Raw genomic sequence first — 1153433 nt, forward strand, 5'->3', positions numbered from 1 at the left:
TACATTGAAGTGTCTAACTTGCATAACACAAGATTTGCCAAGGCAAGTCCATTATTAAGCCTGGCTTGATCCTCAGCCTGGTGTCACCTGGGCTTTGCTTCCATGATTTTCCTTCACTGCTTTCCTGTACATTATATTGTCATTCCTAAAAGTTAATGTGACTATCCCATATCTCACATCTGTACTCCCTATTATCTGGGTAAGAGTAATGTGGCCATGGGACTCATTTATATACAAGTGGATTGACTCAACAAGCCGAACTTTGAATCAAGTGGCTTCTTCAGAATTTGTTGTTTGGAAAGTGTTATCACTTGTCTAAGCAGAAATGATCATTAGACCCAGCCTTTCCATATACATATGAATCCCCTGCCCCCAAAACTAAGAACGGGCTCTTACAAAGGGAGAGATAAAGGAAAGAGTTTAACAAGAGAACAGTAATAATCCTGTCAGCCTCTACTATATTTCTATTCTCAGGTGGCAGGGAAACAATTTTGATATTCATGTATATCCATCACTTTGCTTCATAGTGTGATAGGATGGCTGAAACTCTACCATATACCAAACATGGCAGGAAACTATTTTAATATTTTCAGGGCATACTATTCTATTTTATCCAATTACAAAGGATTCTATCTAATGCAATAGAACTATGGCTCTTCAGTCCAACCCCTTTTCTCCTTTGAATCCTCAATGTGCAGTTTTTGTGATTCAATATGTATTAAGAATGGCTGACCAATGATGGCTCAACTTTGGATCCTATGGGTGGGCATGAAACCCTGACACTATCACTAATGCTATGTTGTGCTTGCAGACAGGAGCCTAGCATGGCTGTCATCTGAGAGGCCCAACCAGCAGTTGACTGAGTAGATGCAGATACTTACAGCCAACCATTAGACTGAGGTTGGGGACCCGCTATGGAAGAGTTAGAGGAAGGACTGAAGAAGCTGTAGGGAATGGCAACCCCAGAGGAAGGACAACAGTGTCAATGAATAGGATATGTGGAGACTTGATGCCCAGAGAAGGGGGATGTCCAAGGGGTATACCCTCTCAGAGCAAAGGGGAGGAGGGATTCTGTCAAGAACTCTGGGTGACAGGGCAAGAAGGAGGTCAACATTTGGAATGTAAATTAAAATTCTATTTAATTAATTCACAAAATGAAAATAAAAGTTTATAACTACCCAATAAAAAAGGAATATTCCAATTTGCAAATTTTGAAATGCAAAATAAATTAATTTAGTGGTCTAAGAAAGACATTTGACTACTAAAGTCACATCATGGTAAGAACTGAAAACTTAGTATTTGTTATTTCCAATTCCCTATCCCTCACTTCTTTGTCCAGTATCATGAGCTCTAGGAGCTTAGTATATAAGCAACTCTTTGTGCTCCTCTATTATAGGAATGAAATAATGACTAGAGTGAGTATACTCTCACAAACAGGGAGATCTGGAGATTGGCTGATTTGGAACTTCTGTTTTCTCTTTCTATCCAATAATCTTTCATAACTTTAAATTTTCTGTGTTCCCCAAAGCTATTAGAACAAGAAAGATGGATCAGTGCCGACTGAGTTCATGTAACATTAATGCATCACTCAAAAATACAATTCATTTTTAAAATGGCAATATTATTGATCAAACAAGCTAAATGTAGTTAATTTGAACACATTCCGCTTTATAAGCAGACTTCAGGAAATAATGATTTTCTTCCAAATGCTGTCTGTTAAATGTGCAGCCAGAATAAGGAGACTTATTTTATGATTTCAGGGTTTAGTGAGCCAGGCTACACCAGAGACCTGCACCCTTTCAGCCTGACCATTTTTTTCTAGAACAAGGTTCAAGTGGATGCAGGTCAACATTGCCACAATGACTTACCTCATAGCTCTACTCTATGATTTGTAGATAATCAGTATTCTTTTATTTTCTCTGAAATCATGTTTTGTTTAGTCTTCCATTAATACTTCATTCAATATATGTGGAAAATGTTCACATATTTACCCGATAATGTATGAAAGCCTATATGATTAAGTTGAATCATAGAATCGGATTTCACTATCAATTATGTTCTCCCTATTCCATTAGAACATATGTAACTGACTGGGCATCTAAAGCTAGTTTAGATAGACCTTTAACCTATACTATTTTGCAAAAGCCTAAATGAGATTAAAAAGTAGCTTACTTTCTTTTATAGAGTAAAGTATACTTAAGATCAAACAGGTTTTGCAACACACAAAACATTTAATTGGTATTAATTATAATCAAACTCTTAATTATTAATAAATATAATGTTGAACCATGCATGTCTGCGATCCTACTATCAAGGTCCTTCAGCACATATCAACAAGGGGGACATATCCAGACAGGAATTGGTTTCTTCCATCATCCCTAAGAGAATTAAGACTTCAAACTCTTGAAAACTGGAAAAAGTTAAAATTGATCTGCTGGGTCCTGCATGGCCTTGATGGGGGCGGAAAGACATGTCTCCTACCCTAGGGACAGGGCCAACAGGACATGGCCTCCAGGATTGTCAATGGCTGCTATAGGCACAAGGCTTGTTTGTATAATAATGTACATATTTTCATGTTCCACTCAGGAATGTGCTCCCTGTTAATGTTAATGACTCCTTAATAATTAGAAGCAATTCTAGTCCAGGATTCCATTGTGTCTTTAGCAAAATGGTAAATTCTAGGACCTTCAGGACAGCCCTTAAAGTCATGGAAACTGATATCTAAAAACATGAGTTTGAAAATATATAATTTCTAAACTATGCAAAAATATAAGGATGAAATATGAATTGTATAAGGAGCTTCACAGGTCTAAAAGAAGAGCAGCAGATACACTATGTGCCATCTTGTCAAAAAGATACAAAGACAGGCAGGCAGGTCCTGAGTTCAAGGTCAGCCTGGGACAGAGCCAATATAGGCCCAGGCATAATCTGAATGGTAATTCCAGAGTGGGGTCACAAACAGCTATCTTTTTTTATTGGATATTTAACTATTTACATTTCAAATGTTATTCCCTTTTCAGGTTATCCCCTCTCCCATTCCCCCCTCACCTTGCTTCTATGGGGATACTCCCCCTCCCACCCACCCACCCACCTCACTGCCCTGGCTTTCCCCTATCCTGGGGAAATGAGCCTTCACAGGACCAAGGGCTTCTCCTATTGGTGCCAAATAATGTCATCCTCTGCTACATATGTGACTGGAGCCATGGGTTCCTCCATGTATACTCTTTGGTTGATGGTTTAGTCCCTGGGAGCTCTGAGGGTTCTGGTTGATTGATATTGTTGTTCTTCCTATGTGATTGCAAGCCTCTTCAGCTCCTTTCTCAAACTTCTCCACTGGGGTCTCCTTGCTCAGTCCGATGGTTAGCTGCAAGCATACTCATCAGTATCATTAAGGCTCTGTCAGAATCTCTCAGGAGACATTCATATCAGGCTCCTGTCAGCAACCACTTCTTGGCATTAGCAATAGTGACTGCATATGGGATGGATCCCCAGGTGGGCCAGTCTCTGGATGGCCTTTCTTTCAGATAATGAATGACTCTTCATATTCATCAAAGGAAAAAATTCACCAAGATGATTCTCAATCCTGAATATCTATGCTCCAAATGCAAGGGCCATTCATAAAAGAAACATCACTAAAGTTTAAAGCACATCCTGTACCTCACGCAATAACAGTAGGCAACTTTACCACCCCAATCTCATTAATAGACAGATCATGGAAACAGAAATTAAACAGAGAAATAGAGAAACTAACAGAAGTTACAAATCAAATGTATTTAACAGATGTCTATAGAACCCTTGATTCTAAAACTAAAGAATATACCTTCTTCTCAGCATCCCATGGTACCGTCTCCAAAATTGACCCTATATTTGGTCACAAAACAGTCCTCAACCGATACAAGAAGACTGAAATAATCCCATGCATCCTATCATATCTCCATGGACTGAGGATGGTCTTCAATAACAACAAAAACTACAGAAAGCCCAAATTATACATGGAAGTTGAACAATGCTCTACTCAATGAGAACTTGGTCAAGGAAGAAATAAAAAAGAAATTAAAGACTCTTTAGAATTTAACGAAAATGAAGGCACAACATACCCAAACTTACGGGACACAATGAAAGCAGTGCTAAGAGAAAAACTCATAGCTCTGCCTGAGTGCCTCCAAAGAGAATCTGGAAAGAGCATACACTAGCAGCTTGATAGCACAGCTAAAAGCTCTAGAACAAAAAGAGGAAAATATACCCAAGAGGAGTACATGTCAGGAATTAATCAAATTCAGGGCTGAAATCAACCAAATAGAAACAAAAGGAACTCTTCAAAGAAATCAACAAAATCCGGAGAAAATAAAAAAGACAGAAAAACCCCTAGCCAGACTACCTAGAGGACACACAGAGAGTATCCAAATTAACAAAATCAGAAACGAAAAGAGACACATAACAACAGAAACTGAGGAAAATAAAAAAAAAATCAGATCCTACTACAAAAGCCTATACTCAACAAAATTGGAAAGCATGGATGAAATGGAAAATTTTCTGGACAGATACCAGGTACCAAAGTTAAAGCACGATCAGATAAACTATCTAATACTTCCATAACTCCTAAAGAAATAGAAGCAGTTATTAAAAGTCTCCCAACCAAAAAACAAACAAACAAACAAACAAACAAACAAACAAAAAACCCAGGACCAGGTGGGTTTACTGGAGAATTTTTTAAGACCTTCATACTTCATAGGAGACCTAATACCAATACTGTCTAAACTATTCCACAAAATAGAAACAGAAGAAACATTGCCCAATTACTTCTATGAAACCACAATTACACTCATACCTAACCCACACAAAGACACAACCTCAGACCAATTTCCCTTACAAATATCAGTGTAAAAACACTCAATAAAATTCTCTCAAAATGAATCCAAGAACAGATCAAAACGATCATCCATCATGATCAAGTAGGCTTCATCCCAGAAATGCAGGATGGTTCAATATAAGGGGATAGGGACCCTGAAATTTTACTTCACACCAGTCAGAATAACTAAGATTAAAAAAAAGGAGGTGACAACAGATACTGGAGAGGACATGGAGAAACAGGAACACGACTCCATTGTTGGTGGGATTGCAGCTGGTACAACCATTCTGGAAATCTGTTTGGAAGTTCCTCAGAAAACTGGACATTGTACTACCTGAGGACCCAGCTATATCACTTTTGGCATATACCCAAAAGATATTCCAACATATAACGAGGACTTATGCTCCACTATGTTCATAGCAGCTTATTTATAACAGCCAGAAGCTGGAAAGAACCCAGATGCCCTTCAACAGACTAACTGATACAGAAAATGTGGTACATATATACAATGTACTTACTGCTCAGTTATTAAAAACATTGACTACATGAAATTCTTTTTTATTGGATATCTTTTATTTACATTACAAATGTTATTCCCTTTCCCGATTTCCTGTCCACAAGCCCCCTATCCCATCCCTAACCAACCAGAGCTCCCAAGGACTAAACTGCCATCCAAAGAGTACACATGGGCAGACCCATGGCTCCAGCTACATATTTAGCAGACAATGGTCATGTTGGGCACCGAAGAGAGGAGAAGTTGTTGGTACTGCCAAAGCTCGATGGCCCAATAAAGGAAAATATCAGGGCAGGGAGGCAGAAAGGGGTAGATGGGTGGGGGAGCACCCTCATAGAAGCAGGAGGAGGGGGATAGGATAGGTGGTTTATTGCCAGGAAACCAGGAAGAGGATGGCATCTGAAATGGAAAACAAAAAATCCAATAAAAAAAAAGAGAACAACAAAAAGAAAAAAAAAGCAATAGCAGGATGTTTTACTTTGTTTGTTTAGAATCTTTTCTCTAGCAAAAGCTGAGCTGTCTAGAGATCTCGGGAATGTGAACACACTTCTTCAAGAATTTTTTTTTTATTTTTTTCTGAAAGGATTTCTGATTTTAGTTTGAAAATCCAGGAGAAAGAACACAGCTCATTTAGAATTTTCCAAAGCTCTTTTAGAGTTTCTTTTAACAGGATTTTGTCTTGGTTCTGACTTGGTTAGAAATTGCAAAAATTATTTAGAGAGCTGATAAAGCTTTTTTAGAATGTTTCCTAACAGCTATCCAGTGAAGGCTGTCTGAAGAGCAAACACAGCTCTTTTTACAATTTTTTTTTCTGGCTTTCTGATTTTGATTGGAAAATGCAAAAATTACTTTAAGAATTTTTTAACAGGATCTCTGAATTGATCAGAAGATCCAAGAATATTTTTATAGCAGCTCTCTAACTTTGGTCAGAAAACTCATGAACCATCCAGAGAGCTTATAGAATTTTTACTCGCAGAGAGAACTTCCTCAAGTAGAGTATAGAATAGAAAGGAAAAGCTATCTAGAGCAGAGCACAACACACAGAGAAAGAGAAATCTGAAAAGCTGAAACAAGCATACTACAGAGCCAAGAGCTATCTACTTGCAATAGAATCAGAGACCAGAATTCTTCATCAGAAGTTAGAGTTGAGGAGCACAGTGCAGGAAGGATAAAACTATCAAGACAAGGGAGAAGAGGGGAGAGGGGGAGACAGAGAGAAACTGATACAAAGAGGCAGAGGGGCTGACATTAGAAGGTCTGTACCTCCATGCTGGTTTTAGTCCGTGGAGAAGAAGAGCAAAGAAGCAATGAAAACAAAAGCTTAGATCATTCTCAGCACTTACACAGAAGTGAGAACAGTGCACTTCCGATCGCTCAGAAATCAAACAAAATTCTCAAGGCACAAAAATACCTGACAGGGAGGCTGGAGAGGTAGCTAAGCAGTTAAAAATACTTGGTGTTCTTTCAGAGAACCCAGGTTTTGGTCCACGCACCTATATGGTGGCTTACAACCATCTATAACTCCAGTTCCTAGAGATAAAATGGATGCCCTCTTCTGATGTCCAAAGGCAACAGTTATGAATGTGGTACAGAAATATACATGCAGAGAAAAGTAATCATATGAGCAAAATAAAATTAAGTAAAAAAATCAACAGAATTATTAGACAAGAATTATTAACAATAAGGATTAATTATCCCCAACAGCTCTGTATTGCCATTAACACAATTCAAATATCAGCCTTCAAAAACAAAATGATCCCAAACTACCAACAAAAACAAAATTCAGTGCTTTGAAAGGAACATAGAAAAATTCAACATCTGTAATGGAAGTCACATTACTCATAAATCAATTGAAAATTTACTGACGCTCAAGAAACAAAGCCAGTTTGAACCATAATTCTATTAGGTCATGCATATATAAGAATATTTTATAAACATTTTATATAATACGTACATATTATAAAATATTCTTTTATGTACATGTGTGTGTACATGTATGTGTGTTTGTATGTGTATATTGGGGTTTCTATTGTGAAGAGACACTGTAACCATACCAATTCATGTAAAGGAAAACATTGAGAGGAGGAGCTGGATTACAGTTCAGAGGTTTAGTCCTTTGTTGTGGTGGTGGTTTGAGTATGCTTGGCCTAGAGAGTAGCATTATTAGGAGGGGTGGTCTTGGTGGAATAGGTTTGGCCTTGTTGAAGGAATCATGTCACTGTGGAAGTGAAATTGAAAACCTTCTTCCTAGCTGCCTAGAAGCCAGTCATCTCATCTTTGGAATAAGATTCAGAAATCTTGGCCTCTCCAAGGCCATACTTTCCTGGATGCTGCCATTCTTCATGCCATGATGATAATGGCCTGAACCTCAGAACCAGTAAGCCAACCCTAAACATTGTTTAAGAGTTGTCTTAGTCATGGTGTCTCTTTACAGCAATGAAAACCCTAACTAAGACAGAAGTTTATACTAGGATATAGCTGTGATTCGCCTGGGGCATGTTTTTGTTTCGAGAAATGTAGATTTTGGAGCTTTGGATTTAGAAAGCCATGGAATGCTTCAAATGGAACATAATGGTCCATCCTAGTAGGAATATGGAAGGCATTGGTGTTGAGGATAGTATGAATATTGGAGATCATTCTTATGATGTCTTGGGAAAAATGTTGCAGCTTTCTGCCCTTGTCTGAAGGCTCTACCTGAAGCTAAGGTAAGAGCTTCATTAGATTAATTGCACTGACAAAGGAAGTCTCAAGTAAATTCACTTTAGATGCTATGCTGTAGTTTAATTTCACGAAGAGTATTTTGAAGAAGCATAGAAAACTTAGAAAGAAAAATTACAAAATATGTGGCTCAAGGGCACTAAGAAATATAATGAAGCAAACTCCTTTGTTGAGGATATGAACATATTAAAGGAGTAGTGTCTTTGGGGAAAGATCCATCCCAGCTAAGCATATTGTTTATACATTTGCTATCAAAAAAAGGAATATTTATATCTAGAAGTTATCATTACCCCATTATTGCTTTCATTTAGACTTTTAATCTGGAATAATCTACAATCCAGAAATAGAAGACACAGGCTCTCAATTCAGATTTTAGTAATAGTGGCCATTGGAAAGCTTTGGTCCAGGCATGGTGGCACAACCTTTAATCCCAACAGACAAAGGCAAGTAGATCTCTGAGTTCCTATCCTGAGACAGAGCAAGTTCTTGGTGAAGAAAACTTAAGTCTAGCAGTGATGGTACACACTTTTAATTTCAGCATTCAGACTACAGAGCCATGCACATCTCTTGAGTTCAAGGTCAATCTATAGAACAAGTTCTCAAGAGCCAAGCTTAGACAGTGAGGACTAGGAAAACAGAAAGCTGGTTATAATGTAATACAACAAGGGGGCCACATTCCAGCTCCAGCAAGAAGCAGAACTTGGCATCTTTGGCCGTGAAGCCCTGGCGTTAGAGTTAAGAATAGTAAGCATTACTGGGACATTTGATGTTGGCTAGCTGGAGCTAAGCGAATAGCAGTGTTTAAGAAGAGAGAAGAATCACTGAGGTGAAATCTTCTACAAAGTGTTTTCTGAGAGCCCAAAGACACTGTGTTCCAGAAATAACCAAGGTGGTACCTTGTGTTTCAGTTCGACTTGGTAGTGTATAAGAATCATGCAGGTGCTGCTGGTTTTGAAGGGGTGATGGGGTCACAAAGAGCAGATGATCCCTGGCACTGTGAGAGGCCAGGAAAGATCATTAGTGAAGGTGCAACCTAGTTGCAGTTGACAGTTCAGGACTAAAGGGTTATGCAAAGAAGTTGAGGCTTGGCACTATGAAGGGAGCCTATGAGGGGCTATTGATGAAGCTTAGTTTCAGTGGAATACTCCAGCAAGTTGGAAGTGCTAGTACCACTAATGATCACCAGGGACAGGAGCAGCAGTGGAGTGGAGTCAAGAGCTTAGAGTGCTATAGAGCATAGAGCTAGAGAAGTGACCTTTGGAGGAGCTCAGAAGATAATGTACAGATCCTAGACACTAGAACAGGAAGTTGTGAAATTGCAGTTGCCTTTGAGACCAAAAAGGTTAGAAATGCCAGAGCCATGGGATAATTGCTGAGGAAACCTTCTAACAGGGAGTGGAACTAGTATAGGAGAGAAAAGAAGGTCACTGTCAACAAAGATGAAAAGACTTGGAGATCTGAAAAGCACTTTGACATCAGGCATGGAGATGCGGAGTTTGAAGCTTGCCCAGCTGGCTGTTGGTCTTGCTTGGTCCAGTGTTTCTCGTTATGATGTTTTGGAATGGTAACATATATCTTGCGATGTTTAAGGTATGTGAGTTGCTTTTTGCTTTGGTTTTATAGGGGATTACAGTTAAGTGATTGAATGAATCTCAGGGAAGACTTTTAACCTTGGACTTTTAACATTATTGGGACTGATATAGACTATGGGGACTTTTGACGTTGGACTAAATGTATTTTGCATTATTCTATGTTTAGGCATGGCCTCCGAAGACTCATGTGTTTAAACAAGCCCACAGGGCCAGAAATGGAATGTGGTAGTTTGAATATGCTTGACCCAGGGAGTAGCATTATTAGGAGGGGTGGACTTCTTGGAATAGGTTTGGCCTTGTTGGTGGAAATGTGTCACTCTGAAAGCTTGGAGACTGTCCTCCTAGCTACATGAAATCCAGTCATTTCCTGTTTGCCTTCAGAAGTGTGGAAATAACAGCTCCTCCAGGGCCATGCCTTTCTGGATGTGGCCATGCTATGATGACAATGGACTGAACCTCAGAACCAAAAATCCCCAATTAAATGCTGACCTTTTTAAGAGTTGCCTTGGTCATGTGTTTCTTTACAGCATTGGAAACGTTAACTAAGACAGTCATCATGGCAGGAAAGCGAGGTGACTTGCAGGTAAACATGGTGCTGAAGATGTAGCTGAGAGTTATAGTTCTGGATCCTCAGGAGGCAGGAAGAAGAGTCACAATGGGCCTCCCATGAGCATATGAATCCTCAGTCACCTTCCAGTGACATAGTTCCTCAATAGTGCCACTTCCTATGAACCTATGTGGGCCATTTTTATTCAAGCCCCCACTACATACACACACACTCACACACACATACACACCACACACACACACACACACACACACACACACACACACACACACATACACACTAGCATATAAACAGAAATGTAATTAGGGACCATGTGGTGGTGATGGTGGTGTGGAGTTTAGTGTGCATTAGCAATCCCTTGGATTTCTTGAGAAAATATCACAACCCAGGCCCCAGTGTGACTTGAACCTTGAGATCAGTTCAAATTCTAGCTGATTAATGAAGTAATTACTGTGGTTCATCTAGCATCTCGGTGATTTTGCTTAGGATTCTACAGGAATCTATGTGCCACACACACTAACTAATGTGTTAAGGCTTCACAGAATCTTGAGAAAATGCTCAAATGAACATATTTTGTGCCTAATACATTTTCTACCAGTCTCAGGGCCTAAGGTGCAGTCTTGGTGACACTAATGGGAGTTTTTATTCCCCTCTTTCTCTGCACATGAATGGTTGTGCTGACAGGTGATAATCTGGAACACATCTTGTTTTTCTTTAGTTGTATGGTGACATTCAAACATTCATCCGAGCCTTATTATTTTAGTTTTGTTTTTAAATTAGAAAAGAGAAAAATATTTGACACTTCTTTTTCTTATTGCTGTCTATAACATTTTTATTTGCTTTGAAGTATTCACAAGAATAAGATAGGCTGGATCCTGTTTTGTACAAAGGAGGTTCTAAAGTATCTTTCTAAGCAGGAGCGGAGTTTGTCTATCTAGGTGAGTACAGAAAGAGAGAACTTCTGACATCTCAGACTGGAAAGACTTCAGCAAACATTTCCTCACTCCAGATTGGAGAGCAATGACAGATCAAAGTATTGTTTCTACCAAAGTCCTCCTGGGGAAACCGGTGAAACTATTGGTGTTACTTGCAGGAAAGTTCATAGGTGGTTCCCTTCCCCACAGGAGAACAGATGAACAAAGGTGGTTATATCATAGAATGTCCACACTAACATGGGTAACAACTCATGAAAGCAGCAACCCTGGAGAGCTTCGCAGCGCTGTTAGGTGGTTTGGTTTTTGGGAGAGTCTTCTTCAGGTAGCTTGGCTGATCACAGATTCCCATGCTTCACCAATTGTTTGTGTTTCCCAAACCATTGCGGATATGGGGTTTGTGAATCTTCTTAGTTTCAGGAACTTTCTAAGACCCATGAGTTATTTAATTGCACTATGTCCTGAGTGTCAGCCCTCTACCCTCCTAAGGGGAATATTTTGATTTTTAAGAAAATTGCTACAAAAGACAGATTTGATTCCTTATGTGCACACAAATTAAGGTTTTCTTTTGTTCTTTTTTTCTTTCCTCACTTATATTCTGGACCAGATTCCTAAAAAGTCTTCAGAAATTTCCCTGTAAAATACTTTCATAAAACATAGCTAAGAGAGTGATATAGGTAGGTATCCTCTTTTGTAGCTAAGATGGAATACTTTACTTAGATTTTATTAATTTATAAATAACAGAAACTTACTATTCACAGTTTGAAGTGTGAGAAGTCCAATTTCAAAGTGCTAGTAGGTTTGCTGTCTGTTTAGAGTCTGATTCTCGATTTTATCTCAAAGGAAGGAAGGGGTGAAAGGCTGCAGGAGAGTTAGCTACCTTTCTCCAGTCAAACTGATTCCATTCATGAGGGCAGAGCCTTCTTAATACAGTCTCTCTGGAATGTAAATTGGAGCATGAATTTTGAATGGTGTACATTCAGATCATCTCAGCTCTTTTTCCCCTGATTCAGAGGGTACTAGTCAGTTTTGAGTGCAGGCCCTCATAGTCTGAAGTGATCTGCCCAGGCTGCAACTCTGGATGAAGTCTTGCTTTCTTGTATATTTGAGCTGAAAGTTTACTTACATGGGTCACTAGCGATTAGGTACATGTGGTCTGCAATTTAAGAGGAAAAGCACAAATCATCTAAATATCTGGGGTGTTATTGGACATGTTCCTTGCAAACAAGTCTGAGACTTTTTGACATCCTGTCAACGTCAGCCTACTCCCTGACCACACGAATATTGTGTCTTTGGCCTGCGTAAATGTTTCACACTTCCCCCTCCTCCCTCTGTTACCCATGTTATGGTATAAATTCAGCCTTGGGGGAAAATAAAATTGTCGCCTTGATCAGACTCTTGTCTTGGCTTCCTTCTTTGTGTCTCTTGTCCCCCATTCTCTTCCAGGTACCCCCAACACCCTTTGCTTATACTGAACTGAAAAGTGTCTTCCAAAATAGGCTGTTCTCTGGACACTCCTGGGTAGAATCCATTTTTCAAGCATTCCATAGTCCAGTAACCATCCACATCCTCTTGTTCCTGTCTCTTTCCTCCATCTCTAAATCTCCAAATATAGATGGAGTCTGCTTCATGTTTCAACAGTCTTATCCTAACTTCCTTATCCACTTTTCAAGAACCTTTATGGCTATATTGGTTATTATAGATAATGCAAAATAACACCCTCATCTTAAATACAGCTGACTGGTAATCCAAATTCAATATGTCAGCATTTTCCCTTTTCCATTAAACCCTCCCTTTGTACAAATTCAGAGGATGGGGACACAGATGTCTTTGCCTACACCCTTTTCTGTCTACACAGGAGAAGTAGAAATGAATTCAGTTTTGCTACAGAGAAGATGATTCCACAAGGCTGTTTTGAATGGAGATACGGCTTACAAGTTCCTCTAATCCTTAAGGACTGCATGTTGCTTATGACTTGGTCCTGAGGTGTGTGTGTGGGGGGCATGATTTGGATGATACATTACTTTTCATAGAAAGATTGCCATAGAAAGAGATGCACCTGATAACTCTCAAGCCTTCCCTCAGTAGCAGCTGGCAAGTGGATACAATTGGCTTGAATGGTACTAGAAGGAATTTGGAATCAGTGCCATAGTTTTCCCTAAGTGTAGGTTTCAATCTACTGTTTGAAAAGGATGTGCTGAGTAGGATAAATACAATATTAATGCAGAAGTTGGAGTTACACTGCAAATTGTAGCACTTCCCTCATTTCTAGGTTCATGAAGAGCAAATTGCATTAGATGTGTCTCCCTTGTGTAAATAGGCCACATCTTAGATAACAGTATACCTGCAATTAAAGATCTTCCATTATCTTTGCCACAGTAGTGGTGTTTGACCATATATACATATACATATATACATATATATATACACATACATACATATATACATATATATACATACACACACGTGCACCATGCATGCATATATACATACGTATACACAATATATATATATATATATATATATATATATGACAGGAGAAACTAAAATGCAGGGTAAAGACAAACTCCATTATTTTTCAGTGCTCATCTGAAATCAGAAATGACATATAAGATCACTAATCTCAGGTCTCAATTCGACTAGAGTAAGAATCACATCTGAGATATGTGTCAGAATATGCCTTTGGGAAACTTCCAGAGAGACTTAATTGAAGGAAGATCCATGTAGATGGTGGGTAGCATTGTTATATGGGATGTCTAGACTGAATAAAAAGGAAAAGAAATTGGTACTAAGACAACAACTAAGTGTTGAGTAACCTAACTTAGTTATACCTTCCTTCCCATTCAGGACTGTTACTTCTCACACTATTATAGTAAAAGTTGGCTTTACCCTCTCTTTTAACTGTTGGTATTTAGTTGCATTGACAAATGAAATGAAATAATGTATATCAAAAGAAGGAAATGAAAAAAACCAAATGTCAATAAATTATAAGAAGGACAAATACTAAGTACATTATTAAGAAGTTTTTAATGATAATTTAAACATACTATTTTGAATATATGTGTGTGAGGGTGTGTGTGTGTGTGTGTGTGTGTGTGTGTGTGTGTGAGAGAGAGAGAGAGAGAGAGAGAGAGGAAGAGAGAGAGTATCACATGTATGGACATGTTCACATGGGTGGGGCAGAGACCAAGGTCAGGTGGCTTCTTCTATTGTCTTCACTTTGTTTTTTTATTTGTTTGTTTGTTTGTTTTCTTTATCTGTTTGCTTGGGGTTTTTTTTTGCAAGAGTTTCTTACTGAGGCAGGAGTTTAAAGAGGTGACTAGGCTTGATGGCAAATGAGTTTGAGGGATCTGCTTATCTCTGACTTCTCAGAACTGGAACTACAGACACATGTGTCCATGCTAAGTTTTTCATGTGGGGTCTGGAGATTATAAATCAGGTCTTCGTGTTTACATGTCTTTTCTGACTGAACCATCTTTCTAGCCAAGTGTACCAGATTAAAGACAGACTGGTAAGATGAATAAACAAATAAGCAATAAACAGCAACAACGACAACAAAAGCCAGACCTATATGTTATTCACAAGGGACAAACTCTAAATATGAAGACTCATACAGTTTAAAACTTAAGTTTTAGAGGAAATCTTACTGTTATAATACTGACTAAATGGCAACAACTTTAATGATATACACACAAAGTTTCAAAATACAGAGAAAAGTTACAAAATAATGTTCTACACTAATGAAGATTCCATCCCACATGGGTGGGATAACAGGCAGTTGAAATGTATGAGAAAAAAATAGTACTACAGAAAGCACCAGACAATCGAATCATTCCCCCTGGTGATTTAATTACTGGACTTTTAGTATTGGTAGACATAGCTGAAAAATATAGTTAAGGCTATCATTGGCTTCAACAACACCATCAATCACCTGGGTTAAACTGACATCTATGCACTACGACTCTAAAAAGTAGCAAAACAAACATTTTTCTCAATCCTGCCTGAGATATTTCACAACACAACATCATTCTGGGTCATAAAACAAATGTGACACAAAGAAAGGAACAGAAACATGCAAAGTAGTTTCAAATCAACAGAAATGAACTAAAGATAAACAACAGAGTCACCTGATATATATATGACAAGCATTTGTATGTCAAACAGCGTCTCACAATAACATGGGTTTAAAAAATTCAAGAGAAACTTAAGCACACTTTGAGGACAATAAAAAGGAAAACACAATATGTCAAATTTGTGTAAGCAGTGGGAAAGTAATGTTCTGAAGGAGATTTATAACACAGCAAAGAAGAAAGAGCTGAAGTCAGTAATTTACATCATATGGAAGTAGAAAACAAGGAGAAAACCACTGATAGAAACTAAAGCAAAGATCAATTAAAATAAGTAAAGGAAAGCAATAGAAAATTATGTAGAATGTAGCAGAGAATTGCCTTGTTGGGGCACCAGTGGAAGGGGAAGCCCTTGGTCCTGCCAAAGTTGCACCCCCCAGCGCAGGGGAATATGGGGGGGGGGCAATAAGGAGGATGTATGGGGGGAATACCCGTATGGAGAAGGGGTAGGGATAGGGGAGGGAATGGGGGCTTATAGACAGGAAACTGGGAAGGGGAATAACGTTTGAAATGTAAGTAAAAAATATATCTAATAAAAAAAAGAAAAAAGAAAAGTATGTAGAAATCCAAATGCTAGATCATTTAAAACTAGGTCATTTAAAAAGATACAAGAAACCAAATAAAATGTAACTTAAACATAGTGGGTCAATTGCTTTAAAAATTCATGTATGAGCTTGGTATTCTTGTGAATACCAACCAATACTAACAGTAGTAGGGGGCTGTCCTTTATACTTTTACATGCTTCTGGGACCTTCCTGCTCCAGAGGAGGGTATGTGCCTAGTCCTACTGCAAATAGTTAAGCTATGTTTGGTTGATATTCCTGAGAGGCCTAAAGGAAAACAGAGGAGGGGTGTATCTGGGGGAAAACAGAGGTAGGAGGAGAAGAACATGGAGAAGAGGGAGGAGAAACTGTGATCAGAATGTAATGTATGAGAGAAAAATAAATAGTAAATTAATTAATTATTAAAAAAACAAACTACCGAATCTCACCCAATGAGTAAAGGAATTAATACACTCATTGGGTTGGACACACCAAGGAAAAGGCAGCACCATGATGAAAGAGTTTTACAGTAAAATTCTATCAACTTTAATCAAGAATGCATATTAACCTTTCATGATGTAATGCAAAAAACTCAACTCAGAGGAACCATTTTATACTTAATATTCACTGTATTGACATGTACTACAGTGTGTCTTAGGACTTATTGCTTATGTGGCTGAACTATGATCTGTCATGTGTTAGTTCAGGCTTGATATTGTCCATTGTTATGAGTCCTCAGTAGTGTCACCCTCACAGAGTCCAGGAAGTTTCCACTGCACTAGGTTTCCCCATCACCCACCAAGTGGGCTCCAATTTCTGTTGTCTTCTCTGTAGTCTCTCCCTCTTTCCCTTCCTCCTCCACCTCATCCTGCCTGGTCCCATCTTTGCTCGCTCTCAGTCCAACCATAATTGTTTACTCTATTTCTCTTTCCCAGGGAGATCCATGAATTCCTCCTTAGAAGCTTCCTCTTTATTAAGCTTCTATGGCTTTGGGGATTATATCATGATTACTTAACAGCCAATATCCACTTATAAGTGAGTATATATCATGTTTATATTTTTGGGTCTAGGTTACCTCACTCAGGATGATCATTTCTAGATCCATACATTTGCACGCAAATTTCACGATGCCATCTTTTTAACAGCTGAGTAATGTAAAAGTAACTTTTATTTGCCTAGTGTAATTGCCGTCTTCCAGGCTTACTGCCTCAGTCTGCTAACCTAGCTTAGTCCTTGAAGCCTCTAGCCTCCATACAATCTAATCTAGGCTTAGAATGTTTTCAGCCCCTGAGACTTAATGCTCAATAAATTCACCATTTCTTGTTCTTTCTGATCTCTAGTTGGCTGGCTCTACTAAGCTGTTCTGGCTCAGTCTGCTTTCCAAGCTAACAGATTCAACCCAGTTTCTCTCAGCTTCTCACTGAATTGCTCAGCTTAGACTCATAACAACTTTGGCAATATGTTCTAATCTTCTGCCTGCTTTTCATTCTTTGACTCATTCTGTCCTCCTCTGTGTCTAGCTTGTTCTTTCTCTGCAACGTGTCTCTCTGTAACTGTTCTAGTTAATCTGCATTCCTCCTTTACTTTTCTCCCTGCTCTCTTAAGTAGCCACTTGCCCCTGTCTTCTTGTGAGAGTTGTCTACCTCTCAATTAAACCTCACTTTCAAACCTGCGTGCTTCCTTCTATAAACTTTATCTGTACTGTTCACGACTAAGCCATGCACTGAGAGCATGTCTGTATTCTAGCCAGAGGGATTAAAGGTGTGTTGAGAGCTGAGCCACACCATAACTAGGAACAGGTTTTTCTGAAAATAATGCAATAATCTTTGGGTTCACAGAAAGTGATCAACAGACTAAAACTTCACTGTGTAAATGTACCAGATTTTTTCATCCATTCTTTGATTGGGGAACATTAAGGTTGTTTGAAGTTTCTTGCTATTGCGAATAAAACTTCTATGCTATGTGTCCTTGTGGCAGGATGGAGAGGCATTTGGAGATATAAGACAGAGAGCACATTCCCCAAAGCGATAGTGCTAGGTTTGAGGTAGATCTATTCCCAGTTTCTGAGGAATTGCCATACTGATTTCCACAATGGCTGTATAAGTCTGCATTCCCATCAGCAGTGGGGGACTATTCCCTGTGTTCCACATCATTGACAGCATGAGCTGCCATTTATGTTATTGATCTTAGCCTTTCTAACAGGTAAAAGATAGAATCTCAAAACATTTTGCTTTGCATTTCCCTGTTGACTAAGGATGCTGAAAATTTCATTAAGTGTTTCTCTGTCATTTAAGTTTCCACTGTTGAGAATTCTTGATTTTAGAGGTATACTCCATTTTAAAGTTGAATTATTTGGTTTGTTTCTTGAGTTTCCTATTGGTGTCATGCCCATTTGGCCTTCGTAATATTTTTCTGTGTGTTTGTGTTGTAAGTGCTAGCATTGTTTTTTTGTGCAGTAGTTAGCTCCTTTGTTTACCCTAGGCATAGTTTCACCTCCTGCTGAGCTCCTAGACAGCTTTTTTTTCTGCCACAAGGCTGAATGTCTAGCAGGTCACAGTAAAGCTCTGGAAACTAAATAGTGCTCATGTGTCATCTTGTGCACATTTCCTTTCATAGCTTTCTTTTCTGCAATGTTCCGCCCAAACAATTCAGAAACGGGTATCAGTTAATTTAATTTTCTCAGACAGCACAGTCCTATACTTCATCTTGTCCAGGGGGCAGAATCAACTCTTCCTTCTTTGCCTCTGGTTGGTTTTATAGTTTCTGATCCTGGGAAGCCAAGTTTAATCCTGGCTCTGTGAGCTTAGCTGACTGATGTTGCAAGTCTTTCTTGTATTGTTTTATTTTTATTTTCTGAAGATCTGTCTCTTAAGTCTTTTTACCCTCTAGGTAAAAGTTGAGATTAGGACGAAAATGTTTCTTAAAATGTTAAAACTATAAGAAGTTTCCATCCAATTGTAAATAATGTGAATCAACTGGGATGTTGCTGCTGGGCTGTGGGAATAGTGAACAGTTAGTACATGTCTTTATGAGAGACAGTATTTTTCTAGTTTAGTGACTACTAAGTCATGACATGAGACATTAGATTTAGGACAAGAACTCTGATCACATAGGGAAATGTGAGTTGTAGAAATGAAGACTTCCTGGGAAGTCTGAAACACTACACACTCTTTTGATGGCAGATCAGTAAACATGAATAGTTCTCTTTCCCAGGTTCATTGTTAAATGCTCATTGTATTGATTATCATCTTCCTCTTCTTCCTCTTCATCATCCTCTACCTCCTCCTCCTCATTATCACCATCATTACTAGTATTGTTATTATTGTCACAAGCTATGGTCATTTAGAAAAATAAAGCCTCAGTTGAGTAAATACCCCCATTATATTTGCCTGAAGATAGGGCTGTGAGGATGTCTTCTTGACTAATGATTAATGTAAGAAGGGCCGCCTCCCTGTGGGTGATGACTCCCGATACTGAGGTGGTCCTGACTATTAAAAGAAAGCAGGCCAAGGAGGTTTTGTTATTAAACAGTATTCTTTCATGGTCTCTGCTTCATTTCCTGGCTAAAGTTCTCTTGAGTTCCAGCCTTATTGTTCTTTAGTGATGGAGTATGATCGAACTGGAAATGTAAGAAAAATTAAACCCTTTCCACCACAGTTCGCTTTTGATCATTGTATTTATCACAGCAGTGAACAAACTAAGCAAACTAAGACATGCATCTGAAATGTAATTTAATTTATAAGTTATCAATATTCAATTAAGGTCCAGTTATGATATTTCTTTTAAAAGATTAGTGTATGAAAAGTTTGATATGTAATATTACAAAAGATGTTTTTATTCTCAAACTAAATTCTTTTTTTATTGGATATTTTACTAATGTATCAAATGTTATTCCCTTTCCAGGTTTCCTGTCCACAAGTCCCCATCCCCTCCCCCATCTCTTCTTCTATAAGGGTCTTCCCCTCCCTATCCATCCCCCTTTCCTGCCACCTCCAACATTCCCTTGTACTGGGGATCCAACCTTGGCAGTACCAAGGATTTCTTCTTCCATTGGTACCCAATAAGGCCTTCCTCTGCTTCATATGCAGTTGGAACTATGGGTCAGTCCATGTATAGACTTTGGGTAGTGGTATAGTCCCTGGAAGCTCTGGTTGGTTGGCATTGTTGTTCTTATGGGGTTGCAAGTCCCTTCAGCTCTTACAATCCTTTCCCTTATTCCTCCAACAGGGGTCCCATTCTCAGTTCAATGTTTTGCTGCTAGCATTTGCCTCTGTATTTGACATGTTCTGGCTGTGCCCCTCAGGAGACATTTATATCTGGTTCCTGTCAGCATGCCCTTCTTAGCTTCATCAATCTTATCTAGTTGTGGTGGCTGTATATATGGGCCAAATGTGGGACAGGCTCTGAATGGTCATTCCTTCAGTCTCTGCTCCAAATTTTGCCTCTATATCCTCTCCTATAAATATTTTTGTTCCCCCTTTTAAGAAGGAGTAAAACAGCCACACTTTGGTCATTTTTATTCTTGAGCTTCATGTGATCTGTGGGTGAATTCTAAGGGAAACTGTTTTTGTATAAAATTAACAGGATGGGAAAGACAGACTAGTGGTGAAGAACACCCTTGCAGAGGACCTGAGTACATTTTTCAGCACCTCTGTCCATTTCAGGTTCAGAGGATCAAATACTTTCTTCATGTTTCTGTAGGTACTCATATGCATACAAAGTTATACACACATACATGCACATAATTAAAAATAACATAAATCTTAGGGGTTGAGGATTTAGCTCAGTGGTAGAGTGCTTGCCCTAGTGTTTAAGGTCCTGGGTTCGGGTCCCCAGCTCAAAAAAAAAAAAAAAAAAAAAAAAAAAATAACATAAATCTTAAAAATAATTGAGTAAAACAATTCTGTATTAATGAATACAGTTGATTGTATTCTTTTCGGTTGTCTTTGTTTTCTTAAAGGCTTCAAAATGATTTGAGAAGGCTAATGTATTTTTCTCTGTTTCAGAGTAATTCTAGATGGGGAAATTAATTGGCTACAGTGACAGTTACCCAGTAGTTTTTGAAAGTCTTAGAAAAATAACAGTTATGGTTCATTTCAGTATGGAGTTTGTTTTGATCTCACCTGTGAATCACATGAGGGTAAACATGAGGCCCTAGAACTCAGTCTTGCCTGGTCAGCAGTTTGCTCTGCTGATCTTAGGACTGGAAGTTACAAACTGCTCCCCAACTATGTTCATGTATCAGAAAGGCAGCTAAGATCTCTAGCTCCAAATGATAGGGACTTCAGTGAGGCTACTATCTTACAGGAGTGGAGAATGTTATGTCTGTGAAGAAACTAGCCAATGAGGAATTCCAGCAGGGAAAACTGATTAGGGATACAAAACCACTGCTTTGTACCAATTCAGCCATTTCATTTTTTCTTTAAGTTGCTGCTGCTCAGTTTGCAAGGTCAGAGAAGAAGCTGCTCCCCTTTCCCTACCCCGAGTCTCTTGAACTCTTACTATGGTAGTGAGGACCATGATTTCTCACAGTTTTAAATATGCAAATAATTGTCACTATACATAGTCTTCTGGGTGTCTCTGTCTGCAGATGATGCCTGCATGCCTGCAGCCTACTTGGATGCAACTTCATTATATTCTGAGGGAGAATAATTGAACAAAAAATAAGGTTAATTATGAAAATAGATGACATGTATCATAAAAGAACCAGGAGAAACAAAACAACAAATCCTAAAATACTTCCAATTGTCTGTTTTCTTCCTTGTATGGAAATTGTCTTTCTTTCATCAAGCAACTGATAGCAAGACAACACTATTTTAGCTGTGCTTTAATTAGATGAGTATAATTTTTAAGACAGGTTAATTGACTCCTTTTTATAGGCCTCTCTTTCAGTTGTTTTCAGAGAATGTCAAAAAGATAAATAAGCAAGAATTTTCCTAGACTTTTTTTAACTGTCTTTTTTGACTGCAGACTGCTAACAGGTACCACAGAGTGATTAACTTTTTTTAGCCTTACAGGTGCTTTTTAAAGCACTTTATCACCCAGGGTGAATATTGACTACTTCAGACATGATCCTTTTGAGACACTTGGTGAAATTAGGAAAACCTACATATGCTGTTTCCTTGCTTCTGTAATATTTCAATCTATCTCTCCATGGACCTGTGTACACCACATCATATCCTACCACTAACAAATTCAGTTACAGTAGTGTTTTTCTGAAAATTTTTTGTCTCTATAAATTTAGACAAGTCTGTTTGCCTTGACGTCAAAGGCCATGAAATAATATGATTGCCATAGAAAATACATTAATACTTTAAGTTATAGTAAGCCCTATATTCTTTATAAGACTGAACTAATTGGTGCATTGATATTAATTCATGGACCTATTACAAATGATTTTTATTAGTGAAAACTTTACGTGAATTCAGAAAAAAACTTTTTTATAATCTGGACACACAAACACATCTAAAATTGCATTTGAATTCGAATGAAAATGTAAGCCTTTTGGACAGATACTATGAAAACTGTACTGGGGTTTTCTATGTAATTGAAAAAGTAAAAAAGCTATGTATAATTAGAATATAAATTTGCCATTATTTAAGTTATTACTTTTTCATAAAAGAGATTATTAAATATTCAGCAAAATTGTATTGTAGAACTATATGTAACACCAGGGAAAGAGGTTGATAAATTATTTCAGCATAAGCTTTATTTCTTAGTTATTTACATATATGAAGAAACAATCCTGAAAAAAATTACTTATTCAGATTGTAAAGTTATACACAGATAATCATACTCCCAAAAAGTCTTAATGAAATTTGGAACTGATACTGGAACTGACCTTTTTGACCAGTGTACAGTGCTTTTCCTTTTAGATTTTTGAATGTTCTACAAAACGTCTTTAAGACTTTCATGAGAAGAAACAATCTTGAGTCTGTAAAGTGCTTCCTGCCCCTTTAGCCACACATATCTGCATCCTAATGTTGTTGAAGTGGCTCAATCTTGAGGAGGTCACCCTCCCCTTGAACTGGGGCAGGAATTTCATCTTTCAAATGAAATTCTTCATATGAGTTCTTTGTCCTGTAGCGGTGAGGATTCTGAAGAAGGTTCTCCTGCAAAATAGTTAGTTCTTCTCCATGTAAGACAGGTCTGAGTGAGTAGATTCCTGCTCAGTCCTAAGTCTGAACAGACTAACAGAGAACTTTAGAGGCATGGTTCTTGTAGATGGGAGAAAGTTGACACTGGGACTCCTGTCTGATTCAGTCTTGCCCTCTAACTCTCCACGGAACACTATATACCTTACAGACAGGAACAAGTTGGGCACACTATGTGGGTCATCACCATATCTTATGCTTACGTAAAGTCAGAAGACTCTTGGAAACCTCCTAAACTTTGGGTAGAAACAAAAGAGAAAGTCATTACTTTTAGAAGCAAGTCATTATAAGGAACAAAAGGAAAAAATCACCTTAGAAAATCTCTCATGTATTAAACTTGCAAATAAATAAGACCTGACAAAATCGTGAAATGAAGTGAAAAAATTTGATAATTACAGTATAAGCTCTAATCTCTGTAGGTGGAAAAGCAAGTTTCTTGACAAATCACATCATAGCAGTCTTGCTTTAAAGTGTATCAATTATATGAGTGCTAATGATTGATATTGCCTACCAGTTATACTACCATATACACTTTCATTTGTTGCTGTATGTGAGATCAAGTCATTTGTACTACACTGTCAACTTTTCAGGCCAGCCTATGCAGGTGCCAGGACTTTTTTTGCAGGACGTGGGATCTGAGGACCTGAAAGAATAGGGCAGATTACAGTTTGGTGCTATAGACAACGTTACTTGAGGTTCACTGTTCTTTTATAAAAGAATAAAACAAAGAAAGCAATCCAAGGAAGGTTGTTTGAGTTCAGAAAAACATGTTCAGAAACACATGTACATAGATGCCAGTAAGCATATACTAAATGTTGACAGAGCAGCCATTTCCTGGACCTCGGGATAGAATAATTATAACACAATTGACAGGCATGTACCATAGATTATATCTGGGAAAGCAGGAACGCAAGTCAGGGTGTCATATTCAGATTCAGAGTATGCTGATCAGATCAGGTTCTATGCTGATTATCTTACATTCAACAAGAATAAACTTGTCTTAGAAATTGAATGTAAAATTTTAATATAGGAGGCATGAAATCATATCCAAGAACAACCCAGGGAACAAAATGTACCTGAGGCTAAAAACTGTCTGCCTTATTCCTGAATCCTCTCTCATCGTTCCCCAAGGCATTGTTAACCATGTGCATTATTTTGACCATGTTCTCACAGGACACCCATATATACAGTATAGGAAAAGACATCATGACCAGTACAGAAAATTAGTGGATTAATGAGAGGGTGAGGCATTAAATAATAACCGCTCTTAATCTCTGTGTTGCTATTATGAATAAGTCCGTCCAATAAAGTACATTTCCTAAAGATGTGATTATAAAATTGCAAACTATTGGTTGCCAGGTGAGAAAGAGACAAAAAGCAGAAGAAATTTAAGGAGGCATAGGGTGTGAGGTACCTTGAGAAGCAGCACCACCTTCATTTGACAAAGACAAAAAAAGAGAAACTTGGGGGCAGGGTGCTGACATAAGTTAGCATTATCTGAAAGAGGGACCCTCAATTCAGAAAATGCCTACATAAACTGGTTGGAAGGCATTTACTTAGTGAGTGATGGGGGAGACCCTAGCCATTGTGGATGGTACCAACCTTGGGATTGTTTTCCTGGATTCTCTAAGAAGATAGACTTATCAAATTAGGGGAAGCAAGCCAGTAAGTAGCCCCCCTCCATGGCTTCTGTACCAGCTCCTGCCTCTTGCCCTTTTTAAGCTGCTGTACTGACTTCCTTGCAACAATATGGAAATAGAAGCCAAATAAACTTTTTTTTTGCCAAGATGCTTTTGTTCATAGTGTTTTATCAAAACATTAGTAACTCTAGCAATACAGGGATCTATGCAGGACAACTAGGCCTGGTAGTTCACAAATGATTATAATCAGAATTTAGATAAAGTTGTGTTTAGCATCAAAATTACTTTTGTAGACTATTTTATAATAATCCATTTGTTTGATTTTGTAAAAAAAGTTTACATTTTAATTTTCAGCTCATTTATTGCCTTAAGTAGTTGACAATATTAAAAACTTATCTTTGTTTTTATACATTATCTTCATTTGACTTGCCATACTTCTATCACGTCCTCTCAAATTCATGACATTTTGTCCTTTATTATTGTTACATATAATATTTATAGAGATGCATATGTATGCGTGCACATAAATCGAATTAGCTGAGAGCATTTAATATTGTTTACATGCCTATGTGACTGAGTCTCCTCCTCTTAGCAGCCATTATTTGCTTGTAGCTCCTCACCTAGTCCTGGAGACTTATGAGATGTCCGTCATCCACATTGGGATGTTTGCTGGTAGTATATTTTTTCAGGTCTTGGAAGCAACATTTGGCCTGAATCAAGACTCTTTCTTAATTATAATGAGAACTCCTCAGGATACTTGGGGTAACAGCATAGAACTGGGCTTCGGCTACCTCTTGCTGACTATATAATGTTGCAGATTTATGAGTAGTTTTGACCTCAAACATATTGTACCTGTAAGTAGGTTTGATAAAATGCTTTGTCAAGTGGATGTCTGAAAGACCATAATATTTTTACATTGGGTCTAACTGTAGTAATGCTGACTAAAAACATGATTATAGAATCAAAACTGGACCAATAGATGCTTAGCTATTACTACTCCAAAAAACAAAAAACAAAAACATAACAAAATCAAATGAATAAACAAAAAAAAACCCCAACAACAACAACAACAACAAATGAAGAAAAGATATTGTAAACATGGTCAATATTCTTGGAAATATTAGAATATTCATGGCCACTATCAAATTATAAGTGCAGAGCCACTGAACATAGGACTCACAAACAATTGTGGGGTGTGTGTATGTGTGTGTGTGTGTGTGTGTGTGTGTTTATATGCTCCACATGGATGGGTTTCTAAATACATTTACATTCTTTATTTTTAGATAAATTTAATATAGAAACTCCCACCCTAAGAAGACTAGAGAATAAATGGATCTTATTTGTAAAGTCACAGGAACTATTAAAAAAGCAAATCCAGACTTTAGTTTGGAAAGTTTTAGAGCTACAGAAGCAGGTGGATTTTTGAACTTTGTGAAGATTTTCACATGAAACCGAGGCCATCCCTTTGTAATTGGGGGTAGAAAGATCCAAATTTGGAATAAAGACATTGAGGCCAGTTTGGATGAAGTTAAGACTCTCTATCCATGCTAATCTTTCTGTCAGTTAAAGAAATCAAATACTAGAAATAAAAGTCATTTTTTGTACTTCTGAGAAAATTACACTTCCTTATTTGAACATATGGCCTTAAATAAATTAATCACGCATAATGCCTCTCTTTGGACTATTTGATCTTTCTCTACGTTCTTCCTTGGGATTCAGCTCACTGCACCGATGATCATAGTGAGCCCATGATGGGTATAGTAGACCTGTTTTTTCTTAAAAATGTATTTCCCACACTATCCAAGATGCAGCTAAATCAGTGTTACCACAGAGCCTGTCATCGCTGGACACTTCTGAGCCCTCTACAGAGCTTTGGAATCAGAAATTTTGGATGCTTAATCATCTTTCTGTTGTATTTTACATAGAGATTTCTCTTGAAGATTTATATGTGAGAAGCTTAGTTCCTGCTTAAGGCCATTCTTGTTGGTAGGACAAATATATAAGGGAGAGAGAGAGTTAGCAGAAGTAAGTTCTTGAGATGTGCCATTGAAGGGTATGCTTTATGCCCTGGCCCTTCTTTATCTTCCTTTCGTTGATGATTCCCAAGTCATGAAGAGCTTCTTTGTGCCACATATGCCTGCTATGACATCAGTGTGTCAGCTGACCTCCACTTGTACCTCTAAAACCGTGAGCTAATGTAAATCTTTCCTCTTTTCAGTTGTTTCTCTCTGGTACTATGCCTTAGATATGGAAAGCTGACTACCACATTCTTTAAGTGATTCTGATTCAGGTTAAATTTGAGAACTACTGCTAAATCCTACCTTAACTAGTCAACAGTTTTATTTCTCATGATTAGGGAATGCATTTAGCTTTAATTACATTTTATGCATTCATAAAATTATATATGTGTCTTTTTTATAGGAGCTCAAATAGGCTGTTCATATATTATAGGCAAATATAATCATAAGATGGCCTTCATTCTTCCTTTATGATATGAAGGGTGTGTGTTATAAAATGATTTGTCACATGGTCAGAATGTAATTACTGCATATCTTGTATGTGTTGATTTGAGATCTGAGCATCAAAGGGTTAAACTGAAAGACTGAATACATCTTTTCTAAGAGAGAATTCAAAATCACATTCATTTATCAGTTATGGTGTCTCAGATAAATTCTCCTTGGCTGTACTCTAGTGAGCCCCACTGAATAAAGATTTTACAATCTTATTAAGAAAATGAGATTTAAAAAGCAGAACCAATTATTCTAGGCAGTGGTGATGCACTCCTTTTATCTCAATACTCAAGAGGCATAGGGTAGCAGATCTCTGAGTTTGAGAGTAGCCTGGTCTGCCAAGCAAGCTCCAGACAGTTAGAACTACACAGAGAAATTCTGTCTCAAAAATAAAACAAAACAAGCAAACCATGTAGAACCAATGAGCAGTTTGTGTAAAATAATTTATAGTCAAGTGACACACAGTATAACTTATTAATAATGGAAGGAATATTGTAAGTTAAAGGAATACACAGCGTCCTTGAGTAGATTTGAACTATGCTTTAAGTATGAACAGAGTTATGGCAAATGGGTGGACAAAGGGTAGAGAGGTGGATTCACTGAGCACTGATTCACCGGCAAGGTTAAGTAAATTTAATCGTTTTAAATATAACCACAGCTTATGTATAGTCATTCAACAAGTTAACCTTTATTAAAGCACATTAGTCAATAAATTTAATATGACCTAAAATGAACAAATATAGGCTAATAGGTCTGAAGTTGAGGAGTAGAAGCCCAGGAAAATAGAGCAGCATGGAAATATTCTGGTATCACTGTGGACAAAATTTTTTTGGTTCTATATTTGGCTGAATAAAGGTAAATCTGAGTTGGAAAAACAGTCTTGGAAATAAAGAATGTAGCCAATTCATCTGCATCATCTATTATTCATCCATTTTTCTTCGTTCACAGGGAATACACTCTTCTCTATACTACATTTTTCTTCATATCGACCTGCTTAGGCCATTGGACTTTCAATAGCAAATTCAAATTTAAAGCAGTATGGGAATAATAAGAAAAGAAGAAGGTGTAGATTTGGATTAGGGAGTAAGTTTTAGAAGTGACTGATACAAGCAGAAAAATGTTAAGATTTGTGTGGAAGGAAAAAAAGGGTTAGTATTACCATGGACTGTAATTTCTATTCAGTGCTCAGACCAGGGAGGATACTGGGTTGTTTAGTAGCTGCTCTTGTCTGTGTCATCTCTTATGCTGGGCCATAGGAGTCGTGGTGGTAGTAGAGTTATAGATACTAGAAGAGCCTATATTCTGATATATTTGGTTGTGAGCCTAGCCTTTAACGGCTGAGCCATCTCTCCAGCCCAAGAGCCTATATTCTTAGTGTTTTTATATGTCTTAGTGTGTTGTATGTTCTTGATGACTCCATTTCACTTCTTTGCACCTGTAACTTCTAGGAGGATCTTCACCTTTTGTGTCTTCTAAAGCCTTTCATTGATTTCCAACCAACTCATTGTCTCCATGGTGAGAGTAGAGAGGGAGCGAGGGCATCAGATCTGTCTGATCTACTTGAGATTTGTTCAGAGCAGCCTTAGAGTGAGCTCAGTAATACTATGACCCTTCTCAGATAAAGCACAAAGCATAACCACCTGCTAATGAACAGAAGTACAAAATGGTTCACTGATGAGAGAGTCTACTCCAAAGGTTAGGAGAGATTTTCTCTGAGAAGATAGCTATGACTCTGTTTAATGAGTGCCTCCTAGACACCAAGAAACCACAATAAATGCTTTGAGGTTAAATATGAGACATTCCCCATACTAACTCCTATTAGTATCATCACTGACACCAGAATGAATAGAATAAGATTTCTACCCAGTAACTTGCTCCAGATTCCTTGAGGTAAACTTGTTTGTCTAAATAGAATCTCACAAACAGCTGCAAACCTCTTACCTAGGAAGAGAGGGTAATAATTAAATTTGTAAGAATAAGGGCTGGGGAGATGGCTCAGCCGTTAAAGGCTAGGCTCACAACCAAATATATAAGAATAAAATTATTCTTCGTCTTAAAAAATACTGCCTGATTTTTTTTCTACCTTAAAAACGAAACATTTTATGCACCAAATCTAGGCTTTCTAAATAAGGAATTAAGTTTGCCCTCTGCAGATATTTGGTAATGTGGAGATATTGTTGGTTCTAAAAATCAAGAAATATTGTTGGTATCTAGTATTTTAATGCTAATGAAGTTACTAAGAGTCACACACGGCACAGGCCAGACCCCGCAGCAAAGATCTGTGCACATAAGAAATTAATTATGTTCACTTCTCTCTGGATTATCTTTTCCATTTATTAATATGCCTGTTTGTGCCTGTGCCATCCAGTTGTCTTCACTGTAGCTCTGTGACATAATTTGAAATCAGATCCAGGACTTTTATCTTTTGCTCCAAATTGCATTGGTTATTTGAGGGTCAATATTCCAAAAGTCACTGTGAAAGTCCCTGTGGAATTTCCTCAGAACACTAAAATCAGGGCTATTGTCAGACCTCCCTGGGCCCAATCAGTGGTTGCCCCCTGCTGAGCCTTGCTGCATATGCGAAAGCATTTGTTCTTTTGAAGGAGCATCCTGGCCTTTCTGTTTGGCCATGGGAGGTAACACCTGGGCACTACATCTTTGACGTCAGCTATTGGTTTCGGTTTCTGTTTTCTTGCTGAGAATGTTTTTTTCCATTGTGCTTCCTTGGAGTTATTTCCACCCAGTGGTTGGGATACATACACTGTAAACCTCAGTAAAAGCTTTGGCATTCTCATAACAGGAATGAACTGAGTATGTGTTTCTCTTAAATCTCGCAGACCTATGCCCAGTACTGTGGCAGTGCAGGCAGCATCAGGCTATAATATGACATAGGAAGATTGCACCTAGTATACTCCTGAAGGCCACTAATGACATATGCCACACCAGCACATCCATGATTATTGTAACAGTATTCACAACAATAGCTTGATTGTAGATTCAGCCTATGTATGTGTCAATAGATGAATGAATAAAAAAAATGAAATGTGCATCTACGTTTTTTCTATTTCTATAGACAAATGATAAATGAGAGATAGATGATATATGCAGATAGATAGATAGACAGACAGACAGACAATGTCATTTTTCTCACCCATAGAAAGTAATAAAAATGGTTTTTAACTAGATATCACCACATTAAAAGTTCATGTTCAGAAAGACAAATATCACATTTTCATTCATTTGTGGATCCTAAGTTATTTGTTAAATGAAAGTATAAGGAAACCATCTGGAAGAAATAGTGAAAGTGGTAAGAGAGGGGAGGGTGGAGAAGGGAGAATATATGTGGAGTGAATTTGTTCAAAGTACATTTTTGCTTATATGAAAATAATGCACTTAACCTGTCACTATGTACAGTTAATGTGCACAAGGATGTTTTCTGTGTTAATGGTGCTAAGGTTCCATAACCATGATGTAAAGATGTTTTCTACACATTTTTAAAAATATATTTTAGTGAGTCCTTGTTGCCTTTCCCCTATATTTTCTGTGTTCCTATTACAGCATAGCTATGGGATTTGATTTACCAATTATTTCTTGTCATTTTAGTTATCATTCTAAACCTTGGCTTAAAGCATCCCCATTTCTACCTCCATCCTTGTTTTCCTGCATTTGGTAAGCCCAAGGAACACGCTGCCAAAACCTGAAAAACAACCTGGCTCTCACTTGTTCAGAATCTCCAGGGGTTTTCTTTGGCATTTTAAAATCAAGTCTAGTTCAAATCAGAAAACACTTATTGAATATTCAAGATGGAAAGAAATCATGTCAAGTGCATGCAAGGATTTTTCTTCTAGGTATTTAGCAGTGCGGATATAGAAACCATCTTCTAATTCTTGAATGAGTTATTTTTTTCCTCCTAAGGAAAGTAAAGAGTAAGATGGAAATCAAACAGGAAGAGATTCCACAATACAAAGACTCCCATGAGGATGTTTGATGTAACACTCAGACTGGGGAGAAGCTGGGCACTGAAAAGGGAGCAGCCTGGTTAGGCAGGGGACAGGTGTTGAGGGAGATGATTTGAGAGCACGAGCTTTCTCACAAGATATTGCAGGGCCGTAATCAGTGTGCAAAGCTTTCCTTTTTTGCATGATCCTAGATTCACACAGACTGTCGGAAAGCCATACTTGCACCAACAAGAGGCTGGGGTTTTGTGTGGATAGAAGCACTGCTGATAACTGGAGGGTAGAAGGTGGCTGCTTGTGTGTAGAACCAGCTAGTAGGTGGGTGACTGAAAAGATGGCAGTGAGCAGCACAGAAAGAAACCCTGGGTCAAATTATATGACCTTCTGCAATATATTAAGCATTTCAATTTTTCTTTTACACTATTTATTGCTCGGCCAGGGCATTGCTCCAGCTGCAAACTCTTCCAGAATTTTACATTTTCAACAAATTGCTTTAATTTTTCTTTCTCTATTCAGATGCACGCCTGTTAAATTATGAAGCACAAATGATCAGATTCAATCAGACCCTTCACTCATACCAGCTAGACTCCTAGTAATCACATCTTATCTGAGATAATTATAATTTGTTTTCTATTAGCATAATGAAATTGTTTTGTATTGCTCTCAAGAAAACTATTTTAAATGTTAATTATTTAGTAATTATTTATTGTTTATCTCATATATTTAACAATATTTAGTATATTCTGCTATGTGCAGGTACAATTACTCTAGATATATGAAGCCAGGAAATCAAGATTATTTTCAAAACACAAAGCTAAACATTTATTGGATATCATTGAAAAATAAACCATATAATTCTGAAACTAGTGCAAATTTCTAAAGAGTTTATGAACAGATCTGACCATTTTCACAAAGGTACTGATCAAATATCACAAATAAACATAGCTACAATTTTCAAATTTGCAAGCCAAAGTCAATGGCAAATGATTCAAAAGTTTACATTTGTCGCAATCACTTCATAACTTCTCTAACCTGTCCCTGTTGGTGTTCAGAAACTAACTCTTCCTTTGCTTCAAGTTCTTCATGTGTCGCACATTGCTAGAGACAAAGTAGGTGCAAAAGAAAAACAGTGTGTTTGTTGAGTACAGCAGAATAAGAGTAATTGTCTTTTTCTACATTTCAGTTATTTATCTGTTAGATATAACCAAATGGAATCTCCACTTATATGTTTATGAGCTATGACATTGAAAACAAACTACACTTGAGTTGTATCTTTATTCCTATCTGTAATACTTGCAGTGACACAATCATATTTACCTCCTTTTCCCCATTTCATGCATATCCTAGTAAGTAATTTTTATCAGGACATTTGTAGTGTTTAACTTTTGACAAAATAAATTCTTCCTTGTACATGCATAATTTATAATTACCTCCTGTTCTGCCTATCAATTTTGCTGATATTGGAATACAGAAAACTGAAAGCATGTTAATATTAAAATCATATACAGCTGAAAAACAGTTTGCTTTGTGTAATGAAAACTTTACAAAAACTTCTATCCTATTCAAAGGAGTAATTCAGAAAAGTGAATATTAAAAATAATTTCTAAGGAATTGTGAACTTGAGAATATGGCAATGTCATATGTTCCTTAGCAACTGATTAAAATAAGCTATTTCTGAAAATACATATTTTAGAATATTTAGATGTTGAAGTAATATTTAGACTTTATTTTCTGTGGTTAGAAAAAAACTAAGTTTAAAGATAAAATAAAAATTTAAGTTCAACAAAATGCTCACTTTTTTCATTCATTTCCTTATGGTTAAAAAGGTCCAGGTTCTGAGAATAATTAACACATGGGACCTCATAAAACTTCAAAGCTTTTTGCAATGCAAAGAACACTGTCAATAAGATAAAATGGCAACTAACAGATTAGGAAAAGATCTTCACCACTTCTACATCCAATAGATGGCTAATATCTAATACATATAACAAAGTCTCAGGAAGTTAGACTCCAGAGAACCAAATAACACTATTAAAAATGACATACAGAGCTAAAAAGCAAATTCTCAACTGAATGGCTGAGAAGCACCTAAAGACATGTTCATCATCCTTAGTCATCAGGGAAATGCAAATCAAAACAACCCTGAGATTCCACCTCACACCAGTCAGAATGGCTAAGTTCAAAAACTCAGGTGATAGCAAGTGCTAGGAGGATGTGGGGAAAGAAGAACATTCCACCATTGTTGGGGGGTTGCAAGCTGGTACAACCACTCTCGAAATTAGTTTGGTGGGTCCTCAGAAAAATGGACATAGTACTACCCGAGGACCTAGCTATACCACTCCTGGGCATATACCCAGAAGATGTGCCAACCTATAAGAAGGACATGCTCCTTTATGTTCATAGCCACCTTATTTATAATAGAGATAACCTGGAAAGAACCCAGATATCCTTCAGCAGAGGAATGGATATAGAAAATGTAGTACATTTACACAATGGAGTACTACTCAGCTATTAAAAACAATGACCTCATGAAAGTTGAAAGCAAATTGATAGAACTAGAAAATATCATCCAGAGTGAGGTAACACAACCCCCTTACACACACACACACACACACACACACACACACACACACAAACACACACACAAAGTACACATAGTATGTACTCACTAATAATTTGATATTAGCCAAAAAGTTTGGAATATCCAAGATACAACTCACAGATCATATGAAGCTCAGGAAGAATGATCAAAGTGTAGATGCTTCCGTCCCACTTAGAAAGGGGGACAAAATAATCACGGAAGATAGAGGGAGAGGTTGGGGAGGAAGAGAAGAGGGTGGGGTAAAGGTTGTCAGTATCAGCTGTAGGAGGAGATGAGGGAGACATACAGAAAGAGGGTCAGGAAATTACACATAGGTATGTAGCAGTGGGGGACGGGAAACTGGGGGTAGCCACCAGAAAGTCCCAGATGTCAGGAAAGCAAGAGGCTCCCTGGACCCAAAAGGGTAGCTGAAATATACAGAGAAAGAGAGAGAGAGAGAGAGAGAGAGAGAGAGAGAGAGAGAGAGAGAGAGAGAGAGAGAGAGAGAGAGAACCCAGAGACTATATTAAAATATTAACCCAGAATTGTCCCTGCCTAAAGAAAGTACAGGGGCAAAGAATGGAGCAGAGACTGAAGGAAAGGCCATCCACAGACTGCCCCAACTGCAGATCCATCCCATATCCCATGCAAGCTCCTTGGTTGGAGATTCAGTTCCTGTCAGCATCAATGAACCAAGGTGAGTTCATTCTGTGACTTTCTTGTGGAGTCTTTGACCCTTCTGGCTACTATAGTCCTTCCTCCCCCAATTCCATATAATTCCCAATGCTCTACCTAATACTTGGATTTGGAACACTGCATCTCTTTCCATCAGTTGCTGTGTGAAACTTCTCAGATAACCCTTGTGCTAGGCTACTGTCTACAACTATAGCAGAATATTAACAGTGTGAAGGGTGGGATCTCTCTAGTGCATGGTTCTCAACATGTACCAGTGATTGGTTGGCAACTACCTCAATGTCTGATCCATCTTTATCCTTCCACATCTTGCAGTCAGGATAAGGAATTGCCATGAATAAGTAGCCATAGAGTAGAGCAAGACAAGGCAAGACCAGACATATAAAAAGGTTCATTTTTCTGGGTATTATCAGTTTAGTCATGCTAGAATATCTTAGAACCTGTTTGGCTGTTACTGCTTACAGCATGGTAATAAAAATACCAGATCTCTGTGTCTTTATTTTAGGGCCAGGGCAGACATAGAAATGACCTGTAGATATTTGGAAACAAGGGGGCATAGCCCCACCCCCCAATTACATTTACAAATGGCACTCAATATTTGGAATAGAATCCAAGCTTGAAAAGTTATGGTGCATGCAAGCCATCCCTGGGAACAGAGCAATTTTCTATCTCTGCATTTTTGTGCCTGTCTCCCTGATAGCTGAATTACAGCAGGTGGCACAGCTTTGATTTCTTGGATGATCAAAAATAGAATAATTCCCCAAGAGTGGAAAAATGTGACAAGAGTAATATTAGAACCTGGGACAAAGTTACAATCACTGTCATGGTGGCAAGAAAAGACTGAGGAAATAGCACAGAGAAACATAATGAGGGGTATCAATATTTCTAAAGCCCATCTGCTAGGTGAATGTCAATATGGTGAGGTAAAGATGCAAATCATGTATGATGAAGAAATCTTGCCATTATATCACATGGGAGACTTAAATGCCTAGGACACGATTGAAGAAACAGGGAAAAGGCTTGAACTGTTTACTCAAGTCATATAAGGTATAAAAGAAACAGTCACTGACTTTTTAAAATAAAAATTGACTTTGACTATAGATAGAGATCAGATCCACTAGTTAGGAGGCCCTAATCAAATATTTGGCCTTTAAAAAATGTCAGCACTGAATGCATAGTGATAATCAGACCTTTAAGCATATGATTGGTACCTACTGATGAATGAATTAGGAATCCTGTTGATATTTGATTTGAATCACAGAGATGACCTTACCAGGAGAAGCTATCCTAAAGGCTTTGAGAACATTCAAACTCACAAGTGTCTTAATTGTGGTGAACAACGTCATTTCAAATGAAATTATAAAGAAAGTCATTCAAAATAAAAACAAGAGTCTAAGCCTTCCTGTATATGCAAAAAGATGTAAAAAAAAAGGTTGACATTGGACTAATGAATGTCGATCAACAGCAGAAAATAAGGTAAGCCCTTATCAAGAATTAGGAATACTGTTGATATTGGATCTCATACACAGAGATGACCTTACCAGGAGAAGCTATCACTAAAGACTTTGAGAACATCCAGATTCACAAGTGTCTTAATTGTGGTGAACAAGGTCATTTCAAAAGAAATTAAAAAGAAAATCATACAAAAATCAAAACAAGAGTCTATGCCTTCCTGTATATGCAAAATATGTGGCAAAGGTTGACATTGGACTAATGAATGTAGATCAACAGCAGAAAATAAGGTAAGCCCTTATCAAGAAGTGCCTAGAGAGGGCCTATCAGAGACAGCAATGCCAAACAACAGAAATATTCTTCCACACAAAAAAGAAATTAGACACCGCTGTTCTGAACTTTTAGATATTAACAACCCAGATGTCAAGATGAGAGCAACTTCTATAAATGAAAGAGAAAACACAAAAGTGGCTAAAAATTGAATATTTTGGTAAACTTCTATAGGTGACCAGAGGCCAAAACTAAAGATATTTGTAAATAATATTGAAATTGAAGTAATGGCAGATACTGGAGCTGATATAACTATAATGTCTCCAAAATCTTGGCCACCTCATTGACCTCTTCAAGAGGTAGATATCTAATTTCAATGAGTAGGAACTTTATACTAACAAAACAAAATATTTTATAGTTTGAATGTATAGGGCCAGAGAGTCAAATAGGAAAATTAAGGCCATAAATGGCAGATATAGCCTTAATCTTATAAGGAGAGAACTGTTACCATAATAGAAAACACAGATCTCTCCAATTTCTGGAGCAAGCAATAAACTATGTGATGCTCTGATAAAAAATTAAAAAAAGTTATCAAAGACAGTTACAGACTGTCCAGACTGCTCATAAACGGATACAGGAGAGGCTGACTCTTCAACTTTAGTTAGGTGGGTCACTGCTGATAAACCACCAAAGGCCTTATACTACTAAAATGGCTGACTGTTTCTGTTGAGCAGTGGTCTATGACAAAGGAAAAAAACAGCTAGTCCAAGATCAACTGGAAGTTGAATGTATGAAAGATTCCCTAGGCCTTGGAATTCTCTTGTATTTGTCATTAAAAAGAAATCTGGCAGGTGAAGGATGTTGACAGATCTGAGAACAATTATGAAGTTATTGTGCCAATGGTTTCTTTACAGCCTGCAATCACTTTGTGTTCCTTCTTATGTAATGAATAGCTTATCATAGTAATTGAGTTAAAAGATTGCTTTTACAAAAACAAGATAAAGATTTGTTTTCCCAATGCCCACATAAAACCACTCCACTCTAGTCAAAAGGTATCACTGGAGGGTCCTGCCACAAGGAATGTTGAATAGCTTTACCTTATGCCAATATTGTATACCAGGCATTGGAAATAATTCAGAAGCAATTTTCTCAATCCATAATTTGCCATTACATGGATGATAACCTACTGGCTAATTCAAATGGAGATACTTTAGAAAGAAATGGTTAATGAAGCAAAGAGAATTTTGCCTTATTAGGGATTACAAATTGGTTCTAAAATACAGAGGAGATTCTATTAATTGTGTAGAATATAAGTATGTAGGAAATTCAATCATAAAACTTTAAGTCAGGAGAGAGCAATTACGAACTCTTAATGATTTTCAAAAATTTCTGTGAGCTATTAACTAGCTACAGCCTATAATTGGTTTGACTACTCAAGAGCTGAATAACTGATTTCAAACCTTATAAGGTGATAAAGACTTGAGTAGTCCAGGACAATTATCATCTGAAGATGAAAAGGAATTGACTCTGGTAGAAAAGAAACTAAAAGATGTCCATATAGATCATATCAATCTTAAAAATTCCTCTATTTTACTTATCTTACCTTCTGCTCTTTCTCCCACAGAGATTCTTATGCAGAGGAAAGATATTGTAGGATGGATATTTTTAACACTCAAGCAAACTAAAAAATTAAACATTTATGTAGAGATGCTTTTTAAATTAATTCTAAAAGGAAAATTGACACTTCATCAATTAGCTTAAACAGATCCAGCTGAGATTGTGGTACCTTTTACCACTGCTAGATTGCCTCATTATGGGTAGAAAGTGAACAGTGGCAATGAGCTTTCAGCAATGTTTTAGGAGAAATTAACAACAAATACACAGAAAGCAAGCAACTTCAGTTTGTAAAACAAACCAATTCTCACTTTCATCATAATAGGAATATCAATTTCTGGAACTTTTGTATTTTATATTGATGCAACAAAATCATGAAAGGCAGGATATAAGTCAAAAATATAAAAAATGTGGTTGAGAGTCCTTAAGGTTCAGTTTTAAAAAATCAACGTAATATGCAATTGTTATGGTGTTGTTAGATTTTTAAGAATCTCTTCATATAGTAACTGACTCTTAATAAATAAAGAGTTGTTTTTTTAATAGAAACTGCTGAACTTAGGATGATTCTAAAATAACTTCAGTGTTTATTGAACTACCACAACTGAGTAAAAATAGAAATCATCCTTTGTACATAACACATACCAGATCCCACATGGGTCAGCCAGGCCCCCTAGCACAAGGCAATAACTAAATTTATCAGACATTGATAAAAAATGTGCTAGAGGCTTCAGAGTTTCATAAACTAACCCACCGTGTTAGGCAGAGATTTAAAGAAACAATTTTCTATCACTTGATATCAAGGCATGGAAATTGTAAAGAGATATCCTATTTATTCTTTAAATAGCCAAACTCTATTACCTGCAGGAAGTAACCCTGAAAATACCCAAAAGAGTGAAATTTGACAAATAGATTTGTTTCATTTTGCAGAATTTGGTAAACTGAATTATGTGTTTCAGAATATAGACATATGTTGAAGATTTCAATGGGCAACTGTTCTAACTTCTGAAAAGGCTAATTCTGTAATAATATATTTAATAAAAGCTATGCCCATTATGGGAATACCTGTACAAAGTAAGACCAACAATGCTTCAGCATATTTTTCTAGTAAAATGAAACATTACTTTTTTACATATTGTAATATAAAGCATATTACAGGTATAGCACAAAATCCTACAGGAAAAACAATTTTGGAGATTGTACTTTAAAAAGAGATGCTTAACAAACAAAAGGATTAACAAAGACCCTCAGAGATGGATACTTTACTAACTTTAAGTTTTTAATGATAGTTAAGAACACAGCCAGAATACAGCAAATACATAGGGGAATGCCAGCAGCAAACCACTGAACTGAGAATGGGACCCCCGTTGAAGGAATCAGAGAAAGGACTGGAAGAGCTTGAAGGGGCTCGAGACCCCATATGAACAACAATGCCAAGCAACCAGAGCTTCCAGGGACTAAGCCACTACCCAAAGACTATACATGGACTGACCCTGGGCTCCAACCTCATAGGAAGCAATGAATAGCCTAGTAAGAGCACCAGTGGAAGGGGAAGCCCTTGGCCCTGCCAAGACTGAACACCCAGTGAACGTGATTGTTAGAGGGAGGGCGGTAATGGGGGGAGGATGGGGAGGGGAACACCAATATAGAAGGGGAGCCGGAGGGGTTAGGGGGATGTTGGCCCGGAAACAGCCAATTATTGTGGAGAATAGAGATAGTCAGGGTTTTGGTTACTGAGCTGGGGGTGGGGTGGGTCACAAGTAGAGACCATGAGAGAGAAGAAGAATGGGAGAGGAGGGAAAAAGAGGACAGGTGTCTTAGTTAGGGCGACCCTGATGTAATAAGACACCATGATCTAGCAGTTTTTATAAAGGTACACATTTAAGAAGGACTGGCTTACAGTTTCAGAGGTTCAGTCAATTATCATCATGTTCTGAACCATGACACCATGCAGCTAGGCATGCAGACAGGCAGGCAGCTAGGGTAGCCAAGAGTTCTATGCCTTGATCTGAAGCCATCAAGGAGAAGACTGTCTTCCACAGGCAACCAGAGAAAGGTCTCTTTCACCCTGGGAGAAGCTTAAAAAAGGGACCCCAAAGTCAACTCCAATCTTTAACAAGGCTATATCTACTCCAAAAAGGCCATACCTCCTAATAGTGCCACTTTCCATGGGCCAAGTATATTCAAATCACTACAAGAGGAAGACAGGAGATCTCCATTAGACTGATGAACCAAGAGCATATGGCCAAGAGAAATGCATCCTAAAGACAGACAGCTGTAACAAAACACCACAGGCAAGACAAACAAGTAATTGGGTAGCCCAGCTGAGCAACTGCTCATCCAACATAGAAAATAGATTAGGTATAATTGCCTAGCAATTGTGCTAAAGCAGATTAAATAAGTCAATAGGAACCATGTCCCAATTATTAGAGGGCTAGCCAGGTCACAACTAAAAATTAATAAAATTATTGAACCATATAACAGAATTCCACTAAATGGACTGCCAGCTAATTAACAGAAATAGCTTGGGGAAATGTTTCCAGGATCATCATCCAATGGCTACTATAAGTGAGGTTTAAGAGAGCCAGTTCCATATCGGGCTGCCAGTAGGACAGAGAAGTTTCAGACACATTATGATTATTTATCAGGCCTAAAATATTCAAGATTGTGGGCAATAAGGAATCTCATACCACAGTTCTAAGGAATTATTCAGGCCAAAGAATGTACAGAAGTGTCAGAGTCCCTGCAATTAGGCCCTGAGAGATCACTACATACAGATGAAGTCCAAATTACAATAGAGACCCCAAGATATTGAATATGCCAGAACCACTGGTGATCTCACAGGAAAATATGCATGTATGAAGCAGGCATAAAACAGAATTTGTCAAACAGGACTCTTAACTGATGCCAACTAGCCATTGTTATATTTCATAATGGTCTACATTTATCAGATTGGAGAAATCATTTCTGTAATATATGAAGCAAACCTTTCTGTCTGTATCAAGGCAAAGAGGTTTTGTATATGGCAGACACAAAAGCTGAAAAGGTAGACATACTCATGGCCTTTGGAACTAAGATCATTCCATCATGCTCCCAGGATGCAATGTGAATTGTATGGAGCTGCAGGTTTCGGTGTTTGCTTTGCTGGGACTTAGTCCTACTTTGTCCCTCTCTCTCTCTATGGTGTCTTCTTATTTCCCCTCACAGAATGAGAGTGCTTGTTGTGTGTATCATTGTGTACTAGAACTTTATAACCTATTTATTTTCTTTAATATTTTTAATTGAATTAGAATTACACCACTCCTTCTATTTCCTCCCTCCAGCTCACACAAGCTATCATCCCTCAGACCTGTCTCATGCCCCTTAAATATAATAGCCTCTTTTTCTTTTATACTGTATTTCTATAAACATATATGTATGCACAGTTGTAACCTGCTGAGCCCATTTTGTTGTTTGTGTGGTTATTGATAATATGTTGTGGGTGATTATAGAGGTCACAGTTGAGATTATATTGAGTATCAGAAGAGATTTTTATTTTTTTACTTTCAAGTGTTTAAATGATTAAAGACTGTGAGGGCTTTTGAATTTGGATTTAGTAAATTTTGCATTATGAAATGACCATAAAGGGGAGCACCCATAGAGAAGGGGAGGGTGAGGGGTTAGGGGGATGTTGGCCCAGAAACCGGGAAGGAGAATAACAATTGAAATGTAAATAAGAATTACTCAAGATAATAAAGATGAAAAAAAATGACCATAAAGCCTATAGAGACAACAAATGAAAGGTTGTGATTTAAAAGTGATATGTTTGGGTGTCAAGTTGACAAAAGTTGGGTTTGTGATAGTTAATCTTGATTTTCAAATTGTTGGAATTTAAAAGCATCACAGAAACAAATTTCTGGGCTTGTCTATAAAGGATGATTTAGATTATATTAGTGGAGGTAAAAAAAGTCACCCTGAATGTGGGATACCATTGTATGGATCAGGGTTCGAGACTGAGTAACAAAAGAAAAAGAAAGTTGAGCATACACTTTCACAGTTTTTGCCTTCTTTACCGTCGATGCAATCTCTCTAGCCATCTCTTGTTTCTATCCTTGCTCTTCCGTGATGGTGGAGTTCATTCCTTTAAACTGCAAGCCAAATTAGACCCTTCTTTCTTTATGTGTTTATTGACAAATATCTTATTTTCTTCATTTATTTTACAGTGATGAGAAAAGTACTCAATACATCTCTCACCAGGGAAACCCCACACCTTTGTGGATGGTGACTTTGTGAGCTCGTTCTCAGGCTTTAAGTGGGATCCCAGTTTTCCTGCTAAGTCTGGTTGGCTCTCAGCCAATTCTTTCTCTACATCCATACAGTCATTACTCGTATCACCCACAAAACATTATAGAACTTATCAGGAAGAAATCTCTACAGACTGAGGACATTGCCTTTGTTACAAGGCATCCTAAATCTTTTACTCTTGCTAGACGGAGAGATTCTTCTTAGTCATGTTTGATGTTAAGATCTAGTCTCTTCTATCTCTTTAGAAAATATCCTTTGTTTATTTTCTCATCTCCCTTTGATGCATACAATTTCATGCTTTCATGCATGCAAAATATATTTTGATTCAGTAATTAAATATAAGAATGTTAAAATGTTAGACTTTTGTTCCCCTTTGAAAAGAGATTTTTGTGTCTTCTTTTTTTCAAGTATATTCTGTATGTGCGTCAATCAGCCTTTTATTTCCACTAAAATTTTAGTTGACATGTAGAAGCCATAAACATTTATAGGACATGACATTCCATTTGAGTACATAAGTACAATATACAATGAGCAGATCATGGAAACTGGATTATCCACCACCTTACAGATCTATCATTTCAACGTTGGGGAAAGCATTCAACTTCTCTTCTCTTCTCTTCTCTTCTCTTCTCTCTCTTCTTTCTTTCTCTTCTCTTTTTAAATTTTTTTCTTATTTTTAAATTTTTTTTTTTTTTTACACTCCAGATGTTATCCCCCTCCCGGTCCACTCTTGGACAGTTTCACATCCTATACCTCTCCCCCTGTCCCGTCTCCAGGTTCACCAGCTCAAGGATGACAGCATACACAATGGAATGGTCTGGTCCAACTCCCATCAATCGCTACTTGAGAAAATGAATTAATTGCATATCTTATAGGAATTTGGAGTAATTTTTTTAATTAAGGTTTCTTCCTCTCAATGACTTTGTTTCACATCAAGTTAACATAAAACTCTCTAGAACAATAGCAAAGCATATTGATTCAGACTTAAATATTCTGACTTTACATACTTTCTACGTATGATCTAAAACCAAATTATTATTCTCCCTTGTCTTGGGAACCCAAGATTAGCTTCTCTGGCTTTATCCCTGCCCCAGTCTTTTCAGACAAGATTATATTAAGTCATATCACTCCTTTGGTTAATACACTACATGGGCTTCCTATTTTACTTAAGTTAAAAATCCAAACATTAGCTTTCAAAACTTAAGGCTTAACCTCCTCTCTGCCTGCCGGTGTTTATTTTCTGCCACAGAAATACTGCCTAACATGAGCTTTCCTACTGTCCTAGAAATGAGCTTAAGTTCATATCAACTCTAAGTATAATGAAGTTATATACAATTTTTGGATTTAGACAAGTCATTTTAAAATCCATGTCCAGTAACTTTTATAATTAAAATTTTCTTCACTCTTTAAAATTTCTTTCTATAGAATTGTGGTAATAGTATATATCACAGGGACATAATATATGAAGAATGCATCATTGAAGCTTTAATGTGTAATAGACAATGCATTACCAGAAGCTATCAATGTATAGAGGAACTAAAGTACATGTATATTTGCCCTTATGCACATACACCCCTAGGCCCACACCCTCATACATGTATGTATCATTTATGTCATGTACAAATTATACATGCTATATTTATATAAAAATATTTACACAAAAGTATGCTGTTGGAGTTTTTATTACTAAATGATTATCCATTTAGAAAGTTTTATCTTTCAACTTCCTTCGTTGTCTTACCCTCAACCTACTATCTGCTTATTTACTAGCCTGTTGTTTTCTAATATGAGCCATATGGGGACAACTTAAAGGTTAGCTTATATTTGTAATAAATCTGTAGTTATTTCACAGTGTTTTAAAATATATATGTTCACTTTTCACATAAGTTATTACATATAAGTTATATACATATTCCATATGTATATAAAATCTTTTATCTATTATTTTTCAACTATTTACCTACAAATAATTTTTGTCTGTCTGTCTGTCTATCCATCAGTCTATCTCATTTTCCTGTCTCTAAGCATGTTTTATATTTGTCATGGGATTAATGAAAAATTGATGACTTTTCTGACTTATTTCTTTGCAAGTGTCATTTTCTGTATATGGGATGTGGCAGATTTATAACCTCTGCTTTGTTTGCAGACATTTTATATCCATCTGCTTTGTCTAGTTGTCACTTTGGTATGCTTTAGTTAGTGAGTGTTAGCTGCTAATTCTTTGGGATATTTTGTGATAATTTCACAATATTTCAGAATTTGTACAGATATTAATAGAGTAGCAAAACTACATACAGAAAGTGAATTTTTCTAGTTAAAAATGGAGAGAGAAGGGAGTGAGATAGAGAATAGAAGGTGCAGAAAGAAATGAAAAGATTTTATAATAAGACCAATGTAGTCACTTACGATTCATCTGTAGAATATTGAATTGTATTTCAGATATTTGCCACTCCCCATCAAAAACCAACCAACCAACCAAACAAACAAACAAAAACTAGAAAACAAAATAAAGTAAAACAAACCAAAACAAAAACTCAAGAAAACAAAATGAAAATTTAAGAACTCATTCCTGAGATGAGCTCATCTGGCTAACAGTGTCTTATAATCCCTTCTACCAAGCAAACAATGTGAAGGAACACACTAATTTTGCCTTGAAAAGCTCTCACCTCCATCCTGTGAGTCCACTTTTGTACCCATCACCCCAGGCCTCGGCACCACAACAGCCTCACTGTACCACATTGTAGCTACAGTGTGTAGGGCATATACTGAGGAATGTAAAACTAATTTTCATGAATTCAAGACATACCACTTATTAGTGGCATTTTTTTAAGTAAGCGGTTATATAAGTGACATCTATTTCTAATCAGAAAAACTTAAACGTTATAACCACACATGAAGTATGGTGGTTAAAGATGAACCATCAGTTGCAAAATAAACTCAGATTTTGCTCTCAGCTTATTGAAGAGATGCAGAAACGGGGCTGTTATCATCTCATTTTTTGTTTGTTTTCCTTTGCTACAGCTACCCATCACTGGGTGGACAACTAATTTGTTGACATGCAAGGCTCTCATTTAATGATTTAAGAGATCTCTTATATTTGGGTTTTTATTCTACAATTTGTGGTACAATAAGTAACATCCTGAAGTTAATATGTTCAGGTACTGTTTAATCAATTCATGTATTTTATACCTATTAATAGGAATAATACTGAATTTTTTCTTAAATCTTTTAATTTTGCTCTACAAATGAGCTTTAGTGAACTGAATGAATTTCTGAGTAATGCATAAACTTTTTGAAGTTATTGTACATTCGGCAAAATTATAAGGAAAAATAATTGTTTGAGTTACATATTTGGTTCATAGAAATTTAATTTTTCTCATATTAAAAACACTTAGGGAAGATATTATTCAGATATATAAATACTTTACAAAATTGAAATGTAACGCATTCGAAAAGCTATAGAATTAGGTCTTGATTTTAATGTAATAGTTTTATTTTATTCAAAATAATTTTATAGATTTTTAAATTATTAAGACACCAAACTCAGACACTATTGCTGATGCCAAAAACTGCTTACTGAGAGGAGCTTAGCATTGCTGTCTCCTGAGAGGCTGTTCCAGACCGGGACCAATACAGATGTGGGTGTACACAGCCAAACTTTGGACTGAACATGGGGACCTCAATGGGGAAGGTAGGGCAAGAATTGTAGGAGCTGAAGGGGTTTGCAACCTCATAGGAAGAACAATAGTATCAACCAACCAGAAATCCCCAAAGCTCCCAGTGACTAAACCACCAATCAAAAAGTACACAGGGGGTACCCATGATTCCAGCTGGGTATGTAGCAGGAATGCCTTATCTGCCATCAGTGGGAGGGGAGCCCCTTGTTCCTGTGGAGGCTTGATGACACAGGATTGAGGATTGCTAGTGCACTGAGGCAGGAGTGGGTGGGCAGGTGGGGGAACACCCTCATAGAGGCAGGGGGAGGGAGGAGGGGATAGGGGGCTTGTGGAGGGGAAACTGGGATGGGGATAACATTTGAAATGTAAATAAATAAAATAACCAATAAAAATGAAAACAACTTTCTTAATGTGTATTCTCCTGTTTTACTTAATTAAAAGAAATATTTAAACTAAGCAATTAGAAAAGGTATAGTAAACTGAGAAGAACAAGGCAGGTAACTCTTTTGCTATAACAGAGAAGTAAGAAAAATGCTTGAAAAGAGTTTGTCATCAGTTTATGTAGACATAATAAGTTCAATCATATATAAAGTACATGGGGGAAATGTTTGTTTACCAGTCAAATATATGTCTTTCAAAATATCAGTTCTAATGACCATAACTACTAATTCATCCTATAAGGGCATTTAAAAATATCACATGAGGTGAGTGCATCTTAAAGGTTTCATTGAATTGCTATTTCTTTTAAAGATTTATTTATTTATTTTATGCATATGGTAGACATTACCACTGTCTTCAGACACACTAGAAAAAGGTACCAGACCCCATTACATATAGTTTTAAGAAACCATGTGGTTCCTGAGAGTTAAACTCAGGACCTCTGGAAGAGCAGTCAGTGCTCTTAACCTCTGAGCCATCTCTCCAGCCCTCTACTTCCATTCTCAAAGTAAAAAATGCTATTACTATTCCCAAATACTGTTATTACTAATAATGAAGCATATTAGTAGTATTCAGAGAAATAAAATCAGGAGCATTTGTCTAGCTTCATAGTAAAGATATTTATTATAGAAGTTGGCTCATATCATTATAGAGGCAAAGGGATACTAACATATACCACCTACAGGCTGCAAAACAGAAAACAAAGGAAAATGGAGTTGACTATGTGAGGATGTCACTCTCAATCTGAAAATGGGTTAGGACTGGGATATACTGAAGGACCTTGTGGATGTTTTAGGGTAGGAAGAAAACTTAGGGTTGGAGAGACTGTGAAGGGAGAACAGAAAGAAGAGAGGAAGTTGAGAGAGGGAGGGAAAGAGAAAGGGAGAAAAGAAGAGTAAAAGAAAAACAAGAAAAGGAGAGGAAGATGACAGATAGACAGATCATAGATAGATGAATGATGCATAGATAATAGATAAATGGATAATATATGATAGATGATTGTGAGATAGATAGATAGATGACAGGCATGATAGATGGATAGGTACATAGGTAGATGATTGTGTGTGTGTCTGTAGATAGATAGATAGATAGATAGATAGATAGATAGATAGATAGATAGATGGCAGACATGATAGATGGATAGATAGGTAGGTAGATAGATGATTATATGTGCGTATATATATATATGATATCTATAGATATATAGGTGATTGTGAGATAGATAGATAGATAGATAGATAGATAGATAGATAGATAGATAGATAGATAGATAGATAGATAATAGGTGTTAGATAGATTACAGAATATGTTTGCATCTGCCTCTTTTCTGATTATTATTGTTTTAAGTTTTTCAATTAATCTGATGATGGCTGCTACCCTGTGAGGATGAATCCTCTTTACTGTCTGGAGATTCTAAAATTTTTTGGAATTACTGCTCAGAGACACTCACAAACATTTTCTTCTGTCTAGAATCCTTTATCCTTGTCCAGTTCATACACAAATTAACTCTCATGCCTGGTAAACTGGGTAATAATTTGCCCCCAAGATTGAGGTGTTATTCAGTGTGTCTGGGTCTGCCTGTTCAGAAGAAACTATTGGAAGTTAACCTGGAAGTAAACCAACTAGAGTGCTAAGTATTTCCCCCTATGACACAGACATAGCCACACACCACCTGACGTTCTGAAACTAAAGTTCATTTCCTATTTTATGTTTTCATTATAGAGTTTGGAACTAGAATTTGACTTATGGTAGGTTTTCTCATAATTTAAAAAAATTTTTCCCATCTATTTCTAAATAGGAATACTATTTTGCCATATTTTTCATTCTTACCCTAAGATTTTAGGGACTTTTTTTATCAGTTCCAAATTTTTCTTTATTACTTTTAAAATAAATTTTTGCACCTTTCTCCCTTCTCTTCCTCCTTTTTCCTGTTTTCTCTTCTTTTCCTTTCTTGCCCCTTCACTTGTCCCCGGGATTCCTCCTTTCTTCTTCTTCATACTCATTTTCATTTGCTCTCCAATTCTATGTATTGCTTTATTCTGGTATACCTTTGAGACCTTATTTCATCACCTGGATTTTGTCTTCACTTCTGTTAATAAGTAGTGAATTTTAATTCATCTTCCTTGTAAGAAATGTGCACCTTTGCTTTTCTTTGTATCCTGGGAACTTCAGCTGTTATACCAATTCAAGGTGAGTGAAACTATCATTGTGCATTTTACCATATAAAATAGGTCACTACCAGGATGCTAGCATACTGTGTGGGATTCCTATGGGCAGCAGGGATTACACTCCTTAACTATTCCTAAAAGTCATGCAATTGACTGGGTAATTACTAGCTCCTGAAACTGAGTAGGAATCTAAGGCAAGTAACTTCCTAGGGTTATCTGAGTGTTTATTTTTATCTAGAGAAAAGTCATAGCAAAAACCATTAATTCTCTAAGCTGTACATTCCTTTATTGCTTAAAATGATCTTCATGGAGACTGACAAGTTAATGGGATTCCAGCAATTATGAAATCTTCCCAGGAAGTAGCCTAATCAACAGGACTTTCAGGTTTTAGAGAAGCAGAGAAGTTAAATAATTATGTTTTGTTATGGAGGCATGTATACTTACATTGCTTTGAAGAAGACAGATATAAAAATGTGTTGAAAATTTGTGCCTTTGTAAAACAGATTGGGTATTCAGGAATTTCCAAGTAGAGTGGTGGGTTGATTACTTAGCTACATTAACTTATTTCTGAATATCATATGAATATTGCCTTTAAACATGAGTTCTCTCCAGGGAGTCACGCTGAGATTGACTACATTAAGATGTCTTTTTGAGTATATGCTTAGAAAGACTCCAGAACCTCACTGTTTTGCATTTCTTGTCCTTTTAATCTTAGCTTATAAATGTCAGTTCTAGAAAGAGGAACCCTTTATCCTTACTCCACATTTTCCTCCTTGTCATGAGACAACAAAATCTAATAGTAAAATAGGAGTGGGGGAAACCATGATAAAACATATTGTGTGAGAATTTTTTCAATAAAAAAGAAGGTCAGAGAGAGTGAGGCTACCAGGACAGCTAGAAAGTAAAGGAATGTAGGATTGTCAGTTGGAATTCCAATTCTGGAACAAACTCTACAAAGGTGTCCTCTGAGCTCTATGGAAATGATTTGTCATGTAGAACATGCCCAAGCCATAATAATAATAAATTTATTTAAAAGACTACCTAATAAATAGGGTACTATGAATTGAATTTTCTACTTCTATATAACCCATATTAAAACCCTACCCTTGAAAGTGCTGGTAGAAGAATTAATTGGGAAGGACTCCTTGAAGTTTTTAAACATGGTAATACATCTGTAGGTACTTATTCCTTAAGAGATGAACTTCAATCTGTTCCTCTTGAACATGTATAAATGGCTAAATGGCTAAAACCATGTCTTTAATGAATAAGTTGGAAAATTGAGTTGACATACACCTGGTCTTCTCTTCCTCAGCACATTTGCCCTCAGGACCATTTGGTATACACTGAGGATGTGAACCAGTTTCACAGAATGGCCAGTTGAGTGAATTTCGTCCATTTGAGATATCTGCTGACACCTAGGATCAACTGCCACTAATGTGATTAAATGATAATTAAATAATTTCATTCTTCATGCTGCCAAATGGAGCAGACACGAGCTATCTTTCCAGGCCTTGACTGAAGTACAGATTCATGAGAAAACTGAACGTTGCCATGATTGTAAGCCAGTGGAATTTGGAGATGATTTCTGCTGCAGCAGAAGACGAACAGAACATTTATAATTTAAAATATCAAAACACTTCTGTGAGGTGCAGACCAAACCAGTTATAAGGGCATGTGAGGAGCTGCTGCCAGTTAAACTGTTCCTTTCCCTAGACTTAATCCCAAAAGACACATTCTACTTCTACTCCACTTCTACCTTACCACATGTCCCCAATCCTGGCATCTGCTCATGTGCAGGCCACATCAGCTAGAAGAAGGAAAATACTCCTCTACTGCACCAAAGGACAAACAAGCTGCCAAAAGGCAGCCTCTCAACCTGTTCCAAACATCCATATTGGTTCAGAGATCAAGCAGACTATCAAGCTCTAGAACACCAAAGAGAAAACAGAAAACAAGCAACAAAACATTCATCCAATAAGAACAAACTCAGAAATTATCACCTATGCCTATCAATATCCCAAACTCAGATTTCTAAATGCCAGTGTGAGAACACAATCAACTACAGCAGGGCATTATGGTAAGACCAAAGCTCAGTTATCCCCATTACAGCAAGACCTAAATAGTCTCATGCAGCTCAAGCACAAGAAAAAAGTTAAAACTGACTTTATGCAGATGATAGAGATCCTTAAGGAGAATTTCTTTTAAATCTCTTAAAGAAATTGAGAAAAAGGCAAACAAAATTGGGAAGAAATCAGTAAATCTCTTAGAGAATTTCAAGAAAGCAATGAAAAGCAAACAAATAAAACACAACAAAAAGAAGGTTCAGGGAACTGTTCAAGATCTGAAAACTGAAATAGAACCAAAAGGAACCCACAAACTGAGGGAGTTCTGAAAATGGATCATCTAGGTGAGGGAACACGAATTGCAAATGCAAGCATCTCCAAGAGGGGAAAGAATCTCAGGAGTTGAAGATAAAATAGAAGCAATAAACTCATTCGCCAACGGTTGTATTTAATCTAAGAGTACACCCCCCACCCCCGGACACATCACCACCACCACCACCACCACCACCACCACCACCACACAATTCAGAAAAATCTGAGACACTATGAAAAGAAAACAAGCTTAAAATATTAAGTCCCAGAAGAATACTTTTAACAAAATTATACAAGAAAATTTTCTAATGTAAAGGAAAAGGTGCCTATAAATATACAAGAACCTTTTTGAACACCAGATAGATTAGACTAGAATAAAAATCCCCTCATCACAGAATAATCAAAATTCTAAATATACAGAACAAAAAAGCATATTAAAATGTGAATGAGAAAAGAGAAGTAACATGTAGAGGAAGATCTATTAAAATTACACCTGACTTCACAACAGAGACTTTAGAGGTGAGAAGAACCTGTACAGATGCCTTGAAGACTTTAAAGACCACAAATGCCAGTCCAGACTACTATACTTAGCAAAATGTCCAACCACCAAAGATGGAGAAAAAAAGAAAACACGACAAGACCAAATTTAAACAATATCTGTCTACAAATCCAGCCCTACAGAAGATAATAGAAGTAAAATTCCAACCTGAGGAGGTTAATTATACCAAAGAAAAACAAGAAATAAATACTTTCACACAGGGAAAAATCAAAATAAAAGATGAAAACACACACACACACACACACACACAGAGTCACCACCACCAACATAAAATTAACAGAAATTAACAACAATTTCTCATTAATATCTCACAATAGCAATGGACTCAATTCCCCAATAAAATGGCAACGACTAACAGAATGGATGTATCATACACAAAACACACCTCAACATTAAAGGAAGACACTACCTCAGAGTAAAAGGCCAGAAAATGATTTTCCAAGCAACTGGAACAAAGATGCAAGCTGGTATAGACATCCTAATATCTACCAATACAGACTTTCAACCAAAATTAATTAAAAGAGATGGGAAGGACATTTCAAACTCATAGAAGGAAAAAATGTATTAAAATGATGTCTTAATTCTAAAAAGCCATATCCTAAATGTCAGGGCAATCAAATTATTTAAAGGAACATTCCCTAATCTTAAGTCACACACTAAACATCACACATCAATAATAGAAAGCATCAATACCCCATAGTTACTAGTTGGCAGGTCATTTCGACAGAAATTAAACAGCAAAATAATGCACCTAAGAGATGTTGTGAGCAAATGGATCTAACAGATATCTGTTAAAAGTTTTACCTAAATACAAAAGAATATATCATCTTCCCAGCACCTCATTGAACCACTCTAAAACTGACCATATAGTTGGTTATAAAAGCAAATCTCAAAGATACAAGAAAATTAAAACAAACCCCTATATTTTATCAGCCCACCAGTCTTTAAAGTCCATCAGTCTTTAAAGCTAGATTTAAAAACAAGAGAAACAACCGAAAGCCTACACACACACATGGAAATTGAACACCACCAGGTCAAGGAATAAAGAAAGAAAGAAATTAAAGACTTTCTAGAATGAAATGAAAATGAATGTATAACATACCCAACTTACAGGATACAGTACGAGCAGTGCCAAAGGAAAGTTTATAGTGCTAGCTTCATTTGTGAACAAATTAATAAGATCTCATATTAGCAATTTAACAGAATACCTGAAAGCTCTAGAAAAACCAAACCAAAACAAACAAAACAAGACAAAATGAAGCAAATATACCCAACAGGACAAGGTGGTAGGAAATAATAGAACTTGAGCTCAAATCAATGAAATAGAAACAAAGATTATAATACAAGGAATCAGTGAGACTCAGAGCTGGTTTTCTGAGAGAAATCAACAAGATAGACAAAGCCTTAGCCAAAGTAATTTTGAAAAAAAAATGAGAAAGAATATCCGAATTAACAAAATCAGAAACAAAACGGTCATGTAACATAATTTCCAGACACTGAAGAAATCCAGTGATAGATACCACTTACTGAAGTTAAATTAAGATCAGATAAACAATTTAAATATACCCATAAACCCTAAGAAAATAGAAACAGTCATAAAAAGTCTCTTAACAGCAGCAACAGCAACAACAACAGCAAAGGTCTAGGAACAGATGGTTTAAACAGAGAATTTTACCAGACTTTCAATGAAGATTTAATGCAATTACTCCTCAAATTCCTCAAAATAGAATTCATATTATATCAAAGTTCCAACACAATTATTTACAGACTTTGAAAGAACAACACTCCCCTTGATATAAGAAAACAAAAAGCCCAGGATAACTAAAACCATCCTGTACAATAGAAAAGCTTGTGTAGACATAATCATACCCGATTTCAAACTGTACTGCAAAGCAATGGTAATAATTTCTGCATGATATAGACGTAAAAATAGACAGATTGTTAAAAGGAACCCAATCAAATAATCAGAAGGAATTTAATACGCCTATGGATACCCTATTTTTGACAAAAATCTAGAAATGTAAAACGGGGGAAAAAGCATCTTTAACAAATGTTCCGGGTCTTGTGTGGGATCATGAAAGGTAGCCTAGTTCCTGGTTGAGCTAAAGCTAGAGACTGGAGACCCTGAAGGGATGGTAGGAGTTTTGCCTGTTACCAAGCACCAGGCCCCTGTCTCTAGCCACAGCCCCGCATAGATTAGTGGCCATCAGTCACGTAAGGGCAATGCCGCAAACCCTTCCACATTTAGAGGACATGACTTATGGTCATGACAGGTCTTCATTTTAATGAGGTATCTAGAGGCCTGGAGGGCTTAACCAATAAGCTTTTCTTCCCAGAATCCCTCCCTGAAAAAGGTATTTCGCCTCAGGCCCACCCTGAGAAGTGGGGTATGTTTCTACACATTCACTTTCCACCGTGACAATAATGCCTTAAACACATGAACTGTCTCTTTTCAAGTGGATCTGTTGTGAGGATCCATGGAGAAGGCTGTCTCCTACATGGAGAAAGCTGTAAACTGTCTAATCTCCCATTTAAGGCCTCTCTTCTCTCCCAGCCATGATCAAGCCAAGCCCAAGCCTCAAGCTGGCAAGCCAAGGTCTCCCCATGCAAGACCAGCTGGAACTCCCCTCCCCACCAGGCCAGGCCTCGGCCAGATCCAGTCTGCAGGCCCCCACTCGGTTCTCAGCCCTTCTACGGCTTCCAGCGCTGCCTGATGTCAAAGTTCCTGAGAATCAGACGGCCCCAGCCTTGTCGCAGGGCCAGAGATCCCCCATCCGGCTCCAGCAGTGGTCCCATGCTGCAGACTGTTCTTCCCCACCCCACTACTGATGTCAGGGGCTGGGCAAGCAGGGAGCTTTTCTTTCTTTTTTTTTTTTTATTAACTTGAGTATTTCCCATACACACTTCAAGTGCTATTCCCCTTCCGGCCTCCGGGCAAACATCCCCTTCCCCTCCCCTCCTTATGGTGTTCCCCTCCCAACCCCTCCCCCACCACCGCCCTCCCCCAACAGTCCAGCCCACTGGGGGTTCAGTCTTAACAGGACCCAGGGCTTCCCCTTCCACTGGTGCTCTTACTAGGATATTCATTGCTACCTATGAGGTCAGAGTCCAGGGTCAGTCCATGCACAGTCCTTAGGTAGTGGCCCAGTCCCTGGAAGCTCTGGTTGCCCGGCACCGTTGTACACGCAGGGAGCTTTTCTTTGCCCGGAGGCAGTATGTGTGTGTGTGTGTGGGGGGGGTTGTTAAGCACATTCAAACTTCCAGCATCCTGCTTCCCTGAGGGGCCAGGCGCTGTGGTGGAGCAGACAAGAGACCCACAACCCTACAGTCTTGATGGCTGTCAGCATGTAGAAGAATGCAAATAGTTCCAGATCTATAATCCTGCACAAAACTTAAGTCTCAAGACCTAAACATAAAACCAAACTGAACCCAAGAAGAGAGAAAGTGGGGCATAGTACTGATGGCATTAGTAGGAGACAACTTCTTGAAGAGAACACGAACATTATAGATACCAAGATCAACAATTAATAAATGGGGCCTAATGACACTGAAAAGCTACTATAAGATACAGAATACCATCAAAGGGACAAAGTGACAGCCTACAGAATGGGAAAAGATCTTCACCAACCCTACATCTGACTGAATGCTGATATCTAAAATATATTAAAAAAAAAAAACTCAAGAAACCAGATATCAACAACATAAATAACCTAATTAAAAATGGGTTACAAATGGAAACAGAAATATCAACAGAGGAATCTCTAATGACCAAGAAGCACTTAAAGAAATGTTCTTATGGGGTTGTAAGCCCCTTCAGCTCCTTCAATCCTTTCTCTAACTCCTCCATTAGGTACTCCATTCTCAGTTCAGTGGTTGGCTTCGAGCATCTGCCTCTGTATGTCAGGCTCTGGCACAGCCTCTCAGAAGACAGCTATATCAGGCTCCTGTCAGCATGCACTCCTTGGCATCAGAAATACTGTGTGAGTTTGATGGTTGTATATATATGGGCTGGACCACCGTGGGGGGGGGCGGGCAGTCTCTGGATGACCTTTCCTTCAGTCTCTGCTCGAAACTTTGTCTCTGCATTTCCTCCTGTGAATATTTTTATTCCCTTTTCTAAGAAAAACTGAAGTATCCACACTTTGGGCGTCCTTCTTCTTGAGCTTCATGTGGTCTGTGGACAACCCCATGAGAATAATACCAACCAATCAGAGCTCCCAAGGACTGAACCACCATCCAAAGAGTGCAAACCGACAAACCAATGCCTCCAGCTGCATATGTAGCAGAGGATGGTCTTTTTGGACAGCAGTGGGTGGAGAAGCCTTTGGTCCTGCCAAGGCTGGAACCCCCAGTGTAAGGGAATGTCAGAGCGGTGAGGTGGGAAGGGATGGGTGGATGGGTGGGGGAACACCCTCATAGAAGAAGGGGGAAAGGGGATAGGATAGGGGATTTATGTCTGGGAAACTGTAAAACGGGATGGAATTTGAAATTTAAATTAAAAAATATCCAATAAAAATAAGAAAAAAAGGGAAATGTTCAATTTTCTTACCCATCGAGGAAATGCAAACCAAAATGACTGAGATTATATTTTACACCTGTCAAAATGGCTAAGATTCAAAATTCAAGTAATGGCTAATGCTAGAGAGGATGTGGAATAATCTGAACACTCCTCCATTGCAGATGGGAATGCCAACTGGTACCACCAATTTGGAAATCAACTTAGTGGCTTCTCAGGAAATTTGGAATAGATCTACCTTAAGATCCAGTTATACCACTCCTGGGCATATCCTCAAAGAATGTTCCACCATTTTATAAGGACACTTGCTCAACTACTTTTACAGCAGCTTTATTTATAATAGCCAGAAAATGGAAAAAAACCAAGGTGTTTCTCAACTGAAGAATGATTAAAGAAAATGTGGTATATTTTCACAATGGAGTATAACTCAGCTATTAAAAACAATAATATCATGACATTTCCAGGCAAATAGAAAAGATTATCCTGAGTGAAGCAGTCCAGACCTCGAATATCAAACATGATATATACTCATTCATCAGTACATATAAGGCATAAAGTAAAGGGTATCCATGCTACAAACCCACACACCCAAAGAAGCCAATTAACAAGGAGGGCTCAAGCAGGGATATTTGAATTTCCTTGAGAGGAGAAAACTGAATAGAAATCAGAGGTAGATTGGGGGAAAGACTGAATGGAAGAGAGGGAAATGGGAACAGACTGAATGAACAGATGTTGGGAGAATAAAGTACTGAGAAAGACAAATGGAATAGGGTTATATGTGGGACATCATTCCTGGGACCCCAGAAATTTAGGAAGGTGTTCCTAACTAAGATTTCTAGTAATGGTAATACAAGGCCTGAACTCACTATAACCAGGCAAGACTTCTGCTGTAGGAACTGGGATACCAATCCAGTCACAAAATCCTTTGACCTAGAATTTATCCTGCCTACAAGATATGCTGGGGTAAGGGCAGTTCAGAAATTGTGGGTGTGGCCAACCAATGACTATTTCAGTTTGAGCTCCACAAGGGAAACCCCACCACAGACACTGCCTTAAGATCCAGAGGCTGGAGAGTCCAGAAACCCAACATAGAACCAAACAGGAAAGGCAAGGGAAAAAAATACAAAACAAAACAGTGAAATGATTCCTAATGATATTCTATTGTGCTCACAGATTGACATTTAACCCAATTGTCATTAGAGAGCCTTCACTCAGTAACTGAAGGAAACAAATCCAGAGACCCACAACCAAACATTAGGGTGAGCTTGGGAATTCCAGCAGAAGAATGAGAGAAAGGATTGTGGAAGCCAGCAGAGTCAAGGACACAATGAGAAAACCCACAGAATCAACCAACCTGAGCTCACAGGGACTCATGATGACTGAACTGCCAATTAGGGACTCTCCATGGGCCTGAGGTAAGCCTTTTGGTCATATGTTATAGTTCTGTAGCTTGATCTTCTTGTTCGACTCCTAAAAATGGAAGCAAGAGCCTCTCTGACTCTTGCTAATCTAATAGGCTGTCTAATAAAAGAGGAGGTGTTTAGAGTTACTGAAACTTGATATTCCAGGGCTGGTTGATATTCATTGAGGCTGGCCCTTTTTTTAAGGAGAAAAGGAAGAAAAATTGATGGGGAGAGAGAGAGACTGGGAGGAGAGGAAGAAGAAAAAACTACAGTGTAAAAATAAAACTTAAAGAAATAAAAAGAAAGAAACTAAACACATTTCCCAATTAAGATGCCCACTGTTTCATACATACCCCCTAGTGTCTGCACTAATTATACATGAGCATACTCAGTCACAGTTCACGCTGGGAGCATGGGGGTTTTCATTTCTCTCTCCCTCTTCACCTCCTCTCTCTGTATAACATTTGAACACAGTGTTTTGGTTATAGTGTGAAACTCACCCCAGAGATACACAATTTCAACAACTTCAACTTACACATGTGGACATTGGAGAAATGAAATCTTAATTCCCCACTGTCTTTGCACCTACTACTATATGTTGATTGACTAAGAAAAGTTGAAGAGCTCTCAGAACTCTAGCCAGTAACTTCCAGAGTGCCAAGTGAGTTCTTTTATTTGGATACATCGCCAGTACTGCTGCAGGTAAAGACTGAAATATAACATCAAACAGCAGAAACCCTGGAAGAACTTGGTATATCTCCTCGCTCTTCCTTCTTGCTTTGCTCTCTTCAGGTCTCTTCCTGAAACCTAATGCCAGTTATGGCTTTACTCTTCAGTTTCCTTAAGGCTCAGCCTCACTGCAATTGTGGGCAGAGAACACTTGCACCAAATACCACCCACTGCTTACAGCTTAGCTGAACCATCCTGTGCTCTTAGTAATTCATAAGGAGCATTTCCTGAGGGGACTGTTTCTAAAAGTCAGCACAGCCACTCTGCTGATCTGAGGATGGTGACAGAAGTCCACTTAAGGAGCTAGCAGATGGCCAACCAAGCACTGGGTCCAAAACCTTTTATTTGTCATATTGTAGTCTAAAACACATATGAAGGTATTGTTCATAATATCGCTGTGTTTTACAGCACAGAGACTCAGAATTTAGAGAAATTAATTCATTGCCTATTATGGGGCTAAGTAGTTCACTGCCAAGTTGGGTATCTAGATCAGGCTGTCATCAGAGATTATATTTCTTAGCCACTTGTATAAACGCCACCTCCATTCATAAGGACATTGCCCTCTTGGTCACTACATTCTGCTGTCTGAATGATTGACAAAAATGTTTTAACTACAAAAAAATTATACAGAAAATAGGCATTTGCATTTTTGAAGTGACAGTTGAGATTGTTATTTTCATAGTCTCCCAAGCCCCTTGTATCAATTTACTGTGACATGTTCCCTTCTAAATATCTGTTTAATTGCATCCTAGAAATTTTTCTTTACATGCTTGAATCTGGCTTATTGGTCAGGTACTAATCAAAGAGGACCTCTGTGTACAGACTTCTCTATAAGCCACTGTTTCTTAACTTTATCTGTTACCCACATGGTAGAAAGCCTTCTTCAGTCTTTAGTTTCATATGGACGTTGTACCTCAGTGTGGTTCCTACCCACACTTCACAGAGTCAATTTTAGTTTATATAAAGCTTCAGTATGGCCTCTGGATGCTTAAAGGTTCGCTGCTCAGTATGGCTGTGTGGGGAGGAGGTGGATGATTAAGAGGTGGGCTTAGTGGAATGCACTCAGGCACTGGAGTGTTCCTTCAGCAAAGATTAGTACTGATTTCCTGAGAGAGTAAATCGGTGCTTTATTTATTTGTAACATATTTTATTCAGCAACAATGATGTATTTTAAAAGAGGTAACATACACTGGGGAGAAAAGCAAGTTTCTCAGTATTTTCAAATTTCTTGTTTAAGAATTTGAGACTCAGGGATCATAACCACTTCCCGAATCTCTGGCTTTGAATCATATCATGTGGCAAATTTTCAGGCAATCCTACAATGTTCCACAAAGCCCTCACTATAGGACAGCAGTGAGCTGTAGTGCCAACACACTGCTGACCTTCCACCCTCCCATCACCTGTCTTTATAAAGCTTTAGACTCATTAGGGAACTTGGGTGATCCTTCTGCTTTATGTAAATTATACTTGTACTTTCAGAACTGTTCATAGGATATGTGCTATATTCCACAATCTGCTACATGAAGAAGGATACTTTTCTATTCTTTTCATGACAAAATGATTTATTTGTAAAGAGAGAACCATTTGAAATAATATTTCTTCGTTTTTATGAAACAAGATTCATATTTCTTATATTTATTGATTGTGTTTTCCTCTGAGTCACTCTGTCACACGTACAGAAATACCAACAGAACATTGTTTTTATATTCTGTATTTTATATACATTCTGGTTCAGTAAAGTGTTCTAATCTATTTTTTTTGCCACATACATTCTTTATGTAATGGATATACTCATTTTGATCTTATTGCTCCATTTTCATTGTGATTAACTATGACGACAGAGCAGTTTGTATTTCTAAAGAAAACAAACATGAATTATCAACTTTACCTGGAATGTGTTGCTGGATTTATTCTTATGGCTTCTAAGGAAAGAATATGAAGACTACAGTAATGGAAGGAGAAACTGTATAATACATATTCGAAAACCAGTAGAAAGAATTGAGAAGTTCCATAAAATAATGTTATGCTATGTCATGTTATGTTGTTATGTTATGCTATGTTATTTGTAAGAATGTTGTTTAGGAAGTGGGATGAATAATAAAACTCCCAATTTGAATTTTTAACAACGTCCACCACAGTCTTCCTTTGAAACAATGATGGTGCTTTGTTTTCCAAATAATAGAGGAAATATGATAAATACGTTATTTAATATTCTTGATTAAGGAAATTGTTTTGATTGTAAATTTCTGCTCTAAACAGCATTGTAGATACCTATTTTTGCTGTGTTTTGGAGATTTACAGATTTGTCCTGCATCTTCACTGGAGCAGATGATTATTCTAATTTACCCCATAGTTTCTGAACCCCAATTCTTATAAATCAAGATCCATCAGCTTTCTCATCACATGGCAAAAGATTTGTACAAAAACATTGAAGATGTTAGTGCAGTCGATAGCACTCTCACTCCTCCTGAAGCTGTACTCTATTAGTCCTGGTCCTTAGCCCAGCCTGCGTCTGTAGCACACCTGGGTTTATGATGTCTGGATGGACAGCACAGCCCACACTTTGGGGTTATACTTCCCTTTTGTTTATGGTTAGAGACTGCAGCCTCATGATAATACCATCTTTAAGGCCTCTTAGCAGAATCATGAGAAGTGTTCATTTATTGCAGGTTTTAAACTTAGAAATAACAATTCTGGGCAGAATGATCTAAACTTCACTATAATGTCACTATAGTGTCTATAATGCTTGCTTGCTTTGTGGAAAAAAATCTTAAATTAATTTTTAATAAATATATCTTATTTTATCAAAAATAAAATGGATAATCATTTTATTTGTATTTCAGTTAGATTAATTTAAAACATGTCAGGGAACAAAAAGAGGCAGTAATCGGTAACTGGGGCTAGTCAATGGTACAGTGGGATTCTATTTCACCCTGGTTAAATTGACTATGATAAAAACTTGGAAGATAACTATTGTTGGTAGAGATTTCGAGAAAACTGGCATTTTATACTGTGCAATGAATAATCTATTCAGTGCAAAACAGTATTGCATATTATAGGTAAAAATGTACATTAAGATATTTATTGTAATGAAAATATAAAGTTATATCTTAAACACACACACATACACACACACACACACACACACACACACACACACACACACACTAAAAGTACCATACAATCCAGCAATACGACTCCTAGGTATGTATCCATGGAAAGTGGAATCTGCATGCAAAACCATAGCCTATAATGCCCATGTTTATTGGAATAACTGTTATTCACAATAGTAAAAGCATGGGGATTGTTTGGATGTCCATCAATTGATAAGTGAGAGTGATAAATCAATTGGTAAATAAACATGTATTCACATAAACGTGTGTATTATTCAGTTATGAATAAAGGTGTAGCCTTATATATTTATATGGACAGCATTATTGGAAATTATATTAAGGGAAATAAAACCAGAAACTGTGAGAAAATTGCTGTCTATTCTCTAACATGTAGAATCTAAAACAAAAATGTATACTTCAATATAGAATAGTGGTTAGTAGGTTGTAGGGAGTGTAGGTAATGTGGGGATGAATAAATGGGTTGGATTTTATTTGTGCATGATAGTGGAGACATGGGTGGAAATATCACACTGAACATCACTGATATGTTTAGTGAAAAATACCAATGAAAACCCAATTGTCAAATTTAATCTCTCTCTTTACCCACCTACACATTATACTATAATTTCATTTTTATTAGATATTTTTATTTGATTTTCAAATGTTATATTCCCTTTCCAGTATCCCATCCATAAGCCCCCTATCCCACCCCTCCCACTTCTTCTATGAGGGTGTTCCCCCTCTCCAAACACCCTTCCTTGCCACCTCCTTGTCCCAACTTTCCCCTACACTGGGGGGGGTCCAGCCTTGGCAGAACCAAGGGCTTCTATTTCCAACAAGGCCATTTTCTGCTACATATGCAGCTAGAGCCAGGGGATTGCCTATGTGTAGTCTTTGGGTAATGGTTTAGTCCCTGGGAGCTCTGGTTGGTTGGTATTGTTCTTCCATGGTTTGCAAACCCCTGCAGCTCATTCAATCCTTTCTCTAACTCCTCCAATGGGGATCCTGTTCTCAGTTCAATGGTTGGTTGCATTCACCTCTGTATTTGTCATGGTCTGACTGAGATTCTCAGGAGACAGCTATGTCAGGCTCCTGTAAGCATGCACTTCTTGGCTTCATCAATATTTTCTAGACTTGATAGATGTGTGTATGTGTGTATACACACACACAGACACACACAGACAGACACACAGACACAGACACACACACACACACACACACACACACACACACACACACACACACACACACACATATGGGCTGGATCCCCAGATGGAGGAAGCTCTGAATGGCCATTCCTTCAGTCTCTGCTCCAAACTTTGTCTCAACATCTCCTCCTATGAATATTTTTATTTCCCCCTTTAAGAAGGACTGAAGCATCTGCACTTTGGTTGTCCTTCTTGAGCTCCATGTCGTCTGTGGATTTTATCTTGGGTAATTCTAGCTTTTGGGCTAATATCCACTTCTCAGTGAGTGCATACCATGTGTTCTCTTTTGTGATTAGCTTATTTCACTCAGGATGATATTTTCTAGTTCCATCAGTTTGTCTATGAATTTTAAGAAGTCGTTGTTTTTGATAGCTGAGTAATACTACATTGTGTAGATGTGCCACATTTTCTGTAACCATTCATCTGCCAAAGGGCATCTGGGTTCTTTCCAGTTTCTGGCGATTATGAGGCTGCTATGAACATAGTGGAGCATGTGTCTTTGTTATATGTTGGAGCATCAATTGGGTATATGCACAAGAGAAGTATAGCTGGGTCCTCAGGTAGTAGCATGTCCAATTTTCTGAGGAAACTCCAGACAGATTTCCAGATTGGTTGTACCAGCTTAAAATCCCACCAACAATGCAGGAGTGTACCTCTTTCTCCAAATCCTCACCAGCATCTGTTGTCATCTGAGTTTTGATCTTAGCCATTCTGACAGGTGTGACTTAGAATCACAGGGTTGTTGTGATTTGCATTTCCCTTATGAGAAAGGATGTTGAACATTTCTTTAGGTGCTTCTCTGCCATTTGATATTCCACAGCTGAGGATTCTTTTTCTAGTACTGTACCCCATTTTTTAGTAGGATTATTTGACTCTCTGGAGTCTAACTTCTTGAGTTCTTGTATATATTGGATATAAGCCCTCTATCAGATGTAGGATTGGTAAAGATCTTTTCCCAATCTGCTTGTTGCCATTTTGTCCTAATGACAGTGTTCTTTGCCTTACAGAAGCTTTGCAATTGTATGAGGTTCCATTTGTCAATTCTAGATCATAGTGAATAAGCCATTGGTGTTCTGTTCAGGAAATTTAACCCAATGCCCATGGATTCGAGGCTTTTCCCCATTGTTTCTTCTGTGAGTTTGAGTGTATCTGGTTTTATGTGGAGGTCCTTGATCCACTTGGATGTAAACTTTGTACAGGGCTATAAGAATGGTTCCATTTGCATTCCTCTACATGCTAATCTACAGTTGAACCAGCACCATTTGTTGCAAATGCTATCCTTTTTCCATTGAATGGTTTTACTCCTTTATTAAAGATCAAATGACCATAAATGTGTGCATTTATTTCTGGACCTTCAACTTTATTCCATTGATCTATCTGCCTGTCTCTGTATCAATATTATAGAGTTTTTATCACTATTGCTCTACAATACAGCTTGAGGTCAGGGAAGGTGATACCCTTAGAAGTTCTTTTATTCTTGAGGATAGTTTTTGCTATCCTGAGTTTTTTTAATTCCAAATAAATTTGCAAATTGCTCCTTCTCACTCTATGAACAATTGAGTTGGAATTTTCATAGGGATTGTATTGAATCTGTAGATTGCTATGGGCCAAATGGCCATTTTTACTATATTATACTTGACAATCCATGAGCATGGGAGGTCTTTCCATTTTCTGAGATCCTCAGTTTCTTTCTTCAGAGACTTGAAGTTCTTGTCATACAAATCTTTCACTTGTTTGGGTAGAGTTACACTGAGGTATGTTATGTTATTCATGAATATTGTGAAGAATGTCATTTCCCTAATTTCTTTCTCAGCCTGTTTATCCTTTGAACAGAGGACTGCTACTGATTTGTTTGAGTTAATTCTATACTAATTTGTTAATTCCACTCTAATTTGTATCCCTAAGACCCCTTTTGTTGTCTGATTGCACTGACTAGGACTTCTAGTACTATATTGAATAAGTAGGGACAGAGTAGGCATTTTTGTCTAGTCCCTGATTAATGGGATTGCTTCAAATTTCTCTCCATTTAGTTGGTTGGCTACTGAATTCATGATCTTTCCAAAACTTTTAACATGAAGGGGTATTAAATTTTGTCAAATGCTTTCTCAGCATCTAATGAGATGATCATGTGTTTTTTTTTCTTGAATTTGCTTATATAGTTGATTACATTGATGGATTTCCATATGTTGAACCATCCCTGGATATCTGGGATGAAGCCTACTTCATCATGATAGGTGGTCATTTTGATGTCCTCTTGGATTCAGTATGTAAGAATTTTATTGAAATTTTTTGTGGCAGTATTCATAGGGGAAATTGATCTGAAGTTCACTTTCTTTGTTGGGTCTTTGTGCAGTTTAGGTATAAGGGCTTAATTGTGGCTTCATAGAAGGAATTGGGTAGTGTTCCTTCTATTTCCTATTTTGTGGGATAGTTTGAAAAGTATTGATAATAGTTCTGCTATGGAGGTCTGATAGAATTCAGCGCTAAACCCATCTGGTCCTGGGCTGTTTTTGGTTGGGAGACTTTTAATAACTGCTTCATTTTCTTTAGGAGCTTTAGGGCTGTTTAGATGGTTTATCTAAAACTGTTTTAACTTTGGTGCCTGATATCTGTCTAGAAATTGTCCATTGCATCCAGATTTTCCAGTTTTGTTGAATATCGGCTTTCGTAGTAGGATCCAATAATTTTTTTTTAATTTCCTCAGATTTTTTGTTATATCTCCTTTTCATTTCTGATTTTGTTAATTTGGATACACTCTCTGTATCCTCTGGTTAGTCTGGCTAAGTGTTTATCTATCTTGTTGATTTTGTCAAAGAACCAGCTCCTGGTTTTGTTGATTCTTTGTATAGTTCTTTTTGTTTCTACTTGGTTAATTTCAGCTCTGAGTTAGATGATTTCCTCCTGTCTACTCCTCTTGGGTGTATTTGTTTCTTTTCCATCTAGAGCTCTGGTGTGCTGTCGAGCTGCTAGTGTATGCCCATTTTAGTTTCTTTTTGGAGGCACTGAGAAGTATGAGTTTTCCCAAAGTTAGCGTATGTTGTGCCTTAATTTACATTTAATTCTAAAAAGTCTTTAATTTCTTTCTTTATTTCTTCCTTGACTAAGTTATCATTGAATAAAGTGTTGTTCAACTTCCATGTGTATGTAGGCTTTCTGTCCCTTTTGTTATTATTGAAGACCATCCTTAGTTTATGGTGATCTGATAGGATGCACGTGATTATTTCAATCTGTTGAGGCTATTTTGTGGCTGATTATATGATCAATTTTGGAAAAGGTATCAGGAGGGGCTAAGATGAAGGTATAGTCTTTTGTTTTCATATGAAATGTTCTATAAATATCTGTTAAATCCATTTGTTTCATAACTTCTGTTAGTTCCTCTATGTCTCTGTTCAGTTTCTGTTTCCCTGATCTGTCCACTGAGGAGAGTGGAGTGTTGAAATCTCCCACTATTACCTTGTGAGGTGCAATGTGTGTTTTGAGTTTTAGTAAGGTTTCTTTTTATGAATGTAGGTGCCCTTGCATTTGGAGCATAGATATTCAGGATTTAGAGTTCATCTTCGTGGATTTTTTCTTTGATGAATATGAAGTGTCCTTCATTATTGTTTTGGATAACTTTTGGTTGAAAGTCTATTTTATTTGATATTCAAATGGCTACTCCAGCTTGATTCTTTGGACTATGTGCTTGGAAAATTGTTTTCCAGTCTTTTACTACTCTGAGGTAGTGTCTGACTTTGTTACTGCGGTGTGTTTCCTGTACACAGCAAAATATTGGGTCCTCTTTCTGTATCTAGTCTCTTAATCTATTTTTGTAAATTGGGGAATTGAGTCCACTGATATTGAGGGATATTAAGGAATTGTGATTGTTGTTTCTTGTTATTTTCATATTTAGAGGTGGAATTATGTTTGTGTGTCTCTCTTCTTTTGGTTTTGTTGCAAGGAGATTTCTTTCTTGCTTTTTCTAGGGTGTAATTCCCTCCTTGTGTTGGAGTTTTCCATCTATTATCCTTTGTCGAGCTGGATTTGTAGAAAGAAATTGTGCACATTTTGTTTTGTCATGGAATATCTTGGTTTCTCCATCTATTTTAATTGAGAGTTTTGCTGGATGTAGTAGCCTGGTCTGTTCTCTTAGGGTCTGTATGACATCTCCCCAGGACCTTCTGACTTTCATAGTCTCTTTTGAAAAGTTTGGTTTAATTCTGACAGGATTGCCTGTATATGTTACTTGACCTTTTTTCCTTACTGCTTTTAATATTCTTTCTTTGTTTTGTGCATTTGGTGTTTTGACTAGTATTTGACGGGAGGAATTTCTTTTCTGATCCAATCTCTTTGGTGTTCTGTAGACTTCTCGTATAATCATGGGCATCTCTTTCTTTAGGTTAGGAAAGTTTTCTTCTACAATTTTATTGAAGATATTTACTGGACCTTTAATTTGGGGGTCTTCACTCTCTTCCTTACCTATTTCCATAAGTTTGATCTTCTTATTGTGTCCTGGATTTCCTGGATGTTTTGGGTTAGGAGCTTTTTGTGTTTTACATTTTCTTTGAAGGTTGTGTCAATGTGTTCTATGATATCCTCTGCCCCTGAGATTCTCTTTTCTATTTCTTGTATTCTGTTGGTGATCCTTGTGTCTATGAGTCCTGATCTCTTTCCTAGGTTTTCTACCTACAGTCTTGTCTCCGATTTTGCTTTCTTTATTATTTCTATTTCCATTTTTAAATCCTGGATGGTTTTGTTCAATTCCTTCACCTGTTTGGGTATGTTTTCCTGTAATTTGGGGGATTTTTGTGTTTCCTCTTTAAGGCCTTCTACTTGTTTACCTGTGTTTTCCTGCATTTCTTTAAGGGTTTTTTTTTGGTCCTTCTTAAAGTCTTCTATCATCATCATGAGATGTGATTTTAAATCCAAATCTTGCTTTTCTGGTATGTTTGGATATCCAGTGTTTGCTTTGGTGTGAGATCTGGGTTCTGATGAATCCAAGTAGTCTTGGTTTCTGTCGCTTAGGTTCCTTCACTTGGCTTTCACCATCAGGTCATTTCTGGTGTTAGCTTGTTTTGCTGTCCCTGATAGTGAATTAACCCTCCTGTAAGCCTGTGTGTCAGCACTCCTGTAGATCTCTTTTCTTTTAGCTGGATCTGGGTACTGAGAGCTGTGGGACCATTCAGCATCAGGGGCAGGCAGTAACCAGAAAGGTTCTACCCCTGACTGCTCCAAGGTTCCTGTGCCCAGAGGGCACTAAGCTGGTTTCTCTTGTGCAGGAATGTGAGCAGAAGTAGTTATATCCCCTGAGCTCTCAGGAATGCCTGCACTTCTGAGAGTACAGCTCTCTCCTCCAGGGGATTTGGGTACAGAGAGCTGTGGGACAGCTTCTGCTCCAGGCTCAGGCAGAAACTGGAAGGGCTACAAGGCCATTCTTAATGTTAAGCCTGCCAGAGCGATCTTCTGAGACAGAAGGCTCATGCTGTGCTTATTATAAATTGAAAGGTTGACATCTCTCCTCTCCTTGTGCCCTCAACCACTGTGCTCTAGGGCAACCCTGAGTGGAACACCATTTCATCCACCTGGTCCAGAGCAGCTCTTACAAAGACAGCTACTTTTGCTTTCATTTACTGACTACATAATATTTTTATTCAACTCTCAGAAAAATTCTATAAAGAAGGAAAATTTGCTGTTTCTCTTTTTTTTTTAACAAATATGAGCCTTTCAAAACATGTGTGATAAGTAGAATTTAATATATTAATAAAATTCTTTGGAGAACTGTTCAAGCAATACTGGTTATAAGTCATGTATGTTAACATAATTGGGAATCTGGGTCAAAATAAATCTATGAATTTTAAATACCTCTACTTAGTAATATAGGCAAAGTATCAAGAGTATGAGGGCTAGCCAGCTAGCTCAGTGACCAAAGATGCTTGTTGCACAACCCAAGTTCAATCCAGGAAAAACCTTCTTAAGTGTGAAAGGAAAGAACCAACACCAAAAAGTTGTCCTACGTCTTGTATATGTTTCAGATATATACCACGACATAATGCACACAATGACATATCATGCACACAAATAATTGTAATACATAACATGCTGGAAAGAATAGGAGGATTATGAGCATGATTGTATAAGTATGTTTAATCACCATGCAATCTAGTTTTTGAAGATTTTTCCATGAGATATTTAAGAATGTTCAATTTATAAATTATTCTTTAATCATAGAAGTAATGATTTTTAATAAAATTTTATGGACTTGGTTGCTTTAAAACTTTGCGTTGATTATAATAATTTGATGTTCATTGTGAAGATTCAGAAATGACTATTAGGCTTATCAATTATCGTCAGAACACATTTGACTGAATAAAACGTCTTCCAGAATAATTTTTCAGGCTCACATTCACGGAGAAAAAGCATTAAATAACAGGAAGGTACTAGGATTAGAAAAGAAAGAGTCCATCTTTCCCTGCTCAGTTCATTGAGTATATTTCTATTGTCTAAATAATACTACTCAGTCTTCTTTTGGCTTCTGTGGAGGAAGCTGGTCTAATTAGATTTACACAGGATAAGAAATCATTGTATAAAAATATCTGTAGACCATCATCCATATTATTACTTAACCAAAGTTAGTTCTATGCTTCAAATTTTATTGTGTACATCCAATAGAAAAATTCCCTTTGATTTCTATAGGTCCTTGGCAAGACCAACAGTTGTTGATTTCTTCCCAATATACAAATGAAAAGATTTGAATTATATAAATTTGTCCTCTTAACTATACATAGTTAACTTTTGTGAACATTTGAAGAACTCTTTTTTCAAGTATTTTTCTTCTGTCACCTTTTTAAATGATCAAATAATTTTTCCTATTCCTATTGATTGAAAAAGCACAATAGAAGCCAATGGCTGCACACAAATGTTATGGGAGTAACCAGCCACTTTCTATTTGATTTAAGGTCTAGTCACTGGAGGAAATGCTTGTTAATACAACATAATCAAGAACACATGGTTGTAGAGCTCATAAGACCCAGAAATAAGCCTACTACAACTGTTTTGCCAAACAGTAAGATCTTTTCTCTCAATTTTTATCTCTTCCTATGGAGCACAGCACTCAGGCCTCATCATGGAAGCTTCTTTGTGCAGAAAACAACGGTTAGCACAAAAATAATGCGAGTAGTCGAAGTATAGAGAATAATTGTATGTGGGTTCTCAACCACAAACGGGACAGCTGTATCACTGCCCCCCTTCAAATGCTCAAGGACCATTACATAAAAGGAAGTAGAATAGATCCAAACATCAAGAAAAACTAGAGCAAAATAGTGTGCTCTTGACATAGCAGGACTCCTTCATGCATGAACTTAGAGTAGATGCATTTGCCCTCACCGGTTTGTACAAGTTAAGCCAGTCAATGTTCCAGCAGGGAGGGAGGAGGGGATCACAATCACTTGAAGCCCCCTACCCCAAGGTAGATGTTAGTGACAATTCATGGCTTCTTGGGGTGGAAAATCCATTTTTGTTTAATGGTGTGAATTGTTATGAGTCGTCATGATCCTTTGAATAGGCCCACACTCATTAATACATAAGTAGCACACACTGCACTTTGTGAGTTATAACAAAAATGTAAATAAGTAGTAGACACAATGTGGGAGGGTTGGGGAAAACTGGGGGAAAGGGATTGAGGATAGGACCAAAATACATTGTACATATGTAAGAAATTTTCAAATAATTACAAAATCTTATACTTAGAAGGAAGAATTCTGAGGTATATCTATAGAAACCAGACCTCGATGCTCTGTGAATATAAGGTAGATTTAAAGCAGAAAAACAAACCTGACAGCTAGAGGGATGGCTTAGTGGTTGAGAGCACTTGATGCTTTTCCGGTGAACTAATTTCCAAGCAAGCGTGCCAGGCGACTCACAAACACCTATAACTGTTCCTCCAAGGGCATCTGATGTCTCTTTCTGGCCTTGATGGGTCTGCAGGCAAAGTCTGGGAATGAACATAGTTTGTATCTTTTATTTTTATTACAAAAAACTGTTCTTTATATCTTAGAAATGTATATAAAATTTCCTACAACTTCCTCCAGAAAATATATTATACTTTCTCGTGTTAATAATGCCTTCTCAATTAATTTCTGGAATTAGGAGTTAGCCATTATTCTTGAAAAGTAAATATATTTGAGCATCATTTTCCAATAGTCTCTGAGAGGCAAAAAAAATTGTTTCTGTCCTATGAAGGAGAGAATAATTAAAAATATCTCAAACTGCCTTCACCAGGTTTTCTATTTCACTTTGCAAGGATAACATTTTTCTCATAAAAATAACTTAGTTACTTTAGAATCCAGGCTGGTGTTTATTTTTTGGGCAAACATCCATGGTTGTTTACCAAGAAGATGTGCATTGCAAGTAAGCAGAACAGGACATTTTGGAATAATTCCCACATAGGGTACACAAAAAATGCTGTTTAAGCAATTCCTAATATTTCCCAAGAGATTTAGCTTTAAAGTTGAAAAATAATCTAAAATTGCTGAGGCTCTAACAGAAGTTTATTACGGGTATTTTTCTCCTCTGCTTCCTACAGCTTTAGTATATCTTAACTAATGCTTCATTTGCCTATTACCAGCATCAAACTATATATAGAGACCACTAAAGCCCAGGCGGACGACTAAAACTTCTGTGCCAACTGGGTTGTAATTATCCTAGTTACTTTCTTAAGTACACCACCAGCACATCCTCCTCGTTCTAACACAATTTAGGTCTACTCCTATTAGTTTATTTTTTTTTTTTTACAAATTAGAGGATTAAAAAGAAGTGAATCTACATGAATTGTTAACTTGGAATCATTTTATGCCCTTTCTCTGAAGTAGTGATCCTCAGGATGAAGAGTATTCTGGCTAGCTTTCTGTCAATAGACAGAGATAGTGTCATTTAGAAGAGAACGCCTCAACTAGGAACATGCCCCCACCTGACTAGTCTGTAGGGCATTTTCTTGATTTATGATTGATGCAGAAAAGTCTGAGCCTACTGTGGCTGAGCATACCAGGAGGAGAAAGAGAGTAAGCAGCACTCCTTGCTTTTGCTTCAGATTCCTGCCTCCAGATTCCTACCTTTAGTCCCTGCCCCAACTTCATTCCATGTTAAACTGGTGTGGAAGTATAACCAAAATAAATCCTTTTCTCCTCACTTTTGATCATAGTGGTTTATCATAGCAATATAAATTAGTCAAGACAGAGAGTGAGGAGTTTTCTAAGCTAAAAATGAATGCTGTTCTTGAAGGCAGCTATGAAACATCCATGATTGGCATTTGGATAAAAATGGGATGGAGGATGAGGGTGGACGGTGTCATGCTTTTATGGAAACCGAGAACTTCCTTTCTCTTGGCTTGTTATAGTATTCTGGGAGCTCTGGCCTTGGGTTTGAAATTCCCTTACAGTAAACCTTGCTTTGAGCTCACCTACTATTCTGCCGGTACACTCATTCACATGGTAGTCTTCTTAAAAATAATTCATCATCACCAAAGAGTCATTTTAAGCTCTTTGGCCCTTTTGTTCTAGCTTGATGTCAGTTTGATTTGTAATTACAGTACCTGTACTTTCAAAATGTGGTAGAAGTGGTGAAGATCTTTTATATATGTTTTATAGAGGGCACCATTCAGTGTCAGAAGAAATCTTGCTTCTTTCCTTTTGTTATTCTATATTTCTTAGTTTTCAGTTGTACTAAAGTCACAACCATTGAAATCTTTTTGAGAAATACTATTATTTATTATCTAACAGAGTTCTTGATTCAGAGAGTTCTGGTTAAGTTACTGTGGCTATGATAAAGACCATGACCAAAAGCAACTAGGGGAAGGAAGGGTTAATTACATATCCCAATTATAATTATTTGTTAAGAGAAGTCAGGGCAAGAACTGGAGTCATGAACTAAAGAAGAGGCTATGAAGGAGTGTTGCTTGGTGGCTTTCTCTGCATGGCTTGCCCAGTCAGCTTTCTTCTACAACCTGGGACCATTTGCCCAGATTTTATACTACCCAGAGTGACCTGGGCCTTTTCATATCAATCATTGATCAACAAAATGTTTCATGGGCTTGCCTACAGGCAAGTCTGATGGAAGCATTTTCTCAGTTGAGGTTTTATCTTCCTGGATGACCCTACCTTGTGTCAAGTTGAAAAAAAAAAAAAACAGAAAGAAACCTAACCAACACAGGATAAGCCAATTTTGATAACCATGCCATCTTTATATAATATCTCTAAAATAATATTTCTAAAAATCTTTAAAAATTTTTGAGTCAGGATGAAAAATGAATAAAAGCTAAGTTTAATTATGGTAGTAAACCCTGTTTTTTATTATCTTTCTTTTATCGTTCCTCAGTGGTTTGGGTTCTATTTATTTCGTTCCCAGAGATTACTCATGTGGCACATCAATAGATCACTGGTCAGAATTTGACAGCACATGAAAATTTAGAGGTTGAGTACTGTCACAGACTGCATCAAAATCTCAGATTATATTTGTACTTTCAAGGCGAACCAAAGGCAAAACATGTACCTAGCGCAGAGGAAATGAAATGTCTAAGTAGCCACAAAGGCACTGCCAAGCCCTGCTGCCACCTCCATAGCCCCTGTAGATGACGAAATCATGAATTTACTGGAAACAGAAAAAGTTATTGATAAGAGAGAGAAACACAGAAAGAGAGACACACAGAGAGAGACAGAGAGAATAACTTTATAATGGGAAAAAATTAACAAAATCAAGAGATGAAAAGTAATTTATAGATCAATAAATCAAGACATTAGCAGAAAAAAATGGAGATTTTTCACTGATGTCAACTATGAATAGTAGTAGATGCAAAGGCAGACTGGGAACCCTCTGCCCGTTTCAGAAAAAGCCCTTAAAAGTGTTTTGAGTAATGGATGGCCTTTGCAGTGTAAATAATGAATGCTATCTGATGTTAGCCTGTGTATTATCAACAGCACATTTTTGTCTCCACTTGTATCAAAATGTTCCTACGTATGTGTTTCACCTTCTTGTATATACAGTTCCTTCAACACAGTGAGAAGCCATAATGGAAGGAAATGGGTTCTGTATGGGCTGTTGCACTGTGTAAAATGTGGACGAGTGGTACAAGTTTAATGTGTGCTGGTGATGTTTTGGTCATCAGTAGATTCCATTTAAAATTATCATTCAGTAAGACTGCAATGGAGCTGATTTAATGTCAAAATATAACCTGAGATTGTGATGTAGTCTGTGACAGGACTCAACTGTCAAATTTTAATGACTTCAAAGGCTGACTAATATTCTATTGATGTATAATAAAGGATGGAAAACTCCATGGAAAAGATATTCTTTTCTGTTTTGAGTGTAGCCTTAGAGAAGTCACAGCATAGTGTTTTATGCAGCATTCATGTGTTTATGATAATATCATTGCAGATAAACCGACTGAACTAACAAGTATGTGAAATATGGCATATATGATTATGTAAAGTACATAAAACTTGCAAATGGTAATAAATTACTGTGTTTCTGCTTTGTGTGTTTACAGTTCACATTTTAATCATTATTGGAGTGTTCCTCTACATACTAGAAAGTGTAACTGTAAAACAGAATGTTGTGTTATGATAGCAGCCACCTCCTATAGCTCTTTTGTACCATATTTCTTGACTACATAATAAGGCCATATTAAGTGGCCTACACCAACCGGGTTTATGTAATTATACTCTATGACCTTTAAACTATAAAAATGTGCTTACCAAAATATGTCCCAATCCTTAAGGGGCAAATTACTATAATAAATTCATGGGGAACAATTTCTAATGAATTTCAGACCAGAAGTAGACCATTCAACTAAACTAGAGAAGGCCAATCAGAAAGGGGCGAATTGGTGCAAAACAAAGGTACAGCCATAGAAAAATAGGCAAGAATGAGGTTTTTCTTGGTTTTTCTATTTTTTCTTTTTTTAAAACAGAAACTTGGGAGGCTGGATAAATGCCCTAATTTCAAAAGGGAAGGTGACTATAGAGGAATTTTAAGGTTCAGACAGGAGAAAGCAACACAGAATTCACTCAAACAAAAAAAACAGAGTTGTTGTGTACACACCATGTTCTTTAAAGAACTATAACTTTTCATTTGCTTTTATATTTTTGAGATTAAAAAACATAGCTGTGTATACACCATGTTCTTTAAAGAACTCTTTTTGTTTGTTTTTATATTGTTGAGAATTTCATACATGATTATGTGTTTACATCATTTTCATTCCACTTTCTTCTTCCTCCTTTTTCTGAAATTCATGATGTCTTCTTCTTTATATTTGCTTTGCATGAACACAAGTCAGCCACACAGAGGTACAGACACACATACAACATGTACACACATACAGACACACACCTGCACATACATCCATACATATAATTACACACAAATACACATGTATACACACATACACACACACAAACTTGCTGAGCCCATTTAGTGTCATATATATATACATATATATATATATATATATATATATATATATGGCTGACCTTTTAGATAACCTAGACAAGACTAATATTTCCTCTCTTGGCACCATTTAATTTTCTGTAGATCTTCTTTCAGGGTGGATCATATAAAAATTTTCACATTCACATTTTCAGGTCAACTTGTATTGTCATTGTTCAAGTCTTATTTAGGCAACCATACTGTTAATATTTTGCTTGTAATTTCCTGTCATATAGAAGACACTATTTCATAACAGACATCCTAGTCCTCTAGTTTTTAAGATCTTTCTGACCCTTCTTCTGCAATAATCTTTGAGCTTTCAGAATAGGAGTTGTGTGGTAGATGTATTAATTTTGGTTAGGAACACTTTGATCAGTTATCTTCTGCATTGTGACCAGTTGTGAACTTCTGTGATGGACTCTATCTTATAAAAAAAGAAGCCTTTTTGTTGAGTGATGGGAGCTACATTTATTTGTGGATATAGGGACGCATATATAAATAAATGTTGGGAATTATGCTTGTTTGAAAATTGACAGTAGTAGGTTCTCTTTTATGGCCCATAGCCTCATCTACCACAGACTGTTGGCTCCCATAATATTCTATCCCACTCTTTCCTTCAGTGATCCCTGAGCCTTAGAGAGTGTGATTTGGATTGAGTTGATCAATCCATAGTCTCATTTTCTGTGTCTTGAGCAGTCTCTTTATTAATTCTCATCTGCTATAATGATGAAGGCTGAGAAATACACTAATCTATGGGTTTTAAATAAGAACTTTGCCTTTTAGTGAGAATAACACTATTAGGTTCCATCCTAGAAGCTAATTCCTAGCAAGTCACAAAATCTCGCCAAGTTAACATTACCAGGCACTGGTTCCCCATTCCACCATGGGCTGTAAAGCCAATCAGTGGAGGAGGTTTTCTCATTCTTGGAATGTTTGCTCCTCTGTTTCACCTCTCCTGCCGGGTCCATCATTACTTTAGCTTTTAGAATTCCCAGCTGGGTAAGATTGTTGATGACGTCCCTCTTCCTCAACATGCAGATCACCTTCCACTTATTTTTATTTGCTTTCAGGACACTAACATTCAATTGACCACGGCAATATTATGAATGTAAACATTGTGTTTATTGTATCTGACCTAATACTTACAACAGCATACTTACCTTGAATTAATTCACAGAAGCTGAAGAAGAAGAAGCAGCTGCAGCAGATGCAGCAGAAACAGAAGAAGCAGAAGTAGAATCATCATCAGCAGAAATAGAGCAGAAGCAGAAGCAGAAACAAACAGAGCAGAAGCAGAAGTAGAGGCAACAGCCATTACAGTGGCTGAAGAATAAGAAGGGGGAGGAGGAGGAGGAGGAGGAGGAGGAGGAGGAGGAGGAGAGGAGGAGGAGAATAAAAGAAGAAAGCAAGCATGTGATCATTCTGAGGATGAAACAGCTGAAACTCTGGATGAAATCTAACCACTGGTTTATAACACTCTCAAAGTATTCATTTGAGAAAAGCATAGACTGCTGTAAGACCATCCAAAGCTTGTATTGTAAGAAGCTATATTTAAATACATCTTATATGTTGGTGAAGATTATTGGAGATATAGTTTCTATCAGGCTCCTCTAAAGTAAGACTGTGTTAACAAAGCACAGTTTCTATGCCCCCCTGTACTCATGACTTGAATTTGTCTGCCAACACTCAAAGACACAAGGAAGACATCCGGTCATCATAGTTGTGCTCAGAGGGTGGAGATAAAACGGGTAGAAGATGATAGATCTTGCCATAACTCTACAGCTCGCTTAAGCCAGTAGACAAGGTCCGAAGTGTGCCTTCATTACTTGATTCGGACTAATTGTTCAATTCTAAACATGGACTCTGATGACCCATCTGCATAACAAAGGGTCTCTGCACATCCCGAGTCCATGCTCCTGTATGTAGCGCTTAATTCAAAAGAGGCAAATTATTTTCTTAAGAACAATGATTGTTATCTACATCTCTTAACTTAAAAATAGAAACTCTCAAAATCCACACTTATTTGCTGTTAACACTAGGGGTCAGGCTAAGGACAGTCCTGCTTTTACATCATGAACAATGCTTAATCTTGCGGAAATTTTAGTTTTGTTTTAGTGAATTTCCACTAAATGAATAACGTTTTATACTTTCTCAGCCATTTAGATGATTTTGAGAGAGATTGCTAGTGACACTAAAATGACAGCACATTTTCAAGTTTTGTGCTAAAATTCTACTGAACACTTGAAACATTCAATACTTAGCAACTTATATTTTCTTTACCTTGCTAAATCATTATTGTGCATATTTCTCTGGTTTTTATCAATTTATTTCTTTCTTCTACATTTACAAGTTCTATGACAAAAGCAACAACTTTCACCTGATATTTAAAGTACCACTGCAAATCAATTAAAATCATAAATTCAGAGCATAATTTGACCCTTCAGTCACTAAGTTCTTGCATGTATGTTTTTACTTACATATAGTTTAGGTTTGCCCTATGTATAAGCAATCTCACATACAAGTGCAGATAGACCTAATGAAGTAATTCAGTATAGAAGAAGAAAGGATATGGAGATGGAGTAAAAGCTCAGAAGATAAGACATTAAGCAGTGGTTTCAAGGGCCATTCTAACTGGCTTCTAAGCAAAACATAAACAGGTAAAATCTACTTCTTACATTACATAATACACCTATAGCCTAGAGAAATAAGTAAATTAAGGGACAGATACATCATTGTCTGTCTGTTTTCCTTTGTTCTGTCCATGTGTATTCAGATATTAGCAAAGAGGCCTTTTATTTCAGTCTCTATAAGATGAGGAATTTTGTGTTTATACTTCTTAACAGGAAATTATTGATGAAATTATAAGGAAGTCTCTATATGATGGGTTATTCAGACTTTCATAACTGTAACAAACACCAGACAGAAACAATTCACAGACAAAGGCTATATTTTTTAAATTATAATTTTTTCTGATAACTACTCATACACACTGCATTGTGGCCACATTCACCTAACATTACTGTGTTTTATTCTCTCTCTACTGCTATCAACCCTCCTTTCCCAGTCAGTCCTCCTACTATTTCCATACCTTTGTGTGTATGTGTTCTGCCTGCCTACCTGCCTGCCTGTCTCTCAATCTCTCTCTCTCTCTCTCTCTCTCTCTCTCTCTCTCTCTCTCTCTCTCTCTGTCTGTGTGTGTGTGTGTGTGTGTGTGTTACGCACATGCACATTACGCATGCTGTGCACATGCACAGGTCTCATGAAAGTATATAAATGTCATGTGCTTATGATTGTAATGACCAAGTCAGATCCAGAAGACAGTGCTACAGATTGCTCCACTTGTATTGTGCTGGATAGTTTTATGTCAACTTGACACAAGATAGAGTCATTCTGTGTTCTAGAAATAATGTAGTATCTTTAGCTGTTAGCATTGGTGTCACACCATCTAGTCTCGATGGGCAACTGGACTGTATTGAATATGTATTAAATATAAATAGTAATATGTATTATTGTGTTGAGAACTTTTCAGGCAAACAGCTCACACAGCTTGTAAGAAGGTCTAACACTTGCCAGGGTTTCTAAACCACAGGATGGTCATATGCCTCTCTAAATCAGAAAAGCCTGGGTCACGGTGACCTAACTAAAAGAAACTAATTGGCACATTCTGGAGCTGTAAGAAAGAAACAGAGAGCAGCACCAGAACCATTAATTTTTCTCTGTATTACACACATACATGACAGGGTTGATTTTCAGTAATTTGAAAAACACCAAATAGTTCAGGTCCTTACCATCACCATCCAAATACATGATTAAGAAAAGTAAATTCAACACATCCTTTGCATAATCTGAAGGATAAAATATACTCTAGAATATACTGCATTGACACAGATCAGACAATGCTCAATTACTGCAACAAAATTAAGATCTAGTATGTATATTTTTCACATACATAAATCTTCATTACTTGATTATTTTTGTATATTTATGTGTTCATTCAGAGTTTCTCGGGAATCGTATATTAATGACAAGGAAGACTAACCATAGTTTTCAGTTTAGGGAAATTTGTGGTGACTCTGTTTAGTAAAATGAATCATCTTATTTATTCTACATATTTGTATTCATTTGCTTTCAATTGATTTACACTGTTTGAGATAAATGTGCACGGTACATTGTGTTAATTAGAGAGAGATAAAAAATAAATCAAAGTACAGTTTATTGACTGCAGTCTGTGCCCAGCACCACAATTAGCTTGTCAGCTCACTGCACTTTTATAAAGAAGGCTTTTGTGTAATCAGTTAATTTCTGGCAGAAGTGCAACTTTAAAGAGGTGATAATCCTTTGATGGTTCATTTTTTTATCATCAATTTGACTGGATTTAAAGTATCAGTGAGACACTACTCCATGTGTGCCAATCGGGAGGTTCCCAGAGATGTTTAAGCAGGGAGACTCACTTGGAATGTGGGTAAAGTCAAACTGCAGGCTGGGGTCCTAGTTTGAGGAAAAAGAAGAGAGTGAGATGATTTTTGATGGTGGGTGCAACATGATCAGACATCTCACTCTACTGTGGCCACGCCTTGTCTGCCATGATGGATAATGTCTTTAAAGCCTTCCTTAGTTCTATTTAGCAGGTACTTTTTTCCCATAGCAACAAAAGAGTAACCAATACAAAGTCAGGGACTCCAAGTCATGTAGTGAATACAAGGCAGGGGTAGGATAGAGATACTGTTTGTACTTGACATTCTTTACCCTAATTTGAAACATCTCTGTTCTTCTCTCCAGTTCAGGAGAGACATTTTTCGGGAAGTTGATAGTAGCTGTTACTCTGTAGAAAAGAACTTTCTATAATGACTTCACCTGACATGCTAGACGCAGGCGTACTTAAGTCAAGGGGAAATGCAACTTAAAGGAGACCTGGGTATTTTTGAAAATTTTTATTTTCTTGGAAATTCTGGACATTCTAATTTATGGTAATTTGGAAGTGAGAACCAAAGGATAAAAGCAAAAGTGACCCCAAAAATGTTGCAGCTAACAACACAATTTTCAATCATTATTTCAAACTTAGCTGAATTCTTTCCAACATGAATGTAATTATAGTTTGAAAATTACATCCTGATGTTATATTTTTTGAAAGCACCTTGAATGATGGAATGCTTATTCTTCCACTAGACTTTATTTTTTATAAATTTATTCAGTTTAATAAGCTTAGTTAGTTTCGAGAGTTATTACTTAAAATTTACTTCAATGTAATTTAAAAGTTACAGAATTGCAAAATTATACAGAAAAACCATTGCACAAAAGTTCAGATTCTTTGCCAAGAGTGGTCATTGGTTGCATTTTGTCGTCAAAGATTTTGACTGTCTTTCATTTAGTGCATTTTTATTTGTTTTGTTTTTTCTTTTTCTTTTTTCTATATGCCACCTTAATGCCTAAAGAATATAGGAAGCTGTGAAATCTCTCAGGTTTTTGCTGTTCCCACAGCTGGAAAACTGAACCATGTGTATAAGGCACCATAGCTTGTAAAAAAATTTTTTTTTAAATCCCAGCACGGGTTTTCTATTCACTTTAGGCCATTTATGTTCCCAGATGAAAGACGCACCCACAGCCTATGTATTTTAAAATATTTTAAGAAGCACAATAGTTGGGCAGCTGACTATCTTCCATGTTGTTAAAATTTTACTTTTGATAACCCCAAATTACCACTGACTATTTACTGTCTTCCATGTTGGCTGCTCTTAACCCAATTGGGAAGCCCTTTGGGCCATGTTATCTCAGCCCTTAGCCCACAGCAACTCTCCCTCTCCTATCTTCTACGGCAGCTCTCCTTTCTTCTCCCTTCCTTGTGGTCTTAAACCTGGGAAACCTACAACCTCAATATCTCTCTTCTGCCCAGCTATTGACTGCTGAAATCTTTATTCACGAATCAGAATAAGCTTGGTGGCAGGGTGCCTGGTGTTAGTTGCAGACTTTAGGTTTTTGTAGGCCCATACTTAACATTACAAACAATAAAAGAGAAAACCTCAACACATATGGGCATTTTTTCCCTTGTTAGAAATAAAAATCAGTAAGAGGAACAGACACTTCAAAAATTACCCTTGCCCATGAAGTGTTCATCCTTTTGCTCATTGTTCCTTGGTACCTTTCCCCTTTTCTCTGTGTTAGCACTCTTGGTATTAGTGACATTGGTATTTTACTGGCTCATGTCTCTGATTGATGTTTTTTAGTTCTCTTTTCTTTGGGTCCTTTATAAGTGAGGCATCACCTGATATAAACTTATCTTTTCCCTGTGTGTCCTTTCCTTTTATTATTTTTCTTCCCCTTTTCTTCTTCTTTATCTTCCCCTCTTATGAGTTCAATTAAGTTTTTTTCTCTCTTAAGAGAAAAGGAAGAAGAAAAGACAGAAGAGAGAAAGGAAAAATTATAAAAATAGAGAAATATATTATTTTTAAAATGCTGAAATATGGTTGCGGATAATAGAAGCCCCATGGGATCAAGGGTTTTGTTTGTTTGCTTGCTTTTCTTTATTTAGTTATATTTAGTATTCCTGTTTATATTGCTTAATTTTTCATTTTTCAATTAGCAGAAGTTAACTATCGCCTCCACACAATAAATGGAAAATTCTAGGAATAATTTTCGGTTCAAAATAATCTTTATTATTATATACTCTTGCTTATTATCAGTTACTGTGGATAATCTCTTATGGAACTTAACATGCACAGCATGCATAGGAAAACAGACAGTATGATATTAGAACATATTTCCTCTAGATAAAGGAGACTGCTGTTTAAACAACAATAACAAAAATATGTCTAAATATACGTCAAATTTTCATAAGGTCAGCAATAGGCAGCACAAAGAACATCACCTCATTCTCTGAAACCATGTTGCTCCATGCCATGACTGCAAATCAATCCATTCTTATCGCCCTGTACAAAGCTCAAGTCCAAGTAGATCAAGGACCTCCACATAAAACCAGATACACTCAAACTGATAGGAAAAAAAGTGGGGGAAAGTCTGCATCACATGGGTACTGGGGAAAATTTCCTGAACAAAAGAGAGACTGCCCTACCTGGGGATCCATTCCAAATACAGACACCTAACCCAGTCACTATTGCTGATGCCAAGAAGTGCTTCCTGACAGGAGCTTGATATGGATGCCTCCTGAGAGACTCTGGCAGAGCCTTACTGATACAGATGAGGATACTTGCAGCTCACCTTTGGACTGAGCATGGAGACCATAATGGAGGAGTTAGAGAAAGGACTGAAGGAGCTGAAGGGGTCTGCAACCCCACAGGAAGAACAACAATATCAACCGACTAGACACCCCAGAGCTCCCAAGGACTAAACCCCCAACCAAAGAGTACACATAGAGGGACCCATGACTCCAGCTGCAAATATATCAGAGGATGGATTTGTCAGTCATCTATGGGAGGAAAGGCCCTTGGTGTCCTGTGAAGGCTCAATGCCCCAGTGTAGGGGAATGTCAGAGTGTTGAGGTAGTAATGGTGGGTGGGTGGGCGGAGCGTCCTTATAGTAGCAGAGGAAGGGAGGATGGGACAGGGAATTTCAGGAGGGGAAACCAGGAAAGGAGATAACATTTGAAATGTAAGTAAAGAAAATATCCAATAAAAAATGATGCCTACAGGAAACTTCTCCATTGAGGTGCTATTCGGTAGTATTACATCTTCAGGACAAATTCCTCAACTAATGCCTGACTCTACAGTTTGGGTTTTGGGTAGGAAAACCTGGAACTATAGTGTTTGGTGCTTGGGAGTCTCCTCAGCTAATTTCTTGTGTTTTTTGTTTGTTTGTTTGTTTGAGTTTTGTTTGTTTGTTTGTTTTTGCTTTAGATTCTGAGGAGATCCTCTGCTAATACCTGACTCTATAATGTTAGCTATTTAGAAAGAATTCTTCTACTAATTCCTGACTCCACAGTTTTAGCTCTGGAGAGGAGCTCCTCTGCTAATTAATGCCTAACTCTCTAGTGCTGAGTACCTCGGAGGAAAACATCCTTTAATGCCCAACTCCATAATGTTAGGGCCTGAAAAGACTCCTTTGCAAATCCCTAACTATAGTTTTGGAGCCTGGGAAGCTCCTCTGCTATTATAGGAAAGGGCCCGGGGAAGACCCTCTCTGTTAATACAAAATCGTACAGTGTTAGGTCCTCAGGAGGATTTCTTAATATCTGATAGTACTTGAGTATTCTTCGCATCTCAGAAAATCATCCATTCTTTCTGAGTAGTTCTAGGTTGTTTTTTCTTTTCTTTTAGCATACTCAGCCTAACACTCAGTTATAATATGTTCTTTTCCATGATACAGGGCTTTTCATCTTTTCATAACTAGACATGTTATATCAGAGCACTATGCTTGCATATGCAGATGACTTTGTCCCTCCAATAATGTAAATTTAAAACATGAGGCATTTTGCCCCATCACTGTCATGGACACTCATTTTATGTACCTATCCTTTGGACTTTCAGCATGGACACTTAACTTTAGAAATATGATTAGAACTGTGGATCTGCAAGACTGTTTAAGAGTATAAGGTTATCAGAGGGTATCCTCAAACACCAAATATTATTTTCTAGAACCAACTCTAGAAATTCCAAATATCACACATTTTCCTTCATTTTCTGATTTCAATTTTTGCAGCCTAAGCACTCCCAAGAGATAATAATATTTAAATATTTCAAACACTGACTAAATAGAACAAATTCAGAAAAACTTTCAGATGGTAGTGGTCATTATTGTAATATTAGTAATTATCAATGGCCATGTGAGAATTATGATTATGAATATGTTATAAATTGAATAATGAACAGGTGTGGCAAAATAATAAAATCATTGGCTAACATCTAACTTAATATAAATTAGGACTTGATAGGTACTGTTATGATCTATGCAATATGGGTTGTACAAATATGATATTCTACAAGTTCCCTCTCCCCACAGTGGGGCATTTCATCTAAGGTCCCTCAAAGAATTCTCCTCCAGCAGAAAGACAGGACATCAAGTGGAAGGATGTGGTTGCCATCACACAGTCAAAAACTCTGACCCAGAATTGTTCCTGTCTAAAAGAACTGCAGGGACAAAATTGCAGAAGAGATTGAGGGAAAGGAGGTTCAGTGACTGGCCCAAATTAGGACCCATCTAAAGGGGAGGCTCCAAGGCCTGACACTATTACTAATGCCATGATGTACTTACAGACAGGAGCCTAGCATTGCTGTCCTCTGAGACACTCAACAAGCAGCTGACTGTGACAGAAGCAGATACTTACACCCAACCAATGGTCTGAAGTAGGGGACCCCTGTAGTTGAATTAGGGAAAGGCTGGAAGAAGTTGAAGAGGCAGGCGACCTCATAGGAAGACCAGCAGTCTCAACAAACCTGAACCCCCAAGATCTCTCAGACACTCAGTCACCAACTAGGCTGTCAACATATATACAGCAGAGGACTGCCTGGTCTGGCCTTAATGAAGGAAGACACATCTAACCGTTGAGAGACTTGAGGTTCCAGGGAACGGGGAGGCCTGACAGGGTGTGGGGGAGTATGGGTGTGTGGGAACATCTTGGAGACGGGGGAGGAGGAATGGGATAAGGAACCCTTGGATAGCAGGACAGCAGAACAGGAGAGGGATAATGACTTGACTGTAAAAAAATGATTAAAGATAAAAAAGATGATGATATTAATACTATAAACTAGTTTATATACATTTTCCTTAGAACTTAATTTATAATAAAAATAAACACTACAATTGAATTGAGGTACTCTAACACCAAGAGTTACACACTGCTGGGTTCTGGGAGCTCCTTGAGTAATTGAAAGCCATGAGAACACATCAGAAATACAGGACTCTGGTACTCTGCAAATGATTATGTTTCTTGCATGAATAGATGCATGAAATTTAGGAGATGCCAGGTGTGTTTCTCTTAGGCAAAATGAAAAGTCAAAGATGACGAACTATAGACCTGATATAAAATGCTATAAGATACTGGTACCAGGGAAGTTTTACAAATGGAAGGGAAATGAGTGTTGTCTTGAATGGGTTTGCTTTCATGGAGAGATCACATGCTCAAAACAGTAGTTTGTAGACAGACCCTTATTTATAAGTCTTAGAATCTTGCGATAAACTTTCATTAATATCTGTAGATATTTGTCCAGCTCTGAGTAACCTGTAGCTGTCTAATGAGACTGAATTCAAAGGAAGTCTATACTCCCAGAGATATAAATAAATATTATATATTTGACTTTAAAGTTAATAAGTAAGAATGTAGATATCTGAAAGAGAAACAGTCCTATGGAGCAAGTAGAAGGGATAGTGTAACATGCAATACCAAACACGAAAATGGAAAAAATTATTTGGAACCTCTGTAATCAAGTAACTAATGCCACTTTCCCCCATAATTCCATCACTCAGCATTGAGTGTAAAGATATATGTGAATGAAAATTCATGACGAAATTTGACTATAATTTTTATCTGATTAATTTTTAACTGATATTTTTAAGGAAACCAGAAGTGAATTAAACTATGAGACAATTCGAATTGATTGTTAAAATGCTTGTGATCCAGCATTTGAAGTAAGTTGAGAGAATTTTATAATGACCATGTTACAAACTTAAAAGAAACATGTATGCACTATGTCACTTACATATTGTTCCTGTACTAAGGCATGTGCAAACAAATTACATGCCAAAAAATGAATACCAAGAAGATCATGGCCGGCTTTCTTCACTTACAAAAGAATAAACTATGGTACCTTCCTTTCATCTATTCTTAAGTAAATTGTCTACAAAGAGTTTAAATTGTGTTTCAATTCATAAAAATAAAGCACCAAGATTGAGTAGAAGTTTGAGAAAGGGGGAGGAGGAAATAGGTAGCGCTATGTCCTGCATTTGTATTTTTAGGAACTGCTTTTCTCTTTTTCCTGTCTTTAACTGACTCTTGTCTTCCTGTAAGAGCACTGAGATTGCAGAGGCGTGGCAGTACGTGGACTGTGGGGATTTAAACTCAGATCATCCCATTTGTGGGACAAGCAGTTTAAACACTAAGACATCATTCCCAGATGAGTGTTTACGCCCTGACATAAGCATTAACCTAAAAAAGTTTTAAAAGACTGAAATGTGTGTGTATTTCACAGGACACTAAGCTTGTACTCAGTCTTATCACCTAATCTATAAGAGAAACCTCCTCTTCCATGTACAGAGGTGTCTGGATGACATAATGGGTTTGAGTTTCTGAGTTTGGATTTAAAAAATTGGCAGAAAAACAGATTGTGGATGTCTAAGGGCATGTAGAATATTTTTGACATTGACTAATGGCTGAAGCTATTGGACTTGAAGTTATTTATATCACAGATTAATGCTTACCTAAGAGCATCTAGTGCAGAAGATGAATTAAACATTCAAATGAAAAGAATGGCTCACCTAGCACATGCAAGGCTGCCTATGTGATCAGCTAGCTCTATACTTGAGTAATAATTCATTGGTGGGGTCACTACTGTGATACACTGTGAATGCTATGAATGTTCTAGCTGTGTTTATTCTCTTTCACAAGGCAGAAATGGCCGTTGTTATTGCTAAGTATTCCACCTTCGAGTCACAGACACCATTGTCAAGATATAATGCTAAGTAGAATTCACAATTTAGCAGCAATTTTCATCATGATTGAATTGACATTATTATAGACTTGATATGCATTTCTTGAAGTTTTTAGAGTAACAAAACTATCCAAGGTTTCTTATAATGCCTTAATTCTAACATGACACGCCACATGAGGTTATCATAGACCCAATTTCCAAAGAAAGTATATCTGTGATATTTCTTTAATTATGTCATCTCTCCTGGTTTCATACAGACTGCACTATAGAGATAGGCATTGTATTTAAAGAAATCTAGATACTTTTCAAGTTTCAATTGAGGTATCTGCTTACAATGGCCTTTGTGCTATGGAATCTTCACTATGGTAAACATCTTTAATCAGTGGTCATTATGTTGTGTCTTATCTATCCATTAGATTGCAGTAGTTTGAAGATAATAAAGGAACAGACTAGTAACCATTACTTTAAATGACACATTAGAAGAAATTGCACCACAACCTTAACCTGAACAGTACTGGATATCCTGACTTTCAAAAAAAGGTACATTGTAATATTCCTATTCAACTTAAAACAATTAAGCTTAGTTACCATGAGTTTTTGCTTTTTATTTTTCTGTTATTTGATGGTAGAGGAAAATGGCATATATGTGTCTCTAACCATCATATTAAGGTCATGATCTGTAAGAGGAAGTCAGAGGAGTCTATGATAGGCATTTAAATGAGGACACTGCACAGTACTTCTAGGTTCATTGTTACCTGAATTTTGGAAAGTAGAGTAACTGTTGCCACATTAGAATATAAAAAAAGGTATGTTACAGCTTGAGTGATCACAATAAGGAAGATACCCTTATCTAGAGTAGTACTAGATTACAAGGATGGAGATACAGAATCGTTGAGAAGAGATAATTCCAGACATCAATGATGCTCTCAAAATCAACCATACATGCAGTGGTGTAATTTGTCCAACTATGCATCTTATTACAAGATTTCCAAGAAATTATGACTAAGCAGAATCATAGAGAAAAGGTGCTAAGCTTGATTAAATCTCACATGTGGAAAATGGGATCTGAAGTTGTGACATGTTTTAGACTCTTAGATTCTATTGATCTCATTTCCATGTTTATTTTCTCAGCTGGCCCAGCCATTCTCCACTTCCTGAGTGTCAGTTCTAATAACTAGCAAACCACGATCAAATTCTCTAACATTGGAGCCAAACATGGTTCACCTCACAGGAAGTCAGATCTTGGCCTCAGCCAAAGACACTAAATGTTACAGAACAAAATACTCTTCTTGCCTAAAATGGAACTAACTCTGGCATGATGTGCCCAATGATCTTTCTGTCTAGGTTCAAGCTAGTCTCTAACAGAAACACTGTGGTTAGGTTTTCTTTTCCTCTGTCAATACTCTCTCATCTCATACCCTTCTAAGAGCACAATTTACCACTCGATGCCCTTCTGTGATCACTCCCACAATCAATAGCTTCATTGTAGCTTTGGTTTCTGGAACATCAGACATAGAAAATAATGTATTTCATATCTATTGCAGTGGTTCTTGCCATTGCTGGTGTAGATATTGGCTGTTCTCATCAATTGTATAAGATGTATAATTATCAGCTACAAAAAAATCACAGCCTTACAGAATAGGTGACAGTGACTTAGAAGAAACCTCAAGAAGAAATAAATCTATACTCCTTTCACATCCTGGAGCAAGGGATAAGGATATTGCCACTCCCATGTATTTTGCAACATTTCCAAAATGAATTTACAAAAATTGATTAACTATATATACCTCAAAAAAATTCTTAAGAGTCAGAAACTGGTATTGTATAATTTATGAATGGGCTTAGGAAATACTGAATCTACTGTTACTATAAAAGATTTAGAAGAATCATGAAAATTGAAGAGAATGAATTACAAAATTGCTCACTTCAGGTGGACATAGTATCTTGGCTGTAAAGCTTAAAGGCATATTAACAAATCCATCAACATTTTTCTGGTGTGTTTGCAAATGTGGACATTTTACATTTACTTTTGAGACATTGCCTCACTTTGTACAGCAGGCAAACCACAATGTTTTTTTCTCAACCTTCTGAGGGATAGAATTTGTAAGGATGTGCCATCAAACTGGGCATCTTTTAAAAGTGTTTTATTAGATATTAGGATTTCTATAAAGGCTTGCTTCTTGGGTCTTTTTACTTGGAAAACCTTTTGTCAGCCTTTTCCTCCAAGGCAATGTCTATCTTTGTTACTAAAGTATATTTCTTGTATGCAGTAGAATGATGGTTCCTGTTTTCACAACCGATCTGTTAGTCTCTGACTTTTTATTGGGGAATTGAGTCCATTGATGTTGAGAGGTATTCATGACCAATAATTTTTAACCCATACTATTTTTACATTGGTGGTGATAGTGGTGTGTGTGTGTGTGTGTGTGTGTGTATCCATTCTCTTTGTTTCTGGTGTGCAGTTATTTATTTTTGTATTTTTTTAGGGGTAGTTAATCTCCTGCAGTTGTAGCTTTCCTTTCAGTATACTCTGTAGGGCTGGATTTGTGAATGAATAGTATTTAAATTTGGTTTTGTCAGGGGATATCTTGTTTTCTCCATCTATCACAATTAAAAGTTATGCTGGGTGTAGTAGTTTGTGCTGACATCTGTGGTCTTTTAGAGCCCACATGACATCTGCCCAGGTCTTCTATCTTTTAGAATCTCTTTTGAAAATAGGGTGCGATTCTGCCTTTATATGTTACTTGTCCTTTTCCTCTTGAAGCTTTTAATTTTTATTTTCTATATATTTAAGTATTTTGATTATTTTGTGGCACAGGGATTTTCTTTTCTGGTCCAATTTCTTTGCAATTTTGTAACCTTCCTATATATTTACAGGCACATTTTTCTTTCGGTTAGGGAGCATCACATTCATTGCTGGTGGAAGGGTAAACTTCTACAACCACTCTGGAAATCAATTTAGTAGTTGCTCAGAAAATTGAGAATAGCTCTACCCCCAAACCTAATTATGTCACTCCTGGGCATATACCCAAAAGTTGCCCCACTCTGGCACAGGGACACTTGCTCATCATTATTCATAATAGCTAGAAACTGGAAACAAACCTTAGATGTCTCTTAACCGAAGACTGGATAAAGAAATGTGATACATCTATACAACGGAATACTACTCAGCTATTAAAAACAAGGACATGAAGAACTTTGCGGTGAAGTGGATGGGACTTGAAAAGATCATACTAAGTAAGATAACCAAGACCCAGAACGACAAACATGGTAGGTACTCACTTATAAGTATATATCGGCCAACCACAGAACCAAATCAACTAAACATAACTCTTACCGAAGGGATGATGCATGAATTTCACTAAGAAGATGAACAAAATACTCATCAGAGGTTAATGGAGAGAGGGAACTGCTGGGAGAGAGGATAAGAAGTAGAACAAGGATGGAGATCAGGTGCAGGCCCAGGTTCAGGAGAGGGCTGGGAGTGAGAATGGAAATACATGGGACTATCTCTTGGACTAGCTGGAGGCCTGGGAAGCGGGAAGCTATAAGAAGTCTATGGGGATGACTCTAGCTGGGAATTCTACAAGTGCGGATATTGAGACTGAAGTGGTCATCTTGAGTCGGGTGGGATTTCCAATGGAGGGAGGGGGACATCAACTCACTCACAAAATATTCCACACAAAATCTGTCCTAAATACAAGATTGACAGAGATAAAGATGGGGTAGAGATTGAGGGAACAGCCAACCAATGACTACCCTAATTTGAGACCCTATGGGATAGAGCCAAAGCCTAACACTATTAATGATCTATGCTAGTAGGCAGGAACCTATTTTAACTGACTCTTGAGAGACTTTGTTAACCAGTGAATGGAAACAGGTACAGAGACACACAGCCAAACATCTGAAGCCACGGAGTCTCATAGAAGACTGGAGGATAGGATTAAGCAAGTTAGAAGGGTCAAGGACACCATAAGAAGACCTACAGAGTCAAGTAACCTGGGCTCATGGAATCTCACAGAAACTAAAACACTAACCAAAGAGAATGCATGAACTAGATCATGGCCCCCTACACATAAATAATAGATGTGCAGCATGGTTGCCATGTGGGTCCCCTCACAATTGGAGAGAGGGCTGTCTCTGTCTCTGTTGCCTGCCATTGGATCTCTTTCCCCTAAGTAGACTTCCTTATTGGTCTTCAGTGGGAAAGGATGTGCTTAGTCCTGCTGAGAGTAGATGTCCCAGAAGGCTTCCCCTTCTTTGAGGAGAATAGGAGGGAGTAATGGGGGAAAGGATTTACAAGGGTGGACTGGTAGGAATGCTGATGGGGACTGTGATCAGGACATAATGTAAATAAATTAATTAATTAACAGGAAAAAAGAACTAAAAAAAAGTTCATTAACCTTGGGTATGGGTTATCAATCTCTGCTTATTCCCTAAAGTACCTACCTTTTTACTTGCCTATTGCTTCCTCTGATACAAATTCAAATACTGCCTTCAGTTCTTGATTCAGTTTCTAGCAGTCTGCACTGATTATCTCTTGATGAAAAACTGATTGTCTCAAAGTAGGGTGGCTTAAAGCCCTACTATGTACATTTGACCAATGCCAATGCTGCTGTTTATTTAAACTTGCTCTGTCATCTGTGTGATTTTCTGGACTTGAGAGAGTCTAGTATTGCTCATTGGTATTCAGCAGGACTTTCCCAAGAGGCCCACAACTTCACTCTCACACTTATCAGAGGGAGGTCTGGAACTGAAAACATGGGCTCTACTGGACATCTTGTAAACAGATCTGTCCACATGCTATTTTCGCTTTGGAAATTAGACTTTAAAATAAAAGTAAAATCGGTGATGTCTTAGAACTACGGAAATAAGTATTGGGATGTGGCCACTTATTTTTACAGTTAAATGACTCTCTTTTCCTCAAATATTCTACATTTTTTCATTCATCTATTGAAAGACAGTACCCAAGCAGGACTCCAGTAGAGATGTAAGAACAGCAACCTACCCACAAAATCTTTGACCTTCAATGTTTCCTGCCTACAAGATGTGTAGGGATAAAGGTGGAGCAGAGACAGAGGGAGTCGCCAACTAATGCCTGGCCCAAATTGAGACCCATCCCATATCCAAGAACTAATCCCTGACACTATTAATTATACTCTGTTATACTGCAGACAGGAGCCTAGCATAACTGTCTTCTGAGAGGCTCCACCCAGTAGCTGATAGAAACATAATGTCTGTAGAGACATATATTAGATGGAGCTTGGGCAAAGGATTTAGGGACCTGAAGGAGATAAGGGACTCTACAAAAGACCAAGAGAGTTAACTAACCTGAACCTTTAAGGGTTCCCAGAGACTAAACCACCAATCAAAGAGTAAGAAAGGGCTGGATATAGGATCCTTTCACATATGTACTAGAAAATGGCCTTGTTAGCATCAATGGGAGATTTAACCTATTACTGACTAGATACTCATAAGCAAACAAGCAATAACTGCCATGTGAAATTTCTACAACATGAATTAAACTGATTGGACATTCATTAAGTTTCAGCTTTGAAGGGTTTCATTCAATCATGAACATGGAGAGAATATGAAGCCTAGAGAAAGACAAATCTGTCCAAATCAAGGCAATCTTGGAGATTAAGTTGAGTGACAGAGGGAGAAGACATTTCTTTGGCTGAAGTTTGAGGATAGGTGAGCAGGACAGGACTGTTTTTATGTCCCCAAAGGTTTCATGTGTTGAACCTGCTTCCTTGCTGTTGTTGCTTTCCAAAAGGTGGTGAGGACCACGCCAGACTGGAGGGAGTAGGTCATAGGAAAACGCCTTTGAGGATTCTATCTGATCCTTGGTCTGCCCTCACCCTCTACTTACTCCTACCCATGCTCCTGGTATTATGATGCTCTGCTTCATTGTCAATACAGAAACAGTGGAATCAAAAGCTGGACACTGATGTGTCTGAAACTGAGCCAACCCCTTTAAAATTTTTGTTCTCTCTAGAATTTTGGTTACAACTCCAAAGACGTGGAGAGGGCTTTGTGCTTAACACTCTTAATATTGTGAAAGACCCATTTTGAAGGCAAGATGTAGAAATGGGTAAATCAATTGGAAGATTGTGGCTATAAGTCAAGTGAGGCAGAACGAGACAAAGCCAGAGAAGTTCGGGCAGAATAGTGAGCAAGCAAAGATGGAGAGCATTAGAGTTCTCATTTGCTGTCTGCTTAAAGCTTACAATCATCCTAATTAATTTGCAACATAAGATTGGTAGACCTTGTGTCCTTCAGCACCCTTTTCTAATTTTACAAGGAAGGAAACTAAAGGCAAATAGGCCTATGCATGACACTGGTTGAGAACCTTTTGTGTTTTCCTGAGGAACTGAAGGCATATAAGAGCCATTGCACAATTGTCATAGTCTGATAAATTTTACCATTGCTTTCTGTCACGTTTATGGGGAAGCAAGTAAAAGAAAGATGTGCAGATCTGCCCTTGGTGAGCCCTGACTATGGCGGCAATGATGTTCCTTTTTTAATCAAAGCATCATTCTTCTTCTTGATAAACTCAGGGAGTAATGGAAGCTTCACTGAGGACAGGGGACTGCAAATATATGAGGTCCTTTTTTGCTGTGCCGAAAACAAGTAAAAGATAACACTTCATAGAAGTCATTTGCTCTGCACCATAATCCGTCAGGCTATTAAACATTTCTTTGAGATAGAATGCTAGGATTATTAATCTATATAAGAACCACATATTCAGCCATGGGGAAAGCAGAGGAAATTTCCCAGGGGAATTCCAACATTTCTCTAAGCCTGATGAAAATAGAAGTCAATTCAGATTTATATCAATAAACCTGAAATAAGATAATGCAGTATTTTTTTAAATTTATGAATCATCTCTTCCATTGGGTTTCTTTACATATTTTATCTGTTGGTAATCCATTTTTAGAGCTTTTTGAACTGAGTAATATTATAAAGTATCAAGAACTGATTAAAACAAAAATTGAGTGACACACTTTATTTTCTATACTAGTGACACTAAGAAATATGGCTCACTTCCCTCTAACAGTGTATTATAAATACCTTAGCCCAGTTTATATCTGATGATGCAAGCATAGAAACCATCCTTTCCCCATGGATATTCTGTGAAAACTGAGCCTACGTTTTGAGTCTCACCCACAGCATTATTAGGTTTAGCTTGTTGGTTATGTGGAGCACTTCTCAATATTTCAGATTCAGTTTTCTCATTAATAAAATAGAGAATAAATAAGAATGATCTCTTATTTCAAATATGTACTATAATGATAAAAAGATTTATTTTTCTCTGAAAAACTCTATGAAATTAAATTATCAAATGTGAATGAATATTTACATTTTTAACTTACTGAACATAGTTGCTAAGCATGTTTTGAAGAACGTTTTCTAATGGTCTTCTTGCTTTAATATGCTGATAGTTACAGATATTCAATTGCATTGTATAGTGTATTGGATCTAGAATCATTTTGGGCAAACAAAAACTTAGCAATAAAAGTAAACTCCCAATAAAGCATCATGACAGTGATATCCCTCTCGACGGACAAATCTAGTACCATAGATATATGTGCAATTTAAAAGGTAGTGAAAGATACAGAAAATGCCAGTGATTTTTTTTTTTTTTTTTTTTTTTTTTTTTTTTTTTTCCGGAGCTGGGGACCGAACAGGGCCTTGCGCTCGCTAGGCAAGCGCTTTACCACTGAGCTAAATCCCCAACCCCTGTGCCAGTGATTTCTTAAGTCATTTTTATTTTGAAAAAAATTTCCCTAAGCCTTTTGATCCACTGCTAAAATAGTGTAAGGTGAAACCATTCTTGTGAACATTGAACTGAGAAGCTCTGATCCCTGGGAGATACAGTGCTGAAGATGAATATGTATCAAGTGCTTAGTGGACTTCAAAGATCCTCTTTGGAGCTTTTCTGGCTTTTCATCTAGAGCTGATGGCCCGCTTAGTGTCTCCTCTTATGCTTTTGACATGAAAATAACTTAGAGAGTATGAACCCATCTATTATACTGCATGTACTCCACCTCATGTGAAAGAAATCAGAGATTCCTGATGTTTCTTTTAACTAGCCTCTACCACAATGAGATTTCCTTGAAAAGTAATATTAGTCTGGGACATGATCATTGCTGAGCTAAATATTTGTTATTTTGTAATATCAATTCCCAGTGCTAAAGCAACATGTATCTGGCATCTCAGATTTGGGGATCTCACTTCCATACTTTCTGAAACGTTGGGAAACGGCAAAGATTTTCTGAGATCCTTTATCTTGAAGCATTTTGAAAAGCAATAATACTCCATCTTGGGTGCAGGACTGCCTTTGTTCCAGGTTGACTCCAATTCAATTAAAATTGATGAATATCCCCTCTAAATCCAGCACTGTATTAGGTTTTGAAGTAGACAGAAAAGAAACAATTACCTCCACCACTATGTAGCCACGATGCATTTTTTCTGACATTTTCTTTCTCTCATCTGAGTTCAGAGATGTCCTCTATCTCTTCACTTACCTGAATTTTTAAGTCAGTTCTTGTTTGAAGCATGAATACCAATATGGAATCCAAACTCACAACTGAACTGTGGTGTGAAATGTCAGGTTCATTTGTCTAACTATAGTGGCTATGTTCCCATAGACTGTCGTCGTCAATAATTACCAGAGGAAAGAGGATAAGCATAAGGGACAACACACATTCATTTTCTTTGCTTTTCCCCATGTTTTTATTTACAATTTTTTTTGAGAATTTCTAATGTGAGTACTAGTACTATATTTACATTACTCCCACCACATTTCCCACTCAAGTTCCTCCACATTCCTCAACTCCCTCTCAAATTTATGATTAATTCTCATTATTTATATGTACATATAAACAAAAACCTGCAGAGTCCATTTAGTGTTTCTCACATGTATTTGTATCTAACGCTGACTATTTGGAATTGAATAACCAGTCAGATGGCTGCGATTTTAAAACCCAAACACATTCTCTTTCCCAAATCGAAATGTTTCCTTGAAGTAGCAAGATATATCCATCCTCATAACTTAGTAAGTCAATAAACTTTCTAGTGTAGTGTTTCTTTTTACCTTTTCCTCAGTGCAATAAGTACATCTGCTAGACAAACTTTCATTATCAGCTTTTCTATGTGCTTGGAAAAATTTTTATTTCCATAATCAAATACAGGTAACATTTCTCTCATTCTAAACAACCTGCTTGTAGTATTAGACACAATTAAGTACAGAAACATCATCTTATCTTTTTCTTGGAATTGGAGCCCACTACCCAACAACCTCTGAATCATACTTTACACATTGATCCATCTAGAGGTTCTCAAGGGGGATTCCCAATAACCTTCTACTTTCATATATATATATATATACATATATGCATATATATGCATATATATACATATTTTATATATGTATAACTATGTAATGTATTTCTACCAACTCAGCACAGTCTAAAGTCATTACTTCAGTTCCAAGCTAAATGTGGTCTCTCGATAAGTTTAGCTGTCTCCCAACATTGTGTGTACAACCTCCTCTTGCCATTAAAATACAAACAACACCAGGCAACTTGCAAAAAACCCCACAGATCTCATTCCCCAGTGGATGCCATATATGGATGTGTTTGAAGACAGCAATTCCAAGAATCCCTAAGCATTCTACTGACCCCACCCACATATACCCAGCTTTTCTCATATCCTACCTCTAGACCAAATATTGACTCGAAGTTTTCATTTGTAAAAAATCAATAAGATACTTGTCATAGAACAAATGAGTTAGAAAGGCAGGTTCCACAGAGGGCTCGCTTGACCATCTGTTTGGACTACAGTTAGATAAAATACAAATTTTAAAATGTTTCTAACCTCAAGTGTCCTAAGTGTCAGACATCCACATAAGGAACTCCAGACAAATAAAAGATTCAAAGCAATCATGCTTCTCACAGCATTAGTGAAGAAAACCTTGGAGTTCAAAACCCTGAAGCTGAAGAAGGGGTGGGGCCACCAACAGCCCACAGTCCATCCCTAAACACTTTGCCTCTAGAATCTATCCTTTTTTAAATCCTACTGACAGCCCAAAGAAGTACACAGAAAGACTCTCTGTCCCATTGAGAGAACGCCTTGGCTTCTGTCCACTTTTACATCGCAGCACCTTAAATCCAGCTTATTTTCACATCAAAACCTACAATGCATTAGAAACATTTTAAAAGAGAATTATCCACATTGACCAGCTTTTAAATGTATACTATCTGAATATGTAGTGTTTATACTTTACTTTTATTAAAGGAAACATAATACGCTCATATGTTATTTTATCCTCAGAGGGAAGCATTACAGTTTTTGAGTAAAGGAACACATTGATGATGAACCAGGAATTCACTGAGAATTGTTATTACATAAGAATTGTTATAACTACATATGTTCTCAAAAGAATCTATTAAGTATCATTAAATTTATCAGGATGATTCAAACACAGTTTTATTGGGACACAGAAAAAGAGAACAATGTATTTTTTTTTCAAGCAAAGCTAAAGATCAGCGCTGATTTCAATTACACTAGTAGCTCAAGCTGGGTTGCTGAGCCTGCAGAGTGATGGTGTGCGTTTCTAATCTACCAACGATCACCCTTTACAAACCAGTGCACCTACTCAACAAGATTAACAATTTATTGGCATTGCAGTTACAGACCTCAAACTGAGATGGCACATTGAGTTAAATGCATTTTTTTCTTTTTTCTATTTTTCTCTTATTTTTGGTGTAACGTACATGTCTTCCCTCACCTTAGATATCATACATCATTCTTTTAACGGGTAATGTGACGCCATACTTACTGCCTTCAATACATCTTGTATAACAGAGCCAACTGTTATTAAGCTCTTGGGTTAATCTGTTTTATGTAACTGTGACCAGAAACCCCAAAAGATATTATGTAAAGACAGAAAAACATCTTTTGGCTTACAGCTTCCCAGAGTTTTTAGTATGTGTCAGTGAAAGCAGGGCATTGGAACCACAGAGCTGTGCCTGTACCCAGGATAGCATATTAGAAAGTGGAGAGCCTGAGATCAAAATTAGGAGTAGGTATTACCTTAAAAGATATGTGGCTAATGACCTGTTTCTGCTGGGCAGGCTTCTTCCTAGAGGCTCCAAAGTTACTAGGGTTTAAAATATAAGTCTATGCAGATACTCTATAACATTTAATAATATCTTTTAATTTTCAAAAGTTTCTATCTTCTGTGTCCTCACTGGTTTTACATTAATATTGTACTCAATTTCATTTAAGTATCTAATAACTATTTAAATTTGTCCTCTGATAATTTCCAGATATGGTCAAGTTGACCACCAAGGTTAGCCATCATGACTGGGGCATTAACAGCTCCTCTCCTTTCCATAATAAAACTTCTTGTGGAGGTCTTGGGCAGTCAAACATAGTTGCTGTGAGTTCATGTCTGCAACAGGCATGTTATTCCCAGAGAGTACCTTTCACAGTGCCCCACTCCCCACTCTCTAGCTCTAGCTCTAGCTCTTATATTCGTTTTCCGTTCTCATCTGTGATGCTTCCTGCACTTTATGAGTGGGTCTTGATATATACCAGAATAAGCTCAGTTACTTATGTTTTAGCATTTGTGCATTTATGAGTGTCTGTATTACTGCTACCTTCTACAATAAGAAGTTTCTCTAATCAAGGTTGAGAGTAGCACAAATGTGTGGATAAAAATATACTAGAAGCATGAGTGTTTAGAGGTCACTTTGACAATATGACAATTTAGCAAAACATAAGATGCTTCTTCCCTAGAGCCTGTAGATTCACTTGACGAGTTTTTTGACCGTGTCAAAGTACTGCTACTGTACCAGGCATGAATTCCTTCCTATGAAGCCTGGCTCATATTGAATCAAAAGAATACTTGGTTTCTTAAATAGTCTTACCATAATTGTTCCAGTGGGTAGGTGCATCTTGCCTGGAGTATCAACATTATAGCACATGGAGCCAAAGATTTGGTAAGATTCTTTTTCCTATAGCAGCCTGCATAGCACTTACCAGAACTATGATACTTATCCAGGAGAGAGATAATTTCCTGATCAGCTCAAGATAGATTTCTCCATGTTATGCAACTAAAACTATGTGATGTCATCAGCAATAAAGTCTTATTGTGTAGTTATGATGAGTAACCAAGAGAAATTTTATTTTAGAGTATTAGACAAGTATAGAAAGAGGTAATGAAACCATCAAAGAGAGTTTAGTTCCCTAACATTAAGTGTAATTGGTGAGTACCCTCATTCCTAAAGGCAACAAGTTTAGGAAAAGAACTGCATCCCAGAACTTGCAAGAACAGATTGGTATTGATAGGGAAACTAAGGAATTCTTAAATGTTGGTAGGTCATGACTAGTCTAACAAGATTCACAGGGGAGGGGGTGAGAAAACCAATTACATATCTCATTTTTACCTCCTGAAGTCACAGTGGATGCACTATTAGCCAAAAATATTTCAAAATGCTGTTACCATGGCAGCATGTCAATGAAGTTTAAAGTTCTAAAGTCAGTCACCTTGTTATAGGAAGGTGTGCAGAGGAAAATGAACAATTTGTAGTGCAACGCACAAAATATTAGACATTATACTCATTTTAAATTTCTTTGAATTTGTGACGTCTCTACATTTTTGTGCCTTTTCATGTATTTTGTTACTTTTGTATTCACATATGTAAAGATATTCTCTAAGCATATGATTTTATAAACATTAACATATACAACAACAATTACAACCAATGCAAAAAGTAACACCCTCCTTTCAGTCTCCAGGTAAGACTTCGTTATGAAAATCTCTTGAGAAAATAAAGAGAAATTAAAGAATTTACCATAGCATTGACCAAAACTATACAAAAGAAAATATATAAAAAAGTTCAAATAATTCTCAGAAAATTATGGTTCTTAATAGAAATAATAAAAGCAAGAAGCATGTTTGAATTAACTAAGCAAGCTTCATCTCAGAAAACAAGTCATCTTCATCTCAGAAAGCTTCAAGAAAACTTCATCTCAGAAAGCAAGAGAATACAAATAGAGAAGAGAAATAATGAATATACAATCAAAAGTAAAGTAGTCAGAAACAACAACAACAAAAAGATACTAAGTGTGTATACAAACCAATTATTTGAAGAAATAAAACCTAAAATTTATAGACTGAAAGTTGATATAATCAAGATTAAAGAAAACAAGTACAAACATATAAAGTTTAAATTGTTGGAAAAATAACTTGAGCTATGAAAATCTCTTTAAAATACTGAAGGATTTATATAGTGCTTTCACTCCAATTTTACAAAGATAAAATATACATTTCTAGATTTACATGTTTAAGATCACTCAGAGGAAACAGAAGTTTTGAGTTTTCATGTCTTTAAAGAGCTTCCAGGGACTAAGCCACTACCTAAAGACTATACATGGACTGATCCTGGACTCTGACCTCATAGGTAGTAATGAATATCCTAGTAAGAGCACCAGTGGAAGGGGAAGCCCTGGGTCCTGTTAAGACTGAACCCCCAGTGAACTAGACTTTTGGGGGAGGGCAGTAATGGGGGAGGGTTGGGAGGAACACCCATCAGGAAGGGGGAGGGAAGGGGATGTTGCCGGAAACCAGGGAAAGGGAATAACACTTGAAATGTATATAAGAAATACTCAAGTTAATAAAAAAAAAAAGGAATAGATAACCACATACAATTGCTTTCTGAGATTTGAGGATGGGGATCTTGATTAGGAGAGTTTTTTTTTCCTTAGGTTGTATGATGTCTGCAATTAAGCTACAGCACTGTGCAAGCAAACAAAATGAAGTCTTTGTATGAGTGGAAGAACAGCATTCAGACTCTTATTAGAAACTGTTTCAAACCTTCAGGTGAACCCTGATATCTCAAAAACCCAAGACAAAAACATCTTCATCACTTGGGACAAAATTCTGTAGATTAGCTAACTAAAAGACCATGATTTCTGCTGGAAGGGACCAGCTTAAACCCAATTGCCATACTATTTCCATGATTTACTCATCAACATTTCACTGTTTCAAGTGACTGAGAAACATAACCATGTCATAATTGTATAGTTGGATGAGGAATATATCATTGGAATGCATTTAATGCTCTTCTTGTGTAAAGTCAACTGTTAATCACTGAAAATGAGATGAGACATTAGGTCCTTCTATACCCTTTTAATACTTCCAGTAATTATTGTTAAGTCCAAACCAGCCCCCTACCCAATGTCAACTGTGCTGGGAACAATTTTCTAAACAGAAGGACTCTGACAAGGTAAGCAGAAGGCCATAGGGGTTGTTATTGGGCAAGCAGAAGCCTAAACTCAGAATTCCTGAGGCAGATTTCTGGTTATCAGGAAAATGCTGACCTTCCTTATCCAACCCAATGGTTAACTAACTCTAACAAGGGTATCCAGGTTCTGATTAATGTGAACAGCGTCTATCACCTCAGAGACTCTAACACATTGACTGCCATCTGAAATCTGCTTGCTTTAATCACCAAATTGCTGTTCTCTATTCTTTGAGGCAGACCTACAGTTTGTTACAATGTATTTTTCTTTCTATCCATGGAGTAGTCTAGACATTTACTTCAGTGATTCCCTGTCCTCTTGCTTACAATCCTTAAGACTACTCCCTCTTGATAACCTGACCTTTTATTTCAGGTCAGGCAGATTGTATGAACACATAAATCCAAGTGAGATGAATCTACATCATGCCTGGATTTCATCAAAAATCACAGGTATTAATAAAAAAAACCACAATTTTTGAAATATTTTAAGGAAACAGGACCCACATCATTCAATTGAAAGAAATTTGAAAAGAAATTTTTCATCTCAAATTATTTTATTCCTGAAAACAGAACTCCTTTACTCTAAACAATCTTATCATATCTGCCTTTTACAAGACTGTACTCTGAAAATTTAATATACAATGAAGCTATGACTTTGTTAATTAAAAAGAAAAGAATGCTATCACTAAGCTGTTTTAGTGCTTTAAACAAGAAAGACTTTCAGATGAATTTCACAATGGGAATATAAAATTGATCCCAAATCAGGCAATTATTGCAACAATTACAAACACATGAATAACTTAATCACATCCTAATCCCACTCACACATATTGATGTAAAGCTATAAATAAGCCATTAGCAAACTAAGTCAGAAATTCATTTTAAAAGATGCAGCATGATTAAATGGGATTTATCTCAGGAACATAAAGGCAGATCAACAGCAGCATCTTAATTAATAAGGAAGCATATTTTCTATGCAGTAAAACCATGAAAAAGAATAACTACGTTATCATTAATACTGAATGGAGGAATCAGCCAGTCTTTCAGAAAACAAACAAACCCCCAGCAATTTGAGGCATACAAGTTAAAAAGGGGGGGATTTTTACATAGATTATATATCAGAGTGCCTTGAAATTAAATATAATCAGTGAAACAAGATGAGTAATTTAGCAAGTTATAATCAAAATGTAGAAATCAATACTTTTATAACCCAAAATAAAGGTAAATGCTTTGGGAGAAAAAAATCACAATCATAGCAGCAGCAACAATCATATACCTAAGAATTGTTTTAACAGGATAAAAGAAAAGTCTAAATGGCAGAAATGGAGTCAGTAAAATTTTGGATAGATTGGGTGGGAAATTTTTCAAAACTGTTCAAGTTAAACCATCAAATTTTAATGTTTTATTTTATTTTACTGATTTGAAGCTATATACATAATTCTAAAGTTAATAATAAAAATGAATCAATAAAATTATCCTAAATAGCATAAAAATGTGAATAATTTTGTTGAGTTGAACACACACACACATGCACACATACACACACACGCACACACACGCACACACATGCACATACACACACACATGCACGCGCACGCACACACACAGAGAGAGAGAATATGAGAGATAGATAGAGAGAGAGAGAGAGAGAGAGAGAGAGAGAGAGGGAGGGAGAGAGAGAGAGACTTATTGACTACCAATTAAAAAAAAGTGTTTGAAAGTAGAAAACACATATGTGGAAAAGTTTACATGATAAAGAGGCCAACTCAAATTCCCAAGGAAAATATAGAATTTTCTATTGTTAGTCTAAAATACCTAAACAGAAATTTAAAGCAAGATAATTTGACAATTATATCACATATATACTTCAAGAAATTAAAACTGAAGAACTAAAAAGAGTAAAATACATAAGGACTAGGGATATTGAATGAGTTCTTTTATAGCATAAGCATAAAGAATGTTTTCCCAATAATACTGTTCTAATTTATTTTTTAATGATAAGATAAAATACAGATTGTGCTCATTTGAAAGTAAATGGCCTCCAGGGTTCACAGAGAGTGGCACTATTAGGAAGTGTGGACTTATTGGAGTAGGAGTGCTCTTATTGGAAGAAATGTGTCACTAGGGTTAGGCTTTGAGGTTTCCAATGCTGAAGACAGGCCCCTTATCATTCTTTCTTCCTGCTACCTCTTGATCCAGATGTAGAATTCTAGGCTTCTTCTCCTGTATCATATGCATTCTACATGTGACTGCCATGCTTTCTGCCATGATAATAATGAACTAAACTTCTAAACTGGAAGCAAGTACCATTTAACTATTTTTTTTCTTTAAAGATATCATGGTGCTTTCTCACAGCAATAAAGCCCTAACAAAGGCATTGATCAAGACTAAGTGGGGAAGAGAGGTTTTATTTTATCATCCCTTTTACAGTCCATCATTAAGAGAAGGAATCGCTAGAACTCAAGGGCAGGAACTGAAGCAGAAACCAAAAATGAATGCTGCTTGTTAGTTTGCTTTCCCCTGGCTTATTCAGCTGCCATTTCTATACAGCCCAGATATACCTGCTTAGGCATAGTACAACTCACAGTGGGGTGAACCCCCCTTCATCAGTTAACAATGAAGACAATGCTTCAGCTATTCTGACAAGGCAGTCTAATGGAGGAAATACTTCAGTTGAGATAACTGTCTTTGTTAGGGTTTTAGTGCTATGAAAAGACACCATGACCAATGCAAGTCTTATAAGGACAACATTTAATTGGGAATGGCTTACAGGTTCAGAGATTCAGTCCAGTATCATCAAGGCAGGAACATGGCAGCATCCAGATAGGCATGGTACAGGAGGATCTGAGAGTTCTACATCTTCATTTGAAGGCTGCTAGTTGAAGACCCACTTCCAGGCAGCTAGGATGAAGGTCTTAAAGCTCAAGTCCAAAATGACACACCTCCAACAAGGCCACACCTCCAGATAATGCTACTCCCTGGACCAAGCCTATTCAAACCATGACAATGACCAAAAAGCAAGAAAAGAATTTATTTGGCTTACACATCCATATTGCTGTTCATTATTGAAGGAAGTCAGGACTGGAATTCAAGCAGAACTGGAACCTTGAGGCAGGAGCTGATGCAAAGATCACGGAGGTGTGCTGTTTGCTGGGGGGCTACACACAGCTTGTTCAGCTCACTTTCTTATAGCACTAGTAGCCTAGGATGGGCACCACCTACAATGAACTGGGCTCTCCTCTATTGATCCAAAATTTTTTTAAAAAAATGCCTTAAAGCTGGTTCTCATGGTGACATTTCCTCAACTGAGGCTCTTTTCTCTCTGATGATTCTAACTTATGTCAACTTGACACACATAAGCAGTCAATACACAAGGTGACTCTAGTTTCTGACAGGTTGACAAAGACTACTCAGCAAAATGACTTTGCCAATACTCTTCACAAATAAAATACAAACTTCAAAAGAAAAGAAAGTGGATAACTATGTTACAAATATTTTCAATTTTAAATTAAATTGCAAAGTAACACATTGTACAAACTGATCTAGGAAAAATGTTTCTACTTCAAATTACAGTACAGAACTCTCAGTTCTCCATTATGTTCAAAGCTCTTAAAATTATAAAAGAAATGGCTTAAAGAACAGTGTGAGATGCTTCTGAAAGAACCACTCCACACAAAGATAGGCAGAAGTGGTAAGTGGGCATTCAATCTTTTTATTGGATATTTTATGTACTTATATTTCAAATGTTATCCCGTTACCCAATCCCCCCTCTCCCTTTCCTCCTCATCCTGCTTCTATAAGGATGCTCTCCTTCCCACCCACTCCAACCTCAACACCATGGCATTCCCCTATATTTGGGAAATGAGCCTTCACAAGACCAAGGACTTCTCCTCCTATTGATGCCCGACAAGGCCATCCTCTATTACATATGTGGCTAGAGCCATGGATCCCTCCATGTATACTCATTGGTTGATGGTTTAGTCCCTGGGAGCTCTGGGGTTTCTGGTTGGTTGTTATTGTTGCTCTGCCTATGGGATTGCAAACCCCTTCAGCTCTTTCAGTCTTTTCTCTAACTTACCCATTAGGGTCCTCCTGCTCTTTAAAAGTATCTGTAAAACATATTGAGAACACGTAGAAAACAAAGACAATTTTTTTTTCAGAAAAATCTATTGAACTTTACTTAGAATAGAATTTTTAATACTTGATAATCATCATCTGATCTCGTGGCCTGACTCAGAATATATGATAGGAGCATCACTCTAGTATGGTTAAGAATGCATGCCTGTCTTTATGGTAGATTGAATGAAAATTATCCTCATAGATTCATAGGATGTGGCATCATTGGGGATTTGGCAGAAGTGAGTCATTGGTGTGGGACTTTGTGGTTTCAGAAGCTGAAGGCAGGTCCAGTGTTAATGTCTCTTCTCTCTGCCTACCAATCTGGATGTAGAACTCTTGCTTCTTCTCCAATAGGTGTCTGCCTGGACACTAACTTATTACCTACCAGGATGATAATGGACTAAGCCTCTGAATCTGTAAGGCAGACTCAATGAAATATTTTTAAGAGTGCTATGGTCATGGTATCGCTTCAGAGGAATAGACATCCTAATTAATAATCTCCCTGTATTGTTAAATCAAGGGTGATAGTATCTTCTGAGGAGAAGCAAACTACCGGTTTCGGTTGTTGTTGTTGTTGTTGTTATTGTTGTTGTTGTTGTGGTGGTGGTTGTTGTTTTCTTCTAGATGCAAAATGTAGAAGGTAATTCCAAAGAAAACATGGATGTTGGGAATCTTTTCCTATCCTTTCTAACAGGGCAGTGTCTCTACTGTAAGCACTACAGCCAAAAATCATGAAGATTTTCTAAGTTGGTATGACCTGAATCTACTGACTCCAGCAAGCTTCCTCCTTATCAGTCAGGCCCAGGCCTCCAAAACTTTGAGATTACAGGCACATCACTGTACCCATTTGCCATACACTAGGAATCTGGGGAATGCTAACTCCAATCCTTATGATTAAGTAGCAAGGGTTTTACCCTCTAAGCCATCAGATGGACCCTATGCTTCTCCATATCAGTGAAACCTGAGATGTTCTGAAAGTTGCTGCCTTTAACAAACAGGGACCTAGGATATAGCATGAAGATTAAACACCTGTGACTTGGCTCCTAAATCAACTGGAGAGGAAATTTGCTTGAAACCACCAAGATCAGGGGTCTACTTAAAGCACGTTGATACTGTCATTGAGAGTGAGATCCTGAAATCTGTATTTTAAAAATTTGTTCCAGGGTTTTATTTTTTGTTTTATTTTCTAAATCAGATATGTAAGTCTTCAGCTTAAGCATTATGAGAATCTACACACATTATTATAATTCTCATATTCTAAACCTCTTAGCTTTTTACTAATCAATCTCAGTTGAAAACCTTTATCCAGCAAAACAAATATACCTAAAATTTCCAGAAATATGTCAACATGAAAATATAATGTAGTCAACCTTCAGCCACATTCTGTGGAAACTTTTGTAGCACATAAAGAATAAATACTTTAGGCTCATGTATTTCTCTGGATTCTCTAGAGTAAGATAATTTATAGGATGAATCTCTTGTCTATCTATCTATCAAATATAAAGAATGATCTATAGTCTGTGTTCCAGCAAATCCGACAATGGCTGGTTATGAACAGAATATTCAAGAATCCAGTAGTTTCTCAGGCCACGAGGTTGGATGTCTCAGCTGGTCTAATGCCAGTGAAGGAATGAACTTGTTAGCAAGGTGAGAGTGACCTGGCAAGGAGACAAAGCTTCTTCTCACGTCAGTATATCGGCTTCCAATGGAAAGTGTAAGCCACATTAGAGCTGTGTCTTATATGTAGCAGAGGATGGCCTTGTCTGACATTAATGGGAGGAGAGGCCCTTGGTTTTATAGAGGTTTGATGACCCAGCTTAGGGGGATGCTGGAGCAGTGTGGTGAGAGAGGGTAGGTATGTGGGGCAACACCCTCATAGAGGCAAAGGGAAGGGGACAGGGGAATGGGAATTTGTGGAGGGGTAATGGGAAGTGGGAGATCATTTAAGATGTAAATGAATGTAATGAAAAAATGCTGTGTCTTTTCACTTGAAGATCTGTATTACAGGCGTGTCTTCTTCCTTCAAAGATTCAATGGGATCTTCCTATTTTAAATTAAGCAAAAGTCCCTCATACATGTGCCCTCCTCTTTTTTGAATTTTAGTTCACTTCAGAGTTGACAGTTAAGAATATCCATCACAGCTAGTCTTCTGAAATTGATGTAAACGGGAATATATACATATATTCTACAAGGAATAACACATTTATTGTAAGTTGCTACACACACAGTGAAAGGTGGACGTTCTATTCTATTTCTGCCTACTTCTGGCCTGAACCTTCATGTTCATCTCTTTGAAAGAAGGTTCAGGGTCAGGTGTGGGGAAGGAGAGATGAGTTGATGGCCTTGAAAATGAATGGAATCCTGCAGTTGATGGGACTGAGAAGGTGGGGGCCATCTCTAGGATGAGACAGAGACCTGGGATAAGGAAGGAGTCAGTGGGTGTGAGCTTAGCTGTGACTCACCGCACTGGGGATATGGAACCTGAAGAGGTCACTTCCTATAGCCAGGCAGGAACCTCGGTAGAATGATAGAGACCCAAAATTCATCTAGTCTACAAGAATATAGGCAAGGGGAATGGGGCAGGGACTGAGGGAATGGGCAACAAAGAAGCAACCCAACTTGAGACCCACTCCATGACAAGCACCAACCCCTAACACTATTAATGACACTCTGCTTTGCTTGCAGACAGGAGCATGCGGTCCTTTGAGAGGTTCCATCCAGAACCTGACTCAGACAGATACAGACACCCAAAGCCAAACAATGGTTGGAGCTTGGGAACTCTTACAGAAGAATAGGAGAAAGGATTTTGACCCCTAAGGGGATAGGAACTCCACAGGAAGACTATCAGAGTCAACTAACCTGGATCCTTGGGGCTCGCAGAGTCTGAACCAGGAATGGAAGAACAATGGAAGGCTGGACCCAGGCATCCTTGCTCATACGTAGCAGATGTGCAGCCTGACCTTCATGTGGATCCGGAACAACTGAAATGTGTACTATTCCAAAATCTGTTGCCTGCAAGTGGAGTGTATTCTACTAGGTGGGCTGCCTGGTCTTGCCACAATAGAAGAGGATAAGCCTATCCTCACAGAAAATTGAAGTGCCAGGGTTGGGAGATATGGGGTGGGGCATCCGCTCAGAGGAAAAAGAGGGAATGAGGGAAGGATTGTGGGAAGGGGTGATCTGGAGGGGACATAGAGGAGGATGTAAAGTGAAAAAGTAATTACACAAGGTAAAATTAAAAAAGAATATTTTCATAATCTCAAAGACAAAATAAGGACTCTAAGCAATATAGAGACAAAGAGAAATCCACTGGAAGAACTCGTTGATACTATTTGCATTTAGGTAAAAGAGGTGAAAGAGTAACTTTGTGCTTGACAACGTAGTTTGACTCATTCAAACATAAACACTGAGTGAGTGTTCCCCAACTAAAAAACTTTGAGTTCCTATTTCAGGTTTTTGTCTGCACTATTATAAAGTATCTCCCTTAAAAATCTATTCTAGACAACCCTGGCAGAAGTCCCCTGCTCTACCAGAGACTACTGGTACCAGGAACCCCAGGTAAGACACCACCACAGACTACATTTTCTCATTGTCTGCTCAGATTTCACCCAAAATCACCTCTTCCCCTCGTGTCCATATGGCTGCCCACAACTCCACAACTAGAGGTTATGCCAGTCCCAGAACCCCAAGTAAGACCCCCCCCAACCAGCCCAAGAACCTTCCTCACAGCCTACCCAGATTTCTCCCAACAACAACTTGCTTCTAAACATCCTGGCCCGATACTCAGGCAGAAGCTCCCTGCTTTACAGAAGCCACATTAGTACCAGAACCGCAAAGGCCACACCAGTCTCCCAGAATCCCAGAACCCCAGAGTTCATGCAAAATCCCTGCCGAATCATCTTGCTGGACCAGAGGATTCACCAGCCACCGGAACCAGAAGGCCACTCTGGCCAGAAGACCATAAAGGAAAGAGAAAACCCAGGAATAAAACACCTGTTTGACAAAACTAAACTCAGAAATTGGCACTTAAACCTATAATTATCTGAAACCCAGGTGCCTGGAGGCCTGTTTAAGAACATAATCAACAACAGCCATGGCAATATGTTATCACCAAAGCCCAACTGTCCTACACATACACAAGGCCTGAATATTCAACAAAGCTAAAGCCCAAGAAAGTAATCTCAACACCAACTTTATGAAGATGATAGAGGGCCTTAAAGAGGAAATGAATAAATATCTTGACAAAATCCAGAAAAACACAAACAACGAGAGGAGATAAACAAATCACTTAAACAAAGCCTAGAAAAAAACCAAATAGGTAAAGGATATGAAGAAAACTATGCAGTGCCTGAAAATGAAAATATTGGCACAAAAGGAAACAAAAGCTGAGGGAGTCCAGGAGGTGGGAACCTCATTATGCAAACAGGAAATACAGACAAAAGCATGACTAACAGAATTCCAGAGATGGAAGGGAGAATCTTAGCCTTAGAAGATACAAAAGAGGAAACTGATATGTTAAATCTAAACTCTTCATGGTTCATCAAAGTATTCTGGGACACCATTTGAAAAAACAGCTAATAATAGTAGGAATAGAAAGAAAAGAACCCCAGTTCCAAGTTGCTGACAATATCTTTAACCAAATCATAAAAGAAGAAATCCCCAACTTTAAGAAGGAAATGACTATAAAGGTACAAGAAATTTACAGAACAACAAATAGATTGGACAACCACTTTTGAAATTTACATGTCAGTTTCTCTGAAAATTGAGAATTGATATATCTTAAGACCAAGCTATAAGTACTACTTAGTTGTTAAAAATTCAACATCATGAAATTTTTGGTCAAATGGGTGGAACTAGAAAAAAATTATATGGAGTGAGGTAACCCATAAAAGTAAACATGGTATGTATATGTATGCACTTACTGGATATTAGCTGTAAAGAATTATCATGCTACAATCTACAGACCCAGAATGGCTAAGGAACAAGGAGGGCTCAAGGGGGCATGCATGGATCTCCCTGGGAAGGGGACATAAAACATGAATTGCTGATGGAGAGGGCAGGTGAGGATGAGAACAAGGTAAATTATGACAGGGTGGAATGGCGGTAAAGAGTACCAACAGAGACTTCTAGAATGGAGGGGGGTGGATGCATATGAGGGAAAAGGGAGAAATCAAGTGCAATGGAATCTCCTAGCAATCTACAAAGGTGGCTATAGCTAAGACTTCTAGAAATGGGAAATACCAGAGCCTAAACTGGCAGTCTTGTGTAAACAGGGTTTGGGACACCGACCCAGACACAAAATCTTCAACCTACTATTTGTCCTACTTGCAAGATGTTCTGGGATAAAGGTGGCAAAGACTTGCCAAGCCAATACCAGAGGCTGGACAGCACAGAGACCTAGGATAGAACCAAATATGACTAGAAAAAGAAATAACCTGTGATTTCTAATAATACTCTGCTATGTTAGTAGACAAGAGTCTGGCAGAGAGGCTTGATCCAGCAAATGAAGGGAGCAGATACAGATGCCCACTGACAAATGTTAGCTGGAGTCGAGGAAATACTGCAGAAGACAGAAGACAGGGAGGAAGGATTACAGGAACCACAAAGGTCAAGGATACCACAAAACATCCTCACAGATTCAACTGATCAGAACTCAATAGGGGCTCACAGAGACTGAAATGACAATCAGGGAACCTGTATGGGATTGACAGCCTCTCTGCCTATATGTTACAATTGTGTAATTTGGTCTCCTTGTGGGGCTTCTAACAGTGGTAGAAGTGCCTAATTTTATTGCAACTCCATACACCATGTTTGGTTGATATTCCTGTGAGGCTTGACCTTTTCTGAAGAGAAAGCAGTGGGTAGTGGAGCTATGGATCTGAGGAGAGGAGCAGAAGAGGGAGGGATTGGTGGGAGAAGGGGAAACTGCAGTTGGAATGTAATATGTGAGAGAATAAACTTTAAAATCTATGTTATATCTATTTTGAAAATAATGGCAAGACCACATACATCAAAGGCTGGCTATAGACATGCTCATGCGTGCGCGCGCGCGCGCACACACACACACACACACACACACACACACACACACACACACACTTCAGTGTTTTATAGCTAAAAGCCGCTAAATGCTAAATGTTATTCCCACTGCTGTGCCTCATCGAGCACCAGCCAACATTCCCATGCTGTACCACGCTCTGGAGTCTAGGCGTTCCATTTAGCTTCTTCATGACTCATTGATCTAAGCTTTTAGACACTCTTGCACTTCATGTTTCTTAGGAGGTGGTGATTAGAACTAGCAGCAGACAGCTCACCAGGGACAACTTGAAATGCTTCTAAAGCCGTATTAATGATGGCAGGAGCTGGGTATGGGTCTCTCTGAAAGGTGAAAAATTATAGGTCTGTGAGGTATACTCCTTCCAATGCTTTCAAGTTTGCTCCCAGGTGGATTTTTTTTAAAAAAAATACGTCATCTCAGTGAATGTTAAAAATTCCCATAGCAACAACTTGATGGTAGATTTGGGGCATCCAAGTTTTATGGTAAGATTCTGCTAAGCAGGAGAAATCGGCAACCTGGCAGCTAACCCAGACTCCTACCTCAGGAGCTCTAAATAATAAATATTCTTTCTCTTTTTCTGCAACCTGTCTACCCTTCCAGCAGGAGTGGCCACGTTTGTCAAAGCAGTGGGGGTGTCAGGGAGAAAGTGAAAATGGGGTTTTAGTTTACTTTCCACTAATAGCAAAGCCCGTGAAGAGTCTCCAGGGCAAGTAATTTGTCTGAAAGATGATCTTGAAAACTAGAAATTAGAGAAAGACAGAGCAAAATGACAGATAAAGGAGAGAAGCTAATATAAGGGGATATTTTCCTTCTGCTGCTGAAGGCAGTTGGGCTCAGTTCATGCAGAACTGCTGAGAGCTGAGCGGAATCCTTGTAAGCAATGCTCGTGACTCAGGGGCCTTTTTCTACTCACACTTTCCTCAAATTGCTTGAAGGTCACCATCAAGGGTGTTTGTTTCAGGCTGTTTGTTCCAGAGTAAAAACCCAGCCCTGTTGGCATTTCTGAAAGCTATGAAGCATGGATATTGATACAAGATGTGCTTATGTGTTGTTCAGCAAGTTGGGAGAGACTTTTTATATCAGGAGCTACCTGCCACTATAGGTGAGACTAAAAGTGGCATTTACTACAAACCAGGCTGTTGCCGTGTTCAGATTGTTTAATGTCCTTCCCTGGATCCATTTTGTTGCTGTAATTTCAAGGTGGAGACTGGCTGTAATTCTTATCCTAAAGCTTATTTTTGTGGGATTTGTGAAATGAGCAGTAGTAGCATGCATGCTGTCAAGACCTTAAGTAGACTCTATGATACCGTTCTTCATCTAATTCTGTTGTTTTGCTCATCCAATAGTTCTGAAGAACTAAGATACTCACCTAGTGAGTTTCCTAGACCTTCATATCTGAGTTTTCCTTCTCACTTGTTCTGCCCTGTTCGTGCATCATTGCCATGATTTTCTGTTCACAGTCATCATCAGACACTGAATTGCCAGAGAACATCTCAGGATCTGAACACTGTAGGCGCACACACTTCTCTTAGCTTTAGGTGTCACCTGGAATAGCATTTACAATTTGAACTCCCTTGTGCTCCAGTAAGCAATCCAATGACAGCCAGTTTCAGGGGTAAATGCCTTGGTTAAAGACTGTGTCTGGAGCTCTCCAACACTGAGAAGCTGAGATCTGTACTCCAGACATTCTAGAGGTGTGTTGCTACAAATGGTGGGTTGGAAGGGGCTTCTGCTTGTACCTTTGCTCAATGTAGCGTCAGATTCTATCTATCCCTAATCTCCAGGAGCCATTAATCCTTATAAGGGACTTTGCTCTAGTAAATAATGAATTTTCAAATTACATATTGATTCTTCATTTACCTCCTATCTTTATGATCCAATCCTCAGCTTTCTTTTTGATGTGCTTTACCCTAAGACTATAGAGATGTTTCAGTGCTAACACAGAAATCCATTGGCTATAAAAGCCCTAGCTTAGTAGTTGGCCATTGAATTCTTGTTTTATTTGAAGCCTTCAAGATGGTTTGCAAAACACAGCAAAACCCTTCAGAGTCACCTCTGACCCACACTGTTGAGGTTCCATGATCCAGGATGATCTCAATGTTCAGCTTTCTCTCCTGTCTTTCACCCCTATATTTCAGAAATATGCTCTAATAGATTCAATTCTAGGTATATCAGGGATTGTCACTGTCCTTGAATGTGATCAGATATCTTGAGAGATACAGTTCTAGAATTCCATCACAAACACTTTCTTGGCTCACTTTCTGTGCCAACTACCATGGGCTGTGTTCTAATAGATAAAAAAAAAACAAAACAAAACATATGAACATAGGATAGAGACTGTAGTGACTCTGTCTCAAAAGGATAGTGTCTCCAGAACAACAAAAAATAGAAGACAAAAGGGCCAGAAATCTAATATAAAAGAAAATTGGCACTGTTGCTTTCATAGAGAACCATAACATATTTATTCCACCAGTGGCTATTTTGCTCTAATGGGCAGGCTGTTTTGCATGCCTAGGTTATGCATGAGCAAAAACTGATATAATCTTACTACACTAGATAAAGCTTTGTAGAGAAGGCGAAAGTCTACAGTTCTTGACTAGTTGGGATGCTGGCAGCACAGAAGCCTTTGAACATCACTGGGATTGACACCACTGGGACTGACATCAGGAACAGTGCATATTGTGATGAGGAGTGTATTCCATGTCCACTGAAGCACAGTGATCCTTTCACTCAACCTAACTCCACTAGCTTGCTGTCCATTCTGCTCACAAAGCACCCCTTCAACAAACATTTTGTAGAAGTGCAGGAGAATAGCCGACAAGCCACATCTCTCTCCTGCATTCTTGAATAGGAAAGGTATGATTTTACATTTTAAAGAAGGAACCCTTATCTCTCATCACTACTCATATTGCTGATCTAAACTAAACACATGGGAGTTAATATCATGTTTAAAGGACGGAATGCTGTCTGTCGTAGTTTTCCCAGACCTTAATGAATGACAGACCTCAGATTACATCGTGGCTGTTTACAAACTGCATTACTTGTTAAATTAAGCAAACGGTTTAAGCTTACACTATTTCATGCTTAGCAGTGGGGATAGCATCTGTTTGGCAGGCTTGTCAGATAGATTACATATTGCTTCTGTATTTATGTATATACTATATTTAATGTACTTTATTACTGTTGGTATACAGCCAATGCTCTGTAAGTATCCCTGGGGACAGCTGCTATATCCATATGGACCTTTGCCCAGTCTTCTCTAACTCCCGATAAAACATCCCTTGTAAATACTACTGAGTATCCATTGATGTCCTTCATCAGGGCCTAGTAATATTCATGTACCAATACAGATTCCTCTGTGATATTATCAGATACCTTAAGAAAATACAATGACTTCTGCCTTCTCTTTAGGACCCTGCTGAAGCAGAAAAATTATTTAAATCCCCCACGACTTACGACAAGAAAGCCCTGCTATATGTTACTAACTCTCCACAAAATTTCAATAGAGAACTACTAAATTTTTAATAGATAGAATCCATCGATAGTCAAATCAAAGACTGGTGGCCAACTGCAAGTTTTGGTCATAAACTCTTGCTACTTTAGTTCCCCAAAGATGCTATTGCCCAGGTTATATTAAATGTGCAAGATAATTAATGGACTTGTACACCGAGATAAAGGAGTCATGAGTAGGAGATATCTTTAAGATTCTGGTACAGATGAGGTCCCTTAAGAGGAATAAGGAGCCAGACATATGACACATGTTGATTACATACAACACTCTGGATGCAGAAACATGGGATTCACCATAATTTGAAGAACAGTTTAAACATCTTGTAGATATTGGAGAGTACCACGCCAGTTATTTCGAATGACCCCTTTGCATGAGTTTGGAGAATAAGAAGGTGTCTCAGCCTATGCTACAGTTCTGAAATTGTGAACTGGTTCACAGGAGGGCCCTCAAAAAACAAAAACAAACAACAACAACAACAAAATAACCCCAAAACTTTCCTTTCCAGTTCATTTGCAAAGTCCCTACTGCTCTGTTAATCACCAGAACTGTGGCAACAGGTCTCTGCATGTAACTAAAGAGAACTCAAGGGCAGGCTCTCTGTCCTCCACAGGTGTGTTTTTGATGGAGATAGCAGGGAATTCCCATGGCTACTGAATCTCTCTCTCTCTCTCTCTCTCTCTCTCTCTCTCTCTCTCTCTCTCTCTCTCTCCATTTCAAAGTAGCTATTCAATTTTGAATCATGGAGAATGCATAATTTCCAGACCCAAATCATTAAATAGCTTGAGGTGAACTTGTCTAAAGTAAAAGAGTTGGAATGCTTTGGCCGTACGAATAGACTCAAGTTCTGTGGAGGAGGCATAACATGTTTGAGTTGGCTAGGAAGAAATGGGTCTTCTGACAATAAGCATTATATTCCTTCTACATGACACTTGTCTTGGCCCATTCAGATCTGTCCTTCACAGATATAAAGATTTTAAATAAATGGTTGCTAAGTTTTGTGTCTGCCAAATGTTAATCATAACTAATTGTTGAAGGTATTTGCTTTATTGTTAAGGGTTAGCATGGAACAAACTCGAGACATTCCAAGCAATGCCTTTGAGTAATCCAAAGCTTTCTGTCTCACACACTAACTCAATCCTTCATTTCCTTGTGCCTTACACATGTCTTATTAAGGAATGTTATTGTAGGCTGCAATTGGCAGATGGAAGGCAAAGCCTCAGACCACTCTTTTAACAAAAACCTTTGTCTCTGCCCTGCAGTTTTTCAGACAGCTTCCCGGGCATTGGAATGATTCATCTTTTGTCTCTATCGATGAGCTCTTGACTGCGTTTTATTTTTCTAGGAGGGAGTCTTTCTCTGTCTACAGATCAATTTGGCTTGATGTTTAAAGCTGAGGCTTCCTTCAACTTCTGAGTCATTTTATTGATACTGATTTTTTTTTACACTCTGTCAGTTCTAATGCTGTTCCATATCTCTTTTAATTTAGTGTTAAGAGCACTGCGGAAAATATAAACAGCCTGGCACATTTGAGACATCTTGACACTCCGGCATCAGTCAGTAGCAATTTATCTGTTTTGCTGATAACCGAGAGCCAGACAGGTTTTATCTTTCAACGTTCTACACCATGACTAATTGAAGGCCCCAAGTTTGCTCTTGCAGGTGAAGGAAGCCAGTTAAGCTAAGTCAGTGTTTGGTGTGGGCGTGTACCATTGTCTCCTGATTTCCTCTCCCAAGATAGCTGAGAATGGCAGGTCTGAAGTGAGAGGGGGATGGGGTGATAAGCAGCTCCGAGCTGATGGCCTCAGTGTCATCATTATGTATCATTCTGTGAGCATGTCATAGATATCAGTTTAGTGTATCAAATAATTTCTGTGAGGAAAGAGAATCGGAGTTATATAGTCTCCGGAGGTCTGTGGTGCTAAAATAACCTAAGCCTTGGCACCTTTTTCTTCTCATGTTTGGATCACCTTGCTTAATATGACCCTTCACTTTTCTTTTTTATACCCTACCAGTTTTAAATGGAACCAATTGCCTGAAATACTGAATCAAAGAGAAGCGTGTCAGAGAAGTGTGACTGTGGCCAAAGTGACAGACTACTGTGCACTACCACTGTGTACGCACCTTCCTTTCGTTATTTCACGCTGTTTATTTCAGGCAAGGGAAAAGAACGATTTTTTTTTCTCCATCTCATGGACAGACACATTTTCAGTTTGTTGCAATCCATGCTTTGTCTGCTTTTCTTGGGGCAGCATCTGGTGGTTTCTGTCTTTGTCTTGTGCTTTCCATGATGCGGTTGTGTAGCACAGGGCTAGCTTTTAGGATCCGAGGAAACACAAAGGCAGGCAATTTGCTTTCTCTCCTTAACCTTGGAATCTGATGATTAGGAAGACTTCTTTCACTGCTTTCCCCACATGAAAGAGAGGATGCTGTGAATGCCTCAGAACCACTTTCTGCTCAATTCCATTAAGGGGAAATTTATGGAAGTAGTTTTGCAGAAATAAGGCTACCCTCTTAGCATTATTATTGATTGCATTTGCTTTCAGTGTCACTATAAACCAGGCTTGCAAGATCCACAGTAGGTATGGAAAAGGTCCCTCTAACCTTGTACTTCTCTCTGTTTTATCACTCGTTTTTAATGTCTGTTACAGTTTTTTATGCATTGGAATGAGTCTTACTTTTTCAGGGTGATTTTACTTTTTAAAAGTTATAATACTCTTAGGATTAATTTTTTAGATGATAGTCTCAATGCTGCATGGCTTAAAATAGGAACAGGTTTCAATAATCTACAGAAAATCTGATGTCACACAAGCCAGACCCAAGAGATGTGGGAAAGCGTTTTTAAATTGGGAGATTTTTTTTTAAATTTTTCACAAGAAAGGACACAAGAATCATATTTTATTTATAGCCATTTTCTCTCTTCCAACTTAATAAAAATTTGTTAGTTTAAAAGTAAAAATTTCAATAATGTTATAGAAGGGATACTTACTATATAACCCTTCCCAATAGACTAAAACGCTGAATTGCAACAATTAGGAAACACTTAGGAAGGAGTCAAGAATGTATCACTGTTAGCTGATACAGAACATTAATAAAATTTTTGTTCCAAGTGATGCTCAGGGCCCAACTGTGGTACAGGGAGTAGGAGGTAGAAAGATCACATCTAAAAGACAGGGAATGTCAAATTATATACAGAACTGTCCAGGACACACTTGCTTGAGGTGATCAACAGCAGAGATACATGGATAGATGTTCTCTGTACCGAGTGACCTGCTCTAAGGAGTGAAAAAGAAAATCCTTGGTGGGTTAACAAGGGCCCCAAAGAATCAAAACAGGAGAAATCACTTCTGGTTCCATTGTTCACATTGCTGGCAGCTAGAGACCTACTGTGATGTCAGGAAGAAGTCATCTCTATTTACAAGAATTTATTTCTCTTTTTAGATGGTAGTAGCAGAAATGAGCCATGACCTCAACAGGACGAAGGGAAGCCTCATCGTTCCCCCATTCAGCTATACTCATATAAAGCATTTGGACTGAATCTTAGCTCCAATGGTTAATCGCTTCCCTGCTTTGTACTTGGATGATGCTGAGAGCTATGCGCTGGTTAACCTCTATTATCTACACACCTTCCCTATGGAATAAATGAAGATGCTACAATCTTTGTTACAATAAAATAAAACCAGAGGAAGACGGGGAATAGAGATGTTGTTGTGACTCTGAAAAGAAAGGATAAACCTTATTTTCTGGCTTCCTGACCTTGAGTGACCTTTCCTAGGAGAGAATGGGATGTTCTAAAGTTCTCTAGTATGCGATGATATCATATAGGTGAGGCAGGTAAAAAGATAGAATGAGGCCTGTCATTGGATGAGAAGGAAGGATGGTCGAGAGAAAAGTTTGAAGGGAGAGGAGGAGACTGGAATGGAAAGGAGGAGAAGGAGGAGGAGGAGGAGGAGACTGGAAGGAGGAAGGAGGAGGAGAAGGAGGAGGAGGAGGAGGAGGGGGAGGAGGAGGAGGAGAAGGAGGAGGAGGAGGAGGAGGAGGAGGAGGAGGGTACTGGAAGAGAAGCCACCCCACCGAGAGAACATGGAGGCTGATGTTAAGATTCCACGCTGTACCTTTACAGGCTGTTATGAATGTTCTTAAGGGATGGATGTGTACCGGGCTATGTATGTTTAGGTGGGCAATTACATCTTATCAATTGGATCAGAGGTTATTGTGTTGTGTGTTCTTTCTTGTGGTGAATTAAGTTTAAGAGTATGTGGCAGCTGGAATGCTAAGCCGCCATGGAGTGGGGATGTGTGTTTCTGGCTCTTGCCAGCTAGCAGCAATAGCTAGCAGCTATCTTGGGGCACTACAGTGCCAGATCTAATGGGATTAAAAGAAAGCCATTTTTATAATTTTACAGCAACATTCTAAACTATCCAACTACCCAAAAATCAGTAAAAAAAAAAAAAAGAACATAATAGAGGATTTGCTTTTGAAAATGAGAATTCAACTTTCCTAATCTTATTAAATTTAGGGATTGGCTGTGGTGGCTACAGGGATGGGTGAGTTATGGCTCTACTCCTTAAGGGGCAAACAGTTAACTGGATAAACAACCCAGAAAACCAATTATCAGGTATATGCACTGTGAGAAAGGGAGAAATGAGAGGCTTCAGAAGGACAGCTTCTGCATCAAAAAACAGCACCTGCTGAAACTTTGTTTCATCATCAAAGAGTTTACTTTTTAACTACTTCTTTGGCTGTTTTATGATATGTAATCCAAGATAAAGAGCTTGTTTTTATAGTCAGGAGCAATTTTCAGCAAAACTACTTAAGTATATAATATTTCAGTAAAATACTTAAGTATTTTGAAGAAATAATTACGAAAGCTAAGAATCCTCAGGCAGTTTGAACTTCAGTGAGTTTGAAGAGTAGAGCCGACCACTGAGTAAATAAGTTCAGAAAGCCTGTGTTATCTTTGTTCATAAAAATCAAAGAAAATTTCACATCTTTGACTATAAATTGCTTGTTTAGATTTTATTATACTGCTGTAGACTCTTAACTACAAAATATTAGCAACTGACACCCTCCTTTGAATAAAGTAATTTCATTTACTTTATGCTATAAATATTAACATTCATAGGAGAGAGATAGAAAGGAAGAGATGGGAATAAAGGAGGGCAAGGAAAAGGAAGAAAAGAGGGAGAGAAGAAATAATGAGAGAGGGAGAATGAGAGAAAAAAGAGAGATGAATAAATTGTTAATTATGACTTTTTAAATTGACAAATTGTCTTGATTATTGAGTTAAATGCTTTGGTTAATATGTAAAACATATACTATTGAATATATAAGTATTATAACATGTGGTACATGTAGAATATATGACTGCTTTCCACATATTTTATAATAGTTAATGTCATTGGTTTCTGACCCTTTTCAGGTACTGATCAAAGATCAGAGTTTCCTCTGTGTTTGTTTAAATTCCAGATGCTTGGACAGTGCTTGGGAAACTGTGTAGGGATACCAGGGCACAGTGTTCCCTGAAGCTGAGACTAACTTCTGTCTTAAAGAACAAAGAAGAAGGAGCTTCTGGACTGAGAGCGCCCACAGAATAATTGAAAAACTTCTACCTTTAGTTCTGTCCTTTTGATTAATGAAGAAAATTAAAACAAGGGATCCATTTTGCTTGAGTGTCCTATCATTTCAAGGGAAAAATTATACATAAAGAATTTAAGCATTTACATGTCTCTTTTTCATTTGTTTTAACCACACTTATTATTGGCCAAATAACTGTACTAATTTTTATCCAGTAATGGAAAAAGATCTTATTTGTTTCCTTTGACTCTCCTATATGGGTAGAACATCCTATGTCCTTGATGAATTAGATTTATAAAAATATAAAAGAATCTAGCTTATTAAGGAGAAATCATTATTATACAGTCCCTTTGAAAACATACTTCTTTAAGAGTTTCTCCTTAACTTTCTGCTTGCTATTATTTAATTTTTGTTCATAAAATCCTTGTGTGTTAATTCTGACTTCAAACAGACTAGGAAATTACCTTTATTGGAAAGGGCTTAGGGGACCATTCTTGTTCCTGGTTTATATTATTTTATTTCATTATATTTTACATGAGAATAAATTCGATAGTTTTAAAATAGAAAAAGAGGGATCCAAATCTTTTGGGCAGCTAATTTTCTTCTGAGAATAAGGTTATGCTCTGGAAAATTTGCTTCAGATGTTGAATTTGTATCTGGCTAATTACTCATGGGGTCATAAAGACACTTGTATCTCTCAGTGGATTGTGGACATGCTGTGAATAAAAAGAGACTTTATTAAATATCTACTGGTCTTAAGAAAATACTAGTCCAGATGAGAGCTTGAGATGAGTTCATTTTACATGGGAATTTGGTCTTCCCTCCTTTTAAAGTATTTGACACGTAATCATCAAAACAATATCCATTCATTTGATGAAGAATTTTCAAAAGGCTTTACTTTATAGCTATTCCTATGAAGATTCTCTTAAGTTATCAGCCTGTGGCAAACGACTTACATAATCCACGAACACCAATAAACTAGTAAAGAATGTCTTTCAGAGTTCATGAAGCTGAAACTTTTCCAACCATCTACCTTACGTTTTTGTCTAAGAAAAGAAAATTGTTCTGCAATAAAACCATGGCTATGGCTTTGGGTCAGTACTGGGGTGTGCTGTGAACTTCCAAGTTACAAAAGACTGGATGTAGGGAATAAAAATCTTCCTTTGAGCAACAGCACTGCAGAATATCACTTTCTTTCTTCCTGATATAGGACCAACTTATGACAATAATGTTTTCTGGTGACCAAAAGTATGTAGATTCATTTTTGGTTCTTCAATACTCTTCCATTAATCTATCCGCCTGTCTCTGTACCAATACCCTATGGTTTGTATCACTATTGCTCTGTAGTATAACTTGAGGTCAGGGATGGTGATTCCCCTAGAAGTTCTTTTATTGTTGAGAAAGTTCTTTGCTATCCTGTTTGTTTTGTTTTGTTTTGTTTTTAATTCCAGATAAATTTGAGATTGCTCTTTCTATCTCTGCGAAGAATTGAGTTGGAATTTTGATGGGGATTGCATTCAACCTATAGATTTATTTTGGTAAGATGTCCCTTTTTACTGTGTTAATTCTACCAATCCATGAGTATGGGAGATCTTTCCATCTTACTGAGGTCTTCTTCAACATCTTTCTTCAGAGTCTTCAAGTTTTTGTCATACAAATCTTTCACTTCCTTGGTGAGCATCATACCAAGATATTTTATATTATTTGTGACTATTGTAAAGGGTGTCCTTTCCCTAATTTCTCAGTCTGTTTATTCTTTGAGTAGAGGAGGACTACTGATTTGTTTGAGTTAATTTTGTATCTAGCCACTTTGATGAAGTTGATAACCAAAAGATGTTCCAGCTTAAAACAAGGACACATGCTCTACTATGTTCATAGCAGCCTTATTTATAATGTCTAGAAGCTGGAAACAACTCAGATGTCCCTCAACAGAGGAATATATACAGAAAATGGGGTACATTTACACAAAGGAGTACTACTCAGCTATTAAAAACAATGACTACATGAAATTCACAGGCAAATAGATAGAACTTGAAAAACATGATGCTGAGTGAGGTAACCGAGTCACAAAAGAACACACATGCTATGTAGTCACTAATAAGTGATAATAGGGAAAAAAGAAGCTTGTGTATCCATGATACAACTCACAGACCATATGAAACCCAAAATGAAAGACTACTTTAAAGTGTAGATGCTAGACTCCTATTCAGAAGGAGGAAGAAAATAATCTTGGGAGGTAGAGGGAAAGAGTGATCAGAGAAGGAGAGGGGAAGGGGGCGGTTCAGATACAGGAGGGAATGGGGGAGAAATTCAGAGGGTCAGCAATTTGAAAGAAGGAGAGTAGCAGTTGGGGAGGGGAACTGGGTGTTCCTACTAGAAAGTCCCAGATGCCAGGGACCCAAAGAGGTTCTCAGGACCCAACATGGAGGACCTTAGCTGAAATACCCAACAAAGGGGAAAGATAACCTGTAGAGATCATAACCAGTAAATAGGCACAGCCTCTGTTTGAGGGATGGGGCCATCCACCCACCTCAAAAATATTAATCCAGAATTCCTCCCCTTAAAAGGAAATGCAGGAACAAAAAGTGGAGCAGAGACTGAAAGAAAGGCCATGCAGAACCTGCTCCACCTAGGCATCTATTTCATCTGCAGACACCAAGGTTTAGCTGTCCCCTGAGAGGCTCTACCAGAGCCTGACCAATACAGATGCAAATGCATGTGGCCAACTATCGGACTGAGAGTTGGAACCTCAAGGGAGGAGGTAAGGCAAGGTTTGAATGAGCTGAAGTAGTTTGCAACACCATAGGAAGAGCAACAATATCAACTAAAGAGACCCCCCCCCAAAGCTCCCAGGAACTAAACCACCAATTAAAGAGTACAAATGGGGGGATCCATGGCTCCAGCTGTATATGTAGCAGAGGATTGCCTTATAGGGCATCACTGGGAGGGAAACCACTTGGTCCTGTAGAGGTTCAACGGTCCAGGTTAGGGGCATTGCTAGGGTGCTGAGACAGAAGGGGTTGGGTGAGCACCGTCATAGAGGCAGGGAGAGGAGGAGGAGATAACATTTGTGGAGGGGAAACTGGGAACAGGGATAACATTTGAAATGTCAATAAATAAAATAACCAGTAACACATGTTTCCTGTTCATTTAAATTATAAATGTTCAGAACACGAAGAAATAATGCATTTTTGAAAACATAGAAAGGCCTAACCTGATCTGAATATTAAATGATAGGAATGGGAGTAAAGGTATGGATTAACAGTTAAAATCATTTGCTGCTCTTTCAGAGGACCTGAGTTCAGCTCCCATTATGCACATGGCAGCTAACTGCCACCTGGAACTCCATCTCCAGAGGAACTCATCCCCTTTTCTCCTGAAGGCGCAAGGCATGTGCCTGGTGCACATACATAAACACAGGCAAATGTACATACACCTAAAATATATATCAAATCTACTCTATGTACCAAATCAACATTTTGTATCCCATAAATAGAGTTTACATGTGTCAATTAAAAACAAGTAATACTTATAAAAACTAGATATATGTTCCTGCAATTTCACTATGCTATACCAAGAATGTATGAGGCCCAGTTCTTTGATCTGTGCAATGAGGATAAACAAATCCTCATTTTCTAGGCAATTCCAGCCCAGTGGTTATATCGAACTTAGCATCATTCCATTTCTGGTAGAATCCTTGGCAGGAAATCCTACATGGGTAGTCCAAATAATGGAGTTTGGTCAACCTTGTTAGTATGCCAGATGAAGCATACTTAATTTTCCAACTTCACAAACTAGAAAGAAGGGAAAGGCAAGCCATTTAAGTATATACAGAAATACAAGAGCATCCCTTTGATTTGTGTGTGTGTGTGTGTGTGTGTGTGTGTGTGTGTGTGTGTGTGTGTGTGTGTGTGTGTGTGTGTGTGCATATTCAGTTGCTTAATATAGTGGAAAGGCTGGTGGTAGACTTGAGCAAATGTATGATCTATGGAAGATCTCGTTGAGGAGACAAACAACTTGGAAAAATCCTCAGCTCCCTGCATAAAGGAGAAGCCTGAGCATCCTAGAGAAATTCATATCTATGTTTGTAGGCTAGTCTCAAATGCTGGGTGCCCTTCAAGGAGGGCCATGGTGGTGAGAAGTGCCAAAGAGTGCCTAAAGGTTTCCTTAATGAACCATGACTGAATGTTGGTTTCTTTCTTATGTATATGTAATTCTGGTAAGCAACACCAAGTTTGTATATAACAGTCAGAAATTAAAGTCTAGAAGATCAAAAGAATCAAGAAACAATTTGAAAACTAAGAAGAAAATTAATTGTGTTAGTTCTCTTTATTACAAGTTTTATGGAAAATAATAGATGCTGATATTAAAACAAGAAGAAAACACAAAAGTAAGGTAGCAAAGTCAGTTACCCCTCTTCTAAATAATTACTGAAGTAATTGGTGCATATATTTAACATCTGGGTTTAGAATCATTTCTGTAAAAATTAAAATTTATAAATATAACTAAAGTTTTTACTGTCATCCAATTCCTGACGTATTTTAGTCTATATTCATATACTGTGCAGCCATAAGCAATCTGGGTTGCCTTTTTTGTTCACAAAAATTATATCATATTTTACATATTTGTGTTTTCTATTTTTGGTCAGCTTAATTTCTAGATATACTGGATCCATTGGACTTGAATCATTAATTTTTATTGCCAAACAATTTTCCAATAAATGCATAAACCATAATTTATTTTTCTATTTCCTTATTTTTCAATTTTAATATTTATCAATTATCAAAAGAACCTATGAATATTTCTATTAATGTCCATTTTTCCACAGGTGTATTTCTTAACAAAATGAAGATGTATTTGGAGAAATTTCTTATAAACATGCACATAGATATACTGCATATTTTTTCAACTTTGTCATGTACAATTCTAAGTAATCTCAAAAGTAACAGAACTAAATAATAGCAATTGTGTAGCAATATGTGAATTACTGGCTCCTAAAACCTTTTGAAGAATTCTGCATTTTTATATTCAAAAATATCAAAAAACCTTAAAGTTAGTTGCCCAATAGTGTCTTGCTGTTTTCAAATTGTATTTCTGCAATAGCTCCTAATGTTGTCACAATAGAAGAATATCGTCTCAGATTTTTTAATTAAATTTATGTTTTTCTCATTGATTAGAGGTGCCAATTCCTATCAATAATATATTTTTCGTACATATTTAGTAATTAAATTTCATCCAGTTTTCTGGCTTGCATTAACCTTCATCTCTGATATTTCAAGTGTTTAAAATATTATGAGAAATTAATGATTTTTATATTTTTCTTTCCTTTCTTATTAAAGCATTCATTAAAGAAAAGCTACTAGTTTCCTATATGTACTTTTAAACATCTAAAATTTTGATTTTAATATTTGTCTTTAATAGAAATAAATAAAAAATTTTGTGATAAGGCAAAAATTAAACATTTTATTTATGTGTGAATAGTCATTCATCTTTTAATGAAGAGCAAGATTTTCCTCCTGCTTTGTCATGTTTTATCTTTAATTACAGGCCAACCAGTTCAGCTTATCCATGGAACTTATTCTTGATGTTGCACCCAGTTTCCTTCATCGAACTGGCTTGTTAATATCACTAAGCAAAAGTAAATATTATAATTATAATACATCTTAGTATTTGCTAAGACATTATTTTTAAAAATAATCCTATCTTTTTGTTTTAATTTTGTGTTTGCTTTCAGTATAACTTCTGAAAACAAGTTCTGATAAATAATGTCAGGGCCAGTTGGACAGTTGATTCTCAGTGATCTTTGAGGAAACCTAATTGATACAAAGAGAAATGTATTAGATTGGTGGTCATCTATTTCTCTATGTGGAAATACAATTTTAGGATATTTAAAAAACTCTATTGACAGCACAGTGTACTAGGCACAGGATAATTAGAAGAAATAATGTTCTGGCTTGTAGCTTCTAGCAATAAATTAATGATTTTTGACTCCTAGGACAAGGGAGGTCACTGAACCCAGAGGTACTTTGACCTAGAAGGGAAGCCATCAGACAAAGCTGTAACCTTTGCAAGCATATCAATAAGCCTGTATTGATGCCATAGAGGAGAACATTTGGGATAAATGTGTATTCTTTTTTTTTTCCCACTTTCTGTCATTCTCCTGCTGTTTATTTCTTGAACCCAGATGGAAACAGGAATAAAAGAGAGACGTCTAAAGTGTATAATTCAGTTATGTTACTTCTGTTCTAAGAAATATATAGAAAACAAAGGAGTCTTTCTACAGGATAAACAGAGATATACAGAAAGGTTCGGTCATGAAGAGAAAATTATCTGAATATCCGAGGGTTAACTAGTCACTGAACGTAGAGAGACACTAATATTTTATGTTCTTCTCTTTACAAATTCAAACTGTTAGCTCATCTAGCCTATGACTGTTTGATGTTGTATAGAGTCTATAAGGAGAATGAGTATTTAATTTTTCACTAATAAAAATGAGAACATTGCAGTTTATGGTGATCACATGATCACATCATAGTATTGATGAGCTCTCATTACACAACTGACTCAGTGGACACCTATTTTGGTTACACAATTTTCATGAAATTTGAGGTATTTCCCAACTTTAGCTTGATTTTGATATTCCTAACATCTCTCCATCTCCTTCTAAGTCTCTTCCTCTTCCCCTAGGGGAGGGGAGGAAGAGAGGGAGGGAGGGAGAGGGAGAGAGTCAAACAGTTAGACAGAAAGACAATGACAGAGACAGAGAGAGAGTGTACATGCGTTTGAGTACATGATAAAAGGTTTAAAAAGCACAAGACTGGAGAATTGAAAGATATAAGGCAAGAAAATATAACCGCTTCAGTAGACCTGATATTGAAGCAGATATTTTACAGGCACTTCTGCCCCAAATGCACATTTACCAGAAGAAACCCACTGCAGAACACTTAGTAATCAGGTGCACAGACTTGTGCGGAAGGTGTTAGTCAGCTGGATTTTATTTAATGAGATCACAGTCAAGGTGACATGGCATGATAGACCAGAGGTATTCAGAACAGGAAATATCTGAACCAATGTAAGATGACCTTTCTCAATGTGACAGTTTCTTTCAGTTAGCTAGCCTTACACTTTGCAGGTAATTGAAATTTTATAGGCCACTGATTTTTTTCTCTCAGTGAAATGGGTACTTAATTCGGTACTTATAATGCACCTTCTGAATTTGAGATTGTTTTGCCAGAGCTATTATGACTAGATCTAAAACTTGATATTTACCATCTTAGCATCTCGTAAAACGTTATTTTTGATGATAAGAATTTATATCACAGTTCTTAAAATATGGTAGTGGGCTCCTGGCTTCATAAAGATTGGATTTACTACACCATCTCATTTTCCAAAATAATTTTAATGAAAGAATAGAATTGTGTATCCTAGATAATGTTCTTTTTTTTTTCCCCATCTTTATTAACTTGAGTATTTCTTATTTACATTTCGATTGTTATTCTTCTTCCCTGTTTCTGGGCCAACATCCCCCTAACCCCTCACCCTCCCCTTCTGTATGGGTGTTCCCCTCCCCATCCTCCCCCTCCCCCCCATTACCACCCCCCCACCAACAACTAGTAACCAACGCACTGCCAGGCTGCTTGCCTTGGTCCTTCACAGCCTCTTGGAGAGCCCCCTTCTTGTTCTTGCTTCAGGTTCATGTATGAGCTTCGGATTTGTTTAGTTTTGTATTTTGTATGTTGACTCTGCCTTCATGTCAGAAAACTGTAGAGCTTATTGGATTTAGGTTGACACTAATAGTAACTTCTCATTTTCTCTTTGTTTCATAGTGCTCAGGTGAGTGACAATTTGTTTAAATTACCAAAGCAATAATATAAGAAACAATGTCTTCGGATGAAGATGTAGCTCATCAGGGGAATGCTTTTCTAATGGGCACGCGCCCTGGCTTCAGAAAAGGGGGGAGGGGAGGCAGAAGAGCGAGGAGAAGGGGAGATGGAAGAGAGGGAGGAGGAAGCTCTTTTACTTAGAAACAAAATGTTGTAATAAGAATAGGCTTGGGGTAGTGCATCAGTTATACAACTTTTGCCTATTATCATTAAAGATCCAGTGCCATGAGGTATCTGGCTTAATAAATAAATGCTTGATATTGAGGACTTTATTTATTTTCTGTAGAAAAAGGAAGAACAAGACAACGAGCAAGAAGAAGGAGAGCTTGTGAGGAAGAAGAAGGATGTATCAATGTGGATCAGTTTGCAGACCTTGACGCTTATATTGCTAAGTGGTATTTACGGGGCCACACTGTGACAGGATACATTCCAGGTTGGAGTGGAACAAAAATGAACTGACAACAAAAACCAATACCAGAAGCCCGAGATTGTTCTTCAGAGTCTTAACTATGAAACGCCACTTGGCAAAGGTGCTGGTAATGGTTTCTAAGAGAAATTTGTTCACTTGCTTTATGGGTCCACAGTGTGCTTTGAGTTTTTAAACTAATCATAACCATGGAAACTTGGAACAGATCACACACAAATCAGAAACGGATCAGCAGTTAAGAACACTGGCTGTTTTTCCAGAAGACCGAAATTCAGTCCCCGGCACCCACACAATGTCTAATAATTGTTTGTAGCTCCAGTTTTAGGGAATACGTCACCCTATCCAGACCTCCACCAGTGCCAGACATGGGCATGGTGCATATATTTACTGTACAGGCAGAACACCCACAGACGTATAATAAAAATTAAAAATACCTCCCCTATTGTCAGTACTTTCATAATATTCTTCAGGTCTAGTCCTGGCCGTACCGACTCAGACACCTCCAATTGCCACACTCTGGTGACACTGCTGTTCTTTTCACTGACTTCCTGTGCCCCCCATCCCCAGGGCCTGATTCCTACACGACTGTCTCACCTGACCAAGCCCCCATATATTTCTACTTATTTATTGCTCTAATATAAAGGGCAAACTGCTAGCATAACAGAATTTAAAGAATATCATCTCGTTACATTACCCATTAACGCAAGATACCACATGAAGATAATATGTAGAAAACTCCTCGAACCACTGGCAGCTATGGCATAACAAAGAGGTTTATCAAATAAATATAATAATTGTTGAAATTTTCTATAACAGTCATTTTCAATTTAAAATCCATGTATAGTTTCATGTTACTAGTATCATTTGTGCCAGACTCTGAATTATCTATAGTTTTTTATTAAATATATTATTTTCTACAATATATTTTGATCATATTTTTCTCCTACTCCAACTCTTCTCAAAGCCCTACCACCTCCATAACTACTTCTTTCTTTCTCTATCCTTCTTAAAAATAAACAAGGAAACAAATAAAATTGAAAACACATACATATAAGTACATAAAACAAAGCAAGAAATCAAAATAAACAAGCAAAAATGTCCATGCAAAATAGATATGGGTCTTTTGAACCAACCGAAGTTGACTCCAGAAGACCCTTGTGCAGTCCAATCAGGCTAATCTCAATTTTAAGCTCAGGATACAGGTCTGCTTTTCACTGTGTCTCTTGTGAAGCTATGATGGATTGGTGAGTGTTGAGCTAGTAAGATTTCCAGGAAAGGATGCCACAAAATGCTGTCCTCAGCAGCCTGCTAACTAATAAATAGACAGTGGTCTTAAAACCAGCCACCGCTAGTAGAAGTAATGAGTCAGGTTCTGCTACAGCACTGAGCATATTTCATTGTACAGCTTCTTCTGAACAGCTGCCGGATTTAATGTCCATATGGTCAGGAGGAGAAGTAAAGCAGAAGTATCCTTTCTGTGGAACAGGCACATGCGCAAGAGCAGGAAGTGATAAGAGAAAAGTACAGGGGAGGAGAAAACTGCAGTACTACAAAGAAGACTGTGCTAACCCACTAGGTTCTGAAAGTATTTTATATGTTCCACCAGTACCAGTATTAAAATACATATTATGTAAAAATGTATCTAAGCTTATAAATTTCTACTCCTCTCATCTTGGCAATTGTCCGGATTCCTAACCCAGAAGTCTTGTTTTTTTTTGGTCATGTTCTATGGTTCTCCTCCACAGTGGACTCATCTCATTGACTGTTTGATCTTCATTCCCACACACTGTACCCAATGCCTACTATACTATAGCATCATTTATAAACAAGGCCTATCCTTTCTGTATTATACCATATATTCCTCATGCCAAAATCATAAAGTCATACTCTAAAGCACATGAAGGTTCCCACTTGTTATTTTTCTCTTTCTGCTTCCAGAACAATTCATTTCAAGTATTTCTAAACATTTACTGCTCATCATATGTATATATATACATATATATTTATATATATAGTTTGTGTGTGATACATGATATATAATCATAAACATGTAATATGTATAATTTTATTATGTTCAATGAATATTATATACAATGAATTAAGATAATATAAAAATATGATCTATAAGAAATTTCAAAAAAATAATATACCATTTTGCTAACTAATTAAGCCTGCATACTTTGTTTCATATACTTGTGATGTGTGATATGAAGCCAATGGTTACAATAATGATTAGATAAAATACTTATAGAATGCATTTATTACATTTTATATGTTGAGCACAGTAGCCCACATGTTTAATCTCAGCACTTGGGAGTCAGAGGCAGACAAAGTTCTGTAAATTTAGAACCAATGAAGTCTTAATAGAAAGTTCCAGAAAGATTCCTGAAGAGTCACTCATAGTCCACAGTGACAAGCTAAAAAAAGTTATAGTTTGCTATCAACAAACAGCAGTGATAGAACCACAGGCTCTGTAAGAGTGAAGACCTCTATCTGGTTTATGTGGATGTCCTTGATCCACTTGGACTTGAGCTTTGTACAAGAAGATAAGAATAGATCAACTTGAATTCTTCTACATGCTGACTGCCAGTTGAACCAGCACAATTTGTTGAAAATGCTGTCTTTTTTCCACTTAATGGTTTTAGCTCCTTTGTCAAAGATCAAGTGACCACAGATGTGTGGCTTCATTTCTAGGTCTTCAATATATTCCACTGATGACTTGCCTGTTTCTGTAGCAATACCATGCGGTTTTTATCACTATTGCTTTGTAATACAGTTTAAGGTCAGGGATGGTGATTCCCCCAGAAGTTCTTTTATCGTTGAGAGTAGTTTTTGCTACTCTAAGTGTTTGGTTATTAGTCTACATTAAAATAAATTTAAAAATTTGTTATTTCAAATAACATGTGAAAACCCAGGGGACATTCTGCAGTGTGAACTGTTTGGTTTTTCACAGGATACAAAACAATGTACAATCTTAGTTGTATGTGAAATCTAAACCGTCATGTTCAGAGAAACACAAAATAAAGTGGTTTCCAGGGACTTAGGAAAGAAGATTAAGCAAGGAGTTGCTGGTCAAGTAGACCAGAGTTTAACTTATAAGAGGAAGATGAATTTTGGAGAGCAAATGCATTGTAGAATGATCATACTTAATATTGATCAATACATGTAAAACTTCCTGAGAGAGTAAATGGTGCTTTGACAAGAGAGAAAGTATGATTTAGCTTAGTTGAATCATTGTATAATGTATGTGCACATCAAAACATCAAATCATGTGCATATGGTTATATATCCCATTAATTAAGAAGGCACAGAATGCCATTGTTTGACCTGAACTGAACAGATGTGCATCAGACTCTCATAATTTCCTGCCATATACTCATCTTCCCATGATTGTAAAGTGCTATAAGTACTGATTTGAGAATTATAGATAAATTCCAAATAGAGGGTGAACTTTTGGGCCTATCTTCAGAGAAGAGGAAGTTTTGACCTTTTGCTGAAATATTTTTCTGATTTATATTAGAAAAAATGGGAGCTATATTTGAACAAATGCCCTCAGCCCAGCTTGCAATAGACCTTGGGTCCCAACCTTTGACCAAAAGACTGTGTGATTACTAATTTTCTGTACAGAAGACAAAGTTCAACAAGACCTTTACTGGCCAAATTTTTATGTCCCTTGTCATCTAGTAGTGTCCTAGTTCTGATGACTCCATGATGACATTGGACAAAGAACTAAAACTAAGGTTTAGACCAAAGTTCAGAAATACACAACTGGTAGGCATATTCAACACCTTCTCATGATACCCGCCATTGAGCCTGTAGAACCCTTAGATTGGCTTCTATCCCAGGCTTTAGAAGATGAGGGAGGATACAATGAACAGTGGATAGTGTAATGTGCTGATAGAATATTTCTTGTGTTTCTCTTTTGTTTCAATTATTTTTGTGTTTTTGTGGACATAACAGGAAAGGCTGAAGAATTTTTCAGTGTGAATAAAATACTTGTGGAACTGTGATGACTTTAGTTCAGACCCCCAATTTGAACTTGACAGGATACATATGAATTACACTCTGAGATAAGCATAGTCTTGATGCAAAACAAATTAATTTGATAATGAGGGATTGAATTGAATACCTAGGTGTAAGTCCACATACCTATGGTTACATGATTTTTTTTTTATTGAGAAACCAGAAACACAACAAATGAGGTTGATTAAAGTGGTTAGCTGCATGTTGAACAATATAAACATTCATGCTTATCACTCTGCATAAAATTCAATTCTAAATGAGCCCCAAACTTCATTATTTACTTCAAAATAAAGCTGAGTACAATGTATCTGATAGAAAAGAAAGTAAATTGCAAGCATCCCAACCATTGAACTGAGAATGGGGTCCCTATAGGAGGAGTTAGAAAAAGGATTAAAGGAGCTGAAAGGGTTTGCAACCCCATAAGAAGAACAATACCAACCAACCAGAGCTCCCACAGAGTAAACCACCATCTAAAGAGTGCACATGGACAGATCCATGGCTCCAGATGCCTATGTAGCAGAGGAAGACCTTGTTGGGCAGCAATGGGTGGAGAAACCCTGGGTCCTGCCAAGGCTTGACACCCCTCCCCACTATAGAGGAATGTCAGGGAGGGGAGCCTGAAAAAGTTAGGTGGTTGGAGAGGGAGAACACTCTCATAGAAAAAGAGGGAAGGGTAATGGAATAGGGGGTTTATGGATAGGAAACTGGGAAAGGGGATAACATTTGAAATATAAATAAAAAATTTCCAATAAAATGGAATATCGGGGTGCTAGAGAGGTGGCTCAGTGGTCAAGAGCACTGACTGCTCTTCCAGAGATCCTGAGTTCAATTCCCAGCAACCACATGGTGGCTCACAACTATCTATAATGGGATCTGGTATGTCCGAAGACAGCTACAGTATATTCATATACATGTAATAAATAAATAAATCTTTTATAAATGTAATATCAGACAACTATATACCTGACTCTGCAACATTTCTATTGTTGTAGAGTGAAACCCAGTCAATTAGCAGGTTCTTCACCATCTTTTCTCTCCCCATCATGACAATAATAATCTACATTCTCTATATGGATTTGTCTATTCAGCACATATTTTATACATAAAAGTACCACATAGAAAAAAAAGGAAAGAAAAGAAAGGAGAGAAATGTCATGAACTCATTAGGACAGGGAAATATATTGTGAATGAAACATTGATAGCATAGACATTAATAAATAGAACCTCATGAATCTAAAAAGCTTCTAAAGTAAAGAAAATGCCACTCAAAGCCACTTTAGAATTCGACATCATTTTGACAAAGAGGCAGGTTACAGAATCAGAAAAAATTTCATCAGCTATACAACTAATAAAGGGCTAACATCTCAAATATATACTATATCGCACATCACGAAAACAAATAATCCAATTTAAAAGAGGAATGTAGATCTATACAGAGATTTCTAAATAGAGGAAACAAAAACTGATTGAGGAACACCTAAGGGGACTAAGAGGATATTCAAGGTCCTTAGTCAAGGAAATGCAACTCAAAACTACTTTAGAATTTATCTCCCACCAGGCAGAATGCCTAAGATCAATAAAACAATTGAAAGGTTATGCCTGTGAGGATGTGGAGATATGGGGACACTCATCAGTTTCTGGAAAAAGGCAAACTGGTACAGATACTAGAGAAATCAATATAATCAATATGGTGGTTTCTCAGAAAGCTGGAAATAGATATACCTCAAGGTATAGCTGTACCACTCTTAGAAATATATCCTAAGGATGCTTCAAATACTGAAGAGACATTTGCTCAACCATGTTCTGTTCATTACAGCCAGAAATTGGAAAAAGTTTAGATATCTGCCAATGGATAAATGGGTAAAGAAAATGTGAGCAAGGCAGTGGTGGCATACACCTTTAATTCCAGCATTCCTGAGTTCAAGTCAATCCTTGTCTATAGAACACATTCTAGAAAAGCCAAAAATACATAGAGAAATCCTTGAAAAGCAAAAGCAAACAAAGTAAACAAAAAATAACAATAAAGTGAAGAAAAGAAAAATACTTATTTATGCAACAAAATATTACTCACCTGTTTTTTTAAAAAAATCATGTAATTCAGAGGTAAATGTATACTGCTAGAAAAACTCATTTTTGAGAATGACAATTCAGACACAGAAAGACAAATGTATTCTCCTATATGTGGATATGAGTTATTACGTCTTCAATAAGCAAGCTACAATCCATAGACACACAGAGGTTGGTTATGTTGTAAGGGACCAAATGGTATAGAGTAAGGAACTATAATAATGGATATTCCTTGGAAGGGGAAACAGGATAGACAGTTATGGAGGGATGGGGATGAAAAAATTGGAAACAGAGGATCAAAAAGGGATGTGGCAGAATGAAGAAAGCAATGAATGGAATATGGGAAGGAACAAATAAAACTGAAGGGCCATTTGAGGGTTCATATGGAAACTTAACACAGTAAAAGCTTGTGTGTGTGTGTGTGTGTGTGTGTGTGTGTGTGTGTGTGTGTGTGTGTGTGTGTGTGTGAAGGTAAGGTATATGAAATTGCCAAATACCAGGGGAGAATGAGTCCTAACTGGACATGTCACCAAATAAAGCTTGGCTTCTATCTAAGCGAGTTGTTAACCACAGGTGTCCCATGAGAATCCTCAAGAGCTCAGGCTATTGAACGGCATTTGGCTGCTCTACACAAACTGACAGTGAGGACTTGTTGCTAAAGACAATACCTTGAACAGGGAGAAGTTGCTCTGGTGCTTACCTAGAGCCTTCATCACTGTGGAGTAGTGTTCATGGCAGAGGAAGGTTTTGTGTACACCGCCAAAGGAGAAATGTAAAAACCAACCCAACTACAAAACCCTCCATGTACAATGATGCCCTGCCTGCAAGATGCCCTAGTGCATTGGTTCTCAATCTGTGGTTTTGAGTGTTAGAATGAAGTGGAAAATAGTACTGGTGGAAGGTACGGGGCCAAGGTGTACCTCTAAAAGATTGTACCATGAAGCACCTCTAACACACTAGCATTGTTGGAGAAGAGAGAGAGAGAGAGAGAATAAAAGGCTATCTCAGAGTCAGGTCATGAGAAAGAGGTAGAGGCATCCAGACAACCCATAGAGAAAGGGAGAATGAACAAGACGAGAAGAGACCTTCGAAAGGGGCATATAGTCACATATAAAAAAAATACAACTTGGAGCTTGGAGCGACAGTGGAAATGCACAGCGCTAGGTGGCGGTGAGTGATGATGTAAGCTGCTGCCACTGAGTCAGTGAAAGCAGGCTGTGGAACACCAAGTTTTCAACATCCCTCCCTTTTATTTATTATAAAAAGTGAAGGAATAGGAAGAGGTGATGGTGAAGCAGGAATGAGAGCACCATGTTCTTTAGACTACTTCCCACTGTCTGGTGGATTTGGCATTAGGTTGCAATGATAGAGTACACATGAGGACCCAAGTGAACCAGATTGGGCTAGGGAAAGTAAATGGACATGTGGTTAGGAATTAGCAGCCTAGTCAGGTTAGAATAGCTCAGAACCTGCCCTGCTTAGGGCTTGCAGCTGATATTAACAAAAATATAGGTCACTGTACTATTTAGTCAGAGCTAAACATGCTAAAGTGGGTGTAGAAATACCCTGCAGTTATTTAAAAGAGAAAGAGACATAAGAAAACCCCTCAAGAATTACATCTACACCAGAGGCTATCTTCCTGGTACTTACCGGCAATTTGACTTTGTTCACATGCCCACAGTCAAATGTATTAGGTACCTCCTGGTCTTGGTGGACATTTTCTCAGGCTGGGTGTATGCATTTCACAACAACCAAAGGCTCTCAGACAATCTCCAACCTCCTCCTCTGGCAGATTGCTCCCTGCTTTGGAATCCCTGTTTCGTTCCAGTCAAACAGAACTTGAATTTGCCCCATACTCCCTGAGTCCTATCCAAAGCCCTCAACATCACTTGGCTTTTTCAGATACCATAGCATCCCCAGTACTCAGAAGAGACAGAAAAAAAAACTTCTTAAAAAATACCCTTGTCGAATCAGAGAAAGAACTGGAAGAGCTTGAAGGGGCTCGAGACCCCATATGAACAACAATGCCAAGCAACCAGAGCTTCCAGGGACTAAGCCACTACCTAAAGACTATACATGGACTGACCCTGGACTCTGACCTCATAGGTAGCAATGAATATTCCTAGTAAGAGCACCAGTGGAAGGGGAAGCCCTGGGTCCTGCTAAGACTGAACCCCCAGTGAACTAGATTGTTGGGGGGAGGGGGCAAGGGGGAGGATGGGAGGAACACCCATAAGGAAGGGAGGGGAAGGGATGTTTGTTGAGCAGGAAAGGAATAACACTAAAATGTAAATAAGAAATACTCAAGTTAATAAAAAAAAAAAAAGCTCTAGATAACTTCACATATATTTAGATTAAGTATAAAAATTTTTTAAAAATTAAAAAAAATTAAAGAAAAAAGAAAAAGAAAAAAAAGATTGGGAATTTAGCTCAGTGGTAGAGCGCTTGCCTAGCAAACGCAAGGCCCTGGGTTCAGTTCCCAGCTCCGAAAAAAAAAAAAAAGAAAAAAAATTTATGCTTATCCCCAACTACCATACAAATAAATGAGAATCAGACTATGGTTATTTTATTTGGCTTTGACAAATAAAATTACTAATGGGTCACTCCAAAAAAAAAAATACCCTTGTCTAACCATCACAAGAACTTCTTCTCAGTTGGGTAAAACTTTTGTCCTGGTTACGGACTTTCGTGTAGCAACCTCTTTCCATCTCATGTACAGAGCTCATGTAAGAATGACTATTTTTGATGCCCAGCCTTTCACCCAAACTTTCCTCTCCCTGATGACTTACTCATCCCCTTACTCTGTCATCTATGCTCCCTCCTCTGGAACTTTACTGTCCATTACCTACTTCAGTCATTCGCTGATTTCAGTACATCTCCAATCAACACTGGGGATCGGGTTCTTCACTTCCCTGCAGATCAGTCTCCTTCATCTTTTCCCCTAAATGGAAGGGTCCTTCAAGGTAATGTTTTAATCCCCACAGTCACTAAGTTTGAGGGTTCCCCCTCATTGGATTCAGCTATTCCTCTTCAAGCCCTTATTTCACCATCTCAAGAATCTCAAGGTAAGTTTCCTTCCTACATATCAACCCCAATAAAACTCTGTTCCCTTAAGTTTCAGAGGACACAGAGATTAACCACCTTGTCCTTGGTTCTGGAAGGATGAGATTTTTACCCCAGCAGCCATGCTCAACTCTACTGGATTGGACATAGTTTCCTCCTTTTCCTACATCTGTTTCCTTACAGGGTAACTCTTACATATGGAGATATGAGGTCCTAGAAATAGTCCTTCAAAATAAGGTAGAGAAGTTATTCCATAGCAGGCTGACAAGAGCCAATTAAAACTTATATCATTTCTATATCCATTCTTCCTTCTTCAGTTATTGGCCTTTTCCTTTGCTTTCTCTATGGGCACATAGGTCACTATTGAAGAGAGTGGTCACACAGATATAGAGGCTATCAATAATGTTCTTTTCAGTATCATTTGGCACATGTGCATCCTCACTTCAATTCTTCAACTCTCAGCAACCAGTAAGCAGGATTAATATCCAGAGAAATTATATCCCATTAACTCAACTCCAAGAGATAGATAGGGAAAGTAGAGGTAATACAATATTCCTTCAAGATCATTGCCTCTTTTATATGCCCTCTCCTAAGTAATACAAACATGTTATTTCATCTTCTACTTCAGACTCAGACCTCTGCCCACTGACTCCTTAATGTCACTCAATGTGGCCACTTTGGAGATTATTGGCTGTGTGCTCTGTCTGGAACTAGCTCAGAACTTCTCCCATAACCTAGTCAAGTAACCTTACCTTGCCATTTACAAACTTCCCAGAGTTGGGTATCACCATTACTCCCTTTCTTTTTCATATCAACATGTTTAGCATGACAAACTGCTTTAAGGTATCTGGAACACAGTTTGCAGGGACATTAAATCTCCTAGACTACAACAAAACCCTAACGTTTCACATCCCCAACTCAGCCTCAGTGCTACCATCCACAACATCTCTATTCTTTATAGTACTCAACCATACTATCATCTATCTGCTAGTTGGTCAGGAGTTTGTGTGCAAATATTTCTTTTTCTCAAGTTGTGGTTGATACATGAAAAAAATCTCCTACCAATTCTGGTCAAAGATTTGATGACTACCCAACATAATGAAAGGACAGTTCAAATCCTGCCTTTTCTGGCTGTTGATGGAAGAACTACAGGTGTCACCACCAAGTCAGCAGGACTAATGGCCTCCCTGACTTTGTTCCTTCACAGATAAGTTGACTTCTTGAAAGCAATGGTACTCCAAAACTGATGGGAACTAGATCTTCCAGTTGAAAAAAGATGACTCTTGCCTCTTCCTACAAGAAGAATACTGCTTCTACGTCAACCATATCATTTGGCACATGTGCATCCACATCAGGATAGTAAAAAACAAATCCAACAATTTCAAACAGATCCGTGGGTCTGTGTTCTGTCCCACTGCTGGACAAAGACACTGGAGAGGTTAAACATGGGAGCTTGTCTGCATTTATTCCACGCTGCTGCTGTCTTTAGGTGTCAGCTTCAGGGAAGTGCCAAACACCCCTCTGTGGGGGTGGGAGAACACAGTCTAAGATGTGAGCAGCCGAACTTGGAGTTCCTTGACTTCCAGACCTACAATCATTGTTAGAGAACCTCACAGGAAAGTCAGGAACCAAGTCTGGGACCTATGGGCCCTTGCCGAGACCAGGACATGGTGCTCCCAATCTCCTGCGCATTCAGGCACTGATAAGTCTCAAGGAGTTGAGAGCAGAGTCAGGGGACCCAAGGGCTGAGGACAGCGACTAGCCCAGTGCTGGGGGAATGGAGCTCCAGCTTAACTCATTTTATGGTCACCCATTATACCATAATTCATAGGAGCTAGCATGAGTCAGGTCCTTTATTACCTACACAAGCCTTCAATTATTATACAGATGCAGACAGCAGATATCCCTGGAGAATTTATTTGTGATCATATTTGCAGAACTAAAATGAGGGATGAGAAAAATCACTTGAGGTGTCTAACACAAATTTCTATCTCATAAAACTTGTCTTTTGTAAACAAATATTGCTTCAGTATTTTGGGACAAGAAATGGCTAACAATTAGAATTATACACATATATTATAGGTGGGGATTCAACAGTTTAGACACATGGAATAATAATTGTGCTTCCATACTGAGCTACAGCACTCATTCCTATGGACTAAGTAGTTGATATAACTAATTGATCATTTACTTATACTATCTCATTAGTAGAGGGGTTTAATTCTTTTTATAAGACTCATTTTTATTGGATATGTTTTTATTAACATTTCAAATGTTATTCCCTTTCCCAGTTTCCCATCCATAAACCTCCTATCCTATTCTCCCTCCTCCTTTTTCTATGAAGGTGTCCCCCTCCCCAACCACCCACCCCTTCCTGCCTCCCCGCCCTGACATTCCCCTACACTGGAGGGTCAAGCCTTGGGCTGGAAAGATGGCTCAGCCTTTAAAGGCTGGGCTCTCAACCAAAAATATAAGGCTCATTTTAATTTTGTAAGAAAATAATGAATTTGGAGTTCAGGGGTATGACCACTGGTTGTCCTTCTAGAGGAACTGGATTTGTTTCTCAGGATTCATATGATAGGTGGCTCGCGGTGGTTTATAATTCCAGTTTCAGGGGACCAAAGCTCTATTCTAGCCTCTGTTACTACTGAACATACATGAAGGCAAAACACCCACACACGTAAAAGATGAAAATAAAACAATGAATTCAAAATGAAAGGTAAAAACAACCTAACCTACATCTTACATAGAAGAATACAGTGCTATCACCCAAACTGAGGCTGAAGAGTTTCCTAATTCTTTAAAGCCAGGCTTCTTTTTCTTCTCAATCCACTTGACAAGCACTGGGATTCCCCAATCTGGCCTATGGGTGAAGAAGTGACTAATAATAAAGTGATTATGCATGACTTGTTCCACAGGTTTGAGGATTACCCTTTCTCTTGCCAAAGATGGGGCCACTATGGTGAGTAGTTCCCAAAATATGATGCCTCAACTCTATTTACTTTGGAGTTTTCCTTATTCAAATTTCTGTACTTCAACCTGCTTTAGGGACAAGCACTCTGAAACAAACACTGATAAACAGACCAGGGGCTGACACACATTTCTCTTACAGGAAACTGATTACACAGTTGACTGTTGCTGATATATGAACGCATGTTCTCCAAACTCATATATTACATCCATATTATCAAAGTGGTTGTGCTAGAGCACCATTTCTCAGCCTGTGGGTCACCAGATTTGGGGGAGGGTCAAATGATCTTTTCACAGGGGTTACCTAAAACTATTTGAAATATCAGATATTAATATTATGATTTGTAAATGTAGCACAATTACAGTTATGAAGAAGCACAAAAATAAATTTTTGGTTGGAGGTCACTGCAATGTGAGGAACTGTATTAGAGGGTTTTAGCATTGGGAAGCTTGAGAACCATTGTGCTAGTGAATGGGGGCTGTTTAAGAGCAAGAACCATGGAGGTGGAGGCCTCATCACTGGGGTTGCTGCCATTCAATAAGGCCCTAGAGTACTTGCTAGTCTCCTGCACTAGCTTGAAGACTAGTGTGTGTTGGGACATAGTTGGAAGGTGCTATCAAGAAAGAAAAGGCACAGGGTTGGGGATTTAGCTCAGTGGTAGGCGCTTGCCTAGGGCGCAAGGCCCTGGGTTCGGTCCCCAGCTCGAAAAAAAAAGAACCAAAAAAAAAAAAAAAAAAAAAAAAGGAAAAGGCCCGTGGCTCTGAATCTTTTGGTGTTTTTATCTTTTCCTTTTCCATCTCCAGAAGACCAAAAATTCTTCTTTTCTCTTCTGTTTATTTATATGTCATTCACTGTATCATGTCAATGCTACAAGCCTGGGTAGATAAGGGACCTGGGTTAAGGTACGTGCACTAGTTAGCTTTAGCTGCCAGTGTGCCGTCACCTACATTCCCCTAAGAAAGAAGTCTCGCTTGAAGGATTATTCAGATTAGATTGGCCTGTGTTCCTGCCTTGGTGGTCAACTGATAGTAGGAGGGCCCAGTCCACTGTAGGCAGCACTACTGTCTGAGCAGATGGCTCTAAACTATATAAGGAAAATTGCTGAATGTTAGCCCCAGTGAGCCAGCAAACTCACCCTGGTTTCTGCTTCAAGTTCCTGTTTTAGTCCCTTCACTGACTTCCTTCAATGATGGATTGTGAGCTTGATGCATTAAATCAATCAATGATTGAATCATTTCCTTCCTTAAGTTTCTTTTGGTCACAGTGTTTTGCAACAGAAAGAAGCATGAAAGTACATCAGTAGTCTTGACTTCAAGTCTGCACCCATGACTTCCTAGAACACAAAATGAATAACAGCGATTCAGGTTCTGTCCTCTTCAATTCAGATGGAAGGAAATTTATCAAGGTGTATGAGCACCTTATATGCCTTGTTATGGCTTGAATATGAAGTATCTCCCAGGTTCATGTGTTTTCAGATGGCTGGGCTGCATTGGGAAGTTGTTGAATGAAAGGGCAAGAAGTATGTCTGACAGAAATGGGTCTTTGAGGATGGGTCTTTGATGTATAGTTTGTGGGGTGGAGGGCTGTGGAAGGTAGCTTCCCCACACATCCTGCTGAAGAGAAGTTTGAGAAAGATCAGTCAGGTAGGACAACACCCCAAGCACCTCCTCCACAGGTGAAGATGTGACCACAGGTCACATAGGCTCAAGGCAGATCAATCATAGCAGCAGGACCATGCCTCCAAACATATAAATGAGGTCTTCCCAAGCTCTCAGGCCAAACCAATAGGAAGTACCTGATGTCAGATCCTGACCCATTCCAAAACTGTATATAAGTATCCTATTGTGAAGGATTAAATGTGTGTAGGAACTACTCCGTCGTCTGAGAGCTTCTGTCATAAGAGTTCTAATACTGCACACTTGGGGAAGAGGTCTGCTCTCCTGAAGAATGCCAGAAGCTCTCCTGCACCCTTTGCCAGCTAGTCAGTCTCCTGCTGGCCCAGTCAGGCCGACTCCTGGAACTAAGCAGCAGCACAGAAATAGAGGTGGAAAGGAACCAGCAGCAAAGGCTAAAGCTGTCCTCCCTCCCTGCCCAAGTTCTCTCTCCTTCACCTGAACCAAGCCGGACCAGAGATCTCTGAGGAAAGCCTCCAGCAATAAGGCCAGCAATAGTCTAGCTGTACTTCTGGCCCACTCTTTCTGATTTCTATTACAAAAGCTCAGCACTATGGACTATATTCCCTTCCAGACACTATGTTTTTCTCACCCTCAAGAACTGTGAGACCAAACAAATCCATCCTCCACACAGTTACTTTTGTCAGGTATTTGGTCACAGCAGTGATACGAAAAAAGAAATTACAATTAATACAGTCCCCTAGCGTCTATCTGCCATCATTTCTAGGGTCAAACCAAGTCCTACAAACCAACCTCAGGTCAGTATCAAAGACAGGTATATTGTGTCAACTTGGCCAGGAGAGGTGAGATGATCAACTGAGGACAGGGGCTCTATGTAGCGAAGCAGGTGCTCCATTCGTTGTCAATGCTGTTCTATTTGAAGGATTATCATTTCGGTGCTACTAGAGAATTTGTTATACCACAGGAATGATAGCATCTATTCTTTGAGGGGCGCAACAAATGTGTACTAATTCACCAAGATGCATCACCCTAATTATATAAAAATTAAATGACAAATTGTTAATTCAATGAAATAAATATTGTTAGGGCAGAAGTGCAACAGGAAAAGCAGTACTTTATACACAGTCTTCACAGGGGAAACAGCCTCAGAACTTAATGACCATGGTTGAAAAATGCTCTCTAGAGGTGGGATGTACACGAAGAGGGGAGCAAGCTCAGTAAAGGAGACTATAGGGAAAATGAGTTCAGAAGCAAATAAGTTTTCTTAGATCCTATCTGTCCTTGAAATTCATCCCTTTTCCTCTTAGTCTTGGCTGAGTCTGATTTTCCAGTCTCCTTTTAGTTGCCTGTGGTCATATAATGACTGTAACTCTTAAATATAACCAGAAATGATGTTTCTTTCCATATCTAGTCTTTAAAAATGCACATATGCAACAGTATATTACTTTACCTCCCACCTCTGCTAATCAGAAGGATGGAGGTACAGTTCATACAGATAACAGAAGGTAGACACTGGATGTATCATGAAAAGTCCTTATCAACTAAGAATGTTTATATACATAAGATTTAAATTGTCATAATTTCACTCACTAAAATTCAGATAAACTTTATTTTACCTACTTTTCTTTACATGATGTAGGGTAGAGGAAAGGAAGAAGGAAAAGTGACAGAAAAAGAGATATGATTATATATTGATATTATACGGATGCTATAATTGATAGCATCTCTATATATTTATAGTTGTGAATCTATTCACTGAAATCACTTATTATCTCCTAAAATCTTTATCATATTTGTAAAATCTTATTTTGTGAAAATCCATACTTAAAATACACATTATTTTCCTCATATTAAATTGGGGCTGGTTCTAACTGGTTATTTATTCAACTTCTAGGTACCAGGAACAGGAAATCTAAGTAAATCTAACCAAATATTTATGAAAAGTCTGAGACATGAAGTAAAATGCAAGCAAATTATAGGGAAGACGATTCCTGGAAGCACATTAGATAGAGGGATGAGAATGTAAGTTCACAAAGGGGAGGGTTCATAAAAATTGGATTACACAACAGATCACACCACTGTGGGCACCAACTCTGAGAAACTTCAGTAGTTTGATATTACTGTGAATTGAATCTTAGGCTTCAAGACAGCTAGGCAACCATCCTATATTTGTAAGCTAGGTAGCCTAGCCTCCAGTTGCAAGAGTAATATGGAAATGCCTATATCTTTTACTGGTCTTACTGATATCTTTTACCACATCAGAAGTATTTTCTTGAGAGTCCACATAGCTAAGGTACTTATAGGTCAGATTTTGTAACTCATGGATCAAGTTATTCTTAGGAAATGAAGTTTGACGTGGATGTGAGATATTGGTGCTAGCAGCATGAGGAAGCTGAATATTTGTGTAATGAACTGTCAACGAGGGTGCAGAGGATACCTGGAAGAGAATGGGGGACAAGAGACTCGAAGAAGGACGCCAAGACAAGAGTATGATCAAGGAGACAATTTTATTTTTCCCAAGGCTGAATTTATACCATTACAGGAGTAACACAGAGAGGGGGCAAGTGGGAAACATTTATGCAGGCCAAGTACACAGTATTTGTGTGGTCAGCTAATGTCAGCAGGATGTTGGTTTTTCAGAAAGGTTACAGGTCATCACATTGGGCATCTTGACATCAGATGTATTTCTCAGCAAGAGAACTTTATCATATCATTATTCATTCTGACCATCAGATTTGTATTAGTTTTCTGCAGCTGGTTGGGGATTTTCCATGATCCCAGTCATACTTAGCTCTAACCATAATATTAACATCAATAATGGAGGGTTTCAGGGGCATCGCTCCCAACAATGAACTTATAAAAGAATGAGAGCAGGGTGATATGGTATCTACCACAGGCCATGCTGGATTGATTCATCTACCATGAATGCCTTCTGGAAGTATCTACTACCAATCCCTATTGGGTGCAGCTACTGTGAACTCCCACTGGAGTCTTAAAGCACTAACTTTCCTGGACTTGTTGCTTGGTTATATTATTTGTGCATTTTCTTGTCTGTTATAGTAGCCGATACACACCTGATGCCTATATGTAGATGTCTTGGTTGTTTTTAAACCAGATGTTGGATTTGGGTGCAGTCTTGTTTTTTATTTTAATAAACAAATCCTTGTAGTGAATTAGGATACAAAATAGCTCATTTTCATCTTTCTTCCTCACTCTCAAAAATCCATCAATTTTTCTTTGCCTCTCAACATAGACACATTACAAGAAAATACACTGGCTAAAAAAAAAATCATGTAGAAACATGCTCTGGTATGGTGAGTTAGACTTCTTTCTCATGAACCCACAGCATTGCTGAAGGCATCCTCAGACTCTAAATGCAAAGGGAGCCCATCATAGATACAGTTTTGCTTCAAATGCCACTTCTCATTCCCGGAGTACACTTTGAAATAAATAAGAGATTTACTTTTGCAAAATGCTTCATTAGATGAAACAGACCTTCATAAAGAGGGTTCTTTTTCACTCCTGTGATCTCCGGATTTCCTTGGATTCAATTTTGTATACATTTTAAAATAAAACATAATCATTTCACCGTTTCCCTTCACTTTCCTATTTTCAGCTCCTTCCAAGTCTCTTCCCTCCAACTCCTTCCATGCCACTTTCTTTTCTTTTTAAAGACACTCTCTCTGTCTCTCTCTGTCTCTCTCTCTCTCTCTCTCTGTCTCTCTCTGTCTCTCTCTGTCTCTCTCTCTGTCTCTGTCTCTGTCTCTCTCTCTCTCTCTCTCTATATATATATATATATATATATATATGTATATATATATTTGCTGTCTTCAGACACACCAGAAGAGGACATCAGATCCTAATACAGATGGCTGTGAGCCACCATTTATGTGGTTGCAGGAAATTGAACTCTGAAGAGAAGCCAGTGCTCTTCACCATCTCTCCAGCCCTGCCACTTTATTTTCTAATTGATACCCTTATTGACTATTGTTGCACATGTATAACTCCACCTGTCTATCTGCACATGTTTATTTGTGTATAATATAGACGACTATTTCAAGACAACCTGCTCAGCAGCAACCCCCTCTGTGGGTGTCTATGTGTATACACGGCTTCAGAACTGAGCATTTTGCCTTAGATGACCAATTATGGACTCATTCCTGAGAGAGGCTAATTCTTTTTCTCTAGGGAGTCATTAGTTATTATACCACAATACATTTTAAAAAAATGATTGCTCATTCTCTTGATTCTAATTTACTTATCTTGTACTCTCATTTAAGAACATAGAGGGACACTATGCATGTTTTTGCTAGTTTTAATGGTTGCTTAAAATTTCTCAATTTCAATTAACTGACTGAAATGCACAATGGTGCAGTGGGTGAATTAGAGCATACACAGAACATATATATATATATATATATATATATATATATATATATATATATATCAAGACCCTGGGTTCTACCTCCTATATCAAATACAGAAAAAAAAATTAAAACACAGGAGAAAATAGAATAGTTTTCACTGTGAATTATAAGATTATGTTAATGATTTTAAAAACATAAGACAAATAGTATGCTTTGTGTACTTGTGTGATTATTTAGGATTCGATGCACGTATTAAAAAACTAGCAAATGAAAATGATAGCTGTGATAGTTTGAATTAAAATGGCCCCTGTAGACTCATATATTTGCATGCTTAGTTCCTAATTGGTAAACTGTTAGGGAACAGTTAAGAGGTGTGGCCTTGTTGGAGGTGATGAGTCACTCGGAATAAGCTTGGAGGTTTCAAAACCCCATGGGTAGACCCAGTGGTTCTCCCTGCATCCCCCACCCTGCCCCTGCCCTGCCCCTGCCCCATGCCAGCTGTCTATCACCCAACACATTTCACATTATTTTTTGCTTTTCTAATTATGTATTTTAGATCCAGGAAAAGTTACACACACACACACACACACACACACACACACAAATATGAGGATCATGTAATAGTTGAACAGAAACTTTAGAATTATATCTTTATTTAAGGATGAACAGGAAAACAGTGTCTCAAATTAAATCCTCTTATTCTGAGAAATTGGAGAGTCAAAATGATATTACAAGTATGACAACCCACACCTGATTTTCTGTTGTAATCAAAGCTCGAGCACATTTAAAAATTGCCTGGAGACTATATGTCTAAGATGTATGTGAAAAATAGCAGAACCTCATATTTAGACTTGAGTCCCATCCTTTAAGTATCTTGTTATGTTCATGAAAATATTCCCAAATGCCTTGGGTCCGGAGATTCTCAAATAACTGTAACTCAATTAAGAAATACAGAAATCTCCACTTTCAGGTCTGGCTGTTTGTGTGCTGTTCTTCCCCTCATATGCTTTCTTACTTACAAAGGTCATAGTAGTATGGGAGAAAGAATTAAGAGTTTCTTAAAGGAGTATTTAAAAAAAATGAGATAAGAGGAAAAAAAACAAAGAAACAAATGAACAACAAGGAAAACCTTTGTACATACCCATACACATATACATGTGATAACTGCTATGTCCTCAGCTAGGGATTTCTAGTACCATTTAGAAGAAAAGAATAAAGGATTCAAGGAGTAAGAACTAAAGTGTCATACAACCTCCAGACTTGTTAGTACAGTTGTTTTGTTTTTAAGAGAGGACTTTCCCCACATTGTATATAAGTGCTGTTCTGCCCTAAGTTTTAGTGACAGCCAGATGACTGAAACCCTGAGGATTTCAAGTTATATTGACCAACTTTGCATTCTTGTGTCTCCCTGTGGTCATTAGAAAACTCTCTGTACCTGAACCCACTGTTGTCCATGAGCTGACTCCAGTGGAATTGTTGTGGGGGTCAATGGAATGAACGTGCATAGTGGTCCTGGAATTTCACAAGCACTGGTGCATGTTTAGTTGTTGTATAGTGCTTCCTAAATCAATGAATTAAATAACAAATAAAATATATTGTGGCAAATCTCAGATAACCTGGACAGAAGGAAAACTGGTTTTATTACCGTTGTTCATCACAACTTCAGGACATAAAGCACTTGCTATAGATTGTGGAAGACATACACTTTCCTGTGTTCTACTTCAGCTACTTAGAGGGGTCAACGACTAAGACTACAAGGAAAGATCTGGAAAAAGAAACTGTCATTGTCTCTCTTTTTATGGCTTTCATTCATCAGCGATGGCCATGAATGTATTTCATGTGTATAAAACTAGTACTTTCTCATAATCCTTAATTATCGATGTCTTAAAGTTAGGCTAACAAAATAAAAATACTTCTGACTACTCTTGCGCCTTCTCAAATGAATGAACAGAATTTTCAAGAATGAATATTTTTTGACTTTCTCTTTGACAGCCATTTGAGAAACTCTTTTGTACTTAGTATAATTTCAGAGATACCATGAGTAGATTTTTCTTTGGAACAATGTCCAAATTAGAAAAAAAAAATGTATGCTGTAGAAATTTCAAAGAACGGGACATATAATTGCAAGAAAAATAAAAGCCTAAATACCTTTAAAGTCTGAATGGGTTGAGCACAAAGCTCCCTCACCTTTTCTGTCTTTATAGACCAGGCTAGCCTTGAACTCAGAGAGATCAGCCTACTTATGCCTCCAGAGTGCTAAAATAAAAGGCACAAGACACCGGATCTAGCCTTCACTTTTTCTTAACCTATAAACCAAGAATCTACCACTTCGAGAGCAGCAATGGGTTAAAAAATGTTTCCAACCTTTGGACGTGATTGGTCAAGGATTTATTCCTGATTCTTGAGGAGTGATTTAGCTACAGAACTCCTGAACTCTTGTCTGTTCTTGGCAGGAGATGCCGTTTCTTTAGAATTCATGGAGAGACTCCTCTCAGATTTTCGCTGCCCAACTTCCTATTTGTGTTTATTTTAGAAATACCTCATTATTACTAAAAGCCCCCCCCTTGTCTTTTCCTTGTGGGTGTCTCTATGACGACTCCCAGAGCACTCCAAATTAGAGCCTTAAGTCAGTTTGGGCAGTGTCTCAGGGGAACATTTTGGTCTGCTGCGACCCTAGGCAACTTTTCCTAGAAGATTCCAGCAGGGGCGCCTGGCGCGGGAAAAAAAATTGTGATCCCGACCTGGGACCCAGAATTTTGGGTTGAGACCATTATTGATTGAACCATCTCTTAGTGCCATGTCAGTGGCTCAGAACACTGCCCTTACCTTGGTCATTCATTATCTAGAGCGCTTTCACTTTGAGCTTCAAGTCTCTGGATCCTTCCTCCCCATACACCAAACAGAGCATGTACCTCCCCAGGGCAGCTTGGGGTAAACCTAGCTTCAGGTTTTGCAGTCGCTTCAACCCACTCCTCACATCCGGAAGGAAAAATCTACAGCTTATGACTCCACAATTCCTCTATGAGCCTGGGATTCAAATCCCTGGGGGCCTCCCAGACTCAAGCTCATTCACATTCATTCTCATCCTCTCACAGTCGCTTTCTCTCTTCCCAGACTCCTAACAAGACAAGAAGATCCTCCCCAGAGGCGCTCTCTTTCATTCATCCCCTCCCAACACACACACACACACACACACACACACACACACACACACACACACACACACACACACACACTCGCGTGAGCACACACGCTCACACACCGACCCAGACAGCCCACGCACTTTCCAGACGCCCCCTCTTGCACACTCCCCTCCCTAAAGACATTCACCCACTCACCAGCTGTAGCCTCTTCCATCCCCCGCCCTCCGCCCGGCTCCCCCTCCTCAAGAAGCCGACCCTCGCGCTAGGAGGTAAGGACCCCCGGCAGACGCACTGCACGGGCGCGCCGCACTGACCTCCGCCCGCCCTGCAAGCAGATTAACAAAGGCGGCGGCGAGCCCCGGTCCGAAAACCGAAAGCTGGCTGCGGGGTCCGGAGCCTGAGCCCAGTAGGAGAGCGAGCAGCGCGGGCTGCTCTGAAGTCGCAGGATACAGCCTGAGCTCCCAGATCTCTCTCAAGAGGCGCTGCTGGGACACTGGCCGCACCATGGGCTGCTGCACCGGGCGCTGCTCGCTGGTCTGTCTCTGCGCACTGCAGCTGGTAAGTGCCCAGTGCGTCCGGGTCTGGAACCAGTCTGCATTTCGGACTGGCTTGTAGGGCTCCGTCCCTGGATCCGAAGCTCCGGGCTAAGGACCCGTGAGCTGGCGGAGCTCATCGGAGGGATTCCCCACCCTCTCTGTCCCTTCCAGGATGTCTGTGCCTCCCGCCTGGTAGCTCTTGCCCGCAGGAGGGCGCGGTCTCACTTCTGGTCCCACGCGCTAGGGTTCACTGCGCCCCCACCCGGCGTCGCCACGCGGACCCGGGCAGCTGGGATCGCGCACCAGGAGAGAGCGATTTCCCCGCCCCTCTGTTGGACACCTGGTGTGTGCACCCTCTGCAATTCTGCCTAAGTTATGCCTGGGCTCGTAGCTGTTATCAGGATGGTTTTCTGGAGACTGGTTGTTGTTTGGTTAGAAGGTACTTGGGGGAAGTCAGCTTCTGAGAGAGCTGCAACCTCACCTTTCTGGTAGTTCTTACTTTCAGCAACTGGAAAGCGACAGTAGAGGAGTTGAGTACTCCAGGAACGCGTGCTCTGCTTGGGCACCACAAGTTCAGCTTCTGCCTTTTGCATTTCTTAAAATGTTGCATGTTTAGGATGCGGCGGACTGACAGCTGTCTTTGCGGAGTGAACAGAGCAAAGCAGCAAACAGGACTTCTGTTTGGCTTGGCCCCTTGCCCAGGGAGTGAGTGGACTCAGAAGTTGGAAACCAGGGCGGAAAGATAAAAGACCTTTCTGAGTCTACGCAAATACTCTGGGTCCTTTTGTTATCATGATTGACTCTGTGGTCTGTTTCATGGTCAGTAGAAGTCAAGGCTGCAATCTCCTGTGCCAGACTTCTGTGAGTGGGAGTCAGTCTTTCCCCCCACCCCACCCCCACCCCTCAGTTCAGGGACCTAATCTTGTAGGCGCACCACTGCACTTCCTTTCTTTGAAGCATTCATTTGTTTTGTCACAAACCACAAAGGTGTGAGTGCTGTATTTTGACAAGGCTTTCGGTGAACTTTAAATGGTGATAGCTCTTGCAGGGCTCGTTAACGGGGAGAAGTAATAATGGTGCTCAGTAGTAAGTCCTTGTTCACTGGAGGTTTTTAAACACCTTTACTTTTCCAGCCCCCCCCCCGCCACCTCCCAACCCCCACACCACAGCTTCACTGTATATGTGCTCATTCTTCTGCAATCATCCTCTCACAACAGATAAATCCAGAAGGCTATTAGCCTATTGTACACTGTATTCTCTTGAAATACATAATTTAAAACTTTTACATGAGTATGATTTTTTATTTTTACTTTGGGAAAAGCCCTCAAACGATAACTTATGCGGTGATTTTTTAAAAATAAACTTGGTTTTTAAATTTAAAAAAAAACGGAATAAATTCAGACAACCCTTGTTTCTCTCAGGCTGCTAGTAAGCACAATGGATTGTGTGAACCATAAAAGCATAATTTCAGTGTTATATTCACATAACACATAAGGGTTTCACACACATTTATCGATACAGCCATGATTCAATTCACCCATTTCACCAATTTGCCTATGAGGAACTCTGAAGTTTTTTGCTTCCCCCATCTCCAAAATTAAGTTGCAGTATGGTAGAGTCAGAAACATGATCACATGAATTTCATAACTGGATTTTAAACAAAGGAAAGTGTATGTGTTGTCTAGGTAAGGGTTTCCATCTCTATGCTAAGACACTAAGACCCAAACCCATAACATAGTCCATCATCAACAACAGGGTGGGAACTCACCACATGAAACTGGAAGCAGAGGCTGACACAGACACCTGGGGAGTGATGCTTCCTGGGTTTCTCCATGGTTTTCTCAACCTGCTTTCTTATACAAGCCCAGAACAACCAATCCAGAGGTGTCACCCCCCCCCCAGCAGCCCAGTGAGCTGGACCATCCCACATCAATCAGTAATTAAAAGCCTGTACTACAGGCTTGCACATGGGGTGTTTACTCAACTAAGGGTTCTCTCTTCTGAAATGACTCCAACTTGTGTTGAGTTGACAAGAAAAACTAGCCAGCATACTTGTCTGCCACATTATTACATCAGTATGTGATAGTGTAGTTTATATAAAGAACAGTAGTGCCCTGAAAAAAAACACAGTAATTCTTACTATAACTTACTTCTGGCATATTTCTTCTTATGTTGAGTTTGACAAGCTCTTGTCTTTATAGTTTTGATGTGGATACTGCTTGATGTTTTTATTTGATTTAAGGGGAAAAGAAGACACGGACACAAAACTGGAATTTCATCATTGCTAAGACCAGATTTTTTTCTGAACTGTCTAATAATCTTCAGGCCCTAAAAGGTTCTTTATGAATTTCTTTTGACAAAGTAGATGCTACATACAATACATACTTGAAGTTCTAGTATGCATCACTGAAATATGTTTACTGAAGTAAGAGGCCTAAACAACTTCAAAAGCACAGTTAAAGAGGAAAGTAGTAAAATGATTAAGAGGCAAACTTTAGATATTTTAGTACTTAGGTTTTGAGTATGATTTATTTAAACTTATATATTCAGTTTATAATAATGGTTATGTTTGATAACCAGCTCACAGAAATCATGAACATTTAAGAAGTAAACCCTCTGAGCCTATATAAGCCTTTTCCAGCATGCTAAGTGCAAGGACTCCAGCTTCTGAGAGAGAGGTTTGGTGCATTTCCCACTGAAAACAGCTGCCCCTCTTTCCTTTTCTTCTGATTTTGTCTACTCTGTGAACTCTTGGAAGGTGAGGGTTAGGAAACCTTAACAAGAGCTGCTATGGAGAAGGGGTGCTCTTTGCTACTCAGATTTTGTGCAAGGAATTCACATAGTAACAATGAAGAGTTATCTGCAGACCACTATTTAGACCACCCAGAAGCTCCTCCTAAAAAACAAAGAAATAGAAGGGGTTCAGTGATCTAATTCCTTTGCACATGACCTTCATTCTTTCCAGAGTGAAAATGCATGAACTTGCCCATTTTTTAGGTGATGAACTCTGATTTGCACAATCTGTCCTCTATCTTCTTTCTGCTTCTGTGGCTATTTTCCATTATTACTTCCTTTTCTCCATGCAAACGTATGTGCTTTCACATAGTTTTTGTTTATGCTCCGACTCTGCCAGACCATGGATGAAGGAGAAAGTGTAAAGAATAAAAACAGGAGCACAGAAAACTTTGTGAAGTGATTCTTCCTAGGAAAGGTGATTGGCTACAATTCCACCCATGTCTCAAGTCAACAACAACAACAAAAACATTTAAATGCATCTTCTCTGAGGACACTCTTGGTGCTGTGCGTCTGTATACTTACTGCCAAGTTTTCTGTTATCAGGTGTGTTGAGTCCAGAGCTAAAAAGAACACTCCAGCATGCGTTTGCTAAATCAGCTTTAGTCACCATATTTAAATGAACCTTAAATGTGTTTATTAAGTTCTGCCATTACCTGCACATGGTATTTCAGAAGCATTTTCTCTGAGTTGCCTCAGGAAAGTGTTGAACACACTATGGCAGGCACGGTTCCTACAAAGTATTAGACATCGTCCACTATCATAGTCATTAGACTTTAAGGCATGTTCGATGAAACTTGTCACCACGTCATTATTCAGAGAAGTTATTACATTTTATATTCTTTTATGGTGAGATCTATATTTACTGTCAGAGCTAGTAATCAACCCATTAAAAGTCAAAACTATGATGGCATGTTTATAGTCACAGAAACACCAAGAGGTGTACCTAAATAAGCAACTATTAACATATCGATGGGTTGTATGTTTTATTTTGGAGAGCATCCTCCCCAGTTAAAGAATATTGCATTTATTTGCTGACAGACAGTGAAAGAAAAGCTTCAAGCCTTCCTATTTCACCTTCTTACTTTCTTGTGAGCAGAGCACCTGAGACATTCAAAAGCCCAAATAAAATGTGCATGATATATCTGTTTGATATATCTGTGGTGATATATCTGTTTGAGTTTTGAATTAAGTCCTGTGCAATGCACTGCTTATCTCGAAAAAGTGTTGGACAGCCAGTATGGAAACCCATTTTTTTATAAAATAGATCTAATGATAATTTTGCTTTCACATGGTTTTAATTTAAATAGCTCTTTTTTTTTTACCTGTGCAGAAAAATTTCCTTTTGAAGATGCCTGGTGTATGTCTATGCATCGGGTGCATATAATGTCTACTGAGGTGAACATTTCCCTGAAACTGGAGTTACAGATGATTTTGAGCTGCCACAGGGGTGCTGGGAATTGACTACTGGTCCTCTGGAATAATAGTCCATGCTCTTAACTGCTGGGCCGTTACTTTCATCCTGCAATGTAATTCTTAATTTTTGTTGTCTTTATGTCAATATTATGAAACTTTTAAAGGTTAGGAAAATTAATTTATGACTGTTAATGAGGCTTGGGGATTGTGTAGAAATCACCTTTCATTAGTCAAGGCTGAGAGGACCTACATATCAACTACAGAAGAATGAACTGTGATGTTGAAAATATGGGGCCACAGGAAATACTTGAAAGTAGAAGGGGGGATTGGGAAGAGAAAAAGAGCAGCAGGAGTGAGGGGGTTCAAGAGAGGATAGAAAATAGTGGCCTGAATATGGTCAAAATGCATTCTATTATACATGTAATGAGACCTGTTTAGTCAGGGTTCTCTAGAGGAACAGAAAAATTTGCACAAAAAAAGACATGTAAACACAGAGGAAGATGAAGGCCACACATAATGTCACTGGGATGGGAGGACAGTGAGCCACCTAAGGCTAGCACATGCACAAACTGCAGACAATCCAGGAGGAGTTAGAAAGAAGCATAGTGCTTCCTGCCAGTCTCGTGGGCCCTTAACTCTGCTGAACATTTGCTCCTTTACTTTTGGTCTGTCTGAACTTTATGTTTTTAAAACTTGCTGATTGTGAAGAGTTGGGATTGATGAGTTGTCCCAAGTGCTTCCCTCATAGGGGTGGTTGGACCTTGATGTCAGGGTCATACAGGAGATCTAGGAAGGGCAATCTGATTGAATATTATGAGTTGCACCAGGATTTTGATGGACTGTCATTCAAAGTAGGTAAGTCCTCTGGGTTGGAAGAACTGGGGAAGACTGGACTTTCCTCAAGGCTGTTTAGCAGATGCTTTACTTCTGAAGGTAAACAGAGAGGAGCTGGGTCTCCTAGGCTGACTCCCCAACGCTGAGTGCACTGTCCCTGTGGAGTTTCTAAACTCTAAACTTTTCACTCACTCTCCCATGGAGGTTTACTGAATATCAAGCAATGGAGTCTGTCTGTAGGGCTCCTAGAGTGTTGTGTTTCCTTTCTGGACAGGTTTATTACTGAGACACATGGCACACAGCTTAATGTGCTTTCTCTGTGTAGTCTGAGCTATTCCATTTGAGCTATATCATTAGGAAGGAGCCCAAATAGAAGACACATCAACCATTGATGGTTTATTACCTGGCAGGACTGCCGTTGTGGTGGGTATGAGCTTTCCCTTCCCATGTCTGTGTCTCTCTCTTTCAGTAATTGTCTTCAGGTTTCATAATACACAGCTTAAAGTTTTACTTGATGTTAATACTCGCCAGATTTTCCTCCAGTATTCACTAGGGTGGTTTGGACCCTTTATATGAAGCTGAGGAATGTTCTTAGTTTTGCTTTGCAAAGTGAAGTCCTTATTTTACTATTATTTTTAATTGTCAAATAGTACTTTTTAACAATGTGGGTGAAAAATTTGATATTTTGATGTAGGTACAGGATGGGAAGGGTATCAAACAACTGAATTAGCATAAACATTTCAAACATTAAAAATTGGGGTTCTCAATATTTAAACACTTTGTACATATCATTAACTAAAGTCACCATGTGGTCATCTGTCTCAAACTAAGGCCTGCATGGTACCAGCCTAACTGAGATTAATTCACATATATCTTCCTGATGGGCACTTATCAGAAAATTCTGAACATTTCATGGTGAAAGCCTCCTGACAAACAGATATATATTGTCAGATCTTTTCTTTAACAAGCTCCATCTACTGATTACAAGTTTTATTTCATTGATTAATACCTCTTATTCTTTTGGTTTAAGTTGATTTTATGATTTTTCTCTTCCCAAATCCTTTGTATAGCTTCCCTGCCCTGCCCATGGATACATTGCATTTGTCTTCTATGTGGTTGCTTATTCTTATTAATACCAAAGTGATGTCAGCATAATTCCATCAAAAGATCGTAACATTTCTGTTTAAAATACCAATTGCCTTAGATAACCTAACAATAAAGAATAATTTTTTTTTCACTTACATAAATGTGCACACCTTGTTTCATAGGGACAAGTTTCAGCATCTTATAACCCACCTGTGTTTTTACTCCTGTCTCTTCCCTTGAATTTCAGGGTTGTAAGGTTGAAATACATCCATATAGCTGCATATGTAGCAGAGATGGACCTGTTGGGCATCAATGGGAAGAGAAGCCCTTGGTCTTGCCGAGGCTGGACTCCCTCAGTGTAGGGGAATGTCAGGGCAGGGCATGGTAGGAAGGGGTGGGTGGTTTGGGGGGAATCACTCTCATAGAAGAAGGGGGGATGGGATAAGGGGTTTATGGGCCGGAAACCAGGAAAGGGGATAACATTTGAAATGTAAATAAAAAATATCCAATAAAAAAAGAATAAATGTAGTTAGACATAGTGAGATGGGTTGAGAAATATGTCATCCTTGATACAGCAAGAACACCAAAAGCTGTCCATTTGGAGAAGAAATACTTACCTATAGGGAGTGGCAAATGAGACTCAGAACTGGAGAACACAGGGATTGGCAAGTATAGTAGTTGGCAATGGATCCTATTGCATAACTAGATAGATGGCTTGGGCTAAATATTTTACATGTGTTTCTCAATGATTTTTCCTTCCTTTAAAATGTCTCCCATGACTAATGGTATATATTTAAATCATTAAGTGGAATTAAATTTTGGGTACCTTCAACCTACTCTTTCGCCAAGACTTGGCATTCTGAATGCTTCAGGCAGACCCTCAGTCCCTTTATTAGTAACAGATCTCAGAGGAAGATCAAAAGGAAACTAGATTGTAGCAGTTATCTTCTTGTAAGAAAATTGAGCCTAACCAGCTTATGTTAAGGCATATATAATGCTGGCAGCTTCTCTCTTTTCCAGTAAGAAGTGATGTCTTTATATTTTGGTATTGATCAGTATGTAGAATAATAAATATTTGTAAGTAGGAAGTCATATGCTAAGCCTAAAATCAGTTAATCAAGGTACCAAAATAAAAGCATTGTTCTTGAGTTGTTTCTTCCATTAATAAATACCTTCATATGAAACGATCTTAAGATGTTGTGAAATACAAAATTCTCATTACTGACTATTCTCCCTCAAATGTTTACTGTCTCTCTCTCTCTCTCTCTCTCTCTCTCTCTCTCTCTCTCTCTCTCTCTGTGTGTGTGTGTGTGTGTGTGTGTGCATTTTCTCATATATATATATATATATATATATATATATATATATACAATTGTAGATATAATCTTGCTATGAAGAAGTCTAGGATGGCTGCAAAACTTGATTATCCCTCTGCCTCATAAGTAGTGGAAATGCAGATATGCATCACTATACCAAGCTTTTTAAACCTAAATACCTCATGAAGGAAATCTTTCAAATTGTAGTTTATAAGAAGAAACCTATTTTGGATTTGTCTTTAGTTATAACATAGACATCCACACGCCTTTCTAGCATTGGACTCTCTTTCTGAAACATCCTTCTCCAAATTTCTACTCTTTTCTCTCCATGTTAGCTTTTTCCTAATTGTCCAAATGTGAGCTAAGGCAATTGTACACTAGAGCCAGCTTGTCGCATCTGGGAAGAGTTTCAGTGAGGGTTTTAGAAATTTTATGAGCTAATTGTTAAATATAATTTTATTAAAAAAATTAACCATAGGCGATATAAATAAATTGTTTGGAAATAAAAGTAATGTATATTAATAAGTCAATATATTTATCATCTAGGCATTATTTTACATTTACAGTACTGATGGGTAGGGCTTTTACATAGAAGTGTGCAGATTGCAGAACATTTTTGTCTAATTTTTACATCTAGTGACATCATATTTGTAGCAAAAGTTCTATCATGGAAGAAGTATTTTCATATATAAGTATACAAATGTCACAGTTCAGGCTGCCCTGCTGTCATCTAGAGCCAGTTATTAAACATTTACGAACACACCACCAGGCAAAGTCATCAGAAGGCCAGTTTTCTTTCTATGAGTAGTTACTGAGTAAGGAGCCTTTAAGTAATTCTTCATACAATTAATTAATGTATTAACTTATTCAAAGAGAGAAAATATAATGTGTAATATAAATATGTACATTACATTTTGAGTGAATCTATAAAATTATCCAAGAATAATGGACAAACTTTTTTTTTAAGAAATGTGAAGTAATGACTCCTTCTGTATAAGTCATTTTCTGGTTTCTATAAGGTGTTTATACATTTTACAGTTCTCTATGTAAGTCAGCAATTGACAATGGCTATAGGTTTCCTTCCTAAGCAACGACCTAAAACAAGACTGCTTCCCCATGGGAGACTCATTTCTACTTATTTTGTATTGACTGGCTCCCATGAGCAGGGACTATCTCCAATACATAGGGAACTGCCTGCATTATTGGCCCTAATTAGGTCTTCCCATGAGGATGTCAAAGAATCAACATCAAAAGAATTCAAATGTCTTTTTACACCACATCTGACTTTTAAGGCTCAAATGAATTTCTACGTTCCATTGATTCCACATTAAGTAGTAAATGTTCAACCTTATAGGAGACTGCAAGAAGAATAGTTATTTAAGCATACACTGAAAGGTATTTAGTACATAGTATTCATCAATATTTTTAAAAGAAGTCATTGAGATAACATGATCCAAAATCCAGGGGCACCCAAAATTTCTTTGCTTCATTCTTTGAGATGTCTTCATGAGACAAGCATTATTATATTATTATTCATAGACAGAAAAACAGAATGTGAGAAAATTAGGGAGTGTATTGAAGTAATATAGTTTCTTATTTGTATATTTCTAGTGCATTTAGACATATAATGTGTTGAGGTATATCATAACACATAGAAATGTAGAAATAAAACTCTGTGGAGTGTTATGTCTACATTAAAATAAATGGTTCATTCCAAAGATGTTACAAAGTATAATTTTTGAGCAAGCTATTTCCTCACATGAAAGTTGACTTTTAAAGTGTGATGCAGGCTACTTTTGTCCCAAGTAGAAATACTGAGCTCTTAGAAACAACTTTTGTTTTGTTTGTGATTTCAGTAGAATGTAGCTTTTTCTCATTAGTGATATCTAATTTTAGGGTCCCTCGGGACATACCCTGTTGCTTTCGAAACAAAAGACTGAGGAAATACAAGCTATCTGCAGATCAAGAACTCTCCCCTTTTTGCATGCTCCATTTTCTCTAACAGATGAACCACTTCTGGCAAGCTTTCTTGCTGCCCAATATAACCCATTTTCCACTGGGACCTGTACTCATGGTGTCTTCTCTCTTCCTAAGAGTTTCAGTCACTAATCCTTTTTTGCTGTCTGACAAGAAACTCTTTCTTAACCTTGGATAGCTCACATACTAAAGATTCGAATGCTGTAACCACAGTATTGAATGGATGGCTTAAATTCAGGCCCTCTTAGAGAAAAGCATTAGATGAAGGCTTGGAACCATTAAGGGCCTGCCAAGATCCCCTAACAGCCTTTTCATCTCACAGAGAGCTGTGGTTGGAAGTGTGCAGATGGAGCTGTCCTCAGGGATGCTTCCCATGTGAGCCTTGTTGAATCATTTCACAAGTAGGAGACTTAATGTTTTATAACATTTCAGAGACCCTCCATCATAGGAACATCCTTGGCCATGTATTATTCATGTGTTTGTTTGGCTAGACTAGGAGTGTCTTTATATGTTATTTTTAACTCCTTCACTACTAATGGAGATTATCTCAGAAGGCAGATGTTTCAGGGATTTTAGTGTAAGGAATATTATATGATTTGATAGTTTTATTTTTCTTCTAGAACCACCCAAGTTGTAGAGTTTTGATTTTTCTTAGTATATTTTTTTCTGTAATGGAGATAAACTGGCTTGGCATCTGAAAACAGATCTGCAAGAATTTCACTTCAGGATAATTTAGTTCAATATATTTAAGTCATTTGCTTATATGGAAGACCAGGCTGAGGCATTTCAGATATATAAATTTTGCATCTTTAATTTCCAATTATCACAAACAAATTTGATTACAGAATCCATATAAAAAGTAAAAAAAAAATTAGTTACTATTTCTCATGAAAAGTTTAAGTGCTCTTAGAGGAGTGTTTTATAAATAGAAGTTCATTTCTTTGGTCTCTGGCATCATTTTTAATTAAAAAGTGATCAGAATTTAGATATGGAGTAACCAGTTGCTTTCCCTAACATGAATAAAAGGAAAGACAATAAGAATCTTTCTCAATAGGCCGAAGAATACCTGAGGAATGGTCAACTGATGTGTACCACATACTCCAAAAATACCTTTGGGGTGGGTGGTCTAAAACAACATCAAACCAGCAATTCAGTAAGCAGAGAGCAGATTTGAATATGATATCACTGTTCATGAGTAGGCATATGATAATTGAAACAGGTTAACTTTAGAAATAGATTGTTGGTGAACTAAATATGAGTGGAAAGAGAGCAGTAAAGTAGGACAGATTTAATATGCTTCATTTGCATCCCTAAGGAATACAGCCACTGAACATTTGTAGACGTCCTTGATATTTAGGGTTCCTGGTTTCTGTGCCTTATCATTCAGGAATGGTCTTGGGGCTGCGTTCCATTATACACCCACATATAAACTCCAATATAGTTAGTGGTAGTATTTTATATGAACACCCTAGCTATGATGATCTGAACAGTAATGAACCCCAGACAAAAGATGAATCAGCAATATTGTATTTTAAGCAGTTAACATAGGATCGCAAATTTGCCAGAGACCTATATAGCAATTATCAATGCATTCTCAAAGGAGGGGTGACTTTCTATTTCTTACATTTAAGTATTTTGAAATATTCAGTCAAACTTAGAAAAGTTATTTTGGAAACACCTGTAGTTGAGAAGGAAAATGAAGAAACTCAGACATGAAGGCTAATGGTGAATTATTAGAATTGAAAGCAAATGTTTCAGAATATGAATGAAAAATATCTCCCTCCACCCTTTGCTTCAATCTGTTTCCGTCACCCCTAGAATCGCTGTCCCATGTTATGAGTTGCTAAGCAAATTTCGCCAGAATCACTCTTGTTTCTTTTTGTTTGTTTGTTTTAGTTTTTCAACTGGTTTTTGGTGAGACATTAAATAATACACTTAAATCCTTTCCCTAGAAGCAGGGAGAATGAGGAGGAGTAACAGTAGAAGGGTAACTAGAGGAACTAGGACCCATTTGCAGTTTACTAACAGGGTTTCCAAGCTTCCTTAGTCGTCCCCAAGGTTTGACAGCTGGTAAGTATTGATTCCTCTCTGTGCTATAGGACTATTCAGACAGAGGGATAAGAAGGCACAATTGAAGTTATATTTGTACCATGTTCAGCGCTGCCTGCCCTGCTGCTCTCTGCATAGTTTCTTCCTGCAGAGAGGCATGCAGACACAGGTGCCTATGCTGAATCTTGATATACTCATTCTCGTCCTACAGCTGCCAGCTGTGGTTTGTATGTCCACTTGTTCATAAAGATTCATGGCCCGAATCCTCGTGCTCAGGTGGCAGCAGCCTGGCAGTGTCTCCCCTTGGATTTCCCTTATCACTTGGATTTCCTTGAGTGTGACATTCTAATGGAGGCTCTCAGAGGCCACCTGGAGCAGTGTTTCATGATCTGTCCTTTCCCGCCCATATGGCTGAGAAAGGAGGCTGTGTAATTTTCAGTACTGATAACTTTCCTTGAGAAAAGTAGCATCAGAAACCCATACCTTTCCGTGCATGTCACGGATGCAACGAGTGCATAAAAAGTGCCACTACAGAAAAAGATTCTGGCATTAATTCAGAGTGTAAGTGATCACCTATTGTCTACCTCCCATCTAATTACTTAAAATTGCTACCTGGGGCTTGGAGTTAAAACATACATCATTCTCCAACTCCATTGATTTTTTTCTCTTCTGGTAAGTTCATTGTGGTGACTACTTTATAATTATCCTTTCTACAAAATAGCAGGAATAAGCAAAATTGATAATACTTCTGTCTGAACAAGATTTGTGGTCTAGTTTGTGGACAATTTGGGAAGCTATTTGTATGGTTGCCTACAGAATAAAATATGATGGATCTGCTTGTCCTGAAAAAGAAACAGAGAAGAAGAAATAAAAGAATCAGTTGTTACTAGTGACAGCGTGCAGTAAACATTGATACTCACACAAAAGTGTCCCCAATTTGTAAATCAAACATTTTGATATGTACACATTTCTAAGGTAAACTTGAATAATTAAGTGCATTCAAATGTGAAATTAAATGTATTTTATACTTCATTTATGCATTCAAGCTGGTTACATTTTTAATCACTTAAAAACTTTTAAATATTCATCTCTGCGTTGTAGTCTCTGCAAAGATGTATCCTGAAGACGCAGTTGTTCAGAGCACTGGTAGAGACTGGGCTCTGTGCTGATGCTCTCCTCAATGAACCTGAGATGGATACACCATGTAACTGTGAAACAATTCATCTTGTAACAACGTGCATCACCTCAGGAGTTCATACTGAGAGTTTATGTATCTGGATGTTGGATGTTGGTGAATTCATATGGGAAGTATGTCACTCCCACTTTGGGGATGAAGCGTTCAGGAAATTCCTTAGCCCACAGACCGATTGACAAAGCTTTGCTTTGCTGCAGAGGGTGACAGCTCTTCTGAATCCTTTCCTTGGTCCATCTCTTCTCTGCTTACTCTGATCTTACTTAATCTTACAGTTCCATCAAGTGTCCTCTGAGATCATTTGAGGGGAAATAGAAGGAGACCTAGAGTCAGGAGTCCATAATTCCATTTGTGACTTTTCTGTAAAAGTCAGTTTCAGTGCACTGTAAATGGGTGAGTTAAGGTTCTGGGTGCTTTGCACTTAAGAGCACTTGCTGCTTTTGTAGAAGACCAGGGCTCTCAGAACTCATAACAAGTGGCTCATAAACACTTTTATCAGTAGTTTCAGGGCATCTGATAACCTCTTCTAGCCTCTGTGAACACTAGCAGGAATGTGGTATACATATACGCATGTACACACACTTATGCATAGTATTTTTTTGTATTTTGTAAAAGTAATGTTTGTTATGAAAGCATGAAGAACCCAACAAGGATGGAAAAAGACAGCAGATTCTGGGAGAACTTGTAACCTCAGCATTGAGTAATGTACAGATAGACGAGAACCCTATACTTTCTGACTGCCAGCTTAGCGTTAGGTTCACTGAGAGATCCTGGCACAAACTGGTAGATGAGGATACTGGATAACCTCCTCTGTTCTCCTCCACACAGAGACAAATTTGCATTCATGCAACAGCATACACACTTGTATATACACAACACATACTTACATATTAGTCACACATAAATACACACACGCCCACCCCCAAAAAGAGGAAAAATAAAGAAGACTATGTTTTAAAAGGCACTGGATTCTATGTAGGAATTAATTTGCAAAAGGAACTTAGTATGGAAAAGAATTTTAAAATTACTACTTGTATGAGTAGTGGCATAGCTGTAGAGTTTTATAAAGTTTATAGGAATTTCTCAACTTGAAAAAAATAGGGTTTCTTTTTAGATAAGGGCACATTCTTGATGTGATTTAAAATATCATTATATATTAACACTCATATGAAATTGAAATTGTAGGTTAGATAGCCGCTATCAAACCCCTATAGTTGTTTGGAATATAATTTGAGTTCATAAATTGGTGCTTTTTTAAATTGTTTTATTTGGGGATTATAATCTGATTACATCATTTTCCCCCTCTCCTTTTCTCCTAACCCCCCTATATATCTTTCCTTGCTTGCTTTCAAAGTCATGGACTCTGTTTTCATTAGATGTTGAGGTACACACACATGAACACACACACACACACACACACACAAGCACATGCACACACTCTTAAATACATAATGCTCAGTCTATATAATGTTGTCTGTATGTGTGCTGTTAAGGCTGACCATTTGGTTTTGTTTTATATTGTATAACTAATTAGTGAATTACTGTGCTTTTTTTTCTGAAGATTTTTCCCAACTCTCAACATTCAAGTTGTCTACAGTTCTTTGTATAGGGTTGAAGCCTCCTATAGCCTGCCTGTTGTTCTTGTTCAGCTCATGTTTAGGCAGTGACACTGACGAGACTACAGGTATAGTTTCTGATGTTCCTAGGAAACACAATGTAGCATGATCTTAGTGTCTGACTCTTAGAATCTATGTCTTTTTGTATAACGTTCCCCCAACTCCTAGGTGCAGGGCTTATATTGGAGATGTATCCCTTGGGACTGGACTCGTAACTCTGCATTTTGATTGGTGCAGCTTTCTGCTGGAATGGTCTCCGTCTGTTGTAAAGAGAAGTCTTCTTGATAAAGGATGAGGCCCACATTTACCTGTACATATAGTAAGGCATATTTATAGTGTGGTTAGGAATTATTCTGGCTCTGGAAAATGCTAGAAACGTCTTAAGAATCACTGTTTAAGTCCTAAGACAGAGTTGAGTAATTCCAGTTTCTGAGCTACAAAAAGTAGACATTGTTTTTCACAGTGAAATCCTTAGGAGATAAGGTTTAGAACTGCTGTAACAGAACAAGTTATTTAACTAAATTTTCATGAAAAAACATTTTCTTATACAGAAAACTCACTTTCTTATCCCCTCATTTTAGTAGTTTATTTAAAAAAGCAAAACTTTGTTGAAATCTCATTGCTTTTAAGTTAAATATCAGCAATGACTGATGATTTTTCTTGTTTTGTCTCTTTGGGGTGAAAATGTATAACACTAGTATGAATACGTTTATGCCATACTGTTGTATGCTTTAGTGTTTCCTGTTTTGAAGCTTGTGTGTGCACATGCGTGTGTGTGTGTGTGTGTGTGTGTGTGTGTGCGTGTGTGTGTGTGCACGTGTGTGGTCTGTTTGTGGGTTTGTGCATGTGTGTGCAAGTGTTCCTGGAGGCCACTGAGGGATTGTAGTCCATAGAGCTATAATTACAGGGTGTTAATGAGGCATCTAACAGAGGTGCTGGTAATTTGACTCTGGTCCTCTGTAAGAACAGTAAGGGCCTTTAACCACTGAGCCATCACTTCAGGCTTTAGTCTAATTTCACCTCGTTTTCAGGTCTTAATGGATCTGCCTTACTTTATAATCTCTACAGAATTCTCCAATCCACATCTAGGAGCTGTTCAGTAAATATCTCATAAATTATCGATAAATGGCAAATTCTAGTTTTTGTGTTACTAGGATGCTTTACATGACAGGTAGAAAAATTGCAAAGTACCTGTTCAAAAGCTGCTGAAAATGTGGTCCAGAAACTTGTGTTAATTGTTGGAGTACTGGGGAGATTTGTTTGTTTTTCTATTGTTTCATGGTTAAAGCCTACAAAATATAACTGCCTAAGATTAACCATTTAGGAGAATGTCCAGCAAAATAAAGATCCAATGTGATTTGCCATTATTTTAGGGAAAAAGCAAATATATATATATCGTCATCCATAAATCAGGGGCAATGCCTAACTTTTGGATATGGTTTCTACAGGTCCTCTCTGCCCGTGCCTTGGACTACTCTCTGCTCGACCCTATCTGTCCTTGGGGGTTGGGGGTGAGTTGGTACAGAGTCAATGACACAGACTCTAGGAGCAGATGATAAAAGCCACAGCAAGCTCATCTGAGCACAGCTACAAGCTCCTTTAATACCCTGCATCCATACCCCATTGGTCCCAAGAAAGCATCTTTTCTAAACAGCAGTATCTGATTGGCTGACATTGTTAGCACTAGCCATCCTTGGTCTCTCAGGCAGTCCTTAATTAGGTCCTCCAGCAGGAGATGCTTTTGCATCTGCACAGCCCCCATTGTTTGCATACAAGCAGCCCTGACGTTCCTGCTACATATCCACCCCTTTGTTTTTAGATTTTTGACAGTCTAGTGGGAGTTGAGATGCCATTTCCTCAACATTGTTGACCCCACCTTGGAGTTCCTAGTGTACTGGACTGTGCCTGTCTTAGGTTGTCCTGACTTCCAGGATCATTGACTCCCAGCCTTCAAAGAGATATCTCTCCAGAGGAATGTCACATGAAGGAGGGACGGGAGACAGATTACATGGTGGTCTCATGGACCTCTGCCATCCATGTTCTCATCACTTACTTAGGTGTCCCAAATTGGGATGTTTGAGAGACATCAGCACCTGGAGGATCACCTTATTTATGGAATGCTGCCTGAAGATGCTGAGAGAGACACTTACACAAAATAATTATTAGTATGACAATTCCTCCCATCATAACATAAGTGACTATCCACAAGGGGTCAAACAGCCTGTTAATATTGTCTCATTAAAGAGAAGGCCACTCTTTTGGAGAGTAAGGGGGCATAAATCAGGACAATTAGGGGGCCACATAAATCCCAATTGCTCAAAATGGGGTCATATTGGAATCTAGTGAGAACCTTGATAACACAGGGAGTAATATTGGAAGCATCATGTGAGGTAAACCTCCACATACCAAGTGTGAGATTAGATGATAATATCGGTTAGTCCCCAGTGAATTATATAACTCTTCATCACACAGCCCCATCAGCTTTGATAATGATTAAGGAGTCATACATGACAAAATGTGGCCACAGCTTTTTCTACAAGTGTATTCATCAGAGTTTGAATGACAATAATAGATTTCTCTTAAGAATCCGTTTTAATTTCATTATATAATAGCTATTTTTCTTTAGTTGCTGAAGATTAGGGGAGTAATAAAGGCCACAAAACAACCTATTTTTAAAATATATACAGTTTAAGACCATGATCTAATACAATACGTCTTCATTAATAAAGTCAGAAAAATATCAATAAGGAGAGACTTATTGGTTTAGAATTCAATGATGCTTGGCAGGGTTCGCAATCTCATTGGCCTTCCTGGGGTTGCTCTGGTCTTCTGTCCTGTTTCAGTAGATCTAATCTCATGTTGTCATAGGAAATATTCAGCTTCGGAAAAGAAATTAGTATCTGCAAAAGAGCCCCATCTCTCCCATCTGTTTTTTCATCTGGAAAGAGAATGCTTCCCACATGTCTCTGTGTGATTGATATAGACTTTTCTGGTGCCCTGCATGATCCCTGCCATACTATTATACCCAAGTCCTTGGAGCATAGCGACTACAGAGTTCTGTCAGCAAAATCCCCTGGACAGTGGCTGTTCTGCACATTCTCTGAAGATTTACTGTGTCTGAGGTTCACATAATATTTCAGTAAATATAGACACTTAGCAACAGCTACGCATAATCATTTCACATTTTTATTTCTATTGCATATGACTTCACTAAGCATTGCCAGTGTTATCTCTATTTTACTGTCCGGTAAAAGAAGACAGGGAAGAGTTTAGCACCTTGTCTTGTCCAAGGTCACAACACTAGGCAAGCAGACCTAGAATTTCAAATCTACCCCAAGAATGTCCATATTCATTTTCTCTTTCGTGTGTTGTAAAGGTTGCTTGCTAATGTGGTCTGATTGGACAATTCTTGTATGTATATATGATGTCAAAAACCTTTTCTGAAAAGTTTTCCAGGAAAATTTGTTTGAAAGATAATTTTTTTCCTCGCAAGAATTAAGCAGAACTCATAATGTTTTCTTGAAACTATGATTGATGTCTATGACAAGTATCTGTCTTGCCATTGTATTCATGTGAACACAACCAATACTGGTCATATAATGCAGGTTTTCACTTAATACTCTGTTTGTTCAATTATTATTTTGCCAAGAAGAGATGTAAATCTGTTTAGATATATCTTCTTTCCCCACATTAAGCTGTTTGAAATGGAGATTTTTGGTTTCTTTGGAGATTCAGTTGTGTCACGCAATGCTCTTCTGCAATCTGTCTTATAAAAAGATGTTTTCCTGAAGCAGACATGTGAGGGGATGCTTTGCCGAGAAGAGACATGTGGTGTTTTTCTGGAAGCTGCCTGGAAAAAGGGCATATGTTGTTTTGCTGGAGCAGATGCTTGAGAGGACGCATCATGTTTGGAAAGGATATAAGTATAACCCAAGAGACGGTAGATGACACTGTGACATTGGCTCACCTTTCCCCTCTTTGCTGGTCTTCATTGGACTTTGGTGATGCTGGTCTTCATTGACACCCTTGTGGCATGGGTCCATCTTGTCTTCTTCATTGACATCTCAGAGAGAAAGGCATCCAAGGAGTTCTTGCCACTTCTGTGCAGACTCAGTCCAATTGGTAGTGCCTTGTGTTTTTTTCTGGATCGACCTCTCCTTGCTGATTCATGAATGGTGCTTGAGAGCGGATTGAGGGACCATTGCTGATTTGCACGAACGGAACTTCTGATTTCATGGCAAAGAAGATTGGAATCACCCCCAAAGAACCATTTCTAAGCAGGGCCACATCCTTCTTTGCTCTATTAACCTTTCCTTTCCACTACCTCTGGTGGGTGATGGGTTAGATGACAGGTTAAAGCATTTAAGAACCCTTATTAAAATAGGATTTTGAAAAATCTAAGCCTACAGCTATTTGCGTAGGTACCTATCTATGAGATGGTAGTGAGACTGTACAAATATCTAACTGGTTGTAAGATCCTCTGCTGGGACATGGGTATCTCTGCATCCAGAAGCTTGGGCCATGCTGACCTCTACCAGACCTTCTACCACTAACTATTCAAGGGGAACGGGTAACTTATTAGTCTAAGAAAGCTGTATGCAAGAATGCTTTTTACAGAATATCCAGTTTTAATTTTTATTGCCTACTCTAAATAAACCTATGTTTGATGGACTTGGGTGATTTCTCTACTCCAATTACTTTTTAATTAATCCATTATAACATTCCATGTTTTAAAAGTGGAAAGAATTATGTAATTTTTATTTTCTCTCTGGTTGCAAGATTATTACTTCCATTTGCATAGATATACTTCAACTTCTTCCTTCCTCTGTTGCTGTCTCTCTCTTTTACCCTCTAATCCCAAATATTTATTGTTTTTTTCACAACATACTCATCAGGCTTTTTTTCAGGTTATGGACAAGTTGATAAAGAGCCAACCTAATGCTATGAAAATACGTAAGAAAATATTCAAATGCTACACCACCAGTGTGAAGATATCTTAAATTTACATTTTAAGAGTTATTTAGCATAAGTAATCAAATAAAAGAAAACTTGAGGTATTAAATTTTTGTAATAAAATGCTACAGACAGAATTATTTTATATTATTACTATAGTATGAATATTAATTATTTTTAAACACATATAATATATTGAGTAATATTTCCTAAATTTTTCTAAATTTGAAGCTTGCCATTCATTTTCTTTTAATAAATTTTCAGATGATAAAAATAAAAATAACTTTATTAGGGCCTTAATGTATTTATGCCCAAATTTAGAGTATGTTTCTCTCAGGTTAAAAACTAAGGAATTAATCTCAGGGGTGTTACACAGTTAGAAAGAAATATATGGAGGCATGTGAGGATACTCGTGAAGGTTTATTATGCCAGTTCTGATTTTTATTTTTTAATTGGTAACTAAATTGAGGTGATTTTTCCTTCTTTATATTTTGTCATTTAATATATTTTTTTATTTTTTCACACATTATATTTGGATTATATACTTTCCCTTCTCCAACTTTTTACTGATTCTCCTATTCCCAATTTACCCATATTTGACTTTACACACACACACACAGACACACAGACACACAGACACACACACACACACACATACACACACACACACACACACACACACACACAGAGAGAGAGAGAGAAAGAGAGAGAGAGAGAGAGAGAGAGAGTCGCTTTATCTCTCTCTCAAAAGCAAAGGCAGGAAAAGCAACAACAAAACAATAAACCAAAATCATAGCAGACTAACAACTAAAAAAAAGTGAAACAGACAAACAAACAAACAAAACCCCAGGAAAAACACTAAGACAAACACCAGTGTGTTACTAAGAGACATCACTGGACTTCAGAGATGAAAGAGAAATAAAGCAATCCTTGGGTTGGGGATTTAGCTCAGCGGTAGAGCGCTTGCCTAGCAGGTGCTTGCGCCTGGGTTCGGTCCCCAGCTCCGAAAAAAGAAAAAAAAAAAAAGAGTTACAATAAAGCAATCCTTGTGTCTCAGATCACTGCAACTTCTATCCTATACCTTTCACAACAACCAAGATACGGTGTCCTGAAATGTCCATGTCCTTAAGACTAAGTGCCTCTTTTCTGCACAGTGAATTTTGACAATTGAAATATTTTTTTTCTTTTACAACAAAATATCTTTATTGATTGCTTGGGAATTTCATACAATGTGCCTCAATCACACTCCATCCAAGTCTCTACCCTCATCCTTATACTCACCCCACCAAAAAAGAAGAAAAAGAAAGGGGAGGGGGAAGAAGAAAGAAGGATAACAATAACAACATTGACAACAACAACAACAACAACAACAACAATAATAATAATAATAATAATAATAATAATAAAGTAGGAGGAGAAGGAAGAGACGATGACAACTACACCAAGTCCAATTTGTCCTGCCACCATTGGAACGTGGTGAAACTCCTATATCCAGCCCCTTAAAGATAACTGAGTCCTTACCCATCCCCTTGTCAGAACATAAGAACTGTGAAGAGTTATATCATTTTTAAGAACTCTTTTTAATTGTTTTCTGTCTAGACATTTTTTTGGGGGGTGGGGCTGGGGTTGTCACAAACGCCTTCAATGTCTTTCACTGTCAATGATCAGTCTGTAGTTATCCATACCATTGAAAAAGAGGCTTCCTTGCCCATAGCAGCTAACAGCAGCACAGATCATGGACTTCCACATAGTTTCTGGAAGCAGTATGCGGCATGAACCTCAACATGGTCCCTGGTGGCAACACTTACAACAGACACTAAGATGACCCCAGAGTGGGCCATCACGGACACCAACGTGGCTTCAGACAGCAGCCCAAGCTGCAGACATGGACATGTTTTTGATGAGAGCACATAGGACATCAACAAGGAAACAAGGTCTACCGTGGCTACTCTGATAATGGGCCTCAATGTGGAACCCTGAGGCCTTTGGAGGATTTACAGTTCAGTAAATGAATGGTTCTCCACTTCGGACATACTGTTCTTGCTCAGAGCCAGGACCATCAAGTGGTTGAACAGTGGGTTCAGGGGCCGATCCTGTCTGCTGTACACCACCTGGGCCCCCTACCTGTCAACAACATGCTTCCCTAACTGCCACAGGAACACTCCCACACCTGCCACAATCAAGTCTCAAGTTCTGCCTCTCTGCCCTGTGTACCATTTCTCTATTTGATATCTATTCCACCGTGCCATCACATGCTTGTTCATCGAAGTGGTATTGCAAAATGCAGTGTGTCACACAGTATTTTCTTTTTTGTCCAAATAACATTACATACAGATACTCACTGCAATGAATCGTTGGTTTGGTTCAATGGTTGTGGTTTCTAAAGTGCAATAAATACTGGACTATCACTGAAACTCTTTTGTTGCCCACAGGCAGGGTGATCTTGTGGCTGGGCACAGTGACCAGGGCCATGATCCTCCAGAGCTTCTGATCACTATACATCACTCTACCCTCGTGAAAGTCCCCTATTCGTTCACCTGACCTGGTAAGGAGCATGATTTGCTCCAGTACCTGGCTCCATGCTGCAGTCCTGGTATGCTGGCTTGAACCTCCCAGGAAATGATGACCTACCCATGAGCTGCTCCTTGGTCCTGCAGATGCACCACCATTTTGAATATATTTGTGTGTGTGTGTGTGTGTGTGTGTGTGTGTGTGTGTGTGTGTTTTAAATGTTCTTATAACAGAAATTACAGATATTCTGAGGGCACATTTACCTGAAATATAGCCATTCTTTCCGATGGTCTTCTCTGAGGTTTTGCTAAAGGGTAGCATTCCAGATTGGGCTTGGGCTTGGTTCTGGCGTTGATGGTGGCCACAGTATCATGGATACCTCAGGGTGACAATGTAAGAGAGGGCAGAAATCTTTTTCAATTAGCTTGGAAAGTTTGTATAATGTTAGCATATCTATTCCTTTCATGATAGAGGCAGGCAATATTTAATAATGTGCAATTAGAGATTACATTGTGAAAGCCAGAAATGTTAATTACTAGCAGCTGGGTTTTGATTTATGAGAGTGGTGATTTTCCATGCTATTTTCAATAGGAATAGTTTCAATTGTTTATGCCAATCAGGATTTCAAAGTCATTTTGATTCATTTTACCATTGAACTATTTCTATGCTTTACTTATATCGAAAGTGAAACGGATACTTCTTTTGAATTTTAATTTTTCTAGCATTCAGTACCTTTACTGTATCCATTTGAGTTTTTCCTCATGTTTTCTTTCTTTTATCATGTATGATTTGTTTAATATTAATAAGTAAATAGTTTAATTTGAACTAAATTTAAGTTTTAATAATGTCACATGTTATATTTTAGGAGATATAATAAAACAAACCATAATTGAAAGTTAAGAAGAAACACTGTTGTACTGAATAGAAGTTTGTTATAATAAAGCAAGAATATTTTAGCTACACTTGAAAATGAAATCATCCTAAGAATCTGTATAGTTATTAGTTTATAACGAAACAGAGGGAGGTGTGTATTTCCGAGTACCTGATCTTAAAAGTTAACTGTGTGGTCTAGGTAGACCCGTGGAGATGGGTAGGGGTTAGAGACGACCACCTTTACTAATAACTGTTAGTAACTCTCTTCTACCCGCGCCTCCTCCTGAGCTGCCCAGTGTTGCTGGAGTGTCTTCTCTGCATTGGTAGTTACTGACCTCCAATTGGAATGAAACCCAACTCATTATCTCTTATGATTATCATTGCTATGACAGGAAATTTGTCATCTCCTCTAAAACCATCTGGTAAAAAAAAAAAAAAAAACAACAACAACAGCAACAACAAAAACCCAAAACCAAAACCAAAACAAAAGCAAGGAAGAAAAGAAAAAGAAAGAAAGGAAGGAAGAAAAGAAATTAAAATGCATTTAAGATTTTTTTTTCTGGTATGAGAAGGATTAAAGCAAGTTAGCAAGGACTCAGGGTGTATCTTTGAATAATATTCACTCCATTTATTTTTAAAATCCCTCTTTAATTGCCTCTAGACTTATGCTTCTGTTAAGAATGAATTAGCTGTCTAAGGGTGACTTTTACTTGATTAAAAAACTCCCCAAAACCTAAGCTGGACACAATAGAGGAGGCAGGCAGTGGTTTTTAGTTTGGGGTGTGCAGTATTTGCATTCTGATCCTGAGGGAAGGGAGACTCTGCACATACTTTCCTAGTATGTATCAAAGATGTGGCCTCTGACCAGAAAGTGGCTGTTATTCTGATGTCAGCAATAGGAGGAAGATATAAACACTCAATCCATGTAGGTAACAGGGATCAGTAGCCACTCAAAGAGGAGCAAAATGTGATATTCTATGTGAAGAAAAAGGCTATATTGCTAAGAGTGAGACTCCTGAGCCTTAACTCAGCTAGGATACTGCAAGTGAGATTTGGGCCTTGGGGTCCTGAAAGTCTTGACATTGGAGTGGGACAAAATAAAGAATGCCTTGCCCTGTAGTAGTCAAACAATTTGTCCTCCTAACCTGTGGCTTAGGAGGGGAGATTCATTTCACCTGACAGCCAAGGTCACATGGCATGACTGAGTGAGAATGGAGAATATTCCTACCCAATAAAGCATAAAACTGACCCTGCTTCACAACCCAGTCATCCTGTCGCTAGTGTAACTGGTGGAATCAACCTCAGTGCCCATGAAAAGGGAGCACCGTGACCCAAGTGCTGTATGTTGTACAAAGTGCACATCATCTATGAAAAATAAAAAAGCTTTAAAGAAAGATTTTTTAAGAGCTAGGACAACAAGTGGGGGTTTGGAATTAACAGGCAAGGGCTTAAAAACTCTGCTATAAATATTTGGGGTTTTTAAAGAAAATATGGAAATAAGGAGTGAAGTCAGGCAAAAACTTCACCAGATAATCTAGGGTAAGAAAAGACCAAGATACAAATTCTGAAAAATTACGCTGAAATGAGAAGTCACTTGACAGGGTTTGGTATCAGATTGGGTGTGGAAAAGATAGAGTTCCCCAAACTGAAGTTAAGATTTTAAAGTATAATTCAATATTTATTCCACATTCTAAAATACACACTATAATACTATATATTTGAAAAGATTAGGCGATGTGTCCTACTTGGAGGAAGTGTATCAAGGGGATGGGCTTTGAGGTTTCTGTTTTTTTTTTTTTGTAATTTAATTTTGTTTTTATACTTATTCACTTTACATCATACTCATTGTTCCCCTTGCAGTCACCCCCTCACAATCATTCTCCTATCATTCCTCCCCTTCTTTGAGCTGGTAGAGGGTTATAGGGGTCTCCTATCCCCCAACCCTGGTACTTCAATATTTGTAAGGCTAGGTGCTTCCCCTCCCACTGAGGCCAGACAAACCGTCCCACCTAGTGAACATATCCCACATACAGGGAACAGCTTTTGGGATAGCTCCTGTTGCAGTATTTTGGGATGCATATGAAAGCCAAGCTGTATATCTGCTACATATGAGCAGAGAAACCTAGGTCCAGCCCATGTATATCTTTTGGTTAGTGGAGCAACCAAAGGTCTCAAGACCCTGAGAACACAAAGGGTCCAGGTTAGATGACTCTGTTGGTCTTCCTATGGAATTCCTATACCCTCTGGGGCCCACAGTCCTTCATTCTATTCTTCCATAAAAGTCCCCAAGCTCCACCTACTCAGCTGCTGGGTGGAGTCTCTCAGAGCACAAAATATTTCTGTCTTCAAGCATAACACAGTGTCATTAATAGTACTAGGGTTTGGTGCTTGCCCATGGGTCTCAAGTTGGGATGGTTATTGGTTGGCCATTCCCTCAGTCTCTTCTCCTTCTCCAGTGCCTGAATTTCTTGTAGACAGGATAAACTTTGGGTTGAAAGTTTTGTGGGTGTGTTGGTGTCTATTGCTTCAATCAGATATTGCCTGGGTACAGGAGGAGGGATCTTTGGGTTCCATATTCCCAATGTAGTGAGTCACAGCTAAGGTCACCCACATTGATTCTTGGGTACCTCCCTTATTCCAGTTTCTGTCTTTTTCTGGACACACCCCTCACCTCTTCACCCATTCAGTTGCAGATTTCCATTTATTTTCATGACCATTTGGCCATCTCTCCTGTCCTTCCCCACAGTTGATCCCGAACCCATCATTCCAACTTCCCATCTCCCCTCCCTCCTACTTCTCTCCCTCTATCTACCTCTATCCCCCCTTCTAAATGGAATTCAAGCTCCTCCGACTGGGCCTTCCTTCTTGTTTAGCTTCTTTGCGTCTGTGGAGTGTAATGTGGTAACTGTATTTTATGGTTAACACCCACTTAAAAGTGAGTACATATCATGCATGTTCTTTCGGGACTGGATTACCTCACTCAGGATGATATTCTCAAGTCCCTTCCATTTTGCCAGGACAAGGCTACCTCTCTCAGTCAGTGAATTAAGATGTGGCTCTAAGTTACTACTCTAGCCTCTGCTTGCTGTTGCTGCCGTGCTCCGTGCCATGATGATAATGGAATGAACCTCTGAAACTGTAACCAAGCTCCCATTTAACTGCTTTCTTTTATGGTCTCTATGTTTCTTCACAATGTTAGAGCATCTTGGTGTTTCTTCATAACATTAGAGCATGGACTAGGGACAAAATCAGACTATTTCTTGTCCAAGTCTGATTTCATTTTTTTTTCCTTCTTTTCTTCTGAGATTAATTGACTCAGGAATAAACACACATAGCCCACAAGGGAGTTTCAACTGCTTAGTATTGTTAACTTTTTTGCAGAAAAGCCATGGTACAAACATGGTTAAGGATCTCAGTGGTCACAGATTCTAAGACCATGGGATCTCAGGATGGGGTATAAAATGACACAGTTGGAATCATACCCATTGAATGCCTCTCTCAGACTAAGAATCTGGAATGATGTTTTTTTTTTAATTTTGAAAAATATATGATATAATGCTTAGTAATTCTAAAGTAGACTGTGGGTACAAAATATTTAATTTGAAGTTATAACATAAAGGTGATAGACACAGCAAGTATAAAGGGTATTTTAAATGTATAAAATGTTTTAACATAGTTTTAATGTATACAGGAAATTTGCTCTATTTTGTTGAGAACTCTAAATTAATCGTGGATTCTGCAGGTAGGTTATAGAGAACAATAGGTGCACAAAGACTCATCAGTGCCATGGAAAGTGTTAGCAGGTGGAGTAGAAACTGGTTCATATCAAGATCAGATGGAGGTTCCTGAAAATATTTTGCTTGGATGAAAATCACATAAATTTCTTTAGTTTTAAACTTAATTTTAACACAAATAATGAATGTGATTTCTTAAGAATTTTAAAAATGAAATCAGGCAAAAGGACTATAATCTTATCCAGAGAGTGTAACTATATAGGCTAGATTTCTTCTGGTCTTTATTATGTAATTGGTGATTAGTCATATTAATTTTGTGGTTATAGGTATTTATGTGACTGTATATGCCTGTGAAGTTCATGTATTTTGCATTCTGAGTTTCCATTACATTTTAAGGTGAAGCACACATTCAAATTGAAGGCAGCACATTCTACCTTGAGTTCTTATGATAAATGTCACAGCTTGAAAGGGGGGAGGGGGAGAAAAGAAACAAAACCAAGCATGCTCCCTCTGTCCATGCCCCTTACTCTTTCCTTGACACTTGTTCTAAATACATCCTTCATGTTATCCTATGCTGACTCTAGGCTCTCTTCTCTGTGGTATCCCCTTAATATATTAGCTTTAGACACAGCACAAACCTTTCCTACAGTTTCTTAAAGTCATAGTGATGGGAATGTGTATGCTAGTTTAATACCAAGGGTAACAGGAAAATAGAATGAAAAAAATTAAACTGGACTTTTGGATTTTCAACAACATAATATCTTCCTTTGGAATCCTTCATTATGTAACTCTCTAGATCCTGTGGTATCCACTGTTGTAATCTAAGATCCTATGCACTTGGCACTATATTTTTCTATGCATTGAAGTTCTAAGTGTCTTGTGTTTTCCATCTTAAATATAATATGTCAGAAGATTTCTTTTTGAAATGATACAAGTTTATGAACTGAAAACACTAATAATTTCTCCTTCCTTTTATCACACTGTATCATTGCCATCCAGGGTGTGGTCTTTGTGATTATATTTGGTGACATTCAAAACATTTATTTTAGAACTTTTATATTTTTACGTTGTAGTAAGAAAGGTAAGACACATGAAATCCCTTAGTTGAATTTTTAAGTATATACTTTTTGAGACACAGCCTCACTATGTAGCCCTTCCTGGCATAAGGACTTGCTACAGAGATAAGGCCTTGAACTCACAGAGATTCACTTGTCTCTCCTGCCCTATTACTGGTATTAAAGGTGATCTCCACTGTACGTGTTTTTTTTAACTTTAAATGGTGCCAATTTAGTAAGTAATCATAATCATTAAATAGGGTCATGAGAGTAGCTGAAGTGTGAGGTTGAAATTAGCTCAGAAATAGTTTTGTGCCCTGAACTAAAGTTCCTCCCATTCTGTCTTTTATGAACAGATTCTCTGATTATTTTCTATACAATCCAAAAGATTCTCTGCATCTACTGTCTTCATGGAGGACATGGAGTTCCCCCTCCCCAAAATAACAGATAAGATAGGTCGTACAGAGATGAAGTGGGCAACCAGGACTTTGGTTTATGCACAATAGGATGATTGTGTTACTCTTGCCTATATTTTTGGTCACGTTACTCTTAACAACTGTGTTATGGTAATACTGATTATCAACTATATAGGCTTTAGAACTGCACAGAAGACAAGCCTTTGAATTTACTAGAAAGGGATTACCTACATTAAGTTGATGGAAATGGGAAGGCCCGCATTAAATGTGAATGGCGTCATTCCTAGTGTGGGTCTTGAACTATAACACCTATATTCATTGCTGCCTGCTTTCTCACTACAGCAATGAGACCTGCTGCTTCAAACCTTGTACTGATATGATTTCTGAATATGAAGACTTTACCCTTAAACTAGGAGCCAAAATAAATCCAATCTTAACTCTAGATTTTTGTTCAAACTATGAAGCCTGTAAGATGAGAAATTAATCCATCCTGTGGTGGCAACTTGGGTAAAGATAGTAGTAACAGTTGTAGTCTTAATATCCTCACCTTCGTTAGCGTTAGTCTCATTATTAGGAGAAAGCTAGGAGACTGTGGTGCTTAGTTTTTGTGGATGTGTAGCTCATTTAACACCACGCATGAATGAAAGACTGTCAGTACAAATTAGCATTAAGGAAGACCTGTGTAAGACAGGACTTTGTTTAAATAAGATGTAGAAACAAACTTTCTTCCTGTAGCATCTCTCCCATGTAAATAGCCAAGTGTTAGCCATTAGGACATCCTAGATGCAGATTGTGTGAATGGTCAGTGGCACAGGGTTCAGGGACCTCAGCACCACCTGTGAGTGGGGATGCCAATCCATCAGCTTTAACAGTTGTATCTTAAAGCACAGGTCCAGGAATGGAGAAGATGACTACAATTTCATCTCCAGTGTGTTGCTATTTTTGAAAAACCAAGAAGCACTGTCGTTGGGTCCTTCTGTGCTCATAATAAAAATTCTCCATTAATCTTTCTCCTGATGAGCTTCACTGAAGCTAAAGCTCTTCAATATAAGTTCTATTAGACTAGAAAGAGTTACTATTAAATTGAAAATGGATATCCTCTTAACTATTGATCTGATGTTGCCAGGTATAAACTTTTGGTGAAATAATTTTCCTACTGAATTGTTTTTCATGATGAAGAAAAACTGACAGATCATGTGCTCACCTACAAAGAGAGAATTTGGTAGAGAAAATTCCAACATGATGTATATTATTAGATGTGAGAATATTCTTTATAGGGGGTCCTTGGAATGATAATTAAAGCATAAGAAGGTAAACCAGAAGCTAATGCCAGAGTTGAAGACAGAGAAGGGTAGCCACCAGAAGATCCTTGAGCTTTGGTTCTTGGGCCCTCCTCTTCTGTCTTTCTCACTGACTACTTGTGATAGTTATTTTGGGTGTCAGCTTGAATATATCTGCAGTTAACTAAAAGTTAAATATGACTAGGCATACCTCTGAGGGATTTTTAGTTTATTAAATCATTTCAAGTGGAAGATTCACTACTAATAAAGATCTTTGGTTTTGGAAGACATTCTTTTAATCCAGATTTTTTTCCTTTGCGAAGGCTAACCTCAGTCAGGACCACATCTTCACCTGGAAGTCTACCTAAAACATGGAAGAAGGAAGCCTGTATCTTTACCTGCCTACTAGCATGCACCTCATTTCTTTCACTGTCCTTCTTCTTCAGCATTCCAAAGCCTACTGACGATCAGTAGAAATATCCATCCTCATGGAATGATCAACTACTGAATCCTTGGATTTTCCATTTATAGTCAGCCATTATTGGATTAACTGGGCCATAGCCTGTAAACTATTCCAATAAATCCCATTCTCACACACACCCACACCTGCACACCCCCCACATACACAAGAGAGAGAGACAGAGATAGAGACAGACAGATAGAGAGACAGAAAACCAGAGACAGAGACAGAGAGCTTCATTCTATAAGTTCTATTACTCTAGAGAACCCTGACTAATATATCAGCTTTGCTTTAGTACTTCTAGTGCCCTGATTAACCTGCATGGGTCTCTGTGCAAGACTGACTTTTTATGTTATCACTCACTCTTGATACAACATCTTAAAGTCTGACGAAACTTTGTACTTAAGAATCTACAGAATCTATCTCTGCAGTACCATTGACTTATAATTGTAAATGAGGAAAAGAAGGGTTGAATGCACAGCAGTGTTTTCTCAGAAGTTTATGTGGTTTATCAATTTAATTTTATATACTTCTGCATTAGGGAAAAAACTTAATTTACACAGAACTTTCCTCCCAGACAATTGATCTTATAAAACATGAATGTAGGGCATTTTATTTGATATAGTTTCTTACAGTGGCTTACATATATTTTTAAAATCTAATATATCAACTTATGTCTGTATTCTAAATTACTGGCCTAATGTTTGCTGTGTTGTGGGCACTTAATAAATGCTTGTTAAATCAAATTGATTTTAAATTAGACCAAAGATGAAAGAAGCAGTGACATTGGACATCTGATGTTGACAAATTACATCTGCCTCATCAGCATCTTTCTGAGCTTCTTAGGCTCACCACCTCATCCCCTTTGTGACAAACTGTTTGACTTTTAGTTTCTCACAGAACTGAACATACCTACATTACCTTGGTTATAAATGAACATACAATGTAGTTTATATAAGTTCAATGTAGAATATAAATGGAATGTTACCGTGGTGAATATCAGGAGTGTTGGTATTCTGTCTAAGCTCCACCCCCACAGCTACCTGGCAGCAGCCAGGTATGCTCAGCCACAGCCAACTGTGTCTGACACTAGAAAAGGGGCTACTTCCCCCCTCCTCACTCTCTTTGTTCTTCTCTTCTCTGCTCTCTTCCCCCCTGTCCCTGTCCCTTTTCTCCCTATCCTCCTCCCCCTTTCCCTCCACATGCTCATGGCCGGCCTTTGTTCCAACCCTCTTCTATTCTTCCTCTCTCATTAAACCACTCCACATGGAACCATGTTGGTTTGGTGTGTTCTGTCAGGAACCCTAACAAGGAGTTCCCTGCTTGTATTGTGCTTTAGTGCAAAAGACATTATGTAATTTAATTGAGTGGGTTCTAGGCAAACATTAATTTCAATTCTGGATGTTTTTAGTAAGTTTGCAATGTAAGATTGTGATGTCTTAGTGAGCCCTTGTATCAGAGCAAAATATGTCTGGTTGAAGAAATAATGCCAAATCTCAAAACTGTGTCTGAGTTGATTCTTAGGGTTGGTAGCTTAGTACCTGATCTGTGTTCTTCTCTGAACAGAATAACTGAAGTTCATTAGTACAAGATCGAACTACAATGGCGCACTGAGGAGATAATAAAAGCCAGTTAATCACATTTATCGATATTTAGAATATAGATATTCAGAAATATATTTTCTGCTATGGTTTATAAAACGTGTTGTACAGTGTTTCTTAGCTCTATATTTCACTTAAAAGAAAACAGCAATACAACCTCCAAAGTAAGATGAATGAGTGAAATATGACAATTATAAATCATTTGTTAAACAAATACTGGAAAAAACGATGTGAATTGCATGAAGAAAGAAGGTCTGAAAATCTTCTTGTGGTTGAAAGAAAACCTTCTATTCACATGATCTCATCCCTAGATTCCCATGTATCATGGCCTTTTCCTATTATCATGCTGATTAGTGACAGTTTAGTCACAACCTTCAACTCACCAGAAACCACCAAAATGATGTTGGTTCTGAAAGTTCATATTACACATTAAGAATTTCTATGTTTTCTTCTACAAGGTTATGCCTGGGTTCTTTCAATACAGTGTTATTCTATTTATAGTTCAATATTTTTAGTGAGAAATAACAATTTATATATCATTCCATTGATATTTAAGTCTTTCTTGGGTGGTGGATATAATGAATAAAACAGTTGCTTTAGTAACATCTGATTCTACTTTTCTGCTCTATGGAACAATGCTAGCTTTCATGTATTTCAGTGAGACACAAATTCCAGTTCTTTGGATGTTTCTCTATTTCCATGAAATATTCTAAGCTTCTTTGGGACTTTTAGAGTCTGTAAGCCCAAGAAGGTTATTTTTTACCTGATGCTTCTTTCAGTCATGGATTGGCAAGCCTCCAGAAACATGAGCTGAACAGACACTTATTTTTCATGAATTACCTTCTGTCACATTTGGTTTCAGTGACAGAAAACAGGCTAATATAACCACTACAATCCTGTGTATGCACACTCCTGTATATATACAGACACTTTAGCCTAGACCAACTGTAACACCAGAGGATTAAGTTAATATGTCTTTTGTTTGGTCTTCAAGGTACGTCAAACCTTTGCAAATAGCATTTCTGGCTTTCACTAGGCCAATTCTCTCTTTCTTCATGTTCGCTATGATCCATGCAATACCACTCACAGCAACAATTCTTAGTTTTTCTTGAGAACAGAATAATAAAGTATGGGGACACACTGATATATGGAATACTTGTTCATACAGAGGTTTAAATAGTACATTCTAGAATGTTTACTGTTGAATTCTGTTGAAATATTATAGTGAAATGTTATAGTGGAATTAATGCCTCATGCCTTGCATGAGGCAGGCTTGGCACATGTCTACTAATTTATGAGGGAGTTGAATGAGGTAGACAGTGAAATGCTACCCTGATAATTACTTAAAAGAAATATTATCTGACTTATGTCTGAAAACATGTTTGAATGCATAATCCCATAAACATGGCAGTTACCTGTTTCCTAGAATGAAACAAAAGACTATTTTATAGTTAATATAATTACCATTTTCAAACAGCACCAAGGCATCAATTTCACATGACTGAAACCTTGACTTTTCTGTTTTGTGTGAAATTATTTGAGAATTGTAAATCTAGCTCAGTCATAGCAATAAGGTAACTATGCCCCTTTGAAAAAAGCTTCTCAATATTTCTAAGAGCCAGACTTTCTCCTGACTTTCATATGTAAGTAGCATGTTGTTGCTTCCTGCCTGGTCTCCCAAGGTTCCTGGAATACTGCTCTTTGCCTTCTCTTCCATCTACCGAAGTCAGTACCTCACAGATTTTTGTACCTGTAACACTCCTACCCATCCTAGTTTTTATGACAGAAGTCTGACCACCTTGACTTCTTCATCATTCTTCCCAGACTCTTCGGCACATCTTTAGTCCTTACCTTCAAACATCTCTCTGATGGCTTGGCTTTGGCCATCCTCCCAGTGAAGCTTGCTGTAGCGAATGCATTTTAGTGTATATTTGCCATCACGTGGGACGCAGACTGTTCTGCTTCCTTTTGTTTTTGACATGGCAGCCACTGGGATCATTTGATTAATAGCTTAGTTTTGATTCCAAGGAGCTGCAAGTTTTACTGTCCTAAAACTTTCCCTGAAGAGGCTATAGTACTTTTCATCTTCAGCAGAGCATGTACTCTCTGTCTCCCTCTCCACTTCTACCTCTTTTGGCTAGTGTGTACCAAAGCTGTACTGACCTCTCAACCTCCAAACCGTTCCTTGTGTTCTTCCTTTCCTGAGCTGTCCTATGTACTACTTCTAGGTAAACCAAATTGGGCTTCCTGCTTTTCTTCTAGGTATCAGTGCAATAACATTAGACAAAGGAAGATTCTTTCGTTCTAGCTTGAATTTGTGGGCAGAGTTCTAACCCTTATTTTATAAGCTACAAAGTGTACCACTTAGGGATTGGCATGAGTGGTTAGGCCGGGATTGAAGAAATAACAGACATTGCTACAGAGAAGCTGGGATTGGATGAGTAGTATGCTCTAATGGAGATACACTGAGAACATCTTTATATTCTCCACCTGACTGAAGAAATAACAGACATTCCTACAGAGAAGCTGGGATTGGATGGGTAGTGTGCTCTAATGGAGATGCACTGAGAGCGTCTTTATATTCTCTACATGATTTATATTCAGTAAAATAGGGAGACAGGTTTATTATGTACAACTTAAGGAGGAGGCTGGTTAGCACATCTCTGTAGCATGACTTTGTAGTAGAACGGACTGGGGTTGTGCTTTTCCAGGAAGAAGGAGCTATGCACTGGGCTGACAGTGCACACACTGGCAACATCTATCCTTTAGCCAGGGGAAGCATTTATACCTTCCCTGAGCCTGACCAGGGAAGGCCTTCCTATTTTAATCAATCCAATCTGAGGTATTGGAGTCCTTGAAATATCTATGCTTATGTCAACAATGTACATTCATTCAGGATTTTATCATCTCCCCATATCTAGCATAAGTTGTATCTCGGTGTATTTCATTGCTTAAACCTGAGAGACTTACCCTGTTTTCTCCCTAACTTCTCATGGGTTTCTAGATATAACTGGCACATGGTGAGCCTGATAAATAAATGAATACATGAGAAGGTTTGGAAATGAGATATTTACTTTGTACTTCTAAGGTATAGCTTTCCTGGCATATATATATATATACAAATATTCTCTCATGTCATCAAACTGCCAGTGTTGTTTATGTACTATTGGAGTTGTGAATAAGACAGTATGTTTTCGTTTATTATTTATCTTTTGTAAATAAAATGTTGTCTAGACACTACTTACAGTAGAACCCTGAAAAAAAGAAAAGAAAAGGCCTCTCCTCTTGGTCACGCTGCTGTAATTGCTTTCTTTTGCTATGGGTCAGTGCTCTTCTGTGATGGGAGTCAGATGGAGGCAGCGTCATAGCTGTTTCACACTCTCTGGAGCCAGAGCAACTCAGTTTAGAAGCTTTTGTCAGAAAAGTGACTCTGCTGAGGAACCTAAAAAGATGTGGTGTTATAGAATTCCACTCCCCAGGAAGTCAGTTTGGCTGGATAATCTCTGTCAAATTACATGGCTAAAGTGACTGCCCCTCGAGTGAAATCTTAGGATCAGAGGAACAAGGAATCACTCTCTGTTCCTCATCGATTCCCCATGCAAGAACTATATTCCAACTAATGAGTAACACAGTGATCAGCATTTCTATAACTCTGAAGCCAAAATTAGAGAAGTAAACTTTTGGTTGTTGTTGTAGAATATGGTGCTCTGAGTAGAACAACCACCATCTCCATCAGACAGCTGTGCCTGCTGTAAGAGTCCATCCCAGACATTGGCTTGGTCACTTGATATTTCCTTATAGAATGAAATTCAGTGCATTGGTGCACCCTTACTTTGACATTTGCATATGATTCTGTTCTAAATGTACATGGCTTCAGGAGTTTCTAGATGTGCTATGTATGATACAGGATGGAGAATGTTAACTGAAAGGGGCTCCATCAATAAGGTTCTAGTAAAGCCATCATTCATACTTGATGAAGAATTTGCAGTGAAGCAGCTTTAGGGCCATTTATTGTCCACCCAGGAACTCGTCACTAATGGTTTACAAATAGCAGGGTTACCGTATAGATCTTGAGGTGAACTTTTGTGTTTGGTATTTGGTTTGTCTTTGGAAACCGATGATATGGGCTAGATGAAAACATCTTCTGAGGAACAATAACTCACAACAGATGTAGTTTGGATGGTGAAGGTAACTTGCCAAAGGAGACTATCTAAGCATCACCAGAAACATTGCTTTCTTTAAGTAGAATTCTATGCTAAAATTCACTTAACTCTTAAATGAAGATTTTTATGTTAGTTATAGTTAGGAGCTACAATTTCATAATATGTAGATAGATATTTTCCTTACTGCTTTTATCATATTCCCATCATTTAAAATGAAACGACACTCATGTTTTTGACTCTTCCTAGTGTAATTTTACTGATGAATGATGTGGGACTTTTGTGTGTAAATGGTATGCTACTCTAAGTTCTAATATTTATCAGTGAATACTCATTGCTGGTTTGGGGCATCGGAGATGGTGAGATTCTGTAGCTTATCTTTCCCTCAAACTCAGTGTTCTAAAGCCTGGATTCCTCTCCTGGAGGAATTTCTAGAGAAGCTCATGAAAATGTAAAGAGGTGGAGTTCCGTTGCAGAAAGTTAGGTGTGATCGTCTTTTCTTTCTAGCCTCCATGAGCTAAGCTGCTTGAATCTAATATATTCTTGCCACCAAGATTGTTTCCCACGTTCTGAAACACATTTCCCACTCACTAGAGATGGACATCTTATAACCGTGAAGGAAAACAAGTCTTTCCTCTTTCTAAATTGTTTATATTTACAGTGTTTTGCCCCAGTGACAAAATCCTGACTGAAACAATAGTTCTGTTTTTATTCCTAGAGTAACACTCTTTTACTACACTGTCTTCTGTAAACCACATTTCCCTTTATTTTATTCAAAATAATTGCTTTTGATAAAACATATTCTCTGATCATGGCTTCTAATCATGGATTCTAATTTCTCATTTTTTTGCAGACACCCATCCACCCAATTCCATACTCCATTCAAAGAGAACAAAAAAAAAGCAAACTAAAAAAGGAACAAAACAAAAAACACATACTCTCTCTCTCTGTCTCTGTCTCTGTCTCTGTCTCTCTCTCTCTCTCTCTCTCTCTCTCACACACACACACACACACACACACACACACACACACAAATACATACACACACACCAAAATTATTAAAGTCTACAATTAGAAACCATAACACACACAGAAAAGATTGATAAACTATATGAGGGGAAAAAGTGTACAAAATTACCATTGTGTTTCCCATATTTCTAGACAAGGTTTCTTTCTCTCTTTCTTTCTTTCTTTCATTCATTCATTTGTTTATTATTTTGCTTTTTTTTCCAGTTTTACTTGATACTGTTTCTATGAAAGTTGATCTCCAGCTCCTAGAATGTGCTAACTCAGCACTGATGGAACAGTTGCCATGTTCCAGGCAATGTAAAACTTAATTTTTTGGGAACTTCTTTCATGTGCTGGAGACCAACTTCAGAGAAATGGAGAAAGGAGAAATAGCTAGATTTTTTTTTTGCTTTCTGTTTTTGTTTTGTTTTGTTTTGTTTTTTAAAAAATAATAGGGACATAGGCCAATGTGTAGGAGTGTAGAGGATCGGGAGAGCTTCCTTCTGGTAGTGATACTTATGCTGAGCCCAGAAGGCTGCAAAGAAGTTTGCTAGATGAAGACAAGGAAGGTGAAAAATCACAGGAAACTAATATAAGCACCAGTAACATAGCACACATTATAAACTACAAATCTGTCACATCGCTCTCCTCTATAGTCTCGTGGGAAAGTCTTATCTCCCAGAAAATCTCACTGAATCTCTGTGTGGTAATGCTTCTCCTTGGTGTTATGTCTCACATTTTGGAAAAGAGTAATAAATCAATTAATATGTACATGACGCTTATTTCAAGCCAAACAGTATCTACACAACGCTTATCTATTCTGGGTGACTTTGGACATGAAAAATAGCAAAGAAGCACAGACCACAGATATTCCTAAATAACAGTCCTTGGAGTCTGATTCATGTTTGAGTGCAAAGAACTTAATGTTAAATTTTCTCCTTGTAAAACTGATTTAGTGGATCAATATACTTAGACTCTCTAGACTGGCTGTTTGGTTGAGGTCATTAGTCGTCCCAAAGTGCCCCTTGAACACAGAGTGTAAGACTGAAAACATGTTCATTTATGCATATTTTTTGTTACCCTTGAGTCTTTTTATGTCGTCTCAGGTATTCTGATAATGTCGATTCTAAAACTTCATTTTAGTCATGCTTAGAGAACTAAAAAATTCCAGATTACACGGTCAATACTGCTGAGGTAGAAACCCATACAGACAGGGATCTCATGCCACAGATGAGTCATACATCTCTGTAAACAGTGATAGTGCTGTTATGTTTCTCCATATTCATTTGCCCTTTAGGAATGGAACATTTCATCTTTTCTCGATCTCTCCCTCTCTGCCTCCGTCTGCCCGTCCTTATTTCATTTACTTTGTAAAATGTTTGTATCACATGTGAAACATGTCAAGCCAAGCACTGAGCTTTTATAAAAATAAACATCTTCTAATCCTCATCTTCAACTAGAAAGGAAAGTCAAGGGAATGTAGCTGCCATGAAGGGAAATATGAATGATTTGACGTGTAACCTGGGTAGAAAGCAGGAATCCTTTGGCTATGAGGATTTGACATTTTCCACATGACTCCTCAAAGGTCTGGAGCCCATACATTTTCTACTGTGTAGCCAAAGGTGCTTGAGTGCAGTTAGAGGGAAAAAGCAAGCAGCTTAAGTATTATGATTCAGTGACTTATTTTGCAGTACAGAAACCTGAAGAGCCTCACAGTGAAGATCTGTGACTTCAGCTTTCTCCTGACAGAATGGAGAGAGAGGCTAGCATCTGTGTGAAAAGGCTCTTCTGGCATATTGAGAAGTGTTCCACACTTTTAATACCCTCTGTCTCTTTCCTTCTCCTAGAGGCTGGGCATTTGTCCATTCACCTGGACCTGTTGTCTAATAGCCACTTGCATAGCTTTTCTTCAGGTAGAGGGTCTCATGAAACCTATGGCCTGACCTTTAGTAAAGTTCCTAGTAAGGACACATGGAAAATAAGAGCCAGGTTATGACTTAATCACTTCAATATTCCTTAATAAAGTAGAGTTACTAGTTGACCAGAACTTATGCTGTTCAGTCTAAACAGGGGAATGTGAACAGACTCAAAACTTTCAGTTTCTCTCTGATTTGACTTCTACTTCTCCCTCTTTGTTGTTTTCTTTTTTGTGTGTCTTTTTTTCTTTCTTTTGCTCATACACATACTCATACATACTCATGTGCATACTCAAATACACATGTACATGCATGCACTCACATACATAGATTCTGGAGATGACACAGGCCTTTAGAAAAACAACAGCACCTCTTGAAAAGTAGTAGAGGAAGGGGAGAGGGGAATCACCCTCATAGAGAAGGCAGAGGGGGATGGGATAGGGGCTTATGGACTGGAAATCAGGAAAGGGAATAATATTTGAAGCGTAAATTAAAAAACCCAATTTAAAAATAAAAGTTGTAGACTAGGCTGTGTGAACCAATAATTATTTTCAGGGTTACATATAAAAGAGGAATAAAAATCAGCATTTGCAGTATGCTTCATATAATTAAAGATGAAATCAAACTAGGAATTTTTTTTTTTTAATCCTGCCCTCGTGAATGGATCTTATTTTTTTTTTATTAACTTGAATATTTCTTATATACATTTCGAAAGTGTTATTCCCTTTCCCGGTTTCCGGGCAAACATCCCCCTCCCCCCTCCCCTTCCTTCTGGGTGTTCCCCTCCCCACCCTCCCCCTATTGCCGCCCTCCCCCCAACTGTCTAGTTCACTGGGGGTTCAGTCTTAGCAGGACCCAGGGCTTCCTCTTCCACTGGTGCTCTTACTAGGATATTCATTGCTACCTATGAGGTCAGAGTCCAGGGTCAGTCCATGTATAGTCTTTAGGTAGTGGCTTAGTCCCTGGAAGCTCTGGTTGCTTGGCCTTGTTGTACATATGGGGTCTCGAGCCCCTTCAAGCTCTTCCAGTTCTTTCTCTGATTCCTTCAACGGGGGTCCTATTCTCAGTTCAGTGGTTTGCTGCTGACATTCGCCTCTGTATTTGCTGTATTCTGGCTGTGTCTCTCAGGAGCGATCTACACTTCTGCACTTCTTTGCTTCATCCATCTTATCTAATTGGGTGGCTGTATATATATGGGCCACATGTGGGGCAGGCTCTGAATGGGTGTCCCTTCAGTCTCTGTTTTAATCTTTGCCTCTCTCTTCCCTGCCAAGGGTATTCTTGTTCCCCTTTTAAAGAAGGAGTGAAGCATTCACATTTTGATCATCCGTCTTGAGTTTCATTTGTTCTAGGCATCTAGGGTAATTCAGGCATTTGGGCTAATAGCCACTTATCAATGAGTGCATACCATGTATGTCTTTCTGTGATTGGGTTAGCTCACTCAGGATGATATTTTCCAGTTCCAACCATTTGCCTACGAATTTCATAAAGTCGTTGTTTTTTATAGCTGAGTAATATTCCATTGTGTAGATGTACCACATTTTCTGTATCCATGCCTCTGTTGAAGGGCATCTGGGTTCTTTCCAGCTTCTGGCTATTATAAATAAGGCGGCGATGAACATAGTGGAGCACGTGTCTTTTTTTATATGTTGGGGCATCTTTTGGGTATATGCCCAAGAGAGGTATAGCTGGATCCTCAGGCAGTTCAATGTCCAATTTTCTGAGGAACCTCCAGACTGATTTCCAGAATGGTTGTACCAGTCTGCAATCCCACCAACAATGGAGGAGTGTTCCTCTTTCTCCACATCCTCGCCAGCATTTGCTGTCACCTGAGTTTTTGATCTTAGCCATTCTCACTGGTGTGAGGTGAAATCTTACCTATAAAATGCTATTTTACTTTTGTATCTCTTAGACATTCTTAGTTTGGGACAGTGGTCACCATAGACTATGTGACAATGACTCCAAATAGCATGCCTTTAGCTAAGTAAGCATCCTCACTTCCTAATTATCCTACCATGTTCCTTGGCAAATAAAAACATGCTCACCTCCCAGGGTTATACCAACCTGATTGTACCTGATCTCACTCAAAAACATGAACATTTCATACTTATTTCATACTGTCCCTTCCATTCCCAAGAAGAGTTATTCCCTAAGGTTGAATTTGACCGTGTTTTCTATTTCAGCTTTGCCAAATGGGCAAGTCAGAGCATGCATGCATGTTATTGATTCATTAGAAAGACTTCTCCATATTTGCTCGTTAATCCCTTCCACTTTTCTAAACCACATAAAAAAGGCATTTTATCCTCTCACTTCTGATGGGTTCCAAATTTCCCTTGTAGCCCTTTTCATGCAAGAAAAATGAACAACTCAATATTTCAAGACAAAGCACTTTCTCTAGGTACTATTCAGAGCAATAATTCATGTTTATTATATAAAAGCTTTTATCCCTTTAGCTTTTCTGGAGATGCCAACTTAATAAAATGGGACATAATTTTTAAAAAGAAGATTAATTTTAAAAATATTATTTTAACTAATCTCATGCTCTGATGGATTTAGACTAAGACAAGTCAGTAACCATAAAGTCTATCAGTACCAAGTTAGAGATCTGAACATGATTCCTGGCATTTATCCTAAAGTCAGGCACTTTGAGTGCACTCCATGGTCATGAACTGAATACATATAAAAATTCTATCTTCTACTTTGCTCCATCAACAGCAACTCACAGCAGATCTCCAGAACGAACAGTAAAATGTATTATCTCTTTAGTAAACAAACCCATACCCACGGTGGCATGGTTTCCAGTGGCTGTAACAGAATATAATTGAGTGTGTATTTATCAGAAGATTCACCTTTTTTGCTCATCATGTATGAGTGTTGCTTTGCGGGATTTAAGCTGTTAATAATCCCCATATTGTGTCACTCAAGAATGTGGCAGTGTGTTGCCAGTAGCATCCATGTGGAAGATCACCTATTTGCGGGCAGAGTGCTCCGAGTAGAGCGTAGAGCAAAGGACCTTGGTTTTCCCGGTCGTGGTTTTAGATTCCTTGCCACTATTAAAAGTGAGGTACAGAATGCAAATGTTAGGGAGAATTGGAAGGGTGCTCTCCTGTGGATGATTTACCGTCTCTTTTTATAACAGCTGTGCTCTGTGGATACTAATTCTGTGACAATTAAAACGGAATGCTTGGAACTGCTGAGTGATCCCTGGCATGCCTAGAGAACATTGGAAATGCTTCACAGTGTGAACAAAGCTCCCACTCTAATTTGCTCAGGTTTCTCACCCAACCATTGAAAGTAGCTCATGACTGAAGATCCAATTTACCAGTCTGCGCATTGCTTACCTGTTATATTTTTTAATAGATTTTTTTTCCCAAAAGTTGCTTGCCGACAGCATCCTGCTGTACTTCATTGAACCCAAGTGGCCTTTCACTGAACCAGATCATGGTAATTGCAGGAAAGATGACCTTAAAATGAGAACTCTCTTTGTAATTATAGGGTAATATGCTACAAGAATTTCCATGTGTAATTTAAATGCTATGTGAATGTATAGTTATCAGAGATTAGCACTGACAGGCACTAAACTTTTTGTCCTTTAGTCTGAAAGTGGACATGGAACATCATACTTAAAATCATACACAATACATTTATTGAAAGCATTTCATTTGGAAAATAGAATTACTTTTGACACCAACATGTTTTCTTCAAATTTTATAATAATTAAAGTACATATTGAAATTATTGCCCAATTTATAAAATTACACCCCTAAAACTTATAATCAAGTGTTTTATTTTTAGTCCTAAAATTATGAATGTGTGTAATAAAGATAGCTCACTCACATTGCTACAATCCTATAGATTTATTTTCCAAGGGAATATTTACCAACTTATATCTAATTTATTTTTTTTAAAAAATGACACTAGAAGGTTCTTTTTAAGAATTTGTTATGGCCAAGAAAGCAGGCAGTGTAACAAAACTTTGTCTTTTCCCTGAAGACCAATAGTATCCTAGACAAGCCACCATTTTTATACTGAAATTGAATTAGGATAGGCCTAGGCAACTGCAGGAAGACCTCCTATGGGTGAGCATACTTTGCTAAGATGTGTTGCTGAAACCCACAGGGATGGACCTACCCAGGAGGCCCCAGTAAGAGCCACACAAAGGTAATGCAAGTTGGCAGAAATGTTCTTTTTCCGTGGTTGTCCAGATTGCTTTATTTTTGTACTGTGCCTCAAGCAATTACTTTCCAATGCATAATAACCTAGGTCAAGGTACATACTTCCACATAACTATTGAAACATAAATATGTGTCTTAGTCCATTATCTACAATGATAACAGAACCATAGACCATAGTTCATAAGGCGAGGGGGGGGTTCTGTGTGACTTAACGTTTCTGGAGTTGAGAAGTGTCATAGCACAGCAGCAAACCTGACAAAGCCTGGTGCTGCACTGTAACACGGTGAGAGGCAGACATGCCTGTGAGGCAGAGAAGAGAAATAGAATCCATTCATCCTATCTATCAACAACTAATCTGATCCCGTGAAAAAAACAGAAATAATCTATTCATGATGGCAGGGCTCTCACAGTTTAACAGTGTCTCCAAGTTCCAGCCTCATATAGCTATCGCAGTAACAACTGCATTTCATCAGGGGTTTCAGAGTAGACATTTAGACCACAGCAATAGGCACATAGAACGAGACAGAAAGGACTTGAGAGTCAGCAAGTGTAAGCTGTTGTCTTTAATCTGTTACTGAGTGGCCAGGTGTTTGGGTAGAGTAACTGAAACACTGGGGTTTAACATTCTATGATTTAGAATGTTCATAAGTCTGAAGTTCAAACACCACTACAGAGCTTAGAAAGCCTGCTAGCCTCTGTTCTGACTTCATGAGAGTTCCATTGTTCTCCTGGGGTCATGTCTGTGGTGTGTGAATATTCAGCACAAAGTTCAAAAGTCCGCATAAAACTGCTTTAACATCAACATGGGCAGATGTGGAACTGCTATTAAATACCTCATGGTAGAGCTGAGTGGTGGAACTTTCACCTTATGGATCAAATACCCTGTTCTTAATCGACAGCATGCCCAACAACAAAATTAAAAGGAAACTTTCTCTTCCTATCTTTTAAAAAAGAAGCCTTGATTACAGTGGGAAGAAGATACATGAAGAAAATTCTGACCAAATATATCCTGATCCTCATAGCTATGTGACACTGAATCACTTATTACATTAGGCATAAATTGATAGCAGCTATGAGATTGCTTAAGGAGTAGTGTAGCCCTACGTAATGGAAACAGAAACATGGTGACTAGTTAAGCAGTGGGTATGTTCACTAAAATATAGCAATTACTCTTAATTATATAAAACACACTTGTAGTACATGTGACTTTAAAGCTTTGATAGTTGCAAGTTATTGTGGTAGAAAGTAGACTTAGTAAAAGAGCACAACAGCTTTTAAAACGTATGCCATTGAAAACTTTAGTAATAAGGTCCACTTCTGTTCGTGGAGTTCTCTTAGTATCAACTGTGTGTTTTCTCAATAAAAAAAATTCTGTTAGTTCACCATTATCTTATAAAGCAAATTTGTTTTTCCTTCCTAGAGGCTATGGAAGCTACTCTTGTGTCCTTGTGCTACTTCATGATGCCTGGCCAGGATCTTCGAAGCCTCTTGTAGATCTAAGTATTGTAGTGGTATATTGTCTTAGGCCCAGAAGACCTAATGTGGCTAACAGATGAGACAAAATATATGGCTGGTTTCAAACTACATTTTCATTGGTTTTTCAATATTTACCATCCTTGTACTTAAGATGAAATTTAAAGATCTTGATTCATTTTCAGTCAGGACATTAGAAAAGAGATGTATTGGTCAACAATGCTCTGAGTTTTCTGTACTGCTTCCTATCACCTGAGCTTCCTTAAGCTCTCGTGTAGTCACACAGAACAGTACTCAGAGAAGCATCAAGGGACCTAGAGGAGGAGGGAAGTACCTCCTGGTCTGTCATTTTCAATGAATTCTGCTTCCCAAAGGATCAAAAACGTCCTATAGTCAGACACAGCTGAACTACCTTCTCACTTTTTAGAGGTCAGCCATTCAATTTGTTCCTCCATTGCGTCAATTCTGCTGCACTTTTTCTTATTATTTAGTAGACTCCATATTTAAACAAATGCTGACAATTTTCTTTTTATTACTTTATAGAGTACTACTATATCACTTTATATTTCTTGTGTGTTTTATGTCTCTTTTGGAGAAATCAGATTTTCATAACTTTTAAAGATTTATTAAAAGGAGGACTTTGGTATTTTTATTGTACATAAGGGAATGCAAATAGCTAATTTGTTATGTCCCTGGAATTTAGAATTATCTTAAATAAAACAATGCAGAGTATTAGACCATATTCAAATACAAAGAAGAGAAATGTGGTGGAAATTTGAAAAAGATAGCTAAGTAACTGAATGTATATATTCATAAGATTAAATTTATTGTGCCAAACAAAGCGCTCTCTCTCTCTCTCTCTCTCTCTCTCTCTCTCTCTCTCTCTCTCCATGTGTGTATGTGTATGTATGCATGTGTGTGTGTGTGTGTGTGTGTGTGTGTGTGTGTGTGTGAGTATTTTATGTTCACATTTTTCTGTGGAGGAAGGGGAGAGAGAAGGAAAATCATCAATGGGGTATTTGGGAAATGAGGTCAAGTCCACTGATATTTTAGTGTAATTTCAGCTATTTTTAATGGATTTAGCCAAAGATCAAGGTTGTAGAATTCCACGTTGAGGATGGATGACGACCGAGGGGGTAGGCACACAGATGATCTTAGTGTGATGCCATTACCTGTAAAGGCATGGCGCAGGCTTTTCAGGTCCTGAGTTTAACTTACTAAGCAGCATTGGACTTCATGTATGACATCACTGGGACTGTTATACTGCAGGGCGGGCCTTCTCCATCCACAGTATACAGGCACTGAGTCTGTCACTTTAAGTTTTGTAAGTTTGGGCCATTTCAAGTCCTCCTAAGAAGCTACCCACTGAAGCAAGATGCCATTGAGCTGATGGAACCAAGGTTCTGGTTCTGAACCCATCCTGTAGGACTTCTAGCTACACAGAGCAGGCTGTGTGCAGTGTACTGCTGCTCCCCAGTTGGTTTCATCTGAAATGCCAGCTCGCCTACAGAAAAACCAAAGAGGTTCTATCTGCTTTTAGTTCAATTCATTCTCTGCTTATTAACGCTGTGCACAAATAGATTCATTCTCCAGATTATTTCTTCTTAAAGTCATTGGAGATCAAGACAAAAATTGAAATAAAATACACTCACCCCACCTTTGCTCCTCTTCTTCATTGCTTCAACTGGCTCTCTGTCTACCTCTTTCCTGTTCCTTTCTCTCCTTCCATTTCCTGTCTTCCCCCTTCCCTCCCTCTCTTTCTTTCTCTCATCTTCTCTCTCCTCCTGTCTTTGCCTCTCTTCTTACTTATTTCTCTTCCACCTACATCTGTTTGGTGTGTGTGTGTGTGTGTGTGTGTGTGTGTGTGTGTGCATTTAAGGACATGTGCACATTCACACCTGAGTGTACCAGACATATTATTAAGTAATAGGGATAAGTAAACCTTATAATCTTGTAGGATGAAATAAACTCAAATGTGGTAGCATTCTACTGTTTTCTCTACCTACTTCGGAGACTGAGGTAGGATGATTATGAGTTCAAGGTCAGCCTGCAGTACATAGAAAATTCTGGGTAGCCTGGGATGTATAGTGAAACTGTCTAATAACAAAACACAGCTGGAGCAGAAATTTAAATCGAGGTGTGGTTTGCAGCACTGCTCCAGTCAAGTCCCAAAACATTTGTTTCCTTTTTTTCTATGCAGGCACTAATTTTTTTTTTAATGAAAATCACGTAAGGCTTCCAGCAAAATTCTTTGTGTCCTAGAAAGTGATACTAAAGGTTCTGGAAGTATGAAAGGAGAAAGCTCTAGCCAGATGTGCAAGTCAGGTGTGAATTTTGCAATGTGCTTTGCAGATAAGAAGTGGGAGTAAACCTAGGTAATGTACTCTTGGGTTAGGTGGGTAGTTTCATGCTGTGGAGTAAGAAGCTGAATACATTTAAACTGAATGAAGAATCAAATGCAAGAACAGAGGGATATGGCAAGTTTGTAGCAAAGCACATGTGACAGAACTTTTTGGGAAAAGACAAACACACCAGAACCTAGGTCTACACCTATCCAGACACAGATTCTGCAGGTCAGAAAGCACAGAACCAAGTTTAGAACCTCAGTCTACCGTGTTGATGCAGCTGGCTTAGCTAGAAACCTGAAACAAGTCAAAGTCAGTTTTCCCCAGTAACTGAGGAGGACTATACTAAATGGCCCGCTTTAAAGCATGCTGTGTATTGCCAGTGTTCTTTTGTGAAGGTGGCCTCACACGTTCTGGTGAGCTATCTCAGAGTTTTGCTTCCCCTCAGTCATGCAGACCTCTTCCTTACACACACTAAACCTAGGAAGAACTTTCTGTCCAGAGGCACATGCAGTTCATATAAGTTGATACGCAAGATAGAATGCCTGCATCCATGTATAGGGATGAATGACAGTATTATGCAGCGTGGGAAACTAGAACTTAGTTAACGCAGAAGTATAAAGACGTTAAGGCTTGTCATGAAGCATGATGATTGTGGTGGTTTGAACAAGACCTTATAGGTTCATACATTTGAATGCATGGTCCTTAGTTAGTTGAACTATTCAGGAAGGATGAGTAGGTGTGGCCTTGTTGAAAGAGATGTGTAACTGGCCCTGATGTTTCCAAAGCTCAAGCTTGGAGCAGTCTTCCTCTCTCCCTCTGTCAGCCTGTGGCCCTTGGTTCAGGATGTAACTCATCTACTGCTCTAGCACCGTGACTGTCTAATTCTTGCCATGATGATCGTGAACTAAACCTCTAAAACTGTAAGCAAGCCCACCATTAAATGCCTTCTTTAATAAGAGTTACATTGCTCACGAAGTCCCTCCATAGCAATAGACCAGATTAAGAACTGTCTTTGAGAAGATCATTCTGCTGAAAGCACTCCTGGAGCAGGAGAACATTTAAAAGTACGTCTTCGGAGGAAGAACACTTACTATTGTAATTACAACCTGCAGGGAAGATGATCTTCCTGAGTCATGGTGGATGAAAAACTTTTTATTAAACATTTTAAAAATTAAAATTTAATTAAAATATAATAACACATCTCCACTTCCCTGCCTCCAACCTTTCCAATGCCCCCCTCTCACTTGCTCAAATTAATGGCCTCTTCTTGTTTATTCTGTTTTACACACTCTCTCACACACACACACACACACACACACACACACACAGAGAGAGAGAGAGAGAGAGAGAGAGAGAGAGAGAGAGAGAGAGAGAGAGAGAAATATATATCTGACCTTCTGAATTCATTTAGCTTGGCTTGTGCATACAGGATATCAGAGCTGACCATTTTTATATTGAACAATCAATCATAGGGCTCATCCCGGAGAGAAGTTAATACTCCCTCTCTCAGAAGTCATTAGTTGCTTTAGTTCTTTGTCTAGTGCTGGGACCCTTTCTACCTTATCATATCGCCATTACTCAGACTTTATTTAATCAGCCATATTGTTGAGGTAAAACAGAAATGAACAGAGCTTTCCAGTGAATAGACTGAACATGGCCTTTGGAAGCAACTGTGTGATTCAAAGGACTTGGCTTTAGTTGGCAAGGTAACTCCGAAATGAAAGCACGGCACCATCAGTAGAAGTGGTGATTTAAGCAGGTTCATGAAAAGAAGCTGTGTATAGAAAAGGAAACTTCAGGTCTTCTGCGCCATCCTAGCACCTCACAGCTGAAGGTAAATAAATGTCTACCAGTATATTGGGATAAAGGTTTTCATCTATGTTCATAATAAAATATGTATGACTTTTCTACTTTGGAGGAAAAAAGGATCAGAATCGTCCATTCAACCATATGTGGACGGTTGAAAGGCTTGCTATTTGTCCATGATAAATTTAAAAGTTAGTGAGTTCAAACTAAACAGAAATTGTTCAGTGGAGTGCATATATATATATATATATATATATATATATATATATATATATATATGTGTGTGTGTGTGTGTGTGTGTGTGTGTGTGTGAGATATAACACAATTTCAGAATTTCAGCACTGTAACAATTCTTAAGCTTTTCTCAAACTATGTATGAAAAGTTTTAACTCTTAAAAATAGTGTTTGATTTAATGTGAAACATGTATTTTAAAAAAATACAAGAGGAACTTGGAGAAAAGGAGCGAGGGGAAGATCCAATCAATATATAAAGTAAATAAAAATAAATAGTAATATTTTCCCACCTATTGTATGTGCAAATAGAAACAAGTTTGCTTATTCACAATTCAAAAAATGTAAGCATAAGACTAAAAAAAATGTCAAAAATAAAATTTCTTCTGAATTTCTTAGTCAGGTATGTATATATCCTGTGCTTACTGAGAAGTAAAACTGCTTTGCTGACATATTTATTTCCCTTTGTAAAATGTGCATGAATCCCATTAAGATGCATTTGAAAAGCCCAGAGCTACAGAAAGTCTCTAGATTGTAATCTATAATAAAATACAAAACCAATCACTCAGTTTGGTCAAAGAACACCCCAGAAGCTGGCGAGGAAATGCTCTAAGCTTATAGCTGAGGAGAAAAGCAGAAGGCTTATTTGGTAATTTTGGGTGGATGCCCCAAACTTTATATAACTATCCTGGAGCATACATGACTGTGGCACTTTGAACAATGGTTGTGCATATTTGGCAAAAATTATTTAAATTCAATAACTGCAATTGCTTAGAACTTTTTTTTTTGTTTTAAGTGGAAATACGTTAGATATTCCAAGGATCTCACCAAGCTGGGCTTTTTAGTGAGTTGCACAACCTGAGCTGAGCCTTCTGGGAATATGAGGACTCTACAGGGGATTAAAGACCTGGGACACTCACATTTTCAGACTTAAATACCAGCTGGACGACCCCAGCTAGACTTGGGAGTATGGGGATGGTTCGCAGCTGATGTTCTCAAGTTTATCATTTGGTTCTGTGTTATCATCTGATGGGGAGAAAGAAAGAACATTACATGTTTAAAAGAAACATTTAAGTTTATACTGAAACTAATAAATTTAAGTCAAATTTTATTTTTAACTGATACCAAGTCCAAAAGCTGTATTTACCATGCAGAGTTCAATGCTTGAATACATTACATGATGCTTAGATAATATCTACCCTCCCTGACGTTTATTCCTTTTTTATTTATTTTTCTCCATCTTTATTTAATTGGGTATTTCTTATTTACATTTCAATTGTTATTCCCTTTCCTGGTTTCCAGGCCAACATCCTCCTAACCCCTCCCCCTCCTCTTGTTTATGGGTGTTCCCCTCCCCAACCTTCCCCCATTACCGCCCTCCCCGCCAACAATCCTGTTCACTGGGGGTTCAGCCTTGGCAGGACCAAGGGCTTCCCCTTCCACTGGTGCTCTTACTAGGCTATTCATTGCTACCTATGAGGTTGGAGCCCAGGGTCAGTCCATGTATAGTTTTTGGGTAGTGGCTTAGTCCCTGGAAGCTCTGGTTGGTTGGCATTGTTGTTCATATGGCGTCTAAAGCCCCTTCAAGCTCTTTCAGTCCTTTCTCTAATTCCTTCAACGGGGGTCCCATTCTCAGTTCAGTGGTTTGCTGCTGGCATTCACCTATGTATTTGCCATATTCTGGCTGTATGTCTCAGAAGAGATCTACATCCGGTTACTGTCAGCCTGCACTTCTTTGCTTCATCCATCTTATCTAGTTTAGTGGTTGTATATGTATGGGCCACATGTGGGGCAGGCTCTGAATGGGTGTTCCTTCACCCTCTGTTCTCAACTTTGCCTCCCTATTCCCTCCCAAGGGTATTCTTGTTCCCCTTTTAAAGAAGGAATGAAGCATTCGCATTTTGGTTATGACCATTTTCATCATAGTAAAAACCGTCAATATCCTTTCTTCTAGATTTTCTTTCAATGGACTATGCAGTAGCCCACCACAATGTTTGGTGTTTATGTAATAATAACTTAGCAATACCAACCCTGCCACACTTTCCCCTATTGTCTTCTCTGACAGCCATCCTCCTCTCAGCTTCTATGAGATTAACTGTCACTTTTATATTTGGCCTATGAGGGAAATACATATACTTGAACTCCCTTAAATTTCTAAAAGTTTCAGGGAATTTGTGTGTTGTTTAAAGCAAAATACATATGAGAGAATGTCCCTGAAACATGTCTATTTTTCAAAATTCAGTTAGAAATATATATTATTTACATATAAGTGTGCTTATAATATAACACATATATGGACATATTGGTATATAGTTATACATGTGAACCATTCTAATGCAACCAGAAATTAATTTCACAAACCATTATTTATAAAGAGAATTCTAAAGAGTTAAATGAAATCTCCTAGACTATATACAACAATGCAAAGCCTGGACAATCCTCATTCAGAACCGTTAATGAAACTGTGTTGTTCTGATGACTTGCAGGCTGCTGCTCTCATAAAATAATACTGGCTGTCATTATTTTCATATTGCCTTCTTTTCTACTGACCCTTATGAAATGCTGCAGTGTGAGCAGGTAAATGATAAACAGCAAGGATATGCCTCTTTCAGATGCAGTCTTCCTATGTAGCCAAGGCTAGGTTTGAACTCTCTACCTTCCTTTTTATTTAATTTAAAAAGTTTTAGAAAACAAAGTTGTAATAATAGACAATTTGGCTGCAGAGGTATTAAGAATAAAGTGAAAAAAAAGAGCATTTGAAGCTTTTGACAGCGAAAAAAGTTCTTCGGGTTAAATGATGTTGGCTTCACCATGTGTCTATTGATGAAAATATTATAAAAAGTTCACATGGCAATTTCATTTACAATGCTGCCTATTGAGCAATGCAAATAGCAAGTTTTGTAATTACTTAACTCTTTAGATGCCAATTATATAAAATGTACGAAGGTTTGGGAAGAATTATATAAAGGAGGCAATAGCCAACTTTGCCTGAATGTGATTAAAAATAAAGTAAAAATTACTTCTTTCAAGTCCTAGTTTGTGGACATTTCTGCTCACCATCACCTTGTCCCTGTTGCTTGGGCCTCCATTGAAGATAATATCAGGGTGGGTAACAGTGTTCCTTATGTTATGAAAATCAGGATACAGAGTAAGAGAAAGGGTCCAAAACAAAATACATCTTTGCAGAGCATCTTCTCAGTGATCCATCTCCTCAAAATTGTGACTGCCTTCCAAATTTTCTATTGCTTCTCCATAGCTGATCAAGGTCTGACTCCATTAGAGATCACTCCACTGAGGAGGTCAGAGACTTCATGATCTGCTCACCTCCCCCCAAATCTCACCTCTTCACACTGCTGCCTGAAACCCAGATCTTCACTATATAATATTTGGAGATACATTTCATAACGAAACCATAACAGACTGCATGGCTATGTAGCAATGTCTGTTGGTCAGTACTCTCGGTTCTCTGCAATTGAGTTGAAGGAAGCATCGTCCTGGCACCTTCTTTATCACCAAGCTGCACAGGACGAGTATGGGAAATACAGGAAGAGGACGTGTATGAGAGTCTCTCTATTTTAAATCCCTGTCCCAGCATACATTCACAAGTTTAGGTTTTTTTTTTAAATGCTTTTGGATGAAAGACTTGCTCTGGCCTTGCAATTTCAAAGTTTTAAGCTTCAGGGAACTACTATATAAAAACTGTGTTTGAGGCTGAATATTTATATGTCCCTCTTACTAAACTGTCATGTGCATTTCAATATTCTGTTTTCAAGAGAGAAGAAGAGATGAGAGTTGGCAGAGAAATGAATGAAAATGAGCATTAAGATTATAGGTGCACAGAAAAAGATTTAAATTAGCATCTTCTGATCTTCACCTCAGTATTATATTTTATTTCTAGAAAAGTAGCAAAGCCTATTTCCTTTTATGTCCCTGTTATAAACTAGTCATGTGTCTGTGATTGAATCCCAGAAACTGCTGTCCAATATTGGCTTATTCAAGCCTTCTCTACTATTGCCCAAATAGATGATGGAGAATTTCCTGAGGAAACCATTTCTGTAGATTGAGTGGAGTGAACCCACTGCTCTGAGCCATTTTTTAAAAAAGTTATGTCTTCATATAACAAAATATTAATAATTTTTACAAAATTATATTTAAAATTCTATGTGCTTTTTCCCATCCATTTGGAAAGCTGAGAAAAGTATAATTATGCAGGGATTTACTTACATCTGTTTCATAAATTTCCCTGGGATATATGGCAGATTGTTTCTTTACAAGATAAATGCTCAAGAGGGAAAGTGTGAGCAATTTGCAAGAGCTACTGTTGATCATCAAAGACTTGAGGGCGAAAAGTAGACATTGCTGCCCTGACTAATAGACACAGGAGCTAAATGCCTAAAACTCCTTGGTTCCACATTGAGGAATTTTTAAATATTTTATTCATATGTATCGAAATAATAAACTCTTGTTTTTTCATAAAATATTGCAAGTTTCAGCACTTTATATTAAATATGTCCATGAGCATAGCTGCTCATTGTGCTACATGTCCACAGTCACACCAGATGTATTGGTACTACCGATTGTGCCATATGTTTTCAGATATTCATTTATCTAGTCCAAAGTTTTTATTGAGTATCTTCTGTGGAAAATAATTTAAATTTCATTTGTGCACAGAGGAAGTGGAAGCAAAATTACATGGGTAGGTCTAAAATGATCACTTCTATAAATACTCTTACATTGGACTCACTGTAAGTATTCTCTCATGGGTGAGTCTATCTTCTGAGTAATTACCTCTTATGTTTTTTAAATTTCACTTATTTTATATGTGTTCATTTATGTGTGCATGTATGTATGTATATGTATGGTGCACATATGGAAATCAAATGGCATGTGGTAAATTTTCTCTACCATATGGGTCACATGGTTCAAACTCAGGTGAGTGGGGTTTGCAGCAAATGCTTTAACCACCAGCTGAGGGTAACTCTCTCTTCAATTTCTCTGCAGTCACTCAGGACAATCTCTTTGCTAATGGATGACTTGACATATTGCACAGGTATAACGATGTTGAGTTACATTTAAACCACTAATCGGGATGAAAGTTTTCCATTATAAAGTGACTGGGTGGATTTTGACTCCTTCAGCACTTAAGTGCACCTTAAGAAGTTCTCCTCGCATTCAGCTGTCACTCTGCTGAGTATGACATGTGGAAATAGTGACTATAATTTGAATGTTCCATTATCAGGTTTCTGGCCAGTGTTTACTTTGTCCGCTCAAATTATACAATTTAAATGTCCTTGTTCCTGTGGTGAGAGCAAAACCAGACCTCTTTCTTGACGTTAGTCAGTTTCTCTGAAGAATAGTTTAACTGCATGGATCTAAATGGACCTTTCCCTTTGTAATGGATTGGCTGCAAACCTCTTCCCCAGCAAGACTTGAGTCTGAGAATTAGTCTCCTTATTTGTGTTGAAATGGAGTCTGAATTTTCTTTAGAGGGGTTATCTTTGGTTGTTCTTTCTTGATGGAAAAAGAGAAAACAAAACAAAACAAAATAAAACATTTTGTTTCAAGAGGCTAAATGTTGAAATCTTCAGCTTGTGGAAGTTATAGGAGAATATTTGTGGAGCTTTCTAGTTTACATGTATATACTCAAGAGGAGTTCCCTGGGAGAAAAGAATAGAACTTGCTGTAAATTTATTGGCGAAAGGGACTTCACAGGTTAAAGTTAAGACAGAGTCATCATGGGACAGGATAACAAATCAGTTAAAATGTGCTAAAGCAGTAGTCATCCTCCACTGCATATTACTCTTAGTTAGGAGAACCCAGAACTGAAGTGGTTACCTCAAATGGAATTCATAAAAAGCTTTTACACAGTCAGTTTACCAAGTTCAATGCACAGCACAAAAGGCAAAGCTAAGCCAATGACATGAGTGGCCTTATAGTCTGTGTTTATTTTGATCATTGTACTGCTTATATTTTCAGCCCAGGTATCAGCTGCGAAATGCCTTCACCCCAATATTCAAGGTACCTGCAGTGATTCATATCAAGAAGTCAGTGTACACATCAAGAAAAGATGTTTCCAAATCTCTGCTGGAATGACCATTTTTACTTATACTACCTCATTGATGTTGATTTAACAAGAGGAATTATTAAGATATCCATCTTGGACAGTTATAAAGAGAGAACAGTTCTAGTTCAGTATCTAAGATGTAAGAATGAGAGTACCAAGCATAGCAATGTAAAAAAAGAAAGGAATTGGCTATTGCAAGCTTGGTTGGTGCAGCAAGATTAGAACACAATTATTTTTCCATATGATTGTCAGTTAGAAAAATATGAATTTTCTTTTCTAAAATCCAAGTAACCCTTTGGAAACTGAGCAGCAGTTCTAAGCACTTTGAAATCAGATTATGTTTATGAAGCTTCCAGATTGGTCCAAGTACTAAAATTTTGGTGTGTGCATATTCTGCCAATGATTATGCCAGAAATACCCTTATTTCACTCAAATGTTTTCATACTCCAGTGAGAAAGCACCTGAAACATATATCTTTAAACATGTGCTGGATAAACACTATATATTTCACTGTTAAATTATTATCATTATTATTATATTACTATTATTAGCCTTTTGTACCATAATTAGAGAGAGAAAGAAAATGTGGATTTGGGTGGGTGGGTGAGTGGGTAGACTCTTGGAAGCATTCGGGAAGGGGAAACTATAGTCAGAATAAATTGTATAAAATATCAATTTAAATGAAAAAGAGAGAATTAATGAAAATATTTTAAAGGGTTTTCCCATAGGTGGCCGGAAAAAATACTTGGGAAAAAAAAACATGGTTGAGAGAAAATTATTTTCTGACATATGTCACAATCTCTTAAAAATATAAAGGGCAAAGACCAGAAGAGATAGCTCAACTAAGTCTGTTAAAGGTACTGGAAAGCACAGAAAAGATATCCCACCGCATATATCAATAGCAAATAGAAACTAGAGCAGTACTACATACTCACTAGACTTTACAAAGCCTATACTATAGTCATTCCCAAAGCTGGTGAGAATGGGGAACACTAGGAATGTTCCTTCACTGTTGATGGTTGTAAAAAATGGTGCATTCCTTCTTGTAGGCAGTCCGGAGGTCTGTCATAAAACTAGCATGCCCTTAGAGTACTGCTTTCTATCCATATTTCTTTCCTGAGATGAAGTGACAACTTGTATTTACAACAGAATCCTGCAGTGTTGGAACTGGTTTTATTTACGTTGGTCATACTTAGCTACAATCGCAATTTCCTTTGATATGTGCTATAAGCTCTGGTGCACTGATTGTACGAATGGGATATTCTTCAACAATATCTCCTGAGAGGCTCAGCCAGAACATGACAAATACAGAGGCAAATGCTAGCAGCAAACCATTGAACTGAGAATGGGGTCCCAGTTAACGGGAGTTAGAGAAAGGATTGAAGGAGCTGAAGGAATTTGCAACCCTATAAGAACAATAATACCAACCAACCAGAGCTCCCAGGAACTAAACCACTACCTAAAGACTACACACTGACAGACCCATGGCTCCAACTGCATATGTAGCAAAGGATGGCCTTGTTGGGCGCCAATGGGAGGAGAAGCCCTTCATCTTGCCAGGCTGGACCCCCTAGTGTAGGAGAATGTCAGGGCCAAGAGGCTGGAAGAGAGGGGTGGTGGGGGAGGGGGAACACCCTTATAGAAGAATGGGAGGGGTGGGATAGGGGAGTTATAGAGGGGAAACCAGGAAAGGGAATAACATTTGAAATGTAAATAAAAATCCAAAAAAAAAAAAGAAATAATTTCAAAATAAAGCATATGATTAAAAAAATAAACTTGCAAAAAAGCCAGAGGGGGGAAAACATAGAGGAAGCATAAATGTGTGGCATAATGTTAAAACAAGCTAATTTTTAAAGACTACAAGCTCTAGGATTTGCCATTCTTGAAAAGCCAAACCTGAGGTCACAGTGGAACTGGCTGTTAGTAATAGTGGAACTTGAGGAGGGGGGTTGGGCAGGGGCTGTGTAAAGAAACTTTCCATACTCTGTAGTTATATTTCTGTAATCCTAAAATTGTTTGACAAAATAAAATGTGCTGAAACGGAACATAAGCCTTCATTAAGTAGGCCCATTACAGATTTTTAAGGGAAACATTTAAATAAGACTACTAACTAAAAACATATATGTGTGAATATCAAAATTGCATTAAATACTTTCTGTAATAGTCTTTCACTCCGTCCAACTGATCTTTGTAGCACTATTTTAAAGGCAAGACTGGTTTGATTTCAAAGCTTTAAAATATGCTAAATTAATAGCATGTAATAAAGTATTTCAAGAACCTTTTGAATATGCATATATTTTCAGTAAACATTCATTATAGTCAGTGACTAAAAGTTGAGTCACCAGTTTCCTTTAAGTGGTCTTAAGTATAAAACCAGATAATTTCTACCCCGAAAAGCAAAGAGAGGTATAGAGGAGTTTTAATCCAGCAACATGGCTGCTCTGGCAAGGTGGAAAGGAATTTTAATCCAGCAGCAAGGTTGCTTTGGCTTACATCCGAAGATGTGATCTGACTGGAATGCAGACAATGCCTCACATCTCTGACTAGAATACAGACGTGCCGTTAAGATACACATTATTCATTTTGTTGTCTTACATTTCAGATGTGGATGTGAAAAAATATGGATGTCCTCTGGAGTCTTTTGGGCATATTGCAAGCCAGAAATTGGCAGGTTATATATTAATAGTATTTATTTTCCTAGGAAACTTGAAAACTGCTTCCCTTAGTGGTTACCCCACTTACATCCCCATCAGCAGGTCCAAGGTTTCTAATAGGTCTATCTGCCCACTACTTCTTGGTTATTTTCTGAAACATTTTAAAGGGGAAACCATCCCAATGAACGTGGTGTGGCATCTCCTTGTAGTTTTAAGGTGTTTTCCTAGTTATTACTAATGCTGCCCACGTGTTGTCCATCTATGCAAGTCTTTTAGCAAATTGTGAATCTGGATTATTGCTGTTGAATTTGGGAATGCTATATATATTCTGAATATTAGCTCATTATCAAATACATAATTTTCAAATATTTCTCCCATTCTCTTTGTTTCACCACTATGTCCTTTGATGTTCAAAATCTTTAAAACATTAAGACGTGCAATTCTTCTATGATTTTCTTTATTTGTATCTGTGGCGAATGCCTTGATATTGTAGTCATGCAATGTTTGATCTAATTTTGGTCAATAGGTGTGAATTATGTGGGTAAAGGTGCAGCTCCCTTTACTTTCTTGTAGAATTCCATTTTTTACAGCTTCATTTACTTGCTAAATAGTTTTTTTCTCATTGGAAAATGAGTAAAGCATTCTTTTGGCCAACTAGAAAAATTGCATTGTTCCTCATACTATGAAGTAGTTTTCTTCACCATGTCTTGCAGTTAGTTTTCTAGCTGGAGATGGACACATGCCTTCCTTTCACTTTTCACTCTGTCCAGTTATTCTTTTGTTAAATATTATTTTGCCCAATTTCTAAGATATTCTTATTTCATCCTTTTCACCTTTTGTAAGCAGTGTTAAGCAAACTCTTAGGCTCTTCTTGGCCCAGTTTGTGTGATGGTTCATCACAGATATTGTCACGCATGTGCTTAAAAATGACCCACTGAAGACAAAACAAACGACACTCCGGTTTGGACACGGATGGGTTTTCTCAGTCCCTTCTTATCTTCAACCATCTCTCCTTCCCTCTCTTCTTACCCCTCTCCATTTCTCCATCTGTCCTTTTTCTTCCTCTTCCTTTCCTCTCAAATTCCTGTTGCACATTTACATCAAGTGCAACTGGATTCATCTTGGACCTTAAGACTGCTCCTCCAGTGAACACACAACCACCTTCATCCCCAGACAACTCCTCTCATCCTTGAAGATTGCCTATCTGTTACCTTGCCTTGAGTACATTTGCTGCTGTCTGTGATTCCCATATGCCCTTGCTTTTATCCCAGTTTCCCATTTCTGACTCACAAGAAAGTCATCTTCCATTGTGCCTGTTCCTATAATCACAGTTTCTGGCATAAAAGAAATACCACATGAGTATGGATAGTTTCAGAACAGAGTGTACAGATATTCCACCTTTTCTCACTGAAGAATATAATAGAAGGAAGAAAGTCCTAAGATGAGAAGTTCTTTACCTTTGATATCTGGAAAAGAAGTAATTGCTTCTCATGAGAAATAAGAAAGAATTTGATTTTTATCCTGGATCAAATAGAAACTGCCTTATCAAACAAACAACTCCCACTTGAACAGATGACAAGTAATTTACACTCACCAGTAACGATAAACCATAGTGTAACTTAGTGCTTTTCTGTGTAAGAGGAATTAAAGACTGCTCTGTAATAGCACTTTAGAAATTATTTTTTAAAACTCTCATTTTGTTATGTTTAACTTTGCGTTTTGATATGATTTGACTGATGTCTTCTCTCAGAGGGGAATTCTTTGAAGCCTGAGGCAACTCCCTTGCTTGTTGGCCTGCATAGGAACATGCACCAAAAGATCAGCATCTGAATGTGAAGGCAATGATTAATGATTTATTTTCATCTGATTCCAATAGCAACCTTTCTACTTGTGTGTCCTTCAACCTATCTATGGTTCTGGTGAATCTTCAATGTGGTGTATGCCAGAGTATCTAAAAAGACTGGAGAAAGAGAAATATGAAATGATAATACTTCACAGGAAAAAAATTGCTTCTCCTGTCATTACACTTCTATTCCTGTTTTATAGATCGGTAAGAATGTTTTGAATGCATATGTATCAGACACCAAAAACATGGTAACCTCACACCAAACATCCATTCCTAATAAAATACAGTGTGGGGATGATATGTACTTATATTCTGAGTAAAATAAAGCTTGCCATCAGAAAGCAATCAAATCAGCACAAGGAAACATAACCTAAATTCTAAAACCTCAAATTACAGAGGAATGCATATGAAAAATTACACAGAAACTTGGGATCTTTTTTCAGTTAGATTATGATGCACATAACACCTCTACCAGGCTTTGAAATTATGTGATTTTTGCCCCATATATGTAGAGACTATCGCCTGAGAAAATTAATTGAATCAAAAAGTCTGTTAACTCATGGTTATAAGTGCTGCGGTATGACACTATGCAACACAGTCTATCTATCTATCTATCTATCTATCTATCTATCTATCTATCTATCTATCTATCTATCTATCTATCATCTATCTACCTCTTACCTTAAACATGCTATGTAACTGAATACAGCTTTAAACTCCCTCTCCTTCTTCCTCTGCCTCACAAGCATTACCATCTCAGGGGTATTGTCATATCACACCGGGATTTGCTTTAGATTAATAGTTCTTTTTTTCATGTGAATGCTTCACTCCTTCTTTAAAAGGGGAACAAGAATACCTTGGCAGGGAATAGAGAGGCAAAGATTAAAACAGAGACTGAAGGAACACCCATTCAGAGCCTGCCCCACATGTGGCCCATACATATAGAGCCACCCAATTAGACAAGATGGATGAAGCAAAGAAGTGCAGACCGACAGGAGCCGGATGTAGATCGATCCTGAGAGACACAGCCAGAATACAGCAAATACATAGGCGAATGCCAGCAGCAAACCACTGAACTGAGAACGGGACCCCCCTGTTGAAGGAATCAGAGAAAGAACTGGAAGAGCTTGAAGGGCTTGAGACCCCATATGTACAATAATGCCAAGCAACCAGAGCTTCCAGGGACTAAGCCACTACCTAAAGACTATACATGGACTGATCCTGGACTCTGACCTCATAGGTAGCAATGAATATCCTAGTAAGAGCACCAGTGGAAGGGGAAGCCCTGGGTCCTGCTAAGACTGAACCCCCAGTGAACTAGACTGTTGCGGGGAGGGCGGCAATGGGGGGAGGGTGGGGAGGGGAACACCCATAAGGAAGGGGAGGAGTTAGGGGGATGTTTGCCCGGAAACCAGGAAAGGGAATAACACTCGAAATGTATATAAGAAATACTCAAGTTAATAAAAAAAATAGTTCTTTTTTTCTGGGAGGTCTTAAAGTGAAATATACAAATACTACTCAGATGCATTTTCAGATTCTCTGTTATGAACAGTAAATAGATTGCTAAAATTGCAAATTTTCACTAGTGAAATTAATACTCATTGCATAAAAATCTAGAATAACTGGCCTCTGAAGATTATTTCTTAAATTCTCAGAGGTATTTCATGGTTGTGGTTCATTTCATTTTTGAATGACTCTAGAATTAATGACTCTTGGCTGTACATCAAAAGATTATCATGTAGTTATTTATTTTTATAGCTCAGATTCATGTTACTAGTTCATTATAGTACATGTCTCACTGGTCAAATGAATGCCATCTGAAAATAAGAGATACATTTTTAATATTGGTAAAGAAATTTTTATGCACTCTGTATAAGGGCACCGGAGATTTCCTAAGTGCAGCTTAATGCCAAAAGCAGTACTGTAGAATCCCCATTGGAACACCATGCAAGTCCCATTCATACAATCATTTCATGAAACAGGTATACACCCACACTGAGGATGAGGGACAACTGAGTGTTGATTTGATTCGTCACTTTTCTTAGATATGTGTAGTACCTTTCTCTAAGCATAAGCAGCATGAGCTCTTGTCTTATTTTCGGAATATTAGGGATTCACGAAGACATAAGTCCATACCATTAATGCTTTATGACAAGTGTCATTATCTGAAAGTTTCCTTTAAATGAGTAAATGTCTTAGAAAATTTCTGAATTTCATTTTAGAGAATAAGTACAGTTATCTGTCACCAAATGACCGTCAAGTAATGACTTTTTCTCACTGGATTTTATCCATATTTTTATGAGTCTGTCTGTCCCTCATCTGTACGGTCAATTTCCACTACATGGACATGAAGGATTAAGAGGACTGGAGGCCGGGGATGACGGTACCATAGTCACCTAAGCAAGCACTGATAACACTGAAGATCAAGCCTACACATTTGGGGTTTATAGTGTTGATCATGTCAAGATGGTTCCCCAGGATTAATAGCATGATGTCAGCCACATTAATAATGAACATGCATTCTGCTGTATATTCCCTGGTGAGGAGACAAGTTTGTTACCCACATATTTCCTAACGAAACCCATCTACCAGAAACAACAATATTTTATTCTTATTTAGTTTATGGTTCATAATTCAAAAATCAAACATCACAGGATCATTCTCTTCCAAAGGCTCAGGTGAAAGTTTCCTTCTAAATTCTGACAGCAGCTGCTGCTGGTGCCCATGTCCCCATTTCTGTACTTATTGTCTCAGCTATTTTCCTGGTGAGTTTGTGTCACTGCTTTCCACTACATGTATGAAGACACCAGTTCTTGGAACAGGATCGGTCACAACTTAGATGGTTTTTCTCTAATTTACTCTGACTTGCAAAGACCCTTTTCCTGTTTCAACAGAGATATACATAGCCGAACTCAGAGGCTTTGATATTAATGATGTTGGAAGTAAAATGTTTTGCAGTGCCAGTATAAAATTAGTTCCACCAAGCGACAAAACTTTCATCTCATCTCAAGGCATCCTTGGTCCATATTTTTGTCCAGGTCTGGACCCACAATTGTTTCCTTGTGGCCTCTATAGTGGTGTTCCACCAGAGGCTCTGCTGGAGAATCAGAAATTAGCTTCAGTCTCAGCAATAAGGCTAAACTTAGTTTATTCCTTCACCTTCAACATGGGCTGGACACCTTTCTACACGAGTATGTAGGAATTCTTACCTGTTAATTGAATGCAGCAAGACCAAGTTGGGAAGGAGATAGGAATCACTGATTTCTAGTCTCATAAGAGATGGGCCCCAGAATGTGTATGGCATAATCATTATTACCTTTGATTGACTAGTGTAATCACAGACCTAATGGAAGGAATAAAATGTTCTCTCGGAGGAACTGTTTCCAACTCTTGGTCATAGTTTGCTTACATTTCTTTCATATTCTCAAACCTTGTCCCATTTAAGGATTTTCTTGAAATTGATGCTATTCTAATGAAATTCTGATGCCACAAATCTACTCAATGTACAAATGAGACTTTTTATGGTTGTCTCTTATCTAAAGACCTGAAACCAAGAGAAACAATTTATCTTCTCGCACTGCAATATGTTGTGGTTAGACAGGGGCAAGATTAAAATTTTCCTTCTCTAACAGAAACAGTCTAGGAGTGAGATATATAGTAGTTATAATTTTAAATCTAACCAGAGACAGTTATAGCTCATTGTTTAGAGTCCAGTCCTATATCCTGAGAATGACTATGATCGTTCTTTATTCCTCCATTGAAATAATCCTCCTTTCTCATTAAAAATTCTTTACGGTACTTCTAGGGATCAAGTCATAATCCTGCCCACTGAGGAAGAGCTGCATCGACATTTGTTTCTGACATAACTGCTTTCATCTTTTGAGATGAGACTCAGGGTCTTATTGGAAAAATAATAAAAGATTTATTATAGTTGAAAGTGATCGGCAAGTATAACCTCAAAATATAGAGGTGTGCCTGAAGGACTTATGAAGCCCTAATTAACTTGCTATCAAATCCAACATTTCAAGGAAACATTGTGGGACTTTTTAACATATGGTTCTATTGACAGGTAGGAGCCAATCTAAAGTTATGCCAAGGACAATTTCTGACCCTGCAGGTTAACTTCTGGGCAAGTCAGGGAATGGAAACAGGATTTTTCTCATACGTAATCTAGCTTGACTCGCTCATATTTTCTCTAAGTTCTGCTCACAAACTCATCTCAGGAACTCCTTTTGTATCTCTTCCCTCATATTTCACCTAGGGAGCTGCAGACAATTATTATATTCTCTGTTGTGTCAGTTAATCACCCTTGATATATTTACAAATTCTTTGGTTTCCTTCTATTCTTCTCTGTTCTTACGTGCAAAAACAAGGCAGAACTGTCACCGGTGAGTCTGAAGATTCCTCTATCTGCATCTGCCAATAGCGTGCGTTCACATCCTGAAAGGCTTTGGAACAGTTTGGTTGGCGTCGGGCCTTTTCTTCAAGGTCACTATGATGCCTTCTTTCCATTCAGACCACAAGAGGCTTTTCCAGCCGTCATCTGCTGTTCATTCTAAAGTCAAGCAACAACATAGTTCCAGACAATGACTTTGTCTGGTTTTTGTTTGTTTGTTTGTTTGTTTTGTTTTGTTTTACTATTGTGTATAAGTAAGCAGAGCACACTGATAATTTATTCCATCTTATAATTTGTATATGTTACCATTACAGTATGAGCTTGACTGATAGAATAATATTCTATATGCTGCTCTCTGTTCCCCATTCAGGGTTGCCTTATTAGGGTTTTACTGATGTGAACAGACACCATGAACAAAGCTACTCTTATAAGGACAACATTGAATTGGGGCTGGCTTACAGGTTCAGAGGTTCAGTCCATTATCATCAAGGTGGGAGTATGGCAGCACCCAGGCTGGCATGCAGCAGGAAGAGCTGAGAGTTCTACATCTTCATCTAAAGACTGCTAGTGGGATATTGACTTCCAAACAGATAGGAATAAGACCTTAAAGCCCATGCCCACAGTGCCACACCTACTTCAATAAGGTCATACCTTCTAACACTGCCACCCCCTAGGCCAAACATATACAAATCATTACAAGGGGTATGTGGAAAGTGTCCATCAACACCAGAGCAGAGGTCAGAAAGCATAGTTATGAATGACCATGCAGCAAAGATTCTAGGTTTTGTGGTCTGTGCTGTTTGGAATAGTCAGTGAGTTCTGCCATTGAATGACGGAAGTAGACTCTTGCCCTGTGAATCTCCAGTGAGTGCTTGGTCCATTGGAACACAGAAGTCTTCACACTTTGCTTTCACTTCCATGGTGACAGCCAGCCAGCTGTACTCAAGAGACCTTCATTTTATTTTAGATAATTTCAAGGCAATACTGTGTTTTTTTTTTCTATGAAAAGAGCTCAACATGGAGCCCGAGGCTCCAAGGATGATTAGCAAGATGTAAATAGTCATTGATATGCATGTCCACACATGCATATATGTATATAAAACACGAATACCTACATGTATGTATACACACAATCACTGTTATAAAATTAAGTAATGATCTTCAAATAAACCCATGCAACTGAGTTTGTTGCTTTCCATTTTCTCATTCTCTTTAATTCTAGAAAATTCTGGAAAGCCCACTACATTGGTTTCACAACTGTAATTTAATTTCAATAACTGAAGTGTAAGAAATAAATGCGTTGGAAGGAGCAGAAGACTTGGGAGCTTGTGGGCCACAATTGCACAGTGATTTATAGTCAAATTTATTCTTTATAGAAAGTTCTGGTGATAGTTTCATCAGGTAAATATGAAAAAACTCCCACAGCAGTTCTTTGCCTTGTGACTTCTTGGACAAGCTGATGATGCTGGTATTTTTGATGTATGTTATCTGACATTTCACTATCAATGAGCCTGCTAAATTTGAGTTCCTTTGATAGGACCTACAACCTACTCCAATAAGAACACACCTCCTTCTAATATCATTCCCGATGGAACTATGGGGACATTTTCATCTAAACTACCATGACCATGAAAGGAATTTGCTTTTAGTATTAATATAAAATGTAGACCCATCTTTAGAATCCATTGAATGAGTGTATCCTAAGTGCTTGAAATGCCACCAAGAGAAGGTAAAAAAGAAGGTTCCATCATAAAACTTATATTCTTTAAGGATGTATAGATGCAATGAAATCAGATAAAATAACTGCATAAGGTATTAACAAACAGAAAAAAAGGAGACTACATACTGGATGATCAGACACATTCGGTGGACTGATTGTGTTCAGGCATAGATCAAGAAATACAGAAATACCTATGTAAAATGTTCCAGAGACATGGTCAAGAACAGCGAAAGGTTTGGTATCAGAAAGTGGGTTCTGCATTTGGAGGGCTAAGGCCCTAGTGGTAAGGAAGCCTAGTGAGGGGGTGGGGAAATGGAGTAGTTGAGAGAGATGTCAGGAGTTTTCTATTTTCCTTATTTCTGATCCTAGAAGACACTATATATGTGTTTCTATTCTATAGACAAGGTACAGCTTATGGTTTAAAGAAGCTCATCCAAATAACTATGGGGAGATGCAACTGAAGAGGGACCAAATCTGGAAGTAACACTTACCTTTGAGAAGTTTTGCTCCAGAAAAATAGGTTACCTGTGTAATATGGTGACATTTTAAGTTTTATTTTTAAAAGAGCAGATCTTTTGGTAATTATGCCTGATCTACCATAAGAATATGAGGCAGTTTGCAAAAGTTGTAGGCAACAGCTTTATTTTCAAAGAGAAATTATAAATGCAAATATATGTTCTTCTATACATGTGTTATTAACTTGTGAGTGTTGTAGGATGTGTATATGTCACTTTTTCCATTGCTGTTACTAAATATCTGAGAGGAAACAACTTCTTTTGCTTCTAGTTTAAGGGGATACAGTTATGGTAGGGACTGCATGGCACTGGAGCAAGCAGATGCTAGTTACCTTGCATCTGCATTCAGGAATGGGCAGGAATGGGTCTTGGAGGTAAAGCCTCATGGCCCACTTCCAGTGACTCTTCTTCTGGGAAGCTTCAGACCTGAAGATCTACAGTCTTCCAAACCAGTACTTCCATCTGGGAAACAAATGCTCAAATACATCAGCCCATGAATAGTATTTCTCACTGAAGCCACAACAGTTTATTTGTGTCTGTGTTTTGTATCTCTCGTGTGAATAAATAATGTTCTAAAGAAAGAATCCCTTTAAAGGTAGAAATGGTGGTCAGAGGGTAAAGAATGTAGTTTTAACTAATTCCTTGAAAACTTCATAGATCATATTCACCCCCTACCCTAACCCTCCCTTTAGCTTTTTCTAGATTCACCTCTGCCTCCTATCCCTCCTTTTTCCTTTCCTTTTGTATTTTTTATTTTATTTTTTATAAATGTGATATGTGTGAATGTTTTGCCTGCATGTGTGTATGTGCTCCAGATGCATGACTGGTGTTCTTGAAAGTCAGGAATCTTTAAATATTGTGGTCACATGAATATATATATATATATATATATATATATATATATATATATACACGCTATTGAGTCCATTTATTGTTATTGGATATTTATGCTTTGAAGGCTGATAGTTAGTATTCTCATTCCAGTGTGAGACTTATTCTTCTTCCCTCAACAGTCATCTAAATCTATACATCTAAATCTTCTGGTTACAGTCTTTTCTCCCTTTTATCTGTGATGCTGTCTGATACTTAGGTGTAGGAGTTATATTGTAGATTTATCAGTTGAGTCTGGGAACAGTATTGTCAGCAGTTGGTATTTTGACCAGTTATAGCTTTCTGCAATGGTCTTTGACTGTTGACAAAAATAACAACTTCAACTTGGGAGTGAGCGCCACGCATATCCATGGGTATAAGTATAAAGATTTAAAATTCAGTTAGTGATTATACTGATTTAATAGAGTGGCAGTAGTAATTTCTTCTCTAGGTTCCATTGTCCTGACAGCCAAATGTAGTTGGCTGGGTTTAAAGTAGCAGACATAAATCCCATCTGATTGAGTGGGACTTAAATCCAATTAGACAGTTATGGGTTACTGCCTGATAGAAGTGTCAACTACTGCATCTTTGTGGAAATGTTGCTAAGCCGGTCATTGCTGTAGCTTGACAGTGTTGCATCTTGGTAGGATTATTGATTTTTTTTCCTCCCTTGGCAGCTTGCATAGTGCTTTTGTGTACCATGAAAAGTAGTCTTCAAGAAGGAGACTTCCAGGTCAGTCCCCGTTCAATTACTCCAAATTCTGTGTCTAAAGTAGATGGAATCTTCAAGAAATTGAGATCTACCTTAAATTATGGATGACGACCAAAGACAATTGTCATAACTTATGTTGTTTTGGGAGGATCTCTTGGGTTTACCTAGCCAATGGTTTGAAAAGAAAGTTCTCATGCTTAGTTATGGATATTTTCTTAGATAGTTTATGGTACTGTAGAAGAATTTACAGTTATTACTTTTTGACAGGTGTGGAGAACAACAAAAGAATTAAGTATGATTTAACACTGAGTGCACTCAAATACAAATAGAAAGTATAGTATAGATAAAGCAAAGTACGGCACTTTCTTTTCACCACAAAAGTCATGGTTAATTCTCCTACTATAAAAGATTAATAAGATAGCATAAATAAAAGAATTTTATTTTATGACTTTTTCATGATATAGGAGCTTTCAGAATGAAGACCATGTCAGAACTGTTTTTGTCTGTCTGTCTATCTGTTGACTTAGAATGGATGGCCACCATGTAGAAGTGTGATTGAGGAACAACGTGCTGTAAAGACACTAAACATAAGAGGGGAATCTTGTGAATTCTATGTATCAAATTTGTTGCCTTCTTTTTGCTGTAATCTTTCCTCCATGTCCCGGTGAGATCCCTGACATGAGAAGATCTGCAGCAGAGAAAGATGAGGATATGAAAACGTTATTTCTAGATTTTTTTTTTATTTTGTTTTATTTCATCCCAACATGTAGGAAATGCGGAAGGAGAAAGGAGACCTGAGAGGGCAGAGAGAACTTACTGAGCTACTTATTATGCATGTAGCTACTGAAGAGCTTCAGAGATCCACCAGTGTGCTTGACTTCCTGCCAAAGCAGTGCATTTTGGGATATCATGTTCGGGGACCTAGCAATAGGTAGAAAGCAGATTCAAGGACAGTTGATAGAAGTCAGGAAGGAGACTGGGAGAAGCTTGCTAAATGTAAGTGCGGGCATTTTTTTTTTCTGTGAGCAGCAGTTTTAATTTGAATGTGAAATGTCCCCCAACAGATCCCATTGAAAGCTTAGTAGCTAAATAATGGCACCATGTTGAGACATGGTGAAACTTTAGAAGGTAGGCTACTTAGAAGGTAGGCTTTCCTAGAAGGAAGCTTGACAATGGACTTGTACCTTGCTGGTGGTGTCTTATCCCTATGCCCCCTTTTGTATCTTTGTTTCCTGGCTGGCATGATATAAGACATGCTCTTCTACCATGCCCTTCCACCACACACACAGTGTGAGCACAGTGGCCTGACTCTATATGGGCTGGAAAAAGCAAAACTTACACTCAAAATAAAACCTCTGAAACACAGAGTCAAAACTAATCTTTCTCCCTTTAAATTATTTCCTTTAGTTATTTTTATAGCAGTGAAAATATGACTTAAACAACAGAGTGGGGAAATCATATATTAGGGATGAGGTGATTGGCTCTCATGCCTCTGGGTAAGGTTCTGCTATGCTGAGTTCTGCAGGCATGACAAGAGTGGGATTTGGAGAGGCTAAGGTGAAGATTTTTGTGAGAAGGAACATGAAGAAAGTTTGGTCCAAGAGAGTTTGCCATTCTGCCATCATCCTCTAAAACAGACCTGAGATATTGCTGCTATGAAGCATGATAGATTGATGGTTATATTTTATGTGCTACCCATTAAAGTACTTACATTTTTATTTATCTAGAAATTACAGCTATATCCTTTGAAGCTTTTAGATTACCCTTGGAACTATTCTTGTCTATGGTAAGGCTTCCCTGTAGTTTATTTTAAAATTTACAGGGCACACAGACAGCTCACTTGCTAGCCATTAATCTGAACCTTTTAAAGACTAAAGTGGCAATGGGAACTTTGAAATATTTATAATAGAGTCAAGTATCCCATAACAATGGGGCCTGTTTGAGAAACATGTCATTAGATGATTTCATTGTGCCATCATCGTCGAGCAGAGCACGCAGTTACTCAAATCCAACTGGTTTGAATCTGTCAGCTGGTGTCATCAAGGGATGCAGAAAACATGGCGTGGTGAGGCCACTGCGGGACAGTCATCATTGCCTGCTTACAGGAAGCATTGTTTTTAACTGTATGAGAAGTGTTATCTAAAATACCAGTAAAAAGCACAACGTAAATGGTGCACAAGCCAGTAGCATAGTCACATGTTACATTATGAAGTTTTGTGTTTTACATAATGACCTATGCTGTTACAGTTCATTGGACTGACAGCACAGAGAGCTTATATTCACCAGAAGCAATATAGACATTTAATATAACACACTATGGCATGGTGATAAGTCTAAGACCCCACAAAGAAGCAGAAGATTTTCGGTGATTCAGGAGCCACTATCATATATAAAACCTGTACTTTTCAGCTGTAGTACAGTCTTAAAGGTCAACGTTGCTTATGTGAGCTTTACTGATTGCAGTGTTATGATACTACATGCATGACTATATGGGTTTATGAATACAAGAGAATTTTCTCATGTCCGTGATAGACATTTTTGCTTAAAGAGTGTAATTTACTTCCAAAAATATTTATCTTGTTGATTTTATTAAAAAAATGGGAAAGCGATGGCAAGTCCTACCCTTTGGTCATATCAACTGAAATAACACATTCCTAAGAATAATATGTCTAAACCAAGTTCATCCTAAAAATGACAAAGCAAGGGACTTAGAAGAAACTTGAAGTTCACCTAACTGAAACCTCTATGAAAAGGTGACGCCAGTCACATTACCACCTATGCCCTTCTAATCAAGTTAGAACACCAAGGGCAATTTACTTGAGCGGCATTGGATTGACTCCCTGAAGAAATTATTTTTGCTCAAGAGCAATTAAATTAGTTGTTGTTAGCCTTTATTTAGAGCTTTTGTATTTTTTCAAAATGAATAATGTAACCTCTTTTTTGCATACAATTATAGCATAATGCCAGAAAACAAATTAAAACCAGAGAGTTGTCTACAAGGAGATGACTAGCTTTTGGTTAGCTGTAGCATGACCATTGAGATTTCCTGTGATCCTTTTTCTCATTGTGTGTCTAATAGCTGTGGTGTCAGCTGAAACAGGGGTATCGAAGTTAACCCATTTATTCTCTGTGATATTTCTAATACCCTATTTAACTCTTTTTGTTGTTTTATGTGTATATTTGTATTTCAAACCTCCACTCAGATGTCGTTAGGGAGCTATTGTCATTCAGACACAGAAGTGCTGACAGAATAAACTAGAACTCTGATATCACACTGAAAACTTCAGTTCATTTTATCATACCTTGAAAAGAACTCACCTCCTTCATAACTTACTCTAATGGGGAAAACTGATTTCGGGGCTTATACAGAGGTATTTATGAGAACATACAGGATTGTCTCTGCAATTGTGACTTAGATGAAAAGAAAACTTGAGTTCACTTTTTAATCATAAAATCATGTAGAAGAGATGTGGTAAGGCTCATTTTTTTTTTGTATTACTTTTGGGAAAAATGGAAGTGAAGCTATCGAGAACTGTATAAAGCTGAACATAGCTATGCTGAATATTCATGATGAAATTTGTTACAGATTCCACTATCCTTTTGAATACAGACTAGCCATATACACCAATGCAACAGACATTTTAAATCAAGATTATTTTCTACTGTTAGAAAAAAGGTTTGGTATTTTGATTTCTGGATCCATTAATGCCCTTGAAGTATCACCTAGTCACATCCAGCTGGTCCTCTGATTCTTCCTCTGCCCTATATTAGAAGCACAAGACTTCTCCCAAAACTCTTTATTCATGGCTTGATGTTTCTTGTCTCTTAACATCAAAATACAGGACTGCTCTTTCATTGATGTACTAAATGCAGAAAGGGTTATCATAGCAGTCATGGACAGCATAGCACATCTGCTTACACTCTTTGTAATGTTCTGTGAAAAGAATATATTAACAATGTCAAAACTGCAGACTGCCCATCAGAAAAATACCTACTCTTGAAAGGTTGTGATTTTCTTTCTGAGATAGTAGTGGCAGACATTAGAAAGAAGGAACAAGGTTTGTTTAATATAATTGTTAACATAGCAATAGTGAAAGCCTCTGGAAGAAGCTAGAAATGCTGCATAGAAAAATTCTGATTACAAAATGAGAATATTGGCTATTATTCTACATATCTAGCTATTGCATGCAAGTTTTCTTGTTCATATTTATTGTTATTGCATGGCACACATAGTTACCATTCAGGATTCTTTAGGAAACTACTATGCAACTAACCAAAAGCAGATACCCAGAGTCTGTTCTGTTGTGACATTTAGCTTCTGGTTCTGTAATATATTTCTGAGTTACTCTCTCCTGGATCATTTATTTATCTAACATCATCTGCCAGGTTGGAGCGGGGCAGTGGTTATTATATTGAAGACTGTTATTGGGATTAGTAAAGTTTATTAATAATTGTAGGATTCAAAGAATAATATAGAGTACAAATTGTTAGGATTATATTTAAGATTTTATATGTAATCTTGTTTATTTATAAATTAATTTTCTGTTAAATTTTGTAATTATATTTCTATAACTTCTATTAATATTTGTATCACTTATCTGGCATCACTATTAAACACTTCATTTAGCAAACATTTAAATAAATATTGAAAGATACATAATTAATATCCCATTTGGGGTCATTATTTCTATTGGTTATTTTATTTATTTACATTTCAAATTCTCCCCTTCCCAGTTTCCCTTCTTCAAACGCTTGATCCTGTCCCCTCCTTTGCCTCTAAGAGGTTCTCCCCAACCTACTCACCCATTCCTGCCTCACTACTCTAGCAGCCCCCTACACTGGGATCACCGAGCCTCTGAAGTATCAATGGCCTCCCCTCCAATTGATGCCAGGTAAGGCAGTCTTCATGATGTTAAAGGATGTGGATAAGCCTTGGAAAGCGAGTGTTGAGAAACTGTTGTTGTATTGAGACCACAAGTAAGCAGAGTAATCAATACGTCAATTTTTTATTTTGTGGACAGTATTGGTTTTTAAACAAAATCTCAATCTATCAAAGACTCAGGAGCCAGATATTTGGGTGAAATCTTGCTAGGTCAGAGAATCCTCCTCAAAAGGAAGCTCTCATAAAGAAAAACAAAAAGTTAAACACAACAAAACAAAACAAAACAAAACAAAAAAACCAACAAAACAAACAAAAAACCCCAAAAGAGCCCTCGATTTTAATGTCCCTTCCTACAACTTCCTGTGCATCTTTTTGTCCATCCTCTTGACTTGTCCTACTCTCTACTATTTTTTTCTATGTTCATTCCCTGTTAACTGGCTCCTTGCTCCACCTCTTGAACTGTGGTTAACTTCATGAAATCATATTTACAAAGAGCAGAAAGCTGTTGAACTAAAGGTGTGTGGTAGGACTGAGCCACATCACAACCAGAATCAGGTTTTGCCAGTAAATAGCGGTCTCGGTGTCCACAGTGTGATCAAATATCCTGCAAAAGACAAGTGTGTAGGGTGCTTGCTGAGGCTGAGAGCAAGAAGTTTGACTGTGCTTATCCCAGGCAGCCAGCAGGGCTGGGATGTAGGGAAGCCCCTAGGCTCCACCACTATGAGTGGAAAATGCAGTGTGAGACATGGGAAAGCCGGAGCTGGTCTGGCGGTCCCAACTCTGTGACTCTTGTGAGTCTTAGACTCTTGGATATGTGGCAGCACTGGGAGTCTCAGAGGAGCAGAGAATGGAGTTGGAGTGGCTGTGGGCTGAGGACAGTGTCTAGCCTGGGGCAGGGAGGAGGGGAGCTCCAGCTTGTTCCAGCAGAAATGATTGGCCTTGATGGAGGCAGGCTTGGTGGTGGTTGTGACTGGGAGCACAGAGAGGCCTTCTACAGGAAATTAGGCTGCCTGTCTGAGAGCGAATGCCTTCTTCATGGCTGCCCAGGGCAAACCTTGATGAAAAGAGAACAGTCCATATTTCCAGTCCCTATTTCCAAAGAGTTTACTGGTATGGCGGAAAAATAGATGCATAAAACCATACCCCACTTCTCAGGGCAGACCTGAGATTGAATACCTTTTACATGGAGGGATTTCTGGAAGGGAGGCTTATTGGCCAAGCCTTCTGGGCCTCTAGGTAACTCAGTAGCGTGGAGAACTCTGTTTGGGGCCCATGTGACCCCAGGTCTAATATCTTTGCTGTGGGAAGCACAGCAAGTGTTCCAAGTCAGGAGTCTGGCTGGGAGTTGGGTGTCACCTAAGCCTCAGGTGTCTGCCCACCCAGTCTCCAGTGCTAGACCTGCTCTACCTTACTAAACCTCCTGGCATGGTTTTATGTCCCACAGTATTCTATAGTACCTTAAAATTCATATTAATAACATTAAAAATATATTTGATTCAATAAAACATGAAAAATACCAAATCTCCATGATTTCTATTTAGAACAGTTCATATGAATACTAAGACTGAACCCCCAGTGAACGTGATTGTTGGGGGGAGGACGGTAATGGGGGGAGGATGGGGAGAGGAACACCCATACAGAAGGGGAGGGGGAGGGGCTAGGGGGATGTTGGCCCGGAAACCCGGAAAGGGAATAACATTCGAAATGTAAATAAGAAATACTCAAGTTAATAAAAAAAAAATCTATACACTGTGTGTCTATAAACTTATTTTATATGCATGTGTACGTCTGCTTGATGTTAGTGTTGCACAAATGAAGTTATCACACACTTGGGATAAGGAAACAACTCAAGCTTTCACCCACTCTGAAATCTACATGCCTCACTGAACACTTACACAGCTAGAATGGCTATTTTGAAGTAAAAAAAACTTTACTTAAGTTGTTATAATTTAATAATTAATTCCGTATAGATCTATTTATTTTATGGACTTTTACTTCATTATTCAGAAAGTTAAATCTGATAATAAAAAACACAATAGATTTGAAACTAGCAAGATCCGCAGGCTTTCCACAGACCTGGGTACATCGTTTTGTCTCTTCTCATGTTATATTTTTCTCTTTAGGAGTTGATGTGGGAAGATACGATCTATGTGACTTGAAAAGAACTTTAAACATTTAGCTACTTCATTCTTAATTTGTCAAGTATCATCACTTTATTCCTTCCATTTAGAGTAGTTGATTTAAATATTTAATGTTAGGTGTATTTTATATGCCCATGATACACAAATGTTTAGCAACATCAACTGTCAAGGAGCCATACCCATATCATCTGTATGTCATGCTTCTGTGAACATATTTTACCTACATGTTTAGCAATGTACATTATAGATTGTCTAGGTTTTTATTGTTTTTGTAACAGTAATACTTGGGTAGTAATATTACAAAGTTCTGTATGTTGGGATGGGGACCATTAAGATTTTTTTCCCAATGACCACATCGGCTTGACCCTTTTCAGTTAGATAGCTTAACATTTGTACATACACATTTATATATAGTGTGCATGACTTTCGGATGTCTGTATTCATGAATGGAGGTCAGTTTCCAGGCTACTAAATACATAGTAGATTCGGTTCACACTAATAGATATGTCTAGTGAATAAATAAGTTTGGAATTGCCAATTATACTGTGTTAGAAATAAAAATAAAACCAACAATATGTTAATTTCTAAGCTTATTTTAATGAGCAAATTGAAATTATACTCTTTTGCATTAAAATGATCTTGGAAATGATTACTTAGATATATATCATAAGAGCTTAATCACATACAAAATAGGGGTAAGTCCCATGTGTTGGGTTGAGGGTAGTATAGAGTCGGTCCTATCACTTTAAAAGAGAGGGTATAGCAGGCCTGGCTGTTGCTGAGTCTGTCATTTCCAGATGCTAATACTTTGAGCTCTATTTGCCACCAGAAAGGTCGAACTGAGCACAGACATCCCACATGAGCACCTCTGTGTAGGCTCACCAGAAATACTTCAACAGAATGTGGTTTTTGTGACTCACATCTGTAATTCAGCAATCTTCATGTATTATTTGAAGAAGTCAATTAATAATGCCGGGAGCAAATGAATGACATCATGTCCCAACATTACCATTCACTGGGGCCAAACTGAATGTCATCAATGCAAGTGATAATTTATAATATGAGAACTAAGGGCACCTAGAGAACAGAATGGGTGAGGCTTCTGCTGCTGAAGAATTAATATTAAGACCAACTGTGCATATTGCATGTTAGGCTGTCACACAGAAATCATACTCTCTTTCTTAAAGGCAGAATAGTGATGGAAAATTTTATCGGGAAGATGTTCAGTTCTGTAAAAGCCAAGTTAACTTATCAATATGCTCTTAAAATTGCATTTTTATGAAGCAAGATAAGAGTTTTTGAGCCCATCTGAAAGGAAAGTGTACCTTCAATTCGGGCGGCAAAGTTTGTCAGGAAAGGAATGCTCCAGATAAGAATTCTAGCTTTTAAAAAAGGCATCAGGAGACATTTTTAAAAATGATAAATATCCATTTTTCAAATGTCTAAAAGGAGGGCCTATCTGAAAATGGATAGATGTGTTTGAAAAGCAAACCATGTCTACAAATGGTCTTATTGTGGATCAGAAAGCAGCATTTCCACAGGATCGAGGAAGCTGTTTAATGAATCAACCATTTGAAAGGTAGAAGTAGACAAAATATGAAAGGACATTGGCAACACTAGGAAAGGATTGAAAACATGAATAAACCTATATAAATAGTGCCAAGCCAAAGCCTAGAATAGGATGGGTTTTATTTTAATAATTTACAGAACGTTTTCAAAAGGTTGTTAAAACGGAATCAAAGGATGAGCTTACAAATAGCAACAATAAGCAAGAGCAGTATATTCTTCATCTCTCCCATTTCATCTAAGTAATAGAATGACCTTTAATTTGAGACAATCTCCTTATTCAGATAGAGGACAAGAAAGAAAAATTGTACTTGTTATTCCATAAGCCAAATGTCGAAAGGAGAATTGTTAGGCTTTGCACAAGTCTGAAGATAAATTTTCACATACATTTGAGTGACTGTCAATAATGTTTAAGAAGAAATTTCTTTGCTCATAAATGTGGTAGACTGCCAAAAGAAAGCAACCGTGAGACAGAAGTTAATTATGATGCTTACGAATTGCTGGCAAGGGCTAGGAAACAGAACACACAACGAGAAGTCTTTTATCATTCACAAAGGCCTCACAACCTCAGTAAGATTACCAAGACATTCAACTTCAAAATTTTCTCTCTCCCAGGAGTTTACTACTCTCACAAAGCATACTATTATTTGTAGAATATTCAGTCTTTCAATATTGAATATAAATTCAATGACATTACTAGAATTTTGAAAATAATATTTTTACATGATGAAAACAAACAAGGTAATGAATGTTTTCAGAAATTAACATTCCATATACAGAGTAGAGGACTACGTGGTAACAATTTTAAGTTGGCTCTCTGTTTACATGGGTCCCAACGAAAAGAGTTCATGTCACATAGAATTGCTTGGCAGAAGCAGATCTGAGATTAATAGAACCTTTTCCACAGAGAAGTCCTAATATTGAGTGTCCTACCTTTTGGGGATGTGAGTTTTCAGATGGGTTAACCAAGTGTTCTCATCTGAGGAAACTGAAAATTATGGTGTTAAAAATTTGTTGAAACAACTTTGGAAACACTTTTGGAAGCTATTAAATATACAACTATACTTAAAGGCAAAAAATGAAAAATTGACTCAAAACACAAAGGCAAAATTAAATAAAAACAAATATAAAAACAAAAAATAGTGTGTGTTGGGGGGTGTGGGAGGGTGGAAACTGACAGGAAGAGAAAGTAGTGTTCTCCAGGGAAGAGTTCTCTTAGTTCATTACCCAATAGTAAATGATTTTTCTTGTAAGTAAATATTTGAAATATCATTTTTACTGAACATATTGTATTTCATATTTACACTATTAAATAAATTTATATTATGAATACATATCACTCAACAGTTAATGAAATGAAAGCCAGAGGCCATGAATTTGGGAGAGAGGAAGGTGGGAGTAAATGAGATGGGTTAAAATGATAAAAGGAAAGGAGAAAATGATGTAATTATATTTTAATTTCAATTTTTAAAAGTAAGATCTGTTGAAATTAGATGGACTGACCATGTGCCCCACTCAGTGAACAAGATAGCTGCTCGCTGTCCTTGCTATGCCTACTCTAAAGACTTTCCGAGCATTTTAAGACCTCTACTTTCAGTTTAGTGGGAGTGATGGCTTCTTTTGGTTCCTGGCTATGCATATTTGAACAGTTGTTATTCAACTTGCACTATGGTATGCAATCCTCATGGTAATCATTTAAAAGCTATCTCTTTGTGAAGAACATAGGCCTTTTTTATCTAGACTGGTACACATCCTTTGTGGAACCTCTGTGAACATCTTCCTCATCTCCTCATTTACCTTGTGAAAAACCACTACAGAGGGGAGGGGTTACTCCTTCACCCTACTAGGGAATGTTGGCATGAGGTACCATGCTGCAGAAGAACCAGTGTGTTAACCTGACAAAGTTTAAGCCACATAGGTATTTAGGAAACTCAGACACAGAAACCAAGTGAAACACCAAGATTAGAACTGACCTTGTCGAGAGAGATGGATTGTGATTTAGCTGGTAGAAATCAAGACATGGCTGGTTGATGAATGGCATTGGCTTCCGAGATATGTTTTACATAAAGTTGAAAAAGAGAAAATCGTAGGAGAAGGATGATTTGAGGAGACATTGAAATTTTGTTTGAACAGAAACATTAAAGCTAACAATCAGACATTAGCCATGGGCCTGAGACCCGGCAGAGTCAAGCACACAGAAAACAGAGGAGAGAACACCACTTTCTCTTCCTGACACCTTTGCATTGGTTTTAAAACTTTGTTGTAATAATGAACTGTAGAAAGTGACAAGAAAAAATAGTAAAAGACTCAAAAGAGAAAGTCTTCCCTGGAGAACGCTACTTTCTCTTCCTGTCAGTTTCCGCGCCCCCATTCCCCCCAACGCACACTAATTTTGTTTTTATATTTGTTTTTATTTAATTTCTATAACCAGGAATAAACTTTCAGCCTTCCCAGTGACAGAGAAGGAAGGTAAATTCAACATGAACTTTTCCAGAAAAATGTCTCCCTTACTCTTTCTATGGACCTAAAGGACTCATATACAACATTTTTTTGCTCCTCTGAGAAGTGAAGTATATCTGGAGAGGCACCCCCAAGCCTGGAAAAATTAATATTTATGCCTGGTTCTGTATGGTTCACGTGCTTCTGTGTTTGGCTGTGGGAATGAAAAGCGGGTCAGCTGCTATGGGAAATAAAGGGTAGTTTCTAAGAAAGTCTAACAGATTTACCATACGACTTAGTAATTCCACTTCTGAGTTTGCACACGAAAGCATTAAAAGCAGAGACACAGGTATTTTCACATCATTGTTATCAAATCACGCCAACAGCCTTGGCAGAGGTGGCAGCAGTAACATGCTGACAGGGTAGATCAGCGTGCCAGCCCCATACAAAAGCAACCAGGCAAAAAAAAAAGTAAACACTTTGTTTTTCAGACGTCCTTTTATCTGGGCTGCTACCAAAAAACAACCTGAATTTAGAATGGGTCTTTCCACCTCAGACAGACTGGTGAGGAATATTCTCCCCTGCTGTGTTTAATCACACGTCTATTAGCTGATTCTAGATCCATACAAGGTGACCACCAAGATTTAGCACCCAGTTGTGAAATTCTTGATTTGATTAAGGTTCTGCAGGATTCTCTGTGAGATAGGAACTAAGCTAAGCACATCTTCTCTAGCTCTGCTGATCTTAAGGAAACAGGAAGAATAAAAAAGTGACTATTTACCACCATCCATAATTACTTCATCTTATAGCCTTTGATCCTCACAAGAACTCCTACCCACATGAGGACACACTGTCATTACAGGTGAGCATTTGCTTATCTTTTCTCATGCCAGAGTCCGCACCTCACCCAAACTGTTGTGCCTGTGTCTTCCCCTACATCCTACCCTAGGCTGTGCATTTATGGAGTTAACAATGATAAAAAGGCCAACAACTCCACTGTTTTGAAATGCTCACCACCTAACATAGGCAGTGTTCAAGCTTCAAGGGCTCAGAGCTCTTGTTCTTGGCACTGTCAGCCAGCTCTTGTGTGTTGGTATCATAGAAAGAATTGTACACTACATGTCTTCATGTTATATCAACAGCCCAATCAAATGAACAACATATATACCCTGATAGGGTCAATGTGTGCCTTTAAGGCACCAAATCACAAATCCTGAGTACGCATCTCAATCCCATGACCTGTGATATCTGTAAAGGAGACAGAAACAGAGCTGTGATGGAGTTTTAAACTTCACCTTTTGGATCCCTGGCTTATATATCTATTAGTCAACCAACTGTTGGTTGAAAATGTTCGGAAAAGGGAACCGAGAAACTTGTTTTAGATTACTCTGGGTTATAATTCTAAAATATAGCCTTCTTGCTGAATAAATGTACTTTAAATAAATGTTGAGGATAAAGAAATACCAGAAAGTTTTAAAGCCAATGCAAAGATGTCAGATTGCTGTATGCACTAGTGTAGTTCTTATTCTTAGATGCAGTGAAACGCAGCATGTAGCTCCTGTCAGTTTACAGACTGTCAGTTCCTCCCAAGAACTCACTGCTTGAGCATTACTCCTCTTGCTTCTCAGTTGTATACTGTCATTAGGATGTGATGGCTGTGGGTTCTGAACAAGCATACACTATTTTTCTTGTCACTTTTTACAACACAGTGTTACAACAACTCATGCAGCATTCAGAATGCATGAAGTATTATAAGTAATTCAAAGAAGCTGTTTTGTATACATCATACATGCTCTTTCATATCTGAGCAGACCCTCAAACCAGTTGCCTATGGCTATCACGGAGTGAACATGTACAGCCAAGTGAGCATTTGTATGCTCCAAACAATAAAGCAAAATTGTCAATTCTTAACAAAGTTAGTTTAAGTAAAATTTAATAGTTTATATGTGTATCCCTAGGAAAAGTATTAGCCCCAGGATTTTAATGTAATTAGAGTTTAAATCCTACTTTCTATTAATAATTGTGTTTTCATTGCCATAACTAATCTGAAATGATTCCAGAAATCCTCAGACCCCCAAAACATATACTTGGCACAGAGCCCGGAATTTTCTTTCATTGTATATTTGAATTTACTCATTGATTATTCATCTATTCATTATCCAGCTATTATTCAAAATATTATATTGGTGTAGGAATTATATAGTATTAGTGTATAAGGAAATTGAGACCATAAAAGCTATGCCATTAGATTATACACTTCAACATCACTGCACATTTTAATAAAAATATATTAATTTTGTATTATTTAGCCTATTACATTCTAGTACACAGTAAAAACTCAATAAATATTTAGCAGCGAATAAATTTTCTACTGAGGAAAATTTTTATAAATGTGACTAATTTTCTTTTTAACTGGAGAGTATTATTTTAGTGTTTGCTTCTGTTGAACATTGTAAGAAATGAAGCAGAATTTGGAGATAAAACAAACAAACTACTTAGAAAGTTCATAGCTATAACGTTAGTAGACATTTTCATGTACTGGAAAAATTTCTGAAACCAATGCTATATTTGAAAAAAGCGTCTAAGCAACCAAGTCATCACTAGAAGCTTGGGAAGACAGGGTGATTATGTCTCCACTGGGGATGCTTAGGAGGGGATTTTCAAATAGAGCAGTTTTGTCTTGAAAAATAATCTGGAATCCAGCACACCATTACCTTTTGGGAAGAGAGTCAAGGGAAGGTGGAATTCATTAGGAAAAGCTATTATGCAATAAAGCACCGTTCCTGCTATGGAGGACAGTCCTAATATGATCCACATTAAATAATCAGGCTGGAAAGACAAAGATAATGAGGAAAGGAGGTATATAATATTTTTTGTACAGAATTTTGCAAGGTCTGAGAATCTACTAGTTGCAAAGCTTGTCATAGTTTCATATCTACTGATAGAAGACTCCTGGGTAAGAGGTGAAAGAGAGTTCACCATAATTGGGATTTTACTGACCACTTTGTTGGCATTTAATCACCTGCCTGTAACCCACAGCCCTCAGAGGATGAAGATGGCATGGGCGTATGGCCTATGCAGATGCAGAGGTATGCTGAAGAGCTCCTGAACTTAGGGGCTTGGGCCTTTTTCAGTGGGCAAAAAGCCCCCACGCCTGTCATTTCCTCTGCTGGGAGAGAGTTCTTTATTATGCTCAAGGTGAAACATGCCAGCCCTTCTCTCTAGAGAGCTCCTTACTTTGTCTTTCAAGGCTTTTTCAACATCTTAGAAAACAGAAGCAAAGTGTAATGTCACCTCACTGCCAAGAGTTGTAGAGTATATGATGTCCACAGAGCATTCTCTCAGTAAAAGGGAGTCGCTTGTGGAAGGCACTAGAAGCCAAGGGCCCTTTCAGATTGCTATGTTATTTCCCCAAACACATAGCAGGCCTTAAATGGAATTTGTCTCAGTCTTTTAGAAGTCCTGTCTAAGTGGAGAGAAATAAACATGAAATGCTCATGACAGAAGTAAATCAGTTGGTGTTCTTCCTGTATATCTTTGCTTTGGGGATTCCATAGGGAGCTGAGTTACAGGCTCAGTTACAGTATCTGACATGGGGACCAAATTAATCTTCCCAGCATTCTCAATAATGACTAGCATTTTGTTAACTTAAGTTGATAAAGTTGTGTGTGTGTGTGTGTGTGTGTGTGTGCGCGCGCGCGCACACATGTGGTGGGTATGTACACGTGTTCTTGCAGCTGTGAAAAGAGGATAGAAGTTGACTTTGCAGGCTTCCTGTCTACCACTTTTCTTTTTTAGAAATTTAAGATTACATTTTATATATTAATTTTGTATATTTATGTGTACATACATGCACCTATGGTGCTACAGCACGTATGTGGAGGTCAGAAGTTAACTTGTGGGAAATATTTTTCTCCTTCCTTTCAGACATGTGGGTTTGACAGATGGAATATAAATTCTTAGCCTTGTGAGGAAGTGACTACCTGATGACCCATCTTCACAGTTTTCCTCCATCTTGTTTTCCTGTAATAGTTTTTATTCTTCTATCACTTTGTCTAAATTGGTTGGCCCCTAGGATCCTTTGTCTTCTTTACCCTCCTAGTGCTGAGATTGCAGACACTTGCTTTTTATATAGATGTTGGAGATTCAAACTCAAGTTCTAGGTTTAACAACAGGGACTTTACCAACTGAGCCATCTCCTCAGTGTCTTAAACTGATAAACCACTGTAGATAAAATTGTATAGCTTCTTGATATCATTTTAATCATTTTAGTCATTCACACACATACATCCCTCCCACTCCTTCTCACCCTTCTCTATCACAGACACACACACACACACACACACACACACACACACACACACAGACAAACACACATACAGACACACACACAGAAACAGACATCAATAATGTATGTACATTTATACTTATACAATATACATATATAACATACATCCATACATACATATGTGATTTCAGTGACATTTTCTCACATTACCTAAAACAATGCTATTTAAACTCTCAGTTAGAGCTTACATGAGTTATTTAATACAGTTTCCTGGGTCTCGTTTTCTACATTAAGGCATGTTTCTTCAAAGACGGCAGAATTTTCTGTATTTGATATCACTATAAACTTTATATTAAATCAGGAACTCAGAAGTTTCTTCCTGGTTATTCTTTTAGATCTCCAGGTAAATATATTAATGTCTCTCATACATAGCAACTTACTGTGTTGAGGAGAGTACGTTGTTCTGTGACACTTACACTGCAGCAATGGGGACCTGAGTCTGATTCTAAAGGCAATATTCTCACTTCTGGGCATCCTTTTTGCTCAGTTGATTCTAATGGACCCTGAAACCCATCAGTTAAAAAAATTAGAGGATTCAGAAAGTTTTTCAAAAGAAAATTATCTTGTATCTTGAACACCATGAGATATTTCCTGAGAACATAAGTGCAGATGAACTCCTTCTATCACTGAGGGATGAAGGGAAGATAGGGAAATCATTTGACTATGGACATACTATTAGCCTAGCTTCATTAACTTATCTCAGACGAGAAATTTTTCATTTTATTCCCAGTTTCATTGTGATTAAATAAAAAAATTATATAAAGCCAAAATCTCAGTGCTGTTTTGGGTATTTAAATAACTTTATTTGTACTTACATGTTTACTTAAGGTAATTCCTTCTCATCCTTCTTATTTATTAGTTTGTACTAGCACAATTTATACTTAAACTTAGATATGGAAGGCATCTTTAGTTATTGTTTTAATAAACAGACTCCTAAGTTATCTTGTGTCATTTTTTAAAAATGCTAATATACCTCCATCTTTTGGTCAGGACTCTATAATGGAGTGGATTGGCTTCAACAATATGGTCCAGGTAGTCCAACAATGGTTGTCTTGCACTAGAGAGGAGGGAAACACAGTAGCTGCTCAGTTCATGATCCGGGATGTTGTATCTTTTTTATTAATTGTATATTTTATTTATTTACATTTTAAATATTATCCCCTTTCCAATTTCCCCTCCAGAAACTCCTATCCCATCTTCCCTCCTGCTGCTTCTATGAGGGTGTACCCCCAACTCCCCACCCTGGCATTTCCCTACACTGGGACATCGAGCATTCCCAGGACCAAGGGCCTCTCCTCCCATTTATGTCCGACAAGGTCATCCTCTGCTACATATGCAACTAAAGCCACGGGTCCCTCCATATGTACACTTTGGTTGGCGATTTAGTCCCTGGGAGCTCTGGGGCATCTGCTTGGTTGATATTGTTGTTCTTCCTATGGGCTGCAAACACTGTCAGCTCCTTCAGTCCTTTCTCTAAGTCCTCCATTATGGGACCCCATGCTCAGTCCAATGGTTGGCTACGAGCATCCGCTTCTTTATTTGTCAGGCTCTGCCAAAGTCTCTCAAGAGACAGATATAAAAGGCTCCTGTCAGCAAGCACTTCTTGGCATCTGCAATATTATCTGGGTTTCATGTCTGTATATGGGATGGATCCCCAGGTGGGGCAGTCTCAGGATAGCCTTTCCTTCAGTCTCTTCTCCACTCTTTTCTCTGTATTATCGCTATCAATCTGCTACTGAAGGCCTGGAAGATCCTGGAGTGCTGTTGGTCTTCAGTCTGTATTTTAAACCAGAAGACGCTGTTCCTTTCATTAGTGGAAAAATTGACAACAACAGAGTAGATAAGCTTGACAAAAAGACTGGAAGCAAATAGATAAATAATGCTTCTTTCATTTATGCCCGCTCATCTGATACTGTCATTAAAAAATGCCACCATCATTTAGAGTGCCTTTATACTTCAAATGATCCACCCCCCCAAAAAAAAATTCCTCACAACTCACAAGGGTGTTCAGCAGATTTAATTTTTAGTCAAATCTGGTTTAGTCAAGTTGACAAGCAAGATTAAAGTTTCCTTTCCTAAATCCTCTTGCCTTGTTCTGGACTTGCACATCTCATCCTGACAGGCTCCATGGTTTCATGACAACATCTATCCCATGACATTCAAGGTATCTATGTAAAATCAAAATCAAACAGAGTAACTCCTCCATGTGGCACCTATTTCCCTAAGTATACTCAAAATACATTCTGCAGTGTCAAATTATATATATATATATATATATATATATTCAATAAGCAAAAGAAAATTGTATATTCTATAGAATATTATATTTGAATTTTTTGTTGGGCCTGAGGATACAGTTGAATAAGTAAGAGTGCTTTTCATGCCTCTGTAGTTCTGATTTTGGATCCGCTGTACACATGTAAATGCCACCCATGATGTGTTTGTAATCCTATAATTATCGTGGAATGTACAAATACAGATTCTAGTAATAATAATGTGGCTACCCAAAACAGGTTCAGGGAGAGAAAGCCAACAACGAGGTGGAAAATGATAGAGAGACAACTGATGTACTGTTCTGGCTTCCATGTGAATTTGGATTGGTGTGTATGTATCTATAGATATAAAGTCATACATACAAACACCACAAATATATGCAGGATTCTTCATGCTGAAAATCAGTCATATAAAAAATGCTCTTGTAATTTCTAGATTATACCCATAGAATACTTTTCAAACAATTTGAGTATCACAAATCAATTAATTATACATAGTAAGATAAATCTTATGATATGTACTCATGTATACATAGATATTATCTGTAAAGTAAGCAATAACTATGCTACAATGTATAGACCCGAAGAAGCTATGTGACAAGGACAGTTTAAGTGGGGATGTAGCAATTTTCCTGGAATGGTAAAGTAGAATAGATTTTTGTGGTGGAATTGAGGGTGAGTGGACATGGGGACAGAAGGACCAGGTTGTCGGGATGGAAGGAGAGAATACTGGGAGAGATGACTGGCACTGGGAGGCATTTCAGAAGGAAGGTAGAAACCTATTACAATGGAAATTCCATGGACTCTACAAGTGTGATTGTACAGAAGACTCCTAGTAATGGGAGACACAGAGCCCCAGTAAGCCATTTTCTGTAACTAGGCAAGCTCTCAAGGGTAGTGATTGGTACACCAACCCAGCCATAAAACCTCTGACCTACAGTTAGATGTTCTTGGATCAGAGCCTAGTATAATCATCATCAGAGAAACCAGATAGACTTCATCAAGCAATTGGTGGGAGCAGATGCCAATTCCCACACCAAATATTACACAGACCTTGGGAGTCCTGTGGAAGGGCCAGAGGAAGTAGTGGAAAACACGGAGGGATCAAGGACATCACGAGAAAATGGCCCACGGAGTCAATTGACCAGGACTCAAGTGGGATCATGGATAAGGGTGCTTAGGTGATTCTGACCTAGGTTGGTTCTCTACATATATGTTAGGGTTGTGTAGCACAGTGTTCATGTGGGTTTCCCAACAGTGGGAGCAGGGGCTGCCTCTGAGTCTTTTGTCTGCCTTGGGACAGCATTTCTCCTACTGGTTTGTCTTGTTCAGCCTTGATGGAAGAATATATGCCTGGTCAGATTGTACCTTGTTATGCCATATTTTGTTGATGTCCTGAAAGGCCTATTCTTTTCTGAGGGGAGGTAGAAGTGCGAGAAAGGGGGATGGGTTGGGAAAGAGACTGAGGGAAGTAGAAACTGCAGTCAGGATGTAAACCTATAAGAGAAGAATAAATAAAGAGAAAAGAATGACAGGCGCTTCTGCTTTGTGAAAGTCATGGGATAAAACCTGAGCTTGTAAAACAAAAGCCAAACCCTTATACACTGTCTAGGTCCTTCTTCCATGACCTAAATAACCTGCTTTTTGTTTTAACCCTTCACCTTCTTTTGTGATCCATATTCCAAATTCTGGGAAATGTCAAGAAAACTTGTAAAAGCAAGAGGAAGAGAGAGAGAGAGAGAGAGAGAGAGAGAGAGAGAGAGAGAGACAGAGAGACAGAGACAGACAGAGAGACAGAGAGAGAGAGAGACAGAGAGAGACAGAGAGAGACAGAGAGAGACAGAGAGAGAGACAGAGAGACAGAGAGACAGAGATGGGGGATGAAGGGAGGGATGGAGAAACAGTCATAGACACACAGAGAGACAGACACAGACAAAGACATAGAGAGACAGAGACAAAAACACAAAGACACGTTTAGAAGTAGGAGTTTCTCTAAAAGTGAAGCATAATCCTGTCTATATTTAAAGGTCTAATCAACTGTAATATTTATAGTATAAATTCATATACAGAGTTGGTTAGATAATAACATGGTACCTAGTATCTTTCTGTGATATGAGCATCATCAAGTTGTGTGTTACCATTTACCTTTTATAAATAAATTATACATCAATTTTCTAATTTTAGTTTTTATTTAGCAGTCATGTATTTGAAAGAACATCAATTATTTCACTGTGATATAATCCATGTGTGAAAATAATGGGTAAGAAAGGCAGTATAAAGTATATATGTTTAAGGGGCCTCGAATTTGTTCATATCATAAAGAAATGCATGAAACAAATGCCTGTTTCTTGTCATTGATAGTTTCACTGAGGAGTGCATACATCTGTAAGATTGAATTGAACCTAAATAGCATTTATATCTTTATGTGTATGTGCATGTACATATGTGTGTGCTTGTGTGTGTGTGTGTGTGTGTGTGTGTGTGTGTGTGTGTGAGTGAGTGTGACCTAAAGTTTGCAGATTAAATATTTGGATATTTCCATTTTCAGAAATTAGATGTGATATGGAGAGCTGAAGCACTGTGCAGGTCAATTGCTTATCATGATGAGAATCATTTAATGCATTTTAATGGCGGTTGATAAGGTAAAAATGCAATGTAAGCTAAACGAAAATGTTTTAATCTACTATATGTTAACTGTGGACATTAATGAGTTTCCATTTATATACATGGGCATTAATTCCAAATATCTGGCATTTCCTCTTGAATATGAGTAGCAAAAATTATAGTGTGTGGCAAATCAGTAGAGAAGCCAGTATGTCCTCAAACTGCTCACCTCAGAATCCTCAAATACAACAGATATGTAATTCAACATTTGGGAAAGGCACTATCGGTGCTGATGAATCTATACTATCATACTTGGAATCGTACAGTCAATTGTTTAGATAGTTTCTGTCAGTATATTCTCATGTTTATTACTAAAAACAAAAGAATTAATTTTGGAGAAGATTAATTCTGGTGGACATTCTATTTTCTCTTCTTACGTTTCAAAGTTACTTTGTCTCAATCAATTAATGTTGATGTTGGAAAAATCAGGAAAGCATTCATTTTGCTTACTTGATATAAAATTGACGTATGGACATGGGCATATGGATATATCATTTCCATTCATTTAGTCTCCTGTGGAGTTAGAGATGAAGCTCACTCGGTAGAGTTCTTGACTAGTAAGTTTTCATTGCCTTGGTCAAGTGGAAGCTTAACACGAATGGAATTTGGTGCTACATTTCAATGATTCCAGCACTGAGACATGGATCGAAGGGATCAGAAATTCTAGGTCATCCTCAGCTACTTAGTAAGTTGTAGGACAGTGTGGACATAAGAACTAACTGAACTTGAAGCATGAATGTGTCATTAAGGTCAAGTGGACCAGCTTACACTTTCTAGTTCCCAGACTAGACCTTGGACCTATACTTTAAAGAGAGATTTAGACCTGGGATAACAAAAATACTGACTCAGTTTCCTAGTTGCCTTTGGAAAAGAAGACAGATGAAACCAAGTCTTCCAATATTCCATCCAAGAGAAGGGACAGTGGCTGTTATCCACCAACAAGTTACTCATTCCTTCTCTGTGGAGAACACAAAAGCGTAAGCAAAGCCAGACCAAGTCTTTTCTGGAAAGCAGAAGTCCAGCACCAGGAGTCCATAGTCTCACAAAATCTTACAGAATCGGATGCTGAAAACATAGAGAGGTTGTGGTAGAAGTTCACATACTGCACATTACTCACTGAAAATGCCACTGTCCTATATTGTCTCAAAGGAAACAAGAGTATACAAATATATATATGCATGGTTCATTGCATACAAATTCAATAGAAATTGATGATAGCATTCCTAGTGGAAGAGACAGAGACTATTCTCAAAGTTACTATAAAGTAAATGACAAGAAGATACATTGCTAATGCCTTTTCCTGAGTGCTACGTACATCAGCTATTACAGAGGTTTAAGATCCAATCATTGAAACAAATCAGAGTACTCTCTTGAGCATACAGGAATCTCTGTACAGATGCGTGGGGTCTGGAACCTCTACCCAGGTTCTTAGAGTGAAGCTACTTGGGAGGTGTCCTGGGAGGGAAGACAGAATACTATGTCTGCTTTGATTATTGAGTCCCTGGCAGTCATCATCCTGTGAATATTAGCATAATTATTTATATCAAAGAAACATACTGTTAGGATATAAAAAGACTGAGTTATTTCAGACAAAATCAACTTTCTACCATTTGAAATCCAAGGAGCATAGCAATAGATAGCTCTTTTATTATAGCTGAGAGTACAAGAAAGTGGATCCAGTTTACAAAACTTATGGTTTTTCTGAACAAACCTCCTCATTGCCTTCCTAATGAAGTGAAATACAAATAGACAGTATTTTGAAAGGGCAGCACTTGTCCTAAGGGTCCAGACTCAATTATCTAGATTAGAGTGAATTCACCTCATTGGAAATCCCAATATAGTCTGCATTTGACATTGTTGATATTTTCACATTTACCTTTTCATTATGAAAGAGGTAATGGTCTTCTTAGAAGGTTAGATAACTGACTGAAACTCTGGAAATAGGATGAGGTCTCAACTCTCATAGCATACAACCCAGGCATCACACTGACTCCCACAGATGTCAGAGATCCTCCAATTATCTCTAAGAAACAATCCAATTCAAGAAAATTAAGCTGTGACTTGCAGTTACTTAGGTAACTAGTAACTAGTAACTAGGTAACTACTTAGGTAGTTGTAAAGGAAACATGACCAAATGCCATTGTTAGGAGAAAATTGTAGTGTTTGATTTGATTCTAACAATATTTTTGCTAAATGGACTTTTTTGTGACTTGACCTTAGTTTTATGGTTCACTAGCTCCTCTTTACTTCTGTTGTATAATTGATTTAATGATTTATTTGTTTTTGTGTTGGTGTTTCCTTTTCTCTATTTGAAGAGTAAGCACTGTGAAAGAAGTGCTTAGGAATAGCACGATTGTATTAAAGAGTTGTATAATGAATCAATGAATTAATGAATATAAAAAATAATGTTTATTTCGATTGGTACCTATTACATACTTTGAAGCAAAAAAGAACTATAAACTCAAATTGTTGAAGGAGATGAGATAAATGAATAAGTGTAAATCATCATGGCTCCACAACTTTATTAAATCAAATACACTTAATGACTCATATTTTTAGTCTAAATATGTAGTTAATGATTTATATCTTAACAAGTATGTACTTATTTATTGCCAGTTAATGGAAAGTGATCTCTGAGGAGTTATGTTCTGAAAAGTCACATTTCCTATTTCACTCCTAGCAGCTTCAGCTAAGACTGGATTGTCCTTACCACACTTTGGCTTTCAGATGCATGTATTTGGTTTCTCCTATTATTAATGCATATTTCTTTCACTTTAATTGGTTCCCGTTTGTTGTATAACTTTATTGGTATATCTCTCCTCTAGGAAAAGTCCCTAGGATGGGAATAATATATTTTCTGAGTTACCTACTCCAGCTGATTTCATTATGCACAGCAACCATAGATCCACTTCCCAAAAGACCTAGGTTCTCTAACACCTTGTGAAAAACAAGGAATCATTCTAATAAACACCAAATTAATGGGTGATTTAATGAAGGATCATCAAATCTATGAGAATTAATCTTAAATGGATCTGGATTAGGAAAACAGAATAGAACCAGGAGGCAAGCATCAGAATAAACTCAGACTGCACTGTAAAACTCAGTTGTCCTTGGAATACTAACTTTTAAAGAACTTGTCCCTTACTGAATATTACCCTAAGTATTTACCAGTCTTCACTTGCAATTCTATGAAGCAAAGAGAATAGATTGTAACACTAGGAAAAGGTTTAGGCAAAATCCAGTGTAAAAGAAGCAGCTACAGAAAGCACACTATATGTCTTGCCAAATGGAGAAACAGTCTCCCAGGGGAGGGGAAACTATGAGAATGGTAGGGATAAGGACAAGTAGGAAACCCTTTAGTGTAAGAATGACAATGGCCAAGTGGAAGATAGATAGCACATATGAACTCACAAATGTATTCCAGTAGCAAGAGATTTAGAGAATGTTGTAAAACTTGCAAAACAACAAAAATAATCGATATCTATTCTGCAAACAGCAGAAAAGTACCCCTGTGGTGATGTTATCATCACATGTCTGCTTCTGTGCACTCTTGAAAATTGTCTGACACTTTTATTCTCTTAATGATAAACCAGTAGAGTGATAACCAGAGTTTTGTTACTGAAGCTCACTGTCTGCAATGCATCAGACCTTGTAGGAACAAAATGGGTAGCTCCCTGACAGTGTCCGAAACTAAAACTGCACTGTACTTAAGTCTTCTCTTACAGTAGTTATTGCAGATTTATGGCTGTCTTCTAGTGGGACTGTCCTTGGATTTGTGATTACATAGGCTGAAGTGGTAAGAAAATGCAAATAATGATGAATATTGAAGTGAGTTAAATGCATTATTCTAAAATTACAAACCAAAACGATATACTGTAGATGACTTAAATATTATAAAATGACAACACTTTTATAATAATATGATTTTTAAAGGTTTGAGGGAAATTAATTTATGTGTGTCCAATATGATAATACCTCAGAAACCCTACATTTCTCAGAAATCACTGGAAAATCTGCTTTGAGATAACTCGTTCTACTTGAAAGACATATGTAGCTTCAGAAATTTAGGCAAAAGATAGGGCACACTGGTTTCAAAGTAGAAAATGTTTAATTACCTATTTTAATCCTATTATACAGCAAGATTAGAAATAATAAAAAAGAAAACCAATGTAGGATATTGTAGTTTTCCCTAATAATGAGGAATGGGTTCCCAGAGGCCATTTTTCATTTAATTTCATTCTCTGTATAGAGATCAATGTGAGTTTAATTTTTCTCATGTGTCTTTTTCTTAAAAACCATTGGCATATAAGGAAAATGAATTTTTATTAGATATGCTAATGAGATTTCTGTATATATTCTGTAGAATTTCCATTAAATGAAAGTAGTGAATCAAATCAGGGCATTATTTAATGTGTGTATTAACTGACTCAAGCCTATTAATATGTGACAACTCAGTCACCAAAATCAAGATTTATGACAATGCCTCAAGATTCCTGTGAGAATAATACGGCTTGTTTAACTTAGTAAGTAAAATTGTGGAACTTGGTTATGATGGATTCACCAAGACCACGGGTCTTATTCAGTACTGAGTTTTTTTGGTCTTACATATAGTCCGCTACAACTTCATACATGGTCTTTTACCTGGCTTTGCATTTGACTCAATTTTTTATGTATGATAGACTTCCAGTTTAGTTTTGTCTCTTAAAGATTTAACTAACAATTTATATAGTTAAATTTTACAACATTTAACTTTTAGTTTTGTATAGTATTCCATGTGGGGAAAGTTATACAGTTAAATTTCACAACATTTAATTTTTAGTTTTGTATAGTATTCCATGTGGGGAAACAGGCACAGTTATTTCTAATTTTACTCATATAAATATTGCAGCAAGGTATTTTATATCTTTTACCTTTTACACACATAATGAGAATTTTCAGTCAGGGTAGTCTTTAGCAAAACCAACCAACCAACCAATAACCACCACCACCAACAACAGTAAGAACATTATTAGTCATGTAATTATGAGACAATAACTATAACTATATATATATATATGATAACAATATGACATTATATGATAAGACATCTTACAAAACTACTTAAACTGATATTGTTATAGAAAATTAATATATCAATGCTACATTGTATTATATAGAAATAAAGAATCAAAACCTCAAATATCAACATACTATATATGTACATATACACATATTCTTAATAAAAAATAAGACAAAAACACTCCTATCACTTATAATTTTTATTTCTGAACTTGTCATATGACCTTAGCTGATATTTATAACTGCTTTCTTTTACTATGTATTCTATATTTTGTCTACTCTGAGAGAGCGCATGAGCAGGTCTTTGTTCTTTTCTTAAAGAAATAATCCACTTCTTCAATTCTAAAATCTGGGCTCTTTGTCATCCTGTTTAAATTTGATTTTACAGTTTCCCATTAACCTTAATCACAAGACATGGCAACATATCCCTAAATAATGGACTGGACTCAATACATAATTTAGTCTTCAATACCCTGACTGTGGAAAAGCAATCCAATTTCACTCTGTTGGTCTAGATAAATAACTCCTCTTCGCAGTGTTATTTCTGTTGACTTCAAGGACATCAGAATCCCAAAGGTGTCCAAGTCTTAACTTCCAGCACAATGGGATATTTGTTGTTTTCCTGGTGGAGTACTTTCCACTGTGGAAATAAAATCTCCAGCCATCAGAGCATAGCTTCATGACAATGGAAGGCAAACATTTCCTTTTGGGTCACCAGGGCTTATAGTGATCACTGGCTAGTTACCTAGTTAGTAGTACTATGTTGGGAGTACAGTGATAGGTTAGCTGCTTGCAGATGTGTCACTCAGTAGACCCTGTATCTAGGTGAGCATTTCTAAGTGGAAGTCCATCTTGTTGAACCCATGCATAAGCTCCTTCTCTGCTACTATGGCCACTCTGTTCATGTCATCAGGCAATGACAAAGATGTGAATTGTCTAGAGAAAGAAGCATGCCATACATTTGATTGCTGAGGTTCCATACTGCCATCACTTTTGATGATCATCTGCATGAGACACGAGTGTTTGTATGTCTCTCATTCAGAGTCATAGCCTAATCCTTCTGTAGACTCAGTGCTATAATGAAAATTGGTCTGAAGGATCATCATAGCTACCATTTTGTTCTGAGCCCGATAATCAACAGTGAACAGAAAGGTGCATATGTCCTCCTCAGTCTCATGGCCCTGAGAAGTGGAATCCAGGCAAGAAATTTACATTTGTTATTCAAATGGTGCTAGGTTTAAATTCATAAATTCTCTGCCTCCAGTTCGCCCAGTTTTCATACCAGTCCTCACTGCCAACCTCTCTCCTTATACTTTTCCTAATCACTATACCTGCTAATTTTTCCTTTTTTTTCATTTTTAAGATCCATCTTACATGTAGATTATTTTAAGTGTTTTGTTTATTTGCTTTTAGTGGGAAACACAATGAAGTTAGTACCTATGTGCATAGTAAGAATTTTCATAATTTTCTGGATGAAAAGATTTAAAGTTTCCTATTTTTACTATGATTATTTCAGTTACTATTTCTTCTTGAGGGACAACTACTATCTTGGAACAAATGATGATATTCTCCTGTTTATACTTATGGTAGGATTTATGTTTCTGTAGCTTTGGGTTTATGTTGAATTCTGGGATTACTTTACATTTATTTTTACATACTTTATCTTACTACATGCTGCTATTCTAAGTTGATTCCTCTCTGCTTTGTCTACACAGACAAAATGCAAAGTAGATTATTAAAGTCTCATTTCTGCTGGAGAGATGGCTCAGTGGTTAAGAAGCACTGGCTGCTCTTCCAGAGGTCCTGAGTTCAAATCCCAGCAACCACATGGTGTCTCACAACCATCTGTAATGGGATCTGATGCCCTCTTCTGGTATGCAGATGTACATGTGGATAAAGTCTCATTTCTCCTGTGGTGAGTTATTTGTCCTTTACCCTTATGTCATTCGTTAAAACCTTAGTTTGTTTCCTTGAGAAATTTTCAAAATGATATACTTTGTGATATAATGTAATATGTGATAACAGGGATATTGATTATATAACTACATCTTAGTGCTGGTTCAACTAAGCAATAGAAAATGACTTTGTGATTAAATTTTTTGATATTGATTGGTAGTGACTCAAAAAATTAGACTAGGTATTTCAGAAGACTACAGATACACGTGCAAATTTTATTTGCCTGATATGTGAGAGTTCACTTAAAAATTTTAATCACATAGACATTTATCTTTTAAATATTTGTTGCATGTGTCGCATTGATACTTGATGTTATTATTTATTTAAACTTTATGTAATAAGTTCTTATTAATAGGTATATCTTTTTCATAAATTAGGCATAGTGACATGCTCATATAATCCTAACATGTAAGAAGTTGAAACAAGAAGATCAGAAATGCAATATCATCTTAGGCTATAAAACAAAGTATGAGAACAGCTTGGATTACGTGAAACCATGTGTCATAATTTTTTCCTTAAAACTTTGTTTGACTTTTGCTGAGGTTTAGCTTATTAATTTTTCTGAGAATTTGCAATAACATATTTCTCCTTCATGTTTCTGACAAAATATTCACTTTTCTGCTCAGTGGAGGAGAAAACTGCCAGAAGAATGTATATGTTAATCAGTTCTTTAGTTTTAAATATGCACATAAAATATTTTATGTCAGAGCAGTTGGAGGAATAGAAATTATTTAGCTAGAACTATGCCTGCTTATCTTTTTGATAGATAGAATTTGAATTTTACATATTTATTTGATTATGTCTTCACCTTAAAATTGTATTTTTAATTCCTTTTCATGTTTCTAGGCTGTTTAATGAAGGTAGAAATTAATATCAAGTCTATAAAATCACAACTTTGCGACGTACACATAAAGACACAGACCACTGTAATATTATCAAGATTTTTCTATAATAATGTTTTGTTAATCCAATTTGTATAGACATTTCAATTTCAAACAATGAAGTGATTCTCATCACATGGCACAAGGACAACTTTAACAGTAAATGCAAAGAGAAGTGCTGTCTCTCCTGTTTAGAAATGGCTCCTTGATACTGCATCGAAAATGTCCTCCATTTAATCCTTAATACTGATGTCAAATAGCCTCCCACCGTGCTGCCTGATTAAACTAATATGGTGATAATAGATTCAGCCATGTTCTGCTATTGGAATTGTATGTGTGATTAAGTCTTGACTTGCAATGTAGATATGATGTTCAACTTTGAGAAAAGTTTTGAGACCAAGTCTTGTTCTGTAACTCAAGCCAGCCTAGTACTCCTGACCCATCTGCTTTCACCTCTTAGCTGCTGGGATTTCATGTGTGCACCTACATGACTGTGTCTAAACTTCCCTTGCATGAGAAAAGTTGATCATATAATTAAAATACCTTTGAATGGATAAATGGTGTTTTTAGGCCATTGAGTACTATTCAGCAATGTAGGGGAAAGAACTACTGATTTGAGCAATGACATGTATGAATCTCAGATGAACTATGCTGACTGAAAGATGTAGTGTACTATTGCTTTTACATGATATTCTGTAAATAAAAATACTATAGACAAATTGGTTTCGGGTACTGGTAGGGAAGGCATTGAGGAGACAAGTACTTGACTGCTTGGCTCTGCTTAAGGTCAATTGTATACCTTTACCACAATTCATGGAACTGTTTACTAAATGGGTGGATTTTTCTATAGTATCTAGATTAGTTTTGAATAGAAAATATGTGTTTTAAAAGGAAATTCAAAGCAATAAAGAGCTTATTCAAAATGAAAGTGTATATAAACTTATTATATCTGTTGCTTGGGTATAACAATTGATTTGAAGAAAAATGCATCTTAGCAATTGTTCAGGATAAATTAAATTGGATGATATTGAGTGAATGGTGTGGCCAAAATTTCCTTTAACCATGATTCCACATGAACTTTGGAAGATAGGATATATAGAATTCCCTGTGGGTTGTACGTAGGGAAATTAGAAACTAAGCCAGACCTGCTCCTTGTGAAGCACATTTGAACGTGTACTGATTATATCCAGTTTTCAAGGTCTTGTGACTTTTGGTCATTACTAATAAAACCCTTGATTCTCCAAAGCTGCAGGGCTAAGGTTTCTTTCTCAGTGGTCTCTATCGCCTTTAACATCTGTCTGCAAACTTTGCCTTCCACTATAACTTAAAATTTTAAGCGTATACAAAAATGTAAGGGAGCTTCCCTTACTCAACCAAAACAAAACCTGGTGTCTTAGGAGCATAGTCTCAATTTAGGCAGATTGTAGTACTGTGCTGGAGGCCATATTACCTTATTCCTAATTAGACTTAAAAAATTAATCTGAGGACATCAACACCTGTAGAGATTATTCAGGTCTTAGTATTCCTCAGGAAAGTGAGCCACATGTAGATTTTCTCTTCTTCTTTAATCTGATTTGGTTGATGTATTTTCCTCACAAATCAATCAAAAGATGATGTAATAGTATATCTTCCTATAATTTTGAGTCATCATTAGGTTTATAAATAAATTGAATGTTTTTATTGGTCATGCATTACTTGAAAATCCTGTTAATGTCAGTACGTTAAGTAATATAGTTTAACTAACATTTGCACATTTGATATAATTTGTACCTTTATGACATGGAGTAACTTTGTTTTCTTTATGATTAAAATTTTCTCAAAGTAGTAGAAGCAGATAAATGAAATGACTGTGGGCTTTTGTTTTGATTTTATAATATTTCATTGAATTGTTTTGTTCTTCATCGTTGGAGAAATTTTAAAGCCATATAAATCTATTGATCCTTATTGACAACCATTGTTATACCTAATGGTAACACAAGTACATTCTAGAACGAAACTTACCAAATTATTTTAATAGAAGAATTCAGGAATTTTCTTTGACTCAGAAATTCTGCTTCTCGATAATTAATTTGATCTAACAAGAATATTTGGCTCTAAATCACCACCAGAAAAAGAGGCAGCATGCAGCTACTTATGAGAGAACTATTCTGGAATCTACGTCTAGTGCTGGACTTTTCCTACCAATCTTTAAGGTCTGGAGAGACCTTAATTTTAGGTGAAATTTATAAAAAAGAGTCTTGGTTACTGTTCAAGACTGAAGAGATATATGACCAAGACAACTTTTAAAAAAATTAATTGAAGGTTTGCTTTTGGTGTCATAAGCTAAGTCCCCAACTATCACTGCAGGAAGCAATTTAGCCAGCAGGCAGGCATGGTGGTGTAGCAGTAGCTGAGAGTTTTAGATCAAATCCAAAAGCAAGAAACAGACAGGACAAGATTGCATATGGGGTGGGTTACCAAAATCTCAAAATCTATCACAGTGAAACCTGCTCCAACGTGGCCACATCTCCTAATCCTTACCAAACTTTTCCAACAACTGGGACCAAGTATTTTTAAACACAAGCCACTGGGTGACTGTTTTTCTTTAAATCATTCCACATATACTTTATTTAACAATTTTCTCAAACAAAGTATGGGCTAGAAATATTCAGTATTGAAATTCTCTAGACTTTCTTTTTAAATTTAACATTGTTTCCTAAGTGTTGAGAAAGTCAAAAGACCCAACATTTGAGATGTTGCCAGTCCATTAGCATTTTAGGATTGCTCTCTTCTAAGAGAACTGAGATTACATTAATCCATTTTGTACACATATCTCAGTGTGTTCTGTAAGTGTAGAAATTTACCATGTCTCTAAGCCAAATCTTTTGGGGATAAATTATATCAGATTTACAATTTGGTTCCCATAATGCACCTTAACAGTTAAAACAGTGGGCCCTTTGATAGAAGGTTTGGACACAACAGAATATGAAGCATCGTGGTGTAACTCTAAGCAAGTAAATGAAAGACCTGTGTGAAAGGAACTTCAAGTCTTTGAAGAAAGAAAATGAAGAAGGTATGAAAAGATGAGATGTTCTCCCATGCTCTTGGATTGGAAGGATTAACCTAACACAAATGGCTATCTTACCAAATCAGTCAATAGATTCAATGTTATTCCCATATAAATTCCAACAAAATTGTTTACGGATCTCAAAGAACAATACTTATCTTCATATAAAAAAAAACAAACTATATATATACAGCCACCCAATTAGATAAGATGGATGAAGCAAAGAAGTGCAGAAGTGTAGATCGCTCCTGAGAGACACAGCCAGAATACAGCAAATACAGAGGCGAATGTCAGCAGCAAACCACTGAACTGAGAATAGGACCCCCGTTGAAGGAATCAGAGAAAGAACTGGAAGAGCTTGAAGGGGCTCGAGACCCCATATGTACAACAATGCCAAGCAACCAGAGCTTCCAGGGACTAAGCCACTACCTAAAGACTATACATGGACTGACCCTGGACTCTGACCTCATAGGTAGCAATGAATATCCTAGTAAGAGCACCAGTGGAAGGGGAAGCCCTGGGTCCTGCTAAGACTGAACCCCCAGTGAACTAGACAGTTGGGGGGAGGGGGGCAATGGGGGGAGGGTGGGGAGGGGAACACCCATAAGGAAGGGGGGGGGGGAGGGGATGTTTGCCCGGAAACCGGGAAAGGAATAACACTCGAAATGTATATAAGAAATATTCAAGTTAATAAAAAAAAACTAAAAAACAAACAAACAAACAAACAGGATAGCTAAAACAATCATGAACAATAAAAGTACTTTTGCAGGTATCACCATCCTTGACTTCAAGCTGTACTACAGAGCAATACTAATAAAAACTACAAGGTATTGGCATAAAAACAGTCAGGTTGATTAATGGAATCAAGTCACAGCTCCAAAAGTAAACTCAAGATCTATGGACACTTGATTTTTGACAAAGAAGACAAAGCTATACAATGGAACAAACAAAGGATCTTCAATAAATGGTGCTGGTCCAACTGGATATCTGCATGCAGAAGAATGGAAATAGGTCAATATGTATTACCTTGTGTTCTTAAATGGAGATGTAAGTGTCATAGAGGATATAAGTAAATTGCAGCAGGTACTTTCTTATCCACAAAGGTACTTATTATCAGAGGAGTGGTTGCCACCACTGTAGTAATCATACAGGAGCTGACAACTGGCTGTGGAAATACTACTTGACACCAGCAAACAGACCTGCAGTTCTTAAAACACTAATATAAGTACCTGTGAAGAGTAGTACCTGACTTCCTGTCTTTATTTTTAAATAATATTTAAGTTGTCCCTTACTTCTTTTTATAAAAGATTGATTCTGAGGGTTATATGGTTATCTGTGATATGGGTTCTGTCAAACTGTTGGCAAAACTGATAAAAAGGCCTGGCAGTGTATGCAGAAGCATTGTTAGTATATATATATATATATATATATATATATATATATATATATATATATATATATATTCAAGTTATAAAAATTGCAAAACACTGTGCTAAGCCACTTGAAATATTTAATATTTTGTCAAAGAGAACATCAAACTTAAAGATTAATACATTTTTAATTTTGTAGGCAAATATTTTAGCGTTCTACTGTTTTTGGCAGAAAGTAGATTATTATCCATACAATGTATCATTAAAAACACGTGGAACCAATTCTTTTTTCTCTTTCTAAAAGTACTAGCACCAAACCTCAGACATAAATTAGGGTATTTGCCATCATTTCCTTTTTTCTGTTGGATGACTGGCACTTGTTAAGGCATTGTCAACTACCGGACGGCTGTAGTCAGTTACCTATTGAGTACTGAAGACACTTGAGTATATCAGCATAGAAGCCAATGTAATCACGAATATAGTCATTCTTTTGAAAGAGATGGATGGCAGTCTGGCATCTCATATGCTGATTGCTTAACAGTAATCATTCTTGCCTCACCTCAAACCATCAGGTGACTGACTCCCTGCAAAAGACAAGAAACAAGTCTTGATATGGGTTGCCTTGTGTCTGTCTAATTATAAAAAGTTCCTCTCACTTTTTGCTCCAGAATTTCGTAAATCACACTGCACTTGAGCATCCAAGTCACTGATTTGTCCATAAGCCTCAAGAGGATATGTAGTCAGTTACAGAGCATCACTATACATGCCTCCTTCTGTTAGCATTTCAAAAATTATGGCCACATTATTTTGTTGTCTTCTAATAGCTTGGTTATGACATCTTGCTGAATAATCAGTCTTCCTCAGTAGATATTTACAAGATTTTGCTAAGATCCCCCAATCAGAAAGAAGAAAAGCTTCCCCACAAATTGAATCACGGAGAGACAATGTAAAAGGAGAAGTTGGTCTATATTAAGCAGAAGCCTGTTTGAGATCATTAAGGATCTAAAGTAAAATGGCTATATAATTTCTAATCTTTCGCACCTGCTTGTTAGTATTGGTTGTTTCCCAAAGAAAGGAGCAAATCCCCTTGTGTCTTCTCCTGTGACCTGTACCCTGACCTAAAAAGGATTAATTCCTATTATTGGGATGAGAAACCTCTTTAGTAGCCTCAGTAAGAGTTCAAGTGAAGCAGTGAAAAAAAGTCTTCATGTTATCAGGAAGTGCCCTCAATGAATAGGTTTTGAAACTGGAGCTGTACGTGGGGGAGCTTTTGCTTTTTCTGGTAATTTTCCCCTTTAATTTTACCTGTGTCATTTTTCTCTGCTACAGTTTTTATTTATTTCCAAAGCTGAAATGCATTGCTAGGGATTTCTTCTGGTCCCTTTGCATCTACCTCTTCCTGGTTTGCTTTTCCTAACTGGGATCAACTTCTGGGATTCAGGGATTCCTCTTCAGGGGAAAAAAGGTTCCCTAATGACCTTAATGACCTCCAGGAATTTTATTAACTGCTGGTGTCTTGCTTTAACTCCTTCCTGCAGAGATAAAGTTTGAAGAACTTCTGCAAACAAATGTCACTCCATTGACGCTACATGTCCCGTCTTTTTACTACCAATGAATGCTCCTGCCTTCTTGTGTGTGGCTGATTCCCAGGAGTTCCTCAGCATTTTTGCCCTTTCCTTTTTTCTTCTCTTAAATCTACTTACTTCAGGTCCCTGTTCGAGACCTACTTATAAGTGCCAGCACTGCTCACCAGACCAAGGTTACCTGATATGTCCATGAGGATTTAAACCAGGTCAGTTGGAGGGCTCTCAACAAAACTTAAGTGTGGAATTTTATTGAGAGCAGTCAGACTTATTAAGCTTTTTTCAGGAACAGATTATAATGGCGATTGCCCAGATCAATATAGTTTCAGTTGCCAGAATACAGTGACATTTGCAAACTCTACAGGATGCACAAGATTAATGTCTAAGACCAATTGTTCTGTCATGCTCTCATGCTTCCTTGACTTACAAGGGAACATACAGAGAAATACAAAGTAGCCTGAATGCCTCACTGCCTGATGGTGTGTGTCAGTTTCTCAGGAACTGGAGGGCACATTGTGTTCCAGGAGTCATACACTCAAATCCAAAAAACTCTGTTGCATGCTGTTCAAGGTAGCTAGGCCAGGCCAACTTCATGATTCCCCACAATTCTATATCGGGTATTTATAGACTTGGGAGTATGGTTTGATGAAGAATTTGCTGCTTTATGAAAATAAGGAATGACAACTTCCTAGAAAGGTCATTTTCAAGTGTGACTTTGAAGCATGAAATGAGGGCTTATCATTTTAACTCATTTATTTATTCTCCTCTTACGTATTACATCCCAACCATAGTTTCTCCTCTCTTGTATTCTCCCAGTCACCGTCCTGACCACGACCCCCAACTCCCATCCATTCCTACTTCTTTTGTATTCAGAAAAGCTCAGACCTCCAATGGACATCAACCAAACAGGGCATATTTAGTTGCAGTAAAATTAGGCACCAACATTTGTATTAAGGTTGAGTGAGGCAATCCAATATGAGGAAGTAACAAGCTCAAACTCTGAAATAACAGGGACACATGGAAGGAATACCACATGTATGGGTTGCTAGTAGGCTAACATTCTGTGGTGACAAAAGGTATGAGTCATACAGAGAGTCAGTATGTACACAGTTATCATGCCTGCCATCATGGGTACTGTGCTTAAAATATCATTAGCCCTAGGATAATCAAGAAGTGCTGGCACATAGTCACCCAGTGACAGCTAATATGTGCTTATAATTGAGTGTATAGTCTGTTTGTATTCTTGGGTCTGGGTTGCCTTACCCAGGGTGACATTTTCCTAATTCCATCCATTTGCCTGCAAATTTCATGATGTCATTATTTTTTTATTTATTTATTTATTTTTTATTAACTTGAGTATTTCTTATATACATTTAGTGTTATTCCCTTTCCGGTTTCGGGCAAACATCCCCTCCCCCCCCTTCTTTATGAGTGTTCCTCCCCATCCTCCCCCATTGCCGCCCTCCCCCAACAATCTAGTTCACTGAGGGTTCAGTCTTCGCAGGACCCAGGGCTTCCCCTTCCACTGGTGCTCTTACTAGGATATTCATTGCTACCTATGAGGTCAGAGTCCAGGGTCAGTCCATGTATAGTCTTTAGGCAGTGGCTTAGTCCCTGGAAGCTCTGGTTGCTTGGCATTGTTGTACATTTGGGGTCTCGAGTCCCTTCAAGCTCTTCTAGTTCTTTCTCTGATTCCTTCAACGGGGGTCCTATTTTCAGTTCAGTGGTTTGCTGCTGGCATTCGCCTCTGTATTTGCTGTATTCTGGCTGTGTCTCTCAGGAGAGATCTACATCCGGCTCCTGTCGGCCTGCACTTCTTTGCTTCATCCATCTTGTCTAATTGGATGGCTGTATATGTATGGGCCACATGTGGGGCAGGCTCTGAATGGGTGTTCCTTCTGTGTCTGTTTTAATCTTTGCCTCTCTATTCCCTGCCAAGGGTATTCTTGTTCCCCTTTTAAAGAAGGAGTGAAGCATTCACATTTTGATCATCCATCTGGAGTTTCATTTGTACTAGGCATCTAGGGTAATTCAAGCATTTGGGCTAATAGCCACTTATCAATGAGTGCATACCATATGTGTTTTTCTGTGGTTGAGTTAGCTCACTCAGGATGATATTTTCCAGTTCCCTCCATTTGCTTACGAATTTCATAAAGTCATTGTTTTTGATAGCTGAGTAATATTCCATTGTGTAGATGTACCACATTTTCTGTATCCATTCCTCTGTTGAAGGGCATCTGGGTTCTTTCCAGCTTCTGGCTATTATATATAAGGCTGCTATGAACATAGTGGAGCACGTGTCTTTGTTATTTGTTGGGGCATCTTTTGGGTATATGCCCAAGAGAGGTATAGCTGGATCCTCAGGCAGTTCAATGTCCAATTTTCTGAGGAACCTCCAAACTGATTTCCAGAATGGTTGTACCAGTCTGCAATCCCACCAACAATGGAGGAGTGTTCCTCTTTCTCCGCATCCTCGCCAGCATCTGCTGTCACCTGAGTTTTTGATCTTAGCCATTCTCACTGGTGTGAGGTGAAATCTCAGGGTTGTTTTGATTTGCATTTCCCTTAGATGTCATTATTTTTAATTGCTGAGTAACACGTCATTGTGCAAATGTATCACACCTTCTTTATCCTTTCTTCAGCTGAAGGGCATCTAAGCTGTTGCCATTGTCTGGCTGGTATTTATACAGTTGCTGTGAACATAGCTGAGAAACCGTCCTTAGGGTAGGTAGGATAGAGCATACTTTGAATATATACTGATGGATGTGTACAGCTGGGTCTTGAGGTACAAAGATTCCCAATTTGATGAACAGTTGTCACGTTGATTTCCATGGAGGCTGTACACGTTTGCATTCCCACAAGCAATGGAGGAGTATTCCCCTTGCTTCGCATCCTCGACACTATGTGCTGTCACTTGTTTCATGATCTTAGCCATTGTCACAGGTATAAGAAGAAATTGCAACCCAGTTTTTATTACAATTCCCTAATCACAAAGGGAACATTTCTTTATGTGGTTGTGAGCCACTTGAGATTTTTCTATTGACAATCTTCTTAGGTATGTACTCCAGTTGGAAGTGGATTATTTGACTTACTGGTATCTAGTTTCTTGAGGTTTTTATATTTTTTGGATATTAGCCCTTCTTAGATACAGACTTGGTGATAATATGTTCCTATTCTATAGGTTGCTGTTTTTTTCCTCCTGATGGTATCCTTTACTTTACAGAAGCTTTTCAGTTTCAAGTGGTCCAATTTGTTAATTATTGATCTTAGTGCCTGAAATATTAGTGCTCTGTTCAAGAAGTTGTCTCCTGTGCCCAAGCATTAAAGACTAATCTCCACTTTCTCTTCTATTAGGTTCCGTATGTCTGGTTGTATATAGTCTTTGATCTACTTAGCTTTGTGTTTTGTTCAGGGTGATAAATATCAATCTATTTGCATTCTTCTACATGCTGATATCATGTTTGACCAGCATGGTTTGTTGTAGATGTTTTCTTTTTTTCTTTGTATAATTTTGGCTTCTTCTTTAAAACTCAGATGTTCATAAGTGTATGAATTCATGTCTGGGTCTTCGAATCAATTCCATTGATCAACCTTTCTGTTTTTATGCTTTTTAAATGTCATGCTTTTTTTAAAAAAATACTGTATCTCTGTAGTACAGCTTGAAATTAAGAATGATACCTCTAGATATTCTTTGACTGTATAGGAATGTTTTAGCTATCCTGGGTTTTCATGTTTCCATATGAATTTTATTTAGTAGTGGTTTTTCAAGGTCTGTAAACAATTGTGTTGGAATTCTCATGAAGATTGCATTGAATCTGGATATTGACTTTGGTAAGATTGCCATGTTCACTATATTAATCCTACTTATCATGAGCATGGGAAATCTTTCCATCTACTGATATCTTCTGTAATTTCTGTTTTCAAAGGCTTTAAGTTATTTTCATGCAGGTACTCAGAGTAAATTGGGTGTTTCCACTGATCTTTTAGATGCTTGAGTAAACTCCGGGTTTATATAAGCTGGCATTGCGTATGGGGTTCTTGAGTTCTGAGAGCTGGTGTGGTCTCTGGAGTCTGGGGCCTGTGTATGGAGAGGAGGGGACAGGATGCTGGTCATGGAGCACTGTGGTCTCTGATAAAGTGTTGGATGTCTATAGGCAGGATCTACCTGGGGTTATGAGTACCCATGTGGTCTCTAATTGAGCAGCACGCTTCTATGGAGTTATAAGCCAGGGGATCTCGACAGGTTCTCAGGAGGTATTAGATTTCTGAGGGTGGGCTCTTACTTGGGGTTCTGGACATAGGTGTAGCTTCTGGCAATGCAAAGACCCTTTGCGGAAGTCGTGTGCAAGGAAATGAAGACCTCTTAGTAGCAAATTGCACATTCATGAAATTGTTTTTTATGGTTTTATTTCATGGTCACAATCTTTTTACTTTCTAAAGAAAATCCTGACACATGCACTGATTCTGGGGAGTGAAAGAAATATAGAGGAATGATGTGAACCTGGCATAGCTGAAGTCAGTGAAAGTCAATAAAATTGCTTTTAATCAGACTTCAGTCTGTACAGAGACTGTATATCATCTGCCTGGTTCTTGAGTCTGAAATGAAGTGAATGACTTGAACATGAGGCATGGAATTGCAAAAGAAAAAAAATACTATTAAAACTCAGATGCATATCATAATATTTGTACACATTCCTCCTTTTTAATGAGTCTGTTTACCTTTGGACATTACAGTTTGAGTAGTTCTTATATGTGAATGTTCCAAATCTCCACCTGAAATTAAACCATTACTTAATGGAGATGCATTATTGAAGCAAGTAGATTGTTCTCTGTACAACTTGATAGGTTTTGAGTGAACCAGATTAGCTTTCTCATCCATCAGTCGCTGAATTGTAAGCATGCTATTTAAACTCACAGCTTCCAATCTGTCACCTATAATATTTGACTAATGTGCCCAGGTCTCTTTTCTTCACATAATGTGAATCTCCATTATGCAAACCTATGAAGACTGAAGTGCAGGACAAATGCCATGTGTCAATATTGATAAACACTTCAGTATTTCCCTTTGAAAGCAGATTTGAAGCTTGTTCCTTGTTTGCCCAGGAAATTAGTAACTTTGAACCATAGGCCATGACAGGCCTTCTGGGCAGTGTTCTGTACATAACGCTTATGTACGAGAGTCACAAGGCTGATTTTAGAATTGCTCAGGCGTGTATGCTGTGAGACCAACTGTCATTTATTCAGTTATTTGGAATATCAGTTGGAATTGCTGCATGAAGTTAAAGAAAGTACATCAAACACCAATCTAAACACTTGATTTATTCATCAGAAATAGAAGGTGGAATTTTCCAAGCAAGCTGTGTGCCAAACTCACTTTACTGTCTGGACAGACTGAATTGCACACAATCAAACCAGTTACACAAAGAGACTTTAAAATTCTGAAGATGTTTACTTAGCTCTCAAGCACCTGAAATCTATCTTGAATGTGCGTGTTTAGTGACAATACCTTTCCAAATTTTCTTGGCCAAACTTGAATCTCTGTATCTTGCTGCTGAGATTATGAGTCGCTTCTACCCACGGTTAAATCTTTCCCTTCTCTTCCTTTGCTTTGCTTTTCTTTCTTTCTGTTTACTTTGTGTTGATCGTGATGTCAGATACTGGAACTGCCAAGAAAAGCATGGAAGATGACGTCTCTGCCTGCATGTTTCTCATATTAATCCACTACTGCAAATCACTTCAGTGAAATGTAAAATGTTGAGTTTATCTATGTTGCTAACTAGCATCGAGGGAGGATAATGTGAGGCTATTAGAACACACTCCCGGGATGAGGGTGCTTCTCCCAGTCCACTCTAAACCCACAGAGTGTGCCTATCACACCAACACAGATGCTCTATGCATGGTCGGTACTAGAAGATATAAATGAGATTTTAATTGCTAACATTAAAATAAAATTCGAAGAAAAATTCATCTCTGCAGGATACTCTCTTTGCCTTAGCCTGAACGTTAGCCTTTAAAAGGAAACTCTCAGTTGGTCTGTGCTTTGCTTGTAGATCTCCATCAATAGTACTGGGATTGTCACATGTAATGACATCTCTAGGCTGCCTGTGTTTCCATGCACTCTAGTCTCTGTCCTTGAAAAAATACAGTAATGGATTTGGACCACTAAGTCACATCTCCTTTACAATGAGAAAGGAACCTGTCCCTGTTTGGGGTCACCTTGCATCTAGGCCAACTTGTTTTTTCTCACCATGATCTATTTTCACTTTTCGTGAAGACTAAGCTGGTTACAGACTGACATTTCTGAAAATCTATACCAACATCTGAAGGCTTATTCTTGCTCCCCTTCACAGATAATCAGTACAGAAATCCTGCCTACCTGGCATTATCCCGTGCCATTACTTATCCACATGTGGCAAGGGTAAGTATGGTTACCCAGGGAGTGGGTTTTGAAGAGAGGTTCAGATGCTTGGATTTATAAAGTGGATGGGTATAGTAATCCTCAAAATAAGATTCAGATAAAATATGAAGGGAAAAGAAACCAGAGGAATGCTTTCTGGTTGAGAACCTCAGGAGCAGAAGTATTGGAGAGGAAGGGTGTACACTGTGATGGAGAAGAGTGACTAAGTCTATTATGTATTAGAGAACAGATTTGGTGAAAAGCATCTTCTGCAGAATCTGGCAGAAAATCAGGCATTATATCTAGAACATAAGCAAGGTCTTGTAAAGGGGCCTTGAAGTGCTAATGCATTTAAACTCTATTCTTTAGGTAAAATTTTTTAAAAAGAAACTGTTCCACACAATTTAAATAGAAAACAAAAAATATGATTCTGTAGAGAATGGTAATTCAATATACAATCTTGTTCTACTATCTACAATCAAGCCTCCATGGAAGGCACTTAAGTCACAAGAGCTACTTTTATGCTTATTTCCTATGCATTAAATTTTTTTCTATAGTACACACAGTAATAGCTCTGTTGGATGGACCGCAATATATGCAAAGCACTCAAACTCTTTTCATGAAGTTCAATTGTTAGAAAGCTTTAGTATATAAACATGCTCTGATGAGAAGGTTAATGTAATGGAAAATTAACAAGAGTAAAATACACTTTACTATCTAATTAGCATTTAATTACCACAGAATTTTTACATTAAGTATGAAAAATATTGATTCTTGGAAAATATGCAGTTTTAAAGTGTCTGTATATGTTTTACAGACATGTTCACATACAGTGAAATACATGGCTTCACACACGTAGACACATCTGTGACCCCTTATCCTCCCTTCATCTTTCAGGACAAGGTCCCCTCCCACAAATCCTTTACATAGGCCTGAAAGAATTAACAAAGTACTTATCTGTGAAATGATTTGTTCCTCAGAATCATACTCAGCATATCAGTCATATCTTCCAATATTTTACTTAATTATTAGGCCTAAGGAAGATTGGGAAGGATACGCCTGATGATGGCAGCAATTTTCAAACACATATGTGGTATTACTATTTTCGTCATTTAAAAAGTAGAAGACAAAAACAAGAAAATAACAACAACAACAATAACAACAAACCAGAAAAAAGTAAGTTATCTTTACAAACTGACTAGATGACAGACATCCTTTACATTGTTGTATTACAGATAAGGATCATGAGACTTAGGCCAACCTCACAGGTGACAGAGCTGGCACAGAATATTCTTGGATTATTTCTGTCAGAAGCAAGTTAGTATATTTGAAGAAAACTGTTTTGTGAGTAAACTCGTTGGGCAATAAGATTCCATTGGTACAAAGATAAGTCGTTAACCACTCTAGTGGTTAAGAGTATGTGCTGCTCCTTGAAGGACCAAAGTTCCATTTCTTGTGTGGCTCACAGGTTGTGTGGCTTACAGCCACATGCAACTACAGCTCCTGTTCCAGGAGGATTAGGTACCTTATTCTGGCCTCTGTGATCATTCATGTTCATGTGTGTAGACCCATACACAGACACACATATACGTACAAGTAACAATTTGATTAGAATAGCTTAGGTAGAATTTTGCCTAAAGGATGAGAAATATACAATGTGGCATTAATATGTCATGAGGGGACATTTTTAGCTTGTAAGTTTTCTGTGCTTTCAAAAGGTAAACAAACTCACTGGTATGATGTCTCAGGATAGCTAAGATAATCACTGGGCCCTCTGGACACTTTCTTTTGCCATAAGAACACTTGTCTTAACTCCTCTGGATAGAACTTTGGGTTTAATGAGCTTTCCCATCCCATTCTCCTATAAGGTGGCAGCGGAAAGACGAACATATTCTTAGATACCAATGTCTCCTGACTTATTAAGCAAACACCTTGCCAGTACTAGTGAGAAGTTCTCAAATTCAGTTCCTGCTGCTACCAAGCACATCCATGTGTTAAATCTTCATCCAATGTGACAGTGATCGGGGCTAGGTGGCCCCTAGCCTAATGCTGAGTCAAACTTTGTTACAAGAAATTAGCAAAAAGGCTGGACCCAGATCCCTTAGATGAGAGAAAATGCATTGCCCATTCTGAGTTCAGACATGAATAATCTCTCTTGCACACTCAAGTGAGATCAAAACAAAGATTCAAACAATGTAAAAGCTTTGAGCCTGGCAGTTTGCAGCTGCAACTGAAAACGTGGGCACTTAAAGCAGGTCACAACAGGCAAATTCAATCAACTTTCCTGGGTGAAATATATGCTGGGGTGTGTGCTATTCTGAAGAACTATTATGCCAATAAAGAGCACATGTAATGGATTGTTTTCCTGTGAGGCATAAATGTAGACTTTCTAATTTACTTCTTATGGGGCCTATTGGAAAAAGCTCATGGTGATATACTCTACATAGCCTCATTTTAACAAATATCAATTGCTTAGTTTTGCAATTAAAAGCATAAATTACTAATGCTTTACTCCATATTACTTTTATAGAATCATAAAGGTGAATAAAGTATATTTCTGTACTTCTCAAGACCCTTTATCATTTGGTAATGTATGGAGCTTTAATTAGCTTGCTTTTCTTACCCCTTGGCACAGAACTTTTCTCCTGCACATATTTTTTCTTTGTATGAGCAACTTTGGTATTAAAGATCTATTTTCTTTGTAGTTCACCAAGACATTGTTATCTTGTCAATCAAACCCAGGGTAAAATTTTACTTCTAGCTTAGAACTTCAATTATGTATAAAACCAATGCATTTCTCCTCTTTCCTTTTTAAGCCACAATAGTCAAATATTTGATTCTATAATATTAAAAGTACTTTTACCAGCTAGTGGTTTAATAATTAACATTTATAATAGAAAATAGAACAAGGAAATGAATTAGTGTTTAGCAAACTAAAGCTATATTCATTTCCTTATAACTGTCCCCATGTAGGAAAAATAACTACTTAAAATGTTTAATTAAATTGGTCTATTTGACTATGACTCTGACTATGGTGTGTGAGGATATTGGTCTGCACTGAATATTATAGGTGACTTCTCCTGATGACGACCTTGGTACTGTTTCAAATACATGATTTTGAATTTTCAAGGAGTGCATTCAAAAGCATGAGTTCTGCTACAGTTGTGAATCCTCTTGTATACTTGGGTTGTTGTTGTTGCACATATAAGTTGATGTTTTCCGTTTTTAAATGTCTGGGCAAACGCCATCTACTCTAAGACAAGAAAGTGTAAAGATAACAGAACTGAAACTCCCTTCTGCTCCCTAAAATGAAGTGGTGCCCTCTGTACTGGGGCTTACACTGCATGTATCTGAGCTATCACTTTGGGTTAGTATTTTCATTCATAGACTCTCTGAACATCTGTATCTTCAAATGGCTTTCTTGATGTGAAGAAATTAAAGGATAATGTAACTAAAATATGGTTAAAAGCTTTCACCAGTGACTGGTACAAATGAGACCCATGCTACAGAAGTAGCCCATGCCAGACACTGCCTTGAATTTTCAGAAACCAGAGGCTGAATAGCCCAGTAACCTCGGATAGAATCAAGCACAACTGGCAAAAATAAGTCAGTGAAGTCATTTCAACTGATATTCAACTATATTCCTGTTTTGTTTGTTTATTTGTTTTTAACACCCCAGATTTTATTCCTCTCCTGATCTACGCTCCGAGTGTTCCATATCCCATACCTCTTTCCCACCATGCCACACTCACACCCCACCCCTGTCTCCAAGAAAATGTCCCCACCCCACATCCTTCATACCACCAGACCTCCCTGGGGCCTCCAGTCTCTTGAGGGTTAAGTGCATCTTCTCTGCCTGAACTCAGATCCCAGAGTCCTCTGCTCTATAAGTGTTGGAGGCCTCACCTGAGGTGGTGTATGCTGCCTGGTTGGTGATTCAGCTTCTGAGAGATCTTGGGGTCCAGGTTAAGTGACACTGCTGGTTCTCCTACAGGGTTGCCCTCCTCCTCAGCTTCTTTCAGATTTTCCCTAATTCAACCACAGGGGTCAGCAGCTTCTGTTCATTGGTTGGATGCAATATCTGCATCTGATTCTTTCAGCTGCTTGTTGGGTCTTTCAGTGGGCAGACATGATAGGTCTCTTTTTGTGTGCACTCCATAGCCTCCGTAATAGTGTCAGCTCCCCTGGAGCTGGATGCCACTTTGGGCCCATTTTCGCTGGACCTTTTCTTCAGGCTTTTCTCCATTTCCATGCCTACATTTCTTTCAGACAGGAACAATTATGGGTCAGAGCTTCGACTGTGGGATAGCAATCCCATCCTGCATTTGATGCCCCATCTTTCTACTGGTGATGAGCTCTACAATTTCCCTTTCCCCACTATAAGGCATGCTGCCTAGAGAGCCTTACTTTGAGTCCAGGGAGTCTCTTACTTCCTAGGTCTGTGGTAGATTCTGGAGGGTCTTCCCAACGACCTTTCTCCCAAGGTCTCCTGTTTCCAGTCTTTAGCTGGCCCTTAGAACTTCAGTCCTTTACCCCCATCCAATACCAGTCATATTCCCTTCTCCCCCACCCATCCCCTTCCCCTCCCAGGTCCTTCTTTCCTTTTTCCCATGGTTGCTTTCTTCTCACTCCCAAGTGGGACTGAGGCATCCTCACTTGGGCCCTCCGGCTTGTTGAACTTTTTGTGTTCTGTGGATAGTATTCTGAGTATTCTGCACCTTTTTTTTTCTAATTTCCACTTATTAGTGAGTCCATACCGGGCATGTCCTTTTGGGTCTTAGTTACTCAGGATGATATTTTCTAGTTCCACCCATGTGCCTTCAAGAACTCAGGATGTCCTCATTCTTAATAGCTGAGTAGTATTTCATTGTATAAATCTGGCTATCACAAATAAGGCTGCTATGAACATAGTGAAACACTTGTCCCTGTATTATGGAGGGTCATCTTTCCTAAGACTGGTAATGCTGGGTCTTTAGGTAGATCTATTTCCAATATTCTGAGGAACCTCCATACTGATTTCCAGAGTAGTTGTACCAGTTTGCAATCCCACCAACAATGGAGGAGTGTTCCTCTTTCTCCACATCCTCTCCAACATGTCTTGTCACTCGAGGTTTAGATCTTAAACATTCTGGCTGGTGTAAGGTAGAATCTCAGGGGGGTTGGGGATTTAGCTCAGTGGTAGAGCGCTTGCCTAGCAAGTGCAAGGCCCTGGGTTCGGTCCTCAGCTCCGAAAAAAAAAAAAAAGAATCTCAGGGTTGTTTTAATTTGCATTTCTCTGATCATTAAAGACTTTGGACATTTCTTTAGGTGCTTCTCAGCCATTTGAGATTCTTCTATTGTGAATTCTAGTTTTAATTCTGTACTCCTTTTTTTGATTGGGTTGTGTGGTTTTTCTGGACTTAGCTTCTTGAGTTCTTTATATATTTTAGATATCAGCACACATCTCTATCAGATGTGGGGTTAGTGAAGTTTTTTTTACCAATATGTAGTTTATTGATTTGTCTTACTATGACCTTTGCCTTACAGAAGCTTTCCAGTTTCATGAGATTCCATTTATCAATTCTTGGACTTAGAGTGTGAGCCATTGGAGTTCTGTTTAGGAAATTTTCCCCTGTGTACCAATGAGTGCAAGACTCTTCCCCAGTTTATCTTTTATTAGATTTAGTGTATCTGGTTTTATGTTGAGGTCCTTGATCCACGTAGACTTGAGCTTTAAGCAATGTATCAAATGTGGATCTATTTTCATTTTTCTATATACAGATAGCCAGTTTGGCCAGCACCATTTATTGAAGATGCTTTTTTTTTTCATTGTATATTTTTGGCTTCTTCGCCACAAATCAAGTGTGCATAAGTGTGTGGTTTTATTTCTGAGTTTTCAATTCTATTTAATTGATCAACCTGTCTGTTTCTGTACCAATACCATGCAGTGTTTATCACTATCGCTCTGCAGTAGAGCTTGAGGTCAGGGAGGGTGATTCGCCCAGCCATTCTCTTTTTTTTTTTTTTTCATTTTTTCGGAGCTGGGGACTGAACCCAGGGCCTTGCGCTTGCTAGGCAAGTGCTCTACCATTGAGCTAAATCCCCAACCCCTCGCCCAGCCATTCTTTATTGTTGAGAATTATTTTTGATATTCTCTGTTTTTTGCCTTTCCTGAGGAATTTGAGAATTGTTTTTCTCATGTCTGAAGAATTGTGTTGGGATTTTTAGGTGGATTGCATTGAATCTATAGATTGTCTTTGGTAAGATGTCCATTTTATTATGTTAATTCTGCCAATCCATGAGCATGGGAGAACTCTCCATTTTCTGAGATCTTCAATTTCTTTCTTGAGAGATTTGAAGTTATTGTCATACAGATCTTTCACTACTCAAAGTTTGGTGCCTAGTCCAATTTTTATCAGAGACACTTCATCCACCAACTGTAGAGGAGCAAATTGAGAGATCCAAGGGTTAGGCAGAATTTGGAAAACCTGTGGAAGAGAGGGAAGGATTGTAAGAGCCAGAGGGGTAGAGGACCCCATGAAAAGACTGCAAACCAAATAAACTTAACAGGACTTATAGGGGCCCAGAGACTAAAGTGGAAATCACATTGCCTGTGGATCTGAGTTAGGACCTCTGCATATATGTTATGATTTTGTAGCTTGGTGATATTGCAGGACTCCTAACAGTAGGAATGGGGATGTCTGATTCTTTCGCCTGATCTTGGGTCCCTTTTCCTCAGACTGGATTGTTCAGCCTTGCCATGAGGCCTGTTGCCTAGTCTTAGTGTAACGCATGATGTCATGTTTATTCATCATCTCTAGGATACCTGCTCTTTTCAGAAGGAAAACAGGGAAGGAGTGGACCTGCAGGAGAGGAGATAGAAGATGCAGGGGAGAGGAAAGTGTAAGAAATGGAAGAAAGGGAAAATGAGGATGGGATGTAATGTATGATAGAATAAAAAATGATAAAGCATTTACTCATAAAAGTGAGAGTCGAAGATTCCAAAATTCCACAATGGTGCAGAGCTCTTACGCAGTTTTCAGAGTGAGATTGAGGCCACCATACTTGGGCCTTCCTTCTTGTTCTTCTTGTGCTTCATATGCCTGTGAGTTGAATCATCAGTATTCTGAACTTTTTGTCTGATATCCACTCATCAGTGAGTACATACCATGCATGTCCTTTTGTGTTTGGGTAACTTCCCCCAGGATGATAGGTTCTTGTTCCATCTATTTGCCCTGGTCTTTAATAGCTGTGTAGTATTCTATTTTTAAATGAGCCTTATTTTCTGTATCCATTCTTTGGTTGAGGGGCATCTGTGTTCTTTCCAGCTTCTGCCTATTACAAATAAGGTGGTCATGAACATAGGGGAGCACGTGTCCTGTGATAAGGTGTAGCATCTTTTGGATTTATTCCCAGTAGTAGTATAGCTGTGTCTTCAGGTAGAACTATTTCCAATTATCTGAGGAACTGCCAGAGTTATTTGCAGAGTGATTGTACCAATCTGTAATTCCACCAGCAATAGAGGAGTTTTCCTCTTTCTCCATATCCTTGCCAGCCTCTGCTGTCACCTGAATATTTTATTTTAACCATTGTGATTGGTATAAGATGAACTTTCAGGGTTGTTTTTATTTGCATTTCCCTGACGACTAAAGATTTTGAACATTTTTAAAGTGGTTCTCAGTAAAGAATTCTCTGTTTAGCTGTATAGCACAATTTTTTAATTGGGTTATTTGGTTTTCTGGAGTTCTTGAGTTACTTGTATGTTTTAGATATTATTCGTCTATTGGGCATAGGGTTAGTAAAGACCTTTTTTCAAATTTATAGGTTGCCATTTTATCTTATTGAGGGTGTCCTTTGCCTCACAGAAGCATTTTAGTTTCATGAGTTCCTATTCGTCAATTGTTGATCTTAGAGTATGAGCCATTGGTGATCTGTTCAGGAAATTTACCCATGTGCCAATGTGTTCAAGGCTATTTCCCACTTCTTCTTCTATTAGAATCGGTGAATCTGGTTTATATTGAGGTCCTTGATCCACTTGGGCTTGAGCTTTGTTCAAGGTGATAAATATGGATCAAGTTGCATTCTCATAAATGCAGACCATCAGGGAAACTGATACATTTTTTAAAGTTGCTTTCTTTTTTTCCATTGTATCTTTTTCAAAGATCAAGTGACTATAAGACTGTGCTTTCTTTTATCCATTGTATGTCTTTGGCTACTTTGTAAAAGATAAAGTGACTATAGAAGTGTGTGTTTTTTTCCCTGGGTCTTCCTTTCTATTCCATTGATCCACTTATCTGTCTCTTTTTCAACACAATGCAGTTTTTACCACTATTGCTTTGTAGTACAACTTGAGGTCAGGGATGGCAATTCCCTCAAAAGTTCTTTTTATTTTTTAATTTTTCTTTTTCTTTTATTGGATATATTTTATTTACATTTCAAATGTTATTCCTTTTCCCAGTTTCCAGGACATAAGTTCCCTATCACATCCCCCTCCCTTTCTTCTATAAGGGTGTTCCTCTCCCCATCTGCACCCTCTTGCCCCACCCGGCACCCGCCTGACACAAGGGTTACAACTTTAGCAGGATCAAGAGCGTCTCCTTCCATTGGTGCCAAAAGGCCATCCTCTGCTACATATACAGTTGGAGCCATGGATTAATCCACGTATAGTCTTTGGGTAGTGGTTTAGTCCCTGGGAACTCTGGTTGGTTGACATTGTTGTTCTTATGGAGTTGCAATCCCCTTCAGCTCTTTCAATCCTTTCTCTGATCCCTCCAAAGAGAGTCTTGTTCTTAATTCAATGGTTTGCTTCTTGCATTCACCTCTGTATTTGACATGCTCTTACTGTGTCTCTCAGGAGACATCTATATCTGGCTCCAGTCAGCATGCATTTTCTTAGCCTCATCAATACTATCTAGTGTCGGTGGATATATATATATATGCCACAGCACAGGAGGGGCCACTCTGAATGGCCATTCCTTCCTTCAGTCTCTGCTCCAAACTTTGCCTCCATATCCCCTTCTATGAATATATTTGTTCCACCTTTTAAAAAGGAGTGAAGCATTTGCACTTTGGTCATCCTTCTGCTTGAGCTTCATGTGATCTGTGTATTGTATCTTGGATAATTCGAGATTTTAGGCTAATATCCACTTATCAGTGAGTGCATACCATGTGTGTTTTTCTGTTATTGAGTTACCTCACTCAGGATGATATTTTCTAGTTCATTCCATTTGCCTATGAATTTCATGAAGTCATTGTTTTTGATAGCTGAATAGTACTCCATTGTGCAGATGTACCACATTTCCTGTATCCATTCCTCTGTTGAAGGGTGTCTGGGTTCTTTCCAGCTTCTGCCAATATAAATAAGACTGCTATGAACATAGTGGAGCACGTGTCTTTGTTATATGTTGGGACATCTTTTGGGTATATGCCCAAGAGAGGAATAGCTGGGTACTCAGGTAGTGCAATGTCCAATTTTCTGAGGAACCTCGACATCGATTTCCAGTTTGGAATCCCAGCAACAATGGAAGAGTGTTCCTCTTTCCCCAAATCCTGGCCAGCTTCTGTTGTCACCTGAGGTTTTTTTATCTTAGCCATTCTGACTGGTTTGGGGTAGAATCTCAGGGTTGTTTTGATTTGCATTTCCTTTATGACTAAAGATGTTGAACATTTCTTTAGGTGCTTCTCAGCCATTCGGCATTCCTCAGCTGTGAATTCTTTGTTTGGCCCTGTACCCCATTTTTAATAGGGTTATTTGGCTCTCTGGAGTCTAACATCTTGAGTTCTTTGTATATTTTGGATATTAGCCCTCTATTAGATGTAGGATTGGTAAAGATTTTTTCCCAACCTATTGGTTGCTGTTTTGTCCTAATAACAGTGTCCTTTGCATTACAGAAGCTTTGCAGTTTTATGAGGTCCCATATGACAATTCTTGATCTTAGAGCATAAGCTATTGGTGTTTTGTTCAGGAAATCTTCCCCAGTGCCCATGTAATCAAGACTCTTCCCCACTTTTTTTCTATTAGTTTGAGTGTATTTGGTTTGATGTGGAGGTCCTTGATCCACTTGGACTTAAGCTTTGTACAGGGCAATAAGAATAGGTCCATTTGCATTCTTCTATATGCTGACCTCCAGTTCAACCAGCACCATTTGTTCAAAATGCTATCTTTTTTCTATTGGATGGTCCTTTGTCAGAAATCAAGTGACCATAAGTATGTGGGTTCATTTCTGCATCTTCAATTCTATTCCACTGACCTGCCTGTCTCTACACAAATACCATACAGTTTTTATACTATTGCTCTGTAATACTGCTGGAGGTCAGGGATGGTGATTCCCCCAGAAGTCCTTTTATTGTGTATAGTTTTAGCTATTCTGGTTTTTTGTTATTCCAAATGAATTTGCAAATTACTCTTTCTAACTCTATACACAATTGAGTTGGAATTTTTATGGGGATTGCATTGACTCTGTAGATTGCTTTTGGCAAAATGGTCATTTTACGATATTAATCCTGTCAATCCACGAACATGGGAGGTCTTTTCTTCTTCTGAGATCTTCAATTTCTTTCTTCAGAGACTTGAAGTTCTTGTCATACAGATCTTTCACTTGCTTGGTTAGAGTCACACCGAGGTACTTTTATTATTATTATTATTATTATTATTATTATTATTATTATTATTATTATTATTGGGACTATTGTGAAGGGTGTTATTTTCCCAATTTCTTTCTCAACCTGTTTATCTTTTGAGTAGAGGAAGGTTCCTGATTTGTTTGAGTTAATTTTATACCCAGCCACTTTGCTGAAGTTGTGTATCAGGCTTAGTAGCTCTCTGGTGGAACTTTTGGGGTCACTTAGGTATACTATCATATCATCTGCAAATAGTGATATCAAAATTTCTTTTAATGTTGGGAATTGTTTTTACAGTTTAAGTTTTTGTTGTTCCACATGAAATTGAGAATTGCTCTTTCCATCTCTGAAGCACTGAGTTGGAATTTTGAAGGGGATTGCATTTAATCTGTAGACAATATAATAGCAACATTATTCCTCAAACTATTTTACAAAATAGAAACAGAAAGAATACTACCTAATTTTTTCTAAGAAGCCACAGTTACGCTGATACACAAAGCCCCAATATAGAAGAAGAACCTCAGACTAATTTGCATATGAATATCAATGCAAAAATATTCAATAAAATTCTTGCACACCTGAATCCACGAACACATCAAAGCTATCATTCTCCATGATCAAGTAGGCTTCATCCTACAGATGCAGGGCTGGTTTAATATATGGAAACGCACCAATGTAGTCCACTATATAAATAAACTCACAGAAAAAAATCACATGATTATCTCATTAGATGCTGAAAAAGCCTTTGACAAAGTGCAATACTCCTTTATGGTCAGTCTTTGCAAGATCAAGAATTCAAGGCATGTACCTAAACATAATAAAGGCAATATACAGCAAACCAGCAGCCAACATCAAATTAAATGGAGAGAAACTTGAAGCCATCCCACTAAAATTAGGAACAAGACAAAGATGCTCATCCTCTTTCTATTTATTCAATAGAGTACTTGCAGTTCTTTCTAGATTATTTAGATAACAAAAGGATGTCAAAGTGATACAAATTGGAAAGGAAGAAGTCAAGGTATCACTAATTACAGATGATAAGTTAGTATACATAAGCATCCCCAAAATTCTACCAAAGAACTCCCACAGTTGACAAACAACTTAAGCAAAATGGCTGGATGTAAAATTAACTCAAACAAATCAGTAGTCTTTCTTTATGCAAAGAATAAATGGACCAAGAAAGAAATAAGGAAACAACACCCTTCACAATTGTCCTAAATAATATAAAATATCTTGGAACTCTAACCAAACAAGTGAAAGATATATATGACAAGAACTTCAAACCCCTGAAGAAAAAAATTCAAGAAGACCTCAGAAGTAGGAAAAATCTCCCATGCTCATGGATCAGTAGGATTAACATAGTAAAGATGGTCGTTTTACTAACAGCAATCTACAGATCGATGATATTCTTTATGATAAGTACCTATAATAAATGTTGAATTCATTCATTTTGAAATGTTTAATTGTTAAAACGTCATCACTCATGAGATATGTGCATCTTTTCCGAAAATAGGTGACCCAAGGCAAATGTTTATCTCAGAACTCCAAGACTAAGTCTCTAAAATCTTAAAAGGAAATAGTGTCTGACTTGTGATGAGCATAGTCACCTGCACTGGCATTCCCCTCTGCTGAATGATGTTACTTCTCACTTTTTTGTGAACTTTAAATTTAATGTGTTATCTTATATCATGTATAGAGACACGGGATGCTAACATGCATTGAGTTACCATTTTTTGTATACCAAGACTTAGAAAAATTACAGTTGCCATTTAATCAATAGTAAAATAAATGATCCAAGAATTCAAATGACTCAGGATCTTCTAACTTCATCTCCATTTACTCTATACCATTCCAGAGATAGTTTGTGAGATAAGAAAGGGCTTTTAAAACTGCATTCAATTGCACTCATATTTCCTGGTTTCAGTTGTATGGATTTGGCTACCACATAATTTTTGGCCATGCTAAGACTAAGCATATAGACCTGTCCCACTGCTCTGCAAACCCACCCACAGAGTCTTTCTGTAGTCAACACAACCCAATCCCTTAGCATCTACCAATGTCTTCATTACCTCTGCACTTTTCAGAGTGATCCAGTAATAGAGTCCACACAGTTCAGATTTTTGTTCAGGCTTCTTTCACTCATAATAATATATGTGACATTCTTATGTGATGCTGTGCTTAGAATAATTTAGTTCTAGAATAAATGACAAGAAGGCTGTCATCCAGAGAGATTCAGATCTCAACCTTTCATCCACATTATCCACATAGAGCTCAGTGGCCTAAATGTTGTTACTGAGAAAATGCTTGTTCCTAGGCCTTCCCTCTTGCCTGCATACTGAGTTTCGGGCTATTCTTGCACCCGATTTCTCACTGCTCTGTGGAGCAAAGAAAGTCAGTTCTTACATACAGACTTAGGATGTAACAACAGATTTTACTTCTTGAAAGACAAGTGACAAAGTCATATTGCTAGTTTCATAAAGTCAGATTACTTAATTACTACTTTCCAGTCTCACAATTACTCAGGGAGGAATTAATACAGGGACAGAGTGGAGCAGGGACTGAATAAAAGGTCATCCAGAGACTGCCCCTCCTGGGGATCCATCCAATATGCAGCCACCAAACAGGTCACTATTACTGAATGACAGGAAGTGCTTCCTGACTGGAGCCTTATATGGATGGCTCTTGAGAAGCTCTGCCAGTCTTATTGATACAGATGAGGATGGTTATCAGACTGAGATTAGGGGCCACAATGGAGGAGTTAGAGAAAGGACTGAAGGAGCTGAAGAAGTTTGCAACCCCATAGGAAGAACAACAATATCAACCAACCAGACACCCACCAGAGCTCCCAGGGACTAAACCACCAATGAATGAGAACACATAGAGGGACCCATAGCTCCAGCTGCATATGTAGCAGACAGTGGTCTTGTTTGGCATCAATAGGAGGAGAAGCCCTTGGTCCTGTGAAGGCTCCTTTGCCCAGTGTAAGAGAATGCCAGGATGCTGAGGTGGAAGTAGGTGGGTGGGAGTGGGGGCATCTTCGTAGAAGCAGGGAGAGGCGGGGAGAAGAAATGGGATGCAGAGGAAAAGGGATAACATTTGAAATGTAAATATGTAAAGTATCCAACAAAAATAAAAATATATTGATAATATTGTATCTATCTCAAAGTACTATTTGGAACTCATTTTATTTTAATGGATCACTCGTAAGAAAACACAGCTTGATAAAGTGTAGGGATTATCATCTGTGTAATAATTGGAAGCAAAGAAGGCTAGGAATCTAAAGGGATGGTATGAATTTGTCCCATATAAGAGTGTCACTTTCTGATTGTCAAACATAACATAGTATGATTTTAAGTTAACTAACTGGTTCATGTTTAATTTTTCAAATAAACTTTAAGAACAATAAAAATAATGGCTATATTCCTGGGTGAGTTTATGATGGGATCTGAATTAGTAAATTTTTGGGGAGAGTTAAATCCTTATTAAATAGTTATTATCTTATTTAAGTATAAGTTGTTGGTCAGAGATTAGACTTTCAGCATCAGGTCCACAATGTGCTGAGACCAATGCCTGTCACTCATCCTTTCCATAGTTTTTTCCATCTGTAATCCATGGCTTCTGTAACTTACATCATAGATCTGATATGAGAGAGAGAGAGAGAGAGAGAGAGAGAGAGAGAGAGAGAGAGACCACTGAATCATAGTTCTCACACATGACTGCAAGTTATACTTCTCAAGCCCTTGGGATGTAGATTATTGGGACATACTGACTCCAATGGAAGCTTTTAACTGTATATGATCATCTTTCCCTGTGCTCACTATTACCCTGATGAGACAAGGCAGCTAACCGAACAAGAAATACTAGCTTCTGTAATAAGTGGGAGTTGAGGTAGGGCCAAACTGGGAAATTACAAACTTGCATTTAGTTAACTGAGATGAATATGGTTGTATGGGATTCTGACCTGTGTGGTAAATGGGCCCACATGATTTTTCAACAAAGCAGGAATACCAGATTTTATTTTTGCTGGTTTATGTCTCAAGCATGAAGGTGAGCATGGAAATAAAATTCTCATTGTAGACTCAGCAAACAGACAGCCATCTTTGTTTTTCTGATTGAGGGGGTCATAGTATTTCCATAGGCTCATCCACTCCGTACCCTCTACAGATACCTACTACTTGAATTAAGTACATTCTTCCGTTATCTTGTTGTCAACCTTGATACATCCTTACACTAAGTATTGTATGGAGCACACTTATGGATGCCTACATCACATCTCTATTTTTTTTATAAGATTGTCCAGCTATTTAGAGGGAGAGCATTGAGCTTCGTATTGCGAAACTACTCTCTGCCTGGCTACCTACATGTTCTGGTGATGCTTTACCACTGGGAGAAATGTAGCAAGCTTTCTCATTTCCTATTAATGTGCTAACTAGATCAGAACTACAGGGCTTCCTGCTTCTGATATGCGGGGAGGCTGCAGCAAGAGATTGGTAATAATTGTAATTTTAAAACTATTCTTTAATGTGATTTTCTATCTTATCTTGAGAAAAGTGAAGTAAATAGCTCTGTTCCTGTTTCTTGTTGCCTAGGTAAACATTCAGTAAAAACAAGCGTTCTTTATATATTTTTAAAAAGCTGGCTTTTCACAAATTCTCCTGCAATTCATTGTATTTAAGCTCTCATGTGTTGTCTCTAACTTCTTAATGACATTGTGGGGAATCCCAGTAAATTACTTCTATAGAAAACAAACATTAAACACATTTAAATAATTAAAGTCAGTTCAAGATTTTTATTTACTAATTTGGTACTGAATAACAATGTTATGTCAAACACCTGTGAATTGGTATTTACATTCCAAATGTTCCTATGAAGGTTACATGTTGATGGCATGCATTATATTTTTTAAGTTTTCTTTTGTGCCCCAAAGTAGTTCACAAATACTAATTTAAATCTTATTAATCCTAACACTTAAAATCTATTATATTTTCTTGCCTTTTTAAATTTAAACTATTTCCAATGTTTCTGGCATTCCAATGTAATGACAAAGACTAAAATCAGATCATAGACTTACTTTGTCATTAAAGAAAAGATTAAGTGGCTATGGGGAATGGCTCATCAGAATATCACTTGCCTTGAAATTGTGAAAATGTGTTTGGTCTTTGTGATTGTGTTAAAACTCACAGTGCTCTGGAAGAAGAGACATGACAATTGTTGGGCCTCACTCTCTAGCTAGCCCAGGCAGATTAGTGAGTTTCAAGTCAATGAGAAATCTTGTTTCAAAAAAAGTAGCTACTCTTCCTTGGAATAACTTTCCAAGTTGTCTCTGGCCCTGCACAAGCATGCACATATGTGTACCTGGACCTATACACTTACATACATGCATACATACATACATGTATACATATGTATATACACACATCAAACAACAAACAAAAAAATATTTGTTTGTTTCAATACTTTTTCATTGCTTTACATGGCAAGAAATACAATAATTGTTTACAAACAAACCCAAGGACTGGAAGAAAATTTCAAGTATAGGTGTGATAACTAGTTTCACACCCAATTGACTAGTCTCCCACCATATTTTATATTTTATATTTTATTTTACTTCATGCATTTGACTTGAAAGAACAATCATTATTATTGTATGCTAATTTTAAAATTAAGAGCAGAGTTTATTGTTATCGTATAACTTTCTTAACTATCTTAACTCCAAATGATGACTAAAGTTTTCTGGGATTGTTCTCTGCACTAAAGTTTTCCTCTGTTGTCAATATTGTCATCAAGTACAGGATTGCTATTTTTTCCCAGTTCACAAACTCTTTAGGTTACCAAAATCACACTAGTCAACTAATCAGTAACAGCTTTACTCACGAACCAGGACAGCAACTCATACTCCAGAATAAAGCTTCTGTGATGACCTGTAATGATCAAAGGAGGAACTGCAGCTCCCCACCTGCTTAGTCATTTAGCCATGACTCTAACCATGACAATCTGTCAACTTGACTGGCAGGATGAAAGGTAGCCACTGATGTTGTTGTAATAATATAAAGATAAAATGGTAATGTTGGTCTTTTACCCCGCTGGGTCTACACCTTGGTGCCCCAAAATATCTGCTAGATATCTTGGCGGAAACACATCCCAGCCGCACACTTTCCAAACCCTCACATAAAAGAACACACAACACATTAATCTTAGATCCAATTGGTAAGATATAATTGCCCACTTAAACATACAAAACCCGATACCATCCATCCCTTGAGAACATTGATAACAACCTGTAAATACACAGAGCAGAATCTTACCATCACCTGCCATCTTGTCCTGCCACAGCTTCTCCCCCCTCTCTGTCTCCCCTTCTCTCCTCTAGTCTCCTCCTCTTCCTTCAAACTTCTCTCCCTCCCATCCTTCCTTCTCCTCCAATGACAGGCCTCCTTCTATCCTGTACCTGCCCCTCACCTGTACTTTACAAATTCAATGGGGAGAAGGTTCTGGTGAAGTCACCTGATTCCTGAGTATGTGACTAGGCAGCTGTCCTTGGGGGCAGTGGAATTAGCATCAAAATACAGATAACTCCAGGGCAAACCACAACACACTGAGAGACTAGAAACCCAAAGCTGCAAACCACAAAGAATTTTATCCTGAGGAGATATGTGTGTGTGTGTGTGTATATATATATATATATATATATATATATATATACATCAAAGGAATAAATATACTTATTACCTCAATTTTTTCATTCTTCAAATTAGGGATCATTTAAGTTTTACTTGTAATTGTTTTGAAATGGTATTGGTAATAAAGAAATGGACACCTTGGACAGCATGAATTTAACTTCCATACATGCTGGGTTCTCACCTGACACTCTACAATGTGGAGAAGTGGAACAGGAAGTAATATATCAGCTAGACATGATCTTTTAAGCGCCTCTCTGAGCAAAGCAATGCTGACAGGAAAGACTGGTTTATTCATGTGAAGCTGGGAGTGCTAGAGGGATTGTTCAGTTGGTACAGTGTTTCCTGTGTAAAGTATAGGAACTGTAATTAGATCCCTGACGTGGAGGTAAAAAGCCAGGAATGGTAGAAGGGTTTGTGCTTTCAGTGCTGGAGAACCAGAAACAGAAGAATCCCTGGAGCTCACTGGCTAGTGAGACAAGCAAATGCCAAGTCCCAGGAAGACTTGAGGTACCTTGTTACAAAACAGAAACGATTGGCTCCTGAAGACTCAGTGAACAACAGTTGAATTGACCAAACACACACACGCGCGCACGCGTACACACACACACACACACACACACACACACACACACACACACACACACACACACAGGATCACGCACGTCTATGGTATTCTTTTAAGGTAGAGATACTGTTACTTTCAATGTATTTTTGGTTGCTGCTTATAAGTTTACATTTGAGAATAGAGGGCTTTCTGGTGAGTTAAAGGGGAGTTCAGATCTTCCTCTGTAGCTTCCCCAGATGCTAGCACTCCTGGGAGTAGCAGGCCCCTGTGCATTTGTTCAACATTGTTACCTGGCTTTCTGGGAGTTTTATTAGACTGCTCTGTAGAGTTGTCGTTGTTGTGTTCAAGGGATGTGTCTATTATAAAAAGTCATTCTGAAAGCACATTTACAGAAAAAGGCACTAATTTGGTTGATGAAAATAAACATTTCTGTGAAATAAGGTCAGTGCTACAAGACAACATTAAATAAAACGGGACGAGCTGTTGAAATTATGCCATGAGTTAGAAACTAGATGAAGACAAGATGGTAGATGAAAGACACGTGCTAATGAAGAGAAAAGGTAGCATGAGGATGAGGAAGAGATATTTGGACATAATGAAAGCAGAAAAGAAAATATACAGAAAAGTGGAACATGCTAGGAAAATATACAACATAAAAGTAATATTCACATAAAATATGTTTTAGAGGAGAAAATGTAAAGATAAGAGTAAGGGTAAATGCATAGAGTTAAGTTATAACTTGGAGAATATGACTGAGAACGTGAATTGATAGGGAACATAATAAATGCAGTGTGGAGATGGTTTTGTGCATGTGTGCAAATGCTGGATTCATTGGGAAGTGCACAACATTGTAATCACTATCTTTTCCACAACAGTTGAATTGATCACACACACACAATATCTCTACCTTAAAAGAATACCATAGACATGTGTGATCCTGTGTGTGTGTGTGTGTGTGTGTGTGTGTGCGTGCGTGCGTGCGTGCGCACGCGTGCATGCGCTTTGGTTATTTTCCTAACCTCCTCCCTTTGGTACATCAGTCTGTGTCTTTCAGACATGAAAACAAGACACTTTGCCAATTTGGGAATGTTCTCATGAAATTCCTAAACTGAACTTAGTAAACAAAATTGTTCCCGTAATGTAATACAATTAGAACTCAGAAATTTTGGAGTATGAATCTTACTGAAATTTCTTAGTATTGACTACTTTACCATAATCAAGCAAATTAATTGACAATTACTTGAGTTAACAATAATTTAAAGCCAAGCAAGCCTGCATCACAGGAAATGCAGACACTGTAGCCTTTAAAAGATAATTGCACTAACTAGAAATGATTAACAATGTTTGTGATTAGAAGAGTAACATTTATAGTAAAATGGAGTCACTTTTAGAGCCAGTTTATAAGTTTAACTGAGAATATAGATATATTTTATTGGTATTAAGTACAGGAAGTAGAAATATTGAACTGTTTTAGCAACCTCTGGCTAATTTCAAAGAATTACCTTGCTTTCTCGGTCACTTTATTATACAAATCTAAAGTGTATCATTGCCATTGAACCATTAAGTAGAAATACAGCAGATCATTGGAAGTGATAGGCCATGAAGGAAGAAGATAAATACACTGGGAGAAGCTTGAAACTCTGATTACCGGTCAGAAGGCTGCATCAGCAAGGCAGGATGAACAATGAAGCAACTATTTGGGGTCAGTTATCTTTCTTTTCATCATCATACTTTATGTTTAAAAGGTGAAGATTGCATTTAAACTTGAAAGAGAGAACACAGCTGCGATTCAAGAAAAGTGATTTTATACTCTCCTTTTACATTCACAATTCCCTGAAAGAGAACCACAGCCCAGGTATTCTCGCTGACACGTGCACAGCACTGGCCTCCTGGTAAGAAAGATTAAGGTAGGTCCTAGGCCAGGATCCCAGGTGATGCTTCAGCTGGACTTGTTTGGGATTCACAAAGGATGTAATTAAGTGCTGTCATGTAGGAAAGGCCACCCACGTGATGTGCATTCATTTTTTTAATTGAAGGACCAATGTGTTTTCATGTGTTCTCTAGTAGAGTATCCCATGGTTTGTTCTGTAAAGTTCACGAAGATATCCTCCTAGGTTTTCTTAGAAAGTTTGCACATCCAGCTCATGAAATAAGGTTAATGATATTTGTATTATTATGTATATATTATATGTGAGACCCTTTAAAGTAGGGGTCACAGCACTTTATTAGACAATACATGCACACACACACACACACACACACACACACACACACACACACAGGCTACTATATTCTCATTTTTAATTGAAACACAGACTTTGCCCTCTTGCTTTTTCTTGACATCTTTATTGACAACTGATTTGCAATGCAGAAGTTGTGAATGTGTTTGTAGTCTCATACTCCTTCTATGTTAATTGATGTGCCTACCCTAATTCTAGTCTCATTCTCTTTAATTGCCATGTTATTATAGTGTTTAAAAGACAACCAATCTGATTGCTCTTCATTAAAACTTTATTCTAAGCTGTTTCCCTTCCTGTTTAAATGCTAACATTAAGTAATCAACCACAAATATAAAAACAGCTAGGATTTTGATTCTGAATTCAATGAATAAATTTTCACTTTGGGCACAATTGACTCCAGTATAAAATTAATAAAAACAACAATAAATACCTCTATTCAGATGGACCTTACTTTTCTTTCAACAATGTTTTGTATTGTTCAGTCCACATGCATTATACATGTTTTGTTAAATTAATTCTTAAGAATTCTACTGCCAATGTTATTTGGTGTTGCAAATCACTTTTTAAATTCATATTTTAATTGTTCATTGCCAGTACATAAAAGTGGGTTTTATATTTGCGTGTGGATCTAAAATCCTGAGATTTGGAGAATTATGTTTTATTTTGAAAAAATCAGGAATTTAAATTTTATTGCATTATTTTAATACCCACAGTCGGAGCAGTTTGTGCTGACAGGAAAAAATGTTACTAGTTCTCCGATGTGAATGGTGAATGGCTAATATAGTAAAAAGCCAAATACACATGCTGGATTATTTTATTCCCTCTTCATATAATTTTTATGCATGTAGTGAATTTCTGTCTCCCACACATATTCTCTCTCTCTCTCTCTCTCTCTCTCTCTCTCTCTCTCTCTCTCTCTCTCTTTCTCTCTGACACACACACACACACACACACACATAGACACACATACACATTCTCTCTCACACACTCTTTCAGTCTGCTCATGTATGACATAAGTGTGTGTGTGAGAGAGAGGGGGGGAGGGAGAGGGGGAGAGAGAGAGATGTGAGTGGATGACTGCAGTAAAGCACAAAGCACAAAGCACAAAGGTCAGGGGAGAACAACATTATTTGTTGGTCCTTAACTTCTTTTTCAGTACTATGAGAGCCAGGTTAAGGAGCCAAGAAGTTTCTGTCTTTGTCTTTAATTTTGCAAAGCACTGGAAATTCGGATGTGCACTAACATGACATTTTCATAGGAATCTTAACTCATGTCCTCAAGTTTGTATGCAATGACCTACCTTTTAAAGCCAAAAGACTGAAAGCAACTTAAATAGCTAATCTAGTGTCGGAACCCATTCTCGCCTTATTATAGCCTGCTCTCCAAGGCATTATTCAGTAAAAATCTTCTTTCCCCAAACAAAAAAAAATGAATCCAGAGTGAACATATTTTATGAGCTACAGAAGACTCAAATGTGGTTCCCAGTACACTATGTGGCTCATAATTGCCTATAACTCTAGCTCCAGTAGGAATCTTTGCCTCTGGCCTCCACAGTTTCCTCAACTCACAGGTACATACTTTCATACAAGCAAACATATTCATGTAATTTAAAAATAAAATAAATCTTAAAATTGAACAAATTTTCAGATAACCTTTGTATTTAAGGTTGAGATGATTTTCTGAACACACCTATGACTAACATCCTAATGTGCTCAGGGTGATGTCCTGTAGGATGGTGCCTCCTAATTTCCAGCACATTTCTTCATGCTAACAATTGAATTTCTACATATTGTTGCCTGTTTCATAGAAACTCAATCAACTTAGCTTACACTTTACTCCAGGGTGTGACTTTCCTTCTTTGTCTCTTGCGATATCTTGATCACCACTAGGAAAATGGTTTCACCTCCCACTTCATACATATTGTCTCAATGATATTTGTTTCAGCACATCACATTATGCTGACTTATTTTGGTATTTTCTTTGCTGTGTGACTGGAAAGCTTAACTGTCCCTCTGCGTGTATTGTTAAGAGAAAGACATGAGTTCTCATGAATATGCAATGAGGTATGTTCAGCAATCTAATGTTATCCACAACAGGCATTAGCTACATATTATTTTGTGTATTCTTTGGGATGTTGTAGATGAAGCACATTAAAGCAGGCAAGTCTGGTATCAGTGAGATTCTCCTCTAAGACTAAGCATTTATTCTGGAGGCAATTGGCTGCCTCACTGCCATGAAAACATTGATTTTTGCTGTCATCCTGATATTTACGTTGAGTAGAAAATAAACTGTGTCATTCCATCTGCTGTGCCTTTTGTCATATAGTTTTCAAATTAGAGAGAGAAAGGAAATATATCCAGAGATTCTGAATTTTCCTTTATTGTATTGCAAAGCACTGAGGTTGCTTGTAGTGTTTAAGGGGAAGCATTTCTTTCTTGAACTATGCAATTCGATTTCCTCAGGAGTATTAACCTCTACAGCTAATAACTCATTTAGTACTTTCAAATTCTGCAGACTTGTAGCCAATGTGTACTGTATCCATTTTGTAGGACAGACAATTGAAATGGAGTGATTCTTAGAGTGGTGAGAAATCCTAATGGAATATGGGTCTCCTTACTCATATTAGCTCTCTATCCATGGAGTGTGCACATTGTTCCAAATACTTGGAACAATGTCTGACTCCATGTTATCTTTGTGAACTGAGTCACATGCTCCATGATTTTTGAAAAACTATTGATACATTTAATATACAAATAATTCTGTTACCCAAAATTTATAGCAACATACAATTGCTGGCCTGTTTCTGTTTAACTACCCTCCAATAAACTGCAGGTAACTGCTGAATCCTTTATGCCCACTGCCTTCCTGATGCTGTAGCAAAGACTGGAAGAAATTCAAAGAAGAAAACAAAAGACAAGCTAAAGAAATGTAAGCATGGGGAACTGAGTGATAGTTATAGTTATGTTGTCAATATTATGCTGCCTTTGGTGAAGAGTGATATGAATTGTGATGGACTTACACATTGGGTTTGTGAGTTTGTGTGTGTGTGTGTGTGTGTGTATGTGTGTGTGTGTGTACACATGCATCCGTACATGCACATGCATATGGATGTTCTCACCTGTGTGAGGATGTTCAAAGCACATACACATATGTTGAGATCAGAGGTCCTAGAATGTTGTCTACCTTATTATTTTTCATCCATTCATTTGCAATGAGTTACCTTACTGAATGTAGAAATCTACAAGTTTTAAACTAAACCTCTGTTATACCCGCCTTTACATTTTCTTAATCTACTTAAATGCTATTCTTCTTGATTTACTCTTTCTTGTATAGCTTTAAGAGTATGAGAACCAACAATACATAAATTTACTGTGTTTATAAAAACTTAATATCAAATTATGAACAGAAAAGAATTCCTTTTAGAGGAAGTGTAGAAGTGTGCATTCACTGTTCCTTACTGACCCTTATGGAAGCCATGAAGAGCTATGTAGTCAGTGCTCCCTGACAGTTCATTGGTGGGGTGGAGTTTTGGAGATCATGGAGACTCTTATCTTCAATTCATACCAACAATGGGTAGGGAGAGCTTGCACTGGGACAGCTACCTAACATAATTTTGTCCTTCCTTTTTCTCATGAATATGACAAAAAAAAGAACAAATACCTTTAAAAAAAAAAAGCTTTCAGCCGATTATTTATTCAGGCAATTGAAAAAAGAGAAATTATAAACATTTTTATATTTTCTAGAATAAGTTAATTAATTTTCACATACATTGAGCCATAAATATAGTGACTCCTTCAAAGTTTATAAACCCACCACATCAGTATAATTCAACAGAAATTTTATAGGATTTCCAGGAATAACTACCTTCCAGTGAGATCAAGTTTTAGAACCATTGGAGAACTACATTTACATTTCTGCATTACTAATTTTGATAATGTGAAAATATTTTGCATTGATAAGGACTTTTACTAATGCAAAGTAGACTCTGCCCTACTTTAACATGGCTTTAATATTAATGAAAATATACTTGATTATGCCACATTTCAATGTCAGTAAAATTGGTGGGTGGAACAAACTGGGAATGAATTATTCATATACAAACAAGGACAACCTTGTTTTTCAAAAGCAGGTCACTAGGGAATCAATGGTATAAGACAGATAAAAAACAAATTAAAAAGAATATAGCTCCAAAAGGAAAATAACAGAAAAGAGGTATTTACAAGTCCTGCATATTATTAACTTGCAAGAGCTTCATAAATATGGAATCAGTTTGCAGTGCTGTGTTTCACAGATATTTGAATATATTGCAAACAGTAAAATTTAATAGACCAATGTCAATCTTACCTCACGCTCCTTTAGTCTGTAAATATTTAATGATTCTAGTATATGCCAGGAACTGTGACACATGCTGAAAATGGACCAGCATAAGATGAAGTTTCTGCCTTCAAGTGGGTGAACCTAGGAATGAGCTTCTATCTTTAATATAGACACAGCCACTGCCATAGTAATCCATATAACAGTGAATGACAACACAAATATTTTCTCTATTTTTTGTTATGTATCTTTAGTTTTTAGATTATGTTCTCTGTTATGCAGTGGCTTCTTAATTAATAAATCCACGTCTAATATGACTTTTGTTGTTTCTGCTTTTGAAATTATGTGTGTGTGTGTGTGTTTATGTATACATTCCCCATCTTTAAAGGCTTTCCCTGGGCTTTACTTCTAGAAGTTTCAATTTGAGGTCTTTATATTTAGCTCTTTGTTCTATGTAGATTTCAATTAATATTTACTTTTTATTTTTGAGAGTTCGTGTGTGTGTGTGTGTGTGTGTGAGAGAGAGAGAGAGAGAGAGAGAGAGAGAGAGAGAGAGAGAGAGTAAATATAACATGCTCAGTCTATGTACTGTTCTTTCTATACATGATTCCATGGCTGACCAGTTGGTATTGACCTGCTGCTGCACTCTTACCTGAGGAACATCCATTATTTTACACACTCTCAGCATTCCTTAATTGACTGTATTTCCTAGTGGTTTAAGGCCTCTTGGAGGACAGAATGTAAGAGCAGGAAGATTAGAAAGTTTACTGTGAGATTTTGTTTCTTAATATTGTCAGAAGCTACATCCATACAGCTTCACCAACAAGACTACTCAAACATGAGCTGAACAAGAACACCAATACACTTGCCAAAGTGGATGAGGAAAAGCCCATGAGGCCTCAACTCTATGCAAAGTCTACCAACAACTGAGGAAAGCTGTGAACAGTAGATATGGAAGAACTTACCAATGAATTATCCAATACTAAGTGGTTAGCCCTAAAAACACCCATACAAGTAACATTGTACAGAATGAGCAGCTTATATTTAGGAATATATCTGTACATACATACATACATACATACACACACACAAACACACACACACACACACACACACACATCAATGAAATAGGAAGCCATGAACTTGGAGGAAGGAGACAATTACATTGTAATCTCAAAAGAAAAGAAAAAAATACTTTACAGAGTTTCTCTTTGTCACAATGTTGCAGCAATGTATAACTTATACATCAGACTTTCAAGCACACTGAACAAGCTTGGGCCATATTTACCAGCAAAATCTCAGCCTGTGGGGAGATCTCTATGTTTACCCTCAGCCAATCAATATTTTTTTCATAATGAGCATATGTCATGACTCTAAAATTAACCATCATAGCTTGTCCCTTGGTTATGCCACTTAAAGTTACATTCTAAACCTGGCAAGTTATTAGTCAGGTTTTTGCCTATATTCTCATCCACACAATAGACATCATGAACCTTTCATGTAATATAAAGACAATCAAATGAGTTAATATGTATAAAGTACTTAGAGACTTGGCATTAAATAAACATTCAAAAATATCAGTTATTTCATTCTGCTCTGTTTTGCATAGAACTTTGCTGTGTACACATGAGAACTATCTTTTCGATTAATCCTGAAGGTCAGCAACTTTAGTTCTACATGACATTGGTACCCTGAGAAAGTCACAATAAATTGGCATTATAATGTTTACTCTGAGATCCCAGACTGAGAAATAGGAGGCAAGAAAGAGGAAATTTTCTTAAATGTCATTGTAGCTCAGTTCAAAAGAAACTATTTTTTTCCAATCTCTACATCAATGAGGAGACATCTCTGGATATGAGTGAAAGTCTCCTAAGATTTAGGTCATCAAGAAGACAAGTACTGACTGGGTAATCGTTTCTTTACCTATAGCTCCTTTCTTAGTGACGATTGGAATCTTGCATCTTCTTATACCACTGATGCATTAAGTATGTGGTCCAGCATCAGAGAACTAGATATGTTGAGCATCCCACAGCTAAATCACACGCAAAAAAAATGGAATATAACTGAAGATTTGGGGAATGATAAAGTACTCACCCTGGTTTGCTGTTTTTATATTGCAGTCATAAAATACTGACTAAAACTTTGTGGAGAAAAGGTTTTCTTTCATCTTGTACATTATTCTCCATCACCAAGAGAAGTCATGGTATGAACGAATGTTAGAAACCTAGAGGCAGTAACTAAAGAAGAGACCCCCAAGGAACTCCAGTGGCTGGTTTGCTCTCCATAGCTTCCTCAGTCCAGGACAACCTCCACGTGGATACCACTGCCTACAGTTGGTTTAGCCTTCTCATATCAATAAGTAATCAAGGAAGAACAATCTGATAGAATTTCTCAACTGAGATTCTCTCTTTCTAGGTATGTCAGGTTTGTGTCAAGTTGAGGAAAACTAAGCAGCAGATATTCAATGTGAATTATTTTGGATCTCAGGAAATGGCTAGGGGCTTTTTCCACTGCATCTCACAGGACGTCAGCAGTGATCAGACCAGGAATACAGCCTTATCCTTCATTCTGCATCCAACTGGTGTGGCTTTGGCAGTTTCAGTTTTCCAGAGATATTCCACTAAAGAAGTCAGTTTCTATCTGTTGGGCTTCTCCTTGCAGGACAGTGTGTTCCATCAAAGTCAGCAAAACAGAGTCCCCCAAGTAGAACAAGTGTCACAGGCTTATGCATCATAGCCACAGAATTGACATTCCTGTACTCTTAATTTTATATTTTATTGATTAGAGACAGCCTGTAGTCAGCAAACAATCCAGGACCAGGATAACCAACTGTATTAATACCAGCAGACAATAGTCTTAAAATTTAATTGCTGCCATTATTATTTAAATAATGTTTGTTCATAAGAGACTTGTGGAGAATTTCCAACATTCTTTGCTTCGCATATACTAAAAACACTCACATACCTTATGTTATATATTTTTTATTTTGCATATATTTTGTGCATTTGCCATTGTCCCAATTATCTGCTCAGCCTTGACTCAAATTTTTGGCTATCCTTGTCCTTTCATTCTCTCAGTTTCATATCAGTTAGCATGTTGCTGCTAGTTCCAGGCTGTATTGATGTACTCCCCAGTGCTACAAGTGCACTAACAGATCAAATTACCAATATATATTCAGTTAGGACACCAGATCAAAATTTTCATTCCTGCTATGCTATATTCTGTTTCTTGGTATTCTAGATTATGAAGCTTCCAAACCCAGGTTCTTTGTCCTTCATATTTTGCAACTACTTATTTCAAAGCCATTTTCTTAATGATTTTTCTCTGGTTGCAATCATAATCCCCACCCATTCACTCCACCACAAGTGCGCCCATGTCTTCAGCCTAAACAAAATATCATTCATGACAATTGCTTTCTTTTTTAATTATTCTAAAGATTTCTTCATTTTATATATAGAGGTACACTGTCACTTTCTTCAGACACACCAGAAGAAGGCATTAGATCTAATTACAGATGGTTATAAGCCATCATGAGGTTTCTGGGAATTGAACTCAGGACCTCTCTAAGAACGCACAGTGTTCTTCACCACTGAGCCATCTCTCCAGCCTGACACTAGCTTTCTTTATGTGGCCACTCATTTCTTTCTGTCTCTGGATAGCCCAACCAGTAAATAGCTAGAACTCATTGAACACTGGCTGATAATTCTATTGAACTGATAAGCAATTTATATGTGTGTTATCTTCTGTATGACTGTAAACCCTGTAATCAGCACCACTGCTACAGTGTAAGTCTGTATAAATTGTCATATTTACTCCAATATTTAGAAAAATGTTGTTGGGAACATCACTCTTTTTTAAAGAAGTCTTGCTGCATACTTATTTTCTACCCTCAATAGCTAACATTTGGCTGAGTACTGTCAAGGTTTTTAGTAAATGCTTATTGACCCAATAAGATTAAAACTAGTAAATATTTAAGTCATACATGTCATTTCATTACAACAATTTTCATTATTTTAAAAATGAGAAGTATATACATGAATGGAATTTGTACCTGTGGTAATATATGAACTATGAATATGAATTCAGTGATAAAGACTTTACATAATTTTGACAAGGAACAATTTATGTGATGATCAAGATTTGTTTCCTTAGTGTAGGAAAATGGAATGACATATTGCTCAAGTTATAAGTCTAAAGATCTGCCTGTAAAAAGAAAAGTAGTATAGTTTCAATTTACTGCTATTTTAAAATAATATAAATTTGCAGTTCAAAACTGTGATATTATGTTAGACTTGTAACCATAATGTTAAAGTATAATACAAGAATGAAAGAATAGAGAAGATAATATCTCAGCCCTATCCTTTATTCAGTCATTATTCACAGTAGAAAGGTGCTGGGAACATAATTCTTTGCTGAAGGTATGGCCACTGGTAAATTTTCCATGCACCAGTGGATGGCTCTACACATGGGCACATACGGGCAACACTGACTGTGTGTGTGTGTGTGTGTGTGTGTGTGTGTGTGTGTGTGTGTGTGTGTGTGTGTACAATATGTGTGTGGTGGTATGTCATGTATGCATCATAAAGTTGAGAGGTGGGCTGCCATGTTGGAGTTTATTTCAATTAGAATATTGGGGAATTCGAGAGAGAAGAAGAGGGTCAGTGATATGATCACATTTCAATGTATACATATATAAATTCTCAAAAATAAAGAGTTGAAACGACATGTACACATATGATTTATAAAATTTTTTATCATAACCATTTTAAGTAACTACTAAATTATCAGAATGTTTTAAATCACAACAAATATGTAAGAAATTCTACATTTCTATAAGATACTTTGTTTACAATTATACACATGAGAGCACAAATTATTTTGTCAGCCATGTATGTGACCTGAGAAATAATTCAAAATTGTTATCCATTTTATTTCTAATTTTGTCATAAAACAATATCTATTGAGAATAAATTTAGTTGTAAATAACATATTTTTTCATGTACTTATCTATATTGCCTCTACTGTAACTGCACATCAAGATTGACTTTTAAAGACAACCTTCACATTTGAAGGTAAAATTTTTGTTGAAATCCAGATTCCATGGGAAAAAGCATTTAAATCATTTTAATTGAATTTAAAAGTAATAGATATTTCTTACAGAAAGTAATAGCAGGAGATAATAATAGAGGAATAAAACACATTCAATTATATATTGTTAAGCATATTGACATTAGATATATTACATATATATATACATATGTATATATATATATACATATATATATACACATATGATTTCTTCCTATTTAAAAAAACCTTAATATTTATGGTTGTCTTAGTTATTTTTTTATACTCATGACAAAACACTATGACTTGTAGAAGAAAGTATTTAGTGAGGGCTTGTAGTTTCAGAGGCTCAGTTCATAACTGTCATGGTTGGTAACGTGGCACCAAGTGGGCAGGCAGGCACTAATTCAGAAGCTGAATGCCTACCTCTGACCCACAATCACCAAGCCGAGGTCGCACAGTAGCTGGGTAGGTGGACTTTGCAATCTAAAGCCCATTGCTAGTGACATAACACCAACGATGCCACACTTCTAATCCTTCTCAAACTATTCCACCAACTGCAGACTAAGCCACTTGAATATTGAGCCTATGTGAGTCATATTCATTTAAACCACCACAATGGGGTATACAGACTTATTTATTTGAAAAATAAACATTGTACAGAACTCAACAATAGAGTAATTTTCAAAAATATGTTAGTATATAGATATTACATTTGTATCGTCTATTTTCCCTTCCATCATTTAAGTGTTCTCATTAAAATTTAGATGATGAAAATTTGAAGGCAAATTTGTGATTTTGTCTTGCTAGTTATCATATAATATTGCAATAGACTTCTGATTGTCTCTTAAGATTTTTATTGATGATTTTAAAATTGGTTTTAAACTGCCCTGCCGGTCCAGTTAGGCTGTAATGAGCTATATAATGCACAAGCAAAGAACTGAGTTAATGGTGTTTGTCTCACCTTGTGAATGAATGTACCCATCTCACTTTCATGAAAATTAAGAATAATAAATTTAGAATCATTAAAATTGCTAAAGTTTTTATAAATGTCTCACTGCAACCCAACTGAAAATTGATGGAATCTCCAAACACTGTGACATGAGTAAGATAGAATCTTGTCTTAATATCATGAATGCCTTTCATGGATGCCGCACCCACAGGTGCTCCAAACCCTATTGCAAAGTCATGCAGCAGTAAGCAGACATACTTGCTTCCTTGTGTTTGAAATCATCCCCAGATTAGTTATAGTGTACAATGTATTCAAATACCACACATGCATCTTGTGCTGCATTACATCGGCAGCCACAACATGCTTGCATGTATGCTCATTGTAGGTGATTTGTTTTGTAGACATTGGGTCCTTCAATATAAAACCCAGACACTAAGAGTGCCACTTGTTTATTTTCCCTTTGGTATAAAGTTACATGAGCAGTGACACTCTCCCTGACAGCAGTATTGCTCTGCATAAATATCACCAAAAACCCTTAATTGCTGCTCCAATCCCCACCACAGCATTTCTTTCTCATCTGTGTAATTTAAGGAATAAAGTCACCACCACCATTAAGCTCCAGACAGCATACAAAGTAAAACAAGCCAGGTGAGTGAGATCTTCATTTTAGAGAATACTGCCGTATTCATGTTATAAATCTTTCTAAGTTTGTTAAAAAAAATGTTAAATCTCATTGCTCAGAAGATACACAGTAATCTGAAACAGTCAAGAAAAAGGGAGTTTCAGTAATTTTTTGTTTGCTTGTGTTGGGGCAGACATGACTCTTCTGGAAGTAGCTGACAAGAAGGAACTAATAATTGTGGGGAAATAGAATGATGGCATGGAAATTTATTATTTTTGACACACTGAAATCCATACTTTTAAAACATATTTTATTATCAATATTTTTATTTTTCTTATACTTAAAATGAATTTTCTCCAGTATTAGTGTTCACAGATATTTTATTCTATAATTTATTTTTTAAGCTTCTTCTTAAAATACAGTTTTGCCTAAATGGGATTGTGTTTATTCTTTGTGCTTGCGAATTCCAAGAGTAGAGAAATATCCAATTTCAGGTTTGTTGTTATAAACTATATTTTTTCCTACAAATGTATTAAATATTTATTTGCTTTTACGTTGCACTGACATTTGTAATATTCAATCTGCTTTATTGTATGTTTTTAGCAACTTTAAGAACTGTAGCTCTTATTTTCTTGCCCCCTCAGGAGTTGCATGGTCATGTCAGTAGACTGCAGAGATTTGTGTCAAGTGTTTGTATGTTTGGGACAAATGCTGTACAATTCCTCATGTGCTTTAACTCTGCTCGTCCATCTGCCCTTTCTTCTCTGCCTGCGCTTCACAGCCGGTTTCCTTACCTTCTTAGCAATTACTCACCGAATAAGAGTTTTTATACACTGACTGAGGTAACAACTTTGTTTGCTCCATTATATTTCAGTCAAAAGCTAATCAAATATTAGGCTAATGCCTAAATTTGGTAACTTAAGTACTTTAGAACATTGAAGGACACTCTAAAATTTGAATCAAGAAATTTGGAGTAGGCTCAGATTTTTAGTGAAATAAAATGTGTGTCTTAGAATAGATGTAAGTTTTAGTCTGTGAGAATATGCTAAGGAAGTGTTGTAGCAGCTCTTCTCATTGTGATCAACATTGTAATATCGACTATGAAAAAGAGATCAAATATCTCAGCTTAGTGCTTTTTCAAAAAACTTAGTGACAAAATATGGAAATCTTAGTTATACATCTAGCTTTCTTTTAAAAGGCTATTGTTTTTTGTCATAAGATATATTTTACAAATGAATTACGGTTCAGCTTTGGATTAAGTAAGATATTTGCTGATATTATCAACTCTTCCTCACAATCATTATCATTCTATTTATAGGCTATATTTATAAACTACAGAAACCTTTTCCTTTTGATGACACAGAAAGATCCTTAGAATAATCTTATTAAGAATTATTATCTTTTATACTTAGGAAATGAGTAGCTTTTCTGTCAGTTTATATTTCCAGTCCTTATGTCCTGATCGTAGAGTGTGCCTTAGGCTTACTTAGAGTTTCCTGAAAGTCTTGAGGGCACTAGAACCACGCCTTATCTCCCGCATATTTACGCATTTTTTTTCAGATATTTACACTTAATGTCATCAAGGGTTTGGCAATTTCAGAGTCTTTCTAGTTTTGGTTGTTGTTGTTTTTGTTGTTGCTGTTGTTGTTGTTACTGTTGTTGTTGTTGTTGTTGTTCTGGAGGAAAGGGCCATAGGTGCTGTTAGTAACATTATACTTCTCTTATGCCTTCTATTTCACTTTCTTTTTTACCACCAAAGGTAATTTTTCTAACAGGTTTAAGATATCCCATGTTCTGTAGCTCTCAAAATAAAATAAGAAAAATATTATTCTTCTTCTGTCAAAGAGATGTAATAAATCAATCACATTAGTGCATACTCTTTAAGACGTATTCAGCTGCATTACTAGAAAAGCTTCATTTAAGAGATATGACATATTTATCTTAGTCTTCATGGCTGTAACTGGTCTTAAGGCTGTAATTAATCTTTGCCATCTCCCTTCTACACCACTTCTTGCAGATTTCCCTCATGTTAAGCCAACCATTTGAAAGGAACAAGTGACTTGTGTAGAAGAAAGATCTAAATTTTATGTCTCCATTGTCTAATATTTAGTTCTGTGTTTTAGAGTTAAGTCAATGTACTCTCTACATTAGTCTCAGAACTGGGTGTGGAAGCATTGAGTAATAACTTGTTTGATCCTTTGAGTGTTAAACTTATTCTTGTTTGCATCAGGTGGGTAGCTATTATGACTCTTTATGAAAATTATACTTCTTTACTTCAATTAATAGTAAACTGCTTTATTTTTCTAAGATTCACAATGTGATCCAGGAAGCACTAAAGCTCCAAGTTGAACTATAACATTAATATGTTCCCTCACATAAGTGTTTACTGCCTAAATTAAAGGGATGAATGAACGCATTTTACAGATGATTCTTTGAGAGTAATGCTAAAAGGAATCATTCTCACTTTTCTGTCTGTGGTTTCTGGAGTCAAAAGTCTAGCTAATGGATGGCTGAATAGGAATGTAGGTTGACTATCTTTACGTTCCAAAGATTGATTCTCACTAGAGACTAGATTACTGTATGTAATTTACCCAGATGTAGTAGCCAATTCTTTGAACCATGCTTAAAATGGCTCCTTCTGGATTGTTGGATATGAGAAGTCCTTGTATGATTGGTAGTTCTGCTTCCACATAAGTAGTGATGCAACACACACAATGTTACATTACTGAGACTTCAAGGGTTTGAAGGAAGAAATTGAACAAGATATGTTCATGAAATCAGTAGGAACATATCTTGTTCAATTTCTTCCTTCAAACCCTTGAAGTCTCAGTCATGTAAGTCTTTCTCTTGTTTTATTAAGGTTACCCTGAGGTATTTTATTTTGTTTATAGCAATTAAAAAGGCTATGTCTTCATGACCTTTTTCTCAGTCCATTTGGCATTTGTATATTGGAAAGCTACTGTTTTGTTTGTTTTGTTTCTGTTTGTTTGTTTATTTTTAATTAATCTTGAAGCCCACCACTGCACTGAATATGTTTATCAGCTGTCGGATGTCCTTGGAGACATCATAAGACAAATTTGGCAGTATTCTGCTTTGATTTTGTGCAATCATTTGAGAAGTAATGATTATTAATAATTGTTCTTTGAAAATCTAGCAAAATTCTGTGTTAAAACTGTCCTGACACCAGGTTTTTTTGTTGTTTTGTTTTGTTTTGTTTTATTTGTTTTTGTTCTTTGGGTTTTTATTTTGTTTTGTTTTGTTGTTGTTTTGTTTTTGGTGGAGAGGGAGATTTTATTGACTGCTTACATTTTCTTATATTCTCCTAGTGTTTATATCACTATTTAAATTGTTTATCTCATCTTGATTTAAATTTATGTGCTATATTTGAAGAATGACTTTTTGTTCTTAGATTGCTTATTGGTTATAAGTTTTTAAATTATGACCTACTTATTTTTTGAATTTCCTCATCATTGGTTGTGTTCCCCTTTTCCTGTCTGGTTTTGCTCCTTTGAAAAGTCTCTCTCTGCCTTTGTTTTCCAAAAGGTTTGTTTATATTGTTGTTGTTTTTTAAAGAATCAACTCTTTGTTTCACTGACTTTTTGTATCTTTCTACTTTATTCATTTGAACTCTTTGTCTGATTATATCCTGACATCGCTTCCTGTTGGTTGTTCTTGCTTTTTTTGTGGTTCTAGAGCTTTTAGGTGTGCTGTTAGGTTGTTAGTAGGAGGTCTTTCTAAATTTGTTTTCTATATAAGGACTCAGAGTTATGAAGATCCATATTAGTACCACTTTAACTGTGTCCCAAAACTTTGGGTATGTTGTGGAGTGCACTTATTTTCATTGAATTCTTTAATTTCTTTATTTTTGGCTTGACCCAGTGGTCATTCAGTAGAAAGTTGTTCAGCCCATGATTTGTAGGCTGTCTGTTGTTTCTGTTGCTGAAATCTAATTTTAATACATGTTTGTTTCACAGGATGTAAGGTGATTTTTCAATCTGATTGTATCTGTTGAGACTTGCTTTGTGACTGAGTAAATGGTCAACTTTAGAGGATGTTTCAGGAGGTGATGAGAAGAGGATAAATTCTTTTGTGTTTGGCTGAAACATTCTGTAGACATCTGCTATGTTCATTTGGTTAATAACATCAAAACTTTGTTATTTCCCTTTTTAATTTTTGTCTGCATTACTTATGCATGGGTGGGAGTAGGGTATTGTCTCCCACTAGCAAGGTGTAAGGGTCGTTCGTTGTGTGATTTAAGCTTTACCACTCTTTCTGTTACATATGTGATTGCACTTAAGCTTGGGGAGTAGATGTTAATAGTTGAAATATTATCTTGGTGGATATTTTCTTTGAGTATGAAGTGTATTTCCCAATCTCTTTCAATTAATTTTGGTTTAAAGTCTATTTTGTTAGATATTAGCATGGCTATATTAATTTTCTTCGTAGGTCCATTTACATGGAAAATCTTTTTCTAGCCCTTTACTCTGAGATAAGGTCTGTCTTTGATGTTGAGGTGTGTTTCTTGTATGAAGCAGAAATATGGATCCTCTTTTCAAACCTTTTCTACTACTCTCTGTTTTCATATCCGAGAATTGAGTCCATTGCAATTGAGTAAGAATAATTTCTGTTATTTTGTTGTTGATGATGATGGTGGTGGTGATAGTGTTTGTAGTGTTGTTGTTGGGGCTCATTGATGTATATATCTATGCTTAAGTGTTTATGTGTGTGCATACAATGATATAAGATTATTTACTTCCTGTTTTCTTGAATGTAGTTAACTTTGTACTGGATTTTTCTTTCCAGTATCTTCTATAGACCTGGATTTGTAGATATTGTATAAACTTTACTTTATCATGAATACCTTGTTTTCCATCTATGGTCATTTAAAAGCTTTAATCGGTATCATGGTCTGGGCTGACATCTGTGATCTCTTGGAATCTGTAAGACATCTGTCCAGGCCCTTCTAGCTTTAAGAGTTTCCATCAATAAGTCAAGTGTGGTTTTATTAGGTCTTCCTGTGTATGTTACTTGATCTTTCTCCCTTATAGCTTTAACTTTCTTTCTTTGTTCTGTAGATTTAGTGTTTTGTTTTATGTGATAAGAGGGTTTTCTTTTCTGGTCCGACTTAATGTCTGTATGGTTCTTGTGTCTTTATAGGCATGTCTTTTTTTATTTTATCAAAATTTACTTCTATAATTTTGTTGAGACGATTTTCTGGGCCTTTGAGATGAGATTCTTCTCCTTGTATTCCTATTATTCTTAGGTTCACCTTTTCATAGTGTAACGGATTTTCTTAATGTTTAGTGTGAGTATTTCTTTAGATTTCATATATTCTTAGATCAATATATCTATTTCTTGTATCATATCATCAATGCCTGAAATACTTTCTTCCTTCTTTTGTATTCTGTTAGTGAAGTTCCTGTTCACTTATCTATGTTTTCCATTTCTAGGATTTCCCCAGTTTTCTTTCCGTTAGCTTTCTTTGCTTTCTTCAAGGCACATATTCATTTCCTCCAGATTTTTATGCTTTCTTTAATTTCTTTCCTAGATTTATTCACTTTTTAAGGGCATCTATCATTTTTATACTGTTGTTTTCAGGGCTCTTTCTTGTGCTTTGGCTATGTTGGAATATTCAAGGCTTGCTGTAGTAGGATAGCTGGGTTTCTCTGGTGGTGACATATTGCACTGTCCGCTTTGACTTTGTTCTTATGTTGATGTCCAGCATTTGCATTTTGTGTGATTATAGATCTACTTGCCAATTTCTGGCATTGTTTTTGTTGGATGGGTGTTTTGTTCCTTTGCCTCTGCTTTCTTTCTGGTCTTCTGACCTGTGAATGAGCAGTGATTCTATTTCTGAGTTAGGAGCTCGAGTTTTTATGGCCCATGTTGAGTAGTCTCTGTTTTTGTTTTGTTTTTAATTGGGGGCTAGGACACAATTAAGGATATTATAGGGAGTGAAGGAAGTCTACAGGCAACCTACTTGGATTACTGGTAATCTCTGTCACTTCTACTCCAGCAGTGTGTCTTATTCTGTTTGGAAGCTGGTGTGCAAGGAGAAAGAGGGGAAGGAAGATTGAGAATTATGTGCTTTGGGAAGCACCAAGGTAGTGAGGGAGTAGCCTATCAGGATTTCTGGTGGTAGATGTAGCCTTTTGTCCAACAGGTTGTCTCTGTTAATTTGGAGGATAACATATGGCTGTGAAGCATGGAAGGGGATTGGGAATATTGTTGGAGGGAGAATACAGAAAGAATAGAGGAGGGCCATGGGTGGGCAGCCTATCTGGTCTTCTGGAAGGTGTGGCCTATGTTTAAGCACGCAGTATCTGATAAAGATGGCGCCTGTGACACACCTACAATGAGGGTAGCAGATAACGAAATATTTGCTATGTTGGAGGCTAGAGAATGGGACGGATCCATAGGCAGGCAGCCAATCTTGCCTTGCTATTTCAACATTCTTGTCACTTATAAGGACCAGAATAATGATCTAAGACTTGAAAAACTAATTTTTTTGTAAACCTTTTATATTTCTTTTGCTATCACTGGCCTTAAGCATATGATTAGATATAAAAGTCACATGGAAACTGCAGTTCATTTAATTTGATAGGCTCATTTAATTTAAAATGTGTCTATCAAATCCATGTTATTAGCTATCCACTTCTACACATGGTGGCACATCTTTGTGTCCTTCAATTCTAATCCCAGGTCTCTGTACAGCCGACCAGGGGGAGCTGGTAGGAGAATATTGTGTTATTACTACAAGAAAAATTCTTCAAAGATCCCTCACTGCAGCTCTATAGTTAGGATCAAAATATGTATCAGCAAATTTACACCAAAATTTAGTATGGTTGACAGTTACTGAGAATCTCTGTTTGCCTGTACCTTCTCAAAAATACCATTCCTTAATGAAAGTACGAGAGTGTGTGTGTGTGTGTGTGTGTGTGTGTATGTGCGTGTGTGTGTTTTATTGTGGTGTGTATGTGTGTGTGTGTGCGTGTGTGTGTGTGTGTGTGTGTGTGTGTGTGTGTGTTGGCAGTTCAAGAGGAAAATTTGGCTCCATGGCTTTGCTTGCCGTGGAAGTAGTCTGCTTAAAGACTAGCACACACCATCTACCTGGGATGGATCTCATTCTTCTGTATCATAGACAATTTATGTTTCTCTCTTTTTACACTTGCCTGTGCCCATGGATGAATGCTGCATAAGAAACCATGAGATAGTGCCTTACTGTTGATAAGTGAATGAATAATCAATGTTTCAATTATGCTTTTACAATATAACCTTCATCAAGCCTCAGGGTATGGCACAGTTGCAACATTTTAAAATATTTAGGGTCTTGAGGTAAAGATTAATCAAATGTTTAAATATCACAAAGTTAGATGGTCTACCATATATTAAGAAGCTAGAATTCTAGTTCAAGTGTGAAAGCCCAACTTCACCACTTTACAGTGGTTCCCAGAAGCGCCAGACTGGATGTATCAGCATAGGGTGATTTTGGAGGATGGTTTGACTACTAAGGGTATGATGCTCATTATATCTCCTGCCATTAAGACAATATAAACATAGAAAATGCTAATTTTTGTTTTATATAGTAAATAAAAATATTATTTTGGGGAGATGAACTATAATAGGGTAAAGTAACATATCCTTTATTTTGATGTTAGATGAAATACATTATTAATCATTACAAAAGCTAACAAAAAATTTTAACATTGTACTATGGGAATTTTTGCTAACACCATTTTCCCTCTCCTAGCATAATAATTTGATATGAATGAATGTTTTAATTAACCATTAAGGTTGTGAACTTTTCCTTTATTATAATCACAAAAGCTAAAAAAAGGTATAATACAAAATATATTGCTTTATAAAAATAATACAATTAAATCTTGAGGAGAGTCTATAAACCATCTATTTTCAGTTTACTTTATGTAGGCCTTAATTTGATTTTACATGTCATATGTAGGAGACCTAGAAAATCACAAGTGTCAAATGAGTGGCACATGTCCCCATCACCCTGGGTTTATATCAGAGTGGGAAATTATTAGCTAACATTAGACTGTTGCCCACTGCAGCTACACAATATTTTAGAACATTTCAAGACAAGGCTTTTAGAGAATTTGGCTGATGTTAATACATGCATTTATATCATTTTCCCATGTATTACTTAGAAAATCTATTACCATTTCTGCCACCTCGGATATATAACTTGAAAGGAAATATGTATTTATTTATTGCTTACTATATTTTATAGTTCTGCATTGAACAATAGAAATAGAATGACAAAAATACCTGATAAAAGGTTATAAAAATAATCCTGCAGTCTCAATGAGTAAGCGAAAAGAAATTTATCAGTTGCGTGAAGTTCCTTGCAGGATAATAGTCCTAGAATGAGCCAAGGTGCAGCTGTAATTCAAGGATTATTCTGAGAGAGCTGATCATTCCTATAATGCCTCTACCATAGTCAAGATTGCCGAGTCAGCCTGGAAGTGATAGAAATCATTTGCTTTACAATTACTAGGCCAGAAAAGCTTCTGAGTAAAACTACATAACTAAATGCAAGGACAGCAAGACATATAATCTCTGTCTGATATTTTTACTGTGTGACACATGATGTAAGGCATACTTCTATTTCATTAACTACTTAACTAACTCAATGTAAGTAGATATCGTATCTTCCTCTTGAAATTTATCTTCTAATAAAAACTTTATCCATAACTGTGATCATTGGCAAATTCTTCATCTCCCATATTTCTCTCACCTACAAAAATCTATGTTCATTTTTATGCCTATGAGACATGATATTCATATTAAAATTTATATAAGCTACCCACATTTATACATGCCCAGTTTCTAAACTTGAACTATCCATCCTTCTCACATTTACATGAAGTTATGCACTTTTCTTTTTATAGTAGATATTCATCATTTCTCTATGTCCATATATATGATTGGTTTCTCTGCACTCTACTGTATTTAACTAGGTCTATTTAATCTAGAAAAGAAGTGTGTGGGAATGAATAACAAATCAAGGCTGTAGGTATCTTAAAAGAAATACCTAAAAAGCTACCTTCCAGTAACTCACCAAAATGACAAACACAAAAGAGGAGAGAGAGTTGGTATATGTTCTCTAGTCCTTTTAGGAAACACGGAGTTCTTCCATTGGCTACATACATGTGAATTTACAAGAAGGGTGATATTGTAGACATCAAAAAGGAATGCCCTATAAGTGTTACCACAGCAAAACCGGAAGAGTCTACATTATCACAGTGTACCACCGTGGGCATCATTGTAAACAAGCAAGTTAAGGGCAAGATTCTGGCCAACAGGATCAATGTGCGGATTGAGCACATCAAGCACTTGGAAGAGCAGAGACAGCTTCCTGAAGTGGGTGAAGGAGAACGATCAAGAAAAAAAAAAAAGGAAGCCAAAGATAAGGGCACCTGGGTTCAGTTGAAGCGCCAGCTTATGCCACCCAGAAAAGCACACTTTGTGAGGACTAAGGAAAAGAGCCTGAGCTGCTGGAGCAAGTAATGCCATTGGTGGTATATAGTTTTCTATTTGCGCCAGTTTCCAACTTCATGAGGCTAAAATAATCATGAAAATTTAACAATAGTTAGTTTACCAATAGTCTTTACACTCCAAATTGAGCCTTCTCAGAAAAGCACACTTGCCATCATTGACAAGATATTTGGTTATGTATTTTTACACATATTTCTTTTTTTAAATACTTTTCTTTTTTAATTTATTTATTTAATGTATATGAGTACATTGTCGCTGTCTTCAGACACACCAGAGGAGGGCATTGGATCTCATTACAGATGGTTGTGAGCCACCATGTGGTTGCTGGGAATTGAACTCAGGACCTCTGGAAGAACAGGCAGTGCTCTTAACCACTGAGCCATCTCTCCAGCCCCTTTACACGTATTTCTTTTCAAATTTATTTTATACATTTTAAATAAAATAGAATCACTTCACTTACCTCATTCTCTTTCTTCCCTCTAGGTTCCTTCCCTCCAACCACTCCCATGTCCCACCCACTCTCTTGTTGTTCACTTCTTTTTCTTTGATGGTTATTGCTACATGCATGCCCATGTGTCTGTACACGTAGAAATGTACGTGTATGGAGGTATATAACTATACCTCCAGAATCTGTTTTTGTTCTTTTCATGTACATGTCTTCACATTTCAAGACTGACCGCTTTATATTTTATGGGGTTCATTCCTAGGCGAGGCTAATTCTCCCTCTCTAGGAAATAGTTGCTTGTAGTTCTTTGTCTAGGGGAAGGACCCTGTGGACACCCCTCCCCTACCCCCATTAGCATTGGCACGTCTAACAGTACTACCATTGTGCATATCTTGTTTACACAGCCATTGCTAGAAGACTGGTTTATAGCAAACTTGCAGGTTTTCTGGCTCCTAAAATATTTCTACCCTCTTTTCTGATATGTTAAATAATTCATAAATATGAGAGCTAGGTGGTATATGTATCCACTGTGGTCTGTTTCTCAATGATCTTTTAGTTTTTGCATTGTGTCCTGTGCGCATTTACTGTGATGGTCCCCACATAGTGAAAAGAGAACGATTTTATTTATTTATTTATTTATTTGTTTGTTTGTTTGTTTATGTGGAGGGGTAAGTACACTTACCTATGGGTATAATGATTAGATTTAGATAGAGTGTTGTAAGGAATTATATTGGTATAGTAATATAATGACAGTAGATTATTTTATAAAGTTCATGACATTTCTGACCCTTATAATTGTCTGGGTTTCCACTTGTCATGATTTCCCTCCTGTTTGGTGGCTCTTACATCAAGGCAGTTGGTTGCCAACATGTAAGTGCTATTTCATACACCCTTATGGATATATTGTCATAGTTGTGGTTCATAATTTTCATAGCTAGATAGAACTATTGATTCCCTTTATTGGTAGCTTCTTTAGTATTTCTGTACCATAGAAACTAGATTGCAGGAGGGAGATTTTTATCATTGGCTCCAACTTGAATTATCTGAGTCTTGTGTACTAAGAGTGAACATGCAGTTTCTTCCACAATGGAGGCTTGCCCTAAAACCTTGAGAGTAATCAAATGGCTTCTGTGATGATATTGTTTTGGGAGTCACTTGGATTAGCTTGAAAGGATGCCTCTTGTGCTTTGTACTTGGGTTTTTGTCATTCTGTTGTTTTTGTCGTAAGTATTGTCAGCCCAAGTGGCATAACATTTCAGGTAAATATAGCATAATATAATCTCTTGAGGTCTATCAAGCAACTTTAGTCTTTTTTGTCTCTAATTCATCTTTCTCCTTCTGCATTGATCTCCCTTCCATGACCTGCATTGGAGGCCCCCTTCATTTTTTTCTAGCTTCATATAACTTATACCCTGCTGTTTCCCTCTCAAATACCCCTGCAGTACACTTGTGGTTCTTTTATACTTTATTTTATAATACAAATTTTGAATCTCTTTTTGGTGGCCAAACAACATCTTAAACCAATGGCTTGTTTATGAGAAATCAGCGTTAGTTGGTAACTGTTGCCATGGTGATGGACATAATTAAATAGTAGGAATGTTCCATTTGAAAACACATTTCTCTTGTAATTCAGCACTTCATGCCAATTTACTACAGAGGGATTTTAAGGATCTACTATGCTTTCACAAATGTACTCCATGTTCCCTTTGCTCCCTTTATGCAGGTAGAAGGAATGTGTTTCTGGATCAGGAGCTGTCAGTTAAAACACTTGAAGGAAACATGTTTTGGATCATTGTTGATCTTTATTTTGGCCCGTTTTCTATTTATTATGTTTTTTTTCTTTTTAAAATTTAACCATTTTAAGATATCTCAAAGTCTAATAACTGGCAAGAAGAATTTATGTTTCTCATATTGATTAGCTCAGATATGATGTAGTTAAGACAGAAATGCACATATCATAATGTATGCACCTATAGATACCAATCATCTCTCATTCATAAGGCTGTGTGTATGTGCTTGTGTGTGTGTGTGTGTGTGTGTATGTGTGTGTCTGAGAGAGAGAGAGAGAGAGAGAGAGAGAGAGAGAGAAAGGACAGAGACAGACAGACAGAGACAGACAGACAGACAGATAGACAGACAGACTGGTTCTCACAATGTAGCCCAGGAATATTGGACATCTCCTTCAGCTTTGGCCTCTTGAGTCCTAAGAAGATGGGATGGATGTACTCTCATACCTATTTCTACTTAATATTTCTGTACAAGTAACACACAAGGCATGTTGCCTTGGTTTGGACCTGCTTGCACGGTGACTGTCAATTAAGGTGGGTAAAGTTCAAACTTGAAGACAGTTTGCATCCTTTCTCAAAGAATGTCTTTTTCTCTTTGTTTTACTGAAAACAGATTTTTTTCTTCTTAAATAATATATTCGGATTGTAATTTCCTCTATCTTTACTCTTTCCAATTTCTCCCTAACTCTTCTCCCATCCATATCTACTCTCTTATTCTCTGTCACTTGAAAACAGGTTTTTTTTGTTTGTTTGTTTTTTTACAGAGCTCAGAACCGAACCCAGGGCCTTGTGCTTGCTAGGCAAACGCTCTACCACTGAGCTAAATCCCCAACCCCTGAAAACAGGTTTTTAAGAAATAATAAAATATAATAAGAGAATAAATATTAACACAACAGAATTGGGGAAAGAAGCAAACAGAAAAAAAGGAAACAGCACAGAAGAAGGCATAAAAACAGAGACTCACTAATTCACACACTTGGGAATCCCATACAAACAGAAAACTGGAAGCAATAAGATATATTCAAAGAGCGTGGTCCAGACCCATGTGGACCCTGTGAGTTCTTCCTCAGTCTCTGTGAATTCCAGTGAGCTTTGATCATGCTTCTTTACAGGGCCTTGTTTTCTTTGTCTTCTCCACTCCCTCTGGATGTTACATTCTTTCCACCTCTTCTACCACAGGTTTCCTGAGCTCTTAGAGGAGGGACATCCAGTTTGGGGCTGAGTGTTCATTCTCTGCATAATGTCTTAGTGTGTATCTCTGTACCAAATACAGACTTTTGATATAATATAGTAAGGAGATTTCTTTCACATAAATTATCAATATATCACATACAACTGTGTTTTATAATTTTTAGAAACCCAGGGTAGCTGCTCACATTGAAAAACTATTGTTTCAAGATCCCCAGAAACCATATATTTATGGTCCTCTCCAGACGCTCAGGGCCTTGCTCTCTTCCTGTGCAACATCAACTGAAGGTCATAAAAGATAGGGAACAAAGCCTGAGGCTGTGATATGGACCCTTCCTCTGGCCCCATGAACCTCTGATTGTACATGTCCTTGTAAACTGTCATGTTTTATCTTATAATCTGCACCCATACTTTGTCTTCAATTAAAATTTTATAATATATATGTACATAATAAAATATATCACTTTAGCTATTTTTGTTGTGTATGTTGCTTGTGTGTGTGTGTGTGTGTGTGTGTGTGTGCATGTGTGTGTGTATCCACAGGTATGTGGGTACACACATGTACAGGCATGAGTCCACACGTGTGCATATGAGAGAGGTCTGAAGTTGATATCAGATGTCTACATCTCTCTCCACTTACTGAAGAAGCATCTACAAATGAGTGCCGAGGTTTTTTATTTCAATAGGCTATCTAATCTAATCCAAGGTTCCATAAGGTGAAGACAAGGGTTATAGGTGGACTGCAGCACTATCCCAACATGTATGCAGACACTGATAACCCAGACTCCAACCTTCAAGCTTGTGAGCACATGCTTTGATACTGAGTCATCTCTCTACCTCCTAACCTGCCTATTTTAAATGTTTGGTACCGAATGTGTGACTCAGTTGTATCACCCACTTTCATGATGCTGGAGAAAGTGAAGCACCACACCCATTAAGCTGCCCATAGCCCTACACCCAGGCCCTGAAAAGAAATCAACAATTGTTCTTTTTCTGTGATTCTAACAGCTGCATGTTTTATACATATAATCAGATATTTTTTTCTTTTTGGTTAACGCCTGTGAAGCAATCATATTGTGTATGATCATAACTCTTATAAAATTGAAGCACAGCCACTAAGCTGCCCATTGACCTTTACCTAATCTCTAAACCGACCACCAATCATTCTTTTTCCTGTGATTTTAATGGCTGTATGGTTTATATGTATAATCAGATTTTCTTCCCCATTTTCTGTTACTGCCTAGTTTCATTTCTCTAATTTCCTCTAGGTCTCTTCATTTTATGGAATGCTTCAGAATGTCTCTCCCTATAGTGGATAATAATACTTTATTCTTCTACATACTACATTTGGCTCTTCTGTTCACCAGAGCCTTGAGGATTGGCCTTGAAACTTTTAGGAATAATTCTTCTATGAACATGAGAGTACAAATCACTTTTAGGAGCTGTTTTCAAGTCTTTTGATAATTTACCCAGAAGTAGCAGTGCTGGGTCCAACATTCTACTTTTACTCATTTAAGAATCAACAACAGTGTTTTTCAAAGTGGCTCTACCATTGTACACAGTCCCAATCTTGTCACAATCCTGTGGACCTAACTATAACATATTTTTAAAGATAATAAGATTAAAACTTCATATGTTTAAGTACTTGGAGTGTATTTTAGGACATGAACATTTGAAAAAGATAAGTCAATTCAGAATACCAACGCAGACAGGTAACACACATTGCAGAAAAATAACTCTGCACCCTCTTCTGTGCAGGCAGGATCTGTGAGTAGTGTGGCTGCAGAACAGATTATCTTTGGACGGAGCCACTAACAAAGCATCCTGTGGGCTTGGAAGTCCCTGCAGACAGATGGGTGATATTTGGCAGCATTCTCTCAGATGCTGAAAAGGCAATAAGCACCCTATACCTAGGGTATGAAAGTATACGTGTGGGAACTTAAGCAGAAATTTGATTTAAAAAAAAAGGATGGCACCAAACTTACAAATTTAGAAATATTTTCCCTTCATTTATATCATTATTACTTGGAAACCGTTTTCCTCTTTGTTACGTGGGTTTTCTCACATTTATAATTTCCTTATCAATCTTATTATTATTTGCCCAGAGTTCTGGAAGGCCTAATTTATATTAAATTGTCAGTGATCTATGAACCACAATGCATCAATGTTGTGTTTGAAAGGATAAATTTAGAAAGCAAGTAGTGGGAAAACAGCTGTAATTTCAGGTAAAGGGTCTTTTTGACAGAAAAAAAATTAAAGTCTAATACCACGTAATAGATAATGCCATTGTGTTTGTTCTTACACAAGGTTTGTAATTTAAAAGCACATTAGCTATAGCCATTGATTTTCTTGTATCCTAAAATAACAAAGAATGTTTTAAATGCTTTAAGAAAACCTGAAAATTGGTGATTTATTTCTGTTATATTTTATTACCGACCAATGTTAACAAGGATTATAAAAATTCCTTACAGAATGCTTCATTATCTGTTAAAACTATCTTAGAATGACTGGAGAGGGGACTTATATTGAAAACATAATCTGTTCTAAAAAAAAATCTTTGCTCAACTTTTCTATAACTAATTTGTAGGCACCCCATGTTAAAACGGTGTAGATATCATTTCTAGTGAAATATAATAAATAAGTAAAACACAAGGTATCATGAAGTTAGCTGTAAAAATGTGGTCATTTTTCTTCATAGTCTCCTCAATTTTCTTCTCTTTAAAGAAAACATCCCTTGAAAGTCTGTGATGTAAAACTTTCAAGGGAATCTTTTTTTTTTTCATCTTTATTAACTTGGGTATTTCTTACTTACATTTCGATTGTTATTCCCTTTCCCGGTTTCCAGGCCAAAATCCCCCCTAACCCTCCCCATCCTCTTCTCTATGGGTGTTCCCCTCCCCATCCTCCCCCCATTACCGCCCTTCCCCCAACAATCACCTTCATGGTGGATTCAGTCTTGGCAGGGCCAAGGGCTTCCCCTTCCACTGGTGCTCTTACTAGGCTATTCATTGCTACCTATGAGGTTGGAGTCCAGGGTCAGTCCTTGTAGTCCTTGTCCTTGAGTAGTGGCTTAGTCCCTGAAAGCTCTGATTGGTTGGCATTGTTGTTTATATGGGGTCTCAAGCCCCTACAAGCTCTTTCAGTCCTTTCTAAGATTCTCAAGGGAATCTTTATGATGAGTTCCCTTAGGTTTGATGTGATCAGAGACTATGAATCCCTGCAGAAGTACTTTTACTTTGAGTGTTGTTTTTCAGCCAAGGAATAACTTAGTGTTGGAGCTCTTACTGCTTGGAGGAACATCAAGAAGCAGACAGCACTCTTTTTGAGCCAAATAATGCCCTTCAAACTGCAGCATGAATTCAGGGAAGACTAAGACTTCTGTGTAAGCAGAGAAAACTGCAGAATGATTAAGATTAGTGATTCATATGACTCTGTGATATCAATGTGACTCAAGGGTTTATTCATCAAATTAATCTGTGACAGACGCTATACATTGGCATGATATCCAGCCCCTGTCATAAGACAGCACATTACATTTTCCCCTGCTGTCTCTGATCTTTCGAGGGTTTGCGTGATGGGAAACAACGTATTTGAAATGTAATACACTTTTGCAGAGAAGATGCAGTCAGAGTTAAATTCCTTAGCCTGGAAGAATTGAAGTTTGAATACATATTTCACGTGTGTTTTGAGCATTTGTGTATTTTGACCTGACTGTAAGAAGATACCACGCTTTGTCCCATAGTGTCTGACCCTACAGCAAGTTCAAGCTGCATTTACACTAGATCAACTTACTGTTGATCCCAAAGCAGATCTTCCATGTGGGATTGGGGCTTTGCTGTACCACTGCAACTGACCCATGCCTTATATCTGAGACTCACTATAAAACACACAGGACCCCACCAGCCATCATTAAAGTTGGACTTTCCATGTCAAACTATCGCATTAAATTATGTTAACTAATAAAACAATAGTGACAGGCTCTAACAGTTATGGAAGTCTAGATTTCCAGTGGTTTTTTTTTTTATCAGATAATGAGGAAATCATTTTAGAAAGTCTCACATTTATAGCTTTTTACCATAAATTTATTTAATAATAAATTTAATTAATTAAATAAGTTGAATTAAAAAAGTGTAAAAGATTGGTAAAAATATTTTAATGTGTTTTATTATTTTTGACTATGCCTATGTGGGGAAGAGGGATATTAACATAAATATAGGTAACTTCAAGGGCATGAACAGGGTAAATGATTTCCTGGTCCAGTGTTACAAAGTCAACTGAAAGTTGCGAGTGCTGGTAACTGAGTTTAGGGCCCCTAAAGGAACAGCATGCATTTCTAACTACTGAGTCATCTCTCTGGGCCCTGATAGACCTCTCTGTTCCTTTTTCTGTGGCTTTGAAAAGTCTTTAAGTTTTGAATATTAAATTTCATCAGGACACGTGATATGGATTTCTTACCATTTTGTCAGTCCCTGGCTTTGATTTTCAGCCTTCCATGAATTCATCTAGGATCTCTGTATTTTCTGGCAGTTTGTGCTGGTTGTACAGTCACAGATGGGAACAAGGAGGATCTCCATCTGTTTTCATGGATTTTATGGTCTGTGTGAGCTTGATTCTGAGCTTATGAGCATAAATAAGACAATATCCAGTGAAGAAATGTACATAACACAAACCCTTGTTACATGGAGCAAATCCTGAGGTTTCTTTCTACACTATCAAACAAGAGATCCACTCTTCCGAGGAAGATTTGAAAGCTGAACCAGTGTAGTCCCCAGCTCATGGCCAGTATAAGCTACTTAACATTGCACTACTCCACTACCAAACACACAGAGCAACTCGAAAAACAAAATAGCAAGAGGTCAGTTATGATGAACATTGGAAAAGGGCATGGGGACTGAGTTTTAGAATCCAGCAGGATTTAATCTGCTGCTATCCCCACATGATGGTAGTCCTCCCTCACTTTCATTGTTTCTTCAGGCAATTCCTGGCTATTGTAAATAAGCATTATGATGATGTAATCCATGGATGAACATGTAGAACAAGGAATGCATACCCAAGTGTGGTGTAACTGGATGATATGGTAGATATACTTTTAGGTTTTTGAGGACCCTCCACAACCCTGATTTCCATAGGCTACTTCAGCAATGTTAAATGAGGGGTGTATGTTGGGAACGACACTTTTTAGAACACTGAGTGCTACCCAAGTGCATCAGTGCATGACCTGGCTGTAGAGTTCTACGAGTTGTGAAAGAGAACATGAATCTCAGAGAAATTCCTGAGTACAATGACGCTAAGGTTGTCTAGTTAGAAGGCGTCCCCATTTTTATGCCTAAGCAGAACTGATGAATCGGATAATTGTTTCCTTGATCTCAGGAGGACTGGTTGCAGATATCACTAAAGGAAGATTTATCTAAAGATAAGGCAGGTTATTTAGGATAACCTAAATACACAATTACAGGGTCAAATGCAAAAAGACTACTTCTCCTTTTCCTGGTTTCTGTCTCTTGAAAAACATGAACCTATGAAAATTGTCATTTACTGGTCTCAAAATACTTGAGAAGTCTTGTAATATTTATTTATTTATTTATTTATTTATTTATTTATTTATTTACATCCCAAACACTATGTCCCTCCTAGTCTCCCCTAACTGAGTCCTTCCTCCATCCCCCCTCTTTTTTTCTCTGAGAGTGTGCCCTCCCAGGTATCCCCCACACTGACACATCAAGTCTCTGCATGGTTAAACACATCCTCTCCCTCTGAGGTCAGAAAAAGAAGCCCTGCTGGGGAACTGATTCCACAGTCAGGCACCAGCTTTAGGGGACCCACATAGAGACTGAGCTGCACATCTAATATGTAAGTACTGGGGAGCCTTTGTTCAGGTGTGTATGTTCTTTGGTTGGTGGCTCTGTCTCTGAGAGCTCCCAGGGGTCAGGTTATTTGACTCAGATTCCTGCAGATTCCTATTCCCTTCAGGGATTTCAATCCTTTCCCTGACTTTTCCCTTAAGAGTCACCAACCTTCATCCAATGTTTGTCTCTGTTTATCTTCATTTGTTCCAGTCAGCTGCTGGGTAGAGCATCTCAGAGGACAATTATGTTAAGCTCCTATCTGCACACATAACACAGTGTCATTAGCAATGTCAGGGATTGGTGCTTGTCCGTGGGATGGGTCTGGAGTTGGGCCAATTATTGCTTGGCCATTCTGTCCGTCTTTACTCCATCTTTTCCCTGAATTAAAGACAGGACAAATGTTGGGTAGAATGTTTTGTGGATCGGTTGGTGTCCTTATCTGTTCACTGAAGGTCGTGACTGGCTACAGAATGTGGCCTCTTCAGGTTCCATATGCGCATCCTTAGGCATCTAGGCCGAGGTCACCAGAATAGACTCCTGGGAGCGTCCCTTATCCCAGGTTTAGGATACTTCGAGCGATTTTCCCCAATCCCCTGCCCTGGGTGGCTACAGAACTCCACTCATTCTCCACGCCCTCTGGGCCTCTCTCCTGACTCTCCCCACACCTGATGCTGCCCCTCTGACCCCCTCCTCCTTCCCTCTCCCATCCAGTTCCCTCTCTCCCTCTGCCTCCTATGCCTATTTTGTCCCCCCTTCTATGTGTGATTCAAGCAGTCTTGCTTGGGCCGTTCTTCTTTAACTTCTTTGGATCTGTGAGTGTATCGTGGTTATTCTGTACTTTATAGGTAATATCCCCTTATCAGTGAGTATATACCATGCATGTACTTTTAGGTCAGGGTTACCTCACTCAGGATAATTTCTAGTTCCATCCATTTGCCTGACAAATCATGATCTCCTTGTTTTTAATAGCTGAATTCCATTGTGTAAATGAACCACATTTTCTATATCCATTCTATAGTTGAGGGACAGGTTTTCAGTTTCTAAATATTATGTTATCTGGTATAGTGGAATATCTTTTGGGTAGATGGCCAGGAGGAGTATAGCTGAGTCAGAAGTCCTGTAATCTTAATTTAGTGATACTTCCAAAATTATCCATCTGCACATATAATGATTTGAGAAATATATAAAAAACAATTGACTGACTAGTAGCCCACCCTCCAAATCTCTACTCTTTACAAAGACCCCATTAACACTGAAATAACCTTCAGCTGCATCTGGGATTTTTGCTTGGTATATAGGCTCCCTTTCCAGATAGAAGACAGGAAGCAAGGAGGCACTGAGCTCTGCTCAAGGTTGGAGGTTACAGTTAAGTAGTAGAGAAGAAGAAAAGGAGGGGACAATTGAGAATTTGAATAAATAGTTTTCTAGATGTTCCTGACACTTGAACCAGACGTTTTGATGCTAGAATGGCTTTGTGCCCACTGATAGTCAGAGGAACTGTGAATTCTCCACTATCATCTCAAGGCTAGACTTCCAGTGGTTTAAGGGGATTCTTAGCACCTTATTTTCAGTTTCAGAGGCACAGAATGAACCTATCCAACACAAACTCTTTTGTTTGTACTTTTATTCCAAGCTGCATGCTGAGACAATTATTATGAGGGGCTGTGGTTGGATTGATGAGTAATGGTTCATATAAAATCTAATAAAATTAATCAGCTTAATTAAGTAGACTTGAAACTATGAAATTAATACAGTGATACTGAAAGTACTAAAATACCCATCTACTGACAAGTATTAACAATTAATGCTAATTATTACATTAATTTATCTCTATAGTATACATCTAAGCAATTATGTGGCTTTTCAAATTTTACATCCTAAAGTAAAAAAAAAATGTGTTGGCATTCTTTACTAAAAATATAATGACACTACATTCCGAAGTCATTTTATGTTCTATGTACGCTGCCTTTGTGTGAATAGACTCTAACACATCAGTATGTATAATTGTGCTATCTCTTGTTCATAGTGTGTTAAAGTCATAGGGAAGCACTTGAGTACACAGCTTTTCTTCCTTAGATGTAAATGTTTTATCTAGGCCACACTCTATGAATGTTAAAAAAACACACCACCACCACCAGCAGCAACAACAACAACAACAATAACAACAACAACAACAACAACAACAACAATTCTATAAGGTAGTGAGTTGTCTACCTGCTTTAAAGTATTATATATTTTAGAGGGACATAAACATGTTTGTGAAAGACACAGTATGTCCACATCTTCACTAATTTATTAATATTTTTAAAGTAGCATCTTTTAAACTTTAAAATACTTCATATATATTATTCCAAATGTATCCAGGTTACCAAATGAATGAACACTAGCCAGCTACTGAGTTAAATTGAGAATTTCATATAAAGTCTTTTTTACAAAGTCCAAACTACATATATAACTTCTATTTACTCAGCAGTATTTAATATAAAGTTTGACCAGGGTACAATAAAGCCATCTCATTCTTTCTTGTCAGACTAAATGGTAATCATGCATCGGTGGACATTAGCTTGATTAATATAAGAATTTTGTATCATTAGCACTAGACAGAAATTTTCATCATTTAAAAAGTATTAATCTTTTGAGATTATAATATAATTATATCATTTTTCCCTTCCTTTCAGGGTTCTAAATGCTTCCATAGCTCTCTTTGCCTCCTTTTCCTCATGTTTTTTTTCATTAATTATTGTTACTCTTTCTCTCTCTCTCTCTCTCTCTCTCTCTCTCTCTCTCTCTCTCTCCCCTGTGTGTGTGTGTGTGTGTGTGTGTGTGTGTGAGTGTGTTCCTAAATATATATGTACAACTTGCTCAGTCTGTATTATGTTACTGTATTATGTTCACGGTTGATCATTTGGTATTACATAACCAAGTGCTGTATTCTCTTTGGGGTTGACATGTTTGTTTAGCTCATAGTTTCCCTTGGCTTCCTATAGTTCTTTGTACAAGATGGAGGCCTCTTGGATTTTCTCTCACTCATGTTAGCATGTTTATTATTATTGTCCTTGTGCATTTAGACAGCTGGTGAGATGCTATGTGTGCACATTCTTAGAAGACACAGTCTTCCAGCAAACTGCCTGTTCAAGTTCCATCTGGCTGTTAGAATCTTTCTATTCCCTCCTGCCCAATGACTGCTGAGCCTTGTGATTGGGAGTTGTATTCCAGATATAGTCATTGGAATTTGCATCCATAACTTTGTATTTTGATTAGAAGTGGTTTTCTGTTGTGGTCTCCATATTTTTCAAAGAAATGTTTCCTTGTTGAAGGATGTTAACTCTTCACGGATCTGTGAGTACAAGGACAAATGTTTAGAGTGTAGTTAGTGATGCTGCTGGTTTAGTAAAAGGGCAATTGTAGGTTCTCATCCAAGTTTCCATGAGTTCAGTAGTCAGAGTATTTGGCTAGGTTTATGTTACTAACCATGATTTCTTTCCTGTTGAGCAGGACTTAAATCCAATTACAGAGCTGTTGGTTACCCACAGGTATTGGTGGGTGTGCCTACCGCACCTTTAGAGATATCAAGCCCTGATGATCATTGCTGTGCATTGTAACTCAGTAGCACTGTTGGTTGCTTCCCTCTTTTGGAAGCTTGCTAAGTGTATGATAAATGATGAGGTTAGAATGTGGAGAGCCTCAGAAAGCTCAGAAACCTTAGCAACCTCAGCTTTGTTCTTTCAATAAAGAGCTTTCAAGTGTTGACTAGTTTCCTAGAATAGTAGTGTTACAAACATTAATCAGCTTTTCACGTCCGTGTTAGAAAGTCAGAAATTCACTCAGGAGGGAATGTGTTGTCTCAAGCCACAGAGAATACAATATATGAGTTGACAATTAGCAGTTTATATTCTGCTTGAAAATACTAGACCTTACACAAATCAAAGGAGTTAAAATCCTTGCAAAGACACTCTGGAGAATTAATCTTTATATGTGAGATAAAATATGAAATAATAATTTTATAAAAACTTAAACAAGATATACCAAAATAAATAATTTTATATTCCTTGTTTTTTTTTCTTAATCATGTTGTTTTAAAGGTGACGTTGATTGATATGCAAAGGAGTTTGGTAGGAGAGAGGAGCGGATTGTAGAGTGCTACTACCAGTTCTTAAATTTTCAAGGGTTTAATACTAGAGAAAGAGAAAGATTTATTTTAGACTCTGAGAGGCTCAAAACATAATAAAAGATGAAATTATTAATGGCCTGTCAAACTACTCAGAATGACTGCTGGACCTGAAATATGGGGATAGCTAAATTAGCTTATCCAAAATTACTTTAACAATCACCATAAACCTTCTCCTGAATGTAAAGGTGAAGCTAAGAAAAAGTGTTTAAAAATGAAAATCTTTGAATGTTATTATTTATGTCATTTTTATGAGTTCTTGTCTGTGTGTGAGTATGCATGCTACTACCCATGTGTCTGGTGCCCAGGAGGACTACATGAGGTTACTTAACACCCCAAACTGTAGGGACAACTGTTCTGGGCCATCATGTAGGTGCTCAGAACTGAACCTGGGTCCTATTGAAGAATAATGGCTGCTCTTAACCACTAAACTCTCTCTCCAGATCCTAGAGTTGCTTTTCAAAATGAATGTCCTGTGATTCCTGCTACATAAAAGCATCAGTATTCATATTTTATTTACAGCTTTACTTTCAGTGTTGACATGATGTTCCTTAGTGTTGGCTGATGATAGACTAAGACCATCCTGTCTACTTTATTAATGAATTAATGATACCTCAAAGACAAGTTCTTACTTTTTCTTGTCCAGAAAGGACAGTGAAATTTAGTGCTGCGGGCCCACAACAATAGCAGGATTCCTCAGGTAATAGTTCCACAATTCTCAGATAATACATAGAACTCATGGACTTGGAAATGCATGATGGCACAAAGGATTGTTGGAGTAAGTATTTGTGTATAAAAGGGGAAAGGATCTTACTGCAACATCCAAATAGGAGACAGTTCATGTGTCAGGTAGCCTATATTCCATGGATGTGTTTTTTAAGTTATAATTTGGGGAGAATTTATGACGCCTTCAGAAAATTGTTTACAGGTGCTATTAATTCTACTAACTCCTAAATGTATTCCTGAAATCTTCCTATATCCAAAGCAGCCAAAAGAAAGTGAAGCAAAAGTTGATGTTGCATGGTTTAGTTATCTGAGCCTGGGAGATTAAAATGAGCATGTGAATTATCTGTATGACTTACAGTTCAAACCTTTCTAATTTATTGCAATCGTCTTGTTTTAAATTATACTATAGTTCCACATGAACAGGGACAGATGAAGAGAACTCTGACACCTGCTCTGCAAACCCCCATGGTGGTCTAAACTTTCAGTTCTACTCCTCTTTCTTTCACCACCCTGTGCTTCTGGGCTCCTTTTTGCAAGTTTCACAGTTTGGTTTGTATTTGTATTTGCATGTATTTGCACAGAAAATAAGCTCATTCTTATTTGTAAGGCAGAATAAAAATGATTTTTTGTTTTCTCTTCTTTCAACTATATTTTGGGAAGACATTTTGCTAGAATCGAATGTCACCTGTGTTCACAAGTCAAGTGGCATTTTTATCCATGCCCTATTGCAAATAGAGTCAGTACTTAGAAGTCTCTGTGCTCACTATTCCACTTGTCACCCAGAATCAGTTTAGGTCATTCACCAAGCTGTCCGCCTTTCATTCTGTCTTCCACTTATTAAAGCTGCTCCAGAGGCCAGTGTCAGCAAGGGATATCACAGGATGCCAGTATCTGATCCAAGCTTTGTTATTCTTTCTCAGAGGTATGCTCTGAAGGTACCAGGGCTGTGGGGTGTTGGGGAAATCAAAGAGATCAGTGAAGACCTTAGCAAGCATGCTGAGCAAGGTATATATTTAGAATGAAGAGATAAGTAGAGTCAAATCTGTAACACCATCTAGTCTAATACATTAAGTGTGCTTAGCATATCCAAGGGTCTCTGAGTAGCTTTGAAAGATATTTGTAAAACAAGATTGACAATTACTGGTGTGAATAGTGAGCAATGGTTTTATATGTAGTTCATGCCAGAGCAGCTGATAGATAAGGCAGGGTGGGAACCCAAATGAGGATATTCCCACAGAGTCAGAGAAAGCTGTCTTATATAAAAATTCACGGTTTACAACTTGTCATGGATGAGCCACATGCTGTAAGACTCTTAAGATAGCTTCATGTAGTTCCATCTCTTGTGTTAGGATCATTTTTATCCAAGCCAAGCCATGTTTTTTAGCAAACTTAGCAGGTGTTGGATTCTGGAAGCAAAAAAAGCAAATGAAAAAATCCAAGCATCATTTTGGCTAACGCAGATACTTCCTTGAAGTGTCTCAGCACTTCAGTATTCATCCCAAATAAGAAGTCTGTTCAGCACATGGATTGTTCCCCTCATAAGGATCTCTGTGTCACACTTGGCAGTCTCAACACTTCATCCAATCTAATTCGGAGTCATTAACATTTGTACTTAGCCACATGGATTCAAATGCCAAGGATGCTGAACATTTGCAGGCAGATGTTATCAAAGATGCTCTCCCAGTTTCCTTGACTAATTTGCATAAAACAGCCATTGCCACTGAACATGAGGTGTGTCAACCGGAAGGAGGCTTTTGTTTGCTATTGAGTTCTGCAAAGTGCTTGGTTTAAGGAGGCTTTTACCTTACTACACTGGAATTACAATTGCTGGAAAAATGAGTGGAGTTTATAGCTTTGGCTTCTTCAATCAGTATGGAAGTGAATTTTAGGATGAGGAAAAGGACTTCTCATTTGCAACTGGATAGTGAGAATAGCTATTGTGAAGCCCCAAAACATTGTGATCAGTTTTTTTTCCATTCTTTTAAACCAAGATGTGCTTCTCTAATAGATGTATTTAATTTATTGTCCTATGTCACTCCAAGGTCAGGATAGCTGCTACATTAGGAAAGCACCATTACCTGTAATATTGATTTGCCTTGCTTTTTTATTAACTTTCTAAGTGGAACACCAAGGGGGGTTGTAAGGAAAAGACCCAGTCTCCAACCAAATGAACAATGTCTGTAATTTGATTTTCTTTTTCAACCTTGCTCTTGTTCAAATAAGTGAAGAATCAATTTCACCCATGAAATCGTAAATATAAGGCTCCATTGACTCTCAGACACTGAACTACCAACCAAAGAACATACATGAAGTGGACCTAGGTACCCCATAATATGTAGCAGATGTGCAACTCAGTCTTCATGACAGTCCCAAACAACTAAAGTGTAGACTATCTCTATAGCTGCTACCTCTCTGTAGAGCCATTTCCCCTAATTTGGCTGTCTTATCTGGCTTCAGTGGGAGAAGTTATGCCTAGCCCTGCAGAGACGTGATGTTCCAGGTTTGCGGCATACTAAGGGGTGTCCTCTACTTTTTCTTAGGAGAAGGGAGTAGATATTGAGGGAGGAACTGTGAGGAGGAAATCTGGAGTGTGGACAGTCTTGTAAAGTGATTAAAAATGATCAATAAAACTCATACTTTATCACCATTTTGTATCATGATAGTTTTCCTTCTTTTCATCAGAATTCTTCACATTATTCTATCTCAAGTACATCAGCAAAGAAATTCTCATCAGTATTACTTGGACTCTCTTCTTTTGTGAAAATTAGTTATGTTTTTCATATAATTAAGAAGCGTTGCAGATGCTGAAAGGGACCAGATATAGCTCTCGCTGAGAGACACAACCAGAGCATGTCAAATACAGAGGTGAATGCTAGCAGCAAACCACTGAACTGAGAACGAAATCCCCCTTTGGGGGCATTAGAGGAAGGATTGAAAGAGCTGAAGGGCTTGCAACCCCAGAAGAACAACAATGCCATCCAACCAGAGCTTCCAGGGACTAAACGACTACCCAAAGACTATACATGGACTGACCCAGGGCTCCAACTGCATATGTAGCAGAGAATAGCCTTTTTGGGACACCAGTGGAAGAGGAAGCCCTTGGTCCTGCCAAGGTTGGACTCCCAGTGCAAGGGAATGTCAGGGGGCAGTAAAGAGGGGGTGGATTGGGGAGCCTTACTGAGGAGGGGGAGGGAATAGTGTGCTTATGGACAGGAAACCAGAAAAGGGAATAACATTTGAAATGTAAATTAATATATCCAATAAAAAAAGAAGCAATGCTGAACAGACTCTTGGATAGCTGAAAGTTTTCCTTACAGAGAGTACGTATTTGTTGGATGCTAAAGGTATAGCAGGTTTAGTCATTCAGGCAGTAAGTCAAGCCATGACAGAAAGCTAAGAAAGTGAAAAAAAATATTTTCAGTGGAAGAGGAAATCCCCATTAAGGATATTACAGTTATGCTGAGACCTACACTGTTCCTGACTGAGACAATAGTTAGATTATGTACCCTAAAATGGGAACAAGCTTGATGGTCAGTGGAACACAAGGAAGATCTATATAGATATGGCAAGCATAAAAATGTACTTTGAAAGGAGATTGGCCATGGCAAGGTGCTGTACTCTCAGTATGTGGGGTGCCACTTCGTTAAACACTCAATGAACTTTCAGTTTGAATAGGTTGTCTCTGCTTGATGGGTGTACTGACTGGTTTTGTGTGTCAACTTGACAAAAACTGAAGTAATCACAGAGAAAGGAGCCTCGGTGGAGGAAATGCCTCCATGAGATCCAACTCTAAAGCATTTTCTCAACTAGTGATCAAGGGGGGAAGACCCAGCCCACTGTGGGTGGTGGTGTCCCTTGGCTGGTGGTCTTGCGTTCTATAAGAGAGCAATTTGAGCAAGCCAGGGGAAGCAAGCCAGTAAGTGACATTCCTCCATGACCTCTGCATCAGCCCCTGCTCCTTTCCCTGTGTGAGTTCCAGTCCTGACTTCCTTTGGTGATAAACAGCAATATGAAGGTGTAAGCTGAATAAGCCCTTTCCTTCCCAACTTGCTTCTTGGTCATGTTGTTTTGCGCAGGATTAGAAAGCCTGACTAAGACGATGGGGTTGAGATGGACTATGGGGAGGAGGCTAGGAGACACTCAGAGACAGGTGTTGCAGTGATCTCCATGTCAGGTGATGGAGAAGTGACTAGGGTGTTAGAATGAAGGTGGAGAGAAATGATCAAGAGTTGTTCTGTGGAAACAGCTGATAAAGAACTAGAGACTAGATATGAGAAGGGAAAGGAGATGAAACAAATTGAGGTGAAGTTAGGCTTAGGTTTGGTGAGTAGAAGGCTTCTCTCCTAACCTTCAAGGTTAAGCCTAACTAAAGAAAAGCGTTTAACCCAGTATCTGAATAGCACCAGTGCCTGGTATAGACATACAGGTTATCCAATAAGGATCTGAAATTGATAGACTAATGATTAACACAACAATACTCAGTGGAGTCCACAGTCCTATGTGGTTGGTTCTGAGAACTATTTATAACGAACAATTCATGACTGAAAATCCAAAGAGACATTCACAAACATTGATTACAATTTGGAAATCTGGGTAACAATTTGAATTTGCTGTAATATGCAGAGTGTATTATTTCCCTGATCAATAAAATGTCAGTTGACAAAAAACAAAAAAAAACCCTCTTCTTACTGGCATCACTGTTTAGAATTCAACTCTTGTCTGTTTGCCTTTTGCTGACATCACTCTTCTTTTTTATTCAAACTCTGAGAGTGACTAGTTTCCCTAATATATTTCTCATGTTCGAGTCTTTGTTTTTCTATTTATTTATTTATTTATTTATTTATTTATTTATAACTTATTTGTACCTTATGTAATATATATCAACTACAGCTTCCACCCCATCCCTTTTTTCCCCCTCCTGCCACCAACCCCTCTTCCAGGTCTACTGCTCCCCATTTCTCTCCAGAAAAAAAGCATGTATCTCATAAGAACAACTAGACACAGCATAACAAGATGCAACAAAACTAAGCATATACCTTCATAGCAAGGCTGGACGAGGCTACCCAGCAGGAGGTCAAAAGTCCCACAAGGAGGCAAAGGAGTCATAGGCACCAACACCCATAACCCCATGATTAGGAGTCCAATAAAAAAGCCTAAGCCAAAGAACACAGCATGTATGTGCAGGGCTTCGTACAGACCTAAGCTTTAGTTGCTGCTTTAGTTTCTGTGAGCTCCTATGAGCACTGCTTATTTGAATCTGTGGGCTATGTTATCCTGGCTTCTACTGTCCTTCCTCTCCTTTTTTTCTACAGGCATTCCCCCTAGCTCTATTAAGGTTTGGCAGTAGATATCTACTCCAGTCAGCTGCTGGAGGAAGCCTTTCTAATGATGGTTGGGCTGACATTGGTCCTATGAGAATACAAAATATAATTATGTATAATTTCATTGACTTTATTTATTTATTTATTTATTTATTTATTTATTTATTTACCTTTATTCATTGTCAAACACCTTAGGTTCCTGAGACATCTAGCTCCTGAATCCTAGCCACCTAGGCACTGTAGGGCATGGGCTTCCTTCTTCTGGCATGGGCTCACTCCCACAAGCTCTGATCTAGCATTGGTGTAAAACATCTTGCACATAGAAGAGGTTTGTGTGTTATGGATTTTGTGACTAGATTGATATCTCAGTCCCACCATTGGTAGCCTACCCTGGTTACAACAGACGGCTACCTCAGGGTCCATATCCTTCATTACTAGGAATACTCATTAGAGTTAACCTCAGAGGATCCAGGAAGTTTCAACTACACTGTTTCCACATGACCCTATAAATGCACACCTATTTCTGTATTCAATTTTTAATTAAAAAACAGTCATTCTCAAATTTTCAATAATCTCTAACATTTGTTTCTTTATGAAAAAGAGAGGGAAAATCCTAAATTTTTTTGTTTCTCCATTATCTGGTTTTAGAGATTTTCTGACTTGGCTGCTTGCTGATGCAGGTCTATTATTACTTATTACTTACTACATGTTCATTCTTCCCCATTGCTGTTGACTTTTATGTCCATGTTATTATGTCTTGATTACTACAGCATTATGCAGTTCTCTTGATGCCTCCAGGTTTATCCTATTAGCTTCAATATTGTTTTGTCTTTTGGGGAACTTTCTTGCTTCTATATGACTTATATTTTTATTTTATATCTGAAAAATGTCATTGATAGCTGATGGTAATTGCATTGAATATGAAAATTTCATTATTCAGAATTCACACTATATATTTATTAATTCTTCCAAGTCATGAACATAGTGTGGCCTTTCATTATTAGTGTTTGGATTTTTTCAGATTTCTTTATGAGTATTGTTAAATAATCTTTGTAGAAATCAGTATACTAAATTTATTATTCATAGATCCTTTTTGTATTCATTTACTTATCTATTGGAGTTACATGGAAAACTCATAATTTGTATATAGTATGCTAGTGAATCTAGCAAATGATGTTGTAAAAACTGGGTATCTACATATAGAATATTGAAACTAGAACCCTTTCTCTCATTCTGTACAAATGTTAAATAAAAATGGACCAACTACTTTAAGACCTAAACCTGTGAAACTTCTAGAAGAAAGGATAAAGTTGACACTGTTGTAATGGATGTTTTCTATGACCTCAAAAGCATAGAAAACAACTGTTAAAATAGACAAATGAGATTATGTAAACTAAAAAGCCATCACACAGCAAAACTAAATAGTGATGAGACAGACATTAAGGGTGAGAAAATAACTGCAAATTTGTCACTCAACAAAATAGGAACGTTCAGAATACACAAATAATCAAAAAGTTAACCTTTAAATGGATAACAGTTAAATGATTTGAAATGATTATGCATAAGAAAAGAAACAAAAATTTCCAAGCGTATGAAAAAATATACACTATTGCTAGTCATCAGGGAATTGTAAACTAGAACCACAATATAATATCAGACCAAAGCAGGACAATGCACAATTGGTATCATTTTTTTAATTAACAAATTTATGTTGAGGAAAAAATAACCATATAATATGCTCTGTGGGAATGTAAATTAGTGTAGCCATTATAGAGAATATGCCAACCTTCTTAGAAAATTAAAAACATCTATATTAGACCCAGTTATTCTGCTCTTCAGTTTATATATTAAACCAGCTCATCAAAGCTCATCTTGGATTCTCCTCTGTTCAGAATATCCCCAGTCACAATAGTAAAACAGTAGCATGAGTTTTCTTTTCTTTGAAATTGAAAATAGATTGTTTTCTCACACAATGTATTGCAATTATAGGTCCCTCTTCCTCTCCTTACTCCTCCTATCCTCTGGAGATACCCCTTTTTTGTCTCTCATTAGAAAACAACAGTCTTCTAAGAGATAATAACCAAACATGATAAAATAAAATAAAATAAAATGATGCAAATCTTTCATATTGAAGTTGAACAAGACAAGGAAGAAATCTCATTCATAGAATCTAAACTTAACATATAATATGCAATATCCATTGATGGCAGTATAGAGTAAATAGTCCTTAGGGGAATATTTTCCAAGTACAAAAATAATAAATCCTTCTATGTGAATAGAACTTGAGGGCATTATGTTAAAGGAAATGAGACAGTCACAGAAAAGTAATGTCCATTCTTACTCCCAAAGTTTTTTTTTTTCAAAATTGGAAAATAGAATATTAATTCCTGCAAAAGAAGAATGGAAAAGGAGATTGAGGCTAAAGTGAGATTAGATACTGAGTATCAAAGCTCTGGTAGAAATAGGTTCCAGTGTTGCAGAGAGTACTGGGTTATTATAGGTTACTCTAACTTAGCATGTATTGTAGACCTAGAAGAATGGACCATAAAGATGGCCACAATAAGGAAATGACTTATGAGGTGAAATATACAAAGGGTTCTGTTTTTATTCTCTTTTTAATTCATCATTAATCATGGCCATGGGGATCTAGAGGCAGGCAGATTACTGTTTTGCTTCTTGCAAGGTTTATGAAGTATGAGGTAATATGAAAATACTTGTTCACAGCAAATTGCTATTCCAAATGTCCTGACATTTCAATTATGGTGACTTTTTATATTTGCCCTGTCAATTTCTTCCTAAATGTGCCACTTGCCATTTGCTGCTCGTCTACCCGGTTCATTTCTAAGGCTCCCCCTCCCTCTAGTAGCAGTGAGCGCTCATCTTGGTTGTGCTAGATTCTATCTTTTTAATGTCTTGATTTTTATTACCTCTCTAGTAGTTTCCATTTTTTAAAAAAAGTTATATTTTTTGTTTGTTTATTTACTTGTTTGTTTTTCATTTTGTGTCATACTGGAACAGGACTTGGAGCTTTGTGCATCCCTACCTCTGGCTTCTAAAGTTTTGAGATATTCCCTTTGGAAAGCCTTTATTTTCCACCATGTTTGATGCAGTATCGGAGAGTTGTTTTTGATAAGAATTCATCTCCATTTCATTTGTACCGCTAATTCTGAGATATTGAAATTCTTTCTTTTTCTTCACCATGTCTTGCAATATGGTAATATGGCCATGTTGCTTCTCCAAAGTCTTCAGTACAAAATAATTTGAGAAGAACTGAAATGTACAGAGCTGTCTCTCAACCAATATGGTTTGCTTGACTACTCATTTTATTTTTACTTGTAGAATTAATAAAGCTGAAAGTTTTAGATCCAGCATTTTCTCACTTCTGAAGGCTGTCTTGTCACTTAGCTTTCTATTATTGGTCTTCAACACAGTTTTCTAGAAGATCTGACTATTTCTATTGCATTCAACTTGATCTATAATCAAATCAGATCATTGTCTAGCCATTACATTTTCATACTTGACATACTCATTAAGTTCTTTTAAATATTATTCAATTGTAGCTCATGTTATCCCTGTTTTCCCTTTTGGCCCTTGATGACATTTCTTATATTCATTAAGAATTATTTTCTGGGTTTCCTATTTCTCATTTCTACACAAAAAGATGTTTATGTTATAATTTGCAACTCATGGGATTGTTTTGTCATGATGCACTAATTGAACTAATTATTTTTATATACATCCCTACATAGGTTTCAACTATTTTCCCATTTTACCCATTAGAGCATCCTGCTTTATCAGGCTAAGATACTCATTCACATTAAAATATGTAAGCAAATAAAGAAGCTGGAATTGGAACCTAAGCTTGGTGACACCACAACCACCAACAAAAAATAAATATTGATGCATTCGTGTCAGTGAACATGTTCAGGTAAATAAAATCAGGGGAACATGAAAAGCAATTATGTTAACTGGATTGTTTGGAAGAGTTGTTACTTCTCATAAAGACTAAGAGTCCAGAGTAGAAGAGATTAGATTTATAAAGATAATTCATAATACTTGCCTTTTTCTAATACACTTGATATTTCCTAAGAATCGTACACATACCCTTTAAGGTAGAGCTGTTATTATACCCCTTTCTCTTATAAGGGTGTCTAGTCTCCATGAGGATCAGTAAGTCATGTAAGTTTATAGAGACTATACTAAGCCTGCAATTTAAATCTAAACAGTCTGGTTCCCAAGTGCACACTTGTGGTGATTCTGCCTTTTTTTTCTTGTATTATAATTACACAGAGGAGTGGAGACGACCCCACATTAGAAGACATGCCAGAAATTCAAGCAACAGAAAGCAGAACAGCTAAAATGGCCAACAGTGGGGAGATGCAGCCTGAAGAAACCACCTGCAATAGACAGGGCCCCCATGGGGATGGGTCACCCACCTACTTTCATTTTTTTTTGACCCAGAATTGGTCCTGTCTGAAAGAAATGCAAGGACATAAGTGGAGCAGGACTTAAGGGAAGGCCATCCAGTGACCGGCACAATTTGGGAACAATTTCACACGTAGCCACCAAACCCTGACACTACTACTGATGCCAGGTTGTGCTTGTAGACAGGGGCCTATCTAGCTTGGCTGTCTGCTGAGAGGCTCTACCGGCATTGAGACAGAGTCAGATACAGTCAACCGTTGGACTGAGGTTTGGGACCCCTATGGTTGAACTAGGAAAAGGATTAAAGAAGCTGACTGTGAAGGTGACCCCATGGGAGATCAGCAGTCTCAGCTAACCTTGAACCCTAAGACCCCAGTCGGCTATCACTTCTATGGACATCTGATAAGATACAACCTGAGAGTAAAATCTGTACTTTATATACTTGAGATGCATACATGGACACACACACAGAGGCACACACATAGATACACACAGACACACACATAGACACACACACACACACACAGAGGCACACACATAGATACACACAGACATACACACACAGAGACATGCACAGACACAGACACACACAGACATAGACATACACACACACAGACCCACACACAGGCACACATACAGACACACACAGAGACACACAGACACATACACAGACATACACACACATAGACACACACACAGACACAGACACATACACACACACAGACACACACAGAGACACACAGACACACAGACACAGACATACACACACACAGACACACACACAGACACACACATAGACACACACAGAGACACACAGACATACACACACACACAAACACACACACACATACACTCACAGTTACAGACACACACAAATGTACTTGATAAGCATACCCTGAAAATCAGAGTAAAAATTCATTGTAAATACATGAATGTAAGATTTTATGTTTTGTTTCTACAGTTCAGACTGGCAATTCAGGACAAAAGCAATTACTAATTTCTTATGGACACTAACAGTTAAATATTCCAAAACATTTCCTGTTGTGGCCAGAGCCAAAATCCTCATACATTCACTTTGCTAAACTTAGAATAGAACCATAGCTTAAACGAAAGTAAGAGAATCATTCTGTGGTTGGAAGTTCGGTTGATTAAATTTATGTGAATGTTCCTGGAGCCTTCCTAGATTATCATAACCACAGACAGGAGAGATCTGAGGCTTCTGACCACAGGTATTTGTGCAATGCTGGAGGCAGAGGTAGTCTGCTTGATGAATGGTCTGAACGTGGTTGCCTGTGTTATTGCTTACTGCTATCAATGAGAACCACTGAAATCAATAATTTTTGTTGTGACTAGATATACACAATAATTACCATTAAAATAATTTTAATGTAGATTTCATGACACTAAATACATTCACATTATTTTTAATCATCTTTTTGTCTATAACTGGAAAGTTCATTTTATAGTAAAACACTGTACCCAGGAATACTTCATTCCCTCCACTACCAGCCCTGGTTGTCACCATTCCAGTGTCCGTGACTTCTTTAGGACCCTCACATACATAAAACCATACAGTGTACATCCTTTAGTATGGCAGGGAAGATTATTAGGTCTATTTGCTGAATCTTCCATGGGCAGTTTGGAGTAGAAATAAACACAGTATAGTAGTGAGTATTGCTACCATGATATGTAAGAAATAATAATTTAAAAGGTGAAAATGTTTCTTCTTCATTTCATACTTTCAGAATAGAAATACATTATTGAAGAAGAGAAAATGAGAAAAAATAAAGGATTACAGAAGTATTAAAATGAGGAGAAAGAGAAGGAAGGAGATGGAAAGAGAGAGAGAGAGAGGAACAAAGGGACAAAGGGACAGAAGGACAGAGGGACAGTGGGACAGAGGGAGAAGGAGAATGTGAGAGCAATAGGAAGGATATGAACAATGTATACCATTCAAGAGTATATTCCCGAGTAACTTACTCACATCATCTAGGCTCTAATTCCTAGTTTTCACCATATTCCAATAAGGTCATTAGTTTCTGACTGTTACTACATTAATCAATGATTACATCAGAATATTCTGATCCAATTGTTTTTTCCAAAGCTACACCTCTCAATGTATCTTTGAGAATAAAGGTTTCATTCAAGACATAAGCCTTCAAGGGACAATGGGTAGCCAAAACAAAAGCCCCATAAGCTATGCTGCATTTATAGCCAATGTGTCTCTGGTATCTTACAGTATGACTAGTTTCATTTTATACTTTGCCTAGGGTATATTCGACCCAATACTCAAAATATTCCTTGTGAAATACATTTTCCTATGAATTCACATTTATTGATAACAGAAAACGATGCACATGTGTAAATGTTCCCTTTAATTTACATACACTTAGAACCTACTTTAATAAATTAGGTTGTAAATGCACTTTTTATACGAACATGCATATGCTTGATACATGTGCATTATATGTAAAAATACATATGTAACAAGCACATACATATGTAATCATACAAATATATATGTATAAATAATCCTCTTAATTTATATATGTTCAGAATTTCATTAAGAATTTAGGTTGTAAATGCACCCTTTTTATAGGAGTATGCATATGCTTGATATATTCACATGATATGTAAAAACATATATATGTATCAAGTACATACATAGGTAATCATTTAAGTATGTATATACACATGTAATAGGCTTTCAATCTCTAAATCCTACTTAAAATGTTAAAACCACAGAAATAACCATATGAATATGAATACAATTTGTCACAGAGTAAAGGTGAAGCAAGTACAGTGGGTATGAAGATCCAGTTGAGAATCAATAACAAAGCTGTAATCTGGCTCATCTGCACAGAGCTTTTCAATGGCATATCTATGCTACTTAATTCTTAGAAGAAAAATACTCACCCCAGTCCAACAGTGATCTTTGATAATCTCCCAGATTATCAAATTATCAAAAAGAATTAAAGATTCATCAGCTCAAATATATATATATTTGAGAGGGAGAATGTGAGAGCAATAGGAAGGACATGAGCAATGTATGTCATTCAAGAGTATATTCCTGAGTGAATATATATGTGTGTGTGTGTGTGTGTGTGTGTGTGTGTGTGTGTGCATAACAAAAATACACTTAAATCAGATTGATTTCACTTAAAATACCAGATACTACCAACAAACCAAAGCTCAAGAGAACCACATGTATTCAAGCATTTACTATGCCTCCAAGCTTTAAAATGTTGGACATGGGTATAATTAGTTCTGATTTGGATGTAAGGGGTAAGGAAGTTGAAGCAACGGTCATCTTGTAGATGAATGAGTAGAAATCACTTGTCCATTTGACCTCAGAATCCATACTATTTAGTGTCCTTACAGTACTTTTTTTTAAAAAGACAAATGAAAAACAGACTAAAAAAAGACTACTTTTGATGTACTACAAAATCAAAACAAAAAAGCAAAACAAAAAATTGATTATAGGAATTAATATTGTTATAATTACAGTATTCCAATTTACTTCCAAGATCAGTAATATTTACTTTCTAAACATTAGCAATGTATCCGTTGCTTCTCTGCTAACAGTGATGAAATACCTGACTGAAGAAACTTCAGGAGAGGATTATTTTTGGCTTGTACTTCAGAGCATATCACAAGGGAGGGTGGAAGAAGGCACAATGGCTAGGGAGTGTAGAGGAGCTTTGTCCTTTTTAATGCAAGCTGACAGCTTGTTCTTATCTTGATCAAGCAGAAAGCAGAGAGTTGGACCTCAGGGAGTGATTGCTATGATCTGTTTTCATCATGCCATGAGGAATGTATAGTATCTATAGTATGAGACAATTGTCAGGTATTGTATAGTGTTGCAGCCTCATGGAAAGTTACATATGAAAAGAGTTACTATATGTCTGAAATGTCTGATTTAGAGTTTGGATGAGATTAGATTCAGAACTGAAGTTTTAGGTGTAAGAATTGCAACATGATCCATTTGCCATTGAGTTTGTAACAACCACCCCCCCCCTTCCCAGTGGGCCCTGGGAGAGATCATACACAAACACATTGACATTTCTGTGGAGGAAGATTTTTTTTATTTTGTAATGGTTATTTTACTTATTTACATTTTAAATGTTATCCCCCTTCCCGGTTTCCCCTCCAAAAGTCCCCTTTCCCCCCTCTTCCCTTGTTTCTCTAAGAGTGCTCCTCCACACGCCCACCCATTCCAGGCTCACTGCTCTGGCATTCCCGTACTCTGGGGAAACTTGCCTTCACAAGACCGAGGGCTTCCCGTTCCATTGATGCTGGACAATACCATCCTCTGCTACACATGTAGTTGGAGCTATGATTCCCTCCATGTGAGCTCTTTGGTTGGTGTTTTAGTCCCTGGGAGCTATGGGGAGTCTGGTTGGTTGAGATTGTTGTTCATCCTATGGGTTGCAAACACCTTCAGCTCATTCAGTCCTTCTCCTAATTCCTCCACTGGGTTCCTGTGCTCAGTCTGATGAATGGCTATAAGCATCCACATCTGAGAGACAGAGCCTCTCAGGAGACATCCATATCAGGGTTCCTGTTAGACTCCTGTCAAGAACACACCATATGTGTTCTTTTTGACTGTGTTACCCCATTCAGGATGATATTTTCTAGTTCCATCCATTTGCCTAAGAATTTCATGATGCCACTGTTTTTAATGGGCAAAGTAGTACTTTATTGTGTAAATGTACCACATTTTCTGTATCCATTCCTCTGTTGAAGGGCATCTGGGATCTTTCCAGCTTCTGGTAGTATAAATAAAGCTGCTATGAACATAGTGGAGCATGTGTCTTTGTTGTATGTTGGAGCATCTTTTGGGTATATACCCAGCAATGGTATAGCTGGGTCCTCAGGTAGTACTATGTCCAATTTTTTGAAGAACCTACAGACTGGTTTCCAGAATGGTTGTATCAGTTTGCAAGCCCACCAGTAATGGAGGAGTGTTCCTGTTTCTCCACATCCTTTCCAGCATCTGCTCTCACCTGTTTTTGGTCTTATCCATTCTGATTGGTATGAGGTAGAATCTCAGGGTCAGAAGCAGCCTGGGACAGGATACTTCAGGTTTTCATCTGTGCCCTGGAGCTGACCTTGTGCACAACTCTTCACATGCCAATCTTACCCAGAAAGATCAGGTTTGACCCACCTAAGATCACAGTGAGTGCTATTCTCCCAGGAGATGTACAAAATTATAAAAAATATACACACATATCAGTGCATTTTAGTTCAGAAAATGTAAAAAATCTAAGAAAAGAAAACAGAGAGAAGGACTTTGTGGTAGTTTGAATGAGAATGATCCCCACAGGCTCATGTGTTTGAATTTTTGGTCCTCAGTAGAACTTTTTGGGAAGGATCGGGAGGTGTGGCCTTGTTGAAATAGCATTATGAGAGATGGTTTACCGGGATGGACTTTGAGGTTTTAAAGTCCAAGCCTGGCCCGCCCTTTGTTTCTCTCCCTGTCTTTGTGTTGCCTGAAGATCAGTATGTAAAAGTCTTGAGATACTGCCCCAGTGCTATGCTGTCTGGTTCCTGCTATACTGATCATGGACTAACCCTATGAAACTGTAAGCCAGCCCCCAATTAAATCTTTTTTTTTAGATAAGAGTTGGTGGCTCTGCATAGCAATAAACTAAGACAACCTTCTATTCGCTTGCTTTCTATTTACCTCACTGTGATAGTTTCACAAAAGGTCTTTTTGGTTTATGCCATTACTCTCTTAGACTTGAATGTTCTCAAGTGTGCTTTTGAAATTTATCCTTTAGAAAACTGTGCAAAAGTGGCTACTTAAAGCCAGTGTGGGAGTATATTGAACACTATTACTGTTTATCTTGGAGCACTCCGTAGAGTCAATGGATTGAAGTCTAAAACAATATGTAAATGATGTCTTATGTATTGCAATGTGGTAGTTTTAGATGCACAGAAAATTCTCAGCTTCCATTTCTTCCTATCCTTCCATATTGTTTGATAAATGGTGTTGATACTGAGATCACAGATCTAGGTTAGCTTACATTGTCTTCTAGTATTTGCAGAGAGAGAAATGTTACTCTAGAATTCTCAAGCTTCAGTATGTATAATCTTCTATAAAGTAGTGTGTTGGTAACTCAGTAGATTATATAAAGAAATTTGCAGTGTGATCTTAGAGTTTCTGACTAGTTCAAGTACACCAGAAATCTCAACATACTTACCACATTAGTGATCAGACAGCTTCAATGGAGTATAAAATAGAACAGTGCTACAAAGTGGTGCACACTCGTGAGAATGTCTTCCAATATATACATGCTTGGGTTTGCAAATGCTGAAGGGAAACAACCTTATGTTTTTGTTTTTCTTTGTGTTTTTGTATTGTTTTGTTGATTTTGTTTATTTGTTTTATAAGCCAGGTACTATCCATAGTCTGGTAAATCTATGTCTGCCTACTTAGACCATCAACCATTCTACTCTATTCTTGTATTTGACTATAAATATTAACAAATAGGGGGGCATAAAATATTTAAGCCCAGGAAGCATTCAAGACTGTCAAAAATGATCTATTCTGCAGGCATGGCTTTATACTAGGGCTTTTAAAACAGAGTTACCCATTTATGTCAAAAGTAGCTACTATTTCTGCCTTCTTCTACATCATTTGGCATTGTTGTAAAGGTAACAAACTTTGAAATGCATTTGAGGTTCTACTTCTTGTCTTCCTGTTATAGTCTTTGAGTCTCGTGTATTTTACTGAAAGAAGTAGAGAGATTTTAGTTTTGAAATGCTGAAAGGATATTTTATGATTTAGAAATAGAGTTAGTTACTAAAAGTGCTTCCTCTACGCTATACTTCCTAAGGAGTTCCTCTCATTGAGTTGTCGAAATAGTTGGCTTTATTGAAATATAATCAACCACATTAAGCATATTACACTGGCATGGGTCACAAGGAAAGCCACCACATAAAGTTTTCCATTTGCCATAGGTTAATATCAATTATAAAATGGCTTTTAAAGAAATGGATCTTAAGAAGGAAACATATCCACAATATCAAAGATCACAGACTCAATGAAAAGTAAAATTTTATCCTTTAATCTCAATATATTTTGAAGGTTATACTGAGCATACATTTCTATTTAGTTTTTCATAGCTTTGGAGCTAAAGTGCTACAATTTTAATAAGTGGTTGATATCTTTTAGAATTTATTTTAATTATTTGTTAACTTGCACTGTGCTATTCTTTGAAATATTGGAGAATGTTGAGCTAGAAATTATTACCACATCATACCTATTATACGATATACTGAATTATACTTTGAAAATTCCACCAAATTTGTCTTCACCACCTTCATAAGCGTGATTAGTAAGATGGCATTCTATCCTTCAGTGTCAATGAAGACCTATTTTGTTGTGATCATAAGTGAGTCAGCTAAAGAGAGTCCCAACTATGCTATCTGCCAGAAACTGATATAAAAACTACCAAAGCAAATCATCTAGATTTCCTGTAGTTATTTGAGTAGAATACTGAAGGCAATGATACTTGATTTAACTTGAATCCTAATCTCTAACACTCAGACCACATTATTGTTTATTTTCTAGTTTTTTCTAAACATCTACATTGTTCCAAAAATGCTTATTAACATGGATGAAAGCAACATCTAAAGTCAGAGTTCAGTTAAGGCAGTAATGTAGGAAGGAGGCTAAAATACGGTATTAGTGGGGAGATTAATTACAGAAACAATTGCTGGAATTCTTCCTTCAACCACAAATCAAATCTGCTCCAGTGTCTATAACAGGTAAGCCTACACCACCTACACCTACAAGGTCTACCTGGATGCTTTTTTACTTCGATTGCATCAAAGCATTCTGCTTTTAGTTCAGTTCTTATTTGATTTCCTTATGTCATGTGAATAATGTTGGCAGTATTGTCAGCATCAACAGAGTCCTATTATCTAGTTCAGATGAGAAGCCAAGAGGAATAACATGTCATGGGGAGCCTCAGTGGCTTCTGTGACTAACAATACTTAGGCAGTAATCTACACGTGGAACTGAATTATCTATAGCTCCTAGAGATGACATATTGTGGATTTGGTGTGACAGTTTTGATAACTTCTATGCATTCTTCTAGAAAAGAAGTGCCAGTGATGGTTCACTCAGTTGTTTTTTCTTAGATGTGTAACTAACCAGTTAATTAAGCATCATGTACTTAAGGTACTTAGATTAGTCAGTAACATCTTTATCAAATGGCTTTGAGGAACTAAGTTCAATTTCTAGATCCTGTGTTTAAAAAAGCCTGTGTGTGCTGGATCAGGTTTATAGTTCTCTTCCTGGGAACAAAGAGATAGGCAGATCACTAGGAATTGCTGCCTAGCCTGCCTTGTCTCATTAGTGAACTTCAGGCCAGTGAGAGAACACATCTCAGAAACGTGATCAGAGATTGTGGAATGACATCTAGGTTAAGCTATGGACTCTAAATGCACAATTAGAAACTTGTGCACTTCCCATATACACACCAAAATCTCCTCAAACAAAAAAAAATATATCATTTTTTCTTGGAACTATTGCAGCATAGATATGGGAGAAAATATGGCGAGTCTCAAAGTATTCCCCAAATAATTCTAAGTCTACTTAGATTATTTGGATATACCATGCATACTCATGAATTGGCAGAAAATTGAACAATCAAGCAGTCAGACAGATTAGTAACTTACATGGAATATAGACTCTTGTTTTCAAAGTACATTTCCCGTGTCAAAATTTAAAATATAAGCCAAAATTTATAATATACATTATAAATGGCATATATTGTTAATGCATAAACTAAGTTCACATGTTCATATTAGGCACAAATTCTATGCATTTCCTCATTCATCCCATCCTTAGTACAATATAGAAACTTCCCAGATCCAAAATGACTTCATATTTGACATATGTAATGTATTTGATTTTGACATAATTGACATATTTGATATTTATTAAGAAATATAAAAACATTTGAAACCAAATGGGTCAAAAGAAATGTCAGTGTGGTATCAGTTCCATCATTTTTATTTTTATGTATTGAATATTACTCTCAGGACATTTCAAGTGGGAATTAACTTCTTCATCTGAATTCCAGATTACCCAGAAAGTTAAAAGTGGGCAGCTGTCTCCCATGTGCATCCCATTTCACTCCCGTGCTCTCTGACAGGCACTGATGAGATGATCTAAAGTCTGCCACGAAAACATAATCTACCCTTAGAACTGAATCTTTGACTGTCTCTGACATTTGAAGTAGATCACTTAATACGTGTGAGATCAACATTCCTGAAGAAGTTCTTTAAAAAGAATTCACCTACCTAGAAGTAGGTAATTAAATTTGCCTACTTAACTTCTTTGAGGGAAGGGGTAGTATATAAGTGCCATTGCACCAGTGTGGGGACCAGAGAACCAGTGATGGTACTTCATTATTGTCTTCTACTGTCTGGGCATCACGTACAGTTTTAGTAAGTATTTTATAAAAGGAGCCTTCTTCATGGCCCCTCACCATCAGTTTAGAAAATGGAAAACTGAAATAACCTAACAAATTTGTTTTAACAGTAAAGTACTCCGAACCTTGGAAATAGAACTTTTACAATGTGTGGCTCTTCATTTTGTGTTTTATTTATGGAAGAGCAGTTTGTTTCTCTAGGGGAAACACAGTCAATGCACACAGGTTAATGTGTGCACAGGTTAAGTTTGGGCAAACCATGCAGAGTATCTTTTCTCATAGGTATCTATAGTGAATCATATTAGGAAAGGGACTTGCAGCCCGAATATAAATAAATGTTTGTGTGTTTTTACTTGTTTGTAGTATAAAATAATTCAAGATTTTCTAAAATACAAGTCAGTATACAAAAAATAAATCTGCAGGTTTTACTTGACCGTGATAGATATAATAAAAGTTCAAATCATACACTTTATTAAATTCAAACCAAACATTATAATTTCTTTAAAAAAATCTCTAAAGCTTAATTTCAAACACTTCAAGCTTAATAATTTATATATCATTTAACATACATATATAATATTGGAGAAACTGAGTCAAATGAAAGTTATTTATCTAGTGAATTCTAAACTTTAATAAAATACATACTGTAGGCTTGTCCTCATGATAACTAAGGAATCTTAAATGATCTGTTTAGTTATGAAGGAAGCCAGTTTCAGAGAACTTCACAACTGTTTTCTTGTTCATTTTTATTATCAAATATAGGAAGAGAAATAAACAATAATTTAAAGCAGAAGTTCATGACAGAAATTTCTGGTAATTTTCTGCAGTGTACATAAGCATTTTTCTTAAAACATAAAAATCCAAGATATCAGCAGAAGACTTCTGACGTGAATAAAGAAAACAAAGCAAAAATTGAGAAGATAAACATTTTTTGCTAAGTTTCACATGTACTCATGGATGTGCTAATTCAGAACAACAGTCATGCTTCTGCATAAAGTAAAATGAATTATATGACAAGACTATAATTGGGAAATTCAATTATAATGAAATGTAAACTTGAGGCATTAGCAATATTAGGCCACCAAGTCTTCTGTCCTAAGCAAAATGGGTTGACCTCAGAGGTAGGCAGGACACCCAAGGGTATATTGGCAGCACCGATTGATTGAATGGATTTTAAAAGGGGGAGAAAGGGCAGAGAGTGGGTTGGGTCAGGAATTGGAAATGAATCTGGGAAGAGTGAGGAAATGGAGGAATATGACAAAACATTCTTTGGAATCATCAAAAGACTAATAAAAATAGAAAAATAAAATTAAAATGTGGGGTGAATATGATCAAACTATATTGTATTAACATATAATGTTTAAAATTATTACACAGAAAAACACATTTTTAAAAAGAAATGAAAACCTTTTTCAGGGATTCTTGCAGACTCTATAGAGATATTGTTCATGGACTTGTGCATTGTCTTATTGAACTGTGGTGTTCTTAAATTATTTTTGCATAACTGTTATATTTTATTTTATTTATCTTGTATATTTAATGTATTTACATTTCAAATGTTATCCCATTGCCCCCCTCTCCCATACCCCCTCCTACCTCCCCTGCTTCTGTGAGAATGTTTCCACTCCCACCCACCCATTCCCACCTCAAAGCTCTGGCATTCCCCTACATTGGGGAAACATTTTTACCCATAGTAGTACACATGTTAGCTTAGGAGAGAGTAGACAAGTGAAAAGTTGATAGGTATGGTAGGTATTCTGAGCCTTAGAATAAATCACTGTACTGTGACTTCAGTAAGGATCATGATGTTGTATAGAATTATTTTTTTATAAGCATGAGGCCCTTGTTTTGCTTCCCAGTATACATATACACAACACACACACACACACACACACACACACACACACAGGGAATCATGAGTTGGATCAAAGTTGATATTTCTAATTATAATCAATAAATAATGTCTGAGAATTTGTGACCTTTTATAAATGCTATTAAAAATGCTAAGAACTTTATCCTTCACTGTACTCACTACATCCTAAGTTACCTAGTTTAAAATGTTTACTATCTCAGTTATTTTAAGTCCACAAATACACATGCTGCATCTTTTTATTCATTAGTACATCCTAAGAGATTTGCATATAGTTATATTTAATATTTATTGTGTGAACAAAGCAGGGCACTAAACTAATGAATAAACGGGAAAATGCACATAAGAAGTTCATGTGACTAGTTGGGGGCTATAAAAAGAAAGAAACATGGGAGAAATGAATATATGACTCATCTCCAAATATGTAAAAGAAAATAGAATAGTATAACAAAAGACTCTTTTTCTAATTAGATTGTCCTAACATGGGAGGGTACTACACAATTGGTTACTGAGTTACAACTCCTGAAAAATGCTTTGGTTCAAGAAGTCTTGGTTAAGAGCACTGACTGCTCTTCCAGAGGTCCTGAGTGCAATTCCCAGCAACCACATGGTGCCTCACAACCATGCTGTCTTCTGATGTGTTTAAAAGCATAGACGCGCGCGCGCGCGCATGTGTGTGTGTGTGTGTGTGTGTGTGTGTGTGATAAATCTTTAAAAAAGAATAAATTAGATTATTCGCAAATGAGCAATGAGAGCTCTGTTGCCAAGTTCATGATCTCTGATAAGCAGAGTGTCAAATAGCTATGAAACAAGTTTCTGGCATTGATCGGCAACAGGTCTGTAGGACAGGAATGCTCAAAGTAGAAAAAAATGTGTGATTTCCAGTAATTGAGCCCTCAATGACTTCTATTTTTGATCTATAGCTCTTATTTCCTCCTCTTAAAGCATACCGCCTAAAATCGTTTCAAAAATCCATTTTCTCCTTCTTTTAACCTTTTAGTTGATTTTCCCAGGAAGATAATTGCTATCCTATCAAAAAGCATTGAATAAATCATGGCTTAAGCACAGCTTGCAACTGATTTAAATATACCCAGAGTTCTCATGCTCTAGAATAAGCATATGTAAATACAAACAGCGAGTATTTGATTCTGCCATATATTGTAAATCACTTTATGATGATGTACTTTTACTCAATTTTAATTCAGAGAGGATCTATCCAAGTGCCTGTCACATTGCTCAAATAGTCTTGTGGCTATTGCTATCTAAGTCACTGAACTAATTGTCCCACTATTGATTTTCTATAGATTTGCTGTCACCTTTGTTTGTGTTATGTCTACCGGTAGTCCTCAAGGGGAATACGTAGTGTATCATTCAGCTTTGTCTCATCTTTTAGTGCTTTATGTTAGTTCTAAGTGAAGCAAAAATAATAGCATTATTACAAACAGCTTCAAGTGTATCATTGGTCTCCTGTCTAAGCATCAGCAAGTCTGATTCCTGACATTAATTTGCTCTCTTCCTTAGTTGCTGCTGCTTGGGAAAGAGTTAATGCCATGAATATCAACCTGCTCACTGCATTTCTTCCTTCTAGTGCTCCCTCTACAACAACCCACTTACTGAACTTGCAGAGTGAAAAATGTCACAGGGATCATATGGAATCCTGCTGTTAAGTAGACTAATATTTACATAAAAAGAATGAGCCTTTCTAAGATTGTAAACATATCCACCCCACAAACAAAGCTTCAGAGTGCTGTGCCCTTGGGTTCAGAGGCAAATCACCCAAAGTTACAACAATGTGAACAAATGATGGCCATTGGTTAAATAGTGTCAGGCAGTGAATCAGAGGTCCCTGTGAAGTGCTACAAGAAAACATGTCCTGTTAGCCATCTTGACTTGGATAAGAAGCAGCTGAGGCAGACAGTTTTCCAAGAGTTTGCCTTAATTGAACAAAATTTATTTGTTCTGTGGAAAGTCGTTGAGATGTTCTTAAGTAGCATGTCTATCCATTTTACAAACTAAGGTAGGAAAACCTGAACTGACTTCAAGAGCAGCCACACCCACCATGGTGGGAATAAATCAGCCGAAGCAAAATCGCAATATTTTATACTACTTGTCTACCTCATGGAGTTTTTACATCCTACAGCAGCAAACAATAAAATACTGTGTCTGATGAGGTGAAATATATGTGTTCACACTCAGTAACATGAGGAAAACTAGTTTATCAAAAAAAGAAAAAACAGTATGTTTGTTCTTCTGTATTCCAAGGAGGACTCATCGTCCTCAGTGTGTGGTCATAAAACAACTTGTTCTCTCTATATACAAAGAATCATTAAATTGAACAGAGGTGTGTAGCAATGGAGGATGGGGAACTGGAGTAGCTACCAGATACCAGGAAAGCAAGAGACTTCCAGGACTCAAAGGGGTGAGATTAGCTGAAATGCTCAACAAAGGGGAGGGAGAACCTGTAGAGACCATATCCAGAGGTCAGGCAAGCCTTCCCTCCAACCCCCCTTGAGGGATGGGACTACCCACTGATCTCCAAATTTTTAATCCTTTTAGATAGAATCACTCCTATCTAAAGGAAATACTGGGACTAAGTGTGAAGCTGACTGAAGGAAAGGCCATCCAGAGACCACCCCACCTAGGATCCATCCCATATACAGACACCAAACCCAGACACTATTGTGGATGCCGGAAGTGCTTGCTGACAGGAGCCTAATATAGCTGTCTCCTAAGAGGCTCTGCTAGAGTCTGACAAATACAGATGTGGATGATCACAGCCAACCATTGAACTGAGCATGGGCACCCCAATGGAGGAGCTAGGGAAAGGACAGAAGAAGCTGAAGGGTTTTGCAACCCCATAGGAAGAACAACAATATCAAGCCAACCAGACACCTCATATCTCCCAGAGACTAAACCACCAACCAAAGAGTATACACGGAAGGACCCATGGCTCCAGCTGCATATGTAGCAGAGGATGGCCTTATTTGGTATCAATCGTTGAGAAGCCCTTGGTCCAGTGAAGTGTAGGGGAATGCCAGGGCGGTGAGGTAGGAATGGGTGGGTGGATGAGGGAGCACCCTCCTAGAAGCATGGGAATTGGGAATACAATAGGGACTTTGGGGACAGGAAACCAGGAAAGGGGATAACAATTGAATTGTAAATAAATAAAATATGCAATAAAAAGAAAGTGTCAAATCCAGAGTAGACATTTATCTATCATCTAGAGTCTCTATTCAAACCAGCATTGACATCTTTTGTGGATGATGCTCCCAAACTTGTGGGGCCATCTCCAGCTGCTATGGCTATCTAGACATATCAACTAATGACTGTTTTATCACAATTAAGATTTGGTCATCCCAGTGCTTCCAAAATTTTTGAAGTTTTATCGAAATATGAATAATTCTAAGACAAGTCACATTAATCGAAAGAGGACTGTTACGTCTCTCAAGACAAGAATCATTTATTAAATAAGTGTGTGCTGTGTACCTACTGCTGCTTAGGAACTATTCTAAGTTCTGTGGATTAAATGCTAAACAAAGACATTATTCTCTTAGAGTTTACATTATGTTGAAGGAAGCAATAAACAAATGTATGTCAGTTTATGATAAGCACAACGAAAGGTTTTAAAGAAGCAGAAAATTAAGTGATATATTGTTAAGAATGTTGTTTTAGATATTAAAGTTAGTTCTTTAATTTCCTGGTAGAATTCTCTTTGGAAATCCACGTGGCCCAAGCAATTCTTGGTTGAGAGATTTTTAATGGCTCTGACTATTTCATCAGGAGACCTATTTCATAGGTCTGTTTAATTTAATATTTTAATTTCATCTTAATTTAATTTTGGTAGGTCATGTACATCAAGAAATCCATCTGTTTCTTTTAGGTTTTCCAGTTTGGTGGAATGCAGATTTTAAATTATGTTCTCATTATTGATGAGTGTTTTAATGTCTTTCATTCCATCTCTAATCTTATTAATTTTTATTTTCTTTCTCTGAATTTTAGTTAATTTAGTTATGGATTTTTATTCTTGTTGATTTCCTCCAAGAACCATCTCTTCATTTTATTGATTCCCTGTAGTTTTGGGGTGTGTGTGTGTGTGTGTGTGTGTGTGTGTGTGTGTGTGTGTGTGTGTGTGTGTGTATAAAAGAATTGCCTTTCAGAACTGCCTTCATTGTGTCCGAAAAGTTTGGTTAGGTAGTGTTTCATTTTCATTCAGTTCTTAGAAGTTTTAAGTTTTCGTCTTTATTTCTGTCTTCATGCATTCATACTCATCATCTTCCATGAGTTTGTATATTTTTACTCTTTCTATTTTTGTGGCATTCAGCCTCAATATGCTGTGATAGGACTCAGTATTATTTTAATTTCTTTATCTGTTGACTCATAACATGTGGTCCATTTTGAAGAACTCATATCAGCTGCTGAGAAGATACAATCTTTAGTACTGGGGTGGAATGTTCTGTAGATTTCTGTGAGGCCTATGTGGTTTATGATGTTATTTTGACTTTAGAGATTGTTATGCTTTTATTTTATTTTATATCAATTTGTGAAATGGAGGTATGGAAGTCATTTGCTACCACTGATTTATGGTCAATGCGTGATTTTTGTTGTAGTTCTTTTTATTTAGGAATTAAGTACTCTTGTGTTTGTTGCATAAATATTTAGAATTATAAAATCTTCTTGGTGGAATTTATTTTCCACGAGTTTGTAGTATCCTTCCTTATTTCTTCTGATAAGCTTGAGCTTGAACTCTATTTTGTCAACTAGTCAAAGGCTATCTTTTTGTGTTTGTTGGGTATATTTTCTTGTAAAATCTTTTTCCATCTTTTTACACTGAGGTGATTTATGTCTTTGATAGTGAGGTGTTTTCTTTTAATGCAAGAAAAAGATCAATCTTGCTCTTCTAGTCAAATTTGCTCATATATTTTTTAATTGGGGCAATTGAGATCATTAATATTGAGAGTTATTGATTAGAATAAGCAGGGTATATTCATTCCTATTATTCTGTTGTAATTTTGTGAACTTTCCACCAATATTAGAATTGCTCTTCTGGGATTATTAATGCCTTATGTCCTCTTAGGTGTAAACTTCTCTACAGAGTGAAGTTTTCATTCTTTGGCCTTATGTAGAATTGAACAAATGGATAGATATTGCTTAAATTTATTTTTATCGTACAATGTTTTTTCTCTGACAATTATAATTAGTTGTTAGCTTTCTTAGTGAGAATTTCTATTGCTATGAAGACACACCATGACCATGGCAACTCTTATAAGGGAGACGTTTAACTGAGACTGCCTTGCATGTTCAGAGCTTTAGTCCATTACTGTCAGGGCAGCGTGCAAGCACACATGACACTGAAGAAGGAACTGGGAGCTCTAAGTCAGGATTGATGGACTGCAGGAAAAAAATGAAAGACACTGGGCCTGATTCGAACACCTGAAACTTCAAAGCCTGCCCCCCAGTGACACACTTCTTCCAACAAGGCTGCATCTTCTTCAACAAGACTATACTTCTTAATACTACCATGTGCTGTGGGCCTATCGGGGCCATTTTTATTCAAACTACCACATTACACTTCCTGGCCCCCATGGGCTTATACTCATATCCTAATATAAATGCATTTAGTCCAACTTCAAAAGTTTCCATAGTCTATAAAAATCTCAAAACTTGTTCCAAAATCCAAAATCTCTTCTGAGACTCATGCAATTTCTTAAGTGTAATCCTCTGTAAAATCAAAAGGGAAAATCAGTACTCACACATCCAACATATATTGGCATAGGATACATATCGCATTCTAAAAGGGAGCATAGTGTAGGAATACCTGATCAAAGCAAGAACAAAAATCCCACTGGATAAACTCCAAACTCCGCATCTCTGTTTCTGATGTCAAAATGTTCTTAAAATCTCGAACTTCTTTAATCTTTGTTGACTGAAACACATACTTCTTTTACCTGGGCTAGTTCCCCTCTCTGTTAGCAGTTTTCCACAGCAAAAATCACAGGGCTCTGACATCTCTAATATCTTTAGTCTCCATGGCAATCTAGGCTTCCCCTTCAGAGCTTCACACAATGGCCTCTCTAGGACACCCCAAACAAACACCTGGCCTCAGTGGTTTTCCTTAGCTGTGGAGAGAGGTTCCATAACCACTTTCTTCTATCCTCATCTTTGAAGCCAAAACCACTTAGTCAAAGCTACTAATGTTGACTGCTCGTTGGGGTTAGAACAGAACCTTCTTATTCATTCACACCTTCACAAGCTTTCTGGTTTTAATGATTTCTTTACTTCCTCAGTTTGGCTATACTGGAACTTGTTCTGTACACTAGGGTGTCCTTGATTTTTTCTTAAATATACATAATAAAATTTGACATAAAATGTGTTTTTATTCAAAAGAGGAAAACTAAAAAGCATTAGAAAAAGAAAGAGATGATGTTTTGTAGATAGATACAAGGTCCATTTTAAAGAAGAGATGTGGGTATGATGGTAGTTGGTGGCAAGAACATGTGGAAATCCTATTCTCATGTTTCCAGTTTTCTTCATTAATTTAGGAGCAATGCTGTCAACTTAAAGTACAACAGAGAGCCGGTTAGAATGAATTGAGATTGAGACATAATTTGCAGTTTCTGTGCTGTGCAAAATCAATCAGTGCAGGGGTCAAGGTTTAGAATTGAGAATGCAGATGGCTTTCATTGGCATTAGCAATACATAGCATTTGGTTGCTAGCTTATTTTTGTGTTAATTACTTGCTGAATGACACTGAGATTTTTATATTCATTCTCAAGTTTAAATCTTAGAATGTCAGTACTTTAGGACAAATTCTTGTGTCCCGCTGATCATACTATTGGAATATTAATCTGCTGTCACATTATATTAAACATTTTCTAAAATACTCCTCTGTTTCCTCTCCTTGTGTGGACTAATTATTTTTAAAATGACGAGGAATTTTAAAATTTCTGGCATCATAAGGCATCTTTGTCCAGAGGATGGAGCTCTCTCTCTCTCTCTCTCTCTCTCTCTCTCTCTCTCTCTCTCTCTCTCTCTCTCTCTCATCATCTATTGATTCTCAGAATATTAAAAGAAAAAATGAATATCAGTGTATGAGTACTCAATAATCAAGAGTCTGTTTAGTTTAAAGTCTAAGTTCCTAGATTCTGGTTTCTGAGGATAAGCTGAATCATGTAGAAACCAATTATCTGGCACTGCAAAGCAACAGGCTACTTTGCAGGCCACATGCTCTGCATGCTCTGATGGATCTGTGTGCAAGCCTGATGCACAGCATTCTTTCTTCCTAGAATGAACGACTTGCTCGCATGGTACTTAGAACCCGCAAATCTTACTGCTTTATCCCATTCATGTGTTCTCAAAATCTTCAGTAAATGTGCAGGCTCAAGCCTTATGCAAATTCTCATATTTATCTATTTATATCTGGTATCAATAGGAGGGGAGGTCCTTGGTCCTGTGGAGGCTCCATGCCCCAACCTAGGGGGATGCTAGGGCAGTGAGATAGGAATGGGTAGGTGGGTGGGGCACTGTAATAGAAGCAATGGGTGGGAGGGGGATGTAATTGGGGGTTGAGGGGAAACTGGGAAGTGGGACAATATTTGAAATGTAGATAAATAAAATAACCAGTAAAAAAAGAACTACGTAACCTTTCTGCCCCTTATTTTAAAATCTGAACTTCTTAAGGTGAGGCCTAGCATTTTTAATTTTTTTTTATTTTAATTTGTCCTTTTCTCTCTCTCCTCCCTCCTTGCCTCTTTCCGCCTCTCCTTCCCTCCCTACCCCATCTCTTTCTTCTCTTTCTAACTTTGTCTCTGTCTTTGTCTCTGTCTCTGTCTCTGCCTCTCTCTCTCTCTCTCTCTCTCTCTCTCTCGGTGTGTGTGTGTGTATGCAAGTGCATGTGTATATGTATGTACATGCAAGTGTGTGTGTGTAAGCCATAAATGAGCATCAACAGGTCCTCTGGAGGTGGAGTTATGGGCTGTTGTTCTCTGCCTGATTATAGGTGGTGGGAATCCAGCCCCAATCCTCTACAAGAGCTATGTGAGCTCTTTACTGCTCAGCCATCTCTATAAGTCACGCCCAACATTTTAATTCAGTTTTTTGCAGTTCAATTGAGTTACTATTGTGTCTGTATTGATAGGAACAACAAAAGTGTGCAATGGGTGAGCTAAACCTATTATAATTACATAAAAAGAGTGGTAAACTTGGGATGTATTTTAGGCACAGAACCATTCTTCCTGACAATTAATAGAGATATTTCATTTTTAAAATTTTTTGTTAGATATATTTCTTTACTTACATTTCAAATGTTATTCCCCTTCCCGGTTTCCTGTCCATAAGCCCCCATTCCCTTCCCTCCTCCTCCCCCACATGAGTGTTCCCCCTATACATCCCCCTTACTGCCCCCCATATTCCCCTGCACTGGGGGTCCAACCTTGGCAGGACCAAGGGCTTCCCCTTCCACTGGTGCCCCAACAAGGTTATTCTCTCCTACATATCAGAAGTACAGAAGCACTTAGATGGTATGCAAATTTTCTACAATGTTCTACATTATATCCCAACATGGGGCTTTCTAATTCCTGTCACAGAAACACAAAAGCATCCTAAAATGCACCAAGGGACTGTCGAATGATGATTTGTTGTGAAAACTTGTAACGTTGTATTTGCTCTTTTTGGTATCTAAAATAATGTCAGAACTTTAAAAGTTATCCTAACTCCTAGTGAATAAATGGCTTTCCTTTGGACTTAACTAAAAGACAACTCCTAACATGTACTTTGAGACATTACATGACTTTGTTCCTTCTCTGCAAAGAACAGGCACAGTGGAGCTGTGTTTTATAAATACTACCTAGAATTCAGGTCCCAGGATCTGTCCTTCTCTTCTTACTGACTTCTAGCTGCAAAGCTGCCTACGCTCTCTTATCCCACACCTCACACGAATAACTTTTCAGACAGTGTTGCTTTCCCATTATTTCTTTGTATCTGGGAAAATCGGTCACAATAGATGATCTACTCCTTAGGAGAGAGGAAATTGAAGAAATTCTCACAAAATATTTTTTAATCAATGAAACCATAGTTATAATCAGCAATTATGTAAAGAGAATGAATTCTAGCCTCATCTTGTATAGCCAGTTTAGATCATTGTCAAATGACTTCATGTAAAGTTTTGATTAGTGTAGTATGTTTATAAAAATTTCTTGATTCAAAACATAATTGTCTTGGTTACAAATTTATTTGTAGTCTACATAGAACCAACAAAAGCATTGGACTTACTTTGTAATTTTGAACTTATAAAACTTGGGAGTGAGATGATTTGGAAAGTCTAGATCTCACTCAGAAATCTTTTGACATCTTTTCTGTAGGTGAGTTTATTTATATCAAGAAGTATCACTTTGGTGTTCAATTAATGCCTCGTCCATTGAGTAGGTGTCTATATGACTTTGAGATGGATACTTTTCTTCACTGCTATATTTATTTACCATCTGTTACTTTGTCTAAGTGTAATTAATACAGGACAGATAGCAACAAGCTCTGAGTTTTGAACATAAAGGTAGATTTGTCTCAGGAGGACCTTTTTTCTTACCTAAGTATCATGGGATTTGATCCAGGTCAGGGATGATGAACAAGTCCTGGGAAAGCACTGCTTTTTAGAAGAAGATGTGCTGTATTGAGAAACCTTCTTGAGGTTACATATGGTCTTCCCAAGGTAAGAGAAAGGCTGTTCCCTGAGGTGTGCTAAAGATATAATTTAACACTGGCAACAGATGTGCTCTAGCATTTATTGGACCAGATCACAGGGATTAACTACCTTTACTAATTGTATACAGTACATCACTGCAAGCTCTGTAGTATTTGGAGTTTCTGTTTGGAGTTTATTTAATTGTGATAGATATGTAATACATGTATTACTGCTACACCACCTTTACAATGCATTTAGGAGTTTAATTCTAATTGTCAGACATATGTTCATGGATAACCTCACTGACAGCAAAAAGGAGCCCCAGAATGGGTTTGTCAGCCTTCAGCTTATTTCATCCTCATTGCTAACCTCTTAAGACAGTCTCAATTCACTCTAAGTAACATGGCCCTTTTTGTAAAACCTAGTAAACTTCTATTGGATTTCTCCATTACTCATTACAATGAAATTTATTCTTACCTAGCATAATTTCACCACCGTCCCTATACAGTTCACCTTGGTGTGAGCATGGATTATGAGCCAGGTTATTTTCTAAGTTATGTTAATGATCCCCTCTGAGACATCTGATCTCTGAAATGAGAACCCTTCCTAACCCATGCTAATAGCTAGAGCTTAGCCTTGTGCCTATAATTTTTGTTGACTCAGCAAATTTCTTAGGCAGATCGTCTAATTGTAAATAATAATGGTAATACTAGACAACACGTAGTGAGCAAATGTTTAACCTAATATACCTAGACTTTTCCCATCCTTTAAAACAGCTCGCAAACCATCTTCACTGTGTTTTTGGAACAACAATAGTTCAGGAAAGTTGTATTAGTTTGCCAGTCTTACAGGACATAAGCAATTCATTCAAGAATGAAGCTAATGGTCCCAACTTGAACCTGGGTTCTTAACTTTGCACTCAACTCACTAGCATGTTGTTCTGTCAGACTGGCCATGGGTGGGACAGAGACACAAAAAGATGGCTTCCATCTTCACATTCCTCCACTGCAGTTGTCCTTTTATTCGTGGATAGGAATCCAAGCTGTATGTCTAAGACTACAGAAAGCACAGAATTCCATTTTTTTCTAACTATAGATATTATAAACTCAGCATATGATATCCATCAGTTCTTCAGTTTAAAAATCAGGAAAGCACTTTGTGGCTTGTCTTTTACATATGGAAAGCATGGTTACTACTTTTGTACTTTCTGGCCATTGCGAAGTTAAAAAGGCAGGGGTGTGGAGTACTTAAAACAGCACTATGCTGTCAAATCGTGGATTGGTTGACTAGGATGGGCCGCCAGAGATCAGTGAATAGAGGCAGCACACAACATGAGCACAGTGGACAAAGTTTAATCATGTCCTGATTGGAACAAAGTGGAGGATATAAAATTTTATCATGCTACTTTAAAGAGTAAACAATTTAAAACTGTATATAAGGAGCATGCTTTGCCCTGCAAACATTTAACACAAGATAGGTACATATTTCCCATAAGCTTACGGGCTAGCAAATCAAATAAACTTTGCTTGACTATCTACAAAATTGCATACTCAGAGTTGTGATAATTTCTATAAAAGAAGTCTACTACGTACTGGAAAAAACAAACAACAGGCTATTCCTACCTACTCTGGAAGAACAGAAAAAGAGTGGCTTTTATTGTCAGTCCAATGGAGTACCCTAGTGCTTTTTATCTGACTCATATATAACTTCCTCACCAGATTCAACCATGATTTCTTTAGCAGAGTATTATCTCTGAGGTGTCCAGGCACTGGAATGCTTTGCAAGTGCCAATTCAAAGCAATTCCTTCTTTACTACTGAAGGCTTTACTGAGTATATTTATCAAATATCTCATGCTACCATTACCTTAGGAGACTTGGGCTATGCTGAAATACTGAACAATCTTGTTTTATTGATTGAGTACCTACTGACAGCAGCAATATGGGTCCATGCATTATTGCAGTGGGCTGTAGCTTTAATAGTTTGAAGGTAATACAGAAAGTAATTTACTGTCATCTATAGATGGTAATTCAAATACTGTAGTAGTTAGAGCTGCCAGTTTGGAAAATCAGACTTGCATACAGATGAGCTATCCAGTCTTTTAAGAATTAACTTGATAAAACAGAAGAATGAGAGAGACCAAGATTCAGAGAGGCACTGTAAATCTAATACTAAACACAAGTTTGGCAGGTGGGAACCATTTTAAAGGAATAGGGAATGGGTATATTTTCCCAAGGTTTTAGCAAAGTCACTAAGAGGGACTGGATGCCAGTTTGATGCCAAGTTGATACAATTTATTGTGTAATTACACCCTGTATCTTTCCACTAAAGCATTTAGAAAATCCAACATATAAACTGAAGGTACAGAAGAAGGGAGAAAAAAAACCACTGCAATGTTGCTTTAATCCCCATAATGGTAACACTAAGAAATTTATGGACTGAATCATTCAATATTTTGATTAATTTTTAAAAATCAAACAGAAAGCTACTGTCACAAAAATGCACTTTATATTCATTGCTTTCTTTGGTTTATGTGCTTAAAAATGGTTTAAATTCTATAGCTCTATGCAGCTTTTGTTGATTTATTTTAACTGCTGGATAGTATTGATAGAATTGCACCGAATGAATAAATCACATGATAGGAACATGCAGAATTGGGTGGTTTTCAAAGTCTGGGCTTACTAGAGAGCTCAGCCACTCAGTGGAGCCTCAGACCTCTGTCCTGGACTTAGCTTTCTCCCTTGTAGATATCCATAAAATTAGGATAAAAGCATATTGTAACTGTAAAAAGCTGTGTGATAGGATTCTAGATGTATTAACCTTTAAAACTCGGAGATGTTCTTCATGGTTGAGCAGGACCATTCAGTATTCACTCCAGGACATGCATAGAACAGCTCACACTACCTTCAGCAGAGTGGGTGGTGAGATTCAACTCGGTAAGTGATAGGAGTGCAGTCCAGCAGCATCTATAAAATTTTATTTCTTCTAACAAATGATCTGTATCAAATAGCAATATATTAACAGCTCTTCCACCTTGGCGATGATTACATAGACTTTCTTCTGTAACTTACATTGGAAATGTCTTCTAAGCTCTATTTGTAAGTATCTGCTACTGTTTTTAGATGGAAAATCTTTTGTGTAGTATAAAATATTAGAGGTATCTGTAAGATAACTTTTTTGCACATATTAGATTTCTTTTGAAGAAAGTTCTATATGAATGAGAAAATCCAACATGAAAAGAAGAAAAGCACTTTTCCTTAAATCAGAAGATTCACGTGTAAATGGTACTTTTTACCCCTGACTCACTAAGATTAGTGGTGCCGACTGTTCAGATAGGTGTCTCCTATGAAATAGGACAGGGCAGCCCAGCCTGTCACCTGTGGTGTTTTGACACAGTTGGACAAAGGATACAATCCTAATTTCAGAATGAAAATACAGGGTTTTTTATTTTTTACAGAATTCAGAGTGGAAGTGGGACTTGGCTACAGAAAGCTGAAGATGCAGGACAGAAAGGCAATGCTGTGCTCTGACACAGTAATGCAGGAATCAACCACACACCTGAGTGGGAGTCATGGACAAGATGCTCTGTCTTCGTTTTCTCAAAAATAAGAGTAGCACTAACATAGTGACAGTCATAAGAACAGTCAATGAAGTAACATAAGAAAGTGTTTGGAATGTCAATAAAGGTTGCTTAACCTGGTACTCAATCATTCATAGCAATGAGCAGCCAGCATCCAACCCTCCATGCCTTGACTTGGTAAAAAGTAGAGAAAGACATTTCAGGACCAACTGCAATCATGGCTGGGTAAGCACTTCCAACTCAACCGTAATAGATGCCTGCTACTGCCACTTGCAGTCCTGTCCTTTAAAACATGTATGTCAGTATATGCTTGCAGTAGAGGGTTCTGACATCAAATAAGCATTCAAAGCAATACTCCCTGCTTGGCGTCTACCCATGCTCACTGCTGCTTTCTGACTCCCCATTTATTCAACTTAAATCCCACTTACTCATTCAAAAGCTGAGCCTTCTGCTGCTCTCCCTTCAGCTGTCAGAGTAGTTAACTGGCTCTTGGCAGGCCTTAGATTCTGAAGGACTTGGGAAGACGACTTGTAATTTGTACCGAAGTGCAGCCGGAATGGCTACGAATCTATTGTTTGGCCCTTGTCAGTTTCTACACCATCCAGGTTTTCATTCATCTGCCAGTAATAGAAAATCTTATTTGTGGCACATTCTTACGTTAGAGCCATCATCATTTTTATCCTGAGCAAAGGAGGACTGTAAAAACCCAAAGAAAAACATAAAAAGGAAAATGGATCTTATTGAAGCAAAAAGCCCCATAAAATCTGAAAAGGCCTTCTCTGTGGAAGACCTAAACCATAAAATTGATTCTTACTGCTACATTACCTTTAAAGGGGTCAAAATGAGAGATTTTGAGAGAGTCTTTCCTATTTGTCTTCGCCAAGAAAACAGTCGGATCTTCCGAGATTGCAGCTGAGAATTTTCAGGGGTTTTGACTTCACCCTCTCTGACCATTACTCCTACTATTAACCTGAATATACATTATTGCTAATCTTTGAACAACCTGACCCCTCCTTAAGGAGGAACTTAATCTTAGCATTCCTCTTTTGCCATTCCCCACACCCTATTATTAGATTTTTATTGTTAGGCACAAGTTTAGCAAATAAAAATACAAGGCACTCAGGTCAGTTCACATTTCAAATAAATAAGTTGTTTTATTTTAAGTGTATTCCATATGCTCAAGTGAACCCCAAAAGCCATATGTTAAAGACTTAGATGTACTTTGTAATACTTCTGGGAAGTGGTGAAGCCTCTATGATGTGGGTCCTCTAGTATGTCTTTAGGTCATAAGGGGCATGTGTTTGAGGAGCAAATGTAGTCTCTTTTTTGCTTCCTGACTACCATGAGGTAAAAGGCTTTTTGCTCCATTGTAGACTCTACCATAGCACGTTTCGTTCTAACTACCTCCAACGTACCAAGGTTAACTGCACATGAGCAGAAATGTCTAGATTGTCTTTCTTTATCAGTTGGTCATCTCATAGATTTATTAGAGTAGCAGAAGCAGTCACATCATGCAATATCAGAGATGAACGTTTACAAACACAAACATTGCTTCTTATATATTGAAAACAAAGGCTTAGTTGGTTCATGTTTGATCTGGCAGACCTACTTCTTTTTTCAACATTCCTGTCCTTTACCTCTCAAATGATACTCTGCTTCCTGGTTACCTCTCCACACACACTCCCATTCAGTCTGCACTCTCCTCCCTCTCCTTTGCCTCTATGAGGGTACTCCCCTCCCACCCACCCACTGCCACCCCACTGCTCCAGAATAACCCTACACTAGGGCATCAAACCTCCATATGACCAAAGGCTTTTCATCACCTACTGTCAGCTAACATGTGACTAGTGTCGCTCTATTTCCCACTGTAAACAATTAAAATGTTTGCAGGGTTCTCCTCAGGAGGAAAGAGAGCAGGGGTGTCGTTAACACTGTGGTAAAAAGAATGACACCAGGCAGATCTACAAACAAACATAAAAGCATAAACCCTCCTTAAAGACACCAATGAGTTATGAGCACAATTTTTAAAAAGTATTAACTCGGGGAGGACAAACTGGTAGGAGAACCATTCTGGAGACTGAGCTCAAGTGGCTCATAAGGCAGTCTTTGTAGTAAGTGTACTTGAATCCTTTCTCCTGGTGGCTATCATTAACACAGTAGAAGCTAAGAACTGCGCTGGAAGGAACAATCTCAAGAACTGGTAGCCAGAAAATGTCAAATATCCACCCAGATAGAATATTTTGGGATAACAATGTCTATTAAAATCTTATAACAATGACCATAAAATAGAACCGTAACTACAGAGTCAGTAATTTCCATGCTAGAACATATTTTCTTCAGCCCCAGATAAAAATATGATAAGGAAAAATGAAGCACAATAATGAAGAACAGAAAGGAAAAAAAGGAAAAAGAGTTTGTCTTAGTTTTCCTGATTCTATGGATTAAAGCAAAGAGAACAAAAACAAATCAAGAGAGAACTTGTTTATTTTGGATCACAGTCCAACTGTGTAGTCCTTCGTGAGAGGTGAGAAGTTGAAACAACTGGTCCCATTGTGCTCCAATCTGAAGACAAAAGCAATAGATGCCCATGATTAGCTTGCTTTTGCCTTTTTATTTAGTCCCAAGTCCCAACCCATATAAAATAATGCCACACACGATTGACAATTAAGCCCTTTTTTCCTACATGATCTAGATAATTCTTAACAGGTTTGTTTGGAGCCTTGTCTTGTAAGTGATTCTAGATCCTGTCAAGTTGATGATGGACAGTAACCATCACAAAATATGTTTATTAGTAGAACACTTTATGATAAATTACTTTCCTTTTCTTTTTTAACAAAAATGAGTGTATGTCTTAGTCAGGGTTTCTATTCCTGCACAAAACAGCAGGACCAAGAAGCAAGTTGGGGAGGAAAGGCTTTATTCAGCTTACACTTCCACATTGCTGTTCATCACCAAAGGAAGTCAGGACTGGAACTCAAACAGGACACAAAGCAGGAGCTGATGTAGAGGCCATGGTAGGATGTTACTTACTGGCTTGCTTCCCCTGGTTATAGGTTCAGAGGTTGAGTCCATTATCATTAAGGCGGGAACATGGCAGCATCCAGGCAGGCATGGTGCAGGAAGAGCTGAGAGTTCTGCATCTTCATCTGGAGGCTGCTAGTAGAACACTTCCAGGTGTTTAGGACAAAGGTATAATAGTGCCACTCCCTTGTTTATGCATATATAAACCATCACAGTGGGAGAGGCATTATTCTCAGGCTACCTAGGCTGTCATCCTTGTTCTCTCCTGGCCTCTATGAGTCTTCAGTAGAGCTTGTCTCTACCTTATTGCTCGTTATGTTTGTGCTTTACATTAACACTTCCACAGAAGTATGGTTTATGTGCTGTGTATGGTAGTTTTAATACGTATGGCCCCCATAGAGTCATGTGTTTCAATGCTTGACCTATGGGGGGAGTTGCACTATTAGGAGGTATGTTGTCGTTTTGGAGGAAGTGCGTCACTGCAGGGGCAGGCCTAGAGGTCTCCTATGCTTAAGCTGTGACCACTGTGGTAAGTCTCCTTCTGCTGCCTGTGGATTAAGGTGTAGATCTCTTGGTTCCTCCAGCACTGTATCTGCTTGCACACTGCATGCATCCCACCATGATGATAATGATCCAAAGCTCTGAATGATAAGCTAGCCTAATTAAATGTCATCTTTATATGAGTTGCTACAGCCATGGCTTCTCTTCACAGCAATAAAACCCACAGTGTAAAAAGGCTCCCATCTTCTACACTGTTCTCAACATTATCTTCCAAGCTCCTACTGAGCATCCCACTTTGCTCCTTATACCCAATGGATCTTCTAGCCCATGGTTCCAACCAGTCCTACCAAAGACATGGTCAGGATGTCACAGGACTACCCAACTCCTGGTATCAATTTGTCCTAGTCAGTACTTCTATTGCTGTAAAGAAAACCATGACCACGAGTAAGTTGAGGAGGAAAGGATTTTTCAGCTTTCACTTCCACATTGCTGTTCATCATCAAAGGAATTCTGGACTGGAACTCGTACAAGGCAGGAACCTGGAGGCAAAAGCTGATATAGAGGCCATGGAGGGGTGTTGTTTACTGGATCACTATATTGAAAATTCCTTACAGTTGGACCTCATGGAGGCATTTCCTCAACTGAGGCTCCTTTCTCTGTGGGAACTCCAGCTTGTCAGGTTGGACAACAAAACCAGTTATTACAGGTGGGATGGCTCACTTTAACTGTGTGTGGCACCATTTCTTGGGCCACAGTCCTAGATATAATAGAAAAGAGAACAGCTTCTGACCACTGGGCACTTAGATAGGCAAATGTATTACTAGTTCTTATAGGTGATTTTAAGGAACACTAAAATTTGACAGCTACCACAGCAATCCTGGGGTCCTTTCATCTAACTTGTTTCACTTCACTTCTTTATTAGATCTTGGATGAATATTAGGATCTCATTATTCAGAGGAAAGAAAGAAATCCACTGAAATTAATGTTGTACCTGGAGCTTCTGCCAGCTGCAGAGGTATATGAATATAATGGACTTCCTTCTGCACTGTAAGAACCCTCATGGACACAGTTTTATTCAAGATAGAAAACACTTGCTAAATATCCAAAAAAGTTTTGGTTAATTTTGTGATTATACTCATTTACAATATTCCCACATTCCCTTCCTCCCTTCCAATCCTCTTCTATATCCCCCTATTCTCCTTTAAATTCGTAGCCTCATATCTAATTAATATAAAGCAAAGAGGTAATGGGTAAGAAAAGTACACCAACGTGTGAAGTAAACTGGCTTTCAGTTCCTGTGAACTCAGGAAAGTTGCTCCAATTTAGGGAGCTCAGTGTCTTCAGAAATAATTTTCTCCCTCATGTGGTAATGAGAACAAATTGAACAAGATGTGCAATTTATTTGAAAAAATAAAATATGGCATTTGTTCTTTTTAATAATCTATTAGATAATTCTTTGATAATTTCATAAAGTATATTTTGATCATGTTTGCAGCTATTTCTTCCCTATGTCAGCTACTCTTGTCATTATACTTTAGAGGAAGAAATTTTGGGTTAGAATTGTGTGAAGAATAATTTGGAGCATGCTGTTGCTCTGTTCCATCATCAAGTAGGAAAGTTTAAGTTTTGCAACCAGGACATTTATTTTGAGAGAATATTGTCAATGGGAAGTGGATGTATGAATGCATCTTCAGAAGTGGCACGATAGTAAATTGTTCAGAGCAAGTATAATTTAAAAAAGCAGAGTCTGACTATTTTTGAAATTTTTGTCATAGAAGCAAAGGTCACAAGTGTGTATTATTTGCTGTTCAGGAATGTAATGAGCTCACATGTGCTATGCACTGACTAACGTGTTTCCATCATAACTCAGAGCACTGTGTTCTTCCCATACACAACCACTACAGGGGATTTATTATCATTTTCTGTCTCTTTGTCCCTGCCTTTTGTTTCAGAAATAATGTGTTGCTTTCCTTTGACAGTATAAAAGAGTTACAGGAATTTTAAAGTGGATTGCTACACTAGGACGGAGAAATGAGTACCAAGGGAGAATGCTATGACTCTGATGGAAGGAGATGTGGTTTGACTACAAATGTCAATGCAGCTTTAATGGGGGAAATATAGGAAAGGTACTGGAGCAGTCTAGTCAAAATTACATGTCTCCAGGGCAGAGGAAATACCAATGCAGGAAATGTTCCTGCAGAGAAAAGCAGAAGTAGCAGGTGTGGGGAATGTTCGAGTATCAGTCATGAAGGGGACAGATCGTGGAGCTGAACAGACAAGGGTATAGGATCCTTGCCATGGTTGTAGTAAGGATAGTCTTATATTGACATCCTCATATCCACAGGTTTGTACACACACACACACACACACACACACACAGAGAGAGAGAGAGAGAGAGAGAGAGAGAGAGAAACACACCTGTATTACAGCATCTTTTCCCAAGGAAATAGCGTGCTTTTTTCTACAAGCAGTGAGCTAATGACCTGGTGAATGGGATGGATGTGAGGCTCTGGACTTGTCTTCTGGGACCAGGACTGCAGAGGTTACTCATTCATTGAGCCAGGATTCTCAAAGGCCACTATTGCTCGCTTGATACCTATAGAGCCCAAGAAACAATTCCCTCATAAAATAGCTTCTTTCAGATCTGTCTTTTATGGCTCTCTCCTTTATACTTACTCATATTATGCCTTCTTTATTGACAAACGCAGTATTTCTAGATGAGAATGCTTGATTTATTTCATGGAGGAAGGTTCAGGGAATCATTTATTTCAGACCTACAAAAAGTAACATGGGGATGAAAGTAGAAAACGGAAGCTAGGCAGAAATAGAAGCAATTGTGTTTCCAACTGAAATCAAATCAACAAGGCAATTTTGCATGTGGACACAGCTCAGAGGTTGAGGGAAAAAAGATGACATTCTAGGATCAGGGCAGAGGAGCAGAGCCTAGAAAATTAACTAACTAATTAACTAACCAATTGTGTGTGTGTGTGTGTGTGTGTGTGTGTGTGTGTGTATATATATGGCCTGAAATGTGTGAGTTGTGAATTGTAAAGGCCACAATAGAAGCGTCCCCTTTTTAAAAAGTGCCAAAATATCCAGAAACATCTTCTCATATACCCAACAAAATATGGAACCACATAACACATTTATAGAATGGATCTGCTTTATGAGTGGTGGCTTTGCACACACACATTGTCCTACCAGCCTATTAAATCCTTTATAATGTCTAATGATCTCTCTCCCTAGAGAAAGTATCTTGGCTGTTTCTCTTTATTCAAATATATTACAGGGCCTGGAGTTTTTGTTAAGAGTTTCCATCTCTCTGCAAATGCTTCTAGATGTATAATTTTTGTTCCTTCACAAAGCTTTGCTCCAACAAAGGATAATTATCTCATCATCTTTTTTTGTCTTCCTTTTCATTACCCTTTAAAAATTTTGTGCTAAGAAGTGTTCTGATATCTACTTTTTATGTCTCTATAAAAAAAAGGCAGTCAAGCAATAGAAGGCATCTTTGAAAAACACCACTCAGTGAGCTTCACATAAAGCTTTATTGTGCCAAGGCCAAGTCTAAAGCAATGGGATGGACATAAGGCTCTTGGTGGCCCAGCTTCCTCAAGAAAGGGGGCAGTATGGGCCTTGGTAACCCTCGCCCAGGGTGCACCCTTTAGAGCCTTTGTGTCTACATGGGGGGGCGGGGTGGAGGGAGGTGGAGGTATGCTAATGGTACATTCACAAGAAGTTTGGTAACATATGAACTTGAACAATCCAATAGCTATTCCGGCTTTCATATGGTGACTCTGGAACCTTTGGGATGAAAATGTAAGCACATAAGTTCACATTGTTTTCTGTCTCTTGGGGTCACCATAGGTCTTTATTGCTAAGTTTCCTTTTCACTTGGGCACAGTAAAATCAACCAGGTACCCAAACCTCTGGGTTTGTCTAGTTAATTAGCTTCACATAAGCATTTAGTAGGATAATACGGAAGTGTGTGCATGTGAACTAGACTTCTCTTTTTATCCCTCTCTTTGTGTGAGTGGAGAAAGTAATAGTCATGATTACTTGCTTGGAAAAAAGTCTTAAAGTCTCTTTATAAATAAGTATTGAAAGAATTTGAATTACATGTACGGAGGAGAGTAAAATATTAGAAGAAAAGCAACCAAAATTACAGCTGAATTCTTGCCACACTCTTCTTATAGGACATGCAGAACCTGTGCTAAGGAGACTTGTGTCAGGGTTTGTCAATGAGAAACAGCACAGCATCATACTTTATGTTAACTTTGAAGTAGACTTTCTGGGTGTAAGTCATAAATCTCCACTCCCTAGCTTTCTGATCCAAGATTAGCTGTTTAATCAAAAAGGAAAGGATTTTGTGGCTCTCATTCACAAATGAAAAGTGAACACAAATGAAAAATGAACTTCAGCTAATTCCTTAGGATAAACATAAGGTCCCAAATCACCTCTGCTGTTGTTTTGAATACTAGTTACTCTCTACTCTGTTCTACTAAAGATCTAGAAATGAGATCCTGTGTCCCCAGCCATTTCTTTTGTATTAGCCAATTCTGCAACTCATCACTGAACACTCTCCAACAAATTAGTTGTGTAATTTGTATGACAGTATCTCAGGATTCTTACTGGTATGTATCCAACTGTGGCCAGAAACTGAACTGTGGACATGGTGGCAACAGCCTTTCCTATCCACCAAGGACAAAAAAAAAAAAAAAAACACCCTGCTGTGCATTATTGTCATCTATCCTATTACCTTACATGCCAATTCTACATTTCTCTTTACTCATCAAGAGCTGTATCATACCTTACTAACCATGGCTATAATGGTCCAGACTGTTCCACTGTTTGGTTTTCTGTCACATAGTGGGCACAACTTGGTTGCATCCTACCTATTAGTTCTGTCCTTGTCTTTATTTTGCATGTGATATCCTCATCATAAACCAGTGAAGACCCAGTTGTATTTACCCTTTCCCCAACCAGGTGACAGGAGCAATGAGAGGATTATTTGTGATTGTGACAGTGAAATCCATGACACATAGGATATGTGTTTGTCATTTCTACCAATCATGCAGCAGAACACAACATGAGTTATGTTTAATTTTAGAAAAATATGTATGGGATGATTTTCATTTATTTTATTGAAAACATATTTTTTACAGCATAGACATGCTAAGGCATGCTAAAAACCAATCATTCACATATTTGTTTAGCAGGAATGTACTTTGTTCACTATGTTTAGGCATCCTTCTGTATTTCAAAATAGGTATTAGGTTAATAACAATGCATATTTTGAGCTTAAAATTAGTATTTGTTTTGTAAGTGTGGTTTATTTGAACTTAGGAGGCATGCACGTTCCACAGGTAATATTAGCAGAAGTTCAGAGGGTGGCAAGAAGGAAATGAACCAAGAAGACAAGTTAAGAATCCAAAGATTCATTCTGAGAGAAGAGATTTGCATCGAAATAGTCTAATTATCCTGGTAAGAAGGAAAAAGGAATGGGTTTTAGAGTGATTCCAGAGGTCAACTTGAGAGATTTAGCGACTGATCTCAAAGTGTTTTAGCTTGAGTGCTCAGAGGATTGTTAATGCATTAAGTGCTTTATGCGATATGGGTGTGGCAGGTCTGAGAAATGATGCTAAGTCCAGGTTAATTAGAAAAGCAATAGGTTCTGGGTTGAATCTGTGTAGTACAAATAAAAGTGTCATTTTAGGTAATGAATCACAGCTCAAGATAAAAAAAAATAAAGTTTGGGAAACTGTCGGTGACCCATTAAAGCTTAGTAAAAGACAAAGTTATCTAAGACAAATTGAACAAGAAAGAAACATTTACAGGACAAGGGAAACATTTCAATATTTAAGGTGCAAAATACAAGGGAACCAGAGAAGGAGACTGAGTAAATGAGATAAGAGGAGATTCAGGTGAGAATGGTGGAGTGTGCACTCTCAGAGAGGTTATGAACAGGAAATATATGTCCCGGCAAGGGAAACAGGCCTTGATATGTATGACATGTTCAGCTCAAACGTGAAGAGACATAAATATTGATTAATTTGCTACTTGTTTACCTCATGGCCACATTATATAGTTTTGAAAAGAAAATGTTTCTTACTGCTAAATATCTGCTATTCATGTACCAACTGTAATAGGCATTTGCAATATTTTCCCATGCTATTTCAAAGAGGTGCTCAAATTAAGCTTGAGAGACAGTTTCATTTCCAGTATGTCAATCTCGGGTAGAGAAGAGCATCATCTTCCTCACTTGCTTTTGATTTCCAACACTGAGTCCTTGACCTAGGGCAATGTGGAAAAGTAATAACGTTTATTGGAGTTTCCTAAATGCACACGGAGAAAACTTCTAACACTCCCTGTGGATTAGAAAGGTGAGAATGCCATTACTACTCTTCCTAAGGCAGTTTTCTGCTATCCTTATTACTACTTGAACTGCTTCAAGGTTTTCTAACCAGAAACCGGCAGCATTTGTTATGGATCCTTTGCTGTTGTGGTTTGTTGTTTCTTATTGTCTCTGAAGGAAAACTGCAACTAAAAAATGCTAGAAATGAAGAGATAGAATAGTTACAATGAGGATTATATACATACACATCAAATAGTTCCCTGGTGTTGCTTAGATAGCTCACAGTGGAATAAAAGGAAAACAGGCACACTGACAGAATTGATAATCTCATCCAGACCAAGTCTTCCTCTCAAGAGTAGGCTTCTGTCACATTTTAATTTTTCTTTCTTTCAAGGAGAACCCTGACTGTGATGGAATCCTAATCAGAGCCCACATTAATCAAAATAGGGACCTCAGCACTTAAATTCCTCCCCATAGTGTTAATTATCCTCATTGTCAGGATGAGCTAGCTTCTTCCACAGTTCAAAAAGCCACTGGTGTGGTGTATCTTAAATAGAAAGAGATCAGCAAGGTCCCTGGGTTGAGTTTCCAAAACTGAGGCAGGCATGCATGGGGATCACATAGCAACTGGGGAGTCGGCTTGCCTTGGGCACTTAACATAGATGCATTTAGCCAAGTTAGTCAGCCACCACCATCACCACCTGCATCAAACTGCCTATGGATCGCTTTGCTTTAATCAACAAGAGACAGGTTTTGTGTTTCTTTGCAATGTACCATTTCCATTCAGAAACTTTTAGAGATGTGTCCTGAAACAGAGAACCAGTCTGCTCTGGTCTAATTTAGCAGTGCATTTGCAGTAAGTTAAACTGGCTCCTCTCGATGAACTATTTGAGAGAATTTGCTATTTACCTCCTATGCCTGTACATTTTTGGGCATTCATGTGGATAAAGCGAATGAATCATAGAAAGGGACGTACACAGTGAGGAAAAGCTTACATGACCCATCCGTCAAACAAAACAGTGGGAAACTGCAAACTATCCTCATAGCAACCAGCTTCTCCTTGTCTTGAGCTGCATAAAGAGACCCTCCAAACAATAACTGAAGCCTCTCTGTACTCTCTTAGTTGAATGCTGCTTCTTCTGACTGTGTATGCATAACATGTGCTTGTATTTTGCTCCTAATAAAATTTCCTGCTGTGTTGCTGCCTATGTACATCATTTCCAGTCTTTTGAACAAAGAACCAAGAATCTGGAAATACCTAAGCAGCTCCTCAGCATATGTAACAAACTAGATTGAGCATGCCGAGGAACTGAAATTATATCCACTTCCTTTGTAATCAAGGAGCTGCTCTCTGAAACAGAGTAGCACTGCTTTTCGACGGTGTTGGGAGGAAATAACCCTGAGAAAGGAAGTACACTGAAGCCAGGAGAAAGAGAATATAGACATTGACATTCTTGAAGAAGTTTCCAAATGGAATCTCACTCCCATTTTAAATGTGCTAAGAAAGCACTGTGTATTTTCATCCTCAAAGCAGAGGTTATGGCAAAGAAACTGTGGTTGAATTCCATGTTGACTTCACAGCTATGGGGCTGCTTTAGTATATGAATGAAACTTTTATTTGAAATTTTATTTTTCTCAGGAGTCTTTTATGTTTGTATTGTTAAATATAATCACCATATATGTAATAACAAAAGGAATTACAGCCAATGAAAAGGAGGCTTATCTAAAGTTTTTAATATCCATGCCATTCAGTGTCATAATCATTCCATGTCTGTTGAATCTATCACATGCATTTGATATCTTAGCATCACCATTTTTTGTTATAGATGCACATAAGCCAATGTCATTGCCAGCTACAAGCAACATATGGCAATAAAGATTGGGGCAGCACACCTCAAAATGACATAAAATATCTCCCAGGAACTCCATGAACGTTAGAATTTCACATTGATAGCTCATTATATTTCTAAGAAGGCAACTGGGTCATTGGGGGTTTGTGGTTTGTCTTATCATTCTCAATGTTTAAGAAAGGTTTCAAGGAGTTGAAGGGACTTGCAACCCCATAACAACAACAATACCAAGCAAACAGAACTTGCGGGGATCAAACCAATACCCAAAGAGTACACATGGACAGACCCATGGCTCCAGCTGCACATGTAGCAGAGGATGGCCTTTTTGGGCACCAATGGGAGGAGAAGCCTTTGGTCCTTCCAAGGCTGGACCCTCCAGTGTAGGGGAATGTCAGGGCAGGAAGAGAGGTAGTTGGGGAGGGGGAACACCCTCATAGTAGAAGGGAGAGGGGAGATGGGATAGGGAGCTTATGAACGGGAAACTGAGAAAAGGAATAACATTTCAAGTGTAAATAAAAAATCTAATCTGTATTTTTATGAGATAGGCATGGTATCTTCAAGCAGAATTGCTATTGAATGAGAACAATTTGGCTACAGAGAATGGAAGATTATCAATTTGGTGAACAGGTTATGTTTTTATTCAGCCTTCTAACATTCCAAGTACACAACCTTTTTATCTGCTTTTTCCATGCATGCATAATAAAAATAACAATGTTCTGCTAATATTCCTGTCTCTGCCTTTATCTAGGCACCTTCTTCAAAGTATTCTGGTCATGTGTCATGAAGGCATCCCTTCCTTATCTAATTTTGAGCCATGATTTAATAGTGCATGTACCTTTTATTATTATATTTGCCTATTGTTTATAGAATTAGTTCTTTGAGAGGTAATTTTTTTCCATCTTTATTTCCTCACATCTGCAATGAATGAATGAATGAATGAATGAATATGAGAGTTACACAATAGTCTACTTCACTGCCTACTGAACATTCTGTTCCACTTTACACTTCCTGGAAAATATATTGTAGAAGTTCCTCATCCAAACCTTTAGCTTTTTTCTAACCCGAAATCAATAGAATAATATCAGTAGAAACAGAAAGATGTCTAAAGAGCTGTTCCAAAATAGAACAAAGAAAAGAACACAACATTGCAAACTCTGAGACTAACAGGAATAAAAGTGTCTAAGATGGCATTAATCAGAAAGATAGGTAGCTCTCTGGTGAGGTTGAAAACTAAGCCTGGAGTCAGCTCTTGGGTTACACCATGGTTCTGACACTGAGTGGCCATGTGCCATTAACCTCTTTTACATCTGTGTATCCTACATAAATTTATTGTTTATATTTGATATTTCTCATAAAGCTTCCTAGTTGAATAAGCAAGTATGTACAATAAATGCTGTCTCTTATTTTTATTTTATGTATTATATGACAATTACTATTTCTTTCTTTTTTTCTTTTTTTTTTCGGAGCTGGGGACCGAACCCAGGGCCTTGCGCTTGCTAGGCAAGCGCTCTACCACTGAGCTAAATCCCCAACCCTCAATTACTATTTCTTTAATTTACATTTCAAATGTTATTCCCTTTCCTAGTTTCCTGGCCATAAGCTCCCTAACCCATTCCCCTCCCCTTCTTTGATAAAGGTGTTCCCCCTCCATAATCACCCCCCTTCCCACAGCTCTGACATTTCCCTACACTGGGGGTACAGCCTTGGCAGGACCAAGGGCTTTTCCTTCCATTGGTGTCCAACAAGGGCATCCTCTGCTACATAACTGGAGCCATGGGTACTCTTTAGGTAGTGCTTTAGTCTCTTGGAGTTCTGGTTGGTTGCTATTATTGTTCTTATGGGGTTACAAGCCCCCTCAGCTCCTTCAATTCTTTCTCAAACTCCTCAGATGCAGATCCCGTTCTCGGTTCAATGGCTTGCTGCTAGCATTCACCTCTGTATTTGTAATACTGTGGCTGAGCCTTTCAGAAGACAACTGTATCAGGCTCCTGTCAGCATGCACTACTTAGCTTCATCAATATTATCTAGTGTTGGTGGCTGTATATATATGGGCTATATATACATGTGGGGCAGGTTCTGAATGATCATTCATTCAGTCTCTACTCCAAAGTTTATCTCAATATCCCCTCCTGTGAATATATTTGTTCCCCTTTTAAGAAGGACTCAAGCGTCTGCACATTGGTCATCTTTCTTCTTGAGCTTCATTTGGTCTGTGGATTGGGTAATTCAACCTTTTGAGGTAATATCTACTTATCAGTGAGTACAAACCATGTGTGTCTTTTTGTGATTGGGTTACCTTACTCAGGATGATATTTTCTAGTTCCATCCATTTGCGTATGAATTTCAGGAAGTTATCGTTTTAGATAGCTGAGTAGTACTCCATTGTATAGATGTGACACAATTTCTGAATCCATTTCTCTGCTGAAGGGCATCTGGGTTCTTTCCAGCTTCTGGCTATTATAAATAAGGCTTCTATAAAGATAGTGGAACATGTGTCTTTGTTGTATGTTGGAGTATTTTTTGGGTATATGCTTAAGAGAAGTATAGCAGGATTCTCAAGTAGTGTAATGTCCAACTTTCTGAGGAATCTCCAGACTGATTTCCAAAGTGGTTGTACCAGTTTGCGATCCCATTCTCCACATCCTTCCTAGAATCTGTTGTCACCTGAGTTTTTGATCTTAGCCATTATGACTGGTGTGAGGTGGAATCTTAGGGTTGTTTTGATGTGCATTTCCCTGATGAATAAGGATGTTGAACATTTCTTTAGATATTTCTCAACCATTCAATATTCCTCAACTGAGAATTCTTTGTTTAGCTCTGTATATCATTTTTAATAGAGTTATTTGCCTCTCTGGAGTATAACTTCTTGAGTTCTTTGTATATTTTGGATATAAGCCCTCTACCAGATGGAGTGTTGGTAAAGATCTTTTCCCAATCTGTTGGTTGCTTTTTTAGCTTAATGACTGTGTCCTTTGCCTTACAAAAGCTTTGCAGTTTTATGAGGTCCCCTTTGTTGATTCTTAATCTTAGAGTATAAGCCATTGGTGATCAGGAAATTTTCCCCACTGCCCATGTGTTCAAGACTCTTCCCCACTTTTTCTTCTATTAGTTTGAGTGTATCTGGTTTGACATGGAGTTCCTTGATCCACTTGGACTTAAACTTTGTACAGGGCAAAAAGAATGAGTCAATTTGCATTCTTCTACATGCTGAACTCCAGGTGACCCAGCACCATTTGTTGAAAATACTATCTTTTTTCCACTGGATGGTTTTAGCTCCTTTGTCAAATAGCAATTAACCATAGGTATATGGTTTCATTTCTGGGTCTTCAATTCTATTCCACTGATTTACCTCCTTGTCTCTGTACCAATATCATACAGTTTTTATCACTATTGCTCTGTAACACTGCTTGAGACCAAGGATGGTGATTTCCACAGAAGTCCTTTTATTGTTAAGGATAGTTTGCACTATCCTGTTTTTTGGTTTTTTTTTTTTTTGTTTTTTTGTTTTTTTTTTTTTCCAAATGAATTTGCAAATTGCTCTTTCTAATTCTATGAAGAATTGAGTTGTAATTTTGATGGGGATTGCATTGAATTTGTAGATCGATTTTGGCAAAATGGCCATTTTTACTATATTAATCCTGCCAATCCATGAACATGGGAGACCTTTCCATCTTCTGAGATCGTCTTCAAATTCTTTCTTCAGAGGAGTGTCATTTCCATAATTTTTTTCTCAGCCTCTTTATCCTTTAAGTAGCGGAAGACTGCTAATTTGTTTGAGTTAATTTTATACCCAGCCACTTTGCTGAAGTTATTTATCAGGCTTAGTAGTTCTCTGGTCAAAGTTTTGGGGACACTTAAGTATACTATCCTATCATCTACAAATTGTGATATTTTGACTTTTTTCTTTCCAATTTGTATTTTTTGATCTCCTTTTGTTGTCTGATTGCTCCTGTTAGGGCTTTGAGTACCTTATTGAATAAGTAGGGAGAGAGTAGACAGCCTTGTCTAGTCCCTGATTTTAGTGGGATTGCTTCAAGTTTCTCTCCATTTAGTTTGAAGTTGTCTAGTTTGCTTTATATTGCTTTTACTATGTTTAGGTATGGGTCTTAAATTCCTGATCTTTCCAGGACTTTTATCATGAAGAGGTGTTGAATTTAGTCAAATGCCTTTTCAGCATCTAATGAAATGATCATGTGGGTTTTTTTTTTCTTTGAGTTTGTTTACATAGTGTATTACATTGATGGAACCATCCCTGTATACCTGAGATGAATCCTACTTGAACATGATGGATGATTGTTTTGATGTGTTCTTGGATTCAGTTTACAAGAATTTTATTGAGTATTTCTGCATTGATATTCATAAGGGAAATTGGTCTGAAGTTCTCTTTCTTTGTTGAATCTTTGTGTCATTTAGATATAAGCATAATTGTGGCTTCATAGAAGGTATTGGGTAGTGCTCTGTCTGTTTCTATTTTGTGTAAGAGTTTGGACAGTATTGGTTTGAGGTCCTCTAAGAAGGTCTGATAGAATTCTGCACTAAACCCATCTGCTCCTCGGCTCTTTCATTGGGAGACTTTTAATTACTGCTGCTATTTCTTTAGGAGTTATGGTGTTATTTAGATGGTTTATTTGTTCCTGATTTAATTTTGGTACTTGGTATTTGTCTAGATAATTGTCCATTTCTCCATATATTCCAGTTTTGTTGAATATAGGCTTTTGTAGTAGGATCTTATGATTTTTTTTTAAATTTCTTCAGATTCTGTTGTTGTGTCTCCCATTTCATTTCTGATTTTGTTAATTTGGATACACTCTCTGTGACCTCTGGTTAGTCTGGCTAAGGGTTTCTCTATCTTGTTGATTTTCTCAAAGAACCACCTCCTGATTTTGTCGATTCTTTAAATAGTTCTTTGTGCTTCTGCTTGGTTGATTTCAGCCCTGTATTTGATTATTTCCTGCCTTCTACTCCTCTTGGGTGTATTTGCTTCTTTTTTTCTAGAGCTTTTAGGTGTGCTGTCAAGCTGCTAACATATGCTCTCTCCTGTTTCTTTTTGCAGGCACTCAGAGCTATGAGTTTTCCTCTTAGTACCACTTTCATTGTGTCCCATAAGTTTGGGAATGTTGTATCGTCGTTTTCATTAAACTCTAAGAAGTCTTTCATTTCTTTCGTTATTTCTTCCTTAACCAAGTTGTCACTGAGTACAGCATTGTTCAACTTCGATGTATATATGGGCTTTCTGCCATTATTGTTGTTATTGAAGACCAGTCTTAGTATGTGATGATCTGATAAGATGCATGGGATTATTTCTATCTTCCTGTATCTGCTGAGGACTGTTTTGTGACCAATTATATGGTCAGTTTTAGAGAAGGTACCATGAGGTGCAAAAGAAAAAGGTATATTCTTTTGTTTTAGGATGAAATGTTCTATAAATATCTATTAAATCCATTTGGCTCATAACTTTTGTTAGTTTCTTTATGTCTTTGTTTAATTTCTGTTTCCATGGTCTCTCCATTGAAGAAGGTGGGGGTGTTGAAGTCTCTCACTATTATTTTGTGGGGTGCAATGTGTGCTTTGAGCTTTAGTAAGGTTTCTTTTATGAATGTAGAATGTTGCAGCTTAGATATTTAGGATCAAAATTCATCTTCTGCTTGGAGTAGAATAGTTGATCTTAGTTGTGCTCTCAGGTGTGTAGACACTCCTGGTGACTGGCTTTTGACTCTTGGTACAGGCAGAAACAGGAAGGGTCCTGTGCCTGACTTCTCTTATATCTCTATGTCCAGAGGGCACACAGGGCACTAGGCAGGTTCCTCTTGGGTCAGGAATGTGGACAGAAGTAGTTGCCTCCTCTGAACTTTCAGGATTGTCTGTACTTCTGAGGATTACTTCTTTCATTGACTTTAAGTTTATCCACATGAATATCCAAGGTGTATTTGTGTGCCATAAAGTGATTTATTCATAATACACATTAAATAAAAACTTTAGCTTAAGTTGTAATGTATATATATATATATATATATATATATTATAGGTATGATTGACTTCATCAACTATCTTTCATACAGCCATGGGAATGTGGCTGAAAATGAAAGAAAACTCTAAATGTCTCTGGAAGCTTTTGCATTACAAGACTCTCATACACTTTGGTTCTATCTGGATGAAAGAAGTTTTTTTTAAGTCAAATTCTTCTATGGATAACTTCTTAGGCTTAATTTTTTAAAGTGATGACAAAAAATAGTATATGTGCACTGTGTGGATGCAAAAACAGAACCTAGGTCCTTGCAAAAGCAGTGGGTGACCTTAAATGCTGAGTCAGCATTCCAGCCTCTAAACACAGCATATTTAAGAGATGTCCTTACCCTTTATTTTAGTTATGTTCTTCAATTACAGCAAATATCAATGAGGCAATCAATAAACCCACTGCTTGCTTAATATATACTACAAAATTGTCTGACATATACCTTGGGACCTTCGGAGCTAAAGTTGTCATATCATCTTTTTATGAGACTCTTATTAAAAAATGGAATAACAGTTACTATGTAAATTTGTTGCCAAGAGAGTACCAGAACAAAAAGGTCCACTTTCTTACCCAACACCATTGTCTCTTAGAAATGTCTCTGGGCAAATCAAATATCACTTTCATTTAATGTTTAATATGTATTCCTGAATTTGGAGAAAAACATTTGAACACATAGTAATAATTTTAAAACAGAATACTTTCTGTCATGTATTTTTCTCACAAAATCTTATTTGATGTATCAATTAGTGTAGGTAGTGTTAAATAAATTGCTACTCAGTATGAAGTTAAGGAGTGCTGTATCATTGTTTGAAGATGTAATAGACATCTATAACTATTTGATTTCAACCTATCGGATCCTGAATCAGTCAGTTGAAAGACATTAAAGCTAAAGCTGATACTACACTGTTCCTGGGTTCAAACCTGCACTGCCTTGTAGCTTTCCATATAAACATCAATTTGTGTCTTTCATAATAAGAAGACAAATAAGACTAGTGAGCTCAATCGGTGGTAAGAGCACTTTCTGCTTTTACGAAGAATATGGGTCAGTTCCCAACATCTGCATTGTGCCTCACAATCATCTCTAAATCCAGTACCAGGGGCTCCAATGCCCTCTTCTTGCTTTGCACATATGTATTGTACATATGTAGAAGCATACTAATACATATTAAAGAAAAGGAAAGTAATCTAAAAAATAATTACTGTCAGCCATATTGGTACACAGCTTTAATTCTAGCACTTAGAAAGCAGGAACGAGTGGATTTCTAAGAGTCTGAAGCTGCCTGGTCTACAAAGTAAGTTCTAGACTAGCCACAAGGACATAGAGAGACCTTATCTGAAAATTAATAATAGTAGTAATAAATAAATAATAAATAATAAAGAAAGAAAAAAAAGAAGAAAGGATGAAGAGGTGGGGAAAGGAAAAAGAAAATGAGAAGAAGAAGAAGAAGAAGAAGAAGAAGAAGAAGAAGAAGAAGAAGAAGAAGAAGAAGAAGAAGAAGAAGAAGAAGAAGAAGAAGAAGAAAAAGAGATGTCCCATGGGATGGTAGATTCTGAACAGTTTACCAAATTCCATTTCTTCAATGTCGTTCTGAAAATCCAAATCAATAACCAACCATCTTCAATAGCTGTAGGCTATCTGTTAATTCTCAATTAATTTTCTATCCATTGTTCCTCAAGGAAGGTTAAATAATTAGTGGCCAGATAATAATTGTGTTATCATATCAGCTTCCAAATTTATACATAAATATTAATTATAAACCTAATAGTACTAACTCTCTAGAAATGATCTCAAAACAATCCCATGGTTTTCTTTACACTGTTAACAGATAGTGCAAATTCAGGAATACTATAAGTAGATTCCATAGGTCAATGGTCAGTGGTTGAGCTAACTTTTCTCCACATGGCCTCTGCTTTTTTGCACAGTCCTAGTTTTAATCCTTTATGTTCACAACTAAGTTATTTTGTAGGTACCAAGTGTAGACATTCTCTGAATTCGCTGCATATAAATTGTCATTTAAACAATTTCAATCTTTTTACTCTAATGTTTTTTACTTTCATTATTTCTTACAGAGGCAAATGAGAATGGTGTCCTTTAGATGTGCACTGACATTAACAGACATTACCATTCACTGTAGCTCAGATGAAATTTAAAAGTTCCAAGAAGCATAGAAATAGAGGAAGCAGAAATTTGTCATTCTAGAAGATCCTGAGGAAAGTGGAAAAAACTCCTTGCTGAGAAAAGTTGATTATTATTGATATCAGATTAGGGAGTACAAGCCTAGGTTTAAAAAAACAGCATTTTTGAGCAAAATTAGCACACTCTTCATTAATCAAAGATATACAGGATAAGGAGAGAGCAAGTTTGGTGGTCTGGAGTACAGGAGAAATTATTCTGCATAGAGAAAAAGAAATATCCATAAAGAAGGCCAAAGAAAAGATGGAGTATATGACTACTTCAAATAAAGTAATGGTAGTAATGCTAACTAACCTCAAGAACACATATTATGAAAATTATAATGAAAATCAGCTGCAGCATTGTTCATCAAGGGACTAACAATGGCCAGTGAGACTGCTTTTGGTGGTGTATTTTTTGTTTTCCTTGCTTGTGTGTTTGTTTGTTTTCAGAGTACAGAAGCCAGATTGCAATAGCTTGAATCTGTAATGGTAGATAAGAGGGGGCACCTCAAATAGTAAGAAACTTTTGCAAGAAGTTTTACTAAGATAGAGGAAATAAGAAGAGGTTGTGTTAGATATGAGTACACTCTATTACTTCATGGTGATGTTCAATGAAGCACACAGAGAAACAGCTTCTGCCTTAAAGCTTTCAGCGTTTATTTAGAAGCTTAGGAGTTATCATGTTAAGATCTGAGACCACTGGCTTAGGGTGGTCCATGAATCTTAAAATGGAGATGCACAAAAATTACATCATAAGTACTGATGTAATAGCTGGGTACAAAGTGAGAAAACTTTTGTTGAGGTTTCCTTTCCATCTTACCAGATACTGTATCTATTATTCGTGTCTTTATTATTTATGCACTTTGCAACCTGATCATATCCCCTTCCTCTTCTTGTCTCAGGATCCTCCTGACATCCTATTCCCCATCCCCGACTCCTTTTCACCTCAGAACAAGGGAGGCTCTCCATGGGTATCAACACATCCTGGCACACCAAGTTCCTGCAGGACTAAATGCATGATCTCCCACTGAAGGCAGACAAGGCGTCCCACCTAGGAGAAACGGATGCAATGGCAGGCAACAGAGTGAGAGTTAACTTCTCCAATTTTCCGGGAGAGAAAGACCAAGCTGTATTTAGGTTATATATGTTTAGGGGGCCTAGGTAAAGAACAAGCATTCTAATTGGTTGGTGGTTCAGTCTAAGTGAGTCCTCAGGGGCTTAAGTTAGTTTACTCTAGGTCTTTTTGCTGTGTCCTTGATCCCTCCAGCTCCCTCAATCCATCCCAAACTCTTCCACAAGACTGCCTGAGCTCCTGCTAATGTTTGGTTGAGGTTCTCTGCATCTCTCCTGTCTGCAGGCATGGCTGAGTATCATTAAAAGTGTCTGGGGTTGGTTCTCTCCCATGGGATGGTCAAATTTTGTCTCAAATATTTTATAGGTGGTTTGGTATCCTTCCTCCACTAGAAGTCCTATATAGCTACAGGGGGGTTAACCACTTCCATCTCTATAGTTCCTGCTGCTAGGGTCAACCCGTAGACTCTCAGGAGCCTCTCCTGTTCCAGATCTCCAAATTGTCCCAGAGATTCCTTCATACCAATTTCCATTTTTTTCCCAGTCCTCTCTCCCTCAGCTCTCCACACCCCTGCCCTGTACTCCTATTCTCTCCACACCATTTCCCACCCAATTTCCTCTCTCCCTCCACTTCTGATGTCTTTTCTATTTCCCCCTCTGAGTGATAATCAAACATCTACCCTGCAGCCCTCATTACTTAGTTGTTTTTGAGTCTGTGGATTATAAAATGATTGTCCTATACTTTGCTAATATCCACTTATAAGTGAAATATGCCATGCCTATCTTTCTAGGTCTGGTTTACCTCACTCAGCACGATGTTTTCTAAGTGTATCCATTCTTCTTCAAATTTCATGATACCTTTAAAAAATTGCCGATTAGTATTTCTTTGTGTAAATATGCCACATTTTCTTTATTCATTTACCTTCGATGAATATGAAGTCACTCTCCCAATCTCATTTGATTAATTTTGATTGAAAATTTATTTTATTATATACAGAATGTCTTTACAAGCTTGCTTCTTGGGTCCTTTTGCTTGGAAAACAATTTTCCAGCCTTCTCTTCTGAAGTTGTATGTATCTTTGTCACTGGGATAAGTTTCTTTTGTGCAGCAGAATGATAGATCCTGTTTTTCCATCCATTCTTTTCTCTTGTATCTTTTATTGGGGAATTGTATCTATAGATTTTGAAAAATATTAATCTTCAATTATTGTTAATTCCTGTTATTTTGATGATGTGGGGGTAGTGTGTGTGTGTGTGTGTGTGTGTGTGTGTGTGTGTGTGTGTGTGTGTGTTTCACTTTTCTTGTTTTTGCTGATGTGGAGTTATTTGCTTTGAGTGTTTTCTTGGATATAATTATTCTCCTCATGTTGGATTTTTTCACCTAGTATCTTCTGTAGGGATGGATTTATGTATAGATATTGTTTAAATTTGTCTGTCCTAGAAAATCTTTTTTTTTCCTCTGTTGTGGTTGACAGTTTTGCTTGGTATAGGCTGGACTGACATCTGTGGACTCTTAGAGTCTGCAAGGCGTCTGCCCAAGTCATTCTGGCTTTTAGAGTCTGTGTTGAGAAGTTGATATAATTCTGATAGCTCTTGCTTTATACTTTACTTGCATTGTTCCCTTGCTGCTTTTAATACCTTCCTTTGTTCTGTATATTCAGTGTTTTGATTACTATGTGGCGGGTTGGTTTTCTTTTCTGGTCCAATCTACTTGGTGTTCTACAAGTTTCTTGCATGTTTACAGACATCTCCTTCTTTAGGTTGGGGAAATTTTTTCCTATGACTTTGTTGAAAATATTTTCTGGGTCTTGGAGCTGAGAGTCTTCTCCTTCTATTCTCATTATCCTTAGTTTTGGTCTTTTTTTTTTTTTTTTTTTTTTTTGTACCAGATTTCTTGTATTTTTGTGTCATGAACAGTTTAGATTTAACACTTTTTGACTGATATATTGATTTAAAAATTATATCTTCTATGCCTGAGATTCTTTCTTACATCTTTTGTATACTGTTAGTTATGCGTCTGTAGTTCCTGTTAGCTTACCTAGGCTTCCATCTCCAGGATTCCCTCAACTTGTGTCTATACAATAAAGCATGCTGTTCACCTTGTTGTCTGTGACCTAAATGTTCCTATTGTCTCATAGCCTTCCTCCAGAAGGCAGTCAAAGCCATGGGCTGGACTACAGAGCTCAAGGGACCACATGTAGCCCCATGTAGTTCACCTCTGCTGGCTGTGCTCCAGGTGGTTCCTGAGTTTGATCCACTTAGTGGCTATGAGCTCTGAAGCACAATGCCGTCTGGGAACACATAAGCAGGTTCACAAATAAGCAGGCTTTGAAGTTTAAAATCTTGCCACAAAAATCTTCTTAGTGATAAAACTTCCATGAAAGAGTTGATAAAGACTGATGGGAGAGCTGGGCGGCGAGCAAGATGGCTCAGACTCAAGGCACCCAGAGGAAAGTCTGTTACTACTATGACGGGGACATTGGAAACTACTGTTATGGACAAGGGCACTCAATTAAGCCTCACCAAATCTGCATGACTCGCAATTTGTTGCTCAACTGTGATCTCTACTGGAAATCTATCGTCCTTAAAAAGCCAATGCCAAGGCTATGACCAAATACCACAGTGATGACTACATTAAATTCTTGCATTCTATTTGCCCAGATAGTTTGTCTGAATACATCAAGTAGATGGAGAGATTCAATGTGGATAAGGACTATCCAGTATTTGGTGGCTTTTTGAGAGTTCTGTTAGTTTTCCACAGGTGGCTCTGCTGTAAGTGCTGTGAAACTCAAAAAGCAGCAGAACAACATCAGTGTGAACTGGGCTGGGGGCCTGCACTATGCAAAGAAGTCTGAAGCATCCAGCTTCTGTGACATCAATGATATCATCTTTGCCATCCTGGGACTGCAGAGGTATCACCAGAGGGTGCCGTATATTGACATAGACATTCACCATGGTAAGGCATGGAAGAGGGCTTCTATACTACAGACCAGGTCATGACTATGTCCTTTCATAAATACACAGAATATTTCCCAGGAATTTGGAACCTACTAAATATTGGGGTTGTCAAAGACAAGTACTACGCCATTAACTACCAACTGCGAGATTGGTGACATGTCATATAAAGCCATCTTCAAGCCAGTCATACCCAAAGTAATGGAGATGTTCCAGGTTAGTGCAGTGGTCCTAAAGTGTGGCTCAGATTCCCTGTTTGGGGATCAATTAGGTTGCTTCAATCTGACCATTAAAGTGCCTGCCAATGACTAGTGTGAATACTTTGGACCAGATTTCAAGCTTCACATCAGCTCTTCCAATATAACCCTAATAAATGCCTGGAGGAGATCTAGCAGCGGCTCTTTGAGAACTTGAGAATTCTGCCCTAGGCCCCTGGGGTCCAAATGCAGGCCATAACTGAAGATGCCACTTCAGACAAGAGTGGTGATGGGGATAAGGAAGACCCTGACAAACAAATGTCCATGTGCTCCTCTGACAAACGCATTGCCTGTGATGAAGAACTCTGCCTCAGATGAAGAGGGAGAAGGTGGTTACAAGAACTCTTCTAACTTCAAAAAAGTCAAAGAAGTCAAAAGAGAGGATGAGAAAGAAAAAGAGAAGAGATAAAAGAAGTCACAGAAGAGGATAAAACCAAAGAGGAGAAGCCAGAAGGCAAAGGGGTCAAAGAAGAGGTCAAGTTGGCCCGAGCAAGGTCTGCAACTCCAATTCTCCCCAAGTCCTTCACTTTCGCTCAATTTCTCAGATTTTATATTTCTATTTCTCTGTGTTTTTATGTAAAATGCATTAAATATAATATTCTCAGGGTCTAGATAGGAACCAGGGCCAGGACCCAGGGCAATGGTGCTGGGAGAATTCTTCCCAGAGCTCCCTTGTTCATCCTGCCCCAGATCTTAGTTTTGAACCACAAAGAGTCCGAGTGAAAAGAAAACAACCAGAAGACAAAATCCTGAATTGCCAAGTGCCTGCTTAGGAGTCTGTTAAGATGCCCTTGTTTAGCTTTTTGGAAGAGGTGACTGGATCTTCTGGGACCCATTTCAGGCTTGGTTAATACCAGCCATTTTAAGATTGGTTCTGTTTATACCTTCCCATCCATCCTGGGCAATCAGAAAAACTTAACATTGCTCTGTCTTCCCCCAGTTCTGTAGGTGGAGGTTGTTAGCCTAGCTTCCTTTTTGAGATATTTTCATTTTGTGATACTCTTTGTAATAAAACAGCACATTTCTATTTAAAAAAATGAGTCAATAACCTGAAAAACAGGTTTTCTTTCTTCTGTTTTTTTTTTTTGGTTCTTTTTGTTGGAGCTGGGGACCGAACCCAGAGCCTTGCGCTTCCTAGGCAAGCGCTCTACCCCTGAGCTAAATCCCCCACCCCCTTTCTTCTGTTTTAAGGTGAAAGTTTTATCCTCACTAAATTCTTTTGATTGCAACTTTAAAAAATAAGCAATTCATTAGTTTCCATTTATGAAAATGTATCACTTCAGTGGACAAAAGAATTAAAGTTGCTGAAAAGTAAAACAGTGCCTCAGTCTTAAATCAGAAAAGTGATGGGATTGTCTCAGCAATGTATGGAAACCAATGGTTGTGGAAAAAGTGGCTGCTGGAGTGTAAGGTCCGTAGAACTGACTTTTAGGAATATCTTGCATTTTCTTGAGACGCTCAGGAAGAAGTCATGAAATGTTCATAGCTCTGCAGGCAGTTCCATTTCAAATAAACTTCTACCTTTTGGTAAAACAGATTGTTCTCTTTTGGCTATTCTTTTGTCTACTGTCCTGACTATCAGCTCCAGTTTGGTTGCAGACTCCTTTTTTAAATTGAATTGTATTAAAAATCCCATCCTGCTTTTCAGAAATAATTCTATTAAACCAATTTCCATTAAGAGAAGACTCTCCACGTTTAAAAGAGACCCAAATCAGCCCCTTTGCAAGCCTCAGTGAAATCTGGGTTTGAGCCTAATATTGAAGTACAAGACTACATTGGGCAGTCTTTGGGCCCTATGAACTTACATAATTATCATTGAATGTGATTCCTTCCTTAAGGAATGTGGTTTTCTCATTTCTGCAACATGAGATTTTGACATTGTCACCGAGGATTGAATAGCTAGAAAACACATGGTTGTCATCATTAAGACTGAGTCTACCTATTAATGAAGGGACTGAGTGGGAAAAATGAAGGAGGGTGGACCTCCCTTCATTGCCTTTATGGATTCAGGTCTTCTCTTTTTGCTTAGTGTCTTCTTATTTGTTCTTTTTGGTCTTCTTTGTAGTGCATTTCCAAATTTGTGTATACATGTATGAATATATCTAGATTATGTCTGCGTACCGCCTTTACAGGCACAGAATTTTAACAACCAATTTTGTCTTAGGAGTAAAAAGATTGATCATGATATATAGTCAGGACTACTATATAATTGTGTATGGAGAGACACTTCTAGTTTAGATTATTCAGTAGCACTGCAGACATTGTTTTCTTTTCAAGTTTCCTATTTGCATGTAAACTATTATATTTGATTATTAAGGCAATCCATCAACTACTTTTTACTAACCGTATTGCTTGCTTCTAACTGCACTTTCTGACACAGCCAGCTTTACTATGTCAACTTCCATGCTGTCTGTCTCTGTTCAACTGCTTTTGAAGCTTTCAAGCTCTGCCCATTCCTTTGGAATTATATGGAGCTCAAGAGTCAAGACTAGAAAATGTTAAGCCTTGGATGACAGTTACTCTACACAGAATTATATCAAATCTTTTTCATCAAAACCAATAACACAAGCACATCCAAAGTTAATAACAATAAAGCACATTATACCTTCTTATTGTAGAACTGAAAAGTTCCATAAAAATTTTTTTTAGATAACTGACAAATAAAGCACTGGTACTAAGAATATAATCAAAAGATTAATCCATAACTTTACTCAGTGAAACATGTAAAAATACATACTCTGACTTAAGACATGAAAAACAATCTCAAGACCCATGACTCTTACAATGGGAAAAAGAAGCCTCACAAAAAGGAACCCAATTACAAGTGTGATGGTTGTTGTGGTAAGGACTTCTGTTGAGTTTTTTCTGGAAAGCTCTAGGAACTAGACATGATTTGGGACTTAAAGGAATATAGAAAGAATAGGCACACATACATGTGAGCAGAAAAGCTGTAGTTGAAGATCCTAGGTTCTCTGACGGAGAGATATAGCATACTGGAAGCTCAGTATGTTTATTATATAGATTTGAACAGGGCGTGGGGTTACTGCACACAGCTGAACAAAGAGATTATGGTATATAGCAGGATCCAGAAAGTAGGTGTTTACAACTGATCTCTATAAAAGCAGACTCTGTAGTGAACCCAGTTCAGGCCTTTAAAAACAAGGTGGAGAATGGTGAGGTATGATGGATTTGTCTGTACACAATATCAACATTAATACTTGGACACTTGAAGTTATCAATGCCAAACCTCTGAGCCTTGTCCAAAGAAGAGCACTTGCTCTAAATGTGCTTAGGTATCAGAGTCCTTCGCATGGAATGGTATATCAAGAATTCATTCAGGACTTCACTATCTCCAAGCTTCCTCTGCTTCTCCAAATCTTTCCTTCTCTTTTTTCTTTGTTACCACTTTTTCCCCTGGAAAGTCTTCTTCCACAATTCCATTTACTTTTATGCAAAATAATATTAAAATATACTCAATACCACTTTTTACAGTACATTCATTCCTGGCAGTATTCCCTTTCAATCTATATCATCTCATTTTTTTCAGTATAGAGTCTCTAGAATCGTGAAGGGTTTCCTTCACAAAGCATAGAGCTCTGCAGTATTTGCCAGATTGTGACTGGTCCAATCATAACTAAGGTTGAGACCTTTACTGTATCTATACTTCACTAGTCATCAAAATTTATGGATGTGAATGGCAAGATAACCCTGTTCTGTGGGAAAGCTTGGTAAAGGTAACTATGTCACTCAAGTACTTTTCATATAGAAGTTGGGTTGTTTTGGCTTTTGTTGTTGTTGTTGTTGTTGTTGTTGTTGTTGTTGTTCTTCAGGGCCTTCTAAGGACAGTGTGCATTGAATGAGTGAGTCCCCAGATCAACTTAACAATACTCCATGGTATTGCAAATTTATTACAGGACTGCTTTCCTGAAGGTCTCTGAATAAAACTAAACTGTCTTCATGTGAATTAGAGGAGATAAAGGACAAAGGATTATGTGTCAGGTCACCTAAACCTTTGAAAGACAGAGCACACATATTTTAGCCAAGGTTACTTACTCAGTAACCCAAGTGGGACTCATAAAGTCCCCTTTATTGACAGTTTAGGCAATAGACTGTTACAGACAGAACCTTGCCATGACAAGGTGAAGCCCTGAAATTTGAGATAAATAGAGATTGCAAAAGAACAGAGTAGCCAGCGTCTGTCTTTCTTTATCTGTTTGTCTCTGTCTCTCTGTCTTTTTCTGTGTCTCTCTGTCTCTGTCTCTCTGTCTTTGTCTCCCTCTGGGTCTTATTTCTTCCCTTTTTTTCTTTCTTGCCTTTTGCCTTTCCTTTTTTCTTTCTCTTTTTCTCTCTCCTTTTTTCTTCTTTGTTCTTGTCACTGCAAGGATTTTCCAGCTCAACAATTAAAATGATCTTCTCTTCTATTATGTTTTATCGTGGCTGAAATCCCTAACAGAGAAAACTAGTGCTTTATTTCATGATCAGAACGGATATTGCAAGGTTTGCACCAACTTCATAGTTCTACTTCATGCATGTCTATATGGGTGAATGTGCATCACTGAGTGATGTGCAAGGCTATTGTGTTAGAACACACTCTAAGATGTTGAATTTGAACCCATTCTACCTCCAATTTTACTCTGAGGATCTAGTTAGATTTTGAATTACAAATTTATATCAGAAGATAGAACTTTCATATACCAACAGCATGTATTCCTTATCCAATGGCAATGCTGTATGAGGCATTAAATTTTAGAAGGAAAGTATCGGAAATTATTTTAGACAATAGCAAATTAAGGAGAATAAGTGAAGTAGGGGTGGATAGAAAGAGGGTAAGAAAATGAAAGAGAGAGAGAGAGAGAGAGAGAGAAGAGAGAGAGAGAGAGAGAAGGATACTGATCACTGAGATGTCTTCTCAACGTCACATATGGATGGAAAAACTAAAGATTCAGAAGAGGATTCCACCAAGGATATGACCATTACCTGATGTGGAAGAGTATCTCTTTGGGCAGGGAGAATTCTGGTAAAAAAAGGGAGTTTGTCCTAAAGAATCAGAGAGGGCAGAAAGCTCAAAAGCATCAGGCTGAATCAGTGTTCCCCCAGGGAGCTACACGGATTGTTCACACACTGTTATTAGGTGAAATTCTGGAATCTGCTATGCCGCTTGCTGCTTCAAAGCAAACCACTTCATTTTTTTGGAGTATTTTAGTCCATTGTTATTTTTCTCATGTCATGTTTTGAAGAAATTCAGAATATCTCTTATTTGTGCTATATATGTTACAGTTACTAACTATATTCTAATGCATGCCTTCTTCTCTAGTTATTTACTATCATTATTATTTTAAATAGTTCTAGCAAGACCTAAATGTGAATTGTGGAAAGCAGAGACGATTTGGAACTATATTACCCCTCATCCTGATAGCCTGAATGAAGATGGCCTTGTAGGCTCATGGGGACTGGCACGATTGGAAGGTGTGGCATTGTTGGAGTAGTTGTAGTGTAGTTAGAGGAAACATGTCACTCTGAGTGAATTCTGGGACAACAGATAATCAAAGCAGGCCAATGGATTGGAGCCCTTCCTGGTGTGTGTGGTTATAGATGTAGAATTCTCACCTCCTTCTCCAGCACCATGTCTGCCTGGATGCTGCCATGCTTCCTGTCATGATGACAATTAACTAAACCTCTGAACTGTAAGCCAGCCCCAATTTAATATTTTTCTTTATAAGAGTTTCCATGATCATGGTGTCTCTTCACAGCATTAAAACCATAACTAAAATATACCTATATCTACTAATATGATTTTACAAATACAATATGAATATACAGTGACTCTGTGACTGAATGAGAGTCACAGAAATATATCATACATTATTTTATATGAATTAACCATGAGAAGTTCTATCTATACCCTACTTCAACCCTGCTAAATCCTATGGTGCTTGCCTCTTTGCTTTGCAATTCATTCTTCTAGATACAACGTAATGTAGGCTAGAAATTTCAATTTCTTTCCTTATCCTCAGAGCTCTCAACTCTCTCTATATTTATCTTTGTTTTTTTTTTCTTCGTTTTCCATATCGTGTATCTGCCACATATTCCAAAGTTTTTGTTGTTTCTATTGCTGTTTTTATGGAACCAAACTATATTCTACTTCAGCTATAGTCTATGCCTAACAGCTATGTAAAGTGCATATTTTTGCTATTACATATTCTGTACAGCATTCACTAGACTAAACAGCCTGCAACCTTCATAAACACTCTCCCACTGCTTTCCTAAATGCTTGTGCTGTGATTGCTTGCTTAAATTGGAACTCAATTTTGGTAACCAGCATAAGCCACTGAACTTGTGTGTAAGTATTTAAATCTGTTCTACTTTATGTATGCAAAACAAAATCATAAGCTTGCATGACAATCCTTGGTATTTAGTAACAGTATAAATAAGCTAAGTGATGAATCATTTCTGGAATGCAGCCTTTTTCCTCAATGGATGCATTTCAAATACCAACAAAACGAAGCTGGTTATCCTATTCAAATTATAGATGGCTAATTTTAGCTCTACCCTACAGTTCAAATGTGGAATGCCCTTTCACAGGACTCATGTTAAAGTCCTGGCCCCACGCTGTAGCTCTATAGGAAGTGATACAACTGTCCAGTGAAAAGAAATTAGGTCCTGAAGGTATTCCCATGAAAGGGATGCTGATGCCTCAGCCCCACGATTTCTCTCCGAAGGCTTCCAAGGCACCATAATATGAATAGGCCTCCTTCTTCACATATTTTAAATGTTATATCCTCCATTTCAGAGTTCCCTACATACACACACCAAACATGACATGAGAAAAAATGACAATATACTAAAATCACGAGTCAAAATGAATCCATTCTTCTCTTGAGTGGTTTCTGTCATTCATAAATCATGACATAAGGTTGCCCAACACATGTGTGACAAAGAACCACTCAGAGCACTCTACTGTCCCCCACATAAGAGCTCACATAGTCAAAGCAGGTCAGTCTTTACACTACCACCAAATATCCTGTGTGACTTAGTTTTAAAATGTCTCATCTGGCTCATGCATTTAGAAACATGGTCCTTAGACGGTAGCACTGCTTAGGGAAATTGTGGAACATTTAGGAGATAGGGGCTCACAGAGGAAGATCACTGTGGAATAGGTCACTGTGGGATAGGACCTTATGAGCTAGGGCTTCCAAGCCTACATCCGGCAACAGTATTTCTCTGCTTCCTGAGCAAGATAATAGCAAGTGATAGCAAGGTCCCAAATGTCATACTTTCCCCATCACAATGACTGGGTTCCTCAAACCATAATAAAATTATCTTTATTAAATTGCTTCTTTTTTCCTGGTGGTGAGAAAAGTAATGAACACATCTACAGCATGTGAAAAGCTATATCTTTCCCCTGCATACGTGTCCTTCCTTTCTCACTGTCTCTTTTTTAACCAACAAGGCTTCTTACAGACATTGAAACACAGAAACAAATGTGTATCTGGATCTTCCCTGACCCTGGTTGTTCTGTCCCGTCTCTTGTTATTTTGTCATTGGTAAGCATCTTAAAGAAGAGGCTTCATATCTTTACTACTAGTGAACATCCTGTCTCAGTAGTCTGCTCTCTACTTGAAAATTAAGAGACACATGCTGCCTTTCTGATCCTATAAAGAATGTATTTATAAAAACTGCTTGGTCTCTTATCCTCACATACATTTTCACAGTTCCTTCCAGCTGACTACCCACTTCCTGTCAGACCTCTGCTCATCTTCTCTCGTGCTCACGTCCTCATTTTCAGTACGCTTCTGTTTTAACTCCTGACTTCTCTTCTTTCATGTGTTCTTCCTAAGTAGTCTCAGGTACTTCCAATGCTACAAATCCTGTGTATCGTGTGAAATCTCTACGTTATTTTATATACTATTTATTCTCTCCAACAACATATGAAATCTCTTGCTAGGTGTGGATTGTTTTCAGTCCACCAAAATCCATGAACCAAAATTTAATTGGGCTACAGGGACGATATTGAGTTTCTGGCCTTCATACTCAACAGACCAGTGATAGATTTCTGACTCTTGATTATTATTGGAACTTGCAGAAGGATATTTTATTTTTATGCATAAAAATGAAGATTAAAAATCATATCCTAAGAAGAATATGTGACTATGAATGACCTGAAATAAGATGTATCAGATAGTCGTCATTTCATCCATAGACCATTTGCTGATTTCCTTTGTCAGTACTTGTCCATTCTACTGTATTCTATTGTTCATTGGGACATCATCATTCCACAACAACTTCCTACTTTCTTCACTCCATCTTTATATCCAATAACTGGTTACATTGAATTGATTCTACTTCTTTATATTTCTTTCAATTTATTGCCAGACATCTGTTTATTTTGCTTAAACATCTGGCTTTTATGTTGCTGTAAAAACCAAATAATTTCTCTCCTTTGTATGCCATTTCTCCAAAGCATCCATTTAATCACCATCAAAGCTCTTCTTTGTATCTTGTTATTCTGTATTGTATCAATAGCTGGATTGGTCTTCTTTAGATGCTGCAGTATATGCCCTTGTTGCCTGTAATATCAAACATTATTGATCAGCTTAGATGCCCTTTCTCATTATACTGTTATTCTTACTGTCTTTCAGTTTTTTCTACTACTTCTCACATAAATACTCCCTTCTAGAATACTAGATTAGTGTATGTCATGTAGAGAGAGAAAGAGAGAGAGAGAGAGACAGAGAGAGAGACAGAAAGAGAGAGAGAGAGAGAGAGAGAGAGAGAGAGAGAGAGAGAGAGAGAGAGAGAGAGAGATCAAAGCCAATATCTTTTCTATATGAACAACATGCCAACTTCTTTTGGTTCCAGGAGTGTGTGACTCATTTTATTGTTTTTTTTTTCATTTTATGTTACATTGCATTTTATATAAATACCTGTTCATATTCCTTACCTGCCAGCCTGCATATATTACACTCCTGTTGCCACTATAAATACTACTACAAAGTAAATGACATAAAATTCCACATAAACTAAGTTCTTTGAGAAAAATCAAGGCTAATATATCAAAGCTAGCAATAGAAATACAATTAAGATAGTAAAAGAACTAAGAAAGATAATTACTCCAACACCAAGGTCAACCCTGTGCTGAGGACAACTATTGTGTCCACAAACAAATCAAGGTTAAACCTAGTTATCTGTGAGCGTTCATTCAAGAGTTTACCTGTTATTCCTATAATTTTGGGCTGAGATTTTTGTGTGTGGTACAGTAATCATGGTATATCTTTTCATATGAAAAAATGGTTGAATAATGTTGGATCCATGAACTCTATTCTGAATTTGATAGTCTTCTTTTAGGTACGATCAAGTACAATAAAATCACTAGTATCTAAATAAAATTTCTTTTTCATTTAAGATACTCATATTCCTTACCTGCCAGCCTGCATATATTAGACTCCTGTTGCCACTATAAATGTTACTACAAAGTAAAATGACATAAATAGTCAACATCATCATCTTCCAGTTTTTAGGCTGAATGCCTCACATCATTCTCATTGGACTAATGTCTGTGGAGGAACAGCTGGAATTGTTCATGGAGTCCTTAAAGTAGAATCTTCCCTGTCCATTTCAAAACTTAGTAGATATCATCCTTTCTAGAATTATGCTCCCTTCCTCTACTTTAAAATTCAAAACATAGCATCACCTCTTTGATCGTTATCCATTGTTACTTCTCTGTCTCTCTGACAGCAGCTAGCAATCCTTTTCATTAACGGATACGGTGGTATATCTGGATAATCTGGGAAATCTATCCCAGATCAAGATCCTTAAGCTAATCTTACATGCAAATTCATTTTTAGTATACAAGATTATATATTCATGGCATTTAGGGTCATTGTAAGGTCATCTTAGGGCAGTCTACCTTCTACATAATCTTTTTGTATACTCCATTTTATAAAAGTGATTAAGAATTCATAAACACAGGCTCCAAGAAATAAATTTCAATAAAAGTTATGTTTTCATAGAATATAAAACTAAATGCATAAGATTATATGTACATGAATGATGAGGATTTGTGAAGTTTCATCTATATTTTTTTAAGATTAGATTTTGGAAATAGAAAGAAATTTATAAAATAAAGAGCTCAAACATGCTCCTGCTAAAAGAATAGAGAAGCTCCCTCCATTTCTAGGAGAGAAATTTTCATTTCTCTTCATATAGAATTGAGCATAGGTTCAATAAAAGCATGATTTAGATTTCTTTGACTGTAGGGAAATGAAGCAAAAAGAAAGAAAACCCACAAACAAGCATTTAGGCATAGCAAAACCATCTTCCCAGTCCTTGGAAGCTCTTTCCTAAATGATTGGAATTTAATTTTTTTCCTTTTTGTTTTTTAAATTTTATTTTTCTTGGATATTTTATGTGTTTACATTTAGGAAGAACAACAGTATTAACCAACCAGACTGTACCAGAACTCCCAGGGACTAAACCACCAACCAATTTGTACACATACGTAGCAGAGGATGGCATTGTCTGAAATCAATAGGAGGAGAAGCCCTTGGTTCTGTGAAGGCTCATTTCCCCAATGTAGGGGATGCCAGAGCACTGAGGTGGGAATGGGTGGGTGGGAGTGGGACCATCGTCATAGAAGCAGGTAGAGGGGGGAGGGTGTATGAGAGAAGGGAAAAGGATAACATTTGAAATGGTTGGGATTTATTGACAATATAAACGGTTTGTGATTGTTAGCCTGCTACTGACATAATCTTCTGGGGAAAATAAAATTTTTACTATGTAAATAATATCAAATTGTTTCCCAAAGTGCATGAGCGACTGGGAAAATGCTACGTGTTTGTCAGCTTCACAGTATAAAACTGAAACAATTTTGAATAATGTTGTTGCAGCAAGACTGATGAAGATTGTTCATTTAAGTCTGAAGTAGGAACAAAACAGAAAATGTTGCTCGAAGATTATGAATTTTTCTCTATGACTTGACTGACATAATCAGTACCTCAGCAATATCTACTTCTTTATATGGCAAGCACTCAATAAATGCTTAATTTTCTACAAGAGGACCATATGTAGCTTTTTCTTCCTAGTCAATGGTAGCCTGATTGTATCCTTTCTTTTCAATCTAATTTACATCAAGCAAACATGATAGCCATGACAGTATAGGGCCTCTTACTATAATAATTTACCTTCCTTGTTCCAAAAGTTAGTCTACTCTCAAACTCTTTCTTTATAATAGCAATTTTAGATTTTTCTGCTAGAGTCTATTGCCTTCCTGGACACATTATAATTATACATTATTAGTGAAAAACTGGAAAATTGCTGCCACTTCATTTTAACTCTCTATCTTTAAAAATAGAGCCCGAGGATAGACGGAGTAGAGAAGATTAATATAATCCTCCCATCCTTCCTGTTCCAAAGTGGCTTGCCTGTCCACATCTGGAACAAATTATTTGGTGGATTAAAAGCCTTTCCTCATGGGATTTGTAAAAGGAAATGATGCTTGCGTGTTGCTGGCTTCCTTACTGCATGGGCCAGATGTACAGTAAAGACTCAAGGGAAGGATCTTAAAGAACAGTCAGACTTGCACTGCATGAGGCAGCTGTCAGGGAGATTCTACAAGCTCATACAGTGGTGCCTGAAGGTGCCATATTGTAGTTCCTAAGTACTAAAAAGTTCTCAATCACATCTTGCTATCCTGTCTTTTTAGTCTTAGTCTAAGTTAGTAATTGAGCTTCCTAAGGGAAAATAATATACTCTGACTTACAGAATGTTATTCCTCATGAACCATCCCATGGTCATCCATTGAAAGCATCATCCTGGTTCAGGCAGAAAGCTGTTATAATCTTGTGAAGAATCTGTTAGGAGAAAAAAGTGAAGCTTCCCTCTAAATCTAGAGAGGATGTGCACAAGTTCTCTGGTTGCTATGGACAGAGTCACACTGGTTACCAGGTCTTCATCACCATCATGGCCTGAAATCCACAGAAACCATGAACCAATCTAAAACATCCTCCTTGAGCTGCATCTGTTGGGTAGTTTGGTACACTGGTCAAAACTGATCTCCTTTTATATTTATATTGCCATTTACTCAATCTAAGCATCCAGCACCAATCTCCTTCCACAGAATAAATCAACAGCCTTTTCCGTGGTCACTGTGAGTTCTAGGTCTCCTCTGGCACCAAGTGCAGTCAGATGAAAAGGCCTTCCATCTGCTGGAGAACAGTTAGATACAGGTATTTGGCTTGCTGGGATGACTGCACAAAATGTGATTGTACTTCCAGTTGCAATGGTGACACTCAGAAAAAAATCACTTTAATTTGAAAATAATGTGATCTAAAAAGCATTTAATACCTCTAATCTATCCAAGCTGTAACCAATCTTAAATTCATCCATAATATTGGATGGATTCAGTACTCTGAAGTCAGTAATTTCAAGAAATTCCTTATCACTATCCTGGGGGTGAAAGTCAAAATTCTGTGTTGTGCAGTTTCGACTGAACACAAAACTTTCATGTGAACATGAAGTTAGAAGTTGAACCATTGCAAACCAGGGTCCAATTGTAGTTTATGTCAGCTTTGCTGGCCAGCTCCAAAGCACGCCTCTGACAAGCCAGTGTTATTCAGCTTCCCACTGATGTGTCAAATACATGAGATAATCAACTTAGAAAGAAGAGAGGTTTGTTTTGTTTGCAAGCTTTACAGGTTCTAGCCCACAATTAGTTGGTCCTGCTGGTTTTAGACCTGTGGCAATACAGTGAATTGTAGAGCACAGAGTGATGCAAAACCATCCAGGTCAGAGCTGGGACCAAAAAGAGAGGAAGGACATGGAGGGAACACTCCAGCGTGCCCTTCAGGAACACACCACGAAGTGTCAAGTCTTTAACACATGGGCTATAGGGAATATTTCAATTGTGTGAATGCCATGCACATTTATAAAATGGCGATTGGGACCTAGGGAGATGGTTCAGTCAGTAAAGTGTTTTCTGACCAGACCTGACGATTAGAGTTTGGATCCTCAGCACCCACATAAGGAACCAAACTCTGGAGTTCATGTTTGTATGACCACACTAATAAGGTGGACAGGGATGGATCCCTAAAGATTTCTGTCCAGCCAACCTGCCATAATTGGCTTGCTCTAAGCTCAGTGACAGACCTTGTCTCAAAAATAAAGCAGAACGCAACTGTAGAAGGCATTTGGAATTGATCTTTGACCTCCATTTGTGCACAGATATTTGCACATACACAAGAATACAGACATACACGTGTCAGAGACATATATGTGATTTAGAACCTCACTTCCCTCATCTCTCAGCTAAACCTTTGTGTTTGTATGAATTTCATTCAGACTAGAGATATTTACCAGTATGTAATTATAAATGAATATACATACATAAAATTGTTTACATACTAACATGAATTTTCACAAAGTGAATGTCCCCATGTCAAAGTGCCCCATTTGCTGCCCTAAAATCAGGAAATGTGACCTCCTGTCACTAATGCTTGTATCAGGCTCCTATGATCCAGCAATCTTTTGGTCATTGGTCTTTTGGAAACCATGGCTTCTCTGTAAAAATAACTGTTATTCCTTCAGAGCAGGCCCAGCTCTGTCCTTAGTGACGTCATCTTTAGGGATTAGTCTGTGATCTTGAAAGATCGAATTTTCCCAGGACAAATGAAGTACAATGAAAAGAATCTTCCTCTGTCTGCAAGAGCAGCATGAATTCTGAAATCTAGGGTGTCAATCAGAGAGCAGAAGATGACAGTAATTTACATTCCACTCCCATTACAATTCACATCTCAGAGCCCACTTTACAGTTTTAAACAACCAAATATCTAACACTCAATCAAATCATGGGCTGGTGCCTTGTTGGTGGCAGTTTTGGCCTATTCTTGTCCCCTTGTATTTGCTGCCTTTGTTATGGCTGCCCTGTGTATGTTCTCTTCTTTTATTGTACTGTATATACTGTGTGTCTCTGATTTAACAAAAATAGCCCTATGGTTGTAATTTCTGATCCATGGGCAATAAAATGAACAGTGGTTGCTTCCTTATCTCTAAACCCCACAGCATCCAAGTGCCTGGACAATATGTGGTCACTAAATTGCTATGAAACATGAGCTACAAATCCAAGTTACATTGTCTTCATGAAGACGAATCTGAAACTACCGGAAATCATTTCCTCTGTCTTTGATACATACAATGATTTTCTTTCTTACTCATATACTATAGTAAACATTTTAATACTAGCCTTACTTAAATGGAGATACTTTTACACATTTCCTTTCATTGTTCTACACAACAAAGCTCACTGTAGCAGAGCATCTATCTCAGGTAAAGTTGTTCCTGACTGACTGACTGACTGACTGACTGACTGAAGAGAAGATCGTTTGCGGTGTGGATCTTGTCCTTGAGAAAATAAATGCCTATCAAGGGATGGAGAACATATGGAATTATTCAGATTTTAAATGGACAAAGAGATTTTCAGCAATAAGTATGGATGCAGAGGGGTGAGAATGAGAGCAATTCCTTCATCCTGGAAGATAGAGCTCATTATATAGCAAGTGTCACACTAAATAGTTCTGAAAGTTGGATTGGTCTGGGGCATGTGAACGTTGGGAAGGTACTCTGGCAATACATCAGAATAAGAATGGGGGAAAGTATAAGGGAAGAGGAATTTACATAAGACAGGATGATTAGTTACTTTCCTTCAGACCAAAAGTAAAATTCACCACATCACAAACAACAACAACAACAAAAACAACAACAACAACATCCCAGGACTAAACAGCTCAGTGTGGCCATCCACAGTTCAGGCATCATCTCACAAGAAGCCTAAAATACTTTGTCCATATTTTTGCAGAGACAGCATAATCATCAAGGACTTACTCTTTTTCTTTCACTCCATCATTCTTACCACTGTGGATCAGGTGAAAATAATTTTTAGTTTTCACATCGTTTATTTAAATTTGTTTAATATTTACAGTCAGACACAATGTATTGTGTACAATATACTTTTACATTTCAATATGTATATATAATGTAATCACATCAATCTGGTTATCATTTCTATCCACTCAAACACCTACTATTGATCTGTGTTGGAGACATTAAAATATTCTCTCTCAGCTATTTATGAATACATAGCAAGTTCCTGATAGCCTCACCCCACTATGCCTTATAGCATTTACACTTAGTCCTACAATCTAGTTGTATTTTGGTCCCTTCTATCCACTCGCTCCTTACCAACTTGCCCTCCTTATCCTCATTCAGGCCCTAGTCATTCATTCCTCACAACCGCTAAGTTTTGCCATTGTTAGATTAATAGATGTTTTTCTTGCTAATGGTCTCACTCTATTACATACTTTCTAGAAAGTAGTAGATTATTAATAAATGTACTACCTTAATTAAGAATGCATTTACCTTGTATTTTACAGCATTAGTGAATACAACCTTGCTATGAAGACTTCAAAACTTATCTATCTATCTATCTATCTATCTATCTATCTATCTATCTATCTATCACAATTATCAAAATTGCGAATCCATAAGTGATTTAAATAATGAGTGATTTAGCTACTGATGGATGACCATGTTTTTGGTGAGAGATTTACCACCTTCCCCACTATTCGCTGGCACTCCCTTCTTTAGCTTTTTGTTGTGTGTTCTTACATTCACTGATTATACCCATGTTTTTCCACTGTAAATAATTGACCAAGACCCTGTAACTGCTCACTTCCTTTTCCCGAGACCAGACTAAGGATACAGAATGCCTCCAACTTGTGATCATGCTTTAAAGAATTGTATATTTCATACCCTCCTCTTCCAGTTTGTAGTTCGTTCTGCTTCGGGCTTTTATTTACTTTGCTTTTTAAGTCTTCTAAAACGCCTCTCTTCACCTTGAATTTCACTGTAACTTTTATTCAGTCTTTTTTCCTCGAAGCTGCTTGGAGAGCAGGCACTTGGCTGGCATCCTACACACCCAGACCCCACATTACTATGGTGATACCACAGGTGCTGCTGCGGGAAAATGCGGGGAAATAATCAGTGGAAAGAGAACACATTGCGTTTATGTTGGGAAACTCTGCCCCCAGGATTACAGCTATTACCATCCTCATGAGGGGAACTGGGATCATCCACAAGAAACTCCAAAGACCAGGCCTCTTGACAACATTTTATAAAAGTAAACAACAGATTAAAGGCTCCTTCCTGAACCTCTTGGCCAGCTTCTTTTAAGTCTGCCCGAGCCACAAGCTTTCCAAATAGGTGCTAAAATACTTAGTAGAGAGGATAAAGTTAACTGAAATTGAGACTCCACATTTATAGAGCTGTAGAAGCCAGCATCCATGCCAGGGTGGGAATTTTAAATAACTAAGCTCTTTGGGTATCACTGATGTTCTTGTAAGTAAAGTCCCACATCAAGGTTTCTCTAAGCAAACCAAATAATAAACTCAACAGGTCGCAAAGCTAGACTTGCGAGGAAGTGTTATGTTGGCCCATCTTTGGGGCCGAGTATGGGGTAAATAAATGGTTGTTCATATCTTTTCGGAGAAACCACATGAAGCAGTTAGTCACATTGTTGCCGCTTTCCCTGGTAAGCCGGTGCACGAAAGCACATGCTTGCATTCGTGCCAGTCTCTGCTTTTCCCCTCAAATTTTCTTTCCTTTCTCCTCAAGAAAACTCCGCAATGCAATTAAGAAACAAATGCAATTAATAATAGCTAGTATGACAGTGGAGTGAAAACCCTCATAGTAAATGAGCCCATCACATAATCTCCACACTGGGAGCAGGGCATCTGCTTTAAAAAAAATTATACAATGTCAAAAGAAACAAAATTTGACAGCTCAGCATCATATATACTTACTGTGTGTGACACCCAATTATTGAGAAATTAAGTATTTTTATTCTTTTTTTACTGGACTTTTTATTTACATTTCAAATGTTATCCCCTCTCCTGGTTTCCCGTTCACAAACCCCCTATCCTTAAAGCAAAATTTCACATTATATTTTAAAATCCCACCTTATTTTTATTTTATTTTCTGTCTCCCTGTCCTGTACACACTAAAAGTACCTATATTGATTTGCGAGACTATGCGATTGTTGAGGCAATGGCTGCAATGCTGACTTTATGAAATTTATTTAGATGTCCCTTTCCAGTCATTACTGTGCACAAGAGCCTTTGGTCCTGCTGACTTCTATGACCATGCTATAATAAACTGGAATGTTTCCTTGCACACATATATAACAAAATATTACTTTTCTGTACATTTGAAGTATACAAAATCATGTCAAAATTGAGGAAAAGTTAGGCCAAAGGTTCATTTTTAATATATTCCTACCCTAATTATTTTTTAATTAATCATTTTGATATGTGTAATTTTTATTATTTTATTTCACAAAATAGTATTGGCCTATGAAGCAACATGGCGTTTTGAGATCTGTATATATTTTAATGTTGATTCTCATACCTGCTTGGAGTGCTAGAGCATAAATAATTTATATTTTATTTCACAGCCTATAAATACTATTTCTCCCATGTTGCAAATAATGCATTAATGAGTGTCACTGTGTATTTCCCTACTTTTGTAATACAATTGCAGTCAGAATATGCATACACACACACACACACACACACACACACACACACACACACGATTTGCCTATTTCTGTCAGTGTTTGATTTCCGCTATCTATAGTCTTCATTAGTAGGACTATTGTTGTAGGTTTTATGGAGAACTCCTTTTTAATCTTAGTTCCAAGTCTCTGTCAGCTTTGTCCATAGTGTCCTTTTTGTGACAAACTTCTTACATTTAGATGAACAGGGACCCTTAATTCTTTACCATATTATTTATACATCTGATAATCAAAAATTTTATTTCTCGTCTTCCCTTAAAGTCATTGCCACCTACAACATTTCAGTTTCCATTTCACCTTTATTTCCCTTCTATCTGGTGGTGTGAAGTAACTATTTGGGGTTTTTAGTTGGTAAAAAGAGAATTCTTCTAAAACTTCTCCTCAACAATCTACTTCACCATTGATGTGCCCCAGCTCTGAAACCTTTCAAGTTAAGAGATGCATGTCGTCATCTGGATCTTTCTTGTTGTGTCATCAATAGATATTGCTTTTGAGCAGGACTCTAAAATGTGTTTTCATACATGCTAGAACATGATCTTTTTTTAGTTTTTCATTTTCTTTATCAAAATAAGATTAGCTTATTTCATTCATATTACATTGAATACATTTTCCAAAGTTCTTTGAAGAGCCTCTTCTACACTGTGGACTGGCATATTGAATTTACATGTAAAGTCAAGAATCTAAATGCTTTGAAATTGTGAAACTCATCTGATAACAAAGTTTATCTTTCCTTTTATTTAGATGCCTATAGTGACCTGTAATAGAGTTTTTAAAATATGTTCTATTTATGTCTTCCAGAGTCTCTGTTGATTCCCTAAAAGTTACCACTTTTGTTGTAGATAAAATCATGGAGTGATCAATACCTTTCTTTCCATATTTATTTCTGTGATTACCATAAAGTACACTAACAACTGACATTTCTGTTTTGGGATTCTTGTGTGTATAAAGTCCATGTTCATCAACTGAATGTTTGATATCCCCACCATATCCAGACACTTCTCCATTTTAAATAGTCTTCTATTTTAATTGTAGCTTCTATTTTCATCCTTTCTTGACATTCTGTATTCTCTATTCTCTTCCCCATCCTATTTAATTCAGAATTAAGTCGCAATTTAACATTAAATTTATTTGTAATAGTGAACTTTTCAAATAAATGTTGATTGAATAAATGAGTGAATTTTCAGCAATATTTTTTCATGAAGTATAAAATAATGCTGTACTAATAATTATAATTATTTTTCTGACAGCTTTATTCTAAAATATATTAGATATTAATTTGAAGTCTAAAATACATAGTAGTAATTGTTTCATGATTCATTTCAGAATTTACATATTGGGATGTAGAGAATTTGCCTTCTGCACACTATTTTTATATTTTCCTGTATCTAAAATTAGCAGTGGGTCTGTTTCTATCTTTGCTTTTCAAAATTTCACTAGAAAGAATTGTCAATACATAGATGCAGGTATACAATGTAGAGGTGTGTGTGTGTGTGTGTGTGTGTGTGTGTGTGTGTGTGTGTGTGTGTGTGTGTGTGTGTGTGTGTGTGTGTGTGTGTGTGTGTGTGTGTGTGTTTCATTTCAAATGCCTGGGAAGCATGGTGTGAGTTCAATTAAGCAAACATATTCCGTTAAGTGCGTTAATTTTGGAAGAAGATATCGGATAGACAAGTACAATTCAGAACTTGCAGAAAATGCCAGGTACTCCCTCACTGAATTTGTGTTTGATTCAGAGCTATTCCTCTTCCTCTGTATATCCCATATTTCATTGCAAAGCCCTCTATGTATAGAGTTTGACATGGTCTCTAACATATAGTAAATGGCAGATGATTTGGAGGATCAAGGGAATTTGATTCCATCACTTTTTACTTTGCATATTAAGCATCACATACTAAACACTTTCTGAAATAGCAAAATTACTTCTTTAAACCCTAAATTTCCAAGTTAAAATTATACTGAACTTTGAATTTCTTATTTGTGTATTTGATTTGTTCCTAAGTAATCTCTCCTGTTCTTAAGCCTGCTTAATGAAGCAGAAATTCAAATGACCTGGCTTCTAGCTCAATTTTCTGTGAAGAATCAACGGGGTTTATAAGTAGTATTAACACCTGTGGCCCAGGTTTGTTAGTTCTATCCTAATGAGATTTATTAAACATCCACTTGAAACCAGTATTTCACATATGTTCTATTATTGAATAATATTTACATATTATTACATATGTGGGATGGATATATTTTCTGTAAAGATATAAAATAAAATATTCTACAATACTTTTTATGGACCTTTGATCAGATCATGCACCTGACAGGAATTAAGAAACTTAAAAAGAAAAGGTGGAAGAAGGCTTATAACACCCAGAGGGTCAAACACATCACAATAAAATCTACTTTGTCAACTAATCTGCAGCTTAAATGAGCTTAGAGAGAATAAATTGGCAACTAGAGGACCTGCATGGGACTGACCAAGGCGTTCTGCATGCATGGTATAGTTGTGTAGCTTGATGTTCTTGTGGAACTACTAATAGTAGGAGCTGAGGCTGTCTCTGGCTCTTGCCAGATTTTGGGACCCTAGTCCTGGTACTAGACTGCCATGTCTAGTTTCAGTAAAACGGGAGGTGCCTAGTCAGACTGCAACCTGATGTGCCATGTTTGGTTGATATCCATGGGAAGCCTGCCCTTTTCTGAAGAGAAATGGAGGAGGAGTGGCATAGGGGAGGTAGAGGGTAGGGAGGAGGAAAGATGTGGAGAAGAGGTGGGAAGGGAAACTGTGGTTGGGAAATAAAATAAAAACTTTGAAAGAATTCCTCATGAGACTTCCAGTAGCAATATGGTTAAATCCATGGCCATTAAAGGTCTAACAGATGAAATTGCAAAAGACAGAAGTTTCTAATTATCTGGAAAAAAATTCAGAGAAAGCTAAAATGCTAAAATTCTCATGATAATGTATTAGATATTCTGGATACAGAAAACGTATGTGTTGTCTTTTCAGGCCCTCTGCGGCCTAGTCTGTCTGTACAACCCTGATGTACAATCCCAACTTTAAAAATGATGCAGTGATGAATGAAAGTCACATCAAAGGAAGGCCACTAATTATAGCATATTTTATCCTCTTAAAATCTTAGAATGCATGAACAATGTATATGAAATATTAATGCTTACAACCACAGAATGGACATACATTTTTCTCTCCTCATCATTAAAAAGACACCTAAAGGAGATTTCAGGAGGAAATAAAAGAAATCTTTTAAATCATTGATGGGAATAATCTGTGACTTTGGAAAGTCAACATTCTATGATTGCATAATCATTCTACATGACTATTCTGGAAAGAGCTGGATTTGGTGGTGGACTTTACGTAACTATACTCCATGAACTAACAACTTAAACAGTCCTGTCAAGTAATAACCCTGCTCCTATTTTCACAACTAGTTGCATTCCAAATAGTTTTCAAAAATTTTAAACTTGGAACATCTTCACTCTGACTGTGACATTTGATACACATCCTGAGTCATAGCACATACCCCCATGTTCTTACCACATGTAGTACATACAGCACAGCCCGCTTTTGAATTTGAGAAATTCTCAGACCACTCATGGTTTCCCAAGAGCTTACAATATTCCTGATTCAGTATCCCTCCTTTTTCTTACATAGTCCCACTTCCCATACACAAACAAAAAAATCAAGAATTTGTTGAGAGCCATATTGTTTGCTCATGGTGTGTGTGGATATCCCTTTCCATTACATTTGCTATAGATGGACACTGAGACTGCAGAACGTTTCACTCTCTGGACTACTTCATGCATGACCTTGTGACACAACACTTAAATCCTGCTCTATTCATTTTTTTCATTCTTCCTTTAACCTTTAATCCCATTGCATGATTAAATATGTGAGTAGAGCTATCATGAAATAGTAATGCTTTCACTGGATTATGTTGGGAATAATGACTAGTAACATAAAAATAATACAAAATAGCAATGGTTTTCCTAACTCCAAATACCATCATTTTATCATGTAATCAACATAAAAATATAATGTATCTAAGTCACATCAAAACTCTAAAACCCTTGTGTCATTTATACTAATGTATTTTAAAAACCATAAACTATATTTATATCTATGATACCTAAATGTTATTTTACGTTATATACTTACAATTGATATGATAGATTTAAAAATTCAACTTGTTCCAAATATATCTAAAATATTCCAAACAGAGAAGGATCAATTATTAGATCTAAATTTACATTAGGTACATTTTTCATTTATAATTTGTTTTTAGAACCCTCTAGCCACATTTCAAGGAGTTTTATGGTAAATGCACACCCACCAGGCTATCTAGCGATCTTTTCTGATCTACTGGAAAGAGATTAGGACTGAGAGCTATGAAAAGAAGTTAAGATTTTCTGAACTATTTAAGATGACTAGCACAGAATTTTTTATTATATTTGAAGTTTTAGACAAAATATATTTCTCAAAAGAGTGAACTTTGATCTGTATGGATCAAGCATGTGGCTGCAGAAATACAGAGAAGCCTCCTATGTCTCCGCTAGGCACTAATGAGTAGATTTGGATTATAATGGGAGAGATTGTTAAACTGCAAGAAAGACTTTCTATTCAATGTAAGAAGCCCCAAGAGGTCCATTCCTGGAGCTTTTAAAATTAGGGCAAATATGCATCTGCCTGCATGATATAGTTGCAGGCCTTCCTGGAGAACAAGTGATTGAATTAATGAACATCTCAAGGTCTCATCCTGCCCTGAGCCTATGATTATATCACCCATGGATAGATGTGCCTCATCGCCAGGTGTTTTTAAAGTGCTGGGAGAGCAATTAGTGTTTGTGATTGCATAATTATTGATTTAGAGGTTTTAAGGTTTCATTTTTTTTTCTTGAATGAAACTAAGTTGATAATTGGAGAGTCACTTATCTATGAACCCTGGCAAGCTGGAAAACACTGTAGTGATAGGAAGTCCTTTCTGTCCCCTTGAGTGTGCGCTAAAGGCAGGAAATCCCATAGGTGTCTTTGAAAGGTCCATGTACCTCTCACTTAAATGACTTACAGAAGATTAACAAGACAAAGGACACGTCCACATTAATCTGAGTTCATAGATTCGCATATGAACTAGATGTACAAATGACTTCCTTAGAATGCTTTGGTTGCTGGTGATGCCCCTGAATCATAGACAGAGAAGACATCTCATAACAAGATTGCAACATGCAATCTGCCAGAAGTTCATGTACTATTTGCCTTAGAAGACTCGTTAATGAGAAGTTTTTGGGGGCTGTCACTTTGACAAAAAACAATGATTCTGGATATTAGAAAACATCTCTGTTGATGCTGTCAAATACTTCCCTGAATAAGATTTGAATAAACTTTTGTCTAACTTCTTTTATTAATTGGTACTGAGAAATCTGACTTCTTAACTAGTATGCTTTCCTTTTGAAATATATGAAGGAACTAGAAGTTGCTGCTTTGATATTTGATACTAGCCATTAGTTTCCTAAACATGATGGTTATGACCATTCAGTTATAAATGTCTCCTGAAAGTGTGAACAGCACAAAGAGGCTATGACCTAGCATGTGTCCTCAAGTTTCTTCTCATGTTATTCAGACATGAATCATTTGCTCATTTTAATTCTAGGCTAGGGGAAAGGTACTGGTGGATATTAGTCCTTGAATTATCATGACACAGTGGACAAGTTTCTCAATGATGTCTGTGTGCTCTCAAGTCCTGTAATGAGTTAGCTAACAGGGGAAAATATTATTGCAATGCAGTGAAAGTGGAAGTGTTAGACAATTTTATCTGAGAGTAATTAATCAGCCATTTTCATTGCTATATAATCGAATGACTGGTGCAAAGGGGAAAATGGAAAGTTTTGTACTACTGGGTATATGATATAAGATATTTTGGAACTCATAATGAGACATAGTTGACAGTCTGTCTGAGAGGTCTTAATACCACAAAAGTTCCAGGTCTCTGAAAAGTGTCAGAAGGCAAGGAATTAGGGCATCAGTAGCAATAGAGTTCTCACTTCTGTGCACGCTGTTCTTCTCTGCTTAGGAGTGTGTAGTGAAGCCAAGGAGGCAGGCATTAAGATCTGACTATGATATTAGTACTACATTGGAATCAGGGGCCTTCAAGACTTACAGAGAAAATTTATGCAACCATTCAGCTATCTTGTCTACCCTTATTATCTATGTTTCATTATATAGTAGTACTTCATTACAGCTGTAAGGATGTCCTACTGTGTAGCTTTGGTTCTGAAGGATGATGTTCTAATCTTACATTCACAGTACTTACTCTAGAATGTAGAAGTAAAGAGAACACTGAATGTCAATTGCTTTGATAAATCTACCACTTTAGAAAATCAGCTGTGCATGTATATGGAAAACAAGGAAAGATGAATAATATCTTGGCCAAGAATCATTTTAGGCAAGCCAAGATTCAGTTGGTTTTATGAATAACAAATAGGCAATCTTTCTGATTCGCCTGAAGATTCATGTTGTCACCTCCAAAGGTTTTGACTGTAGATCCCATGCAATCATTGGAGCTAATTATGAATTAGGGATTGATTCATTTAGGGAATAACTCAACTGAATGCCAGTGGATTGAAAAATGAGCAGACCCTGAAGGGACACGGTGGCAGTAATAACTAATTCTGCCTGCTGATAGGAATCAGTATAGGTCACTCAGAATATAGCCCTGGACAAAACAAATTATTCACCTTCCATCTGGAGTGAGTCGTTTCCTTAGCTTTGCTCTACTGACATCAATTAACCCTCATGACATCCCTCAATTATTTTAGCTCTCTAGACATACTCCATCCTCCCAAGGAAGCATCTAGAATATTTCAGGTTTGTTTTGCTTTTTTTGCAAAGGATTTATACTGAACAGCTGTGATATTTCCACTCTTAATTCTTAAGAGCATTTGTCCATCCATATTGGTTATTTGCTTAGTCTTTTGAGTGCATCTTGACATTCTATAAATGAGTCTAAGTCCCCAGCGAATTCTTGAGTTTAATAGCTGCTCTACTTTTGTGTTTTGAATGATCATATTAAAAGATGTATTAATTGCATGTAGGGATGGAGGTTACCAATGTATTATCTCTCAAGAACCCACACGTAACCACCCATTGCTCTGTCGCCTCAGTTTTCACAAAGGCTACTACAATGAGAGTTAATAAAGAGATACCGTCAAAAGGTAAATGGTTCCATATAAACTTCTTCACTTAGCAACAGCTTCATATTTCCTTCCGCTGACTACCAACTGTACTCAAATCAGTTTTTAGCAGTGCAGCTATGTAGCAGCCCTGTCAGCAAAACCCATAATGAGAGATGATTGCACTTGTTTTCAAATGCTTGCACAAGGGCATACACTAAGTTAACTGTAACCTTTTCAAAATTGCCATTTAAAAAGGAACACATACTGAGTGAGGTAGTAGTTGGTTGTGGATGAAGCGAGCATTTCCTAACCGAAGGATATCTGCAATAGCACCTGCTCTTGATGAATGTGCCAGGGCATTTTCTGAACAGAGCCATGTGGGAATTTCTTCCTTCCCCTGTTTTGTACTTACTACCTTATTTATCAATTTAAAAAGTAAAATATATAATATATATATATATATATATGTAACTGAAAAGAATGGAAGAGGTAAGACAATGGAGGTAATGAAGAAGAACAAAATTCCATTTGGTAGTTACACATGTTGGGTAAGTGAAGACAGAGGTGAAGATGGTCAAGATATCGCTTATACCTTTTAGAACGAAGGTGGCAAAGTGTGGATGGGATGTGCTGCTCCAAGAGAACATGTAAAAATTTCATGTTCTAGTTTGTGTTTGAAAGACATCCATGCCTTTAAAAAGGTAAATAGCTCATAAGGAAGGAATAGGACCTTTTGCCAGGCAGTGAATTCTTATTTTGGTGGGACTGAACTAGTAATAGTGGATTGTGTTAAAGCATATACCCTTTTGCAATGCAGCCTTTTTCCCTTTGTTTCACCATTGTGAGTTGGCTTACAAATCCATCTTATTATAAACTGACAGATGGATGCACCATTATTTTGAACTTCTCTGTATCTAGAATAGGAGTTAATTGTTTCCTCACTACCCCAACCACTATGGCTAAGTTCTTTGGTCCTACAACCCTAACTAGGGGCACTGAGGGAATGAAGAAAAGAGAGGCATATAGACACATGTACAGGAAAGGTGGGTTCCAGCATGACATGTGGGCTCAGACAGACCCATACCTACTATTTACAACAACCTAGGACCTTAACATACTTATTAAGAAAGCAGACAGAGAGAAGCTACTTCCCATGGGACATCTCTGTAGGTAAGCAGTCTCAAGATATAAATGTCCAGACAGAGGAAGAAGTTTCAGCTGCTTGTCTGTGGAAACACTGATTGCTCACTTGCACTCAGAGCCTGAAGAAAGCTTTGTCATCCTGTCTTGGGCCCCACCTGAGTAAGGCTTTGCCACACTTATGGCTCTACGACCATGGACTCGTTGACATGGTCATTCACAGGTCAACAATGACATTCACTCAAGACACGGCTCATTTAGGACTTCCTCCATGCCTTACCCTTCATAATTTGACAAATCTCACAATTGCATTTGAGTTAGGCATTTCAACATTTAGTCAGGTTTCAAACATGCTATGTAGTAAGACAGAGCTAAAATACTTCTCCCTTGTCTTCCCAAGGGCTGAGATTAAATGTATGCTCCACCATGACAGGCATCATACTTTTTCTTATAAACATACAAAATAAATAAGGTAGGGGTTGTTTTTACTCCTTTTGTGTCATTATAATAACCAAAAGAATATATCATATCCAGATACTAGGAATAATACTCTATAATCAGTTGTTACCTTCTCATGACCTTTCCACTATCTCTTAGCGTCCTAGCCTCGTATTCTTCAATTATTATTGTAATACACACACACACACACACACACACGTATAATTTTAGTGTTACTTATATCATTTAAAGAATGACCACTTAGTATTGAATCAAAAACAGAAGGCTCATCCCTAGGGAAAAATAATTGTCTGTCAGCAGTGTTCTAGACTTCATCTAGAGGTAGGCTCTATGAGATGTCCACAGTCAACACTGGCACGTGAACTGGTCTTATCATTGTTCAGGTTTTATTTAGACATCCATATTATTGAGTTTATGTGAATGTAGCTTCCCTGCCATGACTACAAGACATAATCTGACAGCAAACTTTCTGCCCCTCTGGTTCTTACAATCTTTCTACCACCTTTTCTATAATAATTCCTGAGCCTTAGGTCTTAGAGTAATGCATCAATTGAGGGTGAGAACACCACAGTTATTCTCTGCTTTTTTTTCTTTTTTCTTTTTTATTGGCTTTTTGTTTTAATTTATATGTCAAATGTTATTCACTTTCCTGGTTTCCCAGACATAAGCCCTATCCCATCCCCCTGCATTTAAAGTATATTTTCAACACTAAAAAGAACCAATCAAACATTCTTACACTGTTGCAGAAAGAAGAGACAATTTTTGGGGAAAGTGTGATAGGGTTTTAAAATTTTAGACATTGATGTAGTTGTAGGTTGTCCAAGTGGGCATATCAAAGGGTATCTCAAAATCAAGGCCAGACAGTCCGCATGTATGCAAAGCCCATGACTGAGAATGTATTGGTGTTTGTTTCTTTATTTCTTTATTTATTATACCTTACCTCTCAGTTCATTCCAAAAGGACTACAGTCAGCTTGTGAAAACACTAAAGGTACATGAAACAAACTGACTGAAAAAGTGAGTTGACAGGGAATATGAGCTGGCGAAGCAGCTAGGGATGAGTCTGCCATTGTGCTTTGCATCTAAGCAGCCATACTTGAGTATATGGTCAAAGTAAAGAGGAAAATACCAACAATATGAAATTTGCATAACATATACTGTGAAATGCATCCAGTTATCAAGAAATACACCTTTTCTATCATCCTTAGCATAGAGAATTCCCCATAGTACCTAAAAGGGAGCATCGCGTTATACAAGATCATGAACAACAGCGCTATCACCATTTTCCCCTCTACTAGAAAGGACATGGAGCATTTCAAAACACCCAACATAAAACATTCCTCAGAGTCTGCGCTTACCTTTAAAAACTGTATATACTGCTCATTTCGTATAACGCACATAGGGTTGCTGAAAATTCTAGAGAGTTTATGCTTTCAACCAACCAAAAAAAACCAAGTAATTTGGTTTATAGGTAAAATATTTTTATGAATGTAAACACAGTATCTCAGAACCAGGGATCAAAGCTGAGTAGCACTGAGTTCTTGCATCAATTCTGACCCAGCTACAGCACTGCAAAGGACGGAAGCTATGGCAACTGTAACTTGTGCTTTGAGGATGAAGCATTAATTACCACATTGCTGCAGCAGTGGGAGAGCACATATAATCCAGTGACCTTTATAAAAAGGCTTGCTACTAAACTGATTATCGGCTAACAATTTGTCATAGATTTATTTAATGGGTGATTATGCAGATATACATACATTGGCATGAGTAAAATTAGAAATTTCATACTGAAGAAAGGGGGAAATATACACAGTACAGCACCTGTTTTATAAATATTGGAAACAGAAGAGAAATCCTGATGTGCTCATCGCATTCACTAACGTGTACAATGACGTCATGAAAATGTGCCTGGTGTTGCTGGACATCGGCTTTGAGTCATGCTTGCCTCTGCAGGGGACAAGCACGAAGGCACTGGGAACTGGATGCTAGCTGAGTCCACAGTGCTTTATGCTTCAGAAAATAAACAGTGAGCTAGAAAGAAGATGACTCGAGGGTTAATAGTCCTTAATGCCCTTCAGTAGACCTGTGTTTGCTCCCATGCACCCATGTTAGATAGCCGATGACCTCTAGTCACTCCAGCTCCAGAGGATGTTGCAATGTCTTCTCACCTTTGCAGACACTCCCATGCATATAACATTCACACATGTGCATGAATATAAAATAAATCAATAAATTGACATTCTGATATAAATGGAGAAATCAGCATATTATATATCCTTGACATAATTCACAAAATGAAAACAGAAAAGTATATGACATAGACATTAACATTATATCTTTAAGTATTCATATTTAGCATTAGTCACATATTCCCAAGAATAGAGTTTAATCAAGTACAGAAACGATTTAAAGTGATTGAAATCTGTCAAACTTTTATGTGTCCATAGTATTGATACCTTCCAATTCCAGAGTCACAAAATTCTGAGTTAGTTATTTGAGACAACTCCATCATAGTTTTTCTATGGATTCTGGGATATTCAAAAAGTATTCACATGATAAGGGCAGGATATTTTCTATGGCCAGTGCAACATGTATCTCTCAATAAATATTTAGCTTGGAAGCAAACAGTGATCACATTAGAAGCTGAGGGTTTAAAAATGCCACAAGTTGTACCATGGTTTTGAAATAAATAAATATTACATCCTAGCTTGTTGCTTGTATTTTTTTATTCATATTTAGTTAACAGAAGCATGACTCCGTCTTGGAAAGCATGTGGCACATTTTATGAATGGCATTGATTCATAACAGATCACTTGTTCATTCGTAGGATGAACAGTCTAGGTAAAGGACTAGAATGAGAAAAGAAGAACTGGGGAGAGTATAGACTACAATAATATAAGATAATGCACATGACACAGGAATATTTGAAGGTTATTCAAAGGTATGAGTGAGGAAAATTCCATAGTTTTTAACCAGAGACTATGCTGAAAGTTTGTAACTCATCATCCTTATATGATTATCTGGCACTTATTAAACGTTCAAGACTGAACTCATTTAAACCTCAACTTGCTTTGTTACATGTAAGATGTAAATGCCATTGGCCCTTTAGTAGACAATGGTGGACAGGCTAATTGCTGATATCTTGGAAAATGTATTGGTATGTGTTTGGACTTCGTCTTCAATTCAATCAGATCCAATAATCAACATTAATTAGAAGTATTCATGATTTATTTATAAAACTGTTTCAGAAATGTCAAGAATATAATCAAATCTATGAATTCTTGCTAGATCTGATTTGTGAGTAAATAGCAGTGTGAAACAATTTGTTTATGAAGGAGCTCACAAGTCTTTTTGTATCACACAGGTATATACATACGACATTATGAAGAAAGGATGACTAGCTACCTTGTCATCATAACTATTTTTGCAAACCTATAAAAAGTCCTGTATCCCAAAGAGGATGAACACCATGGCTGAATCTCCCATTTGAACACAGGAAGTGGCATGCCTGTCATAGTAATTGAACCATGATTTAATTTTTCCCTCAATTTTCCATAGATATTAATACTATGTAGGTATAGAGAAAAGTAGCTTTAAAAAGGTTTTGAGGTTTTGGTGGAGACACCAACCGCAAAGTAGCAAAAATTGCTGTCATAAGAAAATGTGTAATATACCAGGGTGTCATTGTTGACTTTATGATTCTCCATAACCATAGCTAATTGATTTTGCTATTGTCTCTGTGTCATATATACTGCTTGAAAGACATTTTCAATCTATACTGACTCTAATGGCTGTTTCTTTATACAGCTCTCATTTGTGCTCTTATCGTAGCTCTTGTTTTTCCTCTGACAGTTGTGATCCTGAGAGCCATATATGGTCATCTTCCTTGTGTGGGGACACAGGCCACCATTCTCTGTCCAAAGCAACATTGACAGACAAATCTTGCTAAACTATCTTAGATAGAAGAACCAACACAACTAGTACTACGTAGTACTTAACTTTTATAATTGCTCCATTGTTGGACCAATGCATATCAAACAGTCAATACCATTTTGAGTTCTTCTTTCTGTTATTTGATATAAAAAGCTTGTTAAACTGTAAATGTAGATACTTTTCATGAAGCTTGTTTTGGAAAGAAGAACTAAGCAAAATATCAAAAACCTAGATTTTTGTTTCATCTTATGTGGTAGCTATGCTCTCCCCAATTATACATATAAGAGCGCCAAGGCTTAGGAAAGCTAAGTAACTTATCTGAAGCCATAGTTACAGAAATAGAATTATAATCAGGTCTGCCTAAACCTAAGTCCATTTTCATTCTGCTGGACCAGCAGTTCTTAACCTATTTCTCCTTCAGTATGCATAACAGATGAGATACATCTAAAAACGCATCCTTATGAGAATACTTGGAGTGGAATGTAATACCTTTTCTCTAACCATAACTCAGCCTGTTTATCTACTTGTTCAAAAAACAGATCAGAGTGCAAATGGAACATTATTCTTAAGAGTAACCTTGAAATTTCTTTATTAGGCAAAAGTAAAATTTATCCTGTTGAGATCTGCTGTCGACCAACATGAATTAATTTCTGACAAATCTCACTGATACCTGCAAATTTGTACCCCTCACAATATGTTTCACATGCTAAGTGTCTTTGTGCCCCTAATAGCCATATATTAAATCCCTGACCCACATGGGGAAGACATAAGTAGATGAGTTTGGAAGTGGTAACTAAATAATGAGAGTAGAAAACCTTACACATAGAGGTTGGGGATTTAGCTCAGTGGTAGAACACTTGCCTAGCAAGCACAAGGCCCTGGGTTCAGTCCCCAGTTCCGAAAAAAACAAAAACAAAAACAAAAACAAAAACAAAAAAAAACCTTACACATTTTATTTTGATGTTTTTCTAAAACCCACTCTAGATATCTAGTTAGACCTTTCCATTTTGCAAAGATGTAAGGAGAAAAAAATATTTCATAATGAGAAAATGGCCTTCAGCAGACAGTAAGTCAACCTCTGGATCTTGGTCTTCTCAGCCTTCAGAAATGTTAGAAATAAATATATGTTGTTCAGAAGCCACCAGTCTGTCATACTGTGTTAAAAGAGCACAAATCATCCAAGACCACTTAATAAGTATCCATTTGAACATTTGGGATGTGCTGAACTTGTGACTCAGATAGTGAGTAAAGGAGTGGAATATTAGGCAGAAAGCTCGAGTTTTCTAAGACAGGGATCACTCTACACTACAATTGGAAGTAAGCTAGATTCTTTGAGGCACATCACCTCTTTACTGGTTTTGCTGTTTGGCCCTGCCTTGTTTACTTTGAAATAAGTAGAATCACTTTGATTTATATGTATTCACAACATAAAACAAGGTTAGAGGCAGCTTCAATAAATATAGTTATAGAATGTGTCATTTTGGAAATGGAGCTGCAGTAAAAAGTTAAAAATCCTGTGTTAGCAAGGGTAGAGGGACTGATTAATACAGAGTCTCATGACTTCAGGATGAGGTTGCCCTAAAATGTGACCTAAATGCTGTATCCACTTTGTGTTTTGGCCCACGGTTCTAAGATCATTTGCAGATTGCTATAATAAATATATTTTCCGCAGTTAGTTAAATAGGCTGACAAACTGAAAGAACGTTTGACAGTGAGATCTTTATCCTTTGACCTTAAAATCATACCTGTTTCAGGGATCTCAGAAATTTCATTGATTTCTTCTCCAAATAAATTCCTCTTGGATGTAAGAAAATGTGGATGGTGCTGAATTCTGCTATTCTTTCTACTCTATTTCCTTAATTTTTTTTTCTTGTTACATCCCATCATTAGTATCTGATAGCAATCTACTCTCTTGAAGAGAAGGGGGCATAATCCAAGATTCACACACCTTCTCTATGTGTTCTGCCTCTCTTTGATAAAATAACTTTCCTCTCTGGTGATATAGTTCAAAGGATCAGAGTCAGAGATCCAAAGCAAAGTGTCATGGGGACTGACAGGACTGGATGCAACTTCTTCCAGACACAACAAATATTCCTGGCCACATCTCTAAGTTGCATTAGAGACTGAGGTACCTCATGTTTTCCCAGTCATTAATCATAGGTGACAATGAACGTATAGCTGCTTATTTCCATTCCATTGACACTAAACCCATGGATCCTCCTACCTTCGCTTAACATGCCTCTTGGGTTAGAATGTTTTACTTCTTCATCTGAAAAATGCTACGGAGACTCTTCCTGTCAGAAACTGTATGCCTTTATAACTAGCTTAACACTTAGATAGGACTAGTTTCTCCTTCCTTTTAACTCTTGTTTATTCTCCATTCTGAAAATCTAGCGCTGTTCCTCCCTTCTCTCTGGCTTTCATGAGAGAATTTAGTGTTTGTCTCTGTCTTTTTTCTTGTTCCCTAGTTGTGCTTGTGTCATACACACTCTTGATTTTAAGGCTTTACTGCATGTTTCTCTCGGCCAGTCTTTCTTTCCTCTTTTACTTAATAGCAATTGTAGCAGCCTTGCCAACAGATTATTCAGGATTAGTCACATATCCTTTGTCCCCAAGTATAAGACTGATTTTTCAGGAATACAAATAACATTTCTTTTCTTTCTTGAAGCCCGCTGATGACTTGTGTATGTTTTGTTTAGCAAAAAGGATGGATCAGAACATAGTTTATTTTATAGCTACATTGAGGTGGAATAAGGTAGAATAAAGTAAATAATTGACCAGTGGTTATTTTATGTCAGCCCATGCTCAAATGGAGCTTGGTTCAATTAGAGATGAGTAAACAGATTTAATGAAATCACTAGACCTTATCCTTTTGAGTAGCCATGTAGTCAGTTATCTTCTGGTATAATGGCTAACCCACAGCCAGACAAAATTCTCTCTCTCTCTCTCTCTCTCTCTCTCTTTCTCTCCTGGACAACAGGAAATCTGGACCATGTCCTTATGTTCAGCTCCCCACTAAGTGTTATTGTGTCTGCTGCTTCCCTAGGGTGACAGTAATGAAATGCACCTCGCCTCTGCATGCCTAGAGAAGTGCCCTGACACTTAGGATCTCTGAAAGGTCCTGCAGTCATGCTCTTCTGAATAACTGTGGCATTTACTTTGGTAAAAGCCACTAATCTAATGCTTGGTTTCTTGACCACAATTCCTTTGGGCCTTGGGGCTTCATTAAATTGCTATTTGCCAGTGGTTCCCATGAGAACTAAGGTGGTCATTTGGCATGTACCATGTGTGATCATCATCCCAACTAGGATTGCTTACAGAATGACTAGGAGAAAACTTGTCATCCACAAGATAGGAATTACACAGGCCTGACAGAGAAAAATGCCATTTATCTATGCCACGATGCCAGCTGGAGCAGTGTCCCTCTATGCTGTCCACAAAGCTGAGACTTTCCACCTTCCACCATTTAATGTGAAATATAACATCTATATTTGTATTGTGACTCCTAGGGGAGAGAGTTGCATTACAATAAATGTATGCTTTGTATGCAACAGCATAATAAACATGATGCTATAATTATCCATGTTTACACAGAACTGGGACGCTAATCTCTTTAAAAATTAGTGTCCCTGGCAGACAGGCTCAGCATTTTCCATTTGCTTTGTGAGGATACATGGCTATGTAATGTGTGTATGTCAGCATTCTGGCAATATCTGGGTGCACACTATGTTTTTTTTCTTTTTTGTTCAGATTAGAACCTCATATTGTTAAGATCATTTGGGGACTGGCTCTGGTTTTCAGTTTCACATATGAGAGAGGTTCCTTAAAGATGTCAATTCTTCCCCCAACCACTTAGGGATTCTCTTATTCATTATAGGTTAAATTGGTTATGATAGAGATATTTAATGCATTTGAATGAAAAAATTCCAGGTCACATTCCATATCATTACTGACATTGGCATTTTATACTTAAGCATTGCTTTACCAATGGCTTGGATGTAGAAGATATTACCTTCAAAATATTCTTCAGTTTTCGTCCATGAAACAAATATCTTGAGTGTAAGCTCAGTAATCTTTCTGTTTCTGAGACACTGTTGAGAAAATAAAAATTTAAAAGTTCTAGTGCACCAGGGCTGGCCCTGATGGTGGGGAGCAGAGTTTGAGCCAGAACCTGAGGGCATGAGAACAGGTGTTCTGCCACTTCCCCTTGAAGACTAGAGGTGGCCCTAATGGTATAGATGTAGGAGAGCTGGCTGGCTGACCAACGCAGCTACCACCCACCCAGACCCAGACCCAGAACTTTGAGAGGACCACCCCAAACTTTCACTTCATCTGTGAATTACTAGAATGTGTGAAGGGCCTGGTCCAACAGCACAAATACTGAAGGATCTCTAAGGCACAGCAATAACAGGATGTCCCTGTATCCTACTGTGAGGATCCAGTATTGATAGTTTAATAAAATCCAGAGGCTTTAGAACCAGACCAGTGACTCATTTCAATGAGAATTTGCAAGTAAAGATGTGAAGACCAAAGGGTATAGTTTGTGACATATCATGACACACTGCAGCTTCCGTGGTGAGATTATTTGCTTGCTTTCTTGTTTGTTTGTTCGTTCATTTGTTTGTCTGGAAGAGATGGGTTGCAAGGGCAGAAGGCAGATATGGAGGGATAGGGAGGTAAGTGGGATTCAGGTGCATGATGTGACCTTCACACACATACAAAAAAAGTCAACACAATTTTTAAAAGATTGCAGGGAAGCAAAGCTGCTAACCTTATGGAGGCCAGAAAGAGCAAGAGGAAAACACTCAAGTGTTAAAGACCAGTTCAGGGAGATGCTCCCAGTGACCTAAATTTCTCCCCTAAGAGCAAGCTCCTGAAGGCTCTACTACTTCCAAATAGCACCACGTGACAGCCGGTGACCCACGTGACAGCCGGTGACCCACCTGTATGCTGTTGGGGAACATTCAAAATGCAAACCATTCCTGAATACCAGCAATATGTTTTCTCCTGACCCGGACATTGATTATCTAGGTGAGGTCTGTGTTGTTATTGCTGTTGTTAATGCATATGAAAGTACATTTACTGTTTGTATTTAGAACATTTTCCATTATAGATTTCAAATGGAAGGGAAGATGTCAGATAGCAAGTGTCCACCCTGTGTAATAACAATTGACTGGACCAAACTTTCAAACATGCACACGAGAGAAAAATACAAATTAACCAATTACATAAAATATGTAATTGTGAAATCAGAGAAATGAGATTGACACTCTATATGGAACATAAGAAACGATTCTTCTACTTTGTATTTTGGCCTGGCACAGCCTTACCTCTTATGTAGTCATAGTCTGATCCTTCCTAACAAAATTTCAGATGCTTCAGACAGAAGAAACATCTTCAAGGAGCATAGATAAAATTTTAGAGGTTGAGTTTCTTTCCACTTTTGAAGTACCAGGAATAGTTATCCAGTCCCTATTCCTTTGTAAGCGATGGGGATGGGAGGTACCTGGAAGAGAATGGGGGACAAAAGACACGAAGAAGGATGCCAAAACAAGAGGCTGATCAAGGCGACAATTTTATTTTTCCCCAAGGCTGAATTTATACCATAACATGGGTTACGGGGGGGGATAAGAAACATTTACACAGGCCAAGGACACAATATTCCTGTGGTCAGGGAATAGGCTGATGTTGACAGGATGTCAGAAAGGTCACAGGTTTGTCATATCTATTAGTTAGCAGGATGTTGGTTTTTCAGAAAGGTTACAGGTCATCACATTGGGTATCTTAACGCATCAGATGTTATCATATTATTCATTTTGACCACCAGATTTGTATTAGCCTTCTGCAGCTGGCTGGGGATTTTCCATGAACCCAGTCATACTTAATTCTAACCATAATATTAACATCAATAATGGAGGGCTTCGACAGCATCGCTCTCAACATACCTTTTCTTTTTTCTTTCATTTCTTTTTCCCTGTAGATCATTTTAAAATGTTTCTCACAGTTGCAAATTTGGTTTATTCTTTCCTATCGTCCTCAATCAGTTATTTATAAAGATAAAATTCATGGGTACAAATTGGTAGCTCAAGTACACAATTACATTCATAGAAATGAAAATCGTGCATGAAATTTTAAAATCCTTCAACTCTGAATATGATATTATATAAAATGAAGACATAATAATGTTTACTTGTAGTGTTGGTCTTGAGATAAAGGCAGGATGCTGGGATTCTAACCGGAGGTGGTAGATACCTTATGTCTTGCCCTGATCATCCCTAATATAAGCCGCATTGTTACCAAGTCATGAAGCAGATTGAGCTTTGCCCAGTTACTAAGTTTCCTGGGGCATTTCTTGATTATACTGCTTTGGACTTATCAGTAATCATGAAATTCTGTAGACATCCAACAACAATTCGTGTGCTGTCTATGCTAATTCATGGTGTCTAGCAAGCATGCACAGGATGCCTGAGTCTCAGTGAAACAGGGATCGTGGGTGTGTAGCATTGAGTGGCTTCCTGTGAAGGTTAATAACCACCAAACTTGGTGGGATGAAACAGACCAGTCTTAAAGCATACCAGATGGCAAGAATGCTTACAGGCGGAACAGCTCGCTTGCTGGACTGACTCAAAAGCAGCTTTTCTCATACAATGTTGATTTGCTAAAATGATGGAGTCATGGCCACCACCCACACATCATTTATTAACTGGAAATTATTTGACCCTGATAATAATTAAATGTAATTTTACTCCCTTAAACCAATGTAGGATGTTTCTGACTTGTGAATTGTAAAACTCACCATGTTTTTCTTACCATGAGGAGATGAACAGAGTGAGTTCTATAGATTAGCTCTATCAGAATTCCCTGAGGGCTTGCAATACCACTGTGCTGTCCTCATTGCCAGCCTTCCTGTTGTGAGCTGGGGAAAAAAAGACATTCTTATTCCTAACAGCGTTTAGAAGAATTGGAATTTGTTGGTACCCCTGGGCCACATGTCAGAATGATTGGCCTACCAGATGCCTCTTTGCATGGCTCTTTCTCCCTGTCAGAGAAGTGCATCTTTTCCTATTGTAGTGTATAATAACATCACTTGTATTATTTTTCTTCCTCATACATTTCTGACTCTTTGAAAATGCCTAGAATTGTCCCAAAGAGAGTGTTCACAATCAGCTTTTCATGAAACACAGCTAGACAAATAATACCCTAACTACAGCAGATGTATAATTAGAATTTAAATTGATTTGTATGCTTGCTTTGATTGTGAGTGGTATTATTTATAAAGTTTGGAATTGGACTGTCTTTTTGGAGGTATTTCTGCCATTCAACTCAACGCTGTCATTCTTCGCACTAAAAATTGGTCCTACTAACAAATGAGCATGAAATGAAATTCATAGACTGTTTGTCTAATGGAAGTACACACAGCATATGTCCCTGTGTTATTTCAGTCATATATATGTGTTTTGCATGTTTGTGGCTTGCTTGACATATATATATATATATATATATGTATATATATATATACATATATATACAAAGCCACATAAATGGATATTTAATATCCCATATTCATATATATAAATATAAATATATATTATAACTTATTTGAATCTATTATGTGCATGCTAGGTGTTCATTTTACTTTGATGGTAATATATGTTTTATCTTTCAAGGTTGAGGTTATCCCAACTGAATGAAATTATAGAGTACCCTTTTCCTTGAGTGCTGGACAGCAAATGTGTTCCTGCTTGACCTAGCAGTATATTTAAGAATATTGTTATAGAGATCTAAAGAAACAAATTCTATGACCATGGAAGTCTCTGAAAAAAACCATTGTTCTTAAGACATTTGCTGCCTCTTCCTGATTTTTAGGTTAAATTATTTTGGCAAAAGGAGTTAGAGTATAGACTGTTGACTGCCCATATTATCTGAAATGATATTTGAATGGTGTCAATAAGTCGAGTGTCTCTCAATTTCCCCAAGCCGATATGTTCTTACACACAACTCAAACACCTTTTCAGTTATAGTAGAGCAATCAGTACATAAGTTATGCTTATACCCATTCAGTATTCTGATAGTTTCTGTTTGCAAACCAAAGAAAGGATCCAAAACATGAATACTGCCATCAAAAATGAGTCCTGTCCATCTCTTAAGGACGAAACATACTGATGAGACAAGATAAATTTGCAGATTGAATTCATCCGCTGTGTTTCAGAATCTGCAATAAAAGAACAAGTTATAGTGTGCATTTACGTGGAATCAGTTCTGAGAAGGAACACACATTTTTTATAAAGATAACACCCCAACTGGCCTATCAGTTAGTCTTATAAAGCACTCTATAAAAATAATGGTTGATGACTAACCAAAGAGAGGCCTCTCTATACTTTCTATATACCTCTGGGGCCCAGAGGTAGCAATACACTTAGAGATAAAAGATAAAGAGCTTGTATTGAAGCTGTGATTGATAAGTCGATGCACTGGATTTTACTGGGAATGCCAGCAGAGTTTAAAATGTGTCTTCATTGATTACATGTTATTGGAGATCTAAGCATTTCCCTTGTGGTGCTAACACAGTTACCCATGACATGTCTTAATGACACCTTCAGAGTAAATTGGTTTTCATTAAGAGTAAATTCTTTAAGGACACTGTGGTTAGGACAAAACGGCAACCAACAGATTGGGAAAAGATCTTTACCAATCCTACGACAGATAGAGGCCTTATATCCAAAATATACAAAGAACTCAAAAGTTAGACCAAGAGGGAGACAAATAACCCTATTAAAAAATGGGGTTCAGAGCTAAACAAAGAATTCACAGCTGAGGAATGCCGAATGGCTGAGAAACACCTAAAGAAATGTTCAACATCTTTAGTCATCAGGGAAATGCAAATCAAAACAACCCTGAGATTTCACCTCACACCAGTGAGAATGGCTAAGATCAAAAACTCAGGTGACAGCAAATGCTGGCGAGGATGCGGAGAAAGAGGAACACTCCTCCATTGTTGGTGGGGTTGCAGACTGGTACAACCATTCTGGAAATCAGTCTGGAGGTTCCTCAGAAAATTGGACATTGAACTGCCTGAGGATCCAGCTATACCCCTCTTGGGCATATACCCAAAAGATGCCCCAACATATAAAAAAGACACGTGCTCCACTATGTTCATCGCAGCCTTATTTATAATAGCCAGAAGCTGGAAAGAACCCAGATGCCCTTCAACAGAGGAATGGATACAGAAAATGTGGTACATCTACACAATGGAATATTACTCAGCTATCAAAAACAACGACTTTATGAAATTCGTAGGCAAAATGGTTGAACTGGAAAATATCATCCTGAGTGAGCTAACCTAATCACAGAAAGACATACATGGTATGCACTCATTGATAAGTGGCTATTAGCCCAAATGCCTGAATTACCCTAGATGCCTAGAACAAATGAAACTCAAGACGGATGATCAAAATGTGAATGCTTCACTCCTTCTTTAAAAGGGGAACAAGAATACCCTTGGCAGGGAAGAGAGAGGCAAAGATTAAAACAGAGACTGAAGGGACACCCATTCAGAGCCTGCCCCCACATGTGGCCCATATATATACAGCCACCCAATTAGATAAGATGGATGAAGCAAAGAAGTGCAGAAGTGTAGATCGCTCCTGAGAGACACAGCCAGAATACAGCAAATACAGAGGCGAATGTCAGCAGCAAACCACTGAACTGAGAATAGGACCCCCGTTGAAGGAATCAGAGAAAGAACTGGAAGAGCTTGAAGGGGCTCGAGACCCCATATGTACAACAATGCCAAGCAACCAGAGCTTCCAGGGACTAAGCCACTACCTAAAGACTATACATGGACTGACCCTGGACTCTGACCTCACAGGTAGCAATGAATATCCTAGTAAGAGCACCAGTGGAAGGGGAAGCCCTGGGTCCTGCTAAGACTGAACCCCCAGTGAACTAGACAGTTGGGGGGAGGGCGGCAATAGGGGGAGGGTGAGGAGGGGAACACCCATAAGGAAGGGGAGGGGGGAGGGGGATGTTTGCCCGGAAACCGGGAAAGGGAATAACACTCGAAATGTATATAAGAAATATTCAAGTTAATAAAAAAAAACATAAAAAAAAAAATAAAGTTTTATAGCACTAAAAAAAAAAAAGAGTAAATTCTTTTCCTATCTTACTTATCAGGAATTTTCTCTTTTCTTAGCTTACCGTTACAGACAGCCACTTCTCTCTAATTGAGCACCTGGCTAGATCTTGTAATACTCCAGATTACTTCCTTTGTGTTTCTACATTATTAATTCAACAACTCTCAATTATGATTTCTTTGATGATTATTATGAAGTTTTAGAAATGCTGGTTGTGATATTCTTGGCACTCTCAAACAACAAATGCTACTTGAAATCAAGTAAGAGTCTTTTGCATGCACAACAGACTTTGTGATTTTAAAAGTTGACTTTGATCAGATTGATTTTGAAAGAAAAGTTTGCTCCATACTGAGTCTCAAAAAGCTTGGACAAGTTAGTTTTCACTTTTGGACACTTTTGGAGAATCCAAGTTTAGTGGCAACATTGTGGGTCCTGCCTTAGAGGGCTGACAACTTTCCTGTCCTTTTCTGTACTCTGATTTCTATCATAAGAAATGGCTACGGTAGAGGCCCAGGCTTCTGCAGAAGTTGTGCCACAATCATTTTGAGTACAGTTGTTGTTTATTGTATTATAATTTTGCCCTTTTATAATGTGGAGTCTTCCGTTTGCTTTAAAGTGTTTAATTATATACTTTAGGTCAACATGGAACTCCAAACCTCATGTAGTCCAAACCTCAAACTAAGCACCTTCCTGTCTCAGCCTCCTAGAGTACTAGATCATAGTTGCTTGATACCACAATACCTCGCAAAGTGCCTCTTTTCAACAAACATTATGGGTTAAATATTTATTTGCTGATTTTATCCCCAGATATTAATTATACGACATAAAGCTATATCGTATGTTCTTAAAACTTCATATACTAATGCATTTGATCATATTTACCTATTACTACTTATGCATCATCTTCTCTTGTACCTGCATTGACCTAAGCAACTTCTTTCTCAATAGCTTACCTTCTGCTTTGACTTTTCTTTTTAAAGCTTTTCTTTCTACATTTCACATTAGAAAAAAATAACGTTGATTTTATTTGTGGGTTGGATAAGAAAGACGCACATAGGCTCATAGCCATCAGGTACTGGCACTACTTGAGAAGGATTAGGAGGTGTGACCTTGTTGTAGGAAGTGCATTCCCAGAGATGGGCTTTGGGTTTAAAAGCCCAAGCAGACCCAATATCTGTCTCTTCTAGTTGCCTTTGGATTCCGATGGAGAAGTCCCAGCTACTTACTTCTCCAGCTGTCTATCTGCCTGTGAGCTGCCATGCTCTGCCATGATGATAATGGACTAAACCTCTGGAACTGTGAGCAAGGGCCATTAAAATGATTTCTTTTACAAGAGTTACTGTGGTCACCATGTCATTTTACACCAATTGAACATTTGCTAAGACAAACTTCTTTTACTTAGCTTGATGATCTTCATTCCCTTTCATTTCCATAAAAAAGGGACATGGTTTTTTATTCATGGGGTTGAACAATACTTCATCATGTAAATATGACACATTTTTTTTCTTAAGCCACTTACCCACTGATTGTACCCTCAGCTGATGTGGCATGTTAAATTTTAAAATTCTGCAGAGTGTAGTACAATGAATGTAACTGTGTGGTCTATTCTAAAGCATGATGAAAGATTCCTTAGGGTATGTTCCAGAAGTAGCAGAGATGGTTATATGGGAGTTCTATTTTAGACTTAAAAGAAAATCTCCACAGTACTTTCCATGGAAGCTAGATTAATGTACATCCTCGCTAATGGTCTGGAAGCTTTCCTTTCTCCTTGAACCGATCTTTGTTCTTTCTTTCCTTTCCTTCCCACTTTTTTTCCCAGTGAAATATTTTTATTGATTATTTGAAAAGTTCACAAATGCACCCAGATCACACTCACCTCCCAGTCCTCCCTGGTCGAATTCCTACCCTAATGCCCTCCTTCCAAAAAAGAACAAGACAAATAAGGATGAAAGAAAGAAAGAAGGGAAGAAAGAAAGGAAGGAAGAAAGAAAGAGAGAAAGAAAGAAAGGAAGGAAGGAAGGAAGGAAGGAAGGAAGGAAGGAAGGAAGGAAGGAAGGGAGGGAGGGAGGGAAAAAAGGAAGAAAGGAAGAAAGAAACAAAGAAAGAGGGAGAAGGGGACGGGAGGCAGGAGGGGGGGTGTCAAGAAGCATCGCCGGCCGAAGGAGATAGAAATGCCACAGAAAGATCAAGAGTCAACTAACTTGGAACTTCTGAACAAGCAACCAAAGAACGTACACGGGCTAGACCTAGGTCTCACCACTCATATATAGCAGATGTGAAGCTTGGTCTTCATATAGGACCTAACCACTGTAATGAGAGCTATCCCAAAAGCTGCTGCCTGTCCGCAGGGTATGTTCCACTAGCTGGGCTGTCTTGTCTGACCTCAGTGACAGAGAAAGCTCCTAGCTTCGCGGAGACTGGAAGTGCCACAGTCTGGTCTGGTGGGAGGAATACCAGGGTATCTCCCCATGCTCGGCAGAGAAGAGGAGAGGGGAGGTGGGAAGAATTGTGAGAGTAGGTGACCCGGGAGGAGGACACTGAGAAGGAATGTAAAGTGAAGATTGAATAAGTTAAAATAAAAAATTAAATTTAAAAAATTAAAAAAGAAACATGAAAAACAATGAGTTATTATATCCAAAACATAAAAAGGGACTGGGTACGGTAGTATATCCCCATAATCTCCCACTCTACAGGCAGGAAGCTCAAAAGTCAAAGGCCACCATCCCATATATATTGACTTTGAGCTACATGAGACCCTTTCTGTTATTCCTTGTGTGCTGGAATACTAAGGGTCCAGAGTGGGTGCACCTTCCTCAGCTTCTATTGGATACCAGAAGACTGTGGATCTCCCCAAGCTTTCTGGTCAACTTCAAATTCCAGTGAGTTACTTTGGCCACCTGCCTCGCTGTTAAGCTGTTCTATTGTTTAAGTCCAGAGCCACTGTAAGATACAGCTTCCTCCTGATCTGCCAGTTGGCTTTCAGTATTGATTTCTTCTTTATTATGGTCAAACTATTCTTTTAACAGAGTTCCTATAAACAGCATGGAAGATGTCCGTTTCGAAACTTCTTACAAGTAAAAACGTTCCATTGTATCTCATTATTCAACCGTGAGTTTTAATGAATAGAATTTTGTGTTCAAGTTGGTTTTCTTATGGAATGTTGGAGCTATTGGCATATTTCTTTTTTTTTTTTTGTTTCTAATTTGGATTAAGATACAAATCGAGTTTAAATCCTGTGGTGCTTGGTTGAAGGTAGGAATATTTATCTGGAAACTCTGTGAGCTCTAAAAAACTCCACATTATTTTACCCACTCTCCTGCTTCTTCATCAACTTGGTTATTACAATATTGTATTTTTATGCTGTCCACTGTTGAGCATTTTACTTCTATTTTTGGCATTTAATTCTCAAGGTATTTTAATTTTGTATGCTCTTCGCTGATGCTACATTTCTTTAAGGCAAGGTTTCTCTGTGTAACCGTGATTGTTCTAGAACCACATAGACCAGACTTGCCCCAAATTCAGAGATCCATCTTTCTCTGCCTCCTGAATGAGGGGAATGAAAGGCATCAACAACATACCCAGATGGTTTTTTATTATTATAATTATTTCTAGATCTTTTTTGCACAGCTGCTTTGTAAATGTGGCTGTTACTTATCTCAGCCTAAATAAAAATAAAGGGGCCTGTGTTAGTTCATGCTGCTGTCCTTACGTTTCCTATTTTTCTTTTTCTTGCACTATGCTCATTCCCCAGTGTTTTGTAAGTCTTCTCAACATCTTACAGGCTAATGAGACAAGGATTTCCCAGCATTTGGTCCTTGTTGATAATGATCTTTGCTGTCAGTCAGGCTAGGCTGATTCTCTGGAAGACCTGGCTGATGGATGACAGTGTGACATATGTTTTTCTTTTGACCTTGTCACATGCCTAAGAGAAGCTTTCCTTCTTGCTCTGAACAGAAAGCCACAGCTTGTTTGGTTTGGTTAAAAAAAACCCTCTTGGGAAAGGATACTAGAGAGTATCAATTCGTAGATTTGCAGGTGATATTCTGCTTTTCCTTATGGGTATTATGTCCTAATTAAGCTTTGTGTTACAAAGTTCGCTTGGGGCCACCCTATCCATGGAATAAATGTCTACCTCCTGGTGGAACTGAAAGAGGTAGCCATTGTGCTACATAGAATGTTTGACTGTTATTCTGCAATAGTTAAATTTCATAGAAACATTAATGTTACAGTACGTGTTCTTATATCCAAAACTAAATACAATATTTCTTGTATTTTCTATTATTTCCTTCTTGTTTTTCTATTTATTTTTCACTACATTTGCATACATCTAGATGATGTATAGCATTTTTCATGTTGTTGACTGGAATTAAATATTTTGCTAGAGTTCCTCTGAATTTTGGAGTTTTTCTACTTATACTGGTTTATCTTTTTATCAATGGAGTCAAATAAGATTTTCCCACCCAAAATTTAAACTGATGAGACAACTTAAACTTAATGGGTAATATTTTAACAGAAGTCATAGATGAAATAAGAAAGCCATTTTATTTCCTGAGAATGCAATTAGCCTTAATTTGAAGAAGTCCAGTCACATTCAAGATGTGTGTTGGGCCATTTTGTTACTCTGTGTGTTCTCTTAGGTAAAAGAAATTCCATTTCATATCCGTAGACCAACCAATGTTTTATTTTATGTCCAATCATGTAAACTTTACTTCAGGGCATCATTAATTCAGTATTTATGCAATTTTAACAGGTTGAAAAAATGTGCCATTGAAGGTTCTTAACAATGGTTGATGTAACAGCTTGCAGGAACTCATAGAAGTCCTAGTCCATCACTTTGTACAGTGCTTGGTACTAGTAGGTGCATGGAAAGGATTTGAGAGTGTGTCCATAGAGCTGTTGCAGTGTCTATCATTGTAGACTTGAGTGTAACACCTTATGAATATGACACACTTATCTCCCAGACATTCTAATCATCATATGCTGTATACACATTCGCTACTTGTCTGGTAATTTGGTAAAATATTTACCAAAATATAGCATCTTTGACATATAACAAGAGGGGAACCACAGGGAAGTTTAATTTAATTTCTTTCCATTTTCAGCCTTTCTTCTGTTTTATATGTTCAGTAATACAGAAATGTTTTACTAGAATTCCTTGGAATCTTGAAGATTTTCAACATATACTCGGTTTTATCTTTTTATCCATGAAATCGTTTTATAGTAAAATATATAAAAGCAGTAAAATAATAAAAACTTAATAGAATTATCCAGTCACTTTAACCAAACTAATAAATGTATACTGTTCTCGAGATATTTTATTTTATTTCTGTGATAACGGAAACAGATCAAGCATATTAAGTTGAAAAACTATGATTTTTTTAATCACAGTACCATGAGTTAACTAGTGAAAATCTGGAAAATAGACAAGCACCTAGGAAATTTAAACCCAGAGTTCTAGACTTCATAGGTCTATGTACAGATGATGTCAAGAGGAAACAAAATTGCCTACAGAAACACAGGAAGCAAACGATGGGGATAAAGACAAGAAATGAAAGTGCTGGGGGATCTGCTCATGGTGTTTTAGACACTTGCAAGGTCCTATGTGGGTCAATTATCTCTTTTTAAAATCTTAAAACTACAACTGTTCTAAGATCTTTAGGTACATAATTTTTAGATCACACTGTCACTTTAAGTTACAGAAAGAAGCAAGCAATTGCCATTCCAAAGTATACACAGATGCAGTAGAGAGATTGTCAGTAATTAAAAGGGCTACAATTTGTTTCCCAGCACCTATAACAAGCATCAACCAACCTCCTGCAACACCAGTGCAGGATGACTAATCCTTCTGGTTTCCACGGGCATCTGTACTCATACACTTGCACACACACACACACACACACACACACACACACACAATTTGATACTAATGACATTTAAAATAGCAATAGAACAGTTATATAGCATAGCGAGTCTGTTCCGGTCTATTCTCCTAAAACTCCCCAAAAATTCCTTTATGTTTTTCTAAACCACCTTCTGTTCAGTCACAATATTCATGTAAACTGAACACTCCTAACACTCAGCAGCATACTGATTACATGATGTAGAGTAAAAGAACCAGCTAAACACTCCAGTCATTAAGGACACTTACATAATTAAATTTGAAACATATATCTTACCCTGATACTTGGTTCTGAAAGTGGCCAATTAAAATGCATACTTCTAAATTGGGAGATATAAATCTAATTTTTCTAATAATGGAATAAAATTAATGCATGATAATTTGTGTAAAGGTTCACCAGTTAATGGGCTGTTTCCCCCTTTTTACCACTACCCAAAAAGAAGCTGAGTACGTCTTAACCCACAAATCGATTTGCATGCTCATGTAAAATGTCTTTTTTGTATATAGATATCTAGAAATAGAAATATTCAATAAAGGAACCTATGAATATTTAATACTAATGAAGACTCAGTTGCTTCCCAGGTCATTATAAGTTATAGACCAAAATCCATAAGCATGGCTGTTTCATCGCACCGTCATTGATACTGCATATTGACAGCAGTATCTGAGTAGCACTAAGCTCTCTCCTATTTCAGTATGTTCTTGACTTTGAATACATCCAGTCTAGATCTGTTGCTGATTGCTGGTGTACTTCAGACACTCCCACATTCTATGCAGCAGATGAAAACCACATTCCCCAACTTGCATTGCTTCCGGGGTTTGCTCTGGCTATCTGTGTATGATAGGTAAGAACATTCCCCGTTGACTTTTTATTTTTCCAGACTTCTCAGATAAAATTTAAGAGTCTTTCCTCAGACAGTCTTTATTGCAACTCCTTTCCTTTTCTGGAAGTTATAGTAGAGATGGGCAATAGGAAATCATTTGGAACGGAGATGCTGATGAAGTTCATTGGCTCCCTAATAAATAAACACAGATAATTTCAGGATTGCTGTGGATCTGTCTGTCATGGCTGGTCCCAGCACCACATGGTTGGCAAGCTGGTATCTGTATTAAGGATGACAGAGCTATTTGGCTTCAAAGTAACAAAATAAAGGTGGGCATTTGTGGGGCTTCTGTTGTATCAGTCACTGTTTCTCCCATGTGCTCCAACTGGGAATTTTCACATTGATGTCCTCATCATTATCACCACATGAATTGTGGAAAGCCATATCATGAAGAAAAACTTGACATTATTTTAAACCAGAGGCATCTGGATTGGTTCCGTATCTAAAAGTCTATATAATTTTACTTCTATTAAACGTAAGTTTTAAACGAGTACAAACAGCTTTAAAAGGGAAATACAGTGCTAAATGTTGCAAATTTGCCATGCTCTTAGTGTGCTGTCCTGGGGATTCTGACAGAGGGTGCCAGGAGACCCAGCAGAGCTTTAAATATTGAACAATGGGACCTGTGCCAATGTAGCATATGGCTTTATGTGAACAATGAATATTCTATCATCTCTTGTGTAATGCCAGGAAGGCAAGTGGATTTGTTAGGACCTGGTGCAGCTGAGCCTACACCAGAGACAGTCTTTTTCATTATCATTGTCTAGTGTCTGAAACAGGAACAAAGGCCTAGCTGGAGGGAGGTGTACTAATATTGGATTTTTAATGAATTAAAACTGTGCCCCAAAAGGCAGCAATTGTCACCATCAAATACATTTTAATGACTTGATAGTCTCCTTGGTGATCTGAGCTTTATCAGAGCTGCCAGGATGTTCTTATATTAGCAGGATAGTGACTTCATTTCTGTCCCACAGAGGTCTCCATTGGCTGCCTCTTGCCCCTTCATAGCTCCTGAACAGATGCTAGGGAAGTACTACATCCTCTCTCTATCCATCAGGCATTCACTTTTCTTGTACACCTGTGTCCCATACCTAGTAAACTAAAAGAACATAAGTTAAAGGAGGAGAGTCATTGATTATTAGTATTAATACATTTTTCCAGCTTCTGTCACTGACACATTCAGAAGTACATAATAAAGTGATGAGAAAAATAACATTCTCTACACCAGTCCATCTTCAAATTTGCATGGTTTGAATCTGTCTTAAAACACTTAGCATTTTAAGAAGGACATTATTCAACACCAGCACTGGTGTCTGGAATAGGAGCACACGCCCATAATCTGTTCACTCAGCTGCTGCTGGAGAAAGGATTTGCAAGTTCTCAGCCAGACAGAGCTACATATCAAATGCAAAGGAACCTCAGCTACATAACTAAACTCTGCTTCAAATGTAAAACACAACGAAATGCTTACTACCCACTGTGGGTATTCGTAACATGATATGATTGTTTTTCCAGTCCCAGAAAGTAACATGAAGTCATCGATTACTGGACATAATTACCAGTGAGATCCCGTTGCCTCTGTGGTTGATGCATGTGACAGTTCATTAGAATAAGAGCTTCCTCTAGCAGTCAGGATTGGCTATGCATTTAGTCACCAAGGGATGATATTGAAGGAAGATTCACAGGTGGTTTTCCTCAGAGTTCAGGAGTCTGCATTCTCATCTGCTCTCAGGTAACGCTGTTTTTGCTGATCTGCAAGCTCCAACTTCTGTATGCAAAGCTTTATGATCTAAATGAGATCTTTGCAGTTGGAAATAGAAAGACAGCACTGTTGATTTGCAATCCTCTGCGTCAGCTCTGTCCAATCCAGGCCCTCCTGATCTCTTACTTGAATAGCAATGAAAGAAATTTAGTTCCTACGGTGGAATTCTGGAGACTGATGTTTTTTCTTCTGATGATCACTTTGGTACTTATGGCTTCATTAAGCAAATAGAATTAAATCTGTTAAACCTCAACGTAACCCATAGAATCCATGTAAAAAGGGAAGGAGAGAAAAAAAATGCCACTACATTGTTCTTTGACCTTTATATTTGTACCATGGCACGTGCTCCCACATGTGCTCCCACATACAGACTGTGGTGGTCAGAAGGAGAATGGACCAAACACACTCACGTATTTGAATACTTGGTCCCCAGTTGGTGGAACTGTTTGGAGAGGATCAGGATGCCTTGTTTGAAGAGGTGTGTCACAGTGGGCTTTGAAGTCTCAAAAGGTTGTCATTCCTATCATTCCTACATTCCTAGTGTCTTTCTCTCTCTCTCTCTCTCTCTCTCTCTCTCTCTCTCTCTCTCTCTCTCTCTCTCTCTCTCTCTCTCTCTCTCTCTTCTTATATATATATATATATATATATATATATATATATATATATATATATATATATAGATGGATAGACACATAGATAGACAAATAGATAGATAGATAGATAGATAGATAGAGCATGGATCAAGAAGTAAGCTTTCAGTCTTCTCTGTCACCATTCCTTTGTCCCATCATCACAGACTCTATCCTTCTGAAACTGAGAGCCCAAAATTAAATATTTTCTTTTATATGTTGCCTGGTTATGATGCTTCATCGCAGCAATAGAAAAGTAAATAAGACACTCAAAAATAATAGAATTTTGAAAAATGTATATTAAGTGAAAACAAGTCATTGTGCTACAATTAGATAATATTGAATTGTTATGTAATATGTTCATAACATACATAACACGTAATACAGGAGAGGCTAAGAAAGTTATAGTTTGTGGTTGGTGTAACATCCTTTTGCGATTCATCTTTTATTCATTACGGTTTTCAACTTCAAAAAGAGAAAATGACATGAAAATGAATTATAACCATCAGGGATTTCTCTTGCTTCTCTCTGTGTCTAACTGCAACAACCTCCCCTACCAGTCTTTAGAGGAATAAAAGACAGATTTTGTTTTATATAGCACTTAACTAAGTGTAAAGAAATGGATTTTTTAGATGTATGTGTACTTTTATTTTACCTTTAAATGTTATGGTATGCTTAAAACTCAGTGAAACTCACAGGACCTTAATAGAAAGCACCTGTCTCAGGAAATGTTGCATTTTCTTCATGCATTCACTATGCAAACTGAATAATAAGCTGTCAGAAGCAAGCCTCGCCTGATGCCATGTTATAAAGCCCCCAAATCTTTAACTACCCACTGAATTTCTTTTAGTTTAGGCTTTTCATCATTTAGTTGGATTTTTTTTTCTAACTAAATGCTCTCTGTCATCATGCTGTGTAAAATCTTGGCTTGTGGCCTAAAATCAGTAAATGCCTGGCCTTTTTACTTTTCTGCAGCAACATTTGAGGATTTTACCATATGAATCTACTTAGTGCCTAATAATGCCTCTGATATTTTATAGTTTCATCAGCTAAATAAAAATTCTGCTCAGTAATTTGAAAACATGACTAGCCTTGGTGAGTAGCCTATTCAGTGTCTTCTCCCGTCTGGGTGGACCGTCTAATTTCTCTCTCCCAGTCTTTCGCTATCCTCATCTCCGTTCCATACTTCTTACATGTTTCTCTCCCTTACATGATTTGCACTTCTAAGAAAATATCTTGGAATTAATCTTATTTCAAAAATTTAGAGGTTGCCTTTACATATGCATATTCATGCCCTACTATGGAAATTTGAATGAAAATGGCCTCCTTAGGCCCAAAGGAGTGGCACTGTTTGGAGGTGTGGCCTTCCTGGAGGAAGTGAGTCACTGGAGGGTGTAGTTTGAGGTTTTCAGTATTCAAATCAGGCCTTTATCCCTGCCTCCTGAGGATCTAGATGTAGAACCCTCACCTCTCCAGCACCGTCTCTGCCTGTGGGCTGCTAGGTTTCCCATCACGATGATAATGGACTAAACCTCTCAACTCTAAGACAGCTCCAACCCAATGTTATTTTTATATATAAAAGTTGCCATTGTCATTCTGTCTCGTCACAGAAAAAGAAATCCTAAGACAACTACTGAACACGGCTATCGTAGCATTACTTTTTTTTCTCTGATCGTCTTGTTTCTTTTGCAGAGATGGCGATTGAAGCTAAGGCCTCGTGTGTGCTACGCCCCCTCTAGCAATGAACTGTCACCAAAGCTCTCGTATACACATTCAGAAGTGCAAAACTTATGATGAAATAAGTGGTGCTGTGTTAGACACCTTGTACCTCTGGATCCCAGAAAATCTTGGGCACTGGCAAAGTTTCTTTTGTTTGTTTTTTGGTTTTTGGTTTTTTTTGTTTTTTGTTTTTTGTTTTTTTAATCTCGTTTAGTACAAGAACAAATGTTTTGATACAATTTCTAGCAAGGAAGAGGCTGACCTAACATTGAATAATGCTAGTTTATGTTACTGATCACCTTATAATTTGGAAGTCTACATTAACCACATTTGCTAGTTCGTTTAGTCAATTAGCTATATTAGAAAAATATCTTTCTGCCTTGCTCTCAAAGTATGCTTTGGTAAGGTGCTCACCTTTGAAATTCCACACCAACTCTTTTTTCTCTGGACAAATATGGACAGATTTCAAATACATGTAATTCAATATCGTAGTTTAAACCAAAACAGTGTTTACTATATTATCTATTTATGTCATCAGTCCCAATCTGCTTTATCATGAGGAGACTTGACCTGTCACCCTTACAAAGTTTTAGCCCTTATTCAAGAAAATAGTAACTTTTATTTCACTCTTGCTCATTGATATTTTAGTTGTTGCTTTCTCTCTAGCACTGGGTCCTAAAACTGTGCTGCCATTTTGTGAATTGAATTTAGAATGGGTGCATTCTCTATGTGTACTGAGATACAATCTGAGAAGTATTTATTCAGAGCTGGAGAGTACACATGGAGATACTGTCTAGCTTCTCAAGGGGAATGGCATGTTTACTAATCCTTATTCAGAGAAAAACGGGGATTGATGTTTTATACGTATTGAAAGACTATGCTTTTGATATGTTTTAAGAAAAGTAAGTAAATTGAGGGGTGTGCACACTGCAGACATTATAAACTCTTAGACCAGATTGTCTACAGAGAACGTATGTGGGAAGGAGTACACAGTTCTGGTTGGAACAAGGACAACAATATAAAATTCCTAGTTTGCTTATAAATCAGGAGTCTGGTGTTGCAGAAATGCTGTCAATATTTGAGTTTTTACTGCTCTCTGACCCTATCGTTCCTTCCTTTTGAGGCACTGCAGTATTTTTGAGGCTCAACTACTTGTCTGGCTCCTTGGTATGATATCAAGCATTGGTGGTCCTCTGTTCTTAAACTTAGTCCTTGACACAGAATAGAGAGCTAAATTTTTTTATGTGGTGTTGTTTAGATGAGTCGTGTAGTGAATAATGATTTGAAACAAGGAAAACTTTAACTAGGTAGTTACTATGGAAACTAAGCATATAATTTGTATATCCATTTTTAAAAGAGGTCTATGTGTGTGTATCTGGGTGTCTCTGTGTCTCTGTGTGTGCATCTCTCTCTCTCTCTCTCTCTCTCTCTCTCTCTCTCTCTGTGTGTGTGTGTGTGTGTGTGTGTGTGTGTGTGTTTGCTTATGTAAGCATGCATGTGACAATCAAATGCTGATCAAACACTTCATCCATCATTTCTCTGTCTTATCTTCTTCAGGCAAGAGTTATCACTGAGTCTGTGTCTTCCGATTTTGGTAAGGTGGGTAACACTGGCTATCAAGTGATTTTTCAGTCTCCACACTCCTACTCCCTGTGCTGGAGTTGTGAATACCGATGATTATATCAGCTTTTATGTATTCATATAAGTGCTGACTTTCTGAACCTCGTGCCACAGAATGCACACACACACACACACACACACACACACACACACACACACACACACACACACACGCATCTCTTTTAAAATATTTATCCTATTTACAGGATAGTTGCTAGACGAAAATTGGTACACTGACACAACAACTCCTTTAGAAAAATATGCAAGTTAATTTTACCAAGGGATTTACAACCTGACTTAGGATAACCTCTTGATGGAAAGATTAATAATCTGATTAAATACACCATCTCCAAGCTCAGTTCAATCATATAGACAAATGCAGACCCACCTTGACGAGCAATTCATGCCCCACTTCCTTTGTTACGTTGTCACTCTTCACAGCTACAGGGGAAAGTAGCTCTAATTAAGTGGCTTGTGAATGCTGTTTCTGTGCAAAACAAACATGAAAGAAAGGAACTATTTCTAAGCTTGGTTCCAGTTCCCTGGCTTCACTTTCGTCTACTTTGATATGTGGAAATCTCAGTTAATGCTGTTGACAAGTGCACACACTTTCAGTTGCCAAGCAGGTCTTAAGTTCCACAAAAGAACTGCTGGAAAAGTTCTGGCCCTGAGAAGACTGCTGCGATAAAAAGGCACCTTTCATTTAAGATCTCCACATCCTGCTCTGTGTGCTGTGCCCTAAAAAGTGGCAATCGTGCCAGCAGAAGGCAGCTCTGAAGTAAACAAGGTGCAAAAAGTAAAAGGAGAAAATTGCTGGCTTCCTTTCGGGTAGCCCACAGTTACAGAAAGTTGGCTACACAATTGCAGTCGTGCTGATAAGTCAATATATGTTGCCACAGAGAGCTGGGCATAGGAGGAAAGAAAGTCAGTGGTAGTTGTAGTGGTGATGGTGGAGTAAAGAAATAAAAGATTCAGACCTCCTTCTATGCAAAAATTATATAGAAGCCAACTAGTCAAGAAAGAGGAAATTGTGTATACGTGGAAGCCTAAAGGTACCGTGTTCCACATTATTTTAGAAGTATATTAGTAAAATAATCACAAGATTCATCTACTTAAGGTCGGAGTTTCCTCTTCCCCATCACTTGCCAACCATTCCTGTATGTGATGAAGCTAATCTTAGTGCGCATTCTATTTACAAAAACTGTCACGGTTTCAAATAAGATTGCCCACAAAATATTTTCATCACGAGTCATGTGTGCTGTTACACGTATATTCCATCGTTAACTCCTATGAGTACACACTGTCCTTAAACATATCAGCTGATCCCGGAGTGAGATTTTTAAACTCTGTGTCTTAATCAGTAAGCAGATGTGTTCACTGGTGTTTATACAGTGAAACTGAGTGTTTTCTTTGATTTAACAAACTTTAATCTTGAACCTTCTAGCACTGTAATTTTTATCAAATAGTCATATTTTAATCAATGCTATATCAGAGGGCATGTTTTTTTCCATTTGCCTTATTGTTTATTATAAGCCAACATTATTATTTGACAGAGAACCACGTAGGTGTATATGCCTAATTCAACACCAAGGAGAGAAGTGGCTTTTGTTCATTTCCTAGTAAGCTACAACAGAAAAAAAATAGCTTCCTTAAAAACAGAAAGACTTCTTGCTAATTGTATAATAGGTTTGTAACATAGGTCTGTATCTTGCTTATTAGAAATATGTTGGAAATATGTTGGAATATTAAAAGGTGCATTTCTTTTAAAGTGTCATAGAATTATCCTCTGAATATCCTGACTATGAAGAATAGTGAATTTCAGAATTTGAATGTTTGCATAAATGAACTTACAATGCATTAAAGTGGCACTGGTTTTGAAACTTTCTTTCTAAAACTGAAAGAATGGAGAAGAAAATACAAGTTCCAAAGGAACACCCAAAAATCAGCTATACGCCTCCAACTATAGGGATAGAGGAAAATGTAAAAGATTGTTTTATTCTCCCAAATATTTCAAGTCTTTACAAACATGATTTGTAAGTTAATTTTTCCCACTTGTCTGTTTAAAAAATGGTCTTGGGTATTAGTACTTCCAGACCTTGACAAACAACATGGACATTCAGAAGCAAAGTATAAATAAAATAACAAGAATAGGAAAAATACACTCTCAGGTTATTTAATTTCACAAAAAAAATCACCAAATTCCTAAAAGAGATTACTAACTTTGATCAGCATGCTGTATATGAGCTACCCAGCCTCCTGCTACACACCAGCAGCTTTTTACCTTCTAATCTCCACCATGCTCCTTCCTTACCTTTGGAAGCCACTTGTCATTTTCTCTCTCTCTCTCTCTCTCTCTCTCTCTCTCTCTCTCTCTCTCGCTCTCGCTCTCGCTCTCGCTCTTGTATTTTACTGTTTTAGATCTAGCAGCTAAGCATGATTTTGCAGTGTTTTTTAATCTGGTTTGTTTGTTTTTTTTTAATCGGCTATATTTCTTAATTTACATTTCAAATGTTATTCCCTTTCCCAGTTTCTTGTCCATAAGCCCCCTATCCCCTTCCCCTCCCACTCCCCCTCCCCATAAGGCTGTACCCCCCACCCCCTTACCACACTTCCCTCCCCAACATTCCACTGCACTGGGGGTCCAACCTTGGCAGGACCAAGGGCTTCCCCTTCCACTGGTATCCAACAATGCTATCCTCTGCTACCTACGCAGTTGGCGCCCAGGGTCTGTCCATGTGTAGTCTTTTGGAAGTGATTTAGTTCCTGGAAGCTCTGGTTGGTTGGCATTGTTGTTCTTATGGGGTTGCAAGTCCTTACAGCTATTTGAATCCTTTTTCTAATTCTTCCAACGGAGATCCCATTCTCAGTTCAGTGGTTTTTTGCTAACGTCGCCTCTGTATCTGACATGCTCTGGTTATGTTTCTCAGAAGAGATTTATATCCAGTTCCTGTCAACGTGCGCCTCTTAGTTTCATCAATCTTACCTAGTTTTGCTGGCTGTACATATATGGGCCACATGTGGGTCAAGTTCTGAATGGCCATTCCTTCAGTCTCTGCTCAAACTTTGCCTCCATATCCCCTCCTATGGATTTCGTTCTCCCTTTTAAGAAGGACTGAAGCATCCACATTTTCGTCATCCTTCTTCTTGAGCTTCATGTGGTCTGTGTATTGTATCTTGGGTAATTCGAGCTTCTGAGATCTTCGTCAATTTCGTTCTTCAGAGATTTGAAGTTCTTATCATAAAGATCTTTCACTTGCCTGGTTAAAGTCACACCGAGGTATTTTATATTATTTGGGACTATTATGAAGGGTGTCATTTCCCTAATTTCTTTCTCAGCCTGTTTATCCTTTGAGGAGAGGAAGGCTACTGATTTGTTTGAGTTAATTTTATACCCTGACACTTTGCTGAAGTTGTTTATCAGGTTTAGTAGTTCTCTGGTGGAACTTTTGGAGTCACTTAGTATATCTTCATATCTTCTGCAAATAGTGATATTTTGACTTCTTTGATCTTCATATAGTCATTATTTCTTTTTTGACCAATATTTGCATTATACAATTATTCTTTTCTTTTCTTTTTTTCTTTTTTTCCGGACCTGAGGCCCGAACCCAGGGTTTTGAGCTTGCCAGGCAAGCGCTCTACCACTGAACTAAATCCCCAACCCCTATACAATTATTCTTATTTTTTATTTAAACCTACTTATATAACTTATTTGAAGTGAATTTCTTGGTAGCATACAGAAGTGTCATGGTCTTAAGTCATCCTGTCAATTTATGTTTTTAGTGTATACACCATTTACATCTGATGTTATTCTTGTTTTGTTAAGTCAAATGTTATGGCATTGTTTTTATTGGTTTTTACTTTTACCTTTTTTCATTACCTAATTTCTTGTGAGCTATGCACTTTTCTATTTCTATTTTGATTATTCTAGGGTGAATGGGAAATTAATATAAACCTTCAGGAAAAGACCATATTGTCTTTTAAACAATCTGGGTCCAGAAACCTGACTGAGGTTGACTCTCATGCCACTTTCATTATTTGCTAGTTAATTCTCCTCCTTGTAACAGGTGAACCTTTATAAATATGAAAAAATACATAAAAATGACAGCTTCATACCATTTTCTAGCATTGATGAGGTACCATTCACAAGGCTGTTGATACCACGAAATAGGTGATGGACAAAGTATAGCTCTCCTGTTTCTTCTAACTTTACTAGAAAAGGAAGCAGATTTGCAAAAACATTCTTTCCTTCAAACATGAGACTCAAAAACATAGTATCATCAATATGTATTACAATAATATAAACATTTGTTTGGGCTGAACAGTTGAACAGGGGTAAAAAATTGTCACTCTACATAAATCATAAAAGGTCTTCTTCCTGTTTACAGATTTGAATCCCCACTCTAAGTAAGAGAATAAATAGGACAGAGATGCAAACTCAGGCTACAGACAGTATCTATTCCTATTAACAATATAACTGCATCAGGACTAAAAAATAATGTTTTATTCTTCTGTAAAACGTAAATATGTAAACTTTTTTTATACACATGAAATTTTCATAGAATTATCCTGCTGTGAACTCTGAAAGCTACAATAACAGAAATCCTTGAAAGTGTGACCTATTGTGCAACAGGGTTGTAAATATTATGGGTGTAACCAATCACTTTCTGCTTCAATATAGGGCCTACTCCCCAAGAGAGAACTTGTAGGTGGTACTGTTAATTGGACCAAGACCCAAGGCTGGGTAGGTGATATGCTGCAGGAGGGAAAACAGCTTTTATTTTGCTTAATGAACGTGGTAAAAAGCTCTTCTCTAGATACTTATCTTTACATACATAGATTAGTGCAGGTTTCAGGCCTCATTGGAGAAGCTTGTTTTTACAGTAGATGGCAATTAATACTGAGGCTCACAACTGGTCAGAGTGAAGAGAATAAAAGATTGTGCTGTGCTCAGCTCTAAATTGGATATTCATACCATGCCTTTTCCTCCTAAAACTTGGGAGTGCTGTCAGGAGACAGGCCAGAAAGATTGTATGAGATAGATGTTGTAAAGGACTGATGTAAAGCCATCTTTCCAGGACCTGACAGTACACCCAGGGGCTATGGTTATATGAGAAAAACTGCTTAAAATTCTATGAATAGGGTGGGAGGCTATGAAGTTCCACCCATAGCCACAAAAGTATTGGGAAGGAGAGTCAGTTTTCTTCCAAAATATAGCATGACATGTTGCCCATGCTCAAGTGTCCTACACCCCCACATACTAGACTATTCTACTCCATGTGCATATGGTTTTTAAGGGACATAAAGTGGGAATATGTTACTAGAAGTGTTCAAGGGCAACGAGTAGGATGGATTTGATTTTTAAAAATGTATACACGAACATCTTAAACAATGAATTAAATTAGTGTTACCTGCCGTTCACCCTCTGTTACAAGAAGAGAATCTAGAAGACAGAACATATAATAGCTTTTTTCTTATTTTATTTATTTATATATCTATAATCTGGAAACATGACAGCCAAGAGTTTGGTCAAGCTTTGCTGGTTGTTTCACAAACAATTTAGTGGCCCTAATGTCTCATCATAGGGTGAAGAGATGGACTCAGTGTTTCCCTTAAAGCTTGGAGAGCAAAGACATTCAGGTTGAATTATTTAAAATTATAACACCAAGGTTGGTCATCACTATCAGTTAATAATAAATGCAAAAAAAGAGTAGAATATAATATTACAAGAAACAACCCACATGTTGTGCGAAGCTTTTATCAGATGTACAAACAGAGATATGGTGTGTTTGGTGGTAATGGTGTTAGTGGTGGTTTACAGCAACTGCTAGAAACTCATCTGGCCTAATTGTATGTACACAAGACAGATAATGAAACAGTAACCTTAAAGGAGGAATGAAAGACACAAAGAAATCAAAAGAAAAATGCACTGATACTGTTAGTTCACTTTAACAAATCAAGCATTCATTGATTAAATTTTTGTTTTAATACTTATATTTTTAGATCATAATTTAAAACATATTATACATTGAAATTAGATTCCTTCTCTGTATGAGAAATATTTTGACAAGACCAAAGTTTGCGTTATTTTATATTATATTAAAAGAGGAAATGTAATTTTATTCTAAAGCAGTGTATAGCTCTTCAGAAACGGCAGAGAATAATGAGAATGCTTAGAGAATATTTTGCGAGTGATTTCTCCTACAAATAAAGACAAGAAAAGGCTTTTAGAGAAATGGTTGGCCCGTAACCCTCTCTTCCATCTGGTCATGCTGGGTTGCCATTTATGAAACACTGTTGTGGGATTCTTAAATGCTGTGATAGGCGTGTCCTGCCAGCTGTCTGTAAGATTGTATAGGTCAGCCAGCATAGGGGTTCAACCTTAGTACTCTCCAGTCCATTATGGTTCCACTGGAGAGTGGAAATTCAATCTTCGATCACTGTTCTATAACGAATTGCCACACTTGGCTTTTGCTGAAATAGGTCCTGCGTTTCCGACTTGAGCTATTTGTGCACAATAGCTCCACTTCTTAAGGTCAACTTCTATTTGGATGTTAGCAGTCAAGTTGGAGGATTTAGAACATGGGAATTTTGCAGCAGGGTCTCCATTTTTAGAAGCTGAATCAAATGCTGTAAAACTACCGTCTCCATAGACCAAAGGACTTCCTTAAACAAACATCAAGAAATTAATCCTCTATACTGAAATTGGGAAGGAATTTTACCCTGGCCATTGATGACTGGGTAGAAGCCTAGAGTGAGAGACTCATACTTTAGCTTCTAAAGGCATGCTTTGCCGTACGCCTGTACACGTGACTTCACCTGTCCTTAGGAAATAAGTTTCAGAACCATCCCCCAACCTATTTATAAAATGGAATCTTGTTAAAGGTAATTTAATTGTGAGAAATTCATTCCCCATAATCAGACCTCACAGCTTGAAGCCTAGTGTTCTTAATTAAGTAAAGTAATAAAGGTAGCAGAAATTTGGGGATAAAAGATTCCCTGGTTATGAATAACCCAAAAGTTATGGTCAATAGACTGTAGGTTTCCTCTCAGGATATTTACTGCCCAACTCTTGCCTGTTGTTGAAATTAGTCTAATTATATTTCCCATAATTAACTCACATTGCAAATCACTTGATTTTCCTGTGGCATGCTAGCTGACAGGGAGGAGAGAATTTACATGAAAGTTTAGAGCTGGTTGCTCTAGGGCGCCATCAAAGTGTAGAAACCATGGTAGATCTTCAACACCTGACTTTAATTTGGCTTTGATCAAAGGATAGAGACAGCTCAGTTGGAATCCGGAATCTGCTGTTGTATAGGATCTTCCATAAGAAATGGAAACCCATTAGCCTCACAACTTTTTTTTTTCTTCTGGCTTCCTGGTTTAGCAGATTTTATCCTGCTGGCTTCTTTTGGTCAGAGTGATGATCTACAGTGACTTCACCTGGTTTACCCTTCACTTCTTAGAGGCATTTCTTTATAGATTTCAGCTATTTTTCCTTCAATATTTCCATATTGCACATATTCTAAATTACCTTGGCCCCAGTCATAGCTTAGGTTCCATCTTCTCTAACTTGGTGCTTAGCAAAGTGCTAACAATGTTATCTGCCCCAGTCCAAGCCTCTCTCCAGCTGCTTTAAGCCACTCACTCCACTTGCAAGATGAGAACTTCAGACCTTGCACAGAGGTGTTATCTAATGTATGCTGCTATGATCAAACTTCATTGTCCAAGTTTTATACCTTTAAAAATTACTTGTACTGACTTATTTTAATAATTACTTGACACAAGCTGGAGTTATCACAGAGAAAGGAGCCTCCCTTGAGGAAATACCTCTGCAAGATCTCCAGCTGTAAGGCATTTTCTCAATTAGTGATCCAGGATGGGAAGGCTCATTGTGGGTGGTGCCATTCCTGGGTTGGTAGTCCTGGGTTCTATAAGAAAGCAAGCTGAGCAAGCCTAGGGGAAGCAACCCAGTAACCAGCACCCCTCCATGGCCTCTCCATCAGCTCCTGACTTCCAGTTCCTGCCCTGTTTGAGTTCCTGTCCTGACTTCCTTTGGATGATGAATAGCAATGTGGAAGTGTAAGCTGAATAAAAAACCCTTTCATCTCTAACTTGCTTCTTGGTCATGATGTTTTGTGCAGGAATACAAACAATGACTAAGACATTACTCAACATCTGTAGTGAAAATACCAAAGCATCTAGTCAATCATAGCTATTCTCCAGTTTCCCCTGATGTGGCACTTTCCCCAGTATATGACCTTCATGAGTAATTTACAAAATACGATTTTGGTTAAGAAATTATTCTATAAGCTAATTATATAACAAAATGCATTACAATAAAACAGACTAAGCCATGATCAGAATAATGAAATAATAAAATTTTAAATTGCTTTTCTATTTTGTTTAAGTACATTGAGGCTTATCTAATACATCTTGCCTGCTGTGGCTTGAAGAAAAAAATGAATCTCTCTCTCTCTCTCTCTCTCTCTCTCTCTCTCTCTCTCTCTCTCTCTCTCTCTCTCTCATTATAAAGACGGGGTCTTTCCATGCAGCTTAAGCTATTATGGAACCTGCTTTGTAGACCAGGCTGGGCTAAAACTCAGAGATTTGCTTGATTCTGAAATGTTGAGATTAAAGAGTCTGCCACCATGACAGGTTCTTTTTTTCTTAAAAAACGAACTCATGTTTGTTGAATTAAATACTTAGAAATTGAAGACTAGCTATGGTTTAAAACATCAAGTTCTATTTAAAAATAATTTAGATTTAAGGGTTGTTTTTCTTTTTTATTGCTTATTTTATTTATTTACTTTATTACATTTCAAATGTTATCCCCCATCTGAGTTTCCCTTCCACAAACACCCTATGCCCTTCAACTCCCCCTGTTTCTATGAGGGTACTCTCCCCACCTGCCCATCTACTCCTGCCTCAGCACACTAGCATTCCTCTCCCATGGACATCGAGCTCCCACAGCACCAAAGGACTCCTCTCCCATTGATGCCAGATAAGACAATCCTCTGATGCATATCCAACTGGAGCTATGGGTTCCCCCTCCCACTATGTGGTTGGTGACTTAGTTCCCGGGAGCCCTGGGGGTAGAGCTAGTTGGTTTATATTGTTGTTCTTCCTGTGGGGTTGGTTGCAAACCCCTTCAGCCACCATTAGTCCAGGCTGTAAGTCTTCCAGTGGGGTCCCTGTGCTCAGTCCAGTGTGTGGCTGTTTGCATTCTCACCGGTATTGGTCAGGGTCTGGCAGAGCCTCTTAGGGGAGAGCTATATCAGGCTGCTATCAGCAAGCTCTTCTTGGCATCAGCAATAATTTGGTGTCTAAAGGTGGAATGGATTCCTAGGTGGAGCAGTCTCTGGATGGCTTTTCCTTCAGTCTCTGCTCCACTCCTTGTCCCCAACTCTTTTCTGACAGGGAGGAATTTTGGATTAATATTTTGGGGTGAGTAGCCCCACTTAACCTGGAGCTTGTATATTAGTGGATAATGTCTCTACAGATTCTCTCTCCCCTTCGTTGGGTATTTCATGTAATGTCCTCCTTGTTGGGTCCGGGAAAGCGTTTTGGGTCCCTGGCATGTGGGACTTTCTAGTGGTGACACCTAGTTCCTCCTCCCCCACTACTATACACCTCCTTCAAAATCCTGACCTCTGTACTTCTTCCCTATCACCTCTCATATCTGAACCAGAACCCCTTGTTCCCTCCCCCTCCTCTCTCCTCCCTGGTCCCTCTCTCCATGGTCTTATTTCTTCTTGGATTTCATATGGTCTGTGAGTTGTATCCTGGGTATCCAAGTTTCTTTTTGTCTAATGTCCACTTTTCAGTGAGTGCATAACATGTGTCTTCTTTTGTGACTGGGTTCCCATACTCAGGATGATATTTTCTAGTTCCATCCATTTGCCTGTGAATTTCATGAAGTCACTGTTTTTAATCCGCTGAGATTGTGTAAATGTACGACATTTTCTATATGAATTCCTCTGTTGTGGGACATCTGGGTTCTTTCCTTATTATAAATAAGGCTGTTTATTAACATAGTGGACCATGTGACCTTGTTATATGATGGAGCATCTCTTGGGTATATGTCCAGGAGTGGTATAACTGAGAAAGCAGGTAAAACTACCTCCAATTTTCTGAGGAACTGCCAGACAGATTTCCAGAGTGGTTGCACCATTTTGTGATCCCACCAGCAGTGGAGGATTGTTCCTCCTTCTCCACATCCTTGAAAGAATCTGCTGTCATGTGAGTTTTTGATCTTAGCCATTCTGATTGGTGTGATGTGGAATCTCAGGGGTTTTTTGTTTTGTTTTGCTTTTTTGGTTTTTGGGGGGGTTTTGTTGTTTTGTTTTTTTTTTTGCATTTCCCTTATGATTAAGGATGTTAAACATTTCTTTAACTGCTTCTCAGCTATTTGAGATTCCTCAGTTCAGAATTCTTTGTTTAGCTCTATATCCCATTTTTATTAGGGTTATATGGTTCTCTGGAGTCTAATTTCTTGAGTTCTTTGTATATTTTGGATGTTAGTCCTCTATCAAATGTAGGGGTTAGTAAAGATCTTTTTCCAATCTGTGGATTGCCATTTTGTCCTATTGACAGTGTTCTTCACCTTAGAAAAGCTTTTCAATTTTATGAGGTCCCATTTGTCAATTGTTGATCTTAGAGCATAACCAATTGGTGTTCTGCTCAGGAAATTTTCCCCTGTGCAAATGTGTTTGAGGTTCTTTCCCATTTCCTCTTCTATTAGATTCAGCTTATCTGGTTTTATGTGAATGTCCTTGATCCACTTGGACTTGAGCTTTTTAGAGGAGATAAAAATGGGTCAATTTGCATTCATCTACATGCAGACCACCAGTTGAACCAGCACATTTGTTTAAAATGCTGTCTCTTTTCAACTGAATGGTTTTGGCTCCTTTGTCAAAGATCAAGTGGCCATAGGTGTGTGGGTTCATTTCTGGGTCTTCAATTCTGTTCCATTTATCTACCTGCCCATCTCTGTACCAATACCATGCAGTTTTTACAACCATTGCTCTGTAGTATAGCTTGAGGTCAGGGATGGTGATTCCTAGAGAAGTTATTTTATTGTCGAGAATGGTTTTTGATATCCTGTGTTTTTTGTTATTCCAGATAAATTTCAGAATTGACTTTTCTATCTCTGTGAAAAATTGAGTTAGACTATTGATAGCAATAGCATTAAATCTGTATATTGCTTTTGGTAAGATGGCCATTTTTACTATGTTTATCCTGCCCATTCATAAGCAAGGGAGATCTTTCTATCTTCTGAAGTCTTTTTCAATTTCTTTTTACAGGCACTTGAAGTTCTTGTCATATAGACATTTCACTTCCTTGGTTAGCATCACAAGATATTTTATATTATTTGTGATTACTGTAAAGGGTGCTGTTTCCCTAATTCATCCTCAGCCTGTTTATCATTTGAGTACAAAAGGTACTGATTTGTTTTAGTTAATTTTGATTCCAGCCACTTTGCTGAACCTGTTTACCATCTGTAGGTGATCTCTCTTGGATTGTTTATAAGATATTTTATTTATTTACATTTTAAATGTCATCCCCTTTCCCACTTTCCCCTCCAGAAACCGGTATCCCATCCCCCCTCCCACAGCTCCCCCACCCACCCACCCACTCCTACCTTACCACTCTGGCATTCCACTACACTGGGGGATCGAGCCTCCCCTCTCATTGATGCCACATAACGCCATCCTCTGCTACATATGCAGCTGGAGCCATGGGTCCCTCTCTTTGGTTGGTGGTTTATTCCCTTTGAGCTCTGGAGTGTCTGATTAATTGATATTGTTGTTCTTCCTATGGGGCTGCAAACACGTTCAGCTCCTTCAGTCCTTTCCATAACTCCTTCATAGGAGTCCCACTGCTTTGTCCAATGATTGGCTGCAAGCATCTGCATCTGAATTGGTCAGGCTCTGGTAGAGCCTCTCAGGAGAAAGCTATATCAGGTTCCTGTTAGCAAACACTTCTTGGCATCTGAAATGATGTCTGTTTATGGAATGGATCCCAGGCAGGGCAAACTCAGGATGGCCTTCTCTTCAGTCTCTACTCCACACTTTGTACCAGTATTTCTTTTAGATAGGAGCGATGCTGGGTTAAAAATTTGGAGACCAGGGATTGGCCCACTCCCCTAATAGAGGTCCTTGCCTAACCTCTAGATGTGGTCTCTAAATGTACTCCCTCCCCTTTGTTGGGCATTGCAGCTAATCTCAACCCCATTGGGTTCTGGCAGCTTCTTGCTTTCCTGGTTTCTGGGACTTTCTGTTAGCTATCTCCAGATCCCGGTTCCCCATCCCCCAATGCTACATACCTTTGTTGAATTTCCTGACTCTCTGTATATCATCCCAATCTCCTCCCATACCTTATCTGTTCCCTTTTTTTACCACCCCTGCCTCATTTCCTCACATGTCACTCCCACCCACTACTTCATGTGTATTTTGTTCTCCTTCTAGAAAGGATTGAAACATCCTCACTTTGGTCTTCTCTCTTCTTGAGCTTCATGTAGTCTGTGACTTATGTCATGGGTATTCTGAACTTTTAGCCTAATAGCCAGTCAATACATACCATGTATGTTCTTTTGTAACTGGGTTACCTCATTCATGATGATATTTTCTAGTTCCATCCATTTGCCTGTGAATTTCATGAAATCATTCTTGTAAATAGCAGTGTAGCACCCCATTGTGCAAATGTACTACAGTTTCTATATCCACTTCTCTGTTCAGGGACATTTGGGTTCATTCCAGCTTCTAAATATTATAAATAAGGCTGCTATGAGCATGTGTCCTTGTTATATGTTGGAGCATATTTTGGGTATAGGCCCAGGAGTGGTCTAAATGGATCCACAGGTAGTACTATGTCCAATTTGCTGAGGAACTGCCAGATTGATTTCCAGAGTGGTTGTACCAGCTTGCAATCCCACCAACAATGAAGCAATGTTCCTCTTTCTCCAGATCCTCTCCAGCATTCTGACTGGTGTGAGGTGGAATCTCAGGGTTGTTTTGATTTGCATTTCTCTGATGACTAAAGATGTTGAACATTTCTTTAGGGGCTACTTGGCCATTCAATATTTCTCAGTTAAGACTTCTTTGTTTAGCTTTGTATCCCATTTTTAATAGAGTTACTTGGTTCTCTGGACTCTAACTTAAGTTCTTTGTATGTATTAGACATTATACTTCTATTGAATGTGGGATTAGTAAAGATCTTTTCCCAATCTGTTGGTTGCCATTTTGTCCTATTGACAGTGTCCTTGGCCTTACAGAAGCTTTTCAATTTTATGTGGTCCCATTGGTCGCTTGTCGATCTTAGAATCTAACTCATTCATGTTCTATTCAGAAAGTTTACCCTTGTGTCCATGTGTTCAAAGCTCTTCCTCACTTTCTCTTCTATTAGATTCAGTTTATCTGGTTTTATGTAGCAGTTCTTAATCCACTTGTACTTGAGCTTTGTACTAGAAGATAAGAATGGGTCAATTTACATTCTTCTACCTGCTGAATTCCAGTTGAACCAACACCATTGCAGAAATTGTTGTCTTTTTTTCCCACTGAATGGTTTTAGCTCTTTTGTCAAAGATCAATTGACCATAGATGTGTGGGTTCATTTCTGGGTCTTCACTTCTATTCCACTGATCTACCTTCCTGTCTCTGTACCAATACCATACAGTTTTTTTTTTTTTTTTATCACTATTGCTTTGTAGTATAGCTTGAGGTCAGTGATGGCGATTCTTGGAGAAGTTCTTTTATTGTTTTGAATAGTTTTCACTAGGCTAGGTTTTTTTGTTATTCCAAATGAATTTGCAAATTGCTCTTTCTAATTCTATGAAGAATTGAGTTGTAACTTTGATAGAGATTGCACTGGATCTGTAGACTGCTTTTGGCAGGATGGACATTTTTATTGTATTAACCCTGCTATTCCATGAGCATGGGAGATCTTTCCATTTTCTCCTATGAAACATGCTGTTTCCCTAATTTCTTTCTCAGCCTGTTTATCCTTTGAGTAGATGAAGCCTACTGATTTATTTCAGTTAATTTTTTATCTGAAGTTGTTTGAATTAGAAGTTCTCTGGTGAAATTTTAGGGGTCACTGAATTATACAATAATATCATCTACAAATAGTGATATTATGACTTCTTCTTTTCCAGATTGTTTCTGTTTAATCTCCTTTTGTTGGCTATATGCTCTGTCTAGAACTTCACATACTATATTAATGTATAGAGAGTGGCAGCCTTATCTAGTCCCTGAATTTAGTGGAATTGCTTCAAGTTTTTCTCCATTTAGTTTGATGTTGGCTAGTAGTTTCCTATATATTGCTTTTGCTATCTTTAACTGTGGGCCTTGACTTCCTGGTTTTTTTCAAGACTTTTAACGTGAAGGGGTTTTGAATGTTGTCAAATGCTTTCTCAGCATGAGATGATCATGTTGTTTTTTTTCGTTTCAGTTTGTTTATATAGTAGATATATTGACTGATTTGCATATATTGAACTATCCTTGCATCCCTGGGATGAAGCCTACTTGATCATGATAGATGATCGCTTTGATTTTTCTTGGATTCGGTTTGTGAGAATTTTATTGAGTATTTTTGCATAGATAATCATAAGGAAAATTATTATAAAATTACCTTTCTTTATTGGTTCTTTGTGTGGTTTAGGTATTAGCTTAATTGTGAATTCATAAAACAAATTGGGTAGTGTTCTTTCTGTTTCTATTTTGTGGAACAGTTTCAAGAATATTTGTCTTTGAAAGTCTGAGAGAATTCTCCACTGAAGCTGTCTCATCCTCTGAACCATTTGGTTGGAAGCCTTTTAATTAATGCTTCTGTTTCCTTTGGACTTACGGGATTGTTTTGATGGTTTTTCTGATCCTGATTTAACTTTAGTATCTGGTAACTATCTAGAAAATTGTCTATTTCATCCAGAAATTCCAGCTTTGTTGAGTATAGCCTTTTGTAGTAGGATCTGATAATTCTTTGAATTTCTTCAGTTTCTATTGTTATATCTCCCTTTCCATTTCTGATTTTGACAATTTGGATACACTCTCTGAGCCTTCTGGTTAGTCTGGCTAAGGGTTTATCTATCTTGTTGATTTTCTCAAAGAACCAGCTCCTGGTTTTGTTGACTCTTTGTATAGTTCTTCTTGTTTCTGTTTGGTTAATTTCCACCCTGAGTTTGATTATTTCCTGCCATCTACTGCTATTGGGTATATTTGCTTCCTTTTTTTTTTTTTTTTTTTTTTTTTTTTTTTTTAGCTTTCAGATATGCTGTTAAGCTGCTAGTGTATACACTCCCAATTTTTTTATGGAATCACTCAGAGCTATGTTTTCCTCTTAGCACTGCTTTCCTTGTATCCCATAATTTTGGTTAAACTGTGCCTTCATTTTCATTAAAGTCTAAGAAGTCTTTAAGTTCTGTCTTTAGTTCTTCCCTGACCAATTTATCATTGTGTTGAGTTGTTCAGCTTCCATGTGTATGTAGGTTTTCTGACGTTTTTGTTGTTGATGAACACCAGCCTTAGTCCTTGGTGATCTGATAGAATGCATGGGATTAATTCAATCTTCTTGTATCAGTTGAAGCCTTTTTGTTACCAATTATATAGTCAACATTGGAGAAGGTACCACGAGGTGCCGAAAAGAAGGTATATTCTTTTGTTTTAGGATGAAATGTTCTATAAATATCTGTTAAATCCATTTGGTTTGTAACTTCTGTTAGTTTCATGGTGTTTATGTTTACTGTTTGTTTCCATTATCTGTCCCTTGATGAAAATGGTGTGTTGAAGTCTCCCAATATTACTGTGCTTTAGTAAAGTTTCTTTTATGAATGTTGGTGCCTTTGCATTTGGAGCATAGATTTTCATAATTGAGAATTCATCTTGGTAGATTTTTTGGTGAGTGTGAAGTGTCCTTCCTTATCTTTTTTGATAACTTTTTGTGGAAAGTCAATTTTATTCCATATTAGAATTGCTACTCCAGCTTGTTCCTTGGAACCATTTGCTTGGAAAAGAATTCTCAGCTGAGGAATACAGAATGAGCGAGAAGCATTTAAATAAATTATAAACATCACACCATTCAGAATGGCTAGGATTAAAAACTCAGGTGACAGCAGATCCTGGCAAGGGATTGTTGATGAGATTGCAAGCTGGCACAATCACTGTGGAAATCAGTTGACGATTCCTCAGAAAAGCAGACATAGTTCTAACTGAGGAACTGGCTATACCACTCCTGGGCATATTCCCAATAGATGCTCCAACATGTAACAAGGATATAGGCACCCCTATTTCATAGCAGCCTTATTTATAATAGCCAGAAGCTGGATAGAGCCCAGATGTCCCTAAACAGAGGAATGGATACAAAAAAAATGTGGTACATTTGCACAATGGACTACTCAGCTATTAAAAACAAAGACTTCATGAAATTTTTAGGCAAATGAATGGAATTAGAAAATATTACCCTGAGTGAGGGAACCCAGTCAAAAACGAACACACATGGTATGCATTCACTGATAAGTGAATATTAGCCCAAAAGCTTGGAATACCCAAGATACAATTCACAGACCACACATAGCTCAAAAAGAAGAAAGGTCATAGCATAGATGCTTCAGTCCTTCTTAGAAGGGGGAACAAAATACTCAAGGCAGGAAATACAGAGACAAAGTGTGGAACAGAAACTGAAAGGAAGGTCATTCAGAGACCGCCCCACCTGGGGATACATCCCATACACAGACACCAAACCAAGTCACTATTTTGGATGCCAAGAAGTGCTTACAGATAGAGTTCTAGTATAGTTGTCTCTTAATAGTTTCTGTCCGAGTTTGACACATTCAGAAGCAAATGCTTACAGCCAACCTTTGAACTGAGAAAGTGGTCCCCAATGGAGAAGTTACAGAAAGAACTGAATGAGCTGAGGGGAGTTGCAACCCACAGGAAGAACTAAAATATCAACCAACCAGACCTCCCAGACCTCCAGACCTCCCAGACCTCCCAGACCTCCCAGACCTCCCAGACCTCCCAGATCTCCCAGATCTCCCAGACCTCCCAGGTCTCCCATGGACTATACTATCAATCAAAGAGTAAACATGGAGGATCCATGACTCCAGAGGCATGTGTAGCAGAGGATGGCTTTGTTGGACATCAATGGGAGGAGGAGCCCTTGGCCCTGTGAAGACTCGATGCCCCAGTGTAGAGAAATGCTAGGATGGGGAGGCAGGAGTGGGTGGGTAGTTGGGGTAGCACCCTCATAGAAGCAGGGGGAGGGAAGATTGAATGGGAGACTCCTGAGGGGAAACCAAAAAGGGGATTACATTTGAAATGTAAATAAATAAAATACCCGATTTTCAAAAAGCAAAAAAAGACTATATTTACTTATATCCATCTCCCTAATGCTTTCATCATAAATTTTTAATTATAATAATACTTTAATTTTTTTTCTGACAGGGCCTTACTATGTAGCCCTAGCTAGCTTGTGACTTGCTGTGTAGAAAAGCTGTCCTCTAACTCACTTAGATATTGTTGCTTCTACTCTAGGATGTTGGGGTTAACTTTAGTTTTTCTAAAATATAAATCTGTTCACTAATCGTTGATCTAGCAAAAGGCCTGGTACTGATCATTTCAGTAAGATACTGATTACAGCCAGAGCTGCATTGGCATGCCCTTACCTCAGATGGTTTTCTAGATCTGAGGGAAGGTGAGGCAAAGCACTAGAACGATCATGGACATAACTTCACTATAACAGAGTATACCATCCCCCAGAAAACTCTCAACCGAGAGAGCAGGAAATACAAACTGTATTATCAGCACCTAAACATTGCCTATGTACAAATAGTTAGAATATAATGATTCACTCTCTACTGTTAAAAGGGAGGAATTAGCATTATACGTACAAGTAAGGATTTAGTTGACCTTAATGTGGAGAGATGCATGACCTTTCATTGGAGAGCCAAATTGTTTATAAGTGTCACTGTATGTATAAGAGAGATATGGCTAGAAACATGGAGACTACACAAAGACTATACACTGTGGCTGCCTCTGAAATGGAAGCAAGAGATCTTTCTAGGAGATGAAAAAAATCAAGGAAAGAAAATGCACTATAGAAACACCCAGAGGAATGCAGCCCCATCAGTATCCTGATTTTAGCCCACTGGGTCCAATTCTAGCATCCCATGAGCTAATTTTGATGAAGAAACTGATAGTTGATTAATTAGCACAGATGATGTTTCTAAAAGACAGTTTCCCTCTGTTAAAAGATGAAAATGGAATAAAAGCCCTTCTGGGAATGAATGAAGAAGAGATAAGGTGTTAAACTGTGAAATATACCCATACATAGGATGTTGATTCTACAGACACCTCATGTCAGAATTTAACCTCGTTAAACAATTAGTTACATGAGTTCGGAGTGACAGATGAGGCAGGGGATGAAACGTCTCTCAGCTCTAATGTAACTTAGTAGATTCTTCATATTTTTATGGATCTTATGGGGTAAGATGTATTTGTCCTACTTTTATTAGCAACAAGAACTTAAAATATATCTCAGGTATATGGTAGTTATGGCCATGACTGATAACCTCGGTTTGATACCCAGAACTCACATTCTGGGAATAAAATAAAAAAGTTAAAACTCAACATAAGAAAGTAGTGATAAGTGCAAATGTAATTGATAATTTTAAAGATAATAGCATCTTCAAATTCTAGTTGATCACAATCTGAATAATATGAGCACAGAAACTATAGGTCATTCATATGGAGAATGAAAGTATTTTGGGTGATTAGTGGATAGACAATTTTTAAATAAAGGAAGTATCAGGAAGTGTTAGTATTAGATGTTGGAAGGGGCAAGGGGCCTAGACTTGGCATGCATCAAGAAGCCTTCTTTTGTAATCATAACTTCTTTGAAATAATATGAGAGATATGATTTCACTAAGAAAGATGTTAATTGCAGATGTTAAACCTTCTCTTTTAGGGAAGATTAAATCCTATTTAATCCATTCTGATTACAGAATGCTTAGCCCATGAATTAATTCTTAAGGTAAAAGTTAGCCACATCAGTAACAGTTACAAAGTGTGCTTTTAATTCACTCTTATAAGAATATGGCTGATTTGATGCTTTTTTTTATGTCTCTGTGGCAAGTGAGATCTCATTTCAGAATTTTGTTTGCATCTGTCTCTAGTGAGCAATGGGACTGTTCAAAAGGAATGGACATAAAAGAACTCTTCTTTGTCTTCTAAAACCCAATGCTGTCAGATTTTTTAAAAATGGTAACATTTAGACAGGCACAATTCAACTAAAAAAAATGAGATTAAAAACAAATAAGTAAAAGATAACTTCAGCTTGATTCTATACCACTCAAGTGTTTTAATAAAATATAAAATAAGGAAAGAAAGAAAGAAAGAAAGAAAGAAAGAAAGAAAGAAAGAAAGAAAGAAAGAAAGGGAGGAAGAAAAAGAATGCATGAGCTTCCACTGTGCTTGTCATATCATAAGCCTAGAAAAATGCCCAGAAACCTGTTTATATTCTAGAGGTTTTACAATGCTTTATCTAAATATAATTAATTTTCATAATTATGAACAGTATTATAAGCAATTACTCAGGATACCCAGTGAATGGTTAATGGCAATATGTGAATCGATGAACTGTGCTGTCATCATTTCTTGCACGGAAGGATGGGCAGAAATTCCCAAGTACAGAGCAACAGAGCCATGAAAGATGCTGAAATATATTACACTATCACTTGTTATTTATTAAGACTTTGATCACTTTTAGTTTTTATTTAGAGAAAGATTCATACCCATGTTTAATCATATTCTATTTGCTCCCCTACTATTACTTATGCAAACTTTCATTTAGAAACAGTGCCCTTTTTTAAATAAATCTTTTTATGCTACTGAATACTTTTTAATTTCAATTTGAGAGTGGTTGGCTTTGCTTTCCTGAAAGGTCTTATGCCTCTATGCTTTCTTGTTTTCTCCCCATTTATCTAATCTTCATGACTTATGCCCTCTCTGTTCTGCTGAGACTTTTCAGTATCTACCTGACTTGGCTTCCTCACCACCCCTACCTGCTGTTTCTCCTGCCTCCTTCCCATCTGCTCTCCTCTCGCCTGGGTTGACTTTGTTTGTGATATTTTACAGAAGTGGTGACTATCTACTCTTGCTCCTCTTAGATAAAACCACTGTTTCCTAAGTGCTGTTTTGCCATGATGATGAAAATGTTCAACAATACATGCTCAAAACATAAAGGAAACCCTGATTTGGAGCATGGTGCAATTTCCATTTTGTAAATATCCCTCCACGGTAAACACCAAGATCCCAACCTGGCACCAGGAAAAGAGTACGTTCAGATTGTGTAAGGTTCATATTCCTAGCAAGAGCCTGGACTTCATTACACCACTGACAGGGATACTTCTAAAGCATATTCATAAAGTTCGTAAAGTGACTTACATATTATTTACATTTCATTTTGTGACTATGAATCTTTACTCTAGTGTCCTAGGTACTTCTAGAGATTATGGCATCCAGAGATCCATAACTAAATAACTAAATAACTAAATAGTTAAAGACAGTAGTTAGGATTATTGGAGAACTGGGTTATTTTATTTTTAACACATTTTTATTGTTGCTACAGATGTTGATTCTTAAACAAACTCAAATCACAATTTTATGGTAAGCCTAGTTCTGTGTCTTGTTCTTGAGAGAATCCTTCCCTTACTTTTTGTTCACCCATTTGAATATTTTAAGACAGGATCTTACCAAATAGCCCAAGCTTACATCAAATGTGCAAGCTTCCAGTTTCAACATTTGAAAAAATAGAAATTTAGATGTATGCAATTTTTTGTTTGTACTTTTATTTCAACCCATCTCAAGTCTATTGCTTAAGTGCTCAGAAAAATAAATGCTGAAAGTGATAGAGCAGCTCGAATGAAGACAGCAGATTTCTAATAATTATCATTCATTTAGCTGCCTTCATTATGGATTTTTTTTCTCATATCATAAAAGGGAATAGTAACCATGTATTATCTGACAGCAGAGAAATGAGTTTTTCTCTGTTTTAAAAGTTCACTTTAAAGGTTTCCGTGATGCATGACAGCTTTAAAATAGAGTTTCCGTTTCAGAATGAATTGCCTGTGGCTGCTCTTCAGGGTTGCTTTATGCTCAGCCTATTCATCCTATTTGGACATAAAAACAGTACATATTTATATCTCTGATGGGCCAATAAATAAAACGTTGCTTCCTTCAGGGGAAGGTTCCTGGGAACTAATTAGAAGCAGAAGCAGAGATACACAGGAGATTGAAAATATATTTCCATTGCTCTGTTGCTCTGTACTTGGGAATTTCTGCACATCCGTCCATGCAAGAAATGGTGACAACACACTTCGGAGTTAGGATGCACCTGCGATGTCTCTGTAGCTGTGTGTGATTATCTTTGAGGATCGGCTCTCCTCTATTCTCCTCCCCAGCTTAAATCCCACTTACTGGATAGAGGACATCTCTTTATGTACAAAGTAATTAAACTTATTCAGGCGTACACCTGCTGCATAAGTAGAAAAATCCCCAGGGTGCCATTTGCATTTTAAAGATTTAGTTTTTCCTGCTATCAATATAGCTAATTGCTGGATCATTTTATTAGAATTATTATTTTATCAAGGAAAAATCTAGGAAAGACCTCAGTTGTATAAGATTAGTATCCAAACACATGGCAGGTGGGACTATACAATTTCTAGTTTTAGAATATAAGAAGGACCATTTGTACACGATAATAACATTGCCAGTGTTCACTTTTTGAAATTCATTGTTCAATCATAAATGGTTTAAGTATGCAGTTTAATTCATTGAGGTATTGCTTTAAAATTAATTATATATAATGCAAATATAATTTTCTATGGTATTCCTAAAATTGATATGGTACCATAATTTTTATTGGGGTATTCAAAAAGACCTTACCAAATGAAATTTCAGTGAAATCACAAGGCTCAAAGAACTGTTTCATACTTTTTTTCCATTAGGATCACAGGCTTGGAGTAACTAAATGAGTAGGAATCTTATTGTAAAGTTTTGAGCTCTTATCTCGGCTAGGATTTGAGTGAAGATGAAGGAAAGCAGGTAGATTTGACACAGTACATTAGTTTCCTGCTGCTGTGATTAAATGTCTAAGGAAATCAACTAAAGGAAGAAAGCTTTATCTTGCTCCTAGTTTTGAAGGTCTATGATCAAGTAGTTGTTTTGTCTCAGGTCTCTGATGATGCGAGCACTATTGTGATGAGTATATGCTAGAATAAAGCTGCTTACACCAAGGTAATGAAAAACCAAACATGGGGACAAAAATATATACTTCAAAATCATCACCCTAGTGACCTACTTCTTCCAACTAGAACTCACCTTTGAAATTCCCAAATAATCCACTAAGTCATGAAATACGTCCACTGTTGAGTTACCACCCACCCCAACTATGACAAAAGTTCATGGGCACCGAGATTTTCAAACATAAGCTTGGGGATTATTCTTCCTATCCAAACCATAATTGCTTACATATAGTTCATGCAAGAAGATAAGGGTTTTGTTTTGTTTTCTTTTGTCCAAATTTGATACCAGTATTTTTTATTGCACACATAAAGTTATTGATATTTTTCTAAGTGTGCTGTGCTAGCTAATCACTTGTTGGAAAATAATAATTAATTTAAGACACGTTCTATGCCTGAATATTTTTCTGTAGAAAATGTGTAAATGTATGTATAATTAGGTCATGACATGAGACAGATTTAAAACTCTATATTTGAATTCAGAATATTCAAGTTACTTTATAAGTTTTGCTGAGTAAATCTGAATTAAAGAGTTTGCTGAATAGGTTCTAGCAATGGAGACTGATGGTAAAGCTCAATGTTAGAGTCCTTGTTAAACACACATGGCCATCTTAGCTTGATCATCAGCACCACATTAGAAAAACCAAAAGAAAGAAGAAAAAAGAAAGAAAGAAAGAAAGAAAGAAAGAAAGAAAGAAAGAAAGAAAGAAAGAAAGAGAAAGGAAGAAGAAGGGAAGGGAAGGGAAGGGAAGGGAAGGGAAGGGAAGGGAAGGGAAGGGAAGGAAGGGAAGGGAAGGGAAGGAAGAAAAAAAGAAATGAAAAGAAACAAGCAAAAAAACAAAGAGAAAGGAAGGATAAAGTCTACAAGCATGATTGTAATTGAATATGCAAATTCCTGCAGCTGGGAGCTAGTGAGGAACATGATATAATTGAGTCTGGATTAGCCAATAACGAATTCCATTTTGTTGCAGCTTTCAGCTTTGGAGAGGCAGATCTTTGACTTCCTCGGCTTCCAGTGGGCACCCATTCTTGGAAATTTCCTGCATATAATAGTTGTCATATTGGGTCTGTTTGGAACCATTCAGTATAGACCACGTTACATCATGGTGGTAAGTTTTTTTAAATTGGTTATTTTATTTATTTATATATCAATGTTGTCCCCCTTCCCAATCTAACCTCTGCAACCCTCCCATCCCATCCCATTCCCCTTTGCCTATTAAAGGGTGCTCTACTACCTACCCTCCCACTTCTGCCTCACCCTTTTAGCATCCTCTTATGCATGGACCCTCCACAGGATCGAGGGCCTTCCCTCCCAGGCAATTCTCTGCTACAGAGGTAGCTGGAGCAATGGACCCATATATATTCTTTGGTTGGTGGTTTAGTATCTTGGAGCGTGGTGTGTGTGTGGTGGTCGGGAGTCTGTTAGTTGCTATTGTTGTTTTTCATATGGGGTTGCAATCCCTTTCAGTGCCTTCAGTCCTTCCTCTAAAACTTCCCTTTGGGTCTTGGGGCTTAGTCTGATGGTTGGCTGTATCTGCATCTGTATTAGTCAGGGGCTATCTTCACTCTGTTGGATATTTCTGCTAATGTCATCTTAGTTGAGTCCTGGAAACCTCTCACTTCCCTGGTGTCTGGAACTTTCTAGTGGTTTCCCCATTCCCCACCTCCCACTACTACATATTTCTATTAATTTTCCTGACACTCTGAATTTCTTTTCTCTCTCTTCCCGTACCTGATCCTGCCTTCTCTCCCCTGCCCCTTCCCTTCTCCCTCATAGGTCCCTCCCACCCTCTACGTCCCATGATCATTTTTATTCCTCCTAAATAAGATAGAAGAATCCACACTTTGGTCTTCCTTCTTGTTTAGATATGGTCTGTGAATTATATCGTGTGTATTCCAAGCTTTTGGGCTAATATCCACTTATCAGTTGTATACCATGTGCGACCATTTGGGTCTGGGTTACATCACTCAGGATAATATTTTCTAGTTCCATCCATCTACCTGTGAATTTCATGAAGTCATCATTTTTAATAGCTGAGTAGTTCTCCATTGTGTAAAATGTATCACATTTTCTCTATCGATTCTTCCATTGAAGGACATCTGTATTCTTTCCAGCTTCTGGCTATTATGAATAAGGCTGCTATGAACATAGTGGAGCATGTGTCCTTGTTATCTCTTAGGTACATGCCCAGGAGTGGTATAGCTTGGTCTGAAGGTAGAACTATTTCCAATTTTCTGAGGAACTGCCAGAGTGTTTTCCAAAGTGGTTGTGCAAGCTTGCAATCCCACCAACAATAGAAGAGTGTTCCTCTTTCTCCACAACTTCTCCAGCATCTGCAGTCTCCTGAGTTTTGATCTTAGACACTCCGATTGGTGTGAGGTGGAAATCTCAGTGTAGTTTTGATTTGCATTTGTCTGATGATTAAGGATGATGAAAATTTTCTTTATTGGCTACTTGACCATTCAAGTTTTCTCAGTTGAGAATGCACCCTATTTTTAATAGGGCTATTTGGTTCTCTGGAGTCTACTTTCTTGAGTTTTTTGTGTATTTTTTATATAAGTCCTCTATCAGATACGGGGTTAGTAAAGATCGTTTCCCAATCTGTAGATTGATGTTTTATCCTATTGGCAGTGTCTTTTGCCTTACAGAAACTTAACTTTTTTGAAGTCCCATTTGTCAATTGTTGATCTTAGATCCTGAGCCATTGGTGTTCTGTTCATAAAAATTTCCACTGTGTCAATGTGTTCGAGTCTCTTTTCCATTTTTTTTTCTATTACGTTTAGCCTTTCAGGTTTTATGTTGAAGTCCTTTATACACTTCAACTTGGGATTTGTACAAACAGATAAAATTGGATAAATTTGCATTTTTCTACATTCTTGAAGTTGAACAAATACAATTTGTTAAAAAAAACTCTTTCCTTTTTCCACTGGATGGTATTGCATTTTTTGTCAAAGATCAAGTGACCATAGAAGTGTGGGTTCATTTCTGGGTCTTCAGTTCTATTCCATTGATCTACCTGTCTGACTCTATACCAATACCATAAGGATTTTATCACTATTGCTCTGTAGTAGACCTTGAGGACAGGCATGGTGATGGCTCCCAGTTCTCTTATTGTTGAGAATAGTTTTTGTTATCCTGGGTCTTTCTTATTCCTGATGAATTTGAGAAATGCTCTTTCTATCTCTAAAAAAAATTGTGTTGGAATTTTGATGGAGATTGCATTGAATATGTAGATTGCTTTTGGTAATATGTCCATTTTGACTATGATAATCCTGCAGAAACATGAGAATGGCAGATCTTTCAATTGTTTGAAGGCTTCTTCAATCTCTTTCTTCAGAGACTTGAAGTTCTTGTCATGAAGATGGTTCACTTGCTTGGTTAAAGTCACACCAAGATATTGTATATTATTTGTGACTATTGTGTTGGGTGTTGTTTCTTTAATTCCTTTCTCAGCCCATTTATCCTTCACGTAGAGGAAGACTACTCCTTCGTTTGAGTTAATTTCATATCCACTCACTTTGCTAAAGTTGTTTATCAGCTTTAGGAGTTCTTTGGTAGAATTTTTGGAGTGGCTTATGTACACTATTATATCATTTGCAAATAGTGATATTGTAATGTCTTCCTTTCCAATTTGTATCCCTTTGTTGCCTAATTGCTCTGGCTAAAACTTTGAGTCCCTATATTGAATATATAGGGAGAGAATAGGCAACCTTGTCTTGTTTCTCCTCCAAACATAAGGTGTTGTACTTTGCAAAGGATTATTTTAGCATGTAATGAGATGATCATGTGGTTTTTGTTTGTTTTGGTTTTTGTTTTGTTGTTGTTGTTGTTGTTTACTTTGAGTTTCCTTGTATAGTGAATTATTTTGATGGATTTCTGTATATTGAACCATCTCCGCATCCTTTGGATGAAGTCTACTGGATCATGGTGGATGATCCTCTTGATGGATTCGGTGTGCAAGAATTTTATTGAGTATTTTTGCATAGATTCTCATAAGGGTTTTTGTTGAAGTTCTCTTTCATTGTAGGATCTTTGTGTGGTTTATGTTTCAGTGCAACTGTGGATTTGTAGAATGAATTAGATAGTGTTCCTTCTGTTCCTATTTTGTGGAATGTTTTGAGAAGTATTAGTGTTAGTTCTTCTTTGAAGGTCTGATAGAATTTTTCACTAAAACCATCTGGTCCTGACGTTGGGGGACTTTTAATGAATGCCATTATTTACTTGGGGTTTATAGGACTGTTTAGATGTTTTATCTGATCATGATTTAACTTTGGTACCTGTCTAAAAAATCATCTATACCATTTCATCTAGATTTTTCCAGTTATCTTAAGTATAGGTCTTTGTACTAGGATCTGATGATTTTTTGAATTTTCTTAGTTTCTGTTGTTAAGTCTTTTTGATTTCTGATTTTGTGAATTTGGACACTGTTTCTGTGCCCTCTAAATTGTTTTGCTTTGTTAATTCTTTGGATCGTTTTCTTTGTTTCTACTTGGTTGATTTCAGCCCTACGTTTGATTATTTCTTGTCGTCTACTCCTCTTGGGTGTATTTGTTTCTTTTTGTTCTAGAGCTTTTAGGTGTGCTGTCAAGCTGCTAGTGTTTGCTCTTTCCAGTTTCTTTTCGGAGGCACTTGGAGCTATGAGTTTTCCTCTTTTTTTTTTATTTCTTATTTAATTTCTTTTTTTATTTATTTTTTTTATTTTATTTATTTTTTTATTTATTTTTTTTATTAACTTGAATATTTCTTATATACATTTGAGTGTTATTCCTTTCCGGTTTCGGGCAAACATCCCTTCCCTCCCCCCTTCCTTATGGGTGTTCCCCTCCCCACCCTCCCCCATTGCTGCCCTCCCCGACAGTCTAGTTCACTGGGGTTCATTCTTAGCAGGACCCAGGGCTTCCCCTTCCACTGGTGCTCTTACTAGGATATTCATTGCTACCTATGAGGTCAGAGTCAGGGTCAGTCCATGTATAGTCTTTAGGTAGTGGCTTAGTCCCTGGAAGCTCTGGTGGCTTGGCATTGTTGTACATATAGGGTCTCGAGCCCCTTCAAGCTCTTCCAGTTCTTTCTCTGATTCCTTCAACGGGGGTCCTATTCTCAGTTCAGAGGTTTGCTGCTGACATTCGCCTCTGTATTTGCTGTATTCTGGCTGTGTCTCTCAGGAGCGATCTACACTTCTGCACTTCTTTGCTTCATCCATCTTGTCTAATTGGGTGGCTGTATATATATGGGCCACATGTGGGGCAGGCTCTGAATGGATGTTCCTTCAGTCTCTGTTTTAATCTTTGCCTCTCTCTTCCCTGCCAAGGGTATTCTTGTTCCCCTTTTAAAGAAGGAGTGAAGCATTCACATTTTGATCATCCGTCTTGAGTTTCATTTGTTCTAGGCATCTAGGGTAATTCAGGCATTTGGGCTAATAGCCACTTATCAATGAGTGCATACCATGTATGTCTTTCTGTGATTAGGTTAGCTCACTCAGGATGATATTTTCCAGTTCCAACCATTTGCCTACAAATTTCATAAACTCGTTGTTTTTGATAGCTGAGTAATATTCCATTGTGTAGATATACCACATTTTCTGTATCCATTCCTCTGTTGAAGGGCATCTGGGTTCTTTCCAGCTTCTGGCTATTATAAATAAAGGCTGCGATGAACATAGTGGAGCACGTGTCTTTTTTATATGTTGGGGCATCTTTTGGGTATATGCCCAAGAGAGGTATAGCTGGATCCTCAGGCAGTTTAATGTCCAATTTTCTGAGGAACCTCCAGACTGATTTCCAGAATGGTTGTACCAGTCTGCAATCCCACCAACAATGGAGGAGTGTTCCTCTTTCTCCACATCCTCGCCAGCATTTGCTGTCACCTGAGTTTTTGATCTTAGCCATTCTCACTGGTGTGAGGTGAAATCTCAGGGTTGTTTTGATTTGCATTTCCCTGATGACTAAAGATGTTGAACATTTCTTTAGGTGTTTCTCAGCCATTCGGCATTCCTCAGCTGTGAATTCTTTGTTTAGCTCTGAACCCCATTTTTAATAGGGTTATTTGTCTCCCTAGTGGTCTAACTTTTGAGTTCTTTGTATATTTTGGATATAAGGCCTCTATCTGTTGTAGGATTGGTAAAGATCTTTTTCCCAATCTGTTGGTTGCCGTTTGTCCTAACCACAGTGTCCTTTGCCTTACAGAAGCTTTGCAGTTTATGAGATCCCATTTGTCGATTCTTGATCTTAGAGCATAAGCCATTGGTGTTTTGTTCAGAAATTTTTTCCAGTGCCCATGTGTTCCAGATGCTTCCCTAGTTTTCTTCTATTAGTTTGAGTGTGTCTGGTTTGATGTGGAGGTCCTTGATCCACTTGGACTTAAGCTTTGTACAGGGTGATAAGCATGGATCGATCTGCATTCTTCTACATGTTGACCTCCAGTTGAACCAGCACCATTTGCTGAAAATGCTATCTTTTTTCCATTGGATGGATTTGGCTCCTTTGTCAAAAATCAAGTGACCATAGGTGTGTGGATTCATTTCTGGGTCTTCAATTCTGTTCCATGGGTCTATCTGTCTGTCTCTGTACCAATACCATGCAGTTTTTATCACTATTGCTCTGTAATACTGCTTGAGTTCAGGGATAGTGATTCCCCTGAAGTCCTTTTATTGTTGAGGATAGTTTTAGCTATCCTGGGTTTTTTGTTATTCAGATGAATTTGCAAATTGTTCTGTCTAACTCTTTGAAGAATTGGATTGGTATTTTGATGGGGATTGCATTGAATCTGTAGATCGCTTTTTGGTAAAATGGCCATTTTACTATATTAATCCTGCCAATCCATGAGCATGGGAGATCTTTCCACCTTCTGAGGTCTTCTTCAATTTCTTTCTTCAGTGTCTTGAAGTTCTTATTGTACAGATCTTTTTACTTGCTTGGTTAAAGTCACACGAGGTATTTTATATTATTTGGGTCTATTATGAAGGGTGTCGTTTCCCTAATTTCTTTCTCGGCTTGTTTCTCTTTTGTGTAGAGGAAGGCTACTGATTTATTTGAGTTAATTTTATACCCAGCCACTTTGCTGAAGTTGTTTATCAGCTTTAGTAGTTCTCTGGTGGAACTTTTGGCATCACTTAAATATACTATCATATCATCTGCAAATAGTGATATTTTGACTTCTTCTTTTCCGATCTGTATCCCCTTGATCTCCTTTTGTTGTCTGATTGCTCTGGCTAGAACTTCAAGAACTATATTGAATAAGTAGGGAGAGAGTGGGCAGCCTTGTCTAGTCCCTGATTTTAGTGGGATTGCTTCAAGTTTCTCTCCATTTAGTTTAATGTTAGCAACTGGTTTGCTGTATATGGCTTTTACTATGTTTAGGTATGGGCCTTGTATTCCTATTCTTTCCAGGACTTTTATCATGAAGGGGTGTTGAATTTTGTCAAATGCTTTCTCAGCATCTAATGAAATGATCATGTGGTTTTGTTCTTTCAGTTTGTTTATATAATGGATCACGTTGATGGTTTTCCGTATATTAAACCATCCCTGCATGCCTGGGATGAAGCCTACTTGATCATGGTGGATGATTGTTTTGATGTGCTCTTGGATTCGGTTTGCCAGAATTTTGTTGAGTATTTTTGCTTCAATGTTCATAAGGGAAATTGGTCTGAAGTTCTCTTTCTTTGTTGGGTCTTTGTGTGGTTTAGGTATAAGAGTAATTGTGGCTTCATAGAAGGAATTCGGTAGTGCTCCATCTGTTTCAATTTTGTGGAATAGTTTGGATAATATTGGTATAGAGGTCTCCTATGAAGGTCTGATGAATTCTGCACTAAACCCGTCTGGACCTGGGCTCTTTTTGGTTGGGAGACCTTTAATGACTGCTTCTATTTCCTTAGGAGTTATAGGGGTTGTTTAACTGGTTTATCTGTTCCTGATTTAACTCGGTACCTGGTATCTGTCTAGAAATTGTCCATTTCCTGTAGATTTTCAAGTTTTATTGAATATAGGCTTTTATAGTAAGATCTGATGATTTTTGAATTTCCTCTGAATCTGTAGTTATGTCTCCTTTTCATTTCTGATTTTGTTAATTTGGACACACTCTCTGTGTCCTCTCGTTAGTCTGGCTGGGGGTTTATCTATCTTGTTGATTTTCTCAAAGAACCAACTTTTTTGGTTCTGTTGATTCTTTCTATGGTCCTTTTTTTTACTTGGTTGATTTCAGCTCTGAGTTTGATTATTTCCTGCCTTCTACTCCTCCTGGGTGTATTTGCTTCTTTTTGTTCTAGAGCTTTTAGGTGTGCTGTCAAGCTGCTGACATATGCTCTTTCCTGTTTCTTTCTGCAGGCACTCAGCTATGAGTTTTCCTCTTGCACAGCTTTCATTGTTTCCCATAAGTTTGGGTATGTTGTACCTTCATTTTCATTAAATTCTAAAAGCTTTTAATTTCTTTCTTTATTTCTTCCTTGACCAGGTTATCATTGAGTAGAGCATTCTTCAGTTTCCCATTATGTATGTGGGCATTCTTCCCTTATTGTTATTGAAGACCAGCTTTGGGCCGTGGTGGTCTGATATGGGATTATTTCTATCTTTCTGTATCTGTTGAGGCCTGTTTTTGACCAATTATATGGTCAATTTTGGAGAAAGTACCATGAGGAGCTGAAGAAAGGTATATCCTTTTGCTTTAGGGTAGAACGTTCTATAAATATCCGTTAAGTCCATTTGGCTCATGACTTCTCTTAGTTTGTCTACGTCTCTGTTTAATTTCTGTTTCCATGATCTGTCCATTGATGAGAGTGGGGTGTTGAAATCTCCTACTATTATTGTGTGAGGTGCAATGTGTGTTTTGAGCTTTAGTAAGGTTTCTTTTACGTATGTAGGTGCCCTTGTATTTGGGGCATAGATATTTAGGATTGAGAGTTCATCTTGGTGGATTTTTCCTTTGATGAATATGAAGTGTCCTTCCTTATCTTTTTTCATGACTTTTAGTTGGAAATTGATTTTATTTGATATTAGAATGGCTCCTCCAGCTTGCTTCTTCTGACCATTTGCTTGGAAAGTTGTTTCCCAGCCTTTCACTCTGAGGTAGTGTCTGTCTTGTCTCTGAGGTGTGTTTCCTGTAGGCAGCAGAATGCAGGGTCCTCGTTGCTTATCCAGTTTGTTAATCTATGTCTTTTTATTGGGGAGTTGAGGCCATTGATGTTGAGAGATATTAAGGAATAGTGATTATTGCTTCCTGTTATATTCATATTTGGATGTGTTATGTTTGTGTGCTTTTCTTCTCTTTTTTTTGCCAAGACGATTAGTTTCTTGCCTCTTCTTGGGTATAGCTTGCCTCCTTATGTTGGGCTTTACCATTTATTATCCTTTGTAGTGCTGGATTTGTAGAAAGATATTGTGTAAATTTGGTTTTGTCATGGAATATCTTGGTTTCTCCATCTATGTTAATTGAGAGTTTTGCAGGATACAGTAGCCTGGGCTGGCATTTGTGTTCTCTTAGGGTCTGTATGACATCAGTCCAGGATCTTCTGGCCTTCATAGTTTCTGGCGAGAAGTCTGGTGTGATTCTGATAGGTCTGCCTTTATATGTTACTTGACCTTTTTCCCTTACTGCTTTTAATATTCTTTCTTTATTTTGTGCGTTTGGTGTTTTGACTATTATGTGACTGGAGGTGTTTCTTTTCTGGTCCAATCTATTTGGAGTTCTGTAGGCTTCTTGTATGCCTATGGGTATCTCTTTTTTTAGGTTAGGGAAGTTTTTTCTTCTATGATTTTGTTGAAGATATTTACTGGTCCTTTGAGCTGGGAGTCTTCACTCTCTTCTATACCTATTATCCTTAGGTTTGATCTTCTCATTGAGTCCTGGATTTCCTGTATGTTTTGGACCAGTAGCTTTTTCCGCTTTACATTATCTTTGACAGTTGAGTCAATGATTTCTATGGAATCTTCTGCTCCTGAGATTCTCTCTTCCATCTCTTGTATTCTGTTGGTGAAGCTTGTATCTACAGCTCCTTGTCTCTTCTTTTGGTTTTCTATATCAGGGTTATTTCCGTGTGTTCTTTCTTGATTGCTTCTATTTCCATTTTAATTCCTTCAACTGTTTGATTGTGTTTTCCTGGAATTCTTTCAGGGATTTTTTTTTTGATTCCTCTCTGTAGGCTTCTACTTGTTTATTAATGTTTTCCTGTGTTTCTCTAGGGAGTTCTTCACGTCTTTCTTGAAGTCCTCCAGCATCATGATCAAATATGATTTTGAAACTAGATCTTGCTTTTCTGGTGTGTTTGGATATTCCATGTTTGTTTTGGTGGGAGAATTGGGTTCGATGATGTCATGTAGTCTTGGTTTCTGTTGCTTGGGTTCCTCACGCTTTGCCTCTACGCCATCAGATTATCTCTAGTGTTACTTTGTTCTGCTATTTCTGACAGTGGCTAGACTGTCCTATAAGCCTGTGTGTCAGGAGTGCTGTAGACCTGTTTTACTGTTTTCTTTCTGCCAGTATTGGGGACAGAGTGTTCTGCTTTTCGTGCGTGTAGTTTTTCCCTCTACAGGTCTTCAGCTGTTCCTGTGGGCCTGTGTCTTGAGTTCACCAGGCAGGTCACTTGCAGCAGAAAAAGTTGGTCTTACCTGTGGTCCCGAGGCTCAAGTTCGCTCAGCTTGGGGTGCTGCCCACAGGCTCTCCGAGGTGGCAGCACCCAGGAAGATCTCGCCGCCCTTCGGAGCCTCAGTGCACCAGGGTTTCAGATGGATTCTGGTGCTTTCCTCTGGAATCAACAATGTGTAGAGAGCAGTCTCTTCTGGTTTCGCAGGCGTGTCTGCCTCTCTGAAGGTTTAGCTCTTCTTCCCACGGGATTTGGGTGCAGAGAACTGTTTATCGGTCTGTTTCCTTCAGGTTCGGCGGTGTCTCAGGCAGGGCTCCTGCCTCCTGGGCCCTCTCCCACGGGAGCCCAGGGCCTTATACAGTTTCCTCTTGGGCCAGGGATGTGGGCAGGGGTGGGCAGTGTTGGTGGTCTCTTCTGCTCTGCAGCCTCAGGAGTGCCCACCTGACCAGGCGGTGAGGTATCTCTCCCACGGGTTCTGGGAGCAGAGAGCTGCTGCCTGAGTTTTCCTCTTAGCACAGCTTTAATTGTGTCCCATATGTTTGGGTATGCTATGCTTTCATTTTTGTTAAAGTCTACAGTCTTTCTTTTTTTATTTCTTCCCTGACCAAGTTATCACTGAGTAGAGAGTTGTTTAGCTTCCAGGAGTATTCAGGCTTTATGTTGTTTTTGTTCTTATGGAAGAACAGCCTTAATCCATGGTGATTGGATAGAATGCATGGGATTAATTCAATCTTCTTGTATTTGTTGAGGCCTGTTTTGTGACCAATTATATGGTCAGTTTTGGAGAAGGTACTATGAGGTGCTGAGAAGAAGTACATTCTTTTGTTTTAGGGTGAAATGTTCTGTAAATATCTGTCAAATCCATTTGGTTCATAAGTTCTGTTAGTTTGTCTCTGTTTAGTGTTTGTTTCCATGGTCTGTCCATTGGTGAGAGTGGGGTGTTAACGTCTCTCACTATTGTTGTGTGGTTCAAAGAGTAGTTTGAGCAAATGTGGGTACCCTTTCATTTGGGGTATAATTGTTCAGAATTAAGAGCTCATCTTGGTGGATTTTTCCTTCGATAAGTATGAAGTGTCCTTCCCCATCTTTTTTGATAATTTTGGTTGAAAGTCTATTTTCTTGGATATTAGAGGGGCTACTGCAGCTTATTTCTTGGGACCTTTTGCTTGGGAAATGTTTCCAGTCTTTTACTCTAAGGTAGTTTCTGTCACTGAGGTGTGTTTCCTGTATGCAGTAAAATACTGAGTCCTGTTTATGAATCCAGTCTTTCAGCTTATGGCGTTTTATTGGGGAATTGAGTCCATTGATGTTGAGATATATTTAAAACCAATAATTGTTGCTTCCTGTTTTTGTTATTAGATATGGAATTACGTTTGTGTGGTTCTCTTTTTTTGGGTTTGTTGTGAGAAGATTAATTTCTTAGTTTTCTAAGGTATAGTTTCTGACCTTGTTTTGGAGTTTTCCTTATATTATCTTCTGTAGGGCTAGCTTAGTGGAAAGATATTTTATAAATTTGAATTTGTTGTGGAATCATGTTGGTTTCTCCCTCTATGGTAATTAGTGTTTTGCTCGGTATAAGAGCTTGGGCTGGCATTTTTGTTCTCTTAGTGTCTGTATGACATTTTCCAAAGATCTTCAGGCTTTTAGAGTCTCTGTTGAGAAGTCTGGTGTACTTCTGATAGTTCTCACTTTATATGTTACTTGCCCTTTTTCCCTTACCACTTTTAATATTTTTTCTTTATTCTGTTCATTTGGTGTTTTGATTATTATGTGGCAGGATGTAACAGGAGGGTTTTCTTTTCTGGTCCAGACTATCTGGCATTCTGTAGGTTTCTTGTACACATATGGACATTTTTTTTTAAGTATAGGGACATTTTCTTCTATGATTTTGTTGAAGGTATTTACTGGCCTATTAAATTGGGATTATTCTCTCTTTGATCTTTTCATTATGTTCTGAATTTCCTGGATGTTTTGTGCTAGAAGTTTTGCAAACACTTTATATTTTTTTTAACTGTTGTGTCAATGTCTTTTGTGGTATCTTCTATACCTGAGATTCTCTCTTCTATCTCTCTGTATTCTGTTGGCGATGCTTGCATCCGTGACTCCTGATCTCTTTCCTAAGCTGTCTGTCTCCAGAGTTGTCTCCCTTTGTGATTTCTTTACTACTTGTTTTTCCATTTTTAGATCCTGGTTTCTTCACCTGTTTGTTTATGTTTTCATGTATTTCTTTGAGGAATTTATGTGTTTTTTCTAGAAAGGTTTTAACCTGTTTTCCTGGGTGCCCTGTATGTCTTTAAGGGTGTTATATCCTCCTTAGGGTTATCTATCATCTTCATGAGTTGGAATTTTATATCAGAATCTTGCTTTTTGTTAGGGTATTCGGGTCTTGCTCTGATAGGAGAATTGGGTTCTGATGGTGCCATATGGCATTGGTTTCTGTTGCTTATGTTCTTGTTCTTCCCTCTCTCCAGCTGGTTATCTCTTGTGTTATCTCTTGTATTAACTGGCCTTGCTGTGTCTGACTGGAGCCTGTCCCTGCTCTAAGCCTGGTTATGTTGGGTCTCCATGGGTCAGGCTGACTCTGGGTGTGGGATGGGGTCTGGAGTGCCTGATCTGTGAGCCTGGCTATGACACAATGCCTGAGAGTCAAGCTGACTCTGGGTATGAGCAGGCTAACTGGTCCTGGAGCATATCTGCTCCTGTGTGCAGTAAGAATCAGAAGGAAAGTATATCTCTGGAAGGGTAGCAAGTCCTGTGTCTCCTGGGTCCCAATGGGGGTCTCAGGTCAGATATTTGGGCTTTGAGGGGGAACTCACCTGTGAGCTTAGTGATGTCAGAACTCCTGGGGTGTCATGCTATCTTTAGGTATGGATGAGGTGGGGGATGAAAAGTATTATTCTTGTGTCTCTTCATATAAACACTATGATCTTTCTATTTAAAATGAAAAATGAATAAAATAATTTGTGAGCATTTTAAGTGACATGGTATTTCTGCTCTTCCTTTTAAATTCTCAATTTCAGAATAAATCTCTATTTGTAAAATAGAAAGTTCAAAGAACGATTCACCTAGAGCAAAGCCATGCTCACAAGTCTAAGCTGACAGAATCAGTCATTGTATAATGAATTTAAGACACAGTTTGGATAGAGTAGGAGGCTTGATGAAACACGTGATGCTATAATGAGACTTAGTATACATTCATAGTCCATCAGTATACTCAGGTACCATTAATATTCAATGAAAACGCCACTAAGTATAGAAAGCAAAAAATCTAGCACAATGATTTAATAATTGAACATCATATTACACCATTTTCATTAACATAGGATATTATAACTGCATGAATACAATGGTGTTTGGTAACTTACATATTTTTTTTTGTTTCCAATTTGTTAAAAACTGAATGTCAAGATACACGTCAATCACTTATCCATCTTGCAAGGTATGCCAAGCATGGCCAGCCTACTGTGTTGCAGGACACTCATTGAGATGCACAGTGTGGCCTACATGGAACTGATGACATTCACAGTATTTAGTTGCCATTCCTATAAAAAATAAGACAGCAATATAGGCCATTTTTATGGGAAATAATGAATTTTAATAATGAAAATGACTGTAATTAGGACTATCATCCTCTAAGATTACAAAATATACCGTAGAATTTTTTCAACATTATGAATTTACCACATTTGAAAAAAATGACTTAAATTAGTTATCTTTAAACTTTGTTAAATCTAGCTTGTTTACAAATTAAAAAAAACATCATTTGCTTTGAAAAATATACCAGTTACATCACTGGAATATCAAAATACACCTTGTGTTATCATTCTTCATTTCATAGAAGTAAAGACTTGGAAGTTGATAAGGAGTAAAGAGTACTTGATGTTCCTTCCTCACTTTGCTATGGGTCTAAACAATTCCTGGTCTACTTTTGAAAATCATCTGAGCTATCATATGATTAATAGAAAGAGATTTCCTGGGGATAGAATATGGGATAGGATGCCTTAGCAACTGCAGAATAGCAAGTTATTGATTAAACTTTAAGTAGTAGTAATGTCAAGTGACTTTGTTTATTGCTATTGTTATTCTATTAAGATCCAGGGACCAGACAGGTATATATAGAATGATGCTGTAGGTATCTGTTGGAGACACTGTCCAGTTCTGGTGATTTTTATACTCTGAATGTACCCTTTCTCCATAACTACTGCTTGATTTAGGTTTCTGCTATATTTATCTTTCTTTATGATTTTTAATAAATATTTTATTTACATTTCAAATGTTATCCCCTTTCCAGTTTCGCCTTTAGAAAATCCCTATGCCCTACCTCTTCCCCCTGTGTCTATGAGGGTGTTCCCTCCCTCACCCACCCACTCCTGCTTTCCCACCCTGGCATTGAACCTTCACAAGACCAAGGACCTCTCTACCCATTGATGTCTAACAAAGTCATCCTCTGCTACATATGCAACTGGAGCCATGGGTCCCTCCATTTGTACTTTTTGGTTGGGGATTTAGTCCCAAGGAGCTCTAGGGGATCTGGTTTGTTGATGTTTTTCAGACGGGTTACAAAACCCTTCATCTCCTTCAGACCTTTCTCTAACTCCTCCATTGGGGATCCAGTGCTCAGTCCAATGGTTGGCCACAGGCATCTGCCTCTGCATTTTTCAGGCTCTGGAAGAGCCTCTCAGGAGACAGCTATATCAGGTTTCTGTCAGCAAGCACTTCTTGTCATCCACAGTAGTGTCTGGTTTTGGTGTCTGCACGTGGGATGGATCCCCAGTCTCTGGATGGCCTTTCCTTCAGCCTCTTCTCTACACTTTGTCTCCATATTTCCTCTCATGAATATTTTGTTCCCCCTTCTAAGGAGGACTGAAGCATCCACACTTTGGCCTTCCTTCTTCTTGAGCTTTATGTGGTCTTTGGATTATATCTTAGGTATTCAGAGCTTTTGAACTAATTCCATGTGTATTCTTTTGTGACTGGGTTCCCTCACTCAGGATGATATTTTCTAGTTCCATTCATTTGCCTATAAATTTCATGAAGTTATTGTTTTTAATAGCTGAGTAGTACTTCATTGTTTAAATGTAGCATATTTTCTGTATCCATTCCTCTGTTGAAGGACATCTGGGTTCTTTCCAGCTTCTGGCTATTATAAATAAGGCTGCTATGTACATAGTGGAGCATGTGTTCTTGTTATATATTGGAGCACCTTTTGGTTATATGCCCAGGAGTAGTATAGCTGGGTCCTCATGTAGTACTAAGTCAAATTTTTTGAGGAACTGTCAGACTGATTTCCAGAATGATTGTTCCAGCTTTCAATCCCACCAACAATGAAGGAGTGTTCCTCTATCTCCACATCCTCACCAGCATCTGCTGTCACCTGAGTTTTTTATCTTAACTTTTCTGAATGGTATGAGGTAGAAACTCAGGGTAATTTTGATTTGCCTTTCCCTGATGACTAAGGATGTTGAATATTTCTTTAGGTGCTTCTGAGCCATTTTGGTATTCTAGTAGTTTCCTGTGAACTGCTAGCCTTTGTCTTTCCCAGTGTGTAGTTTGCACTTTCCTAAATTATTAGCTAAGAACTTTTATAGGCTCCCTAAATGGTTAAGATCAAGAATATTCCTGATCTTGTGACCAAATTTATGTATAACTCTCATTTTCTCTTCCTTCCTCTTTTACTTCCTCTTCCTCTAACTTCCTTCTTTCCATTCATCCTCTCCTAAGATTGTTTTTTCTTTTCTTTTCTTTTCTTTTCTTTTCTCTTCTCTTCTTTTCTTTCTTTCTTTCTTTCTTCCTTCCTTCCTTCCTTTCTTTCCTTCTTTCTTTATTTATTTCTTCATTCAAAATGTCTGTCATTTACTTTCAATTAAAAGTTTCACATTGTGTTATATGTGGTGCATAAGTAACACAGTCTTCTGCTTCCCTTCCTCTTGTAGTCCAGAATGGAATTATCTTTAGTTTTCAGATTCAGGTTGCCTTTTGCTGCCACTGAAAAGCTGCTGCCCCTTGTGTCACTCATGTGACTTATCTCACAGCCATTTTCTATATGTTTTAAAATTAAACTTGATTTCAGATTACTAGGTGTAGTGTCAAAAAAGAGTACACACACACACACACACACACACACACAGAGAGAGAGAGAGAGAGAGAGAGAGAGAGAGAGAGACCGACCTTAGAAGAACCCACAGTTGACTTGTGTGTGCATAAGACAATGAGAAACTAGCCCACAATTACAACAGTACAGTAATCTTCCTCAACTATGAAAGGAACCATTATGAACAGACAAATCATTTTTGTGATTCTTTAGGCATTTGTCTCAAAAAGAACTGCCTTAATTTCATTTCCTGTGCAGAAATACATTGATGTAAGTAATTTAAGGGGTAGAGAATTTGTTTTACCTCACAATTTTATGCTATAATCTACCAGTGCTGGAAAGTTAAGGTGGCAAGAACTTGAAGTAGTAACATGTCTAGAAGAGAGAAGAGTCAATTAAGACATACATGCCTGTGCTCAGCCACTTTCTGCTTTTTATATAGTCTAGGACTTTTAGGATGAGTCTTTTCACATTCATTTAAGAAATTGAGATAGCAGGGGTTGGGGATTTAGCTCAGTGATAGAGCGCTTGCCTAGCAACCACAAGGCCCTGGGTTCAGTCCCCAGCTCTGGAAAAAAAAGAAAGAAAGAAAGAAATAGAGAAAGAGAGAAAGAGAGAAAGAAAGAAATTGAGATAGCTCCTGACAGACATGCCCACAAGATAGCTAATCTAAACAGTCCTCCACTGAAATTATATCCAGCTGACTTTGCATTGTGCCAAGTTGACAATTAGAGCTTACTTTCATGGGCAATTTGTAGTCATGTGGGAATTTGGAACTCATCATGGGCAATAGTAATCTGTGATTGCCAGGGAAACAGATCAGGATTAGTTCTAAGGCCAGCATTTAAATCATGAACAACTTAAGGTTTGAAACCTTGTGAGAGAACTTCAGTAAAGTAGTAAGAGTAGTGGGCCAATACACCTCTGGTTCTCCTGCTCCCTGCTAGGTCCCATGAGCAAGTCACTTAGCCATCTCACAAGTCCCCCTTCACCTATAAATTAAGGATTAAAACAGACCTTACAGGCAGATTAACTCAAATGAAGCATCTGGCATGGAGGTCTTGCTTTCTGAGCCAATTATTGCTTTCTTTCTCCCCTTGCCTAAGGAATTGTGTTAAAGATTCTAGCAGATCTAACGCTTCCTTCCCCTTACTGGGAGGTAAGAAGGAAGGAATGAACCAAAGCATAGAAGCCAAGAAAGAGAAGCAATGCCCATGACTGCCAAGGGAGCCTTGTGAACTGATGGGATACAAGAATGAGAAAACAGTATAGTTTCTCCATTACACTCACTTTTCTCAAAGATTCTGCCTAATAAAGAAGATTTACATGTGAACAAATTACTAATCATGCTCATGACACAGAAGCAAGGAGCAGAGTGATTAATCATTAAACTGCACAGAGGGATATGTATCCAAGGAAATGCTGAGCTGGGCCATAGATACCAGGCAAGACTATAGGAGAAAGGGACTGGAGATGTAGACAGGAATAGGACATGTCAGCTAAGGTGCCAGTCACAAGCTATTCAACTCTCTTTGCCTAGCTCAAGAATTCCCCATGCCTCTACCCAGTTGTTCTCCCTCCAACAACATTTCTCAGCTTTTTGCCTCTGGAGAAGGAACCTACTCGCCTCACCTTCTCCCTTTGTTAGGGGGCCACTGAAAAGATAGAACACTCTTTATATGCAGTCTTTTCTAGTCGCTAAGACCTACTAAAACATGATATTCTGTTTCTTTAGTGAATGAATGGCAGCTATGGCTTTAAACTTTTAAGTGTACTATGATAATTCCAGCCCAGAAATCCTTTCAGTTCCTTCATCCCTGAAGATTCACAGCAAAGATCTCAGGTTCTAGGTACTTCTGCAGTTATCCTAACCCTCATTAGACATCTGATGACAGACTTCAATCTTTCTCTTGTGTCACATACCATAACGGTACCCACAGTTGCTGTTTAATATTTATATTGTAGGAGGTTTTATCTTGAAGCCATGTCTGCTATTCTTTGAGCCCCCTTCTTCTTATATGCCAATTATACTTAGTCCACCAAAACTAATAAACGCTTTGGAACACTGGGTACTTGCTAACTGCTTACTCAAAAACTAATAAGATATGATGTCTGTTGCTCTGGCAAATAAGTGGAATTCAAACTGTAGCAACATGGAAGCTAAGTTTCTACCATTTCTAACAAAAGACGATCAGTAAGGCCATACTTGACCTCAAAGAGCTAATCACTCTTATAAAAATGTTTAGCTACAAGGAAATAAGGAAGATGCTCTTCAGCATCTTTCAGGAAATTTCCAATATACATGGAATGTGAAGTCAAGCTAAAGAAAATTGCTTTTCTGCTCTCTTTTGCCTTTTACCCCCCTTTCAGAGATCTCTGGTGTTTCCTTTGGGCCACCAGCTCCTTGGGAGCACATTCTGAATCTTCCATTTGGAATGACCTATTCTTTTTTCTTTTTGGGAAATTTGTAATCCTTTTATTAAATTGGTACTTAGTAAACGCCTACCCTATTCTATTCACCTACAGAGGGCTAAGTGACTATCCAAGCTGTTAGTACAGATTATGCTTACTTTTTTCTTTCCCCTGCCTAATTATCCCAGTTTCTTGCCTCTCACACTGTATTCAGCTTATGCTCTTGAAAGCAGAATTGTAGCCATCCACTGCTATACTCTACTTCAAGCGTAATGTTTGGAGAACATTACGCTTGGAGAAATAGTAAATAAATGTAAAGGTTTTAGATAAAGTGACTTTATTTCATTTATTATTGGCTATAAAGACTTGGAATATTTATTTGATTTTATAGTTGCCTTATTTACCTCATTTATAAAAGCCAGTTCATAGATTATTTTGTGGAGTCAGAATGTACATGGAAGGTTTGTCCTGGCCTTTACCTAGACCAAATCATAAAGTATGATTGAACTATTGATATTCATTACATTTATTTTTGCATCACTCTTATTCCCTTACTAATAAGGTTCGTGTATGGCAGGTTTACCTTAACTTTTTCTCACAAAATAACTCACTGACTCCCAGGAGATAGCAGAACAATGTAAAAGCAAAGAGCCTACCCCCATTTATTTCATACCATACTTTGAGTAAATGTGGTAGATTCATACTGATGAGAAAAAAGAAAGGACTGTTGGAAACGCCTTATTAAAACAATCCATGTTAAAGACTAACAATAGAAAAAATATAAACTGGAAAACTTATAAAGTTTCTTTCAATTGCCAAATGTTTACATACCTTCATAAGATATGTTTAGGAAATCAAACAGAACCATGCATTGTCTATGGTACCTAAAAGGTGTGTGCTGAGTTTAAGGAAATGGAAGAGAGTGAGAGACTACAAACAGGGAATTTTAACATGGAGAAGTCAAGTCATTGACAGTTCAATTTGTGTAACCTACATAGACACACAAGCATCATGCCATGCTTCATATTAACCAAATGTATCTGTTAAAAACACAAAGCCATCTTGCACTATAATTACCAAGTCAACTGAATTGTTAATAAAAACAACCCATTTCAAAGACTATGTGAAGTGAATTGCTAGTCTTAAAGGTGATGACTTAGCATTTCTGATTAGGTAAATGCACATCCACGGATTCATTTGCCAGAGATCTTTTCTGTTTGCTTATGATCCCATGTGGTCTATCAACTGCACATCAAAGTGTATCATTTATACTCCACACAAACCAAAATTCAATCCATACAGGCATTTTTCTCAACTAGCAACATATTAGAATGAACACTCTATCCATATCCCATACAAATAAAAGTATGTCATATTCCTAGCATGTGTAACATGTGTTACAGAAATTATATAAATGAACTATATTTCTAGTAAAAATGGTCCTTTGATTCATTTGTCATGTGGTGAGTTGAAAAAAATTCTTGCAGGTCAATTTACAGTAAGAGTCCTTTTCCTAAGATGGTCTGCAGTAAAGCCTACCAAATGAAGCAGGCTGACTCTGGAGCACTGCCAGATTTCATAGAACAACTCTGACACGGTATAGGAAATCAAAGGATGACCCATCCCACAGGGCCTTAATATGGTGATTTGAGTGATTTGCCCCCTGCAAAGTGCCTCTTGCAACACTGGGGATACAGCCTTCATTACATTCAAATGTGTAGAACTAGGCAGCAGCTATCGGTGTCTGTGAAAGGTCAAGAACAGAATCTATAATACAAATTGTAGCAGATCCTTATTTCCCTTCCAGTATGGTTTGCACTGTGAGTCTTTTAAAGGGTTAGTTTTATTGTACCTTTGTTATACTCTGGGCATTCTCAATACTTATGGGATTCAAGCTGGGTTGTAATAACTAGGAATTAAATAGCTTTTCTATGGATGTAGTTCTGTGATACAGAACTTGCCTAGGGTCTGGAAGGGGCTGCTTCAGTTCCCAGCACAGGAAAACAAAAACAAACTAGCAAACCACCCTCCCTGATCTTGACTTAGTTTTGCTTCATTAAAAGTTCCCTCCTAACTTGGTTATGGGCATTTCTGTTCTGCTCTGATACATGAATGTTTCATTTGGTACTCTCTGATTAGCAAGACATCTACAGGTTTTTTTGTATTTGTGATGTTTAAAAATAGCCCTTTAAAGCTGTATGCAAAATATTTCAATTCAATATCCATTTGAATGGTGCATGGCTTAGAAAAATATGCTTGATTGTATTTGCAATAACTTCAAACCCCTAAACCAGCACAATTTATCATGCTTGTATGACATCTTTACCTTTTTTAGTGTAAAATCACAGTGACTATGGAGCTTTAAGTAACTTTATTACCTATTTTTTTCAAAAAGCGAAATATTCTCAGAAAAGAGAAATGTTACCTCAAATATATTCATTCATAGTCTACACACCAACATGAGATCACTTTAAAATCATAAATGGTAAAGATAAAGTAAATTGCATATAAGATAAAGTTAATTGCAAATAAGATGTGAATGAAAGGATTTTTTTTTTTATAATAGGAATCGGTTGTTTGTTTGCTCCGTCTCTTAGTTATTAATTTCTGGGATTTTAAAGATATTTTATGCACTTATTCTTTCACTGATTACAGGTGCCTGTGCTCTACTCTCAGAAAAATAACATAACAGAGAGCATTTGATAATTATATGGAAGTTCGATTTTGTCTAAAGTTCTGAAATTAGATAATTTATACTAATGAATTTGATATTTTCCATCTAATATATCTGATTATTTAGGTATATTTATGTAAGTAGCCAAATAGAAAGATAGAGAAATAAATAATACATCGATTCATAGATTGGTAGTAAGTAGATTAGTGGGTCTCAGAAAACTACATTAACTGTGTTATCTTGAAAAGAAAATGTACATAAAACAAAAATCATGTCAGCACTTGAATTTAAATTGTACCTGCAACTCAGAAAAGAATTTTAGAATTCTGGGTTTCCAGGCATCCATTAACAACAATGGGAACTATTGGATTTTTAATTCTTAAATCTTAGGGTACCTCATGAAAGGAGATTTTTTTAATCTCAATATTACCTATTTACTTACAAAAGACTTATATGTATTGACATTTCTACTACTAATTTATTTCGAATATGTGGTCTTCATCTCCAATTTTTTTTTCTTTTTTTTCTCAACCCTTTATATTTAGTATACAGTGTGGACTGCCCTTTGGGTCACCTGGAATGTGTTCATCATCTGCTTTTATTTGGAAGTAGGAGGCCTCTCTAAGGTGAGCTTACCACATCTTTGCAATACACTTTGGAAAAGTATAGTTATAAGTTAACTACTATGATATACTTTTTTCTGATTATACTTGAGTGGAGAAATATAGAACATTTATACATAGTGCTAATTTAAAAAAATAGTCTAACTGGCATGTGTTGCCTATCTGTAATCACAGCACATGGGAGGTTGAGACAGGAGGATCATTTTAAGGTCATATTTGGTAGTATAGTGAATTCAGAGTCAGCATGTGACTCTGTGAGATCATGCTCTAAAAAGTAATGTCTATATTCTATTATGAAAAAGTGATCTTGGAGAAATACATGATAATATAAAGGACTTTCAGATGCATGGCTTCTAATTTGTTTGTTATAGTGAAATTGAGACTTATCTTCTAGTGAATTCTCATGTGCTTGCTGAATACATAGTATTATAGTGACTATAGTCCTATATATTAAAGCAAAGGGGACTATGAACATTCATGCTTAAAGTAGGAAAGGGGTTGTAAAAAAATTGAAGTTCTTTAAGTAGAGCCACATGTACTAGCATGTGAACACATGGGTGTGGTGTTTTCTGTTCTGAGGTTCTCATCAGACAGAAGACTCTGCTCTTAGGGCAACATGGTGTCATGTTATTTCTGTCTGCTTACAATTCTCATTTTCATCAGGCTTTCTGAAAACACATCTTTTGATTGTTAAAAACGTATCAAAACAAACAGTTTTAAATTTCTAATAACTAGTCTTAAAGAAGAAGCATAATACAATAGTTCAAAGACTGTATAAGGATTTTTTCTTTTTAAATATTTTATTATTAAATAAATTTGAATTATCTATTGTTTACTGTCAGTCTGAAATTGTACACCGAATATGGTCATATACTTGCATTTGGGATCCTTATCTTACAACCAAAGATGCTTTTAGAACTGTGAGACTCTACTAAAGTACGTACTAATCAAAGCATGTCAGATTCAGCCAGAGGAGTGAACATCATTGAGGGATTTACTCTAGTACCTTTAGAAGTTATTTGATTCTTCTTTCTATACTATACTGAGTTTAAAATTAGAGTTTGTCATCATTTCTCCCATTGGAGAGTTCAAAGACCAGAAAGGACATTTCTGCTACTGAGACCCACAAAAAACCTGCAGCTTCTTTCTTGATGATTTATGCTACTGAATGTTCACCGCCACAAAAACCTAGAACATAAAGCTTGATCAGACTCTGCATCCAGGTTTTGTTGCCAATCAATGTAGATTATAGGTCATTTTCAAATGCAATTCTGATGAAAAGAATAATGAGTACCAAGTTAAACACAGTATTAGCCTTATATTTTCTATCTTGTAACTTGAGTGGTCACATTAATACAAGGGTATTTTCATTTCAGTGGGTAGAAATTGTCTTTTATTTTCTTCATTATGAATTTATTTGATATAAGTTAAAAGAGAGGAAGCTTGCCCTGAGGAATTGGCATGACAGTGTGTTGAAGGAATACAGAGTTCCAATACAAGCACTTAATTCAAGTTTCATCTGCAGCACTTACTGTGAGCTGTGAACCAACAACTGTTCCCCTGTGATCCTGTGAAAGCATCCTAACAGGACAGTGTTGCCAATAATGGTGATAGCAAATGCTGGTTCTGTTCATGTTTATCATATGTGGTAACTCTGTAAACTTCAAAACAACTCTGTTTATGTTTATCATATGTGGTAAGTCTGTAAGCTTCAAAAGAGCTCTGTGGAGTAATAAAAGTAAACAACAGCAGTCATTTGCTCTGCCCAAGTCCAATTACCTAGTCCTGCTCAAGATTATTTTTGTCAACTTCCCTTTATAACTGTTTTTTCAAACCTCTAAGTGGATGTCAAAGGATTTCCTTCTCTCTCTCTCTCTCTCTCTTTTTTTTTTTTTCGGTGCTGGGGATCTTTTTTTGTTCTTGTTTTTACTTTTTTTCTGGTCCCCTTTTATTGGATATTAGTTAGCAGGATATGAAAAGGAGTAGACCAGGATGGGAGCTAGGCAGATAGTCATGCCCAAGAGTATAGAGAAACCTCCACACAGGTCCCTCTTTGGTGGTATTTGCATCATTGTTCATGTTTGAGTTCCTTATAAGAATTACATGAGCTGAAAAGGCCATAGGAAGCTAGCCCCATGTTGAGCCTGTCAGGTTGATGTACTTGTCAACTGGCTATTCATTTTTAACCCATTCAAAAATTCATTAACACATATTTTTTGGTTAAAAGTATGTAGAAGTCCAAAAAGAATATTCATAATATGTTCTGTTAACTTTTACAGCCTTTCCGGCTAGCCACAGTTTAATCTCAAATGGATCCTATAGGGATCTACTCTGAAAGAGTAAAGTTAAGGACCCTTGATAAGAAATACCCCTGCCAAGCTTCCTGCTGTACTTTGTTCTCTAAGAAAAACCCTTATCCAGGTGTGATAGTTTCTAAACTTATTAGAGAGAGTTCTCCATTTTCTGCTAGTCCTGAAATTATCCACTTTAATATAAACAGAAACTACCCTCTACCTTGAGTTTTACCCAAACATACATTCTGGAACAACGAATCTGTTCAGCTCATTTTGCTGGGGAAATGTATAGTAAGATTTATTCATACCAGAAAAGGAGTGCAGCAATACATCAAAGAAACAGCTCTGTCCATGTTCAGCTTAATGAACCTGTATCATCCAGGGTTTCCCAGAGAAGCAGAATGACTAGGCTGAGCATACATTGCAGAAGGCATTTATTATATTAGCTCACACAATTCAGGCAGGGCAGTTGAACAATAACCATCTGCATGCTCGAAGGGCTGAGAACATGGTAATTGCTCAGTTCATAAAAATGAGCGCCTCAGCAGTCCCAATCTGGAGACAGGTCGTCAGTTCAAACCAAAAAGCCAAAGATCGAGAGGTTCAGATCTCAACAAAGAGATGCAATAATTGTGGCAGCCATAGAGGAGATGCATGTCTCAGCCAGGAAGGTAGGCAGGTACAAAGCAACAGCACTTCCTTCAGACTGCGCTGCTGCTGAAAGATCTTCTTTACCGTGAGGGAGGGTCTTCCTCTAAAATTAATCCTTCCAATAATACCCTTATGAATTACATAAGTATGTCTTGTACTTGACCTCAGATCCAATAAAGTTGACAAGATTAACTCGGACAGAATTAATGACTTTATTAGGATTGCTTACACAAGGACAGGCAAGACAAGGGTGGCCGAATGACTGAAAAGTCTCACACCAACATAAGTGACTCACAGAACCGTATCACCAGAATTCTCTATAGATGTTGCAAGCATCTACCTACCTAATGGTTTTTATCCCCTAAGCATCCACTTGCTGTTTGTATAACTTTGTTATATAAAGGGCCTTGTGTTTCCTTTAAGTTTGCTGAGTTTACTGGTCTTAAGAGTTTCATGAGCCTCTTGTTTCTCCCTGATTCCACAAAGAAATGTTTCCATTCCTAAGAAATAGCTATAGACTAGAATGTTCCTGCAAACACTGAACCTAGAGTAGTCTTCACATTGTGTCTATGGACATAGTAGTCATTCTTCCATGGCATGTGGTTGATCACTTGATACTCCTAAAGAAGTTATGATACTATGAGAACAAATAGAGAGGAGGGAACCCTAGCTTGGTACAAACAAATAGGACAGTGCAGGGAGGTAGATCAAAAGCCAGCCTTGTGTGAAGCAAGTAGGTGAGGTGTAAGTAGACTAAACATAATAATTAATGGTGGGTTAGAATACTGGACTTAAAGACAGGACTCCATGTTACTGATGTAAATATACTTAAATGTATATGTTCAGTGGGCATTAAAAAATAGAAGGAACAGGATATAACACACAAATAGAAGAAAATCTATGCGGTCCTATTAATATCATAAAATCCCAGTCAAATATCATAATACACATAAAGAGATGTCTTATACTAAATATAAAAGCATAAATTCATCAATGAGACATCATAATACTTAAACAGATCAAAGCCCAAATGTTTAATTATATGAAACAAAGAGAGAATTTGAGACAATGGAAACAAACATGGAAAATTTAAGAATCCTTTTATGCTTGTTAATATAAAACAGAAACAATTCAATAGAAATAAAAAAGTTTGTACACCTGTATGACCAATATATATATACCCCTTTTCAGTCAGAACCAAATAAACATATATTTATTTTATTAAAATATCTGTGGAACACAGTGATCAAAATTGTATTCTGGATCACTAAAAGCCTCATAAATACCAATGACAAAGAGTGCAGCATACTCTTTGCCACAAACAAAACAGTGACTTGAAATCTATAGTAGTAAAATCTCTAGAAAGTGTTTAAATATTTGGAATCAAGGCAGACAATTTTAAATGATTTACAAATCGTGGTATGAATTTGCAGTAATTTAAAATAATTTTTAAAGAACATAGTAAAGAACAAATTTTGCAGATGAATCCAAGCAGTGCTCAGTGACTATGCATTACAGCAAATATTACTAAAAAGGGAAGTTTTAAACAATATTTACAACCATTGATCTTAAGAGGAAAATTGAGCTTTATGTGTGATCCCATACTGTGCTGCTTTAGGCTAATAAATGAACATCTAACTCTGAGATAGAAGAAAGAGCAACTCAAATTCCCATTGTCAGTAAGGAGCCGTAACTACAGATGATGCGGACATAGAAAAACAGCAATAACACTGGCATTTTAAATGAAATTATTTCTTAATTAACAGCAAAAATATCAAAACTAGAAATAGAAAAAAAGCCAAACAAACTTAGCATTAAAAAAGTTTTTTTTTTAAAAAAAAAAAAAGAACCTCAAGCACACACAGAGCCAAAGATAAAATGTAGCAAGCAGCCATGCTAATCTTACTTCACCATTTTAGATAACGAAGGATAACACATTTCCAAGATACATTTAGGGTATTACACGATCCTGTTGTGTGAAAGCTGTGTTGTCACTGAAATCCTAACAGTCCTAGGTATCTCCTCAGGAAAAGTAAGACTGTAAGGGTAAGTTACATTACTGACTGTTTTTGAAAAGCTATTTTAACTTAATGACACCCTATTGTATGTTGCTACTAAATTCTAGGGTAGCTTTAAATTTTTGCTAATGAAACATAATATACATGATTTAAGGGTACATAGTTTTCAGATCTATTTTTGCAATTATGAATGTCTTAATTAAGGTTACTGTTGCTATGATTAAATGCTGTGGCCCACAGTAAATAGGGAGGAGAAGATTTATTTGATTTACACTTCCATATCACTGCTTATCAGTGGAGAAAGTGAAAATAGAACTCAAGCAGGGCAGGAACCTGGAGGTAGGAGCTGTTACAGAATCCACAGAGGAGTGCTAGTTATTGCCTTGCTCCCCTGCTTTTTTATTAACTCAGGACCAACCATCTAGAGGTAGTACTACCCACAATAGACTAGGCCCTCCCAATCAATCATTTATTAAGAAAATGTCCTACAGCCTGATCTTATGGAGGCATTTTCTCAATTGCTGCTCCCTCCTCTTGATGACTGTAGCTTGTGTCAAGTTGACATAAAACTAGCCAGAACAGTGAAATACACACTAGGTTCCTTTGCTCAGTTAGGGGGGTGGGGAGAGTGTTGCTAACTTCAAGTGAAAGAACTAATTTTCTCTTGCTTAATTATTTAAGATTTTTTTAAAATAGAATACATTATTCAATGTGCTCAGGTGTCAACTTCTTTTGCTCTTTTTATTAGTAATTTGTACCTTTTACATTTTGATACGGCATGATGTCTTTGTCTTTAGTCCTCTGAAGCTTAATTTTTCTGAACTATGCAAAGTGATGCTCTAACATATCTCCCATAGAGCCATACCAATAGTATAAATAGTGTTTACTGTATGGACTTGGCACTGATTTATGGATTTTTATTAAATGATAAATGTTATAGGACATGATATAATACTATCGTTTGTGGCACATTGCTTTTTAAATGATATTAGCTTGTTTATTATTTATGTTGTAGAAAGTCTCTATAATCCAACATTCTCTTCCTCTCTGATTTGACCTCATATATTCACAGGATTTTATTTATAGGGTTATATTTGAACAAAGATGTTTCCAAAAATACACATATACATTCATGCATTATTTTGGCTTTATTTTACTTAACACATTGAACTTTTAATTAATTTAGAATATGTGAGGTAAAACTTTCATTATAGAAGTCAAGAGGGCAGTCTTTAGTAACAGAACTAGCAACTGGTAGGAAGCCAAACTGAATGAATCTAAAGGGGGAGGGGTAGTAATAAAAGTGATAAAATTATGATTTGCTTCAAAACCTACCTTCCCTTGAAATTAGCTTTCACAAGCTGTTAGGATTCCTGGGTTCCACTGGACAGAGGCCTCCTCAATATGCATGCAGTGATAAAGCTGAAGAAAACAGAGGCTCCAATAAACAACAGGCTAAAGAACGGAATTCAAAAACATTAAGAGGGCCCGGAGCAGTGACAGCCTTATCAGAAAGCTGCTGCTTAGATGGAAAGGGGACCCAGCTGCTGTCCATCTGCTCATGCTTTACATTACTAAGGTGTGACGGAGGAGGATGTGATTGTCCCATCTGGAGCTACCATCTGCTGCTTTGCAAGGGCAAGGCAGGGTCTGGATTAGAGGTCTAACTGATTACACAAATCCAGGTCTTTTCAAAAAAGGAATCAATACAGCCTCAAAAGACAGGGACAAATGAGGTCATCCTGAAGCTCAGTCTGACCATTCTTACTAATGAATAGTACACACCGTCATGAATGATTAGGCACCTGCTTAAATTCTTACTAGACCCTTGATGGCAGTTTTCAGATATGCCCTTTGCATGGATCGCCTGGTACCACCCAGCCCGGCAGCAGGTATCTGCCAGTATGGTCTTGAACACATTGATTTTCCCCACATCTTCTAACACTTGAAGGTGATGGATGAGTTGTTTTATGAAAAATCACTGTATATGGGTGACCAAAAGTGTTTATATAATAAAATCTTCTGGAGTTGTTGTTCCCTTTCCTACAAAACCAGGAAAAGCAAAGCAGTCATAGTGTTACATTGTTGGAAGAACTGAAAGAGATAATATTGTGTGGAGAATAGAAGGGACCTTGACATATCACGAGGTCTCAGGAAATGATGATTCTTTATTGTCATCATGGTCATCTTTATTGCTTTGGGAGAAATTAATAGATGTTGGGATCTTCACCCCGAAATCCTTTGAGGCATATATTTTTTTTAGCCTGTAAGAGCTACCCAATGGAAATTGCTGGACTAAGTGACTTAGGGGGAAGTATGAAGCAGCCTTTTGATAGGACCTCAGCTCTGCACATTAACTTCTCAGCTGCATTGCTGTTAGTTAAATCCTTTCTTTCAACATGTAAACAGCTTCTTGATATAATCTGCAGACAGGCTTTCTCTCTGTTCTCTCTACTCCTATTTGAAGTATTTCAAGCATCTCTGAGAGCCTCTTTGGTTGTTTTAATGTCTTCTTATTTTCTTTAGATCAACATAGGGACAATTAATAACTTCATTCCACTTCTTAGGTATTAAGAAGATTTGAAATATTTTTCCTCCTGAAGAATATATTCAGAGCATAAATGCAAAAACCTTTCTCATTTCTATCACATCCTAGAATCGCTAGGATCCTGGAACCCAGAATAGGACAGCAATGCAGATAGGACAGACAAGCAGAGAAATGCTAGTATTGGGTGGTCTGTCCTCTCTAATGGAAACACACTTCTCAATATACACACATGAACCACAGGAAGAATTTTCAATCCCTCTGAACCTCTCCCAGGGAAGGCTTAGCCATTCCCACAAGGTTGGAATGGTCCTTGACATGGTCCATGTTCCATTCTGCTCGTGGGAACATATTGATTTACAAAGAATTTCACTCCCTCATGAGAGTCTTCTGTGGAATCTTCAACAGTCTGGTAGCCTCAATGAATTCATTCTCAAGACCTATTGTCAACAGTAAATTTCCCTGAGTGTTACCCAGTAAATTATTTCTCTTGATCAAGATTTGGTTTCCTTCAAGGCTAGATTCTTCCATCAACCCTGACTTTTGGCAGGGACACTTAAGCAGGACAGATAATCAAGAGTGATGTCTTCCAATGAGACTTTGCACAGCAAACAATTCCTGGTCACTTTCAATGGCTTTCAGTCCAAAGAACTTAAACTGTATCTTCCCCTTTGGTGTGGGTGCTAGTGCCTAAAGTGCCTGAAAAATGCCCAGTACCTCTGTTCACTGAGGGAGCTTGATTCTTCCTGGAACTATTCTTCAGTAAAGAAAAGTTGAACATAGTCTTATGTTTTTATAATCTTCATCAAAAGCAGACATTTTTATGATCTTTATTCTACAAGGACAACTAAATGTTGTGTTATTACACTGACATGCAGAAACCACAAACTTCCGTCTGATTACAACAATCCTGAGAAATAGAAGGGGTGGTAAATTAGAATTCTGTGATGTAATCTCATGTTTTTCTATCGAAGTTCAAGTAAATCTCTCACTATCAGGAAGAGAGACTATTTATTCCATCTATTGGAGCTCTTCTTCATGTTTTATGACTAGAGACACTACTTTGAAAAAGGTCTATGCAAATATCCTCCTGACTTACTTACCATATGGGATTAAAGCTATGTACCTTCACACTTCCGCAAATTTACATAGAAATGTATAAGCTCTGCTCTTTGTGTTTTGTTGCTTCCCATTTTCTTCTGTAAATATAACTGAGATATCATTTTAAGAAAGATAATTATTTTACTAATGTGTCAAGATTATTTTTTAACATAACATTAATTGTGGAATGGTTTGTTTTGCCTAGTAGCATTCAAACCCTGTCTTCAATGTAGATTTTTATCTCTTAATAAACTGGATAATAATATAAATTTGTGTGATGGGAATGAAAAATTAGCATCCTTGCTTCAGGAGATTGAAATCTGTCCTTCCAAATCAGCTTCAGCTAATCACCTAAGCCAAACCACTTCTGACACTCTTTGTGAAGGTTAAGTCTAAACAACATGATTAGATTAAGATCTACCTAAAAGATTAATAAAACACAACTCTGATTGTGTCTACAATAGCCTTTACAGACACCATTAGATCATGTGGACTTTGAAATAATGATCGTTTAATCCAGGCATTGATTCAAATTTCTGCAGGATATGAGAGGCTAATGGATCTATGGAGGTGGAGGCTGCTTGGAAGAGTGGATCAATCAGGAGTGGTCTCGGCTACTGTGTGTTGCCATAAACTTTTCCTGCTGTGGTTCTGCTGGGTTTGTTTGCTTGCTTTTATGTTTTGTTTTGTTGTTGTTGTTGGATTTTGTTTGATTTTTGAGACAAGATCTCTTGTACAGCATGCTAGACTCAAACTCAATATATACATACACATACATACATACATATACATACATACATACATACATACATACATACATACATACATACATATACGACTGACCTTCAACTCTTGATCCGTCTGCCTCTACTTCCCACATGTTAGGATTATAGGTAGGGACCATAATCTCCTTTACCCTTCTCCTATTACGGTTCTATTCTGCTTCTATCTGCTTCGTGGCCAACATATGGCCTGTTTCTCTTTGCCTTTCCCATCGGAATGAGACACAACCTCTGAAACCAGGAGCCAAAATAAAACTTCCTTCCATTTAGTTGTTATTATCAAGCATTTCATTCATAGTGATTCACACAAAACTAATATATTTATGCACACTTCTCCTCTCTTTCTCTATATTTACCATGGAAATGAAAATGGGCATAGCAGTATACAAAGGCAGTTTCAAAGGATCCTTAACTCAGACAGTTATGAGTCTGTTCCAGTGACTGAAGTGACCTGCCTCAATGTATGTATAAATATGGTGAAATATCTGACCACCTTCAATAAACTGGTATTTGAAAGTCTGCAATTATATCAGTGCAAAAGGCAATGTATTACATAACCCTAAGCCACTCTGAGTCATCTCAACTGTTGAATTTCCATGTAAGCATTATGGTCAAGAGAATTTGGGTACTACAGAGAGCTTTCTTTTTTTCCAGCTTGTATTCAAAGGCTTTGCTGCCATTAAAAAGGCAATTTAAGGATTCTGGTACAGTTTTTGATGCAGTCAATTGAACATGAGATTGTTTTCGAAGAAGAACATGTAGTACAAACATTACACATGTAATTGCCTTTAAGATTTGAAATTTTCTTATGATGTTAATTGGTTTGTTTAGAAAGCACAATCTCTTTGCTGTAAAGCATCAATTAAGAGTACAGCCACGGCAATGAGTTTCAGGTGATATTTTCCATGGTTACATTGCAAAGGAGACAACGATAAACAGGTTTCACTATATTTACTTACTTCTCTAAGCTAAATAGCAGTATATACTATTGGCAGACTTATAAATAAAATTATGCACATGCTATTCTCCTGAATGAAGTTTGTAGAATGGCCTGGTGATTGGCAGGGCAACCTATATTGACCATCATTCAATTCCCTGGCCAAGTATGTTGCACAGACACATCAAAACTCATTTCAATGCTTTTATCAATGTTTCTTCTGTAGCCTGATGAAATAAAAATCATCTCTAATAAATTATTTTACAAAGAGAACTTATATGAGCAGGTATTATGATGCCATAGACAATTATTGGTCTGAGATGTCAGACTGAATCAAGGTAGTATCATAAGCACAGATGCCTATGAACGTCCTTGAGTACCTGATTAGTTAATTGTCTGGTTACAGCAGCTGCTGGGGGCCCAATGGTTCTGACCCTGCTGGCTGTTGTTGCACAAGAACTCTGGATCTGTGGTTAAGCCAGTGTAAGTGTGAAAATGTAAGAAGAGCAGAATGATGAGAGTATCAGGCATATAGATCAGAAAGTGTATAGGAAATGACTGACCTCTAAAGTACAGTGTCCAATATGAGAAACAGGCTGGAGGATAGGTTTTTCTGCTCTTGATTCAAAGTTCGATGGGATCCTAACAACCCTATGTCTGTGCACAAGTGGGACAAGGTTGAGTGTTAGCCATAACATGGACATGCCTGGAGAGATGGGTTAGGGAACACCAGGACTTTTCGCCCTCTTGTGCCATGTTTGAGGAATGATAAGAGAGAAAGATAAAGAATTACCTAATGTGAAAATCACTCGGATTTGGCAATTAGCTGGTCTGACTCAGTACAGATCACTGCATTGAGGTCAGAGGTTGAAAGCTAAAGGGCACAGGGATCCTCTGAATTCTGCTTAGTCAGGATTGAAATGATGGCTCTCAGTCCTTTGCAGGAGCTCATCATTGATTCACCTTTCCCTGTTTCCTAACTCAGCAATGGAAGAAACTCAAGAATAAGTCAGCATCCATTTGTCTAAAAAATAATTGCCAGTATCTGTGTGGATTAAAATCAGCAAAAGCATCCCACTACTGGGCATATATCCAAACAAGTGAAATCAGTATATTAAAAAAAAAAGAAAAAAGAAAAAAGAAAACACTTGAACACATGTGTTCACTGCAGTATTTTTTGAACTAACGAAGATATGGTATCTACTGAGGTGCCCTACAACAGGTGAATGGATAAAGAAAATGTAGCAACAGCAGAGTATTATTGTTGTTTAATATGAATAAATGCTTGTAATTTATGGCTATATGGATGACACTGAAAAGCATAATATTAAATGAAACAAGGAAAATGCCAAAATAAAAAAAAAAACCTCACATGCTACCCATCAAATATATGAACTAAAATAAGTTGATTACATAGAAGTAGAGTTGGATAGTGACCATTGAAGATAGAGAAATAAAGAGAGGTCAGAAGAGAAAAGGACTGATAAAACTTACCAAAAAAAAAAAAAAAAAAAAAAGCTCAGTAAGGATAACTTTTATTGTAAGGATAAAGACATTAAAAGTAGTTCTGCTTTACTCTTCTAGTTGTTGACAGCTTATTAATGGAATCTGAATATTCAAATTACATCAGAAGGGTCAAATGTGAAATAAATTCAATAAAAATTAAAAGGAAAGATGACCTTTTATATTAAATTGCAAATATAAGCAGCAGATTTCGATTAAAATGATAGCATTTTTCTAGTTCCGAGATGCACAAATTCACTTAGTCATCTCTTTTTTGACCATGGTGGCAGAGGCTTTTTCTTATCTTTTAATACCCACTCCCCCTGTTGGTTGAAAATGTTGGAAAACACAGCTTTTATCTAAGGTTGTAGAACTCTGTGTGTGCCAATGTTTGTGTGTGTGTGTGTGTGTGTGTGTGTGTGTGAGAGAGAGAGAGAGAGAGAGAGAGAGAGAGAGAGAGAGGAGTTTTGACAGAGGAGATATTGTAGAATATTATAGACTAGTTGCTTAAGAGCTATTAGAAGCAGGGCAGAACTTAGTCAACTAGCGCAAATTTACCACCTGGGTTTTTATAGACCAGAAATCTTACATGGTTCTTGGAAGGCTAAAAGCCAATGTGCCTGTATGGCTGTATTTCTGTCGAGAGAGGTTGGCAAGAAAAATGCATGTACCTTCAAGGTGACCACATACATAATAATGAACCCTTTCATTCCCCAAGCCACGAAATGGTGGCCATGTGCTTATCAAAAAGAAATCTCTGGTTTTCTGTGATCAAAAAGCACCCTCTCTTTTGAAGGACTCTTGGGATGAAAACTGGGTTCAACTGGTTATACAAGGTAATCCTTCTACCCAACAAATCTTATTTCAGTTACATTCGCAAAAACTCCTTTTCACGTAAGGAGACAGGCACAAGTGCTGAGGAGGGAAAATTGATATCTTAGATATGGATATCTATTATTTTGCTACTACAGAGATGACAATCATGTTACCCTGAAAATATGAACGGTGCACGAGAATTTGAAACACAAATAACTGTGTGGAATGAACTTCCATAGTAGTTCTTGCCTGCCTCCCTCCACATTCATTTTTCTATTAAAATATAAACATCAGCCACTGTTTAGGAAATGTGCAATATGTAGCTATACTCATCACCTCAATAACCACAGGGAAGTGTACAATTCCTCTTTTCTTGGTTTGCTTCATCCCATGCCTAGTACCAAAAGCTCTAGCTATATACAGTTGTTCCCCTCCTAATGTGTTCCCTGCACAATGTTCTTGACTTAAACTTTCATTAAATTGTGTTCTAGGTGACTTGAATGAGATGTTTCCATAGTCTCAGACATTTCAACACTTGGTTCTGAGTTAGGTGTATTGTTTAGGACATGTATGGCCTTACTGGAAGAAGTACAGTAGCATATGGTGCAAAAAAAATATCTAAAATGTACCTCTCCTTCTAAATTTCTATAAGCTTTGATGCCTTTGTAAAGTCAAAAATTAAGCACTACCATTTTCAGCCTGTCTATAACAAGGAAGGCAAACATTCAATGAGTCCTAACAAGAGGAAACTTTGGGTGGTTGCATTGATAATGGAAAGCAGACACACTCTATCCCAGGGCAGGGAGCACAGTTTTTATCAGGATTCTCCCCAGGATCAGTAGCTGCTTTCTCAGGAAAAATGAGCTTAGCATTTCAAATGACCTTCTTACTTTCACAAAGATGCTAGTATTTTCCTTCGCAAAAGTGTTTTGAATTTCTACTTTTGTTTTTCTCTGTTGGCTTGCTCTAACTATCCACCTCAATTCCACCCTCATTTTCAGACTCTCCTTTGGTCAGCATTCATCATAGAGAGAATCCCATGGGTTATGGGGGTCAGAATGGAAGTCACTGCACTTGAGAGGTCATTGTGTTGAAGTAAGTTTAAAATACTGGAGGTGTCAAGTTACACACTGCCTGCCAGGGACCTAAAATAACTACTGAGGCACAGTAAAGGGACAATGTGTCTACAGGGTCCTCTGGGGGCTACTGGAGTTAATTTTCTTGAGTTTATACAGCCAAATGTGCTCCTCAAGCAGAAGACTACATTGTTCCTTCCAAAGCTTAGCTTCACAGCCAGTACTCATTCAAAAACTTTCAAGGACAGGTAAATATGCTTCCCACAGAATCCCCTTAAGGAACTACAGTGCTGGAAAAAAAAATGGTGCGGAGAACAAGCTCTCTCTACATTTATTTTAGCAACAAAAATTCAATTTGCTTGAGCTGTCTAGGGACAGGAATTGACCCTATTTCTAGAACAAAGTGCAACAATTTGACAATATAGTTCTAAAAGGGCCTTCTAATGCTTGGCATGGTAGAAATAATTCATCATTTATCCTTGTCCTACAATTATAGAATTAATAAAGAAGACCGAATATTCCTCTGAGTATTTGACGATTAGGGCATTGAGGCTCTCCTGATGTCTGAGAAATGACTCCTCCCTGCTTTGGAACAGCATCAGAAGCACCAGATGTACAGTAAGCTGTGCTTGCCATTAACTGAGAAACTGAGGTATAATAATAACTGCAGTCATTTCCCTTGCATACAATTTTGCGTGAGGAGAGTCCAATATGAATTTCAGTTCCTCATAAAAGGCAGGCTACCTGGTGTCTGAAGTCAATGCATGTCAGAAGAGCCTAGACATTGGGTGATGTGCATGAATAATTGAAGAGCGACTTGTTAACTGCAGACGTGAAGTTGGCCACACAGAGAGAAGCCATTGTCAATTGCCAGCAATTTACTATGTTTTTGAAAACCACAGGCAGCAATTTACAGAAGAGATTAGGCCAGTTACTGTATGCGGGTGGCATTTTCTTGATTTAAGACGTCAATCTGGGAAGCTGTAAAGTGACAGCTGGAGTTAGGAATGAGGTGATAAAGTTTATCGAGGAATTGCTTTTCCCTGAGAATGCCTATATTTCTATGTCGGATGCCCCTGAGCCCGCATCCCCTGCTGAGCCTACCTGCTGTATGCAGATGAGCATTGTCACAGAAGGGTGATCTATTCACTTCCAGAAACATTAGGCACCTTTGCAACACTAGGTGTTCTAATGCAGAGCCATTATGAGGGGGAGGTGTTCTGATTTTATTTCTTAAAAACAAAAAACCACTGTCCGTTCATATTTCTTCAACCCTGTGCTAGCATGTGTGTGTGTGTGTGGGGGGGGAATCATTACTTGCACCTCCTATCATGAGCTTATTTGGCAGTTCTTCATAAGAAAATGATTAAGGGAAAATCTCCTTTTTATTAGTGTAATCTCTCTCCACTTATTCTCCCCATTGGTGTTAAGTCAGTAAAAATAATTTCTTCATATTGAATTCTTCATGCCTGAAAGTAGGTTCAGCCCTGCAGAGAATTTTAACCCTGGGGATGGTGAGGGTTGACTGCTGGTGGATGAATATTCATGAGATGCAGCACTTCATAACTTATACACAAGAAAATGTGGCCCGAAATGAATCATTTTTAGAGTTTACCAAAAGTGGGTTTTTGATATACTTTGAAATTTATTCTCAGTATTTACATTCAATTATTTTATCATCTTTTCCAGTGTTTTTTTAAGGAAGTTTATATCTTGCAAATCTGAGTTGTGATCTCTTCCTATGGAAAAATCTCTTGTGTCAATGCCAAGTTTGAAAACGGAATTTGGCTTTCCATGAGAAATCTTTCAATAGTTCTAGCATGTGCTATTGTTACCCATTACATCAATCTGGAACTAAAACATACATGTTGTTACCACTCCCCTAGCTCTATTCTCGTGCCCTAAAATCAGGCCACATCCCCTTCAGTGTTGGTAAGCAAAACAGACTATGACCCTGGAACAGTTCACTTCCCCTTAGAAACCCTGTGCAAGCCCAGCCTTCCAGATTCCCAAACCCAATGAAGGGTTTACTATATCTGTGAGTTTGCCATACCCCAAGCTAGCCATCCTCATCCTGAGTGTTGTGACCCCTTTGAGGTGGTCAAAAGACCCTTTCAGAGGAAATACCTGAGACCATCTGAAAACACAGGTTTTAACAATTCATAACAGTAGCAAAATGACAGTTACGAGGTAGCAACAAAATTAATTTTATGTCTAGGAATCACTAGAACATGAAGAACTGTATTAAAGCATTAATAAAATTGAGACCAACTGCTCCAGAATCTTAGAACAGAAAGGAATCCCCTTTTGGTTTAGAATTGAAGTATCTTTTCATTTGGCACCGATGCTGGCTTCCTGTGCCCTTAATGCTTTAATCTACTGATAAAGCTCCTCTGAGAGGTGTCAGAATCAGTTCCTTTCTGTCAAATCCATAATCACCTTTCCTTATTTAAAACGTTGTGCCCACTCTTATTTTGTTTTCAAGCTCATGAATTGGGACTAGAAACTCCTTTACAAAGTAATGGTCACTCTCTGTTTTGTCTTGTTATTACTCTCTCAGAATTTTGTTCTCAAAATTGAGGATGGGGAACAAAAAGATCATTGTGTGTGTGTGTGTGTGTGTGTGTGTGTGTGTGTGTGTTGTGTGTGCGCACACACATGCACAAGTACGCTTGTGGGCGGGTTATCTCAAATACTAAAGGCAAAATATAAAGGTTCAGTAATTAATCATAAAATAAAGGTTGAACTGCCTAATAAATCGCAGTCTTAGACTATGATTTTTGCTTTATTCACAGGTTTGTCACTAAGCCATAAAGATTAACACAGTGAAAGTTCACATGAATGGAACATTTTAATACATCACATTGAAGACACAGATGTAATGTGGCCAGGCTGGCTATAAGGAATTCCTAGCGGGTACACAGATACTCTTCCCACTTCAGGCAGATTCATGTTATTCTACCTGATAGTTTCAGACGTGTTGCTTTGGAATGACAATAGGCGAGTTTATTCAGCTTTTCCAAGACGTTCTGCATGTGTTGAGCATTTGTAACGAAGGCCTTGAAGAATGGGATCCAATTACTTTAAGCCTTACTATAAAAATAACATTTTTTAAAAAATCTTTTTCAGAAAGGAAGTTTGAAAGCAGCTGGAGATAGATGTCGAAGGCTGAAATAGTGAAGGTTTACACTCTAAGTTTGCTGCTTCCGTCAGGCTCTAATGATTTCAACTTGATCTACGTTTTACCCTTACAAGCTCCCTAGTTTATTTTTCACCGGATCATTGAGAGCTTCACGTACTTTATTAGGAGGATCAAGCAGAGGCCGTTTATTATTACTTTGCATTTATATTGTGTTTTCCTTCCAGTAGCTCTGGGTGTTTTACAGAACATGACAGCAGGCATCAAAACACTCTGTCAAGCATGTGAAGTGAGAAAAAAAATGTTGTAATGTGCTAGAGGCATATTGCTTATTAGAAAACGCCCACTCTCTACGTGCTTTTTACAGAAAATTCTTTTGCAACTTTTATTTTAACTCTCTTAAACATTTTCCTTTCTTGTCCACCATATTTACTGAACATTTTGTCCACAAAGCTGTCGCTAACATGAGGAAGGCTTCCTAGGTATTAAGGAAGGCTATCTCACCTCGGGTGGGCGCAAGGATGGTGTCAGGGGCGTGGCATCTGAAAACTCAACAGCCCCCAAAGCCACCTGGGCCAGTGACTTCTGAGTCCTTCTTTAGTGAGCTCGGATGATAAATTTCACAGACAAAAGAGAGCAAGGTTTTCAAAAGAAATTTATCACAGGTTCTCAGAGAAGAACTTTCGAGACAGCAAGCAGCTGTGGCAAGAGCGGTCCTGAGATACTGTTCAAGGCTTTCCATCTGCGGGATTTTATGGCCTTTCTTGGTAGCTGCTGGGAGGTTGAGCTGGGAGCGGCAGATGTCCCACCTATGAATTGTTCATGTACCTCAGTTTTAGTCTTATCGTATTCAGCTTTCAGGAAATGCTGCTAGGGCTGTATAAACGGAAAAGAAAGAAAGCAAGAAACCTGAGCGGGAACCAAAACCCTCAAATCCTTCGGACCTTAAAAGCACCAACAAGGACAGAATCAAGGGCACTTGCAACTTATAGCCAAGGTCAAGAACATAGCTGTGACTTCTGATTTGAGACCCGTGACTGATCAGTTTAGTCTTCTCCTCTCAACAGTGTTATTGTACATACTAAAAATAGAAAGAATGAAAAGGATAAAAAGGAATCTGCTCTTGCTCTGGGAGAACAGATGCAATATAAAAATAAATAAATACAATATAAGGTATTGTGAAGTGCCAGAAATATAAAAATATAAGACGAGCCAGCAGTGAGTGACTTTAAGGCATTGGTTCTCAATGAGTGGGTCACAAACCCCCCAGGAGTTAAACCATCATTCACAGGAGGCACCTAAGACAATCAGAAAGCACAGATGTTTGCATGACGATTCATAAGAGCAGCAAAGTTATAGTTAGGAAGTAGCAACAGAAATAATTTATGTTGGGATCACCACAATATGAAGAAGTGTATTAAAGGGCCACAGTGTTAGAACGATTGAGAACTGCCTCTATAGAATGACTCGCATAATGGGAGAAAATGTATGACTCAGCATTGCTAGCTTTTGTTTGTTTGTTTGTTTGTATAAAGAATGCAGCTCAGAAATAAGCAAATGAAAGACAGATGGGGGAAAGACAGACTCTCCTTTCAAGCCTGACATTTTCATGAGTAACATGTTCCCAGAATTGGATTATTCAAATGATTTTTAAAATTTAGCTTTTTTTAAGTTTTCTGTACATATTTGATTTTATGCTTCTATATAAATGTGAGATAAGATATATGTTTCTTTTTCTGAGACTGGCTTAGATTACCCAATTTGATTATCTCTCCAACTGCATGTATTTGCATGTAGATGGCATTACTTGATTCTTTATGGCTGGAAAAAATAGTCACATTCTTTTTCACTCATTATGCTATTGGTAAACACCTAGGTTGGTTTCATGACATAGCAATTGTGAATAGTGCTGTAATAAACATCAATACACAAGTATTTTTGTAGCACACTGACTTACAGCCCTTTGGGTGTGTATTCAGCAATAATACAGATGAGTCGCATGGAGGATGTACTTTCATTTTCTTGAAATATGTTCATACAAACTTCCGTAATAGCTGGAATAATTTAAATGCCCACCAGCAGAGTGTATGAAGACCCTCTATCTATACTCTCACTAACATTTGCTAGTGCTGTCCTAATGACTGCCACCCTGACTGGGGTAAGATCTAAACTCAGTGTAACTTTGATCAGCATTTCTTATAAATATTCTCTTGTCGATTGACCATTTGTATTTCATCTATTGAGAATTGTGCTCATTTTATTAGCCTATGTGTTGATTTCAATGTTGTATTCACTACTGAGTTTTAAAATCCTTCACATAGTCTAGGCACTAACCCTCAGCTTTGCTAGGTAGACAGGATTAGTTAAATTATGGACTTCAGTGACTGAATTTACTCTCTACCATTCATGAGCATGCTGTGTTGGCTGACAGCACCAACTTTCTCTTCACGTAGTTTGTTACTCTGGCAACCAATTTTCATTATGAAGCTGTGTAGCTCCACCCTACTCCCAAAAGTCATTTCTGTAACAAATTCAACTATAATTAAAAGGGGAATGCCTTATTAACAGCAAAAAAAAAAAATTTAAGGAATGGAATAACACACCAAACAAGCACACGCACACTTTAATTATGCCACACTAATCATAGCATCTTTAATTACTAACACATTGAATAAAGAACTCTTAGAGCACCTTAACAGTAGATGCTGAGGTCAAACCACAATAAGACCATCTCTGAGTGCAAAGAAGTTAAAGCTAAGTAGGAAGGGATAACGAGAATGTGAAGACCAATTGGATCTCAAGGGGGTTGGCCTCAGAAGTTCCACTAGCCTCAATCTTGCATAGAAAGCATTTCAGTGACTATAGAGAGAAGAAAGTAGAATATTACAAAAGATGAACAATTCCACCATGATAAGACACATGATGCCAGATAACGTTCAACATGGAATGATCTCTCCTGTGCTAAGATCATAGTCATTATTTACAACTACCACATAAAAGATACACAAAAGGCAAAGAACAGAAGCAAAACAAGGCAGATATATTACTGCTTAATACCTGTTTCTCCTCCCTAGTAGTGGTTTTCTGTTTTATATAAGCAGTAGAAAACTATCAGAGATGTATGAATAAACACAAGTTTGTAGCAATGCCTGGCACCGAGGCTACTTCACACAAGGCAATAGGAAGATTTAGCGTATTACCCCTGTGAGTCCAAGCATGTGGGACTGTTGTCCTAACTCATCATTCGTATTTCCAGATTTCAGAAAGTGTTTGGCTTAAAATGTATGAAAGAAATGTATTTCTACTGCTAGGGACTAGGTTTTACAATGTTGGCCACCCACTTGCTATATTCCATTAATCATATATAGCACAAAACCTTGAATTCCTATAGCTTCACCCACTTTTCTCATTTTGGTAGTGAAGATTAATGGACGCCGGGCTCCATCTTGAATAAATATCTCACTGATATTCCTAATGATATTCAGGTGATGCTGTGCAGGAAGATGAACAGACTGATCCTTGCCTGCATCTCACTGTGAAGTTGCATGGTATTTATTTAACTTTACTGAATTATAACTTGACAATTTCCAAGCTGACCCACTTGCCTTAACAGAGACATAGAAGTGTTCAAGGCAGATCCAGAGTCTGTAGCTTAAGTAAGTTGTAAAGAGATGTTTTACTTGTAAAGGTCTTGCTGGCTCTTAACAAATCAGTGCAAACCTTGTTAATGTGGCCAAGAAGTAGTCAGCATCATTCTTGAAACATAAAATGAATAAACTGAAGGCCAGACTTGAAGTGCTGGGTGGCTATGGTAAATATTGTAGGAAAGGAAAAACTGCTTTTCCTTCTTACAGCCTTGGTTCATTAACTGGGTTCCCTGCAATAAAAGTTTATCAAGAGATAAGTATACAAATGCATTTAGCTTGGCTTTTGTAAGGAAATGAATGTCTCAAGAAATAGTTAAGTCTGGGTTTGATGAAGAGTTTGCAGACACAGAAATGTGAAAGTTTATAGGAGTATGATTGTTTGCATATGCTTGGCCCAGGGAGTGTCACTATTAGAATGTGTGGCCCTGTTGTAATAGGTGTGGTCTTGCTGGAGTAGGTGTGTCCCTGTGGGTATGGGCTATCAGACCCACTTCTTAGCTGCCTGGAAGTCAGTCTTCTCTTAGAGGCCAGCAGATCAAGATGTAGACTGCTTCAGCTCCTCCTGCACCATGCCTGCTTGGAGGCTGCCATGTTCCCACCCTGATGATACTGAACTGAACTCTGAACCTGTAAGACAGCCCCAATTAAATGTTGTCCTTATAAGGATTGCCTTGGCCATGGTGTCTGTTCACAGCAGGAAAACCCTAAGACGAGGAGTATGATGTATTGATAATGATGACAGAGTACGTTATTTAGCAAGGCTAATATTCTAGTTTATTTCTGTTGCTGTGATAAGTGTCCACACGAAAAGCAACTTAAGAAAGAAAAGATATATATGACTTAAAATGTCCAGTCCATCATAGACTGTAAGTCAAGGTGAGAGAGACTTAAAACATGCATCCCATGCAGAGATACATGCATGAGCAGCTGATACTCAGGTAGTTTTATTTACTGTTATACAGACCAAGGACCCATGTGTAGGGAATGATGCCACTCACAGTGGGCTTGGAATTCACATATCAATTAACTTCATTAGCATTGTCACAGATAAGGTCAGCCTAATAGAGATAATGCCTCACTGTGTTACCAGACTTAGCTATAACATCAACAAACCAACTTTGACCACTTGCCCTCAATAAGACTTTGGAAGAGCTAAAATAATAGTGAAAATCAAAAAGAAAAAAAAGGACTTTTAATCGACTTGGCCACATTGGAAGGAAGGACAAAGAAATTCTCCCTTTTCTATATTTGTGGTCTTGAGATGATATAGGATTTAAATAGAAAGTAAGAGGCATGTATAAGTAAGGCCAAGGTATAGTCCCTTGTAGGCTACCACCTCACTCCAAGTCAGTCTCTCCCATAAATTTGCTAACTTATAAAATTGCTAACTTAAAAAATTATAAGTCTTTCTTCAGAACAGAAGTCTTCTGACTGCTCACAATGCTTCATCTATTTCTTCTCCCCAGCAGAGAGTTACTGGAAAAATTCTAATTTCTTCCGATCTATTCTCTCAGTAGCCTGATAGTCAAACAGGAGAGTAATAGCATCTGTTTAGAGTACATTCACAACTTCCAGACAGTTCAGTTGCAGATGAGACTCTTCCTGAGTGATTCTAGGTTCTGTCAATTTGACAATTAAACTAACTGTAATAGCCAGATCATTCAGATTCTTCTGCTCCTATGTCTTCCAAAATAACAGTGATTCTTTTCCTACTTCCACATCTCTTATGTAAGGTTTTTATAGCCAGGTACAGGAAAATGTCATTCCTGTGCATTCCCTTTCTCAATTCCCTTCAGCTTAAAATACCCAGCAGGCTAGCTACACTACTAGTCCTTGGGCTAATATGTTAACTCCCACCCTGGCCCATCACCAGTACTGATGTGTCCTGGTAGCATCTTTATTGGTCATTTCAAGGATGCCAGGGGCAATTCTAAATACTTCACAACTGATACCTTTGATATAGGCTTCTGTTAGATTCAGATACCCCCATATGGGAAAATTGTACTTCATCTGTGTCTATTCTTTGAGACCTGATAGGCAGTCAGAGAGAAGAGAATGTGAAAGAACCCCATTTTTCTCCTAATATATATATATATATATATATATATATATATATATGTGTCTTCAATCCTCCTCTAGTCTTCCTACCACATTGAATAGGTAGAGTCCTTTTTTTCTGCTAAGAAAGATGTTAACGATATGATTAACATATTCAACAATGGCTCAGGAAAGGCTGACATTTCCCAAAGCTTTTTGGTCAAGGACTAAAGTAATGAAAATTGCCAGTTATTCAGGTCAAAATCATAAATGCTTTAAATTTACTTCTGCCTGAAAGGGCAGGTAAATTAAAGGACAATGGAGGACTGGTCTGATTGTAGGGAACCTGAGAGCTTTTTGGAGTGGCTGAAACTAAGAATCCCAGCATTAATTCCAGCCAGCTTCCTGGTATTGATTAAGAAGTCATTGCAAGTGCTCATTTGTGGGCAAATTAAGAGATAAGTCCTTTTCGGAAGGTCATTTACAACCTTCTTTTTAATTAATATCACTACCTTGAAGATGTGGAGTTAAATTAGTCCATTAATTATAAAAGTCTTCTTTCTGAAGAGTAGGAAATGATAATTTATGTAATATCAGAACCAGGTGTCCAGTAAAGCCCCTTCTGACTTTCTACTGAAAAGATCTGGAGTTTGAGATTGGGGCAGAACGGGAGCTTATGACCTAAGTGAATCTGTTTTGTTGCCTACAAAAATTTTCTAAAATGACAAGTACATTAAATTGTACCAAAGGGGGATTGATCTGCCTTCTCCCACCTACCAATCAAAGATAAACTGGCATTTTAACAGTTATTCCTATTGGAAAGAATTTAATTTTTAATATCATTTCAATTAAAATATAATTACACTAATTCCTCTCCCCTTTCCTCCTTCCAAGTATTTCCCAAATACCCCTCATTTCAACTCAAATTTATAGCCTCTTTTTCCTATTGCAACATGTATTTATAAGTGTAAACTGTATTTATAAGTGTATATATAATATATATAAATGCTTACTCTAACTAAACCCATTATGTATAATCTTCTTAAATTAGTGCTTGTTTAAAACATCCTCAGATATCATAATAAGAATACTTTTTATATCACATAAACATTTTAACACAATGTTTTTTCAAAACATAATACTTTAAAATTATTTGTAGGTATTTATAAGAAATTAAGAAAGGAGGTCCAATGAATTCTTTATCTATTCTCACCCCCATCCTGATAACAACTTTTTAATTGATAACATCTTAATGAAATCATGATATAGTTTCTACAACAAGAACACACGCACACACACACACATACATAGACACACACATGTGTAGTTAGATAATATCTGTATTATACATCAAATGTTATTTCATATACATGTGTATATATGTATTGAAATTGAGTGTGAGAGAGAGAGGCATATAGCATCAGGAGACCTTTTAGTTAGCGACTTATAACTGCATATACTTCACACTCAGTTGGTCATGTTTCTTTGGAAACCATGTCTGTTCTCCATGCTCTTACAACTACCAGAATGCTTTGTACATGGAACACCATAGTGTGTGACTTACATGTTTTAACACAATTCATTGAATACAATTCTCTGGAGATTTGTCCAAGCTGTTACATGCATCAATACTTCATTCCCTTTCTTGTCAAGTGATAGTCCATGTTCTGCCTGTGTCATAATTTTTTTCACCTATTCACCCATTAGTTTATGAATGGAGTGATGTCAGAGAAAGCAATATTAGTTCTCTTAAATATGAATGAATGATCAGTATATGCTAGATAATGAGATGATTATCTTATAAACAGCGGTCAGGAAGCAGCTGTCCTAGGGAATCGATATTGTTGTCATATTCGTCTGTGTAGTAAGACTAGGTGTTTCTAAATAGTGCAGTGTAAGATCAAATCAATACTATGATTAATTAATATATTGCACATTTCTAAAGATATTATTTAAATACCTAAGCTAATGGTTTACAAAACCATTATATATGCCTACTCTTAGGACTCTTTTCCTCCTGTTAGGTTCCTGAGTTCAACTTTAATATGATAGATACTATTTCATGTTATTATATTTTATTTTGGCATATTTAGTTGCTATCTCTTAGAAGCCCGTTCTTTTCTAATGAGAAACAGAAAAGGAGTGAGTGTGGGTCAAAGAACAGAGAGGGGAGTAAAAGGAAGGAAGGGAGACAGTAGAGGGAGGTGCAAACAATAGCCAGGATATATTGTACGAGGAAAAATCTGTTTTCAGTAAAAGAGGAAAATTTTAAAATGTATAGTTATATATAACATTGATATTTTTGTAACTTCTCCTATAAGCATTGTTTATGCACAAAATGTTCAATGCAGAATATATTCCACTGCAACTATACCACAAATCACAATTTTTAAAACTGCTATCTAGTGTTACTTTGGTGTAGTATTTCAAAGCATGGCACATTCGGCCCAAGTTAATCCATCATGACTCATTCAGGCACCCATTAATTCAGTTAGCAGTTGTCATGGTATGCTGGGCACTGTGCATTATGAATGGTAAGTTTTTCTAATAAAAGTTGGAGCCACACATTGGGTTCCCACTAGTTCTGTGCAAGCACTTTCCTCATAATTTTGTGAATAAGTTTTACTGTAGAGAATATTCCACCGTGCAGCAAATCCACATAGATATTAGAGACTTTGCATGGCTTCTGCCCATCCAAGCAATGTGCAGTCTGCCTCATTAATGAAGGCTTCACTACAGGGGTGTGTTTGTCAAAAAAGACAGAGTTACATTGGCACATCCTTATGCCCGAAGACCGTAGCTCATATTAGAACGGTTTTCTCATTAGAGTTCATTGTAACTGGTTTACTTTACATTAGACTTTACTATAATTAGTTTACACTAGAGTTCATTCATGGCATTCTACTTTCTACGGGTTTCACTGATGTATAATGCTATTTCAGTAGCAAGCAAAACAGATTTCCTGCTCTAAAATCTAAATCTATTATCCCCAATCTCCAGCTCTCTTTTTACCTCCTGGGCACCACTAAGTCTCTCATCTCGATAGTTTTGCACTTTCCAGAGTATCCTATCAAAACTCACAACTTCTTTAGATTATAGACTTTTCAGATGCCTTCTTCTTTTATTACCTAACAACCATATTTGAGTCTCTTTTTTTTCCTGGCTTGCTAACTCAATTTGTTTCAATCTTGAATAACATTATGGTGTCTGGATATATCAATCTCTTTACCCATTAATTTTGAATGACATCTTGTTTCTAGGTTTTGACAGTTGTAAATAAAGCTGAAATAGACAATCATAAGCTGGGTTTTTTTTTCCCCACTTGAGTAAATATGAAGGAAATGCATAAGGTTTCTGGATCATGAGATCAATGATAAGGTTGTGTTTAGTTTTGTAAGAAAATGTCAAATTGTCTTTCACTGCGCTGCTGTTTGCATACCCGTCAGCAACAAATGAGTTTTCCAATTGTTCTTCGTCCTGTCTGTGTTTATCATCTGTGCTGGAGGCCTTCTGGATTTGGACCACTCCACCAGATGTGCGGTATCTATCATACATGTTTTAACTTACAGTTTCTACTGATGGGTTGATCCTTCCCATAAGTTTACCTTACATCTTTGTGTCTTTCCTACTGAAAAGAAAGTTATTTATCTCCTTTGATCATTTTAAAAATTGGGTTGGTTCTCCTCTTACTGGTGAGTTTAAAGATTTCTTTGCTTGTTCTAGATAACACTCTTTTATTCCTCACATCTTAGCACATGTATTCTCGGTGAGTAAAGTGTCCCCTATTTGTTCTATTATTTTAAAGGTGTATTTCTTTTTATTTTATGGGTATGAGTTTTTACCTCCATATATGCATGGGGACTATATGAGTTATGCATAGGTACTGTATGTGTGCCTGGTGCCAATAGAAGCTTCTTCCACTTTCTCAACATTTGACATAGAGTTTACTAGATAGACTCTCAGATAACGCAAGTTTATTTTCAAATAACACTGCAGCTCTTGACTGCTCCCCGAAGTGGAGAGGGCATATTAGGGAAATATCCCTGAGGGTGGAGAGATGGCCCAAGGGTTAAAAGCACTAGGTCTTCTTCCTGGGGACCCAGGTTCCATTCCCAGCACTCATATGGAAGCTCACAACTATATACAACTTCAGATCCAAGGAATCCAACACTCTCTTTGGACTTCTGCAGGCATTGTATGCATATACTTCACAGACATACATTCACACAAATTCTGATACATATAAAATTAAAAAAAGAAATAAATATATTTGTCTTTAATTCATTATTATCTACCATTTCTCTAATAGGATATATACGAATAAGTAAATATATACAGAAAGATAGTACACATACATGTGTTCGTGAGGCGGGAATGGAGGAAGGGAGGGGGGCAAGGAGAAAGAAGGAAAGAAAGTTGGAGGAAGTTGTTTTGATATTAACTCATCTAATTTTGATTCTGAATTTTAAACATGGACTCACTGTGAGCCCTAGCTGACCTGTAACTCACTATGTGGACTCTCTGACTTCTAATTCAATGAGAGCTGCCTGTTTCAGAAGTTCTGGGATTAAAGGCTTATGTCACCATGCCTGGTTTGGTTATAATAGCTGTTCTTCCAGTTCCTCCAAATTATGTTTTGATTTTCAGTGTGCTAGCCTCTGTGATGGTTCTCTATTCGTTAGTTCCTGCCTGGAAGGAAAGCACCACAGAGGGTTTTTTCTATACCATAATAGGCAGAAGAGACTTCCTACAGTTCCATCCATAGTTATTCCCGGAGTACCTAGTAGAGATGCCACTCAAAGCTGCTTAGTGATTTCCACAGAGAAAAGTTCAAGTCAAGAAAAGATTTGTTTCCGTTATAAACTGTTATTTCAGTCTGGACTCGTAAGTCCCTTGGGTAGGAGATCAAATTTAGATCAATAAATACATGGAAGGTTCTGACTGAACAAATACATTATGTCGTCCATTGGGCATAGGCTAGAAAGCTTTAAGGGCATAAGGGCATGGTTGTCTTCAGACTACTAGACATTGATTACCCTACTCCTGAGTACCAAGCCTCCAGTGCTTCCCAGAGTGAATTAAGGAAGGCAAGTGGTGTCATTCCAGAAGTCAGGTACTTTGGGGAAATATTCATAGGATGTTCATACCATCCTCACCTGCCGGCTCTTGGGAAAGCCACTTAGATGAGCCTCAGTGTTGTCATCCATACAATTCCTATAAAATCAGCATGAACACCATAGAGAATTCACAAGTATCAAATGCGAAAGACCATGTAAAGCATAGAAAATAGAACCCAGCACATAAAAAAATAAAGCACAGTGCACATTGAAATCCTCAAGTGAACTGGATGCTCCAACAGCCACGTCTTGGGTTTAGGTGTCATTCCTTCATGGAACCAATGTCTGAAATTTCTATAGACATTTTTACCTGCCTCATTCGCCCTGTCCCAGGAGTGTTCTGTCTCTTGGTCTTGGCACTTCAATTATGCTTTTTCTTGCATATGACTACTATTATTTATTTGCTTGTTCTTTGTGGCTTGTTCATCCTGCTTTCTTACAGCATTCAGGACTATCTTTTCAGTAGTCCATCAAGCATCAATCAAGAAAATTCCCTGCAGGCTTACCCGCAAGCCATCTAGTAGAGGAATTTTCTCAAAGTGAGGTTCCCTTTTCCCAAGTGCTCTAACTTGTATCAAGTTAACATTGTTGACATAAAATTTGCCAGCACAGTCTATAACCTCTCAATGCATATGCACATGTGTACACTAACTTAACACACACACACACATACATACACACCATGGAAACACAGTGGAGCAATTTAAATACTACTTGTACTTCCATGGGTGGTGACTTACATCCTTGTGTATGGGAGCCCCTTCAGACATCAGACTAGCAGCAAAATGAACCACAAAGAAGGCAGAAAGAAAAGGTGATTCAGCTCAACGTAGTAAGAATTTATCAAAGTTCAGGAATCTGATGTTGTGTAGTTTATTGTAAGCATATGTAAACACAGTACAGTTTGCAAAAAAGGATTTCATGCAGCAATCATTTCTATTTTATTCTCAGCACAGTAAAGCTTAAGACATGACTAAACAGAAATTCACTTGCAAAGTCCATGTAACTGTAAAGAGGGATTCTATGCTTAAGATCCTGCAATCTTTAAAATAAAATTCTATGATCTTTTGTGGTCTCTAATCAAGATAGCATAGATTTCAGCAGGCTGTAAAAAAACATGTAACATATTTTCTAAGGATAGTTTCTATAAAGATCTAAGGAGGGGGCGTCTAGAATAGATATTCTGGGGGATTTAGGTAAGATCTTGATCTATAGACAGCAAAGGTCACCAGTTCACTAACAACCTCTGTTTCTAGATTTCTGAATGGAAGGCTGGTATTTTATTTCCTCTATTGAAAAGATAGCCCTCTATATGTAACATTTCAGGTTTTCCCTGGAATGTAGTATGTATGTGTGAGTACAAGGGCCCTGTGCCATCTACAATTATATACCACAACATTTGGGGACACTGAAGGCCACACAATTAAAGGCCTGAGAGGAGTTTGTTAGTCAGATGCTAAAATGCCATTATCGCTAAGTTGAACTGAATGCTTGAACATGTTGCTCCACAACAAAAATACATTACTGCTCTGCTAATGTTTTCCTGCTGAGTTAATCCTCAGTTTGCATAGCAAAATTTCACCTGTATTTTAAATTAGGATGCCTTGTGATGAATTAGACCATTATCTAACTAACTGTATCAGTTCCAGGTTTCCTGTTTCTGACCTAAAGGTCTCATTTTGTCGAGGTGTATGATGTTACCTCTTATTATGTAATAATAAATCATTTTAAGGATTTCTCTGCTCCTCCTTCCCACATAGTAACAAGTAGTTTTCTTACCTCTCTGTTTTACTTATCGAGAATCTGTACATTTGCTGTGTTCTTAATGTCTCTATATAGTACAAACTTTCCATCATGGCTACATTTCATGTTATTGTTTGCCAAGAAAGTTTTATCATTTTTTTCATGCATAATCCATGGTTTCTGACTTATTTCTATTACAAGATAAGTGGACATAGTCTGATCTGTATGTCCCTTCCTAGAGGGCATCTTCTACAAATACAAGGAATGTTCATTTTAACCTCCTGATACATTATATCATTAACTCCTGTAGACTGGGTGAGATATAGAAGACCTTGATACGCATTTTTAATATATAATTAAAATGCATTTTCAGTTCATTTTAGCTGTATCACAACAATAAATTCATTAGGTTCCTAAAATTATAAACTTGAGAGAACTTTCTCTATTTGAAAGCACTTTTCCTCTCCCAACCCAGTTTGAGACTAATAATTATAGAAGACACTGTCCAAGGATTTGACAGTAGAAAAAGAATAAGCCTTGTCCGCCTAAGAAGGGAGATACAAAAAAGGAACTGTAGTTCTACTAATCTTGACAATCAGATGCATAGGGAGATTTAGTGTCAGATCTTGATAAAACAGCTTCCATACGTAGATTTTTACTTTACCACTATCTCTCCTGCTTATCTACTGGACAATACAATCCAAAGGAATAAGCAGAAAAAAATTCACATTTCTGTGCTTTCTTTTATTGTCTGAGCGTTTTAGTTATTGAATACAAGCCTGCTTTGTGCCAGGCAGTAAAATTTGGTACTGAACACAAGGAACTCCCTTTGCCCTATGGTTTTATAGCCAAAATGTTCCTCCTTTATATGAATGATATGAGGATTAATTGAATGAGAGAATTGGTTTTCAACATTTATGACATTAATTTCAAAATTAATGTCTTTCAAAATCTATGGATACAAAGATCCACGGATGCTAATGCCCCTTAAATGAACTGAGTAACATTTGCATGCAACTTACATACACTGTGCTATATGCATTCTTTAAATCCTCTCTAGATTATTTAGAATGTCTCCACAAAGATAAATACTATGCAAATACTGCTAAATTACATTGTCTAAAACCAAATTGTTTTCCAGATGTTTCAGTCTGCGGTTGACTGAAACCAAGAAAGCCAATTTTACTACTAAAATAATCAAGAAAAATACTGACCCATAGTAGGCCCTCTTAATTACACTACAAAGATACACAGAGAACTAAGTAAATCAGTGTTTTGTATTGACTATGGGGAAATTGATAAACAAATAGTCCAAAATATAAATTATCCCTAGCAAAGTATTGGACAACATAAGGTGTTTTAGACAGGAGAAACATTAAAAAACATATTTCAAATTTATTCATTTTCACTGGCCATTTGCATTTATGAAACTTATTTAGAAGCTTGGACCCAACATTGTAACTGATTTTGAACAGTTGAAAAGGTTCAAAGCATTAATGAACATTAATGATTATTTTCCATTAACTTATTTATTCATTCATTTTACATCCTGATTGCTACCTCCCCTCCTGATTCCCTCTTACACAGTCTCTCCCTCCATCTCTACTCCCTTTCTCCTCATAGAGGGTAGAGACTTCCTGGATATCCCACCACCCTGGCACATCAAGTTTCAGGGCAAGGCTTCCACTGAGGCCAGACAAGACAGCTCAGTTAGAACAGGATCCACAGACAGGCAACAACTTTAGGGACAGTCAGTGCTCCAGTTGTTGTTGGACCCTCATAAGAACAAAGCTGCACATCTGCTACATATGTGTAATGACCCTAGGTCCAGTCTGTTTATGATCTTTGGTTCTGTGAGCCCCCAAGGGTCCAGGCTAGTTGAAACTGTTGGTCTTCCTATGGAGTTCCTATTCCTTCTGAGGCCCTCAGTCCTACCCACACCTCTTCCAAAAGACTCCCAGAGTTCCATCTAACGTTTGGCTGTGAGTCTCTACATTTGTTTCAGTCAGCTGCTGGGTGGAGCCTCCCAGAGGACATTTATGCTAGGCTCCTGTCTGCAAGCATCACAGAATAACAGTAGTAGTGTCAGAGATTGATTCTTGCCTGTGAGATGGGTCTCCAGTTGAGTCAGTCATTGGTTGGCCATTTCCTCAGTCTCTGGTCAATCTTTGTCCTTGCATTTCTTGTAGATAAGAACAAATTGGGGTTCAAAAGCTTTGTGGGTAGGCTTATTCCTCAGCTAGACGTTCAGCCTGGCTACAGGAGATGGTCACTTCAGGTTCTTTATCCCCACAGTTAGGAGTTTTACCTAAACCACCTACATAGACTCCTGGGAGCATCCCTTATTCAAGACCTCTGGCATATGCTAGAGATACACTCCCATGTCCAACCCATGCCAGCCACTGATTTCCATTTATTCTCCTGGCCCTCTGGTTCTTTCTCCTGTCTCTCCCCATACCTGATTCCGAACACCCCATGTTTCCTTCCCCATCCCCTCTCCTACCCAGGTCCCTCCCTCCATCTATCTCCTATGATTATTTTCTTCCTCCATGTAAGCGAGATTCAAGCATCCTCACTGAGTCCTTCCTTCCTTTTTAGCTTCTTTGAATATGTGGACTGTAGAGTGAGTACCATGTACCTCATGGCTAATATCCACTTATAACTGAGTATATACCATGAATGCCCTTTTGGGTGTGGGTTACCTCACTCAGGATTATATTTTCTAGTTCCATCCATTTGCCTGAAAAATTCATGAAGTCCTCATTTTTAATAACTGAGTAGAATTCCCCTGTGCAAATGAACCACATTTTCTTTATTCATTCTTCAGTTGAGGGACATCTGGGTTGTTTCCAGTTTCTGGCTACTATGAATAAGGCTGCTATGAACATAGTGGAACATGTGTCCTTGTGGTGAGGTGGAACATCTTTTGGGTATGTGCTCAGGAATGGTACAGCTGGGTCTTGAGGTAAAACTATTCCCTAATTTCTGAGAAACTGCCTAATTGATTTCCAAAATGGTTGTGCAAGTTTGGACTCCCACTAACAATGAAAGAACATCCCTCTTGCTCTACATCCTTGCCAAGCTGTCACTTGAGATTTTGGCCTTACCCATTCTGACAGTTGTAAGACAGAATCTCCGAGTCAGTTTGGCTTGCATTTCCCTAATGACTAAGGATGTTAAACATTTCTTTAAGTGCTTCTCAGCCATTCAAGACTCCTCTGTTAAGAAATCTCTATTTGGCTCTGCACCCATTATTTAAATGGGTTATTTGGGTTATCTGCGTCTAAATTTTTGAGTTCTTTATAAATTATGGATATTAGCCCAGTGCTGGATATAGGTTTGGTGAAGATCCTTTCCCAATCTGTAGGCTGACATTTTGTCCTATTGACAGTGCCATTTGTTTCAGTTTCATGAGGTCCTATTTATCAATTGTTGATTTTAGAGCCTGAGCCATTGGTGTTTTCAGGAAGTTGTCTCCTGTACTCAATTGAATTCAAGCTTATTCTGTTCTATTAGATTTATTGTCTCAGTTTTTATGTTGAGTCCTTTAATCCCCTTGAACTTAAGTTTTGTGCAGGGTGATATAGATATATTTGTATTCTTCTACATGCAGACATCCAGTTAGACCACCATCATTTGTTGAATACTTTCTGTTTTACAGTTTTGTCTTTTTTGTTATAAACTAAGCGTCCGTAGGTCTGTAGGTGTATGCTGTGGTCCTCAGGTGAATTCCATTGTACCACATGTCTGTTCCTGCACTGATGCAATTTTTATCACTAAGACCATGCAGTTTTTATTGCTACTGACCCATGAGCATGGAAGATGTATCCATCTTCAGATGTCTTCCTCACATTCTTTCTTCAGCAGCGAAGTTCTTGTCAAACAAATCTTTCACTTGCTTGGTTATAGTTATACCAAGATATTTTATATTATGTTTGGCTAATGCAAGGGGCGTTGTTTCCATAATTTTTATCTCAGAACATTTATCAATTGAAGAAAGGAGAAGTACTGGTTTTTATGTTTTGTTTTGTTTTGTTTTTTACTTAATTTTTGTATCCAGCCACTTTGCCAAAGGTGTTTATCAGCTGTAGGAATTCACTAGATGAATTTTTGGGATCACTTATATAAGCTATTATACCATCTGTGAATAGCAATACTTTGCCTTCTTCTTTTCCAATTCGTATCCCCTTGATCACTATAGCTGTCTTACTGTTCTATCTAGGACTTGAAGAACTGTATTGAATAGATAGGGAGAGAGAGGTCAGCCTTGTCTTGTTGCTGATTTTAGTGGAAATGCTTTAGGTTTCCCTCTATTTAATTTGATGTTTGCCCTTGTCTTGCTGTATACTGCTTTGATTATGATTGAATATGTGCCCTGTATCCCTGATCTCTCTGAGACTTTAAACATAAAGGGTATTGGATTTGTCAAAGATTTTGTTTGTGTATATTGTGGATTACATTGATGGATTTTCATATACTGAACCATCCCTGCATCCCTGGGATGAAGCCTACTTGATCATGGTGCTTGATGTTTTTGATGAGTTTCTGGATCCAGTTTGAGAATATTTTTTGAGGGTTTGTTTTGTTTTGTTTTGTTTTTTGCATCAATGCTCATGAGAGAAATTGGTCTGAAATTCTCTTTCTTTCTGTGGTTTAGGTATCTGGTTGAGAATTCTTTGCTAAAACCTCTTCTTTCTGTTTTGTTTTCTTTTGTTTTGTTGGATTTTGTTTGTTTTTGGTTATTTTTTTGTTTGGGGATTTTCTTTTGTTTTATTTTTATGTTTTGTTTTGTTTTCTGTTTGTAGACTATTAATGACTACATTTTTTAGGGGTTATATTGCTGATTAAATAGTTTGCCTGATCTTGATTTAATATTTGTAGGTGGTATCTGTCTAGAAAATCATCCGTTTCATTTAGATTTCCAATTTTGTGGAGTACAAGCATTTGAAGTAAAATCCAATGATTCTTTTAGTTTTTTCTGTGTCCATTACTATGTCTCCCTTTTCATTTTTGAATTTGTTTAGCTGAGTACTGTTTCATAGTTTAACTAAGTGTTTGCCTTATCTTGTTGATTTTTCTCAAAGAACCACCTCTTGATTTCATCGATTCTTTGTATCCTTTTCTTTGTTTCTAATTTATTAATTTCCTGTTTTACATCTTTGGATGTGTTCGGAATGTTGTTACATTGTTGCTCTTCCTTTTCCTCCTCCTCGTCCTCCTCGTCCTCCCTCGGCCCTCCCTCCTCCTCCTCCTTCCTCCTCCTCCTCCTCTCCTCCTTCCTCCTCCTCCTCCTCCTCCCTCCTCCTCCTCCTCCCCTCTCCCTCTTCCTCCTTCTTTCTTTATCCTAGAGTGTACTTTTTAAATTGTAGTAATCTATGGAGGTTCTTGTGCTATGAATTTTTCTTAACACTGTCCCATAAGTTTTGGTATGTTGTGCTTCCATTTTCACTGAAAAGTCTTTAAATTTTTCTATATTTCAACTCTAACCTAGAGATCTTTGAATAGAGAGTTGTTCAGTTTCCATAATGTGTAGGTTTTCTGTTGTTTCTGTTTAGTAGAAGTCCAACTTTAATTGATGATGGTCTAATAAGATGTAAGGCAATATTTTAAGTTTTTGTATCTGTTGAGGCGTTTTTGTGACTGACTATATTGTGAATTTAGGAGAAGTTTCCATTAGTTGCTAAAATCATATATTCTTTTTGTTTTCATGACATGTTCTGAGGATATCTGTTAGGTCCATTTGATTCATAATGTTTGTTAGTTTCATTATTTCTTTTATTAGTTTTGTCTAGATAAGCTGTCCATTGGTGAAAGTAGGAGGCTGAAGTCTCCCATCATAAAAGTGTGTGATCTGATGTGCAGTTTAAACTTTAGCAATATTTCTTTTACAAATGTGGGTGCCCTTGTGTTTGTGACATATGTTCAGAACTAAGAGGTCATTTTGAGTAGATTTTTCTTTTGATGAGCATGAAGTATTCTTCCCTGGTTCTTTTGATTAATTTTCTTTGAAAGTCTATTTTATTAGCTATTGGAATGGCTATTCCAGCTTTCTTCTTGGGTCCATTTGTTTGGAAACTTTGTTTCCAGCCCTTTTCACTGATACATCAATCGCTTGATGATGATTGCATCTGCTCTTCCTGCTTTCTTCCCCAGGATTTTCATATCCAGGATTTCTTCAGTTTGTGTTTTCTTTTTGTTTCTATTTCCATTTTCAAATGTTGAACCGTTTTATTTATTTCTCCTATTTATTTGTATTTTCCTGTAATTTTAAGGAATTTTTTGCTCCCTCTTTAGGATATCCAGAGCTCTCTGTGGTAGCGTAGCTGTGCTCTAAAGGTGCCCTACTGCCCTGGCTTTCATTGGTTGTGATCCTTTGCTCATCCTTAGAGCTGGTTGTCCCTGAAAGTTCCTGTTGTAACAGGTATTGGGAGAGGTCCTTGCCTTCATGATTCCTATGTAACAGGCTTCTTTTGGGTATCCCTGGGCTGAAAAATGGAATTCAGGGGAGGGCTGTGAAAGTCTGCTAGTGGTTGGGTATATCTTTGGGGACAGGCAAGATGGGGATTGGGGGATGGGGTGGGGACAAAAGAAGGCAAACAGAGAGGTGGCTTGAGAATGGAGGTCCTGAGTACAGCAGCCCTCTCAGGGCAGCTGGGAGTCTTAATAATTCTTATGCAATTATATTAGATAGTTGTTTGAGCAAGTTTGGCCGAACATAAGAATATTGTAGTGTGGAGTACTTTCTCGTAAGTGAATAAAAATGATGTAAACAAAGATATAAACCATAGAGAAGAAAATTATAACAGGATTTACCCTGGGAAACTGAGACTACTCTTGAAAAGTAATCTTTTTACACTAAACTAATAGAAGAAAAACTAGGAAGCATCTGAACACATGGGCACTGGAAAAAAATTTCCTGAACAAAACACCAATGGCTTATGCTCTAAGATCAAGAATCGACAAATGGGATCTCATAAAACTGCAAAGCTTCTGTAAGGCAAAGGACACTGTGGTTAGGACAAATGGCAACCAACAGATTGGCAAAAGATTTACCAATCCTACAACAGATAGAGGCCTTATATCCAAAATATAAAAGAACTCAAGAAGTTAGACTGCAGGGGGAGACAAATAACCTATTAAAAAATGGGGTTCAGAGCTAAACAAAGAATTCACAGCTGAGGAATGCTGAATGGCTGAGAAACACCCAAGGAAATGATCTTTAGTCATAAGGGAAATGCAAATCAAAACAACCTGAGATTTCTCACACCTGCGAGAATGGCTAAGATTTGACAATGCAGAGGATGTGGAAAGAGGAACACTCCTCCATTGTTGGTGGGGTTGCAGACTGGCACAACCATTCTGGAAATCAGTTGAGGTTCCTCAGAAATTGGACAAACCTGAGGATCCAGCTATACCTCTCTGGGCATATACCCAAAAGATGCCCAACATATTCCACTATGTTCATCGGAGCCTTATTTATAACAGCCAGAAGCTGGAAAAGAACGAGATGCCTTTTCAACAGAGGAATGGATACAAAAAATGTGGTACATCTACACAGTGGAATATTACTAGCTATCAAAACAATGACTTTTTTATGAAATTCCATTAGACAAATGGTTGGAACATCCTGGAGTGAGGTAAACCCAATCACAGAAAACAACATGGTAAAAAATTCAGCCCAAATGCTTGAATTACCCTAGATGCCTAGAACAAATTGACGGATGATCAAAATGTGTGAATGCTTTACCTTCTTTAAAAAGGGGAACAAGAATACCCTTGGCAGGGAATAGAGAGGCAAAAGATTAAACAGAGACTGAAGGAACACTCCATTCAGAGCCTGCCCCACATGTGGCCCATGCATATGATCCAATTAGACAAGATGGAGGCAAAGAAGTGCAGGCTGGAGCTGGACAGGATTTGAGACTGAACAGCTATTGAAGGAAACAGCAAACTACAGAGGTACAACAATGCCAGCAGAGTTTTCCAGGGACCAAGCTTGCCCTATATATGGTTTTATAGCCAAAATGTAAGAGCACCAGTGGAAGGGAAGCCTTGGTCCTTATATGAATGAACTAGATTGTTGGGGGGGGGTGGAGGAGGGTGGGGAGGGGAACACCCATAATTGAATGTTTGAGAGAATAACACTTAAATTAAATAAGAAAACAGTTACTTATGGGAGCATATTCTGTAAAACACATGAACCTGCCTGTGTTGGTGATGGGAGTCCTACCAGAAGACCACACATCATCCACCCTGTACCTGCTTTCTACCACCTTCCTCAAATCCTTAATACACTCTTTGCCCTAGAAATGCCCAAGCTACCTAGCATGCCAGATCCTACTTAGTGTTGTTATTTTAATCTGAAATGGAAGTCTTGTCCTCTAGCCTGCCCTCTTTCTTTCTGAAGGCACTTTCAGAGTGATGTCCACCGATCATATTTGTCCTTTAGAAATTGCATTTTTTGTTACTACTCTATCTTATTGCCAGATATTTGCCTCAAGCCTCCACTTAAATATAAGGAGAAAAGTATATTTTCTTCAGCTCCTGCCCTGGATACATCTTTGAATAACCGCATTTCTAGAAGAATAACCTTATTCTAGCTGCCAGCATTTTCAAGCTTTCAATTTACTCCCTAAAGAGACAAGCCCTCATTATAAAGGAATGGCTATAGAGTTACTAGTGATCTCTCCTTGCCAACTCAACCCAGCAACTATCCATGTAGCAGGTGCCTTTTTAATTGAACTTTCTGGAACACTGGAATCATTTTACTAGATTCTCACAATGCATGTATTCAGAAGAAACGATGATTCTCACCCTCCACTCTAGTGACCCTAGCCATACCTAGGCATTCCCACCCGCATCTACACTGCCATTAAAACACGTGAACGGTTAGCTTTGCCAGCCCCACCCCTGCTCCCATCCTGGCCTTTTGTTGACATTTCTCACTTTGTTGAAGATGCCATCCTTAGTCACAGCCTGAAAGAAACACAAAAATGAAGAATTTTTTAGGCTTTTCCATCTCCAAAATCCTGGTGTCAGAATATTTTTTCTAAAATGGAAAATAAGAGGTAGTCAAACCTGTATTTTTAATACCTCAGTGCTTTCTCACAGCTTTCAAAAGAAAAGCTGAAATGTTTAAGAGGCTTTCCCAGAGGCCCTTATGGTAGGATCTGTACTATTCTGTCCCTTGCTTCGTGACCTTCCTGCACAGGTGTCTCATTCTGTCTCTTCCAAGCAGACTTTAGCTCCCAGAGTCTTCCACGTGCATAAGAGGCTGCTCCCCATAAGGCCATCTCCCCATTGCCCTCAAACCCATTTCAAGGGGCCTCTCCTCTGTAAACTTTCTCGTGAGGATTTCTCTCCTCTGACATCCCGGCCTCCCTCTCTACTTTAAATTTAAGCTCCAGGGGCTGGTGTAAAAGATTTTCTCATTAGCTTTAAAGTCTCTTGAAGATTTGTGTGGTGTCATAGGTTTGTTTTAATCACTGGGTTTGTTACTAAGTCACAACATCTGCACAAATTAAGCATGGAAATTGTCATGGGATATTATAGTTGGTCTAGTGAGCCCTGAAGATAAGCAGAATGTCCTTATGCAGAATCTGCGATAGAATGAGTGCCCCTGACTCTATTTTCCTCTTAGGCCCATAACAACCACCCTTTCTCAAATGCACATTATCCAATGAGTCAGAATAATCCCTTCTACTGCTGTGATAGTTCGTTGTCCTTACCTACATGTGATTAATTTGACATTTGTTTATGGTCGTTATGATCAGCTCACATAAGGCAATGTTTTATGGAAAGACCTATTATTAATTCTTCAGGGCCCATACTGACTAGGGTATAAAAGGAAAATATCAAATACCATCCGCAAGTATTGAAACGAACGTTAGACTGTTTGCTCCTTTCAGTTGTAGGCAAGACATTTTGAGTTTGAATTTAGTAAAACAATTGAATAGTAAAGTCCTAAGAGCTTATTGACAAAACTCGTTAATTAAGAGCTACATTAAATGGCTCTCAAAGAATCGTAGGATTTATAGTAGGAGAGTACACATAATAAAGAAGTGACCCTGCTTTTCCCTGCTGAAATCCACTTCTCTGGCCAAGGTCTCTGTCTCCTGAAAGTACTAGCAAGTGTCTAGTGATGGAGTCAGAGAGCAGGCAGCTACACAGGAAATGCCTAGTGATGGAGTCAGAAAGCAGGCAGCAGAGAGCAGGCAGCTACAGAGGAAAGTACGGTAGATCAAGATGCATTTAAAAAATCTTTCCTTTAAAAGTGATTTCTTTTTATTTTTTTATCTGTGTGTATATTTGTATGTCTCTGTATTTTCTCCATAAGCATGAGTATTCATTCTGGGACAGAAGATGGTGTGGGATCGGTCCCCTGTAACTGACACTACAGGCAGTTGTGAGGTTCCTGATGTGGGGGTGTAGGCCAAGAGCTCATTGAGGAACTCTGGTCCTCTGGAACCCCAGCTAGTGTCCCTAACCTTGAAGGTAGCATAGGTTTTAGAAATGGGGAGGCTGTAAGACACAAGCTAAGGGTCAAGAAGGAGTCTTGATTTCTCCTTCCTCTAGACCTTTCAACTACAGACAATTTACCAAGAATCTGACACCCTTACTTCCTACTTCTATAAACTGAAGTAAAATTCATCCAAAACTCAAAAGGCTGATGTGGACATTGTAACTTCAAAATACAAATACAATTTAAAATTTAATTCTATTTACTTTATATTCTGCTCATTACCCCTCCCACAATCCTTCCCCAAACACTCTCCCATTCTCCTTGAGCATGTGAGCCCTGCTGGGTATTCCCCCACCCTGGCACTTCAAGTCTCTGTGATGCTAGGCTCTTCCTCTCCCATTTAGGCCAGACAAGGCAACCCAGCTAGAAGAACATATCTCACCTAAAGGCAGCAGCTATTAGGTTAGCTCCCATTTTACTTGTTGGGAGACCTACATGAAGACCAAGCTGCGCATCGAATACATACGTGCGGAGAGGCATGTGTCCAACCTGTAAATGTTCTTCAGTTGGTAGCTGACTGAGAGCCCCAAGGGTCCAGGTTAGTTGACTCTGTGGATCTTCTTGCAGAGTTCATATCTCCTTCTGGCACACAATTCTTCCTCCTACTGTTCCATAAAGGTCCCCAATATTCATCCACTGTTTGGCTGTGGGTGTCTGATCTGTCTGAGTCAGCAGCTGGGTAGAGCTTCTCAGAGAACAATGTGCTCCTGCCTATAAGAACAACAGAGTATCATTAATAGTATTAGGAATTGGTGCTTGCCCATGGGATGGGTCTCAAGTACAAATACAATTTAAAGTATATATAAGTATAGACATATACACATAAAAATAGTCTCAGTATACATATATGTATACACACACACACACATATTGCCAAAAGTCCCACATAATATGTATACATATATTCTGAGTATATATATATACATATATATACATATGTATAAAAATATAAATATATGTGTGTATACATAAACACACAGAGAGAGAGAGAGAGAGAGAGAGAGAGAGAGAGAGAGAGAGAGAGAGAAAGAATACAGTTTCTTCACCCTTTTAGTTTCCATGCTTCTTTTTGGAAACCTCGTACTTTGTTAAAACAATCAAAACTACCTGATTTTTACAAAAGTTACTCTCAGTAACTTTAGATTTTTAGATGAGGCCTTCCTATATTCCTGGCTTCTCAGTTATGGCTCTTGTTTCTTGCTATGGGAAACTCAGAAAAATAATGGTTTCCCATTCCCTAGCTTGTCATTTGGCTTGGCCTTTACAGTCATTACTTGTCTCTACAGTTGGCTTTAAGGAGAAAGAAAAACAGATGAAAGGAATGCATGTCCCATGTCAGCCTTCAGTTAGAAGCTGATCCTTCTGGCCCAGAACTAAATCTTTCCACTTATCACTGTGAGATATGCACCTAGAGATGCAGCCCACTCACAAGAGACACTTTATAAGAAGTTTTCAGGTCTCTATTCCTATCTCTATTTTCTTTCTTTGTATTGAACATTTTTTCATTTACATTTCAAATGTTATTCCCTTTCCTGGTTTCCCATCCATAAACCCTCTATCTCATCCCCCTCCCCCTTCTTCTATGAAGCTGTTTCACCACCAACCACCCTTTCCACCTCCCTGTCCTGACATTCCAGTATACTAGGGGCCCCAGCCTTGGCAGTACCAAGGGTTTTACTTCTATTGGTGACCAATAAGGTAATTCTCTGCTACGTACACAGCTAGAGCCATGTGTTTTTCCATGTGTACTCTTTGGCTGGTGGTTTAGTCCCTGAGAGTTCTGGTTGGTTGGTATTGTTGTTCTAATGGGTTTGTAAACCTCTTCAGGTCTTTTAATCCTTCTCTAACTCCTCCTATAGGGACCCTGTTCTCAGTTCAATGGTTAGCTGCTGGCATTCGCCTCTGTATTTGCCATGCTCTGGCAGAACTTCTCAGGAGACAGCTATATCAGGCTCCTGTCAGGACAGCAATAGTGTCTGGGTTTGGTGGCTGTATGTATATGGGCTGGATCCCTAGGTGGGGCAGGCTCTGAATAGCCATTCCTTCAGTCTCTATTCTGAACTTTGTCTCCATATCTCCTCCTATGAATATTTTGGTTCACCGTTTTAAGGACTGAAGCATCCACACTTTGGTCATCCTTCTTCTTGAGCTTCATTTGGTCTGTGGATTGTATCTTGATAATTCCAGCTTTTGGGCTAATATCCACTTATCAGTGAGTGGATACCATGTGTTTGTTTTTTGATTTTAGTTTTTGTTTTTTTTGTTTTGTTTTGTGGTTGAGTTACCTCACTCAATTCTATCTGGATAAGTATAACTAATGCAAACAACAGAATGTTTATAACATTTATGGGGTAGGGTCCTTCTCTGAATACAAAGGAGAAATACAGAGTTTATTTATAGACTCTAAACCTAATACATTTGAAACAAAAGAATTAGAAATGCAATTATATGCAGAAATGTATGGCCCAAGAAAATACTGGCTGTGCCTGTCAGAGACTGAGTCGTTTCTCAGCCATTTGGCCAAGATCAAATACAGAAATAGAAGGAGGTAGCTGCCAGTGGTTATTTGCCAGGAAGATCTTGGAGAGAAAAGACAAAGCTGTGAGGGTGCAAGGCTGCACCAGTATATGGGAAAGAAGAATTAAAAAAGAGAGGGAGGGAGTTTCTACAACTGCCTTTATAGAACGAGGAGAGAGGGAGTGTATTCATAAATGGAGTTACTTGCTTGAGATAAAACAAACAAGAGTAGAAGGGTTACTGTAACTTACATTAGAACATTCCGTTAGACAGGAAGCAAAAGGAAGAGAAAGAAAAAGAAGGGGGAGGGCAAGGGGAGAGTGGAATGAAGAGACAAAGGAGAAAGTCCTTTGCTCTTTTAAATATGAGTCTCAGCTCAGAGATGAGAAAGAAAACATGCAGAAGTAAAGCCATACAAGAGAAAACTCTGAGTGTCTGGAATTCTCACTTATCTGTAGGTCATGTGACTCTCAACAAGGAGAAAGTGGACATGAGAGACAGAGGAACAAGTGAATAAGCACCTGTGCATGGCCCTGGGGAATTGTGGGTATTGCCAGGGGACTCAGATTCTATTGAAATGATAAGAATGAATCAATCGAATACAACAACAAAGCAGGGAAAGGAAGAACCTGACTCCCCACCCCCCAAAAGAAAACCTATATAGCATGATGGTGACTGAGATGATGTCTTTTTAAAAAACTTCAGTTGTTTCTGTTACGACTTCTTTCATTGTACATTCTTCAATCATAGGATTCTAATAAATTGTGATATGAAGGCAAGTTTGCAGAGAACATTACAAAGCAGAATTGTGTGGTTCTTGGAGAAGGTCTTCCTCTACAAGCATAGCCACACATGGAATGGTATCAGGGGATTCTTTAGGGAGTGGTACAGTCAGGATACTTGACTTGCACTTCTCTCCTGGTTAGTGTGTTTTCATCCTAACCTCAGAGTGATGTCATAGAAAAATGAGTACTTTAAGAGATTGGGGGTCCAGGAGAGTCCTTGCTTGCCTTTTCTACCATGGAGTGTCACAATGTGGGGATACACCTATGAATCAGGAACTGGACCTCTTTATCTGAACTTCTTAGGTTCCAGAATAAGAAAGAATAGGTTTCTGTTGGTAATAAGTACCCCCCCCCCACACACACAGGCTATAGCATGTTTCCCAGCATCATCTTGAAAAAACAAAAAATGTCCCTTAGATTCTCACATCAAGGTCTTTTACCCAAGATCATCAATGATAGAATACTAGCAGAAGCCACACCATTCTGTGCGGGAAAGGGCAGAGAAACCATTAGCATGATGACTCTTGTGTCTGCACACAAACCACTAGTTCAGTCCACATAGAAAAGTGAATCATGAGGTTCAGAATGGAGCCATACAATAAGGATCTCTAATCATATGGGAGCAGGCTCAGGACAATTGTAACAGGAAGTAAGAAAACACTTATGGCTTACTTCCGTAATGTGGCTCCAGAAATAGGTTGAGGACCATTGTCTGAAAGGGGAAAATCTCTAATTTATCAGTGTTTAATTTATTTATAAGATTTATTTCCCACTCTGAAATATACCAGCCCTCAAAGAATTCTATGTAAGAGGTTTATGATGAATTTCAAGGAAGAGAAATTTATTTTTTTGTATTCTACAGCTTCTAAAATTGTAGTTATGTGGTCCTCTATAACACACAGACACACCCTATCACTGCCTATTCAGAAGCATCAACAGCTCCATTTTAATTGTCTTGATGTACTTTACTCACCACAGTCTGAAACGGACAACAAAGGAAGATTTTCTTTGTCCCTTTAAAAAATGAGATTTGCAGAAAGATTATTATATTTAAAAGTACATATCTTTAAACATGTGGCTCCTGAAATTACATGCCTCTTGTAGTTTCAAGACCCTAAAATATAAGAAAAGGTAGCAATCCAAGTGGAAAATTCTCTACTGTACAATAGACCTTGCATTTATGCATTTCTACAACCTCTAGGAGAGTGTTTTCCTCAGTATAACAGGATGGTTCTCAGAATGAAATGTCCATTTGAAGTCAGGACTTTGGTCATGCCTATATATATGTGTGTGTGTGTGTGTGTGTGTGTGTGTGTGTGTGTGTGTGTATGTGTATACCTATATTTATATTGTATATTACATATGCATGTATATATGCAAGTATGATATATATTGTACTTATACTCTAAACAAAAGGATATTACGTTCATGATATAAATTTTGTATAAAAGACATCATTAGCAAACTCCAAGATCTCAATCGTGTTCATACTAACCAATGACAGTAATTAGCAATGGTAAACTATATCTGAAAATGTATAAAAAAGAGCTAATCTGATTTCATTATGTCTCTAATATACTCCCACACTTATCATTGCTTAAAATTGAAGTTTTTCTTTGTTGGATATTGTCAACTTCCTCATCTGACCTCATTTTTTAAAATTATGTGCACATATAAACAAGCATCAGATTCATCTTAGGTGTAAATAAAATTGTTTCAGGAAAATATGCTTTCAAGCTTATGACTAGGGATACTTTAAAGAAACAAAATCTACTTGCAGACAAAAACACAACTGTTTTCTTCTCTTTCATGAAGTTCAATGTTTATTGACTTGCATAGTCGAAGAGCCTTGGAAGTTCAAAGAGTCCATAGCAACATCCAAAGCATGAGGAAGCTGTGGATAAAATGAGAGAAAAGAGCAGAGGGATACATATGAACAGGAGCCTGTAGGAACCAGAAAGTTCTATTCTCCTCTCAACAGCAAAATCCTGGGACACTCTTCTACCTTAGAATTCCCTACAAAAGTAGAGAAACCAAGCCATGAGTTGGCGATTCTCTTCCCATCTGTACAACATTCTATCTACAGCAATCCTCAGCCCTTTACAACGAGTAGTAGAAGAGCCTAAACTGGCTCCCAGGACTTTGTTTTCTGGCTTCCTGGAGTGCTGTGAATCCTGGGCACTACTGCCATTGGTTCATTATAAAGAGTTATTAAAATAATACAAATAAGACAGCATAGGAGACAGGTTCTGTAGCAAAAATCCACCTGCCCTAAATTAAAGAATGGGAATTAGAGGGAAAGGGGAGCAAGAACATAGAAGAAAATGTAATGATCAGGTTTCAGAAAGAGGGAGGAAAGAAAAGAGGGAGGAGAGAGAGAGAGAGAGAGAGAGAGAGAGAGAGAGAGAGAGAATATCCTTTTACAGTGACTGCTTCTACCTATGATTAATTACAACAAATATCCTGCAAAGGATATAGGCAGTCATATGTGTGAGGTTTTGGGGGGTGCTCTGGTTTAGGCATAACATATCTACCAAACACTCATAGAAAAAGGTTCATCCTCATCTAGTGACAATATCTTGGAAGGTTTTTAACAAGGGGGACAAGAAAAGCTATACAAGTCACTGGGAACACATTTTGAGTGGGGACTGGATCCTGTCCTTGGGGACTTTCCACCACTTTCTCTCTGCTTTCTGTCTGGCAGTGCCACATGTATCCACTGTCACGATGTTCTGATTCTCCACAAACTCAGAACAATGGAGTCTCTGAAACTGAGCTGAAATGAATATTTTATGGTAACATCATTCTCTTATGTATTCTGGCCATAGCAGCAGAAAGCCAAATAACACACAATTGTCCCAGTCTGTTACTAGTATTTTAATTATCTTGTTCTGTGAATCCACTTATAGTAGCCTTTGACTCTTTGAAAAAGAATCATCAAGGTTGAGGGCTTTACAATAATAGTAAGATAGCTCACAGCATACTCCTAAAACATTTTGCCTTGCGGAAATTTGTGGATTCTTAAAATATGAATTTCTTCAAAATTTAGCTAGAGAATTTTACACCTGCCCCCAAATTCTACCAAAATTAAAGAAGGAAATTAAAAAGAAGGAGGGAAGAAAGAATGGGGGAAAAGTATTTGACTCATTTTATAATAAGATCTGCAAGTTATCAAGTTACTTGGAAAGTTTTAATAAAGAACAAGGGAGATATCTTAGGAAGTAAAGTGCTTTCACACAGCCATGATAACTGAGATACTGATCCCACAGTACCTACATAAAAAGTACAGCATGACCACTTATTTGAAATCTCATTGTTTTGAAGAATCTGAGATAGACAGATCCCAAAAGCTTGCTGGCCAGTATAGCCAATAGGTAAGTTGCAGGTTTAGAGAAGAGACTATCTCAAAACCTAAGGTGAAAATAGAAAGAGAAAGGCAGGCTGGAGAGATAGCTCAGTGGTTAAGAGCATTGACTGCTCTTCCAGAGGTCCTGAGTTCAAATCCCAGCAACCACATGGTGGTTCACAACCATCTGTAATGAGGTCTGATGCCCTCTTCTGGTGCATCTGAAGACAGCAACAGTGTACTCATATACAGTAAATAAATAAATCTTTAAAAAAAATAAAACAAAAGAAAGAGAAGGGCACCTAATGTCAACCTCTGACCTCAACTCATGCATGCATACACAAACATGTACAGGTACATATACCACACACACACACACACACACACACACACACACACACACCGCACTTTTTATAAGGCAGTAATTATAAGATGAAGGTTTGGTTTAATGGAGCGGTTTAGTCAATTCTCAGTAGTTCTTGATTATGTATTAATTCTTCCACAATGAAGCTGTGTTGTATAAATCGGGTAGAGGCAGGGAGGCACATGGAGCCAGATGATGATGGGTTTCCTAACTCTGGACGCATATACCTTTCATGTCTCTCATAGCCAGGTTGGACATCCTTCAGATGACTGTGCTAAACTGTAGGTCTAAAACACAAATGCGGGGTTGGGGATTTGGCTCAAGAGCTTGCCTAGGGAAAAGGTCCTGGGTTCGGTCCCCAGCCCTAAAAAAAAAAAAAAAAAAAAAAAGATAAAACACAAATGCCTTGGACAGATGGATTTAACAAGCAAAATTTAACAGGTATAGAACTAGAGTGTACCTGCCTGGCTCTTCATCATCCCACATCCCACAAGTGGCAATGCCTGTCCACATTGCTGCTGCTCTCTGTTTGGTATAGTCACCCCATTCATTTCTCTTAACAATGGAAATCTTCTCTGATGCTACTGATTAAACCCTGATCCCAAAGCTGAATGTCATCTCTTTGTTTCTTCATCTCCAACCCACCCAGCTTTTGTATGCTTATATGTAGTTTATGTAAAGTCCAAAGTATGCACAGAGAGTGTTGAGTAGGGCCTATGCTTTGTATTTCTCCCACCAGCAGGTTCAGCTCTATTCTTGGTTTTATTGTGATAAGACTGCCATAGTTCTGACTATTTAGCCGCAAGCCTTAGTAGAAAATGGCTTGGAGACATTGCCACCTTGTTCAGTGCTGTGTTCTATATCAGGAATCTTCCTTCACCTTATAATCAGAAACAAAAAAACTCCAAGGCTCAAACACTTTGTATTTTAAGTTTAGTAATTCATTTATCCATTCATTCCTTCTTTTGCTGAGTAGAACTGAGTCCAGGGCCTTGTGTAATTTAGGCAAACACTTACACAGAGATAGAGCCCTTTCTTTCTACATTTGATTTGGGACAAGATCTCACTATGTCACCCAGACTGGCCTAGCACCATTTTTCTGTTCCAGACCAACCTTAAATTGTAATCCTCCTGCCCCACACTTCCAATTCACAAGAACCATAGCCTGGGCTGCCATTCATTTAAAATATGTGAACCAAGTGAACCCTCCAGAAGCTGAATGAGACAGAAGGAGAGAAATGGAGAGGAGAAAGGAGCCCTGGAAGCTACAAAAATTTGAGGTTTCCCTTGTAAGAAGCTTCCAGTGATTTTTCAGGGAAAGCAGTCATGTTGGTGAGGAGGTGAAGAGAAGGCTCCCTAAAGAGCAGGTGATCATCAGGTCACAGGCTACTGGAAGCTCTTGTGGGATAAGGTTAGAAATGGACCTCTGGATTTGGAAGAATAAAACCCGGGTTAATGGATGGAGAGAATGAAAGCATATTTTTCCTGCCTGCCTGTGGGAGACAAGTCTTGGTTCAGGGTACATAATGAAAAAGCACTCTGAATTGAAGACTTATGCTGGGAATGAATAAGATAGCAGTTTGCATGCATGTATGCATGTCAAAGAAGTTTTAGTATCTTTCTTTTGTAAAAAGAAGTCTGGACAGCTCTAAAGAGTGTTTCTAAGTACACAGTGAGAGATCCTTCTGGGTGAATAACTTGATCTTGCAAAGGATAGAGAAGAAATTACAAAAGGCCCAGAAGCACTTTTGAGTGGTCTAGATGTGTGCTTTGAGAAGAGTGGAGAATTGGAGAGGGAGAGTCGGGTGATGGGAGTCATGAGGTGGTTGGTTTGTTGATAGACAGCAGTGAAGAAATTTCCCTGATGATGATTTGTTTTTAACAAACAGAATGAAGAGAGGTATAGCTGAAAATGATGAAAAGCCTTTTAGACACTGGGCAAAACAGAAACAGTCACTAAGCATCGTGGAGACTGGAGAATGGGGATAGTGTGGGACAGCGGCAGAAGTCCTGATCTTCTAGCACCCATCCAAATATGAGGTCATCAGTTCTGATTTCATATCTAGAATACTATGTCACACTTGTAAGCCCTATGTTTATTCATACCTATCATAATTGAAATATAGTAATTTGAACATATTTATACATTATAGTGGCATTTCTATCCATGTAACGATTTGTAATGATCAAATCATGGTAGTAAGTATACATGTCACCTGAGACACATGATTTCTTTGTACTGAGAATATTCAGAAGTCTTTTTATTTGCTATATTGAAGTTCTTGATTAATCAGTTGTCATTATCTGTCTATAGTATATTAGAACTCTCCTTCAACCCAGTCATACCTGTTTCTTATTCGTAATATTGTGATATGCATATATAATTTCCCAACTTGTCTGCAAGGCATTGAAAAGAGAATCCAAAGGATATACCACTTAGTATCTTCTCCCAGATCACAACGTTGTGCTCTGGGAAGCAGGTGCCACATATACATTGGTGAAATCAAACACTGGGTGTTGAATTGTATATTATGTGAAAGACAAATATTTCTTTTCCCTGTGGCTGTTTAATAGATGCTCAAAGATGTTATTTCTGCCTCTCCTTTATCCTGTAGAAATCTTCTGCTCACCCCAGAGGTAAGCAACCATGCAACCATGTAAATCTGTTGATAGAATGTGTTCTCTTGCTAAAGAGAACACTGACTGAGATTTTGTTGCCAGACTTCCCTTTTCCTTTGGTGAATAGCAACAAGCCAGTTCCATTTCAGATACTCTTGTTACTCAGATTCATCTACCTCAATAAGGAATAATGTTTAGTATTATGGTAGCTACAGACATAGACAAAGAAAAAAATTGTCCTCCATCTTCCCATACTCATGTTTCTCAAAAGGTGGACTGCTGCCAGCAACATTGTTGTTACCCAAGAGCATATCAGAAACAAAGAATACTATTTTTCAAACATGTACACTTATAATCTACCAATAAATGTAAAAATAAATTTTTAGGAAAACAACCACAGGCACATGGTTCCATGCTGTCATCATCACATAGAAATCTGCCCCTTAACAAGTAAGCCACCAAGACTCAATTAGCATACTAGACAGTAAGAGAGAGGCTTATTCATAACGTTATGTAATTTTGCTAAAGGAACCCTTCACAGAATATATGACACTGCCTTGATTTTTGTTCATGAACAACATACAGCACATGGACTTCCCTATCTGCTGGGCTTTAAAAAAAAAATCAGAAAATCTTAATAACCGGTAGAGAGCCGAGCTCTGATTAATGAAGGTTGACACTTCCTTGTGAACTACAGTTAAGAAACTGACAGTGAAAAATCTGATCACAGAATCGGGATGTGCTCAGTAATCCAGTAACACTCTGTATTTAGCTTGCTCTTTGTAAGCCTCCAATGCATGCATGGAAAAAAACTGGGGTTCAAAGCTGTAACAACAGCATATTCAAAAGAGTAATCCGTATCTGCCTCAAAACTCCTAAGCAGAGAATTGTTCCTTGGGTAAAATACTGCTCAGCAGCTTATGAGCTACACTGCTGATGCAAGATGTAACAGCTCAGAAGGGGTTATTCTATAACAGAGCAAATAAAATGGATGAGGACATTTGTATTCCACTTGTTGTGTGTGCTAGAAAACAATTGAGTTGCCTGTCCAGCTACCAAAGAGTTACTGTCTATTCAATTCTGTCATATACTTAGAAAATCAATTTTAAAAATTCAAAATGTGCTTTGCTGCCACGTAGAATTGAGTAGCGACCGTAGATGAGGCTCTTTCTGACCTAATTGATCTTTATTGTCAGGAAGAGGATTAGTTGCGGGATAAGGAGTTCTGAGCATGTTCGAATGAATCCTGACAAGTCTATGACTTCTGAGGAGATGGGAAGGAGTGTGTATACTGATGAAAGGCTAGGTTTTTGAGGTTCCTTACAGGGTTATGGGTGACTCAAAGGCAGCTCCATACCATGGATGACTGCTCTTGAAAGCTGTCTCCCTAGAGCTTCCTGCCCGGCAACTTTTCATGGCTTTTAGAACCTTGTAAGAGGTTTGAGAATCTGTAACTTTTTGATCGTTCCAGCCTTGTAAATTGTATTAACCAAGTCTTGTGATTCTCATGCTTCCTTCTGGCTAAGAAACTACAGGGTCGACACCTGAAGCAAATCATACCACTCAGCTATATCTATTTCAGAAAAGCAAATGGTACCTTTTAAAAGGAAGGAACTCCCGAAAAGCAAAAAATACATTTTAAAAGTAAGAACGACGAATCTCCCTTGTTGAAAGTTCAGAAACTGAGGAAATAGTTAGCGAAAATTACTCCTACATCTAGCCACTCAGAGATAACCAGTCTGTCGGGAGGGAACTCAGTATGCATAGCCATGCTACACGGCATCAAAGCACCCGAACTGAAACTTCAGGCAGATGCCCGCATCTCTCACAGCAGTACATATTGATAGGATACAAAGATGTTGGAATGGGAAAGGTCCCCATTGCTCATGTGTGTGAACAGTTGGTTAATCCCCAGCTGGTACCCTGTTTTGTTAGGCGGAGGATCCTTTCGGACATTGAGGACATAGGAACCCTCCTGTCAGGCTCTATTTCCTGGTCCTCAGAGATGTGAGCGGACTGCACTTCAGCAGCACACATCTGCCACCACCAAAGGGTCTCCTCTCGCTGCTTCGCTTCTCACCACAGTAACCTACATCCGCAGAACCACACACCGAATTGAACAACTCTTCCCTCCCATTGTTTTCCTCGGGTGTTCAATCACAGGGACAGGGAGAAATAATGCAATGTAGTTCTTAAACAAGAGCCCTGTGGCTTGCTGGGTGTGCATTCTCACACGCACCGAGTCGCAATTTGAAGTTGGTAATTTGGTGCTGAATTCTAACTGCTAGAGTCTTGAAAGATAGCCTCATTATTATGATTATTATGATTCATTCCCTATTTCCTGACTCGTCACATTCCCAGACAACATGATGCATAAAGTTTTGCTCTTTTTATGATTGAATTAATATCGTTTTGGTTGTGCACATGTTTGCATGCACATGCCAAAGTAAATATATTCCAATGAATGTACGCCTTAATGCTTTTCTGAAAAAAAATGTTAATTTTTGTCCTTGAATAGCTTTCCTATCAAATGATACTATGCATGCAGTAGGCGTGGCCATCCCTACTTATTTCATATCTCCCTACCATAAAACACTTTTAGAAACTTAGTTACCATTTTATCAATTACTTCATATCATAACAGTTTGTAAGTAGGAAAGAATTATTGGTGAACATAAAAAGGGCATTGTTTTTCTGTAAAAATGGATATTGATCAAATAGCTTTCTTGGCACTACCTGAAGTTGATATATTTAAGTTGTTATTTTACTTACGTAGATATTTTTAAATAAAAGGTCTAGTTTTGTAACCCCCTTGGTTGGCCTAGAGCTCACAATGTTTCCCAGGCTGGCCAAAGCCATCTGTCTCTTCAGATATGGGATTCCACACATAGGTTCCCCATGTTTGCACAGCAAGTTTTTCCAGGTGGGTTTAGTATTGACTCAGAGCTGTCTGCCTCTCTTTGTACCTGTGAGACTTCCTATTCTAATGCAGTTGTCATGGTGATGCACAATTTCTTACAGTAACTTGCTAGCTATCTCTCACCTGATTTTTTGCTTTTCTTTCCCATAAATGTCCAAACTACATTTTTATGGACTCCAGTAGAGTATTCCCATGTCCTCTGGTTTCCAGTTGGTTTTCCCAAATGAGAAGAGTTGTGGAAGCAAGACTGGGCAGTAAAGTTATGCTGGCTGGCGGCTGACCCTCACTATATTGTGGCTATGATGACTCAGCTCTTTTAACTCTCACTCCTGTTGGTGCTGACTGGCCCTCCCTTTCATCCCTGTATATTAGTTCCTGTTCTGGAGCTGCGATAGAACACCGTTACCAAGGCAGTTTATAAAAGAAAATGCTATTTTGGCTTATGGTTCCAGCATTTGAAGTTCATAATGGTGAAGGCAAAAGGAGAACAGGTACGGAGGTTGAAGACAGAAGCAGAGTTTGTCTTAAATCACAAGCAAGCAGCAGAGAATGTTCCGAGTAAGTGGATGAGGTGTTTTATCCTCAAAGCCTGTGACATTTTTCCTCTAGCAAGGCTGTACCACTTAAACCTCCCTAAATATCACCAACTGACGATCAAGAATTAAAATGGCTGAGACTATAAAACATATCTCTCACAAAGCATTAGTACTCATCTAGATCTTTTCATGATCGCTTTTATTATTGCCTTTTTAAATTAAGAACTCTCAAAATATTTGAATAGCATGTCCACCTCTTCCCACTGAGAACACTAATAGATACATATGAGGGCTAGCATCCTGACTAGAGAACATAGCTATGCTGATATTTTTAGGAATATCAGGAGATGCAAACTCTTTGCATCCTGACTAAAGAACATAGCTATGCTGATATTTTTAGGAATATCAGGAGATACAAATTCTTCAAACTGACATTTTAGCCGCCCAATGAATAAGCATCCATTTTTTGTGCAATCCATATACTGCCTACAAATCCCCTAACAATTCAGGCTTTTAGGCCTTTTCTAAGACCATACACCTCAGATATAAGTGCAGTGAAATTTGTGAGAGTTTCTATGGATATTTATTTTTATTATAGCTGTAAATATTAATGCCTACATAGTGATTATAAGTACTAATTCTGGCAATCGCTTTACGAACTTTTCTTTGTTTGTTTTGAATGACATCTATCTCTGAAATTACTACATGAACGGATGAAGCTCCATAAAAGAATATTCACCAGCAAGAAAGACTTACGAGAGGAATCCCAGCACCACAATAGGAATGAAATTAATCTAATTTAAAGGTCTTATTCTCCTCATCCGCATGCACTGGCTTGGTTGTTAAGCAGACACAGATAAGTAATAGCTGGTGGCTGATGAAGATGTTTGCATAATTAATTGCTACGTCGTTATCAACATTTGCTCTGTAACTTTGTATGCAGGCAGGCCATATATAGCTTCATTATCTCCAGAAAATGTGAACTATGTTGCATTTTCTCATTACATAGATTAAAGTCAAACCCACAGGGAAATTCTACAGTAAATACTCCTTCTAAGAAAGGTCTTTAACTTTGCCGGATTAGGTTATCACTCACCTGACTGGAATCCTAGCAATCTCTTGATGGTCTGATTACAACACTAATTAAGAGACAGCTGGGCAGGGGAAGCAAAAGGGTGTAAGAATAGATTTGAATAACTGTTTAATAATGAACTCACCAAACTCAGTCCTCAGTGCGTTCAGATCATAGAGCAGAGAGCTGAGTTTAAAGAAAAGCTGAGTTTCTAATTCTTTGGAGATCCTGCACATCCATACATTATAGCAAACCTTCTACTTATTCCTGTCGAACTTTTGAAGAAGGGAAAAGTGCCACCAGGATGTGTGGGGGGGGGCGGGGAGAGGGAAGGGGAGAGGGAGAAGGACTTCTCCAGTCCCTGATGATATAACAAAAGGGCTTTAAGATGGGGATAGCAGTAGGCAAAGGTGGTAACAGAAAACAGAGCTAAGTTTTGTTGAAATAAACAAGAACATCTGTCAAAGTAATCAAAGAGTAAAGATAGTTTTGTCTGTACAATTCTAAATATGTACAACTTCTAACAACCTGCTCTTAAGAAAAAAAAAGGGGGGAGGGTTGGAGAGATGGTTCAGCGGATAAACTGTTTACCATATAAATCAGGATATGGAACTCCAGCGTCAACATAAAAGTTAAACGTGATTGCACATATTTTTAACCCTGGTTCTGGGCAATAGAAAAAGGCAGATTCTCTACCCAGTCTATACAGAACAATAAAATCCGGGTTCAGTGAGAGATACTGTCTGAAAAATTAAGAGAGCAGCATTAGAAGAGGACAGCCAAAGTTGACCTCTGACTCTGCATGCACAGCAGAGTGAATCCACACTCTCAAGTGCATGCAGATGCATGTCCTGCACACATAGACAAACGTCACAGTAGACTGCTGGTCCCAGGGCCCCAGCACATCTGTAGCAGAGGGCTGCCTTGTCTGGTCTCTGTGGAAGAGGATGCCAGGGGTTGGGGAGCAGGCCCTCAGAGGCAAAGGGGATGGGGAGAACTCTGGGAAGGGGGAATAAAGAGGACGGCAACATTTGTAAATAAATAAATATGTAATGCAACAAATGTAAATAAATAAATGAATAAAGCAAAAAACAAATACATATGAAAAGATAAATTTTCTAAAATCTAGAAGACCTATTTTTTTCTAAAGTAGACTTGGGGGAAGGATTTCTACTTTCAATTCCTGTTTCCATCATTATTCCATGTCTATTACTCAGATCATCTAAGAGCCCTATTTCTCCTTGGTAAGTCCCCATAAAACAATGTTTACAAGTATTGTCTAGTTAGTTAATCTAATGACTAATTTGCATGCAAGTATGGTTCTATATTTCCCCGAATATTGCTACTTTCTAAAGACAGCTGATAGTTTTAATCAACAAGTGTAATAACTGCATTGAAATATATACCAAAAGCTTTAGATGGTATGTGCATAATTTGTAATAACATAGTGGCACAAATACATAAGCTAATGTATTTGAATTCTTAGTCACCAGGAAGTGGTGTTATTTGAAAGGATGAAAAGCATTCGGAGGTATGGCCTTGCTGGAAAATTCATGTCACTGGGGGTGGGCTTTGATGTTCCAAAAACTCATGCTAATCCCAGAGTCTTCCCTCTCTCTCTGCCTACAAATCAGGGTCGGTGCCTACAAATCAGTAGTTCTCAGCTACTTCTTTAGTACACTGCTGTATGCTGCCATGCTTCCATTCACGATGACAATGGCTTAAACCATTGATATTATAAGCAAAGTCCCAGCGGAATGTTTTCCTTTCTCAGGGTTCCTTTCCTCATGATGGTGTCTCTTCACAACAATGGAACACTGACTAATGAACTCATCACCTGAGGGAAATATGTGCTAACACATTCACCACTGCATTTTTTACTTGCCAATACACTGAACAGCTTGACTCTCCTAACCACTATCCCCCACCCAATGTAAAGCTTTAATAAGGCTGAGAATGTGAATTTCCAAAAAACATGGTTTAATCCTGTTGATAACATGCCAGGACTTTACACTAAAAACATTAAAAATACAAAGAGTTCTATTTGAGGCAGAACCTTTTTAGATTTTCCATGAACCTGTCCAACTTTAGACAAGTTATTTAAATTTTTTTACTAAAATATTTTTACTAAAAGTATTTTACTTAAAATGTTATCTTTCTATTCATGCACACAAAACACCCATACGTGTAAAATAAAATGAATCAAAATAGTCTAATAAAAAATATTGACAGTTGTGTATCTAAAAAAAAAAATGTTATCTTTCTGTACACATGTTATTAAATGGGCATTTTATAAATTATGTGTTTAGAATTTAAATAAATGTTATATATATTAATTATATATTATGTACATAATATAAAGTATACATAATATGCAACAAAATTTAGAAATGTTTGTAAAATGTACATTTGATAAAATATATTTTAGTAAATGTATACATAATGCAAAACTGCTTGGAACTCTAGCTCCAAGGGATCATCTGACTTCCTAAAGCACACACACACACACACACACACACACACACCTGATATATACACAGAGAGACAAAACTATACACATGAATTAAAATGAATCTTAAAATTACGTTTTAAAGGTATAATGCATATAGTCTACAACACAATAAAATATCTAAGGTAGAGAGACCTGTAGGAAGGAGCAGAAATTTCAGCTGAAAGTGGTATAAGTGAGTGCAAAATGATTTGTAACCCCAGCTCCCTGGCAAGCAACATAAATGAGTGTTTAATTTACTCACTTGCTATGAAATCAATTCTTAAAGACTGGGCTTTGACACTTTATTTCACCAGTCTCTGAATAAATGATAGAAGGGAGACAAACTTTTAAATACAGAATAATAACTGCATTATCTATGTCTTGTCGTTTCTCAGAACAAGTCAATGAAATAGTCTACCTTCGAGTTCACATCTTAAAAGTCACTCTGACCTTACCACTTTCATAAGTAGCATCTGCTAAAAGTGTCTGTGGAGGAAAGTCTGAGCACAGCAGTTATCCAAATTTCTGGGAGAAAGATACTGGCTGTTCCGGGACTAGACACACACAGAGAAAGCAGAGAAGTGAACCTATTTATAAAGGTGTTTATAAGTCGTGATAATTTTAAACCAGTTACCGTGCCACCTTCAGAGGAAGACAGATTATATAAGCAAAGAAAGCAGAGACCTGATCTAGGAAGAAGTCTTAGCAGCAAACCTAATAGTGCTTTTGGTGGTGTGGGGGCAATTATGGCAAAAACCATTGACCTGAGAGGAGAAACAGAAGGGGGAGTCTGGCTAGCCTTGGTGGGTAGAGATGTCTAAAGGTGAGGAAAATTTAACAAGGTGGGGAGGAGAGAGGTAAGACTGTGTGAGATAGAGAAAATGGGAATGTGGAAGGATGGGGTATGCAATTTAAAAGGATGCATAGGGAAATAAAAATCTAGTAAGGCTGCTATCTTAATCCCCTGAATAATCTGGAGTCAAGAGTCAAACCTGGTATAAAAATATGAAATAGGATGTAGAAGGCACAATACACTAGTACTTTTTAATGAGGGATTAGTAGATAATGGTCAGAGTAAATCTACTAAAAATGTACCTCAGACATAATGAATGACAAAAGTCACTAAGATTGTTCTTCCAAAGAAATACTCTAAGTAGAATGAACTGAGGGATGTGGAGGTGCAGAAAATGGCTAGGAACAACTGTGCCAATAAAGTTTATGAGGCATACAGACAGGCAGAATTTTCAAGGTTTGTTGAGAGTGGGATAAGAATGATGCATTAAGATCATTTTCAGGTCCCTGGGTTAGAAAACTTATTTATGGTGTATCAGTTACTAAGAGAAATGAGCAAAACAAGGACAGTTTGGTCTAGCTTGTGGATTAATTGTGGCAAATTAGAGAACACTGAGTTGATAGTATCTATGCGTTTGCTACGTGGTGGTAGCCATTAACAGCAAGATGGTATGACTGAGATTTCAGGGGAGCAGCCAGGTATGGAGACAGAGTTCTGGGAGTGATCAGATCACAATTTCAACTTGTAATTAAAATATGGGGAGTGGGTAATAAGACAGGTAACCTAATTAGAGCCCTAGGGATATCATGAATATGTGTTGAGCCTAGGGTCTTAACCAATGTTTCTTATAAAGCAAAGCTATATCTTCACACTTTATGTGGCAGAGTATACTATTGGGTAAGTTACAGTAAAAGCTTAAGGAATTTGGAAAGGTAAGAGAGTCAATCCCCCGTGAGGCTTCTTCATGATTCTCCCTCATGATCTACAGAACTACTTCCTGATGGGTAAGGCTGTAGAAGTATGTGTACTCAATTATCTTCTGGTTCCTTCCATTTCCTGCCTTTCAATGACCACATTTTGTCTCTTGTCACTTGTAGGGTTTAGCCCTTTCAGACAGCTATTTGGAGAATACAGGACTTTCCTGGGTCCCGTCTGATGGGGCCTGGGTCCTATGGATTGAAATGTTCTCCCTCTAATGTACACATAATAGCTGTACTCAGTCAGTAGCCCCATAGTAGAGGAGAATATGACAGTAATGCGAAAAGGACATTCACAACAGACTCTTCTCACAGCAACTAATAGATTTCCTAACAGGGAAAACTCCTTCCAGAAAGGCATTCTTCCCAACTTCCCACCATTATGACCACAACAATCAAATTTCAATGCCATCCTCAAAGGGAACAAACTATAGTCACACTGTGGAAATTATTTTTCAGTTGCTCTTCTCTTGGGGTTAGGAAAATGAAATACAGAGAGGTTTTGCATAACTTATTATGTACAGCATATTGAACACAGATACTGAGGTCTACATTTCTGAATATCACCATCACATAAGGGTCTATGCCTGGTAAATGTCAGATGCTAGCCTATGGTCAGACATCTGTCTTTGCTTTACTTATTTGTCTCATTATTTCCTGGAAGAGGTGAAAATGGAAGTCACTGTCAATGTTGGTGACACATGCCTGACATGTTTTTAAACACAATGTAAACACAACCAAAGTTGTTATAAAAATAACACCTAGTAATTTTATATTGGCCCAAACAATGTTTACTTTAAATAAGAATATAAATTTACACTTCATGAAGTTTTCAAAAAGGAATACTCTAATCTTTCGTGAGAATCTTAAATTGGCATTTCAAGTTTAAACATGCCTTCACTGGAATATAATTTTAATTTTCCACTAGTCCCTGGAAAAAATAAAAAAAAGGTAACATTTTTCCAAAAGAAGAACAATGAATTTATAAACGTTTTTCTTCCAAGAGAAACAGATTTTCTAAAATATTATTAAAATTAGTATTATATCATTTCCCCTTCCTTTCTTCCAGCTAAACAAGTGGTTCTTAGCTTTTCCAATGCTACAACCCTTTAATTCAGTTCTTCGTGTTGTGGTGACTGACCCCTGACCATAAAATTATTTCACTGTTAATTTGTAACTATAATTTTCCTACTGTTGTGAACTGTAATGAAAATATCAGATATGTGATCCTCATGAAAGGGTTGTTCAAACCCCAAAGGTATTAGGACCAACAGGTTTAGAACCAAAAATCTGAACTCTCCCAGTTTACAATTCCCTTCCCAAACTGGCTGTCTGTTGCATGTAGGTCTTTTTCTAGAGTCAAAGCCTCATGAGCTTTTACCCTTCCACATTAGCACGTGTATTTGCTATCCTTCTTGTTAAGCTCATGTTTGGACAGCCTTGTTGGTGAGATTTTATGGGTGTAGCCCCTCTGACATTTGTAGAAAACACAATATCACAGCAAACTCTCTGCCACTCTGATACAAACTTCTTTTCCCTAAAAATAACATTCCCAGTTATTCTTAAATGAATTTGTTATGAATGAATTCATGTTCACATTTTATATTCTTATATGCATGATTAAGAGGCTGCTCATCCTTTTTAAAGCACCTCCTTATGATCTGAACTGCTCAAGAAAAATACCCAAGGAATCAGAGGAGGAGCAATGGTCAAGTGTCATGGGGTAATTTGCATTATTCTCTAATAATTATCTTATATCTTATTGACAAAGATTGTCCACAAGGGTGTGGGAGGATACATCTCATTCTTTTCAGGCTGCTGTTGTAAAAATATAATGAACCAGGAGGCTCATGTACATAAGACATTTATTTCTGAGTCATGGTGATTAGGAAGTACAGGACTAAGATATGCCTGAGTCTAATCATGAAGATTTAGTAAAGACCCCACCTCTTAAGCCATTATTAACATTGGGTTTGGGATTTTAACACGTGAGTCTAGGCCACAAAGAGGTTCAAATATTCAGACTGGTAACTTGGTAGCCATCTGCTTGATACTTTTTATGGAGGTCAATACTCTTATTTAATATTTAAGAATATTTTTATGTATAATTTCAGGATCTAAAAGATAATGTTTCTAAGTCACCAGATGAAAAGTTAAGAATATTATTTCGTGTTTAAAATATAGACCAAGTCTCACGGAGGTATAATACATTTTCAAACACATATCTCTTGAAATTTTTCACACACACACACACACACACACACACACACACACACACACACACACACACCTATTCACTTTAGAAAGTGAGTTCACTCACAGCCAACCATTGGACTGAGCCCAGGGATCCCAATGGAAAAGCTAGGGAAAGGATTGAAGGAGCTGAAGAGGATTGAAATCCCATAGGAAGAACAATATTAACTAACTTGACTACCCAGAGCTCCCAGAGACTAAACCACCAACCAAAGAGTATACATGGAGAGACCCATGGCTACAGATACATATGTAGCAGAGGATGGCCTTATTTGACATCAGTGGGAGGGGAGGCCCTTGGTCCTGTGGAGATTTGATGCTCCAGAGTAGGGGGATGCTAGAGTGGTGAGGCAGGAGTGGGTGAGTGGGTGAGTGGGTGGAAGAGCACCCTCATAGAGGTAAAGGGGAGAGGGATGATACGATGGGGGTTTGTGGAGGGATAACCAGGATGGGGGATATCATTTGAAATGTAAACAAATAAAATGATTAATAAAATAGACACTTCAAAACTCAGTACTCCATGTAAATTATGTCAAGAATTCAACATATTATTGGATATATTAATAACAAAAATTATGTTCCTTATGTAATTTTTAAATTATTAAATTATACTGTTGGTTTTATATATAAAAAAGGTAAGAAAATGTTAGACCATGAGAAACGAAAGTAATGATTGTATCTACATCCAATTTGGTGAACTAATGAATCAGGGTTACTTATAAGAATGTAAGAGGTTACTTATAGGAGCAAACGTTACTCAAAGCTAGTTACCTGAAGACAGTTCTCATGGGTGAAAGCTCACAAAACCTGAAACCTGGAGCACACCGTACAGCATGTAGGCAGTAGCAGCTCAGCATGTTGGAGAGTGTCCTTTCGAGGTGGTTCCGTTGATCTGAGCCACCGCCAGGCAGTTTGACTGGAGAAGTTTGCTTCTTCACAGATGTTTGGTTAGGCTGACTAAGAGTGAGTCTCAGTAGTCTTAATCATTTATATACTCTTGAGGTGGGAGAGACCTAATGAATCTGGTTGGATTCTCAGACTTTCTGGAACTATGTGAATTGTCTGCCTCCTGTCTTAACAGATAGCACAAAGTGTTCCATCCCTACTTAGACCAACCTATTGATTCACCTCCTCTAATAGCCTACCCTAATAAGTCCTTTCCTTCAGTTTATATGATTTCTCTTAGGTGGTTTTCCTTCAAGATGGAAGTGTTATTTATCCTTAGGGGAAACTGCTACACAACAGCTGTCCTTTAGAAATTGATGGTAAAACTATTTGCTGAAAATAGTCACAGGATATGGGGAAAGCAAATTGTTACTAACCAGAAAGTTTCTTCCCTACTGGTTAGGTGTCGTAGTACCAGAAGTTGCTTTATAGGCTACAGGGAAAGAAGAGTCATGCAGAATGAGAGCTACCATAATGACGGCCATGGCAAGATATATCTATGGGAGCAATGGTGGCAGAAATATTGTGGGGATAACAAGATACTTTTTGATTGGACTTAAGGCCTATTCCATATGCAGAAATATATGCCTGATACGGGCTGTCTGGCTAGTTGGCTAAAAACTGGGAAGCTCATGGGCCCCAACAATCTGCCACTATTTTGCTAAATGTATATAGAATCAAACTGCCTTCTAAATTCTCATTTCTATACCCATAGTTGAGTGGAGCTATCAGACCTGATCAGCACACATTGGGCAGTGGATAGTCATAAATTAAAAAACTCTCGATTATGAGAGTCATATGAAAAGATTAAATGACTGTTAGGCACTTAGCCATGAATGGGATTCATTTGTTGTAAAAGGTCAGGGAAGACCCTGGCAAAACTCTGTTTCCTGGACATGGTATGAACTCATGAACTTATCAGCAGCACGGTCCTTCTTGCACAGGACTAAGCCAGGTAGCACTCCAGCATGGAGGAAGCTAAGAGTTATCAAGAGCCTACCCCTAGATGATGACTGCTAGAGGACTGAAAATCAGTTTGCCTTAAGGATGTGCCATCTGTGGGTCTACCATACTCTACTGAGTAGATCCACACTCTTTTGTATATAAACAGCACAATTGCATTCTGTAAGTCATTCTTTTTAAAAAAGAATGACATGAGGTTGAGAAGGACTGGGGAAGTAGGGAGAAGATCTAGGAAGAGGTAGAGGGAAGATTAAATGATAAATATGCTCAAAATATATTGTATACAGATATGAAATTCTCAAATAAAATGCATAAAAATATGACTGTTCTGTCATGAAGGTTAGCACTGAAATATTGTAGACAGAAAAATATGTGACATAATCAGATTTGAATTTTAAATTATGATACTCACTCCAGTGTTGAGAATAGAATAAAAAAAGGTAAGATTAAAAAACATGGAATGATTTAGATGGTTATGGTACTGCAATGAAGACATTATAATTAATCTGAATTTCCAGTAGTGACTATAGGAATGAGTAAAGAGAGAGGACATGATACATCCATATGAAACTAACTAGAACTGATATAAACACTGAGAGACACAGTGAGAGAATGATAACCCTCAGATTTCTAGGTGTTTATGTTGGTGGTGGTTAATGCTGAAATACAAATACAGGTTGACAATGATAAGATTGTGGAACTCAGATATTGTCAAGGGTGAAGACATCCATTTAGAACATGTCAAATCCAGAGGGAGATGTCTAGCAGGCAGCAGAATGTGCACTTTGTCATTCAGAGGAAGAGAAATGTGGGCTGTGGCATCCTAGACAGAATGAGTAGAAAAGAAATCACCTATAAGGTAGGAGGGAGATCAAGCTGATATAAAAGTGCAAGGGCTCAGGAGTAAACTCTTGGTGTTCAAATCCCAAATAACTGAAGCTTTGGGAAGGTTGGGGACAGATAATATTTCATTCACATATACAAATAAAGTCAAACAAAAGTCCCTTTCTGTGGAAATATCTCAAGTGCCTTTGTCCCCAAAAGGACAGAACCATAGCTCCAGAGAAGTCCAGGAAGAAGATGATATCAGAGAAGAGACCTGGGGTATATTCCTTCATAAAGACTTGACCACCTCAAAAGCAATAGGACCTGACTATCACTGACTTTCCTGCCTCTCTGACCATGGCCACTGTAGAGTTCCCTTTAAACTCCCTGTTTTTCAACTTAGATAATCCCATTTAGCATAAATTTCTATTGTCAACCTTGAAAACTAGGACACTGGCTTCTAAGCTGAAGACTATTGCAGGCCTCTTTGAAATCTCAATGGCTGTTATTTTATATATCATGAAACCTTTAGAAAATTGAAAGATTAAAAAATAGTTGCGTAGAATCATGAAATCCTGTTTGGAGTTCTTTGGCAGTGTTAGACAATGAGTGTCAAAACCTAGGACCTTGCTTTGTAGACGGTAATTGCATTTTTGAATTATGTGTTTCTGAAATCTGAGTTATTTTAGCCTTTTAATTTGTGATTTTGAATGAATGCTTTTATGATTTCAAGGCCCAGTTGTCCCCTAGTTTCCATACTTGTAAGATTCTCATTCTTCCCAGTAGCCTTCATCCCCCTCATTTCTTTTTTACTTTAAAGAGAAGCCTGTGCTTGTGTTCTGCAATTCTGAGGTTGCCTCCAGCTAAGACTGTTCAGGGGAGATAAAGAAACCAATAAACAAGACAAGAAAAAGGAACTGACCAGTAAATCCACATTAGGAAATAACTGAAGATTTTATTAAAAATCCATTTGTGTGAAATGAATTCCTCTAAAATAAAAAGTTCTTCCGTGTTGCTTAAACTCAAACTTTAGAAAAATCAATTTTCAGTGGATGAGGCAATGTTAGCTCTTCCTGTTCATAACTGTCTTCAGGTTAGTTATACTGTTTGAACTAGAAACAAACAATATCTAAACAATTTCAACTTTTATATCATTTAAACAACAGATTCTATGTTTTCTTCCAAAGTGGCTACCAAACCATGTTTGAAATTTGCTACTATTTATCAGCTAATTGGGACAATCTTGTAAATATTTCATAAGCACACAATGAAAGTACTCAAAATGTCAGAAACTATTAGAAATTGCCATAATTCACAACTACATTTATTCAATAATACTCACTTAAGTGGATTGGCTAGTCAATATTCTACACTTAATTACATCCATTTGGATCCCTTTTACATAGTATTAAACAAAAACCAAATTACATCCTGCTGTGTGCCCACTGCCAATCTCAATATCAGGAAGCCAAGACTCTCACAAATAATTAAATCATTCTTGTCATCTTCCATTCTCAAGGTTAATTCTGTCACTGCTATTAATTTCTCCTACAGCTACACAAGAGAAATAGAAAGAATAAAACTATGTGGCTTACCTGGCTGTTATCCATCCCAGAGCATCCAGAAGGAAAAATCTTTGTTTGCTCAGCATTTTCCTTTCTGAGCCTTGAGTACTATTGAGCATACACCATACTTGATAAATTCCTGTGGGATCTATGGCATCCTGTAAAATTTTGCCTTGGTGACAACATAGCAGAAATAATCCTAACCTGGGATTTGGAACCTTTGGGCAAAAGGATGCCAAACAGCCTCTGCTCCATAGTGGGTGACCTTGCTGTAGAAAATGAGGTTACAATTACCCATCCTGTCACTCTGTGAACATTCAGTGAAGCATATGAGGAAATCTCTGTACACATCCACCTGACAAAAATCATAGGCTAGAAAGCAGAAGCTGTAAAGAGTGCAGACCTCTGTGTTTAGCATGGATCTCTACTTCTCTTGAGTGTTTAGTCATTTGCATCCATAAGGACAGCTCACTTGTTCAACGTCCTAAGCACTTTTGCTTAGTTTTGCAATTACTCACAAACTCTGCAGCCACACTGGGAAGGTCCAGCTCTAGAGGCTTTGGGGAAAACTTATAACCATCTTGGTTTTCCCATACATTAACGATGCTTTCTCAACCCTCAGTCAAGGGGCAATACAAGGGCAGCATCAAAAACACAGCAACCTATCACTTAGCAAAAATTCAGTCTTCTAATATGAGTTCAGTGAAGAATTCTTCATTTCATATTGGGAATAGTCATTTTGATTACCTCTTTGCAGAAATTGAGTCTATCATTCGAAAACTAAGACAGGAGTTAATTATTATTGACATTGATTGCTATTCCTTATACTTCCTATAAATGAGGGTTATCCATTCATTTATTCATTTATTCACATTTGAATAAATAATGTCATAACATGAAGATATTGAGTCTTTAAAATAAGTACAGAATTTAAAGCTTCTCTTGAACATGGTGATATATCATCGATGAAACATGGGTTTTAAAATACTGTCAAATAATTTATTAGTTTCCTAGCCTGTGCATTTGTTGGTTTGGTTAATAATCTCATCCTCCCTGTGCATCAGTTGGCTGGAAAACTACTGCCATAGCTTCAGGAAGTGAAGTATTGCCTACTCATTTCTCTCCCTTATGCCTGCAGGCCACACTGTAATTCTCATCTGCCCTACATTGCTCTGGACATATTTTTAAGTGTCAGAATGTTCTGCATATTTACATGGCAGTATATATCTGGAATGTGGAGGTTATGTCAGGCCCTTAGAATAAAGTAGTGATAAGGAGGAAGGGGTGACGAGACAGAGAGAGAGAGAGACAGAGAGAGACAGAGAGAGACAGAGAAACAGAGAGAGAGACAGACACACAGAGGAAAAGCATGTTCTCAGTGGCCTCCTCTCTAGAAAAAGGCATCATTTTGCACCCTCTAAGTGTTCACTTCAGTCAGCAGTCATTTGTGTCTCTATAGAATTCCTTTGTCACTGGATTAACTATCCTAAGAACACAAAGCTAACTGGTTATGAAGCCCACAGCCAGGCCAAGAGACACTTGTGCCATTTAATTTCTGTGTCTTACCAAGCTGGTCTCCAAAAATATGATTTACTCAGGTGTGTCTCTCCCATCCCCTGAGGAGCAAAGATGTGTTCTGCAAAGACTTGCCTCCATTCAGTCTCTTATATAAAGGAAATTAGGAGTGAGGCAGCCTTAGATTCCGAGACCAGCTCTGGCTGTTGCCAATTTTCTGTCAAGATGATGTTTATCAGAAAGTATGAAAATATGTAAGAAATACTTAGGTCTCTGTATTGAAAGTTTTTTCTTTGGGGTGTTTGTTTGGAGTTTTTTTTTTTTTTTTTTTTTTTTTTTTTTTGTAGATTGTGGTCGATAGATGGCCAATAGCTCTGCTTTAATGTCATTATAAAGAAAGGGGGAATATGGATGTAATGGTCCATGCCGCTAAATGGAGGTAAGCAGCCAGCTTTCTGTCTCTTGTAGTCCAGTCATTAGATGTACGCTGTGTTCTGGTCAGAGGAGAGGAAGAAATTTTTTCATACATTTTTTCCCATCCTCCCTGAATAGCCGAACAACTCAGGAGGCAGGGATGGGTGGGGCTTGCTGCCTACTAAGCTAAAATGAAACTATTCCTGAAACCATGTCATGGTTTGGAGGCAACAGGATTCCTGGGTTGAAACAGAAGCAGAAGTTATGAGACCTGCTCTTTCTGCCACCTGGTTCCAGTGCTTATTTAGTGAGTGACCTTGAGCAAACCACTTTCTTCCGCTTCTTCCTATTAAAGAAAACTAATTGATTTTGTGGTCATACTTCACAAAGATGTAATGAAGATGAGTAGAGTAGAATTAAAGCAGCTTCAAATAAGACCTCTACAGAGTACATAATTAGTTCTGTAATCTATAAGTCTGAATAGTACAGAGATATCTACATCAGAATTAAATATTCAAGAAGTAGTTTATTTTTTTCCTCTCTAAGAATAGAAAAGAATTTCTTCACTATGTTCCAGTTCATACCAGTAAAATTGTGGTTGGAGAAATCTCTGGATTATGTTATGGAAGACATGATTCATATGGCGGCCTCAACACCATAGGTGTTTCACCATTGATGAAATGATTAAATGTGATCAGACAATCAAAGATGTCACATAGATGTATAAAACTATTTTTGAATAACAAAATAAGAACTCTGATCAAAGGTTGTTAGAGGTAATATCACTTCTAAGCGTAATCCAATTCTGGATGTGGACATATCATAAGATAAAATTAAACACTAAAGAACTCAGAGAATCCATGTTATCAGGATCCCATGTGTGCTTTCTATGTCTACATTTCCCAGATAAACAAGAAATGAATAGGAAATGGATCCTCAGCAGCTGCCTATGTATGAACTGTGGGTCCACTGTGTCAATCCACTGGAGTCCCAATGGTCCTTGGGGACTTCCTGTTTTTTATGACACAACCCTACTTGATTCTGCCTGCAAAACTACCTGCAGTAAAGCGATTTGTCTACACAAAGTATCTTTGCAAGCTTTCTGACCATTTTCAGATTTTCACAAGAATAGTGTAGAGATCACTGTTGAAACACATGGTGTTCTGTCAGTTGAAACACTGGGGACATGAGTACAAATCTTTCTGGCTAGATAGATTTACTGCATCAGTCTTATCTATTCTGTTCTCCCAACATTTCCTTCACTGATCTGGGGCAGAAACAATGAGGCAATGTTCTATACTTAGTTATCACTTGTTTACTTCGTGTCAGGGAGTCTCTATAGAGCAATGGTCCAAGGACATAGACTCTCCTTCTAGAAGACCTAGTCCTCCATCTTCTTACCCTACTTCTTACTCCATTGATTTCTGGATGGAGAGAAAACTTTCTCCTAATACCAGGTATGGAGTAGGTCCTATCTCCTCTGCATATTCCCTGCATATGAAACTTGGCTCTTATTGTCCTTTGGTTGAGAGCTGGCGGGCCTTCTTGAAGAAATCCTGCCTGTATTTCTGCACAAATGCTGACTGTTTTACCCTCATCTAAGATTATTGTTCAGGAAGAGCTCAGCCTCTGTGAGTGTTGGGTAGGCTCATCTCTAGCTGAAACTACTATATTTTACCCATCAAAAGTGTTCTATGAGACAACAGAGACCAGGCCATCGTTTAACCTATGGTTATTTAACCTGTACAATAGGCTCTTCTCCAAGCTTTCCATCTCTTAACACCTAATAATTCCTAAGTGATAATAAGAAGCCCCCATGTCACTCTTGGGGGTTTCTGCAAGTCACAGCATTGTTTCTTAGATTCCCATGGACAGGTCAAAGAAGTCAAGGACCATCATTCATGTATGTCTTGTTGAATTGAACATTGTTCTTTTTACTGCATCTTGTTTCTTTATCTATGTATATAATAGAATAATCCAAGTGCTTTATAAGCAAAAAGAAAAAGACTAACATTTGTGAGATCATGGAATGTTCATATTGGACTGCTGCATTTTGTGATGATCTTATCCTACTTCACTTTATGGCAGAAAGCAGGAAGACAGCAGATGTGTTCAGAACCAAACAAACACAAAAAGATTTGCATCATGACAGTCTACTAAGACAACCAGTCTGGTCCCTTGGGAATGAGAACACAATAGTGAGTGAAAATTATAACCCTTTTATGAGTGCTTCTGTTGAAGGATGCAGACACCTTCCAATGGATCCCTCCCAACTTTTCTGAAAGTGGATTTATCCATGCCATTAGTTTTGGTGTGAACAAATCATATACAAACCAAAGCTTCCTAGGATAATTTTTAGAAGTTTATAAAACTCTTTGTCCTGCCCCACATATAATCTGCTAAATGACTCCAACTTTTCTTTATGTCATTTTTTATGAGTTAATAGTTGGTTGACTACATTCATTAAAATATATTTGGACAAAGCATTAGATAAGACATTATATCAGTGTGTTAGGGAGATTATTCAATGGTGAGTAAGAATCATCTTTCTCTATTATATAAAAAGTGAATAATTAAGGATTGGGAACACACATAGAAAACCATATTGTCTACTGCAGAAAATATTAGTACTGTGGTGACTATATTATTTAACTCATATGGAGATTCAGAAATAATGGCAGTTCATTCTAACTTGATAAATTCCAGGTTTTGCATGTAATATAGAATTGATGATGGATCCTTAAAATATGAACCAAGATTAGAATGTACTGTATTTCAAATATGAAAAAGCAATGTAGAGATAATGATGAAAACAAGTTAAGTTCTAAGAATTGAAGTAATACCAGGCAAGTTAATATGTACTACTACAGCAAAAGATGGCTTTAGGTATCAAGGAAGAGGTAAAGTTGAAAAAAATCTTAGAACTGGAGCTTATAAATATCATGTTGAACTTAGAATTACTTTAAATGTCAACTTTTGAGGAGATGGACCTGTGGTTTAGCAAACAAAGTTATTGCTGTTTCAAAGTATCAGTATGCCAGTTACGATCTCAGAAATTCAAACAGTAATATATGAGAGATGGAAACAGGCAAAAACTCCTTTCATTCTTCCATTTGGGATAAATGTATTTTGTCAAAATGACTGTGTTTGGTGTAAAATCATTGTGGAATGCATAATTGTGATTATAGGATAGAAAGAAAATAAAACAAAACAATGATAAGGACACTCATTTCAGAATGATTCCAATGACCACTGTGGCTTTGGAGTCCATTTGCCTTTCTGTTCCTTGGTTCAGTTATTAGAAGGACATTGCTTTTGTATTTATACATGTAGGCACAGCCTTGTGGAGCATTGTACTATGTTACATGGGACTGTCAAAAACCTACTGGAATTTTAGGCGTTTCATTGGTGCATTATATTTACAAATAGCTGTGCTGCAGAAAAGTATGATTGAGCCCTATTCTGTGTGTTCTGTCTGTTAAGGGAGTCAGTGACTAAGGAGCCACTTTCTCTGAAAAACAAAAATTGATTATCCTTTCTTTTTTCTACAACGCCACACTAGAAAACTGTGATAGAAGCGAATTGTCAATTTTTTAGTGTTCAACAAAGTTTTGTTTTTTGAACTACTTATATAATCCAAATTAAGAAATTTAATATGTATATTAAATCTATACTATATGTATATTAAATCTACACTAACATGCATATTAAATCTACAATAATGTGTATATTAAATCCACACTACAATAGCAAACATTACTATTGTTCAGGAAATATAGAAAGTGAATACCGATACAATCACCATCCTTCATATCTTCCACAGGGCATAAAGATACCCCTTCTCTTTTAAGTGGGCAAAGTCTCATATCCTCAAGCACTATCCTGCTGTCTGAAGAACATTTCACCCTAGACACTGTCTTTGAGAAACACTTATACTCACTCATACCTGGAAAAATATTGTAGCTTTATCTCTGAGATCTTTATTACTGATCCTTAAACTTTGGGACATGACATGAAACCAGTTGTCATACTGTTGGTATAGGGTAATCAGGGTTCCTTCTCAGTTTATTAAAGTTTTTTTTTAAATAGGGCAGGCAAGCTTTAAAACTCAGCAACTGCCCAAAAGAGAATGAAGAAGAGAAAGTGGAAAAGCCATGTCATTTAAACTGGCACATATCATACAGTACGCAAGCAAGCATATGGAAGGGGAATAGAGGCTTTAGAAAAAGAGTAAAGAAGCCCACAATGCTAAGAAAAACACAAAATATTAAGGAAATCATACTTTAAAAGAGTAGAAGAAAGGGAGAAACTAAGCTTTTCTGAATAATTCAGAGGAATGGCAGACTTACAAATGACATGGCCACAACCCAGTAACCTACTATGCCAGGAGCAGGGGCTTTGGAAAGGAAAGACAATTATCTTCGAATAATGAATTGGTTTTGCCTAACCCTTTAGCATGGCTTACGGTGAGCCTACCTTCCTAGGGATGGTTCCTTGGTCAGGGGATTGAAGTATCCAACTGGAGGGGTAGGTCCCCCCATTCCCTTGATGAGAAATTTGTTTTGTTTTGCATTAACTATAATAGTTAACACTATTAACTTCATTGACATTCTTTTTCATTTAAAGAGGCAGGAATCAGAGGCAAGGATCTTAGATCTTTAGCTCCTGCTGTATAAATGTGAGTGGATTTTGCTGGTGAGGAATAATCCCTTCTTAATGGACACAGTTTCCTTTGGTAAGTGACTTGTTCCAGTATTCCATATGGTCCTCTTTAGAAGTCAAGTTCAGAGGGTTCAGAGGCCACCAGCAAACATATGGTCAAAAGTATTCTTTCTGGGGCTTTAGAACAATCTGCTGGAGCCTTGAAAATAGCAATGTTATATTTTCTTAACCCTAACAATGAAGGTGTAGTATATTGTGGGGCTGTGTGTGCCTGGAGCTCCCCACGTTGATCTGGATTCAGGAGAAGGGAAGAGAACTCAAGCACGGAGTGGGGACAGTTTTTGCTGCCCCTGCTGCCAGTCCTTCTCCTTTCTGCCACTGCCACTTCAGTTGCCCAGGCCAGGCTGAGTCAGCAACGGGTGCAGGGGAACTTCTGGCAGTGATTTCGGGAGAACAGATCTCTTCCCAAGCACTGGTGTTACAGCTCTTAAGACAGAAGCTCTCAGAAAGTGGAATAATTCCTGCACATTTTTAATCCTCCTGAATACGATTCCTAAGCACAGTTTTGGCACAAGTCAGGGTCTGACAACAGGTACTTCCTATTGGGTTGGCCAGAAAGCTTCAGAAGTCCTCATCTACATGTTTGGTGGCGGGGTCCTGCTTGTATGATTGATCTGTCTTAAGTCTATGTGACCTGTGGTCAAGTCCTCACCTGTGGAGGAAGGACTTGCCCTGCATGACTGGTCTGTCTCAAACCTCTCTACAGAGGTCTTTGGGGGCTGCACCTATGTGAGGACTTGATACCCTGGGAAACTGGGAATATGACTGCTGTCCCTTTTAGGGTTTCTGGGGATTCAACCTATCTTGACCAGGAATCAGGATACTTTTCACAGCCCACCGCCCTACAGTATATGATAAAGTCTGGTTTTGTTTTGTCTTTCTTTGTGACTGTTATCTGTAGCTTCTTTCATTTCCAATGTTTCTAAGCAGCATTTCCAGACTGACACCTGTGTGAGGCCCCTCACATGCACTCACATGTGCTTCCTTTCTTCAAATCTATCTATATTTACTCATAATAAAATAAGATTTTCTTTCACTTGCTTAGAACTATGTACTACAATTGTATTGATATGTGTATTTACATTCATGCATAGATATGTAACTAACAATGTTATATATTGCATATACAAAGCAAAGAAGCAAAGCCCAGGAAAACCCTTATGAGTCCCCGAGTATTGAGTCTTCCCTCTTTCTTATGTGCAGAGTATATCTAATACCTTTCTATGTGCATCACTTCTTGCTGTATCTTGGTGCCTATAAGCTACATGTTTTCTTCACTCTCACACATCTGAAATGGTTCAGTCTGTCTGGGGAATGAGTCAGGAAAGGAAGAAGACAGGCCACCACACACCCTACTACTTCCCAGAGTAAGCTAAGAGTTTTGCAAAACTACTGGACAATGTTTAACCTTTGAAAGCATCCAGACCTGCACAAAAACATCCTGCTGTCTTCTGAGTGTTCCTGACAATAGCTTCAGACTTGATTACTGAAAACTAAAGATTTTGTGCCTTGAGAACAGAAATGTGTTCTCACTATAGAAACCCCACAGTCATGCCTTTTAACAGCAGAGAAGCGCTTAATGTGGGGGTATGGATCCACTTGAAGGAATAAAAATATAAATTCAGATGTGAAATTGTGCTGTAAAACAACATAGCTTGTACCTTTATTTTTTTCTCTCTATGTTCTTCATTTTTTTAATGAGAAAGTAAAAATTATAATGATCCCATGAGGAAATTTGTTATACATGAATCTTGTATTTTATTTTATTTTTTCTGATGCAAAAACAAGAGGTTTATTTTCCTGCACAGGTTATATCAGCAAGGTTACAGGGTTATAGTTCAAATTTATTGGCTAAGCATATTAACCTTTAATTCTACTGAATAGGAAGCATTCATCAGTACATTGTGAGAATTTTCTATTCAAGAATGTTCCTGTGGGTGGAGAATAAAACTTGGCCTAACCTCAACCCAAGGCAGGAAACTGGCACCTGGCCTACCCTTAACTTGAGGCAGGTGGGTGTAAGGCTGGTGAAAGCCCCTAGGGTCCTTCATTTCCTCCTTTTTCTTGTAGAAGCTCCAATCTTGGAGCTACACTCAGGTGTCTCTGGTGACTAACTCATATTCTTCAGATCCTGTCCTCAGGGTCTCATATTGTTGGTGCAGGACCATCAGCTGTACTGCACCTACTCTCTCTTTTATGAAGGCTGTAAGCTTGGTCAATATGCAGGGTCTGAGGTCAGCAATAGCAGGAGAACAATTAGGGGTCCTAACAAGGTGGATATGAGAGTAGTTAACCAGGGGAGGAATTAAACCAAGACTTGAACCAACCATCACTCTGTCCTCTTTCTCTCTTCTGTTTGTCTAGGCCTTCTCTCCCTTTGGCCATTATTATACCGCAGTTTGTACAACCTGAGTCCCCACCCCATTGCTTCTTTGCCTTTCTGAGTGAATCTGATTATTATTGGGTTACAGGTGGCATTTGTGCATTGGACATCTCGATATTCTCAGTCCCCTTGGTAGGGCTCCCCAGTCATGTAATTTCTTTTCCTGTGATCAAGTCCCAGAAGGAGGAGGGGTTCCAGTAAGTGTCTCCTGTAGTCTCCCCAGGCGGCACAATAAAACTGTTTTGGACCCCTGCGTCATCCAACTTCGTCCGTGCTTCTGCCATCTCCAGGACAAATGTAAATGGTCTCCCACAGGTGATACCTCTGTGCAGGGAATGCACATATCCCCTTATGTGCCCATATGGGCAGTTTGCTTCTGCTAGAGCTCCCATCATGGGTGGGGATAGCCCATGAGTCAAGTCCTGCCACCAAGTAGAACAGGTCGAAAGTGAGATCAGGCTGAAGGTGTTGAGGGGTTTGCAGACCATCAGGGACATGCCTCCCCCCTTTTCAGATAACTCCAAGGGGCTGCTTAATTTCTTTGAGGCTGTTTTATTTACTCGTCAGTTTACCTGGGATGAAAGCCAAAAACTCATGAGAGTACACTTTACCACTAAGGAGACAGCATCCTCAATGAAGCCCGAAAAAATAAAATGTGCCCTTGGACACAGAGGCTACCTCAGAAAAAGCAGCAGTCATTGATGCAGGATTCCCTTTAACCCGACTTGATTGGGACTTTAATTCAGCCAAAGATAAAGAACACCTTCAGGTCTACTTCTAGGGCTCTGTTGGCAGGCCTCAATGCAGCCACCTGGCAGCCCACAATTTGACCAAGGTATGTGAGGTTAGACAGGAATCAGATGAGTCAATTGCTTCCTTTCTATAGCAGTTCATGGAGGCATTCTGCTAATATACACCCTATGACCCCAGCAGTGAGAAGGACAAACTATTGTGACTATGGTTCTTATAGACCATGCTAATAGAAATATCAGGAAAATGCTTCAGAGACTAAAGGGACTACAGGATAAGTCATTGCAGGACTTATTGCAGGTTGCTGAGAAAGTATACCATAACAGGAAGACAGAGGAGGAGAAGGAGCAGAAAAAAAGAAATGAAGAAGATGAAAGGGAGATGAAAAAAGAAAGGCGACAGGAAAGGAATTTACAGAGAATCTTGGCTACAGTAGTTAGAGAAAAACAGAAAAGAGAGACTCCAACCAAAGAGAGACAGAAAACCTCTTGAAAAGGACCAGTGAGTGTATTGTAAGGAGAGGGGCCACTGGGTCTGAGGCTTAGGGGAGAAATACCAGGCCTTGGGAAAAGCATCACCAAATGGCAAACATGTTAGCCCTGGGAAAAGACAGTGACTAGGAAGGATCCCCCAAACCCAGGATAACTCTGAAAGTGGAGAAACCCACTCAATTCTTGGTGGACACAGGGGCTCAAAACTCTGTCCTCCTCCTCTGTCTGCCAACCACCCTGTTTCCAAGAAAAACTCATGAGTCCAAGGAGCCACTGGCACCAAAATGTATTCAGGAACTACCCAAAGAACTAGGGATGGGCTGGGTATCCCATTCAATTATGGTCATCCCAGACTGTCCCTACCCTATGTTGGAGCAAGACTTACTCTCCCCAGATGGGGACCCAGATACACTTCCTGCACTATGGGCTGCAAATAATTGGCCCCAAGGGAGAGCCATACATGTTCTGACTACCAAACTAGATGATGAATATAAATTATTTGAACCCACCTTTACTCAGAAGCAGGACTTGACTTGGTGGTTGGAAACATTCCTGTCTGCCTGAGTAGGAGCAGCAGAGATGGGTAAAGCAAAATGTCATCTCTCTGTGGTGGTAGAACTGAAGGTGCAGACTATCCCAGTGTCTCTCAGACAATGCCCTGTGTCTTGGGAGGCACAAGAAGGAATTAAGACACACATCTCCAGGTTCTTCCAGCTTGGGGTGTTGTATAAGTGCTGTTTAGCCTGGCACTCACTGCTCCAGCCAGTTCAGAAGCTGGACACTAACAATGATTGCCCAGTCCAGGACTTATAAGACCTAAACTGTCAAATGGCTAATATCCACTCTACTGTGCCTAACCCCTACACTCTGATGAGATCTTAGCACCTTAGGTACACAGTCTTAGACTTAGGCTTTCTTCTGCCTACCCTTGGTGCCCCAAAGTCAAGAATACTTCGCCTTTGAATGGAAAGACCCAGTGGATCGACCACTGGTCAGCTGACATGGATTAGATTCTCCACCAGTTGGGCTCAATCCAGCCACCTTGTGGCCTGATCCCCACCAGCCACCACAGCACGAGTGTCAAGACAGTAGAACAGGGTAAATATGCCAGCAAGTGATTGCGCATGCAGCAAAAAGCAACCATCTGCCTTATTATGGTTTTTCCTAATCCCGATGCCAAAGGTATTTTTATTTGTATAGCTTTTCTGGTAGCAGGAAACAGACAATGTAACAAAAAGGCAGTAGATGTCTCATACCTACAAGTTAGGTAGAGAATGGTAAGTCAATTTTCCAAGACACCCTGTTTCTCAGACAGACTGTTGGACTAGATAGCATACTTAGCATAAGTCACTGGGTTATGGGATACATTTCTGTAAGTCATATGTCCCATTGCTGAATCTGTGGTAGGCTCAGGTTTCCAAAACCATTTGAATCTCTAGACAAAGTCTTCGGGAAAAGGGAAAGGAAGAAAATGACATGGCACAAGCAATGTACATGTGGTCAGTCACACACACTACTCCTGCTGGGTAGCCATTGTGAATTTCAGCTGGCAGAGGTGAGTTCATGCATCAATTTCCATGTTGTAACTATATATTTACCATGGGTTAAATGGCGTGGGTCTGAAATTTCTTAGGAATGACCTGCAGTAGATGAAGAAACACTTACCTAGACTTCTGAAGTTCATAAGACTGTTAGATAACTCAAACAGTCCATTTGACCAGATGAAATGAAGAATTGCTTTCTTTAAAGTGACCACATGTTTGCTTGTAGACAAGAAAGGAATTACCAAGACAAGAAATGCAATTAGATGACTGCCACCTTGCTACCAATTAGCTTGGCATGTGGAAAAGCAATAATACTATCTCTGCAGATTGATTTTGATATCAGTCACACAAACAGCAGGGGAAGGCCTTAAGAATCCTTCAGTGCTGGAACCTCACAGAACAGATCAAATGCCTTTGCCATGATATCCATGACCAATTACAGAGGCTCTAGTTAGGAACAGTTACTCAGGAAGGGGCATGCAGCTCAGGTGTCTGGTCCTTACTAGGACACTTCGCAACCAATTTTTTTTTTTTAGTGGTATTTTTTTTTCTTTTCTTTCTTTCTTTTTTTTAGGAGTATTTCTTACATACATTTAGCAGTGTTATTCCTTTGTTTCTGGGCAAACATCCCCTCCCCCTCCCTTCCTCCCAGCCCTATTGCCGCCCTCCCCCAACAGTCTAGTTCACTGGGGTTCAGTCTTAGCATGGGACCCAGGGACTGGTGCTCTTACTAGGATATTAGCTACCTATGAGGTCAGGTCCAGGATCAGTCCATGTAAGTCTTTAGGTGGTGGCTTAGTCTTAGGATGCTTGGCATTGTTGTACATATGGGGAAGAAGCTCTTCAGTTCTTTCTCTGATTCCTTAAGGGGTGATTCTCAGTTCATGGTTTGCTGCTGGCATTCGCCTCTGTATTTGCTGTACAAGATCTCAAGGGATCTGCACTTCAAGACATCCAGAATTGGGTGGCTGTATATATGGGCCACATGACAGGCTCTGAATGGGTGTTCCTTCAGTCTCTGTTTTAATCTTTGCCTCTCTCTTTGCCAGGGTGTGGAAAAGAAGGGTAGCATTCACATTTTATCATCTGTCTTGAGTTTCATTTTTTGGCATCTAGGGTAACTCAAACATTTGGGGAAACCCTTATCAATGAGAATGTGTCTTTCTGTGATTGGAACCTCCTCAGGATGATACAGTTCAACCATTTGCCTGAATTTTAAAGTCATTGTTTTTGATAGCTGAGTAATATTCCATTGTGTAGATGTACCACATTTTCTGTATCCATTCCTCTGTTGAAGGGCATCTGGGTTCTTTAGCTTCTGGCTATTATAAATAAGGCTGAGATGAACATAGTCAGGTCCTTTTTTTATATGTTGGGGCATCTTTTGGGTATATGCCCAAGAGGAGGTATAGCTGGATCCTCAGGCAGTTCAATGTCCAATTTTCTGAGGAACCTCAGACTGATTTCAGAATGGTTTTACCAGTCTGCAATCCCACCAACAATTTTCCTCTTTCTCCGCATCCTGCCAGCATCTGCTGTCACCTGAGTTTTGATCTTAGCCATTCTCACTGGTGTGAGGTGAAATCTCAGAGTTGTTGTTTTGCATTTTCCTTATGACTAAAAATGTTGAACAAGGTGTTTCTCAGCCATTCGGCATTCCTCAGGAATTCACAGCTCTGAACCCCATTTTTTAATAGGGTTATTTGTCTCCCTGGTCTAACTTCTTGAGTTCTTTTGTATATTTTTGGATATAAAGCCTCTATCTGTTGTAGGATTGGTAAAGATCTTTTCCCAATCTGTTGGTTGCCGTTTGTCCTAACCACAGTGTCCTTTGCCTTAAGCTTTGCAGTTTTATGAGATCCCATTTCGATTCTTGATCTTAGAGCATAAGCCATTGGTGTTTTGCAGGAAAATGAGGTTATAGATATGAACACAGTAGACTGGGCCAAGCTTGTGTCTGGAAGCACAAAAGTTAATTATTTTTTCAGTTAATGCTTCTGAGTTTCAATTTGATCATTTGCAAAATGAGGTTATAGATATGTAACCTACATCTAAAAAGATTATCGTTCCCATTAATATATGCAAAAGAGTTTTTTAAACTGCAAAGTGATGTAAAATAGAAAAGTAGGGTTTTATTTTTTCTATCTATAGCAAGACTTCTATCTTCTTTGAGTTTTATTCACTTTTAGATGCCTTGTTATCCACTGAATACCAATGAATTCAGATCTATTTCATGATCTCATAGTAATTTTTAAAACGTCCCAATGGGTATTGACCAAAATAATTGAATAATTGATCACAAATTGAAGTTAATATTTTTCTTATGACCTTTCTATTCAGGCAAAACATAGACTTTTTCCTAAAACATGAAAAATTCATCTAAATTTTATGATAGCCCAGTTTATGCAAGCAACTAAAATTAGAAAAAGCAGGTCAACTTTTCTTCCTTATTATCTGATAGAGTGGCTAGATTATGAATATTGAGAACAAGGGTCTTCCAAACAGGTACTGTGGGAGTTTTACTGGCAACAGAAGGAAGCTGGCAGCTAAGAAGAGGGGGAGCTCTATACCAATATCCATTTACTCTTCCCTACGCCATCCAACAACATAGACCCCATTTCCAGGACCACCCTGGCAGGAATTCCCCATGGAATAAGGTGGTTATTTGCCATTTCTAGTTCATCAAACCCCTTATGTGTAGGCCACAGTCAAATCAACTCTGCTTTCTAGTAAACACGAATGGACCTTGATATTTTAAGTCTGTTTTTAAACTAGAAAAAAAAATGGGGGGGGATTAATTTGATACTGACTTTCCTACTACTTTGTATATTATCTTCACTTATTTAAAGTAGCCACATACAAAGAACATATTCCCTGCTCTCCTGTTAAAATATTCTCTGAGGATGGCTACAAGGGAAAGAGAAGGCTCTGAAGTATCCTACGGGAGAATGAAAAGGAAGTAGCATTCCTAAATTGCCTTTTCATGCTAGGCAGGTTTTCTCTGTGGAGCATAATTCATTTTGTAGCTATAACCACCTTGAGAAGTGACAAGGACGCCAATCTCCTATTACAAGAAATCTCAGATGGGCTAAATTGTAGAAGATACAGAAATTTATATCCAAGTATGTAACGTGGCTAATAGCTTAGAACAGAACACGGATTGAAAATTTGTTGTCTTAGGAGTCTAGTCAAATACTCAATAAAAATTAATAAAGAAAGAAATATTCTAACTTTGAAGCTAAGGTTTCCTTTCACATATATATGGTAATTGTGAAAGACCTCTCCTTAAAGGTGTTCCACAACAAGGCAAATCCTGGGACTGTTTGTGTATTGTGCTATGGAAGATTTTTTTTTTTTTTGCTCGTTTTAGCATTTTTCAGATGCTTCGTAAGTCAGACTCACAAAAAGGCGGTCTTGAGGATGGATAGTGCATAGTAAAGGGATTCTAAGATGCATTTCTCTAAGAGAAGGCAAAGAGCCTCGGGAGAGATGACAGATGAGTAGTAGATGCTTATGCTTCCCTGGAAACCCTGAAGCAGACAAAGACCATCACTGTCACCCATCAGAACAAGAGGCAGGGCCCTTGTGCTCTCACAGAGAACAGCACATTGTAGAAAGGTGTAAGTCTACAGATACTAAGTCATTCAACATAGGAAAGGTTGTAGAAGAGGACTTGCCTGGCAGCCTCTGGCCCAGCAGAGACAGAATAGAGAAATGAACAGGTTCAGTGTAACTTGCACTGCAGTCTCCTTGTGTGTCCTCAGAGTTCACTAAACTCACACAACAAAGTCACTTGACATATATTCCATTCAAAGACCTTGGATAGATCCTAATTGGAAGGCTGATGCTCTGTGTAGACAGGAGGCCATAGAAGTACTAACCACTCCAAACAATGAAGTCTTCTCACCTTTGACCAATATTTATATTTATGCATTTCTAGATAGAGTGGCTCAGATGCTCCCCTCTGAATATTCAATTCTCTTCTTATGCCATAGCACTACACTTGAAAATTTCTTTTTAACACTGAGTCTAGACCAAGACACTAGATATAATCCGTGCTCAAATTCACAGATTCCTTTCCTTCTGCCTACTATCACAGTCAAGATATGCACAGTGATCCTGTGTAATGGACTTTGGTTTTGTTTTATTTTTACTCTCTGGTATTATCTACAGTTGTTTTTGTGGATTAGGGGGCTGCTGGTTAGTTTATTACCTATGCTATTACTTTTCTTTACTATGATAAAGATAGTAGTGTGTACCACTGTTAATCCATGCACTCAAGGTCCTATCATTTTCACATGCCCTACTGAAGTATATTTAACAATACTTCCCAGAGATAGCAGGCACTTCTTCCTAAAATCTTAGAGGTTATCTTCTATCTTCCATGGTCAAGTGTTTTAGTTGTGACTAAATTAAGGCTCTTAAGATGGGAGCTTATCCTGTACTATCTAAGAGGCTCTAAGTGCTGCCACAAGTGTCCTTAAAACATACGTAAGAAAAGAGAATAGAAACACATAATAGAGAAGGCCATGGGGAAGCCAAGGAAAAATCGAAAATAATAACCTTGAAGGTTAAAGGGCTATAGACAAAATCCATAGAGTGTCTGACACCTGAAGCTGAACGAGAAGAAACCTGATCTGTCCATAAGAGTGAAAGAACCACTATTTGATTTCAGATACCAGCTGAAGGAAGGGTAGAAGAAAAAATTCCTCTCATCTCAAGCCAACTAATTGTGATGATTAGTTACAGCCAGCACAGAAAGCTAATATGCATAGTGCTAACCCAGGCCCCAATTCCTTACTGATTTAATTTTCTTCTACCTTTAATTCAGGTTAGGAACTAGTCTGGAGATTATAGATGAAGTAAATGTCGATTCCTCAAACAAGCTCTGGAATCGGGCATCTAGGTTTTAATACTGGCCTTACCAATTTCTAACTCTGTGGGCTTCGACACATAGAAGTCCTTTCTAATAAGTAAAAATTCTATCAATATGAGATTAAAAACCAACATTATAGCATTCCTAGAATTATGTGGCTCTTAGCACATTGAGAGGTGTGTGATGAGACTGAAGCATTGTTAGTACCTGTGGTCATTTTCTTATTTGAGCCTTCCCACAACCCTAAGGAGGGAGAGCTTTTTACAAAAGAGGATTGTCAGAATAAATTATCCCAGAGTACATAGCCATTGTTATCTGAGCCAGGATTCAAAGTGAGGCCTCCTTGAGAGTATAGACAGTCACTATATCTTCTAGTAGACAATAATCACCATTTTGTACTTCACAATTTCTCAGCAGATACTAAATGTACACTCTGCCCCACTAGAGATTTCTAAGTGAACTCTTTGCTACAAATGAATGTCTTATTGTTGAGCATTCCAAAAGAAAAGTCAGAGTGTTAAAAAAAAATACCTGGATAGCAAATTTTCAGTGGTAGCAAGCAGTTACAATTAACTACATCTTTTATCTTTGAACTTTGGACTCAAAAAAAAAAAACACTTAAAATGTCCATGTGTCATAATAATTAGTCAAGAATAATACTATCCCTTTCCATTTGTAAAGTGTAAATATACTTAAAGAGTTACTGACTAAGTGATTACCCAGAATTTCCCATACACCTAATTATGACACTACTATGTCTGTGAATTCTTTGAAGGCTTCTTAATGATATATATAATTAACAAAATATTACTAACCAAGCCAATTGTGTCCATAAAGCTGTCAATGCTAGTTCCATGTTTTCACTCCATTCTATCAGGTAAGGAGTCAGAATATTTGACAAAAATATTTAACAGCATTCCCCCAAGTAAAATATAATTCCTTATCATCAAAAATCATCCTATAAGCCAATTGGTTAGATCATATCAAACAATAAATGAAATAAATTTTCTGAAGAAGGGCCAAGTCAAGCTCATCGTGGCGGTTGGCTTAACAATTGCCCCCAGTAAGCATTTATATTTGAATCGTTAGTCATCAGGGAGTAACAGTACTTAGAAGGATTAGGGGATATAGTATTCTAGGGAGAGGTGTGGCCTTGTTGAAGGAAATGTGTCACTGGGGTGGACATTGAATAAACCTAACTCGGGCCCAGTGCCTCTTTCTCTCTTCCTGCTGCCTGTGCATCCAATTGTACAAGTCTCAGCTATTTCTCCAGCACCATGTCTGTAGGCATGCCACCATGCTTCCCACCATGACTATATTGAACTACAGCTCTAAAACTATAAGCATTTCCCAATTAAATGCTCTTTTTTAAATGATAGTTGTTATCGTCATGGTGTCCTTTCACGGGAACAGAATGTTGATTAAGACCCCAATTTACTCATTAAACCATGACTTGCCCTTTACTTCTTTGCAATCATCTTGAGGCCATAAAATGAAATGTCATGCACTAACTCTTTAAAGAACTGGTGGTCTGGCTTTAGCTCTATTAACTGAGAGAACAAGCTATGTAATGTAGGAAAAGTATATACAAACTTAGTATTGACCAAATGTGGACAAATATAACTTCCAGACTGAACAAGGTGGGAACTTGACAGTCAGTGCCAGGAAAGCCTTTCGGGATGTATCGGATGCTACATTCAGGGAATAAACAGAGTGTGAGCCAACAGAAAACAAAAGCAGTAGGCAGGAAGGCTGGGCTGCCTCTGAGGTACCACTCACATTTCTCGATTTGAGAACACTGCCCTTTCACTCCCTGTCTGATGCCAGTATATATGAAGACTCAAAGCAAGTAAGAGTTCAACACAGTCAATAATATTTACAAAGTGTTTATCCTAGACTAAGTGCTATTCATAGTCCTCAGTAATGGAATCATTTTTCCTTTCTCAATCCTTCAGTGTTTGTGTGAATCGTTGCTTCAACAGTCTTTGTTTCTACCTTGAATCCTGGATAGGCATTTATCAGCTACCTCATCTAATAGGCATGGACATGTCCTGAAGGCGAAATCCAAATCCATCTTATTTGCCTTGCAGAAAACTGCAGTCAGTAAACAGTAAATAATTATTTGTAGATTAGCTTATGGCATCATAGAGCTTGAGGAAGCTATGAGCTTTGTCAGTGTCTACTTAGTGCCCACAGCTACCTCATCTCATCCCTACAACTAGCATCACGTAGCTGATTAGGTTATTTTAATATCAATGTAATTCATCAACATAACTCATTTATTAAAATGATCCAAATTACCAAAATGAATATTTTAGAACCTTGCCATTTCAAGTTCATTAATTTAATCACTGCAATATAACACTCTTGAATAATTTATCAAACAAACATATATTGAAAACAGTTGATCTAGTTGTTTTTCTATTAACCAAGACATATACAATTTTATTTAATTGTAGTTCATCTCATCACATGAGGATTCTAGTCAGGTGATATGTTTTCCGTGCATCTGATAACTATTGGTTAAACAGGCACCTTTGTACTATTACATGCCAAGTGGTAACCTGGCAAATACAAGACTGGAGTGCAGTGATGCCTGGTGGTGATAAAGGAATATTACTGACACCAGAACCAGAGAGAAGCCACGGAAAGACTGGAGAGCTTCCTGAAAGACACATTTGGAGATCCTAGGTTGGAACTGACAAATTTAGAAACTATGATGCATAGTCAGTACAGGAGTGAGAAGAGAGCACGTCAGATAGCCCAGTACCACAGAAGACACTTGTCAAAACTACAGTAGGGCAACAGACTTGCAGAGAGTCTGGAGAGCACAACTAGACTAGAATACTTAGAAATTGGAGAGGAAGACTTTTGTTAGGGATCATCATTTACTCCCTAGTCAGAAGCAAACAATGCTCAGTTTGTAGGCTGAGGTGGAAGAATGTAGCTGGTGTAGGTGAGAAGTAACCAGACAAGGAAACTCTTAGCTCTCAACAGTGCCTTAAGCAGGTTGATTTCCCCACATACCACAAGTCCCTAAGTCTAAGGGTTTGTGATGATGTTAGCTTGTATTTATAACAAAGATCATAAACTTTAAAATAGGTGACTCAAAATTAATTGAATTACTCAGGTGAGTTTTGTTGAACCACATGAACCTTTAAAGCAGTGATTCTCAAACTTCCTAATGCTGCAATCCTTTTTCACAGTTCCTCATGCTGTAGTGACCCCCAACCATAAAATTATTTTGTTGCTACTTTATAACTGTAATTTTGCTACTATAATGAATCATAATGTAAATATCTGACATGCAAGATATCTAGTATGTGGCACCCCAAATGGGTTGGGACCCACAGATCAGGAATGACTCTGCTTTAGCTATATAAGACTGTCCTTTGCATGGAGAGTTCCCTAATTAAAGCAGAGAAAGTCAATTGTCAAGTGGCTTGATACATGAGAGTAGTTTGACCTCTATCGTTGACTTTGAAACTGAAGAAAGCCACAGGAAGTAGGTTCTGTGGAAGTTGAAAATCAGAATCTTCCAACAACCAGCAACAGAACCCGGACCACTGTCCCACAACTGCAGAGTACTGGGTCCTAACACCAGAAGCATAAGCAGATTCTACCTGAGCTTTGGCTTAGGGTACAGATGGTGAATTCCTTGGGAAACTACCTGAGTTACCAGTTCTCTGGCATGCAGAACCCACAGGACCCAGATGGTGAATCCCTTGGGAAACTACCTGAGTTACCAGTTCTCTGGCATGCAGAACTGTGGGCTAAGAAATGTTTGGTTGGGTTTAAGACACTTAAATTGTAGCCATTTATTTTAGGAGATATAAGAAGCTCAGATTGGAAAGAAACCTGCAACTATTGACATATGGATGACGAAAAGGAATTGTGGTCACTGCCCATTCCTTCCTCCTTCCGCACAATACTGGAGGATTCAACATATCGCATACAGAAAGGGGGCAGAAAGGCCTTAGTACTTTCCTTGAACATTCTTCGAAGAACTGTGAAACCACCACCTTTTTTGCAACATTGTGAATCCCAAAATTGAATAGCATATGTGTTTTGATATATCTCCGTGTATGTGTGTATGGGTACACATATTTTAATGTCTCTTTACAAAAACAAACAAAGAATAGTGCACTAAGTTTCTTCATTAAATTATTTTAGGTTAACACATTTCTGCTTAATTGCATAAAATTTCTTTGAAAATTGTCATGAAATTACAACTGACTTAGCCTCAAATTATAGTAATTGGGACATTAAAAGAAGGTCATAATAAGAAGTAAATGTTTTCATGAACTGAAACACATACACAACATGAGATCTCTAAGTTTTCAAAAGAGTGGCAGCTAAGCATGAGTTTCTTTATATACACTTAAAATTAGAATAATTTCAGAGAAGGGGAAAAGCTGCCTCTTTTTTTGATTCTTTGTGAATTTCACTTCATGTACCCAACCCCAATTTTCTCCCAATTCCTCCATATCCAACCTCCACCCGAAACCTTAGACCCAAAATAGAAAAGAAAAGAAAGAAAATCTGACCATGGATGCTAACAAATGTCAATAGTGTTTTGTACACTTTTGTCCAATGCTCATTGCAATGAAGCATTGATTGGACTTGAGACCTGTGGCATCTTCCACACTTTCAATACTGGATCCTCACTTAGATTCTTCTCAGATCTTCTGTTGTTGCCCAGTGTCAGGAAGATCCTTTATCTTTGGATCTGCAGGATTAGCACCTCCGAGTGCTTCAGCAGTTCCTAGAGTAGGTATTGGGGTGGCCCAACTCAAAGTCCTGGATCTGGGCCTAAGTAGTAGCTGATCTTTGTCTTCTTGCCAACTCTCCTGCATTTCCCCAGTTAGAGGTAGGGCCAGCTCACAGGAGTTCTACTACTGGTAAGGGGCAGGGCCAGTTCCCCTGCTCTCGTGCCTAAAGTACAGCTTACCTGAGTCCTCTACACCAGGGAAGCATGCTGCCTAGGTGAACTGGAGGCCACCTCTCCTAGCTGCCTGCTTGAGGAAGCAACAGAGTGGGAGATAATCTCCCAGCACACTGGCCATTGTACAGCCTTTAGGGTTGGGACCAGTTCTTTTATACTTCCTCCCTCACTGAGAACAGTTCACTGTACCCAGCCCTAAGGTCAGCTCTCCTATGCTGTCTAGGCAAGGCACAGGGCCTCAAGGAAAGCTTTCTTGAAGACCATTTATCTCCTCATTGTGGAAGCTTGGCACCTCTCATCTGAATTACCTAAATATGAAGGGCTGTTTAAGGTACTACCAAACTGTTCTCAGTGATAATACTTCCTTGGAATGGCAATTTTTAAAGTAGCTAAAATGCTGATGCTTTCACACTGCATTTGTAATTACGTTGTTACTCGATGCTTTAGCTTGTGTGAGCTCATGTATTTTGGTGAGTCAAAAGGTCAATTAGGAGGGAATCTAGCATATTCTCTTATCAACCACCAACTTTCACATTTACCTTCTACATTTCTCAATTACAGTTAATTATTATAAGTGCTTGGAATGGTGTGAGAACAGACATACTGAGGTTGTGGTAGATGAGTTTCCAAAATAGAGTACTGTAAAACCATCTATTGTTATGTATTCTTTTCTATACCACCAAACGGAAGTTCATTCTAATTAGGTTATATACTATGAACTATGATTTTAAATCATCTTCTGGTTATCACCTTGAATCTCAGCTCTACTGGCTAGTAATATATAACCATGAGAAGTTATTTAAGCTTACCTTGATCTTCAAAACTAAGAACTATCATCCGACTTCATAGTACCTTAGTCATCATTCCCTCTAAGAAGCACCCTAACTGAGGTGACATTGAAAGAGCACTTGAGAGAAGCCCTTGATGTGTAGAACCATCCTCTTTCTTCTTATTTACGGTGCCACGTCCTATGCTCTGTTCCTCATAGCCAACTGAGATTCAAAACAACAGTGAAAATCTCTAGTAAAAAAAATCATAGTCTTTAAGCTGTACACTTACCTGAGAAGTATAGTTAAATCTCACTCCAATTAGCTTCCTTCTATCCTGGACAGATTTACTCCGTCAGTACATTGTGCTGCCACCAGAATCTTGTCCCCTTGTTTAACCTGCTCACAGTTATCACTGCAAAGGCCATGTTATCAGATTTCTAAGCAGTTGTCTTAGCAGTTCTAAACAGTTATCTACCATTCATTTAATAATGACCCTAAAAACCAAGAATATCGACATTGAAATTAGGACATGCCAAAGAGAAACTGAGGGGCTGGAATACTGGTGTGTCACAGTATAGAAACAGATTCCAGTTATGATTTTACACATCTCCTAAAAATCTTAAAGAATATTCCTCACATAAGAAAGGGATAGTATAATAGCCTACCAATAAATATTGGCTATACATTTTGTGGGCATGTATGCGATGTGTGCATACTCATTCATGCATGTGACAGCAAGTATGTTTGTGTCATAGCGTGAGTGTGGAGAACAGAGGACAAGCAGAGTATCGATCTTCACTTTCCACTTTGCTAGAATCGAAGACTTTGTGATTCACCACTGTATGAAACAGTTTAGCAGGCCACATGTTTCCAAAGATTCTCCTGTATTCAACTCCTGTATCAATATATGAGTGCCAGAATTACAGATATTCATCACCACATCTGGCATTATAGGGTTCTATGATTGGAACTTGGGTCTTTGCTTGTTCAGCAAACACTTTGCCTACTGAGATGTTGCTCCAGAACAATTCTTATCTGTAATAACACCAAGAATGAAGGACTCAATAAGGTAAGGGTTCTACAAATGCTGCAATGTTTTATACAACTGGGTAGAAAAGAGAAGTAAAGAGAGATCATTAAGTAGTGGATGGAACTACTCAAGGACACTCTGATGTCAAATATAGTGATGCACTTAAGTGTTCCCTGTGCCACGCTTTTGTGGCTGTCATATTTTCAGTAAGTTTAAATATGAATGATATTCACAATAGGTTTACTTAAATTTAACCAAATATCAGATTCAAGACCACATTGTATCCATATTCCTTATATATATGATATATATATTTTCTCTCATTTATTACAGCCTGACCACACTTTCCTCTTCCTCCACTCCTCTCAAGCGCCCCTCCACCTCCCTTTTCCCCAAGATTCAGTCCTTTTTCCTCTGTCCAGAAAATAGAACGCCTCCCAGAGATATTAGCTGAACACGCCATAATGAGTTACAGTAGGACTAGGCAAAAACCCTGATATTGGGCTGGGTGAGTTAACCTAGTGAGACAAAAAGGGTCCCAAGTGTAGGCAAAGAGTCAGAGATACCCACACTGTTACTGTTAGAATTCTCACAAAGATACCAAGCTACACAACCATAACATGTGTACAAAGGACTTAGCTCAGACACATACAGGCTCTTTAATTGCTTCTTCCCTCTCTATGCTCCTACAATCATTCATCCCCGACTTCCTCAAGGTTATTAAAGCTCCATGTAATTTTTGGATGTGGGTCTTTGCATCAGTTTCTATCAGTTCCTAGATAAAACCTCTCCAATGATCACTGGGCTAGGCTCTGGTATACAAGTATGGTAGGATATTATTAGGTCATGTTGGTCCATCCTAGGTCTCTGTGCTATCCAACTTCTGGTTCCTGGACTTTCAGACAGTATCAGTAGTAAGTTTCTTCTTGATGAGTGGGCTTCAAGTTGTGTAGTCCACACTTATACCAGTAGTCAGAGAATTTAAATGGGAATGAGAATTCAACAATAAGACAATAATTTTTCCTGGGATGTTTTTCACTTTTTTCTTGGTGTTATCAGTGCCTTTAGTAAAGGTTTTAATGAAGCACGCCATGAATTTTAGGCAATTCTGTAACTGAGCAACATCTTTAGCCCTCTTTTACTTTATTGTGGGACAGGGTGACACTAAGATGATCAGCTTACCATGGACTTTTTCTCATTCCTGGGTGCTCCAAAACCACTTCCTGTAACAGCTCAGGTCTAAAATGAGTTTTACTAGTTTTAATAAGCCATGTGCATGAGGACCCAGTTTTTTGTAGATTCTCCACAGATGTAACTTCTAGAGTCCCTATAAGGGAAAACACACACACACACACACACACACACACACACACACACACACACACAGAGCCAAAGTGACAGTTTTCACTAGCATTTATTATCTCAACTAACATGCACTTCCCCAATAGAGATTAGTGTTTACCATCCCCAGTGCTGACTTATAGCACAGAAGGCACATGTCTGTATCAATCAGCTCATGCTTGGAATCACAGTGCTGGGGGCTGGGGGTGGTGCTCAAACAGGCAGGTTCCTGAGGTTTGCTGGATAATCAGTCTAACCTATGTGGTGCACCTGAAGCCAGTGAAAGCCCAATGGAAAAGTCTGGCGAGTCAGTCTAACCTATGTAGTGAGCTTCAGACCAATGAAAGACTCTAACTGAAAAAAGAGTATATGATACCTGATGATCTCAGAACAACACACACACACACACACACACACACACACACACACACACACACGGGGGTGTGTGTGGAGAGGAGGCAGAGGAATGCAACCACATTATACATACTCATGTGAATCCACATCCATTCATACATACACACAAATTAAAAAGTCACAGTTACAACTGTGATTATAGGTAGAGACTCTAGATAGATAAGATTAAACGAAACCTCTGGTTGGACCCTAATCTACTATGACTCATGTTCTTCTATGAAGACTAAGACAGACAAATACAAATGATGTTCCCTATGGAGAAGTAAGAAACTTCAGCCTGTACCTGTGTCCTGGATTTCAGTCACTAGAGTTCTGTAAAGATAACTGTAAGTCACTGAGTGTTATAGAGGCCTTACTGAGCTAACTCATGAGTGGGTAGGGTCCCATTCTACCCCTGAAGCCTTTTCTAATGTAGTAAAAGGTGGCATTGGCACTTGAGCAAGGCTTTTACCAGTGATGGTGCTCCTCCCAAGGAGACCTACTTTCCCATTGAGAGCGTTTTAATAGTGGGCAGAAGGACAGTTAATATTGTCTCTGTCTGGAGAACATATTACTTAAATTCATCAGAGCTCAGGGGAACAAACTGGATTCACAGACTGAGACTCAGGTGAAAACTTCTAGTCCTTGTTGTTATACAATTCGCTTAAAAGAAATAATATTTAAAATGTTCTGCCCTCATTTTCAGGCACTGGCTTGTAAAACATGCTCTTTTTTATTTGTTTTCATTAACTTCCTAATCCTCACAAGAAAATGAATAGAATTTAATAAGCTACAATTCTTTACTTCCGACCTACCTGTTTATTACTCTCATCTCAGAAGAAAATTGGTCAATAACAATCACTTTAAATGAATCATAAAGACTTTGGTCATTCATTTCACCAAAAGAGTTCAACAACTTTCTTTTCTTTACAGTCCTTTTAATCAAATGCTGAATTATTTTGTTTTAGGCTAGACACTATTATGGTATTTACACCATTATAATTTTTCCCTAAGAGCTTTACATTAATTAAATTTATACGGGCACCTCCAACCTGCACATGGGAACATTTAAGAATCTCTACATAATGGCCTAGCTTACAGTGACTTGTTCTGACAGGATGGCTTTCAGGCTTTTGAATAAAGCATTCTCAGACGTTTGGCAGATAATTTAGGCCAGGCAAGTCTTATTTATATTTCCCTTCCCAAACCGTTTTACAATTTTCCATCTCGAGAAATTATGAGACCAATCTGAATCAATACCCATAAAAATGTAAAAATTATAGCTTAAAAGTAAACAGTGGTAACTTTGAAAGCCCTGGTGGTGTACCACTCCCCTTCCAAGATCAGCCCCTGGTCTGAGGAAGTCTTCTGGAAGATATCCTGCAGTTACAGGTCCCTGGGGACCAAGCTCAACCTCCTGTCAATGTCCTTCTCTCCCAGGCTGCTCCAAGCTTATCACTGAGCACAGCGATGCTGTTCAAGCAGGGCCATTTTGTTAGTTAGGAAGTCCAACACTCTGCCTTTGCACAACCTCGTTTTCAACCTTTGTTCAGAACTTCAGAGAAATCCATACCTCTCCACCTAACCCTCATCTGTCTCTCTCTGCTGAAGCATCAGACTTCTCTTTTGAAGTGAACTCTCCCGCTTGTCTCTCTCATCTGTTCTTTATCTTACATAGGCCCTTTTCCTCTTAAGTCTGTCCATAATACTGCCTCAGAAGGATCCCATTTGCTATGAGAATGTCTGTCCAAGCAATGGGTAAAGAATGGGATTAGAAAAGAGATTGGAATGATGGTACCCACCGCTTCTACATTCTCAAGGGAGACGGAAGAGTTCCATTGATGTCAGACTCAAATCTAAGAAAGTATTTCTTGAGGGTTTTGATTTTGTTTGTTTGTTTATTTGTTTGTACCTTCTGGTGCTTTTTATGGTATTTAAAAGTAGATAATTGATGGGATTGGTTGAGGATGGTCTCTCAAAACGAGCAGGTTAAGCCTGTGAAGGGCAGTGTTGGACTGTTCAAAACATTTACCTTAAACAATCTTCATCGGAGCAATGTGTATCTAAATATCAATTAATGAGAAATGGCAGAAAATAAGCAGGAAGACAAGCCATTAAAAAGAAATCTTCAAGCCGTGGCATGATTAGCCTCCAGGTCTCAGAATGAAATTCTGAGCCATTATTTCATCTTCTGAATGATTTGTTTCTTGAGACAATGTATCCAAGAAGCGAGTGTCTCTTCTGTCCTGGCATTTTCTGATACTCTTCCTGCCTGTGTGCCCTGGATAGTCCCTCCAGACGATGCCATGCTGAGAATTTATGTCTCCCCGGGTTTTATCTGAAAACAGATATGTATTGTATTCTCAGGACACTCGCCCTGTTTGCGAAGCTGCTGTCCTCCATGTAACTTACATAAATGGTAAGGGGCTTCTTTCCCTGGAGTGAGAGGCACCTTGCTTGTCACTAACTTCCCCATACGTCCTTCATTGAACTCAAGTTCAGCAGCATTTTCTCAGAAGTCCAAGGACATTACCATATCTGTCCAGAAAACCCTGCTTACTGCTTTGATCTTCCCCTCACAGATTTTGTCTATGCCATAAGCTTCCCAGTTTCCCTTGAAAGCACTGACATTTTGCAACCGAAAAGCTGAAGAAAGGAGGATTTCTGATTGCCGAGTGTCTTTCTCCTGAGGCAGTCAGCCCCATAAAAACCATCTGCTTTAAAGGAAAAGAAGACACGGAAAATACCAAGAGAGGGGAAGAACTATATTATTCTGCCACCTCAGCATGTGTCTAGACAATAAATTAAAGTTTTAAAGTTGAGAGAAGACGTTAGAGGGTTCTCATCCAAGTTTTTTCCAGTCTTCTCTGTTATATGACCTTGACAGATGGTCAGACAAGCTCTACATAATCCAGTGACAGAAATTCACTTCCTCATCAAGCACATTCTAGAATGCTTATAGATCTCAGTCTATCCATTCCATCTTGGGACAATGAAGAGCAAAAATGGTCCTGTAACTAAATACCAGACATGTATCCTCAACTAGTTTCTATAACCTTCAATTTGTTCATCTGCAAAACAGATATGATAATGTCTGTTTTAAAGGAATAGAGAATTAGAAGGCAGATTTCTTGATGCCTTCATGTGTGTGTTCTTTTACTGATTGGGTATAGAAACTTTCACATTTTTTAAATTTAAAGTAAATTTTGCATTGACATGAATACATGTTAGTACCTAGTGTTTTTTCCTGGTAGGTGTTTGCTAATTTGGCATGCCCTAAAAGAAAATATTCAATGATTCAAACTCATTCATTTGTGTGTGTTCTCATAAAATGTCCACTGAATACTTACTCCAACATTAACCTTAAATTTAACAGATGTGAAAATTTCTATATCCAATTAGTAACAAGACGCACACATGAAGGCATCAAGAAGTCTGTCTTCTATTGTAAACAGAGAGGGAACGGGAGGGGACAAAGGGAAAGAAGTGGGGAAGAAAAGGAAGAAAGGGGAAAGGGGAGGGAGAGATAGGGGGAGGAGGGGGAGAGAGAGAGATGGAGAGATGGAGGGAGAGAGCACCCTCTGTGTAATATTTTGTTAAATAAAGAATACACTTTCAAAGTTCTTCACCCATTGTCCTAGTCGCTGTTAAGGGATGATTTTTGCCCTGAAGATCATTAAAAATACCTATCTTTAAACTAGTTTCAAACCTGGCAACAAAGGACTTAAGTGATTTCAAATTCTTATTAGCGTTATGTAAAGTAACAGCTACAACTGTGTACAAATTTCTGCAGTTTGCACAGTCCGTCATGGTTTTTATGTGCTGTTATATCTCCTTGACTAATGTTGTGAGGAAAATAAGTTTTCAAAGAAATTATAATTCATTTCTTTCCAGAAACCTGTGTTCGAAGTTATTTGGATAACTTGTTGGGGTTTGCAAATGCTCTTTCTCAGTCGGCTTCCTCTGCTTTTCATTTTTAATGAGGTAATTCCCCACACCGACTAGCTGGAAAGGGAAAGCACTTACTTTGGCTTCCAGTTCTCATCCAACATCAGGCCACATCTGGTGATTGGTTTCTTGGTGGGGGATGTTCTCAAAGCATACAGAGCATCACATGGTGAGAGAAATAGGAGAGCGAAGGAACTCAGGGAGTATTAGGGAGTCGGAAAGACAATCACGCATCCTGTGGCAAGAGAGAAACCAGACAGTGTGGGAGGGGCCAGGCACCCTTTATAATATTCCACTTTAGAAGGAATTTAACCTATCTCTGGAAAGCCAGCATTAATCCCTTTATGAGGGTGGCGAGGCAAGCTGTATACAAATTGTTGTATCTCAAAACTTGTTGCTATAGTAAAGTCCTTCAATGTCAGTGCATCATCCCTCCTCAGGAGCCTGCTATTGTGCATTCTGTCAACTGGCCCAGAACACAGTCACTTCCTCCTGTTTCCATTCATCAACCTGGTTTAACCTCTGTGGCTCCTTTTAGTTTGGGTTAAAGACTGCAATCAAACAATGCTCATGTGCATTGCCATTTCAAGCAGGCACAGAATCCTGACAATCTGGGTTTCAAGGCTTCAGTGCTGAAATGCTTGATCCCAAGTGACTCCCTTTATAAAAATGGACCTCTCAGGACTTGTTACCCAATTGTGTGTCAGAAGAGCACATCTTAAAGAATATTCAGAAAGTCCCGTTACTAACGACACCTTAAATCACACACCTAGAATTCCTATACCCTGTCAGAATCTCTTTCTTAAATCTCTGGAATTGAGTATTTTATTTATTTGAATGTAATGTGCGTTCTAATGCTTAACTCAGATGACTGGCATACCTCCAGAGGGTTTCTTTCATTACCTAAGAAAAATTAAAACATACTACATTTTGATTTCCTCAGTTCTAACCAAATAAAGTTCATTAGCATTTTATAGTATTCAGAAAACCAAAGTCAAAATAAAAAAGAAAACATAGGCACCATGGGTTGAACAGAGCAGAGCAGAGCCTAGCTCAGCTCCACCTCTCTCTCCCCATCAAGCCTTCCCTTCCCTTCCTACTGTCATGAGTAGCATCCGTTAGACACACAAGCTGGACAATAGCACTAGTCACAGGACCTGTGTGCCAAGTAAGTACTTCCTGTCTCCACACATTCACCAGCAGCTACAACGCCAGGGGCAGAAAGTAACGAGGCAGGCACTTGTCCCTCAAAGAAAGAAGAAATGTCACTCTCCCTCTGTGAATAGATGTGCTTGTTTGCAGTGCCTCTCTTGAAAGCTTCATTCTCTGAAGTACAAGCTGTGAAGCCAAGGCAGATGCACAAGCTGGGAAACTTTCCAAAGCCATCACAGAGAAACAGGGGGTGCTCAGCACCCGTGCTTCCATTTCTCAGCCTCAGTCAGCCTGGCTGGCAGCAATGAGAAGTAGACAGTTGCCCAGAGGCTGGGTAGGTAGGAGCTGAGCATCCTGACAGACACATCTAGCCCAGTTTTTCAGTTTGCGGTACTGATCAAGTTTCCCCCTGACAGCTGTACACAATTCACACAAGCAAAATGTTCCTCTGCTGAGACAACAGCTTGAGTTTGTCTGGATAAACGATACTCTGGGAACTCGCGCAGTCTCACATGTGCCTCGCTGCACCACAGTTCCAAAGGAGCGATGCCTCTGCTACTAGCACAGGTGGAGGGAGACACTGTGTGTGTTAACTGCTTCGCCAATTTCCGTTGTGTTCCCTGACACTCCAGATCCTGAGAAAGCAAGGAATAAATTATGCAGACAATGTGTCCCCTTGATAGAATGCAGGGGGATAACAGGTGCACCATCATCCTCACCATCTACAACAAAACATTTGCATATCTTAGAGGTTTCCTCAGCTTCAAGTGTGGAGTTCAATACTTTTTCTTGTACGAAGTTCTTGAAGCTGAGTGGCAACAGTGCTTCTTTATCATGTGTTACCAGTGATCTCCTCCTTTGTGAGGGTGACTCTGAGAGGGAAGTGGGTGACGCTGTAGAGAGGCGGACAGAGGAGAAGTGTGGGTGGTCTTAAGCACCCATTTGGAGATGTAAGCCAAGAGAGTGAGATGCATTGTCTCATGACAATGGTTCCAAAGTAAAGGCTTTGAGAGCCTGCAGAGTGGTGGAAGATGAGGCCGAGTACAATGGCTGGTGCCCTTGCTTGTTTGGTAGCGAGAGTTATTTGACATGATTCTTTGGCTCTTTCCCATGGATTTCCCATTGTTCTGTTTTAACATCATGCTAGAAATATGTTCCTGCTGCTGGCTTTGGGTTTTGCTTTTTACCCAAGTGGGAACAGACATGTACTTGAGAATGTTAAATTCTAAAAATTTCAACAAAGACCCTTGAACTCTCCCCTTGATCCTCATTTACATAAACCCCCAGTGCTCTCTGCACCCCTAGGCTTACCCACCTCCCCACTCATGCAATAGCAGCTCTCATCTTTGCAAGTCATTTCCACTCTGTTCTACTTATATGTGGTTGTGATATTTCTATGTATCTTGGGTCTCTGCTTGTCCTTTATACATTTTTGATTACAAACATCACCCTTATTTCTACACCCCTATGAAAGGAATTTAAATGTCTCTCTCAAGAGATGGAATCTATTTTCCAATTCTTGAATACTATCTGTTATCTTAACGTGCTGCAGACATCATGCATACTCTGATGCTTCCTTGGTCTGAGTCTAGGCTTCAAGTGGCGATAAGAGCCTCCACTCTGTCTTAGACACAGAGTTTTTGTGACAAATCCCACAATGGACTGTTAGGAAATGTCAGACTAAGGGCTGGGGAGTGGATAAAGGGCTTACAGCACAATTGTGAAGACATGTATTGGAATCCCCAGAACACACATCGACCTGACCTTAGTAGTGTGTTTTTTTTTTTCCTAGAGCATAAACATTAGGGTGGGAACAGAGACAAAAGAATCATTTGATTCTCCCTTGCCAGCCAACCTGCATATACAGTGTCTGTTGGGTGCTCAGCTCCTGCTCACATGGCCTCTGGCCAAATGTCTACTTTTCGTTGCAGCCAGCTATGCTGACTGAGTCTAAGACAGAAACATCCAAGAGACTTCCCATCCCACAGTAAAGAATCAGTGCTTTGTTCAGTTAAAGGAAAGCAGAGTTAGACCAGAGATGTTTGCACTCAACACTAACTTTTGCTTCCAACCTCTGTGAACTCAGCCATAACGTCTCGGCCCTGGTTTGCTTGTTTTGCTGACATTTAGCTCTCAGTTTTCTTTATTTGCTTTTGCCTGCCATCCCTTAATGTTAGTCCTCTCTATCTTCTTCTGTTGGCATACTAACAACCCTGCATTCCCCATTTGGAAATCCCTCCTCAGCTAATTTATCTTGTTACCTATTTCCTATTAGATTCCTAGAGGAATCTAATGCCATTCTGAGGGCTTCCGCACCTCTGATCTTGGAGAGGCTCTCCTGAGCTTGGTCTTGGTGGTCTAAGTGAATCCTGGGTGCTGCACTCCTGTCTCAACTCATCCTACAATATACTTCAGCCATTTTTTCTTCCCTTTCGTTAAATGCCTCTGCCAATCATTCGAAATCCCCAGGAAACCTCTGCTCCCCTTATCTCGTGATTTGGTTCGTAGGGTCTGTCAATTATATTACATCATGTATTATTAGTGTTAGAATGTTCTCATTAGCTGCTATGGATTTTGGGGTTTTCAAATTTGACAGACACCAATTCCGATGACCAGACTAGGTTGGAAGAGGACATTTTGTGCCTTAACATCCACATCAGGATATAGCTAAGCAAAATACCATATATATTTTTGAAGCATTATTTAATCTTTTCCTAAAACCTAATTGTTTATATACCACTAACAGAGGAAGTTATACTATCTTTTATATTTGAGTTTGTGTGTGTGTGTGTGTGTGTGTGTGTGTGTGTGTGTGTGTGTGTTTTACAGGAGTACTATATTTATAATATTTATATTCTTCCATCCAACTCTTCTTGAGTCACTCAAATCCTGTTAACTCAGTATCTATTCTTTTATAATAATTTTATTAACATGTTATATATACACGTGTATATATAAAACCTACTTATCCTATTTAGTATTGCTCTTAGGTACATGTGACTAGGAATGATTACTTGGGATTGGAAAAACCTATTAGAGGGCTCATCACTGAAAAAGACTGATTCTCTTTCCCTCAGCAGCCATTAGCTGCCTGTAGCTATTCATATAGGTGCTGAGACCTTGAGAAATATCTTCCATCTACTTTAGAATATTGATTAGTGATGTCATTTTTCATACCCCTTTTAGGTAACAATATCATTAAGGCTTCCCGGGTATAGCTTTGTTGGGAGCACAAAGGTCCTTGCATCACAGATCTCCAAGGAAACTAGGAATGTTAAGCAAACATGATTGTCCTCTCAAAAGAAAGGACATACAACTGGTTCTTCCATCCAGAAATCTCAGAAATAGACATGATTAATAACCTGGCGATCTTCATTGTCTTTTAGGCCAGGCTATATCAAGTTCTTACATCCATTACTAGATTTGGCTAGTAATCAAAATGACTCTTGCATTACCTGTATAGTCAGAGGCTCCTCCGGGCTCTCACAATCAGGACCAGAGGTGTGTTTAAATACACTAGAAAGAAACTGCCTTGTATCAGACGCTCTAGAACAGGGGTTCTCAATATGTGGGTCACAACCTCTTTGGGGTCAAATGACCCTTTCACAAGGGTCCCATATCAGATAGTCTCCATATCAGATACTCTACATATTAGATATTTACATTACAATTTGTAACAATAGCAAAATTACAATTATGAAATAGATTCAAAATAATTTTACTGTTGGTCACCATGTGTAGAACTATATTAAAATGTCATATCATTAGGAAGTTTGGAACCGCTGCTCTAGAAGTCTGAGATACCCTGATTAAATTGGGCTGAACCAAATTTTCATTCTCACCTCTTTGGGGGTCATTTCCCTTTTTGTCATGATGTTGCAGGGACCATACACATAGCTTCCCTATCATAATTAGAAGCTATTATCTCTCAGTAGGCATCTTGGTTTTCTGGTTCTTCCAATCTTCTGCCTTCTCTTTCCCTATGTTCCCTGAGCCTTAGGCTAGTGATTAAATTTAATTGTGTAGCTGAGACAGGGCATTCAAAGGTCACTTATTCTTAGCATATTGACCAGTTGTGGCTTTATATGATAATCTCCTCTGCTTTAAAAAAAAATTAGGTTATTTGAGAATTTAAGAGCTGTGTAGCTGTGATTATAAGGATAAGTGTTTAGACTATAGTTTAATATTATACTGTCTTATTCAAGTGTGAATAGTAGGTTCTCCCTGAGAGTCTATGGTCTCTCCAGCCTTGGGTAGTTGGCTTCATTTATGGTACCGGGCAAGCATTCCTTTCTATCAAATGGGTTAAATGTGTTCTTAGGCAGCTATTGGTTATATTCAAGATAATAGTGCCATTTGTTCACCATTGTTGGTATCTTCCCAGACTGGTCATTTTTTGAGGTTTGTAGGTTTTATAGTTTCATAGGACTATCGATTGTTTTCCTCCCTTGGCAGCTTTCATAACACCTTTCAATGTTGTAAGAGCTCATTTTCAGGGAGGTCCTACCATAGAAACACTTGTTTACCTCTGGTATTGCCACTCTAGTCACAGTAGGTACAAAACTTAACAAGCCTAGATAGCCTTCAAATAGTGAATAATGAATATATGGCACTTATGCAGAGTGGAATTCTATTCTGATATAAATAAAAATAGAATTATGGATTGAACTGGACAATACTAGAGGATGCAACCCACACGCAGAAAGACAAACGTCTCATGTTTTTTCTTACATTCGGATCCTAGCTCCAAATTTTTACATTTCAGCTTATAGGCTGAAGTAACCATAGAAACAAGGAAAGTAGAAAGAGACAATGGTGCAAGGGGATGGGGGGAAAAGAGCATTAGTATAGTAGGACACAGGTATCAGAAAGGGAAAGCGGGAAATAGGGGACCCTAACTGTGAAACAAGAAGGGTGAAAGGGAGATAAAGGCCACTAAGAATGGTTGAAATGCAATAGCAAAAATATAATTTTATAAGCCTACTTAATATACATATGAGTGTACATATATATGTATGTATATATATATACATATGTATACTTATATATATATATGTATATGTGTGTGTATACATATATAGTTTAAATGAAGTTATGCCATATTGGGTGATAGCACATCTCTCAAGAGCCACAAACTAACAAAACACCTGTGCCAGGAATTGCAGACAGCTTTTAGAGTTGTTGGTTAGAGGAGTCCAAGATATTCCTGGAAGCCCAAAACAATACAGGTTGTGACCATTGCCACTGGTTGAAGATAGGATCCTATTACTACAGAAATCAAATAGGGGTCATATTACCACATTAGTCAAAGGACTTGTGGATGTGTGATCTCAAGATTAGAGCAATGAAATCTTCCAGTATGACTTTTGATCCTCTATACAGGCATGATTTCATGGTAAGATGGCATCCAGCATTTCTCCATGGTAACCTTAGTGGTTAGTTAAGTCGTGTTCTTGATTTTTGATCCCAGAAGGATTGTATTTGTTGTATGTCTGAAGTCAGTGCATTTGATAAATACCAACTTTCATAAGTCCTAACGATAACCTTGAGCAAAATTTCTTTAAGCAGCTTTTTCAAGAAAATATTATTTGGAAATTATCACAAGGCAAATACAATCACAGCTAGTTTCATTGAAGCATGAGGAAGGGGCCTGAAGAATCCAAATAATATTATAAACCCAAGACTAAAAGGAAAAAGAATCAACCAAAAATGTATAAAAATATAAGACCAGGATGCTCTGGGGAAAAGGGAATGCCACTTATGCAGAAATACACACATCATAAGCTGGAGCTGACCATTATAGGAAACAGAAAAAGAAAAAAAGAGTGTGCAAATTGAGATTGGATTTGAAATCTTGGTCATGTTATAGAATAGCTCTCCCAGTTTAGACAAATGTGCTCTGTGTCATAAGCTCCAGTGGAGATTTTCCTCTGTACCTCCCTGTGCTCAGCTGTGGACCTGGACTACACTGATACCTCCTTCAGAATCTTCGACGGCCACTTCGACCCACCCAGTCACTGATCAGAACATCTTCCAGTGTCATCTTCCTAAAACCAAGGATTACTCCATTGGCCCCATTGGCCATGGAACAGGGGTTGACGTCTACATTGTAAGCCTATTCTACCCAAAGCTCTCTTCACAACCCGGCCTCCTTCCCTCTGAGCTCACATTCTACGTTCTTACAATGTTGGAGCAGTGAGAGATTATCTACCTTGCAATTTTTCCTGTTTCAAGATTCCTGTAAATATTTTTCCCTGCCTAAAAATGCCTATTTTATACATATTTCATGTCACTTTTTTCCTGGGTGCCTGTCTCCATCACTGGGGTACCCAAGGGCCTCTGGGGTGCTGCTCAGGGGGACAAAACACAGTTTCTAATCGGGTTCCCAGCCTGTGTTTCCCCAGATTAGAAATAGGGAGACATAGGACAAATGCTGTAGTTCCTTGTTTCCTATGTATGACACGGGGATACCACTGGGAGTTGGGATGAGGGCCACTGCATTTATGTGAGGCAGGAAAGGAAAGGCAGAGCACCAGCATGGAGGCAGAATCTAGTTTGGTTCCAAGTGACTGCCCAGTGTACTTACAGAGTGGCTGAAAGAGAGGTCTTCCCCTTGGAGATTTAGGCAGGGCTCTTTATGAAAAAGGCCTCCTTGTGTTGATCCTGGATGGAGATGTGAAGACATACATCCTACTCAGGGTGAACCAGGATATAAATACCTTTATGGACAGGAATGCCCAGGAAGGGAAGCTCATTGACTAAATACTCAGGACCTATCCAGATACTTGATCAGCTTGGAGAACTCCAGGTTTTTATGCTACTTGACTGATGGTTATGCTTCTCTTAGTGCGGTTTCCTGGTTATGTGTACAAGATCAGTAGTTTGGCAGGGAGGTGGCCCCACACCTGCCATTCTCAATTCTGTTATTCCCCAGGTTTTGGAACTGCTCAACCTTACCAGTTCTTCTGTCTGGTGGCTGATCCACTTGCCCCACAATTTCCTCTTCCTGGAAAATTTTCCTAATCTTTCTCTCCTTAAGTAGCCTTACCTTCCATCTTCCTGTTGCTAACACACTTTGTAGATGCAAAGACTGATTGAATAGCCATGATACATCTACATCATTTAATGACATAGTTTCCGTGCTACATTTAAACTCATTTCTACACATGAAAGCTCAAGTTATTTTTACTTTTACCTCACAGGTACTGGGTAAAGTATATAACACCAAAAACTGTATCATAAATATCAAGCAAAGCTTTAAGAAAGTAGGGGCAAATTCAGCACAGAAAAAGAACTGAATATTTAGCTACATGCAGGGGAAACACAGCAAGGTATTCAGATAATCCAGGTTGGTGAAAATTACAATGAGACAGAACAGGAAATTGGCAATTGAGTCAGGAATCTCTAAACGGGGAATCCACAGGACTCTGCTCAGCAAGGCCCAAACACATAAGAACAGTGTATGACAAATTCAAATTTAAGCCCAGAACTAAGAATGATGAATTTTTACTACACCGCCTTGAGGAGCTTGATATGGTATGATACTGTCTGTGGAGAGACAGAAACTGAAGGAGCCTAAGTCTACTATGAGCTACAAGAGATGTTTCTATACACAGTTATACTGTCATACAATCAGTTCTAAAGACAGAAGTCAGGACCAATGGATCCTCTGTAGTGACTGGCTGTGTTATATATACCAGAGTATGTAGGAAGCCACAGTCAGTGCTGAAGGTTGGGCCACTGATCTCTGACTTTAGAGACAAGGTGATCCTTGACGCTTTGTACAGTAGTAATGTGTTTCGTAGCCCCTCAGGATGATTGGTTCCAATACAGGAGGCATTTGAACAGATTATTTATATGGGTTATGTATCTTATATTTTATACATATATAAAATTAGGAAGCTAGGTTGTTGACTTTTTTCCATTTTTTAATAAACTTTGACTAAATTTTAATCTAAGTTAAATATTTAAAAGGATTACTGTGCATTAACGCCTGAAGTGAATTTTTCAAAAGACACTGCAGAACTGTTCTGTTAAGCTTCCCTTAAATAATGGCTGGGAATTTCTCCTTAAAGGTCACTCACTATAGTAGATGAAGATAACTTTAAACCAGGATTAAAAGCTGTACGTGAGTTCAGGCTGGTTTTTTCCAAACTCAGAATTAATGATTTCCTATTCCCTGAAGATTCCATATCCAAAGGCAACATGCACCACTCTTGGTAGATCCCATGAAGGAACTGGATTAACTCCCCATTACTAATGAGAGGAGAATGGTACCAACAGTAACTCTAATTATACCTTGACTTAAGAGCTCATTTCTTCTTAGGAGCTAAAGGTATACGTCTGTGGCATAGTTTACACAGAATGTGTGCTTTGACAAGGGTCGTACTATAGGTCAGTGTGATTAGAACCACAAACTATCAGAAATCTGGAATTTTTGTTCTTGTTTTTGTTATTCTCTATCTAATGCCTTTTGCTTTCTATTCCTGTGCTTTTAAAAAATAAAGCATATATTATAGAATCTGACATATGGGAGAAGGTTGCAAAGCCTTGGAGTATAGTTTTATAAGAAATTTGAAGCTTTCGCTGGGAGTGTCCTAGTCCTTTACTAGGATGTTACCTGACTGTTACAATGTGAAATGGGTTCATTTTCAAGGCACGTTCCAATAGTCTGAGTCAGTATTTCTCTATCATAGCCTCTATTATACCTTCTTTTCCTAAGAAAAGCCAGAGTGCATATATACATAACCATAAAAAAGCATTGCAATGTTTGCTAGGAAGTAAATAGAAGAGCCTGGACTTGCATTTGCACATTTACTTCTCTATCGTGTGTTTATAAAATTGTTAACAGTTCAATAACATGGTAGAGCCTCACAGTCCTCTTCTCCACACTTTGCATAGCTTCTATTCCACTACCAGGCAGAGGCAAGCCCTTGCTGTTGCGCACTTGAATATCCCCTCCAGCCCTCCGTCACTGTCTCTTGCTCTCCAACACTGTGTTCCAAGCCACTCCTGCTTCTCTGTCATCACTCTCCTGGAACAGTCCTGCCTCATGGCCTCAGCTAGTTCTAATTGCCTCTTTCACATTATCCTAGTGGCTGTCTTCAGCCTCTCCTTTAACTCTTTGTTCAGGTTTCACATCCTGTATAAATGCCAACCTTACTGCACACTATTTCAATGACTAGTGTTTGCTCCTCATTTGCTTATTCACTTTGCTTGCTTCTGTTATTTCCCACACCCTTTAGAAACTCTCACCTGCTGTATCATCTGCTGCCTACAGGAAAGCAGATGTGTGCTTTCTGCACACCGGTGTATCTCCAGCACCCTAAATACTGCCAGGGACATATTAGGTTCTCAATAAAATGTGTTTGGGCAACTGAACCAAAATGTATTTGCCTAGATGGACAACGATTAAAAGTGATTAACGTATTTTTTTTTCTTCACTTTCCTAAGAGGTATAATTTATATATGAGAGCACCCTATAGCTAGTAAAACAGGACATTTCAACTCTGGAAAATTTACTCAAGTTTATACTTAAGTAAAGAGAGACATGATGCAAAATAATATGTGGAAAGGCAAAGTATAAAGAATTAAAGCTGAATATCAACACTAATAAATCACCAATTGAATCTCAACCATTTTAAAGTTATTAAAATAATGCCCATTACACAATAATTCTTTAAAGAAAAATTATGTAGTTAAAAATAATTTCTCTAAGTTTGGTACAAAATAACAAATGTAGCCAATAGAAAGTGGAAATGGATTAAAAATGAGTAACATAGAATGTAAAAATGAGAAAACCTTTTTATTTCTCACACAACAGTAAAAGGTGTATAGTTTTAGTATGAAAATGCCATTCAAAGATAAAGACCCAAATATGTTCCTTAAATCCCCCTTGTGAATACCATTTTTCACTTTGTATATGAAGAATCTATTGCATTCCTTCCATAGGTTTAGCCTATCGTGAGCTGCATGAAGATGACAGTGTTCACACATTTTCCGAGTTCAACTTTCTCCATTGTCTGCAACATTACTTCCCTTCTGGCAGACTGACAGAGTGACAGCCAGAATGGAACACAGCCTCCAGCTTGGTTCCTGCACCAAGGGAATTCTAAAGTCTTCCTCTCTCTCTCTCTCTCTCTCTCTCTCTCTCTCTCTCTCTCTCTCTCTCTCTCTCTCTCTCAAAATGATTTCACTGGTTCTTTGAGAATTTCATTCGATGTGTTTTGATCATATTCACTTTACCTCCAACTCCTCCCAGATCCACTCTCCTTTCGCTACACGTCTAACTTGTGTTCTTCACAAAGTGTTGTCAATTTATGAGGGGTTATACTCTTAAATAAAACTGTCCCTCTCTCAGGGCTATCTATCTTGGCTTATGCTGAGACTTTGCTCCCAGATATCCTCTCCGTGTTGAGATTTGGTTTGACTCATGCTTACACAGGTCTCTAACATGCTGTGACAACTGATATGAGTTCATATTTGAAGCTACACTATTCTGGCATGTCTAGAAGATCTACTGCTTTTGACTTATTCTTTTTACTAATTCATTTTACATCCTACTCACTGGCCCTCCTTCCAGTCAGCTCCTTCCACAATCCTTCCCCTACCTGCCCTCCTCTTCTCTAAGTAGGTGGGGACCCCCTAGGTATTCCCCACACCCTGCACATCAAATCTGCTAAGCACACCCTCTCCCACAGAGTCCAAACAAGGCAGCCCAGTTAGAACATACCCCAATGTACAGGCAACAGCTTTTGGGATAGCCCCAATTCCAGTTATTCAGGATGCATATGTTCAGGACCCAGTTGTTCAGGACCCAAGCTATGCTCATGTGGGGAAGCCAAGGTCCAGCTCATTTGTGTACGTTCTTTGGTTGATGGATCAGTCTCTGAGATTCCCAAGGGTCCAGGTTAGTTGACTCTGATGGTCTTCATGTGGAGTTCCTATGCCTTAGAGTTCCAAAGCCTTGAGCATATCTTTTCTTTTGAGGGCTGTATAAACTTGTGCCATGCAGTTCCTAGCAAGTTTAGTTCCTAGCACATTCTACACTGTGTTCAACTAAGTCCAGACCTGAAACTTTTCAATCTATAGAGCAGGTGGATTTCAGCCTATGCCCAACTTTGCTGAGTACAATTGGATTCAGCATAGTCACTAATCAGGATTAGTGTCATGTACAAATTTGAGAGAACTTTCCATTTGTTTAAGAAATTTAATTGGAGAGTGCTGAGGACAGCTGAAGAGAGGAGACCCTGAGGCAATCCACCAGAAATCTCCCTGCTGATTGGCATACAGTTATTAATAAGCTACATTGAGTTAGAGTGTCTTAGTCATTGAGTCATTTACCTGTTGTTGAAATTACATGCTTTACTATTTAACGAGTAAGAATATTATCCAACTTTTTGTCAATTTAAGAACTAGTACCAGAAAATTGTTTCTCTATATTCTTCTCTTGCTAAACCAATCATAGTAAAAAAAAATCCTGACATATTATTACCATTAGATATGATGGCTTACTTGTGACCTTCCTATGAAATAGTTATGTGTCACCTCTAATGAACTTACACTGAATGTTTTTATTTTAGAATGCATACCAAGTTTTCATTTTTTTCTTGCCTAATTTTTGAAAACTAAGGAGTTTATGTGATAAAACTGCACAAAAGCTCATCAGAAAAGGTCAAATAGGTTCAAGGAAATTAGAGCAGTACGCTCTATGATTATAAAGCACACCGCTAGATTTCTCTGTGATTACACTTTTCATTCTAAACCAATTACATTAAGAACCCATATTCAACTATGAATGATGACCAATTAAAAACATCTTTAAATAGCATTGCCCTTCAAAATGAAATTAATGTTAATGAAATATGATGCTTTTGATGTTGTGAAAAAACATGATAAAATGATTACTACTGTGTTTAATTGAGGGAACCTGTATGCCTAATACTTCTAAGTATCTTGTTTTCCCTCTCATTTACTTTTCTCATTTCTTTGGCAGAAAAGGAGAATAGAAATTAAGCTTCATACCTCAAAAACTGTATATATCCTTCTTTTATCGTGTTTTATTCAATCTTACCAATCTTCTGGTATCATCAAAAGAAAATCCATGATGTTTGTGGTTCTTAATATTTTTGAGGTTCTGATTAGTCTTGCACTATGCAGTTTGTGATAAAGTAACATGAAAAGGTACTTTTTTACTATTTCCTGTTACTCAAATGTATCTGGTATTTTCAACTTTAAGCATAGGTAAATTAAGAATCATTACTTAAATCCTATCTTAAGTCAGTGTTCTATTTCTGTGAAGAGATACCACAAACCAGGAACTCATAAAAGAAAGCATTTAACTGGGTGCTTGTTCAAAGTTCCAGAGGTTAATCCATTATTATCATGGTGAGGAGCATGGTGCCACTCAGGAAGACATGGTGTTAGAGAGGTAGCTACAGAGTTCTACATGCCGATCCACAGGCAGAGATAGAGACAGAGAGAGATAGAGAGATGATAGGTAGGTAGGTAGGTAGGTAGATAGATAGATAGATAGATAGATAGATAGATAGATAGATAGATAGATAATAGAGAAACCGGGCCTGGGGTAGACATTTGAAACCTCAAAGCCCATAGTCAATAATGTGCTTCCTCCAACAAGCTCACACCTACTCCAGAAAGATCACACCTCCTAATCCTTACAGTTCAAACAGTTCCATCTCTGATGACAAAGCATTAAAATATCAAGGAATATGGGTCTGGAATGATTTTTCAAAGCCGTGTTGATTTCTTTATTTAATTTGGGTTGCTGACTCATACCTGTAGTGCATAAAAGAGACCCTGTAGACCAGGATCTAGTTCAAGCACTAGTGTTTTGGGTCAGTTTGTTCAAACTCTCAGGACCAAAGTTTCTTTGGCTTGAAATATATAGAGAAACAACACTTTTCTATTAATTGCACTCAAATGTGAAAGTGTATTATAAACTGTAAAATCAGTGCAGATTTCTAGAAATATATCTTTCCATATTTGCCCTCTAATTCCATCAGAATGATCAATATAGAAGATATATGTTACCTGAACATTGAATCACCTATTAACCAATTTTGCCAAAGATAATAGAGGCACAGAACAACAAATCCTACTTAATAATAAATACATGGTCTTTAGTACATATTTATGGGTTTAAAAATAAATTTATATTGAGCAACACATTTTCTTTTCAAATAATTTTTTTGTTCAACAACCATAGTGTGAGGTGAAACCTCCTCCCATATATGAAAAAAATTAAATACATCATCACTGGACCATATTTTCTAACCTGAGAAATATGACAATTTATACTATTATCTCCCATCCGCTTACTTTATGAACCTGAACTGTGCATTGGTACCCTGAGCCAGAAACAAATTATTTCCAAATATTATGCTTGCATTTTGATCCTTTAACTTAGTCATAAATATTATATATAGCTAGCCTTTCATCCTATAAACTCACCTGTCCTTGAAAAAAAGTAAATGATTTTGTTGAAGGTCAGCATTAAATTCAGCCAGACTTATCTTTTTATAAATCCCTGTGCATTGCTTAGATAGTTAGCTTTTTATCACTGTGCAGTAACCACTTTGGCCCCAGAATCTTTTCTCTCAATTTGATTCATAACACTGCCACCATAATGCAATAAATGTTAGGATTTGGCCATCTGTGCCTTTTAAAACATGGCATCTAACCAGGTTTGAAGGAGGGCTCAGCTTGGTGTAGAACCTGGTATTCACCTTTGAATGCTTGCTGCCAACCATTTGTCAAAAACGCACAGCCTGTATCCTGAAGTATATAGTGGTGAAGTATACATTTGTCATGCATCCTAAATCTCAGTTAGAAAAGTATCAAATTTAGTCGTTTCACATTTTATGGGTTATGGAAACAAAGGGGCCTTGAAATGGACAGGAAGCTAAAAAGTCTGGCAGCCAGTTAAATGTAAGCCAAGGAGACTCCTCACAGTCCCATGACTGACTGTTGCTCCTATACCCAGTGTGTGCTGAGGTAAAAGCGAAGTCAGTTTGGGCTGTACAGTAATGTAGGAGCTGGGGAACTCTACAGAGTCAAATGCAGCAGAGTACTATGTGGGAAAAGTGAAGCAAAGAATACAATTTTCTCTCTAAGCTGTTCTCAAGAGCTTTATTCAAAACCACTCCTGCTATCATCAATTCAAAATAGGCCAGAGTGAGAAATGCATTACAATTCCAGACCTCTAAAAGTACCCAAGAGGCTAGCAAGCCTTACAACTCCAGCACGGCCTTCCTTTGAAGTTCTTTCGCATGTGTCCATTTGGACCTGACTTTCCTAATGCAATTCCAACGCTCCAACTTAGCAATCCCACTGTCAAAGCATTTGTCCCATGGGATCCTCACCCACAGAAGATGCAGGGTGTAGAACCCCAGCAGAGAATCGTATTAATTCCCTAAAGAGGTCCTATCAGCTAACAGCAGGCATATGTGCCTGTGAGTGAGGAACATGTTAATTCTTCATTCTTTGATTTTGTTTATTACACATCCGTCTTCATGTCTAAATCATAGGTTTTTGCCAGAGTGTCTTCACACTTGAATATTTGTAGGCAAAAGTGAAAGTCGAGCAAATGCCATGTCACATAAAATTAAGCAGTTTTCAGTTCTGACATAACTATGCTCATTAAAATTATAATGTATTCATATATTTGATGTGAAATATACTTCAAAGCCAGGGTTTGTGGGTAATGTTATTCTCAGAAAGCATTCAGTTTAAATACATAATCTTGCACTTTAAAATAATGGGAAGAATTCAGAGCCTGCCCCACATGTGGCCCATACATATACGGCCACCCAATTAGACAAGATGGATGAAGCAAAGAAGTGCAGACCGACAGGAGCCGGATGTAGATCTCTCCCGAGAGACACAGCCAGAATACAGCAAACACAGAGGCGAATGCCAGCAGCAAACCACTGAACTGAGAATAGGACCCCCGCTGAAGGGGAATCAGAGAAAGGATTGAAAGAGCTTGAAGGGGCTCGAGACCCCTTATGAACAACAATGCCAAGCAACCAGAGCTTCCAGGACTAAGCCACTACCCAAAGACTATACATGGACTGACCCTGGACTCTGACCTAAAAGGTAGCAATGAATATCCTAGTAAGAGCACCAGTGGAAGGGGAAGCCCTGGGTCCTGCTAAGACTGAACCCCCAGTGAACTAGACTGTTGGGGAGAGGGCAGCAAGGGGGGAGGGTTGGGAGGGGAACACCCATAAGGAAGGGAAGGGGGGAGGGGGATGTTTGCCCGGAAACCGGGAAAGGGAATAACACTCGAAATGTATATAAGAAATACTCAAGTTAATAAAAAAAAATAATGAGAAGAGACCAAAGGCCAAACAGATATTTGGTTATTATGATCTCAAAAGTTAGAAGTGTACACCAATAGTGTTTTGTAAAAAGGCAAAATTTCTTCTGGAAAACTTGTTTTCTTATTTGATTAATAGTTTCATTGTGCTACCAAGGACAAGCACTGATGACTAAGCAAAACATCTTTTTTATGACATTCTCCTTGTTACACATTTGAAACTAGGGATACAGGAACCAGAGTTGGGTTTGGGCTTTAGTTTTGTTTTGTTTATTTGTTTTAATTCTGGAGGCCAGTCAGATCTATCAGTTACTAAGTGCTTGCTGTTTCAGCTTGAGGACCTAACTAAGATTCTCAGCAAAGAAGTGAAAAGCTAGTTAGAAGGCGCACTCCACTCTGCTAAGTAGTTCAGTCTCTGGGAGCTCTGGGGTGTCTAGTTGGTTGATATTGTTCTTCCTATGGGGTTGCAAACTTCTTCAGCTCCTTCAGTCCTTTCTGTAACTCCTCTATTGGGGTCCCAGTGCTCAGTCTTTTGGTTGACTGCAAGCATCCTCATCTATATTAGTCAGACAGACTATGGCAGAGCCTCTCAGGAGACAGCTCTATCAGGCTCCTTTCAGGATGCACTTCTTGGCATCAGTAATAGTGTTTGGGTTTGTGGCTACATATGGGATGGATCCCCAGGTAGGGTAGTCTCTGGATGGTCATCCATTCAGTCTCTGCTCCACACTTTGTCTCTGTATTTCCTTTAGATGAGAGTCATTCTGGGTTAAAAATTTGGAGATGAGTAGGTGGCCCCATCCCCCAATCAGCAGTCTTGCCTAACCTCTGGATATGGTCTCTATAGGTTCTCCCTCCCCTTTGTTGGCATTTCAACTAATCTCCTCCCCTTTGGGTCCTGGAAGCCTCTTGCTTTCGTGGCATCTGAGACTTGCTGATGGCTACCCCATTCCCCATCCCCCATTGCTGCATACCTCTATTCAAATTCTGAGCTTCTGAGCTTCATATGGTCTGTGAATTTTATCTTGGGTATTCCGAAATTTTGAACTAAACCACCAACCAAAGAGTACACATGGAGGGATGCACGGTTCCAGGAGCATATATCGCAGAGGATGGCCTTGTCAGGCATCAATGGGAGGAAAGGCCCTTGGTCCTACGAAGGCTCGATACCCCAGTGTAGGGGAATGCCAGGATGTGGACTCAGGAGTGGGTGGATGGGTGCTGAAGCTCCCTCATAGAAGCAGGGGGAGTGGGGAATAGGACAGGGGGTTTCTGAAGGGGAAACTTGCAAAGGGGATAACATTTGAAATGTAAATAAATAAAATATCCAGTTAAAAAATAAAATAAAAATTAAAAAAATAACCCAAAACTATTTACTCCTGTAATGCTACCACAGGGTAGTCAGAGACAGGAGTCCCTGGGACTTACAGCCAGTCTAGCTAAATACTGAGTTCTTGGTTCAGTGAGACTCTGTCTCAAAATAATACGATGGAGAGCAACTGAGGTAGGCATGTGACATCAACCTCTGCCCCCCACACACACACACCTTAGTACCCGTGCACAAGATTACTTCTTCTCAGTGTGATTTTAAAGTTATTTGAAATTGTTCTATTATGAAACCCAGTACATGCTCAGCATAATGCAGGATTTTATTCCAAACCTATGTTTTGGGAGATTGCTTTTCCACGTTTCATTTTGATGCTCAGGTTAAATTTTGATTATTCTTTTAGAAGTATTAATATCCGACATCAAATCAATTCTAACTTAAGTGAGGCCATATAGCCACAGATGAATTAAACTGATGTAGAGCTTTGTACTCATTCCAACTGTCAGCATTAATGATGGCCTCCATTTGTGCCAATACTTCATTCCGTGGCATCCCAAGAATAAGCAGCACCAGTGTAATGTGTTCCAAAACTCTCATTATGTGGGGGAGGTAAGGGAATGGGGGTGTTGTTCCATGACAGCAACACTAAATTTAATAGCTCCTATTCTACAAGTATTACATACATTTGTTACTTTTAATTTATTACAAATGTATTACCCAAAGCCAGTCAACTAAGTAATGTAATTACTTAATCTCATGATATATAATGTCTTGAGCATCTGTCATTAGGCAGCTTCTGAAGCAAATTCTCAATTTCATTTTAAAAATATTATTTTCTAATTTGGGCCCTGAAGGTCAACAGACCATTTCAGCAAATGAGTCATTAAATACAGAATTGACTCATATTCTCACAGATTAATAAGGTGACTTTGATTATATTTTTATGTTACTATATCAATTTTGTATTCAGTGTTTATTAAGGTTACAAAATGGTAAAGAGACCTGAGATATCCCATAAATATATACATTTTTTCTTCCTTACAGAACTTCGAGATTCTTAGAAGTTACCTATTCTATTTAGCATTTCTTTGTATTTATCATTAAATTATCCCCAAACTTTCCAAATTTATCTGAATATGATTTAAATATGTTTAGATAATATGTGAGCTATTCAATTTTATTCTAATTTATAGTCATTAACTATAATTAATTCTTAATTTTATTAATCAAGGACCTGCTCCTCAAGTCTTTTGAAGAAATGTAATCAGGATTTCTGAACCCATGTGCCCACTCTTGAGAAAGCTTGCCTTTTTAAAACAACTTAGCACTGCTGTGGGCTTCCCCTTGTACTAAACATCTTCTCCACAATCTGTGTCTTTCTTAATTTACTTCTTCATTTGGTGAGACACAGTCTTGGTCTACACAGAAAGGATATTTTTGAGATATTTTTCCCTGATACATACTTACACTTTGTATCCAATTTGGCCTTTGGACTAATCACTTTGGACTAGTCATTAGTCTACTGATTCTAGATAAGCGTATCAGCTACTTTGCCCAGATGCTAGGGCAAAATAACAGACAGAAACAACAGAAGGAAGGAAGGAAGGAAACATAGAGTCTGCACATGGGTTTCAAGATCACCAGTCCATCACATTAGAGAAACATTGTGGGGAAAGCAGATCCGTGGTACAGGCATGTGATGGAGGTTGCTGGTATATAGCCAGAGCAAGAAGCCAAGATTGTACCAGAAGGTGAGATTAACCTTCAAGACCCACCCCTACTGGTCTGCTTCTAATAGCTTGTCCCTATGTCCATGGGGTTCCACAGCCTCTCCAAACAATCCCACTAGGAATCAAGTGTTCCTATGAGCCCACTAAAGTACTATGCTAATAATTTGTATATTTGCTATTCCTCTTTTATATGCTTCATAAACATAAATACTTGGGCACAAACCTGTACTGGTTGTTTAATTTTCTTATCTTCTTTCTATCTCTAAGAAATAACTTCTAGAATATTTCCTTATTTTTTAACACATCTAAACTAATATTTTTACATGTTAAAATTTTCATAGCCCAAAACCCATATTATCCTCACCTTTTCTCTTCATGGAATCATTTTCGATAAAATATTTATTTTTATCGAAAATAAATGGAGAGTGTAGGCTTAGATTTTTCGAAACCTACTTTATTTGGAATTTTAAAGACTTTGACCTTCTTTCTAGCCCAATGACCAGAGGTAGGGGAGAAACAAGGTCAGTAGGAAAAGAGATTTGTGCAGTTGTTTAGAAGTAGTTCCTTGGGGCAATCCTACTCTTGTTGTCAGGATACCAGCAGTCCAGAATAATAGCAAACACCAAACACTAATCAGTATTGGCAGCTCAATTCAGTAAAAACAGCAAGGCTCTGCCAAATCGGCACAAGTCAGCAGAAGCAGCCAGAAGCAGCTGGAATAAATACCACAAGAAGTTCTTTGACATTTTTCGCTTTGTGAAAAATAACCAACACAGACCAGCAATGAAGTGAACACCAGTGAGGCATTGCATAGCAAGAGCATCTTCTTTATTTTTTAATTTTTTGTTATATATTTCTTTACTTACATTTCAAAAGTTATTCCCTTTCCCAGTTTCCTGTCCATAAGCCCCCATTCCCTCCCCTCCCACTCCTCCATACCGGTATTCCCCCTTTACATCCCCCTTATTACCCTCCCCCATATTCTCCAGCACTGGGGGTCCTACCTTGGCAAAACCAAAGGCTTTCCCTTCCACTGGTGCCCCAACAAGGCTATTCTCTGCTACATATGCAGTTGGAGCCCTGGGTCAGTCCATGTGTAGTCTTTCGGTAGTGGTTTAGTCCCTGGAAGCTCTGGTTGGTTGGCATTGTTTTTATGGGGTTGCAAGCTCCTTCAACTCTTTCAATACTTCCTCTAATTCCCCCCAAAAGGGTCCTATTCTCAGTTCAGTGGTTTGCTTCTAGCATTGGCCTCTGTATTGGACATGCTCTGGATGTGTCTCGCAGGAGAGATCTATATTCAGGCCCTTTCCGCATACACTTTTTAGCCTCATCAATCTTATCTATTTTTGGTGACTGTATATATATGAGCCACGTGTGTTTCAGGCTCAGAATAGACATTCCTTGAATTGCTGCCCTAAACTTTTCTTCCATATCCCCTCCTATGAATATGTTTACCCCTTTTAAGAAGGAGTGGGAGCATCTGCATTTTGGTCATCCTTCTTCTTGAGCTTCATGTGGTCTGTAGATTGCATCTTGGGTAATTTGAGCTTTTTGGCTAATATCCATGTATCAGTGAGTGCATACCAAGTGTGTTTTTCTGTGATTGAGTAACATCACTCAGGATATTTTCTACTTCATTCCATTTGCCTATGAATTTCATGAAGTCATTATTTTTGATAGCTGACTAGTACTCCATTGTGTAGATGTACCATATTTTTTGAATCCATTCCTTTGTTGAAGGGCATCTGGGTTCTTTCCAGCTTCTGGCTATTATAAATGAGGCTGCTATGAACATAGTGCAGCATGTGTCTTTGCTGTACGTTGGGGCATCTTTTGGGTATATGCCCAAAAGAAGTATAACTGGGTCCTCAGGTAGTGTAATGTCCAATTTTCTGAGGAACCTCCAGACTGATTTCCAGAGTGGTTGTACCAGTTTGCAATCCCACCAACAATGGAGAAGTGTTCCTCTTTCTCCACATCCTCTCCAGCATCTGCTGTCACCTGAGATTTTTATCTTAGCTATTCTGACTGGTGTGGGGTGAAATCTCAGGGTTGTTTTGATTTGCATTTCCCTGATGACTATGGATGTTGAACATTTCTTTAGGTGCTTTTTGGTTATTCGATAATTCTCAGCTGAGAATGTTTTGTTTTGCTCTGTAGCCCATTTTTAATAGGGTGATTTGGCTCTCTGGAGTCTAACTTCTTGAGTTCTTTGTATATTTTGGGTATTAGCCCTCTATCAGTTGTAGAATTGGTAAAGATCTTTTCCCAATCTGTTGGTTGCCGTTTTGTCCTAACCACAGTGTCCTTTGCCTTACAGAAGCTTTGCAGTTTTATGAGGTCCCATTTGTCGATTCTTGATCTTAGAACATAAGCCTCTGGTGTTTTGTTCAGGAAAATTTCCCCAGTGCCCATGTGTTCGAGGCTCTTCTCCATTTTTTCTTCTATTAGTTTGAGTGTATCTGGTTTGATGTGGAGGTCCTTGATCCACTTGGACTTAAGCTTTATACATGGTGATAAGAATGGATCAATTTGCATTCTTCTAAATGCTGACCTCCATTTGAACCAGCACCATTTGTTGAAAATGCTGTCTTTCTTCCATTGGATGGTTTTAGCTCCTTTGTCAAAGGTCAAGTGGCTATAGGTGTGTGGGTTCATTTCTAGGTCTTCAATTCTGCCCCACTGATATATATATATACCTGCCTGTCTCTGTACCAATACCATACAGTTTTTATGACTATTGCCCTATAATACTACTTGAAGTCAGGGATGGTGATTCCCCCAGAAGTTCTTTTATTGTTGAGTATAGTTTTCGCTATCCTGGATTTTTTGTTATTCCAAATGAATTTGCAAATTGCTCTTTCTATCTCTATAAAGAATTGAGTAGGAATTTTGATGGGGATTGTACTGAGTCTGTAGATTGCTTTTGGCAAAATGGCCATCTTTACCATATTAATCCTGCCAATCTGTCCCACGCGCGACCTCCCGCTGGCAAGAAGCACGCGAGACATAGAAATTTTGCTATGGGTGATACTTTTATTCTGTCTCATGATAGCCCCTTGTCGCCTAACATGGTGTGTTGTATACCCCCCAATGCCGCCAAGAGATCCACACTCTGGATTGGTTGCTTACTCATGACCTCATCAGGCACGCCTGAATGGGCAAAGACCTGCACAAGGGCACCTCTTGCACATGCGCAGTTAACTTCCTGAGAAGGGGGGCCGGGACGCCGCGGCGAAGGCTGGCGCCATCTTGACTGACTTGGCCTTCCACGTGGGGCGCAGTGGAAGCCAGCGCCATCTAGTGGTGGCGCATGTTATTGCGGCTCTCTACACCAATCCATGAGCATGGGAGGTCTTTCCATCTTCTGAGATCTTCCTCAATTTCTTTCTTCAGAGATTTGAAGTTCTTGTCATACAGATCTTTCACTTGCTTGGTTAAAGTCACACCAGGATATTTTATGTTATTTGGGACTATTGTAAAGGGTGTCATTTCCTTAATTTCTTTCTCAGTCTGTTTATCCTTTGAGTACAGAAGGCTACTGAAGGCCTTCTTCTTCAGCTTCATGTGGTCTGTAGATTGCATCTTGGGTAATTTGAGCTTTTTGGCTAATATCCATGTATCAATAAGTGCATACCAAGTGTGTTTTTCTGTGATTGAGTAACATCACTCAGGATGATTTATTTGTTCCTGATTTAACTTTGGTACCTGGTATCTGTCTAGAAAATTGTCTATTTCCTCCAGATTTTCCAGTTTTGTTGAATATAGGCTTGTAGTAGGAGCATCTTCTAACTGTAGGGTTCCATTTATATTCTTCGTAAAAAGCATGTGTATGTCATGTTAGTTTTGGAAGAGTCCAGAAAAGGTATCAAATCTCCTAGAGCTTGAGCAGTTGCAATTGTGAGCTGTTCAATGTAGGTTCTAGAAACAGAATTCTGGTCCTCTAGAGGAACAGGAAGCATTTTTAACTATTGATTCATCTCCAGGGTTCCTTTTAATTGAATCTTAACTTTGCTTGATAGAACATTTCTCTCTGCTTTCTTTGGATTTGAGGTTTATTTCTTTTATTCCCACAGAAAGTGATCATCATTCGGGTTCCTTTTGTCCAAGTACTTAATGTGTTTGTCTCTGTTTTTTGTGGTCTCTATCCTCCATGACAGTGGCTTCTTTAAATACCTTACAATCTTAGAAGCTAGGAGAAGAAGTATTCTAAAGGTCGTTTTTCATGTTCTGGGTCCTATGACTCCTTTTCACATGATAATAGACATAACATAACATTTCTGAAGACAGTCTCCTAGTCTCCTACTTGAAGATAAATGTGAGTGGCCTTTATCTCTTCAACCTTGTATGTCTTTTTTCCTTGAAACTCTTACAGTTGAATGAAGTTGAAGAGGAAACCAAAATAGTTCTGCTTGTTTTAAGTCCCTTCCTGACTGACTATGCCTATATTTCTATATAACCTTTGTAAATACAGCACAACCAGAAAGAAAGGTATTAATCAAAATGATCTGGAAGCTTCAGGACTGCTGGCTAGCTTGCATAGTGTTTTAAAGGTGTTATATGGAATAGCAGGGGAGAAAAGTGGTCAACAGTTTTACCCAGCTGTGTGCCCAGTAAGGTACAATAACAAAGGCCTGGCAGGGTATTCCCATTGGTACAATGATAACACAAATATTATAGGGATAAGAAGTCACCTTTTTATTGGATTTAAAGTTCACGCCACAAGCTAGAACCCGTGCCTGGCCCTTAGGTTAGGTAAACTGTAACTTGCTATATCATTGGCCAACAGGAATACTAAATATTGTTACTCTGGTAAATTGACATAATAATAAACTGCTCTATGAGTTCTTATTTTTATTTTTTTGAGTTCTTATTTTTATATCCATAGATATAGTATGTCATTCAACTCTCATCACAGAAGTTTCTTTTTATAGTACATGAAAACTAATATAGAGACCAACAACAAGTCAACATGCAGAAAATATTAGCTTGTAGAGTACTCAGTTTTAAATAAGATAATTGTATCATATTTTGTCTCCTGTGAAAATCATGGACCATTGTGGAGGATGGGGGTAGAAGGATTATAAGAGCCAGAAGTTGTGGAAATATTCCTGGACAGTATAGTGAATTCATGTGAATTCACAGTGGCTGTGGATTTACACATAAAATCAAGCCAACCCAAATCTTGGCATGGATAGGATAAAGTCCCATATCTGTCTGAGGATAACAATTGAGAAGAAACAGTCAAGTTTCTTCAGAGTCAAGTTGCCTCTGAAAGGTTACAGTGCTCCATTAGATGGCCCATGTACATGCAGGCAGCACTAAGCAGACTCAGTGGGTTTTTAAAAACAGCATTTGAAGTTAGGAAGGAAAATGATGGGGGGATACAGGAAGAATTAGAGTAGAGGGCATACATCCATGTAACTCTAAAATCTTTTAAAAAATAAGCAAAAAGGGGGCAGGGTAATGGGTGAGTATAGGAAGTTAAATATTAGTTACCATTGTGACACTCCTAGTGCCTTATGAAAGATAAGTCTTAACTTGAATTCAAGTCTACAGTTCCTGAAGAATGTTCTTAACTAACTATTGGAAGATTTGTCTGATGGTAAGAACAATGATCTGGTTTAATGGTGTGAATGCCTTTAAGAATCACTCTTGTCTTATCAATAGTATCTAGCACAATTCATAGCCATGGGTCATCTCTTTCATAGAAGCAAATAGTCCTTCTGTTGCAATATATAATGTGGTTTGAATAATCTAAAAGAACTACAAACATATAATCTCATTGACAGATTTCACCTACTATTTATTTTTATTTTTTTTCAAATACTGTCTAATTAGATGGTTCAGTGGATAAAGTATTTGCTGCTGAGCCTAATGACCTGAATTTGACCTGCAAACCTTAGAATCTACCTGGTGAAAGGAGAAAAACAACTCATAAAAGTTGTCCTTTAAGCTCCATTAATTTTCTTGTGACCTCCACATGCACTCCATGATTTGTTCTCCCTTGCCTCAAATAAACAAGTATCATATAAAAAAATAAATAAAGCAAACAAGGGCTTGCCTTATGTTGCTTTACTGTTTTACAATTGCATTATCATTAAGAATTTTAAAATGTATTCTTCCATGGTTCAGGGAACTAAGAGAGAGGTTAATGAGAAGAAAAACCAAACAGAAACCTTTAATAATATCTTTCTTAAAACACTTGCTACAATTAGTGAGGTATTTATTATAAGAGCCCTTTTGAGAAATTATTGGATCTAGTGATTGAGTTCTCAGAAAGAGGAATATTTTATAAAATAAACGTGTGCAGAAATTAGCAGGCTCTCTTTCTGTGGAACCATGACCCTTGTTGGATTGTTCTTTAATCATATGGCAAAATTTTCATTTACAGTGTTTGCTTTCTAATGTGATTTCCAATTATACAACCCTTGCATATTCTGAACTATTCTACATTTTTTTACCTTTGCTTTCTAACCTTTTGTTCCTTTGGGTTTTTTTTCACTCTACTTATAGATATTACAAAATCTGCTGACTTTCTATTTGCAAGTTTTATCTTCCTCATCTCTTGCTTTGTGTTAACAGCACCCTGTATGGGGCACATTACTAATTCCTCCCTCATCTCTTGTCCATCTTGTTATTTTCCTTTCCTTTTATTTCCTTTTCTTTTATCTTTTATTTTCTATTTCTTTTTCATTTAGTTATTTATTATTTTGTCTTACTTTCTTCTTCTGCAACAGCACCTCACTATATTTCTGAGGCTGGACTAAACTCATTGTTCAGTATTATTTGACTTTGAGTTTAAGGATCTTTCTTGGTGTCTGATTGTCCTCAGATTCTATCCTTTTATAAGTATTTAGTGACTATCTCTTCAGTGCCCTGCCTTAAGAATAGACTGGGTATATAATTTTCAGTTTTCCCCCTCTTATAACATTTAACAGTGTCTTGCATGTAGCAGACATTAAATGGAACTTGTAGATTGGATAAATGCCTACTTTGACTACATCCAAGACAAATATTAGAATGCACTTTACATTCTTTTTATTTAACAAATTAAACTAAATGTTTCTTCTTCATGCTAATGCAGTACGTACATAGTCTTGTAAATTAAAATAATGTTTATAGGAAGATGTTCACAGTAATTTAGATGTGCATCAAATTTATCCTCTGTTACAATCTATTCAATGAATTCTTATTGTAGAACCACAGTGTCACAAATGATCATTGAAACCAATATTTGCATTTTACTGTGTCTAATGCCTTCCACATGAATGCTCATAGATTGAGATATGTTAGCTTCCAAATCAAAAGCAGATTGAAGTAAACACTTACTCAGATTATGTGTATCATTAAGCACAACTTTTATATATAGACTACCTCATTTTTTTAAATGTAATAACATAAATAGAGTTTTAGCTTATTACTTCTGTATAAAGCTTCATCAGATTTCTAAGGAGGCTCGAAAGCTAATTATAATGCATTATAAATGTGGATAGAATTAGGTTATTATTATTAATATTTCTCTCTACCAGAATTATACTTCAAAGCACTAGATAATTCCTAGTGGTATATTATTATATATTTATTATCTTTACTTGGCTATCTTACCTGTTCAAGTTTTATAGGTGAGTAGACAATATAATTTATCATAGACATCTCTATTTTTCATTTCAGAAGCAAATAAATTGCTTTGAAAATAGGGTGTTGCTTAGTAAACATTTGTATAGACTGTAATTGGGTTTTATTTATGAGAATCAAAATGTGCTGTTTAGGTTCAAATAAAATCATTGAAAAATAAACTTTGACATAAAAGATTATACCATACTTAATGAGCAGACATAAATATATTATATTTATTTATTCAGTATGTGCATGTGCACATGCACGCGTGTGAATAGGCATGCACACGTGTATGACATCATGTATGTGTAAATCAGAGGACAACATGTGAGAGTCTGTTCTCGCCTTACACTATATGGATTCTAAGGACTGAATTCAGGTCATCAAGCTTGGCAAGCAAATACAATTCCTTATTGAGCCATTTTACCTGCCCTAATATAAATGTATGTATATATACTTTTTTAAATAATATAATATACTAGGGTAGCTAACATAAAAACAGTGAGAGTTTCTTTCTTTGAGTATAAAAATATTTAGTACTTTGTAATTTTTAATCATATGTATATGTTAATTAATTGGAAATAAAATAACTGTCTATTAAGTATCTTCTGTATGCTGGATTTTTAACTTTATTTTCATTCATGAATGTGTGTGTCTGCATGTGTATATCTGAACATGCATCTATGTTTAGGTACATACAGAAGCAGAAGTGTTTTATGCTCATATGCCAGTTTTAGGATCTGAACTTGGGTCATTTCCAAGATCAGGAAGTGCTCTTACTCTCTAAGTTGTCTCTCCATTTACTTTAAAAAAAAAAAAAAAAAAAAAAAAAACACACATCGAGTCAGTTGCTGATGTTGGTGAAGAGCCATCCACAGGCATCCTACCCATGACATCTATTGGACAACCTACCTGGGACAACATCCCTGAAAAAAAAACAAAAACAGATGATTCCTACCCCAGTAGTCATCTACTGGAATAGCTCCTTGGCTATGTGATTCATGAATCCTCCCTATCCATAGGAAAGTTCTGATTAGTTTGATCGTATTTGGGTCTTGTGCATATAGGCATTGCTTTGTGTTCATGTCTACAATGAGCCGGTCATATCCAGAATACACTGTTTTACAAAAGACCTCAGCAACTTCTGGCTGTTACAACTTTTTACTCTCTTTATTGATGATCTTTGTGAGGGAGGAGGTGTTATAGTTCTGCTTGGTTATTCTACAGTCTTACTCATCACACTGTGATCACAGTGAATCTCTTCTCAAGCTCCATAAGCTCCATCTACTGCAAGAAGAAGATTCACTGCTGAGATGAGAGAGCTTCATTTTCTTTGTTGATGATCCTTGTGAGGGAAGAGGTGTTCCACTTCTATCTGATTATTCTAGTCTCTTAGTCACTTCACAATGACCACCATAAGTCTCTTACCAAGCTCCATAACCTCCATCTCCTGCAAAAAGAAGGATCACTGATGAGATGTGAGAGCTTCAGTGGTCTAGCAGAATGGGGAAAGCAAGATCTGCAGAACAGTTTTAGGGTGCTTCATTAATGACTTCCTTACAGAAATGCTATAAATGTATTCCAACCATACAAAATATTAAATGCAACAATTAAAAAATGAGATGCCACTACTAGCATTAATAGTAGCTGATATCCACTGGAAGTGAGCTCCATAGGTATGTGTGGCAGGGGGTTGTGGGGGGAGTTCTTCTAGAGGCTGCCTATGCATAGCCTTCCTCTTTCTACAGCTTCATTTTTCTACTGTCATGAAATATCCAATGAAAATCTCCAGAATGAGAAAATTTGAAATGGTCCTGCTTTAGGCCATCATATACTCTCACACTATTCTGTCTTTCCTTGAGTGAGAATCTTTATCATCCCCCTTATCATCCTAGTCACTCACTGCCCTTGAAAAGCCAAAGTGGGTGGCAGATGGGTGAGCATAGGAGATGTAGCCTTTGGGACATCCATCAGCAGTCTTCAGTCACATTCTTCAAGGTCAAGAAGCTGTATAGCATCATTGGGTCCTTTCCACCTGTGTGGGATTGAGATCATTGTTGCTCCTATTTTACAGATTAAAGGAGTCTTCAGAAGGGGTGGGGATTGACTCAAAATTCAAACCCAAGTGACTCTCTCCATACTAGTATAAGAATAAGCACTTGGGAAACATTGTGTTGCGAGTTACAGAAACTCTCCTCACATGCCCCTAACACTGAATGCACTTCACACCTCAAAGTCCAGAGGGAGGGCTGTTTGCGAGACTAGCTTACTGTATGGCATCCTCAAAGACCCGGGTTCTTCCTGCAAGTGTAACAACCCTGAAGCAAAAGGTTTCCCCAAGTGTCACAACTCTAAGGGGAAACTCTTCCCCCTGGAGTGTTCTGTGGGCAGAGCTTCATGGTCGGAAGTCCTTAGGAGCCTGGCCACTCAATATTTCTCTTTCCTCTTTTGCCAAGTCACATTGCCTTTTAAAATAAGGTTTTGTATTTTAAAGACAAGCTATTACAACAAATTATTAAAAATCTCTATCCTAAGCATATTCAAAAATAACAGTGACTCTATAATCTCAGTTTACAAGTAAAAATTCGAAAGCAGTGACCAGAAGTTTGGTGTTTTGCTAACTCATATTTGTGGATTGAATAAGAATGACCCTCTGAGGCTCATATATTTGAATGCTTAGTCACCAGGAGTGGAACTGTTTGAAAGAACTTTAAGATTAGGACATTAAAGAATCAGTGGCCTTTTTAGAACAGGTGAGGACTTATGGGAGTGGGTGTGCCCTTGTTGGAGTAAGTGTGGCTAGCTGGAGGAAATACTTCCTTAACTAGAGGGGTAGGGTTTTGAGGTTTCAAAAGCCCAGGACAGACCCAGTCTCTCCTCTCCTTTCCTCTCCTCTCCTCCTCCTCCTCCTCCCCCTCTATCCCTCCCTCTCCCTCTAGATCCTTCTCCCTCCCTCCTTCCCTCCTTCCCTCCTCCTCCTCCTCCTCCTCCTCCTCCTCCTCATTCTCTTCCTCCTCCTCCTCCTCATCTTCTCTGCCCCGCCTCTCTCTGTACGTATGTATGTCTCAGGTCTCAATCTAGCTCTCAGCTACTGCTCCATAGCAATGAATGCTGCCATTCTCCTGTCAGGCTCATTAAGCTCTTTGCATGATGATGACAGACTAATGAGAAATAATAAGGAAGTCTTTGATTACTTTTTTCTTGTATAAAAGTTGACTTAGTCTTAGTGTATCTTCACTGCAGTCAAGCCATGATGCAGACAGTATCCTACTTCATGAGGTCAGCCTTACCACCTTGGGTTGTTGACAAGATGAATTCAGTTAAAAAGAACTGTGGAGAGCTAAGAACTGAAGCTGGCTGTTCAACATCCTTACTCATCAGGGAAATACAAATCAAAACAACCCTGAGATTCCACCTCACACCAGTCAGAATGGCTAAGATAAAAAAAACTCAGGTGACAGCAGATGCTGGCAAGTATGTAGAGAAAGAAGGACCCTCCTCCATGTTTGGTGAGATTGCAAACTGGTACAACCACTCTGGAAATCAATCTGGAGGTTCCTCAGAAAATTGGACATTGCACTACCTGAGGACCCAGCTATACCACTCCTGGGCATATACCCAAAAGATGCTCCAATATACAAGAAAGACACATGCTTCACTATGTTCATAGCAGCCTTATTTATATTACCCAGAAGCTGGAAAGAACTCAGATGCCCTTCAACAGAGGAATGGATTCAGAAAGTGTGATACATTTACATAATGGAGTACTACTCAGCTATTAAAAACAATGACCATAAAATTCATAGGCAAATGGATGGAACTAGAAAATATCATCCTGAGTGAGGTAATCCAATCACAAAAAAACACACAAGGTATGCACTCACTGATAAGTGGATATTAGCCCAAAAGCTCAATATATAATCCACAGACCACAGGAAGCTCAAGAAGAAGGATAACCAAAATGCAGATGCTTCACTCCTTCTTAAAAGGGGGAACAAAAATATCCATGGGTGGGATATGGAGGCAAACTTTAGAGCAGAGACTGAAGGAACAGCCATTCAGAGCCTGCCCCACATATGGCCCATATATATACAGCTACCAAAACTAGATAAGATTGATAAAGCTAAGAAGTGCATGCTGACAGGAACTGGATATAGATCTCTCCTGAAAGACACAACCAGAGCATGTCAAATACAGAGGCGAACCCTAGCAGCAAACCACTGAACCAAGAATGCCCCTCCTCCCCCGTTGGAAGAATTAGAGAAAAGATTGAAAGAGCTGGAGGGGCTTGCAATCCCATAAGAACAACAATGCCAACCAAGCAGAGCTTCCAGGGACTAAACCACTACCCAAAGACTAAACATGGACTGAACCTGGGCTCCAACTGCATTTGTTGATGGCCTTGTTGGGCACCAATGGAAGGAGAAACCCTTGGTACTGCCAAGGTTGGACCGCCAGTGTAAGGGAATGTCGGTGGGAGGTGGTAAGGGGTGGGTGAATGGGGAGGGGAACACCTTTATAGAAGAAGGGGAGGGGATGGAGGCTTATGGACAGGAAACAAGGAAAGGGAATAACATTTGAAATGTAAATAAAAAATATCCAATAAAAAAAGAAAGAAAGAAAAAGAGAAAAAAACTTGAAGGTGGCACATAAGAAGTGCTATAAATGTCTTCCTCATCTTTGTTGATTTGGTACTGCAACAATATCCAGAAAAAATATGTCACATCTCATAGATATGAACAAGATTACTTAGCCATATGTGGCAGAACAGTCCTATAATTTCAAGTACTTGAAAGGCTGAGGCTAAGGTATTACAAATTCAAAGCCAGCCTGTGAAATTTAATAAGACTCTGGTACAAAATTAAAAGGAGAAAAGAAAAAAATAGATGACCGAAGATATATAATCAGTAATGTAATTGCCTAAGATGTACGAAGCCCTAAGTTCAATCTCTACTACAGCAAAATTAATTAATTAATTAATTAATTAATTAACACTGTTTCCTCATTTCAAAATTTCCTTTTCTCTGGTTAGGAGGAGGGGAGTTTTATGTCCTCTCCTAACACAATCACCAGATAATATAACAGGATTGGCTTTATGTCTACAAATGGACCATTTGGGACCTGAAGGAAGCACCATATTCTCTGATCAAAACTCAGGTCCACACAGAGCCTTACAAAGGGCAGACTTTCGACAATGTCCCTTATCTATGCATTACATAGAAGCTACTATCATAGGCTTAATGAAAAAAGCAAGGAGCAATCAACAGCCTAAGGTTGTAAACATTCTCCACCGAACTCCCATTTAGTTGAAATACTGTTTCTTCACCCCAAAACAGGTATAGAGTGACACAGAAATGTTTTCTCAAATTTGCTTTGTGTATCTCTATTTACAGTGCGTTTCTATCAAAATCGCTCACTCATCCAATGGCCGTCCTAGTAAAAGAGCCCCCGTCAGTTCTCTTTGCTCAAGGACACATTGATATTATGCTTTCTTGTCAGGATCCACAGACAAGGGAGAGTCATAATACATGTATTCTTTTATTAGAGGAAAGTTTTAGAAACCACATCTGATATCATGTGTGAAAATGCTCTTGGAATCACCAGTCAGTACACAACAACACAGAATGGGGATAATTTACCCCTACACGACTTGCATCCATCTGCAGGGCTGGTAGATTAGCCTTTTCCTGGTAATGGATTAATGGCAGATGTGCAGCATTAGAAGCTGTGTGGATCATTAACCCATGATACCAGCATCGTAGTTACAAAAGTGAACAACGTTATGGAACACATATTAGCAAGAACATTAACGAAATGATCGGGATTTAATGTTTCCTAATGGACCATTATATCTTTTTTGTTCATGAAGTAGATTAGAAAGTACATGAGTCTCTGGCTTAGAGATTAATATTGTTCTAAAGAGCCAGTGTCAGAATATTTATAGACATGTGGGGACTTTCTCCCTTTGACCTGGAAACCGGGATTCAGAGAAAAACAGCTATTTGAAATCATTCCTCAAGGAGCCCAACCAAAATTTACCATCCTGCCATCAGAGATATGCCTGATCTGGTAAAAGAGTTAGGAGAATTATCCTGGTTTTAATTCTAACTTAAGAACTCCTGTAGAAAAAGATTGTACATGGTGGCTCTCATCTATAAACATCATTTTGGGTTCTGAGCATGACTACCATGACTTCAGAGCTGCATGACAATTTCCACTGCAGCCAGAGGAGCATAGCAACTAACCAGCTAAGCTATACAGTCCTGTCAAGTTACATGGGTCATTGCAGAAGAGGGGGCAGGCAAAAATCTAAGAGCTAAATTGGTGCTGGAGTGATGAAAACCAGTATCTTCAAGATACAACAAAGCCCTTTGCACCCACCAACAACTGCGGTTGACCTGAAAGACTTTTGACAATTATTGGGACCTGGAGAAAGAAGGGAGACTCTCTTCAGGTGTGTAGCTACTGATGAATGGCCCATGTTCCCTGGATACTTATACAAGCAACCTCCATGGTAATACATCAGATGCAAAACTATGCATGAAAGCCTACAGCACCTGATGTCACAGAGCCTGTCTTCTGATTGCTTCTTTGTTTCTTCATCGGTGCTCATGTATTTTTCTCAGTGAGCATCACATTTTCCTTGTAATGCAGTCGCAGCGAGGAGGCTGTGGCAATTGCAGGTCCTTTCTTTGTCATGCCCTCCTCTAGCTGTAAAACTGTCTGAAGTTAGTGCTAAGTAGCTCCTTGTGACTTTAGCTCTGACATGACCCTGAAACTATGCTGGCTTATTGAGTAAATTCCATAAAATATACTAAATCAATTTGTAAAGTTTCAGACATTTTAATATATTTTTTAATCCATGTAATGTTTTCCATTAATATATTAAGCCAATTTGTCTGTGCAAATGTGGTGTTATAAGCATGAATATTTCTTTTAACATGTGGTTGAAGATATTTAATTTGATAAAGCCATTTTTCAAACCAGCTTAGTGGGGCGATCTGGAACAGATGACTTTATCTTCTGATTCCAACCCTACTTTAAACATCAGCTAAAGCAACCTTAGACCTACATCCATTCATTTTCTTTTCTTTTTCTTTGCTTGTTTTATTATAGCATGTTACCTTTAAGTGTTCTTGTGTTTCCTCTTGTTTAATTTTAGTTTATAGCTTGTGCTTACATCTCTGACGTGTATGTATTAGAGTACTTGGTTTTTAAATGTAGATGTTTAAATACATCCACTGAAAACTTATCATATGCCTCCCCAACAGACACACATAGATGAACTCAGGCCAGGTATTGGAACTGTGCAATAGTTAGTAAGAAATAAACAACTGTTTGGCACAGGAAGTTCTTGGTGTCAAAGAACACACAACTACACTGATGATAGTAGCTGCCTCATGGACCAGGATCCATATTGTTTTCTATAATAGGATTCTGATGAGTTCATAATGAATTATTTTAACAAATCATAAATCACAGTAGCAGACAAAAGGCAAGCGCAATAATAGTGGCTCAATGTTGATGGCCAGACCAGGCCAGGAGCAATGTATATAAGCAATAAGGTACACACTGTCTAGGCACAATGACTCTTACCTCATCCCTACAAAAAGACTAGATTGCTTCATAGGTAAATATTCAGCATAGGGTGGCCTTTGGAATAAAAAATTCCGATACCTCATCATAAACCTAGGAATCACATACCAAGTAACCCTGCTGTTAAAATCGGTTCGTCCTTTCCACTGGTGCTCTTTCCCTATGCCTTCTGCCACCTCCTCTGTGAAGAAGGAGTCTGGCTAGTGTCTCTTGAAAACTAGCTTTGAAGGTTGTAATGCATCAGAAAAGCATTGGAAACTTCTGGAATGAATCGGCCCTGTGAATCACTGTTCAGCGATCAGTCGAGATTATGGTTTGTCTGTCATGTACTATTCACTTGACTGTGATTTCAACTGATTTTCAGAACAAGTAACTGCAAATAATGCATTTGCCTCATTCTTTGTCTGACAGGCAAGTCTTTGCCTTCACCGACACTAATGTATTAGGAGCCTTCTCTCATGTGTGTGCATTTTTATCACATGCAAGAATTGTGCTTGCAGGTGAAGAGATGGTTCAATGATTGAAAACACTTGTTGCTCTTAGAGAACAGGTTCATTTCCCATATAGTTTTTGCAACTGTCCATAAGTTCAGTTCCAGAGCAGTATATGTTTTCTTCTGTTTGTTTTTAAACACCAGGCATGCGTGTGGTACACAGGTATACATGCAGCCAGAATGCTCACACATAGAATAAAATAAATAAATCTAAAAGAAAAGAATTTCGCTACTTCCCAGTAATAGCACATTTAGACGCAGACATTAGCTAGAAGACCCAGTTTATGTGAAATTATAACCAAATTGAGTAACCAAGCTAAGAATTTATATATCCCAATGTAAACTCTATTATAACAGTGCAAATGATTATATAGAAGACTCAGAATGTTTTTCATAATAATTCCTGGTATTTTACGATGAGATGATAGCCTTAACACATTTATGTGTTTCCTTTAAATTATAAGAACAGATTTACTTCTCTTTTAATAAATAAATATGTATTGTATGTGATGCATTTTATTATAAGCAATTTGAACATTAGAACAATTTTGACCACCATGCATAAAACAAATCACCAAGAACAAATTATTAACTGCCAAAATTAAATTCATTCTTTATCAATTACAAATAATACCAAAATTTGACCAATGGACTGCATATTTACTGAATTCCTCCATAAAAATCTTTATTCTCTGGGTCCATACAATCAATCTTCCTCTGATAATGACAACTTTTATTTGCTCTTATCCTTTTTTTCCCACATGTTACTTTCCAAAGTCAATCGTGGCAAAGGTCACAAAATAATCTGTTCTCTTGCTAAAAATTGGTCCAGTTGATTGTACTACTCCAGTGAATGTTAGTTCAATTGTTAACAAAGTAGGGAAAGGAGTTGAAAGGAAGAGACTTATTGTCCTTCTTCAGGTTATTTTGACCAAGACAGAAGGTAACTGGCCTATTTTTTATCTCTTTTCCATTTAACTATACATCTTTGGCTGTGTGATGTCTATCTATCCACATCTGAAATATTTTAGTCTGTATTATGTATCTGCCTTTTCCCTTATTTCCAGGGCCTTTACTTATAACTATGTAATACCACCTGTGCTATAATTTGAAATATTACAGAATCATGGGAGAAGAGAGTTAGAAATGCTTCTGTTTTTATATGACTTAGATGGGACATATTCTCCACCTGTGTCCTCAAATCTTACTTTGTACCAATATACAATGTTCCTGTCAAAACTGTCTATGAAAATTGTTGATTTGGGGGAGCCAACAGAATGCCTCAGACTGGGCAATCCTGATGACATGAGTTTTAATACCAAGGACATAAAACAGGATGGAGAAAGCCAACTCAAAAAGTCGTCCCTTAATCTCCATAGGTGTGCCCTGGCCCAGGAACACATATTCACATATTAACACACACACACACTTGTTAAAAATGTTCATTTAAGAACATTACTAATTTATCATCAATCTGTCCCTAGACAGTAGTATATTGGATATCATTATACTTTGAAGAATACTTCTATGTGTTCCAGACTGTAACAAGGGTCTGGAGAACTGAAATGGAAATCTTAGACAGTGAGCCTTGCTATTTTGACACCTGTCATTTGCCTGAAACTGGAGAATGCTAAGCAGGTCAGTGAATATGAAACTCCTCCAGGAAATACAGAGGGGAGTTCAACTACTTTAATTTTCCTGTGATTTAAAGTAAAACCTTTAGCTCGAGGTTGTTTGTTATTGTTTTCCCTAATGGTGACACAAGAGTGAGAACTGCAAGTGTTATCTTAAGTCTCACTTACCAGGTCTGTGGTGAGGTGACTACCAAGAGGCCTCCTTCAGCCACCCATCATTGGAAACATTGCCCAATAGTTAGGACAGTGTTTCCAAGTTGTAACCATTGAGATCTGCACTTCAGGGCCGCTCAAAAGGTTCAGTGGAAACACAAGAGGTTATCAAAAACCTGTCATGCAGAAATTTTTATGTGTTTTCTCCTCTTTTCAATCAGTAGTAGTAGTAGTAGTAGTAGTTGTTGTTGTTGTTGTTGTTCCCTTACTTGTTATGTCTTCTCTTATGTTGGTCTTAATTTGTGATAACCTCATACTGCAGTCATTTGACATAGTCACCATCACATTCAGACCCTGTTTAGAAGTACATTCTTGGAACCACCCTCAGAATAAAGAAAGACTTTGTGGATAGAGGTGAACCTGTGAAAGGGAAAATCCTATCCACTTTGAATAATAAGATTTGCATTCATGTGGGCACTATAAAAAATTATAGATCTGAATGCTATGGAGAAAACACAGATGTTTTAAGAGTAGTCACTCTGTTCAAGGTCAAGCCACTGCCCCCATGCATGCCTCATTGGTACTCTGATTGAGAGAGTTCCAAATATTGTTCAGAAAGGTTCAAATCTAACATTTTCTAAAAGACAAGCTAAAGTGCTTTTATTTAATTAGGGAAATTAAAGCTAACTGCTTTAACACAGCTAGCAAGAATGAGATCATTCCCTCTCTAGTGTGAATGACTTAATGGCTTAGATGACGGCTTGCAAGCACTCTCAGTTTCTCAGACAAAAAATGATATCCCCAGGACTCAGACCTATACAAAAATATTTTTCTTTCATTTTTTTTTCCTGGTAGGTGCCTCGGATTTTATGTACCTCTATTCATTCAGTCAGCAGCATACATTTGGTTTTGGTTTTGAACAGATGGAGAATGACTGCTCATGCCACATTTTAATCTCCAGTAACTGCTCACCATCATAGAATGAACAAAATAATGCTCCTATAGAATTATGAACAAATCAATCCAGACAAAAAACTCTAATACCAAAAAAGAGAATAGCGTCTAGATAACATGATTTGAGTTTTGGATGAAAAGGTATACAGACACTTATTTTTTTAAGTATCAGAAGGAGGCAAAACATTACTTTTGACATTAAGGGGTACACTGGGAACAGTGAACAGAGACAGGAAGTGCTTGAAATTTATTCTAACTTAGGTGGTGACTCTATCTGTTCTACATTGGCCTTAGTGTCTCATTTGATTGGATTGTCTTAGAATTGGCACATGGGAAAAGGGGGAAGAAGAAAGATAAAAGTGTCATTGCTTCTAGGGGAAAATGACAGTGGCCCACATAGAAATGGTTACTGCCCCAAGAGGAAAGGGCTCACTGCTTTAGGCCATCAAATTCTCAGAATATAGCAGGGGTCCTTTGTGTAAACAAAAGCTTTATTTGGTGTGGTGGCTAAAACATTTAGGTAATATTCATACAAGATGAAGGAGAAAAAATAGATTTGTTTTCTGTTTGTAGCATTTGGTAGAAAACGCCCATATGTAAACTTTCTTATGAATTCATCTACCTATTTTTAATATCTTTTCCTTCAGACACATCATATCATAGATGTAGGCTTCAATTTTTCAAAACCTACTTTAATTATGGCTCTTTAACCCTTCAATCTCTCTTCTAGTCCATCTCCTACTGGAGATAGGGAGAAAGAAAGGTTAATAGCAAATGGAGATTGTGGACCTGTTTAGAAATAGTTCTTTGTGGCGATTCAATCTTTGTTGTCAGGAGTCCAGTCCACTAGCAAAACACCCAACACAAACCAGCAGCAGCAATTCAAGCCACTTGGCAAATGCCAAAGATGAATCAGTACTCAGTTATGTTATGTGATATTGCACTGGAAGTTGTCCTATGAGAAGATATTTTAAATAAATATATGAGAGGAGGTTTTGCTGAGAACAGACATGTAATGTTTTTCTGGAAGCTTCCTGATAAAAGGACATGGGATGTTTTGCTGGAGCAGACGCTGGGCAGGCCATATGTGTGATATTCAGAATGAGTATAAGTAAAACCCAACAGACAGTGGACAACACTCTTGCATTGGTTTGCCTTGAAACTCTTTGCTGGTCTTCATTGGGCTCTGTTGTCACTGCTCTTTGTAGATGACACTCTTGTACTCTTGTCTTGCTTTCTTCACTGACCTTTACTTGTGACTTTGTAGAGAGAAATTCACCAAAGAAACTCTGGTTGCTTCTGGACACTTCCACAGATGCAAGCAGATCTGCAGAGTCTCACAGTTTCTTCTGAATTGTGTTGTTGCTACTGATCCAAATGTAGTTTTAAAGAAAATATTCTATATTACTATTCACTTATCAAAGAATAATAAAGCAGTGTTGGCTCTTTGGCTGCACATTATATTTTGGATACTTGCAGGCTATGTAGTTAGTAATTACTTCCTCTTTTCTATTATTGACAGAAATGTGCAAATATGTGAGACATATTCTCAAAGTGAATATAGCTGTCGATTGTACATAAGAGTTTTAAACATCATCTTACCTACTTACTCTCCAGCAAAGTAATAGCTTTTTTCTCTTTGTATACACCATTACTGTTTGAATGTGAAATATCCCTTACAGATTTATGTATTTCAAGAGTTGGAATATGTTTAAGAGGAGGATCTCTGTTGAGGTAAAAATAAAAAACTAGTGGAGCCGAACCATCCCACGTGTACCCCAGCGGTCCTGCTCTTGCTAGTTCTGGTTCCAGGAGGTTGTGAGCCACTCCAGCTGGGCACCCTGCCAAGCCACCCTGCCCTCACTCATAGCCCTCTTACTGTGGACTCTGTTCACATTTCCAACATCCACCCTGGTAGCAGTGGCTACCCTCTTATAACTCTCTGCCACTGCCCTGTTTACATTCTCTACATCAGCCCCCTAGTAGTTATGGTATAAACTCCCAACAACCTGTTAAAATCAAGATCCAATAAACTGTAACCCAACAATCAGATTTATATGTTAAATTCTTAATCCACAATACATCCACACAATAAACTTATGACCAATTGATAAGGATATAAACTTCCCATCTAGATAAGATAAATTTGCCTAGAGAAGTCCATCCCAGCTACCTAGGCAATTCAAGACCACTAGGATCTGGGTCACCCTTCGCCATCTCTATCTTGATTCTCTCTCCTTCTCTTTCTCTCCCCGCTTACAAAGACTTGCCTTATTTGTTTACGGTCCAATCATGGTCTTGACCTAACTTATGTCAGCCCTCATCTGCATATAGACATCAACCTACAGAACTCTAGTAGGGTCACTGTGGTGGGAGGATTTACTGGCTTTGCTTCCAGTCCATTTGTGCTTCCTGATCCATTGAGAAATGAGCAACCAACCTGATACTTCACCTACTGTGGGTAAGAGCTGTCCATCCAGCACATCTTCATTGCCATAATGGCTCTTTCGTCTCAAACTATGATACCAAATAAGTCCCTCATTTGTTAAGTTTTTGCTTGGTATTTCTTAATAATAATGCAAAAAGCAACTAACATATACAAGTACTCAGTATGATTGGATTCCCAAATATTCATGTGAGAATAAAGGCAACAGGAAGAGCATAACACACATATATTACTCAACAAAAATCACCCTGAAGAACCATTTTTGACTTACTGTCTCTGAGGTTTCCAGATCCTAGAGGATGCCTGCTACAAACCACCAAGATGGCCACACAGCCACTGGTGACAGGTGCTAACAGATAAAAGCCTGTGGAAAAGGTTTTAAGCACAGCCAACTTTATAATTAATCAGATTTCTTTCCAGACTTCATAATTATTTGATCAAAGAAAGCAATTAAGAGACAAAAATATTTTTTCTTAGCACAAGATGTTAACAACATCCACTGTACAAAAGGGACAGTATTATTCTACTTACCCAGTTACTTTTTAAAAAGACAGTAACTGAAATACTATATGGCAATTGTTCTTTGAAAATTATATCACATTAAAACATTTTTTTCTAACAAATGTTTGATTTTTTTATTGTGAACCGAATAATAAATAAGGATATTCTTTCCAGGTGGTAAATGGAACAAAACCAAATGTGAATAGAATTTTTCCTTTGTGCAAATTAGGTAGAATGTGTGTAGACTTGCAAATGTGTTCATGATTTATGAATACACTAAACTATAAATATAACACATTAGTGCCAGCATGAAGCACAAAGGTAGAACAATTTTATGGTCTCAAAAGTCTAATTAGCATAAAAGACAAACCATTGTAATCAAATAATTATTGGTTAAGACAAAGATAAAGAAGCCAGATGTGTTGAATCAGATGGTAATTACCTAAGTAAACTACAGATGTTAAAAATTCATAAATTACAAATGAAATGTGCATTATTCCAATTAAACTCATGTAAATACATCCTAACATAGGTATATAAAATTAGTATCAAAACTGTAGATATTTATGAACGTGTATTATACCAGTTTAATAATAATACTTTAGGACATCACTTATGTAATTTTGTGTTAGACATCAAGGATTGGAAGACGTGATGGTTTGTTTGGTAAAACCCTAACTAAGACAGAAGTTGGTACAGGGTATTGCTGGGATAGGCCTGACAATGTTTTTGAAAGAATTTGGATTTGGGGACTTTGGATTTGAAAAGCCACGGAATGTTTTAAGTGGGAGTTATCATATCAGAAACATGGAAGACTTTGTTGCTGTGAGTGATCTGAACTGTGTAAACCTGGCCCAAGAGGTTTCAGAGGAGAAGATATGTGGCCTAGAGACTGATGTTTTGGCTTGGTTTGGTTTGGTTTGGTTTGTTTTTTTGTGGTATTTTGGTGAAGAATGACTACTTTTTGCCCTTGTCTGAAGAGTCTGCATGATTCTAAGGTGAGGAGACTGAGATTAATCTCATTGACAAAAGAAGTCTCAATAAAACCCAGCAGAGAATTTATTTTCTGGATAAATCCTACCCAGCTAAATTTAGATCCAGGCATGGTGATACACACCTTTAATCCCAGGAGACAGGCATGCAGATATCTGAGTTTAAGGTTAATCTACAGAGCAAGATGCCAGGACAACCAAGCTTAAGCAGTGAAGGAGTTGGAGAACAGAAAGCTGGTGATAATGTAATAGAAAAAGGTGGCATCTTCCATCTCCTGCAAGCAGAAGAACTTGGCAGCTTCAGCCATGTGGCTCTGGCTTTGTTAAGAATAGAAGGAAATGATGAGACAATTGAGCTGGTTAGCTGGAGCTAAGAAATTAGTGGTGATTAAGAAGAGACCAGCACCACTGAGGGGAAAAGTGGGAAGTGTTTTCTGAGAGCACAAAGAAGCTGTGTTCCAGAAATAGCCAAGATTGCACTTCATACTGTAGCTTTATGATAAAAGTTGCCCAGTTGGTACTGGGTTAGAAGGCATGAAGGGTTCATGAAGAGCAGCTGAGGCTCAACACTGTGAGAGTCCATGAATGGACATTGGTGAAGAACCATGGAAGGGGTGCAGCCTTAGTTGTGGTTGAGAGCCCAGAACTGTGGTTGAAGGGGTCATGCAAAGGAGTTTAGGCTTGGCACTGTGAAGAGAGCCTAAGAGAGGCTATTGGCAAAGCCTGGTTGCAGCAGAAGACTCCAGTTTACTGTAGATGCCAGAACTATGGATGGGATGATCACCAAGAACAGCAGCAGCAATGGAGTATATAAACCTGAGCTTAGAGTGCTACAGAGGGCAGAGCTAGAGAAGTAATACCAGCCCACTGGAGGAGCCCCAGAAGATCATGTGTGTATCCCAGATGTATTGAAAGAGCTGAAGGAGCTTGCAACCCCATAAAAGCAACAATGCCAACCAACCAGAGCTTCCAGGGACTAAACCACTACTGAAAGACTGGATGTGGACTGACCCAGGGCTCCAACTGCATATGTAGCAGAGAATAGCCTTGTTGGGGCACCAGGGGAGGGGGAAAGCCCTTGGTCCTGCCAAAGTTGGACCCCCAGTGCAGGGGAATATGGGGGGCAATAAGGGAGATGTATAGGGGGAGTACCCATATGGGGGAGGGGGAGGGGAGAGAATGGGGGCTTATGGACAGGAAACTGGGAAGGAGAATAACCTTTGAAATGTAAGTAAAGAAATAAATCAAATATATCTAATAAAAATTTAAAAAAAAACTATAGCCTTGAAGTTGCCTTTGGAAACCCCAAGATGTTAGAGATGCTAGAGCCTTGGAATATCTGCTGAGGAAAGCTGCTAACAGGAAGTAGAACCAACCCAGGAGAAAGAACTGTGTCGTAGTCAACCAAGGTGAAAAGGGGTTGGAGATCTGAATCCACTTTAACATAGACACGGAGATGCAGAGTTTCGAGTCTGTCCAGCTAGTTTCCTACCTTGCTTTGGTGATTACAGTTAAGCGATTGGCTGAATCTCAGAAGAGACTCTGAACTTTGAAGCCAGTCTTCCACTAGCAGCCTTCAGAAGAAGATGTAGAACTCTTAACTCTGCCTGCACTATGCCTGCCTAGACGCTGCTGTGCTCCCACCTTGATGATAATGGACTGAACCTCTGAACCTGTAAACAAGCCCCAATTAAATGTTGTCCTTTATAAGCCTTGTCTTGGCAATGGTGTCTGTTTACAGCACTAAAACCTTAACTAAGACGGAAGACGTTGGAAAAGAATAATCAGAGACACCTTGATTTTTCTCTACTTCAAAATTAGAGAAAACCATATGAATGGAGATGTGGACATGAATGGACCAGATAAAATTAATCACTGATAATTGAAAAGATAAACAAGCTTCCCCACAGATGGAAAATATTTTGTGACTTCTCAGTGTGCTTCTTCTCAATTCTTTAAGGATTCTAAAGCACTGATGACAGTAGCCAAGATATGAAATCACCTTAGATGTCCACTGAGAGAAGATATAGTGTGGTACATACTCAATGGGATTATTGTTCACCCATAAACTGGGAATGAAATTATCTCATCTGTAAGAACAAGGAAGAGTCTAAAGTAAAATGAGACCAACACAGAGAGATTACATGTTTTTACTCCTATATTATTACCTTATTGACCCAGGTAAAACATATGAGCTCAGAGAACACACTGAAGTAGTCATCACCAGAGCATAGAAGGAGTGGTAATTTAGATCTAGAATGCCCTCCAAGTCACATGTATTTATTAGTTGTCAGCATCCTTCTCAGAGATTGTGAGGACATAAGAAATTGAGGCCCTCTGGAAGAAATAAAGGTCAATAGAATATTCCCTTGAAAGAGATATAGGGTCATCAATTATCTACCTACCTACCTACCTATCTATCTATCTATCTATCTATCTATCTATCTACATCTAAATATCTATATAGATATATATCTGATAGATATCAGAAATAGATATCAGAAAGATGATATCTACCAGTACTATACATATACATATATATATCAAACATATCTATACTACATGGAGATGTAAATATAAATAGGTATATATCATCTATCATCATCTCTACCTATCTTCATCTGCTTTTTAATCTTGTTTTTTAGAATTGGTTACTTTATTTACTTACATTTTAAATGTTATCCCTCATTTGGGGGTTTCCCCTCCACAATCCTCCCCCTGCATCATCCTCCTCCTCTTTGCCTCTAAGAGGGTGCTCCCCCACCCACGCACCCACTCTAGCTTCCCCCTACACTAGGGCAACAAGCCTCCACAGGACCAAGGGCTTCCCTTCCCACTGATATCAGATAAGGCAAACCTTTGGTATATATGTAGCAGAAGCCATGGGCCCACACTTGTATACTCTTTGATTGGTGGTTTAGTCTCTGGGAACTTGTTAACTGATATTGTTCTTCCTATGGGATTGTAATCCTCTTCAACTCCTTAAGTCCTTCCCCTATTTCTTTTATTGAGGGCCCCAGGGTCAGTTCAATGGTTGACTGTGAGTATCTACCTCTGTCTTAGTCAAGTGCTGGGGTGACCTTCTCAGAGGACAGTCATACAGGGTTTCTGTTTGCTAGTACTTCTTAGCATCAGCAATAGTGTTCAGATGTTTCAGTGTTTGGTGTTTGCAGATGGTATGGATCCCAAGGTGGGGGTATTCTCTCTTTAGTCTCTACTCTATTTTATTCCCTGCATTTCTTTTAGATGAGAAAAATTCTGGGTTAAAAATTTTGAAATGTGTAGGTGGCCCCATCTATCAACTGGGGGCCATGGCTATTTACAGAAGGTTGTCTCTTCAGGTTTCTATCTCCCTATTGTTGGGTATTTCAGCTGATGTCACCTGCGTTGGGTCCTGGGATCTGCTTGCCCCACTGGTGTCTGGGACTTTGTAGTGGTTAACCCTGTTCCCACCCACTACTGCTACATATTTCTTTTCTTTCTCCTGTCCCTCTGGACTTTCCTCCTGTTTCTTCCCATATCTGCCCCTGCCCCCCCCCCGTTTTCCTCCCTCTCCCTATTCCCTCCCAGTGCCCACCCACCCTCTACCTCCCTTGATTATTTTGTTCATGCTTCTAAATAGGATTTAAGCATCTACACTTTGGTCTTCCTTCTTGTTCATATGGTCTTCAGCTTCATATGGTCTGTTAGTTATACCATGGGTATTCTGAATTTATGCTCTAATATCCTTATTACCAGTGACTGGATGTGTGTTCTTTTGGGTATGGCTTACTTCACTCAAGATATTTTCTAATTCCATCCATTTGCCTGCAAAATTCATGAAGTCATTATTTTTAATAGCTGGGTAGCATTCCATTGTGTAAATGTACCAGATTTTCTATATCCATTCTTCTGTTGAGGAATATCTTGGTTATTTCTAGCTTTTGGTTATTATAAGTAAAGCTGCTGTCAACATAGTGGAATGTGTGTTTTTGCTATATGTTGAAGCATCTTTTGGGTATATGCCTAGTAGTGGTATAGCTCAAATTGATTTTCAAAGTTATTGTACCAGCTTGCAATCCCACCAGCAATAGAGGAGTATTCCTTTTCTCTACATCCTCACCAGCATTTGCTGTTGCCTGAGTTTTTTATTTTAGACATTCTGATTGGTATAAGGTGAATATCATTTGATTTCCATTTCCCTAATGACTAAAGATGTTGAACATTTCCTGACGTGCTTGTTAATCATTAAAGATTTCTTAATTGAGAACTAGTTATTTAGCTCTGTACCCCATTTTTACTGGGTTATTTGGCTCTTTTGAGTCTAACTTCTTGAGTTCTTAGTTTATTTTGGTTATTATTCCTCTATCAGATGTAGGGTTGGTAAAGGTATTTTCCAAATCTGAAGGTTGCTGTTTTGTCCTATTGACAGTGTCCTTTGTCTTGCAGAGCTTTTCAATTTTATGATGTCCCATTGTGAATTATTGATCTTAGAGCCTGAGCCATTGGTGTTCTGTTCCGGATATTTTCTTCTATGCTGATGATGTGTTTGAGTCTCTTTTCTTCTTTCTCTTCTATTAGATCCAGTATATCTGGTTTTATATTGATGTCCTTGATCCACTTGGACTTGACCTATGTACAAAGAGATAAAAATAGATCAATTTGCATTCTTTTACATGCACACTGCCAGTTTTATTTCCACTGGATAGGTTTGGCTACTTTCTCAAAGATCAAGTAATGATAGGTGTGTAAGTCTATTTCTGGGTCTTAGGTTCTATTCCAGTGACCTACCTGTGTGTAGCAATAACATGTAGTTTTTTTTCCCACCATTGCTCTGTAATAGAGCTTGAGGTCAAGGATGGAGATTCCCACAGAAACACTTTTATTGTTGAGATTCTTTTTGCTATCCTGTTTTTTGTTTTGCTTTGTTTTGTTTTCTTTTGTTTTTTGTTATTCTAGATGAATTTGAAAATTGCTCTTTCTATTTCTATGAAAAATTAAGTTGAAATTTTGATGGGGATTACATTGAATCTGTAGGTTGGTTTTGGTAAGATGCTCATTTTTATTATGTTAACCCTGTGCTGATCCATGAGCACAGAAAATGTTTCCATCTTCTGAGGTCTTCTTCAATTTCCCGCTTCAGAAACTTGAAGTTTCTTGTCATTCATATTTTTCACATGCTTGGTTAGAATAATGCCAAAATATTTGATACTATTTGTGACTATTATGAAGGATGTTGTTTCCCTAATTTCTCAGCCCATTTATCTTTTGTGAAGGGGAAGGCTACTGATCTGTTTAAGTTAATTTTATGTCCAGCCACTTTGCTGAAATTGTTTATCAGCTGTAGGAGTTCTCTGGTAGAATTTTGGGGGCCGCTTATGTACACTATCCAGTCACCCACAAATAGTGATGCTTTGACTTCTTCCTTTCCAATTTGTATCCATTTGACCTATTTTTGTTGTCTAATTTCTCTAGCTTGAACTTCGAGTACTATATTGAATACATAGGAACACAGTGGGCGGCCTTGTCTTGTCCCTCATTTTAGTGGGATTGCTTCAAATTTCTCTCCATTTAATTTGATGTTGGATATTGGTTTGCTGTATATTGTTTTTTGTTATGTTTAGGTATGTGCCCTGAATTTCTGATCTTTCCAAGACTTTTAACATGAATGGGTGTTGTATTTTGTCAAAGGCTTTTTCAACAGCAAATAAGATGATCATGTGAGTCTTTTTTTTTTTTGAGCTCAGTTATATAGTGAATTACATTGATGGATTTCTGTATCTTGAAACTTTCCTGCATCCCTTGGATGCAGCCTAGTTGATCCTGGTGAACAATCATTTTGATGTGTTCTTGGTTTCAGTTTGCAAGAAATTTGTGGAGTATTTTTATACCAATATTCATAAACTAAATTGGTCTGAAGTTCTCTTTCTTTGTTGAGTCTTTATATAGTTTAGGTATTATCATAACTGTGGCTTCATAGAATGAATTAAGCATAGAATGAATTAAGCAATGTTCCTTCTGTTTCTAATTTTTGGAATAGTTTGAGAAGTATTGGTATTAGATCTTGGAGGTCTGATAGAATTCTGCACTAAAACCATCTGATCCTGTGCTTTTTTAATTGGGAGACTGTTAATGTCGACTTCTATTTCCTTAGATGTTATGTAACCATTTAGAGGTTTATCTGATCCTGATTTACCTTTGATACCTGGTATCTGTCTAAAAAAATCATCTACTTAGTCTAGATCTTCCTGTTTTGCTGAATATAGACTTTTGTAGTAGGATCTGATTATTTAATTTCCTCAGTTTCTGCTGTTATATCAGTTCTGATTTTGTTAATTTGAATACTCTCTCTGTGTCCTTTAATTCATTTGGCTAAGGGTTTGTCTATCTTGTCGATATTCTCAAAGAACCAGCTTCTGGTTTTGTTGATTCCTTTTATACTTCATTTTGTTTCTAAGTGGTTGATTTCAGCCTTGAGTTTGATTATTTCCTGCCCTCTATACCTCTTTAGTGTTTTTACTCCTTTTTATTCAAGAGCTGTCAGATGTGTTGTTAAGTTGCTAGTGTAGGATCTCTCCAATTTATTTATGAAGACAGTGCTATGCATTTTCTTTTTAGTATTACTTTCATTGTGTTCCATAAGTTTAGGTATGTTTTGCCTTCGTTTTCATTAAATTCTAGAAAGTCTTTAATTTCTTTATTTCTTCCATGACAAAGTTATCATTGAGTAGAGTTGTTCAGCTTCCATGAGTATGTGGGCTTCCTGTTGTTTTTGTTGTTATTGAACACCAGCCTTAATCTGTTGTGATCTGATAGAATGCATGGCATTAGTTCCATCTTCTTATATTTATTGAGGCTTATTTTGCATCAATTATATGGTCAGTTTTGGAGAAGGTACCATGTAGTGCTGAGAAGAAGGTATATTCTCTCTTTTTAAGGTGAAGTGTTCTGTAAATACCTGTCAAATTCATTTGGTTCATAACTTCTGTTAGTTTCACTATGACTCTGTTTAGTTTCTCCTTCCACAATCTGTACATTGTTGAGAGTAGGTTGTTGAAGTCTCCCACCATTATTATGTGAAGTTCAATGTGTGTTTTGAGCTTTAGTAATGTTTCTTTTACAAATGTAGGTGCCCTCGCATTAAGGGCATTGATATTTAACACTGAGAGTTCATCTTGGTGGATTTTTCTTTGATGAGTATGGAGTGTCTTTCCCCATCTTTTTTGATAACTTTTGATTGACAGTTTATTTTATTGGATATTACAATGGCTACTCCAGCTTGTTTCTTGGGGCCATTTGCTTGGAAATTTATTTCCCAGCCTTTTACCCTGAGGTAGTATCCGTCTTTGTCACTGAGCTGTGTTCCCTATGTCCAGCAAAATGCTGGGCCCTGTTTATGTATCCTGTCTATTAGCCTATGTCTTTTTATTGGGGAACTGAGTCCATTGATGTTGAGATATATTGAAGACATTGATTGTTGCTTCCTGTTATTTTTGTTGTTAGAGGTTTTATTATGTTTGTGTGGTTCTCTTCTTTTGGATTTACTGTGAGTAGATTTATTTTTAAAGTTTCCTTGATCTCTGGACACACACAGATACAGACTGGAAGGATGATGTGTCTACATTAGAGTGGGAGGTCTTTCATCCTCTGGCCCCATGAAAAATGGGATCCCAGTTAGGTCAGGTATTGAGAAAGGAAAGGCACATCTCATCTAGGTATCAAGCTGTCTCTGGAAGTAGGGGATGGGGGAATAGAGCACACAATCTGTTTCTGGGTGCAGTTGTCTGTTTTTTACTTTCTTGAAGTGAATAGCTTTCCTTTGTCATTTCATGTATTGCACAATGTTCACATTGTCATAGGACTAAAGTAATAGACCAAGTAACCATGAAATGAAACCTCTATGACCATAAACCAAAGGATTTTCTAAACTGATTAGTTCAGGTATTTTCTCAGTGATTGAAAGCTGATTAAACACAGAAGCATAGCAGGGAGTGATACTAGTTAGAGGTTGAAGATGAAGCATCAAATACAGTTAGGAAGGAATTGATTCATGTCTTCTGAGGCACAGCCAGATGAGCAACACACCAACATCCACTCAAAGGACTAGAGAAAATTTTGAATGCTTCTAACACAAAGAAATTATGAAAATTCTAGTTGGACCGACAAGATCATGCCACATTGTATAAACAATATACCATATAAAACTCTGATTCGCATGTACCAGCTAAATGATGTTTTTAGTACTTCATTTGCTTCACTTACCCTAATAAGATGAATAATTTATTCAGTCATTATTGAGAAAGGAGGAGGTTCCTATTGACTCCTTTCAACAGCATGAGGTCAGACCCAAATAATACAAGGAAGGGAATTCTGTTCTTCTTCACATTTCTGTACATGTTCTTTAACAATTTTAATTATATATGAAAAGATTCTTGATCACACCTTTCTTTTTTGTTTCTGCTAAGATATTTGCTTGGTCGTACTCATGCCAACTTGAAATGACTGAGACAATGAAGGATACCCAGAAAATCCTGGAATATCTACATCCAACATGTAGACATTCCCCAATGCAGTATAAATAAAGACATGTGGCTTTCCCAGCATAGTCAACCCTCTCTTGCTGATTACACCTCAAATGTTTTCCATCCCTCTCTCAAGAGATGACATTTGCGCCATTTAGTTATATTTTCTATACTCATATTTTATATAATTTTCCTTAACTGTATTATCCATAGGTGGAAAAAAGTTTAAGGATTTTTCTAGTGTTTGAATACAGAGATCTCGAAAGTCACTACCATTTCTACCATATATAAAATTACAAACAGAAGAGTGAGGAGCTCTTAAATGTGTACAACAAATACAACTACAAGAAATTTGGTGCTCCAAATTAGAGCCATGGATAAAAAGAATTGCATTGTACAAAGCTGAATGCCACAAGCAAAAATCTCTGGTAAGGTCTGTACCTGGACAGGAAAACCCAATCTCCATTTATGACAGAGACTTCTGTGTACAAGTAATAGAGTTAAAAACTCCAGAGAACCAGGAATGTCATACGCAGCAGCACTCCCTTCTTCAGTGTTATCATTCAGCCTCCAGCATCCTTCTCACAGTGCTCGGTAACAATTTCCATATGCCATTCTCAGGGAAGGAGAAAGGGAGTTTTCTGAAATGTATCACAACAATCTGTCCCTTACATCACCTTTCACATTTCCCACTACAGAAATAATTTTCCGTTTTTGCCCAGTCACATCCATTCTCTAAATTCCTAAAAATCAGATGACATCAATATTTTGGCTGGACTTTGAGTATTTCTTGATTTTTTTTCAGGGATTTGTCTTCTATAACTTCAAATCTCCTTAAAACTACCCAATGCTCATCTTAGCTTCCTGTCATCTACAGAGCCATTTGTCAGTTCCCTGAACATTCAAACCCTTTTATCATCTAGGGCCTTCATCTTTGTAATCTCTTAGCCTGGAAACTCTTTTTTCCTGATATTTACCTCTATTAATCATTTTTCTTTTCCTTTGGTAGATATTTTCTCAAGTTCTTTAAGATGTATTCAGTTTGTAATATGTGTATGAGTGTTTTTCCATCCATGTATGTCTGTGCACCATCTGTGTGCTTTATGCTCACCGATATCTGAAGAAGGCATCAGATTTCCTGAAACTGTAGTTCCAGGCAGTTGTGAGCCAGTGAATGGAGGCCTGGAATCAAACACTGGTCCTCTGCAAGAGCAAGTGCTATATTAAAGACTAAGCTATCTCTCTAGCTCCTTTGTGTATATCTTACCCTAAATATCTACTCAACTCAAAGAAGTAGTTTCTAGGCACTTCATATAAAGCAATACTGTGCACTGATAATAAAGTAGTTCTTATTCACATTTTATAACTGTTTTGTGTGTGTACTTGGTTTGTTTGGATTTTTTTTTGTTGTTGTTACCTGTCTTTCCCTGTATAATATGCATTCCATGAAAGAAGAGATAACAACTCTTATTCTTTCTGAATCCCAATGCATAGCTCCTATTAATGCCATATACTGTGTGGGTGGGCTTCCATTGTTTCATGAAGTGGTCCAAACTATGACATCAAACACCAGCTTAAAGATAAAAGGCTGTATCTGGCCTGTGGACTATTGAACTGAAAAACTACAGCAATGCACAGATGTAAAAATGAGAACTTGGGTATGTAAATGCTCAATAGCCAGTCCCCACTTTGGAGATAGGCTTTTCAGTATTTACCTACATAATGTATATGCATATGTATGTATATATGTACGTATGTAGGTATGTATGTGTGCATGTATGTGCACATGATCTCACTATGGGTCCAGGCTATCCTTAAATTGTTTGAATCCTCTAGCTTCTGTTTCCCAAGTGCCAGGGTTACAGAGACATACCTTCATTCTTCAGTTTTCACACTCTTATTTATATTCAACATTAGTAGTACACAACATATCACTATGACCTGCAGGAAGACTTGAGAAAGCATCAACAAATGACAGATTTTTCCCTGTGGAACCCTAGATATTCTGTAAACCTTTCTATAGCATCTGTTCTTACTGCAGGGAAAGAGTACACAATCACTATTATATTTGAATCAATGAGAAGTTGGAGGAAGTGATGAAATTCCAAATAAATTGTGTATCATTGACATGGGCATGCCATGTCCAGGACCACAGTTCCTCAGACTCACGAAAATGGCAGACTCTTCCCTGGGTGAGGCTCAGTGAAATGGTAACATCTTCCTCTGGTCCAAGTACAAATGTTATAAATTATTACCCTTTAGCTAAAACTTTTGTGTACAGACACTATCAGCCACAATATCTCCTTCCCTGATGACTATAACCCTAGACTACTGCCCTACAGAGACTCCCTACTGAGAATGACTGACCTACCTCCTCCTCCTTGGCTCTGATTAGCTCAATCTGTAAAGTTTGTAGGTCACTATGGGAAGTCTTTGCATTACAGAACTTAAACATTCCTTTGAAACACTGTTTTCTGCATATAATATAAATCCACATTTCTCCCTAAAATCCTTAGTATAAAGAAGATAATTAGATATGTAGAAAATTACCTCAACTCTTACAATTTACATTTTGAGATGGAGTGTTTTACTGATATGATTTTATTGTGTAAATACAAATTTTAGCAACTCTTGAAAACCAAGAAATCCTGCTTTTTAAGCATACATGGACTTCCCTGTAATATTATAATTTTTTGCTTCCAGTTGAGTTGGCAACTGATGAAACAAGGTAAAAAGATAAAGAATATAAATGCCTATATAAAAATGAATACAGCAACCCTTTGATTAGACTAGACTGAAAGAAAAATGTAAATATTATTTAGTTGAATCTGTATTTAGAAATGGAGAAGATTATATGAAGCCAAATTGAGCATATATCAAAAGTAATTTAAATGCCAAAGAGAATAATTCTAACTCTTTGGCTAATGAATAATTGTATAGCAACATGCTGAAAAGAAATGAATAGTGATATTTTTGCATGTGAACTAATATCTCAGAAACACTTACTGTGAATAACATGAAGGCAGGCACATCTACATTGGTTCTAATAAGCAACATTTCTAAAGACTCATGGAAAGTTTTTCTGTATTTCAAATATCTGAAGAACATGTCCGGAAGTCTATATAATGTAGATTAATGCAATGAAAGAACTGATCAAAACCAGGATAAAGGCAGATATTCAAGATCACAGTGCTATGTGAAAGCTACTCCTGATTGACCTTATATCAACAGCTACTCTCCTTGTCCACTATCAAAACCACCATCTTACTCTTATATTGCCATCATGTCTGACTGTTGCTATAATTTTAAAATGCACACTTGCTCCTTGCCTGATGCCGGCAATGGCTGTCTTACCCCGCTCCTACCACTAGCTCCGTCAAACTTCGAATGACCACCTCGCAGCTGTGTCCTTTCTCCTACCACCTAAGGCACCGCCAGCCACATAACACAAGTGCTGGGCGAAGACTTTCCTATCCTAATCCAATAGTAGCCTTTTCCATCCTCCTTGACAACTCTGTCTGTAGTGGAGGCTACATACTATAGGTGCCCCAAGAAACCTACATGTCTGCCACTTCCTATCTACTCCACAGCCTCCTTCGAATTCCCAGTCCTCTTTGTGTCCGCTTCTCTTCCTGTCGGGCTGGAAATCCCATCTCTACACCTTCACCCAGCGATTGGCTTCTGCTTTCCTTATTGACATAATCAAGAAGCAATTAGGGAACCAGATTTTAGTTATCACCTCCTTCCCCTACACATGACCTCACAAGAAAGATACCTGGAGTCTGGGTGCACTTTCGGCAGCTGTTCACTCCCCACCCCATGCTTGGCTGAATAGCAAATGATGGGACAGATGGATAACAGAGAAATGGGCAAGAGCTTGGCCATATATATTTCATATATTTGTGGGAGACACCCAAGGATTGGGTTGTTATCAAAGAAATGGTTCACACCTCAACACAGGAAGCAGTGTGTGTAGAATGCTACACAGAAGAGAAAAATCCTAGACAATGGTGTGGATGTTCCTCTATGTAATTTTCAGCTGGCAACAAGTAAATCCATGCTAGGTAATCAAGGTTGGCCTTTCCTTGCAGGCAAGGAAGAAAGACAATTTTGTAAATTAAGATCCTTATTTAGGCAAGGAAATTTTACTTTTAAAGATTTATAGTTCTAAGTCACTTTTGTGCTGAAATGCTACATTTTGAGAAGCTAAACTCTGTTACCCTTCATTACCATTCCAAACACCATTGTTTGGATAATCATTAATGTTATAAAATAATCTCAAAGTTAAATTTGTTTTTGAAAAATTTTAATCAGGTCAACTTCAATCATCATATTGCATTCTAGTTACAAATGAGAAGGAAAAATGACATTTGAAATATTAAAAAATTAATTTAATATTGTTCTATAGTTTCATAATAATCTGTGTATTTAAAAATTCTAGAACTTGATGTAGTAAAAGAGTTTCAACACTATATATGTGTATATATATATATATATATATATATATATCTCCTTGACATTTTATGCATTTCCTTTTGTCTCATTTGTCTTGAGAGAAAACCGAGTTATCATGTGTTTAGTGATTTTTGTGTTTGAAATTTAATAGTGAAGGACATAGAAAATTGATGCAAACATAAAATAAAACTCCAGAGCAAACCTATGAAGTGTGAACCTTACATATAATTTGTGCTATTGATGTTCACTGTCAAATTTTAATACCATCTCTAGAAGCATAGTATGGTTAATAAATGGTTGTATCTCTAAAGATAAGTAAGAACTATGCTGAGATGTTTTATGGCTTTAACAAATATGCATAATTTGTGTTTTATTTGTATACATTTTAGTCAAAGTCACATTGAAATAAACTTATGTTCTACAATAACGAAGATCACTAGATATGAATGCTTAAAAGAAAAAAGTTCTCAGAATTTTGAGATCATGCTAATTCATCTGGAACCTAATGAATTCTATTAAGATGGGGAAAACACAGAGCTCTTCTATATTAATCAAGAATAACTATAAGATATTAAATCTGATGATCAAGAAGTGGAGCAGTCAGTGTGCATCTCTGCAGTTTGCCTGCAGGTAAATTGCTTTGCATTAAGCTAAATTCACCAATGAAAGCAATTATTTTTCTGTAATATTTTACCCTCTAAGAGCTGGAAATGATTCATGTAGCAAATCAACAGACCCTAAAAATGAACTGAAATGTTTTATTGTCAATAAAGTACTATTGCAGTAAAGGTAATTGAATAGCAAACCAACAAGCAAAAAAAATGTAAAACATTTTATTATTGGTATAATTTCAGGCATGCCCATAAAGTTCCCTTCAATTCCTTAAGCTGAGAAAAAAATATAACTACATAGGGTAGCTTTGCCCTGAAATATACTCTGGGTATCTTTGTGACCTCCTGCCTCACCCTATCCAACAGAGTGTGTGGGATATACTTGTGTTTCTTCATCGTTCAAAGGCAAAACTGGTGACATTCAATCTTACCCATTTGCAGCTTCAAAGGCTTTCTCCTTTCCACCAGCTTCTTTATGATTGCAGAGTCCAAACCGTTACTTTTAAAAAACTATTAAAATATCCACAGACAGAACTGAAAACAACCAAAGGAGCAGGGATCAGGATGCTCAGTTGACTAAGGGCTTCTGGCCTTTCAGCAAAGGCCATATATGGAGCTGCTCCAGAAAAAGTGTCTGACCTGGATGACAACATGACCTGTTTAGGAGGAGAGGAAGCTGTGAACCCAAAAGAATCTGACCCTGTTTCTCCTTCCTGAGCTGTCCAGCTGGGCAGTTCTCTAGCCTGTGCTCTGTCCCTCTGCTGCCCTATGCTCTAGCCTTGCCTGAGTGCCTTCTACTCACCTAGCGTCCCAGCTATGCCGTGCTGTCGTTTAGGCACCATCTACTCCCCAATATGCTTAATTGTTCAATGCCTTGGCCTGGGAGCCACTGAACTGCCCTGCATTGTTAGTTCTTCCTCTGTTTCACATGGGCAATCGAAATCCTTATTTATTTTGTGTCCTTGTTAGATTTCTATTGCTGTGATAAAGACTATTTAAAAATGAATTTAAGGAGAAAAGGATTTATTCAGTTTACAATTTGTAAAGCAAATAATTAGGGCAGTAACTGAAAACCTGGGATCAAGAATTGAATCATATACCATGGAGGAGCACTGCCAAGGACCATCTTCACTTTCGAGAGGGGTTCTAAGAAAAGGATGTCTGGAAGTGGTGAAAAGAGTTGACATATGCCAGTTTAGTCAAATCTCTTTTTAAGAAGGTAGCCATCAGTGAAGAAAAGAACTAGCCAAATAGGCTTGAGGACCTGAATTCAGCTCCCCAGAACCCACATAAAAGCTGAGTGCACCCAGGTGGTGGCTCCTTTAATCCCAGCATTTGAGAGTCAGCAGTAGACATATCTCTGTGAGTTTGAAATCAGCCTGACCTACAGAGCGAGTTCCAGGACAGGGGACCCTGTTTCACAAATCAAATTCAAAAAAAACAAAACAAACAAACAAAAAGCTAAGTATACTAGCCCAAGTACCTGTAATTCCTGAATGCCTACGTGAAACAGGAAGTAGCTGGTGGAATGTCCAGAACCTCATGGTCAACTAATCGCTTATGTTTTAACAAGGAGGCACCATGGTAAACAAAAAGGGAAGGTGAGGGCCTCCAAAGGTTATCCTCGGCCTCCACACGCACACTATGGAGGATATCCACTTACACGCAGACATACACACAAAAGAGAGAGAAAAAAACAAGAGTATTAACACAACCATCTTCCAAGATGATGGAACCCAATTCAAGAACATCATATATACTCTTAAGTGTTGACTTTCATCCTAAAACTTTTAGAATCCTCCATGGGTTTGTCTTGATGGAGGATCTTGGACTAAAGCTTAAAAGAGGGCCTGGAAAGATAACTCCGCTGTTGAGAGTACTTGCTGCTTTTTCAGAGGACTTAGGTTCGGTTCCCAGGACCCACATGATGACATGTAACTCCAGCTCTGGTGCCCTCTTCTGGCCTCCATGGGTGCATGTATTCATGTACACATATACAGACATGCATGCCTACATATGAAATAAAAATAATCTTTAAAGCTTAAATGAAACTCTTATGTTAACTTTTAGCCACTATTATCTGTTTCTCTGGCTGTTTCTTGTAACAAAACCATAAATTGTAAGAAATAAGTAGTTCTGCCCTTTAAAAATATTTAAATTACTATTTCAAAAGCTAGAAAACAACATTCTTACTAAATACAGTTGAGTTTTCTTAGTACAAACAGTCAACTTATTCTCATGTTAATGTTTCATTTGGCTCTGAAACATTTAGCACAAAGTAGATTTCTTCCTTAACATAATAAAAGCACGGACTATCAGAGCTAGAAATGACCTTAGAGAGTCGCTTATTCACACCACCACCACCTTCATTTTATTGTTGAGTCAATTACTCAAAGGAGAGGTAATTGGCTAGAAGTTATATGGCTAATTAGTGATAGATTCCTCACCAGGACATAGTTTGAAGTTGAAAAGCCTCACCATACCAGTCAGTTGTCATGGAAGTCTCAGGTGTTTTTCAACTACTCATTCTATTACACTCTTAATTTTCACAGCACATTAAGTGGTGCTTCATAATTTCTACAGTAGGACAATTGTTGATACTTTCAAATTAAACAATAGGGCAGTAATGGTTGAGTGGGAAAGTTCCCTTTTGGAGGCTGAAATTTGCAGATGTGAGTACAGATGTTTGGCATTTACTATGTGCTTATGTATTATCAATGAGCATTTAAGATTACTGTTTTATCACTGTCTATATACGTCCTAATAAACTTGCATTTTTAATTTGATGCAATTATGACTTTAATGTAATTTCTGTTTTTGCATCTTTATTATACTTTGCCTGAAAGAGTGACCAATTGTTTTGTCATGTTGTACTATATTTGTGAATATAATTTTATGACTCCTTTTTGTTCTTTTAATGGATAACTTTCATTATGGAAACTTATGAGAATTGCTTTCTGCTCTATAATGTGTCATTCATTGTAGATTAAAGCTTATTTTTCTGTTAATAAGACTTACTCAGTAAAGCACTATTCTTTAAAATGTTTTTTTTAAAAAAGAATGACTCAAAGTCTAATTGTGTGTCCAAGCTAAGGATCTGTGCTCTGCTTGATACAGTTTTCCCGGTCTGCATCTCTCTATGTCTGCTTTCTCTCTGGAGACCCATATATATATATATATATATATATATTATATTGCTTGCTTGCTATTCTAAGAGATCTCCCTGTGTCAGTTGTCCAGGCTGTTCATTCTTTTTATCCTAAAACTTTCTCTGAAAAGCTCATCTCCTGAAGAACGCAGGTCCAGTCCTTTATTTCACATATCAATCCCATCATTTAGTTTTCCTATTGATTGCCTTATGAATCAACAACCTGTGACCTCAACTCTTTCATTCTTAGGAGACAACAAGCATACAATTTTTCTTAGCATTGCAAAAGAATTATAGGCTCTATCTACCTTTGTTAAGAACAGACGATAATGTAATTGGGTAGGACCCTCGTTGTGCTTTATAAAAGTAAAGAGACCAGAGATATGTTTGGTGGAGGCCCATGCTGGGGCATCCTTTCCCCATGAGGAACCAGCCATGTAATGGTATGGTATAGAATAGTTTATTCAGGATATAGGGAGAGAAGTTGAGAGAGAGAGAGAGAGAGAGAGAGAGAGAGAGAGAGAGAGAGAGAGAGAGAGAGGAAGAAGAAGAAGGAGGAGGAGGAGGAGAAGGAGAAGGAAGAGGAAAAAGAGGAGGAGGAGGAAGAGGAGGAAGAGGAGGAAGAGGAGAAAGAGGAGGAAGAGGAGAAAGAGGAGGAGAAGGAGGAGGAGGAAGAGGAGAAGGAGGAGGAGGAGGAGGAGGAGAAAGAGGAGGAGGAGGAGAGGATGGCCATGAACAAGTGGAAAGAGATGGGGATGGGAACGGGGAGAGAGGGTAAGGAGCAGAAGCAAGAGCAATAGGAGCAAGAGAGAGGAGGTGACAAGCAGCCCCTTTTATAGTGAGTCAGACATACCTGACTATTGCCAGGTAACTGTGGGGCAGAGCCTAGACTAAATGCCAATGACCCTGCCCTGAAGTTACCATTTCCACTACACGTGGTCTAACATCTCTCTCTGTCATGGGCTGACCCTGAACTCAGGAATCTATCTGCTCTTATAACACACACACACACACACACACACACACACACACACACACACACACACACACACACACACACACACACACACAAATTAGCTGGATGGGATCTTCTGTGATCACCATGCCCTAAATTTCTTTATCTCCTTCCTTAGTAATTTTCTGACAAGTTGGCTCACAGCTCAACTGCTTTTGTTCCTTTAGGTTTGTGAAGCCCCTCATACAATTCATATTTCATCCTTATTTTTCCATAGTTGAGAAATTATGTATTTTCAATCTCTTTCTCATAGCCCTAAGGGCTGTCCTGAAGGTCCCAATGTTTACCATTTTGCTGTGACATAGCCAAACCCTAGAGTTCTGGGCTAGTGCTATTAATAATAATTAATAATAAAATTAATAATTAATAATATTCATTAACGTTAACCTGCTGTGTCCATGTATTGTTTCTTATATGTTTGTTTTCTGAGTTGACTATTTGGCAGTGAACAGCCAATTGCTGTGTTCTCCCACTCCCAGCTTTCCTCAGTTACCTACATTGCTTTGTGTAGGGTTGAGGCTTCAAGGTCCTGTCCCTGCCCAGTTTGCCTCACTCTGCTTTATTATACCATCGGGACCACCTAGAACAGCAACAACCACATTGGTTGGGTCCTCTCACATCAACCAATAATCAAAAAAATGCCTCCAAACACTTGCCTACAGACTAAGCTGATGGAGACATTTTCTTAATTAAGGTTCTGTTCCCAGATAACTATAGCTTGTTTCAAGTAGACAAAGGGGAAAAAATACCTAACCAGAACAAATCCAATAAAATATCCAACCAAAACATGGCCAACAAAATTATAAACACCGATGCCAGTCTATCCATAGCCATAATAGCCATAAACATAAATAAACTTAATTCAGAAATAAATATGCAAAGCAACTAAGTAAACTAAAAATCAGAGTTAAATTATTTTTTTCCACAAGAAATGACACTTGTCTGTGAAAGACTGCCACAGAGTACAAGCCAATCTAGTGCACAAGCAAAAGGAAAAAGCATAGCTATTGCGATATATGATAAAAATAGGCATACAATAAAATGTCATAAGAGATAAAGAAGGCCACACTATTAATAAATTGAATATTTCATCATTATTATCCAAGGATTATAAGCATATGTTCACCAATAATTAAACCTCCCAAATTTATAAAAACACATGATGGACATGAAAAGTCACAGATATAATTTTTGTGGTGGCTTTAATATTCCTATCTCATATTTCTTTTAAAATATATTCATTATTATTACTGTGTATGTGTGTGCATGATGAGTGGGGATAGGGATTGGACATTGTATATATAGAATTCATTGACCACTTGAGAAGTCAGTTCTTTCTTCCACCTTTTACTTTGGTTCTATTGATCAAACTTGTTTCCAGGTTTATGTAGCAAACACATTTGACTTCTGAACCATCTCAAACCCTTCTTCATTTTAGACAGGTCAAACAAGCTCTTTCTTAAAAATATATAGTTAAACTATGACTTATCAAGTATACTAAACTAACATCCTCAGAATATTTCATTCAACTAATATGAAACACACAATCTCAGCAAGCCATGGAACATGGATGGAAGTCAGTTGCACTTGTAGATTCATTTGTGACTTATGCTGGGGTTAAACCCACATTGGAAAGGCAGTGGCGTCCACCAGCACTGTCTTCACATTAGTAGAGTCCCTTCTATGTGCATCAGGACTTAGATAAGCCTTCTCTTTGCAGTCTCTGAAAACTCTCCTACCTTCACAATACTCCTCAGATTGTGTCTGCCAAAGTGACTTGATATTTGAGCTAAGAATTTGCTGCTATGCATGCTAGGGCATACAGAGATACTGTAAAGGTACAGCAGTCATCACACTTTGAAGATGTCCCATGTACTAATCACTTTGTTGAAGGGATATACATGTGGGCATCAAATTACCTATTGTGGCTTCATAGTTTTCAGATTCTACAAAATTGTAGAATAGGTGATTTAGAGGTTGAGCCACTTGCTGACATCAGGCACAGAACTCTCACATTTCAAGATTATTCTCAATTGATGAAGTCTGCTTCAGATCAGCAGACACACCACACACACACACACACACACACACACACACACACACACACACTTCATTTTAAACATGCTTTATGGTTCAGTGACTGAACTCTTCTAAGACTGCCACTACTAGTGTGCTCTTCCCTTTTCTCCTTGCTAAACTATAAATCTGCCTTCGACATAGTTGTCCAGTAACCTTCTCCTTGCAACATACCCGAAATCTGTCCTCAGCTTATTTGTGTTTCTAATCTCCTATCTGCTACCCCAGGCCCAATCAAGGAAGCAGTCAGTGGACACTCTACCCAAGATCTCATATGACTTATGGATCTCTCTCCCTCCCTTCAATGAATTCCCTTTCCTCTTCCCTCATCTTCTGATGGAACTTGAAAGTCCCATTGTCTTTATTGATCAATCAATAACAAATTGGAGAACGGGACCTTCAGTGTTCACATGCAGATTCCCAATCAAAGCATCAGAAACACCCCCTACAGAGATGTCCTATGCTTGGTTTATTTCTACTGACAGTATTCCTGTTCTTTCTCTGCCCTTTTCAGATGCCCTGTACTGATCTTTTAACATTTCCAAAGATGTTTCTTTCTCTCTTTGTAATAGAGTCTATTTTTTCCTTCACTTGTTCTGTCTTTTCATCAAGTTACATAAAGGCAATTTCTAGTCTACCATCTCACCCAAAATTTCAAATATTAAATATCAGTCTCCCACAAGTGCCCTTGCAGAAATATAGATTATGAATCTTGTATTGAAAGTGATTGGGACAAGAAATTTTTCAGATTAATTTGGGTTTTCTAATATTTACACATCACTAAGATACCTTTGTTGTGGGACTGAAGTCTAATGTAGTCATTTCTATTGTAAAAATACATTGAAGTATGGATATTTTTCATATATACCTTATACACATAGCCTAATGTAACTTTATAACATTTTTAACACATATAAATCTGTCACAGGAGGTAATGATTCAAACTTGCCAATGATACTTTCCTGTTGACAATCAAAATGTTTTGATATGCTTTTACTATTAGACATGCCTAGCCTAGAGTAAAAGTCATCTCCTGCAGATGGAAAATCTGTAGTAGTTGTCTCCACTAAGAACTCTGACAAATTTTAAGTTGTAAAAATTGAGGAGTGCCTTCTTTATCCTTTGGAGTGAGTATGGATCTATTTGTTAATATATTTGAAGAAGGGAAATAACTCTCTTCAGGGTATAGAACATAATCAAATATTTAATGGGAGAGAGAGCAAAGAGTAGACATGATGTTGTTCAAGGATGTAAAAGTACACGTCATAGCTCCAAGTCCTCACTCTATACCTTGCATGCTCTACTAATTTACACCAATTTATTTACTTATAATAATTTACTTTCTTTGCCTACACTATTTTCTTGTGCCTGTGATAATAAAATATTGCAAATTGATTATCTTAAGCAACAGGAATTCCCTCATTTCCAGAGGCAGAAATCTGAAATAAGTTTTCTTGGGTTGAATTTGCTGTTGGCAGTGCTATGAACATCTAACTGAATAGATTTCTTCTTCATTTCATTATTCTCCTTAAATGTCTAGAGCATTTCTTGGCAGTGGCTTGAATCACCCCAATGTCTACCTATATGGTCACATTGGCTTCTTTTCTTTCTCTGTATATCTGTCTCATCTCCATTTACCACCTGTTTTTATTACATGTGATTTCCCCCAAGTATAGTGACATATGCTATAATCTCAGCATTCAGGAAGTGGTGGTAGAAGGTTCAGGAATTCAAGCCACTCTTCAATGCATTGCACATTTGAGGATAGTTTCAGTTGTAAGAGATTGCCTTGGAGATAGAAAGGAAGAAAGATATGAAGGAATTAAGGAAAGAAGGAAGGCAAGAGAAGGAAGAAAGGAAAAAAAAAGAGAAGACCTGTATCTGCGAATATAGTCTGGACCCATTCATGTATAACATCCTGACCGCTAATCCTTAAATTTTTGCTGATGATACATAAGAAAAAAAGTTCAGATTCTAGGAACTAGACATATGTTTAGAGGATATAATTATTCAGTAAATTATAATAAGTATATACTACTACCTACATGGATAGTAGAGTCTATATAGTAAGATATTCATATCACTGGGTTTCATATGCATATATTTTACCAACCAATTAGTAAAAATCATTAAATAAGACAAAACCATACCTCTACAAAGCATGTGCAAACTGTTTTCTTATTATTTCTTCAACTACTTTCATAGAATTTACACTGTACTGGTCATTATATAAAATATGGAAATTATTTGAAGTCAGGTACAGATAGCACTGGTTTATATGAAAATATTGTACCATTTTACATTAGAGATGATCATACATGTATTTGGTATTTGCAGAGAAGTCTGAACAAACTCCCAATGAAATCCTCAGAGACAGCTGTAGTGTGTGGAACTTTTATACAACATCATCTAGTATGTAATGAAACACTCAGAAAATATGACCACAGGATGATGATATCAATGATGATATCACAATAAGAAATGTAGAAAAGATTATTTATATGTAAGCAAAATACAAGCCCCCTGGATCATTGATATTTAGTAACCTTATAAGGCTAACGTTATTATTCAAAAGACTGTGTCTCTACATTGAATGATTATAGCTCAGTGGTGCCAGTATGTCCTTTTTTTCTTTTTTTTTTTTTTTTTTTTTTTGGGAGCTGGGAACCAACCCAGGGCCTTGGATTTGCTAGGCAAGCGCTCTACCACTGAGCTAAATCCCTAACCCCGCCAGTATGTCCTGTACATGACATTTTTAGCTTTCTATTTTCTTTTCTTCATTTGAAATTAAAATCATCTCTGTATTTCTGCCTATCATGAACTCTTTCCAATGTCAAAGCCAAAAGTATGATGCAATGATATTGTCGCTTTTGTTCCCTTGTCTACTGCCATATAGGACACAGATCTGATGACCTTCAACATCTCTGTACATCGGTCATGGTGGAGGGAACATGGACCTGGCTGTGTCCGGAGAGTGCTACCACCATCAGCCCATGACATGATGGATGACTACACATATGTCTCAGTCACAGGCTGTGTCGTCGATTTCCAGTACCTAGAGGTCATCCACAGTGCTGTACAAATACTGCTATCTGTAAGTCACACTTTTGTATCATTCTCTGATAGTCTTCTTTGTTGACATCTTGTATCTTCTATCTGGTAGTAGCAAAAGCTTCAGATAAGCACAGAGAAAACATTAACAGCAGAAACAGCTGCAATTTTGGAGTCATTAATGATACATAGTAGATGGTTACCTAATTTTTCCAGACACATATAGATATTGTGTTTAGAGTCAGGTAATTACTGTGATTTCCAACTTGATATCCAACCTGTACTACGTTATCACCACCTGAAGTGGTCCATTATCCAATGAACACTCCAAGGTATAAGGGTAATGTAGTCTTCAAGTAGTGGCCTTGAGTTCTAGGGTAAGTATGGAAACCCTTATATCGGCAGATAATCATAATTCACGTCAGTCTCATGCTGTAAATAATCATTCCTTAAAAAAAATAAGTCTTCCCAGAAACATTTTAACGTTTGGTGTCAAATCACAGTCCTATAAAGAAACAGAGGAATTGGATTGGTTTTACCACCAAAAGTGTTATGTACTAGGAATTAAGGTAATTTCCTTCCACAGGACTCCTACTTACATTCTGACCATTGTGTAGAGTGGAATTATTTAAAATATGTAATATCAAGTACTACACAGAGTGCTTTATATTGTTTTTGAGAAAGGGTCTTACTACGTTTCTCTGCCTGGCCTGGAACTCTGAACGCTAAATCAGGCTGGGCTGAACTCAAAGGCCTGTCTGCCTCTGCTTCCCATGTACTAGGATTAAGAGGTGTGTCACCATGCCCAGCTAAATAACAGTGTATCATTAAGACCTATTGGGTACCATATATCATCATTTCCACATGATTTTTATCAATATTTATTTTTTTCCTTTTGGTTCTTCTTTAATCTTTTTCTTCCAGTCTGGTTTAAAATAAAAGAACTGTGGATCATAGTAGTGCATGCCTTTAGTCTAATCACTCAGAAGGTAGAGGCAGGGGAATCTCTGCCAGTTGAAGGTCAGCCTAGTCAAAAAAATGTGTTCCAGGACAGTCAGGGCTCTGTTACAAAAAGGAAACCCTCTCTCGAAAAGACTATAAATAGATACATAAATGGATGGATGGATGGATGAATGGATAGGTGGGTAGGTGAGTGGGTGAGTGAGTACAGGGGTAGATGGATATATGAATAAATGGATAAATAATAGAGAGATAGAATTAATCATTTACATTCAAAGCTTACGTATAATTTTTTAAATCTAAAACATTTTTCTTAGACATATGTAGAAAAATAAACCACACATAGAAATGTTCACAATAAATTACTTAAGCATATTTTGTGAAAATGGTAGCATGTTCTCTAAAGCTTTACAGTGCAACAGAATGTAGGAACCAAAAGGCCACTTCCATGAAATTGGCAAATAAAGCAACTTGAACCTAAATGCGAAACAAGGTGAGAATACTTTATAAATGTTGGGCTGCCTATTAAAAGTAGGCCCAAAGGAAAGTCTAAATAAATCATGTAAGTTGCCACCTAAATGTACTTGTCACTTGTAAATGAATTTCTTAATTTATCTTAGTGACTAGTCAAAGCTGCCAGTATGAATTCATAGCTCTGACTGTATTATTCAATCCTTAAACAGATTAGCCATCACTCTCCCAAGTTTTTATGGAGTATACTTCGAAGGTGAAATATTTAATATTTTATCTTTTTACATTGAAATATAATGCTCTCTTATTGTTTCACAACTATAGGATTATGGTAGGCCATCCCAATCAACGGAGACTACTTGAAACCCTCTAGTAAATTCCTAATTCCTATAACATAAAAATAATCTGTCATCTACAGGTGTTGCTGAATCCCTATACGTTTCTTCCTACTCATGTCTATCTATGGATAAGATTTAACTAGGTACAGTGAAAGATTAACAATAAAAATTTACATTAGACATTAGCCACCTTAGCATGTTTTTCCCTTTCTTTCTAGCTTTAAGCCAAGAACATATGTACAAGAACAAGCATAGATTCACTAACAGGAAGCACTTTATGTCTTTTCCAGTTTCTCTGAGTTTTACAAACCATTAGACTTGTGCTTCAAAAGGTTATTGGTGAAAATAAAGAGGACAAAGCCACTGCCATAGTATGTCTGCAACCTAATACCTCAGAGCCCTGGCAGTCAATAGAACAGGGTTACATTGAACAGAAGGATATATATATATATATATATATATATATATATATATATATATATATATAATATATTTCAGTTTAAGGGTTTTTCCCTCTAGCTGGGTCTTCAATATACCTAGTTGAGGAAAATCATAGCCATCTCTTACCACTTTTTAGAGTTGTTCTTTTCTCCCTGAAGATTTTATTTATGTGAAATTTGTGAGTTTTGTCTATACCACATACTTAGCCATTTCTGAAGGTTACACAGATATAGTACATAAATAAGTCATTACTTATTCCTTACAGACCATCTCTATACACTGTAATTCATCTTTGTCTAAACACTCAAAGCAGTTAAAGATTCACTCACCCAGTGAATCACATATTACTGTAGCAAACTACTGGAGATGTGTATGTTTAGGAAGAAAACTATGGTTGATAAGTAAAGTTCTTTGTGTTTGTTGTCTGGATCTTGGTTTCAGTCCTTGATCTATCTAGATTTTTGTGTGTACAGTAAGTACCCTGTACTTTTATTGAGACTCAATTTACATATAACTGAAGTATGTATTTCAACTGCATTACATACTTTTTTGGTAAAGCAGCTTAAGGAAATGTTTATTTCAGTTTTGCGAAGGTATACAGTCCATCATAATGGCAAGACATGAACAACTTAGGGGGCAGCTGGCCAAGGTATTTGTGTAGCCAGGATATGTAGAGAGAATGCAAGTGCTCAGTTTGCTTTCTATTTCTATCCAGGACAGGACCCCAGCCCTCCCAACCACACCATTCATATTCAGAATGGTACTTCCCTCTTGAGTTAAACCTTCCTAGAAATTTCCTCATATATGCACCTTATAGAATGTTTACTGATAGTTCTGAATTCTGTCAAGTTGACAATGAAGATTAACATTCACACTTTCTAACTATAGGCAATCACATAACTACTTTTTCTGCCACTGGGCTACTTAAATGGACGTTTCCTATAATTTGAAACCATAGCTAATTGTCTTGAACATGCCTTCTTTCAATTAAAATCATTTTCAAAGTGCATGACCTCATTTCCTTTTATGTCTGAATAATATTCTATCATATGTTTGATTTTAATTCGTATGCCTCCTATAGACATTCACAATATTGGGTCAAATTTTCAAAACCATAATTAACATTTATATGGTACTCACCTTCCCACTGATAAAACTCCCAGGGTAATTTCAGCAATTGATCTTGTACCTGTCTATATAGAATCATGTATCATCTTCTAGAAAAATCTGATTTATATGTAGCAATCTTTTGTTCTTAAAGAGTTACTCAGTTTTTTGTAAACTTATCATTGAAATTGTCCAACAATATGTATAATATCTATGGTTTTAATAATTCAAAGCATGTCACAGCTGAGGAATACCGAATGGCCGAGAAACACCTAAAGAAATGTTCAACATCGTTAGTCATAAGGGAAATGCAAATCAAAACAACCCTGAGATTTCACCTCACACCAGTGAGAATGGCTAAGATCAAAAACTCAGGTGACAGCAAATGCTGGCGAGGATGTGGAGAAAGGGGAACACTCCTCCATTGTTGGTGGGGTTGCAGACTGCTACAACCATTCTGGAAATCAGTCTGGAGGTTCCTCAGAAAATTGGACATTGAACTGCCTGAGGATCCAGCTATACCTCTCCTGGGCATATACCCAAAAGATGCCCCAACATATAAAAAAAAGACACGTGCTCCACTATATGTTCATCGCAGCCTTATTTATAATAGCCAGAAGCTGGAAAGAACCCAGATGCCCTTCAACAGAGGAATGGATACAGAAAATGGTACATCTACACAATGGAATATTACTCAGCTATCAAAAACAATGACTTTATGAAATTCAGAGGCAAATGGTTGGAACTGGAAAATATCATCCTGAGTGAGCTAACCCAATCACAGAAAGACATACATTGTATGTACTCATTGATAAGTGGCTATTAGCCCAAATGCTCGAATTACCCTAGATGCCTAGAACAAATGAAACTCAAGACGGATGATCAAAAAGTGAATGCATATCGCTCCTGAGAGACACAGCCAGAATACAGCAAATACAGAGGCGTATGCCAGCAGGAAACCACTGAACTGAGAACAGGACCCCCGTTGAAGGAATCAGAGAAAGAACTGGAAGAGCTTGAAGGAGCTCGAGACCCCATATGTACAGCAATGCCAACCAAACAGAGCTTCCAGGGACTAAGCCACTACCCAAAGACTATACATGGACTGACCCTGGACTCTGACCTCATAGGTAGCAATGAATATCCTAGTAAGAGCACCAGTGGAAGGGGAAGCCCTGGGTCCTGCTAAGACTGAACCCCCAGTGAACTAGACTGTTGGGGAGAGGGAAGCAAGGGGGGAGGGTTGGGAGGAACACCCATAAGGAAGGGAGGGGGAGGGGATGTTTGCCCGAAACCGGAAAGGGAATAACACTCAAATGTATATAAGAAATACTCAAGTTAATAATAATAAAAAAAAAAAGAAAAATAAAATGAACCCAGGCACTCACATCAAAAAAAAAAAAACAAAAAAAAAAAAAAAACCCTAAAAAAAATAATAATAATTCAAAGCATGTGAATATTAAAGATCAGATTCATTTTGTATCATATAAACAAGATGTATGATTGTTTTTTACTGCAAGCTAATCAGCCAGCAGAGCCAACAAAGCTATTGTTTCATTTCCAAACAATGAAATCTATTTTTCTATTTTTCTAAGCTTTGATGTCATGACTATTCTAGACATGTTTGTGAGTTTTTATAAATTATTACTGCCCTACTATTTTAAAATAATTTTCTAGACATGGCTAAAGGCAAAGCTGAATTATGACATTCAGTCAACTTAAATACAGTTTCATCAGAGAAATTCAAAGTTTAATTAGAAACCATATCTGGCACAAAATCCATTAAAGTAGAAAATCTAAAATCTTCTTAATAATTAATCAAGACAAACATCACGGCTATGAGCTTTTAGTGGTATTAGAGGCAAGAAATTTAATTTATTGACATGTTCCTTAGGGTACATGTTATTCAGATACTGACAGACTTTTATCTGTATCTCTTCATGAGAATAACTCTTATTAGGTTGAAAAAATAGCTATCCGTAATAATGAAATTATTTCCAAAACATTTACTTTCAAACGAATGTTTGTATAAATTTAATAGAGAAAAGTTTGCCATTTCCCATCTTGTCTTGTTTTTAAATAAATAGTTTCATTCATTCAAAAACAGTAGTAGTTCCCTGCTTTCTACAAAGTTTTATGATGAGAGCTTGGTTTAAGGAGTTGGAAATAAATTAACTTGAATTTGGTGTTCTCCTTGCTAAAGTATGTTTTGATCTATTGTAGATCATTAAAGCAGTAACACTGAATAAGTGCAGACATGAAATGAATATTAATTTCTAAGAACATTGCACTAATTGATTTCATTTCATAATTGGAAAATTAATATCTCCATGCCATTAGAAAGTATAGGAGAAAGAAGCATTTAGTTTGAATGGTGGCTTAAAGCTGAAAAGAAAGGGTGGCAACTACATGGGAAGTTTGAATGCCAAGCTATAATTGTTGTGTCCCTGGTGTCAAGGACTGTCCACATTAAGGAGATTCACTCTCAAGGAAGCTTCTAAGAAATCCTACTATTGAAATACAGTAGTCACCTAAAACCAAAGCAGCATGAGGAACTCTTCCAGATTCGAAGAAAATGAAGCCCCAGGACAATGAAATGAAACCCTGATCCTAGACTGAAGAGAGACCACAACCACAAGGAGACTTTTATTTACATTTGTATTCTACTGTGAAACAGTCTCTCCTGGGAATGGGTACATAAAAACAGACTAGGACAATGGCTCTATAAATGGAAATGTAAACATGGAAGGGAAAAAAAATTCATGAGGTTCCCCCAAGACAAAGAACTTTAGGCAGCTAATGACTGCTGTGAAAGGGAGAATTAACCTCTCCTCTCCCAGGGATAAGCCTCCTCTTGCTTATCCAATACAAAGTGCTCATCCCAGAAACCTTATACAGCCAAACAAGAAAAATGTCCTCAGCAGATTGTAATCATACATTTGTACATACATATACGTAAATATGTATGTCAGAATATTCAAAGAAAAAGAGACTATCCTTTGAGAGCAAGAAGAAGCCATGGAGGGAGTTGAAAGGAAGAGCAGGAATAGGACAGTAATATAATTCTGTTTAATTTAATTAAAATGTATACAAATTTTAAAATAGATTAAATAAAATTGAGAAAAGAAAAATTTAACAAATCTGTGCAATCCACGGATTCCTCCATAATTCTGGAGGACAGAATTATGCCAGTGTTAAGTTTCTGGTTCTTTTTATTATACCGTAGTTGTCTAAAGAATCAGGTTCATGCATATATAGCCAGTCTTTGTATTGTGTTTTCCAAATTTTTGTAACCCTGAATGTATTACAAAATGAAAATTAGAGAATATTGATAAATTTGTCTTTATCTTATGTATATGTGTATCTTCTAGGCATGTAAGTATAACACACGCATTCAGTGCCCATAGAGGGTAGAAGCCTGTGTTGAATCCCCTAGAACTTGAGCTGTCATGAGTGTTTGGGCACCAAATTGAGTTACATATAGCTATTCACTTGCACTAACGAGCTAGTATCTTCCCCCTGACTCCCATCTCTGACTTTCATTGCTCTAGATAACTCAAAAAAGGGAAGTAGGCAAAATTACCCAAAAGAGTTTACAAGATAACAAATGTGAATTTCTGAGAACACAAACCTAATTTCTTCTTTCACATAATACTAAAATTAGCATTTTCCTTATTTAGGTTGTTGAAATCATCCCTCAGTAGTTCTAAAATTCTGATATCTTGCTACTATTGGTAAAGACATTGTTACTTATATTCATTTTTCTAAAACCTGTGAAACAATGACGAGTTGTATGAATATTTTTCTAAATTGTATTCTCTTTACTCAATGGTTATATAAATCCTTAGAATGAATATCAAGTAGAAAAATAAACTGACAAGCTTATAGCCAGTTATACTAACATGCCTTTTTTTCTGAAATTTTAATTTTCCTTCAGTGTTCATTTTTGTGAAAATATACTGCATGTAAAGGCTTACAATATGAATTATATAGAATTATTGAGGAATGAGTTGTAGAGATCAAAACATAAAGAGTATTAAGTATTGAAGTGTTAAATTTTATTTTATATTTTTACTTAACATAGACAGAGACCAACTGTTAATCTTCCTCCTGGGACACTCAAAAATTGTTAACAATGTTGAATAACATGCCTTGTAGAATTGAGTCTAAGAGACAATTTAGAGTGGAGAGGACATTTCTATAGTCAGGACAGAGTCCTTAATAGTGTGTACAAAATGTAGCTAGAGAAACACTTTGGATAAAGGCCAAATCAGGAGATCTTAGTCACTAAATAAATAAATCTGCCATTTAAAAAAGTATCCCAAATATAAGACCTGAATTCAATGGACAAGTACATTCTTGTATCTTCACAGAAAGAGGAAAATGACAAATGTGTCTTACTTCAAGTTAAACACAACTCATTTAAGTTTATGCAATTAAAAACATCACTTAAGAAAGTCATAGTGGTATACTGGAGGCAGAATGAAGTAGATAGATCCCTGTGAGTTCAAGACCAGCTAAGTATATACAGTAAGTTCCAAGCGAGCCAGTGCTACATAGTAAGACCCTCTCTCTGAGAAGAAAAGAAAAAGGAAAGATAAAGAAAATGGGGTGAGTGAAGATACATAGAGACATAAAGACAAGGAGACATGGGCCTGGGGAAAAAGTGGGGGGGGGCATCTTATAATAAAACTAATGCGAGTGTTTAATTTTAATTTGAGAAGGAGAGTAAATATCCCCAATCCTCAGAGACCTGTGCATGTGCTAGAAAGCAAAGACTCTTATGAAGCAGCCATGTGGAGCAGGGATAGAAGACTCAAGTGTACACTTGCTAGAGATCTCATACCGACTACAAATTTTTCTTTGCTGTGTTTTTTTAATTCAAAGATGCCTTAGCGGCTTGTTACTAACAAAAAAAAAAAAAAGACAAAAACATGCTGTCTACATGGGTCTGAGCATCTAAGGTAATTTAGGATTCTGTTACCTCTTTCCAACTTGATGTGTGCCTCCATCTTGCTACTAGACTTTTGTAAAGGATACTTTTCAGACTGTCAAAAAGAACAAAGGATTGAAAGAGCTTGAAGGGGTTCGAGACCCCATATGAACAACAATGCCAAGCAACCAGAGCTTCCAGGGACTAAGCTACTACCCAAAGACTATACATGGACTGACCCTGGGCTCCAACCTCATATGTAGCAATGAATAGCCTAGTAAAAGCACCAGTGGAAGGGAAAGCCCTTGGTCCTGCTAAGACTGAATCCCCAGTGAACGTGATTGTTGCGGGGAGGGCGGTAATGGGGGGAGGATGGGGAGGGGAACACCCATATAGAAGGGGAGGGGAGGAGTTAGGGGGATGTTGGCCTGGAAACCGGCAAAGGCAATAGCAATCAAAATGTTAATAAGAAATACCCAAGTTAGTAAAGATGAAAAAAAAATAAGGGAAAAAAATAGAACACATAGCTGGAACTTAATCGATCCTATGGAGTAGGTTTTATGATGAGCTTTGGGGTATTTGTCAGTAAACATTTACAGGTGTAAGAGAGTTTCTGTTGAAATGTGTTTGATTCATACTAATAAGGTTGTACTTAAGAAAAACACTGATCCTCAACTTCCCTCCAAAGGACAAGCCTAAACAAAGACTGCTAGTGGTTAGTTCAATCAATTCTTATCAGAGTAGCTCATTAGGCCTTTTACTTTTTAGGCATTCTAGTTGAAACATGAATGAACTCATTTAATTTCTGATTTTAAGGATATTCTAGAATAAACAAGTATTCACAACTCTGGCTAGGTTTTGGACAAAAATGAGAAGAATGATCAAAAATGAAACCGGGGAAGCAAGTATGAAGAAGAAGTGACAGGGCCTGCACATTGTGATGTAACCATGCCACCTTAGTCCTGAGGAGGCTGAGTTGGAACTGTGTATTCCATGTGGAGGACCCAGATGTATATGGTGACCCTGATTCAGAAAGCCTAAATTACAAGAGGAGGAAGGGGAGGAGAAAGAAGCAGGAAGAGGAAGAGGAGCTGCAAAGCTTCACCCAGACTCTACAAAAGAGTATTCAAGAAAGTGACACCATCTGTATTTATGAAAGTGACTTAGAAAAGGCCTAGAGAGTGGATTGAAAAGAGAAAAAGTAGAAGAAAACAAATGGTGGAAAAAAGAGAAAATTATAGCTTTAACTGTGAGGTAGTTGAATAAATATAAAACTCTAGTCCTTATAGGAAGAGAGGAAATGAAGCATGAAGGAAAGAGAGATATGAGGAACCAGTCAGGTTTGAGTTTGAGTGATGGGGTAGAAGGTACTGGTAGCTACTGAGATGAGAGGGTCTGTGATGTTTATTTATGTGGCTTTTTCTCATAAAAAAAAAATACAAGTTGTTTCTTAAAGTAGTTTTAGATAATGAGAAACATTGCAAGACATCAAAATGCCTATATCCAGCCTAAATTTAAAGGAATATCTTCTAGAAGTAGAGAACATATCGTCTCACATTGTTTAATCCCACCACTCCAATGGATCAAAATCAATTGTAATTTCCTAATGACTTAAAGCATTTTAGTGCAGCATCAGCCACTTATATCTGACCAAAAGCAAAGTCACCAATAAGAAACCGGTTAGTGTAAATAGCCTCTACTGAAAACTGATTATGTAGAAATTCAAGAAAATGTTTGCAATATAAATTATTTCTTAGTTGCGAAGATAAATAGTAAGTCCTGTAGAGAATGAAACCTGAACAAATTAAAATATTGGAATACACAACAGCTCTTAATTAATGAACTAACCTAATCCAAAGAAAGAGGGAGATGTGTTATAATATTTTTCTCTAGAGGGCTTTCAAGCCACTGATTACAATAACAAGAATCATCATTCTCGTTTACTGAATGCATTCTATGCCTGGCATCTTCCTTTAATGTGCTATCTGGAATACCCTTCAGATCACATAAAGCAGGCTTTATTATCTCCAACATATGTATTTATGACAAACCAGGACAAATCTGTGGCCAGTGGCAATAGATGGGAAGGGATATCCCACCTGGTTCCATCCTATCTCTATAACTGTACCCATTGATGAGTCTTTGTTGACACATGCAACAAAAACTAATTTATATTACATTAGTAATTTATATTACATTAGTGTGCTTACATTAATGCATATTTAAAGAGTCGATTTGTAATTTTCATCTATCTGGCACCTTCAGGTAAGTCAAACATCGTGTTTGAGATTTCTGTGTCTCACATAGATTATTTCAAAGAAAAAAATTAATGTTTGCAAAAATTGTTTCAATTCATAAAATTAATCAGTTCTCTAGTACTGCTCCTTCTCAAGTCTGTTAGCCCAAATCAATATAACCTTCTTTAATTCAAAGCTTCCTCAGAATATTACATTCCTGGGTCTAGGACGTACTGCCAGGACCCAAGAAAGGACTGTTGGGAAGTAAAAGGTCTGCTTTGACTTTCAAACCTGCTGAGATATGTCATTGTAGATGCTAGTTGTCTGTGGATAACATCTATCTGAGAAGAACACACAGAGACAGACCGGCAGACAGAGATTATCCAGACATTCCCAAAAACAACTCTTTCTCTGGCCTTTTCCTCCATCAGAGTCAATAAATGCTCTCTCCTGTTTACACTGGTTTGGGGGACAGTTTATTTAACTAAGACTACTTTCTCATTGATTTTTTTAATGCCTCCAAAGTGTCTTAATTTTTGAGTGCTATTTTATATTCATTTAGGACTTTAGGGGCTTTTGAAGGAGGGGTTGTCTTCCTTTGAGGTGTGTGTGTGTGTGTGTGTGTGTGTGTGTGTGTGTGTGTGTGTGTGTGTGTGTGTGTGTTATGCCTGAGTGTTGCTGAGAATTGATCCCATAGCATCACACATGCCAGGCAAGCACTCTCCCTTAGGATTGTTAGCTTAAAGGAAGTTTGTAGTACTCTAGTCCAATTTTCCCACACCTCAAGGATACCATCACAGTCATCTGTACCATCCACTCCATCAGCTGTACACTGCTCTGGAGCAAATAGAATGAGGTAGGTACAGATCAAACCATGCACTGGATGTAAGGAACACATTTTGAAAACAGTGCAGAAGGAAAAGATAAACTATCTCCTTGCTCATTTATCTATGTTGACGAATTATATATAAGAATAAAAGTAAAATGTATATTCTGGATTTAAATAGAACCTTTTATTAAAATTAGTTTCACATACTCATTTTAACTCTTAATGCTTTTATAAGGTAATTTATGATCCTATATGCAACCCATATCATATTTCTTTTGGGAAATGCTAGTCTAGGATATCACTGATAAATGTTGATACAGTCTCTCATTGAACACATACTCATTTGCCCACTAGTCAGACCTAGCTATTACTGATTCCTGTAAGCATAAGAATGATTTTTGTCTGCTGATGTGCAATGAATCACTTTGGAATGTCCCATGTCCGCACTAATTCGGCTTCCTGTGTATCCCAGCGAACCTACTCCTCATTTGTATCCAAGTCTTCTGAGTTATAACGAGAAAGTTAGCATCCAATACTGCACAGATAAGGCACAGAATCATTTGGAGAAAGGGGAAGTTCTCTCTTACTCCAGAAAGATATGACCCAGAGAGAATACCATATTCAGGACATGTAGTAGAGATATCATGTCTTGTTTTAAATTATTTCATGGGAATTGGCATTAACCTCAGGTTGAAAAAAAGATGGGTGTTAAAAGATTATGACAGTTCTGAGCCTATATTGAACACAAAGGGCCTATGTCAATATTATCTGAAAATAGAGACAGATTATGGTAGTAATAATTAGTAATAAGAGAGTGTTTCTTTATTATGAGTATCTTCAACAAAAGATCAAGAGCATTAATTTATTTTTTAATTCACACAAATAAATAGAATAGAGTAAATTAGATCTTTTATGTGTTATAAGTAATTAAGGATTCTGGTGTTTGATACCTTCTCTTATGATTAAGTAGAATTCAAACCCCTTGCAAGAAATAGAAACAAAGTAAAATACTAATATTTGGATATATGACAAATTCACATATTCAAGAGATTCTCATTCCAATGTGTGGATACCTACACAAATGAAGACTTTTTAATTTATACTACTTTCACATCAGGAGATGACTAAAAACATATTCTGATACTAGAAATACATTGGGTCAAAATCTATTTTTTTCATTTCTTTTTGTTTCATCTTCAAGCACATGATTAATCACTAAGATTTACATTTTAGTAATTAGACAATATTTTTCCTAACTAGAGAAAACATCTTACTACAAACAAATTTCTTTGGTGGAAAACTTAACTACAGAAGTTCTTAAGTTCAGTCCAGGTTCGAATTTGAACATATGGGATCTGTGCCTCCAATTATTCAGACATGCAAATTAAGAAGTAATAAACTGTACAGTGATGAGTTTATTTAAAAGTATTAACAGATGCTAAGATACCCCACAGCCCCTCAAACCCAATTACCTTATTTCAATTATAATCAGCAGTCATAGATAAAAGTTCTAGCCACACAATGCCAAATTATTTAGTTAACTCTATTTATTCAACTCAGATAATTCAACTACAAAAAGAAGTCCAATTAATTGATGAGTTGTTTATTTTCTCTAAAACAGTGATCAGATGGTTGGAAATTAGGGAGGATGTAAAAAAATTGTGTAAAGACAGGGCTTCCATTCCTTTTCAGCACTTCTTCAGTAAGTCATTTTTCTCTTTCGTTCTCTTTAGAGCACAATAACTCTCTTATTCCCATGTGTATCTCTCTCTCCAAGCACCAGGAAACTCTCCATACCATCAAACCAGAAGCTACTAAGATTCTGTTCTCACTACATTATCCTGGAAAATGAAGACATAGACAATTCCTGTAAATAGCTTACAGATTAAGACAAACTTTGAAAACTTTCCCAAGCATACCTTTAAGTCATCAACCACCCACAGACTACCTAGGGCAGTTCCCATATTAGGGAATTCTCCATATTAGGATTTTTATTTTATTTTTAATTATTTTATTTATTTACATTCCGTAAGTTGTCCTACTTCCTGGTCCCCACTTCTGGAGTTCATCATTCCATCCCCAGCCATTCCCCATCTATAGAAGGTGCCCCCCCACCTCTCAGAGGATGTTCCACCACCACTAAACCACCCACCCAGACAGGGCAGTCCTCTTCTACCCATGAGCCCAAGGGCATGGACCAGCTCAGCATACTCATTGGTTGGTGCCTTAGTCTCTGGGAGCTGTGAGGGGTCTGGGTTGGTTGACACTGTTGTTGTTCTTATGGAGGTGTAATCTTCTTTAGCTCCATTAATCCTTCTCCATCCTCTTCAATAGGGAGTCCTGACCTCAGTCCAGTGGTTGGCTGTGAGTATTGCATTTGTCTCAGTCAACTGCTGGTAAAGCCCCTCAGAGGACAACCATGCCAGGCTTCTGACTGTAAGCACAATATGTTATCAGTTAATAGTATCGGGGTTTAGTGTGCATGGATGGGATGGACTCTAAGGTGAGTTAGTCACTGGGTGGCCTGTCTTTCCGTCTTTGCTCCATTTTTCCCTTCATTTCCTTTAGACAGGAGCAATTCTGGGTCAAATATTTTGAAGATGGTGGGTAGTCCCCTGCCTCAACTGAGGGTCATGTCTATCTACTCGAGGTGGTCTGTTCGGATTCCATCTCCCCTCTGCTGGGAATTTTGGGTAATGCGGTCACCATTGAGTCCTGGTAGCTTCTCCAGATTTTTTAGAGGTTCCTCCTATTCTGTATCCCACACGATTGCATATTTTGATTCATTCTCCAGGCCTTCTGGGCTTCTCTTCTTCTTCCCCATCCCCATACCTGATCCTGTCCTGTTTTCTCCCTTCCCCTCTTCCACCCAGATTCCTCCCTCTCTCTGCCTTCCATGATAATTTTGTTCCCGAACTAAGTGGGTTTGAGTAACCACACTTCAGCCTTCCTTCTTGATAAGCTCCCTACAGTCTCTGAGTTGTATCATGTGTCTTCTGAACTTAATGTAACCTTCAGTAATGTATATCTTCTAGTATCAATGTCCTTTCAGAGTCCAGCTCCTCCCCTTTAGAATGAAGCTACCTGAAACTTGGTTTTAACCAAGTGAGAAAGATGATGACGGACCATCCTATCACATATCAATTTATACAGCAAAATGCTGTGTTGCCACGGTTTATATAAAACTGGTGTTTGAAAATATGCAATGGCAAATCAAAAAGACTCAAATTCTCCAAACATCACTGCTAGCTGGTGACTACAGGCTTGTGCAAGAAGGGCCTGAAAGCACAGAAGAAAGAACATTGGGATATTTTTCTTCATTTTTAAGACTTCACAATTCATACCAAGAACCATCTGCAGAGAGCACAGTTAGGATGCATAGATAGAATACTAGGTTTCTAGCCATTATGCAATTTATTTCTTTTTATTTTTATTAAATTGAGTATTTTTATTTACATTTGAATATTATTCCTTTCCCTGCTTCCGGGCAACATCCCCTAATCCCCCCCTTCCCTTCTTTATGGTGTTCCCCCCCCTCCCCCCATTACCACCTCCCCCCCAACAATCTAGTTCACTGGGGTTCAGTCTTTAGCAGACCAAAGGCTTCCTTCCACTGGTGATCTTACTAGAATATTCATTGCTATAAGGTCAGAGTCCAGGGTCAGTCCATGTATAGTCTTTAGATAGTGGCTTAGTCCCTGGAAGCTCTAGTTGCTTGGCATTGTTGTTCATATGGGGTCTCGAGCCCCTTCAAGCTCTTCCAGTTCTTTCTCTGATTCCTTCAACGGGGCTCCTATTCTCAGTTCAGTGGTTTGCTGCTGGCATTCACCTCTGTATTTGCTGTATTCTGGCTGTGTCTCTCAGGACCGATCTACATCCGGCTCCTATCAGCCTGCACTTGTTTGCTTCATCCATCTTGTCTAATTGGATGGCTGTATATGTATGGGCCAGGCTCTGAATGGGTGTTCCTTCTGTCTCTGTTTTAATCTTTGCTTCTCTATTCCCTGCCAAGGGTATTCTTGTTCCCCTTTTAAAAAAGGAGTGAAGCCTTCACATTTTGATCATCCGCCTTGAGTTTCATTTGTTCTAGGCATCTAGGGTAATTCAAGCATTTGGGACCATAGCCACTTATCAATGAGTGCATGCCTGTGTGTTTTTCTGTGATTGGTTACATCACCAGATGATATTTTCCAGTTCCAACCATTTGTCTATGAATTTATAAAGTCATTGTTTTTGATAGCTGAGTAATATTCCATTGTAGATGTACCACATTTTCTGTATCCATTCCTCTGTTGAAGGGCATCTGGTTCTTTTCCAGCTTCTGGCACATATAAATAAGGCCGATATAAAACATAGTGGAGCACGTGTCTTTTATATGTTGGGCATCTTGTGGGTATATTCAAGAGAGGTGGAAGAAGGTCCCTGCAGTGGAATGTCCAATTTTCTGAGGAACCTCCAGACTGATTTCCAGAATGGTTTTACCAGTCTGCAATCCCATTATGCAATTTTTTATGCAAGCTCAAATGTATGTAGCAAAAAAATTCAGGTCAGCAACTATAAATATGTTTGAAATTAAAAGAAATTATGTTTAGATAATGAAAAGAAAATATGACAATGTTTCAGTGACAGAAAATCTCAATAATACATATATAGGTGTGGGTGTGTACACACAAATTTTAGGTATTAGATATTACATACACAAATAAATGGATATTTTAGAATAAAAAGATTTTAATGACTAAAGTGAAAAATCTACCAAGCAGGCTTAATAATTGATGTAATGGCAAAAGAAAGAACTGTCAAGCAGACAAAAACATCAATGAATAAATAAATAATAATGAAGTAGAACAGGGACTATGTGAGATACAACACCAAAAAAGCATAATTGTGTGAGATGACTGAGAATGACCAAAAGTTCTGTAAAAAGTGAGTGACCCTCAGCTTACCAAGTCCAACGATGTCCTATGATTCTTAGATGCAAGGAATGTGTAATACTCCAGAAAAGATGGGGGGAAGGAGAGCTGTAGCTGCACTATGCTGTAGCCAAAAGGGGTGAAAGTCAAAAAATAACATTAACAAATAAGAATAGAAAACCAAGACACCCAACTCAGGAAATCAAAATGAAATTTACTGATGACTTACCATCCAAATCAAAGTCATACCAGGTTCATTAAAAAAGAAAAAGAAAAGGGGCAAGAAATAATTTGTTGACTATCAAAGTAGAGTTAGAAAAACTAAAGATGGAGTAATGAAATAACAAGAAAAACAAAGTCTGAAAACACAGTTGCTGCTGCTACACCTGTCATATACTTATGGAAATGCTGGTGGAAACATTTCAAGCTTCAAGAAAATAATACCAGCTCTCTGCTCCCAGAACCCGTGGGAGAGATACCTTACCGCCTGGTCAGGTGGGCACTCCTGAGGCTGCAGAGCAGAAGAGACCACCAACACTGCCCACCCCTGCCCACATCCCTGGCCCAAGAGGAAACTGTATAAGGCCTCTGGGCTCCCGTGGGAGAGGGCCCAGGTGAGGCAGGAGCCCTGCCTGAGACACCGCCGGAACCTGAAGGAAACAGACCGGATAAACAGTTCTCTGCACCCAAATCCCGTGGGAAAGAGAGCTAAACCTTCAGAGAGGCAGACACGCCTGCGAAACCAGAAGAGACTGCTCTCTACACACATTGCTGATTCCAGAGGAAAACACCGGAGGCCATCTGGAACCCTGGTGCACGGAGGCTCCCAGAAGAGGCAGCGCAGATCTTCCCGGTTGCTGCCACCTCAGAGAGCCCGTGGGCAGCACCCCGCGAACGAACTTGAGCCTCGGGACCACAGGTAAGACCAACTTTTCTGCTGCAAGTGACCTGCCTGGTGAACTCAAGACACAGGCCCACAGGAACAGCTGAAGACCTGTAGAGGGACAAAACCACACACACACAAGCAGAACACTCTGTCCCCATAACTGGCTGAAAGAAAACAGTAAAACAGGTCTACAGCACTCCTGACACACAGGCTTATAGGACAGTCTAGCCACTGTCAGAATTAGCAGAACAAAGTAACACTAGAGATAATCTGATGGCGAGAGGCAAGCGCAGGAACACAAGCAACAGAAACAAAGACTACATGGCATCATCGGAGCCCACCTCCCACCAAAACAAAAACATGGAATATCCAAACACACCAGAAAAGCAAGATCTAGTTTCAAAATCAGATTTGATCATGATGCTGGAGGACTTCAAGAAAGACGTGAAGAACTCCCTTAGAGAACAAGTAGAAGCCACAGAGAGGAATCGCAAAATCCCTGAAAGAATTCCAGGAAAACACAAACAAACAGTAGAAGTAATTAAAAATGGAAATAGAAGCAATCAAGAAAGAACACATGAAATAACCCTGGATATAGAAACCAAAAGAAGAGACAAGGAGTTGTAGATACAAGCTTCACCAACAGAATACAAGAGATGGAAGAGAGAATTCAGGAGCAGAAGATTCCATAGAAATCATTGACTCAACTGTCAAAGATAATGTAAAGCGGAAAAAGCTACTGGTCCAAAACATACAGGAAATCCAGGACTCAATGAGAAGATCAAACCTAAGGATAATAGGTATAGAAGAGAGTGAAGACTCCCCAGCTCAAAGGACCAGTAAATATCTTCAACAAAAATCATAGAAGAAAACTTCCTAACCTAAAAAGAGATACCCATAGGCATACAAGAAGCCTACAGAACTCCAAATAGATTGGACCAGAAAAAGAAACACCTCCCTCACATAATAGTCAAAACACTAAACGCTCAAAATAAAAAAGAAAGAATATTAAAAGCAGTAAGGGAAAAAGGTCAAGTAACATATAAAGGCAGACCTATCAGAATCACACCAGACTTTCGCCAGAAACTATGAAGGCCAGAAGATCCTGGACTGATGTCATACAGACCCTAAGAGAACACAAATGCCAGCCCAGGCTACTGTATCCTGCAAAAACCTCAATTAATATAGATGGAGAAACCAAGATATTCCATGACAAAACCAAATTTACACAATATCTTTCTACAAATCCAGCACTACAAAGGATAATAAATGGTAAAGCCCAACATAAGGAGGCAAGCTATACCCAAGAAGAGGCAAGAAACTAATCGTCTTGGCAACAAAACAAAGAGAAGAAAAGCACACAAACACAACCTCACATCCAAATATGAATATAACAGGAAGCAATAATCACTATTCCTTGATATCTCTCAACATCAATGGCCTCAACTCCCCAATAAAAAGACATAGATTAACAAACTGGATACGCAACGAGGACCCTGCATTCTGCTGCCTACAGGAAACACACCTCAGAGACAAAGACAGACACTACCTCAGAGTGAAAGGCTGGGAAACAACTTTCCAAGCAAATGGTCTGAAGAAGCAAGCTGGAGTAGCCATTCTAATATCAAATAAAATCAATTTCCAACTAAAAAGTCATCAAAAAAGATAAGGAAGGACACTTTTATATTCATCAAAGGAAAATCCATCAAGATGAACTCCTCAATCCTAAATATCTATGCCCCAAATACAAGGGCACCTACATACGTAAAAAGAAACCTTACTAAAGCTCAAACACACATTGCACTCACACAATAATAGTAGGAGATTTCAACACCCCACTCTCATCAATGGACAGATCATGGAAACAGAAATTAAATAGAGACGAGACAGACTAAGAGAAGTCATGAGCCAAATGGACTTAACGGATATTTATAGAACGCTCTACCCTAAAGCAAAAGGATATACCTTCTTCTCAGCTCCTCATGGTATTTTCTCCAAAATTGACCATATAATTGGTCAAAAAACGGGCCTCAACAGGTAGAGAAAGATAGAAATAATCCCATGTGTGCTATCAGACCACTACAGACTAAAGCTGGTCTTCATTATCAATAAGGGAAGAATGCCCACATATACGTGGAAACTGAACAATGCTCTACTCAATGATAACCTGGTCAAGGAAGAAATAAAGAAAGAAATTAAAAACTTTTTAGAATTTAATGAAAATGAAGGTACAACATACCCAAACTTATGGGACACAATGAAAGCTGTGCTAAGAGGAAAACTCATAGCGCTGAGTGCCTGCAGAAAGAAACAGGAAAGAGCATATGTCAGCAGCTGGACAGCACACCTAAAAGCTCTAGAACAAAAAGAAGCAAATACACCCAGGGGGAGTAGAAGGCAGGAGATAATCAAACTCAGAGCTGAAATCAACCAAGTAGAAACAAAAAGGACCATAGAAAGAATCAACAGAACCAAAAGTTGGTTCTTTGAGAAAATCAACAAGATAGATAAACCCCTAGCCAGATTAACGAGAGGACACAGAGAGTGTGTCCAAATTAACAAAATCAGAAATGAAAAGGGAGACATAACTACAGATTCAGAGGAAATTCAAAAAATCATTAGATTTACTATAAAAGCCTATATTCAACAAAACTTGAAAATCTACAGGAAATGGACAATTTCCTAGACAGATACCAGGTACCAAAGTTAAATCAGGAACAGATAAACCAGTTAAACAACCCCATAACTCCTAAGGAAATAGAAGCAGTCGTTAAACGTCTCCCAACCAAAAAGAGCCCAGGTCCAGACGGGTTTAGTGCAGAATTCTATCAGACCTTCATAGAAGACCTCATACCAATATTATCCAAACTATTCCACAAAATTGAAAACAGATGGAGCACTACCAATTCTTCTATGAAGCCACAATTACTCATTTTATACCTAAACCACACAAAGACCCAACAAAGAAAGAGAACTTCAGACCAATTTTTTATGAACATTGACGGAAAAAATACTCAACAAAATTCTGGCAAACCGAATCCAAGAGCACATCAAAACAATCATCCACCATGATCAAGTAGGCTTCATCCTAGGCATGCAGGGATGGTTTAATATAATGGAAAACCATCAACGTGATCCATTATATAAACAAACTGAAAGAACAAAACCACATGATCATTTCATTAGATGCTGAGAAAGCATTTGACAAAATTCAACACCCCTTCATGATAAAAAAAAGTCCTGAAAGAATAGGAATACAAGGCCCATACCTAAACATAGTAAAAAGCTATATACAGCAAACCAGTGGCTAACATTAAACTAAATGGAGAGAAACTTGAAGCAATCCCACTAAAATCAGGGACTAGACAAGGCTGCCCACTCTCTCCCTACTTATTCAATATAGTTCTTGAAGTTCTAGCCAGAGCAATCAGACAACAAAAAGGAGGTCAAGGGGATACAGATCGAAAAGAAGAGGTCAAAATATCACTATTTGCAGATGATATGATAGTATATTTAAGTGATGCCAAAAGGTCCACCAGAGAACTACTAAAGCTGATAAACAACTTCAGCAAAGTGGCTGGGTATAAAATTAACTCAAATAAATCAGTAGCCTTCCTCTACACAAAAGAGAAACAAGCCGAGAAAGAAATTAGGGAAATGACACCCTTCATAATAGACCCAAATAATATAAAATACCTCGGTGTGACTTTAACCAAGCAAATAAAAGATCTGTACAATAAGAACTTCAAGACACTGAAGAAAGAAATTGAAGAAGACCTCAGAAGGTGGAAAGATCTCCCATGCTCATGGATTGGCAGGATTAATATAAAAAAATGGCCATTTTACCAAAAGCGATCTACAGATTCAATGCAATCCCCATCAAAATACCAATCCAATTCTTCAAAGAGTTAGACAGAACAATTTGCAAATTCATCTGAATAATAAAAAAACCCAGGATAGCTAAAACTATCCTCAACAATAAAAGGACTTCAGGGGAATCACTATCCCTGAACTCAAGCAGTATTACAGAGCAATAGTGATAAAACTGCATGGTATTGGTACAGAGACAGACAGATAGACCAATGAAACAGAATTGAAGACCCAGAAATGAATCCACACACCTATGGTCACTTGATTTTTGACAAAGGAGCCAAATCCATCCAATGGAAAAAAGATAGCATTTTCAGCAAATGGTGCTGGTTCAACTGGAGGTCAACATGTAGAAGAATGCAGATCGATCCATGCTTATCACCCTGTACAAAGCTTAAGTCCAAGTGGATCAAGGACCTCCACATCAAACCAGACACACTCAAACTAATAGAAGAAAAACTAGGAAGCATCTGGAACACATGGGCACTGGAAAAAATTTCTGAACAAAACACCAATGGCTTATGCTCTAAGAACAAGAATCGACATAAATGGGATCTCATAAACTGCAAAGCTTCTGTAAGGCAAAGGACACTGTGGTTAGGACAAAAACGGCAACCAACAGATTGGGAAAAGATCTTTACCAATCCTACAACAGATAGAGGGCTTATATCCAAAATATACAAAGAACTGAAGAAGTTAGACAGCAAGGAGACAAATAACCCTATTAAAAAATGGGGTTCAGAGCTAAACAGAGAATTCACAGCTGAGGAATGCCTAATGGCTGAGAAACACCTAAAGAAATGTTCAACATCGTTAGTCATAAGGGAAATGCAAATCAAAACAACCCTGAGATTTCACCTCACAACAGTGAGAATGGCTAAGATCAAAAACTCAGGTGACAGCAAATGCTGGCGAGGATGTGGAGAAAGAGGAACACTCCTCCATTGTTGGTGGGATTGCAGACTGGTACAACCATTCTGGAAATCAGTCTGAGGTTCCTCAGAAAATTGGACATTGAACTGCCTGAGGATCCAGCTATACCTCCCTGCATATACCCAAAAGATGCCCCAACATATAAAAAAAAGACACGTGCTCCACTATGTTCATCGCAGCCTTATTTATAATAGCCAGAAGCTGGAAAGAACCCAGATGCCCTTCAACAGAGGAATGGATACAGAAAATGTGGTACATCTACACAATGGAATATTACTCAGCTATCAAAAACAATGACTTTATGAAATTGGGAGGCAAAATGGTTGAACTGGAAAATATCATCCTGAGTGAGCTAACCCAATCACAGAAAGACATACATGGTATGTACTCATTGATAATGGTTATTAGCCCAAATGCTTGAGTTACCCTAGATGCCTAGAACAAATGAAACTCAAGACGGATGATCAAAATGTGAGTGCAGATCGCTTCATGAGAGACACAGCCAGAATACAGCAAATACAGAGGCATGCCAGCAGGAAACCACTGAACTGAGAACGGACCCTGTTGAAGGAATCAGAGAAAGAACTGGAAGAGCTTGAAGGAGCTCGAGACCCCATATGTACAGCAATGCCAACCAACCAGAGCTTCCAGGGACTAAGCCACTACCCAAAGACTATATATGACTGACCCTGGACTCTGACCTCGTAGGTTGCAAATGAATATCCTAGTAAGAGCACCAGTGGAAGGGGAAGCCCTGGGTCCTGCTAAGACTGAACCCCTAGTGAACTAGACTGTTGGGGAGAGGCAATGGGGAGGGTTGGGAGGGTTACACCCATAAGGAAGGGGAGGGGGGAGGGAGATGTTTGCCCGGAAACCGGGAAAGGGAATAACATTCGAAATGTATATAAGAAATACTCAAGTTAATAATAAAAAAAAAAAAAAGAAAATAATACCAAATGTTAAGTTGAACTAAAAAGAAAAAATTATGAGTTCAGGAGTGGTAAATATATGGGTAAATATAAAAGACTCTATAGATATATTATTTCTCTTTGCTTAATAGATATAAGATTTGAAAACAATAATTATCCCAATTTATTACTAGGTTTATGGTTCATATGAGTCACATCATACAAGAGTGACGAGAAAACAGAGCAAAGATTGCACAGCTTATCAGAATTAAGTATATGTTAACTTGAAAAGTTATTAGACTATGTTAAATTTAAATAGATTTTAGCAGCTATAAAACAATCAAGAGAAATAAATTTTAAATGCCACCTAAAGTCACCAAAGGAATGTGAGTAGAACAACAAAAATCATAATTAAGTCAGGTGAAACTAGCTAGTACAGCTAGATAGCGAACATGGAAGAATCTAGAATACATGGAACTGTCTCAAAACATGAAGAGCGTTCAGAGAAGAAAGGAAATAAAATATTTGTTCAATAGCAGAAGGTTAAAGGAGATCAAAGAAACAAAAGGTTATGAAGCACAGTGAAAAGAAAAAAACAAGTTAGGAAATGTGTATAATTATAGTGTAATGAACAAAATCCAACATTAATAAATCTTAACGATTAAATTTGCATCACAAAACTAATTTTAAAAATTAGAGATGTAAGGACATAAATACTATGGAAAAAGTGTGAAAGTTTCTGGATAACTTATACACACACACACACACACACACACACACACACACACACACAAAGCTATAACTCTACTGGTAGTCCTAAATCAACATTTGACACATTTCTTGCTCATCCATGTTTATTGTTATACCATTCACAATAGATAAAACGTGGAGCCAGCCCAGATGTCTATTGGCAGATGAGTGGGTAAAGAAGACTAAGAAACGCATAAATGATGTCATTTTATTCAAAATTATGACTTTGGTAAGAGAAAGGATGGGACTGCAAATAATCTTATTTTTTTAATTGGATATTTCTATTTCCATTTCAAATGTTATTCCCTCTCCCAATTTCCTGTCCATAAGCCCTCTATCCCCTCCATCTCCCCTTCTTCTATAAGATCGTTTCCCTTCCCATCCACTCTCACTCCCCTCCCCCAACATTCCCTTATTCTGGGGATACAACTTTGGCCAAGACCAAGGGCTTCTCCTTCCTTTGGTGCCCAACAAGGCCATCCTCTGTTACATATACAGCTGTAGCCATGGGTCAGTCCATGTACAGTTTTTTGAGTAGTTTTTCAGTCTCTGGGAGCTCAGGTTGGTTGGTATTGTTGTTCTTATGTGATTGCAAGCCCCTTCAGCTCTTTCAATTTTTTCTCTAATTCCTCCAATGTGGATCCCGTTCTTAGTTAGAGGTTTGCTGCTAGCATTCTCCTATGCAAATCATTTAAATGAAGCTATCTAGAATATAGACACTGCACATTTTCTTTCATATACAAGGTCTAAGATCTATCTCTTTGTTTGTGTGTGTGTGTGTGTGTGACTGTGATTTTGTGTGCATACTGCATTTCTCTGTCTCTGTATCTTTGTCCCTCTGTGTTCTCTCTCTCTCTCTCTCTCTCTCTCTCTCTCTCTCTCTCTCTCTCTCTCTCTCTCTCTCTGCATATGTTTGTGTGTATCTGTTTGTGTATACAGACACATGCACGCATGCATGTCTATGATGAAAGAAGAACAGAGACCATAAGCAAAGGAGAAAAGCTCTTACGAGGTAGGAATAGGATACATATGAAAGTAGAATGGGGAGAAGTATAGAAAGAAAGAAAACTAGTGAACGTGGAGCAGGGTGGAAAAAGCAAATACAATAACAGAGGGAGATAAAATAGAAAATGTGAAGTGCTATAATTAAGGTCTGTTAGTTTATATGCTAAGTTTTAAAAATCTGCAGAAAATTAAAAATATAGTAAGATATCAGATATTTTCACTATAATTTTTAAATCAAAATTTTATATGACAATATGTTCAAAAAATCCCAGGATAGCTATATAAAGAAATAATAATACAACCTCTGCAGGCATTACATCCAAAATTTCAAGATGTATTGGAGAGCTATAGTAACAAAAACAGCATGACATGAGCATCAAACAAACATGGTGAACAATAGAATAGAATTTAACATACACAATTTTACACACCTTTGAGTACCTTATTTTTAACAAAGAAGCTGAAATTACACATCAAAGAATAACCAGCATCTTCACTAAATAGTGCTTATCAAACTTTATAGCTTCATGTTGAAAAATTAAGATAGATCAATTTCTACCCCTATGTAAAAATTCAACTCTAAATGGGTCAGGAACCTCAACCTATACTAGATACTCTGAATCTGACAGAAGAGAAAGTAGAGGCTGTGCTTGAATTCCTTGACACAGGAAAGCCTTTCTGAACAAGATGCTGATAAGGGAAGGCATTAAGGCCAACGGTTAATTAATGGGACCTCAGGATGCTAAAAACCTTCTGTACAGAAAAGAACACCATTGTTTCAGTAAAGTGACAGCCTAACGGAGTGACAAAAAGATCTTTACCAATTCTTCATCTGATAGGCAGTATCTAGAATATATTAACAAGTCAAACAAATGGACCGCAAAGAAACAAAGAACTCAGTTTTTAAGAACAGGTATAGATGTAAACAGAGATTTCTCAAGCAATGAAACAAATAGATGAGAAACACTCTTTTAAATGTTCAACATTCCAATCTGTCAGGGAAACGCAAATTAAAACTACCGAAAGATTTTATCTTACCCCTGTCATAATGGCATAGATCAATAAAGCAAGTGACAGCAGATGCTGGCCAGGAGGTGGGTAAAGTGGAGCACTATTGCTAGTGGGAGTGCAAAACTGGTACAGCCACTTCCAAAATCAGTGTGGAGATTCCTCAAAAAGGTGAAACCTGATCTACCATGAAATGCAGCTGTTCAAGTCTTGGGCATAAACTTAATGGACTTTGCCAAAGAGATACTTGCATATCCCCATTTATTGATGCTGAATTCATAATAGCTAGAAATTAGAAATAGGCTAGATTTTGGTCAGGTAATAAAATGATAGTGAAATTGTGGTAATTTCACATAGTGGAATAACACTGAGCTGTTAAGAAAAATAATTATCTATTTACAGATAAATGAGTGAAGCTGGAAATAATCATCCAGAGGGAGTTCAGGGTCTCATTAAGCCTTCGCCAGAGAAACTACTTGTCAAACAGATACCCATAACTGGACAGGGACAGACTTTGTTTAGATCACATAGCCATACATGAGATGTCTTTACCAAGCCCCTCCACTCAAGATTCAGGGATCTATGCAGACATGGAGGCGCAAAGATTATAAGAGCTAGGAGTAGAGGATTATTATTATCTGGAAGGAGTTAAAGGAAGGGAAACGATATGGTCAAAATATTTTTATAAACATTTAAATAAAAATATGCTTGTATATTATTTTAATAATTCACTCAAAATAATTGATCAAATAAATGATCAGAGTATTGTACAAATTTTGGTCCCAGTACTCATTCATATTTTGAAGTCCTAAAAACAAAGAGAGTCATTAAATGGGGAAATCTGTGGGTGACAAATGTAATCATGACTCTATAGCCATAAGTGGGATCAGTGCTCTACAAAAGCTACCACCAGGAGAATTAGCTATCAATGTGTACTATGAGAAGTAAGCACTATATATGCAAACCAGACAAGCCCTTAGCAACATCTGACTATGAGATACCATTATCCTGTAATCCAGAGTCCAGAAATATGAGAAAAAAATTTCTGTTGTTTGTTAAGTCACCCAGTTATGGGATCTGATTACAGCAAGCAAGGTAGACTGAGGCACTGATAATAAATGCATAACACCAACATTACAGTGATGAGTTCTTGCACATGGCACTCTTCCCAACAGCATGATGCATATCCTGCCCAAGAGCGGCCCACCAAGAGATGCTAGGAAAGGAGACTAGCAGGAGAGATGACTCAGTGGTTACTAGCACTTCCTCTTCCAGAAGGAGAAGGGACGGTTTCCAGCACCCACACTGGGTGACGCACAACTGCCCATAACTCCAGATCCAGGAGATCCAAACCTCCCTTCTGATCTCTGGCATGTACTACATGCACGTGCATACATTGACAAGCAGGCACATAAGCACATACATAAATAAAAACAGAGTTTTTAAATAAGATAAAAACGAGAAAAGAGAAGCTTAACCTAGAGCCAAACAAATGAGGGAAAAAATGAAAGATTAAAGCAGAAATCAATACAACAGAAAAGAGGTAGTAGGTGCACCAAACTAGCTCTTTTGCCGTATTCTGTCTCTGTTTTGGATGCCCTGGATATCTTTTCACAACCTCTGCTACTCTGTGGCATGCTAGGGGCAGAGAACCATATGGAAAAGAAAGTGTTGGATGCCCATGACCCCAGGAACTGACACTGCATTACCAAGTCTACTTGAGATTTGAAGTGGAAACATGCATTTGGTATATGGTGCATAATGAAAGCCCTAACTCAGCACCAATCAGATGTTCAGACACTGTCTCCATCAACACTAGCGAGAAAATTCTAGAGGCACTCCTGGTAAGTGGGGATCACCAACAGCAATGCATCCAATGAAGATTGAAAACTAAAGCTTAACACACAAAGCTGTTGACAGGCATAATCCTAAGAACTTAAAACATGTGTGGAAATGTTTTGCCAGAAGTCACAGCATAGTTGGAGATGGGCCTCATACCTATAGTAAATGTGTATAATGTATATAATGTAAGAAACGTTTCTATTCTAAGTCAGTCCTTATTCAATTCCCATTGCTTCTAACAGAGAAGAAACCCTGACACTATTAAGAAAGTAGAAAGACTTTGTTCCAGAAGTTATCTCATCTCACAGTATATCAGAGAATTTGTACAGATGAGAAGTCTTATGGATGTAAAAATGTATTGGAAAACATTCTAGTACATATCACAGCTTCCTAAACATTAATGAACTTGTACAGGTGAAAAGATTTTTCACTATGAGACCTTTCTACTGCATGTGCTGTCCCACTCAACATGAGATCACTCATTGATAAAATCTGTGAATGTAAGGAAAGTGAGCACATTTACTACAGTTGTCCTTACTTGACATCACAGAATACACGTAGATGGGGAAAACAATGCTGGTAAAGAATGTGTAGTCTTTGGCCTTACTCAACATCAGCGATTATGACTATGAAGAATGTAGAAAACCTTTTACATTTTACACATGTGAATAGTGATTTGAACTTACAGAATATAGAAAAGCATTCTACAATGAGGCAAAGCTCAGATGACATAGGAGTATACATGCATGTGTGAAACCTGAGGGATACTGATGGTCCATCCTACAAACGTAATGAGATTATAAGTAACCATGGAAGCAAATGTCTGGATATGGTTGTGAAGGAGTTTCTACACTTGGTTAATAAAGCAGGAAAGACACAACCTAAATGAAATTGCCACCAATCTTAGGGCTGGGGTCCTGGATTATGTAAAATAGACAAAAGAAGACGGGCATACCTAGAAACAGGATACAACATGACTACCACCGCTTGCTCTTGCCAACATGCTTTCCATGCCATGATGAACCATACTTTCAAGTTTAAATACACAAATGAGAAACACACACACACACACACACACACACACACACATATTATGGTATCTTAATAACACTGTTATGAAAAAATATATAATATGACCAAATGGCTGTATTCTTGGATTGTAAAATTGTAATATAATACCCTTAAATCCATTCTCTCTCTATTCTTGTTATTATTGAGAACAATACTTTGGTGCACAAAGGCACTGTCATCCTTTCAGAAAGTTTTTGAGAGGCAGTACAATTTTGTTCTCTATTCCTTTTTTAGTTTAAGAACCAGGCTATTAAAAACACACAGGCATCAACGAAATGAAAAGAAATTATGAAACACGTTCCTCAGAAAGCCAATGGAAAGGCAGGACTTTGGATGGGCATCACAATTGCCTCTCGGATTCCTGCCTCCCAACTCCAGTGTTCTCACAATTGAACAACCCAGTTTTCTGATGGGGCCAGGCGCTGAGCAGAGACAAGCAATGCCCTTCGCAGGTTGGCCCTCTCTCCTATCCCTCCGGCCACATTGCCAGCCCCTATAAAGATAAGACACTGAACTCAAGAGCCTTCAAACTCAGCAAAAACGCTTTACCCTCTCCTAAAGAGTGGAGAGAGATGTCCTCTTACAATTCAGGCAGTTTCCTACTGGATATATGAAAATCAAAATTAACACTTTCAGTTGTGCATAAACACTTGTATGAGATGTATAGGGGGTTGAGACCAATTATACTTCACACTGTAATACAAATTCGTTTTTGTCCCACTTGAGATATTTTAAGTCCCTGTCAACTTTTGTAAACGGGAAGGGACAGCTGGTGTGATCTTTCAGGTTCAGCCCATCCTTCTATCCCAGTGCTCCTCAGGGATTGCCACCTGCTCCCAAACTGTCTAGGCTCTGCTTCACTAGAGAGTTATTGGCGAAAGATGCATGTCTAATTACTTAGCAAAACTGGAAGAAAGAAAGAACATACAGACTAGTGATCCAAGGAGTAGTAACAAAAGGGCACAGGGGGGAAAATGGTTTGTAATTGCATTCTGTCAAACAGCTAGATAAGAAGGCAGCAATTTTGCATTAGAATGCATTTGGCTGGCCCACTTACAATGGACTGGTAATCCCATACATATTTATTGTCAAATGAAAAAAAGCAGCATAAGCTTGTGCCCTTTGAAGACGGTCTGTAACATGCATGGTGTCAGTGAAGGAGGAAGATAGGGTGATTTGGTTGCTACTTCATTTGTCGGAGTTGCCTGGGTGTAGCACACGTACCTGGGCTGAATACAGCTGTATGCAGCATGCTCTGAGAGCAATGGTGAGCGTAGGTTTTAGCTGGTGATCTGTGGTGTCCACAACTGCTCTCTGCTCTGACCTGAAGCAGGGTAATGTGGAACCCCCGGATTAGCAGACATACCTTGAATGGCTGAATAGAATGAACCGAGAGAATATAATGAACACAAGAGGAGAAAGAGGAAGGCAGGAGAAAGAAGCAATTCCCCTGAGGTGATTTTGTGTTGGTATACACTGCATAATATTAATCCTTCAAATTGACTGAGGAAATAAACCAATTATTTCTTTGAGTGGAATGGTATCTCTCACACAGCAAATATGTTACAATTCTGGATGCTACATACATCCATAAGCAAATATTAAAAATATATCATGTATGGTTTTTCAGGTTATTTTACATTATTGTCAACTCCACAAAAGAATTAGATAGCTAATAAGAGAAATAAATAAATAAATAAATAAATAAATGGACCAAATTATCTATTAATAAAATAATAGTTAACAATAAGAGAAAGGTAGAGAAAAAATCTCAGGCTTCAGGCTGAGAAATAACTAATGTAACATGATAAATATAAATGTCTTTTGAAAAATCAGAACAAAGGAAAGTTCAGCAAATGAATATGATTAACCCTGAATTTTAGAATTTTATTAGCATCCCTTACATGTACACATTAGCATTGAATTTGTTTCTCTTGCTGTGTTGGTAAAATGATGCTTGCAAATAAGCAATGAATAGTGAGCGAGTGTGTCAGTGTGTGTATGTGTATGTGTGTGTATGTATGTATGTGTTTGTGTGTGTGTGTGTGTGTGTGTTTGTATGTGTGTATGGTAGATGTCTGTGTGTATATTTGTGTCTTGTGTGCAGGTGCTATGTGTACGTGTGTGTATATGTGCTAATGGTATCTGTATGTGTGTGTGTGTATCTGTGTGTGTGTCTATGTGTATAAATAATGCATAAATATTCCTACTAATGTTTAAAGAGGCAGCTCAAAGGTTTCTTGTGAGTTTGAAAACTGAGATTCTCAGAACAAGAGTTATAAAAGGAATATAATCATTGCCTCTTAAACGCTACTGTATGTCTGCTGCCTTTCTAGGCATTGGGTTGCATAGAAATATAATATACATAGTCTTGTTATCTTCATACTTAAAAGGTTTATAGAAAGCAGAAATGTGTCTTGCAAGGATAAGGAACAACTGCTTATAGTTCTTTTTTTTTTTTTTTTTTTGGAGCTGGGGATCGAACCCAGGGCCTTGCGCTTCCTAGGCAAGCGCTCTACCACTGAGCTAAATCCCCAACCCTCTGCTTATAGTTCTTATAGTTCTGAGAAAGTTGTTTTCAGTTTCCCCTCAAAAACCACTTTGTCTGAGAGGATGTTTTCTCATAGGCAAATGTATCCCTGTGACAAACTCATTCCAAAATGTCAGAGTTGAAGGTGGTTTAAGAGTCCTGAAAGAAAAATTTGAGTATCTGAAATTGAACATTTGAGCTTTTCTAGTAGAAGGGATCACATTCACACAGCTCATCTTTTGGTACCTAGCTGCAAGTCTTGGCCAATTTAAACATTAGCTGTCTCTCTGACTTTCTTATCAACCAGTAGAAAAATCAGCTGTGACTGTGGGATAAAATGACTTCGTGGGGTGCAAATTCTTAAGATGGGTGTGTGTCAAACAAGAAATGAAGAGGGACGAAAATGAAGTTTTCATTCAAAGCTTGTTGAAATCAAAATGACCGAATCTCCTGCCACCCAACCCAGGAAGGTTGATCCAAGCACCCAAACTGGCAGCAGTAAATGTATAAGAAGAGGAAGTCAATAATATTTTGTTTGTAGCTGTAAGAACATTCTAAGTAATGTATTCCTATTATCATTACCCAGAATACCAGTAACTTTGTCAAGCCTGACATTTTTACAATAAGTAATTCTTATCAGTACAGGAATCTAAGCCTGAGGTTGGAAATAACTGATTAAGTTGTAGCAGTATGATGCTTGCTTTTATTGATTAAGCACTTCTGAGAATATAGGCAAAAGTCGACAGTCACTGCTTTTCTTCTCATTCAAGAAGATATGCTTTAATATCTGGTGTTTGACGGGTAAGATGAAAAGAGTCTCATAAAGCCAAAGGCTCTCAGTGAGCCTGGGAGTCCCAGCATGGGCAGCATCTTGTCATCTGCTCTCTGCCACTGTTAGGAGTCTCAGAGCATATCATATGTCATTTCCCTTTTTAGAAGTACGGTGTCTTGTCTAGCAAGAAATGGCCTTATAATGAGGTGATTAGTTTTGAAGTGCGTAGGTTCTTGTCACGTTCTAATAAAGGTAAATACAACATGAGACAAAAAGGTAGTTTTAGACAAGAATGCCCCATCCAACTGACACTAAATAACGCTATTAATAAATGGTCACCATACAAAAGTGGAAACTGGTACCTACCTTGTACTAGCAGAATAGTCCTTCATCCTGAACTACTTCATCCCCTGCCAACTCTACCTGTAGTCGATCATACATCTAGCGACATGTCTCTTCAGCTAACGACTTAGAGAACTCAAAGTTTGGTCAGCAGGAGGTTCCATCATTTTGACTTCAACAACCTTTGAATGAAAACTTTACTTTCTTCCCTCTTCATTTCTTACAATTTTTGTTGTTGTTGTTTGTTTTATTGGCAATATTTTATACAAGATATTGTGATTACACTTTGTCATCTCTCACCTCCTCCCAGATCTTCTCCAACCCCACACTTTCTTTCTCTCCCTAGAAAAAATAGGCAAATAAACGAGAATAAAAACTAATAGAAAAACAGATTTAAAAGAAAAAGAAAAGGCATGAGAGGAACACACACACACACACACACACACACACACACACTCATGTACACACACTATTAAAACACAATACATAAAAAATAAATCATAATAGATAAACTAAAAATGCCCACACAAAGCATTATGAAACTAAACTCTCCAACAGTACCGTTGAGTTTGTTTTCTGTTGGCTGTCTACTACTGGGCATGGGCCCTCCCTTTATTGTGGCTGTATACCCAGTGACACTCCTAGAACCTTCTGGGAAACCCATAAGTTCCTATGATCCTCAACAACCAGAGTCCATCCTCAGAACTACCCTTGTAGGTTATGTTCTCTTCATGTGAGCATCAGAAGCAAACACCAACCTAGATGTGGTGGCTTCTGGTCACCTAGACTACACAGCACAGTCTGCTATTCCTAGAGTATCTGCACACCATAACGGTATAGTGCATACTGCAAATAACAGTAAAAGCCAAGTCCAAGGTTTTGTTTGACTGTTTGTCTTTAATGATATGCCCATGTCGGACAGTGACAGGCATAGAAGCAGCTATGTTGCTTCAGGGAGTGAGTGGGATTAGGGGATGCAGCCGTGGACTTTTGCAGCACCCTGCTTCTAGAGATTAAAACACTGCACACTTATGATGCACCAAATTTACTTTATAAATTCTTCCTTCACTAATAGATTAAGGAGCTAGAGAGATGTCTGGGTCCTTAAAAGTGCTTGCTGTTCTTACAAAGGACTAGAGCTCAATTCCCACCAAAAGATCGGTCTGCTCAGGATACCTATAACTCCAGCTCCAGGGAACCTGTGTCCTCTGGTTTCTGTCAGCACCAGCACTCATATGCATACAGTGCTCCCAACACGTAGACATGCATATACTTATGATAAATCACTTTAAAAATCATGTTAAATGTTTACTTTACATGTTAATGTCTCTGCCTTTTGATTTGTCCTGCTAACAGCTTAAGAAATAGAAGATTGCACAGTTGTACGAACTATAGTTATTCCAGTAGTATTTTTTTATTCTTACAATTTTTAAATGACTTATTTTTCCCTTGACATGTCTTCGGTAAGCTCCTCAATAAACACAGTCATAAGCTAGGCCCATACCATGCCAGGCTCGTCTCTATCATCTTCTTTCTCACTGAAGGTTTTCCATCTGTGAGGGCAATACCTTCCCCTAGAATCCCTCCTCATGGTCTGTCTGAGGAGTTAATAGTCTTTAACCTTTTCTCTTCCATTTTTTTTGGATTTTTTTATTTACATTTCAAATGTTATCTGCTTTCCAGGTTTCCCGTCCATAAATCCCCATCCCATCCTCCCTCACCCTGCTTCTATGAGGATGCTATCCCACCCACCCACCCTTTCCCACCTCCCCACCCAGATATTTTCCTACAGTGGAGCATTGAGCCTTCACAGAACCAAGGGCTTCTCCTCCTATTGATGCCAGACAATGCCATCCTCTGCTACATATGCAACTGGATTCATGGGTCTGTCTATGTGCATTCTTTGGATGGTGGATTAGTCCCTGGGAGCTCTGGGAGCTCTGGGAGCTCTGGGAGCTCTCATTGGTTAGTACTGTTGTTCTTATGGGTTTGCAAACCCCTTCAGCTCCTTAGGACCATACTGTAAAACAATACTAAAAGCTATAATGTAGGAAATGCATAGCTTTATCATCTGCCACAGACTGTGAAGTTCCGTGTGCAATATTTTCTATCTTTCTGTCAGACGTGTCACAGAAGATACATCTTCAGCAGAGTTGTCACAAACCTGTAACAATACCTTGTGTTTTGACATTACAGTGGTGATGAGCTCACCAGGAAATGAAAATCTTAGCTCTTGGAATCTTGTAGGAACACGTTTGAAAACCCTCCTGCAAGCGGCCAAGCCATGAGATGTGTACCTGTGCTATTGCTTCGCTCCTTCATGTATGAAGAATTCAGTTCATCAGACATTTTCTCCAAGGGATTAAAGGCATGCCCCCAGCTATCCATGTTGATAAATGAATGCTTTGCCATTTTACTCGTCAGCAGCTCTCATCCTAGAGCCTGTGTGTGTCATTCCTCCCATGTTGTCTCATTAATGGGATTACAATCTGTATAGATTTTAACAGATTCTCGTGTTTTTCTTTCCATGCCTTTTTCTTCCCTTTTATCTTCTTTCCTACTTTCTTTGTGGCTGATTTTTTTTTCCTCTTCTCTTCTGATAGTTGAATAATTTTGTGTCTATTTCTGGCCTTTCAATGATTAGTCTTAACTTCTGCATAATCATTTAAACTCTAAATTTAAACTGTTCTTTTTATCATCTTTTGATAACAAGAATAACCACATAACATTAATTCCAATCACTTCTGTTTGATTATGTTGATTGTATCCAATTTTTCAGTTTATGTTGGCTGCAAATGAACACAACTTGATATTTGTATTACTAGTTTTCTTTTTCTCCCCCTGTGGCCAAACATGTAGTAAGAAGAAATTTAGGAAAATAAGGGTTGGTTTTGAATTCCAGTTTCAAGATATACATTTCATCGTTTCAGGGAAGGCATGGAGACAGAAAAGTAAGACACCCAGTCAGGAGGCAGAGAACCTTTAGGAAGGAGGCAGATGTATTAAACTACAAAGCCTGCGACCACCGCAGTCCCCAACCAGTGAATGACATACTCTTTAAGGTTCCACCTCTTAAAGATTCTTCAGCCTTCTCAAACAGTACAGTATCCTCAAGTGTTAATGCATGAACCTTCTGGGTACATTTCACTTTCTTTTTCTTTTATTCACTTTACATCCTGATAGCTGCCCCCCCATCACTTAAATCCCTCCCGACCCCTCTCCTTCTCGGATGGGGTGGAGGCTCCCTAGGTTTCCCTCCACCCTAGACCACCACCAAGTCTCTGTGAGGCTAAGAGCATCCTCTCCCACTGAGGCCAGACAAGGCAGCCTAACCAGAGGAATATATATCACAGATAGACAACGGAATAGCCCCTGCTCCAGTTATTTATCATCCACATGAAGTTGGAGTTGCACATCTGCTACATATTTCCTGGGGGGAGGGGGGAGTGGCTAGTTCCAACCTGTATATTCTTTTTGGTTGGTAGCTCAGTCTCCGAGAGCCTGAAGGATCCACGTTAGTTGACTATTAGTTTTTCTGTGGAGCTCCTATCCCCTTCAGGTCCTCAATCCTTTCGCAAACTCTTTCATAGGAGTCCCTGTTGTGTTTTATAAAACTAGGAAGAGCAGGATATGTTTGTAGAGACAGGAATGGTAAGGTAGAAGGGGGTGCCTCTGCGAGCGCATGCTGAGGCACTCCCCCCTAAGTTATCAGCCACATGAGGACAGGTATCGTTTAGAATAGAGTTTATTTAGGGCATGGGAAGGAAAGTTGGGAAGGAAGTAGAGACAAAGAAAGGGAGAGGAAGGGGAAGAGAGAAGAGAGAAGAGAGAAGAGAGAAGAGAGAAGAGAGAAGAGAGAAGAGAGAAGAGAGAAGAGAGACGAGAGACGAGAGATGAGAGACGAGAGACGAGAGAAGAGAGAAGAGAGAAGAGACTGACCAGGAACACTGGAACAGGAGAGATGGGAAGAAGAGAGAAGGGGAGAGAGGGAGAAAGGGGTCAGGGAGAGGAGAGAGTCAGAGGGAATAAGGAAGTAAGAGAACCAGCAGGGTGCAAACACCCCCTTTTATAGGGGCTGTTGCTGGGTAACTGTGGGGCAGAGCCTAGAAGCAATTCTAGCAGACCAGAAGCTCTAACCAGTGGGTATCCTATCCATCTGAGTCAGCTGCTGGGTGAAGCCTCTCAGAAGGCAGCCATGATAGATTCCTGTCTGCAAGCATCACTGAGTATCATTGATAGTTTCAGGAATTCGTGCTTATCCTTGGAAAGCTTCTCTAGTTGGTCCTTTTATTGTTCCATACCCCTTCCCAGTGACAAAAGCAACTTTTCTTCAGACAGATATCTGCTGTACTGTTCCCAGGCTTCTGAACTCATTGTTCCTGTGATTTATACACACTTGCTCCTTTCTCTGGGTTCAGCATCCCATCCTGAAGCTTGTGTCTTGGGAGTTCTTTCACCAAAACTTTGTGAATTATTTAGTAGTTCACTATTGATCTGGTTTTCTTTATTTCTGTTTGATTCTATGGTATTCTGTCTCCGTGGGCATTCAAGGTCCACAGCAATTTCCTTCCTCACATTGTCTTGTGGGTTCTGTAGCTGTCATTTCATGTTACTAATCACACTGCTGTGTTAAATACCCTGGGTAGCACATGTGTGTGAAGAAAATATTGGACCTGAAATCTCCCGAGGAAACAATAGTAGAGGTAACCATACTTTGCAACAAAATTCAAAGCTGTTTGACAAGTGTATTAAATTCTCACAGCAAGTCAGGGCTTTCATGGATTTACCCAATGATTCCTACAATTCAGGGAATCATTTTAATTGATATCCACGGTAGCATATAATGTAGACTTGACCACACAGCTTAAAAGAAGTCGCGTCCACAGCACAAAAACTAGATCTTCAAATGACAATCTGGTCTAATTGCCTATCAAGTCAATACTATTTATTTTTAGCTCTGCTTACTTCTAAGACTAAAAGAAATTATATTAGTGTATAGACACTTTAGCCTTTTAACTGATTGTTATATAATTGATTAGAGGCTTCTTCATCAGGCCTAAGGTGGAAATCAGACTGAATGCTTACATTAGGAGCCCTCATGCACAGTAGCCCCGATCTGCGGAAGTCACTTTGTTTGAGATGGCTGAAGTTCTGGACTCGGCTGCTTGCTTGAACAGTCACGCTCATGAATTTTAGATGTGGGGTAAATTTCCCTACCACATGTTGAGAAATTGAAAAATGAGAAAAGTAAATGACCTTTGAAAGACAGAGGAGCTTTTACTCTGAAGAAAAATGCAATTCAGTTTTCAGGCACATTCTAATTCTTTTAGAATTTGAAGACTTATCAGGATGTGCAATCAAGTTTAATGGGATATATTTGTAGGAGGAGGTCATTTCTAGGCTAGAAAAAAATATTTAGAGCATGAAAAGCATCAGGATAAGAGAGGGGCTGCATGTCAGTCTGTGCTCTGCATTGAATTTACTCTGATTGTAGATACAAGCCACATTGGTCCACGGACTTCCACTTTCTCATTTATAAAATGACACCTGTCTTCTAAGGTACAAAATGAACATGTTTCTATATATTTGATACCAGATTTTGATACTGAGCTTTCCTTACTACATGTGATACATAGACAGGGACTTTATTTTGTTTTCTCTTTTCCTTCTTCTGTTGAGTTGATCTAGGTTTTACTATTCTTGGTCATATAGGGGTGTGTATATGTGTATGTATATGCATATATGTAAATGTATATGTTCACGGACCATTTTGAAACCACATAGATAGTTCATTAGAGATCGCTGTTAACTTAGATTTACTTGTTAAATCACCCTTTTTGAGACTTGAAAATGTGAGTTTGCTATACTTCTAAGAAATTATCAAGCCATTGCCCTTCTCCAGTTTTCCACACAGCAAATATATCTTGTAAATCCTCAACATAACTCCCTGTGGCATCATCCACATGATTAAATAGGCAAATTTTCCTATGCACTGCTAGGCTGGAGTGTCCCTTGGTAAGACAACACCACAGTTTGCTTCACTAATTGCTAGTGGAAGGACATCTAGGTTGTTTATGGCTTGAGACCATTATAAATGAAGCCATTAAGAACTGTTGTGTGCCAGGTTTTAAATGAAATGACACAATTCTTTTATTTTTCGGGGACACTCAGGACTGCAGTTGCTCAGTAGTAAGATACGTGCTAATGTGAACATAAGAGAAACTACCAAACTAGCTTCCCATGTGGTTATGCTATTGCATAACCTGTCGAGCAATGCATGAGGGAGCTAATTTTTCTAAATCCTCACAAGCTTTTGGTATTGACACTGTTTGTTTGTTTTGATTGTTTGTTTCATTTTATTGTTTGTTTTTGCTTTTTTTGTTTTTACTTGTTTTGTTTGATATTCTATAGGAGTAGAATCATCCCTCTTAGTTGTCACCTCCCCAATATCTAATAATGATGAATAATAATTTTATGCTTATTTTTACTGTTTGTGACGCCTCTTGAGTGAAATGCCTTCCCTCTCTGCTACAGTTTGAATGTGAAATGACCTTCAAGCCTAAGTGTTAAGGCACTTGTCACCACACAGTGTCATTATTGGGAGATGATTAAACTCTGAAGAAATGAAGCTCAGTAGAACATTAGGAATCTCTAAGCAATGGTCTCCTCTCTTTCCCCTTTTGTTTCTAGTCATGAGATGCACAGCTTTGCTCTGCCCTGGTATGCTATTTTAGACCATTGAAACCTTAAAAGCAATGGGATCAGTTGAACCTAATTAAAACCTCCAAGACTGTGAACCTGATTAAACATGTCCTCTTGTGAGTAGATTAGCCCAGATATCTTTTTTTTTTACAATAACAAATATCTGACTAAAACAATGTCTGTTGCCAATGTTTATTTGGGTTATTTATTTGATTATTATTATTGGGTGTGGGCATTTCCCTATATTTTCTATATATATGATCCACCCCCCAGGCTATAGCTGAAATATCTGTTCTCTTAGTAAGGTCATTCACAGTATGAAAGTTTGTAATTTTCATCATCTGTCTTCCTCAATCTCTTCTCTGCCTTAATTTTGGAAATAAAATCTCATTGAACATCAGGTTTACCAGCTCAACTAAGCCAGCTGCACTCTGTTTCATTGGAGCTGGGACTACAGGCATGCAGCTACTTGCCTGGTCTTTGACATGGGTTCTAGTGTCCAGTCTCAAATCCTCATGCTTGACTTGTGTAACAAGTACTTTACCAGATGATCCATTTCCCCAGCTCTGGTGGGTTGTGGGCTTGCCTTTGTTTGTCTGTCTCTCTGAACATTTTCCCTCTTACTAGTTAGTGTAGCATTAATTCTGTTTTTCATAATCACATCTTCAATTAAATGTCTTCAGTCCTCTTGTTTAGGATCTTGAACACACATTGCTAGACTCACCTTGAAATACTCATCTGAAATACATCTATGTTCATCTGTCGATTTTTGTTGATGATGATTTTAAACAGGGGGCTTCTACATATTTTTAAAATTTGGCTGATAATGTCCTTGTAAGAGGTTTTGGTTTTTCTCCCTTTTCTTCTGGTTGCTTTACTCTTTCACAGTTTGCCATGTGTTAGCTCCTCTGTTTTCCTACTCCTGCTCACAGACTGCAGACTTCATTTGCCAACCAAGTCTCCAAGTGGTTGTGACAGCTCTGTCCTGAGAGGTTAAGGGCCACATACATTCCCACCATTAACCTAGATCCAGCTCCTGTCATGGAGATGAATGTCTATCCTCCCTGCTCCAAAACACTTAAAATGTCCACAGAAGCCTGGGATTTGGGGCAGAAGCTACCAAGCAGACAAGGGGCTTTAATAAGCCTGGCTGTGTTATTTGTGGCCTTTGTCTCTGGAAATTACAGTCTTTACATTTGCTTCTTGCTGCCACACCATAGTACACCCAATCTGACCTCTCTTTTCCTGAGTCATTTTCTGCATGATTCTGGTTTCTGCTCATGTTTAACTCCTCTCAGTTTTGCACCTAACGACCATTTGTTTTGTCTCTTCTCATATTTTGTAGCTGGATATTTGAAGAAGAAGAAATGTCTTCACATTAAAATTGTACAGTGTAAGCCAAAAATTGTCCTAGAACTAATAACATTTTTCTATTTGACTTTAGAACTTGGAAAAATTTAACTGGATGATGTATCTGCCTGTCAAAACTAGGGTTCTACAAATTGAACATGTCTATACAAACCCATTTAGTGTATTTTATAAATCTATATCTGCACTTGTACATGTGCAGTGTATTAACATAATAACTGAAGAAAACCAAAATAGTCTATAAAAATGAACTCTTGACACAGTGTTAACCCCTTGTTTTGATATTTATACCAAGTTGCAGTTGTTATCAGTGAGGAGGATACATGACTCAATATACTATTTTTGTGATTTCCTGTAAAGACTCTAGTTATTAAAGAAAAGCTTAGAGGTTTGAGCACTGACTGCTCTTCCAGAAGACCTAGGTTCAACTCCTAGCACTCATGTTATACAGCTCACAACTGCCTGTAACTCCAGCTGTAGGGGATATAGTGCCCTCTTCTAACCTCAGTGAAATGGATGAATTGTTGAAGATTGAAACATATTTAAGAAACATGTCAATAAGATACACTTTAACAGTCCTCATTTGAATAGAGCACAACTATGAAAAAAACACTCAAGCTTAGAATATATTTGTTCAACTTGCAAGAAGTAGTAATGTTTGTCTAGGACATAGAATAATGAAAATGTTCAGAAGGAATGTGATACCTTGAAGTTGGAATCCAATTGAGGATGCGCTACCTGATGCTCATGAGGGCTAAGATACATCCTAAGTACATTCCTGACATCATCACCAGTTTCTTCCTAGAACATTCCACTATATTGCTTTCAAATAAATGATTTTTTAAAATATATTTGAATCCCATTACATTTAACCTTGTATACAAAAGTGATATTAAAATCTTGAGTATGATTGGGAGAATTTTTCTCCAGCATAGCCTATTAAAGTCCATCCCAGGCTCATCTCTGGCAGTCTTGTTTGAAAAGATTTTCCTCTGATCTTGTTAAAAATCTTTGAATCAAAAGTAAAAAGGACATATCTAACAACATTCTGAATTCATATCAACACCTCTTTCTTCAAGAATGACTGAAAAACAAAATTATACTCATGGGACACTCAAAAAATATATAAACAGATTAAGTAGGTTAGTAATGAATTACTATATAATAATTATTTAATAATAAAATATAAAGATGGAGTATATTTGTGGTGAGTTAAGGAATCATTAATTACATTATATTTGAATTCTTTGAATTATTAATATGATTATTTTGCTAAATAATTATGTCATGGATACCAACTGAAGGGTAAACAAATGGCATTATAATTGGCATTACCACAAAGATTAAAATGGGGGGAATAAATAATGATGATTGACAAAAAGTAGTTAGCATTGCAGTTACTTAAGTGGTGAGCAGAAGGTCATCCAGGCTGTTCTTTGCTATGCTTATGTTTCTCAATTTCATAGTAAAATTCTTCTCAATCACCACTCTATGTGACAGCTTCAGATTATTTAGCCCGACTCTTCATATAAATTTATTCTGAGTTACAGACAGTATCCTGGTTAATTCATTGAGTCACAGTAGTACTTTTTGCTCCTCTGAGTCATATCTTTTGTATTCTAATCATGTTCCAAGCATGTATCATACAAAAAATAATATGCTATGAGTCTTAGAATTTCCCTCATAAATTAGATAAAGTTCTCTGCTTTGATTTTCAAGAGAAATTATTGAGGAAAACATAATTTGCCTACATTGTTATTACTACTAGTCTAATAACTGATATTTTTATTTACTGTGTGTATGGGTGTCTAGTCCGCATGTGTATATGAGCCACATGTGTTCTTGATGCCTGTGGAGGCTAAGAGAGGACTCTAGAACTGGAGTTGTAGACAATTTTGAGCTGCCACGTGGCTGTTAGGAATTGAACCTGGATCCTCTGGAAGAACAATCAGGGTTCTTAACTGCTAAGCCACCTTTCTTGCCCTTCAGTAACTAACTTTTATCAGGTATGAAGTTATTAATTGTTAAATAATTTTGATACTAGTTAGATTTTGAAATTTTCTCACAAAAGAGTTACACGATTTTTTTTTAATTGCAGAGTATATACGTGCCTTATGTTTTAAAAGACTAAGTAAATTAAAACAAGTTTGGCTGCTGGAAAGGGAGATCAAAGGACATTATTGCAGACAGAAAAGCATTGCTGATTTAAATAAAAGAGTTCTATTTTAGGAGAGTATTGGAACATTGGCTGAAGCCATGGATTAACTAATAGCCGAGCACTAGAAAGGGCATGATACATGAAGGTAATTTAGAACCCAATGACTAAAGACTTTTTCTGGAAAAATTGTCCTTAAATGTTTGAGTTTTATCTCAGAGGGTAGAAGACTAAAGACTTGAATCGTGTATTTGTTACACATAGATCTCACACAATGGTGTGGAATATAGATGTATCAGGAGACCCAGACACGAGAGCAATGAAATACAAAATTTTTTAAAGCTCTGAACAAGATACAACATATTGCCTAAATTATATACACTTTCACATGGGGTGGGGAGGTTTACAAAAATAACTTGTCTGAAAAACAAGATTTGGAGGCTCCATTGAAATGGGATGAAGATGAGCAACTTACAGTTCTGTGTCACCTTGGGAGACTATTCTGAGTGGTACGTGGTGATTTCATATGTATACTAAGGTAGAACTTCCTTAAAAGCCAAGCTAGCTTTCACTTCCTGCTGGCCCTAAGATGCAAACCTGAATATCATACTATTATAAATATTATAAGCAATTGTGACATAATAATAATTATTTGTGCATCTAAACATGTCTGGCTATGAAAAAGATCCAGAGAAAATGCTAAATGATATGAACTTTTTAGCTCTGTTGTAATGTTATGGGATGAGAATTTCTCTGGTTTATTCTTGACTCAAACACCATTATGAGTCCATAACAGTAGTTGATGAACCATGATTGAGAATACAGAATCTAGAGTAGGGTTAGGAGGAAACCGGCATGAATGTGAGGTATGTTCTACTTAAAACATCCTAAATTACCTACAAATAGCAACTTAGAACTGAAGGATAATCTGTCGCTTCTCCCCTCAGATCCTCATGTGCCACAGAGAGAAGGGAATATGACTGAACCTCAGGTTTTAAACTTACTTAAAACCATATGAGACATGTTTGTATTTTTTTATAATCTGATTGTACCGTTCTTGTGTCAACTTTCAAGCTCTCCCAGTGATGCTGTGTCACAAAGTCCAAAGCCTAGACGTACTGGAGATAGCCAGAAGTCAAGACCATGGGTAAATCTCTAGTGAACCAACTCACTAGGGTATACATTGAAAGACACTAGGTAAAGAGCAGCCAGCAGAGACGAATGAAAAGCCATACAAAAGCCTAAGGAAGCAGGTGAGAACTCAGGGGGTGCTCGACAGTGCTTGAATGGTGTATTACTCAGCTCTAACATCCCGGAAGAGGAAGCCTGGACTAGCAAATACAAACACAAATATACATCGTTAAACAATGAGAAGCCGTCTGAGCTTACAAAGCTTTTATTTTGGTCTTCTTTCCTGCTTGTTTATATTCCCTGAACGTATAATGGGCATAATTATAAGCTCGAGTCCTTCCAAGGATACTTTTTGTGCTTTGCTTTGAGATATTTCCGAGATTCAGAGCTTAAACGATCTTTGTGGGAGTGAGCCCTGAGCTTTTAGGTTCTATAAAATGAAAACAAAGTTCAGAGTGATACTAAGTATCTTCCTCTATATCATTTTTCCTTCTTTATTGAGAGCAAGCAACTCTTTTATATTGTTCCTGGCAAATTCATTAGCAAATAGTTCACTGTCAAACAGATAATAATCTATCTGTAGCCTAGCTTAAGCCTCACCATTCATTAGAGGAGAGATGGAAAATGGAGAATTTAAATTTTTCTCTCACTCACAAAATCAAGTCTGAAATCTTATCTCTACACCAAAGGTTAGCTTTAATATTTTTTTTTTTAAAATGCCTATCCTGTCATGGAAAACGGTCTGTCATGAAAGTTCTCAACCTTGGAAAGAGAACAGGACATGGACTATTCACCAGTGTTTCACATCAGTGAAATAGTTACTCTCTTAGGAAACAATAAGGACTTTTTGAACAAGAAACAGAATTTTGAAAATAACATTCCTAGTTAATTTTTTATTGTCAGTTTAAGTGACTATAAATTTCTGTATCATATGCTAGCATGTCATGATGTATATGTTTAGCTCAGGTAATCAAATATTAATTGACATTATAAAATGCAATATGGGAACTTGCTAAAAATGTTCTTCCTGAGCTCCCATACCCATATCATCTGGGGAACCAGGCAAATGGGAGATTTTTAATTAAGTCCACCACACCGTGTCCTTGTGCACATATTCCCATGTGATTTTTACAAAATGACATTATGTTATCAAAAGAGAAGACTTGAAAAACTGGTAAACTTCCTATTTTCTGCACGCTGGGAAAGAACGCCCACAGAGTCTGTGCTTTTTGAGACAGTGTTCTTGTAGCCTTGCTTGGAAAATCCATTACCTGGAGGTTGATAACCACAGCTACACTGGGTCTCCTTCAGAATGCCATTACTCCTTTATGACCCTGTATGGAGTTTAAATTGGGTTGAGCAAGGTGACCAAATCCTTCAGTTATCGAAATGAAGCACATTGTCAAAGGGAAAAGGCACCAGCTGATCTATAGTAGTTGTTTTATTGCTGATTTTATCTCTTTGATGGTAGGGTATAATTTCTTTCCTCTCACTGGGATGGGGGAGAAACCATTTGAAGGATTCTAAGGAAAGGCATCAGTTGAAAATTACATTAATACATGTACAAAAATAGAATCTAGGTGAAAGACAATTTTTAGTATATTGAGAGCTCTTCAATAAAAACATTAATGTGATGTAAATTATATATGAAGGAATTTTAAGGCACTTTAGCATCTGACATCTATGTAAATAGCATGTACATGTTAATTTTGTGTGGTTGGTGTGAAAAAGAACTGTGGCAGAATGCCTACATGCCCCAAGTAATGTTCTTGAACATAAGTGGAGACAATTTAAGAAAGGCTTATGTTTGAACCATAATTCTCAATTGCCTCATTTTCCCACTAATGTGGGGGCAGGGTGGCTAGTGTTAAATTACACTGGTGTTTTTATTAAGCATGTGTCTTGGAAGTCCCAGAGACTATTACTAAGAGCCTTGTCTTTGCTGAAGATATTTCTCGTTAAACACGCACACACACACACACACACACACACACACACACACACACACACACACACAGAAAAAAAGCTTAGAAAATTTTCTCTTGATATTGTAATACTAAATATAGCAAGCATTTTGTATCTCGTAGTTTGCACAAGTGGATTCAACTTAAGTTCAATCAAAAATACAAAGAAAATTTCATCTGAATATTTATAGACGTTCTATCATTTCCTAAGTAATGCATTATAATATCTATTGACATAACAGCTATGTAACACTAGATATTTTAGAAGTGATCTAGAAGTGATTTAAATATCATGGAAGGTGTGTATAAGATATATTCACATACTAAGATACCCTATAGAAAATATTTTATCCTGTTCAGATTTTGGTGCCTTTGGAGACTCTGGAAGCTACTCCTGTAGAAACTGGGGGATAGAAATACTAAATTGTATATGATGTTGAAAAGAGTAAATGAGGGGGTATGTTTTAGAGCTGTTACATATTTTAGATATGTTACAGACTTGAAGCCTAATAGCAAATTTCTGTTGAAACAATAAAGTGAAGACTTACTTAAGTTTATTTTAAACCCAAGCACTATGCAAAGGCTCACAGACCTCGGAAACAGCCAAAGCAGTCAGAATTCTCAGACTGAGTAATGAAGCCATGCGAGATCTGCCAGTTTACCTTTCCACCTTTGCTGTGCAGCTCAGCCAAGAGTATCTGTTCCACCTTCATACTCAGTATAGGTTTAAATATTTAGCACGCTCATTTCCTAGCAGATGGGTAACTTCAACTTTGAATTCTCCTGAAAGATTCTTTTGGGTTACATATAGCCCAAACTTAACTTTCCTACTATCCAAAAACTTAACCACCATATCAGTTATCCTGGATTAGTTTAAGAAACAACTCTGAGGAAATCATTGTGTTTAACCATGTGTGCCCTTGGATGAACATTAGAGGAAGTGAAGGCAGTCATATTAAATTGGGAGTATGGAGTTGCAGTGCAGTCTCAACAAAGATTCCAACTGCATAACACCTAAGGTGGGGCAACATCCCTTCTAAACTGCTTTGTATGGAGGGAGAAGATTTTATGACCTGAGATTGGCCTCCCCAGAGCTAAAGAAATGCATATGTGATACTGCAAAGAGAATCTTAGTAACATTTCACAGCATTCACTATACAAGTGAACTATAATTTTTTTTCTCTGCTCATCAATGTAATGGACAGTTATTTTGCTCAACCTACTGGATATATGATACCTATTGAGCCTTGTCAATATGGAAGTAACCATAAAATGTTTCTGCAATGTAAAAAAACAAGCAAACAGCAATAGCAACAACTTGAAGCAGCATAGCATGTGCTTTGACAATAGAAGCTTTGTGTGCTTTGGAAATACGAAGGCTGGAGCATTCTGCTTCACTTAGCTGGGACAGACCTCTCCAGGCTTCCATTTGTCTAGAGCCCCTGTCTACTCCAGACATCCTTCTCCCTCAGTACTCTGCCATTCTCCAAACACTGCAGTCATGGTAACTTGTATCTTGACTTTCTCATGACCCCAGTAATCCCCAATTCTACACATCATTACAGTTTTGCAGGCATCATGTCAGTGTCACTAAACAGTAATTAGAACAACACAGTACTCCAGAACCACAGAATGGAGCTAAAAGGGCACTTACAGGCATCTAGACCTACAATCCCAAGTTACGTGTGGAAGGTTGGTCCAGTGTGGGAGGTAAAGAAGTAAATCATGCTTGTCCACTGGTCTGCCATCTCGTAAGGCAAAAATTTAAGTGGAAGACCAAGTTCTTGGACTGCCTTACATTGTTTCCTGCAAAAATGAATCATTCATGAGAGTCAGACTTAGCAAATTTAAGGAAACCTATGCACGTGTTAGGGAATACATTAGTTTTCCAAAAATAACCAATTTTATCAAGTATAAGCTTTAATTCCTATATGTTGTTCAGTTCAAGTGTGTGTGTGTATGTGTGTGTGTGCATGTATGCATGTGCATGTACATGTGTGTGACTGCGCATGTACATGTATGTGTGCGCGCGATACTGTTTCCTTCATCCTCTTAACCTAGGCATCTCTGTGATTAGCAGAGCTACCAAAGCAGACCAGAGCCCTGTCCATAAGCTAGGAGGCAAGATCCTATTCATCTTCACTAATACAGTGTCCATACCTGGCTGTGCCTCTCTCTCTCTCTCTCTCTCTCTCTCTCTCTCTCTCTCTCTCTCTCTCACACACACACACACACACACACACACACACACACACACACAACAGATGGGGAGCAGAATTTATAATACATGTTTATCTAACTGGGCTACTCTTGTCCTCCTCCTAATATCTGTATTCTGCCTCCAGGAGAGACTATTGTTATAATAAGATGAAATTCACTATATCAAATGAAGCAATGGCTTACATTCATTTTTATCACTTGTGCATGTGCTGTGTATTTGTGTTATCTTTATGCACTGCTACATTTAAACCAGTTAAACAAGCTGAAACATACATTCCCTAGGTCTGATTGAGATTAGAATGACTCAGATGGTTTAAGAACTTTCTTCATCCCTTTCCTTGAAAATATTCAATGATGGATGTGAAATGGGTTCAGAGGACTATGCATGACGATGGACGTCCAAGGATTGACATTATCATCTAATGCGTATAAACAAACATATATTTGTGTAAACTTCCTTGACTAAGGCTAAGTGTTTATCACAATTGCACACCGAGCTCTACTCTAAAATGCAGCCCACATGGCTGACTTCTCTAGTCTATTTAATTCAGGATGATTAAGTTCTCTTAGGTGGTACATACTCAAATTTCCTTAGAGCTATAATCCCTTTTCTTTAACTTTGTTAAATACGATTTCCCGTACCAAAAAAAAAAATCTTTCCATTCTGTAGTAACAAGGTTGATTTTAAATGGATAAACCTCGAGAAATTGAGTTCCACTCCCTAAGCACTTCATAATTACCAAATAACAGGCACTGATCGCTCCAAGACAAAAAGCTGATCTTATTAGTACCTGCTGCTTGGGTAGAGAGAAGACAATTATATGTGAAGGGTACTATACTTTTGGAAATGCTAATTAATTATACATTATTTATTAGAAATACAATGCTGTCCTTGTACTGTAGCTAGGAATACAGAGGATGCCCGGGAGAACTTAAATAGCTGAGACAGGCTGAATTGTAATGAGCTACAGTCGTTTGTTCTAAAGCCAGGTTCTTTGGCTGGTTTGGAAGAAGCTTTATTTCACTCTCCTCTATGTCTTTCCCCTGTATTAGAATGAGCTATCAAGGTCTAAGAGTGGGAATAAGAGATTGCTTTGTCATCTGGCAGGTTTCAGAGAAGCTACACTGGTCCTACTGTTTGAATTTCTCTTTGACATAGGGAAGGGATAGATTAATAGTGATCTATTACAGATAAATAATTTGCCAGCCCAAACTGTCTGTGACTTTAGAGTGATTTGTAATGTACTGAATTCTGACAAATTCAATCTTTTTGCATAAATATTATAGAATTGAACCTATACTAAAATCATTACCCATTTTTTTTCATTATTTGTTGACGTTAGCAACAAACAACTCCTAACAAAGAGTATCTCTCTTCATATGAGGCACTCTGAGGACATCCAGGTCCCAGGGGCCTGCCTACCCATCTGCCGCGCTTTGACTTAGAATGCTAAGGAAGGAAACAGCAAAGATTAAACAAGATCAGTCTCATAGAGCCCAGATGTCTCTCACTTTCAGTTTTATTGTATGATTTCTAATGTAGCTATCAGATCTTTCAAATAGCTGTTCAGCTAGAATGTGAAGAACATATATACTTCATTTCAGATTCCTATGTAGCGTGCTTGCTAAAATCCACTTGTCAACAGCTTGACAACCAGAATACATTTAGGAAGCCATTTAGTAAGGAAGCCCAAGCTACTACATGGAGAATCTATGGAGAAAGGAACACCTAGAAGCAGTATCCCCGCTATATGAATAAGCCATGGCAAAAGTGGATATCCAGTCAAAAGATACCACCCGCTCTGACAGGAAGTCAGAGACTAAATAACCCACTTCAATTTGCTAAATCAAAAATTCGTAAGCAAAGTAAATTCCTGTGGTTGCTTTATAGCTACTAATTTTGATATTGTATAGTAGACAGATAATACTATGAATAGATAAGAAATCCCTCATAAGATTGATGATAACTATACAGAAGTAGGTCTCGGAGTCAGCCTCAGTCAGTCATAATGCAGAGTATGTCAGAGTATGTCAGAGTATGTCAGAGTATGCCTGAGTCATAACTGCTCAAGTGCTTTGAAAACTCAAAACTCAAAACCTCACCCCATACCAAACTGAAAATCCAGGCACTTAGTTTCAACAAGGTACCCAATAAATTCTGTCTATCCTGATTCCTGACTCTTACAGTTTCAGCCTTGCCAAAAAGATCGCTGAAAGTATTTGGACCAAGGCATGACATCATGTGTCATCAACAGTAAGGGTAAAGAAAAATCAGTGAAGAAAAAGCAGTGTTACAGGTAAAGCAGATGAAGAGATTCGGAAAACTTTTTCTACAAGACAAAACCAAACCTAACAGAGAGAAACTCGACAAGGACTGTAAAATAGTTTAAGATAGTGTGATAGTTTAAGAGGGTGGTGCCTGCATGTTATCTCAGTACTCATGAGGTAGAACAGAAGAATCAGTAGTTCAATGACATTCTTGACTACATAGCAATTTTATGCCAGTCTGAGTAATTCAAAGCTCTGTCTCAAAAGGATTTTTTTCATTTATTTATTCATTCACTTTACATTCAAATATCATCCTCCCTCTTCTCCCAGAACCTTCAAATGCAGATCCTCATCCCACTTCTCTCTCCCCTTCTTAAAGGAGAAAGGGGAATATCCCTCTGATTATCCCTCCCACTACTTCCTACTGTCCCTTCCCCAGGCATATCAAGTTGCTGCAGAACTAGACACATCTTCTCCCACTGAGGTCAAACAAGGTGGCCCAGTTAGGGAAACTGGATTCACAGGCAGGCAGGTAACAAATTCAGAGACAGTCTGTGATAGTTTGTATATGCTTGGTTCAGGGAGTTGCACTATTAGGAGGTGTGGCCTTGTTGGAGTCGGTGTGTCACTGTGGTCATGGGCTTTAATACCCTTGTCCTAGTAGCATCAGTCAATCTCCTGTTTGCATTTGGAACAGGTAGATTGGCAGGATTAATATTGTAAAAATGGCCATCTTTCCAAAATCAGTCTACAGATTCAATGCAGTCCCCATCAAAATTCCAACTCAGTTCTTCATAGAGTTAGAAAGAGCAATTTGCAAATTCATTTGGAATAACAAAAAACCCAGGAGAGTGAAGACTATCTTCAACAATTAAAGAACAACTGGGGTAATCACCATTCCTGACTTCAAGCAGTATTACAGAGCAATAGTCATAAAAACTGTAAGATATTGGTACAGAGACAGGGAGGTAGATCAATGGAATATAATTGAAGACCCAGAAATGAACCCATACACATATGGTCACTTGATCTTTGACAAAGGAGCTAAAACCATCCAGTGGGGAAAAAAAAGATAGCATTTTCAATAAATGGTGCTGGTTCAAATGGAGGGTCAGTATGTAAAAGAATGCATATCAATCCATTCTTATCCTCCTGTACAAAGCTCAAGTCCAAGTGGATCAAGGACGTCCCCAAAAAAACAGATATACTCAAACTAATAGAAGAAAAAGTGGGGAAGAGTCTCAAACACATGGGCACTGGGGAAATTGTTTTGAACAGAACACCAATGGTTTATGCTCTAAGATCAATAATTGACAAATGGGACCTCATAAAATGGCAAAGCTTCTGTAAGGCAAAGGACACTGTTGTTAGGACAAAATGGCAACCAACAGATTGGGAAAAGATCTTTACCAATCCCACATCTGTTAGAGGGCTAACATCCAATATATACAATGAACTCAAGAATTTAGACTCCAAAGAAACAAATAATCCTATTGAAAAAATGAGGAACAGAGCTAAACAAAGAATTTTCACTTGAGGAATACCGAATGGCTGAGAAGCACCTAAGGAAATGTTTAACATCCGTAGTCATCAGGGAAATGAAAATCAAAATAAACCTGATATTCTACCTCACACCAGTGAGAATGGCTAAGATCAAAAACTCAGGTGACAACAGATACTGGCAAGGATGTGGAGAAAGAGGAACACTCCTCCATTGTTTCAGACTGGTACAACCACTCTGGAAATCAGTCTGTAGGTTCTTCAGAAAATTGGACATTGAACTCCCTGAGCACCCAGCTATACCTCTCCTGGGCATACACCCAAAAGATGCCCCAAGATATAACAAGGACACATGCTCCACTATGTTCATAGCAGCCTTATTTATAATAGCCAGAAGCTAGAAAGAGCCCAGTTGTCCTTCAACAGAGGAATGAGTACAGAAAATGTGGTGCATCAGCTATACAATGGACTTCATGAAATTCATAGACAAATGGAGGGAACTAGAAAATATTGTCCTGAGTGAGATAACCAAAACACAAAAAAAGCACACATGGTATGCACTCACTGATAAGTGGATATTAGCCCAAAAGCTCAAATTACCCAAGATATAATCTACAGACTACATGAAGCTCAAGAAGAAGGATGACCAAAGTGCAGATGCTTCACTCCTTCTTAGAGGGGGGAACAAAAATATTCATAGGAGGAGATATGGATTCAAAATTTGGAGTAGAGACTGAAGGAATGACTACTTAGAGCCTGCCCCACCTGGGGATCTAGCCCATATACATACAGCCACCAAACCCGGACAATAATGCTGAGGCCAAGAAAATCATACTTACAGGAGCCTGATATAGTGTCTCCTGAGAGGCTCTTCCCGAGCATGACAAATACAGAGGCGAATGCTAGCAGCCAATCATTGAACTGAGAACAGGGTCCCCATTGGAGGAGTTAGAGAAAGGAATGATGGAGCTGAAGGGGATAGCGATCCCATAAGAGCGACAATACTAACAAACCAGAGCTCCCAGGGATTAAACCACTACCCAAACAGAACAGAATTTATTAGAATATTTATTAAATAGTCACATGATAATAGAATATTTACAAATTATTTTTAACAAAGTGATCAATTTGAGACGAATTTAAGACTAAGGTATAAAATTTAACAAGGTATTTTTTTGAGAATTTCATACATGAGTGTGATATTCACATCATCTCTAGCCTGCTGCACCTCTCCCAACTCCTCTTGTCCTCTACATTTCCTGCCTTCATTCACGATTTCCCCTTTAATTATTATTGATGTGTGTGTGTGTGTGTGTGTGTGTGCACGCGCGTGCATGTGTGCATGCGTGCATGAGTGCGTTCAGGTGTGTCTGAGTCATTTGTAACCTTTGGAGACCATTTAATGTCATTCTTACATACATGTGTTTAGGGCTGACCACTTAGGATTGGAGACTGTATCAGGAGTCTGGTTAACTCTACAGAAAACAGATTCTCCTTCTTTCAGCATCCATTGATTCCTTTCGTCTCCAGGTGGGACATCATGCATTCCTCCTAACCACATTGGTATGTCAATCTCTGCTATCATTCGTCGGGTGTTGTTTGGTTATCATATCATTTTAGAAGTATAAAGGACACTATGTAAGAGCAAGTCTCCCAGTCCTCTGGCTTTTTAAATCTTTCTGTTCCTCTTTCCTCAATTGTCAGTGTAGTAGTTGCATTGTAGATATATCAACTGGTGCTAGGTTCGCCATAATCACTTGTGTGTTAGCCAGTTGTAGATTTCTGCAACAGTCTCCATTTTTGATAAGTTAAGAACTACACATATCTGTGGGTACAAAGGGATTACATTGGTTTAGGAAATGGCAGCAATAGGATCTTCTCTAGGATCTATAACCTGTCTAGCCATAGGTAATTGTCTAGGTTTATAGTCCCTGGAATGAATTTTCTCCTATTGACTGGGCCTTACATCTACTTAGATAGCTGTTGGTTATTTCTAAAATAAAATTGCCACTACTGGACCACGGAGCATAGTGTTCTAAGATAGTTGTAATTATTGTGATTGATTGATTGATTAATTGATTGATTGATAGGTGTTACAGTGGACTAGCACAATATCATACAGAAAACTCCATAAATTCTGATGATCAACACTTTCAACAAAGTTACAAGATAAAAATATCAATAGTCTTTCAATATATCTAACAAGCATGCTGAAAAGATCATAGAAATATTTCCGTCCACAATAGTCCAGGAATAAACCAAACAAAGCAAGTAAAAATACCTGTATAATAAAACTTTAGTCTCTGCGGAAAGTATTTGATGAAAATGCTTGAAGCTAGAAAGATTTTCCATGACTGCAGATTGGTACAATTAATATTGTTAAAATGGCCATTCTACCAAAGACTATTTATAGGATCAATCCAATCCCAACCCAAGACCTTATGATATTCTTCACAAAAAAAAAATAGAAAAAAGAATCAGAGGATCAAAATAGAAGATCTAAACATGATTGCTTGTAACTAAGGCTCAATAATGAACAAAGATACCAGGAAATACAGACTGGAGGAAATACACCATTTTAGACAAATGATGCTAAGGAAAAAGGTGTTCACATAAAGAGGAATAAAATTATAATCATACCTATCATCTGCCATAAAAATTCAAAGATCTCAGTGTGAAACCCAAAATGCTGAAGCTGCTACAAGAAAACATTGGTGTACTCTACACCCATATGCAGTGGTTTTCAACCTGTGGGTTGTGAACCCCATGAGGGTCAATTACCATTTCCCAGGAGTTGTTCATGATATTTACATTATCATTTACAATACTAGCAAAATTGCAGCCAGGAAATAGCAACAAAATTAATTTCATCTTTGGGGTCACTGCAACATGAGGAACTGTATTAAGGGTTGCAGCTTAGGAAAGTTGAGAACCACTGAAGCATAGGCATAGCAAAATACTCTCTGAGTAGGACTCCATTTGCTCACGAATTAAGGCCAACAATTAACAAATGATACTTAATGATATTTCTAATACCGATTTAATAAAAAAGCATATAGAGTTAGAGAAAGGCTATGCTATATATTCATCTATCTATTCAATGAAAAATTAATATCTACAAAATACAAAGAATGCAAAACAACAGTCAAGAAAACAAATATCCCTATTAAAAATAACTATGTAACTGAACAGAGAGTTTTAAAAAGAAGACATAAAAATTACTTAAAAATATCTTTTACACTGCTTAGAATACTCACAATTACAGATATGCAAAATAGAGCTACTTTGAGATTTCAACCCCCTGAGCAAAAATGACTAAGATCTTGAAATTATTGATAATAAATGCTAACAGGGAGATGAAAAAAGGGGAATTCTCATCTACTGTTGGGGGATTATAAACTGCTGTAACTGCAATGGAAATCAGTATGAAGAATTCTCAAAATGGAATGGCTAATTTTTGTATTTTTGTTTCTATATTTAATAACTACGTAGCCACAAATGATAGACTAGGTGAATAATAGGTAATAGATAAACAATAAGTAGGTAATAGGTTAAAATAGCATTGCAAGCTAAGCAGTGGTGATGCTATTTAATCCCAGCTCTGGTGAGGCAGAGGCAGGCAGAGCTGTGAGTTCAAGGCCAGTCTGGTCTACACAGTGAGTTCCAGGGTAGCCAAGGCTATACAAAGAAATCCAGTCTTGAAAATCAACCACCACCCTCACCCCCACCAAAAAAAAAAAAAAAAAAAACAAAAACAAAAAAAAAAACCTCAAACTACAACAATCACGTCTTATTATGTGAGAAATATTAAAATATTTGTGCACAAAGTAAGCTCCTGTCTTCTATACTTCTTACCTTCTATCCCAAAATGAAAGAGTTAAGAAATGCCATGCATGCTTCAAATGACCTTTGAAATGAAGGATAAAAGCAAACTCAAGGCATAGTTCTCATGTTCCAATAACTAGAAGCAAAATCATCCTACAAAGAAACAGATTTCTAGAGTAATTATGTATTTGAACCTTAAGGGGATGAAAGTCATCATGGAAACACAGAAAGAAAAAGAATCTAAGATTCATTACAGAGCATAGAAATCTTCAAGATATGCCTTCACAAATAAATAGTGTCTTTGTCTTTTATTTCACTTAATGTGGTTCTAGTAAGTCATATGACACACTTTTATAGTTAACTGATATGTAGTTAACTGGTCTTTTTGTGACTATTTATCAAAATTTAAGACTCATACTTAGCTCTTTTCACCACCAAGAAATTAATGAGTCTAGACTATTGCCCTGTACTTGATGAGCTGTTAGTGGGCTAGGAGTCAATGTGAGTTATAATAGTTATTTAAAGGTGGCTGTAAACAGTACTAGTACAGAACTGAATAGTAAGGGTAAATGTGAACAAGCAATATTTTCATATACTACAAGGACTTAACCTTATTAAATTCCCTAAAATCCTTCTGTCCTGTTATCCATCCCACTATTGTGTTAGACTATTTCACATACATCACTGCAGTGGTTCACCTGTTACTAACAGTTTCAGATAGTACTGCCTGTGGCTTGACCCATGTATTTAGGTAAGGACATCATGGCTTCAAACATGAGTGATGGAGGCTGTCTTATACTTCTTTGGCAAATAGTAATCAGACAGAAGAATACAGGAAGGGACATGAGCAAATATATACCCAAGAATATGTTCCCAGTGACCTCTTATCACTAGCTTCTGTTTTCCTGCCTTCTACACCTCTCAATAGTATAATTATATTATGAATCATTTAGAGACTAACCTATTGATAAGGTTAGAAAGTTTAAGATGTCCCTGGAAATGCCTTGCCAGACTTTCTAAGCAGTATACTTTGCTGACTTCATAGGTATTTACTAACTAACCTAAGCAAATTCCCAATCAAAATCCACTATCTTCCTCTCCCTCCCACTTTCTACATCTCTGATTTGACCTCAAGGTCTGTGACAATGAAGTTATTTCTGTATTAATATAACCCTAGTAAAAGTAGCATCAAGATTTCTACAACTCAGAACTGGAAGCCAACACAGGAACTAAGTAAGCACTTACAATGTTCGTACAGTTATGATTAGCTTTTGTATGAAAAGTAGCACCTTACCCTTTTAAGAAACTCTAATTTAGTTTGCATATAAAATGAAATTTTGATGGACGTGTTCGTTATTAAAATTAATAAGTGTCATTAATGACAAGTCCACTTTTCGTGAAAACTAAAACCAGGGTGTTTTCTGGTTGAAATTCCTTCAAGACTCTACTATTTGTTTCCTATGAAACCACTAGGGAGGTCTTCCCATTATTTGGATCTTGTAAAGGACATTGTGGATAATGAACTGTTTTGTTTGTTTTTTTTTAATGAATGCTATCTGCTTTTTTTTCCACATACTTCTCAACTTGAAGCTTATTTAAAATGCTTGCAGTCAATTGATTCTGTGCTTTGTCATGAGCTTACAAAAGTAACACTCTCCATTTAAGATTAAAATATTACTTCATGACCCTTTTAAATCAGTAATAAATGGTTTAATATTGGTCACAACTGTTAATTAGTAAGTAAATATTCAGCCATGCAGAGACAAAAGGAGATAGTCCTTAAACTGTCGTTAGTCAAATTATTAAATTTTTTGATGCTTTAGAATTCCAGTAAAAATTTAATCTTCTCTTAAGGAGATTTTATTTTGCAAAAGAATTGAACACACACGATCTTATGTCATAGTACCAAAATGTGCTGCTATTCAAACAGTGACATTTTTGTCTGAACTACATAACTCTCTTTGATTTCCATGTCTTTACACAAGTTTTCAAAATCCAGAATGATTTGAGATTAATATAAAATAAAAGACTCTAAGCCATTTTGCATTGTCTCTGATACTTGAACAATATGAATTTTAAAAGACTATTTGTCTTACCTAATTATAATACCACATGCTGCTTTACCTACAGAAATATAGTCATGGAAGTTATGCAATACCTGGGGATTGCTTTCTAGAAGTGATGAAACTTAGTGCAAGTTTGTTTAGTTGTTTAATCCATGGTTTTCAGTCTCTATTATGTGCAAGGTACATCATAGCACTAATGATCAGATGAGGATAAGTTTGATGATTTCCTACATTCTCCTCAGAAACGCATATGGTAGAATTAACCAAGCAATTTCGTACAACCTTGGTAATAAAAGATGCAACAAAGTAAAACTATGTGGATAGAATAACTTGAGATCTATCCATTAATTTTCATAGTTGATCTGTAAATATTATATAGCCTCCAAGTATCTGGGTAGACTCAAGCTGGAGATATTTCAACCTTATGACAGAGATGAAAGCATTTTTTTGGCAAGGAATGACTGACCATGTATGTTGCTCTACATTGCATTGTAAGGTGCAATTATTGGGTATCAAAGCTAGAAATAGTATTGCTTGTGTATTTTAATGTGACTGCAGTAACCAGAGATTATAAATGAAGGAAAACTCATTTGCATGTTAAAATCTAGTGTCCAATTATGGACATGTTTAAAGTCCTTCAACAAGAACCTGAAAATTATATTATTATTATGGGAATTACCAGGATTGTTTGGAAATTTAATATTGGGAAATGATTTTTATTAACGTTGGTAACTGTGTACAAAGCAGGGAGAGATTTTAATAGACACTAGAATCTTCTCCAATAATAAGGATTATTGAAATTTGAATCCTCACCTGAGCAGTACACAGCATGGACATATTTGGTTTAATTTTATCCCCTGCTAACATAGCCACTATCTTGCTAACATTCCTATCTTGTTCTTTCCTTCCAGTGGTTTAGCAAAGATGTCCTCTCTGTCAGCAGTTTCACCTTTGTTATTCATAAATAATCTCAGTGCTCTTTTATTGACCAAATTAAATACATCAAGTCAGATAGGCTATTTCATTTCAGTGCCTATATTTTTAAATGATATATATTTTTACAACCACACATAGTTAATTGTAGGAACAATATTTGCATCTTTCTTTGTAAAGTAAATTTTAGTATTTGAAAATGTCCTTTATAAGCTTGAAGGGGCCTCGAGACCCCATATGTACAACAATGCCAAGCAACCAGAGCTTCCAGGACTAAGCCACTACCTAAAAAGACTATACATGGACTGACCCTGGACTCTGACCTCATAGGTAGCAATGAATATCCTAGTAAGAGCACCAGTGGAAGGGGAAGCCCTGGGTCCTGCTAAGACTGAACCCCAGTGAACTAGATTGTTGGGGAGGGCGGCAAGGGGGGGAGGATGGGGAAGGGAACACCCAAAAAGAAGGGGAGGGGGAGGGGGATGTTTGCCCGGAAACTGGGAAAGGGAATAACACTCGAAATGTATATAAGAAATACTCAAGTTAATAAAAAAAAAAAAAGAAAAGAAAATGTCCTTTATAAATTAAAGAAAAATGATACATTCACATCTTAATTAGTGGTGCCATTTAAATGATGGTACTTCTTAAAACTATAAAAACATATATACATATATTAGAGACTTCATTTCATGGTCTTGTATTAATCATATGTGTAAACTAAGGACTACAAACTAACAAATCACAGATTAATTTAAATATTTTCTGTTTAGAGAAAAATATACTTGAGCATATCATGAATGTAGCTTTCATAATCACACATTCACATCCAAATACATCTTCCCAAAGCCTTGCTCTTAATGAACATACAATAATTTCTCTAGAAATGGCTTTTAAGCCTTTATTATCATTGCTGAGGAGGAAAGAGCACATTTCTTGTTTTTATATCACTTTATTTGCTTACATTTCAAGTGATAACCTCCTTCCCAGTTACCCCTCCACCAACATCTCCATTCCCACCCCCATCACCCCCTCCCCTTTTCTAGAATACATCCTTACTAGCCCACACAGTCCTTCAGTGACTTGCTTGTCATGGAAAGCAGAGGTCCCAGAGAGGTAGATTCTTCTTGCTGACTACATATGGAGTTTACAATGCATTGTCATTCACATAGGCGTATCCATCAGGCTTCCTAAGAACTTTGAAAAGTTTTACTTGGTCAATGTGTTTGCCATTGAGGAGGAGTTGAATTATTTAAATCTTAAAATTAATAGAGAATAATCAAGGAAATTAAAAAAGAGAAATCACGAAAGAAGAAAAAAATCTACACATAATTTGTGTGCACAAGAATATTTCTATGGAGAATTCAAGAAGAGGTGGCTCTCTGGGATGATCAAGTGCATCTTTGCTGTCCCAGTGCTCACTGACTTCTAGAATACAAAACATCCTACAAATAAATGCTCTAATTTATTCTTAAACAAGGCAAACACTCCTGGGTCTTTCCCTATAATTATATCAGTAGGATTTTCAGCTCCCAATACTGCATTAAAATGTGTGCCGTAAGAGGATGAAACAGCCACTTGCTAAAGCATATGTGTAGCCGAGATCATCATAAGAAGCAAAATAAGCCAATGGCAATATCATGTTTTCTGTCCTACATTTTTTATAGAATATAACTCTATTTATGTACATATGACACAAACATATAAGGGGGAAGAGGTATGAAGGAGAATATCAGGAGAGACGCCAGAGAGAGGCCTAAGGAGAGGCAGTAAACATGAATACACACACACACACACACACACACACACACACACACACACACATACACGTTATTCTTGAAAGACACTCTGACACTTTGTTTATGAAACCTAGCACCATGGACAATGGCTACACACCAATAAAGAATAATTAGTTCAACCTAGCAAAAGGAAAGGTACAAACTTATAAAGGCCCATATTGAAAACATCATAAACATCATTTAGAGTATTTGAAACGGAGCTATCATGTCAGCCATTATGAACAGTAGTTCATCATCACAGTACTCAGGGACAGTATCATATAATGCTTGTTGTGTACTTTTTTGTTTTCTCCAGAGATTTTGAGTTTAAAGTAGTCAACTGCATGCCTCCCTTATACACACACACACACACACACACACACACACACACACAGCATGTTCCCAGTTGGTATAAGACTGATTTCTCTGTGTCCTGCAACCAAAGCGTAGGTTTCATTAGGTGACTACACTTTGTTGACTTGCTACAACATTAAGCAGACTGTACTTTCATGCATGTTGGTTTGCTTGCCTAGAAGGTGAAAGTTCTGTGGCTGCTGTGTAAAATCCTGCTGAGCCTACACTACACTGTAGCATGGCTCGATCCCCTCCTTTGCTGATGTTTATACCAATTTATAACCTCTCTTGGCTGCACAAAAGAAACACCACCACTGGAGTGGGAAAGCCGGAAGAGTTGCTCACTAATGATAGAGACCTAGAACATGCAGGCACAGCTCCACAGGTCTCCTGGCACAGAGTGATTTGAGTGTCTTGACTGCTTTATTGATGTAGGAGTATTTGCATTTAAAGAAGTAGCATCGTGACAGGAACAGGCAGGGCATGAGTGAACCAAAACCCGAAAGGCTCCAAACACACAGACCTGTCTGAGAGAGAAGAACCACTTTGGCCCTGAAGATTTTCTTGCATCCCAACTCGTTTGCCTTTCTACCTTGTGCCGTTAAACATGGTGATCGTGTGATTTATAGACACCACAGTTGAAGAAGTCTCCAGGTCATTAAACATTTTACTGCGTAGAAAATGAGAGCATCTGCAAAGAAAAGCAACTCCTCATTAGCCATCTGTGCCCATGCCCATTGACAAAACATTCTCTGCCTCTGAGGATGACGAGTATCATATATTCCTGTCAGAAAATGTCAAATCCACTGCTAGCATTTGTAGTTTAATCTTAGGTTAGCTCTTACACCAAGATGCAAAGTCAGTTTTAAAAAAAATGGTCTTTGTTTGTTTGTTGTTTTTATTGAAGACTATAGGTAAGGCCTTCTTGCTGAATACAAACTTCTTGTCTTCACTCCACTGCAATCACAAGATGTTTTATAATTCTCTTTTATTTAATTCATAGCTGGGTCATAGTAAAAACACCTTATCTGTGCTGTATTAGTAGTAATAAATACAATTGAGGATGAATTAGGATTAAATGTGATTTCCTTGAAGTCCGGTAGAAAAGAATCTTAAGACAAAAGACAAAAATGAGTAAGAATTTTCAAATTTGCTGGTTTCATTTTGGTGACTGTTCCATTGGCGCCTCCATTGTCTGCCGTGTGGATGGTGACCACTACCAGGATTATGACAAGGCAGAAGTCCTGGGCCTTGGCAATGGATGAATCTCAGCATTCCTTATACTTTCTCAATTGTAGCACCATTCACCAGAAAAAAAAAAAAAACACACTTTTAAGGAAGTCCATCTAGTGTCTCTGCCCTTCAGGGTGATCTGCCTTTAATGTTCTGCATCTTAAAAGAAATTCAGACAAACTTTACCTACTGATCATATTGTATCATCAGAAAATCATTCTTCTAGACACCTATCCTATTTGTATATATTTAGAAATTAAAGGTAATCCACCATGTGCTGGACCCTTTAATGTTAAGATGAACACAAATGTTCAAGCTGAGGTTGCTTTTAATGTGCCTATATGTGTTCAGTTTTCATTGTCTGACTTTGGTCATATGTTTTACATATCCCCTTCATACAGATTCGTGGACTCACTCCTTAACTAACAAATAAAGCAACATTAAATATCTAATGGAATTTACCTCTTGCTTTATATGAAAATAGCTGCCTGCTCTCACACCTTCTTTTTGCTTCCCCAAATGAGAACTTTGAACCTTGCCCCCCCCAATAAAAGATTCAGAGCTTCCTTAACACTCTTATTCCCACCATCTTCTGGGAGCTGAAATAAGTCTATACAGTAGAAATAGTGGCCCAGGTGAGAGTGGATACAATGCCCAATTAGAAGGAAGAAAGTTGGATCTGATTTAGGTGGAAAATGTCTACGTGACTGATGCAGCATTTCTATCATTAACTGTGGCTTATCACAGTTAGGACAGTTGGTGTGAAATAAAATCTGAGAAAAGAGTAGTGTTAGTCACTCAAAATAAGGCCATCAGACTTGCAGACTTCTCACCAGGCAAATATCTTGGCAGACATGATGGGAGCAGAAGGAAACTGGCATTATAAAGATTGGACAATTGCTAAGAAAAAAAATGGACAAGACAGATTTAGTTCAGATCAATCCTCTGACATCCCTGAATCCCAGATCTATGTGTTGCCAGAATAAATGCTTTTTCTGAATATATCATTACCACTGGTTTCTGTATTCTGTTTCATTATTTAATAAAATGTTCCTGATTTTTTAATACGAAGGCCCACATTAGGGCCTTCGATCACATGAGAAACTACAGGATAAATTCAGAATGTCAAATTTCACAGATTTGACAGTTAACCCCAAGGCAGAATCGTCCTCCTTAAAGCTCGAGTTTTTAAAAGTCCATCCATGATCATGCAGCTACCAGGGAAGAGTGAAGAGCAAAGATCAAAAGCACAGTCATGACATGTGAAGGGCAGGGGAAAAAGCCAAGCACTTTCCATCCAGAAGAGATGAATGTGTAACAGAGAAGCGCACAGTAGAAGAGATCTGAGGAATGAGTGTTCTCAGAAATCAATGACTTGAAGGCAAGGGCAAGATTTATCAAACAGTGTAACCAGTGCTTGAGCTCTCCTGTTTTTATAAATGATAAGATGTTTTGTGTTTAAAACTAGCATCATACTGTGTTCTTATACCTGTGTCTAGCTTGGCTATGCTTCAACATGAGCTGTGATGAAAGACAAATGCATAAAGAATGTATACTTTCCTTGCTGCCTTTTGCACGGCTGGAAGGAACTTCTGTTCTGTTTGTTTTGAGCTCTGGTTTAATTGCAGAGCCTTACATGTGTCAGCTTATAAACCAGCGTAGCTCAGCTGCCTGTTGAATAATGTTTTCTTTTCCCAGTTACTTTGTTCTGTTGCGTGTTCATTTGTTGCTTCAAATGAAAAGAGAGATAGCCCCACTTACCCAAAATCAATTAAGTAGGCAAGAGCTTCGATTGTTTTTATAGTAGAGAACCTTCATCTACTTGTCCCTGCTTCATACACAAATCCTAGGGAGGAGTTTCCTCAGTCTATACCATTCACAGTATGGAACAGATGATCTGCCCCTGCTGTAGGCAGACCCGCAGTTATTGCTTCACCATTGGTGTCATACCTGGTGCTGGGACATATTTGTTTGTGATGGTGCTGATGTCAGTAGCATAAAGAGGAAATGCCTGGTAAATAGAAAGGCAGGGAGAAGAGAATTTTAATAGCTCTGCTCCCTTGGTGCTCTGTCTGAAAGAATCATTCTCGTATTTGTGATTGGTTGCCATTTTGCTTTTTCACTTTGAAATGTGGAGCCGGACTATATGTCTTTGTTGGAAGGAGGAGAAGTGACTTCAGAAATGTCAGAATTATTACTAATGGCAGGCTTTCAGCATAGATGAATGGGTAAGTCGGGTCAAAGAGTATTTTATCACTCTGTTTCAACATTTGTTGTGTTTGGGGAGGAAGCTGAACAAACCCGCTTCAGACACAGAAGCTTAAAAATGAAAGGTTTATTTTCTGAGCACTCGTGGAGGAAGCAAGTTTCAGATCTGAACTGTGTCCCAGAAGGGAGATTGTACAGTATTTTTAAAGGATAGAAACACAAAGCAATTGGAGGAGGGGCTGCAGTATTATCCAATAGGATTTTGATATTATGCGTTAAGCCAGGGAATACCCATTGGAGACTGGGACATATCCAGGGCACCTGGATTCGATGTCCTTAATTTATTCTCCTAGACATTAGGTCTGGATCTCAGAGTGGTAAGAGAACAAAGGAGCAAGTCAGCTGCATTAGTTAATTGGGGCATAATAGGCAATTGGTTATATTTTATAACTTATGTGTGTTACTTTAGATAACAGCAATTTATTTATTCTTTATCGGTTAAAAGACAGTTAAAACATTTGGAGAAGTGGGATAGGTGTTCATTCCTAGGACTGGGAGCATGAACTTATTTGACCCTGTGAGCAAGGTGGAGACATTGTCTTTGAGATGACTGGACTCAAACAACTGTCCCCTTACAAGTTGTCCCTGAGATGTCTGGACTGAACAAGTGTTCACAACAGAAGTCATTCAGCTATAGGACAGTCCCGGCTTCCATATGGCCTGAGACCTAGAACTTACTTTCTCCCTATGATTAAATGGAGTGTGAAAATGAAAAAGTAGTACTTAGAATACATTTCTTTTGCTTGTTGTCAACAGTTGACGACCAAGTAGGGACCAGGAAAAATAATGATGTGCTATTTGAGAATGTTAAGGTGGGGGTGGGCGACTGAGCGATCACTCAGCTGATAAAGTGCCTACCACACAAGCCACTCAAACAAGAAGGGCTAAAGTCAGAAGAAAGCAGAGTATAGTAGCAAATGCTTATACATCCAACACTGGGGAGGTAGAGACCTGCAGATCCATGAGTGTGCTGGTCAGCCAATCTAGCTGAATCAGCAAGCTCCCAGTTAAGTGAAAGACCTTGTCTCAAAAAATACTGTTGAAAGCAATCTAGGAAGATACTAGATCATTCTGTTTCCGTGTTTGTCCTTTGCGCTACACACACACACACACACACACACACACACACACACACACACACACACACACACACACACACCCTACCCTAGTATACCTATAGGCACATATAAACACATGAACACACACAAAAGCATCATAATGGCAAAATATGTTCTATGACAGGAGTGATTGCTTTTCAGCAAGGCATGCAGTATGCTAGAAACAAATATCATAGGAATGAGGACAGCATCTGGGCAGACCTAATAGAATGTCACTCCAGCCCTTCCTTGTTACCTTGAACTAAGAGCCCAACATGAGCTTTGCCTTTCCCTGCTGTAATAGGAAACTATGCCACACACCCCTTGGGTCCTTTGAGAAGATTAATGACATTGTGTACACAAAGTTTCAGGACCTGCCAGTAATAGCATGCCTTTCCTCCCTCGCTTCTATTTGAAACATACAAATAATTTACAATAATGGGCCGTGAAGAAACTAGTCCCAAAGCCATTGCATGAGACCGTCCCTATTCAACAATGTAAAAAGAGATTAAGTCACCGCAGAGCTTGTTCCTATTTTTCCTGTGGCATGTTTCAGGCCCTGGTGATATTTGAATACTCAAAGTAATGCTTGCGCACATTTTCTTGCCTGTATATCTAAGGTCAGTAGTCTAGGACATGGTGCCAACTGAAGAATTCCTCTCTTCCAATGTAGTATAGCATGGACCCTAATGTCAGAATTAGGTTTCAGGTAGTGACTAGAAACAGTTGTATAAGGAATCTCTTTTGTCTTGCACATAAATTGCAGTCAAGTGTCAGCAACTTCTAATCCATACACCAGATACATGAGTCTAGGTACATCCACTTATGTCAGTTTTCCTCTGTGGAGAAAAGACCTTGGTAGAACTGTGCCCGCAGGCTGGTCTCATTTCAGGGCAGGAAGAAAGCATGGTTCTTAGTGCTAAATTTAAGGCAAATCACCTTGCCACAGATGGCAAACTATCTATGGATTGATCACAACTTCCCACACAGCTGTTTATATAATAATTCCCAGGACTCTGGGATCATCAGGTGTATGTAGTACTTGGAGTCTGCCACAAGGACTACTTGGATCATGAAAGTGTGTTGGAAACTTCTTTGTACTAGAGTCTTCCATACTCGATAAGATACAGACAATATGGGGCTGGAGAAATAGCTCAGTGGTTAAGAGCACTGGCTGCTCTTCCAGAAGACCCAGGCTCAAGGCCCAGCACCCACATGGTAGTTCCAAACTGACTGTCAATCTAGTTCCAGAAGATACAATGCCTTTCTCTGGCCTAGGAGGGCGATGTCTACAAGTGGTACATTCAGGCAAGCACACATATAAAATAAAAGCTCATTTTTTAGGGTTTTAGAGACACTGTCGATTATTTAGCAGCTGAGCTTATCCACACATGAAAAGCTTCAAGATCATACACATCAAGATCAAGTAATAACTGGACCTGGATTACTCTACCATGAACCCAATACCACAGACAAGCACAACCTCTAGTCAAGCCTGCTAAGGCAAACTGTAGGCCCAGTAATGATTGTGATTGTCACAGAAATATCCACTCCTGGGTGTTATGTGGTACCTCACAGCTTTAGGATTCTCAAGAGTTTGGCTTTTATCCTTGTTCTGGCTATCTTTATATCAATTTGACACAAACTAGAGTTACTAGAAGGAGAGAGCCTCAACTGCGAAAATGTTTCTATAAGATTGGACTATGGGCAAGTCTCTAGGGCATTTTTATAATTACTGATGTGTCAGTTCGCTGTAGGTGGGACCTTCCCTGGGCTGGTGGTACAAGCTTCTATAAGAAAGCAGACTGAACAAGCCATGAGGAGCAAGCCAGTAAGCAGTACTCCTCCATGGCCTCTGCATTACCTCATGCCTCCACGTCCTCTCCCTGTTTGACTTTCTGCCCTGACTCCCTTCAATGATGGACTACAAGGATGTGGAAATGTAAGCCAATACACCATTTCCTCCCCAACTTGCTTTTGGTCATGGTGTTTCATTACAGCAATAAAGACCCTAACTAAGACAGTCCCACATCACTGGAAATTACCAGCAGCAAGATTTCAGCATCATTCTGACAGCTAGGCTCAAGAAGGCAAACACTAGACAGTACAAAAACAAACAAAGCAACATGTGTTGTTTCAAACAGAATGCCCAGAACTAAAATCTATTGGAGCTTTTGAATCCAAACTCTACCTGCCGGCCTGAGCAATTATCAGCTGAATACATGTATTCATGATCAGACAGTGTTGGCCTCCCATGGAGAACTTAATGAAAAGAATCTACAGAAGGGCCCATGCTATCCTCCAAGAAGAGAAGTAATGACACTCGTATGTGCAACTAGCACCAGATGGTCCACAAGGCACGATCCAAAATCAATGCCCTTCCATTGGCCCAGGCTTATAGCGTTATCACAGGGAGCCACAATTTACACAAAGAGGAAGTCATGCAGACACACTGGTCAGAATCATTAAAAAAAAGAAAAAAGAAGAAAAGAAAGAAAGAAAAGAAAGAAAGAAAGAAAGAAAGAAAGAAAGAAAGAAAAAGAAAGAAAAAAGAAAGCCTCTATTTTGGAGGTTTTGTAGCCAAATATTACAGGCCTCTCTGACTTATCTGACTATAATTGTGTTGGACTATCACATAATTTTGTGGTTGGGTAGCAATTAAATTCTGCATTTTCTCAAAAACAAAACAAAACAAAAAACCTTTATAGCAACAGCCACAACACCAGCTTGTCACATATTTTAAAAGATATTGGTAAGATCTTTGAAATTTGAGGTCTGGGTCATTTCAACAGTACAATCATGTATTAAAAGCACACATAGAGGGGTTGGGGATTTGGCTCAGTGGGAGGGCGCTTGCCTAGGAAGCGCAAGGGCCTGGGTTCGGTCCCCAGCCCCGAAAAAAAAAAAAAAAAAAAAAAAAAAAAAAAAAAGCACACATAGTACTAGATCTGGCCCATGTCTCCTTAATCCAATAATTCTCATACACATATTAAGTAATGATGCATTTATACATTTATGTATTTATACATTATAGTATACTATATATTATAATATAGTTTTTAATTTTTGTCTTAGTAGTTCAGACTGTCCAAGATCTCACAAAACACGTTTTATTAGAAACACCTCAAACTCCTGATCCTCCCATGCCCCTCATTTTCAAACTGATCACCTACCATTCTTGATTATTATTGTTACGTGTGTGTGTGTGTGTGTGTGTGTGTGTGTGTGTGTGCATGGACATATGAATACATGCTGCTTAGCCCATTTTTGATGTTTGTGAGTATGTGATTTCAGAACTGATCACTTTCTGTTGGATAACCAGTAAGAGGGCTAATTTTCTTTCTCCCAGCATTCACTAGATAACTGTAGCTCTTTTTCTATAGATGAAATTTTCCCCCTTCTGTATTAGAATGTCCATTGTGTTGCAATTGTTCCAGTCTTATGGATGCAGCCACTTCTAGGAGAAAGGTTTCACAGCTGACATCCTGGTATTCTAGCTCTTAATCATTCGGGCCCCTCTCCTATGGTGTTCCCTGGCAAAGATTCAGGAGATATGATGTAGATCTATCCAATGGGACTACTGCCCAGTTTTTTAATCTGTACATTTTATCTAGTTGCGTTTCCAGTGATTATTTTCATTTGCTGTAAAAAGAACTTTTTCTAATAAAGGGTGACAGCTACACCCGACTATGTGTATAAGGATTAGATTTAGAATGTAGTAAGGCATTATGCTGATCTAGCAAAGTGTCAGTAGTAGGTTCTCTTCTAAGGTCCATAACCTTGGCAATTTGGATAGGTATCTAGAACTAGGTATAATTTCACCCTTGTTGAGGGAACCCTAAATCCAATTAGACAGCCATTAGTTGCCACCAACATGTAAGTGCCACTTACTTCATGGATATTTTCCCTTGTTGGCCATTGCTGTGACTTATAGATATTGCAGTTGGGTAGGACTACTAATTTCTTGCTTCCCTGTAATCTTGTGCATTATTTTCCGGCACAGGAGAAAGTAGACTACAGAAAAGAAGCTTGCAGCTTAGACACAGCTTGACTCATGAGTTCAGTGACCGAAGTGTGAGGTGCCTTCAGCAGTAAGCGCAATTCTTCAACCTCTGGCATGCAACTGACTGATAGTCTATATTGAGTCACTGGCACTACTTGATAAAAATAAAATGATTTCTTATGGCTTTATCAAAAACATTGGTGCTATTCACCCCTATCATTCTTCTCTGTTGACCTCGCTCACTGCTCCTCATACCATACCAATCATTATTCCGCTTCCCACAGCATATCAACTGTATTCTGCTACACCCATCTTAAGCACCCCCACCCCTGCACACACACATTGTGGTCACTTTATTTAACGGTTTTGTGGTTACTCGATACTGTATATTCACATCTGAGGATTCACAGCTAGGAACCACACATAAGAAAGAACATGTGGCATTTGTCTTTCTGGCTCTAGGCTACCTCGCTCAGTATAATTTGTTCTCGATTCATCCAATTTGCCTCCTAATTTTTTATTTCATTTTTCTTAACAGCTGAATATTACCCCATCTTGTATAATATGCACCGCATTTTCATTACCCATTTTTCAGCTGAAGGGCATTTAGGTTCTTTTCATTTCCAAGTTATTGTGAGTAGAGCAGCAATGAACATAGCTGAGCAAGTGTGTATGGGGTAAAATGTCGAGCTCTTGGGGCAGATGAGAATGAATGACATAGCTGGTTACATGGTAGATTTACATCCAGTCTTTCGAGGATTTCCAGCGTGACTGCACGGATTCACATTCTCATCAGCAGTAAATGAGGGATCTGCTTCCTGCACAATCTCACCAGTTTGGTATTAGTGTTTTGTTGTTCTCAGCCATTCTGCCTAGGGTGAACTGTAATCTCAAAGTTGTTTTAATTTGCATTCCCTTAGTTGCTAAGAATGATAAACACATTACGAGATATTTCTCAGCCATTGTTATTTCTTCTATGAGAACTCCGTTTAGGTTCCTAATGCATTTTTAGGTAGGTCATTTTGTTTTCTTAACTGTTTTCTTTGAGTTCTTTGTATATTGTCCATATTAATCCATGGTACAGATGGTGAAGATACTCTCCCATTCTGTGAGCTTCCTTAACTATACAGAAGCTCCATGGTATCTGCATCAGCCCTTACCTCCAGGTCCTTGAGTTCTAGTCCTGAATCCCTTTGATGTTTAACTGTACTATGGAATTATAAGCTGAATTCAGCCTCTCCTCCCTAAGTTTCTTTGGTCATGATATTTTGTTTTACAGTAATAGTTACCCCTAAGAAATGGGCCACTGTATAGAACTAGCCACTTGAAATGGGGCCAGGGTAAGAAAATGACAGGAGTTGATTACTTGGGGAAAGGTAGCTAGTGAACAAAGAAGATTTGTAGGCCATGGGACTAGAACTGGTTTCTATATATTTTTAATTCCAGAAAAATTTGTGCTTTAAAAAATTAAATAAAATTTCCCTAAAAATTTTTGTTCCTTGGGGTTACTATAACAGCATACTACAGAACAGGTGCCTTAAATGACAGAAATTAATTTCCTTACAGGTCTGGATAGTGGAAGTTTGATATTAGGATGTTGTCCAGGTTGATTCCTCCTAAGGACCATAAAACAGAATTTGTCCTGGGTCATTCTTCTAGCTTCTAGTGACTTATAGACAGTCGTTTTTTGTCCTTAACTTGTGAAAACATCACCCAACATGGTATTTTCCCTTTATATGTACTCTTTTCTGTTTCCAAGGGTTTCATTTTTTATAAGGATGTGGATTTATTAAGTTAGGACTCACTCTAATGTCCCTACTTTAATTGAATTATCTGCAAAGACCCTACTCTCAAATAAGGTCACATTCACGGGCACTAAGATATGAAACCATAGTATCTTTTGGGAGATAACCTTCCACCTCACAACATAACTCCATTATCAAACATAGAGGGAAAGCTATTATCTCAGTAGGTGTTCTAGTGCTGTGAAGAGACACCATGACCACAATGACGCTCATGAAGAAAAGCCTTTAATTGGGGCTGGCTTGCAGTTTCAGAAATTTAGCCAATTATCATTATGGTGGGGAATATGGCAGCACACAGGCAGACATGGTGGTAGAGAGGTAGGTAGAAACCACCAAACTTACCTTTCAGTGGACTAGGTGTCCAAGAGTTCTTTCTGCTTGATATCTCTCTCCATCACTGTCTCTCCTTTTTCTCTTTCCTCCCACACTCAGCTGATACTTACCTAAAACACCATGAGCTGTGCACTACTAAAAACCAAACTTCAGGAGAAAATCATTGTCTCTAGTGGATACCTGAGAAGGTGAATGTCACCGACACACGTACCACCAACTGCTACATTCCATCTTGCCACTTTAGTATTGGGGGGATTTAGGATCTGAAACTGTATCAGTGGAAATCATCAATAAAAATATCAACCCTGGTCATATCAGCATCACCTCTAACAGCAAATCTCGAAACTCCCAGATACCAAGATATGAAAGAAAATAAAACAAGCTGTTCCAGATAAAATATCAAGAGGAAAAATCTTTTTAAGCTTTGAAATTGTTTTCTTAATTGTTTCTTCGATAAAATTAGCGTGCAAGAATTTTCAAAGGTCTAGGAAGAGTTAAGTGCTGTACTTATGAATTCAATATTAGTTCTCTCTGAACCACCCAATCTTGTGACTTGTTCTGATTGTTGACAGAAGCCCTGGGAGCAAGAGCAAGTCTTACTGGGCCCTAGGAAAGGCAGGTATTTCTAGAATTGTCTCTGCAGAGTCTAGCAACTTAGGAAAGCAAGCTAATTTTCCATCCAACCATCAGCATCAACTCACAAAACACTTGTGGTCCTTTCTGGTCTCTCATTAGCCACGACACAGACCAGCACATCCTCAACAACATGCAAGGGTCAGCCAAGAACAGATGTATTTAGTGGCTCTCTTTATGTTTCTTGCTGCCAGATCTAATGCCTTTCCAAGTCACAGAGCCAGAAAGACAATTCCAAACACTTTGCATTTTTATTTCTAAAGGCTCATATCTGCTCAATGGCCTGAAAATAAACACAGAAAGTCTGTCCATGTCTCATTCCTAAACAGACATGGCAAAGCTCACCTTACAGCAAGAAAAGGCTAATAGAACCAAAAGACTTACAACTGTTATTGAGACTCCTCTCCAATAATCTATCATCAACCCCTTGAGTTTGAATTGCTTTGCAAGTGCAGTCTTTTCTACCATGTTCTTTAGGAAATCATAGAAAGCTTACTTACTGTATGACTACTGGGGAATGAGAAATCACGCCACTGAGAAGAATAGTGGATCGGGATTCTTTAACAAAATTGTATGAAGCACTTGTAAAGTCATCTCCTTCTATTTTGTAATTCATTACAAACATATTAATGAATAAATGTAACTTCCCATGAACTCTGCTCTAATGGAAAATGTATGTTCCTAAAAACTACACAGTGACTATTAAGACCATGAGAGAAAAAGCGGGTCAAGAAAATAGCACTCTAAAACATCATCAATGACATATGACAAATAAGGAACTTGTCTACTGCTCTAAAGGAAGTGGGACCTGGGAAAATAAAACCAATCAATGAGGTAGACTAAAGTCTCATGCAATAGTCGACTTTATTCAGAGCATCAGACAATTTATACTGTGAAGGTTAAAGTATGCACATGACTGAAGTAGCCGAAGGGGTTTGCAACCCCATAAGAAGAACACAATATCAACCAACCAGTCCACCCAGAGCTCCCAGGGGTGAAACCACCATCCCAAGAGAACTCAGGAATGGACCTATGGCTCCATCAGCATATATAGTAGAGGACGGCCTTGTTGGGCATCAATGGGAGGAGAGTCCCTTGATCCTGTCAAGGCTCGATGTCCCAATGTAGTGGAATGTCAGGGCAGGGAGATGGGAGGGAGTGGGTGGGTGGGTGAAGGAGCACCCTTGCAGAAGCAAAGGGGTGGTGGTAGTAGAATAGCGGTTTCTGGAGGGGAAACCAGGAAATGGGATAAAATTTAAAATGTAATTTAAATAAACAAACAAACAAATAAATGAGGCACCTGAGTAAACTGTGTAACCATAAGGACAAACCACAAATAGTGGACATGCCACACATGGCAAAAAACAGTTTTTCCATAGGGGGATATAAATAAATAACAATATCCAGTTGTAATGAATAATCTGAAATGAACGCATTTCTATCTGCTTACACCTTGGAGGGGCACAAAAACACATTACAAGAACAATTTCATGTTTTAGAACAAATTGAGGTCACAGAACTCTTCTCATGAGCTTTCTCAAACAAACACACAGAATTCTCCTGACATGATTCCATTCATGGACTGTGTTCCAACAAAAATAACATTACAATTTTTCAAATAGTTGATAGCTAAGGAATCCATATATATATATATATATATATATATATATATATATACACACATACATTTTATACATACATACACACACACACACGTGTGTGTGTGTGTGTGTGTATGTGTGTGTGTGTATGTATGTATAAAATCGTCATTTGTGTATGGTCCAAAAGAATGGCTGCATATCATGAATGCTTCCAAGCTGTCTGAAATTTGATGAAAAACTGTAGTTCTTGGTGTATTAGAATGTGGCTTTTAACACATGTGGTTGGTAACGACCTGAAGGGATTTTAAGTCTTTTTACCTCAAACCCTTGTTCTTTTCTCCATTGTAAGATACACCTGCCTAGATCAGCCCACCATAAGATCATAGAATGGGCCATAGTCGTGGTCATATTCCACAGGTAGTTTATGAATATTTATTAGATGAGAATTTGTCATCTAATTCTTCACCCATTTTTAGCAAAGAAATTTTTACATGGAGATATATCTGAATATATGTAACAGGTATTAAAACAGGTATTTACTACTAATAAATAATTTCATTTGAAAAATAAATTGGTATACATATAAATTGGGTACTGATTAAATGTTAAAACAAATTTGGATTCTAATGAGAGAGCTGTACCTATTTCAACATAAAGAATTAAAACTTGTCGGAATATTAGAGACTGCACGATATGTTTCAGAATCAATGAATATTTTGATTCCATCATTATCAATGCTGAGAAAGCATGTTGCATGTTCAGATACAAGGCTGCAGTGATGTCACATGATGTTCTGCAGGTGAATGCTGATAGAAAAACCTCAAATTCATTCCACATATATACAAATATAAAGTGACAAAAGTATACTGATAGCAGAGATTTGGGGGTATTCTGTTCTGATCGCAAGCAAAAATAAGCTATGTAATGATCTTTTTATAATTATTAAAATCGAGTCACCAATTCGAGAATAATTTTTCAAAACAAGTTTTCTAGCACTATAAAATTAAAAAGCATACTCATTTGATACTTTCCCACTTAGAATAAAGGAAAATGTTTGATTTATTTATTTTTCACAATTAAACAATTATGTTTCTATAAGAACAGAAAATATGGTATGTACAGTACTGTGTACAACTAACAACATACAATGGTTCAGAATCAGAGCTGTCATGTTTCCAGCAGTGTTTGTTGAAATTACATAATATGTTGTTCACATCTCAAAGAAAGCATGTTGCATGTTCAGATACAAGGCTGCAGTGATGTCACGTGATGTTCTGTAGGTGAATGGTGATAGAAAAACCTCAAATTCATTTCACATTATAAATAATTGTCAGACACTGTGCATGCCAGAAGCTTTTACTGTTGCCAATTTTTGGCACAGCCATAGTCAGTCATTCAATCATATACCCCGTACTTTAAGAAGTTATATGTTAGAACAACCTGATACAATTTTCAAATAATTGTCCTTTTTAGAGTATTTTTAGGACTCACTCTATTTTCTAAATGAACTCCATTCAGTCAGTGCCTTCTTAATGCTGTTTAGCATTTTTATTATATTAGGATATTAACATAATCATTATGAAAAACCAATTACTATTGTGACACATTTACTTAATTTTAGATACTATGTGTAATTTTTAAGATTTAATCATAGATGTGCTCCAATATGAAGCTTTATTTTTACACTATAAAATGACTTCAAATGAATGAACACATACAGAAGAAAAGTTCACTTCAAGGTGCATGAACCTGAAGGAGGTGGAATGGAGAGTTTCCTATTGATTCTGTATTAAATGAAATGGTATGCTTTAGACTCAGTGGTACATTTGTAGCCACAATATTCTCTTTATCTTGAAGATTTATTTAGTTTTATTATATATGCAAGAACATTGTGTTTTCATATATGTATGGGCACCGTAAGTATGGAGTCCCATGAAAACCAGAAAAAGTCACCTTGGAACTGGAGTTATAAGTAGTTATGAGCTGTGATGTGAGGCCTGGGAACCCAACCCCATCCTCTGCAAGAGCAGCAAATGCTCCTAATAACCACTGAGCCATCTCTCTAACACTTCACCCCATTTTTGTCAGAATAAAACTATACTTGTCCAAGCAACAGCTCCACATATGGTATATGAGAAGGAAGAAGAAGATGGCTGATTCATCAACAGGTGTGTGTGTGTGTGTGTGTGTGTGTGTGTGTGTGTGTGTGTGCTATAGATAATAACTACCATTTCCTTTTTTCTTAAGAGCTCATGCTGTTTCTATTTATGTACCTATGTATCTACCATCCCATTTCATACTCAAACTTATAAGCTAGCAGCCACCATTATTTTCACTGTGGAATAGGGAACAGACTGGCAAGGTTGAGCAAGCCAGGGCCCAGGACCCAGGCCCCTTTGTCCTCCCTACACAGTGTACCTTCACTTGCTCTGGTCCCATACTCAGGGAGACCCATAATGCCTCTTGTCATGGGTGTACATAATGCATTGCTCCCTTCATACTTTGAACTCTCCTTCCCTCTTTCTATCCAATATTAGGACACTGAGTCAGAATTCAGGATATATTGTGTGAGAAAAAAATATTATCAAAAAGAAAAAATGCTGACCTCTAAATCTCCTCTTTAATTAAAGAGAAATTCAAAACACTTAGCAACAATGTACATGTCAAATATTAGGTATTATTTTAACCTGTTGTGACTGTACAGTTGACCATAATACTGGGTGAAATAATCCCCTTTCATAGGGGAGGGATTTTGAGACAAGGTTCTTCTGTATAACTAATCTTCTTTTCAGTAAATCTATTTTCTTTGATCTCTTTTACTTTTAACTACTAAAGTATTCTGATTTGCACCTGCTCTCTTCTATAAGAAATCATAATTTCCTGTGGACATGTAACATTTCTATAGTCTTATCTCTTGATTTCATGTTATATTCTCTCTCTCTCTCTCTCTCTCTCTCTCTCTCTCTCTCTCTCTCTCCATCTGTCTGTCTCTCCTTCCAGGTTTGATTGTTCTGATTTTTTCAAACTACTATTTGTTTTTAGAATTATTCTGTGCACACTGTCACATCATAGGAAGTCATAATAATAATAATAATAATTTAATATTATTAATTAAATAATAAAATATTATTTAATTTTTCTTTATACATGAAAAGGCAAATCACAGTATTGTCCTAAATACAGAGAGGCACCTGTCTGCTCTTGTAACTCAATCACAAATAGAAAACTATGTTTGTCAATAAGCATCAGTAGCACAGATGTGTATGCTTGTGCACAAAAACAGTGGAGATTCTGGACACCAGTCTTCCATACCACATGTCTCTAAGGTTAACAAAGTGGTAAACATGAGTAGTTTTAGAACTACTCTGTTTTTATTCAGAAGACACAATACCTCCATATGTAAAAACACTATCTCGATGATATTTGCATTCATTTTAGCTGAGAAATATATGCACATGTTGAAGAATACCTACACAAAGAAATGCAACACTCAGCAGTATAAAATAAGTTGCTTTAAAACATATCAGCAAATCAGTAACTAAATCATTCAACTGACAGGAAGCCTTGTTCTCAGTCGACTGTCATTCTGAGAAAAATATGCGTATCTGACTAGAATCCATTAAGAGACTAGTGTGCCTGGAGTTTGAAAGATTTCTTTAAAGAAAAAGGAAATATCACTCCTAGAAAAGGAAGCAGAAGCTATCGATTGTAGAGAGTTGCACCTCAGCATCTCTATCACAATTTTAAAAAGTTCTCTTTGCTATCTTCCTTTTCAGGCTGTTACTTTCTTTCGGAAGGTTTTGGATGGGGGTAGGGGTTAACACAGAGGTGCAGAAGGAGAAAGACTCATTTGTCTTTAGGGGCAGAGCACTGAGAGTTTGACCATGCTCCAGTGAGTGTATGGACAACACAAATTGGACTTACTTTTTTGGGGGATTGGGGGTGTCAAAAGGGTCGGGGAGCAGATATGGAAGGACTGGAACTTGAATGTGATCATGGTGTATGAGGTAAAATTCCCAAAGAATCAAGAAAAATATTATTTAAAAAAAAAAAAAAGAAAAGGAAACGGATGTTCTCTCTAAGATAAAATGCCAAATTTGAATATTAGAGCTTTCCACCAACTTTAAATAACCCTCTCTGGTGCAACATAAGAACTCCAAACTGGGGGTTGGGGATTTAGCTCAGTGGTAGAGTGCTAGCCTAGCAAGCGCAAGGCCCTGGGTTTGATCCCCAGCTCCGGGGGGTGGGGGGGGACTCCAAACTGCAATAGAAGCAAAAAAGAATTCACCACTCCAGCCATAGGGTCATAGGGCATCTTCCACCCCCACTCTGTCTCTCTCTGTCTCTCTCTGTGTGTCTCTCTGTCTCTCTCTCTCTCTCTCTCTCTCTCTCTCTCTCTCTCTCTCTCTCTCTCCCTCTCTCTCTCTCTCTTCTCTCTCTCTCTCTTTTCCTCCCTTCTCTCTCTCCCTCTACCTCTCCTTCATGGCATTCATTTCTTTTACAAGCTAAGACTTGAACAGTGGAGGGAAATGGACCAGAGAGGCAGTGAATAACTCAAACAAAAACAATTCATAGCCAAAGGAGCCAGAAAGTTCAGATGAATCACAGACCTAATTTGCTTCACACACACACACACACACACACACACACACACACACACACACACACATGCACACACACACACACACACACACACACACATGCACACACACACACACACACACACACACACACACACACACACACACTTTGCATAGAAATGATGACAGTGTGGTGATTCATGCCTGTGCTAGGTCCAGCCTGTTTCTTGGGGCCTGCTGTGAAGCTCCTGCATTATCACACACATGAATGCTTATTAAACACTCCTCATTCACATATTCTAAACTGACTAGTGAGAGAAATTTTACTCATCACTTACAAGCTCCAGTAAGCTCAGTTTCTCAGTACTCCCAAGCCAGCCAGGAGGACAGTCACCAGATAGTGACCGAGCAACAAGATCATAGGTGCTGTTTCCATGTCCTGCCCTTAGACTTCAAACTCCATTTCTAGAGCTGGATGAAGGTATTTTTCTGAATTACTTCCCAGACCTTTGTCACTTGCTCCTTACAGTCAAGATGAGAGAGAGGGAGAAGGAGAGGGAGAGGGAGAGGGGAGGGAGAGGGAGAGGGGAGGGTTAGGGGAGAGGGAGAGGAGAGGGGAGAGGGAGAGGAGAGAGAGAGAGAGAGAGAGAGAGATCATTACCTGTTTTTTTCTCACTCCACATCTGTTGTTGTATTTTGATGACAGAGCCTACAGTTACCAATCACTGGGACAACAGGAAAGTGGTGTGCTTTTGGTCTCCCATGCTCTGAAAAGATTTCACCTGGAAATTTTGCTAGAAGTAGGTGTTGAATACAAAGAAAAGACATTTGAAACTTTTTAATAAAAGTTATTTGGGGTAGGTTTCAGAGGGGCAGAGCAGTTTCAGTGTCTTGTGGTACCATTTTTTTCAATAGACTGATTTAAAAGAGTGATTAATGATATCTAACTTAAGAAATAAACTAAATGGTAGGGAGCCGAAATCTGACACCTAAACTTAAAAGAGATAAAAAGAAGGATAGAAAGACATTTCAGACGAAGTAAACTAGCAGTGCAACATTTGAATAGAATTCTGAAGAGAAATTGATGTTCATTTGCAACCAGACAGAATGGAAGCCACTAAATGAAGCCATTTGTGCTTGTCTTCCAAAAGTGATTAGAAAGAAAGATTTGACCGGCAATGCCTGCTCAGATTGGCCTTAAGTCCTAGCGCTTCAGAAGCCTATGGACAAGGCCTATGCACATTATAACATAAGTAGAAGAACACCCTGAACAATTTAGTGAGACCTGTCTCAAAGTAAAAATAATGGAAGTTTCCACAGCCCATGATTTATTACCTGCTTAAAAACAAGCAGGCCATCCTCCAGAAATGCTCTGGTAAGTGTAGCATTAGGGCATTTGACTTGAGGCTAAATCAGGAAGGCTTGCAGCAATTACATGCTCAAATACAGACACAGGTATCCATTTTCTTTAAAAACAAGCAGGAGTTCTGGAAGATTTACTATTGTGCACCCCTACACACCACATAGATCCCTGTGTTGTGATGGGAACAGACAGATGTAGATGTCCTGGATCTGAGGTTCTTTTAGTATTTCACCTTCTAGTACTGACAACTGACTGGCCAAAACCTGTTTAATACTGGAAATTGGAGGCATAGCAATAACTCAAAGTACAAGTGCTGAAACTAGACTACGAATTTCAAGGTGAGTTGTAGAGGTACATTAAACACATTACCCTCCTGAGAGACACAGCCAGAATACAGCAAATACATGGCGAATGCCAGCAGCAAACCACTGAACTGAAGCGGGACCCCCGTTGAAGGAATCAGAGAAAAGGACTGAAAAGAGCTTGAAGGGCTCGAGACCCCATATGAACAACAATGCCAAGCAACCAGAGCTTCCAGGGACTAAGCCACTACCTAAAAGACTATACATGGACTGACCCTGGACTCTGACCTCATAGGTAGCAATGAATATCCTAGTAAGAGCACCAGTGGAAGGGAAGCCCTTGGTTCTGCTAAGACTGAACCCTCAGTGAACATGATTGTTGGGGGGAGGGCGGTAATATGGGGAGGGTGATGAGGGGAAGCCCATATAGAAGTGGAGGGAGAGGGGTTAGGGGAATGTTGGTCCGGAAACCTGGAAAGGGAATAACAATTGAAATGTAAATAATACCCAAGTTAATAAAGATAAAAAAAAATATTACCCATACTTAGCTCAGCCTGTATATCTAATCTCCACACTGTAATGATCTTTCTTCTAGTAGACCTTATGTTTAGAGTTTAGCAGACAGCTCAGATTTCCCAAGTAAGATTTTACTCCCTTATATGAATGCTCTTCACTGTGTCAATATATCAGACCATGGAGTGCATGAGAACTCTTAACTTTCTCTTCTGTTTTGTTGGGGACCCAATCATACTGTAGAAATAAAGCTTATTCACCTAAAACTCTCGCATTAGAAGAGTCCTCGTTACATAACTGAAGATTGTATGTTGAATGCAGTAACCCAAACTTTATATTTTGCATTAGAATTCCCTCCTGCTTTTATACACTGTATAGGTTATCAATAAATATGTGACTATACCCATTACCAAAGTGTCATGCAGAATTACTTCACTGTCCTAACATTTCTTTGTATCCCTCCCCAAACGCTGGCAGCAACTGGTGCTTTCGTCACTCTATATGATCATCTTTTCCAGGTAGCCATTACTCTGGATTCATGCATGATTTCAGCGTTTAAGACCAGCCGTTTTCCCTTAGTGATGTGTATTTAAGTTTCTGCACCTTTTTTCCATGGCTCATGGCTAGTTTCTTTTTAGGCTAGTATCCTGCTTATTTATTCACTGACTTGGTTGCCTCTAAATTTTAATAACTATGAATAAATTTGCTAGGCACATTTAATCATAGGTATCTGTTTAGGCAAAAGCTTTTTGTTTTTTGTTAAAATAACTATGGAGCTACCAAGGAATCTGATTGATGGGTCATATAAAAAATATGGTGTGCTTTGTAAGAAACTTCTTAACTATGCTCCTAAACTGACTGTGTCTTTTTAACTTTGTATGAGCAATGACTGGGAGTTTCTGTGGACCCCAGAATATTCAGTACTTCTGCATCAGAATTTGCTTCTGTTATTGTTTTGGGGAACTGACCATTCTAGTACATGCCTAATGGAGTATCATTCTTATAATCTGCAATTCTCTTGACATGTTCAACACCTTTTATTTACTTTTTTACTATTTTTGTATCTTATTTATTAAAGTCTGATATTTCTTCAGACCTTTAGCCCATTTTTTAAATTTCACTATTCATTTTCTTAGGACTGAATTTTAAGAGCTATTTTTAGACTACAGATAGCACTAATTTTTCAAAGGTGTCCACTGTAAACATTTTTACAGTATTTTTATTGCCTTTCTTCTCTTTCTTTATACATTGTCTTTGACAGAACAGGAATTTTTAAATTTAATGATGTCTCCCTTATCAATTATTTCTTCATGGATTGATAATGATGTTATTTTTTTTTTATTAACTTGAGTATTTCTTATTTACATTTCGAATGTTATTCCCTTTCGCGGTTTACGGGCAAACATCCCCCTAAACCCCCCCTCCCCTTCTTTATGGGTGTTCCCCTCCACACCCTCACCCCATTGCCACCCTCCCCCCAACAATCACGTTCACTGGGGGTTCAGTCTTAGCAGGACCAAGGGCTTCCCCTTCCACTGGTGATCTTACTAGGATATTCATTGCTACCTATGAGGTTAGAGTCCAGGGTCAGTCCATGTATAGTCTTTAGGTAGTGGCTTAGTCCCTGGAAACTCTAGTTGCTTGACATTGTTGTTCATAAGGGGTCACGAGCCCCTTAATGATGTTATTTTTAAAGGCATTATAAGATATAGGTTCACTTACCTCTTCTTGAATATTATTGCAAAGGAATTTCATGACTTTATATTCTACATATAGGTACATAAATCATTTTGAGTTAATCATTTGAGGAATAGACACAATTTTCACATATACATTTGCAGTTCCCCAGGAGCATTTGTTGAAAACATTATTCTGCTTGACTACATTACTTTTGCTTCTTAAATAAAAATAAAATCACTTTACCATACTTGTATGGCAAATTTTCTGGGCTCTCTATTCTGTTCTGTGACACTGCTTAATCTTTGACGAAAGCTATACTGTATCACTATAGGTATATGCTCTGTTATAAATTTAGGTCTTGACAAATACTATTCATTTCTCCCTTCTTCTTCCCACACTTTATGATATTCTAAGACTCAAAACTGCCCACAAAAACAACTTCACAGCTAGCTTGTCGATGTATACAATGTCGACTTCTTGGACTTTTATTGGAGTTTCATTGAGATTACCAATTAATTAGGAAAGCTATCTCAATGGTATGTTCTGGAATGATAGGAAAGCACAACAGACATCTTCCTCTGGCCTCTGCAGTGTACACATGAACACACTCAGCATAGACACTCATGAGAACACAGAGTATAGACACACTTTATGTTGTTGAATTTCAAAAGAAACATCAAAGGCCATCAAGATGGCCCAATACATAATCATATAAAGTACAATACAAACATTAAAGTTGGTGTTTGTAGTAAGAAGCTTTTGCCTTCCATGCACCCACTAGAAAGTACATTACATAGATGTTTTACATAAAAGCTTTTAATAACTCTTCCATGGAAAAGATGGCTTTTTAATGGCTCTTAAAAGCTGATGAAAACCGGTAAGGTAATGTGTGACTTAGAAATACAAAATAGAGTGAGCGCTCCTTCCCCCATTCACCCACTCCTGCCCCAGCACTCTAGCATCCCCCTACACTGGGTCATCAAACCTCCACAGAACCAAGGGCCTCCCCTCCCCAATGATGCCAGATAAAGCCATCCTCTGCTTCATATGTATCTGGAGTCATGGATCCCTCCATGTATATATATTTTTTCATTTGTAGTTTAGTCCCTGGGAGCTCTGGGGGATCAAGTTAGTCCATTGTTCTTCATATGGTTGCAATGCCCTTCAGCTCCATCAGTCCTTCCCCTAGCTCTTACATTGGGGTCACTGGGCTCAGTTTGATGGTTGGCTATGAGTGTCTGCATCTGTATTAGTCAGGGAGATGGGATGAGGGGGTTGTGGAGGAGAAACCAGGAAGCGGGCGGGATGTCATTTGAAATGTAAACAAATAAAATGATTAATAAAAAAGAATTACAGAATAAGCATGACAGGGCACTTCAGAGATGATCAGATGGGCTCAGGAGGCCTTCAAGGCAGGGTCCCAGAACAGACCTGGAGTGATAACCATGACTGAAGATGGAGGACATATGATCCAGCATGGGAGGGACAACTAGACTCTCATCCAGTCTGCACTTGAAAACAAAGAAAAAGCTCCTTACTGATATTTATAGTTTCATGATGTTATACCATCATGGAATCATATAGAACAATTCCTAAAGCCTCCTACAACAAAATTCTGCTTGATGCCACACAGATAAACATATGTTAATATATGCTATGTGTTCACCTTCAAAATCAAACTATGACTCATAAAATACATCTTATTTTAAACATTTTCTATAGTTGAATATATCACGGGTTTGCTGACCATTCTCGCTATTGGAGTCCGCAATACCATTCTTGGACCTGTTGATCGAAAGCCTAATGAAAAAATGTGATAAATTCTTTAAAACAATAGTAGACTAACACTTAAATATCCTGACTTTCAAAGATAATCACTGAAGATTGAAGATTGTTATGCTCTGACTGTAGGTGTGTGTGTGACTCTGTGTGTGTGTGTGTGTGTGTGTGTGTGTGTGTGTGTATGCTCATCAGCATATCCTTTGTTAGCAAGTAAGATTGACAGCTTTGCCTTTCAACTCGCATTCTTTGAACATTTGAACAGTGAGAGGTTACAGCGATCAGGCACTCCTCTCCTTCCAGCTTTTGAGAACTTGCTGTGCAGACAAGTTCTTCTCGACCAATCTGTATTTTATGAAGTTGGTTTTTAATTTTTGGAAAATTGGTTTCTCTTCCATTTTAAGTCATTAATTTCCCTTTGTCTCTTATACAAAATAAATGAACTCTACAGCTATGAGAGGTATTCAAACATTAAAAATCAATCAGCCCAGACTCCTCGTTAAGTTTTCTTTTCCTCACCCAAGTGTGCTTGGACATCTATGTTCTGGGCCTGCTCAACCTCATTGTTACCAGGGGCCTCTCAGAAACCACAGAAACATCAGTTCAGGCTCCTTCACCTTCTTTGGTTGTGAAACTTATCATTCACACCATTTCCCCATAACAAATTGTCCTTTCTCATATCCCAGACAGTGGGTCACTCCCTAGACTTTATCCAGCTGTGATTGTTCCATTGACATATTACTTTAATGTTTTATCATTTGAAACCTACATTGTGGCTGTCATTTTACTGTCTAATACAAACAACATATTTTAGATATACAATTGGGGACAAGGTGGGATTAGGGTGACAGAGAATTTCACTGAGATGTAATGGCAAGATGGGCACATGTGCAGCCAAGGAAGGCTTTCAATAATGTTTAAATACAGCTCCAATTTAGCTTCTCAACAAAGTTTTTCCTTTTTGCTATTTCTAATATGTAGTTAAAATTCTTCCAAAAATCACTAGTGCACTAGTGAGGTTTTAACATTAAAAATATTCTCTCTCTCTCTCTCTCTCTCTCTCTCTCTCTCTCTCTCTCTCTCTCTCTCTCTCCTCCCTCCCCAAACCCTCTCTCTCCTCCCCCACCATTCTATTTCTATTTCCTGCCCTCTCCCTTCCATTTTCACATAGTATATACACTTGATAAATGAGTAGAGACGGATGCTAGGAAAGTCCCTGCTGACAGCTATCTGCAATCCATCATAAATGGAGGAAGGTTTGAATGGCTTCTTTGTGCATAGTTAAAACATCTCTAGTTGCTATAAGAAAAAAAAAAGATAGGAGAAAACTGCGGCTGATGAATATTCATGAGCCGGATACCTCAATAGATTCCTGAGGCTACTTTTATTCATTTTAATAAGGATTAAATATATTTAAATAGTTCTATGTTATATACCATGTAATTATTTTCTGAACAGAGGCTCTAAGGAAGTAAAACCCTCCGGAAGGTAGAAGAAAACAATGAATAGAAATGAAAAGCAAACGCAGCAGCACACTGCTGCAGATTAACATGCTTTCACAGGCTGACACAGGTTAGCATTTTTGAAAGGAATTTACAACATCTCCTTCAGGTCTGAGGGCATCCCCAGCTCTGATTAACTTCACTTTGCATTAGCACCTTGGGAGAGAGAAAGCAGACAATTGTTCTAACCTGTCATCAAATGAGCTGATGTGAGAAAATGTTTCTGGATCTAACCAAGCATGACTGGGGTTTATCCTAATGCTTCCTGGCCACAGTGATTAGTCCTCTAGTGACATGCTCAAATTGGATGCTGGAAACTACATCTGCCATGTACTTCCAAAGGCAATAAATAAATAAAACTCATTCCGTCAGTGTAATGTAAGTAATAATAAATCCAAACATAAAGGCAAGAAAAATCTCCAATGTGCAAATTAGTAACAAGACATACTTTTGTTTTGATACCAGTTGTTTGATTTGATTTTAAAAAGTGACTTAGGTGATTGTTCACACAGATTATGCACATGATCTCTTGTGCTTCTCAGAAAGAAAAAAAGAAAGAAAAAAAGAAAGAAAGAAAGAGAGAGAGAGAGAGAGAGAGAGAGGAAAGGAAGGAAGGGAAGGAAGGGAAGGAAGAGAAGGGAAGGAAGGAAGGAAGGAAAAAGGAAAAGGAAAGGAAAGGAAAGGAAAGGAAAGGAAAGGAAAGGAAAGGAAAGGAAAGGAAAGGAAAGGAAAGGAAAGGAAAGGAAAGGAAAGGAAGAATGGTATCACTGATTTATAGACAAGAGGCAAGGAGGCTCAGAAATGGCAATGAGTCATGTTAGGTGATGATAACCAGCCCATGGGCAAGTTTCCTTACCTATAAAATACAGGGATGGGGAAACTTATGCTATAGGCTTTGTTTTATTTTCAAAGTGTTTGTCAGTATAAGAAGTTGACTGAATGAGAGGAAACACATTGAATAATCTACACACTGCCATAGACAACCAGTGTATGGTTCCGTGCTCAAAGAGAACATAGTTTAGACGTGATATAATCATTAGTTTATTTTCTCCAGAGATGGAGATGCCTGCTACAAACTCTAACATGTTTTCACTGTTCACTACTAGATCATTTATCTTTCTTGAACATGTAGAAGTCCCTCTTCAAGAATGGACCATGACCACAGGAGAAGGAGAAACAGGTACATGACTCAGAGTTCAGGGAAGAGGACACACATAAAAAAGCAGTTATCATTCAGTTTGAACCAATTGTTGCCATAGGTATTCAGATCATATTCTCTTCTGGTTTTTAAGAGAAACAAGAAATTTTTATTTTTAGAAAAACCATCCAAAAGAAATTTCCAAAGTAAAGTTCAAATTGTGAGCAGTTACGTTGCCATGTTAAAGAAATAACCCATGAATTAATTAAGTTAGCTTTTGGAAGGAGCATGTATCTGTGCACACAAGTATATGCATGCACATGGATAGGACAACTGCGAAGGGAAACAGGGGGCAGTCCACCAGGCTGAGAGAACATGTAATCAACATGCTGAAAGAACAAGTATTTATTGGGTGTATTCAAGGAACATAAGAGAAATGCAGGGCTGGAGAGATGATTCAGTGGTTAAGAGCACTGGCTGCTCTTCCAGAGGTCCTGAGTTCATTTCCCAGCAACCACATGGTGGCTCACAACTATCTGTAGTCAGATCTGATGCCCTCTGGTGTGTCTGACGACAGCAACAGTGTACTCATACAAATAAAATAAATCTTTAAAAAAAGAGAGAGAGAAATACAGCCTCCCTTGCTAGGTGAGAAAGGATAAATCACTATACAATAGAGCCTTAGAAGTCACTTGTGTGTGCAGAAAACTCTGTAACAATCTTAACTAAATGCATTTTGATTATCCATAAAGATCTGTGTCTTCCAGGACATATGTGTTAAAGTTACAAGAGCAGTAGGAGTCTTTGACCTCATTAAGAAGGTTAACTGAGTTACTGAATTACTTCAGAAACCAACATCCAATGGCATCCAAATGCATTTCCATCCCAGCCACCTACTTATTATCATCAGTCACGAGTGTGGTCTAGACAAGGCGATTTCATCAACAACGATGCTGTTGTTCTGATTCTTTGGACAGTGACCCTGGAGTAAAATTCTCCGGGATATGAAGCAGAGTGGAATGTCAGTCACATATGCTAATTTCTGTTTGTGTAGGATTGTCTGGTTAAATTCGTATAAGGCAGGTGGGCCCACTTACACATTTAATAAAAACAAAATACCATTCAAAGAAAAAAAAAAAAGGACAGGCATGAAAAGCCAAAGTATGCTTCTCTCTAACACTCACTACCTACGTTTTCACTTGCTCCCTTCTTTTGCTTGGGATCAACAATTTATTCCCTGCTACTGTGATTGTTTCTTGAAGAGAGCAGAAGGAATACAATACAGACCCTCAAATGTCTTCCTGATCTTTAGATCAAAGTATTTTGGTTCCTCTCTCCACAAGCAATATCTGATATCAGTTGTTGAATATGCTTCTAAAAAATAGTGCCAGGACCAGAAACATAGGATCATTGACTTCAGCACAAAATAAAAGAAATTTTAGATAATAGTTAGATGGTAAAATTTTATTTCTGCTCCAAGAGGAGAGCTCTGGAAGCAGGCACTCCAGATTTAGAGTAATCACATAGGCATCTTTTGTCTTTTTCTCTTGCCATTACCAGAATGCAGTTTTCACACATAAAAATACCTCATAAGTACAATATAACTGTTACCATAAAAACAAACAGGTCAACATTCCGTACAAGAAGGACAAAAGGATATATCTTCAAATAGTCAACTTTTCTGCAAAGAGATTTGCAGAGCATCCAATACCGTATCTAAGTTTTTAACTCTGTCTGAATTAGCAGATGAAGCTCCCTAACATATAACTCCCTAACGTGGGTATGTCATGGATAAAGAATAAAAACGCTTGTGCATTCAATGCACCATACCATATGCAAGCCAGTGCAATGCTCTCCTAGAGTGAGCACACTCCTTCCTCTACGCCATTTTGTATTGGGCACCCTTTCTGACGAGTGCTGAGGTCTGAAGCAGTTCCATGTCCTAAGCTGGTGTCTGTGATAAGCATAAGGAGGGCAGCTCAGTGCTGCAGACTTGCTGATCTGTTTCTAATGGTACCAACACCCAGACATTCCGGTCTTACCCAACTGGGATTCTTTCTTTATTGCCTCCTCCTAGCTCCCAAACTGGGCAGACAGTGGTTTTCAGTTCCACAGTTTCAGCTTCTACCTGACATCCCCCAACACACACTCCTCCCCCCATCCCCCAGCTTTTCTTAGGAAGCCGTCTTTGTTTCCAGCTTCCAAGTCTTCTCAAAAAAAGCCTCGTTTTGTTTTGGTTTTGTTCAAGCAACAAAACCTGTTATTTATTGCAGTCTGCCATTGAACTGACAGTACAGCCCAAGGAGAACAAACTATACAGCCCAGGGTGGCCTGAAACATGGCAAATATCCTACCTAAGCCTTCAGCGCTACAATTACAGGTGTGCACAGTTGGACACAACATGCATGGTTCACCACCATTCTGAAACCCAAGTCCTGGTTAACCTTGTTTTCCTGAATCAATACAACCTTGGTGTTTCAGTAGGCCAGAGCAGAGTATCAAAACATGGGTGCCTTAGAGGCAGCAGAAACTTGTTCCAGTTCTGAAGGCTGGAATCCAAGGTCAGGGTGCTACATGCAGGTTTCTGGTGAGAGCTATCTTGGTTTGCATATGGCTGCCTTCTTTATATATCCTCATGTGGCAGAGGAGAGAAAGAAACATCTCTCTTCTGTCCTTTTATCATGATTTAATCTTTGTGACCTAAACACCTGCAAAAAGCCAGCGTCACTCCACACTGAATCTCAGCATAAGATTTGGGGAAGCAAAAGCATTCATTATATTGTCAAGATTCGAGCGGACTCTGAAACCTTCTCCAGGGTTCTCTTGGGAATCAGTGCTGCCCCTTATCAGTTCAGGCAAATGTTTCCAGCCAAGGCTGGTTGTCCACTATTATTCTGCTTTGTTCAATAGTAAACCAACATAAATTGCACAAAACACCATTCTACTAATATCAGAAAGGAATTAGCTGCTAAATTTCCATCTAGCAGAGGTCCTTGTGTTAAAAGCTAGCTTGACCTCAGTTTGGCACTCATGGAGAGGGGATACTTAAAAGGTGGGGTCTAGTGAAAGGAAGTTAAGTCCAGACACTAAACACAGAGATGTCTTGCTGTCTTATGGTGATCACATTCCTCTATGTTACCACCACGAAATGAGGTTCTGTCACACGGCAGTCCCGAAAGCCACTAAGCCAATTGACCATGGACTGAAAGTATAAAGCAAGACAAACCTTTTCTGCCTATAACTTGTTTGTCCCAGGTATTTAACTACATTAATTGGAAACTGACAAACACTGATATTTTTTTTTTTTGGTTTTTTTTTTTTCCAGAGCTGGGGACCGAACCCAGGGCCTTGCGCTTCCTAGGCAAGCGCTCTACCACTGAGCTAAATCCCCAACCCTCAAACACTGTTATTGCTTAGATTCTTCAACCTTTACATTCCTTCTTACTACAGCATAAGCTTCTGAGGCCAGACTGCAATGCAAAGGTATGGAGCTAGGGCAAGGTGAGCCCGGGTGCCTGCCATCTAGTCAGGACATGGGGTCAATACTATGTAAATTTCAATGGGTAAAATAACTATTAGGCTTGACAAAATGTAGGCCATTAACCTTTAGGAGAGCAATCTCAGCAGAAAAGTACAGCCAGGAGCCAAGCTGCGGTAAATCACAGGACAGACAGGCAGAAGAAAGGGAGTGTGCCCTCTTCAGACTTTTGTGAGTAGCAGGGAGTAGTCATAATACAGAGAGAATCAGGTGACATTTTTGTAAGATAATAGATAAGTGATCAATTTCAAAAGGAAAGGAAAGGAATCTGTGCAAAGGAGACATGGAGGAAAGAAAATGTCTTTGGGTGTCCAAAGTGGGAGCCACCTTTAAAAAAAGAACCCCCCTTCCCCGGCACAACAATAAGTGAAGGAATGAATGTGAAAACAAAATCCAACTCAGTATGGCTACAGGACTACTACTCACTAATTATTCATAGACACACAACATAAGAGGCCAAGAAAACACTGAAGTAGAGTAGGAATTTTCACAGAGTCAAAAAGCTTAGGGAAAGAATCTACTCACATTTCTCTCCATTTGAAGAAATGGGAGACTGTAGATGAATAGGGTAAACTGATTCAGTAAGATGGTCTTAAAGGAATCTAGTATGCTTCGGGATTTGATCCTATCTGGCATAATCCCTCACGACCATGAGCTGAGCAGAAGGCAGGATTTACCAAGCCATGGACACAAAGCCCAGACGATGGCAGGCACTGAGGACAAAGATGAGTTTGAGAATGGAGATGAAGGCCAAAAAGGCAGCAAAGAAATAAAAACATAATTCATTTTTACTTTCAGGGTCTGAACATTGCAGCTCTGCTCTCCTTGAGACCCATGAACAGGCTCAAAGAAAGCACATGCAGAAATGACTTAAGGCTGATGTCTACATGGTGGTCAGTTAGTGGGAAGGAAAGAGCATCAGAGGCTGCAGAAAAAGCAGCATAAGCCACCAGGCTCCTCCATGGTGGGGCGCCTCCCAGTACATAAACTTTCTCTCAGAACTACCTAGTGAAAATGGACATGCTGTGAACTATGTTCGAAACAGAAACCTTTAGAAAAGAAAATATGTGTTTCTCTAATTCCACCGCTGGCTAGCTCTGGGCACGAAGCTGCACTGATCTCTGGCTTTCTCCCAAAAAGAGCTAAGGGTATTCACCTAAAAAAAAAAAAAAAAGCTGTAATTCTCCCTAGTATACTGGTTAGTTGTGTATGTGTGTGGGGGGAATGGAGGGTCCTTTGGTTTTGTTTTGCTTTTTGTCAATTTAACACAAGCTATCATCATCTTGGAAAAAGCAACCTCAACTGGTAAAATTCCCCTATTAGATTATCTTCTAGCCCAATCTATGAAGCATTTCTTTATTGATACTTTAATTGATGTCTTAGACCACTATGAGTATGTGTCACCCCAGAAAACCTGTTGTAAAGCACATGAGAAACAAGACAGAGTGGAGTGTCTTTCAGCTGCTGTACCAGTTTCTGCTTGGCCTCCCTCAATAACAGACTCTAGTGTGGAAGAAGACAATAAAAGAAACCCTTTCTTTTCCAAGTTGCTTTGGTCACAGGAGTAGAAAGAAAACTAACACACCAAAGTCATCAAGAAGCAGATAAATTGCTAGCCGGTACCTACCAGCAGGTCAACATTCAAAAGGAATTCTTTCATAATAAAATGCAAGCATGCACCATAATAAGTAGAAAGATGTTGCCTAGTCAGATATTCTATATTGCTATCAGAAACAATAGCTATGTATATACACTCTTCAGAACTTCTCTACAGTTCTAATACCAAAGAGACAGTCATTCAGCTCAGCTCCCACCATGAAGGGAAGATGAGCGCCAGCTCACCAATAGGGACTATGTACTTTCAAAGCCGATTCAACACTGTGGGGACCTGGATGGCATTTTCAAAAGCCATGTCATTAGACCTCATTGAACACAATTTTTTTTTTGCCACTGAGTTAAAACAGTGCCAAAATGTCTTCCCCCACAGTTTCTACCTCTCAAGTCCTAGCAGGAAGCCAGGCTCTGATGACTATTGAGCCAACCCCAACACCTCTGCCCTTTACCAAGCTTGTCCCTGCTGCTGAACACTTACCATCTGACAGAGAGGGTGACCTGAAGCCAGAAGGCAGCAGAAACCCCATTGTTGGCTCTTGCGTTCACAGCAGCTGAAATAAAAACAGAGGTAATTGTCACTCACAACCATATGTCCATGGAAATATTATAAACAAAAATCTGTAACTATCTAGATCGCTTCACTGGTTGCTGGAGCAAATAATGTTAGTTCAGAAAAATTCAGTTGAAAATAGTTTGAAAATACTTTCTTCTGTATCGTTGGGAAACTGAGAAAGAGAATTATGAGTTTTTAAGATCAACGTGGGATACAGACAAGATTCTGACTCAAAAAAAAATAAGTCATCAAGTTCCCAAGTGTCCCTTTTGAAGGACAACATTTTCATTACCCAAATGACTTCTGGCGTCTAGTCTTTTGTAACAGTCTTCTCTTTGAGGGGAGTTTGGCAGCAACCAGAGTGTGGCCTGTCCAGTCTGGCAGTCACCCTCCTCCCAGAAGTCACAGCTGGCTTTTAGAGCAAATGAGGGTTGCCTTTCTAGCTCTTGATAGAGGCACATATTCCAACTTTCCAAAAGACAAGTTCCCAGAGTCATGAGAAAAACCTCCCTGCCCCATTCCATCATTACCTAACATTATTAAAGAACTATAAACAACAAAGGAATTGGACTCAAGATCAAGATTGGCACATTGAGTGAATTATGAGTTGACTTGGCCTCAGTTTTGGACAAAGTTACTATATAAATCTTGTGCCAAAGATAGATTTAATCTATTCAACTCTAATAATACTGAATTTGTTGGACAAAGATAGGTACTAATATAGAAAGGGAAATATGACAACATAATTCCGTCCTCTTAATTTCAACAATGAGATCATAAGTGTTATCAGAAAAGAAGAAAATTATTCATTCCTATGGATGGTTGAGTGGTAATGGAACTTAAGATATTAACAGTAGTCCTCACTGAGTTGAAAACATACACTATGAAACTAAAGGTCAAGTACAAGACCTCGGGGTCATCAGACGCAGCATCCTAATGTTATCTCATGCATTTTACTTAAATTTTATACTTTTAATGCTTAAGGAAAATGCTTTTAGAGATTTTTGACACCATTCTAAAACTATGACTTATGAAATGAATATTTAATTGTGTGGCTAGCCAGAGAGCCCATGGTTCTACTAAAGAGTAACTACAAAGAAACTGCGCTATCTTCTTAGGACACATAGTACTCAGGAATGTGCAGATGAGGGTGTGGGGTGAAGGAACTCCTCTGTGGCAAGCAATAAACAGGGGGTCCCATCTTAGGCCTCAAGAGTATCACTTCTTTCCTAAGTTTGGGGACTAAACTCTGACCCTCTGCTTTGAAACTAAATGTTTCCCCTAAGGCCCTGAGAGCATTCCAAAGTTGCCTCCCTGGTCCATAAGCAGAGCCAGCTCTAAAGTTAGACTGAAGAATAGTGTTAAGGAGTCTTAGAGTGAAAAAAGGGGACCAGACAATCCAACAAGCAAGCCTCAGGTCAGTTCAGTTTGTCGGAATGAACACAGAAGGTCTTGTCACCCTGTCCCCATCCAACTTTCTGTCTCTGAAAGAAGTGCCCACTGTATATTCCTGGCTGGCCTGGAACTCCCACTGTTGACTAGGCTGCTCTCAACCTAATAGAGATCAGCCTGCCTTTGCCTACCCAGTTCTGAGATTAGAGGCATGTGCCACCATGCCTGCCTTACCTGGATTTTATTTTAGTTTGCTAGGCTAAACTCTTTTAATAGATAAGGCATGAGGAGACATGACTCAGTGCACACTTGGGGATTTCTTCACACATCTCCACACATACTTAAGCTCAGACATTACCCAACCAATCTGACACTGCTACAAAAATAATTCCCTAACTCCAAAATACATTTAGAGTTATCACCCAGAGTTTTAAAGTTCGTTTTAGTTATACTCCGGATGGAAAAATCAGTAGAGGTTATATGAAATTTTTCTTGCTAGACACATTTATTTTTAAAACCCTAGTTAAAACTATCTACTTAAACAGGTACTTTTTGAAGGGAAAAAACCTAGACACTACACTTAACAGTATGAACTCAACCAGAACAATTAGAGGATACATTTTCTATGAATTTAAGTAGCATTTGTTTCCTCTATGATATTGCTGGACTGTTTTGTGCAGTGTCGGCACTACAAAAGCATATCACTAAACGTCTCTTCTTCTGTGGTGGAAGCCAGAAAATCATTTGTTTTCCATTTGGAAGCTCTCTACAGAAATGTTCCCCTAACCTACACAAACATACAAAAAGGGTATAAATCCTCAAAGGCAGAATGAATTCGGTCCAATCCCTGCTATGCCTTTTTATGGTCATTGTAGAGGGAACAAGTCCTTTCCATATTCATTGATTTATTGGAAGTCCAGTTTCCAGGGAACCTCTCAGAAAGGAACCAAATATCTATCGGTAAGTTCAGACTTCACTGGTGCTCCATAAATAGACTTTATTCTCACTGTGGACCCTGAAAAGAACAGTATAAACAATATGATTAAAAACAAGATGGTTAGTTATTACACAGATACACATTCTCTCCACTGAGCTAAGCAAGCAGAAAGCCATTCCCTCTCAAGACTTCTTCCCCTGGTGTTCCTCTGACAGCAGTCCTCTGTTGCACTGGGCATATGGAAGAAGGCAGGTAGAGTTGGTAGTAGTGGATCAGAAAGGCCCTTTTGGGAACAGTAAAGAAAGAAATGTGTCCAGAAAGCAGTGTGAGATGAAATTGTCTACCTGCTGCCTGCTCTTTGGTATCTGAGATTTTTTTGGTTTGCTTATATTTTATATAAAACTTCTTAAAAGGAAAGGTAGACCTGATGACCCAGCCAAAACTAAGGGTGGATCATCATATGGTACTCAATCCTGATTCCTCAGGAAGAGAGGTAAAAGTTTCTCAAATTACTGAATGAGACAGTAACCCAGGATACAAGTACAAGAGACTGACATTGGCTGAATGACATGGCTGGCACCTTCAGCACTGCTGACACCCAGAATGCCAAGCTTCCTCCACATTGTTTTAAACATGCAGTCTCTCCTCCCTCATCCCATCCAAAGACTTTGATAAACACCTGCCTCTTACAAGGTCAAGTACTGAGTATTAAAAAACAAAATTCCATATCGAGCTAAGGAAAGGAAATTCTATGGTAGCGCCTTGTGGTCTAGGTATGAATTGGTGGTGCAATCATTTTAAATATGCCTCTGTGGAGGGTTTGTAAGCCTGAAGTAAAATAGAGAAAGTCATAAACCTTCTCCCTGAGGAAACCAGGACGAGACTCTCAGAGGGTGACAAACCAAATGTCTGATCAATTCCCAATTGTGGAAAGTAATTAACCTCTTCTATGGGAAAAATGGTGTTAAAACTAATTCTGAAGTCATTGGCTTTCATTAAGTATATTGGAGAGAGTTTTATGCTGCCAGAACTTACAACACAGAGAAGATAATTTTAAATTCTATATGGTAATGGATGGCCTTAATGGAAGAGACAAAAAGTTGTCTTTAAAAGGACAGCCTCTTTCACAACTTTACTAAAATCAGAAATACAGGCCATGTCTGTAGCTCAGTGCCAAGTTCTAAACTAGCATTCAAGAAGCTCTGGGTTCTGATTTGCATTTCCCTGGTGACTAAAGATGTTGAACATTTCTTTAGGTGTTTCTCAGCCATTCAATATTTCTCAGCTGAAAATTCTTTGTTTACTTCTACATCCCATTTTTAATAGGGTAATTTGGCTCTCTGGAGTCTAACTTCTTGAGTTCTTGTAAATTTTGGATATTAGCCTTTTATCAGATGTAGGATTGATCAAATCTTTTCCCAATCTGTTGGTTGCTGTTTTATCCTAATGACAGTGTCCTTTGCCTTACAGAAGCTTTGCAGTTTTATGAGGTCCCATTTATCGATTCTTGATTTTAGAGCATAAGCCATTGGTGTGTTGTTCAGAAAATTTTCCCCAGTGCCCATGTGATCAAGACTCATCCCCACTCTTTCTTCTATTTGTTTGAGTGTATCTGGTTTGATGTGGAGGTCCTTGATCCCCTTGGACTTAAGCTTTGTAGTGAGATTCCACTTCACACCAGTGTGAATGGCTAAGATAAAAAACTCAGGTGACAGCAAATGCTGGCGAGGATGTGGAGAAAGAGGAACACTCCTCCATTGTTGGTGGGATTGCAAACTGGTACAACCCTTCTGGAAATCAGTCTGGAGGTTCCTCAGAAAATTGGACATTCCACTACCTGAGGACCCAGCTATACCTCTCCTGAGCATATACCAAAAACCAACATACAGCAAAGACACATGCTTCACTATGTGCATAGTAGCCTTATTTATAATAGCCAGAAACTGGAAAGAACCCAGATGCCCTTCAACAGAGGAATGGATACAGAAAATGTTGTATATCAATACAGTGGAATATTACTCAGCTATCAAAAACAATGACTTCATGAAATTCATAGGCAAATGGATTGAACTAGAAAATATCAACCTGAGTGAGGTAACCTAACAGAAAAACACACATGGTATGCATTCACTAATAAGTTGGAATCACCCAAGATATAATCCACAGACCACATGAAGCTCAAGAATAAGGATGACCAAAATGTAGATGCTTCACTCCTTCTTAAAAGGGGGATCAAAAAATATTCATAGGAGGGGATATGGAGGCAAAGTTTGGAGGAGAGACTGAAGGAATGGCCATTCAGAGCCTGCCCCACATGTGGCCCATATATATACAGCCACCAAAACCAGATAAGATGGATGAAGCTAAGAAGTGCAGTCTGACAGGAACCAGATATAGATCTCTCCTGAGAGACATAGCCAGAACATGTCGAATACAGAGGTGAATGCTAGCAGCAAACCACTGAACTGAGAATGAAACCCCTGTTAGAGAAATTAGAGAAAGGATTGAAAACTGAAGGGGCTTGAGACCCCATAAGAACAACAATGCCAACCAACCAGAGCTCCTAGGGACTAAACCACTAGCCAAAGACTATACATGGACTGACCCATGCCTCCAACTGCATATGTAGCAGAGGATGGTCTTGTTGGGCACCAATGAAAGAAGAAGCCCTTGGTCCTGCCAAGGTTGGACCCCCCAGTGTAGGGGAATGTTGTGGGGGTGGGAAGGGTGGGTGGATGGGGAAAGGAACACCCTTACAGAAGAAGGGAAGGGGGATGGCTAGGGGGCTTATGTCCAGGAAACTAGGAAAGGGAGTAACATTTGAAACATCAATAAAAATATCCAATTAAAAAAAAAAAAGAAGAAGCTCTGTGTTTGAGCAGGAGAAAATGGCAGTCTCCACAGGAGTTAAAGTTCCTCATAAATTTTACTTGTTGGAAGAACTCGAAGAAAGACAAAAAGGAGTAGGTGATGAAGGATGAAGGATGAAGGTAGTAGGATGGTTAGCTGGGGCCTTGAAGATGATGAAGACATGACACTTACAAAGTAGACAGGCATGATTATTGGGCCACCAAGGACAAAGTAAGAAAACAGAGTGTACAGCCTGAAAGTAGAACGTGAAGCTCTTCTGTCACTTAGATTTGTAACAAAAAATAGTATGAATGGAATCAATACTTCCAGTGGAACTGTGGATGCATGGAGCATACCAGTATTAGCAAAATGCCAGGATTTCTCTAGCATTAAAGTGCCAAGACATCTTACAATGTCCAAGGAAAATATGAAGCTTCCACAGATACCAGAAGGACAGACATACAACTAATTTTAGTGGATCTCAAACTTGTCTTAAATCAACAACCTTCTACTCATGTTAATATCTTAATTAAATATCACATGCAAAATACCCACACATTAAGTAAAAGAACTGCAGCTGGTAAACATGACCTGGACATTGTAAGAATATAGTTAATATATGTACACCTATTATGTTTTAAGGTAGCAAAAGAAGTGCAGCACAATTTTCCTTTCTCTTCTTAAAGCACTGTCATTTAAACATGAACCTGAAGCATTCAAAATAGAATTCAGGTTGTCAAGACAGAAGCATGGCAAAAGAGTGTCAGATGGCCACGGGAACCTTTGTTTTTCTGAAAGTAAATTCTCAAGGACAAACAGAACTGACAGGTTTTATCCACCATATTTAGAGCTTGCTTAAAGTAGCAGCTATAATGAATAGTCACGAACTGTGTTAGTTCTTGAAGCAGTGTGGGTGCTGACTACTGTTAATAGCAAACACAGGTGCATGATTGTTTTGATGCCTGTATTTATAATAAAAAGATGTTTGGGGTTTTGAATTTCTGTTAAAAGCTATTCTCATCTGTTACATGCAACAGACATGATAATTTGTTTACAGTCTTTGTTTAATAAAACATGCTTAGAAGTTTTAAGCGAAGTCAACAAAAAGGAAATAGGTGTTGGATATGTGATTTTGAGATAAAAGTTAGTCTTAAAATGTAAATAAAATATGAAATGTGTCTTCAAAAAAAGAAGAAGACACTTTGTGTTCAATCTTCAGAAATTCAAGGAAAAAATTCTTTGCCCAGATAAAATGATTTCTACCTATAATTTTACCACTCTGGGACTGAAGCAATGGCTTACCATGGATCTGAAGTGAGCTTGTGCTATAGTGTATCACCTGGGTTACCGAGTGAGACCCTGTAACAAATATCCAGAATCACCAAAGATAAAATACTGAGGACAACCCTTGTGTTACTTATTTGGTATGTTTTTTCTCTTAGCAAGAATACACTTGGTTTCATTTCTTGTAGATCAGCAGAGAGCCACAGAGACTATTTCAACTCTTATTCTAGGAAACTGAGAAACACACAGCCAGCCAACTACAATTTGGTGATTAACAGGATGTCTAGACAGGCTCTTATGGGCATAACATTATTAATTAACCAGCAGTTTGGTTAATCACAATAGCAAGAGTAATTCCTGAAATAAATATTTTATTAATATGCCCATCAATAAAGCAAAAGTAAAAGGAAATATTTCAATTAATTCATTTGTAATAATATTGAGATCGTGACTGGCAAATTCTGTTTGAGAGCCTGGAGAGTGAGCTAATGTTTCTAGCATGGTAAATCTTCATCTTATTGTTTCTAATGGAACTGTATATTTCAATTTCCTGCCAGAATTCCTTTTATGTCATCTATCTAAACTATACTAAGGTCCATTAGTGAACAATTGGCTCTGACAAACATTCTGCTGGTACGCATTGTTCCTTCCTTTTAGAACTGTGCATTCCCAAATTCCCACTGCTAAGAACATTTTTTTCTAGATGAGGAGTGTGCTGTCACGATGATTGAATATCTGCTAATATTCTTTGTCAATCAAAAAAACATATTTGAAAAAACACATAATATTTGAAAAGGAAAAAAGTAAATACATTGACCAGCACATACACAGTACATATTTTCATGAAATACAGCTAATCTAATATTTTTCAGACTCCATAGCCTTAAACCATGGGGGAGAAATACACGTTATATTGAATTTAATCTGAAAACATTAGCCCAAAGCCTGCTGTTTTGCCTTCGCAGAAGTCCATGTATAATGAACTCCCATGTTCCTCCTGACTTCTTTACTGCCATGGGCAATCCATCTATCCCCAAACTGTTTATTCCATTTCAGCTTTACTTACTTGGATGAGGAAATGAAGGCAATAAACCTCACATCTAATCTTTAATGTTAACCATCTGGTCAACATATATTTTAAGGCTAGAAGAAGATTTGAACTATAACCACATAAAAGTTTCCTGCAGAAAGTAAAATTTTATTTTATGCCATAAAAATCCCTTGGAGAACACATATTTGTATCTTTAAGTACATAAACGTATATTAAAATGATTTACCAATGAGCACTTAATACTTTCCAGACCTGTTCTGGCAGCTGGCAGGAAAGCCAGAAGGCCAAGCCTGCACGGCTGCTCTGTCAGGGAGCAGGAGGTGGGGGTTGGCTGTTCAAGGCAAAGTGGACTCCTGTTGAGTCTCCAAGCTCAACTCCATCAAATTAACTTCACATATTGATATGTGAGAGCAGTGTTTTAGCAAGACTGTGTGCTCCTAAGGGGCTTTCTCATCAATCCTCTGGCCTTTCTTCCCGTAAATGCCAATAGACCAACCAGTAAATGCTGATGGACTTACCAATAAATGTTGATGGATCCAGCTGTGCCAAATGGAATGCGCAATTTTAGAAAATGCAAAAATATATGCTCTCTGTCAAAGCGAACAGTAATGTGTGAACACGTACTCTAGATGTCCTGCTCAAAAGACAACAAAGTGAAAAATAATAATAATCCACTTTCCCTGAATTCAGCACTTAGGTGTGAATAAAGATTTTGCCTATTTTTCTTAATTACAAAAGAAATTCATACTCACAATAATTAATAAGTATCATGATAGCCTCAGTCTTGCCTCAGAGCCCCTAGTGCACTTGTCTTAGCATGCCCATACATCATTGTCTGCCTTTCACTTATCTAGATGAGAAATGGTGATTATGTGTGAGAATTAATTGGCCTTAGTTTGATATGAAAATTAAAATATAAAACTATCATATAATGTAGCAACATCTAAAATAAAATTAGAAATGCTTGTCTGAATTTCTGTTTGTGTTTCATTAAACACCAAAACTAGTCCAGAGGGGTTTCTATCCAAGCCAGGTCTATCTTTTCCTACACTGTTGTAGGAGACCCAAAATGTCTGTCATTTTAGTCATGATGGGTAGGAAGAAACCTATAGCCAATTTAGCTACACCTTGGTCTACCTCCTTATGGTTCCAAAGAAAGCTAATCCATTAATGTTTATGTTATTGAACTCAGATTCCTTGAATCCATTAAACTATCTTTTAAGCAAAAAGAATCTCTTCAAAGTTGTTAGAAGGCTGTCTTAGTCACTATTCTATTGCTATGAAGAAACACCATGGCCAAAGCCACACTTAGAAAGCATTTAACTGGGGAATCGCTTATAATTTCTTATGGTTTATTCATTATTAGCATAGTGAGTAACAAGGCAGCACACAGGCTGATATGGCCCTCGAGCTGAGAGCATTACATCTTAGACCATAGACAGGAAAGAGAAAGAGATAGAGACAGAGAGACAGAGAGACAAAGACAGAGACACACAAAGACAGACAGACACAGAGAATGTTGGGGTTGCTGTGGACTCTTTGAAACCGCAAAATCCACCCACCCCTAGTGACATACTTTCTCCAACAGGCCACACCTCCAACAAGACCATACCTACTTATTCTTCTAATCCTATCAGACAGTTCTACTCCCTGATGAGTAACCATTCAAACATGTGATCCTATGGGCTCCTTTCACATTCACAGCACTACATAGGCCAAACAGACCCATGAAACAACCCAAGATACAATCCAGAATGCCTATGTCCGGAGTATGCACAGATAATATATACAACACGAGGATAATATGCTACATCGTTTTTCATATTTACTTTTAGCTGAACCTAAGAAAACCTAGCTTCTAACAATATCTGGCTTGTGGATTCCCAGGGGTGGCCTTACAAGGCAAATACATCAGGTAAAATGTGGCACTGAGAATCCAGCAAAGCCCTAGAGAGTGTGGAGAGGGAGAAAGCAAGAGCCACAGAGTGACTAGATTTCCTATGGCAGTAATGTAGTACTAAGATAAACTAGAATTCGGGAAGGATACAGCACATTTACAAATTACATACTAAGTAGAGCAAAGAAAAATGTCTTTCAGGTGACATCCATGCTTCTGCAATAATCCGTGGCTTATAAATAAAAATGTGAATTATGTTTCTTGTTAAGTAAGAGTGCACATGCAGCATCCTTTTGGTATAATTGTGGTATCTGTCAGGCACAATATGAAATAAAAACTGCACTGTTTCAAAATGAAAGATAGTACTCCCACCCACCCACCCTCAATTTGAAGTTGTCAGTATAACTACTTGAAATGAGTGGTGTTTAAAGCAGTTAGGTTCTGCTCTTAGAGCACATATTTTAGAAAAGTTGCAAAGGCATAAAAAATCAGATATAAAATGTGCAGATGCTTGTAGCTGCTTTCATCGCAGAATTACACAATGGTGTTTCCTGAGAGGAACGAATGAAGATGTGACTTCAATATCATGAGCTCAAACACTGACCTCAGAAAGTTAGTCTCTCGCACCATCTCCTAGAGCTAATGTTTTATGGTAAACCTGTCCATGTTGTAAAACAAGTTCACAGACATGTAATGTATTTCCCTGGAGGGTTCCCACATCCAGATTCATGAAATTTCTGTTGACATAACCACTCAACACCAAGGGCAATAAACTGAGTTTGCAGATGAAAGTAGGTGTGATAATCGGGTAGTCTCAACAATGGGGAGATTGTCCAAGGTTATCTAGGTGAGTTCAACAGGATGACCTGCACCAGGAAAAGCAGGACAAAGAGGCAGAGTGGGGAAGACAACAGTCATAGTAGCATGAGAAGAAATAAATTTGTCTTGGGGTTGTTAGCACTGAAGATAGAGAGGTGGTACCACCAACCATGAAATATCAACATCTTATGGAAGCTGGAGAAGCAAGAAAAGAGATGTTGATAAAACCTTCCAGAAGGACTACAACTCTGCTGATATGTGATATTAGATCAATGAAGGCTATTTCAGACTTCATCAAGGAAAACCAATTTAAAATATTAATGCCAATTTGTTATACCAGCCACATAAAACCGGTATAAGAGACTTCCTGATTTAAGCATAAGTATTTATGTTAGAGAGTTGAAAACAGTTGCCTCTCTAGCTATTGTGTTGAGTACACAACGTGCACTCCAAAACAGAAACACCAATAAGAGCTAGGTACCTGTCCATTGGAAGATGCCTTCCAATATATGATTTAGCAAGAAAACTATTCCAAGGCTGTGGAGACACCATTACTTTGTGAAGAAAAATAAATAAATCCAATGCATTTAGCAAATATTTTATTTTTTTTTATTAACTTGAGTATTTTATATACATTTGAAAGTGTTATTCCTTTCCCGGTTTCGGGCAAACATCCCCTCCCCCCTCCCCCTTCCTTATGGGTGTTCCTCCCCACCCTCCCCCCCATTGCCGCCTCCCCCCCCAACAGTCTAGTTCACTGGGGGTTCAGTCTTAGCAGGACCCAGGGCTTACCCCCTTCCACTGGTGCTCTTACTAGGATATTCATTGCTACCATGTGGTCAGAGTCCAGGGTCAGTCCATGTATAGTCTTTAGGTAGGGGCTTAGTCCCTGGAAGCTCTGGTTGCTTGGCATTGTTGTACATATGGGGTCTCGAGCCCCTTCAAGCTCTTCCAGTTCTTTCTCTGATTCCTTCAACGGGGGTCCTATTCTCAGTTCAGTGGTTTGCTGCTGGCATTCGCCTCTGTATTTGCTGTATTCTGGCTGTGTCTCTCAGGAGCGAGCTACATCCGGCTCCTGTCGGTCTGCACTTCTTTGCTTCATCCATCTTGTTTAATTGGGTGGCTGTATATGTATGGGCCACATGTGGGGCAGGCTCTGAATGGGTGTTCCTTCAGTCTCTGTTTTAATCTTTGCCTCTCTCTTCCCTGCCAAGGGTATTCTTGTTCCCCTTTTAAAGAAGGAGTGAAGCATTCACATTTTGATCATCCGTCTTGAGTTTCATTTGTTCTAGGCATCTAGGGTAATTCAAGCATTTGGGCTAATAGCCACTTATCAATGAGTGCATACCATGTATGTCTTTCTGTGATTGGGTTAGCTCACTCAGGATGATATTTTCCAGTTCCAACCATTTAGCAAATATTTTAGAGTATAAAACCTTACATGAACACACATACACACATACACACACACACACACACACACACACACACACACACACACACACACACACACAGACTGAAGCCTAGAGGGAGCCAGGTTCAGTTCCCAGTATCCATATGGTGACTCACAGCCATCTATACCTCCAGTTCCCTCCTCTGGAATTCAGTATTCGCTTCTGGCCCATACAGGCACCTTCACATACATGGTACCCAAACACTAATGCAAGCATACACACACACACACACACACACACACACACACACACACACACACACACACACACACACACACATACACACACACAAAACACACACACACACACACAAACACACACACACATAAAAAATAAATCTCAAAAAAAAGAAATTACTGAGAATGTCAAATTCTTAAATGGACAATGAAACTTTCAATATAATTCACATAACTATAACTAATAAGAGTAAAAATGTACCAGATGAAGTAAATATGTTGCAGGAGAAGAGAAGAGAAGGTATTTTACCTTATGAATGCATACTTTCTAGGAACTATATTCTCTAATATCACTGACATGGTGAAATGAGTATTGTTAGTTACTGCCGTGGTCAATAAGTGATACTTCAGCTTATTTTTCATTGCTTTAATTGAATAAATAATTACATTTTCTTACTGCATCAAATATTTTAAAATAACCGGGAGGGCCAATTTTGAATAATCTTACTACAGCGAAATGGAACAAACTTTCTAATACCAAGTCAATAGTTATAAAAATAACAAAAGGAAGTGCCGTGGTGCTTTCCTATAGTAATTCTACCTTAGGAAGTAAAATACAGAAATAGAGATAAATGCACAGAAAAAAATCATTGTCATATTATTTATAATAAAAATGATTTAATAATAGAATAGTGTTCATTACAGTACATTCAAATGGTGCATATTTATGTATGCATGAGTGGTTTAGTCTTGACTTGTGTCGTGGGAGTGTCACTGTGACTTAGAGACTATGTGAAAGGGCCCTAAGGAAGCTCAAGCTAGTGGAGATCAGACTGCTTACAGTGGTCACAGGTCACGTCTGTTTTTCTGTATGTAGCTGATTTCCCGCAGAAGGTCGATTTGGTAGAAGCCATTTTAATTTAAGTTCATTTTTCCACTGCCACTTCAGGCACATTCAAAGACCCCATTTTATTTCACATTCTGGTTCATATTCCAGCCTGAGTTTACAGACTTTTGGGTTCCCTTGTAGATATTAAATTACCTCAGCCAGGTTCATCTGACCCATCAGCTCCTCAGCTTGAGCTGCATCATATTACCCAGGTCTTCATTAAGAAGGGACCACATAACTAGCTGCTTTCCTCTCCATCTTCCCTCCTTGGTCATACAGGGGACGAAGGAGAAGTGATGGAAGATGGAGGGAGTAAGGATTGGACACCACTGGCTCACAAGTAAGCCCACAGAAGACACTGGCTGGATATGACAGTCCCTACCGGCTGGTGTTTCATCTAGAAAGCAATTCTGTGGGTGTCTCAGAATTTCCCTCCACTCTTCCTTCAGAAATTCTCTGTACTGTCTATGTGTCTCTCAGCATTACCACTTTCTGACTGACCACCTAACACCCATACTCACTCTTTGTACCCAGAGTCCCAGCATCCTCCTCCTGACCACCTCACTAGGAAGCCCCTCTGTAAGTATGGAGAGGCCTCCTCCCTAACTTCTCACAAAGCCTCTTAGATGTCTTGGCCTATAGCTGCATGATCTGGGGTAGGATTATAAGCCAGGGTCAGGAATCACAGTGGGAAGATGGATATCCCACAGGTATTCTTTGCAATAGGAAGCCTCGCCTTCGACTTTAGGGCTATTAGAACAGTTCCTTTTCAGTGTTGTTTTACAATGAGGATAGAAGGAGGAAACAAGTTTTGACCACACAGAGAAGGGCAAAATGGCTGACTAAAACAGCTAAAGAAGCAGCTGTTTTTAACTCTATTGAAGAAGTCTGGTAATTTTAGTTTAACTGAAATTAAGTAACAATATTAACCTCCAAGAACTGTTGTGTCCCCTGGATGAAATCATCTTTCAGGGAAGTCCAGGAAAAAACCACAAGTGTCAAAGGCTGCTCTATGATATGTTTGCTCTTTGAGACACTCATCAAAGTACACATATTCTCTCCTACTGCATTTCACCACTAACTAACCACCAGCAAGTTAATGTATTTTCTTATGATGTAATTAACAAAACAGTTTAGCAGTCAATAGAATTTACATTGTCACAGCATTTTAAATTATTAAGTAGATGATTGCTGTTTAATTTATGTGCAACATATTTTGGGTTCTTTACTACATGTTAAACATTAAAATGGTTGTAAGAATAATGAATATAGTACACATTGCTCTATAAATAGGAAAAAACTAAAATATATAGTATGAATAATTTGTAACGGTTTGTATACCCTAATCAAAATTTAAGAGAGGTATCTTAAAACTGTTTCTATTTCTTATTTATCTGTAATTTTTAGAAAGCTATTTAAACTACTGAAAAATGAATAAGTTTTAAATAACAGCTACTGTTTAGTCATAAAAGTTTATTCTATTACAAATTCATAGAAGTTATTGATCTACTGGTACAAACTCTAAAAACATCTGCTTCTTTTCCAGCTGGTTGGTTTTGTGTATGCCTGTTATGTGATCAGCATTTCCATGGAAGAAGAAGACACCTGTAAGTACCCTAATCATTCCCTGGGGTCCCTTCTGGGTAAGACATTGACCCCTAAAAGCCATTACAAGGCTAGGAAATCTTTCATAATATTTCAAATCAAAAATGACTGGATTTGGCAGAGTAACGTTATAATAGAGAAAACAAATTCAACCTCACATAAGCGAGGTGGCACTATACGCTGACCAACCATCACTTGAGTTCTCAGAAATGGGAGAAAACTCAGATGCCTGCAGACTGCTGTCAAATCATGTCAGAGGTCCCAGCATGAGGGTAAGCAACATGCTGAGCAGATAGATGGTTAAGGGTTATTCTATTCAACACCAGTTGGGAGTATGTTGGTGGTAAAACTCTGAAATTTAGCTAACAGCAATAATAGCAATACAATGTGTTGTATGTGTTAGATCCATATGTGTATGAACTAAGCAACAAAATTGCATGAATGATACAACAAAATTACTGTCTTTCACGTGGAACTCCTTTGAAAAAGTTGAAGAGATACTAAAAGTGACTCGTGGGATGCTCAGAAACTAAGTTGTGGTTTAGCATCAAATAAAAGGCATATCATGCCTTGACGTTCTGTTTTAGAGGCATAGCTGCACAGGTCAACAAATGTAACTTATTGAGCTCCTGAAAACTTATAAGGCACTAGGCATAAAACTCTCTGGTGTGTTCATGTAAGACAATAGCAAATATTAACCAGGTTTTATAGTTGAATTACTTTACAGAATCACATCTACCCATTTCCACTGTTAGTCAAATTGCTTAAAATAGAGCTTTTAAGAAAATGGGAGGGGGGGTTATATTGCCAACCTTTTAATGGCCTTCTAGAATACAGTTCCAAAAGGAATGGTCCCCACCAAACACATGTAAGAGTGGTGCCTGAACTGAAATTCATGACAATGTGCTCTCATCAGCAACACAACTAGTGATAGACAGTTCTAGACCTTGAAACCAATGGTCTCAGTTGGTGAAAACAGCTCAACTCTGGCAGCATATTTAGTGTCTACTGGGGATATTTTCCTTTTAATATTAAATGGGAAAGAATTCCTGGCAATTTCAAACGTTAAAGTTCATGTAACAGCCTGTCTTAGTTGGGGGAGCTTCCAGGAGGACAGCTTCAAAAACTCATTCGTTCTGTAAACTGACAAGGCTAAGCACAGAAGATCAGCATTGTGATTCAAGTCCATACCACAAAAAAAAGAAGGAAGGAAGGAAGGAAGGAGGGAGGGAGGGAGGGAGGGAGGGAGGAGGAGGGAGGGGGGGGGAGGAGGGAGGAGGGAGGGAGGGAGGGAGGGGGAGGAGGGAGGAGGAGGAGGGAGGAGGGAGGAAGAAAGAAAATCCACTATCCACATGGCCAGGAACAATTGATTGTGAATACCAACTGGACTGAGATTGTAAAGAAGCTGAGATTTGGGCTAAATAAATCCTTCAATTGCTGTCCTGAGTTTTGAGTACTTCCTCTCACATTACCCACAAAAAAGGGGCTTTTTTCTCTTTCACTTCATTGAACTGTTCAGAGTTCAGATAGTCCATTCCACCTCTCCGAGGAGAAAAGATTCTCTAACCATTAGTCTTTTGTCTAAAAAAATAACTATAGAAAATAATTTCTTCGAGGCTTATGATTTTTCAGTGAAATTGGAAGCATACTATGGCATGCAAAGTAAAAGTCTCACCTACACTGACTAGATAGAGATCTTTTTTTTTTTGAAACTTTATCAAATTTCCTTGAGAGTAGTGCTTCTCAGCCTGTGGGTTCCAACCCCTTTGGTGGTGAATGACTCTTTCGCAGGGGTTGCGAGTCAAATATTTTATTAAAATTTATAAAAGTAGCAAAATTACAGTTATGGAGTAGCCATGAGATAGTTTTATGTTTGGGAGTCACCAAAACCTGAGGATTCACAGTAGAGTCACAGCCTTAGGAACGTTGAGAATGACAGCTTCAGAGTAACAGTGGCAGAGGAGAGGGACTATATTGTTTTATGGACTTCACTATTATTAATTAAGTGAATCTTCTCCATAGAAATCTCTGAGTCAGCTAACCTGATGCCATCAAACTCAGACTGAAACAGCTGCTCCTAGCCTAGTCTATTAATGGTTTCATTCTAGTGTTTTTATTAGGGTTTTACATAAAGTTACTCAGCAACATCTGGATGTTGTTGTACTGCTATAAATTTTAATAATATTTGGAGTCAAAAAAAAAAGCCTAGGATGCTCAAAACAAAGTCTTTATGCCCAATATAACATAATCAGCTGCCAGAAGAAGGATGACACTGAAAAAAGAAATTGCAAGCCTTAGAGCCTGGACATCTTCATGACAGCTTTTCTGTTTTTAGTACAAGAAGAATCAAAGGAACAGGTGTAATGAAATGGTCCCAGAGTCTTCAGCGGCAGATGTGAGGGAAAGCAACATCTAGGTCAAGTTTATGACCTAATAGACTATCACAACTGCTGCCAACACTTGGTAGACTTCTAGGCACAGTGGCGTAATGCTCTTTGGTTATGATGTTGCCAGTCCACAGCAAAAGGGAACCATACTTTCTTTAAATTGTTTTTCAACATATAAGCACAAAGTAAGAAAAAATACCATTAGTAATACATTTAGAAAGCTCCTTCTGAAAGGTAACTTCCGAACTATCCTAATTCCATGGCATCTTGGCCAATATTCTGTCATTTGTCTTGATTCCTATTCGAACTAAAGACATCTTCACATTATTCAAAATAGAATAAAGCCTTGTTCTTGGACTGAAACAAGCCAGTAAGGAAAGGATAAGAAAGGATAGTTCCACATCCTTTCTCTGCACTGCTCACATAGTCTGGGAAGCTGATATTTCAGATGGACATTACAAAAGGGTAACAAATGTTTAGGGAAACATTCATTTCCAAACACTCATCTTCCCAGTTATCTCTCTGCCTCTTATTTCTTGTTTCTTATAAAGATTATAAGCATAGGTCAAAAACAAAGAGATAAAAGCTGGCAGAGCAATAGGTGGGATCTGTGGTTGAGACCTGTCATCCTAAAACCCAGTTGAAGTCTCCTCCGTGAGTCCTCTGCCAAAGTGAATTGCTAATTTGTTACTATATTGTCAGACCTACCAAACATGTAGAGTAAGGCAAACTATGTCGAAAAGTAGCCATTAGTGTATGTAAGTACTGCCATGAATTTCTGGGGCATCTATTCCAGTCTTGCTTCTCATCTTGGCTTTCAAATTGTGCCTGGCATATTGATTTGGGCAACTGCCATAAATCAGGGATTGGAGGATAGCAAGATCGATCACCCCACCTAAGGAATGTCTGGCAGCTTAAGAAAGGACTGACCTGCAGTGCAAAGGCAGAGAGAGGAAACCAGGTCTTGGCTATGCCATTCATAAGACACACACACACACACACACACACACACACACACACACACACACACACCAGATAGATAGATAGATAGATAGATAGATAGATAGATAGATAGATAGATAGATAGATAGATAGATAATAGATAGATAGATGATTGATAGATAGATGATAGATAAATAGATAGATGATAGATAGATAGATAGATAGATAGATAGATAGATAGATAGATAGATAGATAGATAGATAGATAATTACTATCATAGGCACCCAAACACAGACTAGACCCAAAGGGGCTAAGGAAACAATTTCATTGAATCAATTTCCAAAGTAAAGGCTAAAATCACCATGAAGTGGCACCTCAGCTACTCTCCAGAGCAGTCAGACCTCTGCAGCTCAGCCTGAGAAGAAACTGTCTATAGTTCACACTCTTCTTCCTTCATGCATCTCCAACCTAAACTCACGATTCCTTTGCCTGCCCACTCCTTGAAGAAGGAAAGACAGGGGTCTCTCCACTAGCAGGTTTCTCTCCAGTGGAGCTTAATTGCTTCTTCCCCAACTTGGCCAACTTCTTCTACCTCTTCCAAACTATCATAATGGCCCTGTGATATATTGTCAAATGCTTTCTGGGCACACTATGTGTTTACTCTGAAGACATTTAATACAACTGTGATTTTTCTAAGGCCATGGTACTTCCCATGGAAACCTTATTTCCTAACGCAGTTGGCATTCTATACAACATACAATTTTGTGACTTTTTCTGGGAAAATGTGAGCAAATATCTATTAGCTCCAGATTCAGTAGTGATGGGAGAAAAAGGACGTGACTCTATCCGAGTCTAGCTTAATGAAACAGTGAGTATATTGGAGTTCTTTGAGGTGTACAGGTGAGGAGTTGCTTACAGGAACACAGGTGGCTCAAAGGCAGCTGCATAACTGAAAAGTCCACCACAACAGAGGTGACAACCCTTGAAAGCTGCTTCCCTGGAGCTCATGCTCATCAGCAGTGTTGAGCTACGCAGCCATTCTTAGGTTGACAAAGAAAGAGAAATGGAAGACAGGGAACTTGCAGCTCAGATGTGCTCATGAACACACAACACACTGTCCATATCCTGTGGCACCTGGAATTCATGACACAAAGAAATTCACTATAAAGCTATAAATGGTAGAATTTAACAGAAATGAGTGACAACATTCTCCTCGTTTTCTGTATTTCTATTTTGTATCTGAATTCAATAACCCTAAGCCCAACCCCCATCTCACCTTGGATGAGGAGTGACCCACTAACCCAGCTTTGCCAGCCTCAGGGAAGTGAGCCTTGAAAGGATGAGAAGGAAAACCCCGTGCAGAGTAACTTTGTCAGCCTGGATCGATCAGTCTTCTGGGAGGCTAAAGCCAGGCGGTTCATTGTCAGCATATTTAAAACACATTATAGTTTGGGAAAGGTTTCCAGGCAACAATCAGTACAATCAGTCCAATTTCAGGTGTACAATAAAGCCTAAGGTGTGACTACATAGAAACTCCTTTACAAAGTTCAAGTGACCAAGTGATCTCTGATTGATAGCGTAGAGGTCAACAGGCCATAAAGTGCATGTGCTATCTCCCCTAAAGGAGGGAAGTGTCTGGGACAATTATTCTGATAATCTGAGCGAGATATGCTTTTATAGCAAAAGGTATGTGACATTTACCTCCACAGAATGCAAAAAGGTCACCAGGTTGTTAACCAAATCCACTCTCAGTTTTCTGAGATACAAGTGAAATGCAAGTATCTGATTTTTATCTCATCCTCTGAGAAGACGCCCCTACGTGATTAACATTCTTGGTTCCCTTGGTGCTTCTCTGTGAGTTCAAGAACCTCTGTGCCCCCAACATTAGTATAATGAGCTCTCCCTTCTCTGTTTTGTCCTTTAGCTCAGTAGTGTTGCTGACAGTAGCACCTGCCATAATGAAGCTTCAGAATGTTCCTTGAGAGCCAGCCACCTGCCACACCATCCTTTCGCCTGTTTCTAGGCAGAATCTTCTCCAGATGTTATATAAACTAATATTTGAGTTATCTGTACCTTGGAAAACTCTACGTTTCAGAGATCTTAGCATTCCCAGCCTCTGCCTAAGGATGATTGAAACTCAAGGCTATAACAACGTGAGGCATGGTTCTTTCTCTTCTTTCAAGTGCCTTTATCAAGACTCTTGCCGAGGGTTAAATTGCTTGACAAGCAAGCATGAAGATTTAAGTTCAGATCCCACTACCCATGCAAACTGTCAGGTAAAGCCAGGAAGGCTTACATGTGTACCTATAACTCCAGCAGTAGGTAGGGGGACGCATGTAAACAGTAGGCTCACTGAACCTTCTGGCTCCAGTCTGGTTCCACATTCAATGAGAACCCCTGTCTCAAGAGAATAAGACAGACGGCGATACAGCGTGACACACATCTTCCTCTGGCTTTCACACATGTGTGCACAGTATACATACCTGCACACATACCTCTGCATCTGTGACACCTAACAAAAACTACCATTGAAATATTGTCACAAAGGGACTTTACATCCATGGGCTTCCGTCCCTCACGCCCCTGAGCCTTCTCTCCAGTCCAAGAGACTGATGGGTCTATTCATAGCTACGCCCTCCTTGACATAGAAAAGGAAGATTCATTCTACATTGCAGGTTTTGTGGCTTTTATCTCTATGCCTCCAACCCATAAAGATCTGTTGCTCCCTTAACTGTTCTTTCTTCCCTCCTTCGACCACTTGTTTCCTCCTTTCCTCCTTCGTCAGTTAAGTAGGCACACACATTTTTTAAATGAATTAAAGGATGCCTGCAGCCTCCCTACCACCATGCAGTCTATGCCCTTCCTATCGTCCATGCATCTTCATTGCGTCTCACAGACTGACAGCTCCCATTTTTCAACTTCTCATTCGGGACCAGTCAACTGTCATCAGGTTCCCTGTCCTGACTCCTGAAAACTCTGTCCCAAAGGCCAGTGAGCCCTCTGATTATCAGATTTTCTTAGCTCCCATCAAAATTCCTTAGCACTGATGGTATTGGTCATTGTTAGCTCCTTGAAATTTTGCCTTTCTGGAGTTCTAGGTAATCCTATTTCCTGAGTTTTGTCAAAATAAATCCTTTCTTTTTTCAACAGTGCATATTTTAAAATTTAAATACTGCTTTTAAATCTTCATGCCAGTGTTCCAAATTTATTACAGGAATGCTGTGTGGAGAACTTGAAACTCTAGTACTGGGTACATTTGAAAATGATGACTTACCTTTGTCCTTATAAAGCTCACCAGCATCCCCTCTCTTCAGACATAGCATGACGGCTCATACTCATGATGTTACTCATACTCCTGTATGTTAAAATAGGGCAATAAAATAAAATATTTTAAATACAAGGTAGTAAAAGAGATGTTTGGGTCTTTTAGATAACAAAATGGCACATCATAGTTTTAAAAATCTGTTGTGTCAAGTTAAATATTTAAGATTTTACAAAGATCTGATTTTATAATGCCTTCGAAGAAATGCCATGTAAATAACTAGCGGTAAAGGCATATGTGTAGCATTACATAAACATGTCTTTCTAGTAAACCACAAAAAATAATAATGTAGTGCTACTCCTGGGAACAGTATTTGAACCTGGAAATGAAATGAGGTAATGGAGTGTGTTCATAAGACTTAGACAGCAACATAGAAGTCTGTGTGTAACACAAAATGGGTGAATTGTAATGTGTAGCACAGCTGTCTAGCTTCTCTGTTTCGTCCATATTTTCCACATAGAAATGTAAACACACACACACACACACACACACACACACACACACACACACACCTTTCCCTCACCCTCCCTTCTTCTCACCTTCTTTATTCATTTGCTGGCCACAAGAACAGAAAGCCTACATTAGAGTTAATGGTCTTTCTCAAGGACATCTTTCTTTCCACAGTTCAGTCAGCTGCAAACTTGTAGTGATTCCTTCAATCGTTAGATATTTAATGGCTCTACAAGCCGTATCAGAGGCTTCCAAGCTAGCCACTAAAGCCATCTGTTTTCCAGTGAGGTTACAGTGCCTGCTGTAGCCTCCACATAGATGGCTGATTGGCTGCTACAAGGTGGATTTCAAACGTGGCTCCTAAGTAACCAGACACCTGCTTCTCTCCAAGGTCTCTTCCTTCAGTTGTGGGACATGAACAGACATGAAAGCTTTAGAAAGTACATCTAAAATATAGGTGCCACATATTACACAGTGGTACAGATTACACAGTGCTCAGTTCCCCTGGGTCTTGCAAGAAGACTGTTAATGGAATTTGAAACTAGGACGTTAAATGCCCCTGAGGCTGAGGTGCTAAGAAGCATTCAGGGTATCTGCAATGGAGGAATCTCTGAGCAAAAGCCCTGCATCTCTCTTTTATGACTTAGAGAACTGTTTGGGGAGATAGCTTTGAATTAAGACCTGTAAGACAGGAATAAAACTGCCTGGCAAAGCCAGACAAAAGCCTTTCCTACCAGAAGAAAGAGGAAAAACGCAAGAAATCACTTTCTGAAGGAAGGTTCCTTGAGCCAAAGCAAGTGTGGCTTCAGAAATGCTCTACAACAAACTCCTCCAAAAGGTCAAAGGGGTGACATCACAAAAGGGTAGATCATCTCCTCATTTTATCTCTTGCTCATGTGCTGAGCAGGAGGACAACGGAAAAACGATCAAAGTTTCCATTTGATTTCAATTCTGTTTGATCTATTTAAATCCAGAGTCTGGATTCATTTACATAATCTGTTTTATTTGCAACTTAGAAGTCTCCTAGCCTTTAACCTGTTCTGAATTCATTAGAGTTATGGCTGCTGTGGAATTTTTCGCAGATTCTTTCTAATGAAACTGCATGTTTGTTGTTTTTAAAGGTGCCCCAGCAGATAAATCTAATAAAGTAAACGTATACAAAAATTAAATTTCAAGTTTTTAAAAAATGCCCCACGCATTTAATGAAATTTTAATAAGTCTTTCAACCTAAAATTGCAAATGAAAAACAAACCAATATAAAACTTGAATTGGCCTTCCAGGAGAATCTGTCTCATCTAAAACAATCTGCAAGATTATATTAAGAATTGCAAATATTTTACACACAAGCCTGGTATAAATTCTAGTTAATAGTCAATAGGAGGTTATTAATACTATATAGTATATTTGCTTTATTCTCTCTCTCTCTCTCTCTCTCTCTCTCTATCTATCTATCTCTTCCTTATTAGGCATACACAATATCTGCCTAATGCACACTGGTATTTCTTCATGATCAGGAGCTTTCTGGTGCGAAGTAGGACATTAATTTCAAGTAAATATCTTCCTATGAATAGATTTAAATAATTTATATGTATTCTGTATTGTGTGTGCATGTGAGGCTATGTGTTTATGCAGATGTACATACATATTTGTTAAAACATGAGGGATTTTTATTCCGCAGGCTACAACTATGATAACAAAGCAGCCCAGAGCACTAAGACAGTTAAATTTGAGTAGATAAACATGTTTGCTCTACACAAAGCTTCTTTGGGGTGCATTTAGGCTTGCCATCAGTTTAAAGCACTTCACTCTCTTCTGGCCTAGCTTGCCAGCACTTGGCATTCTGTTTGCTTCTATTAACCATACCACCTGGTGGTACTCTACACTGTGTCCATTTCCCAGGGAGGATGCCAACTGTTGTAGACATTTTAGTGATTAGTTAGGCTGAATTTCAATCATATTTTCCCTTGTTCTAAGCTCATCAATCTGCCCAGGTGGGGAAGTACTTATTGACCTGACTCAACATAGTCTTTGGTTCTCAGTATCTAAACTAACTCAGAGAGCAATCCCTTGTGGATTTATTATTGATCTGTTCATTCAAGAAACAGTCATTGAGGGACTTCTGTGTAGTAAGCTATGAGACACAGAGATGAACAGAAGAACCCTGCCATTTCTCAAAAGATCGTACATTCTAATAGGTAAGCCAGGCCTATTACTGTGAGCTGTGAAGAGAATATGATGTTATGATAGAGAATATGATGTAAGCGAATCAAGTAGACCCAAAGACAGAGGCTGTGGTATGGCTGGAGTCTTTTTTGCACCACCAGTGTCAAAAATGTTTGGCACTCAGAGTCATAATGTCAACATGTACAGGTACACAGCACATAAACTACCCTCCCCTTAGTAAGAAACAAGTGTCCCAAAGGGCTAGTTGCTATCTGTTCCACGTGTCACTTCTCACAAAATCAACACATACATACCAGTGCATTCACAAACATGTCTACACACATATATAAATAAATACATATGCGCACGAGTGTTCATACAAACACGTATATACACATGTATTCATGTACATACTTATGCACACATATACACACATGTAACATAGGCATAAACACTCATATATCCACTCACACAGAGACACTTCAGACAGTAAAGGAATCAACCTTCTGTCAGCCCTACATCCTTTCAGGGCATGTCACTTGGGGTGTTCTACTGGATGGCATGGAGTGGTGAATAGATTTAATCTTAGGAATGATGGGGTCTGATCAATTTACAGAGAAAAGGATTTATGAGAGAAAAATCTCAGTAAGGAAATAACACTTTAAATGGATATTGTCCTTGGAAATAGAGAACGAAAAGTAATGATGTGGTTATAAAACAAAAAGAAGGAAGAGGAACAGAAGGGGAAGATGGAGGAAAAGGGGGAGGAGGAGAAAATATTGTTTCCAAGGAGAAATGCCTAAAATTGTAGAAGCAGTCAAAAGGAATTATAGAGAGACTTCAAAGCCAACAAGTATTTGTCACTTGATTTATAGAGCAAAGTAAAACATCGTCTAGTCATAAGCAAAAGTGATAAAAATGGATTGAATAAAACTGAACAACTGTGAGAACATACCTAACATGGGTCAAGAATTCATGTAAGAGTTGTTGAGACAAATTCTGGGACTGTTTTTAGCCTCGCACCTCTCGGAACATTATTTTTTTTTCTTTCATCCATTCTCTTCTGCTTCATTGACCTCAAAGAGGTTCTAGAATTTATTATCCCATTATTTAAGTATTACACACTCTTAGGAAATTCTAAAGTAGAAAGAAACTGTCAGCAAAGATTACAAGAAACACTTTGCTCCAGGAATCTGAAATCACAAAGGGATGAAAGCCAAAAGCACAGCCAATAAAAACACAAGGTAGCACAAAAACACAGAGAGCGAGGACTTTTTAAATTGTGCTTTGTCTAAAATAAAATGTTACTTAAGATGAAGCCAAAAACACTGATCAAAGTCTTTGGTCACCAGTGAGTATGAGCAGATGGTGACTAAGATGTTGCAAAAGCTCAGAGAGGAACTTTAGTGAAGACACTGTAGTCAGAAGCCCTTTTCGCCCTTCCATCCAGTTATTAAGCAGCTGATGAAACTATCTGGAGGACTAAGGGCATTTTTACCATTGTGAAACTGAGTGCACCTAGTGTAGCTTTCAGAGCCTAGAAAGTTCATGAAGAATAAAATTGCTATTAAAATGAATGTCACAGAAGAGAAGAAAAACAGTAAACAAATGGGATGATGTTTGCTTGTGGTCCCAACTGTTGTGAGCTAGAGGAAGAAGGTCACCTCCTCAATGACATCCTCTCCTACATAGTGAGGCTGGGCTACATAACCATTGTCAGGAAGAAAATTTTAAAAAGAAAGAAAAGAAAAAGGCCACTGCTGTTCTTTTCTAAATGCTAGAAAATAAACATTCAGTGCATATGTTGGGTTGAGGTAAGGGTGTCTTGAGCGCCTGTGTTCCTGGCATCTTCATAAGGATAAGAGAGCTCTTGCAAAACATAGCCAAGTATAAAGGAAGAGAATATATATACTCACCATCATCAAAGTACCTTACAAGGACACTGAGCAGTGTTCCAGACAGACAAATCAAAGACAATATAATAAATCCTTCAAAGTCTAGGTAATCCTTCAGCAAAAATACATACCTCAACAACTTTATAAAGAATCACACAATATTAAGAATAAAATCACTGTGTGTGTATCATGCAAAGAGGACATATTAATCTGTAAAGCATCCATGGAGCGACTTAAAATATGAAGAGAAGAGAAATTTCACCCCTTCAAAGTCTATGCTACTGGAAAAAATAAAGAGCAGGGACAAATGTCAGTGCCAATCAAAACTTAAAGAAAAGATGAATGATACCATCCCATGGGCATTCTGGCAGGTTCTACACTCCTGCCCCCTCCCCAGCGGTACCATGCAGGGAGCCTACACAGATCCTATAGGTGACTTGAGGCCACAAATTCTTCTTCCAATGAGTTTTTTTTTCCTGAGCAGAGTTGACAAAGGGAAGTGTATGTTTCTAAAATAAAGCCATTCCTGATGATAAAACCTCTTGGCATCAAACTATGACTGACTGATGATTTTCTACCCTGTGAGTCAGCTAACCTTTCCAAGTGTGAAAAATCAGATTTCAAGTCCAATGTAGGATCTATCAGAACACAACATTCTCCATGGGAACCAGAATGCATTGTTGGGATTTTTACAAATTCTCACATAATTATAAGCTAAACCAAATTTCTGAAATACTGGAATTCGATAGTTGGAGAAAAATGTGTTATTAAGATAACCAGTGTGGCAGTGTTGGGAGACAGAGCTTTGAGGCTGGGTCTTAAAAGGGTTAAAGTTCTTGGTCAAGAAGGAAGATGGCTAGAGAAGAAGCCCACCTCTTCGGGTTTCTGCCACTTCTAACATCTTCCCTTCCTCATGGTCTTATGGCCTCTCCTCTTACACAGGAGTTATGAGGCAATATAAAAGCAGAAACTTCCAGAATGCCAACCAGATAAAATTCCTTGTCATTGATTATCCAGTCAATTATTAAGTATTCTGCAACATCAATATATAGCCATCTTATAGAATAAACAAACTGCAATATAACTGAGGAATAATAAAGAAAAGGAACCAGAAGTTAAGATCAGAATAAATATTTGGAGTCTTTTCTCTGAGCTAAGCACAGTGTTGCAGCAATTCTTTGACAAGACAACAAGTAGTATGGCGCAGTCTGAAATGAATTGTTTTTATTCTGATTAACTGTTGGTAAATATACTTAACACCGACATACAAAAGACAAAGTGAATACTTTCTAGAAATACCATGCCTCAGCACTAGGACATATTGAGGTTAACTTGCCTGTAAATCCAGGTACAAGATCTCTTGTCTGTCAGTACCATCAAGAGCTACAGTTTCTGTTCTCTACCCTTAAGCCTAGTCAGGCTGACTGACTGGCATTTAATGGACATGTGTGACTATTCAGTTTGAGTCATAGGAGATCACATATATTCTGCTAGGTCCTTTATCTCTGGCCATTAACCCCTGGAATTCAACTCTCATGCTGGAAGGAAGCCCAGGACAGACTGCTGTTGGAGGTACAAGCAAAACAAGATGTACCTACTTCCCATCCAAGTGAATAGGCCACCTCAAAAGTTGGTCGTCTACCTTCCTGCAAAGACTCACTGGCTAAGACAGAGTAGAGCAGAAATGATTCTTCCTTGCTATGCTTGTGCTCCAACTGTCAATCATGAGTAAATGTTTTTAAATTAACCCTGTAGGGTAACCCATCACTTGTTAAAGTATAATCCCATAAGCCAGCTGCATAAGAGCATACTGCACTAAGAGATTAAATGATATATCCCATAGTTCCAAAGCTAGAAAATTGCAAAGTTGGGGTGTAAACCAAGGTAAAACCAAATCATGAGGATAGATGTGAGAGTTTTCCTTGAATTTGTAACTTGTAGTTCTTAAAATAAACAAGAAGTTCGAATAAAATACACTGAAATATTCACAATCTGTTTACTTCTAATAATAGAAACATAAAAATCTGTTCCTTTAGCTTAAATTTTTTTTCTGGGCATTATAAGTATGTTATAATTTACAAAAATATCCTCAAAGATAACAGAGAACCTATCAACTTCTTAAATATGCCTTGTTAAAACCAAGCAGACCTTTTATTAAAACTCAGAGAAAATATTACTGCAGAGATCAAGATGTCTAGGAGGTTCTCCAGCTTCCTCACGAATGACCAAACAAAGGAGGTGAAGCTGACTGAACCCGTCACTGTTGAGACCCTCGCTATAATCAAGACCTCACTCAGCCCCTACACCAAATACATTGTCACCATTAACTAGGCCACATCCTACAACTACCCACTGCCTGCTCAGTGGGCATATGCTCAGTGTGCCAAGCATAAGGACCCTGAGGCCCAAGCTTTAGGCAATGGCTAAGAACCTCTGAATACTCCTACAGATGGAAAGGGCTCCCTTCTCTGTGACCTACAATGAAAATGAGAGGAGGAAACTCAGGCATGAAAACTGAACTAATATGCTATTTGCCATATTTTATACACTAAGAAGTATCATTAATGTGATGTCTTGATAATAAAAGAGAAGCTTATTCAGAAGCTTGTTCCTATTTGCCCAATGCTTTTTACATATATTCTAAGCTTTTGGTTCGGTGGAATTTCGAAAATACAAAGAGTTCAGTCAGACACAGTGAAAAACAAACTCCCTCCCCTAGAGGAGGGTCCATATATCAGCAGCACCAGAGGTTTCCCCCAAGAGGAATGAAAAGGAGCAAGGCCTGTATGGCCTCTGAGAAGCATAGGGAAATTGACACAGCTGAAGGGGACTTGTCCTACAATTTTAAAGGATGGGCTTTCCATTTTCAAATGGCATGCAATGAATTATTGCTCCCATAAAGCTACTGCTTTCACTACCAAATATCTTGTACACATTCCGTGCTGAACACAGACAGTAATGCCCAGCATCTACCCTATACTCTTCCATATAAGTGAAATTTGTAATGGCTGAGCAAAGGTGACTGACTTGGCACCATGAATGGAAGCTTCGTTTATGACCTAAAGTGTCCTTGAGATGAGTAGGGAAGTTAAGATCGGTCAAAAAAAAAAAAAAAAAAAAAAAAAAACCTGAACAATACATAAGGCTCTGTGGAGAAGTGCTGTCATTCACGGCATTTGGGTGAGAATTTTGTCAGGGATTTGGAGGGCTATGGTGAGTAACCGCAAAGATATTCAATTACAAGCAACATTAGGTCTTCCAGGAAGATGCTTAGCTGTGCAATTGAAAATTGGCACCAGAAGTGAATCTGAAGGATTGAAAACAGAGACCTTTTCTGGTTCTGTGCTCTCCCTCTGGGACCTGATAGTAACGCCTTGGTTTCAAGAATGGAGGAGACAGCAGTGCTCTGACTTTTCTGGATAGCGGATGCCAACTCCCGGTTGTTCTAATTGATCTCTAAAATGCACATTGTACTTGTGGGATGTAATAACTAGAGTGTACAGAATTCACCCTCGACCTCCTGGCAAGCTGTGACTGGACGCTGCCTTCTACCCCTGCCAGCATCTCTGCCAAGCTCACTCTTACACTACAGGTATATATGGAGTTTGCTGTTGTGACTACAGATTTCAAAGGATGCAACGTCCAGATTCGCTTCAGCTATCAATTTCAAATTTACAAACACTAGGCCAGTGTAATGAATTAGGAGGCAAAGGCTCAGACTACCAAGGGTAATGGGCTGAGTTGGAGTCCCAGAATCCACATGGTGGAAGGACAGAACCAGCTCCTGTATGTAATCCTCTAACCTCCATATGTGTGTCATGGCACACACACACACACACACACACACACACACACACACACACACTAATAAAATTAAAAATATAATGTTGAGGCTGGAGAGCAGCTCAGCAGCTGAGAGCACTTACTGCTCTTGCAGAAGACTTTAGTTCAGTTCACAGCATCCACACAGCAGCTCACAAGCATCTGTAACTCCAGTTCCTCTTCTGACCTCTTTGGCTCCTGTAGGCACATGAGGCCCACACAGGGATACACTCATACAGGCAAACACACATACATATGCCCACACTCACACTCATGTTCTTGAGAGTCCAGTGCCCCTGTGTGCCTATACACCTATTAGTAAACTACTGTTACACAACAAAACCTCTGTTCATTGGTTTTCAACCTCCCTGAGGCTGTGAGGCTTTAATTTAGTTCCTCATGCTGTGGCGACTCCCACACAGAAAATCAGTTTCATTGCTGCTTCAGAACTGTAATGTAAGTATTTGTGTTGTCTGGTGGTCTTAGGTGACCCCTACGGAAGGGCCGTTTGGCCCTCCAAAGGGGTTGTAATGCAAAGGTTGAGAATTGCTAATTTAGAGTGGAAAATCGACTATAAGAAACAAATTCAAGACTTTAGAGAAAAGTAGAGTAAGACAAAAGGAAGCATAAATATGGTTATAAAAACTATCATGCCTCCAGAGACTATAGGCTGACCCCTATTGTGTCCAGAACATGGAAACTTCACAAAGGATCCAGATAAATGCTTATTTCTTAGGAATACCTTGAGGTCAGAGGTTGAAGACCGATTGACTTCCCAAAAGTGTTTTAATGATGCAGTGAATATTCTTAAGACGGTAAAACGTGGATCTTGGCAACCAACAGAAAAAGAATATATTTTGAGATGTAAGAAGATACATTTTTTTCAAACCTTATAATATTTCAGATAACCACATTTTTATACTAAAATCAATAGCAACTGTGTTTTTATTCAGGCCCTAAAAGCTTGGTTATTTGTGTGCTTTTAAAGATTTTCCTACAATATTTCTAGGAGCCCTTCATATTAAATATTCACTTCTTCCCTTTATATGAAACTGATATTTTTCTTCGTCTTGTGCATATGTAGTCTACTTTAAAGTTCAGTGGTACATGCATTTTCATTTACACACTGATCCAACTTGGGCTGCTGTATTTCAGTTGATTTCATAGGTGGACTAGACGCGCACTCCCACTACCGGGATCATGTTGAGTTAAAGCCTGTTAAACCTGTAAGTAGAGGTATGACAGTGTGCAAACTATTAATCCATCTAACCTGGCCTAAACTAACCAACCATGGGGGGACTTTGGACCTTCTACTCGTCATTGTTTTAATTCACTCATATTAAAACAACCTTTCATATGTAACCCAATGTCATTATTACTCATTGAAGAAAGAATGTGGTACAGAGGTGATGTGGCATGTACTTCTAAAGTGATGTTCTTGTCTAATTTTTCTTATCAGCAGTTGACTGCATTTGGGAAAATATGATAATTTATTCTACAGAAATTGGAGACTTAAATTTGTCTCTGGGCATATTATACAACAGAGTAAAAAGGGATAGGGATTAGAGCCCAGGCTTACAGAATCCAGATACCTTGCTCAACATGTCTGAAACTTACATCATCTGTCATATGGCTTCATGCAAGAAGGATGGATCACTAAAGGGATGAGGTAATCTTTAGGAAGGCCAACATATGTGAGTTGTTTCTTCTAATTTTTTATTTATACTCACTGTTATTTATAATAAAAGAAAACTCCTAAGGAATAAGTTTATTATATTCCTTGAGGACATAGACAAAGTCACCAACGAAGTGACCTCATAGAACTGTTCCAGTTTCAGATTCAGGAAAGAATCTTGGTCAATGGATTGATAAAGTCTTAATGTATAAGGAAAGAGACTTGGTGACTCTGTAGGAAACTGAAAGTAGAAATAGACATGAATACAAAATAGCAGCTGTCATGTGCTAGCTATGTTACCTATGACTCTTATTGAATTATTGTGAAATGTATATGAGTCTATTAATTAGTATTTCCATTTTATGAGTAAGGAAACTGAAGCTCAACAAAGAATCAGGGAGCTTTCTAATAAAGTGAAGAGCTGGCCTCATCCTTGAGTAATGAGGTGATATCTAACCTGACTGAATAGGTGTGTTCATATGGACTTCCTATATGTTCAGCCCAACCTTGCACAATTCTGCGATAACAGAGCCTATCCGGTTAAGTCATTACCGGCATGCAACCACACAACAAAGGCTTCCATGCTGCCTTATTGGCACTTTGGTCACTGCCCAAATCTTCACTGCCCTCCTAGCACCTCTGGGGACTAAGGTCCTGAAGAAGCTACAAAGGAGAGTTAGTTAGAGCAAGCATAACTCACACACCATTCAAATCATCACTTTCCCATCACACGATAGGTGTTTCAGTAAGTTATGGATTCTTAAAATAAGTCCAAATGGAAAACATCTGCCCAATCTAACACCCCAAGACCAGTCATCACCTCATTACATATGCTTATGAATGATAAAAGTGAGGTGCTCCAAAGGTTGGTATTTGTGGGATGGGGAGGTTGGCCAGGTTTATGACAATTAGCAGGATGTTAAATGCACTGGAAATAAAAGAGAATGAAACAAAACCCAGTGATGACTGGGAAAGCCTTCATATATTTGATATAAGATAAAAGAATGATTAATGGACTTTTTAATCTTACCATGAAAAACATAACTGTACAGAGAAATAGCAGTGAGAAAAATGCTGCTGTGTAAGAGGGCATATTAGTAAGGTTATTAAGAACTCTAATTGATTAATGTTGATAATGGAAGTCTCCTTTCTTGGGGGACTTTAAAAATAGATTATTAAATACCTGTGCATCTCTCAAGGTTCATGTGGCATGTCTAGGGCAAGTGACTTCCTTTTATGTTCTCTGAAGTCCCTTCATCTCTGGGAATTGAGAACACATAAAACATCCTCTTAAGATCACCTACCAGGCTTTGATCAAGTCCTCTATCTCCTCAAAGGGTTTTCTCACTCCCGTTGTTCAATTCTGGACCTGCACCACTTCAGTGCAGCATTAGCATAAACTACCAGCTACAAAAAGCTACAGAACAAGGCTCTGCTTTGACACTCGATGCTGATTATCACGTCAAATGAATATGGAGTGTCTTTCAGCCATGAAGGGGGGTGGGAATCTGAAAAATCAAACTGAGCTTGAATTGAAATCATTGTGCATAGAACTATGTAGGAAATCAGTATCTATTCCTCCCCACTATGCAAATGTTTCAGAATTGATCTAGTGAACATCTGTCACATGCTTGGTTTCTTTTGCTAAGGCCTGTTATATTAGATTGCAATATACTCAGCACACTGATAATATAGTATGCATGTGTGCACATAGACACACACAAACACACACACACACACACACATTCCACATCATCATCATCATCATCATCATCATGATGAAAAAGGCAGCTTTCTGTGCTAAATTCGTCAAGAAGGGAGTGAATAGTCAGCTGATTTTAAACTCTCATCACGGCTCTTTCATTTACATGGAGTATAAAACCAGATTTCCTGAAGAAGCCCCTTTATGGAGAGATTCAAAAGAATCCTCAGCATATTCTCAGATACATACATGAACAGGTGCCTTTCTATTGAAGAATAACTGATAAAAGCCGTGAGCCATTCATAGTCAGCACTGTACAAGTAACTGTACAGGAAGATTCCATATGCCTGTATCAGAATCAACTTATGTGAATATATATATATATATATATATATATATATATATATATATATATCCAAAAGCAGTTTTGATGGGGATGAGGTAGTTCACATTTGAGACTGGCTTTTTTGTTTTCTTTTTACAGTAATGATATCAAGCTCCACTGATTAATTACATCAGTTTAATTCAATTCATAGTCAGTAATTGATTAACGCAATGATGTGAACCACTCACTGCCCTGGGAACTAGGGATAAAAAGATAAAACGCAGTTGAGCATTAGCCTCTAAGGCTGATCACCTGGGAGGGGAAGCCTACCTAGAAGCACTAAACATAAGGTAGTATCCCCACAATAATGTTTGTCCTAAGGGAAATGGCTATGCTCCCCTTAGTAGAGAAAGGTTTCACTGGAAATGACATGGTCTTTATAAAAATAAAACAGAGTCCAAGTTTGGTGGCACGCACTTTTAATCTCAGCAAGAAGAAGGCAGAAGTAGGAGGGAATTTCTGTGAAGTTAAGTCCAGCCATAGCTGTAGAGTGAGACTGTTTCATAAATTAACTAATTAATTCTAAATGATAAGTGAATGAAGATGACATTCAATGTCCACTTCTGATGTCCTGAAACATGTACATCACACACACACACACACACACACACACACACACACACACACACATGCATGCACATACATGTATGCATGCATTCACATGTACATCTTCCATACATAGCCATGAAACACTTTCAGTGGTTGTCTTCTGAGTGGGGCTTACAAATGAAGGCTGGAGTTAGCTTATGCTGAAATCCATCATCTTGCCATGACTGACAATTTGCAGTTAACATGGCCTCACACTAACTCCCAGGAGAGTCTGGACCAGGACTTCTCTGATCACTGCTCACAAACGATTCTATCTCCATTAAAGGCATAGAACAATAGCCACTCTGGCCTAAGAGGACCAAGCCAAGGGTTCAAGAGGCCAGCTGGACTTTGAAGAAGCATTTAAACATTGAACCATTAAGGAAAGCAAGGGAAAGGGGCAAACCAAAGTAAATTTACTTTTGAGAAGGAATCTAGTAGGGCATAAAACCATACATGACAGTGAGATGCAATTTCAGAGAACAACATAATGAGCAGCCAAATTAAAGTGTGTCAAAATCATGACGTGTATTTCCATTCAAAAGGCAGCATCTGGATAGCAGGAAAATTAACTTCCATGTAGCAGTAATTCCTCGCATAAAAGTAGCTAGGCCAAGGCAGTTTGTCAAAGAAAGATAGCAGCTGAGTTCCAGACCTGGGATGGAAAGCAGAAGTGGAGCTAGATCCGATTCCGTTAGAAGTCATCCAAGAGGAAGATGCCCTATGGCTACAGCTTAGAAAGATTTGATGAGACTTGCCTGCCACTTTTTAAAAATCTTCTTCTTCTAAGACTTCCAAAGGAGAACTTGACTTTTCTGTAGTATCTTGGCTCGTCTGATTGCCTTTGCTGGAGACTAATTTTTCTTCACAAAAATTGCTATGTGTTACATGACCACTGCTGATTGAGTGGCTCCTATTGCTTCTAAGTGCTAAAAGGCAGAGGCAGCTAATCCCCATTTCAAGACACTATTCTGGCATGCTCTAGATAGGTACCTTCATTGCCTGTTTTTTTTTTTCTCCAATAGTCCAGACCCACAGAAAGCTCACCTATGATTGTTGGGGACAGATCAAAGAAGAATATGTCTATTTGTTCTTTCCTGAGAAGATTACTTTTCTATCATCAATAATACCACTGTGAATTGTTTCACACAAGTTCATTTTAGATTGACTGTCTTGATTGAGCTATAGCTAGTAAGACAGATCAGGCATGCAATCACAGTGCCAGGGGTAGGTAGGGGAGATGGGTAAGAAGGTAGAAGAATAGATTTTCACATTCTTATTTTAAAAAACAGTTGTCACCACTTCAACCAGCAAAACATGTAGGCTGATACCAGACCTTCACTTCTTTTGTGCCATCAAATCAAATCCCATCTCATTCCCAGCTCTGTAGCAGATACATTCTACAAATACCCTTCCACCTCATCCCTAGTTGATCTGACAGATCTTCTCCTCCTAACCTCTGTCCCTCAACTATTGCCTTGTCCCATCATACAACTCCAGCAGGAACTCCCTGGGAACAGACAGGCTACTCTGGGCAGAGAAGTAAGTAAGTTAATTGCATATCTTCACTTCCCCCTCTGCTCTTCCAAGTGTATTCCTCCAGTCCCATCTCCCCTCTGCAATAGAACACCTCTTGCAGCCTTCCTTCCCCTCCTGTACCCATCTCCAGTGAATCAAACAGATATTTTCCTCTGAAACTCCCACTCACTCCAGAAGACCCTCCTTGGGAACACACAGACCACTCTGACTAGGGTAAAAAGTGGGCTAACTACAGATCTTTACAATTTCCTCCATTCCTCTAAATCCAATCCCCCAGTGTCATCCCCAGCTCTTTAACAAAACATCTGCGGTGGCCTCCCCATACTCTTTGTCCTCATTCCAAGATCCTGGTGGAAGACCCTGCTTTTCTTGCTCTTGTGAAACTCCTTCAATGCCCACAACCATTCCCCAGACTTAAGTCTCAAGGTCCAGTACCTAGAAAAAACTTTTACCTCGAACCCCCACTGCCCACACTAATCTATCTGGCCCTAAGAAGATTTTCCTACAGGCAACACAGAGCCACAAACTTTTCTAAGAACCAGAGAGCAAAAAAAGCAAAAAAAAAAAAAAAAAAAAAAAAAGAACAAATATTCACCCAACAAAGAAAAATAAGATATAGTCACCTGGAATTACAAACTTCCCAATCCCAGGTGCCTAGACACCAATGTCAAAATATAATCAATGTCAGCCAGGGCAATAGGTCTATACCAGAACTGAGCAACCATAACCCATATTCCTACATAGCTGAAACACAAGAAAATTACCTTAAAATAGGCGTTATAAATATGATAGAGGCCCTAAAAGAAGAAATTAATAAATTCTTTAAATAAGCCTATGAAAATATAAACATGGAAGGAACCAAATAAAACAAATCAAGATCTGAAAGTGGAAATAATTAAAAAAAATCTAAGGAAATTAAAAATTTAGGAATTTAAATAGGAACTGTAGTAGCAAGCTTCATCAGTAAATTCAAGAGATGGAAGAAAAAATATAAGACATTGAAGATATGATGGAAGATTCGGATATATTGGTCAAAGAAGGGGTTAAATCCAAAATATTCCTGGTATAAAACATCTAAGAAATTAAATGAATAAATCTAAAAATAATAGAAAAAGAGGAAGGAAAAGAAGCACAGATAAATGGCAAGAAAAATATTCTCAACAAAATCTTAAAAGAAAATTTCCCTTACCTAAAGAAGGAGATGTCTATCAATGAAGCATGCAGACTAACAAGCAGAACAGACCATAAGAAGAACACAATATCAACCAACCAAACCACCCCTCCACCAGAACTCCCAGGGATGAAACCACCATCCCAAGAGTACACAGGGATAAACCTATGGCTCCAGCTGCATATGTAGCAAGGATGGCCTTGTAGGACATCAATGGGAGGAGAGCCCTTGGTCCTGTCAAGGCTTGATGTCCCAGTGTAGGGGAATGTCAGGCAAGGAGGTGGAGGGGTGAGGAGGGGAGAACCCTCATAGAAGCAGGGAGTAGGGATAGGATAGCAGGTTTCTGAAGGGGAAACCAGGAAATGGGATAAAAATTAAAATATAAATAAAAAATGCAATTAAAAAATGACAGACCAGAAAAAAGGTCCTCTTAGCACATAATAACCAACATGTTAAACAACATGCACAGGACAAAGAAAGCTGTCCTATGTACAAATGACAAATGGCCTGGGAGATAAGTCATGGAAATAATGCCTTTCACAATGGCCTCAAATAACATAAAATATCTTGAGGTATTCCTAACCAAGGAAGTAAAAGACTTGAATAATAAAAAACTTAAAGTTACTTAAGAAATTGAAGACAATATCAGAATGTGAAAAGATCTCCCATGCTCATAGATCAGTAGGACTAACATAATAAAAATGATCATCCTACCAAAAGCAATCTACCCTACAGACTCAGTGCAATCTCTATCAAATGTCCAACATAATTCTCCATAAATCTTAAAAGGACAATTTTCAGCTTTGTATGAAACACACACATACACACACACACACACACACACACACACACACACACACACACACACACACACAAACTCAAACAATCCTGAATAATAATAGGAGTGCTAGATTATCAGTATCAGATTTTAAATTTTACTACAAAGCTATAGTAATAAAAACAGTGTAGTAATAGCAAAATTATCAGAACATCAATCAATGGAATTGAATTGAAGATCCATACATAAATTCACACATTTATGGAAACCTGATAAATTTCCAGAAAAAGACGCTGGAAAAAACAGCATATTCAACAAACAGTCAAACTGGATGTCTTCATATAGAAGAATGCAGATAGATCCATATTTATCACCCTGCACAAAACTCAAGTCCACATAGAGCAAAAGTCTCAACATAAAACCAGATACAATGAACCTAGTAGAAGAGAAAATAGGGGATAGCCTTGAACTCATTGTAAAAGGAGAAGACTGTCTGATCAGAACACTAACAGTGCATGCACTAAGATCAACAATTAGTAAATGAAACATCATGAAACTGAAAAGTTTCCTCACAGCAAAGGACACTCTTATTCAAACAAAAAGACAACCTACAGAATGGGACAAGATTTTTACCAACTCCATATTCAATAGAGGGCTAATATCCAAAAATATATAAAGAATTTGAAGAACAGGATATCAAGAAAACAAGTAATCTAACTAAAAATGGGGTACACTTCTAAACAAAGAATTCTAGGGGAAACTCAAATGCCTCAAAGACACTTGAAAAAATGTTCAATACTCTTAGTCACAAGGGAGATGTAAATAAAAACTACTTTGAGATTCCCTCATACACCTGTTAGAATGGCTGAGATCAACAAAACAAGTGACAACTCTTCCTGCTGATGATATGGAGTAAGAGGAACACTCCTCCATTGCTGGTGGGAGTAGAAACTTGTACAGCTGCTTTGGAAATCACCGTGGCAGTTTTTGAGCAAGATTGACTCAAAATCCAGCAATACCAGTTATGGGCATATACCCAAACGACACTTCATCCTACCATAAAACACTTGCTCAACCATGTTCACTGCTTAGAGCAACATACCAATTTCATAATACCCAGAATTGAAAGCCTAGATATCCCTCAACGGAAGAATGGATATAGAAAACGTGGTACATTACACAATGAAACATTACTCAACTGTTTTTTAATGGCATTATGCAATTTGTAAGCAAAATGGATGGAACTAGAAAAAAATTATCCTAAGTGAGGGAACCCAGACCCAGAAAGAAAAATATAGTGTGTATTTGTTTATATGTAGCTGTAAAGTCAGTGATAAGCAAGGTACCATCACGAGAACTTACATGTTGAGTAAGGGACTAGAGGGAACAGACAGATCTAGTTAAAAGAGGAAAATAGATGAGACAGATAAGAGTTCGAGGGGCTTCAATAGTGGAAGTATTTAGTGGGGAGAAAGAGAAGTTTCGAGAGGGAACAAGGGAAGAAGAGATAGCTAGATTTAAGGGGTGTATGAGGGATAATATGTAAATGGAATACAGTAAAAACTTCCTGAAATATATGCATATATGAAGGCATTGTAAATGAAATTTGCCCATGATGTGGGAGACAGAGCTCCAACTGGGTATCACTTGTCACCAAACAAAGTGTTCATTATGGGGATTGGGGTACATTTGAGTTGTTCTCCAAAGACACCCCTCAGAAATTCCCAGAAAACTCAGGCTGTGGCCAAGTCTTTAGGTTGTTTCCACAAACTGACAGCAAGGCCCCATTACTGAAGACAACACCTCTACAACTCACTGAACATGAATATGTTGAGTTTGTGCCTACACAGAGCCTTCACCCCTATTCCAGAGTTGTTGGAACAGGAAGATACTGTACATGCTATTCAGAGATAAAGGGAAAACCAAGCTATCCACAATCCCTTTGATCTAAGTGGAGTAGTACCTGCAAGATATGTGAGTGCAATGGTGGCAGAAAACTTGTGGGAGTAACCAACCAATAACCCATACTGCCTGGGTGACGAACAACCAGAGACTACATAGACCAGAGACCTAGGTAAAGCCAAATAGCACAGGTTCACACAAAGAAAAAGCAATGTGACAAAATGACTCTTAGTGACATTCTGCTATACTCACAGATTAGTACCTTATTTGATGTTCATCAGAGCTTTCTGTCACAGCAGATGGGAACAAAATAGAGAGACCCATAGCCAGACATTCTGCAGCGAGTGAGAGACTTTGGAATTCTTAGTTCTAAATGGGATATCTCCGTCAAATCTCACCCTTCAGATCTCTGGGAACACCACAGAAGAGGATGCAGGAAGAATCTAAGAGCCAGAGGGATAGAGGACACCAAGAAAACAAGACCCTCTAAATCAACATGATCAAAGCTCATATGAACTCACAGAGATTAAGGCAGGAGGTCCTCTGCACTCTACACTTTTATTGTGGCTTCCGGTTTAGTGTTTTTTTTTTCCCATGAGATTCATGAGGGTGAAAAAGGCAGGGTCTTTGTTTCATGTGCCTTAAGTTCTTTGTCTTCTGTTGTTTGCATTGTACAACTTCAATGTGATAGTTTTAGTTTTATTTTATTATGTCTTATTTTAAAATTGGTGAATTAAAGAAAGGAAGGAAGTGGAAGGGGAGAGAGAGAGAGAGAGAGAGAGAGAGAGAAGAGCGAAGAAGGAAGGAAGGAAAGAAGGAAGGAAGGAAGGAAGGAAGGAAGGAAGGAAGGAAGGAAGGAAGGAAGGAAGGAAGGAAGGAAGGAAGGAAGGAAACCTAGCCACTAGGGTAATGGTTAACAACTAAACTTATTTGTCTGTGCTTAGAGAGGGGAAATAAGTTTTCTCCAATGATGTGGCACTTAGTATATCTCATGTCTCATGTCAGGGCATGTGTCATGGCCAGAAATAGTCGATCAACATATAATATACTCCACAGTTTTTTGTGTGCTTTAATTGGTCACAGTTTGGGGAAGTTTTATTGTTGTTGTTTGGTTGGTTGTTTTTTTGTCTTTTTTTTTTTTTTGAGGAGTTGTTATTTTATGTTTTCTTGATTGGAAAGGTTGTTTTATTGGGTTTTTGTTTGTTTATATAAGAAAGGACTAAAGTTGGGTAGATAGGGAGTAGGAGAGGATCTGGTAGGACTTGGAGGATAAAAGGAATATGACCAAAATACACTTAAATTTAAACTTGTTTTAAATAAAAAATATAATTAAAAAGAAGAAAAACTTATGGTAACTAACAAGAGTGGCTTGAACAGACTAAAGATGAATAAATGATAACTGTCCTTAATGTTGTCTGCATTTGTCCTTGGCTGGTGCTCACAGCTTACCAAGCAAGATGTATAATATATGCCTGCTCTGTCCTCTGTGGTACACAGAGCACTATTAACTGAAATCTGTTCCTAGTTCCACCATCAGCCCCTGGAAATGGAAAGCAGTTTTAGAGACATTAGCCTTTGAGAACTATCTCAAGGGCACTACAACTGCAACACACTCAGTGCAGTCTTAGCTGCCCCAAGGGAGAGACGGGATTCCCTGTGCGTATATGCCTTATGTAGCACAAGGATAGCTTCATCTCAGCTCCTTGCCCTCTCTGGGTGGGAACTCCTTTCTTCTCACGGGCATTAATGACTTTCTGATTCATTGTGAGAAGGGGTTGCATATTGTTATGACTGCTGTAAGAGCTTGTTTAATATGTAGCCTTTGTGTAAAATGCTGAGTTTAGATAGAGATCAGCTTCATCACCATAATAGGCTATGTGCCCCTTTCCTCACTGGAAAAGAAGGTTATCACCAACACTACAAATATATTAAAAAACAACAACAACAACAACAACAACAAAACAAATCCAATGTAGTCACCACAACTAAGGATCAGTCAACTATCCAATATTCTCTGGGGACTCTGCCATCCTCTCATCCGACGTGGTGATTCTCTGCTCCTAGAACTCTGTAGAACCAAATTCTTACCCACCTGAAGAGATTACCATGCTCAAAATATAGGACCACATCTTACTGTACAAACTCATATTTCTGTTCACTGTCATTTTCAACTTCTCTATCTGTCTACAGAGCATTAAGGTCAAGAATACAGTCTCCACTCACGTTACACAGCCATCCATTGTTTAAAAATCACTTTGTGTGTGAATCCCAGGTCTTAGCACAGTGAGGTCTCAACCATGCTGGTCTAGAATTCACACTCTTGCCTCTTGGGTGCTGCAATTAAAAGGGCACGCCACTACACCTTCTCAAAGACCAGTTCTTTAGATCTCTCTCTCTCTCTCTCTCTCTCTCTCTCTCTCTCTCTCTCTCTCTCTCTCTCTGTGTGTGTGTGTTTGTGTGGGTGACAGGTTTGGTGTCTTTGTGGTGTGTGTTTTTGGGTTTGTGTGTGTGGTGTGTGTATGTTTGTGTGTGTGTGTGTGTGTGCAGGTGTGTGTGTGTGTGTGTGGGTGTGTGTATATGTGTATGTGTGTATGTGTATATGTGTGTGTATGTGTGTGTGGTGTGTGTATATGTGTGTGTGTGTGTGTGTGTGTGTGTGTGTGTGTGTGTGTGTGTGTTGGGGGGTGTTTGTTGCACATGTGCTATGCCAGACATTTGGAGGTCAGAAGACAGTTTGTAGAAATTTCCTCTGCTTCCACCATCAGGGTTTGTATGACATTAAAAATATTATACCAAGTCTGTGGGAAAACAATACTAGAATTAACAGAAGCAAGAGCAGATCACACACACACACACACACATACACACACACACACACACACACACACACTCACACTCATCAGATGTAGCACCAAGAAACTTAGAAAACAAGTAGAAAGAGAACTTATTGCGAGCCTACCAGGAATACCTTGAACTAGCATCATTGTTTTGTCATCTGCTTGTGCTCTGTGTTTGGGAGGCTGGGTTAATCGAGCCATTTTAAACTTTCTGCATACACCTATTTAAGAGCAAGAAAGCAGGGAGAGTCATGAGTTTAAAGATCCAAAATCAATACCTAGACCTATTGCTCACATTAAAAGTGGGACTGCCAGATATTCTGTGCCATGTAAGAAATGCATGCATACCAGACGCCTGTGTGTAAAGACAAGCCCGACCTTGAACCACTCTATTATAGTAACATGGGCCACATCTAGATGCCCATAATTAAGCAGAAAAAATTTAATTATGAGAAATTGTTAATAATTTAAATAGATTGAGGATCTAATGGTCTAATACAATGTGGATTACCATTTCAACAAATCTACTATAATGAAACATTTCTAGGTAATTGGATCAATACAGATATGAAATATATTAAATATTATTAAGAACTAAGGTGGTAGAGGCTAGGTAAAAGTAAGCAGGCAAGCAGGCATATAGATTCTTATAGTCAGACAGGTCATCCTGGCCTCTAAACTGTGTTGGGCTGGGTAATTCCTTGTGTCAGGTCTGTTCCACTGTGAAAGGGCTATCCAGTGGCATCCTTGGCTCCCATATACTAGATACAGGAAGCTCCTGCTTTTACCCACTTCTTTAAGACCATCTTCATGTGTTCACAGAGAAGCGATCTTTAGAACCTGCCCTCTTCCTGCTAACTTAAGACTGTGTGAAGTTATGAAGTTACTTTTTATAATCACATCTCTTTATCTCCCCATGCAAATCACTGTTAAAACGCAGAGTGAAAGGATTAGACTTAGAGCCTTGCCATTCAGACTCCAAAGAAACAGAAGCACGGAGTAAATACTGCAGCATAACTCCAGATGACCAGGAGCCTTCTGGGTTGTGCAGGGGCAAACACCATTTGTGCGGAAAAGAGAGACACCAGAAAGAGCAAAGTAGAAAGCTGGAGATGTTTTAACTATTTCAAACTATGACAGAAAAGTCCATTCCAAGTGATCGAGTCGCTCACTTAACTACACTAATGGAAGAGAAGTGTCTAGACAGGGATGTGAAAGTAATGTGAAACGACCTCTGTATTATTTGTCGGGTGCTTAGGATTATTTTGGAAAGAGAAAACTCACAGGACTGCGAGGGACAGGGTAGAGAGTCACCGGTGTCAGTAGTGCCCATGAGCTGCACATTAGGGAAGTATACAACTCACTTGAGTTCTTGTAGCAGGATGAGACGCGGTGACCTGAGTAGAAGTGTACAGAAGCCAGTTTTCCCTGGGCTGTCAAAGGAGTGTAAGGTTTAGACCAGCTAAGACTTCAGAGGAGAGAGATAGAGAGTGCGAAGACACTCTACCTGGCAATGCAGGGGTGATGCTAAAGTTGACGGTGACTATGAGCACTCGTTCAGATCTATGTATTCCAAAGGCTGCAAAGGGAGTTATGGGCACACTCTGTTCAAAATGTAGAGACTGGAATGACTCAGACAGGAGGGTTGCAGTACTTCGGGGGTTGGTCAGACAAAATTTACATTGGCGGTGGTTGGTAGGGGTGCTACTGGTGAGGAAGAAGGAGACAGAGAAGCAGGAAGTGAAGCAGGAGTTGAGGGGGAGGGTAAAGGATAGAGGAGAAAAGAGGAAAGAGTTGGTAGAGATGTAAAGAAACTGGCTTATGTAGTAATTGAACCTGGAATGTCTTCGATCTGCAGCTGAGGCTAGCAGACTGAAGAACAGGGACAAGTCAATGCTGCAAATGATCTGGCAGGAGAACCCCCAGTTCCTCAGGAAACCTCACTGCGTGCTGAGGCTTTCAAATGATGCCACAATGTCCACCCACACTGTGGAGAAAGATATAATTTACCTGGTCTATGGACTGAAATGTTAATCTCATCTGAAAGACGCTGCCAGGAATAGGCTTTTATATGGGTGGGGCTAGGGGAACGTTTTGTTTTGTTTCTTCCCCCCCCCCAAATATTTAGGCACAGTGGCCAAGGCAAATGGATATGTAATGTTGTACATTTCAGGACAGATGTTGGTGAGGGAGCCAGGTTCATGATTTTTCTCAGACTAAGACCTCTATTATGAAGAGGCTATGGGACTATGGCTAGTAAACTGGAGATACATACTGCCTTCCCTCCTGAGAGAGTGAGTCCATGTCACCCCACAGCCTTGTGACTGTCAGCTATTGCCCTATCGGAACTGCCACAAGCTCCTCTGTAAAGCAGAAGAGCTTGAGCCCTCGGCCTTCCTCGCTCCTAAGTCAGACAGAAGCAGGCCCACCCTAAATTGCTTTGCATTTCAAAAGGCCTGGAGAAAGGGGCAGGCTTTTCATTTATCAGCGCTGGTGTTCTTTAAAGCAATTCATATTTTCTTTTTCAGGTCGAAATAAGTAATGACATTGACTCTGAAATGCGGCTCCTGGACTTGAGTTAGGGAACAAAGCACCATTGGCCTCTAGCTCTGGGGATCCTACAGCGTCACCTTCCTCCTAGACAGCAGGACTGCGCCCCCTGCCGACCAGAGAACACGGAGCTGCGAGGTCTTTGGTGTCAGCCTGTGTTAACATTAGCGTTGTTTGCTAGATGCGTTCTGGGTGCTTGGGTGGGTATTTTTTTGTTTTTGTTTTTAAGTCATCTTATATGAGCACTTGTAAATTGTAAAAAAAAAATGGTTTTTAATTTTTTCTTAATTTAACTTGAGGCATGCAAAATGAAAAAAAAAAATCTGTGAAAATCTTCTCCAAGTCATTTCTAAGGGGACTGTCTGTGTTGTTGAACTGTGACATCCAGGTCGCTGGCCACTGAACCCTGTTAAGCTAACGGATCTGTGTACGCAGACGTTGCCTATGGGCATCAGACACAAGGGTAGACCTGTGGCAGATCACACAAAGACTGGATCCAACTTTCGAACTGAACACAGACCACCGCTTCAACAGTACCAGACGCAGACAAAACATGGAGTCCTTTGTTCTGAATCTCTAAAGAGTCCACAACAATATTCTGGCAATCTAACCTTGCAGATTCATGCATCTCTTGTTCTTGTCGTATTCTGAGACACACGTGTGTGTGTGTGTGTGTGTGTGCGTGTGTGTGTGTGTGTGTGTGTGTGTGTGTTTATATTATGATGGAATGCAAAAGCAGAAATGATGAGTGGGGACCCTTCCACTATGCAGGAAGTTGGCTGTCAGTGAGGTTCGTATTTTCTGCACTTTGTTTCACTCCCAGCACTGATGTCAGACCTAAACATACAGCTCGAGGGCTGTGGGACAGAAATCACGCCATAAATCTGTAGCCAAGTACTTTTAGGATATTCAAAGGGAACATTCAAATGCGGCAGAATTCACTACTGAAATCTGTAATGAAAATATTTCTGCTTGAGTTACATCCATTTTTCTTTTTTTTCCCACTGATCCTAATAATCAAAAAAATTAAGTGAGAACCCTAATTTTCTAAGGGGGAAAATAGGTTCATCGTGGAAAAAGTATCACAATTGTGGGGCTTTTTAGATTCAAATAAAATACATGTACGGTGAAATGCATAGATTTTATGAGTAAAATGAGAAATGTACAAACTGAATGACCAATGCTTCGACCAAAATACAGAACATGTCTGACACTTTAGGATCCTTCCTCTGGCCCCTTTTCCATCTGTCTCCATGATGCTGTTGACCCCCAACAAATATGACATTAGAAACTACAGTGTGCTTCACTTAGTCTGCTGATGCAAACTGGTTTTTACCAAATATCTGGCCATTGTGACGTGGCCAAATAGATTGATAAGAATCCGTTGATTTCCAGTTGATTCTCACAGCTGAGGTTTAACTGCATCGCTGACCAACTGCCTGCTCGCATATCTCTAAGGCACCCTTGAATTAATTAAGGACACTGGAATTGGTACAAAGTTTTGTATGTTTGTGAAAGTCTCTCTGTTCCCTCTTCTCCCTCTTATGTACATAGATTCCATGGGTCTGCTAACTATCAGAATTTAATGCAGTCACCTCGAATTGACAAGGAGCTCTTAAAACCTTAAAGGTGGTGCCATCGAACTCCCATTTGAGGAGCCCATGGAGAAGAGGAATGACACAAAGACCAAGTCTTATCACAGAACCACCTTGGCACCAAGCCTTGTCAGTCATGGCCAACCTGGCTCCATGATCAGCCTTCTTTTGAGTGAATGACTTGTTCTTCCTTGGACCATCCTGCTATGTTATGCAGCAATGCTGGAGCTAGGATGCCATCAACTTACTTATGGGGGCATCCAATCATGTTCCAAAGCCAGCAAACATTAGACAGAAGGATAAATGGGTTAGAGAACTTCCACACATGGACTGTCTTGGGCATGGGGCAGTCCACATCAGACAAAAACTGTAAGAGTGTGTTCTCCAATGATCTTAGCCTTCTTCTCACTGCCATAGAAAGGGAGAGGCCGTGTCTCTGAAAAAAAAAAAAAAAAAAAAAAAGTCTTCATACTTCTCTAAACCTTGAATGTGGTTGGTTCACTTTGTTTTGAGAGAAGAGCATGACATCTGGTTCTAGCAAAATATTGACTCATTTTCACAGTTCTTTGGTAAAACAAGTCTTGCCGTTTGCATAAACCCAAATAAAAGACGCAGCTTTCTTTTAGTAACTCAACCCGACAGGATACAACAAGATGGCTGGCTACCTATTCCATCAAATGAAACAGATCATTTCTGATAAGGGAAATGTGTCTTTAGAATCAACTAAAATGTGTGTTGTGAAGCCAAGAGAAGCGGTCATGATTAAATCGAGGAGCAAACAAAAAACAAAATTATACTTTTTGTCTCTGAAAATTAGAATCTTGCCAAGATTAAACAGACCTTCATTTTAATCCTAATTTTAAAAATTACATTCCCAAAATGGTCTCACTATGGAAAACATTCTGGGTGTGTGGTTTTTAAAACAAATGCTTATCACTTGTGAGTGAAGGTCACTTTAATAAGGAATTTGGAAAAAACTTTACAGATTGATTAGAGTTCTGACTTGACATTTTAGCCCGAGACAGTATCAGGTTTCTTTCAAGGACTGAATGAAAAAAGTAGGAAAAGAATACAAATAAAGGATGTATTATGGACTGGCCAAAGGCAGCTCAGATAAAAACAAGCTCAATACAGATATTTCTACGCTAATCAACTAGCTCCAGGATGGCGTAATATGTTCCTGAACTAGCCGTAAGCCGTGAACAAAGCTACTGCCCAATGAAATGATACAAACTTGGGTCTTTGGGAACTGCCCTTCGACCAGGCTTCTCTAGACTCTGTTGATACTCGTGAGCAACAGGACATAGAAACTGGCTTCTGGGGGGACCCTGGCCTCAGTGACTGTTGAACTTCTAGCACCATTGTTGAGCTTACACAGGTCCACGGAGAATTAACCATTTTCCTTGAACTTGCATTCATATAACAGGCATGGATCCTATTAAATGGTAAATGTCTTTTTTTAAAAAAATGAAATATTCAAAGGATCCAAATGGACATTGGCTTGAACTTGAGAGATAAGTTAAAAGAATAAAGGGTTGGAGGGGAAGAGCAGCAAAGAAGGAGCAGAGTGAAGAATAGTTTGAAAGAATGGAAATGGGAAGGTACGCCATCTTGATTTGGATAATGCCAGTTTGCTCCTTTGGTCAAATGGCTCTGTTTGTTTCACTGAGAGAAAACACTGAAGCACCTTTTCATTCCTCTTTAGAGCTGATAAGAAATAGTCTTATGAAGTTGATGATCTGGGTGGTTTTCGGTTTCCCTCATAGTATCTGCTTTTATAAATAACCAGAGAGTCTACTTTACAATTAAGTTGTACCACAAACGACCACTACCACCAACAACACTAACAATGAAACGACAGCAGCTTAACTAAGAGAGGTGTCCATTCCTCTTCATATTCTAAAGTTCTAGACACCATCAGCAGAGATCAGCATGGGAGCTTCCTAGAGAGCCTGACCTCTTACTGCTTCATACTTTGTGGCTATGGTTCTCAAATCATAACAACATTCAGAATGACTGCTGAAGCTTATGTCTGGATTTTTAGTTCTAGCCAAGGGAACTGAAAGAGAAGAAAGGCAAAGAGAATGAAATTTCTTTTGTTTAAGGACAAGTCTCAGAAGTTGACTTAGGGCATGCCTACTTACATCATTTACTAAAGTTTGGTCTACAGCAAACTTTGTTGCAAAAAATGCTGGGCACTAGAGCCTATATTCTAGATGATATTCTATCCATATAAAACTAGTAAACACATATAGAAGAATGTTGAGCTGTCTTTTGCATATACTTCAAGAGCACCATCTTGTTGAAATGAAGGTCTCAATTTTTAATTATTATAGATTGTACAAAAAAGAGACATATACTTTCTAATATTGCGAAAATATCGTCATTAGTTCAATGAAATAAAACTGTCTCCTTCTTGCTTTCTTTTCTGGTCTTTATGGTCAGAAAGAAAACCTAATATATGATGTTAGATTGTCCAGTGTTCCATTAATTCTGTAGAAAGTATGTTGGTTTTTCTGCTTTTGCAGTGACTCTAACTTAAAAAGCCAGTATAAAACAGGGTTCAGTCCACATATAACAGCACCAACAGGTTAATTCTACCACTGTAAAACAGTTGAACTCTGTTGCACAACATCTTCTGAACTGATCAATAAAGTCTTTATTTTATTGCTATTTAATTGAACAAGTACCTAGAGTATTCAGTGCTTAGGAAAGTGGATTAGGAATGGTAACGTACAATGTGTGATTTTTGTACATCCTTGTCTTGTTCCTGATTGGCATGGATTCGCTTTGAGTTTCTTTTCATTTGACCATTTTTGTTCTGTTATTTTTCTCTGGGTTAAAATTGAGCTCAGCCAAGCATGGTGGCACAGGCCTATAACCTCTACTACATGGGAGGGTGAGGCTGAATGAACACAGATTTGAGAGCAGCCTAGGTGGTTTAGTGAGACTCTTTCACAAAAATTAAAAATGGAAGAGAAAGACAAGAAGGAGGGAGAGGGAAAAGGAGAGAGAGGAAGAGGAGAAGGAGGAGAAGGGGAGGAGGAGGACGACGACGATGAGGACAAGGACAAGGACGAGGACGAGGAGGATGAGGAGGAAAAAGAGGTTGTTGTTGCTGTGAAGTTTAATGTTTAAAAAGGTGGCTGGAGAGGTCCTTCCATTGTTGAGCACATGACTATCATTGAAGCCAAGACCCTAGATTCCATTACCAGTACTACAAGAACTAAATGGCGGGGAGAGGGGGAGAGTACATTTTTTTAAGTTGGATGAACTCTCTATTCACTTTTTTTCTTGAAAACAAAATACATTTTTGAGAAACTTAAAATTGAGAAAAATTATAAAAATGTTATCATTAGACTTCACTGTGCCCTTTTCCTAGACTGTGTGCTCCAGATATTGCTTATTTAAGAACACTCTAGAAAAATGATTTTGGAGATGGAAGAGTGCTTCTCATAGTCTTTCTTAGCATAAATTGCCTCCAAATGCAGCTCATACAACAGATATCTTCAAAATGATTATGTGAGCTGGACTCTAACACTCAGGAGCCTGAAGTGGAAGAATTGCTTGAAATCAGAAGTATAAAGCCAGCTTGAGCGGAATAGCAGGATGTCATTTTAAAAATTTATATAAGCACAGAGGCAAAAAAAGATGCTTCAATGTTGAGTCACTTGCCTGAATCTCTTACAAAGTACCCAAGTTAAGTTCCCAGCATCCACATTGGGTAGCTCACAACTGTAATTCTAGTTCCAGGGGATCTGACTCCCCCTTTTAACCTTTTCAGGTACCTGTACTCAGGTGCATACACCCATAAGAGTATATGCCCTTTTACTGCAAGCTAAACACATAGCACTGGAAAGACCTATGGTGTCTCCCTATGCCCATTTGAGGAGGAGAATACTGAGGCTGGTCACAGAGGTGAAATCACCAGGTGTCCTATTTTATCTGTGAATCAGTGTAGCCTCTTTCCTCTACATTCATTCCTCGTCTGTCTTTTTATGGAGTCCCTACAGACCAGGCTTTTAGTGGCTGACTGTTTTGTGGTGACATTTGATGCAGATCTGCATAGCTCTGGATGTTCAGGTTGTGGGCTACTGGCAAGCAGACACATGCTGCTGTCCTCCTCTCCATCACCTGCCTCTCCTTTTTTCTTAGCAGAATCGCTAGCCTAAGGACATTAGTATTCTCTCCATTTTCTTGTTGTTTGTTTTGTTTTGCTTGTTTTATCAACTTCATTTTGTCTTCTGGAGGAGGGGGAGTGTTGTAATTAGAAATCCCTGACCACAGGTCACTGCTTTCTCTCTGTTTTGTTTTATGTTTTAAGATTCATTTCTTTATTTTATGTTTATGAGTACTTTGTCTTCATGCACACCAGAAGAAGGCCTGAGATCCCAGTACAGATGATTGTGATTTTGCTTTCCACGAGACAGACCAGCTTGGTCTCCCTGTGTCTGCTCTCTTCGCTTGCATCTTAAACACAATTTTGTGTGCTCGGAACAACCTGCACACTACGTTCACCAGCCAGCACCCAGACAGCTTACTTTCAACTGCTGGATGGCAGTCCTGGGGAAGTGAACGTGCTAATAACTTGCTCAAAGCCACTTTTTGACTGCTTGTTACAGTTTCATCTTCCCTTGCTCAACGGGGATCACTCTTTTCTTTCTGCCATCTTAAATTCTAACCATAAAGCATCTTCGCTGCCTAGAGTTTTACAAAATAGTTTATGAAGACCACCTGCGGTCTCATATCAAAGTCAGAGCCCAGTAATCAAAGTTATTATATTGAATTCAGGTCTTGAGACTAGAAACAGGTACTGAGGATACAACTCATCGGTAGAGTGCTTGCCCAGCACATGTGAGGCACAGAGTTCAATCCCCAGTTCCATTAGTACGTAAATAAATAAACAGATAACAGAAAGAGGTAATGCTGCGAGCCAGCTTTCCAGCTCCTTCACTGTGTCACACAGACTCTCCTTCTCATTACCGGGGGGAGGGGGTAAAATTATAAACAGTTTGTAATAATAGATCCATTTATTCATCCGATATGCATAGGCATTTATTTGGGTTCTCCATAACTTTTCATCTTTATCATGCATTTAAGATCCCACCACTCACAGGGCTTGGTGCTTTATACAAATTATAATGTATGGAGTAGTAAGTTAAATATCTCTGTTTGTTGGTTCGGTTGAGATCCTTGAATGGCATGGAGCTCAGACACCCACCCACCTGCCACTGCCTCCTGAGTGCTGGGATTAAAGGCCGGTGCCACAATCCCAGCCTGTGAGTTAGGTCTCTGAGACTACAACTCTTGAGTTCTTACTCTTGTGGCTTACTTAATTTTAGTTTTCAGAGGGCTCATTAGTTCATTTCATTGTGTTTAAACCACATGCTTCATATAGTGGATTTAAAACATCAGTTGGCAACTGTTAGACTTTTTAGGAACACAAGGAAAGGTATTGATGACAGATGTCAAACTACCTGAAATATGCCCAGAGATGAAAGCCCCTCCACTGGCTCGAAAATACTTAAGTCTGTGGGGTCTGCTTTGACTCAATCCTTGCCAAAGTAGGAAGTGTGGGTAGTGATGTCAGCACGTTCCTGGGCTTGTTTGCTTATTTCTCCTTTGTTTAGGGACCCCTGCCATCTACCTTCCTTGATTTCCTCCCCAGGATCCTTGCATTTCCATACCCATAACTAAGGAGCTGCATAATAATTAAACACAACCTTTAAGAAAGCGAGAGTTTTCCTTTAAATTCTGCTGGGGATCTGCGCTGCCACACGGCAGATGCGGCTAGAAGCACAGAGTATTATTAGCATCAGTAATAATTGCAATAAAAGCATGCCTCGTTCTCTTTTAAAGATGTAGATGTTACATTTTTTTTCTTTCCATTTCACATAGCTCAAGGGAAACGTGGGTGTGAACACTTCAAAACACTTTGGCGTCCTCGAGGGAAAACCCTGAAGTGAAGAGAGTGGGAATTAATATCCACATCAGTTCCTAGAGCAAAATGCCTGACAGAATAACGAAGCAATTTCTCATCCTCTTCTAGTAACTTGTAGGTGAGAGTTCCCAGCAAGAGCCCCTGGGCTGGAAACAATGACAAATTTCTGACTTTGTAGGGTTATTTCCCTGAGACTTCTTACATATGACAAGAACGCTGCTGCCTAGCAACCTCTTGCACACACAGCAGAACCAAGGAGCAAAAGACAGACAAAAAGGTCTAGGCCGCTCCCGGTAGGTTTTTCATATTCCGTGTTCTGAAAGTCCTGAGTTCTCTTCAGAGGGAAGCTCTCCAGCCTAGTATTTATTATTCCTAATTAAAAGACAACTTGGATTTGTGTTAATAAAGTAATTCTCAAGCACCCAGCAGATTAAGGAGCAGGAAACATAAAATGTAGCTACTGCAGAGAATAATGCAGAAATGCTGGCAAACACACTGCCTCTGAGAGAACGCAGGGAGGGAGCTAATATAAAAATCTGAATCACCGGCAGATGTACACATGTGATGTAAAAATTTGTGTAACAGAGTCTATAGGCAGTAGTGCATAGCTTTACAAATCTGTTTTACTCCTACTGGGATAGAGCCAGATGTGAGTTAAAATCATGTCTGTGTGAACTAAGAATAGGTACTCCTTAGTTCTCTTCCACCTGTCTTAAAATTATAACCATTATCGTTTTTATCTAGATAAGATGCACTACTTTTGGCTGCTGGCATTTTTTTTTCCTGATGATCACACGCAGACCTTCATTGTCTGTGCCTCTTAAATGTGGCATTGCTTTTCGTAGGATGTATTTCCAGAGTGTTTGGTGGCCCATGGTCATTAGCACCTCTAACACTAAAGACACTGGGTAAAGAACACGGTATAATTATACCCCGGAACATCTCCCATGTGTGTCCCACATAGGAGCCATAGCAGGGTAAGAAACTATCCAGGGTGGAGGATTTGATTTGCGAGATTTAGGTTCCTAATACTGGTTTCTGAGAATTATCCCCTGTGATAAGTTCCCCTTTACCTTGTAGTTACCAAATTGTCTCTTTTGGTGGAACAACATAGTTTTCTTCAGCACAGACTTCTCAGAGTCCGTGGACATTTTACAGAAAAGCTGAGGGTTCCCCCAAAGCATGCCAGGCCAGTGTCAGGAGTGTGGCTTACATTTGCCCAAATATCTTTGTTTCCTGGTCTATTTTTAGTCTATCAGTAGTTGATAAGAGAAAATCCATCACAGCTGCTCACTGAGGCAAGTTTCTCACTCCGAGATTAGTCATATTTGTCCTTTCGTGTATAAAGCTGACTACCCAGGAGTGGCTACTGATAGGGAAATTTTATTGCAGGTCACTGCCATACTTAGTTGTTTTTTGTTTTGTTTTTTAAATCCACCAGCAGATACCAAGGGACACAAGGTTCTTTGAACTCCTTTAAGCGACACCATGCAAACTGTGGTGGCAAGTCGTGGTAACTGCCTTTCTTTCAAAGCAAGCCTGCAGAGAATCTCATGGATGTGAGGCACTGTTCAATTATTAGAGAAGTAAAGCAAAATAAGAGAGAGTCTGTCAATGGGGAACATAATTTCCAACCCCTAGGAGTATATATTAATCTGCAAAGCTTCATGAAAATACCACTCTAAAACATCTGGGCCCTGTAAGAAGGTGTGGAGAACGCCCTTCCCCAACAGACTCTGAGCTCTTGTGAGTAAGGAATGTTGTCAGCCTAAATGTAGCCTTCCTTTTCCGCCTTGAGATCCTTTCAAAAAACAATTGGCAAGAATCTGGTTTTGAAAAAGTCCCCCCAACCCGGGAGGCAGAGGGGCAGTGAAAACTGATCAAATGTCTCATTTATCTTTGAGAAGCTGACTGCAGAAATCCTCATAGCTTTGGGCAAACTTCCTCCTTTACAGAGCTCAGCCTCTTCGATGTCACTGCTCGTTCACTTTGTGATGCTCAAGACACTGAGATCTAAGCCACCTGTCCCTCTGAGCATATGTGAAGTGCCATATTTGAAAACAGTGCCCTAGCACTTAGGACTTGATTGACAGATCTAAGAACCCGTTACCAGACCACATAAGCCAAAACCAACCCATCGCACTCCTGAGTTCTCATTAAGGTAGACCATGGTACAGCCCCCCACCAGCCTAAATAATTATGCTCGCCTCAGCCACACACAGATACACTCTAGTTCCCTCTGTAGTGATCTGGGAGTACCACCAAGGGGCCTGGAATGATTGGATGTGGAAGAGACCCTGCAGAGACATAAATGTCTGCAAAAGAGAAAGCAGTGCTCAGAGCAGGGGAATCTGCAGGAAACCCTGGTGTACTTGGAGGTCCGTGCTGCTCCTCTGCTGTTATTTCTGATAAACTGGGTACTAATAGTACTGTTGTTGAATGAAGATAGCAATATTGAAATGGCAAAAATGACCGGAAGCCTTCTACTGTTCTAGAGACTAACAGTGAGTTTGCTCTCTGTGATGCCAACTTTGTAATACCTTTGTAATGACAACTCTGCCACCTTATGGAGATGAGTGGAAGTGACAAAGCATTTCCCTCCATGCCTGCTGTTAAAATGACCTCCCATCTACTTCCAGTTGCTTTTAAACCGTCAACAGTTTTACCAGCAAAAAAATACTTGTTTAAGAAAATCTGTTTTTAATAATTCTCAGATTGCTTGCTAACCAAGATGTCTCTCAAACTTGGCTCTAGAACTTTATGTAAAAAAAAACCTCAAGTGATATTTTGTATTAATACGAGTTTCTATTATCACATAACACTGTGAAGTGACTTCTCTGTATACTGGTGTCTTTTTCTATCATTTCTTGAGCTACCAAGTGAAGTAAATGAAAATAATTGAACTCTGTCAAGAACTTCCCTGTATAATATTGGTAGCCTGTAGGAAAATGAGTCTTGTTTTTCTTACACATACAGGTAACAGGACTTGTTTTCGCAAGTTTTCGTTTTATATTTTGTGATTCTACCTGTATGGTATATTCCATAGTCATCAGAATATGTCATTTAACCCATACATTTTATGTCTCTCTGAACACTGATTCTGAATAAGTTTACAAGTTATATGTAATTATTATTTTCAACCATGAATAAAAGTGTACATTGAAATAGAAGGTGAATGTATTTTTAATGCTTCTCCTTATAACACATGCTCAGCATCCTCAATCCCCAAGTCTAAAATTCAAAACGTTTTTAGCACTGCCATGATGCCACAGGTCCAAAAGTGTATGCCACAAAACTTTGACTCACATAAAATTAGTAAAATAAGTATTATGCATATGTATAAAATACTTTCAGGGACATAGAAATCACTAGATTCTGCGTTTAGTTTTAGAGTCTATCCCTAATTTCATTGTGCAAATATAAATATTGCAAAATTCAAGACCTGTGCTCCTGTGCATCTCAGACAGTGATGTTTCCTTTCCCTATTCTGTATATTTGTAAAAGAAATTTGGACAATTGTGCATCCTGAGTGTTCTTTCCTTCTTCAGATTTCAAGAGTTTACACTTCTATTTCACAAGCAAGGAAAGTTGATTGCTTTTATGACTACAAGAAACCAGTCTGTTTGCCAAGAAGCCCCAGAAGATTTGAAGGACTGCAAACCCAATTTGCCACTGGTTCTGGCTAAGCTGTCTTCTCAGCCAATGATCTACTCAGCTCCTACCTCTGAAGTTCACCCTCAGCTGCCTCTTCCAAAGCAGAAACCAGACTATAATTTTGATCTTCATGCAAAGAGAACATAACTATATACTAATAACTAATTATACCATGGTTTGATGGGGACAGTATAACATGTAGAATACAGCCCAGGAAAAAAATGCCTAAAAGTAAGCTCCAGGGCCTAGTGCCCTGAGTAATACTAAGTTCATTCTTGTGGTCAGACCTTTCTTCCTTCCCCCTTATCTATCACCATGCTGCTCCCAAGATACCTACTCTTTTCTAACTTCTTCATTATTTCTGAGTCCAGTCACACAAAATACCCTCCACCCAGCATAGGGGAGCAATAACCCCTTAACACCAGCATGATTTCCCAGGTGTAAAAGAGTGTTAAATATCTGACCGGAGTCACCCAAGCTGGGATTCTATCCCCTGGAACAGGGAGTAAATTACCTTTGTAGTAACGACTACTCTTCGACCTTACCTCATCATCATCAGACGAAGGGAAGGAGAGGGGTACATTGCATGGGAAATGTACGTATTGCTTTCCTAGTATTAATATGATTCTGTAACTTTATTAAAAATGGGAAAACTATAATGATACTATAGTGATGCTATAATGTGGATCTTAAATGTCTTCTAACATCATTAAAGGCTCAACCTGCAGCTGATGCACCATAGGAAGATGGTAGAGCCTCTAGGAGATGGAGCTTAATGTGTGTGCAGAGGCAGAGCGGCAGAGTGGGAGAGCGGCAGAGCAGGGGTGGGACGTCAGGTCTAAGGTCATTGGAATTGTTCTCTAGATTAAGGTAACGTGGCTCTAACCCTTCTTTCTTTTTGCTTAACTACAAGCTACTGGCTTTTTCCTTCACCACTTGTTCTCCATCATGATGTTTTGCCTTACTAAGCTAACATGAAAGTAATGAGGCATCATGAGTTCCACACCTATGAGCCAAAGTAACCTTTCTTTCTTTGTCAGCTGATTTGTTTATGGTGTTCCTTACTATAGCAGAAGGCTGACCAACACAGTGATGTTTCCTTTGCTACGTAAACATGACAATATAAAAAAAACCTGAATATTTGTCCCTATCTACACTGATAAAAAGACTAAAGTACAGTCTAATCTCAAAACGCCAATCCACTTCAAGACAAAAATAAAGACCAATTCATCATGTTGAGTATTGCATGGCTGCTGGCCGTGGAAGGGATGGTGTGACATGGTTCTCACCCCAGGAGTTGAGCTAGTAGGACATGGGTCTCTCTAAGTGTTGATGGCTGCTGTCAGCATAAAGCTTGTTTGCATAATAATGTACATATTTTAATTCACGTTCCTTTTTTGTGGAATGTTCTCCCTACTATGGATAATGATTTGATGATAGAAATAACACAATTTCAGGAATCAAGAATGTCTGGTGATCGTCAAGAAAATAGAGATATTGCGTGTAACCTTCAGGGCAACTTTAAGGCTGTAGGAAAGAACTCTGAAAACATGAGCTCAAGAATACATAAATCTGCATAATAGCTATTTTTATATAATATCTTAACTATGCAAAAAATAAGGATCCAATATGAATTGTATGAGGGAGCCTTAATGGACTGGAAAGAACAGAAGGAGCTACACGAATGAGTCAGCTTAGTCAGAAAGATATTAAGGAAGGAGGCATGACTTGGTTAATAGAGGAAAAAGCCTGGATCATGAAAGAGAAAGGAATAGTTAAAAAACAAGGCTCAGATAGATTGTTACATAATATTAGCAGTAAAATTGTGGTCTCCTCCACAGGAGCCTTCAACAACTAAATTTGATCCAGATATTCTACTCCCTAGGGGAGGAGTTATATGTGTTATTCAAATAGAAGTTGGGGACAGACAAAAGTCTGAAAAAAGATGATGGTTTAATGATATTCCTACTTTCTGGGATTGCTTTATACTTTCCAGTAATAATCTTCCAAGTCAGTGAGATAAAAAAGAAAAATATCCAAAGATTAAAAGACCATATTGAGGTAGATAAGAATTACAATAGTGAACTACAATGCTGTTTGCATCAGCATAAACAAGAGCTTACTAAATTGAAAAAAATTATAAAACGTATTATACTTAAAGCTAACTTTCTCACATAAAAAGAACCTCTATGTCCCTCTAGTCTTGGTAACCACAGGTACCTAAAGAGCCACAGAGGATTTGCTATGCTAAAATATATATACTTCATTTGTCTAGAAAGTGTTGTGCATATCAGTTTCTAAGAGTCAGAAAACTAAGGTCATAAAATGCTGATTCATGGGATGATCAAAAGGTAAATGATTAAACTGATAGACAGTTTCTAAGGAAGTAGCTTATGCAAATAAAAGACAGCTTTGGTCTGCAAGAGAGAGCTATCTTACGCAGGACACAGAGCTGTCAGCTGGCATCCATCACTGACCACCATTCCCATTCACTTCCTCAGGAACCTCTCTCAAGCTAAGGCTGATCCTCGGCAGAGTAGCCCTTGACTAGACATTTGAAGTTTCATGTATGGTTGGGCAAATGTCAATGATACCGTTTCCATACTTTATCAAGGGGATTGATTTAAAATATAAACCATCACATATTTTTTCACTCTAACTTTTTGCTTAAGTCAAATTAACTTTAGCAATACCTCTCATTTCTTAGCTTCTACTCTCCGACCCCACCACCTTCAATTATGAGTCATATCATCTCTACATTAAATATACCTCTAATGGAGCTTCGGTGTCCTAAATTTCTCTTTTCCTTTCCTCTCCCTTGCCTTCCTCTCCTTCCCTTTCCCCTTCCCATGCCCCATTCTTCCCCTTCCTTCCACTGCTCCTTCCTAACTATTCCCTTTCCTTTCCCATCTGTCCTCTCCTCCTTTTCCCCATCCCTCTTGAATGCTCCCTCTCCTCTCATATCCCCTCCCTTCCTCCCTCCATATCTCTTTAATTCTTGGACAGAAGGAAACCTTCCATCTCAGACTGAGGGTGGTAAGAAAGGAATATGTTTCTGCATCTGGCAAAGCAATGCTGTATTTCTAAAATGACCAATCTGAGCTTTGTTTGCTTAAAATGTTGCAATGGATGCCCAGCATGAAGACATACCTGTGATCACAGCACTTGCGGGGGGAGGGGCAGATGATAAATCAACACGTGTTCAATGTCATCGGTGCTGCACATCAAAGGATGGGGAAAGTCCCTATGAAGCTACCTTGTGGAAACAAAAATAAAAACTAGGTGGAACATCTTCACGCCTAGACTGAGTGATGTCTTCAATGGCCTGAAATACCCTGAAGTATTACTTAAAGTATTTGCTTAAAATGTTACCTCTTGCCTTAATGCTTCTCTTAATGCTCTTATCTTCACGATTCCTTATTTTAGCGTGGGTCCTGGGCTGGCTTTCGTCAAACATCCTCCTCCTCCTCCTTCATCCTTACATGACTCTTTATCTATAATTCTGATCATTTAAGTTGTCCTCTGACAGTCATGTACTCTAAAGTTAGCACCTAAAGCACCATAGTGAGAGGCGGCTCTTCTGTGCAATGATCAGGTCATGAGAGGTCAGCAACTGGTGAGTCACCCATGCTTCAGTAGGTGTTCCACACCCATGCTCAAATGCTCAGCCCTGGCGAAATGAGTCACAAATCAACACCACCAACAACAAAAAGACCTGTGAGTGGGATGGAAATTTGGTAGGAGAAGTAGTTGTGAGGATAATGAGGAGATAAGGTAGGGAAGCAGAATGAGTGTGGCTGGAATGTATTGTTGAATGCATGTATGAAATTCTCAAAGGATAGATTCATTTTTAAGAATCAGTTCACATTGGGATAGAGCAGTGAGAAATGAACTGAATGGTGTGAGAGAGAGGAAATGGATATGGTGAGATGGAGGACAGGCTTGTCTCCAGAGTGCCTTACACACCACATAACACTTCTCTGAGAGTGGGTCACTGAGCTAAGACCTTAGCAATCAGCAATGCAGATAACCTAAGCAGATGCCTTTGGGTCTGAGAGAGTAGCAAGTATGAGGCTCATGGTGCAAACATAGGAAAGGAACTGAGGAGTCTGGCCAAGCCAAGGGTTGTTCAGCAGAAACCACTAGCATGCCTGAGTCTTTTATTATTAGTTTTTCAGATTACTATGCAAAGTAATGGGTAATATTTTGGCATTTTCATACATCTGTGCCCATTATGCTTAGTTCTAATTTGCCCTCTCCCATGTTTTGTGATCCACTCTTACTAATTCACTAATAGACAGTCCCTTTCTGTCCTCACACTGCATGTATCATATCTCATCTCTCCTCCCTGGCCCCATGCACTAAGTCATACTCACCACCAGGTAAAATTAATCACCTGCAATGGTGCCTGTTTGTTAAGAATGGAAAAACCTAGCAATTACCAGGACTTGGAAGTATTTTGTATTTAGTTATTGTTTGTTTGTTTTAAAGACAAGGTTTCCACATGCCACTCCTGGTGGCCTTCAACTTGAAATCTTCACATTTCAGAGCTTGGATAACAAGCCAGTACCAACAGACCTGCTGCATGTACCTTTAAGAATCAGAAAACTTGGCAACAAATAAAGTGCCTGCCTTCTTCCTCTCACTAAAGCGTAAATTTAATTTTCTTCTTCCTGTAAGTCATCCAAACTGTTACAGTGGTACCAATGTACAACAAAGGACACTCTTGGTCATCTCTCAATGGCGCTTTGTCGGTATGGAAATTCAGTAACAAAAGACATTTCTGTGTCAGATTCTGTCAAAGTGTCTTCATCAAGTTAGCATTCACAACGCACCCTCCCTAAAGCTGCCATCGCCTGTAAGAGGTGTGTTAAAGGTCTCTAACAAGGAAGGCCAGCATTAGCGGTGCTTGACTCTGGCCTTGTCATTTTGTTGATGAGAAACAGAAAGTGATGGCACATCTCCAGTTAATGCAATCCTTTCAGAACTCAACTGAAGACACCTTTAAGGATGGTGTGTCCTGGGGAATAGAAACTGCCTGAAAGGCTTTTCTTGGTTTGCACTCCTGGTTGCAAAGCGAACAGAGAAGAGAGTGGTGTCATTTCTTATGCCCTATACTGACTCCTCTTGATCCTTTCTGTCCTTTGCTTTTCTTCTCTGCTTTTCTCTCATCTCTATGCTTTCTGCATTATGTGGTCACCATCCTCAATCAACCCATGCCACTCTAGTACCCAGCCCCACTAACATTAATCCTTAATTCTGCACTTGAGTCACTGACACCATTTATAAATAATTGACTTTTATCAGTCTGAATCTTCTGATCTATACCAGAAACCCACCACCACCCCGTTTGATTACAAAGAGAGAAAACACATGGAAAGCGGACAAAGCAGACCCTGAAATCAGTTGAAGATTCCCACAGCAAATCTTAATGTTCCATACCCAGCCTACCCTTCAAACTTCCTTCCATTCTCTTCCCCTGCCACGCCATGAGGCAATATGCTTCCAGTACACACACACACACACACACACACACACACACACACACACACACACACCCCTCAGTTTTGGATCCAAGGTCTGGAAGCGTCAGATACCAAATTTGGTGCACTTATAAGCATATTCTAGCAAGCAGAGTGTCTATTTTGATTTTTATTTCATGAGCTTAAGAGGTTCCAATAAGAATTTTCTGGCTCCCCGCACTGATTATGTAATAACTTATTTTTAATGGTGAGTAAAGTGACCTACAGTGAAATTGAATCCTGTGTATGTCTTTATGTCTTCAACCTGCTGACAGAGATCAATCCAAAGGAAGTACACATCTGCTTACTTAGGACATGAAGCATGCTTCACTCAGCATGCTCCCAGCAGAGCTCAGAAACAGGGCTCTATTCCACGGCTGGCTTTGCCATCACGGAAGATCTTTGGAGTCTTTTGCTTCCAGGGCAGTGAGGGGTGGCAGAGTGTTTGCTGAGGTACTGAGGCTGTGGACAGCTCAGTGCTATCCCGGCCATTTCAGATAGCCAGGAAAGGAAAACACAGACTGTTGCTAGCTCCCCCCAACCCCAAGAAAATGGAATAAAGTCAGTAAATACTCTACCTCAGCAATCTGTTATAAAATCATTCCAATTAGTGTATTTTCTTTCATAGTTAATATTGTGGGCTTACTGATATTTGCAAAAATTAACAGATTGAAAAATTAATAAGTAAATTGTCCTGAAATGTTACATTTCCACAGAATAATAGAACTATTTTAACATATCACTGAGATATTTACCCTGTTCATTGCTGCAGTGATAACAGCAATGATAAAGAACCAGTTTAGCTGCCCATCTAGATTTCCGTATATGTACATACATACAGCATGAAAGCAAGGGTCCTATGAGAAAGGTGGTCCATATGAAAAGGAGGAGGGATGGAGTAGTGATAGGAGGGAAGTCTAAGAAAAGATGCTGATATATGTATACAAATCATTCTGACCATTGAGACAGCCGCAACAATGAGTGTCTTCTTATGAATCTTCCTATACCTTCTACAGAGTCAAACAGGTCACCAGAAAGGGAATATATATTATCCACAGCACTCTCTGGGGCAGTGTTTTTCAACCTCTGGGTTGTGATAAAATGACCCTTTCACAGGGGTCACCTAAGACTATTGGAAAACATAGTTTCATCGGAAACACTGGACAACTGTTTTATTTCATAACAGTAGCAAAATTACAGTTATGAAGTATCAACAAAAATAATTTTGTGCTTGAGTGTCATCACAGCCTGAGGAACTGTATTAAAGGGTTTCAGCATTAGGAAGGTGGAAAACCGTTCTCTAGGGAAACCAGCAGATCCTGTTACGATCAGGAAAGAAATATGTCACCCTTTTCTATCTCACCATGGCCCCTCAGTCCCCCCCACACAATCATTTTCCTACCCAACAGTTCTTCATATGCAGTCTTTGATGTCATGGTTTATGGACCAGAGGTTAAAACGGGAGGCTGCAGAGAGTGAAATACTGTGTTTAATATTTCCAGAACTTAATATTTCTGGAAAAGCAATATCTAAGACAGTTTTGGGTTGCCTTCTTGGGTAGAGAGGTGGGAAGATAGTGAGCAAATGAGAAAGGAAAAACCAACTCCTCTTCCTCATGGTCATCACTTCTGCTCTGGACAAAGTATCAAGAGTTACGAGAGCAAATATTTGACCTACAAACCAGAGTAAGCCATAGATCAGAAACGCACTGCCTAATTTCAAGTTGTGTTGTCTCTTTAACATTCTAGACAATTTTGTAAACCCTTATTTCAATGAATTCATGACTTCTTGCTAACTGCAAGTTGTAATATACAAGTAAGTTAGCAATTGTGTGTTAGCATTAAAAAATGCAGCTCTCCTTGCTTCATCAATATTTAGAAAAATGTCTTATAGATGTATTTACATGTGTATAAGCAAGTTATTCATTGTTTTGATTGAAATATTTTGGTAGTAAGAAAAGATCAGAGGGGTTGGGGATTTAGCTCAGTGGTAGAGCGCTTGCCTAGGAAGCGCAAGGCCCTGGGTTCGGTCCCCAGCTCCAAAAAAAAGAACCAAAAAAAAAAAAAAAAAAGAAAAGATCAGAAACAAACAATGGAAGTGCCCATGAAAGAAACTAATTATAGAGAGTCATTCAGTTGGCCACTATGCAATGTCAGACGAGGAGAAGAACTTTAGGAAAGCAAAAAGGATAAGTAGGAACAATACAAAACTAAGCCAATTGGATGGGGATATTAACCCAAGCCATTAAATCTATTATTCTGGTTCTAAAAGGCTAACTACTGACACAGGACTTTGATCCACAATAAGAATGAGGTAAAAAGCATGTTTGACAAATGTCAGAATCTGCTCCCAACTGGCATTTATGTGAGCAATCTCCAGTCTTAATAACATGAATGGAAGAAGTTTCACAGATGCTTAGCACATCAGGGGAAAGCAGATGGCTATGCAACTCTGCAATTAAACCAATACCCCTCAATGAGATAGGTGTGGCCCGGGCATCTGTCGAATCTGAGGAGATATTTCAGTCCCCTGTTCTCCTCAGAAATTTATTCCAATGGCTGCAGAGTGAGAGCTGGGTGGGTTAACGCTAAGATGACAGACAGTAGGGTAGAACATGCCCCATCCCCTGCAAGGTGGGCTGTCATAGAGGCTGTCAACAGAAGGACAAAGGGACCTCATTCATATTGCCTGGCTTCTGGGGACCAGCATCTGAATATGATCAGGAAACTGACAGAGGCTAGCCTGATCTATGTGAGAAATGTCTTGGAGATACAAGGTAGAAATGAGACTAGGGAAGTAGAAAAGTCATGGTAAAGGGAAAGGTGAACAGCCGTGTGAGAGTGGAGCAGCATGGGAATTGTGGAGATGACACACATTTCAGTGCAGGTGCGCATGCATCGTAACCTCAGGCTAAAGATGCTTCTCAGTGGCGAGAGTGCTCACCTGGCATGCGCCAGACCTGGCTTCCATCAGTTATACGCCTTAAATACGTACGATGCTCACTTGTCAGGTACCCATTAATAACGCTGATTTCAATATCAGAGTAAATCTAACAGGATCCCTAAGACTGGCCCCAAACCAGAATCTGCAGAGGCTCCAGGGAAGCCTTTAAAACAAGTCCGTTTTGCTTCCTTTCACTGAATGGGAAACTTGAGCACCCTAGTGCCTCAGAGTATAACAATCTTTCCCTTCCAAGGGGAGTCAGTCTCCTCCTCCCTTCCCAGCCTGCTGGAGAACCCTTGAGGACGCCTTCTGCCTGATGTCACTTCCAAGTCCACCTGTGTTATTACCTCCAGCAGCACAAACCTCTGAGGGACTTCTTGAAGCTGTCGTCTGCTTAGTTGAAGGACAGATCTACCCACCGAAATATATGGTAATAAAACATCTCTCCATTTAAAAGGGGGAAAGTGTTTCCAGAAATTAAGATCAAAATGAAATTTAAAAATTGCCAGACAGAAGGAGGGTAAGGCCAGGCAGAGACAAACATTCGGATTCATGTCTGAGGCAAATATATAACTTTTGATTGGATGTTGAGATGTATCAGTGGATAAGAATGGAGCAGTAAGCATACAAAATAATCTGGGGCTTAAGAAGGACAAATTGAGGGGGCAGGATACGATTTATGTGAAACTGTGTGGTGTCATGAATAGTCAGACCCTGTGCCATTTGACCTACAGCCAAGGGTGTGTGTTAATATTTTAGATAAGACGCTGGGGATAGGGGCTTATCTGAAAGTCTCCTGGCTTCCTTATTTTGAGAGTATATGTGATGTACATACATATTATAAATAAAAAATGTCGCTATAGCTTGTCCATTTTGAACTTACCAAATAAATAGGGACTTTCTTTATAAAAAAAAGAACACGGGGCAGAGGAGAGGAAGAAATGTTTGCAGAGTAGGTTACTAAATCTTGGTTTATTTTTTCACAATGAAATAGCTCCCTTCTTAGCCTTACAAAATCAAAATGAAAATAGCATCCAATGGCCTGCATTAATCTTTAGTGCTTTCTTTAAAAATCAGACTTACAGCTTTCCCTAATGGATTTATACTATTGCAGTGGAAATGTTAAAATTGAGACCCTGAGCCTAGTACATTATTATTTTTTTTTTGTATGCCTGATGTTCAGAGTCACTGACCTCAGCTCTTATCTACTGAATATTATGAGAAGCTTTAAACACCTTCGGGTTACCAGGTTCTTGTCATTCATTTTATGAGAGTCCATCTGGAAACCATCTGTAGAATGGGGTCAAATCCTCCCCAGAGGTTAAGTGTAATGTGAGTGCGCAAGGCAAAAGGTAAATGTAGTCAAAATTTCCTCTAAAGATATTGTAATTCAATAGCCCAGTTCTCACTCGTATTCAGCACGGTCAGGAGTTTTGCTGGCACTGAGCACACAGCACTTCCTTTATTTATGAGCCACTAGACATATGCAGACAGTGATGTAGGGCAAAATAAAGTTCTTGTTTTCATGCAAATTGCATTGCAGGTAAGGAGGCAGAAGATAATTACATGAACAAGTAAATAAAATTATGCTGGATGGTTTTATATACTGGGAAGACAAATGAAGCAGCAGACGGGAGCAACCCTGCCAAGAAATGATGCTGCTTACCACAGTGTCAGGAAAGGCCTGCCCAAAGCAGGCAGCAAGACATGTGTGTTTGGGGGCTGAGCAGTGCTGGAGAAAGGTCAATGCCAGGAAGACTGCAGTGGGCGGAGGCCAGAACATATGACCTCAGGAGCCAGCATATAAATTCGATCTCACTCTGAGCGAGCTAGGAATCAGCTGCAGAATTCAGACGGAGGAGCAGCTAGAGAGAAGGACCCTTTGCTAATCAGAAACGAGTGAAGAAAGGCGGAAATAGGTTTGGGAGAGGAGGCTGAGGCAATACTCTCTCCACTAAAGGAGGGTGGCTTCCCCACCACAGTGGTGGGCACTTGGTAAGAGCAGACTGAATTCTCCACTCACCAGCTAGTCTAGCATACTTTCCGTTGCTCTGATAAAACACTGCGCAAAAACAACTTAGGGTATGTGTGGCTTTATTTGACTTACATATCCAGATTACAATCCATTTTTGAGGGAAGTCAGGGTGGGAGGAGAGGCAAGGACCAGTGGGGGAAAGCTGCTTACTGGCTTGCTCCACAGCCCACATTCAGCTGCAGTTCTTCTATGGTTCAGTCTTACCTGTCATGAAATGACATCTCCCACCATAGAGGGGGGCTGTCCTTCATCCTCCATCAGTTAGTGAAATTGCTCCCCACAGGTCTCTGGATCTGCTCCCATCTGCTAAAGGAGGATGCATCTCTGATGATGGCTGAGCTAGGCACTGATCTATGAGTACAGCAGAATTCCATTAGGAAGCATTTTATTACTATGTTCTTTTAGCAAGGTGGTTCTCAACCTTCCTAATGCTGTGACTCTTTAGTACAGTTCCTCATGCTAAGGTGCCCCTCAACTATAAAAAGTATTTTCATTGCTATTTCATAACAATAAGTTGCTACTGTTATGAATCATAATGTCAGTGTCTGATATGCAGGGTACATGATATGTGACCCCTTGTGAAACGGTCAGTCGCAACCCACAGGTTGAAAACCATTGCTTTAGCAGAACAGTAAGTAGTATTTGTTTTCTCCCTGGGTCCCTGGCCTAGTCTCCTATTCTTGGCCACCCAAGTAGCATTGACTGTGGGTCCCAGTGCTTGGAGCCAGCCTTTACTCAGATCAGATATTGTTTAATTACTCTAACAAGCTCTGTGCTACAGTTGCAACAGTATGTCTTGTTGGCAGGTCACTCTTGTAGAGTTTGTAACTTCCTTGGTGTTTTCTTTTCTCCATTGGTAGCCAGCAGAGTAACTTTCAGGACCTTGAACTGAAAGTTTCAGTCCATCAAGAACTAGCTCTATTTCTGTGTGTTTGGTAAATTATGTAAGAGTTGTCTTCAGCAATAGGGTCTTACTGTCAGTTTGCAGAGAATCCCCAATAGCCTGAGTTGTGTGGGGGTTCCAATAAGACACTCAGTTTTAACAGAATCTTAGTACTAGAGGATTCTATCTCCTCCATCATTTGACAACTTCATTGAGATCACATACACATATGTTTATATTTTAGGAAGCTTCTACTATACAGGTTTCTATACCACCCCTCACATAGCCCATAGTTTAGTTGTCCTTCCCCATAGTCTTGCTCCCCTTCCCTCCATCTCTGTTTAATCCTCTCATTCCAGTCTCTTCCTTCCACCCTCCATAGCTCTCTATTGTATTTCCTAAAGCCTTTACTCTCTACATATCCTCTGTGCTTGTACAGACTAGCTCCCTTATAGTGACTTAAGAGCAAACATCTACATATAAGCAAATGCATATCATATTTGTCTTTCTGTGTCTGAGTTACCTCCATTTGGATGATTTTTTCTAGATCTATTGTTTTCCTGTGATTTCATTTTTTATCAGCTGAGTAATACTCCATTGTTAAAGTATTCCACTTTTTTTATTTATCCACTCTTCTGTTGAGGGACATCTAGATTGTTTCTGATTTAGGGGTATTATTAATAGAGAAACAATGAACGTGTTTCAGCAAATGTTCTTATGGTAGAATGAAATATCCTTTATGTATATTCCCAAAAGTGGAGTAGCTGGATATTGGGGTAGACTGGTTTCCATCTTGCTGAGGAACCACCACACTGAGTTCTGTAGTAGCTATCCCATTTGCAATCCCATCAGTAATGTGTGGTTCTTTCCCTTACTTCATTACTATTACTGGAGACAAGGCCTACATGACTTACCAAACACAGAGAAAAAGAGCTGGCACTTATTTTATTGATCTTAGGCATTCCGACAGGATTAAGATCAAATCTCAAAGTCGTTTTGTTTTGTATTTCACTGATGACTAAAAATATTAAAAAGCTTGAGAGCTTCTTGTGCATTTGAGTTTCTTGTTTTGAGAATTCTCTATTTAGTTCTGTACCTCATTTTTAAACTGTGTTGTTTCCTTATATCCAGTTTGAGTTCTTTATATATTTTGGATCTTAGCCCTCTATTCATTGTGGGGTTGGTAAATTTTTTTATCCCATTTTGTAAGTCATTGCTTTGTCCCAATGGCGTCCTTTGCCACACAGAAGATTTTTAGCTTCTGAGTTCTCATTTATTGGTTATTATTAGTGGCTATGCTAATGCTGTTCTGTTCAGAAACTCTACTCCTGAATTCAAGACTATTCTCCACATTCCCTACTATTAGATGTGGTGTATCTAGCCTTATGTTGAGGTCTTTGATCCATCTGGAGTAGAGTTTTATATAGGGTGATAATACGGGCCTACCAAAATTATTTCTTGATGTGTCATTATTTTGCCAGCTGAAGTGAATACATAGTTGTTAACGACTCCTTAGAAAAAAGTCACATGACGATTCCTTTTGTTTATTTTCTAATTGGACTGTTTTCTGTTTTCGCTTGTTCATTTGACATCCTCATACATTTTCTGTATTCTCTCCCTACCACATGCATTCAAACACTTTCTTCCTTTCTGTGCAGTTTCTTTTCATTTTACTGATTATTTCCGCCTTTCCTGGAGCCTCTCTGTCTAGTCTCTCATCTAGCTTTGCATGTTTTTTCATTGAGCTTACCTATACCCAGTTCAACGTTAAGGAGATTTCCCATCACATGATTTCTTCCAAAAGTCTTAAGACTTGAGTCTTAGTCTTATGTTTCTTCTTTAATCTTTCTCAAGTTGACATTTATATGATAGGAGTTAGGGACCCATTATTATTCTTCTGCATGTTGATATCCAATCCTGTCAACATGTCTTAAAGCATTTGCCCACTCTCCATTGTGTATCCATTCAGTATCTTCATCCAAACTCACTGACTGTAAACGCATGAACTTGTTTCTGGTCTTGAAGAAGACAGAGGGGGAAAAAAAACCTCATATTATTTGTGTAAATATAAGCTAATTTAGCCATCTTAGAAAAAAATACAAAGTTTCTTCAAAAAATAAAAATAAAAATACTATGTAAGTTAGCAATCCTACATCTTGGAATTTCACCCAAAGAATTGAAACCAATGTCAAAATCCTGGTGCTCACGTGCTGAGCTGTTACTGCAGCACAATTCCCAAGAGCCAACATAGGGCATCAGCCCAGTGTTGACCAGTAAATAAGTGAATACACAAAATCGGTATATATGAAAAATGAAATAGTATTCCATCGTTAAAAAATGAAATCCTGGGCTGGGGATTTAGCTCAGTGGTAGAGCGCTTGCCTAGCAAGCGCAAGGCCCTGGGTTTGGTCCCCAGCTCCGAAAAAAAAAGAAAAAAAAAATGAAATCCTATCACTTGGGACAATATCCTACAGGATGTTTTGCCAATTATAAAAAGCCAGGCACAGAAAACAAAACAGAACAGGTAGTCTCAGAAGTGGCATGTTGGACAAGGTTACTAGAAGAATGGAACTGATAGAATGTGTGCATATTGTAAAAGCAGATTTACTAAAGTGACTCACATCTAGTCACTTTAGAGGGATTTGTTTGGCAGTGGCTTTTTGGGGAGGCCGAGAGCCCAGTAGTTACTCAGACCACAAAGCTCGAGCTGTTCTAATCCAATACAGAAGATCTACACGATTCCTGGAAACCTGTTGGACTACAATGGAAGACTGCAGAAGTTAGAGTTTGATGCCAGCAAAAGACAGACATGCTCACAGCAAGAAGTGAAGGCAGACAGGTAAGCACACAGCTTCTCCCTCAGACCCCTTTAACTGGGCCACCTGCCAGCTGGTGCCATCCATTGTGGGAGGGAATAGCCGATAAATCAGTCCTTCCTGGAAATGCCTTCACAGACTCACCTAGAGGTGGATCTCTTAAGTGATTCCAGATTGTCAAGTGGCAATCAAGATTAATATAAGTGAAATCTTTAAAAAGTCAAACTCACAGAAGCACAAAATACAGTGGGGATTGCTAGAAAAAGCTGAATGAGAACAGAACATGTGGAAATTCAGTTTAATAGGTAGAAAGCTCCTCTCAGGAAGGAGGAATAAATACATTTTAAAGATTTATCATACAGCTGACATCAGTTAAGAATAATTTGTACTTTTAAAAGGCTAAAAGAATAAATGTTAAATATCACACCAGATGCACGGGCAAACTATGGATGTAACTAATTAAATTAACTTAACGATCCCATATTTCATACATATATCAAAAAATCACATCGTATTCCTGACTATTGCTTATACTATTGCTGACCATAACCATGGCAACTCATAAATGAAAGTATTTAATTGGGAATGGCTTAAAGTTTCAGAGGTTCAGTCCATTCCCCTCATGGCTGGAAGGATGGGAGCGCGTAGACCAAGGTGCTGGAGAAGTAGATGAGAATTCTACATTTCTATCTCTAAGCAGCAGGAAGACAGAGAGCCACAGGATTATTATTACCACTGTTATCGTTGTCATTGTTATTCTCATTATCGTAGTGAGAATCTCTTGTACTTTAGGAAGCTCTTGTACCTGTCAATAAAAATGCTATTGGCCTATTAGCTTAGGCAGGCAATAGGGAGGTGAAAGTTCCAGTACAGAGAGAGGAGTTCTGAAAAACTAGGAGTGGAGGACTTGCTCCAGACACAGAAGAAGATGGTCATATGAAACTGAGGACTAAGTAACAAGTCATGTGACATGAGTCAGAATAATATAAATGGGTAATTATGAGCTAGGTAGGGATCAGGCCTAAGCATTATTCATATATAATTAAGTCTCAGAATCATTATTTCAGGTAATTTATGTGCGGGTGGGAAAGGTCACAGTTGCACATAATCATCATCATTGTCGTCGTGGTCATCGTCATCATCATCATTATTACTGTTGTTATTATTTTGATTTCTAAGACCAGATAACTCTGTGTAGCTCTGGCTGTCCTAGAATTTACTCTATGTAGACCAGGCTAGTCTCTAACTCAGAGATCCACTTGCCTCTGCCTCCCGAGTGCTGGGATTAAAGGCATGAGTCACTACTGCCTGGAAGTCCTCAGGATTTTTAGAAATAGGAGCTAATACAGGAAATGTTATGATCACAGTGATTCTGTATCTAGGGAGGGGTGGTTGTGAAGGAAAATTCTGTGATGTTCCAACACAGTGGGAAAGGAAAAGGACCTGCTACTCAGTAACTTGCCATGCATGGATGCTGAGGGAAGAGGCAGGGGAAGCAGACAGGGAGTGTGCAGGCAAAGGCTGTAATGGCTGCCAAGTACATAGAAGCAAGTGCATCATCTTAAAGGACGGAGGAAGAAAAAGAGCTAGAACTTTGTTAGGATGAGTGGGAAATAATTTACTAGGACAATGAAACCCTCAACAGGCGAGGAATGTGCATTTAAGTTGTCTGGCAACACCGAGGCACCACGGTTCCAGGTGCCACCTGCTCCCCCTCTGGATGAACACCTAATAACATTTCTTGTTGGCTTTCAGGGACTGTGTTAGGCATCATCCATGGATCCAGGATTGTTTTGTCATTACAGCTTTCCTATTCATAGCCGCTAATTTCTGAGTCTGAGAAGCTAAATGCCCCCATGAAATGAATATGAACTCACACATCCGATTCATCACTTCAGAAGCTGAAACACAAACACAAGCTACAGGCTGGCTACCTGGTGAGTGCCAAGCCAGCTTCAGCTACAGGGTGAGACCCTATATCAAAGACCTAATGAATTAATGTATGAGCAATGGAATGAGCAAATGACAGCCTTCCGTTTTAACGCAACTGCTCAGTCAGCTTTCTAAAGTTCATACTTCTAGACCATATTTTTTTTAATTTTTTTTTTCGGAGCTGGGGACCGAACCCAGGGCCTTGCGCTTGCTAGGCAAGTGCTCTACCACTGAGCTAAATCCCCAACCCCCATATTTTTAATTCTATGTGACTGTGATCCTTTGCCCTCGGCAGCCTGCCCATGCAGGGAAGGGGAATGCTCAACCATTTGTACTCCTAGTGAGACATTTGCTAATGAAGCTCAATAAAAGAGGGCTTAGGTGTACCTCAGAAGTTGAGTGCCTACATAGCATTCACAAGACCCTGGATTTCACACCCAGTGCCTAGAAAACTGACATTGAATTTCCTAATAGTAGGCGAACATTTCTTCCATTTGTTTCACAATATTTCACAAGCGAGGAAGCTGTAAAAGACCTGGTCTTTGTTCTCAAAGGATTATTTCTCAACATTTGAACAGTAATATCAAGGCACCAGGTTAGAGGGAACCCTTGAGTTCTTGTGTTCACATGAGGCTAAGGATCTCTCTCTGCTTGGGGCCCAAAAACAACTCCAAGGCTCATGCAGAGTGTATGGCCCTGAAAGCCAACCCTGTGGGACTGAAAGCAATGGTCCATTTCTAATTCTTCTTGGACTTTATGCACCCAAATATTTTCATTCCAAACTGAGGTTCCAGTGGTATGCTTTGTGGTAGGCAGACGGTCTATGGGACTTAACATTCAGTCCTTTTTCAGAAGTAAACCATACTGCAGTAGAGACAAAAGTATAAATTAGGCTCCACAAAAATTCCACTATCCTTCAGACATCAAGATCAACAAAGAACCCATCATATAGCGTTAAGCAGACCACAGCTACTGGGATTCCTCATCTGCCAACTAAAGTGATAACAGAAATCATAGCAGCATCTGTTATAGGAGACCATGCCAATGTTACCTGCTTCACCACGTGTCTTAGTTAGGGTTTTACTGCTATGAACAGACACCATGACCAAGGCAACTCATATAAGGACAACATTTAATTGGGGCTGGTGTATGGGTTCAGAAGTTCAGTCCATTATCATCAAGGTGGGAGCGTGGCTGCATCTAGGCAGTCATGGTAGAGGAGGAGGAGCTGAGAGTTCTACATCTTCATTTAAGGCTGCTACCAGAATACTGACTTCCAGACAGCTAGGATGAGGGTCTTAAAGCCCACACCCAGAGTGATACACCTACACCAAGGAGGTCACACCTACTCCAAAAAGGCCACACCTACTCCAACAAAGTCACACCTTCCAATAGTGCCACTCCCTAGGCTAAGAATAAACAAACCATCACACCACAGACACTCTTCTTCTTCTTCTTCTTCTTTTAATCTTTATTAACTTGAGTATTTCTTATTTACATTTCGATTGTTATTCCCCTTCCCGGGTTTCCCAACCAACAACCCCCAACCCCTCCCCCTCCCTTTCTCTATGGGTGTTCCCTCCCCATCTTCCCCCATTACCACCCTCCCCCAACAATCACATTCACTGGGGGTTCAGTCTTGGCAGGACCAAGGGCTTCCCCTTCCACTGGTGCTCTTACTAGGCTATTCATTGCTACCTATGAGGTCAGAGTCCAGGGTCAGTCCATGTATAGTCTTTGGGTAGTGGCTTAGTCCCTGGAAGCTCTGGTTGGTTGGCATTGCTGTTCATGTGGGGTCTCAAGCCCCTTCAAGCTCTTCCAGTCCTTTCTCTGATTCCTTCAACGGGGGTCCCGTTCACAGACACTCTTCTTGTACAGGGACTCTGCAAATGCCCAGCAGACACTTCCTTTCCTCGTGTCTGCACTCCTGTGTTTGAGTTCTTTGACTGTAAGTAGGAGGCTAATTGCTCCATGTTAGCCATAGGGGGAAAAAATTAAGCTAACCAGAACTCAAAAGTAAATTAAAGGCCTGACTCTAGAGTCTGTGAAAGATCTGGGGTATGGTGAAAGCTTCCACAAAACAACCCACTGTCTCACGGATGCCATGTCATAAAAGGCAACCGCTCAGGAACAAACTGATTGCGAGGAATTAAGCAGACTGCAATACAGCTTGGGATTCTGAGTAAGATCCTGAACTCAATAAAAGTTTCTCATCTGTCATAAAGTGTAATACTGGGGAAACCTGTTCAAATAGCTTTGTTGATGCTGAAAATTATGCAGCATTATGTAACAGAATGCCCTGTAAATGAGTATTGACATATTTAGAGGGAGAAGGCCATTTATGTGCAATTTAACTTCAAGTGTATTTCATTCAAAATACACTCTCTCTCTCTCTCTCTCTCTCTCTCTCTCTCTCTCTCTTCCTCTCTCATATATATATGGGGGAGGGAGTCATAGGAACACACTAAGCTCACAGAGAAGGTGAAGAGAACAGTAATACCAATGTATAAAATACTGACCCTTAGGTAGTATAGATCAAGGGTAGATAAGAATTTTTTGGTGTGGTATTTCTAGCTTCTCTATGAAGTGAAATTATTTTAAAATTTAAAAATTAAGGGGCTGGGATTTAGCTCAGTGGTAGAGCGCTTACCTAGGAAGCGCAAGGCCCTGGGTTGGTCCCCAGCTCGAAAAAAAAAAAAAAAAAAAAAAAATTAAATTCTTTATAAAGAGTAAAATAAATGACTTTTAGGTTATGATGTCGAGAAATACTACAGCAAAACAAACTGATATAATCAATATTAGCCGCCAGGCTTTGGTTTGTAAACATATTCAAATGACCCCAGAGGCCTGCAAAGATGAGAGGTGTCCGAGGCTCTAACTAGAAGGTGTGAGGCCAGTGCTAGGGAGACCTTGAGGTGTTCTCATTGATTCGGTATCAGTTCTTTCTCTGAGGGGCTCTTCAGCAGCGGAGGGGGATGGAGAGGTGAGGGGGACACCTTTTGTGCTTTCCCGGGTAGCTGGAGGCTCTGTGGAGTTTTCCAGGTGGAAACCAAAGCCAAGGATGAAGTTCAACTGTAGTAACAGAGCTGCAACTCTCCTAGGCTTCTAAGGCCACCACTCCATAGCTGCCCAGAAAACAGCAGCCTGCAACCCTAAGCCCCCATAACTTTAATTACACCATTTCAGTATGCAAATGACTCAGTGCCCCTTAATGGGCACATTAAATTTCTTATTTCTGGGAGAGAATCAGCACACATATATGTCTGTCTGTGTGTGTGAAAATTGATGGGTATGTGTGAAAATAATGAGTTATTCATTACAGTAAAGGATATTCTATATTTATGTATAAACATGAATATAAGATAAAATACCAGTTTGCTGACATCAATGAAAATGGTTTGTTTTTTTTTTTTTAATTCATAAATGGCTCAGTAAAAGGAACAAGTATAAAAAGCCACAAGCAGGAATCAGTAGAAAGCTGGTAAGACAACGCCTACCCCTGTGTTCTGAATAAAACCTGTCATAAATGTCTAAAGAGATCCCATTTTTATGGGCGCAAGGGAAGTAATTTAAAACTTTATGTTGAGTAAAGCAAATAAATTCCTTTGAGAAATAGCACTGATAATAAAATAACCAATTGTAGTCAGAGATATATACGACATGCTTTACTAAATTAGAATATGCAGGAGGTACGCATTGTCCTATCAAAAAGATCTGCTTTTCTGAATATGGCGTCAGCACGGATCCCAGTAGTACTCAGGGAACTGAGGCGGGAAGACCAAGAGTTTACTGTCAACTGGACTTCAGAGGAAGACTCAGACAGGCTCTATATGCCTATACAGAAATAATTCATAACAATATTAACTCAAAACAATAATAATTCATAGTTCATAACAACTCTGAGTTTTTCCTCAACTTAAAACATAAGCTTATTGTACTTCTACTAAAATCCTTTCTATTGTAGGAGACAGGGGGCACAGTGGGGGGATCTGCAGTTTGATAAAAACCATTGCAAACCTGATCTTACCACATCCTGACAGTTTTTCTCCCTCTTGCTCTACTTTGTTCTGCTTTTAAGCTGTTAAATGGACTTAGGAACTGATTTGTTTCATAATCACAACCCATTTTCTAGTACCAATATCACATTTTCTTCCCATCTTTGCTTACACGTTAATGCTTCCCCAAGAATGAATTAGTACTTACCGGTTTCTACCGACTTTAATTTGTGCCGATTCTTATGTAAGTACTTCTATTTTAATCACAGTATACAGATATTCAGGTGATTTTCAGGGACACCCCCCCCAACTCCTCAGGCTATTGTAATAGTTCCTGGTTGCCCCCATAACTAGATGGCTGTTAGCAGTTTTTCTAGGCTCCACCCCACAGAGTTACTTGGCAACAGCCAGGTGTGCCTGACTCACTATAAAAGGGGATGTTCACCCCTTCACACTCTCTCTTGCTCTCTTGCCTTCTTGTTCTCTCATCCCCCTCTCTCCGTATTCCCCTCTCCCCCCTCTCTATGTGTTCACTTATGGTCGTCCTCTACTCCTCTTCTGTCCTCCTCCTCCTCCCCTCCTCTCTTCCTCTTTTTCTCTCTCTCTCTCTCTCTCTCTCTCTCTCTCTCTCTCTGCCCCTATTACACTCTTAACTCCCCCCTGCCATGCTGTGAATAAACTCTATTCTATACTATACCATCATGTGGCTGGTCCCTCAGGGGGAAGGGATGCCTCAGCATGGGGCCATGGAGGCAACCCCTTTCTCCATACCTGAGTACACATCCACCCAACATATTCCTTCTCCCCTTACCTTTTTATAAAACATAACATTTTGTACCATGACTCAGATTTAGAAACTCTGCAGGTTTGAATCCCCCACCCCCACCCCCGTTACTAAATGGAAAGAAGCTCACTGGTCCAACTTCGGAGAACTGGTGGGCCCCTCCCCCCACTGGTCAGAATAAACATTCCCATGGTCCCAGGGGAGAGTTCTTGAACTCAGAGCGACCCCTGTGCTACCCTTGAGGATGGAGACATTCGGTCTTTTCACTGAACCTCAATCGAAGACATTTTCCCTTGGGCGATATTTTCCTCTCTCCTCTGAGATGGTTCCTTTCTCACTGCTGAGAAATCCCAGGCCTGGGTGACCTGCTCTCTGTTGCTCAGGGTACTGACCCAGAATTTGGTCCCCAGACCACCATGTGACAACCCGGTGATCTGCCTGTCAGTCTCTCTGGTTATTTATAGTATCCTTGGGGCGCTGATAGAGGTGATTAATGAACTTATTCTCACCCAACATGTTGGTCTTCACTGTCTTGTCCCTGCTTACTGGAACATCTTGGTCCAATTCACAGTACACAGCAACAATAGCTCTACATGGCCATGAAACTGGCACTATAAAACAACTCTCTCACTAGCGATAAGTAGTGTAGGCTTCCCCTCCCCTCTCCCTCAGTCTCTATTTGCTCTGGCTCCTCATTTGCCTTCTGAAAAGCAGGTCAAGACCGCCCCCTTCTGGGGACTCTGCTGAAATGTTGCTTTCCCACATGCCCTTGTCACTGTTCCCTCCCTCTCTCTCCCTCACTCTCTCCCTCCCTTCCTCCCTCTCTCTCTGTCCAGGACTCTGCTCCTGAGCTCTGTCTACCAAGGCTGTCACTATGTCCCTGCCCTGCTGCCCCAGTTGTAAGAAAAGCAGCTTTATTCTGTCCTCTTGCACTTCCCATGCACTGTCTGGTACTGAGATGCTGTTTTCCTGCACAAGCAACCACCTGCTCCTCTGCTCCTCTGCTCCTCTGCTCCTCTGCTCCTCTGCTCCTCTGCTTCTCTGCTTCTCTACTTGCTCTCTCCCTTCCAACACCCCCCACCCGGCATGCCTGGGATTCATAAAGTGAACATGAGGCCTGCTGCCCACCGCAGGAATAGCGCCTGCATGTTGCTAGGAAAACACTACTTCAAGTGCTTCCCTTCCCTGGCCCACCATGGACTCAGACAGACAAGACAGGGCAGCACTGGCCCACAGCAGGAAGTACTGAGTCAGGGCTTCCGGTTGCTAGGAAGAAGCCCCACCCCACCATCAGAGCAGTGTGCACCAAACAGCTGCCCACTTCCACTGTCAACTGCCACTGCCAGCAACAGCCAATTCCTCTCGATACCATCTTGCAAGTCCCACACCCCTGTCCTGCGGCTTCACATGAACATGTGCACCCCTGTCTTACACTCCGTGAAACAACCCAGGTTGAAAATGGAATGGGTGAAAATTCCTGAGATCCAGCCAGGATCCGGCAGTTAGCTAGTCGGGCTTTGCATGCTGTGATCTCCTCACCATGCCTATCCAAAGACCCGAGCTGCTGCAGCTAAACTTGAAAGACCCCCACTTAAAAGGAAAATTATACGAGCTTAAGGTCCACAAGTATAAAAGTAAAAAGTAAGTCTTAAGATTCACAGACTCAGAGCTAAAACAGGCCTGGGCGAACCCAGGCACGCCCAGGCACGCCCAGGCACGCCTAGGCACGCCCAGGCCCTATGGGGCCTGCCCCGCCGTTAAGACTAACAGACCATAAAGATAAGGAAAAAGGAATGCAGGAACTAGCCCGAGTTATCAGTGCTGACTCATAGGCCATCTGGCAGGAAGGATAAGCCCCTAGCCCCTGACATTCCGGACGCCCCAGCCTGCATGTACTCTTTTGCTGCGTAACCATGCATCCTCGCCTCATTTGAATCCACCAATCAAGTCCCTGTAACCATGCATATGCTTCTGTATGCCTGCTTCTGCACCCCAGAACCCTATAAAAACCCGTCCCCGGTCTTGCTGGGCGCGCCAGTCCTTCGGAGCTGACTGAGACGCCCACAGGTACCTGTGTATCTGGACAATAAACCCTCTTGCTGATTGCATCCGGTGGTCTCGGCCTGGTCATTAGGCTTGGGGATCTCCTTCCCAAAGGAAGATTCTCTCTGAGGGTCTTTCAAACCCTCCCTGTCTACCCACTCAGTTTGTGTCAGAGGCTGAACCCACCTGGACACACTCACTTTCTGTCACACCACTGCTGCCAGCTCTCTCATTTCTTTACATGGTCCTCCACACCAACTCTAAGCCAAGTGTTTCTCTACTAATAGAAAATGTGTTTTCATCTACTTATACAACCTATCAAAGTTACTTAACAATTATATGTTTGGGGTTGGGATTTAGCTCAGTGGTAGAGCACTTGCCTAGCAAGCTCAAGGCCCTGGGTTGGTCCCCAGCTCCGGAAAAAAAAAAAAAAAAAAAAAAAAAAAAACCAAAAAAAAAACCAAAAAACAATTATATGTTTGTTATAATATGCTCTATTTACTATATATATTCTCAAACAAGTAATTTAACAAACACAAGTTCTCTAACTCAGATATGACCAAAAGGTACAGCTCTCAATCTTCTCAGAAGTCCGTATGTGTATATGACAGACAGATTCCCAGAGCCTAACTTCTTACCCCACACGATCTCAGAAGATCATGGACAAAGCTACAAGTGATTGCCTGGATTATAATATGAAAGCTACTGAGAAACTTGTGGGCAAAATTGGATACCTTGAGAGTCAAGTGACTCATATTGTCTAAATCAAGGTGAGTCATTTCTCATTTCACACATATCTATTCCACAGGAAAAGAATAAAGCTCTCCATCTTCTGTGCTTGAAAGCAAGATTGACTCCACCCAAGTTGCCATGGAAACCACAGGGACCTGGGAAGTGTTTGGACTATAGATGTACTCTTGTCATTTTTAATTAATGCATGACTCCTAGATTATAATTTATTCTCCCCCAGTTTCTGATTACATTGACAGCAAAAGTAACTGTAGCTTGACAGCTAGAAAACAGATCTGGCTTCTTATCCTAAGGGAACCCATCACTATATTTACTCATTAATAAATTTGTTAACTAGCTAAGACTGCCAGATTTCTTACAGACTTCACAAAAAAATGATACACAAGTTCACATGTAAGTTTTCACAGATGCACCTGTTACTTCCTTACCCAAACTCAGTTTCCAACAACTAAATGCTTCATATTTTCTCTTCTTGCTAGGCCACTGTCCTAACATTATTCAAGTTCTTATAAATTTGTCTAACCCTAATGAAACATTCCACTATACAATGCAACTGTATAATCGCAAATTCAAAGTTTAAGTTCTCTTTAATTGTCTTTTAACTACTTAAAAGTGTTTCTCATTGTGTATATGCAGTCTCCTAAACAGAAGGAAAAAGTTCCTCTTCCTTCTGCTCCACAAAAGGTTTGTTTATCTTACTGTTCATGTTGTTAACACGTCTATCTCTTTTGTAAACTTATAAGCCACAGGAAACCCACTCAGGTCTACCTCTCATGGACCAAATAGATTCTATCCTCCATCCAAATAAGTACATCTGCTAATCAACACCCTAAGTTCCCATTTACTACCTACTCCCAAGAGTGGGATTCCTCTGGGTTTCAAATGTACATCTAAGAAAAAAGTTCTTGGGCTGGAGAGATGGCTCAGTGGTTAAGAGCATTGACTGCTCTTCCAGAGGTCCTGAGTTCAAATCCCAGAAACCACATGGTGGCTCACAACCATCTGTAATGAGATCTGATGCCCTCTTCTGGTGTGTCTGAGGACAGCTACAGTGTACTTAGATATAATAAATAAAAAAAAAAAAATCTTTAAAAAAAAAAAAAGAGAAAAGTTCTTTCTCCCAAATGTACTTAACTCTGTGTGTGTGTGTGTGTGTGTGTGTGTGTGTGTGTGCTCCTTCTTGCCCTCTTACCTTCTTGCTCTCCCTCTGCCCTCTCATCCCCTCTCTCCCCATTCCCCTCCCCCCCTTCTCTTGCCACAGGCTCATGGCTGGCCTCTCCTCTCCTCCTCCTCCTCCTCCTTCTCCTCCTCCTCCTCCTCCTCCTTCTCCTCCTCCTCCTCCTCCTCCTTCTCCTCCTCCTCCTCCACCTCCTTCTTCCCTCCCTTCCCCCACCCCCCCCCCCCACCCCACCATTCTCTTTGGGTTTGATGTCTGTATATGGGATGGATCCTCAGGTAGGACAGTCTCTGGATGGCCTTTCCTTCGGTCCTTGCTCCACTCTTTGCCCTGTATTTCCTTCAATGTTTTTAAATTTACATTTCAAACGTTATCCTCTTTCTCAATTTCCCCCCTAGAAACCCGCTCTCTCCCTCTGCTTTGAAAAAGGAAGTCTCAAAATAGCCTGTTATAAATTCTGTTGTGTGGTTACTAAAATTCACTCTCATGAAGAGCATTTTAATGAAAAGAGGGAAATGGAGAAAGGGAAAGTACAAAATATATGGTTTGAGTATTAAAAATACAAAATATATGGTTTAAAGGGTATTAAAGGGACACCCGGAAGTGAAATGAAGCTGAATCCTGTGTTCAAGAATATTAAACTGAATTAAGGGAGTAATGACCTTGGAGCAAGATCCCACCCAGCTAAGTTAGCTCCAGGCAATGTAGTAAAACCTTTAATCCTAGGAGGCAAAGACACACAGATCTCAAAGTTCAAGGTCAGCCCAGAGCAGTACAAGTTCTAGGTAAAGAAAAACTTAAATCCAGGTGTGGTGGTACACACCTTTAATCTCAATAGCCAGGCATACAGATCTCTAAATTCAAGGTCAATCTACAGAGCAAGATCCAGGACAGCTAAGCTTAGGCAGTGAAGGAGTTAGGAAAGAGGAAGCTAGTGATAATGTAATAGAACAAGGGGGCCATGTTCCAGCTCCTGCAAGAAGCAGAACTCAGCAGCTTCACTCTTGTTTCTCTGGCTTTATATCCAATAGGAGAGGGAGACTACTGGGACAATTGATGCTGGTTCGCCGGAGCTAAAAAAGAGATCAGCATCACTGAGGTGAAATCTTCTGGGAAGTATTTCTTTAGAACTGTGTTCCAGAGATGCCAAGGTTGTGCCTTGTGCTGTGGCTGGACTTGGTAATATGTGAGAGTCACCCAGGTGGTACTGGTTTTGAAGGCATGAAGGGGTCATAAAGAGCAGCTGAGGCTGGGCACTGTGAAAGGCCATGGAAGGCCATTGGTGAAGGAGCACCCTCAGTTGCAATTGATGGCCCAGAACTGAAGGGGTCAGGCAAAGGAGTTGAGGCTTGACACCATGAAGAGAGCCTAGGAGAAGCTATTGGTGAAGCCTAGATGCAACAGAAGACCCCAGTGTATTGAAGACCCCAGTACCATGGGATGATCACCAAGAACAACAGCAACAGTGTAGTGTAGATCAACCTGAAATTAAACTGCTACAGAGGGCAGAGCTGGAGAAGTGAAGCCAGCCATTTGGAGGATCATATGTGGATCCCAGACATTGAAAACAAGCTGTAACATTGAAGCTGCCTTGGAGACCAAAAGATATTAAAGATGCCAGAGTCACTGGCTGTCTGCTGAGGAAAGCTGCTCACAGGGCATAGAACCAGCTCAGGAGAAAGAAATTTGTTGTAGTCAACAAAGATGAAAAAGGAGTTGAAGATCTGAAGACTGAAAGACCCCCTCCCAGAAAGGGAATTGTACAAGCCCAAGGCCCTCAACTATAGAAGTAAAAAGTAAGTTTTTAGATACACAGACTCAGAACTAAAATAAGCCTGAGAAAGTTCAGATGTGTCCAAGCATTGTGGGACAAGCTGACCCATCATTAGACGAAACAGACCATAAAAGAAACAAAATGCAGAAACCAGACTAAATTATGGGCACTGATCCATGGGCCACCTGACAAGAAAAAGAAAAAGTCCCTGACCCCCCGGAAGCCCTGACCACCATGTACTTTTTGCTAACTCACTGTTATGATTATAGCCAAAATAGGTAATGTACACGTATGCCTCATTTACTCCACCAATCACATCCCTGTAACCATGCATCTGCTTCTGTAAGCCTGCTTCTGCTCCCCAATACCCTATAAAAACCCATCCCTGGTTCTGCTAGGCACGCCAGTCTTCCGAATTGACTGGGACGCCCACAGATACTTGTGTATCTTGATCAATAAAAATCCTCTTGCAGATTGCAGCCTGTGGACTCGGACTGGTCATTGGGCTCGAGGATCTCCCTCCTGAGGAAAGATTCTCTCTGAGAGTCTTACAAAGACCACTTTGACATCAGACATGGAGATGGCAGAGTCTGACGTTTGCCCAGCTGGTTGCCTGTCTTAATTCGGGGATTACAGTTAAGTGATTAGATAGATCTTGGAAGAGACTTTGAACTTTGGACTTTTAACATTGTTGACACTACTATAGACTATTCAGACTTTGGAAGTGTAATTTTTTATTATGCTAAATTTAAGTCTGGTCCTCATAGACTCATGTGTTTAAACAAGCCCTTGGAGGCCAGAGAGTGGAATGTGATGGTTTGCATATGCTTGGCCCAGGGAGTGGCACTATTAGAAGGTGTGGCCTTATTGGAGGAAGTGTGTCACTGTTGGAGACCCTCCTCCTAGCTGCCTGGGGATGCTCAGCTGGCTTCCTTCTGGTGAAGATGTAGAACTCAGCTCCTCCTGCCCCATGCCTGCCTGGATGCTGCTATGCTGCCATGCTTCCACCTTGATGATAATGGACTAAACCTCTAAGCCTGTAAGCCAGCCCAATTAAATGTTGTCCTTTATAAAACTTACATTGGTCATGGTGTCTGTTCACAACAATAAGACCCTAATTAAGACACAGGGCATCAAGTGAGGGATGGAGTTGCCATCCCACAATCAAAAACTCTGACCCATAATTGTTCCTGTCTGTGAAAGACTCCCAGAGCAGGGAGACCCTCACTCAAGTCTCGGTATGACGAGACCTCCCAAGAACTCACACAAGACCGTCCTTGCTGTAATCACATGAGGTTTATCGATAGGAACCAGTGCACTGGGGTCAAGACTCGTATCCCATGCAGGGGCAGTGGAGTTTGACCCTGAGAGGCTGGGAGAAAGGGTATTTAAAGGGAGAAACCACAACCCGAGGGGGCAACGATGGCGTCTTTGGAAAGTGTCGAGAATACCAGTGAAATATCACGAAGAGTTTCCCGTCTCAAGATTGCTTAACTTTGTGTTCCGTTTAGTTCCTAGGAGAAGCTTCCTGCTTCTCAAGGTTGTTTTTTAAGATTTTAATCTAACTTTATGGTCAGCTAGTTCTGGGAGAAGCTTTCTATTATCTTTACTAGATTGGGAATCACATATCTAAGGACCTTATCTTAAGTCCTTTCATCTAGTTCCTGGGAGAGCAGGCACAAGAAATGTGACTTTTACCTACTTACAGGTAGAGGGCAGGGTCTGGAATTTGAGGTATTTAGGGCTTCTTAGGGGTGAGATAGCATTTTTAAACTTCTGACTTCTTAGGTGTATTTTTTATTCTTTCATCTGAAAGAACTGCTGGGATAGAAATGGAGAGGAGCCTGAGGAAAGGAGGTCCAGTGAAAGGGCCAAGTGGGATTCAGCTCAAGGGGAGGCCCTAAGGCCTGACACTACTACTGGGGCTATAGAGTGTTCACAAAAAGAGACCTATCATGACTGCCCTCAAAAGCCCCAATAAGCAGCTGAAAAAGTCAGATACAAATATTTACACCCAACCAATGGATAGAAGCTGGTGACCCCTGTTGTTGAATTAGGGAAAAATTGGAAGAAACTGAGGAGGGCAACCCTGTAGGACCAGCAATCTCAATTAACTTGAACCCCCTGAGATCTCTCAGACAATGGGCCACCAACCAGGCAGCATATACCAGTTGATATAAGGCCCCAACACATATACAGCAGAGGACTGCCAGGTCTGGGCTCAGTCAGAGAAGATGCATCTAACCCTCATGAGACTGGAGGCCCCAGGGATTGGGGAGGTCTGGTGGGGTATGTGTATGGGAACATCCAAGAGGAGATCAGGAGGTGGGGATGTGGCGGAGGTATGGGATGTGAAACAGTCAGAGGGTGGACCAGGAGGAGGATAAAATCTGGAGAGCAAAAAAAGATTAAATAAAATTTAAAAAAAAAAAAAAAAAAAAAGAGGCTAATCACATCAAAGAAACACAAGTAGTAAGTAATCTCAGACTAGCAAATCCAAAGAAGGGAAACACATGCATCCATACAAGCAAGCAAGTGCATACACACACACACACACACACACACACACACACACACACCAACAATAACAACAAAAACAAAAAAATACTAGAAATCAACAAACACTGCTCATTAGTACCTCTTGAAAGATCCCCGAAGAGAGAGACCCTTACTCAAATCTCGGGAAATCGCGGACCCCAGACACAGAGAGACCATTTTGGATGTAATAAGCAAAGGCAAGGTTTATTACGGAGATCTATTACGGAGATCTCCGGGCCGACACGTATCCTGCGCAGGAGACAGAGGTGTTGACCCCGAGAGGCTGGAAGAAAGGGTATTTAAAGGGAGAAACCAAAACCCAAGGGGGCAGGGGTGGTATCATTGGAAAATCACAAGAAGCTTCCCGTCTCTCAAGATTGCTTAACTTTATGGTCCACTAGTTCCACGGAGAAGTTTTCTTTACTAGGTCGGGATCAACTATCTAAGGGCCTTATCTTAAACCCTTTTATCTGGATCCTGGGGGAGCAGGCTCAAGAAATGTGACCTTTTACTTACAGGTAGAGGGCAGGGTCTGGAATTTGAGGTATTTAGGGCTTTTTTAAACTTCTGACTTCTTAGCTGCATTTTTTATTCTTTCACTCTCAACATTAACTATCTCAATTCTCCAACACAAATACATGCACTGGATATGAAAAGAGTATCTATCATTCTGTTTCATCCAAAAAAACATACTATAACATCAAAGATAGATATCTCCTCAGGAGAAAAAGATGTTCTGAGTAAATGGACCAAAGAAGCAAGCTACATAGCCATTTTAGTATCTGTAAGAATAGACTTCAAACAAAAAATAAACAAATAATTAGGGAAGGACACTAAGTACTCAACAAATAAAAAAGTTCACCAAGAAGACACTGCAATTAACATCTATGCACCAATCACAAGGACATCCAAGTTTAAAAAGAAACAGTTTAAATCACGCGGTAACCTTCACACAATGAGAAGGGAAGATTTCAATATCTGACTCTCACCAACAGGTTATCCAGACAGAAACTAAAGAAAGAAATGCTGGAGCTAATTAATGTTATACATGAAATGAACAGATATTTACACAACATTTCAAAAAAAAAAAAAACAAAAGAATATACCTTCTCTGCACCACATACAATTTTCTTCAATAGTGACTACATACTTGGACACAAAACACGTCTCAACAGGTACAAAAGAGTTGAATCACCACCTTGCACCATATCTGACCAGCACAGATGCATTAAAGCTGGATGTAAACAACAACAGGAACAACAGAAAACTTTCATACTCATGTAAACTGAACAACTTACTACAGAGTGAAAAGTGGGTCAAGAATAGAAATTAAGAAAAATAGCAAAGCCTTTCAAGAATTGAATGTAAATGAATGTATCATATATCCCAATTTGATTCTTAGCACTATGTGTCTACATTAAAAAATTGGAGAGATCCCAAACTTGTATCTTAACAACACACCAGAAAGCTCTAGAAGAACAAGAAGTCACACTCTAAAGGAATAAATACCAAGAAATCATCAATTAAAACGTACATATGACAGACACTTGAGGAAATCCACAGAATCCTAAGGACATACTTTAAAAACCATACTCCACCAAACTAGAAAATCTAAAAGAAATAGATAATTTTCTGGATACATAATATTTAACAAAGTTAAGTCAAGATCAGATCAGCAATTTAAATAGGCCTATAATCACATGACAAATAAAAGCAGTAAATAGAAGTCTATCAACAACCACAACAACAAAACAACAAAACCCAGGGCCAGATGAATTTATCACAGAAGAATTAAGCCAATATACTTGAAATTATCCCATAAAATAGAAACAGAATGAACATTTCCCAGTTCATTTTATGAGGCTATAGTTACCTTGCTACTCAAATTACATAAAGAGCCAACAAAAAAAAAATCACAAATTTCTCTTATACAGATATAAAAATACTCAATAAAATATGTGCAGAATCTAAAAACTACTTCCACCATGATCGAGCAGAATTCATCCTGCAGACACAAGGATGATTCAGTATATAAAAATCAACTAATGTAATTCATCATATAAACAAACTGAAAGACAAAAATTACATGATCATTTTATTTTATAAACAAAAGGCCATTGAAAAAATCCTACACCCCTTTTGATAAAAGTCTTGGAGCTGTTAGAAAGACAAAGGGCATACCTCACGTTATGGCACTATAGAAGAAGCCCATTGACAGTCAACTTAAATGGAAAGAAACTCAAAGAAATGCCACTAAAATCCGGAAGAAGAAAAGGTTGTCTATGCTCTCCATACCTAATCCAGGTAGAGCCATAAGACAACTGGAAGAAATTAAAAGGATATAAATTGTAAATAAAGTATTCAAAATATCTTTATTTCATACCTTCATGATATGATAGCAAACATAAATGATCCTAAAATTCTACCAGGATGCTCCTATAGCTGATAAACACTTTCGGGAAAGTAGCTGGATAAAAATTTAATGAAGAAAATCAGTTGTTCACCTATATACAAATGACAAAGAGTCTGGTAAAGAGATCAGAGAGACAACACCTTTGACGATAGTTTCAAATAATATAAAATATCTCCTGTTGTTGCTAATGAAGCAAGTGAAAGAGTCATATAATAAAAATCTTTAAGACACTGAAGAAAATATTAGAAGATAGAAAGATCTCCCATGCTCATGGATCAGTGTCATGAATACAGTAAAAATAACCATCCTACCAAAATCAATTTACAGCATCAGTGCAATTCCCATCAAATGGCCAACACAATTATTTTGAGATCTTGAAAGGACAATTTTCAGTTTCTGATGGAAAGACACAAAAACTCAGGATAGCTAACATGATCTTGCATAATAAAAGAAACCCTGGGGGTATCATCATTCCTGACCTTAAATTGTACTACAGTACTACAGTCATAAAAATCAACAGGGATTTAGCCTGCCAAAACAGACATATCAATCAAGAAAATTGAGTTGAAGCACCATACATAAATTCATACACCAGAGTACATCCAATTATTGACAAAGAGGCCAGAAATCCACACTGGAAAAAAGACAGTATCTTCAATAAATGGTGATGGTAAAACTGAACAGCTGCATGTAGAAGAATCCAAATATTTATCCCTCTATACAAAACTCAACTCTAAATGGATCAAAAACTTCAACATATCCTCAGCTAGATACACTGAACCTGATAGAAGATAAAGTGGGAAATAGCTTTGTACTCGTTGTTGGTACAGGAGTAGACTTTCTGAATAAAATACTTTTGGAATAGTTATCATTAATAATAATAATAATAATAATAATAATAATAATAATAATACGGGACCTCATGAAACTGAAAAGTTTATGTATGGCAAAGGACATCATCATTTGCACAAAGCAGCGGCCTATAAAATATGGAAAGATCGGGTTGGGGATTTAGCTCAGTGGTAGAGCGCTTGCCTAGGGAAGCGCAAGGCCCTGGGTTGGGTCCCCAGCTCAAAAAAAAAGAAAAAAAAAAAAAAAAAAAATATGGAAAGATCTTTAACAATTTTACATAGATGACTAATATCCAAAATATATAAAGAACTCAATTATTTAAACAACAAAACAAACAACCCAATTAAAAATGGGGTATAGACCCAAACAGAGAATTCTCAAAAGGACAAACACAAATGGCATAAGCATTTAAAGAAATATTCAACATCGAGTCATCAGGCAAATGCAAATCAAAAGGACTTTGAGATTTAATCTTACATCTGCCACAATGGCTAAGATCAATAAAACAAGTGACAGATCAATAAAAACATGTGTTGGTGAGGAGGTGGAGCAAGGGGAACACTCATCCATTGTTGGTAGGAGTGAAAACAGGTACTGTGGAAATCTATGTAGGGACTCCATAGTAAGACGGAAATAAATCTACCCAAGATCCAGCTATGCCATTCTTTGGCATATACCCAAAAGATGTGCCATCCTACCACAGAGACACTAACTCAACCACGGTCATTCCTACTCTACTCATAGCATCCCCAAACAAGAGGCTGTTGCTAACACTATAGATTGTTCTCCACAAACTGGTGGCAAAGCTCCTTTAGTGAAAAGAACATGCATACAAGCCATTGAACAGAGAGAAGTCGAACTGATGTCTAAATCGAGCAATCGCCCTAATGCCCTACCATCTTTGGTACAGGAAGCTACTCCGTAAATTTCCAAAGTAAAAATGTAAACACCAACCCAGCTGCAAAAACAGTGACCTATAATGCTGTCCTGCCTGCAAGATATGACAGTGCAGTAGTAGGGTAAAGCTGGCAGGAGTAACCAATCAAACTCAGATTTGACTTAATATTCACTCCATGAGAAGGAACACACATCTGACATTGCCTGGGTGACCAAGAACCTGAGGCTAGATAGCCCAGGCCTAGAGTAAAACCAAATACAGCTGCTCTAAAAAAACAAATTAATGTAGCAATAAAATGACTCCTGATAGCATTTTACTATACGCATAGAATAGTGAGTGCCTTGCTCAGCCATAATCAGAGAAGTTTATAACTGAAGCAGATGGGAAAAAATATAGAAACCCATAGCCACATTATTCAGAGAGTAAAAGACAGTGGAGCATTTATCTCGAAACAGAATGTGTCCATCAAATCCTCCCCCCTCGGATCTGGGAACCCTGCAGAAGAGGAGGTAGAAAGAAAGTAGGAGTCAGAGGGGATGGAGGACACAAAGAAAAATGTACCCTCTACATCAACAGAATGTACATGTGAACACACAGAGACCGAAGCAACATGCACAGGGACTACACCCAATGGGGTCCTAGAGGTAAAAGGAGAAGTGGACACAAGCCCATATCCCTATCCCAAAGCTATCTCCAGTTGATAGCCACTCACAAATGAAGTTTTAATTTTCTCCAAGGGAGTTTTTACTGGAGAAACAAATTACTCTAAAGGGGCAGGTTGCATGCCCAGTGGTAGATGGCCAACAGAAAACGAACTTAAGGGCATCATAAGAAACCTCTTTAGAGGTTTCTTGTTTAAGTCTTGTGTCAGGACTTTTCATTTTTTAAATTCTGTATTATTTTATATTCTAACACACACACACACACACACACACACACACACACACACACACACACACACTCAAATGTCAACCTGTACTGATTTGAAAGTGATCAACTTATATGTCCAAAGAGGACAAATTCTGGCAACTTTTCCAAATTACTTCGTAGTTACTGAAAATAAACCATTATGATACTTTGCTACTTTACCTCTGAGATGAGCGAAGTGAGCCTATACTGGTTGGTATTAACTGGCAACCTTGCAGAAGCAAGAGTCACCCAGGAGATGCTGTGACGTGTCATCTTGATTTCTGTAATAGAAGTAGAAATAACCATCTTGATTGCTGATAGTCCCTCTGCAGAGAATTTGAACCATATAAAATGGAGGGCAGAACACTACCATGCCTCCGTTGGTCTGTTCTGGATGGTAGATGTGAAACTATCAGCTAATTCAGACTCTGGCCACCTTGACTCCCTTCCATGATGGGCTGCATGATTGGGAGGTAAGGCAAAATAGACCTTTTCTCCCCTGAGTTGCTTCTCTCAAATTTGTTTTATCAAAGCACCAGGAAAAGAAACTGAAGTAGTCTTACCCACAGAAGTAAGCTTCCATTATTTTGCTGAACATGGGAGCTCTTGACCCAGACTCTCCTGGATTGTGAGAACCCACCGCATTTTAAGCTGTCCTCACTCCAATCCCCAGTTTCCGGCTGTGATGTGCACTTAATTTTACTGGTCCTTTTTGCACTTGAACTTTTGATTTCAAGGATGTGCTTCAACTTGGATTCCCCTCACCCCTCGATGTTGGACAAGGGTGTGTAAACGTGTCAATCAGAAGGGATCGAAGGATGCTTTGTACTCATTTTTTAAAAATCAGCATTATTGTATTGGTATTGTTCTAAAGTCTATCCTAAAATAATTCAAAATATGTTTCAGGCAACTATTTTCATTCAAAATTGTCATCTTTAATTAGACTGAGAAATTTGCATATGCTCCTTTGTCTTGCATAGAGAGACTAGTAAAGAGCAGTTTAGATTCCTCTGAGTACAGAAGAAAAAGGATGCAAATGATCCTCCTCACTTCGACTTACTTTACAAAATTGAAGGAGAAATAACAGGTTCTTCTGTGGGAAAAGTCGAATTGTTATTCTGATCCAAGATGAAAACTTTTATCCTCCTGTTTAGTTTTATAGAAAGTGGCTTTTCTTTTCCCTCTCAGATTATCAAATACTATGAAAGTATCTACCTGGGTTTGTATAGCACTATGCTCTGAGCCAAACAATTGCCATCTTTGTATGACCAGCTGGGTCTGCTCGCAAAACATCATCACAGCTAGACTTGTGAACTGACAGTCCCTGCTAGAAGGAGGGGTGGACAGGGTCTTTTAAAGGATCCACAGCAGAGTATTCAGCCTTTCTTGCTGACTTTGTGCAGGCTTAGCTCTTTCAAAATCTACTTTATTTAGGATTCCTTGATGCTTCAATCTCCCTTTTAACCCACCAACCAGAGGGAAGGGAAAAAGAAAGATAATAGGAAAGGGGTGTTGTGGACCTGTTTAGAAATGTTTCCGTGGGGTGATTCTGTTCTTCACTGTCAGGATACCAGCAGTCCTGCTCTATAGCAAACACCAAACATGAACCAATAGCTGTGACATAATCCAGCAGAAGCAGCGGAAGTGGCCAGAATCAGCCGGATACCACTAGAAGTTATTTGGCATATGTTTCTCTATAGGAAATGAAGACCAAGGAAGACCAGGGAAGACAAGCAAAGACATAGCAATGCAAGAGTGTCCTCTCACTGTTTGTGGGGTTCCATTCATATTCTTTCTAAACATCACATGCCCTCTCACAAGACGGCTTCCCGAAGAAATCACGGGACACAACTGAGTTGTTAAAAGAAACCCGAAATTTTCCCTTCACTTGTGCACGCAGTAACTCTGCCCTAACTGCATGCGGCCTTTGAGTCTTGAGAAGGGGAAGACTAGGGGAAGAGGACTCAGCAATGAGGCTATCACCTCTGCTAGGTGCAGATTTTTCCAAGATGGCTGCTTTGAGGTCAGCTGTGTTCCTGCCCATGACCTTTCACCTATGCTGGGTAAGTTAGCCAACAAACTCGATGGTCCCGCAAGGTGAGCTTTGGAGCAATGGAACTGGAGTTTCATTGGGACCTTAGAAGCAGTTTCGTTGTGGTTTGGTTTCCTTGGCTAGGAGTAAAATCAATTCGAACAAGGGTTTTAAAACTTGTAGGTCAGTTGTACAGAAGCAAAAGTCCTCAGAGTATAAAGTTTTAAGGGCAAGGCTTTGGTTAGAAAGAGTCAAAATAGGACAGGATCTATACTATCCTGGCTTCTCCTACCCTCAGGGAAGCTACAGGATGTGACCTGAATAAGAAAGGACTGTCACCTGTAGTCTGTGAGCAGTCCACTGTAACCCCAAGCTAATGTGGTTAAATAATGTGTTTAGGTGTCACTAGTGGGAATTACATGCTCCCACTGCTCACTGAGACAATCTCATTTTCTCTTCCATTTTGAGCTTTTCTCATCTTCCTGGGTTTCTTCTTTAACAGCTTTCGGAAGAAGTCAGCTTGAATTAGCTCCAGCAGAAGGTGTTTAGAGTAACAGTGCGATTTCTAAAGTTCAGATTAATTATGAAACAGGCTGGTTTCTGAATTAATTGAAGTTGATGAGAATTATTACAAATGTCAGAAAAATGGGAGCCCAAATCCCTTCCTATTTTATTCACAGGGAACAAGCCCAGCAGAACACAAAGCAGTAAACGCTGTGACATAAACTTGGGGAAACTAAGACCTGTTTTTCAGCATATTGTGTTCACGAGGTTTATTCTCTATGAAAAACAATACGAACAAGTGCCCATGTATGCTTAAACTGTCACTGCTGTTTTTATAGGAGATGGAACACTCTCTGGGGGATTTTAAGCCTTTTCTGTAGGCCTCCACATCCCCAGGAGAAGACTGAATAGGAAAAGCCAGCTTGTGCTACCCAGAAAAACAATTCTGAGCCTAAATTTTTCCAGTTAGAGGGGAAAGGGGAAGAACATTTTTGGTTTTTGTTTGCTTCTTTGGTTGATTGTTTTGAAATAGGGTTTTCTTATAGAGCCATGGTTGGCCTGGAACTCACTATATAGACCAAGCTAACACTGAAATTGTGGCAATCTTTCTGCTTCTGCCCCCTGAATGCCACAATTACAGACATGTACCACTCCTCCCAGATAAAATTCAATTTTATATGCACATTTATCTGTGTAAAAGACAGGTCCCTTTACAAATGTTTCAAATTGTTTTGTTTCTGACTTTTCTTCAGGCAGAGCTTCCTCACAGATGAGATGGAAAAATGGAAAAGCTTCCACTGTTAGGTGTACGCTTGTGTTTATATATTCATACAGAGTTTTAAAAAATCAAAATTGCTCAGTAGCTGTTGCTTGACTTCTAGCAGTTTCCTCAAATCTACCATGGGTTAAACACTAGAAGGACTGGTTCTCTCCTGACATCTAGTGTTTCTCATGTATTTCTACAGGATATGTTGAACTACTGAAAATTATATGTGAAATGAACACTTTTGCATGAAATAATTTCAGTGAGAAAAATACAAGTCCAAGTAACACAGTCACAAAACTGTTGTGTTGTGAGTGAAAGACCTTTCTTTTTCCTTTCTTTCTATTTTTTGTTCTTTCTTTTAAATTTGATAATCTATTTTAATATATTTTAAACTTATCTCTTGAGAGTTTCATATATGTATAAAATGTATTTTGATTGTATTTATCTCCTATTCTCTGCCTTCAACTCCTCCTAGACAACCACCCCACATTTCCCCCTCTCCCAGTTACTACTTCTGTGCTAAAAACACCATGACCAAAGTAATTTGGCTCACCCTTCTACCTATTGTTTATTGTGGAAGGAAGTCAGGTCAGGAACTCAAAAAGGCCAGAAACCCAGAGGCAGGAACTGATGGAGAGACCGTAGGGAAATGCTACTTACTGGTTTGTTGCCATGGCTTGCTTAGCCTCCTTTCTTATAGAAACCAGGGCCACTTGCCAAGAAGTATGCCCACACACATTGGTTCCTCCCTTACCAACCACTAATAAAGAAACATCCCTCTTCATGAAATTCATGGGCAAATGGATAGAACTAGAAAATATTATCCTGAGTGAGGTAACCCAATCATAAAAAATAACACGCATGGTATGCACTCACTGGAGCCCAAAAGCTCAAATTGCCCAAGATACAATCCACAGACCACATGAAGAAGGATGACCAAAGTGCAAATGCTTCATTCGTTCTTAAAAGGGGAAACAAAAATATTCATAGGAGGAAATATGGAGACAAAGTTTGGAGCAGAGACTGAAGGAACGGCCATTCAGAGCCTGCCCCACCTGGGCATCCAGCCCATATATATATACAGCCACCAAACCTAGACAATATTGATGAAGCCAAGAAGTGCATGCTGACAGGAGCTTGACCTAGCTGTCTCCTGAGAGGCACAGCCAGAGCATGACAAATTCAGAGGTGGATGCTTACAGCCAACCATTGAACCTAGAATGGGATCCCCAATGGAGGAGTTAGAGAAAGGATTGAAGGAGCTGAAGAGGCTTGCAACCCCACAACAATACCAAAGAACCAGAGCTCCCAGGGACTAAACCACTACCAAAAGACTATACATGGACAGACCCATGGCTCCAGCTGCATATGTAACAGAAGATGGTCATGTTGGGCATCAATGGGAGGAGAAGCCCTTGGTCCTGCCAAGGCTGGACCCTCTAGTATAGGGGAATGTCAGGGCAGGGAGGTGGGAGGAGGTGGGTGGGTGTTTGGGGAGTACCCTCATAGAAGAAGAAGGAATGGGAATGGGATAGGGGGCTATGGATAGGAAACTAGGATAGGGAATGACGTTTGAAATGTAAATAAAAATATCTAATAAAAAACAAATAGAAAGAATTGGCCCTCAGGCTTACCTACAGCCTGATACTTTTATTGGATAGTTTATGTATTTACATTTCAAGTGTTATCCCCTTTCCTGGTTCCCATGTCCCCTCCCCTGCTTCTTTGAGGATGCTCCCTCTCCCACCCACCCACTACCACCTCACAGTCCTGGCATTCCCCCACACTGGGGAAATGAGCCTTCACAGAACCAAGGGCTTCTCCTCCTATTGCCATCCTCTGCTACATATGCAGCTGGAACCATAGGTCCCTCCATGTGTTCTCTTTGGTTGGTGGTTTAGTCCCTGGAAGCTCTGGCGTATCTGGTTGGTTGATATTGTTGTTCTTCCTATGGGGTTGCAAACCCCTTCAGCTCCTTCAGTCCTTTCTCTAACTCCTCCACTGGGATTCCCATGCTCAGTCTGATGGTTAGCTGCAAGCATCCTCATCTGTATCAGTAAGCCTCTGGCAGAGCCTCAGGAAAGATCCATATCAGGCTCCTGTCAGCAAGCACTTCAGGAGGCATTTTCTCAGTTGAGGCTCCCTCTTCTTTAGTAACTCTAGCTTATGCGGACATAAAACTAGCTATCCTACCTTCCCTCCCAATATCTAATCTTCTTTTTTCTTTTTAATCCACCGAATCTGGTTTTATACACATCAGTATCAGGCCACACCAAGCTACCAAGAGCTAAAGGAAACAGACTCTCCCTAAGCGGCCATTACCTGGTAACAGCTCCTTTGCTATGGATGAAGCCTTGTTCTAGCTTCCTTTCTGTTGCCGAGACAAACATTGTGACCGAAGCAACTTAGGGGAGGAAAGGATTTATTTGGCTTATAGGTTAGTCTAATGTTTTAGAAGAAAAAATTTAATATTTTATTTATGTATTTTATGTGTATGGGTGTTTTGCTTATGTCTTAGGGTTACCAGTGCTAGGATGAAACATCTTGACCACAAGCAACTTGGGGAGGAGGGGATTTATTTCAGTTACACTTCCAGGTAACAGTCCACTACTGTGGGAATTTAGGGCGGGAACTCAAAGCATTAGGAACCCAGAGGCAGGAGCTGATGCAGGGCCATGGAGGGACTGTGTTCACGTTTGCATCCCATGGCCTGCTGAGACTGCTTTCTTATAAAGTTCAGGACCACCAGTTCAGAGATGGCTTTATCCAGAATAGACTGGAGCATCTTCATCAATCACTAATTAAGGAAATTCCTCTATAGGCTTGCCTACAGCCTTATCTGACAGAGACATTTTCTCAACTGAAGTTCCCCACTTTCAGATGTGTGAAACTTGTGTCAAACTGACATAAAAACTAGCCAGGACAGCCTGCATGTATGTTTGTGCAGCCCCTGTGTGCCTGGTGCTCACAGAGGCCAAAAGAGAACATCTGATCCCTTAGGGTTGGGATTACAGATGGTCATGAGCTGCTGTGTGAATGCTGGGACTCTAATCTGGGTCCACTGGAAGAACAACTGGTGTTCTTAACCACTGAGCATCTTACCAGACGCGCCAGTGTATTGTTGAGGGAAACACGGGTAGTGACTCAAGCAGGAACTTGGCAGAAACCATGGACGACCTGCTTATTCACTGACTCATGCTTGCTTAGCTTTCTTGTACAGTTGAGTGCCACTCCAGGGAATGGCACTGCCCGAGGTGAGCCTGCTACATCCGGCTCAAGAAATGAGGAAGTCCCCTGCAGGCATGTCCACAGACCAATCTGATCCAGACAATCCCTCAGCTGAGACTCGCTTTTTATATTACTTTAGGCTGTATCACTTTGAGAAAGCACTAGAACAAGTCTCATGTGCTCTTCCCCGCCCCCTCCAAACCTGGTGGAATGTTGACTGGCGTGGTCTTGCACAGCTCTTCAGGAGGCAACCACGGCAGCCATTAGCTCAGCAGTGCAACAATCCGGCCATGCCCAGAAGGCCTGTTTCAACCTAGTGCTCCCCACATCTGACTCTTAAAAATCTTTCTAGCCCATTCCATGTTCCCTGAGCTCTGAGGATGTGTGATATGAAAATCCCATTTATGCTGAGTTCTGCAGAGATATTTGGCCAGTTTGGAGTCTGTATATAATAAGTGCCATCCACAGGAAGAAGAAGGTTTTCAAAGGAAGAATGAGAGCTACACTTATCTATGGGTAAAAGTACATCTTTTTTTTTTTTTTTTTCCGGGGCTGGGGACCGAACCCAGGACCTTGCGCTTCCTAGGCGAGCGCTCTACCACTGAGCCAAATACCCAACCCCTTTTTTTTTTTTTTTTTTTTTATTAACTTGATTATTTCTTATATACATTTCAAGTGTTATTCCCTTTCGGTTTCGAACAGCAAACATCCCCCCCTCCTCCCCTTCCTTATGGGTGTTCCCTCCCCACCCTCCCCCATTGCCGCCTCCCCAACAGTCTAGTTCACTGGGGTTCAGTCTTAACAGGACCCAGGGCTTCCCCCTTCCACTGGTGCTCTTACTAAAGTACATCTTAAAGAGGCACCGTCTCTGTGAACATTCATGCCACTATTGTACCAATGGACAGACATAACTTGTCAAGCTAGTCATGACTGTATCCTGCAGGACTCAGAAACAGGTAAGACAATTGGTGATGTTCTTCCCCAGCAGCCTGTATAGCACCTTCTGGTACTTTGAAAACTAGCCAGGCAGGAAGGAAGCTTCCAGATCAGTATCAGCTTGATTTCTCCATGTCCTGTCTCAGTACTGTAAAATTCTGAGCATAGAGATAAGGTGCCTAGGCTTCTTTAGGAAAGCATCTTTAATGTACACGCACAGGCCCAGACAACTATTGTTTGTAAAGAAACTAAGCAATCAATACAGTAAAACAAAGCTTTCAATATGACTTTTATTTCTGTCTCCCATACACAGTAATTTTATTGGTTATTTCATGTAGAGGGAGGTGTTGCTTCCCTAATTGGTTCTGGATTGTGTCAATAAAGACCGCAGAAACTAATCCCTGGATGAATGGGGAAAAGGTGGGGCTTCTGGGTCCTAATTAGAAGAAAAGAAGAGAAGGAAGAGGCAGATCAGGTGGTGGAATGGAGGAAGCAGCAGATATATAGGTCTGGGGCACCAAGTTTTGTAGCCTCTGCGGTGGGCGGAGGCCAAGGAGGATGGGCCAGGATATTCTTCGCTCAGCCATTGAGTTATCTGGCTAGTTTTAAAATATTAAGGCTGTCTGCTGTTTTCCATCTATGGCTAAGGTGAGGAGGAGGGGAAAATGGGTTGGGGTGGTTAGCTAGTAGCACAAGAACAGCAGCTTCCAGCATTCTCGGGGGCGGGGGGGGGGCCAGCTGGCGGCTGGGCGGAGCTGGTCACCCGGGCTGAGTGGAAGCATGACTTGAGGAACCAACAAATTGGAAGTGAGGCCATCTGGATGGCAGCGCAGAGGAAGGAGATAGCGTGGGTTGTTTTTTTTTTTTTTTTTTTAATTACACGAAAGAATTTTAAAACATTGAAGTGGTATTCTAAAGATGGTACAGATGTGGTGGAAGAGAGGAACACCTGGAGAATGTATCAAGGTCTTACGTCAAGCATTTTGTCAAAGACTAAACAATGTGGCAGCTTTTCTGTCCTTTAAGGTCTCTGGAAATGCTTGCTAAACGAGGAGGGGGTTACAGGGGAAGGGTAGTAAATTTTATGTATACTCAAGGGCACTGCTTAGTCAATGAGGCTATTTTCAGTTTTTATTTGCAATGGCTCTCAGGAGCCCGCCCCTAGGCTATGAGCAAAATGTCCACCATCTTTAGCAATGTGATCTTACCACCATGTTCTGGTGGGAAACCGAGAGCAACGGCAATAGACTGTGTTGTTCAGGAGCCTCCGCAATGACTGGGAATGAGGGGAGGTAGCCCACACCTGCACTGGGCTTGTCTGGAAGCATATGGCTTATGGGAGCAGTATTGTGTACCATATAGGGTCTGGTCTCTCTCTCTCTCTCTCTCTCTCTCTCTCTCTCTCTCTCTCTCTCTCTCTCACACACACACACACACACACACACACACACACACATAATAAGTTTATAAAACAGTAGGTGTCTATAAGACTTTAAAAAAACCACGTTATTCCTCGTCCCATATTCTCAACCCTATCCACTTCCATCCCCCTACCCATTAGATCTCTCCCCCATAGTTCCCTTTTACTCCTTCATCTGCGTATATTCTACTACCCCCCCCTTTAGGATCCCCCCACCTTGCTTGCCATAATCAGTGCCTTTGTAGTTTCTTGGCTTCTATGGGCACTCCAAGTTAAACACACAGATCTAAAGATTAAACACTAGGATGCACATCTGAGAACACAAAGCATTTGTCTTCCTGAATCTGGCTAGCCCCATTCAGAGAGACTTTTCCAGTTCTAACCACTGACCTGAAAAAATTCGTTCTCTTCGTAGCTGAATGAAATTCCATCGTGCGTATGTGCAACATTTTCATTGTCTGTTCATCAGTTGGTGGACTTCTAAGTTGTTTCTATTTTCTAGTTACTGTGAACAGAGCAGCAACGAACGTGGATTTTCATGTGTACAGTAGCAGGGAGAGTCCTTCTGGGGTCCTGCCTACGGATAACACTGCTGGGTTAAATAGCAGTTCTATTTATAGCTTTTGAGGACCTTCCACAGTGTTTTCTTTGGTAGCTCACCAGTTTGCCCTCTCACCAACAGTGAACAAAGATCTCCCTTTCCCAACATTCTCAGCAGCATTTGTCAGCATTTGTGCTTGGCTGGGGTCAGCTGAAATCTCAAAGTTGTTTTAACTACATTTCCCTAATGGCTAAAGATATCTGAACACTTTAAAAAAAATGTTGCTTACCCCCTACAAAATAGGAGGGGGACACAGAGGCTGGACGTAGCCCTGGTATAGATGAGGGCAGAAGTATGCACAGTTCTTGTCCTCTCACAGATGAGTGACTAGAGCCAAGGTCCAAAGGGGGTGAGTGTGGCAGACATCAGAACACAGATCTCTGCTATCTGTCCTTCAGCTCAGCTCCCACAGGCTGCCATGAGCCAGTGCCTCTGCCCCAGGACAAAAAGAAATGACAATATGGAAGATGACCATCTCCCCCCAGACCAACAGTAGTAGAAACCTTGTCTTTCAGGATTCCTGGGATATAGTCATTGAGCAGTGACAGTGGTGGGAGGCACAAGTAGCATCAACAACCTGGACAGGGCCAGTAGACTGGAGAGTAAGTAGCTCATACCCGCCCGTCACTGGGTCCTGGCTCAGTGTGCCCCAGCAACTGTCTGAGCTGTCAGCACCATGCCAAGTCTTTGCTTCACATCAGACCATGAAGGAGGGCCGCTCTCACAGCCTACCGTGCTGAAGCTGGCCTCTCATGTGCTGGGGCAGTTTAACTTCCGTGAAAGGTCAGCCCTCTGTAGATTTCGTATTTCAACTTCAGATATCTTTTTAAATGTTGCACACAGGAGCAATTCTTTATAGGATTATTGTGAGGGAGACCTCAAATCCATGTCAGGACATTGAATGAGAAATCTCGTGCGTGTTACATCCACAGTGCATCTAATTCAGACTGATATCCAACTCTGCTATTTAGTCATTCTACTTTACATAAAGGAACGTCTAAAAAATATGGGATTCAATCTACTAGTGAAAATAAATACATTTCCCAGCCACTTATATTTCTTCTTTTGAGAAATGTTTAGTTTCAAGCCACAATTTTTTTGTGGGTTGTGCCTTCTGGGTGTCTAGATGTTGTAATTTTTGTATATTCTAGACACTCATTCTATCAGCTCTATAGCTGACAAAGACTGTTTCCCTTTATATGTTGTTTTCCATTTTCTTTTCTTTTCTTTCTTTCTTTTTCTTTTTTTGTTGGTCAACTCTTCTATCAATTAATAGCGTAGTTTGCAGTACATAAGGCTTTTTTAACTTTTATTTCATAGGGTCCCACCTGTTGACTATTGCTTCCACTTCCTGCATGATCCTATTCAGAAAGTCCATACACAAGCCTATATTCTGCTTTTTCCCTGTTCTTTATTCTAAAGTTTCAGGTTTAATATCAAGGTATTTGATCTATTCAAAAAATTTTTTCTGTGTTAAGTGGGACACACAGATCACATTTCATTTTTTTCAAATATATATATATATATATATATATATATATCCCATTTTGCAGGATCACTTATTGAAAAGACTCTCTTCTCTACTATGTATTTGGGCCTTTGTCAAAAATCATGTAGTCATAGCTCTATGGACTTGTATTTGGGACCATGCTCTGTGTGTGTGTGTGTGTGTGTGTGTGTGTGTGTGTGTGTGTGTGTGTGCACATCTTCGAACCATGATGTTTTTATAATCACGAATGGCTATACCTCCAGCACTGTTTTTTGGTTTTTGGTTGTTTTTTTGGTTTTTGTTTGTTTGTTTGTTTTGTGCTTCCATACAAATTTTAAACTTTTTTTTTCAATTTTTGTAAGGAATTGGAATTTTGATGGGGAGTACATTGAATCTTAAGATTGCTCTTGGAAGAACGGCCATTGTCATAGTGCTAATCCTATTGATCCATACCCATGGGAAGTCTTTCTATCTTTTGATTTCTTCTTCAACTTCTTTTTCTGTTTTAGAATTTCCATTTTGTAGGAAATGGCCTAAATTATTCTATGAGAAAATTCTCCAGTGGCATATTTTCTAATGAAATTCTGAAGGGTAACTGCAAGAAAACCCCACAGATGTGTAGATCACAGCCCTGATTTGCATTCTTGCTGCTAGTGAGAAATACAGTGACCAGAATCCAGGTGTCCGCCACTCCCAAAACCTTTTCAACCCTGATGTTTTCATGTCACGAGGGTACCCCTTAACCATTTCCAGCTTCAGCTCCCAGCTTGAGATAAAGCCTTGGATTCGTTGGACCAAGCTCTCGTGTGTTAACCCTGAGCAAACACTTTCCTATGCACAGATTCCGCCTGTGACGCTGGTGTTTTATTAATCACAAATGGGTTTTAACCTGCAGTAAGTTAGTAGGTAGTTTTAACTGACATCAATTAATAATCGAGACAATTCCCCACAGACATGCCCACAGGACTATCTGATGTGACAAATTCTCAATTGGGGTTCTCTTTTAAGATGATTCTGGACTTTGTACAATTGACAAATAAAGCTGACTTAGCAGGGATTTACTGCCCTATTCTGTGCCAGGCTCCTGGCTGCTATACTTCCAAGTAGGTAATCTCTGTGCCTTTAGAAGTCACATAACCATCCTAACCATGGATCTTTGGCTTAGTGACAAAAATTAGGACGTTTCCCTACTCTTGGGTAAGGCATGGGGAGATACTCAGCATCCCCTGCCAAACATCTTGGGCCAGGTCTCAAACTCACTGCAGTGGGCCCAAAGAACTATCCAGATGATTAGAAATGAATACAGAAATAGTTCCTTAAGAACAACCTCATCAGTGCACTTACAGAACTCTATGGATGTGAGAGGAGGGGAAATACAGGAGGAAGAGATACAGACAACATTCTCAAAACAGCCTTCAGAGATGCGATCAGCTGGGTGCCAAGGGAACATTACTTATTGCCTGCAGACAGGCCCAGGCTCCCCGAGCCTTCCTTTGTACTTTGTCCTGTTGCTTTCCGTAGTCCACACACACTCCCTCACTGTTGTTTCAGTCTGTGTTCCCCTCCTCACAGCAGTGCAGCACACAGTCCTGCCCCTTGTGATGTTCTATGGCCTGTTTCATGCAAGTCACCAGGAGCAGAGCCCCATCCTCCAGCGCCATGGTTCTGCAGTACCATCAAGCGCTTCTAACCAAAGGCCTGTCTCTTGTTCCCCATGGAAGAACACCTGAGCTCATAAGACAGCCTGTCCTTCACACACACTGTCAAGGCTTTCCCCGTCATTTTGGGTTGTAACAAGAAAGACAGGTGCTGGTAATTTTGAAAGAGATCCTATTCTTGGAATGAATAGATTCTAATGTAAAGATTTAAACACCCACAGAGTTGAAAGCCAGCAAATTTAACATAAGCAGTAAAACGATCATTCAAATGTTCACACATATTTTTTTTAGCCACCATCAATAAACCAGTTTTGGAGCAAACAGAAGCCATCTGTCAGAGGCTACCAGGGCTTTGTGAAGACAAGCAGATCTGTGAAGTTCCAATCCACCCCAGCGCTGAGTCATAAATGTCTCTCTTCTAGTAGCAAGAGACATGAAGTTGGCTTGGAATGGGATATTTAACAATATTCAGTGAAGAAAGCAATTTGCCACACAGCTACAAAAGCTGTCTTGGCTGACCAAGGCTGTAATCCCTTTTGATTTCTGTGCTCTGTTTGTCCTTACTGCCCAGAGAGTAGGGTTTCTCATAGTACATATTCTTACTTTTTTTTGCTCATAAAATCATTCCATCTCCTTTATATTATCTTCAACAACAGTGGAGAACCAACTATAAGCACCATTTATTAGGCACAGATCAAATACCCGACTTCTGGGGCTGAAGCAATGGAGTGGCTGTTAAGAGCATGTACTGCTGTTTTGGACAGAGGGCCCCAAGTTCAATTTCAAGCACCCATGTCAGTGGCTTCCAACAGTCTGTAACTTGAGCTCCAGAGAAATCAATACCTATGGCTACACAGGCACCTGCACTCACATACACATGCCCACACACCACGGAGAGCCACAAAAATACATATAACTAAATTTAAAAAACAAAACTGAAAGAGAAACCTAGCTGCTTACAGGTCCCCAGGGAACATCTCTGTTCCAGTCTTTTGAGGAAGTATGTGGAATGGGAAGTGGTCATGGGACGTAGGGCAAACAAATAAATTTACTGGAATATACCAAAAATAAGTGTAAAAATGCTTTTCAATTAATTTACATGGGGAAACGCTCATTTTACAAGCAGTCACTAGAATTTCTTGAGAGTTTAGTTACATGTGACATATAAAAGTGAAATAAACAGACTTTTAATTTCAGTATATTAACTGTGAACCAAAATAAAGTCGAAAGAAAAAATCTACATACCTTTCTACACACACACACACACACACTCCTGACACCCAAATGAAGAAGACATGGGAGACACTGGAGGTATAACTGAAGAAAACTTTGCAAAAATAACTTGGGTACATTAGGGAGAGCTTTTCTTCCTTGAGCCAGTAATCACAAAAGACATATATTTTCAAAAACTTGTATTTTAGAATCTTCAGACCTAAAACACTATGATTTTTTTTTATCTTTTTCATTGTCGGGTTATCAAATCTGATAAAAATAATCATTATTAAGCCATGAATCAGAACCAGGCACACAGCAAAGGCATCTGTGTGGCTTTCTCACACTGCCCTGAGCAGTGTTAGCAATTCAATCACAGAATTATTCAAAGTTGCTCTGTTACCATATTGAAGTCTTTCAGTTAAACAAATAAGCTTGCTGAAATGAAGAAATATTTCCAGTATAAACTGGACAGAACTGGTAAATCAAGGATTCAGTCTCTTCAAGTTCGTTCTCAAAGTGGTGATCATTTTTCAGAGCTGTAAGAGAAAACAATGTTCATTTGTAAAGACTGGTGGGCAAGCTCTCAAGAGACTACTTTATAATCGTTCTTCCTGAGATCAGAATTACTCAGTGGGGAAGCCTGGGCAAGAAGGGAGATGCCTCGCCCACAATGTAACAGTGCCAAAATGAGCACAGTTGCTATTGTTCCAGCAGCTAATTCAGCACTAATTCATTATGATGATGATATAATTATTATGATTCAGTATAAGGCTAAATGTGCACAAAACTTGTTACGGGCCTGGGATGAAACTAGAGAGAGGACATGGATCCATCACAGGAGAAGCACAGCCTAGCGGACGTGCGGACGTGCAGAATTACATGGTGGACTCTCTCCCCAGTACGCCTGCACTGAGGTCGTGGATGAGTTAAGTGGATGCCAGCAGACGAAACAAGGCAGGATTATTCAATCCAGGAAGCCAATGAGAAATCTGTACGTGGGTGAGAATTATCGAGACACAAGTCAAAGTGAGGCCTCTGCTGTTTTGTGTTGGCACACACAGACCCGACTACCGCCACAAAATAAAAGCTGCTGCTGCGGCAAAGGCCGCTCTGCCCACTGCAGCTGCTCACGCCACCCACAGGGAAAATGCTGCTCGGAACCGACACTGCCTATGGGATGGCTCTGCTGTTTAAAACTCATTTCCATTTTCTTCAGGAATCCCTCCACTCAACTATTTATAATCTCAAACACAAACGAAACAGACAGGAGGATGGCGGCTTCCCAATCAGGGCAAGAAGGTAAAAAAAAAAAAAAAAAAAAAAAAAAAATAGGGCGAGCTGGAGCTAAGATAAACACGAGGCTCACCGCGCCTTCAACTAGCCATGCCTCATTAAATGAGGCTCTGTCCCTGTATTCTGCCTCTACCGCTCTCACCGAGTTCCCTCAACTAAGATATAAATACCTACACTCAAACGCTCTCTTCAACCCCAAGAATAAATAGTATGGAAATCTGTGTTGTTGGCACCAAACAGACAGAAGTTCGTAGCTTTTCCCCAGTGTCCCAATGCTACAGACCAATAATTATAAACACACTGTGAGAAAACATAATTCAATTTATATCATTGTCTTAGAAAAATATAATGCGCAGAGGTTGTTGTAATTACATCATTATTCCTGAAAATCAAAATTGAAAGTACTCAAGGAGAAAGAAGAAAGAATTCCACATCCACATTTTTTTTTCCCCAAGACAGGGTTTCTCTTTGAAATAGCCCTAGCTGTCCTGGACTCTCTTCATAGACCAGGCTGGCTTCGAACTCATATAGATCTGCCTGCCTCTACCTTCTGAGTGCTGGGATTAAAGGCATGTACCACCACACTTGACCAGAAACTGCATTCTTTAAATTACTGTTCAAGATTGGCCCACTGGATCATGGATGACTGTTAAATAATTGTTCTGATTTTTCTTGAATATCTACCATCTCAATTTCAAGGATTTACCACAATTTAGTAATTTTCAGTTAAATCTAAAGACCTTTATAGAACATTTATAGAATAAAAAAGTAGACAGGAGCCAAGGCAAGGGTATGCACTTTCCCTCACAAGTCATAATGGGGTGATGAATTAATTATACACTCATATATTACCTTCAGAAATAAAAAATTTTGCTAAGTAAAATGAAGTCTTCACAGCATTGGGTGCATGGGAAATGCCTCGCAGTTTCTTCCACTCAAATGGTGCTTTCTCAGGATGCCACTGGACAGCATATACTGGATACTTATATCCTGGGTGGAGAACATACACCGGTAAGCAAGAAGAATGGTTTATGATGATACTGTCCATCGCTTCATGCCGTGCATGTGTCACATAAAACATGGTACAACTCGTCAAAACTGGAAAAATGGAAAGGTTGTAAATATTCTCTCCCACGAAGAACTGCTCATAGCCGGGTTTAAAATACCCAATAGTGTCTCTCACCCATGTTCATACTCTTAACATTTGAATGTGAGCTCCACTTCCAGGAAATCAGAGTGAAGTTTGGCCTGGGAATACATTCCAGAACAACAGTCAAGTGAGTAGTTTCTGTTGTCTGTAGATCACAGTAGGAACACACCCAAGCCACTGATTTACATCTTCAGGCCCAAGTACACACTAAGTTCATGGCACACATTTCTATAACTGCATTCTGCCTCTCTTCATACCCGGTTTCCTCCCATAATGACTTATGAAGAATGAAAACATCATCTGGGTCTCAGCCTATGGAATGAATGATTTGTGACTTTAGAATAATAATTGCTAAAAAAAAATGTTGACACTTTAAAAAATTTATACTCTTGGTCATTATAATTTAGCTCCTTTTAGAACTCAGATAGTATACATACTGTTAGCTAGATAAATGATTTAATCTCTAGGATTAGATTGAAAAATATAATTCAGTTTAGGGAGAATTATATAAAAGAATGGTCATTCGCTTGCGGACTGGCTAGAACTTAGAAAGTTTAATATATTACTTTTCTATTTTTCTCACATGCTATAAAAATTGCACAATGTTTTAGAAAATTAGATATATATGTCTCTGAAAACTAACAAGTCTATTTTCATTCACATACGTCTCTCCTCATCTTAATAGAAAGCATCCCCACCCCACCCATCAATGTTTTAGAATGGAGACTGTGACTGCTCCCAGAAAGTGCTTGGAGAATACAGGGAGAGAGTACCGTCTTCTCACAACCCACTCACTAGCTTTTCTACTTGGACAGCAGGTTTGCCAGAAGCATGCACTTCATCCCAGCCGTACTGGAGTCCACAGGAAGCAGAGTCAACCACCAAGCAGCTCTAGACACAGAGCTCCTCACCTCCCTCAGCCTCCCTCTCCCTCTCATGCCGCAGCGCTGTCTTTCTTCAGCCTCCGATGGCCCACAGGCAGAAGCATGGCTGAGGATAAAAGTCCTATATAAGGATTTATCTGAATATCAGACACACGCAGACATAAGATGCTAATGTTCAGAAACAAGTCAGGCTTACTCTTTAGAAAACTGTTCTTAAAAGACCAGGGCATTTCTTTACAACTGAGAAATTATAACCGGAATCACTGGTTTAGAACAAGGTCATCAAGAGTGAAAAAAATACATAGGTACAGAGCATCAAGGGTCCATAACACACTTATATGTGCTCCTAACATGTATGTATTTTGTGTGTATATATGTGTATGTGCATATAAATATGTGTATATATATAATTATCAGGCTCTAAAATTTTTACATGATAGCAGTCAAAAAAACCAACAAATAACTGAATGTGCAACTTCCAACCCAATACTGTTGCTTAATTCATTCAAAAATTCCTTATAAAAAGGAAAGTAAGACAACACTCCAGCTCTCAAGACTCCAGCTGAGAGAGAAAGTTGGAGCTTGATCAAATTCAAGCAAAAAAGCAACATCCCCAAGGAACATGAATCAAACATACAAACGGAGGTTAAGATTCTCAAAGATGAGACATGTAGCTTGGGTCTTTCAATGTAGTCGAGATCTCACATGAGGGACATGGGAGGAGAGAGGGGTGACAACCACTGCTCTGTGGAGGGCAGCAAGGGGCCGCACGCATCTCAAAGAACAGTCTGCGGGGATGCAGCAGAGAGCACGGGTTATAGTGATCAGGTAAAGCTAGCCTTGACCTCCAACAGTGAAGAGCTCCTGGATTTTGTTTGGGCAGCACAAACAGATTGGTTTCTCGGTGAGATTCCATGTGTAGCTGGAGGACGACTATATGGGCAGTTAGGAGGGGGCTGGGTAGAGAGAAGAAAGCATACACAAGTTAGACCAGGGCTGAAAGAGTTGCCGTAAGGGTTTTAGAAGTAGATAATGAGGCAGGGAAGCCAACATGGATCACAGGTTTCTACTGCAGGGTGCTTCAGAGGTGGGGACTCGCAACTGGGTACAGAGGTAACCCCACTTCGTCCTGGGTTGACCAGCATTTCTCAATTTCCTGCATAAATATCTCTTCCTACCTCACTAATTTGACCAATGTGCTGTGGTTTAGGAGTGTTCCCCGGACTCGGATGTTGGAAAGTTAATTCCTAAATCATGTTAGTGGTACAGGGAGGTGTAACCTGTGGGAATTCAGATTAGAAGGTTGGAAGGGTGAGTCCATGACAGTGTAAGTGCCTCTGTAAAAAGGAAAACTGACCAAGCATTCCTTTCTGCTTTGTCATGTGACACTCAGTGATGCTATATATAGCCAGAAGCTACTCCCCAGAGGCTAACACTATGTTCAATGACCCATCAACCTCCAGAACACTTAGAGAGATTAATCTTTATTTTTGGGTGATTCAGTCTCTGAGAGTCAGTTACAGCAAGATAAAAGGAACTAGGTCACAGTCTCCAAACATCAATCACTATTCTCACCTTATTTTGGTTCACTGCTCTCTAGGTCTCTGTCCTCTCAGGTTGTTCTCTCCAGTTTCATCAAGAGTCTACCTGACAAAGGAGCAGAAAGTATCTTCCGTCTCTGGGCCCCTTCCTGTTTCTAGTTCATCTTTCTCCTCCGTGAGCCTTTGCTCCTAGATGGTCCCATCTAAGTTTATAGTCATTCAATCATGGATGTTCTGAGAGACAGAACACAAAGGCTGTAAAATGACATCTTTTGGGGATACTGGGGGAATCATTTATTTGAATAAATGTAAAAACAGTATGGTGCCTTACTATCCATCACAAACATTGAAACATTAAGTGTGGCTGATACGTGCAAATCCCCTCTTCTGTGCAGTAACTACTGTAATAAATCATTGATCTCCTTAATGTTTCCCTCAAGTTACCATCGAGAGATTGAAAGATCATAGAAATGAAAACTTCCTGTAACTATGTGGGAGGAAGCACACTGACACACGCCTGTGATCAAGGCCAGGCAAGCTGAAACCGGAAGACTGCTACAGGCTGGAGGCCATCCGTGGATAATGAGTTTCTAGGCTTGCACCACAGAGGGAAATTGTCTCAAAACACAAACAAAATGCGGGATATATTTCGTTATGCTTTTTTGTTGTTGTCTTTTTAACTCAAAATTTTTTTTCAAGTTCATTCAGAATGAGGAACACAGGTACATGCAGTGATTTGAATAGCTGCATAGTATTCAGTTACGTGAGTCATCTCTTGTATTGTGAGGCATATGGGCTGCTTCTAACAGCCTCGCTTTTTGCTAATGGGAGCAATTATATGTACTGTCTAGGTTCACAAAAAGGTTTCATGGAAGTGGTTTTATTAGTACTGCTTTTGTTTTATTTTGGTTTTGGATTTTGAGACAGTCTTACTGTGTATCCCTGATCTAACCAGTCTTAGCCTCTTAAGTATGAAAATTAGGATGTGTGCCACCACATACAGCTTTGCTACGGCATTTTTAAATACTGGACTGCTAGTTAACAGGACTGGACACCATTCAGCTGTACTAAGAAAAGGCAAGGTGCTACAAAGCGTTCTTTCTGTAACTTGGCTACTTGAATGTGCCCACTGCAACTTGTCGCCCTCGGTCTTAGCTTTGTCAGTCCTGATGTAAAGTGGATTCCTTCTTGTGCTTCCATTGCGTTCCCCATTTAGTGACCACTGACAACTTCGCTCACTCCGCCATGTGTATTCATTCTCCATCTAGTCAGAGCGCCTAGCTATTTATAAACGGCTATAATTTAAATCCTTATTACTTCTTCTGAGGTAAACACGGACTGTTTGGAAGCAATATGCCTTATAAATATATTTCTTCTCTCCCCCCTCCTTAATGTAACTTACTAATTCAGCTGAATTCCTCCATCTTTGCAGGTATGAATTATATTTTTTTATGTCTTGAAAACTTCCCTTACCCAAGATCACAGACTTTCTCCTTTACTTCTCTAAGGCCTTTTTTTGGGGGGGGGGGCCTTTAATCCCAGCATCCAGGAAACAGAGGCAGGCGGATCTCTGTTGTAGTAGTGAATATTAAAAATATGATTCCGGGCACCAGGCACCGTGTTACACTACCTCCTGCTACTCTCTGTCTCCATGGCTAGCCCCATGTAGTGGCTCTCTTGCTGCAGACTCTGTTCATATTCCCAGCAACCCGGTAAAATCAAAACTCTTTTCCGTTTTTTAGATTCAATTGATAAGATATAATTGCCCACCTAAACATACAGAGCCCAGTACCATCCATCCCTTAAGAACACTGATAACCTGTAAATACACAGAGCAGAATCTTTACGTCAGCCTCATCGTCCTGCCATGGCTTCTCGGCCTCTCCTCCTCCTCCTCCTCTCTTCGTTCCACTCTCCTCCTCTTCCTTCCAACTTTTCTCCCGCCCATCCTTCCTTCTCATCCAATAACAGAACTCCTTCTATCTTGTACCTGCCTCACCTGTGACATCATCCCACATTTCACCCTTTTTGTCTAATTAAAAAAACCTTTTCTCTCAAATATAAGCTGAGCACAACTATTATTATTATTTTGTAATTAAGAGCATAAAATATACCTAACACCCAGTCCAACACTATATCAGTTAAACAGAACATTTAGTTTTCCATTACAGCTTAAGAAAGGCTTAAAATCTATATTATATCTTGGCTAGCTTGTATACTATCTGATAACTATCTAATAAAATATGAATATTCAGAGTTAAACAGCCTGATAGGCTATGAGACTATAATCAGTCTTCAACCCCGTCAGAAATCTGGGAATGACCAAATATCTATAAACATAGGAAGCCTAACACGGCTTCCAGAACTGAGAGGTTGTAGAGACAAATCTCCGCTAGCACAGTCCTCTATTAGCAGCATGTGAGCGCAAGTCTTCAGCCTTCTGGCCCAAAATCAACTGACAGACTTGAAATGCAGATTTTGAAGGGCAGATCACCCTGCCTTGGCAGAGATTATTAGTTAACTATTCTGCATAATTTGTTCTTTTCTGGACAGTATTAGTCTGCAGATGAAACAGGAAGTTTTGTACAGTGGCTGCCTAGCCACAAAGTATTGCCTCACCTGGAGGTAAAGATGTTCAAATTCTTTGTTAAATCCGCCAAAGGGGAACTGTTAGGAGCAGATATGTCTCAACAAAAGATAAATAACTTTAAATCTCAAATTTTGTGGATTACTGACATTTTTGAAAACTATCTACCTATATAAGACAATCTGTACTGTTGTCTATATATCTTAATATTGTCTTGAAAGTACTCTCACAAAGTCAGCAATGTGTTTGCTATTTGGCCCTTAACTCACATGTGTAATCAACTCAGAAGTTTGTAATGACATCAATAGAAGGACTGGCTCTAAACCTTTTACTTTTAAACTTTTAACAAATAAATTCTATATCAAAGCAAAGATATGATTTTAGCTTAGTTAACAAATGAGATTACGACTGTATAACTCAATCTAGCTAATTCCTCCCTGGTAAATTCCAACCATTTCTAAATTCCTCATAAAAACAACTTTAGAATAACCACTTTCAGCCCCTCAAAGTCCAGGGAATTGGGGCGACGACTCCTCTATAACTTCTTCAAGTTGTACATGGGCGTTGAGATATCCTTGGGGGTAGAGGGTACGAAGAATGAAGCAAATGCTGTATCTAAGGTCTTCTTTACCTTTCCATTTAAGTCTTTTATCCACTCATGTATCTCTTAACATTGAAAAGAAAATTCTCTGCTCCTCTTCTCCTTGGTTCCCAATGCAGTCTGGTACTAGAATGCCTTACATCCGGCTTTCAGATTCCCATCTCTGGGCTACCACATTTGACAGCCACCTAAGACGGATTTGGAATGTTTCCTTTAGATCTCTCTTCTGTGCTAGTTCATTCTCTCTGTGTGTTTTAGGATTAACCTCTCTTTTGAAACTTCATTTGAGCTTAGTATGTAAATTTAGTTCTTTTTAAGTCTCTTTTATACTCCCCCATCCCCAGAGACAGGGTTTCTTTGTATAGCCTGGCTGTCTTAGAACTCAGGAGAGTTCAATCTGCCTGGCTCTACCTCCAGATTACTAGAGGTGTGTGCCACTCTACCTAGACCTTTATTTTCAAATATTCCTTATTACTTTATAACTTAAGAAGATTGAGTTATACAGTCGTATCTCCTACGTATCGTAATTCTTAATAGCTGAAGTTTGTGCAGGGCTAACTGCTGCTTCTCCAAATTCACAGCTGTGACACCTTGCTTCCTTGCATGTTATCTGAGACCTGAACCACTCATATCCCATCAAACGCCATCCCAAGAAATATCATGAAGATGAAGCAGGTAAAGAATGATGCTTGCCCTTTCATAGACAAGTATCCTGATTTGCTACTGCCCTGCACATGTATGCCACTATATACGTGAAACCTTTGTATGCCTATACCAAACATAGGTAAGCATTCAACCTGCCCTCTGTCTACATTCTCGGCTAGGACAATGTAGGCGACACTAGACCACTCTGTCACTATGAGGGCTTAAGACTCACTCACCCCACCATCCTCACACAATGTCCTTAGCAAGTTTAGGCAAGCAATTCTTCTCGAAGTTGCACGGTCAGCATTCCAAGTGTCTTTGGGCTCAACCTTGCATGGCAAGTACAGCCTGTAGTCCCGTTCCATGGTGTCCTTCCCATATGCGGGCTTTCTCTCTCCAACTGGACCCACAATACTGCTGCTTTCCATACCCTCAGAATTTCAGACTTTGATGTGCTTATTCTCTTGTCACCTAGCTAACATATTTAGAAAGACGCTTTCCTCCATCAACCTCACTTTCAGAACGTCTGGAAAAAGTCAAGGCGCTTAATCGGTGATAACTCTAAAAACAGAGTGGTTTTCTCACCCTTCTTTGATCCTCAGGTTTTTTTTTTTTTTTTATTATTAACTTGAGTATTTCTTATATACATTTAGAATGTTATTCCTTTCGGTTTTCGGGCAAACATCCCCTCCCCCTCCCTTCCTTATGGGTGTTCCTCCCACCCCTCCCCCCATTGCTGCCCTCTCCCCAACAGTCTAGTTCACTAGGGGTTCAGTCTTAGCAGGACCCAGGGCTTCCCCTTCCACTGGTGCTCTTACTAGGATATTCATTGCAACCTCAGGTTTCTTCTTCACTATCACTCGGGTTCCCAAAGCTACCCAGGTACGCCTGCACTGATTTGGAATGTGAACAGAATGTGTCTTCTGCCTTCAAAACGAACCCTACTTCTGCCTTTGAGCTCCAAAGTGACATGACGTCACTACCAAGAAGAGACATGACGTCACTAACATGATGTCACTGACGAGAAGAGAGAAGATGAGAAAATTAAGTTCAGTTGCTCTACAGCCGCACGTACCTTCCATGGATGAGATGAACTCAGTCTTGCCATCTGTATTGGTTGTTAATATATTGAAAAACTTCTTTAACTTCTCGTTTTCTGTAAAGTTCTAAAATATAAAAAATGAAACCGAGGGTTCGACTCTGTGGTCATCCTAATTGGATTCATTTCATGAAGAGATGCTGATTGAGTAGTCAGGTGAGCCTACCTTCACAGAGAGGCTCCACTTGTGAAAATTTGCAGTCAGATTTTCTGATGCTAATGAATTCAATAACTCCTCAGGAAGATTCCTGAACATTCTGCTCTGCTTTGAATCTAAAATAATTTAAGAACAGAAAAATGACTTCAGCGTATGAAAAAATAAATAAAAAATCAAGCCCATTAAGTCACTCACCTTTGGCCAAACAGCAGCCATTATTAAGATAATTGATATGAGTAAATGGGGAGCAAAGCATGTTTCCATAGGGATCCATGTGCATGCCTGTAGTCAGGCAAAGGCAGGTCGAACATGGAGACAAATATGCTCCAGATGTAATTACCTCTTTTTAGATTTCTAATAGAATGACCGTACCTCATTCTACATATGTGTTTATTCCCAAATGCTAGTCCCTCCTAGTTAAGAGAATTTGCTCTCTGCAATAAATGACAATGAATGTAGACCCTTGGATTATCCAAGTGATAACACAGACATTTGGATGCTCAACCCTAAAGAGGACATTTGTACCACTGTCCCTAAGGCTCAAGGAACATAGAGGATGAAGAAAAGAATGTAAAAGCTAGAAAATGGAAGAAAGGTCAAATGTTTTTCAAAACCCATGGTCGCACAGAGAGGCCTAGTTAAAATCCATGACCCACAAAGAACAAGTAAAAATAGACATAAATGAAGAAGGTAGAGAGGAGGAATGTTAATGGGAAGAGGGCAAGATGGAGGTAAGAGAGGTGTGAGTGGGAATTAACATACATTATATCCATGTATGACTGACCAAGAATACGTTTAATCAACTGAAGAGACATTAACTATGCCAACTAAGGAGAAAAAGAGCATTAACTAAGTTAAAGAAAATATCTATGTTGCAAACATGTGAAGGGGGCAGTGTTGTTTTGTGGATCACCTCAGAAAGGATTCTGATTACTGGGAGGATTAACCATGGGATTAGAGGGTTCGAAACAGCCCAACCTCTGGGAACGGAAGAGGCCCAGGGGACTGTAGTCAGGTACACAGACTGGAATACCAACAGAGGAATGAAAACACAATTCTGCAGTGTTCAAGGTTCTGATGCTGTCTGCCTCTCAGTCTTGCTAATAGCTTCAGTTAAGTACCTTTAATAACTGCTTTGTTGCAGAAACTGGACTTTTGATACACCGCAACCCCAAAAACCTGACCTAAAATAAATAGTTCTCATATGGTTCTCTCAGTGACTGAGAAAACAAGACTTCTGAAGGTATGGAGTTTCCTATGAATTCTATAAATGATCACTATTCTTCCCTCCCAGAATCCTTAATGAGAGTATCAGTAGTTGGTAGTAGTTAATGAGGATGATCCAGAATTTATATGGAATTTGTTTTAGATTTCTCACAAAGACCGTCTTAAGCCACTGAGATTTCCTGAGTGAAAGAAGTGTATTATGATAATGAGATGACTCATTGTTAACCCTTACATTACCTCAGAATTGGCTGATTGCCAGGAAGACTAATCATGTGATTAGAGGACTTTGAAGCAGCCCAACCTCGGGAAGTGGAAGAGGCACAGGAGACTGAATTCAGCCAGATGAGCAATGACTGAATCACGAGTTACAAGGAAATACCAATAATTCTGAAACTCTAGGAACCCAAGCTCATAGAAGCTTCAAGAGAGTAAACAAATACAAGGGGTTTGTTTGTTTGCTTGCTTGCTTGCTTTTGAGCTCACTGAACTGCTCTAGTGAATTATAAAACATGACAGCCATGTCACATGTATCTGCAGCAGCTAGCAGTAAAGTTGGTGGGACCTGGTGACTTGCCTTCAGCTGTACACAAATACAGTGGCCTCACTGGGCATCACGCCCTTTAATTTGTGAGGTCTTACTAGTTCCTAGTGTTCAGTGCCAAAAATAAAGCTGTAATATAAAATACTTAAGACAGAAACAACATGTGTAGGCAAAGAGAAAACACTGGCATGGTAGCAATAACACTTGCTATTTATAAGCTCTGTATTGGGCTGGAGAGGTGGCTCAGTGGTTAACAGCACCGACTGCTCTTCCAGAGGTCCTGAGTTCAAATCCCAGCAACCACATGGTGGCTCACAACCATCTGTAATGGAATCCGATGCCCTCTTCTGGTGTGTCTGAAGACAGCTACAGTGTACTCATATACAAAATAAAAAAAAAATCACTATAAGCTCTGTATTTAAAGTACTACGCATACAGACTGGAAACCATCTTGATTAAGTCTCAGAAAGTATTTCCAAAGGTAGAAACTTTTATAATGAAAAGCTAAGAGAGACAGAAGACTTCTCCGAGGCTAAAGTGAGAAGAAAGCTAGAACTCAAAACCAGAACTGAATAGATCAAATGCAAATACTATCATTCTCACAAATGATTAACAAAGTGCTCGCTCATAGTTTTTGTCTTCGAGTCACTCAAAGATTAATGGCTATTCCTGTCTTGATATGCAGCATTTACTAATGCTGTTGAAAAATATTTTTGGAAGAGTTGGTGCTTATTCTTACCTCTCGTGAAGTTCAAAGGCAATTTCACTGAGCTGGTGTTTGTGAGTGTTAGTAAGTTGTCGTTACTAACCAGGACGGAAAGCTCCTCAAGTCCCAGGCATGTTCCCCACACAGGAAAATAGTCTCCATTATCAAAACTCTTTGGGAGAATGAAAGAGAAAATCATGTTGATTCAAACTTTAAACACACACAAACACACATACACACACACACACACACACACACACACACACACACACACACACAAAATGTTTGTCATTACTACTACAGTTTTCTTCAGAATTCTCTGGGATTCATTAGTAGGCTACCACTTAATCTGTATTCAGAAAATCTCCCAGGCCGAATGGCACAAGGAGAGTTGTGGGCACACTGTGTCTTGACTCACAGACCCATGAGTTATTTAGTTTAACTATTAAAAGTTATTAAGCAAGTATCTTTAAAAAGTAGTTATCGAGGAAAAAACTTAAGGGAGACAGCAAGATCTGAGTGCCAGCAAACAGTAAACGAAAATTGCTGGCAAGATGTCAGGGGACAAATAGGGACCAAAAAAGCTATGGTGGACTGAGGTGAAACACTGCATAGTAGCTAGCACTGTGCATGTCTAAGGGAGGTGAGCTGAAGTGTTCTGAAGAAGCCACATCTGACCGGAAGAGTCTGACTGACTAGAACTTTGTGCCCATTAAGTGACATCATGCTATATAGAGAGAGACTGAATTATCTCGAGCTATCGTCAGTCTGTTTTAATAGCTGTTTATTACCAACCTCTGTGGTAATAAAGGTCGTCTGTCTGACCTGACATATTTATCAATACGAGATACAAGTTTTCATATGCATCGGATCACTGAGTGTAGCAGACTCCTGGCTTCCCTCAACCCTAAAACACTAGCACCTGAATTTCACATAAGAGGTCTGTCCACTCTACTGTAGTGTGTCACGTGACGGTCTCGTCCACTTGGTAAAGTATTTTTGAGACGTCCTTTTGTTCTGTGACTCATGTCGTCCACTTTGGCTCAGACTAAAAGCTCACTAGCAATCACTGTGTCTGGTGTCAGTGGGCGGCCGAGAGGAGGAGGCTGGATGGAGAGCTGAGAAGAGACTTAGCCTCATAGGAACGATGCTCCGGGCATAACAGGCCAGAGGTAGGCACTGGCTTTGCTAAGCTCTCGGGGTGTGCTCCACATCACGAATCCCCAAAGTACATGAAACACAAGACAACAGGTGGGTGGACACTTGACTCTAGGAGAGCAGGTGTCTGGCTAGTAATAAGGCCGGAGTAAAGCAATGCTGAACACTTGACAAAAAGAGAAATGACTTTATGGAGAAAGACGAGCCTATCTGCAGTGAGCAACAGGAGATATTTACCTCTAGAGCCTTGGTGAAAAATATTTTGGCCACACGGGAATAACCTGAATGTGTTAGGTTAGCACCCCCTCCAGGCAAGAGGACTCTGAAACAAAATCAGATAAGATGCACTTTCCCCCACTCACCAAGTAAATAAACATTCTTCACTTAAGTTGGAGATATATATATATACATACATACATATATATACATATTCATGTATACATATATAATATTCTTAATTCTAGGCATTCAGAAACTACTGCGTTAAGAAGTCTGCACACATTCTCTTAAAACTTCTTCAATAAAAGTTTGTCACAAGCTCACTGAAGGAAATATAACACAAACAAATCAAAGGCAAAAGGTGGGGAGGGGAAGAAGGACCAAAGAGTATGAAGAGACAAAACTCCTGGTGTAGTTGGCTTTGAATTAAGGTGATCAGTAAGGTGAACTCATTGTAAATATACACTTATTTTAACTCCAATATAGCATATGAAACTAAAAAGCACATAATAATCATAATTTTTTCTATTAGAATTAAATATCTACAAGATATCTCCACAGTCTTGATATTTCTTCAGTAATAAACACAGTATTAGGAATTCTAAAAATCAACAGGATTATCATTCTAGAAAAGTCTTGAAAGAGTCACAAATATTACGTTCTCTTTCATTCTACCCAAAAAAGATGAAACTGAGGGGGTAATTTTTGGGGTAATTTTTTACCATGTTTTTATATTATATTTTTGGAGTAATGTTAAATATTTAAGCTCTTTAACACATCTTGAAATAAGTAAGGATATTCAAAAGTAACCTGGCTTCTCTGGCCAACAAAGGTTGGACTTTTAAACATAAAAAACTTCCAAAAATATTTAAATGAGTTTGCCATATTATCCTGAGAACAGTTTATTCTTTAATTTTAATTTTGTGTCTCTGTGTGTGTGTGTGTGTGTGTGTGTGTGTGTGTGTGTGTGTGTGAGAGAGAGAGAGAGAGAGAGAGAGAGAGAGAGAGAGAGAGAGAGAAAGAGAACACACACATGATCTCATTTCCCATGCATATGGAGATGGAACTCAATTCACCATGCTCATGTGACAAGATGCGCTCATGCACATCTTAAGCTATCTTACCAGCCAGAGACTGTTTTTCATTTAAGGAATACACCGTGACTCTTCTATGAATGGAAAAGGTTTAAATATCTGTCTGCTAAAACAGCTACCACACACTACAGCAGAAAACCATGTGTGACTGAAGGAGACCAATTAACAGGTCTCTCCCCAGTTAACTCAGTATTTTAAAAGCCTCTGACCGAGTCTGGTTTATGGAGTCCTACAGTTCTTTTCCACAGTAAAGTGGACTAATCCCAGAAGACAAGGCTCCCTTAGGTCATACATCATCCGGTAGTGTTCTCCCATAAAACAGCTTCACTGGACCTCAGTGAAGGTATTACTGTACTTTCTTTTTTCCTGTTTCCTTCAGAAACAATAAATTCCATTCAGAAACAATAAATTCCACCCCCACCCCCGATTTTTGTCAGTTCAAAGTCCGGCCTTCAGAGTCTGGGCTGTGGAGAGAGTGCCAGTGTCTGAGAGGAGGTCAGTGTGGGGACGTACATAGGTGGAAAAGATTCATAATCTGGTCACTGTAAGAGTCATTGCTGGTTTGTCTCTATGACGACACACTGGGCATCTAGACAAGCTGCCCCCACCTATTCATACACAGGTCAGTGTGTGATTCCCCAATAGTGGAAGTACCACTGGGAGAAGCTCAGAGGGATGAAGTATTTCAAAACACAGATTTGAAGTGTTCTTTGATTATTTACCTTCACCTTTACCAAATATTTTGAACCTGCTAGGTGTGGTTGACCAAATATCACGAGAAATAGTTACTAATCCAAACAGAACCAACAGCAAGTCATTTTTTGAACATCACTGCTTTCTACCCCACTTCCAATCAAAAGTAGTGATGACCAACATCTGTTGTGCTGATAATAGAAACACCGGCAAGCAGCAGCTTTGTTAACACTGTTAACACAAGAGCCATGTTTCAAAACAGCATCTGCAAACACCTTCGGTTTGCAATCCCTGCATAAAGGTCTATTAAACACCCATACTTATTCCACTGAACTAATTCTCGTCTCCACCTTCACCTTCAGGGCCACCTCAACAGTTTGGGACTTTCTGAACAATGCCTATGTTTATGTCCAAGTCTATTCATGAATCTATACAAATATCTATATGGTAAATTTTCAAGTTCCCAGTCAAAGAGTATGCGTCTTTCTAATTTCAATAACCACTGATTCACACTAACATCCAAGGTGAGAAGGCTTGTTTCTTCTCCCCTCTGTACAGAGTATTAGCAAGTTTTCTCACTTCTGCCAACTTGATTCTTGATTTCTAGAGTTAATTTTAAGTTAAGAGCAATAAAGGGCACTTTCATGTGATTTCCAATCTTGTTTTCTGCTCTAACTACTAACATATTTTATGGGAAAGCAGAGAAGAAGTTGTTTTCTAAGTTTGATTCAAATTACCTCTGAAAGATAAACAATCTGTAACTTCAGACCTAGGGCTTAGAAATTTCAAAATATTTAAACAAATAATAAATATTTAATTTCAAATTTATTAAACAGAGATTAGGTTAAAAATAGCAAGGCTATCACATAGCAATTACATACTTCCTCTCTTGCTTCCCGTTGCGTACTAGAACTTAATTTAGAAAGAGCCTTACATGTACAACAATGCCAAGCAACCAGAGCTTCCAGGGACTAAGCCACTACCCAAAAGACTATACATGGACTGACCCTGGACTCTGACCTCATAGGTAGCAATGAATATCCTAGTAAGAGCACCAGTGGAAGGAAGCCCTGGGTCCCTGCTAAGACTGAACCCCAGTGAACTAGACTGTCGGGGGAGGCGGCAATGGGGGAGGGTGGGGAGGGAACACCCATAAGGAAGGGGGGAGGAAGGGATGTTTGCCCGGAAACCGGAAAGGGAATAACACTGAAATGTACATAAGAAATACTCAAGTTAATAAAAAAAAAAAAAAAAAAAAAAAAAAAAGAGCCTTACACACACCATGCTTGACCACTGAGCTACACTCCCAGCTCTACTTTTCCTTTTCTTTCTTGGCTGGTGAACTTCTGCTCTCTTCCCTCCACCTCATAAGGACCTGGAACTGTAGTACAGGCTTGAACCCCCACATCTTGCCCTGCCTCCCACTCTTTACGGGAGTTTTACATCTCCCTCCAAAACATTTCAACAAATGCACTTGGAAAATTATTATCACACAACCTTTAAGAACACTCTATAGAAACACAGAATACTTGTATGCAAATTTTGCAAGACTTTGATATGTGCACACGAACACATTGTATTAAGACTTGATGCCAGGTCAAGCCTACTTACCCATTAATAGATCTAAAAAGTGTTTCATACTGTGCATCACTAAGGTCGGGCCTGAAAACAAGAAAACAAATTTTACAAGAAACCAGTCCTGAAGCCTAAAGAAATAGTTAACATTTAATAGAAGCCGCCACATTAGTTTTTAAACATTAAATGAAAACTAAGTTGTTTGCGGTACTGAATATTGAACCCAAAACTTTGCATACACAGGGCAAGTGCTTCAAAACTTCTGTCTAAATATCAGACAATTTTGCATCTCTATCTTAGAGGTATTCTTGTTAAGCTATGAAAATCACAAAATTATACCATGTGTGGCTAATCAGAAAGGTAAATGTGTTTTTCAGGAATTGAATGAAATTTAATATTTTAAATTAGATGCTAATATACCAAATGGTGGACAATAGCATTATCTGTTAGCCAAGAAACCTATAAATATTCCCCTGTTTTATATAAAGACAAAAAAATGTAAAGCTCTGTGGGGCTGGAGAGATAGTTTGGCAGTTCACAGTTCTTGCTGCCCATCCAGAGACATCAAGTGTGGTTGTCCCCACATCAGCTCCGGGAGATCGTACACGCTCTTGGGGCCTCTGTGGGCACTGGCACAACAGAGAAACTTTCATCTTCTTGACAGCTTTACTATCAAACCCGTCTTACCCACAGGCAACTTAGAAAAATGGAAACACATGAATGGACACCAAATCCCAACATCTCATCCCTTCCAACCAGTGGCGAAAGTCTGACTATTGCTCCTAGAATCTAGAACAAGGCAGGCCTAAGGACAAACTACTCACAGACCATGGGGACTGGCTCGATGCTCTAAAGCATCCTTGATCAAGCACCTGTACAAGACTCCTAGGTACTGCCATGTTCCTGAAGGTTTTACGTCTTTTCCCCAGAGAAAATCCAAAGGAGCTAATCCATGACAACTGTCCACAACCTTTAAATCACACTGCGATGTCTGTGAAAGTGGGTGTGAAATACAGCAGCAGCTCTCCAACACCGAGCAGCTTTTTAGTTCTGTAAAACAACAGCAAGGCGCTCTCTCTCTCTCTCTCTCTCTCTCTCTCTCCCCCCTCCCTCTCTCTCTCTCCCCCTCTCTCGCTCTTGCTCTCTCTCTCCCTCCATAGACACCTCCATGAAACTGACAGTCATTAGTAGAATATACTCCATTTCTGCCCCAGGAAAAAGATAAGCAGACATAGGTTGATTCAGAATATGCCTCCTGTTGTTGCTAAGTGAGCTGTAATTCCTAGCCCTTGCCTAGTTCTGGCAGTGAGCTTCTCTGACTCTCCTCTAAGTCCCAGAAAGCTCTGAAATCCACGTAGACTGTTCAGAAATTCATATAATCTTCTTTTGGGCTCAGCTATAGAGCAGTTGGAGAGACAGCTATAGAGTGATCAGCACGGCAGGTGACTTGGCCTCAGAATAGTAAGGTGAAATGGAAGTACGTGTTCTCGGCATTCCTGCCAATCTAAGCTCTTCCCCACGACCAGGATCAGATGCACACCAAAAAGCTCTGAGCCAGTTTACTAAGTAGTACCATTTGTGACTGTATGCTTTACACCTCTCCCTATTAGTACGCAAGCCAAAAGCACCAAGTTCTGAGGAAGAAGACATGTGTTGTGTCCCAAAGAGCTAGTTACGAGTGGTCGTGAGCTGCCCTGCAGAGGTTCAGGGAGTCAAACTTCGATCCTGTGGAAGAACACCAAGTGCACGTAACCACTGAGCCATGTATCTAACCCCAAATTTAACACATTTAAAACTGCAATACCTATCATTTACACTGTAACACCACAGGCGTTACTGACGAGCTTTTCCTAGATGTGAGAGCGTATTTACAGCAATCTTCTAAAAAAATCTCCCTTACTCCTTGAGAGTTCCCTCATGCTAATACTAGGTGGAAAGCTAGCTAAATTGGAGACTTAGTTAAGATTTTTATGGTGTCTGTGAGAAGTGTGTTTTGTGGGGTAAAGGAAGCCATAATATTTTTCTTAATGCTAATAGACATATAGAATACTATCGATGACATCACAGAAACACAGAGAGTTTCATAAACAATTTAGTGGGAGACAGCAGGCTCTAGGTTTGTGGCCGAAATCAGATGCAAAAACATTACTTTCAACGACAGAATCATAGGAAAGAAGAAGGCATTAATTTTAGAGACAAAAGACCGATCTGTATGTCGCCGGTGAGAACCACTCAAGCATACCTTATGGGCACGACTCTTGCACCTGCAGACTCTATAAACTTCACATAGGACGCAGCAATGTAGAATCTTCCCAACTTCGTCATGTTCCCATAACATTCTTGCATTATTATTCCTACATTTAAAAAAAAAAGCTTTAGTTTCAAGCAAATTCTTTCTTACTCAAAACTGAATCATGGCACAGTACAAATGTCACTAGTTTCTCGATGTACATACCTACAGCTCCTGCAAGCCTGCCCACGGTTGTTGGGAAAGTAGTGATGATCTGAGTTTCTTACCACACCATTGTTGTGCTTAATCAGGGGCTTCTACCCTGCCTTTGATTATTCAGTTCCAGGATAAAAGACACATTCGACCTTTAATTTATAATAAGCCTTTATCAGCACAAATGCTGGGAAAATATGTTCCCTCTATGCTAATAGAATCGACTTTGCTGTTGATAACCCTGAATTATTACTTACTATGTTTCATTTGGGCTGCTCTTAACTCCATGGCTCCAGTGGCCATGATTTTATGATTCTCACCACATGGAGTCTTCTCCTCTCTCCGCCTTCCTCTCCTCTTTCCCCTGAGTTTCACCTCCAATCCCAAGCTTAGGAACCCCAAGCCTCATCTATCCCAATCTGCCCAGCTATGGGCTATAGGCATCTTTATAAGGAATAACTGGGAGCACAAGGTCACTTAGTGCCACTTAGGTCTACATGCAGACTCTCTGTCTCTGGAGGCCAATATTTAGCACTACAATACAATCAGTATCAGACCCACCTACTATATACAATGAATATCTAAAAAGCTCCCAATGTAAATTTATAATAACCCCAACATTTTTCATTCAACCTTAAGACTATTCATACACAATTCACTAAATGTATAGGAGGCAAATCCCTTTCCCCACAAAGCCACAGTTGTATCCTTGTCAGCAGAGCCACAGTATAAACAACTTTGATACCTATCTTACTAATAACCTCATAATCGAAGCAACCGGCGTTCTCCAAACCCACCCCAGAATATTAAAGGTCTCTTTCCTTCCTAAAGGAAGCCTTCTACTCTAATGTTTCCACAGAAATAAGGCTGACCCCACCGTCATTCATCCCTCATCCATTCAATACTGTCTGCAATATGGCTCTACCTTCTAAGCTTTAATGCTAGGGGGTGGGAGAGGAAAGAAGTAGAGACAAAGAATGGAGATTTATTTTTAGGGCCAATTATGATGGCTGGTGCTTGTGTTAAGAAGTCAGTGAAATAAGTGTTCCATTTACAATGTGTCTTAAACGGGGTGGGGACTCTCTCTGGGAAGGTAGAACAGGCCTGCAGAGAGGTGGAACAAGTTTTCCCTGGGAAGGTGTGATACGACACTTAATCAAAGGCATCAGTGAGCTGAGGCAGTGAACCACACGCCCGTATCCTAAAGCAGAGTCATCCAGAGCAAAGGGAACAGTACCATGCAAAGGTCATGAGCCGGCCTGTCCCTCTGCAAGAAGTCTACCAGACTGGCGACACGTAAGAGAGAACAAGAAGGCGACAGTTAATGGAACAAAGAATTAGACACGAAGGGGCCAGCATGTTCCTTACATACCTCAGTGGTTCTACATTGGCTCCGTGACTTCATGTGCTGCCCACTCGTCTCTGATCTCCTCTTACCAATGAAACCCAGATCGAGCACACCACTGACATGAGACACTCATCGAAGCACGTCAGCATATGCAAAGCCTTAGGTCCACCCCAAAGTAAACCAACAAGGAAACTCTCATGTCTGCTCACTGACTACCTGTCCCCCTGTGAGTTAGGAAATCACTTTAACTGTGTCAGTGGGACACAACTCCTGGCATCCATATTAATCACATCTGTATTCTGGGCTTCTTACAATAACTGCCATGAATCTCTACTGAATATCAAATGTCAAAATGTATCTAGTAAGAATGTTTCTCTTCCCTCTGTCAGATAAGATGGGCTTCACAATTGGAAAATGAAATTCAGTCAAGAATAGAAGAACGCTATCATAGGAAAGAGTGGTGTGAGATAGGAGAGGAGGTGCCCCAAGGAAGGCATGTAGAATCATGTAAACATAAGTGCCTGCAACACTAAATTCATTCCACAACCACACCACAGCCCATTCATTTTTTCTCTCGCTCCTAGGCAAAGAGCTCAGCCTGTATGCCCTGGTCTCAACATGTGCTCTCAAACGGTGGCTTTTACACTTTCGGGTACTTCATGACTTCTGTGTCTTCCTTGTCTTTGAACGCTTTGTGCTTCCTACAGTAACAGCATATCCATATTATGTGCTCCATCGACTATATTATCTTAATCGACTGGGGATGTGGCTTCACCATGGCTTAGCAGTAGGTAAAGGCACTTGCTGCTGAGTCTGAGGACCTGAGTTATATCCCCAGGACCCCTGTAGAGAAAGATAACTGACTCCTGAAGTTGCCTTTTGACCTCTGTAAGTGTAAGTAAGAAGCATGCACATAAATGTGCAAATGTACACACACACACACACACACACTATAAGTATAAAAGAAAAACATAACTAAAAGCATACTTTTTTCTTTCGTCATATGCAACTTAGAGTTGCCTAAATTCTAAAAAACAAAATTTTCTGTTATCTTTTCATTTTTTTTTCTATTTCCTAGATCCACAAATGCAATTCACTACATATGTTACATGACTCAACTTGAAGACTCTAACCGTCAATGGAAACACCTTTGGAAGAAGGGTTCCAAATATTCGTAAGCCACCCATTTGAAAGCCAGACCACTCCTGAATACGTAAAACAAGTTTCTAGGTTCTGTTTACTGTTCAACTTCAAGGAAGAAAAAGTAAGATAAATGTCAAATTCTAACATAGGTCTATCCATAAATTTCTTTTGTCAAATTTTAACTATAGGCTGATTTCTCTTTGGTAGCTTTCAAATGTCTGACATGAATATGCCAAACAGAAACAATTTCACGCTTCGGTTGAGATAAAATGGATATTCAAGTCCTTAGAGTCAATGTTGTCACTTGGTGCTAAAAATGGCAAAGTCCACGACACACTTTAGTTTCTTACCTCGTGTGTGTGTGTGTGTGTGTGTGTGTGTGTGTGTGTGTGTGTGTGTGTGTGTGTGTGTGTGTGTGTGTGTTGTATCTGCAAGTAAGTCCTCCGGCAATGAAATGTAAATTTAATCCGTGTGCAGAATTTCTGGGATTGGAAAGGCAGGGAAAAAGTTCGGAACACAAGTCAGGAAAAGAACCCATCGCTGAAGTCTGACTGAATCCTCTCACCAGCTAACACACTCAAGAGTAAATTAACCATTTTTTCCAGGTCTTTCTTCCTTCTCTTCTGTTTTCTAGGAGTTTCGTTGGAAACATGATTTACAGTAAAAGACACACACAAACCCCTCGCCCAAAGCTAGTAGCTCCTGGCTTTTATCTTATCCAAGGCACCTCTGCAGCCTCCCTATAATCGTAATTATTATTATGGAATAAGAGAACAGGAATAGAGAGTGAGATCCTCTAATAACTTCTTGAACTATGAAATTGATCATTAGGTCAGCCGAGGTGGAGTCTTCTCTGAGAAGCCCACAGCATGCTTTCTCCTCTGCTTCATAACTTGAGCTCTTCTCTTCCTACTTTTGATAAATCCCAACTCGGTTTCACACTCACTGTCCTTAAAATTCTTTTCCGAAGGGAAACCTCACATCGTGGGATTGCCACAACTGCGGTTCCTAAAAATTACAAGACTGCCTCTGGCTGCTTTGGGTGCCTGCCAGGTTGTAGCAAGGAGCTGAGCCTTCATCAGATCCCGATCTCGCAAATGCAGAGATCTTAGAAGGAAATCGGCACAAGGTCCCTTTGAAGAGAAGCGCTCCACGAGCATCGTGGGTCTGCACGCTTGCAAAACAGAGCGCCTCTCGGACTATGGTCCTCAACACCTGACCCAAGTCTCCTTACCGATGATGGGACGCTTGGAGCCGCGCTCATAGGATCCGGACAGCCCGGGGCTTGCAAGCCCGCACAGCAGCAAACCCCACGCGCACAGCAGGCGGCCCAGGCTTGCCATCGCGTTCACGATCGCTATCCGGCCTCCGGCCGCCACTTAAAAGGGTTCTGCGGCGCGGCGCGGCGCGCGCGCGGCTGCCCGGCGGGGGCGCGGTCCCACGGTCCGGCAGCCTGGGCTGTGCTCCGAGCTCGAGGGCGCGCAAGGCCACACCGCTCAGGCCTCTGGGAAATGTAGTCCGCGCGTGCGCGTGCGGCGGTCGCAGGGCCGGGACCTGGTCGGGGGCGGGGGCGGGCTCAGGGAACCGCCCCATCGCCCTGCGCGCGACCCGGCAACCTGCGGCCTCGCGAGTGGCACGCGTCCGAGGGCCGCTGTGGAGACAGTGGAGACGCGGCAGGTTTATACCCTCCGCCCTCCGAATGCTCCCTGTGAACTCTTATATTGCCTGATGAGGTCACCTACACCGAGTAGAGACGACCAGCTTGGGACCTGGGGGCGAGCTCTGGTCCCACTTGGGCCTGTGTGGTAACCAAGCAGCAAGACCCACAAGGTTCTAGAAGTTACTAGAGAACTGTCCTGCCTAAAAGCATAGGTTTTTCTAGCTCTGATATCCTGACCCCATTCAATGTTAGGACAGGAGGTGACTTCCGAAAGACATACCACTGATATGGTATGGGGGCACGCGGATATCTGGAGGGAGTAAAAGGCACAGAGGACATCTTAAAGTATTTGTGTCCCTTTCCTTTAGATCCCTGTCAACGGAAGGAACTGATTCCTGAGACCTAGTACAAAAAGGCAAGACCAGGCCACACTTAAAGGATACAAGATCCTTGATTAGCTTCGCTATTAGCACCAATTCGTGAAAACCAGTAGTATCTTGTAAAATGATGACAAAATTAATAGCTAAGCAGTTACAACCTCAGGTTGACTAATGTATTTTGGATGTTCGGTTACTTGAATTCATAGCCCGCAGCACAAGGTAAGTTTCTTCCTACCAAGGATCAACTAAACGCCAGGTTAAAATAGAAAAGCTGTTGAAGATGGAAACGTTCTTTGAATGGTGTTATTTGTATAAGAGATAGACAATTTAGAAAAAATAATGCAGAATGTGACTTGTGGAAAAAACAGTGATAAGGTTCTGTCATTCGTCAAGAAGTGCAATACATTGCGTAGTTTAGTAAGACTACTGGAGATGGGTGTGGTGAGAGATATTGAGAAAATGCCAAGCAAGAATGAGCCTGAGTTGATAAGGATCTATTGCAAACAGGCATCTCAGCGCTGGAGCACAGATGGAGGAAAGGATGGAAATTATTTATTACTCACAAAAATAAACTCCAGATGGAGAAAAGATGTAAATGGGAAAGAGGAAATAATAAACTTCGGTAGGAAAATATAAATGTATATGTGTATTCGTAACTCTGATGGTCAGATGTTTTTATAAGACATAAAGTTTTATGAACACCATAAAATGTTTTAAAAAATCAAATATTAATGAAAAATGGATGGATTCAGCTGTGTTAAATTTTAATGATTCTGATAGATTGTCAATTATTTTTAACTATTTGAGAAAGCTATTAGGTAATATCTGGAGGTGGAAAGTCACATACTCTGTAATCTACCACTTCTCAAAGTGGAAATACGTGCCTTCTACATGGTCTCACTAAACTAGGTCATGGGGACTCCACCCTCATAAATAGATGGATGCTATCTCACTGGTATAGGTCAGGTCTGACAGGGGTGCAGTTTCCTTAGAAGGGGGTTGTTGTACATGGAACGAGACTAAACCCTTTTGGTTCTCTTGCTTCCTTTTGTACCATATGAACTCTCCTACTCTCCCACTCCATAGGTGACAGCATTGGCCATGAAACTAGCACCAGAGACCAACAAATGCTAGTGCCTGTTAGAACAGAAACCTAAGAAGCCTGATCCCATAGCCTAAAGAAATCAGACCATGCACCTCTCTCCTTGGGACAAAATTCAAGCAATAATACTAACAGTAATCAGTAATCTGTGTTGTTGATGATCTGTACATGACTCTTCCATGCACTTTGTCACTTATCCCAAACTAAATCAAGTGATATAAAACTTCTTACCATCCATCGAAATTTATTTAAAAAAAAACAAACAAACAGGTATCTTGGTGTACACCTCTATTCTGGCACTAGAGAGGCAGGTAGGTGGATCTCTATGAATTCGAGGCTAGCAGAAGTTACACAATCAAATGATATATGGATGCGTGTATGTGTGTGTGTATGTGTATGTAAGTATAAAAGGCATATATTTTCCTGGGTTCAGTGGATTTCTCTGAAATCTCCTCTGGCCTCCCCTGTCGTCATATCTTAATAGCACCGCTTCCCCTAACTTTAAGCTATCACTCCTGAAGCACTTGCCCAGGAATTAAAGGGAATCCTCTCACTTTGTGGCCCTCTTATGCTCTCATTTGGTGACTTGCCTGGAACTTAGAGAGATCTATCCTCCTCCTAAGTGCCAGGATTAAAAGCATATGCCACCATTTCTGGCTCCCTGGTTGCTGGAGGATAGGCCTGGCAGTGAGTTCAGGATTCCAAGGAGAAGATGTGGGCTCAACAACTACTGTAAAACAGGAACCCACTCACAGGCACTTGGTGGATGAAGCAAGGCTCCACCAACTTTATTCTTTCTCCTATAGCCTATATCCCCCAGCAAAATCTTTCTAGCAGTATAAAAGTCACAATGTGGTTACATTCTATTTTTCTTTAAGTGAGTGATTACAATAAATATAAGGAAGAAAACAGTGTATTCCCCAATATCCTTACATGATTACACATTTTGCATATTGCAGGTGAAAAACCAGTTATTCCCAGTGACCCACATAGATTCCTGTCTAAGTAATTTGTTACAGATTAACACAGTGTAAGCAAGCAAGGTATTTTTTTTTTCACAGCCAGTTCCCTTACTGGAAGGCTGTATTTTGCAGTTACAAAGAAAGAATAATCATTTTATTATCTCAAAAATTATTCTTATAAAAAAAAGTCCTAAAAGAATCACAGATCTAAAGTTTTCTATGTAAAGACCCCAACGGTTTCTACACTACACTCAGAGTGCACACCTACTCACCAACATTTCTTTATTAAATCATATCGGGATGCCAGGGGCAAAAATTGGTACAAGAAATTACTCATCCCCTTTGATCATCAATCCATGTTAAGCAAGAGAGGCACATCATCTAATAATAACCTAATAATGACCTGACTGCCATTGTTCTTGTTGCCTGACTTCAAGGAGTCTCTTGCTTAACTATCAGGAACGTGCCTTTCTGAACTTTAAATTGTTCTCCAGCAAAATTATTCCACTAACAAAAACATCTTAACATAATTTTCCTAACAATATATATCTCCAAATTCTTTCTAAGGTCGTGGTTGAATCATTAATTTGCTCCAGTATCAATACTTGGAAAAAATCAACCACTGTTATAACTGCTAGTAACAATCCCCAGTGATCGGCTAGAAATGCCTTTAGAGTTTTCATACAACTGATAGATCATGAGAGACATGGTGACCTCAAGGTCAGTAAGCAGAGTGGTACTCTGTAACAACATGAAGTCCTCAGTGCCCACAGTCCTCAGGGCTCTGCCTCTCCCAAGGCACACCCATCATGGTTGTGCTAACAGGTAGACTGTCCTCCATGAGTTCTAAAGCTGTTTGCTGTTCCTCACATGGCACCCAACAACTGTTTTTTTTTTTAAAATCCCATCAAGCTGGCAATTAAGATAAACCATTACAAGACTTCATGAAATTAAGAAGCTTCTGAGAGACAAGAGAAATTTTTTAATCAAATGAAGAGATTGCCTACAGAATAAGATAAAATCTTAACTATATATATATATGTCAAAAAACTAATATCTAAAATGTGCCAAAACCCACAAATAATATATAACAAAAATGAAACAATCTAATCAACAACTTCAATAATATATAGTTCTCAAAAAATGAAACACAAATAGCTAATAAGTACAGGAAAAAAATTCAATCCCACTAGCTCTCTGAAAGATAGGAATTAAAATTCCATTGACATGCCATCTCACTCCAGTGTGAATGAGTCTTTAAGAAATAACAGATGCTAGGGTTGGGGATTTAGCTCAGCGGTAGAGCGCTTGCCTAGCAAGCGCAAAGCCCTGGGTTCGGTCCCCAACTCTGAAAAAAAAAAAAAAAAAAAAAAAGAAATAACAGGTGCTAGTGAGATGTAGGAAGAAGGATCCCTAGACACTGTTGATTGGACTGTAAACTAGTCCATCTGCTGCACAGATGAGTATGGAAGTGTTTTAGAAAACCAATAAGTAAAGGTACCCATCGGCAAGTGTGACAACCTGAGTTCAGTTCCCAGTACCCACGTGATGAAAGGAGAGAATCAACTCACTCAACTAATCTTCTGACTATATGTGCACTACAGCATGGGCATGATTCTTTCTCACACAGAATAAATAAAGTGTAATAAGTTATTTTAAAACTAGACTAAAAATAGATCTACCATACAATCCAGCTGCAGCACTCCTGCATGCTTTTTTCTTTTTTTTTTTTTTTACCCAAGAGACTCCAAGTCTATACATCCAATGTGCAACAGATTCTGGAACATGGTTTATTGCAGCACTATTCACAGTACATACATGGCATAACCAACCTAGAGATGTGACAACAAAAGAATGGGTACAGAAAATGTGGTATATATACATAGTGGAGTCTTTTCAGCCAGAAAGAACAAAATTATGTCATTTTCAGGAAAATGAATCAATGGAAGATACTCATACTAAGTGAATTGAGCCAGTCAGAAAAACACATATTGTATAATTTCTCTTATGTATGGTTGTTAATCTTCATAAAGATACATGAAATCATATCTGTATTTGTGGCATGAAATATAAGTGCAACTTTCTAGAGGAACGAAGAGAATTTAAGAGATGGGGAGCGAACAGAAAAGGAGTGGCTGTAGGGAGGGGGATATATTCACCATGCACTGTCTATTTGTATGAAAATGTCCTCATGTGACACAGAACCGTGAAGTACCACTGTCCAAGACAGAAAATACCCAAATGGAAATTTAGTAAATATCACTGGGGAAATATAAAGGAAATCAATGGAATTAAAACAATATGAAGGTATAAAGACAAGCGTGAGAGGAAGTGTAGGATGTAGGTGATGACAGGACAAGAAGTCATAATGTGGATTGTTACAGTACAGAAAGAAGAAGACAAAACACAGAGGCAGAAGAGCTCCATGCTCTGGTAACACCTGCATGTGACCGAGCACTGGGAAAAAACTGACCTAGAATGACCAGCTCTGAACACCTACACAAGTTATGAGACACCCAGGAAAAAGAACTCGTGTCTACTAAGGCACCAGACAAATTCCACTTAATTATGGATAACCTCGAACAATATGAATATCAAAGCAGGATTGTCAAGGTGCCTCAGTGGGTAAAAGTAGTTGTGGCAGAAGCCTTGTGGAGTGCAGTCTCTGGAACCCACATTTAAGAAAAAAAAAAAACTAAAACTAGATGCAGTAGCATCTGTCTGATATCCCAGCACTACTATGCTTAAATGCGAGGTAGGGACTTGCACAGGAAGCTCATGGGCTAGCTAGTTTTGGATATACAGCATGGCAGAAAAAACAAACAAACAAATGAACAAACAAACAAACAGAAATAGAGTCCCTACCTCTCAACAATGTAGAAGAGAAGCAAAATTGTCTTCTGACATGTGTACTGTTCCTTGTATGCATCTCAGCACACACACAAAAGAAGCAACTATTGAAAGTTGTCTTTGACTACATATGCACTCTGTCTAGCATGTAGAAACACTCACACACACATACACAAACACACAAAAGCAACTATTGAAAGTTGCCTTTGACCGTATATTCACTGTGTCTGCAATGTAGAAACACTCACACAGACATACACAAACACACAAAAGCAACTATTGAAAGTAGCCTTTGACCATATATGCACTGTGTCTTGCACACACACACACACACACACACACACACACACACACAAGCACATATGCAAACATGAATGCATGCATTCATCTACTTGAGAAAATCAAGAAACAACAGAATTTTTTTTTTAAAAAAAAAAAACTCAAGTTCATTTGTAACCCTAAGTATAGTTGAGCTTTCGAGTGGCAGGGCCAGACTGTGAATTCTCACCCTTTGCTAGATAGTGTCCAGATATTGGCTCTAGAATAAGAACAGTATCTGTATGTAAGGTCACCATCTGGCAGGAACACAAGCAGGAAGGCTGCTACACATTCAGACAGATCACAAGAGAGTTAGGAAAAGGAGGTTCTAGGTTTAAAGATGAGAATACAGAAAGGGCACAGGGCAGAGGAAACAGGAAGTTCAGAAATTCAGAATACAAAACACCCCTTGTCCTCTTCCTGTTTTCTATTTCTCGCTGAGAAAGGGTGGTATTTTCACTGCTGAGGAGGCAGGGGGCAGGTGGATTCAGGAGTTCTGCAATGAGTGAATGGAAAACAGATGGGACCATGTTAATCAGTGACAACTTACTCTGTGCAGTGCTGTTATATTTGAAAGTAAGAACACACGATCTTGCAGAGATAATCCGGCAGTGTAGAAAAAAATGCATGAAAAAAAGGAACAACGAGAAACCTGTGGTTCAAGAGAAAAAGCTATTGCTATAGATTGGATGAGATGGTTAGCATTGTGGACAAGGGTCACACATGACAAGGCAGGATGGATAGATTCTGTGCAGCTCACCATGCAGAGACAAGTCTAAAAAAAATGATATGATGCAGTAAACAGACTTAGAGCTAAATTCAGTCTGATTCTATAGCTGGCACTGTGATCCTGCACAAATGTCCCACTGTCTACAAATCTAATGTACATAATGTATAATATGTGTGCTGTTGGTATCCAAGGCCTCCCATATTAGTGCTTGCGTGGACTTCCAAGGTGACCGAATCACTCTCTTGTAACATCCTTCTTGGCGAAAACGCGTGACTATTAACTCTTTCTCAAATGTGGTCTCATCTCCAGGCCTTTCCCAAAAATATTCTTCTTGTTCACATTTCCAGCCTTTACAATGATACTTTTTTTTTTTGAAAGAGTATTTTTCCTAATTTAAATGAGAATGTCTTTCACAGGTTCATATGTTACAATATTTGTTTCCCAGTTGATAGGGAACAATTTAGGAAGAATTAGGAGGTGCAGTCTTGCTGAAGGAGGTGTGTTACTAGGGGCAGGCTTTTAGGTTTCAAAAGACTAATGCCATTCCCTGTGTGCTCTCTGCCTCCTGCTTAATGTTCAAGATTTGAGCTCTGAACTGTTTCTGTTCCCATGCCTTTCCTATGTCATCATGAACTCTAACCCTCTGAAACTATAAACTCAATTTTATGCTTGATTTTGTAAATTTTCTTGGTTGTGGTGAGAGGCCAAATCTTTTAAGTTCGGACTCCATTTTACAGAACCTGACCTAAGTTTGAACTCACGTAAACTAACAGGCTGGTACCTAGCATTAGTTTCCAAGTTGCCCCCACCCATCCCACCCCACCCCCAGCCAACAAAACCCAAACTAGCTCCAGTTTCTAGGCTAATCCTCCAAAACCCCAGCGTCTCCAGGTTACAACCTCAAAAAGACCTGCATCTCCAGGTTATTATCCCAACAGATTTGCATACCCAGGTTACAAGCTCATGCCCCACACCCCGCATAACAACCACCAATACAAGTGGAGGAAAAATTAAATTTATGATATGACTCCCAGCAGCAGCCAATTATGTTAAAGGTCACAGCACCTTTCCAATTAGATGCTTGTACACCTCGCCCACCCACCCCTGCCCTACACTTTGCTGCTTACTATAAAGCCTTACCCCAGTAGATATTCAGTGCTCCCCCACCACCAAAAACATGCTTCATGACAGAGGTGTGCTCCACCATCATCCACCACCCCCTACCCTGGCCCCTGAGCTAGCTCAAATAAAATAAAGACCCTGCTGTGAGTTGCATGGGATTGGCTCCTATCTATTTTGGGGGGAATCACTAACACGTCCCTGGCACCACAGTGGTGTTTTGTAACAACAATGGAAAACCTAAGACAGCCTTCACCTTCCTCTAAGTCCTCATTGCTACCTAGAAAAGTTGATTTTCCTTTAAGCCTGCCTTTGATTGTCCCTCTTCTAAGAGTGCCTCCTCAATTATCCTAGGTGGACACTCTCTTTCCTTTGGTTAAATCTCAAAGTTCTTTATTGGAATTACTTAAATTTCCTTTATTATATAATGAACTGTTACCTGATATGCTATTTTCTCTCTCCTAAGTAGTTTCTGTGCAATGTTTGTAATAGTTTGAATGAAAATGGTCCCTATAGACTTGTATCCTGGAATGCTTAATCACCAGGAAGTGAAACTATTTAGAGGATTAGAAGGATTAGGAGGTGTGGCTTCGTTAGAAGTGTGTCACTGAATGTGGGCTTTGAGGCCTTTCTTCCTCCCTCCTTTTCTTCTTCCTTTTCTTTCTCCTCCTCCTCCTCCTCTTCTTCCTCTTCTTTTCCCCCCTCCTCCTCCTCTTCCTCCTTCCCCTGTTCCTCTGGCTCCTGCTCAGGCTCATGCTTCTCTCTGTCTGCTATTTGTGGATACAGATGTAGTTTACAGCTGCTTCTTCAGAATCATGCCTGCCTGCCACTGTGTTTCCCACTATGATGATAACAGACTTGTCTCTGAAACTTGTCCCCAATTAAATGCTTTACAAGAGTTGCCTTGATCATGATGTCTCTTGACAGCAATAAAACAGTGACTAAGATAGAAGTTTGTCCCAGGAGTGGCAAATTGCTGTGAAAGACCTGACCATGTTTGTTGAGGAAATATGAAAGATTTTGTAACATTGAATTAGAAAACCAGTTTAACACTTTAAGCAGGACTTCATGGGCCATACTAGTACAGGCATGGAAAAAAAGTGGTGCTGAGGTGAATGCAAACTGTGGGGACCCAGCTCAAAAGATTTCAGAGCAAAATAATATCAGTTGACATTGAAACCACTCTTGTGCTGTTTTGGCAAAGAATATAGTTAGTAGCTTTCTGCCCTTTTCCTAAAAATCTGCCTGAGGCAACTTCAAGAGCTTTGGATTAAAGGCATTGGCTGAGGAGATTTCAAGATAGCCTAGCTCTGACTGGGTAAATATAGTTTTTAGTGATCACTCTTATGCAGATCTTCAATGTGCGGTGGCTAAGAAAACTCCATTCTGTACCAGGAATTGTCAGTAGCTGTTGACCTTTGCCCTGAATTTCTAAACATGAGCTCCTAGCAAACTGAACAACTCTCCAGAATGTGTTAAGGTTGTGAAGTAATTAACCATGTACTCTGGCTTATCATACATAAAAGCCTGAGTAAACCTGCTTATCTCTGTGTATCCAGGCCTGAGACAGCTCTCTTTTCACTATGTAATTAGAAGTGAGAGGGACAGCCCCTCACAGCTGAGAGGAGTGAAGTAGTTTCTCACGAACCAGCAAATTGCTCCTTTAAAAACCCTTCATCTTGCCCCTCCTAGATGACATACTTTCAATTTAGCTTTAAGGCTGTTACCTAGCTAGCAGTAATAATAAAATCACTTAAAGATTTGGATTGAGTATGTGGTCTTTTTCCAGTAGTCTCCTAAGTTTGGAAGAACAAGCCAGCCAAAAAGAAATACAAAATGTTCAGTTTGAGGAAGAAAAGTGATAGCAGGACATGTTTTGTTGGAGTCAAATGCAGTGCTCAAGCACATGAAAGTTTAAAGAAAAGTCTAATGCCAAATGAAATAAAGAAAGTAGTAACCTCACGGCAAGACCCCATCCAACTAATTGTCCCACTTGTGAAAAGTAATTAAAGAAAAGTTTAAGCAGCAAAGGAAACCATCAACAACAGAAAACTGGTGCAAATGTAATTTAAGGAGAAGGCCAAGTTTCAGCCCCAACAATCAGCAGAATATGGGAGCTCTAACCATCCGATTCTGGCTTTAGAGTTGTTGATACAAGAAATGGGCTGTTGACTCTGCAGCTAAGGAAAGCCATTGAGACCATGTGTCTCTCAGGAGTTCTCCTATATGAAGGCTTGGGGAAACCAGTTTGTGGAGCTGTGATGATTTAGCCTGGATTGAGTTGTAGACACTAAGATGTTGGAGATGCCAGGGGCATAGGATGCTTGCCAAGAAGAGCTGCAGGGGATGGGCTTTGAGAGCTCAATCCCAAGTCAAGGCCAATCTTTTTCTCTCTGCCAGATGTCTGTCAATCAGGATGTAGCTCTTAGCTATTTCATCAGTACCTTCCCATTATGGTGATAATGGTTCTCTTCTGAAACTGTAAGCCAGTTCCAACTAAATGCTTTACTTAATAAGAGTTGACTTGGTCATGGTGTCTCTTCACAGTAATAAAATAGTGATTAAGGTAATGTTTCTGTTTTCCACAACACAGAATTTAATTCACAGTGTTATCAAAAACAGAAACTTGAGGCTGGAGAGATACTCAGTTGTTAAGAGCACTTTCTAGAGACTATTTACTTCCCAGCATATAGTGAATTTCAGCCATCTGTAACTCCAGTCCCAGGGTCTCTGGCACCCTCTTCTGACCGCCTCAGGTACTAGGCACACATGTGGTACACAGAAAAACATGGAAGTAAAACACCATAAAGGTAAAATAAAGGTATAATTAAAAGGTAGACGATCTTGATTGACTTGAATAGTTAAGAACAGTTAGTCAAGTGTTAAAAATAGGGTGGAAGTAGGAAGATGTGTATCTTGGCTGATCAATGTTCTCTGTCAATCTTAATTGTATTGGCTTCATTTCTGGTTCCTCCTTTGGACACGAGTTCCTCCAGTTTTGCCATCTAACAAAAGTTATATGTAGCCTATGCAGAGTGGAGTGTTTCAGAAAGTGCAGTGTCATTCATGGGCTTGTTGATTTCTTTCTACAATTTAGTTTTTTGGTTTATAATTTTAATTATAAGTTAGTGGTAATAATAATGTTTCAAAGGTATCTTAATGCTGTTTATATAAGTAAAATTGAGTTTAACAAATTAAGCCATGATCTGATTAGTAGAAAAATTGTTCTAAAAATTGGATTATCTATCCTTGACTTTGTTTTATGAAATGTTGTGAATAGAACCCCTGACTTGGGCATGTACAAAAAAGGGGCCACAAAGCTACCTGTATAAAGCTAAGCCATGCATACTTAATTTACAACTCTAGACAAAAATGAAAATAAAAGTAAAAATCACAGTGTGCTACTTAACCAGATAATTTATGTTTCTTTAATAGATTTTAATTCTTAGAAATGTTAACTATCCAAGTAAAATTGAACATGAATTCCAAAATCAGATTTCTCAAAGCTGGGACTAGAGGAACTAGAGCTTGTGGTACAGCATCTGCACTTGATCTAGCAAAAAGACACCGAAGGAAGAGAAGCAACAGGAGAAACCACCTGCACCTAAAACTTATAAGCAAAGGAATCAACATTCAGATAATGGATAAGATGTTTTTGCTTCATTTTTTTTTCTGAAAGATAAAGCATTTCTCTTTTGTAAAAAGAATGCCTCCTTTACATTTTAGAAAAATGTTAACACCACAGTTTACAAGAGCGATGTTTATTTTTAACAACAGTAAAGTAAATTACTGTGAAGTTCGGCAGCACAGTGAGCACTGATGGATCTGGCTTTCAGAATATGTTTCTGGTACAGTGCGGTGAAGCCACTTAGAGAATTCCAGTTATTTGCCCAGCACCTTCCAAACAGTTTACCCACATTGCTCATCGATGTTCTTTGTAGAATTGCTTCATGGAATAAACATTTTCAAAGCCCCATCATAGAATGTACTTACATTGACTGACATTTTAAACTCCAGTTTATTGTTAATTATTTCACTACTGTACACATTTAAAACATTAGCTTCTATTGTAATGTACCATTACATTCCTTCACAGAGTCATATGTAAATAAAGTGACATCAGGGTTTCCTTCATGATTAAAAGTTTGATAAGCCAGAGGTGTTTTATTACTGTTTATTTCCTTAACTTATTTTCTATTATTCTTATTTATATAATTTTAATTGTATAATTTAGTAAAGAAGACTATTTTTAAGAAAAAGGCAAGATTTTTCTTAGTAAAATTAAATAGTAAAGTTAACGTCTAGTTGCTAAATCAAAATTAAACACGTTCTCTAAAGAACATCTATCTGCACCTCCTTTCAGTTTTGTCAGAAGTATATGTACAGAGAATCATGAGTATCAGCTTATCTGATTAGACTTATTTTCTTATAAAGAAAAACACCCTTGTACAATGAAAAATATCCTTGTACAAAGATACTCTTATGAAATTAATGTAGAAGTCTAACTACTTGAACATAAATTCATTAAGTTCTCTACCTTGTATTCATTCCAGTTTAAAATAAAATTAATTAGAAACATCAAGTATAAACCTATGTGCCAAATTGAAGGCTGGGCTGAATACGGGATGAGATCACATCTTTCTCAATGAATGAAAGTCTTAGAAATGAACTGCACTATGGTAGAGACCGCACATCCCAGCTACTGACTGTTTAAACTAAACAGAATATTCTGAGGTAATAGTCAATTATCTCAGAATAAAATCAAATTATTTATGAATATTCTGAAAAATACTAGGTATCGCTGCTGATGGTTTAAAATGTAAACATCTCCTTTCATTTATGTAGTTCTCTTAAATTTTCAAGTCTATGTAAAAGACATATACCTCTACTTCCCTGTCTATAAACAGAAGCCATAATTATATTCTTTACTTATTTGAAAATACAAGACAGTATGAGAAACCATCTACTGTGCCCAGAAATTTTTCTTAAGTTCTGAATCACCTTTATCAACCATAGTGATTTCATTGATTACAATATTATAGTATGTAGACTGACATTGAAAGGCTTCTATTGTGCATATGCTAAAGTAGGATTTACCTGAGATGAACTAATTAATCTGTATTCAGACTGCAACCTGATTTATGAGCTGATACCAATCTCAACTGAGCATTAATATTGTTTCACCATCAGTTGATGCATACAGTATTTCTTTCCAGTAGATAACCATCAATCTAGTATTAAACAATGGGATCATAAAGTTTTGTTTAAGATAAAATTTCCTGAACCATACAAAGATACACTGGAACAACTACTTTAGATGAAGCTGTTTGCTTTTCAAGGGAAAACAGAAATATCTTCTTTCCTAACATTTAATTAATTTAAAAGGAACAGAGCATTGTAGAAATTAAAACATCCTCCAAATATCCATGTTGTGTGTTTAAAGATCAGATAAGGATCAATTCGTTTAGAAGGTTTGGTCTTGAGTTTAGTAACCAGATAGAATCCCATCCTTGAATTTTAGATGAAGTCATTCACAGGAAACAACTTTTCATTGGATAGTCTCAGAAATGCTGCTGAGATAATCTTCAGACTTCATTATAAAATTTGTCCACTCCTGACAAATATCCTCCATGGAGGACTCGTTACCACCATATTCCAGAGGAAGAATGTCTGGGAAGTGCTGAAGTAGGCTTGATTTATAATTGTTCCCATGCAGATGAATCTGAAATAGACACAATGCTAGACACATTTCTAGTAAAAAAAACTAACCTCATTAAACAGGATTCACAGGGACAAGCAGGTAATATAAATACTGCACCCTTTATTTTTCTGCTCTAGAATTCAAGAATGTTACTTAGTTTTAGATTATACTGTGAATCATAATTTCATTGCTTCCTTGGATTTGCATCCTTGCATTTATAAAAGCATGAGAAATGTACTATCTGATACTAATTCATAGTAAATTAAAGCATATAGGTTGTACCCACAATTAGGTTCGTAAGGAGTAATTTATGTGTTTGGTTTCAGGACAAGGGGCTGAGGTGCATATTGTACACATGAAAGCAGATCTGGCCTCCAGGTTCTCCCAGCATCCCTCACTCCCTACCTGGCATATCCAGCCCCAAACCCTGAACTTTCCAACTCAGGGGCTGGGCTGCCCTTACCCTAGAGGCTCTTTCCTAGAGAGTTCAAACACTTTTGTCTCTCCCCCTTCTTTCCTCTGCTTGCATCTTCTCTCTTTCTCTTTCCCCTTCTCCTCCTTCTCCCTCCTCATAGCAGTAAACCAGCCTTTTATTTATTTTAATCTGGCTTGAATTGTCACATGGCATGGGTAGAGAAGGATTGGAGGAGAGAAGCAGGTATCATGTGGCCAGGAAAAACCTGGGCCCGACTCCTCCTTGGTTTTGGCACCATCTATAGTTATAGTCAATGGTTTCACCATCGAGAAATTATGGTAGTGTGAGCCCTACATGTTCATGCATTTTAAATTTCAAACAGTGACTGTAGAATGCCAGTAAAGGAGGGATAAAGCAAGCTATAGAAATCAAAAGTAGGGCTGGAGAGATGGCTCAGCGGTTAAGAGCACCTGACTACTCTTCCAGAGGTCCTGAGTTCAATTCCCAGCAACCACATGGTGGCTCACAACCATCTGTAAAGAGATCTGATGCCCTCTTCTGGTGTGTCTGAAGACAGCTACAGTGTACTAATATATAATAAATGAATAAATCTTAAAAGAAATCAAAAGTAGATCCTGCTAGAGAAAGTAAACAAAACAAGCTTTCCCATAGCTAGTGGTGAAGAAGGAAGAATGCAAGGTCCACGAGCTTACAGAGAGCACTAGAGAAACCAGAACTGTTAAACATGTTGGGTTTTTTTTTCTTTAGTGAACAGAACTGACACCTGTACAGAGGGAAGGCTAGAATGGATGTTGTTTTGTACCCTGGTGCAGCTAGCCTATAACCTGAATCCTCCAGACTCCTAAGCCTGTTTCTTGGTCAGTATAACTCATTCTTATAAAAAGTCACACATAGTTTGCAAAAGATGCTTATTTTTGTTATTATGCTTATTACAAATCCTTTCTCTCTAGACCCTTATCCTTAGCACCATTTCTCATTCAACAGAACCCATTTTTATGGAAGAGGTTATAAATTAGGGATGTTTTGCAAAAGAGACGTACTTTGCTAAGAAGTTTCAATGGAGCCATGCCTGAAGCTTTGTTTTGACAATTGAGAAGAGAAAACTTCCCCCTCAAAGTTTTACTGTGTTTAAATATGTAAAAGATAAACTTATTGGGGTCAAACTCCTGAAGTTTGAACCAGCGTAGCTAACTAAAGTCTTGCTGAAGCAAGTTTCATTTTTGCCTATCTTAGGATGATTTTTCTGCCAGAAATAGAGCTTGCAAATATACTCACACAATTTGTGTATTAATTATTTGTATAAGTAATACATCCATGTAAGTTAGAAATCAGAACAAGATTAAAAACAAACAATACAGACTTTGCTACAAACTCTACCCTCACTTATCATTGCTGGATCATTTGTCAATCACCCATGCATGGGTCTGTGTATACTGAAAAAGTACATTATTGTACAACTATAATTGTAAGTTCGGATTCTCCCCTTTTCACAGAAAAGGTAGCATACCATCAACACTGATCTGCATTGGAATGCATTTCTCCTTTGAAACATACCCTGCAGTCCTGTATGAATTTGTCAGTTTTTCCTCTCATGGTGAATGCTTGATGGGTTTTAATGATTTTCAGTATATATGCCTTTGTTGGTATACAGGTATAACTATCTTATGAATTTCCAAAAAATGCTGACATAGTTTGTTATAACTATTACTGTACTGCCCTCTAGAGGGAATATATTGTACACTCCAGAGATACATAAGAGTCCGTTTCCCAAGAGTCTCATAGCCCATAATGCTAGATTTTTCAAAAAGCAAAAGTAAATTTTAATTTGTAAGAGTAGTATTTGCAATGTTGGTCTAATGGTTTAGTGCCAAGGAACATGGGAAAATAGTAAAGATGTCCGTAAATGGGAAGAGGTAAGATGTAATCACTTGAATATATTTTACTCACCCGGCCCTTAATCTTTTCAGTCAGAAATGGTTTAATCATGGAAAAGACAGCATGGAAAATGACCGGCTCATTTATCAAATGGATCCCACGAACTTTCAATGGAAAGGAATCCTTTTGAAAGGAAAGAAAAGTAAAAACCTTAATAATGATTTTTCTGCCAGAAATAGAGCATGGAAGGATACCCACACAATCTATGTATTAATTATTTGTATAAGTAATACATCCACATAAGTAATAATGCAACATAAATCAGTCTTCTGAGAAGGGGAAACAAAAATATTCTTAGGAGGAGATATGGAGACAAAGTTTGAAGCAGAGTCAGAAGGAATGGCCATTCAGACCTGCCCCACCTAGGGATCCAGCCCATATACATACAGCCACCAAACCACAATATTCCTGATGCCGAGAAGTGTGTATGACAGGGGCCTGATAGAGCTGTCTCCTGAGAGGCTGTGCCAGAGCATGACAAATACAGAGGAAGATGCTCACAGCCAACCACTGAACTGAGAACGGGGTCCCCATTGGAGGAGTTAGAGAAAGGTTTGAAGAGGCTTGCAACCCCATAAGAAGAAAAATATCAACCAACCAGAGCTCCCAGGAACTAAACCACAACCCAGACTACACAGACCCATGGCTCCAGCGGCATATGTAACAGAGGAAGGCTTTGTTGGGCACCAAAGGGAAGAGAAGCTCTTGGTCCTGCCAAGGCTGCACCCCACCACCCCCAGTGTAGGGGAATGTCAGAGCAGGGAGGTGGGAAGGAGTGGGTGGTTGGGTGGGGGGAAGGGGATAACATTTGAAATATAGATTTAAAAATATCCAATTAAAAAAATAAGAATACTGCAGTTACATTCCTAAAGACAAGTCTCTTCTAGGAACAGATTATACATTTTTGGTAAGGGTCTCAAAGATGGTTCCTTGGGCAAAGTACTTGACCCACAAGATGGAGAGCTGAGTTCAGACCACTAGCACCTATACACAGCCATCATGGATGTGCCTATCCCCAGTGCAGAGGAGCAGAGGAGCCGAGGCAGACAGATCCCTACTCTAACCAGCCTAGCAGAAATGATGAGCTGTAGGTTGAGTTCAAGGCCCTGTTTCAAAATCCATGATGGAGAACCAGAAAAGACACCACACATTAACCATTGTCCTCCAATGCATAATGGGTAAACACACATGTGTGCACATGCTCATACACAGGAGAATCTAAAGTGTGACTTAATTTTCAAAACGATCTATTCCATCAACACAAAAACCTGGTTTATATACCATGTCAGTGCACTCAGAAAAGATCTAGAAAAAGGTTGAGTTTTTTCTTCTTCTTTTTCTTAGATTAGGTCAAGTATTTTAAGATCCATTCCCCCACTTTCAGCAGAAATCCACTCCCCAGTCACATATAATATGACTCCTAAGTAGACAATGACAATTTGAGATAGTTTGATTTAGTGGTTTTTAAAAAAAATTGTAGAGAAAAAATTAAACATCCATGAAATTTGAAATAATAAACAATTGAAAGAATAGAACAATAGGCACACACTTTTTAAACTTTTAAAATTGGTATATATCTTTATATCTTTAGTATCAAAGTCCTATGGACTACCTAAAAGGTTAAGACCTGAAACAAAAATAAATTCATCAATAGTTTTCTTATCCAAAAGTTCAATCAATACTGTTAATGAAGACTTTTCCTTCCTCTTTTAGGAAGAATCTCCCATCTTGTCATTTAGAGATTATTAATTTCTTTTTACAGATTCACTTTGTAATTTTTATTTAAACATAATTGCCAACACGCTCTGTAAACATCTTGTATCCTGTTCTGTCCTATTATTGCAAAATGATTTGTGGAGAGCATTGTGAGTTTTAACGCTGCTGAGGTGGTCCATCAAATGGACATGCTATCATCTCAGTGATCACTTTCCTGTTTATGGGCAAGCAGGCTGTATCTAATTTTTGTCTATTAGAAGTTATGTCACAGGCACTGTGTTAGGAAGAGAGGTGACTGTAGAACAGCTTTTACCTTCAGCCAACCTGAACTAGGATCCTTCAGTCACTGCTGTTTGAAATAGTCATCCATCACCCAGGATAGCCATTAAATACAAATACATTTGAAAGACTTAGGAAAGTAGCTAGCACATAGTAAGCTATTACTATTACAATGCACAAAGTCCTTACTGTATTTATGATTATCTTTTATCTAGGTCCCAGAAGTAAAATTACTACATTAAAGATACTGGTTATTTTTAAAGACTTTGGGACCTAGAAAAAAATGACTTAGTCATTGGCTTGCTATGCAAACACTAGTACTTGGGATTGATCCTCAAATTCATGGTGGGGGGAGCTAAGCATCTCATGATCCTAGCACTAGGGTGGTAAAGACAGGCTCCTAGGGTTCATTGGCCAGCCAGCATAGCTTAATCCGTGAAGGCCAATGAGAGACTGAGTCTCAAAATAGAGTAAATGGTACCTGGGGAATGACCCACAAGATTCTCCTCTGACTTCCTTACATACATTTACATATGTGTAGCTATACACACAAGAACAAAGTTACATACATAAAGGCTTATTTTCAGAAGAAAGGAATGTCAATTTATAGCTGACAAGAGATGTGACATCTTATTGTATTATTATAAATATTTTGAGTCATTTTTGTTACTGTTACTGTACCATTAGGTCTCATGTACCCAGGCTGGCCTCCTGATCTCCCTGCTTGCACCAGCCAAATCCTGGGATTACTGATGTGTTCTACCATGCCTGGCTTTACAAAAATAAAATAAAATCACTTTATTATTGAAATATATAAGTTCTGTAGTTATTTATTTTGAACATGCTTATTTTTGCAGTGTGTTACATTTTTAATATAGTTATATTTACTGTTAACATTGTTCAAATATGCATTTATTGTTTCTAATGTTTAAGTTTCTAAAAGTGTACAAACACAGACACTATTATATAGTTATAACCTAACAGTTGAGATATATACTCACTGTAACTACAGCAGCAATCTTCTTGGCTACAGATGGGGTAATTTGAAAAGCATGAGAAATCTGCCAGCCTTCCAGGTCAAATATAGCCTTGACTCCATTCCGTTGAGTTTCCGCCTCCTGTACAATGAGCTCTGATGTGATCAGACTTACACGAAATACATCATAGGCTGTAAAAACTTTTGGGTCCCAATAGGCTACAACAGATAAATAAAAAGACATCACATCTTAGGATGAAGAAACTTTCATATCCTTGAGTGAAGAATCAAAAATATTCTTTAAGGGAACAGATTATTTTAAAGCCCAAAGGATGCTTAGAAATAAAATCATGAACAGAGAATCATAAAGTAAGCAACAGATTTCTTCTCCCTCGCTCCTTAAGATGTTTAAGAGTATGGGATAGGGATGAATGCAGATCAAACTTGACTGATAAATGAAGTCACATCATCACTTCAAGAGAAGGCTCTGCCTAGAAATAGAAATGTTTAGTGCCACTGTGCTTCAGGTTCAGAGATAGAAAAGTGTGAGCCTTGGTTGCAATCGGCAGTGAGTATCATGCTAACTAGTAACTTGTGGTTTGGACCTGCGTTATACCTTCAAGGTCATGTGGGGCAGGCTTGGTTCCTCATGCATCAGTATTCAGCAATGGTGCTCTCTGGAGGGAAATAGCTCACGAGAGCGCTAAGCTCATCCGTGGATTAAGGTATTTATGGATTCATAACTTAGTGGACTGTATGGTACTGAGAACTTTGGAAGTAGAGCCTGGTTGTAGGACATTAGGTTGTAGGTCATTAGGGTGTGTACTTTAAGAGGATACTTTTCCTATTGTTCTTACTTGTTGTCTTCTGAACACCATAATCTTGCAAGCATTCCTCCACCCAGCTCTTCCTGTTATGGTCCATTGCATCAACACAAGCCTACAGTAATGAAGTCAACCAGTGATGGACTCGGACCTGTGGAACTAATCTTTCCTCCTTTTGTATTGATTTCCTCAGGAACCCTGTCACAATAATAGGTAGATGACTAACACAGCAACCAAAGAGGTTTCCAAAGGAAAGGCCTATGGAGCATGTAGGCAAGCTGGTCACATGCTAATCTCCGGAACCAGCAGTACAGAGCAGTCATGTCCCTACAGGCTTGAGCAGGAAGCTGGTCTTGGGAATGCAGCTTTACATGCCCAGAGAAAACAGGTCTTGTCCACACAGCCTGACCTTCCCCACCATTCATAAAGACAGGCCATGGCAGACAGAAATGATAATGGGCAGGCAAGCAAGTAGTCTTTAAAAATAATCCACATTTATTAAAAATTGTCATATACACACACAAAGAATACAGGAACAAAACTCCATAGACAAGCAAGAAAAATAAAGGAAACAGTTAAGAGAGAAAACTGAATTAGAAAGAAGCAATAATTTCAACATGTAAGAAGAGGAGGCTGGAAGCTCTTTTTAAGAATAGATAGCAACGGGTTGGGGATGTAGCTCAGTGGTAGGTAGCGCAAGGCCCTGGGTTCGGTCCCCAACTCTGGAAAAAAAAAAAAGAATAGATAGCAACATGGGCTGGAGGGATGGCTCAGTGGTTAAGAGCATTGACTGCTCTTCCAAAGGTTCTGAGTTCAATTCCCAGCAACCACATGGTGGCTCACAACCATCTGTAATGAGATCTGATGCTTCTTCTAGTGTGCCGGAAGAGAGCAACAGTGTATCACATACATAAAATAAATAAATCTTTAAAAAAAAAGAATAGATAGCAATAGAGAGATGATTCAGTGGATAAAGGCTCTCGCCACCAACCCTGACCACATGAACTCAATACGAAGAACTTGGAAGAAGCACTTGGAAGGTAGAAGCACTTGGAAGGTAGAAGCTGAGAATGAGAAGTTCAAGGTCATCTTCAGCTATACTGTGAGTTCAAAGCCAGCCTGTGTTCTCTGAGCTCCTGTCAAAAGAAGGGAGGAGGGGAAAAGGGGGGAAGGGAAGGAGGGAGAAGGAAAGAATAAAAGCAGAAAAATGATTAATAACTAAGAAGTTATAGAAGCTCAGAAAATCAATGATCCTTCTTTAGGCCTCCGAGTAAGTGGGAGGTATTATTTATTGAGATAATCTTTAGGGGTATAAAGATGATTTATACACATTCCACAGTAGTGACCAAGTGACTGCCAACTGGATGCAGGTAGAACATGGATCCAGTTGGGTTGATCTGAATCTCCAAAGAATAAAGCATGGTAAAGACACAGCTCTGATAGCTATCCATGTTCATATGGCACCTCTCATAGGGACTGTCTGGAATAGATCTTCTTTCCTCTGTTATGGGAGATTTATAATGATACATCCGTGAAGCTGATGGCCTAGAGTCATGGCGCAGCAGTTAAGACTGCTCTGTTCTTGCAGAGGAACTGAGTTTCATTCCCAGCACCCATGTTGCTCCCAAGCAGCTCAAACCCTCAGTAGCTCAGCTCTAGGGAGCCCATACTGCCTCTGGCGTCTGTGGACATCTTCCCCCGTGTACACATCTCCCCTTGCTAATGCACTTTTTTTAAAAAAGATTTTTACAAACAAGATAAATATGAAATGAAGGCTGAGGCCAGTGTCCTGTCCGATTCTAGAAGTTAAAGTCTGATGAAAACAGGTAATTTCTGTGGAAAAAAAAAAGCTCTAGAAAAACTGTGAAGAAGTCTTCCCACAGTTTGGTTGAAGGAAAAATTCCTGGAGGGCATGGCAACAAAGAAACAGCAGGGGAGTTCCTAAGAGAGACCGAAACCAGCCAAACAGATCTTGGCTTGTTTTTCAGATTTGCTGCAAAGAGAGTTGCTCGCCACCGTTGCCTAAGGTTCTTTCAGTAGAGCTGGAGTGAAATCAGACCCGGGACACAGATGAGAATCTTGAGATAAATGATGGGAGAGCTGTGAGAACACAGAAGTCTGGTTGCGAACAGAAAAGGAGGGACTAGAAGTTGCCAGGTGGAGGCAGCAGTGGGACTGAGGAGGAGTTTTCCCGTGGCTGAAACTTACCAGTTCTAAATGTTGCTATTATCCGGCCTTGAGGAGAAAGATAAAGATCTAGAAAGGGAGAAGATGACTGTGGGGCTTATAGGGAGTCCTGGTGGGATTTCCCTTTGCTTTAGCAACCCAGATTCTTGGTAAAAATATTGGAATTATGAGTCCAGTGTAAAAATGTGACACTACTCCTGCTGAAGGCTACAATGATGAAATATGAGCTCAACAAAAAGAAATTTCCACATCATAAAATAGTTTCTGAGTAATTAGTGAGCCAACTCACTCGTCTGACCTGTTTGGCCCTCTATTCATTTTCTGTGAGTATAAATTACAAGTTCAGTTTCTCATCACGGTACCTCAGATCAAACTCTCAATAGTTCTGTGTGGACTAGTGGCTACTGTAGAACAGGATCATCACAGAACGTTCTAGTGCACGGTACTGTCTGACTAAGCAAGCCTGATAAAGACATGAGAAATTAGAATTTTCATATCTTCCCTAACATCTACCTAGAATTTATTATTTATTGTGTGCCAGATAATATTCTCGTTATATTATGTGAATGTTATGTACTATATAAAACGAAATGTAATACTCACAGCAACTCTGTGTTACAGATATATATATATATATGCTGTTACATATGTGTATATATGTTATATATACACATATGTAACATTTCAATAAAATTAACATACTCTATAGCTTCAATTCATAATAACTCAAGTATGATTAATACCAAACCTTCATTGTTAAAATTTGATTTGCTGCTGTAGTATAGTAGTTGGTCTCAAAGGCCTCATGTTACATCCTCTGTCATAGGGTTGATAAAAGTACACATAGAGGAAAGGGCTGTGTATTTCCTCACTGCTTTTACTGTACAGACATGGTACAGAGTGAAGATGGCTGCAGTGGCCTTCTGTGGAAACAGTCTATCATAGATGCAGCTAAGTCATTAAAAGTTTACTCTGTCTTTTTATTTTATTCTTTTCATTCTAGATTAACATAGCCCACAGGAGACTTGCAACCTACCTTTCTGTTCTGACCTTCCTTAAACCCTACATATCTTTGATGTTAAATATCTTTGAGTTAAAGAACCCATTTCTGTCTGTCTGTCTGTCTGTCTGTCTGTCTGTCTGTCTCTCTTTCTCTCTCTCTCTCTGTATGACATGTACACTTGGCTCTACATGGAAGTCAGAGATCAATGATAGGTGTCTTTATCATCTATTCCTTGTTTTTTGAGCCTGGAGCCCACTGTCTTAGCTAGATTGGTGGGCCAGCCAGCCCTGGGGATCTACCATTCCCTCTCATTGGGATTACAGACAAGCTCTGAAGCATGCCCTAGCTTTTTACATGAGTTCTGGGGATCTGAGCTTGGGTCTTCATGCTTACATAGCAGCTTTTTACTAGCTGAACTCCTAAATAACAAATATTTAGATAACTATATTCCCAGAAGCCCAGATTATACAGTGGACCTGTTAGTTTGCTGCTAAGGTATTTGTGATTGAAAAAACCACATTGGCTTTGTTACTATGAAAGTGTTGTTTCATTGGCTTTCTCACTATAAAAATGTCATTTTCATTTATTTTGTCTTAGTTTCTATACTAAAAACACAAAACAAGCACTAACTATCCAACCAGGTACTCCAAAGCCCAGACACGTAAAAAAGCTGAGGGAGGTGAGCAGAAAGAAATAAAATTAAAGACCTGTAGGTTTCAATTTTACGTTCTTGGAACTTAAACATGGTTGTCATGTAAAATATAAGCACCACTTAAGGGTGAACTCCAGATAAATTGGCTGCAAGGTTTAGCATAAGAATGTCCCAACGATACTAAAAACTTATTTATGGATTATCTGAAATTTGAATTCAACTGGTAACCCCAAGTTTTTATAAAACATTGGTTTCCTTGCTAATTTAAATATGTATTCTGGCCAGCCCATCCCTAAGGAGCTTCCTTTGACATGGGTGGAGCAGCAGGAGAGAAATCCACCCTGAGTGCTCTGTGGATGAGGGCTTCATGATTAGTTCTTTTTTATTTGATATAGAATCAAGGGGCAAGAAATACAGATTCCAGTCATACATACTCATCTGATACTTCCAAAACTTAAAAACAGTATCTTCTTAGAAAAACACATAGCAGTTGAGGTAAAGGCAGAGAGAGGTCTTATACAGAGGTAAGTAGTGAACATTAATAAACAAACGTTTTAAATGTTTAAAGAAGAAATTAGCGAGGGGGGAGGGGACAAAAAAAAAAAAAAGAAGAAATTAGCTGTGCATGGTGGCACGTGTTTATGATTGCACTGATCAGGAGCTGAGGCAGGTGGAGTCCGTGAGCCCAGAAGTTCGAAGCCACTTGAGCTGGAAGTTAGAAATCCTTAAGAGCTGTATTTTGAGACTCCATTGAGAGAGACAGAGACAGCAGATAATGGTAAATATAATTTGAAGAAATTCTGTTCCTGAAATAATGATTAACTGTGTGATTCAATTGGACTGAGACAGTGCTGGGAAAATGAGATTCTCTTCTTTCACCTGGAAAGCTTTATTTTTTGGTTGGGTTGATTATGTTATTGATGTTTCTTTTTTCCCAATGCAACATCTTTACTGATTATTTGGGAATTTCATATCATGCACCCTGTTCACATTCACCTCCAAGTCCTCCTAGGTCACCTCCCACCCCTGTGGCACCCCTTCCAAAGAAAAAGAAGGAGGTGGAAGAGGAGGAAGAGGAAGGAGGAGGAAAAAGGAGGAGGGAGGAGGAAAGAGAAGGGGGAGGAGAATAAGGAGGAGGCACAGGAAGGAGAAGGAAGAGGAGGAAGAGGAGGAAGGGAAAGAAAGGAGGAGGAGGAAGGAGAGGAGGAGGAGGAAGAAGAGGAAGAAGAAGAAGAAGAAGAAGAAGAAGAAGAAGAAGAAGAAGAAGAAGAAGAAGAAGAAGAAGAAGAAGAAGAAGAAGACGACGACGACGACGACGAAACAACCACAGTCACCACCATGTTAATGTCTATTGTCTGCCCTGTCACCTGGAAGTTTTAACCACACAGAACTAAACATGTAGTAGACGTTATGGCTCACCAGCTATGGATCTGAATGTTTATGTCTTTTCCAAATTCACAAGCTAGACTTTTACCTACAAGTTTATGGTCTTACTCTGTATGTACCCATGCCCAACATGCATACATACAGAAGTACATGCCATGGTACACATGTAGAAATCAGAGGATAATTTCTGGGAGTTGTGTCTTCCCTTTTATTATGGGTTCCAAAGTTTGAACTCAGACCATCAGTAATTTTAGCAAGTACTTGTATATGTTGAGCCATCTTAATAGTGTAATTCATGGCTCTAGGAAGTAGATTTGGGAAAGTTATTAGGTTATAAGGGTAGAATCCTCATTAGTGGGATTAGTGCCATTTTAAGAGGCCCCAAGGGATACTATACTGCTTATACTATATGAGGTCAGAGTGAGAAGATCTCTGTGAACCAAAGCACAGGCTCTCATCAGAACAAAATCATTGGATTTTGGACTTCACAGTCTCTAGCACTAAGAACTGAATTTCAGTTTTTTTTTATGCAACCAGTCTAAGGTACTGTGCTATAGCAGTGTGATCAGATAAGACATTGACCAAAAGAAACACTAGAACACTTAATAATGAATGCAGACGTAAAGACAGAACGAGTGCAAGGAGACCCACTGTAAACAACTCACAAATTCGGTAAATGAGAACTCTACTGCCAGTCGGATCCCTGGACCTCAGAACTCCATGGTAGCCAGCCTTCAGAAGTCCAAGGATACTTCTAGGGTGTAGATCTGCACTTAGTTCTGGACATTCTGCTCGCCATTTGTAATAGTTTTTCATTAACTGAAAAATAAAATTAAACATCTCCATAAATGGTGTACATGGTTAGCACTTTGTAAAACAGTTAAAGACTTGAGGTTGTACATGAACCTTGTCATCTCTCATGTCAAAGTCTGGAAGGGCTTTTTAGTTGTAAACGCCAGTTCCTTTCATTAATGAGTTGAGATTCTTATTTGACTTGAGATAAGAGTTGGTCCTGAATTCAAAGCTCCATCATTTTTTTTTCCATGTGGAGAGATTTAATGAGAGAGGAAGAGGAGAAGAGAGGAGAGGAGAGGAGAGGAGAGGAGAGGAGAGGAGAGGAAAGGTTGGCTATGGGCATGTGGGGCGGAAGGGGGCAAGAAAAGAGAAGAACAAAGAGTAAGAGAGGAGGAAGAGAGGAGGAAGAGCAGCTCCATCATTTTTAATTGCCATCCATTATAGTCTCTTAAAATAGTTGCAAACAAGTCCAGGCCTTCTAATATATGTCCTCCAGAAAGAAGTGGAATTGGCTTTCGATGTGAGCTGGCCTTACACCTTACTTTGACAAACAGTGTAGCTGTGGGAATGACACTACATTAGACTTAAAAGGCCTGGTGCCTTCTGAGTTTGCTTTCTGGGATCCAGACATATGTAAGATTACTGGAAGGTAAAAGACTATATGAGAGAAGACCATGAGATTCAGAGACCATCCTAGTCTAACTTCAGTCAAGTTCCCACAGGATTCCATGAGGAATTGCCTCCTCATGCTATCTTTTGCTGAACTTCAGCTTAAGTCAGAGAGCACAGGCAAATGTAGAGTTGTGTTGTAGATCAAAAAGCTTAAGGGATATTTCCTACTTAGCAGTAGGAATATAACCCCTAGTACTTTCTAAGTAAGTCAATCAAATGAATTAGAAGCAAAGAAATCATGTAAATAAACAATAGATCCTGGCAAAATAAGGTTTAGAGGAAACCCATTGTCCCCAGCTCCACAGAAGGTCTACCAGAACAGGACAGTGAACAAAAAGTTACTATCATTTAATTTTCTTTGTGATTTTTTTCTTGTATCTTTTTTTTTCTAAATTGACATTGTACTTGCTATTAGCCACACTGAACAGCAGTTAGGTGAAAGGCAAGGATACAGTAAGCATTTTGTGGAAACTTTAGAAAGATAGTGCTTGTGAAGTTCATTCTTCATGGAGTTAGGGTCTTACTATGATGAAGGTTCATCAAAGCAACCTCATATTTGAAATCCATTATGATAAACATGGTAACTATAGCCACAAAACATTAATAATCCAGAGGAGAACCTACAAATAGCCTGTGCAGAGAATGAATGCTGCACTGTGGAGGAAGTCCCTGGCTAGGACTGGTGAGGAGAAGAGCCAGTTGGACTGTGAGAAACGTGTCACCATGGAGTCCTTTAGGACACAGCTCCTGTAGTCCTCTCTTCTCTGACTCTCCCCCTTCTGCCTATTCTCATGTTGTCATCTTTCTTTCGTTTGGTCTCTCTCATCTCTGCATCGAATAAAGTCTCCTAAGCTAAAAAGAAAGACTTGCAAGAGCAGCAAACTAAAAAGGAAGAAAGTCAGTCAATTTGCCAGCAAAAAATAATTGGTGACCTAAATAGACATTTCCAAAGGCAGCAAGAACAAGAGGCTCATTGTAATTCTGATACATTCATTCTGTCCCATACTGTGAATTTCCCTTCTTCCTCCTGTCCTAGATGTCATCGGAATCAGTGTCAATAACATTTGACAGTTTCTTCAGATAAAAGCATGCCTTTAAATCCTGATTCAGTGTAAATATGGAGAGGTGATTCTTGGTGACTATATAGAACATTGGTTTTATTGTCCTTGGAATGTTAAAAGTATATTGCAGTATAGAGGATCATTGAGGTAAAGAAAGAAGCACGGTCAACATGTCTCTGCAGATTGCAGGCTCTCGGGAGATAGAAACATGTTGAGTGAAAGAAAGGATCAATGCATGAATCCACGGGCTGTGCCCACACTCGAAAAGAATCACTTCTGGAGATATCAACAATTGTTGTCATGCATCTTGGCATTTACATCTCCCAAAAGTTCAAAATCCAAATCTTTATTCATATATTCTACGCTGATAAACAAATTTACAAACCCAACTGACGTAAATGTTAGTGATAAAAGTAAATTGCTCCTAAGCAATCCCAAGCCAAACTCCAAGTTCAGAACAATAACAACAAAACTGCTACAAATGAATATTTGTTACTGACGGCTGCCTATTTCATCCAAACATTGGAAATTTCTACTTAAAATGTTATATTTAGAGTTGGTTCCTTTTTACATTTGCTGATGCGCTTTTAGACTACCACCACAACAGACCCTATTTGTGCCACTTTTATACAGTACAATAGGACCATCTCAGTTCTCCCTAACAATGACCCCAAGAGGCAATTGCTGTTACCCCATTGATAGATAACAAAGCCATGAGGAAATATGTTTGTCCACTAAGCAGTGTGAACATTGAAATTCACATATGCTATGAAAAATTACACAAAAAGAGGCTACAGTTTGATAGTAATCGTCAAGAATGGGTCATAGAATTTCAAAGCTTTGAAGTACTGATAGAAATCATAACGATAAAGTACTGAAACACTGTATATGTGCTGGATTATTTTGTTGCTAATTGTTTAATAACATAAATGACATGAATTATAAAGAGATGAAGTCTATCTAGCCCAAGGTCTAGTAGACCACTTAGGCTATTGGCCCTTGATGGAAGAGTGTTCAGAAAACACCAGGCATTATATGGCAAGTGTGTGTGTGTGTGTGTGTGTGTGTGTGTGTGTGTGTGTGTGTTCTTCTCTTATAAAAACTATCAGTATTCCATTATGAATGCCCCATGCTGACTAATTCTTCCCAGAAAGCTCACTCCACACAATAGTTAGATTACATTTCTGTCCTCTTTCTGGTGACGGTGAGGTAGTTTGAAACAAGATTTTAATTTGTAGACCTGACTATCCTGGAACTCGTTCTATATACCAGGCTGGCCTTGAACTCAGAGATCTGCCTGCCTCTGCCTCCCCAGTGTTGGGAATAAATGTGTGTACCACCACCTGGCTTTCCAGTTCTGCCCGTTAATATTTCACTGTATAAAATGAACTTCAATGTAAGTCTTGAGGGAACAAATCATATGTAAACCATCACAGCTTAATACAGAAATGTCAGGAACTAAACAGTTTGCTTGTTGAGCAGATGATGGCTATTTTTCATGCTTAGTGTTCTGACCTGAAGGAGCCAGTAGAGTCTTCCAGAAGCAGAGGCTCTCCTAAGCTTCAAAGCCCTATACTCCAGCTTAACAGCTATGTGAGTACTGAGGACTCTACATCTCAATTCCCTTGAAGAAGAAGAAGAAGAAAAAAAAGAACAAACAGTTCAACAAAGTGCCTGTCATTAATAAACATTTGGGTATTAAGACTAGAAAATATTCATTTATCATATGCTCAAAACCAGAATAATGAGAACTTCCTTTATAACTGGGAGACTTGTCATAGTTTTCTCCTACAAAACTTTAGAGTTTATATTCCATAAGCATGAGAGTTTGTACTAAGTACCACAGCAGAAGAAAATAAAAAGAAAGTTGCACAGTTTTGCCCTTTCCCCTTTCCTTTCCAGTTGGCAGACAAGTCAGAGAGGTCACAAACAAAACCTTGGGTTCTGTCCAATGGACACAGTCCTACTAGGCCATCCATCAAGAGTCTGTACAGTGAAAACCGTTCAGCAAAAGAAAGAAAACAGGAAATGCACACATTCTCGAGGTGACCACAGTTTCTGCATCTTCATCTGCTTACTTGTGACTTTTTACAAGCAGCTGAGACCAACAACTCATACATTTTATCATTAGGCATTTCTATGGAGTTTTAAGGGCTCATGTAAACCTCAGAGACTGCATTTTCATATCCAGTAGCTGGAAAGTGCACACTAGTGCACACATTGATTACAGTGTTCAGACACTTCATACCCAGGACACATAGAGCAAGAAGTGATGCTGCACTGTTATGTATTTCTTTACATCAAAATAATATCAACAAATTGAAATCAACATTTAAAAAGACAACCAACCCATTTCCCATTTCTAAAGAAAATTTTGTATAGAAGCATTTCTAAAGGTGCTGGGATATAGCTTGGACATAGAGTACTGGTCTACCTTGCTCTGGGTTCAATCTCCAGCTCAGAATAAAAAAGGAAGGGGAGAGAGAGAGAGAGAGAGAGAGAGAGAGAGAGAGAGAGAGAGAGAGAGAGAGAGAGAATTTTACAGTACCCCAACACAGAGGATAGGAGGGTGATTCAGTAGTATAGTGAGTGCTTGTTTATCCTGCAAAACTTGGGTTCAGTTCCACAAAAGGAAAATGCTGGTGCTATTAAAGGCAAATCACCTCAGGAGTTGCAGCATTTGTCCAACATCATGAGGCTCTACAGAAAGAGAAATAAGAAACAGTGAACGCATGGAAAAAGCTCACTTCACCAGTCTCATGGCTGTGGTACATATGACAAGAGTTAGTCTTGGCAAAGACACCGTTAACCTGCTAGCCTCCTTCTGAGACAATGCTGACACCAGAAACCAAAACACAAATGAAACCAAGCATCAAGAATAGTGAATATGTTTAATAAATGTAAACATTCTGATTCTTTCAGAAAGGAAATGGTTTAAATATTGATAAGCTATAATATAGACAAAGACCTAAGTTCTTCGATGTAAATAGGTAATTTTTTTTGAAGAAAAAAAAAACAAGTGGCAAACACAAAAAAGATAACTGGAAAATTAGTTTTAGATATCTAAAAATGATTAACCTCACTTATAACTAAATTAATATATATATAATAAAAATATAAAACTATTCTTCATGTAGCAGGCACAAATCTTATTTGATAAGGTAGTGCACATAATAACAGAGAGGAAGAAACATCATTATGCAGTGTGCACTTCATCAGAGTAGCAAACAGAGTGAAAACTCCCTGCAAAGGTGGTTCATTCCTCAACAGTAAAAATGCGGGCATCTTACGTCTGCAACTGGTGAATTTACTCAATAAGGATACATAAGGATATGTTCTGATCTGTGTGTAGAGATTAAGCATGAAGACAAACTCATATACCCACCTGCTGGTGGCATATTTTATACTGTGAGGCAGAAGAATGCGGATATAAAAAAGAGAAAAATAGAAACACTAAATGAAGAGATGAACGGTGAGCACGGCAGCACTGGGGTCCCCATTGCTGAATGTAGGGATGAAGGGAGCCTAATAGCACCTGGTAACAATCGCTAAAGCCACAAACACGGAACTGGTTAGATACCCTTCGTGTATTATTTAGGTCATGGTTTGATAGCAATTCCATCAACATTCTGTGCATCAAGCAGTTGAGAAAAGCCAAATAAAAAATAAAAAACACAAACGCCTGTTTGCATGAGCAAAAAGCACATGCTTAAAGTAGTAGGTGATACCACACTTCTGGGTACTCACGGTCTAACTAAAGTTTGTGTTGGGAATTTTTCTTTTAGGAAATACCTTTGAACTTTTTACTGTTTTGTATTGTTTGTTGTTTTTGCCATACTCGGTGATTATCCAATAAAATTAGTTGCATGAAAGAAGAGCATGTTGGAATTCCACAGCCTAAGTATTTTCCCTCGGAGAAAGGGTCCTTCGCTGACCACTGACTAGTTATTCCATGCCAAGCAGAGCGCTTGGCACACCTTGTGCTAACATTCCTGGTTAATGTGCAATTTTCGAAACTACTGTCATGTCCTCACAGTTAGTGGACAGATAACAGTGCTGGCCCCAAGAGGGACAAAGTCAAGGTCGCATCTCTCTGGCCCCATGGCTCTTTCTCAGTGTGGTGTGAAGACCTGAAACACAAAAGAATCGCCAGTCCTGCCCTGGATTTCAAAGGAGCCAAACTGACTGTGCTGTCATTTAGCTCTATTAACATAATGTTTTTCAAGATGCCTTCAGATGTCCATTTCGTCCCCTCCTCTGTCCACTCCTGGAGTTGTCTCCTCAGGTGTGTAATACAGTTGAGCACCCCAGGAGGTCTCCACTTTGTTAATCCCGGGGACTCTAGTAGTCCTCGGGAGGTCCTCCACCGCAGCGGGAACCAGAGCATCGACGGGGCGGAATCCCGGGTCTAGGCGCGCTTGCAGCCACACTGCCACGCTCGGTACGCGTGGATCCGGCCCCGCCGCGGTCTGCCCGCCCTGGTTCACACTTACGCGCCAGGCCAGGTCCAGGTCGAAATCCCGGGCGCGCAGGAATCGCAACAAGAAAGCGTCTGTGAGCGGCTGCGGGGTCTCCGGGACGCCCTCCTCCTGCGCCCGGCGCCTCAGTTCGGCCAGGCCGGGCTGGACCAGGGGCGAGTGGTCCGGCTGCTCGTTGAGCTGTTTTCCAACCACTGGCCCCGGCCGCATCTCTGCCATGCCCGCCGCGCTGTCCCGGCGGCAGGGGGAAAAATGTGGGCCCAGAGCCATCCTCCGCCCCCCGCCGTGGCCGCCGCCCCGCGCACACTCACCCGGGGCCGCCCGGATCTCCCGTGTCCCGCTGGTACAACGGCCAAGGAGTCCTCTTAAAGGAACGCACATGGTGCCCTCCGCTGCTCATCAGGGTAGCCGCAGCCGGACCCAGTGAAGGAAAGCCACTAGTGTTGAACCCAAAGAAGGTGAAGTCACAGTTACTTGGAATGTTTCTAATCAGGCTGCCAGAGAACTTTTCTCTCCCTTTCCTCGTTGCCCTTCCCCCTCTGTTCCGTTTTGGAATCAGGAAACAAGGTAAAGAGGCTTTAAAGGGCTCTTTAATTAGTCTGGGTGGCAGACACGCAGGAACACCCTACCGCACCCCAACCGGATCCCTTCCTTAAGGCTGAGCTCAGGCCAGCTCTAATATTCTAACTAGTTTCCAAAATGCAATTCGAGGAAGCCACCTTCCGCAGTCTCGCTGCTCCTCCCACTCCTTGCTTCTCTCCAGGAAAATGCTTTCCAGATCTTGGCATCTGGCTCTACTAGAGTCATATATACAAGGAGAGCGGGTAGGGGAGGGCACGTTTTAAACACTAACGATGCTTGTGTTTAGGCTTCACCCGTCTCTCAGTCAAGACCCCTTAAGTGATGGAATCTGAAGGATGTCAGGTGAAGAAGGGTAAGATGACCCAGAAATCTGAACACATGGAGGTATTTTTCCCTTCATTCCCATCCATTAAAATTACCCTACACTTGAACTGCCACCTAGACAGGAGAGGAATTAGTTTTATGGACTCCGTTCTGTCTAGGTGGCAGTTCAAGTGTGCATGTTCACGAAACGCTGATTTCGCGAGTGAAACCAGCCTTAAAGGAACTCAGAGCAAGAATGTCTGACGGAGTGGTTCCTGGGTAGAGACCATGTTCTGATTATTGGTGGGTATTCTCAAAACAAAACTCCTACCTTGGAGACGTTTTCATTTTTGCGTGGTCTGGAGGGAAAAGCAACAGAGATAAATCTACATGGTGTAGGAGAACAACCTGCAAACAACAGGAAACAAGGCAAAGCTGATGGAGAATCTGCTGTAATAAGTGAATTTCGGAATCACAAAGAGAGCTGGCCTGGGATGCATGGGGCTAAGGGGCTGTGAGCTTTGACTTCTATGTTGAGGAGAGAGAGGGAACAGTATTACATAACCAGAATCCAATCAGAAAATTGTTAAGTCTCAAACCCTGGGACAAATGTCTAAGGTGCCTTTTAACATATCAAAGTGGACCTGTCCCGGAGAAGTTGTGCCAGCATCCCTCTGTCCCTCCTCCTCGTTCCAGGGTATGGCAGGTGTGCTCTACCCTACCGTCCACCCCCACAACTTTCCAGCCTCAACTCTCTAGGGCATGGGCCGCCCTTGCCTAGAAGCTCATCCCTATATAACCCAGCCATTTTGGTTACCTTTTTTTTTTTACTTTTCGAATGTTACCACCTCCCCCTTCCCCGTTTCCCGTCTATAAACCCTCTATTCCATCCCCCCCTCCCCCTTCTTCTATGAGGGTGCCCCCACCCCACCCGGAGCAAGCACCCACCCCTTCCCGCCTTCCCACCCTGACATTCCCCTACACTGGGGGGTCCAGCCTTGGCAGAACCAAGAGCTTCTCCTCCCATTGGTGCCCAACAAGGCCATCCTCTGCTACATATGCAGCTGAAGCCATGGTCTGTCCATGTGTACTCTTTGGATGGTGGTTTAGTCCCTAGGAGCTCTGGTTGGTTGGTATTGTTCTTCCATGGATTGCAAACCCCTTCAGCTCCTTCAATCCTTTCTCTAACTCCTCCAATGGGGACCCTGTTCTCAGTTCAATGGTTGGCTGGGAGCACTCACCTCTGTATTTGTCATGCTCTGGCAGAGCCTCTGTAAATACATACAGTAAAGAAAATATACTGGGACCAGATGCAGGGAGGCAGATCAACTTCACTTGAAACTTATATAGTTAGGGGAAAGGAGGTAGAAACATTCAGGAAGGGCAAAGGTCATTGCCTGAAGACTTAGGGTACCTGAATGCCTCATTAGCATAAGAAAGCATTTCAAGAAACTCAGTTACTAGATGAACAGGTTCTTAAGAGGAGAAAGGAAGTTGAACCCATACATTATATAAGGCTATGTGACCTTCTTCAAGAAGGGGTGTGGGGATTTTTGAACTCCTCAGGCAAGGTCAGAAAAGTAGAAGCCCAGCCAAAGATCCTCCCTATGGCCCTGAGCCCCAGAAGGCTCTCCAGTCAGCTGTAGACTTTAACCTTAATTAGCAGAGTTTTCCCAGACTTCTGACATCCACAAGGACCAAGAACACCCCTGTGGGACAGACACACCTTCAGGTAAAATATCCATATGATAAAAATGAATAAAGAACAAAATTTAAAACTTAAAAAAATATGTATTTCCAAACTACCTTCTAAATGGTTCCCAGAAATAGCATTAGTTTCTTGGAACCAGGATAGAAAGATGAGTAAAAGGTTAAACATGTGGCTATTGTAGCCTTTTTTGGAAAGTTCAGTATATGTGTTTGTTATTTCTGCATCTGTGAAACTCATAGGCACAAAATTATTTCTATTGATTTCATCAAATTCATTAACAGAAATAACTTGTAGCCCGTGGCCAGGAAGTGGCAAGGAGCTATGGAGGTCAACAAATAGCCCAAGGAGTGCTCTTAATGGAAAGAGAGTTGAAGAAATGATAGAGTAGATATCCAAGGAAGGACTCCTCCGGTAAAAATAATTACTTTTGGGGAAAAAGCAGGCTTGATGTATTTTTCATTATGTGTCTTTGTTGCAGTAACGTCTCCAACCCCAATAAGCCTGTGCAAAGAAAACACAACTCAGTTAATATGAACACAAGCTGTGCACCTAGACTGGGCAGATAGACTACTACTCTACTCATAACTTGCTGTTTCTCCAGGCCATGTGCTTCAACTCCATCTTCCTTCCACCTCCTCTTCCTCCGTTGACTCCCTCCCCTTCCCCTCCTCTCTCTCTCTCTCCTCATCTCTTCAGCTCCACCTTTCCTTCCCCTACCCAATCACTGGCTCTCGCCTTTGTTTTACAAGTTAAAATGGGGAGAAGGTTCTGATGAAGTCTCCTGTGTCCTGAGTATAAGACTAGGTGGCCCTTCTTGAGGAAGCGGAATTAGCATCAAAATATAAACAGCTCCAGGGCAATCCACAACATTTTTCCCCCTCTTTGTCCAGTTAAATGGCTCTTTTCCCTCAAATATAAATTGAATATGACTGTTACCATTTTACAATTTATGAAGTATAAGATACACCCAGTCCATCAATTTTGTCCATTAAATAAAACACTCTGCCATCTATCCTAAAAGACTATAATTCTACACCTGACTTATATCCTGGTTTTAGATTGTATGTCATCTGAAAACCACCCTTTCAAATCTATATTATCTTTCTCAGTGCTAAACAGCTTGAGTTGGCTATGAGACTACCAGTCTTCAACCATGTCAGAAATCCAAGAATGACTAATATTACCTGAAAATATGACAAAATATAGCTTCCAATACTTAGACATTTTATAGAGAACACTGGTCACCTGGAGAGTCCCTCACTCCTCAAAACGTTAGAGCATCAGTTTTCAGCCTTCTGGCCTAGGATCATCTGACAGACCTCTGTGATGCAGAATGTTAAAGGACTGATTTTATTGGCAGAAATTATCAGTTGACTATTCTGCATAATTTGTCCTTTTTCTGGATAGTATTTTGTCTGTAGATGAATTGACACAATTTTTGCCTAATAGCTGTCTTGCCACTATTGGAGCAACTTCATTGATGCTCAATTTCTCCTTTGAATCCAAGAAGGGGTGCTGTCAGGAGCAGACAGGTCTCTAGTCAAATGATCTTTAGTAAAGAAATGTCCATAAACATTATATTCTGTGGACTTCTGATGCCTATGAAGAACAAGGCATTTCTGAATTGTTAAGCATTGACTACCATTGGCCATTTCTAATTGAATTATCTCAAAAACACCCTTTTAATTGACTCAGAACCATGAGTTCGCTATGTGTTCCTTAACTTGTATTGTTTAATTAACTAAAAATGGTGTATAATAGCAGGTATAGGAGTGGGTCTAAGCCTTGTATTCTTCAATATATTGTACAGACACAATGCCTATATGAAAGTAACAATAGTAATCTCAATTTTAAACCAATAAGAATTTACACTAATGAAAACTTTAAATTTGTATCAAATAAATTCTATGCCAATGTAAAGATTATAACTTCAACTTTGTATCAATTACAAAGATTTCTACCAATGTAAGATATAGCTATGTAATATTTTGTTTAAGATTAAATTTGCTAACTTATCCCTATTTGTCTATTTCGCTAACTTCTATGATATTACTATATCCCCCTTTAGATACAACATATCTATAATTCTTAAAATAACCAGAACTAACTTATCCCTATTTGTCTATTTCGCTAACTTCTATGATATTACTATATCCCCCTATAGATACAACATATTTATAATTCTTAAAATAACCAGAACCATCCACCCCAACATAAGGAACTGGGATGATGACCTTCTTTTGTCCGCTTCTAGCTGAATTGGGGCAAAGAAATCCCTTCTGGGGCTCAAGGGGAAATAGGAAAATTGGCTTTGTCAAAGGAGAGTTGGCTGGCATCACTTGCCTTCCAGTCACTATGTGCTGAGAAAGTTCATTCCTTAGCTGACATCTTGACAATGATGGTCTGAAAGGCTGGATAGGCAAGCTAGCTGTTCTGGGAAAGTTCTGGAAGCAAGTCTTTAAAAGAAGCAGCTTCGATGTTGTTGAGGTAGAATCAAATGTGGAGTTGGATTGTAAGGTCCCAGGATCTAAGCATCCCAGAGTGTGGATCTTTTCAGGGTTGTCTTTCTCTTTTTTCATCCTGTAGCACACAAAACTTTCAAGCATCATATAGTTCTGTAAAGACATTCACCCGGAGTGTGCAGGGTGCACAGATTGGTTAATGAAGATCAACCCTTTCTTCAGAGGTTAGTTTGATCATATAATCAAATTTCAATGCTAATTCTGCTTACCCAAGAAGGGCTGCCTAGTCACATATTCAGGACTCAGGTGGCTTCATCAGAACCTTCTGCCCTTTTTAACTTGTAAAATAAAGGTGAGAGCTGGTGATTGGGCAGGAGAAGGGAAGGTGGAGCTGAAGAATTGGGGAGAGATGGGAGGTTGACAAGGAAGAGGAGGGAGGAAGATGGAGCTGAAGCACATGGCCTGGAGAAACCACAAGTTATAAGGGATCTCATAGCTGGGGAATAGAGTAGTGTAGTGGTGAGTCTGCCCAATCTAGGCACACAAGCTTGTGTTCATATTAATTGAGTTGTGTTTTCTTTGCACAGGCTTATTTGAGTTGGAGAGGTTACTGCAACAAATTGGCACCCAATGTGGGGCAGTGGAATTAGCATCAAAATACAAACAGCTCCAGGGCAATCCACAACATGTCTTAAATCTTTATAAATAAAAAACTTTAGCATTTTCATGTGTTCTTCAGGATTTTTTTGTTTTTATTCTGGTGGTGGTAGTATTGGTTGTTACTATTCTAGCTTTTTGAGATACAGGTCTCATTTTGCAGTCCAGGCTGGTCTGAAACTTGACATCCCCCTGCCTCAACATCCCTTCCTTCCAACTTCTGGCATTATAGGTATGAGCTACCAGGCCCAGTTCAAAACGCAGGACTTCTTGGCATATGTTTTCAATAGCATTCTTCGATTTTTGTTTGAAATATTTCTAACTGTGCTATATTCATAGTACATAGACCACTGAAAGGTTTTCAATATTACTGGAATGCAATCAGGCCTCTGCCACAGAGATTCCATCGAAGATTCTGGAACCTGGCTTCTATAGGGGAACAGAACCAAATGTTCCTATCATTGTGAGGGCACTATCAGATTGGCTCAAGTGGTAAAGTTGCATAAACTCACAATGGTGGTCTATATTTTGGAGACTGGGAGAAACTAGTACCTGCTTAGTGCAACCAGCTGGAAACTGCCCAACAACAATGCTGTCCCCACCCAAGCCTGCAAGTCTGGAAGCCCCTGGAGAATGACTGGTGTGAGTCTACTTTCCAAAGACCAAGAACCTACGGTGACAGTGAAAATGATAGCAAGCCTTACACCTGGTGAAGATGTGCTGTGCTTCTACACATGTGTAAACTTGTCCCTCCTCAAGTTTGCTCTCTGTCTAGACCTCTAGAGTACTGAATAGTACCACCTACACTCAGGGCTAGTCTTCTCTTCTCAGTTCCTGAATGCATATGCCAGTCATCTCTGCAGAGACTCTCACAGATTTCCCAATTTTCTTGGATCTCTCAATCCAAGTTTAACAACCAAGGAAGAGTGCTAAAAACTGTATGACAAAATCAAAAGGTGAAAGGAAAATTAATATTTATACAACTAATATTATGTTATTAAAATTATTTCCTAGAGGTTGGCCAGGTGACTCAATGGATAAGAACACTTGCTGTTCATTCCCAGAAGACCCAAGTTTGATTCACTTTTATTTTTATTTCAATATCAATGGTTATCTGTAGGGCCAGGGCTAGAAGTAGAGACAAGTAGATCTTGGGGACTTGCTGGCCAGCCTGTCTAGCCAAAACAGCCATTTCCCAGGTTCAGTGATGTGATGATTTGTATATGCTTGGCCCGGGGAGTGGCACTATTAGAATGTGTGGCCCTGTTGGAGTAGGTGTGTCACTGTGGGTATGGGCTTTAAGACTCTCATCCTTGTTGCCTGGGAGTGAGCCTTCCTCTGGCAGCCTTCAGTTGAAGATGTAGAACTCTCAACTCTGCCTGTACCATACCTGACTAGATGCTGCCCTGCTCCCACCTTGATGATGATGGACTGAATCTCTGAACCTATAAGACAACCCTAATTAAATGTTGTCCTTCATAAGACTTGCCTTGGTCATGGTATGTCTTCACAGCAGTAAAACCCTATGATAGAGGAAGTCTCCCACATCAACCTTTGGCCTCTAAATGCAACCAACACACACACACACACACACACACACACACACACACACACACACACAGAGAGAGAGAGAGAGAGAGAGAGAGAGAGAGAGAGAGAGAGGAGAGAGAACAGAGACAGACACAAACCTGAAGTTTTTATGTAAAAGAGTAACTATTGTAGACATAGCAATGAGCAGTAATGAATATACTACTGAAGCAATGCTATTTTGGAAATCATGTTGGATCTCTCATTTTTCAAAAAGAGAATTCCACATGGACCATATTTTCTGAAATGTAATACAAAACTTATTTTGTACATGACTGAAATATACTTTTCAACCCTTAACAAACTGCAATGGTTTAGAAATATAAAATACACAATCTACAACAGATACAAGAAAATTAAAATAACTTCATGTATCTTATCAAACTACCACAGATTAAAGCTGGATTTCAACAACAGAAAACCACAAACTCAGGAAAACTAAACAAGTCTATCCTGAATGACTGCTATGTAAATGCAAAAATAAGAAAGAAATTAAAGACTTCCTAGAATTCAATGAAAATGAATGCACAACACACCCAAACTTATGGGACACAATGAAAACAGTGCTAAGAGGAAAGTTCACAGCATCAACTGCCTTCATAAAGAAATTAGTGCAATCTTATACTCGTAACTTAACAGCATGCCTGAAAGCTTTAGACGAAAAAGAAGTAAATGTACCCAAGAGGAGTAGTTGGCAGGAAATAATCAAAATGAGGGTTGAAATCAATTAAGTAGAAACAAATAAAAAAAATCAATGAAACAAAGATTTAATTGTTTGAGAAAATCAAAGAGATAGACAAAGCCTTAACCGAACTTACTAAAAGACACAAAGAAAATATATTAACAAAAGCAGAAACAAAGCAGGACATCACAACAGACATGTAGGAGATCCAATAAATCACTGGGTCATACTTTAAAAACATGTACTTCAAAAATTGGACAATCTAAAAGAATAAACAATTTTCTTTATAGATACCATTTACCAAAGTTAAAATGAGATCACATAAACTATTTAAACAGCTCTATAACCACTAAGGAAATAGAAGCAGACATTGAAAGACTGCCAAACGAAAAGCCTAGGGCTAGATGGCTTTAGTGCAGAATTCTACTAGACTTTCAAAGAAGATATAATATCAATATTCCTCAAATTATTCTACAAAATAGAAACAGAAGGAACATTGCCAATTTCACATTATGAGGCTATAGTCACCCTGACATCCAAATAACACAAAGATTCAACAAACAGAAAGAAATACAGACCAATTTGTTTTATGAACACAGAGGCAATTATACTCAACAAAATACTTTCAAACTAAATCCAAGAGCACATCAAAAAGATCATCCTCCGTGAACAGTTAGGCTTAATCCCAGACATTCAGGGATGGTCCAATATATGAAAAAATCTACCAAATAAGCAAACTTAAAAAAAAATCACATGATTCTTTTATTATATGCTGAAAAAGGCTTTGACAAAGTCTAAAGTCCTTCATAATAAAAATTTTGGAGAGATCAGGGATACAAAGAACATACTAAGATATAATAAAGGGAATTTACAAAAAGCTTACAGCCAACATCAAATTAAATAGAAAGAAACTCAAATAAATTCTTCTAAAAACAGGAACAAGACAAGGCTGCCCACTCTCTCCCTGTCTATTAAATATAGTACTTTAAGTTCTTGCTAAATCAATGAAACAACTAAAGGACAGCAAGGAAATACAAGTTGGAAAGAGAAAAATCAAGGCAATATTTGGAGATGATATAATAGTATGCATAATCTATCCCCAAAATTCTACCAGGGATCTCCTACAGTTGATAAAGTGTCTGGATACAAGATTAACCCAGAAAGATAAAATTCTGTGGTCCTCTTATATGTAACTGGCACAGGGCCTGAGAAAGACATCAGAGAAATAGCACCCTTTACAGTAGCCACAAATAATATAAAATATCTTGTCATAACTCTAACCAAGAAAATGAAAGATTGTTCGATGATAACTTCAAATCATTGAAGAAAGAAGTTGAAGGAAATATTAGAATATGGAAAGATCTTCCATGCTCATGGATCAGGAGGATTAACATAGTAAAAATGGTCATCCTACCTAAAGTAATCTAGAGATTAACTGCAATACCCATCAAAATTCCAGCACAATTCTTTACAAACATTGAAAAATTAATACTCAACTTCATATGTAAAACCAAAAGACCAAGGATATCTAAAACAATATTAAACAAAAGAAATTCTGGAGGTATCACCATCCCTGATTTCAAGCTGTACTACAGAGCTATAGTAATAAAAACTGCATGGTATTAGCATGGAAACAGACAGGTTAATCAATGAAATGGAATCAAAGACCCAGATGGAAATCTACACATGTATCAATACCCAATTGTTGATAAAAAAAAAGCCAGAAATAGACAATGGGGAAAGAGTATCTCTAGCTGGTAACTGGTAACTGATTATCTACAAGTAGAACAATAAAAATAACCCAGCACAGATCTCAGGTCCAAGTAGATAATGTCATCAACATAAAACCAGATACAATGAACCTGATAGAAGAGAAAGTGGGACAACAGCCTTTAACACAGGCAGGAGACAGCCTCCTAAACAGAACACCAATAATGCAGGCACTAAGATCAACAATCAATACAGGGGACCTCATGAACCTGAAAAGCCTCTGTAAGGCAAAGGACACTGTCAATATGATGAAACAGCAGACTCCAAATGGGAAAAGATTTTCACCAACTCTTCATCTGACAGAGTACTGATATCCAAAATACATTAAGAACCCAAAAACTAGAAATAACTAATCCAAAGAATCCAGTTAATAATGGGGTGCATATGTAAACAAATAAGGCATCTATACTCAAGATTTTTTTTTTATCTCTTTCTCTCTCTTGGGAGAGGGAGAAGTAGAAGGAGAGGGAGAGGGAGAGGAGAGGGAGAGGGAGGGGGAGGGGGAGGGGGAGAGGGAGAGAGAGAATGTTGCTGAGGATTAAACTCGGGGCCTCGGTAGTGAGTTTTGGTGAATAATATTTCCTAGCTTAAAAACATTATTTTAATGAAATAAATGCATCCTTATTTTCTTTATTAAGATTTTTAAATTTAATTATATGTATGTATGTATGTATGTATGCACATCTATGTGTGTGTGTGTGTGTGTGTGTGTGTGTGTGTGTGTGTGTGTGTGTGTGTGTGTGTGTGTGTGTGCCTCTGGAGGCCAGAGAAGAGTGTTATATCCCTTGCAGCTAGAGTTTCAGGCAGTTGTGAGCTGGCTAATATGAGTTCAAGGAACTGTATACTCAAGCTTTAAATCCAGTTAAAAAGTGTTTTTCTCTTCAGGTTTACTGATTCAGTAAGATGCAAACGTTTATTTACGTTTGATCAGTTTGTATAGATTATACCTCCATTTGGGAGGAATTGAATTTTAACTTCAGCTATATAAGACAAACATGAATGAAGAGACAGGGATGGTGGTGTATACTTTTAGCCTTAGTGCTCAGGAGGCAGAATCAGGGCCAGTCTGGTCTACATAGCCAGTTCCAGCCCAGTCACTGAGTCATACCGAGACTTTGTCTTGAAAAGAGATGAATAAAGATTATGTTCAGAGAGGAGTTGGTTTATCTTGTTCTGCTTGTTTAGCTGTTTTGTTTTAATTTTTTGTTTTTAGTGTCATGATTTATCATTTTTATTGAAAATATTGTTTTTTACATATTGCATTCTGGTTAAGGTTTATCCTTCGTCTGCTCCTCCATGGTCCTCCCCTTCATTTCCCCTTCCCTCTGGACCTACCCTTTTCTATTACTCATTTAGCAAATAAGCATGCTTCTAAGGGATATTAATAAAACATGATAAGATAAAACAAAAACTAACGCACCAGTTTAGGACAAAACTAACAAAAGGAAAGAAGTCCAAGAAAAGGTACAAGAAACAGAGACTCACTTATTCACACATTCAGGAATCCCATAAATACACTAAACTTGAAGCCATAATGTATTCACAAAGGACCTACAGGGTAAAAGATGTGGTGTGACAAAGGACTTCCAAAGATGCTCTTGAGTTCATTAACTGCTAGCCATCTATTGCTGGCCATGCACCTACCCTTAAGAGTAGCTTGTTTCGCCAATGAGACTCCCTTTGGGAAAACTAAATTTTCATTTTCAAGTGTCTATCATTTGGAGATAGCTTTTGTGTTAGGGATGGGGGCATATGTCCTCTTCTTTCATCTGTAGGACTCCATCTGATGTAAACATGCGAAGGCCCTCGACATTGTCTTTCTCTCTGTGAGTTCACGTGCCCGTTGATGCTTTTGGTTTAGTTTTCTTGGTGTCCTTCATCCCTTCTGTACTCTTTTCACCTCCTTTTCTACAGGATTACCTTATCTCTGAGGGGAGGGATTTGATGGAGACATCCCATTTAGGGCTGAAGTGTTCCAATGTCTCTCACGCTCTGCATTATGTCTGGCTGTGAGTCTCTTTATTTACTCCCCTCTGATTCAGGAGGAAGCTTCAGAGAAGGGTTTTCTCTTAATTGATTTAATTTTAGTTAGATGTGTGTGTATGGATTGTGCACATGCATTCAGTCCCACAGAAGCCAGAAGAAGGTATCACATTGCCTGCGGCTAGAGTTACCCGTGGTTGTATGAATAGCTGCTGCCAGTTGGTGCTGAAATCCAACTCTGGTCCTCTTCAAGACCAGTGCGGCCACTCTTAATCACTGAGCCATCTTTCCAGCCCATTTACAGAGCTGTTGTTTTTATGGCTACTACCCTTGTATTGTTCTTCCCTATGTTGTTTTTCAGGATTGGTTAACATTTCTATCTTTTCTCCTTGTGAGTAAAAGTAAATATAGTCAGGACTTGAAAAACCCAGATTTAAATTATATGGTTTTGTAGGTTACCAACAATTCATTAAATAAAAAATTTTGAAATAAATCACATAGCCTAGATTCATAGACAAAATTTTAAAAAAAAGGGAAAAAGGTACAGACATGAGAAGCAGCCGCAAGCAAGATAGAGCCACTGCTGGCCACCCTGATTCTGGACAATGATGTAGTCAGACTCTTTGCTAAGTACTATGATGACACCTATCCCAGCATCGAGGAGAAAAAGCCTTTGAGAAGAACATTTGCAACAAGACCCATTGGATGGATCCTGAAATTGCCCTGTTGGAAGGGATGCCAGTGGCCTATAAAAGTAGCATCAATATCTATTTATATGTTACTATCAGCCCCTATGAAAGTGAATTGATGCTTATGGCTGTTCTCAACTGCCTCTCCGACTCCCTGAGCCAGATGCTGAGGAGAAATGGAGAAAAGCTAGCTCTGCTGGAGAACATGGAGGGGCTCTTCTTGGCTGTGGCATGTAGATGGAGGGGAGAGCCTAGAGAGTGACCATCTTTCCAACCATCTCTCTATCTCTAACATGGATGCTTTTAACATCTTACTTTTATTTGACAGTTTTCAAGAGACTGCAGCAATTAGGGTCCTAACAGGAAGTAGATAACACATCTACAGGGACCAGTTGACTAGAGTTTACAGAAGGAGACTGTTTTACAGATGTAGACAGAGAAGCAGGGGAAGATGAGATACAGCAGAGTAAACTACAATTGAAATTACTACTGCAGTCTCAAAGAAAGGGATGATTGAGCAGCCCATTGAAATCCAGAGCATTCAGAGAGCACTGTCTCTACTCACAGCCCATACTCCCCATCTCATCCCGAGCCTATGCTTTCCATTATATGAACTGTCAGTTATTCTCATAAGGCAGAGCAGGTCTTCATCCTTCCTTTATACCCGTGCTTGTCAATATATAGGAGGGGTAAGATTGCTGTGCTAGCCTGATCAGAGTCTGAAAATGTCTTTTGGCTCTCCACTTGCACTTCTGAAGTCATTATGAGAATGTGTCCATGTAGCCCATTGCAGGGTGGTGTCTGCAGCAAAGCCACATTCCCCATCTGATGCAATTCCAGTTGAGTCAGGTGAGTCTTAGTCATGTGAATGACTAAGCCAGACCCAATTGGCAGAGCCAATTAGCCAAACCCAGCTGAGCAAGCATTGAAGTTGCCTGTTTTGCAACATCATGTTGATAATAGGTAAGAGATTCACTTATTTCATCTAAGTTAAAAATGATAGCCACCTTCATCTGTCATCTGTTCCATGGTTCCTTTATTCTCTTCCAGTGATATTCTTTACCTGATGAGAGGCTCCAAACTTTTGTTTCTACAGGCTCCAGGCCTGGGGTGGTCCTGATGTTCATGGGGTTCAATTGATTGCTCTCTCAAAATCATAGGACTCTTGAGTGAACTTTCTAGATCACAAACATAGCCTCTTGCCCTTATTGTGAAACAGAAAGCCCTTGGTAATTTCAAACAATTACTCCCCTCTTCTAATGGTGGATTCAGTAACGTGAACTGACTGTTGGAAGTTTTGGTTTATTTACTGGAAAAAATAACTATGTCACTTTCTTCCTTAGTGATTTTTTTTCTCTAGAGAAGTAAGACTCCAAACTTTCTAAGACAAAACTTTTGAGTTTAGAATGTGAAAACATTTCTTCAGTAGATTGATAGATGTCACAATAAGAGGGACGTGATCTCTGCAGCCTTCTGGGTAAATGATAGGTGCTAAGGCAGTATGCATTGACCATGTTTAAGTTATTTCTCGATCTCTTGGACAACCAACCAATCAGCAGTATGCTCTTTCAGGAAGACCTCTATCTGAGCCTTAGGTGGATCCTTCTTGGTCTCTACTAGTATCTTAGTTCCTTTCTTGCCACTGTAATAAAATAGCCAACTGTCAGGAGCTTGCCTGGCCTGGAATGGGCTGGAAGTGGGACACAGCAGATGTCGTTTTAGAGACTGATGGTCCCCAGACATAGTTTTCAAGAAGTGATGGTCTCTGGCCTTCTAGCTCTCTAAGTATACTTAATACTTGCTGATAATTTCTAAACAATTCTAAAATCTTCCTTGCTTATTTACAGTTAAAACATATTGGTTTCTTTTCTCTTTAACTCTATACTTTGTTAAACATTATAACATTCTGTGCTTTATTTAACTCTTTATGCTTAAATAAGTGCTAAGGAAAATTAATCTCTTATTGTTCTGTGCTTCACTGAGCGCTAAAATCTTAACTTTTTATTAACTCTTTGTTACTTTGCTTTAATAAGCACTAATATCTGGCAAATAACACATGCTGTTTAGTAACATGGAATTAAGTAAAAGACTGGATTGCTAGAAGCCTCTCTGGTTTAGTTGATTAACTCTTTGTGAAACAGAGAGGAGGGAAGAAAAGGAATTAAGAAGATTTTTTACAGTCAAATATGCATAGTCACATACATTCAAGCATTCACACACTCACACTCTGACTAGGCCCAACCATCTGTAAAATCAACTCCACGAGTATTCATGCATGCTTGCACTCATACACATATACCCTACACACAAACATATAGATAAACAGATAATACACATTTGGATGGATGGTTGGATGGATGGATGGATGGATGGATACTTGGGGCAAACTTCCCAAGCCAAACCATTCAACCAACAACCAACCAAATTTATTTCTTTTTCCTGGTCTTTTAATACCTTCTTAGGAAAAAAAAGTTCTTTGAATGTTACTTCAGAGATAAAATGTTATGTTAAATGGTAGTTACAGAAAGATTACGTTTAAAGTAGTGTTTCATTATAACATATTTTCATTAAAAGTTCAAAACAACAGTGCCTTATCAGGATGCACTCTTGTGACTGTCCATGGACCTGAATGTTTTTCCTTGAACACAAAATTGTCCTGAGTCTATTTCTCTTTCCACTGTGATTATGAAAGCTCGTTGTATTTCTTATTATGCAGCCTTTAATTGCTATTCTGAGGAGAGGGCATATTATCTTCTTACTTCTAACTTTATTACATTTTTTCCAGCAACTAAGACTATCTCTAGGAGCTGGAGAGATGGCTCAGCGGTTAAGAGCACTGACTGCTCTTCCAGAGGTCCTGAGTTCAATTCCCAGCAACCACATGGTGGCTCACAACCATCTGTAATGGGATCTGATGCCCTCTTCTGGTGTGTCTGAAGACAGCGACAGTGTAACCACATACATGAAATAAATAAATAAGTCTTTAAAAAAAAAGACTATCTCTAAAAGCTTTCTAAAATTATTTGAATCAAATCAGGAATTCTGTAGAATTATTATCTTTTTGTCTACAAAGCATCACTACAAGCTAGTACATCTTTGTAGGTCTGCATGGATGATCTGCTCAAAAGGATGGGCTAATACATAGTGATATTTATATATTTAATAATAACAAGAAAAGCACATTAATAGCAGAAATCTTTCCGAAAATGGAAAGCTTGCCTACCAGAGCCATTGTAGATTTTAATCCAAGGAAGACTATCTCAGGAAGGTCACCTGCTAGTTTTTAGCTTTTCCTGTAATGACTCCTGACAACCAATGAAAGAAACTTGAGGAAGGAAAGGCTTACTTTGACTCTTAACTCAAGGATATGGTCTATCATGGTGAAAAAGTTAGGCAGTAGGAGCTTGAAGTGACCATCAAAAAGCAGAGAGTGGTGACCTCTGGAGTTCAGCTTGCTTCTTCTTTGTCCTTGGTCCAGCAGTCCCAGAGGGATTTCCAACCTCAATAAATATAATTGAGAAAATTTCTCATAGACATGCTTGGGAGCTAACCTTATTTAATAAGCCCTCAAAGACAGACCCAGAGATTCTAGAACCTGACAAGCTGACTCAATATTCCTCATTGCACCTGGTTTGTAAGTCAGCAGCTCTTGTGACTGTGGGGATAGAAATAGGGCTGCAGACAGATCCTGTTGGTGTGACCCATTGATATACTTCCTGTGCCACAGGACAAATTGTATAGTTAGAGGAAATGTATACTGGAGACAACACTGGGGACAAAGTATCTATGGGCTCAAAGTGGTTTTCTGAAGCTACTCTAGTAAGGAGAGTAGACCTATATTAAAAATATTTCTCTAAGGACCTGTCACTCCTCTTCACCCATGAAAGCTACTCAGAGAAATCAAAGGGCAAGGGTTCAGTGGTGGCTCCAGGAAATGGTGTCATATTAAGACTGAAGGCTGGTTTATACTAAGGGCAAATGGAAAAGAGACATAAGATTTGGGATAAGAAGCCTATGGTTTTGAGTTGTGAGTCCGTGTATTACTTTCCTACCATAATTCACACTTCATAATTGGATGCATTGAGTAAAGTAGGCCCAGATAAAAAGGAATAATCACTTCTAGGATAGGTAGCTGTACCCTCTTGAAAACAACAGCATAAAATACATAAAATATCCAAGAAAAATAAAATTAAAAGAAAACAACAGCATCTTCTTAGTGAAGGCCCTTGAAGGCATTTTAACTTTACCTGTCCACTGCAAATATAAACACAATTTACATTCTATCTCTGCCCATTCAGGAGCTACAGGCGTGTATGTTTTTAATCCATTAGCCTGATTGTCAAACCCCCAAGACCCTTACTTCCAAGTCCCTATTTGATCCAGCATTGGCCATTTCCTGAAAGTCTGAGTTAGTATGTCTTTCAGGCCTGCTGCCTACAGCATGAAACAGACAGATAGCTGAGATCTGCCTCCTAATGTCTGCTCAGTGGTAGAATCTCCATCACTCTGTCAGGACTAACACGAAGCAGGACACACATGCAACTATGGTCCATACCTAACTGGTATCACTGAAGTATGTGCTTACTCTGAAACTCAGCCATGTGATTCCTTCATCCATTTGACTAGTTAAAGGGCATATCCATGATGCTCCAGATATGAGTTATGGGATGGATAGCAAAGTAGCAGGAGTAAGTGCTTTGGGAATTTAGGCTCCATTCATATAAAGTGGTTTGTACTTTCCAACATGCAATGGTTCTCATCCTTCCTAATACTATGATCTGTAAATATAGTTTTTCGTGTTATGGTGGCCCCAACCATAAAATTTCTTTGGTTGCTATTTCATAACTATAATTTTACTACTTTATGACTCATAATGTAAATATCTGTGTTTTCTGATGGTCTTAGATAGCCCCTGTGAAAGGGTTGTTTGACCCCTCAAAGGGGTTACAGCCCACAGATTGAGAAGTGCTGCTCTAGAGTCTAGCATTCGGCTACAACAGCAAACAGTATAGGTTGGTGGGACAGAAATGCTGATAACAGTCCATTTAATACTGCATGTTCTTATTGTTCTGTGGCCAGGAATTCAGACTCTAACAAGGCCCAATGGCAAAGGGGAATCTGGTGTGTGTGTGTGTGTGTGTGTGTGTGTGTGTGTGTGTGTGTGTGTGTGTGTGTGTTATGTATCTTGGTTTCAACCTTGAGCCAATCTTCCTCTCTGTGTCCCCATACTTAAATTATAAGTATGCACCACTATGACAAACCTTTTTGTTTGCTAATTTTTGTTTGTTTTTAGATGGGTCATACTGTGCTACCTAGACTAGTCTCAAATTCATGACCTCAAGTTATAATCTTGCTGGCATGGCGTTATAGGTGTCCATCTGATATACTTCACTTTTAAAGCAACATTTATAAATGAAATGTTATAGATTGGACAAGGCTTATCTGATTTTAGACTTAAAAAATCACAGTGATTGAATGTTTACATCATTCGAACACCATAGAGTGAGTGAGAAGGCCAAATAGCAAGACACCTAGTGCTAGCGCCTGAATCTATAGATAAGCCCTTTCTTATATACAAGGCCCCCTTCAACACCGCAGCCTAAAAGCTGCATGACAAATGGGTTACGAGAAATGTATAGGATCAAGAAGTGGTTTGGGTTTTTTTAAGCCATTAAAAAGTCTTTATTAGCTGACCAGTGACTACACTGGGTGTTTGGGATCCCAGTGTAGCACTGAGGGTTTGTCAGGGTGAGCTTTTTAATCACAAATACCATTTTCTCGGTTGACATACTTAGGTTAAGAAGAAGAGTTATCCAGAAGCAAAATGACAGAAATGTCAAAAAGCAAGCCTTTCCCAGAACTATGGCCTGTGATGGATTAGGCCTTTGTTTTCTTTTCTTTTCTTTCTTTTTTTTCCGTATCTTTGAAAATTTTTGCTGTATTTTTCTGTTTTATGTTAATACAAGAAAAATATTGAAAGCTGCTAAGGTATCAAACCCTCAAGAGACTTGAGACCCTAAGGAGTGAGGAGGTCTAGTGGAGTGGGAGTGGGGAGTTGGGGACATGCTCTTGGAAATGGGGGCTGGGGAGGAGTGGGGAGAAGGTATGGGAAGGGGGGAGGGTAGGGAGGGGGATGAAGTCTGGACTGTAAAAAATGATTAAAGAATTAACTTTTTTTTAAAAAAAATTTATTATTTAACTCACAGTTTCGGAGGACTAAATGTAACTATAGGCGATTCCCTAACCATTGACACTTACTGAGCCTCAGCAGGGGACAGTAGATGGCACCAGCAACAGGAGGAATATACACACAAGCCAGGCATTGTGACTCAGACAGGAGCAGAAAGGAAAAGCTGGTTAGCACAGACTTGACCATTGCCTAGTACGACTCTCCTGAGAACTCAGTGGATTGCCAAAGAGCTGCCTCTCCTCCCTGGTGACCTGAAGATCTCTCATGAAACTCTCCCACCTTCCACAGTACCAACCCTTTAACCACAGAGTCCCTGGCAAAGAAAGGGCATTCATAAACACCCAAATATCTGAGATATTTTATGGATGAAATCCAAAAATAAATATGAAATCCGTGTCCTTTTTTTCCTGTGCCTGTGGAGGCCAGAGGTTACTGACATTTATGAGCTGCTTGGTGTGGCTACTGGGACCTAAATGTGGTCCCTCTGCAAGAGCAGCATGCACTCTTAGCATCCCTAGAACTCAGGTTTTTCATACAACCGGCAGAGCAAATCAGGAATATCTTACCAGGTGCCAGAATAGAATTGCCACTAGTATGGCAAGCATCTGAGCTAACTGGGTTTATCTATACTCTGGCTGTGCATGCATGTGTGTGCATGTTGTGTATGCATGTGGACTTGCTTATATGTGCACATATGAAGGCCAGAGGTAATCATCCCATAATTGATCTCCACTTCCCTCTCCCTCTCCCTCTCCCTCTCCCTTGCCCTCTCCGTCTCCCTCCCCTCCTCCCTCTCCTCCCTCTCCCTCCCTCTCCCTCCTCCCTCTCCCTCTCCCTCGCCCCCCGCCCTCGCCCTCGCCCTCGCCCTCCCTTTCCCCATCCCTCTCAGGCAAGGTGTTTCCCCAGCCTGCAGCTCATGATTTGCTGGGGATGAGATCTTTTGGATCTACCTGTCTCCCTACTGCCTACCACTGTGGTTAGAGATGTGTGCCTGATATTTTATGTGAGTGTAGTATCTGAATTAAGGTTCTCATGTTTGCACAATAAACATCCTACCCACCGAGCCATCTCACCAAGGACTAGAGTTGACCTTTATTGATTTTCTCAATGTGTTCTCTTGCTCTCTGGCACCTACCTATGTTTGGTGAACAGAAGGTACTGCCTAGATAATTTAAAATCAGAGTCATCCACTTGGCTCTCTATCATAGGATCACATATTAGATATACTCCACTACTGAATGCCATAATAATTCCTGTCTTATAGCCATGGTCGTATTCTCTAGGTGTCCATAACTACCCACTTGTTGCCTCTTCAAGTCTGTATTAGTTTGTGTGAAGCGCATTTTTAAAATGCCACCATTAGGTGGTTAAACAAGAGAGACTCGTCTCCACAGTTCTGGAGAGAGTCTGAAGTCCAAAGGTTGTGGTGCCTTACTCCTCTTTTGGAGGCTCTGGGTCAGATATGTTGCATGTTTCTTCATGGCTTCTGCTCCTTGACATTTAGCTAGCTATTATCACACCGATTTCTGTGAGCATTGTGATATGGTGTTTTCTATGTGTGTTCTGTGTGCTCTTATGAGTGTACCAGCCACATTGAATTAAGGTCTATCTAACAAAGTGTGACTTCGGCTCAATTTACTCACAATTACAAAACAGTATTTCCAAAGAAGGCCACATCCTCAGGTTCTAGGAAGGAAAGTTACCTTAAGAAGGCATTATTTGACTTAGCACAAAATTTCCAGGAACTAATGATTTTGGATTCCACACCAGTTTTTGGTGCTATTTACCATTATTTTTTAAACCACCTTAATTATCCAATATGATTACCACCTGTTTCTGTCCAGAAGCTAAGGGCTATTATAATTATCAAGGTCACAAGCTTCCAAGGGAGGGAAGCAATTCTACAATACCAAGAGCCATGACAATTACCAGCATGACTAGATGTGAATAAAGGTGTAATAAGTGGCACTCACATGTCCATGGCAATCAACAGCTGTCTAATTGGACTTAAATCCCACCCAAAAGGAAAAAAAAATCATTTCTGGTACTGGGAACGTAGCCAGTTTCCTGGGGCTAGTGAGGTCACAGACTAGAAAAATAATCTATTATTGATAAATCAGTATAATTCCTAACGATACTCTATATTTTATCTTACCACCTATGTGTAGCTACCATACCTAATCAAAGAAGGCTCTTCTTATGGGAAATGAAAACCATCAGAGAAAACTACAACTGAACATAATGTAAAAATTAACAGACCATGAGAAGCCAAGCCCCAGTGGCTATATCTACACCACAGTTCCTTAATCTGTGGCTCATGGACCATTGCAGACCCATGGACTGGAAATATTGTAGGAGCCAGAGTGTCACCAGTCTTGTACAAAACAGTTTCTTCTAGAAATGGCTGCAGAAACAAGACTGGAACAACACCAATGGTAATGGACAAGTCTACATGGAGATTTCTCAGGGTTCCACCCTTAAACAAGTAACGACAGGGATCTAATGAAAGCTTGGAGAAGAATTTAGCTTCTACCATGCATTAGCCCTTTTATTGGTTGTCTAATGCAGAGCGGTGAGCTTCAAAACAATGTAAACACCAACAATAAAAATGGACTCAACAGATTTTATTTATGTATCTGTGCTCACATATACATATATGTGTATGTATATATATATACACATACATATATATATATATATATGTATGTATGTATAATGTAACCATGCTAAAGAAGAAGAGACTACCAACCTGAGATTTGGTTGTGTGCCATGAAGGGTTGGAGAGAGGACAGGGGTGTGAGAAAGTGATGTAATTCAATCTCAATTTAAAGCATTAAAGGTAATATAAAATGTATTTGAATATTAAAACAAAAAAAGATCATCAAGGTCTCGAAGCTGAAGGAATAGCTCAGTAAAATGTTTGCTATACAGGTGTGAGGACATGTGTTTAAAATGGGCGCAGTAGTACAGACCTGTGGTCTCAGATCTTGGTAACAGAGAGAAGAGAGTTACTGGGGCTTGCTGGCCAGCTAATGGAGCAGAATTGGTGTGGTCCAGGTTTAGTAAGAGACTGTGTCTCAAAATGTCAATCTCTGGTGATCAAAATCAAATGCATGTACCTTACATACACACACACACACACACACACACACACACACACAGAGAGAGAGAGAGAGAGAGAGAGAGAGAGAGAGAGAGAGAGAGAGAGAGAATACATACATGCATACAAAAGAGAAACCCGTGTTGGCCAATTCTGGAGTGCCCCACAGGACGTTTAAAGCTGGTTCCTGGCACTGAATACCTGTATGTGTGAGCCACTCCTACTTGACAAAATTTCAGTGGTCTGAGCACTCCCTCTGTGCATATTTGACCCTGAGTATATCAAACTCTCGAGCCAAACTTTCATCCTCAGATGTCTTTACTTATCTATTCTTGGCCCATCTGACCCAGAACCTGAACTTAAATGACCTCATATACATCATAAAACCAGGGAACACTAATTTTCCTGTGGTAAAGCCCAAAGGGCCTTTGTTTGGAATCTAAAGACCCGGGTCAGAGCCAATGACAGCTTCTCATAGATGAGAGACTGAGGAAGTACTGTGGAGACGTGCTGTCTGCTCTGCATGGGATTCCTCCTGCTCTCTCATGATAATACATTAGTCAAATAAACGATATAATACATCTGAATTTATTTGAAGGCAAATACAAATTTACTGCATGACTGTAGTTGTCTGTTTTGTCAAGAGCTTTTCCTTGTTAGACAGATGCATGCTGTATATCTTACTTTAACATATCAGAATGCTCACTCTCAATTTGTGACTCACGATGGTTTGACTATTAATTTAAATTTCCTATTTCATGCCTGCTGCTTTGTTATGAATGTCTGCATAAAAATTTGTTCATCATTCATTTGGGAAATCTAATTTTATTTCCGTCTTTGCTTATAGTAACACCCAAGTCTATACCAAGTTTTTTTTAATTTCATGGCTTCTGAGGAACACGCTGTCCACATTTTACATCTTTTCAATCCAGATATCAATGGATACAACTACTCTTAGTCAAACCACATTTACTACATCATGCTGCTCAAGCATGTAAGAAGTCCAGAAATAATGGCACAGTCCTGTAACATCAGTATGCAGAAGCTAAAGCAGGCTCTGAAGTCCAAGGTCAGCCTCAGTTAAAAAGTAAGGGGGGGAAGAAGAGTGGACAGGAATGGTGGGATACATCTTTAATCCCAGCATGGAGACGCACAGGCAGGTAGTTCTAAGTTTATCTGGTCTACATAGCAAGTTCCAGACCCGCCAAGGCCACTTGGTGAGACCCTGTAAAGAGAAACATAAAAAGGAAAACAAAGAAAGGAAGAAACAAAGGAATAAAATTGGAAAGTAGACAAGAAGGTTGGTGGAGGAAATACAACACGAGTGGTGGAGAAGCAAAGCCAGAGATAAAGTCACTAAATAATCTTTCATATGTTTACATTTGGTAGTAAAATATAAACAACATATTTGTCACTTTAATTGATCATAAGTAGATAATTGAAGTAAAACACACTCATCCACAATGTATTCACCATCACCTATATTAAAATATTTGACCATCTTTAGCAAAAAAAAAATGGTACCCATGATGCAGCTCCTGGTAGCTTCTATTCTAGTTTCTATCCCTGTGAATTTGCCTGAGTACCTCTTGCAGATGGAACAACACAATAATTGCCCTTCTCTGTGAGACCTTCTAACCTTAATACAACTTTTAAGGTCTAAAAATGTAGCATATACAAAATTATATTATTTCTATGGGTGTTATAATTTCAACTGTCCTTTGACATACCTGGGAAGAGGGAGCCTCAGTTGAGAAATTGTCTTCATTGGATTGGCCTATGGGCATGCTTTTGGGACACTTTCTTGGTTTCTATGCACAGGAGCCCAGCTCATTCTGGGCAGTACTGTCCCTAGGCCTGAGCTGTATAAGAAAAAAAATAACTGAACGCAAGCCAGGAAGCAAGCTAATAAATAGCATTTCTTCGTGGTTCCTTAACTTTAGGTTCCTGCCTTGAGTTCTCATCTTGATTTCTCTCAATGATGGGCTAAAATAAGGCTTCTCCTCTCCCAGTTTGTTTTGGTTAGTGTTTTATGGCAGCAACAGAGACACTAGCTAGGAAAGTTACTAAACATTGCACCATGCGCATGTTCCATATTTTATAGTCCACAATATATCTATTCATCTCTCTGTGGACAATTGAGTCGTTTCTTCCTCATGGCTAAGGTTAGCAATGTCGTGCACTGGTGTACAAATACGTATTTAATAAAGACTGTTGACTTTCGTTGTCTTTTACCTAATTTTGGACTTTACAAGGTCTTAATAATTCTCTGTGTAACCGTTTGAATAGATGATGGACTCTAGTTCCGTGGAGTCTTCATATCAGTGCAATCATTTAGCCCAAGTAACTAAAAGGTTGAATGTATAACCCAAAAGGTCATGGGGAAGAATGATAGGAGTTGATGATGTCCATCAGTTTATCAACAAACCAAATGTCAAAATAAGTTAAATTTGCTAGTTGTAAAGACAGCTTTGGAGTTCAGGATTGATGAAGTTTAATTGTTTCATGGACTGCTTTAACAAGTGATTCATCTTGATGCTACATAGAACAGTAGTTACCTGGAAATTATACATAAGGGTGGCAAAATTAAAGGATAACCAAAAAAAGGGGGGGCATCTGGGTATGAAGCCATTAGGAAGGCGTTAGATAAAATAATGACTATAATTTGCCACACATTGTGAGAACAGTTTATGTATGTCATAAAAATAAATTCCTTGCCCACTAAGCTGCCATACATTGGCAGTGCTCACTACACAAAACATCATGTTTTCAGCAATATGAACTCCAAAGAAATGCATACCAGAATTGAAAAGGCATTTTTCTATGTGTTTCGGGGAGTAACTGAGTTGTGCATGATAAAAATCTGAATATAATTAAATTTCAAAGAAAAAACTTCTTTGTATGCAGATAAAAAGATTTAAGACATTAGAAAGAACAGTGTCATCCTTTTTTTTCTGTTTGGAACATAAAAGGATGATATAGTTTGCTGTGGGCAACTTTATAGGTTTGTTGAAGCCAGCTTCATCTGTACTGTGGATTCTGTTTACTTCCTAGTCTGCTCTTACATTATAGTATTAGACCCGTTTACTCATAACCTTCTATTGTTCTTCTATTGCGGAGTCATGGCATCAAGTTCTGAATGGTGAAACTAACTCTTGTTTTAATATTTTTTATTTTTATTTTAGGTATACAAATGTTGGCCTGCAACTACATGAGCCATCTCTGTGCGCTGCACCTTTGAAAGCCAGAAGATGGAGTCAGTCCTGTGGAACTGAAATTACAGACAGCTGTGCACCACCCAGTGGGTCCTGGGACGTCCACCTGCATCCTCTGCTAAAAGCAGTCAACACTCTTGACTGCCAAGCCATCTCTCTAGCCCTGGAACTAAGCCTTTTTGTCAACGTTTTCAGGATGTGTGGCAATGGAAGGTCTGTAGTTTGCTATTTAGTTTCAGGTATGATCTAAATTTTGCAAGCCCAGATGATTTCTAATCAGTTCAAGAAAACTTGTCCAGCTTTTTTTCAACCTAGAAAATAATATTAATAATATTTTCCTACCATCAGCAATTATTAATTTACTGGGTGTTTTGTTAAAGACGGAGATTTTTCAGCCCCATTCAGATATCTGTGAAACGAGGCTAGATATATGGATTTTTAAAAGATGTCTGGATGCATGTTACAGATTGGCAGTCAAATTTAGCAAATCTCAATTGCTGATTATATAATAAATGAAACACTAAACATTTGTAGTGACCATTAGTTTATTTTACACTAAATTTTTAAACTAAACTAAACTTGAGGACTTTCAATTGGTTACAATCTAGTTTAATTCCCTCACCTCCAAAATTCAAGCCTATAGGATTAAAATACTATGTAGGAATGAATATTGAACAAAGAGATACTATGACACTTTGAACAATGTATTTATCCATATATTTCTCCAAATATTTTATATTTAATAAAAATAGATGTTAGGGTGGGCAGTGGTGTTGCACACTTTAATCCTGGCACTCAAGAGGCGGAAGCAGGAGGTTGATCTCTGAGTTTTAGGCCAGTTTGGTCTACAAAGTGAGTTCCATGACAGCCAGGGCTACAGAAAGAAATCCTGTCTTGAAAAAAAATAAAAATAAATATTATGTTTTCCTGAAATCCACTTAACTAAGATCTGGAAATTCCTATGTTCAGTGAGGAGTTAAGGAAGTGATTAAATGCATGTTACAAGTTGGCAGTATAATTTAGAGAAAGTTGACTTCTCAGTTATTGATCACACAACAAATGAAACATTTAAACGTTGGTACTGATCATTAACTTATTTTACGAGTCTTTATAAAGTTTCATCTCTGTGCTAGGCACTATGCTGGACTACCTGGAACTTTATTTTGTAATGTCAAACTAAACACCTTATTTCAGGACTTAAATGACTCTTGTCAGGTACACTCAGTATGCTAAGAGAGAAGGAGTCTAAGTTTGAAGACACGCTGGGTTATATACTCAGAACCTGTCTGAAGAGCAAGCAAATGAACAACAATAAAATAATGCATAGCTTTTCTCTTACTTGAAAGTCATTTCCTATCATATTTCAGAAATAGCAAAAGTGTCTTGCACAGTTTTGGGACAAACATGACAGCTGCACTCTGTTGATTCAGCAGTGGCCTTTCATACACTTCCTGGTGTTGTAAATATCCAAAGACCAACTCCGGTATGTGTTTACTCAGCCTTGCCCTTTCAGTTAGTTCTGGAGAGCAGTTATGAAAATTAACTTCTGTCCTCTCAGCCAAGTTTAAACAGTCCTCCAAAAAAGCCTGTATGTACATTTATACCTCATAAAATGGGATCAAATCTTTAAAATGTTTCAAAAATGTCACTGAATATCGTTTTATATTCATTTGCCTTTAAGAAGCTTGCAAAAAGCTATAACAAAAGAAACACAACAGCATACCATTTGTAGAACATCCAATTACAGTTGGTCCAAAGAGAGATGTCAACAGGTTTGCCTACTAAAGCATTACGAAACCAATGCTTTTCATGGAATTAAGTCAACAGAGCTAATCTAAATTGTTTGGTAATGTGAATCCAAGTGCTCCAACAAGGATGTGCAGTGAACCCAGAACTTACCCAGGGGAGGTAATCATACCTGAATAGAGAGGTCTGTGTTCACAGAAGCTCATTGCCCAGCTCACTAAGTATTTAAAGGTCACTTAAAGCCTGTGGGAACCTCTTAGAGAGTATGTCAAGAACCACCTTTCTGCTATCGTTGGCTAAGCTGTGTCAACATGAGTAGTATAGGACTGTGGCTCTGGAGAAAGCCCAGTGTGGAACATCTATCTCTTCAGGGAACTACCAAGCAGAGTAGCTGAGGCCAGCAGTAGGATGTCTGCTTCAGCAAGTACAATAAGTACAATCTCCCTTGATTGGCCAAGGGAGGTCACACGCAGCTGCCATCTCCAGGAAATACTTTAGGGTGGGAGGAGCTTTTCCAGGACTTAAAATTTTAAGTGGTATCTGATACAAGTTGGATTTCCAAATGAGGAAATCTAGAGCTGTGAGACATTAATATGAATATGAATTGATAAGAATACGATAAACTTTGTGCTATGTAGCTGGCAATCTATCATGGTTATAATAGGTTTTTTTGATTCAACTATTTTATTCATCAAACATAATGAGTACCTTTGTAAGGTGTCAGAAATTGGACCAGAATATAGGGTCATGAGTATTGGTTTCTATTAGGTTATTATGGGGCATAAGTCTTAACAATCATTTTAAATTTAAACAATTTTTAAAAGGTATTCAAACTAAACAGAAATCTTAGCAATTTCCATTGTTAGTTTTGAAAAAATGTAAATTGAATATTATGTAATCAAGTTTAGATAGAGTTTATTATACCTATCAATGAACGCATACACTAAAATCTTTAAACTTTAGAGAATCCAAGAATGCAAATTTATTCTCTAAACTATTGATGCTTTTATAAACTGTTTTTAAAAAGAGAGTCTCATGAACATGTGATCACAGTTTCAAGTTACTATTCGTGAATATGATTCTGATCATTCCCAAATGGTCATCAATATGATAAATGATGCTTGAGTTTTGTTTTGTTTTTCTTGTTTTGGGGTTTTTGTTGTTGTTTTGGTTTTGGTTTGGTTTTGATTTGATTTGTTGTTGTGGTTGCTTTGGTTTGCTTTGGCTTTGAGGACTGGGCAGCACTTCAGGATTAGTAACTTCAGAAAGTACATAACACTTATGTATCTGAGACAAAGGAGTCATCAGATACCAAAACTGTGGACTAAGTGTCCCTAGTTGCTATGACGACAGAAGTCCTTTACATGATACTGAATCAATTGAAAGACCAAGAAGTTCTCACAATGTGCCTCAGGGATTCTGGAAAGGAGACAACAGCTGCTTGTACTCTCCAGAGACTCTGAGTGGTGTTGTTGGCAGTGAAATTGGTAGAGATGGTTTTAAAAGCACTCCTCTGGACTAGTGTAATCATATGTGCCTGTGATCTCAATACAAAGGCAGAAGGGTCAGAAACTGAAGGCGAGTTTTGGCTATGAGGTGAGTTGAGTAGCAGTTTGAGCTACATAGAAGCCACTGCCTCAAAAGTTCCCAAGGGCTGCAGATACAGCTTAGTGGCGGAGTGCTTTCCTAACAGGCAATGACCCTCAACAGGTTTGACCCTCAAAGTGTAAAACAAAAGAAGCATTCTTCCATAACTGACTAGTGCTGCAGCAGAAGTACCCAGGGTACAGAGACTAAATTCTTCTTTCTCCCTTCTTAACCCCTGACTTGAAATCAGCTGGTAAGGAATTGTGGGAAATAAAGTTAACAAGGTTCCCACTCCAGGGATAAATAAAGAAAACACAGAAGGATGTGCGGGAGGGGCATGGGGACAGCAGGGAAAGAGGGAGGCACCCTGTAGAGGGCTGACTGACAAGAGCTGGAGATACCCTGCTGAAAGGTTTGGACTTGAACCATGAAGCAAAGAGAAGACTTCAAAAGAAGAAATAGGGAGACCCAAATCTCATGGGGAAGAGAGCAGACCACCCAGGAGTGCAGACATCCTGGGACCGCAGGACAGACTGCCACCTCTGCACACCTCGGCCCACATCCCTGGTCCAAGGGGAAACTGCACAGTGCCTCTGGACACAGGGATATAGGAATAGACAGACATCAATACCTGAAATTCTGGTCTATGCCCAGGAACAATCTGAACCGGCCAAACAGCTCCCTTGCACCCAAATCCCATCGGGGAGAGAGCTGGACCCTCAGAAGAGTGGATACTCCTGAGAAGTCTGAGGAGAATACCCTCTGTCCACAGTCCAGACCCAAAAGGGAATCACATAGTACCAACTGTGCCCACTGGGTAAAAGGACCTACACGAGCAAGCAATCAGGGGAAGGACCCTTTGATTCCTGCCCATGCCTAGAGCTGGAAGAGACGATCCAGGAGCACCGACACACTTGAAATCAGAGCACCTGTTCTCAGGAAAGGCTGAAAGAAAACAGGAAAACAGTTCTACAGGAGTGCTGACACAGAGGCCTATAGGAGGGTCAAGTCACTCTCAGAAACAGCAAGACAAGCAAACACCAGAGACAACTCAATGGCTGGAGGCAAGTGCAGGAAGCTAAGCAACAGAAACCAAGAGTACTTAGCATCATCAGAGCCCAGTTCTCCCACCAAAGAAAATACTAGATATCCAAACACACCAGAAAAAGCAAGATTTAGATTTAAAATCACATTTTTTGATAATGATGGAGGACTTTAAGAAAGACATAAAGAACTCCCTTAAAAAGAAATGTAGGAGGTTGGGGATTTAGCTCAGTGGTAGAGCGCTTGCCAGCAAGCGCAAGGCCCTGGGTTCGGGCCCCAGCTCAGAAAAAAAGAACCAAAAAAAAAAAAAAAAAAAAAAAAATGTAGGAAAACACAAGTAAAAAAAGCAAGTAGAAACCCTTGGATTGAGACTGGAAACTACAAAAAATCCCAGAAAAAGAATTACAGGAAAAGTCAGAATGGCAACAAATCAAAAAACTCCAAGCTGACAGCAGCCTTATTTATAATGCAGAAGCTGGAAAGGATATCTTGGAGAAAGATTTAAAAAACACTCCTCCATTGTTGGTGGGATTGCAGACTGGTACAACCATTCTAGAAAAATCAGTCTGGAGGTTCCTCAGAAAAAATTGGACATTGCACTACCTGAAGGACCCAAGTTATGCAATCCTCTCTTGGGCATATACCCAAAAGATGCTCCCAACATATAAAAAAAAACATCCATAGGAGGGATATGGAACGTAGTGACTGTATGCAGGTCTATGCATGGGCCCTCAAACTGTGGGAGTCAGAGGACGTCAGGCAAGGGTTGTTCTCTTCTAGTATAATGTAGGTCCCAAGGACAGACTCAGGACCTCAGGGTTTTCCTTGCTAAAGCATCGCACAAACCTAGGAAACCCTTCTTTCTTTGTGTGATTGATTGGTTTTAAAAACAAAAGGAAAATAATTCTAGGTGAGGGAAGCTAGTTCAGTGGGTAAACGTGCTTACCACACACATGGAAAAACAGAAACAAAAACAGAAAGCCCATCTTAATTCAGATCCTCAGAACATACACAAAACAGGACGCAGTAGTGGGTGCCTATAATTCCCAAACTCCTATAGGGAGCTAGGAGAGAGATACCCCAAAATCTAAAGAAGCTCATAGGCCAGCTAGTCTGACAGAAACAGCAGCAGTGAACAAGAAGAGACCTGTGTCAAACAACGTAGAAGTCAAGAGTGAGCACCCTAAGTTGCCCTCTAACCACACACAGGCCATGCCACTTGTGAGTTCACAGGCACATGAACATGCAAATACACACACAAGCATACACAGATACTTAAAAACAAAGAAAAAAACTTCTATGTATTGTCACAAATATTATCTAAATATATCTTCTTTTGGTCTTTTGTGTAGAAATGTCTATTTTAAGATTCTACCTTTCTTTTTACTTTTTTTGGTGGGGAGAAGGGAGATCTTACTATTTATTGCCAGCTAGGCTAGAACTTCCATGTAGATCAACATGGACTTGAGTTCACAGATATTCATCTGTTTCTGTCACCCAAGATTTGAGATTAAAGGGAGGGGGAGAGGTATGGGAGAAGGGGAGGAAGAGGATAATATTTGTAAGTAAATACATAAAATATCCAAGAAAAAGAAAATTTTAAAACCAAAAAAGTAAATGAAAAAAATGCCTGGCAGAAACGTATCCTTAACATTAAAATTCCAAAAAAAATGTTATGCCCTACTTATCAACCAGCATATTCTGGTAACATTCCTGTATAGGTTAGTGTTTATTGGTTGCATAAAAGCAAGCGACTTTCACTATAGATAATTGAACCCTTTGAAGGACTAAGAGTTAGGAAAGTTCCCTGCTAGGTCAACAGGTAGAGAGACTATGACTAGATATACAGATAGCAGGTCTTCCTCACCCTGCTGACTTCCAACAAAGGCCTGGCAGTTTTATATAAAGGCCTGGTGAGGTTTTCCTCCCACAAGAAGGGCCATCTGCCTGTGGACTGGCCGAACATATTCAAGCCAGACCAGAATGTGTTTACCACAAAGTTGCGGACCTAGCAGCCTCTTTTGTTCAAACTCACCAACCATAAATTGAGGGAGGAAGACCATTTCAAAGACCTTCAAAATCTTAATCTCTCATGTCGAGACTAGATTTTTGGGTTCCCAAATTTCCTCTCTGCTTTGCAGAGATTCTCTCTGTGTGCTTTTCCTGTGTGTCTTTACTCATCCCTAATAAAAGACTTTCTCTGCTTGTGGATTCTGTCTGTTGTGTCAAAAGTTTTCCCTGATGCATTTGAGATTTTTCCTGCCTTTTAATTCTTAAATTGGTAGAGGAAAAATAGCTTTATCAAGACCCACAGGATAACAAAATGGAATACACTGAGGTATTTAATTATCAGATTATCAAAGTGAACTATAAGATTATTCTTATAGATATCTTAGAGATATCAAAGTGATTTTCTGATAGCTTACATCTGATTATAATCTCATCTATGCTATAGTCAATGTAAAACACATAGTTCTCATATTAAAGGAAATACAAGATATTCTGGAGTCATTTTGAGTGACCATGGCCCAGGAACAAAAATTGAGATTACTACAAATTTCATGTTCCAACATGAAAGTAACTTCATAGTTTTACAGAACAACAACAGCAGCAACAACGAAACCATAAGGCAAGTATAACATACATTGATGGGTACAGCATGATGATAGGTGCTTTTCTATATGCCTCAGATGCTATCTGGTAACAGTCTTCACTTTGGGGTCCGTGGACCTAGTAGTCTTCTAAACTAACCACAGGATGTTAATAAGGTAATTAACCTCTGACCCTGGAATATTCCTAGTTTTCCACATCACTAGAGTTTTAATCAGCCACTCAGTCTTTGCAAAGACAGCTTCTTTTCATAAAATTTCATTCAGAGTATAGGAGACCAAAAGTTAAAACCGAAGGGAAGGCTATGTAATGAGGAGGCTTTTGAAAGAGATTCAAACTGAGTCTCAGTGGGAATCAGTAAGAGCTTCTCTTGTTGCCCAGTGAAGGGGTCAGATGTGATTCCCCTTTCATAAAGGAAATCTAGCAGACTAGTATCTGATTTTTGGTTAGGAAACAGCAGTACCCTGCCCTGCTCATAGATGCTGTAGAGGCAGGAGCCAGCTGCCAGGACTTGTCCTCACTGGGATGGTTGAAATCTGTTCAAGAGGGATTCCAGGAGAGCCCAAGTTCCAAAGAAGTTGACCATATTACAGGCTGAACAGAGTCTAATCAACTATGTTGTGTGTTGAGTGAGGTCTAATATAAGCTACAGAGAGAAAGCAAGAATGAAAAGAGTAGAGGCAGAGCTGGAAATTAATCCACAGAGGTTTCCCCACACGGGATTTCACACTTCTGAGGACATTTAAGAGATGTGTTCAGATATTCTTTGTTTACATTCATTGCTCAAGTGCTGCTGGTGTCATTGATCCAGGTAGGAGCTAAACATCCTCCAATGAAAGGACAGCAAAAATTAAATTAAATTAAATTAAATGAAAAAAATTACTACCTGTCCAGAAATGCCAAGAGAGATGATTAAGATACAATGATCTACATCGTGGAAAAACAAGGAATGAATCCTTATTAAATCAGCCAGAAAATAGGCTAGGATGGTGGTACAGCTGGGCAAAAACATGGAAAGACTAAATGTACATAACTATGCAATATAAATGGGGATTAGAACATAGGTGAATTTTGCCTCAAAAAGGCTTCTCTAAAGTGTTGCAAATCGTAGCAAGAAATTTATCATAAAAACTTCATATTTGTAACCTACACATTGAGGAAGAAGGACTTAGAAATTAATCAATCAGTCCCACCAGGACTTTAAACTGACCATTAAAAAAAATGTTTTCCATAAGCTTCTATAAGACAAAGAACAGCATTGGTAGGACGTAATGGCAGCCTGTAGAATGGGAAAAGATATTTACCAGGCCTATGTCAAACAGAGGACTGATATCCAAAAATAGTAGAGAACTCAAGAAATTAGACATCAACAAAAAAAAAAAAAAAAAAAAAAAGAAGAAGAAGAACAATTAAAAATGGGGTGCAGAGCTAAACAGATAATTCTCAACAGAGGACTCTCTAATGGTGGTTAAGTTCATAAAGAAATGTTCATCAGGGAAATGCAAATCAAAATGCCCCCGAGATTCCATCTTAACCCATCAGAATAGCTAAGATCAGAAACTCAAGCAACAATTCATGTGGCAAGAATGTGGAGAAAGGGAAACAATACTCCATTTCTGGTGGGATTGAGAACTTTTATAACCACTTTGGAAAGCAATTTGGCAGTTTCTCAGAAAATTGGAATAGTTTTACCTCAAGACCCAGATATACCACTCCTGGCCATATATCCAAAGGAACCTTCTTCATATTACAAAGTATGGTGCTCAACTATGTTCACAGAAACTGTATTCATAATAGTCAGAAACTGGAAACAACCTAGATGTCCCTCAACTAAAGAATGAATGAAGAAAATGCAGTCCATTTACACGATGGAATATTACTCAGAGATTAGAAACAAGGACATGAATTTTGCAGGCAAATGAATGGAACTAGAAAAGATCATCCTGAGTGAGGTAAAACAGATTCAGAAAGACAAACATGATATGTACTCATAAGTAGATATTAGCAAGAAAGTACAGGCTAACCATGCCACAATTCACAGACCCAAAGAAGCTAAACATCAAGGAGACCCCAAAGGAGGATGTTTGAATCTCACTGAGCAGGAAAAACAAAATATATATCAGGAATGGACAGAGGAAGAGAACTGGGTAGGAGAAGAACAGGTGAACAGGAGGGATCAAGTGTGGGGAGGATGGAGAGAGAGAACTGAAATCTGTGTGGGGAAGAGCACCTAGGAGACGATTTAGAAACTTAGGGCAAAGTGTCTCTGTTTAGTTTCTGTTTCCATGATCTGTCCATTGATGAGAGTGGGCTGTTGAAATCTCCAACTATTGTTGTGTTTCATTTTGTGCTTTGAGCTTTGGGAACTTTTTTTTTTTTTTTTTTATAAACGTAGGTGCCCTTCCATTTGGGACATAGATGTTCAGAATTGAGAGATCATCTTCATAGATTTTTCCTTTGATGAGTATGAAGTATCCTTCCTCATCATTTTTGATAACTTTTGGTTGGAAGTCTATGTTATTGGAGACTAGAATAGCTACTCTAACTTGTTTCTTGGGACCATTTGCTTGGAATTTTTTTCATAGCCTTTTCCTGTGAGGTCTTTGTCACTGAGGTATGTTTCCTGTATGCAGCAAAATGGTGGGTCCTGTTTATGTATCCTGTCTGTTAGTCTATGTCTTTTCATTGGAGAATTGAGCCCATTGATCTAAAGAGATAATAAGGATCAGTGATTGTTGCTTCCTGCTAATTTTAATAATAAAGGTAGAATTATGCTTTTGTGTGTATCTTCTTTTGGGTTTCTTGTAAGAAGAATACTTTCTTGCTTTTCCTAGGTTTATTTTCCGTCCTTGTGTTGGAGTTTTCTATTTATTATTCTTTGTGGGGCTGTGATTGTGAAAAGATATTGTGTAAATTTGGTTTTGTCATGGAATATCTTGGTTTCTCCATCTATGGTAATTGATAGTTTTGCACGATATAATAGCTGGGGCTGGCATTTGTGTTCTCTTAGAGTCTGTATGACACCTGCCCAAGATCTTCTGGCTTTTAGAGTCTCTGCTGAGAAGTCTGGTGTAATTCGGATAGGTCTGCCTTTATATGTTACTTGATCTTTTTTCTCTTACCACTTTTAATATTCTGTCTTTGTTCTATACATTTGGTGTTTTGATTATTGTGTGATGGGCAGAATTTCTTTTCTGGTCCAATCTATTTGTTCTGTAGGCTTCTTGTATATTTATGGGCATCTCTTTCTTTAGATTAGGGAAGTTTTCTTCTATAATTTTGTTCAAAATATTTGCTGGCCCTTTAAGTTGGGAATCTTTGCTCTCTTCTATAACTATTATCCTTAAGTTTGGTCTTTCTTCTCATTTTGTCCTGGGTTTCCTGGATGTTTTGACTTGGGAGCTTTTTGCATTTTGAATTTTCTTTAACTGTTGTGGCAATGGTTTCTATGGTATCTTCTGCCCCTGAGATTCTCTCTTCAGTCTCTTGTATTCTCTCGGTGATGCTTGTATCTACAGCTCCTGATCTCTTTCCTAGGTGTTCTACCTTTAGAACTGTCTCCCTTTGTGATTTTTTTATTGTTTCTATTTCCCTTTTTAGATTCTAGTTGGTTGTGTTCAATTCCTTCACCTGTTTGGTTGTGTTTTCCTGTATTTCTTTAAGGGATTTATGTGTTTCCTATTTAAGGGTTTCTACCTATTTACCTGTGTTCTCTTGTACTTATTTAAGGGAGTTACTTATGTTCTCCTTAACATCCTCTATCATCATCATGAGATGTGATAATATATTAGAATTTTGCTTTCCATGTGGTGGGAGAATTGGGTTCTGATGATGCCTAATAGCCTTCGTTTCTGTTGCTTAAGTTCTTGTGTTTGCCTCTCACCATCTGGTTATCTTTGATGTTACTGGTCTTGCTGTCTCTGACTTGAGCTTATCCATCTTGTGAGCCTGGGTGTGTCAGCACTCCTGGGATACAAGCTACCTCTGGGCAGGATTGGAATGTGGAAAGCTTTGGTACAGGCTCAACTCCAGGGGGCAGATGGAAACTGGAAGGATTGTCTCCAGATGCATTATGGTTCCTGGGTCCTTTGGTCCCCAGGCAGGTCCCACTTGAGCCTGGTATTGGGGCAGTAGTGGTGATCTCACCTGTAGGCTTAGGTGTGTCAGTACTTCCGGGGGACAAGCTATCTCCAGATGGGGCAGGATTGGGTTGCTAAGAGCAGTCACAGGGTTAGATCCAGGGTGCAGATGGAAACCAGAAGGTCATTTGGTTTTTTTGTTGCTTATTTTTTTGTGTTCATAGTATATTCTAGATATTAAGTTTCTAATGTTCTTACTCAGTTTTAGGCTCTGTGTGCTACAATACTGACCTGGAAAGGTATATGTCCACTACGGGAATACTGGAGCAAAGTTTTGAGGTGTGGTTGTAAATGGCACCATTCTAATTAGAACTATGATACTAAAGGGCTATGGTTGAGAAGTCACACGCCTTGGGGAAAATGTACCACTAATGTTTCACTAATTATAGTTACATTGTATTTTAAATATTTATAATTATATTGGTGATGATTTCAGCCTTTGGTATAGAAGCTTATTTTTGCAGTGGTTAATGGTAATATGGAGACTCATAAAAAATCAAGGTGTTGATTATAAGCAACTATTGAGTGTTGCACCCTAAAATGTCTATTTATATCACCTTCTCCAAGTTCAAGGGGACTGAAAGCATAATCTGGAGAATGGGGAGGAGTGCTGTGACATATGGTCTTCTGGATATGATATAACTATCACAATCATGATCACAAAGCAGCTCTAGCCACCGGCACAAGACATGAATACACAGAAAAATGGCATGAACATAGAAGAGAGACTAACTAGGAAGAACATGGGATCAGCAGGGAGAAGGGTAGGAGAGGGGGTAGAGAGCAAGTATCATCACAGTATATTAAAACATGAAAACAATTGTTAAAAATAAAAGTAGTTGACAATGGGAGGCTCTTCTCTCATAAATCTACATCATGAAATGTATAGGCCAGAGAGTCAGTTGCAGAGAATTTATTCATAGGTAGGTTTTATGGAAAGGAGCTTAAGACAGGAAAAAGAATGTGTATTCCAGGAAGGGTTCAGGAAATAGGTACCATTGAGCTCATAATCTGGATGGTTTTTAAAAGACTTACAGCAGAAAATGGATTGAATCATGGAGAAAGAGGTAAGCTGGTCTGCCCAGTTGTTCCAATCATAAAGTCTCCTGGTCCCTCCTATTAATTCCAGCCATGTCCTCACCTATAGTGGTAGTCAGAATATATACTTAGGAGACAGTTTTCTACTTGATCAGTTCTTTTCTCCCATTCTCATCAGAACAGGGAAATATCATGCTGAGAATAATAACCCAGACATGCAAATGCCTTAGTTTCACTCTCATGCAGATATTAACTTCAATTTTTTTTTAGATTTCTCTGTTTAAATTGTTGAATTGACTGTCTTCAGAGATCAAGAAACAAGAAAGGAGCTGTGGAAGAGAGGTTTTGTTGTCTTGGCTAGTAAAACACAGGTGGTATGAAAGCACACTGGTGCTCCCAGAAGCAATGAATTTTTAAATAATAATTTAAGTGCCAGGTACAGCATACTTCTTTATGAATTGTGGGTCAGCCATGTTCCCAACAACTCCCAACACAATCCCATTTCTTTTGGTTGCCCACAAGAACTAGATTGTGAGAGCATATTCCTTGAGATACCACATACTTTGGACACAGAACATAGAGAAATCAACCTGGAAATGAGCCAGAAGTTTCCTTCCTGTTCCCAGCATTTATATTGTCCTGAAGATGTTATGTAGGTTGCTAGAGTGGAGGGGGCAGTCCTCAATAGTCTTACCCAGCTGTGAACACAACATGCTATTCCCTCATACACTTTATGGCTACTATAGGGCCAAGAAGAACTACAGTAAAAGGGCATTTAAAGAAAAAAAAAAGGAGCAGTGTTCTCCTTACTTCATAATCCAAACAGAATGTGCTGTCCTTTGAGTTTTTAATCTTAGCCACTCTGATGGGTGTAAGGTAGAATCTCATGGTCATTTTGATTTGCATTTCCTTGATGACTAAGGACTTTGAACATTTCTTTAGATGCTTCTTGGCCATTCAAGATTCCCCAGTTGAGAATTCTCTATTTAGCTCTGTATCCCATTTTTTAATTGGGATATTTGGATTGTAGGTGTCTAAGTTCTTGAGTTCTTTATATATTTTGAATATTAGCCCTCCTGTCAGATGTAGGATTAGTGAAGATCTTTTCACAATCCATAGGCTGTCATTTGTCCTCATCATGGTGTCCTTTAACCTATAAAACTTTTCTGTTTCTTGAGGTCCCATTTACTAATTCTTGACCTTAGTGCCTGAGCCATTGGTGAACGCCAATGGTGCTTAGAAAGTTGTCTCCTGTACTGACAAGTTCAGGGCTATTCCTTGCTTTCTGTTCTATTAGATTAAGTGTGTCTAGTTTTATGTTGCGGTCTTTGATCCACCAGGACTTGAGTTCTGTGCAGGGTGATAAATATGGATCTATTTGCATTCTTTTACACGCAGACATCCAGTCAAACCAGCACCATTGGGTGGAGATGCTCTCTATTTTCTATGGGGTCTGTAAGCTTTTGGGTTTTTTTGTCAAAAGTCAAGTGTTTGGACGTTTGTAGGTTTATTTCTGGGTCTTCAATTAGATTCCATTGAACCACCTGTCTGTTTCTATACCAATACCATGCAGTTTTTTTTTGTTTTCGTTTTTGTTTTTATTTTATCACCACTGCTTTGTAGTACAGCTTGAAATCAGGGATAGTGGTACCTCCAGAAGTTCTTTTATTGTTCAGGATCATTTTAGCTATCGTGAGTCTGTTCTTTTTCCATATGAAGTTGATAAGTGTTTTTTTCAAGATCTGTGAAGAATTGTGTTGGAATTTTGATGATGTTTGCATTGACTTTATATATTGTTTTGAGAGCAGGGAACATTCCTCCACTGCCGGTGGGAGTGCAAACTTGTACAACCACTCTGGAAATCAATTTGGCAGTTTCTCAAGAGATTGGGGATAGTTTTATTTCAAGACCCAGCTATACCATTCCTGAGCATATACCCACAAGATGTTCCACCACCCCACAAAGACACTTGCTCAGCTTTGTTAATAGCAGCTTTAGCCAGAAACTAGAAGCAACCTAGATGTTTCTCAACTGAAGAATAGGTAGAAAAAATTTGGAATATCTACACAATGGAATACTACTCAGCCATTAAAAACAAGAACATTATGAATTTCATGGACAAATGGATGGAACTAGAAAATATCATCCTGAGTGAAATAACCAAGATCCGAAAGAACATGAATGGCATATACTCACTTATAAGTAGATATTAGCCATAGAGTACAGGATAACCATGCTATCTATAATCAATAGACCCAAAGAAGTCAAATAGCATGAAAGGCACAAGGGAGGATGGTTGAATCTTTCTGAAAAGGGGAAACAAAATAGACATTGGAAGTTGATGGAAGGAAGTAACTTGGTGGAAGCGGGAATGGTGAGTGGAATGGAGTGTGGGGATCATATGTAGGGAAAGCAGGGGAGAGAGGAAGATCAGCTGCAGGGACATAATCTCTCAGACATGTCAGAGTCCTAGGATGGGGAGAGGCCCCAAAGGATCTAAGAAGGCAACTCTAGCTGAGATTCCTAGCAATGGGGTATGGATCCAGAAGCAGCCACTTACTGTAGCCAGGAAAAACTACCAGTGGAAGGATAAGGACAACCACCCACCCACAAAGTCTCAACCTGAAATGTGTCCTGACTACAAGATATTCAGGGACAAAGAGAGAAGAGAGAATGAGGGAACAAATGGCTAATCAATGACTGCCCCAAATTGAGGCTCATCCCATGGGCAAGAACCAATCCTTGACACTATTAATGATACTCCGTTATGCTTGCAGACAGCACCTAATACAACTGTCCTCTGAGAGGCTCCACCCAGCAGGCAATGGAAAGGGATGCAGAAATTCCCATCCAAACATTAGATGGAGCTTAGGGACTCTAACAGAGAAGTTGAGAGAATGATTGAGGGACCTGAAGAGAACCGGAACTCCACAGGAAGACCCTTGGGCACTCACAGGGACTGAATCACCAATCAAAGAATGAACACCAGATGGACCTAGACCCCCAGGACATATGCAGCAGATGAGCAGCTTAGTCTTCATGTGGCTCCCCCAAACAACTAGATCAGGGACCGTCCCTGAGCCTGTTGCTTCCCTGACTGCCTGTGTACCCTGCTCCCCTAACGGACAGCCTTGTCTGGCCTCAGTGGGAGATGTGCCTAGTCCTGAAGTGACTTCATATTGGAGGCGGGGAGTTGATACCCAGAGGGGAACTTCTCCTTTTAAAGGGAACTCAGGGAGGACGTGCATGAAGGAGTACTAGGAGGAGAGGAAGGGCTGATATTGGGTAGTAAAGTAAATAAATAAATTTAATAAATAAAAAAATACAAAGCTAACGATGTGATTTAAATCCACCCATTTGACTCCTGCATTCATCCTGATGAAAAGCTAATTATTAATTAAAAGAATATTTCTGACAGAATTGAAAATAGAGAGGGGAGAGGAAGGTGCTCAGTTAACTGAAATGGAAGTAATCTGTATTTACTTATTGTGTAACTCATATGTCTAACATTTTCAAGAATGTTCCGGCTCTTTTCCAAGGTGGAGGAACATTGTACATCCTCATTGGAAGTGTAGGGGAGATTTCATGTAGCATCAACAATTTTAATGATGTTTTTATTAATTCTTTGAGAATTTCATGCACCGTATTTTGATCATTTTTGTCCTCCCCCAAATCCTCATAGATTTTCCCAGACCTTTTTACCTACCCAAATCCATGTTCTCTCCTTTTTTCCCTCATTCCCCATGAGTCCAGTTCGTGTTGGCTAACTATTCTTGGGCGTAAAACCTGCTCTGGAATGTGGTCAATATGCCAAGTGTTGCACCACTTAAGAAAAGCAACTTCTCTCTCCCAGCAGCAGTAAAGTAACAATGGCTCCTCAGCTTGGGTGGGGCTTTGTGACTCCCTCCTTCCTTACATGCTAAGATTTTGTCTGGCTTGATCTTGTACAGTCCTTGTGCATTCTGTCACAATGACTTCGAGTTCATATAGACATGTGCCCTGGTGTATCTGCATAACACTCTTTCCTTGGAGTCATCTAGCATCTCTGGCTATCATAATATTTCTACCACTTCTTCTGCATAGATCCCTAAGCTTTGGGAGGAGAAGTAAGATCGACATTCTCTTTGGGGATGAGCACTCTGAAGTCTCTTATTCTTTGTACATTGACCAGTTGAGTTTCTGTGTTAGTTGCCATCTACTGCAAGAAGAAGCTTCTTTGATTGGGTCTGAGCAATACACTGGAGTATGTGTATAGCAAAAGTCATTAGACATCATTTTATCACTTTGCTGGTTCTGTAGACTAACATCTGTTCCCCTGGGACCTATGACCTATCTAAGTGCATCTTAGTCCCATTGACAATATCAGGCATGGGTTATGTCTCATGTGAAAGTCCTAGAAACAATCTAAAGTGGCAATTCCTTGCTGTATTTTTCAGACTGGTTCATCAGTTTAGCAAAGTTCATGCTCTTTTAAAAGTATTACAGTTTGCCCCTCCAGTCTTAATAAATCCACTTTGTAAAGTCTATATACACTCAGGCAAGGAATGTACATATTGCTGTTCTGATGCAAGCAACTTCAGACTTTTAGGAGTAAGTAAACCATGTTGTTTTAATCAGGATAGAAGTTCATTGCAGAAGTGCACTGTTTTTTGAAGATCTGCCACCTGTGATGTCTTAGTCAAGTGTGTGTGTGTGTGTGTGTGTGTGTGTGTGTGTGTGTGTACATGTTTTCTAAAGATCAAGTGCGTGCTGATCATGTTACAGGTACTCTTGCATTTTGTTCTTGTGTAAAGCTAAACCCTAACCTAGCCCTCATGCCCTTGTGCAGTCAGTGCTACAATAAAAAAAGCCACTTTCCCTGGTTTCTTGGAATTGGTCACAAATTCCCTTAAGTAATTTCAGTTCAGTGAACTGGTTTAGCAAAATACTTGCTGTTGTAATAGTAGCACATTCTTCAATGAGTTCTTAAGCAATTCTCTTTACTGAGGAATGTGCATACTGCTCTTCTGACACAACTTCACATATGTTAAAGCAAGACTGACTGTTGTTTTCATCAGGATTTAGGTTTTACTACAGTCATAGTACATTGGGTTTACACATATTCCATTGTGTGCTGTTTTGCTCACTTGGGCATTTGTTTCCTAAGGATGATACTCTGTGCTGTCAGCATTACAGATACTCAAACTCTGCTCTCCCATTCCTTTCTTGTTATATCGCTAATCATACCTCTAACTCAGGCGTCCTTGTGAGCTGCTACAATAATAAATCCACATGTCCTGCTCTCTTACTCTAAAGCACCACTTCCCTTACAGTGTTCTTCACAGTAGTGCATGGGTTTAACAAAGTTTTTGCTCTTGTAACAGTCCTACAGTTTGCTCTCTGTTCTTAGCAAAACTACATTACTTAGGGATGTTCATCCTGCTCTTTTGATTCAAGCAACTTCAGAGTTTTAAGAGTAGTATCCAACACCTTGTTGGAAAGGAGATTGAGTTTTTTCCTTAGTGGTACATTGGTTTTCTGCAAATGCACTACCTTGTAGTGTTTTAATCAATTTTCTTGTAGTTTTTTAAGATATTGCTGTGTTGCTGAAGTTACATATACTTATACTCTTCTTTCATATGCCTTTCTACTTCTAACCATACTGCTAACTCTAACCCCAATATTGTTATGCAGTGCAACAGTAATACTATTGTGTTACTCCTATATAGGCTTAGATTGTTTTCATAGTCTACTCTATTTAGGGTTCTTGAATGCTTCAACCTTCCTTATAGCCCATTGACCAAAGGTGGGGGAGAAAGGTGATTAATAGGACAAGGTGGTTGTGGACCTGTTTAGTTCTTTGGGACAATTCTAATCTTCATGGTCAGGATACCAGCAGTCCAGTCTAATAGCAAACACTAAGCATATATTAGTAGCAGTGATTGAATCCAGCAGAAACCTTGAGGATCCACTGCTGTCAATCAGCACAGTCAGTGGAAGCAGCAAGAAGCAGGTAGAATACCAGAAGTTCCTTGGCACATTTCTCTATGAAGTCACAAGAAGCAAAGATCAGTGAGGACCAGCAAAGCATTGCAAGAACGTCTTCTCACTGCCTATTAGATTCCAGTTATGCTCTCAGCAAAACATCACACACCCTCTCATCTATCGACTTCAGCAAAACATCCTTTCACGAGACAGTTTCTAAAAAAAACACCAGGTGAGGTAACGGAGTTTTCAAAGAAACCAGAAATTCTATCTCATTCCTTTGCTGTGCTTTCTTGCAAATAATCATCACTACCTTTATAGTACTTGTCAGTGAAGTGCATTGTTAGTTACAGAAGAATCTTTCTGTTGTAAAAGTACTACCATTTTTAGTCTGTGTTTTAAAACTCTCTTTACTACTCTACACTTCTGATGAACACAACTTCAGAGATGTATGAGAATAAACTGCTGTAAATGGGGTTTAGTTCTGTAACAAAGGAGGAAGAATGTTTTTACAATACTGAACTTTATGATCACTTGCGAGTGTATATCTAAAGATGATTCAGATACTTATAATATTCTACCACATTTCTTTCATATTCTAACACAATCTTAACACTACACTTAAATCTATGTCCTCATGAAATGCAAGAATAGTAGCCTCATGTGCTCTTGTCTGTTGTAAATATTCACAACTTCCTTTAAAGTACTTTTCTAAAAAGTGAATTGCTATAACAGAGTTCTTGTTGTTCTAAAACTATGACCATAGTCACTCTGTTTCTTAATAGCTCACATTATTTAGAAATTTGAGATGTGCTCCTGCATCTGTTGTTAGGGAAGCAACTTCAGAGATGTATGAGAAAGCTTTCAAACTGATGTAAATAAGATTTAGTTTTCTCTGTAGTAGAAATAGATTGGGTTTTTTTTGCCAGTACAACGGTCTGCAATGCTTTGCCTGTGCTTGCTTTCCCCCATTCCATCTTGCTAGAATACCCTTGTGCCATGCTACAATTACAAACTCAGGTGTCTGTTTTCTCCTACTAAATAACCAATTTAAATTTACTTGCTGTAATTTTCCATGTGATGCATGCTTCAGCGATGTTTTGCAATTATAAAAGTACTTACTGTTTTCAATCAATTTAAAAAAAAACACCTTAAATAGGAATGTAACATCTGCTTCTCAGATACAAGCAAGATTAGAGATGTACCAGAAAATCTTGACAGAATGTTGTAAATAGGAGACATTTTTTACTATATTACAAATAAATAAAATACATAGAAATAATTCACCATTATGCAATTTTGGTCACTTGTGGTTCTGTTTCTAAAGATGGTACTATGACTGCTAATTTTACAGATACTGACTCTCTGCCCCGTTTATTTTTTGTTACAATGGCCTTGTACAGTGCCACAACATGCCCTGCTTTCTCGTACCAAACCACCACTTGGCTTGCTATAATTCTCACTGTGATGTATTTCTTTAGCAAGATTTTGCAGTTATAAAAGTTCAAGGTTTCACTCTTTCCTTGAAAAACCCACTTCACAAGCAAAGCTGCTCTGAGCAGCCTACTATCCCAGGGGGACCTCCACTTTCCTGCTACTTCTTCTCCACTTCAATGAGACTCCTGAAACATACAGGTAAGTTTCCTATTCCCAACTCTTCTAACTGCTCTCTGAGGTCCCTGGGCAAAGCCAACATATCCTGAGCAGCCAATGTGTTTCCAAGAGGAAATCCATTTTACTGCCAATTCTCCCTCATCAAAACTGAGGCTCCTGAATCATACAGAACCATAGAGCCAAAGTCTACCCATAAGAGACCCTAGGTACCCATAAGAGGCACTAGGGTCTTTGAAGTTCACCATCCTTGCAATACCTACTACAACAAGAATATCCATGGCCTCAAACCATCAAGATTGCTAAAAACCCTCGAAAAAGCACAATTAGAAAGAGTCAGGGCTATTTGTGTATATTGGATATAAGCCCTCTATTGGATGTATGATGGGGAAAGATCTTTTCCCAATCTGTTGGTTGTCATTTTGGCATATTGACAGTGTCCTTTCCCTTACAAGAGCTTTGCAATTTAATGAGGTCCCATTTGTCGATTCATGATGTTAGAGTATGAGCCATTAGTGTTCTGTTCAGGCAAATTTTCCCTGTTCCTATGTGTTCGAAGCTCTTCTCCCACTTTCTCTCCTAGTTTCAGGGTATCTGGTTTTATGTGAGATCCTTGATCCACTTGGACTTGAGCTTTGTAGAAGGACATAAGAACACATTGTTTTGCATTCTTCTGAATGCTGACCTCTAGTTGAAATTTGTTGAAAATGCTCTCTTTTTTCCACTGGATGGTTTTAGCTCCTTCATCAAAGATCAAGTGACCATAGGTGTGTGGGTTCATTTCTGGGTCTTCAATTCTATACCATTGATCTACTTGCCTGTCTCTGTACCAATACCATACAGTTTTTACAACAATTGCTCTGTAATAACAGGTTGAGGTCAGGGATGGTGATTCCCCCAGAAGTTCTTTTATTGGTGAGAATAGTTTCCGCTACTCTGGGGTTTTTGTTATTCCAAATGAATTTGCAAATTGCTCTGTCTAACTCTATGAAAAATTGAGTTGAAATTTTGATAGGGGTTGCATTGAATCTGTAGACTGCTTTTAACAAGATGACCATTTTTACTATATTAATACTGCCTATCCATGAACATGGGAGATCTTTCCACCTTCTGAGATCTTTCAGTTTCTTTCTTCAGAGACTTGAAGTTCTTGTGTTACAGATCTTTCACTTGCTTGGTTAGAGTTAAACCAAGATATTTTGTATTATTTGTGAATATTGTGAAGGGTGGCATTTCCCCAATTTCCTTCTCAGCCTGTTTATCCTTTCAGTAGAGGAAGGCCACTGATTTGTTTGAGTTAATTTTATATCCACCCACTTCACTGAAGTTGTTTTATCAGCTGTAGTTCTCTGGTGGAATTTTTGGGGACACATAAATATGCTAAAATATCATCAGCAAATAGTGATATGTTGACTTTTTCTTTCCAATTTGTATCCCTTTGACATCCTTTTGTTGTCTAATTGCTCTGACTAGGACTTCAAGTACCATATTGAATAGATAGGGAAAGAATGGACAGCATTGTCTAGTCTCTGATTTTAGTGGGGTTGCTTCGAGTTTCTCTCCATTTAGTTTGATGTTGGCTACTGGTTTGCTGAATATTCCTTTTAGTATGTTTAGGTATGGGCCTTGAATTCCTGATCTTTACAAGACTTTTATCATGTAGGGGTGTTGAATTTTGTCAACTGCTTTCTCAGCATCTAATGAGATGATCATGGTTTTTTTTCGCCTTTGAGTTTGTTTATATAGTGGATTACATATCCTTATTTGGAAGCATCCCTGCATCCCTAGAATGAAGTCTTATTGTGGTGAATGATCATTTTGATGTGGTCTTGGATTCGGTTTGCAAGAATTTTATTGTGTATTTTGGCATTGACATATATGAGGGAAATTGGTCTGAAGTACTTCTTCTTTGTTGGGTCTTTGTGTGGATTAGGTATAAGCATAGTTGTGACTTCATAGAATGAATCGGGTAGTGTTCCTTCAGTTTCAATTTTGTGGAATAGTTTGAATAGTATTGATATTAGGTCTTCTTTGAAGACCTGCTAGAATTCTCCACTAAACCCATCTGGTCCTGGGCTTTTCTTGGTTGGGAGACTTTTAATGACTGCTTCTATTTCTTTAGGAGTTATGGAACTGTTTAGATGGTTTATAGGATCATGATTTAACTTGGGTACCTGGTATCTGCTAGAAAATTGTCCATTTTATCCAGATTTTGCAGCTTTGTGGAGTATAAGCTTTTGTAATAGGATGTGCTAATTTTTTGAGTTTCCTCCATTTCTGCTGTTATGTCTCCCTTTTCATTTCATATTTTGTTAATTTGGATACTGTCTCTCTGCCCTCTAGTACTATTGACTAAGGGTTTATCTGTCTTGTTGATTTTCTCAAAGAACCAACTCCTGGTTTTGTTGATTCTTTATACAGTTCTCTTTGTTTCTTCTTGGTTGATTTCAGCCCTGAGTTTGATTATTTCCTGCTTTCTCCTCTTGGATGCATTTGCTTCTCCTATTTACCCAGGTCTCCAGCTGCATATGTAGCAGAGAATAGCCTTGCTGGGTCACCAGTGGAAGGGAAAGCCTTTGGTTTTGACAAGGTTGGAAGCCCAATGCAGGGCAATATGGGGAAGGACAATAAGAGGGATGTATAGGAGGAATATCCGTGTGGGGGAGGGGAAGGGGAGGGAATGGGGGCTTAAGGACAGGAATCAAGTAAGGGGAATAACCTTTGAAATGTAAGTAAAGAAATATATATTTAAAAGAGAAAAAAGAATTATGAACATATATAAATATATATTTACACATATGTACACACACACACACACATATATATATATATATATAATATGTACATATATATAATTTATATGTATTAGTTAAGCACTCCCTCTGCCCACTCTGAGCATGTGCATGTATTTGCAGCTTCCCACACATGAATACACCAAGAGTCTGGGACACAAATAAATAAGGAAATACTTAGAGCAACTAATGACAATGAATGTATATAAATGCATTCACCCTTCATCTGTAAATGAGGTAACTGCCCTATACTAGTATTCAATGTTACTAATGCAGTCTCCTAATTATAACTCCAATCCTCTTGTATTGTCCTCCATCATGGCCCATGGAATCAACTAAGCAGTGCTGACATAGAGTTGCAGAGACTGAAACGGCACACATTGGGTTTGCATAAGGTCCTGTTTGCATATGTTATGGTTGGTAGCTTGATGATTTTGTGAGACTCCTAAGAGTGGAAGAAGGCGTTTCACAGATTACTTTTGTCTGCCCTTCAGACCCTTTTCCTCCTATTTTCCATGATAAATATGATGTCTTCAGTCTTTTTTTTTATTGTACCCTGTTGTATGATGCTTAGATATTATCTCTTGGAGGGTTGTACTTTTCTGGAGGGGAAATTGAGGGGCGATAGATACAGGCAGAAGGGGAGATAGGCAGATGGAAAGAAGGGCAAATTGTGGTTGGGATGCACTGTATGAGAGAAGAATCTAATGTCAAATTAAAATATGGAAAATTTTTAATATAAATTTAATAAACTTTACATAATCATAATTGTTATTTTACAGAAATATTTTATTAGTTTTAATAAATAAATTCACAATGTCTAACATCTAAAAACCTGTGATGCATCTGTAAATATAAAATAAGGTCTACCTTAAAAAAGAGACCAGTCAACTATTTGAGATTAACAAATAAATAAAAAAGAAATTGAATATTGTTGATATTATAGTATTCTAGTGACCATAGTAATTGTTTACTTAAATCAAGACTAACTGTTTACTTTAGTGAATGGATATTTAAGAAAGATTTGAGTCTTGCTGTGAAGTATAGTTTATACAAAATTAATCAAAATTCTGCATGTAATATTCACACACAAATATTGTTATTTGTTAATAGTCAACAAGAGCCCCACTCCCAAAACCTCAAAACTGTGGAGACTTTTACTTATGAAAATGATGGAATCTTGCATACAATTTTAGTACCAGTTTTTCTTGCTAGAGAATTTGCTAATTACAACAAACAGGTGTATAAATCAAACACAAAATCTTTGTGACCTGGAGCTACTTTATGACTTACCATACTCATTTGGTAAAATTTTTTCTATCATGTATAGAGTCCTGCAATTGTTCTCCATCACATAAACCAAGCATGGCAGTGCATTCTTATAGTAATACTTGAGAAGTGGATAGAGAATAACAATAAATTCAAGGGTGTCCTCAGCAACCTAGAAAGTTTAAGGCAAGTCTGGAACATATTTTAATGCACTCTCTCAAAAACAAAAAAGTAGAAATATGCTGAAAATCACCTAATGACTCATTATAAGCAGTAAAAAAAAGAGAAAAAAGTTCCAGGAGTAAGAGACTTCACATTTTCTGGCAAGTCATTAGAGAAAGAAATAAGGAAGACTTATGTAGACCTATGAAATCAAAATGCTTAGGTTGAGTTTAGTGACATATATTAAAATATTCTGAATGACTGAATATGCCAAAATTTGAGAAAAATTCTCATAACTTATTATATTCTCACAACTTATTATTCTCTCACGCCTTTAACCTCATTATATCAACTTCAAATTTTTCCTTCCTGCTTATGCAACTGGTAGACATGGAGCACACACTCATTGTCGATGTGCAAACTGAAATGTGCAGGAATTATAAAAAACAATTAAGTATTAAAGATATTTTAAATAAGAAAATATTTTATAATAATTGATAGAAATTGTATTTTAAAAGTACCATGATGTGATACTAAATGAAATACATTAATTGTGATTTCTTAAATTTATGTTTGTTGTCTTTGTACACACATATGTGTACTTGTGTATATGAAAGTGGGAATAAAAAAATGTATGTGTGTGTGTGTGCGTGTGTGTACGTGTGTGTTTGTGTGTGTGTGTGTGTGTTTGTGTGTGTAAGTGTGCACATGTGAGAGTTCAGAATACACTCTATGATAAGTATTTTCTCTATCATCTGTATCTTAAGATTGGCAACAAAGCCTCTGTTAAACATGAAGCTTGCTGATTCAGCAAGTATACACCAAGCAACTGCCTCTCTCTATGTCCTAAGCATTGGGAATACAGGTATGTGCTGCTAGTTCTTGCAATTTAATTGGTAAGTGGGGATCCAAATTCAATGCCTTCATGCTTACTCAGAATGCAAATTATTCAGTGAGCCATCTGCTGAGCGCTTCGATTAAATTTTGCTAGTGTGACTACTAGATTATTTAAAATTACATATCTATTTCCCATTGAGCTCGTACTATATTTTTTTCTTATCTTTTTTGGGGCATTTCTCTTTTTAAAAATATGTATCAATTATGGACATATAATTGATACATATTTCAGATGTATAATTGATACATATTTCAGGATGTATAATTGATACATATTTCAGGTATGCCATTGATAAATGTATGTATTGTCAAGAGTTTAAACTACTTAGCAATGTAGCTATCCTCTCATAAAATTACTATTTTGTTCGTTTATTTTTCATTTTATTTTTTTATCGAGAAGCCATGCTCAGAACATTTCAAGTGTATTACATTTCGAGTTGTTTCTGTCTCATTTTATTTGCCTGTGCCTGCCATAAAATACCCTGAAAAAAGTAACCTGAGTAAAAGTAGTTAAATTCTGGCTCAGTGCATGGAATCCCCATTTGGAAATGAAGGCAGGAGAATGCTTAGGCAGCTTGTCAAATTGCATTGTCAGTTGATAACAAGAGAGAAACAGATGGTACTGTTCAGCTCACATTTCGCTTTGTTCACAGTCCAGAAACTCACCACAGTCACGGTGGACAGGTCTTCCCTCAATTAAGTTAAGCATAGTGCATTGCCCTATACACGGATGCCTAAAAACAGAATCTTCAAGTTGTTTCTATAGTTCATCAAGTTTTCAGATGAGGTTGAGTATAAGGTGTAATGATTCACCTGGGTCCTCATTTTCTTGACATTTTTCAACCCAAAACTTTGTGCCTTTCTTCAACATTTACTAATCTCTATAACCCACTATACCTCTATTAGCCACTGTTATAGTCTCTGCTTCTATGTGCTTGGTTTTGGATTCCAAATGTAAGTAAAACCATGTCATGCTATCTGTATTTTTGTAAGTTTCTCATAATCATTTTAATATTACTCAAGATGATGGGGTGAATAATGCTCATTTACACATAATTCTATACTGTTTCTACAGTCTAATGTGTATAGGTACATTGAATGATGCTACAATAAATGTGAGAATACCCACTTTTTTTTCAAATTCCAGATATTACTTCCTTTGGGCAAATGATCATCAGAGCCATTGCTATACATCTACTACTTCTGCTTTCACAGTTTCTGAGGAAGCTCCATGCTGTTTGACATAGAACAGATGTAGAGCCAGTCATGGTGAGAGATAAGTGACCTAGAGACTCAGCACACTCTCAAGCAACCACACAACAGTAGTCTATAAAAATGAAAAAAATTTTTCAGTTAAAATGCATAATCTAAGTAGACAATGTAACCTTAAGACCATAAGATAAAAATTACCTAATGATTTCACTTATTTATACTTAATGATTTCAAAATATATTATGAATTAAGTGTTTTAATTATAAAATTAGTAATAGTTATAGAATTAGTAGGATAGACATAAGATATACACAGAGAAGAATGGAATAAAGGAGACATTCAGAAATACAGCTCACCAGTCATCTGATCCTTCACAAAAGTGTCAAAAATATGCTCTAGGGAAAACAGTTTTCACCTAACAAGAGGTGTTGGGAAGCTAGATTTGATATTTAGAAGACAGAAGTAAAATCCTTACTTTACCAGATTTACAAAGGTCATCTCAAAATATATGCAGTGAAGACATGAACTTAAGCTGCCATGGGAAGAAAACAAGAAAAAGCTACCACATTTTTTATTGACAATTTTTAGTTGAAATGGTAAAAGAGGAGGCTAGGCAGATAGCTCAGCTAGTACACTGTTTAAGGTGTATGCATGAAGATCTGTGAGGAGCTACATTCTCTGTCTAGCACCTCCTTAAAAGCAGCAGAGGTGGTGGTAGTACACATTTGTAATCAAGCACTAAGTAACTAGAAGTGGGTAGTTCCTGCATCAGGCTAGGTAGTCTCTCCTCATCAGTGAGCCCTAGGCTGGTTATAAACTTTGTTTCAGAAAACAAAGTACATGTTCCATGAGAAAAATACCTAAGTCTAAACTCTGGCCTATAGCTTCATGTAGAGAAATGTGTACACACAGAAAAAAAATAGGGGTGGAAGAAGACAGGCAGTGATTCAGAGAGAGAAAGGAAGGCAGAGAGAAAGAGGAAGAGAGGCAGAGAGAGACAGAGAGAGAGAGACAGAGAGACAGAGAGAGACTGAGAGAGACAGAGAGAGATGGAAAGAAAGAGACAAAGAGATGAAGAGGGGCAGAGAGGAAAAGAAACAGAGAAAAAAGACAGAGTGAGACAAAGAAATACAAAGAGAAACAGAGTGAAGCAGAAAAGGGAAACAACACAGAACAGAGAGAGGGGAGAAAGAAAAATAGGGAAATGAGAAATAATATGGCAAAACTAAACAATACAAAGACAGGCAATGTTGTCTTAAGCTAAATCTTCCTTCCTAACAAATTAAACAATAAGAAAGCATCAAGGCAAACCACACATATAATGAAAAGCAACAGATATAATTTGATAAACACTTGGAAAACTAATGTGGAATGAATAGTTCAAATCTATAACAAACCAATAAAATACAATAGCAACAAGAAAGGGAAAACAACAAATAAAAAATAACGCCTAAAATGGAGTAAGAGACCTGAAATACTATTTGCCAGAATTGAGCCAAATATACAGGGAAATGGGCTTAATATCAAAAGCCATCCAATAAATAAAATGAATAACCACAGTGAGCCATGACTATATACATGAGGGAATGGCTGTTATTTTTATCTTTATTTAAATTTTTTACATATGTGTATGTATATAGATGTGCATGTGCCATTATGCAAGCTTAGAGATCAGACGACAAGTTTCAGAGGCCATCTACCATGAAAACTCCTATGACGTAAATCAGAACATCAGTGGTGTCTATCCATGGTATCTCATTAGCCCCCAAAGGTTAAGAATAAAAAATGAAGCATAAAGACTACAGGACAGAGTGTGGAGAACAGAAAACAGAAGTCCCTGTTACATTTTCCATGAGCTGTTCCAGAACTGGCACTCCACTTGGAAATGTTTCCCGCTTCTGTAAGCATAGATACAGAATGCTAGTTTTAAAAACTAAGAGCTAAATACAGCAACCCTTAGTAACAATTAATGAAACCAATTGAAATAACTCATTAGAAGAGACCATTGTAAGTCGATGTGGCCAGATATAATATCCAGAAAGAGGAAATATAGCAGTCCATCAATCCTTAAAATAAAAATACATGTGACTTCTCCTCTGAAATTAAGTATCTTTTGAGGTTTCAACTCAGACTAAATGTCAGGTATCAGTTGCTGTGTAGGTTTCAAAATGTAAGAGCATTATTATATAAGCTGTAACAGCTACTTAACAGGCATATGTTGATCATATCTGTTTACCTCATTTCATTGCTGTCTCTTCCATCTCACAGCTTCTCCCTCTTCTATTTCCCCAGCAGACACCAGCAAGGGTAGGGTTCCTATTTCGAAATTATTACATCTGTCTATGACTCCTCCTCCCACTTGTAAATTTGAATGACAACCCACAATAATGAGCATGTGATTGGACCAGCGCACAGCTGACAGCAGAGATGGATAGCTAACTCATACCAACCTTCTACGAAGGGAGAGGATTGGAAGGAGGGAAGAAGTTAGCCCTGATGTCTGATCAGTAGAAAGTAAGAATTAGCAAATATGTTTTTAATGTAACTTGTCTCTATTAAAATCCATGTTGAAGCTTATAGCAGTGTTAGGGTAGGGCTAGTTGAAGATACTTGGGTTTTAGATAATTGTCCTAATTACTTTTCTAAGTGCTATTGTCAAATGAATTCTTAAAAAAGCAAATTAGGGAAAGATGAATTTATGGGACATGCTCTTCCTGTGGTAGGCATGATGGAAGTGCTTTTGCAGTCAGCAGAGAAACAGATGCTAGAGATAAGCTTGTTTCTTTGGTGTTGTATTTAAGCTGTATCTTATCAACTCAGTTAATATAATCTCAAAACAACCTCGTAGACATTCACAGAGCGTATTGATTGGGGTTCTTGTCAATATTAAGTGTCAGACATATTCTGACTTTTCTGTTGTGAAATTTTTCCTGGGTAGCTATGAACACGCATCTGTTCACTTAGATAGGGCACTGATGATAGACCAAAGAAAAGTTTTCACCCCAGTCAAGTTTAATAAAACAATGAGTTTACTGGGATTATAGGAGCAGATGTGATAGGTTGCTTACAGCATGAGAGGGCAGAAGAAATTGGTGGTTTGACATCTGGCGAAGGGAGGGAGAGGAATTCTGGTTTATACTTAGGCAAGAAGATTACCCACTTGGACTGGTAGTATGAAAAATATATGAACTGAGGAGAAATGACTAGCCAATTGGTAGACATAGACTAGTATAAGTGGCTTAACGTAAATTACTTGCTATTCCTGGAACCAGCCTAACTTGCCTAGGCATTCATTCAATAAATAAACTACAGCTTCTGAGTTGTTATTTGGGAACCAGGGCATGGGTGGAAATGCTCACCATTACACAGAAATGTAGCTTTGGAGTTCCATATATAACTTTGTATTGCTCTACCAAAAGGTCTGGACCTTGGAACTGTTTTGTGCTTTTATACTGTTATAGATATTAATGTTCTTTTCTCATATAAGGAACTTTCGTTATTCATCATCTGAAGCAATCTTTAGAGGAAACACAGCAAATCAAAAACCCAGGTGTTGCATCTTGTAGTTATGTGTTCATTTGCCTGCATTTTCAGTACTTCAGAAGGTGAGAAAATAGTATTAACAAAATAAATCCCAAAACAGATTACCACAACAACCCCACCCCTCTCTCCTTTCTCTCTCCCTCCCCCTCCTCCCCTTGTCCTTCACATTTAAACATCTAACTGTTAACTCTAATCTATTTCTTTCTCCATGACTTTTCTCTGTAATCATGGACTCTTAAAACATGAACCCTGATTCAGGCACTTACTTTTAGTGAGAAGCAAGTAGAAAATGTTCCCCAAATCTTCCTAATACATAGACTGAAAAATGTCTTACTATCTCATGGGAAGCTTGGAACCAATTTTTTTGTCCACTTTACTCCTGAAAGCGACATAAAGAAACAATAATAAAATTGAGAAAAAGACTTGCTTGTAAATTGTTTGACTAAGAGGGATGTTTTCAAGTAGCAAGCCACTGTTGTGGATTTGGCTATACTGTGCCCACATTATAACTGAAATAATTGCAGTTATATATGATCTATTCTTCTCTGAAATTTCTTTTGTCAGCTGTTTTGATTGAACCCAGAGAGCAAAATTATTACCTTGTTAGATTTGACTATGTCTTGTCAGTTCTTGGAACTCTTTCTGGGGTGAGAGTGGAGCATGTGTGACCTGAAGAAATCATATGTTGTTGTAAAGAGAGTTTAATATTTCAATTATGGTGTTTGGAAGACCAAAATACCATTGGAAATGTGCACTGTAAGGGCTGGCACATGAAGTTTTATATGAAATAAAGTACTTCCTCATTAATTAGATTATACATAATTCATGGTATGTTCTGGCAATGAATTTGGCTACATTTTGATGGAATCCTAAAGAATTGAGTAAGGTAGAATTGTAAAAGAACAGGTCAATTAATCTACTAGAAGAAAGCTTAATTCATTATTGAATTCAACCTTTGACATTGTTGTTGAGATTTTATCATGTGTATCATGATAATTTTGATAAAAATGGAACTGGACACAATAAAAATGGGCAAAGTGAGTTCAGATACTAGCTTTAACTATACAGGCTTTCACTGTACAATGTCTAATACTGATAAGTAGAAGAGTAGCTGTTCTGCTAGTATAATGGGAAAATATATCTCTAGAACAAGAATCTTCACCCTCAGTGTTCATCAAAGCAGGCTGGAAGTAAGGGATACAAAGACCCCTTCCACAAACACTTCTATGAGCCTCATGGCCCTTTATTTATGTTCTGAAATTTTGCAGAGTAGAGAGTAGAGACAATACAAGCTTAGAATAGATAAATTAAAAATTGTTCTAATAACTGTCTAAAACACATACATTGGACAGAAAAGTCAAGAAATTCTTAACCAATTACTAAACCATTTTGTGTTGTATTTCTAAAAACAAAATAATAAAAGCCCAAATTTTTACATAAGAAAAATAAAAATTCCCAAATTAAATAACATTTTAAAACATTTATTTTTATAAAAAAGTTAAATTTTAAAATATAAAATATTAGAGAACAGGTCAAATTGCAACATCAAAATATATAAATAATCTCAAATATGCATATTTATTATATTTTAATTTCCAGAATATCAGCACATTGTTATGCATAAACTGGATCTTATCTGATAGGGTTAAAAAATAAAGAAAATACATAATATGTGATTTACATAAGGTAATAAACAAAACTTCCAATAATTTTGTATCCTGCAGTGTAGAACTGTAGCCCTTGATTTAATTCCATGTCCTTGCAGGCCTATCTTTGTCAATGTGCGTATCATCCCCTGCAAAATGTCTGGGTTTGGGTAGTACTCTTTGCCTGTCACAGAATGCCTTGACCTCTACCTGCTCACATCATGCACTCCCCAGTGTTCTTGACTGACATGTGGTTCTCCTAGCAACTGAAACAGAGCCATATCCTTTCACTGAACATTTTAATTTTGTGAACAAAAAACAAATGAGAGGCATTTAGACTTATGACTTCTTGGCAATTTCAAGTGACGGGACTTTTTCATGATGGTTTGCAAGATAAAGCTGCTCTTTTCTTTTGCTTTAAGATTTAAATTTGAGATGCCATAGGTTGATAGCCTCACTTAACCTATTATGAAATGATATGGAGAGTGAAAGATACTATACTTCTAATGTAATATTGATGATTCTATCCCTTACGGGAATTCTGAAATAGAATATCTGTACATTTAAATATTGATGATTTTAAAGAATTAGCACTTCTGGTCTCTATTTGTCCCCAGAGAAAAGGCTATCCCACAGTCCTCTGAACACAAAGCCTGTCAGTAGAGAACTGGTCTCCTAGGAGTGCTCTTATGCCTAAGATCACAGCATCACAGACACATAGAAGAGATAAGCTACCATCAGAAAGAGCAAGACCAACTAACATTAGAGATAACCAGATGGCAAGAGAGAAGTACAAGAACCTAAGAAAGAGAAACCAAGACTGCTTGGGATCATTGAAGAGCATACAACGGTTGGAACTCACACCCACATACATACACATATGCAACAGATATACATCTTGATGTTTATGTAGATCTCCAAAGTGGTTTACCCTGACTTAGTTGCCCACTTGAGGATCCTTTTCTGTGAACTGTGATGCCTTGTGTGTTCTCAGTGGAAAAGCAGGTGACTTGTCTGACAGTAACTTTCTATACTACGGTGAATTTATACACACTGGTACCCTCTATGTTTTCAGAGGAGAAGATGTGTGTGAGAGGATTTTAGAGGAGTGAGGAGGTTCCAACTGGGGTGTAATGTAATGGCTGTCTTTGTCTCTGAGGTGTGTTTCCTTTATGCAGCAAATGTTGGGTCCTCTTTACCTGTCCAATCTTTTAGTCTATGTCTTTTTATTGTGTAATTGAGCCCAACGAAGTTAAGAAATATTAATGAATAGTGATTTCCTGTTATTTTCATTATTAGAGGTAAAATTACATTTATGTGTCTTTCTTCTTTTGGTTTCATTGCAAGAAGATTACTTTCTTGCTTTTTCTAGGGTGTAGATTCCCTCCTTGTGTTGGTGTTTTCCATCTATTATCATTTGTAGAACTGGATTTGAAGAAAGACATTGTGTAAATTTCTTTTTGTCATGGAATACCTTGACTTCCTCATCTATGGTGAGAATTTTATTGGGTTTAGTAGCCTGGGCTGGCATTTGTGTTCTCTTAGGTTCTGTGTGACATATACTTAGGATCTTCTGGCTTTCATAGTATCTGGTGAAAAGTCTTATATAATTCTGACAGGTCTGCCTTTATATGTTACTTGACCTTTTTCCTTTACTGTTTTAAATATACTTTCCTTGTTTTGTGCATTTGGTGTTTTGACTATTATGTGATGGGACGAATTTCTTTTCTGGTCCAATCTATTTGGAGTTCTGTATGCATCTTATATGTTTATGGGCATTTCTTTCTTTAGGTTAGGAAACTTTTATTCCATAATTTTGTTGAAGATATTTACTGACCCTTTAAGTTGGTATTATTCACTCTCTTCTACACCTACTATCATTATATTTGATCTTCTCATTTTGTCTTGGATTTCCTGGATCTTTTGGATTAGAAGCTTTTTGTGTTTTACATTATCTTTGATGATCATGTCGATGTTTTCTATGGTATCTTCTGTGCCTGAGATTCTCTCTTCTATCCCTTGTATTTTTTTTTTTTGGTGTTGTTTGCATCTATGACTCGTGATCTCATCAGTAGGTTTTCTATTTCCAAGGTTATCTTCCCTTTTGCTTTCTTTATTGTTTATATTTCCATTTGTAAATTCTGACCAGTTTTGTTCAATTCCTTCACCTGTTTCGTTGTGTTTTCCTGTAATTCTTAAAGGGATTTCTGTATTTCCTCTTTAAGGGCTTCTACTTGTTTACTTGTGTCCTATATTTCTTTAAGGGAGTTATTTGTGTCCTTCTTAAAGTCCTTCATCATCATATTAAAATGTGATTTTATATTTAAATCTTGCTTTTCCTGTGTGTTTGAATATCCAGTATTTGCTTTGGTGGGAGAAGTAGGTTCTGATGATGCTTGTTTTCTGTTCCTTAGGTTCCTGTGATTGCCTCTTCCCATTAAGTTGTCTCTGGTATTAGCTTGTCTTGCTGTCTCTGACAGTGGCTTGACCCTCATGCAGGTCTTTGAGTCAGAACTCCTGTAGACCTGTTTTCTTTCATCTGGATCTGGGAACAGAGAGCTCTGCTGTCATGTAATTATGTGCTCCTGATGACTGGCTTTTAGCTCTAGAAGCAGGTAGAAATCAGAAGGGTTCTGCCCCTGATTGGTCTTAGGTCCCTGTGCCTAGGAAGCACAGATGGCACTAGTCGATTTCCACTTGAGTCAGAAATATGGGAAGAAACTAGTTGTCTCCTCTGATTCTCAAGAGTATCAGCACTTCTGAGGGTCTAGCTCTCTCTCCCATGGGATTTGGAGTCAGCGGGATGTGTGACCAATTCAATTCAGTCCTCTCTGACTTTTTCAAGCAAATCAAATTCTATTATGTGATATTGTCAAAACTGCATATTCAAGTGTAGAATATTAGTATAATGTTAAATCATTAACTGATCCTTTGCTCATTTCTCTGATATGTATGTGTGTATTTGTGTCTCTTTGTGTGTGTGTGTGTGCGTGTATGTGTGCGTGTGCATGTGCATGCATGCGTGTGTGTGTGTGTGTGTGTGTGTGTGTGTATGTGTATGTGTGTGTGTGTGTGTGTGTGTGTGTATGTGTGTGTGTATGGTGCTGTACCAGAGGTCAACCAGGAGCCAGGAGTTGTTTTTGGATTTCTTCACATTTTTATTTTGAGGCATGGTCTCTCGCTAGCATTAGTCTCACCTAATATTCTAAGCCTCCCAGGAATCTACTTTTATTCACTTTTTCAGCTTTGAGATACTTGGATTTTTAGAATATGGACATTGGCGATCAAACCCAACCCTTTGTAATGACCAGGGCAAGTGCCTTAACTATTGATCTATCCTTTCACCACAGTTACCCTGGTTTCTTAATGTCTAATACAATCAATTTGTTTTGGTTTTCAAATCACTGAAGAGAGTATGGGAAAATTCTAAAGTCCTAGAAAAGGGAATTTTTATATCAATTAAAATGTACCTGTTCCTCCATGTTTACCAGGATTGCTGGCAGAAATCGTTGTTGGTGACTCTAGTACAGAACCGGAAAAGTGAATTGTTACTTTAAACGCAGCTTTGCCTCCATTAGTAGGGGTTGTTGCTTCATTTCATGGTCATATTTGCCAAAAGAGTGAGAGAGAGAGAGAGAGAGAGAGTGAGAGAGAGAGAGAGAGAGAGAGAGAGAGAGAGAGAGAGAAAAAGAAAAAAAGAAAAAACTCCTCAGAATCCTATGTACTAAGTTGAATTTAGATGTAAATGATTCTCAGGGAAAGACACTTCTGCTTCAGCTACCACTGAGCTAAAGCCATGGAAGGTGAAAAAATGTCATTCATCAATGCTACCTCAGATGAAAAATGCTACATCCTAGCTAGCTTTTGCGAAACCATAAGTACTTTTCAAATTTGCTTAAAGACCTTTAATTTTATTGTTGGGAAGATTGCTTATTCAGTAAAGTATAGCAAGCATGTGTATTTGAATTGGAGTCTAGCATCTATGTGAAAAATATGTCATGATGGCACACACAGAATCAAAATGCTGGGGAACCAGAAACTGGGAGATCCCTGTGAGATGCTGGTCAACTTAACAAGCTTCATATCAGTAAGGGACAATCTGTACAAGGGGAAAAAAGATTCCAGGATAAATTAATGCATCAAAGTTTGACCTGTATTATCTTCACACACATGTATATGAACATGCCCAAAATTGCCACCCCTATCACAACCCCCAATTACAGCATCAATTTCTGCATGGTCAGACCAAAAAACAGCTTAGTTTGCCTTTAAATCCACATTTTTTCCCAGAACTATAGGCCAAAATTCTCTAAACCAGTACTCTAACTATACAAAAGATCAAAGAGCAAAGGCTAATTTTAATCCACTGGATAGTTTAATTAGTTTAATAATTAGCTTGAATCCCATTCAGTTTGATTTCATTACTAGCAAATATCAAATGTTTCTATTGGGAAGTCAAAGAAATTCACTGTTTTTTATTCTCTTAAAATTTAAATTTAAATGTATACAATGTGTTTCTCTGAGCATGACTTCATGGTAGTCCGTCCCGTCTAAATGCTTTTAATTGGATGTAATAATCCTGTTGCTTATAAGCCTAAAGCTGTCTCTCAAAAGACTACTGAAAATAGCTGATGGTGTGCAATCCGTTCCACTCCATTCTTTAGTTCATATAGTAAACAGAAGTACTACTAACCATGAAGCCCTGTCTATGTGAATGGCTCATCATATTTAGTTCTTAGACTAAGTCTTTTCACTTGAAAGAATAGTTTGTATTTTTGGGTGCACATGTGTGTTTACACGTGTGTGTACATGTATTTAATACCTGGGTGAAGATGTGTACATGTGTATGGTTTCTCTGCTTGATATGCATCCATCGTTATTCTTCCTGAAATGGCTCTGTCCAGTGAGGATTTTCAGTCTTTCCTATCTTTGGTACCCATCATTATGTCTCGCATCCATCCTCATGTTCCTACTGACAGGATGGCTGCATAGTTCCCTTCTCAAAATGCCTTTTCACAAACAACCATCACACACAGTCATAAGAATATGACCTTCTATAATTGATGGTCTTCCTGAAGGTTAACAGACTCCAGTCTTAGAAAGCAGTATGACGGAGGCTGACTTGGCCAACCATCTGAGCATAATTTGTAAAACAACAACAACAAAAGCAAAAACACCCAGGGAAAACTGTGGCTCCTGGACTCAAGATACTATTAGGTGACCTCAAAGAGAGAGGAAGTACCTCAAGGAGACTTTAAGTGCCAGAGTGAGGAGATGCCCAGGGAGGCTCCTATCTACTCAGAGAAGGGGATACAGGAATTATTGTGGTGGGGGATGACATTAAAGGGATCAGTGAGGGGGCTGCAAAATGAATAGGTAAAAAAGAAAGAGAGAGAGAAAACATGGGTAAGACAATGTTGGTTGTTTTTGTTGTGTTTGTGTGTTTCTTGTTGTTGCTGTTCTTGTTATTATTGAAGGAACAAAAGGAAATGACCTATAATACCAAGTTTTGAGAGATATAAAAGAAATAGCAGTGGTCTAAGAGCTGAATAGTATGAAGTTTTGCTCATAAAATGTTTTCAAGAACATCTAGTAAAATACTTTCCATATTTAGACAGGTGACTCTTTTCCTGGCAGGGGTAAATATGCGTGTGTGTGTGTGTGTGTGTGTGTGTGTGTGTGTGTGTGTGTGTGTGCATATTTATTCATGTGCAAGAGCATATGTGCAGGGTACTCAAAACTAAACATATGAAATCTAAAGCTAAAAGACAACCCCAACTGTCATTTCTTAGTCACTATCCATCTTACTTTTTAAGACAAGCTTTCTTCTTGGAATATAACTTCAAAAAGTAACTAGGCTGCCAGGCCAGAGAGTCATAGGAACCACCTGTCTCTTCTTTCTCATTGTTGTGATCATAGGCACAGATCACCATGCCTGATGTTTCTGTATGTGGGTTATAGAGAACAAATTTGTACATTCATATCATGAATTCTACTATCATCCTAACACCACTTTATTTCTTTCATTGTGCAGTGTTCCTAATATATCACAAATTATTACTTCCCATATCTTCCTTTTTGTCATCATAGTCTATATGGAGACTCCTGACATGGCACTGTGTTAGTGATTGTATTAAATTTCAAAGAATTGGTCCTTCTGTTTGCTGCTCTTTATGATACAGAACTATACCAGAGTTTCCAGGACTAAGCCACTACCCAAAGACTATACATGGACTGACCCTGGACTCTGACCTCGAGGGTTGCAATGAATATCCAGTAAGAGCACCAGTGGAAGGGGGAAGCCCTGGGTCCTGCTAAGACTGAACCCCTAGTGAACTAGACTGTTGGGGAGAGGGCAGCAATGGGGGAGGGGTGGGAGGAACACCCATAAGGAAGGGGAGGGGGAGGGGATGTTTGCCCGAACCGAAAAGGAATAACATTCGAAATGTATATAAGAAATACTCTGCTAATTAAAAAAAAAAAAAAAAAAGCAACTTGGGAAGAAAATATTTAGTTGGCATATATTTTTCTCTCTTTAGTGGAAGCAAGGGCAGCTCATAGCAGGAACATGGAGTTAGGAACTTGAATAGGTAACGATAAACAACACTGCTTATTGGCCTGTTGACTTACTTTCAGACACAGTCCAGGAACACCTACCTAGGCATGATATGGTCAGAGACTAGAGAAGAAGCATGCAGAGCAAGGTGGTGAAGCATAGGAAGGTTCAGACCTGAGTCTACGAAACCAATATCTTTATAGTAAGACTCCATGTCATTAGCAGATATACTCAGCCAGCTCAGATGGTTGTGAGAGTCCAGAACAGATGGAGTGCTTATTACATTAACTTTTCCAAAGAAAACATGAAAAAATGTCTATTCACCCTTGAAAGGACATCAATGACAGACTAAGAAAGTGTTTTAATATTGTGTGTAGCACATCAGGGAGTCTTTGTGAATTAGTGAATTTATTAGAGATATTGAAGTGTAAGGGAGGTGTTATTTAATGGAGCATGGGGGACATTAAGAGAGTGAAATCTCCAAAAAGATTCCCCTGCATTGGATGACAACTTTTTTTTAAGATTACATATATAAATAATATTTAATGAACAATAGTATTAGAAATTAAATACAGTGTCTTCCAGAGGCAATTACCACTCAAATCCAGATGCCTCCATCTGATATATCTTTCCCAAATGATGTATAAAATACTACTTCAATATCAATTAATTGTCTGCTATTTTATTGCTTTGTCATGTTAGATATATATTTCTTTTTTTTCCAGTTTTTTTTATTAACTTGAGTATTTCTTATATACATTTTGAGTGTTATTCCCTTTCCTGGTTTACAACTTTTAAAAGCTGCATCCCCAAAGATTTCTGTATACCTTGCAGCAGGTTGATTGGAGAGTCTCTTCTTCCAGCTTTCCAGAATAAGTTTGCATATAGCTTTGCAAATATTCTAAGTTTCAGTAACTACCTGTGACTTTTCTCTACTTCCTGAGCATTATAAGATTCACTTTCTGATTTTTAGTCAAAATATCATCAACTTGAAGTGTCAGAGTTAGCAGGGAATAAATATTACACCACAGGGTTGGGGACTGAGACATTTATCGAGTCTTCCTCCAAGTTCAGCATGTGGAAGACAAGACTTAGGTGCAAAGGACTCAAGCTTAGGGAATGCCTTGAGGAAATTATTCTCTTGGATAATAAGAACCAGATACTATAAACCTAAGTATGTAACCTACAAACTATGAAATGCAGAAAATCAGTATTTTCCTGGCACTTTGTAGATTACAGTGAAATATATTTACTTTGCTGCCAATTGTCATTAGTTAACATTAGAAGGACAGGTATATAGTTGGAGGCATATCCTAAATGCAACAGATGCAGCCTGGAGTTGGCCAGCAGCAAGGTGAAAAGATGGATCATCACACAACAAAGGGTCTTCTCCTGAGAAGGTAAGAGGATATATGTGCACCAGGACTTCAGAGAACCCGTTGTAGCTCATGGCAGTACCAGTAACACAGCCAGTCCACAGAACTCACAATTAGTCCCCTCATCACAGGGAGTCAGTATCAGTATGCTTAGAGACATTCTCAGAAAGTTTAACGGATTTGGAATTTGTTTTAGTTTCTGAAGGCAGTGCTGTGTTTGTGCTCAGTTTTGTAAGTGAATGGTACTTCAACTATGGAGTCAGTTGAACTAAGTTTCTCAGGACCTATCACGATCTGGGTTCAACAGACAAATAAATAAGACACTCATTTTATTTTTAATTTTTTTAGTATCAATAATACTGTACAATGCCATATATAAACATTGACATTTGAAGATCATATAAGGTGAAAAAGACCTCCAAAATCATTATGTCTATCTAGGTTCTGTATTTTCCAATGACAACATGGATTAGATATATAAGAAGTTTTCTTAAAATCATATGTATGAACCATTGAAGAAGTTTGAGAGCAATCAGTCATAAACTACTCACAACAAAGAACATATGCTATGTGACCAACCATTACAAATGTGGAAAAATTATTAAAATAATGTAAGATATACCAGGATTTTGTGCAAATACAGTAATTATGTAACACACTTTTATTTTATTTCACTTCATTAGTCCTGAGATTGGATCAGGTTACCCACTTGTTCTTATCTTTCTAGCAAGGAGGTCAGAACTATAAAGGTTTTCTCATTTATAGCAAAGTTATATTGAAGCAAAATTTATAGCCACTTTTAATGAGCGAACACCAGGGTACCTGGAAATGAATGAACATAGACATATTTCTTTAGGTATAATTATTTATTTTCATATATAAATGTGTAGATTTTAAATAAAAACAATTCAAGTCCTTTTTTTAAAATCTCCTGGTTCAACTGTCAATGTCATTAAATTAATCAATCCTGAGGGTAATTGTGATGCACATTTCCAGGCATGCCTGTGAGGGAGCTCTCTGAGAGCTTTGGGGGACCAATCAAATAATCTTAGGAGAGTAGACTTTCTAGATTCTGGGAACTGCCCAATGATCTGAGGAGAGATTCATCCAGTTACATTCTGGGGACATCCAGTTGTAAATGAGGATAATAATATAGTCAACTTTGGGACAGAATCTAATATTTCTAGATCTTGCATTGAGTAAAAGGTAAACAGTGTACAAACTCCCTTATATGCTGATATGTAAAAGCAGGTTCTGCCAATGATTTACCCACAGCATTCTCTTATCTAACTGGATGGAATGTGCCCAATCAAACTTGAGACAAAATAAGCCTTTTGTTTTCTTGTTTCCCCATGACAAGCATTCAATGAGATCAATGACAACGTTTGTGTAGTATAACATCCCTCAGCAAGGAAATATTGATCATTCTTATAAAAATAGTTTCTGTTTTATGTTGGTTAATTTATTTATTGACATTTCAAATATATTTCTCCTTCACAAAACCCCTATTTGATCCCTCTCCCCACTGACTCTATGAAGGTGCTCCCCTATCTGCCCCGCCCACTCCTGCCTAAGCACCCTAGCATTCCTCTACCTCTGTAGGACCAGGAGGCTTCCTCCCAGTGATGCTTGATATGGCAATCCTCTGCTACATATCTAGCTAGAGCCTTGGGTCCCTTCATGTGTACTCTTTGGTTGGTGCTTTAGTCCCTGGTAGCTCTGGGGTGTCTGGTTGGTTGAAAATGTTGTTCTGCCTATGCAGTTGCAGACCCGTTCAGCTCTTTCAGTCCTTGCCCTAACTCTTTCATTGTGGTCCCTCTGCTTAGTCCAGTGGTTGACTAGATGGATCCACATCTGTATTATTCAGGCTCGGGCAGAGCTGTACTCTGGTATAGAGTACAGCTATACCAGGCACCTATCAGCAAGTGCTTCTTGGTCTTAGCAACAATGTATGGGTTTGGTGTCTTTACAGGGGATGAATCTGTATGTGGGGCAGCCTCTGGTTGGCCTTTTCTTCAGTTTCTCCTCCACTCTTTGTCCCTGCACTTCCTTTTGGCAGGAGGAATTCTGGATTTAATTTTTGAGGTGGGTTGATGGTCCCATCCCTCAACCTGGGGCAGTCCCTATCCACTGAATATGGTCTGTACAGTTGCTATCTCTACTTTGTTGAATATTTTGGCTAAAGTCCACCCTGTTGGGTCTTGGGAACTTATTTTGTCCCTGGAATCTGGGATGTTCTAGTGGCTATGCTCAGTTAGGCCTGCTCCACTGCTACTCTCTTCCTTTCAAAGTCCAGACATCTATACTTCTCCCATTTTTACTCCCATATTTGAACCACTCCACCCCTTTCCTCTTGTTCCTCTCTCCCTTCCATATCTCTCTCCTTTTACTTATTGAGATTGTTTTCTTCCCTTTTCTGAGTAGGATTGTAGCATCCACATGTTCATGGGATCTTCTTTTGTCTTGTGCTTCGTATGGTAAGTGAGTTGTATAATAAGTATTCTGAGTTTCTTTTTGGCTACTATCCATTCATCAATGAGTATATACCAATCTATTTGTTTGTTTGTTTGTTTTTTGGTTTGTTTGTTTTGTGACTCTGTTACCTCACACAGGATATTATCAACTTCCATCCATTTGTCTGTGAATTTCATGAAGTCACTGTTTTCAATGACTATGTAGTAATCGATTGTGTAAATATACCACAATTTCTGTACCTAATCCTTTGTTGAAGGACATCTGGGTTCTTTCCAGCTTCTGGCTATTATAAATAAGGCTGCTATGAACACAGTGGAGTATGTGCCCTTTCTTTACGTTGGAACATAAAACCCAAAATTGAAAAGTTTCTATAAGGTGAAGGACACTGCCTATAATACAATATGGCTACCCACATTTTGGGTGTATGTTTAGGAGTGATATAGTTGAATGCTTAAATAGTACTCTGTCCAATTTTCTGAAGAACTATCAAACTGATTTATAGAACAGTTGTAACAGCTTGTATTTCCACCAGCAAAGGTGGAGTGTTCCTCTTTCTCCATATCCTTGCCAGCCTCTGTGGGCATAAGGTTGAATGTCAGTTTTATTTGGATAAGCTTTTCCCTGTTGACTAAAGATGTTGAACATTCATTTCAGTGCTTCTCAGCCATTTGAGATTCCTCAGTTGAAAATTCTCTGTTTAGCTTAGTACTCTATTTTTAATAGGGCTATTTGGATCTCTGGAGTCTTATTTCTTGAATTATTTGTATATTTTGGATGTTAGCCTTCTATTAGATGTAGGGTAAGTAAAGATTTTTTTTTCAATCTGTGGGTAGACATTTTGTATTATTGGCAGTGTCCTCCACTTTACAGAAACTTTTCAATTTTATGAAGTCTTAGAGCATAAGCTATTTATGTTCTGTTCAGGAAAAATTTCTCCTGTGCCAATGTGTTCCAGATTTTTACCCACTTTCTCTTCTCTTAGATTCATATTATCTGGTTTTATGTGGAGTTCCTTGATCCACTTAGACATGAGCTATGTACAAAAAAATAAGAATGGGTCAATTTATATGCTAAATGGTTGTTTTGATGTGTACTTGGTTGCAGTTTGCACGAATTTTGCTGTGTATTTTTTCATCAATATTCATGAGGGAAATTGTTCTGAAGTTCTCTTCCTTTGATGGCTCTGTACTTGATTTAGATATCAGTGTAACTGTGGCTTCACTGAAAGAATTGGATAGTGTTCCTTCTTTTTCTATTTTATGAAATAATTTGTAAAGTATTGGTATAAGATCATCTTTGAAAATTTGATAGAATTCTAAACTAAAAGAATTTTGTCCTCGGGATTTTTTTAGTTGGGAGTTTTTAATGACTGCTACTATTTCCTTAGATAATAAGAGTGTTTAGATTGTTTTATCTGTTCCTGGTTTAACTTTGGTACCAGGTATCTGTCTAAAAAACCATCCATTTCACCTAGATTTTCCAGTTTTGATCAGTATAGGCTTGTGGAGTAGGATTCTTTATATATAATTTAATTTCTTAAGTTTCTGTTGTTACATCTCCAATTTCATTTCTGACTTTGACAATTTGGTTACTCTCTCTGAGCCCTCTGGTTACTCTAGCTAAGTGATTTTCTATTTTGTTGATTTTCTCAAAGAACCAGCTCCTGGTTTTGTTGATTCTTTGTATACTTCTCCTTGTTTCTACTTGGTTGATTTCAGTACTGAATTTGATTATTTCCTTCTATCTACTCTTTTATGTATTTGCTTCTCTTTGTCCTAGAGCTTTCAGATGTGCTATTAAGCTGCTAGTGTATTTATTATCTGTCCAGTTTCTTTACAGAAGCTATGAATTTTCACACAGAGCTATGAATTTTTCTCTTAGCACTGCATCCCTTTTAGCCCATATATTAGGGTATGTTACCCCTTGATTTTTATTGAATTCTAAGCTTTCTAATTTCTTTCTTATGTCTTCCCTGACAAAGATATCATTGAGTAGATAGTTGTTCAGATTCCATGAGTATGTGGGCTTTGTTTGTTTGTTTGTTTGTTTTTTAAAGACCAGCCTTAGTTTGTGGTGATCTGATAAGATGAATGAGGTAATTCCAATCTTCTTGTATTATTGGAGGTTTGTTTTGTGTCAGATATATAGTCAATTTGGGAGAAGGTATCATTAGGTGCTGAGAAGAAGGTATATATTTTTGTTTTAGGATGAAATGTTCTATAGATATCTGCTAAGTCCATTTGGTTCATAAATTCTGTTAGTTTCACTGTGTCTCTGTTTAGTTTCTGTTTCCATGATCTATCTATTGGTAAAAGAGTGGTATGAATGTCTCCTATTATTACTGAATGAGGTTTGATGTATATTTTAATTTTCAGTAATATTTTCTTTTAAAATGTGGGTGCCTGTGCATTTCAGGTATAGATGTTCAGAACTGACAGTTCCCCTTGGTGGATTTTTCCTTTGTTGAGTACTGAGATTCCTTTCCATGTTTTTGATAACTTTTGTTTAAATGTCCATTTTATTGGATACTAGAATGACTATTCCAGCTTGTTTCTTGGAACCATTTACCTCATTTTTTTTCCAGCCTTTTAATTTGAAATAGTGTCTGTGTTTGTCCTAGAGGTGTGCTTCCTGTTTGCAGCAAAGTGCTGAGTCCTGCTTATGGACTCAGCCTCTTAGTTTACATCTCTTTATTTGGGAAATGCATTCCATTAATATTGAGAAGTAGTAAGAAACAATTATTGTTGCTTTCTGTTAATTTGGTTGTTAGAGATGGAAATCTGTTTGGGTGGTTTTCTTCCTTTGGATTTGTTATGAGATTAGTTTCTTGCTTTTGTGCAGGTGTAGTTTCCCTCCTTGTGTTTGCGTTCTCCATCTATTATCTTCCGTAAGGCTTGATTGGTGGAAAGGTTTTTTTGTTTTGTTTTGTTTTGTTTTATTTTGTTTTGTTTTGTTTTGTTTTTAGGTTTTTTTAAAGATGGTTTTGTCATGGATTATCTTTCTTTTTCTTTCAATGTTAATTGAGACTTTTGTTGGGTATAGTATCCTGGGCTGGCAGTTTGGTTCTGTATGGTCTGTAAAACATGTGGCAAAGATCTTCTGACTTTTAGAGTCTCTATTGAGAAGTCTGGTATAATACTGATGGGTCTCCCTTTATATGAACTGAGTTCTGATGATGCCAAGTAGACTTAGTTTCTGTTGCTTATGTTCTTATACTTGCCTCTCACCACAATCTCTGCTGTTAGTTGGTCTTGCTTTCTCTATCTGTAGGTTGTCCCTCATGTGAGCTTGGTTATCCTGTGAATCTGTGATCTTAGATGTGTCATCACTCCTGCTGACATGCTCACTCTTGGCTGGGTTTAGGTACTGAGAGCTGTGGCTCAAAATCAGCTCTTGGGCACAGATGTAAACTGAAAGGATCCTGCCTCAAGCTGCTCCCCAGTTCTTGTGTCCTGTGGACTACAGCTTCGTCTCACTTGGGCCAGGTACTGGAGCAGTAGTGATGGTCTTCCTCGTGATTTTCCTTATGTCAGAACTCCTGGGACAGCAGCTCTCTCTGGGTGGGGTTTGATTGTGGAGAGTTGTGATAAGAAATATTCTTAATCAAATTATTTAAAACTGGAAAACTCAATCTAAGTTTGGGGAGCACCTTCTGCTAGCAGCCCACATACATCAACACGGAAGCAGATTTTGTTTTTTCTGTTTTTAATCACTTTTCCTGGCAACCATTCCTATCCTTTTGCCACAAATTACAATGCAGACTGAAGACCAGGAACTTAGCAGAAATAATGAACTGTAGCACCAGATTTGTTCTCTAGATATATCCAGCCTTGTTCACTGAACAACTACTAGATTCTCAGCCCATCTGAAATCAAACAGTTGTGAAAATACACAGACCGCAGCTGTAAGTCAGTTTTATAAACTCCACTGAGGGTGTGTGTGTGTGTGTGTGTGTGTGTGTGTGTGTGTGTGTGTCTGTATTCAATCTATCAGTTCTGTCTTTAGAAAACCTTGATGAATACACATCACCATAATCAACGTTGTCAACATTATCAGTAGGGGAAAACTCTACTTTGTCCAGATATTTTTGTCCAGATATTTTCATTCTGTGCTTCTTCTAGGAACGTTCATGCAATCATTCAATTAGTGTCTGAGTAAAGAAGAGCAAGACTATTTAAATTATGATGGGTATCACTCACTGTTCCTGTTGCTTTCAATGCAGTCTGTGATTATCCACTTCATTTTACAGTTTTGTAAATTGTTTGCTAAGGAAACCATTTCCTGGTTGTCTATTGTAGGCACTAATGAATGAATTCTAGATATCAATCACCTCTGGCCTCTGAACACACTCTTAAGCAGACCCACAAGCCAGCCTAGGGACAGTAATTCAGCACAAAATGAACACTGTGTCTTAAGCTGAGCTTCTGATGAGACGTTTGTTCCTTCAGTTTTCAGAAGGAAACAATAAGAAATTAGGATTAATTCAGTAAAAATCTGATGAAGTATCGAAGCAGTCCCAGATAATGTTAAGAATCTGCAGCAATTTGCACCTCAACAAGATCAGGCCTGCATGGTTTTATTCTGTGCATGCTGTGTAACTTCAGTACCCAGTGTTAGAGAGAGCCTGTACATCCTGTAGAATTGCTGAGATTAAAAATACATTTCAAGCACTTATGCTTATTTCTCACTGACCTTTACCTTGTCCTAATATAGGAAACTGTTGACTTTTTGTTTCTACCCTAGCTAGAGGACAGGTGCAGTGTCAGCATCTAGAATATCTGTGGCTTGAACAGTGATAATCCCAAAAGTGAAAAAAGCTCAAAAGCAGTGTCACCCAGGCTTTCCCAACAAAAATAACAGAGATTGTCTCATAGCCAGTCTGTGATCCTTAACTTAGCTGTGGGGATCTCTTCCCTCTGAGAAGAGATTTACATATGACACAGGCTCATCTCTTGAAGTCTTGGGACTGTAAAGATCTCTTTGAACATCTGTGAGGTAGTGGTTAATAGAGGGCAGTAAAGTAGCAGGGAGCTTGTGTTTAAAGGGAGTACTGCAATATTTTACTTTCTAGTTTTTGTTCTTTTCTTGCTTTCATTATAATGCAACTGATCTACTAGGACTTCACTCATTTACCACAATATAATGTGTTGCTCACACAAGGGCAAAAACTCAAACTTATCATATGATATACTGAAGGATGGTTCAGTCATATAAGCAGAATTAGCTGAGTTCTATCCCCAATATACATGTAGATAATTGGTGCACTGGCATAAAGTTCTAACATCTGTTATTCTGGTACTGGGTATAAGGGGGAATAGAGAAACAATAATTTCACGTTCTCATTAGCCAGATGGTTTGAAAAAATAATGACTTCCAGGTTCAGTGGAGGGAGAGAGAGAGAGAGAGAGAGAGAGAGAGAGAGAGAGAGAGAGAGAGAGAGAGAGAGGGAGAGCACAAAAGAAAAATATAACTTTGAGATCTGGCCACTAAATAGCATGTTCTGGAGGACAAACTGCAGTAGTGATGTGTTTGGCTTTGAATGAATGAGTTTATCCAGCATATAGGAAACAGACAGAAGAACGCAGCAGAAAAATACCAAAGCAATGTTAAATACAGAACTTTCCACATCTATCATAGTTGAGTGGAGTAAGCTGACTGAGAGCACAAACAAAGGTAACATCTTCTAATCACTACATGCAAAATCTAACAGAAACAGAATGGAGAAATCAAAGTTATCCAGTTCCTGAAATTGTGGCTTCTCTTTCACCTTTTTACTATTGGAGAAAAAAATAGTAATCATGTTTTGGAATTGTTTACTTTCTCATGTTCCACAAGAACATGGAGATTTTAGCACACAATAAATTCAAAACAGTCTATAAAATATTACTAATGTAATACTATAACACACATGTACAAAATGGTCATGTGAAGTCACACATTCACGTTTATACACAAAGATATTTTGACCAGACCATTGTAGAATGAAATATGAAAAAAGAAAGGCTGGAAACCTCCAATAACACATTCTTATAAATACAAAAAGAATTGAGGAAACAACATAACATATTAGAGCCACACAATGAGGTACAGAATGACATAGTCCTCTAGGCATCAGGAAAGCCATTCTGACTTTCCTCCCACCTATAGCCACTTGCTGTCTTGGAAGTGCTTTCTTCTTAACAACAATCTGCCTCTACCACTATTCACATAACCCTATCTATGGTATTCTCTGTAGCAAAAGAACGTAAAATTCCCTGTGTATACACATTGGAACATTGGAACCTTGATATCCAACTGCAACAGTGCCACAGAACAAAAGAAGCTTCACTGAACAACTGGGAACTGAGACCTCTGATTTAAAAAAGCAAAACAGCAACAACAAAGAACACAAAACAAACAAACCAACCAACAAACAAAAAACACCCACAATTTTTTATGTTTATTTTCTTTTCCGAGACAAGAGAAGTTCAATGTAACTCCAGTAATGGGGCTGCTGAGCAACATGAGATAGAAAGCATGTTGAAAAACCAGCTCCCGTTCATGATGATAGAAGGCTATCATCTCATCTCAGTGGATGAATAAAGGAGTAGAGAATGGAATTTTGGTGTTCCAGTTTTTAAAAGGTTTGCTGTTGTTATTGTTATTGTTGTTGTTGCTGTTTTTCTTTTGTTTTAATTTGAGGCACTTATTACAGCCATGAAAAACTGAATGACACATGGGCCAAAGGCAGATCATAGACAGAAAGCCCTGCTGTCTGAGCTTCACTGGGAAACCTGGATCATAGGATTTCATGACCACGTTATGTTTTCATTTGACACTCATTTTCTATCTATGTTAAATGACATTTTAGGCCAAAGCAGTATTCTTAGATATAACATCTGTCTCATATGAAACATTTACAAGAATGTTTTGTCTAGAGACCAAATAGAATCCACTCTAGCAGAAGATGTGCAGGCTTTTGACTCCCTGGTAATTATGTAACGCTCTCTTGAAGACAAAAGCCTTGTCTTTTATTTTGCAAATGATACTTCCTTAGGAACTGCATATCAATTCAATCATTTACACCAGATTCCCTTTTAATTATCACACAAATCAGCATTCCAAGACTTTAGCTCCTTGATGCTAAAGAAAGAACCACATGTCCAAAGTTGCTTTTAGAGCTTTAACATGGCCCCATTGTTCTATTTCATTATCATCACCTTTATATTTTCCAACTCTTTTCACTGCCTAAACTGTCTGTCCTGGAACTTGCTCTGAAGACAGATCATGAACTCAGGTTTGCCTGATGCAGTTGGTATTCTAAATATAATTTGGGTACCCAAAACTGGTTGCTCCAGAGACAAAAGAGTCTGCACCTAATAGTTAGTTGAGTGACTCTGTCACCAGCTAATTGTGATTGGTAAAGAAAGATGGCATCAGCCAAAAGCTGTCCAAAAGAGACATAGGTGGGATTTTGGATTTTTCAGGCTTGGGACCATGAGGAAGATGGTACAGGAGAGGAAGTAGGAGAAAGTGCCAGGGGTTAAAGGTCAAAAGGCATGACTTTTAGGTCTACACAATTGGAGTTAAGAGTAGCCGAGAGAAAACATAGTAAATAGAAAGTAATGACTTGGGATTATTGATGGGAAAATAGATAGTATCACCACAAAAGATAGGCAGTTATTCAGCTATTGTGCTGTTTAAGACTTATAGTAAATATAATTTATATAAATATAAAAACGAGTGTGTCTTTCACCGAGGAACACATTATCAAAAGTGTAATAGAAGCTCTATGCTCAGGATTTGAACTATTAATACTTCAATTCTGCATGGATTGATCTTCTGAATTCTGGGACTAATGGTGCTCAATATCCTGTTTGAAATATAAAGAAGGTGCTGACAGGAACCGACAAATGTCTTACTAAAATAACAAATGCTCAAACCCAAGGGATTGGGATGATGGTTTTCCACAACTTTTCCCTGCTGCATTCGGGTGATGAAAAAATTTAAAGCAAAGGAGAGGGGTAGGAAATTTAGAAAAAATTGTTAGACTTAATGAAAGCTAGCTCTAGAATACGTTACTCACAGTCTTTGCATCCTTACCATGCTCAGGACTTGACTGAAGTTCTTACTGGATTTGCTTACAACCTGCGTTGAGTAAGTCCATCAGGAGTCAGCAGATATTCCTGATGATGTTTTAAGAGGCAGATATCTGGATCAGCAGTTCATTCAGCATCGGAGTGGATGAATTTTATCAGAGCTGAAAATTCTGAATTATATGAATGTTACAACCAAAATTTTGTTACTATTAAGATATTTGTATGGACTGTGCAAGGTACACAAATCAGTAATGGATGAATGTAGCCTTGGTTTATGCAGGGAAAAGACAGCTATCCTTTTAGGAGTTAAATTGTTTAGTAACCAATTATAATAAATCTTCATTCATGACATGCATGTGAAAGATAGCATGATGAGTGTTAGGGATTCCATAACCAACAAGATGTATTGTCTGATATTAGCTGAAGTTTTGGCTAGAGACCTTTCTTATGCCTAAGCCAGTTACAGACTGTTCCCATGTGGAACCATCAGTAAATCAAGTTACCTTTCCTTTTTTACTTTCCCAGCAATTTTTTTTTGTGTAGCCAAGATATTCAGGGGTTTTTCTCCTGTCATATATGATCTATATCACACTGAAATTGGTCCACAGCCTTTCTTTTTTACTATTAACACAAATAAGGAGACTCTTTACCTAGATAGCATGTCCATGCTCCAGTAACCGAAATCCTCAAAGGTATAGGTTGATTGAAGTTAGTAGCCTCTTTTCTCAGGCTTGCTCTATTTTGTCTTCTCTCCAGAGGGATTTTAATATCATAACCTCCAAACTTATAACCACATATATTTTGATAATTCAGCAATAAAAGAAATAAAAACAAATATTGTTATCCACTGACACAGTGCTTCTTAACTATCCCTTGTCTTACACTTATAGGTTACATTTTTAATAGTGAGATCAAGACAGAAATTTCTTTATTTATCCATACCTTCTTAAATTCTCTCTTCTATGGAGACATTAATATAATATATTTATCCCTTATCTATTTATATAACTTAAATTTACATATTTTACTATGTATTTAACTTGAATTACAGTCCATTCTACTTATTGTAGAAGCCTATTTCCGGGCTCTTAATTTGTAATAACAGGCTAAGCTATGACAGAATTCTGATGAAGATAATGTTCAAATTATGTGAGTGCTGTCCTGGCTTAGACTTTTTCAAATTTTCCTTAAAGCAATTTTTCTCATTCATTCTACTTTATTTTTTGCCTTACATTTGAGCCACATTTGTACTCACTTGAGTGAGTACAGGAACTCAAGGCAAAAACCTGAGGGAAGGAACAAAAGCATAAGCCATGGAGCAGTGCCACATATGAGCTTTTCCATCCAGAGCATATTGAACTTTCTTACAAAATCCATGATTATCTGCCTGATTGGACAGTTCATGAGTGTCCAGGTCTTGCCACATCAATAATTCATCAAGCAAGAAATGTTCCAATGATTTCTCTATGTTTCCATCTGTAAAAGACATTTTTAATTGGGGTATTCTTTTCCATAATGACCTTCGATTGTGTCAAGTTAACAAAAAAAAATAACTGACGTGGAAGTAATCATAAAGGCTAAACATAGAAGGCATATAGATTGTTGTTATTGACTCTACCACATACACAAACATACTTTATATAATCTTCTACTTTGATGCCCATTGGACAAGAGAATGCCAGACATTCTGGCAGAAAATAAAATTGAAAAAAAAATTGGAGGACAAGAGCATCTATTTATTTTTTTATGTTCTTTAGGTGGTAGTAAAAATATTTCTTGCACAACCTCATTACAAGCATTTTTTATGACTTAAAAGTTACATATCACTTTTAAATTATTTTTAAAAAGAAGGTAAAGAAAAGGTGTTGATTAGCCAAATTTCTTAGACTACTATTAAGCTGTAAGATGATATGAGTAAAAACTAACACTTGTTATTGAAGAATTGCAAAATGAAAGATGACTAATAAAAAAGGGGATTTTGTTCCCAATCAAACCATCTAACTATGGTTCTCTCCATTTTAAATATGTAAAGCAGAATATGTATCAATTACTATGATATATGTGTAAATATATATATGCATATATATACATACATGTACATATATATATATATGTGTGTGTGTGTGTGTGTGTGTGTGTGTGTGTGTGTGTGTTGTACAGAGGCATGTGCCTCAGCAGTTGAAGGCAACAAAAGTAGAAAACTAATCTCCAGAGTATTTTACCAGTTTGATTTTAACAAGTACTCTGGATGTTTTCTCACAACCCACCACTGGTTCTGATATTTCCAGTGCACAAACTTCAGAAGAGAGTGTTGAATACAGAATTAGATTCCCCATCTACTTTCATTAGCATTAGCATGATCTAGATCATGAATGGGGTCCACTTAAGTCTGCCTGGTACAACATAATCTAATCAATTAAATTGAAGAAGGTGAAAATTATGGGTTCACTGGGCAAATATGATCACATAAATAATGCATAAACAAATTGTAGATGAGATCCACTACATATAAAGCAGAGGTGAAAAAATAATGTAATTATAGCACTTTCTTTAGGGAACCACAGATAACTGCCTTTTATACCAGCTTAACACCTTAAGCAGACAACACAGACCATAAACGGAGACTTCAGCTCTGCATATATATTTTAGTTCATGTTGCACAAGGCAGTATTAATTCTTATAAGAAATGGATAAAATGATTTGTACAGATGGAGAACTTACAGTTAGTATGACTCCATTATAATTCTATCCTTCCACTTTTCAGATATAAATATTCTCATCGTAATGGATCTTTCTGAAACTAGAAGCACTGCTTCCTTTGCCTTCTCATTTGAAGAAGAAAATGTGAAGGACCCAGCTGGATGCTATAATTCTCAATATATATATATATATATATATATATATATATATATATATATATTGCACTTTTAAATTGTGGCTAGGAAAAATTTACATCACACCAAAGTAGGTATACAAAACTCAAACATGTACTAATATTAAAAATCATAAGAAATTTTAGTGTAAAGTAGTTCATATATATATATATATATATATATATATATATATATATATTTCACCATGTATTAACAATGAAAGTTAGTGTCTTTGTTATATGGTGGAACATGTTTTGGGTATATGCCCAGAAGTGGTATAGTTGGGTCTTTAGGTAGAACTATTTCCAATTTACAGAGGAACTTCCAGATTGTTTTCCAAAGTGGTTATACCAGCTTTCAATCCCACTAGCAATGCAGGAGTGTTCTTTCAACTTATCCTTGCAAGCATCTGCTGTTCCCTGAATTTTAATCTTATCCATTCTGCTTTGTGTGAGGTGGAATTCAAGGTAATTTTGAGTCAGATTTTGCTGATGACTAAGGATGACAAAGGATGACTAAGGATGACTATAGCAGCTTCTTAGTCACTCAAGATTCCTCAGTTGAGAATTCTTTTTTTTTTAATTAACTTGAGTATTTCTTATTTACATTTAGAGTGTTATTCCCTTTCCCAATTTCCAGGCAAACATCCCCCTAATCCCTTCCCCTCCTCTTCTTTATGGGTGTTCCCCTTTCCATCCTCCCCGCATTGCCACCCTCCCCCCAACAATCACGTTCACTGGGGGTTCAGTCTTAGCAGGACCAAGGGCTTCCCCTTCCACTGGTGATCTTACTAGGATTCTTTATTTAACTCTGTTGACCATTTTTAATAGGGTTTTATGGTTCTATGGAGTCTAATTATTGAGTTCTTTGTATATTTTGCATATTAGTATTCTATCACATGTAGGATTGGTAAAGATCTTTTATCAATCTGTAAATTGCCATTCTGTCTGATTGAAGTTGTTCTTTGCCTTACAGAAGCTTTTCAATTTTATAAGGGCTTATTTGTCAATTGTTGATCTTGGAGGTAGAGCCACTAGTGTTCTGTTCAGGAAATTTACACTCTGTGATTTTAGGTTCACAGTTCTTTCTCACTTTCTGTTCTCTTAGATAAAGTATATCTAGTTTTATGTGGAGGGTCTTGATAATCTTGGACATAGGCTTTGTACAAGGAGACTAAAATGAATCAATTTGCTGACCACCAGTTGAATTAGCACTATCTATTGAAAATGCTGTCTTTTTTCACTGTATGGTTTTGTGTTCTTTTAGAAAGACCAAGTGATCATAGGTGTGTGGATTTATTTTGTTTATCTATCTGTCTTTCTGTGTCCCAACACCATATTGATTTTTGTTTTCATTTTCACCATATTGCTGTGTAGTACAATTTGAGGTCAAGAATGGTGATGCCCACAGAAGTTCTTTTATTGTTAAGAGTATTTTGTTTATCACCTGTAGGAGTTTTTTGGTAGAAATTTGCTCATGTATACTATCATGTCATCCATAATCTTAACTTTACAGCAGTCTTTTTTTTTATAATAGCTAGAAGCTTGAAATAACACAGATGTACCTCAATGGAAAAATGGATACAAAAAATTTGGTACATTAATACAATGGACTATTACTCAACAATTAAAACTGATGACTTCATAAATTTTGCAGGCAAATAGATGTAACTAGAAAATATAGTCCTGAGTGAGGTAACATACACCCAAAAGGATACACATGGTATGTACCTACTGATAAGTGGATATTAGCTCAAAAGTGTAGAATACCCCTGATACAACTCACAGACTATGTGAAACTTAGCAAGAAGATAGATCAAAATGTGGTTGCTTCATTCCTACTGAAAAAGGAGAACAAAATAATCATGGGTAGTAAAGGGAGGGCACTGTGAGTGAGAGAGGAAGGGGAGTAAAAGAGGGGCTATAATTAAGTATAGGAAGAGACAGGAAAGAAGTCCAGCAGGTCAAGAGAATGAATAGAAATATTTAGCTGTTTAGAGAAGGGAATCACAGGTGGGTAACTAGTAGAAAATTGCAGGTTACAGGGAAGAAAAGCTTTCCAGGACCCGTTGGGGATGATATTAGCTGAAATATCCAACGGAGGGGAGATAGAACATGAAGAGATCACCTCAAACAGACATGCATGGACCCCATTTGATGTATGTGGCCACGCAACCATCTCAAAAATTCTAACCCAGAACTGTTCCTGTCTAAAGTAAACACAATGACAACAAATGGATCAGAGAGTGAAGGAAAGGACACCCAGCCCGGCCTCACCTTGGGATTCATGCCATGAGCAAACACCAAATGATGAAACTATTGCTGATGCCAAGATAGGAGCCTAGTACAGTTGTCCTCTGGCATCTGGCTAAGATAGATGTAGATGCTTACAGGCAATCATTGAACTGAGCTGGGAAACCCAAAGAAAAAGTTAGGAGGACTGATGGAATTGAAGGCAATATCAACCCCACAGGAAGAACAACAATAATATCAACTAATGGGACCCCTCAAAGTCCCCATGGACCAAACTATCAACTAAAGAGTATACATGGATGTGTCCTTGACTCCAGCTTCATATGCAGTAGAGGATTGCCTTATGGGGCAGCAAAGAGAAAGGAAGCCTTTAGTCCAGTTTTGGTTTGTTGCCTCAGTGATAGGGGATGTTAGAGGGGTGAAGTAAAGGTGGATGGGTGGGTGGGGGAGCACCCTTGTAGATGCAAAAGGGAGGGCGATTGGATGGGGGGGATTCTGAGGGGAAACTAGAAAGAAGAATGACCTTTGAAAGGTAAACAAATAAACAGTTAATAAAGAAGGAAAATTAATTTGCATTTTATTTTTACATAAAGGATTAAATATCTGAATAACTACCACACACCACAGACAATTGTCAGAGTTTTTTTTTTCAGAATTTAATCAATATTTCATTTCATAATGGTAAATACTGAGAATGGCCCTTCGCATAATTATATGAAAAAAAAAAAGGTGCATTTAGAGACTATTCCAGAAACTGTAGAAAATTCTCTCTCAAATCTCAAGCTGATATCCATAGAAAAACTTTTCAATCAAACTTAGGTTAGCAACTTAACAATTAAAAATTGTACCAATTTGGTTACATTTTATTTAATTTTCTGTGTGAACATTCATATGTGTGTACCTATGAGATCAATGTGGAGGTGAAGGAAAACTTTCTTGAGTTATTCTTTCCATCTCTATGTTTATCCTTGGAATCAAACTCATATCATCAAGCACGGCACGTACTTTTAGTCATTGAGATATCTATCGCACTGGTCATCAAATAGAACATGGCAGGTCAAATTGGTGTGGGATTGGGATTATGACTAAGTAAATAAGGGTTTTCTTTTGCATAGATCAGACACATTGACACTCCATTCCATTCCTCCCTGACATAATGCTAATATCAAACAATGCAACAACACAATCCAAGCATACAAATCCAATACTTACATGCTAGTAATTATGGTAGGATATTATTAAGCTTTATGTATTCCATAAATGAGTTATGTTTTAATAACTACAGAAAGAGATGTGTTCACAGTGAAAACAGAACAGCGCTCAGTGATCTTAGATCTGATCTGTTTCCCACAGCACAGCTCAACGTTTTTTGTATGGGCATGTGCAGTGTGGGGTGTTTACTGTGAGCTAAGAATGAACACCATAATAGCTTTGGGGAGTAGTACAGAAGAGTGAAAGTCTTCAGATTCATTATAGGTTTACTTTGGAATTGAGGTTTGGACATTATGGTTTGGTTTGGAAAATTGTCCACTTTTCGTTGCTTTTTTGCAATGCTTAATTTCAATTTGTCAACTTTATATGGGGTGACAAAATTTATGAAGTGAGGTTTTAGATGACAATTGTTTCAGACCTATGCCTTCCTCTTTTCACCACCATCACTACAAATATTCACATTGAGCACTACTGGAAAAATATGCAAAATTGAATCCACCATGCCTCCTGAATGTCTGTTGCTCTTTCCCTAACACAACCTCTAACTTTTGTGAACCTCTTACATTAAGAACAATTTGCACAGATACTTATGAGTGCTAATATTCTTTACAACTATTAAAGAATGGGCTGAACATCTCAGGTCAGTTTAATAGCACAGAAGAGATGGCTCAGCCCTTAAGTGTGTGTATTACTCTGGCAGAAGGTCTAAAATAGATCTGCAGCACCCACAGGTCAGCTCACAATTAGCTATAATTGCATCATCCAAAAAGTCCACTTGCTTCCTCTGTACTCTGAAGACACTTGCAGTCACATGCACATATCTTCATATATAATAAAATAAATTATATAAATATATACATTAAAAATAAAATAATTTGTGGGGAGGACTTGAATTATGGCTCAGCAGTAAATAGCACTTCTTGGTCTTGCAGATATATCTAGTTCCCTTTCCTGCATCCACAGCTGGCTAGTTACTACTGTTCTTAGCTCCAGATGCAGGACAAAATGTCTGTATCCTCCGGAAACTCTTGCACTCTCTTGCCCTAATTCACACATACTTACACATATGCCTGCATGTACACTCATTCTTTGAAATACATAAACACAAAAATAAAAGTTTTAAGAGGAGAAAAACAATCACTTTAGATTAGACAAATAAGCAGAAGCCAGATTTTAATCTACATTAAAAAATTGTACTCCCTATTCGTTCCACAAATTCCAAACTATACACTAGCAAACACATGAAATATGAGATAAAGCCATCAAGTCACAAGTGTAAAAACATTGGTAATAATTCCTATTAAGATGACTTGTGGGGTGTATATTAATAAATTTTAACTAAGAAGTTATGATTTTAAATTTCGATCAGTGATGTTGATCTAACTAACAGCATTGCAGAGGGTACAGCTCATTTAGTGAACTAAAATTAAAGATTATTATTATAATTTGGCCTGTGTCTTGCCAGGCAGGATGGCTGATTTAAAAATGGAAGAAATTCCTGAATGAAATATTTATGCACTCTAATATATCACACATATTCTTGACTATGTCTTCGAGGGAAATCTGGTAAATATTAATAAAACATACTTATAAATATCTGTGGGTTCAGACATAGATAAGTAGACAGTCATCCTATATTAACCAAGTTCGAAATATAAAACCAGAAGGATTAAAGATGTGTCCTAAGGTTGAACTTTACCACAGTTAGAAACAGATTTTTTTTCAGTAAATAATACATTCTTGAGATTGCAATGTCATAAAATATCTTGCAAAACATGGTCCTGGAAATACAAGCATCTTTTCTATTTACAAATTTACCCATCTTGAGCTCTAAGAATCAATGTTATGCTTTCATGATTGTTTGTAAATGCTGTACATACTGAGCTCGTTCACATCTTTTTATATTCCATAAATTTTCTTTCTCTCTCCCTCCCTCCCTCTCTCTCTCTCTCTCTCTGACTCATGTGTCTGACTCTATGTTCTCTCTTTGTACAACAATGACCTTTGGTTATTACTTCAACAATTTGTTCCATTAGCTACAGGGATCATTCATTCTGTTATTTCTAGGTTTAATTAATTACTAATTGCACAATGGAGTTAAACACTTTTAATAAAGAGGCACAAGTCTCATATAGTCTAATTATTGGTTAAAACACTCTTTAAAATAATCAAGTTGGGGGTTGGGGATTTAGCTCAGTGGTTAGAGTGCTTGCCTAGGAAGTGCAAGGCCTTGGGTTCGGTCCCCAGCTCGGAAAAAAAAAAAAAAAAAAAAGAACCAAAAAAAAAAAAAAAAAGAATTGCCCTTTAAAATAATCAAGTTTAGCAATGATATTTCGTTTTGAGTGATATGTTGATATATTTGATTACCAAACTGCTAGACAACTATGAACAGGTATAAACACCTTTTTTATTTGTTCTAAGGCAGTGTCAAATATCTGCAGAAGAGTTTAACATTTAAGCAATCTTTTTTGATATTTACAGTTATCCTTATGGCAGACATACTCTGGAGCAAAAATCCATGTTTCATTGTAGATCTTTCCCGAGAGACACAGCCAGAATACAGCAAACACAGAGTTGTATGTCAGCAGCAAACCACTGAATTGAGAATAAGACCCCCATTGAAGGAATCAGAGAAAGAACTGGAAGAGCTTGAAGGGCTTGAGACCCCATATGTACAACAATGCCAAGCAACCAGAGCTTCCAGGGACTAAGCCACTACCTAAAGACTATACATGGACTGACCCTGGACTCTGACCTCATAGGTAGCAATGAATATCATAGTAAGAGCACCAGTGGAAGGGGAAGCCCTGGGTCCTGCTAAGACTGAACACCCAGTGAACTAGATTGTTGGGGGGAGGGTGGCAAGGGGGGGGAGGATGGGGAGGGGAACACCCATAAAGAAGGGGAGGGGGGAGGGGGATGTTTGCCTGGAAATCAGGAAAGGAAATAACACTCGAAATGTATATAAGAAATACTCAAGTTAATAAAAAAAAAATTTACGCAGGTGTTTCAATATCTGCTACACAATTTGAATAAAAACAATTTTGTAACATTCTCTATAAAGCAATATTTTTCAGCCAACTGATCTGTTTCTTGTCCAAGAGAAAATCTAATTTCCTTGAAGTGGAACAAAAAAAGCAAATGAACTATTTTCCTTTGTATCTTTTCTTGCACAATCAAGACAATAATTTGCTCCAACTTCTGTAATACAACAATCTCCTCTCTTTTGTGACACAGAGAAATTGTCTTGGGAAGTGGGCTGCTGCATAAACACTTAGACTATATCATTGCACATCATTTTTTTCTTTCCATATGGAATATCCAATTCAACTATTTATTGGGAGTCAATTCATGTGACTATGTAAAGGAGAAAGAGGAAAAATTGAACCTTAACTTTCAATTTCTGAACAAATGGCAGCGGTATCTCTAACAGTCCAGTGATTTGTATATTTGTTTAAAAATACAAAAGGATGATTTCAGCATACCCAGACATAAAAATTTTGTGGATACGTCCAGTTTCCATCTGTGCCCCAGAACTGACCCTGTGCCAAGCTCTCCACATCCAAATCCCACTGGGAAAGAGATGGTCTCTCAGGAGTGATGAAACACCTGAGAACACAGGTGAGACTACCACTTCTGCTCAAATACTTGCCAAAGAAGACTTGCCTGGATCACTACGGACCCAGGAACTGAGGAGCAGCCTCAGACAGGATCCTTCTAGTTTTCAACTGAGCCCCGGAGCTTATTTTGTGACACAGTTCTTCATACCCAAATTCCACTGGAAAAAAAGCTGAAATACCATGAGGACATAATTGAGACCACCACTTCTGCTCCAAGGGACCTGTGCAGTTCCTTCAGAACACAAGATCCAAAAATAGCCAGAGACTGGATCCTTATGGTTACGATCTGCAACCTGGAGCTGACCCTGTGCCACAGCTCAACATAAACAAATTTTTTCCTGAGAGAGCTGGTCTCCCACCAGTGCTGAAAATCATGATTTCAGGACATATAAGTAACAGTCAGAGACAGCAAGACAAGCTGATGACAGAGATAAGCAGATGACGAGAGGCAAGTGCAAGAACATAAGGAACACAAAGTAAGACTACTTGGATCAGAAATCAGTTTTGCCACCATAGCAAGCCCTTTATACATGAACACACCAGAAAAGCTTCTGATTTAAACTCACATCTCATGATGATGATAGAGGACTTCAAAAGAACATAAATAACTCACTTAAAGAAATGGAGGACAACACAGGTAAATAGATAGAAGCAATTAAAGAGAACACACACACACACACACACACACAGCTTAGCAAATTATAGGAAAACACAACAAAACAGGTGAAGGAATTGAACAAAACCATTTCAGATATAAAAATGTAAATAGAAACAAAAAGAAATCACAAAGGGAGACAACCCTGGAGAAAGAAAACCTATGAAAGAGATCAGGAGTCATAGACTTAAGCATCACTGACAGAATACAAGAGATAGAAGTGGGGATCTTGGAGAGAAGATACCATAGAAAACATTGACAGAACAGTAAAAGAAAATGCAAAATGCAAAAAGCTTCTAACTCAAAACCACCAGGAAACTCAGGACACGATGTGAAGTCAAATTCTAAGGAAAATAAGTATAGAAGAGAGTGAAGATTCCTAATTTAAAGGGCTGGTAAATATCTTCAATAAAAATTACAGAAGAAAACTTCCTTAACCTAAAGAAAGAGATGTACATAATCATATAAAAAGCATACAGAACTCCAAATAAATTGGAACAGGAGAGAAATTCCTCCTGTCACATAATAATCAAAATGGCAAATGCACAAAACAAAGGAAGAATATTAAAACAGCAAGGGAAAAAGTCAAGTAACATATAAAGGTAGATCTATAAGAATTTCATCAGACTTCTCAACAGAGACAATGAAAGCTAGAAAATACTGGACAGAGGACATACAGACACGAAGAGAGCCAAAAGCCAGCCAAGGCTACTAAACCCAACAAAATTCCCAATTACCAAAGATGGAGAAACCAAGATATTCAATATGAAAACTAAATTTATATAGTAACTGCCCAGAAATGCGGCCCTAAAAAGAATAGATAGAAAACTCCAATACAAGAAGGAAAACTACAACCTAAAAAATAAAAAAGAAAAAGTTATTCTCTCTAAACTAACACAAAAGAAGATAACCACACAAACATAATTTTACTGCTAATAACAACAACAACAACAACCCAGGAAGCAACAATTACTGTACCCGAATATCTCGTAATATTAATAGACTCAATTTCCCAATAAAAAGACATAGACTAACAGACTGGAACTTAATCAGGACATAGATTTTGCTGCATATAGGAAATACACTTCAGTGACAAAGAAAGACACTACCTTAGAATAAAATCTGGAAAAATATTTTTCAAGCAAATTGTCCGAAGTAAAAGGTTGGAGTAGCCATTCTAATATCTAATAATACCAACATCCATCAAACTTTAACAAAAATAATTTAAGGAATTAAACTTGATATTCATCACAGGAAAAGTCTACCATGATGAATTCTCAATTCTGAACATCTAGGGTCCAAATGCAATGGCAAGAACATTCATAAAACAAACTTTATTAAAGCTGAAAACACAAATTGCACCTCCCACAATAATAGTGGGGGATTTCAATACCCTAGAATCATCAAAAGACGGATCATGAAAACAGAAATTAAACAGAGTCACAGTTAAACAAACAGAAGTTATGAAAGAAATGGATTTAACAGATACGTATTGAATATTTCATCCTAAAACAAAAGTATATAACTTCTCAGCACCTTCTACAAAATTAACCATATAATCAGTCACAAAACAGACATCAAAAGTTACAAGAAAATTGAAATAATCCCATGCATCCTATCAGATCACAATAAATTAAGGCTGGTTTACAGTAGCAACATGAACCACAGAAAGCCCATATACACATGGAAACTGAAAAACACTCTACTAAATGTTAACTTGTTCATGGAAGAAGTAAAGAGTTTAAGAGCTTAAAGAATTTAAGAACTTGTAGAATTTAATGAAAATGAAGGCACAGCATACTCAAACTTATGTGACATAATGAAAGAAGCGCTAAAAAGAAAACTCATAGCTCTGGGTGCCTCCAAAGACACTTGAGAAAATGTATACTAACAACTCTACAGCACAATTTAAAGCTCTAGAACAAAAAGAAACATATACACCCAAAAGGAATAGAGAACAGGAAATGATCAAACTCAAGAGCTGAAATTAACCAAATAAAAACAAAAATAACTATAAAAAAATCAACAAACCAGGAGCTGCTGCTTTGATAAAATCAACTAGATAGATAAGACCTTAGCCATATTAACCGTAGGAAACAGAGTCAGTTTCCAAATTAACAAAATCAGACATAAACATAGAGATATAACAGAATCTGTGGAAATTCAAAAAATCATCAGATCCTAGAACAAAAGCCTATACTCAGCAAAACTGAAGAATCTGGAGGAAATGCACAATTTTCTAGACAGATACCAGGTACCAAAGTTAAATCAGGATCAGATAAATCAGATGAGCACTCCCATAAACCCTAAAGAAATAGAAAGTGTCATTACATGTCTCTTAACCAAAAGAAGCCCAGGACCTGATAGGTTTAATGCAGAATTATTTTATCTGACATTCAAAGAAGACCAAATACCAGTACTCTTCTAAATATCCCACGAAATAGAAATAGAAAGACGATTACCAAATTTTTCCTATAAACCAACAATTACACTGATACCAAAACCACACAAAGATCCAACAACGCAAGAGAAATTCAGATCAATTACCCTCATGAATATCGATACAAAAATACTCAATAAATTTCTTGCTAACTGAATACAAAGAACACATCAAAAGTACTGTTCATAATGATCAAGTAGTCTTCATGCTAGGGATGCAGGAATGGTTCAATATACAGAAATCCATCAACTTAATCCAGCACAAAAACCCACTCAAAGAAATAAAACACATAATCGTCTAATTAGATGCTGAAAAAACACTTAACCATATTCAACATTCCTCCATGTTAGAGGTTTCAGAAAGATTAGGAATCAAAGCCCAGACCTAAGTGTATTAAAAGCAATATCAACTAAACTAGTAGCCAACATCAAACTTAATGGAAAGAAATTTGTTGCAATACCTCTAAAATCAGGGACCAGACAAGGCTGTCCGCTCTCTCCCTACCTATTAAATATAGTACTTGAAGTTCTTGCTGGATGTAATTAGAGAACAAAAGGTTTTCAAATTGATCAAATTGCATCAAAGGATGCAAATTGTTAAGGAAGAAGTCAAGAATATCAGTATTTGCAGATGATGTAATAGTATAGTTAAATGACCCCAAAAATTCCATCTGAGAATCTCTGCAGCTGAAAAACAACTTCTGCAATTTGGCTGGATATAAACTTAACTCCAATCAGTAGTCTTCCTCTACTTAAAGCATAAACAGGCTGGGAAAGAAATTAGGTAAGAGACACCCTTCACAATACTCACAAATAATATAAAATATCTTTGAATGACCCTAACTAAACAGGTGAAATATCTGCATGCGAAGAACTTCTAGTATCTGAGGGGAAAAAATGAAGAAAGCCTTAGATCTCCTAAGCTCATGGATTGGCAGGGTTAATATATTAATATTTTCCTTCTTGCTAAAAGCAATGTACACATTCAATGCAATCCCAATCAAAGTTCCAACTCAATTATTCAAAGTGGTAGAAAAAGCAATAACCTGGTCAAAATTCATTTGGAAAAACAAAAAACCCCATGTAGGAAATCCATTCTTAACAATAAAAGTTCATCTGGGGAAATCACCATTCCTGACTATAATCTCTACTACAGAGCAATAGTGGTTAAAAACTACATGGTATTGGTACAGAAACAGGCAAGTAGATAAATGTGTTAGAATTAAAGACAGGGAAATGAACCCACACACCTACGGTTGCCTTTGCTTTGATAAAGAGTCTAAAACCATCTAATGGAAAAAATGATCTGTCAGGTTCTTATGGCCACAGCAGGGGTCGGGGGTGAGGTGGTGGGAGGAGATGCAACAAACCTTACCTCAAGAGATTTGAGGCCCCAGGGAGTGGGGAGGTCTGGTGGGGTATGGAGTGCATTGTCTTGGAGACAGCAGGGAGGAGAGTACAGAGAGGAGGAGTAGGTTGAGGATCTGTGAGAGTGTGGACACAAGTAATGCAATGGCTGGACTGTGAAAAGTAAAGGTAATAAAAAAGAAATAAATTCACTAGATCAACTGATGTGTTAAAAATAGAGATATAGGCCAAAGTAAATATAAAAATAAACTATCAGAAATTATAATAAACAAAAATCTCAGGTAGTACTATTCGTACAAATTCAGAATCTCCACTTTGAGAGAGTTTCCTTCTCCAAGTAACCATACCATCCCTGCTGCCGAACACTGTGTTTTCCAATTTTTGAGTAAAGTACATTCCTTGCGTGAGTAGCTTTGTCATGTACTTTCTTATAACAACATGAAAAATAATTAATATGTATACTTCATCTCCTCCAAACCCACCCTTTAAAGGACAAACTTGTAGATGACTGATAGATCTTCTGTCAGGAATGAAATTCAGCTGTGTATGAAACAGCTTTCTACAAGGGTCATTGTTTATGTTTTCCTTACCTTCTTTGTACTAATTGATGAGAAAAGCAGTTCCAGTTTGGGCTAAGAAATTCTCTGCCTACACCCTGCTGCCTTACAGTCTATTACATAAGTGATGCCATGGATGTCAGCCAGAGGAAAGTTCAGGTCTTGACCCATATTCAAAGTCCCATTATACCAGAACCATTCCACACAAAAAGAACTTGCTCACACTCTGGCTTCCAATTTTATGTTTCTCATGCACCATTGGACCAGGTGTTTTAACTGCAGAATAAGAGATTGAATAGAACTAAGTATAGAAATTTGTCCCCTTTCCATTTTTAAAAGATAATGTTACTGATTAATTGGTTTATGAACTGTATGTACAAAACACACACACACACACACACACATACATATCTCTATGCCTTGGCACTCATATGAGGCATGAGTCTTCAGAGTGTTTGTTTTTGTTTTTTATGGGGGAATATCTTGTTGCACAAACTCAGGTAATCAGGCTTATATGATGTGCTTTCATACACTGAGACATCTTACCAACTACATTTTTTTTTCAATTTTATATACTATTTCAAAGGATAATTTCAAACAATGTTTACACAAAAAGAAATAATTGGGCAAAAGAGTTTGAATATTTGTGTTCTCAGATTACTTACAAATTATCTTTTGAAAAGTATATAGCTATCATGTGTGAGGATTCTGGTTGAATACATACAAACACACACACACACACACATCTATATGATTGAGTTATATTCTCGTTGATCTTTCAGGGTGGTTTTCTTTTTTTTTTAATTTCTGTCCTGAAATTTCTTTAGAGGACATGATCAATGGCCAAATCCCAACTCTAACTTTAATGTCGAATAAACAAATCAAATCTAGCTTCATTGCTTTTAGCAAACTTCCTATAATTCACATATAAATTTTTTGGAAAAATCTCTGTGGTATCTAGTTTTAATTGTCAATTGGTTAAGAGTGACCAGTGGGCATGTCTTTAAAGAACTTCCTTATTTGGCTTAAATAAGGTGGGAAGGACCAACCAGATTTGAGAACACACTATTTCATATGCTGTGCACTGAATTTATATGAATATAGAGAAAGACATATCAGAACTCATATGATGTTTTTCTCTCTCTCTTTTCTTGACTCTGAATGTGATGTGACTAGCTGCACAGTACCTACCACAATGATTTTCCTGCTTTGGCAGAATATATCTTAGGAATATAAGATAAAATGAAACCTTTCTTTTTTTTAAATTTGATATTTTACTAGATATATTCCTTTATTTATATTTCTAATGTTATTCCCTTTCCCAGTTTCCTGTCCTTAAGCCCTCCATTCCCTCCCTCTCCCCCATACGGGTGTTCCCCCCTATTCATCCCCCTTACCTCGCCACAACATTCGCCTGCACTGGGGGTCCAACATTGGCAGGACCAAGAGCTTCCCCTTCCACTGGTGCCCCAACAAGTCTATACTCTGCTACATATGCAGTTGGAGCCTTGGGTCAGTCCATGTATAGTGTTTTAGTAGTAGTTAAGTGCCTGAAAGGTCTGGTTGGTTGGCATTATTGTCCTTACGGGGTTGCAAACCCCTTAAGCTCTCAGAATCCTTCCTTTAATTCCCACAAAGGGAGTTGAGTTCAGTGGTTTGCTGCTCGCATTGGCTTCTGTATTGGACATGATCTGGATGTGTCTCGCAGGAGAGATCTATATCTGGTCCCTTTCAGCATGCACTCTTTAGCTTCACAATGTTATCTAGTTTTGCTGTCTGTATATATATCAGCCACATGTGGAGCAGGCTCTGAATGGCCATTCTTTCAGTAGCTGCTATAAACTTTGCCTCCAGTATGAATATTTTTCCAATTTAAGAAGGAGTGGGAACATCTGCATTTTGGTCATCATTCTTCTTGAGCTTCCAGTGGTCTGTGGATTGCCTTTAGGGTAATTTGAGCTTTTGGGCTAATATTCATTTATCAATGAATGCATATGAAGTATGTTTTTCTGTGATTGCGTTATCTCTCTCAGGTTGATATTTTCTAGTTCATTTCATTTGCCTATGAATTTCATAAAGTCATTGTTTTTGATAGCTGAGTAGTACTTCTCTGTGTAGGTGTACCACATTTTTTAATCCATTCTTCTTTTGAAGGGCATCTGGGTACTTTACAGATTCTGTCTATTATAAATAAAGTTACTATGAACAGAGTGGAGCATTTGTCTTTGTTATATGTTGGAGCATCTTTGGGTATATGCACAAGAGAGGTATAGCTAGGTCCTCAGGTAGTGGAATGTCCAATTTTCTGAGGAACCTCCAGACTGATTTCCAGATTGATTGTACCTGTTTGCAATCCTACTAACAATAGAGGAATGTTCCTCTTTCTCCACATCCTTACCAGCATCTGCTGTTGCCGGAGTTTTTGATCTTAGCCATTCTGTCTGGTGTGTGGTAGAATCTGAGGGTTGTTTTGATTCTGATGACTAAGGATGTTGAACATTTCATTAGGTGCTTTTTGGCCATTCGATATTCCTCAGCTGAGGATGTTTTGTTTAGCTCTTACCCCTTTTATAATAGGGTTATTTGGCTCTCTGGAGTCCAACTTCTTGAGTTCTTTGTATATTTTCAATTTTAACCCTCTATCAGATGTAGGATTGGTAAAGATCATTTCGCAACCTATTGGTTGCCATTTTATCCTAATATCAGTGTCCTTCGCCTTACATAAACTTTGCAGTTTTTTGAGGTCCTTTTTGTTGATTCTTTATCTTAGAGTATAAGCCATCTGTGTTTTGTTCAGGAAATTTTCCCCAGTGCCCATGTGTTCGAGTTTCTTCCCCAATTTTTCTTCTATTGGTCTGAGTGTATCTGGTTTGATGTGGAGGTCCTTGATCCACGTAGACTTAAGCTTTGTACGTGGTGAGAAGAATGGATCAATTTGCATTCTTCTACATCCTGACCTCCAGTAGAATCAGCACCACTTGTTGAAAATGCTATATTTCTTCCGTTGGATGGTTTTAGTTCTTTTGTCAAAGATCAAGTGACTATAGGTATGTGGGTTCATTTATGGGTCTTCAATTATATTTCATTTACCACCTGCCTGTCTCTGTACCAAAACCATACAGTTTTTATCACTATTGCTCTGAAATGCAGCTTGAGGTCAGGGATGGTTGGTCCCCCAGAAATTCTTTTATACTTGAGGATAGTTTTCACTATCCTGGGTGTTTTGTTAGTCCAAATATATTTGCAATTTGCTCTTTATAATTCTATTGAGTTGGGATTTTGATTGGAATTGTATTGAATCTGTGGACTGAGTTCAGCAAGAGGGCCAATTTTAATAAATTAATCCTGCATCCTTGAGCATGTGAGATCTTTCCGTCTTCTGAAATTCTCTTCAATTTCTTTCTTGACAGAATTGAAATTCTTGTCACAGAGATCTTACATATGTCATACAGATCATACAGATTGATTACAGTCACATTGGGGTACTTTATCCTTTAAGAAGAGCAAGACTACTGATATGTTTGAATTAATTTTATATTCAGCCACCTTGCTGAAGTTGTTTATCAGGCTTAATAGTTCTCTGTTGGAACTTTTGGGGTCACTTAACTGTACAATCATACCATCTACAAATAGTGATATCTTGACTTCTTTCATTCCAATTTGTATCCCATTGACCGTCTTTTGTTGTCTGATTGCTCTGGATAGGACTTTGAGTACTATATTGAAAAGTAGGGAGAGATTTGGTAGCTGTGTCTATTCCCTGATTTTAGTGGGATTGATTCAAGATTGTCTCCATTTAATTTGATGTTGTCTATTGGTTTTCTGTGGGCTATCCAAGTTCCAAATCCCTCATTGCCACACATATCTGTTCAATTTCCTGACACTCGATACATCTACCCTGTGTTCTGATTCTACCTCCCATTTTTCCCTTTCCTTTTTTCCTTCTAAGTCTCTTCCATCCTCTACCTTCCATGATTATTTTTCCCTCTTCTAAGTCGAAGTAAACCATCCACAATTTGGTCTTCCTTCTTGAGCTTCATATGATCTGCAAGTTGCATCATGGATATTCTTAGCTTTTGTTTCTAGTTTCCACTTATCATTGAGCAAATACCACATGTGGTTTTTTGTGACTGAATTACCTCACATGGGATGATATTTTCCAGTTCCATCCATTTCCCTGTGAATTTCATGAAGTCATAGTTTTTAATTTCTGAGTAGTACTCCATTGTGTAAATATACTACATTTTCTGAACCCATTCCTGTCTTAAGGGATATCTGCATAACCCTCATCTTTTAGTAAAATTGTACAGTGCCTTAATTAGTTTCCCACACTTAACAATCATCAATGCTTGCCAGTAAAATCTCTTTTTAATCATCTAAAGTGCCATGGAAATAAGTTTGCTAGTATTTCCTTAGAGATATTTGAATGTAATGTTTCCCAAGGTTATGGGTCCTTTGGATTTATCAGCTTTTAGTTTCTTTTTATGGTTTCAAAATCTAGGTAAACTTGGGTTTAATATGTAAATTGAATTTGGGCTGGTACTTGTAGGTCTTCAGTCTTCTGAAAGAAATTTGGAGTCTGATTGACACTAATTCTTCTTGGACAATTATAGGCCATACACATATAACAGATATAATAAAAATATTGGCCAAACACTGACAGAATACATTTTTATTGCTGCATATATAAAGTTTTGCAAAGATTACTTATAATGTCACAAAGTCTTACAAAATTCAAAAGAGTTGAATCTACCACTATGTATTTGGTTTGCAACCACATAAGAAGAACAACAATACCAACTAACCAGACCCCTACAGTTCCCAGGGTCTAAACCACCATCCCAAAAAACACAAGGATGTACCATGGCTCCAGCTGTATACAGATGGCCTTGTCAGGCATCAATGGTAGGAGAGGCTCTTGGTCCTGTTGAGGCTCAATGCCCCTGTATTGAAGGATGTCAGGTTGGAAAGGTGGGATGGAGTATGTAGGTGGTTGGGGGAGCACATTCATAGAAGTAGTAGAAGATAGCAGGTTTCTGGGGGAAACTGGGAAAAAGTAATATTTGAAATGTAAATAAAAAATATCCAATAATAGAAGAACATCTTAAAACTTCCATTCATTTCTTCTATGAAAAATTACATGACTCATGTACTGTTTTTTCCAACTGTAATGTTCTTGCTATGCTCAAATCTCTCACACTCTACTGCTAACTATTCAATTTTTTCCTCTCTATGGTCATCAAAAACTAGTGGTATTATTTGTTACTGACTACATCTCACTTCATGTATATATCCCATGAGGCTTACTTTGCTTATGCCTTCATGTAGAAATATGAGGTCAAACTAGAGTGTTATTCCTTGGTTGGTGTTCACATTGTTTACTAAGACAAGACATGGTATCTCATTGGCTTTGAACTATCCAAGTAGTCTTGCATGATTAGTTAGGTTTATCCCAGGAATCCACTTATCTCTGCCTTCTCAGCTATATCTGACATTTTATGAGTTCTGGGAAGCTGAACTCAGATTCCTATCCTTTAACAAAAAGTATTATACTGAGTGAGCTGTGCCTCAGGCCAACAGCCTAAATTCTTAAATTTCTCTACTCTGAAGGCTTCATTGGTATCACAGTTTCCAGCATGACCCTAATTCTCTTCCATGTCAGGTTTTTGCACTTTTTCAAATTTGATGCAGTTGATCCTAATTATATCTACATGTTTATGATGAAATTCCCCAGCAACTCATAAAGCCCTCTTGGGTCAACATTGTCTTTTTTCCCAGCACTTTCAGAGTTAAATTGATGAACATACTTGCTACAGAACATGGCTTTGTGACTTTGCCCAATCATCTTTGAAAGCGATGTACCTTATAGATTCAAAACTTAGTAACCTGGAAGGAAACAGACACAGACACAGACACAGACATACACACACACACACAGAGAGAGAGAGAGAGAGAGAGAGAGAGAGAGAGAGAGAGAGAGAGAGAGAGAGAGAGAGAGAGAGAAATGACCAGGAAGAAATTAGAGAATGAGTAGGAGATCAATGTTTGTCCTCTCCTTCCTAAACCTTATAGTTCTAGGGGTTGAACTCAATGTTATTAGGCTGCTTGTAACTGTCTATACTGGCTGCACTATCTTTTTTGATCTTTGTAATTATTCTTAATTTAAGATGACAAGAAAAAGGTTTGTTATTCAATAGGAATCTACTTTTTTATAAATTTCTTCTTTAGTGTTGTTCTTTTTGAGACAAATTTGTATGTAATACATGAATATATTTATATGTAGCCACGGTTAGACTTCTTGTCTCAGGGCTCTTGTTGTTGTATTCATAGACTTCACTTTATATTCTTTGTTTCTTCTTTAAATCACAAATTGTCACACATACTTAAAGAGTTCACTAATCGTCAAAAATCATCTTATACATATGTATTAAAAACCACACACTGTCACACTTAAAGCGACCAAATACTAATAACTTTGTCTTGTTCCTTAATGATAATGGAATAAAAAAATAATTACAATTTTTACTTCATAGTGATAGAGGATTTTACTTAATTTTTCTTATTTTTGTGTATATATTTGTATATATGTTAATGGTATATTACTGAAGGTCAGAGAACTGTGATCACAATTTCATGCTACTACATCTGACATTAACATTAGTTCAGTTTGATCCCAGTTTTTCCTGCTTTTATGCAATGCATTTTACACAATGAAGCAAACACCAATGCCTTTCTAAAAATCCCATAGACCCTTTTTACATAGTGGAATTTTTGTTATACAATAGCAGAATTTTAGTGCTTCCAGTGTGAATTTGAAATCTTCCTTCCACACTACTTTTTGGAGGCATGTGCAACATGATAATTTTACTTCAAACAGTCTCACAGACTACTTGGCATGAGTCTAATTAAACTTCAGCCATAATCTCACAGTTTTGGCTAAAATGAGACTCTTACTTCTTCCATCTTCCTCATCTCAATAAATATCATCAATTGTACGCTATGATTTACTCAAAACTAAGAATTTCTTTCTTGTTTGGTGTTTTAATGCACTAGCTCTTTCTGTTTACTGGGAAGTACACTTTGGATCAATTCACTCTCCTGCACTCTTACCTTGTCTGCTTTCATCTTTTATTTCAACAACAGGGATGATAGCTCCTTAAGTTGTTCTCATTGTTTACTATTGATGCCTTCTTGCATCTTCTATACTTGAGTGCAGCCTGATGCTGGAAAACACAGGTCAGTTTATACTTCCTCTGCACTTCATTTAAAATAATAATCCTTAGAGTTTGAAGGATTAGTCCATGATTGTTGGAAAGCCATTGCAATAGAATCATGAGACATCTATCTGTTCATGACACATTAACAACCTGCAATTATTTGGAGGAAATGTTTGTTGTTGTTGTTGGTGGTGGTGGTGGTGGTGGTCATGGTGATGGTGGTGGTCTTTATTTATTTATTTTTTGTCCTTTTCATCCAGTTAAACATCACAATTTATTGGATATGCTATCCATAACTGTAATGGAGCTTTCCACTTTAATTAACATAATCAATATCTTCCCCTACAGTCATGCTCAAAGGTGTTTCTCAGAAATGGTGAAGCCAGAAGTAAATGTTATCTATCCCAATCCAAAATCTTTCACTATTTTCCATATTTTCTTATTTTGCTTTTTAATCTATATGGTATTCATGGGTTTATGTGTTAATTTTTTGCATTATCTAATATGGATACTTATGAGTAGTTTTATTTGCTTACCATATCAAGAAGTTACTATTTTTTTATTTTTAATTTAACCACGTATGAATTTCTGTGTGTAGGTATGTATATGAAAGTGCAGATACCTGCTGAGGTCACAGTAGCTAGAGCTGGACTTACAAGGAAATGTGAACTGGGTTCTCCTTAACAGGAGTGCAGGCAGACAGGAACCGGATGTAGATCTCTCCTGAGAGACACAGCCAGAATACAGCAAATACATAGGCAAATGCCATCATTAAACCAGTGAACTGAGAATGGGACCCCCGTTGAAGGAATCTTAGAAAGAACTGAAAGATCTTGAAGGGCTTTGAGATCCCATATATACAACAATGCCAACCAACCAGAGCTTCCAGTGACTAAGCCACTACCCAAAGACTATACATGGACTGACTCTGGGCTCCAACCTCATAAGTAGCAATGAATAGCCTACTAAGAGCACCAGTGGAAGTGGAAGCCCTTGGTCCTGCCAGGATTGAACCCCCAGTGAACGTGATTGTTGGGGGTAGGGCGGTAATGGGGGAAGGATGGAGAGGGGAACACCCATATAGAAGGGGAGGGAGGGTTGGTGGACGTTGACCGGAAAGCAGGAAAGGAATAACAATCGAAATATAAATAAAATACCCAAGTTAATAAAGATGAAAAAAGGCAAAAAAAAAAAAAAAAAAAAAGAGGAGTGAGTATGTGTTCTTATCTGCTGTCATCACAGGAACAAATGATGTAAAATGTTGGCTGAATTACAGAATGGATAAATAAAATAATTCTCCATCACCTATGGTGCAAAAGACAGGAGATATCTATTCCATTTGGTACAAGACAAGGTGTGAGTGAACCAATGCTCAAGTACACTTTTCTATGTGTAGTAGAATGAAAAGAACACTCTTATTGTTCAGAAAATGCATTACAAAACATCAGAGTACTGAAAAGTCAGTGGATGAAACCAAAATGTTCAAGAAAATATCAGCAAAGACACATGACTTAATTCTTTGCTCTGGGCTGTTGACAGCAATTCTAGAGAAATAAAGTCGAGTAGTTTGTTCTTAAATGTCAGTTCCATGATAGCCCAAGCATCTGAGCATTGAAGTCTTGTTGAATTCTCAGAGAACCATTCTTTTCAGCTTGTTCTTGGTTTAGCTTAGCTTAATTTTGGCTATTGTTGTAATATGTAGTTTTCTACTGAAATAAGTCCTTCAATACAACCTCTCTTTATTAACAAAAAATCATTTTTAGGGCTAAAGATATATCTCAGTTTGTAAAGTGTTTTACTTGAAATCATTAGATTTTCTGGAAATAAAAAAAATCTGACCAAGTTAGCATATCCTCAGACTCTCAGCACTGGGAAAGGAGCACAGAACAACATCTGCAGCATCCTGGACAACTCTCCTGAGATTTTTCAATACTGGAAAGAAACAGTCTCAAAAAATCATTGTAGCTAGTACTCGAAAAACAAAGCCTGAAGTTGTACTCTGGCTTTCACATATACAAACACACACACACACACACACACACACACACACACACACACACACAGAGAGAGAGAGAGAGAGAGAGAGAGAGAGAGAGAGAGACATGTACACACACACTACTTGAAATAGGGTCTCATTTGTAAGTCCTGGAGTAATGCACAAATGATTGTCAGTGCATGGGAACAGAAAGTTATTATTCAAGCCAGTTCAGAATAATTATGCCTAGAGAATAATCCTATAGTTTCCATATGATTCCATTTTGTGGCTTAGTCTCATTTCTAGGTTTTGACAATATCTGAAATTAGATTTATTTATTCCACAGTTGCTCCATTTTACACTCTGTTGCACTACTCCATAATTTCTCACACAGTATATCAAAAGAAGGATGTTGTAGCAGATTGTCCTTAAGAGAATATTAATATAATGTCTTATTTTCTCTATTACTATACTGAGTGAAGTAATGCTGTTCTATTTACTGTTTAGGTTTATTTTATGCTAAGGTGAGAAACAATGTTACTTATAACAATATTCAGGAACTAACAATATATCTGATTTATATTTCCAGGTCAAAATCCATCTTTGAGTACAATAAAGGCAAGTACTTAAACAGGAACTATATCAAAACACATGGAGTAATTCTGTTTACTGGCTTGTTCACAGGCTTATGTTTAGCTAGCTTTTTTATATAGCATAGGACCACATGCCTGGAGAAGCTGCTGCCCATAGAGAACTGAGCCCTCCTGTATTACTAGCAATAAAGAAAATGTTTCACAAACATACCCACTGGACAATCTGTCAAGAATGACCAATAACTTCAGTTTTCTTCTTCTGAGTTTACTCAAGACTGTGTTAAATTGGTAATAAAGCCTAATCAGTAGAATGATATTCTAATTTTATTCAAGCTCTATTTCATTCCAGGTATTTGAATGTATTCCCTTTATAATTCAAAATTTTGGAGAGCATTCCCATGTTATATTTTTTTTTACCCACTGACAATTTCTTTGAATGGCCTGGTACTCTCTACTATATACCAGGCTTTTGTTTAAGGTTGTATTTCTATATAGACATTTCAAGTGGAGTATGATGATGAATACTGGTTGCCATTTTGAAATGATCTACAGCATCTATGATATAAACACCTGAACTGACAACTTACTTTTGGACAATGCCATTATTTGGGCTAGAGACAACTACTACAAAACTGAACATCAACACTCATCTTTCTTTGGTTCCTGACTGTTGATACAGTATGGTAAGCTGCCTCATGATGCTTTTGGTTTTCCCACTATGATTGGTATTGTCCTAAAACCAACATAAAACTTTCCTTCACAAGTTTATTTTGTCAGGTTTATATTGTCTACTTTGTGTTGTACAGAAACAGAAATGGCTGGTAAAAAGAGGTATTCTCTTATTTTACTAATGAGAGTTTTTCAATTTTCATCTCTTGTGAGGCACATATTATAAACTACAATATCCATTATTGCATTTGCATAAAATTATTCAAAGAAGTACCTAATATTTCTGTAAGATTTTTGGAATATAATTTATTTTGAACCTGTTTTTATCCCACCTCCTTCCCCCAAATTCCTATGATCTAAACAAATCTTTAAGTTTGTTGCTACAAATAATTCAAGCGTTGCTCTAGGCTTCTGCCAAATATCCAGGATTCTGTGTGTCAGAATTTCCTCTGCATGGTACATTTCCTAGTTTTTCCTTTATATTCCAAGGACATCATAACATCTATCACTCTCAGGTCTCATGGCCTTTCTTATCAATGAAGTATTTACAATTGTCCTATATTTAGTTGCATCTCTCCATTTTTTGCCAATTATATCATCAAAATAATCAACTATAAGCTCTTATCCTGAGTTTAAATCTAGCTTTGGCACTGTTTGTTTAACTCATTCAGCTGACTGACACTGAAAGGAAACACATTATATCCCAATTGAGTGCACTTTCAATTAACTTTTTGCACCCTACCCAAGAACCTATGTAATTTACTCTCTCACTCTTCAAAATGACACTTTTCACTTGTCCTCAATCCTGAAAACACCAAAATTATCCCTTTCTCTATATCGTTTTTAGACAGTGACCGTTCCTCATTTTTAATCTCAAACTTTATGAATACTGATGGTTACAACCCCATGTCAATCTAGCATTCACTGTTATATTCTTCCAATGAATCTTTTCATACACAAAGTAAACTCAGATCCTATATAAGCAGATAACTGCATTTCTGACATATCCTCCATGTATTTTGGTGTCTGAAGTACTTGTTCTTGCAATTTTTTTCTATTGCTTTTTATGGAATTTCTATTGACTCATCCCCAGGAATTTGAAACTGTACCTAATAAATATGGAACAACTATATAAAATGCCATGAACAGAATAAGATGAAAGCTTAAAATTAACAACTCTTAACAAGAATCAATTAGCTTATCTTACAAAGGCAATTGAGCACAATGTGGGAATACCATCAATATCAGTAGATGTAAGAGAGATCTAGAGTTGATACAATAAAAAAAACACTACACAAAAATGATAAGAATTTTGTCAAAAAAAGTATGCTTGTTCTTTCATGTCTGCTTACTTTTCCAAGACTATCAACACATAATATTACTTAAAATAATTAATCCAGATGACAACATCTTACTAAGACCACCCTAAGTCATCATAACAATCACTACTTATTCCAAGGAAAGAATTTTCTTATGTTTGTTTCCATTTCTACTTTGTTGCACACTCTGTGATCAGTAGTCTTAGAAATCTTAAGTATGAATAAGGAATAGCATGTAACACTTCTGCTTTCCACCCACAGTGAAATTTAATCCTTATAGTTCCACCAGTTTTATGTCCCTACTTAAAGATTCCTTTTCAATCACACTATACAACATTTTCTTAGTTTACTGAACTGGGTCTGTACCTGATTCTAGAATCTCCCTCAAGTTATATTGCTAAAATTTTTGTTCATTAAACCACAAAGTTGTGAGAACAAAGAGGAAAATTTAGGAGATGGAAACTAAAAGGCTTTCATATCACTTAAGACATTCTTTAGAAGGTAATAATGAATATCTTTTCCTTCTCCTTCTTCTCTTCTCACCCATGACAATGTTGATTTAGCTTCTTGTTCATATGTTCCAGTCATGATAATACCCCAAATATAGAAAGTAAGAGAGCCAGTTAACTATGGTCTAGAAGTCATAAAACAATAAGATAAAATAAATATTTTTTCTCAGAAATAAATCTTTTCATGTGAGAACATGAAAACCTCAAGAGCAAACACATTCCTATTTTATGGTCTCCGGACCTGCTGTTTAGACAATCCATATTTCATATTCACCCTTCATGTTTTCAGCAATCTTGTTCAAAGACAACTGCCTTATAATTCCCCTCAACATAAATTTTCTCTCTCTTCCATTCCATCATAAGTAGGCTTCTGTGCACTATGATTTATTGCATTTAGCAATTGATCATGTATTGTGTCATTTTTAAAACTTATAGTACAGAAGTGTTCAACCCGTGGCTGCAGATTGCATTCATGCCTAGAGAGATATGAGTTAAATCCAACATTTCTCCATGACAGAATTATAGTTGAATATCAAAAAGTTGAAAATTATGGAACAGTGTGTAAAAAGAATGTAAGAATGAACATATTTAAATTAGTGCTTTGTGGTCTTGTGGATGGGCCATAATTGTCATGTGCCTGCACTCATAGCTGCCGTGGTTACCTTCATAAGACCTTCATAAAATTGAGCCAGTTAAAGTACAAATGGCTGAAGTGCTGTAGAGGTCATACTAATCACTGAAGAATTACTCATAACTAATAATTGCTGGGAAACCAGAGTCACTTTTCTGTGCAGGTATATTCATAGGTCTGTTGGTTTATGCCAGAGTGGATGTCTCTAAAACATTTTTCATGTGAAAAGTGCTGATTGGACTCTATGAGTCATAAATTTGGATAAGAATATGATATTTGAAGACAAATATATTAGAAGAGGGTTTAAGCACTACAGGTGTTGGTAGAAACCTTGGAGAGTCTGGCCTAAAAATGAGATAGAATATAGTTTCATGTAGTAGCCAATTTTATTCAAATCATCAGACAATTCATACTCTGAAGGTTAAGAAGTGTCATCAAATAAAATATATAATCATACTGACAAGCTACTGGTGGTAAAACATATTTTCCAATGCAGAAATCTAAATAACAACAGCCTAAATAAAGTCCTCTCCCTTACATCTGAGGCACAATAGCATATTTCAGGAACTATCGTAGTATTAATAAAACTGGGGTTACAATACTCTCCTCTTTTTTCTTGAAATTTTCTCACAAATGTTCAGAATTCTCCTTGCACAACCCTTTTCATAAACTGTTCCTCTTACTCTCTTTTATGTTTGGTAATCAGGGTATTGAGTGCTCTAGATTTTAAATGCTATAAACAAATCAAATTTTCATCTGATGCATGGTTGTCATAAAAGCCATCAAATTATAATATTAGCTCAAGGAAAGTATTAGGTTGACCACACTATCACCAAGAACAGACATCCAAACTATGCCTGATACTATGAGTAATCATTACATTAATTTACAGTAGATTATGTCTTAAAAAGAGAACCATGGGATTAGTATTATAAGTGTCTTGTAGAACATGAACCTATGTTTGTCTTTAATAGGGACACAAATATTTTGATGTCCTATGCAAATGGGAAGTGATTTAAACATGAAAGAAAGATTAAGTGCTGTTCTTTCTTCAGATAAGTGAATGTGTTTATTACAATCCCAATATACATTCATTAACACAGTCATTATTAAGTACAGTCCTTGGGGGCATTGGGCTTAATCTTGGCCCCAGGTGGGCAGACATGATTCCTAATAATATATTTAATATCTTCTTTTGCCTTATAGCTGGAAGTTTTCTCTCTTTTTGGTCACTTCCACTGTCTCCTTCTCCTCTCCTGGTTTATTTTAATGTCACGGGGCTGAAGGAGCCAAAGGGCCATCCATAATGTGTTACTGGATCTAGCTCCTACCTTCTAAATATTTTCCTGGAGAAGTAAAATAAGACAGGTTAATCCAGCAGCTTGCTTTCTTTCCATGTGAAATAGAATTAGATATCATTGGTGAGCAGTAAACAGGGGGTAGAGTAACACTAGAAATTCTCAGACACTAGGGATCTGAGAGGCTACCAGTACCCAATGTGGATGATATTAGCTGAAATGCCTAACAGAGGAGAGATAGAACTTGAAGAAACCACCTCTAATTTATTTGCATGGCCCGCAGTTGAGAGAAGGGGCCACTCACCTATTTCAAAAATTTTAACTCAGAATTGTTCTTGTCACAGGACAATAAAATGGACCGGAGACTACAGGAAAGAATATCCAGGACCACATCACCTTGGGAAGCATTACTTCCATAGATACAAGCGCTGCCACTATTGCTGATGCAAAGAAATGCTTACAGACAGGGATGTAGTATAACTGTCCTCTCAGAGGTTTTGCCAGCATCTGACTAACACAGATACACACACATAGTCAACCACTGAACTGAGTCAGGGGACCCTAAAGAAGGAGTAAGGGAAGAACAAAGGAGCTGTAGGAGACTGCAGTCTGTTAGGAATAACTCTTATATCAACTAACCAGTTATTTTTGAGCTCCCAGGGACTAAACCAAAGAGTATACATGGGTGGATCCACTGCTCCTGTTACATATGTAGCAGAGGATTATTTTATCTGGCATCAGTGAGAGGGAAGGGGCTTGGTCCTACAGAGATTTGTTGACCCAGCATAGGGGGATGCTAGAGGATTGTCACTGAAATAGATGGGTGGGAGGGAGAGTGCCCTTTTAGAATCAAAGGGGACAGGAGATGAGATGTGGGATTTTAAAATGGCTGTTATGAAGGGGAACAACATTTGACATGGAAAAAATAAAGAAATCAATGAAAAGTAATATTAAGGTGGTTTAAAATATGCATCTATAAGAGGCTGTATTTGTAAATCAAAATAAGTAGAATCTGAAACAATATTTGATAGTTTATAAATTAACTGTAATACATGAATCAAAACAGCCATTTCCTCCTCAAGGGATGAAGAAACAGAGATTTTAGGAGAATGATGAATATTTGGACTATGAATTCTTCCTTTATCATTTATGAATTACCAATAAGCTAAGGATCATCTTAAGTAGTGGGAGGAGATTGATACAGATTATATGGGAAAATTCCATAACTAGTAATCATAACACACTTGTGAGCTGGATCGAGATTACCTAACTTTTCATAGTAATCTTCAAATGCAATTTGAAAAGCCATGGAGTTCTTTAACACCCAGTAAAATTGATTGCTAGATAAGGTTCATGTAATGTAGGAAGGATAAATCCTTTATAACTATTGACATCAGATCTTCCTCTGATTTAATAACTGAGAAAAAAGAGTAAAGTAGGAATTAGGTATTTTAGTGTTCTTCTTGTAAAAAGTAGATATACTTGAGCAGTTTATCTCTTTGTACTATAACACCTGTTGGAGACAATGTAGTTGGGGAAAGTTTAAAGGCCATAAAGTGTACATCCAATACACATATGCTTCTTTCAGTCTATTCATTTATATGTCATTCCTCTATTGCCACTCAAGAAGATGTGGGATGGCTGTCCAATGTTGTCTCTTCTTTTAGAGTTTCAAATAAATTGGTTAGTGCCTATGTCAGCCAAAGGAAAATGTGTATCTAAAAAAGGATATAGTAAGGAAGCCAAGAAAACCATCATCACTATCTCTGGCAAAGTTTTCCAAAACTCTATTTTGCTGGAATGAGAGAAAATAACTTTTTTGACTCTTTACAAGTTTCCATGTTCGAGCATAATTTTTTATTTATTCAAAGGATTATCCATGTCTTCTCGATGATCAATAACCTCCTTATCTTTCTTATTATTTTAATAGTGATCTAAATTAATGCCCAAGAGATACAAAATTGAACAGTTCTTCCTCCCCTTTTTTATTTTTACCTCTGAAATGTCCTTCCAGACTATTCTCATATTTCTTCATCTAAAGTTCATTCTTCTGAGACCCAGAGATTATAATCATGCTTCTGCTTTCTTTAAAACACGATGCATAAGGCAAAGTCTTCCCTGGATTCTGTCCCCTCATGCTCACTCATCTCCTGTGAGTGCCATCATTCTCTTATACTGTAGCCCAATTCACATCTGTGACACAACAACATTTGTTCACTATTCTATTTAGTGGCATGAACCTTAATATTCAAGGCCTAAAAATGAGGATGACTAAAGTCTCATGCAATAGACCACTTTATTCAGAGCATCAGACATTTTTTATACTGAAGCATAAGAAGAAACACAGAGTAAATTATACAATAACAAGAACAAGGAAACACCTATTATCTTACAAAGACATCTGAATATGAACAGCTGAATTAAACCCATTCCTATCCACTACATGTATCAGAAACACAAAATGTATACTCCAACAATTCTCCAGTTGGGTAGAAATTGATGTCATAAAACTCTCATCTAATTTTATTAGAGTTTACTCATGAGCACTCCTTGCCCAAGTCTATCCTTGGACCATGTTAAGGTAGAGGGGCACATATACATAGAAGTAAGGAATGATGGTGGGTGTGATCAAGATAGATTGTATATATACAATTAATTTTCAAAGAATAGATATTAAATTTGAAAAAAAAAGTTTGACATTTTTGCAATGCACAGCTTCTGGATATATCACATTTCCTTTTCATGAATAACTTCTATAGTATGGTGCACTTGATTTAATTAAGAAAAACAGATAGATCAGTTCCATACTGCAATTTCCTATGTGTTTTTCTTACCATGTCCTCTTTCATTCAAAACCTATCCTGGACAACACACTTCATGCATTCAATGGGGTTCCATACAATTCTCTAATCAGTGATACATTATCTAATGTTTGTGATGACTTAAAGTGTTGGGTTTTTTTTGTAGTGTTATGATGTGTTTGATAAAATGTCTGTATGTTTGACTTTGTTTATTGCCTTATTTACATGATAATTCTGGGGTCTGTTACAACTATAGAATAGAAGGCCACAAAGGCAAAGAGCTATTTTAATTATATCATAGGGAATACTCATATGACCACTTGATTTATGACCATTGATATTTACCTTAACCATCTAGTGTAAACTAGGTTTTTCAGTTTTCTCTACCACATAGTCCTACTCACACAATCACTTGCATACAATAATTACTTTATTCTCCACCTCCCAATTTGTAAGGCGTGCACATGGTCTCACAATGTAAGCAATGCTGGTATTTAGCTCACTATATAAAAAAGCAATCCTTGAACTTCTATCAATCTCCATGTTAACCTCTTAAAAGCTTGGATTATGAGCATATGTTACCATTCCTTCCCATATAGTCCAACCTAAAAGAATTTATGAAATGCTGTTCACATTTTGGTAGCAGAAAGATATTCTTCATTTATTAAGAGGGAAGCAAGTATTATAGTTTTAATTATTAATAAGTTTTTTCTCTTTATTCCATATAGCACAATATCAGGGTTGGAACCTAATGCTAATTTCCTAACATAGTTCTCAACATTTCTATCTCACTAACTATTAGGAAATTGAGTAAGTAAACAAAGTATTATTTGTTATCCTCATTATTAAGCATTGCAGTTTGGTCCACACATTGCTAACCTCTGGTTTTTCCAGTTATTACTTGAGAGGCCTTTGTTTAATCTAAAATATTTTGACTCTGGAGATCATAAACTGTGTCTTTGTGCTTGTTGAGGAAAATTAAAGCTAGATGAACAGCCTAACTCTCATTATCATGGACTGAACTTTTACTTTCTATGTGTTATGTTTTCATCGCACAAGGTAGTCACATCTCTCTACTGAACCACAGTATAAATGTGCAGCAGCTGGAATGCTAATGGGAATTATGTTGTAATATTACCAATGGGATACTAATGCCTTTCTTGCCAGAAATCCTGTAGAACAAACAGAACTGTCTTGACACTAAAATAAATAATAGACATATGAAGAGAAACTGATCAACAAGAAATCTATGCACCCAGCATTGCAGTTAGTTTGAATAAATATAAGTCATGAGAATCTCTCTTAGAAATAATCGTCGACTTGACAAAACATGAGTGGAGAAACCCCAGCTGAAAAGTTGTCTAGAATACATCGACTTGTAGAATTAAGTAAAAGTTATCAAGAATTAAAAGAAGTCTCAGCCTACTGTGTAAGAGGCACTAAGAAGAGACTGTAAAAAGGCTTGACCTACTGTGGTTGGCACCATCCCTAGAGCAGTAGTACTGAAATGAATAAATAACCTAGTTGAGCATTCTTCCAGGATTTCTTCCTCAGTTACTGCCATGAATTCTCTTAAAGATTGTCTGTAGGGGTTGGGGATTTAGGCAAAGGGGTAGGGCGATAGCCAAGAAAGCAAAAGGCCCGGGTTTAGGCCCCAAAAACAAAAAAAAAAAAGAACCAAAAAAAAAAAAAAAAGATTGTCTGTAAACTGCAACCTGCAATAGAAATTTCCATACCCTTAACTGATCAAGTTATGGCATTTTTCATTTAAACATATTGAAATTAGAAAATGTGGAAAGATTTAGGCAGGCTAAGCAGTAGCTGTTAATTTGAGCTGAGTCTATATATGGTTATACATGGATGGTTCAGAATTGACAAGTGTAATGGCTAAAGATAAAAAGCAAGTCAAATCCCTGCAAAAGAATCTCCCACAAAAAAGCTGGTAATCAAGTATTATCCATGATACTTTTGTACATTTGAACCTACAGCATGGATAACAAAGGATCGATAATGATGCATATGTCAGGGATATAATGAACATATCTCTTCTCAGTTCACAAAGTATACTTGATTGCCTTTTATTCCAATACTTTCATTGATGTTAAGTGTAAATATTCACTAGATAAAATAGGGAAATTGGAAAGTATACAGTAAAAATATCCATAAAGATTTGTTTATTTTGAAAGAATGAGTTTATATCTAATGTCTATATTTCAAATACTCTTAAACAGAATGAGAACCAAAATAAGTTTATATATGTGATTTAGTACTTTCCTTTTTTGGGTAGCATTAGCATTGTTATATGTAAAATGTTACATCTAAAAATAAATTTGGGGGGGGGTTGGGGATTTAGCTCAGCGGTAGAGCGCTTGCCTAGGAAGCTCAAGGCCCTGGGTTCGGTCCCCAGCTCCGAAAAAAAGAACCAATAAATAAATAAATAAATAAATAAATAAATAAATAAATAAATAAATAAATTTGGGGAAATTATTTTAAAACTTGCAAGGTCCCTCATCACTTACAAAACCCTGTTGCTTGAATTTCCAACCCCAATAAGCCTGAATGAAAACTGTGCAATCCGGTTAATTTCATTTTAAACTATAAGTGTATATTGAGTAGATCTCACACTATACTAACTTATTCCCTAGCTACAAGATCCTTTGATACTTGAGATTTTTCCTCACCATGTATTTCTCTATCCTTCCTCTTTCTTTCCTTTCTGATTCTTCACTCTATGTTGCTTATCTTGACCTATACATTCCTGTACCTTTTTTTCCCAGTGTTTTCTGTATGCTGTGTTGCCAAGTCTTAAGTTTATCTCTTTGTTGTTCAGCTTCATCCATGAAATTGTGCATTTTTTGTTCTAGCATCTTTTTCATCTACTGTCTCTAAACTTTTGAGGCATTTCTTTTTCGATAATGATGCCCATTCTCATTATGATACTTTTTGCTAGAACATCCTTCTCCAGGACTGGGCAAAGCAATAGTATAGCACTGTACATGAGAGAGAAACAGGTCTTGGGAGAGAAACTTAAAAAAAGGTCATAATTTTGTTGAAACTGAAATTGACAAAATAAACTGAAAAGTGAGAAGGGAACTGTTCTAAAAAAAAGTATGTTTGAAAAAAATGCAACTTTTTAAATAATTACCTCCATAGAAGGTGACTTGGATATTTTTAAATAACCACACTTGTGAGAACTGGCATTTTATATCTTAAGCAAATAGTCTTTCTTGATATATTCTGCATTTATTATTTACCTATTGCTGATGGTGATTGAGTATGTGTGTGTTCACATATGTATTTGTGTACATGTACGAGGGAGTGAACATGTATTTTTTTTTCACATAGAGGCCAGAGGTCAATCTTCAGAATAGTTTCTCAGGAGCTTTATTCAACTGGTTTAGAGAGACAATCTCTCACTGAGTTGTGGAGCTTGGCAATTTAGCTAAAGTATTTACCAGAATTCCAATGATTCACTCTTATCCACTTTCCCATCACTAAGATTACAAGTTTGAACAACTATGCTTAGCTTTTTCATGGGTTTGATTCCAGGGATCAAACATGAGTCCTTGAGCTTGCGCAGATGACACTGGATACTAGGCAAATTTAAAGAACAATATCAATCATCTACCTTGTAGGAGTCATGAGAGTCATTGTATACAAAGACAAACACTAAAAGAACCAGGAATGTTAAAAATGCAGAGTTGTCTCTCCAGAGGAAGAGAGACATTACCTGTTGTTTGTCCAGAAATCTTTGAGCCAAGGCAATTAATAACTTGGTGATTTTTATATTTGTGATTATCTGTTAAACACTTGCAATGAGTTCATTTTCTCAGTTATTATATAGAACCTATTTTCATGGAACATGCCACCCACACTTACAAAGAGTTTCAGTGTATGTGTTTTAATCTGCTGCCTGTAGTACACACAGAGTTTGCCACAGTTCCTAGTTCCTATTATACCTGCTATAATTGCACAAAGAAAATCTGTCCCACTTATAATATACTCAATATTTAAAGCTCCACAGATTCATTCCCAGGTTGTCTTTAGATTCTGAGCAATGCTACAGTGAAAAAAAAAAGCTTCAAATTTCTTGGACTGTAAACTTCAAATTCTAGAAATCAAGATAAATAAGGTCCAGCAATATACAATCCTAAACCTGCCATGGTTTACATATTAGAAGCAGAATTTTTTGAATAAATCATACTTCTAAGTCTCAATACAGTCATCTTCTACCATTCTACTCTCTGTGATAGATACCCTGGGACCTTAAACCTGTACTCTTCAAAAGAGTTTTCCAACTTTTAGATTCTTGTTAGCATTTCCCAAAATAGTCCAGGCAATTAGATTGAGTTTCAGTTCTCTGCAGGCTACAGTGCACAAAAATTTCTACTTGGTGTTTTGAAGAATGCCTTAGTGTGTCCTTAAATGTTTTAGATGTCTGAATTTTGAGCAATGAAACAGAAATGTCTCATAGGCAGCTCTGTGAATAATCTTATAGGGATGTCAAGTGCTGAGATCAAAATTCCATTTCACAAAGGTACACTCCTCCATTTTTGGTGGCATTGAAGACTGGTACAACCATTCTGGAAATAAGGCTGGAGGTTCCTCAGAAAATTGGACATTGAACTACCTGGGGACCCAGCTGTACCTGTCTTGGGCATATACCCAAAAGATGCCCCAACATACAACAAAGACACATGCTACACTATGTTCATAGCAGCCTTATTTATAATAGCCAGAAGCTGGAAAGATCACAGATGCCCTTCAACAGAGGAATGGATATAGAAAATGTGGTACATCCACACAATGGAATACTACTCAGCTATCAAAAACAATGACTTTATGAAATTCATAGGCAAATGGTTGGAACTGGAAAATATCATCCTGAGTGAGGTAACCCAATCACAGAAAAACACACATGATATGCACCCATTGATAAGTGGATATTAGACCAAATGCTCAAAGTACCCTAAATGCACAGAACACATGAAACTCAAGAAGGATGACCAATATGTGGATGTTTTACTCCTTCTTTAAAAGGGGAACAAGAATACCCTCGGGAGTGGATATGGAGGCAAAGTTTAGAACATAGACTGAAGGAACGCCCATTCAGAGCCTGTCCCACATGTGTCAATAAAAATATCTAATACATTTTTAAATGTAAAATTTTAATTTAAAAAGTTTATAAAACTTTAAATTAAAGTTACAGGTTCCCCTATGAAGTAATAAAGACCCTAACTACGTATATGATTCAGAAGCTTTGCCACATAAATCTTGAAGAAGTCACTGAAATGTATGAAGCACTTTTAGCAAAAACAAGACAAATAGGCAACAGAATTGGCATGATAAAATTCATAAGCACACATGCATACAAATAGATGCAGACACATTCACACCACACTATATTTGTGTTTAATTAAACTATGGACTACAGTCAACGGTGAGCAATCCATCCTCATCCTATGTGCTAAAAGGACAAGCAGAAATCAGAGTATAACAACTGTTTGCTTTACCACACTATTAATTAGATGAACAATAATTTCAGGAATTGAAATAGTTTATAAAATATCTTATGCCCAAGGAAATGAAAGTTAAGATACATTTTTGATAGTAAAAAGCAACTTCCCAAAAACTCATAACAGCATAAGCAAAAGATTCTGCTCAAGTAACCTTAATGAATTGAATATATAAAAGATGGACAATGGAGTCCAACCTTGTTTGCCTACTTGACCCTTCTGAAAGGAAAGAACCTTGAAAATATTCCTCCATAAGATGAATCTGTAAGCTGCCTATGCAGCATTATTTAAATTACTAATTCATGTAAGGAAACTCAACATACTGTGTGCAGTGCAATGTCTAGACATTTCAACTGTGTATACACTGTGAAAGAGAGAGAGAGCTGAGCAAGCCAGGGCAATCAAGCCAGTGAGCAGTTTTCTTCATGATCTACAGCTGAGCTTTGACTGCTAACTTCCAGGCTTGAGTTCATTATTTAGCTTCAATTCATGATGACCTATTGTCTTTCTTAAATTGATATGAATTATTTCCTTCCAAATTACATTTTTCATATGTTTATGACAAGAACATACAGCAAAAAAAATTTTATTTTGTACTATGAGTAAGAATGATGGACAATTATTAAAAATGGCATTATTCTTTAGAAGAATATTTAAGTATTAACACTCTTTAATAATTGAAAAATATAAACATTTCAGTGTAATAACTGTTTTCTTTCAAGAGTAACAATCTATCAGGCAACATTGGAACAAGTGTCATTTATCAATCTTCTCTTTACCTTGCAGCTCAGGAAACATCACAAAAGAAGGATAGAAAGAAAGCAAGAACAAGAGAACATAGGGATGCAGAGAAATGTTTTGACTCATGTTGGAAGACTAAATTTTTATTTTATATTTTTTAGAAGGCTATTCCCAGAAGCCTCCTTCTAAGCATGAGTCAGCAGTTCTTTGCTTCATCTTTAGGTTTGTCTCTGGCTTATAATTCTGGGTAAGCTTCAGCAGCTGGGAAGCATTTTGCCCATCCAAGGCCTAGATTCACTGTTTAATGATAATAAGTACGTGGTCCTCCTTGTAGAAAATGACCTTTTGCCACTGGAGCCTGATGAAGGAGAGCAAATTTACAAATCAAGTAAGGTTAAATTCTGGCTATATGTCTTCTCCAGGGGTGAATTTGATAGGCCTTTTCTCAGAGTCTTAATCATATTTTTAATCTTCCTGCTTCTTCACTACTGCAGAGGCAAGAGCCACCTTTTTCCTCTAGGCATTTATTCTTTGATAATCTTGCCCTACTGGAAGAGAGAAACAAAAGAGCATAGTGGGTACTGTATAAGGACCAGAGAGATCACTAGAATTTTAGAATGCTTATTTACATAACTCAAAATCAACTTCTAAGAATTGGGACTCCTGACCTTAGGATGAGCTAACCAATATTAATGATTAATTAAGAAAATATCCTGTGGACATGCGAACAGGTTACATGATGAAGACAATTCTTCAACTGATATCCCCCCTTCCCACATAAATCTAATGTATGTCAAGTTAACAAAACCCACCAAACTCAGCTGACCACTTGTCAACTTAATACAGATTTGGCATTAAATCATAGCAGTACATTCTTGTTCATCACCAAGATTTTATGTTAAAAATCATAATATAAAACTTACTGTAATTTTTTTCTTTTTTTTTTTTTTTTTCAGAGCTGGGGACCGAACCTAGGGCCTTGTGCTTGCTAGGTAAGCGCTCTACCACTGAGCTAAATCCCCAACCTTACTGTAATTTTTAAAGTTCCATGATCTTTTTCTTTAATGTTCAAATGCTTTGAAATTTCAGACCATTCACAATACTTATAATCTTTTAATGTATGTGCTGCTGAAAATAGAAAATGAATTACATATTTTCTTGTTCCAAAAGAAAAGAACTATGGAGAAATCAAAGTCTGTCACTGAATAATATCCCATAGCAGAGAGTCAAGAATCCCTCACCATCTTCAGGGTTACAAATGGCTTGGGCAACTCTAACTCTCTGGCTCTGCCATTCAGAAGGCATACCATATCTCATAGTCTAAAGCCAACTCTACTTTCCCTTTGTCAGTTTCCTTGATGGTGGCTTGAGAGTCTTGTCCTCTCCTTTATGACTATGGTTACACCTTTAACAATGACTGTTCTTGCTTCTTCAAGTATGCCAACCCTTCACAATGTCTCAGCTTCTCTCTATCACCCCTATACTCCTCTAGGTTCTCAGATGCCATAGCCAGTATGATGAGGAAAGACTCTTAGATATTACCAAATTTGATGCCAGTTTAAAAAGTACCCACGACTTCTATTAGACTACAGATCCTGTGTTCTGTCCCTGTGGAAATACATGACTGAAATATTTCCTTTATGACATTGGTCTCTTATTAATCACAATTAACAAAGAGAGACAAACACTGATATTCAGCCTGTTATTTCTTTTTTATTAATGCTGAGACTCTTATGGAATTGTGTTATGAAGATTAGAGTAGGTTTTCTCACTTCAGTTAACACAAAGTAGATAATCTCTCACAAACACTCAACATTGTTTTGTTTCATGATGACTTTAAATCCCATCAAGTAGGTAATCAAGGTTAACCATCTATAGTAGTTTAAATAAGAATGGTCTACATAAGTTTATATGTTTGAATATTAACTCCTGTTTGGAAGGAATAGGCAATGTGGCCTAATGAGTAGCAGTATGTTGTAAGGAGTGGACTTTGCAGTTTCAAAGCACCTGTCATTCCTTGTTCTTTTTATCAATAACTCTATGTGACTCTGTCACCACCTCTTTCTCATCTCTCTTGGTATCTCTGTCTCTCTGTGTGTCTCTGTATTTTCTGTCCCTTTGTGTGTGTCTCCATATCACTCTTTGTTTTTCTCTCTGCCTCTTTCACTCTATGAATCTTTGTCTCTTTGCCTCTGTTTGTCTCTCACTGTCTTTCTTTCTATTTCTCTGTCTCTCTGTCTCTCTCTTTCTCTCTCTCTCTCTCTCTCTCTCTTTTTCTCTCTCTCTTTCTCTCTCTTTCTCTCTGTTTCTCTCTCTCTCTCTTTCTCTCTGGTTCACACTAGTGCATTAGATATAAGCTGCCACTATTATTCCAGTGACCAGCTTGCCTGCCTATTGCCCACCTACCTACCAAGAAAGTCAGGGACTGAATTTCTGAAGTTATAAAAAATCTCACAAGCAAATGTTGCATTTATCGTATTGTTCTTTCATTACAAATAGAACAGTAACTAAGTCATACTGAGGTTGGGTAGCTGGAGGATGGAGAAATTGCTTAGAAATCAACAACATTGAGTGTGTGCTCTTTTTTGGTCCTGATTTCAATTTTCAGCAAAAACATGGTGTCTTGTAACCATCTTATAATAGGATCTGATGCCTTCTCTTTCAGGCGTACATAAAAAAAAATTCATAAACATAAAATGAAGAAAAAATAATGATACACATTAAAATAGCCCAAATAAAATATGCATAAATCAATAGTATATGTGAAAGTAAATAATGGCATGACGTAAAATTGGAAAGAGTGAAACATCCGAAGAAATTCCCTCACAGTTCTATATCTCTTAGTTGATTCCAGATTAAAGCAAGTAGACAGTGAAAATTAGTCATGAAAACACCAAAACATTTTATCAAACTGAAATGTTGTTCATGGCAGAAGTTTAATTTAATTTGTATCTTAAGAGTACACTTGTTATTCCACTTCCCCTCCTTTATATTCTCAGAGTTATGTTTCGTCTAACACATGTAATCTCTCTTCAGTGGGTAAGTTTGTACGAAAAAAGCTTTTCTCTTCTTCTTGAACTGAGATTGCCCTCTGATATCCTGAATGAATTCCACACCAAAGTCAGAACAGTATAGTAAATTACAGGCAACTAAAAAAAATGCTTTTGTCTGTACCTGTTTTTCTGAAAATAAGAAAAATAATGGAGAGTGTGATAGAGTAAGGATCAGACAGAGCTTTATCTCTGGCTGTTTCTTGATTCATAATCGTCTTAAAATATTCTCTCTCTCTCTCTCTCTCTCTCTCTCTCTGTGTGTGTGTGTGTGTGTGTGTGTGTGTGTAGGTAGGTAGGTAGGTAGCTATACATTTAGGAAGGTTTGTGCACAGATACAATAATAGCAAGAGGCCGGGGTTGATCATCTTTCTTTATCACTTTCTATACTCTTTCACTGAAGACAGATCTTACTATTTTGGCTAGAGTTGCTGGACAGAATTCTCTAGAGATCCACTTTTCTCTGCCCCACCCAGACCTGAGTTACAGCTTGTATGTAGTTGTGACTTCCAACTTCTACATGGGTAATTGGGGATTTAAACTTAGACCTTTATGCCTATGTATCCTGCACTGTCTTTTTTAGGCATTGTCTCTTCTCCCTTTTAAGAATATATGCAGGTCATAATGAATTAAATTTACTTCATTGCAACCACTAAAACAATTATTTTTACTACTATCATTATGACTTCACAAATAAATTGGTCTACTCACCCACAATAGAAGCATGTACCTTTCCATTTTGAAAAGTAAATTGGGATTGGGAAAAAATAGTGTGGTGTGTTGATGTATTTGTGACCATAAGTGGTAGATATTAAAGCAAAATAACGCATCTCCTATCTAGTACCTCAGAAGCATGCAACAGGCAACTTCCAATATGCCAACACTTTTCTATTTTCCTCTCCATAACAATCTCACTTGTAATGCTAATTATTATTGCATCAGAGGACAACTGATCCCATACACATACATGAGGATATTAATATTGCAATGTGTGCCAAAACAATTGAATTGGAATGTCAATTAAATGTGTACTATGGTGAAAACAAATTTTCTAATGCGAGAGTGGTGTAGTAAGAGAGATGATCATCCAGTCCTGGGGAAAGTATTAGTAAGGGTGCTGGACACGATCAGTGTCTGAATAACTCCTTGCACAAACACCAATCTGTACATTTGCATCTTTCTTTTTCTTTCTTTCTTTCTTCCTTTCTTTCTTTCTTTCTTTCTTTCTTTCTTTCTTTCTTTCTTCCTTTCTTCCTTCCTTTCTTTTTTCTTTCTTTTCTTTTCTTTCTTCCTCTGTTTTCTTTCTCTCCCTTTTTCTTTCTATTTCTATTTCTTTTTGCTCTTTCTTGCTTTGTTTCATTCTTCCTTCATTTCTCCTCCTTTCCTCCTCTACCTCCTTCTCCTTCTTTCTCTTTTAGTGTGTACATATATAAAGTTTTCCTTATGTATCCTAGCTAGCTGATTCCTCATTACATAGACCAGGTACTACTAAAGGTTTTATTGATCTGTCTGCATGTTCTAATTCATGGAAATATTGTGGTACATTATAAAATAAATCCTACCTCCAAGGTGAATTCTCAGCTTTCAATAATTGTTGTTTGCTGAGGTTAGGGAGGTTTACATCTATGTGTTTAGATGGCACAAGGCCAAAACTGGTGCACAGACTATTTAAAACATATGTCATCTGCAGTAAGTGTTATCAGAAATGTTTCCTTGGCTTCTAATGGAATATAGTATTTGTCAGCAATGGTTGCCATAAAGGCCTAACTTGAGAATGGCCAGAATCCAGTAAAGTGGATCTTTGTTTGCAAACAATTGTGCTTTATAGCCATATATATACATATATATATACATATATATGCAATAAAACTCAAATTTCTCTCCAACTTGGTTTTTTTTTTGTATTTTCTGAAATTAGATTATCTCATAAGTAAAATGTAGTCAAAATGAATGAAGCCAAGCACAGTCAGTGAGACTGCCTAGTGAACACCTAGAGGAGATCACATTTTAAAAGATACAAGGCAGGGTTGGGGATTTAGCTCAATGATAGAGTGCTTGCCTAGCAAGCATAAGGCCCTGGGTTCGGTCCCCAGCTCTGAAAAAAAAAAGAAAGAAAGAAAAAAGAAGAGACAAGATATAGTTTTAAAAATATACAGAAAGGTGAAATTACAGAAATTTTGACCATTGATTCCAAGACTCCCTCAAACACAAGGGTCAATATCCAGTCATTTTGTCTTTTTATTTTTAACTTGGTTTGTATCACCGATATTTGACTTAGATTTTGAAATCCAGGCAGAATAGGGTAGTTTATGCTTTCATAACAAACAGCCCCAAGGATCAGTCATTTCCTCCATAAAGCATACATTTCTCTCTCATTAATGTCAGCACAGATCAGCAAGGGACAGTCCTTCAGGCTAATCGAGCTTCATCACTTCAAAAGTTTATATGTAGTAGGATAAATCATTGAAAATTGAAAATCAAACACTGCCTTCCAAATTCCTATCTAAAGGTAACACAGTATACTTCTAACAAAATGCCATTTTTCTATTTGAGGTACATGGTCATCTGTCATTTAGAATGGGGAAGAAATTTTAGTTCTGTTGTGCAATCTGGAAGTAAAGTACCAGGAAATCAGTGTGTAAAACCAGTCCGAATGGCACCAGACATCAAAATGTTCACACTTTGGAAAACAGACATTGTATATTTAAATTACTGTGGTAAACATTCTGGAAGGCACTAAACCAAAACCAAAACCAAAAACCAAACTACAATAACAACTACACACAAAAAAGTGAACAAAAATTAAAAAAAAAATAAAAAAAAAAACAAAAAACAGCTGCATAACGATTCTTGTAGATATTTTTGTTGGTGCACTGTTAATATTGAAGGCAAATCAGAATATCCCTTAGCTTTTGAAACTCATTCTTTTCTCTATAATGTCACCCATTATATTTAGTCACCAAATCATTCCACTGACAGGAATATATTTACACTATTGTGTGATTTTTACAATGGAGATATGAGCAAGGCTCTTGGTATTCATCCCAGATGGATTATGGACTAATCTATCCCAGTCTGATTTAGTGAACCTGATAATTTATTGGGGTTACTTACAAAAGCACAAATACAAAGGCATAACATCATAAAAATGCCTATGTGACAACTTATTGTAACTGCATCTATGAAGCACCCTGTATATCCTGTAGTTGCCTCCATCAAACAAGACGCAAATATGACAATGAATCTTTTAAATCCTAGAGCTCCCTGATCTCCTCCAATGCTTTAATTTCCCTGGCTTTCCTAGTTATTTCAGGTGACTTCCTTATATTCTAGGGGGAGGCTTTAATTAGAACAAACAGATATTCAACACACACTCTAGTATATGTGTTAAGTGATTTTGTTAAATCAGAGGATCCTAGTAAGCAGTTCTCTATGGTAGACAACAAAATGTCTAGATCAAGGGAGGACACACAGTAAATAGATTGTAAGTCTTTGGGTGATGAGCACTGACTTAAAATTGATAGATGAAAGAATCTTTACGAAATATAAATGATAGATTTGATAAATGATATATAGTAATTCAATAGATATGGATGGATAGATAACAATTTATAAATATATTTAAGGTGTGAGCTGAATACCTTGTGTGCCCTCATACCATGTAAACTTATTTATGAAGAGTAAATCACTCACTCACTTTTTCCAATCAGCCTGGTTACACAGAGTGAATTGGAAGACCTCTAAATAGAAATAGCAGAAAGAGTCAGGTCCCCTAGGCATGAGTCACTGGGAGTGAAAAGAAGCAGCCAGAAAGCAATCTGTCTGAGCCATAGTGAGAAAAGACATTAATATTGCTAACAGGCCCATGTATTACATTTGGCCAAATAATGACAGCAGATGTATCCTCCCAGGCAACCTGGAAGTCTTTCTAATGAGGACTATAGGCCAAGAACATTGCAGCTGCTTTTTTTTTTTTTTCCATCTTTATTAACTTGGGTATTTCTTATTTACATTTCGATTGTTATTCCCTTTCCAGGTTTCCAGGCAAACATCCCCGGAATCCCTCCCCCTCCCTTTCTCTATAGGTGTTCCCCTCCCCATCCCCCTCCATTACTGCCCTCCCCCCAACAATCACATTCACTGGGGGTTCAGTTTTGGCAGAACCAGGGTCTTCCCCTTCCACTGGTGCTCTTACTAAACTATTTATTGCTACCCATGAGGTTGGAGACCAGGGTCAGTCCATATGTAGTCTTAGGGAAGTGGCTTAGTCCCTGGAAGGACTGGTTGATTGGCATTGCTGTTCAAATGGAGTCTCAAGCCCCTTAAAGCTCTTTCAGTCCTTTATATGATTCCTTCAACAGGGGTCATGTTCTCAGTTCAATGGTTTAATGATGGCGTTCGCCTATGTATTTGCTGTGTTCTGGGTGTGTCTCTCACGAGAGATCTACTTCCGGTTCCTGTCAGCCTATACTTCTTTGCTACATCCACCTTATCTAATTGGGTGGCTGTATATATATGGGCTACATGTGGGGCAGGCTCTGAATGGGTGTTCATTCTGCCTCTGTACTAAACTTTGCCTCCCTTTTCCCTCCAAAGGGTGTTCTTATTCCCCTTCTACAGAAGGAGTGAATCATTTGAATTTTGGTCATCCTTTTTAGTTTCATGTGTTCTGTGCATCTAGGGTAATTCGAGCATTTGGGCTAACATCGATTTATCAATGAGTGCATACCATGTGTGTTTTTCTGTGACTGGGTTACCTCACAAAGAATGATATTTTGCAGTTCCGTCCATTTGCCTATGAATTTCACAAAGTCATTGTTTTTGATAGTTGAGTAATATTCCATTGTGTAGATGTACCACATTTTCGGTATTCATTCCTCTGTTGAAGGGCATCTGGGTTCTTTCCAGCTTCTGGCTATTATAAATAAGGCTGCGATGAACATAGTGGAGCACGTGTCTTTTTTATATGTTGGGGCATCTTTTGGGTATATGCCCAAGAGAGGTATAGCTGGGTCCTCAGGTAGCTCAATGTCCAATTTTCTGAGGAACCTCCAGACTGATTTCCAGAATGGTTGGACTAGTCTGCAATCCCACCAACAATGGAGGAGTGTTCCTCTTTCTCCACATCCTCACCAGCATCTGCTGTCACCTGAGTTTTTGATCTTAGCCATTCTCACTGGTGTGAGGTGGAATCTAAGAGTTGTTTTGATTTGCATTTCCCTTATGACTAAAGATGTTGAACATTTCTTTAAATGTTTCTCAGCCATTCGACATTCCTCAGCTGTGAATTCTTTGTTTAGCTCTGAACCCCATTTTTAATAGTTATTTTTCTCCCTGCCATCTAACTTCTTGAGTTCTTTGTATATTTTGGATATAAGCCCTCGATTTGTTGTAGGATTTGTAAAGATATTTTCCAAATCTGGTGGTTGCCGTTTTGTCCTAACCACAGTGTCCTTTGCCTTACAGAAGCTTTGCAGTTTTATGAGATACCATTTGTCGATTCTTGATCTTAGAGCATAAGCCATTGGTGTTTTGTTCAGGAAATTTTTTCCAGTGCCCGTGTGTTCAAGATGCTATGCAACTTTTTCTTCTATTAGTTTGCGTGTATCTGGTTTGATGTGGAGGTCCTTGATCCACTTAGACTTAAGCTTTGTACTGGGTGATAAGCATGAATCGATCTTCATTCTTCTACATGTTGACCTCCAGTTGAACCAGCACCATTTGCTGAATATGCTATCTGTTTTCCATTGGATGGTTTTCACTTCTTTGTCAACAATCAAGTGACCATAGGTGTGTGGGTTCATTTCTGGGTCTTCAATTCTATTCCACTGCTCTATATGTCTGTCTCTATACCAATACCATGCAGTTTTTATCACTATAGCTCTGTAACATTGCTTGAGTTCAGGGATAGTGATTTCCCCCAGAAGTCTTTTTAGTCCTAAGTATAGTTTTAGCTATCCTGACCTTTTTATTATTCCAGATGAATTTGCAAATTGTTCTGTCTAACTCTCTGAAGAATTGAATTGGTATTATGTTGTGGATTGCATTTAATCTATAGATCAATTTGGTAAAATGGCCATTTTACTATATTATTCCTGTCAATCCATGAGCATGGGAGATCTTTCCATCTTCTGAGGTCTTCTTCAATTTCTTTCTTCCGAGGCTTGAAGTTCTTATCCTACAGATCTTTCACTTGCTTGGTTAAGGTCACTCCGAGGTATTTTATATTATTTGGGACTATTATGAAGGGTGTCGTTTCCCTAATTTCTTTCTTGGCTTGTTTCTCTTCTTTGTAGAAGAAGTCTACTCATTTATTTGAGTTAATTTTATACCCAGCCACTTTGCTGAAGGTGTTTATCAGGTTTAGTAGTGCTTTAGTTGAACTTTTGGGATCACTTAAATATACTATCATATCATCTGTAAATATTAATATTTTGACTTCTTCTTTTTCTACCTGTACCCATTTGACCTTTTATTTTCTGATTGCAATGGCTAGGACTTCGAGTGTTATATTGAATAAGTAAGAGAGAGTGGGTAGTCTTGTCTAGTCCCAAATTTTAGTGGGATCGCTTCAAGTTTCTCTCCATTTAGTTTGATGTTAGCTACTCCTTTGCTGTTATTGCTTTTACTATATTTAGATATGGGTCTTGAATTCCTGATCTTTCCAGGACTTTTTTCATGAAGGTGTGTTGAATTTTGTCAAATGCTTTCTCAGCATCTAATGAAATGATTATGTGGTTCTCATTTTTGAATTTTTTTTGTATAGTGAATTACATTGATGGATTTTCATATATTAAAGCATCCCTGCATCCTTGGGATGAAGCCTACTTGATCATGATGGATGATTATTTTAACGTTTTCTTGGATTTAATTTGCTAGAATTTTATTGAGTATTTTTGCATCAATATAAATATGGAAAATTGATCTGAAATTCTTCTTCTTTGTCGGGTTTTGTGTGGTTTCGGTATAACAGTAATTGTGGCTTCATAGAAGTAATTTGGTAGTGCTCTGTCTGTTTTAATTTTGTGGAATAATTTGGAAAGTATTGGTACACTGTCTTGTATGAAAGTTTGATATAATTCTGCACTGAACCCATCTGGACATGTACTCTTTCGGTTTGGGAGACTTTTAATAACTGCTTCTATTTCTTTAGGAGTTAGAAGTTTTATAGATGGTTTATGTGTTCATGATTTAACTTTGGTACCTGGTATCTGTCTAGAAAATTGTCCATTTCCTCCAGATTTTCCAGTTTTGTTGAATATAGGTTTTTGTAGTAGGATCTGATGATTTTTTTAAGTTCTTCAGATTCTGTTTTATGTTTCCCTTTTCATTTCTGATTTTGTTAATTTGGATACACTCTCTGTGCCCTCTTGTTAATCTGGCTAAGGGTTTATCTATCTTGTTGATTTTCTTAAAGAACCAGCTCCTGGTCTCTTTTTTTTTTTTTGATTCTTTCTATGGTCCTTTTTGTTTCTACTTGGTTGATTTCAGTTCTGAGTTTGATTATTTCCTGCCTTCTACGCCTCTTGAGTTTATTTATTTCTTTTTGTTCTAGAGTTTCTGCTGTGCTGTCAAGCTGCTGATATATGCTCTCCTCTGTTTTTTTTTTTTGTTTGTTTGTTTTTTTTTTTTTTTTGAAGGCACTCAGAGCTATGTGTTTTCCACTTTGTACCGCTTTCATTGTGTCTCATAATTTTGGAATGTTGTATCTTCATTTTCATTAAATTCAAAGAAGTCTTTAATTTCTTTCTTTCTTTCTTCTTTGATCAAGTTGTCATTGAGGAGAGCATTGTTCAATTTCCATGTATATGTTGACTTTCTGTCATTGTTGTTATTAAAGATCAGTCTTAGTGCGTGGTGATCTAATAGGATGCATGGGATTATATTTTTTTATTTTATTATTATTAACTTGAGTATTTCTTATATACATTTCGGTGTTATTCCCTTTCCCGGTTTCGTGGCAAACATCCCCTCCCCCTCCCCTTCCTTATGGGTGTTCCTCCCAACCCCCCCCCATTGCTGCCCTCTCCCCAACAGTCTAGTTCACTGGGGGTTCAGTCTTAGCAGGACCCAGGCTTCCCCTTCCACTGGTGCTCTTACTAGGATATTCATTGCTACCTACGAGGTCAGAGTCCAGGGTCAGTCCATGTATAGTCTTTGGGTAGTGGCTTAGTCCCTGGAAGCTCTGGTTGGTTGGCATTGCTGTACATATGGGGTCTCGAGCTCCTTCAAGCTCTTCCAGTTCTTTCTCTGATTCCTTCAACAGGGGTCCTGTTCTCAGTTCAGTGATTTCCTGCTGGCATACGCCTCTGTATTTGCTGTATTCTGGCTGTGTCTCTCAGGAGCGATCTGCATTCACATTTTGATCATCCGTCTTGAGTTTCATTTGTTCTAGGCATCTAGGGTAATTCAAGCATTTGGGCTAATAGCCACTTATCAATGAGTATATACCATGTATGTCTTTCTGTGATTGGGTTAGCTCACTCAGGATGATAGCTTCCAGTTCCAACCATTTGCCCAATTTAATTTCATAAAGTCGTTGTTTTTGATAGCTGAGTAATATTCCATTGTGTAGATGTACCACATTTTCTGTATCCATTCCTCTGTTGAAGGGCATCTGGGTTCTTTCCAGCTTCTGGCTATTATAAATAAGGCTACGATGAACATAGTGGAGCACGTGTCTTTTTTATATGTTGGGGCATCTTTTTGGGTATATGCCCAGGAGAGGTATAGCTGGATCCTCAGGCAGTTCAATGTCCAATTTTCTGAGGAACCTCCAGACTGATTTCCAGAATGGTTGTAGCAGTCTGCAACCCCACCAACAATGGAGGAGTGTTCCCCTTTCTCCACATCCTCGCCAGCATTTGCTGTCACCTGAGTTTTTGATCTTAGCCATTCTCACTGGTGTGAGGTGAAATCTCAGGGTTGTTTTGATTTGCATTTCCCTTATGACTAACGATGTTGAACATTTCTTTAGGTGTTTCTCAGCCATTCGGCATTCCTCAGCTGTGAATTCTTTGTTTAGTTCTGAACCCCATTTTTTAATAGGGTTATTTGTCTCCCTGCTGTCTAACTTCTTGAGTTCTTTGTATATTTTGGATATAAGCCCTCTATCTGTTGTAGGATTGGTAAAGATCTTTTCCCAATCTGTTGGTTGCCGTTTTGTCCTAACCACAGTGTCCTTTGCCTTACAGAAGCTTTGCAGTTTTATGAGATCCCATTTGTCGATTCTTGATCTTAGAGCATAAGCCATTGGTGTTTTTTTCAGGAAATTTTTCCAGTACTCATGTGTTCCAGATGATTCCCTAGTATTTCTTCTATTAGTTTGAGTGTGTCTGGTTTGATGTGGAGGTCCTTGATCCACTTGGACTTAAGCTTTGTACAGGGTGATAAGCATGGATCGATCTGCATTCTTCTGCATGTTGACCTCCAGTTGAACCAGCACCATTTGCTGAAAATGCTATCTTTTTTCCATTGGATGGTTTTGGCTCCTTTGTCAAAAATCAAGTGCCCATAGGTGTGTGGGTTCATTTCTGGGTCTTCAATTCTGTTCCATTGGTCTATCTGTCTGTCTCTGTACCAATACCATGCAGTTTTTATCACTATTGCTCTGTAATACTGCTTGAGTTCTGGGATAGTGATTCCCCCTAAAGTCCTTTTATTGTTGAGGATAGTTTTAGCTATCCTGGGTTTTTTGTTATTCCAGATGAATTTTCAAATTGTTCTGTCTAACTCTTTGAAGAATTGGATTGGTATTTTGATGGGGATTGCATTGAATCTGTAGATTGCTTTTTGGCAGAATGGCCATTTTACTATATTAATCCTGCCAATCCATGAGCATGGGGAGATCTTTCCATCTTCTGAGGTCTTCTTCAATTTCTTTCTTCAGAGTCTTGAAGTTCTTATTGTACAGGTCTTTCCCTTGCTTGGGATTATTTTGATCTTCCTGTATCTGTTAAGGCCTGTTTTGTGACTGAATAGGTGCTCAATTTTGGAGAAGGTTCCATGAGGTGCTGAGAAGATGGTACATCCTATTGTATTAGGATGGGATGTTCTATAAATATCTGTTAAATCCATTTGGTTCATAACTTCTGTTAGTTTTTCCACATCTCTGTTTAATTTCTGTTTCCATTAAATGTTCATTGATGAGAGTGGGGTGTTGAAATCTCCTTCTATTATCATGTGAAGTGCAATGTGTGCTTTGAGCTTTAGTAAAGTTTCTTTTATGATTTAAGTTCCTTGCATTTGCAGCATAGATATTTAGGATGGAGAGTTAATCTTGGTGGATTTTTATTTTGATGAATATGAAGTTTCTTTCCATATCGTTTTCATTGACTTTTGGTTGAAAGTCAATTTTATTTGATATTAGAATGGCAACTCCAGCTTGTTTCTTTGGGCCATGTGCTTGGAAAGCTGTTTCCAGCCATTTACTCTGAGGTAGTGTCTGCCTTTTTATCTGAGGTGTGTTTCCAGCATGCAACAAAATGCTGGGTTCTCTTTACATATTCATTCTGTTAGTCTATTTCTTTTTATTGGGGTATTGAGTCTGTTGACATTGAGAGATAGTAAAGAATGGTGATTGTTGCTTCCTGTTATTTTTGTTGTTATAAGTGGAAGTACATTTGTTTGCCTCTCTTTTAGTATCATTTCAAAGAAATTATATTCTTCCTTTCTGTACGGTGTAGTTTCTCTACTTGTTTTGGAGTTTTCCATCTATTATCCTTTGTAGGACTGGATTTGTAGAAAGATATTTTGTAATTTGGTTTTCTCATGGAAAATCTTGGTTTCTCCATCTATGTTAATTGAAAGTTTTGCTGGATACGGTAACTTGGGCTTGCATTTGTGTTCTCTTAGGGTCTGTATGACATCTGTCCAGTATCTTCTGGCTTTCCCAATCTCTGGTGAGACGTCTGGTGTAATTCTTATAGCTCTGCCTTTATATGTCACTTGAACATTTTTCCTTAGTGCTTTTAATATTCTTTCTTTGTTTTGTGCATATGGTGTTGTAAATATGTGACAGGACAAATTTCTCTTCTGGTCCAGTCCATTTGGAGTTCTCTATGCTTCTTGTATGTTTACAGGTATCTCTTTCTTTAGGTAAGGGGAGTTTTCTTGTATAATTTTGTTGAATATATTTATCTGGTCCTTTAAGTCAGGAGTCTTCACTTTCTTCTATACCTATCATCCTTAGGTTTGATCTCATTGTTTCCTGAATCTCCTGTATGTTTTGTCTATGAGCTTTTTCCATTTTTCCATTATTTCTGACAGTTGTGTCGATGTTTCCTCTGTGATCTTCTGCCCCTGAGATTCTCTCTTCTACCTCTTGTATTCTGTTGGTGATGCTTGTATCTATAGCTCCTTGACGTTTCCTTAGATTTTCTATATCCAGGGTTCTCTCCCTTTGTGCTTCCTTTATTATTTCTCTTTCCATTTTCAATTCATTCACCTGCTTGTTTGTGTTTTTCTGTAATTCTTTCAGGGATTTTTGTGTTTCTTCTCTAATAGCTTCTACTTGTTTACTTATTTGTGTTTTCTTGCATTTCTTTAAGGGAGTTCCTTATGTCTTTCTTAAAGTTCTCCATCATTATCAAAAATGTGATTTTAAATCTAAATCATGCTTTTCTCGTGTATTTGGATTTCCACTATTTTCTTTGGTTGGAGAACTGGACTCTGATGATGCCAAGTAGTCTTGGTTTCTGTTGCTTAGGTTCCTATGCTTGCCTCTAGCCATTGGGTTGTCTCTGGTGTTTGCTTGTCTTGTTTCTGAGAGTGACTTGACCCTGCTGTAGGCCTCTGTATCAGCACTCCTGTAGAACTGTTTTCCTGTTTTCTTTCAGCCTTTCCTGAGAACAAGTGCTCTAATTTCAAGTGTGTCAGTGCTCCTGGAGACTTTCTTCCAGATCTAGGCATGGACATGGATCAAAGGTTCCTGCCCCTGATAGCTCATGTAGGTCCTTGCACCCAGCAGGCACAGTTGGCACTCTGCTGATTCCCTTATGGGCCTGGACTGTAGGCAGAGAGTATTGTTCTCTGACTTCCAGGAGCATGCACACTTCTGAGGATCCAGCACTCTCCTATATGGGATTTGGGTGCAGGGAGCTACTTGGCTGGTTCAGGTCAGTTCTGGGAGCAGACCAGAACTGCGAGTATTGGCGGCTATCTACTCCTATATCCCTGTGTCCAAAGGCACTGTGCAGTTTCCCCTTGGACCAGGATGTGGGCTAAGGTGTGTAGAGGTAGCAGTCTGTTCTGGGGACTTGTGATGTCTGTACTCCTAGGTAGTCTGCTCTCCTCCCCACGGGATTTTCAAACACATTGTTTTTTATGATGACCAAATTTTTCATAAATATTGTAAGGAAATAGTCTTCACTATTCAAATTAGTGATATGGTTAGGACTTTTGTTTGTTTGCTTCTTTTTTGTTTGTGTCTACTAGATATAAACTAGGATCATCTGGAAAGAGAAAACCTCCATTAGAAAAGGTTTTATTGGTTTATTCTGTAGACAACTTTGATGAAGGAATTTATTTTTTAATGATTGATGCAAAAAATCCTAACTTCCACTGCCGTTGTGAAATTTTAATCAAACATATATGTTTAGCTCCTTTTACAAGCTTCACTTCAGTGTCATCTTTTGGATATATTCATTATTCTCAATATATCTCATACAACAAACCGAGAGATTATGTAGCCTGCCGAAATGGTTAATTGTAAATGATACAGCAACATTTTAATCTAAGGGTTTCTTCCACAATTGTTTCATTGTGAGATTTTTTTTTATCTTTTCAGTTCAATGCCATGTTTTCAACAATAACACTGAAAAAATATAGAATGCCTGAATTCACATGTCTCAAATCTCCAGAAATCATTCATAGCCTCCAGCAAATTGTTCATCTTCAAGATGAGTAGGGAAGACAAGAGATATGAAGCTTCAGAACATGGCTCTACTAGAAGAGTTACATTTCAAATTCTAATCACAGTAACTTCTTTGGATTTCCTTGAAGAGCAGTGAACTGTCAAGGAAAGAGATTCCATCAGACTAAGGGCTCAGGGTATTTTTCTTCAAAGTTCTTATATTTGACCTTAATTTTTTTCCATCCTTGCAATAAAAGATTACAAGAACTATTGACATAGAAGCTTTCTGGCAGACATGGTTGGAACTACTAAAGGAATTTTTCCATTTTAATAATACTTCATTGGAAACAAATGATCTCTCAAACTTTAACCTTCCTTGTTATATCCTGTACTTGAATGACTTTCTGGATTGCCTTATAGTTAATAAATATATCTTGAAAACTGTATTAATAATTAAGTTCTCTTTCAAGCTCATTTTCTTTACATACCTTATTGTCACCCTTAATATCAGCAAAAACAAGCTCTTACTTCCGGGGCATTGGTATGTAATTGGAACTCATTATCTCCTTACTTTTCTTGTTTTCTCCATTTCTCTACATCCCTCTTTCTCTGCCTCCCACTTTGAATTAATTCTATATCTCAGTTATATCTATTTTATTGTATCACACTTAAAAAGACAACACTCAGTTTATACCTATTTTTATGTATGTGGTGGATGTGAGAAAACACTAGAATGATACAAGACAACACACTGGTGGTCCAACAGTATAAAGTAATGGCCCATAGAGAATCAGATAAAGCATAATAAAACAAAATAAAGTAATAATAGGGCAACAAGAACCAAAAGGTTGTGGGAGAACAGTGATGACATTATAGATCAGATTTATGGCACCACATAGAACTGATATCATAACAGAACACAGTGACAAGATAATATGGCTATGAAATGCACAATACCTTTTCCTAGTAGTTTCACTATAGGCAATAATAATACCACAATATTACAATGTTTTGACTCAGTGGGGTACCATGATGATTTAAAATGGTACAGGGTTTGGTTGAAAATGTCAGGTTTATGATAAAGTAAAGCACTATGATGACACAATAGGACACAGTAATGATATAATAGGACACTGTAATGACCGAATACTGCAGAAATATGGAACAAAAAGGGAGAGTAATTTTTCCATAGGGCACAATCATGACACAATAAGACATAATAATGACACAAAATCACATAGTAATGTTATAATATATTTCTGTGAAGGAAATGTAGGGTACAATGAAGATTAATTGGATATTATATAGCAAAATATCACAAAATAATGGCATAAGAGGCCGTCTGATGGCAGAGCATGGCCATGTGCTGATTGACTATGGAACAGTAGTGTCAAAATATGCTCTTGGAAACAGTGACTATATATATATATATATATATATATATATATATATATATATGGAAATATTTTGAAACAGTTATTAAGAATGAATTGTATTCAAAAGTTCAATCAGTTTCTATGTGGTAATTAAAATGAGTTACTTTACCATCTATGCTATATTATTGAGTTTACAATTCTGTACTAAACTCATTTTCTATTTAATCCTGCATTAGTATCTTAAAAAACATCTCATCGAACCTAGAACACCTTCTTTAATGTTAACTACTTAAGTTTAACTGTGAGAATACAACTATCTCATCCTCAATCATATTAGAGACTTGTGAAGGAATAAATATTACTTAAGTGTGCAGGAAGCACAGGAAAGCAGCTTACTAAAATGAAAAAAAGAAAAATAATGGAAATTTATGAATGCCTGGAAATTTTCCAATATCTCTCTCCTGCCTTCTTGCCCAGAACATGTGACAGACTTTATGTGAAGAAAGATATATTACCACATCTTTTCACAACTTAGAAGTTGATGATCCTGCAACCCGTTGCTCTTTTTGGACAGCATTTAGTCTGATGATAAAGATAAGGCAATTAAAGAACTTTCCATGAAGGTATTGATGCTCATAGTCTTCTTTTAAGAGGAATGGGGCAAGTGTCAGGAAAAAAGGTCTGTCTTATAGTTAAAAGAAACTTTAACAATGAAATAATCTTAAATGCCACGTTATGTAGATCTCTGAGGCTTTTGAAGGCCAACTATTCATAGCATATACTAATGCCTGTCTCCAGCTACCTATTATCTGTACAACTTAGGATATATATCTTTGATAATTCAGACTAATATCTAACCGAACTGAGTTTAATTGTCTATTAAGTTGCTTTATTTGATTATGCTAAGCAATTTGTAATAACTACTTTTAAAATGACTGGGGCTAAACATTGTGTACTGAAATGAGTTGAATAAGCACAATGCACATTTAAGAGTGTATAATGTAATAAAATTAATATTAATTGTTATAAATATACAAAATTTTATGTCAGTGTCAGAAATTATTAAGATATTTGCCACTATAAGATTATTACTATAAAATGCTTTGGCTTAAGAGTATATTCAATAATCTACCCCTACATGTCTAAGGTCTTATATTTCTATATCCTCTCTTTTCAAAGCCTTTTCCATTACCAAAGAAAGAAGGGTAGAGAAGATGAAAAGACAGAAATCCTTCAATCTAAATTTTCAATTTAATTTCTCCCCTGTCCAAGATCAAACTTTTTTATAAATAATTATAAAATCATAATATATAACAGATAAAATCACAAAACCATCAAGCCCAACTTAAAGGATTATAAGGATTATCTTCTTGTGATTGCGTTTTGCAGAAACAGAGGGAGTTCATTTGGAGGGGCCTAAAAGGAGATAGGAAATATAATTTAGTCAAAAGAAAACTGTCTGACATCTTTTGTTGTTCAGTCTCAAAATGCTAAGAAATTTTTATGGCTTAGCCAAAGCCCGGACGATAAGTCTTAATGACTGGATGAATTACTTTTTATGAAAATGAACTAAAAGTTGATTTGATACAGTTGAATTAGCATCAAGTAGGGAGGTGAAATAGCAAGATCCAGAAACTCAGCATCCTGGAGGGTAAATTATGCTAGGGCTGTCTTCCTGGTCTTGATTCTGCAATGTACAAGAAACATATACTATGGAGTTATTTGTATAGAACATGGAAGTTGCACAGATCAATTAAGGAAGATCATAAAGAAAGACAACTGTCTTTCTTTAGAGGTTAGTTTGATAATAAAATCAAATCACAATACAAATTTCCATCATATATACTCATGCAACAGTATATAATAGTAAATTAAGAGCATTTTATAGCCAGTATGATTTATTGGATGGATATATATATATATATATATATATATATATATACATATTTTTAAGTCTTGTCCCAGTGTACAGAGATGTGAATATATTTTGTATATCTTGTGGATCATCTCAAAACTTAATGTTTTTTTTCTTTTATTGGATATTTTCTTTATTTACATTTCAAATGTTATCCCCATTCCCTATTTCCCATCTGAATACCCCATATCATCCCCACACTTCCTGCCTCCATAAGGGTGTTCCCCCACCACCTTCCCACTTCCCCACGTTGTTAGCATTCCCATGGCATCTAGCCTTCTCAGGACCAAGGGCCTTTAAAACCATTGATAACCATTGACAAGGCCCATCCTCTGCTGCATACGTAGCTGGAGTCATAGGTTGCTCCATGTGTATTTTTTGATTATTGATCAATCCCTGGAGCTCTGGGGTACCTAGTTGGTGGATATTGCTGTTCTTTTTATGGAGTTGCAAACCACTCACAGCTACCTCAGTCATTTTTCTAACTTCTACATTAGGGATCACATTCGCAGCCCCATGGTTGACTGTGAGCATACTCTTCTGTATTTATCAGGCTCTGGCAGAAGGTCTCATGAGATAGCTCTATCAGGCTCCTGTCAGTATCTACAACTTGGCATCCCCAACAGTAAATGGGTTTGGTGACTGCATGGAGAATGGATCTCATATGGGGGAATCTCTGGATGGCCTTTCTTTCAGGCTCTGATCCACATTTCATCCTCTGCATATTTTGTTCCCCCTTCTAAGAAGTACTGAAACATCCACACTTTGTTTTTCCCCTTATTGGGCTCCATGTGGTTTGTAAATTACATTTTTGGTATGCTGAATTTGGGGCTAATATTCACTTAGCAGTGAGTACGTATAATGTGTGCTCTTTTGTGATTAGGTTAACTCATTCAGGATAATTTTTTTTTGTATTTTAATATATTTGCCTATGAAGTTGATAAAGTCATCATTCTTAATAGTTGATTAGTATTCCAATATGTAAATATATTACATTTTCTGTGTCCATTCCTCTGTTGAAGTGCATCTGGGTTTATTCCAGCTTCTTGGTATTATAAATAAGGATGCTATGAACATAATGGAAAATGTATTATTGTTATATACTGGAACATATTTTGGTTGTATGTCCAGAGTGTTATAATTCGGTCCTCAGGTAGTACTATGTGCAATTTTCTAAGAAACCACCAGACTGATTTCAAGACTGATAAGCTTGAAATTTCACCAAAAATGGAGGAGTGTTCCTCTTTCTCCACATTCTCACCAGCATCTGCTGTCACATTCGTTTTTGATCTTAGCCATTTCTATAGTTATGAAGTAGAATTTCAGTGTCGTTTATATTTGCATTTCCCTGATGAATAAGGATGTTTAACAGCACTTTAGGTATTCCAAGGCCATTCCATATTCCTAAGTAGAAAATTATTTGATTACTCTGTAGGCCATTTAATAAAAGGTTTTTGGATTTTCTGGAGTCTAATTTTGTGAGTTCGTTGTATACATTGGATATTAGCCCTGTGTAGGATATATTATTGATAAAGATCTAGTCTCTATCTGTTGCTTACTGTTTTGTCCCATTAAAAGTGTCCTTATCCTTACAGAAACTTTGCAATTTTATGAGGTCCTTTTTGTCATCTCTTGATCTTAGAGCACAAGCCATTGATGTTCTGATCAGGAAATTTCTCCCTCTACCCATGTGATTGAAGCACTCCCCAACTTTCTCTTCTATTAGAGTATGTCTGGGTTTATGGATAGATCCTTAATCCATTTGAACTTGAACTATGTACAAGGCAATTAGAAAGGATTAATCTGCATTCCTCAAAATGCTGTCCACCAGTTGAGCCAGCACCATAGGTTGAAAATGCTGTGTTTATTACACTGGAAGGTTTTAGTTGCATTGTCAAAGATCAAGTGTTTATAGTGTTGTGGGGTCATTTGTGCATATTCATCTATATTCCATTGATCTACATGCCTGTCTCTTTACCAATGCCATAGATTTTATATCACTTTTGCTTTGTAATATAGCTTTAGGTTGGGGATGGTGATTCCCCAGAATTTTTTTTATTATTATTGAGATTAGGTTTTGTAGTCCTGGGTTATTTGTTAATCAAAATACATTTGCAAATTTCTCTTTCTAAGTCTGAAGAATTGACTTGGGATATTTATGTGGATTGCTTTGAATCTGGAGATTCCTTTCGGCAAGATGGCCATTTTTGCTATATTAATGCTGCCAATCCATGAACATCATAGATTTTTTCAATCTTCTGAAATCTCCTTGGATTTCTTTCTACAGAAACTTGAAGTTTTCTCATACATTCACTTCCTTGGTTAGAGTCACATCAAGGTATTTTATGTCATTTTTAACTATTGTGAAGAATTTCATTTCCATAATTTCTTTCACAGACTGTCATTTGAGTAACGGAAGGTTACTGATCTGTTTGAGTTAATTTTATATCCAGGTACTTTGCTGAAGTTGTTTATCAAGTTTAGGAGTTTTCTGGTGGACTTTTTGGGGTCACTTATCTATACTATCATATAATCTGCATATAGTGATATTTTAACTTTTTTTCCAAAAATGTATCCTTTTGACATCCTTTGGTTTTCTAATTGCTCTGACTAGGACTTTGAATACTATATTGACTAGGTAGTGAGAGAGTGCTCATCCTTGTCTATTCCTTGATTTTAGTTAGATTGTTTCAAGTTTTTCTCCATTTAGTTTGCTATCTGCTACCTATTTGGTCTATGTATCTTTTACTATGGTTAGGTATGGGCCTTGAATGACTGATCTCTCCAAGATTTTTACCATGAAGGGGTGATGAATTTTTTCAAATGATTTCTAAGTTTCTAATAATATGATCTTGATTTTTTTCTTTGAGACTGTTTAAATAGTGGATTACTTAAATCGTTTTCCACATATTGAACCATCCCTGAATTTCAGGATGAAGCCTACTTGTCCATGATAGGTCATCATTTTGATGTCTTCCTAGATTCAATTTGTATGGATTTTATTGCGATTTTTGCATCAATATTCATTAGGGACATTGGTCTAAAATCTCTTTGTTGATCCTTTTGTGGTATAAGTGTAATTTTGGCTTCATAGAATGAAGTGGGTAATGTTCCCTCTTTGAAGTGGATATTATTGATATTCATCTTCTGTAGTAAACATTTCTGGTCCTGGACGTTTATTGGTTGAGAGACTTTTACTGACTGCTTTGTTTTCTTTACAGATTATGGGACTGTTCACATGGTTTTCCTGATCCTATTTTAACTTTTGTACCTGATATTTGTCTAGATAATTGTCCATTAAGGCCAGTAAATACATTTAACAAAATTATAAAGGAAAAATTCCCTAATTGAAAGAGATGCCCATGAACACACAAGATGTCTACAGAACTCCAAATAGACTGAACCAGAAAAGATACATCTGTCACATAATGATCAAAACACTAAATTCACAAAGCAAAGACAGAATATTAAAAACAGTAAGGGAAAATGGCTGAGCAACATATAAAGTTAGACATATCAGAATTACACCAGACATCTCACCAGAGATTATGAGGGCAGGATGATCCTGGGCAGATGTCATACAAACCCTAAGAGAACACAAACACCAGCCTAGGCTACTACACCTAGCAAAACTCTCAATTATCATAGATGGAGAAACCAACATATTCCATGACAAATCCAATTTTACACAATATGTTCAAAAAATTCAAACCAACAAAGGATAATAGAACAAACAAAATGAGGGAAACTATACCCTAGAAAAAGCAGGAAATTAATTATCTTCTAACATGCCCACAGGAAGATAATCACAAAACTATAATTCTAACTCTACCAATAAAAATAACAGAAACAAGCAATTATATTTCCTTAATATCTCTTAACATCAATGGATTCTAATTTCCAATAAAGGCTTGTGCCTGGAGCTTAACCTAGGCTGTTGCTCTCAGTACCCAGTTCTCACTGAGAGAAAGCATCTTCAGGAGTGCTTAAAAACCTGAGAGCATAGTTAGGACTACCACTTCTGTTTGAAGGGACACCCCCAGAGCCCTTAGTACACAGGAGCCCAGGAAGAGTCTGGGACAAGATCCTTCCTGTTTCTGCCTGTGCCTGGAGCTAACTTGTACCACAGCTCTCTGGACCCAGATTTTGAATGGATAGAGCTGTATTCTCAGAAGTGTTAAGAATCCTGACAGCATAGGTGAGACCACTTTTTCTGCTCACATTTATTTCCTAAGAGAAACCAGCTTGGAGCCCTCAGGACAAGGAAACTAAGGAGAGATCTGGAAGATGATCCTTCTACTTTCTCTCTGCACCTCAGTTTGACACTATAACACAGCTCTCTCTACCCAGATTCCCCTGTGAGAGAGCTGGTCTCCCTGTAGTGCTGACACATAAGCTTAAAGGAGGAATGGGCCACTGTCAGAGATTTCAAGGCCAGGTTATGCCAGAGATAAACAGATGATAAGAGGCAAGGGCAAGAACATCAACTTCAAAAAGCAAAGCCATTTGGCATCATCTGTACCCAGTTTCCCCACTACAGCAAGCCCTGCATATGCTAACACTTCAGAAAAGCCAGATTTTGATTTAAAATCAACACACATAATGATGTCAGAGGACGTTAAGAAGGACATACATAACCCCCTTAAAGAAATACAGTACAACACAGGTAAATGGTTAGAAGCCCATAAGGAGGAAACACAAAGCAATACCTTAAAGAATTAAAGGAAAACACAACTAAACATGTGAAGGAAATGAACAAAATTATCCAGAATCCTATAAGGAAATAGAATCAATAAAGAAATCACAAAGAGAAGCATCCCTGGAGATAGAAAACCTAGGAGAGCATTCAGGAATCATAGACAATAGCATTACCAACAGAATACAAGAGGTAGAAGAAAGAATCTCAGGGACAGAATATCTCATATAAGACTTTGACACAATAGTCAAAGAAAATGCAAAAGAGAAAAAGCTCCTAACCCAAAACAACCAGGAAATACAGAACACAATGAGAAGATCAAACCTAAGGGTAATAGGTATAAAAGAGAGTGAAGACTCCCAAATTAAAAGGCCAGTAAATATTTTCAACAAAATTATAGAAGAAAACTTCCCTAACCTAAAGAAATAGATACTCATAAACATACAAGAAACCTACAAAACTCCAAATAGTTTGGACCAGCAAAGAAATTCCTCCTGTCACATAATACTGAAAACACCAAATGCACAAAACAAAGAAAGAATGTTAAAAGCAATAAGGCAGAAAGGTCAATTAACATATAAAGTCAGACTTATCAGAATTACACCAGATTTTTTACCAGAGTCTATGAAAGCTAGAAGAACCTGAGCAGATGACATACAGACCCTAAAAGAACACGAATGCCAGCTCAGGCTACTATATCCAGTACTACTCTCAATTAACATAGATGGAGAAAGAAAATGACAAAATCAAATTTACACAATATCTTTCCGCAAATCTAGCCCTAAAGAAGATAATAGATGGAAAACTCCAACACAAGGAAAAGCAAGAAAGTAATGTATGTTTAACTAACTCAAAAGAAGATAGGGACACAAACAAAATATCACTTCTAAGAACAAAATTACAGAAAACAACAGTAATTGATCCCTAATACCACTCAGCATCAACGGACTCCAGTGCCCAATAAAAAGACATAGAGTAGCCAAGTGGATACATAAAGGGGACAAAGCATTTTGCTGCATACAGGAAACACCACTAAGTGACAAAGGCAGACATTTTCTCAGAGTAAAAGGCTGGAAAACATTTTTCCAAGCAAATGGCCCCCCCAAAAAAGCAAGAGTACCCATTCTAATATCCAGTAAAATTGATTTCCAACCAAAGGTTACCAAAAAAGGCAGGAAGGAATACTTTATACTCGTAAAAGGAAAAAAATCTACCAAGATGAAATTTCAATTCTAAATGATTATTTTCCACATGCAAGGGCCCCCATATTGATAAAAGAAACTTTATTAAAGTTCAAGCACATATACCACCTCACAACATACAAATGGGGGACTTCAACACCCCACTCTCAACAATTGACATATCATGGACACAGAACCTAAACAGAGACAGTAAAAGTAACAGAAGTTATGAACCAAATGGATTAGCAGATATCTATAGAACATTTCATCCTAAAACAAAAGAACATACCTTCTTCACAGTACCCCATGTTACCTTCTCCAAAATTGGCACTATAGTCGATCTCCAAACAGTCCTCAACAGACACAAGAAGATTGAAATAAGACCTTGCATCCTATCATATCATCACGAACTAATGCTGGTTTTCAATAATAACAAAAACAACAGTAGCCCACATACAAATGGAAATTGAACCTTGCTCAGCTCAATGATAACTTTGTCAAAGAAGAAGTAAAGCAAATAATTAAAGACTCTTTAGAATTTAATGAAAATGAGGGTTCAACATTCCAAACCATATGGGAAATAATAAAAGCAGTGCTAAGAAGAAAAGGCATAGCTCTGAATATCTCCAAAACTGAACTGTAAAGAACATACACTGGCAATTTGCCAGCATACCTGAAAACTCTAGAACATAAAGAAACAAATACACCCAAGGTAGTAGACAGCAGGAAATAATCAAACTCAGGCCTGAAATCAATGAAGTAGAAAGAAAAAGAAGCATTGAAAAAATCAACACAACCAGGGGCTTGTTTTTTGAGAAAATCAACAAGATAGATAAACCCTTAATGAGACTTAAAAGAGAGCACAGAGTCATTATCCAAATTAACTAAATTGGAAGTGAAAAGGGAGACATATAAACAGAAACTGAGGACACACACACACACACACACACACACACACACACACACATATATATATATATATATATATATATATATATATATATCAGATTCTACTACAAGTGCCTATACTCAACAAAACTGGAAAATCTGGAGGAAATGGACACTTTTTCCTTATTGTTCATAGCCAATAGATGTCCATTTGTCTTGTCTGCTTTTTATCAATACCATAGCCTTTCTTTCCTATGGAAATACAGGTATAACCTCTTCTGCATTGTAATGTAATTCCTATATTCCCTTCTGAGATTAGGACAACTTTAAAATAAACAGACTGGTTACTTCAGCAGTATTTTTCATAATACAATTCCTTTCAGCAGCCATATTTTTTGCTCATTAAAATTAAAAAAACACTATGCAATCCATTTCTAAGGGAATCATTGTCCCCTTTTGTTTGTTAAGTACTGTTTTAAAGTACAATTTGATTGTCCAAAATTGCTCATCCTATAGGATTATATGGTATAGTTGTAACATTTTTATATTATAATATGTAAAAAACAAAAAAACAACAATAAAAAACATGTCATCTTATTACAGGCATAAGCTGAAGCATTTATTCTCACTTTCACATTGTATGTATATTCTTGTAAGAGCTATAATTTCTAAGAAAGAAGTAACTAGAAAATCACCATTTTTGGAAACTAAGGCAGTTTCCCATTTAAATCCTGAATATGTGTTAATTATATGATGCATGTTTCTTGATTTAACAAACTCTGTAAAAAGCACCACATACCAAATTTCACTTCTTTGTGTACCCTGAGGGTAACTTCCTATAGTAATGGAAATATAGCTTAGTCACATAAAGCACAAGTAGGGTATTTTCTGCCAACTTCCTTGGCACGTTGTCAAGTGGTAGAAAATTCTTTCTTTAAACCTTTGCTGTTAACATGCTTTTATACGATGTAAGTCTGAAGCCTGGAGTACATGCCCTATCAATACCTTAACTTTGCATTATTACTTTATGACAGAGAGTCAGGCAGACCAGTACAGAATACAATATATGTTACATGCAAAGGATAATTCTTTTTTCTGATCACGTGTTGTAGTGTAAAAAACAGTGAGTCAGTTCAGAATCATCCTGAAACACTTCAGCAGTCTCTATATGTAAAATAACACTTTCTGGATATTGAGAGTAATTTACTATGTAAAGACACTCTTGAAAATCAAATAACATCATACAGATTGCAAACACTTCTGATTTTGAAGTGATTTGTAAGGACTCTCACCTCGTTTCTTTTTTTTTTTCTTTCCTTTTATTTTTGTATTGGCAATTTTATATTATCATTTCAAATGATATCCCCTTTCCTAGTTTCCTATTCATAATCCCCCTATCTCATCACACCTACCCCTTTTTTTATGAGGATGTTCCCCCATCCCTTCACCCTTCACCGCACTGACAATCAATCCCCTAAACAGGGGAGTAAAGCCTTGGCAAAACCAAGGGCTTCTCACTTTGGTGCCCAAGAAAGCAATCCTCTGCTATACATGCAGCTGGAGCCATGGGTGTGTCCATGTGTATTCTTTGGGTAGTGGCTTGTTTCACTGGGAGCTCTTCTTGGTTGTCATTATTGTTCTTGTGCGGTTGCAGGACCCTTCAGCTCTTTCAACCCTTCCTCTAGTTCCTCCAACAGGGACACCATTCTCAGTTGAATGGTTTACTGCAAGCATTCACCTCTGCATTTGTCACAAACTGACTGAGCATCTCAGGATACAGCTATATCAGGCTCCTGTCAGTGTGTACTTCTTGGCAACAACAATATTTTCTAGATTTGGTAGCTGTATATATATGGGCTGTATCCCCAAGTGGGGCAGGCTCTGAATGGCCATTCCTTCACTTTCTGCTCCAATCGTCTCCTATGAATATTTATGATCCCCCTTTTAAGAATTATGAAGCATCCACTATTTGGTTGTCCTTCTTCTTGAGCTTCATGTGGTCTGTGGATTGTATCTTGGGTAATTTGAGCTTTTGTGCTAATATCCACTTGTTATCTCACTCAGGCTGATATTTTTTATTTCCATCCATTTGCCTATGAATTTCAAGATGTCATTGATTTTGATAGCTAAGTAGTACTACAATGTGGATGTACCACATTTTCTGTATTCATTCCTCTGTTAAAAGGCATTTTGATTCTTTCCAGCTTCTGGCTATTATAAATAAGGCTGCTATGAGCATAGTGGAGCATGTATCTTTGTTGTATGTTGGAGCATTGTACTACCTGAGTTCCCAGATATGGTATAGCTGGGTCCTCAAGTAGTATAATGTTCAATTTTCTGAGAAACCTCCAGGCTGATTTCCAGAGTGGTTGTACCATCTTCCAATTACAGAAGCAATGGAGGAGTATTCGTCTTTCTCCACATCCTTGCCAGCATCTCTTGTCACCTGAGTTTTTGATCCTAGCCATTTTGACTGGAGTGAGTCTCAGGTTTGTTTGATTTGCATCTCACTGATGACTAAGGATGTTGAACATTTCTTTAGGTGCTTCTCAGGCATTTGATATTTCACACCTGTGATTTCTTTGTTTATCTCTGTCTCCCATTTTTGATAGGGTTAATTGGGCCTATGGTATCTAACTTTTTAGTTCTTTGTATATATTGGATATTAGCACTCTATCAGATGGAGGATTCGTAAAGATCTTTTCTCAATCTGTTGGTTGCTGTTTTGTCCTAATGACAGTGTCCTTTGTCTTACAGAAACTTTGCTGTTTTATGAAGTCCCATTTGTCAATTCTTGATCTTAGAGCATAAGCCATTGGTATTTCGTTCATTAAATTTCCCCCAGTGCTTATGTGTTCAAGGCTTTTCCACAATTTTTCTTCTATTGGTTTCACTGTATCTGGTTTTATGTGGAGGATCTAGATCCAGTTAGACTTGAGCTCTGTAGAGAGTAATAAGAATGGGTTGATTTACATCCATTCTTCTCGTGCTAGGCTATAGGTGAACCAGCATTATTTTTTTTCAAAATGCTATCCTTTTTCCTACTGCAGTGTTTTATTTCCTTTGTCAAATAACAAGTGACCGTAGCTGTGAGTGTTCATTTTCCAGTCTTCCATTCTATTTCACCAATTTACCTCCCTGTCTTTGTATCAAAACCATACAGTTTTATAGCTATTGCTCTGTAATACAGCTTGAGGTCAGGCATGGTGTTTCCCCTAGAAGATCTTTTATTGTTGAGGATTGTTTCCCAGACCCTGGATTTTTTGTTATTCCAAATAAATTTGCAAATTGTTCTTTCTAAGTCTATGAAGAATGGACTTGGGATATTCATGGGGATTGAATTGAATCTGCTGATTGCTTTTGGGAAGATGGTCATTTTCATAATATTATTCCTTCCAATCCATGAGCATGGGAGGTCCTTCCATCTTCTGAGATCTTCTTCAATTTCTTTCTTCAAAGTATTGAAGTTCTTGCCATACATATCTCTCACTTGCTTTGTTAGTCACACTGACATTTTTTATATTATTTGTGACTATTGTGAAGGGTGTCATATCTATATTTTCTTTCTCAGCTTGTTTATACTTTGACTAGAGGAAGGCTACTGATTTGTTTGAGTAAATTTTATATCCAGCCACTTTGCTGAAGTTGACTATCAGGTTTAGTTCTCTGGTGTAAATTTTGCAGTCACTTAAGTATACTATCATTTTAAATAGTTATATTTTTACTTCCTCCTCTCCAATTTTCATCCTTTCGAAATCCTTGTGTTGTCTATTTGCTGTGGCTTGGACTTCGAGTACTGTATTGAATAGGTAGGGAGAGAGTGGGCAGCATTCTCTAGTCCCTGATTTTAGTGGGAATGCTTCAAATGCATCTCGATTTAATTTGATGTTGGCTACTTGTTTCTTCTATGTTGCTTTTACTGTATTTAGGTATGGGCTTTGAATTCCTGATCTTTGCAAGACTTAGCGTGAAGAGGTGTTGAATTTTGTCAAATGCTTTCTCAGCATCTAATGAGATGATTGTGTGTTTTTTCCACTTTGTGTTTGTTTACATATTGGATTAAATTGATGGATTTCAGTGCATTGAACCATCCCTGCTTCCTTGGGATGAAGCCTACTTGATCATGAAGGATGATCATTTTGATGTGTTCCTGGATTTGGTTTGCGAGAATTTTATTGAGTATTTTTGCATCAAATTTCATAAGTGAATTTTTGTCTAAAGCTGTCTTTCTCTGTTGGGTCTTTGTGTGATTTAGGTATAAGTGCAATTGTGGCTTCATAGAAGGAATGGGTACTGTTCTTTCTGTTTCTATTTTGTTGAATATTTTGGATAGTATTGATATTAGGTCTTCTATGAAGTTTTGATAGAATTCTGTACTAAACCCATCTGTTTCTCGGCTTTTGTTTGTTAGAAGACTTTTAATATCTGCTTCTATTTCTTCAGGAGTTATGGGACTGTTTTGATTGTTTATCTGATCCTGATTTAACTTTGGTACCTGGTATCTGTCTAGAAAATTGTCTACTTCATCCACATTTTCCAGTTTGGTTAAGTATAGGGTTTTGTAGTAGAATCTGATATTTTCTTTAATTTCCTTGGTTTCTGTTGTTATTTTATTTTAATTTCACTGTTATCTCTTTGCCCTCTGGTTAGTCTAGCTAAGGGTACATCTATCTTGTTGATTTTCTCCAAGAAACAGCTCCTGGATTTGTTGATTCTTTGTATGTTCTTTTTGTTTCTACTTGGTTGATTTCAGCCATCAGATTGATTATAGTTTTCTTCTTCAATTTTTTGAAGATATTTACTGATCCTTCAAGGTATGAATTTTCAGTTTCTTTTATACCTATTATCATTAGGTTTGATCTTCTCATTTTGTCCTAGATTTCCTGGATGAAAATTGGCTTAGGACCTCTATGTGTTTTTAATTTTCTTTGATGGTTATGTCAATGTTTTCTATGGCATCTACTGCCCCAGAGATTCTCTCTTCAATCTCTTGTATTCCATTGGTAATGCTTGTATCTATGACTTCTGATATCTTTCCTAGGTTTTCTATTTCCAGGGTTGTCTCCCTTTGTTATTTATTTATTGTTTTATTATTTCCATTTTCAGATCCTGGATAATTTTGTTCAATTCCTTTACCTGTTGGTTTCTGTTTTCCTATCATTTTTTAAGATACTCTATTGTTTCATCTTTATCTGCTTATAGCAGTTTACCTGTGTTGTCCTGTATTTCTTAAAGGGAGTTATGCATGTCCTTCTTCAAGTTCTCCAATATCAGCATGAGTTGTAATTTTAAATCAAATTATTGCTTTTCTAGTGTTCTGGAGTATTCAGGGCTTGCTGTGGTGGGGAAACTGGGTTCTGATGATGCAAAATGGCCTTGATTTCTGTTACTTAGGTTCTTGCCCTTACTTCTCACCATCTGCTTTTGTCTGGTGTTAGCTGTTCTTGCTGTCTCTGACAGTGGTTTGACCCTCCTGTAAGCCTGCGTTTCAGCACTCCTCAGGCTCTCTTTGTCTTAGCAAGTTGTGGGTACAGAGAATTGTGTCAAAGGGTCAGATCGGGCCACAGGTGGAAACTGGAAGGATTCTGCTCCAGACTGCTCCTTGGTTAATGTGTCCAGTGGATTCCAAGAGGGTCCCTCTTAGGCCAGGAATGTGAGCAGAATAAGTAATCTCACTTGTATTCTCAGGATTGTCTGTACTTCTGAGAATCTAGCTGTCTACCATCAGGATCTAGGTTCAGAGAGCTTTGTCCCAGGGTCAGCTCTGGGCACAGGCCTCACCCTCCTTTCTTATAGCTACTGATTTTTACAAGCCTTTGATTATTTTTTACATCAATGTAAAATGTTGGACCTCTGGAAATTGGAGTTGTTTTTATTATTGATGTAGAATCCACTTAGTTCTTATTATAAACTGAATAATTTGCTTTTAGGGTATTTCTTGTTAATCTCTACCAAAAAGAACTCAAAACTCTTTGCAAATGTCCATCGTTTGACCAAAATGAAACAATCTCTGTATTAGGAAAAGACACTACAATCTCAGCTGGTTTCATTCTATCTAATTGACAAAGTCACATTTTTTTTCTTTTTAATATCATTTCACAAACCCTTTCTATGTTAAATTTTCAATTTTTATTCTGTATTCTAAAAATATCAGTTCTAAGATATAATCTTCCCACTTCATAAAATTCCTATAGTGGACTACAAGGAAGGCAAAAAGAACTAAGATATGAGACATCTTTGTATTGATATGATCTAGAAATGTGATCTGTAGTTTCATTTCTACCAGAGTTAATTCATTTTCATTCTCAGCTGATAATTTTCTCAGGCTATTTACATCTTTATCAGTTTGTTTTGTATTGAGCCAAAAGGATGGTCTCTTCTGTCATGGCACAGGTTAAGCATAGTACCTCAAGGTCTACTCACAGAGTGACCCACTTCCTCCAACAAGCCACACCTACTCTGAAAGGCTACACCTCCTAATTGTGCCACTAACCATGGGAAAAGCTTATTCAGGAAACCGTAGTCACATATGCCTCAATAGTCTAATGTAATGACAGAATAGAGCATTCTACTGACATAGTAAAACATAGTTGTGTCAAACCAGGACATAGAAATATAAGTAGGCAGCACTCTGATAGCAAAATATGTTATTGTAATGAACCAGTAATGTCCTATTCTGTCACATGCCTTATTTTCTCATAACGCTGTTCTATTCCTTTATGATTGTGGTCCTTTTCCCCATTATTTTGTCTTTCTTTGCCATCATAGCATCTCATCATATCACCATTTATCGTGTTGTGGCATCATGGTGTCCTGTTCTGCTGTTGTGGTCTCTCATTGAATGACAGATTAATGGCACAATAACAGAGAAATGGCAAAACTGTAAATACTGAAAGCACATGACTGTACAATTATGCACAAAGGAGCATTATGTTGACTTATCAAAACACAGGCATGGCACAACAAGGCAAACAGTTGAGGAAATAAGAAGTAATGTCAGCAAAGGATGCTACAGAAATGGAACATAAGGAAAAAGGGTCAGAACTCCAGAAAAATTATATGGCAAAGGAGTACATTGATGATAACACATAGGGGAACAGAAATCACATAGTAGTGGACTGTGATGACTCATTGCAGCAGAACTAATAACAAAAGAGAGCAAATTATTGGCAATATGCCATTTTCAATGAATAATAAAACAGTAAAATGATATGATAAGTTACCATGATATTCTCAATAGGGTAGAGGAATGCTATACTATTGCTTAATGGCAATATTATAATACATAGTTATAATATTCTGTGTCACAGTTAAGGCAAAGAGAAATCAATGGTGGTAAAAAGATCTGTATGATGGCCAAAAGAAAGCACAATAATATTAAAAAAGTCCAGAAGATGTCAGAATAAAAAAACTTGTAGTGACATAGTAGGATTCTATGATAACTCATTAGGGAAGTTTTTTGATTCAGTAGCACATATTGATGGCCTAATAGATCACAATGGTATCAAAATGGGAGATAGGTTTTTACAAAGATCACAACAGAGCTCAATGGTGGCATAATATTATTGGGTAGTGGCACAAGAGTATAGGTTCATAGTTACAGAATTATTTCCCCCATTAATGCCCATTAACTTCCAACATGGTCCAAAGTAATAATTCAGTTAGCCTTCTAGTGAAGATTTTGGTTTGATTCTTTGCACTCTGAACTCTGTGATGGCTGCAGAGAAAATTCGCTTCCAGGACACACAGAGATACCTTGACTTTTCATGTAAATCTGGAGCTGGTAAATTTTATCACGTATTTCACTGTTTTCCTTCACAGTATTGTGGATTCTAGAAGTTGATTCACTTTATTACAAATGTCATTCCTATTATTTGACAATCTATTCAAAGATTCTCAGTGCATTTACCAGGAGAATAATTTTCTTAAATTTTCCATAAATGTTAAAAATTTTATATAAGATATGCCCTATTACACTACCCTTCTAAATTGGTGAATCGGGATATTCATATAACATTAATTCTTTAATTTGGTAAACCATTCAGACCATGAACTTTCCTTACTGTACAAAGTTCTAGTAATGGCTTCCATAAATTGAGATGCTTTAGAATATGTTAATCTTGGTAAACTTGAAAGCCTAAGCCAGATACTTATCTTGTTACTTCTGTTGCTCAATAACCTCTTTTGACTCTAAATCTATATTAGTCATGGTTCTCTAAAGGAACAGAACTAAACAAGTATATTAGCATGTAAAATATATTTACATATAATTATATATAATATATAAAAGAAAACATAGAACGTATTATATTCTATAAATAATATATATGCAGTTGCCATAGTAATGGCAAAGTAGCACACTGTGTTGTCATAATAGGAAGCAGTGTTGAATCATTAGGGCACATGATGGCACAATAAGATATACTGATGAACAAATTAGGGTGCATTCGTCAGTGAAAAAATCGTTGGGAATGACCAATCAGACAAGTATTGTGGTGATATAATACTGCACTGGAGCAACTCTATAGCACAGAATGGTAGCACAGTAGGCTATGAAGATGGAAAAAATGGAAAACTGTGAGGATACAACAGGCCCAATGATGTTATAATGAGACAATGATGGAACAAGAAGAAATTGTGATGAAACAATAGGTCATAGTGAAGACTGAATGCAGTACAGAGATGTCAAAATAGAATATTGTGAGAACACAATTGTTCTCTCTTCTGACTGAATTGGACACCACAATGACTCAGTTGTTAAGTGTTAAGAATAAATAGAACTCGGGTTGGGGATTTAGCTCAGTGGTAGAGCACTTGCCTAGCAAGCACAAGGCCCTGGGTTCGATCCCCAGCTCCGAAAAAAAAGATAAGAAAAAAAAAAGAATAAATAGAACTCAGGCTGGAGAGATGGCTCAGCGGTTAAGAGCACTGACTGCTCTTCCAGAGGTCCTAAGTTCAATTCCCAGCAACCACATGGTTGCTCACAACCATCTGTAATGGTATCTGATGCCCTCTTCTGGTGTGTCTGAAGACAGTGACAGTGTACTCATATAAATAAAATAAATCTTAAAAAAAAAGAATAAATAGAACTCAATGATGACATAATAGTGACAGCCTTCTATATGACAAGGTTGGCAGAATTGGATATTGTGGTGACATGATTGGGCACTGATATTAGAAATTAGGGTATAGTCATGACACAATGAAGTGATGGCACAATAGAGTATTATGATGGCACAGTAAGACAATGAGATGTCACAAAAAGGCAATATAATGTCTCAATAAGGAAGAATGACTTTAATAGGTTCAAGATATGTCATATAAGTGAACTTAGTGAATCAATAATGCACTGTGATTACACAATAATGTGAAAAGTTTACCCAAAAAGCTTACTTAGACATGTGTTTGAGCCAATCAAATAGTTATAAGACAGCAGTGACTACACTGAGTGTTTGTTATCCAAGTGAAGTCATGAGCCTTTTTTATGATGAGTGTTTACATACAAAAACACACCATGATTGACACACCTAAATAAGAATAGTTACTCAGAAGCAGAACTACACAGTCTGAAGGGCAAGCTTAGTCCATTTATAGACATTCCCAGAAATATATACTGTAATAAATTATGTCTTTGTTCTTATCCTGGCAGTTGTTACTGCCTATGTGCTGTATTCCAAAACATGAATGGTACATCCATTCAATCTGTTATCTTGCTAAGGTCTGGGAAATTTTAAAATAGATCACTGTGATTAATAAATAGAAAACAGTGAAATAATCGTAGGATGCATTGACACCACAGAATGACATATACAACGACATACAATAACATTATAATAACAAAATAGGATGATATGATGGCCAATAGGAAGGTGTGATGACACAATATGAAATAATGATGGAACTATGAGGCAGAGTTATTTCATAATGGACACAACAATAACATGATAGAGCACTGTAATGGCTCAATGAGATAAAGTGATAGCACAATAGGCTAGTGTGATGGCACTGTAGGACACTAATTGATGATTCAGTAGGAAGCACTGTTGGGCAAAATAATTGTGATGACATATGTGGACCCTGTTATGCCAAAATAAAGACTTGTAATGACTCAATGGAGTCAAGGATTAGCACAATAGAATATAATGACCACACAATAGGACTTGATCTTGACAGAGTACACTGTGATGACTTGATTGGATGCACTGTTAATAGAATTGTGCACTGTGGTATTTTAAACAAGCACAGATTAGATAATAGGAAATAATGGTGACACAATGGAACATTGTAGTAACATTGAAAGGTAGAATAATGTTACAAGAGGGCATTGAGATGAGAGCGAGTAAATCTGTGATGGAACACTAGTCTTCAATATTGAAAGAACCAGACTGTGATTGCATAATGAACTATAATGATGGAAAAATTGGACATAGTTATTGCAGAATGGAACCGTGTGATCACATGCCAAAGTACTCTGTTGGGTCAAATGGGCATGGTGATAGAATAATAGAGTAGTAGGTTGTCACAATTTGATACTGTTATGGTACAACAGGGAAATGATATCATTATAAGTTATGGTAATGGCACAGTGAAATATGATGACACAGTAGGACGCTGTGATGCCACAATAGAATATGGTGATAGCACCAATGGGAACTTATGCCATAGTAGGAGACTGTGATATGAAGGACCCAAGATGTGTTTGTCCTAGCACAACAGGACATGTGATGATACAATGCAACTGTGAATACCAAAATAGGGCACTGGGATCACCTAGTATGTGACTGAGTTGACGTAGACAGGAGACAGAAAAATTATCATTGCAATGATACAAAAGGGCATTTATATGACATACTGGGGTAAAGTAACAGCATAATAGCAACTTGAAAGTTTGCCTTGCATTGTGTTGTCAAAGCAGGGAATCATGTTGATATATCATGTCTTGTGGTGGCACAATAGGACATGGTGACACAATAGGACATGGATGACAGAGCAATGTGCATTTATTACAGAGTAGGAGAGTTTGATGCAAAAAAGAGCAATGCAATAGCACAAATTAACACTTTGATGGAATTATAGGACACTATTATAGCAATACATTGAAGTATGATAGTAAAATTGAAAGCACTGTATTATTATGCTAGGGACTGTGATGACAGAATAGGATACAGAGAAGTTTCAATAGGACACTAAGATAATAACCAGACAAAGTGATAGCAAAAAAAGAATCTCTGATTATTCAAGGAATTGAAAAGTGCAATAAACCTTTGAGATGGCTAAAAAGGAACACTGTGATGGCACAGCAGGATAACAAAATTGTAAAATTTATGCGATATTGGAAAACTGGGCACTTTTGGAGCAAACTACAACATTGTTGAGACAAAACACAGCAACATGATGGCAATGTACATCATGTGTTTTACAATAGGACAGAGAATTCACATAGCCAGGTGCTGTGATGACAAAAATGGGTGTGGTGATGGCATGATAAAGCACTGTGATAACTACAGAACACAGTTAAGGCACAATAGGACAATATAATTACACAATAGCATATAATAATAGTACAAAAACACATTGTGCTAGCTCAATTTGATATGTGATTGCACAATATCTTACAGTTATGACAATAGTTGGGAAAGAAGTCACTCAGTACCATGCAGTAACAACACAATATAGCACAGTGATGGCCTAGTAGACCCATGAGTTGTCACCATAGAAAAATGAAACTCTTTGGCACTGGAATTACTCTGTTAACTAAAAGAATGGCACAATAAGTCATAGAGATTGCATAATAGAAAACCATAACTCTACACTAGTACATTTTTGAAATAATTGTGCACATGGATGACCGAATAAGAAAAATTGATGATACAATATGTCACAGGAATGTCACAATATGGGATTTGTAAAGACACAATATTCTACTATGATGACATACTAATGCATATTAATAGAACAATAGTCTATAGTATGGAACAATGGGGCTCATTGATAACATAATGTATTACAGTAATAGTGTAATAGGTTGCAGTGAAAGTACACCTAGAGCACAATCATGGTACATTAGGAGAAAGTGATGTCACAAAGGGCATGGTGATGACATTAAGTGGATGACAGGTGATAGTATAAGAATGATACAGAAGGGCACAATCATATCACAACAGAATATTGTGAGGGCATAATGGGCCACTGTGATGATAGACTCAATAGTGGACAAGGATGGCATAATGGGAGACAGTGATATCACAACAGAGCACAGTGGTAGCAAAGTAAAACTTCATGATGGCATGACAGGACAGGAAGCTGGAACAAGCCTATAGTGGAGGAGCAATAAGGCACAGTGGAGAGGCAAAAGGAAAAAATGATGACACAATAGGCCACAGTGATAGAAGAGTATAACATCGTGATATTATAAAAGGGCAAAGCAATGTCAAAACAGGGCCTTATAATGATAAAATAGGACATTGTAATAACTCAGTATGACAAAGGAATAAAACAGGACATTGTATAAGCAAAAGTGGCCACAAATTAAGCAGAGTAGGGGAGAGTACAGTTTCTTAGGCAAACAGGATAGCATAACAGTCCACTCTGATGTTTCAATAGAACTCAGTGATAGTACAACAGTGTATGTTGATAACTCACTGGAACCCAGTGAAAGCAATAGGCCACTGTGAAGAAATAATAAGACATTGTACTGACACAATAGGTCACTGTGATATTTTCATAAGGCACAGTGACGGAAGGTTACTGACTGATGGGGCAGAACTATACAGCATAATAAATATGGACTAAAGTCAAGACATAGAAAGAAATTTAGGTATCAGAAAATGATTTTATGATTCAAAAGAGGACAGAGTAATGTCATGAAAGCCCACAGGATTTTTGTCATATAAAGACATAGAAAGACATACAAATAATATGGTAGGGCTCTGCCTGATTCATTGGGCTGCATTTGTGGAATAATACTACAAGTTATGGAAAAATATGCATATGTTTTACTGAATGTCACACAATGATAGCATTCTATAGCACAGTGATGACACAATAGGGCACAGGTTTGGCAAAACAGTGAGACATATAATCACCATTGCACAATAGGCATAGTGATTACATAATAGAGTTCAGTGATGACAAAATTGACCAAAATAACAGCATAGTGTTTAATGTGATGACAACTAAGAATACTATAATAACAAAGTAGAGCAAAATGATGACACACTAGGACATAGTGATGACACAATAAGGAAATATATTTTTACAATATGGAAGTGATTGAACATTAATATAGTTGAAATGCTGAATAGGACACAGCGATGGTCCTATAGACTTTAGGAATGGGGCACTAGGGCAGAGTGTTCACAATAGGACATTGATGAAGAACTGTAAAGCACTCTAATGAAACTAAAGGAACTGTGATGTCCCAATAGGATGAAGTAGTTTCATACTATTACCAAGTGAAGCAATAAAAGAGCACTGTGATAACAGAACTGCCCAAAATTATTGCAGAGTCTGAAATTTTCATGAGCAAATAAGGCTCTGAAGGCAAACTTAGCCAAAGATATGACACAATAGACCACAGTGATGACACAATAGAGCACAGTGATGGCATAAAAGACAACAATTATGGCACAACAAGAAACTTGAAGATATAGAAGAATATTTTAATGACTAAATAAGGCACATGACTAAATAAGGCATAATCATGCACAATTGGATAAAATAATGAGATACACAGATATGTTGAAGCTACAAGGAACAATGAGGATACAGAAAAGCACTGATAAGACAAAGATGTTCTAAACAGGCATATGATTGTATATGATGATGTGATGATACAAATGGACACTCTGATGGCAAAATAAGAAAAATGAAAGTATCAATACAGGGCAATGATGACTCACTCTATGATGATGGCATAGTAGGGCCATCTCATGGCACAATAGGCACCCTAAGGGCAAAAGAGAAATGTTAATGGCACATAAGGACATAAGTGTGAAACAATGGGATACAATGATGGTGTTAAGAATGTGAGAGCAAATTAGACTACAGGCATGGTGCAATAGAAACAGAAGTGGTAGAATAGAACAAAATAATGGCAAAATTAAGGAATATTATAGCACAGTAATGCACAATGGTGACACATTATACACACTGATAGCAAAATAATAAATGATGATATAAGGCACTGAAAACTTAGTAATGACAGCCTAAACTCATATGGCACAAAGATTAAATAATATGGCATTGTGAGGACTTAATATATAATAACACTCTAGGGTACTGTGGAGTTGCTATAGGACAGTGATTGTAAAATATGGTTATATCCTGACTCAGTTAGGCACAGAAATTGCTCAAAGGCATAGTTATGGCTCAATAGTCTAATGTGATGGCAAAATAGGGCACTGTTGTGACATGAAAAGGCAATCAGTGCACAATGGGACATATGAGTGCCTCAAGAGTACACACTGATATTTCAAATATTACAAAATGACTCAATATGGCAGTGATGGCACATCAAAACACAGTGATGACAATGTAGGTCACAGTGATGATACAACATAGCAAAATCATGTGGACAATAGGCCACAGTAGTTGCAAAAGTGTACAGAACATTGCCAAAATAAAATACTGTGATGTTTAAACTATGCATATGATGACCCATTCTGATAGAATGATGGCACAGGAGGTCACAAATATTGTACATTTTGGCATAGAGAAAGCATAATACAATGCAACGATTCACAAAAGGATAGTGTGGTGACTTAAGAGGACATATTGATGGCAAAATAAGACACTATGTGGGCAAAAGACAACACAAAACTACTAAGTGATAGTATTGTATTCAAAAATGATAGCATGATAGGACATTGATGACACAATAGCTCTGATAAATCATTAGACCACTGTGATTGTACAATAGAGCAAGTGATGGAAGTAGAAAAAAGTGTAAGAATCACTCAACAGTGTAATGATAATCTATTTCTGTGTTGTCTTAATAGAACACATTAAAAGTATAATATTACTAAGTTTTGGAAAAGCTGTCTATGATAATAGCAACATGATGTCACAGAAGGAAACTTTTATGGCAGCAGAGGACTCTGTGTTGCCCAAACTGGACACAGCTGTGGCATAAAAAGAAACAAAGATGTCACAAAGAAGTTATAATGGCATTGTATGTCATTATGATAACACAGTAAGGCACAATTATGACATAGTTTGAAAAAAATTAACTCAATTTTCCTAGTAAGTTATAGTTATAGAACATTAAAATTGTGTGACAAAATGATGGGTCACATATTTGGCTTGAAGAAAACAATGATAGCACAGCAGGACATAAAATTGGATAAATAGGCACAGTGATCATATAGTGATAGCACAATAAAACATTGTGTTGTCACAATACAATACTATGTTGACAACAAAGGCCAATGTGATCACACAATGAGGAACACCGATGACTTAATGGGCAGAAATGTCATACAAAAATCAAAATTATAGCAAATTATAAACATGATGACACAACACAACACTTTAGCAAAAATATAGAGCAATGTTAATGATATAGAAGATAATGGTGTTACACTAAAGTGCTGTGATATCACATTAAGGCAGAAGTAGCTTATTAGGATGGTGTGATGGCTTGGTATGATATAATGGCACAATAGAACCTAGGAATAGCAAAATAGTCCACAGTGATTCCACAATTGGCCACAATGATGACTTTTTATATATTATTATTATAGAGTGGTGTGATGACACAGAAGGCCACAATGATGACATAAAAGTGCAACGCAATGCCACAATAAAACATATTTATGGTATATTAGGGGTTTGTAATGACTCAATATAATCCAGTGATTATCCAATATGGATGAGTAATGGTGCAATAGAGGGTTTAACAGTGAACTAGGAAACAGAGATTATGAAATAAGGATCATAATGATGACACAGTAAAGAAGAATGGTGATAAAATAATCCATAATTTTACAATAGGACAATGGGATGACAAGGTAGAGAATGGTAGTGACGCATTAGGGAGCCATGTTAACATGATAGAGTAATGCAATGGCACACAGGAATATTTTCAAAATGATACAGAATATAAAAAGTAAAAAGCGCTTGACAGAAGATATAATTGTAATTATATAATAAGGCATTGTAATAACAAAGTCAGATGCCATAATGGCATAAAAGGACACAAGACTGACTCAAAGAACACAATGAGTTAAAACAGGACACGTTTGTGTGATTCTAGGACACAGTGTTGGCAATGAGGTTATGCTGATTTTACAGTGGACCAATGTAATAGAATACTATGTCACAAAGAAGGTAGACTAAAACATTGTAATGATAGAGAGGGTATTGTGGTCAAAGAAAAATGGTGAAGACTCATGGGCACAGGGATAGTACAATAGCACAAATTTGTGGTATACGGGAGCACTATGATGTCAAAATAATTTTCACTGTCGGCACAATTCCAAAATGTGATGGCATAATTGGGCACCCTGGTGGCACAATTGAACACCCTGATGCACAATAGAACATATCGATGACATAAGAGGGCAATGTAGGGGACAGTATGGCACTGTGAAGATCAAATATATCCCAATCTTGTAAAAAAAAAAAAAAAAAAAAGCAGACATGACACAGTAGCAAACTGAGGTGTCAGACTGGATAACACTGATGGTACAAGTTCTAATTTGATGGGATGTGAGGGCACTATAATGGCTAAGTAGAACACAATGGTAACTCTATATGGTAGTGTGATAGCTTATTCTGGCACAATGAAGGTGAAAAAGGTCAAAGAGAAGATACAAGAATATATTCAGATGACAGCACAGAGCAATGGAATGAACAATTGGGCAGACTAATGGTCCAATAGGCTAATGGGAAGGCACACAAGACACTATAATAGCACTATAGGATATAGGGAAGGCACAAAGGAAACAAAGTTGTAACAAGAAAGAAGTGTCTCTCTGTATGCATACATGAGTAAATGAGTTTGTAAAGGTCCAGAACAAGGCAATGGATTCCCTGGTGTCTTCTGGGAGAAAAAACATTGTTCTTAACAACTGAACCAATTCTCCAGCTCGAATCATCCATGTAAACCTTCTCCTTGTAAAAAATGTGAACAGCACCACATGTTTTTGGGAGAGTCATGTTGCTGTCTGTGACTCTCCTCTCTCCCTCCTCTCCTCCTCCTCCTCCTCCTCCTCCTCCTCCTTCTCCTCCTCCTCTCCTTCTCTCGCTCTCGCTCTCGCTCTTGCTCTCTCTCTCTTTCTCTCACTCTCTCTCACTCTGCTATCTTCACTAATGGCAAAATAGTGTGCTCCATTCCTAAAATGCTATAGTCTCATCTCTGTAGCCTTTAAAAACATTATTCCAAGTAAAATAAATGCTTTTAGATCTTCATATGAGGCTGAAATGGTGAATTATATAGTCAATCCTAACTGAAACCATGGAGTCTTTGTATGAACTTCTTCATAATAGGATGAAAACAAAGGTGTAGATGCAACTCAGGAACAGGTTCATTTCTGAATACAAATGAGGACTCTCATCTGAGAAGGTGAGAAATTGACTTCTCTCACAGATTAAAGTTTTAATCAGAGGTTCTTAGGGAGTTTGCTCAAAGGTACTGAAGTCTAGATCAGCAGAGTAGTGCTCCTGCTTAAACTAGGTTACTGCTGATGTTGCCAGTAAACAATTTATTTTGAGATATTAAAATTTTGAATCTATCAAAACTAGCCAAAGAAAAGGGAACTGTGCATGTCAGAATCAGGGCAGAAGTATAGTGTATCCACAGAGCATGTCTTCATAGGAAGTGGGCTTAGAACAAGCTTGGCACTGCTCTGGTGATGCTGGCATGCCAAAGAGATGAGGCAGAAGGTAACAACTGGGAGACTTCCAAGGGGAGAAATATCTGATTCTGGCCGCTGACTTAGATACTTTTCTCCAAACAGACCTGAGAGAATTTGGAAGTCCAAAGAAATCAATATTCCCTCTTTAACAGCCAACAAACACAAAAGAAGCTTTAGCTTGGAGAGGTAAGGCTTGGATTTTGATGATAACATGGCTAAACTTGGAAATCATATTCTGCCCCATTTTGCTATGAGACAGGAATGAATAATATCTTGATGTTGGCTTCAGGAAACTCCTACCAAAAGAATCAGCCTAGCTCACCCATATTTCTGACCTACTGAACACAGAGGTAAATTGAGCCATTATAAAAGCAGCCTCTCTCTATTGTACAGCAGATTTCTGTTTCCTTCACAAATGCCTGATACACTGAATGGACAAAGAAATGATATTCTGATTTATCCCCAATTTCATTTTTTAAATCTGTCTTGCATCTGCCCACTGTCAAATGATAAAGTATAATCTTTATACTGTAATGTGATCTATTGGGACTTTTCCATTTCATTTCTAGTGCCATTATTTTGGCATATAGAATAGACTGTCTTTCATTGTTCATCTTCCAATGAATACCTCATTTCCACAATCACATTAAAATTACATAAAGAGTTGAAGTCTTTCCTATTTTGCTACTGTACATGCATCCATGCATGAAAGTGTAAATAGCTTGTGTATGTGTGTGTGTGTGTGTATGTCTGTGTAATTGTGTGTGTGCATGCATAAAAGTTTGTGTGTGTAGTGTGTATGTGCGTGTGTGTGTGTGTGTGTGTGTGTGTGTGTGTGTGTGTGCTCGTGCGCACGCGCATGCACACACGTACTGTATTATGTTGCCCAGAACATATAGTAGCCTTTAAAACTCTCTGTCGGGGTTGGGGATTTAGCTCAGTGGTAGAGTGCTTGCCTAGCAAGCACAAGGCCCTGGGTTTGGTCCCCAACTCCAAAAAAGAGAAAAAAAAAAACCTCTATGTGATCTGGTCTATTTCCATTTACTTCTTTTACTTATCATCCATTACCTGCTGGCATAATTTCAGAATTTTTACCTACACTTGGTATCTTCTTTAGGGTTTCTATGGCTGCAAATAAACATCATGACCAAAACAACTTGGGAGAAAAAAGAGATTTTTTGCTTTCACTACCACAGAATTCCTTATCATCAAAGGAAGCCAGGATATGTGCTCAAAAAAGCAGAAACCTGAAAACATGAACTGATCCAGGAGCCATAGAAAAGTGATGCTTACTTGCTTACTGAGCCTACTTTCTTTTTATAACCTAAGACCTTCAACCCAGGATTAGCAGCACTGATAATAGGCTAGGCCCTTGTGAAGATATTTTCTCTCAGTTGAGTTTCCTTTGTTTAAGATGCCTTTAACTTGTGTCAATTTGACAAAAAGAAAAAAAAAAGGTAAAAGGAAACAAAAAAACTTGCTTCTGTAAAAATTTTAAAATGCAACAGCACTGGTTCTGAATTCTCACTCTGGATGCTCCAGCAGTTTCTCTGCCATTGGTTTTTACATACTTGGCTAGTAAAATCCAAGTTCCAGAAATTTGTAATTTAGCAATTAGGTTTATATGTTAGATTCTCAAACCACATTACATTCATAAAATAAATCCATTGACAATTGATAAAGTTAGAAACCACTCACATAGACAAGATAAAACTAACCTAGAGCACATGGATCAGAATGTTCCTCCATCATCTCCATCATGATTCCTCTCCTTCCTAGACATTTCCCACCTACCCTTCCTTTCTCGTCAAATGATAGGCTACACATTATACTGGACCAGCATTGCTGCACAGTGACATCATCCTACACAAACCAATATCTAAAATGAAACAAAACAAAACCCAAACAAATCTGATCAGAACTCTTGGGAATTATTTGTCATATGCAAAATCCCAGTATCCAGTGCTTGTAACACAATTGGTGCTAAGGGTGGTAGTCTTGTAACACAAAGAGGTAGACAAATATGAACAGGATCAGTAGGAGTAAGAGAGTTCTGATGGGTTCCAAAACACTGAAGAAAAGGAAAAGGCTATGGCAATGACTTGGAAGGTGCTACAAAAGTATTAAAACCAAAGTTAGATTTCAAACATTTAGTGATGGGCAGAAGCAAAAGGATTATTTGGATTTGGTTTATCCAAACCTAGATGAAAAATTCAAGTTCCAGGTTCAAGGAGAGGATGCTGACTAGAAAAAAATAAAAGGATATAGAGTGATAAAGGATGACAGCCACCACCCTTCGCTGGTCTCTTAACAGCACCAAACATACACATAGCACCATGTACACAAACATAAAATTAAAATATTTGTTGTTGATAGTTTTCAATGTCATTTATATTGATAATTTTGTCCCTGGGTAATATTTGGAAATATATGGACGTGTTTTGTTTGGTAGGTATTGGATTTTGACTGTGTTGCAGTGTAAGATAGAGATTTCAACTGACATTTAGTGAGTAGAAACCAGACATTCTAGTGATCATAGGACAGAACCTCTTTAGTAGAGGGATGTATAAAAAATCAATGCACTCCAGGCTGATGAGTCTTGTTCTAAAACTACACTGCCTAGTGGTGATGCCAAGACCCAGATGTCATCTCTAGGGAATACATTCAAGTATACTCTGAAATCAAATATGAATTTAGATAATCCCTTATGTATTACTTTCTTTTTTATTGCTGCGACAAAATATCATGACTGCTGTAACTTATAAAGAAAAATTGTTAAATTCTGTTGAATGTTTCACAGGGTCAGAGTCCAGAACAATGAAGCAAATCCATGGCTGCACCAAGATCTGAGAACTGAGAGTGAATATGTTTATCTCCAAGGAAAACACAAAAATTGACCTGTCTTGAAATTATGTTATATTTTGAAACCTCTAAGCTTTCCCCCAGTAAAATATTTCCTCCAATAAGGCCACACTGTCTAATCCTCACTAGAGAGTTCCACCTACTTAAAATTGAGCATGCAAAAATAGGAGCAGGATTGTGGTGGCTCACACCTTTCATTCTAGAACTCTGTAGGTAGAGGTACAGAGATCTCTGAGCTGTAGGCCAGCCTAGTCTACTTAGCAAGTTGCAAGACAATCAGGGCTATACAGAGAAACTGTCTATGAAAACTGAAATGGAAACCAAATCTAAAAAGACAAATCAAAACAAATAATTAAACAAATAAAAATGCTAAACAACAACAACAAAAAAAACATAATATGAGCCTATAATGGCTATTGTCATTTAAAGAACTGCAGGACAATATTGGACTTTGGTATGGCTACATTTTCATGAGAATTTTATTGGAATGAAAAGAAGAAAGTTATAAATAAAGGCATTTTTTCAAATATTTGGTAGGAATATCAGGTAGGTAAATTAAAGTTAGAAAGTCTCTTCCATTTTGTTATTGATGACACTTGTAGCCTTTGTGTTGGTGGAAGCTAAGCATCGATTTTTACTTTCTAGAGTCTTTACATGATAGTCACAAGGTGATTATGTCAAATACTGAGGTGAGGACTAAATTGCTCCTTGAGGACTCAAGGTACCCCAAGTAATTTGGTGTTAAATTTGTAATATTATGAATTTGTTGAGTCACAGGAGTTTTAATCACCCAGTTAGACCTGTTCAGTGATTAAAAAGATGTGGCCTCCCATGAGGGAACATTCGTTCATACTAGCTCAGCATAAGTTTAAGTTCTTGACTGCACTATAAAACTAAAGTGCCATTAATAAAGTTTAATGATGTATAAACCGTCTCTTAAGGGTGTTGTTATAACACATGAGTGTTAAAATTTTTGTATTCAATAATTTATAGATGTCTCTGATATGTCTAGCTTTGTTAAATTTTCAACTTTTTCATTAAAATATGTTTGATGAATCAGTGTATTTTTTTGTAAGCAGATATTTATACAGCAAGGCTTAAGTTAATAAAAGTCAGTGAAAACTAAGCTTTTAGCAAATATCCTAAATAATACCTAGCATGACCACGTCCGAACAACCCATTATATTCTTTTTGTCTTTCATGGCCAGGACTCATTTGGAATTCACATTCTGTCCAAAAGTATTTACTTGTCAAGTTATAAAACATAACTGGAAAGTTGCTGTGCATGTGTTGGGTCATTTTAGTGTCAGGGAAAATTCTTAATACTGATCTCTCTGATTGTCAGTCAACTTAACAGAGGGAAGGGGTAATCTGACAGAGAATTTTTCCCACAAATTTTAAATAATAAATACTGATGAATAATAAGTACAGATCATTGCAAAATTAATATAGCACTTGTCGATTTCTTTAGAGCTAATGCAAAAAAACAAAAAGAAAAACACAGGGAAAAAATGAGAATATCAAAATCAGAGGACTGGAAACTCTCTTCACAATAGAAGTCCAATTTAATCTGAAGGGGAAAAAATGCTCCATCACTTTTTTTTCAGCTCTCTGGAAAATTTGTGGGACATTTTCTTCCTATTTGTTGAATGGATATATCAGATATTAAATCATTTTTGCCTGTAATATTTATCAGAAAAATTTTTGTATTACTTTTCTTACTCTGTACATATCTGTATTTATGAATATATTCATATATACATGTATACATATATACATATATACATATATACATATATACATATATAAATACACATATATACATATATAATCCAGTACCTGCACCTATGTCTATGTCTATATCTGTGCCTATGTCTATGAATATCTATATCTATGTATGTGTCTGTCTGTCTGTTTGCAGGTGTGTCTGTCTGTGTGCAAGTGTGCATGCATAATATGTATATGTTGTTGACCACACCATGCTGACACATGTGAAAGTCAGAGATCAATATCAGATTTTGCCCTTTTGATATTCTATCACACTTTTTGAAACAGAGTCTCTCATTGACTCTAGAGCTCACCAATTACCTTGGCTTTCTCGTCAGATACTCCCAGGTGTCTGCTAGTGATCCCCCATGGTCTACCTTTTTCCATTTCTCCAATTTGGGGATTTTGTATAAGTAATATCACACTCCCTTGTATGTATGCTGATATTTCAACACAGTTTCTTACTCTTTCACAGGTAGAACTTTACCCAATACGCCATTTTCTTATCCTCGATATCTTATAAATATTTCTTAGATATTTATCTGTAGATTAGTTACATTGAAAATTAAAAGGTAAACATTTTTCCTCCTACCACAATGGTCTGTAATACAGAAGAAGTGTCCTGGTATAGTGCTGGGCACATGATTTGTATATCCGACTGATTCAGCAGTCATTCTCTCCTGCTTGAGTTTCTTCTATAGTTGAGCCCTTCATCAAAGTCAATCCCTCCTGAGAGTAACTGATTATGGGAAACACATTTCCAGAATGATGTTTATTGAAAATCATAATGAAATATAAATGACTATATAAAATATAAGGAAAAATACAAGGTTGAATCCAGTTCTTTCTAGAACATATCAAATGATCATAACACCATTTACTTGTTAATTTGTGGAAGAGGAAATACCACGAAAAAAAGGCCTCCATTACATTGGCCTGTAGTCAAAGCTGTGAAAACTTTTGATATTTAATGAATGATATTTGATGGCTCAGTACACTGTAGTTGTTTCCCTAGTAGTTAGTTCTGAGAAGTATAAAAAAAATTACAAGTAAGAAAGGAGAAACTAGATAGTAAGTATTGTTCCTCCTTGGATTATATAATTTTGAAAAGCAGGAGAACCCCAAAAAGCTGATTGGCTAGCTAGCTTCATATGTACAGTAAATCATGGGGAACTCTTTTCTCAAAACCATCCAATGGAAAAAAGATAGCATTTTCAGCAAATGGTACTAGTTCAACTGGAGGTCAGCATGTAGAAGAATGTAGATTGGTCCATTCTTATCACCCTGTACAAAGCTTAAGTCCAAGTTGATCAAGGACCACCACATCAAAACAGATACACTCAAACTAAGAGAAGAAAAAGTGTGGAAGAATCTCAAACACTTGGACACTGGAGAAAATTTCTTGAACAAAACACCAATAGCTTATGCTCTAAGATCAAGAATTGACAAATGGGGGGCTGGAGAGATGGCTCAGCGGTTAAGAGCACCCGACTGCTCTTCCAGAGGTCATGAGTTCAGTTCCTAGCAACCACATGGTGGCTCACAACCATCTGTAAAGAGATCTGATGCCCTCTTCTGGTGTATCTGAAGACTGCTACAGTGTACTTATATATAATAAATGAATAAAATCTTTAAAAAAAAAAAGAATTGACAAATGGGATCCCATAAAACTACAAAGTTTCTGTAAGGCAAAGGACACTTTTGTAAGGACATAACGGCAACCAACAGATTGGGAATAGATCTTTACCACTCATACAACTGATAGAGGGCTCATATCCAAAATATGCAAAGAACAAATGAAGTTAGACCGGAAGGAGACAAATAACCCTATTTAAAAATGGGTTTCAGAGCTAAACAAAGAATTCACAGTTGAAGAATGCCATTTGGCTGAGAAGCACCTAAGGAAATGTTGAACATCCTTAGTCATAAGGGAAATGCAAATCAAAACGACCCTGTGATTCCACCTCACACCAGTCAGAATGGCTAAGATTAAAAACTCCGGTGACAGCAGATACTGGCGAGGATGTGGAGAAAGAGGAGCTCTCCTCCATTGTTGGTGGGATCTTAGACAGGTACAACCATTCTGGAAATTAGTCTGGAGGTTCCTCAGAAAATTGGACATTGAATTACCTGAGGACCCAGCTATACCTTTCTTGGGCATATACCCAAAAGGTGTCCCAACATAAATCAAAGCCACATGATCCACTGTGTTCATAGCAGCCTTTTTTATAATTGCCAGAAGCTGGAAAGAACCCAGATGCCATTCAACAGAGGAATGGATACAGAAAATGAGATACAGTTACACAATGGAATACTACTCATCTATCAAAAACAGTGACTTTATGAAATTCATAGGCAAATGAATGGAACTGGAAAATATCATCTTGAGTGAGGTAACCTAATCACAGAAGAACACACATGGTATGAACTCATTGGTAAGTGGATATTAGCCTAAATGCTCGAATTACCCTAAATGCACAGAACACATGAATCTCAAGAAGGATGACCAAAATGTGGATGCTTCACCCCTTCTTTAAAGGGTGAACAAGAATACCCTTGGGAGAGGATAGGGAGGTAAAGTTTAGAACAGAGACTGAAGGAATGCCCATTCAGAGCCTGCCCCACATGTGGCCCATACATATACAGTCACCAAACTAGATACTATGGATGAAGCAAAGAAGTGCAGGCTGACACGAACTGGATGTAGATCTCTACTGAGAGACACTGCCAGAATATGGCAAATACCTAGTCGTATGCCAGCAGCAAACCAAACCACTGAACTGAGAACGGGATCCTTGTTTAAGGCATCAGGGAAAGGACTGAAAGAGCTTGAAGAGGCTTGATACCCCATATGAACAAAAATGCCAACCAACCACAGCTTCCAGGGACTAAGCCATTACCCGAAGATTATACATGGACTGACCCTGGATTCCAACTGCATAGGTGGCAATGAATAACCTAGTAAGTGAACCAGTGGAAAGGGAACCCCTTGGTCCTACCAAGACTGAACCCCCCAGTGAACGGGATTGTTGGTGGGAGGGCGGTAATTGGGGTCAGATGGGGAGTGGAACAGCCATATTAGAAGGGGAGGTGGAGGGGTTAGGGGGATGTTGGTCTGGAAACCGGGAAAGGTAATAACAATTGAAATGTAAATAAGAAATACTCAATTTAATAAAGAAGAGAAAAAAAAAAGAACCACAAAAAAAACTTAGTCATAATGAATATTGCTGAATCTAAGTAGACAGAACTTCCTTATGAGAGTTGTTTCACTTCCACTTACAAATAACCCTGAATATGTTTGAGATCATCTTCATAACCAGTTTTTGTGTCTCACTCTGAGGATTACTTAACACAACATTGACAAGCCAAACTTCCTGCGTTTAAATACAATTTCCAGGACTTATTAATTCCATGGCTGTGGAAGGTGCTTATTTTGCCTCAGTTTCTGCATAACTGTAATGAGGAAAATGATAGGTCATGCATGTCCCCATTTATTTAACTGTCAATTATACATGTCTAGAAGCATGTGAGCAGGGAGTCTCATTGAGGGATTGTCCAGATTAGGTTTGTCTTTTGCCTGTATGCAGATGTATGTTTTCTTAATTATTTCAGGATAAAAGTTGGCTCAGGGCACTGTGAGCTTTTCATTCCCTTAACAAGTAATCCAAGCCATATATTAATATTAGGAAAGTCTGAACATGGGATGAAGTCAGCAAGCAGGGTTTGTGTTTCGGTTCTCTCTCTTGGGTTCCAAATAAAAATTCAGCCAAGATAATGTAATCCTTCCCTCCTTAAGATACTTTTTTTCAAAGTGTCCATCAAAGCAGAAGAATGAAACAAGATCACTTCTGTACAGACGAGTTCATATTGTGATATTTTACATTCAAACTCTCAGCACACTCAGGTCTTTGATGTAGAAAAAGCAGCGAGTATCTTTGTGTGTGTAACTACTACTTATCCTTCTGTCCATTTAACTACACTGTAATTTATTTGTAGACATGTGCCATCTCTCATATAGTTCCATGTTCCATAGTCATAGATCGGTCAACAGGCTCTTTTTTATTTCACTTTGACATGGTAGAATATTGATCAAGTAAAGGTCCATTGGTTTTCATGTTTCAGTTGCACTCTTATATCTGTCATCCCTTTTGGTTCTGCAAGTTTTTCAATCCTCAGTAATCAGTGGATTTAAAAAAAAAGTCTGATTATTTGAATTATTTTCAGCCATTGGAAAAAATATTTATATTTTTTAGTGAAATCAAATTGTAGATACATCTAGCAGCTAAAACCTGAGTTGTGTATTGAGAGTGAACATAAAATCTTCAGGTAGTAGAATTTACAGATGCCTTCATTTTATACTTCTCAGCTATGGATGTGTCTTTAAGATATATCATTAAGAAAGTCTCCAAATCATCACAATGGAATCTTCAGTGCTGCAGAGCAGAGATGGCTTTGTGGATTAGGATTCATGTTTGCAAATCCCAAGTGGAACTACATGAAACCTTAAATGTTTCTGAGACATGTGCTTCTCAAACTCATTGGTTCTTCCTGACCAAGCACTCCTCTTCTTTCTCCAGAGATAAGTAGTTATCATCATGCTGTACAAACAGGTTTCATATTATGACTTAAGTACCTGGCAAAAATTAAAAAGATGGAATTCTTCCCAAGATATAGAAAATTCAAGCCTCAGGATTCTGTTTGAGCCAGCATCTTGTATTTCTCCTTGGATTCATTATTAACAGGATGATAATTATTAACATTCATTATTAACAGGATGATGGGGGTATTCATTAAAGCTGAGAGACTTGTACAAAGCAGAGCACCTTTGAAAGCAATACTTATGGATTATTAATGCTGTGGTTTTGTTTTGTTTTGCTTTGCTTTTTCCAATACTTTGCATAAAGAATACATTTGGTGAACTAACGACCTCACTTTAATTTTTAATGCATATGCTTTTGTATATATGTGTGTACATGTGCATATTCATATGTATGATGAAGCCTCTGTTTATGTATGTACTTAGAAACCAAAGAACAGTTCTGGCATCAACCTGATGAAAACAAACTGTTCCCATTGAGACAAGGTCTACCTTTGGATTGGGTCTCTCTAATTAGGATAAATTTACTGCACAGCAAGCCCCAGAGATCCGCCTTTTTCTGTCTCCCCAGCACCAAGATTACAAGTGCTTTCTACTACACCATGGTTTTCAAATATGGGCTCTGAAGATCAAACTCAGATTCTAATGTTTGTAAGGCAAGCACTTTATGAAATAAGTAATTTTTCTATAAAGACCAAATTGTAATTTCGAATCATAGGTATGCAAAAAGAGATATATATAGATAGATACATGATATATAATGATAGATAGTTACTAATGTGTAAAGAAGGAATTATCAACTGTAAAGATCTGTATGACAAAAAGTTTATATAGGGATTGTACTTAATTGCCATACATATACCCTGTTTTCAAGTGACAGCTACTTTTCAGAGATTTCTAATTATACTATGCAGGTTAGTTCATTGTATTAGGATGTTACCGCTGTCTTGACAAGAACATTATTAAAATGACAATCATCCCAAAAGAACACTGAATACACACACACACACACACACACACACACACACACACACACATACACACACACACACACACAAAGAGAGAGAGAGAGAGAGAAAGAGACAGACAGAGACAGAGACAGAGACAGAGAGACAGAGAGAGACAGGGACAGAGACAGAGACAAAGACAGAGACAAAGAGATAGAGACAGAGAGAAAGACTGAGAGATTCTATTCAAATCTGTCATCAAACATATGGACTGTAAACAAATATATCTACCCAATAACTTTGTTTATTAAAGAAAATTCCTTAAAATTTAAACCTTGCAATATGTTATGTCCTTTCAACATTGTAACATAAATTCAGAACAAGCAAGAAAACCAAAATTAAGTTTAAATATACTCAAGTGGATCTTTCCAATAAAACACCCCTTTGGGAATGAATGTCTTATTACTTTTGCCAGTGTCTCTTCTAATCACCCTGAAGATAATACCTGCAGTAAAATGACTTTTTTATAAACCTCAGCACTACTTTATGCCACCTCTGCTAAGTCTTGCATGCCCTTGTGGAAAAGACAGTGTGACTTGGTTACTCTGGATAGAGCCAGCAGGTTGTGGGTCTCCAAGAGAACTGAGAAACATTTACAACTCATATACAAAGCTGGCCCATGTCTAGTACAATAGGCTATATTCTCTATGTATTCTCTTAATGGAAGCTCTATCATTTTCATCATATTTCAATGCAATCATCATGAATGCATTCCTTAGAGTTTTTTTTTTTCAATTTCATCCAGTACTCTTCCTGATCTAATAGCAAATCCAAACAATTGTTCCTTACCCATCCAATCCTTATTATCTTTCTATGACTTAAGTTATCCTTTGTACTTGGGTTCTTTTATAACAGACAATACTGTGATTGCCATAGTTATCTACTGAAAATAAATACTCTCATCCTTGATAATTCTCTCTATACGACAGTAATCTAAGTTATTCTGTCTCTATGTCAGTATTATGGTTTATTGGTTAAAGTCCTCCAAACATTGAGAGACAAAATTCAGATTGCTCAACCAGTCCATTCCTGCTTCTATGTTAACCTGGCACCAAGACCTAAGGCAGCACATTCTTGCCTCTTCATTAGTCCGAGCACAGAGTTCAGCTCTTCACTATGTGTTAGGTCAGTCAGGCATCAACATACAATTAGAATTACCCCCTGGTGCAGATGTCGCCTGTCTTGAAGGAGGCAGAAAACTAATGCCCTTGAAATGATAAGGCCCCCACTCTTACTCTATGGTAAGGAGAGAACCAAGCATTCTCAGATGGTTGTGGACAGCTTGAGAGAATGGACTAGTCACTGATAATGGAATGAGTTATTTCTTCCCAGGTCGAAAAGTTTCCTTTGCAAAGGTATGATCCCAACTTGCTCTTTGAATAACCATTATCAGTTTACAGGACAGCATTCCTTTTTTCTTTGCACAATCGTGTTAAACCAAGGCTCAAAGCCCCAGCTTGTAATTTTCCTATATATAAAGTCCAAATCCTGAGACCTGGGTATTACATTCCTAACTTGCTGAGCAAGAGTTGAATCCCTTGTTGGATCAGGGACTTTTATATTTGCATCCATGTTCCCACAAACGAAGATTATCAAACAGACTTCTAATCTTAGTCCTGATAAGACCAAAAGCCTCATGTGGGTTTAGGAATCCCTTGGTTTTTTGACCTCACCAATTTTCACTTTTAACTTACCCCATCATTCTGCAAAGACTGTATTGTCCTTTGGAATCCTAAGATGTTTTATTCACAAACCATTCTAGTCTTTCATTCTTTCCTTTTTCTCTAATAACCAACATTTCCCCACCCTCCACTCACTAACATCCGATCCTCTCATCCCTCATTTGCTTCATGTCACATTTAAATATTTTCCTCAATATGACCCTCCTATGAATACCCTACCCAAGTTATAGCTACCACCCTCAACATTCCTTTTCTTTTTTTCATCAGTTTTATTGTGGGTAGCTAACCTTTTAGACATTATACTTAAAACCTTTTTAAAGAACTTGTAATTAAAACAAGATATCAGTATGAAAAATTAACCAGAAAGGAAATCGTATCAACTTGGAAATTTTCTACACAGGTAGAAAGCCTTTCTGAAGTGGTGGAGTTTCATATTGGATTTTATACACACACTAACAAGTATATTTTTATGAATTTATCTTCTCATGTCTAGACTCTTACATAAGAACTAGCAATTAGAATAGGGACTCTTACCCAATGAATAATCCTACTCAAATTCAGTTGTCAGCACATACACTGGTCAGACTTTAGCTATTCAGTTTAAAGGATAGTATTCTTTAAATAATCTCAGCTTTCTTCTTGAGTCCTCAAGTTCCTGCACTCAAGGGCTTATAAACACCTCCAGAAATATATATATATATATATATATATATATATATATATATCATTAAACTCAGTTAAAAATAAATGCTGGGCCATCTCCTCATTCCTTATTTAAACAAATATTCATTTAATTATTATTTACAGTTAAAATAGTACAGTGACCTTGAGTATATTGTCAGACAATTCATGCAAAGTGAACACGCCTATATAAGTAGTATTGAGATCAAGAGAACAGAAATATGAACATCTTATCAAAGTACTGAATTGGCATTCTTGCAAGTTTCACAGGTAGCAGTTAAACTATGTCTGTAAGATATGAAGGACATTTTTCAGCCTGAATTAGTAGGGTGTAAAATTTCTGGAGTCTGACACCATGTGGTTTAATGTAAGCATATTTAAACACAGCAAAATTATTGGAAAAAGAAGTTTCCTGTATAATACAATCCTTGCTGCACTGGGAGGCATAACTACCTAGAAACTCAACTCAGAGAAAATGTCATTTCATTCAGAAGGTGAATTTTAGAGATAAGGTACATGGATTAGTATAAAAGACTACTGAAGGATCTGATTTGGTCTCAGTCATCCAGGTAGTGTATAGGTTATTTAAGTTATTACGGACATGTGACATCTCACCTAAGGATTGGCCCTATCTATTGTGATTCAGAAATAAAGATAAAGTCCTAAGGAAGAAGTCTGAGATAAAGTTTCCAAGGGATTTGCTTGAGTTCTGGCTCTACAGGTAGCAAAAGTCATAGGTAATTAATGATATCCATTATCAGCCTTCTGAATGGGAAACAAGTATTACCATTTTTTTTTAACAACCATTCCTGACTATCATTCCTGGTTTACCTAGCTATCTGTGGACTTTTGTTCTTCCAGCATAAAGGAAAGTTTTGGATATTCAGCTCTCAACTTTTGCATTCTAAGGCATGGACTCATTATTGTTTCTACAGTGGGGCAAATTCCAGGGTCCATGGCCAAGTAGCTGCTGAACAATTTTCCTGTCTATTCCTCTCATCTCCCTATTAGACTCCTCACATCTGAGATGTGCACTACCAGATCTATCACATTTGTTTGTTTGTCAGCTTGTTTGTTTCTTTGTATTTTGCTTCTTTTTTTTTTTATGTAGGTTCTAGTGACTTAATTTTGGTCATAATGCTTGCATGGCAAGGACTTACATGCACAGCCATGTTCAAACAAATGTGTAATATTTAGTGAGATTGAGTACATGATACAATCAAGAGATGTCTAGGAAGAAGAATCTTTGATTTAGGGCTTTCCTTGTTCAGATCCATCTGTAGGCATATCTTTGGGCTATCTGATTACTCCATAATGTAGTAGGGTCAGCTGATGGTGGTGGATAGTACCACCTTTACAAAGTTGGGCCTGAAGTATCTAAAAGAAATTGCAGCTGTATGTGCTTTCTTACAAGACCTTCAATGTCTGACAACAGATTATTATTTTTGTTCAGATACCCAAGTTTATTTGATGATGGACCAAAATAAATCAATTCATTTGCACAGGTGATTTTGGTAAGTGGTGTCTGCCAAAAGGTAAAATAAAATAAAAGATTTCTCTCTCTCTCTCTCCCTATCTATTTATCTCTATTTTTATCTCTATAAATATTTATTTCTACCTATATCTATGGATATGTATCTCTAACTCTATAGAGATATATAGAGACATAGAATATCCACATTTTCATTCATTAACCCCCTTTCCTTTTCAGGAAATTTCACATTTCAGCAGTTATACCAAGAGAGACACATGGACTTATTTCTTTTTATGATCAAAGAGAAATAATAGTATAATTGCAATCCTTTAGTTAATAGCAGATGCCTAATCCAGACATTTTGTCAAATCTCTCAGTGAGAATATATGCTACTCTCACTCATTGCTCTTATCAGGCTTCTGGTTTTTGCTGGAGCACATGTCAGGCCCAGGAGAAAACACATCAGCTAGAGAAAGACTTCAGGCAGAAAAGACTTCAGGATTCTGTAAACACAAACAATTCTAGAAAATCTCATACAAAGCATTGCTTTTATGCACAGGAGAACTTATTTTTTAATAGCTTTCAAAGAATGTTTAGAAACTGAACTGTATTTTAGGAATTTATTTTGACCCAGACATAACCCACATTAAACAGAACCATTATTTTTCTGGCATGTAAAAATGCCTTTTTTAAAAAATTAAGGACAAATATAAGACTTTCGTTAGTTTAAAATATTTTATTTATCATATTTATATACCCCCAACTAGCAAGTTCATAAAAATCCCCTTTCTCACTTTTCCAAGGTCACCATCACCTCCTCTGCTCATACCATTTATGTTTCCAATAACAGTTCCTCGTTGTGTATTATGATTGTGGATTATGTTGCCAAATTTAGAAGGTTATAAAATCACATATTAGATCAATTTCTTAATTGTGATAATTGAGGTAGATTGACTCAATTATTTGTAGAATTCACCATCTTACAGGCCAGTGCCCCAGACTGAATTAAAAAGGGAAGGTGAACTGAGCAATAACATAAATCTCTTTTCTTTTTGAGTGTGAATGAAATACAAGCAGCTGCCTCGTGCTCCTGCCAGCATACCTTTCCTTCTATGAAGCGCTGTGTCCATAAACTATGAGCCAAAATGAACAGTTCCCTCCTTAAGTTGCCTTCATTATGCATTTTGACATATAACCATATTAACAAGAGTTTTGTTTTGCTGAAGAAGAGTACTAGACTTGACAATCTTTCTACGACAATAAGCTGTTCCATTGGCACATAGAAAAAAGAAAAAAAAAACTACTACTCACAGATATTTTCAATAGCATCATTTCTTTTTAACATTTACATCATAATTAAATAAAAAATAAGCATAAGACATTAATCTTCCTGCTGAAAGCAGTTGAGATATTTTGCCTTCAAGAAATCACCCTTGAGTCACACATTTTACTGATTAACAGCTAAGGTTATCAGTAGTTATTTCGTATATGTGTTTCTGAGGTCTGAATATGAAGTTGCCAAAAGATAGTAAAATGAAAACAAGGTCATTCACTGCCCCTGATAGGTAAAGCATCGCCTTGAAGACATCAGAATGTCTACTTACAAGATGACTAGTGTCTTCCAACACAACTCTTCACATAGTTGAGTTTGAAAAACCAGTTTCATCAAAATATAACAAGCATTCCCATTCAATTCTTAGATTCCACGTTCTCAATCTCTATTTTAGCTGCTACACAAGAGGACAGGCTACAAAGTAAATTTGAGTTGTAGTACTACAACCACATATGTAAAGAGAGGTATCAGAAGAGTATGTATTTAAGGAATCCTTGGTAATACCCAATGGATAAGTTACATGAGTGAAGGCTTTGGAGAAAGAAGAAGATTACAGGACTTTTATTAGGGATTCTATGGAACAGCAATTAAAGAGGAGCACAGAACAGGGAGAAATTTGTGTTTGAGTGATAGCTTCCTGTATTATTCAGGGTTCTCTAGACTCACACAACTTATAGGAAGCCTCTATAAGGTAACAGAAGGATGACTTACAGTATATAGTCTAACTCCCCAACAATGGTCAGCAGCAGCTGTAAGATTTAGCAGTGTCTCAGTCCCATAAGGAAAGCAAGCCAAGAAGAGTTTCTTCCTTCTTCCAATGACCTTATGTAGGTCTCCAGCAGAAGGTCTGGCCCAAATTAAATGTGTGTACCACCATGCCTGGATCTGGGATTTGCTTTGACCTTGACCTCAGAGAACTCCTTGCCTTACTCTCCTGGGATTCATAGCCAATATGGCTCAAACTCTCCATTCCAAGATCCAGGTCAGAAACCTGTGTCTCCCATCCTCTAGATCATTATCACAAATGAGCCTTCCGATATCAGATTGTAGTTCATTCTAGATATAGTCAAATTGACAACAAGAAATAGCCACTACACTCCCCAAAGTACAGTTGCTGCAAATCAAAACACTACAGTTATATACATTGGCCTCTTTTCCCAACTTCCAAATTCATTGCGGATCAAAGGGGTCTTATCTATCAGCTGTACTCTTTTTCCAACATGAATTTCCCCTGGCTTTCATAGTTTTCAAATTATCTGCCTTCAGAAAAGGAAATTATGTCATAATATGGCACTGTTCTTCATTGAAACATCTAGGCATAGTGAGTTTATATTGGACCCCTTCCAATGACAAGCCATCAATTTATCTTCACATGAATAAAGTTGCTCTATATTGGGATTTGACTTCTGTGAACCTAAAACTTTTTTCATTGTTTTATTTATTTACATTCCAAATGTTGCCCTTTTCCAAGACACCCATGCAAGAGTTCTTCACACCATACCCCTCCCCTTTGCCTCTTAGTGGGTGTTCCCCTGGATACCCTCATTTCCCTCACCAACCCACCCACCATCCTCCCACTATGCCAGCACCCCACTTCCATGTGACATCAAGTCTCTACAAGATTGGGTGTATCATCTTGCACTGAGGCCTAACCAGGTAGTCCTTTGCTAAAAATATGGTTGGCTTGCAGACCAGCCTATGGATGGCCTTCAGTTGGTGGGAGTCTATATTAACTCCCAGGGGTCCATGTTAGTCGATCTTCCTGTGGAGTTCCCATCATCTTCAGCTCCTTCAATGCCTCCCTGAACTCTACCTCAATGGTCCCTAACCTCAGGAAATTGTTGTGTTTTAATCAATAGCTGTCACAGAGGATAGCCATGCTAGGCTGTCAACAAGCACAGCATGGCACCAATAATAGAGTCAAAATTTGGTGCCTTTGTTTCAGCCCCAAGTAATTTTGGCCCCAAGTTGTTTCGGCCACTGGATGCTCTTTCTATTTCTGGTCCATTTTTGTGCCAGCATTTCTTTAGACAGTAACAATTCTGGGTTAAAAATTTTGAAGGTAGTTTGTTGACCCTATCCCTCCACTGGAGTCCCTTTCTATCTACTGAAAATGGTCTCTTCAGGTTCTATCTCAACACTTAGGCACTTGGGCTAAGGACATTCTCATTAAGTCCTTGAAGACTCTCACTACCCATGTCTATGGGACTTTCTAGAGGTTTATCCCCCCCCTCCATGGTTGCATTGTTCATTCACTTTCCTTGCCCTATGGGCTTCTCTCCTTTATTTACCCATATCTGATGCTGCCCCCTTTTCTCTTTCTCCTTGTGTCTCCACCCAGATTCCTCCCTCCTTCTCTCTCCTTTGATCCTCGTTCTAAGTGGGATTAAAGAATATACAATTGGGCCTTCCTTCAATTAAACTTACTGTCTGTGGGTTGTATCATGGGCTTGTACTTTCTTCTCAATATCCACTTATCAGGGAGTACTATTATTCATGTCCTTTTGGGTCTGGGTTATCTCACTCAAGGCAATATTTTCTAGTTTCAACAGTTTTTTTTCTGCACATTTCATAACATACTTCAGTTTTAATACCTGGATAGTATTCAGTTGTATAAATAAAACATATTTACTGGTCCAAAGTATTCAATAAAATTTTCCCAAATGCAATCCAAGAACATAACAAAGTTATCATTCCACGATCAAATATGCTTCATCCCAAATATCAAAGATGGTTCAATATACGAAAATACAGTAATAAATAACCATACAAATAAATGAAAATAAAAAAAAATCATAGGATCATCTCATCAAATGCTGAATAAGCCTTTGACAAAAAATAATACACTTTCATATATCAGGAATTAATGGCTAGAATTCTTTGATTGAGACACACCTGGGGTATTTCCAGCTTATGACTTTTACAAATAAGACTGGTGTGAACATAGTAAGAGTAAGGTTCATGTTCTAGTGGTATAGGAAAGGATTTGGGGGTATATTTTGAGGAACAGTATAGCTGAATCTTCAGGAAAATCTATTTCCAATTTTCTGAGGAACCACAATATTGATTTCCATTGTTGTCATACGAGTTTGTAATCCAAGCAGCAATGGAGGAGTGACCCCATTTCTTCATATCCTCACCAGAATGCGCTGAAGCTTGAGATTTTATTTTAGCCACTTTGACTGTTGTAAGGTGAATTCTCAGGATTGTAATTTTCATTTCTCTGATAATTAAGGATGTTGAACATTTCTTTAAATGCTTTTTGGCCATTCGTCATTCCTCTTTCGAGAATTCCTGGTTTAATTCTGCAGCCTATTTTTTAGCTGTTTTATTTGTTTTGTTTGTTTCATTGGTGGTTTTTTTCTTATTATAACTTCTTGAATTTATATATTTTGAATATTAATCCTCTATCAGATGTAGGGTTAGTGAAGATATTTTCCAAATTTTCTTGTTGCCATTTTAGTTCTACTGACAGGGACCTTTGCCTTACAAAACTTTTCAGTTACATGAGGTCCCGTTTGTCAATTGATGACTTTTTGAGCAATTTTTTAGCCTTTAGTGTTCAGGAAAATCAACCCTGTGCCAGTGAGTTTGAAGACCTTTCACACCTTTTCTTCTATTAGACTCAAAATTTCTGGTTTAATGTTGTGGTCCTTAATCCACTAAGACTGGAACTTTATACAAGTTGATAATTATAAAGCAATTTACATTCTTCTACATCAGACTGCCAGCTAGACCAGCACCATTTGTTGAGGATGCTTTCATTTTTTCATTATGTGGCTTTGGCCACATAATGAAATCTCTATAGGTGATTGTCAGAAATGGAGTGTTGGTTTATTTCTGGGTATTCAGTTGTATTAATTGATACATTTGTCTTTCTCAGTACCAATACCATGCAGGTTTTATCAATTCTCCTCAATAGTTCAAACTGAGAACAGGGATGGTGATTTCCCTAGAAGTTCTTTCATGGTTCAGTATAGTTTTGCTATCCTGTGTTTATAAGTCTTCCATATGAAGAAGAGAATTATTCTATTCATGTCTGTGAAGAGTTGTATTATAATATTGAATTATATTGGGGATTGTATTGGATTTGTAGATTGTTTTTGTAAGATGGCCATTTTTACTCTGTTACTACTAGACATACATGTTCATGGGGTATCTTTTCATTTTCTAATGTCTTTTTTGATTTCTTTCTTCAGGCCCTTGTTGCTCATTTCATACAGATCTTTCACTTGCTTGAGTTACACCAAGATACTTTATATTATTTATAGCTATTGGGAAAGGTGTTGTTTCCCTAATTTCTTTCTTGGCCCATTTATCTTTTCTTTAAAGAAAGGCTATTGATTTGGTTAAGTTGATTCTATAATCCTGTCACTTTTCTGAAGCCATTTATCAACTATAGTGTTCTCAGCTAAAGTTGTTTTCAGCCTGGATATATATACTATCATATCTTCTGCAAAAGGTGATAGTTCGATTTCATCGTTTCCAATTTGTATCCCCTTAATCGTCTTTTGTTGTCTAATTGCCCTACCTAGAAATTCAAGTATTGAATAGATGTGGAGAGAGAGGAGAGCCGTTTTTGTCCATCAATTTAGAGGGATTGTTTAAAGCTTTGCTCCACTTAATTTGATATTGCCTGTTGGTTTGCTCTTATTATGTTTAGGTATGTGCCATGGATTCCTTACATCTCCTAGTCACTTTTTGGAATTTTTTTATTTACATTTCAAATGTATTCTCCTTTCCTGGTTCCCATAAATCCCCTAGCCCATGCTCTCCCTCCTTTCTTCTATGGGGGTGTTCCCCCACCCAAACACCCACCCTCTCCCACCTCCCTGCCCTAACAGTTCCCTACTTGGGGAGTCCAGCCTTGGAAGGACCAAGAGCTTCTCCTCCCATTGCTGCTTAACCAAGACATCATCTCCTAGATATGAAGCTAGAGCCATTGGTCTGTCCATATGTACTCTTTGGATTGTAGTTTAGTCCCTTGGAGATCAGGTTGGTTGGTATTGTTGTTCTTATGGGTTTACAAACCATTTTCTCACAGAACGAGCTCCTGGTTTTGTTTATTCTTTGTATGGTTCTATTTGTTTCTACTTAGTTAATTTCAGCCCTGAGTTTGATTATTTCCTGCTGTGTATTCCACTTGGTTGTATTTGTTTCTTTTTTTTTTTTTTAGTGTTTTTAGGTATGCTGTAAAGCTGCCAGCTTATGCTCTTTCCAGTTTCTTTGGAAGCAATTAGAGGTATGAGTTTTCCTCTTAGCACTGCTTTCATTGTGTACCATAAATTTGGGCATGTTGTGACTTCATTTTCATTAAATTCTAAAAAGCCTTTAATTTCTTTCTTTATTTCTTTTTTTTAATCAAGTTTTGCTTAAGTAGAGAGTTGTTCAGATTCTATATTTATGTGGGCTTTCTGTTGTTTTTGTTGTTATAGAAGTCTAGAGATTTTGAAAACAAGAAATCCTGGGCTGATGTCATACACACCCTAAAAGAACACAAATGCCATCCCAGGTTACTATACTCAACATAACTCTCAATTGACATAGATGGAGAAACCAAGATATTCCATGACTAAACCTAATTTACATAATATCTTTCCACAAATTCAACCCTACAAAGAATAATAAATTGAAAACTTCAGCTCTGGGAGGGAAACTACATCTTGCAAAAGCAAGAAACAATTTTCTTTCATCGAGCCCAAAAGAAGATAGCCACACAAACATACTTCTAGAAACAAAAATAACTGGAAGAAAATCTCACTTTTATTTAATATCTCTTAGCATCAATATAATCGAATTCCTAATAAAAATGTACAGACTACCACACTGCATACATAAATAGGAGCCAGAATTTTGCTGCATACAGGAAACACACCTCAGTTACAAAGACGGACATTACCTCAGAGTAAAAAGCTGAAAGAAAAAAAAAATTACCAAGTACATGGTCCCAGGAAAAAAGTTGGAGTGGTCATTCTATTAGCAAATAAAATCAAATTTCAATCAAAAGTTATAAAAAATGATAAGGAAGGACAATTCCTTTTCATCAAAGGAAAAGTCTTCTAAAATGAACTCTTAATTCTGAACATCTGTGTTCTAAATGCAAGGGCACCCATATTCATAAAAGAAACTTAACTAAAACTCTAGCACACATAATAGTAGGGAACTTCAACACCCTATTCTCGTTAATGTACAGATCATGGAAACAGAATCTAAACCGAGATACAGGGAAAATAACAGAAATTATGAATCAAACAGATTTAACAGATATCTATAGAACATTTCATCCTAAAACAAAAGAATATAACTTCTTCTCAGTACCTCATTATTCTGAGTACCTCTCCAAAATTGACCATGTAAGTGATCACAAAACAGTCCTCAACAGATACATGAAGATTATAATAATCCCTTTCATCCGATCAGAATATTTCTCTTATAGAGGGAAACTAGTGAGTGGTTTGCCAATGCTTGATTCTGGCAGTCCCTTCAGGAAGAGATGCTTGTAATCAACATTGTTTTTTAAAAAGAAAAGAGTTTAATGTCAAGTACAACCAAAAAATGCTACCATATTATCAGTGTTAGTAGCTGTCTTGAAGAAACAATGTCAGGTGGGGTAGCTTTGGTCTGCAGAATTTCCTGACCAGCCTGTTATGTACAGATAAGACTCAGTTGTAGAGGATATAGTGATGCTCATTGACAGATTTCTGGACCTAATCTTCAGACCTCTTTCCACTTGGCACATGGTCATGGTGTCCAGCTGCTTTTGATGACAAGCTGCTTGCCATGGCAGAGGTGCTTTATCCACTTGGTTAATGTCAGTTAACTCCAGAAATAATAGAAAGAGGCAGAAATGTGACTATTGCCTTGCAAACAAATTGTTCCAGTATTCAAAATCTGGTGAGCTTTCTGCCTTCATAATGTGATCAGCCTTTTTCCTAGCCTCTGTAAAACAGCCAGAAAAAAATATTGCAATTGCAGAACCTTTCAGCAAAATGTTTCTTTCATTTGGGAATTGAAGAGTTTCAAGAAAAATACAGATACCTTTACAGGCTTGGTGAAACATGGCATGAAATGGTGGTAGAGGAGCATGCCCTAATATATTCAGCAGATCTTGGTTGATAGGGTGTGTTTACCTGACAGGTTCATTGACATCAGGATTCAAAGGGAGGTGACAAGATGACCCTGATCATGATGGTGACTCACAACAGGGTCTGAATAGAATGTCCTTTTATGAAGGTAGCTGTAGAGAATGCTAGATCTATATGTAGGCATGCATGTCTAAATATATCATAACATTTATGTACATGATATAATTGCCTGAAAACTAAGCCTGTTTCTATGACACCCAGACATCCAGCATATGTTAGGGAGATATTAAAGTATTTCTGGCAAGTTTGCAAGTTTGGTCCCAAAACTCAAGAAAAAAAGTAGGATGCATTGGTATCTACTTTGGGGTGGGCTTATAACTGCATCATCATTGAGTTTTCTCAATGATAAGATGAACAAATAAAGATTAACAACAGCTGAGAATTGTGAAAGCTAGACACACAAGTCTCTTGCCAGGATAATGTCATGTAATCAAGATCAAACTACTAAATAATAGCCAATAATTGACATTGTGGATTTGGTCTAATACTACTAATACTATGTTAATTTGGTCCTCAGAATTACATGGAAATTCAAACATCTGCACATAAGACACTGAGGGATACTACCCCCAGTTAGTTTTGATTTGTAAATAAAGTTGCTGGTTGCGAGGGGTTGGACAAAGAGACTTTATGTTTCCCAGGAAATGGACTGAATAAAGGAAGAAGAAGATGTGCCTCCAGCCTGAGAAGTACAGAGAAACAGTCAAGATGTAAGAGCTGGGGAAGAGCAGCTCCAAGCCTCTCTAACAACTGGGTGTAGAACAACAAATATGGAATATAGATTTTGGTATGTAATCACTCTGGAATATCAGAGAGGAGTGTGTTAGATATGTGGAGGTTTAGGAGTGACCCAGTCATTTAACTATTTAAGACATATTAAAATATAAGCTCTCTCTCTCTCTCTCTCTCTCTCTCTCTCTCTCTCTCTCTCTCTCTCTCTGTGTGTGTGTGTGTGTGTGTGTGTGTGTGTGTGTGTGTGTGCCTTTCATTAGGGAACCCAGAATATTAGCAGCAAAGAATATGCTGCTGCTGCTGCTGGGTCAATTTTATTTGAGATTAATTGGCTTCTACTACAGATGGGTAACCATGCTTGTTAGTTTTATGGCATCATAACACAAGGTATAGTTATCAGAAAGGAGGGAGGCTCAATTGAATAAATGCCCATATAATGTCTGGCTGGACCTAGCCTGTAGGACATTTACTTAATTACTGAATGCTAGGATAGATGAGGGCCCAGCACCCTAAGCATGATGTCATTCCTGTCATTGTTGTCATAAGTTATATAAGAAAGTAGGTTGAACCTTCCGTTTTTTACCTGCACCTGGAGCAGAACCTCTGCATTCATCTCAGTTTTGGCTCAACTCTGCAGGTTTTCTGAGACATCTAGGATCATAGGTGAGACCTTAAACCCCACCTCAATACCTGACATAACCAGGAGCCCAGGGAGCAAAGACATAGACAACCTGCCCAGCCCAGATATTCACTCTCCTTCCAGTTTGCACGTGTGCCAGGAGCAGAGGCTCAGCTCTGGATCTCCATCCACTCATCCCATTCTCCAGTTGAAGCTAATCCCCTCAGGGATTCTGACACATCCAAGATCACAGGATCACAGAATGGACAACCTCCAGTCAGAGACACTTAGTTCAATTAATACCAGACATAACCAGATGGTAAGAGACAAGCACAAGAACAGAAGCAACAGAAACCAATAGTATCTGGCAAAGTTCTCTCACCACAATGAACCCTGGATAACCCAATACACCTGTACAGCAAGATTTGGATCTACATTCTTATCTCATGATGATAAAAAGGGACTTTAAGAATGACATAAATATCTCCTTTAAAGAAATACAGGCAAACACAAGTAAAGAAGTAGGTGTCCTTAAAAAGGAAACACATACATCATTTAAATTCAAGGAAACACAATAAAAAGGGTCAAGTAATTGCATAAAACTGTCTAGGATCTAAAAATGGAAATAGAAACATTAATGAAAACAAATGGAGAGACAACCCTGGAAATGGAAAACCTAAGAATGAGACTAGGAGTCACAGAAGCAAACATCACAAACAGAATACAAAAGCTAGAAGAAAGAATCTCAGGTATAGAAGATACCATAGAAGACATCGAAACAACAATGAAAGAAAATACAAAAAGCAAGAAGCACCTAATTCAAAACATTCAAGAAATCCAGAAAACAATAAAAAGACTGAATTTAAGATAATATGTACAGAAGACAGTGAAAATTTCCAACTCAGAGCCAGCAAACATCTTCAACAAAAACTTCCCTAACTTAAAGAAACAGTTGCCCATACACATACAAAAGTCTATAGAACACTAAAGAAATGAAATCACTAAAGAAATTTCTCATGTCACATAATAATTAAAGCACCAAATCAACAGAACAAAGAAAGCATATTAAAAGCAAAGGGAAAAAGTTCAATTACCATGTAGAGGTAGACCTATCAGAATTACACCAGACTTCTCAACAGAGACTCTAAAAGCCAGATCTTGGACAGATGTAATACAGACTCTCAGAGAACAAATTTGCCAGATGATGATACTATATCCAGCAAAACTCTCAATTAACATAGATGGATAAATCAAGGTATTCTAAGACAAAATGAAATTTAAACAATATCTTTCTGTTCATCCAACTCTGCAAAGGATAATAGAAAAATTCCAACACAAGGAAGGAAATTACACACCCCTGAAAAGCCAAAAAATTAGTATTTTCAAAACAAACCCAAAAGAAGAGAAACATACAAACACAATTCCAACTCTAACACCAAAAAAAATTAAATAAATTAATTAAAAATAAAAAACAAAACAGAAGGTACCAATCGTTGATCCCAAATATCATTCAATATCAATGAACTCAATTCCTCATTAGAAAGATATGCTAACAAACTAGATACATAAATAGGATCCAGCATTTTTGCTTCATACAAAAAAAATACCTCAGAGCCAAAACAGAGACTACTCAAAGTGAAAGGCTGGAAAACAATCCCAATCAAATGGTCCCATGAAACAAGCTGGTATAGGAATTCTAAGATCCAATAAAAACAACTTTCATTCAAAAGTTACCAAAAACGATGGAGAAGGATACAACATACTTATCAAAGGAAAATTCACCAAGATGAACTCTCAGTTCTGAACATCTATGCTCCAAATACAAGGGTACTGACGTTTGTAAAGAAACATTACTGAAGCTCAATGCACACACTGAACCTGACACAATAATAATAGATTTCAACACAGCACTCTCACCAGTGGACAGATCACAAAAACAGAAACTAAATGGAGACATAGTGAAAGTAACTGAAGTTATAAATCAAATGAATTTAATAGATATTTATAGAACATTTTATCCTAAAAGAAAGAATATACCTTATTTTCAGCACCTCATGTTACCATCTCCAAAACTGACCACATAATCAGTCACAAAACAGGTCTCAACAGAAACAATAAGATTGAAATAATCCCCTGCATCCTATCAGATGACCATGGAATAAGGATGGTCTTCAATAACAACAATAACAACAGAATGCCCACATATACATGGAAGTTGAACAACCCTCTACTCAATGATAACTTGGTCAAGGAAGAAATAAAGAAGTTAAAGACTTTTTAGAATTTAATGAAAATTAAGGCACAACATAACCAAACAATGTAAGCAGTGCTAAGAGGAAAACTCATACCTCTGAGTACCTCCTGAAAAAACAAGAGAGAGCATACATTAACAACTTGACAGCACACCTAAAATCTCTAGAACAAAAAGAAGCAAATACACCCAAGATAAGTAGAAAGCAGGAAATAATCAAACTCAAGACCTAAATCAACCTAGTAGAAACAAAAAGGACTATAGAAAGAATCAACAAATTTAGGACCTGGATATTTGAGAAAATTAACAAGATATATAATTAGTCAAACTAAGTAGAGATCAAAGAGATAGTATCCAAATTAACAAAATTAGGAAAGAAAAAGCGAAATACAACAACAGAAACTGAGGAAATCTAAAAAATATACATATCGTACTATAAAGTCTATATTCAACAAAAGTAGAAAATTGATGAAGTGGATGATTTTCTAGACAGATACCAGGTACTAAAATTAAATAAGGAACAGATAAACCATCTAATTGGTCCTCAAAACCCTAAGGACATAGAAGTAATCATTAGAAGTCTCCCAACCAAAAAAAGCCCAGCACCAGATGTGTTTAGTACAGACTTCTATCAGACCTTTAAAGAAGACCTAATACCAATACTTCCCAAACAATTTCATAAGATAGAAACAAAAGAAACACTACCCAATTATTTCTATGAAGTCACAGTTACATTGATACCTAGACATCAAAAAGACCCAAGAAAGAGTACTTCAGACCAATTTCCCTTATGAATATCAATGCAAAAATACTCAATAAAATTCTCACAAAACAAGTCCAAGAACACATTAAAATGATCATTCACCACAATCAAGGTGGATTCATCCCAGGAATGCAGGGATGGTTCAATATATGGAAATCCCTAACCGATAAGTGAATAATAGCCCAAAAGCTCATGATGTCCATCATATGACCATATGGTGCTTAGGAGGAAGAAAGGTCAGGTTGTGAAAGTTTCAGTCCTGCATATAAGGGGAAGCAGGATGGTCATGTGATGTGGAGGGAGGAGTCACCAGGGATGAAGAAAGGAAGGGAAGTAAAAGGAGGGGCAGGACCAGGCTTGGAGGGAATGGGAGAGAGGTACAGAGAATCACAAACTGAATAAAATATGTAGCAGTGGAGGGATGACAAAGTGGTGGTAGGTTTTGAAGCATTCATGACACTAGGGAAGCTAGAGGCTCCCAGGACCCAACAGAGATGACTTTATCCGAAATGAGCAGCAAAGTGGCAACAGAACCTGTAGAGATAACTTCCAGTTGATAGACAAAGCTCCCCATCAGTTTTTAAGCAAGATATGCTTTTTTCCAGATGAAAGACAGGGAAAAAAATAAGCAAAGACTAAAGGAAGGGTCATCAAGGACTGCCCCTCCTAGGAAATCTGGTCGGTCTGCAAACACCAACCAACTACATTGCTGCCATTGCCAAGGAGGCACTTGCTAATGAGAACCTTGTGTGGCAGTTCTGTGGGAGTTTCAGATAGCAACTGACCAAAGCAGATGTTGCTGCTTGGAGCCAACTATCAGACTGAGGCCTGGGACCCTGATCAAGGAGCTGGTGGAAGGATAGGAGGAACGGAGAGAGATTGAAAACTCATATGAAGCACCATAACAGCTGCAGGACCACCCATTGTTCCCAGGGACTAGACCACCAACCAAGGAGTGTATAGGGAAAGATCCATGGCTTCAAATATACATATGTAGCAGAGGATGGCCTTGTCTGACATCAATGTGAGAGAGGAGGCCCTTGGTCCTATGGAGGATTGATGCCCCAGCATAGGGGAATACTGGAGTGGTAGAGCAGAAGAGGTTAGGAGGGTGAGGGAGCAAAGGGAAGAGAGAAGAGGGTGGATGTGGGTTGGGGATTTGTGATGGGGTAATTAATTAATTAATTAATTAAGAAATTAGTCTGAGCAAGCCACATTGTACAAGCCAGTAGGCACCAGTCCTCCATGGTGTTGTCATTAGCTTCTGTCTATGGGTCCCTAAGCTTCTTGAGGTTATATTCTGACTTCCTCCAATGATAAATAGTCACGTGGAAGTATCAATAAAAAATGTTTTCCTTCTCAGTTTGCTTTCAGGTGTTGTGTTTCATCAATGGGATGATAAACCTATCTTAAAAACACTACCAGATAGCTATTTTTCTAAGGCATATGCTTATCGATCTAATGTGTGGAATGTTCATTCCTAGAGCATGAAATAAAAAGGATACTTAGAAAATATAGACTACCCAAACAAGGAAACCAAACAGAACACATATGGTTTTATTAGTGAAGATTTACTTCTATCTTCTCATGTATTAATGGAGAAATGATAGCATTCATTCTTCTAACTAATCTGTTCCAATGGAAATAATTTTTTTCTATTCAATGAAAGGACATGAAAAAACAATGGCTAAAGTCACACATGTCACAATTTTTGTCTGTTATGTTTGACCTCCAAATTTGAAATCTTAGAAATTGTTAAGTACAGAATAAGGTTTACTGTGGCACAAAGTATGCAGAGCAAAGGTATCTTATATTATACAACTGATCAGAAAATTAAAGTTCTGAGGAAAAATAAGTAAAAAGAACTAATTTGAATAAAAAACCAGGGAAGTAAAAGTGGAAACTATTGGAGATCAGTTCATTTTACTTCAGTAAGTTTTGACCAAGAAATTCAAGTGGAAATGCTTTTCTCTGAAAACACATTTTCAATCAACATCACGAGGTACAGACCTAACTATTATTCATGTGCATTTAAAATGGTTAATTGAAGAGTTGAATGAGAGCTCTTGAGACCAGGTATAAACAGAGTCAATTTTACTGCATTGTTGAAGAAGCCTGTACACATGATTAGTTGTTGTTTAGTATAGAATGTAGGTCTATTTTTTGGAAGACCTTCCAGCAACACCTTCATCACTTAACCACATTTTAAAAATTCTAAATCAGAGAGAACAGAGCAGAAAATAATATCAACTATGTTTTTTTACAGATTCTCAAATATTTGATTTTACCAGTAAAGTGTCAGAAACCATATTCTGAAATGAAAACGTTCTAGCTTAGAGAGGGAGAGGAAGCATCCACCTGAGCTTCCTCTCCAGCCAACATGCCTAAAAGAAAGTTCTTTTTCTCAACTCTATCTCAAAACTCCTCAAATTGAAATTGCCACTCATCTATTTCATGTTTATCTACCTGTCCTTCTGACTCCTCTTAGTGTCTCTTCTTTTCCCTAATGTGTCCTCCCTCTTAACTAGTATCTTTTTCATCCTCTTGCCTCTAATTTTGTTTACAATAAACAGAATATTTCAGATAAAGGTATGTGCTTGTGCTTAGCCATGCCACACCTAGAAACATTTTTTTTTTGCAGTAAAGAATACAATTTCAGTATTCACAGTGTTAGCCTGCAACATACCCTTCAACCTATTTTTTTTTCTAAATAGAAAAGAATGTTTGGTTCTCTAACACAGTACAACTATTGACAATAATGAAGCAAATTCTAACAAGCATTCCACAATGTCCAGCTTGGTTGTATTTGACAGTTTTAGGATTTATGTTTTATTGTATATTTTATTTATTTACATTTCAAACATTATTCCCTTTTCTGGTTTCTCCTCCTGAAACCTCCATCCCATCTTCCATCCCCTTGCTTCCCACCCACCCACTCTCCCGCCCAAACCGAGCCCCCACTGGCATTCTTCTACATTGAAGCATTGGGCCTTCACATTACCAAGGTCCTCTCCTCCCACTTTTGTCCTACAAGGCCTTTCTCTGCTACATATGTAGCTGGAGGCATGGGTCGCTCCATGTGTACTATTTGGTTGGCGGTTTAATCACTGGAAGCTCTAGGAGTTCCCTTTGTTGATATTGTTCTTCCTAAGGGGTTGCAAATCCCTTCAGCTCCTTCATTCCTTTATCTAACTCCTCCACTGGGGACCCTGTGCTCAGTCTAATGGTTGGCTGCAAGCATCAGCCTCTGTATTTGTCAGGCTCTAGCAGAACCTCTCAGGAGTCAGCCATATCAGGCCGCTGTCAGCAAGCACTTCTTGGCATGACCAGTAGTGTCTGGGTTGGGTGGTTTGTATATGGGATGAATTCCTAGGTGGGCAGTCTCTGGATGGCCTTTCCTTCAGGCTCTGTTTCTTACATTGTCTCGTCTCTCTATTTCCTCCCTTGAGAATTATTTTTCCTCTTCTAAGAAGGACTGAAGCATCCACACTTCTTCCTTCCTTCTTCTGTGGTCTGTGGATTGTATCTTGAGTATTCCAAGCATACCCGGTTTTTTGTTTGTTTGTTTATTTTTGTTTTTGTTTTTGTTTTTGTGATTGGGTTACCTCACTCAGGATGATATTTTCTAATTCCATCCATTTCCCTAAGAATTTCATAAAGTCATTGCTTTAGTAGCAGAGTAGTAATCCATTGTATAAATGCACCACATTTTTCGTTGAAGGACGTCTGAGTTCTTTTCAGCTTTTTTGAGTTCAAACTTCTGTAAAATGTTCGTGTTGATCTCCTATGAATTGAGCAATTTGAAATGTCTTGAGCAGTTTGCTGTATGAAGCTGATCTTTCGGTTGTATTTAGCAGCTTATTGGAAATCATGGCTAGGTAGACATGCTAGTCAACTCAAACATGTTCACTGTTTGTGTAGAAACTGGCAGCAGAAGAGGTACAGGGGAAGTTAAAATAGTTTCTTTTGTTTTTGTTTTGTTCTCTTTTGTTCTGTTTCATTTTCTTCTGTCCTATACCAATTGACTCTTCTGATTTAAAAAAGAAATTTTGAGTTTTCATTTAACAAGTCTTGTTGAAGTTAGAGGAGGAGAGAGCTACTTTTCAATCCAAAGTCAGTTGAATTTTTAACTGAATTTTGTCGACATAACGACCATTTGCCACTTATGTCTGTCCAAGGAAACAGAGATGAGCTTGTCTGTCCAAGGAAACAGAAATGAGCTGGATGTGGGCCATACCACTTTGCCAATTTACTTTTTTTTTTTTTTTTTAGAACTTTTTTCTTGATAACCTTTTTCTTTTTTCAGATGTTTCACTTGCACAGTAGTCTCGAGATTCCTTAGTTGGATGCTTTTTTCTTCTGGAAAGATAAAATAAATTTTTGCTCTAACCCTAACTCTGGGCAAGGGGGTCTCTTAAATATTTCCCATTTGACAGGATACATATTCTAGCACAAAATGTTTTTGCAATAATAAAAGTATTATTTTACAGTTAAAAAAATTTTTAAATTCTTTGAAGTTTTGAAGTTAAATATATGTTAATATGGGTGGATGACCATACCTATATTTCTCGTTCTTTTTATATATGAAATAAAGATTTAAGTATATTAATTTTAGATCACATTAGGCAGTCAGCTTTTTGCAAGTGGCTTTTAAATTTAAACCACAATGCTTCTTATATGTCTGCCTCTGCCTTCCTAGTGTGGCAGTTAAGTGCCTGTGCCTCCCAAATTCTGAAATTTAAGCTGTGAAGTTCTGCCTGGCTATGAATTCATTATAATTCTTTCATAAGGTTGTACTGGTTTAATTTGGTTCTATATTCCCTATTATCTTTTTGTGTTAGGATTAAACTTTTAAGTTTTTAAATGTATAATTTATGATTCTATGTGATTTATTCAGAATTTATTCCCTGGGAAATTGTAATATTCTAGATTTAGGTAAACATGATGGCGATTTTCTATTATTTCAATATTTTCAGTAGCTTTGTCTTTCTTGCCCATATGAGCTACATAAAATTTGATTTCTTGGTGCACTTCTGAGAGGTTTTGCCTTTTCCATTCATGCCAAATTGACTCAGATATTTTTGTTATCTTTTTTACATTTTACATGCATTTTACATAGATGTTTTACATTTTGATGATCGGATAGGTGTACCATTGCTTACATATGAGAAAGTAGAGCATACACTGTTTTTTTTTGTTTTTTTTTGTTTTTGCTTTTGCTTTCCTGTTTGTCTTATAGCCAACAATGCCATGTTGATTTTGTGGTTCCTTCCTCAGTATTGGCTAAAGTATTTCCCAGTATAAAGTCTCCCACTTTCCCTTAGTCTGGGTTTGATGAACCCTCAAAAGAACCATGCATCAGCTAATGACTGTAATTTTTCCTTCCATCCACATACTTCAAATATGCCTCTTTGGGGGAAGGTATGAGTGTTTAAGTGATGAGGATTATAGACAGTTGAGATATTTCCTCAGTGCAGGAAGACACAGACCTTAGCTACCACATCATGTTCAGAAAGGAATTCAGATAGGTTCCAGCTCCACTGTAATAACTTTTCTTCCATGGATAAGCCTGTAAAGAACTCGGCCTTCACATGGGTCTAATGATTCATTTTAAGCGGTGCCAGTATTACCATAGGGTGATTAGTAATGACTCAGTATAAAGGTCTCCATTCCTTTTAAATGTATAGATTTGGTTGTCAAAGAAATGCTATTCTCTTTATATGGCAAGCATTTGCAATAGAAGATAACAGGCAAATGTGGGTAGAATCCCTTTTGCTTTTGAAGATTTCCCATTGCTAATTCACAGACAAATATATTCACAATTAGGGTTCAAATCTAGTTCAATAATGGTTGGGCTTGTATTGCACAGAAATGAACATATCAGCAGTCAACAATGTTTCTCTTTGTTCCTGTCCCTATTTGAAATTAGCTACATTTCTAATAACCATATAAAGTGTTTATATATATATAATGCTCTTGTATGCAAATATGCCACTTAGACACTGTAACTGAGTTCTGTCTCTGGGAGGTGCGATTAAAGACATGAGCTACCACCATCTTCTTCACTGTAACTCTATAATTTAGAATACAGCTAACTTGTAGAGTTCTGTTTCTATCTACTAAGACTAAAGGCCTGAACTACCTCAGTACTGAACAAATATTTTATTTTTGCTCCAAGTCCCTTCATCTCTAAGATTTAGAAAACAAGATTGAATCGTATAACCCTCTGATTTATATAAAACACTTTACATACCTATACTGTATTTTTAATACCAAACAGAAATAATGCCCTTTATATTTTAGACGAAATCTCAAAAGCTGTTGTCCAAGAGGGTGTGGCCACGTGGCAATCTACACTTTAACATTCTAATGTGGTATTAAGATATGTATGAGGCTTAGGAAAACCCATTTTTTTTTAAATTTCATGTCAGTAAGGTAATTGTTTAATGTTGGTAAATTAACATTTGAAAATATTATTATTATTATTATTATTATTATTATTATTATTATTATTATATGCCTGATGAAATAAATGACATTTTTTAATCTTTATAAGTTAGTTTAAGCTGAATGACCAAGCTGTTTAATGAGCTATAGACTCTCCATATTCAGGAAATCATTATCTATTTTGATGGTACTCACAGCTTTATTTTTCCTGTGAAAACAAACACAAAATGTCTTTTCGAACCTAACACATATCCTGGTTTCCATCCTGAAGTCAGCATATCTTTAAAATATACAGCCTGATTTAATTCAGCTGTTCTCCACTCTTCAGTATTTCCCTGCCATTAGCCTTTTAAGAATTTAAACTTAATAATGTACTATGTAATCTATCTCTATTGTCTCTCTCTGTTTACTAAGCATTTAATTTAAATTTTAATTCAATCATTCTGTAGCTGCTTGTCCTGTAGGGTTGTGTGGTATACTGGAAATGTTTTAGGTAGTAATATGTCAAAAAAAAAAAAAAAAAAAAAGAAAGAAAGAAAAGAAAAGAAAAGAAAGGAAGAAATAGAAAAACACCCTGTTTTATATTTCTAGATTTATATGGTGGTACATTATCACTGTTAATTTGTACAGTATCCTCCATAATAGCCATAATAAATGAATTTATAATAAATAAATTTATAATTCAGAATCAGTCTTTTCTGAAATTAAAGTACTCGCCTATTCGGATTCTGAATATACATCTATTATATGGCGCACATACACTAATTTTCCAAACTCTGAAAAATAAACACATTCGTTTGCCGAACTTTATTTCTTTGGGTACATTTTGGTTTACTTTCTGTAGGTAGTGGAATTTTGTTATACAAAGTACAAGTAAAATATGCCTTATATTTTCTTTGACTTACTGCCAAATAATAGAAAAAATTTTATTTGTATCTTTGTTCTTAATATGGGGTTCCTTGTGAAATTCTGAGGTCTCTCTCACATTTTCCGTTAATACCTGATCACTTTCATCATAAACTTGTGCTGAACGGTCTGTTACTTCATATAGTTTTTGAATATGTGTTATATAAAATTGATGGTTTTCTATTCTGATTACTTCTTATAGTTCAATGTATAGTGAAGTTAAATAATTTTGAATCACCTGGAATAAATTCAGCAACTTCAATATGTAAAACAATTTTTTATGCATACTGATAGGGAGTAACTACAATAAGAGATTGAGGAAAATCATATAATGCCATAAGAAGGGGATAGCGTTGTGGGTTTTTGTTTGGTTTTTTGTTGTTGTTGCTGTTGTTATTGTTGTTGTTGTTGTTTTGTATTTTAACTGAATCATAAGAGCTCTTAGCCAATTTATTTATTTTTCTGAACTAATTACATGCCATTTTGGTTTATTTTTATCAATATAGAATGTAGGACTTCCAGAAATTGGTGTCCCTTTAATATACAAGGAATAATCCAATGAGTTTATTTTATAAACCAAAGTCCCTTGTTTTGATATACTTGTTGTGAATCTTTCCCCAAACAACTGCAACTTTTTCCAATGTCCTTTTTCTGTCCATAATGTGGGAATGTCAACATTAGTAAAAGGTACTACAATTTCCAGTTAAGTGATGAAATTTCATTTTTTGAGAATAAATTCAGAAAACATTTCTCCATAGATTTTATTTTGACCGTGAGCTAAAAGTATCAATTCTAAGGTATTATCTTTCATTTGCATAAAACCCTGTACAATAGTTAGTACAGGGCAGGATAACTAAAACACAATACAGGCATGGATCCAAACAATCCATAACTGCATCCTGTAATTTTTTTTTTACCAAAGGCAATCATTTCTCAGCTTCAGCTGATAAGTTGTTTATTAAATTTACTTGGGAATATATTATCAGGTTAAAATTTTGTACATAAGTTCTAACCACCTTGCAACATATCAAATAAATTTACCAGCTCTTGAATACTTAGCACAGTTTAGGAAAGTAGTCATTTAATATCTCTGAGTATTGTTCGGAAATAATTGTTAGTAATTTTTGTCTCCAGATTTATACTTTCTCTGGGAGAATTTTTCTGTACAAAATGTCTTATATACGGGAAAATTAAGAAAATTTTCTCCGTGTTTTTTTTTCTCATTGGTAGAAATTTGCTATCCCTAGTAAGCTAATATTTTTCTATACTTCATCAAACATTCCCTTCCCTAACATATCTGCAAGTGAAGTAGACAGTACAATGTCATTTATATTTAATGATAGATTCAGATTGAGGAACCTGTAAATGACTTATTTCTAATGGTTGTTACAAAAATACTAATACAAGTTATAATTGTTTAAAACTCCTGTGGTAAGACTTTTTAATGGTATTACTTTATTGGACAACTTTTGTTTTACGAAGTATACTAAGGAAGTACATTTTTCCTATCATGCTCATGCAAAGGGATTGTGAAAAAGCAATCCATTATATCAATTACTATCAAAAAACATTACTATGTTAATAAGAAGGCAACGAGAGACAAGACCATAAAGAGCCCATTGGCTGAGTCATCTTATTTATGCTCTTAACAGTATGTATAGAAGAATTGACTGAGATGGTATTATACTGCCAGCGAATGTTAGTACCCCCTTTAAAAAAAACAAACAAAAAAACAAACAAACAAACAAAATAACAGGAGCCAATCTTAGGCAACTCAGAGCAGGGACTTTATTCTATTCAAACTATCTAGCCCCAATCAACGTACTACCATCTCGAAGGATAGTTTTGATGGTGGGGAAGTCCCAAATAGCTATAGGGGCATGGCTTTATAGTAAGCAGCAAGCAGTTAGTATGTGTGTAACCATCTAATTGGAAAGCTACTATGGGCTTTAACATAATTGTTCTTGGAGTCATATCATAAACTTAACTTCGACTCCCCTCTGTGTTGGTGGTTATTAGGCAGGGGATAGGCTTGTAACCTGAGGATGCAGGTTTGTTGGGGGAACAAAGAACAGCTTCCAATATTGGTGTTGCCAAACTTTTCCAGTCTTGAAGGATAATTCTGCTCTGAATTACTCATTAATTTAATATGTACTTCATATAGAGTGAACACATACCATATTAAAGGGTTGTTTCCTTTTATCTCTTCAAATTCAATGTTTACAGGACTTCATTTATATTCTTCATAACCTTGAGGATCTCTATTGGGTAAGTCTTGGCTACTAACTGAATAGATTAAAATTGATTTTCTGTAATCCTTGGGCTACCTTTTTCAATTTCATCATGTGCTGATATGATAAGTTCTTTTCTAAATTTCTCTGTCTATGTCTGAGTATGATCTAATTTTCAAGTCTTTCTAAGGCTTGTCTACATTCCTCTGTCTATATTTGATTAGTTTTCTTATTTTTATTTAGTAATTGTTCTAATGTTTGTATCTTATCAATACACTTTTCATATTTGACCCCCATGCCCATGTACTACTATGGCTATTATGGAAAAAATATGTATTTTCCATCTGATAGTAATTATAACTGGAATTACCTCAATCCCAGTTAAGCCATTTATTTTGTCATTTTCTGATTCTAATTTATAGTTATGTAAAGTAGCACTATTCGGAGTTTTAGTACCTTTTATTATGCTATTTACTATCCTTAACTTTCTCCTTGAGAAATTCCTAAGTGACTTACCAAATATGATGGCCTCTCAGTTTGTCTACAGCTGGTATAATTTCTGTCTGTATCTTGTACTATACCAAATTTTCTTTAAAGTATCTCAAATGTTAAACTTTACCAATAAAGAATTGAGAGTCAGAGGCTGGGAAGAAATTCTGCTAGTGCAAAGGGGAGAGAAAGCATTCAGTTGACTTTCCTCCTCAGTCAGTGTCCATAAAACACAGCCCTCTTTTTCTACACCCTTTCAAAAACCACACAATCTGAGTGTTCCCCACTTCTACTTTCTGTTTCATTCCATATCCAACCCCCTGACTCTTATTACTCTCTTTATTTGTTTTCTCTATGTTCACTTCTTGTCAACTGAATTCTTGCTCCACATCTTGACCTATATTTGACATTCCTAATCCTGTTTACAAAAATCAGATATTTGGTAGGTCTGATCCATACCACAACTAAAACCAGATTTTTCCAGTAAATCTCACAATCTCAGAGTTCAAAGTGAGATCAAATATCCTGTGTCAGTTATCAACATTTCTACCTTTAAAATCAATGTCCTTCTGAAACAGAATATCCTTCAGCATACAGGCTTGTTTGTGCTAGCTGAGCATCCTCCCATGGAGTTGTATCTCCAAGTTTTTTGAATATATATATATATATATATATTTTTTTTTTCTGAGATAGAAACTCACTAAATTGCCCAGGCTGAAGGTGAACTCATCTTACCTAATGTCAACTCCATGGAGTTGTATCTCCAAGCATTTTGAATACATATATTTTTTTTTCTGAGATAGAAACTCACTAAATTGCCCAGGCTGAAGGTGAACTCATCTTACCTAATATCTTGAAATTATGATTTTCCTTGACTTGACGAGTAGCTAAGATTTCAGGACTTCTCCATCATGCATGGGTTTAATATCATCTTCTTTTTCAATGTGTGTCTGTATTTGGCATATGAGTTGCGTTAATGTGAATGTGGCATGCACATATATATTTATAAGAATATACACCTGTGTAAGTACTGATGTGAATTCAAGGTTATGTGCACCAGTCTGGAGAATAGAAATTGAAGATGGGTTTCTTTATTTTTGATTACTCTCTACCTTAAATTGAGGGAAAACCTTCTTACCTGAACTTAACATTCATTGATTTAGCTAATCTATTTAGCCACTTTGTCCTAGGGATTCCTTGTTTCTGTTTCCCAAGCCTTAAAATTGCCCACAGCCACCGTACAAGACCAGCTTTATGAGAGCTCTGGAGATCTAATCTCTTTTATTCATGTTTGCCTGGCAGGTTCGTGGGCCATGATATTAGTCAGTTGTCTATTGTGGTGTAATAATTAATAATAGAATTTTTAATAATAATAGTAATAATAATAACTTAAAATGTTTAATCAAGGTTTCCTTTAAACTTCAGAGTTTTGTCTATAGTGGCAGACAGACAGACATGGTACTGGACAAGTAGCTGATAATTTTACCATCTCCATGCAGCAGGAAGAAAGAGCAACTGAACATGGCATGGGCTAAAAAAACCTCAAGACCCGTTCCAGTGATAGAATTCTCCCAACAATGATGAACCTCCATATCCTTTCAATTAGAGGCATTGGATGGTGACAAAGCATTCACATCTATGAGCCTATGAAGGTTGTTATAATTCAAACCACAACACCAAAGGGACAATCACCCCAGATCCCAAACTACCTTATAATAGTTTTTCTATGCACAAAACTATGAAGACTGTAGTAATATTGTCCTTAAAAGATTGAAGCAAATTATTTGAAACAATCTTGACCTGATTTGTTACAATTCAAGGCTAAGAGTTTTTCATCTGAATGTTTAACCTGCACAAATATAACATTAAGTAATTCTAAGATACTATGACCAACGATATATTAGTTCCAAGTGCTGTTCCTTCCTTATCTGTGGGGAATTGCTAGATATAGTTTATTAACAATAGTAAATGAAAAATATCTTCATCCTATTCACACATTTGTTTTATAAATTCTAAGCAAATGGTTAATATCATAATGTAGATGAGGAAAAGTAAAAGTTACTCTCATACTTGATTGTATAAAAGAAAAGACATGCTATAAATTATTCAGCAGGGCATCCAATCAGCACTAACACCATGAATTGATGCTAAGTGGCTCAAGGACAGAACTTTAGGAACAGACAAATAGATCAGGAAGTGAAGGTGATTGGCAATAAGCCCCAAGTGACTTCTACAAGCTGTCTTCTGAATGTATATATTCAGAATATATAAGTGATACATATATATATATATCACATATGCACATATGCACACACACACACACACCACAGATTTAAATAAAATGTTTAAAAAATTAGTTTCTTTAAGAGGATAAAGCACAATAGGTATCTAAGTACAAAGTGCCAAAGAGCTATATTCATGAGAATTTGTACCCAGAGCACTATTTTGAATAACAGAAACAGCAGAAAACTAAAAGTCAGAGAAAACTAGACTGAAAAATTTACTATTTTCCTAGAAGCACAGAGTGAATTTCTATCCATAGAACTGGATCTATATAAGATTAATTTGCCCATATAAAATCATCTTAGAAAGCTGCATGTACAGCTTGGAAGGCAATTTGGTGGATAACTCCTTACATCACAAATAGAAGGACAAAAGTGAGGATATACAACAGCCACATAAATTTCACTGAGTCTTGTAACCCACCTGTAATTCAGAGCTCTTGGCAGAATGTCAGGGCATCCCTGGACAAGTAGAATGGAAGATATTGGATTATTCACAAGGCCCCACCACTGTAAATAAAGTGCAGAGTGATTGAGGAAGATACCAGGCAAACCCATGTTCCTATGCATGAGCATCCTGTGAATCCATAAATACTAAAACAAAACACACACACACACACACACACACACACACACATTTTAATGAAGCTCAAATGGAAGACCAAAGTGTGGATGTTTTAGTCCTACTTAGCAGGAGAAAAAAAATATTCTCAGGAGAAAATATGGTGACAAAATATGGAGCAGACCCTGAAGGAAAAGCCATCTAGAGACTCCCCCCACCTTTTGGATCTGCCTCATATACAGTTGCCAAACCCAGACTGTATTGAGGCTGCCAAGAAATGCATGCTGACAGGAGCCTTATATAGCTGTCTCCTGAGAGGCTATGCCAGAGTTTGGCAAATACAGAGGCTGATTCTCGCAGCCAACTATTGAGCTGAGAATGGGGTCCCCAACAGAGGAGCTAGATAAAGGACTGAAAAAGTTGAAGGGTTTTCAACCCCAAAAGAAAAACAACAATGTCAACTAACCAGACATCCCAGAGGTCCCAGGTCCAAAACCACCATCCTAAAACTACACAGGGATGGACCTATGGCTCTAGCTGCTTAGGTAGCAGAGGAGAGCCTTGTTGGGGCACCAATGGGAAGAGAGGCCCTTGGTCCTGTCTAGGCTAGATGACTCAGTGTAGGGGAATGTTTGGGCAGAGAGTTGGGAGGAAGTGGATGGTGAGTGGGGGAGCACCCTTATAAAAGCAGGGGGAGAGGAAATGGGATAATGGGTTTCTGGAGCAGAAAGTGGAAAAGGAGATAATATTGGAAATATAAATACAACAATCCAACAGAAGAAAAAAGAAAAGCAAGCAAACAAAAATAACAGTATTTTGATCCATCCCCAAACAAAAGCTTAGGCAATATATATGCATACATGTATATATGCACTGAGATTCCAGGAAAATATAGTCATGCCTATCTTGGGAGTAGGGGGCCAACACATGTATGCATGTAAGGCCTGAAGTCAAACTTGTAGGGTGTCTTCTAATTTCTCCCAGACTTCTATATTGAAGTGCTACCACCACACTCACACACACCTTGCTGGGGTCATGCGGCATTGCTAAATTTTGTTTCTCAAGTTTATTGAACACCAGTGGGTACTCAGAAGATTTCTTACTGCATCATGGGCTATTGTGTTTGTAATGTACTCTCCTCTAGTCTACGGCCCTGAACAGGTCTCAGATATCCCCGGTGAGATGTCACTAGCTCAGTCACCAGAGCTGAGAAGCCCTACCCCAGTGCTATCATTTCCAACAGATATATAAAAAATGACTGGGTATATAGTGGTCAGCCACTCCAATTTTTCTAGGAGGTTATATCCAAACAGACCTAGAAATAAGAACAAGATTTAAAAAGTTGAAGCAGGCAAGTGTAGGATGGAGACATAAATCTGACAGCAAAGTACATACCCTGTAAGCATAAAAACCTCAGTTTATCGCAGAGTCTAAACAAAAAATCAGGCACAGTGGCACATGTTTGCAATCTCAGAAATATTAAATGGAAAAGATTGTCCTTTTAAAATTGTCAATAATCTACCCTGTACTGTTTATATTCAATTGCAAGCAATTACAGTGCAGAAGCCTGCTGAAAAATCTGAAAATTTGCATAAAATTATAGAACACAATCTCAGCACAAATGTTTTTATGAAAGCTGCCAGCCATATAATTAAATGAGAAACGTGCCACTAAGATTCCCTGGAGCTGACTTGCCACCAGTCTGGGATACTTCTTCAGTTCCCAGTCAGTGAAAGATCTCGTCTCAAATTAAGACTCAGGTAGTGTTTGAAGAATGATATCTGGAATAGCTAAAGGTGTCTGCTGATCTGGACACACACACACACACACACACACACACACACACACACACACCCCTGGCATATGTAATTCACATAAAAATTTAGTGAAATCGATCTTGTAAGTTGGCTGAAACTTTGCTGGTGCTTCTCTGGGGTCACTGTTAAGTAAGTTAAGTTCGTGTAGGTTCAGAAGCTGTAAATCCCAGAAACAGTTGTCATGTGGGTCTTTATAGAAAAAAAGCCTTTTCTAAGATTAAAAAAAAAAATTCGGGGGTTGGGGATTTAGCTCAGTGGTAGAGCGCTTGCCTAGGAAGCGGAAGGCCCTGGGTTCGGTCCCCAGCTCCGAAAAAAAAGAACCAAAAAAAAAAAAAAAATTCATGAGACTCTGAAGAAGAAAAAAAATACCCACACATTGTCTGGTTCCCACAACCTAAGTCTTGTGTTCTGAAATATATCATAATATAGCTGTTTTGTGAGTAATACCATTCTCAGTATTTGTGTATTGATAAAATGAAAGGAACTAGGTAGAGAGTTCAGTGGCTAAGAGCACTATCTCTTTTTGCAGAAGACCCAAGTTTGGTTCCCAGAACACCTATCAAGCAGCTAACATTTGCCTGTCAGTTCACTTCCAGGGGGTCCAAAGCTCTCTGGAATACATCCTCATATAAGCATAACTAAAAAAGATAAAAGGAAATAAACCTTTAGACAATAAAAATTAAACAAGGGGGAAAGATGCTGGTTTATGAGTGGATGCAATTTCTTCTCTTCTGTCTGTATTTAATGCAAGCAATTATAGGGTAGAATCCAGCTAAGAAGCCTGATGATTTACATACAATTACTGCAACAAGAGCTCTGAGAAAATGCATTTATGAAAGCAGCTACATAGCTGGAGAGTCACTCTTAGCAATGTGGGAGGAGAGGGCACTGGTGAAGGAGGATGTCTTGAAACTTGGGATTCGTAGCTGGTATTAATTATTTTTGCATTTAATGGATTATGCACTTGGGGAAAATTACTTCATGTTTTTCTACCAGGATAACAGGGCAAGAAAAACTGTAAATGTTGGAGGAAAATCTCTACCAAAGTCACAAAGTGATAAATGCCCCCAAGCCTGTTTAGAAATACAGGGATGAGACAGAATATTAATGAACAAAGACACATAATCTAATGGTTAATAATCTGTGAAAACCTTTGTCAATGGTAATGATTGCAAACTGTGTCTTTCAAAGTCAAGATCAATATGAACATTCACAGCTCCAAATTACCCCCAAAGGACACTCTGGGGAGAAAAACGGTTGTCAGAGGCTGCATATTCTGTGGATCACAGTTGCAAGCCCAAAGTATGATTTGGGTTCCTTTTCTTGTATTTAAGTCCTGACATCAACCAGTAGGACCACATGCCAGTTTAGAGATCAAACCACACAGTTCCAGTGAAATAGTGCTACACGAAGGATAGAATGGTGTTGTGTGTAGTGTGTGTGTAACATCTTTGCCCACGAGCTGCAACCACACTACCAGCCCACTCCTTGCTCCATTTTTTCTACCCAGCTTAGCTGGATCAGCACCACAAGCATTGATCTGCTTTCTCTTTTCTACCTACCTTTGCTCTGCAGATTAAAAATTACTCAGACAGTTTTAGAACGTTAGAACATGTCTGCTAGCACAACTGCTGGGTAAAAATATCTCCTGCCCGGAAATGCCTTAACAATTTATTGTATCCATTTCTCTGTCCTCCCTAAGTTTAACGGTTTGTCTCAATTAGCCCCTGGCAGACATCTCTGGCAATCCACCCACAGCAGAGCTGTAGGCCTTAGCTACCCAGATATCTTACATGATTGCTGAATGCTTCTCAAATCAGAACACAGCAGAAAAGCCTCCTCCTCTTTCCTGAATCTGCTTTTTCCTCCTAGTACCTGGAAGTTCTTTCTGTACCTTCGACCCAGCAATTGCCCGCCTCCAAGCCATTTTCATTGACAAAATGAAGAACCAATTATAGAACTAGATCTAGTATCAGCACCTCCCCTTACATCTCAGCTTTTTTGTTTAATAAATATAAAATAAAATAACTCCTCTCCCACATACAAATTGAACAAAACCATAACAATTAAGTAAATTACACAGTATTAGTAAAAATGACAGCCAGTCCATCAAGAGACAGAGTACTCTATCTTATTTCATACCTGAAAGATTATGATTTTATCCCTAGATTATGTTTAGATTTTAGCTGTATTGCTACCTGAAAACCGTTTCATCCACTCTATAAACTCATACTTGCCCTCTCCTCTCTCTCTCCCTCTCTCCCTCCTTCCCCCCTCCCTCCCACCCCCCCTTCCTCTATTTCTCTCAATGTTAAAAAACATGAGATTGATCATGAGACTAAAACTAGTCACAGCTTCTGAAAATTATCCACTTTATAGAGACAGTTGACTACCTGGACAGTCCCTCAATTTTCAAACCATGGAGCATCTCTGTTCATCCTTCTGGCCAAGGGACAGCTACCAGACAGACATGCAAAGCAGAGTTATTTGAAAGATTGCTGAGGCTGTCTCTGGACAGCCAGCAGTTGTCTATTCCACAAAATGTGACTTTTCTTGGACAATAATGTCTGCAGAGAAATTGGGCAATTTCTGCCCTACAACTACTTTTCCACAATAAACAACCTTACATGGAGAGAAAAATACTCAATATCATCTTTGAAACTAGAAGGGGGTATTGTCAGTAGCAGGTAAGTCAAGTGAAAAAAATAACATTAAATGTCACATTCTGTGGATTTCTGAAGTTTTTTAATATATACATATATAAATAAACATATACATATGTAGATATACATACACACACACACACACACACACATATATATATATATATATATATATATATATATATATATATATATATATACTGTAAAATCCATGCAAATATCTTGATGGTACTTAAGACTGATTTGAGATTCATGGATTGCAGATTGCAGAGTGTACAACTTTGGCAAGATTCATTCATCCTCAGATATGCTAAACTGACCTGCTTGGAGTTCCTTTATCATAGACTCCAAGTAGTCCTTCAGATGGATCCAGTCAGAACTTATGTTAAGCCTCAACCTTATTCACATATAAATCTGGACTTTACTGTAATATCTAAAACAAACTTTACCAGACTCACCAACTCCTAGATTTGTGCTGATCTTTCCATAACTTCTAATGGCTGAAAAGGAGTGATGAAAAAAAATTTAAACGGGAGGGTTAGGAAAATTATAAAATTTTGTTAGACCTATAAAGCTGACTCCAGCATCTGTTATCCAGTCCCTTTGTGCGTAGAAGGCTCAGGCACGTACAGGGCTTGACTGAAGTTTTAACTGGATTCATCTGAAAGACCACCTAGAATCCATGACACAGGGAGTCCAAGCAGGTCTTTCTGAAGATGAATCTCACCAAAAACTCTGCAATAAACAAATCTCAAAACAGATTTAAGTACCATCAAGATAGTTTCATGGATTGTGCAGAGTACATAGAACTGGTTATAGCTGTTAGGATTGAGTAAACTTTAACTGTAGTTTTTAATAAAGTCATATGTACTTTTCTCCAGGAATGGATATAAAAAAGACTCTACAAAGATGTTGGATGTCACAAGTGAAACCTACCTTAAAATGGATATTAAAGCTAATTGAAGAAGGGTCCCTGAAGTAAGTTGAAGAAATCCTCAAATCCTCTGGCTAATAACTTAGAAGTCGCCAATGACTGTTGCAAAAGATAGATAAAAAAAGGCCTAAAAGCACAACGGGATGACCTTGTGAATGGGCTATATTCAGATGGCCTGGATGAACAGCAAAGAAATCAAACCAACTCCTTAAATAAAAATTTATTGACAATAAATAATTTTATACATTAAAAAAGAACCCTTAAAAAATGAATGAAATTCTGCTCCTTGTTTGAGCATATGAAAGCCAGTTATCTTGCATATGGGTTAATTTTAATAATAACCAATAATAAGCATTCATGCTATGTGAAGGATGTCACAAAGAATCTTTACCTTTCCTGTTTGATTCTCTTGAATTTTGTTGTTCTTCAGGGGGGTCTTCTTCTGTGATATCTGATCCATATAACTCTGGAAGGGTCCAGAGCTTATTTTCCTTTCCAATAAACACAAATGCAAAGAGTTTCTCCCAAAATAGCATGTCTTTGAGCCAGTAGCCCCTCCCCACAAAAAAAAAAATCTTTAGTTTGACCACTTTCCCAGAGGAATAATAATATAACCACAAAACTCAAAATCACACAGTTTTGATGTTCAAAACATTTCAAATGTGATTGAATATCATGAGCCTACTTTCAAGCTTTCATTTTATTTACTTCCCAAGGCCTAAATTACTACTGTCTAAGATAGGCTAGGCACCTTATCTCCTGATTTCATACTAGTCTTAGACTTCTACTTTGTCTTGTCAGAAATAATGAGCCCAGGATTCACCTGCAAGACTTCTATAAATCTTTACTATAGTGCTTCTTCATTCAGTCTATCCTGTATCTGGTGTTGGAGGCAGGAATCTCTCCCTCTGCTTTCCTTTAGTTAGGAGCAGGGGATTCCAGCATATATAAGTTGAGGCTCCCTGATTTTCCTTGTTTAAAGTTATCAAGCTGAAGGTACCATGTGGCTCTCTCTCTCCCTGAGAAACCAATTTTCACCTCTTTCTAGAAATGTTTCCCTGTGTGTGACCAATTCTAGATTTCCTAATTTAATACTAAAACTTCTCCTATCATGTGGACACCATATGTAGTTTTACAAGCACTTTTCTGCTTTAGCCTTGGAGCTACAACTACTCTACCTGCCCACTCCCAGCTTCCTTTTGTTCCTCCCTGCTTCTCTCCAGAATCAGTGCTGCCGGCATTGACCCTGCTTCTCTTTCCTATCGGCCTTTACTCATGGATATTTTGATTTACCAGCCCACTCCTGAGACCCTCTACTCCATGGATAAATAACATACAGACTGCTTTATTAGTTTAGAACTTGCTGGTTGGGCACAAGTGCTGAGAACAGAATCTCCTGCCTGGAAAAACATGTCCTCACCAATTATTATCTCTGTTTCTCCTCCTGCCCTAAAGTAAGTGGCCTGTATCAGCCAGCCCCTACCAACCTCCTTGGCCATTCACCTATAGAAGGGGCTTCAGGCCCTAGCTTCTAGAGATCCTACATGATTGTTGTATGCTACTCATTCCAAAACATGACAGAAAAGCCCTCTTTTTCCCTATGTCTCCTTTTCCTCAAGGGACCCGGAAGTTCCACCTGTACCTTCTACCCAGAAATTGGCTCCTGGCATTCTTCATTGACAAAATCAAGAATCAATTAAGGAACAAGACCTAGTATCAGCACCTCCTCTTACACAATGGCTCTATAGATATCTCACAACTCCAATTCTTTATTTACAAAGATAATAGCATTGGACTATTAACCATGGGATATTTTAGTGGATTAGGCATTCTACTAACTGTGCCTTCTATAATTCTTGATCATACCTATATCATATCATGTGTGGGTGTGGACTCATATGCTTTTTTATTATTATTAAATTAGTATAATAAATTTTGGCACCAGAACAAGTTGGCAGTCAAGAGGCAAAGACTACCACAAAGTCACACTGAGCAACAAACTCACACAAGTCATTTATTGGAGAGAAGAACAGAATGATGGCTGCCTCTGTAAAGAAAGAAAAACAGCAGAAGGCAGGATAAAAAGGGCAGACTATTCTACAAAATTCAAAAAGATGGAGTGCTACCGAATTCCTTCTCTGAAGCCACAATTACTCTTATACCTAAACCACGCAAAGACCCAACAAAGAAAGAGAAATTCAGACCAATTTCCCTCTTGAATATGGACACAAAAATACTCAGTAAAGTTCTTGCAAACCGAATCCAAGAACACATCACGATCAAATAGGGTTCAGCCAGGTATGCAGGGATAGTTTATTACAGGGAAAGCCATCAACGTAATCCACTATATAAACAAAATGAAAGATAAAAAAAAAAAACACACATGATCATTTCATTAGATGCTGAGAAAGCACTTGATAAAATTCAACACTCCTTCATGATAAAAGTCCTGGAAAGAACAGGAATTCAAGGCCCATTTCTAAACATTGTAAAAGCCATATACAGCAAACTAGTAGCTAACATTAAACTCAATGGAGAGAAACTTGAAACAATCCCACTAAAGTCAGGGAGTAGACAAAACTACCCACTCTCTCTGTACTTATTCAATATACTTTTTGAAGTACTAGTCAGAACAATCAGACAACAAAGGACATCAAAGGGATGCAGATTGCAAAGGAAGAAGTCAAAATATCACTATTTGCAGATGGTATGATAGTATATTTAAGTGATTCCAAAAGTTTCACCAGAGAACTACCAAACCTGATAAACACCTTCAGCAAATTAGCTGGTTATAAAATCAACTTAAATAAATCAGTACCCTTCCTTACCCAAAAGAGAAACAAGCTGAGGAAGAAATTAGGGAAACGACTCCCTTCATAATGGTCCCAAATAATACAAAATATCTCAGTGTGATATTAACAAAGCAAATGAAAATTCTATATGATAAGACATTCAAGCCTCTGAAGAAAGAAATTTCAGAAGATGGAAAGATCTCCTATGCAGATGGATTGGCAGGATTAATAGAGTATAAATGGCCATTTTACCAAAAGCAATCTATAGATTCACTGCAATCTCCATTAAAATTCCAATAAAAATCTTCAGAGAGTTAGACAGTACAATTTGCAAATTCATCTGGATTAACAAAAACCCAGGATTGCTAAAACTATCCTCAACAATAAAAGACCTCCCGGGGAATCACTATCCCTGAACTCAAGCAGTATTACAGAGCAATAGTGATAAAACTGTATGGTACTGGTACAGAGAAAAGCAGATAGACCATTGCAAAAGAATTGAAGACCAAGAAATGAACCCACACATCTATGATCACTTGATTTTTACAAAAGAGCCTAAACCATCCAATATAAAAAGGATAACATTTTCAGCAAATGGTGCTGGTTCAACTGGAGGTCAGCATGTAGAAGAATGCAGATCAGTCCATTCTTATCACCCTGTACAAAGCTTAAGTCCAAGTAGATCAAGGACCTCCACATCAAACCAGATACACTCAAACTCATAGAAGAAAAAGTGGGGAAGAATCTTGAAGACATGGGAACTGGAGAAAATTTCCTGAACAAAACATTAATGGCTTATACTCTAAGATCAAGAATCGACAAATGGGATATTATAAAGCTACAAGGCTTCTGTAAGTCAAAGGACACTATCGTTAGGACAAAAAGGCAAACGACAGATTGGGAAAAGATCTTTACCAATCCTACAACTAGCTGAGGGCTTATTTCCAAAATATACAAAGAACTCCCGATGTTAGACTGCAGGAAGTCAAATAACCCTATTAAAAATGGGGTTCAGAGCAAAAAAAAATAATTCACAGCTGAGGAATATTGAATGGTTGAGAAGGACCTGAAGAAATCTTCAACATCTTTAGTTATAGAGCTAAAAAAAATAATTCACAGCTGAGGAATATTGAAATGTTGAGAAGTACCTGAAGAAATCTTCATCATCTTTAGTTATAAGGGAAATGCAATTCAAAACAACCCTGAGATTCCACCTCACACCAGTCAGAATGGCTAAGATCAAAATCTCTGGCAACAACAGATGCTGGTAAATATGTGGAGAAAGATGAACACTTCTCCGTTGTTGCTGGGATTGCAGACTGGTACAACCATTCTGGAAATCAGTCTGAAGGTTCCTCAGAAAATTGGACATTGCACTATCTGTGGTCCTAGCTACACCACTCTTGGGCATATACACAAAAGATGCTCCAACATACAACAAAGACACATGCTCCACTATGTTCATAGCAGCCTTATTTATAATAGCGAGAAGCTGGATAGAAGTCAGATGCTCTTCAACAGAGGAATGGATACAGAAAATGTGGTACATCTCCACAATGGAATACTACTCAGCTATCAAAAACAATGACTCTATGAAATTCATAGGCAAATGGATAGAAGTGGAAAATAATCATCCTCAGGGAGGTATCCAAATCACAGAAAAACACACATGGTGTGCACTCACTGACAATTGGAAATTAGCCCAAATGCTTGAATTACCCAAGATGCACAGAACACATGAAACTCAAGAAGGATGACAAAAATGCGGATGCTTCACTCCTTCTTTAAAGGGGGAACAACAATACCCTTGGGAGGGGATAGGGAGGCAAAGTTTAGAACCAAGAGTGAAGCTACGGCCATTCTGAGCCTGTCCAACATGTGGCCCATACATATAAAGCCACCAAACTAGGTAAGATGAATGAATTGAAGAGGTGTAGGCTGACAGGAACCAGATGTTTATCTCTCCTGAGAGACACAGCCGGAATATGGCAAATACATAGGAGAATGCCAGCAACAAACCACTGAACTGAGAATGGGACCCCCCACTGAAGGAATCAGAGAAAGGACTGAAAGACCTGAAGAGGCTTGAGACCCCTTATGAACAGCAATGTCAACCAACGAGAGCTTCCAGGAGGTAAGTCACTACTCAAAACCTATACATGGACTGACTCTGGGCTCCAAATCCATAGGTAGCTATGAAAAGCCTAGTAGGGGCACCAGTGGAAGGGGAAGCCCTTGGTCCTGCCAAGGCTGGACCCCCAGTGAATGGGAAAGTTGTGGGGAGGGCAGTAGTGTAGGGAGGATGGAGAGGGGAACATCCACATTGAAGGGGAAGGGTATGGGTTAGGGGGATGTTGGCCTACAAACTTGGAAAGGGAATAACATTTGAAATGTAAATAAGAAATACCCAATTTAATAAAGATGGAAAAAATTAGAGAAGAATAAAAGAAATTGCAGCCATGAAATCTCACCAACCCTTTGTATAAACATCACATGAACAAAGATGCCACCAATAGACTTGCTAATGTTGAAGGAGGAAAGCTCATGAGGCCTCAACACTAGACAAAGAACTACAGGACACTAAGAAATGTTGAAAGTAGAAGAAATAATCTTCCTTGGGGAAGAGGAAATCTATTTTATTCAATACTAAATGATCATGCTCTGTAAATATATATGCATATCTAACATTATATGGATGAAACAGCTTGACATTTATGTACTTAGGAATATAGAAAGACCATATCTACATATAAATATGAATCTATATATATACCTATCTCTATGTATACATTAATATGTAATTATATATATGTATATATACATATATATATATATATATATATATAAAAGTAATAATAAGCAATGAATTTGGAAGACTGTGCTGAAAGTGTTACATGGGAGACTTTGGAGCAAGGAAATGAAAGGGGGATATGATGAAATTATAATCTTAAAAATTAAATTTATTATTAAAAACAATAATACAATAAAGATCATTTAAGGAAAATATCTGGCATTATCAACCTCTTGGCTTACAATGTATACATACAAACACTAGCACACAAAAACACAATGAAGTGAGTCAAGGAGCTGCCATGCTTGCTATTATTAAATCCATTACTTTGCCAACTAACTTCTAGCAAAATGGCCTTTAAAGAACTATTATGTACCTCGATTTTAAAAGTAGGTCTCATTTAACATGGAACAGGAAATGATACAAGGATCTTGCTCATTAGCTTAAAATACCATGCTACCTTCACATAAAATGCTAAAAAAAAAATATGTTTTAAGAAAATTCAAACAACATCCTGGCATCTTCCCATATGCATTCTAAACAGCAACAAAATCTTACCACCACATATTTCCACCCCTTTTGTAAAAATGTCATTACATTTCCAGGCACCAATCAGATGCACATAGGCAGAATGTCTTTAATCAGCCAACAGAGGTCCCCAAATCTGCTACTATAATCTATTCTTGCTCTACTCCTTTCTCACTATCCTATAAACCCCATGGTCTACTGTCAAATAAGCTTCAGAAGAAATCCACCTTTTGATTATTGTTTTAAAATCTTTAATATCCATTTTGTATGCGTCTTTCTTGTGATCAAAACCATTATGGATACCTGCTGCACACTTCATTAAGGCTTATTTCACACCATTAGACATCTGCCAGATTGAAATTCAAACTGTCTGTGTAGAAATGAACAGGAATCTTGTGCCAGCTGTAAAGTGTTAGCCCGCTTCACATGGCTATTGTTGAAGCCATGAATTGGTGGCTGGGATTTTGATTCAAAGTTGTACAATGTAATGGATTGTCAAGTTCAATGTCAAGTTGACAATCTAGAAACACCTGGAAAGTAAATCTCATTGAGGAATTATCTAGATTGTGTTGGTAAGTGGGCATGCCTATGAGAGATTTTCTTATTGGTTAAATTGAGGTAACAACACCCTCCCAAGATTACAATTTCATGAATTGTGCTCTAGACTGAAAGAAAGAACACAAGTTACATGCATTTATGAATTGCTACATGGTAATGACTGTGAATGTGATGTGGCCAGTTTTTTTTCAAAATCCTGTCACCTTGATTTTCCCACAACATTTGAGAATAAGATAGAAATGGAAGTCAAATAAACCCTTTTTCTCTTGATAGATTTGTGAAAAGGTAATTTGTAATAACAGGAACTGCAACTGAGACACAAAGCAGATAATCTGTATTGTTCTACCATGAACCAATTCTCCTGGTTGACTTATTCTTAATGATTCTTTGTTAAATTAAGATGGGCAATGACAATGGATCTAAATGAAGATTTATGGATGAAGTTCTGGTTGCCACTTACTATAGTGATTTCAGGAAATATACAGTCCTAAATTCATCACAAAAGTTCTTGCCACACTCTACAAAGAGCATTCCAATGCTCTTAAGCTTTAGAAAAAAATCACTTCAGAGTTTTTTTCATATGTGTACCTACTATCACTACTGAGAGGAGGTAGAATTGTTAGGAGTTAGGAGAGAACAAGTGAAGTATGAATAGGGAGGACAGAAAGAGATGATTGCCCTACCCAGCAATGGATTATAAAGAGAGACAGTACACCCACTGAAGATACCCCGAAGGGATCCCCTGGACTATATGAAAATAAGAGTTAAGTTGATTAAGTAGTGTGTCCTGAGTGAGTTGAGAAAATGAAATAGGGGATTCAAAGAATTGAAAGCCCTGGGGACCAATAAAAGAAAAGCACTGAGTCAACTAGACAGACAGGCAGATCTTGTGAGCCTGAGTTTCCATACAGTGTGTTTTCATATTCAATAAATGCCTGTTTCTATTTCCTCTGAATTTTCAGTTTCCTTTTGTTTCATGGACAGAACCACTGGGAAGAACACAGCCACAAGGCAGCTGGTCATGGCAACAATCCTACAGTTACAGTAGCAGATTGCTGGAGCTTTGTAGGATGCGAAATCATTAGTCATTAGGGGTCTGTTTGTGTAAAGGATATTCTCAGATTTCTCCTTTTTCTGTCTTTCATTGCTTCTTGCGCACCAAATATGAAATGAAATTATTTCCTACCTGCATTATTGCCACTGCAATAATACTATTATCAGACTAAAGGAATAGATAGACCTTGTAACCATGGATGGACTAAAATGAAATCATGAAGCAAATTAATTTTTCCCCCTTTAAATTTAATGCTTCAAATATTGTTATTACAGACATGAAACACACACATTGCTTACTTCATCTTCCTATTTTATTCCTTTATTTATGTATATAATACTTAAGAACAATAATTTTATTAATTTTTGACAATTTCATATTGTATAAAATGTCTTTTTATATTTATACCCATTTATCCAATAACTACTCTAGATTCACACTTCCTATTCTCCCTAATCTCTTTTCAACTTCATGTCCTTCTTTTAAAAAATGCTTTTTCTAATTTGTGCCATGTATATATTCATTGGTTCAGGCCCACCTAAGAGACTTACCCTGAAACAAACATTTCACTTCCTTAAGAAGTCAAACAGGTGCAAATGAGTTATAATATGAGGTAAGTGACTCTGAGCAAAGATATTGCCTGACTTCAGTTCAGTAAACTGGCTTGCTACATCACTCACATTAAAAAATGGGCTACATTTTTCTGTCTAATATTCCTGTGTCTTTTTCTATTCCACAATAATTAGAAGTTTTTGGTTCTTAAGGATTGCTTGACTAATAGGGTCCAGAGCTAGAAAAATGGTTCGGTCAATAAAGGACTCACCTACAAAATTTGAAGACATGGTTTCAATCCTCAGGACTCATTTATTAAAAGATGGGTGGTTTAGAATATTTTTCAGTGGCTAAAACACATACTGAGCAACCATAAGTGCATGAGTTTGGGTCTCTAGAATTGTTAAAACCCTGGACACAAAAACGAGAGCTATACAGCATACATACCAAACACACATATGTACAAGCATGCCCAATTAGATGTCTTCTTCAAATAAATAACATGTCTCTCAGTAGAAATTGCACATACTGGGTAAAACTACCTAGGCCATGGATCCTTAAATATGCCCCTGTGCTGACAGACCCAGGCTCTGAGATACTCCATGTTAAAACACAGGCTCTGGATATACTTTACAGCCCTGTTGAAGGTCTATTAAGGTGCTCCAAGGAAAGATCACAGAAGGCCAATGACTCAACCTTACAGAATCAACTAAAAAAACAAACAACATTTTATCTAAATCCATTTAGGGGCCAAAGGAGTTAAAGTTTACCTATTTGAGATCACACCAAATGACAATAGGCTGCAAGCCCCAAATGTCTTACCTATTCATGTAATTTTGGATTTGTCAGTAATGTCTCAATGCTGTTGCTTATACAAGGCATTCAGTTTAATGATATGGGCTAGTTTATGTGACAAGAAATATTCTCACCCTGTAATAAATTGTACATAGTAGAGAAAGTGGAGCAATTTTATTTTACAACCCTTAAGAATTGGTGAAATAAAAATGTCTATCTGGCACAAAGTACTGATTTATACATTGCTGACTAAAATTCCCTGTCTCCTCTGTTGCCCATTGACTGAGTACTTCAGAAAGATACACTTTCCTTAGGAGCAAGAAGAGCCCCTCACCTGCTCCCCCACATTCCAGACCCTGAATCATCAGGATAGAAAGCTTTATTTAATGCTTGTTCTGGGACTTAAAATTCTGTTCCTCTCCTGAAATATTGATTCAGTTTACAGAGATAGGAACGTTTAACTCAAAGATGTATTAACACGCCAGTACAAGCAGTCACTATCTGTCTGCTAAAAAAGATAAAGCCTATTGCTTCTTCCTTGGCTGAGTTTCCTTGATTATCTTTAAGTCTTAATAAATGTACCTCATACTTAAAACAAACTTTAATGATTTATTACTGTGGTTAACAATACATCCCTAAGTTTTCTTAATAGAGGGAAAACATAATAGATTGAAAATATCATTGAATTAACCTATCTAATCTGGCCGTTGCATCCACAGTTTATTCAATGAGGTCATATTCCAAACCATTTTTATCTCTGGATTAGAATAGGATACATAAAACTTGACACATTATTAAGACTCAGAGTAAAGAAAAGTTAAGATCCTCAGACCTCAAGTAAATTTTAGATGGATATGGTAGCCTATTTCCAATACTAACCTCGCTGGAGGTAGAAAGATGGAATCTGTCATGCAATGTGCTAGTCAGTCTAGTGTAATTTTCATGCTCTGAATACTGTATACAAGGAGCTGCAAAAAGGCATTGGACATTAGCCTCTGAACTCTATACATATTCACACTGATGTGACCAAATGCATATGCACATGTATGCACACACGACGATCACAGATGTATAAATGTAAAATAATTAAGGTTTGAAACCTTAAGGATATGAATTTGAAGCAGTGATCACTCTTGACCTATGAACTTGTTCTGATATAGACTACTGACCATTGATTCCAGATAATTCTAGAATGAAATCTCACTGGCATAAAATGAAACATATGGTTCATTTGTAATAATGTGACACTGAGCAGACATAACCTAAATTCAAAAGCTTCTTGAAATGGAAACCTTGATTCCATCTGTCTCTTAAAAGAGAACAAACTCATGATTACTTATAATCATGTTCATTTATTATCTTCTCAACTGTTTAACTGCTGCTAGGGAATAGGGAACAGATGGTGAGGAGGAAAAATGGCTAATTAATAAAAATCATTCTACTCCCTTGATTTCAAATGTTATCAATGCTTAAAATGTCAAATCTCTGTTCAACATTTCAGTATCTAGCCTGTAACATGTGTAACTGAATACAACCACCATATTCATCCCCAGAGAATATTCAAGGAAACTTGATTTTTCATCTAAATGACTTGGGCTTGACAAGGGGAACATCATGGACAACAACTATTGTAGAATAATAGATGACATTATTTACATCTTAACCTTCAAAATGAGCTTTTCAAGTATACAAATCAAACCATCAAGACAGTAAATGTAAGAGATCTATTTCTGGAGATACAGGATATCCATTGGCAATGTGTAGATATGTAGAGCTGGTATTTATTTAAGGAAGAAATCTCTCTTTGTGTGCATCTGCACATGCACACAGGACACAGTTTAACTTTATTGAGATGAATCTGATCTTGACTACCATTGTTTCTTAGGCATTGAATGTGAAGATCAGATAACTAGATGTGGGACAGAACCTCAGGTATTCTTCATCTGGTTTTGATGTAAAGCATGTCTGATTCCCTAGTTATCTCCCTCTAACAGTTCCCCAACAATGAAATATTCTTTTATGCAAGAAAATTCACCCATACTTTGAGGTAGTGTTTTCTCACAAATTGGCAAGAACAATATGAAGATCAATTGGATACAGTCTCAGTGGGCAAAATGTTTGCTGTTCAAACCTGAGGACCTAAGTTAAATTTACCCAGGGCCTATACTTAAAATTTCAGATACAGTTGCAGAAAGTTATAATGCTAAATCTCCTGAGAACAAGACTAGAAGGACTCTAGGGTTCTTTGCCTAGCCAATATGTACAAATCAGTAAGCCACATGCACAGACACTCTATCTCACAAAGAGCATGTGAAGTTAGAAGACAACTCACATCAGCGTATGACCTCCATACATACATAAGCATGTGTCATATTCATCTGTATACCATACACACACACACACACACACACACACACACACACACACAAAGAGAGAGGGGAGGGAGGGAGGGAGGGAGGGAGGAGAGAGAGAGAGAGAGAGAGAGAGAGAGAGAGAGAGAGAGTGAGTTAAAGATAGTCAGAAATAATTAAATATACCACCTACAATGACAAGTATACTGGATGTCAATTCTATGCTTGAGGTTAATTTCACCATAATTGTAGAGGGTGCTGAAAGATTATCACTAAGGTCCCTGGAGAGCCTGGGAATTCTTCCTCTGCAGAGCACAATGACCAGGAAGCTAAGTCCAAGTATTCATCTAGACTAGCATAAAGGTCTATTGTGTCTAAATTTGGAGTGGAGTTCTGATACCTAGCCTCCTCTGTTAGTAACCTCAACGGTAGCACCTGTTAATATCCATAAGGATAACAGATATGTCATTTGCTTAGATCTTTCTTCAGCAAATGACACTTTACCTCTGGTGTTCTGTAAAATATATACCCCAAGTGGATGCAGTTTCATCTATGCTTGCTCTGGCCCATTCGCCAGCCATCAGTCAAGATGGTCTGTGATTACTGACAAGTAACCTTTCATACTGCATATGTAGTCTGGTTCTCTCTCCTCCAGCAACCTCCCAAATATGTTTAGTCACTTGGCCTTTACCTGGCAAGAACATTATTAAACAGAGTATACACTGTCTACTCCGTTGTCTTAGGTACTACAGACTCACTCACTCAGATCTCGTTTCCTACCGAGAACTCATTTCACACTCTTTCTCCTTATAGCTGACACCAGTTTTACTGGGCTGTAGTAATCTGTCCCCGCCAGCGGGGACCCAGTTATTCAGGGTCCCGAAGGGGCGCTACCCTTGGGCCTAAATGGGGGGCGAGAGAAGAAGGAGACCAAGCAAGATTCTGTTGTCAAGGTCTCGTTTATTGGGGTGAATGTTACAGCTTTTAAGGCTTTCAGGTAGGGGGAGGGGCCTTTGTGAAACACAGAGGAGGGGAGGTGGATACAGGCAGTGATAGCTGGAGGCAAAGAGGTCAGGCAGTAGACGATGAGGTCAGGTGGTGGAGACACCGGGTGTTGATTCAGGAGGTAACAGGTATCTGCTAAGGGAGCTGAGGCATCCCTTGAATGTTATCTTCCTGTGCTGTAAACTCATGGGAGAGGCTTTCATTCAACAATCTTAAGACAGTCATCAAAAAGCGGCTAGGCCCAAATCCAATATGGCTCCGTGCAGTAATCTTTTCACTGGTAGTCCTAAATAAAGTCTCTGTCTCTGTCTCTATCCCTGTCCCTGTCCCTCTGTTTCCTCCTCCTCCCTATCTCCCTCTGTCTGTGTATTCCTGTGTGTATGTTTGTTTGTGTGTATGTGACAGTCAGTCTTTCTGTCTATGAAGATGGGTATGTCCATGTATATTATGCATATAGGCACCAAAGGAACATTCAGTGTTTCTCTACGTTATATTTTTTAATATTAATAATAATTTTAAAACATACACAGCCTGAACCTAGGCTTCCCTTCACATATGATGCACATGTGCATCTTGGTCTTCTTGTGGGCCACAGAGTTCTAGAAAATCCATAGTATGTCTCTGGACACAGAACAACCCATACTTTGATGAGAAGCATTCACCAACTTAAGAGATAGAACTTAAGGCTGGAGAAATGGCTTAGTGGTTAATATCACAGGATGCTCTTCTTGAGGACCATAGCTGATTTCCAGCTCATAACTATCTATTGACAGGTTCTGGCCACCTTTATTGGCCTCCACATGCAATGCATGAATATGGTGTACAGACCTGAATATAGATAAACTGCTCATATCCATAAACTATTTTCTAAAAGAGATGGATTGTTTCTTGCATTAGGCGGGTAGATAGAAAGATCTACAGGGAAAGCAGAGTCTACCAATGTAACCTCCTAGAGAGACACCTGCTTGGCTAAGCACCTTGATCATTTCAAACCAGGTCACGTTCTTGTTTTCTATGAAGTCTTTGGCCATCCTGAGGAGTGGCTTCCAGGTAAGTCTAGTCTACACAGTGAGTTCCAGGAAAGCAAGAGTATATAAATATCAATCAATCAATATACAAATAGATAAATAAATCAAATAGAGTAACAGGTGACAGTATTGTGATGATTGTAAAAGGCATATCATGTCCCCGTTATTTCAGTTATATGACATCTGTACCATTTTGGCAACCAAATGTTCTAAATTTAGCTTCACAGCTATTTTTATGTCCCCTTTCTCTGAGAATTGGGCCATATTCACAGAAGATGACATTAAAATATGGCCTATTGGGAGTTCAAATTATTTTAGGATATTATTATTATTATTATTATTATTATTATTATTATTATTAGTTTTATTTCATTCTTAATTTTCCTTATTAATGCATGTTATTTACATAACATTTCTTTTAAATGGGTATGTTTTTTGTTTTAATCACAAGTGTGGGATATGGGGATGCTTCACAAGGACTGGGTGTGATTTGACAACTTAAGATAATTTGCATTTGGAACTCTGGGGACTCTGGAGAGTTTGCCTGAGTGCCAGAGCATTGAGCAGTGCAGTAGCTGCTACTATTGTCGCTCAATCAATGCTGCTGCTTGGTGTTTGTTAAATATAAGAAATTGGACATGCCCAGAGAATCTTGACAAACCTAATCAGAGGAAGTAGTCTAACAATATTGAGGTGCCCTTTCTTCTCTATCCTTTTTTCTCTGCTAACTAATGTTAGGGGATTAGAAAGAGTAAGGTTGGAGTAGGATGGCGAAAAAAAAAAAAAAAAAGAACACCAAAAGTAAGATTGCAATCTTAATTGTTCTCTTCCTCCTCCTCCTCACCCTCCCCCTCCTCCTCGTCATCATCGTCGTCGTCGTCGTCATCATCATCATCATCATCATCATCATCTTTTTTCTTTTGTGTATGAATGCACAGATCCAAATGACTTTAGATGACCTCAGAGACCAGGAGAACACAATATATTATCTGAACCTGAAGTTCCAGGCAACTGGGAGTTGGCCTTTATGGTAGGAGAAGAAGCAAATTTAGGTCCTCTGATAGAGCAACACTGTTTATCCCTGAACTATGTCTCCATTCCTAAGACTTCTTTGTTTATTTTTCCTATTGATGTTGTTTTTGTTGTCGTTGTTTTTGGTTGTTGTTGTTGCTGTTAATGTAGGCAAATTAGTACATTCATGCCTAAATATGGATATAGACTATTTAAATACATACAGGGTCTTTGGTGAATGAATTTTGTCTAAACCTGGTGCATAGGCAGCTTGTTATCTAGCTAGTATGGAGACAGGGGTAAGAAGAACATGGCTGGATTCCAGAACATAAAGTTCAAACTAGGCAATAGAATTAAAACCCATCTCTATAAAATAAAAAATGAATAAGCACTATGAGTTGTCTCCTTTGTAAGCCACACATTCTCTAGCAGTAATTATTCAGCTTTGCCAGTATAGTAACAATACAAACATAGGCAATATATTTGTGGAAAAGCATGATTGTCTTAGGTAAAGCTTTATTTAAAAACAAACACACTTTGAGGTAAAAATATGCCAGAATTATTTTTTCATTATTAAGCAAGATGACCCCATTTTAATAATTCCTAATATTCAGAACATATATCTATGTGCATTTTAATGGTCTTGAAAGACTACAAAACTAGAATCATTTGGCCATCTTCAAATAGCTTAATTTTCCCCAGGCCTTTTTTTAGCCATCAGTTAGAAAGCAACCCTAACAAGGAAAGCATTAAGTAAGAATCTTCCATCTCTTCACAACAAACAAACAAGCAAACAAACAACTTTCGTGGGTAACCAAATCCCACAGTATCAGAGAAGCTCATCCATAGCAAACTAGTGACTTGGAAACTGCTCCGATCCAAAACCACAAAAAAGTGATTTTTAAGACTGATATATTTTTTAAAGGAGTAATTAAAATGCAAGTTCTCCAAGTTGTCTTCTCTTTAAAACATTTGCTCTGTTATTTCAATGAATACAAAGTATATGATATGTTTATGTTCAAGAAATCTTCATATATTGGTATAGATGACTTAAGAAGAACCAAGATAACTAAGCAGTGCTATGCCTGGCAGGGTAGTCTGGAGGAAGGGCATCTTCAAAGAGGGCAGCATTAGAAGTGACTGGGAAACATTTCAAGCTTCAGTAGGCTCTGAATAGAGCTGGAGCTGACTCTATGGTGGAAGGAAACCTCACTACAAATGTGCAGAATAAAGCCTTTTGTGGTCATTGCCTTTCCTGACTTTCCCTTCTTGGGTTATGGTAGGAGGCCCGGGGAGGACAAAGAAAGTTCAAGAACAAATATTTCTCAGGGTTTTTCCACTGAATTTAGACAGATTTGTTGATCAAACCATCCTCAAACATACTCTTGGGTTGTAAAGACAGTCCACTTAGTAAAGTACCTATTCTTAAAGAAAATTTACTTCCCAGAATAAACATTTTAAAAATTCATGTACACATTTGTAAGCCTTGCACTGTGGAGACAGAAGTAGAAACCCCAAGGCTCACTGTACCATCAATGTAGCCTTTTTGTTGAGTTCCAGGCTAGCGAAATATCCTATCTGAAAACAAAAACAAAAACACAAACAAAAAATAACAGGTGTACCTTCAGTTGAGGAACATCCCCTATTGATGTCCTCTGCCTCCACATGCATGTACTCACATGTACATATGCTCTACAAACAAAGTGTCTTTTGGTTAGTTTTTTTACTGCAAGGGTTCCTTGGCTGCTGCTCTGGAAAACTAGCTCCCTTAACTCTTCCTCCCACTTCAAGCTCCTCTCTCCTATATTTTGGAAGGAAGTATATCCTCTTCCCCACTTCTGCCTCACATTTGTCTACTGTGATCATTTAAGCACAACCTACCCTGTGGAAGGCAGTCCACTAGGAATGAATTTTAATACCTAGTCCTATGCCCTGAATGACCGTCAAAACTGCTTGTTTAAACACAGCATTTCTGTGGGACATTAAATGATGCTAGGAAACTTGGTATGGTCGAGTGGGTTCAAAAAACCCAGCACCCAGGCACCCACCACATGATGGTAGGTTTTTCACCTACTTCTGGCGAGATTAATTGAATGGCTATAACTTCCCACATAAAACAAAACAAAACAAAAACAAAAACAAACAAATAAACAAAAACAAAACAAAAACAAAAACAAACAAATAAACAAAAACAAAACAAAAACAAAATACCAGGAGTAACATAGCACAGAGCACAGAGTTTTCCATACTAATCAGGTGTCTATAAGGTTCCTGAAGTTTTATCCAATAAGCTTCCCTTCCTGGATATTCCTTACTGCCAAAGGTATTTAATCTCTGGCCCAACTTTAAAAAGTTTTATGCAGGTATTCTCCATAATGAATGGTCAATAAACAGTTTGCAACCAAGTTTGAGACTATCTGCCTCATTAAGAACTGAAGTAGGGAAAAGCTACCTAAGTCTCCCACAGAATGCCCCTCTGCACTCCTATACCAGATAATCACCAGCAGAGCTAAACTGAAGTTACCCACCATCCTAGCCACCTCATTGCAAGTCAGTGTATACCCCCTTTGTTTTCTTATCTCACATAGTTTCCAGCATTGACTAGACACCCAGGAGTTTCAGAATCCCTGTCTCTTTGGTCCCAGTCTGTCTCATTTCACATCTGGGCTAGGGTCTGTGTTTTCTTCTCCCCTGAGCAGTGTATCAGCACTTCCTGCAAGTCCAACACTTGATGGTGATGTAGGGTAAAATTCATTCTAGCATCCCTCATTTCATCTGCCTGAGTAGAGCTCAAACCCCCCAATGGCAAGATGAAGTGAGGAACCGCATGTTGCCTGACTAGGAAATGTCAGCTGAAAGAAGACATACATGCTGTGCCCTCTTCCATTGATAACATCCAGAAGAACGATGAAAGATGAGCAAAAAGATTCAGGGAGTATGCAGCCCTCTTTCCACTTGCCTCAAGGAGCATGTGCTGGATTGACTTAACGGTCTTAGCTTTTCTCTAACAAGAAGCTAAATCTGTCATTCCTGTCTTCCTGGGTAAGGCTCTGGGAGCTTTGCTAATGCAAACTGCTCTTTCTTGTTTCTGAGTGTCACATGTTGTTTTTACAATCGTGTCATTCCTTTGAGAAATCCCCATCAAGACAGCTCTGACATCTTTGTGCTTAAATCTTTCTATCAAAGACTGCTGCAGTCCCACTTGAATTGAGTTTGATAAATATGAGACAGATGGGGCGCTGGAGGTATGGCTCTGTTTACAGAGTGCTCACGTACAGTGAATAATATCCCAAGTTTGAGCCACAGATTAAATTTAAAGCCTTCAGTTACATTACCAGTTCTTGGATGGTAGAGGCAGGAGGATCAGGAGTTCAAGGTTGTTCTCAGCTATGTAGGAAGTTTATAGTCATAATGGAGTGAAAGAGATGCTGGCTCAAAGAGCAAACAAAAAAGTATCAGTAATAAGAGAGATACCAAGACTCTGTACAGATACAAGAGACAGAGTGATAGGATTTTGTTCAAGTTCCATGAGCTCTCTGTTATTCAGTGTTCTCCAAGATAAGCTGAATGGATAAAGCCTTTACATAGATAGTACCCCCAAAGACCCTAGTGTAATGCCTAGAACCATGCATGCACTTGAAAAGGAGGGGCTTATAGGAGCTAGCCTTCTATTTTCACTTCCTCAGGTACATACATGTTTCTGGGATTTAAACCACTTGGCTGAGCCATCAGTCATCCATCTCTCACTTAAATAAAGGCTATGAGCTGAGTACTCCTGCTTTCTGCCAGTTGCTCTTTGACTGAGGCTTCATGTTTCAGCTGCTCCAACTTATTGGCTGTGAGATACAGCCAAGGGCTATATCAAGCCATACAGAGCCATATATATTTTCCAGTGTGCCAAGAACCAGGATTAGGCATATGGCCAACCCTGGAAGCTGGCAAAGCTCTGTCACTGGGAAAAGTTACAGGAAAAAAAACATTAAATCTTCAACTCTCAATGTAATTGCAGTGGTTATAATTAAAATAGTTTCATGGGAAAATATTGAAACAATTTCCTAAGTTAGCTTAAACCCTCATGGCTTCCTCTAATGTTAAGATCTAAGTGCAACATTTAGGGTCTTCCACTGCTAGCAGCACATGTCCTTTTGCCCACATGTAGAGACTACTTAACAGGCTACCACTAAGACTGGCATCTGTTCTTGCAGCAAACACTAAAGACATGTTCAGTATGTGGATGTCTTGGGTGGGTGAAGATGTGTTCATGTGTGCAAATGTCAGAGGTTGACATCAGGCTTCTTCATCTATCTCCCTCCACCTTATTTTAGAGACATAGTCTCCCAATGATCCTAATGCTTATGAACTCAGCCTCCCACAAGAACCTCGAGTTCCTCATATTTCTACCTCCTTAACATGGGATTACAGATGTGAGCCACCATGTCAACTTTTTACATGAGTGCTGCATATGGAACTCAGGTCTTGATGTTTATGCAACAAGCACTTTAAAGAAAAATACCCAGTGACACTTTCTGTGGCTAAATATTGGTGGTACAATTTTCCAAACTCAAAATGGTTTGCTAGAGGAGTTGAGTCCTACAAATAGTCCTTAAAGTGAAATCTCAAACTTAGTTTATTCATATGTGAAATCAGACAGTGTCAACATGAGAGCTGAGTTTAGTCACATAACACCTTGAGCAGTTTTCAACCTGTGTTCTGAAAGTACCAACTCATTCCTCCTTTAACAACCCTACCCAGAAAGCTCCATTCTTTTTCCTTTTCTTTTCTTTTCTTTCTTCCTTCCTTCCTTCCTTCCTTCCTTCCTTCCTTCCTTCCTTCCTTCCTTCCTTCCTTCCTTCCTTTCTTTCTTTCTTTCTTTCTTTCTTTCTTTCTGTTTTTATTATTTCTTCTTATTTTGCACAGTGTATTTTGATTATACTTTCTCCCAACTCATCTCAAATCCACTCCTCTTTCCCATCCAAATTCATTCACATTTTCATTATTTTTTTAAACTATCAGGCTCATTTGAGATGACCATACACTCCTGGGTATTCTTCCCTGGACTCATTCTTACCCACAAGTCTGCAGTGAGAGAGTGGCTGGTTAGGGTTTTCTGTCACGCTAGAATTCATGGAGCTGCAAGCAGTCAAGCTGTTCTGAGCCTTGATCCCTTTCTTCCTTACAGTTATTGTTTCAGGAATGTCACCACACCATCTCAAGACAGCTGCAGGTGCATGTCAGTAACTGCATTCAGGTACCAGAGGACTTGGTACAGTATCCTGCACAGTAGGCTGTTCAATGTCCCTGTCTTACTTAGCTACCATTTTCTTTTTTTCTGCCTTTGAATCACCTAATAGAGTTAGAGTCTGATGGTTTCTCTCCATGTACTATTAACTCTCTGTCACCCTGAATTTATACTCCTGTGCAAAAAAAAAAAAAAAAAAAAAAAAGGGAAAAAAGGAGGGAAAGTATACTTGGGCTCTGATTTCAAAAGCTTCACCCCACTGTCTCTTGGCCCCTTACTATGATGCTAAAGCATGGGGAATTTGACAGAGGAAAGCTCTTCAGTTCACAGTAGCTAGAATCAGGAAAGCAGAGAGAGAGAAAGACACACAAAGAGAGACAAACACAAAGAAAGACAGAGATACACAGAAAGACAGAGACAGAGAGACAGACAGAATAGAGACAAAGACAGATTACACTCTTTCAAGACACAACCTCAGTCTTTATGTCCTACATTCAGGACATATTAGCTGTTCCCATTCAATCACAAATACTTATGAAATTGTTAAGGAATAAATGGAATAAAAAGAAAGACCAATTAATATCAGAGACCTCAGGAACCAGTCACCAAAGCCTAGCCTCTGAATATAACTAGACACAAAGCATTGAACATGCATTTCTTTGCATGCCATTTCAAATCCAAACCACACATAGCAGAGGTAAATTACATCCTGCAGAACACCCCTAAGCTCCAAAGTTCAACAGAGCTTGATAATCCTTCTGGCCTCCCACAATTCATTGTTTAACCTTTTCTTTTGTAAAGACACATAACCCCTTGTTGTCTTAGCTGTCATCTCACTTCAGTCCCCATTTATCACACAATTCCTCCCAGCATAGTAAGATAAATCAAGTGCCTCATGCTCAAATCAGAACTTCTTAGCAATCTAGTCTCTCAGGATCTGTGTCACCATGTCTTACACCGTCCTTACTGAGCCCACCATGGTTACCTGATCTCAACCTCAAAAGAGACATCTCACAATCAGTGCAGTTTTCTCATTGCAGTAATCAAGGCCCTTAGTTCAGCTTCATACAGGAGACACCTCTGTCTTCAATAAGCAGCATGTCCCAAGACCTCCCATCTTGGATATTACACACACTGTGAAAAGAATCATTGCACAGTAGGACAGAGAAGTTGATGGTCGTCATTAAACAGCATGTCCAGAAATGTTTTCTATGGTATCTTCTGCCTCTGAAATTCTTTCTTTTATCTCTTGTACTCTGTTGGTGATTCTTGTATCTATAACTCCTGATCTCTTTCCTAGGTTTACTATCTCCAGGGTTGCCTCCTTTTGTGATTTCTTTATTGTTTCTATTTCCCTTTTTAGATCCTGAATGGTTTTGTTCGATTCCTTCACTTGTTTGGTTGTGTTTTCCTGCAGGTTTTTAAGTGATTTTTGTGTTTCGTCTTTAAGGGCCTTTCCCTGTTTAACCTGTGTTCTCCTGTATTTTTTAGGGGATTTATTTATGTCCTAAAAGTCCTCTATCTTTATCATGAGATGTGACTTTAAATCAGAATCCTGCTTTTCTGTTGTGTTGGGGTATTAAGGACTCACTCTCTTGGGAGAACTGGGTTGTTATGATGCTGGGTAGCCTTTAGCCATTCCTTGGTTCTTATGTCCTGAGCATTCTGTTGGGTCCCTCTGGGACCAGATATTTGAGCAGAACTAGTGGTCTTACCTGTGTTCTCAGATGTCTCAGCACTCCTTGGAGACCAGTTATCTCCAGGCAGTATTTGTGTATGGAGAGCTTGGCACAGAGGCAGCTCTGGGGTGCAGATGGAAAATGGAAGGATCCAGTCCCAGGTTGTACCTTGATTCCTCTGTCCTGCTGTCTCAGGTTGGGTGACTTGTAGCAGAAATGGTGACTGTGCCTGTACTCTCAGGTATGTCAGCACTTCTAGGAGACCAGCCCTGTCCCAGCAGGATTTGGATATGGAAAGCTGTAGCATAGAGTCAACTCTAAGGGGCAGATAGAAACTAGAAGGCTCATCTTCCACTTTTTTTTTTTTTTTTTGGTTCTTTTTTTCGGAGCTGGGGACCGAACCCAGGGCCTTGCTCTTCCTAGGCAAGCGCTCTACCACTGAGCTAAATCCCCAACCTCATCTTCCACTTTTAACACTCAGTTATTATATAATTTCCATGAAACTGAATTTAAATTTATTTTTTAGTGTGTGCCTCTTTCCTTCATGATTATCTGATTTGCATTTCTATACAGAAGTAAAAGTATATAGAAAATATAAATTTTATTTTCAAAATCAAAGGTCATGTTCTTGGTATCACCTTCCCCCTCTAAAAATATTCAGTGGGGGTGTCATTGGTTTCTTTATTTTCTTGGTCTGTTCATAAAAAAAGATTTTCCCCAAACCAGGACTTGGAATTCCTTCTCTACAGGTGCATTTTCTGTGTATATCAGCTGACAGTCATCTGCAATTTTGGAATAATGAGGTGATCATCCTTCTCAGTAATATCTTCTAGTGTCCAGGGCAATGGAACAGGAGTTACAAAATGCACAGTGGTGAAAATGGAGAAGACATAAACAGATCCACAGAATTTGGGGAACTAGCACTGTAGAATGTACACTGGCTCAGTATAAGGCCTCCCTTGTCTTTTGGCTTCCCTTGCTGAACCTTGTTATTATTGCTCATTGGTTCAGCATAGCTATAAGGTCTCTCTTGCCATGAGCCAAGCACCCACTCTCTCAGGAATTTTTCTCAGGAATGCTTCAGGCTCACTATTATAGCCTTTGCCTCTGGGAAACCAAGCTAGTTATCTGTTTGTAACCTAGACAGTTTTCTGTTCTTATCAGCTGTACATGCAATTTGCAGTTTACAGCTACAGGGACGGTTGTGATGGTAATGAATCAGTCCTGGGCCCTGCATGGCCTTCCCACTTGCTTTTTTTTTTTTTTTTTTTTTAAGATTCATGTATTTATTTTATGTATTTGTACACACAGTCACTGTCCTCAGACACACCAGAAGAGGGCATCAGATCCTATTACAGATGGTTGTTGAGACACCATGTGGTGGCTGGGAATTGAACTCAGGATCTCTGGAAGAGTAGTCAGCGTTCTTAACCACTGAGCCATCTCTCAGCCCTTGCTTGTCTTTTTTAAGCTGTTGTTCTGAAATAAAGTTTGAGAGCTTGATCACACAATCAATATGCTCTCCTCTTTTCACCTCCTGTCCCACAGTCTTTTGACCCCTCCCCAGGTCTCTGCTGAAACACCCCTCCAATGGTATGTCGGGGCAACTGGTGCCCATACGTGGGGCCTGGGTATGGGGACACGACTGAAGGTTGTTCGCCCAGGGACATATCCCTGTCATAGAATTACCTCTTCCTAGAGGACATGAGAGAAAATCCGCATTGTGATCACCATAGCTGCCCACTGTGAGTCTGGTCCACTTAAGGTAAGATTAAGCAATGCAATTATGGGACATTCATTGAGTAAACATGACTTGCTTTTAAAGGGTCTTAAAGAGTCCCTCAAGGTTTGAGGAACTTGGGTTTGGAAAAAGGATCTTGCTAAATTCTTTATATTCATGGATGATGTTTCTCCTTGGTTTCCCCAAGAGGGAACTATTGATGAAAAAAAAAGGGCCAGAGTGGGAGACTTGTGATAGATTTTTAAAGGACATTTGGCCCAGAAAGTATCCCTGTTCAAGACTTTTCCTACTATAACGTGGTTAACGAAATACTTATGGTTTAGCAAATATGGCCAGATATTCAAGGGGTACTTAAAGAGAGAGAAAAGTTCCTACAATACCATTTTCATTCTCAGTTTGTGATTCTTTTTCTATCCTCATGCCAGGCCTAATCCCCCTCAGTCTCCCTGCCGAGTCCAAGCTGGCATCAGTTAAGTTCCCTACTCTTAAATTAAACCACTTCTTGACTGAGTCGAAAGCCACAGTCCACAGTGAAACCAATGAGGCCCTCTCCACAGGGGATTCATTATCCCCAGGAAAAAAGAAAAAAAAGGTTGCTCCAATCTTCCATGCTGCCTGCTCTAGGCCAGCCCACTACACCATTGCTCCCCTACTTTGTGCTCCCATTTTTGATTTTGACTAAGATATTGCCAACACCACTTAAAAAGCTAAAATAAAACTTTTCTGGGAGGTAGCCGCCCTTAAAAATTTACTCTTAAAGAAAAGGGAACATCTTACCCTATTAAGGGAATTGCAAGCTTTGGATCTTGAGCTAAACCGATAGCTCCCTGAGTCCACTTCTCTTAAAACTGAGACAAAGAAAAATCCTAAAACCAAAACAAAGAGAGAAAATTCTCTAAAACCTTCCAAAGCATCCTGGTCACACGGATCAAAATAGCCTCACCACCACCCTTCTCCGAAGGAAAGACCTAAGAAAACAATGCTTCGGGTCATGGAGGGAATCCCCCTTCAGCTGATGAAGCCTCAGATAATGAGAATGAGGTTTCAGGAGATTCAGAATGGGAAACGGAAGCGGTTAGACATCAACAGTATCACCGCCTCGGGTTTAAACACATAAAAGATTTAAAAACGGTGACAACAATCTATGGTCCAGTGTCCCGGCTTACTTTATCCATAACTGAAACCTTGAGTGAGCATTGGCTTATACCTAATGATTGGTATCTTGTGGCATGAGCCGCCTTCTCAAGGGTCGACTACTTTCTCTGGAAAACTGAATTTGTTGAAAATTGTAGAGAAACAGCAATCCACAATTCTGAAAGCAAAGCATCAAAAACTTTTAGGTCACAGTCCCTATGACACCAAGGAAAGAGAGACTAAGTTCCCTCCCAGCCTCTTAGCTCACATACAAAACGCTGGTCTTTCCCCAGCTCGAAAAAAAAAAGAACCAAAAAAAAAAAAAAAAAAAAACCGCTGGTCTTAAAACCTGAAACATCTCCCCCTTAAGGGGTCTGCGACTACCTCCCTATCCAAAATACGACAGAGTCCCGATGAATCCTGTAGAAACTTCATCAGCCACCTCACAGACGCGGCTGAAAAACTTGTAGGTTGAGAGGAAAACAAAAGTGAATTCATTAAACATCTTGCTTTTGAAAATACAAACCCTGCCTGTTAAGCTGCCATATGAACCCACCATAGTGGCAAGGACATTTCAGGCTATATCAAACTTTGTGGGGGCATCTGTTCAGCTCATAATATCAGCTTAACCATCAGAGTTGCCCTTAAAAACTTCACCCAAGATAGTCACCCAAAGACTTACTTGAATTGCAAACAACCAGGCCATTTCTCCAGAGAATGCAGGGTCCCTAATGATGAACACACACCTCCCTCCTCCCTATGTCCTCAATGCAAAAGAGGCAGGCATTGGGCTTCAGATGCCCAGGGTAACAATCTGCCTCCAAGGCAGGGAAGCTCCCAAAGGGGCCAGCCCCTGGGCCCGAACTGGAGACAAACTAGGGCTATCAGGTTTGCCTCCCCAGAAGGATAGCTCAGCCCCAGAAATATTAGAAAATGATGAAATCCAGGGAAGAGAGTCTCCCTGAGATCCCACTTTCCTTTTCTCTTCACAGATTAAGAAAAATGGATCATTCCCTATCAAGACTTGTCTGAAGTGGTTCTTCATAACCAAAAAGTACTCGATTTGCTCTTCCTCCAGAAAGTGGGCAATGTCAGGCCCTTAAAGAAGAATTTTGCTTCTACACCGACCATACCACGGTAGTCAGAGAAAGTATAGCTAAGGTTCTCTAAGCTTAAGGTTCTCAAAAGGCTTAGAACTAACAAAGAAGGAGAGAAAACAAGAAAATTGATGGTTTAGGATCTGGTTTTCCTCCTCCTCCCAATTTGGGGACCCCAGTTGGTTTCTTCCTGCTCCTGGCTTTTGGGCCTTGGGCCTCTAACCAGCTCACAAGCTTTACCAAACAACAAATTGATTCCCTGGCATCCAAACCCCTTACAGGTTCATTACCATAAGCTGGATTTGGCTGACAGAGCCCTATGATGATTTGCCTACAGCTGCATACAATTCAGATTTGTGCTCACCTGTATTGGCATGGGTACCTGCGAAGGGTGTGAAAACAAAATACTGCAAGGGGAGGACCCTATTGTCCATCTCTAAGTCCCCTGAGAAGTAAACCTGATTGTGTACAGGTTGGTGTTAATCTCTCCCTCAGTCTGATTTCCCAGATAACGCCTCAGTTGAGATGACCAGACAAAAATTCCTCTCCTCTGCAAAAAGACACTGATACTACACAAAGTGTTTGAAGGATCAGATCATTGCTTCCCCTCTGTGGTTAATGCCCATTTATCCTCACAATGCAATCATTCCTGGCTGCTTAATGGCCTCATAAAAAGACTTAAAAATGGAGGAGGTGCCAGGAACCAAGCACACACTGACTCAGGAATTTTTCTCAGGAATGCTTCTGGCTCACTTTTACAGCCTTTGTCTCCAGGGAAACCAGTTATCTGTTCTTATCACTTTTACAGCCTCTGTCTCTGGCAAACCTGGCCAGTTGTTTGTTCTTATTAGTTATACCTGCAATTTACAGTTTACGGCTACAGGGAGGGTGATGATGGGGATGAATTGGTCTTGGGTCCTATTGTGGCCTTTCTGCTTGCCTGTCTTTTTAATCTGTTGCTCTGAAATAAAGTTTGAGAGCTTGATCACACAATCAATTTGCTCTCTTTCTTTGCACTTCCTGTCCCCTGTTCTTTCACCCCTCCCCAGGTCTCCACTGAAGCCCTTGCAGGTTGGGGCACTCCCTTGTCTTATGGCTTCCTTTACTGATCCTTGCTGTTATTAAGCCGGTTTATCAATTCATCTTAATTCTCTATTCCCCAGGTCTACCTCTCATTTTGAAAACTTTCTGCTTAGTGTTCTGACTATTTCTTCTTCATCTGGAACCTTTCAATTCTAGCCCAAATGAAAGCATGAAGAGGGTTTCTCTTTGTTTCTCTGTCTCTCTCTGTCTCTGTCTGTCTCTGAATCTCTCTCTCTCTCTTTCTCTCTCTCACTGTGTGAGTGTGTGTGTGTGTGCATGTGTGTGTGTAAAACCACAGTGCAAAAACAATAAAACAATAAGTGTTGTTCCTGAAGTGCAATCCACCTTGTTTCATGAAGCTGTGTCTATCATTTTCTCGGAACTGTCCAGTGGTCCAGTGTCTTGCTCCTTAACCCTACATATAAGTGTACAATATCACAGGCAGCATTATTTCTACCATTTGATTTAGAAGATCGAATTGAGGTCTTCCTTCTTAGAAGGAAAACACTTCACAAACCAAACTATCTCCTCAACTTTTCATAGTAGCTTTTTAAAAAGTTACATAAGGAGGGCAGAGAACAATGAGAAAATGGCCGTAGTTGGTTCTGTCCTATCATATGTGTCCCAGGGAAAAAACTGGGGTTTTCAGGTTTAGCAGCAAAACTTTATGCCAAGGGGCATCTTGTATGCTCCAAGACTTGCTTATATAGGAGACCTATTTTCAAGTAAACTTACTAATCTATTAACTGAATAAACAGAAATCCATTTGTGCAGGATATCCTAATTAACTTTTAAAGTTCTTAAAAAAAAAAAAAAGTAAAGTTCTTAATATCCCATTATTAAACTTAAAGTGGATTAAACTTAAAGATGAGTTTGGGATGGAGAAACCTCATTAAAGTAATAGTAGGTGTGAGTTGGATGGTAGATTGGTGCTTAGAAACCCTCTTCATTGAGGACTTATGGATCAAATTGTGAGAAACTGTAAAGAGCAACCAGCCTTCCGCCCTCCAGAGTTCTCCTCAGCAGTTGAGACCATTCCCCTAAGAAAACAGCCTTCTCAGATTCTGCCTCATCCTTATCCAGCACCGAATCCAGAACTAGAGATGTGAATCCCTTCTCCCAAAATATAGTATATGCCAGAGGGTCCATTGCAGCCTAACACTTTCCTTGGGACTATCTTACTTTGTGGGCTTACATCCTAGAAAATCAGCTTTTTCTTCATTCACCTGCGTTCTGTAACTTTTCCTGGGGAGAAAAAAATGTATATTCACCCACAAAGTGCACCAAAGACATAACAACCAGAAAAAAAATGGTTCTAGCTCAGTAAACCAGTGAGTTTGTTGAGCTTATGTACAGGACCTTAGCAACTGAAACTAAAATGCATCACTGAAAAGCCAAGTAAGGCATGGGTTGAAAACTTGTTGAGCTCTATCCCTCGGGAGCCCTGTACTACTTACAGATAGTTCAGTTATAGTGCCTTCTCACCTCAGTTACCACTATTGCTTATATAATCTTATGAATCTTATAAATTTTAGGAGCCTCTTAGGGCTTATGAGGTAATAATAAGTATTAAGTATCTTACTGAAGGCTTAAAGTGCCTTGATCTAAGATGGAATGTTTCATTACAGAGGAAATAGCTTCACTGCACCTTCCCATGCACAGGTGATGTTACCAAAGGTATTCCACTAACCTGCCAGACTAACCTCCACCCTAGGAAGTTCTCCCTGGGAATCCAGACCAACACCAATCTCCTTCCACTGGTGAGCACATATCAGGAACAAGCCAATATAAAACATTTTATTCACACCTAAAAGAATCCATACATGAATTACCATTAACCATGTGGCTCCTTCTGTTGGGTTCCTGGTAAAAGAATTTAACCAAGGGTCCAGACAACTACTCTACTACCCAACTCTGAGAGATCTAGTTGAGTAGAAGTGCTGCAGAAATTTCCTGAGGAAAAGATGCTTTATTTTATTTCTGGAAAACAATCCATAACAAGCCACAAAAGCTAATTGGGGCAAATGTGGGCAAGCAATGCATAAAGATGAAGGAAAGCAAATGACAAATGTTAATGGTGGTTAGAATCTAAGCCTATGTTTCAGAGCTCTTGTAGTCTTATCTAAGAATGAAATAAAGGTACTCCAAGTTTTGAAAAAGAAGCAAGATTATTTCATTCAAAGCAACTCCACTCTACACTTGACAAACACAGAATTAAAGGCACTCAGTTAAGTGAAGGTACTCAATATCCTATTTATTACTTGAATCTTCCTTTTACAGAATTCAAGAGAAGGAGAATTTTTATTAATAAGGAACAATGTTTAGATGATTATCTGTATTAACTAACAACTTTCTAACTATATACCTATTTCTCTGAGAAGCTTTCCCCTTCCCTTAATGCTTCATATACTAACCATATGCCCACCCAATTATACAATGGTATACCATAATAAATGGTGTTTCCTCACTAAAAGTTACACAGTTTTCCCTGTTGTGCATATCTTCCAAATCAGTCCAGGTCAGATTATTTTATCTCTTTCTCTTTTGGGGTGTGTTTCAAGACTGTCTGAATAAAAACAGAACATTCTTAAGGGTTGCTAAGGGCATTAATGAATTTCCACTCTTTAAAGGAGGTGCAGACTGATGTAAGAGCATGACCCAGGTTACTAATTGATTCCTAGGTGCATTGTCATGAAAGGCATACCTGTGTAGTCCAATGTTGTGATATTATTCCCTATGCTTTCATGACTCAAATGGATTGCAGGATTGAGACAGAGAGACAGGTCCTCACACACATGAGTATGACCTGGACCAACAAACTACTCACAATGAAACAATATGCTGTGCCAGCAAGGAAAATATGCCATTGAGAAATAAACAACCCTAAGTGATTGGATATTTTAATGCTAGGACCTCCTGACCCCATACTGACACACACGCTACATTGTTAAAAATTGTTGAGCCACACACCACCTTGACTCCTCCCTCTTATGTGACTTTTGTGCAGACTGAGTCTCCAGGTCACGTGCCCCATTGCTATGTATAGTAAGCAAGAGAAGGTTGTTATGATCTTTACACAATTTCAGAACACAGCCACACTATATTTGCTTTTCATTTGATAGTTAAGCTTGTCATATTGTTCATATCTATAATCTAGATTCTACAGGGCAAACTACTGAGCAAGTCTGTGAAAATGTTTATAGATATGCTTAATTTTGGAGAGAATACCTAACCTATTGGTAGAGTGATAGTGTGGCTGGCAGGGCAAAAGGAAAGTGAGCTGACACCTTCATATCCCTCTGCATTTGGGTGTAATGTGATCTCCAATCCCATGATCGTGCCGAAATATTAACAAGTTAATCTAGTTAACAAGATTTAAAATCACCATGTAAATATAGCTCTGACTATATGCAAAAGAGAGAGATTTATTTTTTTGGTAAGTTAGAGTGGGAAGACCTATGTGACTGGAGACAACACCATGGGTTGGGTCCTTTAACTATGTAAAAAGAAGGAGATTGGCTGAACACACATATATACACACAGGAAAACACACACACACACACACACACACACACACACCTGTAATTATATTTTAACCTCAGGTATCATTTTTCAGAAGTTGCCCTCTTTTATTTATTAAGGCAGGGTACTCACTGGGATATGGAACTCACAATCATGCTGGTCAGATTGGTTCATGTATCTACACATCTGTGGTCAGCAAAGGGATTACAAGCATATGGCACTATGACCTGTTTTGTCATGGGCAATGGAATCAAACCCAGTTTCTAATGCTTAAAAAGCATGCATTTTATTTTTTTTTCTTTCTTTTTCTTTTTTCTTTTCTTTCGGAGCTGGGGACCGAACCCAGGGCCTTGCACTTGCTAGGCAAGTGCTCTACCACTGAGCTAAATCCCCAACCCAAGCATGCACTTTATTGATTGAGCTAAGAGTATACAAAACAAATGACTGGAGAAGTCTCAATAACTCTGATCTGTCATCTGTATTTAAACCAACAATTACAGGCTGCAGAGAAAACTATTAGTTTGGCAATATATATTATAAAATAATTGTGTCAAGTGCTAAACAAGGGTTAACACTGAGAATGCCTGTTGTACCAAGTGCTGTTAAATGTTATTTCTTGTTGAAATAGCTCTCAAAGGAGAGATTGTATTATGTGGTCGATAAGAAGAAGCCAGCTCTGAAAAGCAAAAGCCTGAGGTTGCTGGACAAGTTGGTGTTGTACTTGAACTTGTCTATCTTTGACTCTCTAATGAACATTTGGGCTGGTGAAAAAAAAGCCAAGAATGAGAATTTTGCCCCTCTGGGCTAAACCGGCACCTGCCTGTGACATAGAGAAGGACATAATGGTGTTTCATACTTTGTTTTGTGGTTGAATCTCTGCTACAAATGACAATAGGGAAAATTTCAGCTTTGCTTTATTATGAGAAATGCTGCATCCATTGTTTTTTTTTTTTGTTTTTGATATGAGAGTGAATATATACTACACTGGCTATCACTTTATTATAAAGCTAAAAATGACTTTGAACACCTGATCCTCCTGCCTCTACACTGCATGTTGGGATTTTATGTGTGTGCCACGGTACATGGTTTAGGCAGGGGGCCAGCTCTTACTCTACAAACACACCTAAATCCCTATTTCTGTTTAAAGGAAATACAGAATAGAAAACAAGATGTTTCATCCACCATTTGCAATAGCTAAGGTCTTAGAAAAATTTTTTCTAGGGATATGCCTCGGGTAATCTTAAAATTTATGGCAGAGTAATGCCCAAAGAGCACTGCCCTGAACAGTCATAGGATAAAGGTTTTTTCATGTCCTTTCCATAGCAAACTGATCATATCCTTCCTATGTATACTTCTGCAAAAGTGCTGAGGAGATGGGCCAGTTGGTAAAGTACAAGAATAAAGACATAAGTTGGTCTCTAAATCCTTGTAAAAAAAAAAGAAAACAAAAACAAACAAATAAAAACAGAAAATAAAGAAAAGGCAGTAGAATGCACTTGTAATCCCAGCAGTGGTAAGATTATTATTAGATCAGACAAATCTATGGAGCTCCCTGACTAGCCATATAGCCTTGATTCTTCAGTAAAATTCTTGGTTAATGTGAAACCTTGACGAGATTATCCAATGACTATTATCCAATGTATATGTGTGTGTGTGTGTGTGTGTGTGTGTGTGTGTGTGTGTGTGTGTATGGGAAAACACACATACATATTCACACACACACACACATAAACACACACACATACACACACACACAGACACACACTTATAACAGTGGTCTGGCCTTGTATACTCCTCCCCTGATTGGACATGTCTTAGACAGATCCTCTGCCCATAATAATTTGTCCCTTTAATTTTACTATCCTCATTACTCTTTTTTCTTTTCCCCTTGGCTAGTGAGTATCCACTTTATACTTTAGATTGAACCAATTCTCCCTTTCCATAGGAACCATCCTCTATTTCAGCCCATCCTTGAATTGCTCCATCTTTGTTACTCACTATCATGTATTTATAGAACTCACTAATGTTGGAATTTTATATTATATTATGTTATTATTTAATTCACATTTGTCTTCCCCATATGCACCATCAGCTACCTGGGAAAGAGTTTTCCATTTGACATTTATTTTTATTTCTTTCTCCCTTCTGTTACTATAATCTAACACACAGTGTATATGGCCCTAACATACAGTGAATATGCTCCATCACAGATGCTTAACTAATATTTGGGAGAAACTGTATAGATGAAGAATATTTATCTCCTGTGATATTTGCAAGTATCAGAATTATTTACAAAGCTTCTGTTTTTCTCATTTCTGAACAGCAAGAAAATCACTCTGTGACCTTAACTGGGAGACATGAAAAAATGAAATGCCTAATCACCCTAGGCAGTGCACCAACAATTAAACAAAAGGAGAAAAATATCCATCCAAATGTCACTAAGCCAACACATGTGTTTACTTGGAATTCTACAAGCACTCCCTGTACAGGTTTATCCATAAAAGCATGGGTTACTCAAAGGCAAGCAGAATAAAACAGCCTATTCTAGAATGGGTGGAGACTCATGAGAGTTCTTTCCTGGAGCTCTTTGTGTTACTTTCAGAAAGCTCAGATATATAGACCCAGAGACTCTTCTTCTCATAAGTTTTTACTGCTCTATAACCTTGTTCAGGGAGTTTTGGATCTTGTAAATTTTATGAGTTTCCTGAATTTGTGAGTTATTCTTTTTTTATTTTTATTTTTGTCTGAATCTTAGAATTTCCTTTCTTCCCTCTAGGAGGCAATGTTTCCATTTGTAGGTAATAGCTGCACAATAAATGCAAGCTTGCATTGTACCAAGGAGGATGAATTTATCTATTAGGTTTAACTGTAGATGTGCAAAATATATTTAGTAAAAAATGTTGTTTGGAGTATTATTTGAAATAGTAAAAGCCAAGATGCAGCACATACTTTATTCATCAGAGAAATAAGGTTGAAAATATACTGTTTATCCACCAGTGATCAGTCAATAGTCAGGGTAGAGAACATTGCTTATTATTATACATATTCAGAAAGATTCCTCACTGTAAAATGCCTACTGAAAAAGCAGGTTGCAGAAGGATCCATAAAGTGAATTTTGGCAAGAGGAATAAGATCAAAGTCAGGATTTTTCACATGCTAACTACATGTTCTACAACTGAAGAGGACCGCCAGCCAGTTACATGTGAATGCTTTCATGAACTAACATAGACTATTTCATTTGCAGTCTCTTGATACATAAACAATAAGGTTGTAGCCATGGTAACCTCAGGGTAATGAACTAAAAATGAAGTTGTGCTTTTTAATGTGTAGCCTTATGAAAGTTTGGACGTTGATGTGATTATGCAACACATTTTTTTTCAGCACAAGATATTTTCAAAAGTTACTGGTATAAAATGTATTTCAAAATAAGTTCATTGGCACAGGTGCTAGAGAATCACATTATTTCTAATTATCATTCTCTGTCCATTATCTTGAGGTTCAACAATTCTGATTTGGAACCTAGAAATCTGGCCCACATTTTCTCTCCCCTATCTCAGCATCACATGTAAGTTTTCATTAGAGGGGATTCAGTTTAAAGTGTTGTTTTGGCATCTGAAAAAAAAAACAGTAAATTTATTGTCACCTAAGCATGAGAATCAGAGTTCTGTCCCCAACCTCAACTTGAAAAAGTTGGGCAATGGCTTGCTGAAATAGTTCAGTAAGAACACTAGCTGGACTTACAGAGGACAAAGGTTCAGTTCCCAACACAAACACAGCAACTCACACCAGTCTGTTGATACAGTTTTAGGGAGGCTGATATCTTATTCAGTCTATTGTTGTTTCGGAAACAGTGTAGTATGAATAAACTCAGACAAGTGCATACAGACACAATAATTTTATAATTATTTAGCTGTACATTATGGGATGGAGATATAGTCTAAGGACTGGGGAAGTAGAGACAAGCACATCCCTTGGACTCACTTGCCAGCCACCCTAGCAACATCAGCAAAATCCACTCCACTAAGACCCACCATTGAAAAGATAAGGTAATCTTACACACACACCCATACAAAAGCATACACACACATGCATAAGTGTTCACATATAGAAAGATATTGAATAAAGCAAAATTCCTTTAAAATGCAAGCAAACACTATAATTTCCAAGTACAATGCAGAGCATTGATCTGTTTCTGCACACAAGGACTGGCCTAGATAAAGGGAATCATGTAAGTTCCTCCTATGAGCTTGTACCTATAGGATAACCTACAAAGATTCAGTGTGTGCATTTCATATCTGAATGAAGTCAATGATACCTCACACTTTCCTTAGTACATCAGATGAATTTTGAAGTTGAGTTGCCAAAAGCTAGTTACTCTATAAATAGAGACCCAAGATATGACAAATCTCCTCATGACAACCATATGGAGTATACCCGTATTGTGTTTGGGCAGAAAAAGTAATTATGTAACAATACAGCATGATATTGTAGAGCTTGGTTCTGTGAGCCCATAAATAGTAGCACCACTGCAGGTGCTGCCTTATGTGAGCTATGACAGATATTCAATTCCTCTACCTCTGAGATTGTCCATAATTTAGCACACCAACAGTGTATAGGAGAAAAGCAATGGACCTGCTTTCCTCCCTTTTTCTCTGTGTGCTCTTCAAATTGGAACTGGTGAGTCAATGGTGTGTCTAATCCTAATTAGAATCTCTACAGAAGTATGGTCTATCCTCCCTTCCTCTCTGTATTCGGCTGTGTTAAATTTGTGAGTGTTTCCACACATCACTGAAGCACATAACAAGAAACATATTTATATCCCTAGGTCAAGGAAGACATGAAGTTCAGAAACTCAACTTTATTCCAAAGAAAAGGTGATTGTGTGAACAAACTGTTGTGCCAAGGAGAGTTTCTGAGACTCCCTAGTAAAGGAGACCCCCTGTCGCAGGGTATGGAGCAAAGCTGTCTTGGTTCATGTAGCTCCTTCCTCTGAAGCTCAGTAATGTATAAGACATTTAAACAAAAGGCTTGATGTGATTCAGTAAATAAATATATCATGAAAACTTAGAAATCTCTGAAAGGGACCAGATGTACAAGGATCCTCCCAAGTTATATAAGTAGTAAAGACAGCTAACAAGACAGAGATCACCCAAGCTGCCTTGAAGAGGGACAAATTAGTGGAGCTAGTGGATCCTAGAAGTGTCCCTGACATGTTGAGTTGTACAGAGAATTCCAGGTTTATAGTTTTATGAACTATCAGTTAGTCTAAGTTGAGCTCTCAGTGACTCAGCTGTTTTTTTGAGTCATTCCATCTCCATTAAGTATCTCCTCACCTATTTCCAATAAATTATTCACTTTCCCAGGTTGGATTTTTGTGATGTATTTATTTTGGGACCCTATCTGAGATAAAGAGAATGCTTGTTCACAATATGACAAAACATAACAAAAAAACCAGCTTGTCCTCCAGGTACTTTCACACTGCCCTTGGCAAGTGACAGATGACGGATATACACCTTCCTATTGCATCTTCTGCAGAGCTTGCATATGCAACCCACTCAGCTTCCATGATTCTCATCTTACCACTTTCTGATATCTCTGGGCACTTCTTTCTGAAAAGCCAGAACCACATTCTTGCTTGACAATCTTCTCATGATGGAAAAAAGGATAAAAATATTTGTAGTGTCCAGTGGAAAGTTTACTTTGCATTTCATTTACTTAATTCATTCTCTTTCCAGCATGTTTTTACCCAAATATATTCTGAAAATAGATAAAAGATGAATTAACCCAATGATCAGGCAAGTTTGGAAAAGCCAGTTAATCAAGACAGCTAATCAATACAAATTCTAATGTCCTTTCATTAGTACACATTAAATATTTTTCATCATTTATTAGTTTATATTTTGTGTTGCTTAAAATGCCAATATCAACAATAAAATTTTGCTCTGTGGAGGTTACTCAGCCCATAAAGTTCTTGCCACATAAACATAACCATGGAAATTCAATACCCAGAAGTCAGGTAAATGAGTTTGGTCTGATGGTACATACTTATAATCCCAGTGTCAGGGAGGTAGAGATGTATGCATTCCCCTCTACACATTGATAAATGAGCTTACTCAAGATTCTGGCCAATAAAATTTTGCCTCAGAATTCAAGGCACCTAAAGAACAGTCCCTAAGTTCACCACTAGCCTCCATATGAAGGCAAATATTAATGAATACATACAGATACACACACACACACACACACACACACAAACACACACACACTCCCCTCTAAACAGTTAAAACTAAACTGTATGGAAATACAATGAACATATAAAAGTAAAAGTAGTGTTGATCAGGCTATATCTACTTACCTCTCTGTCTGGAAATTCAGGAAGCAGTCATCAAGAGCAAACAAGCAAGAAACAATAACAATAGGTAGTTTGTACTTTTCCTCTCATTAAAAAGAACCCTACAACCTGAAATCCAGTAAACACTCTAACATTCTGTTTCTTCACGTATCCATTGGAGATATGTGAAGAAGCCCACCATGATTTGAATGTGGTTTATTACCTAAGATTTCCTGTGCTAGATTTAATTTCCAGTATGTTGATGCTGAGAAATGACATGTGTTAGAATAGGCAATGCATTTCCTTACAATTCACACTATGGTGTGAGTCTCACATGGCTGGTTTTATTGACAGAGGGGACCTCTAGGTATGGTTAAGGGGGAAGAAAAAGGGCTATAGGCCAGAGGGACAAGTCTTTTATTTGGGCCATGACACATGTGGAAAGTGTTCTTGGAGAGGCACTGTACCTAGAGATGACATGTCTTATTGTTGGGTCTAAGAGCTGGCTGTGAAGAGATCCAAAGAATCACTTGATGCTAACGTTCCCCTCTTTTTCTTATAAATGGGGAGGAACTGCAGACAGGAATAGGAGCAGAAGATCCTTTAAATCCCTTAGTAATGTCTAGGGGCATCATCCATTTTGGAGCAGAGCTGACCCTCATAATTAGGGCTCATTCTATAGTAATTTGCACCAGGCTCTTCTATAAAGAGTAGTTGGTAATCCTGTAAATTATCTAATTGTTTGGTTAAAAATGTTTTGAATTGAGGCTGAAAAGATGGCGCAGTGGTTAAGAGCTCCGACTGCTCTTCGAGAGGTCCTGAGTTCAATTCCCAACAACCACATGGTGGCTCACAACCATCTATAAATGAGATCTGATGCTCTCTTCTGGTGTGTCTGAAGACCACTACAGTATACTCATATATAATAAATAAAAATCTTTAAAATAATGTTTTGAATTTGTGGTTGAAGGAATGTCGAGATGAGATTAATGAAGCAGGGAGTAAATAGTACAACTAGAAAAATGAGAAAAAGGGGGGAGGTTAGAAAGGCAGTATTCATTTTAATATAAAGTTTTAGAAATCACAGGAATTAGAGGACTCATACTTTTTCCTATGTTTTTGGATGTCTGATTTTAGCTGCTAGATTTTGTTTCTCATTATTCCAGACTGGTTGACAAAGAAGCAGCTTTCTTTTTGGAGAAAAAAGGCAAAGACCACCCTCTTTATCTGTAAGAACACGTAGCCCCTGTCAGAATCAATCTGTCTTTGGAGAGTTAGCTTGGTTTGGATCACCTCTTAAAGTCCATTTTCAACCTGGGAAGAGAAGTGATTGTATAAAGTTAGAGAGGTAATCAGCCTTGCTGTTCCCATATCAATATCTATAGCTATTCCCTCCTGCTACCAGGAGTGGCACAATTTGCTATGCTGGGCAAGTATTGAGACTACAACCACGATTGGTAGAGGCTTTTATCCCTGGATTACTACTAATTCAGGGGAAAGGACCACCAATGTACAAACTCCTGACCAGTTGGCAGGCAGACAATGATATACTTGAGTGCCACAGAGTATTGACATATTCTGGATTGTAGAGCACTGTACCAGAGATGATATAGCAATTGTTTTGGTTCTGTTGTTATCTAGGGAGTTTTGTATTTCTACATAAAATTTCATAGATGTCTTGAAACAGTCTGACATGCAAAAAAGGAGTGATACCGAAAAGTATGGGGTTATGGCAACATTAGTGTTGTGGCTGCTGTTGAACGGTGAAGTGAGGTTGCTTGACATGATCACTATAGAAGCTGTAAGTGGCAATAGTGAGTTAATTCTAGGGGGTACACACAGTTAACAATCTGTAAAGCAACCAGATTTGGTGATTTTTAAGGATTTGTTAGGCTGAGGTCAGGTTCTTAAGCAGGAATGAAATGACAGGTTACTACAATTTATGAGATGGTTGTCAAAGAAGTAGTAACCTTAGAAGTGTTTGTAATGACATATCCTATTTTTCAAATTTCTAGAGGTTGGAAAAATGAGACATACTTTCTATGAATATGAATACTACTTATTGGAGATTCAGATTAGTTTTTATGATAGCACTTACCGATAATGTTTGTTTACATTCTGGAATTCCACGAATCGTGTATACAAAAAAAGGGGGTCTTGCATTGTCAGTGATCTTACCTTTTATATATGGCAAGACCAAGATGGGCAGTCCCCGTATTTGTCACAGCATTGTTTTTACAATCATCTTTAACTTGGAGCCAAACAAATACATCATATTTATATGGAATGCTGAATATAATGATGATATCAATTTCTTGAAACTTAAATCTCCAAAAATAGGGGCTACCCTGTTGTTATTATATTAAAGACTGTCTTTTACCCCCTCTAGAACCAGCACCACGGTGCCCCAAGGTATCTGGTAGATATCTTTCCAGAAGCACACATTCCAACTCTGTGGCATCCCAGTGTCTCTTACTGCTGCCCACTCTCTTACACTTAAATCTTCACATGAAAGTACACACTACACAATAACCTCTGATCCAATTGATAAGATAAAATGGCCCATCTAAACATACAAAGCGCTGTTCACATCCATCTTTTAAGAACATTCATAACATGTTTATTTCCATGCTGGAAAGGTACAGCATGGAATTTTAACATCAGCCTCAATGTTCTCTCTGCAGTTACTCTGTTGTCTCTTCCAGTCTTCCATTAGTTCCAGTTTCTTCCTTCTCCCTCAGACTTTTCTCCCACCCATTGTTCCTTCTCATCCAATGACAGGCCTTGTTCTATCCTGCACCCAGCCTCACCTGTATGACATCCTACATTACCCTAGATGTAAACAACCAGCAGGTGGAAGATGAGAAGTCTGTATATAGTCCAGTGTGCTTGAGTAAAGATGCTAGAATAGAGTATTATTGGTGGGGGGGAGGGTTGGGGTTGGGGACAATGTGGGTGGTCTCAACATCTTCTGGAGCTTAAAAGAACCTTGTCTTGTTGTGTTTGTGGTATAGAAGGAAGAGTCATTTTGAGGAAGGTTTGATATGAGACAGTTGGGCCCAATGAGAGAGTTCCTTGAGTTTAACCACTGTGGGACTCATGAGAAGTACATTGAAATGGTCCTGCTTTTAAGAGATAGAGGTGTGGGCCAATATATGGAAAAGAGAGAAGAAGCCCATCTCCATTGTTGACAGGGAGTGTGTAGTTTGTTCTTGTGGTAGATTGTATTTAGCAAAATTCCATAGATAAGAACAGAAGTGGTAGAGTAATGGAATAAGTAGGTGATCAGGGAGGGGAGATTGTTTAGGCAGAAGGGCCAGAGTTAGAGCCAGATACATACATGAGTTCAAAAGGTGAGAGGAAAGTAGGATGCTTGGGTAGAGCCCTTAGCCTAAAAAGAGCCAGAGGTTGCAGTTTTACTGAAATGAGGTGAACTTCCTATAACAGTATGACAAGAGAGTCTTTTAAAGAACAGTTAGTTCTTTTGGTCTTTCCTGAAGATTGGAGGTGATAAGAAATCTGAAAATGAAAAGGGATATTGAACGATATAGATAAAGTTTAAAAACAAAGGAGGTGAATTATTGGAGGCTGGTAATGATCAAGGAATGATCTTTCCAATTAGGAGATCAGAGACTATCTGAGACCTTTTTTGGTTGTGGGAGATGCCTCCACTCACCATGAGAAGCTATCCACCAAGACCAAGAGGTACATGGCATGTATGACAGTATGCATCCAGGTAAAATCAAGTTGCCAGTCAATTCCATGAAAGGAACCCCTATTCTGCTGGGTAGAAAAGGGAGTGTGATGACACCTGGAGTTGGAGTCTGACATCTGACACATTTGCAAGAGACATACAAAGTATCCATCCCTGGATTGTTAGGTTTATTTTTATTGTTTTCCACATGTATGATACAGGTGCAGAAAAGAATCCCAGATAGCAGCTTAGGACTGCAAGAGCAAATCAATCTACTCTCTCTCTCTCTCTCTCTCTCTCTCTCTCTCTCTCTTCTCTTTTTTTTTTTTGGTTTTGTAGAGGGAGAAGGGACAGGTCAGGTCAGAGAGGTGTCAGGCCATGGTCTGAAGGAGACCCTGTATGATCCTTTGAAAATGCCTAGTAACAGGTATGAGAAAATGTTCGTGGGTGAGGTCTAATGCTGCTTCATATAAGGGATGGAAAAGGTGGGAAAAGAAAAGAACTGAAGAATGCAAAAACCTAGTTTTCCTTTTTAATAAGAAAAACTATTATTTTGTAGGTGGAATTGTTAGAAACTTAGATACTTTTATATCTAAGTAATCACCTTGTGGATTGGAGAGGGAGAGAGAAGAACACATCATTGATATCTAGGACATAGAAATGAGAAGTTGCCAAGGGAATAGTGGAAAAAAGTGTGTAAGGATTGAAAGGAACCACTGCAGAATAAAAGTGCCTGAGATTTTGATTCTGTCTTTGGCTAGAATATCACATGTTGAATTATAATTCCATGAACTTTCTTAACTGCTAGTATAGAGGTTTTAAAGGAGGAAGAGAAAAGATTGACTTTTTGCCTTAGGAGGCTAGAGGTAATAGGTTTATGTCCCCTGGGCTCTAGAGAAAAATTGGGTATTGAGCTTGGGAGACGTAGGGTCTGATAATTTGATAACAACATGGGAAGGATATTTAGCATCAGGGGGATTCTGGATGTCCCAGACTCAGGTCTACTTGAGAAGCTGGCAAAGGAAATGATATGTTAAATTTAGTAGTGTGGGTGGCTAGGAGGTTGAGAAGAGGGGCTGCTGGTGAATTGGGTTTTATGTAAATGAAGGAAACAAGAGAAATAGAGGCTCTGACATTAGCTACAAGACCCCTTTTCAGTAAGAGGATAGGATACATTGGTACTATCAAAATGTAATGGGTGAGAGTATCAGCCATGAAAATGCAACTAAGTAGTGGTGTTTGGTGAAGTTGGTAAGGCTATCCCCCCTAGCCCAACAATGGGAAAATGAGGAGAGGTGGATCCTCAAAATTTTATCAAGATGGAGTTAGTGATTCCAGTGTCCAAAAGAAAAAAGATGGCTCTCCCAGAAAATATGATGACTACTTGGAGCTCCGTGATGCTGATGGAATTGGTCAGGTTCTTGGACCCCTTCAGTCATCCATGGCTAAGCATAGGAGATCAGTTGTTGGGTGTCATGGGAGTGCTGTCCTTGTGTTCTGGGCAGGACAATGAAGGCAGAGAAGTTAGAGGTATAAGATCCTATTATCCTAATCTTTTTGTTTGTTTTTTTCTTTGTTTGCTTGTTTTGTTTTTTGGTTGTTGGTGTTTTGTCTGTTTGTCTGTTTGTTTGTTTGTTTTAATCAAGAAACTTCATTTAATGAGAAGGGGATATAAACTCTAGTTTGAACATCTACCCCAGCAACTTCCTAGGATAAACAGGCTTCACAATAGTCACAAATTATATGAAATACTTTGGTGGGATGCTAACCAAGCAAGTGAAAGATCTGAATAATAAAAACTTCAAGACTCTGAAGAAAAAAAAAATGAAGATTTCAGAACATTTCAGATGGAAAGGTCACCCATGCTGATGGGTCAGCCGGATTAACATAGTAAAAGTGGCAGTCTTTCCAAAAGCAATCTACAGATTCAAAATTCCAACTCAATTCTTTGTAGATATAAAGAGAAAAAATCTCAAATGCTACCAGAATAAAAAAAAAAAAAAAGAAGTACCCAGGATAGCAAAAATGATTCTCAACAATAAAAGAAATTCTGGGGGAATCACCGTCCCTGAGCTCCAGCTATACTACTTAGCAATAGTGATAAAAATTATAAAATATTCGTACAGAGACAGGCAAGTAGATCAAAATAAACTTGGAATAAACTTGACCCAGATGTGAACCCATACACCTTTATTCAATTAATCTTTGACAAAGGAGCCAAAGCCAATGAGTTGAACAAAAGACAGCATGTTCAACAAATGGTGCTGTCTTAAGTGGCAGTCAGTATGTAGAAGAGTACAAATTGACCCATTCTTATTTCCTTGTACAAAACTTAAGTCCCAGTGGATAAAAAATTATAAAACTATATATGCAGAATCTAATAAAAGAAAAAGTGGGAAAGAACCTCAAACACATTGGCACAGAGGCAAATTTCCTGAACAGAACACAAATGCCTTATGATCTAAGATCAAGAATTGAAAATTGGGATCTCATAAAATTGAAACGCTTCTGTAAGGTGAATGAAACTGTCAGTAGGACAAAACAGCAACCCACAAATTGAAAGTTCTTTAACAACTCTACATTTGATAGAGGAATAACAACCAAACTATACAAAGAACCCAAGAAGTTATACTCCAGAGAACCAAATGATCCTATTAAAAAAAGTGAGGTACAGAGCTAAAGAGAAAATTCTCAATGGAGGACACTTTAATGGCTGAGAAGCACTTGAAGAAATGTTTCAACATCATTAGTCATCAGGAAAACGTAAATCAAAATGACCCTGAGATGCCACTTTACACTAATCAGAATGGCTAAGTTCATAACTCAGGTAACAGTAGATGTTGGGGAGGACAACAAGACCAAACTTCTTCTTATGACCTTAAGTTTCAAGTGTAATTCTTGCAGAGCACTATAATTCTTTTTTGAAATTATGAATACCTACCTATGTAGTAACCTTCGTCACATAAGCATCCCATGGGATTGGAGAAGTGGCTCAGCCATCAAAGTACATGTGCCACATCATAAGGACCTGGATTTGATATCCTCAACCCAAAATACATAGCCAGGGATCATAGTGCATGCTTATGAAATCAGCATTCAAGAGACAGAGATCAGTGTAACTCTCAGACTTACTGGCAATCCAGCCTAGCCTTCTTGCTGTGCTCTAGGCAAGAAAGACTCTCTGTCTCAAAGAATGACATTCATAGTAATGATATATGAAGTTGATCTCTGGCCACCACATGTATGTAATTTCATGTGCTTGTGCAGCACTTTAGAATTCTCCATATTTCTAAAGTGCTTCTCCTAGATTTTAGCTACTATAGTTGTTATCTCCAGCTGTCTACTGAAATCCAAACTTTTGCTATTTTCTGTCATGCTCTGTGTATACCACCATTTTCAAATATAAACATTTTTGTAAGAAGTCATCAGATGAGACAGTGTTTAGCAGAAGCTGGAATGTGAGTAAACTGGCAGTTTAGAATAAAAAGTTCTGATAATGATTTAATAACCATACAGTTTTCTAAATTCTTAAAACTGTAATTTTTAATTTGTGTATTATTTAGATATTTCTTTCTTTTTATCCATCTTTATTAACTTGAGTATTTCTTATTTAAATTCGATTATTATTCCCTTTCCCAGTTTCCGGGCCAACATCCACCTAACCCCTCCCCCTCCCCTTTTATATGGATGTTCTCCTCCCCATCCTCACCCAATTACCTTAGATGTTCTTACATAAAAAAAAAGAAAGAAAGAAAGAAAAACGCAAAACACAAAGGATAGACGAGTGGATAAAATATTGAAATATAAAGAAAATAAGGAGTTTGCAGTTTGAATAAAGCAAGGGATTTTGGTTGATGCTTATTGCCATCTAATAACAGAGACGGGGAGATGACATGCTATTTATACCAAAAATTGGAGTCCCCTTTGGAAGTTTATCCTCTCATTAATAAGAAAGAGAATATCACTACAGAAGTTCAAGGTCAATTTTGTTCAACTTTAAAAGAAAACCCCCACAGGTAAAGCATGCTATAGATCTCAGTGGATGCCTAGAGGAGAAGAAAAAAAGGGAGAAGAGGGTAATCTATGATATTTGAGTTAAGACAGCATAAAGAAGAACACCTGGCAGCAGGCAGGTGCTTAGTGAGGATGAGACATCAAAGAAAGATTATAAAACCCAAAGCGTTAAGAAAAGACATGTAGAGCAGACAGAGTTAAAAGAAATTGAAAATGTTATGAAACACATGTGCCTGGATGAACTCTTAGAAAAGAAGATAATGACAAGTCTGCACCTAGAAAAAGAGTCCATTTCAACAATTGTTTTCTGTGATGCTGTCACTGTGAAGCCATTTACGAGGTGGCCAGAGAGTGAGTAATAGATAAAGCCCATGTCACCATGAAAATCTAGAGTCAGTTCCAAAGTTGTTCAGCAAAAGAGATCAATGTCTAGACTGGCGTTCTAGCCTTAAAGCAGGAATAAAACCATTACAATTAGAAGGTTGATGAAATGAGTATTTTGGCAAAGTGCTACTTGAAGATGTGTTCAAATTCTTAGCTTCCACATTAAAACAAACAAACAAACAAAACCACAACAACAAAAACCTGCACGATAGCAGATGCATGAACTCTTTGTGCTGTTCAGGCAGAAACAGCAGGATACAGACAATTAAATTACCTGGTAACTTGCCCTGTGATCACCACTCCTGAAATCTCACTATTAGCTTCCTTAATACATTTCTGAAAAGCTTGTTTATAGTCCAGTTGCTTCTGTTCTTTTATGTAAAAAAATGTGATGTACCTCGTATTTTTTCATATTTCATCCTTTTATTTTGCATACATGAGAATGATATATTCTTGAACTGATGTTCAAATGGTTCTTTCCTACAGCCTAAGGGCTGTCCTTAACGTCACAGTGATCACCATTTTGCTAAAGACCTTATACACACACTGATATCCTAGACTCATGCTGCCTCTGAATAACATGGAGTCATTAACCTTGGCAGAGAAGATATGCTTCAAAGAAGGAACAAGAAAATATGTAAATTATACAAGCAAGTATAGGCACATAGTGTGGAACCAAAGGAAAATTCCACAAGCTACACCCCTTCCCTAAGAAAAATTCCCCTGCCAGGAAATTCCACCAGTTATACCTCTCTCACCCATTTGTGGTTTTATGACCTAATTACACCCTGTCCTCGTGGTAGGCACATGACTGGCAGGACCAGCAGGGACTTTCCACCACCCAAAACCACAGCATTGCTCCAGGCACCAAGGACAATGTGATCACAATATGGATCAATGAAGTTAAAGGGCTAATGGTTCCAACCAATCTTTGTGTGCCTCAATGTACCCAACCCCATTCCTGTGGCTTTTGTGGTTCTTGTGTTTGAAAGTCACATGTATCTGTAAGACTGGGTTCTTTGCCTTCTCCTGCTTGAAGGCTGAGGAACCCTGACGCGCTGGAACTAATAAACATCTTGCTGATTGCATTGAATCTCAGTTCTGGTGGTCTATGGGGATGAGCAGATCTTTGGTGCTGATCCTTCAGGTCCAATATTTGGGGGCTCGTCTGGGATCCCACTCACCCCCTGCGCCATGCACACCAGGTTTGGAGGTACGCTTGAGCAAAGTTTGTGTCCTGTGTTTTGTGTTCTATGTTACTTTCTGTTTGTGTTTTACCAATTTGTTTCTGGGGCCAGGAGAGGGGTTGGAGGCCCCTCAGTGGTCGCTGTGGGTCCTGTGTGGGGCTTGCAGCTGTGACAGGCAGACATGCTGGATGTCATAGGCCACAGCCTGGAGGATGCTTTAGGTGGAGGGTTCCTAAGGGACACTCTACAACCCGTTTTGAAGGAGGAGTGAAGTGGAATCCATTCCCCTTCATTTGTTTGGGAAGGAGGAGTGAAGTGCAATTTGCACCCCTTTACCTGTCTCTGGTTAGCTCACAGAAGCTCCCATGTGAATCAGTTTCAGTTTTGTGGAGGTCTCATGGCAGCCACTTGTTTTTGTTTTTGTGCACACTTCTGTTTTTGTCTGTTAATCTTTTGGTTGTCTTTCTGTGTGACTAACAGACTATGGGACAGTCACTGTTGGAGGGAAGTTAGAACAAGGGCCCACAATCTATCTGTGGAGATAAAGAAACCTGAGTGGCAGACTTAGAGCAGGTGAGACGAGTTAAGAGTAAGGTTGTTCAACTGTGACCTTCAAGCCACCCTGATTAGATTTCCTACATTCTGGTTTGGAAAATCTGGTTCTCTCTCCCTCTGTGGGTTCGGCCCTCTGTTTCACTTTAAGGGAGCCACAAGACTGAGGTCTTGGCCCTTCACAGAACATCTTGAGATTAAATAGGCAACAAAATGGTAAAGCCTGATAAAAAGGAGAAGATCTACCCAGACCTCCAGACTGACCTGTTTCTCTCTGGTCCCACACTTCCTTACCCTCCCACACTCACTCCCCAGCCTGCTGTAATGCCCCAGGCATCCCCTGCTCATGCCCCACATGCACCCTCGGCCCCAATTGAGAACGTTATGGAAGGGGAAATAGAAAAGGGAGTGAGAGGGGTCAGCATTGTTTACAAGGAGCTGTAGGGCAGGGACCCCGGACAGGAGCTCTGTGCTACCCCTTGTTTAGCTGCGTCACTGAATGCTATTTGTCCTCTTCATTGGATCTCTATTTTCTAGACTCTCTCTCTCTCTCTCTCTCTCTCTCTCTCTCTCTCTCTCTCTCTCTTCTTTTTTTTCCACAAGCCCACTTGAGATGCTTGTTAGTAGGTGTTATAAGTCCTCTTTACTACTGAGGAAATACAGAATCCTATTTAGAGGCCAGAAAGAATGTTACAGACACAGATGGAAGACCCTCACTCCTGCCTGTTGACTTCAGTACACCTGACGGTAGGAAGTGCCAGGTATATCAACAGGCTCCAATGTTGGGTCTCTGAGGGGCTGGAAAATCCCCCACCAATTTGGCTAAGGTAAGGGAAAAGGTCCAGGAGCAGAAAGAATTCACCTCAGTGTTCCTGAAATGTTTGAGGGAGGTATTTTGTCAGTTCACGCCCTAAAATCCTACAGCAGAAGAACACAAAGCCATTGCTACTGTGGCCTTCATAGATCGACCAGCTAAAGATATGAAAAGAAAGTTGCAGAAACTTGAGGGGTTAAGTTGCTGAGTACAAATTGTAGAGAAAGTAAGGTTGAAGTGTGGTTCAGTGTCTGTAAGATGCAAAAGATACCATAACAGAAAGACTGAGAAAGAGAAAAGAAGACGAAAAGAGTAGGAAGCTAGGGGAAAAAAGAGACAGAAAGGAGAGGAAGCTAGAGAGCTAAAGAGAGATAAAAGACAGGAGAGGAACTTATACTGGCCACAGTAGTTAGAGAGACTAGGAAGACAGTACCTGGTAACAGAAGAGAATTTCTGGCTAAACATCCTTGTAAGGAAAAAGGACACTGGGTCAGGGATGACCCTAGGTAAAAGAAGGGGGGGCTTTTCAGTGTCCCCAAAAGCAAGCCTCTCAGTCCTAGAGTACTCGCTATGTGCAAAGATAGAGGGAAAGCCCACCCAGCTGTTTTGTGAATACGGGGACCCAACACTCTGTGCTCGCTCCTACGTCCAAAGGGCTAGTGTCCAGCAAAAGACCTTGGGTACAGGGAGCTATAGGCAACAAGCAATACTAATGGACTACCCAAAGAACAGTAGACCTTAGCATGGGCCAGGTATCCCACTAGTTCATGGTCATCCCTGACTGCCCCTATTCCTTGCTCAGGAAATTACAGAAGGTAACCCAAGAAAATATGGTTGCAAATACCTTCTAGTGTTTGTACATACTTTCTCTGGATGGGTTGAGGCTTTTCCTACCAAGCAAGAAACAGCTACCATGGCAGCCAAGAAGATATTAGAAGAAATCTTGCCAAGATCTGGGGTCCTCAATGTAATGACATCAGACAATGGCCTTGCTTTTGTTGCCAGGTAAGCCAGGGTGTGGCCAGGTACTTAGAAGTCTATTGGAAATTCTACAGACATCAAAGTTCAGGACAGGTAGAAAGAATGAATAGAACTCTAAAAGAGAGCCTGGCCAAATTGACCATAGAGACTGGTGAGACTGGGTGGTACTTCTTCCCTCTTGCTCTCTTCAGAACAAAAAATACCCCTTCCAGATTCAGCCTTACCCCATTTGAGATCTTATATGCGACCTCAGCTCCTCTGACTGTATTAGATGATGTTATTGAATCAATATGTCACACTAATAATGATTTATATGCCAGGTTAAAGATCTACGGGTGATACAGAAAGAAATCTGGTCACAGCTTGCAGCAGCCTATGCCCCGGGGACCCCTGAGAAACCTCACCAGTTCCAGGTTGGAGACTTGGTCTACATATGACGACACTGAGCCCAGACACTCATGACTCTCTGGAAAGGACTGTACCTGGTGCTGCTGACCATCCCAACAGCTGTCAAGTCTCAGACCACACCAGCCGCGTAATAGCTGTTTGGGCTGGGAGCTGGAACCTAGAGGGAAACTCAGATCTACAAAAACCTCCCTGGACTTGCACGTCAGATAATGGATGCATCAGAGATGTGACTGGGGGTGGGGTGGGGTGGTTGCTGTAATGCTTACTTGAGGAGTGTTTTGAAAGCAAGAATTTTATGTTTGCCCAGGGATCCATCGAGATAGGTTCCTCAATTGTAAGTGTGGGGTAGGCTTGATTTCTATTGCAAATGATGTAACATCCTCTTACTATGAAGGCATTGCATATGTTAGTACTCCTAACATTTCTTGGGACTGTCCCTCAGGGATCACAACCTGTATAAGTTTAGAAGTTATAAAAGGCAGTCATGACTTTTGTGTGTTTGTTCAGAGAGTGCCCTGAATCCTGATGCTAAATTCTAAGTAAGACACAAAAGGAGTTGGGAATTACTCTGTCAATTATCTTTGGGCTGAGTTTAGGTGCTGCAGGGAAAGCTACTGGACATCTGCAACTCAAAACTTATGGGGAACTGAGGGCTGCCATTGACTTAGATATAGAAAGAGTAGAAAAGGCTTTTAGCTGACCTCCAAGAATCCCTGGCCTCCCTCTCAGAGATAGTAGTCCTTCAGAATAGGAGAAGATTAGACTGGGTATTCCTTAAAGAAGGAGGTCTGTGTGCTACCCTAAAAGAAGAATTCTTTCTACATAGACCATTCTGAGGTTGTTAAAGATTCCATTGCCAAAGTGAGAGAATGTTTAGCTAGCAGACAAAGAGAAAGTGAGAGCCACCAAGGGTGGTTCGCTTCCTGATTCAGTAAGTCCCCTGGGTTTACCATATTGATCTCCACCCTCCTGGGATCCTTACTTATTCTGCTCCTTTTGTTCACTTTTGACCCCTGCATTCTTAATCACTTAGTAGCCTTTATCTGAGAATTGATAAGTTCTGTCCAGGTCTTGATGTGAAGACAACAGTATCAGACCATATCCATAGAAGATAAATTGTGATTTCGTGATTGAAATCATCCAGAAGGAAAAGGGGAGATGGTGAAACCAAAGGAAAATTCCATAAGCTACTCCCCTCCCCTTAGAAAAATTCCCTGGCCAGGAAATTCCACCAGTTATACCTACCCCACCCATTTGTGGTTTTATGATCTAGTTACACCATGTACTCATGGTAGCACATGACTGGCAGGAACAGCAGGGACTTTCCACCAACCAAAAACCACAGTATTGCTCCAGTCAACAAGTACAATGTGACCACGATGTGGACCAATGAAGTTAAAGGGCAAATGGTTCCAACCAATTCTTTTGTGCCTCTATGCACCCATCCCCATTCCTGTGGTTTTTGTGGTTCTTGTGCTTAAAATTAGCATGTATCTGTAGGATGGGGTTCTTCGTCTTCTTCTCCTGCTTGAAGGCTGAGAAACCCCAACGTGCCAGAATTAATAAACCTCTTGCTGTTTTTATTGAATCTCGGCTCGAGAAATCTTTGGGGATGAGTGGATTTTTGATGATGGTCCTTCCGGTCCAACAACAGCAATGGGCATAATAATATAATAATGTCAGGCCATCCCTTACATGGCCAAGGCAAATTTGGCAATCAGGTTCCAACTTTACTGTCTCTGTCTTTGAAAGGCCTCTATGAGAACTTTCTAGGATATTTTGTCTGTTGTGCTGGTATTCCATCTTCTGCCTTACTTCTGTGAAGGTTCTGCACATGCTGTCTTTGACCTTTTGTTGTCGTTATTGTTGTTGGTCTGTTTGTTTGTTTCACCTCACATTCTCCTAATTGAAAGTAAAAGTTAAATGAATAAATGATGCCCTTGTAAGACTCATTAAATATCTTATTTTAGCATTATATCCTCATTGAGATACAAGTCACCTTGAAGGTTCATAGCACAGATTTGGATGGAAAAGGTGAATAAGGAGTAAAAGAGAAGCATAAAGAAGAAAGAAATTGGGGAAGGAAGAAGGCACCATAAACATTGCACTTTCCATTATCTTGGAGCTCTAGGATACAGGATAGAAAATTGTTTCTAAATGTACTATGATTTTAACTTCAAAGGCAGGAACTGTACCCTGATTGAAATTAATATTATCAGTCTTTGACTGAGGAAATGATTAGTTTCCAAGGCATTATTTAAAGTATCTCTTTTATCCTATTCCAGGAACTACTGGTTGCCTCCCAAAAGTTTCCAGTGATCAACAGTAGCTCTAGATGCACCTAAGAAACAGAGTGCAGATTACTGTTATGGTCACAAAGGGAAGATATGAGAGCTTTGACTGGATGACAAGCTGCTGCTGCTGCTGATCAGTGACACATGGCAAAAATGGCAACCGGACAAGAAAGAATACAGCATCTGAGTAGCTAATATGTTCTTCTTCTAGTGAGTAGAAATTAAATGTGTTAATGCTAACAAATGAGTGTTTCTGCCCTCTTGCTGTATACAGACTGTGGGGGTTTAAAAATTGTCTTTGCACCTATTTAAAAATTATGAGATCATTACCTAGGGCCTGGTTCCTGTGTAGCTCTGTACCAAGGACAATTGGAATACCAACTGTAGAGAGTTCATTGTGCTCCTCTCTTTATTGGAATTTTGATAGTTTTAGGGCAAATTCTGTCAGGTCATTTTTAAAAATATGGAAAGTTGGTAACACAAATCTGATTGTATAGGACTGTCATTAGCCCTTTTACTTTCTTTTGTTCATTGTACCTTGGTAAAAATCTCCCAACAAAAGCAATGTAAGTGAGAAAAGTATCATTTTGGTTTATGATTCAAGGGTACCATCCACATCAGGGAGTTCAGAGCTGCAGGAGCTTAAGGTGGCTGGTTACATGACTTCTATAATTAGAAGGAATAATGAATGTTATACTAATGCTCAGCTTACTTTCTGCACTACTATCCAGAGAATGCTGCATCTCACAGTGGGGAAGTATACCCATTTAAATTAGAACAATAAAGAGCTATCTACAATTTGTTTTACCCCAAAACAAAAGAATGTACCTTTTTCTCAGCACTTCATGGTGCCTTCTCTAAAATTGATGTAATAATGAGGCATAAAACAAGCTTCAAAGATGCAAGACATTTGAAATAATCCTAAGCATTCTATTAAAAAATCAAAGATTAAAGTTGGACTTCAATATGACAGAAACAACAGAAAACACACATACTAAAGGAGAATGAACAACTCTCTACTCAATGGTTAGGAAAGAAATAAAGAAGGAAATTAAAAGCTTTCTAGGATTGAATATAAATAAAGGCACACCATACCCAAATTTATGGAACACAATGAGAGCAGTGCTAATGGGAAGATTCAAAGCAATAAGTGCCTTAAGAAATAAAGTTGAACCGGCTGGGGATTTAGCTCAGTGGTAGAGCGCTTACCTAGGAAGCGCAAGGCCCTGGGTTCGGTCCCCAGCTCCGGAAAAAAAGAACCAAAAAAAAAAAAAATAAAATAAAGTTGAAAGATCTCATACTATAAAATTAACATCATAACTGAAATCTCTAGAACAAACAGAAGGAAATATTTCCAAAAGAGTTAGACGTAAGTAAAAATCATACCCAGAGCTGAAATCAATCAGAAACAAAGAGAACCAAACAAAGAATCAACAAAACCAAAAACTGGTTCATTGAGAAAATCAACAATATATACAACCCCTTAGCCAAACTAATTAAAATATGCAGAGTTAATCCCAACACAGTTAGGAAAGACAAGGAAGAAATAACAACAGAAACTGAGTTAATTCAAAAACTTATTATGTCATACATCAAAAGTCTATAATACACAAAACTATTCCAAAAAAATAGTAAAACACAAAACACTACCTAATTCTTACTATGAGTCCATAATCATGCTATTATATAAACTATACAAAATCTCAACAAAAAGAAAACTTCAGATCAATTTTGCTTATGAACATCACTGCAAAAATACTTAATAAATATATCGCAAACTGCATCTAAGAATACAGCAAAAACATCATTCACAATATAAAGAAAACCTCATTCCAAATGCAAAGATGATTGACCCCTCAACACTATATAAACAAACTAAAAGAAAAAATATCACATAATCCTCACATTAGATGCTGAAAAGATCTTTGAAAGAGTCAACATCCTTTCAGGATAAGTGTTGGTCATATACAGGATTCAAGGCACATACTACAATACAATGAAAATATACAGTAAGGCAATAGCCAATATCAAATTAAATAGGGTAAAACTAAAATCAGAGAAAAGATAAGGCTGACCACTGTGTTCCTATCTACCCAATGGAGGACTTGAAGTTCTAGCTTGAGTAGTAAGACCATGAAAGGAGATCAAGAGAATTGAAATTGGAATGGAAGAAGTCAAGGCATTTACTATTCACAGATGATATGATAGTAAACATAAATGATCCCCAAAATTCTACCAGAGAACTGCTACCACTTCATCAATGTTGCTGGACATAAATTTTCTCAAAGAAATCAGTAGTCTTAATAGATGCAAATGATAAAAGGGAAGAGAAAGGAATTAGGGCTCAGTCTATAAGAAAAATTTATAAAAAGGACCATGAAACTGAAAAGCTTCTATAAGGCAAAAGACACTGTAGATTGGACAAAAGGGCAGCCTAGACATTGAGGAAAGATCTTCACTTAACTGTTATATGACAATGTTAATATCCAAAATATACCAAGAGTTGAAGAAGAAAGACTCGAAGAAACCAAATAACTCAAATAGTTTGAGACAGGGCTAATCAGAGAATTCTGAGATTCCAACTTATAGTAATCAGAATGGCTAAGATAAAAAATTACATTGATAGTACATGCTGGTGCAGATCTAAAGAGAGTTTGCTGTTATGATTGCAAACTTATACAACCACTCTGGAAATCAGTTTACAGTTTCTCAGAAAATTGGAAAATTTTCTACTTCAAGACCCTAGCTATACTGCTTCTGGGCATACACCCAAAAGATGTTCCACCATACCACATGAGTATCTGCTACACTTCTTCACTGCTACACTGGATTTGTAATAGCTAGAAACTGAAAACAACACAGACATCCTTCAAGAGATGGATGAATACAGAAAATATCATTTATTTATATAATAGTATTCATAGTCACAATGACTGAAGAAGAAAATATCATCCTGAGTGAGGTAATGCAAACACACATGATATGAACTCACAGATAAGTAAATATTAGAATACAGAATACCCATGATACCCCAGACAGATACAAAGAAGTAAAACAATATGCAAGTCTTGAATCACACTTAGAAGAAAGAACAACATAGTCATAGAAGGCAGAGGAAGGGGAGTAGGTGACAGTGGGGATGGGCAGAATGAGTGGAATAGGTTGGGGCAAGATTAGGTGTAAGAAGAGACAGGACATAGACACAAGGGTCAGGGGAATGAATAGAAATCTTTATTTTTCTGGGTTTTGGTGGTGGGCATAAAAGTGTTAGAAACTTTCAGGGACCTGCTAAGAAAGGCTCCTAAGAGTCAGTGCAGCTGACCTTAGACAAGATGCTTAATGGTGCAGGTATATAATATGAAGACATCAGTTTTGTAGCCAAATAAGACCCCCACTGGAATAAGGATCACACAGTATACCCACAAAATATTCGACATAAATTTTTCCAGTCTAAATGAAATGCAGTGAGAAAGTTTGAGCAGAGACTGAAGAAATGACAAACTAATATTCAGATCACTTCATAAATATACGTAACTCTAGCACTAGGAGATCTGATACTATCTTCAGGCCTCTGGTGAAAAATGTACTAAGGGATATACACAGTTTTAAACTAACAATTACAAGTTAAAAGTGATTGTGAAATACATGGAAGATAGCTTGGTCAGCAAGCATATGGACCTGGTATTGAAGGTCATGAACCCATAGAAAAAGTTAGGTGCAGAGGCATATACCTAAAATCTGAACACTGAAGACAGAAAAATCACTGGATTTCCCAAGGGTTTATGCAGGGTCAGGGAGAGAGAGCATTCCAAAAATTTAAGTGGGCAGTATCCACATGCATTCACAGGAACATACACACAGAGTCATATAGACATACATCAGACTCACAAAAGAAGGAAACAAATAAAGGTAAAAAATCATTATGAGTCCTTATATTAAAGTTCTTTAGATGCTTTGAAAATAAATAATTTCAAAAGCTTAGCACTAAGGACTTAATGTCATGATATCTCAAAAATTAATTTTGTTTCATAATTTCTGAGAAAAGGTTCATTATGTCACTCAATTGCCTTGAATTTGTGCTCATCCTTACTCTGTTCACCAAGTCCTGAGACACACGTAACTACCACCATGGCTGCTTCCACAATTTGTTGGTCTATCACTTCATAAAAAAATATAAAATTTAAGACAATAAATGCCCATAGCTTTAATAATATAGCTCAGAAAAATATTAAACCAAGCATCAATAATTTTTATAACACCAACTGAAGTACTTTTGGGCTTTCCACAAAATACCAAGTTAAATCAGCTCTCACCCAATATCATTTGTTTTCCCTTCATCAACATCAAAGTTTACCTTATCTCATTTCACTCTCTGCTCTCAAATATACCTCCATTGTTTTATTAGTAAAGTTTGATAAGGTGGGAAAACACAGCTTTCTAATATTGAATATGAGCTTCACAAATACAGTAGTAATGAAAAAGTCAAGAAAGAAAACCTTTGCAATAACAGATATGGACAAACATAAAGCCCAGACATCAGCCAGAATAATGAAGTAAACATTCTTTATGGATTCAGGTATGCTCTTTGATCTTCAGAGATATCTAGCTTTTGATTTGGCCTTTCTTTGTGAATGGGGATTGTCTGGCTTTTGTTTTGTTTGAAGTTTTAATGTATACAAATGTGAGTTTGTGTGCGTGTGTGTGTGTGTGTGTGTTTTTCTGTCTATGTTTGTGCTGATCTGTGTGTGTATGTGTATATGGTTCTGTGGTTGGGTAGGAAGATATTCCCCATGTATACTAGCCAACAAGGTTCTCAAATCATCCTACAGTCATTGAAATATTGGTTGTACCATGTAAAAACTGGTAGAAAGCTCATTTGTTAAAGGCACCTAACTACAAACATAGCAACCTTGATTTGATTCCCATCGTGAGTCCTTTCCTTTCACCTCTACATGCATCTCTCTCTCTCTCTCTCTCTCTCTCTCTCTCTCTCTCTCTCTCTCTCTCTCTCTCTCTCTCACACACACACACACACACACACACACACACACACACACACACATTATAAATAAATATATGAATAATCAAACAATTTTGTCAAGAAAATGTTGTTCATATTCAAACTTCCAAGCACAGGGACAGGACATGGGACCCTGCAAAATCCTGCTGTGCTAGGGCTAATGATTGATTCTGGAAGAGAGGTAGTTATCATCTTCACTGGGTATCTTTTGGTGAGCCCGCCAGGTTCTAGTAAAGACTTCCAAAGCTCACTCACACAGACAGTATATTTTACTGAAAAAAAAAAAACAATACTGTGTCTGTGAGTCACAAAACAAAGACAAAACACATGAATTGAAAAAAAAATATCTTATAGGTAGGGTGTTTGAGAAGGGTCAGAGTTGGGGTACAATGATGGAGAAGCAATCAGGATATATTATACGTATGTTTGAAATTGTAACAGAACAAACTTGATTAATTAAAAAAGTCACAGAAAGGCCCTTATCCCAACCTCCTGAATACTGGGAGGTTAGGTGTATGTGAAGGATCTTCTGGTATTCTAAGTTTGTGACTATTTCTTCAAGGCATAATTTCTCTGTAACTAAACTAACTTCTGTATATATAAAGAAATCAACACCAAGAGTCGTAGCCAGCTACAAAATACTATTTTATCAGTAAACACAAACTATTAGACTGCAAAGTCAAAACAACAGTCCTGAACTCTGTGAATTTATAGATGGTGGAAGGGAACAACAAATAAAATATCTAAGAGTGTAGGCATATTCTGTCTTGGACATCTTGATAAAACATTGCCATCATCTTGGAACATTTAAATAGAGGTTTTGATTTTTAAAGTTGTTTTTATTTTTTTATATTTTATTTTGATAATGTCTTAAGGAAGTCCATAATTTTGTGTTAGGTCTGTTTTGTAGGTATCCTGGAACACACGGAAGGTGACAATGTACTATTCAGAAATCAAGAATATGCTGCTGGAGATACAGCTTCAGTGTATACTTTCTTACATCTCAAAAATGAAGATGAAAGTTCAGGGTACAGATTCCTCAGAACGTACATAAGAGTGCATCAGTCATGGCAGCCCACCTACAATGGTGGCACTTGGAGGATATATATTCGGTATTCCATGGTAAACTGACTATCTTAGCTAGTTAGAATTCATAAGCTATGGGTTCAGAGAGACCTGCCCTCAAAAAGCAGAGAGAATCAATGGAGACTTTAACTTTGAGATACCACATACATATATACATGCACATTGTTATACACATGTGACATACACATACACACAACACATACAGAAAGATAAGAAGAAAGGATTAAAAAGGCATAACTGTCCCTCTCAGGGAGCCATAAGATCTGAGGATGCGTTCCTGATCCTGCTACTCCTATTTTTATAATATCTTATTCTTTTACTTTTGAACCTCTGACATAATAGGACAACAGTGACACACTACAAGGAAGACAAGGCTGCTAACCTTAAAGGATAAGGGTCAATTTAATGTCAGCAACTCAGACCCCTCCACAGCACTCTGGTGTACCACTCTGGGCAAACATTAAGAACATTACCTCTCAAAACCTAGGTAGTTTGAATCTGAAGAGGCATTGTGTGGAATGAGTTCCAAGGGAATTCCCATATCTTTTTTAAAACCCTGAAAACATTGTAATAGATGGCTTTACTGTTGATGTTCCTGGATCATTGAGTAAAATTTAGGGTCATGGACACATTTTTAATCTGTTTGTCTTCAGAATATTTGTTTTCCCTGTGCTCTGCATCAGTGTCATTCTCCACATGACCATCCCCAACAGGGGCATAATTCCATTTGTATGGTATAGTCAGCACAAACCCAGAGACAATCGCCTGTGTCATCACTCAATCTGTTCACCAATACAAGGAAGCATTTCACTCTTGGGCTCCTCCACCCCACACAAACCCTCACTTCTAATAACAATTAATTGTATAAAGCCCTTGCATCATAGATTTCTGAAATCCTGCATGTACAGAAAGGCTGAAGAGGAGTCCAGCCTACCTCTCAATCAGCCTAAAACCCAATAAACAAGTTGGCTTGCTTAACTGGCTGATTTAGATCTGGGTTTGATTGAGAGATCCTGCCTTAATCAATAAGATGCAGAACAATCAAGGAATACATTTAATGTCAATCACAGACATCCATGCATATGTGCATACACATACATGTACTCCCACATACAGAGAACATACCTACATTAATGTAAAACATGCATACACACATGCACGCCCCATATCCATATGTATAAAAAATATCAAAAAAAAATCAGCAATCAATTACCACACCTGTTGAAAAGCCACAAGCCACGTTAAAGAATTCTAGTCCCCAGCCACAGCAGATTAAACTAGGGACAGTACCAGATACAAGTTCTTGGCCAAATTCAGACACTGGCAGGCAGCCAAACATGTGGACTTTCTACCTAGATTTTGAAGCAATAGACATAGCTCAGTAATTCAGTGGTGGGCAGGAACCCACCATCAAGTGGCAACCACCCAGGCTGGGCATTGGGATTCTTTGAAATATGCAATTGGAGGTGTCTCCAGAAGACAGACTGGAGGTGTCTTTCCAAAAGAGGGTGACAGATAATCATGTAGAAATTTGATGATCAGGAAAGGTGGATTCGTAGAGAAGGTACCCTCCCAGAAGTGAAAGGGATGGGGAGATTTTGTAAAGATCTCTAGGAGCGGAGGACAGGAAAGAGACATTTGTGATGTAAATAAAGTAAAATAAAAAGAGGGAGGCAGAATGAGGTATCAACAGCACCATATCAACTACCTAGAATCTTTAAAAAGTCAAGTGTTATTATGGTTGGGAGTCCCAAGATGTTTCTGTGATGTAAAATCCTCTTATACCACATATAGGAACCCTAAGCCCAGGGGAAATTCAGATTGAGAAGGCTATGCACGGTGTCAGTGATGGGTTTAAATTAGGCAACAATGTTGGATAAGACATAGTGCCCAGATGTAAGAATACAAGAACTGATATTGCATTTGATGATATTACCACTGAAGCAGAACGCTTGGGGTAGAGCACAGTTCCCTCCTTTAATATGTGTGAACTTATGTAACTGATAACCTTCTAATATGGGAATATTGACTTTTCAAAGAAAAACATTCAACTTCTCATGACTGCCTCATAGAAGCCCTATTGTGTAAGTCCCTAGGTTGCTCGCACTCTTTGCAAGTCTCTCACTCAAATCTACAACAAATACTCCTACCTGAGATTGTAGGCTGTTCTGTAGGCCTTTGTCTTGTGCTCTAAACATGCCACTCCAACTTCCAACCCATCCCATATCACCTCAGCAGGTTCCTCCAAATCCAGAACCTATATTAAAACAAATCAAAAGTGTGTCAGTACACACCTGTGAACCTAGTACTGAGAAGGCCGATAAAAGCAGATAATTTATGGTTTACTTTCCAGATAGTCTTGTCTTTTTGGTGAGCTCCAAGCAAGATGAGGGAACTATATAAAAAGAGAATATGAGCTGGATGCTCCTGAAGACAGGTAAAACCAAGGTTGTCCTATGTCCTCCAAACATAAGTATGCATATACACATGAGTGTACACATTTATGTACCTGCATGCATTGATAAGAGTATAAAGGTCCTTGTGCCTACAGATTTCCTGGAAACCTAGGTAAATAAGTACACCCAATTATTCTCTCAAGAGAATGGACATAAAACCTCTTTTTCCAACTGGAAAGTCGGGATTTAAAGGTGACTACCAACCTGGTGGTTTGCATTACCTAGTGTGCTGGACCATATCAATCTTCCAAAACGAAAAGCAAAAAGTTCTAATATTCCAAATGACCCTTACATTATCTGTATAGACAGAAACTCCCCCAAGCTCCCACAACCAGGTCCGAAGGAGGGTAATAGCCCAAGCAACCTCTATGCTCTCTGTATGAATGAGGCCATGCCAGATCCTTCTCAAGTCCCTTATGCTTGTATGCTTGTAATCCATTTATAGAAGCCATTATTTTGGAATCAGTGATATATATATATATATATATATGTATATATATATATATATATATGATGTAATTATGCCTCCATGTAAACCAGAGCTTGTTATACCAGAAAACTTTTTTCATATTTTACTATTTTAATATGTTAAAATTAAACTGCCTGTCATCAGATTTGCAAAGTTGGGTCCAGTGTATATTAGGCTGAACTGAGTTTTCATTCATATCTTTTTGCAGATTATTTCCTTGCCTGCCATGACACCTGCAGGAATATCACCAATGCATATACATACAATAAATAATAGTCAAACAAATACAAATAAATAAATATGTGTAGCTAATCAAAAACATTCCAAACAACACAGTTCATCTGTACAGTGACTGGGGAACCTGTATGTTTCTTCACTTTGTGGTTTTGAAGTAGTGAAAGGTAGAAGTAAGTGCATCTGGGGAAAAAAAAACAAGTGTACAAAGCACTTTGGTGTAAGAGTCAGCATGTCTGTGCTTGGTGACTGACAACTACGGGTACTGTCACTGTTGCTATAGTAATGACTAAAAGCACATCAAAATGTTCACCATTTCTATAGTTTGTTTTTGAGTATTGAATAGGTCAAGATGCTTTCCATTACAAAAGGGAGGTCTAAGAGGCCAAGTTTGTCATCTTGTGATGAGAAAGGACCAAGATGTGACTTGTGGTCCCACACTGGATTGTGTGTGTGTGTGTGTGTGTGTGTGTGTGTGTGTATGGGTGTGTGTGTGTGTGGGTGTGTGTGTGTCTGTGTCTGTGTCTGTGTGTGTGTAGGAGTGGAGGATGAGTTACCAAACTGTCTCCTTGATGCATGGATTGATAAACATCCAGCTCTCTTTCCTTCCTTTCTACTTATCTGCTTTACTTTTTCAAATAGTGGCAATTTAGGGGAAGAAAGGCTTATCCCACCTCACAGCATGAGGAGATTATCTTGTCAAACAGCTGGAGCGAAAGGTCAGTCTGTCACATTATATCAACACTCAGGAAGCAGATAGAGAGAACACATGTGTAAATCAATTATATGATGGCTATCCTTGCTTGTCAACTTGACCATATCAGGAATGAAGTATAATCCAGTTTAGTAGTCTGGACACATGTAAGAGATTTTCTGCTGGGATCAAACTGTGTAAATCCCTCCTAGTTCAGACTTTTTAGGTGGGAAGATAACGGGGCTTTGATACACATATGGAGGTGGAAAGACATGCCTTTGATCTGTACCACACTACTTGCTGGAAGCCTATGCAATGACCTGGAAGAAGGAAGGTATTGTTCTTTGCCTGTTTGTCCCATATTAGTAGCGCACTCATTTCTTCATTGGTATTGGAGCCAACTTCCTTGAGATTTCAGCATATGCAAAGGAATAGCTGAGACTGCCAGCCTTTTGGGACTGAGCAAGTACTAGATTCTTAGGCTTCCCCTTCACAGGTAGCCATTGTTGCATTAGATGGACGGTAGGACTCATTCAATTCATTCAAACTTCTGGCAACACCCTTCTACAGATTTCTAACCTTTCCAAATATCACCAGTAGCTTGTAACCAAGTTCAAACATGTAGCTCAGAGAAAGAAGGATCCCAAGCACTGAAATGTCAATTGGGTATGCCAGGATTAGAAATAAAGAAGAGTTGGGTTGTTGACTACATTACCTAAAAATGTGGATCTAGAATCAGAAGGAAGCAAGACAATTAAAATAGCATATCTAATAATGAAGGCATAGGTAAGGAAAGAACAAAAAAAGGAATTTAAAAAAAGCTAAATTAAATGGGTATGTATAAAAATGCCAAAAACGTCTGTTATAAGAAAATACTTGAGTATTTTGTTCATAATTTTGAAAAGTAGAAATTTAAGATCGGATAGTTTCAAGTCTTTTGTCTCATGTGAGGGCCACATCATCATGTGGTAGATGGCACTGTGACAAATGGATATGCAAAAGAGACATGTAAGGAGTTGAATATACGTGGCCATATGGAGTGAGACTGCTGGGAGATGTGGCCTTGTTAGAAGAAGTGTATAACTATGTGAGTAAGCTTTTAACTCCTCCTAGAAACTTGCAACCCAGTCTTCATCTGTTGGCTTTAAGACCAAGATATAAGCCTCTCAGTTTCTTCTTCAGCACTGTGTCTTCCTAGATACTATCATACTTCACACCATGATGCTAATGAACTGAACATCTGAACCTGTAGTACAGCCCCTTTTAAATGCCCCTTATGAGAGTTGCCTTGGTCATGGTGCTTCTAGTTACCAGTGGATACATTAACTGGCTCACAAGGTGGTATCAAGAACTGGGGTATTGCTTTGATTGACCTAAGTATGCTTTTGTTTAGAAGACTGTGAATTTTGGGACTTTGGATTTGGAAAGCATTGGAAGGCTTTAAATGATGCTTAGTGGAATATCAATAAGGATGCAGAAGACTTTGCTGCTGAGGGTAAGTTTATCTATGAAAGCCAGGCTGTAGTGGTTTCAGAGGAGAAATTTAGTATGTGTCCAAGAGACTGTTCTTGTGATATTTTCTTGCAGAATATGACTGTTTTGGCCTGTGTCCAAAGAGTCTGCCCGAGGCTAAAGTCAAGACAGTCAAATGAATTGCATTGACAAATGCAGTTTCAAAAAAAAAAAAAAAAAAAACAGTGTAGACTAGACTCTATGTTGTGCTTCAGTCAAATGAAGAGCATTTTGATGAATTGTAACAAGCTTAGAAGGAAAAATATGTAAAATGTGTGGTTAAAGTAATAAAAGTATATCAGGAAGTACAAGTTGCTAAATCTTGTCTTTGAGGAGGTAGACATAAAAACAGGGTGGTGACTTTGGGGCAAAAATCCTACACAGATAGGGTTATTTTTTTATGCATTTGCTATTGAACAAGGAAAAGTTATATCTAGGCATTCTGATTATCTGGCTATTGCTTTCATTTAGACTTTTAATCTGGACTCACCTACAATCCAGAAATGGAGAATAATGGGTTATGATCCAGTTCTTTAGGAATAGTGGCCATGAAAAGCTTATGTCCAAGAATGATAGTACATGCCTTTAGTCACAGAAGACAGAGGCAAGCAGGAAAATGAGTTCAAGGCCATCCAGGTACAGAGCAAAGTACAAGTACAGAAAATCTTAGTCCAGGTATGGAGATAAAAGCCTTTAATCCCACCATTCAACAGAGAGAACAATGCAGATCTTTGATTTAAGAGGAAGTTTCAGGACAAACAAACTTGGGTTGTGAATGAGTCAGAAAACAGAAAGCAAGCAAGAATGTAATAGAACAAGATGGGGAAGTTCCAGCTCCTGTAAGCAGCAGACTGGGGGAGCTTCAGCCCTGTAGCTCTGGCTTTAGAGTTAAAAGTAAAAGGGACTTCTAATACAAATGATGATCACTAGCTGGAGTTAAGAAGTTAACAGTGATTAATAAGAGACAAGCCTCACAGAAGTGAAATTTTCTTAGGAATATTTTTTGAGAACAAAATGAAAAGATAGTAAAGTTTGTATCTTGTTTTGTAGCTGGACTTGGTAACGTATCAAAATACATTTGGGTGGAGTCATGGAAATTAGCTAAAACTTGGCACTGTGAGAGACCACAGAAGGCCATCAATGAAGGTGTAGCCTAATTCGCAGTCGACGCTCCAGGGGTTCTGCAAAGAAATTGAGGGATGGCACCATGAACAGAGTCTATAAAAGGCTACTGGGGAAGCCTAGTTGCTGTGGAAATCTCAAGCAAGTTGGAGGTGCTAGAACTAAGAGATAATCAGAAAGAACAGCAGCAACAGTAGAATGTAGTCAACCATAGCCTAATATGTTTCAGAGGACCATGCTGGATATGTGATCCAAGTAATCTGAAGAAGCCCAGAATATTGTATATGGATTCAAGACATTGAAACAAGAAGCTGTAATGTTAAGGTTGCCTTGGAGACCCAAAATGTTCAAGATGTAAGAACTGTGGGATACTGCCAAGGAAAACTGCTAAGAGGGAATGAAAACAGTCCATGAGAAAGAAGCTAATTGTACTCAAAACACTGAAAGGAGTTGAACTTCAGTTATGGAGATGCAGAGTTGGGCATTTGCCCAGCTGGTTTCTTGACTTGCTTTGGTCTTGTATTTTCTCACTATGAAATTGTGGAATGCTAAAATGTTGAAGATATGTGGTCTGTTTTTATTTTTACTTTATCGGTGATTACATTTAAGTAATCCCATGAATATCAGAGAGAATTTAACATTGTATTTTTGTAGACTATGGGACTTTTCAAGTTGTTCTAAATGTAGCTTTCATTATGTTTTTTTGAAGATATAACCCTCAAAGATACATGTATGTGAGCAAGTATATGGGTCAAGGAAATGGAATGTAATAGTTTGAATATGCTTGCCTCATAAGGAATAGCACTGTTGAAAGCTTTAGCCCTTTTACAGGAAGAGTGTCATTGTGGGGATGGAATTTTAGACCCACCTCCTAGCTGCTTGCATGCCAATCTTCTTGTGTTTTCCTTTGTAACAAGATGTAGAACTCTCATTTCCTTCTCTAGTACCTGGACCAGGGTCTGCCTCTAGACTGTCATGCTTCCTGTCATGATTATAATGGACTGAATTTCTGAACCTGTATGCCAGCTCAATTCAATGTTCTCTAGAGTTGCCTTGATCATGATGTCTCTACTCAGCAATGGAAATCCTGACTAAGAGACAACAATTTTTTTTTTAATTCTGAAAACATAACATGAAAGACATGAAAAAAAATGTGTTGCATTGACCTCAAATCTTTGGCTGTCTCAAGAGCTGTGAAATTAGAAATGTCACTATAGGCTTTTTCTCCAATTGATGGCACTAATTTGAGGAAGATATTCGTGCAATTATTTAAATGAAAGATATCCCCTTTAAGGTCACCTTTTAGAACATTAAGTCTCCAGTTATTTATAGAGTTTGGGAAGATTGTCCGAAGTAGAGCCTTGCCAGAAGAAGTGTGTTACTGGTGTCAGGCTTGAGGTTTATGGGATCATCCCATTCCTTGTCCTTGCTATTTGGTTCCTATGTGAATAAAATTTGATCAGCCAACTTTTGATCTTGTCTACTGTTACCATGACATCCCCTCCTGTCTCCTGTCTTCTGGAACCACAAGCCAGAATGAACTCATTTTTTCTTAAGTTGTTCATAGTATTTTATCACAGCAATGAAAAGTAACTAAGACAAAATGGAATGTTAAGCCAGTACTACTAAATTACAAGAGAGAGAAACCTCTTTCTCAATGTTCTCTAATACATTTAAATTGCTTTTTGGTATCCCAGGCAATATAACTTGTCATATTTCCATTGAAAAAAGACTAATTCGGCTGTCAATTTTTGTCAAAATAAACGTATCCAGTAGAGTAGTACAACGAATCATTTTGCACCACTGTAAATATTCACTGTCTGTCTCTTTTAACATTGAAGCTGAAAGCACAGGTTCAGAATTATTAATTTGAAAATCCAAAATTTGAAATAACAGACCCTTTCTCAAAAAGTATGTATGACATTTCTCAAGGAAACTTGCTCCACTATGTTCATAGCCGCCTCATTTATTACATCCAGAAGTTTGAAATAACCTAGATATCCTTTGATGAAAGAATGCAAATAGAAAATGAGGAAAGTTAATACAACGAGATGTTACCAGCTATTTAAAACAACAGCTTCACAAACTTTGTGGGCAATGGGATGGAACTAGAAAATATCATTCTGAGTGAGGTAACCAAGATCCAAAAGCACATATATGGTATGTACTTACTGATACATGGATATTAGCCTAAAAGTGGATTTTAGTCCAAAACTTCAGAATATACATTATACAGATCAGCGAACATATGAAGCTCAAGACAAAGGAAGGCTGAAATCTGAATGCTTCAAATATACTCAGAAGGAGGAACAAATAATCACAGGAAGAGGGAAGGATGGATCTGGGTGGGAGAAGTGAAAGGGAGGGAAAAAAGAATGAACAAGGTATGAGAAGAAACAGGAGAGCTTTGTGTTTTCATCTGAGCCCAGAGCAGAGGCTGTTCCACAACACATAGACAAAAATAAATCTGATCTGAGAGAGCTAGTCTCCCACGGGCACTATCATTCTTAAGCTCATAGGCTCATAGACTCACAGACCCAGAGGAGAGATGAACTTCAGTCAGAGACAAAAAGACAAAATAACATCAGAGATAACCAGATGGTGAGAGGCAAGTTTAAGAAATTAAGCAACAGAAACCAAGACTACTTGGCATCATCAGAACCATGTTCTCCCACCATAGCAAATATTGGGTATCCCAACAAACTGAAAAAGCAAGATTTAGATCTAAAATCACATGTCCTGATGATGAAAGAGGACTTTAAGCAGGACATATATAACCCCCTTAAAGAAATAAAGGAGAACACAGGTAAATATGTAGAAGCTCTAAAAGAGTAAAAAATACCTTCATAATGGGAAAATACAGGTGAAGTAATTGAACAAAACCATACAGGATATAAAAATTTAAATATGACCAATACAGAAATTACGAAGGAAGACAACCTGGAGAAAGAAAACTTAGGAATGAGATCAGGAGTCATAGATGCAAACATCATCAACAGAATAGAGATTGAAGAAAGACTCTTAAGGGCATAAGATACCATAGACAACATTGACACAATAGTGAAAGAAAATGCAAAAATCAAAAAGCTCCTAACCCAAACCATCCAGGAATTCCAGGACACAATGAGAAGACCAAACCCAAGAATAATTGGTATAGAAGAGAGCAAAGATTCCCAAAATAGAGGGCCAGTAAATATCTTCAACAAATTAAAGAGGAAAACCTCCCTAAAGAAAGAGATGCCCAGGAACTTTCAAGAAGCCTAGAGAACTCCAAAGAGTTTTGACCAGAAAAGAAATCCTCCAATCCTATAATAGACATAACATCAAATACACACACACACACACACACACACACACACACACACACACACACAAACACACACACAAAAGAAAGCAAATTAAAAGCAGTAAGGGATAAAGATCACAGATAAGATAAAGGCCAACCTATCAGAATTATGCAAGGATGATATAATATACAGAAATCCATCAACATAATCCACTGCATAAATGAACTCAAGGGAAAAAGAAACAAACACATGATCATTTCATGCTGAGAAACATTTGACAAAATTCCACATTTTTTCATGAGAAAAGTAGTGGAAAGATCAGGAATTAAAGGCACACACCTAAACATAGTAAAAGCAATATACAACAAACCAGTACCCAACATCAAACTAAACAAAGAGAAACTTGAAGAAATCACACTAAAATCAGGGACTAGAAAGGGGTGTACTTGAAGTACTAGGCAGGGCAATTAGATAACAAAAGAAGGTCCAAAGGATAAAAATTGGAAAGGAAGAAGTCAAAATATTACTATTTGCTGGTGAGAAGATAGTATACTGAAGTGAAGTGACCCCAAAAATTCCACCAGAGAACTCCTGGAGTTGATAAACAACTTAAGCAAAGTGGCTGGATATAAATTAATTCAAACAAATAAGTAGCCTTCCTCTACTCAAAGAATAAACAGGTTAATAAACAAATTAGGGAAATAGCACCCTTCACAATGGGAACAAATAATATAAAATAACTTTGTGTGACTGTAACCCAGCAAGTAAAAAATCTGTGTGACAAGAACTTTAAGTCTCTGAAGAAAAAAATCGAAGATCTCAGAAAATGGAAAGATCTCTCATGCTCATGGATTGTCAGGACTAATATTATAAAAAAATGGCTGTCTTGCTGAAAGGAATCTACAGATTCCAAGAAATCCCCATCAAGATTCCAACTCAATTGTTCATAGATTTAAAAAGAGCAATTTGCAAATTTATTTGGAAAAGGAAAACTCCTGGATAGCAAAATCTATTCTCAACAATTAAAGGAGTTCTAGGGAATCCCCATCCCTGACCTCAAGCTGTATAACAAAGCAATCATAATTTAAACCAAAAAAAAAAAAAAAAAAAAGGCTGCATGGCATGGCATTGGTAAAAAGAAAGGCAGGTAGATCAATCAAACAGAATTGAAGCAGAAATGAAGCAACATAATTATGGTCACTTGATCTTTGAAAAAGGTGCTAAAACTATCCAAAGAAGAAAGACATTTCCAACAAATGGTGCTGGTGCATCTGGAGGTCAGCATGTAGAAGAACGGAAATTCATCCATTCTTATCGCCCTGTCCAAAACTCAAGTTCAAGTGGATCAATGACCTCCACATAAAACCAGATATACTTAAACTAATAGAAGTCAAATTGGGTAAGGGCTTGAAGACATAGGCATAGTGTAAAATTTCCTGAGTAGAACACCAGTGACACAGGCTCTAAGCTCTACTATAGACAAATGGCAATTCATAAAATTAAAAAGCTTCTGTAAGGGAAAGGACACTGTAATTGGACAAAATGGCAACCATCAGATTGAGAAAAGTTCTTTGCCAACCCTACATCCAATAGAAAACTAATATCTAATATAGACAAAGAACTCAAAAAATTAGACTCCAGAGAATCAAAGAATCCTATTAAAAATTGTGATTAAGAGCTAAACAAGGTATTCTCAATGGAGGAAAACCGATTGGTTAAGAAGCAACTAAAGAAATGTTCAATAATGTGAATTACCATGAAAATGCAAATCAAAGTGAACTTGAGATTCTACCTCACACAAGTCAGAATGGCTGAGATAAAAAACTCAGGTCACTAAAGACTGTGGCTAGGATGGGAACAAATTGGAACCCTTGTCCATGACTGGTGGAATTGCAAGCCAGTAGAACCACTCTGGAAATCAGTCTGGTAGTTCTCAGAATTAGGGCATGGTACCACCTGAGGACCCAGCTATAATACTCCTGGCCATACACCCAAAAGATTCTCTAACATGTAACAATATCATATGTTCCACTGTGTTCATAGCAGCCTTATTTATAGTAATCAGAACCTTGAAAGAACTCAGATGGCCTTCAACAGATGAATGGATACAGAAAATGTGGTACATTTTCACAATGGTGAACTACTTAACTATTAAAAATGACTTCATGAAATACTTAGGCAAATGGATGGTATTTGAAAATGTCATCCTGAGTGAGGCAACCCAGCAAAAAAAGAACACACTTGCTATGCACTCTCTTATAAGTGAATGTTAGCCAAAAAGCTTGGAATGCCTAAGAAAAAATTCACAGGTCATATTAAGCTCAAGAACAAGGAAATCAAAATGTGAATATGTCATTCCTTCTTAACAGGGAGAACAAATTATTCATGGGAGGAAAGGCACAAAGAGTGGAGCAGGAACTGAAGAAAAGTTTATCCAGAGACTGCCCTACCTGGGAATCCAGTCACTCTTGCTGATGCCATTAAGTGCTTTCAGACACTAGGTAGATATGGGTGTCTTCTGAGAGACTTTGCCAGAGCCCAACTGATAAAGATGAGGATGGATTCAGCTAACAATTGGACTGAACAAGGGTACCCAAAAGGAGAAGTTAAAGAAAAGACTGAAAGGGCTGAAGGAGCTTACAACCCCATAGGAAGAATAACACTATCAAACAACCAGAAACCACCAGAGCTCACAGAAACTAACCCACAAATAAATGAGTACATATGGAGGAACCTATGAGCCTAGCCACATATCTAGCAGAGAACTGGGTTGTCCAGTATCAATAGGAGGAAAAGTCCTAGGTTCTTTGAAGACTTCTTTCCCCAGTGTAGGGTAAAGCCAGGACACTGAGGTTGGAGAGGGTGGGTAGGAATGGGAGCATCCACATAGAAGCAGGGGAAGGCAATATGGGAGAGTGGGGAAAGCAAATACCCTTTGAAATGTAAAACAATAAATTATTCAAGCAATCTGAAATAGAAGAAGAGGAGGAGGAGGGAGGAGGAGGAGGAGGAGGAGGAGGAGGGAGGAGGAGGAGGAGGAGGAGGAGGAGGAGGAAACAACCAGAACCAATGAGGTGAAATCTTTTGGGAAGTGTTTTCTGAGAGCACAAAAAAAAAAAAAAATGTGTTCAGAGATAGCCAAGGTTGTGCCTACTGTTGTAGCTGGACTTCATAGTGTATAAGAGTCACTCAGATGGTACTGGTTTTGAAGGGATGAAGTGGGCATGAAAAGCAGCTGAGGTCTGGCCCTGTGAGAGGCCATGGAAGGCCATTGGTAAAGGTGCAGCTTCAGTTGCAATTGATGGCCTAGGACTAAAGGGGCCATGCAAAAGATTTGAAACTTGTCCCCATGAAGAGAACCAATGAGAGGCTAAGGGTAAAGCCTTATTCCAACAGAAGACATAAGTGTTTTGTTGATGCCATTTTCATGAGATGACCACCAAGAACAGCAACAGGAGTGGAGAACAGGAGCTGGAACCTTGAAGACAAGGTGTATGCTACAAAGGACAGAGCTGTAGAAGTGACTTAAGCCCTTGGAGGAGACTAGAAGATCCCAGACATTGGACAGTTAGAGATTGATTTCATTTTTGATTGTGACTGTGCCCTGATAATTTTCCCTCTTGAAGGAAGAACATATTTTACTGGAGCCCACAGTTAAGAGTCTTTGACTTATAAAATGACTTTGAATTTTAAAAGATATTGGATATTTTAAAGGGAGTGAAATTTTAATTTTTAAGAATTTGTAAAGTCTGTAGGACTCTTAAAGTTATATAGATTTTGGGGATGAATAAGAAAGCAAAGATTGAGGGTTAATAGTGATGTTTTTGTGTGTCCAGTTGAAAATGGGTCAATTGTACTGGCTAGTTTTATGTGTCAACTTGACACAAGCTGAAGTTATCACAGAGAAAGGAGCCTTTTTGAGGAAATGCCTCCTTGAGACCCAGCTGTAAGGCATTTTCTCAATTAGTGATCAAGTCGGAAGGACCCAAACCATTGTGGATAGTGCCATCCCTGGGCTGGTAGTCTTGGGTTCCATGACAGAGCAAGCTGAGCAAGCCAGGGGAAGCAAGCAAACCTCTACGTAACATCCCTCCATGGCCTCTGCAACAGCTCCTCTTTCCTGACCTGCTTAAGTTGAGTTCTGACTTCCTTTGGTGATGAACAGCAAAACCTCAGTTGTGAAATAGCAATAAAAAATTGGGGTTTTATGAAACGACAACATGAACAAATGTTTTAATGGGTCACAGCCTTAGGAAGGCTGAAAACAACCTTTAGAATACACTTAAGGAAACAATGGCCAGGATCAGGAAATTGTGTTACCCCTATTCTACAGATGAAGGAGAACCCACTTCCACTGGCGCACTGAATCAAGAGAAGAGGTGGCAAGTAGGCAATGATAGAATTGGAGGACTTTGTTATCTCATTAACTATGGTGACTCTGACTGAGGAACTGTGAAGAAGCAACTTTAAATCTCTTTTGAAGAATCCTTTCTTTTTCTCCGGTCTAAACACACAACTCAGCCAAGCATGCAGGAAGCCCTAAGTTCCATTTCCATCACTGTGTAAACCATGAACCAAGATGGCTGCCTACACCTTCTGACTGACACTTTGGAGGTGAAGACAGCATGTGTGGACTTCATATTCATTATTGGCTACATAAAGAATAGACTGAGATTGATCAGCTTTTGTCTCAACATAAGGAATGGAAGGAAGGAAGAAGAGAAAAATCAAAACTCCTTTTCTCTCTTCTCCTTTAACACAGGAGATTAGATGTCATCCTTGAGAAACAGGAGGTTGAAAACAGGAAAGAAAAATGCCTGCCTAGGGTTTTTCTGAAATATGTCAGTACATTATCGCTGAATTTACTGTGTTAAATTGAGGTGCCCTAGAGTACTGACAACCTATAGCAATACTTGAGCTATGAAAAAAGAAAACAGTAAATTTTTTACATGCACTGTACTTTCTATACTCCAATTTCTTCAGTTTTTGACAATCCAGGTACATAAAATCAATGCCTCCATCTCAAGACAAAACAACTTACTGTGCTCTTGATACAGAGTAAATCAAATTACAGGAGCACTATTTATCTACTTCAGAGAATAAAATGATTAAATGCTGTATGACCATAAATGCCAACAAACAATGTACTTTCAGCTCAAAAAGGAGGATATCATGTGCTTGCCAGTTTTTGATATGCTAATTATGTGAGACATCTTATATGAATTCATTATTAATGTCTGCTAACATTTACTGAGCTTTATTATGGCTGGCTAATATTATAAGCACTGACATTAGCTGCATTCCTTTGAGAGAGGCAATTATTTGCCTTCATAAATAAGGATTGGGCAGAGGAAATCCCCTTTGTGTTTATTAAAGTTAGTGTACAAATTTATTGCTTTCTATAGAAATGTCTCTGGCAGTCAAGGGACTCAAATCTGTGTTCAAACAGAGGTCATGTGAAAGGCGGTGTCAGGGGTTCAGGTGGTATAGTAGTTGCTGTCCAAACCTGGAGAACAACTACCACAGCACGCATAAAATCCCTGAACTTGGCAGCACAGCCTTACAGTGCCTGTCCTATGAAGGCAAACACAGAAGGACCCAGCTACCCATGCATCATGCTCTTGGTGAAGAGACCTGTCTCAGAAAGCAAGATGTACAGCTCCTGATGGTTGACAGCAGAACTTGCCTTCTGGTGAAAACAAGTGCACATTTGCACATATATACATATATACACATATATACAAAGCTGTTTTTTTTTCTTTTGTATTTTGAAGAGATGGTAATCAAAAGTGTCATGACAAAGGACCTATAATGGAATTAAAGAGTGTCAGTAGCATTTATATGCAGAATAAAATGTTTGTAAGAGCACATTTTGGATAAATAACTTAAAACTGTAACAGTATGCCTCCTGTTATTGAAATTCTTCTGTGGGAGAGAAAAATGGTCTTTTGACCCATTCATAGTAACACAGGAGACTGGTTTTGTCAAAATGCAGTCTTAAAGCAGAATTATGAGTGTTATATGGTATTTTTCACTTTTCTTGATTAGTTTTCATTTCTTTCTCAATGAGAAAATCCATCTTCATCAACTTCAAAGTCTTGAAGGAAAATTTGCAAGAACATCAGCCTATTTGACCTGCCAATAAGCAGTTATCAGCAGATTTAGAAGGGGCTTTGAAGTGTAACTTGATAGGAATTACATGAGCTGCATAAGGTTGTGACTACCATGCATACTAGTGTGATTTAAGTTGTAGTTACTTTGTCAATATACTAAAGAAAATAGATAGATGCTGGACAGGAACAGTTACTCATAATAATCCCAGTGCATGAAAGCCTGAGATCAGAAGACTGTAAGGAATACCTTACCCCACCCCACCCAAAAAAAGAATAAATAAATAAAATGATGGAGGTTATTACAATATTTATGTCACTATATTGCCCTATTAATTGCATAATTATAGTTGCAGAAATATAGCAATTCTAAAAAGAAATGTGTATGTATCCTTTTGTCTATCAGACTGTTGGGGGGGTGGGTCCAGCATCTAGCTATTTTCTTTAGATTTTTTAGATGTCAGAACCCTGAGGATTGTCTCATTGAACTACTTTGCTTCTGCCCCTACATGGTCATGTTGAGTAAATATTTCTTTTTAATTTCCTTTATTTTATCTCTG

General features: G+C 38.1%; 3 protein-coding genes and 3 pseudogenes across 5 annotated transcripts; 4 read left to right on the forward strand and 2 right to left on the reverse strand.

Annotated features, from left to right (window-relative positions):
* The first annotated feature begins 149120 nt into the window (after positions 1 to 149120).
* Positions 149121 to 763985, forward strand: Nkain3 (sodium/potassium transporting ATPase interacting 3). 2 transcript variants are annotated; one of them, XM_032905295.1, is made up of 7 exons: positions 149121 to 149936; positions 447030 to 447167; positions 468352 to 468432; positions 627094 to 627291; positions 733486 to 733546; positions 749682 to 749752; positions 763632 to 763985. In XM_032905295.1, the coding sequence occupies exons 1-7, from the start codon at positions 149883 to 149885 to the stop codon at positions 763683 to 763685; spliced, it is 657 nt and encodes a 218-aa protein (XP_032761186.1). In that variant the 5' UTR covers positions 149121 to 149882; the 3' UTR covers positions 763686 to 763985. The 2 variants fall into 2 exon arrangements, with proteins under 2 accessions (XP_032761186.1, XP_032761192.1); XM_032905301.1 differs by lacking the exon at positions 749682 to 749752.
* On the forward strand, positions 369975 to 370966 carry LOC116902963 (annotated as a pseudogene).
* Positions 724408 to 724838, forward strand: LOC116902991 (annotated as a pseudogene).
* A 59153-nt stretch (positions 763986 to 823138) lies between the features above and the next one.
* Positions 823139 to 846478, reverse strand: Ggh (gamma-glutamyl hydrolase). The gene is made up of 9 exons (XM_032905315.1): positions 846295 to 846478; positions 842369 to 842480; positions 840163 to 840213; positions 836783 to 836867; positions 835421 to 835559; positions 832923 to 833029; positions 832733 to 832823; positions 825102 to 825239; positions 823139 to 823492 (listed from the first exon to the last, which is right to left on the reverse strand). Exons 1-9 carry the CDS (start codon positions 846401 to 846403, stop codon positions 823371 to 823373), a joined length of 954 nt encoding a protein of 317 aa, XP_032761206.1. The 5' UTR covers positions 846404 to 846478; the 3' UTR covers positions 823139 to 823370.
* An 11115-nt stretch (positions 846479 to 857593) lies between these two features.
* Positions 857594 to 878732, reverse strand: Ttpa (alpha tocopherol transfer protein). 2 transcript variants are annotated; one of them, XM_032905332.1, is made up of 6 exons: positions 878298 to 878464; positions 876468 to 876504; positions 871942 to 872095; positions 865250 to 865443; positions 862266 to 862376; positions 857594 to 859903 (listed from the first exon to the last, which is right to left on the reverse strand). In XM_032905332.1, the coding sequence occupies exons 3-6, from the start codon at positions 872090 to 872092 to the stop codon at positions 859730 to 859732; spliced, it is 630 nt and encodes a 209-aa protein (XP_032761223.1). In that variant the 5' UTR covers positions 872093 to 872095; positions 876468 to 876504; positions 878298 to 878464; the 3' UTR covers positions 857594 to 859729. The 2 variants fall into 2 exon arrangements, with proteins under 2 accessions (XP_032761223.1, XP_032761215.1); XM_032905324.1 differs by lacking the exon at positions 876468 to 876504 and having other exon boundaries at positions 878298 to 878732.
* Positions 878733 to 1104379: 225647 nt separating this feature from the next.
* On the forward strand, positions 1104380 to 1127935 carry LOC116901531 (annotated as a pseudogene).
* The last annotated feature ends 25498 nt before the right edge of the window (positions 1127936 to 1153433 follow it).

The sequence above is a fragment of the Rattus rattus genome, chromosome 1 (assembly GCF_011064425.1).
Source record: "Rattus rattus isolate New Zealand chromosome 1, Rrattus_CSIRO_v1, whole genome shotgun sequence".
Lineage (NCBI taxonomy): Eukaryota > Metazoa > Chordata > Mammalia > Rodentia > Muridae > Rattus > Rattus rattus.

Coding starts and splice junctions, on each gene's coding strand:
- Nkain3 (XM_032905295.1), top strand. CDS start 149,883: ATGGGCTGCTGCACCGGGCGCTGCTCGCTGGTCTGTCTCTGCGCACTG. Junction 447,168..468,351: donor GACCACGTTACATCATGGTG/GTAAGTTTTTTT, acceptor CTTTATATTTAG/TATACAGTGTGGACTGCCCT. Junction 749,753..763,631: donor AGTTAAAGCCTGTTAAACCT/GTAAGTAGAGGT, acceptor TTTCTTTTTCAG/GTCGAAATAAGTAATGACAT.
- Ggh (XM_032905315.1), bottom strand. CDS start 846,403: ATGGCAAGCCTGGGCCGCCTGCTGTGCGCGTGGGGTTTGCTGCTGTGC. Junction 842,481..846,294: donor CTCCAAGCGTCCCATCATCG/GTAAGGAGACTT, acceptor TTTTAAATGTAG/GAATAATAATGCAAGAATGT. Junction 823,493..825,101: donor AAAATTTTTTATTTCTGAAG/GTAATATATGAG, acceptor TTTCTCTTACAG/CTCTGAAAAATGATCACCAC.
- Ttpa (XM_032905324.1), bottom strand. CDS start 878,663: ATGTGCGTTCCTTTAAGAGGACTCCTTGGCCGTTGTACCAGCGGGACA. Junction 865,444..871,941: donor AGTTCTCATTTACCGAATTT/GTGAGTTGTTTA, acceptor TATCTGTTGTAG/CCTATTGGGACCCAAAAGTT. Junction 859,904..862,265: donor CTGAAAAGATTAAGGGCCGG/GTGAGTAAAATA, acceptor TGTCTATTTCAG/ATTCATCTGCATGGGAACAA.